We start from the raw sequence: 1,079,710 nt of genomic DNA, 5'->3' as shown, positions 1-1,079,710 counted from the left end.
AGTGAAGAAGGGGCTGGGGAGGATGAAAACCTAGCCCGTTGGTGGGTTCTTCTTTTTTTTTGAAGAGCCACAAGCTGAGATCAAAGGTGATATTTTTACAGCAACTGAAATAGAAAACCACTGGACGCAGGGTGGGCGGTGAACAGCCTGAACACAGGTCCTTTTATGCAGCCTGTGGCCACAGCAAGCATGCTGCCCTCTGCCACTGGCCGTGGGGGACAGTGTGGCCGCAGCCTTCCCAAGTCAGGTTCAAGAAAGAAGTGAAGGGATGAACTGCAGTCCTCGGTGCTAGGAGAGGGGAGGGTGGCAGTGACCTGTCAGCAGGGCCTGGCTCACAGTGAGCACCTAGCACCTGGACCCTTCCACCAGGACCACCCTTGTCATTCTTGCTGTGGTGTCAGAGCTGTGAACAGGACTTCTATGTACATGACCCCTTGTAATCCTCACAGAACCCTAGGAGGAAGGGTTATCATAACCCCCATTTTACTGAGGAGGAAACCAAGGTCACAAGGAAAAAGTGACTTGCTCAAGGGCCCACAGGGAGTTGGGAGCAGATCCGGGACTAAAACCCTAGGGCTCCTGGTCCAACATCCTTTCTGCTCTCTATAATCACTTACTTACTCACACACCAAATTATTTATTGAGCTGCTACTATTATTGGTCCTAATAGCATAACAGGAGCTACACTCAGGTCTGCTAGAGCAGTGGTTCTCAAACTGTGGTCCTGGGACCAACAGCAGCAGCATCACTTGGCAAATGCAAATTCTCAGATCCCCACCCAGACCTACTAAACCAGAAACTCTGGGAGTGGGGCAGTCCCTCCACTTAACAAACTCCCCGGGTGATTCGGATGCACACAAAGTTTGAGAACCACTAAATTGCATTTCTTCACTTCCCACATCTGTACTTCTGAGACCATAACACCTCCCATCTCACAAGGCTAAGACACATTAGCTAACACATGCGCTGGGTGCGTATGCTCTGCCAGGCATCCTTCTAAGCTGTCTACACAATTAACTCATTTAATTTCACAATAACCCTATGAGATAGGAACTAATTTTATCCTTATATCACACAGGAGGTCAAAGGTACAGAGAGGTAATTAGCCCAGATCACACAGCTAGCAATCGGCAGAGCTCTAGAGCCTACGCTCTTAACAGCTAAGAAATGGAAAGCCCCCAGCAGAGGGTCTGGCTTCAGAATATCTTCTAGGCATGGCTGAGGATGAAACGATGCAGTTAGTATTATCTCACCCGAACTTGAGATAATGATCTCATTTTTAAAATGTGCAACTTGCTGCCTTCTCAAGATCAAAGAGTGAGTCAGCCTCAAAGGCAGTTTCAGTGTTTGAAAACTCAGTGCAGCCCATGGGACCTCAACATTCATGCAGCTTTGAGATCCCAAGATGCCATCCTGATCTTCTAGGAACATCTCAGCTTCTTGCAGGAAAGAGCATGAGCTCTGACAGAGGTGGGCTGGAACCCCAACCTGGCCACTTAGCAGCTATGTGGCCTTGGGTAAGTCAACTTACCTCTCTGAGCCTCAGTTTCCTATTTGTAAAGTGGTGATGACAGTCCGACCCTTGCCAGGAGGGCTCCTGTAAGGACTTGAGAAGATGGCATTTGCTCCTAGCACAGAGTGCACAGAGCTGACCATCAGCAAGCAGCTTGCCTTCTGTCCTCTGCCATCCTGCCACTACCTCAGTGGAAACACCAGCTTGGGATCCAGAAAAGGCTTAAAAGGAGAAATAAATTCTCAAATAATCAAAATACTCCAGCTTCCCTGCCCTTTTCCAGGTCTTTTCAAAACAGCTGCCCTGGCCTGACCAAGGTTTCTGGGGTTAAACACTGGCACCTGCTGTGTCCAAGTCAGAAGTTAGGTAACCTACAAAAGGGAGAGGAGATGTCCTCTCTGCCGCCGGCCAGGCCTCAGCAATCAGCACGAACCCGTGTCTGAGCGTCGCCCGCTGCAAGCCGAGTTTGGCCTGGACATCTGAAGCTCATTAGCTGCCTGCTCCCTGAGGGGCCTGACCCTACTCGGGGATAATTACCCCAGAGTCCCAGAGGACAGAGCAAATGAAGACCAGGTGAGGCGTGGCCATGGGGGGTGGGGAGATGCAGTCTCCAGAGCAGCCTCGGGGGACCTCTGGAGAGCAGAGGAGGCTGGGAGAAAGCACCAGGTGGGGACTCCTGAGCCCAGCCTCAGCCTGGGCACCAACATGCTGTGTACAAACTGAACGGGTCCCTTTCCGTCTTTGGGCCTCAGTTTCTCCACCTGTGTATTGGGAGAGAGGAGCAAGGCACACACGGAGGGCCTTCCAGGTCTGACATCCTGGAGTCCCAGCCTGACCCAGGATTTCTGGCCTCTGTAGCCTAGCCCAGTGTGGTGTGGGTAAGAGGTAAGTGATGGGTGCTGGGTGGGGAGATAATTCGGGGATAGAGAGCCATGATCCCTCCCTAAGAGATGATCCCCCCGACAACTGTGACCCTAGAGATGAGAGGGAAGCTGGGAGGGGAGGACCAGTGAGCTAGGTGCTCTCTCGGTGCCCATAGTGGCAGAGGCAGCAATGCTGGGCATGATCAGAGGTCAGGGGCAAGAGAGTGGTGTGAGCTAAGCCCTCTGGAAATGGGTTCCAGCTAGGTGGATGGGCCAGAATCAAGTCTCTTCTCCCTCTATGGACTCACCTCCCACTTCTCCAACCTGCTCTCCAGATAGGCCATGGCTAACTTTCATTGAGCAAATTTTCTTGACCATTTATTTTATGCCAGACACTGTTGTAAGCACTGTACACATATTATAATGATTTAATCCTTTCACTGAATGGCAAGTCTTGGGTAAGTGACCAGCCTGGAGTCTGGCCTTCATCTGCAAGTCCTGACAGCGACCTCTCTGAAGACACCTAGAGAAGTCGGCCAGGCTAGCCCTAACCATGTCACTCAAGATCAATGCTGCTTCACAACACTGTTAGAACTGACACCAGGCGATGTCACCACTGGGTGGGGAGATAACTCAGGGATAGCGAATGCTCTTGGCCCTCCCCAGCCTCCGACACTCCTGGGACCCAGGTCTCTGGGAGGCTATTCTGGGTGGGCCTGGAATCTAGCAAAGGGACAAAGAAGGTGAGTCCAGAGCATTGTTCGCTCAGGCGTTGGTGAAGGAAGCCTGATGAACCATCTCCACCCCTAGCAGGGAGGGCCTCTGTGGGGACTGGAATGGACACGTCCCTCAGACAACATCTCTTATCTCCAGACAGTGCTAGACATGCACACTGCCAAAGTGGTTTCTCTGAACCTTGGCTTTTCTCTGGATGCCTCCCTGCTTGGTTGCTGCATCCTTCCTTGAGATGGGCTGACATCTCTGATGAATACTCTGGAGAGAGCATTGCCTGAGCCAGGGAGCCTTTCTCTTCCTTTACCTCTCACAGGGCAATCTTATCATGACATTTCTAAAAAAGGCCCAGAGAGAGGTGCGGACCTGCCCAAGTTCACATAGCCAGTCAGCAGCACAACCAGGGCTAAGACAATGCTGGATCCGCAGGCCGTTCCCAATCAAACACATTGTCACTTTCAAATCTGAAAAATAAGTACAGAATTATAGAAAAATTAGAATATATAGGTAAGCAAAAATAAGTATGTAGACCTTTGCTTTCTCAGAGAAACTTCCATTACTCTTTCCCGTCCCTTCTTTTCCCCCAGGCCTAAACCACCCTCCCCCAAGCCTCAGCCATAATCAATACCTCCCCTCCTTTGCCAACAATGGTTCCCTGAGGCATAAGCCTTGACAGCAGATCCTGGAAAGCAGCCTTAGACCGGATCCTGGAAAGGCCTGGCGATTCTTCCGGAACAGCAGAGCTTCCGCCCGAACGGATCTGTTTAAGTGCAGGATGTAGTAGGAAACACTCCCGGCTAGGACTCCAGAGACTGCATCCAGCCCTGCCTGGTCTGCTGATTAGCTGTGTGACCTTGGGCTAGTCCCTGCCCCTCTCTGTGCCTTGTTTTTTTCAGTTGTATGTACAATGAAGACTTAGACTTGATGAAATGGTTTTCCCACAGGCCATCTCAGACTGTCGACTTCTCTCAGGAAGGCCATGCCCTCCCCTCTTAAGTGGACCATAGAATTTAGTATCAGAGGACAAGATTCAAGCCCCAATACCACCACTCCCTCGCTGCGTGACCGAGGGCAGGGCCCTATCCCACTCTGAGCCTCTGACCCCCCGACCCCCATGGAATGACACAGATAAGAGTGCTTGTCCTGTGTGTCTTTTAGGTCTGCCACAGATTCCATGAGAGGTAGACATAAAAGACCTTTGATACAGAGCAAGGTGCTCTTCTGAGCTATTAGCCCAAGTGCCCCTGCCTGCCTGGTGTCTGGCTCCATCCTGGCTCCACGGGGTTCAGGGCCCAGGCTTGTAGATGGAGCCACTGCCTGCCTGAGGCGCTCACATAGCTCTGGAAAGAGCAGCCTGTGGACCCTGAGCCCAGCTTACCGTATGAGTGTCAGTAATGTTGCCCAGAGGGCCTTGGGGCCCATGACATCATGGACAACACTCTACATGTTAGAGCTCACAGAGCTAAGACCATTTTAAAAAATAGCACTGCCTTTTTTTTTTCCTTCTTTTTCCATTTTGGCAAAAGCATGGAATGTGAAAACTGCTAAGTTACTGCAGGAAGGAGGAGAGAGGCCAGCTTCATCAGCTGACTGTGGTCTCTGGGGATCTAAAAACAATAGCAAACCCAGGGAATCTGACCTGCTCTCTCATACCCACCTTGACCCCACTCAACCTCCCCTGGCAGGATCCAGGTTAGAGGGAGATAGTACCACCCTTCCAGTTCCCAGCTGACTTCTCTTCACTAAGTCGTTCATTCATTTAACCAATACTTAGCAAATACCTTCTATGTAACAGACACTATTCTACCAGTCGGGATATAGCAGCGAGCAAAAGAGACAAAAATCCCTGCCCTCATGGAGCTGACAATCTAGTGGGTGAAGATAAACAATAATCAATAACAAATAACCAATAAAGAAGTAAATGATACAATATGTCAGATGGTGGTAAATGCTATGGGAGAAAAATTCATCTGAAGGGAGAATAGGGGGTGCTAGTGGGGAGGGGCAGAGAGCTGCTTGCAATTTTAAACAGGGTGGTCAGGGCAGGTCTCGCTGAGAAGAGGACTTTTGAGTGGGCACTGAAGGAGGTGAGGAGCAGCCCATGTGGCCACTTTGGGCATGGGCATGGCCAGCTATGAAAGGACATTGGGTATTGTGGAAAGCGGGGTACAAGTCAGAAATCATTCCTAAGTGTCTCTGCTACACCTCAAAAGCCCTCAACTCCATTTTGGGCGTGGGGCAGCTCAGGATGGTTAAGAGCGTAGTTACAGATGGTACGGTCATATCTTACCTGTTAGACTCGATTCAACAGACCTTTGCTAAATGCCTCGTCCATCTCAGGCAGTATGGAGTGCCTGAGGATGCCAGAGAGGACTCAGACCTGCCTCCTGACCAAAGCAGCAGGTCCTAGTCCTGGCTGTGCCGCTGGCTGGCGATGGGACCCTAGATGAGGCACTGCCCCCTCTATGCCTCAATTTCCTTTTCTTTAAAATAAGTTGGTTAGTGGTTACCAGGAACTGCAGGTAGCAGAAAAAGAAGCGTGAGTTCTATTGGGTTCAGGGTTTCTTTTTGAGGTGAAGAAATGTTCTAGAATTAGATAGTGGTGATGGTTATAAAACTTTGTAAATATACTGAAAGCCACTGAACTGTGTACTTAAACTAAATTTAAAAAAATAAGGTGACTGGACAAGATGACCTGTAAAGGAAGGAACACTGCTATTTATTGTGCCTACAATACTCTGGGACCTGGCCTCAGCATTTTTGTGTTATCTCATCATATCTTTGGTTCCTTCCAGTTCTAACTTTCTGTGATTCACCGTAATGATATTCAGCATTGCAATCACTAATCATTAATTCCAACTTGAGCACCTAATTCAGGCCCAAATCTAGGCTAGAGACTGGAAAAGAGGGGAAAGGGGGATATAGTCCCTCCGTGCAGGAGCTCAAGATGTGTGGAATAAATCAGCAGTGCACGTTGTGGCCAGGAGGTTATTTTCTTTAGGTCTAGCTCCTTCCTTTCTTTTCCTTTCCTTGTTTAGGAAGGAGCGAAAACAAGCAAAGGTAGGGACACAAACTATGTGGTGGTATGGGGATGTTGGAAGTCGACGCATTAGTTTATGCAGCAGGACACTGGACCATTGGGCAGAGTGTTCAGGGTACAGCAGTGGACAAGTCAGATTCAGCCCTGCCCTTAGAGAGGGAGGTGGACTTTAAAATAATCAAGCACACAATTAAGAATTTATTCCATTATTATGATTGCGATCAGTGCTGTGAAGGAAAAGCACTGAATAGCTTAACAAGGGTACTGGTCTTGCTTGAGTTCTGAGGGCTAGTGGGGACAGTGAAGGATGGGGAGTGGTGGTGATGGTGTGGGATGGGTATTCCAGACAATGTGAAGTCCCTACGTCTCTGAAGAGGGAAGCCAGCATGGAAGAAGCGCAGAGAGCTGGCGGAAGGCTGCAGCAGACACAGGCCAGTCCCAGTCGTGCAGGGCCTTAGAAACTGGGGGCCCCTGTGTGTCAGTGTATGCCTATTGTCCCCTTTCACTTTCAACAATGTCCCAGTTTGGGCAATAAATTATGCAGCCACCCTACTTAGAGGCCACATTAAAGGGTTTGTCCTAAGAACAACCAGCATTCCGGGAAGGTCCAGTCATTCCTCCCTCCCTTTGGCCTCCAGGCCTGCTGCTCTGCACGTCCAGGAGCAAGGGATTGCCAGCCTGCGCGGCCTCAGCAGTGTCTTGAGCCAGATGATGTGAGAAGAGCCATGCTTGGCAGCCCCTGGCCATCCAGCCCAGTGTCCTCCTCCCAGGCAGACCCTGCTCCCCACTGTGCCAACTTCCCCTTGTCAATATTTCGAGGTGAGAGCTTTTCCACCAGTTCTCAGGCCAAGCATGGTTTTTGGCTCCAGGTTTGGTAAGTCGGTTTCCAGCCATCTCGGCCTTCGGCTAATCCCTAAGGACCCACTCCAGGCCTTGGCCTCATGCTCTTTCCGCTCTTGTTTTTTATTGTTGCCTCTCTTTGTCTTCCTCTCAGTGTGACTCTCCCACTCTGCTGGGCCTTCTCTCTATCTTGCCCTCCTCTTTTTTTTTTTTTTCTCTAGAGTAACTGGCATTATGAGAAAAGCATGTGCTTCGGAACAGAAGGAAATGGGTTCAAATTCTAACACTGGTACCCGCCGACTGTGTGATCTTGAACTATTTATCTTCTTCTCTGAGCCAGTTCTCTGTTTCATACAACGGGGTTGGTCCTCGTGGCTTCTGTTTCTCTGGGTGGTTGTGAGCTGGGCCGAAGTCCACAAAGCGCCTTTTGGCAAAGGGTAGGTGCTGAACAGATGGTAGTTTCCTACTGTTGTTGGGTGCCGTGGAGTTGACCCCTACTCATAGTGATGCTATATGACAGAGTAGAATTGCCACAAAGGATTTTCAAGGCTGTAATCTTTATGGGGAAAACACTGGTGGTGTAGTGGTTAAGAGCTACATCTGCTAACCAAAAGGTCAGCAGCTGAAATCCACCAGGTGCTTCTTGGAAACTCTATGGGGCAGTTCAACTCTGACCTATAGGGTCACTATGAATTGGAATCGACTGGACGGCAATGGGTTTGGTTTTTGGTTTAATCTTAATAGGAGCAGATCACCAGGTTTTTTCTCCCACGGAACCTCTGGGTGGGTTTGAACCACCAACCTTTTGGTTAGCAGCTGAGCTCTTAACTGTTGCTCCACCAGGGCACCTTAGTTCCCTCCTACTTTCCTTTTATCCTTTCTTCTCCCCAACTTTCTACAAGCCTTGTGCACTTACACAAAAACAAAGCAAGAAACAAAAGCCCTAGCCACCTTGCTCTCTAGCCACAGCCTCTCAGGCCCAGTCTTGAGTGGAGCTCTGGGGTCTTGTGCAGCCTGCTGTTGGCTGGCCCTGTGGCTGGGAAGTGTGGCTTCATGTCACAGATGCGCCTCTCTGCCATGGGACTCCTGAGGGGGACATGGAAGTATCTTCTGAGCTGTGCTATGACTCAGACACTAGAGTCTTTTGTTTTTTTTCACCAGCCAAAGGATGAGAGGAAACCTTTCAATACCACCCCCTGGTCCACAGGCTCCTCGTTGTCTCCCCACATCACTTTGCAACCTCCCAGCCATTGCTGTGCCCTTGACTCCACCTGAATACCCGTCTGCTCCCCTCTCTCTCACTTTGACTCTTATACCAGCTCTGGGGCATAGGCATAACAGAGGAGGAAACTGAGGCACAGGGCCATTCAGACATTGGAATTGTTTATAATGAGATTGTATTCAGTACTATGTCATTTCTTAAAAGACAAAATGAAATAACTTGCCTGGGGTTACAGCAGAGCTGGAATTGAAACTCAGATCTGCAGGACTCTACATTTCTCACTCATCCTCCTCCCTCCACCGTATCACCTCTTGTGTAGTTGTGACAATGTTGACTCCACTGTGACTTATCTCCCATGTCACTTAAAATGTAATTGTGTAAATAAACCCACAAAAGATTTATGGTCAGTTGATTTTTAATGAAGGTGCCAAGGCCATTCAAGGGGTGAAATAATAGTTTTTTTGACAAATGGTGCTGAAACAACTGAGTATCCACATATAAAAGAGTAAAATTGGACCCCTACTTCATAACATATACACAAATTAACTCAAAATGGATCAATGTAAGAGCTAAAACTTTAAAACTCTTAGAAGAAAATGTAGGTATACATCTGTGTGAACTTGATTAGGCAATGGTGTCCTAGACATGACACTAAATCACAAGCAACCAAAGAAAAGAAATAAATGAACTGGATTTCATGAAAATTTAAAACTTTTATACATCAAAGGACCCTATCAAGAAAGTGAAAAGACAACCTACAGAATGGGAGAAAATATTTGCAAATAATGTATCTGATAAAGGTCTAGTATCCAGAATATATAAACAACCCTTATAATGCAACGATAAAAAGACAAATAACTCAATTAAAAAATGAGCAAAGGATTTAAATAGACATTTCTCCACAGAAGATATAAAAAAGGCCAATAAACTCATGAAAAAAAGCTCAACATCATTAGCCATCTGGAGAATGCAAATCAAAACTACAATGAGATATCATTTCATATCCACTTAACCAAAAAACCAAACCAAGCCTGTTGCCATCCTTGATTCCAACTCATGGTGATCCCACACATTACAGAACAGACCTGTTCCGTAGGGTTTTCCTGATAGTAATCTTTATAGAAGCAGACTGCAGCACCACTGGTGGGTTTAAACCACCAACCTTTCGTCGCATGCAAACCATGTATGCCACCTAGGAACCTTTCACACCTACTAGGATTGTTGTAATAATAAAAGACAAAGCAGTAATAAGTGTTGACGAGGATGTGGAGAAACGGGAACTTCATACATTGCTGGTGGGGATGTAAAATGGTGCAGTCACTGTGGGAAACAGCTTGGCAGTTCCCCCAAAAGTTAAACATAGAGTTACCGTATGACCCAACAATTCCACTCTTATGTACATACCCAAGAAAAATGAAAACTGATGTTCATACGAAAACTTGTACATAATTGTTCATAGCAGAATTACTTATTATAAATGTCAAAAGTGGAAATAGCCCAAATGTCCATCAACTTTTGGAATAAATGTATAACCTACGTGAATGGATAAATAAAATGTGAGCTGCCTTCTCAAAGTAGGGTCCACCTTAATGATATGGATAGAGTGAAGCATTTGGGGTGTTTATTTGCTGAGGTGGCATGATTCAAAATGAGAAGAAACAGTTGCAAACATTAATAATTGGAACATGGAATGTAAGAAGTATGAATCTACGAAAATTGGAAGTCATCAAAAATGAAAATGAACCAATAAAGACTGATATCCTAGGCATTAGTGAGCTGAAATGGACTGGTATTGGCCAATTTGAATCAGACAATCATATGGTCCACTATGCCGGGAATGGCAAAGTGAAGAGGAACGTCGTCCCATTTATCACCAAAAAGAACATTACAAGATCTCTCCTGAAGTGCAGTGCTGTCAGTGATAGGATAATATCCATAGGCCTACAAGGAAGATCAGTTAGTGTGACTTATTCAAATTTGTGCACCGAACACTGAGGCCCAAGATGAAGAAATTGAAGATTTTTATCGCCTTCTACATTTTGTGTGCTGTGTTGCAGTCTGAAATTGATCAAACATGCAATTAAGATGCATTGATAATTACTGCTGCTTGGAATGTGAAAGCTGGAAACAAAGAAGGATCAGTAGTCAGAAAATATGGCCTTGGTGATAGAAATGATGCTGGAAATCACATGATAGAATTTTGCAAGATCAAAAAATTCTTCACTGCAAATACCTTTTTTCAACAACATAAACAGCAATTATACACAAGAACCTCCCCAGGTGGAATACAGAGGAATCAAATTGACTATATCTGTGGAAAGAGACGTTGGAGAAGCTCAATATTGTCAGTCAGAACAAGGCCAGCACCAACTGCGGAATAGACTATCAATTGCTCATATGCAAGTTCAAGTTGAAGCTGAAGAAAATTACAGCAAGTCCAAGAGAACCAAGATACAACCTTGAGTATATCCCACCCGAGACCATCTCAAGAATAGATTTGATGCACTGAACACTAATGACTGAAGGCCAGTCGAGTTGTAGAGTGATATCAAGGACATCACACATGGGGTAAGCAAAAAGTCAAGAAAAAGACAAGAAAGAAAGAAAAGATCAAAATGGATGTCAGAAGAAACTTTGAAACTTGCTCTTGAACTTAGAGTAGCTAAAGCAAACAGAAGAGATGATGAAGTCAAAGAGCTGAGCAGATTTCAAAGGGCTGCTCAAGAAGACAAACTTTAGTATTATAATGAAATGTGCAAAGAACTAGAGTAAGCAAACCAAAAAGGAGGAACATTCTCAGCATTTCTCAAGCTGCAAGAACTGAAAAAAAAATTCAAACCTTGAGTTGCAATATTGAAGAATTTTAGTGGAAAATATTGAATGACACAGGAAGCATCAAAAGAAGACGGAAGGAATAGAGAGTGTCGCTGTACCGAAAAGAATTGGTCGATGTTCAATCATTTCAGGAGGTAGCATATGATCAAGAACCAATAGTACTGAAGGAGGAAGTCCAGTCTGTACTGAAAGCATTGACAAAACACAAAAACCAAAAAAAAAAAAAAAAAAAAAACCCAAACCCAGTGCCATCGAGTCTATTCCGACTCACAGTGACCCTATAAAACAGAGTAGAACTGCCCCACAGAGTTTCCAAGGAGCACCTGGCGGACTTGAACTGCCAACCCTTTGGTTAGCAGCCATAGCACTTAACCACTATGTCACCAGGGTTTCCAACAAAACCCAAGGCTCTAGAAATTGACAGAATACCAATTGAGATGTTTCAACAAATGGATGCAGTGCTGGAGATGCTCACTCATCTATGCCAAGAAATTCAGAAGACAGCTACCTGGCCAACTGACTGGAAGAGATCCATATACGTGCCCATTCCAAAGAAAAGTGATCCAACAGAATGTGGAAATTATCAAACAATATCATTAATATCTCACACAAGTAAAATTTTGCTGAAGATCATTCAAAAACACACGCAGCAGTACATTGAAACAGAACTGCCAGAAATTCAGGCTGACTCAGAAGAGGATGTGGAACCAGGGATATTATTCCTGATGTCAGATGGATCTTGGCTGAAAGCAGAGAATACCAGAAGGATGTTTACCTGTGTTTTATTGACTATGCAAAGGCATTCGACTGTGTGAATCCTAACAAATTGTGGATAACATTTTGAAGAACGGGAATTTCAGAACACTTAATTGCCTTGTCTTAGACATCTAGTGCTGCTATAACAGAAATACCACCAGTGAATGGCTTTAACAAACAAATTTTTTCTCTCACAGTTTAAGACGCTAGAAGTCTGAATTCAGGGTGTCAGCTCCAGGGGAAAGCTTTCTTTCTCTGCCAGCTCTGGGGGAAGGTCCTTGTCATAAATTTTCCCCTGGTCTAGGAGCTTCTCAGCCCAAGGACCCCAGCGCTTCTTCTTGGTGGTATGTCACTCTGTTCGCTTCTCTGTTCTATATGTCAAAAGAGATTGACTTAAAAGAACCTACTCTTGTAGATTAAGTTCTGCCTCATTAACGTAACTGCTCCTAATTATGGCTCATTAACATCGTAGACGTAGGATTTACAACACATAGGAGAAGCACATCAGATGACAAAATGGTGGACAATCACGCAATACTGGGAATCATGGCCTAGCCAAGTTGACAGATATTTTGGGGGGACACAATTCAACCCATGACAGTGCTCATATGGAACCTTTGCATAGACCAAGAGAGACCAAGGGGACACTGCATGGTTTAAAATCAGGAAAAGTATGCGTCAGGATTGTATCCTTTCACCATACTTATTCAATCTGTATGCTGAGCAAATAATTCAAGAAGCTGGGCTATATGAAGAAGAACACGGCATCAGTACTGGAAGAAGACTTATTACAATCTGTTATGTGCCTATGATGTAATCTTGCTTGCTGAAAGCAAAGAGGACTTGAAGCACTTACTGATGAAGATTAAAGACCACGGCCTTCAGTATGAATTATATCTCAACATAAAGAAAACAAAAATCATCAAAACTGGACTAATAAGCAACATCATGATAAATGGAGAAAAGATTGAAGTTGTCAAAGATTTCTTTTTACTTGGATCCACATCAATGCCCATGAAAGCAGCAGTCAAGAAATCAAAGGACATATTGCATTGGGCAAATGTGCTGCAAACGACCTCTTTAAAATGTTCAAAAGCAAAGATGTCACTCTGAGGACTAAGATGCGCCTTACCCAAAAGCCATGGTACTTTCAATCGCCTCATATGCATGCAAAAGCTGGACAATGAATAAGAAGACCAATGCCTTTTAATTATGGTGTTGGCGAAGAATATTGACTATACCATGGACTGCCAAAAGAACGAACAAATCTGTCTTAGAAGAAGTACAGTCGGAATGCTCCTAAAAAGTGAGGATGGCAAGACTTTGTCTCATGTTATTTTGGACATATTATGAGGAGGGACCAGTCCCTGGAAAAGGACATCATACTTGGTAAAACAGAGAGTCGGAAAAAAAGAGGAAGACCCTCAAAGACATGGATTGACACAGTGGTTGCAACAATGGTGTTATGGATTGAATTGTGTCCCCCAAAACTGTGTGTCAATTTAGCTAGGCCATGATTCCCAGTATTGCGTGGTTGTCCACCATTTTGTGATCTGATGTGATTATTTCAAGTGTTGTAAATCTGAACCTCTATGATGTTAATGAGGCAGGATTAGAGGCAGTTATGTTAATGAGGCAGGACTCAGTCTACAGGATTAGGTCGTAGGTCCAGTAGATTTCTTTTGAGACATAAAAGAGAGAATCAAGCAGAGAAGGGAGGGACCTCATGCCACCAAGAAAGAAGCTCCTGGAGTGGAGTGTGTCCTTCTCACCTTGGGTCCCTGCACTGAGAAGCTGCTAGACCAGGGGAAGAATGATGGTAAGCACCTTCCCCCAGAACTGACAAAGAGAGTTCCCAAGGAGCTGGTGCCCTGAATTCAGACTTCTAGCCTTCTAGAGTGTGAGAGAATAAATTCGTTTGTTAAAGCCATTTGCTTGGATATTTCTGTTATAGTAGCATTAGATAACTAAGACAAATGGGCTCAAGCATAACAATGATTGTGAGCATGGCGCAGGACCAGACTGTTTTCTTCTGTTGTACACAGGTTCAGTGTGTCAAAACCGAATTGACGGCACCTAACAACAACAACGTCCATACAATGGAATGTTCTTCAGCCACAAAAGAATGAAATGCCAATACATGCAACAAAATGGATGAACTTTGAAAACATGCTGAGTGGCAAGAAACCAGTCACAAAAGGATGCATATTGTATGGTTCCATTTATGTGAAATACACACAAGAGGCAAATCCATAGAGACAGAAATTAGGGTAGTGGTTATGATGGGCTGAGAGGCAGGGAGCAACGGGGGTAGCTGCTAATGGATATGGGGTTTCTTTGGGGTGTGATGAAAATGTTCTGGAATTAGAAAGTGATGATGATGGTTGTGCATATACTAAAAACCACTGAATATTTTAAAAGGGTGAATGTATGGTATGTGAATTATGTATCAATTAAAAAGAAAAAGGCAATTGTGTAGATCTGGAGGGGATTTTGCTGAGCACGGACCCTAAGTCCCCCTCCCACCACACACACCATGTTAAAGAAGGAGAAATTTTAGCCTGAAGAAGGGAAAGGTCACATAGCAAGTTTGAGGCTGTGCAGGGACTAGAAACCAGTTGCCGCTGTGTCCTCCTACTCTACCCAGATGACCAGTTCCTGGAGGACAGGAACTGTTATTAATCTTGTACCTCTGGTAACAACAGCACAGGACTCTGCATATTGCAGAAGTGATAGTCAGCAGTGCCCCAATCACAAGGCTGCCTCTCGGTCTATGTAGAGGTTCCACATGAGCACAATGAAGTGTTCTGGAATTCCCATTCTTACCCACAATTTGTTATGATCCACACAGTCAAATGCCTTAGCATGGTCAATAAAACACAGGTAAACATCTTTCTGGTATTCTCTGCTTTCAGCCAGGATCCATCTGACATCAGCAATGACATCCCTGGTTCCACGTCCTCTTCTGAGTCAGCTTGAATTTCTGGCAGTTCCGCGTCAATGTACTGCTGCAGCCGCTTTTGAATGATCTTCAGCAAAACTTTACTTGTGTGTGATATTAATGATAATGTTTGATAGTTTCCACATTCTGTTGGATCACTTTTCCTTGGAATGGGCACGTATATGGATCTCTCCCAGTCAGTTGGCCAGGTAGCTGTCTTCCAAATTTCTTGGCATAGACAAGTGAATGCTTCCACTGTTGCATCCATTTGTTGAAACATCTCAATTGGTGTTCTGTCAATTCCTGGAGCCTTGTTTTTCGCCAGTGCCTTCAGTGTAGCTTGGACTTCTTCCTTTAATACCATCTGCTCTTGATCATATGCTACTTTCTGAAATGGTTGAATGTCGACCAATTCTTTTTGGTACAGTGATTCTCTGTATTCCTTCCATCTTTTTTTGACGCTTCTGTGAACTAACAGACTTGTGGTGGGCTAGGAAGGTGGAGTTCTCTAAAAGACCAGGCCTTTTAGCAGGGTGCTGGGCTCTGGGACCAGCAGCCCCACCAGAACCTCAGAAAGTGAGTGTGCACGTGTTGTGTTTCCCAGGGAAGGGGAGAGGCACGTTCATCATCAGAAGTGGAAAGAAGGTTGAGCAGGCAAAAACTTAATTGCCACCTCCCATAGGGGCTCAGGCCACTGTGGGGACTGTCTACTAGCCAGGGAAGAAGCAGTCAGGGTGTTTGGATGCTGAATGACCTGGAGTTTAAGTCCCATCTCTTTCACTTGCTGGCCGTGTGCAGGTGAGCAAGTGATCTCCCTGAGTCTCAGTCTTCTGGGCTGCAAAGTGAGAACAATCACACCCAGCCACTAGAGTTGTAAATATCTGAGATAAGGAACACAAGGTGATGACCCAGACCCTGACACATAGTAGGGGCTGTACTAAGGGTGATTATTATCTTTGTTATTGTTGCTTTGAGTGGGTTGAAGCTCAGCCTCAAGTCAGGAGCTGGGGATTCTGAGAAAATGCTTCAGATAATGGGGGCTTCCCAAGGCCCAGATTCCTGAACCAGGGCTGAGAGGGATGGCAATGAGTGACAGGGAGACACACCTCCCTCTCTCTATATATGCTATATATGTCATATAAAGTATTATTTGTGGGGCATGAGAGGGCACTGTCCCTTTGGGAGGAAGGGCTGACTACCATGCCCAGGACAAAGCTCTGGACTCAGGGTCAGCCCAGTTTTGCCCCAACCTGTTGGGGGACCTCGGCCTGGGGAATTGCAGTTTCTGAGCTCAGTGTTCTCTGAAACAAAGAGTTGCTCTGGGTGGTTTCTCAGGACTCATCATCAAAGGCCACTATGAATTCAACAGGCGTCACCTCCCAAAGCAGTTTACACTCCCCATTTTGTAAAGGGATCAAGCAGCCCTTGCTTTTAGAGTAAGCGTCACCTCTTCACAAGGTCCCATGCTGGGCAAAATGAACTCTGATGGCCCAGTAGTTAAGCACTCAGCTGCCGACTGAGGGGTCAGAGGTTCGAACCCACAAGCTGCTCCATGGGAGAAAGATGTGGCAGTTTGCTTCCATAAGGGTTTATATTTTCAGAAACCCTGTGAGGCAGTTCTACTCTGTCCTACAGTGTTGCTACGAGTTGGAATTGACCCAATGACAAAGGATTGGATTTGCATTTTTTGATGCTGGGCACAGGCGACTCACAGGTGACTCTGATCAAGCCCTGTCCTCCAGGCATCTGCAACCTGGCTGGATAAAATAGACATGGTGGCCTGAACAAGGGAAACTCACTCACTGACTCACTGTGCCACCGTAGACAAGTCACTGCCCCCCTCTGGAGCACTTCTGTTTTGCCTCATCTGTGCAGGGAAGGGGTTAAGCGTGAAGCTGACAGCCTATGGCCTGGCCCACAGTCCCATCCAGTCCCCAAGGGGATGGCCCATCCCCCATACCTCAGCCTCAGAGTGCAGTGACATCATCCCCAACCCTCTCCTGTTTCCCTGGCAACTGGGGTGCTGGCCCACGCTCCCCAGGGGCCCAGACCGGCTGGATTTCCTTACATATAACTTTACCTCTTCCACATTTTCACAATTAAATTGTCAGTTTGGGTTAAGTATTGTCTGCTGACAGCTGTCAACCTCTCTCTGGCTCTCCTCACTCTTCACCAGAGCAGGTAAGTGACAACATCTTACCTCTGCCCCTTAGTGCCATGGAAAGAGGTGAGGGTGGCAGAGGAAGGAGGGAGGCCTGGGTTCCAGTCCAGCTCAGCCACTCACTTGCTGTGTGGCTTTGGGCAAGTCACTTCCCCTCTCTGGGCCTAGATCTCCTCATCTTAAAAATAGGGCTAATCGCCTGTGCCCAGGGTGACCTCTCTCCCAGAGTAGCTGCAAGGCTCCAAGGAGACAGTAACTGTGGCAGGGCTTAGAAAGTTGTAAAGCTCGCCTCAAGGGCCCAGGATGGTCAATAAAATGAGCAAGCCAAACTTTAGAGGGACTCCTCTGAATCCGTGTCAGAGAAATGGGCATTCATACAAAGGTAAGTCCCCCATCTGGTCTACCCTGCATCCCTCCAGCTGCAGGTCTGGCCCAGGTCTTCTCCTCTGGCCTCTTTCACAGCTTTTTGCTAGATTGAAAAAGCCAGAAAAGATGCTCTTCCCAACAGGGCCTGGCCCCAAAGATACAAAGTAGAGGTTACTAGTTCAGAGGGTTGGGGACCCCTGCTGCCCAGGAAGAGTGTGTCTACAATGGCAACTCAGCTGCTGGCCTCAACCAGGGCAGGAGTGGCCAGGCTCTCCCCCCCCATGATGGGGTGACTCGGGTGGCCCAAGCCACTCCTGCTCCTCCACCAACCTTCCCCTCTCAGGCCTCCCAGGAACTTCCTCTCACCCTACCTCCCTCCAGGCCCACCCTTAGACCTGACACTCACACCTGACCTTGCCTCTCCCCTGTTCAGATCTCCTCCATGGCTCCGTTGGCAGACCCCAGCTCCTTAGCTCAGCATTTGAGGCCCTCCTTGACATGGGCCTGTCCTCTCCAGCCACTTTCCCTCCTGTTGCCCTTCATGCCACTGGCACGAAGTCACCCAGTTACCTTTCCCTGAAAGCAAACTTGTCACTCTTATCTTTGCTGTAGCTGTTTCCTCTGCCAGCCACCTGACTGTCCCTCCCCTGCCTCCACATTATATATACAGACACAACTGCTAAGTGTGAATGAGTTCTCCATCTGGAACTGTTTATGTACCTGGCAGAAAAGGAACTAACTTTTATCAACAACTGATTACAATTATGTTCTGAGCATTTTACATACATCATCCCCTCTTTAATTCCCACAGCAACCCTAGGGGGTAAATTTCACTACTCCTATTTTCCAGATAAGAAAACTGAGCCACAGAGATAGGAAGTAACTTTTCCAAGGCCACACAAAGGTGGGCTTAGTGTTGAAACTCCAAACTATGTGATGGTTAATGAGATTGGAGGTCAGAGTCTACCCAGAGGCACCTCAGGAGGAACGCCTGGTGATCTACTTCTCAAAAAACCAGCCATTGAAAACCCTGTGGACCACAGTTCTACTCTGACACACATGGGGTCACCATGAGTTGGAACTGACTCAAGAGCACAGTATATCATGACATACCCACAGCTGTTGTATAGAAGAGGAAACTCCAGCAAGAGACCCAGGGCCATTGGAGAAGTCCTAGATATCAGCTCTTGCCCCAGGCAGAGCTGTCCCATAGTAAAAGAACCAAAAACCAAACCCATTGCCATCGAGCCGATTCTGACTCATAGCGACCCTATAGGACAGAGTAGAAGTGCCCCATAGAGTTTCCAAGGAGCACCTGCCTGGTAGATTCAAACTGCTGACCTTTTGGTTAGCAGTTGTAGCTCTTAACCCCTAGCCACCAGGGTTTCCTAGGAGGAAAGGCAGCCTTATTATTCTATGTCTTTATTCTCTATCCTCCTCAGCCTCCCCTCTCACCCCCAGGTGCAGAAACACTGACTTTTATGTGTACCAGGGAAGTGGAAGCCCAATCATAGAAGAAACTGCCAACTCCAGACACAAATGTCCCAGTGGCCCATTGCTTCCCATTCCTGCTCTTCTGGTGACAGATGCTGCCCTGATCAAAGGGAGGGCACGTGGCTTCTGCAGGGCCAATATGCTGCCTTCCCTGGGACTGATACAGAGAGCCAAGGAGAGGGACACTCTCATTTGTGGAAATTCCTAACTTGGACAGTTGGTGCCACATCCCAGGGCTTCCCCATGTGGATTCTAAGAGAGGAGCAAGAAGTAGAAATGAGCCTCAGACAGCAGATTCCGGGGGCACTAGGTCCCCAGGGCCAGCCTCAAGCCCTGTTGAATACGGTTCTTCCGTCGGGTCATAGCCACCCCAATTTCTCCTCCAGCTTCCTGAGCCAGTTGGGTTTTTTTGTGGTTAAGCTAACTGCAGTTAGGTTTCTCTCTTGGAGCTGAAAGAGGCCTGAGAAACACAAACATTGTCTCCTGAGCAGGTACCACCATGATTAAACAGTCATGAGTTGAAGGCAGCCTTTCAGGAGTGATGACCTCACTAGACATACAGGTGGTGTTTGGTCATGTGCACCAGTGAAAGAAATCTCTTGACTGACCCTGTCTCCCTCAAGCCTGCTCCCCAAGATTTCTGAAATAACAACACCTCCCCCGAGGGTAACTGAGGAAGAGAACACACCCCCTGCCTGGGCAGAGGCTCGGGCTCTACTGCTTACTGACTGCATGATCCTTTGTAAACCCTGAACAGGTCCAAGGCTCAGTTTGTTCATCTCACCCACAGGCACAGAAACTGCCTAGCATACAGTAGGTGCTTGGTCAACCAAAACCACTTCTTTTCTTATTATCTCCCAATAAGCTTGAGAGGGAGTGGCATAGTTGTATTCCCATTTTACAGAGAGTAAAACCAAGAATCACAGAGACTCAGTGACTTGCCCAAGGCCACACAGTGGGTAAGTGAAGGAGTTGGATCTGAGCCAGGGCAAGGTGCTATGTGCTCTGATGACATGCCTGCTGATATTGATCCCACCCTTTGCCCAAAAAATCTCATCTGGTCATCACAGGGCACACCCAACCCCAAGGGAGGAGGCATCTAGGCTGGGTTACTCTGCCCAAACCCCTGTTCATTAGCCTTCCCAGAAGGGCCTTTTTAAAAAGCACTCTTTAAGGAGTCCTGGTGTTAAGATGGTTAAGTATATGAGCCCTGGTGGTGCAGTGATTAAGAGCTACAGCTGCTAACCAAAAGTTGGCAGTTCAAATCTACCAGCCATTCTTGGAAATCCTATGGGGCAGTTCTATTCTGTCCTATAGGGTCGGTATGAGTTGGAATTGACTTGACGGCAACGGGTTTGGTTTGGTTTGGCTAACCCAAAGGTTTGACCCTACCCAGGGGCTCCATGCGAGAAAGACCTGGTAATCTGCTCCCTGAAGGATTATAGCCTAGAAAACCTCATGGGGCAGTTCTACTCTTTCACGTGGACTCACTCATGAGTCGAAATCAACTCAATGGCACCTAACAACAACAAACATAGATGCTATAAAGAAATACATAAATGCTGGTGGGTCATTGTCTCACTTTCCACCTGCAAAATGGTGGTGAGGGTCTCTGCCCTGCTCTCTCCCAGGCTTGTTCGGGACCAGGATGAGAGATCACAAGAAATGGTTCTGGGAAGCCAGCACCTGCCCAGTGGCCTAGAGTGGGGGGAGGGGAGAAAGAGGAGAGAGAGCATTTGTGGGCTTCCCTCCTCCCAATTCTTGGTGTATTCCACGACACAGGTAAGAGTCAGGAGACCTAAGACCAAGACCGGGGTTCTAGAGCTGAAAAAACACCTCGAAGATTAACTGGTTCGACTCCCTCGCCTACAGATGGAGTGGCTAGGGCTCAGAGAGGGCAAGATAATAATCACACAGCAATTAGGAACCAGATTAAAGACTACAACCAGAGCAATCTCACCCACCAAGGCTTTGGCCCCAAGGGAGGGAAGCCGAGGTGGGTGGAGGGGTCAGTAGAGGTCAGCATGGAGAAAGGAAGTGTGACTTCCCCCTCCTCCTATGTCCTTTCAGCCTGGGTGCCCTTCTGGGCAGGGTGTGTGCAGGGGTATGGGGGGAATGTGTGTGCTCTTGGCCAATGGCGGTCAGGCAGGGACTTAGAGGTAGGCTGACAGGAAGCCCCCCAGCACGTCTGGGCGATCAGATAACCAGAATCACTGGGGCTGATAGAGGGGAAGGAAAATATATTAACCTCCACAGCAGCAACCTCAGCCAGAAGCAAGCCCTCTCCGCCCTGCTAGGAGTAAAACAACACAATCCCACCACAGACCAGCAGGAACCCGACACACCGTGGCCCTTGAGGAGGACTGGACAGAGGGAGAGAGGGAGGGTGGAAAAGGGAAAGGGAAGACCAGCTGGTTCTAAAGATGAAAAAAGAATATTCCTCTCACAAGTGCCTCAGAGAATCCTAGAATATCTCAGCTGGTAAAGCACTCCCCATTATGCAAATCGGGAGACTGAGGCGCAGAGAGGGGCAGACCCTTGCTCCAGATCTCCTTGACTCCTAGTCCAACGTCTTGCCAGCACTTTCTCATAGCCCCCACCCCTCAAGCTGCCACCCCAGGGTGGGATTTCCAGCCCTGGCTGATAACTTGGGTCTTGATCCAGGGCAGGGCAAAGCTGAGTAGCTAGGAAGGGCCAGGGGGGCCCAGGGCTGGGCTTTAGGAGCTTTGGGACCTTCTCCTGGCATCCCTCTAACTTGCTATGAGACTACAGGAAAGTGACTATTCTCTTCCCATCTGTTCAGAGGGGGCACCAGCTATAGCAGACTCCGAATCAGAGAGATCTACGTTCAAATACGTGCTTCAACACTTGTCAGCACCTCACTTTTCAGCCTCAGCTTCCATATTTGTGAAATGAGGATGCTAACCTGACCTTGGAAAATGTAGAAGATTCTATTTTACCCTGAAAAAACTAAGGCTTGGGGAATTGAAATGACTAACTCAAGATCACACAGCTAAAAATAAAATTGGGCCAGGGGTGCAGGGGGAGGGGGTAGGGATGACTAGGTGGCCCACAGGGCATTTTAGGGCGATGAAACTATTCTGTGTGACAACGTAATGGTGGTGCATGATATTATGTATTTGTCAAACCCATAGGGCTGTGCAGCACAAAGAGTGGCCCCTAATGTAAACTCTGGACTTTAGCTAACAACAATGTATCAATATTGGTCCATCACTTGTAACAAAGGTACTTACTACCTGAATGAAAGACGTTTATAATAGGAGAAATAGTATGGGGGAGGGAAGGGTATATAGGAACTGTACTTTCTGCACAATTTCCCTGCAAATAAACCTAAAACTGCTCTAAAAATAGTCTGTTAAAAAAAAAGAAGATTGGGCACAATCAATATTAGATGCCACGTCTGTGTGACTCCAAACTGCTTTCCTTTCTACTCCAACCAGAAGTAGGTTTCTGGCTGAAGGACGGTGTAGGCAAATGTTTCCGGGAGACTGATGTAGCTTCTCAAACAAGCAGACGGTGCATGTGGCCCAGAGACGGAGTAGCTCCTCATTAGGCAGGCCCCCTCTGGAATGGCTCTGACCAAGGTAGTCTGGGTGCCTTGGGGTGAGGAGCTAAGGGCACTCTTTGTTCCCAGCCTCTTAAGTGGAGCACCCTGGCGCCCTGCTTCTGAGAACCCCACCGGAAGCCCACTGTTTACCGTCAGCATTTATAATGGGATGGGTCCCAATGCTCTAGGAGAGAAGATGGGGGTGTCCCAGCATGTGTTCGCAAGAATGTTCCTGTGACTATGTGTAGAAGTACATGTACATATGGTGTACACTTGGGAGCTATGTGTTCTCGCGGTGTGCCTGGAAACACATGTGTTTGCGCATAAATTGGTTGGGGGCAATCTGTGTGTTGTGTCTTATCTTGATGACAGGTGTATGGCCATTTCACACATATATGTTACTGAGTGTGAGCAGATGGCATGTGCAAGCATTTCCTGAGTGTGTTTGTGGGCATTTGTGGGGTGAAATGTCCTAGCCCCCTGTGCAACAGGGGCTGGGTGTCCATGTGTGTGTGTCCATGGGGGGAAGTACTTGTATGGCTGGGAGCCTGGTGTGGGCACTGTAGGCTACATGTGTGGAGGTACCTGTGATCAGGTGCAGGGCAGCCTTTGGGTACCCCTTCATAGGTATGGGCAAAGAATGGAGAAAAGAGCATCGGGCATTTTTTAGGACCTCACCACTAACTCTCCAGTTCCCCATCTATTGATAAACTAGATTTTCCTTGAGAACATTCTGCAATTGGAGTCCCTAGGAAGGGGTGAGATAGAAGCCAATGAGAGCACAGCACCTGACTAGACAGAAATCATCCGGGGTCTGGTCAGCCCTGGAGGTCAACTGAGAGTGGGGGGAGGGGCACCTACCCAGTCATTCCCAGGAAAGTGGCCCTTGAGGCATAGCCCCGGCCCCAGGCCGCCGGGTCTTCACCGTGTGGAAAGGCTTCTCCCAGTTTCCTTGAGCTTTTTTGAAACCCAGTCCTCGGCTGGGCTGGCGTAGGAGGAGCCCAGGTGCCTAGACAACTCCCCAACCCCGTAAGTCACCCCAGGGGCTGTAACGTCCCCCTCCACCGCGCTTGGGGCCTATGGTTTACCGCGCGCTTGGAGGTGCAGAGGTCTCCCGCCTCCTTTCTCGGCTGGGAGTGCAGAATCATTCATTGCTTTTGCAAAACTGGAACTAGAGGCCTGGACAGATGGCCCGGCGAAGGGCCGGGACCTGGACATTAACGCAACTCTCAGGACCCCCAGCTTGCTTTGGGCAAATGAGGAGACTGACGCCTATAGTAATCACCATGAAAGGGGAAAACCCAGGAATGTCCCGGCTGCAGACTGAGATCTAGTCCAGGGTTCCTCAGCTTCCACTTCTGTAAAATGGGACGTGTTGACTTTCCTTGCCGGTTGCTGCGAAAATTTGAGATGGGCGCTACGTGGGGCCCACGCGCCGCAAGCACAACTAGGCACGCAGCGGGCACGTTTAATAAACACCAGCTGTAATTTTCTATAATTAGTAAGCCCCCCATTGTAACTCATCAGGGTGTCAAATCCTCTCGAGCCGCCGCCGTGGGCGCCTCGAGTCCGTGGGGTCCACTGGCTTCCCGCCCCCCGCGCGCGGAGAGAGCCACCCGGTGAGGTTTCAGCGCGCTGACGTGGGCGGATCAAAGCGGCGGTCCGCGCCTTATAAAACCGTTTGGGCCGCCCGCGCCGGAGTTTGCGCCGGGCTAGAGGGAAAACTCCATCGAGCGGGCAAGCGCAGGCACGCGCAGGCACCGAGAGTCCAGCGCAGCCGAGAGGAGCCCGTGTCCGCCGCAGAGTCCGAGCCCGGTCTCAGCCAGCGGCCCCTTGCCCCGATCTCGGGTGTCCTTCTCCAGCCGGTTCGCGAAGAGGGAGCCTTCGCCTCCTGCCCAGCCCCGAGAGCGCTCCCGTCCGCCGGGGGCCGCGGTTGCTGCTCCCGGGGCCGGCCCCGGGAGAGGGGACGCAGGTCGCGCCCGGGGAGCGCCCTAGGAGGTGAGCAGTGGCCACGACAGCGGGCGGGCGCTCAGCGGGGACCCGCCTGGGAGTGGGGGCGCCAGAGTCAGAGAGGGACGGAGCTTCTCGCACGCGCTGCAACCTCCTTGAGCACCCACTCCCCACTAAACTAGCGAAGCGCCCTCCGTAAGTCTCCACAGCTCTTTGAGGAAGTCCCCTACCGCGGAGAGCAGCCTCTGATGTCTGGGGGCGCGGAGGTTAGGAGGGTGCGTGATGGGGTGGGCGGTGCTGTGCAGTTCCTGCCCGCAGCCCCGAGCTTACCCGGGTCTGCTCCCCCTGCTCGACCCGGTCCCATCCTTGCCGGCCAGCAGATGAGGTCATGCCCGAGCCATTCCGGGGGTGGGGGACTTGGATCCCGCAGCAAAGGGTGTGTGTGGCGGAGCGGGAGAAGGTGGCAAAGGGCAGAAAAATCCCGCAGCTCCTCCAGCTTCTTAAGCCCTCAACTGGGGGGCGGTGGGACAGATGCCTAGCTTTGAGAACAGCCCCCATAGGCGTCGGCGGGGCGGGGGGGGAGGGAACCGAGAGTTTGTTTACAGACCTGAGCTAAGGATTGGGGAGTGGGGAGGAGGAAACTCCTGTCACCCCCCGGGGCACATCTGGAGCCGCACGAAACATCTGGCTGAGGTTGCACACTAGTCCCACACTCCCATCCCCCGACGCTGAAGTGCCTCCCTCTCCCTTAGGGTCCTTGGGCACGCAGGGTCCGGCTCCAGCGGAGTGGTAGAAGGGAATTACCCTCATGTTCCCCTACCCTACTCTTCCCGCTTCCAAAATAATCAGTCTCCCCGGTGACCCCGCGCTGTGCAGAACTCCCAAGACTCGGGGCTAGGGGTCAAAGCCGGGTTACGGGCCTGGCCTCGCTCAGCCCCGCAGGTAACCTTGAAGCGGTCTCTTGGTGTCACCCGCTAGCCAATTCCGCTCTACGAGCTGCGCGACCGGAGGCTTCAGGCCTGGCGAGCGCGGACCTTCAGCACGGCGTGGACACTGCCTGGCGCTGGGGGCGTCCGGGTAGGGGAGGCTATACAGGTCCCTGCAGGCTTGGCTGGGGTCGGTTTCCAGACACTTTCAGAGCCCAAGCCGTATAATCACCTGTTAGCAAAGCTGGGCTGCAGCTGCTGCGCTCGTGGTGCCCAGCGTGAGCACAGCCCCAGGTGGCCCTGTTCCCCGCCGGCTCCAAGCGGGATAGCCTAGGCATTTCCCGCAGCGGAGGCAGGAAGAGACAGCTTAGTTCTCCAAAGATACCGCGCTTTGACACGGGCCCACTATGCGCCTAAACCCCAAGGGAGAATCCGCGGCTGAAGCAAGGGGTCGGGCAGTTCCGAGCTCAGCACGGCACGTGGGTGTCTTATAGAACGACCAGAACCGAGAGGACACTTACTCTACGCTTCATCCCATCCCCAGACCCCGGACACTGGGGCCCTGGAAGGGAGAAGGGTTTCCCCCAAAGTCTCAGCGAGGAGGGAGGTAACTGAGGTTCACACCTCGAACCCTGGCTTAGCGCCCCCTAGCGGGCCGGGGGCTCCTGGAGGCGGGTGCGCCCTGACCCGCAGGACGCAGGCTGAGGGTGACCCAGCGGCCCTCGCAGCTGTCCTAGACGGTCTTACACAGGACAGGAATATCCATTAGGACCCAGAAGCTGGGACAGACGCTTGCCTTTCCCAGCGACGAGCTGGGGCAGCGGAGAGAGAAGCTCGGGACCGCTGGGCCTCTAGGAGAGAGCCGGGAATAGCTGGAGGCCTAGGTTCTCAACCACTGCGTGACCCAGGCCCTCTCCTCTCTCTGGGCGAATTGGGCTGGACAGGGGTCCGGTGCTGTAAGTCCGCGGTGTTCTCTCTCTGCGTGCAACACCTACCCTCTCCCCACCCAGGAATGCTGGGCTCCTTTTGGGGGGGGGTCTTTTGGGAGGGTGACAGGAGAGACAATAACTGGAGTTTTGATCCTACCTTCCACCCCACCCTCCATATCCAGCTGATATTTTTTTCTCCTTCTGAGGAAGGTGGTGAATTTTCAGAGCCAGTAAGACAAAGGGTTCAGGTGCAGGCTGGGTGGGAGGAGAGAGCTCGGTTACGGTGAGACCCTGCGGAGACCCCCGGCCTTGACCAGCGCCTCTGTGCTGGGCGCCTAGTTGGTGGGTTTGAGGAAAAGCAAAAAAAAAAAAAAAAAGAACGAAAGAAATGTAATTCAGGGTTTTCTCTTTGCGTTCCCCTGGGTTATGCGGAAGACTCCAGAATACAGTGGGGTTTCAAATCTGCGTGTTTTTAAGGCACACACATACAGGCACATATTACGCAGGTACACGTAATAGTGTAAAAACTTAAGCCAGAAGGAGCTCAAAGACTGCAGACTATTGGGAGCCTGGAAAGACCTCAGGAGATGAGTAGTGAAGTCCAGTCCCTTTGTTTTTATGGAAAGGTAAACTGAGGATGAGGGGATGGTCGAGGGCTTGCCCTAACTCACGCAGCCAGGTAAGAAACCCCTTCCCGCTCCAGGGCCCTCCACTAGGGCGGGCGCCTCCTTCTTTCAACTCCCCCAAACCCTTTAGAAAGGAATCTCTTTGTCTCTGCTACTCCCTAGAGGAGAGGGGCTGGGGCTGTGTGTGACTCCGGGCGAGCCAGGTGTTGGTAAATTTGGGAGAAGCTGGGAAGGGAGTTAATGAGGTGAGAATGAAGAGGAAAAAAAGAAAAAAGCCAGAGAAAGCGGCCCTGCTAGGTGTCGGAAAGCGGGACGGCGGCTCCTCCGCGGTCCGAGTGCGCCGCCTGGCGACCAGAGGCGGCATCGTGCTGGCTCCGTAGAGCTTTGCTCCACCAAGACTGGTGGCTGGGCAGCGCCGCCCCAGCTGGGGCCTGGACACGACCCGATCGTCCAAAGGGGAGAAGCTCGAGAGGGACTCCGAGGCCTGGGGCCCGAACAACTCTCCCCGTACAGACAGTTTTGCTATTCCATGTTTCATCCTCCCCATCACAGACTGAGAAACTAATGCCCAGCGCAAGCCCCATTTCCTTGTCTTCTCGTGGTCCATGATCTCACTGGACGCTCCCGTGGACGTGGGAGTAGAACACGGGACTCCAGCCTACAGATCATTGGCTCAGCAAGCCCAATGCACTTCTCCGTTCCCCAGTTTTCTCAGCCGTGAGTTGGGGGCAGTGATACTAGATACTTTCCTAAGATCTCATAAAAATAAATTCCAACCCAGATCCACTGCTGTGAAGTAGATTTCGACTCATAGAGAGCCTATAGGACAGAAAACTGCCCCATAGGGTTTCCAGGCTAGAAACCTTTACAGACGCAGACTGCCACATCTTCCTCCCTGGGAGCGGCTCAACCTTCCTGTTAGCAGCCGAGAGCTTAACCACTCGCCACGAGAGCCGCTCACAGGGTTGCTGGGAGAAGCAAATGCGAGAGTGATAGGTGAACAGTCTTTATAAAAGGTGATTGATTGTTCTCGAATCACTCGCAGTTTACAGGGGTGGAAACTGAGGCCCAGAGGCAGAGTAGAATTGCCAACGCCATAATTACTAACAATCAGTTTGCGTGGATGAGAACCCAGGTCTAAGGCCCCGAACCTGCTTGTCCTCCTCCTCTCGCTCGCGGCCTCCTTTCCTTTGTCCTGTCCACTCTTTCCGTCTATCTGGGTTTCAACCTCTGCCTCAGTTCTTTCAGCTTCGTTCTCTGAGTGTCCCTCTCCCTCTTGCTGTCGAGGGGCTCCATCTCTGCCCCGTCTCTCCCGGTGTCTCCGGTCCTCTCGCCCCCTGCCCTTCCCGCCGGCCGCCCTGGTCCCAGCCCGAGTGGCGCAAAGGCGCAGCCGGGCCCGGTGCCCACTGCAGGCGCGCGCGGGGCCGCGCTAGGTTGACACGCCCTCGATCGTGGCTCCGGCCGCACCTAATTCGAGCCAGACGCCGGCCGAGTCCCCCGGCCGTCCGCGCGGGCGGGGACGCCTGCCGCGCGCTCTGCCTCCCCAGGCCCCGACCCCTCCTTTGTAATTTGAATAAAACGTCCCCCCCTTGCGTCCCCCGCCCAGCCAGCCGCCTTAACCCGTCGCTTTCGCTCTCCTCGACTGCAGGCGGCGTGCGCACAGGAGGAGCGGCGTCGCGGTGTGGGCGGCTGGACTTCGGCGCGGCTCCTCGAGGGTCCGACTTCCCCGCGCGCCAAGCGCGCAACGATGAGGGCGCGGCCGCAGGTCTGCGAGGCGTTGCTCCTCGCCCTGGCCCTCCAGACCAGCGTGTGCTATGGCATCAAGTGGCTGTAAGTAGGAACTCTGCGCCCACACGGACGGGTCCCGGGACGGGCAGCTGGGGCGGCGGAGAGCGTTAAGGGGCCCCCTCCCTGGGCCCCTTAGCGCGCCAAAGACCCAGGAGCCGAACTTGGCTTGGGGTCATGGGCAAGTCATTCTTCTTAAGCCTTCCTTTCCTCCTCTGTAAAATGAGATAACTCTAGTCCTTACCTCCCTGTGGGGGCGGGGGGGTAGGGGGGAGTGGGGTAGGGTGATGAAGCTGGAGTGAGACAAGCAGCTGGGTGCTGGGAGCTGGAAGCAGACATCCTCGTTAAAGGGCACAATCAAGAGGATTTGCGCCTGGCACACAGGGACCAGCTCAATATTATGTTTCCTTGTCAGTCTGACCCCAGCCGGAGGTCCTCACAGACCTGACCTGTTCACTTGAGTGACCTTGGGGAAGTGACTCAACCTCTGAGAGCCTCAGTGTCCTCCTCCAAAGGAGGCTAAGAATCACCCCTCAGATTAGATGAGAAGAGGCTTATGAAAGAACCTTGTAAACCGTCATGTGCTGTACACATGTGACGGGTATTCCTTTAGATATGAAGTATTAATGGAGGGCTAGGTGGGAGAGAGCTCACTTCAGTCCTGCAGTAGGGAGTGCCTGCTCTATTGGGGGCTGAGGGGTACAGGGGGAGAGGAGTAAATCCAGCCCCTTCCTGGAGGAAGGGTTGGGAGAGATAAGCCTAGGCCGTAAATAACTCTGAGCAGGGGCAGAAGCTTCCAAGTGCCCTAGGAGAGACCAGAGCTGTGTGATGGGAGCCCAGAGGAGGGGGAGACCACCTGGTGGGGGGAGGGCACAGACCTGGGGCACTGGGGAGATTTTCAGAGGGGAGGTGCCCTTAGGCTGGGCCTGAGGAGTTGCCTGAAGTTTGGCAGATGGGAGCAGTCTCAGGAAGAGGGTACTTTGTAGGGGGGAGACTCCTTGAGCAGAGGCCCAGTAGTGGAAAAGTCCAGGACAGGGCAGGTCTGGTGTTTGGGGTGGGGGCAGGGAGTTGTGCAGATAAAACTGAAGGGAACAGATTATGGGGGCTGGGGAGAGGCTTTGGGGAGGGTTCGTGGACTGGGATTAACTGAAAGATGAAGGCGATAGTGGCTGGGCCGCCAGCAAACAGTCTTGAGGTCACCGGCCCTGCTGGGGCTAAGTTATTGATTAATTGGTGATTCAAGACGGGAACCCCATCTTTTTGCGGTTTCTTGTTTGCAAGGAGAAGTCTGGGCTCAGTGGTCTCTCAGCCCGGGGGCACCAGCTTTTCCCAGCTGTCTCTGATGAGTTTTGTGGGTACCCAACACTGTCAAAGCTGGCGAGAACTTATGCTCAGTGAGTCCAAGTGTTCCCCTCCCCTTCCCCCTCCTCCGTCATCATTTTACTAACAAGGGAACTGAGGCTTAGAGGGGAAAAGGATTTGCTGAAAAGCACAAGGAATGTCAGAGGCAGCGGACTGGGCTTAGGTGACATTTGCTGCTCATAAGAGTGTTGTGAGGTACACTGTTATCCCCACCTTACAGTGGGAATGCTGAGGCTCTGAGAAGTGCGGGACTTGCCCGAGGTCCCAAGTTGGCATGTGTCGGGGGGTAGGTCCTGGAATAGCTAAGTCCAAAATCCATGCTATCCACACTGCATACCTCAGGTGGCCACAGAAATGGGTACAACTCAGTACCTGACCTAAAGAAGCTCACAACCTCTTGGGGGAGACAGCTAGGCAAAAACTACCAAGTGGACTGTGGTCTCTGTCCTAGGAGAGGAACCACGAGAGCTCAGAAGAGTGGTTCATGCCACCTAAAGACATCAGCAAAGACTTCAAGGGGAGGTGACTTTTGGGCTGGGCTTTGAAGGACAGGTAGAATTTTGATAGGCAGAGATGGACTGCAAGCAGGCATCTTGCGTAGGAGAAATAGCCGAAGCAAAAGTTACAGAGACAAGACAGTGCTTACGAGGAAGCTTGGAGAAACCAGGAATGACAGGAGCCTAATAGTAAGTGCCCCAGAACGTTGTTATTGTGTGCCAGACATTGTTCCAAGAGCTTTAGCCATTTAATCTTGATAATACTCCTATGAGGTAGGTGATATTCCTATCACCCCCATTTTACGAACGAGGAAACTAAGGTACAGAGAGGTTAAGTAACAAGCCTGAGGTCACATAGCTAGTTAATGGTGGCTATGGGATTGGAAGAAGCCCTGGTAGCTTAGTGGTTAAGTGCTACAACTGTTAACCAAAAGGTCAGCAGTTTGAATCCACCAGGTGCTTCAAGGAAACTCTGTGGGGCAGTTCTACTCTGTCCTATAGGGTTGCTATGAGTCAGAATTGACTCGATGGCAGTGGGTTTGGTTTTGGTTTTGGTGGGACTGGAAACCAGGAAGGCTGGCTGCCTTAGGCCAAATCTCTTCGTAGTGACTAAACTCTTGCTGGAGCTTAAGATAGTGAGGGAAGCAGGAGAAAGGGTGCAGTTTGAGAATAACATGCCAGGTGTCTTTTCTGAGTGCTATGTGGAGATTGTTTCATTTAAATCTTCCAGCCACCCCGTGTGGTGGGTTCTGTCATTGCCCCCATTAAACAGAAGAGGAAATGGAGGCACAGGAGGGTTCTTTAACTAATAGGGTGTCACAACTAGTAGGTGGTAGAGGCAGGCTATCTGGCTCTGTGGCCAAGGTCTGGGGCATTTACTATGAGGCTCCTGTCATTCCTGGTTTCTCTGAGTTTCCTCATAATATGCACTGTCTTGTCTCTAACTTTCCATCTGCTCTTCCGCCTATGTAGGATGCCTGCTGTTGGTCTCAGGGAACCACAGGACTGTTGGGAACAGGGAAATGCACAGTGGCAGCAGGAGACTGGGGCCTCATCCAGGATGCTCAGCTGTGCTGGGGGTGGGGTGGGGGGCTGCTGCCCAGGGCTTTGGGAAGTGAGCTGAAGATGAAAGGGGCACAGGGACTGAACCCAGATGTGGCTAACCCAGCTCACTGGCCACAAGGCCTAAGGTAGATCAATCACTTTAGCCTCTCCGAGCTTCAGTCTCCTTGTCTCCAAAGTGGGGGTGGGAGGAGCCCTAACTTGGGATGTGGGAGACCTGGGTTCTAGCTCAGCTCTGTCTCTGTCTGGGTATGTGTAGGTCTGGGAGAGTCCTGACCTGCTCTGGGGGTTTCCCCATTTGCACACTGGGAAGATGGCAATGAGGTGGAAGCTGCCCTTCAGCTTTTCCATTGATGATTCGCAGACTGAGGTCCGTTGGGGCTCCATCTGAGATAGGGTCCCTCAGGTAGATCAGCATGTGTGGGGCAGGGTGGGCTGGCTTCAGTCCCAAATGAGGTCTTTGTAGTCCTAGGTGTGAAGGGGAGAGTATCATCTCTAGGCAGGACTGGCTAGGAAGGCTCCGGGCCCCTTCACCTGCCTCAGTTTCCCCAACTATCCAGCTGGGGGAAAGAGGTGGACTGGTCTGTCTTGGCTCTGGTATCCTGGGACAAAGCCTGGGAAGGGGACGGGAGGACCCCAGGCACTAGGGCCTGGGGGCTTCTCCTGCCTGGGGCAGGAGCCACAGCCCCAAGCCTGAGGTGTCTGGGTGAGGTAGGGACAGCTCTGGGGAGCTCTAGTCCCTTGACCTGATCGAGGTGTTGTGTCTTGTCAGAGGGAGAGGTCCCCCACGGTCACCCCAGGGGGATGGGTAAGGGGGTGGGGCCCAGAGAGGGGCTGGGTCTACCTGGGCCTCCTAGATTCCAGTTCCTGCTCCTTCTTCCCTTCCATGTGGGCAGCACAAAGCAAGGTGTGCAGGGGCCAGGCAAAGGTCTACTCAGAGCTTGGGCTTGGGGAACAGGTCTCCTCTGACTTCGCTGCTGTTCCACTCTGGGATGAGCTGGGTCCACAGAGACAGAAATATAAGGCTTCCCAGGGCAAGATTCATGGGCCCCTAGACCCCATCCCTGGTCCGACTCCTCCTCATCTGAAGCCCTCCTTCCCCAGCAGAAGGATAGATATTGTCTTTCCCTGGGTAGTAGGAGGGGCTGAAGTCTACCTTCTGAGTGTGGTGGGGCATGGGGAAACCTTCCGGGGCCCCTGAGCCCAACTGTACTGCAGATTCACCTGGTAATGAGTGGGTTGGTGCTAGCGCTTAGCACTGTGCTCCCTGACCGTGGAGTTAGAGACCCTGGGGCCCAGGTTCCTTAAAGGGGTGCCCTCTGTCACACTCCAAGCCTGACTGCTGGGTCTTTGGGCTAAAAGTCATTATATGGCCTGATCCCTGTGTGTCGGAGAGAAGAATGCTATGGAGGACAGGTCCAGGAAGGAGACCCTTTGTGGAAGGTGGCCTTAGCTGGGCCAGGTACCCTAGAGAGCTGCCTAAGGGTAAAGCGGCTGACACCACCAGAAAACCAATTCAGTGACAAACTAGGGCAGGGAGGATAGTGAGGAGACTCTGCAGTAAGCCAGGCAGGAGATAATGGTGAGCCTGCCTTGAAGGGGGTGGCTGGATTTGAGATGCTTTATGGCAGGGCTTCGAACCAGTTTGTTCTGGTTCCACCCCAGATATACTGAATCAGAATTCACATTTTAACAAGATCCCTGGGTGATTCTTATGTACAACTTTCTGGAAACTTGTTAGAAACGGAAATTCTCAAAAGGGAACTTGTTAGAAATGCTAATTCTCAGCAGGAATTCAAACTGGAACAAACCCAGTTTGAAGCCCTGCTTTTTGAAGGAGGACCCCCCCCCCACCGGGGCAGAGACGGGCTGGGTGTAGTGGAAAGGGGAAGAGAGAGGATTGTGGCTCCAGTGATGCAGGTGAAGCCAAGTAGCCAAGCTTGCGCTACCCTGAAGTGTCCTTACCAGTGGAGACTGCATTGGTGGTGGCCATGAAAAACTATAGATGGGAAACTGAGGCCTGGGGAGGGACAGTGACTTGCCTAAGGCCACTTGGGTGAGCGGCCCAGCCAGAGCCTGAGCCCAGGTCTGATGCCCCCTAGTCAGTCCCAGAATGAGAGACGCCCTTGGTGCCCTGGCCTCTCCCCATAAGCCCCCCCAAGTACAGGCTTCATCTGTGAACTCTCTCTCCCCTCTGTCCTTCTTCTGTCCTTTCTTCCACCCTCTCCCTCCGTGCCCCCACCCCCAGATAAACCAAAGTGTTTTCAATTAGGGATCTGCTGAAGGGAGGCAAGCTGAGCAAGATGTCCAGACGGGTAACTCCCCTACCTCCTGCTCTAATCCTTGATTACCTCCCCAAGGGGGACTTAGTTAGAAACGGTCATTACCACTAATTACCAGATGACCGCATCACCCTCCTTTGGAGTGGAATGCTGCCCGGCCTCCCACCTCCTAGTCCTCCTCCCTGCAGGAAGCTGTAGCTGCTGGTGGCTCAGTGCATGGCAGGGGGCACCCCTACACCACGCACCCCCACGCCACACAGGCTTCCCTCTGCCCCAGCCTCTCACTCAGCAGCTCCTTCTGCCTCCTCGGCAGGTCCCTGGGCTTCTGCACAGCCCCCACCGTCAGCCCACCAAGTGCCTCCAAGACAGCTTCCTATTTCTCCTCTGCCTTCCAGGGGAGTCTGAGCCCTCACCTGGGAGGTGCCATGCGAAGGTCTTCCTTATAGCATCATTTCCACCAGCCAGCTGGGGAGGCTTGACAACTTCAGAGATGAAGAAACTGAGACCAGAAGTGGGTCACCTGGCCAGTGAGGCCCCAGGAGCACAGAGCACCCCCCTAGAGTGGCAGCAGCCAGTATCCAGCACCTGGGAATTGCCCGTTGGCCTGAGCTGAGCTCCCCAGGAAAAGACCTGGCCCTTGTTATCCCTCTTCTTGGCATAAGCAGGAGCTGAGGGGAAAGCAGTGGAAGGCAGCCCCCTGTGTGCCTGGTCCTGGGTGTTTTATTTGCTGTATCTCATTTAATCCTTCCTGTTTTACAGCTGAGAAAATAGGCTCTGAGGGGAAGGGAAGGAAGTTGGTCAAGGGCGAAGGGCAGAGCAGGTTCGGGACAGACTAAGTGTTGACGGCCCCAGCCCAGTGCTCAACAGAAAGGGGAGGCCTCATGGGGAGGGGCAATGTCAGGAGGAGGTGGAGTGGCTGGCTGGGTGCTGGAGCCACCTGGCATGGGCTCCCTGGGAGAGGCCAGCAAGCCCAGCCCCTGGCCCAGCCCCTGGCTCGGCCTCAGTATCTTCCTCTGTGCAAAGGGGGAGTAATAATCTCCTCCAGGCCTCTGTGAACTGTGAAGTGCTGTTCCCATGCTGGGTAGTTACTTCACCACCGCACATGTGTGTCAACAGTGTAAACCCCCCAAGTGCTGCTGGGTGGAGACGGAGGGGCTGTTAACAACCAAGAAACACGCTGAGGTGATGACATATGCCTTTGTGTGGTCAAACCCCACCCAGCAAGGGCTGCAGGAATTCAGACAACAGGTTGCTGACGGTTCCAGTGTAGGCGGGCCTCAGTGGCTTCACAGGCTGGGGAGGACCAGAATGGTTTGATGTGGGTCAGAACACCATGCCTGGGGCCTGCCTTGTGCTGGATGCTGGGATCCAGATATACCCGACATTTCTCTTCCCATAGTTTGGGGAGTGGAGACTGAGCCAGGGGTCACAATGAGGGGAGACCACTCAGGACACCTACAGTCAATCTCAGACAAGTTGGGTTGTGCCATCACAACTTTGGACACCGGGCCCTGCCTGCTCCCTGGACCTCTGGGAAAATGAATGTATTTGAGGTTTTAAGGTGGACGGGGCATGGCAGAGAGTGGGAGGCAGGAGGAAGTAAATTAACCTATTAAGTATTTAAAGTAACAAGCATTATCTCATTCAGCCCTGGCAAGACCCCTACAATGTGGGGGATCCCCATTTTGTAGTTGATGGTCAGTCAGGGCCAGCAATTTACCCAAGATTGCACAGCACATAGAAGGCAAAGCTTGAGCCTTCTGACTCCCCCTGGTCCAGGATTTGCCTGGCAAGGGGTGGGGGGATCCATCTGTGAGTGTCCCGAATGCTTTACGTATATCATCTAAGTCTCACCTTAGCCTTTTGAAGTGGAAATAATCATTTCCTTATATCAGATGAGGACCATGGGGCTCAGAGAGGTTAGGTCACTTACCTAGATCACACAGCGGGTACCCTAAGCCCATGCTCTTCCCTGGAACACAAGCTGGGACATTGCCTTGTAACCGGTGATAGGTTTCTCTAGCCATTAGACTAGGGGCTGCTTGAGGAAAGGATCTGTGTCACGTTCATTGCCAAATGAGTCTGGGGAGAATAGGTGCTTAGTAATATTCTTCCACGATAGATCAAGTTTATTTATTCATGCAGTTACTGGAGTAGAGGGGAAGGCATTCCTGTCATCAGGAAAACCTTGGGCAGAGACATGGTGGCAGGAAAGGCCCTGGCCTGTCAGAGAAACCAGGAGTCTGGTGTGGCCAGTGCTTAGGACATGCTGGAGATGGGACAAAAGGCTGGACAAGGCTGGAGGACCAGATCTTGAGGGGCCTTAGATGTCAGGTGGCAGCCCTTGGCCTTGACTAGATGGGCGTGGGGAGGCTGCCTGCAGGTCAGAAAAGACCACCAAGGCAATAATTGTGGTAGCTGCCATTCACTGAGCACTGATCCCAGGTGTCAGCCCTGGGCAGAGCATGCGAGGCTCATGCCCTGATTTCATCCCTCAAATCACGCCGGAGGAGAGGTTAAGGAACTTGCTCAAGGTTTCATGCGGAGTGTTGGGGGCAAGAGTCTTCCCAGGTCGGTGCTGTTTCCCTGGTTCTGGGCTGCCTCCCTTGGGATTTTCAGCCAGGGCTTCTGGGATCTCAGCCTCTCCGGGTCTCAGCCCTGGTCCTGAGTGAGGATGGCTGTGATTGCAACAGGAGTGTCACTCAGCCCTTGTGACTGCAGATTAGCCTCCTCTTGCCCCTCCTGTCCCTCCAGGTTGCTAGAGGCCTGCTGGCTCTGGGGGTCCCTGCTGCTCTGGGGGGCGGGGGCAGGGGCGAGTGTAGGTAGAGCCCTTTAGGGTTGTGGGGGCCCTTCCAGCCCGTGCTTAGGAGGAGTGTTGCCTGCTGCAGTGTGCTCCTCGGAGAAGACCCAGGAGAAAGGCAGATCTGGGCTGGAGCGCTAGTCCTAGAGTCTTGAATCCCAGTGCCCAGAGCCTGGATCTGGGAAGGCCTTAGGTCTTATAACATCACCAGGGATCACAGAGACCCCCAAGGAAGCATTTTTCAAAGCATGGATGGGGTTAACATGCCTCAAACATTGAGCTTTGTGCTCAGTGTGCTCAACAGACTCTGAATTAAACAAAACCGAGCCTTTTGCTTTGCTGCAGGACTTCTCAGGGCCTTTAAAATGTAAGTGTTCACCGTGACTCTCCAAGAGGGGGGGCTTGTATCCTGTGTTCCCCAAATGTACTTGACCACAGAACCCTTTTTACAGTGTCTCCCTGGAGCCCATTCTGGGAAATGCAGTTTACATGTACAGACACTGAGGCCCAGAGAGGAGCAGTGATTCCTCTAAGGTCACACAGCCAGTTAGTAGCAGAGTCTAGATTAGAAATTACATTTTCTGAGTTCTGATCAATCGCAAAATTGATAACAATCTCTAGCATGTATGTAGGCCTTTATGGCTTAGTAAATGGATTTAATGATTAAATGAAACAGCAAAGGGAAGCTCTTAACTCAAGCTGCACACAGTAAGTGCTCAGCAAAGCGGGTGTAGTATGATGATGATTATAGTAATCCAGCGCTTAGCACGGTGTCTGGCACATAGTAGATGTTCAGTATCAAGTGAATCAATAAAGAGCGATAATTTCAGCTCACACAGCTGTGTGAGAACTGAGTAGGTAAGATAATGAATGTGAGCTCTCTGTGAACTGTAAAATTGTTTATTGGTAGTGTAGTGATCATAAAACTTAGGCAGGAGAGGGGTCGCAATCCCGTTATGAGTGAGGACCTGTGGCCCAGAGAGGGTCAGTGATGTGCCCAAGGTCACATGGGTTGGAGGGGAAGCCACAGCACTGCCTATGATGGTGCTTGGCTCCTGGGCTTCTGGGCTCCTGGCTATCTTCCAACAAAGGCCCGCAGAGACCATTGCGGAGAAGGCTGGGACCAATAGGGCAGGTGAAGGCAACGTCGCCTCTCACAGCCCTTTCTCTTTCCTCCCACCGGTTGCTGTCCTTGGGGCTGTGTAGGGCGCTGTCCAAGACGCCGGCGGCTCTGGTGCTGAACCAGACGCAGCACTGCAAGCAGCTGGAGGGCCTGGTGTCTGCCCAGGTGCAGCTGTGCCGCAGCAACCTGGAACTCATGCGCACCATTGTGCACGCTGCCCGCGAGGTCATGAAGGCTTGCCGCAGGGCCTTCGCAGACATGCGCTGGAACTGCTCCTCCATCGAGCTCGCCCCCAACTACCTGCTTGACCTGGAGAGAGGTAGGGAGCTGACAGGGGCTGCTAGTACCTGCTGAACACATGCAGATGGGGATGAATGAATTCGGGCATAAATATATGTGTTTACACAGGTGGATGAGTTCATGAACGGAGGGATGGATGAACACATGGATGAGTGAGCGGGTGAAGTGATGGATGGATGGATTGATGAGTGAAGAGACAGATAAAGGCATGGATGGATGGACATACGGGTGGGTGGATTAATGATGAATTAATTCATAGATACAGGTACTCGGGCATGAATGAATGGATGAATGTTTCCCTGCAGGGTACGGTACAAATGCATGTGTACCCTAATGCATGGATGAAGGGCTGAATGATGCCTGCATCATAACCCAAGGTCATTGCCTGCTGTACTAAAGGCCACATGTTAGGGAGGCTCTTGGAAAGGGGTATCTATAAAAGAGAATGCTATAAAATGCAACACGCTTTCTTGACGAAAACCCTAAAATTCCTCAATATGATTCAGGGCATATATGGAAAGCCCACAGCCAACATTATACTGATGGAGAAAGACCGAGAGCTTTCCCCTTGAAATTGGGAACAAGACAAGGGTGCCCACTCTTACCACTTCTATTCAATATTGTATTAGAAGTTCCAGCCAGAGCAATAAGACGAGAGAAAGAAATAAAAGGTACCCAGATGGGAAAAGAAGTAAAATTATCTCTATCTGCAGATGAAATAAAAGTTTGACAAAAAAAAAAAAAAAAAAGAGAGAGAGAAAGAGAGGAGGCTATATAGCTCACCCTCAGGGCAGAACAAGTGAAGTGTACCACAGGTAATTCTAGACCAAACCAAAAAACCAAACCCACTGCCGTCGAGTCTGTTCTGACTCATAGCGACCCTATAGGACAGAGTAGAACTACCCAATAGAAGTTTCCAAGGCGTGCCTGGCGGATTCAAACTACCGACCTCTTGGTTAGCAGCTGTAGCACTTAACCACTACGCCACCAGGGTTTCCAATTCTAGACCAGGCAGACTGAAATTTCTGTGAGACCCATGTACAGGTAAAAACACCTATGTAAACTCTCCCTCACGTGGCAGTGGTGTCTCTCATGGATCCTTAATGGTAACAGCTAGTATCTGTGCAGCACTTGACATAGCTTCCTTCCTTCCCAGATTATTTGAACTCCTTCCTTTCTGTACAGCAGCCCCAACACAGTGCAGGAGCCAGCGGGGGCAAGAGTACTGAACTGTTTGAGTGTGTGTGTGAGTAGGAGAGTGTGAGTGTGGGCGTGCCTGTGAGGGTGTCAGGAGTGAGTGTGTAAGTCGGTGAGTGTGTGGGAGGCTGTAGGGGTGGTGGGATGGTGGATTGATGGTCCTAGTGCTGTCCTCCCCCTGCACCACCCTGGTCACAGCCCCTGCTTCTTGTCCCTCGTACTCCCACACTGTGCCCCACCCAGCCAGGTGGGAGCAAGGGAGGAGGGTGGGGGCTCCAGGAGGAAGGAGTGTGGAAGCCTGGGCTGACCTCACACCCCCTGCTCTGCAGGGACCCGGGAGTCGGCCTTCGTGTATGCGCTGTCGGCGGCCGCCATCAGCCACGCCATCGCCCGGGCCTGCACCTCCGGCGACCTGCCCGGCTGCTCCTGCGGCCCCGTCCCAGGTGAGCCACCCGGGCCCGGGAACCGCTGGGGAGGATGTGCGGACAACCTCAGCTACGGGCTCCTCATGGGGGCCAAGTTTTCCGATGCTCCTATGAAGGTGAAAAAAACAGGATCCCAAGCCAATAAACTGATGCGTCTACACAACAGTGAAGTGGGGAGACAGGTAACCACCCACCCCACCCGCCCCAGATGGTTGTGCTTGTGCCATTGGCCAGAAAAGGGCCACCCAGTGTGCACCGATGGAGAGGGGTGGGGGGATGGGCCCCGATCGACCCACACCCCAACTCTTCCCCACCTCCCTCGGCTTCTCCCTCTCCAGCCAGTGGGGGCTTGCCGGGCCCCTCCACCAGGATTTGGGTTGGGAGTGTTGGCAGAGCAGAAGAAGCCCTGAGCTAGAAGTCAGGGGTTCTGAGTTCTGGCCTTGGCTCTGGCTCTAACTTGCTGTGTGACGTTGGGCAAGTAACTTCCTCTCTGGCCTCAGTTGTTGCCATCCATAAAATGGTTTTTGTCTATAAATCATGGGGTGATCGGACGCTCTCTATGTCTCCATCTGCCGGGACCCTTGGGCTCTTCCTCTGGAGCCCTCATCCAGGAGTTGGTGTGAGAGGAGGCCGGTGAGGGCTATGGGCAACAGAGTCTTACACTAAGGAGTTGTCTCCTTGGATTTAATGGGAGCTCTCTCCCCAGCCTCCAACCTACCTCAACCTCGAAAACACAGCATTTCTCTAGCATCTGTTATTTTCAATTTTTCATTAATTCCTCACCTCAGTCCATAAAAGTTTGGGTGAGTGGATGCATAAGTAAATAAATGGAGTTTTTTGAAAATTAAAAAAAAAAACAACTGTAAATCAACCTGTGTGCCAGAGATTGTGCCATGTGCTTTACTACTCTTGTCTCCTGTGATCCACAAAACAACCCTGTAGGGAGGTACTATTATTCCCTGTTACAGATGGGGTAATGGCCTGGTGAGTGACAGCCCCGGCTTCAGAGTCAGTGTCGTGTCCAGACATCATCTCAGTCACTCTTCCTTGCAGCCCTGCTCTCCCCATTTTACAGAGGCACCAAGTGAGTCATAATGACCTTGTGTGCTCGGCCAAGGTCACGCAGACAAGATGGAGCCCAGGTTTGTGGGACTCCAGGTCCAGAAGCCTCCATGCCTTCACCTTCTTTTCACACTGGTCTCCCTTGTGTGAGGATTCGAGGAAGTCTAGGCCAGTCTTGCCAGCAGGGGAAACTGAGGCCAAGTCACACCATGGGTCTGTTGCAGAGCCTGGCTGGGGACCCAGGACTTCTGTCTTCCAGCTCTGGAGACCTGTACCCAGAGTCACAGAAACTCAGCAGGAGCCCTTTACCCAGCCACTGGCTCAAGAGCCACCTCTAACTCCCTCCTTCCCAATGCAGTCCTAAGAGGGTCCTCAGCCTCAGGGAAACATGAGACCTGTTCCTGGGCCCAGATGCTAAGGAACTGGCCCCCCTGAGACCATCTGCAAAATGGGCATAGTACCCCTCCCCAGGACTGCAGGGCCTATGTGAGGACTAAATGAGATCACGAATATGAAGTGTTGAGTGCAGTACCTGTCACACAGTGGGCCTCAGGAAGCTCTAGGCCCCTTGCCTGCCCCACCTCCCCTGTCTTACGCTGAGGAAGTAAGCATAGTTTACCTTTTCTTTGACTCAAAAACACCTCCATGTCTTGATGTCTCGGGAGGTTGGGCATGCCTCTGTGGGCGTGCTTACGTAATTCCTGTGCTCGCCACAGGCTTTGCAAAGCAAATTCCAGACTTTCTACCCAAGTGGACTCTTTCTCAATCCCCACGTCCCGGCACTGTGAGGGGAAAGGAGCCCTGGGAATGTGCCCTTTCTCTGTGCCTCAGTTTCCCCATCTATTTAATGCAGGGGGTGAGCCCAGGTGACGCTTGCAGCACTTTTCACAGGGCAGGCAGGACAGAAAGGGGATTTAAAAGGCAGAATTGGAAGGCCCTTTGAAGGCATCTAACCCACTGTCCGTCAGGTGCCCCTCAGGTAAGGATGGGGAAACTGAGGCCCGAGGAAGCTGGTGGAGCAAAGTCACTTCCAAAGCCAGGGCTAGAGTCGCAGCAAGCACCAGAGCCAAAGCCTCCCCTTCTCTACCATGATGATTACTTAAACTGATTTTTTAAAAACTAATGTCGATTTAAGTTTTATAGTTCACAAAATCCTTTTATGTATGTCATCTCCTTTAATCTATACAACACCTCTGCAAGGTAGACTTACGTGCCCATTTTGCACATGAGAAAACAGAGGCATCTAGTGGTTAAGTGGCTTGTTAAAGGTCATCTGGCAGGGGAGCTGGCAGCAAAGGGAAAAGGCAAGCCAGGCCAAGGGGACTCGCCCCAGGCACTCACTTCTTGCCTTTTCTCCCTCCTCCCTCCCTTTTTTACTCCCTTCCCCCCTCCCTACCTCCCTCCTTCCTCCTCCCCTTCTTTTTTTTTTCCAGCAAGCAGTTAATGAGCCCCACTTTTGTGTGAGAGAAAGCATGGAACAATAAAAGTTGCAGCTTTTTGGAATCACCCTCTGACCTGGGTTCAAATCCCATCCCTGCGATTTTTCTAGCTGTGCAGCCTTTGGCATGTGGCTTAGCCTCTCTGAGCCTTTGTTTCCTCTTTGTAAAATGAGGGAAATAATGATCCCTCTCTTGGAAGGCTGTTGTAATGGTTAAACACCCTGATGTGTCAGAGTGCTTAGGATTTAATGAAAAAAAAAATTAATGGGGACCTGATAAATGGCATCCATTTATCCAAAGGCCACTCTCTTCTGCCTGCCTGTCTCAGCTGCCTCCCAGGTTGGAGGAGAAACAGCAGACCCACAACACTTCCCAGCTTTAGAGCAAAGAACCCAGCCACTTTGAGACCCAGAGTGGGTAGTGACCCCTAAGAGCTCCCAGCCACTTGGGTGGGAGTTGGCGAGGGCCAGGGTCCTGGGCAGGCCAGGGAGGGGCTCCGGCCGCCAGCCCAATGCCCTCCCCTGTCCGCAGGCTCTCCGTGCCTCTCTGGAAGTGAAGTGTAAGTGCCATGGGGTGTCTGGCTCCTGCTCCATCCGCACCTGCTGGAAGGGGCTGCAGGAGCTGCGGGATGTGGCTGCTGACCTCAAGACCCGCTACTTGTCGGCCACCAAGGTAGTGCACCGACCCATGGGCACCCGCAAGCACCTGGTGCCCAAGGACCTGGATATCCGACCTGTGAAGGACTCGGAGCTCGTCTATTTGCAGAGCTCACCTGACTTCTGCATGAAGAACGAGAAGGTGGGCTCCCACGGGACACAGGACAGGTAAGGGCCTTACACCAGACGGGCAGGAAAGGCCATGAGCACGTACGCAAGCTGGGTCTCAGTTGGTATTTGGGGACTAGAGTCACTGTCCAGCTGAAGAGGTGGTCCCAGAATGCCAAAGTAGGGGTGCCAGGGTACAAGGGCCTGCAGAGCTCTGGGAGTGCCTGCTGTGCACCTTGCCCGGGGAAGGGGTCCGCCCCACCTTCCTTTAGTGGGGGAAACAGAGATGGGAAGAAACAATGATTACGTCAGGAGACAGGGGGAGAGCATATCCAGTCAAGAGCAGTTACAGAATGCCACTGGGTGGACAGGACAAGTGAGGTCACAGGTGCTGCTGACTGCTTGAGAGTCAGGGCAGATTTCACAGTGAGGGAGTTTTGAGGTGGGCCCTGGAGTATGAAGAGGAGTTCGGTAGGCTCACACAGAGGATGAGAACATGCCAGGCTGAGGGCATGGTGCATGCAGTGACCCCCAATGCTGGGCACCTGCTGTCCTCAGGCCTTATAGGCAGGGCTCAGGCCCTGGAACCCTGCTAGGGCAGGGGTAGGTTCTCTCAAAGGCAGGGCCAGGTCTCACTGGCCTCTGGGCCCAGCTTTGCCCAGGCCAAGTCCTAATCTTCACCCAACTGCCCCACAGACTTCTGTCCCTGCTCCCCATCAGTGCACCAGAAACCTATCTCCATTTTCAAAAAATATGATTTGAGGAGCATTTTGGAGCTGGACAGAGCCCTGGAGGCCTTCCAAGTGATTTTCCTGAAAGGTTTGCTTTCCCACCTCCTGTCCTCAAGAACCTCCAGGGCTCCCTGCTGCCTGCAGATTCCACTTTGCCCCTTAGAACAGCACCAGACTCTGCAGAGGCTGTACCGTAACCACCCCTGCACGCCAGCTAGGTCCTGTGCCCACCTGCCTGCAGGCCCCTGAGCTGCTGTTCCGTCCTTTCCTGCCCACCATGGAGTTCCTGCTATGCCTCCCAGGCCCAGCTCAAGAGTTGCTTCCTCCTGAAGGGACTCCAACCTGCTCAGTGGGTTCTCCTCTGGCTCCTTCCCTTGCCCAGGGCAGCTATCTCCCCTTTGGAAGCCTCCGTTTTCTCATTCCTGCAATGGGATGGGAATTTCTTCTCACAGGATGATGTAAGGGAGAGGCCCAGCTGGCCCCCAACCCTGAGTGTGTATTTACTACATGGAGAGGAGCCCAGAGCTCCATCATGGCCAGCCTCACCATCCTAGAATCCCTTAGGGTGCCCAACGCTAGACCCAATGGATAACCTACCCCCCCCCCCCAAAAAAAAACCCATTGCCGTCAAGTCGATTCAGACTCATAGCAATCCTGTAGGATAGAGTAGACCTGCCCCATAGGGTTTCCAAAGAGCAGCTGGTAGATTCGAACTGCCGACCTTTTGGATAGCAGCCAAGCTTTTAACCACTGCCTCCAGGACTTGCTGATGGAGACTAGGTCCTCAGCAAATGTTTGTTGAATGGATAAATGAAGGAAAGATAAATGTCAAACAACCACCTTGTTGGACAAATGAGGAGCTGAGACCCAAGGGGAGGGGGGACAGCGGCCAGGCTGCAGCCCCCCAGGAAGTGCGCACAGAGCTGCAGGCGGATCCAGAGGGATCGCACTGATGTACTGCTTCTCAGGGGCAGGCGAGAGTGAGGTTGGCCGACTTCCTGTGGAGAGATGGTGCCCCATGGCCAACACGTGTGTGCCCTCCTCTCTGGGCCAGGGCTCTCCCATCTCCTTCTGGAGACTCCCTGGTCCCCGTTTTTGAGCGGGGGCAGGGATCCTTATAGATGGCCACATCACAGCTGCTGCAGCCAATCAGGGAGCCAGTGTTGACTGCAGACCTACTGTGTGCTGGGTGGGGCTGGGGAGATTTGGGGGGGGGGCAGCATTTCCCAAAGATGGTCCTGGAGAAAGCTAATCCCGAGATGCTATAATAGAGTTCTGCTCTCAAATACATCTGGAGAATTCTCTGGTGATTCACAGGATACGATAACCTATTAAAGGCTCTGAGGAATCCTGCCCTGAAGGCTCTGGCTAAGTCAGTGTTTCCCCAAGGTGTTTGCCTGTGGAACTCTTTTATTAAGGAGCCCCTAAATAGCATTCCACAAAACTAGTGTTCTACGGGGTGAAAAGAATATTGAGCCCGAGCGGGGGTGTCTGAGAATGAGTCTGGCACATAGTTGGTGCCTGGCCAGCATTTGCTTCCTCCACAGTCCACACTTCTGTCTCCAGGAGAGGGAGGGGTGCCTTGGGGGCTCTGTCCTCACAGGCCAGGGCAGCAGGCTTGGGAGGAGGCCCATCTGGAGGCCAGATTGAGGGGGTTGGGCGGATGCGAATGCAGATGGAACCAGGTCAGGCTCCCCAGACGGGAAGGAGCAGAGAGCCTGCAGGGGCTGAGGCAGCCAGGGTGGGTATGATGAGGACAAGGTAGGGGTGGGGTCCTGGAAGCCAGGGGGCCGGGAGAAGCATACTGAGTACCCCAGAGCAAACAGGGGGTCTTCCAGGATCCAGTGAGGGGCTGTGTGTGTCAGTTCTGATCCTGATGCAGCAGCCTCCTAGCTGGGTGAACTCAAGCAGCTCCTTTCCCTCCACTGAGGCTCAGTTTCATCTCCTGTGCAGTGGGGACCGTAAAACATCCCTCATAGGGGCTGTGGTGATATATGGTTACACCTACCGAGTGTCTCTGCCTTGCTAGGTGGTGTCAGTCACATGGGACTTCTCAGTACCGGCAGTCTCCCCTCCCTCTAGTCCCCCAGGCTGCCAGGCCTCTTTCTTCCCAGCTGCCCCACTCTGGCCCTGGGATTTGCCCCCACAGTACTGAGGAGGGGACCCCATCCCCACAGCACCACCCGCCAGCTCCCTGGCCTCCTGCCGCACTCAGCTCCCTGTCTGGGGTGGGCTTCTCGACATCTGTATTGATCAGCTTCGTCTGCAAAGAACCCCAATATCTTAGTAGCTTATAGCCACACACACTCACTTCTTGCACCAGTTACATGAGGCTGCAGGTCAGCTGTGCTTTTCCTGATTCCAAAGGCAGGTGTAATGGGAAAGACAAGCGTTCAGTTGTGGCAGAAAAACCCAGAGGCTAGAGGAGCCTAGAGGGGCCCTCACCCAGCCTGGACATCAGGGAAAGCTTCCTGGAGGAGGGGAGATGGGAGCTTTATTAGGTTAGGGGATTTGTGGGGTCAAATGTAAATAAGCTTTGTTAACTGTAAAAGGCATCTCTTGAGAGGCTGGCCCCTAGCTGGGGAAGATGCCTCCCAGCCCTCCTCAAATTCATTCACCCTGGGGAAGCTGGGGGCTCAGGAATGGTCAGTATGCAATATTCTAAACCCCAGCCCTCTTGTCACGTTTCCTACAGAGGCCTGTGACTCCCCCCGACCCCACCTCAAGCCCTGGGAGCCAGGCATCCATGTGGTCCTTCCTCCAAGATCCACCTTCCCTAACCTCCCCGCCCCCACTCCCATTTCAGGTACCATGTCAGGCCTCATCTGGCTCTGAAGTTGGAGGTTTGGTTTTCAGATGTTGCGTGTCAGGGATTCAGAAAGAAAAATGGAACTCTGCCCCCTTCCTACCACTAAGGGTGGAGTGGTCAGCCAGAGGCCTTCAGGATGAAGCTGAGGGAAACTAATGGGTATTGAGTGGGTAAACTGAATGAAGCCCAGAGCGGTTAAGTGACTTGGCTGAAGCCACATAGCCAGGAAGCGGAGGAGGTGGAATTTGAACCCAGATCTGTCTGGCTTGAGGCATGTGTTCTTCCTGGTGCCTCTTATCTCCTGTCCAGGAGCCCCCACATACAGGTCACCTCCTGACCCTCTCTTCAGGTGCTCTCCTCCTTCCCGCGTGACCCCTACCTATGTCAGGCTGCTGCCTCAGCCTCCTCCCTGGCCTCTCTGCCTCCAGCCCTACCCCTTCCATCTGTTCTCTCACTGTTCTTAGGTCGGGTCAGGTCCTTTGCCTTTATCCTCCACTGCATAGGACTCCATTGTTCAGAAAATACCCTAGATGACCCCACCTCCTCCAGGAAGCCTTACTGAACTTCCACAGACCCTATGGGACCTTGGGCAAGTCCCTTCCCCATTCTGAACCTTGGTTTTTCCCATCAATAAATATGAGGATTGGATTTGGTCATCCTTAGGGCTTTCCTAAGGAGCCCTGGCAGTGCAGTGGTTAAGCGCTCAGCTGCTAACTGAAAGGTCGGTAGTTCTCCATGGGAGAAAGATGTGGCAGTCTGCTTCCATAAAGATTATAGCCTTGGAAACCCTGTGGGGTAGTTCTATTCTGTCCTGTAGGGTTGCTGTGAGTCGGAATGAACTTGATGGCAATGGGTTTTTTGGTTAGGGCTTTCCCATCTCAGGCATTCTGGGAATCCTCTGTCCACCCAGCTGTGGGGACATTTTTACCCCTGTCCTGTCCCCTAGGTCACTGCTGCTCCATCCCCAACTGCATCCCATGAAAACATCCCCTATCTGAGTTTACCCCTCACCCCTGAGCAGATGTTTTTCACTAAACTAAAGCAGGGCTTTGAACTGGTTTGGTTCAAACTCCTGCTGATAGTTTGCCTTTCTAACAAGCTCCCAGGGGATCTTGTTAAACTGTAGATTCTGATTCAGTATACCTGAGGTGTAAATACAAATTCTCAGTAGGGGTTTGAACCAGAATGAGTGGTTTCAAGCCCTGGACTGAAGAGCTGATAGCAACAGAATATTTGTATTTTATAGGGATCTTCAGTGCCTTTTTCCAAAAGAGTGGTTCAGGAAGAAATGCAGCTCCTGGCAGGTTTATGGGTTCGATGCCCTTTGGTATGTGGAGAGAGAGAGCAAAGGACGTGGTTTTCGGGCCTTGAATTTAAACGCTGCTCATTTTTTTTCATTCACAAACTCCCTGTGAAACCTTGAGCAGGCCTCTGTTTTTCTCAGAGCCCATTTTCCCATCTGTATAATGGGCATAATAATTCCACCCACCCAAGGACACTGTGCACCTCCAATAAGATAAAATACTTGGGGAGAAGTACTTGGCACATAGGAGCCAAGTAGGTGACAGGCTAACGTTCCCTCCACAAACAGTGGGCCAAACGCTCACTGTGCCTCACAGCCAAGGTCATTTTGAGTGTTTTACTTTTTGTTCCGGGGTTCTAAAGGTGAAAGGCATCTTTACATTTGTTATAATTAAAGATTAAATACGAAGGTAGGATTATTAGACAGACTGGTTTGAGGGTCCTTCAAGTATTTAGAAGTAGGAAGAAATAGAAGAAATATACCCCCAAGAAAACAAAACAGCCCCATCATGTTGATAAATGCTTATTAGAAACCTGGGAAAAAGTTAGAAGTACCCTCAGAGAAGGAGCCTTCGTGGCACAATGGTTAAACGCTCAGCTGCTAACCAAAAGGTTACTGTTAGGTACCGTCCAGTCAGTTCCAGCTCATAGCGACCCTATGCACAACAGAACGAAACACTGCCTGGTCCTGCGCCATCCTCACCATCATTGTTATGCTCGAGCCATTGTTGCAGCCACTGTGTCAACCCATCTCGTTAAGGGTCTTCCTCTTTTTTGATGACCCTCTACTTTACCAAGCACTCCAGGCAATTCGAACCCACCAGCGACTCCAAGGGGGAAAGACCTGGTGATTTTCTTCTGTGAAGATTTCAGCCAAGAAAGCCCTAGGGGGAGTTCTACTCTGTCACATGGGGTTGCTATGAGTCAAAATTGACTTGAGGGCACCCAACAATAATGCCCTTAGAGAAGCTGATTATTTAAAATTCCCCAAAGAGGGGCTGAGTCTGGGGCCATGGCTGGGGGAGGCCAGGAAGTATGGGGGGTCAGGGGTGGTAACTGGAGCCAGGCTCACTGACTCCCCTCCCTCCCCCCAGGCAGTGCAACAAGACATCCAATGGAAGTGACAGCTGTGACCTCATGTGCTGTGGGCGCGGCTACAACCCCTACACAGACCGCGTGGTCGAGCGGTGCCACTGCAAGTATCACTGGTGCTGCTATGTCACCTGCCGCAAGTGTGAGCGCATCGTGGAGCGCTACGTCTGCAAGTGAGGCTCATGCCCACCTCGCCAGCCAGGAACACGGATGCCCCTGGGAACCTTGGTGGCCAGGGCAAGGGGCCTGGACAGACACCCCGTGGGTTTTTGCTTTTAAACTCCAGATGAGGGTGCAAGTTGCGCCTTGCCTGCACTTGGAAGCCACCAGGAAAAGAAGGCCTGGCCACTGTGGCCCGAGGGCTGGGACATCAAAGGAAATCGACAAGATTAAAAATAACCTGGCAGTGGAGGCCCTAGACTCAGGAGTGCCCACACAGCTGCCTTCCAGGCTGGTTTAAGAAGCCAGTGGCATTAGTTTGGCAAGACTGGTATGGAGCTGACCTTTCACGGCTGGAGAGACCAGCTTCCCAGGAAGGAGTCTGCCTGTCCTCATCAGAATGTTCTGCAGGCCCAGCCCTCAGAGCACCCCTGCCCTGGCCTCCAGAGCCCCCTGGCCCACCCCAGGGTCTGTGCCTGCTGGGCGCCATGGAACCACTAGCTTAGGTTGTAAATGGTTTTTTGGGTTTTTTTTTTTGGTTGTTTTTTTTCTTCCTCTGGGATGTGGGAGCTACAGAAATATTTATAAAACAAGCTTTTTCTTTGGGGTGGCTCGCCTCAATTCCTCCTTATATATATTATATATATAAATATATATATAATGATCTATATTTTAAACAAGCTTTTTAAACAGCCATATGAAATAAATGCTGAGAGAACCCCAGCCTGCCCCTGCAGTTTCTGGCCTCCTCAAGTGAGCTTGGTGGATCCTGGGGCTGGCGGGGAGAATGTTCTAGTTTCCAAGCCAGGCGGTCTCTCATTGATGTGCCTCCCCCTGCCCCCCGCCCCTCCCTGGTCTCCCTGTAAGATCTCCAGATCAAAGGCGTGGACAAATGTCTTGAAACATAAGCCCGGCTGGCAGATTCTTTGTTTCTCAGGGACACACAGACACACAGACACACAGACAGACACACAGACAGACAGACAGACACACACACACGCAGCCTGGTCATGCTGTCCGACTTGCTAAAACAGCTTCAAGAAAGCTCCCCACCTCCCCAGAGCTGGGCACACAGACCTCATGAAGAAGTGGCAGACCCAGGCTGTGGCTAACCCTGGTGGGCTTTCTGTGTGTGACCCTGGGGAAGGCCTCAGTTTCCATCTGCAAAATAGGGGTGGTGGTGATTAAGGTGGGTGGTTGGGAAAAGCCTCGGCCTCATGCCAGGCTGGGGCGGTACAAGTGGTGAAAAGCAGCTGGATTCCTGCTCTGTTTTGAAGGTGGAGCCAACAGGATTTGTCCCCCGTGTGGGTGTGGGGCGTGAGGGGAGGAGGATCGAGAATAACTGTGAGGCTTTTGGCTGGAGCATTTGGGAGGGTGGAGGGGCCATTTGCTGAGACAGGGTGGAGTGCTTTGTAGGGGAGGATCGGAGTTCAGCCTTGGACTTGTGAACACTGTGATGTCGTTGGGCTCCCGGTGGAAATCCTGAGCAGATGTGCAGATTCCAGTCTGCAGTTCTGGGGAGAGGCCAGGCCTGGAGAGACACATTTGGGTGTCATCATGAGGGAGTGGCTGGGGTAGAAAAGTCAAGGGGACTGAAGCCTGGGCCTGGGGCTCGTCTGCCTTGGAGGTCAGGAGATGAAGAGGAACTGTCAAAGGAGACAGAAGTAATGGCCAGGGAGGTAGGGGGAAGCCAGGTAGGGGTCCTGACAGCCCAGTGAAGACAGGGTCTCATGGGGTGCAGAGTCACTGTCCCTGTCTGAGCTTCAGATTCGTCCCCTGGCCCATGAGTGGCCCTAATGACCAGGGGTTGATAGAATGGTGAGTGTCCTCAGTGTCTGGCACGAGGGGGTCCCAGAAAATGGCAGTGGTTATCAATCTGTATCATCGCATGGCCATGGGGTGATCACACAGACAAAAGATTTAAGAAAACTTTATAAACTGAATTTCTGTGTAGATGGGAGCAGTCCCTTAGTTCTGAGAGGAGGGGTCTTCTCCCCAGAGCCAGCTGAGGACTGAGATGTTACCTGTGCTGGGGCAGGGAGGGGCCTAGGTAGGATTCGGGCAGGTGAAGCTGGCGTTCCTGGGGGTGGAGACGGCATGGACCAACCCCCAGAGTTTGGACCAGGCCCAAGTAGGAGCCAGGAGGGTTTTGCAGCCATCCTCCAAGCCCCTGCCTGCAACCTCACAGAGGCCTGGTCAGAGTCACAGAACCACAGGCTGGAAGGGGCCTCAAGATAAGTCTTCTGGCCTCCCCTCAATCTGCAAATGAGGAAATTCAGAGATGGGAAGGGCCTTTCCTGTGGTCACCGAGCTGATAAAGGAGGATGGAGGGCTAGGGTACGGGTGTGGGGCCTCCTGGGGCAGGCTTCAGCCGGCATCTATGCAGCAAGCTCTTGGTGACTGTTTTCCAAGCCTCTGTGAAACAAGCCCCTAGAGTGTGTTCGTTCTCAGGGCCAGGGCCTCCCCCTCTCCACAGCCTTTGTTGGCTCCCCAGGGCCCACAAAACCCAGTCCCCGGTTCCCTGACCTGGCATCCAAGGCCCCCTCCCCCAGGCCCCAGCTGACTTTTCCAGTCACATTTCCTGAGACTCCCCAGAGGTCGCTTCTACTCCAGCCATAGGCACTCCGTTCAGATACTAAAGCCTGACTGCTCAGATCCTGCTGGGCCTCTGCTGTCCTCTCTGCCTGGAATGCTACTTTCCCTGTTGGAATCCCACTCAGCCCTCACAGCCTGACTCCACAAGCCTTCCCAGGTGGAAGGGGTCTCTCCCTCTCGGGACCGCACAGCCCTTTGAACCTTTAAAGCAGCCATCACCCTCACAGCAGCAGTCGATGCTCACTACGCCCTCACAGCCTGGGTGAATGGTCCCCGTCCCCAGAAAGCCTTCCCTGGCCACCCCCAGCCTGGGCCAGGGGCCCCCTCTGGGTTCCCACAATGTGGTGCTCCCCTCTGAGGCCGCATTGAGCAGAGGTGTGGTGGAGGTTAGCGCTGTCTGAATCTGCCTTCCTCACCTGCCTGGTGGGGCCTGGGATCTGGGGATGGGACACTCAGGGCTGAGGACAAAAATGCCTCAGAAATGCTGAATTAGGGAGCTGACTTTAGACCTTAACCAGGACAAGCAAATGGGGACACCAGACCAAGAACCCAGAATGGCTTGCAGAAAGAATGGTCATGATAATATAAATAATAACATTTATTGTGCACCTACTGTGTGCTATTCCAAACACGTTGTCCCAAGTAATCCCCATGCCTCCCTGCACCCCCAGTGGGTACTGTTATCACGTTTGACAGATGAGGACTCTGAGGCTCTGGGAGGAGAGGTGTCTTGCCCCAGATCTCACAGGAAGTTCATAGCAGAGCAGGCTCTGAGCCCAGGTTTGTCTGATGCCAAACTTTGCTCCTTCTCACAAAGCCTCACTGCAGCTAAGCATGGGGAAGAGCAACGTGAAAGGCAGGAGACTGTTTGCTGGGGTGAGCAGGGGGTCTGAGCCAAGAGGGGAACCCTGGGGGCGCAGGATAGGAGACCCAGCTGGGATGCTCAGTAGACCTGAGGACTGTCACTGACTGGCCTGTGACCAGGCTCTGCACCTTTCTGGCTGGCCAGGGGCTGGGCAACCAAAGGCAAGTGGGGGGCTGGCCCCTGGACACTCCTTACCCTGACAGGTCAGGGTTCTAAGAATGCAGCCAGGCAGAGCCCCCAGTCAGGTGAGGCAGGGGGTGTGGCCTCTCCCAGTATGAAATTGCAGGACCCCAGTGGCTCCCAGAATCTCAGAACTGTAGTTTTCCGTATCTCATTGTGCTCGGATATTTGGAGTAAAATCTTGATATCTTAGAATTTTATAGTGAAATTCCTCAAACCATTGCCCCAGAGGTCCCTGTAGATGTCTCCTGGGCCAGTAGTCAAACTAAAAGATTCCAAAGACCCAGGCATGGATCCTTGGGTGTCAGAATTCACTGGCAGGATTCATGACCCAAGCCATGCGCCATCTCCCTCCTCCTGAGGGGCAGCAGCCGCCAGAGATGGAGACTCTCCGGTGATGATAGAACCAGCCGCTTTGAGGAGGCTTCTGGACCAAGTGTGGGAGGCGGCTGGAGAAACAGGAGAGAGGGGCCTGGGGAAGAGAGACAAGAAGGCGGCAGAGAGGAAACAGGAACTCTTGAAAAGAGGGCAAGATTAGTTTGGTGGGAAAGGAGAGAATGGACAGATAAGTCCCCCTAGGGAGGCCTGGTCGCGGCCAGAGGAACCAGCAAGGGGTCCAGGCCCAGGCTGCTGCAAGCTGATGGTCTGCTGCTCTTGAGATCACAGAGACCAGCTGCCAGGTTACACAGACCAGGTCTCCAGCAGGATGCAGGCCCCAACCTGGGACCCCAGCCCCAGGAGGGGCTGGACTAGGGTAGGGGGAGTTTTTGTCTGGGAGGCAGGAACCCCAACATCTATTCTGCTCTCTTGCTTTGCGACTTCAGAGAGCCACTAACTCTGGGCCTCTGCCGTGGTTGTCTTATTTAATTCTCACAAACATTTTGAGGGGCAGCGCCTAGCATCTGTGTTTTACTGACGAGGAAATTGAAGCTTGGAGAGGGAAGTAACTGGCCCAAGGTTGCAGAGCAAGAAATGGAAGAGTCAGGATTTGAACTCCAGACCTCCTGGCTCCAATTCCCAAACCTGATCTCTGCCTCTTTGATGGGCATTCTAATGATGAAAGTGGCCTCCAGGCTGACCAGGTGGTTGATGCTGTGAGCAATTGGCTTGGCATGGTGTCACACAGGAGGAGAAGGAACAAGTCATGACAGAGCCATCCTTGACCCCTACTGCAGGGACTGGGAAATGTAGTCCAGGCAGGGCAAGTGAACCATCCTGTCCTGGGGTGCCAGAGTCCCCACTTCCATCCCATCAGACCTCAGCTCAGCCAACGCCTTCCTGCCCTGTCCTCCCCTGTGTGTGGGGGTGTGTATAGTAGGGGTGAAGTACTTGCGTCCCCCTCAGCGGGCCCCCAGCACTTAGTTGTCATAGTAGAGAGTAAGGAAGGAAGAAGGCAGGCAGAGCCCTGGGGCTTCGGGGACTCAGGGAGAGAAAGCCCACTTCTCACAGGGTGTTGGGGTTTGTTCTTGCTGTTAGGTGCTGTCAAGTTGATTTTTGACTCAGAACCACCCCAAGTGACAGAGTAGAGCTGCCCCATAGGGTTTCCTAGGCTGTAAACTTTATGGGAGCAGATTGCCAGGTCTATTTCCCACAGATGCCCTGGGTGGGTTTGTTGGGGGTAAAAAGTGGAAAATCAGGAAGACTTCATGGAGGAGGTGCCATTTGCAGAGCGTCTGGAAAGCTTAGTAGGCTTTCAAGAGATGGAAGAGGTGGCAAAGGGGAGGGATCTGCAGGGACAAAGGCATAGCAGCAAGAAAGCTTGGGGTATGAACACAGATGCCCAGAAGCAGGGCGTGGCTGGAGCTCAGGGTGCTGTGGATACCAGAGCAGCAAAGGTCCAACCAGGCTGCCTCAGGCTCTGGGCTGGTGAGTTAGAGCCAGGGCGTCTCAGGCCATACCTACCATGGCACTAACTCCTGGCCGATCTGTCTACCTCCTGCCTATCAGACTGCCCTGGAGGGGCTGCCTACCTGGCTACCTGCAGAGATGGCTGACTTCAGGTGGAGCGATTTAACAGCCATACGTTTAACGGGTCCCTTTGCTCCTGCAGACCAAATCAATATCTGCTGGGCTCCCCAGGCCCTGGGCTGCTGAAGACATTTTCCTTATCGACTCCTTGGTTCCTGTTGCCTCACCTTCAAGACTCCAGCAGGGGGGCCGAGGGGCTGGGGTGGAGGAGCAGGAAGAGGAGGTGGAGTGCCACAATGGCTGTCCCAGGCACCCCTGTTCAGCTAGCAGAAGGATGAAACCTTACCATGGCCATGAGGCTGACAGGTAAGGCCTGACCAGGTGAGGCTTGTGAGAAGCGCGAATTCCAGCTCCTGGACAGAGGCACAGCTGTAGTTAAAATCCAAGTGTTTATTTTATGTTGCCACTGTCTTTGCATTCATAAAAACCTGTTGTGGACAGGGGGCAGAGGAACGGGGGCTGCCTGGGATAGGCTGGGAAGCCATGGACCTCCCCAGCAGCCTGTTAGATATCAAGACCTTGAAGTCTCCTTCTGAGTCAACGTTCTAAGAGTCAGTTGTTTTCAGACTCTGGACCTCCACTCTGAGGGCCTTCTGTGGCCCTGGGATTTCAAAACTCCAGGCCTTACAGGACTAAGATCCTACTAGCATGGCTAGAATTCGAAGAATCCAACATTGTATACCTTTGCTTTTCTCCACCTGAAGTGTCATTGTGATTTTTCTTCTCTTGTGTTTACACTGTCTTTCTTTACTTCCAGCTACGTCTGACTCATCTGACAAAAGGGGTGGGGTGGAGCCGGTAGGCAGGGAGCCTGCTTGATGCAGACCCTGGTTCTATTTGGCCCTAGCATTTCCCTGGATATTTCTGACAAAAAGATGGGCAACCTGAGCATCATCTAATGCAAGGTCAGCCCTGGGTTGTCCTGGATGGTTTCCCTGCTAAAGCCCGTAGCTGCCTCCTTGGCATTAGGGTAGCAAGGTGGCCCAGCAAGGAAGCTGAGTGTTTGGCTGGTGCCATCTTCTCACTAATGTGAGGCTGGTGCAGAGCACTGCTTCTCTCTGGGCCTCAATTTCCTCATCTGTCAATGAAGTCATGCTTTCTAGACTGGCCCACCACCGTCAGGTCAGGGATGGAACAGCCTGCCCAGAGGGACTTGGCAGGGTGCTGTAGGCCAGCTGGGGAGGGCCTAGTATCTGATAAGGCTTGTCTGCCACCATCAGTGACACCCATCAGCAGCTCTCTTTCCCTATGGCCATTCCTCTCCTGGCAGTTGCTGTGAGCTGTCCTTCCCTCCAGCCATCTACAGGGCAGACCAGCGGGTACCTGAGAGCTCCACCCCCTGTCCCTTGTTCCTATTGTCAAAAGTGATGGGGGCATTCTCAGGAATGGGGCAAGGATCCAGCTATCAAAGTAAAGGGCCCAGAAGGGTTTGCCCAGATCCTTGATGAAGCCAAGAACACGGCAGCTTCCTGAGGCTTAGGGGAGCTTCTCATTCTCTCCTCAGAGAGCCACAGCCTTGGTGTGGGCCTTTCCCCACCATCAAGTCCTGCAGCCCTAGCCCCTCACAGGGTCTGCTCCACAAATGGCTGCAAAAAAAGAAGGGCTGGGACCCCTGGGGCACCATCTTCTTCCCATTAGCCCTTGTACTCAACACAGGCTTGGCCCAGACACAGAGCAGAAGCTCAGGCCCTGATGGAGTGAGGGCCCCATGTGAGAGGGGCAGGCAGCTCTCTGAGGTCTCAGGCTGGGGTTCTAGTCCAGGCTCTAGGTGGGTGTTGCCTTTTGGAGGGTGCCACCCACCTGGTGACTGGCAATGCTGCCCACACTCTTCACCCCTGAGCACCCAAAGAAGCAGCCAGACCTCCATCCTTATCTAGACTCTGGAAGGTTAGCCCCAATTTACAGATGAGAAAACAGGAATAGAAGGTTCTGACTTCAGTGGGCCCCATATTAAAGCCCAGCCCAGTGCCTAAAGGCTTTTCTACCTTATCTCACCTGTGCTCAGTTTCTGCAGTGCACCTGCTGTGTGCTGAGGGCTGCCGTCTGTGTGAGAGGGGTAGGGAGAGAATCTCCAGAGCTGAGGACCTGGACCCATGGAGGATTTGAGGTAGAAGTAATAGAGGTCAGAGCCCCACACTTTCTGTCCTGGGACCTGCTTCTGGAAGTGGGCCCAGCTGCTCCAGATAGGACATCTCTCCCTTGGAAGAAGGTCCCTGAGGGGGCGCCACCAGAAGCCACCAAACCAAAAACCTGTTGCCGTTGAGTTGATTGCGACTCATAGCGACCCTGTAGGACAGAGTAGAACTGCCCCATAAAGTTTCCAAGGAGCGCCTGGTGGATTTGAACTGCTGACCTCTTGGTTAGCAGCCGTAGCACTTAAACACTACGCCACCAGGGTTTCCATTGGAAGCCACAGCATCTTAGAATCAAGTTCAAGAATCTTACCACCCTAGATTCACAACACTTTGGAATATGGAACCCTAGACTGAGCGGTCCCTTCACTTGCAACTGAGCCCCGACTATGATAGTGCTAGCGTAACTAACGTTTATGGAGCGCTTACTATTACTGCAATAAAGGTTTAATCTTTCACACAACCCCTTAGAGTGGGTGGTATTATTATCTGAGAGACAGGGAGGTGACTTTAGCACCAGGCCCACCATTTCATTCCTGGGTGGCCTGTGCCACCTCATGTGCCTCAGTTTCCTCATCTGTAAAATGCCATTGTTAGGTGCCATTGAATTTGTTTTTGACTCATAGCGACCCCATATGACAGAGTAGAACTGCCCCATAGGATTTTCTAGGCTGTAATCTTTACGGGAGCAGATTTCTAGGTCTTTGTACCTCAGAGCTGCTAGATGGGCTCGAACCACCCACCTTTCGGTTAGCAACTGAGCACTTAACCATTGTGCCACAAAGGCTTCTTCATCTATAAAATGGGGATGGTCGTAGCATCCCCCTCTCAGGATGTTGAGAGAAATAGATAAGGCCAAGGCCCTGAGAGAGCTATGGTAGAGTAGAGGCCTTGTAACATTTGCCATGAAGATCACGTGAAGTGCTTTCACGTAAGCCTGCCTCTCTCCCCTCAAACATCACACTTGTAGAGAGCACCTCCAGGGCCTTCCAGCTTTGGTAAAGGACACCCATCCCTGTTGGCACTGGGTCTTCCCATCTCCCTACCTGGCTGAGGTTGTCACATCTTGCAGGTTTCCTTCACTGCTGTTCACTGAGAGTGTGCTCCAAGGCAGGCGCCCCAAAGGGGAGGCTCAGGAAGGCTGTGGTCACTGGAGAGCCAGGAGAGACCTTGGAAGTCAGTCTGTCCACCTTCCTTCTGCTACCTCTTCCCCCCACCCCTGCTTTGCCCAGGAGGCAGGGTCCTCCTTCCCCCAAGAGCCAGAGGGGGTCCTGGGTCCCGCTAGACCAAGGAAGAAGAAGCCACAAATATTTAGTCTGTGTGGAAGGGAACACGGCTCGGATCCTGGCCTGCAGCCATGCCTCAGGACCTGCGCCAGGAGTCACATTACAAAGGCACGTGAGAGCCCCGCCCCCATGCCTTTTAGCCCAAAGGACCCCTCCGCCTCAACAATTGAGTGAACTAGTGCTTGAAATATCCTGACCAATGGCTCAGGGCCCAGGCAGCCTGATTGAGGGCTGGCATTTGAGGCTCCTAGAGCCCCATCACAAATATATTTTGGCACAAACCTACTATGGTGCCTAAAATACCACCATTATTCTCATTGAATTCCCCTCCCCTGAAAAAACAAGAACATCAACAGTAATAACAGCAACTCGTGTGTGCACAGTGGGGTACAGTTTACACAGGGCTCTTTATCCCCCGGCACCTCATAGCAGCTTTGTAAGGCAGGTACTGTTATCACCATTTTGGATGGGAAACCAGGACTCGGGGCGGGGTGGCGGGGGCAGAGGGTGGTGTGACTTGCCCAGGGTATCAGAGAGCGGTAAGTGGCTGGACTCAGGCAGGGTCTGACTGCAGGGCCCTGGCACCCGGCATCCCCGGGCAGCGGCAGCCTGGGAGAGTACCTGGGGGCTTCCCCAGGAAGAAGCCATCAGCTGCAAGGCAGGCCCGTCCCAGGTTGGGAAGCAGTTGAGCCCCAGGCTCTTCACCTTTTCCTCTACAGCCACGCCCCTCCTCACTGTCTCAAGGCTGGGTGCAGTTGGGCAATGCCCAGATCTGGGTCTCACTAAATGAGCCTCAGACTCACCCTCCCACTACCCTTCAATCCAGAGCCCCCTCTAGTTTTCTGTCCAAGAATGGAAACCCCACCATTCATCATTCCCCCACCCAATTTATTGTGGTTGTTGTTGTTAGGTGCCGTGGAGTCAGTTCTGACTCATAGTGACCCTATGTACAACAGAACAATACACTGCCCGGTCTTGTGCCATTCTTACAATTGTTGCTATGTCAGAGCCCGTTGTTGCAGCCACTGTATCAATCCATGTCATTGAAGGTCTTCCTCTCTTTCACTGGCTCTCTCCTTTACCAAGCATGACGTCCTTCTCGGGGACTGGTCCCTTCTGATAACATGTCCGATGTCCTTGAGATGACATCTCATCATCCTTGCCTCTAAGGAGCGTTCTGACATCTCATCATCCTTGCCTCTAAGGAGTTGTACTTCTTTCAAGACAGATTTGTTTGTTCTTCTGGCAGTCCACGGTATATTCAGTATTCTTTGCCAACACCGTACTTCAAAAGCATCAAGTCTTCTTCAGCCTTCCTTATTCATTGTCCAGCTTTCACATACATATGAAGCGATTGAAAATACCATGGCCTGGGTCAGGTGCCCCTTAGTCCTTAAAATGGCATCTTTGCTTTTTAACACTTTAAAGAGATCTTTTGCAGCAGATTCATCCAATGCAGTGCGTCCTTTGATTTCTTGACTGCTGCTTCCCTGGGCATTGACTGTGAATTCAAGTAAATTGACAACTTCAATCTTTTCTCCAATTAACTTGATGTTGCTTATTGGTCCAGTTGTGAGGATTTTTATTTTCTTTATGTTGAGGTGTAGTCCGTACTGAAGGCTGTGGGTCTTTGATCTTCAGTAAGTGCTTCAAGTCCTCTTTGCTTTCAGCAAGCAAGGTTGTGTTATCTGCATATTGCAGGCTGTTAGTGAGTCTTCCACAATCCTGATGCCACATTCTTCTTCATATAGTCCGGCTTCTTGGATTATTTTCACAGCATACAGACTGAATAAGTACGGTGAAAGAATACAACCCTGGCGCACACCTTTCCTGATTTTAAACCAAGTTGTATCTGCTTGTTCTGTTGGAACGACTGCCTTTTGGTCTATGTATAGGTTCTACCTGAGCACAATTAAGTGTCCTGAAATTCCATTCTTCAAATGTTAACCATAATTTGTTATGACCCACACAGTTGAATGCCTTTGCATAGTCAATAAAGCACAGGAAAATATCTTTCTGGTATTCTCTGCCTTCAGCCACGATTCATCTGACATCAGCAATGATATCCCTGGTTCCACGTCTTCTTCTGAATCCTGCTTGAATTTCTGGCAGTTCCCTGTCAATGTACTGCTGCAACCATTTTTTTTTTTAATTGTGCCGTAGGTGAAAGTTTACAACTCAATTTCTCATACAAAAATTAATACATATATTGTTATGTGACCCTAGTTGCAATCTGTATGTGACAGCACACTCCCCCTTTCCACCCCAGGTTTCCCATGTCCATTTAACCAGCTCCTATCCCTTTCTGTCTTCTCATCCCACCTCTGGACAGGAGCTGCCCATTTAGTCTCACATATCTACTTGAACTAAGAAGCACACTCTTCTCAAGTATTATTTCATGTTTTATAGCCCAGTCTAATCTTTATTTGAAGAATTGGCTTCAGGAGTGGTTTCGATTCTGGGTTAACAGTGAGTCTGGGGGCCACGTGTTCTGGGGTCCCTCCATTATCAGTCAGACCATTAAGTGTGGTCTTTTCACGTGAATTTGAGTTTTGCACCACACTTTTCCCCTGCTCCATCAGGGACTCTCTGTTGTGTTCCCTGTCAGGGGGGTCATTGGTGGTAGCCAGGCATCTTCTAGTTCTTCTGGCCTCAGGCTGGTGGAATCTTTGGTTTATGTGGCTCTTTTGTCTCTTGGGCTAATATTTTCCTTGTGTCTTTGGTGTTCTTCATTCTCCTTTGCTCCAGATGGGTTGGGACTAATCGATGCATCTTAGATGGGCGCTCAAAAGTTTTTAAGACCCCAGACACCACTCACCAAAGTGGGATGCTGCAACCACTTTTTAAACATCTTCAGCAAGATTTTAGTTGTGTGTGGTATTAATGCTATTGTTGGACGATTTCTACATTCTGTTGGATCACCTTTCTTTGGAATGGGCACAAACATGGATCTCTTCCAGTCAGTTGGCCAAGTAGCTGTCTTCCACATTTCTTGGCATAGACAAATGAGTCTTTCCAGCATTTGCATCCGTTTGTTGAAACATCTCAGTTGCTATTCCGTCAACTCCTGGATCCTTGTGTTTTTCCAATGCCTTCAGTGTAGCTTGGACTTCTTCCTTCAATACCATCTGTTCTTGATCATATGCTCCCTCCTGAAATGGCTGAACATTGACCAATTCTTTCTGGTATAATAACTCTGGGTATTTCTTCTGTCTTCCATCTTCCTTTGATGCTTCCTGTGTCATTCAATATTTTGCCCATAGAATCCTTCACTATTGCAACTTGAAGCTTTTCCTCAGTTCTTTCAGCTTAAGAAATGCCAAGTGTGCTCTTTCCTTTTGGTTTTCAAACTCCAAGTCCTTGTACATTTCATCATAATACTTTGTATTCTCAAGCAGCCCTTTGAAATCTGCTCAGCTCATTGACTTTATTATTTCATTTTCTTTAGCTACTTGATGCTCAAGAGCAAGTTTCAGAGTCACTTCTGGCATCCATTTTGGTCTTTTCTTTCTTTTTAATGACCTCTTGCTTTCTTCATGCATGATGTCCTTGATGTCATTCCACAACTCGTCTGGTCTTCAGTCATTAGCATTTAATGCACCAAATCTATTCTTGAGATGGTCTCAAAATTCAGGTGGGATATACTCAAGGTCATACTTTTACTCTCGTGGACTTGTTCTGATTTTCTTCAGCTTCAACTTGAACTTCCATATGAGCAATTGATGGTCTGTTCTGCAGTCAGCCCCTGGCCTTGTTCTGACTGATGATATTGAGCTTCTCCATTGTCTCTTTCCACAGATGTATTCAATTTGATTCTTTTATATTCCATCTGGTGAGGTCCACGTGTATAGTCACTGTTTAGGTTGTTGAAAAAATGCATTTGCAATGAATAAATCATTGGTCTTGTAAAATTCTATCATGCAATCTCTGGTGTCATTTCAGTCACCAAGGCTATATTTTCCAACTACCGATCCTTCTTCTTTGTTTCCAACTTTCACATTCTAATCACCAGTAATTATCAATGCATCTTGATTGCATGTTTGATCAATGACTGCAGAAGGTGGTAAAAATCTTCAATTTCTTCATCTCTGGCCTTAGTGGTTGGTGCGTAAATTTGAATAATAGTTGTATTGACTGGTCTTCCTTGTAGGCATATGGATATTATCCTATTACTGACAGCATTGTACTTCAGGATGGATCTTGAAACATACTTCCTGACGATAAACATGACATCATTCCTCTTCAATTTGTCATTCCCGGCATAGTAGACCATGTGATTTTTTTATTTAAAATTCAGTCCGTTTCAGTTCACTAATGCCTTAGGGTATCTACCTTCAAGCATTTTGTTTTTGACAACTTCTAATTTTCCTAGATTCATACTTTGTACATTCCACATTGTGATTATTAATGGATATTTGCAGCTGTGTCTTCTCATCAGCAAATAAAGGTCCTGAAAGCTTTATTCCATCTACATTATTAAGGTCCACTCTACTTTGAGGGGGTAGTTCTTCCCCAGTTGTATTTTCAGTGCGTTTCAACCTGAAGGGCTCACCTTCTGGCACTATATCAGACAGTGTTCCACTGCTATTTATAAGGTTTTCACTGGCCAATTTTTTTTAGAAGTGGATTGCCATGTCCTTCTTCCTAGTCTGCCTTAGTCTGGAAACTCCTCTGAAACCTGTCCACCATGGGTGACGTTGCTAGTTGAAATACCGGTGATAGAGCTTCCAGCATCATGCAAGTCACCACAGTGCGACAAACTGACACATGAGTGGTGGCCCAGTGTATTAGAAATGCAAATTCTCAGGCTTCATCCCAGACTCTGGGAGTTGGGCCCTGCAATATGTGCTTTAACAAGCCCTCCAGGGGATTCTGATGCTAAAGTTTCAGAGCCACTAGTCTAGCATGCACATCTGCTGTTTAACACTCCACTGTTTAACATCTGCCATGGCTCCCCATTACCAGCAGAATATATCCTAGCTCCTCAGCCAGAAGACATAGGGGACCTTCTGATCTGGCCCATGGATCTACCTCTCCAGTCTCATCTCCCAGCTTCCTCTCCCAGCCTACTTCCTTCTACCCCCACAGGCACATACCTTCCCTACTGCCTTCCTGAATGTCATAGTTCTCACCCATGCTATCTCCTTTTCATGTCTCTAGACACGTTCCTCCTGCCTGGACTGCCTCTTTCCCTGGGCAGCCTGGAAACATCTATGATCCCTCAATACCCTCTGCCTCTGGAAAGTTCTCCCTGACTTCTCCCGGCAGAGAAAGCCTCACGTGGGTACCCCACATCCCTGGGCTCCCTTCTGGGACAGCACTAGTCACCCTGTGTGGTCCTGCCTGTGTTGACATCTGCCTTCCCCAGGTGGTCTGCTTCATCTTTGTGCAAGGCCTGGTCCAAGGGAGGCCTGTGAACACTGAGATGAAAAGAACAAGGAGGCTTGGATGCAGGATCAGGAGCTGCTGCTTCTAAACTGAGCCTGGCTGGATTAGATCACCTCTGGATACAAGCCCTGGGCTGCCTCCACCACCAGGCCTCACCATGGGCCCTTAACAAGTCCCTGCCCTTTGGGCCTCTGTCTTCCCTTATGTGGGGGTGTGGGACAAAGGCAGCCTCCTGCTGGAGTTTAGTGACCCATCTTCAGCCTCTGGATCAAGGACATAGTTGTCCCTCACTCCAGGGCTCCAGTTCTGCCCACTGGCTATCCCTCCCTCCCACCACCCCAGGAATGATGGCCACAGTACCTGCCTTAATCTCTACACAGCCAGGGTGTCACTACTCCCCCCTCCCCCGCACCCTGAGGGCCCATTTCATAGGGTGGGAAAATGAAGCTAGGGAAACAGGACCTGGCTTCCAGCTGAACCCACTGAGGGTTCAAGTTACCCCTCACTGGGCTGCTTGGGTGTCAGTGAGCTTCCCCTCCCCCAACCATGGAGCCAGCTCCCCACTGGCCTCCCTGAGCTCACTGCCCTTTGCAGAGCATAGACTGGGGCTGGACAAGCCTGGGCAGGATCCCTGACATTGGGCTAGTTCCTGAACCTCTTGGAGCCTCGTTTCCTCCCCGTTTTACATGACCACTACCAGACACACCTCGCAGGGATGTGGTGAGGATGGAAGACTGTGAGTGTCCAGCAAACGTCAGTCTTCTCCCCAACACCCTTTCCTACTGTCTGCTCTGTGCCAAGGTGCCAGAGACAGAGTACACCCTACCTGGCCAAGCGGCCCCTTTCTTCTCTCCAGTATCCCTGGAGTTCCAGTTGCTCCTTCTTGCTCTGTCCACAAAGAGGTTCTGCCTCCCTCTTATCTGAGGGTTCTGAGAGGCCCTCCTCCACCCAGCTTGAGGCCTGGGATTCCACCAGCACAGCTACTTCCTTTTGGAGTCAGGCCCTTCCCCAGAGGAATTACAGGCCCCTGGTGAGGTGAGTCCTCAGACCCTCTCCTTAGTGTAACCAGGTTCACCCTACCCTTCCCAGGTGACACAACTCTGGTATATACAGCCAAGCCTGATCTCCTGATTACTCCCCAAATGGTCTGACTCTCCCCCAACTTCTCACTTATTTTGTGGTTATTCAGATGGGTCACAGATGGGAGGAACCAAAGAAGGGAGGGGGCAGGAGAGATTCCGGAAGGTGCTCATCTCCTCTGGCATCTCAATGCCCCTGAGGCAGGGGACTAGGCTACACGGCCTCTGTCATTCTTGATGGTCCCGGCAGCCTGGTGTCTTCTGGGGGTGATGATGAACTGCTGGGCTGGAGGGTTCATGCCTAGTGCAAATGACTTGAGGTATGTGTGGCTGAGCTTTGGATGAATAATGCATGAATGAAGACATGGGTGGGTGGGTGAATGAACAGATTGATACATGGAGAAATTAATGCTTCCATAGTTAGATGTATGGGTGGATGGATGGAAGAAAGGATGAATGTTTGAGTAGGTAGGTAAGTGGAGGTAGGTAGGTGGAGGAATGAATGATTGCTTGGAAGACAAAACAACAGAGAGACCAGCGACCAGAGGGATGAGTGGCTGGGCGGACAAATCTGGGGCTAGCGAAACTAGAGGATGGTCAGTGTTCTGAGAAACAGACTTTGAATCCAGTGGGACCTCAACAGTTGAAATGGTGGCTCACATCTAAGATTATGATATAAAATATGGATGCATACTTTGCATCTGTTTTGCTAAAGGTAGGTGTACAAGCATGGAGTCGGGGTGTCATCTTGGGCTGCAAATGGGAGAAGGACCATCTCATACTCCAGACCTCAGTTGTCTCCTTTCTAAAATGGGGGGGGGTATGGCATATCCTTGCCTCCTCCCAGGGTCTTTATGAGGTGCCTGGTGGCCATCCCCATTGAGCAGGTGGCCTAAAGGAGGCCCAGAGTGAGAAGTGGCTGGGCGAGGCCACCCAGGAATTTGGGGGCAGAACGGAAATATTATGATCTGGGCTCCCAGCCCCCAAGGGTTTCCTGGACACAGGGAACACTCCTATCCTCTACCCCACCTCCCTCCCCTCCTGGGTCCTCAACCTCTGTGGCTCACTCAGGGTATCCTCAGTTTCCCCACCTGCCCGGGCCTCTGTCCCCTCTGTGTCCCCCCGATCACCGCTGCAGCTCTCCACAAGACAGGTTTTGGGCTGTTAGCCTCTGAGCCAACCCCTCCAGGGCAGTCTGTAATGCTTCTGGGCGTGTGTGCCCCTTCCAGGCAGTCTGCAACAGAGCTTAGCCTCTCCAAGTGTGTCCTCCTATGGACTGAGCCCTGGGGACCTGTAAACAGCGTGGGGCTGCCGCTTCACAAACGCCAGGAACAGCAGCTGTCCTGGGGTGTCCTGGATGTGGGCTACCTCCACCAGCTTCCTACTAACCGGTGGGAAACCAGGGATCAGCAGTTGCCCTCTTTCGGCCTCAGTTTCCCTTCTGTACAACGCAGAATTGGTTAAAATGGCCTCCAGAGACCCTTTTTAATTCTGATATTCAAGGATGCCTGGGACCAAGACACCCTTCCTGCTCTTCCTGCAGGATAACTGCTCCTCCCTGTTCCACAGACTTGACCCTCCCAAATCTGTCCTGACCCTCCCACCCTTTAGCACTCCCACCTACCTCTCGCCCCCCCTCCCCCCCAGCATGTGGTTCCCTTGGCTGGGTGAGTGTACTTCAGGCTCCCTCAGCTGGAGAAGTGGGTGCACCACTCTGTGTCTTCCTCGTCTGTGCCAGGTCCATCTCCCCACCAACGAAGGACTAGTGAAGGTGGGTCTGACCCACTGCTGTGTCCCCAGTGTCCAGCCTAAAGCCAGGCCCAGAGCAGATACTCAGAGAAGACTTGCAGGTCCAATGGTCAGCGCCGCTCTATCCACCATCCACAGCCCTGCCCAAGGTTCAAGAGTCCCAGCTGGAAGGCAGGTACCATGTCTCCCACTGCGGGCAGGCAGGCAGGCAGGCAGATAATTCATGTCTCCAGGGCCCATATTGTGCTCCAGGCACAGGCTCAGCCTTTCACACCTTCTCCCTCAATCCTCAGGAAAGCAGCAGTCAAGAAATCAAATGACACATTGCACTGGGCAAATCTGTTGCAAAAGACCTCTTTAAAGTGTTAAAAAGCAAAGATGTCACCTTGAAGACTAAGGTGTGCCTGACCCAAGCCATGTTGTTTTCAATTGTCTCATATGCATGTGAAAGCTGGTCAACGACTAAGGAAGACCAAAGAAGAATTGATTCCTTTGAATCATGGTGTTGGCGAAGGATATTGAATATACCGTTGACTGCCAAAGGAATGAACAAATCTGTCTTGGAAGAAGTACAACCAGAATGCTCCTTAGAAGCAAGGATGGCGAGACTACATCTTGTGTACTTTGAACATGTTATCAGGAGGGATCGGTCTCTGAAAAAGGACATCATGCTTGGTAAAGTACAGAGTCAGTGGAAAAGAGGAAGATCCTCAACGAGATAGCGGCTACAACAATGGGCTCAAGCATAACAACGATTTTATGGGATGGCACAGGACCGGACAGTGTTTTGTTCTGTTGTACGTAGGGAAGCTATGAGTCGGAACCGAGTGGACGGCACCTAACAACAACAACAACTCAATCCTCAGAGCCACGCTGTGAGGCTGGCACTATTGTCATTCTCATTTCACTGACAAGAAAACGGAGAGGTGAAGTGATTTACCCAAGGCCACACAGCCAGAAGAGAGCACAGCCAGGTCTAGAACATTTCCTACTGCTCCAGGCAGCTGGTACCATCCCAAAACGCCTGCTGTCTGAGTAGACTGGCCCCGTGCCACCTGGGGAGCCTCTGCTCTCCCTGGGCTGGTTGTCCATTGAAGGGGGTAGGAGGGCCCTCAGAGGTCACAGCCACATTCAGAGGCCTCTTCCTAGCACCCACCCCTCAGTGAGGTCTGTAATCCCTCTCTCTATTCCAGACCTCCCCCCAAGCTTCCAGACCTGCCCTCAGGACCCCCTCACTCCACCCATCCAAGGTGGAGCTGTGTCTTCCCCTGTGTGCTTCTCCCCTGAGTTCACATCCCAGTGGCCCCACCCTTTCTGACAGCAGCCCCCTCCTTGACCAGTGGGCTTACCCCCTGACAGTTGCACCACTCCCTGACCAGTGGCCCTACCCTCTGACTGTTGCCCCACTAGAAACAAGGACTTCACATTCGATGCCTTTCTCTCCCTCACCTCCCACAGTTATCCAATCCCATCCACCCACCTCCAAATATCTTTGGATTCGGTTCCTGCCTCGAGGAAACCACTGCTGATCCCCTGGACAAGGACACCTTGATCTCACACCACTGCCCAGCCTCCCCACGACCTCACCCTCTTATCCTCTCCCACCTTGGAAGCAGAGGGAATCTTTCCAACTCTGACCAGGCCCCTCCTCCGTGAAGCCATCCCCCATCACTTCTTGGTGCTCTCCCTTGGTCCTCATCTCCCACAACTTGTGTGAGCCAGGGTGCACGGAACACTTGCGTGAGGGTGTGGAACTGTGTCTGCATGTCTGATGGGCCTGGGCCATGTGCATATCAGGCCTGAATGTGGTCATGTGAGTGTGGCCTGTGTGTGCGTCGGAGGATTATGGATGAATAGTGGAGAGAAAGTGCGGGTTCAGGTCCAGCACTTCCTCCTCCTCCGGTGACCCGAGGCATGTACTTCACCTCTCTGAGCCTCACTCAGTCTCTTTAGCTTTAAAATGAGAATGATGATTCTGTCCAGAGGTTTATGAGGCTTAAATGAGGTTGCAGGTGTAAACTGCCCATCTGGCACAGGTGGAGGAGAAGCAGGGTGAGCAGGAGGAGAGGGTGGCTGAAGAGAAAAGGTAAATGAGGCGGAGGAGGGTAGGGGAGGCCGAGTCAGCCTGGGCTGTGGACAGCAGGGAGGGCCCGTGTTAATCCGGTAACATCTCAGGGATCAGTTAGGAGAGTGAGGCCGGGAGAGGACAAGCAGACACAGGCTGTGGTGAGCCGAGGAGGCCTACCTAGCTCCCTGGGCACCCCTGAAGCCAGCCCTCAGGCAGGAAGGATGTGGCCACAGGGAGCGCTCCTCAAAGTAGAACCCACAATCCACTGGGCCCCTGGGAGAGACGGGGGGCTCCGAATCCACGGAGTCAGCAGTGCTGGGGACAGGGTAGATTTCAGACAGGGGCAGCAGACTGGGAATGGCCATCAGATTGGGGCAAGGAGGTGGGAGGAGGCAGAGGGGAAAGAAACTACACCCCTCAGGTCCTCCCTATCACCTGACACACATTCTGTCTACCCAGAGGGGCAGTGATGCTTGTCTCCATTTTCCAGAAGAAGACGGGGCTCGTGTCACACAGCTGGGGATTCAGACCCCGGGTGCTTGATTTCAAAGCACATATTCCTTTGCAAACACATACTCCCCCCTTCAGATCTGAGCGCTTTCCAAGGGGAAAAGCCATGCCTCCCCCATCAGACTAGGATCATCAAGGGCAGGAGCTTTCTTCTATCCAGCTCATGTTGACTCCATCAGCTCTAGCAAGTTACCTCCTCTCTCGAGGCCTCAGTTTCCTTACCTGTGAAACAGCACCTGTCTGTGGACAAAGGAAGACTACCACAGAGTGAGTACCCAGGAAAGATCCTTCACTGTTCAAGACACATGGGGCCTCCCCTGAGCAAGAATATTCAGAAGGGTTTGGTGGTACTTTCTAGAATCCCTGGGTCCCCTGAGACTTGCTTCCCTTCAAGAGCCAGGCCAGATCCCTCTATGCTCACTCTCAGCCCTGCTTGCTGTCTCCGTGGCTGCCACCTGCCCAGTCTGCTCACTGAGTCCTAGACACAGGGCAGTACCAGCAGCCAGGACAGACCTATCCCAGGCCCTGGACACTGGCTGCTCTGGGCAGTCACAGACTTCCTGCAATGTTATCACTAGAGGCTTTGGCTGAGGGGTGGGGAAGCAGCTGGCCTGTGATGGCTCCAAGGCTGGAACACTTTCAAGCCACAGAATCCTTAGCACCTTGGAAGCACCATAGCCTCCATGGCCCCACAGCCTCCGAGGCCCCAGAGGTCCTCCACGGCCTCATAGCCTTCATAGCGCATAGCCTCCGTGGCCCTAAGCCTCCATAGCCCCACAGCCTCTGTAGCCCTGTAGGCCCCTAGGAGCTGCAGTGTTGCCCTGAAGCAAGGATGACTTCCCCCTAGAGCCTCCCACAATGAGGCCGTCCTCCCAGCTCCAGCACCGTGAACATTGTCCCACTTCTCCCACTTTACCCACCTCCGAGCCCTAAGTGCCCACTCCTGCTCATCCCTCCCTTCAGCCTTCAAAGTTAGACGGTCCTGAATTCGAATCCCAGCTTCTCCTCTTAAGTAGCTGTGTGACCCAGGCCAGTGACTTCACATCTCTGAACCTGTTTTCCCAAATATTGGTGAAATGTGAGTGATAACATAAGACTGTCCACCAGAATGTAAAATTTGATGAGCAGATGATGAGTCTAGAACAGCCTCCCTCAGCTCCTTCCCCTCTTCCCTCTAACAGCTAAACTACCCATCAATTACTCTGAGAACTTAGCGTCAGAACAAAAGTCTCTTCCAAGGAACTGGTGAGCTTTCTTTGGTTAAATGATGCAAAAATATCTAACTCATTATTTCCTTTATTGCTTTGGTTACTAGGAAATTTCAAGTTAAACTTCATCTTAATCACTGTCATTACATAGATGACTGGCAAGTGTGCCTCCTAGTTTTGAGGGGTTTTGTTAAGATCTCTATTGTGTCCTTTGTTTCAAACTACTCCTAATCTTTTAAAACTTTATAGGGGTGCATTGTTATTTTTCAGTCCTGCCTGCCACACATAGCTCCCCACTGTTCCCGCCTACCACCTGCCTCCTCCAACCTCACACTCTTCTCCACTCTGGCCTTCCTGGCTTCCTTCCTTCCCGTGTACACCCCGTGCATGCCTGTCCCCAGGAGTCTGGCTGTGCCCAAACTAGAATGCCTTTTCCCCACCATCTAGCCAACACCCCTCCTTCCAGGCCCAGTGCAGTGCCAGGATCCTCTGGCTGCCCAGCCCAGACCTCCCGTTTCCAAATTCTTATTGCCTCCCTCCCCGTTTCTGTCCATCCACAACATTTACTGAGCATCTACTTTGTTCCAGGCACTTTTCTAGGAATTTAGCAGTCGACAAAAACCCTGCCTTGGTGGAACTGACATTTTCATGGGAGGGGAACAATGATAAACAGATAAAACTTGGGCCTTTATTTATTTTTTAAATCAAGTGCTAGAGAATATTAAGGAGAAACTTGATAAAACAGCCTAAAGGAAATAGGGAGTACTGGTATAGGGTCTCTATGAGTCGGAATTGACTAGACTGCAGGGTTTTTTGTTTGTTTGTTTGGGGGTGAACAGGGGCAAAGAGGAAGAATTCTTTTTCCCTTAGGACTCACAATGAAGGTGACCTTGGGGCAGAAGCCTTTCAGGAGTGAGGGATGGAGCCAGTGGTCACCTGGGGGAAGAGTGTTCAGGCAGAGGAGCTGGAGTGGAGGATAGGGGATGAAGTCAGAGAGGGAGAGGGAAGGGGTCAGACTGAGGGAGCACGGGAGCCACTGCAGGTTTGGGAGCAGGGCAATGATGTGACCTGCTCTGTGCCAGCTCTGAGCTCGCTCAACTTCTCTTTGGAGCCTCCTAGCAATTCTGTGAGTTGTTGTTGGGCTTCAGACCCATTTCAAAGGTAGCAGAGGCCCAGAGAGGTTGGGGACCTGCCAGAGGTCACACAGCAGTAAGATCGTTTCCCTTTCACATTTCACCGAGTCTGTCACACAGGGTGGCAGCTGTCGGGAAGGAGGTGGGGCATGTCCGGAGACCGTTTGTTTTCCCCCAGCCTCCTCTCTCAGCATCTGCCCATAAATCACTTTGACACCCAACAAGGGGGGCACGGACAGATTCAACATCACCTCCGTGGGTGAGCAGTTCCCAGGCCCCTGTTCTCTGGCTGTGCTTGTGGTTCTTGGCTCCGGATGCTGCCCGCCCAGGCCAGGGCTCCGAATGCCCGGCCCAGAACACTGGGGAGAAGTGTTTTCCCTGGGCCAGGAAGGGGGTTCAGGGGAGAGGCGAGGCCCCACAGGGCTAGAGGGTCTGGCTACCAGATGAAGTGTTGGAAAAACCCAAGTCCTGCTGCCCAAAGATCTGGGTGAGTCTCTCGCCTGTCCCCTGGACTCTATGGAGGGCGTTGAGGGCCAGGGGTGGCCAGAGGCTCCGGGGAAGGGGAGGAGGCTGAACCTCACAGCTGGGGGCCTTCTTCTCCCTGCAGAAAGCTCCGGATGTGTCAGAGGCATCTGGGATTGTTTGGGAGCTGACAGAGCAGCGGAGGCAGGCAGGAGAGGGGTGTTTGGCAGAGAGAAGGAAGACCTCCCCACCCCTGATTGCCTTGCCCACCTACCCACCCCAATGATGAATGACCCAAACAATAACCATCAAATGCTTTTTATCCGGAAGTCAGCCCAGAAGCTTTTTGGAGAAGCCCTTGTGTTTTCCCAGGGCCCCCAAAGAGAAGAAGTGGTCCTGGTCTGGACAAACCGCAGGGATTCGGGGAACGCCTGTTCCATGTGGGGCCCTGTGCTATGCTGGGCAGAGATGTGAACAAGACACACCCCACCCTCAAGGAGCTGCTGGTCTCCGTGGTAAAGCCCACTTCTCAGCCTGGCACTCAAGGCTGGGCAGTGGAACTCCAGCCTGCTTTCCTACTTCCTCCTTCCCCACCCCTGCCATGCTCTGCCCCATTGTTTTCCACACACGCCTTCTGCAGGTGGACACCTCTGCGTGCCACACCGTGGCTCCCACTACCATCTATCAGAGTCTGCCCAGCCTGCATTGTCTGGACCAAGTCCCTTGGACGCCCAAGGCTTGCCCTCACTTCCAGTTCATCAGTCACTGGATGGATTCAGGCCGATCTGTCACCCCTAGATGGTGGGAGAGATGCAGGGCAAAGAGTGGGGTAATCATGGATTCTGGGCTCAGAGGGATCTGCTGACCATCCGGCTCTGCCACTTACTAGTGGGCTTACTGGCATGTCTGAGCCTCAGTTTGTAGTGGGGATAGTAGTTGCGCCTGCCTCACAGGTTGTTGTATGAGAGGGTGCTTGTGAAGGGTTAGCACAGGAGTTGGCATGCAATTGGCAACCATTAAACAATTTCAACAGGTCCAGCTCAAGTGTGTAGGCCTCAGTGATCACCCCTCTGCTGAAGCTCCCGTACGCCCCCAGGCAGGGCGCTGCCTAGAGATGGCTGGGAGGGGCCAGGGTTGCCCCACTTCTTTTTTTTCACTCCTGATGAGGGTAAGTGGGTGACTGCCGAAGGGCCAGGGCTGCTTCGGAGTGTGTGTGGTAGGGGAACAGAGTCAGGAGGCCGGGAAGACAGGCTGCTGTCGGGACTCAGGAAAAGGAGGCCAAGGTCTGTCCCAGTCTGGGCCTTCCAGGATTCTAGGCTTCTGGAAGGGTGGAGAGAAGATGTCCAAATCCTCTTCCCTTCCAGAGTTGAAGGCAATAAGGGGCTGAACCCAACATCTGCCTGTCCCTGGGCTTAGAGACATCAATCTCCTGCCCTCCCCTGTCCTGACCAGGTGTACTGAGCTTTTCCGGTAGCCCAAGTTTCTTCAGGCCCCGGCCTCTGTCAGCAAGGGCAGAGCAGGCTGTGCCCCTGTGCCCCTACCTTGCTGCAGACCTTCACTGTGACCTCTCCAGAGCTCAGCTTCTGGGAAGGGAGGCCTGGCTCTGTGGGCAATGACCAGTCGTGTGACCAGGCCAGCTCCTCAGGGAAGGGGAGGTGATGCTGCACAGTCTCCAGGAGCCCTGCCTGCTCTGGCCCAGGTGGAGGGATGAGGGAAGGGAGCCATCCTGAGCCCAGCACTGGCTCTTCACGGCCTCACTGTATGGCCTTAGACAAAGTGCTTCCCCTCAATGGGCCTCACTGTCCTTCTGGTCAGCCAGCTGGGCAGACCCTATTCAACAGGAGGACCAGCCTCACAGGGTTGTGGAGGAGACTATGCAATGTGACTGAGGATGAAGAGGGATGAAGTCCTCCCTGTTCATCAGAGCTGTTAGGGCAGGGGAGGTGTATGGGGGTGGGGGGAAGGGTGGCTGCAGGGGGGGGTGGCGAGGGCAGAAGGGAGTTGAGGGGGTACTGGCAAGAGCCTGTGGGGAGCCCAGTGGAAGGGCCTATTGGGGGGTGATGGGGGAATAGAGGGGGTGAGGGACAGTGGGGAGCCAGTAGGGGTTGGCAGGTGGCCAGCTTCACCACAGGCCTCCCCAGGGTTCCCCTAATGGACCCCACAGATGCTGCTTATCAAGGCCTCTTGCCTAATTATCAAATTGTTCCCAGATCCCCTCCCGCAGCGTGACCTCCTCCCAGCATGAGTCTGTTAGGAGTGGTAAAGCCCAGGCCCAAGAAGGTGGGATGCTGATTTGCTGAGCATGGGGACCCTGTACAGGCCCCTCCCTCGTTCCCACACTCCTAAGTCTAAGGCAGTGCCACTAACCAGGCCCAGGAAGACTCTGACCCACAGCCTTCTGTGGGGCAAGTGTTGGTCTAGGTGTCGCTCTACTAAGGAGGCCTTGGGCGAGTTCCCTGGCTTCTGGTTTCCTTTCCCGCAAAAGGGAGATTTCAACCCTGACCTCACTGGGCCATTGAGATAATCTGTGCTGACTCTTGGGGGAGCTGGCTCCCCCTCTCCCTGAACCCAGGGGCAAGGGGCAGGGCAAGTGTGCCCCGAAGAGATTCTGAGAGGTGGAGTGTGGGACCTATCAGGCCTTGCCGCCTTCATACAACCTTGACACCAGCTGTCTTTGCTCTCAACCAATGCCCTTCACTCCGGGGACTGCCCCTCGTGGAGCACTGGCACTGTTGGCCCTGAGGTGTACTGTTAGGGTCCCTGGGAATGCAGGGATTTCCCACAGTGAGCCTGGGCACAGCCGGTCCCTCCCCCCCTTCCCAGCACTTCCTGGTGCACCATCACCCACGTATCCCAAATAGAGACACACAGATGCACACTCGTGTGCACACACATACAGGATCCAGCCAGCGTGACAAGGAAGAGGGGGATGGGGTGAGGCGACATCTGCCCACAGGTGCGCCCCAGCTGTTAATCAGTGCTTGGAAGGAGCCTCTGGCGCAGAGCCCCCCAGGGAGAGAAGGGCAGCCAAAGGTCACCTGAGGCTCCCACAGCCCTCACGGTGGCCAAACGGAGCCAGCCAGGAGCCTGTCAACCCCTGGGCTGATGCCCTGATTTCCAGATGGGGAACCGGGGCTCAGAGAGGGGTGGGGACTTAGTGGGGCCACACATCAGTGGCAGGTGGGGCTGCCCTTCCTGCCCCACCCTTGTGGCCTGAGCTGGACCTCCTCCCTACCACCTCAGACCCAGACAGTCTGTCCCACCTTCGTGCCTGGAAGGAAGAGAACACAGGCGGCCTGGCTGCTTCACCAGCCTCTGATGGGTCCTGGAGGCAGAAACGGTGGGTAGCACTTGGCCCCCTAAGAGGAAAGACCTTACTCCAGTTAGAGCCATCCCCCAAGGGGGTGCCATAAGTGGGAGGGAGGGGGCTCCCTGCCCCTGGGGGTGTTCAGGCAGGAGCTGGAGGTTGAGGGGTGAGGGGTCGGGGGTGGGGTCTGCGACCACCTAGAGTTCTTCCAGCCGGGGAGTTTCTCTGCTCTAAGACTTTGAGTGCTTGTGATCCCCGGAGTCAAGAATTCCTCTGAAGTTTGGATTAAATGCAACCCCTCCTCAGGCTTCTTCCAGCCCTCTGACTCCAGGATTTTTTTTTGGACAGTGGTTAAGCATTTGGCTGCTAACTGAAAGGTAGGCAGTTCAAACCCACCAGCCGCTCTGAGGGAGAAAGACGTGGCAATCTGCTTCCATAAAGATTTACAGCTTTAGAAACCTTATGAGGCAGCTCTACTCTGTCCTGTAGGGTTGCTATGAGTTGGAACCGACTCATCAGGCTTGTTTTCTGGTTTTAGAATCCTCTTACAAGTCCCACGGTGCGTGAGCAGACAGATGGGGACTCCAACCCCTGGTCCCCAACGACAGCCTATGACTTTGCCTCTCTGAGCCTCAGTGGCTCCATCTGCAAAATTGGGACCATCAAAACAGCACCTGCCTCACAAGTTGTGGTGAGGATAAAATGAAGGGCCATGCGTGAAAGCCATTTGTGAACTAGAAATAGGAACTTGGTTGTGAACTTGACTCTAGCTTGGAGGGCTCTGCAGGAGGAGACAGTGTGAGCAAAGACGAGGTTGTTGGGTAAGATGAAGGGGCTGAGTTGACATAGTGTGAGCGGGGGAGCCACAGGGGCCAAGGCTGGAGTCTTCAAATGCCAGACAGAGGCCACTGGGCCTGCGTGACTGGACATGTGTTTCCGAGCAGGATGCCAGGTGGGCACATCCATCACTGCCCAGGTCCTGCCAGTCCAGGCTCCGGCCACTCCAGCTGGTGGCAGATCAAAGGGCCTTAAGGGTGAGGCCAACAAACGGGCCAGGCCCCGTGACCATGTAAATCCCAGCTGGCAGCCTGCGTCTCAGAACGGAGGGCTGGAAGGGGCCTAAGGATGAGGCTGAGAGGAGGCAGATTCTGGTTCAGCAAACAGCTCCTATTGGGGGCCAGACTCAGGCACGGTTTTGCCCTCGTCATTTAATTGGCTGCCCATGCCATGATAATCCCATTTCTCAGATGAGAACACTGAGGTCCAGAGGTCTCTCCTATCTCCCAGGCTGGGTCTCCTCTTGCTCCTGCCCTAACCACAAAGGAGGTGTATCCATGTATCCAGGGAAACATGGTGGAAGCATCCAGATTGAATGGGAGAGATGCTGGAAAGCTGAGACTGGGGGAGGGCGGGGTGCTTAAGTGCTAGGATAACACCCCTAGACCTAATCTGTCCAGCTCACAGAATTCCAGAACCCCAGCTTCCCTTCTGCTCATTGGCCCCACCCCCCAGACCCACAGCAAACACATTCTCTAGGCCTCCGTGTGCCCACCTGTAAAATGGGTGAGTCAAACTCACTCAAGGAGCCTTTCAGCCCCAATATGGAATGGGGAGGATTGGAGGGTGTTTCAGAAAAGGAGGCCCTTTCAGCTCAAATTTAACGAGCCGTCTGTTCTGTTGGAACTGATCAAAACCAGACAAGCTGAGCCATGTCTCTGATTCGCATGGACTGAAACTGCCAAGAATTCATCCCTCACTGTTTCCAGTAAATAATTCGGCTCCTGTGGGGTTCCCAGGGCGGGCCCGACGTCTCACCTCTTCTCTTCACTGTGAACTTGACCAGGAAAGTCCAGACGGGGAGAGCTGGGCCAGGCCAGGCCAGGTGGGAAGGAGACCAGGTGTCAATGTGTGTTTCTGCCAGGCAATCCATGGTGGGTAGCAGTTGGCTCAGGGGTGCCCCCCATCACATACTTGGGGGATAAGGGCTACCAGCTGAACTCCCACAGGGCTCACACACTGGGCAGTCTGGCCCTATTACTTCCTCTATTCGCTCAGTCAACAAAACTTTGTGGGACTCCCAAGAACTGATTGGAGGCGCAGCCCAGCTCCACTTCAGGACTCCTCCCTCAGCCTCTCGGGGATCCTAAGGGGTCAGAATCTCTTCTTTGTTGTTCCTTCTGGTTTATAAAAGAAGTGAAGACATGTCAAAACTGGGTTTCAAATAGCGACGTCTATTGTAAGTTGTGTGTTGAGCATCCTTCTGTTCTATCGTTCATCCCCGTGTGACTCACTAAGTGAGGGGCTGGCAGACGCCCACCGATAGTGCTTAGTGGAAATGATGCCTGGGCTGAAAGACCCCAGCACAGTGAGCATGCGCAAGTGCACACGCACACACCAAACACACCACACACATACACCACACACACAAACTACACACATACACAAACACACACCACATATAAAACACACACCACATTCACATACCTCACACACACGCCACACCACGCACATAACACACGCCACACACTCACACACAGACACACACACCACACCACACACTCACACACCACACACTCACACGCATAGTGCACACATACCACACACATAACACATATACACTCCGCACACCACACAACAACACACACACAACACACACAGCACACAGTCATATACCACATACAGACATAACACCCACATACCACACACTCACACACACACACCACGCTTAACACACACACACCACACCCACACACCCCATGCTCACACACACAGACATAACACACACCACACACACGACACACACATGCCACACACAACACACATGTACCACACCACACACTCACACACCACACATGCACACACACACGCACACCACACACACACCACACATGCACACATACCACACCAAATACACACCACTCCACACATACTACACACATACCACCCACACCACACACACACCACATACTATACACACCAAGCACATAGACACACACACAGTAAACAGACACACACACACACATTACTTCGTGTCAGGACCTGATTAAAATACAGAGATTCTAATGCCATAGGGCCAAGATAGGGTGTAGGAGTCTGCATTTTAACAAGGGTTCTAGGAGAATCTCTCTGTTTGGGAACTCAGACTACAGACCTGACCTTGAGGGGATGCCCACTTTCACCTCTAGGGTTGTAATCTTGGAGTTCTCATGGCCTCCAAGTTACCTTTCTTGCTCCAAAGAAAATAAAAACCTCTGAAGATGTGGCTGGTGAGGTGTATCCATCTGCTACCAACTCACATTAAGATGTCAGTGACCACTGGGCTTTACCCTACTGAAGACAGTTTGCATTTGAAGAGGCCCTGACAGGCCAAGGAGTCTAACTGTCTGATCTTTTCCAGGGACAGTGTGGCTTGGGTGCCTGGCCTTCTGCAGGTCACCCTTTCCCTTCTGGCATGTGAATAAGGAGACACTGGCAGCCCTTCCAACCTGCAAGTCTGTGAGGTTTTTACCCAAAAGAGAGGGGAGGGCAGGAAGCCCCCATCAAAGTGGGGCACTGCTTTGTCTCACTGCTTTCATTTACAGTTAGTCACAAAATTGAATGCATTTGGAATTTCAAAAGAATATTAAAAGATGACTTGAAATGCCTATGCTTACAAAAGGGAGCATGAATTTTCAAAGTTTCAGAAACTTCGTGAGGGTTTATAGCTTCTCACTATAACCAATAGTACTGAAGGAAGGAGTCCAAGCTGCACTGCTCCACCACACAGCTCTGCTTTCCTTCTATTCCCCCAACACAGGCCCTCCAAAGCTGGCTGGGGAAAAAGAGGAGGGGGACTCCCACCTCTGCCTCCCACTGAGCGGGGATGGAGTTCCAGGAGTTCAATATGCAACTGGAGGAGCCTTGAAAACATGGAGGTCTATGAGCATTCCCCCAATGGATCACTTGTTCCTTTAACAAGCTCTTCGTGGGGCTCTGGGGACCTGAGACAATCACCAGGTACAGACCCGTGTCGTATGTCCCTGGCTCTCCCCAACCCCAGACCGGGCAATGGCTGGGTCAGATCCTCCTCTGGATCCCAGTATCCAGCCCATAAAGGGCAGACAGAGAGGGTTAGAAAAGACTCTGGAAAATGCAAGCAAGAAGTTAGCATCCCTTCTGGGGTCTTAAACGCTAGCAAGTGGCCATCTAAGATGCATCAAATGGTCTCAACCCATGTGGAGCAAAGGAGAATAAAGAACACCAAAGACATATGTTAAAGATGAGCCCAAGAGACAGAACTACATCAGCCTGAGACTGCAAGAACTGGATGGTGCCTGGCTACCACTGATCAAGGTCTGACAGAGAATCCCTGATGGAGCAGAACAGTGGGATGCACACCTCAAATTCTTGTAAAAAGATCAGACTTAACGGTCTGTCTGAGACTAGAGAGACCCTGGAGGTCATGGTCCCCGAACACTTTGTTAGCCCAAGACTGGAACCATTCTAGAAGCCAACTCTTCAGACAGTGATTGGACTGGACTATAAGATAGAAAATGATACTGATGAGGAGTAAGCTTCTTGGCTCAGCTAGACACATGAGACTATGTGGGCAACTCCTGTCTGGAGGAGAGATGAGAAGGGAGAGGGGGACAGGAGGTGGCTGAATGGACATGGGGAGTACAGGGTAGAGAGGAGGAATGTGCTGTCTCCTTAAGGGGAGAGCAGCTGGGAGTGTACGGCAGGGTGTGTATGGCTTTTTGTATGAGAGACTGACTTGATTTGTAAACTTTCACCTAAAGAACAATAAATTAAAAAAAAAAAAAAAAAGAAGTTAGCCTCCCCAAACCGACACCATCCATCACAGGACTGACCCAGAGGGAGCATTCCCACTCCAGGGACCTTGGTTAGGATGGCACCATGTGTGCCAAGTGCTGAGCACAGAGGCTCAGGGAATGTGGGTGCCGGGCCCACGCATGAGCTGACCTGCTGGACCCAGTGCTCTTTGTTGATTACCCACGTCTCTCAGCGGCCCTTCACACCTCCAGGAAGCCTGTGCTGCCTGCCCAGACTGCTGGGGTCTCTCCTGCCCAAAATCCTCAGTTTGGCTGCCTGAGCTGCCCAGGAGGGAGAGGGGACAGACATTGGGCTGAGGGCTGGTGACTAAGGTCATGGTGGACAGCGTGGCTTCCAAGGGGCCGGAAAATTCAGCCCGCCTCCCCTACCCCCCACCCCCACACCTGAAATAACAGGCGCGTGCCTGCGTTTCCAGTCTGTGACTTTTACTTTGTTATTATCCCCCTAGTCTGACAGATTAACATTCAAGGAGAACCCAGAGGGCCTGTTGGAGGGAGAAGCACAGCTCAGGCTCCGTTCCGCCTTCCAGGCTAAGAGAAGCCCTGGTTCTGCCTCATCTACTCCCCAGACCTGCAGATGGATGGCAGACAGGTGCCTGGTGTACCCACCGCCTCCTTGCCCTTCCCAAGCCCAGTCAGAGGAAGTTGCCATCTTGCAAGTAATTGGCCCCTGAGTGCCCGTTGCCTGCAGTTCTCGGCCACCCAATAGGAGGGGAGGTGGGCGCCAGCCAGGTTCAGCTGAGGAATGTTGCTTGACTTTAACCACAGGCCCAGCCCTGCTGCCACAAGACCTGGGCTATACCTGGCTTTTGGGATGTCTGATGGTGGTGCCCACTGGCCCTGCTGTCTCCTGACCCCAGCCACACTCTACCCTTTATTCCCTAGGAAGGAGTCAGGAGCAGGGTGCTGATTGGCAGAACTGGAAGAGTACTTCCAAGCCTGGGGTCTGGTCCAGGGTCTGGCAGTGGGACAGGGATGAGCCTTGATACTGTAGTTCCCAGGCTACCACATGGCTTCAGGCTTCCCTCATCGACGGGCAAGCCCTTGGGCTCCTCTCACCTTCACCACCTCCCAGGGTTCAGCCCTGCTCACAGTGTCGATAAGTGGCTTCCCCCAAGTGCTCAAAACTTCCAGGACACCGTACAGTCTGCCAGATCACGTCCAGATTTCAAGGCCTCCATGGCTTCACCCTGTGGCCATTTGTCATTCAACCTTTCTAGGCACTTCTCTCTGCCCAGCCTGTGAGGTCTTCTCAGGGGAAAAGCTAGAGTCAAATGACCTGGTCTTGCCACCCTGAACCAGCTCTAACTGCTGTGTGGCCTTGGGCAAGTCACTGTCCCTCTCTAGGCCTTAACTGAAAACTGATGTCTGGATCCTGGGCCTGTTATAATTTCAGCTTTCTTTCCTACCACTTTCATACCCTACCCTGTGGCCCTTAAAACAGTTGGCAGGCAGGGGTCTTACTCTCCTCATTTTAGATGTAGGGAAGGGAAAACTGACACGTATGGACCATGTTCCCCATGGGGACCTTCCTCACAGTCTCTTACAGGGGCTCATTACAGCAAACCCAGGAAGCCTGAATCAGTAATACCACCCTACAAGGAGGAAACTGTGGCCCAGAGAGGTTAACAGCTAATCATAGCCAACACAGATTGCTTGATATCTACATGCCATTGGCTGGGTTAAGTGCTTCACATGTATTAACTCACTTAACATCTCAGAACATGTCCATGAAGTTAGGCTTTTACTACCTCTGGTCTATAGATGATGAAACCAAGGCTCAGAGAGGTAAAGTGATTTGCCCACAGCCACACAGCTTGTAACCTGTAGTCTGAGATTTGAATCAGGCTGCGTGACACTCACAGCTTAATCCATTATCACCTGCCCCTGGCAAGAAACAAACCAAAGTATGCCTGACCCCAAAGCCTATGCTCTCTCTGCTCTGGCTTCTTCACTAAGGAGCTCTGGCTCCTTCCTAAGGCCCCTGTCGGGGAGGAGACACTCAGGCAGAGGGGGCCATGTCATAGCCCCCTCCTACAGCCAAGTGCTTCCCAGCAGACAGTGGTGACCCAGGCTGGACGGCTGCACCGAGATTCCCCAGAGGCCAGGACTGAGCACAGAAAGGTAGTCCAGGGGTCCTGCCCTTGCCTCTCTCTCAGCAAATGGAGATAGCCGTTCTGGGAGGGGTTTCTGCTAGCTCAGAACCAGGAAGGCTTTTCTGAGGGAAGAGGGAAGGGGCTTGCAGACCCAGCCAGCACTGGGTGGTTGCAGAGCTCCAAATCTCAATCCCTCCAGTTAAGTTCTGCCATCTGGTCCTTTACTAGCCCGGTTTTGGCACCTGAAAGACAGAGCCAGCCTGCCGATTGTCCTGGTCCAGATCTTCCTTCTACTCCGGCCAGGCAGCCTCATGGAGCAAGCAGACTGTGAGGGTGATATTGGTGTCCCTGTGCAGCTGTGTGGCCTTAGATAAGTCACTTAACCTCTCTGAGCTTCCATCTATCACATGGGGATGTTCACAGACAACTTCAGGTCAGGCGTTCAGCTGCACATCCATGTCATCTGAGCCCCCTGTTGGGGTCTGATGCAAGCTGGTCACAGGGAGAATGAGGCCAGGTGGGGTACGGCTGCCTGGGAAGACAGGTGCCTGGAGGGTGTATTAGCTAACTGCTCCCCTCTCCTCAGGGCAAGATGGCAGAAACTGGCCCAAAGAGGAGAAATGACCTGCCAAGGGCCATGCAGCAAGCTAGTGCTGGTCTTTGCAACCTTCTGGGTCTTGATTTCCTCATCTGTACAATGGATCCTCTCCTCTGCCTACCTTGAGGAGGTCAGCTGGGAGAGAGACAAGGGATGAGGACTTGCTGAGAAGAGCTGGAAACACAGAAGCTTCCCTATTGCCCCTTAAAGGCCTCAGGGTTCAAAGCTGACTCATAATGGTGAGTCCTGGGAAAGTGGGGCTCAGCTGCTGAGTGAGGATCTTAGGCCTCAGCACAAGGTGCTCCTACCTGAGGGTGCCCACATGCTGCAGGCTTGTGCAGGACAACAGGCCTGTTGGAGGGGTGGAGGGGCTAAGGGGCGGAGGGGCGGAGGCACCACTCCACAGTGCTCTCCTGGAATGGAAGCTCTGGACCTGGAGCTTCATATGCTCCATGGGGGATTGGGAGCAGCATGTGCTTGAACAGAGACACACAGACTTGTGTGCATGTGTACACACACCTGTGTGCACACCAGCTTCCATTGGGTAGAGGAGCCTGCAGCTGGGACAGAGTCCTGGTCACCCTGAGTGGCGAACCCTGGAACCAGATCTGAATGAGACAGAGACAGAGATGGAGAGACAGATCCAAGCCCCAGCCAGATGATGTATGTCACATGGGCCACTTTCCCAGTTCAGCCTCACACCTTCATGTGCAAAATGGGGAGATGAAACCTATCTTGGTGGAGGGTTAGATGAGAGCGCTTCTGAGGGGCGTAAAAATGGCACGGTGGCATCAGAGGTCCTCTATCTTCAGGAAGAGAGAGGAGAATGAAGATCAGCCTCAGCCCAAAGCTGATTCCTATGAAATGGAGGTCAGACATACCTCCTCTTTCCAACCTTTTTACCAACTTTAACACCAGCCATTCCTCCCACGGCACTCACTACTTCTCTGCTGGGTTTGATAATTCATTGCAATGGCCACATAGAACTCACAGACAATACTCATGATTGTGGGGTTTATTAGGGAACAACAGGTTAGAATTCAGGATCAGGAACGACTTGGGATATAATTCTTCGGTCAGGACAACCCCGTCTCAGCTGTGCCCACACGCAGGCCTCTCTTGGCCCCTTGGCCCTCATCCTGGCCTCTGCCCTGCTCAGGCAAGTGCTACAAAGCTTTTTAGCTCTGCCAATAAGTGCCCAGGGGCACCCCATTCTGCCAGAAAGCCTCGGCCCAAAGGTGCTCAGCTCTCTTACTCTGTAGGTTGGTAAGTCTAGCTCTGCTGACAAATGCCCTGAGACAGCCCACTCCACCAGCAAGCCTTCTTTCTGGAAGCTCTCGCTCCCTTGCTCTATGGGTCAGCATGCCCACTATAGCCTCCCGGCTCCATGTGCTGGGAAGCCCACTGTGCTGTCTCACACCAGTCTCCTGGTTCTTCTGCTGCCTTTCGTTGCTGCTGCTTCTCACCATCTCACTCCTTCTCCAGTGTTACAGCATTCTCTCTCTCTGCTCCTGGGTCCAGAAGGTTTTCAATGCAGGAACCTCCGTTCCAAAGGACATGACCCGCTCCTGGCTCTCCTTTCTTGGTGGTAGTGAGGTCCCCCCTTTTCACCTCTGAGATGACTCATTTTAAGCCTAGTGGGATGGCAAAACTGACCAATTCCCTCATTAGAGTTCCATACACCTTATTTGCATGGTCCCATCCTCACAAGAGTGCCGTGTACCTTATTTGCCTATTAGCAAGCTGTCCAATCCCCTTGGCGGGCCAGTCATTTGGTGGGAGTTACAAAACCATGGCGAGAAAGCCCACACAAAAGCAATCCATTGTACCACGGGGTGGGCGTGGGGTCCTCCCTGCTCCCTCTCGGCCCTGCCCTCTCTTGGCTTCTAGCTGCCCATCTGTTTAATGGGGAGATTGGGTTGAATGATCCAGAAGGCTGCCTCCTGCACTTAAAGGTCATCCGTCACTTCCCCAACTGGGGAAGGGGGAGCCCAGCAGGACTGAGGAGGGTCAACAGAACATTCAGAGTTGGCTGGGCCTTCAGGAGTGAGATTCCAGGGTCCCCTGAAAGCCTGCAGAGTCCTGCAGAGCCCCTGCCATCTGGAGCCGCCTGGAGCGGGGCCAGGCCTGCAGTGCTGGAGATGAAAATGGCCCTAGGGACTCGGGTGGGGGGTGGGGGCTGGGGGTCTGTCACCCGCCAGGCAGGCGGAATGAGCCGAGTCTAAATAAATCACTAACACACGGGTGGAGAATTCCTTGACTAGCCGCCCAGGATTATGGACAACAGAGGAGGTGGGAGGGGTTGGGGGAGACACTGGAAGAACAGCCCCGTGTCTGCAACCCTACCCCCTCATGCACTACTTCCCCCTCTCCTTTCAGAGACTGTGGCTTTCTGAGGATTTGTAGCCCCTGGGGTGGGGGCAGCCTTGGTTGGGGCCTCCCCCCCAGGCCCAGCCCCTGGATCCCATCGTGAGAAACTCAAAAGCCCCTTGCCTGTCCGAGGGGAGGGAGGTGTTGAAAGCCGCATCCTGCTCTGAGGGCTGAGCCAAGGCCAGAGATAATATCACGCACTGGTGAGCAGTGGGGCTGGGCTCCATCAACCCCCCCCCCCCGCACCCCCCAGCTCTGCACCCCTGCCTGGGCCTAAGCCCTGAGCTTCAACTATCAGGCAGGGATGGGTGGCTCCCAGCCTGGGAGGTGGCCTGGCCCCTGTCCCACTGGACTTACTCCAATCCTGAGAAGCCCTGGGCTGGCCCAGGGCAGGGACAGAGCCCAGCCTGGAGGTGGGCTGTCTGAGGCTGAGGTCAGGCTGAGGTGTTTCCGAGGACTCCCTCCTGCTCTTTCTGGGCTTCAGTTTCTACATTAGGAAAATGGAATTGGGGGAACCCCAGGCCATCTCTAGGGGCCTCTGAGTACCTACTGGGTCTGTACTGGGTTGGGGGGGAGCTTGGTACTGGCTCTGGGCCCTGCTGTCCAGGCCTTAGCTACAGCTCAGGGGCGGGGTTTGGGGGCTGTTGAATGGATAGATGTATGGATGAATGACTGAACAAGCAATAGCTGCAGACCAATAACTCCTACAAAACCAGGGCTTCAAACTAGTTCAGTTTGGCTTGACCCCCTACTGAGAATCTGTGTTTCCACTCCAGATATACTGAAACAGAACCTATATCTTAATAATCTATTTTTTAACAAGATTCCCAGATGATTTTTTTTTTCTACCTAACGGATTTGTTGTTTTTTTTTTTTAATAAATTTTTATTAAGCTTCAAGTGAACATTTACCATTCCAATCAGTCTGTCACATGTAAGTTTACATACATCTTACTCCCTTCTCCCACTTGCTCTCCCCCTATTGAGTCAGCCCTTTCAGTCTCTCGTTTCGTGCCAATTTTGCTGTCTTCCCTCTCTCTCTATCTTCCCATCCCCCCTCCAGTCAAGAGTTGCCAACACACTCTCCAGTGTCCACCTGATTTAATTAGCTCACTCTTCATCAGCATCTCTCTTCCCCCCGCTGACCAGTCCTTTTCATGCCTGATGAGTTGTCTTCGGGGATGGTTCCTGTCCTGTGCCATCAGAAGGTCTGGGGAGCATTGCCTCCGGGATTCCTCTAGTCGCAGTCATACCATTAAGTATGGTCTTTTTATGAGAATTTGGGGTCTGTATCCCATTGGTCTCCTGCTCCCTCAGGAGTTGTCTGTTGTGCTCCCTGACAGGGCCGACATCGACTGTGGCTGGGCACCAACTAGTTCTTCTGGTCTCAGGATAATGTAGGTCTCTGGTTCATGTGGCCCTTTCTGTCTCTTGGGTTCTTAGTTGTCGTGTGACCTTGGTGTTCTTCCTTTGCCTTTGCTCCAGGTGGGTTGAGACCAATTAATGTATCTTAGATGGCCGCTTGTTGGCATTTAGGACCCCAGATGCCACATTTTAAAATGGGATGCAGAATGTTTTCATAATAGAATTGTTTTGCCCATTGACTTAGAAGTCCCCTCCAACCTTGTTCCCCAGACCCCAGCCCCTGTTCCGCTGACCTTTGAAGCTTTCATTTTATCCCGGAAACCTCCTTGCTTTTAGTCCAGTCCAATTAGACTGACCTTCCTTGTCCCAGATGATTCTTACGTTTACTTAAGAGTTGCCTGGGGATCTTGTTAAAATGTAGATCCTGATTCAGTACATCTGGAGTGGAAGTGCAGATTCTCAGCAGGGGGTCAAACCAAAATGAGCGGGTTCAAAGCCCTGCTATAAACCCAAGCATGACCAGAGAGCGGGGTCCAGAGGAATCAATGCTCAGTAATGATACCTCAGGAGTCCCTCACTTCACAGTTTACAAGGGGCTTCTTCACCCACTGTTATCTCCCTTGACCTTGGGAGAGTGGGCAAGGAGGGATAGGTGAGAAAACTGAGAAAGACCCAGCTGAGCTCAGCACTGACGAGCAGTCTCCCCCAAGGCTTCCAGGCCCTCTGTCTCCAACTCCTAGAGCCCCAGGAGTGCAAACAGGCCAGGAAATGTCAACCCACCTAGTTGATGAGAAACCAAGGTCCAGGGAATTAAAGGCCCAGCCAGGATCAGAACCCAGTGTCCAGCCCTGGGCCTGACCCAGTCCAGGCCCAGCCCAAGCCTGCTGGAGGCCTGCTGTGGGAGACACGGGCACAGCCCTTTCCCTGGGTGGAAGGCCTCCACCCTTTGGTGCCCTTGAGATGTCTGCCAGGGAGGTGGGCTCAGGCCTCTCTCCTGCTTAAAACCTTTCTTTGCTCAGGCTCTGTGTCCAGCTTCTTCCCCAGTGTTGGAGGCCCCTTGCCTGCTCTGGCCCCTGAGCACCTCTTTGGCATCCCAGCCTGCCGTCCCCTGCAGTGTCGGAGCCCCGCCAGTGCCAGGTAGTATTGGGAGGACTTTCCTACTAATCGGGAACAAACGCCCTACACCTGTGGCCTGAGCTCCAGGCCGCGGCCCCCACTTCCCCCCAACACACATCATATGCCCGATAATGCCCATCGAGCAGTAGCTTTGTTAATTCTGTTGAATACATTTCTCCTCACCAACAACTCAAATCACCAACTCAAATGTTGTATTTCCTGCCAGGCCCCAGGAAGCGTGGAGCAAGCCCATGGTTTGGCTCAGGTGCACTGTGCCCCCTACGGCTTGGGCAACCTTGGCCTCCCACCACCCTTCCCTGAAGTTTACGTTCTTCATCTGTCAAATAGGATGATGGGTCATACTTCATAAAGTGCACAGGACAGCAAGTCCAAGTGGAAGAAGAGATTGCATTTACTTTGCAAATTGTAAAATGCTGCTCAAAATGCAAATGGAGTATGAGGGAAGGATCTGGCTGAGGTTTCCCAGGGCCACAGAGACATGGGGGACTACTTGCTCCTCCCATGCAAAGGCCTAGAGGTGGACAGTCCCAGAGTGGGTCCTGGGGCCAGTTATCCCACCCTGGGGAACCCGATCATGGGCACCTTATTCTGAAGGAGTGAGGAGGCTCTGGAGGGCCCTTTGCAGGCGCCTTCTCGCGGAGGGTTTACCCCCGGCACTGGCCAAAGGGCTCCTTCTCTGAGAGCAGGCAGAGGCCCTTTTCTGTGAACTCCTCAGCAGCCCCACTTAACCTGCCAGGAAAAAGAGGCTCAATGAGGAAAGAGACCCAGCCAGAGCCACACAGCCACTTGGACGGGGTTCAGGGTCAAGCCCAGGTTGGGGCCCTACCAGCTAGGTGGGCTTCCCAGCTCTCTGGAGACCCTGTGAGTACTCACACTCCCTCAGGCCTAGGCCCCTGAACCTCCTGGCCCCAGATCACTGACTCCAAACTTGAGCAGCCTGACAGGGCGCCTCGGGGCGTGGAAGGAGGTAGGAGCAGCAGAGACGGTGTCTCCAGAGAAGAAGCAGAAGTGGTGCTGAAAGGGGTTTGGAAGAGGCTGGTCTGAAAGAACAAGGAAGAGAAAGGATAACGGGAGCCAGAGCCTGCAGGAGAGGCTGCTTCGTGCTCAGCTGCCTACTCACTGACTACGGTTCAGCTGGGAAGACAGAGGCCGGGCCCAGCACAGGGCTCATCCTGGCTCCTTGGCTGCTGCCCAAAGCTCTCCCCACACTGGGTGGTGACCACGGCCAATGGGCAGAGGTGCAGCCAGTGCCAGAAATTGTGGATTTTGTGGTGCTTTGGGACAGGGTCTGAGTGACGTTTACTCTTTGGAAGAGTTTGTGAAGATAATAAATAAAGTCAGTATGACTGCAGGGAGGCTGTTTAACCTACTGAAGGGATCTAGGAACCACCCAAGAATAAGATCAGCAAATAAGTACCAGGTCCTCTGGTGGCCAGGGAGTTGTGAGGAACTACTATGCGCTGTCACCTTCATGACACTTATTTCATTTACTCCTCACAAGAGCCCTGGGATGAAACAAGTAGTCCCTGATGTAGAGATGAGGACACTGGCCCAACAAAGGGCAGAACAAGAACTTGAACTCAGATCTGTGGGTTTCAGGTCTAGAGTCCTTTCCACTGCCCTCCTCACACCTCACCCACACTCTCCAACTCCCTCACACCCCAACCCATGGTCCCTTAGGGGGGTTGCCAGGGGCTTCCTTGGAGATCAGCAAAACCTCCTTCCCTCAAACGTCCGTGGGGATTACTCTCTCCCAAGGCCCGTCATTCCAGCTGTCCTCAGATCCTACACACTGATTCCCCATCTTTGCCCTCCCCTCAAAAGCCCACCTCCCACAGCACCTCAGGGAACAAAGGGAACAAAGAAGCCCCCAGGGATCACTGAGAACCTGAATGCACAGCACTGAGGGTAATGGGGAGCATGGAAGGGTGTTGAGCAGGGGGTGGGGGGTGAGGGACAGTGTAGAACTAAGTTGGAAAGAAACCCAAAGTGAATTTCCCAAGAAGCTGATGACGGTTGAGCTCCAGACCCCTCACTCACCCAGGTTCCTTTCGTGGGGTTGGGAGAGTGCGGGCTAGCAATGTGTCCACATGGTTATATGTTTTAGTAAACTTGGCAAAACTATAATGTTTTAACTGCAACTGGTTAAGACTTCTGTGTCTCTACACTCTGACTTCCATAGCACTTCCTTCTCGGGAGCTACAGTTTGGAATCTGGCTAAGGGGAAGTGGGGCCAAGGATAATTTCGTTTGGGTTGGGGAGATATATTTATGTGGTTGCAGTCACTTGCATGTATGGTTACATTACTGTTGGCCATCCTGGCGTGGAATGGCTTCCAGGAGCACTCCCACCACCCCCTGTGCAGAATGGCTCACCCAGCATTGAGACCTGATTGTGCAGGGCCACGTGCCATATAGCAACATGAACACGTCCTACAGAGCCTGCAATGATGACTTGACGGAAGTGGTGGGGACATAGCGCTTGAAATGACAGAGCCAGAAGCTAGTCTGTGGGAAAGTCTTCCAGTCATCAAAATTATAAGTGAAAGATTTGGTTATCAACAATGTGTAGTTAAAATGGAAGCTTTCTCCTGTCAGGAATATAATCAATAAAGTATTAAAAAAAAAAAAAACCCACTGCTGTCGAGTTGATTCCGACTCATAGTGACCCTATAGGACAGAGTAGAACTGCCCGATAGAGTTTCCAAGGAGCGGCTGGTGGATTTGAACTGCCGACCTGTTGGTTAGCAGCCATAGCACTTAACCACTATACCACCACGGTTTCCCAATAAAGTATAATTTAAAGTATAGCTTTATTTGTTTAATTACAAATGCATTTTTTCCTTTCTTGATAATAGTAGCATAAAATAAAGTTTATCAGAATCCCTGCGTTTTTTTGCAAACCTATAGCATTTTTTTTTTTATACGAGTACAACAAATAATAAGTGTATCTGTGTATGGAGTTGCATGTTGTATTCATCTCAACTGATGGACTCATATGTCAGCCAACCAATACATCTCACCCAGATGAAGTCTGGCATACATTTTTTTTTTTCTTCCCCTCAATGAAGGCCTTCAAAACCAGATCTTCCCCCGGCTGGCCTAACACTAGAGGCCTGTCATGTAACCTCCACAATGCAATGTCTCTGGCTGTAAGTTGTGTGACCATAACCAGGGACTCCCCCAGACCCAGGCAGCCCCAGGCCTCACCTATCCTCTCTGAACCTCTGTTGGCATGTTGCCCCCAACCCCAAACACTTTCAGTCTGAGAACCTGCCCTTCCCAGGCCTCCCCACATTAGGGGTGCATTTCAGCAGGTAGCGCCTCAGTGGCTGATCTGGGGCCAGGGGAGCAGCAGTTGAGGAGGAGCGGCTGCCAGGCCCCAGCCTCAGCCAGGCTTCTGCAGCTGGGCTGCACGTGTCCAATAAAATAGCCAGGAGAGCAGCCTGCTGAAGAAATGAACCCAGCAAGCCTGCAGGCCTCTTGCTAATAAATTTTTTTTTTTTTTAATCTTAAAATGTCTTAATTTTATCTTATTTTTTGGAGAATAACTTTTCCAAATACAGAATTATGGGAGATGTTTTTCCTTTCAATACTTTGAATGTGTTGTTCTAGTATCGTCTGACCTGCATTGTTTCTGTTGAGAAATCAGCAGTTAATTGTATCACCATTTTCTTGTATGTAAGGTATCTTCCTCCCCTCCTCCCACCCCAGAGGCTTTTAAGATTTTCTTTTTATCTTTGGCTTTCATCAGTTTGAATACATTATGAACCTAGAAGTGGTTTTCTTTGAGTTTATCCTTCTTGGAATTTGTTGAAAGTCTTAGCTCTTGAAATTAAGGTTTTTCACCTAATTTGGGAAGTTTTTGGCCAGTATTTACTAGAGCTATGGCTGCTAACCAAAAGGTCAGCAGTTTGAATCCACCAAGTACTCCTTGCAAACCCTGTGGAGCAGTTCTACTCTGTCCTATAGGGCCGGTATGAGTAGGAATAGACTCAATGGCAATGGGTTTGGTTTTTTGGTTTATTTACTCAAATACATATTTCTGCCTTTTTCTCATTCTCTTCTCCTTCTGGCCCTCCAATTACACATATTTTGGACCTCTTGATATTGTCCCTCAGGTCTCCAAAGATTTTTTTTTTTCAGTCCTTTTTCTCTCTTTTCTTCAGACGTACAGAGTAATTTCTATTAACCTATCTTCAGGTTTATTATTTCTTTTTTTCCCTGCCATCTCCAATCTATTGCTGAAATTAGTCAGTGAACCCTTCATTTCAATTACTACACCTTTCAGCTTTGGAATTTTCATTTAGTTTTTTCAAAAAAAAATAGTTTCCATTTCTCTGTTGAGATTTCCTTTCTCTTAACTCATTAAGACTACTTTTTCCTCTAAACCTTTGAATGTATTTCCATTTTATCGTACTTATAATACCTTCTTTGAAGCTTTTGTCTGCTAAATCCAACATCTGTGCCCACTCAGAGTTGGTTGCTGTTGTTTGCCTTTTCCCCCTGAGAATCAGTCACTTTTTTTGTGTCTTTGTAGTTTAAAAAATAGACATTGTAGTGATTCTGTTTATGTTGTTCTCTTCTGATAATTATTGGTATTTATTCTAAAAAAAAAAAAAAAAAATTTTTTTTTTTTCCTAGTGGGCAATTAATTTTCCTGGTCTCAAACTGCAAATTCTGTCTCCTTAACAGTGTGCAACAGCCAATATCTCTGCTCAGTTCCTACAGATTCCAGGTGCTGTTTTTGTTTTTCAGCCTGGCTCCCATAGTCTCCCCTACACTTCTGTAATTTGTCACTTAGCCAAGGATTTGGGAAGTTTATACTCAGGTTTTGAGCCTCCCCTTTCTGTGGTTCCCTTGTTTCTGGGGATTCTCCCCTAAATTTTCAGCTGCTCTGGCAGCCTTGGGCTCTGTCCTCTGACAGCTCAAAGCAGTCCTTACTGCTACATGAGCTGCACACAGGTTGGGAAATTCACTCAATTTTTTTTTTTTTTATTAACTTTTATTGAGCTTCAAGTGAACGTTTACAAATCAAGTCAGACTGTTACATATAAGTTTATATACTCCTTACTCCATACTCCCACTTGCTCTCCCCCTAATGAGTCAGCCCTTCCAGTCTCTCCTTTCGTGACAATTTTGCCAGCTTCCAACTCTCTCTATTCTCCCATTCCCCCTCCAGACAGGAGATGCCAACACAGTCTCAAGTGTCCACCTGATATAATTAACTCACTCTTCATCAGCATCTCTCTCCTACCCACTGTCCAGTCCCTTTCATGTCTGATGAGTTGTCTTCAGGAATGGTTCCTGTCCTGTGCCAATAGAAGGTTTGGGGACCATGACCGCCGGGATTCCTCTAGTCTCAGTCAGACCATTAAGTATGGTCTTTTTATGAGAATTTGGGGTCTGCATCCCATTGGTCTCCTGCTCCCTCAGGGGTTCTCTGTTGTGCTCCCTGTCAGGGCAGTCATCGATTGTGGTCGGGCACCAACTAGTTCTTCTGGTCTCAGGATGATGTAGGTCTCTGGTTCATGTGGCCCTTTCTGTCTCTTGGGCTCTTAGTTATCGTGTGACCTTGGTGTTCTTCATGCTCCTTTGATCCAGGTGGGTTGAGACCAATTGATGCATCTTAGTTGGCTGCTTGTTAGCATTTAAGACCCCAGACGCCACATTTCAAAGTGGGATGCAGAATGTTTTCATAATAGAATTATTTTGCCAATTGACTTAGAAGTCCCCTTAAACCATGGTCCCCAAAACCCCGCCATTGCTCTGCTGACCTTTGAAGCATTCAATTTATCCCGGAAACTTCTTTGCTTTTGGCCCAGTCCAGTTGAGCTGACCTTCCATGTATTGAGTATTGTCCTTCCCTTCACCTAAAGCAGTTCTTAGCTACTAATTAATCAGTAAAAAACCCTCTCCCACCCTCCCTCCCTCCCCCCCTCGTAACCACAAAAGTATGTGTTCTTCTCAGTTTATACTATTTCTCAAGGTCTTATAATAGTGGTCTTATACAATATTTGTCCTTTTGCCTCTGACTGATTTCGCTCAGCATAATGCCTTCCAGGTTCCTCCATGTTATGAAATGTTTCACAGATTCGTCACTGTTCTTTATCGATGCGTAGTATTCCATTGTGTGAATATACCACAATTTATTTACCCATTCATCCGTTGATGGACACCTTGGTGCTTCCAGCTTTTTGCTATTGTAAACAGAGCTGCAATAAACATGGGTGTGCATATATCTGTTTGTGTGAAGGCTCTTATTTCTCTAGGGTATATTCCGAGGAGTGGGATTTCTGGGTTGTATGGTAGTTCTATTTCTAACTGTTTAAGATAACGCCAGATAGATTTCCAAAGTGGTTGTACCATTTGACATTCCCACCAGCAGTGTATAAGAGTTCCAATCTCTCCGCAGCCTCTCCAACATCTATTATTTTGTGTTTTTTGGATTAATGCCAGCCTTGTTGGAGTGAGATGGAATCTCATCGTAGTTTTAATTTGCATTTCTCTAATGGCTAATGATCGAGAGCATTTTCTCATGTATCTGTTGGCTGCCTGAATATCTTCTTTAGTGAAGTGTGTGTTCATATCCTTTGCCCACTTCTTGATTGGGTTGTTTGTCTTTTTGTGGTTGAGTTTTGACAGAATCATAGATTTTAGAGATTAGGCACTGGTCGGAGATGTCATAGCTGAAAATTCTTTCCCAGTCTGTAGGTGGTCTTTTTACTCTTTTGGTGAAGTCTTTAGATGAGCATAGGTGTTTGATTTTTAGGAGCTCCCAGTTATCTGGTTTCTCTTCGTCGTTTTTGGTAATGTTTTGTATTCTGTTTATGCCTTGTATTAGGGCTCCTAATGTTGTCCCTATTTTTTCTTCCATGATCTTTATCGTTTTAGTCTTTATGTTTAGGTCTTTGATCCACTTGGAGTTAGTTTTTGTGCATGGTGTGAGGTATGGGTCCTGTTTCATTCTTTTGCAAATGGATATCCAGTTATGCCAGCACCATTTGTTAAAAAGACTATCTTTTCCCCAATTAACTGACACTGGGCCTTTGTCAAATATCAGCTGCTCATATGTGGATGGATTTATATCTGGGTTCTCAATTCTGTTCCAGTGGTCTATGTGCCTGTTGTTGTACCAGTACCAGGCTGTTTTGACTACTGTGGCTGTATAATAGGTTCTGAAATCATGTAGAGTGAGGCCTCCCACTTTCTTCTTCTTTTTCAGTAATGCTTTGCTTATCCGAGGCTTCTTTCCCTTCCATGTGAAGTTGGTGATTTGTTTCTCTATCACCTTAAAAAATGACATTGGAATTTGGATCGGAAATGCATTGTATGTATAGATGGCTTTTGGTAGAATAGACATTTTTACTATGTTAAGTCTTCCTATCCATGAGCAAGGTATGTTTTTCCACTTAAATATGTCCTTTTGAATTTCTTGTAGTAGAGCTTTGTAGTTTTCTTTGTATAGGTCTTTTACATCCTTGTTAAGATTTATTCCTAAGTATTTTATCTTCTTGGGGGCTACTGTGAATGTTATTGATTTGGTTATTTCCTCTTCGATGTTCTTCTTGTTGATGTAGAGGAATCCAAGTGATTTTTGTATGTTTATCTTATAACCTGAGACTCTGCCAAACTCTTCTATTGGTATCAGTAGTTTTCTGGAGGATTCCTTGGGGTTTTCTGCATATAAGACCATGTCATCTGCAAATAGAGATAATTTTACTTCCTCGTTGCCAATCCGGATGCCCTTTATTTCTTTGTCTAGCCTAATTGCTCTGGCTAGGACTTCTAGCACAATGTTGAATAAGAGCGGTGATAAAGGGCATCCTTGTCTGGTTCCCGTTCTCAAGGGAAATGCTTTCAGGTTCTCTCCATTTAGAGTGATGTTGACTGTTGGCTTTGCATAGATGCCCTTTATTATGTTGAGGAATTTTCCTTCAATTCCTCTTTTGGTGAGAGTTTTTATCATAAATGGGTGTTGGACTTTGTCAAATGCCTTTTCTGCATCAATTGATAAGATCATGTGGTTTTTGTCTTTTGTTTTATTTCTATGGTGGATTACATTAATGGTTTTTCTAATATTAAACCAGCCTTGCATACCTGGTATAAATCCCACTTGGTCGTGGTGAATTATTTTTTTGATATGTTGTTGAATTCTATTGGCTAGAATTTTGTTGAGGATTTTTGCATCTATGTTCATGAGGGATATAGGTCTGTAATTTTCTTTTTTTGTGGTGGCTTTACTTGGTTTTGGTATCAGGGAGATGGTGGCTTCATAGAATGAGTTGGGTAGTATTCCGTCATTTTCTATGCTTTGAAATACCTTTAGTAGTAGTGGTGTTATCTCTTCTCTGAAAGTTTGGTAGAACTCTGCAGTATAGCCATCCGGGCCAGGGCTTTTTTTTATTGGGAGTTTTTTGATTACCGTTTCAATTTCTTTTTTTGTTATGGGTCTATTTAGTTGTTCTACTTCTGATTGTGTTAGTTTAGGGAGGTAGTGTTTTTCCAGGAATTCATCCATTTCTTCTAGGTTTTCAAATTTGTTAGAGTACAATTTTTCGTAATAATCTGATATGATTCTTTTAATTTCAGTTGGGTCTGTTGTGATGTGGCCCTTCTCGTTTCTTATTCGGGTTATTTGTTTCCTTTCCTGTATTTCTTCAGTCAGTCTAGCCAATGGTTTATCAATTTTGTTAATTTTTTCAAAGAACCAGCTTTTGGCTCTGTTAATTCTTTCAATTGTTTTTCTGTTCTCTAATTCATTTAGTTCAGCTCTAATTTTTATTATTTGTTTTCTTCTGGTGCCTGACGGATTCTTTTGTTGCTCACTTTCTATTTGTTCAAGTTGTAGGGACAGTTCTCTGATTTTGGCTCTTTCTTCTTTTTGTATGTGTGCATTTATCGATATAAATTGGCCTCTGAGTACTGCTTTTGCTGTGTCCCAGAGGTTTTGATAGGAAGTATTTTCATTCTCATTGCATTCTATGAATTTCCTTATTCCCTCCTTGATGTCTTCTATAACCCAGTCTTTTTTCAGGAGGGTATTGTTCAGTTTCCAAGTATTTGATTTCTTCTCCCTAGTTTTTCTGTTATTGATTTCTACTTTAATTGCCTTGTGTTCTGAGAAGATGCTTTGTAATATTTCGATGTTTTGGATTCTGCAAAGGTTTGTTTTATGACCTAATATGTGGTCTATTCTAGAGAATGTTCCATGTGCGCTAGAAAAAAAAGTATACTTTGCAGCAGTTGGGTGGAGAGTTCTGTATAAGTCAATGAGGTCAAGTTGGTTGATTGTTGTAATTAGGTCTTCCGTGTCTCTATTGAGCTTCTTACTGGATGTCCTGTCCTTCTCCGAAAGTGGTGTGTTGAAGTCTCCTACTATAATTGTGGAGGTGTCTATCTCACTTTTCAGTTCTGTTAAAATTTGATTTATGTATCTTGCAGCCCTGTCATTGGGTGCATAAATATTTAATATGGTTATATCTTCCTGATCAATTGTCCCTTTTATCATTATGTAGTGTCCTTCTTTATCCTTTGTGGTGGATTTAAGTTTAAAGTCTATTTTGTCAGAAATTAATATTGCTACTCCTCTTCTTTTTTGCTTATTGTTTGCTTGATATATTTTTTTCCATCCTTTGAGTTTTAGTTTGTTTGTGTCTCTAAGTCTAAGGTGGGTCTCTTGTAGGCAGCATATAGATGGATCGTGTTTCTTTATCCAGTCCGAGACTCTCTGTCTCTTTACTGGTGCATTTAGTCCATTTACATTCAGCGTAATTATAGATAAGTAAGTGTTTAGTGTTGTCATTTTGATGCCTTTTTATGTGTGTTGTTGACAATTTCATTTTTCCACTTACTCTTTTGTGCTGAGACGTTTTTCTTTGTAAATTGTGAGATGCTCATTTTCATAATATTTGACTTTATGTTTGTTGAGTCGTTACGTTTTTCTTGGCTTTTATTTTGAGTTATGGAGTTGTTATACCTCTTTGTGGTTACCTTAATATTTTACCCCTATTTTTCTAAGTAAAAACCTAACTTGTATTGTCCTATATTGCCTTGTATCCCTCTCCATATCGCAGTTCTGTGCCACCTGTATTTAGTCCCTCTTTTTTTTTCTCTTTTTTGATTATTTTGAACTTTTACATATTGAGTTCAATGATTCCCTGTTTCGAGCATTTTTTTTTTTTAATTAATCTTAATTTGTTTTTGTGATTTCCCTATTTGAGTTGATATCAGGATATTCTGTTCTGTGACCTTGTGTTGTGCTGGTATCTGATATTATTGGTTTTCTGACCAAACAATTTCCTTTATTATTTCTTGTAGCTTTGGTTTGGTTTTTGCAAATTCTCTAAGCTTGTGTTTATCTGTCAATATCTTAATTTCGCCTTCATATTTCAGAGAGAGTTTTGCTGGATATATGATCCTTGCCTGGCAGTTTTTCTCCTTCAGTGTTCTGTATATGTCATCCCATTGCCTTCTTGCCTGCATGGTTTCTGCTGAGTAGTCTGAACTTATTCTTATTGATTCTCCCTTGAAGGAGACCTTTCTTTTATCCCTGGCTGCTTTTAAAATCTTCTCTTTATCTTTGGTTTTGGCAAGTTTGATGATAATATGTCTTGGTGATTTTCTTTTTGGATCAATCTTAAATGGGGTTCGATGAGCATCTTGGATAGATATCCTTTCGTCTTTCATGATGTCAGGGAAGATTTCTGTCAGCAGATCTTCAACTATTTTCTCTGTGTTTTCTGTCCTCCCTCCCTGTTCTGGGACTTCAACCACACGTAAGCTATCCTTCTTGATAGAGTTCCACATGATTCTTAGGGTTTCTTCATTTTTTTAAATTCTTTTATCTGATTTTTTTTCAGCTATGTTGGTGTTAATTCCCGGTCCTCCAAAAAAAAAATTTTTTTTTTTTTTTTTATTCTAATTGCTCGAGTCTGCTCCTCTGACTTCCTATTGCGTTGTCTAATTCTGTAATTTTATTGTTAATCTTTTGGATTTCTGCATGCTGTCTCTCTATGGATTCTGGCAACTTATTAATTTTTCCACTATGTCCTTGAATAATCTTTTCCAGTTCTTCAACTGTTTTATCAGTGTGTTCCTTGGCTTTTTCTGCAGTTTGCCTTGTTTCATTTCTGAGGTCATCCCTGATGTCTTGAAGCATTCTGTAAATTAGTTTTTTATATCCTGTATCTGATAATTCCAGGATTGTATCTTCATTTGGGAAAGATTTTGATTCTTTTGTTTCGGGGGTTGTAGAAGCTGTCATGGTCTGCTTCTTTATGTGGTTTGATATCGACTGCTGTCTCCAAGCCATCACTAAGATATAAAAAAAAAAAAAAAAAACTTTTTTTCTTTTATTTAAAAAAAAAAGATATAGTAGTGATTTATTCTATATTTGCTCACTGAGTCTTATCTTGTTTTGTTTTCTTTCAATATACGTGAATGGGCTACTAGATTGTGCTGTCTTGTTTGTTGTAGCCCTTGACTTACTTATGACCTATTACCAGCTGGTTTGGGCTGTTGCCAGATATATATGCCTGAGTCTATTCACTATTCTGGAGTAGAATCTGATTTTGGGTCATCAAGTGTGTGCTGCACCCTAACACCTATCCACCTTGAGAAGTAGTGGTGATAGTTGTGTGCACCAGATTCTATTAGCAGCTGGGGTTCACACTCCGGGGGGGGGGCAGGATGCTGACAGGCTTCCCCCAGGTGTCAGTGAGGTAGGTGTGTCTCTATTCCTATAGCACCTTGGTGGGAGGGCTCTGCAGCTGTACCTTAGGCCCCCAATGCAAGTACCTCTGCTTATTGGTAGGTGTCACCTTCCTTAGACCCCTAAGGCAAGAGGCTAGGTGGTCTGGGGGGAGCTTCAGCCCTCAGTTCCCTGTTGTGGGTCAGTTAGGGCTGTGTTGAATAAGCAGAGATATCAGACTTGGGAAACTTGTTTTTCCAGTAAATCTGCTAAAAAAAAATGCAGTCAGATCCCTATCAGAACTGCCTTTGCATTATAACAGCCACCTTGTTCCGTATAAGGATGAAAGCCCGAGATTTGGATCATATATGCTTGGCTGGAGCTGGTTCTGTGTTTTTAGTCCAATTAGGGAAGGATTTTTGGTCCCTGGGTTTTTTGTGGTTGCTTCTTTCAGGCCGGAAGAATGGGTTAGGAAAAGACCAAAAAAAAAAAAAAAAGGGAAAAGCAAAGCCGCGGAGCTGGAGCTGTTCTCCCTCTGGCTCAGGAAATTCCAATGTTAATGAAGCCGCCTGGGAAGGGGAGGGGAGGGTTCAGAAAAACAGCAGAGATTAGCACCCCGGAATATAGCCAAAGTTGCTTATCTTGCTTGGGATGACTATTTTATCTGAGATTCCCTAGGGGCATGTCGCCTATGTGTGCTGGCTGTGTGGAGATTGTCCCCGAGGGTCTGGCCTGCTGAAGCCGCGGTCAGATCCTCCGCTGCCAGTCCAAAGCCCAGCGTCAAGGTTCCCCTGCTGGGACGCTGCACTCCCGGCTCCAAAATCAGTCGCTGCCTCCCGGGGACTTCTCGTCCCGCCAGCAGCGTCGCTGTGCCGCCTCTGCGGACTGGCTGGGCCCCCTTCTGGGGTTAGTTCAGGGGAGTAGGGCTGTGCCCCGTGTTTGCGCCGTGTTGAGATGCTGCGTTCAGCTCCCCTGCACCCAGTCCAAGGCCCGGCGCCAAGGTTCCCCGGCTGGGACGCTGCACTCCCGGCTCCAAAACCAGTCACTGCCTCCCGGGGACTTCTCCTCCCACCAGCCGCGTGGCCGTGCTGCCAGTGCAGACTGGCTGGGCCCCCTCCCGGGGTCAGTTCAGGGGGCTAGGGCTGTGTCCCGTGTTTGCGCCGTCACAGATGTTGTGTTCAGCTCCCCTGCGCCCAGTCCTAAGCCCGGCGCCAAGGTTACCTGACTAGGATCCTGGCTCCAGGCTCCAAAAACAGTCGCTGCTTCCCCGTACTTGTTTGTTCTCCCTCTCTGTCACTCAGGCCAACTCTTTAAATCTGTGTTTGTTGTTCAGGGTTCGTAGATTGTCATGTATGTGATCAATTCACTTGTTTTTCCGAGTCTTTGTTGCAAGAGGGATCCAAGGTAGCATCTACCTAGTCAGCCATCTTGGCCCCGCCAACTCACTCAATTTTTAAAGACCAGCACACTCACATACCTACTCAGTACAGCTCTGTTTTTCAAGGGTAGCTTCCTCTTTGGTCTCTGCCTGTTTTTTTCACTAGGTCCTTAAGCATTCAGCCAGGAATTTGGACAGAGTTTACACTCAAATTTTGGGCCTTAGGCCTTCTACATTTCTCTCACTTCCAGAATTTCCCCCCTCAAATTTGCAGCTGCTCTTACCATTCTAAACTTTATTCTGTGCCACCTGAGATGGTAAGGCTATGGTTTTCTACCACCAAAACCACACGGGTTTGGGACCATCATCATGATTCTTACCTCTTCCAGTTACAGTTTTTCAAGAGTAAATTCTTCTTCAACTTCTGTCTGTTTTGGAAGACATCCCAGGGCCTTCAAATATATACTTTCAAATATTTCGTCCAGATTTCATAATTGTTACCTGCAGGAAGGTTTATGCAACCACTTCACACTGACACTAATACAGGAAGTTTCTCCCACCACTCTTTTTAAAATATATACTAGAACATGTCACTCTGCATGCTTAACACTCTTTAAGATTTCCCATTGCACTTAACAAAAGTAAAAAATCTTTAGCAAGGCCTACAACACCATACGAAAACTAATGTATGGGTGCTTTTAAGGTTAAATTTTGCTATAGACTCCCTAAGGTTGAAAACCTATTTTTATTTATAATTTTGCCTAAATAAGTCTGTGCCAGGGTAAGATCTTTTTCTTCTCCACCCTCTTCCTGGAGCATTTGGGAATGTGGCCAAGGTCAACAGCGGAAAAGAAACACTTCGGGCATAATGATGCCTCAAAGATGTGCCAGGAGGGCCCTATCTGGGCGCTGCAAATATTTAGGCTAACTGGTAACTCTGACAGCAGGGTCCAAAGCCCCTTTCCTTATGCCCAGACCCTCCAGATGCCGAAGGGAAGAAAAGACAGAACCCAAAGGGGGAGGAAAGCCCAGGGGTTAAATCCATCAAGGGAAATAGTGGGAAGGGGGAAATACCTAGAAGAGAAAGTCTGTCCACAGAGGGCACCCACGGACCTAGAACAAAGGCCAAGACTAGGGACAGGTGAATGTAAAAAATCCCATCTCTACCTCAGGGATGGGCAGGTATGGCTCAACCCTGAAGTAAAGAACTATTTGCATTTGTCCTGGATCCTCTGAGGCTTTGGGGGAACTAGGGAAAGGAGGGTAAACAATTGAAGGAAAGTTGTTCAATATAGATCGTTCCACCGCTCCAATTTTACTCTCAAGAGTACTTTACAAACAAAACTAAATATGAACTAATGTTGATAGCTATTCTACAACCAAAAAACCAAAACAAGTTTACAAAGTATAGCCACACAAAACTATAAAGCCAATTAAATTTGTATTAGCAATATTAATTTAATGCGATGGCTGATGTTTTGCTGAAACTGACTCGCTCTCTTCACTTCACTTGGCTCTGCCACTACCCGGCACACTGCAAACTCCTCTGAACTTCTGCGATTCCTTTGTTTGGGCTGCCTGCCCTGACGTCATTTGACTTCACCAGGCACGAATGCTTCATTTATGTGTCCAGCCCACCTCCTCCTTTGTCCCTGGTCCATGGCAGTGGCAGCAGCGTGTGAGGTGATGGGTGGGTATTAAGCCAGGTGTTTTCCACCCCCTGACCCCTTTGCTTACCCACCATTTACTGTCACCAGGGCAGAGTGGATACAACCCAAAGCAATAAAGGGAATTGAGGTACTGAATGTCTCAAAAGCAAAGCTTTTATTGCTAAAGCCAGATTTGTTGAACAAGAAAAGGATTTGTGAGTTCTAACAGATAAGAGTTTGGAAGACTTTGAATGCAGAGTTAAAAGAAAGAAAAAGCCATAGAAGGGAGGGAAATGCATGCTGGTGTTGATGCAAGGGTGTCTTCTCACCTCTAAAAGAGGAAGTGAAAGCTTGAGCAGCTACAGAGAGGCCTATTTAGAAGGGGTGAAACTAGACCCCATAGTCAAAAGGCTGGTGGAGCCCAAGAGGAGCCCTTGCTCCCTGGTCCTTGCCCCCTATGGGGGTCTAAACAGGAGATAAGTTTGGGGCAATTGTCGGTCAGGGACGTGGATGCTCTGGGCCCACCAGGGAGACCTAGTTAAGCCTTCATTGAAGCTCTGTGTTCCTTAGGATGCTCAGGCAGCCAACTAGCAGAGAGGACTGTCCAGGCAGGTGGGCTGGAGTGCAGCCTTGCAGAGTGCTGAGGGCAAGTGGACCAGGCAGCCTTGGTCCCTAAGAGAGCTGAGCAGGGCTGAGAGGATAATGACATAGGGTGTGAGGCCCTGGTGACCAGACCACAGCTGGGTCTCAGCAGTGGAGGCCAGCGCTGAGCACCCAAATGAGCCACACCATGGGCAGATCAGAGAGACTCTTGCCAGAAGCCCTGTACCTGGGACAGAAGGACATAGGTGCATCCTGGCAAAGTGGCTTGCCTCCGGGGGGAAGGGAAGACTAGGAAGCAGTGGGTTAAGGGGTAGGGTCTCAGAGGATTCAGAAATTTGAACACTTACCCCAAAGAGACTAAGCTTTCACTGAAAACAACTGAGTTACTTTGAAGTATCGAGATCAAGTATTTTCTGCCACAAGGGCACTCACGAGCTTGGTTGAGGACAGTTATAGAGAAATAAAGTTATATTTCTGCACACCTGGGTTGTGAGGGTAAATTAAAACTCACTGTGGTAGTATTCCTTGGTGTCAGGGAGACAGTCCATATAAATGTAGGGGGCTAGCACTGAATCCAAGCTTTGGTCCTAAAGGGTATATCCAGAGGGGTCAAGTTGTACTTTTTCTGTTAAAAAAAATTATCACCAACACTAAAATGCAAAATAAATGGGAAGAAAACAACCCCAGGTAGGGGAAGGTTGACGTCTGCAAATCCATTTGAGAAACTGTGACCTCTGCCCACCTCTCCAGGCTCTTGCTCATTGTGCTGTACTACAGCCCCACTGGCCACCTGAGTCCTTCAAATGCGCTCTGCTCCTTTCTACTCCAAGGCCTCTTCGCACGGTTATCCCTCAGCCTCTCTCTGGCTTCAGTTTCTCAGTTTAATCTCACTTCCCCAAGGATGTCTTGCCTGAGATCCCAGGACAAGGTGAATCCCTCACTTCATACTCTCATGGTGGCCGGTGTTTTTTCTTCATAGCACCGCCCACAATTTGCTCAGCCAGCATCACACAGATAGGGGGTGCCCAATCAATGATAAATGGACGAATGAATGAAGGTAACTGGCCTGCAAGGAACCCTGGTGGTGCAGTGGTTAAATGCTTGGCTGATAACTGAAAGGTTGGTGGTTCAAACCCAGCAGCTGCTCTGCAGAAGAAAGATGTGGCAGTCTGCTTCCATAAAGATTACAACCTTGGAAACTTCATACGGCAGTTCTATTCTGTCCTATAGACTCTTGGCAATGGGTTTGGTTTGGGTGGCCTGTAGTGCCGATGTAAAGCAGGGAGATGACTCCAAGGTTGTGGTTTCAAGTTTTAGCTCTGCCATTTTTTAGATCTGTGAACTTGGCCAAGACATAAGCTTCTCCGGGCCTTAACTGTGTCATCTGGAAAATGGGTACTCAGTACACAAACAGTGATCTAGCAAACTTTCCTGGGCACTGGCTGTGCCTTAAAACAGGGTGCCTGCCTTCTGGGAGCTCACAGCCTTACTGGAGGTGACAGACAGGGAAACACGCATTTAGAGGAAATCCAAGGAAGGCTGTGGCAGAAGCACACACAGGTGGTGAGGGGAGCACCAATTAAGCAGGCCTACAAAAACCTGTTGTGGGTGGAGCTGACGAAGGAGACTGGGGAGGATGTAGGGAGGACTTCAAAATGGAGAGGAGGGTGGCTGGACTCTGGCTTGTAAGATGACAGAGGTTTGCTGTGCGTTAGGGGAAGACATCCTAGGTAAAGACACCATGAGGCAAGGGTCCCAAGGGATGCTGGAGCAAGGGCGTCTTAGGGATGACAAATGTGTCCACCTGGCTGGGGGGCAGGGTGCATGCTAGGAGGACAGGGGTGAGCAAATGGAGCCCCAGGCATCTGTCACCCATCACCCATGGTCAGTCCCATTTTACCTCTGTCCCACTACATACCCCACCCCCTATCCCAGACATCATGCCATTTTATCTGTAAATATTTCAGTATGTATCTCTAAGAGATGAGGACTTAAAAAAAAAAAACCACAATACTATTATTACGTCTAAAAAATTGACAAGAAGTTCCTAACATAATCAAAAATTCAGTATTTAAATTTTGATTGTCCTCTATTTTTTCTTTTTTTAGTTTACAGGATCCAAACAAAGTCCAGAAATGGGGTTGACGGATAAGTCTCTTGAGCCTCTTTTAACAGGTTTTCCCCTTTTCTTTGTATTTTTCCTTGCAATATATTTATTGAAGAAGCCAGGTCGTCTGTCCTGTAGAGTTTCCCACTGTCTGGATTTTGCTGATGGCATTCCCTGCTGTTGTTTAACAGGGTCACCTGCCCTCCGAATTTCCCATAAACTGGCGGTTAGATCCACAGCAGTGCCGTCCAACAGAAACATAACGTGAGCCACAAATGCAAGTCACATTGACCGTTTTTAATGTTCTAGTAGCCATGTTAAAAAAAGACAACTAATTGTCATAATGCTTTCTTATTTAACTCAATATGTCCAAAATATTATTCCAACATGTAATCAATATATAAATTATCAACATAAGATTATTTACTAAATCTTATGTACTGAATCTCTGAAATTCAGTATGTATTTTACATTTACAGCACATCTCAGTTTGGACTAGCCACTTCTCAATTACTTAATACATGTGGCTAGTGTCTACCGTATCGGACAGCGCAGACAGAGGCTTGATGAAATTCAAAGTCAAGCTTTCTGCAAGAATACTTCATGGGCGTTGTGTTCTTCTATCAGGAGGCATACAATGTCTGGTTGTCACTCTTTTTGTGATGTTAGCAGCCATTGATCATTGTCTTAGAAGCACTCATATTTTAGGAGTTAGAGAGTGGTGAGAAGTCTCATTCTGTCAGCCTGTCTGCACTTTTTCACTTGGAATATTTCTGTAAAGAGCAACTTCCCTCAACAACTATTTGGTTATCTGGTGTGTATAGTACAGATAGCAAAGGTAAGTAAAGGTTTGAGTCTTTCTTTTATTTGACAGTTTGTTCGTAGAAGGTTAGAGCTGTGTTTAAGGCAGGTCCCTGTGTTTACAATGTGTAGAGTGAGTTGGAGGGCAAGAGTGTGGCTGAAGGGGGCCTGGGGAGAAGGTGATTACAACCCAGGTGGCTCCCCTAGCATGATGTGCCCTTGGGCAGTCAGCCAACCCTTACGCCTAAATCTTGGGAATGTCCTTCATAAGGCCGAAGAAGCTACCAGTCACCCCCACAGAGCCTCTTCTGCCCTGGCCTGTACCCTGGGACAGTCTCTCCAGTCAGGCCCCCAGCCTAGCCTGTCTCTCATCAGGGACCAGGGAAAAGCCCACAGCCTCCCACTCCACGCAGATAGACAGCTCTAGTCTTCCTGCCCCCACCACCCACCCTCCCTCCCTGTCCTTCTTCTGCCCAGCCTAATGCCTTTACCCACACCCAGGGTCCTCCTCCCCTCCCTCTCCCTCACACACATTTTCTCTGGGACTTTGCTCCTTTCATTGTGCTTTCTTCTTTCTGAAACTTCACTTCTCCCTGCTCTTGGTTCCTTTCCATTAGCATTTATATAAAACCTTCTATCATCCCCCTCCAACTTCCAGCCTATTTTTCTCTTTGCAGCTAAACTTAACGCAAGAGTTGTCTACACTCGCTGTCTCTGCTTCCTCATTGTCCACCCCAACTGCCCACTGGCCCGGCTTCCTCACTGCTCTCCCCACCCTGAACTGGCCCTCACAGAGGTCACCAAGAGCCTCCTCCAGGCTGAACCCTGTCCTCATCTCCCATGGCTCCCTCCAGCCCTTCACCCTGCTGATTCTCCCCAGTCCCTGTGGTTTCCAGGGGACTGTGCTCGCTGCCATTTTTGTCCCCACCTTCTTCTTCCTGTATCCTGGCCCCTCCTCTGCTAACCACATCCCCTCCCCCCACCTAACCCCCCAAGAGTCCCTGCGCTTTCTCTGGTCTTGCCTCACCAGGCTCCGTAGCCCTGCTCCACCTGAATGAAGCTCTTTGCTCTCTGTAACTTTCCTGTCTCAGCCCCATGCCTGGCAGCTTCATGAGGTCAGGGACTGTGCCTGCCTTGTGTATTCTCACCTGGGAGCCTAGCCCAGTGCTTGGCATGTAGCCTGGGGTCAGTAACTTGGTTGAATAAATGAACACATGCAGGTCCCTGGTAGTGCCTTTGTTCCTGCTTCTCACCCTGGCAGGGCGGCCCTGCCGTTTCATCCCCTTGACCCACCTGGTTAGACACAGCTAAGGGGAGTCATCAAAGCCTTTCCAGCCCCTCTGGCCCCTCTACCCTGCAGTCTGTGAGTTACAATTTACACGGTTGACCTCATGGGCTTTTGGCAGTTGTCTCACATTTCTGGCAGTTACAGATCTACACTTTTCCCCCTCTGGAAAGAGGCACCACTCGCCACAATACGATGCTTATGAAGTGTGAGTTTTCCCACTCCCTGGGCAGAAATGTCCTCCCAGGTTTGCTCCTCCTCCTGAGGGAGGGGCTGCTGACTGGGGAAGAGCACTTTGGTGCTGGCAGGATGTTCAGATGGGTGGGGCAGAGGAAGCAGGCTGTTGAGGCTCCATAGGGTTTGGGGTATAGAAAAAAGAGCCCCTGGGGGAGAGGTCAGGGCCTGGCCTGGCTCCAGCGTGGCCTCAGGATTTGTGCCATCTTGGGCAGGTCACCCCTCCTTGGGGGCTCCTGTGGATCCCACCTGTCAAATGGCAATGGTAACACCTTGCCCACAACCTCCACAGCTGTCATCAAGATCAAATGTGATCATGTGAGGGGTGGGCTTGGAGCAGGGAAAACTGAGCATGGAGAGCAAGGCAGACACGGGCGGGCAGGGCAAGGCTGGGCAGCAGAGGCTCAGCCTGCACTGGGTGAGCAGTCCTGAGGTCTCCCAGCTGGTGGTGGTGCATTACTGCCAGGATGTTTACTGAGAATCTATGTGATGCTCTCTCAAATGTGTCCCTCTTTTTACTGTTTACAGAAACAACCAGCTCCTCAGTCTCATTTGAGCCTTAGACAGTTCTGCCTCTAACGGTCATTTCTGATACCTGCTTTGGGCACAAGAGCCCTGGTGGTGCAATGGCTAAGTACTTGGCTGCTATAGGAAAGGGTGGCCGTTGGAACCCACCCAGCTGCTCCGCAGGAGAAAGACCTGGGATCTGCTCCCTTCCCCCGTAGATTATAGCCTAGAAAACTCTACGTGGCAGTTTAGTGTCATATGGGGCGGCTGTGAGTTAAGATCAACTTGGCAGCATCTAACAACCCTGGGTACACAGGGCCATCACAGAGATCCCAGGGGACCAAGACAGACACAGGTTCAAGTTACAAAACCCTGGGATCCATGCTCTGCCTCATTCACCCCTCCCCCCAACAGACACACAGACACACACGGCATGAGCACCTACTGTGTGCCACTAAAGGGGTTAGGCAGGGGTGTAGGCAGAGGAGAAGGCAATGTACTGGCAGGTTTCTGGCAGCAAGGAGCTGGCCCTGAAGTCAGCAAGCTCCGGAAACGTCTGTTGCATGAGCAAAGGGTTACATATAGCACGTAGGGTAACCTGGGAGTCTCCTCGCATCACAATAATAAAGGGTGGCTGAGCCCCTCGCTCATGTGGAAAACCAGTGATGCTGGCTTCTTTGAGGAGTATGGTGATCTCTGTAAATGAATAAAACAAAAATGTGTGTGTAATTTTTGAGAAAAGAGTTTGCCCTTAAAGCATCAAAACTTCTTTTAACCATTTTGTAACACACTTCCTTAAAACATTTTATGCATTTTTTTAAATCAAACTACAATTATTTCTTTTTCTGATGACTGAAAATTCAGCTGAATGTGTTCAGTTGGCTGTTTTATGAATTTTTGATATGTATTTGCTATATACTGTAGAAACCCTTGTGCCAGGATTTTGAGGAGATGGCAGGGTGGGAGCCGTTCTGCTACATACGAAACCCTAACCAGAATCAGGCTACCCTTAAATGGCTCGGCCTCAAGTTCCTCACAAACAGGCAGAGAGTGACAGGTGAGGGTCTCCTTTCCTGGCATGCTCTGAACCCCAAAGCAGACAGGTTTTGAAAAATGAATACAGTTTGCTACTAGGACAAAAGGAGGCTCTGTCCGGGCCCAGTGGAACACCTGAGCAGGGCTGACTTCACCGTACAGAGGAGCACGGGGGCTCAGAGGAAGTCAGGGCATTGCCAGGGCCCACACCACTGGGGTCTCAACACCCCTGACTTGCTGCATTGCCCTGTGGTGTGGTCCTTGCTGAAGACCCCTGACTGCTTCCTGCCTGAGTTCTTCTCTCTGCTTCTAAGAGTCATGCTCTCATTGTTTCTGCCGACCCCCACCCTCCATCCCATTCTAATGTGCAGCTTCTAATTTAATAGGGACTGAGAGAAGCTCGTTAGAACTGTGTTTTGTACACAACGGCCAAACAGATCTGAGCCTGCCACTCTCCCCTTAGCAGTTTTGTGCCTGGGCTTGGCCACGGCTATTTCACCAAGTGGTTGCCTTTTTCGTTTATATCTAGATTTGTGATCACTCTTTTTCTGCATTGCTGACATTGGCCTCTCATAAGCGTGGAATTATTTTATAGACATGCATTTTTTTAATTCATTTAAAATCCACAGGGCTGAGTTGTCTACTTACAAAACTGTAATTAGATGTGTTGGGGCGGGGGCGGGGGGGGGGAGCGGAGAAAGCCTCTAGCTACTCTGAGCAAAATCAAGAGTTCTGGGCACCAATTCAGCATTCGGTGAGGAGCCAGAAGCTGGGTTAGGGCATATTTACAGATGAGGTAGGCCTAAATAAGCTCGTCAGGTGGGTGCTAAAAAACATGAAAATCAAGCTAATTAGGCTTATAGGCCGTTTCTCAGCACCATGTTCAGGCCACCCACCACGAAGACACCTAGAAGCAGCTCACATTTGTTTAGAGTTTATTTTTCCAAAAGACCTGTTTCAGCTCTGGTACACATTCTCAATACGTACTGAATGAATATTTGCGTTTCAGTGATCCCACCAAAGCCTGATACACACCACTTGAGAAATCCTCGTTGAAGGACTAGCTCCTCCTGACGTGCATGGTGCTTCATAAAGATCATTAAGGGCTTTAACTAAAGTGTTTATCTCTTCTAACCCTCTCTTCAACCCTGGAGTTTGTACAACCCTGGGAGGTGGGGGTGCGGGGGGATTATCCCTACTTTGCAGATTAGAAGCCAGATTCAGAGAGGTTAAGTGGCTTTGCCTGAGTGAAAGCACAGGAAGCCTGATAACAAGTCTCAGGCAGCTTTCCCACAACCACGCAGCGGCCTCCCACAGGAAGAAAGGGGGCCAACGCTGACCGAGCACGAGCCACATTACAGGCCCCATACAAACATATCTGGCAGGGCAGCATCCTCTCCAATTCTTTACAGATTAAGAAATGGAGGTTCTTAAAGAGTCAATTATTTGACCAGGGTCATAGCTCCAAAGTGGCCACGTGTAGAGAGGTGGACGGTTGCCACAGGCATTCAGAACCAGGCTTCTGAAGAATGGGTGCCAGCTGCACCCTGGCACTGTGTACTGCCCGGTAAAAATCCAGTTTGCTATTCAGTATTTATATGGAAAACAGATTAAACAGACTCAAGCAAGTATCATTAGAGGCTGCGGTCATATTCAGACCTAACCTGCTTTAAAACCTCGAAAGAGTGTTTATCAGTTGCTCACTGCATGACCCCAAATCCCTTTACCTGGCACCTAAAGTCTTTCCCCATCAGCCTGCAACTAATTCCTCCTTTCACTTTTCTTCATATCCACTCAGGCTCTAAGCACAACAAACTCCTTGCTGATTTCTAAACACACAGTAGGCTCTGCCTTGCTTCCGGGGCCTTTGCCCATGCTGCTCCCTCCCTCTATAATGCGAAACCTTATACCCTTACCAGGTGTATTATCTTCATGAACCTTCCCCATCTCTCAGTCAGAATTACTATTTTCTTTGCTCCCTAGCATGGCTGTACATCTCTCCATCACAGAATTTATCACACCAAACTATAATTAATTGTTAATATAGCTGTATGTTCACTAGATAATGTGGCAGAGGTCATGGCTTATTAATCTTTGTATTAACCTTGTTCACCCCAGTTACTGGCACACAGAGAGAGCTCAATAAGTGCTGAATGGTTGGCTGATTGTTTAAGGATGAGGTTTTCATAGTGAACTGGGCTTCAATATGAAATTCAAAACAATGAAGGCAGGACTCAAACATAGCAGGGAAATAACATACACTTTTAACTCTCAAAATAAATACTAATCAATTTTATTTTATAAATACAGATGCTGAGTTTTTTTCCAATTACCAACAGATCAGTTTCACATGCCATTTATTATTGGTGGTGGTTTAAAAAATTATTTAAATAACCGGTTAGGTCAGGATAAATGGGCACCATCAGGACTGCTATAAAAATATAGCTGGATACAATCTTCCAAAACTAATATTCTGAGGGAAAAAAAAAAAATCTCTGGAATTTCTAAGGCGGGTAAGGGGAAATGGAAAGAGAAAACACAATCAAATACTCATTTGATAATATCTGCCGGCTGGTAAGTATCTCAGCTACGTGAAAACTGAAAGGGCTCTTAGCAGTTCAGGAATGGATAGTAGTGTGGGCTCCCATTTCAATTTATATCTTCAAAGCAAAAAATAAAATAAAATAACCTTTTTTTGGTGACTTACAAGATTAAAAAGATGAGTGGGAGATAATAACTCATCCCACATTTTCCACTTTAAGCAGAGGCAAAACTAGTGCCACAGCTTTGGAAAATGAACGGTTATTCCTGGAGACACGTAATACTGTAGGTTCTAGATAGATGGTGGCAGAAACTGCAGGAATCAAACAAACTGGGATGAAAAGCCAAAACCCAAACTAAACAAACCCAAACCTAAGCAGTGTTTTGAGGCACACATCGCTGGCCACAGTGTGAATCAAGCAAACGTGGAAGTGACTATTAATCAGTTCAGGGCTATCTGATCACATCCAATGGCAGAGCTCCAAGCTGTGGAGGTGAAAAGCTGTGAACCCCAAAATCAGGGAGTCCACCAAGGGGAGACTGATGGATGGAAGCCCAGAGCTCCAGGCTCCATCTGGTTGTGCAGAACCTGAGATCAACACTGTAACCACAAGGACCCTGGACATGTCCCTCCCGCTTGGCAGTGGGGAGCCAGGCTGGAGGGCCTGCAATTGAATGAACCCTGTCTTTGAGTTTCACACGAAGTTTAAAAGTCCACTCTTGTGCCTGGGGAAATCACAAACCACATGCAATTCACCTTCCACTTTTCGATACTAACACAGTCCTTCAGAATTCCCCATTTTGTAGATGTTGCTTCACTGGAGGACCCCTGCAGCCCAGTCTGACTGATGTCTATCCAAGACTGTGTTCACCCTCTTTGACTTGAAAATGAACGATGGTACACTGCAAAGAGGCCATAACCTTACAGATGGCTTCGCTCTAGATGTGGAGTAACACCAGCTCTTTATCTGGAACGAGATGGACTTCATCAGATGAAGTTAAAGCTTTCAGTTGCCGGAGGGTGGGGTCTATCTGCTATGCAGTAATTCTGAGTTCTCCTTGCATAGACAATAACAATATGAACTACTGCATTCAACAATGTAGCTATAAATTAAAGTGGAGCCTAAGAATGCTTGGGCAGAATATGAAAATGATGATGAGACTTGTACGTTAAGTTGTTTGCTAGGAGAAGTGCAGCTGTTGGAGAGCACGCCTGTGGAGGTGTCTGTGTTGCTATGCGTAGTATGTAAGCTCCGATGAAGCTAACAACGTTAGCTTAGATACAGCCATGGCCGTTGTTCAGGCTAGTCCTGACATGATGCGGCATGTGGAGATGCAGGTTCAAGAGGAAGTACAAAGCTGGAAAAAAATCAGGTCGGGTGAAGTAAACTCAAATTTTATTCTTCTATATAATACATGGATATATGGATAAATTTTCCTTAAAGAGCTTGCAACCCTGAGGCGATGTCCTTTATGTCCTTGGGTACATAAAATATAAAGCAACAGCAAATGAAATCTGAGCTCCAGGAATGACAAGCAGACTTCAAAAACATAATTTAATATTTACGCAATTGCACACATACCAATAGTATTCTATGCCTCATTTAGTCTCTTATTCCAACTATCTCAACTGCCTTGCAGTTTGTACAGTGGACGACATGACTCTCTACATATATTTCATCACATACAATGCCTTCCTTCAGACTGAAATTTAATAAATTAATGTGGGATTTACAAATAGGGATTTTGTCTAGTGAATGCACTGTCAGAAAGCATGCTGAGTTTTTGGCCACAGCGTCTGCCCACATAAAAACATTAGGCCCCAAAGTGAATTGGATGCTATCTAACTACAGTAACCCTGGGGTCCTGAAGATTCCCTGGGATCCATCAGAGATGAGGTTTTTTATCCAATTTTTGAGGGCTACATCAAGGGTATGGCTATTTAGAGGTGGCAGAAGGTCATGGCTACTGGGATACAAAAAAAGAAAAAAGAAAAAACAAAAACAAATGGTGAATCTCATATCCTGTTTTCAAGATGTATAACCCACCCATTGTGAAGGTGATGGCAATAGTGGGGTCTACAGCTTGACTGTGGTGCTGGGGGGGGAAACGGCAGTGGAAGACAGGACTGGGTATCAGGAGGGCCACTGTGCTTACTCATCAACCTGATGGATGGCCACAGACCCTTGAGGAAATGGTGGAGACCTATTTCTGAATATTCAATGTTCCAGTTTCATAAACTCTGTTTGGGGCAAATGCTTACGAGAAACTAAAGGTGAGTTCATTATATTATTTATATATATTATCATCTTCCCTCTGAGGATAACATAGAAGTGTAAATAAACAGCAGACAAGTACGAGAAGGTGATGAGCTACAAGCTCTTCAAACTAGAGAGTGACTTCTGCCTTAAAACAACTGTCAAGCCTGAAAAGCAAATATTGAAAGCAAAATCTAACTTTGTCTGGCCCACTGATACACAATGATCCTGAGTCTTTCCTCAATTCCCAAAATTTGTTTTTTCGAGGAATATCCTCCATTAATATTCATTTTGTTCCATAATTATTACAAAGGGTAAGTGCAGCTTTATTCTCATTTTAAGCAGCGACTCTGTCCTGGTCCTATTGAGTACCTCTGTCTGCTCACTTATCAGAACTCCTCCGTGGCCGGCGGAAGGTGGATACATTTTCATTCAGTGCATAGATCCTTCGGGAGAACTCTTCAAATTCTCCCAGAACTTGTTCGTCACACTCCACTGCCACGGCACTGTCCACTGGGATGCAGTTGAATGCTTCCAGTTGATTGCCTGAGGTGAAACCTGTGGCCTCCAGCCCCATGATTTCTTCTGCTTGCTCCACAGTACAGCAGAGTTGAGCTTCTGAAACTGGGTGGAACTCGCCTGGGAGCTGGACGTTTGTGGTGCCAGCCTGCTCACTGGGTAGAAGAGTGCCATTTACCGTGGCAGGATGCCCAGAGGGGGCTTCCTCTCCTGGGTCCTGGCTAGTATTCATACTTACATGGCCTCTATTTAAGCTGTTATCCAAATCTACTCCTTTTTTGTTTTCTTTGGAGAAGTCTAAGGAAGTATCCAAGGAGGAGGACAGAGAGGTTGTCTTTCTCTTGGACTCTTCCATGGAAGGGATGGTGGTCACAGGCTGGGCTAATGCTGAGTTGTAACTGGGAGGAGGCGTTTTGTACTGGAGTCTTTCATTCTCTGAGTTGGCCCGTTTTCGGTGTCCTTTGTCTGGTGAAGGAATCCCCCCAGAGAAGCCTAGATCTGCACCCCCAAATATGGAGCTTTGTCTCTTTGGAACAGGGATTGCACTGGAGGTGTGATGTCTGTCACTAGAAGACAAAAATGAGACATTATTTTTACTTCAGAACTCAGTTTAAGCCTTCTGCATTCGAGACATAAAACTGCATATTTAGGTTTGCTACAATAAAAATAGATAATTATCAATCTTAGACATTAATTGCAGTGTTCAGATGCAAGAAACAACACGAGGCATGCTGTGTTCAATTTTGGGAACTTCATTCAAGAAGGATACAAGCGTAATGAAATGTGTTCAGAGGAGAAGTTCCAGGGTAGGGATGGGGGATAGAAACCAAATAACATGGAAAAGAGTTGAAGAAACTGGAGGAGCTGGGTCTGCAAGAAAAGTGCATGAAGGATATAATCTATTTCCTATGTCTGAAGGACTATGTTTTTATTCTTGCTATTAATATTCAATTCTTATTTTATCTTCATAAAGCAGTCACCCCCATGTGGCAGAGAAATTAAATGACTGGCCCCTGATAATTCAGTGAAGCAGTGGCAGGGCTAGGACTAGAACCCGTGACACATGTCGCGATGATCAACAGCCTTTCCAACATTCAATGCTAATCATCTTGCATTAGAGAACCGGCAGAGAAAGGACCAAATGCACTTTAAAAACAAAAAATTAACTAGGGGAATGATGTCTCTTTTATAAGGCTAGTCACACACCTTTTTACAACACTTGGTCTTCAGTGCCTTCTTTTGGGCCTGAGTTACTTTTCAGGAAGATACATTTGGGCCAGCAATAATAATCGCTGTTCAACTATACAAAAGTTTACAGTTTCTAAAGTAATTTCATATCCATCATTTCACTTGGTCCTCACAAAAACTCTGTCAAGAAAGCAGGGTATTAAGTCCGAAATAATAAATACTAATCCGTTAATCCCCCACGTGTCTGTCAGTTTGTCATACTGTGGGATTTGTGTGTTGCTGTGATGCTTGAAGCTATGCCACCGGTATTCAGATACCAGTAGGGTCACCCGTGGAGGAAAGGTTTCAGCTGAGCTTCCAGACTAAGACAGACTAGGAAGAAGGACCTAGCAGTCTACTTCTGAAAAGCATTAGCCAGTGAAAACCTTATGAATAGCAGCGGAACATAGTCTGATATAGTGCTGGAAGATGATCCCCCCTAGGTTGGAAGGCACTCAAAAGATGATTGGGGAAGAGCTGCCTCCTCAAAGTAGAGTCGACCTTAATGACGTGGATGGAGTAAAGCTTTGGGGACCTTCATTTGCTGATGTAGCATGGCTCAAAATGAGAAGAAACAGCTGCAAACATCCATTAATAATCGGAACCTGGAATGTACGAAGTATGAACCTAGGAAAATTGGAAATTGTCAAAAGTGAAATGGAATGCATAAACATTGATATCCTAGGCATTAGTGAGCTGAAATGGACTGGTATTGGCCATTTTGAATTGGACAATCATATAGTCTACTATGCTGGGAATGACAAGTCGAAGAGGAATGGTGTTGCATTCATCGTCAAAAAGAACGTTTCAAGATCTATCCTGAAGTACAACACTGTCAGTGATAGGATAACATCCATATGCCTACACGGAAGACCAGTTAATACGACTATTATTCAAATTTGCACACCAACCACTAGGGCCAAAGATGAAGAAACAGAAGATTTTTATCAGCTGCTGCAGTCTGAAATTGATCGAACATGCAATCAAGATGCGTTGATAACTACTGGTGATTGGAATGCAAAAGTTGGAAACAAAGAAGGATCAGTAGTTGGAAAATATGGCCTTGGTGACAGAAACAATGCTGGAGATTGAATGATAGAATTTTGCAAGACCAACGACTTCTTCATTGCAGATACCTTCTTTCACCAACATAAACGGCGACTATACACATGGACCTCGCCAGATGGAACACGCAGAAATCAAACTGACTACATCTGTGGAAAGAGACGATAGAAAAGCTCAATATCATCAGTCAGAACAAGGCCAGGGGCCGACTGTGGAAGAGACCATCAATTGCTCATATGCAAGTTCAAGCTGAAACTAAAGAAAATCAGAGTAAGTCCACGAGAGCCAAAATATGACCTTGAGTATATCCCACCTGAATTTAGAGACCATCTCAAGAATAGATTTGATGCATTGAACACTAGTGACCGAAGACCAGACGAGTTGTGGAATGACATCAAGGACATCATTCATGAAGAAAGCAAGAGGTCACTGAAAAGTCAGGAAAGAAAGAAAAGATCAAGATGGGTGTCAGAGGAGACTCTGAAACTTGCTCTTGAGCATCAAGCAGCTAAAGGAAAAGGAAGAATTGATGAAGTAAAAGAACTGAACAGAAGATTTCAAAGGGCCTCTCGAGAAGACAAAGTAAAGTATTATAATGACATGTGCAAAGAGCTGGAGATAGAAAACCAAAAGGGAAGAACACGCTTGGCGTTTCTCAAGCTGAAAGAACTGAAGAAAAAAATTCAAGCCCCGAGTTGCAATAGTGAAGGATTCTATGGGGAAAATATTAAACGACACGGGAAGCATCAAAAGAAGATGGAAGGAGTACACAGAGTCATTATACCAAAAAGAATTAGTCGATATCCAACCATTTCAAGAGGTGGCATATGATCAGGAACCAATGGTACTGAAGGAAGACATCCAAGCTGCTCTGAAGGCACTGGCAAAAAACAAAGCTCCAGGAATTGATGGAATATCAACTGAGATGTTTCAACAAACAGATGCAGCGCTGGAGGTGCTCACTCATCTATGCCAAGAAATATGGAAGACATCTTCCTGGCCAACTGACTGGAAGAGATCCATATTTATGCCCATTTCCAAGAAAGGTGATCCAACTGAATGTGGAAATTACAGAACAGTATCATTACTATCACACGCAAGCAAAATTTTGCTGAAGATCATTCAAAAATGGCTGCAGCAGTATATCGACAGGGAACTGCCAGAAATTCAGGCCAGTGTCAGAAGAGGACGTGGAACCAGGGATATCATTGCTGATGTCAGATGGATACTGGCTGAAAGCAGAGAATACCAGAAGGGATGTTTACCTGTGTTTTATTGACTATTCAAAGGCATCTGACTGCGTGGATCATAACAAACTATGGATAACACTGCGAAGAATGGGAATTCCAGAACACTTAATTGTGCTCATGAGGAGCCTTTACATAGATCAAGAGGCAGTTGTTCGGACAGAACAAGGGAATACTGATTGGTTTAAAGTCAGGAAAGGTGTGCGTCAGGGTTGTATTCTTTCACCATACCTATTTAATCTGTATGCTGAACAAATAATACGAGAAGCTGGACTATATGAAGAAGAATGGGGCATCAGGATTGGAGGAAGACTCATTAACAACCTGCATTATGCAGATGACACAACCTTGCTTGCTGAAAGTGAAGAGGACTTGAAGCACTTACTAATGAAGATCAAAGATCACAGCCTTCAATATGGATTACACCTCAACATAAACAAAAATCCTCAGAACTGGACCAATGAGCAACATCATGATAAATGGAGAAAAGATTGAAGTTGTCAAGGATTTCATTTTACTTGGATCCACAATCAACAGCCATGGAAGCAGCAGTCAAGAAACGAAAAGACGCATTGCAATGGGGAAATCTGCTGCAAAGGACCTCTTCAAAGTGTTGAAGAGCAAAGATGTCACCCTGAAGACTAAGGTGTGCCTGACCCAAGCCATAGTATTTTCAATCACATCTATGCATGTGAAAGCTGGACAATGAATAAGGAAGACTGAAGAAGAGCTGACATCTTTGAATTGTGGTGTTGCGAAGGATATTGAATATACCATGGACTGCCAAAAGAATGAACAGATCTGTCTTGGAAGAAGTGCAGCCTGATTGCTCCTTAGAAGCAAGGATGGCGAGACTGCATCTTACATACTTTGGACATGTTGTCAGGAGGGATCAGTCCCTGGAGAAGGACATCATGCTTGGCAGAGTACAGGGTCAGCGGAAAAGAGGAAGACCCTCAACAAGGTGGATTGACACAGTGGCTGCAACAATGGGCTCAAGCATAACAACGATTGTAAGGACGGCACAGGACTGGGCAGTGTTTAGTTCTGTTGTGCACAGGGTCGCTATGAGTCGGAACCGACGTGACGGCATCTAACAACAACAATCCGTTAATGGAAAGAGAGTATCCAGACTCTGGAAATGATAGCCACGTTATACACTGTGGTAGTCAAGCCACTCCTGGAGCACTGAGCATAGTTCTAGGTATTATACTTGGATGAAGCCAGTCAGCTTCAATGTAACCACATGAACAGAATGGGTCCAGAGACAGAGAGGCACAAACACAAGATCCACCTGACTTCAGTTCTTCAGATGAGGAACACACACGGTGAAGTTAAGTGGCATGTAAAAGGGTAACTACTAGGCAGGAGTTGAGGCAAGACCTGAACCTATACACTTACTCAACAAATGACTACTATATATGCCAGGCCTCGGGGAGAGGATGCAAGAAAGACAAGGCCCTGCCTCTGAGGAGCTTCCAATTGTGTAGAAGAAAGACATACATAATTATTCAAATAATATATTTTCAAATTACAATTGTGGTAAAAAAAAAAAACCCTGAAAAAGAAGGGATCTAGGCCCCTTCTGCCTGTGTCCACAGCCACGGGTCCTGGACCCAGCACCCTCCTCTCTCTTTTCCCATTCTTGGGATTTCTCTTAGATTTTTTCTGATGCTGGATTATGCCTATGGTCTCAGACACCTAAACAAGGGTTATTCTCCTTTATAAAAGGCATCCAAAAGGCCTCTAATCCATAAGCCTGTCACACTCCCTTGTCTGGCTGTAAGTGTTCGTGCCAGGAGAATTCATAATTAGGGGTGGCCACTGGGGCGTATGCAGAACCAGGCAAACACACCAGTAAATTACTGTTTTTACTGCTCAAGAAAAACAAAACAAAACACAGAAAAACCTGCTGGTCTTAATCTGGGTTTTCAGGTAATATGTTGGCAAAGCTCACAGTCATTTGGTAAGATAGACATTTTTGCCAACCTTGTTGTTTTTACTCTACCACTTGCTGACAGTGTCCCCCTCTGAATGATTTTCCAGGGCAGCTAGGTAATCAAACCAAAACAGTGTGTCAGCACCACCCACAGCTCTGTGCAGGCAAGCCAAGCTTTCAGTTACCACCCCAACCTAGGAGGCCTCCATTTAAGCTGTTATCCAAATCTGCACTGAAGGCCGTGTCTGGAACACTGAGGTGATGTTGTTGGCTGTACGACTACAGGCCAGGTGCTTCACCACCCATAGCTGTGATGGGTGAACAGCCTGACGCAGAGCTGGCCTGATAAAAGGCAGAGCTGAAGAACAGGCCTGGTTACACCAAGCACTGCTATGACACAAAAGGAAGGGGGATTTTGTAGCTCTCCTTCATTTTGAGACTCCCTAAAAGCTTTCTTCAACTTTGCAAAACAGAAGAGGAATGAAGCATGACTCTCCTCCCTCCCACCTACAAGGGGAAGAGAACTACCATTTTCCTGAGCATCTATAATGTTCCAAACTCTGTGCAAGGTACTTTGCACACTCAGGACCCTAACATCTACCTAGTGTGAAAGACAGGCAGAGGGGTGGGTAATGTGGTTCGTTTGAGGCTGCAGAGACGGCACCTGAACTAGATTTGGTCTGCCCCAGAGCCCATGCTGTCTGTTGCATCCTACATTCAGACTCAGCTAACATCTACCCAGTGTCAACGACAAGCTAAATGTCATTATACAGGCCTTCTCATTTCACCCACCCTATCAGAATCGACTTGGTGTTTTGGGTTTATCTTATCTATCTAAGCTATGGGATGTTATACTTACTTAAATGGATGGATACTAAGACTTTGGAAGGTGGAGACTTTGGTATTTTCTGACAACCTGATTTTGTGATAATGACTCTTTGGTTCCCTTGGATTCTTCTGAGAACTTAGGTAACGGCAGTATCAGATGCAATTTGGAAAACTCAAGTAACAATACAATGTTCCCTCTCAGGAACTGTAAGAATATTAGTTATTCTGGATAGACAAGAAATACATATCTAAGGTCTAGCCTTTGATCACATATTTTGGCTTTTTTTTTTTTTTTTTGCTTTTCTTTCATTTTTATGGCCATGTGAGATGAAAGCTTTCAAAATTTTTTATTAAGGCCTTTCTTACAATCTCAAACAAAATGAATTGAACAAAAAAGGCATTTTCTTGATAACTTTGGGTCATCAGTGTGAGCATGTATTAGTGAGCTGTGAAACAGTAAAGAGAGGACAGAATTTTCACTGACATCTGTTTCTGAGGGCGTGAGTCGGACAGTCCCTAAGGCTGTACTTGGCGATTTTCTGCGTCCCTGCTAGCTGCCAGGGTGTCAGTGCAGCTGTGTCACTGCTCCTGCCTGCAGTGGCTTCTCTTCTGCTCTCTTTTTAATGTTTTGTTTCTAATTTGCTGTGTTTTCATAAAGCAGATGTCCAAAACATTGTGTGCAAAGTAAGAGTAAACAGGATTTGAGCGATGGGCCAGGATGTCCTGGGCATAACATGCTCTATTATATGAGTTTTGTAGTAGTTTTGGCTGTTCAGAATTAATTTTTTTATTACTTCCAAGATCTGAGCTATGTTCCATATTTTTAAAACAGCTGAGGTCCAAACAGCTTATATGTTAAATGATTACATTAAAAATATATACAAACACACACATGCATTTTTAATTACTGTCATAATTTATACTCACTGGAAAATTAAAAAAAATAAATAAAAATAAAAGTCAGGATTCTGTCACCCATCAAATAACCACTATTAATTTGGGATACTTTCCTTTGAAGACTCTGATTTTACATATGCATGCTTAAATAAAACAAACCTAAAGTTGTGTTTGTGGTATACATATACAATTCTGTCTCCTGCTTTTGGATGGTATTAAAACCTCCTGGTAAATATAATTTTAAATGGCTGCTTTATTGAGTAGAATACCATAATTTATTTAATTGTTCCCTTATTTTTGTAGATTTAAGATGTTTCTGAAATTTTAGTACTAAAAAATAAACTGCTGTGAGCAGTTTTTTTTGTCTGATTATAGTCTGAATTCATGACTTTGAGAGGAAGATATAATCTTACAGATTCACTAATCATATCATCCAGTTTTAAAGGCTGTTGACAATTTACTCATCAAATGAAATCAATACATTCTTTAAGCTGTGAAAAATAACTTATATGGAGTGTCTACTCTTAAAAAACAATCAAAAGAGTAAATGTGGGTGTTCTGGGGTGGAGTGGCTACAGCAGGAAATATGGCTGTTTTTCTTTATTCTCCACCCCACCAAGGGTCCCTGTGTGTTGTAAGGCCCTAGACACGGAGGCGTAGAGCCCGAGATCCAAGCCACTGACTGAGGCCGCCAGCTCACTACACACATCATGAACTTCGTCAGCCTTGACTACGTGTCTCTTTCAGCTCGGCTCAGGTCCAGGCTGGAAACCTGCAAGCATGACATCTGGGCTGGGGTTTAGTGCTGCAATTAAAAGGAATTTGTTAAAAAACAACAACCCAAAGATAGAGTCATTGCAAATTTACTAGGCTGTGGTTTTGTGAAACATGGCATAGATGTTGAATAACTGAGCCATAATGGGGACTGATAAGTTATTTAATAATAAAGCTTTTGCTACGAGCAAGAAAGGGTTTTCCTAGGGTCACAGGCTATAGCACAATGAGGAAAAAGCCAAGTGCCCTGGAGTTTAGAGGTCAAGGAGGATAGTTTGGTTTAAATTTGGCTTTTTTTAAGTTTAAGTCTTCTCTGATCTCGCTAAATTGAGATTAACTTCTTTTTCATTCTGTGAGTCCTTATTTATTGCAGTCAGTTACCTTTTCTTGTTTCTTCAGTTATATCTGAAGGTGGTGGTGGTACTGAGAAAGGACGTTCAAAGACTTGGATTCTACTCCTAAGTCTGCCATTGTGATCCTGTCTATTTGGAGCTACAACTTAAGGTTGAGTTCACCACTTGTCGGTTATATCACTGTTGGCAGTGACTTATCCTCTCTGTGCTTACAAAGTTTTAGACTATGGTGAGGATTAAATGAAACAATGGATTAAAAACCCTTGACATGTACACTGATGGCAACAGTAGCTATAATTGTGGTTGCTGTCATTACTATTAACTTCTGTGGGCTTCGAATTCCAAAAGTATTATCCCCATTTTACAGAAGGAACAACTGAGGCTCAAAGACATGAATGTCTTACACAGGGATACAGGGTAACAGGTATCAGAGGAAGGACCAGAATCCAGATCCTTCCTTTTACTGTTTCCTCCTACATACAGAATACTCTCAAAGGCAGCAGCAGAGCTCTTCCCACCCACCCCATCTCCACTCTGCACATCGGGGAGCGAGCTGCAAGAAGCAGATAAAGAATTAAAGTAAGCACAAACGAGTTTTAGAGAAAAGGTACTAAATCAAACCAAAGGTTTATTCTGCCCAAAGTGAAACAACATTCCACTTAAAAAAAAAAAATTTTTTTTGGGGGGGGGTGGAGTAGGGGGCTGGGGTGGGGAAGGCTTTGAATAAAATACAAATGCATAAACTCCCTCTATTTACATGATCTGCCAAGTGCTTAGGGACTACAAGAACTTCTCCAAATCCTCTGAGGTACATTCCGATTGTCCCCAAACCCCTGATGTATCATTTTTCTATATGAATTTAGCCCCAGAGAGGGAGAATTTTTGTAACAGGGAGAACTTCTCTATTTCCCCAGCCTAAACGAGGAGGACCATACTCAGCACTTTTATAACTGTCATATGAACACCTTGTGGTGGCGCCCAGTTCACTCCACTCCACCATCCTTTGTCCCCACCATTCCCCCTCTTCCTCTTTCTGTTGGTTCTGCTGCTTTTAAGGAAAAGGGACCAGGAAAGAGAAAACAAGGTGAGAAAGCACCGGTTGACAATGTGATTCCCGTTTCTAGCTCCCATATGTAATATTCTAGACCGCCACATCGAGCTCCACCGTTATAAAATGTGCAACATCGGTGAAGCACTTTACTACCCTGAACCTATGTTTTCCCTTCTGTAAAATGGGTAGATCCACCTAACAGTTACTGTATTAAGGATTAAATAAGAAACACAAGTAAAATTCATAGTGTAATGAGTAGGGACTCAATAAATTATTATTAATAATAAAATAGCAACTAACATTTATGAAGTGCTAGGGGCATTTTTTTTTTTATTTAGGGGCTAAGCACCCTGTTAACAAATTTAACATTGTCTCATTTAATCCTCACAACATCTCTGTAAAGTATTATGAATGTCATCTTCATGAAGCACAGAGGGTAAGTAACTTGGCCAAGGTCACAAAGCCACTAGGTAGAAAAATGAGAATTAACCAGGCAGTCTGACTAAATGAATGCTAGTTCTGTTCTTTCTCCCATTCCCCAGGAGCTTAAAGTTTTTTGTTGCCACCAAAATGCCTATATTTGATCTGTACTTCTATCTGAGGGAGGGGTGAGAGCCAGAAGAGTAAGTTTTAGGTGAAGTGGATTGGTACCTTCTCCTCTTCCTACCTTCTATAAATTTGTGATTTTTTTTTGGGGGGGCTTCCTAGGACTTGTTATTCTAGTAGGCATCCTAAGAATCAATTATGAACAGAAATGAATTCTGCCACAAAATGACATAAATGTGAAAACTTAAGGAAAAATGAAATACAGAAAAAATGTAGAGATTTACCACATCAAGAGTGTTCTTGGAGCGGGGATGTTTTCATCTATTTGAATGTAATTTTTCCTTCCCCCTACTGTCTTTCAGATTCATTTCTGCTTGTTTTATCTGTCTACAACCAGGTCTGGCAGTAGAAAGCAAAGGGTACAATTCAGTCTCAAAGATGTGTCTTTTCCTCCCTATAAAATGCTTCCTCTGAGGCGTACCACTAGATCACAGCTGGTCAAAATACCAAATCTTGATTGTCTGGGTCTTGGCCCAAAACTACAGCTACAACTCGGTAGAATAAGAATACTTAAAAGGAAAGAAAGAAAAAACAAAAAACAAAATTGAAACAGTATTGATCTTCTTCTTTCTCCCCCCTTGTAGCAAGCTATGACCTCATGGCAGTAAGACCTCTCCATGGAGGTGTTTGAGTTGGTTTACGGCCACTAGGAATGTTTGAAGCTCTAGGTGCTGCTCTGCGCCAGTATCATGTCAACTGTGCTAAAATGCAATAATAGTTTCTCACCTTCTCTTAAAGATTACTGCTCAAATAATGCAGGGCAATGACACGGCTGCACAGAGTGCCAAAAACGAGTTGCCAAGGCGAAGCTGAGGTAGAATTACGTCTTTTGGCAGCTAAGAAATTATGACATAAACTTAGTTTCTTTCTTTTTTTTTTTTAAACAACCTCCATAAATTGGGCTACTATCCTTTTTTCAAAATTCAGCAAAGTTTGGGATTTATCTTCCTCCTTTCCCTCTCTCAGATCAAGCAGGAGCACAGAACCTCCTTTTGGAAAAGCCAAATTTAACAGTTAGATCTTATCTCCCAGGAGGTAACTGGAGTTAATAGTTTTAAGTATGCAGTCTGCTGGCCACAGGCAAGCAATCTAAAGGCCTCTTGCCATTACCAGATAAGTGTAAGTGCTTACTCTTTGCCCTGGATGTTAACAAAAACATGAAACAAAATATAAATGGAAACAATCTTGGGCCAAAAGCATAGGCTAAAATCTGTACCAGTGGTCACTTTTCCCCTGGGCTCAGTTTGGAAAGTTTCCTGCCAAAGTCTGACTAAATCAAAACAGAGTGTAAAAAGGTATAACCGAACGAGGGAACCTTTAGATTTTATTTAAACTGAGTGTGATGGAAAGATGAATACGTGAAAGAAAAAGTTCCGCAGGCAAAGGACAAAATAAGCCGGCTGAGAAAATCCAGTTCTCCAGGCTGTGAGATGTGGGGGCTGGGCCACCAGTGCTCCATAGCCCTGGGCAACTGGGTCCAGCTGGGAAAGTGGGGGGGGGGGGAGGGGGGTGCCCAGGAAAGGCCAGTGGATAGAGGGTGCAGGTGAGCCAACAGCCTAGAGCCCAACTGGAAGGCAGCCTGGGCTCAAGGGTGAGCAACCTGGGTTTGGGGAATACAGAATGGTCCTCCAGAGAGGTCCTGGAAGGGGTCAAGTCAACCACTTCACCCATCAACTTGCACCTTAAGAAATCATTATACAAATTAATGTACTGAAAACCACAGTCAGGCAGCAAACATTACGAGGACTGTAAAATGGTCTGTAGAAACAGACATAGCTCATCTTGATGTCATTTATATACAGTAAATGTAACATTCTACACAGGAACATGCAAAGAACAGGAAAGAGATGCCAGGGAGGATACCTAGGGACCCCTTGGAGTGTCTGAACAGCACTTGAGACTTGGGACTAATAACATGCTTATGCCAAAAACTAGAAAAAAAATACTGATGCATCAACTGTACCTTTGCTGGGGGAACCAGAGGAATGGCAATCTCACAGAGCCCAGCCTCCAGAGAGAACTCAATAAGGAAATTAAAACCCTGGTCAGAGAACGCTTTCAGGATTTTTAAACTAGGCTTGTAAAGGAGTCAAAGGAAGCTTTGGACCCCTGAGGCCAATGACAGAACCTGTGAAATTAAGTCTTTGAAATATACTGCTAAAGCTGAACTACCAGCAAATTTCTATTAAACTCTCAGAGGAACCGAACCATGGGCTTTGGTTGTTATTTCAAAAGAAAAACAGAAAGCTCCACTACCGTTTTCAGACATGGTAGAGACTTTTGGCAGAAGTACTTAAGTTACAGTGAGCCGCAACTGAATCACTGCTTAGAAAGTGACTATGGTATGCCAAGAATAACCACCCAGGAAACTTACCTTTTGTAGTTCTCTGAACTACTAAAATAGGTGTACTACAAAACTATATGGATATTAACAGATTATATGAATAAATTGATTTACTCACCCATTCAAATATATATTGTGTCTACTATGTACTAAGGAGCCCTGGTGGCACAATGGTTAAGCGCTCAGTTGCAAACTGAAAGGTCGTGGTTCAAACCCACCAGCCTTTCCTCGAGAGAAAAGACCTGGAGGTCTGCTCTTATAAAGATTACAGCCTATGAAACCCTGTGAGGCAGTTCTGCTCTCCATCCGACAGGGTTGCTATGAGTAGGAATCGACTCGACAGCACAAACAACAACTATGTACTGGGCATGTAGTACTGTTTTTTTACGCAAGTAACATGCACCTTCTACATTTGCTTGCCGACCGCTCCCTCCTTCCTGGAGAGGTATTTTCATAAGCATTGCTTTGATAATTTTTTTTTTACATGTTGCTGTAAAAAAGAATTAGCACAGTGTGCTTACGAAAATACCTTGCCAGGGGAGGCAGTGGTTGGCAAACAAACTGGGCAAACATAGAATGTGTGTGTTATCTGCGTAAAAATACGGTATTATCTAGGGAATACAGTGATGATAGGAAGAAAGCTACGGTCCTTGTTTTTGTGGAGTTTACAGTCTAGTGAGGGGGGTGATGGCAGATATTTATCAAAGAATCACAGACATAAATGTAAAATGACAACCTTTGACATGTGCTACCCAGAAGAGAGGAAACCCTGCTGGTGCAGTGGTTAAGAGCTACGGCTGCTAACTAAAATGTTAGCAGTTCGAATCCACCAGGCGCTCCTTGGAAACTCTATGGGCAGGTCTGCTCTGTTCTATAGGTTCGTTATGAGTCAGAATTGACTCGGTGGCAATGGATTTTTTTGTTTGTTTGTTTGTTTGTTTTATGCAGGAGAGAACATGGGCTGAGAGAGCTTGTAACAGAGAACTGACCCAGAAAAAGCCAAGATTCAAAGGGCTAGTAAAGTTAACCAGATGAAAAATGGGTTGGTAGGCCAGTGGGTGAGAGTATCTTGCAGGCAGAAGCAGTAGCATGTACCATGGCCTTATGTCAAGAGGGAGGACAACCAACAGGTCAGTGAGTGAAGACAGAGCTAGCAGGAAAGGTCTAGACCACACGGAAGCCCATAGACCATATTTAGAATTTTCGTCTTTGTCTTTAAGTCATTAAAGTGTTTTAGTCAAGTGTGTGTGTGTTACAGTGAGATCTGTATTTTGGAAAGTGTACTCTGGCTGCAGTTGAACAAAAGACTGGAAGGGGGCTGAAGCGATGCTGGGGGATCATAGCAGTAGCACAGGTGAGGGATGATGGAGGTTTGGACCTGAAGAGAACTATACAGATAGAGATAAACAGATTAGGGAAAATTGGCAAGAGCAGTGTAGGTGGGATATGGGGATAACAGGGAACAGGAGGAACAAGGATTATGCTTGGCTTCCTGGCTTGTGTAAAAGGATGAATAGAGATTCCATTTGCTGAAAACAAAGCACTGAAAGACCATGAGGCTTACGGTGGTTGGGGTAGAAGACAGAAAAAGACATGGGCACACACACACTGTGCTGTGAAGACGTCTAGGAGGCAATATGAATACAGGTCTGATATCAGAAAAGAAATCTGGAAGGAAGATTTCCATTTGTGCTTCATTTCAATGTGGGTGATAATCAAAATGATGGTTGTAGATAAGAGTCTCAGGATGAAGACTAAAGTGAGAGAAAAGGGGAGCTAGAACTGAGCCTTGAGGAGCTCCGGCATTTTACATGAGGTGGAGGAAAAGGAGTCAAGGAGCAGTCAGAGAGGAATGAAGAAAACCAGGAATGGGCTTAATAATAGGATTCTTTTTCTGGAACCACCAGAGGCTAAATGATCTTACGTGTAAAACACTGTATTTTTAAACTGTGTAGTGGTTAAAGCAATGGGCCTGGGTTCAAATCCTAGTTCGTTCACATGCTGGCTGTGTCACTGTTAAGTAATTTTAATCTCTCAGTGCCTCAGTTTCCTCATTTGTAAAATGGGAGAGGACAATGAGTCTTAATTTGCAGTACTGTTATAAGAATTATATGAATTAACTAAACAATATATTCAAACTGCTTGGAAGAGTGCCTCGGTCACAATAACAGCCATTTAATTCTAGCTTTTTATAATGATACCGGAGGCCTGGTGGTGCAGTGGTTAAGAGTTCAGCTGCTAATCAAAAGGTCAGCAGTTCAAATTCACCAGCTGCTCCTTGGAAACCCTATGGCGCAGCTTTACCCTGTTCTGTAGGGTTGCTATGAGTCAGAATTGAAGCAACAACAACAGGTATAATGACATTAAAAAACCCATTGCCATCGAGTCGAATCCGATTCACAGTGGCCCTATAGGACAGAGTAGGACTGCCCCATAGGGTTTCCAAGGCTGTAAATCTTTACGGAAGCAGAGTGCTACATCTTTTTCCAACGGAGCAGCTGGTGGGTTAGAACCGCCGACCTTTCAGTTAGCAGCTGAGCATTTAATCACTGTGCAATCAGGGCTCCTTATAATGGTATTACTTACTATTACACACCTTCTCCTCACTTATCAACTGCCTCATTATCTGACATTTTGCATTTATGACAATAAAAAAAAAATCCACCATCCGACTATTTTGCTCATTAACAACATACGTCTGGCAGAAACAAACTCTGAGGTGTGAGACGAACATAACACTGGCTGTGATGGTTAAGGTTATGAGTGAACTTGGCTGGGTCATGACTCTCAGTGGTTTGGCAGTTATGTAGTAATGTAATTCGGCAGTTACGTAATGATGTAGTCACCCTCCACTCTGTGATCTGATGTGATCCATTTTTGCATAATAACCTGGTCTTTGGAACCTAACCGTATTGATAAGTGAGGAGAGGGTGTACATTTTTATCTATTAGCAGAAGAATCACTGAACAAGCATCATGTAAAATGATCTTTAACAACTCCAAAACTGAAACACAAGCAATTATATCCGAATTGAGGTTAAATTCAAAGCTTATACTGAAGCAGCCAGTGATCATTTCTAACGTTGCAAACACTTGTCAACTTTTGATGGGCAAGAACCATCTCTCTACAGCCTTCTTGAAACTTAGTACAGTGCTTCAGATCTAGAAGGACGGTTTATCTGCTGATACTTATTAGCACATGCTAAAGAATTCCTCCTGAAAAACATTAACTTCTTAGGACAGAATATATAAGTAGCTTTTATGCTAACTCCCCCCGCTCCCGCCCCATTCAAGTACACACATCTTCCAAGGCCCAATTCAAGTCCTACCTTCTTCAATAAGCTTTCTTCAACCATGCTAACCTAAAGTGATCTCTTTGAATTCTGAACATCTACAGTACTTATTTTACCAACCACCCGATACTTAATATGATCACTTGGTATTTCAACACATATTTCAGTAGATATTACTGAAATCAACACTCACTGCCTGGCAGTCTGCTAGGGCCTGGGAATAAAGAGATGTATAAAATAAAGTTTCTATCATTAAGGAGAAGCCCTGATGGCTTAGTGGTTAAGATCTGGCTGCTAACCAAAAGGCTGGCAGTTCGAATCTACCAGCTACTCCTTGGAAACCCTACGGGGCAGTCCCGCTCTGTCCTACAAGGTCGCTATGAGTTGGAATCGACTCAATGGCAACGTGTGTGTGTGTGTGTGTATCATCAAGGAGTTACCACTGTAGTAGAGGGGATAGAGAGTAAGCCAATACCCAGAATAACACGGATGCTTTGTATATAATATACAATTTGTATGTTGCAATGAAGGAGGGAGCCAGTAATTAGCTGGAGGGCTCACCAAAGAAGGATATATTTGATTGGTGCACTGAAGGAAAAGTAGGCACTAACCAGGCAGTGTTGTATAAGACAGAGAGAGAGAGAGACAGAATGTGCAGCAGGGGGTGAAGAGGAGGGAGGATGGGTAGAGAAGAAGTGAAGGGAAGGGCATTTAAGGCAGGATAAAATACAAGATATGTGCCGTTTCACTGTGGAGGCAAGTCTTGTGAACACTGTATGGGAGGGACCTTGCCTTCTATTTCTTGAAGTCCACTCCTCCACTTCTCTAATATAAGTTAAAAAGTTAGTACACCCAAAACCAAAAAACCAAACCCACTGCTGTCGAGTCGATTCCGACTCATAGCGACCCTATAGGACAGAGTAGAACTGCTCCGTAGAGTTTCCAAGGAGTGCCTGGCGGATTTGAACTGCCGGTCTCTTGGTTAACAGCCATAGCACTTACCCACTACGCCACCAGGGTTTCTAAGTTAGTACACAGTAGATACTAAATGAGTATTTGTCTTATGAATGAATGGATTTAATTAGCTACACATTCAAAAGGAATAATTTTTGTTTTCTATTGGCAATGTGTTGGGAAACAGTCAGTTAATATTAAAAAAAAAAAAGAACACTACAGGATTACTTACAACAGGAAAAACACAAAATCGTCTATATATACATTTATGATAAATCTGAATGATGAAATACTATGTAGTCACTAGTCAAGATTTTAAAATGTTTAAAAAGTTCTTAATGGTACTGGTAAAACGCTTAAGATGAGATATTATTTTAAAAAAAGGCATACAATTGTAAGGGCTATGCTATCTAATACTGTACCCACGAGTCACTGGTTACTGGGCACTTCAACGTGGCTAGTCCTATTTCAGATGTGCTGTGAGTATAAAACATACACTGGATTTAGAAGACCTGGAAACCCTGGTGGCGTAGTGGTTAAGAGCTATGGCTGCAAACCAAGAGGTCAGCAGTTCGAATTCACCAGTTGTTCCTTGGAAACCGTAACAGGCAGTTCTACTCTGTCCTATAGGGTCGCTATGAGTCAGAATTGACTTGATGTCAGTGGGTTTGGTTTTGGCTTGGTTTTAGAAGACTTAGTATGAAAAAGGAATGTAAAATATTTTATCAATAACTTTAAAATACTGATTACATGTTGAAAATATTCTAGATTTATCTTTTTTAGATTTTATTTGGGTTAAATAAAATATATTATTAAAGTTAATTTACCTGTTTCTTTTTACCTTCTTTAAATGTAGTGACCAGAAAATGTAAATTTATACATGTGGCTCATGCTATATTTCTACTGGACATAGCTAGTATAAAAAAACCAAAAAACCAAACCCAGTGCCGTTGAGTCGATGCCAACTCATAGCAACCCTATAGGACAGAGCACAACTGCCCATAGAGTTTCCAAGGAGCGCCTGGTGGATTCAAACTGCTGACGTTTTGGTTAGCAGCGTAGCACTTAAGCACTACACCAGCAGGGTTTCCTCTCTTCTGGATAGCACATGTCAAAGGTTGTCATTTTACATTTATGTCTGTGATTCTTTGATAGTATAGATGATATCATTTCAACTGTGTAAGAAATAAGGAGCCCTGGTGGTACAATGGTCAAATACTGGGATTTTGCTGAAAGGTTGGCAGTCTGAATCCACCAGCGGTTCCGTGGGAAAATAGAACCGGTGATTGCTCCCGTAAGGATTACAGCCTAGGAAACTTTATGGGGCAGTTTTACTCTGTCACATAGGGTCGCTCTGAGTTGGAGCAAACTCAACAGTGTACAACAACATAAGAAACACATAGAAACCCGACTAAGTTAACAGTGGTTTTTGTCCCTAGGTTGTGGGGTTATTATCACTCTCTGCTTCTGTATATTTTTATATTTTCCAAATTTTAATCAAAAGGCATAAATAAAAACAAATGACACACAAACAAAAACAAAGAGAAAAAGATCTCCATTTGGTTCACAGAATCGCCTGCTGGAGTTAGAGAAGGAAGCCTTGGGGATACCCAAATGACTTTCTGTCACTGGTGAAGGGTTTGTGCACAAAGGATGTTGGCCAGCTGTTCTCTATCCTGACTGGAGACAGAAAAAAGCGGAAATGGGTGTTAACCGCAGGAGGGGGTCTGTAAGTTAAATATAGGGAAGAATTTCCTGAAGCCAGGGTGTTTAAATGCTGCAATGAGTTATGGAAGAAGCCTGGTCCCCCAAGGTCTTTTAAAATACTACAGATACCCATATGCCTTGTGTGTTCCTGTCTAGAGGCAAGGGGATGACTTGTCAAGGCTCCTTCTAAAATAGCCATCTTAGAGAAAATAACTCCAATAAAGCTTTCTTTTTCATTTATTTTTGACTAGGCTTCACTTTTCATATTAGGTATGCCAGTCTTCAAGAAATACTCCAAAAGGCAAACCCATCTGATTCAGCTACCTTAAGTAGACCTCTTGAGACTTCAAAGACAATGTCATTTGATCTAAGATTAAAAACCAACATCAGCTAGACAACATGTTTCTTAAGTCCAACTGGGGTTACCTGCCAGAATTCAGTTCTGAATTTAGCATAAGCATGATGAAGAGAGGAGAAGAGGGCCGATTTGTTTTTTAAAAGTGAGAGTTTTTCAAGATTTTAAAACTGAATAAAGTTTCTTTTTCAAAAGTAAATGGTTTGGCTTAAAAGTAGAACTATGATTACCCTCTGATTTCAAACAAACTAGAATGGCTCACTTGTTCTAGATTTTCATTACTATCAGTTTATTAAGAAAATTTTTTCCTAAAATGTGCCAAAATTCTTGCTTACTTACTTAAAAAAACAAAAACAAACTGTTGAACTTCATTCTCTATATTTACAAAAAGGAATGAACACTAGGTCAGAAATGGGTCAGCAGAAGCACTACCTGGAAATTTTACCACTGAAGTGAGATGCTCTCATATAAAGCCACCATTTGCTTCTTGTTATGGATTGAATTGTATCCCTCAAAAATATGTGTTGAACTCCTGACACTTACACCTGTAGATGTGATCCTGTCTGAAAACAGGGTTTTTCTTTTGTTATATTAATGTTATATTAATACCAGCATAGGGTGTATACTAAACCTAATCACTTCTGAGTTACATAAAGACCAGAACAGACACAGAGACATACACATGGAAGGAGACAGACGCCATGTGAGGTTCATCTACAAGCCAAAGAACACCAAGGAACCAAGAAATGACGGAAGCTACCAATATGGAGGAAATCAACAAGGCCAAGATCCTGATTTGGATTTGTAGCCTGCAGAACTGTGAGAAAATAAATTTCTGTTCTTTTAAGCCACCCATTTGTGGTATTTCTATTATATCAGCACTAGTAACTAAAACATTTCTGTTAAGGTCACATCATTAAACACTAGAAGGAATCTGGTGAAATATTCTAGCATATTGCAAATATCTAAGGATACTTCTCCTTAGTGTACTCTCTTTACTAAGGTCACTCAGGTTAATGCAGTTTCTTTAAAAATGTCCCACCTGGATCCTAAAACATAAGTTCAAGGTTAACCATCATCATTGCAGCAGGCCGCCCACCAAAGTTTGGTCTTAGGCTCTAAGCACCATATGACAGTGAGAGTGAACAATGCATAGAATATTTTTGCAAGTCATTTCTAAAATATTTGATTTGTCTCATCTACTCATTTAGGTTATAAACTAAACAACTGTCAACTACGTAAAGACAAGGGCAAATCTTACACTTCTGAATCTTTGTTGGTCTCTTGAATAGGGCTATATATAAAGAAGACACTTAATGAGTTGTCAAATGCATAAATAATACTTCGCATAGTGCTTTTTGGTTTATACAACACTTAGACAGACATTATCTCATTTGCTCCACACAACTATGCTTGGGGAAAAGGGTTAGTACTACTCACTCCATTTAAAACACTGATAAGTCAAAAACAATTTATGAAAATTAAGTGACAGAGCTAAAATTGGGACCCACTTTCCCAAATCCAATGCTCCTTCCGTTGTATCATACTGCCTTGCATGAAGCTGCCAGACAGTTTAAGCTTTATAACTGGGAAAAATTAAGCTTAGAACGAAAAATTCCCTGAATAGAACAGGACAGATGGTTTAAAATTCTACTTCTACCATGAAAATCCCCATGTGTCTGTCAGTTTGTCCTACCGTGAGGTCTTGTGTGTTGCTGTGATGCTGGAAGCTATGCCACCAGTATTCAAATATCAGCAGGGTCACCCATGGTGGACACGTTTCAGCTGAGCTTCCAGGCTAGGGCAGACTAGGAAGAAGGACCCGGCTGTCTACTTCTGAAATAAATGTGCCAGTGGAAACCTTATGAATAGCAGTGGAACACTGCGATACAGTGCTGGAAGATAAGCCCCTCAGGTTGGAAGGCACTCAAAAGATGACTGGGGAAGGGCTGCCTCCTCAAAGTAGAGTCGACCTTACTGATGTGGATGGGGTCAAGCTTTCAGGACCTTCATTTACTGATGTGGCATGGCTCCAAATGAGAAGAAATAACTGCAAACATCCATTAATAATCGAAACATGGAATGTACGAAGTATGAATCTAAGAAAACTGGAAATAGTCAAAAATGAAATAGAATGTATAAACATCGATATCCTAGACATTAGTGAACTAAAATGGACTGGTATTGGCCATTCTGAATTGGATGATCATATGGTCTACTATGCGGAGAATGACAAATTGAAGAGGAATGGCATTGCATTCATTGTCAAAAAGAACATTTCAAGATCTATCCTGATGCACAAGGCTGCCAGTGATAGGATAATATCCATATGCCTACAAAGAAGATCAGTTAATACAACTATTATTCAAATTTATGCATTAACCAGTAAGGCCAAAGATGAAGAAACTGAAGATTTTTACCAACTTCTGCAGTATGAAATTGATCGGCCATACAATCAGGATGCATTGCTAATTACTGGTGATTGAAATTCAATAGTTAGAAACAAAGAAGAAGGATCAATAGTCAGAAAATACAGCCCTGGTGATAAAAACAATGCCGAAGATTAACTGCAAATACCTTTTCTCAACATGAATGGTGACTATACACATGGATCTTGCCAGATGGAATACACAGGAGTCAAATCTACTACAACTGTGGAAAGAGACAATGGAAAAGTTCAACATCTTCAGTTAGAACAAGGCCAGAGGCCAACTGTAGAACAGACCATCAATTGTTCATCTACAAGTTCAAGATGAAGCTGAAGAAAATTGGAACAAATCCACAAGAGCCAAAGTATGACCTTGAGTACATCCCACTTGAATTCAGAGACCAACTGAAGACTAGATCTGATGCACTAAACACTAATGACCGACAACCATGAGTTGTGGAAGGACATCATACGTGAAGAGAGCAAGAGGTCACTGAAAGGTCAGGAAAGAAAGAAAAGACCAAAATGGATGCCAGAAGAGACTCTGAAACTTGCTCATGAACGTCAAGCAGCTACAGTGAATGGAAGAAATGGTGAAGTCAAAGAGCTGAACAGATTTCAAAAGGTGTCTCGAGAAGACAAAGTAAAGTATTAAAGCGACACATGCAAAGTCCTGGAGCTAGAAAACCAAAAGGGAAAAACATGCTCAGCATTTCTCAAGCTGAAAGAACTGAAGAAAAAATTCAAGCCTGAAGTTGCAATAATGAAGGATTCTATGGGCCAAATACTGAATGACACAGGGAGCATCAAAAGAAGATGGAAGGAATACATACTCACTTTACCAAAAAGAGTTGGTAGATGTTCAACCATTTCAGGAGGTAGCATATGATTAAGAACTGATGGTAGTGAAGGAAGAAGTCCAAGCTACCTTGAAAACACTGGTGAAAAACAAGGCTTCAGGAATTGACGGAATATCAATTGACATGTTTCAACAAACAGATGGCAGAGCTAGAAGTGCTCACTCATCGATGCCAGGAAATTTGGAAGACAGCTACCTGGCTAACTAACTGGAAGAGATCCATATTTATGCCTAGTCCCAAGAAAAGTGATCCAACTGAATGTGGAAATTATCAAACAATATCATTAATATAACACGCAAACGAAATTTTGAAGACTATTCAAAAGCAGTTGCTGCAGTACATCGACAGGAAACTGCAATAAATTCAGGCTGGATTCAAAAGAGGATATGGAATGAGGGATATCATTGCTGATGTCAGATGGACCCTGGCTGAAAGTAGAGAATACCAGTGTTTTATTGACTATGCAAAGGCATTCGACTGTGTGGATCGTAAGAAATTATGCTTAACATTGAGAAGAATGGGAATTCCAGAACACTTAATTGTGCTCATGAGGAACCTGTACATAGATCAAGAGGCAGTCGTCTGAACAGAACAGAGGGATACTGCATGGTTTAAACTCAGGAAAGGCATGTGTTAGGGTTGTATCCTTTCACCATACTTATTCAATCTGTATGCTGAGCAACTAATCCAAGAAGCTGGACTATATGAACAACAACGGGGCATCATGATTGGAAGGAGACTCATCAACAACCTGCAATATGCAGATGACACAATCTTCCTTGCTGAAAGCAGACAGGACTTGAAGCATTTATTGATGAAGATCAAAGATTACAGCTTTCAGTATTGACTGCACCTCAACATAGAGAAAACAAAAATTCTCACAACTGGACCAATAAGCAACATTATTATAAACGGAGAAAAGATTGAAGCTGTCAAGGATTTCATTTTATTTGCATTCGCAATCAACATCCACGGAAGCAGCAGTCAAGAAATCAAACAATGCATTACATTGGGCAAATCTGCTGCAAAATACGTCTTTGAAGTGTTCAAAAACAAAGACGTCACTTTGAGGACTAAGGTGAGCCTGACCCAAGCCATGGTGTTTTCAATCTCCTCATATGCATGCAAAAGCTGGAAAACAAATAAGTAAGACCAAAGAAGAATTGAGGTGATTGAGTTGTGGTATCGGCAAAGGATACTGAATATACCATGTACTGCTAAAAAAAGGAACAAATCTGTCTTGGAAGATGTAGAGCCAGAATGCTCCGTAGAAGTGAGGATGGGGAGACTTTTTCTCACCTACTTTGGACATGTTATCAGAAGGAACCAGTCCCTGGGGAAGGACATCATGCTTGGTAAAGTGGAGGCTCAGTGAAAAAGAGGAAGACCCTCAACAAGATGGACTGACACAGTGGCTGCAATGATGGGCTCAAGGATAATAACGATCTTGAGGACGGTGCAGGACTAGGCGGTGTTTCGTTCTGTCGTACACAGGGTCACTGTGAGTCAGAATGGACTCAATGGCATCTAACAACAACAACAACCATTAAAAAGAACATACAATTCAAGGAAGACAAACACGGGGGCAAATCAATGTTCCTTGTTTAATTGTATGCCACTCATCCATCCCATGTTCTTTCTTCAGTTTTCTTGTTCTTTAACCAATTTGACTGAAATATATACACATTTGTTTCTTCTGATGCTAAAATTATTCAATTTTTCACAATAACAGCCACCATTACTAGTACTAATATGTGCCAGGCAGTATGCTAAATACATTACATATTTAATTCTCATGGCAAGTCTACTAGGCAGACATGATTATCCTCATTTTATACATAAAGTGATTGAGGTGGAGAGCTTAAATTTGTTGAGATTACAGAGGCAGTAAGTGGTGGAGCGTGTATTCAAACCCACAGTCTATGTTCTTTCTACTCAACTATGCTGTTTCCTTATCTCTGGGCAACTTTTTCCTTAATCTTTTCTGTCCTATCTCCAATCTTCACATGCTCAAATCCTTAAGATCCAGGTTCACTCAAATGCTATCTCCTTAGTGAATCAAGGCTTGTCCAATTCTCACCCATACCCCACTCCAAGAAGCAAAGGCCTTCCTCTGAATTTTCCAAGTAATTTATTTTTCTTACAGCACTTTGTACTTTCTATTTTATATTACATATTGTTTGCTTCTATTTCATCACCTTGATTAGACTTTAAGCTCCATGAATGCAAGTTCAGGTAGCCGGTTTTATGAATAGAACAGGACAGATGGCTTATTCATTCACTCACATGCTCACCACTTACCAAGCGCTGTCAGGCTGGGACCACAGGGAAGCGTAAGAAGTGGCCCCCAGCCCCAAGCTGCTCAATAGCCTAATGGGTAAGACTTGGTAGGAGATGCGAGCCTAAGGTACTGAGGGGACATATATTTCTCTCCGCATCCACTATTGTTCCTGCTGAGTCAGGGAGTGAATGAATGAGGTAGGATATGAGCTGGATCTTGAAGTGAAAGCAAAATTTGGCTAGGCGCAGAGGCAGGGACAGGCTATTCCAGGTAGTGGGAACTTGTCTGAGAAAAGAACTGAGGTCATAAATGAGTGTGGTATGTCTGGGGATCAGCTGAGAAGGGTGGGAGAGTGGTGGAGGGACATAATTGAGGCCCTGCTCCAGGACTTGGTTGCTGGGGCCTCATCACACAGCTCGTTCACAACAACCACAGCACATAATCTCTTCAATTCGGTCCTAAACTTATCATCTTACTGGCAGCCATCAACCAGCAGCTTGCCTGCACATTCTTCCCTGACCATAACTCAGCAACTAGCATCAGCTGTGCATGTGCACGTCAATTTAAGTCTTGGACCACTTTGTAGTCAGTAGTAAAAGAAAGAAAAACGGACTGTTTAACTGGCATTCTGGTGGCTTTTAACCAAAGTATTCATGAGTACAGCCTCTGAACTGAAATTTTGCTTTTCAAGATTGTGTTGCTTGGCAGTTACAACTGGGTTAGTGGTCCTACGAAGAGAAAATGGGACTTCCTTTGGAAAGAGCTGGCATAAAACACTGAGGACTGGGCCCCATGCAACTGTGTCCATGAGGAAAAGGGATTAGTTTTAGGATTAGTCAGGTAGATGCATCTGATATTAGCTAAAATTTTATAATGTGCAAGCACATATCACCTCATTAAAATAATTTCTATTACAGTGTCTTTTGTTAAAACACAAAACAAAACAAGACAGACTGTCACAACTTCGAAGCTTGCCATAGGAGGAATTCAGTAAATGCGCTGATCCTCAGCCAGTTTGAAATCTTTGACACCAAAAGAACATACAGCAATCTGCGTCCGCTGGGACCAATCTGTGAATGGTAACAACCACACAGGAAATGGAAATGTTTTCTTCTACAAAAGATATAAGAGCTTCCCTTAGGAACATGAGTTTTTTTACCCTTTGCCCTAAGGGGCACAAGCTTGGGAGTAACTCCTCAATCCATAGTTGCTCTCGGAAATTCTTAGATTTCCTCTGAGGTTACAAGTGCTGGTTCCAGCTTGTTTAGATTAGTAACTTCTAGCCTGGCTTCTTGCAGTAGTGGGCTTGGAACCACTAAGTAGCATTCATTTTGCAATACTTTGTATCTACTTTAGTTGCCTATTTTTCATTAGAGCACCACAGAGTGGTATTTCACTGTTCATTCAGTGTTAATGAACTTGACACAGAGGGGCACTATATAAATGTGTAAGTTTGGGGTTTAATGGACTTAGTATATCAGTGCCAACAGACCTAGATTCTAAGTTTTTTTTTGTACAGGTTCATGGTTCAATCGTGCTTGGAAAATCATTTAATTTTGTTGTACCTCAGAACTGAGAGCTGGTAGAAATTGAAGTATTCTATAGGGTTGCTATGAGTAGGAATCGACTCGGCGGCGGTGGGTTTGGTTTTCTGGTTTTGAGGAGGGGAAGGGCAGTAGGCTGTGATGAGGAAACATTTCTATGTAAGCATTTTGGGTAAATTGCCTAAAGAGATCTCAGAAGAAAGGGACTTAATCTCTAAGATTCTAGTAATTTGTTGTGATTTTGTTTCTTACTCTAAATATTTACTTTTATATCTAATTTTGCATTTGTAACTCCGTGTTCTGTTTCTTAAAAAGAGCTCCTAAAATATATAAGCTCTAGGCACCACGAAACCTGGATTCTCCCTACTTTAGCCAAGGGGGTCTGTTTGGCAATAAAGCTGCTGTGCTCTTTCTTAAACTGTTCCCTCTGTCTGAGGGGATAGAGTGAGGATGGTGGTGGGAGAAAAGGAACAGAGAGAGCACATTCTAGACAGAGGGAACAGTCAGTGCTGATGAGTCCGAGGCAGCAAAGAGCTTTTCACACAACTAGAATGAGGCCAGTATAGCGACTTTATATGAGAGTTGTGAAACGTGGTATCAGATGAGGGAGGGGGAGAGGCAAGGGCCAAGTAACCAAACAAAACCAAACCCATTGCTGTCGAGTCAATTCCGACTCATAGCGACCCCCTATAGGACAGAGTAGAACTGCCCCACAGGGTTTCCAAGGAGTGCACCTGGTGGATTTGAACTGCTGACCTTTTTGGTTAGCAGCCATAGCTCTTAACCACTATGCCACCAGGGTTTTCAGGGGCAGGTAAGACCATGGTAAAGAGCCTGGATTTTGATATAATTACATGATTAAGATATAGTTAAATTTTAAAAAGACTACTCCGGCTACTGTGGAAAATGAAATGTGGTGGAGCAAGAGTGAAATCAGAGAGACAATTAACTACTGCAGTTGGGTGGCAGCTTAGACTGGGGTGGTAGTTGTAGAGATGGTGGGAAGTGGTAAGATTTGATATATATATTTTGTAGGTAGACATGACAGAATTGGCTAATCAATTAGATTGAATGTGGTAGAAGTGAAGAAAAGAAGGGAGTCAAAGATGAGTCCCTGGTAGATAGGGTACTACTTGCTGACTTAATCAACTGTGTAGACAGGGTACTACTTGCTGAATGTAAAACTGATGGAGGACAGTTTTAGATATGTTGAGGATGAGATGCCTATGACACTATAAGGGGAGGTGTCAAGTAGGTCTGTGGCTAATCAGTTCGCAGGAGAAGTTTATGTTGAAAATATAACTTTGGGAGTCATAAACATATAGTTACTTTTCAAAACAACAGGATAGATGAGATCACATAAGAAGACAGTAGAGACAGAAAATAAGAGGTTGGCCTAAGATTGGTCCATGGAGAACGCCATCCAACACTGAAAGGTCAAGTAGAGGAGGAGAGGAAATATGCAAAACAGAGAGAAAGCAGCCAGAAGGAGGAAAACCAGGAGAGGGCTGTGCCTTGAAAGCCAAGAAAGAAGACTGCTTCAAGAAGGTAGTAATGGTCAGCAAAGCCAAATGCCACTGAGACACTGAACAGGATAAAGGCAGAAAAGTGACCTGTGGGTTTGGCAACATACTTCAGTAGGTACCTAGCTAGATAAAAGGAATTTTAGTTGACTGATGGAAATGGAAACAAGACTGGAGTGAATTAATGAGGGACTGGAAAAATGAACATAAACAGACCTATAATCATTACAGAAATAAACCAGCAGTTAAAAATCTATACTCTCCACATCAACAGCAACAACAAAACAAAAAACACATGGGTTCTGGAAAGGTCTATCAGATCTTCAAGATATAACAATTTCTGTCTTGTACAAACTGTTCCAGAGAATACCCAAAAAACCCACCCCACTGATGTCAAGTCAGTTCCGACTCACAGTGACCCTACAGATCAGAGCAGAGCGGCCCCATAGGGCTTCCAAGGCTGTGATCTCTATGGGAGCAGACTGTCACGTCTTTCTCCTGCGGAGCAGCTGGTGGATTCAAACTACTGACGTTTCAATTAGCAGCCGAGTACTTAATCCCTGAGCCACCAGGGCCCCTTATTCCAGAGAACAGAAAGGAAAAAGCCTCAATTTATTTATGACCAAAATCAAGGATATAGAATGAAAAAAAAAAATTGTAGGCCAGTCTCATCTCAGTTCTTAGATGAAAACATTCTTTAAAAAAATAGCAAATAAAATCTAATAATGAACAAAAATAATACATTATGACTATGCAGAGTTTATCCCAGGAGGCAAAGGTGGCTTAACATTAGAGAATTTATTAACACACTAACACATTAAAGAAAAAAAAAAAGTAGTATTATTTCAGTAGATCCAGGATAAGCATTTGATAAAATTCAAAATATCCGCATTCTTAGTAAGCTGGGAATAGAAAGAAACTTCCTTTTGTTGACAATGGATATCTACCAAAATCTGCAATAAATATAATATTTAATGGTGAAGGCATTCTCTTTAATGTCAGAACCAAGGGAAGGATACCTATTATCATTGCTTCTGTTCCATAATAACGGTAGACAACAAAATGTGATAAAAGTTGTAAAAATAGAAAGGCAGAAATGCCATTATTCACTAAAAATACGATTGTATATGCAGAAAATCCAAGAGAATCTAAGACAAATTATTGTAACTAACATGTCTAACAAAGCTGTTGGATACAATCTCAAAACACAAAAATCAGTGGTATTCCTATATCCCATCCATAAAAAAAAAGGATATTGTAACAAAAATTTACAACAACAACCGAAACTGTAAATTACCTAGGTCTAATTTTTTTTTTTTAAGTATCTAATAAAAGATGTGTAAGACTTTTATGAGGAAATTTATAAAACTTAACTGGGTTATGTTAAAAAAAAAGAAAACAAAGAGATACCATAGTCCACGAACAGGAAGATTCAACATCATAAAGCTGTGAAATCACTCAGATAAGATTCCTAAGTCATGAAAACCCAAATTGGTTTTTAAGAAGACCTTAAGTGTGGCGGAATCTCATTCTACCAGATATCAAGAAAGTTGGGGGCATCTTCTTCTTCCCTTTCTGTGAAGGAACATGACTTGGGAATAACACTTCTGACCTCTCTCCATCCTCTCACTCACTTTCCCTCAGAGGAGGAGGGACTGTTCTGATTGGTGAATTTAGACAGAAAAACAAAAACCGACTCTTCTTGCCTTAGTTTTATCTGGGTTCCTGCAGAAAAGTCATTTGATTGCTCTCAACCATGCAGTCAAGGTCAGAAAAAGAGCTGGGGTCAGAATCCAGTGTTCCTTACAAGAGACCATGCTACTCCCAGTTGTCTAACTCTAGAGCCCTGGTTTCCATCCACATGATGTTGCAAATCATTGCCCAAGGATTCAAGCTTTAAGAATCACTTGGTGGTTAGAATCAGTAGCTTTCCATTTATTTCAGTCAAGCAAATCAATCTAATGCCTTCTTTGTATCAGGCTCCCTGCCCACTCCCTCCTTGGCCTCCCCCTTTATAAAGGGTCATGTCTGTCCTAACAAAGTATTTTTAAGTAGCAGCTTGCTCTCTTCTTTGTACAACAGGCATTGATACCAAATATAAGGAACATTCTAGTATGTGCCTCCTGGTATCAGACTAGGTCCTGATCATCTGTCTACCTGACCCTCTCCCTGTCTCCTTTCTTTCCTTAACTTCCATAGCCACCGACCCTGATGCTTATTCCACAGTTGTGTACTTCTCTTCTTCTTTGGAAAAGTCCAGGGGCTCCTTTTACGAATGAAGTGCTGTCGTCCAGTCTCTGCCTCAGCAACGCAATCAAGGATTCCTTGCCCAGCCAACAACCAAATGTTCAAATAACATCCCCCCACCTCCAAGGGTGTTTCACCCTCCTAAGCCAGACTGGAACTTAGACCTACATAAGTGTGACACTGCCTTTTCTTTTCTCCAGGTATCTCATTACAGAAGAAACCCTGGAAGGCAAGTGTGGAGCAACGTGGGAGTCAGGAAAACTGTCTCAGGGTCACTATCCACATTACAGCTTCTGTTACCAAAGGTAAAGGTACTCACCACCTGACCATTAGTCCATGCTCCATGAAGTTTTTCAGGTTAGGAAGGGTTTGTCTCAAGTCTGGAGTTCCCAGTCCATGTTGATATCTTAGCTGTAAAGGTAGAAAACATAGAATTAAAAGAAATTCTGGAACATACTAGGCAATGCTTCAGAAAAATGGTCCACTCAGCAAGTTATTTTTTTCAACTCTGAAAGAGGAAAAGTGAATGTGTGATCTTGATGTCATCAACCACAATGTTGAAATGATATTCATAAGTAAAGTAGCCTCTTCATCTACTGGAGTCCCTGGGGGGTACAAATGGTTAATGCACTTGGCTACTGATCAAAAGGCTGGGGGTTCAAGTCCACCCAGAAGTGCCTCAGAAGAAAGGGCTGGTGAGCTACTTCTGAAAAAAAAAATCAGCTATTGAAAACCCTATGGAGCGCAGTTCTACTCTGACACACACGGGGTTGCCATAAGTCAAAACCGACTCGATGGTAGCTGGAACTGGTACTGGTTTTTCATCTACTGTTCTACTGTCCCCTAAACTTGGGGAAGACTAAGAGGGACCAATTGTAGTATCAGGATATTTAAAAGAGCTTTTTATCTAGCCTTCTCTTTGACTCCCTGACCCCTCCCTTTGCATATCAAGGGTAAGGACCTTGTTATATTAATCTCTGAATTTCCAATAGCATCTGACAGTACGGTGCTCAGTCAGTGCTTAGCAAACCAATAAATAGCGAGTCACTTTTGACAAACCAAACCAAACCAAAACCCAACCCCTTGCTGTTGAGTTGATTCCGACTCATAGCAACCCTATAGGAGAGAGAAGAACTGCCCCATAGGGTTTCCAAGGAGTGGCTGGTGGATTTGAATTGCTGACCTTTCGGTTAGCAGCCGAGCTCTTTAATCATTGTGCCACCTTGGCCCCAATTTTGACAAAGGCTGTGCTTTATACTTTTCTTATACCTTAAACTGTCCTCTTTGTCCAAAACCAGAGCCCATGGCTGAGGAATTAGTATGGTTGTGCCCTTAGTATAACTCATTTCTACCAGAGATGAGTTTTCTAAAATAAAGACTTCTTATGTACGTTGGATAACTTGCTAAGTGTTTGTTTGTCATCTCTCTGTTCCTTGCCTCCTCTCACTCTGTCTCTGGATACCATTTGCTTCCTTAACTGCCTATAACAATATAAAAGTGAGGTAAGTATATGTGTATATGCATACATATGCTCACACACATAACATCAAACATATAGTAGGGGTTCAACACAGTCTTCTATAAAAGTATTTTTCAAATGAGATAAAGTGTTTTTTAAATGTATAAAACAAAACAAAAAAAACCCAAACCTTTGCCACTGAGTCAATTCTGACTCATAAACACCCTGTGGGACAGAGGAGAACTGCTGCACAGAGTTTCCAAGGCTGTAATCTTTATGAGAGCAGACTGCCACATCTTTCTCCCTTGGAGTGGCTGGTGGGTTCGAATCGCCGACTTTCTGGTTAGCAGCCAAGTGCTTAACCCCTATGCCACCAGGGCTCCTTTTTAAATGTATACTGGTTTATAAATGTGAAGGGTCATCAGTCTTAAGGTTTTACTTTTCCAGCACTTAAATATCAAAGTGGCTAAGTCAAACTTAATGATCAAACAAAAAAAACACTTTCCTCTCTTTTAAAAATAAAACCAACAACAAAAAAATCAAAGTAAGTTTTCTTTGTGAGTAGCGCTCTATTGATTTTTCCCTGTGGGTGAGGGACACATAACAGAGAAAAGAGCTCACTCTCACAGACACTGAGCTTTTTAAGAAAAACTCCAAACCCACTGGACCTCTTGAATAGTCTGAGCACATACATGAAGTAAGGACACAGAAATATAGAATGTTAAAGCTAAAAAGTATCCTGAATATTATTTAAGCCAATCTTTCCCTTTGCAGATGGGGAAACTGAAGGCCAGAAAGAAGCACTAAATTCTACGGGATGACATGGTTTGGCGGCAAAGATATTATTAGCCAGGGTCTCCTTTTCACAAACCATGCTATTCCACCATCTACCTCAAAGTCTGAGAAAAAATTGGTAAGAATGCTCAAGAAAACAGAGGGAAAACATTCTTTTCCTTTTCCAAAGCTAGCTAGGGTGACCTAAATCACCTCCTGAAATTTACTGACCTTGAATTATAAGATCTACCCCATATTAAATGACATCATTTCTTGTATTAATATAAAAGCATTTTTTTCATACATTGATAAAAGCAAAATGGCTGCTATCCCAATATGACATTCCTGAATTCATTGTTTCAATAAAAAAGTAAAATTGTTTACACATGGGCATGGAAATTTCACCTGTGATTCATACCGAAAAATATTAACTATCAAAAAAATCATACTGAAATAACACCAAGCTATGTGTCTCTGAGCCAGTACATAGCCAACTGTCTGCCCTGGGATCCAAAATGGAAGGTGGGTGTTGAATTCTTTTCAGAGACCACGACAAAAATCTCTCTCCAAGTCTCATTTCAACCAAAAGAGGAAAATGTGGGAATTTCAAGCCTCCACTCAGGTCTTAACTCTTCGTTTGCTGCATAGCACCGTTATTTTTACCACAGAATCTTAAGCTATTATAGCTTAAAGAGACCCTCAGAGCATCTTTTCCAATCTCCTCCCATTCACAAATGGAGAAACTAAGCCTCAGTATGGCACAAATGTCCTGCTCAAGGTCACACAGCTGATAAGGGACAAAATCTAGGCTAGAACCTCTTGATAACACCTCTAAGTTCTCTCATATCACTATTTTAATTTTCAACACAGAATTTAAAAAATCACATATCGATAAAGAACAGTGATGAATCCATGAAACATTTCATAACATGGAGAAATCTGGAAGATATTATGCTGAGTGAAATTAGTCAGCTGCAAAAGGACAAATACTGTATAAGACCACTATTATAAGAACTGGAGAAAGTTTAAACAGAGAAGAAAATATTCTTTGATGGTTACAGGAGGGGGGAGGGAGGAAAAGAAGGAGAGGGGTTTTCACTAATTAGATAGTAGATAAGTTTTATTTTAGGTGAAGGGAAAGACACAATACAGGAGAGGTCAACACAATTGGACTAAACCAAAAGCAGAGAAGTTTCCTGAATAAACTGAATGCTTCGAAGGCCATTGAAGCAGGGGCAGGGGTTTGGGGACCACGGCTTCAGGGGACATCTAAGTCAATTGGCATAATAAAATGTATTAAGAAAACATCCTGCATCCCACTTTGGAGAGTGGCGTCTGGGTCTTAAACGCTAGCAAGCGGCCATCTAAGATGCATCAACTGGTCTCAACCCACCTGGAGCAGGGAAGAATAAAGAACAACAAAGACACAAGGTAACTATGAGCCTAAGAGACAGAAAGGACCACATAAACCAGAGACTACATCAGCCTGAGACCAGAGTAAGATCGTGCCCGGCCACAACCGATGGCTGCCCTGATAGGGAACACAACAGAGAACCCTGGAGAGAGCAGGAAAGCAGTGGGATGCAGACCTCAAATTCTCATAAAAAGACCAGAATTAATGGTCAGACTGGGACTAGAAGGATCTCAGAGGTCATGGTCCCCAGACCTTCTGTTAGCCCAAGACAGGAACCATTCCTGGGGTCAACTCTTCAGACAGGGATTGGACTGGAATATGGGATGGAAAATGATACTGGTGAAGAATGGGCTTCTTGGATCAAGTAGACACATGAGACTGTGTTGGCATCTCCTGTCTGGCGGGGAGATGAGGGAGCAGAGGGGCCAGAAGCTGCCTGAATGGACATGAGGAGAGAGAGAGTGGGGGGAAGGAGTGTGCTGTCTCATTAGGGGGAGAGCAATTAGGAGTGTATAGCAAGGTGTGTATAAATTTTTATATGAGAGACTGACTTGATTTGTAAGCTTTCACTTAAAGCACAATAAAAATTAATTTAAAAAATCACATATAATACACATACATACTAATTTAATTTTTATTAATAAAGTACATGTAAAAAAAAAAGAGTCCAAAAAGCTTATAATAATAAACAGCAGTTCTTTGCTATTTAGTGGCAACCACTTTTAGCTGTTTCTTGTTTATCTTCATATTTCCAAATAATAAAAACCAAAACCAAACCTGTAGCTGTCGAGTCGATTCTGACTCATCATGACTCTATAGGACAGAGTAGAACTGCCCCATAGAGTTTCCAAGGAGCACCTGGTGGATTAAAACTGGGGACTTCCTTTTTCAAAAATTTTTATCGTGTTCCTACTATGTGTGGGAACACAATAATATTAAATTTTTATAGTGTTCCTACTATGAAAGATGAGAATTTAGCTCTCTTATATCTCTCTCACATATTTTCTCTTCTCCCATACGTTACATACCGACTTTTTATTAAAGAATATGAAGACTTAACTCTCTGCCCTCCCACACATACTTCCCCTCCTCATCCTCTCAATATATTCAACATCACATTTGTTATTATACCTACATAAACAATGTTCACTGCTGAGCCATGTAGTGTACTATTTTCTTGTACTTTTTTCCTGAAGTGATAACTGCCATTTTTTTTTTGCATTTGCTTAGATTTTTAATGTACCTATTGCTAGATCCTTCCCAAATTCTCTGACAAAACATTAAAACTCTGTCAATATGATTAAATACACCATGTAACCTATCAAGTCCATTTTCCCCTTGGAAATATATATCCTGAAGCCCCCCACCCACGCTCCAATCTCAACTGGCTGATTTCTAGGCCTGGGACATTGCTATCTTCCTAGAACTTTCCTTCAGCATCATCTTGGAATTTTGTTTATTTCTCTCCAACAACAGTTGGAGCTGCTGTTCCCTGGATCTTGTGTCTTCTTCCCTGATTTACTGCCTGATATTGGTGGAGCATATCCTACAACAGCTTTCTGGGAAAGAGTAGCATGGAAGGTATCTTTCTTGATACCTCGGATATATGAAAATACCTTTGTTCCATTCTCACACTTGAATGATAGCTTGCTTGGGTATAGAATTATGGGTTGAAAATAATTTTTCTGTGGAATTTCCAAAACACTACTTCACTGTCTTTTAACTTTGCATATGGCAATTAAGAAACCTAATAACATTCTGAATCCTGGACCTTTGTTATGTGAGTTGATTCTTCCCTCTGGAAGTTTTAGAATTTTCCTATTTAGTCCCGGTATCTGAAATTTCACACTGAAAAGCTTTCACTGGGGTCTTTTTTTCATTCATTGTGTTGGGCACTTAGAGAGTCCTTTCAATATAAAAACTCTTATCCCCTAATTCTGGTCATTTTCTTGTCGTATTATTTTTTTCCTTTCTTCCTTTTCCTTCTCCTTCTTGTCCACCACCAGCACTAGCACCACCACCCTACTTCTCCTTCCTCTTCATTTTCTGTTACCTGTGGGTTTCTTTTGTTCTGTTTGGCTTAGGACTCCCTCAACCCCTCCTACCCCTCCCATACTAGAGGCTTTTCTTTAATTCTAGTAATCTTGGTTGTCAGCTAACCTTTACAAATGAGATTCTAAAAAGTTGATTATGAAGTCTATGTGCTGGCCATGCTTGCTGACTGGGGGATCTTCCTGTTTAACTGTAGAATGAGTAGATGGAGAACCAGCCCTTCCTGTGAGGGACATGTCAGCCCCAGTAGCTCTCATTGCCAGAACTATTTTTTTTTCCCAGAAGAAGTCCTCCAATCTTCTGTTTGGGGTATAATCTGGATCCCATTTTGGGAGTTAAGTAGGAAAAGGGTGTTGGGGAACTCATTGTTGGTATATCGGACTTCCATTTAATCTTGTTTTTAGTAAGGTACCTTGCTTCCTGCCCCAGTGCACCAGGCACAGTACCTTTGAATTTAGAGCTTCTCGGGTTCCATTTTTTCAGAAAGTAAAGCTCCATTCTCCCACTGGGGTGTGTGAGGGTAGGTGCTTGGTTATGCAGGGTAGGGAAAAAAATCTATGGATTCTTTCTTCTCTTTTTATAGATTTTCAATTAATCCTCCTCCTTTTAGCAGTATTTTCCTCACCTCTATACTCCAGGAGATACTCAACCGTTGCCCAAACCCACTGCTGTCAAGTTGATTCCGACTCATAGCAACCCTATGAGACAGAGTAGAACTGCCCCACAGGGTTTCAAAGAAGTGGCTGGTAGATTCAAGCTGCCTACCTTTTGGTTAGCAGCCAAGCTCTTAACCACCGTGCCACCAGGGCCCCCTATGAGATACCTGTTGTTGTGATTGGTAGGTGCCACTGAGTTGGTTCTGACTCACAGCAACCCTATATACAACAGAACGAAACACTGCCGGGTCCTGCACCATCCCCACGATCACCGCTACGCTTGAGCCCATTGTTGCAGCCACTGTGTTAAACCATCTCCTTCAGGGTTTTCCTCTTTTTTGCTGACCCTCCACTTTACCAAACATGATGTCCTTCTCCAGGGACTGAGCCCTCCTGATAACATGTCCAAAGTGTGTGAAATGAAGTCTCGTCATCCTTGCCTCCAAGGAGCATTCTGGCTGTACTTCTTCCAAGACAAATTTGTTCATTCTTTTGGCAGTCAATGGTATATTCAATATTCTTCGCCAACACAACTCAAGGTGTCAATTCTTCTTCAGTCTTCCTTATTCACTGTCCAACTTTTGTACGCGTATGAGGCGATTGAGAACACCATGGCTTGGCTCAGGTGCACCTCAGTCCTCAAAGTGACATCTTTGCTTTTTAACACTTTAAAGATGTCTTTTGCAGCAGATCTGCCTGATGCAATTTGTCTTTTGACTTCTTGACTGCTGCTTCCATGGATGTCGATTGTGGATACAAGTAAAATGAAATCCTTGACAACTTCAATCTTTTCTCCATTTATCATGATGTTATTTACTGGTCCAGGTGTGAGGATTTTTATTCTCTTTTTGTTGAAGTTTAATCCATACTGAAGGCTATAGTCTTTAATCTTCATCAGTAAGTGCTTCAAGTCCTCTTCACTTTCAGCAAGTAAGGTTGTGTCATCTACATGCACAGGCTGTTAATGAGTCTTCCTCCATTCCTGATGCTCCATTCTTCTTCATATAGTCCAGCTTCTCCGATTATTTGCTCAGCATACAGATTGAATAATTATGGTGAAAGGATACAACCCTGATGCACACCTTTCCTGACTTTAAACCATGCAGTATCCCCTTGTTCTGTTCCAATGAATGCCTCCTGATCTATGTACAGGTTCCTCATGAGCACAATTAAGTGTTCTGGAATTCCCATTCTTTGCAATGTTATCCATAATTTGTTATGATCCATGTAGTTGAATGCCTTTGCATAGTCAATAAAACACAGATAAACACCTTTCTGGTATTCTTTGCTTTCAGCCAGGGTCCATCTGACTTCAGTACTGATATCCCTCATTCTACATCCTTTTCTGAATCTGGCTTGAATTTATGGTGGTTCCTGCAGATGTACTGCTACAGCCTCTTTTGAATGATCTTCAGCAAAATTTTACTTGCAGGTGATATTAATGATATTGTTCGTTAATTTCCACATTCGGTTGGATCACCTTTCTTGGGAATAGGCATAAATATGTATCTCTTCCAGTCAGTTGGCCAGGTAGCTGTCTTCCAAATTTCTTGGCTTAGATGAGCGAGCACTTCCAGCACTGTATCTGTTTGTTGAAACATCTCAACTGGTATTCCGTCAATTCCTGGAGACTTGTTTTTCACCAAAAGCCTTCAGTACAGCTTGGACTTCTTCCTGCAGTGCCATAGGTTCCTGATCATATGTTACCTCCTGAAATGGCTGAACATCAGCCAATTCTTTTTGGTACAGTAACTCAGTGTATTCCTTCCATTTTCTTTTGATGCTTCCTGCTTTGTTCAGAATTTTGCCCACAGAACCCTTCACTATTGCAACTCAAGGCTTGAATTTCTTCTTCAGTTCTTTTAGCTTGAGAAATGTGGAGCATGTTCTTCCCTTTTGGTTTTCTACCTCCAGGTCTCTGCACATGTCATTATAATATTTTACTTTGTCTTCTTGAAATGCCCTTTGATATCTTCTTTTCATTTCTGTGACTTCATCATTTCTTCCATTCGCTTTAGTTACTAGACATTCAAGAGCAAGTTTCAGAGTCTCTTCTGACATCTACTGTGATCTTTCTTTCTTTCCTGTCCTTTTAATGTGCTCTTGCTTTCTTCATGTATGATGTCCTTGATGTCATTTCACAACTCGTCTGGTCTTCGGTCATTAGTGTACAATGCGTCAAATCTATTCTTGAGATGGCCTCTAAATTCAGGTGGGATGTACTCAAGGTCATACTTCGGCTCTCATGGACTTGTTCTAATTTTCTTCAGTTTCAACTTGAACTTGCATAGGAACAATTGATGGTCTGTTCCGCAATCAGCCCCTGGCCTTGTTGTCACTGATGATATTGAGCTTCTCCATTGTCTCTTTCCACAGATGTAGTCTATTTGATTCCTGTATATTCCATCTGGTGAGGTCCACCTGTATAGTCGCTGTTAATGTTGTTGAAAAAACATATTTGCAATTAAGAAGTCGTTGGTCTTGCAAAATTCTATCATGCATTCTCCGGCATGATTTCTAAATCCTAAGCCCTTCTGGAGTTTTATGGTTTGAATCATTGCTTCTTGAAGCCTTTAGGTTTCAGTTTTCTCCATACTGCCAAGCTAGTTTATCACTGCCAAGCTAGTTTATCACTCATTTACTTACCTGCAATTTTCTCAAAAGTTGTCAGCTCTATCACTCGACAGTATCTCTTACAATCTTTTTATCCTTGTGAGTTTATACTTTTTACATTACATTATTAGTAGCATTTCAGTAGAGAACTGATATACATAAGTATATGCAATTTGTTTATCATGAAGATAGATACACACATACCCAGCTTCTGAATACTGGTTAATCACCCTCCCTACAGCCTTTTACATACTTCTCACCACTCCAGCAGAAAGCTCTCTTTCCTGTCTCCAAGTGGCTTTCTACATCTGGTTACATTCTATTCATTCTTAAAGAGCCAACCATGTTCCATTTCCTAAGGGAAGCTCCCTCTGATTGCTCCAGGATAAAGTGGTATTTTACTCCTCTCCCCAAATCCCTTCCTACACTGCCTTTCCATTTGCTCTCTTTGGAAAGTCTTAACTATTCGAATAAGTACTTGATGAATAGTTGTTAAATTAATAAGTAGATGAACGCAGTGTGGTAGGGAATGAGGAGCATCATGTTGCAGTGGAACGAGAATGTGCTGAGATGCAGAATGAAAGAACACAGGAAGCGTCAGGCAGGAAACGTCTCAACTTCTCATCTTATTTTGCTCTCCCACTTCTCTTTCTATACACACATGCCTCCTAAAAATCTGTCTGGATCCTTATTCATCCAAGGCCAATCCTACCACCTGTATTCTGGATTTTATGCCTTCCAGCCTCAACAGGGCCTTGTGCCATCAATTATTACGATCTATTTTTTTTTTCCCTTAAGTTTCACCCTTTCTATTAGCTCTTCTTCCTCAACTCTCCTTTATCTTTAAGAAAAAACAAACAAACCCAAACTTTCTTCCTCAGTTTTACATATATAGCCTTTCTAACTTCTGTCCAATCTTTACTTCTTCACTTGAGGGGTAGGTTTGACGGAAGGGTTTACAGAAGCTACTTCTCTGGCCACCTCTGGGGAAGTGAATAGGAATGGAGGGAGCGCGCCAGGATTTAGTCTTATGCAATACCCTGTCAGACAGAGCTGACCCACTATTAAAATGTAAATTCTTCAAGAAAGGAACAAATCACATTTTTAAAGTAATTTTTAAACAAGTTAACTTTCTGGTAAGGTATTAGTAACACTAGGAAGGAAAAGAAGGAACCAAACCAAGGAAGAAAGGACAAGAATAGGCAAAGAGAAAGAACTACATTTATGAAGTTCCTACATGTCCTACACAAGGAGCCTTTGTGGTGCAGTGGGTAAAGTGATCAAGTGCTAACCGAAAGGTCGGCAGTTTGAAATCACCAGTGGCTCCGCAGGAGAAAGATGCAGCAGTCTTCTTCCATAGAGATTTATAGCCTTGGAAACCCTATGGGGTTGCTATGAGTCGGAATTGACTTGATAGCAGTGGGTATATGTCCTATTCACTCAAGCAACAAATGCTTATTGAATGTTCACTAGGCTAACCAAAACTCATTGCCGCCGAGTCGATTTCGACTCATAGCAACCCAATTATGAGTTCACTAGGCTAGGCACTGTGAATCAGCTGTCTTTGGAATGACAGGCCTATTCTCACCATATACTTACTGTATGTAACCTTGAGCAAGTTACATAACCAGTTTGTGCTTGTCTATAAAACAGGACCAATAATATTGTTTCTTAAGATTTTTGTAAGAGTTCAGTTAGAATTTTTATAGAGAATGAAAGTTCCTGAGGCCTGACCTTTAGAGGGTATTCATTAAAACTGTTGAGGGTCTCAAGTGCTAGAGTTCCAACTTTCTCTTGTCAGCAGTAAGAATCTACTGCATGACCTTCAGAAGGAGAGTGAATGCGGAAAACAACTTCAGAGACAGCTGTGAAGGGTAGGTTAAAAGATGGAAGTACTTTTTTTCTATGAAATTTCACTTCGCATTCCATCAAATCTGCCCTCACCAACTACTATCCATATCACACTTCCCTAAACCACACAGCTCCTTCTGCTCGCACTTCTGATTGAGGATGGTAGATGCCAAGAAACCCAGGCAAATAAAATATTGCTTAGGGTCTAACTCTCTCAATTTAGTCCCTGAAATAAACACCTTTGTAACAACTTCCCACAGCACCACCACCCAAAGAGTTTAAGCAGTTTTTAAGTGGAATTTTGGTTTCAATTAACTTGAATTTCAGCTTTACTGATTGGTTTAGGACTCCGTGGGAGCAATTAAATTTTCATTCAACTCTATAACTAATAGGTAACTAAATGGAAAACTATACATTGATGAGAAATTAGACAGGAAGTGGGAAGAGGCATGTTCAGTGGTTTCCTTGGAAAATTTTTTTTTTATTGTCTACAAACAAAAAACAAAAACCTATATTAAAATAACCAAGGAGACCTGGCTAGAATAAGCAAAAAGAAAGAAAACCAGAACAAAGAATGCATTTAGACTGTACTTCAGACAACGATAGCTGTTCCATTAACTACCTCTTCCCTCTGTTTTCCTCTCCCATACCCCCTTTTTGAATAAAAATATAATATTTTTCCAAAACCACATGTTGGTTTCACCCCAAAGTACTGCACATTCACTGTGAGCCCAATGAGATCAACTATGATTTTAAAGCCCTTGCAGTTGGAATAAACTAGTTCATATAGCTTGATAAATCCTGCTCCCCATTGACTAGGTAAGACCATTTGCAGCTCTGGAGATCATATTTTAAAATAAAGTATGATTGTGCTTATGAGAAGCAAATGCTGAGCTCTTGTCCTCAGTGAACATCCTCCTATTGAGCAAAGAGGTCTAACTTAATATCAAAGTGCTACATTTTATTTTTTAAACACAATTTTTCCAGAGGGTTTAGGAATCATTTTGTCATTTAGGTTTTTGGCAGAGAAGAAATTCAGTTCAGACAACACACACACGCGTATGCGCGCACACACACACATCCTTCCAAACTACATTCATCTATACAAGGCCACTTATTGCGTGGCTTATTAGTTCCATATGGGGCTTGAGCTAAGCTGCATGCTATGTTTGATACAAACCATCTGTTGCTGTGAGGGAATGTGGATTAATACAATGCTTCAATAAAAGTTACTAAAAGATCAACACTTTCGTGATGGGATTACAATGAATTTGAGTACAAAGAGAACTGGTCTAGAGGAGCTGAAAAATAACAAATTAAAAATGCACATATGCATCAAAGACTTTAGAGTTTTGGTTTGTGTAGTCAAAAATCTCTGTAGGATTAGTTATCAATATTTCAATTCATTTTTAAATGCTAACATTTCACTGACATGAAAAGAGCTAGATTAAGAACTTTTTTTTTTAAAAAAAGAGCAACACCATGTCAAAAATAATAACTCTTTCCTAGAAGAAAATGCAACTCTTTCAAATACATGGAAAAGCTACTTAGAAAATATTTAATATGAGCAATAATATTGTTTCTTACAGTGAGTCACTGCAATACATACCTCTAAGGGAAAGTATAAAAACTCGATTATGGGCCTCTGGTTGTAAGAACAACCTAAGTACTTTTCCATCCCCATCTACAAACGATGCCAGTCTTTTCCAAAATAGATATGTTATAATGTAAACACTGGACACAGCTGAGGTCTACAGCCTAAATCAAGTCTAAAAGCTTTGAAGTCTAAGAAATGAAAAAGCTTCCTCCATTCTTCCTCTCAATCATAGTATCAATTTCTCTCAGAATCGTGGAATTAATATTAGAGTCGAGTGGCAACTATGCGAGCATCCAGCCCACTTCCTTCAGTTAACCCGCAAGAAAAGTGACAGAGGTTAAACGACCTACCTAAGGTTGAACAGGTTAAGTTCAGGGACTAGAATCTAAGTTTGCTGAGTTCTAACCACAGGCTATTTTCTTTGTTGCTTTGTTGTATTTATGAGGCATAGGTGATATGTGAGCCGAACTGATCATTACAAAATCTGTCATATTAAAAACACTTCAACTAAAATGGTCCTTTGCTTCAGACTCTTATGTTGGCCTGAAAACAACTAAAAGCCCTATTAAACTGAGGCAACTCTGGAGCCAACCCGATCTTTAAGTGTGGTCCCTTATCACTGCCAATCCTGAGTTGCTGAAGAGAGTAAAACACACTGCAAATGGAGAAGCAAACTAGAGCTGGAAATTTGTCAAAGGCGAATCATCTCCTTGCCAGCAACTGCAATCGGCTTTAATTAATGATCATCAAAGAGCACTTACGTTCTCTGGAAGCTAAAGACTACATGGATAGATAGTCTCATGGAACATCTCCAGTAGAGCAGCTATTCATGCTGTCAGGTCCAGCAGGCTGACCCTGGCCGTCTGCCCTCCTGATAGTCTTATGCTCCCTCACCTACCTCAAACTACCTTGTATTGACCCATTCTGGATTTCTTGTGGAGCTAGACTTTACCCCCTAAATTACTTAAACTCAGTACTTTTGCTTCTAGTTGCATCTTAGCTTTGTCTGTACCCTAGGTTTATTGCAATCTCAGTGTCAAAAACTGTACACTTTGATCAAGACAACAGTCTAATAGGATAGAGACAGTTTTTGCAAATGTTGTATAAATAAGATCATACATGTATAGACACTTGTGTCTGGTTTCTTTCACTTATGTTTTTGAGATTTATCCATGTTGTTGCATATATAAATAGGTTGTTCTTTTTTATGGCTGAGTAGTATTCCATTGTATGAATGCACCACAAATTCTTTATGTAATATACCAGTTAGTGAACATTTGTGTTGTTTCCAGTTTGGGCTACTATGAATTAAGGTGCTCTAAACATTTTGGCACAGATTTTTTTTTTTGAAATTGTGTTTTTTACTTCTCTTGGACAAACACCTAGGAGTGGAATTGCTGGGCTGAATAGGAAACACATGTTTAACTTTATAAAAAAAGTCAAACTGTTTTCCAAAGTGGTTATACAATTTAGCATTCCCACCAAGCATGTATGAATGTTTCTCCTGCTCTGCAACATTGTCAGTACTTGATACTGTCAGTCTTAAAAATTTTAGCCATTTTAGTAGGTGTATAGTAGTATCACCCTGTGGTTTTAATTTATATTTCCCTAATGACTAACGGGAAACCCTGGTGGCATAGTGGTTAAGTGCTACGGCTGCTAACCAAAGGGTCGGCAGTTTGAATCCACCAGGCGTTCCTTGGAAAATCTATGGGGCACTTCTGCTCTGTCCTATGGGGTAGCTATGAGTCAGAATCAATTCGGTGGCACTGTTTTATTTTAATGACTAACGATATTGAGAATCTTTTCACATGCTTATTTGCCATCTGTAGCTTTTTTTCTGGCCCTCCTGGAGTTTCTGTGAGCCACCTAATGTTTCCTTATGAATACCTACTCCCTGCGACTAATCCTAATACTTTCTAATTAATAACCCTCTAATTACTGCCATTTCTGTTTGATCTAGTTAGAGTAGATTTTGTTTACTGCAACAATACAACACTATATGCAATTAGGAGCCACAGAGAATTCCTAAGTGTGGAAAAAAAAAAATGAAAGTGCTATTAGTAAGCGCAAGGATTCTTTCATAGAAATTCAGGCAAATCTAAGTATTGGAATTTTATTAAAATGGCAATGTACTTAAATCTGTTGCCACAAATATGACTATATAAGGAACACAGAAACCCATCCTGCCATCTCCCCAGGAATGTGTAGTGTCCAGAAATACCTGACCTGACATGACCATTGGTACAAATTACTTAGCTCAACAATTATTGAACAGTTCTTCTGTGTGTGTGTGATAGCAATGGTGGAAATGGACATATGTGTATAGCCTTATAATGGGGAAATTGGGAAATTATTTGAATATACAAGGGTAAGTCAAAAAGTATTGCAACAAAATCATAATAAGCTTTATTGAACAAAAATACCAAAACGTGAAGCTATTGTTTCTCGACATATCCTTCATCTAGGTCTATATACTTCTGAAGGTGGTGTTTCCACCCCTCTAACCCTTCCCCTGAAGAATTCTGTGCTCTTCGATTTATACCATGTTGAAACGGCAGTTTTGGCATCCTCAAGGGACTCAAGTCGTGTTCCTTGTAAATGTTCTTTGAGTTTTGGGGAAAAAAGAAGTGTGAAGGGGCAAGATCAGGGCTGTAGGGCGGATGGGGTAAGGCTTCCCAATGAAATTCTCGTAGAACAGCCCTTGCTACCCCCAAAGTATGAACAGGTGCAATGTTGTGATGGAAAAAATCCCTTGGTGCAACTTTCCTGGCCTTTTCCTCGTCAATGGAGTTTTCAATTTTCTTGAAGTTTTCTCATAATAAGACCCTGTGATTGTCCTGTGTCCTTTAAAAAAATCTATCAAGATGACTCCTTTGGAATCCCAAAAAAGCAGTCACCATAACCTTCGGAGCAGTTTTCCCTCTCTTGGCTCACCTTTGAGGTCTTCTCAATCGTTCTTAAAATGCCTGATCCATCTAAAAACTGTAGTTTTATGTGAAGTGGCATTCCTATTGTTGCACAGCTTCAGTGATTTGGGAAGATGCCTACCTCGGTTTTGTTAAAAATTTGATATGAGCCCTGACCTCAAAATCATTTTTTTCCACGGCACAAACTTTTTTTTGAAGGTGCCCTAACAAGACTAAGACAAGCGTATAACTGAGAGAACTTGTCTGCAGCCATCCACTGATCACAGAGACATGTTTAAACGTGTTTTGTTTGGAATAAACCCATGTATGTGTGAACTGGAACCCCAGTAGCAATATTTTTTGACTTACCCTCATATACTATGTTTTTGGCCAGGCTCTATGGCAAAATGACAATGGTGTTAATGATAATACTGATAATAAAAATAATGCTATAGTTGCGAATATATTTACGGGGTTATTAATTATGTGCCAGGAATTATGCTAAACATTTTTTATTGTATTATTTCATTCATTATAACCCTCTTAGGGTTGAAAAACTAAGAAAAAGATACATAGAGTGAATTACACACGGTGACAAAGTTAATCAACGGTCGAGTTAGAATCTGCACACTAAGTTTATCTGGCCCTACGACTGTGAACTCTTAGCCACCTAAGGACGATGATGATAATGGTAATATCAATAAAAAATAGCAGCTACTATATTTTTCAACCTGCAATCTGTGCCAGGCACAGAACCGGACTGTCTACATATGTCATCTCACTTAATCTTCTATACATGACAAAACTCAAAAAGGTTAAAGGAGTTGACTGAAATTTCACAGCAAGTAGAGGAGCTGGGATTTGGATTCAAGTCTGACCCCTTACATTACAATATAAAAACTACTTACGAGGTTGTTAGCAAAGATCGTGTTTTCTCATTCTTCACTTAATTGCAATATTCAGAAAGTGATCCTCAATTCTTTTCATCAGAGAAACACACTCCTCTCTTGATACAAGGCATTTGCCAATACTGCTGTTCCGTCTCTACTCAGCTGTTGTTCAGCCATGCTGCACATATTTAGTCTTTTAATATCTTTGCTTGTAAATTAATCTCTACAGCCTCTTCATCATTCTTTAAGTTTCTGAACTCCCTCCAGTTTCCTTTAAATTATCTGGTAACGAGATGCCCTAAATGGAACATAGTTTCTCAGAATGTACTTTTCTCTCATTAATGATTATATTTTTCCTTCAAATATTATTTTTACTACAATATCGACTTCATGCCTTTTAAGTTTTTTGTGGAATTCCTGTGACCTCACTTGAAGTGCAACAAAGTCCAAGCCCATGTGTCCATTGTTTAGTCTCTCTGGTTGACCAAAAATAAATGTAGCTTCAAAAAGAAAAGACCCAGCAGTGAGCTATGCAGTCAGTGCACATTGCTCCTCCAACTGCACACACGCTCTTACAATTTGCTTTGGGAGATTTTTAATCATCTTTTGACCTCATAAAACCGAAAACCAAACCCTTGCTGTCAAGTTGATTCTGACTCATATAGCAACCCTATAGGAGACAATAGAACTGCCCCATAGAGTTTCCAAGGAGCGTGTAGTGGATTCGAACTGTCAACCTTTTGGTTAGCAGCCGTAGCTCTTAACCTCTAAACCACCAGGGTTTCCTTTGACCTCATAATTCATTTAAATAAAAGCAATTCGTTCATTAGATACGTACTGAATACCCAGTATTTGCAAGGTGAGAAAGGTTATCACAAAATGACTCAGTCATGGATGCTGCCCTGAGGGAGGTTACCTCTTAGAGTGATGTCTAAGAGAATCTATAAGAAAAGCATAACCTTCTACAATACCCTTCTTTGAATCGTGGCGTAACAGGCAGATTTTAAGATGGTCCCCATGACCTTCACCCCCTGGTGTTACTCCCTTAATTACGTTACATTCTATGGCACAGGGAGATTATCTGGGCAAGCCTAATCTAATCACACCAGCCCTTAAAAAGCAGTTTTCTCTACCTGGTTGTAGAAGAGAAAATTAGAGAGATATGAAGTGTGAGAAGACTCAATGGAACATGGCTGGTCTGAAGATGGAGGGGCCATGTAAGAAGGAACACAGGTGACCTCTAGGAGCAGAGAGTGTCCGTTAGCTGACAGTCAGCAAGTAAGCAAGCACCTCAGACCTAGAGCTTCAAGGAACTGGATTCTACCAACAATCTGAATGAGCCTGGAAGAGGACTCTTCCTCGGATCCTCCAGATGACAGCCCTGCATGGCTGGCACCTTGATTTCAGCCTTATAAGACTCTGAGTAGAGAAATTGGGGGAGCCACCCAGACCTCTCACCTACAGACCACTGAGATAATAAACCGGTGTTGTTTTAAGTTGCTAAGTTTGTGGAAATTTGTTATGAAGCAATAGAAAACTAATACAGGAGGAAAGATTACTTTTACCTTTTACCTGAAGATATAAGGGATGATTCAAGGGGAGCTGTTCCTTGATGGATAGATAGTAGTTAGATGTAGGAAGGCTAGGGTGAGAGCATTCCTGGGAACTTAATTCAGTACTTCCAGTACCTATTTTTGTGTATTTACTATGTATGAGGCACAAAAGGGGATAGCTCGTAGCATAAGGCAAGTGAGGCTGGGAAGGATTTTGACATAGTCACCGCAGCTAAAATAAAGCTGACGTTCTCAGATATTGCAGCATTCAGGGAGACAGAGACAAAACAAAGGTTCAGTGAGGAATCAAGAGTCCCGTCTCTGTTGAAGCTTACTTAATATGGCTTTTTGTCAACATAAGCTGAGATAAAAATGCAATGAAAGTTACTGATAAACCTGAAAAATGTATGTTAAATGTGTAATTCTTCAGACAATTTAAAAACATATGTAAAGAATATGTCCCAGGGAACGAGATAGCCATCTTCATACTTGCAAGGTTGTCAGGGGGAAGGAGGAGTAAAATTACTTGCCGAGCTAATGGGCTAAGCTAATACAAATAGGCAGAAGTCAGAAAGGGGAAATTTCTAGCTTGCATGAGAAATAAAAATTTTTAAACACACAGAAGTGTCCAAAAACAGAATGGAAAGTCTGGGGATGAAGTAAACATCTTATCATCATGGATGATACAGAATCTTTTTCTCTCCTCTTCAGATAGAATAATTTCTATTGCTCTATAGGTTTATTGTCATCTCTATTCTGGTGTTAATGTATCCAGAGATTTTGCTTTTTATTTAGATGTGCTTTTCATTTCTAGTATTTCTACGTTGTTCTTTTTTTTTTTTCTTAGTTTCTCTTTCTCTGCAGAGATTTCCTACCTTTGCATTCATGAAAGTGAATCATCAATGAAATAATTCAAAGCTATTTCTCAGAACTTAATGAATTAAGTTTTAGATTAAAAGGATGCACTGAGTGTCCAGGACAATGGATAGAAATAAACCCACACCACGGGCCATCAGTCTGAAATTTTAGAACACTGGGAATAAAATCAGTTCCCACAAATTTCCAAGACGAAAAAAATGCAAAACAAAATATGTAAACCCACAGGTCACATTAAAAAAAAAAAAAAGAATCAAATGCCTTTACATTTCCTAAAAGTAACTCTGGAAGCTAAACTCCAATAAAGCAATGACCTCAAAATTCTTAAGGAAAAATTATTTCCAGCCTAAAATTCCATATCCTGCCAAAGGAGAATAAAGATATTTTCAGATTTACAAAATTTACCTCCAAGTTCTCTTTTTTAAGGAAGCTATAGGAGGATAGCTGGAGCCCTGGTGGTGCAATGGTAAGCCCTCAGCTTCTAACCGAAAGGTCGGTGGTTTGAACCCACCAGCCTCTCTGCGGGAGAAAGATGTGGCAGTCTGCTTCCGTAAAGATTACAGGCTTGGATACCCTATGGGGCAGTTCTACTCTCCTACAGAGTCTCCACGAGTTGGAACTGACTTGACAGCAACGCATTTGATTTTTTTGGTATAGGAGGATATGCTCCAATAAAACAAGGGTGTATGATGGCTCTGACAGGAATCACTATAGAAGGTCCTAGACAGAGTGGGAGAAAATGTAGAACAAAATTCAAAATTCACAAAAACATACAGACTTACTGGTCTGACAGAGACTGGGGAACCCCCGAGACTACGGCCCCTGGATACCCTGCTAACTCAGAACTGAAGCCACTCCCAAAGTCCACCTTTCAGCCAGAGATTAGACCAAAAAAAAAAAAAAAAAACTAGACAGGCCTATAAAATAAACAATAACACACGTGAGGAACGTGCTTCTTAGTTCAATCAACTACATGAGACCAAATGGACAACACCTGCCCAAAGGCAAAGATGAGAAGGCAGGAAGGGACAGGAAAACTGGAAAAATGGACACAGAGAACGCAGGTATAAAGGGAAAGAGGGAGAGTGCTAACATATTTTGGGGATTGCAACCAATGTCAAAATAATTATAAATTTTTGAATAAGAAACTAATTTGCACTGTAAACTTTCACCTAAATCACAATAAAATTAAAATAAGACAAACATACAAACAAAGGGTATAAGCTGAGAAAGATGAACAAATGGGGTCCATCCAGGACATAGGAATTTCAAAACCAGAGAGGTGATGGGAATCCATAGGATTATGGTAAAGGCATAGACAACAGACAGATTGGAGCAGGTCAGAAGGGTCCAGGAGAAATTTATTTCGCAGATGAAACTGACTGAATACCAACATGTAACTGACTGCATACCTGATATACCCGAACATCTTGAGAGGAGATTTACATAACTGATGGAGACTTTGAACTTGCATTAGTTATAAGCACATTGAAAATGAATCAAAGGAAAAACAAATCATAAACTCCAAGGAAAACAAAAAACATTAGGAAAAAAAGTCATCAAAACATTATGGCTTATCTGTGAGCCGGATTTACATAGATACAGTAATTTAAATACTAACCTATATTGGTAGAATAGGGGAACAGAAAAGGGGTGTAAATACAGTAAAGAGGTGGTGAAGGAACCACTGATAACCCGAAAACAAAACCCAAGAAATAGCAATGTTATCAGATTATTTAGTGATTTGGAGGCAAATACTAAAATAATCTGCTGAAATTGTTGAAAGTGGTTGCCTTTTGGGAATGAGCTTTAAGGAAATATTTGCCTCTTTAAGAACATGCATAATTTTTATAAAACTAAAAATAAAGTGTTAATGGGTCAGAACTCGAGTTATCTAAAGACGATTCTTCAAATGGCATTGTGTCACGCATCTTTGTGAGTTGGTGACCATCTGTCTCATATTGCCTTTATAAATACACTAGTTGAATTACTTATAGAGCACTAATTCAGTTAGCTCCAAAGTCATTATTGTATCTGAAATAATTTATTGCAGATTGTCAGTGAAAAAAAAAATTGTCAGTGAAAGGAAAACTAATAGAAAATGCCGATAACACTGAAAACATCTGTCAGCTCTCTGATTAGAAGAGAAAAAGGCACTTGATAACATGACAACTTATTCCCAAAGGCGCCATGTTTTGGAGAAAATGCTCACTTAAAGTCTATAATTTTTTCTTGATCTCACCCCACTGCTCAAAGCCCTGCATTATCCTTCTAGACACATGTAAAACCAAGCACATTTGTAAGTAGAGACAGTATATAATTTCATCTGGCCCAAACCTGTACTTCCATCACCTCTCAAATGGCAAGCTGTATCTTTCAGAGTTTCATACTCAGTCCTAGCAGGAGGGCCACTGATTCACTTTATCTTCTATGCACAAACCTTTCCTGAGTCCATTTTATATGCTAGGCACTGCGTTATGTACTGAGGGTAAAGAAATCAGTAAACTTTGGTTAAGCAGCTTATTAGTCTGGTAGGAAAGACAAACACAATAGTCCACAGAAGCGTTAGAACATTGCTGCATGTGACTGTGTTTTTAAAAAGGTCAGTGGGGAGTACAGAAGATTAGGGAAGCCCTCACGGAAGAGAAGATGGCTGAGTTGGAGACTGGAGAATGACTACTCACTTACCACGTGCATGAATGGGGAAGGATATTTCAAGCAAAGACAGTATAAAAGCAAAAGCAGAAGATAGTTCAATTTTCCTGGCAAAAAGGGCCAATGGTGGGGTGAAGGGGCTAAAGGGAAGATGCAGCAGGCAGTGAGGCTGAAAAGGGAGGAAGAAGATAGATTATGTCAAACGTTTTGCCGTGCTAAAGAGTTTTGTTTCACGCTTTTGCTTTTTTTGAGGGAGAAGGGAGTGAACCCAGAGGAGCCTCAGAAGAAAGCCCTGGCAATCTGCATCTGAAGAGTCAGAGCTGTGAAAATCCTACAGAGTGCAGTTATACTCCGCAGCACATGGGGTCACCATGAACTGGAATCGACTCAGCGGCAACTGATGAGAAGGAAGGTAGCCTATGGGAAACTATTAAAGGGTTTTAAGCAGGAGGTTGCCATGGACAAATTCGCAAGGCTTTTTTTTTTTTTTTTTCCTGCTGCTCTTTCTCCTTATGAAAGTGTTTACTTGAATGCCAAGTATTCAAGCAGGGACTCTACCTTGGAAGCAATGAAGAATCTCTTAGTAACAAAATCAGTCGATAGAAAGCACAGGGGTGCTACAATGATGTGACTGATGCCATTACCAGCCTAGGAGCTTTCACAGATGCCAAATAATATCAGGGGTCAGGCTCTGGTCCGGGACAGAAGCAGGCTCATGGTAGTGACCACGCATAAGTTACTAAACCTCTTTACTTGGCTCTACAGAAACATTCTTGATAAAGTCTCCTAGTCCTTCATTTACAAACTATATGACTTTGGGCAAGTTGTTTTATTTCTCGGAGCCTCAAAGTCCTCCTTTTTTTTTTTTTTTTTCTTAAGATAGAGATAATTCCGTGTATCTTAGAGGGTGCTCTGAGGACTGAATGAGACAGCATATATAAAGTGCCTTGTCTGACACACAGTGTTACCACTATCTGTAGCAGTACCTTAGCCATTTATACTGGCATACAGGATATCAACTAGTCAGTTATGCAGTTAGTAAATATTCACTGAGGACATGAAGTGTGCTGATTCCTGATTAGTCAGAATCCCTAGGAAAAAATAAACAAAACAGGGTCAAAATTTGTAAAAACTATCATATTGCTCACAATCAGGTCAATCTTAAAACACAGCAACCAGTTTAAAGATTTCTCCAGAATCTCATGCAGGAATTAACGAAGGATATGTTTTGACTTTCTCACTGGCATTCCTATGTACCCACACACATTCACATACACGAGTGTGTGTGCGTGTGCAGAAACATTAAGGCTCACTAAGGAAAAATAAATCTCTCACACTTGAAAATTAAGGAACTGCAGAGGTAGCAAATCTCTGAGTGAAGTTGATGCAGTGGGTTATATAAGCCAATAATTTATGTTAGGGCTTCACAATATGTTAGACACTAGGAAAGGAACCAAAATAAGTCAAATTACATCAATAAAAAGGTATGGCTAGCTTGGGCTGGGATGCTATTTCTTGCTATCAACAGCGATGGCTAGAATTCAGATGACTAACTCAGCACTGCAATAATGAAAACAAAGCATGTTATAATAGCTGTTGCTAGATCCACAACCTTGGGGATCAATGAAATAATGCCTGTTGCCACATATACACAATCTCGCGGGTTTTTGTTTTATTGGAAAAAATAAGTTCAGATCATTTCTAAACTAGCAATTCGTCTGCTGAGGTTTTGTTGAATCTGTTATGGTTATGATAAAATATGATCTTCCATATTAAATCACTTATGACCTTGGTAAAATATTACTTTATATTAACTGACTCTTGGGACACTTTAATTTTATGAAACATACACTTTAGTTTTAGAAAGTATGAAAGTAAACTAAATATTCCTAGTCCACTACATCAGGCTAATGAGCCATCAAAGATCTAGGAATACCTAGGAAGAAAGTATACCAAATCTCCATCTAATTAGTTTCAAACCTAAAAGGATACATTGCAATTAAAAACAAAATACAGCCAATACTTCAAGTCCTTAAACATACAGGGAATAGGTCTGATTGGTTTCCTGGATTCATGTCTCCCTGCCCAAAGTTAATCCATGGAAGAATGCTACCAAACAAAGTAAAAATTGTGGGAAAATCCAACACCCACTTTAGGACAGCGGTCAGCAGCTTTACAGATGGACCATGACAAGTATTTCTGGAATACACGGTGAAAAGAACTAAAAAAAGATTCTAGCTCGTGGATTAAGCTAGGGCATCCACAGGTGAAAAATAAGTCTCATACAGTTTCATCAATAGGCCTAAATTTTAAATAACAAATATGCAACTAGGAAGTAAGTTACTTTGTATTACTTAAGCCAAATTATTTTCCTCTTACTGAGGCACTTATCTGCTTAGTGAGGGAACAGGACTTCGGATACTCTGACACTGTGAGGAAAAGTGGACTTTGGTAGGGTATCACAACTTGGGGTCTCAAGGTCGTAAAAGAGCAGCGTCAGAGCTCTGAGCATCAGCAGGCACATAGTAGCTGGCATTTGGCAAGAAGAGCTCAATAAACACATGATGAGAAATGAGTTAGGAAGAGGACACACAGAAAAGGACACATAAATACGATAACAAACCTACATATTTTTATATTTGATTACAGGCCCTGATCCTGACAAATGCTCAAGGTGCCATTGGCTGCCATTGACAGAGGTACCATGAATTGCCAATGTCTGGCTTAGAGTGGTTTTTCTTGTAGTAGACAAACAAGAGTAGGTATGAGAAAGTCCTATACACAGTGAATAAGAAAGTTTTAAAAGGATGCTATATTCTGCTTTTTATATTTGCCTAAACCCTAATGCTACTCAAAGTGCTAGTTTGTAACAAATAAGTTGTGCCAGAACATAAATAAATGTACTGCTTCCTTCAATGGGTGGCTATGAGTCGGAATCGACTCGACGGCAGCGGGTTTGGTTTTGGGTTTTCCTTCAATGAGAACGTCTCAATACCAAAAAAAAAAAGTATCTGAACCAAATGGTATGTTTGTTTGGTGACACAGTTGACTAACGTTTGGTGCAAGTTTCTTATGCCGCTGCAGATCGGTAACAAGCAGCTCTGTGGACTGCAGGCTGTTTGCCGGTCTGTGGCCCACACTTTGAGCAGCACTGGTAAGTACCCTGAGGATGTTTTTCTAAAGAAAATAAACTAGCTTTCCTAAAAATCATCACAAGCTAGGAGAAGGGGAGCATTATGTTCCAAGATTTTTACACGCTTTATTTAACTGATAAATAAATCCCTGGTGGCACAGTGGTTAAGTGCTAGAGCTGCTAACCAAAAGGTCGGCAGTTTGAATCCACCAGACACTCCTTGGAAACTCTATGGGGCAGTTCCACTCTGTCCCGTAGGGTCGCTATGAGTCGGAATCAACTCGACGGCCAACGGGTTTGGTTTTGTTTTTTTCCACTTAACTGCACAATAACCCTCTATTGACAGTATTACCAGTCTGAACTGAGGTTCAGAAGGGTGCTATGCTTATCTGAAGTCATACAACTAGTATGCAAGCCATGAAATGTGCCCCTTAGCTCTCCTGCTGTGGGGAGAAGAGTGACTGATGGCCCCAACTGCTGCCCCTCTGGATCCCTACTGTATTCATGCGAACTTCCTGATGGCTGTGCCCAGCCAATGACTGAGCACAGCAGTGGTGCTAAGGTAGGCCCATTCCGGTGAGACAGAATACTCCTCCAATTGGCAGCTTTGGCTTGAGGACTTCTTATCAACCTGGATGAACCTTTCTTGGAACTGAGTTATAGTCCAAGGTTCTTCCTACCCAATCTTCCTTCTTTCTCTTTCTCCTACACATGTCATATTTGTATTGCAGTCTGAAGGTTCTATCCATCCTCTCTCTTTTCTTCCCCCAAAAAATCTCTTGTCATCTAATCCTATCTTTGAATTTCTCGGTGAACCCAAACTAACGCAGCTAGTAAATATGGATGCTGGTATTGAACCATGTGGTTATTTGGGGGTAGAGAAGACTAGTACATAAATTAACCACAGCGAGTCAGAGACATTGTGTTTTACTCACAATAGGGAAGTCTGACACAGAGAGAAAACTAAAAAGGCCGCCACTGTCTAACTTCCTCTTTCTACGCCTGGATAACACAGTGGGAGTAGGGGTCAAAGATCGTGGTAGAGGGGTCAATGATGGTGGTAGAAAAACTAATAGAAGTGTGTGTGCTAGATTTGCAAAATTGCTGTTTTCTGGTATTATTAACTTTATATTGCTAGTTCTGAAAAAGCAGAAACAATGGTAAAACCCCAAAGCAAAACAAAAAGGCACCACACTACCATGTTGCTGCCCAAGTCCCTGAAGGCAGTAATTTATGGATTCCTCAAATGGTAAATCAGATTAGCGATCTTGCCTAAGGTCTCAAATGAATATGATAATGGATGAAATTGAAAAGATATTTACTGAACATCTCTTCTGGCTAAACCAATGTTTTGTGGAATGATTCATCAGTATAATTACTTCCATACACCCGCGGACAATTTAAGTTCATAAATAAGTTCAGATGCAACTTCTTTTGTACTCTCCCAGGGCTTAAAATAGTACATTTGGTTAATACTTTTTGGCTGCTATATCCAAAAGGTACACAAAGCTCTGTATATATTCTTAGTTTCAGATTAAAATTAGAAAACCATGGTAACTTATCAAGTACAGGAAAACTAGGATAATACATTTTGCTGAGACAAAGAAATTACATAAAAGATTTTAATTTTTAAATAAATGAGATTAAGTGTATTTTAATGTCTATGTTTAAGGAGGAAAGAGAATAAAAATGACAACATAATAATGGATGTCTATGTTTTTTACATCTTCTACACCTTACCAGAATAAAAGATCTTAGACCATTACTAAAAGCTCTACATTCTCTTAGACTCTTAAATTCAGATATTAATACTGCCTTTACAGAAATAAATAAAAAAGCACTGATGGAAGATGTAAAGTGCATTAGTGTTCATGTTATCTCTCTTGGTATGAATTTAATGGGTATCTTAATAAGGAGATATAAACCCATGTCACTGATTAGGAAATATATCCACTCACATCATTTAGTGGCCTCCAATGGGGCTTGACGGTGATGTCTGAGTGGAATTACTATAAAGCAAATGATGAATTAGCATCAGGGGCAAAGGGACACATAAATGTGCCTCAGAGATGAAGCAATTACATTCTACACCACAAGCTAAAGGTCAACTCAAAAGACAGTGCCGTCAGTCCTAAAGCAGCGGTAACCAACTTGGCTAAGGCCACTGCTTAGAATTTGCTGAAGCTAAGCTGTTTTGATAGCAGGGCCACAGGCTTCCTCGGTTATAATAACCTGAAAGTAACATTTACGTGCTTTAAGTCTCTTTTAATCTCTTAAATACCACGAAGTGATGTTTATCAGATTTTAAGACATGGGCACATTCCACTCAGATGATTTCATCCTCAGGGGACCCTGTCATTATGAAGGCTTATTAAAAGAAAGGGAAGGTTCACAAGCCTTTAAAAAGAATTCTAAGTGACAGTACAATCTAAATTAAAAAAAAAAAAAAAAAATTTTTTTTTTTTGGCTTGGTGATACAAAGTAATTTCCTTTCTGTGGTTATTTTAGCAGTCATAATTCAGCTAACTTTGGATAGAGTGACCATGACAATTAGTTCATCAAAAATGTAGACATTGTTTCTCTTACTTTCTCCTTTTATTAGGTTTGATTTCAATGCTCAGTGCAAGGCTTGACCTACAAGTGGTAAACCCAGATACCCTCAAATTCACTTACTACTAGGCATTTGGAAAATCTTACACACTTTTAAGCACATTTTTAACAGAAAAAGACATCTATACAAAACTCAGCCTATTCACTGGATTTGTTTAAAAGCTTATTTATATATTACATATTCTTCAAATGGTCACACATGTTGTTTCCAAATTATCTTTCCATAATAGAAAGGAGAAAAAAAAAATCTCCAGGCAGATTTCAGTGATTTCTTTAAAATCCCTCCTCCTCCATGGAGCTAATTAATTGCTCTAAGCCTCAGTTTCCTTATTTGTAAAAATGCAAATAATAATAACCTGAAAGGGTACTATGAATATTAGGGATAAGAAATGTAAAGTGCTATGCACACAGGTAATCAAAAGCAGGTATCCTTATTTGTGAAGCAAAGACAAATAAACGTCTAAGTGTTCTAGTTCAAAATTCTTTTTCTTCTGGTATTTGACAGAGACTATAAGAATTCAATGAAATAGGGTCACCATGCTTTTTAAAACTGTTGTTAGTCCATAGCTTTTTAAATTGCAAGATACAATATATATATAGAAAAGTGCATAAAACACTTATACTGTTTAAAAGATCATTACAAAGCAAATCCATCACCCATCTGTCAGTCTGCTGTGTTGGCTTACGTGTTGCCATGATGCTAGAAGCTATGCCACCAATATTTTAAATACCAGCAGGGTCACTCGTGGTAGATAGGTTTCAACAGAGCTTCCAGACTAAGACAGACTAGAAGGAAAGACTTGATGATGTACTTTTGAAAACTAGCCAATGAAAACCTTATGGATAACAACAGAACATTGTTTGACTTGCTTGCTTTGGACACATCATCAGGAGAAATCAACCGCTGGAGGAAGGCATGATGTTTGATAAAGCAGATCACCAGTGAGGGCAAGGAGGCCCTTGGTGAGAAGGACTGGCACAAAAGCCCCAAGGATGGACTCTGACATGCTGGTGACCTTGAGGATGACACAGGATTAGCAATGTTTCATTCTGTTGCACATGTGGGCACCACGAGGCAACTCGAAGGCATCTCTCTCTAACTAACAAATACCTATCTAACCACTCAGTCAAGAAAAAGAATGGTGCCGGTGTCCCAAAAGCTCCCCATGAGCCTCTTTCTCATTATAATCCCTTCCCTCTCCCAGATGTAATCACTATCTGTCTTAGTTACCTAGCGCTGCTGTAACAGAAATACCACAAGTAGAATGCCTTTAACAAACAGAAATTTATTCTCTCACAGTTTAGGAGGCCAGGAGACTTAATTCAGGCCCCCACATTCAGGGTAAGGCTTTCTCTCTCTGTCAGGTCTGGGGCAACGTCCTGTCATCAGTCTTCCCTTGGTCTAGGAGCTTCTAAGCACAGGCACCCTGGGTCCAAAGGGCACGCTTCACTCCTGGTTCTTCTTGCTTGGTGGTAATGAGGTCCCTTTTCCTCTCTGCTCGATTCTCTCTTTTGTATCTCAAAAGAGACTGACTCAAAATACAACCTAATCCTGTAGACTGAGTCCTACCTCATTAACATAACTGCCTCTAATCCTGCCACATTAACATCATAAAACCAAACCAAACCCAGTGCCCTTGAGTCAATTCCAACTCAGCCACCCTATGGCAGAGTAGTAGGACAGAGTAGAGCTGCCCCGCAGAGTTTTCAAAGAGTGCCTGGTAGATTTGAACTGCCGACCCTAAGGGTAAGCAGCCATAGTACTTAACCACTATGCCACCAGGGTTTCCCATTAACATCATACAGGTTAGGATTTACAACACATAGGATAATCACATCAGGTCACAAAATGGTGGACAGCCACACAATACTGGGAATCACACCCTAGCCAATTCGACATACATCTGGGGGGATACAATCCATAACACTATCCTTATTTTACTTTTTCCCTTCTTTTGTATAGTTTTCATCCTAAACAACACAGTTTAATCTTGCCTGTTTTTGAACTATACATAAATAGAACATTGTGGAAATTCTGTTTTGCTTATTTTACTCAACATCATGTTTGTGAAATTCATCTCTATCATTGACTATAGCTATGGTTTCATTGCAGCACAGAATTTCAGTGTCGTCATTGTTGTTAGGAAACCCTGATGGCATAGTGGTTAAGAGCTATGGCTGCTAACCAACACGTCGACTGTTGAAATTCCCCAGGTGCTCCTTGGAGACCCTATGGGGCGGTTCTACTCTGTCCTATGGGACGGCTATGAGTCTGAACCGACTCGATGGCGACGGATTTGGTTTTGCTTTTTGTTGTGCCATAGAGTTGATTTCGACTCACACCAACCCCATATAACAGAGTAGAACTGCCCACAGGCTTTCCGAGGCTATAATCTTTACGGGAGCAGATCAAGAGGTCTTTCTGCCTTGGAGCTGCTGGATGGGTTCGAACCACCAATCTTTTGGTTAGCAGCTAAGTGCTTAACTGTTGTGCCACCATGGCTCCTAGAATTCCAGTACAATGAGATAATACATGTAATTTCCCCAGAACACTGTCTGATACATGTATACACTCAGTAAATGTCGGCTATTTTTTTTTTTTTTTGAAAGAAGCCCTGGTGGCTTTTAGCTCAAAGGTTGGTGGTCTTTCTCCACAGAAGAAAAGACCTAGGGATCTGCTCCTATAAAGATTACAGCCTAGGAAACCCTATGGGGCAGTTCTACTCTATCAGCCAGGGTGGCTATGAGTTGAAAATTGATTCAGCGGCAAACAACAACTCTTTTTGGGGGAGAACTTTACTACATGCTAGGTACTCTAAGCATTTGAATTTTTCTTTTTCATTTAATCCTCACAAAAAACCCATGATGTAAGCATTACTGCTCCATTTTATAAATAAGGAAATTGAGGCACAGAGATAAATTTCTTACATAATGCCATGGTTATCAAGGGCAACATCGAACCAGGAACTGAATCCATGTCCATCTGTGCCTGTGTCCCTAATCATATTATACTACCCTAAAACCTACTCAGCCAGGGGAATATCCCCATATTTTAGAAAGTATGAAAAAATAATGCTTTAAATTTTTTTTTTTTTTTTATTAAACCAGGAACTAAAGAATCTCAAAGAGGAGTACACACAATTAAGAAGAAGAAGAAAAAAAAAAAAATGTAACAAAGCCCTAGATAACCCTTTTAAAGCTGGAATCTGCCTCAGCTGACAAATCCTAGAATTTGATATTAGAGGTCACGAACAGACAGACTAAGAGAAGAAACCTGGTTTCTAGTTCCAGCTTCACAACCAAGCATTTGTACCATCTTGAAGAATGTTAAGAAAACTTACTGGGCCTTAATATTCATCTGAAAAAATTATAAAGGACAACTGTGTGTTTAATAAGAAAATCCCAAGTAAAAAGATAAGTAGAGGAGTATCCAAAGACCTCCTTGCCCCCCCGCCCCAAAAAAACCCGACATCCTGGTAGTATTTTCACCCTAGGCATAGGGTAATAGCTTGCTTGGTGCTTTTTAAATTTTTATTTTAATAACTGCAATCATTAAAGTACAATAAAATAAACTCGTTGTCCATGCAATTCTGACTCATAGCAACCCTACAGGACAGAGTAGAACTGCCCCATAGGGTTTCCAAGGAACTCCTAGTGGATTCAAACTACCGACCTTTTGGTTAACCACTACGCCACCAGGGTTTCCACTGTAATCATAAAACCAAAACCAAACCCACTGCTGTCAAGTCGATTAGAACTCATAGTGACCCTATGAGTCAGAGCAGAACTGCCCCACAGAGTTTCCAAGGAGTGCCTGGTGGATTCGAACTGCCGACCTCTTGGTTGGCAGCTGCAGCTCTTAGCCACTGTACCACCAGGGTTTCCACTGTAATCACAGTAGGTGTTTAATCTCATACTCTCCTCCTCCACTAATAACAAATGTATTTCTATGCTATTACCTAATTTTCACAAAAGTTTTAATGGCTGCGGATGTTCCTCAGTTTACTTAACCTATCCCTAAACAGTTATTTTAAGTTATGATAAACATCTTTTAACTGTTTTCATTAAGTCAGAATTATTTCCTTAAGACAGAGTTACTAAGAGGAATTACTGAGTCAAAGGTAAAAATTTTCATTAAATCTTCAGAGAAGGAAGTGTGAAGATCAGTGTATGAACTTACTATTAAAGTCCACATTATATTGGACTTATATTGATCTGTTATTTACCTAGGATGATTCTCCATAAATCTCTGCATATTTTCTATAAACAAAACCACCAACACATAGCATACTACTTGTAAATTCTATCTTAGAGAATCTTTTTGATCACGTTGTAGTGAGTCAAAAAACCTGAAGGTGATTTAAAAAAAAAAAAGGCAATGAACAAAATATGAGTGGTAAAGTTAACAAACACAGACTCAAAGAATTTAAGTGTTGACATGGACCTCAGAGTACATAAAGTTCACTCCTTCTTTAGATGAGGAGACTGATGCCCAGTGGAAAGAAACCCAAGGTATCAGCAAGTTAGCAGAGCTAGAATAAAAAAACCAACCAAACAAAAAACCAAACCCAGTGCTGTCGAGTCGATTCCGACCCATAGCGACCCTATAGGACAGAGTAGAACTGCCCCACAGAGTTTCCAAGGAGCACCTGGTGGATTTGAACTGCCGATCCTTTGGTTAGCAGCTGTAGCACTTAACCACTATGCCACCAGGGTTTCCGGAGATAGAATAAAATAGAACCCCCTAATTTCTAATTACTGGTGCTATGTTCGTTCCATTAAACCATTTTATCCACATTTTTAGTGTCCCTAGATGGCAAAATTTCATTCCTTTCATTGTATCTGTTCAAGCTGTTTAAATGCAAGATGCTAGTCTAAGTTTATCATGTATACATCTTTTAGCTGGCAACATACACAAAGTACATACAAAGCTATTGTTCCAAATACAGGACTATGATTTGGGTCTATCCACTGATAACTGTGAGTTTGAGTGAGCCTGTTGTTTTCTCTCTGTCTCTCTTTTTAAAAATAAATGCACAAGATATAGTGTCATTAAAGCAATTCCAAAATCTGGACTTTCAAATCTATTGTGCTATCCTCCCCTGAAAGCTAGATTCTGGGTTTTGAACCAGAAGATGTAGATTCAGTGTTGGCTTTACCACTTAATGGGTCTCAGTGACCTTGGGGAAGTACACTTCTTCAAAGCTTAGTTTCCCTATTAGCAAAAGGCGACAAGAAGAATTCTGTACCTCATAGGGCTATGGAGAAGCATAGGGAAAAGTGCCCTGTGATTTGTACAATGCTAGGCTATAAGCATATTACCATTACTCATGTAACTAGTATACTAAGCAGTGGGGAAGAGATAAAATTTTAATAAGCAAAGGCCAATGAACCAAGCTTAATTCAGACGAATCAATGCCTGACTCAGGCGTAGTTTTCACAGGGATAAACAGAACAAGAGGAGATTTGTTTTTAAAATTTTAATTCCTTGATAAAAAGGCACCAAATTTTTTATACAGTTCTGAAATGGCCACACTTTATTCTATTTTGAGTTTATCATATAAGTATAGCATATCAGCTTATTAATAGCAAAATAGAAAGAATACTGTTAAATTTTTAGGGAAGTGCTAGAATGCAATATTCCATCTGATTCAAAATTGCTCTGTCCACGAAAAGATTATTATGTCCTAGCCTATAAATGCAGATGAGGAGGTAAGGAGAAGGGGACTTTCCTGCCCAGGAACACAGAGTAAGTCACGTTACCAAGAGGCCTCGAGGAGAGACACTGACCAGTCTCAGTGTGTACGCCACCTCCCACCTTTGCTCACACTAGTCCCTCTGCCTGGGAGTCTTTACTTTCCACTCCTGGCTCCATCATCCCCCTCCCAACTTTCTCTCATAGTAAGCCTTGACTTAGCCTTAAAGGCCCAGCTTGAATTTTTCTTCTACAAATACTTGCCACAGAAGTTTCCATGCATCTCTGTTTTTAGCACACACTATACTGTAATGTCGCCCTGGCTAGAAGGTGAGTGCCAGGTTTAAGAACCAACTCCTATTCATGCATGCCTTCCCAGTGGCTAGCCCAGCACCTAAGCGATCAGTGAGTCCTACTTGGAGCCACAGAAACACCAAGAAGTAAACAGAAATTGTCACACTAGTCATAGGACTCAGAGATGAAAGAAAAGAAAGGTTACACAGCAGAGGAAAAGACTAAAGAAACGAGCCAGGCAGTGGGATTTAGGAGTTCAGATACTTCTTCCAAAAGCTGTCTTCAGTCTAGCTTTCTTCCTACTTCCGTAGATTGTTTTTATTTTTAATCTTATTTTTTTGTTATTATTGAGAACATACACAGCAAAATGTACACCAATTCAACAGTTGCCACATGCACAATTCAGTGACACTCATTACATTCTCTGAGTTGTGCAACCATTCTCACCCTCCTTTTCTGAGTTGTTCCTCCTCCATTCACATAAACTCGCTGCCCCTTAAGTTTCCTATCTAAGCTTTTGAGTTGCTGTTGTCAATTTGATCCCATATAGATAGAATCTGAAATAGCACAATGTTCAAGGCAGACATTCTTTACCAGTTAAGCTAAACTACTGTTTGGTTTTAAGAAGACTTCAGGGGATATTTTTGGCTTAAGGTTTAAAGATTATATCAGGGCACTATTTTCAGTGGTTTCTATCTAGCTTCCATGGCTCTAGAAAGTCTGGAGTCCATGATAATTTGAAATTGTGCTCTGCATTTCCCCCTTTTGATCAGGATTCTTCTATAGAATCTTTGACCAAAATGTTCAGAACTGGCACCATCCAGTTCTTCTGGACTCATGGCAAAGGAGGCAGTTGGTTCCAGGAGGCAATTAGCTACACGTTAGATTTCCTCCTATTCCTGACTCTCCTTCCTTTGTTGCTCCAGGCGAATAGAGACCAACTGTTGTGCCCTGGATGGCTGCTTGTAAGCTTTTAAGAGCCCAGGCACTATGCAACAAACTAGGAGGTAGAATAGAAGCATTAAACACATTATTAGGCCAATTAACTGGGATGTCCCATGAAACCACAACCCTAAACCTCTAAACCAAGGAACCAAATCCCGTAAGGTATTTGGCTGTACACAAGCAGCCTCGGTAGCTACTCTTTTTTTTTGGTCATTTGCTGTATCACACAGTTTTTGCCATTTCAACTTTTCACATGTGTATAACTTATTGACAGTAATTGCAATAATCAGCTGTGCAACCCTACCCTTAATCAATGAGATTTTTCTATCACTGTTAACCTCCCTTTCCCCCTCTCTCCTGTCCCTGGTAACCACTAATACTTGCCTTTTCTTGTCTTTTTGTGTAAGTGAGATCATATAATATTTGCCCTTTTGTGATTGACTTATTTCACTCAGCATAATGTCTTCAAGCTCCGTCCATACTGTGGTATGTATCAAGGCTTCATTTCTCCTACTGGCTGAGTAGCATCCCATTGCATGTATTACCACATTTCATTTATGCATCCATCCAGTGACGGGTATTTAAGTTGTTTCCACCTTTTGGCTACTGTGAATAGCACCACAATGAACACTGGTGTATAAGTGTCTGAGTCTCTGCTTTCAAGTCTTCTGGATATATACCTAGGAGTGGAATTGCTGGGTCATATGGTAGTTCTATTTTTAGTTTTCTGAGGAACCACCACACTGTTTTCCACAGCAGCTGTGCTATTTTGCATTTCTACCAGCAATAGATAAGGGTTCCGATTTCCCTACATCCTTGCCAACGCTTGTTATTTTCTGCCCTTTTTTTTTTAATCTTAGCCGTCTTAGTGGGAGCATAGACTGCTTTTATATAACATAGGGACTAACAATGCTAGAGAACACTGGGGGAAAAAAGGAAGTAAAGAGAGAGAAGAAAAGGCTGGCACAAATCTGTAACTTAGCAAATTCTTCACACTTAATCTCAAGGTTAATCCATAGGCCTACGCTTTATTTCCTAAGACTGTGGGTCATTTTGGGGGCTCAAAAGTCTACCTATAGTTTTTTAGAAGCCATATTTATCAAAAGTGTATTGCTTATTCACAAAAGAAATTAAAACAGCAAACATATAAAATATATGAACTTAAGCTTCACTAATAATCGAAAAGCTACAAATAAAAACACAGATATTATGTTTCTTTCATATGAAAAATGTTAGTAACACACTGGCAAGAAGGTAAGGAAATAAGTATGTCAAACTGAAAAATGTGCACATTCTTTGACTGAGCAATGCGGTGTTTATATAAAAGAAATAACCAAACACATGTGCAAATATCCAAAGAGAAGGATGTCTATTCATTGCAATGCTGCTCATAATAGGAAAGTCTTGGAAACAATCTAAACGTCCATCAACAAGGAAACTGTTAAATATACTACAGTATGTCCATACAACAGAATATATTCAGTTGCCGTACAGTCAGTTCTGATTCATGGCCACCCCACCTGTGTCAGAGTACAACTGCGCTCCACAGGGTTTTCAGTGGCTGATTTTTTCAGAAGTAGACTGCCAGGCCTTTCTTTCGAGGCACCTCTGGGTGGACTCAACTACCAACCTTTCAGTTAGCAGCTGACTGTGTTAACTGTTTGCATGACCCAGGGACTATCTTTCTGTCTACATCTATATCTATATATACTAAAAGCTTCACAGTTATTATTTAATCATCATAACAGCTCTAACAGATAGGTATTATTACTATCTCCATTTTACAAACGAGGAAACTGATGCATAGGAAGGTCGAGTAACTTATCTAAAATCATATAGCTAAAGTGATAGAACTAAGAATTAGAATCCATGCAGTCTGGATCTAGAGTACTTGTTGTTAACTATGTGGCTACGTTGCATTAATTTGATTCATTTTATTCTAGGATTTTAGCCTTTTGCTTGATGAATTTACATTAATTAGGATACTAATTTTATCCTCACTGGAAACCCAAGTCCACAAATTTAAAATGCTCTTCTCTAATTAGTACCACATATAATAATTTTTTTGTGTTCATTTTTCAAATAGCTTATACTGACGCAGTAGTTAAGAGCTCAGCTGCTTACCAAAACGTCAGCAGTTCAAATCTACCAGCTCGTCCTTGGAAACCCTATGGAGTAGCTCTACTCTGTCCTACAGGATCACTATGAGCTGGAATCAGCTTGACGGCAATGGGTTTTAAGCTATGCTGGTCACTTAAAAACCAACTGCAATCAGATCAAATTCATTTTTTATAGAACTCATAATTCATTTCATAAAGTTTGCTCACAAAAAACACAGAGTGTATATCCCACCCTCTCTGAAATAAACACTGTATATTTCATTTCAGTTGAGGTGCATTCTTTAAATATTTGTTTCCCTGCAAAAGATGTCACTCATAGTGGTGCTCTGGAAAACACTAACCTCATTCCTGAATAAGTAATTTATTTCTCTAATTGAAGAAAAGAATCTGACAGCTTAAAATATGAAAATTAAAAGGCTAAGGTAAGCCTTTCAAAATAACTAGGCAAAAGGAAGAGGCAGATGCTACCAAAGATAGAAGCCAAATAAGTTGCTAGATTTATACACAGTTCTTAGGTAGCCATCAAAAAGAAAGAAAAGAAACCTGTTATATAATGCTTATTTCTGTTTGACAAAAAGGAAACTAGTAAGTACGGTCTCCAGAAGTTTCCTTCAGATGATTAGGGTCTGAATTACTTTGGTCATCTAACAGCCATGTGACCATGAGCAAAGAACTTACCCTTTAGAGGCCTGGTTTATCTAAATGTAAAATGGGGAGAAAAATACCAATACCTTTAGGGCTTTTGCAAAGGCAAAAAGAGATAATATATGTGAAAGGGCTCTGGGCCCTAAAAGGAGCTGTATAAAAGTATGTTATAATTGTTATATTTTTCATTTGGAAAAATATTTTGGACATTGGGTTTCTATCTCAGTTTAAAGTGGGAAAAAAAATGTCCAAGTGAGATAAAAAGTTCTCTTATCAATTTTTGACTCTCAGGATTTGAAAAGAACAGTGATCACAACCAATCTAACATTAAAAATGTCTAGTAAATTGGTTAATAGTTGATGATTCTTAAAAAAATGAATATATGAACACATAACCAGTCACACGCAATTACAAAAAGGCAGCATACTATCCCTTTAAATACAGAATGGGATTTTGAAAACAAATATCTATGTCTATATAGTTTTTCTGCCTGAATTAAAGTTTATTTAAATAGACTTAAGATACACTGAAATAGAAATAAGTTAATTAACTCTCAACCATTAGGAGGTAACAACAATCTTCTCATTAACTCATTCATCATTTATTCATTTAATAAATATTTATTGAACACAAGCAACATGCCCTGGGAGCTCACAGAGACCACAGTTAAGTTCAGGAGTAACAAATGGTAAATGTATGGTTCCAGGGTATGGTGGTGGCAGGCCAAAAACATCTTCCTTATTCCCACTATTAAGGTAATTTTCTGCTCCAGTTGGGCTAGTCTAGATATACATTATGCAGTTCTTCCTTTGCAACTTGGCTTCCCACCTCCCACCCCCTCACTAGTCAGACACTTTTCATCCTTGAACTTCCAGTTCAGATGCCATATCCCTATGCTGAAGCATTCCCTCTCCATATCAGCCTCATGGGAATGGTTACAAAAACAATGAAAAATGTCACCTACCATTTATTAAGTACCCTTTCTGTGGCCAAACCCTGTGCCACAAACTGAACATACATTGCTTCTAGTCCTTATAACAATGATATGAGGATTTTCCAATTATTAAGAGATAAGGAAATGGAGGGACAGTGAGATTACAGTACATGCCCACGTTCATCCAGATAGTGGTAGTCAGTGGCTGACTGGACTCTCAACTGCCCACTGGGCTCTCCTTGCTGTTAGTCTTACCTGCATTTTGAATAGAACCTCTCCTTCTACAGTGATCACCATGTGCCATACACTATAGGTTAACTATGGATGCGCACATTTTTTATCCCCCTCCATGACCAAATATAGCACCAAGAGGGTAAAGTCAGCTTTTCACAGGCCTCGCACAGCTCAAACATACAGGTATTTGTGGAATGATGTATATACTAAAGAAAATAACGTGACTTTTCTACTTTTGTAAGAGAAAAAGTTACATATGGGAATAATTTATCATTTTTCAAAGGGAGGATTTAATAAAAAGTCTGCTTCATCTACTCAAAAAACCCACTGCTGTCGAGTTGATTCCTACTCGTAGTGACCCTATAGTTTCCAAAGAGCACCTGGCAGATCTGAACTGCTGCCCTCTTGGTTAGCAGCTGTAGCACTTAACCACTACACCACCAGGGTTTCCAACAGCATAAAATTTAAATCTGAATTGATTCAGTGGAAAGTCCATAGGACCCACAGAAAAGGGAAGGTAGAAAAAACACATGGGAGATTATAAAGAGAGCAGCTTTCCCACAGCATAAGAGATAGGGTCCCTGTCATTATGAAGTGCTTTAATATTTATCTTACTATATCTTTTATATCTGTAAAATGCCACTCTATAAAAGCCGAACATTAGTATAATGTGTTTATACACGTACTAATATATACATGTAAATACATATTATTGATCATTAATATGGTCACTTTAGCTTTATTTTTAAGAAACACCTGAAGAACAAATATCCAACGTTAGAGGAATGGTTATAATATACGCACAACAATGAAATATTATGAAAATTATAATGAAATATTGACTAAGAGTTTTTAATGAGTTGGGGAAATGCTTGTGTTCAAGTAAAAACAAAAAGGATATAGAACAGTATATATAATATTATATTTGAAAAAGAGAAAGAAGTTTGAAATATCCAGAAGGTACTTGTAAAAGGTAGGGTTGTGGACAATTTAAAAAATTCTGATTTTTTATTGTCTACATCTGTGAAAAGAGACGAAGGAAAAGCTCAAGATCATCAGTCAGAATAAGGCCAGGGGTTAACTGCGGAATAGACCATTAAGTGCTCACATGCAAGTTCAAGGTGAAACTGAAGATAGCCAGAACAAGACCACGAGAGCCAAAGTATGACCTTGAGTATATCCCACCTGAATTTAGAGACCATCTCAAGAATAGATTTGATGTGTTGAACACTAATGGCCGAAGACCAGATGAACTGTGGAATGACATCGAGGACATCAGACATGAAGAAAGCAAGAGGTTATTAAAGAGACAGGGAAGAAAGAGAAGACCAAAATGGATGTCTCTGAAAGTTGCTCTTGAACACTGAGTAGCTAAAGCAAAAGGAAGAAATGATGAAGTCAAAGAGCTGACAGAAAATTTCAAAAGGGTGGCTTAGGAAGACAAAGTATTATAATGACATGTGCAAAGACCTAGAGGTAGAAAACCAAAAGTAAAGAACGCGTTTGGCATTTCCCAAGCTGAAAGAACTGAAGAAAAAATTCAAGCCTCGAGTTGCAATACTGAAGGATTCTATGGGAAAAATATTAAACTACGCGGGAAGCATCAATAGAAGATGGAAGGAGTACACAGAGTCACTATACCAAGAAGAATTGGCTGATGTTCAACCATTTCAGGAGGCAGCATATGATCAGGAACCAATGGTACTGAAGGAAGAAGTCCAAGGTACACGGAAGGAACTGGTGAACAACAAGGCTCCAGGAACTGATGGAATATCAGTTGAGATGTTTCAACAAACTGATGCAGCACTAGAAGTGCTCACCCATCTATGCCAAGAAATTTGGAAGACAGCTAGCTATCTGGCTGACTGAATAGAAGAGATCCATATTTATGCCCATTCCCAAGAAAGGTGATCCAACCAAATGCAGAAATTACTGAACAATATCATTAATATCACACACAAGTAAAATTTTGCTGAAGATCATTCAAAAGTGGCTGTAGCAGTATATTGACAGGGAACTGCCAGAAATTCAAGCTGGATTCAGAAGGGGACAGGAAATCAGGGATATCATTGCTGATATCAGATGGATCCCGGCCAAAAGCAGAGAATACCACACAGATGTTTACCTGTGTTTTATTGACTATGCAAAGGCATTCGACTATGTGGATCATAACAAATTATGGATAACATTGTGAACAACGGGAATTCCAGAACACTTTAATTGTGCTCATGAGGAACCTGTACATAAATCAAGAGGCAGTCATTCGAACACAAGGGTATACTCTGTGTTTTAATGTCAAGGAAGGTGTGTGTCAGGGTTGTATCCCTTCACCATACCTATTCAATCTGTATTGCTGAGCAAATAATCCAAGAAGCTGGACTATATGAAGAAGAACAGGGCATCAGGATTGGAGGAAGACTCATTAACAACCTGTGTTATGTAGATGACACAGCCTTGTTTGCTGAGAGTGAAGAGGACTTGAAGCATTTACTGATGAATATCAAAGACGATAGCCTTCAGTAGGGATTTCACCTCAACATAAAACAAAAATTCTCACAACTGGATCAATAAGCAACACCATTACAAATGGAGAAAAGACTGAAGTTATCAAGGATTTCATTTTACTTGGATCCACAATCAACAGCCATGGAAGCAGCAGTCAAGAAATCAAAAGACGCACTGCATTGGGCAAATCAGCTGCAAAAGACCTCTTTAAAGTGTTGAAAAGCAAGGATGTCACCTTGAAGACTAAGGTGCATCTCAGCCAAGCCATGGTGTTTTCAATCGCCTCCTATGCATGCGAAAGCTGGATGATGAATAAGGAAAACCGAAGAAGAATTGATGCCTTTGAATTGTGGTGCTGGCGAAGAATACCGTGGACTGCCAAAATAACGAATAAATCCGTCTTGGAAGAAGTACAAACAGAATGCTCCTTGGAAGCAAGGGTGGCGAGATTACGTCTCACATACTTGGGACATGTTATCAGGAGGGATCAGTCCCTGGAGAAGGACACCATACTCGGTAAAAGTGGAGGCCAGAGAAAAAGAGGAAGACCCTTAACAGATGCACTGACATAGTGGCTGCGACGATAGGCTCAAGCATGACAACAATTGTGGGGATGGCACAGGACCAGGCTTATGAGTTGGAGCCAACTTGACGGCACCTAACAGCAGCAATCTTCTTACAAACTTCAAAATTTCACTGGTATGTATTATTTCATACATTTAGGGTGATAGAGGCATAAGATAGACATAAATTTTATATTGAATATAATTTAGAGTCCAGAAATAAACTCTCACATTTATGGTTAATTAGTTTTTGACAAGGATATCAAACAAATGGTGCTGGGACAAATGAATATTCACACGCAAAAGTATGACTTTGGACCCCTTCCTTACACCATACACGAAAATTAATTCAAAATTGATCTCAGACCTAAATGTAAGAGCTAAACCCATAAAACTCCTAGAAGAAAATCTAAAAGTAAATCCCTGTGACCTTGGGTTAGAATAGACTTTCTTAGATACAACACTAAAAGTACATGCAACAGATGAGAAAATAAATAATTTGAACTTCATCAAAATTTAAAACTTTTGGGCTTCAAAGGCACCATCAAGAAAGTGAAAACACAATCTGCAGTATGGAACAAAATGCTTGCAAATCACATATCTGAGAAGGGACTTGTACCCAGAATATATAAGGAACTCTTACAACTCAATAATAAAGATAAATAATACAATTTAAAATTGGGCAAAGGATCTGAATAAACATTTCTCCAAAAAAGATATACAAATGGCCAAGAAATTAGCCATTACCAAACCAATCCCGTTGCCAGTTCCAACTCACAGCAACCCTATCGGACAGAGTAGAACTGCCCCATAGGGTTTCCAAGGAGCAGCTGGTAAATTTGAACTGCTGACCTTTCAATTAGCAGCCAAGCTCTTACCACAACGAGATACCACTTTACGCCCATTAGGACAGCTGTGATAAAAAAGAGAAAATAGTAACCGTTGAGGAGGACATAGAGAAATGGAAACCCTAATACTTTGCTGGTGGGAATATAAAATAGTATCGCCACTTTAGAAAACAGTCTGGTAGTTTCTCAAAATGTTAAACATAGTTACCATGTTACTGTTGTTAAGTACAGTTGAGGCAATTTTAATTAATAGCGATCCCATATAACAGACAAGAACTGCCTCACAGGGTTTTTTAGGCTATAGTCTTTATGGGAGCAGATCGTCAAGTCTTTTTCCTCCTGCAGAGCCACCGGATGGGTCTGAGCCATCAACCTCCTGGTTATGAAGCTGAGCACTTAACCACTGCACCACCAGGGGTCCTTAGAGTTACCATATGGCCCAACAATTCCACTCCTAGGCATAATATCCAAGAGTAATGAAAACATACGTTCCCACAAAAAGTTATATACAAATGCTCATAGTAGCATTGTTCTTAACTGCTAAAAAGTGGAAACAACCCCAGTGTCCATCAACTGATGAATGGTTAAATAAAATGTGGTATACCCATACAATGGAAAATTATTTGGTAATAAAAAGGAATGAAGTGCTGATACATGCTCCACCACGGATGAACCCTGAAAACATTATATTAACACCAAAAAGCAAGTCATAAAAGACCACATTTTATACGATTTCATTTGTATGAAATGTGCAGAATAGGAAAATGTATAGAGGCAGAAAGTAGACTGGTGTCTGCCTAGGGTTGCCAGATTGAGGGGAAACGTGAGTGGTTGCTAATAGGAGGTTTCTTCTGGGGGGAGGTGGGCAATGAAAAAGACCTAAAATTAACTGTGGTGATGGTTATACAATTCTGTAAACATACTAGAAAACACTGAACTGTATACTTTAAATGGGTGAATTGTGTAGTATGTAAATTATATCTCAATAATTTTTTTTTTTTTTAAAGATACAGGACTCTTTCTAAAGAACTTCCACTCCATTACTGGCAAATTTTGTAGGCAAAGGGGAAAAAGGCATTTTGACTATTAAAACATCCTTGGAATTTGCATTTCCAATTCCAAGAATTAAGAAAATAAAATTACATTTTCTCCCAATGTGTCATATACATGGGACTGTACGGTGAAGAAATAGACATGAATTTAAGTGGCTGGGTGTAAGCTGGCAGTGGTCCCTTCCAAATAGCTGTGCACTGCAGGCCCCAGGAGTAGTCGAGTTTTAGAGAAAGACCATGTACTTGGCAGAAAAGGGGTTCCAACTGTTCTGGAGGGAGAGGCTACTTTTACTTTCCATGAAGTCTTAAAATAACCTGGGAAAGAGAGGTAGTAGGGTAGAAGGGAGGGAGTTCATGAAGTCTCTACATTCTAACCACAGCTGTGCTACTTAACTCATGTTCTCAAGGGTCTCATCTGTAAAATGTGAATAACTTTCTGTGCCCTATCAACCTCACAGGATTGTAAGAAGGCACAAATTAAGGAAAAAAAAAAAAAAAAAGTGAAATACAGCAGGATTTGACCTTCAAAAGATTTGGTCTTGAATTCTGATTTCCATTGAATTGTTTTGTCACTCTCGGTAAGTTAGCATAGCAGAAATGCTATTTCTTATCTCTAAGATAGACCTGGAGCTCTAGTGGCAGAGTGTTCAAGAGCTCAGCTGCCAATAGAAAAGGCTGGCAGTTCGAATCCATTAGCTGTTCCTTGGAAACCCTATGGGGAAGTTTTACTCCGTCCTGTAGGGTTGCTATGAGTCAGAATTGACTCGATAGCAACGAGTTAAGACAGACCTGGGTCAATATCCTTCACAGAGTATGAAATGAGATACCAAGGCAAAAGTATACCAAAAGCCATTACATTCAATACAAATGTAAATCATCATTATTATTTGTAAAGTCTATTCTCAAGGTATTTCTATTAACTACCTGAGCTTTGAGGAAAGGAGAGAAAAGCCAAAAGCCAAAGCAAAGAATCCACTAATAGCTGCTGGCCTTGTGACTTGCACTGCACAGCAATTACTAGAATTCAGATTGGTAACTCTATTATATTTCCACACCTGGGGAGCTGATGTATGTATGCGTCTTGGTTCATCAGACTACACGCAACTGAGGGGTTTCATAGGCAATCAGGATGGCCACATTCTCAAGGACAGCAGTTTTCAAACTTTTTGGTCTCAAGATCCCTTTACATTCCTAAGATTACTGAGAATCCCAAAGAGCTTTAGTTTATTTGGATCATATCTATCAACGTCTACCATATTAGAAATTAAAAGTGAGAAAAATTTTAAATATTTATTAATTCATTTAAAAATAACTATGAAAAAAAGCCGTTACTTCTTAAGATAAATAATATTTTTAATGAAAAACAAGTATATTTTCCAAAAAGAAAAATTTAGTGAGATGAGTGCTATTGTTTTACATTTTTGTAAGTCTCTTTAATGTCAGGCTTAACAGAAGACAGCTGGATCCTCATACTTGCTTCTGCATTCAATTTGTTACCAAATGTTATTTTGTAAGAAAATCCAGGCTCACACAGATATGCAGTTGGAAAAGGGAGGAGTATTTTAATAGCCTTTTCAGATAATTGTGGATATTCTTCTTTGATACTACTCTCCAAATGAACAATTAGTAGTTTCTTAAAGGTTATAGCAAGGTAGAATCTGAAACCATATCAATAAGCTTTTCATACTCCGTTACATTAAAATCCACTGGCCTTTTTCACACTTTGAAGGGATCTTTACCCGTGCATCATATGGAAAATATTGGTTCACTGAGTTATACAGATTTTCCAATGTTAACACATTCCATTATATAATATTCTAAAAATCACATTTGTTAATATCACTACTGACCTCATCAAAATAAGTCTCTAAGGATTGAGAAGTTGTCAATCTCATGGTGGCAAACACAAATTTCCCAAAATTCTAATTTTCTTTCAAAATCTTGGATGTTATCATTAGTTGATTTCCTTTAAGTGACAGCCACACTTTGGTCACTTTTGAGAAAATGTATGCCAAATACCAACACATGAATAACCACAGACTGTCATTTTCCCTTGAACCTAACTCAGAGTATAGCATAGAGTAGATGCTCACCAAATACCCGTTGAATAATCAATTTTAAGCATGTCATTTAACGTTTCTGGATCTCAGTTTCTTATGCTGTGTGATGAGGCTATTATCACTATTAACTCCTTTATTAAACATCTCCAGAGAACATACAATGGCTCAGGCATTGTGCTTGCCAACAGAAATATCACAACGCACAAAACAGTTATCCTCTATGTACTCAAGGAACTTTCAATCTAAAGATTCTTTTCTATCTGGGAATATTGTGTTCTTTGATTCTGTGCACTTTTAGGAAGGAGATACATAGAATGACGAAGTATATGGAAGTAAGGGAAATCTCTGCCAACCTGGTAGATTATGTGATACCACACTGCGATGACAGATGTCAAAAGCCATACTGTCTTCGAATTCATTTCACATTATATGCCTTTTCTCCTTTGCAGGGTGATGGTGAGGATCTAATGGATGTATATGTAAGCACTTCACAAACTATAAATCTCTCCACAAATGTAAGGCCATTTTTATTTTACTACTATTTATGCTCAAGAAACTAGAAGCAAACAACCGTGCTCTACACAAATTCTTATATAATGTACTTATAAACTTCCTGACAATTATGGCAGGACCTGGCTTTTTATTTTTCAATCAATGTTTATTATACTCTACCTGAATTTTGACAGGCTCATTTGTACAGTGTTATATGCTGACCAATGAGGAAGACTATTTCTAGCCAAGGGGGCTGGCACTTGACAAACATTAGTAAATGGTGCTGAAAACAAGGCATTTTGCTTTATTCACTTTCTGTACCCAGAGCGGCACACACACACACACCTTTAGACAGGAAGAGGGCAAGCAGACCTTACCAATCCTCTCAGCTCTTCAACAACACTTAAGGATTTCTACTTGAAGGCCTGTGTTTCTAAGCTTATACTTTTCAAAACTTGGGCTGGACTGATCCCAAATACTGAAGTAACAAATATTACTAAATTCTGTCATTTCCTCCACCAAAAAAGTGATTTTACTACTACTTCTGGTTGTGATGAAAGGTTCTATTGACTATTCAAATCCTCGAGCACGTTATGGATGTAGTATTAAATGACTTCACTCCTTTTTCTTTGGCACTTTAACACATGCCAGTGCTTTCATCCACCTCCACTAACGTGGCTTATAAATTATTGAGGTGGGGCGATTTTAATAGTATGATTTTTTTCACATCTCTAGAGATGGGGTACAAATGAGACTGGCTGAGAAGACAAGCTCCCCTTTGACAACATATATGCATATAAAAATAAACCTTCAAAAGCTAGAAATACCTTATTGATATAATGCCTGGTTAGGATCCGTAATAATTAATGGTTACAAATCAAATGTGAAAAAGTGATGTTAGTGAGGTCAAAGATAAAACACTTCCCACGAAATACCAAGACATAGAACAGACAGCTTAAGTGAAGAAAATTAATGGTCACACATTTGCTAGAAGCTTCTGTCTAAATATTCAAAGGAAATTTCCTGAATGAACTTTGAAACCTAAGAAAATCTGTGTATAAGTTTATTGCCCTCTCCGTTTAAAATCACCACCTGTAAACCCATTGCTGTCAAGTCCATTCAGGTTCATAGTAGCCCTATAGGACAGATGCTAGGGTTTTCAAGGCTGTGATCTTCACCGAAGCAGACAGCCACATCTTTCTCCTGTGGAGTGGCTGACCGGTTCAAACCACTGACCTCTCGGTTAGCAGCTAAGCACTTAACTACTGCGTCACCAGGTTGCCTTAAAATCACCACAATAGTAATAAAAGAACACTAGACGGCAAGACAGTTGCTCCCTATGGATTTATAGCGGTTAGTTTATCCAACACACTCACACACAATCTCTAAATTTTCCCAAAAAAGTGCACAAAGTTGGAGAGGTACAAAATTACAAGAAGTAATGCATTTCTTAAACAGATGAATAACAGCAGCTCAGCATACTTGGGGCCTTGGATCAGTTAAGAAATACAGGGTGAACAAAGTCAGTGGCTGCTTTCCTCTCAGGCCACTTGGAAAGTACTCCAAAGTTGGAAGCAAACAGGTGCTAGTGCTAAGAGTCTGGCGTGCAGTGGCTGACCTTCCTAAATTTTCCACTCCGCACAGTCAGCTACCAGCTTGGTTTTGTTCTCAAAGCAGGCTAGGCTTTCTTAGCATCCCTTTAGACCAACCTTTGATATTGTTATTGGGCCTGGAGAAGAAATGGGTGTGTGTGTACATAGGCATGTGAGTGTGTGTGTTTGAAATGGGGATTTATGAGGAAATCCAGGCATTTTGGCCCCAGCCTTAATCAGGAGCAGGTTTCATCTGAAAGCTTCCAACAGACTCCTGAACTTAGATCCTACGTACCCATAGGAAGACACAGAAAATAGGCCAGAAGAGAAGAATCTCTGAACTCAGATGAGAACTTTGGTTTACTCAGTGATGCTAATCTTAATGACATTCTGGTTCCCAGACTATGGACCACTAGTATTTGTGAGCTCTGTCCCACTATGGCTGGCTTCACAGGTGGCACTCTCTAATTTACTTAGACTTCTTTCTTCCTTACTGGACTCTTAGTCTGGGCACTCCTTGACCAGTTCTATGACAGCACTGCCTTTTCCATGGTATGACAAAGCTGCGATCAGTAGAGCATGAGCTAGGTAGCCTCAAAATTAAGAGTCCTGTCTCTTAGGCTGAAATACCTGTCTGCATAAGATAGAGGAAGGGAAAGCATTGTTGTGGAAGAACTGTACATGGAGAGGTAAGTGGGTCAGAGACTGTTAGCAAAGCTACTTGCCTGGAGTGAAGAAAATGAAATGCAACAGAAATAACAATAAAAAGCAGTATGATTGAGAGGACCATGAGTGTGAGGTTGTGAAGCAAATAACTGAGGACTGAAAACTAGAAAACGGTCTATCAGAAAAGTATATGAATCTTAATAAAAGTCATATTAAAAAATTTTAAACTGAGGTTTACTGAGGGGAAGAGAGGCAATGATGACACCATATGGAAGAATAATTCTAGATCTATTGGGCATGAATAAGGTAATTGTTCAGCAAGTCTTTAGACTGACATGGATAAAAGGCAATACATGCTCATAAAAAACAAAAGCATCACAAATCTTATTGCTTCTATAAAACTGAAAGGTCTAAGGATATAGCTGATAATGTATTTAAATGACAGCCAAACCTTGGGACCTCATCCATGTGATGTTCCAATTGGAAGGATGTCTAAATAAAAACAAAGCACTAGAGCTAGTCTGCCTTTACAACTAGGAAATTTATGGAATGTCTACTTCCTTGAAGTAGAGCCAAGTGTGCTAAAGAAATGCTGCATATTTCTTTCAGAAAAATGCAAACTCAGGCATCTGATATTCTTTCTATGACATGTGGAAAGGCATTATTTAAGTGGGATACTAACTGGTGTGATGTTGAGAGCGCCACAAAAAAATCCAAGGAGAGTTGGAAGGACCATATGCTTGGTCTTTCCTTTTTCGCCCAGGATAAAGGCAAGGAGACCATTAAGGACTTGCCAAAGGCACTGAATTTTCACTCCATAAACAACTTCCAATGCAAAATAAGTTCCTAGGACTACTTAGATGTGTGAGAAGAAAGCTGTTACCAGTCAAGCAGCAGGGGCAAGATGTAATAAACCCACACATTCAAGTACTGTCTGCCAGCAAGTAACAACACAGAAACGGGCTTCTGAGGTTGGCAGGAGGATCCTAGTTTGTACCCATTGCTTCTTTGTAGTCATTATAATGGCATGGAATAAGACTGTTACCAAAAAACAACTTTGCACTATCAATCCAACTACTTAAATAAAAGGGTTGACTGCAGTATTTATTTATACAGGAAAGGGTTATTCTTAGCAATCCAAGGAAGCAGATTGGATGTGGGAAGTAGGAGTGAACACGGGTTACTTACCTGTGCTATATTTTTGTTCAGAAGATAGACACCGTAATCAAACTGCAGCTTCTCTCCTCCTTTTGGATATAGTGGAAACCTAAGAAAAGTAAAGAAAGATCAGAAGTTTTTCTAAACTAAGTAAAAATAATCTCCAAGTTGTTGGCAAAGGCTGAAGTTTTTCTAGATAGAGAATAAACATCTGAAGAATTGGACTAAATTATTTCATTATAGTTAGTCACTGTAACCTATTATCTTAACATCTTTATAATATTAGTCATATCAGAACAATGGCTACCCTCTTTCAACGGAACAATAGGTCATGCAACAAGGGACTAATGTAAGAAAGTAAACCACCAACCCTAGGGAGTTGAGGCTACTCTTCCTGTTTACATTTCATAAGGTTGCCACTCTAAGATTAAGATGTAGAAAATGTTTCGTGTAATACCTTAGATCTAACACCTCAACTTCTACTAAATGGGAAAGGAAGATTAAGGAAAACAAATCAAACTTGAGAACGGTACTAAGATTTCTGTTGCTGTTTAAGTGGCTAGTCAAATCAACAGGACCCAGTAAGAGCCAAAATCCATTCATATTGGATGAGGTTGGCTATTTGGATGTTACCTCCCCAAGGCAACATGCCCATGGATAGAGCTCTCAGTCGACTTTCCATTTTAACCTGACTCATTGCAGCAAGAAAGGCATGAGCTCTGTGGATCTTCATAAAGGTGATGAGCTATCTTAGGGAGTAAGTTTCTCTCACTATTTCTCTTTCCCTACCCCTGCAAATTAAGAAGAAAAGGTTAGAATACACCTTATATTCTAATCATTTTTTTTTTTCTGATCTGAAGACCAAGCATAAGTTTGATCCTCTGAAACTAACTGACTTCTGTACAAACAGATCAATCATAGCTCTCAAGAATGAACTAATCTTACTGAAGTAAATGGTAGCTGACAATTATTGGATATTCTTCATTTCCATTGTTTTTAATTGCCTGGAGGAAAGTTATAGTCTGTAAAATTTGGAGGATATTGTTTTCTAGGAAAAGTGAAAGCAAGGAAACAATTTAATAGCTTTATATAAAATTCTCAAGAGGGGCTGTTACACAGTATGAAAAAGGTAAACTGGTTGTGTTGTAAAATTATAGGCATTAGGGAGCAAGCAAGGTCGTGAACTGTATTCTCTACTAAAGGAACACCAAATACTTCACACACTCGTCAAGATACCTCTCTGTATTTAATTGAAGCAGTGAAAAATAAACTAGGACATGTGGTTTGGCCAAAATTGAGATGCATAAAAATGACAGCAAAGCAAATTCCAATAAGCAAAGTACAACACCAGGCTTTTGCAGGGTGTCTTGGAATCATTCAAATTCACATTGGCTAGCTTGCAAAAGAAACTACCTAATTGCAAAGACATAACAATAGGGACTTTGGAGCAAGCTACCAGAGTATTAAAGCTCTGTACTGTGTAGCTGTTGTTCCATAAAAGCATCACATGTATACCATCTACAGAGCTCTCCAAACCCACAGCTACCTCCATCTTCAAGCTTTAAATACAGAAACTGTTTTGTATGTTGGAAGAGTAACTTGAGGTTAGTATACACTGAAAATCAAGCTTCTACATTCCTGAAAAATGGATCTCACAAAATCAACCTCGTTACTACTTCACCGGGACTTCTTAACACAAAGAGCCTCAAGGTGTGTCTATAATATTAAAATAGAAATCTAATGAGCAATTACAGCCGAAGGCTCAAATAGGGCAATGTTAAGACGGGGCAAATATTAAAAGAGCTCACATTTTATAGTGCTTTCAAATTCTCAGTGGGTCACTTCAAGTTGAACAGTACGAAAGCTTATAACTATTACACATTTATCTTACTTAACAACAGTATGTGGATTCATAGATATATTAAACAATCTAGAAAAATGGAGCCCCTTTTATAGGATAAAACCTATTACCATCAAGACATAAGATACAAATCAAAGGCATTTTATTTCAATATAGATGGAGAATCACATCAGCAAACTGTAAAAGTCAGATAAGAATGCGGCCGTACAAGCACAACCAGGAGAATGTCCTTAACGTCATGAAATAGGACTTACTAAAGGGGAGTATTACAACAAATACCTGGAGGAAGAACTATACATTTCCTATTATTACACTCTTAGATAAAAGGCAATTAGAATGGCCAATATTAAATTAATTTCCAAATATGCATCTGTTTGAAAAATTTACTGGCTCTACCTGGTGAGATAGATATTAATGATATTGTTTGATAATTTCCATTCGGTTGGATCACCTTTCTTAGGAACAGGCATAAATATGGATCTCTCCCCGTTAGTTGGTTACGAAGCTGTCTTCCAAATTTCTTGGCATAGACAAGTGAGCATTTCCAGCACTGCATCCATTTGTTGAAACATCTCAATTGGTATTCCATCAATCCCTGAAGCCTTGTTTTTTGAAAATGCCTTCAAGTGCAGTTTGGATTTCTTTCTTCAGTACCATCGGTTCCCGATCATATGCTACCCTCCTGAAATGGTTGAATGTCGACCAATTCTTTTTGGTAAAGTGACTCTATCTATTCCTTCCATCTTCTTTTGATGCTCCCTGTGTCTTTCAGTATTTGGCCCATAGAATCCTTCACTATTGCAACTTGAGGCTTGAAATTTTTTCTTCAGTTCTTTCAGCTTGAGAAATGCCGAGCATGTTTTTCCCTTTTGGTTTTCTAGCTCCAGGTCTTTGCACATGTCATTGTAATGCTTTACTTTATCTTCTCAAGACACCTTTTGAAATCTGTTCAGCTCTTTGACTTCATCATTTCTTCCATTCACTTTAGCTGCTTAAGGTTCACGAGCAAGTTTCAGAGTCTCTTCTGGTATCCATATTGGTCTTTTCTTTCTTTCCTGCCTTCTCAATGACCTCTTGCTTTCTTCATGTATGATGTCCTTGATGTCATTCCACAACTCGTATGGTCTTCGGTCACTAGCGTTCAATGCATCAAATCTATTCTTGAGATGGTCTCTAAATTCAGGTGGGATATACTCAAGGTTGTATTTTGGCTCTCGTGGACTTGTTCTAATTTTCTTCAGTTTCAACTTGAACTTGCATATGAACAACTGATGGTCTGTTCCACAGTTGGTCCCTGGCCTTGTTCTAACTGATGATATTGAGCTTTTGCACCATCTCTTTTCACAGATATAGTCAATTTGATTCCTGTGTATTCCATCTGGCAAGGTCCACATGTATAGTCGCCATTTATGTTGGTGAAAAAAGGTTATTTGCAATGAAGAAGTCGTTGGTCTTGCAAAATTCTATCACGTGATCTCCAGCATCATTTCTATCACCAAGGCCATATTTTCCAACTACCAATCCTTCTTCTTTGTTTCTAATTTTCACATTCCAATCACCAATAATTATCAATACCAGTAATTAACAACAATACCTGGTGAAAATCAATGAATTAGGAAGCAATACACAAATTATATGTGAAAAAGATTTAGAACTCTTTATTGTTCTTGTGAGGTGCTGTTGAGTTGGTTCTGACTCATAGCAACCCCATGTACAACAGAATGAAAAACTGCACGGTCCTATGCCATTCTCATAATCATTGTTATACTTGGGCCCATCGCTGTAGCCACTGTGTCAATCCATCTTGTTGAGAGTCTTCCTCCTTTTTGCTGACCTTCTAATTTACCAAGCATGATGTTCTTCCAGGGACTGGTCCCTCCTGATAACATATCCAAAGTACCTGAGACAAAGTCCTGCCATCCTCACTTCCGAGGAGCGTTCTGTCTGCACTTCTTCCAAAACAGATTCATTCATTCTTCTGGCAATGCATGCTGCCTGTATTCAATATTCTTTGCCAATACCATAATTCAAAGGTGTCAGTTATTCTTCGGTCTTCCAGCTTTCACATGCATATGAGGCAAGTGAACATACCATGGCTTGGGTCAGGCGCACCTTAGGCCTCAAAGTGACATCTTTCCTTTTGAACTCTTTAAAGATGTCTTTTGTAGAAGATTTGCCCAGTGCAATACATTGTTTGATTTCCTGATTGCTGCTTCCCTGGGCGTTGATTGTGGGTCCAAGTAAAATGCAGTCCCTGACAACTTCAATATTTTGTTTATCATGATTTTGCTTATTGGCCCAATTGTGAGGACTTCTGTTTTCTTTAAGTTGAGGTGCAATCCATACTGAAGGCTGTTGTCTTTGATCTTAATCAGTAAGTGCTTCAAGTCCTCTTCACTTGCAGCAAGCAAGCGCGTTGTAGGTTGTTAATGAATCTTCCAATCCTGATGCTGCATTCCTCTTCATGTAGTCCAGCTTCTCGGATTATTTGCTCAGCATACAAGTTAAAGCTCCGCTGAAACCCGTCAACCAAGGGTAACCCTGCTGGTATTTGAAATACTGGCGACAAGGCTTCCAGTATCACAGCAACACGTAAGCTAAAACAGTACGACAAACTAACAGACATGTTGGAACTCTTTAGAACACAGCAACTTCAATGAGTAAAGAATTATGACATGACTACCAAAAAAGCTAATGTGATTCCAGGTTGTATTAACAGAAGCAGAGCAGCTAAATCGGGAAACATGCTCATGCCAATTACTTTGTACTGGGTCAGGCTATACCTAGAGAACTGCATTCAGTTCTGGGAATCAATATTTCTTGTAAGTACACAGATAAATAATTAGAATCTTATGTATAGGTTATGTTTATAGAGAACTTTTATAATAATCTCATTTGACTATAAAAGCACACACTGAAGTAGAGTGGACCAACATTATTGTTATTTAGAAGAAAATGACTTGCTTTGGTTACCTACTCAGTAAGTGGAAGAAACTTGACTTCAGTACTAGGTCTCCTGATTATAAATTCAATATTCTTTTTCTTGCCACCAAGTCCTCTAGAGGAGCACAACCAGGATAATTGGGGGAATGGAATCCACAGTTTTGAGAGAAATGGTTGAAGGAACTGGAGGTGGTTAGCCTGAAGGATAGAAGTCTCAGAGAGAACAAATGAAGGGCCTTCAGAGGGAAAGGGGATTCAGTTTGTTCTGCATGGTTTTAAGCAGAGAGAACCAAGTTAATGGGTAGAAGTTACAGGAAGATAGATCTCAGCACAGTTATTCAAAATCTAAAAGATCTTGGGAAGAAGTGAAATACCCACCACTACAGGCTGTAAAGCAGAGGCTAGGCAACAAATAAATAATGGACATACACTCAGGAGGTGGAGTGGGTTGAAAGGTGGTCCTCAAAAAAATATGCCCACAGCCTAATCCTTGGAACCTGTAAATGGTGACATTATTGGAAAACGGACCTTTGTAGATATAATTAAGGATCTTAAGATGAGATCATCCTGGATTATGGGAGGGCCCTAAATCCAGTAACAAGTGTCCTTATAAGAGACACAGAGAGAAGAAGAAAAGGCTGGTGAAGATGGAGGTAGAGATTGGAGTTATGCAGTCACAAACCAAGGAATGCCTGGAGCCGCTAGAAGCTGGAGGGGACAAGGAAGGATTGTCCCCTAGACCCTTTGGAGGGAGTGTAGCCCTCCTGCCAACACCTTGATTTTAGACTTGCCTCTAGAACCTTTTTTTTTTTTCCTAGAACCATGAGATAAAAAATTTCTCCTGTTTTAAGCCACCAAGTTTGCAATGATTTGTTATACCAGGCCTAGAAACTAGTACAAGAGGGTCAAACACTGGATGGGCTAGATGAGCTCTAATATCTCCTCCCACGCTAAGATTCTATAATTCTGAATACAGAAAACTAAACATACTGAAGATAACTTCAGTTTTCATTCAGGAGCCAAGACATCATTCCAAGACCATGATGCCAAAAGGTCATTATGATAAACATCAGCTAAGGCTGTGAGGTAGACCTAACTGAAGTGCTGGCAAATGGAGTGTCAGAAAAACAGCATACACTGAGAGTCATCCATGAATGTGTCACACTCAATCTGGGGAAAAAATAAAATAAAATAAACTGATACTGAGCCCTTCTTATTTAAAAAAGATATAATTATTATCTCACGAACCCAGACAGTTTTACAAAGGGCCCCAAGTTGGTCATAGTTTTTGCCTTCACCTTCAGAGCCCCATATTCAGGTTTGGTCTTTGATAGCAACTGGGGAGGAAGATATGACTTCAGTTAATTAAAAAAAAAAATTATTATGCATATTAACATTACTTTTGTTTCTTGTATTTGTAGAAAATGCAGTAACACATATTCAATATGTTCTGAGGCCATGACTTTGTATCAAACTCAATATACTTTCTCCAGCCCGGAATAGTTTTCTATGACAGGCTTACAGGGACATTCAATTTTTACCTTGCTTTGTCTTTTATATAAGCAGTCATTCACCAAGTTGCCAAGTCATTTTCTTTCCCAGTCTTATCTCTCCACTCCCACTGCCATTCTCTTAGTCTAAGTCAGGGCTTCTTAACCTTGGCACTATTGACGTGTTGGGCTGGGTAATTCTTCGTTACAGGAGGCTACAGGATGTTTGTCAGTATCTCCGTCCTCTGCCCATAAGGAGCTGGTAGCATCTCACTCCCAGCTGTGACAACAAAAAATGTCTCCAGATATTGCCCAATGTCCCCTTGCTTCCAGTTGAGAAACACTGGTCTAAGTCCATATCTATATGATTATTACAACAGCCAGTGTTGTTAATGCCAATTCATTCTCCATATCATTGACAGATTGACTGGAGGCAGACTGGATTTTTAAAAATTGAATTATGACAGAAAAGACTAAGTTTTCAGTCTCAGCTCCACTGTTTACCAGTTATATGAACTCGGGTAAAACATAGCTTCTCTAACACTCAGTTCTGAAGCTGTAAAATGGAGAAACTTATCTTTCCTGCCTCCTTCACATGTATCCTGTGAGGTTTAAAAAAAAAAAAAAAGATTGGGAAAATACATTGAAAACTGCAAAGCATGATATAAATGTAGGTCATATTTCCTCTCTTAAGACTTTTTATCATGCTACTTTTCTGGCCTGCTCCCTTACCTACTATTGTTTTAAATTTCAACTTCTCTACCTAACTTTCAAGGTCTAAGCGATCTTACCTGTCTGCCCTATTGATCTGCAACCTTATACAAGTGGTTTCTTCACAGTCGCAGAAACACACCATACTCACTTGTCTTTTTCTGCCTTTGCTCACTTCTCTCTTCTTCCTATCTAAGCACCATTCCATCCTTTACAAGATATAGTTCAAGTCCCCACATTCCTTTTAAAATCCTCGTTGACCACTCCAGGCCTCATTGACTCTCTCTTATCCTTTGTACAACGTATTTAACCGATATTGGTTGCTAGTTGTTTCCATGCTTGTTATTTCACACCCTAGGGGAGGGGCATTAATTTTTTTATACTTTATAATTCATATGTGTACAATTCTTATTCTTGCTACTTCATGTTTTCTTTGAGAATTACATCAACATTTAAAGCTGTAACCAAAATAAAATTATCTGCCGAAGAATGCAAAATTCAATTTAAAAGACATTTTTCAACAATTATTTTCCCAAAAAGTCATCCTAAAGGTACCACAGTAAATTGTAGGTCGACTCTAGTACATCGGGGTTCAGAATAGGTTATCACATCAATAACTACTGGCTGCCTCCTGTCAGGAAATTTAGAAGACCAGTCTTCACAACTGGTAGGATGGCCTTCTATTAGGAGCAACCAGCTCTTAGTTGCCTTTGCTAAATCTCAAAGCTACATGGACTCCAAAGAAGCAGTAAAAAAAAAAAAAAAATCTCACTCAAACCCTCCAAGGGAAAAAAAAATGAAAAATTTTAGAAATGTAAAATGCCACCAGCATGCTATAGTCCTCTAATCTTTTTCCATGATCAAGGAAAAGAATTGACTAGAGTATAGATTCAGACTAACTGAATTAATTTACTTGAAGAAATGGACGAAGTAAAGCACCTGGCACAGTAAAAAGGGCTATACTTTACTTTTTCAAGACTCAAGAATGTAAGAAATAAACTCTCACATTTTTCTGCTAAATTGTGTAATCCTACTGAAGCTTTATATATAACTCGTTGCAAGCTGACTACATGCAGCAAAATCTTATGGCTGGTCACAGCATACTAGATGGGAAATGGCTGCTATGTAACCACTTCACTGTGAAAATATATGAGCACCTGTTTCTATGTTAAAAGGTCACATTTATTAACCAGTCCCTAATGTACTCTTTAAAAAACAAGTCATTTTAAAGAAAATTTCTATTTTTGCTTACTGTTTACCATCCTGGAGCCCTGGTGGTACAGAGGTTAAGAGCTAGGCTGCTAGCCAAAAGGTCAGCAGTTTGAATCCACCAGCCACTCCATGCAAACCCTATGAGGCAGTTCTACTCTGTCCTATAGGTTCGCTATGAGTCGGAATCGACTTGACAGCCATGGGGTTTTTTTTCTTTGGGTATTTACTATATAACTGTATTCACATTTATTTTATTATTATTTTTTGAAAATAATTTTTATTGTGCTTTAAGTCAAAGTTTACAAATCAAGTCAGTCTCTCACACAAAAACCCATATACACCTTGCTACACACTACCAATTGCTCTCCCCCTAATGAGACAGCCTGCTCTCTCCCTCCACTCTCTCTTCTCGTGTCCTTTTTGCCAGCTTCTAACCCCCTCCACACTCTCATCTCCCCTCCAGGCAGGAGATGCCAACACACTCTCAAGTGTCCACCTGATCCAAGAAGCTCACTCCTCACCAGCATCCCTCTCCAACCCATTGTCCAGTCCAATCCATTCACACTTATTTTTAAGTTTCAGTTCTTCTTTGGTTTAAAAACTTGACTCTATGGGCCATTAAACATCCCCGCCTAAATGATCTTTCATTTTAAGCACCACACTCAATTTAAAGTAACACAGAGAAAGTAATAGATTTCAATTAGTCTGTGCTAAAGTTGTAATCTATGTCCATTAACAAAGAACTTTTTTTTTTCCATTTCCTATAGCAAAGTGATCTTTAAAAACCCAAATCATGGTCCCCATTCCCCTACTTAAAACCATCCAAAGATTTTCTACTGCACTTATAATAAAATTTAAACTCCTTAGAGTGGCCTTTAGGGCTTCACACGATCTAATCCATTGCTATTTCTTTGATGATACCTCATATCATTTTCCCTCTCAGTCACTATGCTCAAGTCATGCTGTCCTTCTTTCTGTTCTTTGGACACACCCAGTTTGATATTGCCCCATCTTTGGGGCTTTGAACTTGCTGCTCCCTGTTTTTTAATGTCCTCTCTGCAAATCTTCACAGAGCTGACTCTTTCTTGCCATTCTGATCTCCTCAGATCATGCTTAGAGACTACTCCAGTGCTACTCAATCTAAAATTTCTCCTCAGAAACAATACAATGGATGGATCAGGCCAGGACCTGAACCCACTAATCAATCTCAGCATTAAACAAAAAAAGAAATAGACAGGCATGATATTCTTTCAGATGTGGTACAATAGGAAGCACCAATACTACCTATAAAGTACTCTTGCCAAAAATACACAACCTGAATTTAGTCATCTAAATCTTTATCTCAAGCTAACAGGAAACACAGAGGTAAGAGAAACATGTTAAATGATCACACAGGAAGGCAATCAGCAAAATGTGGGAAACTACCGAGAAACTGTAGAGTAAACCTGATTTATTCAACAAGGAAAAAATAAAAAAGAACGGGAACTTCAGATTAAAGGAGAGTCAAGATGTGATGCCATTATAACTCTCCTACATGGTTGGTGGGGATGTAAAATGCTACAGACACTTTGGAAAAGGTCTGGTGGTTACTCACAAAACTAAACAGACACCCATCCTATAACGTAGCAATTCTATTCCTAGGTATTTATCAAAGAGAAATTACACACAAAAATGTTCACAACAGCTTGACTCATACTAGCAAAAAACTGAAAGCAGCAGGAGAATAGATAAGTAAACTGTGGTGTATTCACAGAATGGCACACTACTCAACAAAAAGAAATGAGCTACTGATACACACAACAACATGGATGAAATCTCCAAACATGCCAAGGACAAGAATTCTAACACAAAAAAGTTCAGACTGAATGCTTCATTTATATGAAGTTCAACAACAGGTAAAACTAATCTATAGTTGACTAATGGCTGCCTGGAGGGCTGAGGGGAGACAGGGATTGGCTGGAAAGGAGATAGAGGAAACTTTCTGGGGAGATTTAATGTGCATCTTGATGGGGGTTTGGATTGTGCTTTCCATTATATATAAATTTTACCTCAAAATAAAAAAAAGAACCATAAATAAATATTGAGCTCTAGTTAATCGTATGCATGATGAAGTATTTTGAGGGAAATATACTGATGTCGGCAACTTACTTTAAGGTCTGCATCAAAATAAACAGGCTCATTGATGAACATGTAATAAAGATACATACAATGTTAAGTGCAGAACCCAGGTGGCAGGGATATAGGTATTCACAAAAAATTCTAAACTTTTCTGTATGTTTGAAAATATAATAAAATCTTGGGGAAAAAACAAATAAAAAGTTTAGTAGTAAATGATAAGAGAAAAATAAAACAGGATATTAAAGAGAAGGGTAGTCTCCAAACTGTTTGATTTCACACCTCTGTCAGTCAAAAATTATGAACACATGCCCTAAAATATATTTAAGTAATAAATATTATATTTTAATAAATTACATACAGGTACTGTTGTACAAATATAAAAGATTTACAAAGTATATCTTCTTAAAATGATATAATAAATAGAAATGGAAATGCTTTAAAAAGAACTTAAGAGACATGGTAAGCCAAAGAAATGTGAGAATTTGTTTGGATTCTGATTTGAAGAAACCAGCCATAAAATAAGTTATGAAACAACTGGAAAAATCTGAATACTGACAAATATTTGATGACATTAAGGAGTTCTTGTTACATTTTAGGTGTATAATGGTACTGTCATTATGTTATAAAAAAAAAAAAGCTTACCATCTAGAGATACGTACTGAAGTATTTAAGAACAAAATGTTATGGTATCTAGGATTTACTTTAAAACAATCAAGCGATGAAGAGGGTGGAAGGGACACAGATAAAATAAGATTAACAACTGTTCATAATTATTGATGCTGGGTTGGTAGCGTTTGTTACAACATTTTCCCTACTTTTGAATATGCTTAAAATTTTCCATAGTAAAAATCAGAAAAATAATAGCCTCTCAGTCTCTACCATATTATCTGTTCTTCATTTCTTTTGAGACTGTTTCCTTCAACTAGAATGTTAACTCAAAGAGGGCACAGATTTTTATATGTGCTGTTCACTTGTATTTCCAGCATTTAGAACACTGCCTGCCACATTACAGGGACTCAGTAAATGTTGCTGAAGATATGAAAGCCTCAACAGCTATCTGGACCACAATTACCTCCTCTATTACATCACAGCCTTACCTAGCCTTCTCTTAAACATCAAAATTACATTTCTAACCACATGCTGAGTATCTTTTCCCAGGTGTCCCATAGGTATTTCAAATTCTACATGTTCAAAATTAAAAGCATTATCTTATCCTTCAAATCTGCTTTTTTAATGTACCATGGAAATGGTAACCAAAAGATAGCTGGAGAGGCTATTGTATCAACTGTGTTTTTTCTCACTTCATCCACTTATACGCTCAAACTAGAAATCTACGGTTCCTTTTGTCAAGAATGCCCTTTTCTCTACTCTCACTTGGCTAATTCTTTCTCATCCTTAAAAAAAATCACTCCAGTATAACCTATTCCAGGAAGCCTTCTCTGACATTCCCCTATTCTCTGTGAGACTTGAGTTTACTACGCCTATTTAAATTTTGCTACACTGAATGGAGCCACCTTAGATGATTCTTTCTCCTCCCACATCTAATTGGTCAGCAAATCCTGGTTACAAATTTACAAATTAAAAACAATGGCCAGAAACTGAAAAGTAGAGAGAGGGGGTAAGAGGGACCAGCGACAGGTAAGAGTAATCACAGGCAGCTTCCTAGAGGTGGAATATTTAAAACTAGTTTTGAAGAAAGTGAAGATCAGAAATTTGAAAAAGAGAAGACGAAAGATCATTTAAAACTATAATAATTGAGTCAATCAACAACTAATTTACCTACTTTGTACCAGAGACTCTGCTGAGGAGTGAGCAAGTAAGGCAAATATCTTCCTTTTTCATTCACTCAGTTACCAAACAGTGACTGGGTACCTACCATGTAGGAGTCCCTGGGTGGTGCAAATGATTAAGCACTCGGCTACTAACTGAAAGGTTGGTGGTTGGAGTCCACCCAGAGGCACCTCAGAAGAAAGGCCAGGCGATCTGTTTCCAAAGATCACAGCCATTGAAAATCCTATGGAGCACAGTTTCATAAGGACTTGGTTATGGGTTGAAAACAAAAGGTAATGGAGAGGGAGGGACCATGGACAACTCTTAATATTTTCTTTTGTCCAAGTGAATGCAGAGTTGATCAAACGGTAGAACAACTTGAACAAATACATGTAATAAGATTGCTGAGCACTATAGAGTGGTTATCAATCATAAATTCATAATGATACTATTGTGTGACTTCCAGACATCTGCTTGGGTGCAGGAGGTACAGAGAAAATGGACAGCAGGGTTGTAGAATGATCTAAAGCCTTAAAATAGTTCCTTGAAGACCTGTGTATGAAAATTGTGGAGAAGGCCATTAGCAACAAAATGGAAGGAAATGAACATTTACATTGAAAAAAAGAATAAAATATCAATGAAAAATGCCATGAAAATGACAAAAGATAATCTTACATTGCCAAAATAAACCAAAAGGACAATATTTTTAATGCTTCAATGGTTTTCACCAGGAACTGGATATGTTCTAAAGCAGTAAATCAAAGAATAGTAATGTTCACTATCACTTAGCCAGGGTTCCTGGGGGGGCAAATGGTTTGTGCTTGACTGCTAACCTAAAGGTTGGTGGTTCGAACCCACTTGGGTACCGCACTGGGTTTTGTGGGTTGGGTACTGCCAAAGATAGGCCTGGCGATCTGCTTGCATTAAGATGACAGCCAAGAAAATCCTGTGGAGCACAGTTCTACTCTGACATGGAATCAACTCTATGGCAACTGGTAAACAGGTTCTTCGATCAACTGTGAGTGTATAGAAATCTCCCTATACTGTCTGTTACATAAATAGGAATACATGAAGATCAATTTTGACAAAGTTATTAACAAATCTGCAGAAGTTAAGGCATGAAAACAGAAACTGTAATGTTATTTATGACTGTGCTAGACCAATAGGAATTAAAAAAAAAACAAAACATTAAGGTTGTTAAATTTTATCAATCTCTTGCTTTTCCCTTTTGTACTGTAATATGGAGCCCCGGTGACACAGTGGTCAAAGTGTTCAGCTGTTAAATGAAAGGTCATCGGTTCAAACCCAGCAGCCACTCCACAGGAGAAAGATGTGGCAGTCTGCTTCTGTAAAGATTTACAGCCTTGGAAACCCTACGGGCAGTTCTACTCTGTTCTACAGGGTCACTAGGAGTCAAAATCAACTAGCCAGTAGTGGATGGGCTTCGTGCTATAATATACATTTTATTTTTTAAAATTTTTACTGGCATGTACAAAGTTCAATAAAAGAAAATCTCTTCTTTTCTAACAATTATTACTATTTATTTAATTTCATGATCATTAGTCAAAATAATTTTTTCACATAGAGAAGGAGGTGTTAAAAAATGATCTACTCTGGGTATTAACAACATTAGGTACGTGCCGCTGAAACACGGCTTGGAATTGGTATTGGGATGTAATGAGGATTCACCTCCTTTGCACCCAGAGATATAGGCGTTGTAAAACAAGAACAGTCTCTCCTTGAGAAGGCTCCAGGGCGAGTGGTATTTTCAGGAGAGAGTCAGCTACTTTACTTACATCTAGAAGTCGTATACTACAGTTGTATGCCACAGCTGTATCTACAGCTGTAAAGAGGTTGAGGACTTGGTGTGCATTATAATCACTGAAGAGGGGTTTCAGAATGCACAGAGAAAGATCTAGTTGGGAAGGGAGAAGAGAGACAGCGGATCAGAGGGGAAGCAGCAAATAAAAAACACTATATAATAATTCATAGGCAGAGGGTGACAAAAGTCCTTATAGGAGAAAAAGAAGAACAATTTTTTTCTCCTTTTGGGGGGGAAGAAAGAAGAGAGAGAATATATTAATGGGAGATCATATATTCCCGTCAAAATAGATTAAATTCAACATGGCAGGTAATGAGATGCCACCTCAAGTTCGTAATGGCGAAACCATGTAATGAAAAGATTCACATCAGATTATTCTCTTTCTCTACATCAAATATAGTTCTGTAGACAGAGCTGTACTAAAAGGAGAATGGAATTGCAGAGAAATAGAATTCCAGATAATTTCAGCAAGAAGGTTAAAAATAATCCCTGTCTTTTTCACTTGTTTTTTTTTTTTTTTTTTTAAGTTGCAGGGTTGTGGAAATTGTTAAAGAACTCAAGGTCAATTTCCTTGTAGGAACCTTTCAGTTTTTCCACACCTTTTTTTTTTTTTTGTAACTGTTGAAAAATTATCTAGAGGCAAATTTTAGTGAGCAGAGCAAAATTAAAGGATGGAAACCATGTCTTTTTTTAATAGGCAATTTGTTAAAAAAAAAAAAAAAAACCTGCCAAATCAAAATCATATTCCATAACATTAACAGCCATCCTATCCTGCACTTGCCAGAGTTTCGTAGCACCTGTTTCCCACAAAATTTCTATAAATGTTAAAAAACTACAGTTAAGCATGCAAGGTGTGTAAACCTACCATACTTAGTGATGCAAGAAGATACTGCCACCTGGAACATGAATTTGAAGGAAAAACCATACACCATTTGAAATTTCTAAAGACAGCCCTTCACAATGTATGCATATAATAGAAAAAAAAAAAGAGGTTTGTTTAAATACCTCAGTACATTTAATGGTATGTTCTCTATAGCCACTTCCTTATATAGCGATAGAAAGATAATAGGTCCTTAATCCTTTATAGCAAAATTATTTAATTGTAAAACCTTGGAATACAGGCCTAGTGATCTGCTTCTGAAAGGTCACAGTCTTGAAAATCCTATGGAGCAGTTCTACTCTGCACACACGGGGTCACCACGAGTTGAACCGACTCAACCCAGACCCATAAAAAAAAAAAAAAATAGCAACTAACAATTATAAGACCTATTTTGGAGGGGAGAGAGGAAGAGAAGAGCAGAAGGGCGATCTAAGTATAATAAGTCAAGGCTTTAAAATCACAGAGGCATAGGTGCAGATTCCAGCTTTGCTGATTATTGTAGTATGAACTTTGGCATACTCCTCTAAACCTGTTTCCAAATCTCTAAAACAGGTTTAATAAAACCAACCTTTCAGAATTGCTTTGAGAATTAAACAAGAATATCTAAGACCCAGCACAACTACTGGGATACAGCAGGCATTTGATTATTATTATTATCCTTTCACAAGGGCATGTCCACACCCTATCTATAAGTGCCTCAAGGTGAGATACCATATTTTATTCATTTTTCTTCCTCCCTGAAATCACAAAGCATTCTTATGCACCAGTCACCTTCTACTCTATAGTTTATAAAAATGTCTTACTTCCCCTATCAGAATGTAAGCTCCTTTAGGACATGGACCTTAAACCAGAGACTTACTCAGTGGGTATTCAAATGAATGAGTAAATAAATGAGTGACTAGCATATAGCCCTGTGAATTAAAGAGACAATACTGTTAGAATCATTAAGAAAGGTTTTAAGGTTCAGAAACACTTTTTATCATTCATTCTTTCTTAGCTTTAATACATCTAGACAACTGTGGGGTATGCAACTAATATCTAGACAATTTGGTCTGTGTCATTGCTTCATGGGAGGTAATTTCTAAACCCTTGGAATTCTCCCAGTGGCTGGACTATTTGCTATTCATGGGGGGACTCCAGACCACACCTACCTAACAGGTTATGCCAATGACTCTTGAGTGAGGGCCGACCTTGCCAGAAAGACCCATCACGTGATATTAGCCCAACATCAGGGGAACCAACCCCACCCCAGTGCCGTTGAGTCAATTCTAACTCATAGCGACCCTACACGACAGAGTATAACTGCCCCAAAGAGTTTCCAAGGAGCGCCTGGAGGATTTGAACTGCTGACCCTTTGGTTAGCAGCCATAGCACTTAAACCACTACGCCACCAGGGCTTCCACATCAGGGGAGGGGGACTGGATGTTGAGTTCATCCATCTGCAAAATAATTCACTCAATCATGCCTACTACATAATGGAGCCCTAATAAAAACTCTGGACTCCGGAGCTTTGAGAACCTAGTGGTTGGTGAAAGACTTCAGAGCTCGCGTTGAGGACCCTCCCAAATCTCACCTTATGCATCTCTTCATTTGTATCCTTTTTGCTATGATAAAAATGTAGTCCTAAGTATAGCACTTTCCTGAGTTCTATGAGTCATTCAGGGAACTATCAAACACAAGAGGTTAATGGGAATCCCCGAATCTGTAGCCACGACAGAAATGAGAATGTCTTGGAGATCCTCAAGCTTGTGGCTGGTATCAGAAGTCCTGGGTAGACTTGTAGTCTGGAGAACTGTGCCCTTACCTTGTGAGATTTGACCTAGCTCTGGTGGTTAGGGTCAAAGGGAAAAGTACTTACTGTATTTGCATTTGGTTCCAGAGAGGATATGGAGATTTAAGAAGATATTTAAGGTTGGCTTTTTCAAAGTAGGCAGAGACACAGACAACCTTTTATAACAACCAACTCTTATTTTCAGAAAATGCTCCGAGTTCTGCATCACAAGCAAAATTCTTTGGTAGGGAGAAAATCCCAAATTATAGAATGGTGTTTGCTGTGGATTAATAGGTGCTGCCACTAGAGTGGGACAGCCTGTGAGCACTGTCAGAATAACAGTAGCAACAATGGTGTTGACGCTGGAATTCATTTACTGATTATCTACTATCTACCAGGCACTGAGCTGGGCCCTTTGAGTACATTATCTATACATTTCTAGCAATTGCCTTATAGGTACCACTATCTCTAACTGACAGAAAAGGAGAAATTAAAGTGCCTTTTATGGTCACACAGTCTTTTCTAACACCCAACCTCAGCCATCAATCCCACTCCACTCTACTATACCCCTGTCCTCAGTTTGGATTAAGAATTTCTCTACTATGTATTCTCACTGAACCTTGTCTGTCCCCCAACACAGTACATTTTACACTGTACAGGCAGTCCCTGACTTAAGACATATTCAAGTTATGGCGAACTGCACTTAAGACAGTTTTTAAAAAAATTTTTATTGCGCTTTAAGTGAAAGTTTACAAGTCAAGTCAGTCTCTCATACAAAAGTTTATATACACCTTGCTATATGCTCCTAATTGCTCTCCCTCTAATGAGACAGCACAGTCCTTTCCTCTACTCTCTGTTTTCATGTCCATGTGGCCAGCTTCTGACCCCCTCTGCCGTCTCATATTCTCTCCAGACAGGAGCTGCCCACACAGTCTCATGTGTCTACTTGAGCCAAGAAGCTCACTCTTCACCAGTATCATTTTCTATCCTGTAACCAAAACCAAACCAAACCCAGTGCTGTCAAGTCGATTCCGACTCATAGTGACCCTATAGGACAGAGTAGAACTGCACCATAGAGTTTCCAAGGAGCGCCTGGCAGATTACAACTGCCGACCCTTTGGTTAGCAGCCGTAGCACTTAACCACTACGCCACCAAGGTTTCCTTCTATCCTATAGTTCGGTCCAATCCCTGTCTGAAAAGTTGGCTTTGGGAATGGTTCCTGTCTTGGGCTAACAAGGTCTGGGGACCATGATCTCCGGGGTCCTTCTAGTCTCAGTCAGACCATTAAGTCTGGTCTTTTTACAAGAATTTGAGGTCTGCATCCCGCTGCTCTCCTGCTCCCTCAGGGGTTCTCTGTTGTGCTCCCTGTCAGGGCTGTCATCAGTTGTAGCTGGGCATTTTTTTTTTTTTTTTTGTACATCTTATCATTAGCAATATGTTGAGGTATTTGACTTATATCAGGATCAACTTATGACGGAATCGATGGAACAGAACCCCATCATAAATCAGGGGCTGCCTGTATTGTAATTGCTTGTTTATTCTGTTAAATCTTTCATAAGAATGTAAACTGTCTTTTTTTTTTTTCCCTCTAATATTTTATTATGCTTTTGGTGAAAGTTTACACAGGAAATTAGGTTGTCATTTAACAATTTCTATGTCAGCAGTTTGAATCCACAATTGCTCCTTGAAAACCCTATGGGGCAGTTCTACTCTGTCGTAGGAACTGTATAGGGTCAGTATAAGTTGGAATTGATTCGATGGCACACCACAAATACATATTGTTCAGGAGCTTTGGTGGCACAGTGGTTGAGAGCTCCGCTGCTAACCAAAAGGTCAGCAATTCAAATCCAGCAGCCACTCCTTGGAAACCCAATGGGGCAGTTCTACTCTGTCCTATAGGGTTGCTATAAGTCAGAATTGACATGACAGCAATGGGTTTGGTTTCTTATACATATTGTTCAGTGACACTGGTTACGTTCTTCACAATAAATCAGCATTATTTCCATTTCAGTTGTTTTGGTTCCATCAATCTAGCTTCCCTGTCCCCCTAGTCTTCTCATCTCTGGTCTAGGGTAAATGTTAATCATTTGGTTTCATCTAGACAATTATTTGAGGTGTAAAATACTCAAGGATGACATTATTTATATTATGGGCCAATCTGTCATTTGGCTGAATGGTGACCCTGGGATTGATTTGAGTTTCAAGTTTAAAAGAGTACCTCAGTCTTGGAGGTTCATTTAGTCTCTACTGGTCCAGTTAAGTCTGGCTTTTTTTTTTAAAAAAGAATTTGAGTTTTGTTTTACATTTTTCTCCCATTCTGTCTGGGACCATCTATTGGGTACCCCCCGATCAGAAAGCTTGGTAGTGGCATCTCGGCACCACCTAGTTCTTCTGTTCTCAAGGTAGGTGATGTCGTTTAAACTAAGTTTTATTAATATTGTAGCCCAGTTCCTGGAGCACAGCATCTGGAACACATTTACCTGTGGGATGGAGGGAGGAGTAAATATATGATGGTATGGTGCTGCTAGACCTCCAACCCCATACCTGTCTGACTCTTAGGCTTATGCTTCTATTCTACAATAAACTCCCACTCTAGTAATAACCTCATATATTTGTATTATTTTGTGAATTTCATTTTACTCAAGATTTACATAAAAATTTGTGGGATTTCTTCTCCCCACAAATCAGATGTTAATGAACCAAACTATTACCAGATTTATCAACTGATTTGATAAGCTAGCACCTTGAAAACCACCAAATATAGCTTTTATAACAACTTTTTGGGTTTAGAGCTAAATCGAAAAGACAGAGATTGTCATCACCAATAACTAAAGGCCTCGTTAAAATCCAAAATGTAACTTCTAAAGTCCTAGTAACAATATTACATGTATTATTAATTACAGGACTAATATAAATAAGAGTAAAAGATTTAGAAATAAATCCCCAAGTTTTTGAAAAACCCACTTAATTTTACTCAATCAATGTTTCAATAACTGCATGCATAAATCTGTTAACTAAAGTTTTAAAGGTTAATTTCAGATCATCTATCATGAAGCATAAAAACTTCTAGTCACTTTCTGGATGTCAAAGCTCAAAATTACACACATAAATTAGCTGAAGTCAGTTTTCTAGAACTAATATGCTGCCTAAGAATTCCATATATTCAGAATGCATTTGAGAAAGACATATGTCCACTAAGAAATTAGAAAAGGAATCATGTCAACTTGCTCATCTTACCCAATTTCAAAGCACAAAGACAATTTAGAGGCCCCTAAGTCATTCTGTTTAAGTATGGCCTTCACAGGAGGAGGAAACTCCAAGGATCACCCATCTGACAGCAACCAATGTAAACATCTAGGTTGTCATAATCAATCTGCTTTAATTATCAACAAGTTTTTTCCATTTCTGACCAGTCATTTGGGGCTGACCTCTGACAAGTACTTACAAGTCATCGAAATCTCATTTTATTTTATAGCCTCATATTTGTTATTGGGCTAATCTTTACCTGTTCTACATCACACAACAGCTTAAATATTTGAATGGCCCAGCAATAAATTTCCACGGTCCCTCTGGGTCAGTCAGATGTTAGCTCTTAAGTAAAGCTAAAAGGATCTATGCTTCATAAATTTCCTTCAGGGTCTACATTTGCTCTTACAGGCTAGGCTTTCAAGCCCAAACATCTTTATAGCTATGTGCAGTGATTTATTAACTCCTCCTTGTTTTTATCCAAAAAGATCAATCACATATGTATCAATAAGCCCGTGTGCTGGCGACTGCTTTTTATTGTACATATAACCACCTGCCTTTAATGCAAACTTGAGTCTGAAGTTTTGTAAGCGCTTGCTGGATTTTAACAACCTTCACCTGTTTCTAATTTGGTATAAAACATATGGTTTAGCTCTGCTATTTAGTTCTAAGCCAGCCTTTCCTCTTATGGACCAACAATATAAAAGAAAACAAATCCAGAACACAAAAATCTAAATTTAGAGGATGTGACACACACAAACACACACACCACTTACTTGCCCAATTACTTCTGAAAAGCGTTTTAGACAAATAACAGAAGAGTAAATATGTTACAGTTATGAAACTATTAAATTTCTATGCAAAAAAATTATAAGTGATTCTTAAAACTCTCAAGGGTTCTAAGAATTATGTTCAAACTGAGGAAATGACTGTTCAATTTCATGAGCTCAAAAAAGATAACAGTCACATCTAGCTGCCTGTGAGGTCAGGGAAGAGAGTTCCTATCTTTATATTCAGGAATCCACATTTGCCCAGGTAAAACCAAGATTTTTTCCTCCTCCCCTTAAAAAAAAAAAATTAGACCAAAAGTTTAAGAAAGAGGCAGGATGCCAGCAGAGAGAGGAACAGCATCTAACCCAGCATGGTAAAGTCAATAGTAAAATTAAAAGAGTGTCTAGGTGATAGGGCAGGGAGGAGTAAATCCTCAGGAAAAAGTGACTAATAGAAATGTCTAGGAGAGGCGGAGAAGTCAACACAGCCTCCCACAGCTCTACCAGACTTCTTTCCTACACACATCTACTTTTCCAGACATGGTGCAACCTGACGACACTTGCTGTAGCTGGCATTTAATCTACTATTCAAATTCCTCTCATCATTTGAGACCCAACGCAAGCGTTCTATCCTCTCTGAAGCCTTCTCCCCAAAGTCCCAAATCAGAATTGATGGTGCTTCCATCAGGCTTATCGGTATCTACTCATCATCTGGGGGCAGATAATCATATTAGGCTTTGTTTTACAACCATATACTTAGGTCTTTTATACAATGTTCTAATATAGCAGGCATTCAATAAATGTTCACACAATTGTATTAAATTGGTTTATAAATTAAAAGGTCTATTAAAAGAAACCACAAAGAGCACACTTAGAAATTAATGTTCATTTTTATCAAAGTAATACATGTTCATGGCTTAAAAAGTCAAATTGTTCCATGAACCTAGTAGTAAACACATTAGTTTACAGGGCAATTAGCTTAAAATCTTTACTTCAATTCCCAGACATCAGGGCCAATCATTCTCAACACTTTAACATGCTCTTTTTTTTTTCTTCTGATTTTTACCCTACATATTTCCCATGCTTCTGTTTTTTTTTTTAATTTTAATTTTTTGGTTTTAAACATGATCTATGACAACCTCTTTTTTTAGTTTTTTTTATGACAACCTAGTGGGGAAGATGAGGATTTGGTTCTCTTACACTCTCCCATTTCTTCCCAAAACACCAACAGGTCTCCTTCCTTCCATCCTGTCAACAGAGTCAACACCACAATTTTTAGATAAATTAATATGCAGTGTTACAGTATTAAAAAGTATTATAACGGTGTAATTATTATTTTGAGCTAAACCATATAATAAATAATGTTTATATTCCTTTTCTTTTAAATTTTTGGTTTTCCTGGAGTTGTTAACCACCTAGTTTCTTCATTTGCTAAATTTATTTATGTGCCTATTATTAATTCATTCCCAGCCTCCCTAAAAGCAATGCAAATTTCCCCCCCCCCAAATAGTCAAATGCATCAGGTAATCTATCAGTTTCACTAAGTTTTTGGAGCCTTTCGTCTTCTTGCTGTTGAGGCTGATCTCCTGGAATTTCCTTTTGCCATCATCCCTGAGATCCTTTTGATCCTCTACTGTGTTGGATTCCTTGTTTCCCTTCAATATTTACCTCTTTCTGGGTGTATTACCTTGTATTAACAGAGTGGGGGCCCTGGGCGGCACAAACGGTTAAGCACTGGATTGTTAACCAAAAGGCTAGTGGTTCTAACCCACCAGAGGCACCTTGGAAGTAAGGCCTAGCGATCTGTGTAGGCTTTCACTTAATTCCACTTTTTTACCACGGTAGTTCTGCCCTCAGTTTTGCCAGGTATCCCTGAGTCCCGGGTTAGACTGGTTCGACCCATCAGGCATAAATTTCCAGTTTTCTTCTGGTGCAGGGGAGAAGTAATTGCATGAGAGAGGGATTATCAGGGTATACTGACTTCTTACACAGACTTCTAGCCATATCCGCCTCACCTTCAAAGACACCTGGCTTCCAACGCTGAGCTTTTCTTGATTTTTGCAGCATTAAGTCAGCTTGCTTCTTAGCTTTCCCCCTTGCAGGCTCTTAGGTTTTTAGTTTTTCTAGTCTGCTCAGTCAGTTGCTATTCTTCTATGTATTTTCCAGTTTAAACCATTTTCTTGGTACCTCTTTCCTATTGAGGTTGCCTCTCTTGTTCTTTTGTCACTACGGGTTTATGCTTTTTAAATTTTAATCCTTGTACTGTTATTTCAGTGGCATTTAGGAAAGCAAAGATAAACACATTTGTTCAGTACGAAATCTGAAGTTCATCACTAGTGATTAAAATATCAGCTTCCTTTGCCTCTCTCCACGTCAGGCTCTGTGCTCTACCTACATCATCTAATTGTTAAAATAACCTTGTGGTAGATTGCTAAGTGCTCCTCAGCATCCATTCTCCTCTTCTTCTGAAGTTAACGAAACCCCTGAATTTTAGCAGGCCACTGAGAAAAAACCCACTGTAAGTCCTTACAGGAGGGAGGCATAACCCATCTTCCTGCTGGGTGCACAATGACTGACACTCCAACAACCATCCTGAACTATGAAGGCTACATCCTAGGGACGGCAGGGCAGAGGGCTTGAAGAAGCCTGGAATCTCCTACGCACTTATGGGACTGTCATCACAGCCTTAGATGACTAATCTCTGGATTTTTATGTGTGACAGCAAAACTTTATCTGTTTAAATAAGTCATGGTTAATTTGATGTTCCCATTACATGCAGACAAACCATAAACAGACACTATTTTGCTGAAACTGAAGCTTGGGGAAGTGACTTGTCCAAGGTTAGGGTGAGAAGGAGGAGAGCTGGGATTCTAACTCAGGTCTTATACCAAGGACCATACTTTTAACCACAAGCTTTATCCAAAGTATATATCCTGGAGCTAGATACACATCCATGTCATAATTTGAGGGCTGAGTATGATTAATATCCCAAGAAAGAATAATAAAAATTTGGAAATCAGAGTTCTCCTCAGTCTTCTAACCAGAGGTAATAATTATTTGTTTCATAAATTTTATTTGACTAAATGATCGGTATAAACATTTTTCTGTGTCATGCAAAAATGGTTAGGTAAGTTTTTTGTTCTTCTTAACCAAATTTATATATAATGCTGTAGATGCTCTAATTTAAATTGTATGTTTTATGATGCATTTAAGACTTACCTTGGGGGTCAGATCAGAAATGTAGCGAACTATCCTCTAGAACCCCCACGTGTCTGTCAGTTTGTCGTACTGTGGGGGCTTGTGTGTCGCTGTGATGCTGTAAGCTATGCCACTGGTGTTCAGATACCAGCAAGGTCACCCATGGAGGACAGGTTTTAGCTGAGCTTCCAGACTGAGACAGATTAGGAAGAAGGACCTGGCAGTCTACTTCTGAAAAGCATTAGCCAGTGAAAACCTTATGAATAGCAGCGGAACATTGTCTGATATAGTGCTGGAAGATGATCCCCCCTAGGTTGGAAGGCACTCAAAAGATGATTGGGGAAGAGCTGCCTCCTCAAAGTAGAGTCGACCTTAATGACGTGGATGGAGTAAAGCTTTCGGGACCTTCATTTGCTGATGTGGCATGGCTCAAAATGAGAAGAAACAGCTGCAAACATCCATTAATAATCGGAACCTGGAATGTACGAAGTATGAATCTAGGAAAATTGGAAATTGTCAAAAATGAAATGGAATGCATAAACATCGATATCCTAGGCATTAGTGAGCTCAAATGGACTGGAATTGGCCATTTTGAATCGCACAATCATATAGTCTACTATGCTGGGAATGACAAGTCGAAGAGGAATGGTGTTGCATTCATCGTCAAAAAGAACGTTTCAAGATCTATCCTGAAGTACAACGCTGTCAGTGATAGGATAATATCCATACGCCTACATGGAAGACCAGTTTATACAGCTATTATTCAAATTTACACACCAACACTAGGGCCAAAGATGAAGAAATAGAAGATTTTTATCAGCTGCTGCAGTCTGAAATTGATCGAACATGCAATCAAGATGCATTCATAATTACTGGCAAATGGAATGTGAAAGTTGGAAACAAAGAAGAAGGACCAGTAGCTGGAAAATATGGCCTTGGTGATAGAAACAATGCTGGAGATCGAATGATAGAATTTTGCAAGACCAGCGACTTCTTCATTGCAAATACCTTCTTTCACCAACATAAACGGCGACTATACACATGGACCTCACCAGATGGAACACATAGAAATCAAACTGACTACATCTGCGGAAAGAGACGATGGAAAAACTCAATATCATCAGTCAGAACAAGGCCAGGGGCCAACTATGAAACAGACCATCAATTGCTCATATGCAAGTTCAAGTTGAAACTAAAGAAAATCAGAGGAAGTCCACGAGAGCCAAAATATGACCTTGAGTATATCCCACCTGAATTTAGAGACCATCTGAAGAATAGATTTGACACATTGAACACTAGTGACTGAAGACCAGACGAGCTGTGGAATGACATCAAGGACATCATCCATGAAGAAAGCAAGAGGTCACTGAAAAGACAGGAAAGAAAGAAAAGACCAAGATGGATGTCAGAGGAGACTCTGAAACTTGCTCTTGAGCGTCGAGCAGCTAAAGCAAAAGGAAGAATTGATGAAGTAAAAGAACTGAACAGAAGATTTCAAAGGGGTCTCTCAAGAAGACAAAGTAAAGTATTATAATGACATGTGCAAAGAGCTGGAGATGGAAAACCAAAAGGAAAGAACACGTTTGGCGTTTCTCAAGCTGAAAGAACTGAAGAAAAAATTCAAGCCTCGAGTTGCAATAGTGAAGGATTCCATGGGGAAAATATTAAACGACACAGGAAGCATCAAAAGAAGATGGAAGGAATACACAGAGTCATTATACCAAAAAGAATTAGTCGATATTCAACCACTTCAAGAGGTGACATATGATCAGGAACCGATGGTACTAAAGGAAGAAGTCCAAGCTGCTCTGAAGGCATTGGCAAAAAACAAGGCTCCAGGAATTGATGGAATATCAATTGAGATGTTTCAACAGACAGATGCAGCGCTGGAGGTGCTCACTCGTCTATGCCAAGAAGTATGGAAGACAGCTTCCTGGCCAACTGACTGCAAGAGATCCATATTTATGCCTATTCCCAAGAAAGGTGATCCAACCGAATGTGGAAATTATAGAACAATATCATTAATATCACACACAAGCAAAATTTTGCTGAAGATCATTCAAAAATGGCTGCAGCAGTATATCGACAGGCAACTGCCAGAAATTCAGGCTGGTGTCAGAAGAGGACGTGGAACCAGGGATATCACTGCTGATGTCAGATAGATCCTGGCTGAAAACTGAGAATACCAGAAGGATGTTTACCTGTGTTTTATTGACTATGCAAAGGCATTCGACTGTGTGGATCATAATAAACTATGGATAACACTGCGAAGAATGGGAATTCCAGAACACTTAATTGTGCTCATGAGGAACCTTTACACAGATCAAGAGGCAGTTGTTCGGACAGAACAAGGGAATACTGATTGGTTTAAAGTCAGGAAAGGTGTGCATCAGGGTTGTATTCTTTCACCATACCTATTTAATCTGTATGCTGAACAATAATCCGAGAAGCTGGACTATATGAAGAACAGGACATCAGGACTGGAGGAAGACTCATTAACAACCTGCGTTAGGCAGATGACACAACCTTGCTTGCTGAAAGTGAAGAGGACCTGAAGCACTTACTAATAAAAATCAAAGTCCACAGCCTTCAGTATGGATTACACCTCAACATAAAGAAAACAAAAATCCTCACAATTGGACCAATGAGCAACATCATGATAAACGGAGAAAAGACTGAAGTTGTGGAAGGTTTCATTTTACTTGGATCCACAATCAACAGCCATGGAAGCAGCAGCCAAGAAATCAAAAGACACATTGCAACGGGCAAATCGGCTGCAAAGGACCTCTTTAAAGTGTTGAAGAGCAAAGATGTCACCCTGAAGACTAAGGTGAGCCTGACCCAAGCCATAGTATTTTCAATCACATCATATGCATGTGAAAGCTGGACAATGAATAAGGAAGACCGAAGAAGAGTTGACACCTTTGAATTGTGGTGTTGGCGAAGAATATTGAATACACCATGGACTGCCAAAAGAACGAACAAATCTGTATTGGAAAAAGTGAGGCCAGAATGCTCCTTAGAGGCAAGGATGGTGAGACTGCGTCTTACATACTTTGGACATGTTGTCAGGAGGGATCAGTCCCTGGAGAAGGACATCATGCCTGGCAGAGTACAGGGTCAGCAGAAAAGAGGAAGACCCTCAACAAGGTGGATTGGCACAGTGGCTGCAACAATGAGCTCATGCATAACAAGGATTGTAAGGATGGCACATTCTCAGGAGTACCCAATAGAACTGGCCAGAACTGGGATAGAATTTATGCCTAAACTAATCATTTGATGAGTGGAATGGGATTACCATGATTGGTAAAAAGGCAGTCATGGTTTATTCCCTGGGGCTAGGACTAGAGCCCACCTTCCATAGAGCACATGAGAAGAGTGAATAACTAAAAAAATGGGGTTAGGCTGAGAAAGAGAAAACAAGGAATGGCTCTGGGTAGGCAACCAACAGCATCTGCTACTAGTTTTATAAATTTAGGGAATATCTGTGTATATCACTTTTTACGCTTTTAAATACAAGTGTTTCTATGAATAATATTGTACTATGAATATTACCCTGCAACGTGCTTTTTTCATTCAATATTGTTTTTTGAGAGCTATTTTTGTTGATATACATACCTAATGCATTCCTTTGAACTCCTAATTAGCATTCTATCTTAGGAATGTTCCACATTTTATTTCTTTACACTCTTGCTGAAGGAGATTTAGGCTGTTTCTATTTTTTTTTTTTTCTTTTCACTAATACAAATGAGGTTGCTATGAGGCAGATCGACTTGACAGCAACCAATAAAACCAACGATATAAATAATGATACATTCAACATCTTCATACGCCCCTTTGATCAAGTTTCTCTAGGGGACATGCTTAGAAGCAGTATTTTCAATTTTACTAGATTCTGGCAAATTGTTGCTGCTGCTCACCTTGGAAGTAAAGGTCTTGACTTCTGTGCGACTCAGTTTACACACCAATATAATGAGGATGTAACAATGCTAATCTCATACTGCCTTTGTGACAATTATTGAGTTAATATATATAAAGCACTGAGAAAAGTACCCTAAGCACAGCAAAAGCAACTATAGTTTACTGAGTGATTACTATTGTTGTCATTGATATTTCTATTTTTAAAATATAGTACAAGATCTCTTCATATCTGTTGTGGGTTATGACTGTGTCAACTTGACTAAAGGAACTATTTCCCAGAATTCTATTGCCTGCATGGTTCCAAGTCAGAGGAAAACAAAAGGTAAGTTTGCACGAGGTTTAAAAGACATAAGTGAAGGTCATGGTGATTGGACACAATATGAGACAGACACAAGGCTGCTTGCAGATTCCAACTGATCTTTACACTCCTGGTCTGCATCTAGCTCCTGTTCCTAACTGCTCGCTCTGCTGACAAATAGCAACTTCAGGCCGACCATCAGATGCAGAGGCAACAGCCTTCCAGAGATGTCTACACCTGCTCTCCTTTGGGGTTCCATTCCACAGCTGGATGAACTTGGCTTCCCACTTCCTAGTCTGAGTTGTCCCTGCACACAGTGCTCCAGAATGGCTGGTTAGTATCTTTTCTGTGACCGTCCAACTCCCTCATTTGGACTCTTCATTCTCCAGCTTCTCTCGCAATTGTGAAAGATATTATTCCTATAATAAATCCCTTATCGTATAATAGTCATGGTGATTCTGCTTTTCTGATATAATACCTTTGACAATTTTTCTATTGGGCTGTTTGTTTTTTAATTACTTACCCAAAGGGGTTCTTTATATTTTCTGGATTTTTTTTTTTTTGCTATTGTTGTTGTTACTTATGTGCTAAAGCTTTCGCTCACTAACTTATAAAAAGAAACTTTTTATTGAATCCTAGATGGAAGAAGGGGTTCTCCCACAATTTTCTGGACAAAAAAAAATTTCAAAAAAAAAAACCCTAGGGATCCTATTACTTTTAAACAAATTCATTCCTGATAAACCTTCATATAATGGTTGGCCAATTTTCCTACAGCTGCAGTAATGCTCATGACATCCTTTTAAATGTCAAATGATTTCCACCAAAAAGACAATGCCGAACATAGTGATGGGCTGAGTTCTGGGAACCCTCTGTTCTTCTAATAATAATGCGTGAAACTCAGGACAATGGACTCTAGTATCTCAAATTCAATATTTATAATCTATTATTCCATCTGTTAGTTTTGAGTGATAAACACAACTTATTTACTATATCTCTGCTTCAGTCTTGCCAAACAAATAGGCTCTGATGTTAGCATATTTTTGCAGTGAGTGAGCACCGGGTTATTCAAGCGTACTATTTTCACTTGAAAAACTAAAAAACTAAGATAGATGTTCTGAACAAAGCAATTTTTATGTTGGTCTTAAAACTTTTTAAAGTCCTTCTAGTCAAATACTGAATCTTTATTCTTGCTTTGTCTTTTTTTTTTTCTTAGTAACTTCATTTTTTTTAAATTGTGGTGAAAACACATGTAGCAAAACATTTGCCATTTCAACATTTCTTACATTTTCACATGTACAATTCAGTGACTCAATTACATTCTTCATGTTGTGCAACCACCTCCATTATCCACTTGCAAATTTTTTCATCACCATTAACAGAAACTGTTTCTCCTAGGCCATGACTCCCTCTTTCTCCCTCCCTCCTATCCCTGGTAACCACTAATAAACTCTGGTCTCTCTACATTTGCCAATTCTAGATATTTCATGTAAGTGGGATCATACAGTACTTATCCTTTTGTGTTGACTGATTTCACTCGACATAATGTTTTCAAGATTCATTCATATTGTAGCGTGTATCAGGACTTCATTTCTATTTATGGCTGAGTAATATTTCACTGCATGTATATACCACATTCCGTTTATCCATTCATCTGTCGATGGACATTTAAGTTGTTTCCTTCTACCTTTTGGCTGCTGTGGCTAGTGGTCCAGGAACATCAGTGTATAAGTATCTGTTTGCGTTCCAGCTTTCAACTCTTTTGGGTATATATCTAAGTGTGAAATTGCTGGGTCATACTGTAACTCAAGGTTTTAACTTTGAGGACCTGCCAAAATGCCAGGTGAAGGAAGCAGTGTTACTGAATAAACATAGGCGTGAAACAAGGTGATTTCTTTACCTCTCAAATTAGATAATGAACTCAAATTACAAAATATGCTCACTTTCTTAGTCTGTATCTGTTTTATAAAAACATCTCGCATTCAGTCTATTCCTATGATAGACACTCAGTAAACAGTATTTACAGAACTGATTTTAAACTGATCATTCTTTTGAAAAGAGAAAACCTTTGTTGTTGTTGTTGTTCATTACTATATTCCCAAGACCTAGAACAATGGTTTTGACACAGCAGGCTAACTAAACATTTGATTAATAAATCAATAGGTGAGCAGGCTCATTTGTGCATTTGTAATTCTAATACCATGAACTATAATTTGAATTAGCATTTAAAAATACAAACTTGAGTTAAAAGTCTATTCCAAGTTGCATACTAGGAAGACGGGGTAGGTTCTGATAAAAATGATACAAAATGGGGAAGGAAATTTCTTTCAGTGAAGTGTGACCAACCTATATTTTCTTAGAAAGGAGCTCAACCTATTATTTTCCCCTAGAAATCTCTGAGGGAAAAAAACACGCTATTTACCAAATTCCTTTTTAACTTACTTATGAACTTCCAATTTCGTAATTTATGCAGAAACCACAAAAAATACAGAAACCAGAAGGTAATAAAAGAAATTCTTCCAACTCTCTCACAGAACCCTATTTAGCAAATTCAGTATTAGAAGGTGACTTCTAAAAAAGCTTTTCCTCTAACAACAAACTTTCTGAAAGCCAGAAATGACAAAATTATGCTATGCACATTCAAAAATAAATATTCCCTCTACGGAATATCTTACAACAGAAGTTTTCTCCATAAATTCATTCATCTTTACATATTTAAGAGAGTTTAAGAACAGGTGTCAATCAAACTCCAAGAGACCTGCCATTTCTCATTAGCTTACCAGCTTTATATTTATACATATTAAAATAATAAAATACTCCAGTTGCTTATTGGTGTGTTTAATTAACTTGCAGCAGTAAATTCCTATAACTAACTACAGGTAACACTTCTGCTATTTCATTACTAGACTTTCTACATCATGAACCTGGGAGCCGTCATTTATATTAATGGAAATTACTAACAAGCAACGTGGGAAGAATTAATTCTTTTGTAAGCCTTTTAAAAAAGGTTTCCAATAATACAAACGAGTAGCACTCAAAATTCTGGGCATTATTAACGACAACCTTTGCTGAAAAGGAAATATGGAGAATGCTACTATATTTTTAAAACCAATCAAGAAGCAAAAATTGGTATAAGAAAATACACCGATTATGAGACAAGGTAACCACTCACATCAACACTGTGTTAACAATGAGAAAGGAATGAGAAGCCACATACAGTGAGACATGTATTCTAGTCTTAAAGAGAGGAGACTTCAAAAAAATTAAAAGTGCTGCGCAGTGATGGAAACTACGGAAGGGCCAATACAAAAGGACAGAACGCTTAAAAAAAAATTAAATACTAGCAATATAACTGTGAATAATTCCAGTAAAGGAAAACTGAGGTAACCAAGAGGTAATTTATTTAACTATGTATATACACACAATAAATATTCGTAAAAAGCTTCACTAGTATATAACCAGGAGTGGGGTTATGTCGAGCAGGGTTTGTGTGGATTTAACTGTGTTGTCAAATTGCCCGCTGATACAGATGAATGGTTGAAATTCTCACAAGCAGAGGATGAGAGTTCCTTTTCCTCTACATATTCACCAAATTTGGTTTTAAAAATTCTAATTTTTGCCAGTTTGATGGATATAAAATTGTATCTCCTTCTGGTTTTAATTCACATTTTCCTAACTACTAGTGAGGCTGAGTATCTCATCGGACTTTCAGGGTTTTTTCTTCTTAATGGCTTCTTTATATATTATGTCTTTATTTCTACTGGATTGATTGCTCTTTTCTTATTGATAAGTAAAGGTTATTTGTATATTCTGAATATTAATCCTTGGTTAATGTCTGTGATACAAATCATTTCTCTGGATCTGCAGCTTGCCTTTTTCATTTGCTTTATGTTTTCTTTTGTTATGCAAGTGTTTGTTTTAATGAAGTCAAATTTATGGATTGTTTCTCTTAGGTCAGTAGTTTTTGGTGACTTATTTTAGAAATCCTTCACTAAGCTAAGGACCTTTAGAATTCTAGAAGCCCGTGAGTCTTAATTCTACTGGCATGAAATAAAATCAGTTTAGATAAAAAAAAAAAAAAAAAATCCTTCACTAAGCTAGAAAAAAAAAAAAAAGCTAAGGACCTTTAGAATTCTAGAAGCCCATGAGTCTTATTTCTAGGGCATGAAATAAAATCAGTTAAGTTTAGATAGAACTGGAAAAATATTATGTAGTGACTACTAGGAAACCCTGGTGGTATAGTGGTTAAGTGCTACGGCTGCTAACCAAAGGATCAGCAGTTCGAATCCACCAGGCGCTCCTTGGAAACTCTCTGGGGCAGTTCTACTCTGTCCTATAGGGTCCGACTATGAGTCGGAATCGACTTGACGGCACTGGGTTTGGTTTTTTTGGTTAGTGACTACTATGTTCATTTATTCAGTGTACAAATATCTACTGAGTATTATCATTTACATGAATTCTCTCTTTTATTCTTCACATTTCTGTAAAGCTATTATCTTCATTTTTCAGATTAGTGCATTGCGGCTACAGAGATGAAGTAAACTGGTTCAAAGTACGCCTAATGCCAAAGTTCTTTCAGAAGAGTAAATGGGAAAGGTGTTTTCTCCCTTTCTAAGTTAGAATATGCAATTTTCACTACCTAAAAGCCAATCCATTTTATCTGTTAGAAATTATATGTGAAAACAACTACATGTTTATGACAAATTAATCTTTTATTTATTATAACTAATCTGTGATCCAAAACTATTACTATGTGCCGAATAAAGGAATAAATATTAATTACTTGAAGTTAATAATCTTTGAGAGTGATTTTAATTTTTACATAGACTAAAGATTAATATAGAAGCTTACATTATCTTTCTTTTATCTATGCCTAAAAGCGAGCAGCTGAGCGACTTGTAGTGAATTCACTTATCAGGCAGGGTGAGGAACAAGAAGCTCTGGTCAATGGAGAGATGTCATTTCTATTTTGTGCATATGTATAAGAGCTCAGCTACTAACTGAAAGACTGGTAGTTCGAATCTACCCAGAAACACCATGGAAGAAAGGCCTGGAGATCTACTTCCAAAAGATTACAGCCATTAAAAATGCTATGGAGCACAGCTCTGCTATGAAACACTTGGATCGCCATGAGTCGGAATCTACATGAAGGCATAAAAGGCTTTTTTTTTTTTTTTTAACATGCCATCGGGTAGATTAGAGCTGGCCCATAGGGTTTCCAAGGCTGTAACCTTTATGGAAGCAGACTGCCACACCTTTCTCCCGTGGAGTGGCTGATGGGTTCAAACTGCCAGCCTCTTGGTTAGCAGTCAAGCACTTACCCACGGTACCACCAGAGCTTCTTTTCCATAGAGACTATCACCAAGAAAACCCTATGGAGCAGTTCTACTCTAACATATGGGGTTGGAATCAACTTGACGACAACGGGTTTGGGTTTTTTTTTTGTTTTGCTTTCTGTTACATCTAGTCTTTGTCTGGATAGCTCCTAATCCTCTTCCATACTCAGGAGCTCAGATGTTTAGGGGCCATCTCCGCAACCATCCCTTTGCTAGCTACCCCCAACCCAATCCTATGCTGATCTCTAACACAGCCTTATCATGGTAAGTTAAGATTGTCTGCTGACATGCTGTCCATCTTCAATGCCAGCTTAGCAGCTGAGTAATTTTACTTGTGTGGTGCCTAGTATGTACTAGTCCTTAACACATGGCTTGACTTTCTTGTGATATACATAACCTGCTCTGTTGACTCAGGTTATAATTTAACTCTCTTGTAATTTATCTAAGCCCTGATGGTGCAGTGGTTAAGTGCTAGGCTGCTAACTGAAAGTTCAGCAGTTCAAACCTACTAGCTGCTCCATGGGAGAAAGATGTGGCAGTCTGCTTCCATAAAGATTACAGCCTTGGAAACCCTATGGGGTGGCTCTACTCTGTCCTATAGAGTCACTAGGAGTCAAAATTGACTCGATGGCAATGGGTTAGGTTTTTGTTTTGTGACCTAACTATATATGAATTATCCTATCAGTTTTTCATTTTCAAGGAATTAAAGAAGAAAAACACCATTAAAATTACTTTGGTAATTTAATCTGATTCAGGAGTTACTTTTGGTGATCATCCTTATTAACTGTAAATTATCATAGTTGAGAGGTATAAAAATACGGCAGTCAACAGAACTTTCTGGTTAAAAGAGTAACAAATTTATTTTACAATGATACTGTTATCTAAGACATCTATGTTATCCTCAGAAAACTGTCTAGAGAATAATTATAATAAGATGCTTTGGGGAAGTTAATTTCACTTCTACCTAAAAATAGCTTTCTTCCTCATTCACAGTTGTATAAAACCAAAAAAAAAAAAAAAACAAACCCATGGCTGTCGAGTCAATTCCAACTCATAGCAACCCTATAAAAAACCCTATAGGGCAGAGTAAACCACCCCACAGGGCTTCCAAGGAGTGGCTGGTGGATTTGAACTGCCAACCTTTTGGTTAGGAGTCGAGCTCTTAACCACTGTGCCAACAGAGCTCCCACAGATATAGCTACTATTTATTTCTTCATAAAATCAAAACATCCCATAAACATCTATTCTAAACCCTCTGGCTTGACATAATTATCCTCCTCTCCTCCATTCTTTACCTATCAAAAAATCAAACAATGGAAAATTAAGGGAAAGAATTGTGCTACATTCAATGCAATACCAAAAAAAAGTCTTATTTAGTAAAGTAAATGATTAATTTTTATTAGAATCCAAAGCTTCTATGCAGTCGTATGATAAATATTAACAGGTACTACAAAAGGCCAGTTCATGGACTATATGGAAAAGTCACTAATGTTCTGGGGATCTGCAAAGAAACACTGGTCTCACATATTCTAATAATGTAACAATCTTTAACCCATGACAAACCTCCCCACAAAGCATTTCATTGAACTTCTATCCTAATTTGAGTACACTGCAAACCAGAAAAGCAGTAAGTTCAGGTTGGGGTCACATGTCAGAGTCATCTGGTTTTCTTTCTTATCCCACTGTCCCATTACATTACTGTATTTTAATTTAGTTGGTTGCAGAAAGCTGAGATGACAATAATGCTAGAGAAGACTTCCCAGTCCAGATAATAACATCAGCACTATAAAAGCACACTTCATTAAAACAACACACACAACAATGTACTTCCAAGGGTCGGTGATGAAATAGTTGAATTACTCTTGACTCATTTTCCACATTTCCTTTCTCTCAGTGGAATGCCTAATCTTCACAAGGTGTTCATTTCCTGTCTCACCCAGGCATCACCTTCTACATTTTTATTTTAGTGATCTCTCCTGCCTGAATTTCCATGGGAATTCCTCATTTTAAAACATGTTCTTTGCTCTCACCCCTGAACACAACCCCATCAGCACTGCTGCCTGTGCCTGGGATTACAGCACACACAGAAGGTAATAGCTTGCCATGGTCCTTTGGGGCTCTCTGAAATAACTGTCCTGGCCAGAGCATCTAGACTTAAAACTGTGGGCTATGCTATGGAGTGTCAGATTACCTAATAGCATTTGCAAAAACTGAACATCCTTTTTGCTCTGTTCTCTCAATTTATTGAGTGTCTACATAATACATGGCTCTCTGCAAGGCATGGAAGAAAGTTTAAACATGACTAAGATGCAGCTTCTATACTGAAAATATTTCAGACAAGAATAACACAACTAATACACCACCTGTATCGCTGGGCTGTTGTTAAAATTCAATGAATATATATGAAAGCACTTCATTTTTAAGATGCTATGTGTACAGAGTTGTTACTAGGGTTACAAAGGGCTATGAGAATACACTAAACTATCAGGAATCAAGCAAGAGTTTATGAGGAAGTTCTAGATAATAAGGCAAAGGCTTATGTACAACCACAACTATGACTTTAGAAATGAAAACGGAGAACATTGCAGGTAAACAGAATAGCATGGACAGTGAGTACAGAGGTGGGAAATAACGTGATGTGTTTGGAAGATAGCCAATTGTTGTCTGACTGAAGCACAGGATATGAACAGGGAGCGAACTGGAGATAAGATGGAGAAGGTAAGGAGGAGGCCAGGCTGGGAACTATTTAGTTTGAACATGCTCTATACCTCCTTTTAAGAATAGAGGCTTAAGCATTCACTTACCAACAGTTTCCCAGGATACAGATACTTGTTTGAATCATTAGTGAATATTAGGCAGTAAACTCTTCTGCAGAGTTAAAGTAAAAACGTGCCCCTGCACTCTGGGACACCTCACTAGTCCTAAGCATTTACACCACAAGATGATGTACCTTTTGGTATTATTACAAAAGGAAATACAGCACTATGCCACTGGGTTGGATTGTTAATTTTTACTCATCTTTTATTAGGCCCATCCTTCCTTCTAGCACCTAGAATCAGCAAACCATTTACACAGCTGCCGGGAATTCACGCTGCAAAGCTCAACATGTGCGTAATAGTAGTTGTAAAGTTTTGTTAAGCATCTTCTGCGTGCCAGGCATGGTGCTTCATTTAATACTCACAATACCCTCGCGGTATTGGGATTATACCCGGAGAATCAAGATTAGGAGAGAACGGCATTTCCACAGACACTCAGCAAGGAGAGGTGAAGCCAACATGACTCCAAAGCCTCAAGTATTTGGAAATAAAAAACAAAAACAAATTCCACTAAGTTTAAACTGAAGCAAGAGAGGAGAAAAGACATTTTACATTGTACTTTTTAGAGAAAAAACAAATGTCAGGTGAACTAACTGATCATTGAGATTCAAATAATTAATATTTTCAATGGAAAAGATGCTGTTTATCATACAGGGTTCACATCACAGTATTTTTCAACTTCCTTAGATCAGAAAAAAGGGTACTTCAACCTCAAAAACAGAGCTATTTTGATAAGCACACTTCTTCCATCTCCTATGAGTTTGTTTATAATTGGCATACCACCTTCTGGGCTTGCCTTTCCTCAGTGGGCCTTATCAAAGTGAAAACTAAGCCAAACCAAACCCGTGGCCTTCGAGTCAATTCCAACTCATAGCAAAGCTGTAGGACAGGGTAGAACTGCTCCTTAGGGTTTTTGAGGCTGTAATCTTTATGGAATCAAACTGCTGCATCTTTCCCCCAAGGAGCGGCTGCTGGGTTTGAACCACTAATCTTTCAGTTAGCTGCCAAGTGCTTCACCACCGCGCCACCAGGTCTCCGTTATCAAAGTGAATGCTTAGTTAACTTGTTGTATGACCTTATTTCATCTTTCAAACTGTTTTTCCATTTCTGGAATGACAGATTGAATCAAATGATCTAATACTCTGGCACTATATGGCTGGAAAAAGCCATATAATTCTGCATGGAGACATACTTTCAAAAATCTTTATTTCTGTTCCATAAGGTACCCCCTTACCCAAAAACCAAACCCACTGCCGTTCAGTCGATTTCGAGTCATAGTGACCCTATAGGACAGAGTAGAACTGCCCCATAGAGTTTCCAAGGAGTGCCTGGCAGATTTGTACCACCGACCCTTTGGTTAGCAGTTGTAGCACTTAACAACTACGCCACCAGGGTTCCTCGATGTACCCTTAGGTAATTAAAACGGAGTTGAACTACAGATATATGGGAAAGTTTTCAGATAAACGAAGATTTCTTAACGTAGGTCAAATTCCTATAATCAAGTGGAAAAAAATAGTACGTCATTCAATTTAGTAATAACGTTGTTGTTGTATGCCATCGAGTCGATTCTGACTCATAGCTACCGTACATGACAGAGTAGAACTGCCCCACAGTTTCCCAGGCTGAAATCTTTACAGAAACAGATAACCAGGGCTTTTCTCCCACAGAGCCGCTGGTAGTTTTGAACCACCGACCTTTTGGTTAGCAGCAGAGCGCTTAACCATTGTGCCGCCAGGGCTCCTTTCAATAATATTAGTCACCCTGAGATATATTTGTTTGATTATACCTTTAAGTTGCACAGCAAGGAAAAATAGAAAAGTAAAGCATTTCATCTACTCTTTCCCACTGCCTCAAGTCATCATGTTCTTTTTCCAATTTAAAGGTTTGAGGTCTGGGTCTACTAAATACTTCAAATGCCAGCATCTGAGCAATAAACTATAACAAGATGAAAAGTTATAAGAAATGTTCTAATTTATAGGATACTCAGTAGAAACGTTAAAATAAAAGCCATAGCACTTAAGCCTATAACCACTGAATTTAATTGGACGCCATGAAAAGTAAACAGATGCTAATTTAGTGAAAACAGCAATCATTTCTGAACTTTCTGCCTTAAAACAGCTTGATTAACAAACAGAAGCTGAAATTTTTTTATAGGAAGGGATCTATAATTCTTAATATAAGTTGTTGTCAACAAGTGTATAAGTATGCCTAAAGCAGGTAATAACAGAAATAAGGAGTCAGAACTATAGCAGTCAGAAAACTAGAGCTCTGGAATTTTCATTTATGTTTTTAATATAAGCTTTATACCAAAATCTCAAGTGCCAGTCCCTATTTCTACAGAACATTTACTATTTATTCAAATAATCTTCAAAGTATTCTAATTGTTCAAGGAGAGAATTAGAAAAAATTCTCATTCTTTTATTTATTCAACAAGTTAGCGCAGCTAGGCCAAAAAGTAGGCCTCAGGGATACAGAGATAAGGACTCGGTTTGTTCATGACTACTCTGTAAACTCCTTTGTCTCTTCTTGCAGAATGCAACCTACTTACACTGAGGGGAAGCTCAAAAATTCTCTAGATTTGTCTTATGTGGCTGCAAGGAAAAAAAAGACAAGTCACGAGGCTTAGAAGCCTGTCTGGCCAGCCCTTTATACGTAAGAATGCATGACCGCCTTTTGCACCTGGTCACAAAAAAGGTGGTAGATCATTAAAACAGACTGTTTCCATCTCCTGAAAATCAGATGCACATGCAATGACTATGATCTGGGTCCAATATTATCTGATTTTGGACATATCACAATGGTTTTGTACTCTAGAATTTCGGTCTCTAAAACAAATCGGAATCAATCAGATAAAAAAAGGCAATTCCTGGGGTTTTAGTCAGGATCTTCCACAGAAATGCACTTAAGTACACAAAAATCAGGAAAATAGGAAAAGCAGCATTAAGTATTCTAGGTTCCAAAAATTCCATTACAGAAAAATATCTGACCATTTTTTAGAGAATTATAAAAGCCTTGTCCTGGATAGGCCAAGAAGTTTCAACAGTGCCTGCCAATGACACCATCCCCTATTTCTCCTTCTGAGGAAAAAAAGAAAAAGAAAAACCTCAGACTGCTTTTATGGCTGGAAAAAGCCATATTCTCTGACAAGCTAGGTCCTAGCTCAATGACTGTTTCACTAATCTATTCTGAATGTATTATCTACTAGACAAGTAGCACAGTAACTAACAAACTTCATTTCAAAAATCACTTTAAAACCTACTTTTCAGTCCTCAGTGAAAGCAGCAGCGAGGAGGAAAAGAACATTGCAGCTGAACTCTGGTTACATTCCTTTGTGTTTTGTGGGCTGAGCCTCAAAGTGAAAAGCAAAAAGATTTCAGAGTTTCCCTTTACAGTGTGCAGGTGCACAACGAATGGCTTAGTCCAGGCATCAGTCCAGACTAGTGTTTCAAACAGAGCAGACAAAGGAAAAAAACAGGGATTTTTTTTTTTTTTTTTTTTTCCAGCAAAACTGGCCAAATAGGGCTTTGAACTCTAATATCTCACATGCCAGATGAGGCAGGTAATCAGAGAGGGCAGGGGTGGAGGATTCTTAGGGTTATTACACTAAGTATAATTTGTCCAATGAGTCATTCAATTCCCATTTTCCATCTCCCATGAAGAACTGATCCCATCTAATACCCTGAAAAAGTTTACAACAAAACTGACAGGCTCAGGAGAAAAGAAAGCCATGTCTAATCTGCTCTTTCAGTGAACTGAGTGGCTGATTCAAACAACTAGAAAATTAATATATGTGTTTTTATTTATATATTTATTGATGTATCTATGCTGTTCCAAAAAGGATTTGAAGTCCTTTACAAAAACGCAGTCAGATAAGATATTTAATAGTTCATTAAATCTAAGACACCATTTGTTGTGAAATCCATCAATAACTTATGAGTGACTAAGAAAGGATGAATGCGACTGATCGTCATATGACATGCCATTAACTGTAAGCTGCATCTCATTTTTAGCAATATTTAAATGTCAAAAGTGTGCATATCGGAATCAATAAAATACATGTTTCAACAAAAGGGGGTTAGACAGAGATAGAATATAAGGTTAATTCGCAAGAATGCAATTCCCATGGTTCTCCTGGTTGCCAAAGGAAAAAGGGTAACAGACCCACCTAAACCTAGCTGGCCTTCCCAGCTTGCTTGGGGGATCAATCAACAGGTCACTGATTGCACTCACACTGGGGCATACTACGCAAAGTTGCCCATGTTATACTACTCCTTTACAAATTAAAACTCCCAACTGATTTGGAGAAAGAGTGTTGTTTTGATGGACACTCCCCCTTCAAGTTCCCAAAGCGATTTTCCTACATAGCTAACATTTCACATCAAATCATCACGCAGAGATTTGATAAAAATGCAGACAGACACTAAATTTCATTAATACAGCAGCTAAGACAGGTCAGGGACCATTTTCCAAATCACTACAAGGTGATCTTTCTCAAGTACACATCTAGTCATGGTAATCTCTTTATCCTATATAAGTAAAGCTTTCCATTGCTGAAAAACAAAATAAACTAACTTTAGTGACATCACTGAAAGCTGAGGAGTAGGCAGCACCATAAATCTATCCCTCTACAGAAATATTGGAAAATCAACCAAAAGCTGTGAGAATCAACTTTTCATAACTCTGAAAAAAAAATAGTAAAATTTTACAGCAACCAAGTGAATGCTGAATCAAGAAAAAGGCAACTTAGAAACATGAGGAAAGCTTTGAAGCTTTTTACTTGCCCTTGACCACCCTGCTTTCCCCGCTTGGTGGAGGTCTTGAAGACTGCGGCCTGAAGTCTCAGTGTGGCAGCGTGATCCTGGTTCTAGAGCAGACCTTGTCCACAAAGGATTATAGTTGTCTGTTCTAACCGGTCTTGGGGGATACCTGAAGAACTGACACAGGTGCTTGCCTTTGTTTCACTTAACTCAGGGAAGAAAAGCAGACACTCAGAGAGCATTTCTTGAAAACACAGTAAGGCAAATGAAGGACCCACTGATGCCTGGAGCAAAAGGTTACAATTGAGGCAAACAACACAATGCCAAAAGTCTGGAAATAAAGCTAGGGAGAATTTCTTTGGGAAACGAGGGCATTCAAAAGTGTTTGTACATACTGGGGAATTTTAAAAGCCACAAACCAAAACCAAAAACATGGCCGTCGAGTCGATTCCGATTCATAGCGGCCCTATAGGACAGAGTAGAACTGCTCCATAGAGTTTCCAAGGAGCACCTGGCGGATTTGAACTGCCACCTCTTGGTTAGCAGCTATAGCACTTAACCACTACGCCACCAGGGTTTCCAAGCCACACACAGGCTAAAAAAATACCTGAAAAGATCATAAGTGTTCACCTTTGGTGGCTGATCCCTAGACTCTGCACAACCAGAGGTAAAGACTAATGTAGAGCTCTGAACTTCCTGGCTAAGTAGAACTGCAAGAACCCCAAACAGTCAGAACAATTTTGAAAGAGAAAAACAAAGTTGGAAGATGACACAAACTTCCTGATTTCAAAACTTACTACAAAGTTACAGTAGTCAAAACAGTCAAAACTGGCATAAGGACAGACATATAGACCAGTAGAACAGAGAGTCCAAAAATAAGTCCATACATCTATGGTCATTTGATTTTCAACAAGTGTGACATGACCAGTAACGGGGAAAGAAGCCTTTTCAACAGGTAGTGCTGGGATAACTAGATCTCCATATGCAGCAGAATGAAGTTGGACCCCTATTTCACACTTATCTAACAAAGGTCTAGTATCTATTACTATATAAAGAAATCTTATAACTCAACAACAAAAAGAAGAACCACCCAAACAGACCAATTAAAACATGGGCAGAGGCCGGCTACCATCAATGACTACCCTGACAGGGAAGACCAACAGAGCCCCTGATGGTGCAGGAGAAAAGCGGAGTGCAGAACTCAAATTCTAGTAAAAAGACCAGACTTAGTGGTCTGGTTGAGTCTGGAGGAACCCCAGAAAACATGGGCCCTGGACACTCTGTTAACCAAGAACTAAAACCATCCCCAAAGCCAACTCTTCAGACAAAGGATAGACTGAACTATAAGACATAAAATGACACTCATGGAGAGTATGCTTCTTAGTTCTAGCAGATACATAAGATTGGGCAGCTCCTGTCTGAAGGCTAGAAGAGAAGGCGGAAAGAGATAAGAGCTGGTTGAATGGACACAGGAAATGCAGAGCAGAAAGGAGGAATGTGAGGTCACATTATAGAGATAGAAACTAGGGTCACGTAACAATGTGTGTATAAATTTTTGTATGAGAAACTAACTAGACCTGTAAACTTCAACCTAAAGCACAGAAAGAAAAAAAAAAAAAAAAAAGGGCAAAGGGCTTTCATACACAAGCACATGAAAAGATGCTCAACATCATTAGTCAATAAACCAAAAAATCAAACCTGATGCAGTTGAGGTGATTCAGACTCATAGCAACCCTACAGAACAGAGTAGAATTGCCCTGTAGGGTTTCCAAGGAGTGGCTGGTGGGTTTGAACTTCTGACCTTTGGGTTAGCAGCCAAGCTCTTAACCACTGTGCCACCAGGGCTCCCATTAGTCATTAACCAAACCTGTTGCTGTCAAGGAGATCTCAACTTATCGTGACCCTACAGGACAGAGCAGAACTGCCCCACAGAGTTTCCAAGGAGCTCCTGGTGGATTCCAACTGCCAACCTTTTGGTTAGTTCCATTAGTCATCAGGGAATTGCAAATCAAAAGAACAATTAGATACCACTTCACCCCTACTGGAGGCCTGCCAAAAGATCAGTGCTGGGCTGGAAAGGGAAACCCTGGTGGCATAATGGTTAAGAGCTACAGCTGCTAACCATAAGGTAAAACCCACCCAGTGCCGTCGAGAAAGGTAGGCAGTTTGAATTTACCAGGTGCTCCTCGGAAACTCTATGGGGTAGTTCTACCCTGTCCTATAGGGTCGCTGTGAGTTGGAAACGACTCCACAGAGACGGGTTTGGTTTTTTGGGGGGCTGGAAGGAAGCAGGGGACTGTGGAAGCTCAGAGAAGGCACCTAACAGCCTGAAGGAAAGTGAGATCAAGGAAGAATTATCTGAGGACCTGAAATAACTCTTTAAAAGACAGAGAGGAATCAGGCTCTGGTGGTAGGGAGTAGGTAAAAGGCATTTCAGGTTGAGAGAACATTTTGTGCAAAACGCTGGAGGCAAGGGGAAGTAAAGTGCCTTGGGGAGCTGGAGGAAGTTCAGCATGGCTGGAGGGCAGGGTGAAACTGGGAGGGAAGGCAGGAGCCAGACTGCCAAGGGCTATAAGCCAGCCCAGAAACAGGATGGATTTGGAAGCAAGAGAAGCCACTGGCAGGTTTTAATCAGAATGACATGGTCAGGCCTACCTTTGGGAAGACTTTTTTGGCTGCAAACTGGAGGTGGTTTGGGGGATGGCTTAAGACAGACTTGGGATGGAATATGTGGAACCTCACTTCACATGCATGCAAAAGCTGGACGATGAATAAAGAATACCAAAGAAGAATTGATACCTTTGAATTATGGCATTGGTGAAGAATACTGAATATATACCATGGACTGCCAGAAGAATGAACAAATCTATCTTGGAAGAAGTGCAGCCTGATTGCTCCTTAGATGCAAAGATGGCGAGACTGTATCTCACATACTTTGGACATGTTATCAGGATGGATCAGTCCCTGGAGAAGGACATCACGCTTAGTAGAGGTCAGCGAAAAAGAGGCAGACCCTCAATGACATGGACTGACACATTGGCTGCAATAATGGGCTCAAGTATAACAATGATTTTGAGGATGGCACAGGACCGGGCAGTGTTTTGTTCAGTTGTACATAGGGTCCCTATGAGTCAGAACTGATCCAATGGCACCTAGCAACAACAACACCCCCACTAGGATGGCTATGATCAGAAAAACAAAAAACAGCCAGTGTTGATGAGGATGTGAAGAAACTGGAAACCTCATCCATTGCTCGGGGGAACGTAAAACGGTGCAGACTCTGTAGAAAACAGTTTGGTGGTTCCTCAAAAAGTTAAACAGAGAATTACCATATAACCCAGCAATTCTACTCCTAAGTATATACCCAAATAACTGAAAACAGGTACTCCAACAAATACTCGTACAAGGATGTTCATGGCAGCACTAGTCATAATAGTGAAGAGGTGGAAACAATTCAAATATCCATCAACAGGTGAATGGATAAACAGGATATGGTATATACATACAACAGAATATTACATAGCCATAAAAAGGAATGAAGTACTGATACATGCTACCATGTAGATGCACCTCAAAAACATACTAAATGTAAGAAACCAGACACAAAGGCTACATATTTATGATTCTATTTATATGAAATAGCCACAAGAGGTAAATCCAGAGACAAAAAGCAGATTGGTGGTTGCCAGAGCCTGGGGTGACTGGAGAGTAGGAAGTGACTTCTTAACAGGTATAAGGTTTTCTTTGGGGGGGTGATGAAACTCTTTTGTGACTTGATAGAGGGGGTGGTTGCCCAACATTGTGATTGTACTAAATGCCACTGACTTGTAACTTTAAAATTATTAAGTTTATGTTATGTGAATTTCATCTCAAAATATAAAATCTATATTCTCTGTTGTCAAACATAAATTTCAGGCTCTGTTTAAATTCCTTTGAATTTGAAAAAAAAAAAAAAACTTGGATTATACATTAATCAATGCTTTTGGAAAAGGCACTGATTTATTTAAACTGTACATGTGCTAGCTGCCTTCACCCCTAAGCTGAGAATAACGGTTCTACCAGATACAATGCTACATTCGTCCACTGCTGCCTACCTCTCCTGCCCTTTCTCTTTCTACACTCCACTTTGCCTCCTAAACTACAGTGATACTGAATTGCTTCCAATTTCCTGAATATGTTGGGGGGTAGTTCATTTATTTACAACCATGAACACAACACTCTCATGACCTAGAACAGTGGTTCACAAACCTGACCGTGTATTAGAACTGCTTGATGAGCTTTTAAGAAAAAACCAATTACTTACCCCTATTTATTTTTCTTTTACTAATGGAATCAGAATCTCTGGAGGAGAGACTAGAAATCTGGGGGCCAGAAGCTTATTTTTAAAGGCTCCCATGTTGACTCTAATGTACAGCCATAAAACCTGAAACTTGTTGCTGCCGAGACCATTTCCACTCATAGCGACTGTCATGAATTGAATTGTGCCCCCTTCAAAATATCTGTCAACTTGGTTAGGTCATGATTCCCAGTATTGTATGATTGTCTACCATTTTGTCATCTGATGTGATTTCCCTATGTGTTGTAAATCCTATCACTATGATGTAATGAGATGGATTAGTAGCAGTTATATTGATGAGATATCTACAAGATTAGATAGAGTCTTAAGCCAATCTCTTTTGAAATATAGAAGAGGGAAGTAGGTAGAGACATGAGGACCTCATACCACCAAGAAAGCAGTGCCAGGAGCAGAGCCCGTCCTTTGGACCCGGGGTTCCTGTGTGAAGAAGCTCCTAGTCCAGGGGAAGATTGATGAGAAGGACCTTCCTCCAGAGCCAACAGAGAGAGAAAGTCTTCCCCTGAAGCTGATGCCCTGAATTTGTACTTCTACCTTACTAGACTGTGAGAAAATAAATTTCTCTTTGTTTAAGCCATCCATTTGCAGTATTTCTGTTATAGCAGCACTAGATGACTTAGATAGCTACCCTGCAGGACAGAGTAAAACTGCCCCACAGGGTTTCCAAAGCTAATAATCTTTATGGAAGCAGACTGTCACATCTTCCTCCTGCAGAGAGGCTGGTAGGTTCCAACCAGCGACCTTCTGGTTAGCAGCCACACACTTTAACCACTGCACCACCAGTCAGGGTCGAGAATAACTTAACATAGAATACTCTACATCCACTTCCCTTTAGCAAAACGCAGTATTTTGTAAACTCCAATCACTCATGGATCAGTTTTGGAAAGTTTTATTTTCTAGAAGTCTAGCCTGTTCATTTGAATTTTCAAATTTATTAGCATATCTTTTTATAAGTATATATCTGTAGTGAAGGAAGCCCTGGTGGTACAGTGGTTAAAACACTCAGCTGTAAACCAAAAGGTTGGTGGTTTGAACTCACCAGCCCCTCTGTGGCAGAAAGAAAGACCGTTCTGTGGCAGTCTGCTTCTGTAAAGATTTACAGACATGGAAGCTCTATGGGGCAGTTCTACTCTGTACTGTAGGGTCGCTGTGAGTCAAAATCAGCTCGACAGTAGTGGGTAGTAGTTTTTTTTATATGTGTAGTGAAGTCTTTTTTTTTTTTCATTCCTCATACTGGTAATTTCTTCTTCTCTCTTCTGTTTCTAAATTAGTCCTCCTACGGGCTTTTTCTAGTTGTTTCAATGACTATGACTTCTACTTTTATTATTTTTTCCATTGTACAGCTCTCCATTTAATGTTTGCTATTATGTTTATTGGAAACCCTGGTGGCATAGTGGTTAAGTGCTGCAGCTGCTAACCAAAATGTCGGCAGTTCAAATCCATCAGTTGCACCTTGGAAGCTCTATGGGGTAGTTCTACTCTGTTCTATAGGGTCACTATGAGTCAGAATCGACTCAACAGCAACGGGTTTGGTTTGGTTTTGGTATTTTCTTTATTATTTCCTTCCTTCTACTTGCCTAGGGCTTAGCTTACTGTTCTTTCTCTGGTTTCTTCAGATGGACACTTAATTGATTAATTTTTAAATCTTCCTATTATTCCAATATGTGCACTTAAGAAAAACCTGCTGCCGTCGAGTCGATTCTGACTCATAGTGGCCCTATAGGACAGAGTAGAACTGCCACATAGGGTTTTTAAGGAACACCTGGTGGGCTTGAACTGCCGACTTTTTGGTTAGCAGCCACAGCTCTTAACCACTACGCCACCAGCATTTCCAAATATATGCACTTAAGGGTATACACTTCCCTCTGACCACAGATTTAGCTGCACCTCACAAGTTTTGATAACTATATTCTCATTATCATTCAATTAAAAATAATTTTAAATTTACATTATGGTTTCTTCCTTGACCTATAGGTTAAAAGTATATTGTTTAATATACACATAGTTGGGGATTTTATTATTGATTTCTAGTAAATTCCACTTCAAGATTGGAAAAAGAAAGAAGCATGCAGAGACACTGGGGACCTCATACCACCAAGAAAGCAGCACCAGGAGCAGACCAAATCCTTTGGACCTGGGGTCCCTGAGCCTGAGAAGCTCCCCTCGACCAGGGGAAGATTGAGGACAAGGACCTTCCTCCAGAGCTGACAGAGAGAGAAAGCCTTCCCCTGGAGTTGATGCCCTGAATTTGGACTTTTAGCCTACTTTACTGTGAGCAAATAAATTTCTCTTTGTTAATGTCATCCACTTGTAGTATTTCTGTTACGGCAGCACTAGATATCCAAGACAAACCTTTTTCCCATTTCCTGGTTTGTTCACTTGTGGACTAGCAGGTAGCAAGTACTACATGAATATTTGTAGAGTATATGTGTTCCAAAAAGGTGAAAAGAAAGCAAATTAGACTTAAATGAGTCAATTTTGCTATCATGAGTAATTTTTGGAAGCGACGAAGATGAACAACTAAAATCTAAATGAATGACTACATTCTATTTAAAAGAATGTAGCACAAAGGTTAAATAAAATTGCTACAACTTAGGCCATATTTTATATTTTTAATATCTCACGTTTCATATTGGCTTGATGTTAAAAGCATGAAAAAAGATACTTACTCTCTCTCCTTTTCAGTCAGCTTGTCATTAATATTATCTTTGATTGTTGATCTAGATCCCTTATGAACTATAGGATATCTGAGGGGCACTTGTAGGAAAAAGGAAATCATGGAGACCAAATGTGCAGTGTAACCAAGGGCAACAGCAATGCTTCCATCATCTTTTGCTGTAAATTACAAGCAGAGAAGAAAACAATTATTTAACTTATACATGTAACTATGAGATAATAAATTTTAAAAAGAGGTTTTATAAGAAATAAATGGTAAATAAAATATTAATCACTTATCTAATTATATATGAATTTTATACAAATCTAAGCACATTAACAACCCTTGGAATTTCACCTACTAGATTTCAAAATTATTTCCCAGTAACTAATGTGATGCGATGAACATTTGATATATATCTTAAGAAAAAGTTTCTAGAACGTTTAAATATCTATTTCTTTCTCCTCAGCATTTTTAAAGGGACAAATAATGAGTCTATCACATGATGTGAAAACCAGTTTTGGGGGTTTAAACATAATGCACTATATACGCATTATACATTTTATTCATTAACAGCTTTCTAGGCAATACGGTACAACACTATCAATTCTGAAGTGAAGCGAAATAGCGTAACACCTCTTTATGGGGTATGCTCTTGATATTGGTAAAGACAATTTGCATAACTAAGTTTACGAAGTTTGAGAAAGGATAAGAGGAAAAATGTTTCCTATTCATGCAATTTAGGTGGAGGCAACTCTCGGGAAGAATGTATGTACCCTAACAGACAGAACATGCAGCTTCTAAGAAGCCACAGATAATTACACTTCAAAATCCCCATTCAGATTTCTGCCACCACCTACCGGGTGACAAGTGATCATTCAGGTACTCACAATTGTGAGTAATGAGACAAAAAGTTTTCAGCTTTCCCTGGGAGAAAGGAAAAATTAACTGCTTGGTATATACAGTACTCCCAAAATATTCTACAGTGTACGTGCACTTGCGCGCACACACTCACCCACCCACCCCGCCCCCCAACACACCCTTTCTCTTTCCTCTCTTGCTCAAAAAAATTTAACATGTGATCTGTAATACCCTAGCTGGACAGAGAAGGGCTGAAATGATCAAGATGACCTTGGCTGGACTATTTCCCGCTTCTGAGGGTAGTATTTTTTAAATTCCTCTTATATATTTGTACCTGCTTGTCTAAGCCCTAACTTTTTATGGCAGGAATATCACTACAGCCATCCCTTCCTCAGTGAATTCTCCATCCTTGACTACTATAGAACACCCTTGATTTCTCTTTGATCATTCTATAAAAGCTGGTAACCTTTAAAACTTTTATTCTGCCAGGAATTGTCCACAGTACTTTATATGTGACAGTTACTAATTCACCAACAGTTACTAAACTGGGCACCTTATATATGCTATTTCATTCATTTTACAGATGAAGAAACTAAGGCTCGAAGAGGTTAAGGAACTTGTCCAAAACAATACAACTAGTAAATAGGTTGGCCCGACGCCAAAGACTCTGTCCTTAACCATTCTACCATACTGTCTCAGAACTTGACTGTGGAATACATAATGTTATAACTTGGGAAACTAGAATGTCTCAAGCATATAACACATGTGTAATACCTTAGTTTCTTTATACTGTTTTAGTAAGGGCAAAGAACACATGACAAAGTCGGTGAGTCCTCTGTGATTTGTAACATGCTTGACAGAGAATAGGCTCTCAACTAATGTCTCCTGTTGGTAAACAGACTCACTCAAAACAAACTCATGAAAAATCAAACAGCATTCACTTCAAATAACTGCCGAGTCAGGCCCTAAATGACTAGAGTCCTAATTATCTTTAGAGAACATGTACTCTTGCCCCAAGTTCCACCCAAGTACCTTAAGTACTGCTACAACATTTTATTTCTATTGAAACCTGTAAATTATACTACCTTTGGGACTAAAAGTACTTTACATTAAGATCTCTTATAAATTCATCATCATATAATGTTAAAGCTAAGAGAAACCTTAGAAGTCACTGAATCTGACCCTATAAATTTAGAGATGAGGCAAATGAGATTTAAGGGGGTATAAATGGCTTGGTCAAAGCCACATAAATAGAAATCATGAGTGACGAAACAAGCGGGAGAATTATGTCTACAACCCAGCTCCTTATCTATCCCTGGAGTCACAGCTGGGACTGTTACTTCCTTCAGAGGTTGCTGAATCCTGCCTCCTGCTTTCTGTAAAGAATAGGGCTTATCAAATTCAAAATATTCCTAACAGTAAAAGGACTTAGTCTTCAAGAACTTTCGTTTGAGGGGAGAGGGAAGATGGAGAGGTGCTTACGGTTTGTACCTCCTGTTTGTGCTTTATACTAAGCTTTTCCTTTCCTATATGACCTGACAGAAAAGGATTTGAAAACTTCCAGAAAGCAGCAACAGGCCTCATAATTAGCATTCCAAACGGGTCAAATGCAAGCTATATTTTTAAAAATCTTTCTAATGCTAAGCCCTCACACATCTACCTTTTTCTCCATATTACTAAAGAAGTGATACTATAAAACTATATTTGCTTATTTTGATGATACATCCACATCTCTATTTCAAAGAGCAAAAATTGGTCTTCTAACATCACCTCCCCCAATGATCAAAACAATTTTATTTTGATTTAAAGATAAAAATGCATCTCTGAAAGAAGCCTGCACATGGAAATCAGAAACCAAAAAGAAATAGCAAAAAACTGAAAATTGGATAATATTGGAGTTCAGCTTTGATTCAGGTTATTCACACTCAACATAAGACTCCCTGCTCCACCAATTAAAAATCCTAGATAGTTTCCCACTCTAGGCCACAGTGCTCAGTCATAGCCTCACTATTAAACACGGTGGTGTTGGATTTCCAATATTGAGGCTTTATATTAAAAAGCATTTTAAAAGGACCACGGGTGAAACATTACAGGGCCCAAGGGTATTCCAACACCCTCAAAAGGAAAACCACCTCCTGGTAGGGAAGTCACTTTCATCACCCCAAGACCACTGAACCTCCAGTGGGAAAATGTGAGCTCATGTGGTTAATTATGGCTATTGCTGGCCATGCAACCTCACATGTCACATTCTGTTGCCAATCACTTTAGCTAAAAAGCCAAAAGGTTTAAGGTTTCCAGCATTCTGAGATCTGAAAGACTTTTTACCTGCCAAAGCCAAAACCTGGCTCTCTGGGGTGTGCTTTTCCAGTAAGCATTGATGACGTTCCTAACACCTAATTTTTTTTTTTTTTTTTTTAATGCAGAGCAGGGGTTTGTGTTCCTTATGCTACTCTGGGGGTTAAAAGGTCACAGATAATTTTGTTGGCGAGAAGAAGTTGGGGGGGGTGGGAAGGGGCAGGGAAAAACACGAATGAACTATAAGACTCAGGTAAGTGAAAAAGATCCTACTTCTAACAATGTTTTAAGAAGTTTAAAGACAAAACAAAAACCCAAAGTTTCCTCATAATAAATATTTTTTTAATTTATGTTTTGAATATAGGTTGCCACTCAGGGCTGCAGCTTTTGTGTAATTTTTATGACAATAAATCCCACAAACACACAATGGCCATTTAAAACACCATAAATTAATTCAAATGTCCCTTTGATTTGTATGTTGGAAAACTATTAATATTCAAATGCATCCAAGTACAATAAGTGATCTAAAAGCTCTTACCATCCTGCCTTCCCAATCACTGAGGCAGCTGATTTGATAAGGAACCAAGCACCCACTGATCCAGACAGGACAAAATATTTAAGATTCTAATCACTGCCACAGCATCTATGGATTGAATCATTCCTTGTTCTCAATGAGACACTGTTTGACATATGGGCTCTCCTTTCCAAGAAATCATGCCTGCATAAAGGGATACAGACACAGAAGGAAATCTGGGTCTCATTACCACAAAAGGCTCTCATGTTATGGATTACTTAAAAATACACACGCATACACTTTTTTTTTTTTTAAGCCAAATGTGTCGGTCAATGAACTTGGAAGAATATTCTTCACTGGACAACTTTCTCTGGTTGCGTCCAGGTATCCTTGGCATACTCTAACAATAACTTACCCATTTAGAAAAGGACAAGAAAAGTTGGACCACTATGGTGAAGTTTGCCAAACATGGAATATAAAGACTATGCCAGCAAAGTATCGTGAATATTATAGAATAACCAGAATGCAGCTGCTACAGAACACTAAAAAGTTGTCAGAAGTTTGGTAGAGGGCATTCAAAACAAGGAAGAAAACTGGGATATGACAGTCATAATATGGATCTCAGAATCAAACAGACAAAGGATGATTTTAGCTCTGCCGCAACTGATATGCCTCTGGAAAACTTAACTAATCTGAGTCTCAGTTTCCTTGTTTTTTAAAAAAAATAAAGTAATAAATGTGACAGGATTGTGCATGATAGTTCATGTTTCTTTATTTCTGATCACCCAACCTAAAATGTCCTCTTGCCCTTCTTTAGTCAGGGGAAAACTATTTCATCTTGAAAGACCGTTCAGGTATCATCTTCTCTATAAAGTCTTCTGATTCTATCCAAATAGAACTGATGATCCCCACTTCTTTGAGTTAAACTTCTAAGTCCTTAACACATAGCATGAATTCAATAAATATTTCTTGATCGACTTGATTACAAGTCTGATGCCCTCAAATGGACTGTAATCTCATTGAGGTAGGATCAATGTCTTAATCATCTTTGTATATCCTCAGCACCTGGCACAGTAGAGGACATATGGAGAGCAGGCAATACATTTAGTAAATGGAAGTGCCTTGCAGAATGCTAACGTAAGATTTTAAAGTCTAATACTACCATACGTGCTTTCAAAAATTTCTGGTTCCTAGGAGCCGTGGGGAGTGAACAGGGCCTGTTATGGACTGAATTGTGCCCCCTACCCCCGAAAAGATATGTTGAAGTCCTAACCCCAAGTACCTGTGAATGTGACCTTATTTGGAAATTTGCTGATGTAATCAAGTTAGTATGAAGTCATTAGAGTGGACCCTAATCCAATATGACTGGTGTCCTTACAAGAAGAGAAGAGACACAGACACACAGGGAGAATGTCATGTGAAGACGAAGCCAGAGGCTGGAATGATATATTTATAACCAAGGATTGCCCGCAACCACCAGAAACTAGGAAGAGTCAAGGGTGGATACTTCCCTAGAGCCTTTAAAGAGAGCAGGGACTGCTGGTATCTTGATTTTGGACTGCCAGCTCCCAGTATTGTGAGAGAGTAAAATTCTGCGGTTTTTAAACCACTCAATTTGTGGTGACTTGTTTTAGCAGCCTGGAAACTAACACATGGCCCTGAAGTAAAGTTAAACATTTATTTCATTTTATCTCCAATTTTAATTTTCAGCAACTGCATTAAAAAGCTACAGTAACTTAATAAATGGTAGGGTGAATGTATTCAGCTTGTTGGGAATGCCAAGTGCAGAGAGCTATGAAAGCTATGACAACTAGGAAACACGCACTCCAAAGAAACCATAAATAGAATCAAGAAACACCACAGACCAGCACTCACTGATATTCCTACTTCCCTAATGCCTCCCTTCAAATCAATAAATCACCTCCTGTCACACCTCCCCCCCCTTCCTGAAGCCCTTTGGGGGTTTCTCACTCCACTTAGAATAAAATATAAGCTTCCTTCTATAGCCTCAAGGTCCTGGCTGACCTCTCCCACCTCCTCTGATACAGCTCTTCCCCTTGCTCGCTATGCTCCAGCCACACAGGTCTGGTTTTTTTTTTTTTTTTTGCTTCCTTCCTTCCATCTTTTCTTCCTTCTTCCCTCCTTCTCTTGCAACTGATTTCAATTACAGGGAAACCTGTGAGACCCACAAATAGGACTGCCTTCTTTGTTTTTCCAGGTCTCACAAGTTTTCCGCTTCAACAGCGTACAGTTTTACCACTTTTCTATCACTCGTTTTAGTAAAAAATATTTGCATTCTCCTTCTCTGACAGGTTTCAGCCTCACACACGTTCTGGCTTTCATGAGTTTTATGGGTATATTTATCAAGCTTACTACATGAAAAGTTCTTTCAAATATTATCTCATTCAATTATCAAATGAATTGGAGATGTAGATATAATCTCATTTTACATGTGAAGAAATTGAACTCTGAGAGATTCAATGATTTACTCAAAAAATGCAGGTCTTTTCTCCCATATCCCCACCCTCAGTTTCTTTAGATCCGCCAAACTCATTCTTCCATCGTGGCCTTTGTACTTGCTGCTCCCTCTTCTAGGAATGTTCCTCCCTCAACTGTAGCAAGGCTGGCTCCTTTACAGCCTTCAAATCTAATGTTAAGTGTTTCTCAGAGAGGTCTCCTTTGATTGCTTTATCTAGGGCGTTGTTAGCTGCCATGGAGTCAATCCCAAGTAGGTTACCACTATTCTCTATGACAGCATATTCCTTTATTAAATACGTGTTTTCCTGTTTATTGACTGTCTTCCTCAATCAGCTATAAGCTCCATGAAGGGAGAGAACATGTTTGCTTTGTTCATTGTAATATCCTCAAAACCCAGCACGGGCATATAGATGTTCAATAAATATTTTTTGAATGAATAAATGTTCTGTATCTCCAGAACCTGGCACAGGGCTCAAGGTATATAATTTGTGTTTGTTAAATGAATGAATGAGGAAAAAGATGAGTCATGAGCTTCAAGATACCACAATTTTGCCTAAAATTGGCATCAACACACGTTTTAAACCTTACAAAGTTGGATGAAGCATTGTGCAATGAAAACCAGACAAATCCCAGCTAGATCATTATCTAGCTTTGTAACCTCAAATAAGTCACTGAATAGCTTTATCTCTCAATTTACACATTAAAAAATGAAGATTGTACCACCTTCCTTATTGGTTTCCTTTGTTTTTGTGAGGATCAGGGATAAGGCATATAATGTACTCTCAGGGTCCAGTAAAAAGCACGAGCCTAATAAATGGTAAAAAAAAAAAAAATTTTTTTTTTTTTTTTTTTTTTTTTTTTTACTGGGTCTACATTACAGCCCTGGTGGAGCAGTGGTTAAGAGCTTGGGCTGCTAATCAAAAGGTCAGCAGTTCGAATCCACTGGCTGATCCTTGGAAGCCCTATGGGGCAATTCTACTCTGTCCTACAGGGTCGCTATGAGTCAGAACTGACTCGGCAGCAACGGGTTTAGTTTGGTTTGGTATTGGTTCTACAAAGCAAATGGAAGACAGGATATGATGGTACAACGTGGAGTGGAGGTAAGGCAACGTCAGTTCTAAGGCTCTACTACCTACAACCACCACTTGTGTCTGTCAGTGTGTCGTACTGTGGTGGTTTCCATGTTGCTGTGATGCTGGAAGATACGCCACCGGTATTTCAAATACCAGCAAGGTGGGTTTCAGTGGAGCCTTCAGACTAAGACAGGTAGGAAGAAGGACCTGATGATCTACTTCTTAAAAAAAAATTGGCCAGTGAAAACCTTATGAATAGCAGCAGAACACTGATACACTGGCAGAAGATAAGCTCCTCAGGTTGGAAGGCGCTCAAAATACAACTGGGGAAGAGCTGCCTCCTCAAAGTAGAGTCGACTTTAATGACACAGATGGAGTAAAGCTTTTGGGACCTTCATCTGCTGATGCGGAATGACTCAAAATGAGAAGAAACAGCTGCAAACATCCACTAATAATCAGAATATGGAATGTACAAAATACGAATCTAGGAAAACTGGAAGTCATCAAAAATGAAATGGAACACATCAAGATTGATATCCTAGGCATTAGTGAACTGAACTGGACTGGTAGTGGTCATTCTGAATCGCACAATTATATGGTCGACTATGCCAGCACCGACAAACTAAAAGGCAATGGCGACGCATTTATCATCAAAAAGAACATCCCGAAATCTATACTAAAGTACAACACTGTCAGTGAAAGTGACAGGGAAGTATCCACATGCCTGCAAGGAAGACCAGTTAATCTGACTATCATTCGAATTTACACAAGGACCACTAAGGCCAAGGATGAAGACACTGAAGATTTTTACCAACTTCTGCACTCTGAAATTGATTAAACATGCAATCAAGATGCATGGATAATTACTGGTAATTGGAAGGTGAAAGCTGGAAACAAAGAAGGCTTGGTAGTTGGAAAATATGGCCTTGGCGATAGAAACGACGCCAGAGATGTGACAGAATCTTGCAAGATCAATGACCAATTCATTGAAAACACCTTTTTTCAACAACATAAACGGTGACAATACACGTGGACCTCACCAGATGAAATACACAGGAATCAAGTCAACTACATCTGTGGAAAGAGACAATGGAGAAGCTCAATATGGAGAAGGTCAATATCGTCAATCAGGACAAGACCAGGGGCAAATGTGGACCAGACCATCGGTTGCTCGTAAGCAAGTTTAAGCTGAAGAAAATTAAAACAAGTCCTTGAGAGCCAAAGTATGACCTTGAGTATATTCCCCCTGAATTTAGAGACCATTTCAAGATTAGATTCGACACAGTGAACACTAGTGACTGAAAACCAGATAGCTGTGGGGTGACATCATACATGAAGAAAGCAAAAGGTCATTAGAAAGACAAGGAAGAAAGAAAAGACCAAAATGGATGCCAAAAGAGACTGAAACTTGCTCTTGAACGTAGAGTAGCTAAAGCGAAGGGAAGAAATGAAAGGTGAAAGAGTTGCAGAGAAGATTTCAAAGGGGAGCTCGAGAAGACAAAGTATTGTTATGAAACGTGCAAAGACCTAGAGTTAGAAAACTAAAAGGGAAGAACACGCTCAGCATTTTTTAAGCTGAAGGAAAAAATTCAAGTCTCAAGTTGTAATATGGAAGGATTCTATGGGCAAAATATAGAACAATGCAGGAAACGTCAAAAGATGGAAAGAACACAGAATATAAAAGAGCCGGTTAATGTTTAGCCACTTCAGGATGTAGCATATGATCGAGAAATGACGGTACTGAACTCCAAGCTGCACTGAAGGCATTGGCAAAAAAAAAAAAGGCTCCAGGAATTGACAGAATATCAATTGAGATATTTCAACAAGTGGATGCAACAGTGGAAGCATTCACTTGTCTATGCCAAGAAATTTGGAAGACAGCTACCTGGCCAACTGACTGGAAGAGATCCATATTTGTACCCATTCCAAAGAAAGGGAATCTAACAGAATCATCAAACAATATCATTAATATCACACACAAGTAAAATTTTGCCAAAGATCTTTCGAAAGCGGCTGCAGTAGTACACAGCTGCAGGTAACTGCCAGAAATTCAAGCCAGATTCAGAAGAGGACCTGAAATGAGGGGTATCCCTGATGATGTCAGATAGATCCTGTCTGAAAGCAGAGAACACCAGAAAGATATTTACCTGTGTTTTATTGACTATGAAAAGGCATTTGACTGCGTGGATCATAACAAATTATGGATAACAGTGCAAAGAATGGGAATTCCAGAACATTGCATTGTGTTCATGAGGAACCCATACATAGACCAAAGATAGTCGTTCAGACAGAACAAGGGGATATTGCGTAGTTTAAAATCAGGAAAAGGTGTGCAAAAGGGTTGTATCCTTTCACTATACTTATTCAACCTGCATGCTGAGCAAATAACCCAAGAAGCTGGACCATATGAAGAAGAACAGGGCATCAGGATTGGAGGAAGACTCATTAACAACCTGCGATATGCAGATGATACAATTTTCTTGCTCACAGTGTAGAGGACTTAAGCCACCTGATGAAGACCAAAGACTACAGCTGTCAGTATGGATTACACCTCCACATAAAACAAATATCCTCACATTTGGCCCCGTAAGCAACATCACGGTAAGTGGAGAAAAGACTGAAGTTGTTGAAGATTTCATTTTACTTGAATCCACAATCAATGCCCAAGGAAACCTCAGTCAAGAAATTAAATGACACATTGCACTGGGAAAATCTGCTGCAGAAACCTCTTGGAAGAATTCAAAAGCAAAGATGTCACTTTGAGGATTAAGCTGCGCCTGACCCAAGCCATGGCATTTTCAATCGCTTCACATACGAAAGCTGGACAATGAATAAGGAAGGCTGAAGAAGAACTGACGTACTTGAATTATGGTGCTGACAAAGAACACTGAATATACCATGGACTGCCAGAAGAATGAACAAATTTGTCTCAGAAGAAGTACAGCCAGAATGCTCCTTAGAAGCGAGGATGGTGAGGCTTTGTTTCATGTATGTTGGGCACATTATCAAGAGGGACCAGTCCCTGGAGAAGGAAATCATGCTTGGTAAAGCAGAGGGTCAGCAAAAAAGAGGAAGACTTTCAATGAGATGGACTGACACAGTGGCTGCAATGATGAGCTCAAACAGAGCAATGATTGTGACGATGGTGCAGAACCGGGCAGTGTTTCATTCTGTTGTACACAGAGTCCCTGTGAGTCGGAACCTAACAAAAACAACAACAACTGGCTATGATGTGGACCTCGGAGGTGTCACTTACATTCTCTGCAGTTTGTATAACCATCAAGGCAGTCTGCTTTTCCAGATAATGTTATATCTCAGTTAATCTTCATAACAAACAGGTGAGGCAGGTAGGAAACAAACGTTCGTACTACAGATTAAGGAATCAACTCAAAGCTTACATGGCTTGCTCCAAATTATATAGTTTATAGCAGGGTAAACAGGACTTGAACATCAGTTTTCCCTCTCCTGGCTCGTCACTCTCCCCCTGTGTCATGCTGCCTCAGTTCCCTCACAAACACGTGGAACAGCAGAATGTCCCAACTACTTGTTACGAGGATTGCTGTAAGGACCAAAGTGGATAATAAAGTAAAATAGCCTTAAATGTTGGTGGTGGTGCTGTTAGTTGCTGTTGAGTTGATTCCGACTCATGGTACCACTATGCGTTAAAGGACCACAAACATAAAAAAAGAGTTTCTTCATAGGAAAATAGAAGAAAGTTCTGATTAAAATTAGTAATGCTTTCTTCTGGCATCACTTCTCCTGGAATAATTTCTTCTCAAATACATAATATGCTAGCTTTGGGAATAATCTATAAAGACATCTAGTAGACCTCAAACAATGTTTAGGCTAGGAGAAACTCAAAAGAATTTACTTTGCTAAGAAAAACAATCTTTTTATAAATATGCTAAACAAAGTATTTACTTGTAAAGATTTGTAAAGAGATTAGGAAAAAGAAAATATTTTAAAACACAGGAATTACTATGAATCATATTTTATAATATCTTTAATGAAAAATTAAAACAGGAGAGAGCCGACAGCACAAGTTTAACCTGCAGTAGTGGGAATGTCATCAAATTAAATTTCCAACACTTTTCAAGTCAAAAGGAACATGACCTTCCAAATAACAACAGAGCAGTTTAATGTTTGTTGCTCTTTTGTCTCCAACCACACATAAATTTTTCATGAAAATCAAACCAAAAAAGAGATTATTAGCATTCTTAAGAGCCCTACTGTCTGATTTTCTTAAAGCTCATTTAAAAACTATTTTCTTTACACTTTGAAATATAAGATTCAATATTTTTGTACCATGATTAGATCAAATAGTTTGTAGTCTTCCATAAGGGTTTCTGACTCTACATACTTAAAATTGGGAAAGGACAGACGTCTGGACATTGTGCTGGGCAACTAGCACTTCAAGATACTACATTCTCCCCTATAACAACATATCCACATACTGTATACAACAAATGTTTAGAAAGAAAAAAGAAATAAAGTACCTTGGAAGTCCTCAGAATTGGGCAATTTGACGCCACATATAAAGTAATCCTTATGTTCATTCTGTGGATTTAACCAAAGAATGAAGTTAATGCATACATACATACATAAACCCATTGCTGTCAAGTTGATTCCAACTCATAGTGACCATAAAAGACAGAGAAGAACTGTCGCCCCGGGTTTCCAAGGGTGTAATCTTTATGGAAGCAGACTGCCACATCTTTCTCCTGTACAGCGGCTGGTTGGTTCAAACCGCCGACCTTTTGGTTAGCAGCCAATTGCACTGCATCACCAGGGCTCTTTCATATACATTCATAAACACACACACACATTTCTCAAAGAAATTCTAAGTCAAATCTCAAAAAATTCAGTAGTTCAGTGTTACTCAGATATTACTTTTCTGGACTCAAAATATGATCATAATTGTTGAAGCTGGGTGATACAGTTGATTCATTATACTACCTTCTCTATGCTTGTATGTACTTGAAATTTTCTATAACATAAACATTTAAAAGTCATGTTAAAGAAAAAACCATGTAAAAATTTTATCATAAGAATGTCTTCTGACCAATTAATATCTATAAATGAAAAATTCAAAGTGTACTTAATAAGATTCTCTGAGTAACTTCAAATCATGTTAGCTTTCTTCTCTGAAAATCAGTCTTTTAAGTCTATTTTTATTAAAGAGAAAGTAAGGATAACAATCAAAAAGTAGATTTGGCTCTCTTAAAAAAAAGAATCCTAATTAGTTTTATTGAAGTTCTACTTTTTGCATTTTCTAAGAATCTAGGTTTGAAAACAACATCCTGACAGTGACCCCAGTAATATCTTAAGGAGCACTAATTAATATAATAAATTAGCTTATATTTTAAAAGCAGTGCACATGTAACTGCACGTGTCTGTCCGTAAGTACTAGAAATCATGGTAGTGGATAATTTGGTTGACTGAAAAGAGCCTAAGGAAACCATAAAGAATCTGGCATTTTTTCAGATTAAGATGAGCGCATACCACCACCAAACTGGTATTTTAAAACAAAGAAGACAACGCTGTGGAAACTAAGGCCAACTAAATCTAATTATTAAATAGATATTAGCTTCTGAATGAATTGTGACAGAGCATCTGATTAAGACTAAAGCAATGGGTTTGTTCATTGGGAGGAAATTTCGAACTGAAATCATCTTTTGAAACTGAAAATGTCTTTTCAGAACATTTAAAACTTACCAAATCAATAGGGTAAATGTAGGAAAGCTCAGATAGTAATTGCTTGCATCGAATTGTCATCTGAGCATTAGTCTTCAAAAAAAGTTCTCTAACAAGGAAAGAGAAAAGCACATTTATTAAAAAAAAAGTTTACATGCTTGCTAATATTAATTTTCTAACATTTATGTCCACATAACAATACAGAGGAAGAGTAAATGGTCTACAATAGGCTACAGAAACTCAAAAGTAGAGACAAGAATGACAGCTACCATGAGTCCTGACTTATTTCCAAATGCTATCAATCAAACTAATTATACGCTGAGGGCCACTGTATATGCTCAGGGCCATACTAAGAGATATAAAACCAATATATATCTTATATACATATATATAAGAGATATAGAAGGTGCAAATAATCATTGACTAAGTGCCAACTACATTCCAGGTACTTTACAAATGGTTTTATTTAATTGTTAAAGTAATTCTATTAAGTTGGTGTTAATTTTGGCCATTTTTACAAACAAGGAATCGAGATTTAGAGAGGCTGACTAAGCTGACCAAGGCCACATAGCCACTATTTAATCTGAGGCCAATTTGATTTCAGGAAAGATCTATCTGGTATTTCCTCAAAACAGTATTCTATCTTTCACTCACAACTATCTCTAAAAAATACCCTGCAGTCATGTGAAAAAAAAAAAACAGTAGAGTAAAAAAGAACGAAAAAAATTGAGGAATGAGATGACCCAGCTCTGTTCTTGAACTATTTAAGAAACATGACTAACAGATAAAATACCCATAAAACAAATTACCTTCTCAACTGGGTTAACAATTTAAGAAAAAAAAAAAAAGATTTTAGGAGAAGCTGTAAGTCAATGCAGAGTGGGAAGGTTGTAGTATAAAGAAAAGAGCAATGAGAACTTAAATGTAATCTACTCCTGGTTTTGCTAATGAACTGTACAAGTAGTAACCTCCCAGAACCTTGTTTTCCTATCTGCAAAACGAGAGTATTAGATGAGATGATCTCTATAATTCCTTGCAGGTCTAACATTCTTGAATACTCAGTTGTTAAGGTTTCTTAAGGAAAAATCCAGAATGAGAGGACTTTCCAGGAAAAATAACTAAAGATGAGCAAAAGCCAGAAGTGACAACAAATCGAGTATGTGCTATAATGAATAAGGAGAAAAATTATTAGCATTTGTTAAATGGATGGTAGGGAGAGAATGAAATGAAGCTATAGTTATACAGTGCCAATTTATTAAAGAATATTTGAAAGTTAAGCAAAAGAATCATGATTTAAGGAGACAGATGATATGATAAAAACAGTATTTTAAGTGGAGAGGTCCAATACCAATACGGAAGATGAAGCAGAAAAAAGGAGAAACAGCTGTTAGAGAATTAATCCAGGAAGCTGTTGAGGTAATCCAAATGAACTAATGAGGAGATATAAATCTGAAAAGCTATAAAAAACCAAAACCAAACCCAGTGCCGTCGAGTCGATTCCGACTCATAGTGACCCTATAGGACATAGTAGAACTGCCCCATAGAGTTTCCAAGGAGCGCCTGGCGGATTCAAACTGCCTACCCTTTGGTTAGCAGCCATAGCACTTAACCACTACGCCACCAGGGTTTCCAGAAAAGCTATAAGCTAATCTATATGAAGAAGACAAAAGGAAGAGAAGATTAAGCCATGGTTCTAGGCCTAGGAAACTGGAAGAACAGGTTCATGTTTCTGACTATGACCATGTACAGGGAGCTCACATTAACTGGCTTCTACCACAGTGCACAGTACATAGTAACTAGTTGCTATCTAGTCAATTCCAACTCATGAAGACCCCAGGTACGTCAGAGTAGAACTGTACTGGATCCACTGGATTTTCGATGGCTGATTTTTCAGTAGATCACTTGGCCTTTCTTCTGAGGAGCCTCTGGGTAGCTTGAACCTCCAACTTACTGGGTAGCAGCCTCATATTTTAATCATTTGCACCACCCAGGGACTCTGCACAGTACATAGTAGGTACTTAATAAATATTTGTTGAATAAATAAATGTGACACTGAGGTGTGTGGAATACAAATTAATACCAGTAGCTTTGAAAGAATGCTACTTTTCAAAATCTTATCCCCACAGTAAACTCAATACCCATAGTAATTATTCTCAGTGTTGTTCTTACCTTTGTGCAGTGCACTCTTTCCTCAACTCATTTAGGGATTCCTTTTGGAGCTGAAGCTTGAGGTGTTCAGTTGAAAATGTGCTTCCTAGAGAGAGATTGAAGGATACAATTCCAGATTTAGTATTGCAGATATGACTGAATGCTCAATCACAACCAAACAGGCAGGCCCAATCTCCTGACTGTGAGAGGGAAACAAGTAGAGTTAGAGGCAAAGTAGGCTGGGTACAGAGGTCTTCTAAGGAGATGAACTAGAACAAATCTCCCTACAGGTTCAATATTCACAGAGGTTCAGCCTCTTGTGGTTGTTATTGTTAACTGCTGTCAAGTTGGTCCTCAACTCATGGCAACTCATGTGTTGCAGAGGAGAACTTCTCCATAGGGTTTTCTTGGCTGTAACCTTTACATAAGCAGTTTGCCAGGCCTTTGCTTCTAACAGGAGCCAAAGAACATGAATATCTATGCCTCTCTGCCTATAGATTTCTGGATGCCAATCAAAGAATTATGATGAAATTTCATAATTCAAACAACTCCATTTAAAGGAAAAGTAATTATTTTCCTTTTGACCACAAAGGCTAAATAACAACATTACTGAAAGCCTGAGTAGAGTAGGAAAAATTACCTGCATGTTTAACCTCTATAATACAACTATTAAACCAGATGCCATTGAGTCATTCTAACTCACGATGACCCCATGTGTGTCAGAGTAGAACTGTGCTCCATAGGGTTTTCAACGGATGATTTTTAGAAGTAGGCCTTTCTTCCAAGATGTCTCTGGGTGGACTCGAACTTCCAAACTTTCTGTTAGCAACAGAGTGCATTAACCATCTTATTCATAAGTAGTTTTAGTAACAAAGTATAAAAACAACCAAACCAAATCTGTTGCCGTTGAGCTGATTCTGACTCATAGTGACCTTACGGGGCAGAGTAGAACTGCCCCACAGGGTTAACAAGGAGTGCCTGGTAGATTTGAACTGCTGACCTCTGGTTAGCAGCCGTAGTTCTTAACCACTATGCCACTAGGGTTTCCATTATAGTGTATAGAAAATGTATATTCCAATTCTTCCATATTATGTCACAAGCCTTTTTACATGGTTCTAGATAGTCTTAGTTATAATACTTAAAAAAAAAAATAATACTTACTATGTAATAATTCAACTCCATGGATGTGAATTATGTGAATATTCCACACAAACTAACTGATCTTCCCAAACTTCAATCTCATTATAGAATATTTAATTTCCTTTTGGTGTTTGCTTTAGCATTACAATAATTAGTATTCGTGTTCACATGACTGATTTTTGTGTTTATATCAATTTTGGGGAATTTCCATTTCTGCAGTTATAAAATCCTTTTACATTTTCTGACTCTAAGAAAATGAGAGTTTTTCATGTCCTTGACAATCCAGCCTTGATTACAACTTCAGAAGTCTTTAAGCACCAAAAACTGTTTAGATCCTGACATACTAAGTTCCAGATCTTAACAAAGGAATTCAGTCTCATGAATTGTAAGCCAGTAGGAAAAAGTGCCCTAAACTCTTCTTTTATATACCTCCCTGTAGGATGAACAGGAGGTAGACTAATTGACCAAACTACCGAGTTTGGACCTCAGCACTAAATCTACCAACTGAGATAACTTAATCAACATACTTCTAAGCACCCTACCCTTCTCTCTCAACTGTACCTGTATGCTCTGTAAGTTGGGAGCTCTGCCCCATAAGTGGAACTTAATCAGGAAGACTACTTATCTTGTTTAGTTTCAATATAATTTCTTCCCACAACTTCACCTCAATGATTTTGTAATACACTTAGGTTGACAGTCCCACCCCCACACATACTTTCACCAGAAAGCACATGAATTCTTCCACCACTACAGAAATTTGCAATATTATTCTTTGTCCCAGATAAATTAGGCTATCTCAACTCTAACGGTTCTAACAAAACTACAAATAGGGCCCAAGATAGGTCTGGGCTTCAAAATACAAATGTGTGTGCCCTCCCCAGTTTAAAGACTCTTTAGAACATATTATTGTATGACCAAAAGGAAAAAAAAAAAAAAACAAACTCCATTCAACACAGGATAAAGGAAAACTAAATTTAAAAAATATCACAACCAGCTAATAGGGCAAAATGTTAACAGTAAGTAAACCTGGGTGAAGCATATAGATGATCTTTGTATTCTTATTCTTACAACTTGTGATGGTTAAGATTGTGTGTCAAATTGTCTGGGCCATGATTCTGTGTGTTTTGGCAGTTGTATAATGTTGTGATCACTTCCCTGTTGAACTCTGATATATAATCACCCCCATGATGGAAACTGGTAAGCCGTACTGGCCAGGACAGGGCTTGTGGCAGCTCACCCCATCCTCAGCCTTCATCTCTCCGCCCTCCAGTACCTGCTTCCTTCCTGTTCATCTTGCCAAGGTTTTTCACTTGTTCTGAATCCAGAAGCTGTCTCTTGTCTGACCTCCAGTTCTTAGGAGTTGAACTAGCAGCTTACCTGCGGATCTTGGGATTCATCCATCTTCACAGCCTGCGATTAAGAGTCCTACTCTCCAACCTGCCCATCTTGGGTTCACCAGCCCCTGAGGTTATGTGAATCAGGAGAAACCTTGCAGTCTTGCCTGCTGATCTTGGGATCTGTCGACCTTCACAGCCTGTGAGTGGAAGCCCTGTTCTCCAACCTGCCAGTTTGGGGTCTGCCTGCTTCTGCAGCTGTGTGAATTGGGAGAGGCCTCTATCCTGATTCACGGACTTGGGATGTTCCAGCCCCTCAATCACATGAGCTGTTTCCTTGATAGAAATCTCTCTCTATATACATATTTATGTGTTTTATTAGTTTTGCTTCTCTAGAGAACCCAGCCTAAGACACACTTTTCTCTAAGTGTGAAATGATTTTCAAATAAAAAGTAAAAGAGTAAATCCAAAACCCAGAAAAAAGTTACTTGAGAGGTTTTTCCACAGGCTTTATCAGAATTAAGGCTTTAGATGGCACATCAGCATCATCTCCCCAAAACATTTAAGTCCTTTTTTCTTTTTAACCGAAAGGTAATATATAGCGCAGTGGTTACAGAGGGGGCTTCTGGAATAAAACGGATTTTTAGTTAGTTAGGCTCAGCTAGGGAAGAACTAAATATTTGAAGATACCTCAGAAAACTGAACCTAAATTATTTAAGCCACTAATAAAGGCATACATTGAGGCAACAGTGTCCTTAATCTCTTTAGAGGTTGTTTCGGTTATATATTACTAGTCTGAATACTAGGTGCTGGTGTTGTGTCCTTCTGAGGTTATCTACCACATCTGGAAGCAATGATATCCATCTTTAAGACCAAGTATATATCCTGCTTTCTCATCTAAATTTCTCTCTAGATTTAGCCTTGATTGGTGACTTCTGCTTCAATCAATCTTTACTACACCAGTTGAAAAATAATAATTTTCCAAGTCCAGTACTCTCTACACGTTTATCAATCAGCACTCACCATTTTACTACAAGCAACAGCCCTCCTTTCGCCAGTAACTGCCTATTTATAATCAGAATGGAATCACAGACCCATTTTTACTTTTCAAGGATTCATAATTTATTAATGTACTTGATTCTCCTGGTGCTCAAATGGTCCCAGATTTGGCCAGTGGAAGTCTTCAGCCTGGCTCCTATGTCCTTGTGACATGCTACCATTGTGTTATTCAAAGTATTCCCTTACTATCATTTTAGTTTCTATAGCATCTGTAGTGATGTATCTTTTTTTTTTTTAATGCTGGTTATTTGTGTTTTATTTTTTTTCTTGGTTAGTCTAGCTTAGGCTTATCAATTTTATTAGTTTTTCAAAGAACAACCTTTTGGTTTCCTATTCTCCATCATTTTTCTATTTTCAATTTTCCTGATTTCTGCTCATTATTATTTACTTCCTCCCATTCAATTTGGGTTTAATTTGCTCTTCTTTCTCTTGTTTCTCAGTATAAACTTAGATCGTGGATTGGAGACCTTTCTTCTTTCCTAACATAAGCATTTAACACTATAAATTTCCCTCCAAGCACTCACTGTTTTACTTGCATTGCTTAAAATGTTGATATGTTTATTTTCATTTTAATTCAGTTAAAAATATTTTCTAATTTTTGTTATTTCTTAATTTATTTACATGTTTGCATATTTCCAAATCTTTAGGAAATTTTCCAGTTATCTTTCTGTTAGTGACTTCTAGTTTATTTCTGTTTTGGTGAGAGACCATGTTATACAATTTTAATTCTTTCGTGTTTATATGTTTTATGATCCTGAATATGGTCTATATAACCGAAAGTTCTATGTATAACCAACTTCAGTTTTCTTTTGATTAGTGTTTACATGATATATCTTTTTCTACCCTTTTACTTTCTAATCTATCTACATCTTTATATTCAAAGTGAGTTTCTTATAGACAGTGTTTAGTTGGGTCTTGCTTATTTTAAAATCAAATATAAAGTCTTTGTTTTTTAATGGGACTGTTTAGACCATTTACATTTAATTTAATCATGGATAACATCTTGCTAGCTGTTTTCTATATGTTCTATTTGTTCTTTGTCTCTTTTTCCTCCTTTTCTTGAATTGAGGGCTTTTCTTTTTTTTTTAAGAACTTGATTTTTTTATTCACTACTGACTTATTTATACCTCTAGAATTTTTAGTGGTTGCCCCGGAGTTTACAGACTACCTTCAAATAATATTACACCATTTTATGTGTAATGTAAAAACCTTAAAATAGCACACTCCCAATTATTCTCTGCTATTGCTTTCGTATATTTTACTTTTATGCATGCTATAAATCCACAAACATTGCTATTTTTGGTCTAGAGATTCAATTATCTTTCAGGGCTATTCAAGATAAGAAAAATGCCTCCATATTTACCTTGTTTTAACTGTTTCTGGAGATCTCTATTTGTACAAGATCCAAGTTTCAGTCTGTGTCTTAGTTACTTAGTGCTGCTGTAACACAAATACCACAAGTGGGTTGCTTTAAAGAACAGAAATTAATTTTCTCAGAGTTCTGGAGGCTAAAAGTCCAAATTAGGGTCTTGACCATGTCGACTGCTTCTTTGCCAGTAGCACCTTGGTTCCTTGGCTTGTAGATGATCCTCACATGACACCTGCCTTTCCCGTTGTGTGTATTTATTCTGGTTTTTTAATAACTAAGAAGTGGTTAAGTTTAGGGTCTACTCTGCACTGGTATGACCTCAACTAAATAACTAATTAAATGATGCTGGATTACATTATGGAAAGTGATTACATTACATTAGAGTACATTATGGAAGGGAATCCGGTCTGCCCAAGGCCAGCTGATTTAATCACAGTAAGTACTCCATGACAGCAATCAGTGTTTGGCTAAACAGCTGGGAACCACAGCCTAGCCACGCTAACACGTAAAATTAACTGTCACAGTCTAGCACCATGTTCCTTCTTCCTGAAAAACTTTAACATTTCTTGCAATGCAGATCTGGTGATAATGAATTCTCTTACTTTTTGATGCCTGCAAAAGTACTTCACCTTCATTTTTGGAAGATATTTTTGTTGGGTTGGAACTTTTTCTTCCATTGTTTTAAAAATGTCACTTCATTGTCTTTTGGTTTGCATGGTTTCTGTTGAGAAGTATGCTGCAAATCTCATCTTTGTTTTTCTGTATGTAATATGTCTTTTTTTCCTATGGCTGTCTTTAAGATTTTCTCTTCATTTCTTCTTTTAAGCAGTTTGATATGATGACTAGGGCTTGGTCTCTCTCTCTCTCTCTCTGTTGTAAATTTATCCTGCTGAGGTTCTCTAAGTTTCTCAGATTTGTGGTTAAATGTCTCTCATTATTTTTGGAAAATTCTAGGCCTGTATCTCTTCATATATTTCCTCTGCCTCATTCTCATTCTCTTATCCTTCTAGGATTTCAATTACATGTGTTAGACCATTTAATATTGTCCCATACCTCGCAGATACTCTGTCCACCCTCCCCTCTCCCCCCGAAAAAAACCTCTTTTTTTCTGTTTGTGCTTCAGTTTGAGTAATTTCTATTGACCTATCTTCAAGTTCACTGATTTTTTCTTTGGCCAGGTCAAATTTACTGATGAATCTGTCAAAGGCATTCTTCATCTCTGTTACTGTTTTTTTTTATTTATAGTATGTCCATATCTTTTTCTTAGTTTCCTCCTCTCTACTGAAATTCTCCTTCTGTCCATCCACTTAACCACCTTCCCACAAGAGCCATTTTAGCATATTAATCATTAACCAAAAACCAAACCAAACTCATCGCCGCCAAGTCAATTCCGACCCATAGCAACCCTATAGGACAGAGTAGAACTGCCCCATAGGGTTTCCAAGGAGCAGCTGGTGGATTCGAACTGCCGACCTTTTGGTTAGCAGCCAAGCTCTTAACCACTGCACCACCAGGGCTCCATATTATATTAATCATAGTTATTTTATATTACATCTCTGACAGTTCCAACATCTGGATCATCTGAGTCTTTCTGTTCGTGTGTTCGCTTGACAGTGTTTTCTTCTTGTTGGTGGTAGTGGTGGTGCTGCTGGTGATGGGTGTTTTGTATGTTTGTCTCAAAAATTTTGATCGAATGCTGTCTTGGTTATCTTGCACTCCTATAACAGAAATACCACAAGTGGATGGGTTCAACAAACAGGAGTTTATTCTCTCACAGTCTGGCAGGCAAGGAGTCTAAATTCAGGGCCTCAGGTCCAGGGGAAGGCTTTCTTTCTCCGTTTATTCTGAAGGAAGGTCTTTGTCATCAATTTTCCCCTGGACTAGGAGCTTCTCAGTACAGAGACCCCAGGTCCAAAGGACGTGCCCTTCTCCTGGCACTGCTTTCTTGATAATATGAGGTCCCCATGTCTCTCTGCTTGCATCTCTCTTTTATATCTCAAAAGAGATTAGTTTAAGACACAACCTAATCTTGTAGATTAAGTCCTGCCTCATTAACTTAACTGCCTGTAATTCCTCCTCATTAACATCATAGAGGTAGGATTTACAACACATAGGAAAACTGCATCTGATAACAAAATGACAGACAATCACACAATACTGGGAATCATGGCCTAGCCAAGTTGACCCATATTTTTTGGGGACACAATTCAATCCATGACAAATGCCAAACATCTTGTGCAGCACAGTAGAAAGTGAGGTGAATAGTGTTTATGCCCAGAAAGGGCATACCCTTCTTCTACTAGGCTGTTGTTCCGGAGGTTGAGTCAATCCAATCAGGAATTGAGCTGGGTTTGGATTTTGAGGCAGCCATTGTTATGTTCAGTACACTAACCCAAAAAAACCCAGTACACTAAAAGTACACTAGAGTCTTCAAATTCCTCTAACTTTTCCTTGTGTTTGAAGTGAGGATGGTTTGCCAGAGGCTTTTTCTCAATGTTTCTGTTCTATCCTCAGATTCAGATATTGCCTGTGAATCTGTAAGGATCTCACCATGCTCTCCCCAAGTGGTAAATTACTGTGGCTTGTTACTCTGCGCTTGGTAGCCTGGTGGTGGGGGCAGGGAGTTCCCCTTTTGTTCTCATCAGCCTTAGACTTAGGCATGCTTGGTTTGGATCGGGGGAAAGGTTATCAGGGTAAGGCTTTCTCAGTGGTCCTGCCTCTTCCCCACAGATCTCTAATAGTCCACGTCCAACATAGTTTCCTGCCTCATCCCCAAGAGTAATGTTTGGTCTGGTTTTCCTTTTCTCCTCCTCCAGACACAATGGGTCTTCACCTGTGCCCTGAGGATGGCAGAATTTGCAGCTCTTTCTCCAGAGGATTAGGCTTTTGTTCTTAGGGGAGAAGGATTATTTTATGGTTATGCCTCTTTTGATGCAGCAGCCACTTCCCTCCTCTAGAGTTATACCACCAACATAGGCTTTCTATGATTTCCTGCCCTACTCCAGTCTTTCTTGGAATATTCAACGGCGGTCCATGCAGAAGAAAGTGCAAGCCAAGTGTGAACTCCCCTTATAGCTGTTGTACCTTCACGCTAGCCCACACTTGGCCATTAGCAATTTATTAAAATTTTTAGCTGAATGATTTTACCTTCGTATATGGAAGCCTCAACTCCTTCCCAGGCTCTGCCACTGGTGATTCAGTCCTCACATCCTGTCTTTCCCTGGAGATGCTTGTCCTACCTTAGGTATCAGGCTACTTAGATGCCCTGCAATTTTAGCTGTCTGATGAATTCCAGAAAAGTTATGATTTTGTAGATTATCCAGCTTCTTCTTGTTAATAGGGTGGAAGTGAAGCTTTTTCCAGCTTTCTACACCCTAGGCAGAGAACGTTTAAGTTAAGTCTGAGGATATTAATTTTATTCTTTTTAAAACTTGTCTCTACTCTTCGTATTTTGTGTTTCTTTTGCATCTGCTTTTCTGCTTGTGTAAATCAGTCTCTTTTATGCTGTTTTCTTCAAACATCTGATGACCCTTGGCTCTCCCTTCAAATTCATGAATGAGTGATTAGATTGATTAGTATAAGCAACTGGTGCAGTTTTCCTTTGAAGTTATAAAGATTTATTTACATAAAAGTCCTCATCCAGAATGGGAAGCTGGTGTCAGCTCAGTGTAAGTGGGCAGGTCCTAATAACAATTAAGCTTTCTATCAGGGTATATACGTTGGGAGAAATCAGTACCTTTAATTTAAACCACCACAACTATAAAATAAGGAGAACTTTACTTTGATATTGTGTTATTTTAGGGCATTTCACCTCTAAATAGAGCTGCCTTTCATGTTTTCCCTCAGGGTCAATTGTGGAAGTCCACATTTACTTCAGATTCTGCTCCACCTTTCTACCATGCCAAACACTCATACAATGAGACCTAACCAGGTCAGAAACCATTATGTCTAGAGACCAGCTGGAGCATATATTAAAGGAGTTACTTATGATACGGACAGGGAAGAGAATGGGCCACTAGGTCCAGCTACCCTGATTACTGCTCCACAATAAGTTCCTGATCTCTATGTTTTGCAATTTCATGCAATTTTTCTATATCCTAGTTTATTCATTGATACAAACCAAAACCAAACCTGTTGCCATCTGGTTGATTCCAACTCATAACGACCCTACAGGATAGAGTAGAACTGCCCTATAGGGTTTCCAAGGAACGGCTGGTGGATTCGAACTGCTGACCTTTTGGTTAGCAGCCAAACGCTTAGCCGCTGGGCCACAAGGGCCCATTCATCAATATACCCACCCCACCCAGTGCCGTTGAGTCAATACGGTACTATCTAATTTCTGTCTTTGAGAACTGTGTCAAAATCTTTGCTATTTCAATGACACCCTCTTTTGCTTTCAGTATAGACAAGGATTTATTCTGTATACGTGCATCTTTACTGTTATATCAATAGACTCTTGGGGAAGAGGGAAAGCTAAATGTGGTTGGTATACCATTTTCCAAAATTCCTTTCTGAGAAATTTGGCCCTGTCCACGCATATACCAACATTCCACTCAGTTAAGTAAGATAGCCGCTCTGTTCAGCAAGAATGCAAGTCAGGTACTTTAATTTTTATAACCAAATATCAATGTTGGTTCCTGTAAATCGAATAGCTTAAGAATATGGACCATGTTTCTATCAACAAAACACAGGCTCTTTAAGGACTCTCTCACCAGAGAGTTTGGTCTCAGATTGGCCAATGGCCAACTCCTGTCAAAATTTCACTTAAAACCAATAAATTGTCACTCTTCTGGGTTTTCTACATCAAGACAGATGACCAAAAAGCAATATACTTGGACTACTTTAGCGTCCCTCCCTGCAGAAAAGCCTTTTCTGTATTATGATTTATGATGCTGCCCTGCTCAAGGGTTAATAGATATTTCTTGATGCAACTTTTACAAAATTACAATTGACTAGATTTAGTTAAGATATTTAATATCTTGCACATAAGAAACTGCATGCTAAATTCCTCTCAGAATTTTGTGCCAAGAGAAGATTTCTTTTTTTTTTTTTTTTTCCCTCTCCTTCCCTAAAAAAGCTGATAGGCTTCTATAACAGGCAATGGAAAGCAATTGATACCTTTCATACCTCTACATGACTGGCTTAACTGCTAAGGTCAGACCTAATTTTAGTGCTTAAATACAACAAGCAGATCCTATCAAAGGCAGTACACTACACTGGAAAGCCCATGGGCTTAGGAATCAGTAAGATTTGGGTTCAAATCCTACCTATGCTACTTTCAAAACTCTAGCATGTTATAGGGCTTCAACAAAAGGTATCTGCTTCATAGGATTTATGCAGGTTTCAAATGAAATAATTCATTAGAGTGTACTTCACAAGGTTTTAGGTAGTGTGGAATAGTGAGAAAAGCATGCAACGTGGAGTCAAAAGGTCTGGGTCCATATGTCAACTTGCTCGTAACAGTCTGTGTGTTCCCAGCCAAGTCATTTACCTCCCCAGTACCTCATATATAAAATGAAGATGACAATATCTACCCTATTTAGCTTTCAGGGATGCTTTCAGGATCAAATATGATCATCTTTGTACAAGTATTTTCTAATAGTAAAATACTACATACTATTGAGAAATGCACAGCATTAAAAAGTACCTCCTCCCTATAAAGACTACGGCACTCTGCTTTTATAAAGTTAATACCACTCTCCAGGTTCCACTGAAAAGTTCTTTTTAGGTTTTATTAGCATCTGCTTATAAGAAACCCAAAGTCTATTAAACACATTTCCCTAAGACCAATGTTTCATACCATTTCCTAAATCAAATTTCCGGCAAACTAATTTTGATAGAGTATTGCTTCTCAAATATTAGGGGTTGAGTTAGGGCAAAAGACTCTGTAAAAGGACATATAATTAAATGTTAATAGGTTACTCAGCATGTGACACTAATGAGGGGAAATCTGTTTTTTATTAAATGTCGTAAGAAGTTAAACTACTAATACCTTCCAGAAATGTAAACATATACATTAATAAACATTAATACTGAGAAGATCATCTTATGACCCAGCTGGAAGTTGCTGCAGACCACAAGTTCAGAACCACTGCCTTTGAGGTATAGGAAAGAAAGACTTAGGAGTATGGGGTAATTAGACTCCTTGGAGTTATGTGGCCACTCAGCAAGTCAGCAGCAAGGGTAGAAGTTATCTTTTTGCCTCTTTCCAATAAATTATTCTGCCACAATGAATTTTTATAAACTAAAATATAAAATAAGCACTTGGTTTCTTCCATTTACACACATTAATCCCTGTGGCACTATTGTGAGCAGCTATCCTAAACGCAGATGTGTAAAAAGATGCAGAAGCTAAGTAATTCCTTTATGGTCATTTAGAAGAATCAGTAACAAAGTCAAGATTACATATCATGTAGTAAAAAAAAAAAAAACCCAGTGCCGTTGAGTCAATTCCCACTCATAGCGACCCGATAAGACAGAGTAGTACTGACTTTATATCCTAACTGAGCACTTGGACTTAGAATCAAGTGCCTAAAAAGGCACTAAGTGCCAAAGAGAAGTCATAATATGTAAGAATCCTCTAGGAAATCACATTAGGAAATCACTTTACTACTGGCTAGCAAACAGACTGAATCGCAGCTGCAAATGGAAGTGAAAAATACATTTTCCCCTTCATTTTAGCAATATCAGTGACTCAAGTGCTGAAATACCTTAACGTGGCTCCAGGTTCGTTAAACAGTACATCTACGTAAATGTACAAGAACAATGTTCAACACAAAATGTTACTTTGAATAGATAAGAATAAGTACGATTTTGGTTACCTAGAACAATCACTACAGAGAATGGGAATCCCCAACAAGCAGACCAGGATTTACTAGTAAATAAAATCAGCAATCTGTCTCCATACACTCTTTCCCACCCCCCAGTGCTGATCACCACAGTCCACGGAGAGTCCCAATGGGCAGAAGAACACAGCCAACAACAGCACTCTCCTGCTTAGTTCAGAGACTGCAGTGTCAGCATTAGCTCCTAACCTTCTGATTCCAAGTGAAATGTAAATAATTCTCACCTCAAAAACAAATAAAAGTGAGAGGAGGGTTCCTGAATTACAAAGTCAGCGTTAGAAATCACTATTCTGACCCATCCTGGTAAATGCACTTTCAACTTAAGTATCTTTTCTCTAAGTGTGATAAAATGGAGACAAAAGAATGCCCAACTTACTTGACTAAAAGAATTAAAATAGTGGAACAAATGCCAACAAACCTTATAATCTTTACAGCACAGTTAGGCAGTAGTATGTGTGAACCCAGATTCTGCCATAACTTGCCATGGCTTTGGGAAAGTCACTTAACCTCTCTGAGACTTAGTTCCCTCATCTGTGAATTGGGGGACAATAATAGTATCTTTAATTCATAGGGGTATTAATAAGAAAAGAAGAATAGATAATTAAGATAAAGAATAGGATGCACGTGACATTGCCTGACACTAGCAAGCATTTTATAAGTATTAGCAATTATTATTACACCTCAGTCTCTTAAATGGGATAGAAATCCCCTGCTTATAGGCTGGTGACAGACTAGATGACATCTCGGGGCTTTGCAACATTTGCTCGACTAATATGTATTTCATAGGCTTCATACCTCATACTACTTGTGAAAAGATAGTCTAATGCAATAATTAAGAGTTTTGGGATCAGTGAAAAGATTTTACGTTCCAGCTTCACTTCTCATTAGCTGTGTCAACTTAAGTAAGCTAGCTAACCTCTCTGACCCTGACCCAGAGTTTCCTCAACAGTAAAATGTAAATAATAATGTTACTGTAACAATTAAATAATATCACTTATATACAGTGATATGGAGCCCTGGTGGTGCAATGGTTAAGGATGCTAACCAAAAGGACAGCAGTTCAAATCCACCAGCCGCTCCCTGAAAACTCTATGGGGCAGTCTACTCTGTCCTACAGAGTTGCTATAAGTCAGAATCAACTCAACGGCAATGGGTTTATATATAGTGACAAGCAGCATACTTGAAACATTGTAGTTATTATTGGTCCTCTTATTAGAAAAAGGCAGAAGCTAACAAAACTCATGATCTGCATCCTAGTGAAGTGAGTGGTGTCTGGAGTCTTAAAAGCTTACAGGCAGCCACCTAAGACATAACTACTGTCTCTACTCACCAGGAGGAAAACAGTAAGAAGGTAACCGAGAGCTCAGAGAAGAAATAAGTCTACGTGAACCACAATCTCATCAACCCTGAGACCAGAAGAACTAGATGGTGCCTGGCTACCACCACGGACCGTTCTGACAGGGTTCACAATACACGGTCCTGGGTAGAATGGGAGAAAAACACAGAGCAGAACTCAAATCCTTAAAAAAAAAAAAGCCAAACTGGAACAGTGAAGAGTAGAAGACTTCCTGAGATTATCGCCCTTAGACACTCTTTAAACCTAGAACTGAGCCTGTCCCCTGAGATCACCTTTAAGGGAAACAGCAGAGTGGCACACAAAATAAAGGATATTACCTTAAAAACCATCAGTATCAGACCAAAAGGTGAACAATTCCTCAAAAGCAAAGACGAAGAGATAAGGGGGCAGGGAAACTAGAGTACTGGAAATGGAACAAACAGAACACAATTAAAGAGAATGCTGACACACTGTGATAAATGTTACTAATGTCACTGAACGATTTGTACAGAAACTGTCAAACGGGAACTCAACTTGCTGTGTAAATTTTCACCAAAAACTCAATAAAATATAACTTTTAAAAAACGACAGGAGAAAAAGGCAAAAGCCCCTAACGCCCTATAGTGATTTCGGTTGAAAATTGGTGATCTTGAAAAAAGGTAAGATATACAGAAATACATGCTACAGTTAGTAGGCAATTTGAACACGTATAGCAAAAGTTGCTGGTACTGCAAAGACACCATAAAAAATGCTTCTTTTCACAGAAAATGAAGCCTCTTGAAGCAAGTCTTGGGTGTATGTACACAACAACAATTTATTTGGAACTATTCTGACAAAGACTAAAAACGGACTTTATTCACAATGTCTCATGATTTTAAATGACATTATTCAATCAGATCCTCATTTATAACTGTCAAATAGGCAAGTTGTAATGGAATGCAGAGAGCTTTTAACAATCACTGCCAAACAATACAGTGACACCTGCAAAAGCCAGAACCTGTGTAAGGAGGAAACCGGACAGAGAAGGAAAACTCAAATATTTTCCACTAAAATGAGCAATAGAAAAGTGATAAGACTGTGCCCTGTCAAAGGTGGAAAACTTCTATGACCTGGAAAAAGAAGGCAGTTCGGTGGTGTTCCACCTATTGCAGGTATCACCGTATTTTCTTCTGCAGTATTTCCAAACGAATGCTGAACTAGAAGCTGGAGAAGTCTTCTTTCTTTAGCAATCATTCCCATGACATTAGATTGATAACCATGAGTATTATCATTCACTTATTGGGTGTTTATTGGGTGTTTACAACGTTCCAGGCACAATACCAAGCACAAAGCATATGAGTATTTCATGCAGTACTTGGGCAGTCCCGATCCTCAATGATATTACAGTCTAGAGGAAGAGCCAAAGTAAGGATGACAATGCTATAATGGAAAAACCACAAGGGTGCTATGGAAACACAGCAGGACACCTAACCTGGGAGTTAGCGGTGAAAGGAGAAGGGGAAGGGAGTCAATTACAGTTTTCTGGAGAAAGCAACAGAGGCCTGAATTTAGGTGTTATAGATTGAACTGCATCCCCCCAAAACGTGCTGTAAATCCTAACCCTTTATACTTGTGGTGATAATCCCATTTGGGAATGGGTTTTCATTGTTATGTTGATGTGGCAGTATTAGTGTAGGGTATGTTTTAAGTCAATCTCTTTTGATATACAAAAGGACAGATTAAGCAAGCAAGCAAGCACACGAGGGGAAGACACATGCCACACGATCACCAAGGACCTTCCCCCAGCGTGGACAGAGAAAGCCCTCCTCCAGAGCTGGCACCCTGAATTCAGACTTCTAGCCTCTTAAACTGTGCGAAAATAAACTTCTGTTTGTTAAAGCCACCCACTTGTGGTATTTTGTTATAGCAGCACTAGATAACTAAGACAGTAGGTGACATACAGCAAAGCTTTTTTAATGAACTGAAGGAAGTTCTGTATGGCTGAAGTATTCAGTTTGAGGTGGGCCTCTGTAAGTCATCTTGAGTCAGGGCTTTATCTTAAGTGATAGAGAACCCACCAAAGTGTGATACAGGAAAAAAAACAACTCATCTGATCATCATACAGATCCATGCTACACAAAGTGTGGTTCACAGACCAGCAGCATTAGCAGAACTTGGGAGCTATTAAAACTCAATCAAGTGTGGGCATAAGTATTTTGAGCTTCCGTTTAGAGATGAAACTAAGTAATTGGGTGGGGTCACATAGCTGGTAAACAAAAAAGCAAACTCAACAATAAAATAGGCAAAAGTTTTAAACAGATATTTCACCAAAGAAGAGATACAGATAACAGATAAGTATGAAAAAGATTCTTAACCTCATTAGTTATCAGAGAAATAAATATAAATTAAAACCACATTGTGAAACCACTACACACCCACTAGAAAGACTAAAATTAAAAATGTCTGAATGTAAATGGAATTGTCATGTACTGCTGGTGGGAATGTAAAACTGCTTGGCAGTTTCTTTTAAACATATACTATAAATCCAGCAATTCTATCCCTAGTGATTTACCCAAGAGAGTACGTTCACACAGAGGGTTACACTGAGATGTTTACAGTAGCTTTATCTATAATAATCCCAAACTGGAAAGAGCCCGAATGTCCATCAACAGGTAAATGGATAAACAAATCGTGGTACACACGTACAGTGGAATATGACACAGCAATAAAAAGGAAAGAATTCCTGACACACACAAAAACATGGATGAATCTCAAAGGCATTACGTTAAGTAAAAAAGAGCTAGGCATAAAAGTGTACACATCCTATGATTCCATTTACAGGAAATTCCGAAAAAGTCAAAATGAGGTCAAAATGCAGATGAGTAACAGCCAGAGGTTAAAGGTTAGGGAAAGGGATTGACCACAAAAAAGCAAAAAAGAATTTTTAGGGGATGAAAATGCTCTGTATCACTGAGCGTGGCAGTGGCTACATGAATGATTATATTTATTAAATTCATCAAACTGTGTATTTAAACTTGATGAATTTGATTATATGTGAAGTACAACTCAATAAAACTGATGTTTGAAAAGAAAAACCCACACATAGAGCTCCTACAAATTTATTTTAAAAACAGTCATACAAAATGACAAAATGGGTAAAGGACCTGAAAAAAGGTAAATTACAAAATAAGAACCACAAAAGAGTTTACGGTAAATGTCAGACTTAATGGCGAAATACAGACTGGAAGTGAGACAAATATATCCAGTCACCACATCTATTCAATATTGTACTGGTTGTCTACACGGTATAATATGGCAATAAATAAATAAACAAATAAAAGACATAAGAAATTAAAATATTATAATTTGCAGGTAAACAGATTATGTACACTGAAAAGTCAAAACAACATAACAATTATTAGAATTAATAAGGTCCCTAGATATAAAACTAACATACAAAGATCAACTGTAATAAGCACATGAAAAGATGTTCAAGATAATTGGTTATTCGAAAAACACAATTCAAAACCACAATGTGGCCCCACTTCATACCCACTAGGATGGCTACAGACAGTACTGTGAGACTTTCACACACATAGTCATCTGGCTTTTGACAAAACTGACAATGCAGTGCAATGGAGAAAAAAAAAAGATATCTTCCATAAAAGGTGCTGGGTCAACTGACTATGTTAACAAAAAATTACTTTACTCTTATCTTGCACCATACACAAAAATGAATTCTAGATATAAATGCAAAACAGTAGAAGTTTAAAAGAAAGCACCCAATAGCATCTTTCAGTTAAGTTTAAGACAAAGACTTCTTAAACTGGATACAAAAAGCATTACCTATAAAGGAAAAGACTAATCAAATAGAATTTCTGTTAATTAAAAGATATCATTAAAGAGTGAACAAGCAGGCAACAGAGCGGCAGAATGGAATTGTAATGCATGTTTCAAACAAAAAATCCATAAATGTATTATATGAAGAGCTCCTGATGTTGTTTTTAGGTGCCATTGAGTCGATTCCAACTCATAGTGACCCTAAAGGACAGAGGAGAACTGCCCCATTTTGTTTCCAAGGCTGTAAATCTTTAAGGAAGCAGACTGCCATCTCTCTCCAATGGAGGAGCTGGTAGGTTTGAACTGCTGACCTTTTGGTTAGCTGCTGAACGCTTAATCGTTGCACCACCAGGGCTCCTTATTGTGCTATCAGTGCTCCTTAAAGAGCTCCCACACCCCCTAAAAACTCAAACCAACTAAAAAAAAAATGGGCAAAAGACTTGAACAGGTACTTCACAAAAGAGTGTATCTCTATTGCAAATAAACATATAAAGAATGAAGTGGTACAGAACTTCATTAGTCTTCGAAGAAATAGAAATTAAAACCATAACACAATACTAACACATACCCACTAGAAAGGATAAAATAAAAAAGGCAGAAAGTATCAAAAGCTGGCAAAGAGGTAGAACAAGAGCTCTGATACACTGCTGGTTGAAAGGTAGGTAAATGGTCAATAACATTTTGGAAAGCTTTTTCATACGATCTACTAAAGGTGAACATATGCATGCTCTATGACAATGCAGTTCTACTCTTAGATTTATATCCAACAGAAATGCATAAAAATCCTCACTAAGAAACATGTACTAGGATGTTCATGAGAGCCCCAAAATGGAAATTATTTAAATGCCGTCAATAGTAAGAGTGAATAAATTCGTATTCATACAATGGAGTTCCATTCAGCAATTAGAATGAATAAACTGACTACATGCAGGTTAAGGCTGAAACTTACAAAAATGTTGAACAAAAGTCAGACACACAAAGAGTATATAATATATAATTCTATTTCTAAAAAGTGCAAAATTAGGCAAAACCAATCTGTGGTCTTATAGTCAGGGTAATGATTAGCCTCACTGGAGATACAGTGACTGGAAGGCAGCATGAGGAGGCTTCTGGGTGCTGGGGTCCTGGCAATTCTGGTTACATGGGTATGTTCACATTGTGCAAAGTCATCAAGCTGTACACCTATGGATTTATGCACCTTCCTGTATGTATGTAACACTTTAAAAACTGAAAGAAAATTCTATCATATTTGCACACCCACCGCCCACTACCCACTGCCCTTGAGTCAATTCCGACTCATAGTGACCCTATAGGACAGAGTAGAACTCACAGAAGACTGTTTGAGCCTATGGAAAAGAACAAAGAAAAACTACTAAATGTTTCTACTCACCTTTGTCCTGTAATGCATCTTGCTGCTTATGCAGTAATGCCACCTCCTGTCCCAAAGCTTTCTTCTGCCTTTCCAGTTCATTTCGAAGCACCAAAATTTTTAATTGCAGGCATTCACTTTCTTTTTTCTAAGTAAATAAAATCACAGGTAAATTTGTGACTAGGAAAGTAATGACTATGAATAAATAAAACTCACAATTTTTCAAAATATATCATGGTTTAGCCTGTGGCTCTTCTCAAGTGATTTAAGTATCAGTAGCTATCAGGGTAATAAAAAGAATACAGAAATAGCCAAAGAATAAGAGTAGAAGTCAGTCTTCAGTCTGGGTTGTTTTATTTTTTTAAGGACCCCAAAGATACTACAGTATGTCTCAGGTCCCTTCCCTAATGTAACAATAAAATAAGACAAATAATTAATAACAAAAATGAAATGGAGTCCTCAAAAAGTTAAACACAGAATCACCATATGACCCAGCAATGCCACATGAACATGTAGGCACCAAGGTTAAAAATACAATGCCATTTACAATTACCCCCTGCCCCCCCCAAAGAGAGAAAAGAAATAGGTATAATACTGGAAAAATAAAAATGTACAGGACTTGTGTTGTATAAAATATACAACACTGATGTATAGAAATCAAAGACATCCTATGTTCATGGACTCAAAGACTCAACACACTCAAGATATAAATTTTCTCCAAATTTATCCGTATATTGCAATTTCAATGAAAATCCCCAGCAAGATTTCCTGTAGATATAAACAAGCTGATTCTACAATTTACATGGAAAGGAAAAGGAACTAGAAATGACCAAAACAATTTCGAGAAACAGAAATAAAGTTGGAGGAATCAAACTACTCAATAGCGTGGCTATAAAAGGGCACTGTGAGGGAATCTTGTGGTAATGGAAATGTGGTGCATCTTCATTGTATCAGTCAATATCCTGGTTGTGATATTGTACTGTAGTTCTGCAAGATGTTACCACCGCAGGAAACTGTGTAAAGAGCACTAAATTATTTCTTAAAACTGCATGTGCATTTACAATGATCTCAAGATAAAAAGTTTACTTAAAAAAAAAAACTGATAATTTTAAGTGCTGACAGGAGGACACAGTACAACTAAACTCTTATGCCTTCGATGAATCTCAAAATCTCATTATGCTGAGTGAAAGAAGCCAGACTCAGAAAGTTATGTATTGGATGATTCCATTTGTATGACACTCTCCCAAAGACAAAAATATAGTAGCGATGAAAAACAGATTGGTACCTGCCAAAGGTTTGGAGTGGGGAAAAAGGCTGTGACTACCAACAGAGAAGATGAGGGTGTTTTGGGGGGACTGATGAAACCGTTCTGTATGCTGATTGTGATGATACAACAAAACAGGTCAATCTTACTAAAGTTCATTTAAAGATAATTTTTTATCCAACTGTTCTGCCCACTGACAACATACATCTGACAGTAACAAATACCGATGTGCAAGGTAAGAGTAAGGCTGGCTGTAATGGTTAAGGTTAAGTGTCAACTTGGCTGGGCCATGATTCTCAGTGGTTTGGCAGTTATGTAATGATTTAATTTGGCAGTTATGTAATGATGTAATTTGGCAGTTGTGTAATGATACAGGCATCCTCAATTTTGTGATCTGATGTGGTCATTCTACATTTTCATACAATATTGATTTTTGCACAACAACCTGATCTTTGGAACCTAACCATGACAATAAGTGTGGAGAGGGTGTATATGTGCTTACACACAAGTGCATATACACACAATTATTGCACTATGAATCTATATGCTCTTCTCTCCTGGTCTTTATTAATACTTTTCATGATTTCCTATGATGTAAATCTTAACCAAACTTCAGTTTGGCTGTATCTAGTATAAAGGAGCCTAGGTGGCACAACTGATTTGCTTTCAGCTGCTGACCTAAAGACTGGAGGTTCGAACCTTCCCACCAGCTCCATGGAAGAACAGGGCTGGTGATCTAATTCCATAAAGATTATAGCCAATAAAGCCCTATGGAGCAGTTCTAATCTGTAACACACGAGGTTGTCATTAGTCTGGGGCCAACTCAATGGCAGCTAACAACTACCACCTAAGGTAACCAAAACCAAACCAAACCCAGTGCTGTCGAGTCGATTCCAACTCATAGTGACCCTATAGGACGCAGTACAACTGCCCCATAGAGTTTCCGAGAGGCGCCTGGCAGATTTGAACTGCCGACCCTTTGGTTAGCAGCCGTAGCACTTAACCACTACATCACCAGGGTTTCCCCACCTAAGGTATGTAATAGCAAATTAAACCTGCAATGGAAAATCTGTTAATTAAATAAATTAGATAGGTTAGCAAGCCCTGGGATAAGCTGCTGGAAAGCTTTAAAAGGAAAAAGCCAGCATCTCTACTTGATTCACAGACAATGAGGAAGCACGGGAAATCAGTGAGATGAGTAATGCTATGGCTTTCGAAGCAATAGGCATGGAAAATGGTTTTTGGCAATTGTGTAGAATGTACTTTACAGCAATGATTTCTCACCCAAATTGCTTTCTTCCTCATCCCTGAAATTCTGATTGTAAACAGATGGCATGATCATTCACTAAAGGCATTCAAGCCAAGAAAAGAAGCAGAAAAGTCTATGAAATGTGCCTTTTCAAAAAAATGTTCCTAAGCAATTTTTTTTCAATAACGCAAACACCTATGGAGGGCCTACTATACACTTACAGTCCCTGCTTTCTCTAAGCTTGGGCCGACTGAAGGCAAAAGCCATTTTGTCCTGTCAACCAACTACAAAAACAAAGGACAAAAATGAGATTGCTTATCACGAAAGAAAGAGGAACCAAGAAACACTTTGGATTTATTTAACAATCCTATTGTGTGAGCAGGAAGCCTAGGTTCTAACGTCATTGAAGGGGAAAAAAAATATGTAAATTCTTAGGAAGCAATCTTTTGCCTCAAAGTACCTGGTGTTGGATTTCCTTAACTTGAATTTTTTCACGAAAAAGTAAACTGAATTCTACCTGGGCAGAGAAAAAAGGAAAGCAACGCTTCAGGAAACACAGGACTATGCCTGGCTATCAGGTCACTGTGAGTCAGAACTGATTCAACGGTATACAACAACAGCAGGGTTAACCTGCTCCGTGTCTGGCTAGGTGATAATCTGCTCTATTCCGTGGTATACTCTCAAACTGGAGTATGTTTTCTAGATTCAAAGAAGTAAGGTTACAAGTTGATCTAAATACTAAGCTAATACAGGAAGGCATGTGTATAGTGTGTTTGTGTTATGGTCCATATGCGGAAACTGGCCCATGTACAGAAACATATCAAGTCACTGAAAACCAGGATTGTTGGCTCTAATTTCTCATGAGTACAGTAAACAAACTCTGCAAGTAGGATCTGGTTCTGCTTCTTTTCTAATACATCAAAGACAAGTGATCTAAGATCTTAATTTTCCATAAGTATATCCTAATGGGTTTCTGTACTCTATCTGCCTACTCCAAGTGTAGTTAATGTCACATATGTACCACCAATGGATGGCTTTTGATTAGATTTTAGTGTTTATATACAAAACTGTATCTGATCTAATTATCACAGATACAGTCATCTATTTGCAAGCATACATTTCCATTTATGGGTCTTTATAAAGAAAGTCTTGGGCATTGTTAAAGATTTTTTCAGAATGACAGGCTAATTTGTAATTGGCATATTAAAGGAAATAATTTTCTTCTCATAGATCACACCAGAGCTAAAAAGTTCTCAAAGCATAGTCCTGACATTTTTTTCAGAGCCTGTGAGATCGAAACTATTTTCATAATGATATTAAGCTGTTATTTTACTTTTTCATTCTAGTTTTCTCTCAAGTGTACAGTAGAGTTTTCCAGAACATATAAGATTTGTGACTGTTATAGACTGAATTGTGTTCCCTCAAAATATATGCTGTAAATCCTAACCTCTGTAGGGTCGCTATGAGTCGGAATCAACTCAATGGCACTGGGTTTGGTTTTTGGTTTTTTTGGCCTGTGGTTATAAACCCATTTGTGAATGGGTTGTTTGTTATGTTAATAAGGCAGGATTGTTGTTGTTGTTGTTTCCGACTCATAGTGATCCTATGTACAACAGAACGAAACACTGCCCAGTCCTACGCCGTCCTCACAATCATTGCTACACTTGAGCCCATCACTGCGGCCACTGTGTCAATCCACCTCCTCTTGAGGGTTTTCTTCTTTTTCGCTGACCCTCCACTTTACCAAGCATGTTGTCCTTTTCCAGATACTGGTCCTTCCTGGTAACAAGTCCACAGTATGTGAGACAAAGTCTCGCCATTCTGGATTCTGAGGAGCATTCTGGCTGTGCTTATTTCAATGTAGGGTAGGTTATGACAATGAGGAGTAGGTTATTTTTATTATGTTAACGAGGCAGGATTAGGGTGTATCTTGAGCCAATCTCTTTTTAGAAATAAAAGAGATTAAACAATCAAGGGAGAGAAACAGAGACAGGGGAAGACAGATGCCAAGCCACATGAAGATCTTCCAGGAGCAGAGGCTCAAAGAGACAAAGATCTTCCTCCAGAGCTGAGAGAGAGAAACTGTCTTCCCCGGGAGCCGGTGCTCTGAATTCAGACTTCTAGCCTCCTAAACTGTGAGAAAATAAATTTCTGTTTGTTAAAGCCATCCACTTATAGTATTTTTATTACAGCAGCATTAGATAACTAAAAAAAAAAAAAAAAAAAAAATTTTTTTTTTTTTTTTGGGATAACTAAGACGGTGAAATTGCAATAGACTACAGAAATAGATGTGAGAATCTAGCTGCCTTTTATTAAGCTAGGTATTAGCTTAAAAGAAGCTGAATTCACACAGACACACAAAAATTAAAACTCTGCAATAAAAACACTAACCAACCAATTAAAAAATGGGCAAAGACTTGAACAGTTATTTCGCCAGTTGATACACAATGGCCAGTAAGCACATGAAAAGATGTTCAACACCATTAGCCATTAGAGAAATAAAAATCAAAACCACAAAGAGATACCATTTCATACCCACTAGGACAGCTGTTATTAACAAAAAAAAAAAAAGAAAGAAAATAACCAAGAGTTGCCAAGGATGCAGAAAAATTAGAACATTTGTACGTTGCTTGTGGAAATGTAAAATGGTGCAGCTGCTGTGGAAAACAGTTTGGCAGTCCCTAAAATAGTTAAACATATAATTACCATATGACCTGGCAATTTAACTCCTAGGTATATACCCACAAGAATTGAGAGCAGCGACTCAAACACACACATGTACACCATCAATGCTCACTGCAGCAAAATTCACAATAGCCAAAACGTAAAGACAATCCAAGTGCCCAGTAACAGACGAATGGCTAAACAAAATGTGGTATATACACACAATGGAGTATTGAGCTATAAGGAGAAATGAAAATCTGATACATGCAACAACACAGATGAACATTAAAACATATGCTAAGTGAAATAAGCCAAAACAAAACGTCAAATATTGCATGATTCCACCTTTATGCGATATCTAGAATAGACAAATTCACCAAGACAAAAGATGATTAGTGGTTACCAGGGGCTGGGGCGAGGTAAAAAAGAAGTTAAAAACAAATAATAATAAGGACAAGTAGAATTATTATATTGAGCCAATGAGTAAGACTGTAAAATTATTGTGATTGTTCCATTCAATTTGTACTTGATTTTTTTTTTTTAATAGGTTCTTTTTCTCTGGAAAAAATAGTGCCTTTGGAAGATACTGAGCAAAGAACTTGGGCTATTGCATCACATGGAATATTTTCAACTGCAAATAACAAATCTGTTAGAAGAAAATGGCTCAAAGAATAAAGATATTTATTATCTCACAAATGTGGAAGTCCTGAGGTAAAGCGTTCCAAGACTGGAAACTCAGTAGCTCAATAATGTCACCAAGAATCCGTATTATTCCACCTTTTTGTTCTGTCTTCCTCAGTGTGTTGATACTTGTTGTCAGTCTTGACACTCATTGTTTTAAATGGCTGCAGTACCTTCTAGCATCAGTACAAACTCCAAAGACAGAAAGATAAACTGTTTTTCTCCAGGACATCTCGTTTTAAAAGTGAGGAAACTCTTTCCCAGAAGTCCCCAAGAAATTCCCTTCATGTCACTTTTGCTAGAATTGTATCATATGACTGTCACAGAATCATTCACTAGCAAGAATGGCATTATCGTGATTCATTTAGATGAATTAGGCTTTATTCCCCTATCACCTCCCATGGCTCTCCTAAGGCACATGGCTATCAGAAAACCAGGAAGTGTACTGGGGATAGGGGTGCGTATGACTCTTGGATAGCAACAACAACAAAAAAAACAGGTAACACTTAAAATCATTCCTCTCAGTAGGATGAAGTCAGGTTAAAAAAAAAAAAAAGGTAAACACAGAATTACCGTACCCGTTACCTGTTGCTGTTGCTGTTGAGTCAATTCCAACTCATAGCCACCTTACAGGACAGAGCAGAACTGCCCCATAGGGTTGCCAAGGAGTGGCTGGTGGACTCAAAATGCTGACCTTCTGGTTAACAACTGAGCTCTTAACCACCATGCCCCCAGAATTACTCTATGACCCAGCAATTCCACTCCTAGGTATATATCCAAAAGAACTGTAAAGGTCTCAAACAAGTATATATACATAAATGCTCACAGCAGCACTACTCACAATAGCTAAAAGGGAGAAATAACTCCAATGTCCATCAATGGATGAGTGGATAAACAGAATGTGGTATATACACACAGTGGAATGCTACTCAGCCATAAACAGGATAAAGTACTAATACATTCCACAATGAGGGTGAACCTCCAAAGTATCATACTAAGGGAAAGAAGCCAGACACAAAAGAATACATATCACATGAGTCATTTATATGAAACATCCAGACTAGATAAAACCACAGAGACAGGAACCAGATTGGTGGTTGCCAGAGAAGGGGAGAAGGGGAGAAACTGCTTAATGCGTGAGGCAAGGGGTTTCGCTCTGGAGTGATGGAAACATTCCAAAACCAGAGAGAAGTGGTGGTTGCACCACATTGTGAATGTACTAAAAAAAAAATTGTTTACTTTAAAATCGTTCATTTTATGTTGTATGAATTTCATTTAAATAAGTAATTTATTAAAAAAAAAAAAAGATCCAGGAGACTTCTGCTGCTGGTCAAGATGGAGTACAGAAAAGAACACTAACCAACTAATTTTACCAGACTACTATAAACAAGATGGACTGCCACAATGGCTGCAACAATGGGCTCAAGCAAAGCAACAAATGAGGATGGTGCAGGACTGGGCAGTGCTCCGTTCTGTTGCACACTGAGTCTCTATGACTCAGAAGCATACTGACAGCACCTAACAGCAATGTAAGATGTTAATAATGGGGAAAACTGGATGTCGAGCTTACACATGGGAACTCTGTATTATCTCTGCAATAATTCTATAAATATAATACTGTTCTAAAATAAAAGGTTCATTTAAAGAAAAACTGGCGAAATCTGAATAAAACGTGTAGTTAACTATAGGGCATCAATGGTAATTTCTTAGCTTGGACAAATTGTACTAGTTATGAAAAATGTTAACATTAGAGGAAGCTGAATGAAAAAAAAAACACATGGGAGCTATCTTTGCAAGTTTTCTGTAAATCTAAAATTAAAAATTTATATATAACCAAACAGGCAAAAAGATCTGAACTGACACTTCTTGAGAGTTACATGAACAGCCAATTAAGATAGAAAAAATGCTCAACAGCATCAGTCATCAGAGAAACACAACTTAGATGCAAAGGAGATGCCACTATACACCCATGTGAAAAAAACAAACTCAAACCTGTCGCCCTCAAATCAATTTCGACTCATAGTAACCTTATAGTGGCCTTATAACCACTGGAACAGCTAAAACTAAAGACCGACCACTTAAATGAGATGCACAAATTCCTTGAAAGACACCTGCTACCAAGGCTCACTTAAGAAGTAAGTAACTTGAATAACTCTATAACTATTAAAGAAACTGAATTCCTAGTTCAAATCTTTCCCACAAAGAACATTCCAGGCCCAGATGATTTCACTGGTGAATTCTACCAAACATTAAAAAAAAAAAAAAAAAATTCTACAAATTCTCACAGAAGATAGGAGGAAACACTTCCAAACTCACTAGCTGGGTCCAGGTTACCGAGACAGCAAAACCAGACAAAGAGATTACAAGAAAACTACAGACCAATATTCCTCATGAATGTAGATGCAAAAATCCTTTAAAATTTTTTAAAAGCAAATTGAATCCACCAATACACATAAGAATAATTCATCATAACCAAGTGAGGTTTTCCCCAGAGTGCAAGGTTGGATTAACTTTCAAAAATCAATCAGTGTATTTCACCATAATGACAGAAGAAAAAATACACCATTATCTCCATAGATAGATCAAAAGCATTTGACAAACTCCAAAATGTACAGGTAAAAATTCAAGATGACAATGGCAGAAATTCTATAAGAAATATAATTAAATGTCAAAAAAATAATACTGGCCATTGATACTACGTGAGATGCCAAATCTTTGAAAGTCATCGAGTATGAACCAAATTTCTTTTAACAAAGTTAATTACTACATGTGGTCTTAGAAGGTAATCTGATTTCTTTCAGTATCAAATATACCTTCTGACTGTATTTTTACTTAGGCTAAAATTAAAATTAATTCTTTTACATTGAAAACACTTGGGTTGGGGGATGAAGGCCTTGGGACAATTTGGAATGGAACTGAAGAAAAAGAGGTAATAGTAAAAGTTTCTAATTTGCAACAAAAACATCTTAATGTTATTCCTTGGAAGGAGACAAACCAAAACTTCTGTTTCTGTCAAATGATCTAGGCAAGCTGCTTCACTTCCTCAGGCCTCATTTTCCTGTCCTATTTTAAGAGGAGATTAACCAAACCGAAACCTGTTGCCATCAAGTTGATTCCAGCCCGTACAGAATCTATAAAATAGGGGAGAACTGCCCTATAGGGTTTCCAAGGCTGTGATCTTTATGGAAACAGGTGGGTTCGAACCACCAACCTTTCAGTTAGCAGCCAAGTGCTTAACCACTGTGCCACCAGACTATTCGAGATTAATTCTTAAAGTCAACAGATATTTATTGAGCACCGACTATGTGTCAAACACTTTTCTAGGTGGGGTGGGGGAAATATATATATGTTAAATGGTAATAAATACCACGGAGAAAAATAAAGCAGAGAAGGGGACAAGATGTACTAAAGAAGGGGATGATTTTAAATGGGGTGATTAGAGAACTAGAAATTTTCTAGGTTCATTTTCAGTTCAAAAATCTGATCCTTTCCTTCTATGTTGACTAAGCAGCATAAAAAAACACAGTGAACATCTGAACCTGACCTCCTTAAACTCGTACATTCTATCACCTTGCTCTGTGTGTCACCACTTATATTAAAAAAAAAAAAAAAAGGATTAAACATACATTTTTTCATACTGAGACAAAGCATATGCTGTCATTTAATGAAATAAGTAATTTCCCAGTCTTGCCTTGGGAGAGGAAAACAAGAAAAATAAAACCTAGCAATTTCTCCCCAGACAAAGGTTGTCCAAATGTGGCACTTTTGTACAGTACTGAAAAGAATTAAAATTAGCGGTTTTTTCTCCCCCTCAAATACATTTACGGTCTGGAGCTTGGTACTTTATCAGGCCTACGTCAAAACAAAAGGTAGTTTAGAAGCTTCTTCAAGATGGAAGATTTTCCAAAGCAAGGAAAGTTTTACTAAGTATTCCTACTGTAGTCAGCGTAGCTGTCATATGTTGTGTGTCTGCTATGTGTCAGGTACAGTACTAGTGACTTTATATATTAGACTGAACAATATGAAATTGCCATTTGTAGGTCAAAATCAACAATTTTATATAATTCAAACTAATACACTATCATACATTAATTTCAAAGTCCATGATAGAGAAATGTGTGCGTTAATTGGATTGGGCTTTTCCATAGTTCTTCTGTTCTATCATCTCGGGCAAATTTTCAAAGTAACAAGGAGCCTTTGTTTTGGGTTTAAAAGGCCCTCTGCCAAGTTGATAGCACTGTGAACGACAACTGGAAGATACTGCCTACCTGTGATAATGACTCTGTACAACAAATACTTTAAAAAAACTTACCTAGTATTTGAATTTTATTTTACGTAACATAATCCACAGCAGAAATTTCATCAAAAGCTATCCATAGCTGTGTGGCTTCATTCTGAGCAAAGCTCATTTTATTGGTTATACTCATTCTGTTTTCAAAGGCATAATCTTCACTCTAAAATTAATATTTTTTTGCTACTAGGAAGTATATAAACCAATCCAAAATTTTATCTGTATCTTAAATCTGTCCATTTGAATTAGGATTTCTATTTCCCTGGAAATGCCTCATTAAAGAGTTTTCCCCAAAAGAGAACACTGTTCATAAACCAGTTTATTATGCTCAATCCAAACAACTTTTAAATTCATCTTTTAAAAGTAGATTAGTCCCTATAGTTTATTTTTTCTTCTTTTGGCAGCTATTTTTCATTCACTATACAGCTCATGTTTAGAGTTCATATTTATAAGACATTAATATAACAGCCTGTTAATTATCTTCTAAGCAATTCTATGTAGTCCAGAGTTTCATAAGGCAAGTACTTTGTATGCTACATTTTCAGCAGATGGGGAAGTTTATTTCCAACATTTAAATGCCAACAGAAGTCTCAGTTAAATAATATTAAGAAAAAAAAAATTAATCCGAGAAGAATATGATGATCCCCTTTAGAAATCATAAAGTTTAAACAGGTAAATATATACATTTTAAAAAAAGAAAAAAAAAAACCTACCAGCTCATTGCTTGTAGATGTGAGCCTTAGCTTTTCTTCAATTTCCTTCCCAATTTTCTGAACAGTTACCTGAGTCTGTTTAATTGCACATTGGGCTCTATGAAGCCTAGAAATAAAAGTTGTAGAAAAATTTAAGTGAACTAAACTCCTAATACAAGGTCACAAAATTAGGACAAACCTAAACATTAAAGCTAAAGTCACAAAACTTCTAGAAGAAAACATAAAAGAATATCTCACAATCTTGGGGTAGCCAAGGATTTCTTAGAGAAGACACAAAAAACTCCAAACCAAACCAAACCCATTGCCGTCGAGTTGATTCTGACTCATAGTGACCCTATAGGACAGAGTAGAACTGCCCGATAGAGTCTCTAAGGAGCGCCCAGCAGATTTACAAAAAACGCAGGGAACAAAATTAGGACAAACTTTTCAGAATAAACAGAATTAATAATGACCTCAAACTGATTGTTTTCAATTCCCTAGCATATTTATAATGAAATAACAGGAATTACAATATATTCTAAAAACAACCTTCTTACACCTGCCTGCCTACCTCCAATATGCTGAGTGCTGTGTTGGTTACCTAGTGCTGCTATAATAGAAATAACACAAGTGGATGGCTTTAACAAAGAGAAGTTTATTCTCACACAGTCTACAAGTCCAAATTCAGGGCATCAGTTCCAGGGGAAGACTTTCTCTCTGTGTCAGCTCTGGAGAAAGGTCCTTGTTATCAATCTTCCCCTGGACTAGTAGATTCTCAGCACAGGGACCCCAGGTCCAAAGGATGCACTCTTCTCCTGGTACTACTTTCTTGATTATATTAGGTCCCCATGTCTCTCTACTCACTTCTCTCTTATATATTTCAAAAGAGGTTGACTTAAGACACAATCTAACCTTGTAGATTGAGTCCTGTCTCATTAACATAACTGCTGCTAATCCCATCTCATCAATATCATAGAGATAGGATTTACAACACATAAAATCACACCAGATGACAAAATGGCGAACAATCACACAATATGGGGAATCATAGCCTAGCCAAGTTGACAGATATTTTCGGGGGACACAATTCAATCCATGACAAGAACAAAAATAAAGAACTCAGAGGAGTCTGGAAGAGACCTCAGAAATAATCTGGTTGAATTCTATCATTTTAGAGATATGGAAATAGACCCAGAAAAATCAAGTGGGTTGCTAATATCATCAAGAGAGCATCACTGCTGTTAAGGCTGAATACTACTTCTGGGTATCCATAAAGAACAAAGAATTCACAATAATCCCAGTTTGGGAGATAGAATTAAAGCAGATGGCACTCTGGAATATGTAAGAAAAAACAAAACATGACACAAAAGACAAAGTAGAGAAGCACTTAAGTTCTGGACCAGGGTCTATATAACAACTGAATTCTCGGTGAGGAACCTTTAAGGAACACTGAAAAAAATTAGAGCTATTTTTCTTTTTTGCTTTAGTTATTGATTTTTTGGTCTTTCTGTATTTAAACGTGACTCATATTTTTCTTATACATTTACATATCAAAAAATGGCAAAGCTGTCTTTATTTGTAGATGACATGATTTTCACGTAGGAAATCACAATTATCTATAAAACAACTACCAGAACTAATCAGTAAATTTCAATAGCAGTGGGTTTGGTTTTTTTGGTTTTATAGGATCCAAAGTCAACATACAAAAATCAATTATATTTCTATATACTAGCCACAAACAACCTGAAATACAAAATTTAAAAAATATTTTTTATATGGCAGCCATCAAAAATACTCAGGAATAAATTGAGCAAAAGATGCAGACCTGATGCTGAAACTATAAAACACTGCTGATAAAAAAGGAAGAGCTAAATAAACAGAAAAAAACATCATGTACAGTGACTTGAACATTAAATACCATTAAGATGTCAACGTTTCCAGGGACAATGCTAGGAACCCTAATAAAAAGCAAAAACCAAACCCAGTGCCACTGAGTTGATTCCGACTCATAGCAACCCTATACAACAGGGTAGAACTGGACCATAGAGTTTCCAAGGAGCGCCTGGCAGATTCAAACTTCTGTCTCTTTGGTTAGCAGCCGTAGCACTTAACTACTACGCCACCAGGTTTTCTGGAACCCTATACATGGCATAAATAGCACGTAAGTCATAATTAACAGGGTATAATCTCTAAAATCTACAAGATACTGCAACACCTCAACAACAAAAAGACAAATGACCCAATTCAAAAATAGGCAAAGGATACGAACAGACACTTCACCAAAGAAGACATTTGGTGGCTAACAGACACATGAGGAAATGCTCATGATCGTTTGCCATTAGAGAAATGCAAATCAAAACTACACGAGATACCATCTCACCCCAACAAGGCTGGCACTAATTCAAAAAACACAAAATAATAAATGTTGGAGAGGTTGTGGAGAGACTGGAACACTTATGCACTGCTGGTGGGAATGTAAAATGGTACAACCACTTTGGAAAATGATTTGGCGCTTCCTTAAAAAGCTAAAAAAAAAAAAAAAGCTAGAAATAGAAGTACCATATGATTCTGCAATCCCAGTCCTAGGAATATATCCTAGGAAATAAAAGCCATCACACTAATAGATATATGCATACCCATGTTCACTGCAGCATTGTTCACAATAGCAAAAAGATGGAAACAACCTAGGTGCCCAACAACAGAAGAATGGATAAACAAGTCATGGTACATACATACAACGGAATACTATGCAAAGAACAATGATGAATCTGTGAAACATCTCTGAACATGGATGAATCTGGAGGGCATTATGCTGAGTGAAATTAGTCAGTCATAAAGGGCAAATATTGTATAAGACCACTATTATAAAAACTCACAAAAAGTTTTAAACACAGAAGAAAACATTCTTTGATGGTTAAAAGGGTAGAAAGGAAGAGGAGGGAAATTCACTAGACAGTAGACAAGAATCAACTTCAGTGAAGGGAAGGACAACACACAATATAGGGGAAGTCAGGACAACTGGACCAAAGCAAAAGCTAACAAGTTTCCTGGACACATCCAAACACTTTGAGGGACAGAGTAGCTGGAGCTGGGGCCTGGGGACCATAGTTTCGGGGGCCATCTAGGTGAACTGGCATAATGAAGCTTATTAAGAAAACGCTCTACTTCCCACTTTGGTGAGTAGTGTCTGGGGTCTTAAAAGCTTGCGAGTGACCATCTAAGATGCATCAATTGATCCCATCCCATTTGGAGCAAAGGAGAATGAAAAAAAAAACAAAGACACAAGGAAAATATTATTCCAAGAGACTAAATGACCACATAAACCAGAGACTCCACAAGCCTGAGACCAGATGAGCTAGATGGTGCACAGCTACCAATGACCACCCTGACGGGGAACACAACAGAGAGTTCTGGGTGGAGTGGGAGAAAAGTGCAGAGCAAAACTCAAATTCACGTAAAAAGACTAGACTTAATGGTCTGACAAGACTGGAGGAACTCCCGAAACTATGGCTCCTGGACACTCTGTTAACCCAGAACTGAAGCCATTCCCGAAGACCACTACTCAGACAAAGATTAGACAGGACTATAAAACAAAAAATAATACACATGAGGAGTGTGCTTCTTAGTTCAATCAGACATATGAAATCAAATGGGCGGCTCCAGTCTGGACACAGAATGAGACGGCAGGAATGGGCAGGAACTGGCTGAATGGACACAAGGAACCCAGGGTGGAAAGGCGGAGTGTGCTGTCACATTGTGGGGACTGCAACTAATGTAACAAAACAATATGTGTATAAATTTTTGTATGTAAATCTAACTTGAGCTGTAAACTTTCACCTAAAGCACAAAAAGTAAAAAAAAAAAGATGTCAATGTTTCCCAAATTGATCAATACAGTAGTCCCCCTTATCCATGGGGAATATGTTCCAAGACTCCCAGTGGATGCCTGAAACTGCAGACAGTACCAAACCCTATATATACTATGTTTTTTCCTACACATACATACCTATGATAAAGTTTAATTTCTAAAGCAAAGATGTCACTTTAAGGACTAATTTGTGCCTGACCCAAACTATGATTTCAGTCATCTCATACGTATGTGAAAACTGGACAATGAATAAGGAAGACCTAAGATGAACTGATGCCTTTGAATTATGGTGCTGGCAAAGAATACTGAATATACCATTGACTGCCAAAAGAACAAACAAATATGTTTCGGAAGAAGAATAGCCAAAATGCTCCTTAGAAGCAAGGATGGTGAGACTTTGTCTCAGGTACTTTGGACACGTTATCAGAAGGGATTGGTAAAGCGGAGGGTCAGTGAAAAAGAGAAAGACGCTCAACAAGATGGACTGACACAGTGGCTGCAATGATGGGCTCAAGCATAACAATGATCATGAGGATGGCACAGGACCAGGCAGTGTTTAGTTCTGTTGTACATGGGGTCACTCAGTAGGAACCAACTGTATGGCACCTAACGACAACAGGAGATTATTCTATTGTACTCAGGCTGCTGCTTCTTATGATGATGTGAAATGATAAAATGCCTATGTGATGAGATGAAGTGAGGTGAATGATGTACGCACCATGATGTTGTGTTAGGCTACTACTGACCTTCTGATGATACATCAGAAGAAGGATTACTGCGCCATGTGATGTCAATGGCTGAGGATCCTCAATAGCTGAAGGTTTTTTTTTGCAGAACCTTTTGGAAGAACACTGCAATCCGAAGTTTTCAGACCAAGGCTGACCATGGGTAACTGACACCACGGAAACTGAAAGCGCTGGTAAGGGGGGACTACTGCAGTTTTGAAATCCCAAAGTCCCAACAGGCATTTTTTTTTTTAAGAAATTAATGAGCTGATACTATAATCTGTACAGAAAAGAAGATAATCTAGAAGAGACAAAACAATCTTGAAATCTGCCAGATTTCAAGATTTTCTATAAAGCTATGCTATCAAAGCCATGAGGTACTGGCATAAGAATTGACAAATAGATCAATGAAACAGAATAAAGAGTACAGAATTAGACCTAGACATATATGGTCCATTGATTTTGACAAAGGAACCAAAGCAAATCAATTAGGCAAAGAAAGTGTTTTAAACAGTGCTGGAATAACTAATAAACACAGGGGAAAAGGAAGCCCTGGTGGCATAGCGGTTAAGTGCTACGGCTGCTAACCAAAGGGTCGGCAGTTCAAATCCGCCAGGCACTCCTTGGAAGCTCTATGGGGCAATTCTACTCTGTTCTATAGGGTCGCTATGAGTCGGAATTGACTCCACGGCACTGGGGGAAAAATGAATCTCATCTTTTACCACACCAAACCAAACACGTTGCCATCAAGTCGATTCCAACTCAAGGGGACCCTATAGGACAGAGTAGAGCTATAAGGTTTCCAAAGAACAGCTAGTGGTTTCGAAACTGTTGACCTTTTGGTTGGCAGCCAAGCTCTTAACCACTGCGCCACCACGCATAGAATATCAATTCAAGAAGGATCACAGACCTAAGTATGAAAGCTAAGGTCATAAAACTTCTAGAAGAAAACATAAGAGAATATCTCACAATCTTGGGGTAGGCAAAGATTTCTTAAAGAAGACCAAAAAACACTATTCATAAAATTTTAAATGTTAAATCAGACTTTGTCAAAATTTAAGACATCTGTTCATCTAAAGATGTCATTAAGAAAATGAAAACCAGTCCACTGACTGGGAGAAAATATTTGTAACACATGTACCTGACAAAGGAGTTGTGTCTAGAATATACAAAAAACTCTTACAAATCAGTAACAAATAAAAACAATAACCTAATTAAGAAATGGGCAAAAGAGTGAAACAAACATTTCACAAAAGAAGATACAAGAATGGCCAATAAGCATATGAAAAGGTGCTCAACACCTCAGTCATTAGGAAAATACAAATTAAAATCACAATGATACCACATTTCACACCTGTTGTTGTTGTGTGCAGTCAAGGGATTCGGACTCATAGGGACCCTCCCACCCACTGCCATCCAGTTGATTCCGACTTATAGTGACCCTATAGGACAGAGCAGAATTGCCCCATAGAGTTTCCAAGAAGCGCCTGATGGATTTGAACTGCCGACCTCTATGGTTAGTAGCTGTAGCACTTAACTACTACACCACCGGGGTTTCCATAGCGACCCTAGCATAGTTAAAATTCAAGTGACAACACCAAATGCTGGCAAGAATGTGGAGCAACTAGAACTTGCAATCATTGCTGACAAAATTGTAAAATACTACTACCATTCTAGAAAACTGTTTCTCATAAAGTTAAACATACATCTAGCCTGTGACTCAGCAAGTCTACTCTTAGGTATTTACCCAAGAAAAATTAAAACATACGTCCACAAAAAGATTTGTACAAGAACATTCATAAAAAACAACCTAAATGTCCATTAAACAGGAAAATTAATAAACAAATTGTGGTATGCCCATAGAAGGAAACTCTACTCAAATAAAAAAGGAATGCACTACTGATACATTCAATAATATGGATAAATACCAAAAAAATCACATTGGGAGAAAAAAGCCAGAAACAAAAAAGTACATACTGTATGATTCTATTTATATATGATCAAGATCAGGTAAAAAACAGCATATGGTAATGGAAATCAAGAGTGGCTGGTTGCCTATGTGAGGTGGGCGTAGACTAGTAGGGAGCAAGAGGAATGAGGAAATTTTCTCAGGTGATGGGGATGCTTCCTATCTTGATTGGGGTGAGGGATACATGGGTGTAAACACTTGCCAAAACTCATAGAATTCACACTTAATACCTTTGCATTTCACCATATGTAAATTTTTAAACTCTGTTTTTAAACATCAGTTATCACTTCTAACCTGATATATCAATCCTTCCCCTATATATTGAAAGATTAAATTTTATTAGGGATTTGATGGAGTCAAGACCTCTGCCAACAAAGTTGTTATTATGACACTAAACCAAAAAGCCAGACTCATTGCCATCAAGTCAATTCCGACTCATAGTGACCTTATAGGGCAGAGTAGAACTGCCCCATAGCCTGTAAATCTTTATGGAAGCAGACTGCCACATCTTTCTCCTGCAGAGCAGCTGGTGGGTTCAAACTGTCAACCTTCTGGTTAGCAGCCAAGCACTCAACCACTACACCAACAGGGCTACACACTGAAAATATTCACGCCATGTCCTATACTTCGGGAGGCTGTCTCACAGTTACTGTGGATTTCTTAGATCATCTCTAAAAGGGAGCAACTCTCATAGCCAGTTTGCTTATGAGATCAGATACTCAACAACTTTCTCTGGGCTCCTAAGGAATTCAACAGTGGAGATTACACTCTATCCTACTCCTCTTGCTCTGTGTGTGTGCGTGTGCATACGTGCACACACGCTACATCTACACTGACAGTAATACTCTCTTACCCAAAGAAGACCCTAAAGAAATTTTAAAACAAGGGAAGGTCCTTTGTGATCTGGTCCCTGCCTATATATCCAGCCTCATTTTCTAAGACTTTACCTTGCATCTTCAACTCCGGCAATACTGAACTATTGGTGATTCTCCAAGCATATCATGCTACGACTTGCTTCCGTAATTTTGTACAAACCGTTCCATCTGCCTACAAGTTCTCTCTGCCCCTTAACAGATCAGTAAACTCCTACTCCCATTAACAGGTGGTTCAACCATAAGCTCTTCTTCAAAGGCCTTCCCAACTACCTCAGACAGGTAGAGGCACTCCCTTCTCCAGAAATCTGCTCTATCTTGTATACAACACCATAACAAATATTACAGAACCATATTTTATAGCGAATGTTTATTTACTTGTCCACTTCCTCATGACATTTTCCTGAGGAAAAAATATATTTCATACATACTGCCATTGTTTACCACAGAATCTGACACAAAAGGGGCACTCAACAGATATTTGCTGACTGTATGTCTACTAATGACTGAGTATAAAAGCATAGAACCCAAGATTTAATATTTTTCAGTGTTATCAATAGAAGAGTAATTGAAATATCAACATGTTAATTTTCTATATTTGTAACTTTAAAATACTATATTCAAAACAAAAATCACATAAGACCTCTCATTCAGGTAGAAAACAAGCATGTTTTCTTAAAAATGTTACCAGAATTCTAATAATGATAGGTATTATCAACTCACAGGAGAAATCAACAAAATAGCCTGTTGCTTTAAAAGGGGGAAAATGCTGCCTAAAACTCACTGGTACTATGCAAACAACCTTGTCAAATGGTAAAGACTTTAAAAATAAAAATGATTCATGACCATAATTAATGTATGACTTCAACTATTTGGCTCTCACTGCCCCAGACGCTTTCTGATCTTACCTTAGGGGCTTAAAACACACAGACAGAGTCACATTTCCTCCAATCTTCAGTGTTATCCAAATAGACTTTCAGAGCCTTTGCTACATCAAGACAGAGCTAATAACATTCCCCTTTCAAACCCAACAGGAGAATAAAAGTTTGAAGTTTTTAGGCTTTTAAAGAGAACGTGGGACATCCTGATTCCCCGGGGGGTGAGAAGATGAAGGACCAACAAGAAAAGAAACAACTGCTTTGTCTCCACACTGGCTGACCAGTTTCAGAGGAAGATTTCTTAATTTTGCAAACTAGGAAAGGATTCTACAAAGAAAGAAATATACACCATCTAATCATCTGGGTGGTTGGTCAACACCAACACTGACACTTCCAAGCTGAAATAAACCTCCATCATCGCTGGGGTTGGAGAGGAAGAGTAAAGTAGCTCTATCTGATAAACATTCAGGTTATGGTAAATGGATGCATCCCTATGACTTAATATGATTTGAATTAAGAGTAAAATTGAAACTGGGCTAAAAGAAAATGCTTCAAGGTTACATACTGCTGTGACTAAAAAGTATTATTACGCTGCATTCAAGTTTTAAGACCCAACCCAATCTGTGGAGTCTATTCCGATTCATAGCGACCATATAGGACAGAGCAGAATTGCCCCATAGTTTCCAAGGAGTTGCTGGTGGATTCGAACTGCCCACCTTTTGGTTAGCAGCTGGGCTCTTAACTACTGCACTACCAGGGCTCCAAGTTTAAGACAGAGAATAAAAAATCAGAACACCTAAAGAGGAAGTGAAGTAAAGTTGTCTACGGCTTGAGGGGAGAAATAAAAAAGAAGAAAATAAAGGAAAAGGCAAGAATATATTGAGAGAAACAAGCATCTTACATTAATGGCTTTCTATTCGAAACGAACCCCCACCTGTCTGTCAGTTTTTTGTACTTTGGGGGCTCACGTGTTGCTGTGATGCTGGAAGCTATGCCACTGGTATTCAAATACCAGCAGGGTCACCCATGGAAGACAGATTTCCAAACTAAGACGGACTGGGAAGAAGGATCCGGTGGTCTGCTTCTAAAAAGAATTAGCCAGTGAAAACTTTATGAATGGCAACAGAACATTGTCTGATATGGTGCCAGAAGATGAGCCTCTCAGGTTGGAAGACACTCAAAAGATAACTGGGGAAGAGCTGCCTCCTCAAAGTAGAGTCCACTTTAATGACATAGACCGAGTCAAGTTTTCGGGACCTTCATTTGCTGAGGTGGCACAACTCAAAATGAGAAGAAACAGCTGCAAACATCCATTAATAATTGGAACATGGAATGTATGAAGTATGAATCTAGGAAAATTGGAAATCATCAAAAAATGAAATGGAATGCATAAACATCAATATCCTAGGCATTAGTGAGCTGAAATGGGCTGGTACTGGCCATTTTGAATCAGACAATCATAGGGTCTACTATGCTGGGAATGACAACTTGAAGAGGAATGGCATTGCATTTATCCTCAAAAAGAACATTTCGAGATCTGTCCTGAAGTACAATGCTGTCAGTGATAGGGTAATATCCATACACCTACAAGGAAGACCAGTAAATACGACTACTATTCAAATTTACACACCAACCACCAAGGCCAATGAGGAAGAAACTGAAGATTTTATCAACTTCTGCAGTCTGAAATTGATCGAACATGCAATCAGGATGCATTGATAATTACTGGTGATTGGAATTCAAAAGTTGGAAACAAAGAAGAAGGATAGGTAGTCGGGATCCCTGGTGATAGAAATGATACCGGAGATTGCATGATAGAATTTTGCAAGACTTCTTCATTGCAAATACCTTTTCTCACCAACACGGACACGTGTCACCCATGGGCACGGCCCGCGCGCACACGCGCACGCGGGCCCGGACGCACGGCAACTCGCACGGACGGCGCAGCCGAAACACGGGAAGATACGCCTCAGGGGCACACGCCCGCGGACCCCCGCCCCCAACAAAAGCCCGCCCGCGGCCAACCCCCGCCGAAGCGGGACGCGCACCCGCACGGACGGACGGAGGGGCGCGACGGGGCGGACGGCCGCGCAGCAGCGCTTCGGAATACACGTGGACCTCACCAGATGGAATGCACAGGAATCAAATAGACTACATTTCTGGAAAGAGATGATGGAAGAGCGCAGTATCATCAGTAAGAACAAGGCCAGGGGCCAACTGTGGAACAGACCATCAATTCCTCATATGCAAGTTCAAGCTGAAACTGAAGAAAATTAGAACAAGTCCACAAGAGCCAAAGTACGACCTTGAGTATATCCCACCTGAATTTAGAGACCATCTCAAGAATAGATTTAACACGTTGAACACAAATGACCAAAGACCAGGTCAGTTGTGGAATGGAATCGAGGACATCATACATGAAGAAAGCAAGGGGTCATTAAAAAGACAAGAAACAAAGAAAAAAACAAAATGGATGCCAGAAGAGACTTTGAAGCTTGTTGAACATCGAGTGGCTAAAGCAAAAAAGAAAGGAAGAAACGATGAAGTCAAAGAGCTGACCAGAAGATTTCAAAGGGTGGCTTGAGAAGACCAAGTAGAGTATTATAATGACATGTGCAAAGACTTGGAGTTAGAAAACCAAAAGGGAAGAACATATTCGGCATTTTTCAAGCTGAAAGAAATGAAGAAAAAATTCAAGCTTCGAGCTGCAATACTGAAGAATTCTACAGGGAAAAAAACGACACAAGAAGCATCAAAAGAAGATGGAAGGAATACACAGAGTCACTATACCAAAAAGAATTGGTCGACATTCAACCATTTCAGGAGGTAACATATGATCAGGAACCGATGGTACTGAAGGACGAAGTTCAAGCTGCACTGAAGGCACTGGTGAAAAGCAAAGCTCCAGGAAACGACAGAATACCAACTGAGATGTTTCAACAAACAGATGCAGCGCTGCAAGTGCTCGCTCCTCTTTGTCAAGAAATCTGGAAGATAGCTACCTGGCCAACCAACTGGAGGAGATCCATATTTATGCCTATTCCCAAACGTGGAAATTATCAAACAATATCATTAATATCACACTCAAATAAAATTTTGCTGACGATCATTGAAAAGCAGCTGCAACAGTATAATGACAGGGTACTCCCAGAAATTCAAGCTGGATTCAGAAGAGCACATGAAACCAGAAATATCATTGCTGATGTCAGATGGATCCTGGCTGAAAGCAGAGAATACGAAAAAACGCTTACCTGTGTTTTATTGACTATGCAAAGGCATTCAACTGTGTGGATCATAACAAATTATGGATAACACTGCAAAGAATAGGAATTACAGAGAACACGTAATTGTGCTCATGAGGAATCTGTACATAGATCAAGAGGCAGTTGTTCAGACAGATCAAGGGGATATTGCATGGTTTAAAGTCAGGAAAGGTCTGCCTCAGGGTTGTGTCCTCTTATCATACTTACTCAATCTGTATGCTAAGCAAATAATTCAAGAAGCTGGACTATATGAAGAAGAACGGGGCATCAGGATTGGAGGAACACTCATTAACAACCTGCGTTATGCAGATGACACAATTTTTGCTTGCTGAAAGTGAAGAGGACTTGAAGCACTTACTGGTGAAGATCAAAGACCACAGCCTTCAGTATGGATTACACCTCAACATAAAGAAAACAAAAATCCTCACAACTGGACCAATAAGCGACATCATGATAAACGGAGAAAAGATTGAAGTTGTCAAGGATTTCATTTTAGTTGGATCCACAATCAACATTCACGGAAGCAGCGGTCAGGAAATCAAAAGACACATTGCACTGGGCAGATCTGCTGCAGAGGATCTCTTTAAAGTGTTAAAAAGCAAAGATGTCACCTTGAAGACTAAGGCGCACCTGACCCAAACCATGGTGTTTTCAGTCATCTCATATGCATATGAAAGCAGGACAATGAATAAAGAAAACCAAAGAAGAATTGATGCCTTTGAGTTATGGTGTTGGTGAAGAACACTGCCAAAAGAACGAACAAATTTGTCTTGGAAGAAGGGCAACCAGAATGCTCCTTGGAAGCAAGGATGGCAAGATTACATCTCACATACTTTGGACATGTTGTCAGGAGGATCAGTCCCTGCAGAAGGACATGATGCTTGGTAAAGTAGAGGGTCAACGAAAAAGAGAAGAGGCAAAGCCTCGAGCAGATGGATTGACAAAGTGGCTGCAACAATGGGCTTACGCACAGCAACGATTGTGAGGATGGTGCAGGACTGAGTGGTGTTTTGTTCTTTTGTACATACAGTCGCTATGAGTCAGAATCTGCTCGATGCCACCTAACAGCAACAACATTCCATATGAAAGAATTTAGATTTCTATCCTGTAGGTATTACAAAACCATTTAAAAGTTTTAAGGTGCGAATGATTTAATTACATTTACATTTTTAAAAAGATCTTTCTTCCTGTAGTAAGGTGACGGAAACTAGATTGCAAAGAGAAAGACTAGTGTGAAGTTACTGCTGCAGTCAAAGCAAAAGGTGGTATTGTCCTAAATTAAAATAGTGACAGGCAGGATGATGTAGATGTGGAAAGTGAGGGAGAAGAATAGATAACAAATGACACCTGGAAACAAATTACCAATATGAAGGATGAACGAGGAGACACTATTATAGACCCCATAGACAGTTAAAGTAAATTAAGGGGAAATTATGAACAGCTTTATATCAATAAACCCAATGTAGATGAAACAGTAAAATTGCTTTAAAATGACAAGTTTCCAAAACTAACAACAAAAGAAATAGAAAACTGAATAGCTATTATCTGTTAAAGAAATTAAATTTGTAATGAAAAATCTTCTCACATAGAAATCCATCCTACGCTCAGGTGGCTTCATGGGCAAATGCTAACAACATTTAAGGGAGAAATGATATTAGTCTTAAAAAATCTATCGGAGAAGATGAAACACTTTTTAATTCATTTTATGAGGTTAGCATAACCCTGACACCAAAATGACAAGAACATTACAACAGAAAATTACAGACCAGGTCCTGGGTGGCGCAAACAATCAAGTGCTAGGCTACTAACGGAAAGGCTGATGGTCCCCAACCCACCCAGAGGTAACTCAGAAGAAGGGCCTGGTGATCTGCTTCAGAAAGGTCACAGCCAAGGAAATGTTATGGAGGACAGTTCTACTCTGAAGCACATGAGGTCACCATGAGTTGGAATCAATTCCATGGCAACTGGTTTGAGCATAAATGCAAAAATTGTTAACAAATTTCATCAAAAAAAATCTAGCAAAATATGAAAAAATAATACATCCTGATCAAGCTGGGTTCTTTCTGAGAAATGCAAGGTTGACTTAACATTTGAAAATCAATCAATGACAAACAAAGAGGGGGAAACCATATTATTATTTCAAAAAGTAAAAAAAAATTTGATAAAATTTAATGTTTAAGGCAAAGATAACCACTTTCACCACTTCTATTCAACATTGTATTTGAGGGCCTAACCATTACAACAAGTGATAAAAAGAAACAAAAGTTATAAATATAGGAAAGAAGTAAAAATGTCTATTTACAGATATGACTATATACGTACAAAAATCAAAAGATATCTAACATCAACTAAGAGAATTAATAAATTTAGCAAGATCGTAAGATACCAGGTTAATATAAAAAAATCAATTGGCATTTCTACATCATATCAGCAAATAACTAGGAATAAGTCTAACGGAAGACATGCAAGACTTGTATACTGAAAACTATAAAACACTGCTGAGAGGGATTAAAGAATGCCTAAATAAGTGGAGACATATATAATTCATAAACTGGAAAACTCCATATTGTTAAGAGATCAAGTCTCCCCAAATTGATCCACAGACAAAGCAAACCCAATCAAAACCCTGGCAAGTTTTTTTGCAGAAACTGACAAGATGATTCTAAAATTGATATGGAAATGCAAAAGACCTAGCCAAGGAAAATGTTGAAAAAGGGCAAAGTTGGAAGGGTTACTAGACCAGATTTTATTACTTATCCTAAAGTTATAGTAAGACAGTTGCATCAGGTTAAAGAAATAGATAAATGAGATAGAATTCAGAGTACAGAAAAGACTCATTCATATACAGTCAATTCATTTTTTTTATTAGGAAAAGAAAAGCTTTAGTCTTTTACAAATGGCACTGGAATAACCAAATATCCAAACGGGAAAAAAATGAACCTTAACCTTTACCTCACATCATACACAAAAGCTAATGTGAGCTAGATCAGAGCCCTAAATGTAAAAGCTAAAGCTATAAAACTTCTAGAATAACATGTAGGAAAGTATATTAATGACTTTGGATTAGGCAAAGATTTCTTAAACAGTATACAAAAAGCATTACATATCCAGGAAAAATCTCGTGCAGTGTACTTAATCAAAATTTAAAACTTCCACACATCAAAAAGGCATCACTGAGAAAATGAAAAAGGCAAAGCACAGACCAGGAGAAAATATTTGTAATCCATATATCTGAGAGAAGATTTGTATCCAGAGTATATAAAGAACTCCTACAAATCAATAATAAAAATAGAAACAACCCAACATAGTAAAATGGGCAAAGCCCTTGAACACTTCACAAAAGAAGATATAAGAGCAGACAATATGCATATGAAATGGAAATCAACATCATTAGTCGCTAGAGAATTAAAAATTAAAACCGAAACAAGATACCATCATAAGCCAACTATGATTTACAAAACTGATTTAATACCAAATGTTGGCAAGGAATGAAACAGGAACTTTCAAACACTGCTGGTGGGGCTGTAAAATTGTATAATTTTCGGAAAACTGTCTGGTAGTTTCTAATAAAGTTAAATATGCACCTCTTGTATGAACCAGAAGCTCCACACTTGTTGGTAGTTGTCACTGAGTAGATTCATACTCATGGTGACCCCATGTGAGTAAAGCAGAACCATTCCATAGGGTTTTCAAGGATGTGACCTTTCAGAAGGAGACTGCCAAGCCTATCTCCTGAGACATCTCTGGGTAGGTTTGACCTGCCAACCTCCTGGCTAGTAGTCAAGCGGCTAACCATGTGTGCCACCCAGTGACCTCTAGCTCCACTCTTGAATGTAATTTTTTAAAAATGAAAGCATGTGACCAAAAAAGACTTATGTAATTTTTTAATGATGCTTCTAGCAGCTATGTTAATAACAGCCAGAAAGTGGAAACAACCCAAATATCCATCAATAGGATAACGGACAAATTATGGTATACCCTACAAGGAAATACCACTCAGCAATAGAAAGGAATAAACCACTGGCACAACATGTAAAAATTTCAAAATTTTTATGTTGAATAGAGAAGCCCAAAACCAAAAGAAATGTACTATATAATTCCATTTACAAGAAGTTCAAGAACAGGAAAAGCTAATAAATGATGTAGCAATCAGGAGAGTTTGGCTCAGCTAGGGGTAGGAATGAGGGTGTAAGAATGACTAGCAAAGGGGAATGACAAAACTTTCTGGATAATAAAAATATTCTGTAACTTGATTTGAATGATGATAACGAGAGTGCATATATCTGTTAAAACTCACCAAACTGTATACTTAAGTTTTTTAATTTTTACTGTATTTAAATTATATCGCAAAAGAAAAAGAAAGAACGGTGACTGGTTTATAGCATGGGGAACCAGAAAATGGCGAAGCCATATACTGAGATGAGGAACACATGATGAGCAGTTTCAGAAGAAAGTCCAACTTTCAGTTTGAGGTGCCTGTGCAACATCCAAGAGATGCTGAGCATGAGTTGAATATAAGGATTTGATGCTCAGGAGATACACCTTGCCTGGAGGTAAAAATGTGGCAATCATTAGCATACAGATGATTATTAGCGTAACAGAAGTGTATGAGATCACCCTGAAAGATTGAGAATGAGAGTGAACAAGGTCTATCTAGGACAGAATAATGAGGAATACCAATATTTAAGGGATAGAAAAAAAAAAAAAAACTAAAATCTGTAAAAAAAAAAAAAAAAAAATAGAGCTAGAATGTCCAGAGAAGTAGGACAGCTGGGATTGTTGGCATTAGAACAGGCAAAGGAAGAGAATGTCTCAAGGAAGGAATGATCACTGTCATAAAATCAGGTAACCTAAGGCCTAGAGGAAGGAGCTGTGGTGGCACATTGATTAAAGCTCTTGGCTACTAACCAAAAGGTCAGTGGTTTGAACCTACCAGTTGCTCCGCAGGAGAAAGATTTGGCAATCTTCTTTCGTACAGATTACCCATTGCCCTAGAGTCGATTTCAACTCATAGCAACTCTATAGGATATAGCAGAACCACCGCTTAGGGTTTCCAAGGCTGTAAATCTTTATGGAAGCAGATTGCCACATCTTTCTCCTGAGTAGCTGGTAGGTTCGAACTCTTGACTTTTTGATTAGCAACTGAGCGTTTAACCACTGTACCACCAGGGCTCCTCTGAACCTTAGAAATCCTTTGGGGCAGTTCAGCTCTCTCCTATAGGGTCACTATGAGTCAAAATTGACTCGATAGCAATGGGTCTTCAGGGCCTACAGAGGATATAAGATTCAGTAACAAGGACTTGATTAAAGCCATTTCAAATGTGTCCACCTCTCTCCATGCCATTGTTACCATCCTATTCCAAGTTACTGTTAACTTTCATCTACCCAACAGCCTCCTAACTGGTCTCTCAACTTCTACTCTTGCTCTTCTCAATTTCATTCTCTACTTAATACCAAAACCAAACCCAGTGCCACTGAGTCGATTCCGACTCATAGCGACCCTATAGGACAGAGTAGAACTGCCAAACAGAGTTTCCAAGGAGCACCTGGCAGATTTGAACTGCTGACCCTTTGGTTAGCAGCCATAGCAGTTAACCACTACACCACCAGGGTTTCCAACTTAATACCAAAGGTACCCCTTAAAAGGAATTGGGCCTACCTAAAAGAAGAAACTTGAAGCATGAGAGGGCCTACAGAGTGGGCCACATGCGAAGGAACCACAAGCGGCTTCTATAAAACTGAGAACAACCCCCAGACGACAACCAGCAAGAGAGCCGAGGCCTCAATCCTACAACCATAAGGAATTAAACTCTGCCAACAACCACATGAGCTTGCATAAGGACCCTGAACTCCAGGAAGGAACGGAACACAGCAGACATCATGATTTCAGCCATGTGATACCCAGAGCTGAGAACCCAAGTCAGCTGTGCCCGAATTTCTGACTTAAAGAAACAATGAGCTAATAAACGAGTGTTGTTTTAGGCCACTCAATTTGTGCTAAACTATTGCGCAGCAATAGAAAACTAATACACTCTTTCAATTCGAACCTTAACTATCTTCATTTGAGGCCAGTTCAAATACCGTCTCCTCATGATTTCATTTACTGAACATACTACCACATTAGTCAAGATCAACCTGCACTTTATGAACCTTTAGCTTAATCCCTCTGATAACAGTCAACATATTTAATTTATTCATTCATTCTGCCTTCACATTGAACACTTTCCATGTTTAACATTAAGTCTGGTGTTGAGAGAAAAAAATCACTGGAGACAGTCCCAGCTCTCCAGAAGCATACAATTTATTTACATATTCATGCAATGAACATTTACTGAATGCCTAAATGTAAGCCATGCCTTGTGGTACAGGTGATGGGAATACAGAGATGAGAGATATACTTATCTTCCTAATGCTCAAAGTTTGTGGAGAGATGGGTATATAAACAATTACAATAGTGTGATATATGCTATGATAGAGGTATACAAAGGAGAACAGGTGAGCATAAAGGAGGAGCATCTATTTTAGGTGTGGGGCTGAGTGGAAGCAAAGGTATTCTGTTCTTGTAGTTCTTGGGTGCCACTGAGTCGATTCCGACTCACAGTGACCCCATGTGACAGAGCAGAACTGCCCCATGGGGTTTTCTTGGCTGTAATCTTTATGGAAGCAGGTCACCAGGTCTTTCTCCTGCACAGCTGCTGGGTGGGTTCAAACCACCAACCTTTCAGTTAATACCAGAGTAGTTAACTGTTACACCACCAGGGCTCCTAAAGGTAAAGGTATTCTAGGAGGAGGTAAAGGCTGAGTTGATATTAGAAGGAAGAGTATGAATTAGCTAGGTGAAAAGGAAGATGTTCCTGACAAAAGGAAAAACAAACACCAAACAGAAAAGGTACATTTTCAAGAACTGCAAGTAGCTCAGCAAGACTGTAGCACAGGGTTGCAAGGGAGGGGTTGGCAAAAGAGAGTCTAAAGAGGTAGGCAGAGGTACAAATAGAAAGACCTGGTATATCAGGCTAAGGAATTTATTCCAATGGCAATGGAGTAAATTTTAAACGGGGACACCCAACCAAACGTTTTTTTTTTAATTTAAGATTACCTGGGCTATGGTGTTGAAAAGACCAGGGTACTTCCAAGTATAAAAGAGATACAGAAATTTGTTTTAAAAGAGGTGGAACTCAAGTAGAAGCCCAGCAGTAGTTAAGATGTAGTAAAGTTACCACCTTATCTGAGTTGTGTTCTCCTCAATAACACTGAAAGCATGGCTTCATCTAGAACCCATATATAATGCTATAATCATCTACTTACTGGCTTTCTTTGGCACTGGATTCCATACTTCTTGAAAACCTAAGCTTGTATCTTATTAGTGTTTATGCTCCGGAGCTTCCCTGAACTACCTGGTACATACTGAAAAAAAAACAAACCCGTTGCTGTCGAGTTGATTCCAACTCATAGCGACCCTACCGGACAGAGTAGAACTCTCCCATAGGATTTCCAAGGAGCAGCTGGTGGATTTGAACTGCTGACCTTTTTGACAGCAGCCAAACTCTTAACCATTGTGCCACCAGGGTTAGCAATCCACTTCCAAAAATATCAGCCATTGAAAACCCTAGGGATATCAGTTCTACTCTGACACACAAGAGGTCGCCAGGAGCTGGAATTAACTCGAAGATAACTGGTCTTACTGTGCTATGAAGGTCTAAGAGAAGGGTGAGGCAGTCCCCTTCATATTCCTGAGAATGGGAAGGTCAGTAATATTTATTGAACGACTATTAGTGAAATAGGTGGCAACCTGCTTCTGTAAAGATTACCCATTTCCCGTTGCTGTCAAGTTGATTCTGACTCATAGTAACTCTATAGGACAGAGTAGAACTGCCCCATCGGATTTCCAGGGAGCAGCTGGTGGATTCAAACTGTCAACCTTTTGGTTAGCAGCCAAGCTCTTACCCACTGTGCCACGAGGGCTCCTCTGTAAAGATTACAGCCTTGGAAATCCTATAGGGCAGTTATACTCTGCCCTTTGGGACCACTATGAATCGATTAGATGGCAACAGGTTTGGCTTAACAGGTATCAACGTGGTCACTCTCTGAACACATCTCTGATTATCAAAATCCCTCTTACAGAGAGAATTTAAAAACATGACAATTTTGATACGTCTGCCTAGAACAAAGCAGAGAATATCATCTCATTCTAGTCACTACATGTCATTAACATAGCCTAATTTTTCTGTCAGTCATATCCCACCGATTATTAATATCAACTTGACTACTGACTAAAAGTTCTACATCTTTTTTTTTTTAACTCAGGCTATGCCCATATGTCACGCCTCCCTCTTCTCATACAGTTGGTTTTGGGATTCAAGTATAAGGCTATATATATCTTTGGTGTGTGTGTGTGCTTTAGGTGAAAATTTACAAATCAAGTCAGTCTCTCATATAAAAATTTATCTACACCGTGCCATGTACTCCTAGTTGCTCTCCCCCTAATGCGACAGCACACTCCTTCTCTCCACCCTGTATTCCTGTGTCCATTCAGCCAGCTTGTATCCCCGTCTGCCTTCTCATCTTGCCTCCAGACAGGAGCTTCCCACATAGTTTCATGTGTCTACTTGAGCCAAGAAGCTCACTCCTCACGACTATCATTTTCTATTATAAAGCTGTATCTTTATTTTTTAATTGCACTTTAAGCGAAAGTTTACAAATCAAGTCAGTCTCTCACACAAAAATTTATATACACCTTGCTATATATACTCCTAGTTGCTCTCCCCCTAATGAGACAGCACAAGTCTTCTCTCCACCCTGTATTCCTGTGTCCATTCAGCCAGCTTCTGTCCCCCTCTGCCATCTTGCCTCTAGACAGACACTGCCTACACAGTCTCATGTGTCTACTTGAGCCAAAAAGCTCACTCCTCACCAGTATTATTTTCTGTCTTATAGTGCCATCCTATAAGGCTATATCTTTATCCAAATTAAGTTGCATCTTGAAATTTAACATGGGCTGAATACACATTTCACCTTTCCAGTCCCTGGAGATCTTCTTAAATACTGATTCTATTATCCAAAGTCATTGGCGTCTCTAAAAGTTCCATATTACCATTGTATTAGTTTAGCAAGTTTTCTATATCTTTGTTCAAATGCTTAGATTGTAATATCCTCAAGAGGAAGAACCAAGTCTCCCTTGTTCACGTACATCCCCAGCATATTGTGCAGTTTCCAACTTGTACCACTTAAAAAATATTTGGCAAGTGAGTAATTGAATGAATGAGCATGCCAGACAAGGCTAGGTCAAAAACAAAGTCCTATGCCATGCCGTTAGGAATTTCACTCTCAGTTGGTAACAAGTCATTAAGCAGCCCAGTTGCTGTGGACTTTAAATGCAAATCTACCTATCTTTACTATTATTACTTGATTATCATTTAATATCATTACTCATTACCCAGCTTTTAATTCTTAATCTTGCTCCCAAAGCTATCAAGACAAACCTTGTCAAATGCTTTGTTGGTGTTACTATCTAGCTCAACAAATCTAATTACCCTTTCAAAATGGATTCATTAGTCTAACACAACTTGTTCTTGTGAGAGGGGATGGGATTTAAGCTTCAGCTTGAAGGAAGAGTAGGTAGGACCCTAACAGCTGTATATAAGGAAATGGCCATTTAGGACATTGGGAATAGCTTTTCAAAGTCATTAAAGCAGCAGAGTGCAGTGCCTGGTCAGAACAGGAAGTAGGTGGTGTGCTAAAGCAAAGAGAGCATGGGAGCAATGTCATGAGAGGCGGACTGGGAAGGCTGATCAGGCCCAAACCGCAGTGGACTTTAAATGCGTTCTAAATCTTCTGCATCTCCACAGCACCTACGGCAGTCTTGGACACATGGGAATCACTCAAAGACTTGATGATGGGTTTACTAAATATGACAGTTTCCCCAAAAGACTAAAAGTCTACCCTAAAGCCTGCTTCTACATTCCTCTGTCTAGACCATGCACATGTCTGAGAAGAACACATAGTCTCATTGTAATGGCATCGAATAAGACAAAACACTATTGCCACTTAGGAAATTTACACACTCTCGTGGAAAAGTAATTGGTAGCATCGTGGGTGGGAAAGTTCTATTAAAGAGATGGTAGGTGTTGTGAAAGCATGTGATAACGAGCGTGTCAGGTCTAACAAAGATATGCCCTCAAAAACTAACAAGACTGAAGAAGCAACAGTTATAGAACAATAGCCAACTCTTCACATTTCCAACTTACATCTCAAATAACTCATTTCAGGCAAGAAGGACCACATTTGGCAGAAGAGCAGACTAAATCACTCCCAGATTTTTTCATAATACCATCCATGTGAATTTTAGCAAGTTTAATTTAAAATTTATTCACTGCACAATAAACACACTTTAGGAACTACGTAAAAGGGTACTGTAGCATTAGAAACAAGAAAGGGGACAAATTACAAATAAGGACAAGATTCTAAAAGTTGAAAGGAATAATACAACTTTATGCCAATAAATTTGAAAACCTAGTAAAAGACTACCTAGCAAACTATAAATTACCAAATTGTCTCAAGAAGAGGTTGAAAATCTGAAGAGATCAATAACCACAAGAATGTTGAAAATACAACCAAAGGTAATACCTTGGAGGGAAAAAATACCTTGGAGGGGTGTGGGAGTGACCCTGATGGCTGTATGGGTGAGACCTCCCAAATATTCAAGGACTACATGATCTCTAAATTATATGAACTCTTTTAGAAAAAAGTCATAGAAAAATATAGAGTTTTTCAATTCATTTTAGGATAGTGTAAGCTTAAGCCTTACCAGTTTTAATCTGGACAGGAATAGCACACAAAAAAATATAACTATAAGCCAGTCTCACTTATAAAAACAATCAAAAAATTCCTAAATAAAATATCAGCAAATCTAATTCAGGACTACATTACAAAAAAAAAAAAAAAAAAAAACCTTTATAAGCAAGCAAAATTTATCCCAGGAATATAAGGAAAGTTTAACATTATTAACCAGTTGCCACTGAGTAGATTCTAACTCATGGCAATCTCATGTGTTAAATTCATGTAACTTAACTACATTAACATAACAAAGGAGAAAACTTAAAAGATGAATCTCACAGCATAAATCACCAAATTAACATTTCTCAATCTGAATTTCACTCTAGCCTGTACTGTTTAATTTCAAGATGATCTTTCTACTCCAGTAGAATCTTATCACTATACTTACCTTCTTCTCTATCCTTAGTTTATGCTCTTATCCCTCTCTACACACAACTCAAAACTTTCCTCCTCATCGCACAGCTTTCTTCTTTCCTTCCCTGCAGACTTCATGGAAATCACGTTGCCTTCTCCTTTCTCTAAATCTGCTTTCATGCTCACAGAACTAAGGATATTAAGTGCCTTATATGTTATTTTATTCAATAGCATATGTACCACAAAATTTAGCAGTTGATTATATTTTATCTTGCCAGCAATTTTTCCACATACTCAATCTTAGGTATTCAATTACATAAAGTGAGATTTCTGTCTTCTTCTCTTGTACCTCCTCCTTCCCTGTGTCTAGCAAAAGGTTGTACATTTGGCAAGTGTTTAATAGGTACTTAATAATTTTTTAATCAACTTTACCATTGTAATTTAAGTAGTATTTTTCCACTAATCAGATTTCAGAAGAGCAGCATTTGAAAAAGAAATTACTCAATTTGGTTAAATCTTAACAGAAAGCAGTGGTGTTGAGCTAGTGAGGAAAAGACATGGATTTGTAAACCTCAGAGTGAGATTCTCCCTACCCGCAGTCGCTGTTGTGTGGAGACCCCCGAGGAGAAGCCACCATCACCATGTCTGACCAAGAGGCAAAAGCTTCCACCAAGAACTTGGGGGACAAGAAAGAAGGAGAATACATTTAACAAGGAGTCATTGGACAGGACAGCAGTGAGATTCACTTCAAGGTGAAAATGAAAACACTTCTCAAGCAATTTAAAAAACCATACTATCAAATACACAGAATTCCAACTAATTCATTCGGGTTTCTCTTCAAAGGTCAGAGAATTGCTAAGAATCACACTCCAAAAGAACTGGGAATGAAGCAAATGATGTGACTGAAATTTGTCAGGAACAAACGGGGAGGGTTATTCAACAATTTAGATATTCTGTTAATTATTTTTCTTCTCACTTAATCCTTTATTTTTAAAAAAGCATTCTTTTACAGTGTGGTACTGGAAACTGAATTGCAACTAGTACCCCATCTCTTTAAGATACCTTGTATTTTAAATTCTACCACTCATTATTCATGTGTCATTTGTTTTTTGTGTTGATCTTTTATGATAAAGCCTCATTTCCCTTCATATCACCATTTCCTTTTTAAAAATTACAAGGTTCAGACAGAGACCACTTTTCCCAGGATTCTACATTTTCAGGCTTGTGATCATCAGACCAATGTAAGGGTCACAATGACTTTCCACTTGGTCCTGAAGCTCTGGCATGTGACTTATCCTGGACTATGGCTTTCAACAGAAGATGGAAGTTTTTCAGAGAAAGCAATGTGGAAACTGGTATTTTCTTAATTTGACTCTGATGGTCTGGACCAAAAGAAACAATATCATGTTGGAGGAAGAGATAGCAGATATGGTAATGATGTTGTTGTTACTTGCCCTCAAGTGGATTCCAACTCATGGAGACAATGATTAATTCTGAGTCTCTACTAAAGAGACAAAACATTTTAAGATTTTTAAAAATCTTATCCAAAGATTCCAGAAAATCTCTTAATAAAGAGATGGAAAAGTATATACAACAACGACAAAACCTGAACAAAAAGAATTGGTTTCAGCCATGTTCTTGGGTATACACAGACTTTGGGTAGTTTACAAAAGCCAAGTTGGAAGGGCATTTTCATTGTGTTTCCTCCAGAATATAAATCAATGCACTCCATTAAGAAAATTGCTACTAAAAAATATCAGCTGAAGAATACAATGTCCTTGATGACATAGCTGAAAACAATTTGGCATTTTGTTGCAGACTGGTAACAAATAGTTGACAGACTGACAGCCATTCCAACTGTTGCCATTAACCAATATAAAAACTACTAATTCATTACCAGACTGAGCATCAGAATTACCTGAGCAGCTTTTTTTTTTTTTTTTACAATACAGTTAATATCACTAGCAATGAGACAAATGAAAATTGTAGGCAGAATGCTAATCTCAACTCTCCTCATAGAAACACCAAGAAAAGGAACCAGAAGTCTGTACTCAGCCCTTTGAGAACTCTAAAATTGTGTGCAAAAGATTGAAGCAAGAAGCTGCAATGTGAATTAAGACAAGGACAAATGTCACACTGTATAAAAAGTGCTTCTTCCACTGTCCATGCCCCTCCCCCTCATGGTGTGGCAGACTGATAACTGCATCAGAGTCACACCTGCACTCCTAGGCTACGCACAGCTCTCCTGGGCACTGGGAAGGGCCCTGATCTCTGGTTCCAGAAAAAATTGGAAAGGTCTTGCAAGCTGACTCTTCAGGTGTATATTCTGGCAGGTCTGCAGGTGGTCTGAAAAACTGAAACCTCAGTCTGGCCAGAACTACAGCCCTCACAGAGTGAGGGAGGGAGTGGTAACCAAAGACTGAAGGCTGCATCCCTCTGAGGGTAGATTAATTATGCTTTATGATCTGTCTGGGAGGCACTGAAGAAGCTGTCGAGACACCATACTTTCAGGGGAAGTGAGAAAACTAATACTTTGTAAAATTCTCATGTCCTGGTTGCAACAAAAAACAAATCACAAGGCACGCAAAGAAACTGGAAATGATGGCCCATTCAAGAGAATAAGATGAAGAGAGAAAAGCTGTGTTCATGGAGTCTTGAATAATGAACAGATTATAAGAATATAATACAACAATATTAAACAAGCTCAAAGAATTAAAGGAAAACACAAAGTACCAAAGGAGATCAGGGAAAAGATGAAGAAAATGAGAATAAAGATGTAAAACCAAACCAATTGCCATCAAGTCAGTTCCAATTCATGACAATCCATGTGTACGGAGTAGAACTGTGCTCCATAGGCTTTTCAAGGCTGTGACCTATCAGAAGCAGATCACCAGGCCTTTCTTCTGAGATGTCTCTGCGTGGGTTCGAACCGCCAACCTTTCAGTCCTTCTCCAGGGACTGGTCCCTCCTGATAATATGTTCAAAGCATGTAAGAAAAAGTCTTGCCATCCTCCCTTCTAAGAAAGATTATGGCTGTACTTCTTCTAAGACAAATTTGTTTGTTCTTCTGGCAGTCCGTGGTATATTCAATATTCTTCAGCAACACTACTAGTTAAATGCATCAATTCTTCAGTCTTCCTTAATTACTGTCCAGCTTTTGCAGGCATATGAAGTGATAGAAAATCTTTATTTATAGACATTATAAAAAGAAACTAAATGGAAAATACTGGAACTAAAAGAAACTGATATAAAAATGAAATAAAATAAAACTCAAATAAACTCATTGGGAGGATTTAACAACAGATTTGAGCTGGCAGGAGAAAGAATCATTGATCCAGAGGATAAAACAATTCAAATTATAGAGGCTGAGGAGTAACAAAAGAGAAGGCTCAAAACTGTTGAGCAAAGCCTAATGTAAATGTGGGATACCATCAAGCAAACTAACATTTGCATCATGGGAATCCCCGAAGGAGACGAGAGAGAAAAAGCGACAGAAAGTATATTTGATAAAATAATGGCAGAAAACTTTCCGAATCTAATGAAGGATATGATTCTACACATTTAAGAAGCTAAACGAACTCCAATAGGATAAACCCAAAGAGATTCACACTGAAATACATTTAATCAAACTCCCAGAAACTAAAAAAGAGAATTTGGAAAGCAACAAGAAGAGAAGCAACTAGTCACATACAAAGGATCTCCAGTAAGTGCAGACTTCTCAGAAATCTGGCAGCCAGAGGGCAATGGGATGATACATTTAAAGTGCTGAAAGAAAACAACTATCATCCAAGAGTATGATATCTGGCAAAACTTACTTCAAGAATGAGGATGAGGTGAGATCCTAAGACGGCAGCCTAGTCAGATGTACCATGTCATTCCTCTCACAGCAAAGACCCAAGAGACAAAGTGAAACCAATACAAATAACAGTCCTGGAATCCTAAGAATCAACTGAAAAGATACAAAATCAGAACAAGCATCGATTGGAAGAAGAAAATAAATGAGAACAGCTAACAAAGGGAGAAACAAGGAGGACGTGCCCTGCCACCCAGCCCAGCACATCATGGACATCTTGAGACAGCTAGCAGTGATGCTGGCTGAGGAGCACAGGAAGGCAACATCACAGAGCGTCCAAGAAGAGATTGAGAAACTGTGTAGATGCACCCAGAGTGAAGCCAGATACCAGTTCCTGGCTGAGCCTGGCAGAAAGCGCACAGGCATGCACAGGCACCCTTGTCCAGCAAACATAGGAATGGGAAACTAATTTGCTCTGCAAACTTTCCTCTAATGCATTAAAAGAAAAAAAAAAAAAAAAAAGACCACAAACTCTACCAGACTAAGCCCAGAACAACTAGATGGTGCCCAGTTATCACTACTGACTGTTCTATCAGAGAGCACAATAGAAGGTCCTGGACAGAGGTGGAGAAAAATGTAGAACAAAATGCAAATTCACCAAAAAAAAAAAAAAAAAGACCAGGCTTGTTGGTCTGACAAGAGACTGGAGAAACCCTGAGAGTATGGCCGCCAGAAACCCTTTTAACTCTGTACGGAAGTCACCCCTGAGGTTCACTCTTCAGCCAAGGATTAGACAGGTTTATAGGGCCAACAATAATACACATGAGGGACATGCCTCATAGTTCAACCATGTATACAAAACTAATGGACACACCAACGCAAAAACAAGAACGCAGGAAGGGACAGGAAAACTGGACAAATGGAAACAGAAAACTTGGGGTGGAGAAGGGGAGAGTGCTGACACATTGCAGGGCTGGCAATAAATGTCACAAAACATTTTGTTTATTAACTGTTTAATGAGAAACTAATTTGCTCTGTACACTTTCACCTAAACCACAATTAAAAATATAATAACAGGCAGGCGGAGCCAAGATGGCAGAATAGACAGACGCTTCCAGCGAGCCCTCTTTATAACAAGACCTGAAAAAACAAGTGAAATGAGGATTTTTATGATGAGCTAGGAGCCCTGAGCATCAAAGGCAAGCTTAGAAAATGAACTGAGGGGCAGGGGGAAGAAAGATGGTTCAGAAGCAGAGAGGAGTTACCGGATCTGAATCACAGGGAGCCCTCAGGCACCATTCCTGGAGTGACAGCGGCGGGCTCGTATCAGCGTTCGGCCGCAGTTTCCTCAGGGAGAAGCAGCCAGCCACACAGCCTATTCCCACCTCTGGAACCAGAGAAGAACGGGCTCTCGGCAAAAGCTAAGTACCTGAGTATATTTTAACACGCCTACCCACCTCCAAGCCAGCTTCAGCAGCTGAATTCCCTGGGCCTGAGACAGGCCCTGTCGAGCCTAGAGCCATCCTCCCGGGCTTGGAGAAGAAAAAATTTGCAATTGGGGGAAAAGATAATTTGCTAGCTCCACTGACCAGGGGAGCTCAGGACAGAAGCACCTCCTGTCCAGGCATAAACAGTCTGTGGACTTTGAATACCTTTCCCCTCTGCATGGACCTGTGCGGGCCTATTTCAAGAGAATAGGCCCTTGTTGGCAGACTCCAACCATTTCAGCTGTGCGGCAGAGAGGTGGGTGTTTGATGTTTGACATTGCTTTGCCTATTAAACAGGGTCCTCACCTACCCACATCAGAGGCCTAAGGACTGGTAGCTCCACTCAGGTCACTCAGCCACCCACGACAGGGTCCAAGGATAACTGGTACCTCCCAGTCCTTACAACCAAAAACATTGGGTGCCCATGGTCTGTCTGCAGAACCCACCCACCTATACACTCTAGGGATCAGGGACATGCTTTCCTCAGAGACGCGTGGGGGATGATTCTCAGACCCCTGTCTTGTTCAGAGTGTGACCCCCTGCTGCAACCAGGTACCGGTACCTACACCAATCACCTCTGCCCCTCTAAGACTGTAGGACAGAACCTGTACCACACACTTGATGATCAGCTACCTGGACATCTGAGCTGAATTCATACAAGAAAAGCGAATGAACTCCTAGACTGATATACCTGATAGCAGCTCTAGCCATGTGGCGAAAGGAGGTCAGAGGTCCAAAGGTGAAAATAATCAAGCTAGCTCAATCAAGCAACCCATTTGGGCATATCAAAACAAAACAAAGCAAGAAGCTACGACACAGTAAGCAAACATAAAATAAACTAATACAATAACTTATAGATGGCTTGGAGACAACAGTCAATATCAAGTCACATAAAGAAACAGACCATGATTGCCTCAACAAGCTCTCAAAACAAAGAATAAAGGGATCTTCTAGATGAAAGTGCATTCCTGGAATTACCAGAGGCAGAATACAAAAGATTAATAAACAGAACCCTTCAAGACATCAGGAAGGAAATGAGGCAATACGCAGAACAAGCCAAGGAACACAGATAAAGCAACTGAAGAAATTAAAAAGATTATTCAGGAACATAATAGAAAATTTAATAAACTAGAAAAAACCCATACACAGCAATCAGAAATTCAGAAGATTAACAATAAAATTACAAAAGTAGACAACTCAATAGAAAGTCAGAGGAGCAGAACCGAGCAAGTGGAAGGCAGAATTTCTGAACTTGAAGATAAATCACTTGGCACTAATATATTTGAAGAAAAATCAGATAAAAGAATTAAAAAAAATGAAGAAACCTTAAGAATCATGTGGGACTTTATCAAGAAAAATAACCTATGAGTGATTGGAGTACCAGAACAGGGAGGGATAACAAAAAAGACAGAGAGAATTGTTGAAGATTTGTTGGCAGAAACCTTCCCTGATATCATGAAAGATGAGAAGATACCTATCCAAGATGCTCATCGAACTCCACATAAGGTAGATTTTAAAATAAAGTCGCCAAGACATATTATAATCAAACTTGCCAAAAACAAAGAGAGAATTTTAAGAGCAGCTAGGGCTAAACAAAAAGTCACCTACAAAAGAGAGCCAATAAGAATAAACTTGGACTACTTGGCAGAAACCATGCAGGTAAGAAGGCAATGGGATGACTTATTTAAAAAACTGGAGGAAAAAAATTGTCCGCCGAGAATCATATATCCAGCAAAACTGTCTCTTAAATATGAAGGTCAAATTAGGACGTTTTCAGATAAACAGAAGTTTAGGGAATTCAAAAAAACCAAACCAAAACTACAAGAAATACTAAAGGGAGTTTTTCGGTTAGAAAATCAGTAATATCAGGTATCAACCCAAGACTAGAATACTGGGCAGAGCAATTAGAAGTCAACCCAGACAGGGAAATCAAAAAAACCCACCTGGAGCAAAGGAGAATGAAGAACACCAAGGTCACACAACAACTAAGAGCCCAAGAGACAGAAAGGGCCACATGAACCAGAGACCTACATCATCCTGAGACCAGAAGAACTAGTTGGTGCCCGGCCACAATCGATGACTGCCCTGACAGGGAGCACAACAGAGAACCCCTGAGGGAGCAGGAGATCAGTGGGATGCAAACCCCAAATTCGCATAAAAAGACCAGACTTAATGGTCTGACTGAGACTAGAGGAATCCCGGCGGTCATGGTCCCCAAACCTTCTGTTGGCCCAGGACAGGAACCATCCCCGAAGACAACTCAACAGACATGAAAGGGACTGGACAGTAGGTAGGAGAGAGATGCTGATGAAGAGTGAGCTAATTATATCAGGTGGACACTTGAGACTGTGTTGGCATCTCCTGTCTGGAGGCGGGATGGGAGGGTAGAGAGAGTTGGAAGCTGGCAAAATTGTCACGAAAGGAGAGACTGGAAGGGCTGACTCATTAGGGGGAGAGCAAGTGGGAGTACGGAGTAAGATGTATATAAACTTATATGTGACAGTCTGATTTGATTTGTAAACGTTCACTTGAAGCTCAATAAAAGTTAATAAAAAAAAAGACACTCAAAACAGGGTAACAGCGATATTATTATGTAAAAGAAGACAACATTAAAACAATAAAGAGGGACTAAGAAACATAGATCTTCCACATGGAGAGGAAGACATGTCGACACAAAGAAATAAAAGTTAGGTTTAAATTTAGAAAAGTAGGGGTAAATAATAAGGTAACTACAAAGGAGACAAACTATCCTACACATCAAAATAAATTATAAGAAATAATAATAATGAGGGTGAAATTAAGACTTCTCCACATAAACAAAAGTGGACAGAGTTCATAACCACTAGACATGACAAATAAGAAATGTTAAACGAAGTCCTTTAGATAGAGAATTGTCTTAGTTATCTAGTGCTACTATAACAGAAATATCGCAAGTGGATGGCTTTAACAAACAGAAATTTATTCTCACAGTCTAGGCAGGTAGAAGTCCAAATTCAGGGTAACAACTCCAGGGGAAGGCTTTCTTTCTTTGTTGACTGTGGGGGAAGGTCCTTGTCAGTCCTTGTCATCAATATTTCCCCGGTCTAGGAGCATCTCAGGGCAGGGACCCTAGATCCAAAGGACTTGCTCCCCTCCTGGTTCTTCATTCTTGGTGGTAGGAGGTCCCTCTCCTCTCTGCTGGAATGTAGATTGAGTCTTCCCTCATTAACATAACTGCCTCTAATCCTGCCTAATTAGCATCACAGAGGTAGGATTTACAACACAAAGGAAAATCATATCAGATCACAAAATGGTGAACAACCACACAACACTGGGAATCATGGTCTAGCAACGTTGACCCATATTTTTGGGAGACACAATTCAATCCATAAAAGGAATAAAGAACACAAGACAGTTAACTCAAAGCCATACATAGAAAAAAGGATCTCCGTTAAAGGTAATGGCACAGGCAAGTATAAGGGCAAGTTTTAAATATTTCTGCTTGGTAATTCTAGTTGTTATGCTTTATAATGACAAATGCATTAAAATTAAGTATAAATGTACGTTATAGGGCACATGATGTATAAAGATGTAATAGGTGACAATAACACAAACAGGGTGAGAGAAGGCACAGTACGGGGACAGAGTTTTTGTATGTTGCTGAAGTTGGAATCAATTTAAACCAGATTTTCATAAATGTAAGGTGTTAAATGTAATCATCACGGTGACCACAAAGAAAATACCTAAAAAAGTACACACAAAAGAAAAGGGGAGGGTAATAAAAATGGTTCACTACAAAAAAATCAACACAAAAGTTGGCAGTGTTGAAGGAAATGAAGAACAAAGAAGGTATTCCCAACCAAACCCACCGCCATCAAGTTGATTCTGACTCATAGTGACCCTACAGGACAGAGGAGAATTGCCCTATGGGGTTCCCAAGGCTATAAGTATTTACAGAAGCAGACAGCCACATCTTTCTCTCACAGAGTGGCTGGTAGGTTGAAACTGCTCACCCCTCAGTTAGCAGCCAGGCACTTCAACCACTGTGCCACCAGGGCTCCTTAAGGAAAGTGTAAAACACACATAATACAACTTAAAAAACGGCAGAAGTCCTTCCTTATCAGTTGGTAATTACTGTGAATGTAAATGGACTAAACACTCCAATCAAAAGGCAGAGAGTGACAGAATGGATTTAAAAAAAAAATGTATGATCCAACTACATGCTGTCTACAAAAGACTTCAAATAGATTAAAAGTAAAAGGATAGAAAAAATATTCCATGCAAACGGTAAACAAAAGAGGGCTGGGTGGCACTTTTAACATCAGACAAAATAAACTTAAAGTCAAATTATGAGATAAAAAGAAGGACATTGTATAACGATAAGAGGGTCAATCCACCAAGAACATATAACAATCGTAAATACATATGCACCTAGCATCAGAGCCCCAAAATATATAAAGCAAAACTAGTAGCCACCAAGTCAATTCCGACTCATAGCAATCTCATGTGCGTCAGAGTTGAAATGTGTTCCACGGTGTTTTCAATGACTGACTGTTCAGAAGTAGCTCACCAGGCCTTCCTTCTGAGGTACCTCTGGGCAGACTTGAACCTCCAACCTTTGTGGTTAGCAGCTGAGCACATTATAGCGACTCCATATAAAGCAAACACTGACAGAATTGAAGGGACATGTAGATAAATTCTACAATAGTTGACTTAAAAATACCACTTTCAATAATGGACATAACATCTGGAAAGATTAACACTAAGGAAACAGAGGACCTGAAGGACACTATAAACCAACTCATCCTAACAGACATATATAGAAAACTCCACCCAACAACAGCAAATTACAGAGTCTTCGACAGTGCACACAGATCATTCTCTAGGATAGAACACATTAGGTCAAAATAGCAAATCGCAATCTTAAAAAGACTGAAGTTACACAAACTATTTTCTCCAACCACATTGAAGTGAAATTAAAAATTAATGACAGAAAGAAAACTGAAAAATTCATAAACATGGAAGTTAAATAATACACTATTACATGATGGGTCAAGGAAGAAATCAGAAAATATTTAGAGTAGAAGAAAATGAAAGCACAACATAACAGAACTTATAAGATGCAGCAAAGGTAGTGCTCAGAGGGAAATTTATAGTGTTCAATGCTTACATTAAAAAAAGAAAGATCTCAAATCAACCTAACTTTACAACTTGAGGAACTAGAGAAAGAACAAACCAAGCCCAAAGCTACTAAAAGGAAGGACATACCACTGAGCAGCGCAGAGGTAAATGAAATAGAGAACAGAAAAACAATAGAGAGAATCAGTGAAGCCATAAGTTGCTTTTTTGAAAGGATTAATAAATCAATAAACCATAAAGTAAACTGACAAAGGAAAAAAAAGAAGTTGCAAATATCTAAAATCAGAAAATGAAAGTGAGGAAATTACAAGAGATCCTACAGAAATAAAAAGAATCATAAGAAAATACTACGGCCAATGTTACACTAACAAATTAGGTAACTAGATGAAACGGACAAATTCCTAGAAATACATAAACTTCCTACATTGACTCAAGAAGAAATACAAGTTCTCAACAAACTCGTAACAAGAGCCTGAATCAGTAATCAAAAACCTCCCAAAAAAGAAAAGTCCTGGACCAAATGGCCTCAATGGAAAATCTACCAAACATTTACAGAAGTAACCCCCAACGCTTCGTAAACATTTCCAAAAAGTTGAAGAGAGAACAGTTCCTAACACATTCTGAGGCTAGCAATACTCTGACGCAAAAGCCAGAAAAGGGCACCACAGGAAAACTACAGACCAATATCACTTATGAATATAGATGCAAAAATCCTCAACAGCATACTAGCAAACTAAGTCCAAAAGTATATTAAAAGAGTTATACACCATGTTCAAATGGACTTTATCTCAGAAATGCAAGGGTGGTTCAACATTAGAGAAAACTAATCAATACATTTCACCATATTAACGGATCAAAGGAAAAAAACCACACCATCCTCTCAGTTGATGCAGACAAGGTTTGACAAAATTCAAAATCCTTTTACAATAAAAACATTCAATGAGCAGGAATAGAAAGGAAATTCCTCTAGTTAATAAAGGGTATTTATGAAACTCAATGGAGAAAGACTAAGAGCTTTCCTATTAAGATCGGTAATAATATAAGGATGCCCATTCTCATCATACTATTCAGTATTGTACTGGAAGTCCCAGCCAGAGCAGTTAGACAAGAAAAAGAAATAAAAGTATTCAAATTAGGAAGGAAGAAATAAAACTCTCTCTTTTCACAGGTGACATGATCCAATTATACAGAACACCCAAAAGAATCCACAAGAAAGCTACTACCCATTGCCATCGAGTCGATTCCGACTCATAGCGACCCTATAGGACTGAGTAGAACTGCCCCATAGAGTTTCCAAGGAGCACCTGGTGGATTTGAACTGCCGACCTTTAGGTTAGCAGCTGTAGAACTTAACCACTACGCCACCAGGGTTTCCTACTAGAGCTAATAAATGCATTCAGTAAAGTGGTAGGGTACAAGACAAATACACAAAAATCAGTTGTGTTTCTATATACCAAAAATAAACAATCTGATAAGGAACTCAAGAATATCTCATTTATTACAAACAATGGGCTCAAGTATAGCAACAATTGTGAGGACCGGACAGAGTTTCATTCTGTTGTGCATAGGGTCGCTATGAGTCAGAACTGACTCCATGGCACCTAACAACAACAACAAAGTGCTAAAAAAAAAAAAAAAAACAAAGATGTCACTTTGAGGACTAAGGTGTGCCTGACTCAAGCCATGGTGTTTTCAATCACCTCATACGCATGTGAAAGCTGGATGATGACTTGATGCCTTTGAATTATGGTGTTGGCAAAGAACAATGCATATACCATGGGCTGCCAGAAGAATGAACAAATCTGTCAAGAAGTACAGCCAGAATGCTTATTAGAAGCAAGGATGGTACAACTTCATTTCAAATACTTCGGACATGTTATCAGGAGGGATCAGTCCCTGGAGAAGGACATCATGCTTGGTAAAATGGAGGGTCAGCGAAACAGCCGAAGACCCTCAACGAGATGGATTGACACAGTGGCTGCAACAATGGGTTCAGGCATAAAAATGATTATGAGGATGGTACAGGACTGGGCAGCGTTCCGTTCTGTTCTACATGTGGTCACTATGAGTTGGTACCTAACAACAAAGCTAGGCTTACAAAAAATGTATTTGTTGTTATAACTAACTATAGGTTTTCTTTTTTTTCCTTTAGATGAAGGTTTACAGAACAAACTAGCTTCTCATTAAACAGTTAGGACACACACAAAAAAGAATATTCCATTTCCAATACCTCTAATAGAATACAATACGAAGGAATAAATTTAACCAGGGAGGTGAAAGACTTGTACACTGAAAACTATAAAGTATTGATGAAAGAAATTAAAGAAGGCTTTAAATAAATGGAAAGAGATCCCACGTTCATGGATTGAAAGACAATATGTTAAAATGTCAGTACTATCCAAAGTGATCTACAAATTCAGTGCAATCCTTATCAAAGTTCCAAAAGCCTTTTTGCAGAAATGGAAAAGCTGATACTCAAATGCATATAAATTACAAGAACAAAACAAAACCCATTGCTGTTGAGTCAATTCCAACTCATCGCAACCCTACAGGACAGTACAGAACTGCCCCATAAGGTTTTGAAGGAACAGCTGGTAGCTTCGAACTGCCACCATTTGTTTAGCAGCCAATCTCTTAAGCACTATGCCACCAGGACTCCATATGGATTAAAGAGGCCCCCAAGAGCCAAAACAATCTTGAAAGAAAAGAACAAAGTAGGAGGACTCACAATTTCCAGTTTTAAAACACATTATAAAGCTACAGTAATCAGTGTGGTACTGGTATAAGGATAGACATATAGACCAATGGAAGAGAATTAACAGTTAAGAAATAAATCCATACATCTATAGTCAATTTTCAACAACAATGCCAAGTCCATTCAATGGAGAAAAATAGTATCTTCAATAGATGGTGGTGGCACAACTGGATCTCCACAAGCAAAATAATGTTGTTGAGTCAATACTTCACATTATGTGTAAAATTTAACTCAAGAGTAAATCAATGACCTAAATGTAAGAACTAAAACCATAAAAATCTCAGAAGAAAGCATAGGGGTAAATCTTTGAAACTTTGTTATTGACAATGGATTCTTAGATATGACACCAAAGGGAAGAGCGACAAAAGAAAAAATAGATAAAATGGACTTCATCAAAGTGAAAGGTATCTGTGCATCAAAGTACTTTATGAAGTAAGTGAAAAGACAACCAGCAGAATGGGAGAAAATATTTGGGAACCATATATCTGATAAGGGTTTAATATCTAGAACCTATAAAGAACTCCTACAATTCAATAACAAAAAGGCAAACAACCCAATTTAAAAATGGGCAAAGGAGGACTCGAATAGACATTTCTCCAAAGAAGATATACAAATGGCCGATAAGCACATGAAAACATGCTCAAAGTCAATAGGAAAATGCAAATCAAAATGATAATGAGGTATAATCTCATACCAATTAGGATGGCTGTTATCAGAAAACCAGAAGCTAACAACTGTTGGAAACCCTGATGGCGTAGTGGTTAAGAACTATGGCTGCGAACCAAAAGGCCAGCAGTTGGAATCCACCAGGTGCTCCTTGGTAACTATGGGACAGTTCTACTCTGTCTTTTAGAGTCACTAAGAGTCAGACTTGACAGCAACAGGTTTGGCTTGGTTTGGTTTTTTTTTTAACTGTTGGTGAGGATGTAGAGAAATGTTAACTCTCCTGCACTGCTGGTACAGCCACTATGGAAAACAGTTTGCTAACTGCTCAAAATGTTAAACAAATAATTACCATATGACCCAGAAACTCTACTCCTAGGTATACACCCAAAAGAACTGAAAGCAGAGATTCAAACAGACATGCGTACAATATTCATTGCAGCATTATTGAAGACAGCCAAAAGCTGGAAACAAACCATGTCCATCAACTGATGAACAGATAAACAAAATGTGGTATATACATACAATGGAGTATTATTCAGTCATAAAGAGAGAAAAAATTCTGATACATGCTACCACATGAATCAACCTTGAAAACATTACGCTGAGCAAAATAAATTAGACACAAAAGGACAGATACTGTATAAGAAAAAAAAGGTTTTTTTTTCTTATATTATAACCCTACTTAAATGAAATATGTAGAATATGCAAACATATAGAGATAAAAGTTTATTAATGGCTACCAGGGGCCAGGGGAAGAAGGGATGGGAGTTACTGTTGAAGGGATACTGAGTTGCTGTGTGGAGTGATTTAAAACTTGTGGAAATGGATAGTGGTGATGATATACACTTTAAAATGATTAAAATGGCAATCTTTTTGTTACAAATATTTTACCACCATAAATTTTTTCAAAATGGAAAAACAAACAGAAAACCCTAAAATGAACATCAACATCTATAATCGTGTCACACTATCTCATAAAAAAAAAAAAAATCATTTTTGGAAAAGAAACCTTTGATAAATTCCCAGGAAAGGTCAAACAAAAGGCAAATAATCCACCCAACACCTAGCTTTTCCCATTTGTTTTCTATCAGAGGCCCTTTCGCCACCTCCTAGGAGCAGTCTAAACTCAGTCCTCAATGCAGGCTGACTTGCACATGCCAGCACATACTGTGCCTGATTTTCGGAGTGGTGAATTTATTTATATATAAACAATGTTTCAAGTCTATTAAAGTGGCTCGGCAGAGTAATTCCACATGACAACTTCTTTCTACCATCAAAATCTACTCATATTAAAAAGGAAACTGTAGTTTCAAAACAAGCACTGAGAACTTATGGTTTCCAAGGCTACAGGGGACAGCTTAGTGTTGAAGCATCAAAATTGGAATGCTTAACACACTTTGAATAAATATATTTTTCTCAGAGCAATTAAAAAAGTTTCTTTTCTGTCTGCTCTATATAAAAACAATTCAATCATAATGGTTTATCCTATGAGGGATCAATAAGCTAGGCATTCATTTTTAGTCTTAAAAATACATTTGAAGTTAGGTATTTTACCAGTTTTGCTGTTCAGCTCTCAAGTTAGAAAAAGTGTTAGGGTTACATAGCCCTTTGATCAAATAATCAACAAAACCAGAACGGAATTGTGGTGAGGTCTAAGGAGTACAAAAGACCTTCAGTAAGCACATAAATCCTACTGAAGCAATATATGCTGTTCAAGACAGCATGGAGCAGCAGAAGGGGCCTCATGCTCTTGGAGGGTGCCAAGTAGGTGTTGTACAACCTTGGGCAAGTTATTAAACCTTCTTGAGCCTCAATTTACTCACTTGCCTATTGTGCTGGGTTGTTCAAAGGATTAAATAGGATAATGAACTATGTAGAACACCTAGTACAATATTTATACTGAACGGGCACTCAAAAAATAATAATAATAAATGGTAGCTAGTATTGAGAATAAAGAAATGCATTTAAATAAAAAGATAAGAATGTGAGGTTAATAAAGCTAAGTGCCCAGGGGCAGAATGCTTGCTAAGTGCAATAAGGGTACAAAGGATGAAGTGAGGAGATCCAAGAAGGATTCCCAAAGCAGAAGAATGTGATCTACATCTGGAAGAACTTATCTAACGTGTCAAGCAAGCTTTTCCTACCTTTACACATGTTGCTACCTGGATGTAATTTTCTGTTCCTTGTAGTGCCAACAAATTCCCGTTTATTCTTTATTAACACGTACTACCTAACACTTAGCCAGGGAACAGGCTAATCACTAGAGGCTATATAACACTGCCCAAGATAACCCAGAGCTCTGTCCTCACAAAACTTACAATCTGTTGGAGGATATGGAATAACTAAACAGGCAATTCCACTACCACATAAAGTTTTATAATAAAAAGCAATAAGGTGCAACCTTCTCTCTCGCACCAATGCCCCCCCCGCCCCCAGCCCAAAATGAAGATATGACTCCAAATGCTAAAGCCAAGATTTAGATTTGCGGTAAGGTAGGAGGCTCCCTTAGGCCTAAATCTACCTGCCTGAACCAAGCCTTTTCCCCTATCTCTTTTCCTTTGGGCAGCTACTCATAAAGCAGTTGGGTGTGGTGTATGTGGGACCTCTACTATTTTCAAAATGTTTCTGTAAATCTATAACTGTTCTAAAAGTTGTCTTTTTGTTGTTGTTGTTGTTGTTGTTGTTTTTAATGGTAGAAAATGCATTTGGCACAACAGCTTTAGTTTGCTGAAATCCCAAACTAGTTTTATAAAATAAGCACAGATATTTTCAAGATTAAAAACAAAATACTGAAATCTGATTTTTCATATAACAATAGACTCAGGATGCTTTTAACACCATTGTGAAAAATCAATACCTAAAACACTAACAGAAATGAAACAACAAAACCTGAAACAACAATCCTTTTTATCTAAACGAGGAATATATTTTCAGAAAACAAAACTGCCAGATTGTAATCAAGCCTAACAAAAACACAAAGATCCTCTGCAAGACCAACAATCCTGTAGTTCTGCCACTGAGTGCTTTCCCAGGGCACTGAGCTGACAAAATGCACTTTTAAAATATCAACCTAATCCTCCTCCACAGATTTCTGAACTGATGTCACAGTTCAAGCTTGAAGATCTTGAAAACAAAGAGATTTTGTGCCAAGTACATTCAAATAAGAAATAGGTAGCAGAAGCCAAGTGAGTTCTTCCTCTTCAGAAGCTCAACATCAATTATTCCATATCATTCTCTTGGCCCTTAAGATTTAACTGCCTCATGTGATCAGTTGTCTCTTTATACAAATGCATATATATACACACACACCTAAACTCTAGGTTCCATGAAGGTAAGAACTTCCTTTCTACTTCTTTGTACCCAAAGTGCCTCACATGTGAAATTCTGTAAAAAAAAACCCACAGCCATTGAGTCGATTCCCGACTCATAGGGACCCTATGGGGCAGAGTAGAACTGCCTCACAGAGTTCCCAAGGAGTGCGTAGCAGATTCAAACTGCTGACCTTTTGGCTAGCAGCCGTAGCACTTAACCACTACACCACCAGGGTTTCCAAATTCTGTAGAATGATGAATTACAGCGAAATGAGACAGAAACAACCAGCTTAATCATAGGCTCTTAAACCTGGAAAGGCCTTTAGAGACTATTGATTTCAACTAGCTTTCTCCCTCCCCCTTTCTCCAATATCAAATGAATATTAATTCCCTTTCTCCTTCACTATATACTGGTTTTCTCCTCATAGAAAGGAAACCCTGGTGGCATAGTGGTTAAGTGTTATGACTGCTAACCTAAAGGTCAGCAGTTCAAATCCCCTAGGCGCTCCTTGGAAACTCTATGGGGCACTTCTACTGTCCTATAGGGTCGCTATGAGTCAGAATCGACTCGACGGCAATGGGTTTGGTTTTTGTTTTTATATACTGGTTTTCTCCTCATAGAAAATAGAAAAGCTATAATATGTGTATATGTGTGTACACACATACATACATTTATACATGATACTGTGACTACATTAGTTCACAGGGGTGTCTAGGGCAGGTAGACATCCACTTCAGTAATTGGGAGCTCACCCTCTTCTTCCAAAGGAACAGTTCCATTGGTGCACAGCTTTAATTGCTAAAAAAGTGTCTTCTTACACTGAGTCAACATCTGCTTTCCTTTGGCTTCCACTGAACTCATATGATGCCACCTCCAGTATTCACAAGCTATGACTGGCAGACCAGTTATTTTAAGCCTCAGTTTCCTTATATCTGTAAAAATGGGGATAATGATACCTACTGTTACAGAGCAGTTATGAGAACTAAATAAGATCATGCATGACTCAAGCAGGGCTGTGCTTTCTCCCACATCCTGTATAATACTGAGCTGGGGATGGCGTGGATGTCTCCCTTGCAGCTTGATGCTGATTTCCGGACTACTGCTCCTCTCCACTCCCTAAAAGCCCTCAGTCCCTTTAACATACATACTATCTGTTTATGTCACTTATCCTTTTTACTGCTGTTGTCTACAGTCTTCCCAGTGACCATTCCAGCTCAGTAATTAAAGATTTTAGCATCTAACTCACCATCTCTCTCTACCACTACTCTTGCTGTTGTTAGCAATGACTTCTACATCCACGTAGACCTTTCCAATACCTGAACCTCTCAGATTCTTGACCTCCACACAGCTCAGCTATCTCTTCTCATAACCATGCTTTAAATCATAATCAATAACGTTAACAGCCTTAAACTCAATCGCCAGCATCCCAACCTCTGACCACCATTCCTGCCTTACCAGATCCTTTCCAGCGCTCCATTCCAATAATTTGCCTTCACCATCAGAACTCCCAGGCCACTGATTCTACCACGTTTTCACTCTCCATCACTTCCTTCATATGTTCACTTCTGTCCTTATCTAGCTTAGATTCCAGGGTCCACCGTTATGAATCACTCCCTTAACTCTCTCCTTCCCCTTGAACTCACTGGCAAAATTCCAATTCTGTTTAAATTAAACTCACTGCCATTTCCACCTCTGCACCCAAGTAGGTTAATAAAAAACCCATTGCCATTGAGTCAATTTCATCTCACAGCAACCCTATAGGACAGAGCCATAGGGTTTCCAAGGCTGTAATCTTTACGGAAGCAGACTGTCACATCTTTTTCCCATACAGTGGCTGGTGAGTTGGAACCTCCAACCTTTTGGTTAGCAGCCGAGCACTTAACCACTGCACTACCAGGGCTCCGAATAGCTAAATACATCTGGAAAAATATACTCAACATGCTGAATGGTTTTCTTTTAAATTTACAATTAAAGTATGGTCCCTGGTCCAGCAGGATTGCCTGAGACAGAGTTAGAAATGCAAATTCTCAGGCCCCACCTCAGAAGCCCTCTGCTGATTCTGATGGAGACTAAAGTTTGAAAGCTACTGGCCTAGTTAATTCACTCTCTCACTCTCTAAGATGACTATTTTATACCTCCTCTTTTCTTTTCAAACTTAATACATCCCCTTCACCTTCCTGACACCTGGCTGATAACCCTACTGAAAAGCAGAAGCAATCAGAGGGCAACTTTCTCATTTTCCCATCACTTAATTTAAATTTAGCAAGTGATTCTGTATCTGTACCCATATACTCTGGCTTCTCTTGTGATAACACATTACAGCCCTTCTTCCTAAGGCAAAACCATCCACTTGTACACTGGACTCCACTGCATCTCACTTAGTAAAGATCTTGGTGCCTGCTATTATCTTCTCTCTTTCTCTTTCTCTCATGCACGAATTTTCCTTCTTAACTGGATCGTTGCCATCAGCACATGAGCACCCTAAAATACCTCCCATCTCAAAACAAACAAGAAAAAATACTTCCCTTGACCCCTCATTTCCCTCCAGCATTAGTACTACTTTCCTGCTCCTTTTTAGAGCAAAAAATTCTCAAGTGTGGTCTATACTTCTTGACTTCATTTCCTTATTCCCATTCTCTCTTTACGCCACTGCCCTCCATACCAACGAAACTACTCTGGTAAATGTCGCCAGTCCCTAACTTCAGTATTCAATTCTCAGCTCCCATCTTTTGATTCAGCCGTATTTGATTCAAGTGATCACCCCCTTCAAAACACTTTACTCTGGCTTCTGGGGCACCGCAATATCCTAGATTTCCCCCAACCTCATTAGCTACCCCCTTTCCTCTACTCTATCCTCCTCTTCTTAAATGCTGGAGTGCCTTGGGCAAAATCTGGAAGGTGGAAAGTGTGGAGGCCATTCTTCCTACAACAGTGACAGGCTCTCTCAGGTGTGAGTTTTTCCAGCCAGATTCCTTATCCAGCTGTCTGGTGCGCATAGGATGGCCATTTCATCAGCTGCAGTTTTCTGATCTCTGGATGACAGTGTGGTGTAGCGTCCCTGAAGCCTAGTAGCAGTCTTTCAATGTCTACTCCATCAGCTCTCTAATGACTTTATAAATACCCAATTCCCTGTATTAAATCTATTTCTGATTAAAATATCTAGAACAGCTTATGTTTTCTACATGGAACTTTGACTGATACAATTCCCAAACTCACATCTCTGAATGAGATCAAAATCGTATATCCAACTGCCTTCTCAGTACCTCCACCTTGAATAACTAATAACTTCATTTCGATTACTAATACATATATCAAATCTAGCATTTCCCAAATATACTGCTGATGCCCTATTACCTGTTCCTCCCTCCCCTAGTAATCTTGCACTATTTATTTTATTTTCATAAATACACCATAACTCACCTAGGTACTCAGGCTAAATACATGTGAACCAAAACCAAAACCGTTGCCATTGAGTCGATTCCGACTCATAGTGACCCTATAGGACAGAGTAGAACTATCCCCTTAGGGTTTCTAAGGAGTGGCTGGTGGGTTCACGCTGCCAACCTTTTGGTTAGCAGCCTGAGCTCTTAACCATTGTGCCCCCAGGGCTCCAAATATCTGGGATTCCTCCTGTAAGTTCGATTTCTCTCACATACCCATATCTAATCCATTAAGTAGGTCCAGTTAGTTCTAGCTTCAAAATATGTCAGAAATCCACTCTCTTCTCTTCATTCACCTCAACTGCTACCAGACCAGCCTAAGCTGCTCTTATCTCTTGCCTGGACCACCAAGGTAGTCTCTTAACTGATCTCCCTGTTGGCACTTCCCCTCCTGCCAGTCTATTCTCCATGCCAGAGTCATTTTCTTCAAAAAAAAAAAAAAAAAGCAGATCGCATCACTCCCTTGCTCAAACCCCTCTAACAGCTTTCCATCACACTTGGAAAAAAATCTTAAAACTCTATACAATCTGGACTCTGCCATCTTTGCTCAACATGTTCAACACAGACTAACCTCCTAGCTGTTCTTGTAACAAATCAAGCTCACTCCCACCTCAGGACCTTCATATTTGCTCTGGAATGTTCTTCCTTCAGATAGTCATACAGTTTCCTGCCTTATCTTTTTCAGGTCTTTGTTCAATATTTTCTTCTCAGTGGGGTCTTCCCTGACCACCCTATTTAAAATAACTCATCCTACCATCTCAGTACTTTCTACTTTCCTTTCCCTTGCTTTATTTTTCTTCATTGCACTTACCGCTCACCAAAGTGTATTTTTTAATTTCAAATTAATTTCTGAATTTTTCACCAAAATGTAAGCTCCAAAAAGACAGAAACTTTTTATTTCTTCTTCAGGCTATACTCCCATCTATTAACATTCAGTAAATGTAGCTTTCATTATTATTATATCCTCAATATACCTACATACTCTCTCGCTTCTAAATTACTTCCCTTCAGAAACAGCCAAAATTCTATAGAATGTAGATGGCAGCATGGGAGACAGGAAAGAAAATGGAACCAGAAAATTCTTGCTCTGTTACAATGCAACCTTAGGCAAGTCAGTTCCCCTCCCCTTTCTGGATTTCAGTTTCTTCACTAGTAAAATAGAAATAACAGAATAGTAACAACCGCATAATTTTGCTTTGAGGATTAAATAAGGTAAAGCATGTAAAAGACTTAATATAGCAGGTAATAGGGAATCGACAGTATATTTAGGACATATAGTCAATAAACGTGTATATTTTACTATTATTACCCAATAACAGCTTGCCATACTAATTAGTTATTTAATTTAAAGACAGCAACTGCATCCCCAAAGCCCTCTCTTCTCCCGGCTGCTGCTGTTGGGTGCCATCAAGTCGATTCTGGGGCACAGCAACCCCACGTGACAGACCAGAACTGCCCACAGGACCTTGTTGGCTGTAATCTCTACAGAAGCAGACCACCAGGTCTTTCTCTTGTGCGGCCACCGGACAGGCTTGAACCACTAATCTTTCGGCCACTAACCTTTCCGTTAAGAGCCGAGGACTTCACCACACCGCTAGGACTCCAGGCTAATTAGCCTCTATTCCCAACTAGTCTTCATATGACTGTTTTAAAATCACTTATCATCCTGGCCATCTCCCCTGGCCCTTCTCATCAAAGTAAACTACGATTCAAATTAGACTGAATGTTCCAAATATGACATAATAAACACAAAGTTTATTAACACAATAGGTGGACAATTACCTCCCTTGAGCTGAACTATATTTTAATTAATGCGACATAAGATAAGCTTAGCTCCTTTTTTTAAAGCCACTGAGTCACTTTCTTGGGTCACAATGAATTTTTCATTAATTTAAATCTCTACAAATAAATTTCATTAGTTTAAATGTTTTTCCCATAAGCTGTTTGAAGCCAGTTTTCCTCCAGGATTCATATCTGACTCTGTCAGGAGAATTAAAGAATCTCAGGGGTAGAAAAACCTGGGCTACTGTGGAAAACTTACTTTGCCTCTCTGGCCTTAGCGTCTGTCTTGCAGAGTCAGAATTTAATGAAGGAAGCCTAAGAACAGTGAGGAATGCAGCTAAAGAAACATCATTGTGTCCAATCACTTCACACTTACCATATTGAGGGAAAAGAAATAAAGGAACCATGTGGTCACAGAAACACTCCTCTACAGCAAACACAGAGGTTTTAGTTAACAACAACACCTTGGGCGGGGGCGGGGGGGACAGAGATGAGGCATATGTTAACCATATTTGGGAGGGCTCTATGAAAGCCTATTATAGAAGCCCCCATTGTGCAAGTGCCACAAGACTCTTTGAGAAATGCCCGACCTGTTTTACGCTCAGGTAAACCACCAGAGAAATTTTATTGGAAGGGGTGGATGCTGTTAGGCAGTCTCAAGGGAAAAAAAAGAGTATGACAGGGCATTCTGCCACATGAGATGGAGAAGTATAACGGAAAGGCCTCTGCCACCTGACAGGCCTAGGCTCTGCCTGACATACTAGCTGAATACCTTGGAACCAAGTGCTCAACTCTTCCAAGCCTCAGTTTGCTTACCAGTAAAATAGAAACATAGTAGCACGGTTATTGTGAATCTTACAAAATATTAATTTTTAGCTTTTAAGTGCATTTTGTATTTTAGATATTCAAATATCATTTTCCTTCTCTTATAGGCCCCTTAAAGAAAATAAAAAAAGAAGGAATTTTGACTTATTCCAAGAACACCAACAAAATATTTAGAAATTATTATTAACTTCTCAGTGAATGTAAGAACTCTCACTTGCTGAATCTTTTAAACTGTCCTTCTAGAATATAAGCTCCTAAAATAAGAATCTGACTTCTCATGTTAATAGAGTACTTTCAATCCTAAGGAATCAGAGGTAGGAGTGAGGTTATTAAACAGTCCACTCTTCTCAAAAGACAGGCACATTGAGTCTTGAATTCTCTTCAAAGGTGGAACGTCCCACTTTTAGAATAAAAATTATTCCTGATAAGCATAATGTATTAATTCTCCTATAAGCTCTGATAAATTCTCTTAATAAAACAGCATGTAAAAATCAACTTATAGGTGGGGTAGGTGTTTAATGGTAACTTGTTGTTTTTATTGGCAGAGACATCAGGGTGAAATCACTAAGCCTCAGAAAGCTGCCTTGGAACATGCCTGGCACCAGTGGGAATGCAGAAGTTACAAGGCAGCTATGAGGGGTGTGATGGTAAAGTCTTAATTTGCAGTGACATCTTAAACAAAGCAGTCTTAGCAAAGTAACACTGCAAATTCAAGCCAGAACTGAATGACAGAGACAGGGACAGAGAACACCTCTTGAGCAAAAGACTTAACTGCCCTCAAAAGTTGCTCTTTATCCATTTAAGCTGGTTTTATAGTCTTCTTTCACCACTTCAAGAACAGTTGAAAACTGACTATTGCTCTAAGCCAGGAGTTCTAAACACTGTTTTCAGGAGGGGTCATTTAACTGACCCACTATGTTCCTATTCCCTGTTGAACATTCAGGAAACTAGAGAAAACAATGTTAGCAGTATGAAGAGGCCTCAAGAGGTCCTAGTTAAAGACTATGAGAGATCTATCAGTAAATCTTTACTACTGGTTCATTATTTAATAAACTGGAGTTAGTTTACCATGCCATGCTTTCGCATGACTCTTCCATTAGCAAGAATTTTATCCAAAATTAAGTATTCAGGTATTTTATATTAAAAATACACTGTAAGTTTTGGCAGAACACATCCAACATTAGTACTAATTATCTTTGGAAAGGTGATTAAAGATACACCATTTAAAAATGCCTTGCAAAACCTACCTTTTATGCAGCTATTATCTAACCAGCTTGTATTTCACCCGTTTATTCATTCATCCATTTAACAAATATTTACTGAGCATCTACCAATATTTACCGAGCCAGGATGGTGCTTTATGCTGGTGACAAAACCGTGAACTAGAGATATAGATTCCATAAACTTATCTAGTTTATGTCCTCAATTCTCATTCCAGAGAAACATTTTAAAGGCAAAAAGTATCTCAAATGCTTTGTTTTAGCTCACACCAAAAAAGGTACTATAACTTTAAAATCAGAAAGCATCCTGTCCAAAAAGAGTCCATATATACCCATATGCCTACCCGAAATACTAGAGTGGTTTCTGCCTTAATTTTTAAAAACACAGTTAAATATTTAAACAATTAAGAGAATTATAAAATAAAACTATATGCAATGTTTCACCAATAAATTTGAAAATTTATAGAGGAAATAGATGATTTCTTAGCCAAAATAAAAAAGCCAACAATGAACTAAGGAGAAGTAGGAAAAAATAGGGCAAATAGCACTAAACATATTTAAACGATAAAATCTACCGTTAATATAATAAGCTCTACCATTGTAAAAGGCACCTAAATTAAACGATTTCATAGCTAAATTATCCACCAAGCCTTTAAACCAAAAAAACCAAAACCAGTGCCATCGAGTCGATTCCGACTCATAGCGACCCTATAGGACAGAGTAGAACTGCCCCATAGAGTTTTCAAGGAGCGCCTGGCAGATTCGAACTGCTGACCCTTTGGTTAGCAACTGTAGCACTTAACCATTATGCCACCAGGGTTTCCAACTTTAAAGAACTGAGAATTTCCAAAATTATTTAACTGTTTCAGATGATAATGATGGTAATAGCTAACACATAATAGTGCTATGTCCAGGCACCGTGCTAAAAGTACTTTACATTAATTCATTTGATCCTCACATCAATCCAAGGAGTAGATGCTAAGAACCTATAACAAATCAGTAATACAAAATCAGAAAGTCAACATACCTTATTACAACTATGAATTGAAAACAAAAGATATTAATAAATGTGAAGAGGCATCTCAAAAAATTCAGCATCTATTCCTAATAAAAATATTAAATACACAGGAAGAGTTATTTAAAATATTCACTAAAAATTAACAGGAAATATTCTGAACTGCAAAATATCAAAACACTGTCAACTGAAGTAAGAAACTGGACTAGGATGCTCAGTATGCCTGTTACTGTTCAGCATTATTTTGAAAGTTCTAGAAGGTTCAGCAAATGCAATAAAACTAGAAAATTGGCATAAAAATTAGAAAATGAAAGATAAACCTCCCTTTTATTGATGATAATATGTATGCAAAGAAAACCAAAGAGATCAAAAACAACAACTAGAAAAACAAAATAATTGGGTATGGTCATTAAACGTGAGATTTTCTTAAAATTATAGCTTTTCCCTCTAACAGTAATAAGAACCAGGAATGGAAATGAAAAATATACTTTATACAAAATAGCATAAAAACTCTAAACATAAAGACAAATTTAATAAAGGCACATGATCATATGAAGAAAACTATAAAATATTATTAAAGGAATAAAACAAAATATGAACAAATGTAAAGATATAACATATTCTTGGATGAGAAAACTAATATCAAAAAGTGATAGCTGACCTAATATTAATATAAAAATTCAATTAATACAAAATTCCCATTAGAATCCCAATAAAGATTTACTTTTTAGAATAAAATAACCTTAAAGTTCATATGGAAGAATAAAGTTCTGAGTATAGCCAAAAATAGTATTAAATAGAAGAGTTGTGAGAGGGGACTTGCCTTACTTGATATTAGAACATACCAAAAAACCACTGTACTTAAATCAATCTGAAATTGGCAAAGGAATAGACAAAAAGATCAGAAGAACAAAAAAGAGAATCCAGAAATAGATCCCAGTAAATATGAGCTTTTAATATATGACAAACCCTACCCACCCTTCCAAAAAAAAAAAAAACCTAAACCCATTGCCGTCGATTCCAACTCACAGCAACCCTATCAGACAGAGTAGAACTGCCAAGCAGGGTTTCCAGGGCTGTAAATCTCCACGGAAGCAAACTGCCAGATCTTTCTCCTGCATATATAACCAAAAAAAAAAAAAAAACCAAACACATTGCCGTCGAGTTGATTTCAACTCATACTGACCCTATAAATGTGGTATTGAAATTCAGTGTGGAAAGGGAGGTGCTGCCACAACTGGGTATTGATCTGTGAAGAAAATTAATCTCCATCTCACAATATATGAAATATTTACACAATATATGCAAAAATAAATTCCAAATTATACTAAAGATTTAATTTTAAAAGTAAAAATATATAAATCTCAAAAGAAAACTTAGAAAATATCTATACATCCAAGGCATAGTGGAGGCCTCATAAACCAAGACAGAAAATCCATGAGATATAAAAAGAAAAACTAGGATTATGTAACAAAAAATTTTTTTTGTACAATAAGAGGTATCATAAACAAAGCCAAAATGTAACTGATATATTTGGGGAAAATACCAATGACTCCTAAAAATTTATAAGAAAAAGGTAAGCAACTCAATTAAAAAAATAAATATAATAAAGTTGTTAATAAAGTTGTTGTTAGGTGCCATTAAATTGGCTCCAACTCGTAATGATTCTGCACAACGGAACAAAACATTGCAAGGGCCTACACCATCCTCAAAACTGTTGCTATGTTTGAGCCCGTTGTTGCAGCCGCTGTGTCACTCCATCTCACTGAGGGTCTTCCTCTTTTTCACTGACCCTCTACTTTACCTAGCATGATGTCCTACTCCTGGAAATGGTTCCTTCCGATAGCATGTCCAAACTACATAAGACAATGTCTTGCCATCCTTGCTTCTAAGGAGCATTCTGGCTATACTTTTCCAAGACAGATTTGTTCATTCTTCTGGCAGTCCACAATATATTCAATATTCTTCGCCAACACCATAATTCAATGCATCAATTCTTCAGCCTTCTTTATTCATTGTGCTCCTTAGGCAACGAATATGATAAAGCATACGAATGGGCAAACTCACAGAATACAATTTAAATAGTCAATGAACTCAGGAAAAGACGTTCACTTTCACTTGTAGCTCAAATTCAGTACTCAGTACTTAGACAAATAAAAATTAAAATAACACTAAGGTCAATCCCTGTCTCAGTTATCTACTGCTGCTGTAACAGAAATATCACAAGTGGGCAGCTTTAACAAACAGAAATTAATTTTCTTACAGTTTAGGAGACTAGAAGTCCAAATTCAGGACGCCAGCTCTAAGGGAAGGCTTTCTCTCTCTGGGGGAGGGTGCTTGTCTCTTCATCTTGTTTCCTGGTTCCTTGGAGATTTTCCTCATGGCTTGGCATCACTCTTCCCCCATCTCTGCTTGCTAGCTTGCTTATTTAATCTCTTTTATATCTCAAAAGAAACTGACTCAAGATACCCCCTACACTAACCCTGCCTCACCAGCACAACAAAGACAACACATTTCCAAATAGGATTACAACCACAGGCATAAGGGTTAGGATTGACAACACATTTTAGGGGTACACAATTCAATCCATAACATTATACCTTTTGACCCCCAAAAATTCAGGTCTGCCCACACACAAAACACATTCACCCCATTGCATCATCCCAGAAGTCCTAAATCAACTCCAAATTCAAATTTCATCTTTAGAATCATCTAAATCAAATATGGGTGAGATGTGAGGCATATTTCACCCTGGAGCAAATTTCTTCATCTAAGAACCTGTGAAATCTAGAATATCTGCTTCCAAAACACAATGGTGGAATGGGCAGAGGGTATACATTTCTATTACAAATGGGATAAACTGAAGAGAAAGAATAGATAACAGGTACCAAGCAAGTCCAAAACCCACCAAAACAACTTATATTAGCTCTCAAGGCTTGAAAATAATCCTCTGTTCTTTGGAGCCATCTGGGCAATGGCCCCGCCCTACAGACTCTGGGTGTCGGCCATGCCCTCAGGATTTTGGGTAGTGGCCCCTCAGCCCTGGGCTTCAGCTTTGCCTTCCAGAACCAATGGGACAGCAACTATGCTCCCTCGGCTTCGGGTGAACCCATTCTCCAAGTCCATCTGAGCGGCAAACCCACCTCCTTGGCCCCAGCAGGCCTCCTTCTTCTGCCCCATAGGCATGGCAATCCAACACCTGGCATACCTTAATGGTAGGCCCACACTCTGGAACCAAGTTGGTGCAGATCCCACTCTTTGAAACCTAGGAGGCTGTCTTAGTTATCTAGTGCTGCTGTAACGGAAATACCATGAGTGGCTTTAACAAATAGAAATTTATTTTTTCACAGTAGAAGGACAGAAGTCTAAATTCAGGGCCCTGGTTCTAGGCGGGGGCTTTCTCTCTGTCAGCTCTGGGGGAAGGTCCTTGTCACCTCAGCTTGTTCCCTGGTTCCTTGGAGATCTTCATGTGGCTTGGTATCAGTCTTCCTCCATTCCTGCTTCTCTGGCTTGTTCCTTTAATCTCTTTTATATCTCAAAAAACTGACTCAAGACACACCCTACACTTACCCTGCCTCATTAACATAACAAAGACAACTCATTCCCAAATGGGATTATAACCACAGGCATATAGACTAGGATTAACAACATATATTCAGGGGGGTGGGGGGGGGACACAACACAATTTAATCCATAACAGCTCCCGAATACCAAAACAGTCTTGAAAAAGAATAAGAAAGTAGGAGGACTCACAGTTCCAATTCAAAAGGTACTATAAACCCACTGCCCTGAATCAATTCTGGCCATGGTAATCCCATGTGTTACAGAGCACAACTGCTCCACAGGGTTTTCTTGGCTGTAATCTTTACAGAAGCAGATCTCTAGGCCCTCCTTCTGTGGTGCCACTGGGTAGGTTAAAACTGCCAATCTTTAGGTTTGTAGTTGAGCACAAACCATGTGTGCCTTAGTGTTCTTCCCTTACTAAAAAGCTGTTGCTGTTGTTGTTAGGTGTCACTGAGTTGTTTCAACTCATGGTGACCCTATAAAGCTACAGTAATTAAAACACTGTGATACTGGTACAAGGGCAGACATATAAACCAGTGTAATAGAACTGAGAGTTCACAAGTAAACCTACATCTATGGCCAATTGGTTTTCAACCAGGGTGTCAAATTCATTAAATTCATTAAACGAAGAAAGAACAAACGTTGTGTTCCCTGACAGGGAACACAACAGAGAGTCCCAGAGGGAGCAGGAGAAAAGTGCAGGCAGAACTCAGATTTATGTAAAAAGACCAGACTTAGGTCTGACAGAGACTGGAGGAACCCCCAAAACTATAGCCCCCCAACACTGTTAACTAAGAACTAAAACCATTCCCAAAGCTCATTTCAAAGATTTCACAGGACAATATAAAAAAAAATAATACACATGAGAGTGTGCTTCTTAGTTCAATCAGATACACGAGACCAAATGGGTGTCTCCTGTCTGGGGGAAGGGTGAGAAGACAGGAAGGGTCAGGAACTGGCTGAATGGACACAGGAACCTGGGATGGAAAAGGGGGAGTGTGCTGTCACGTTGTGCGGATTGCAGCTAATGTCACAAAACAATGTATGCACAAATTTTTGCATGAGACATTAACTTGAGTTATAGACTTTCACCTAAAGCATAATTGAAAAAAAAAATGTAGAAAGAATAGTTTCTTTACTAAACAGTGCTGGGATAACTGAATCTTCACATGCAAAAGGAAGAAGTTGGACCCATAACTTAAATCACATATGAAAATTAACTCAAAGTGGATCAGTGACCTAAATATAAGAACTAAAACTATAAATTGTTAGAAGGAAACACAGGGTAAAACTTCAAGACCATGTTTTTGACAATGAATTCTTAGGTATGATATCAAAAGCACAAGCAACAAAAGAAAAAATAGGTAAGTTGAACGTAATCAAAATGAAAAATGTGCATCAAAAGACATTATCAAGAAAGTGAAAAGGATGGGGGAAGATATTTGCAAATCATACATCTGATAAGGGTCTACTATCCATAATATATAAAGAACTCTTACAACTCAATAATAAAAAGACAAACAACCTAAGTAAGAAATGGACAAAGGACTTGAATAGACATTTCTCCAAAGAAGATACACAAATGGCCAGTAAGCACATGAAAACATGCTAAACATCAAAAATTACTAAGATGACTAGTTTGGATAACTGGGATGATGATGATGATATCAGTAGCTAAACTGGAGGGTGGGAGAGAGGGGTGCAATTAAGCCAATGAGTGTAGCTCTGGACACAGTGGGGTTGAGGTTCCTATAGGACATGAACATATTGATGTCCAATGGTCATTAGAAAATACAGATCTGAAATCCAAAAGAGAGGTAGGATTTGAGAGTTATTAACATGTAGACATGTTGGTTGCAGCTTTGGTAACAGAAGAGAATACTCAGTGAGAAAGAGGAATGCAGAAGAGTTCTAAGACAGAACCCAAGAACTGTTGCTAACACAGACAGGAGAAACTACAACCATATGAGATAATCTGTTCTTCAAGAAGCTTTCGATGTCATCAAGGAAAAGAGACATACACATGTTTAACATCATTTATTATGACCATTAGGATTAAAGGTAACTCTGAAAGTAGGAGTGGTAGACGTCGGAAAGGGAAGAATGGGAAATTATGCTAAAACTTAGAAATATTTAGCTAATTAGAAAATTTGCTAGTGGTAACACGAAAAACAGAAACTGACACAGAAGAGAAAGCCAATTCCAAGATGGAAAAGTAAAGGGGAAGAAGAAAACTAACATTTACTAAATGTCTACTATATACCAGTGGAGGCCTGGTTGCACACTGGTTAAGCACTGCAGCTGCTAACCAAAAGGTCAGCAATTCGAATCCACCAGCTGCTCCTCGGAAACCCTATAGGGCAGTTCTACTTTGTCCACTAGGATCAGAATCAACTTGATACCAAAGGGTTTGGTGTTTTTTTTTGGTTTATATACTAGTAGCTGTCCTAGGACCTTTCAAGTATTTCATCTTACTTGATTCTCACGATATTCCTATAATACAAATATTAACCCCATTTTACAAAAGTAAGTTGAAGCATACAAGAGTTAAGTAATTTTCCCAAAGTCCTGTACCCAGTCCACTTGCATATAGCAAGTGTTAGGATTGGAAACCAGGTGGAGGTCCAAGGCCCTTAACTTCTCCTCCACATTTCCACTTACTTAACTGGCAAAAGCAGGAGATGTCAAAGGGGTGAAAAAACAATAAAAGAAGAAAACCAGAATTATTTTCACTTATCTCGTTACTATACAGCTATCTCTTTGTGGAAGTATAAAAGGAAAAATACACGAGTTTTCCAACCCCCAAAATAATCTTTCAATCTCCAAAAACAGGTGGTATTAGAGATATAGCTTTGCTTCCAGTCTCATTCCCTCAAGTCCATTCCACACTATCTCCATGGCTAGAGTTCTAAAAGGGAAGCCTGACCATGTCACTCCTCCTCTTTGTATAGTATTTCAATAACTCCCTATCACCAACAGGGTAAAAATCCAAAATTCAACAGAACACAAAGGTGAAAGCTATCTAGTAAGTATAAAAAACTCCTCAGGAGTAAGAATAAGAAAAAAAAGTTAACCTCTAAAAACAAATACTCTACACACACATACCCGTTGCCGTTGAGTTGACTCTGACTCACAGTGACTTTATAGGACAGAGCAGAACTGCTGCATAGGATTTCCAAGATCCTAAGTCTTTCTGGGAGCAGACTGCTGTATCTTTCTCCTGCAGAGTGGCTGGTGGGTTTGAACCACCAGCCTTCAGTCAGCAGTCAAACATTTTAACCACTGTGACACCAGGGCTCCTTAAAAATAAACGCTTACTTATAATTTATAACACTGCATTATACTCCACTATTTTTTTTTTAATGTCCCCCAGTTTTCTCACCTCAAATTATAAAATGAATGAAATTTTAAATGTCAGTTAAAGAGCAACATTGACACCTTGTGGTGAACATCCTAAATTAAAGTATCCACTGTAAAACGAATAATGTGGCTTCTAACAAAATGTCTGTTTGCATGAAAACTAACCCTTAACCCAAGGATTTCCAAGGGTTAAACAGCAAAAATTTGATTACCATCGCACACGCTAAATGTGGAAAGAGCTGCTAATACTTACTCGGTCAACACTGAAATGAGCCTAAAATTTTAACTGTGGCCAAAGTATATGAATAAAAATGCAGGTCACTGTTTTCCTACAAAATGTTACAATACATCCATATGAAACAGGTTCGTGCCCTGGTCTCCAGTGCTCCAAAGTCCTTGCCCTAGTCAAGATTTCCTGTTTTTATAACTAAAATGTACAAATAGCAGAACTAGATAACTGCAACCTCGTAAAAATTAAATACATAAGACTTCATCTAAAGATCTCACCAAAAGAGTGAAAAGAGAACCTACAGACTGGGGAAAAAAATTGGCAATGACTTATCTGACAGGGGTTTAACCTCTAAAATTACAGAAAACTTCAACACCTCAATATCAAAAAGACAATCCAATTAAAAAATGGGCAAGGGACATGAACAGGAACTTCACCAAAGGAGATATTCAGGCAGCTAACAAATGCATAAAGAGATGCTCATGATCATTAGTCATTAAAAAAAACCAAACCTACTGCAGTCGAGTCAATACTGACTCATAGCGACATTAGCCATTTAAGAGATGCAAATTAAAACTACAACGAGATACCATCTCACCCTGGCCATCATGGCACTGATCAAAAAAACAGAACAAGAAATGCTGGCAAGGCTGTGGGGACAGTGGAGCTCTTATACACTGCTGGTGGGAATGCAAAACGTTACCACTACTATGGAAAACGGTATGGCACTTCCTTAAAAAATTAGAATAGAAATACTATCGAACCCAGGAATCCCACTCCTAGGTATATATCCTAGAGAAATAAGGGCCGTAATATGAACAGACATATGCACACCCATGCTCACTGCAGCATTATTCACAGCAGCAAAAAGATGGAAACCAGAGAAGTGTTCATCAATGGAAAAATGGATCAATGTTGTACATACACACAGCGTTAATACTACGCTACCATAAAGAATAACGATGAATCCCTGAAACATCTCACAACAGGGATGAATCTGGAGGACGTTATGCTGAGTGAAATAAGTCAGTCAGTCACAAAAGGACAAATATCCTACGAGACCACACTATTATAAAAAGTCAAGAATAGGTTTACACACAGAAAGAAACATTCTTTGATGGTTACCAGGGATGGGAGGGGTAGGAAGGGAGAATCAGTAACTAAAGAGACATGCGTGAATTCTGGTGAAGGGAAAAAGTAACATACAATATGGGGGAAGTCAGTACAACATGATCAAGGCAAACGGAGACATTGAGAGGTACACAAGAATAAAGGGCAACTATAGTAAATACCACCAGGAAACCCTGGTGGCATTGTGGTTAAGTACTATGGCTGCCAAGCAAAAGGTCTGCAGTTCAAATCTACCAGGCGCTCCTTGGAAACTCTATGGGACAGTTTTACCCTGTCCTATAGGGTCACTATGAGTCGAGATCAACTTGACAGCGATGGGTTTGGTTTTTTTTATTTAAATACTGTAACATATACAATCCTGCAACAACAGTAATAACAAACAACTTGTGAGTGAATACACAGATAGATATGTACGTTAAATAGGTGTGGGAGGGCGTGTAGGAGTACACTCACGTGCATACACAGGTATGGGTGTGGATATTTCTACATATATATTTGTAGGTACTGCACACATATTCATATATATAGTAGAGCACATAAGGGGCACAGTTATGGAAATTTCTTAGACATAACCGAACACCTCGTGCAACCAAGCTATGGGACTTAAAGGCTAAGCACCACAGTCTTGGGGGACATCTAGGTCAACTGGCATAATATAGTTCATAAAGATACTGTTCTACATCCAAGTTTGGTGAGTAGCATTTGGGGTCTTAAAAAGCTTGCCAGCAGCCATCTAACATAAAACTATTAGTATCTTCGTGCCTGAAGCAAAGGAGAGCAAAGAAAACCAATGATTCAAGGAAGCAATCAGTCCAAAGGACTAATGGTTCACACTAACCCGGCCTCCTCTAGCCTAAGACCAGAACAACTAGATGATGCCCAGCTACCACTACTGACTGCTCTGACCAGGAACAGAATAGAAGGTCCAGGTTAGAAAGTATAAAAAATGTAGAACAAAATTGAAATTCACAAAAAGACCAGACTTACTGGCCTGATGGAGACTGGAGGAACCCCTGAGACTACTGCCCTAAGACACCCTTCTAACTTGGAACTGAAGCCAATCCCGGAGCCCACCTTTCAGCCAAATAATGACTGGCCTATAAAACAGACAATAGCACATGTGAGGAATGTGCTCCTTAGAACAATCAGCTAAATGGGAACAAAAGGGCAATATTTGCCCAAAAGCAAAGATGAGAAGGCAGGGAAGCCTGGTGAAGAGAAACAGGAAAAAAGGGTGGAAATGGGGAGAGTGCTGACACACTGCAGGGATTGCAACCAACGTCACAATTGTACAAATTTGTAACATCACCACTTCTACCTTTAAGAAGAATCAGAGAGGTGAAATGAATGGGCATAATCAGGGATAACTAAAGTCAAAAAAAAAAAAAAAAGTCAGGGCCAGGTTAATTAAAGCATTCTCTATGACACCATGTTTCTTCCAAGATTTAACAGTCTTTCCTCAGCTCCTGCTTTCCTGTAACATCACAGAGCTTTTGATACCCCTAGAATCTCTCTCCTCTTTTAGGTTCTATGATGCTATTCTATCCGAAATCCTCCTCTTCTCCCTGACTTAGCATTCTTTTTTCTTTTAATTCTACCCATTTCTCTAATAAAGTCAAACAATCTCAGACCTGAAAAAAACCTTTAAAATAATTATATTTATACCTTTGTTTCACTGAGGGAAAGAGAGGTCAAGAAATGTTAGTGGCTTGCTCACATTTCAAACTATTTCTGGACATTACCCTTTCAAACACTTAAAATCCAATGTGTCCCCAGAAGAAAATATTCTTTGATGGCTACAAGGGTGGAGAGGAAGGGAGGGAGAGGGGTATTCACTAATTAGATAGTAGACAAGAACTATTTTAGGTGAAGGGAAAGACAATACACAATACAGGAGAGGTCAGCACAACTGGACTAAACCAAAGCAAAGAAGTTTCCTGAATAAACCGAATGATTCGAAGGCCAGAGTAGCAGGGGCTGGGGTCTGGGGACATGGTTTCAGGGGACCAAAGACACAAGGTAATTATGAGCCCAAGAGTCAGAAAGGGCCACATAAATCAGAGACTGCATCAGCCTGAGACCAGCACCAGATGGTGCCCGGCTACAACCGATGACTGCCCCAACAGGGAGCATAACAGAGAATCTCTGATGGAGCAGGAGAACAGTGGGATGCTGACCTCTAATTCTTGTAAAAAGACCAGACTTAATGGTCTGACTGAGACTGGAAGGACCCAGGAGGTCACGGTCCCCAGACCTGCTGTTAGCCCAAAACTGGAACTATTCCCAAAGCCAACTCTTCAGACAGGGATTGGACTGGACTGTAAGACACAAAATGATACTGGTGAGGAGTGAGCTCCTTGGCTCAAGTAGACACATAAGACTGTGGGCAGCTCCTATCCAGTGGGGAGATGAGAAGGCAGAGGGGGACAGGAGCTGGCTGAATGGACATGGGAATACAGGGTGGAGAGAAGGAGTGTGCTGTCTCGCTAGGGGGAGAGCAACTAGGAGTACATAACAAGGTATATATAAATTTTTGTATGAGAGACTGACTTGATTTGTAAACTTTCACTTAAAGCACAATAAAAATAAATAAAATAATGTATCAAAAAAACCAATGTGCCCCAAAGTGAACAGGATCAGAAATGTAAGTTATATACTTTGGGTAGGCTCAAAAATATGAGCTACAAATGACACCTCCCACTCTCTATCTCCACTGTCTAATTACAAAATCCTGTCCATTCTGTTACATATTCAGAGTGGTCAGGGTGAAAGCACCTCTCAGATAAGAATCAAAAGTCAGCAAATGTATGCGGTTACTTTAGTCAAAATCATTGTCTCTTAAAAGCAATTTACACAGTCCATGTAACCAAACCCTCTGCCATCATGTGTAATGAGATACAAGTTTCCCAAAGGAAAAGGCCATTATATAATAAAGTAACCACTTCTCCCATCATCCTTCTAGGCTCTTCTTCTAGTAGATGTATAGATGCTGCCTAATGCTCTAAAATTTATGATGTGTTACGTAAACATTAGAAAAATTCTTCCAAAATCAAATTTCAATGAATAATCTGTCTGCCACAGGATGAGCGTCACTGTTAACTTTATTCTGAATTGCATTTATTTTGGGAGCTTGCCTCCTGGGAAAATGTCCTTGATGATGTACCATATTTAAAATTAAAACTAATTTTTAAAATCTTTCCAAATTAAGTCCAGACATTATGAAAATATAGAGCAGAGGCTTTTAAGCCGCTGAGCATGAGGTTCATACAAGGCTCCTTTGGCTTGCCAAACATGATTCTTTTAAGATGAACAGCAGGTCAAAGCTATAAGCCATGTTGGGGGCTGTTGGAGGGCTTTTTTAGTGAGGCTGTAGTTGTTCAGGCTTTGGGAAGCCTAAATTTTGCACCACTGGTTGCTGCTCTTTGTATTGCAGAAGACTTGAGAACAGCTCACGTCTATTTTAAGGTCACTGGCTTCCAACCACTCTCTCCCACTGTCCAGAGAAAGGAAATGGCTTTCCAAAAGCTTTGTGGAAGAGATAACTTAAACCACTGTAGCTACAAAATTTATGAAGCTCTCACTAAAAAATGCTAAGCCTGCATAACAGCTTCTAAAGCTCCCATACATTTCCTCACACTAAAATGTCACAAACTCAGATGAGGAAGATTTTTTAGAAAAACTCAGAGAGTATGCTTACCGTAGCAAAGAGAAGACATCATAAGAATTGCGAACACAGTTGTGATCCACCTGAAGAATATTCTTCTGAACATGTGAATAACCCTGAAAGACATTAATCAACAAATTAACCAAAGCTAAACAAAAGGAAATCTATCTATGCACAAATTAATCATAATTTTTTGTCTTTTTTTATTATGGTTTATAAACAGTTCAGTAAATTCAAATGGTTAGAGTTTCAATAAAAGTTTAGTACGATTCCCATATAACTGAAGTCTAACCTTGAGCTTCATTTAAAATAAATTTCTTCTACCATTTTCCCACAGAAACAACGTTTCACATTATAAATTGTGGCAAATTCCCAGAGAAGCCCCAGAAGTCTTTTAACGTATTATGTATGTGGCTGAAAAGAGTATTAACACTAATATTTCAACTATGCATAGCCATTATATGTAATGAATTTATGGAAAAAAAAAAAAAAAGGCATTCCAAGTTCTAATTAGGAATACCAGAAACAAGTATTCCACAGTGGTACAAAAGTGATGAGATCAACAATGGATGGCTTCTAGAGAGAACAAAGCACAACTGCATTAAAAGAACGGAAGGGTATCTGTGTCATTTGAGAAAGGAAAATAAATAGTGGTTAAGAACAAAGATTCTCGACCCAGACCAGCTGGGTTCAAACTCAACCTCTCAGTACAACAGCTATGTAATCGTGAGCAAGGCACCCAAGCTTTCTTAGTTTAACCTTGGTTTCTTCACTTATAATAAGGGATGAAAATAGTATCTACCTCAAAAGTTGTTGTGGGAATTAAGGGAGTCAATATTTGTAGAGTGAAAGGTATACAGTAAGCACTCTATAAGCATTTTTTAAAAGTTATATGTAAAGACATTAAAAGGGTATTAAGAGGATATTACGAACAACTTTTTGCTAACATTTGCTAACAAATGACAACTCAGATGAATGAGAAAAAGAAATTTTTTAAATACACCTTGCCAAAACTGGAACCAGGTGAAACAAAAATACCTGAACAGCCCTATATCTAATTTTTTAATGAATAACTAACTGAAAATCTCCCACAAAGATAAATAAATAAATAAAGTCCAGATCCAGACGGTTTCACTGATGAATTCTATCAAACACTTAAGGAAGAAATAACACCAATTTTACACAAACTCCTTCATAAAACACAGGAGGGACAACAACTCCCCACTCATCTTATTAGATCAGTATTATTTCAATACCAAAACCTGACAAAGACATCACCAAAAAAAGGAAGAAAAGTATAGACTAACATCCCTCATGAATATAAACACAAAATTTCTTAACAAAATGTTAGCTAACTGAATCAAGAAAATACATTATAAGAATAACACATCATTGTTTACTGAATTTACCTAAATGCAAGGTTGGTTTAACAATATAGATCAATCAATTAGACAAGGATATGAAACAATAATTATAAACCTATGTTGAGGGGTGCACAATGTATAAAGATGCAATCTGTGACATTAACAATATAAAGGAGAAAGGATGAAGCTTTATAGAAGCAAAGCATTTGTATATTTTTCAAACTAAGCTGGTATTAATTCTAACTAACGTGCTATACCCTTTCATGGACCATGGAATATATACACATTTTCCACCCCTGAAGATTTACTGGCAGGCATTTAAGCCACTTCTGTACGTTCCGGCATCATGGTGGACATTGATGCAACTGCCTAAAAATAAGGAAGTTGTTCTGCGCCACATTTGAGTGTTGAGAGCCATTCGTACGAGGGGATGCTCCCCAGAGGAGTGATTGTGTGAACCTTTTGTGTCTTTTGGCTTCTGTTCAGCGAGATAAGGCTTGCAAGTATGTTTACTATTTCCTTTATGTTACTGGGAAGATACAGTCACCAGCATTCAGAAACATTCAAGTACATGAGTTATTTTTGGAGTCAAAACAGTTTGGGAAGCACTTCCTGGGCCATGGGACTGATGTGTCCTGAGTGTGCAGTATGTTTCATGGAACTTGGTACCAATGTGGCCCACTCTAAATCAAACTGGTAACAATTACATGCACTTGCTACTGCAATGTTTATTTAGTATTTTATGTGTATTTTTGGAAAGTTGAGTAAGATATTTTATGACTAAAATGTAACCAGAAGTGGGATGCACCATGGGACTGATCTGTCCCACATGTGTGATGTGCTTCATGGAACATGGGACTGGTATGTCCAGCTTGCAACCAGCACTCCATTTTTTCAAATAATAAAAAACTACCAACAAATGATTCAGCATCCATCCCATTAGTGAAAAAACACAGCATCCCTAAAACATCCTCCCTAAAACAATAATTCATCCATAAAAAGGATAAATTAAGATGTTAATTGCAAGTCCCATAACAACCACTAAGAAAATAATTAACAAATATATAGTAAAGGTAATGAGAAGGGAGTAAAAACGGTACACTAGAAACTAAAACAATAGAAGACAGTTACGGAGAAAATGAGAAACAAATGCAACATTGCACATACATAAAACAAAGAACAAAACGACAGATCTATATCCTTCATTATCAATAATTACCTCAAATGTAAAGGGAATAAACCCTCCCATTAAAAAATTGTTTACAAAAAATGGATAAAAAACTGTGTCCCTATTATACGCTGTCTACAAGAGACATTAGAGCCAAAGACACAAATAGGTTGAAAGTGAAAGGACACAAAAAGATACTACATGCAAACAATAACCAAAAGAGAGCTGGAAGCTATACTAATATCAGACAAAACAAACTTTAAGTCAAAAGTTAAGAGACAAAGGACATTATATAATGATAAAAAAGTCAATCCATCAAAAAGATATAACAATTATAAATATACATTGCACCGAATAGCAAAGTCCCAGAATATATAAAGAAAAATTGATACAACAGAAAGGAGAAATAGACAGCTCAACAACAAATTGCTAGAGACGTCAACAAACAAGTAGGCAAAATATAAACAATGAAATAGAAAACCTGAGCAACACCATAAGCCAACTAAACCTAAGAGACATATACAGAACACTCCTGCCAAGAACAGCAAAACACGCATTCTTCTCAAGTGCACATGGAACATCCTCCAGGATAGACCATGTGTTAGGCAATAAAGCAAGTCTGAAATAAATTTTAAAAGATGAGAACCACATAAAATATCTTCTCTGGCCGCAACGTAATGAAACTAGAAATTAAGGACAGAAAGAAATTTGGAAAACTCACAAATATGTTGAAAGTAAACACGCACATTTAAACAAGTCATGGCTAAGGAAATCACAAGTGAAATTTAAAAGTACTTTGCTGTGAGTGGAAACAAAAAACACAATGTGGTATATCCGTACAATGGAATATTATCCAGCCATAAAAAGGAATGAAGTACTGATAGATGCTACAACATGGCTGAACCTTGAAAACATTACACTAAGTAAAAGAAGCCAGACACAAAAGGTCACATATTGTATGATTCCACTTACATGAAGTATCCAGAATAGGTAAATTCCGCAGACACAGAAAGAAGACTGGTGGTTGCCAAGGACTTGGGGAAGGAAGGAATGGGTTAAAAAAAAAAAAAAAAAAAAACTCGCTGCCATGGATCCACTAGACTCCAACTCATAGTGACCCTATGGGGCAGAGAAGAATTGCCCCATAGAGTTTCCAAGAAGCAGCTGGTGGATTCGAACAGCTGACCTTTGGGTTAGCAGCCAAGCTCTTAACCACTGCACCACCAGGGCTCCAAGGAATGGGCAGTGACTGCTTAATGAGCATGAGGTGTCATTCCGGCGTGATGAATACATTTTAGCACCAGATAGAGATGGTGTTTGCATACACTGTGAATGTACTAACTACCACTGAATTATACATTTTAAAGTGGTTAATTTTATCTTACATGAATTTCACATAAATTAAAAATATATATACATGGCTATGAAAATAATCTACATATCAGGGAAGATGGAGAAGAGAGGACAGGCTCTGGAGATGGTTCTATAAATTAGCTATAAAATCCAAATAATAAAAGACAGCAGAAGTAGATTTAAGATTCTCAGGAGAACATGATTAATGACGTTCCACTTAGCTTTTCTTATTTTACGCAAAAACGCTGCCAAACATTTTTTCTGACTATTAAAAAATCATCCACACCCACTAACATACAAGTAAAAGCAACACATTACAGCAGGGAAATAGAGCATTGAACTGAAACCCAGGATCCTTGGTTTTAATCCACTCGGCCTGTTACGGCAGTGGGGAAAATATTTAATTCCTTTTTTAGGTATCAGCTTCTTTAACCATAAAATGGGAATACTATTAATAAAAACGATAACAGAAAAATGACAGAAATACAAACCAAAGTAACACTGATGAGCATTTACAGTATGCCAGTTACGTTTTACATGTCTTAATATATTTAATACTCACACAATCCTGTGAAATAGGTGCTATTATTATCCCCACTTTTTAAGGTGAGGAAACTGAGACACAGAGAGGATTAAGTAGAAGAGCCACGCAGTCTGGCTCCACAGCCCAGGTTCTTAACAACCGTGCTATACTTGATGATCTCTAAGACCTTTTCCAGTTCTAAAATTCTGGGTCCATGTACATTTAAGGCAACTTAAGGACATTATTAAACCCTTCTGCTTCAGCTGCCACTTAGCAATTAACATTCTTGAAATATGCTAAAAGCCTTGTTCTGAACGACATCTAACTTCACCAGATGTGCGATCCCGACAGGCCTCTGATGAAGGATCATAATGGAAAGAAACGGCTCATTTGTATCTGGTTATCTGTGTGAGATACTGCCAAGTGCCAAAGAGCCCAGAGGAGATTTATACGTCACTCAAAATTCTTCTGAAGCCTGGCCTAACAATTCTTTCTCAAGGAAGGAAACAAGTCAGTCACTGGTCTGGGTGAGTGCCTATTAAACGGTTCAAGAAAACAGAGAATTTCACATGTCCAACGAGCAGGAGTGAGTCCAGGCAGGTGATCAGGTGTAGTTCTAGATCAGTGGCCGGCAAACATTTCCTGAAAAGGGCCGAACAGTAAATATTTCAGGCTTTGCAGGCCACATGTGATCTCTGTCACATATTCTTTTTTGTTTTTCTTTTGAAAAGTAAAAGCCATGATTAGCTTGCAGGCTGTACAAAAGCACATGCTGGACTGTAGTCTGCTCACTCTTGTAGGAGATCATCGGCTGAGTCACCTTTTAAGACATGTCACTGTACATTTTGAGAGTTTTTAACTGTTAGCAGCAGTCACAAGATTGCCCTTAACTTTATTAAAACAATAAAAGCTGTACTGAAATAATCCAGCTGATAGGATAACTGATGATGAACCAAACAGCACTGTCGTTGTTAGCTGCCACTGAGTCAATTCTGACTCGTGGTGACTTTATGTACAACAGAACGAAACACTGCCTGGTCCTGCATCATCCTCACAGTCACAAGTCCGAGTCCGTTGTTGCAGACACTGTGCCAATCCATCTCATCAAGGGTCTCCCACACCCTCACTGGCCCTCTGCTTCACCATACATGATGTCCTCCTCTAATGATTGATCCCTCCTGATGACATGTCAAAAACAAGCAAGTTGGATAATGTTTTATTGTGACCCATAAGGTTTCCATTGCCTGTCAGAAGCGGATCACCAGGTCTTTCTTCCTAGTTCGTTTTAGTCTGGAAGCTCCACTGAAACCTGTCCACCCTGGGCGGCCCTTCTGATATTCAAAATACTGGCGGCATAGCTCCCAGCATCATAGTAGCAAGCAAGCCACCACAGTACAACAAACTGACAGACAAGTACATATACTTATTCATTTCAGGATTTACTGAACACCTAATACATACAGGGTGTTCGGCAATTACTCCCAGCCTCAAAAAGTACACAACCCAGTTAAGGTTCCAAGATAAATAAACAATGTAAAAGTGCCATTAGAGAGGATTAAAAAAAAAAAAAAATACAGGAGCTCTAATGTGGTAAAGATTTCATCTGGTGGAAGCAGAACATCAAAAGCAGTATTTGGGACTGGATTAGCAGTAGTAAAAAGCTAAATGGCAGTAATGGATAGTCCCATGCAGCATGACAGTAAGAAAGCACGAGGTCCATTCAGAGAAAATGAAACAGTGGTTCAAAACGCTCAGCTTCACTGCTGTGGAAATTCTTGGGAACCCTAGAAAGACAAGCAGTAGGAGATACAGCCGAATAAGTAGGCTGGGAGGGCTAGAGCACAGAATATCTCGAACGCCGTACAAAGAAGGGAAGACAACTTACGGGCACTGATGACTTCTGAAACGTTTCTCACAGTGTAGGGTCATGATCAGAGCTGCTTTTTAGAAAGGTTCCTCTGGCAATGGCGCATATGATGAACTGGAGGAAGCAGGACATCAGGATACCAGCTAGGAGGCTACTATAAAAATCCACACACACCAGAGCTAATGAAGGCTCAAAGTGTATAAATAGCAATGGTAATGGAAAGAGTGACACAGAAGAAGTAAAGATAAAAGCAGAAATAGAACCAAAAGTACTACACAACTGACTGAATTTGGGCTGATGGAGAGAAGGAAATCAGGTCAGGAGTTTGGACACACCCAGCAGACAAAGATAAGTTTCCTTACACACTCTTTAAGCAAAGGAATAAAATGAAAGTATGCTCCAGGAAGATTCATCAGGTAGTGTCAGTGGACACATAGATTAGAGTCCCTAGGCCTACTGGGAAATTCCTGCAGTAATCTAGCCCTATGCGGATGCCAGTCTGAGCTTGGATTATGGCAATAAGGATGGAAAAGTAGCCATGGATACCAGAGTTATTTCAAAGACAGACTCAAAAGAGTCAAGTGACTAACTGGGTAGAGCGGATAAAGGAAAGACATCAGTCAAAACTGACTCCAGGATTGAGGCTTGGATAAATGAAAAATGGTTAATAAAGGCAAGGAAAACTGGGAGGGAAAGTAAGCTGGGGGGAGTGGGGGAGAAGACCAAGAACAGTTTCATTTAATGCATAATAATGTGAAAATGACACGTGTTTAAGCAGAAATGGTCAGAAACCACTAAGACATAGAGAATTAGAATTTTAAGTAGCTTGAATTAGAATTACAAGCAGCTACTTAGCTGGGATACAACCAAATAGTGTATCCCAACAGAACATTTAATGATCCCCTGCTACAGACATTTGTTTCATTCATTCATTCAACAAATACTTATTGAATTATGACCACATGCCAGGCACAGTGCTAGGCACTAGAGATAAATCAGTGAGGAAGACAGACACTGTCCCTGCCCTCACACAGCTTAGTCTCGTAGAACAGAGAAATGAGCAAAGAATCAGAATATAGCAAGGTATGGGTCAGTGACAAAGGAAATGAAAAGCAAGGTGCCATAGGTGCATAAAAGATGGTTTCCAAACAGGACCTAAGGGGTATGTCACAGAAAATTTTCCTACGGAAATGAGATCTAAGCTAAAACTGAGAGCAAAAAAAAAAAAAAAAATTAACACAGCTTTATAGGAAAGCGTTAAAGTGGATATTTAGAAATAAGGAAGCAAATCAGAGCAACACCTTGTAAGCCGTTAATTACTCTGAAGGCAAAGGAAAGCTACTGAAATGACTTGAATAAGGAAGGAATTCATCAGCACTTTAAAAAGATAAATCTGGCTACAATGTCAAGAACCAAGAAAGAAGTAGATACTTAGTAGCTATTTTCAGTAGCAATTCAAAAAAAAAAAAAAAAGGGGAAGGCTCCAAAGTGACTTCCCTGTTCTGACTTGAGTAAGCGGACAGAACTAAGGAAAACAATAGGAGCAGACTTTTTGAGAGGGGGAACTCAGTTTGGGACATGTAGAGTGTGTGTGTCTCTGAAACATCCCAGCAATCTGACCCAAGTCTAGATGTATGGAAATCTACACCAGAGAGGTAAATTTGGAGGGATCTGAATCAGCCAGATACAATGTATTGATGAGAAGTAGAAGCCTGAGGACAATAGCTTAAAAGGCTCCACTGAGCGCTTTCCCCAGCAAACCCAGCACTGTTCTATATGTTATTTTTAAAACTGTAAGCGAGCTTCACAAATAGTCCCTCTTCTACTTACTCAAGTAGAATAAGAAATCATGCTGGGCAGTGACAGACCAAATGACTCATTCTGCTACTTGAGCACATTTTCAGATGCAATGAAAATTACTTTTTAAAATTACAAGATTTATTTGTACAACTACTCCCGAAATAGCTACTTGATGCATCAATAGCCTGTCTTTCTATGTGTATATGTTCATTTGGACATTAATACACTTTTAAGTATCGGCCAAGTTTAAATTGAAAAAAATCAAGTATCTCTGTTAAGCATCTTCAAGCCTTAGACACCCTCCGCCTCTGAGCTCTGATGAAGGCCAGATGCTGAGCTGTTAAGGAGGGAAGGTGAGACCTCCCCTTAGACCCTGAACCTGAGCTGAATGCGTGTATTACCCCAGATTTGGCCCCAGGTTTCAGACAACAGAGGATGTTTTTCCTCTCCCTCAAAACAGTGAGAAGCAGTGAGAAACTGGAATAGTGTTATTAAGCAATTGCGTACAGACCAAGCCAACAGGAGTGAAGAGATTCTTGATCATGCTTCAGTGTTTTAAACTATGCTCAGAAAAGAGTGAGAGTCACACACTACAAGTATAAAGTGGACTAGTATGTCTTCAATTCTACTCCTGACGATGAAGACTCAAATTGACCCTGTTGGAGTAGTTATTGCTTAAGTTAAAAGCATATTTTAGAATACAGCGAGACAGGACAATGCGATCCTAATAGGCTTCAACCATTCACTCATGGAAAAATATTTACAAAGCTATGCTAAATCCTGGGACTATAAAAGTGAATGAGACACCATCTCAGCCCTAAAGGAATTTACGCCGTAATAGGTGGAAAAGATATGACATGAGTGAGAGTGATGTGAGAGAAGGAAGAGAAGGCAACAATGATGGCACGTTAACTAGCATTAGTGAAGAGATTAAAAAAATAAATAAAAAGGATTTCCAGCATTGTAGAACAGTTTAAAATGAAATTGACTTATCTGGGGGGAGGGAGGGGTCAAGAATGCCCTTGTTACAAATCTAAAAGAGAACAGTAAAAAGTAGTTTTCAAAATTATAAACAAAACAAAATTTTAAACTCTCTGAATCCCTTGGTGAAGACAAGTCTAGAGCTCTGTTTCTTTTCAAGAATCTAAAACATCTATATGAATAACCACGCTTGGCTTTCAATTTTCCAGTATTAAAATTTTGAAAAGCTCAAAAATTGTGCTAAGAAGACAAGATCCTCCAAATTCATAACAGGAAATGTGGCATTTTCCCAGATTATTCTCTGGCTTCAGCGAAGAGAGAGAATGGGACCACACTGCAACAGCAGGATTTATAAATACGAATTATAGGATAAGATGATTTTCCAAACATCTGTCAGAAGTTAAGTTGATCAAGAGAAAAGAAAAGGAAAAAAAAAAAAAAAGACCCAGAGTGAAGCCAAACATAGAGTGACTAATGTGTGGAACTTGAGCGGGCTTTGGTGGGTTGACGGCCTCTGTAATAATAAATACCCACGGTCTGTAGAATAAAGCACTTTATACCTTTCAAAGCACCTTCATGTATATTCCACTGTACGATCCTCACAATGCATACCTACTGGATATCTCTGATCAAATGTAAAGATAAACGCAAAGTACAGATGCCTGTACTTTAACACGCTATATGAAATAGGAAGAAATGTAGAGACGCCATGTAGCACAGTGGTTAAGAGAACAAGCTTTTGAGTAAGTCAGACATGGGTTTGAATCACGGCTCTATCACTGCTTGGCTGTGTGATCTAGGGTCAGTAGTTCAATGCTTTCTTCTAGAGTCCATCACCTATAAACGAGGATAATAGCTACCTCATGAGGTTGTTTCACAGATTAAATTAAAAAAAAAAAAAAAAGTAAAGTATCTGGTACAGTGTCTGATTCATCTTAGGCACTCAGTAACTGAAAACTAGCAATGGTAGTTTTCAAAAGCTTTGCACCCACCTATAGTGTATGTTTACTAGCATATCACACCAGCTCCAACAGTTCAGACACAAACTTTTACCCAGGATTTAAGCTGAGCTCAGATACCTAGATGTTTTCTAACAAAGCAGGCAGCTATTATGAACAGCCCCTGAGGATTTGTCTAGTCTTTGTTTCTTCTACTTTGTAATGAAGGGTGTGGGGGGCAGGGCTGCACAGAATACATATATGCTATTTTTATGATTTGTCAACATTTCCTCAATGATGTACTAAGAGACAAGGACATAAGTTACACCATATACCTCTCTCTGTTGTTAAAACATAGGCTACTTAGGACAGTTAATCCATCTTTCTTCCGAAATGTTCTGCCTGTGTACTATGTGGGACGTGCCTAGGAAACACGTTAGTATCCATTAATATGACTAGCAAGAGGAAATAGCCAACTTTTTAGTTTCTCAGTTCTACAAAGTTAACTAAATGGAAATCTCTTAACTTTTTTGAGTTTCTGCATCTTCACCCTAAAAATGAAAACACTAATACTTGATGACCTCAGTTGCTATAAGTTAAAGAAGGTATCCCTAACAGCATTTAGTCACGATTAAAGAAAGTAAATGATGGAAGAAATCACCAAAAGAAATTAAATGATGAAAATCATCTAGCCATCACCTTTTCACAGGTGACATGGTATAATGAAGGAAGTACTTAACTAGAAAGAGAGAGGTCTGTGTTCTGATCTTGGTTCTACCACAAACTAACTCACCCTGATACCTTTGCCATTCATTTATTCCACAAGTACTTACTTTATACATAGTAGATGCCTGGTACTGACCCTGGTATTAAAGATACAAAGATACAGTTTTTGTCCTCTAGGAAGGAATACAGATATACCATTCCAAAAATTATAACACATTGACACAACTGCTAACAGAAGTATGCTCAAAGGGCTTCAGGAACAATTCATTGTAGAGAAATGACTAAGTTACGAAGTTAAAGGAAGTCACTTTAACCTCTTTGTGACTCAATTTCCCTATAAAGCAAACAATGGTAATAATAGTTGCCCTATCTTTTTCATCCTACCTCTGAAACTTGTCATTGAGTGCAGAGCAGCTGAACAGAAGAAATGATGAAGTAAAATAGCAGAAGAGATGATTTCAAAGGACAGCTCAAGAAGATAAGGTAAAGTATCATAATGAAATAAAAGAGAAAAACACAATTGGCCTTTATCGAGCTGAAAGAACTGAAGAGAAAATTCAAGCCTCGAGTTGCAATACTGATGGATTCCATGGGAAAAAAATTCAGTGACACAGAAAGTATCAAAAGAAGATAGAAGGAATACACAGAGTCACTGTATTAAAAAAAAAATGGTCAATGTTCAACCATCTCAGGAAGTAACATATGATTAAGAATCACTGGTACTGGTACAAGCTAAGCTAAAGACATCAGTGAAAAACAAGGTTCCAGGAATTGATAGAATACCAACAGGGCTACTTTAACAAATGGATGCAACGCTGGAAGTACTTACTCATCTACGTCAAGAAGTTTGGAAGACAGCTACTTGGCCGACCACCTGGAAGAGATCCATATTTGTGCCCATTCCAAAGAAAGGCAATCAAATGCAAAGTGCAAATTATCAAAGAATATCATTAATATCACATGCTAGCAAAATTCTGCTGAAGATAATTAAAAAACGGCTACAGCCGTACATCGATAGGGAACTGCCAGAAGTTCAAGCCAGATTCAGAAGAAGACATGGAACAAGGGATATCATTGCTGATGTCAAATGGATCTTGGCCGAAAGCAGAGGATATCAAAAAGATGTTTGCCTATGTTTTATCAACTACACAAAGGCATTCAATTGTATCCACACATAACAGTTTATGTTTAGCATTACAAAGAAAGAGAATTCCAGAACACTTAACTGTGCTCATGCAGAACCAAGAGGCCGTCACTCCAACAGAATAAGGGGAAACTGGATATTCGGATGTGGTTTAAAGTTGTGCAGCAGGGCTGTACACTTTTACCTTATGCAATTTTATGCTAAGCAAATAATCCAAGAAGCTGGACTATATGAAGAAGAATACGGCATCAGGGTTGGAGGAGGGCTCATTAATAACCTATAATATGCAGATGGAAACCCTGGTGGCGTAGTGGTTAAGTGCTACGGCTGCTAACCAAAGGGTCGACAGTTCAAATCCACCAGGTGCTCCTTGGAAACTCTGTGGGGCAGTTCTACTCTGTCCTATAGGGTCACTATAAGTCAGAATCGACTCGACGGCACTAGGTTTGGTTTTTGGTTAATATGCAGATGATACAACCTTGCTTGCCGAAAGTGAAGATGACTTGAAGCACTTACTAATGCAGGTAAAAGACTACAGCCTTCAGTGTGAATTACACTTGAACATGAAGAAACGAAAATCCTCACAACTGGGTCCATAAACAACATAACGGTAAACAGTGAAGAAACTGGAGTTGTTAAGGATTTCATTTTATTTGGACCAATAATCAACGCCCATAGAAGCAGGAGTCAAGAAATCAAACGATGTATTGCACTGGGCAAATCTGCTGCAAAAGGCATCTTCGAAATCTTAAAAAACGAAGATGTCACTTTGATAATAGGGTGCACCTGACCCAGGCCTTGGTATTTTCAATGGCTTCATATGCATGCAAAAGCTAGACAATGAAACAGAAAGACCAAAGAAGGACTGACACATTCAAATTGTGGTGTTGGCAAAGAATATCAATATACCATGAAATGCCAGAAGAACAAACAAATCTTAGAGGAAGTATCGCTAGAAAGCTCCTTAAAAGTGAGGATGGGGAGTCTTTGTCTCACTTACTTTGGACACGTCATCAGGAGGGTCCAATCCCTGTGGAAGGACAACATGTTTGGTAAAGTATAGGGTCAGTGAAAAAGAGGGAGACCTTCAGTGAAATGAACTGACATAGTTGCTGCAACAATGGACTCAAACATAGCAACGGCTGTGACGACGGCATAGAAACGGGCAACATTTTGTTATAATATATAAGGTCACTATGAGTCAGAGCCGACTTGACAGCACCTAACAACAACAACAACCTTTTTTACAAGGCCATTGTTAAGGACGGAGTGAAATTGTTTATAGACGAATCCTTAAGGATAAAAGAGGTACAAAAGTAAATAAATAAGTAGCGATATTGCTATTATTATGTCTAAGTTACCACCTATAGCATGGAATTAACTTGCTATGTCAAGTTCAAGAACTTATTTGACCACTCCCTCCTCTTTAAAAAAAATAAAAAAAAAAAAACTCTTTCTTTGGCTTCTGAGACCCTATAGGAGATTAAACTTTGTTTTCTTTATGTTATCTCTCACCACTCCTTCTCAGTCACCTTTCCCAATGCATCCTCCTCGATTTGGCCTTTAAAAGTTGGAGGTCCTCAAAGCTTGGTTATTAAGACCCCTTTTTTTCTCACTTTACACCCTTATCTTATCCAGACTCATGAATTTAATGACTATTTGCCATCGCTTCCCATATTTATACCTCTAGCCCAGTTCTCTTGCCTCTGAACTACATTCTCATATATCCAGCTGCCTTTTTAAGAGCTACACATGGAGGTCTCAAAGACAGTTCAAATTCAGCACGACCATTCAGCCTCAGTTTCTTCATTTACAAAATAAAGGTGTTGGGCTAGATAACTCCAACACTCCCTCCAGTGCTAACCACATAAGTAAGATTCTCTTATTTTAGAGATGCAGAACCTAAAACTGATGGAGGTTAAGTGATCTGCTCAAGGAACACAGTGCCAGAACAAATCTGAGATTAGAATTCTGGTTTTCTACTTTCAAAAGTATCGAACCATAAAAAATATAAAATAAGGAGTTCTCATTTGTACAGGCTCTCAAAATAGATCCAGAAACTTGGTGCTGTCCTTAAATCTTCAGTCTCAGTTTGACTATGTACTTGAGATGATCAAGTTATGTAGTTCCTTTTGTGAACTTAGTCACTAAACTGCTATTTCAATCTCCTGAGAGTCTTATACCAAAGATTTGATCCTTGTTACTTGGCTTCTACCACGTTCCAGGAAACCCTGGTGGCATAGTGGTTAAGTGCTACGGCTGCTAACCAAAGGGTCGGCAGTTCAAATCTGCCAGGCGCTCCTTGGAAACTCTATAGGGCAGTTCTACTCTGTCCTATAGGGTCACTATGAGTCAGAATCGACTCAACGGCACTGGGTTTGGTTTTTGGACCACGTTCCGATTTTTTTCCATTAAAATGAGAAAACATTGCCATCTACTGGACTTTAAAGACATTGCTGCTACAGCTTTTATTCCAAGCAAAGAATTTCTCTTGGAAGACGTAAAGTCAGAATGCTCCTGAGAAGCAAAGACGGTCTCACGCACTTTGGACATGTTATCAGGAGGGACCAGTCCCTGGAGAAAGACGTCATGCTTGGTAAAGTGGACGGTCAGACAAAAAGAAAAAGACCCTCAATGAGATAGATCGGCATAGTGGCTGCAACAGTGGAATCAAACATAGCAACAATTGTGAGGATGGCGCAGGACCAGGCAGAGTTCTGTTCTGTTGCAGTGTCACTATGAGTCGGAACTGACTCAATGGCCCCTAATGACAACAGCAGCAAACATTACAGCCATTAGAAACCCTATGGAGTGCAGTTCTACTCTGAAACACATGGGGTGGCCATGAGTCAGAATCAACTTAAAGGCTATGAGTTTATTTTTTTGGTTCTTAGGGGGTGTAAATACGATAATAGATATAAAGTTCTTAGAACAGTGCTTGATACACAGTAATGCTCAACAGCTATTAACTTTTAATATTATTATTATTACTATGTGGTAGACATTGTGCTAGATGGTGGCTAATTACCAGTTGCAGGAGGAACTTATTCCCTCAACAGTGACAGGATGGCAAGCTAATCCTATAAATCGGACATTACAAACAGCAGCCTCACAGTTCTCATTAAATCACAAACATTTTTTCTAAGGAAATATCACGTCCCAAGATCTGTGGTAGGCACTGGTAATTCAAAATTGCAATGGAAATTTGTCCTTAAGAAGTTTACAGACTAGAAGGGAAGAAAGACAAGCCTAATTACAAAGTGGTATATCTTATTTCAAAGGTATACACAGGTGTTGATATACAGTAGGTTCTCAGAAGATAAGGCTTTAAAAAACAAAGGAAAAAAAGCCTGTTGGAGCATGAACTGAGTTTTGAGTAAGTTAGTTAGTACAGCTTTCATGTTGCCAAATCCAACAGGCAATTTCCGGTCCTCATCTTAGGAGTCCCTAAGGTGGCACAAACAGTTAAGTGCTTAGCTGCTAACAGAAAGGTTGGACGTGTGAGTCCACTGAGAGGTGCCTCAGAAGAAAGGCCTGGAGATTTACTTTTGAACAATCAGCACCAAAAACAATTCTACTTGAACACAATTCTACTCTGACACACACTGGGCTGCCATGAGTCAGAGTCAATTCCATGGCAACTGGTAAAATATCTTCAAAAATACAGAAAATTTAAAATGATAATACTTGACAAAATCACTTAAACCTACTGACATAATATTGGAGGAATCCAGTCCTCATCTTATTTGACCACTCCCTCCCCTTTAAAAAGAAAAACTCTTTCTTTGGCTTCTGAGACTCTGTAAGAGATTAAAACTTTGTTTTCTTTATGTTATCTCTCACCACTCCTTCTTAGTCACCTTTCCCAATGCATTCTCCTTGATTTGGCCTTTAAAAGTTGGAGGTCCTCAAAGCTTGGTTATTAAGACCCCTTTTTTTCTCACTTTACACCCTTATCTTATCCAGGCTCATGAATTTAATGACTATTTGCCATCGCCTCCCATATTTGTATCTCTAGCCCAGTTCTCTCGCCTCTGAACTACAGACTCATATATTCAACTGCCTATTTAAGAGCTACACATGGAGGTCTCGAAGACATTTCAAACTCAGCATGACCAAACTCATGATTTGCTTCCACCAAACCTGGTCTTCTCCCAGTGTTTCTCAGTTCTCTCAGTGCCTGGCACCTTTATTCATCCAGTTACGTCATCCAAGCCAGAAATCCAGAAGTCATCCTTCATGCCTCCTTTTTCCTTATACCCCAAATTCAAATCATCACCAATTCCGAATAATTTTACCTCCTAAAACTTTTTACTACATCTCTCTACTTCCACCACTTCCTTGGCCCAAAATATTGGCATCTCTTACTGATATACTGCACAATCCTCCTCACTAGTCTTCCCACATATAATCCTGCCTCTTCCCCAACCAGTCCTTACTGCTGCTAGAGTGAAATTATTACAACACAATCTAATTATATCATTGCATGCTAAAAACCTTCAACATCAGTCTAGTGCTCTTAGGATAAAATCCCTAACAAGGTTCTGTATCATATGGTCTCTGCCTACCTCTCTAGCCTCATCTAATGTCATTCTCCCCCATCACTCTGATAACCTCTTCCAGTTCCTGAAACTTACCATGCTGCCTTACTTCATGGTCTTCCAACACGTGGCCCTCTTCTACCCGGAATGCTCTCTCTATTCTTCACACAGTTCACTTCTACTCCTCCTCTGGATGTCACGTTATAAGTCAAGTCCTCAAGAAGGCTTTTCTTGAGCCCCTTAGTAGCTAAGGTCCTTATTACGTGATTTTATAGTATTTACCACTGTTCATTTAATAAATTTTAAAAATACCTGTTAGATGACTTAATCAGTGTTGGTCTCTTCCATATGCTACATGAGAGCAAGAAAGTATCCATTTGCTTATTGCATCCTTAGCCCATAGAATACATGGGTGGCATATAGCAGGTGGTCAACAAATAGATGTTGCATGAATGGGGTATTCTAAGCAATAACATTTGACACAACTAGGAAGTAACATGATCACTAAAGGTAAATAATGTATCGGCTTCAGAGTTTTTCAGGCAAAACACCATAAAAGAACAGAAAGCACACAGATTTTAGAAGTAGGCAGTCCTGAAATCTCGGCTCAGCTACTTTCTAGGTGTATGATCCAGTGAAGCTCCAGCTTCTCAACCTGTCTTCTTATCCATAAAATGGAGTGGACAAAACCCACCTCTCATTGGTTTGTTGACAGCTGGTATTAAATGTGATAAAGAATATGAATCACCTGGTACGGACCATACATAGTAGGTACTTGGTAAATATGGATTCTCTTCCCTCTCCTTTCTCTAATCACCTTTAGATATAGAGACTCTGCTGATAATAATGTACCTTGCTTGACTCATGGTTTCTGAAATTTATTCAAAGTTGCAAAAGATATCTGAAACATTTAACTAAACTGCACTGCATTTAATCAAAATTTACCATTCTGTCTTCACCCCCAAAGAATTACACAGAATAAAAGAGAATAGCTAGTTTAGATTTTCCTTTAGGAAAGCTAATAAAATCTAGACTTAGAAAAGATGAATTTGGGTGCTTACGTGCCTTACAAACCAAATTTTCACTTTAAAAAGCATTCACCCTAAGCTGCACTAAACAACAAACTTACAGTGGTGCTTAAAACATGATACCAATTACACAGAGCTTTTCAGGATTATACCTGCTGTGTATGTCAAGGCACACCTGCACTAAATAAAACTCACAGCATTATGAGAATCCTCTTACCTTATGTTCGAATGGAGCACCATAGTAGCCATCATTCAGCCCAAAAATTATTTCATTTTGGTTGCGGGCATGAATCTAAGAGAAGGGAGAAGCATGCTATTAGTTCTTCTCATTCCAATCAAGTTTTAACATGGTCAGAACACGACAGTTAAAACAGGACCTACTTCAGTGCTGAGAGACAGGCCGGCTACATCCAAACAACAGAAAACAAGTCACTTGGCATAAGACCAGCTGACCAATTGAGGTTTTCCGCTTTAGTCAGAGTCCTCACAAAGCTACCAAATGAGCTCACAAGCACTATCATTCACACACATTTTCCACAAACACTTCTTGAGCTTAGTATGGAAAGAAAGGCTACTCCTCAGTCGAAGCTGCCTTTCTGGTGGATTCCTGAAGAAGAAGAGATTCAGACATATGCTATGTATCCCCTGATCTCAAAGGAAACAAAATCCAGTTAGTCTGTAAGAGTGCTTTAAAAAGTACAAAGCCCTAGAAAAATAAATAAAAACAAAAGATAATAAATAAAATAATAATATTATTTTTTTATTTTCAAAAAGACAGTTTAAAGATAATAATATTCAATTCCTGAAGTCTCAAACGCGGACGGGATTATTGTCCGCACACCACTCTCTTTCAGATGCAGCTGACAAGCCTCAGTCAGTGCTATCTCAAATTAAACTTCACCTAAAATGCGGGCAGGGTTCAAGTGGGGGGAGGCCTTTCCAGCTGAAGTCAGCAGCACTAAATTCCTATGAACATTTATTTAGCTGACTTTCTTATCTCCTGCATCTATCACTAAAGCAAAATTAACTGCATGGTCCCCACTTACCTACATCATTTACTGAATTTAATACAACAATACCAAAAGATAAATGTATAATAAATTTATAATAATGAAAACTATCAAGCAATCTCAAGATTTTTTTTTATAAGAGAAAAGAGAAAGTATTATAAAATCAGTTTCAAGATTAGAAGGGACCTGAAATTTTATAAACATATTTTATACATATATATTCCTAGGGGAAAAAAGGACAAAAATGGTATGCATCAAAATGTTAACAATGGTTGAAGATGAGCAGTGGGATTATACATAATTTTTATTCTCTCCTCTGTGTTTTTTCAAATTTTTCCAGATTGTCCACAAAGAACATGTATTACTTTTAAAATCGGAAGAACACATAGAATAAAGGACGGGTAGGAACGAATGGATAGAAACAAGTTCTAGCATGAAAGTAAAATTTTCAAAGTATAAGGTCCATGAAGATTGGCATTGGTTTGTTGAAAAATAAGAGACAACATGGTTCTGTTGTTGTTGTGTGCCACTGTGTAGATTCCTACTCAGGGAAACCCTATAAGACAGAGTAGAACTGCCCTATACAGTTTCCAAGGAGTGGCTGGTGGATTCGAACTGCTGACCTTTTGGTTAGCAGCCTGAGCTCTTAACCACTTCACCACCAGGGCTCCAACATGGTCCTAGTACTTGAAAAGATACTAGGCTAAAAATCAAGTGAGCTGGATTCTTACTCCAAATATTTCATAATGAGCTTTTAAACGAAAGGAACCCTGAATTCTTTATCTTTATAGCCCTAGCGCCTAGCACTGTACACAACACTTAGTAGTTAATCCTGTAAACAGCCCCATGTTTTAATTCCCTCATCAATCAAAACAGAAAACACTCCCTGCTGTATATTACATTAGTGTTATAAAGATGAAATGAGATTATTGGATGTGAAAGTACTTTTGGAAGATAGACATGAAAAACTACTGAAGAAAAAGCTAATAATGTATCAGAAACCAGACCACCATGCAGCTGGGAAACATCCCTCTGCTCCTTACGAATAAAGAAAAACACGCTAAACAAAACAGGCTGCGTCATATTCCACACTGCTATATGCACTTCAGAACTGTTAAATCAAGCTAGTAAGAAGTGTGGATGTGAAATATCCTTCGCTTATTAATTGTAAGATTACTGACCCAGCAATAATTGTGTTGTAATCCTAATATGGCGACTACTCTATTAATCTAACCACAACCTTGTATTTTGATCCCTTCGTGAAAAATTCCAATTTTTTTTTTTAAAAAGAAACAGCTGATTAGAGTCAGTGAAATGAATAATAAATACAGTCTGAGCCATGGAACAATTAAGAGCCTGAATCCACCAGAACAATTAATAGCCTGAATCCACCAATCACTGTGTGACCTTTCACAAATCAATCTCTCCATGCTTCAGTCTTCTTCCCTAAATATTGAGGAAATTAACAATACTTGCTCACACGATCCTCGAAAAGCCCCAGGTCACTGTGTACATGTAAAAGATTCTGTGAACGTACAAAGATACCCCAACATTGAAGCCGTCTACAACTGCTGTTGTTATCAGTGCAGAGTTCTCACCACTCACGCTAGGCATGAGAACATCTCCTGCCATTGGACAGGAGTTAGGGTGCTACAGAGCCCTGGGAAGCAGCACCTCCCAGCCATCAGAGAACTTGTAGCTGAAGATAACTACATTTGTGGGATAAATAATACCAACTCGACACAAATTCCTCCAAAAGAGAGGAGGGGTAAACACAACCCATTGTATGAGACCAGCAGGTTAGAATTTTGTTAAGGAACATATCTGTTACACACATTGTACTGGTCACTATAAAAGGACACAAAATAAATTAAATCTTCTACGCAAAATGAGAGCAGAGTTGTTGTTGTTGTTGTTTATCTGAAAAAATGTGGAATAAAATTATTTCTTTAAAAAGAAGCATATCACAAAAGGACAAATATTGTATAAGACCACTATTATAAGATCTTGAGAAACAGTTTAAACTGAGAAGAACACATTCTTTTGTGGTTACGAGAGGGGGGAGAGAGGGAGAGTGGGAGAGGGCTATTTACTGATAAGATAGTAGATAAGAACTACTTTAGGTGAAGGGAAGGACAACACTCAATACAGGGAAGGTCAGCTCAACTGGACTGGACCAAAAGCAAAGAAGTTTCTGGGATAAACAGAATGCTTCGAAGGTCAGCAGAGCAAGGGAGGGGGCTTGGGGACTATGGCTTCAGGGGACATCTAAGTCAATTGGCAAAATAAATTCTATTATGAAAACATTCTGCATCCCACTTTGAAGTGTGGTGTCTGGGGTCTTAAATGCTAACAAGTGGCCATCTAAGATGCATCGATGAATCTCAACCCACCTGGATCAAAGCAGAATAAAGAACACCAAAGTCACAAGGTAATTATGAGCCCAAGAGACAGAAAGGGCCACATGAACCAGAGACTTACTCATCCTGAACCCAGAAGAACTAGATGGTGCCCGGCCACAACCAATGACTGCCCTGACAGGGAACACAACAGAGAACCCCTGAGGGAGCAGGAGATCAGTGGGATGCAGACCCCAAATTCTCATAAAAAGACCAGGCTTAATGGTCTGACTAAGACTAGAAGAATCCCAGCAGTCATGGTCCCCAAACCTTCTGTTGGCCCAGGACAGGAACCATTCCCGAAGACAACTCATCAGACATGGAAGGGACTGGACAATGGGTTGGAGAGAGATGCTGATGAGGAGTGAGCTACTTGTATCAGGTGGACACTTGAGACTGTGTTGGCATCTCCTGTCTAGAGGGGAGATGGGAGGGTAGAGGGGGTTAGAAACTGGCAAAACAGTCACAAAAGGAGAGACTCGAAGGAGGGAGTGGGCTGACTCATTAGGGGGAGAGCAAGTGGGAGTATGGAGTAAGGTGTATATGAGTTAATATGTGAGAGACTGACTTGATTCCTAAACTTTTACTTAAAGCACAATAAAAATTTTTTTTTAAAAAAAGAAGCATGTCAGAAAGTACATGCTAAACCCAACATGCTGAACAGATACCCAGAAAACATCAAGGATGTTTGTAGACAACCTATGATTAACATTTTAGGGTTCGCTGTAACAGTAGCACCATAGGAATCACAATAGAAATGGCATTCCGTCCAAGCACAGGGTGAAGGCTCACCCAGGACAAATGTACATACCAGTGCGGCACAGCACAAACAGAATGAATTTTTAAGTCAGCCAGGCCTGGATTTAAGTCCTAGCTCCACCTAGCTGTGTGACATGAAGCAGTTTCTTAAAGCTCTCTGAGGTTAAATTTTCCCATCTAGAAAATGAATGCAGTAATTTATCAGCCTTCACAAGGTTGCTATAAACATTAATCTTAATAACCTCAATTCATATGGATATCTGATAAACTGCTAGTTGCTTTCTAGAACACTGTGTTAGGAAGGATTATGGAGCTATTTCAGAGCTCAGCTAGAAGACTGGTGATCAATTGGTTACATCTGTTAGAGGTACAGGGTCCCCGAGTGGTGCAAATGGTTTCTGCTTGACTACTAACCTAAAGGTTGGTGGTTCGAGCCCACCTAGCAGCACTGCAGAAGACCTGGCAATCTGCTTCAGTAAAGATCATAGCCAAGAAAACCCTATGAAGCAGTTCTACTCTGTAACATATGGGGTTTGTCATGAGTCAGAATCAACTTGACAGCAATAAGTTTGGGGTTTTTTTTGGGCGGGGGGGGGATTTTTTTGTTGTTATTGCCTTGGGTCACATGTACAGGAAAGGTGGGGAATGGGTGGCAGCATATATGACCCGGGCATTTGTTACTGCTATGCTCAGTAAACAGTAATTCTTCTTATTCCTAGAATAATTCAACTCTCCTGGTCAAAAGAGAGGCGTTTAATAGTGTATTCCTTATTTTCTTTTTTTTTTATTGTGCTTTAGATGAAGGTTTACAGAGCAAATTAGTTTCTCATTAAACAACTAATATACACATTGTTTTGGGACACTGGCTGCCAACTCTCCAACGTGTCAACACTCTCCTTCTCAACCTTGGGTTCCCCATTTCCATTAGTCCAGCTTTCCTGGCCCCTCCTGCCTTCTCGTCCTTGCCTCCCGGGCTGGTGTGCCCATTTAGTCTCATATACATGGTTGAGCTACATGTATTACTGTTTGTTTTATGGGCTTATCTCATCTTTGGCTGAAAGGTGAACCTCAGGAATGATTTCAGTATTGAGTTAAAAGGGCGTCCAGGGGCCATACTCTCAGGGCTTTTTCAGTCTCTGTCAGATCAGTAAGTCTGGTAATTTTTCTTGAGTTTGAATTTTGTTCTACATTTTTCTCCAGCTCTGTCTGGGACCCTCTATTGTGATCCCTATTGTTCCTTATTTCAACTTAATTTTCAGATACTAGAGTGAAAAATACAGGAAGACAAAGAAGAAGTAAAAGCTATGAGAAAGCATATCCTTTTCTACAGGGGAAAAAAAAGATTCTTAAATTATTAGCAACTTAGGGTACGTCTTCCTAAGTTTCTTCGATTAAAGGTATTTTTTAAACTTGGTGATGATTCCAATTTTCACAACTAAGCAAACAATCAAAAAGGTTCTCTCTTTATGATAGGAAATACAGTCAGAAGAATCAACAGAAAGGTTAGATAAGTTAATTTGGACATGACAACTACCTGCAAGCCCCAGTCTAAAAATTACCTGCTGACCCAAGTATTTCAGTCCATCCAAACAGACTTTCCATTCAATCAACAGGTGGTAGACGTCCTCCTTTCCACCCCATATCCTCACCACGAAACAAGACACAGACGTATCAAGACGATCTGGCATTATTCCAAAATCCAGACTCCGCCACGTTGGATTCTGTTGATGGAATTGAAAATGTGATTTAGAAAGACTCTAACTCTTGTTTATGGCTATTTCAGTTAGACTGTAAATCACTTGTTTATAAAAACCCAAAGACTATATATATATATATATATATATATATATATATATAATTGTAAACTTAAATGAACCAAGAAGATATTCTAATTAACACAAAGGGAATAATAATGGCACTTTTGAACTTCTCTGCTTTTGAACTTCTAATGCTTTAGTTGTTAGAAAGAGTACATACTCCGATCTTTATAGTTTGAAACTCTGATATAGTTTCATATGGTAAGCCATTCCTATTCAACAGATACTACGTGATTATCCACAGCTAACAGGTAGAGGCTGCCTCAAAGAGCCTCCAACTTATTACCGAATTTAAACCTCTATTCAAATTACTACATTGTTTCATGAAAAGTTAAATAACAGAATTATGCAAAAGGTTACACAATAGCACAGGAACGGGGAAGATATCACAGGGGCTGTGACAAGTAGGGTTTCATCAGGTTAAAACAAGGAATTCCAGGCAAAGGAAACTGTATACAAAGCTGGAGAGAAAGAGAGAGGACTAAACTTAATCTTAAATGCCTTGCCAAGGAGCCAGTACTTTGTACAAGATGTGAGGCTATGGAAGGATTTTAAGAATCACAAGGTCAGTTTTATGCTTTGAAAGAACATTATTTTTCATTAAGAGAATCACCCAGATAGTTCAAACACTCTCTGAAAAGTCAAGATGCTATGGGGTTTTAATAACATCAATAAAAATGAACTATAGTGAGTCAATTACTTATATTTACTTATTTTGCCTATATGAAAAGTTAGTGTTTTCATTGCTAAATATAAGCAGAGAATCAATCTTATTAAATTAGCAATTTCCGTATTACATAAATCAGTAGATCAAAGGAACCTCATATAAGGTAGCTGTTCTTGGCTTTTGGCAGTTCTTTTCCTGACTAAAGAAGGACAGGGTAGGGCTTTTTTATTTTAGCAGACATTGAAGCCTGTTATCTGTATGCGTTTCTATGGATTTGGTTGTTGGAGTTTTGAGGGGAGGAGACCTAGGTGACTTCCAGGGTCACAGCACTTACTACTGATTTATCTTTTTCATTTACGCATTAATACTCATAATGTCTGATTTCATTCCACTAAAACAAAAGCTCTGAGAGAGCAAGAACATGGCCTGAATTATTTATCGCTAGGTTCCCAAAGCTTGAAAAGTATCTGGTATGTGCTTAATAAGGATTTGCTGAGTGACTGAAAGAATGTTCAGTTAACTGACATGGATGTCTGAGGACACCGGAAGATCAACAAACAGCACAATGATAACAGTAAGCACATTTATGCAATCAGTTTTATACTAGATCCTAGGAAAACTAAATTCCTACCATCCAAGACTTCCAATCAAAGATCAACAGAATTCCATTTTATGTGACGTACAGTCTCTATCTCACCATAATTTCCTAGCGGCCCTGCTATGTAGGGGCAGAGTTCCCTATAAGCATGAAGATGAACACCGAGGTCTAAGAATAACCATGCATGTGCAGATCAGCACTATAAGGAAGTTCTTCAGGCTGAAAGGAAATGACACCAGGCAGAAACTGGTATCTACAAGAAGGAATACAGAGCCCTGCCAATGGTAAATATGTGAGAAAATATAAAACACTATATGTTTTTTTCTTCTTGTACTTTCTTTATGTGACATAGGGCTATTTAAAGGAAAAATTTTAACTGTATAGAGGGTTCTATAACGTATATAGAGGTAACATATATGAAAGCAATAGCACAAATGACAAGAGGTGGGTAACTGGAACTATACTGTTTACATGAAGTAGTACAATATTAATTTTAAGCAGACTGCAATGAGCTAAGAGTGTATATTATAATCTCTGGAAACCCTGGTGGCATAGTGATTAAGAGTGTGGCTGCTAACCAAAAGGTAAGCAGTTCAGATCCACCAGGTGCTCCTTGGAAACCCTATGCAGCAGTTCTATTCTGTCCTATAGGGTCGCTATGATGCAGAATTGACTCGACGGCAACAGGTTTCGTTTGTTTTTTATTATAATCTCTAGAGCAATGACTAAAAATTTAATGCAAAAAGGTACAGCTAAAAAGCCAAGGAGAGAATTTAAAGTGGAATTAAAATATATATATATATATATATATAATGTGATGATTCCATTTAAATAAACTTCTAGAAGAAAGAAAACTAAAGTAAAACAAAATTTGGAAACTATTTTTTTCTTTGGGGTAGAGAAAATGACTGTAAAAGAGCACAAGGGAACTTCCTAGAATGATGGAAAATGTATCTTAATAGTGATCAAGACAATCAGACAGTAAGTGAAGTATGCATTTGTCAAAACCTGGGAAATTTTACACTTAAGATTTATGCATTTCAGTGTACATAACTTTTACTTTAAAAAATCTGTAGATAAATATTTAACTCTAGTGTGTAGGTTTGCTTTTCGCAATGGTACGGGTTAGAAGCTCTAAAACTACTTTCCATGTATTCTAAGCATGAGTAAATGAGAAAATAATTTGAGAACAGTGGGAGCCAGGTTTTTCATTACTGGAGAAGGGAGTTACAAATGGACTGAAAGTTCAGTTGGACTGAAACTGGAGATACTGGTATGAACGTGTGGTTCTAGATAGATCAAGATTGAAAGAACAGAAATAGATATATAGACAAACATAGGTGTGTATATGTATTTGTACATATGTGTACTTCCTAGTTCAGTCCACTAAGGAAGTCTAGAAGTAACGAGCACACCGATAACAATGGACACAACTATCACCAGATCTTGGTTTCTAGTTAGCACTCTCACTAAATGGAACCAGGGTTCCTTGAGGAAAAGCGTGATTCCAAGGCCAGGGCAGGGAAAATACAAGATGAGTCTGGAATACCTTGTGCCGGAAAGTAAACAAGCACTCAAATATAATGGTTTTGTATCAAAAGGACAGAAGAAGCAACTCACAGGGCTCTCACTAGCCAAATGTGGGATAATTTAAACATTGAAATAAGTAATAGTAATGGATTATAACCCACTCAGTAAAATAAGAATCAGCGTCTATAATGATATAATTAATAATTGATTAAATGTTTCTTAATTCTTAATTATTAAATAAGGAATAAAGGAAGATTAGAGTGCCAACTAATAAATATAAAAGGAATGATGAGAGTTAGGACATCATCAATAGATACTCAACAGGTGAGTGAGCATTTGATGCTGCACAGGATATAAACAAAGTCTTAAAGTATCTCCCCACAAATTACTTATTAATTATAAAGGGAAAAATAGTAGCTTTACAGCAGAGAAACCTGACAGACACCACCTTAATCAAGCAACAAAAGTTAACACCACCAATATTGAGACAAACCAACATCATGTGCCTCATAACACAAAGCACTGAAAAGGACACACCACCACTTTGATAGCTCTCCTGCCAAAAATGCATAATCTGAATCCAATCATAAGGAAACATCAGACAACCAAATAGAGGGACATTGTACAAAATAACTGGCCTGTAGTGTTTAACAATGCCAAAGTCAAGACATACACACACAGGCTAAAGAACTGTTTCAGACTGAAGGCAATTAAAGAGACGTGACAGCTGAAAACGAAGAGTGATTGTGGGTTGGGTTCCGGAGAGTTGACATAATTGAATAAGGACTGTAGATTATATAGATAATAATACTGTATTAGTGTTACACTTCCTAATTTTGGTCATTTTCATGTGGTTACATAAAATACCAGGGCAGCGGCAGTTCCGGGGTGGAATTCCATACGGAGGACCTGGTTCGATTCCCAGCCAGTGCACCTCAAGCAGGCCACCATTAATCTGTTTTGATGTTGCATGTTGCACTGATACTGAACAGTACCACCCCAGACTTAGACAGACCAGGAAGAAAGGCCTGGCAATCTACTGCCAAAAATTAGCCAATGAAAGCCCTATGGATCACAACAGAATACTGGAATATATATATACATATATATAAATAATGCTGGAAGATGAGCCCCCTCCAGGTTGGAGAGCAACAATGGACCCAAGCATGCCAGCAATCATGGAAATGGCACAGAACCAGGCAGAGTTCCGCTCTGTTGCACATGGGGCCGCCATGAGTCGGAGCCACTAGACAGCAACTAACAACATTTAAGAAAGGGGAGGGGAGACAGACCAAAACATGTGATAAAGATATGAGAAACTCATACAACAATATTTCTCTTAACTGGAATTCAACAGACCAGCCGTTTTTTTTTCCTGGTCTTCAAACTACATGACATGAAAAGCTACCCATTTACTCTTCTGTGTGTAACATCACTGTTCAACAAAAGTTCATGTGCTCTAGAATATGAAGCAGCATAATCTCGAATTCTCATCATCAGAGTAGCAAAGCACCAGAAAAAGTATGAAATAATCACCCTTTTCCAAAAGGAAAAAAGGCAAGGCTTAGTGAATGTATCTGAAGGGCAACACTGCATTGCAGTAGGGGAGGCGGGGGATGTTTTTTGCTGTTGTATTAAACATTTTTAAATGTTTCACTCTAACAAATCAAAAGCCTTTGGAGAGAAGGGTAGACTTCTGAAGTTATTTCATGTGATTTGAACAGGTGACCAGGGCTTCCCTCCTAAATCAATACAACATTAATACAGTAGAGCTATTGTCGGTCTTCTCATTACAAAGACTTCTCTTTATATTTTACAAAATTCTACTAAAGGTTGCCAGACAGTAAGCAAAAATTCCTGAGTTGGTACTGCCTGCCACATATCCAAAGTCTTTATTGCCCAAGAATTTTACTATAAAGTCCTAAATGGTTTTTATTTACATTTAATTTATACGTGTCAGCCCAATTTCTAGATGCATCAAATTATTCAAGTACTAACATCATCCAGGGACCTATACCATATTCACTAAAAGTACAGTGGCAGAATATCAGGATACATACAACTTTGGAAAGTTCGCTGCCAACTAACTATAAAAAAAAAAAAAAAAAAAAACTATAAAGAGGGCCTAAAATCATTATTTGTTACCAGAACAATTTTTCCATAACACTGCTTGGTAACAAAAGTATGGTCACAAGAATCACAGCTAAGAATTCCTAAAAGCTGCTCCAACTTTCTCAAAATGAACAAGATAATGTTGAGGAATTACATACTGTTTTTATAAGTAGTATTCTTCAGCCCAATAAACTCTCTTTACCCTGTCTCATTCACCTCTATTCAACTTTCAAGTCTCAACTTGGCAGCTGCTTGTTACTAGAAACCTTTCCTAGCCCCACCCCCTCAGGTAAATACACTTCTATATGTTTTCATCGCACCCTATCCTTCCTTGGTACTATAATTACACATGTACTTAATCTCAGTCTCTCTCCAAATCATGTAGTTGACCAGACAGATACTGGAAAATTCTGAAGATGATGACGTTTAACCCTGGATAACATCATCTGCCATACGCAAGAGAAACTAACACCCTACCCACATACACACCCATAGAGATTAAATCATTCATTCGGTCACAATTCAACTGAAGCATAAACTTGATTTGAGAAATCACTCAGGTCAGTAACTCAGAAGGTATTTGTACCGTTTACTCAGTTTTCTTCCAAAGATTTGAAAACAGCTCAGCCAGTCACAATTCCAATAGATGCTTATGGTTCTGATCAATTATATCACATGCTTTCCCTAAAAATACGTGCTTTAGAACTTCGTTTATTCAATTATAAGGTCCCTCACTGGTCTTCACCAGACCTCTGTTGTGATTAATTCCTGTAGCATTGTTTCCGAGTCATGGCGACCCCATGTGTGCAGAGTAGAACCTGCTCCATAGGGCTTTCAAGGCTATAACCTTTTGGAAGTAGACTGCCAGGCCTGTCTTCCCAAGCTCCTCTGGGTGGGTTTGAACCACGAACCTTTCAACTTTTCAGTCAAGGGCTTAACTGTTTGCACAAGCCAGGGACTCGTAATAGTCCACCCCTGCCATATACTCCTTTATTTTGCTTTTACTCCATTACACATACCAGCTAACATATTCTCACTTATCATCAATTCTAACATGCCCTTTTCTTCACATTGTAAGATGAATTCTGATTTTAGAAATGTTAGAATCAATGAAACCCTACAATTTTTAACCACCAGGTGGCAGTCATTAGGTGCCACAGTCTGCATACGCAACCTTAAAAATAGCTGTTATTTTTAAGACACTGCTGGTGGAAGGGTAAATGAAACAATAATTTTGGAAACCTGTTTGGCAGTATATGCTAAGGCTGATCATATGCATATTTTAGTAATTCCACTTCTAGGTATATAACCAAAAAACCAAACCCATTGCCATCAAGTCAATTCCGACTCATAGCGACCCTATAGGACAGAGTAGAACTGCCCTGCCCCATAGAGTTTCCAAGGAGCGCCTAGCGGATTTGAACTGCCCACCCTTTGGTTAGCAGCTGTAGCATTTAACCACTACGCCACCAGGGTTTCCCCCAGGTATATACTCAACTAAAACACATACATACATTCACCAAAAGACATGTATAAGAACGTTCATGGCAGTGCTAGTCATAACAGACCAGAACTAGAAACTAACCGAGTCCCCAACAACAGGAGAATGGATAAACTCTGGCATATTTACTTCATTACAGGACTTAAGATAAAGATGTATCTAAAAATTGAGGAAGCCGATTTATATTTTACTGCTGATATATGTACAAAAGGATCACCTATCGTAAGTCAAGCAATGAACCTGAAGGCAGGAAAGACCGTTAATACCTTAGAATGGATGAAAGAAATTTCAAATAAGAGACTTGTAAGATTCAATCACAACTCACACAGGACTAGTGCTAAGGCCCTGTGTTTCAGTTTAATTGGAAGTGTTTATTTTCTCTTGGTGAATATAAATAATAGTGAGTCTTATAACCGACATCTTAAGAGTCAATGAAATACTGGTATGTGTATATATATGTGTGTGTGTGTGTGTTTGTTTGCCAAGTGCAAGCAAGGCACAATACAACACATATAGAGATGATAAAGAGGAAGCACTTAAGGGCCCTGCTGTATAAGTTTTATATTTATATATACAAAAAAAAAAAAAAAAAAACTCATTGCCGTCAAGTCAATTCCAACTCATAGCAACTCTACAGGACAGGACAGAACCGCCCCATAGGGTTTCCAAAGAGCTGCTAGTGGATTCGAACTACCAACCTTTTGGTTAGCCGCAAAACACTTAACCACTGCACCATCAGAGCTCCATATATATATATATCTCAACAGAGAGAAAGAGGGGAGCTAAAACATTCATTTAAACAACTATTATAATGACTTAGCATCATACTAGTGGTATAAGAAAAGTACAAAGTATAAAAAACAAAAACAGGAAAAAAGGAGAAATTTATTCCTGCTAATTATTGTATTAATGTTGTCCAATATATTTTTTTTAATATGATACCCACCAGTCACATGTAACTATTTAAATTTAAATGAATTATGGTAATATGTGCCGTCTCTGAGGGTTCTTGATCCTGTCCTACCCAATGACCATTCATCTGAACGAGTCGCAATGATTTAGCAAAAGAAGTTTCCTCAAAAAGAATTAATGAATTGAAATTTACAGAACCTATATTGAGACATAAAAGAAAAACAATCCTTGCCAAAAATACCATAATTTCAAAAAACACCCTTAAAAGGAAACATCAACGTTTATCAAACAAGTACCCAAAAGAAGCAGTAGGTTGGGAGCTAGGGGGACACAAAGATATTTAGGCAGTCTCTGACTTCCAGGAGCCCTCCTCTACTTGGGGAAATAAGATGCTCGTGAACAATTACAATGCAAGCAAATGCTGTAGGTAGTATACTCAGGAAACAATTACAGTATGAACTCTGAGTTGAAAGGACTATGGAGGTCTCCTAGCCCAATCTTCTCCCTTGTCAGGAATCCACTATGATGTCCTTACGAAACATTACTCAGTCTAAGTGCACCAAGGATAGTGATGCCACAAACAATTCGGAAGCAACTGCAGATGCGAGCCAAAAGAAGCTAAAGATAGGAGCTAACATTTAGAGCAAAGACAATCAGGAATATGGAAGTCAAGTGAATATCAAGTAAATATTAATAATACAGAGCCATACACTAAAGAACTATTATGGTATTAAAAAAACCCAAACCAAACCCAGTGCCATCGAGTTGATTCCGACTCATAGAGACCCTACAGGACAGAGTAGAACTGCCCCATAGAGTTTCCAAGAAGCACCTGGCAGATTCAAACTGCCAACCCTTTGGTTAGCAGCCGTAGCACTTAACCACTACGCCACCAGGGTAGAACCCATCATAACACAAAGCCAGGGAAAAAAACAATGGAGTATCATAAAGCCAACCCCCAACTAGAGGTCTGTCTATGGAAAAGGGAATGGAATAAATCAAGGCAAAATTTTACTCCATCTGACCACTAACCATTCCTAGCTCTCACCTGTCTGTTGGTGACTTCTATTTCCACCTGAGCCAGCAGAGGAGAAACTAACATTTACTCAGTAGCTACTATGTGTCAGCCCGGTACTAGGCATTTGTCATGAATCATTTCACATATACAGAACCAGGGCTTTACTGATGATTAGACCTCCCCAGACCAACCCATCATATTTATTATGATATTTTAGAAACATTTAGAAGACAGCTTGACATGGAGGAAAATGTGCTAGAAACTTAAAGGCAGAAGGTCTAGTCTGGGGTTCTGGTCCTGCAGTTGTGTGACTCTGGGAAAGTCTCTGGACTTCTCTGGATATCAGTTTCTTAAGTATCTGCCCCAACTACCTCACAGGTTGTTGTAAGGATCAAAATGGGATAACATATATAAAAGGAGTCTGTAAACATAAAACATGATTAATATCCAGTCATTCATTTAATAGTATTTACTAAGCATCTACACTACTCTAGGTCCTAGGGTTACAGTGGTAAACAAGACTGGCAGGTGCCTGCTCTCATGGAACTTACATTCTAGACGGTGGGAGGCAGAAAATAAACACAATTAAGTCAGCCAGAGTTTCCAATAGTGATGAACGCCCGAAAGAAAGCAAAACAGAATGATGTGAAAAGGCGTGAGCAGGGGAAAGAAAGCTACTTTAGATGGAATAGTCATAAAAGACCTTGCTGAAGTGACATAGTTGAGACCTCAAATACCTCTCCAGCCAAGAGAAGAGATAAGAAAAAGGTGCTCTAGGCATAAGGAACAAGACAAGCTTGGTGTGTTTGAAGCACAGAAAGAAGAAAGTATGCCTGGAACACAATCAATGAGCAAAAGTGTATTAGGAGGTAAGGTTGAAAAAGTGGACTGAGGACAAATACAGTATGATCTTAGGCCATGAAGAGGATATTATTACCATAAAACCCTTCTTTTCTTCAACATGGCCTAAGAAATTGACTCATTTATGCAAAGATCTAGTGTACACACTATCAAAAGTAGGACACTTCCAGCTTTCTAATTGAGCAATGCCATCACCAAGAAATGAGGGGAAAGACTCTAGACATGAAATTCTTAAAAACTAATCTAAACAAAGACATCATTTGTTATGTCTGGCAAGTCAAATAGTCAAAAACTTCTTTATAGTGAATAGAAGTGACAGAATTATAGAATTTGAGTTGAAAATACAAGTTCTTAACAACAACAAAAAAAAAATCAGTTCATTCAACAAATATTTATCAAGCACCTACTATGTGGAAGTCGTGTTCTAAGCACTAGAGATACAGCAATGAACAAACCAATAATTATTTAAGAAAAATTCAAAAATTTAACTATAGAAGTATCATAATACCAAAACTGAACTTCAACTTATTTTACGTCTCAGCATTTTCTGCAACACGTGTACCTGTCAAAAAGCAAACTTACCAAGGAATTCTTAATCACTTCACTTCTATAAAATTCTGGAAAAGAAGAAAAAAAAAATAAGTGATATGGAAAAAAATAAGCTCGTTAACTAAGTTCTTTCCTGTAAAATTTTTAACATACGATCCACTAAAACATTTAAAACATTTTCAAGGAATCTATTCTCTATTTTTATCAGTGAACTAGAAATAAAAATTAAGAATTAAATAAGAGCATTTTAAAGAGAAAAAGCATCAGTAAAGAAAGGTCAAAACTTTTTTAAGACAACTTAGTGGTTATTACCCCACTGGCTCCTTTACCCCAGATTCTAATCTGAGCCCTTAAAAGCTCAGATTTTCTTCTTCCCTCCCCACCCCTGGTCTCTACAAGTGATTCCATATGCTCTGTTTTTCTCGCATGTCCCCAATGCTTATCCATGGCAATACTATGCAATGAATACTAATCTAGCAGCCAGGCTACCTAAATTCTAAACTCTGTCGTTAACGTTCTGTCTCTAATTTCCTTGGGCCCATTTCTTCATTAGACAACTTAGAGAATCAGGCTAATAATCGAAGGTCATCTGTAAGCATTAAAGTTTTGTGATTCTACAAACCTCCACAGATGTTAGCAAATGTTACAAAACCCAAAGACCCAATCGAAAGAGGGAAATGTGTGAGAGGTTCAGACAGACACTCTCACCATTATCCAACCTTCCAGCATGCCATCCACTGACTCTGCCCAAGTCACCGCCATGCTGCTTTGTCACGGCAGTCTACAAGGACCCCTGTATCCTCGTGTTCCTATAAGGCAATATTTCCCAAGCGTGATGTACATACCACTGGTACTTGAGATGATTTTAGGTCATAACATGGACAATCTTTACTTTTTCTAATATACTGAAATGAATGTCTCACATATCTAACCCATAATTTTAAGTTCCCTAAGGGCAGTGGCACTTGTTTTGTACAACTGCTGCATCCTCAGAGCCTAAAACCATTCCTGGCACAGGGCAGACATACGAGATATATATATATATATATATATATATATATTTTTTTAACTGAACGAATAATTTCAAAGATTATGCTTAGGCCAATAAATTTTTAAAGTAATCAACTCAAAGGAAAATATAAAGTATGTAACAGTATAGATGGGACTCAAATATGGTGAAACTTGTCAAAGTGCTCCACTAATGACTGAAGCTGGGGGATCTTCATAAAAGTCATATGGGCAAAGTCTTTTGATTAAAGCACTTCTTGACAAGCATATCATCTACACTGCTTATTCTCAGCTTTCTCAAAAAATGATATAATCATTCTATTTTGTGAAGAGACATTCACAATACATTAAGTGAAGAAAGTAGGTTCTAAGAGAGGATTTACAACAGGATCCCAATTTTTGTAAGAAAATTAACAATGTTTATTCAGGTGGTAGGATTAGGCTGCTTACTTCTATTTTTTTGCTGGGTGGTTTTTAAATTTTCTATTATAAAAAGGTATTTTAAATTAAGAAAAAGGATAAATCTAATTTTTAAAAGGAGTCTCCTACTGATGAACATTTAGGAATTTCAAAGACATTATTTGGGGTATTTCAAATAATGTCTTAGGATATATATGTGTGTGTGTATTCTAAGACATTTGAATCTACAGGCTACAGAAAAATTGCAAGATCAAGGGACATACAGTTTGATTTTGATAGATATTATCAAATTGTTCTGTAAAAATAGTGTATTTACAATCCTACTTATGAAAATGCCTGTTTTCTAACACTAGGCAACCCTATTATTATTTTCATTTTTCCCTCAAATGGTTAACCAGTTATAAAAAAAAAATTTTTTTTATTGACTATATAAAAGTGTATGTGTTATGTATATGTGTGTATATATATTCTAACATATATGTATCATATATATTTTTTCAGAAATGGCAAAGAGGCGGGCAGCATTTCATTCCTTTGTGCATAGGGTCAGCATGAGTCAGGGGCCAATGCGACAGCAGCTAACGACAACAAAAAGGCTTAAAAACTGATTGTTTTATTACAAGGCACTTTCACTATACATTTAATACATTTTTGTATTGTTTGAATTTTTTATGATAAGTATGCATTACTTTTAAAATCAGGGGGAAAAAACAGTAAAGATACTCTTTTTTTCTTTTGAAAGAGAATTCCTTAGCTTAATTGCCAAGTATCAAAGTTAAACAGTTCCCAAAACACACATCTCCAGCTGGAAGAACAGTATCAATATGTCTTCTAAAACTGTTAACTATGTGAATAAATAAAATTAACAATTCACCTTTTCCATTAGCCCCACAAAATGGCCTTGCTAATTAAAATGAAGGGAGGTCAACAAAGGAGCCACACAATTTGGAAAGAGATCACCAAATATGAGGTAATTCCTAACATACTAAAGTTGGGCCTACATTGTCTATCATTCTGTTACAAAAATATCATTAATGAAATTAGCAGAATGGTGCAAACAGAAGAATACCAAACTTAGAATCAAAAGCCAGTTCCAGTCACCAATGCACAGTATATAAACTTGGAGACCCTGAACAAGTCAGTTAAGCCTTTGGGGCCAGTTTCTTTACCTTTTTAAGGAGAATGACATCTGGAAAACAGGGTTGTGGTGAGACTCAAATGAAATACAGTAAATTAAGAACACTTTATAAATCATAGTTTTTAGTAATTCACTTTTATTAATCCAATTTGAGCAAAGCCATTTGACAAGTAAATTTTCAAAGATATCCTCAGAAAACCTACTTCTACATGAAACGGTCCATTAGATACAAATGCTTCTCCATCAATCCATGCTAAGATCTAAAGAAACAAAGCAATCAGATTGCAGACCATGGTTCCACCAACATGTTTTGGCTGGTACGCAGCATTCCATTCATTCAACAAATGTTTTTCTTTAGTATACCAACTTTATTCATAATAGGAGAAATTCAAATTTAAACTTTACTGCAAAACTATTTTTCACCTATCAGACCAGTGAGAATTCAAACTTTTAATAGCACAATCTGTTAGTGAAGCTGTAGGAGGAAAAGGCACTAATATATAACAAGCAGGAATGTAAATTCAAACAAGCCCAATATTTATCAAAATTAAAAGTATCCACACTCTGACTCAGTAATTCCACTTCTTGGAATTTACCTTATAGCTGTATTAGCATTCATATAAAGTAACATATTTACTTATAAAGTTACTCAATGTAGTATTGTGTGTAATAACAAAAGAGTGGAACCATCTAAGTGCCCACCAATAAAAAAAAAAAAAAAAGAGCTAGCTAAATAAATTATGGTACATCTATTCAACAGAAATCTATGCTGGAAAAAAGTAGTAAGAAAGAAGCTCTCTATGAGCCAAAATGGAAAAATCTTCAAGGTATATTAATTGAGCAATGCAGGGTACATAAATGGGTAGGTAGGTAGGCAGGTGGGTGGGTGGGAAGACAGATAGACAGCAGATAGGCAGGTATAGTATGGTATTTTCTCTGTAAAAAGTAGAAGGGGGAAGGAATAAAAATCATAAGAATATTCCTATTTTTACTTGTATTTGCATAAAGTATCTCAGGAAAGATAAATAAGTGAACAACAGTGGTCATCAGGGTGGGACAGAAACCTAGGGAGATGCAGGACAGGTAAAAGGAAGGCTTTGATATAAACCTTTATACACATGCACATTTTAACTACACACCACATTATCTATTCAAAAAGTTAAAAAGAAAAATAAATATTTGAGGGCCTAGTATGTGCCAAGCATTGTTCCAGGTTACTGGGGATAGAGCAGTGAACAAAACTGACTTAAAAATTTCTACCTTCCAAAGACTGGAGTACGGCCCCTGGAAACCCTTTTAGCTCCGTAATAAAGTCACTTCTGAGGTTCACCCTTCATCTAAAGATTAGACAGGCCCATAAAACAAAACAAGACTAAAAGGGCACACGCCCAGGGGCAAGGATGAGAAGTCAGGAGGGATCAGGAAAGCTGGTAATAGGCAGCCCAAGGTCAAGAAGGAAAAGTGTTAACATGTCGTGGGGTTGTTAACCAATGTCATAAAACAATATGTGTACTAACTGTTTAATGAGAAGCTAGTTTGTTCTGTTAGTTTGTTCATCTCAAGTACAATAAAAAAAAATGTTTTTTTTTTCTGTCCTCATGGAACTTACATTTTTGTGGACAAAGACACATAATAACCAAATAATTAAACATATGGTATACCAGATGATGTTAAGTCCTGCAGAGAAAAAAAAAACACAGAAGATGGGGGTGAGAATAGTCACAATTTTTAAAAGGATCAGTCAGTGATCAAGGAAAGTTTCTCTAAGAAAACATTTAGAGCAAAGACCTGAAGACGGTGGTGGGGCTAGTCATGTCCGTATCTAGAGGAGAGAGTGTTCCAGGCCAAAAAAACAGCGTTTGCAGAGGCCTTTTAGTAGAAGTAAGGTTGATATACTCACTGAACAGCAAAAACGCTTGTGTGGCCCAAACAGAGCCAGCCAGAAAAGAGGACAGGAGTTCCGAAGCGTAACAGAGGGTCAAATCATGAAAAGCATTCTAAGAAATAGGGATTTCAGCTTTTACTCTGAGTGAGACGGGAAGTCCCTAGAGGGTTTTGAGGCAAGGAATAACATGATTTGACTTTCACTTTAACAGGATCTTGTTTGGGAAAAGACTGAGGGGGTCCAAGGGCAGGCAAACTTATTAGAAGTCAACTTCAACAATTCAAGCAAGAAGTGATAATAAAAAGCAATCAGATTATGGATATATATACTAATGATAGAACCAACAGTATTTGCTGAAAGACTGGACGTGTGATATAAGAGAAAAAGGACAATTCTGGGTGTGTCCAAGGTTTTTGGTCAAGCAAATGGAAGGATGGAGTTGCCATTTTCTGAGAGAAGGAAAAATACAGGAGGTGAGTCAGAGATGGAATATCAGAAACTCAGTTTTGAACATATCAAGTTTAAGTTACCTACTAGACTCCAAGTGGAGGTGTAGAACAGGCAACTAGATATAGAAGTCTGATCTCAGAGGAGAGGGGTAGGCTAAAGATATAAATTTGGAGGCTGTTAGAAAATAGATGATACTTAAAACTATGAGACTTCAATGAGATCACCAAATTAGATTATACAGAGATTTGTCTTCTGATGTATCCAAAATAACTGGTTGGTAATTCAGGAGATAACAGGCACTCACTTTTCATGAGTGATAAAATAACTAGTGCTGAAGAGCAAACACAGTATTATCAAAATTCCAAGTTTAAAAGGGAACCAGGATTAGAACCTAGCTCCCCATCCATTAACACAAAGTTCTATTCTCTGAGATGTGGTAACTGATGTTTTATTTGAACTACCTAAAAAGTAGACAATACCCTAAGGTCTCTAAAAGGATGTTCAAAGTCAAAAAAAAAAAAATCACACATAACTTCTTTGGATCTGCTATAAATTCAGCTGAAATAAAACAAAAAAATAACGTAGAAACCAACACTTCACATATTTTCCCAATAAAAAATTTTCTTGTAAAACTAAGAAATGTTACCACTAAACAGGTGGTTTAATGAGAAGGGTCAACTGGTTTTCTATCATAGTCATTCTACACTAAGGGCCACATAATTATCATGAAATGATTATTCATGTTTGTCATTACAAGTCTAACAAGATGATATTAACTAGACTTACTAAGGCAAGTGCTTTCAAGCTCCTCCTATGGTAGTTAAAAGTTATATAGCCCAATGTGTGGTCCCAACAAGAAGCCTGTGAATAGATTTTACTTAATCACAACATTTTGGGGCAGGAGGAAATCTCAGAAAGCATCAATCCTCTCATTTTAGAGATAAATTAACTAAAGCTCTTGCGCTCTTAACCACTATGTCATCAGGACTCTGCTAAAGCTCACAAGAGGAACTAAATGTCCTACCCAAGAGACTTGCCAGTTAGTGACAGATACAGCACAGCTGCCACATACCAGCCTTCCCTGCAGTCTGTCACCAGCTATTCCCCAACTGTGCCAATAATCACTTTACTGAGAAAACTTTAAGAAGTAGTCTATGATAATGTCTAAGTTCAAGATGTAATGTGAGCTAGACGGAGAAAACAAACAAAAATAAAGTCACTCAACTTTCATCTCATCTGTAGTTTCTACATCATGTCAACAACCAGCTCCCCACGACTATTGCCTTTTTAGAAGAAACTAGTATGATTGTTAACATTACAATTCTACTCATATTGCTATCATTTACCAAATACCTAAAATGTGTTAAGTACTATGTGAATTACTATTATTAGAGGTAATACTGGAGCAAGGCCACAGGACTTTTCTTAAGATAATCAAGGATTAGTCATATAGAAATACATCAAAAACTTAAAATATCCTGGTATTTTTATATATGGCTAGTGGTATTTTGGTTTTTTTTTTTTTTAGCAGCAGACCAGATGTGGAGTCCCTGGGTGGCACTAACCAAGAGGTTGGCGGTTTGAACCTACCCGGAGGCACCTCGGAAGATAGGCCTGACTATCTGCTTTTGAAAGGTTACAGTTTTGATTGAAAACCCTACAGAGCACAGTTCTACTCTAACAAACATGGGGTTGCCATGAGTCAGAATCAACTCGATGGCAACTAACAGTAACAGACCAGGTGTATTAAAAGCTGCAAAAATATTTATAACCTTACAATCAAATAGTGACCAAACTTTTTCATTTTCCTCCTGAGCACACTGAAGACTATATCCCAGCCCCCTTTTAATCTAAAAAGGACAATGCAGTTGATTTATGGCCAACAAACTGTGGTGACATTGATGTGGGCTACATGCATGAAAAAACCTCCCACAAGCAAACCTCTCTTGCCATGCCAGAGGCCATGTGTGCCTGAGTTACCACCTAAAGAAAAGCTGCCAAGACGTGTACCTGTTAAAGAACACCTGCATTGGACTGAGTGTAAGAAATTTATTCTGTTAAGCCACTGAGATTTGGAGTATTTGTTATTGTAACTAACATTAATCATTCAAATTAATACAATTAATTTCTGCCTGCGTAGAACGGCAGAATTTGGAGTCCTCTTTTTCACCCTGAAAAATTATTTTAATGCTATTTACTATGAGGGAGTTTATCTACTTTATATACTTTCTACTTTATACACTTCTGCACTGACTGAATTTTTTAATGAGCATATACTGGCATTATAATTTTTTAAAAAGTTATGAAACAACTGCTGCTTTAATAATGGTTTTTTTAAATAATTAAAACTAAAAAGATAAAATGCGATTTGAATTTTTCGTGTTTGTCACAGGACAAAATTCAAATAAGTCCTCAGTCCCTTTTATTAAAAATAATACCACTTTTTGTTAATATAAATAGATCTTTAATCACATTTTACAAAGATTTAACCATATCTTATCTCAATTGATCCTTATAAAAATCTGTCTTGCCTATTTCATAAGACACCATTACCTCCACTTTACAAACGGGAAAACTGAAGTTCAAAAAGCCACAGTCTTTGTCCAAAGTCACACAGCTAGAAAGCAGCTGAGCCTAAACTAGTACCAATGTATTTTTAAACCTAATCCAATGTTCCTATCATTACACCATGCATCCTCTCTTGTTCCAGCCCACATAAGCCAACTGGTTGTATCGGAGTGCCTTTCATACAATAGGTATTCAAAGGATGTTTTTAATTTTGAAATGAATATTCGGTCTACTCTCAGAAATGTCACTTACAGTAGCATCTGCAGCAAAATACTATATGAAAGTGAATTAGACGAAATCACACCATTGTTCTACAAATGACTCCATATAAAAAGAATTACAGACATGAGAAGATATAAACTATAGCCCTAAGAGAAACCAGTTACATCTGAACGAAAAGTAAAATCAATACAGGGCACCGGACTCATAGAAACGATTTGAAATGCTAGGCACTGTTAGGAAGGTATCTGCAGCTAACATATATAAAGAACAGAAAGCTTGTCAATGTATAAGGCTCAGTTATCCAAAGAAGTATCCATACATGACAACTGCTCAAACAACATGACAACTGAGCTTTCCAATAAGCCACTACAAGAGGCACAATCAATCACTTGTGTTACAAAAGAATAAACATGAGATGTAACAATCTCTGGGCTCTGAGTCCACAGATGCCCTTACCTTTATAGGTCTTTTCTGTATTACACAAGTGAAGTGTGAAGTAGGTATCAAGGAGCTGATGGCCATCTCTATTAACAATGTTCCGGGCAGCAATGTTTCGAAGATGTCGAAGACGCCGCTAAAAAATAACAAAAAAAAGAAAGAGGTATTCAGCTTTTCCTCCTATAAAATTTTCTGAAAGTCACGATTCAAAAATAAAATACAGTAATTTGTGCCAGCCATTCATTTGTTGAGCCAGTAATCTTAACCTAGTTTCTTCTTTATGCCTCATCATCCCCTCTATCAAACAGGAATTATGCCTGCCCTATCTCTTGTACAAGGTTGTTCTGATCAAATAAAATATTTTTTGAAAGCATAAATGGTATGTAAGTGCTATATAGATGTAGAACAGCATTAGTAATTGCTAACATAAACTAAAGAGTAATTTGCTTTTTTCTCCGAAAGGATGCTCGTAGAAATGCAAAGTCCATCTCGTATCAACAGAAAATCAGCAGTTATTACATACAACCATCCCTGTTGCCAGCTCCATCTGGATGCCAGAACATCTGTACAACCAGGAAGAGTCCAAAGCCAAAAAATAAAGGCAGTAACTCATTGGTCATACCATTCAGCCAATAACCCAGGTGTTGTGAGCTTAAATCAAACTTTCACTTCAATGGCAGCCAACCAATCTCTATTTCCTAATCAGGTCCCTTTCCCAATATTTCTCCTGCTAGGAATCTTGACTTATTTAGAGTTACAAGTGTTGGAAACACAAAGCTGCATAGAAACACAAAACAGTGGAAATCAACAAAAATACAAGATAAGCTTAAGGGATAACTAAATCACCTCACATCAAAAAGAGAAAATAAAGACAATGCAGAAGTCTGGGCACATCAGCTTCATCTCCAAAAGTTAGCTCCTGGTGTCAGATAATTATTTTCAGAGATTTAAAAATAAAAGCCAAGTGCCCAGTTTTAAAATATGCTTAGAGCTCTCCAGGCTGACAGCCCCTTCTACCAAGGTAAGTCCATCTTGAGTCACGAGTGCAGTCAACCAAAAGAGTGCAGTTTTTTTTTTTTCCACCCACATACAAACCCAAACCTTTCTTACAATCTAGAGATTAAGATTATTTGAGAGAGAAGGCCACTGTCTAATAAATTTGCTTAATCCCCTAAGGCGGCAAAGCCTCAAAGGATCTACTGGAACTCTGTGTTATCTTTACAACTTATTTTAACATGAGAAAGGAAACCCCAGTGTAGTGGTTAAGAGTTACATCTGCTAATCAAAAGGTCAGCACTCTGAATCCACCAGGTGGTCCTTGGAAATTCTATGGGGCATCCTATTCTGTCCTATAGGGTTTCTATGAGTCAGAATTGACTCGATGGCAATGGGTTTTTTTTTTTTAACATGGGAAAATAGACGGCTCCAGATATTGTCTATCTTCCCCCAACTAGAATACAAGTCCTATGAGAAAAGAGACTTAATTTTATTTATAGCTGCATTCCTAGCATTTAGAGGAGAACCTAGCAAATAGGTACTGAACATTTTTTGATTGAATGAATAAATCTCTAGTGAATTAACCCAGTCAAGAAGGTCTTAGTGTGACCTAGGTCTTGCAATGGCTCTCTGAGTGGCCTGGAACCCTTACTGGATTCTGAAGTCCACCTACCAGGTGGTGGGAGCAAACAGAGCACTTCAAATCCAAGAACTGAACTAAGAACTGAAACTAGGATAAAGTCTTAGCGGTGCTTCTGAACTACGGTAAATCCTTTAGACTCACATATCTTAGACTGTTTTAGGGTATATGCTCTAGACAGGATAAAAACAGGAAGTCATAGATAGCTCAGTCAGTGGTCCAAGTGTTAAGAATAATATCTTTTCTGGTGGGGAAGCCCAAATAGGCAGTCATATAGATAAAACAAGATCTGCCATGAGGGGACAGTTATCAAAGCTGGGTAAGAGGTACCTGGGAGTTCATTATATTTCTCTCTAGACACAGGATAGATAGATAGACAGACAGATAGATAGAGATACTATGTTTTTCTATATAAATAAATATAATATAAATACATACATATAATTTCTATATTTATATTTATTATAAATCATATAAGATTATGACAAGAGAGAAGGCCACTGCCTAATAAACTTGCTTAATCCTCTAAGTACATACATATACATATATATATAAAGGAGACCTGGTGGTACAGTGGTTAAGACCTTGGCAGCTAACCAAAACGTCAGCAGTTCGAATCCACTAACTGCTCCTTGTAAAGCCTATAGGGTAGTTCTACTCTGTCTTCATAGGGTCACTATGAGTCAGAAACAACTTGATGGCAATGGGTTTTTTGTTACATTTTATATATATATATATAATCTCCATGTTTAAAAAATGCTTTAAAGTGATAACAATAGGAACAGAAATAAAGACTAAGACAACACAGGAGCCTAAAGAAAGAATGGGCTTAACAGGGTAACTGATCAGATAATGGATGTGTTTGAGGATAAAGAGAAGAGGGAGTCAAAGGTGACGCCTAGGGGAATAAGGTCTAATCGATAAAGGTGTCAAGGCAATAGGGTAACCACAAAAAAATATATATATACATAATACACACACATATATATAAATACATATATGTAGGAAACATAGCCTATACTGCATATCAAATTTCAGACAGCTTACACATTAAATGTAAATATGTTTGAACCATAAAAGTACCAAAAGAAACCATGAAGAATTATTTTATAACCTCAAATGTCTAAGAATGGCACAAAGCTCAGAAGCTATAAAAAATTTGCTACATAAAATGTAGTAAAATTACAAATGGCAAAAACTACCACATGCAAAGTCAAAGTTAAAAACAACCTAAAGAAAAAAGTTTAATTCATATAACAAGGACAACGTCACTAAAACATAAAGCATTCCTAAAAATCAATAAGAAAAAGTCCAATAACCCAATAGAAAAGCAGCAAAAAATATTAAACATGAAAAGATCCCCAACCTCAGTCATAAGAGAAATGCAAATTAAAACTATCCTAAAATAGGCAAAGACCAAAATGTCTAATAACATATTCCAAGACAAGGCAATAGTAAAACAGGCACTTGGCTGACAGGAGCATAACTGGTACAGCCACTACAGATGGCGATCTGGTAATACCTATGAAAATAACAAATGCATATATTGTTTGACCCAGCAATTTCACTTCTGCGTGTGTGCTAAAAACATACTTGCAGAAATGTAGTATAACGTAGGTAATACCCAAACCCACTGCCGTCGAGTCGATTCCGACTCAGTATTGTTTATATTAGCAAAAAACTGGAAATAACTTAAATGTCCACAAATAGGGGACTAGCTAAGTTATGAACTATCCCACAGTGGAATATTATCTGGCCATAAAGAATAACATGGCAGCTCTCTGAGCAATGACGTGGAACAATCCCTACTGTATACGATCACGTGTCACTTAACATCCACGATACGTTCTATGAAATAGAATATTACGTGATTTGGATGTTGTACGAGCACACAGGCAGTCCCCGCATTACAAACATGTTACGTTCCTATATCTGTCTTCATGTCAATTTTGTATTAAGTCGGAAAGTTAGGTATGGTTTGTATCTAACATCAGTTAGGCAAATGTTTGTCTTAGTATATAGTATATAGTGTACCTTTATATGCACAAAAAACACTTAAGAAACACTTCCAGATACACTAAAACATCTTTAACATAATAGAAATGTTATGACGCATGTCACGAAGTAGTACTCATTTTTTAATTACAAACCATTGTGTGTACCTCGGATTTTTAATATAATAGGCTTTACAGGGGTTGGACCACAGAGGTATACGCAGTCAGACATTGCCCCAATGGAAGAAATGTGGAGCATAACTATACTTTTTTGTTTTAAGTACAAATCAGTTTATACAGTCAGTGTGTTTCGCATGTTATCACTTCTGTTTCGTAGGAAAAAAAGAATATAAGTACATAATTATTGGAAATGCATAAAATATAACCGATAACATTGGCCCCCCTCAGGGGAGGGAATACATAGCAGCATGAAGACTTTTCAGTGTATCCTTTTATAAACCCCTTGAATTGTGAACTATATGAATATATTATCTATTTTTTCTATAAAATTTACGTTAAAAAAAAAGTGACAGATGGCAACTAACCTTTAAGCACAGGTATCTGGGGAAGCCATTACCATATGCAGTGTGACATCATGGTGAGAACTCAAACTAGAGTTGATAATCCTGAGTTGCAGGGTAGTTCTACCCTAGAGCCCTACTCTTTCTGAGCCTGTTTCCCATTCCATAATATGGAGATATTTCCTGACTGTCTACCTCGGGCAAGGATCAAATGAAATAATAGATTTAAAAAAAAGCTCTCTAAAAAATTGCAATTTATAAATATAGGGCATTAACAGAGGTAGGGATGTCAAGAGAGGGATATGGTCATTGGTGGAAGATGATGAATTGATTTAGGCATTTCTAATTTGAAGTGAAGGGACAGATTTAGAATACAGATGTGATAAATTCACAAGAATAGCTCTCCGAAAGAGAAACAATCGATAAATAGAATTATAAAACTGGAAAGGACCCTGAAGGTCATCTAAGTCTTTGCTAGCAGCAGCACACGGGAACTTGGGGGAAATGCAGAATCTCAGATACTACCACAGACCTACTCAATCAGAATCAGCAGTTTAACAAGATCCTCAGGTGATTCCTATATACATTTAAGTTAAAAAAAAAAAAAAAAAAAAACACTGATCTAACCCATCTTACTCATTTTCCAGATAATAAAATTGAGACCCTAAGTAAAAGCACTTACCCATATTCACACTGTTAATAAAGAGCAGAATTCAGATTTGACCCAGACCCGGCCTCCTGAGTTGTGTATGTATATCCGTATACATCATGTATTTGCTTCCTGACACCTTGTTTCAAAACCTTTGAGACATCTTTGCCTTTCAGATGCCCGTGATTCTACTCTCATTTCTAATCAGCTATCCAGACCATCCATTTTTCTTCACAATATCTCCACCATGTTTCTTCTTTTCCACACCCTTCATTCAATGCCCTCGAGTAGACTACTGCTGCTCGTACTACAAAAAATCAGCTTCCTTTTCTTTCCTTGTATCAACTTCCTCTTATGCAAACAAGAGTTCACTTCCCATTAGCAAACTATATAATTTTTTTAAGAAACCGTAAGCCATTAAAAACCATTAAAAGTTACCATACTGATGTCAGGCAAAATCTACATATGATACCTACCAAGACTAGCAAATTACAACTTGGCAATTCTGACCTAGAGCCTTCATTTCTTGACTTCCGTTATTTCTTTCCCATTATTTCCTTCTCTTTGCCCCAGAACAAATGCAGGCTGTCTTTATCTAACATGTCCTCCCACTATAAGCTTTGCTAAATAAATCCAAAGACCCTAAACCTACCTTTCCAGTACCATCTCCTGTCCCAATAAGCCCTCGCCATCCACAGAACATTTTCATATCTTTATAATTCTCTCTTATACACTATACAAGAAACCCTGGTGGTGCAGTGGTTAAGAGCTATGGCTGCTAACCAAAAGGTTGGCAGTTCAAATCCACCAGGCATTCCTTGGAAACCCTATGGGGCAGTTCTACTCTGTCTTATAGGGTCGCTATGAGTCAGAATTGACTCAATGGCAACAGGTTTAGGGTTTTTTTTTATACACTGTACCAGGGTACCATAACAAACCAAAGTATTTCAACACTTCTTGAGTATCCCTCAGGGCAGATACTACCAATAAAACAGAAGTCTCAATACTTCTGAATACCTGTCCTACATAAATATAAGAGAAGTAGAAGCCCTGCTCCCTGCTCCATTTCCATTTTCATTTATGCACCAAGAGGTTTTGACACTTTTCCAAGCAAATAATACAGGAAGGTTTTTACAGATGCTCAGCCCCGGGAGGAATAACTGAACAGAGACCGAATGAGCCACCCACAGCAGGGAGCCTGTGCGCTACAGCATCAGGGAACATGCTGGAGGTTTGCAAATACAAATTGAGAAGTTCGGTCAAACCGACCTGAAAAAATCAAAGACAGAAACCAAGTTTCGTTCCACAGTTGCCAGCACCGTGTTCTAAGCACTTTGCAAGCAGTTACTTCATTTACTCCTCATTACAACTCTGTGAGGTAGAAACTATTAGCTGCATTTTACAGCTGAGATATCTGCAGTTTAGAGAAGTTAAACACATTCCTAAAGGAAATAGTAGAGCTGGGACTCAAACACATCCCTGCTAAATTTAAATCACACTACAAAAACAGTGTTTGGCATAATCAGAATTTGTAGCTCACACTCCGTTCTTTAACTGAAATGCCCTCCTCTTTAAGTGCTACGGCTGCTAACCAAAGGGTCGGCAGTTCGAATCCGCCAGGCGCTCATTAGAAAATCAATGGGGCAGTTCTACTCCGTCCTATAGGGTCGCTATGAGTCGGAATCGGCTCGAGGGCACTGGGCTTTACTGGGTTATACCTACAGCACTTAGCACAAGTCTGGCACAAAATTAGGTGCTTAACAAATGGTTGCTGGATGAATCAATGAATAAACCATAGATAAATTAGATATTTCCCTGTGCCACATAGCTCAGTATAGTCAGATACATGTTAACATTTAAAACTGTATTTTATTCATAGTTCTATAAAAAAGGCTTATATTTTATCACATTTCTTTGCCCGTCTGTCTCCTCACTATGAGCTCCTTAAGAACCAAAACTATGTGTTTTTATACTTAGTGGCTATTGTGCTGCTCACAGAGATATTCAGTAAGTCTTCGTTGACAGAATGACTGAGTAATAAATGAATAAATACACAAAAACCACTGCTTCACAGTTTCGAGCTCCATCTTCGCTTACTCGGAAACTTCTTCAGAAGCCTCTTAATCGTTCTCCTCTCCACCAGTCTCTTCTCAAGACTGTCCTCTCACTCTTGCTTACAGTCAAATGCCAAGGGTAAATGTGGAGAGGGTGTTCAGAGATGGAAAGTCATCCTTTTACAGCCATCATAGCCAAGACTGGATCAGGCACGAATCAATGAATGATAAATCTATGGAGGTAGGAACAAGATATGTGCATAGTCTTAAAGTCTCCCTACAGACTGTTTATTAGTTTTAAGGGGAAAACAAGCAAGAGCTGATTGGGTGATCAAAACTAGCATCACCAGTAAGAGGCAGATGGACATCATGTACCTCCAGATAGATACCCGTGAAGCAAACATCATGACCCACACAATATTCCAACTGCAAATGCATAATCTGAACCTAATCATGAGGAAACATCAAACACAAAATGAAGTTTTGTTTTGTTTTGTTTTTAAAGCGGGGGAAGAAAAATGTGCAACAGAATTTCAAATTCTCATGAAATCCACACTTTCTGGAGCCACTGAGGTTGGCTGAACCCCCAAAACTACTGCCCTAAGAGATAATCTCTAAACCTTAAATCAAAATATTCCCTGAAGTCTCCTTTAAACCAAACAATAGGCTAGCTTAATTAGTAAAGAGGAAACCCTGGTGGTACAGTGGTTAAGCGCTATGGCTGCTAACCAAAAAGATCGGCAGTGTCTTTGGCAACTCTGTGGTGCAGTTCTACTCTGTCCTATAGAGTCGCCATGAGTCGAAATAGACTCCACAGCAATGGGTTTTTGGTTTAATTAGTAAAGAATGTCTGCCTTGAGCGCTGTGCTCTTTTAAAGAAATATCTATATGGGATCAAACTGACAACATCACCTGGAAAGATCAACTGTAAGCTTAGGGGTCAGTGAGTTTATGTTAAGGGGGGAGGAACAATTACGAAAAGAAGGGTAATAATGGTTGCCCAACTTGGAGAATGTATCGTAATCAATGTACTGAATTGTATGGGTAGAAATCTTTGAATTGGTGTATGGTCTGCTGTGTATATTTTCAATAACAATTAAAAAAAGATGGGGGAATCTGTATTAGAACATTGACATGGCATAAAAATAAAATAAAATATGAAGAAAACCTGTGGAAAATGTTCTACATTAAAGAAAAGACAACTAAATGCAATACCTGACCAGCTTGGATCCTGAACTAGAAGGAAAAAAATCTCTGTAAAGGATGTTATGGGATCAACTGACAAAACTGGAATATGAACCACAGATTAAAGTTTTATATCAGTGTTAAATTTACTTGATAGCTATACTATTGTTATAACAGAGGATATCCCTATACTAGGAAAAACACTGTTAAGTCTTTAGGGATAAAAGGTAATGATGTATATAACTTAACTCCAAAGGGTCAGCACACAAAAAAATATGTATCTGTAAATTTATACACACAGAAAGAGCATGCAAAACGGTAAAGCAAATGGAATAAAATGTAAACAACAGACAAATCTGGGCAAAGGGTATATATGTGTTCTTATGCTATTTTTATTTTACAGTTTTCCCATAAGCTTAAAATCATTTCCAAACAAAAAGTTAAAATACACACACACACAAAGACTGTCCTCCCCTCTCCATGCAAGATAATGTTCAAATCCATGGCATACAAGGCCCTTTATAACCTAATTCCAAACTACTACCTCTCCAACTCATTTGTTTCCACCACACCACTCAAACTCCTTAAGCTCTGGCCACGCTTAACAGCCTGCCATTCCCTTTTATGCCTCCTTACCTTTTTGCTCAAGCTAGTCCCTCTGTTAGAATCCCTTTTCACCTTTTCCCTACCTCAGTATTTCGTTCAAGACAACTCTTACCTTAACACTAAAATGGTTTGCTGATATATTTGCCCTAACCATTAGATTGTGAATTCCTCCAGGGCAAGGATTGTGCCTTATTTATCCTGTATCTTCAGTGTCTGGAAGATAGTAACAACAGTAGGAACAGTGGCAGTAGTAGTAGTAGTAACAGAACCAACAGCTAACATTTCTTGAGCATTTACTACGTGCCAAGCACCTTCGTAAGCAATTTATGACTCATCTACTCCTCTCAACAACCCTACAAGGTCGCTACCATTATTATAGCTATTTTACCTGAGTTTCCCTTAGGCATAGGGAGGTTAAGTTACTTCCTGATAGCGCAGCTAAGAAATGGTGGGGGCCAGGGTTTGAAGCTAAGCAGTCAGGCTCTAGAATCCATATCCTGTGGTATACGTGGTAGAGAAAAATAAATTGTTGAATGAATAAGACTATATAATAGGCTGGAGCACAGTATTTGTAGAATGAAAAAATTGGGGACAAAAGTAAGGCATCTGACAGCTGAGGAAAGGCAGGCACAAAGAGGTTAAAATGTACACAGAGACACAATCTTCTCGCAGTACAAGAACCTGAAGAAAATCAAAAAGTGATCTTCCCAAAGTTACCCTAGCTACCAGAACCAACCTGACAACAAATCTTTCTACCACACCATATTCAAGAAATAACTATTTGCTTTTAAGAAACTGTAAAACTGTACTCAAAGATATTTTGGTATTCCAACAATAATAGAAGTTGAAGCAAGAAGTACACCAGAGTGTGTGTAGTGCAGTATCTGGGACACAGCAGGAGTTTAATACCAACTCATTAAATTTTCAGTTTTTTAAGGGATCTTAAGTGTATTTCTAAGTATCATTTTATCTTTATTTTTGACATAACTTTTCTAAAATGTGCCATATATTTTGCTACCTCATCAAACAGGATAGTGATAATTTAACCTTTTCTTGACATTTCAAAGTAATAATGGCGAACAATAACGAGTAGCTGCACTATATCACATGATGATGCCCTCAGGAACTACTGAGTTAAAAAAGCTTAGTTGCCCCTCTGTAAGAAACTCTAGCTGCTTTTGAAAATGCTTCTGCCTCTTACTACTTAGTTATCAGAAGTGTCAGCATGTCTGCCTGTAGACCCCTTTCCTGTCTCCTTCTAGTTATTTGCTTCTCATCTGCTGGGACTTGAAAAACCTGATAACTAAATTTGTTGGAATAATTTCCAAAATTAAGGAATAAGAAGGCTCTGAGTAAAAGCCTGGGAGACATCTTGTGAGTTAAGTACATATATTTTACAGGATTTCCTGGCATTTTCAAAGCACACAAGCCTTTTTGCTTGCTTTATGGTTGGTTGGTTATGGCTGCTTCCTGCTTCCCAAAGAGGGACCTATGAAAAGCTACTCCTATGAGGTGCTCCATGGAAAAAAGAATTCTAGACTAATATATGTGGGAAATTACTTCATATTAACACCCAGTCCTAATCCCAATCCTTATCCCCACCCCAGCAATGCATGTAAAAGGCTGGGCTGGCCTGCAGAAATACAGAAAATTTGTTTCATTTTATCTAACCTGGGGTTTTCCCAACTTTTTCAAGAGGTCTCTGCAGCCAAATAATACCTATTAACCAGCCTCAGAAATCAGAATTTCTTGGAACAACATCTGATCTATATAACTGAACTTTTTTTTTCACAGCACTCATCACTACTTGATTTATATTATTTGTTTCTTGTTTACAGTCTACTAGAGGTCACCAAACTACAGCCTGTGGGCCAAAGATAGCCCCACTGCCTATTTTCATACAGCCTGCAAGCAAAAAATGGTTTTGCATGTTTAAATGGTTGATAAAAAAGAAAAATAATATTTCACAGCACGTGAAAATTGTATGAAATTCAAATTTCAGTGTCCATAAATAAAATATTATTGGAATACTGCCACACTCATCATTTACATATCGTCTAGGGCTGCTTTTGCACAGCAATGGCAGAGCTGAGTCGTGGCGACAGACCATAGGGCCTACAGAACCGGAAACATTTACCATCCGGCCCTTTACAGAGGAGCACTCATGGCACAGTCGTTAAAGCGCTCAACTGCTAACCAAAAGTCAGTGGCTGGAATCCATCAGCGCTCTGAGGGAGAAAGATGTGGCAGCCTGCTTCTGTAAAGACTGACAGCTTGGAAACCCTGTGGGGCAGTTCTACTCTGTCCTACAGGGTTGCAACGAGTCTGAATCGACTCAACAGCAATGGGTTTGGTTTTGACCCTTTATGGAAAAAGTTTGCTAACCCCTGGTCTATCTCACCCACTAGAAAGTAAAGTCCATGAGGTCAGGGGCTGTACCTTAATTGCTGTTTTGTCTCCAGTACCGAGACAATCCCTGGCATTCACAAGCACTCATATTTGTGGAATGTTGAACAAATGAGGAGTTACTGAAATGAACTTTATGAAACCAAACAAAATAGGTCATAGTTGAGAAAGTCAGTTACACTGGTCCTTATAGTATTAAAATAGTTGAGTTGGAATAAGTATAATATAAAAAAAAAATGCAGCTAATCTGCAATTAAGAAATTCTACAGTTCTACAGTGTTTCTCGCCTAATAATCAGACTTATGTCTTTTGATAAAAATGCACGAATTATCAACGGTCAACCACTCACTCCAGAACACCTAGACAGCTGCTCTTTATTCTGATGTTAACATTAAACACTTCCACGTAGAATAAAGCCCATTAAGTCAAATCATGAAACCACGCCTGAGCAACTCTATCCTGTAATAAGCACAGGCCAGTAAAATACCCTACACCTGTAATGAGCGCCCCATAGTCTACAGGCTGCCTTGCTTTGTGATCTATTTTCAGAAAATTAGAAAGCTTCGTTCATGTTGGTGCCTCTTATAAACACCTAGATATTACCATTTTACTGCATAAAAGCTGTGCCAACTTTCTCTACGACATTCTTCTAGTCATTAAGATAGAGAAGGTTGAAGAACATGGTTTTTTCATAATTCTAAATAAGGCTATTTTCATTTTGTATCGACGGCACTGGGTATGAAAAAAAGTTTAGTTTTCTTAGATTAGCTCTCATGAAAAGCATGACTGGAATTGTGTAAGGAAGTAATTCATATCCTCTGAAAGGCGTAAGTAGGTTAGCAGAAACAAGACTATAGTTTCAATTCCTGTGCCTAACAGGTCAGAGAAGAAGGTACTTTATAAATATCTGCTGAATAAATACATGGCTGACTCAGTTTCTTCTTACTTCTGGACTTAAAATTAACTTTTAACGTAGGCTAACATGGACGCATTCACACACAGAAATTACTTACAGTTCAAGGTTAAAGCCTCAGTCACACATAGTATGGCCATATTGAAGATCACCAAGTTTTTCCTGGGAACACAGAATCAGTAAAAGTCTGATTTCCACTTTTACTTCTATATCATTCTAAAAACCATGGTGGGGGAAAAAAAAATGACAGATATTTCAGTGGACTAACAAACAAATTGAGACTCCTCAACGCAGGGCCCTAATGGTCAACTTGAGCATTATCTGTCTCAGCCTCTAACCAATAAACAGGCTTTACAACAGTGTTTGCAAAGAATAAGTAAGTGAAATACCTCATGACATTACTGCTGAATAGTGTCTATAGCAATTAGCACCAAATACAACACGGAATAAAATTCCCACCATCAAAAAACCCACATCACCAGATGGATACTGTTTCAGAAAATCAAAGAGAGAGAAAATCTTGCAGTTCTTAAGTACAATATTCAAAAAATGATAGGCATGGTAAGTACCCAGGAAGAAAACAGGAAGACTAATCACTTAAACTCCAGAGGGACATTCCAAAATTTCCCTCTAATTCACACCATAAAAAAGCGGGGGTGGGGGGGGGGAGCAGCACCAAGGGGGACAGTATGAGTGCTCGGCCGGTAAAGAGAAGTTTAAAATTCCGCCTTTCCCCCAATTTTAATTCTAGCCTGAAATTCCCCAGTGCTGTAGGGATAAAGATGAAAGCACAGAGATAAGTTTAAGCAACAAGCTCTCAACACACCCACTCAGTACATTAAAAATGACAAATATTTCTTTTTTCTCTCCAGTTGCAATATATCCGACAAGTAAAAATGCACAGATTATCAAAAATACGCGTTTGGAAATTATGAAAATCTAATTTTTTCACTTTCCACACACTTCAGGCCCAACTTATCAGTTTCAATTCTGCTCTTGCTCTATTTCCAGTCTGTTTCACTTCCGAATTTTCTGCCGCGACGTTGAGAATGGTGACTGTGTACAGAAAGTTTCAAGTAAACACTAAATAAGAACACAGCTTTTCCTTTCAAAGGAAAAACTAAACATTTTCACAGGAAAAAAAGAAATGACAGAAAAGGTCTTATCGATAGCATTTTGTCCCATAAAAACGCTGATTTGGGGATGCTGGTGCTTCCTTTGAGTTTGCAAAGCTTTCTCATATAGTTGTGTTCACAAGAGCTGAAACAGCTCAAGAATTGCCATCATTTTCTTTTATAGATACACAAGTATTTATTTTTTCTTTGAGTCACAATGAAAGGGTTCAGTAAATATTTGCTGAATGAATAAATGTACATGACAGGGTACTGGGCTACACGACACATATGTTCCCAATAAAATAGAGCTTTCTCTCTGCCTTCAGTGGTCTTACCAGCAAAACATATTTTAAAAACAATGGAAATATGATTAGATTATATAAAGTACCTAAATAAACACAAATGTGTGTGTATATATATATTTTATATACACACACATGCACATATATATGTGTTCCCATATATACATATATATATATATATGTATGGCTTAATATCATTAAGCTTTATTTCTACTTTTGAGCTTTAATCATTTTTTTTCTTGTATGTGTTTCAATCCCACTTCCTCCTTTAAGTTGTATATTCTTCAAAGAAAAGCCCCATATGCAAATAAAATCAAAAAATAAAAAATATACAGAGCTTCTACTATATAATCTGTACAGGGCTAGATGCAGGCACTGTGGGAAATAAAAAAGTACAAAGAGTGGGTGCCTACGGCAACTGGGAATCAAAGGCCCTTGCAGTCCCTGTGTTGATACTGTGTGAGTGACCCTGAGAACGTTACCTAGGCCTTAGATTTCTCATCTGTAAAAGGAAGTGTTACTAATATAAATCTCCCATGCAGAAGAATTCCAAATAATTTATGGAGACAATCCACTCTCCAGGAGGGGGAGCATAAATCCCTACCACTTAAGTGTGGGCTGCACACAGTGACTTCCTTCCAAAGAGTAAGAGTTGGGCAGGTGTGAGAGGGAAGAATAACTTTACAGCGGAGAAACCTGACAAACGCTATCTCAGCAGGTGATAGAGGTTAACATCAATAGTGCTAAATCGTGTTAATATAGTATGTACACTTGATGTGACGAAAATGACACTTTACCTCTGTGGTCTTCCTCCCCAAAAACCCATGACCCCAATCTATGAATGAGGTAAAACATCAAATTTCAATACAGGGGCATCCTACAAAATATCTGACCAGTACTCAAAACTGTCAAGGTCATAAAAAAACAAAGTTTGAAAAACTGTCACAGCTCAGAGGAGCCTAAGGAGACATAACAACTAAATGTAATGTGGTATCCTGGGTGGAATCCTGAAACAGAAAAAGGACATTAGGTAACAACTAAAGAAATCTGTATAAATTTTTGTACAAGAAGCTGATTTGTACTGTAAACTTTCACCTAAAGGACAATTTAAAAAAAAAAAAAAAAAAACTCAAGAAATCTAAATAAACTACGGACTTCAGTGAATAAAAATGTATCAGTATTGGTTCATTAATTACAACAAGTGTCCCGTACTAATGGAGTATGCTAAAAAGAAGAGAAACTGAGTATGTGGTAGATGGGAACATTCTGTACTTTGTCAATTTTCCTGCAAATCTAAAACTATTCCAAAAAATCTATAAAAAGAAAAAAATCAAAGAAAACAAAGGCTAGTAGCCCTAATATAGCCCACCTCCCTCCAAAAAAAAGGACAAGAAAGAATGCTCTTAAATCAATGAAAAACATGAGCAAACAATCAGAAAGTTAATACCAAGGACACAAACAAGCAATTCACAATACAAGAAATAAAAATATTAAATAAACCTATGTGAAAATATTCAAACTTGTAGGGTTGTGTAAGGATAAATGAGATCATGTACTTCGAATAGTGTCTGGTATACACTAAACGCAGCTACTAAAATATAAGTAATATTTAAACAAATGCAAATTTAAAAAAACCTTGAAAAAGAATATAACAGACCCTGTTATAATTTGCAGTAGGAGTGTAAATAGGCACGTCCTTTTTGGGAAACACTTTGGCAATATCTTTTAAATTTAAAAAAAAAAGGATCCTTTGAATGATCCGCTGTTCAAAATTTATCCTACAGAAATATTAACACAAGGGTACAAAGATACTTGTATACGGGTTTTATTGCAACAATGTAATAGGGGAAAACTGGAAATAGTCCAAAAAGTCCATCAATATGGGACTAGTTAAATAAACATAAGTGAGCATTACCATGTAAAATGTGGTACCTGTATATATACCTGCTGTCCAAGAAATTTTTTTAAAAATTGCAGACGTTATTTTTAAAGGGAGGGACTAAACCGGGTTAGGAGTCCCTGAGAGCAGCAACTGTTAAGCGCTAGACTACTAGCCAAAAGGTGGGTGGTTGAAACCCACCCCGAGGCACCTCAGGAGACAGGTCTGGCAATCTGTTTCCAAAAGGTCACAGCCTTGACAACCTTATGGAGCAGCTGTACTCTGCAAACATGGGGTCGCCATGAGTCGGAATCGACTTGATGGCAACTAAATAAAACAAAAGAAAACTATTAACCTGGGGTTTTCCATTTATATTTCAGGAGAACGAAATCTGCATGAAAAATTGTGTACATATACGCATTTAAGTGCATTTTCTAAGGAAAAAGTCCAGAGCTTTTACTGAATTCCTGTAGGAATCTGTGACCCCCCAAAAGGGTAACTGAACAATCACCGAAAAGCCTCCCAAAGCTCTGAGCATTTGAGAAATGTAGTTAGGTTATACCCAATTGAGAAGCTTTTGAGGAGGAAAGAAATGCTCTCAATTAAGCTTTTAAGGACATATTAAATGCCTCTACCAGAAAAAACAAATTTTTTTTCAAGACTACCTAATATCTGAGTGTGAAGGAAATTATTCTTCAGATGAGCTTATATTCCTAGTTAGTTACAAACTTCGACCAAAAATTAAGAAGCAAAAATAGTTTTCAAAATGTGTTAGTAATTAGCTCATGCTTAAAGTACAGTTAAATTAAGATCATACAGAAAAAAAAAGAAGGCAAAAATTAAGCAGTAGTCCCATCTGACACAGTCCAATAGCTGAAATGGACTACAGTTAGTACTCACACACGTAACCCCTTGCCGTCGAGTCGATTCTCACTCATAGGGACCCTACAGGACACAACAGAACTGCTCCATAGGGTTTCCAAGGAGTGACTGGTGGATTCGAACTGCCAACCTTTTGGTTAGAAGCCAAGCTTTTAACTACTGTGCCAGCAGGGCTCCCACACATGTAAAAGGTTCAGCAATTATGCAATCTTAACTTTTTTTTTCTTTTTTTAATGAGCTGACTAAAATAAGACAAAAACTAGTTAGGTCTTATACATAATTTTGTGAGCTTTTTTTGAACACAAAATAAGTTTGTTTTGTATGAACATAAACAAAAATAAGGCTTTTTTCTGAAGACAGCTGGGGGGGGACCCCAATACTTTTGGAATTAATATGCTATATGTTTTTATGTTAAATTAGTATCTTAAACACTGCAGCCACTTTTAGAATCAATAGGACCACTCATTTGGAATAAATGAGTGGATAATAGCAGGGATGCTCTCTATCCTAAAATGAAAATGTATCTTAGAACAGGGATTCTAAACCAAGGCAATTTTGCTCCCTCAGGGACATTTGACAAAGTCTAGACACATCTCTCGCTGTCAGGACTGGAGAGGGTAGAGCTGCTGCTGGAATCTAGTGGGTAGAAGGCAAGGATTCAGCTTAACATCTTGCAATACTCAGCACAGGGCCTCCTCTCCCAAAGTATTATCCAGTTTAAAATGTCAATAGTGCTGAGGTTGAGAAAGCCTCGGTAAAAGCAGGCTGAGGGACCACCGAGTCTATGCCTTAGATGATCAGCTTTATCCTAGAAATCCTGAATCAACAGGGTTGGTTTGTTTAGAAATATTGACATCTTGCCAACTAACTACTGAAATGACACACTTTCAAAGTGTTATTTAAAAGAAAGTTAACTCATTGGTTTTCCAATCTAACTAAACCTTTGAAATCTAACAAAAGCCATAGGCAGAAAAGGACAATGAATTGGTGCTAAAACAAAAAAACTTTATACACACACACACAAACTATGACTCTCAGAATGTTAAGCAAAAGAAATCAGACACAAAAATATACACCTGGCATGATTCCACATATATAAATTTCAAGAACAGGCAAAAACTGATCTCTTGTGTTAGAAATGTGGTTACCTTTGGAGAGAAAGGAGAGGTAGAGCTGGAAGGGGACATAATGGGGACTTCTGGGATGCTAAGAATTCTGTATTTCTTAATCTGGGTACTAGTTCCATAAGTATGTTCACTTTGTGACAATTATTCAAGCTGTACACTAATGATCTGTGCGCTTTACTATATACAGAAAACACTTCTACAAAAAAGTTAACTTTTTTAAATGTTATATATTTATATGCTAAAAACTTGAGCATTTTGACCCAGAAAGTTAAATTAATGTCAACTGCAAAAGTAAAAGTGTTTTGTTACATGGGCTGCCTTCCAAGAATTCAAGGATGACACCCCCAGAAAGCTATAAATACCACACTCAGCACTGATACAGCATTCAGCCGTACACTTAAACCACTATATATCCCTCGGCAATAATCCAAAAATTTGACAAACACTAACAAATGCAGTGGAATTTATTCCATGGACAGTTTATTTGGATTATATCCCCCAATGTTAAAGTGTAAATTGTTTTCAGAGAACAAGCTCTATGAAATAAATGATGCTTTCCCTTTTCAAATTCCACATTTTCTAAAAGCCCCTCCAAACTAAACTCTTTGGCCCTCAACTCCTTAAGATTTCTCCCAGTGCCTCCCCGAGGATCCACACTCACAACCCACCTCCCCACATACAGGGAAATTCACATTAATGCCCATTCTGGAGATGAGTTTCACCAGCCACACTTTTACCTTCTCCCAGCACCTCACAATACAATCTAAACCTCACTATCCTCCAGCTCCTAATATTCTCCACGAAGTTCCTTCCCAGAGACACCACAAAGCCAGGACACCTGCTATTCCAGTCTTTTACATCCTCTTCTGCCACCCAAATAACACAAAAAGCCTTGCTTCTGCAAACAATTCAGTCACCCTACTCAATGGTCAAGAGACCTGGTGGCACAATGGTTAAGCGCTCGGCTGCTAACCAAAGGTTGACAGTTCAAACTTACCCAGTGGCACCAAGAAAAAGACCTGGGGATCTGCTCCCAAAAAGATTACAGCCAAGAAAACCCTACGGGGCAGTTCTACTCTGTCGTATGAGATCAACTATGAGTTGAAAATTGACTCTACAGCACGTGACAACGGCAACTCAACAGTCACTACTGGGGCTGTTATCTCCAACTCTTCTCTTCCTTCCTCTCCCCCCCGCCCCCGCCACTTTCCTGTATTCAAATCCATCCTATTTCTCACCCATCCCCTTCCCCCATCACTGTTTTCCTCTTTGTGAATCCTTCCCTAAGTTCCAGAGGCCAGGATTTAAAGGAGGAAGGCAGGTTTGAAGGAACGTTCTTCGTCCTGTGTGAAGGTAGTAAAGGTTGCTCAAGTCTCAGGCAAAACAACCACGTGCATGGGCTGAAGAGTCAGATTCTGAAACCCAGCTCCAACACTTAACTAAGGCTTGGGACAAGTGATTTTACATCTGTGAGCCTGTTTTCTCAACTACAAAATGGGGATAATACAAATAGCTATCTCATAGAGTTGTATGGATTGAAAGGGCTAATGCCTGTTGAACACTTTGCATAAATCAGACAAGGGAACTCTCAATAAGTAACAACTTTTCTTAGGTCTTCTTGGAAAAAAGAAGCAGAGGGTGAAAGGTACTTTCTTTAAGCCTCTGTAATACTAATATTCCTGCAAAGTCTCCTCCTGGGGATGGATGGAGGGCACTCTTCATATATGTGTGAGAGATACAGAGGATTTTATCAGATTCCCAAACTCCGTGCTCGCTCTTTATTACCCGCCTATGATGTGGCTCCAAGAAGCCCTTAAAGTCCTGTGCTAAAAGACAGGGGGGAAGACATGAATATATACATCAAATCCTCTTTCCACAGATTTTCATTTGGGGACGTGAAGTAGAAAAGATTTCCCGAAATTGTTAAGATGTGTTCCTTGGGGGTCTGGGAATTAAGAAGAAAACCTCAAAGTCCCAAATACATTTCTCTTAGTGGCTGAGGAGAGTACTGCATAAAAAAAAAAGTAAGGGAAAATTAAGAGTAAATGTAAAAACCTACAGTCTCCTCACTACTCTCCCGTAGTCAAGTGTGCCAGCTACTTTCTCCCTAAGGGCGGGGGCGACGGTATGAGCGATGGCGACAGAAAGGAAAAGCTCTTTCCCCATCTCCCAGGGGACAGAAGGGCTTCCCCGGGTCCCTTCCCAGGAGCAATAAGGGGTCTGCGCAAGGGAATCCCCAGCTCTCCAAAGCGAGAGGCTGACCCAGGCTGGGGCCCCCAGGGAGTTTCACAGGGTCTCTCCCGGTTCTCTTTACCAAGCCCGTCTCCTGTAACGGGATTTTTTTTCACGGGGATCTCCCAGAGGACAGATCTCCCATCACTGAATCCCCTCCCCTCACAGGACCTCCTGTCAGGCTTTCTCAGTCCTCTGAGTTCTCGGTCCCTTCTCAGGCTCTCCCGGGTTGCACAGGATCAGACCGGTGCCAACAGGGTCTCCTCCCGGTCCCTCCCGAGAGCCGCGAGCCCGCGGGGTTACCTGCTGGGACGGCAGCTCCACATGCAAAGCCCGCGCGGCAGAGCCGGGAGGCAGCGCGGCTGCCGGGCCCAGGGGTGCCGGGGGAGCCGGGCCCCCGACCGACGCCGAGCCGCTCATCTCGACCCAGGAGCCGCCAAGCGGCGGAGCCGGCGCCCCTCCGGCATCCGCCGCCACCTCCTCAGCACGACCCGCCGAGCTTCTGCAGCCTAGAGACCCGCCAGCCGAAGGGCAGGACCGCTCTACCCCACCACCGGCCAGCCCCGCCGCCGCCGCTGGCTAAGGAAGAGCCATGTTACCGCAGTGCAACCCCCACCAGCCCGGCCGAGACCCGGCTTACTCATTGGTTCGGCTCTTGCGGAGGCGGGCCCCAACGACACCAAGGGGACGTGCTATTGGGCAGAAGGCCTGTCCATCGCCGGCCGACGGGGCTGGGGGCGGAGGGAGCAGAGGACGGCCTAAACTGCGTCTGTCAAACCGGGGGTGAAACCTGGGGCGTTGCTTCTCCTGCTCCCAGTCTAATTGGTTCTCTCATTACTGAGGGGCGGGGTCTCCCGCTGGAGCCGTAAGGGCCATTGCTCTAGGTCGCCGTCAATTGTCGGTAAAGGGAAGAGGGGCAGGGTCTGATTAGGTAGAAAGCGAGCCGGGGCCCCGGTGTCACGTGCAGGAGGCAGGCGAGTCACCTGATTAGTGAGAGTCAGTCTTCTGAGCCGCTTCCGCCCTAACCTAGTTGCCATGGTCACAGGCCTCCGATGGAGGGCGGAGACCTGACTGGCGCCTGAGCAGGCTGTTCCCGAGGTGTTCCCGAGGTTTTTCCGTCACCGTTTGGGAATTGAGACGGAATGCTTTGTGGTTCAGCCGAGAGCCGCCAGGCCGGAAACAATGAGACCTGAGACCTGTCGGGCAGTCCCATAAGCTTTTGCACGAAAACCCCACCCACAACTCCACGCCCCCTCCTCGCCCTCAACTAACTAGGACGCTGAGCTGCAATGTGTGCATAGATACTGTTTCACCTCTACGGATTTGTTGTTTATGTTGTCCCAAGCCTTTGCTACTCGTCTCTTTCTGGCTAATGCTTATTCACGCATCAGATCTCAACTCTGTAGGATCCCTTCCTCCGAAAGCCTTTTCTTGTCCTCTCTGAGACCTTCAGTCAGAAATCCTTCCTTTAAGCTTTCTCAACCCTTGTGCTTGATTGCATTGCATTGCTTTGTTTTTTTTTCATAGGCACACACACAAATATATACTGTGAGTTCCTGGAGCAAAACAACCGAGTCTGATTTCTGGAACAGAAAATAATCATGAAATGTCTTGCGAAGTGAAGGCCCAGCTTAAATGCCACCTCTTCACTGAAGACCTCCTTGATCGTCATGATAGCTCCTATAGCAATTGCTTCTATAATAAAACATAGTGAGTCATTCTGCAGGGTATTGATCTGAATTTTTTTCCCCCCAACTGAATTTTCAACCACCTGGACCAATGTGGCAGAATCAGGCGCTTTTGGAATCTTGGCTACCACCTCCCAGTTTCTGTAAGGATGAAGTAAGTCAACATATAGTGGTGCAGTGAATTACTTAATATGGCCCTTCTAGCCATAGTCTTTGTGACTCCCACACAATGATTGGGTGGGACCAGTCAAAGTGTACGGAACCTGCGATGGTTACAATCTGCCTAGGCCATGATTCCCAGTATTGTGTAATCATCCTCCATTTTGTAATCTGCATGTAATTATCCTCAATTTTGTGGCATAGTATGTGTCGTAAATCCTAAACCTGAGGATTAGGGTGGAGTGTATCTTGAGTTGCACCTTTACTAAAGGGCATGACTCAAGTCACTGCCTTACTCAAATTGCATCCTTGTACCACCTTGCTCAAGTAAGGGGAGTTTCTCAAAAAAAGTTTTCTTACTCTGGATGCTGCATCTGGTGCATCATCATCAGACCTCTGGTTCTTGAAGCTTGAGGCAGCAGCCTGCCGTCTGACCCATTGATTCTAGGATTAGCCAGCTTCCAGAGCCTTGTGAGCCAGCAGCCTGTCATCTGGCCTGCCGATTTGGGTTCGTTGGCCCCTGCAGCCACATGAGACAGGAGAAGCCTACGCCTGACCCACAGATTTGGGACTTAGCAGCCTCAACAACCACATGAGCCATTTCCTTGATGCAGTTCGTGAGTTCTGTAAGATGTTGCAGTGAATTGTGGAACCGAAAGACATGAAGGAGAGGACTGAGGGAGATGGAGTAGTTGATGTTAGAGATTATGGAGTGGTACAGCAATTCGGAAGAGTTGGACATTTGGGACAACTTCAACCTCCACCTCATAGGAACCAGCTTTGTACTGATCCTTATGAAATAAATTATCCATTTAATATGTAAAGTGCCTAGCACAGTACCTGACATATAATGGTTGCACTCAAAAATATTTTTAATGAAAGGTAAGCATATACTATCGTATATTAAAACTGGGCAAATCTTCTGCAAAAAAACCTCTGTAAAGTTTTAAAAAGCAAAGATGTCACTCTGATGACTACGGTGCGCCTGACCCCAGCCATGGGCTTTTCAGTCACTTCATATGAATGCAAAAGCTGGATAGTAAAAAAGGAAGACAGAAAAAGAATTGATGTGTTCAGACTGTAGTACAGAGGAAGAAGATTCAATATACTGTGGAGTGCCAAAAGAACCAGCAAATCAGCCTTAGAAGAAGTACAATCAGAATGTTCCTTAGAAGCAAGGATGGCAGGACTTCAACTAGCTTACTTTGGACACATCAGCAGGAAAGACCAATGACTAGAAAAAGAGATCATGTTTGGTGAAGTAGAAGGTCAGTGAAAACAAGGGAAACCCTCAAAGAGGCAGATCGACACGATAGCCACAACAGGAACTCAGACCTATCAGTGATCTTGAAGTTGGTAGAGGACCCTGCTTTCCCCTTTCCCTGTTTCTTCTCCTCTTCTGTGTCTTATAAGGACTCCTGTTATTGGATTTAGGACCCATCCAGAATGATCTCATGTCAAGATCCTTAACTTCATTACATCTGCAAAGACCATTTTTCCAAGCAAAGTCACATTCACAGGCTCTAGGCATTAGAACATAGACGTATCTTTTGGGGGGCCACCATTCAGCTGCTACACAGGCTAAGAAAATGAGCCTAGGGAGAGAACACAGAATCACTTCTTCCTCCTTTGGGGATCAGCTCTGAATACGAGCTAATGTTATTACTTCATTCATTTAGCAAATATTCATGGAGATCTTCTCTGTGTGAAGCCCTTTGCTAGATGTGAGGAACATGATGAGGAATCAGACCCAGATCCATCCCTAGAGGAGATCTCAATTCTTTGTAAGGGAGATCAGTAAGTAAAGAGTGATTATCGAGGTGCTCACTGATGGGTCTGAAGGAAACCCAGGGCTGTGTGAGCCAGAGAACATAGCTAGGAGTCACATTTCACAGTCAAGGTGATGTAAAAGCCAAAAAAGAATTGATGCATTTGAATTATGGTGTTGGCAAAGAATATTCAGTATACCATGGACTGCCAGAACGATCAAATCTGTCTTGGAAGAAGTACAGCCAGAATGCTCCTTAGAAGTGAGGAGGCGAGACTTCATCTCACATACTTTGGACATGTTATCAGGAGGGACCAGTCCCTGGAGAAGGACATCATGCTTGGTAAAGCAGAGAGTCAGCCCAAAAGAGGAAGACTGTAAAAATGGCATAGTGGGGGCATCTGATCTCCTCCAACTTCATGAGGGGAAGGGAGGAACACAATCACCATCAGTCCAAAGCTGATTCCTATGAAGGAGAGGGCAGACAAACCTCCCTTCCCTTTCCAACCTTTTTACCAGTTCTGACACCAGTCATCCTTCCACGGCACTCTGTACTTCTCTGTTAGGTTCAATAATTTGTTGCAATGGCCGCACAGAACTCAGAGACCATACTTACAACTATGGGGTTTATTAGGTAAGTAACTGATGACAATTCAGGATCAGGAATGACTCAGGATACAGTTCTTCAGTCAGGACAGCTTCTTGGCTGTGCCCACAGGCAGGCCTCTCTCTGGCCCTTGGCCTCTTGGCCCTTGGCCCCTCAGCCCTCTTGGGCTGGCCTGACCTATGCCTTGCTCAGGCAAGTGTTACAAAGTTCTTTAGCTTCACCAGTATGTGCCTAGAGGCACTCTACTCCACCAGTAAGCCTCATGCCTGAAGGCACTCAGCTCTCTCACTTCATGGGTCAGTGAGCCAAGCTTGCCAAGTGTCCGGAGGCACCCCACTCTGCCAGCATGGTTTCTGCCCAAAGGCATCCAGCTTTCTCATTCTGTGGACCAGGAAGCCCACCGCAGCATCTCCTGCTGATCTCCTGGTTCTGCTGCTGCTAAGTCTCTGCTGTGCCTGCTGCTGCTTCTGGCCATCTTGCACTGTCTTCTGGGTCTAGGAGCTCCACAGCACAGGCACCCTGGGTCCAAAGGATGCACTCCGCTCCCATCTCTTCTTCTTGGATGTAGTGAGGTCACCCCTGGCCACCTCTGGGATGGCTCATTTTAAGCCTTAGAGGGATGGCAAACCTGACCAATCCCCTTGTTAGGGGGTTCCATACACCTTATTTGCATGGTCCTACCCCCAGAAAGGCGCCATGAACCTTATTTGCATTATTAGCTAGCTATTCTGTCCCCTTGGTGAGCCGCAAGCACCTCATTTGCATAGTCTCACCCGGTCATTTGGTGGGAGTTACAAGACCATGGTAAGAAAGGCCATATAAAAGTGATCCATCACACCACAAAGACCCTTGATGCGATGGGTTGACACAGTGGCTGCAACACTGGGCTTAAACATAGCAATGATTGTGAGGTTGGCACAGGACTAGGCAGTGTTTCTTTCTGTTGTACATGGGGTCGCTTTGAGCTGGAACCGACTCAACAGCACCCACTCACAACAACAAAAGCTGAGTATTACAGGATCAATAAGAGTTCACCTGGCAGGGAAGGAGGAAAGAACATTCTAGCAGAGAGTCATTCTTTCCACAAGTCTATACTAAGGTCCAATGGTGCACCAAGCTGAAAATTCAGACCTGGGATAAACATCCTTTCTCAGACTTCTCCACCCACTTGCCACAAGCACTAGGAGAGAGGCAACTCCCAGCCCCAGGGGCCTGGGGGAAAACTGAAATATATTCAAGATAAAGCATGTAAAGTATTTGGCACAGTGCCTTTGGCATAGTAAATATTCAATAAGTGTTACTATTGTATGTCCTATTTAGTCCAAAGGAGCTCTGGTTGCTCGGGGGTTACAGTGCTTGGCTGCTAACTGAAAGGTCAATGGTTCGAACTCACCAGCCATTTCATGAGGGAAAGATGTACAATCCACTTCTGTAAAGATTACAGCCTTGGAAACCCTGTGGCACATTCTCCCCTGTCCTATAAGGCCACTATGAGTCAGAATCAACTTGATGGCAGTGGGTTTTGGTTTGGGATGTATCCCCCAGAGAAATACGTACCCAAGTTTGGGGAGCATGAATTATAAAGTCGCTAAATGCAATACACGGTTACATGCAATGATAGAATGAGGTTCAAAGTCAAGTAGTAGCACAGAGAGTGACCAGTTGCCAGCTTGGGTTGACGGGCAAGGTCAGAGCTGGTTTCACAAAACCTTAAAGGATGATTAAGAGTTTGATATGTAAATGGCAGGGGGTTGGTTCCCTGATGGATGGTGTTTTAACAGCTAACTAGTACTACGCTGGAGCCCTGATGGAGCCCTGGTGGTATGGTGGTTAAGAGCTTGGCTGCTAACCAAAAGATCGGCAGTTTAAATTCACCAGCCGCTCCTTGGAAACCCTATGGGACAGTTCTATTCTGTCATAACGTCCTTTTCTAGCGATTGGTCTCTCCTGATGACATGACCAAAGTAGGTGAGTCAAAGTCTAGCCATCCTGGCTTTGAAGAAGCATTCTGGTTGTATTTCTCCCAAGACTAATTTGTTTGCTCTTTTGGCAGTCCACAGACTGTTCTACTCTGTCCTGTAGGGTTGCTATGAGTCGGAATCAACTCGACTGCAATGGGTGGTAGTACTATGTTGGGTATTGAAATCATTCCTTTTGTAAGGCCAAAAAGCCAGACCTATCCCAATCCATTTTTCCCCCTCCTCCTCCTCCCATCCGTCTCATTCTCCACATTGGAGGGGGAGGATGGGGCAATGCATTGGAGAAATGAGAGCAAGATAGTGCAGATTAGTCTTTTGGTATATCAAACTGAATTGAATTAAATCTGTCCCTTTCCTTTCAACAGAACCCTTTTCTGTTTACTTACTTGTTTATTCAAACGCCCATCAGACTCTTACCAAGCGTCCAGCCTGGTCACTAGACTTACAGAAATGGTGCAGATAGAATCCCTGATTGCAAGGAGTTCACAGAGCACTTCAGTACAAAGTGGTAAGTGCAGTAATTGAGGTGATGAAAGGGTGTTCTCGGCAGAGGGAACAATATGAGTAAAGGCACAGAGGCAGATAACATGGCAAGAGTGTGGACCATTGGCTAATTTAACATGGCTGACATAAAAGTTACACGGAAGAGCAATAGGCAAAGCGGCTGGAAGCAGAAGACAGGGCCTGGCTGAGAAGAACCTGACTACCAGGCTGAAGAACTTGGGCTTGATCTTGGGCAACAGGAAGTCACTTAGAAAAATCAGTCAGGCAGCCATGGCTAGGTGGCTTTGAAGGGGCAGGACTGAAAGAGGAAGAGTATTCCAGAAGGCCAGGGAGAATTATAAAACAAAAAAGAGTAGTTCCCCAAAGAGCCTGCACATACCGAACAGACCTGAAAGGCAGGTCCCTTGGCAGCGTTTCTTCATCTCTTTCCCAGCCCTTCAAGGCACTTCCTCAAAAAAGCCTTCCCAGATCCGAACTAATTGCTACCTCTAATTTTTTTTATGGGCTCACACAGAAACCCTGGTGGTGTAGTGGTTAAGTGCTATGGCTGTTAACCAAAGGGTCAGCAGTTTGAATCCACCATGCGCTCCTTGGAAACTCTGTGGGGCAGTTCTACTCTGTCCTATAGGGTCGCTCTGAGTCGGAATCGACTTGACTGCACAGGGTTTGGTTTGGTTTTATGGGCTTACACAGTAGCTACCTGGCCTCTCTTTAGCACACGTATCTATCTGCCTAGTGATATACTGAGTGGTTTATGTGTTTGCCTCCCCAAATGACTGAGTAATGAACAAAGTCAGTGAATGAATGGATAAATGTTTGGGTAGGTGAATGTTTGGGTGCCATGGGGCCTCCATACCTCCCTCAGTGGGCACAACTCCAGAGAGAGGAAGATTGCTCAGGTCACGCAAAGTTTATAACAAAATGAGACAGAGACGCAGGGCTTCGTACCTCCAAGACTAGTGCTTCTTCCCCAATTCCATTGGTTTTCACACTATGTCGTTGACTATAAATGTGAAGATTGTAGCTTAGCGCTGTTGTTGTTGTCATTGTTAATTTGCTTGTGACTCATGGCGACCTTATGTATAACAGAACAAAATGCTACCCAGTCCTGCACTATCTTTGTGGCCGTTGATATGTTTGAGTCCATTGTAACAGCTATTGTTTGTCAATCCATCTCACTGAGGATTGCCCTTATTTTCACTGACCTTCTACTTTACCGAACATAATGTCCTTTTCTAGCGATTGGTCTCTCCTGATGACATGACCGAAGTAGGTGAGTCAAAGCCTAGCCATCCTGGCTTCGAAGAAGCATTTTGGTTGTATTTCTCCTAAGACTGATTTGTTTGCTCTTTTGGCAGTCCACAGTATATTCAATATTCTTTGCCAGCACCACAGTTTGAACTTATCAATTCTTCATCTGTCTTCCTTTTTCACTATCCAACTTTTGCAGGCATATGAGGCAATTGAAAATCCTTTTATAAGACTCAGGCTGCATATGGCTGTTGATATAAAATTGTACAAAAAATATAGCACCCAGGACACTGAGATCAACTAATGGCCAGGCAAGGCATTGGTTCTGCTGCATGTCCTCCTCCTAGTGTAACAGTATAATGAGTATTGGATGAGTAAGTCCCAATAATGTTGTATGATGGGTGGTTGAAGCACTTATGGTAAGTTTGGGTGTGTGTTAACTGCCTTTTATATTTGTAGTAAAGGATCCAACCAGTTATATTTTTAATGAGCTCACTTTTAAAACAAATTTCTCACTATTCATCAGCCAAGTTTCTAAATTTCAAACTAAACGGTTAAAAAAGGTCCAATCTACAACCTGTCATGGAGATGGCACAGGACCGGGTACATTTAGTTCTGTTGGCATAGGGTGGACACGAGTTGGGGGCTGACTCAATGGCAGCTAACAATAACAATCGCAATTCAAGGTTATATAAAAATTTTAGGGTATAACAAATGAAGTACGAGACTTATACATTGAAAACTACAAAATATTGTTGAAAGAATTAAACAAGACCTAAATCAATGGAAAGACATTTATGTTCATGGGTGTAGTAGACTGAATCATGGCCCCCAAAAACATCAGGTCCTGATCCCTGGAAACTGTGTTTCCTTCTTTTGGAAAAGGGTCTTTGCAGGTGTGATTAAGTTAGGATCTTGAGATGGGGAGATTATCCTGGGTAGGCCCTAAATGCCATCACAAGTGTCCTTATGAGAGAGAGGCAAGAGATTTGACTACAGACAAAGGTGATGCGAAGATGGAGGCAGAGATTGGAGTACTGTGACCACAAGTCAAAAGAAAAAAGACCACTTTGGCTGCTGCATGGAGAGAACTGGAGAGGTGCCTGAAAACAGGGAGCCCAATGCATTAGGTCAGCGAAACGTGGTAAGGGTGTGACGATGATGATTACAAAGATCACAGCTACCATTTCCTGGTGAGGGACTATGGGCCGATCCCTGGGTTGAACACTTCTCACTTATATATATAAACACACTTGCACGGACACAAAAACCAAACTTGTTGTTGTCAAGTCGATTCCAACTCATAGCGACCCTATAGGACAGAACAGAACTGCCCCATAGGGTTTCCAAAGAGCAGCTGGTGGATTCGAACTTCTGAGCCTTTGGTTAGCAGCGGAGCTCTTAACCACTGTACCACCAGGGCTCCATATACACGTGTATTTATGTATATATGTTGTTGCTAGGTGCCATAGAGTCAATTTTGACATAGTAACCCTACGTGAGAGTAGAACTGCCCCGTAGGGCTTTCTAGGCTGTAATCTTTACAGTAGCAGATTGCCAGGACTTTTTCCTGAGGAGCCACTGGGTGGGTTCGAACTGCTAACCTTTTAGTTAGCATCTGAGCATTTAACCACTTTGCCACCAGGGCTCCCTAACCCCATAGTCATCGAGTCGATTCCAACCCGTAGTGACCCTGTAGGACGGAGTAGGATTGCCCCATAGGATTTCCAAGGCTGTAAATCTTTACAGAAGCAGATTGCTACATCTTTATCCTGTGGAGCAGCTTGTGGGTTCAAACTGCCAATGTTTCAGTTAGCAGATGAGCGCTTTAACCACTGCACCACCAGGGTTCCCTATATGTATGTATGTATATATACACATGCATGTGTATATGCATATGCACACACACATATGTATATAACATTACGTTACTTGATGACAAAGATTATTTGATTTTATTTGATCAAGAAGGGAGATTTCAGTGGCATCAGCAGGCAGGTAGTGAAGTGGGAAGGGAAGGAGGGAGGAATCCATGATGAAGGGATGGCTGGTTGTTGACTGGGTGAGAATATAAGAGGAGGCAAAGGTTTTTTTTGGTTTTTTTTAAGATGAGAGCTTTACCCCATAATTAATGTAGTTAATATCACTAAAACCTTCACCTGGATAATCTTGAATTGGCAAATGTGGTGTTTTATATATATATATTCACAAAAGTAACAATTTTAAAAAGATGAGTGATTTACATTTCTGCCTCCCTTACTACACTGCAAACACCTAAAAATAAGGGACATTGAATTTGGAAGCCCCTCATTGCATGCCCTGTCAAGGGAAGTTGTGCTGTTAAGTCTTTGTGGATTTGCTGTGTGATAAGAGGCAAACCCCGTGGCTTCTCTGTGCCAGTTTCCCAGATTAGAAGTTGTTCTAGATGATTTTGAAATTCCTGTCTACCTCTAAGCTTCTCTGGATATGTGATATTACTTGTCCCTAGGAGTCCCTGGGTGGCAAAAGCGGCTAAGCGCTCGCTCAACTGCTGGCCAAGAGTTTGGCTATTTGAAGCCACCTAGTTTTTTTTTTAGAGGCACCTCGGCAGAAGGGCCTGGCAATCCACTTCCAAAAGGTCACAGCCTTGAAAACTCTATGGAGCAGTTCTGCTCTGCACACATGGGGTCACCGTGAGTCAGAAATGACTGCACAGCAACCAATAACAAGTTTCTAACCAAGGCCTGGTGAACTGCTTTTGTGAAGATTGCTGTTGTTAGGTGCCATCGAGTCAGTTCCGACTCATAGTGACCCTGTGCACAACAGAAGGAAACACTGCCCAGTCCTGCGCCATCCTTACAATCGTTGCTATGCTTGAGCTCATTGTTGCAGCCACTGTGTCAGTCCACCTCGTTGAGGGTCTTCCTCTTTTCCGCTAACCCTGTTCTCTGCCAAGCATGATGTCCTTCTCCAGGGACTGACCCCTCCTGACAACATGCCCAAAGTATGTAAGACGCAGTCTTGCCATCCTTGCCTCTAAGGGGCATTCTGGCCGCACTTCTTCCAAGACAGATTTGTTCGTTCTTTTGGCAGTCCATGGTATATTCAATATTCTTCGCCAACACCACAATTCAAAGGCATCAACTCTTCTTTGGTCTTATTCATTGTCCAGCTTTCACATGCATATGATGTGATTGAAAATACCATGGCTTGGGTCAGGCTCACCTTAGTCTTCAGGGTGAGATTAGAGCCAAGAAAACCCCATGAAGCAATTCTATTCTGTAACACACGGGGTTGCCACAAGTCCGGTGGCAACTAATAACAAAACAGTTTCTAGCCCCAGGGTAGGAACTGAGTTAATGTTGTCAAAATGGGAAAAGAAAGCTTTGGAAGCTGGAGGGCTGTGTGGAGTTCGCCTCAAATTCACCTTTAGTGCCCCCTAGTGGCCATATCAGGGATCACAGTTTTTGTTAGGTGCCTTCGAGTTGATTAGGACTCCTAGCGACCCTCTGTACAACAGAATGAAACACTGCCCAGTCCTGCGCCATCTACCACAAGCAGGACCATGGAATTGAGAATCTTCAGGCTGGGACTGCAGCCACACCCCCACTGCTCAAAGGTGGAGAGCCTTTTGGAAAAGGAGGTTCCAGTTCCCTCTACTATGGTAACAACTCCTAACTCAATGTCCAAAACGTCTGCCTGGAGTTCCTCACACACAGCTTAGGAGGGGGGCTTGCCTCTGCTCTGGACAGGCCACTGCTAGACATACATTGCCCTGGGCAAGGGGGTCCTTCTGGGATTTGGTTATGGTCACTGTTCTCCTTAGGCAGAGATGGCTGAGTTCCTTGGGCATATAGTACCAAAAACCAAACCCATTGCTGTTGAGTCAATTCTGACTCATAGTGACCCTATAGGACAGAGTGGAACTACCCCACAGGGTTTATAAGGAGTGGCTGCTGGATTCGAACTGCTGACCTTTTGATTAGTGACCAAGCTCTTAACCACTGTGCCACCAGGGGACATAGTAGGTATTCAATATTCACAAAATTAATGAATCTTGAGAATAACGGCCAGCGTTTGTGGAGTGGCCTAGGTTAGGGCAGGGCTTGGCCTGAAGCCAGGGGCTGAGGTTACAACCAGTTTAGGTGAGGTCTATGCTAAGGCTGGGGCTAATGTGTGAGCTGAGGCTCTAATCAGAAAAGGAGTCTTTTCTCTATCCTAAAGGAAATGCCTGTCCTCTGACATGAGCCTCCACCCTGAGGACTATTGCCTGGGTCTTCTCCTTTCCTGCCTACCTGGGGCTGCCTGGGGCCAGCCTCTGTTGGCCATTCTGACCCCACCCCAAAGCACTTCCCCTCACTGCTGTCCTAAAAACTCACTAAAGAAGCTGAACTCTGCAGACTCTTCTACTGCCACCTCTCATTGTTTCAAATCAGCAGTGCTCTCTCCCCCATCTTTGCCTTGCTGCTGTGTCTTTCACCTCCTTCCCTTCCTGGCAAACTTCCAGTTACCCTTTGAGGCGCTTGTCATCGATTGAATTGTGTCCCCCCAAAATATCTGTCAACTTGGCTGGGCCACGATTCCCAGTATTGTGTGATTGTGATTTTCCCGTGTTCTAAATCCTATCTCCATGATGTTAATGAGATGGGATTGGGGCAGTTGCATGAGGCAGGACTCAAATCTACAAGATTAGGCTGTGTCTTAAATCTCTTTTGAGACAGAAAAGAGAGACACCACCAGAGAGACAGGGAGACCACATACCACCAAGAAAGAAGCACCAAGAGCGTAGCACGTTCCTTGGATCCGAGATCCCTGCACTGAGAAGCTCCTCGGCCAGGGAAGATTGATGATATGGACCTTCCCCCAGAGTCAACAGAGAGAGAAAGCCTTCCCCTGGAGCTGGGGCCCTGAATTTGGACTTCTAGACTCCTAGACTGTGAGAGAATAAATTTCTCTTTGTTAAAGCCATCTACTTGTGGTATTTCTGTTATAGCAGCACTAGATGACTAAGACAGCCCCTCTTAGGTGTTACCTCCTCAAAGAGGCACCCCAGGTTGGGTTAGAGGCTTCTCTGTTACAGCTCTGACCACCCTAATTTCCAATGTTTGTCTCTGCTCTCATCATGGATTTCATCGATCTAACTCATGTCTATGTTCCAAGAAGCCCACTCACAGCTTCTGGCACAGAGGGGTCCCTGGTTCCTGGGATCGATGAAAAGCAAAGGTAGGCATTTAGGAAATGAGAAAATGGGATGAGATCTTTTGGTCCTAGCTGGGAAGGATTCCCAGGTTTTACTACTCACTGAGATGTTGGTGTGGGATGAAATCACTAGGGTGACAGCAGGCCGGGCCTCTTTTTTGGTATAATTGAGGCCAGAAGGAGGGAACACAATTTGAATGAGCCACAAGGGCCCTTCCAGCTCGGCCGTTCCAGGACCCTACAGTTAGACAGGTGCCCTTTACCACATGTGGTAGACAGCTTCTGAAGTGGCTTCCAATGACAGCCCCCTCCTCTCCACCCTTTTCCTGGCATTCATTCCCTTGTGTAATACTCTTGAGTGTGGCCTAGACATAGTGACCTATATATAATGAATAGAATATGACAAAAGTGACAGGTTATCACCTCCAAGATTAAGTTATCAAAGACTATGACTTCCATCTTGCTTCCACTCTCTCTTTGGTTCTTCTTGCTTACTCTCTCTGATGAAGCCAGCTGCCATGTTGTAAGCTGTCGTACGGTGAGGCCCACGTGGCAAAGAACTAAGGTTGGCCTCTGGGCAGTAGCCATTGAGGAACTGCATCCTGCCAACAACCATATGAATGAGCTTGGAAGTGGATCCTTCCCCAGTCAAGCTTTGAGATAACTGCAACCTTGTGAGAGGCCCTGAAGCAGAGGACTCAGCTAAATCATACCTAGACTTCTGACCCGCAGAAACTGTGAAAAACAAAAGTGCTTTTAAGCTACTACGTTTTGGGATAATTTGTTACATAGCAAGAGATAACTAACATACCACAACAGGGCCATAAGGGCTAAGGAGCAAGAAGGTGGAGGGCTCAGAAGCCACTCCAGCTGGGGCCGGGGTCTTCTCCAACTCTCAGCGTCATGATGCAGATGGAGCCTCAACAATAACCCGTACAAAACTCTCGTTTTCATTTATTTGTCTAGGAATATACAAAAGTCTCACAGGGTACAATGATCTCATCAAGAGAAAACAACACAGAGCAGGGGCTGCGTTTCTTCCCTCACAAAGGCACAAAGATGTGGAGCTTGGGTTCAGGGGCCTCCTGTCTTGGAACCAGTCTGCTGCTCCGGGGGGCAGGCCCCGTCTGTGAATAGGAAGAGGGATCCTCTTCCTCACACCCAGACTTGGGGGTGTGGGTGACGCATAACTGAGGCCACTGGGAAACATGATTCAGGCCAAGGCTGAGCCTGTGCTGGGTCTATGTCATCAGTCTCCTGAGGAAAACCGGTTGCTCCAACCAGAACATGGTGGCCTAATAATCTAAGAGATGGTGAATCCGGGTCAGTCTTGTTCTCCAGTGTGGCACCATTGCCATCCCCATCCTCGCCCTGGAGACCAATGCAGGCAGAGATTTGAGAGACTGAAGTGGACTGTGGGGAGGAGCTGGAGATGTTCACGGGCGAAGGAGGGGGTGAGAGAGGTGAATCAAACTGGAGCGTGCCAGAGGCATACCACTGCCCTCTGCCAAACAGGGACAACTGTGCCCCCTGAGTCTTCTGCTTGACAAGAGGGACTGCCCTGTAGTCAAGTGTGGGGTGGCTGGGAATAGAGGTATTTGTATTAGAAATGGCTTCTGCCTCTCATCCCCCAGGGCAAAGACCAAACAATCTAACTGGCCTGAGTCACTAATGGCTGTCCCTCTTGTCCCAACTAGCCAGGACTAAATTTTCTCTGTCATTTTGAGAAGAGAAGAAGGGGAGTTGATGGAGAAACCAGAAAGGCCCAGATATGTTAGCCACCACCTAGAACAGGACAAACCAGAAGCGAAAGAGCTTGACGCAGTCACTTTTTCCTCCTTAAAAAAAACCTAACATTGTAATGGTTTAACAAAATTATTATAATTTCTTTTAAATAATCCACAGACACCCATGACGCTTCCAAATTTACAGAAAAGAAAAGCACTCGAGAACTCGGCAGAAAACGGTTTGCAGCTGGTTCCTCCCAGGGTTCCTGAGGGCTGGGTCAGTTCACCTCCAGGACCTCGGTCTCCGGGAGGCCGAACTTGGTCTTGTAGTTGTCAAAGAGCTTCACCAGGGCCTCCATGTACATGCTGTGGTACAGGTCAATGTCCTTCTGGGTTGGCTGCTCCACCTTGGGAATGGTGATGGGCTCACCCACTGCAGAGATGGGGCAGAGGTTAGTCAACACTGTTCAGTCCCCTTACCCCTACCTCCACTGTGATGCTGATGGCAGCACCCCTGTGCTATGTGCTTACACTATGTGTCAGGAACAGCACTGAGTGCTTTATGTGTCTCATCTCAGGCTGTCCTTCCTACAGACGAGAAGACTAAGGCCCAGGAGCAAGGGCCTGCCCAAGGTCACACAGCCACTAAGCAGCAGGTGGGCGTGCAGACCAGCTGAACTAGTGCCCTCACCTAATGCACTCTGCTGGGGGTTCCTGTAAGAGCTGTGGGATCAAGTAACAGCTCTGCTTTTTGCCCTGCTTTGGGCAAGTGACTTCACCTCTCTGAGTTTCAGTTTCCTCATCTGTCACAGGGGGACCGTTCCTCATAGGGCTCTTTCTGGGGAGTAACTTGACATGCTTTGAAAAGTGCGGAAAGGGTGAGAGAGGGAGATGGAGATGGACATTTGTATATCTGTGCACTGTTTCATTTTCTTATCCTGCTCCATCTTTATATCTAATCCATCCCCAAAAGTCCTGTCAATGCTATTTCCCAAATTTCTCTCAAATCCATCCACTTCTCTCCCATCTCCACTGCTGTCCCCTCGATCCAAGCCACTGTCTATCACAAAAACCTCCTAACTGGTTTCCTGGCTTCCATTCTTGCCCCTTCTAAGCCATTTTCTACACAGCAGCTCCCAGCTCTACCACAAACTTTTAAAATGCAAATCTGAACCCTTCCCGACAAAACACCCTCAAGTAGCTTTCTATTTTTAAGGTGAACTGCTCACAGGTCCCTGTCCCCTCTCAGGCGCACACTTGTGTCATGTTCCTGGCTGCCTTGTGGAGATCAGACCTGGCATTAAACAAACAAACAAACGATTGCCATGGAGTCAAGATTTGTGTATAACGAGTCAAGGGTGTGTGTGTGTGGGGGGGGGGGTCATGTGACCTAAAATGCAGGTAATCTGTCTCTATCTAAAAGTACAAAGCAAAACACCTGGCACTGATAACAGAAACTATCTGTGAGCTTTGGCCCCAAGAGTCCACTGCTTGTGACCCACACCTTCCTGACAGTGATCTCTAGTTTGTAAATTGCTAATACACACACATACACACACTTCTACAGCAGGTAATTCTCTGGACTCTTCTCAAGGGCATTCCCCAACTGTCCCAAATACACCAACACAGCACAGCTAAGGGGCAACCGCAGCCAGTTTTTGCTACAGTTCTCATAGGTTTATGCTCCAATCATGTTTTTTTTTTTCTCTCTGCTCCTAAAAATTTATCCAGTCTTACTGCCAGAACTTCACTTAGCCTACTGTTTCTGGCAGAAACTCTCTGCCTCCCCTCCTCTGCCAGATAATTTCTATTTAGCGTGTAAGAGTCACCGCCTCCCTGGGGTCCGCTCTGACCTTCAAAGCAACCCACGCCCCACACCCTCATCACCGTTGGTCTTTGCTGTAATATACAGTCTTTTCTGATAGACTGTGGACTCTGTAAACCCAGAGATGGCTGGGTCTTGTATTCTCATCTATCATAGGGCTTGGCTCATAGTAATGGAACTACAGTCCCCACCCCCACCCCACCTTTCCTCTCCTGGTCGTTCCCGTTGGGACCCGAATGTGTTGAAATACTCAGGGTTAAAAACATGGACAACAGAGCCAGGCGGCCCAAGATTTGAATCTCAACTCTACTGCAAACTAGCTGTGTGACCTCGGGCAAGTTAATTTCTCTGTAACTTGATTTCCTGATTTGTGAATGAGAAATATAATAGTATCTACCTTTTAGACCTGAGTATTAAGTAAGTTAATATAGAAAGAGAACTAGAGCAGTGCCTGGCACACAGTAAATGCATGTGAGCCATCATCATCTTAAAAACAGAGAAAAATGCCTGGGCCCCACAACTCCCTCCAGCTATTGCCCCTATTTCTCTGCTGCTTAAAATAGCAAAAACTCAAGAGTGGTTCCTTCCCACTGTCTCTACTTCTCCCCTCCCATTCTCTCCTTGCCCTACTCATACTAGCTGGAGTATCCCCACCAGTCACTGAAACAGCCCTCGATAAGATCACCACGGGCTCCAAGTTGCCAAATCCAATGGTGGATGTTCAGCCGTCATCATCCTCCCCATCTCTGCAGCGATGGCACTGAAGATCACCTTCTCCTCTTGAAATACTTTCCCCTCTTGGTTTCCGGATGCACCTCACTCTCTTGGCGCTCCTCTTCCCTCTGGCTGCTCCTTCTCAGCCTTCTTTGTTGGCTCTACCTCATTTCCCCAACCTCTACTGCTGTCATGCCCCAGATTCCATCCTCCACCCTCTTCTTTATCTGCACTGTCTCCCCGGGTGGTCTCACCCTGTCTATAGCTTAAAATACTGCCGATGTGCTGCTGACCAACACTACATTCCAGGCTCGTCCTCTCATCCAGCCCTAGACTGGTATATCCAACACCATCTTGACACATCCACTAATAGATACCAAAATGTAAGCCATCTAAAACAAAATTCTTGATTCTCTAACCCAAACCTGATCCTCCTTGCCTTCTCCATCTCATTAAATGGTACCACTCTTTCCTGCCTTGTGCAGTCCAAAAACCTTGGAGTCATCCTTGACTCCCTTCTTTTGCTCACTAATATCCAACATCGAGTTCATCAGCAAGGCCTGCCAAGTCTACCTTCAATTTGTATCTTGACTCTAACCTCCTCCCACCACCTCATCTGTTGTCATCATCCTCTGAGCCTACATCCTGTCTGAGACTGCCATCCTGTCATGCCTACACTGCTACAGCTCTTGCCTCTCCACCTACCTCAAGGACAAACATAAACTGGATCATACCATTCCTCTGCTCAAACCCTCCAGAGGCCTCTCATTACACACAATTCAATCCCGACTCTTACATGTGGGAATCTGAGTCTTGCCCAATTCATTGCCGGCATCTCCAATGTCTCCCCCTCTAGCACTTGTTCTTTTTTCTGTTCCACCCTTGACTTTTTTCTGTTCCCTGGATACACTAAGCTCATTCCTGCCTCAGGGTCTTACCACATGCTGTTCATACTGGCAGGAATGGTCTTCCGTTCTATCCTCACATGGCTGGATCCCTCCCTTAATCCTTTGCTGAGGCCTTCTTGGATCGCTATCCTCTCATCTGGCTTTATCGTTCTTCACAGCACTCCTTCAGATGAAATTATCCTGTCTGCTTCCTCCACTAGAATACAAGCTCCAGGAAGGTAAAGACACAGCCTCAGTGCACCACTGTTGCCTAGAGCAGCACCTGAAGTATTGTAGGCCATCAATAACCCGTTACCATAGAGTCGATTCCAACTCATAGCGGCCCTATTGGACTGAGAAAAACTGCCCCGTAGGGCTTCCAAGGCTGTAATCTTTACAGAAGCAGACCACCACATCTTTCTCCTGTGGAGCAGCTGATGAGTTCGAACTGCTGACCTTTCGGTTAGCAGCCAAGTGCTTAACCACGGTACCACCAGGGCTCCTTAGGCAACTGATAAATAATTTTAAAAGTTAAACTATTCTCCAATCTGTGCCAAATATTTTGCTGGCCCTGCCACATGGGCCAACTCCCTTTCCAATATGTCCTTCACACAACAGCCAGAACAACTCTAACGCAGATCTGACAGGGGTGACACCCTACACTCAGGACAACTCTCAGCCCACAGGCTAGGGGACTCACCGACGGTGGTGATGGGCTTGGAGTAGGGCACCAGCCCCCAGGTATCAGAGGAGAAGAGGCCTCGGCCATGGAAGATGCACGGGGCAAAGCCAATGTACTTCTGGAACTTCTTCTGGACCCATCGGCCCCAGGAGCCCTCCTCAAAGATCACCTGCTTGAACACGTCATTCTCCCCAAAGGAGTAGGTAGGAACCAGGTCGGCTCTGGAAGGGAGACGACAGGGCCTGTCACACCCTAATGGCTGGCTTTAGTTCCCACTTTCAGCCCAAGAGGCCGCTGATACCAGCGAGGCTCACCCCTGCCCCCAGGGGTATACCAGAATCACTTGGAGGGATCCCACACTCACATGTCCCGCACTACCAGACCTGGACAGGCCTGGGCTCTATTGGTGACCAGGGATCATGTCAGAGCTTTGGGACCACCAGGCAAGAAGGAAGGTTGAAAGCTCTGCTCTGGAATGCGTTTTCTTCTCCATCATCCTTCAGGGCCTGCCTCCCCTGGGAAATTCTCCCTGTCACACCCACCATCATCACCAGGTGGAGTCAGGATTCCTCGGCCCTGGCCCCATATTCGTCCCAGTGTCACAGCTCTTGGCACACTGTCTGTCCTTGCCCTCTCCCCCTGCTCCCTGAAGCCAAAGACTGGGTCTGGTTTGACTGTATCCCCAGGGCCCAACACAGGGTCCGGCACTGAAGAGCAAGGTCTTCTAGCTGAAGCCTGAGCTAAGTTCCTGAGGAGAAAGAGAAGGGCTGCTGTCACCCCTGCCATGCTCCAGGCTGGATGGGTCCTAGATGGAGTGGCTTAGTGCCACCCCTAATGAGTGTGTGACTGCAGGTCACACCCTCTCCCACTCTGGCTATGTCGCTGCTGGAAGTGCTTCATCCCAGGGCCCATGCCTCCTCCTGGGGTCATCTGGAACCCAGACATGAGAAGAAAAGAGCAGGCTTGGAGCCCAAAGAGCTCAGCTCCCTGACCAGGTCACTTAGCCTCACTCAGTTTTCTTAAGTGGAAAATGCGGATGTCATCACCTGCATGACTGCCCAGGAATCAGAAGAGACAAGTGAAAGCGTTTCATCAAATGAAATGTGCTAAATAGGTGACTACATAGAATGTATCTTTGCTTTTCTAGAGGGCGACAGAACTCCAATTTGTCCAGCTCCTCTCAGCTGTCCTCAGGGTCACTGCCTCCAAGAAGCCTTCCCTGATGTTTCCAGCCATACATCCTCCTTCCTAACCTCTTGCTCTCCTAGCATCATGATACATTTTGGTCGCAGATGGTGAGTCTTTTCATAGTCTCATTCTGATGCTTATGCACACATAAGCTTGGCTTCGTAGCTGACTTTCAAGAGCCCAGGAGACACAGGCTGAATCTCTGCCCCACCCAGATACCCAGCATACACTTGGCAAACTTGGCCCGAATGTCCCTGTCTGGGCTCCAACCTGCCCTCTCCCGCAAGATGGTGAACTCTCTCCTATGACTTCCAGGAATCCAGGCCCTGTCTCCAGGGGCTAAGAAGGCTGCTGCCCTGAGCCCAGAATAGCTGCAGGATTGTGTGTGTGCATAGAGGAGGCACTTACCCATGGCGCAGGGCCAGTTTCACAAAGCCCTTGCGGTTGCGCAGGGTGACGGCATTCTTGCCGGGCCTGGAGCTCAGAGACTCGGCTGCACCTCCCACTACGATGATGACGGCATTGCCACTCCCATTCTTTGAAAGCAGGTACTCTATGGTGTCCCGGTTGACAGGGCAGATGCCTGGGAGGGAGCGGGGGGATGCACAATCAGGGCTGCCCACTGATGCACTTTCCGCCCCCTGCACACGGTCATGTGTAAGAGGAAGCATCCTGGGACTTGGGCCCCAGATCTAACCCGACCACTTCTAGGTTGTATAGGTAAGCTATTCGTTTTTCAAAGCCTCAGCTTAAAAACTTACTTATTTATAAAATGGGGACATGATAAAAGGTTATTTTGGGGATTCATTCATTTGGCAAACATCTCCTCTGAGGTCCTGTCAGGCTGGTACCTGGTGCTGAGGACCCAGATGAATCAGGCTGGTGAGGGTGATGAGCAAGTGCACAATGACAGTGCCACGGGCAATGACTAGGTTGTGCAGTGGGCAGCACAGGGGATAAGGGTGCCCAGAGAAGGTCTCCTAGCGGAGAGGTCTCCTAGGGGAGATGCTCCGCACACTTCTCCTCTCTCATTTATTTCTCTCAAGCAGGACCCTGAGATGGAAGGTCTGCAGCCCTGTTCTTAAGCTCCCCCTCCTCTTTCCCGTCGCCCAGATCCTTCTCTGCTCCTTCTCCCTCGTCCAGAGAGAAGGTCACAAGCCAAGGGAGGTGTCAACCCTAGGCCTGAAGAGACCCACAAGCTGGTGTCATGGCCAGGTACCTGGCTCCTGGCATCTCAAGCAACCACATGCCTGAATCCAAGGTGGGTCAGGGGTGGTAATATGGCAGGGCCTGGTGAGACGCCAGGGACTGGGTCTGTTTGACTGAAAGCTGCCTGGAGGGTGGAGGGAAGGATGGGCCAAGCAGAACTGACCAGAAAGTCTTAAGGAGAGAGGTGGTACCAACTGGGACTCAGAAGGGACCTTATGTGTCAGATATTTTTACAGGTGAGAAAATAACTCAGAGAAGTTAAGTGACATGCCCAAAGTCACACAGCTAGGAAATAGTACAGCTGGCCATTCTCTGCCTCCTAGTACACAGGCAGAGCCCAGGAATAGGGCCCAAGGCAGAGAAAAGCAAAGTTAGGCTGAACCCAGGCCCAGCTCTGGTGCAGCAAGATTGCTGAGTCCTGCAGCCAGGGGTCAGCCCAGCAGCCAGTAGGGCCTATGGAGATGGCAGAGGTAGAAGCCACCAGTTTTAACACCAGCTTCATCCTCTCTGCCTAGACTCTTGCCTTCAGGCCAAATCAGTGCTCCAATTTCCTCCTGAGAAAGGAGTCCAACTTCTCCAGACCCCTGGAGCAACCCAACATCTAAGGCAGTGTCTCTCAACTTCTTATCACAGGGTGAGGCCCAGTCACCCTTCCCTTCCACTTATCAAAAGCCTATCAAAACCCAAGCCGAATGTCACCTCCTATGTGAAAAGTCTTCCGTACAAGATGGAATGAGTCCTTCTGTGCTCTGGGACCCAGAGAACACTGCCCACATCTCTGTGTGAACACCTCCCCAGCTCAGCCTTGATGCACCTGTGTCTGTGGCACCTTGTAACTCCCAGCATGGGACCAGCTGCAGGTGACAGCATGTTGGCTCCCAGACCTATTGTTCTGTTAAGTGGAGAGGGCAGGGAGAGGGGGATTCTCACCTCCGGACATCAGGTATTCTCTCAGCACTGGCATCCGGAAGTTGCCGGCCAATGTGGCCAGGTAGGGTCTTATACCAGCGAACTTCTTGCTCACTTCTGTGGCCTCTGTGCCAAAGTTGCAGAAGATGCCTAGGCCCATGATGCCGTGGGGGTGGCTTCCTAAGATATAGTTCCTGGTGGTCAGCAGGTTGTGTGTCTTCACCAGCTGTGAGAGAAGCCCGGAGTCAGAGGAGAATGGCAAGGAAAGGGGTACTGCAGTGGGGGGACCAGGCATGCCAATCCCCACCTGGGACTCTGAGGGCCTGAGGGATTGGAGTGACTCTCCACACCTGACCTCAGATCTTCACTACTGGGGCCACAGTGCCAGGTGTCTGGCAGTTCCCGTGCGGATTGTGAGTCCCTGGGAAATGTTCTCCATCACTCCCCCGAATCCCCAGGTCGTCTTATTCATCCTCTGTCAGCCTTCTGCCTTCCCTCCTTTGGGGCCCATCCTCCTCACCACAGCCAAAGTGATTATTCTAAAACCCAAAGCCAACCACCTGTCACTCCCAGACTAAAAAGAGGTGTCTAACTTCCATGAGGATAAAGTCCAAGTCTCTAAGTTTGGCAATCAGAGCCTTGGCTGCAAGCCCAGCCTCCACTGTCAGTCTCCTGAAACTCTGGGCTCCTTGGAGGCGGGGTCTATCTGACCCCCGTGCTCACGGGATGGATGACCCAGCCCACCAGAGAAGGGCCAGTGCAGCTGGTCTGAATGGAAACTTCCTGCCAGGCAGCCAGGCTCAGCTCAGGCTCTTGGGCAGGAAGGACAGGACAGGTTAAGCAACAGCGTTCGTGCCAGCCACGAGGGCACGAGGGGAGGGGCTGCAGCAGCTTCTGACCTGCGGTGGCACTATCGGCACTATCCTATCGACAAAGCTGACCTGGGATACTCCAAAGAATGATTGGCTTCCGTGGGGCCCACCCCCTGCCCTGGGGCTAGTGGCTTGGAGGATGGGGTGATGCAAGGTTTCCAGAAACCCTCAGCCAAGAGAGGTGTGGAGCCAGAGACCCCTACCCAGCTTACAAGGAACATGATAGGGGCGGGGGGTGCTGAGCATCACTTTTTTCCTGGTTAGAAACATAAATACTCAGAATTTCAAAAATATAGAAAAGTTAAAAAAAAAAATCAAAAGCACCTACAATATCTCCATCCAGACGAACCACTCTGATACGTTGATGGCTTTCCTTTTTCCACTCACACACACACGTATTTTTTTTTTAACCACAAAATTGAGATCACATGGTTCGAAATTACCTTTATGTCATTTTCTACCAAATATGTGATAGCTATTTTTCCTCATCAAAATTCCTCAGTAATGTGCTTTCTCATGGCTGCGTATTATTTTACCACACAGCTCGGCCACATGGAATAGAGCTCCAGGTGACGGACCTGTAAAGAACTTCCAATATTTCCCTCTAGGAAATAATGCATCAGTAAATATCTTTGTCCACATATCTGATTGTTTTCTTGGGACATACTTCTGGCAATATAATTCCTGGGCCACAGAACATAAACATTTTGGCCCTTTTGGCTGCCCTGCCTGCAGGGAGGCGGTTCCACTAACATTCCCACCTGCAGCGCACCAGAAGCCCACCTCCCTGCACAGCAGCAGCTGCTGCAAGGCACGTCACTGGCCCTCGGATGAATCCGAGAGCCCGGGTTTTTCATGACTCCTTCGGGAACCTCTGGGCTGAAGGGAGGAACCTGTGCCCAGTTTGCGGGGAGACAGTGCTGGTGGCCAGTCTCAGAAAACTGAAATCCAAACTTTTACCTCTTAACAGGTGACAGATGCCTGAGAGGGGATGGGACACAGGGTGACTGGTACCATTCTAAACTCTGTGACTGCCAGTATGTGTAAGTGTTAGAAAGACTCCTTTAGTTTTACCACCTATTCCTTAGGACAGTCATACTCTTTCTCCCACTTCACCTTCAGTAAGTGGGAAACCCAGTTGACTCCCAGCTGCCCACCAAATAAATGGGGGAACAGCAGCAGCCTAATCCATGGCTAGTGGGGTGTGGGGGCAGTGAGGGGATCAAAGGAGCCCAGTTTTACATGAGCTTTGCAAGGTTGTTGTTGTGATGTTTTACCTCCTAAAGAGCAGGTCTGCCCAGCAATTAACCTCTCAGTAAAGCTAGAATTAAAAAGCCCCTGTGCCAGTTTCCATTGAAAAGAAAGGCACTGAGTTAACAGCTTAGGCAGCCAGTATAGGATTGGAAACTTGCTTTTGAGCTAATGTCCAGGCCTGTCCTGATAACCAGGAGCCCAAAGCACAGAATTGGCTGGGAAAGCCCTGAAGATTTGGGCCAGTCCTTTGATTACAAGATGGAGACTGAAGCCTAGAGAAGGGAGTTGCCACTTCCCCTGAGACGGTCATAGCAAATCGCCATCCATGTCTAGACCAGGCCACCAGCTGCACTTTTCCCTGGTGGTTGGGATATAGATGTGTCCCCTGAGGGAAACTCTACCTAGCCACTCAACACCCTATCTGGTTAAATGAGGCACCTCAGGGCACAAGGCAGGATAATGGCCCTTGGTGCTATACCCAGAAGAACACCTTTGATCTGTCCTCATGCCATACTCCCGTCCCCCAGGGCTGGACAGAGTATCCATTCAGGAAGGAGGAAGAAGGGCACTGCTGCTGAAGGTTCTGCTGACATGCCCTCTCTTGTATTATCCCCTGACTTCCACAGCAAAGCCCCAGCCTATGGTAGAGCCCAGGCCAGGCTGGCTGGCTAACGAGAGCCTGGGACACGTTCCTAGCAAACCAATCCTCACACTCTGCCTCCCAAACCACATAAGGTCAGACTGTTGGAGCAGGAAAGGTACTCAGGTAGGCTGGTCCCACCCCATACAGAGGAAGACACTCAGGCTCAGACAAGAGCAGGGACTTTCTAAGCTTACACAGCAGAGCAAGGTAGTGCCAGGACTAGAACTTGGGGATTGGTGCTCCCAGCTCAGAGCTTACTCCAGGCTGATTCTATCACCTGGTCAGCAAGCTGGCTGATGCCCGTGATGGGAGGATTCAGTGTGAAAGCTGACAGGCTTCTATTTGCACATCCCTGCTGAGCTGAGCCAAGCTGCAGCCCAGCCACCCCTAAATGTTACAGAGGCCTCACGAAGGTAGAGGAATGTATGGGGAAGAGAATGGCCCATGAAGCAGAGTCCTGGTTCCTACACCAGCTTGCCAGTAACTTGCTTTGTGACCTTAGGACAGTCCCTCCTTGCTGGGCCTCAGTCTCCCCATCTGTGAAATGAGGCAGATGGACAGACAGATGATTCTTAGCTTAGAAAGCCTTTCCTGGTTTCCTCCCCAAAGAGCCTGTCTATATTTCAGGGAGAGGTGACCCAGGGCAGTATCCACTCATCTTCCAGGTAGCGGACAGTGCTGTTGGCTGCTGCTAACACACAAGCCCCACTTCTGCTGGGGGAAGGGATGTTCTCTGGGCCAGCTGAGTTGCTCTGGTGGCAAAGAGAAGGGAGTGGGGAGGGATGGGTAGGTGAAGCTGGAGATCATTACACAACCACTAGCAAGAGGCTGGGTAAAGGGGGTGGGACAGGAGGGCCACCCATAACCTCACAGAACATTAAAGCTGCCCTGACATCAGGTCACCAAGGCCAAACCCTCCCTGTACAGAAGGGGAGACTGAGGCCCAAGGGGGAGGGGCCTGGCCAAGGTAACCAGCAGGCCAGGGCAGAGCCTGGGCTAGGCCTCAGGTTGAGGCTCAGTGCCTCAGCTTGGCTTTGGTTTTGGTGCCCTGGAGCCCTCACACGGCCAGCCCACATGCACCCTGTGGCTCTGAACTTCCAGGTGACTTCTTGGAACAAAGGTATGATAAGAACAAAGAATTTTGTTTCCATTCTTTTGGAAGGGCAGAGATCAGGTGGGGAAGGGACACTCGGTTTTGTTTTGGTTCTTCCTAACGGTGAGGATCAGGTGGGGAGGGGGACCCACCTGTCCCAGGTCTGACCAACAATCATCATCAGGAGGGGGCTATCAGCTTCAAGGAAGCTTTCTGAGGACTAGGCCACAGTGGGCCCTGGGCAGGCCATGCTGAGCACTGTCTGGGGCTAGGCCCCTGAGGAAATGGCCCAGGAGAGAGAGGTGGAGTCCATAATCCCTCAGGCAAAATCAAAATTTACCACTTTTATCATGTAAACAACTCTATTTTGCAGATAAGGTAAAGGAGGTTCCAGGAGCTTGAGAAAGTGGACAATGGTCCCCAGGGGCAGAAAGTGACAAAGTCTAGTAAAAAAAAAATTTTTTTTTTTTTTTTTTTTAGTAGGATTCATTAAATAGTGAACCTCCCAGGCAGGTCCCAGGTCTGACCCTGTGTCCCCATGCCTAGCACAGAGCCAGCACTGGACAGGGAGCGACAATGGCAGGTCAGTGAATACAGTGACAGAGCAGGAGACAACCCTAGTCTCCAGGCCCAACCAGGAAGTGGGTATCAATCCAATGTGGAAGTCCTGGCACTGAATCTATCCCAGAGAAGCAGGCAGTAGGAAATCAGTGGGAAAAAAACCTGGAGCCGGGATTCAGGAAGTCTGGGTTCTAGCATTAACGCTGCTGCAGACTTGCTCTGCAAACCTAGATAAGTCCTTGTCCCTCTTAGGGACTCGGTTTTCTCACCTCCAGAATGAGAGGGCTGGGTCCCATGATGTAACATCACCCCAGCAACAACAGCTTCAAATTCTTAGCTGACAAGAGATGGGGTCAGGGAAAGGAGGGGTGGCAACCTTGACCCCGAGGAGTAGGAAGGTCCTGGGAAAACTGGGTTTTGGCTGAGGTGGGCAGAGGGAGCCCGTCCTGGAGCACCCCCACAATACTGAGTGCAGAGGAGAAATGCAGGACTACTCAGTCACCTCCTCCAGGTAGCTCGCTGGGTTGTCTCTGTTGCTGACTCGCAAGAGTAAATGTACACCACCCTACACCATGCACTTTCACACTCACACGCTGCATCCAATCTTTGGGACCAACCACTTTCTGCTGGGTTACCTCAGCAGCTAAGGCGTGCCAGGGCTGGGGCACTGAGTGAGCTGGCCAGACAGGTCTTTCCTCTGACGGGAAAACCTTCAAGATTATGCCAGAGTTATCCACAATCCACCAGGACTGCCCACATGCACCAGGGCCCCAGATGCCTCTGCCTGCCAGCCCTGCTTGCCTACCACACACACAGCCGGGCAGACACAGATGAGACTGAAAGCCAGATGGAGCCATCATTTACCCTGCCAGGACCTCAGGGTTGGCCCCAGAGAAGACTAGTGCTTGGGCCCCAGAGCAGCTAGTGGTGGAAAGGGAAGGAAACCAAGAGACCAGCTTGCCTGAACTTGCTTCATATGAGAAGACTGTGCCTTGGAAGGGATAGAACCTCACCCAGGGTCATAATGGGCTTTCCTGCCTCTTTCTTTTAAGCCTGCGAGAAGTCTGCGTACGTACCCCAACTCATTTCCCACAGCTGTGGAGCACAGAGAGGCAGCATGCTGTGGTGAGAAGAGCCTTCAAAAGATCTTACAGGAATGCTTCTCTCAGCGTGTCCCTGCATGGGTTACTGGGGGTCATGGCTGTGGGGATAAGGGCCTAGGAAGTTTGATGTGCAGTGAAAGAAGGAGAGACCTGGGAGCTGAAGTGGTTGGGGAAAGCTTCTGGAGGAGGTGCTCCTAGAATTCCACCTAAAGGAGAGGTAGCACTGAGGAAGCAGGGCAACAGCCAGAGCACAGGCAGCTGAGTTTGAGAATAAGCCTGGGGTGTGGGAGATGGTGAGGCGGCAGAGTGAAGAGAGAGGATCTCCATTTATTGACAGCCTGCTAGGAGCCAGCGCCTTTCCATAGGGAGTCTCCTTTAACTCTCATAGCAGCCTGTAAGGCATTGAGTCAATTCCCTTTTTACAGAAGGGGAAACTGAGGGTCAGGGAGTGGCAAAGCTACATGAGGATAGTGAAAAGTTGAGGTGAGATTCCAACTGCTGTCCTGCCCCAAATCCCATGGCCATGACCTCCAGTTACCTACCTAATGACTGGCTGAGAGAAGTGTTTCTATAGAGAAGTATTTCTATAAGATCTTCAGAAGGAAGGGAAGGAAGTCTGCCCCTCTTCATTACCCTGAGTTCTCTTCCTGGCCAGATGAACCTGAACCTCCTTAGTATTGCCCTTGTTAAGCCACCTCTATATTAAGTTAAAGGATTCTGGTGGTACAGGGGTTAAGCACTTGGCTGTTAAAAGGTTGGCGATTCGAACCCACCAGCCCCTCCAAGGGAGAAGACGTGGCAGCCTGCTTCTGTAAAGATTTCCCCAGTGCCGTCGAGTCGATTCTAACTCATAGTCAGACCTATAGGACAGAGTAGAACTGCCCCATAGAGTTCCCAAGGAGCGCCTGGTGGATTTGAACTGCTGACCCTTTGGTTAGCAGCCATAGTGCTTAACCACTACACCACCAGGGTTTCCATCTGTAAAGATTACAGCCTTGGACACCCTACAGGGCAGTTCTACTCTGTCCTATAAGGTCGCTATGAGTCAGAATCAACTCAAAGGTAACAGGTTTGGTTTCTTTGGTATAGTATATTAAGTTATGCCCTTAATATTCACTGAAGGGTGGAACAAGGAATGGCCGTAATATCTACTATTATGCTCCTTATTATCACTCAGGATATAACATATATGTGTAAAATATATATACTGATCATGTTTCCCTTTTTGCCTTGGCTGCCAGGAAATTCAGACCTGAATGTGAAGTTCAATAACAACTTTGTTGACCCTTATGGCTGAAACACTAGTTAGGGTTTTTTTTCCCCCTCAAGCCTTGATTTTCTCGTTACACTGTACGGTATTATATGTATCCTAAAACTAGTTGCTGTCGAGTTGATTCTGACTCATGGTAACCCCGTGTGTGTCAGAGCAGAACTGTGCTCGACAGGGTTTTCAATGGCTGATGTTTCTTCCAAGGTGCCTCTGTGTGAACTCTAACCACCAACCTTTAGGTTATCAGCTGAGAAGTTAACTGTTTGCACCACCCAGGGACTCCACATGTATCCTAAATTGCCTCAGAATCTGCACAACACAGATAGAGTATGAACAGATGTTTACAGTGGGCGACGTCACAGGGTTCAACCTGGCACGTGTTGAACCACTTAACCCACTGGGTGGGTACGTTAAGGTCTGAGTTCAGATTTTTATCCGCTCCCACCTACCCAAGATAACACCCAGGAGGCTTTACCTGGACGGGAAAGTAGTCTCGAAAGTAGCGCCACACAGCCCAGTTTCGGACCCACTCTGACCTCCTGCCACCTTCCAGAAAATAAAACACAATGTTGGGAAGGAGTGGGGATCGGGGGGTGGTGGCGGAGAGACTTGGGCAAGGCAGACAAGACAGGAGAGTGGAAAAATGCTACAAGGCCCCAAGGAAACCAGGAATACAGGCCTGCCAGTTAAAAACTCACAGGTAGAGGACTATCTCCCTATGCAGAACCTGCCCCCCTCCCCCTAGGGCCCCCTTCTACATTCACTCTCTTGTGTTATGTAAACTTTGATTGAGACTGAGCACCTATGGGGACCAAAATGGCACCCTTTGAGGAGCTTTCACCCACTCCTCCAAACCACACTCTGGCCTAGCCCAGTGCTTTTCACATAGCAGGTGCAGGAGGTGGGCAGTCCAAAGGGTGAGGGGGTAAGCCGAGGGAGGCCGTCGGTGCTCCTACCTTTCTTGGGCGTGTTCCAGTCAAACACCAGCCAGGTGAAGTAGAGCACGGAGATGAGCCAGCAGTCAGTGCAGAACGTGTACATGAAGATGATGCTGCCGGCCATTCCTGCGGGGGGCAGGCAGATGGCCACAGGTCAGGCCCTGCTCCCCCATGGATAGGCCTCAGTCTCCTCTCTGGGCAATGGAGATCTGGGGTCCTGAACCAAGACTCACCAAGTGACTAAGTGAGCATTTATCATGGTACTAAGCTACGCACAGCTGGGGCCACAGGCAAAGTGGGTCTGTGACCATGTCATGTGAGAAATGGCTAAGGGAATGCTCAGCTTGGGGAGGAGTAGGCTCACAGGGACACGAGTCTCATAGCCCTAGACTCTGATGGAATGTTCTGGCATCAAGGGGCACAGGGGCTCCCTGCTGCCTGGGCAGTAATACCGGAGGAGGTAGGCTTTAGCTTCCTGTAAGTCTCTTCTGGAGCTGTTCTTGCTGTCCGCTCCTTGCACGTTCCCCCACCCAGTGTCCAGCACAGAATTGCTGTGGAGGAGGAGAGGGAAAACCTTCCAAGAGCCACTGCATCTCGGGATTTGGGCTGAGCCGCTTCTTTGTGAGACAGGGTAAATTTTACCCCATTTTGGAGGTAACAACACTAAGGTTCAAGGGGGAAGTAACTTGCCCATGGTCACCTGGCAGGATAGTGGCAGAGCCAGAATGCAAACCCAGGTCTGACTATAAAGGACATACTCTGTGTACCAGACTTTAGAAGTTCGCCAAAAATTACATGCCCCAGACTGTCACTGGAGGAACCTGAGTGAGGGGATTTCTGTTGCCCCCCGACCCCAGGCCAAAGGAGCTTCCACCTGGGGGGGTGGGGTGGACAGAACCCATCAACTTTTCTCTCCCCAAGAACCCTAACAGGGCACTCAGAAGGCTCCCCTGCGGCCAGCTTCCATCTGGTCACTCTGATCTGGGCCAGCTGGCCACAAGATTGAATAACCTGGCACAGAAGGGAAGGAAAGTCAGCGCCAAGCCTGGTTTATCTCATGACTCACCCCCAGATGCCCTCACAGGGGTTCTCTCTTTCCAATTCCCGTCCAGCCTTCAAGGCCTGGCTCAGACCTCATCTCTTCAAGAAACAACCCTCAATATCATACTATCCCACATCATGCATCGCTCACCTCTGAGAGACTAAAAAGAAGAAGAAAAAAAACACCTATTGCTGTCAAGTCAATTCTGACTCATAGGAACTCTATAGGTCAGAGTAGAACTGCCTCATAGGGTTTCCAAGGCTGTAATATTTATGGACGCATACTACCACATATTTCTTCTGTGGTGTGGCTGGTGGGTTCAAACAGCTGCTCTTTTAATTAACAGCTAAGCACTTAACCACTGAGCCACCTCTTTGGCCCCTAGTGTCCAGTACAGGGCTGGGGGGCAGCAGGCACTCCCAGTTCGTAGAAGAAGCATGGTGTCCTTCTAGCACCCTCTCCATTGCCCCCGGGGAGAACCCAACTCATTCTGCGTGCCCATCTTGTGCTGGGCACTGAGCTTGTCAGGGGTGCTCCAGGGCTGCCTGGCTCTGGAGCTCATCCTGTCTTCTTCCCAGCACGCTGGGCTTCCTTTGGTTTCCTGAGGGAGAGGGTAGGGCCAGCCACAGATTCTCCAGGAGCCTAAGAGTTCCTGGAGGGCAGGGGAATGGTGGCCCTCTGTCCTCCCCAATCCAGTCCTGTTCTAGACTCCTGAGCCAGCGTCTCCCCAGGGTAGCTCAAGATAGAACACAACTACCTTGGGAGGGGCAGTGAACATAGAGCAGCCAGGCATCCAGTTTTTCAGGACCAGCTTAGGAGTGTGACATACAGATGTGGAAGATTAATCTCTAGGGAAGCATGTGCAGTCTAGAAGACCCTGTTAAAGGCAAACTGTGAAGGACTTGAGACAACTTGGTGAATGGCTATATCTAAGTTAAGGCCACTTACAAAGTCATTCACATTGTCCTGTAGTTTGCCTCTGGTCCCCTTTCTTAGGTCTGGAAAAAGGGCCACTCTCTAGCTCTATAGGCTCCACAGGTATCCAAGCTCCTTTACAGGCTTGGTGGATGCTCCAGTGTCCATGGGGTTCAGGCTAGGGTCTGGACAGCTGAAGAAGTAGCTGTCAGCAAACCCCTAACTCTTCTGAGGGGTAGAGGACTAGAGGGCGCTGAGCTCCAGGTCCTGCTGCCTAGAGCTCTGGTCTCTCTGGGAAGGAGGATATTCCTGCCTACTTGTCCTTACTCTGGTGCTAAGGCAGCCTGGAAGGAGGAGAAGAGAACCAACTAAGGGTCCACTGACTGTGTTCCTGTCCGAGGCTTTCTCGGTTGGGGGCCCACTCCCCCCAGCCCCTGGGTGTCCACAGGCCCACTCCCCCCAGCCCCTGGGTGTCCACAGGCCCACTCCCCCCAGGCCCTGAGTGCCCATAGGCCCACTCCCTGCAGCCCCTGGGTGTCCGCAGCACCTATTTCACAGCACTTATTACATGTCTCATTGCTATCTGCCTTTCCCATTATCCTCCCTCCCTCTGGCAGACAGCCCATGAGCTCCTTGGGAAGTAGAACCAGGTCAGACTGATCTCTCCAGCCTGTGCAACCAACACAGGAAAGGCTTATTGAGCAAGAGAATGAACTAAGCCCACCAAATGACCTCCCTTTATCAGACTTAACCATCACCCTCTGAACAACGGACTAGCTAACCCTGCTCCACCTCTAAGGTTGTGGGGCTGCAGGACAAAGCAATGCCACTGGTCAATGAGACAGAAACCATGTACCTGAAATACCCTTCCTGGTCCACATATGGGAGGCACAGGATCACCTTCACATTCCAGCCCCCTGCCCCACGTATCAGTGGCCCACAAAAAAGCTCCTGACACAAAGCTCTGGACCCCCGAGGTACAGAGTACAAGGCAGCCTGTGGGTACTTGGTGGCAGGGGAGGCAGCAGCATGGCCCGGGAGAGTATAGACTCTGGGGCCACACAGAGAAAGGGCCCTGCCACTAACTTGCCATGTTTGTCCCTGAGCCTCAACTTCCTTTCAGGGTTTTGGGAGGATTAACTGAGAGTGTTTGAAGGGGGCTTAATACAGAACCTGGCACACAATACAGAGATGTAGCAAGGGGGAGCTTAGAGTGGGGCATGTGCCCTGGGCACAAGTCTGGGGGAGGGCACCAGGTGAGGCATGGAATGACATCCCAAGGTGTCACTAATATGAAACACATCTGACTGAGGCAGCCAGAAAAGAGGGGGGAGGGCATTTCTGCTGACTGGTCACCACTATTAACATCTATTCATCTTGGAGGCGGGGGGGCGGGGGGGGAGGGTGGGGAGGTAGACAGCGCAACTTAGAGATTGACCCTGGGTGCTCATTACCCTTGCTATGCCCCTGACACAGTAAGTGTCCAATATGGAGGTTCATGGACTTGGATGGGATAAAAAAGGACATCTTTATTTTTATTTCTCTCTTAAGGAAATTTAGTATTTCCTTCGCTTGCAAATGTGGGTCACACACCAGAGTGGTATTAGCAGTACTTGTTGATAGCGACACCAACAGAAAACGAAGGTATTTTCACATTACATTATAGCAACTGCAGGTACCTTGAAATATCATTTATTCATCACTAAAAGCATTATATTAATTATTACACCTGCTGCTAGAACTTTTTATTTAATCTTTTAATTAAAAAGAACATATACTATTACCTATTAAGTTTGGTTTTTTAATGTGGGTATTTATATTTCAGTATCATTGGTTTCCTTTGAGATAATCTTTGAAATCTCTACATCATACATTTTAAAACATTGAGAAAGGCTCCATGGCACAAAAATGGTAAGAAACCTCTGGTCCAGAAGGAGGCCGATAGGGTTCTGGCAGTCTCTGCATCACCAGGCGAGCCCTGGCCAGTGCGTTTGGGTGGTAGCAGCAGGCAGGGGCTGGGGCTGCTCAGGCAGTAGTTAGCAGGGCTCAGCAGACCTGCCCATCTACCCAGGCCTAGCTCCCGCCTACACAAAGGCATTGGGAAGATGCTGGGCTGGTTTCTGGGCTGCGGTTGGGCCTAATCGATTGTTAACCTACAGTCTGAAGCCAACACCTGTTGCGTAGGCTGGGGTTCTACCAGCTGCTCAGTCCCCTACCAGCCAAGCACCGGCCCACTAAGATAGGGATGGTGATGTCTTTTGGGGTGTAACTGGAGACTAAGAATGTTGGTGCAGCAGACTAGACAGGGATCTGGGGTGCTGGAGTCCCTGGGTTCTTGTCCTGGTCCTACTACCTCCTCTCATGTGACCCTGGGCCAGGCTCTGCCCCCAGGGGACCCCCTGCTCCCTATCTGAACACTGTGCTCTCCAGCCCAGGATTCTAATAACTGGTCGCATACAGGCAAAGTTGGGGCTTTCAGCCCTGAGGGAGCTAGTTTAATTTGTTCCCCAGACCAGTGTTTATCTTTTTCAGACCAGAAGTCTCTGTAAGAATCCGAGACAGCAATGGCCCTTCTCCCCAGAAAAATGTACATACACTCTCGCATATGTCTTTGCATTTAATTTTAGGGGCCCGTGAAGCCCACTCTTGGGCCTAAGGGTGAAGACTGGCTGTTTTAGACCAGGTTCACTAATCCTGGACTCCCAGGCAAGGCCCGTGCACAGGCTTCTGCTTATATTCCAACTCTGCCACTTAGTGAGTCTCAGTCTCAGGTTGTCATGGAAACTCTGTGAGTTTCCATTTCCTCACCTATGAAGTGGGGATTTGGGGAAAGACATGTGAAGTGCCTGGCACATTGTAGGGAGTTGACATATAGCACCCCCGTCCCACCCTCTGCCCTGCAGCTGCCCTGGATGCATGGTATTAGAGCCCCCATTCCTTCTGGAAGGATGGTTGCCCTACACTGACATGGTAACTGCTGATAATCTCCAATCAGCCTGGACAATCCTGAAGAGTTGTTAGCCCACAAGGACTCTCTCACTGGCTCTGGAATGTACTCTATGGTGCTTTGCAGCAGGTTTGTCTGACCTGATGTGCTGGGGAAGCTACTTCTTATGCTAAGGACATGGGGGCCTGTGGGAGGGAGAAGAGGCTTCTAGGAGAACAGGGGGTGGCCTTCCACCCTCCCTCTGGACAATCCACAATGCCCTGAACCTGGCCTGGATGGCTACCCACCCAGCCTTGCAAAAGGAGCAATCAAAGCACTGACATGGGAAGTGTTGACAGACAGAAAGAAGCAAGCACTAAACTGGCCGAGGCAAGCAGTTGGGAAATACGGCTAGCAAGGGGTGGATGATGGCCGGGGCTGAGGCTAGAGGATACTGCCCAACAATAGCTCCCATATAATAGGCACCCACCTCGACTAGGCCCTGTGCTAAGTGCTTTCATCCTTACCTCTAATCTCCACAAGAGCCATGTGAGGTAGGCAGCTTTTCCTCACATTCGAAATGCAGAAACTAACAGAGCTCAACGACCTATGTAAGGTCACAGAACTTATTTGTGGTAGTCAGGACTCAAGCCCAGCACCACATCTCTCTAAGGCAAAGCATCATGACTGCTGGAAAATACTTGCTGGGAGACAGAGTGGCACTGTGGGAAAAGCACAGGCTTTAGGGGACCTACAGACCTGGATCCAAATAGGCATGACTTTGGGCAAGTTACCTACCATCTCTGGGACTTGAGTTTCCCATCTATAAAATGGGAACCACATCACCACCTCCCACTGAATCTCATTTAGTGCTCACGCATGTCTAGGTGGACAGCACTTGATCCAGGATCCAAAAGGTGGTGAGTGAGTGGGAAGACGTTCTTCAGTGGCTGCCCGTGGCCCTCACCACTTAGCCCTGTAGAGCAGAGCTTCTGCTCTAACCTCTGTTGGGGAGGTGGCCCTGGCCTGTCTGCCTACCTGACCTCTAAGCCCCAGCTTACCCAGCATAAGGAAGGTCAGGACCCATTGCAGCACCGAGAAGATCTGTAGCTGCTTTTCCACCTTGGACCTATTGAGCCAGGTGATGGAGAAGAGGTCCTGGAGGGCGGAGAGGATGCTGGAGCCAGTGCCTGCAGCAGAAGGGAGATGTCAGCCTGATGCCATCCTTCCCTTGAGCTTCAGAGTCCCCACCCCAACGCACCTCCCACAAACACCTTCCTAGATGTGAGAGGAGCAGGGGCCACAGATTCGGCCAGAGGGAGGTTCAAACCCTAGCCCTGTCACCCAATAGTTTTGTTAACTCTGGGCTGTTCACATGCTTCCTTGTGCCCCAGTTTCTGTATGCACGTAATGGTAACGGTGTCCACCTCATAGAGTTGTTTTGCAGACCAAATGCAATATCTAAAGAGGCTAGCCCTGGCTGGACCTTGGAGAGGCTCTCTGTAATTGTCTGTTCTTTTCCCTCCCCCAGCTCCAACAAAACTCCTGTCCTTATTCATTATCTGGATCTAGTACAAATATTTGATCTTTGCTATCTGTGTCTGTGAGGCCAAGGACACAGGTGCAACATCCAATTTGCAATTTTTTTTTCCCTCCAAGTGTACTTTGAGCATCCATAATCCCTTCCCTGCCCGCCCCCCACCTTATCTCCAGGGCTAACAGCAGCTGAGGCCCTTTACCCCCACCCACAATAACGCCAATACCACCACTACCACCAGACACGAACACTGGTCCCCAGGCCTTCAGAGAGATGTACACTGTCAATTTCATCTCTGTGCCCCAAGCTTGGGACCTGGAGAGGAGGCAGGTAGAAGCCTTTGCTTCCCCAAAGGGTCCAGTGGCCAGTGAGCTACAGGCTGCCTGGAGGATACCAGTGGCTAGAATTATGTTTGCTACCAAGGAAATGCCAAGCCTGGGAGTTAGGACAAGGTTTTTTTTTTTTATGCCCATTTAATTGGCTCTGTGGCTGTGCCCCCAGGAAGATGCCCTGAAATCCAACAGCTGCTGCCTCCTGCTGGGCATGAACAAAGGGCAATGGAGAAAAGGTAGCCTGATGGTCACTTTGACATCTCATGACTGTTTCCTACAGCAGATGGGATCCCAAGGCCATGGCTCAAGGAGTGCTGAAGGAAAGCACTCCTTGGAGTCATCTTGTCCAGCCCCCTACCTTTGGATCAGGGCCAACCAACTGTGGCTTTATGGCAGCCCTCTTGCTTGGGGGCAGGGGTAGAAATTCCACATTGGTGACATATCCCCAATCAACATCTCTCCACATCTCCAATGACCAGGAAGACCTAAAAATCCTTCCTTGTGCCTAATCCAGATCCTTCTGCTAAACTTATCAGTCTTTTATAATCAGATAAGGTCAGAGTGCAGGAACTGTAGACCATCTTGTGCAACTCTCACCCATTATACCATCCAGAAGCTGAGGCCCTGAGGGACTCTCCCAAATCCCACAGCAAGTCCAGCCAAAGCCCAGGCATTTCCCACACTGCCCATTCTGTTCTCATCCTGCCTTGTCTAGCCCCAACTCGTACCCACAGCCCTGCTATGCTAACAAAGCGGGACATGTTCACAAAGTACTGAGGAATAAAGATTGGTGCTTCTGGAGAGGGAGGGCAGAGGGAGGTCTGGAACTCTGCATTCCTCAGGCCTAGGCCCTCTCAGCTGCCTCCTGGCCAGATAATTCTAACCTGGCTGACCAGAACCCTGCCCCAGGAGCTGGCCTGTCCATGGAGGCTGAACCCCAGGCACCAGTGGAAGCTCCCTATGAACCTATGAAATATCAAGTTACTGCTCCTTCTGTATAGAAGGCCTCTCCCTACCTTGCCCATCTGATGATCCTCTAACTCTCCTTTGAAACCCAAAGAGGGCATCACATCCTCCAGGAAACCTTTCCGGGGGCCCTCCCTCTGGGCTCCCACTGCCTTCACCTTGTATTAACTGCTGATTACAAGTCCATTCTTCCATCAGACTGGGAGATTCCTGAGGGCTGGCCTGAGTCAATCCATGTCTGGGTCCCCAGAGCCCTGCCAAGGCCTGGTTGAGAGCAGATACTCAGAAAGGTTTGCTGAATGACAGGAAGAGCAAGCTTCTGCTCTGGCCATTCGGTGGGCCCCTTGGCTCCCTCCCTGTAGGGCTAGGTGGCAGGCATGATGCCAAGAAGCCCACGAAGCTTTGGAGCCTCCAAAGTACTTCCATAGGCACTCTGACTCAAGAGCCCAGTGAGTTTGGGATCATCACCCCCATTTTGATGGTGGTGGAGAAAGGCTCAGAGAAGTGACATGACCAAGGTCACTCAGTCAGAAGATGGCAGAGCTGGACTCAGTTCAGGCCCAGTCTCCAGGCCTGTGCCCTGGCCCTATGCTGCAGGTTTTCCCAAGTGCCTTCTCTCTTCTCCATACAACAAAGCCGGGGGCAGGGAGGATGCAGGGAGGGGACAGGGGAAAATGAATGCCCTGTTCTTCAGAGGGTAGGCTAGGACCAGGCACCCTAATTATGTGGCAGGTAAAGTGGCAGCAGACATTGAGGTTCCAGTGCCAGCTCTACCATTGACTGCCATTAACTTGCCCAAATCACCTCACCTCTCTGGGCTTCAGTTTCCCATCTATAAAACGGGGGCAAGAGGGAAAAATGAACTGCATGGTCACTTCAACTGCACTCACTCTGAAGTCCACCCTCCTGAGGACTCCTGGCCAGGTATTTGGGACCTAGATACTTTCTACCTTGCAGCAGGCCTAGGGCAGTTGCTCAGACAGACGGGAAGTAAGGATTCAGTTGGGAACCCCCAGGTCGCTACCAGTCCTTGCCACCAAGCTGTCAGCACTTCCTCTGCCCTAGACATGGCTGGGAGGGGTTCAGTAGAAGCTGGTGTGGATGCCCATGCTGCCATCAGATGCCACCAATGCCACCACCTTCACCCAGCCTGAGTATTCCCAACTCCTGGATGGGGCTAGCAGGGAGCCTCAGCCTCTAGCTACGTCCCTGTAAAATCTGCTCCTCACCACCCTCCACCCTCTCTCGGCACACCCACACTCCCTCACACTCTCACAGCACCAGTCCCACCATAGTTAGGGCCTGTTCACTTGGCTCCTTTGCTAGCGACTCCTGGCTGTCAGGACTGGGACCTGATTCATCTGTGTGCCCAGAGTTCTGCAAAGGGCCCAATGAAAGAAGGAATAGGTAGAGGTTTGTGAATGGGTGACTGAATTCATAAGCCCCAGAGGCAGTTGGAGGCCTGGACCACAAGTTAGACTGAGCTGCCAGGCAGCTCCACCACTGAAGACCCTGGAGACAGTGAGTAAACCTCTCTCAGCGTCCCTAAGCCCCAGTTTCCCAACTGTGAGAACAGAAGCCCCTACCTACAGACTTCTTTTTTTCATGGGAGGAGAAGGTGAGGCTACAGTACAATAAATTGACTAGTCCTATGACAAAAGATTCTCAATACGGGCAGTTCCTGGGTTACGAACAAGTTCCGTTTCTAAGTCTGTCTTTGAGTCAAATCTGTACATAATCTGGAAGAGTTAGGGACGGTTAATATCTAACACCAGTCAAGTGTTTGTCTTAGTATTTAGTATACAGTGTACCTTTCTATGCGTAACGAACATTAAAGGAATACTTCCGTACACACTAAAATATCTTTAACATAATAATACAGAAATAATAATGTTTTAATGGACATTGCAAAGTAGCAATCATTTGTTGTTATGAACCATTATTGCATGTACCTTGGATTTTTAATATAATGGGCTTTACGGGGGGGGGGGTTGGTTTCTAAGTATGGGTTGTAACTATGGCTTGTACATTAGGTGGGAAGTTCAACACTGGTGACTGTCTATTGTCTATTCAAATAGCTGCTCCCCTCACCCCCACCCCAGGGCACATTTCACCATTTATTCACACAGCTCATTTGCTCCTAGATTTGGGGAAGGCAGAGGAAGAAGAGCTGCCAGGGAAGTCTGAAGGAGCTTTCTTACCACCCAGAAATGTACTACCTTCCCTCCGACTACAGGGTGCTTCACTGTCCCACAGCACTCCCTGGAAGATAGGCTAGGCAGGGACTGACAACCTCATTTCACAAGAAGGAAACTGAGGTGAAGAGAACCCAAGAGAGGTCAAATCACCTGTTCAAGGTCAGGATATAGCGGAGCCAAGACTCAAGGCAGGTATTTAGGCTCCGAGTCCCTCATCATTTCCACAATGCCACGCTATTGCAAGCTGGCCCCCACAAACCAGTCCACACCCAGAATTCAGGAACACACCTCTGGCTAGGGGATGGCTGCCTACTCTGCCCCATACCAGGCCCCAAGTCTAGTGGGGCCTTCTCCTACAGGCTGGCTGTGCCAGGAATGTGAACCACCCCACCCGTCCCCACATGCGCTCGCAAGTCCCAAAAGTCGAGCTCCTGCTGCAAGAGCTAAACCAGAGCTGCCACTGAGCCAAACACCCCTCAGTCCCAGGGGCCCAGCCCAGGGTGGGGGTGGCAATGGGTGTGTCTGACAGCTCTTTGCCCAACATCTGATAGCAGAGTGACCAGGGAGGCTGTACCCCTTGGCTGAGGAAACCAGGGTTTGCTGGGCTTCTTCTCACACACTCCAGAGGGCAGCAGAGTCTGAGCCCCAGCCCGCATGACCACAGAAGGGTTCTGGGTCAGTCCTGCCCCTGCTTTGCTCTGTGACCTCAGGCAAGTCACTTAACCTCTCTTGACTTCAGTTTTCTCATTTGTAAAATGAGGATAAAGACCCCCACCTCACAGCGTTGGTAGGAAGATTCAATGAAAAAAAACTGCATATAAGATGCAGCTGGCATTTATCAGGTGATTCATTGTTCATCATCTACCGGAGTGAGAAGGGGTAGAAATAATGAGCAAATGCAAAGTTTTCCAAGAGGTGCGTGGTCATGAGGTTGTGTGATAGAAGGTGGGTAGTGGCAGGAGAGGCTCCAAGGAAGTGGTGCAGCCTCAGCGGGGCCCTGAAGACAAAATCTGGGGAGGCAGAGAGGAGGAAAGTGGCCACTGTGGTTGGGGAGAAGTGCCAAAACAAGGACTCGGAGTGGGTGATAATGAGGCAGGTCCCAACACAATGCACAGCATCCTAGACGTGGGGGCTCACGCTTACCCAAAACAGAAGTTGAGAGTAGAGAAGTCAGAAACAGGTCAAGTAGTCAACGGTGGCTTCCTGGACGAGGTGGGTGGGGATAAGACCTGAAACATGGAGCACCTCCGAGGTGCCAAGCACTGTCCTAGCACTAGGGAAACAGCAGTGAACACAGGAGATAATGTCTCAGCTAATCAGCAGGTTAAACTCTGCTGAGGGAGAGTTAAAACACCTACATGTAAATGTATGATGTAACATCAGACAGTGATGAGAGCTATGAAGAAAAAGAACTTGGGGTAATGAGGTAGAGAGAGGGCCAAGAGGATCTGTGGCGTGTGGGGCAGGAGGCACTGGGCAGGGCCGGCTTCCCTGGGGAGGCAAGAGCACACGTGGGGAAACACCGTCTGCAGAAGAGATGGGCAGGTCAAGCCCCTGGACAGCCTGTACTGCTTCCTCCCCGACTTCCGCTACTGGTATCTGAGGTGGGGGCGTGCCAGCCTGGAGAAGGTGCAGAGACAGGAGGCTGGGAGGCAGGAGAACCTGGCCCCTAATGCACAGGAAGTGTGGCCTTGGTGAGTCACATCCTGGACAAGCTACAGTTTCCTCATTTGTGCAGTGGCACTGGTATCTACCTCACCAGATTGCTGCAAGAATTAAATGAGGTAATACATAGGCAAGAGCTTCGTAAAAACTAAAGAGCTGTGTGAATGCAGGTTAATTATCAAGTGAGCCTTGGTGTCCTCTCTTGGTGAATGGGTACAATGACCCCTGCCGTGTCCTGGAGTACAGGCTTTGGCATCAGACTGACTTGGGATTCAATTTTTGGCTCTGACTCTTGCCTGCTATGTGACCTTGAAAGTCACTTCCCCTCTGTCCTCTCCTGTTGAATGGGTGTAATGACCCCTGCCATGTCCTGGAGTATAAGCTTTGGCATCAAACCAACTTGGGATTCAATTTTCGGCTCTGACTCTTACCTCAGTATACTCTTTAATTATGACCCAGGGCAGCTGTGAAGAGTGTAAATAACTTATGGAAAAGGGCCAGAGTGTCTGGCACATCTGTTGGAACACTAGAAAGATGCCAGGAATGTGACAGAGGTGTCAACGGCCAGAAGGGCTCCTCAAGTGGGCAGTCATCATGCTCACATCCCCAGCCCAAAGAACACCACACCTGGCTCTACCTGGGCCTAAGGTGACTGCCTACTGTCAGACCCAGAGCTTTTCCCTCGACTCCCAGGTGCCAAGTGGACGTGAGGAAGTCACCACCAAACTACTACAAAGGGCTGGGTATGAGCCTTCATGGAGGCAGAGGGATGGACATACAAACCCCTGGCAGATCCTTCTGGCCCCAGTGAGGTCCAAGAAGCAAAGCCAAGTGCCAAATAGATGCCACTTCTTCAAGGTCAGAAGTGAGCTTTCTTCTAGGCTCCCCCAGGCACCTTTTAGTAGAAGCCCACAAGTGTGATGATGACAGGACCAGTCATACAAAAATGCCAGCTCTGGAGGGCCAGGCACGATGGTTTAAAGGGTCCCAGTCCAGGGCTAGGTTCCCGAGCCGCACACACAAAGCTGCCTCCACCCGGTGCCACACAACATGCTCAGCCAGAGGCTCCTGCCCTCCAGGACATCTCACACTCTTGGCCCTGCTTACAATCCCTCAGGTAGAGTCCCGTCACCTCCAAGTCTGGCTGGGTCGGTTGTTCACCACCTACTTCCCAGGCACCTAGAAGGCAGTGAGCGCTGACTCTTTGGAGACCAACCTGCCAACCTGTCCTCTGGGAAGCCTTCCTTGGCCTCCCAGGTTGGCATGACCACATCCCATGCCCCAACCTCACTGCTGGACTCAGCCTTTCTCATTATGGGATACAGTGTGTGTTTATTTGCAGGGACCACATCTGATTCATTTGGGTCCCCATGCACAGAGCAGGTGCGCCTGGTCAACGTTTGCTAAATGACTAAATGCTCAAATGGGACTGCAATGACTAAACAGGGCCTGGACAAGATAAACCCAGTCCATGGCTGACTGACCTGTGCCATGAGAGGCAAACAGGGCTTTCTAGGGAATCAGGAAGGAAAGGTTTCCTTAGGCTGGAGGGTTGGGGTTAAAGGTAAAGGCAACAATGGAAGGCTCAGGAGGAAGGGAGATGAGGGGAACCCAAATGTTAACATCTAACCAATAAGCACTTTCTAAGTACCCTTTAAGGCCATGCTCTGTACTAGGCCAGGAGCTTCAAGGCCCTGACTCTCCTCTGCTTGTTGGACACCAGCTAGAGGCTGAGCTCTGTTCCTGGGCCCTACACCCTGGATACAGCCGGGGAAAGAGAGCTGTGAACAATTATACACAGAAGGTAAGTCAGGGAGAGAGAATCCAGGGGAGGCCCCTACTCAGCCTAGGGTGTGTCCTCAAGGATGCCTTCCTGGAGGAAGTAACAGCTCGGGTAGACAGAAAGGATGATTAAGAGTTGCCAGGCTAACAGCAGGGAGGTAAAAGGTCAGGACTCCAGGTAGCAGGAACTGCATTTGCAAAGGCCCAGAGGAGGGAGAGACAGCATAGAGACCATGGAGTGTGTGAGCCTAGTTGCTTAAGTGGAGGGGGAGGGATGAAGGACTGGAATGTCAGACCAAGGAGTCTTGATCACCCTGGAGGCCAGGAAGAGCCACCCAATCCCCCATCCCCTCCACCCCATGTTCAGGTGGCGCCTAAGGGCCCTGAGACAACCAGCCAGCCATTTACCTGGTTCTAGGCACTGTTTAGGCACTGGGGGTTGGAGCACACTCGTGAGTTCTTTTCTGGAAGGACAAATAATCCCTTGTAAGAAAATCAGGTGTCCTTAAAGCAGAGCCCATCAGGACATCTGGTCCAAAGGGGAAGCCAAACCATTGGAAAACCAACATGTCATTGTGCTTCTGTGTGCTGGAAGGGATGCACTGACCAGGCAGTCAGGATCCTTGTACTCCTCAGGGCCTGGTGTACAGGGTCCTGGCCAGAAGCAGGCTTCCTGGGCACCCACAGAGTCACTAGGACCCCTGCCTCTTCCTCCCCTCTCTAGGTCTCAGTTTCCCCACTGGCACTGAATTAGGGGACACACTAGGGTAGACTAACTGAAGTCTGGGGTCTTGCCAACTTGGCCTTTGGTGCTCTGCTAGAAATCACTAGTAAATGTTTATCCACAGAGGATTTCCCTATAGGAAATATAAAGCCCTCCTCAGGCTACTCTAGAAGCCTGAGTTTTCACATATTAGGTTTTCATGAAGTAAGATAGAGTCCTGGGAAGTGAGGATGAAGTAGGATCTCTCAGGACACCATGTCCCCGATACTCTGAGGCTGCAACGAAGACCCCGGACGTAATCGCTGAGAACCCTGAAGGCCTTTTCCCACACCCACCCTCAGACCTAGCACATGAAAAAAATACCTACTGAAGTGGAAGGGGTTGCCATGGCAACACAACCAGCTTGCAGGAGCATCATCAAGGAGTCTCCCAAATAGGCCCCTATCACAATGCATGGGTATCATGGGGAGATGGGTTCTGCTAAGGCACTTACCTGGGCCCCAGCAGATGTGAGCCCCATCTTCACAAGGTGGAGTTGAAGATAAAAATAAGGAGGAGGTTGACCCCAAGGGGCCCACAGAAGTCAGAGGCAAGGCTGGAATCTATTTCTCCAGCGGAACTGGAAGGAACTCAAAAGGATCATCTCATTCAGCCCACCTCACTATACAGAGGAGGAAGCTGAGGGCCCAAGAAGAAAGGTCTTCCCCAAGATCACACAGGAAGCAGATGCAAAGTTAGGCTTCTGACCCTTTGGTCAGGACTGCTAAATCTGCTATAATAATAAAAGGAGTTCACAGTTCCTGCTTCTGTTGACTTGCCCAGAGGGTTCACATGTCCAGCCTCCTTGGGTCTTTACTATAAGCTGGACAGATACTCTTATCATGCTTCTGCCCATTCTATAGATAAGGAGGCTAAGGGGCAGGGAGGAGAAGTGTTTTGCAGAGACTACGCAGTAGTTCAGTGGCAGAACAGGGGCTGGACAGACCCCAGGCCTGACACCTAGGCCAGGGCTCTGCCTGTGGACCCTCAAATCTAGCAGCAGCTCCATACCCAGAAGGCTCCAGAGGCCAAGAAATGCTGACTGTACCAGGCTCCTTTCTCAAGAACTCAAACCTTCCTCCCCAATGGGCCTGGGTGAGCCTCCCCAGGCCTGGAGACAACATCCTCTCTGTCTCCTTTGTCTCTGCTTCTCAGTGCACCAGGACCCCAGCACAGGAGGGCTGCTCAGGGGTCTTAAAATTGGGATGCCCCATCCATTCAAATCTGGTGCCTCTATTTATGCTGTTCCCTCTGCCTGAATGTTCTTGTCTACCTTGCTAACATCTATTCATCTTTGAAGAACCAGACCGAATGTCACCTCTTCCAGGAAGCCTTCCCTGATCCCAGGATAACTTAGTTGCCCCACCCTCACCTGCAGACCTTCACAATCCCCCTGTGCTTCCTTCCCCATCATGGCGCAGTCATCTTGTAAACATCCCCACCGGTCTTGTTTCCTCAAAGGCAGGAACCACAGCTGATCCATCTGCGCGTGCAGTACAGGGTCTGACACACAGGCAGCGCTCCATCAGTAAACAGAAGAACTCACGCCCAGAGTCCCCACCTCGGTGAAGCTTTCTTGGATGCCCCAGAGCAGAGTCTGCGACTCTCCATAGTGTTGGGGGCCTGACACACATGTCACACAGGACAAATGATAAGGACTAACATAAGCATCACTGGCAGCTGTGTGGCACAAATGGTTAACCTCTTGACTACTAGCCAAAAAGTTGGTGGTTTGAACCCACCCAGAGGTGCCTCGCAAGACAGACCTGGCAATCTGCTTCTGAAAGATCACAGTCTTTTTTCCTTTTTATTGTGCCTTAGGTGAAAATTTACAGCTCAAGTTAGTTTCTCATACAAAAATTTATACACACACTGTTATGTGACCCTAGTTGCTATCCCTATAATGTGACTGTACATTCCTCCTGTCCACCCTGGATTTCCTGTATCCATTCAACCAGCTCCTATCCCTTTCTGTCTTCTCATCTCACCTCTGGACGGACAGGAGCTGCGAAAGGTCAGTCTTGAAAACCCTATGGAGCAGTTCTTCTCTGCACACACGGGGTTGTCATGGGTCAGAATCAACTCAACAGCAAACCAAATCCACCACCAACAATGGTAGCATCACAGTTGGTTTACAAAGCACTTCCTACTCCTGTTAACTAAAACCCTCACATTCACCCCGAAAGTTTCTAACCCTTTTTTCTTTTACTGAAGAGAATTCAAAAATGGTTGCAGCAGTGCATTGACAGAAAACTGTCAGAAATTCAGGCCAGACTCAAGAGAGGACATGGAACAAGGGATATCACTGCTGACGTTAGATGGATCTTGAGTGAAAGCAGAGAATACCAGAAAGATGTCTACCTGTGTTTTACTGATTATGCAAAGGCATTCGACTGTGTGGATCATAACAAACTAAAGATAACATTGCGAAGAATGGTAATTTCAGAAGACTTAATTGTGCTCATGAGGAACCTGTATATAGACCAAGGGGCAGTCGTTCGAACAGAACAAGGGGATACAGCATAGTTTAAAATCAGGAAAGGTGTGCATCATGGTTGTATCCTTTCACCATATTTATTCATTCTGTATGCTGAGCAAATAATCTAAGAAGCTGGACTATAAGAGGAAGAACATGACATTAGGATTGGAGGAGGACTCATTAACAACCTGTGATATCCAGATGACACAACCTTGCTTGCCGAAAGTGAAGAGGACTTGAAGCGCTTACTGATGAAGATCAAAGGCTACAGCTTTCAGTATGGATTACACCTCAACATAAAGAAAACAAAAACCTCCACAATTCGACCAATAAGCAACATCATGATAAACAGAGAAAACACTGAAGTTGTCAAGGTTTTTATTTTACTTGGCTCCACAATCAACAACCATGGAAGCAGCAGTCAAGAAATCAAACGATGTATTGCACTGGACAAATCTGCTGCAACAGGCCTCTTTAAAGTGTTAAAAAGCAAAGATGTCACCTTGAGAACCAAGGTGCACCTGACCCAAGTCATGGTATTTTCAATCACCTCATACACATGCTAAAGCCGGACAATGAATACGGAAGACATAGGAACAATTGATGCATCTAAATTATGGTGTTGGCGAAGAATACTGAATACAGCAATACAACCAGAATGTCCCTGATTAGTGAGGAAGGTGAGGCTTCATCTCACGTGTTTTGGACGTATTATCAAAGGGACCAGACCCTGGAGAAGGACATCATGCTTGGTAAGGTAGGGGTCAGTGAAAAAAAATGAAGACCCTCAACAAGATGGAATGACATAGTGGCTACAATAACAGGCTCAAACATAGCAACGACTGTGAAGATGGCGCAGGACAGGGCAGCATTTCATTCTGTTGTACATGGAGTGGCTATGAGTCAGAACCAACACCATGGCACCTAACAACAATCTTATTTTTCAGATAGGGAGAGTGAGATCCCCAGGGGAAGGTGAGCAGCCAGGCCATGTTCCAGAAGGAAGCCTGGGCTGGAACTCTGGTCCTTTGGCTTCTAAGCCCAGGATGCGATGAGGAGGATCATGGTGAGCCTGGCCCCACCCACTTGGGGCTCAGTCCCAGAGCCAGCTCCTCACCAGACTGAGGGTGTCTCCGAAGCAGGGAACAGCTGTAGCCCCAGCACTCAGCACAGAGAAGGCCCAAGCAAGGCCTGGATAAACACACTGAAACAAAGGGCAAGTCTTCTTGCCAGGAGGGATGGGCAGCTCTCAGGAGGGCTTGTCCCATTAGTTATTCATTCATTCAACAAATATTTAATGAGTACCTGCTATCTGCCAGGAGCGCTGGTGGTGCAGTGGTTAAGCATTTGGCTGCTAATCAAAAGGTGGGCAGTTCAAATCTACCAGCCTCTCCTTGGAAACTCTATGGGGCAGTTCTACTCTGTCCTATAGGGTTGCTATGAATTGGAATCAACTCAAGGGCAACAGGTCTGGTTTGGTTTGTTTACTACCTACCAGGCACTGTGCTAGATGCTGGGAACACAACACTGAGCCAAGTCCCTGCTCCCAAGGGGCTGATATTCTTGTGGTAGAGACAATTACCTAAACAGACAAATACACATGATACCTGGGTAGTGATAAGGGTTATAAAAAATAAAACAAGATACAATGATTGGGGGCAGAGGGGTTGGTGACTGAGAGAAGACTGGATGATAACCCAACCTTGCAAAGATCTGGCCAGAAGGGCAGCAAACACCAAGGTCCTGAGGTAGGACTGAACTGGTGGGAATGCTGGAGGAACAGGAAGACCACCAGTGTGCTTGGGGTGTGGCTGGCGACATGGTAGATGAGGTTGTTGACATGGGGCTTCATAGGTCACGAGGAGTTTGGGAGGTTTGAAGTAGGATGGAGGCAACTGGTAGTTCACTTGGCAGTTGAAGCCCTGGGGGGTCCTGGTGTCTCCATCCACTAGGGCAAGCTGCGGGAGCTTCTCAAAAAGCTTGGGAAGAGGTGATCTGCCACCCCCACCATGGAGACTAGGAGATCACTCTTCACTCTGTCAGCAAACAGGTGATCACCTGTGATGTGGCGCTCTATGCTCAGCCCTTCACAGCCTCGCCACACTTTTCTCCCAGATCTTGGATAAAGAAGGCAAGACTGGATCTCCCATAGACTGGGAGATGGATCTGGGCTCCAGCCCTGGCTTTGATTACCCTTGATGGGTCCCTTCTCTCTGGGGGCCTCAGTGCTCCCATTTATAACATGAGGCTTGGGCCACATTCAGAGCTAACAGGCATCTATGATTTATGACTGAAGTACTTGCTGTGGAATACAGGGGCAGGAGGAGGGTGGGACAGGATTCCCATATTGGCCACTGAGTAATAAAATATTGGCCATATTGGCCAGCCTCTAAAAAAATATTTCTCTTAGCCCTCTTTTCCCAGCTCAGATGAGTCCTTGGCAGCACAGATAACCCCTGTTATGGTCTCTGTACAGTTGAGGGAGCGGTAGAGGGGAGGAAGAAAGCCACACAGAATTGGGGACAGGGGGATATGAGTGATATTCTTATCCTATTTTATGACTTAGGATGGGGTTAAGTAACTGTCAATCCTCAGTTCCAGAGTCACCCCAACAATCTAGCTACTTAGTCTCACCTCCTACCAAGTCCCTGCTTACGTACCCCCAGTGATGGGGAACTCCATCCCCACCCACCCCAGTGAGTTGCAGTCCTCAACAGCTTTTAGAAATGATTCCTCCAATACATCAAAACCTTCTCCCCACTCCCCCACCACCTCACTCTCCTATAAACCCCATCCTTGTTCTCAGTCTCGGTCTTTAGAGCCACAGAGAATAATCAGCTCAGAACTTTACTGGGGCTGTCACCATCTCGTGCTGGGTCCTGTGCTGAACACTAGGGATATGGGCAGGCATCAGAGAGCTCTGACATGAGGAGTCCCCTGTCCAGGGTCAAAAGCAGGGATGCACGAGCTGCTAAGTCTGCAGCTTCACACTCTGCAGCCTCCATGCTTAGCAATACTTTGGAGATTAGAAAACAGCAACTCAGATTCCCCCCCCCCCACCAAATACCTACCCACCCTACCATGCTCCCCCCACAGCTGGGCTTCTTCTTTTGGCCAAGGAACCAGACACCGAGGTATCTATTTTAATCTCTCACCCAGCACAGGACTGCCCTTCACAGAATCCATGGTTTCTCCTTGAATACCGCCACTGACTCGAAGTTCACCACCTCACGACTGTGGGACTTTATCCATAGAGGCAAACTAGGCCACTGGGGAGTGTCTTCAAGGACCAAGGATGTGGAAAGCAGATCTAATGAAGATGCCCACACAACACAAAATGTGTTTCATAACATCCCCTACCCTACCCAGTCTTTCACCAGAGCACCCCAGCGAGCTAAACTGACCGGTTTGCATTTCATACCAGCTCTTGCTACATCCCATGATGAAATTCCTTGCAGCCAGTAAAAAATCATGTTTTCCAGATCTGACAACAACATGAGGAAATGATCCTGATATGGTATTAACTATTGCCCAAAACCATTTGCTAGAAGTCCTTTTGAGAACAAACTCTAAATCAAAAACTTGAGAGAGAGGGTCCCTGGCTCCTGGAAGATACAGCTCACAGCTTGTGGAGAACAAAGCCAAAGGAAGGGAATCTCCAGGAACGACTGTCACAGGAGGAATTCCATACCCCATTATGTGGAGAAGAAGACTTGGTCAAGTCTCTTTTTTCCCCTGATATAGACATCAAAGGGCATGGGGGATAAAAAAGCACTCTTAAGTGCGAGGAGGGGTTGTCAGAGGCTATCAGGCAGGATGCACAGGGCAGCACAAGCTGCTCGCCACTCAGAATCTCTCCAGGGCAACAAGCAGCACCCAGACCTAGAGGGCCAGACAAGGATCTAGCACCACAGTGATAATCCCAAGAGGAACAATACCAATGTCCAGGACACAGTTCAACTGTGACACAACTTCAGGATGGGTTACCTTGCCACCACTAGAATGTTATACATGATTTTAAGTAACATAAAAAAAAAAAAAATTTTTTTTTTTAAGGAAATACTTGTGATTTAATATTAAGAGGGAGAAGACATGATTCAGAACCATTATCTACAGCATGCCCTCAACTTTATCTATATGTTATTTTTGTTGTTTGGAGTGCTGTCGAGTTGATTCCAACTCATAGCGACCCTGTAGGAGAGCAGAACTGCCCCATAGGGTTTCCAAGGTGCGGCTGGTGGCTTCAAACTGCTGACCTTTCGGTTGGCAGGAGAGCTCTTAATCACTGTGCCACCAGAGCTTATCTATATAATACATATAAATAAAACTACAAAGAAATACAGTAATACGTTAATAGGAAGTTATCTTTGGATAGTTGATTTACCAGCAATTTTTATTTTCTCTGTCTATATTTTTTGAAATTTCTATAATTAACATGCATTTTTTTTTCTTATTTTTATAATGAAGGTGAGGGAAGGAGTAGGCAATTATTAGTTAGTAAAGAAAAATCTTAAGTAGGAGAAGCTCGGCAAGCTGAATAAATACTTAGGAGGAGAGGGGAAGGTTTTGAGAGAGACAGGCACATAGACCAGGACAGCTGTGATGACCCCCAGAATCTTCCATGTTTGTATTTAATCCCCCAACCAAGGCATCTCGTAAGGAAACTCTGGGTAGGTCATGCCTTCTCCCACCTCAGTTCTTCCAACTGTAAGATGAGAGGGGATACCTGGGTGTGGAGGAGGCGGGGAATGAAAGAAAGCCCTTCCTTGAGTGATAAAAGCTCTGGGATCTAAACTTCTCTCTGATTCACTGAGGGCCTTAGCTCCATGCTGGTAGCCCAGAAGTGTGGGTCACACTATGCCGGCTCAGAGTTGCTATTGAATGGGACAGGCCCAGGTGAAAGAGGATGGGCCCTGAGCTAGCGCAGTGGCAGGGAGAACAGAGGGAAAGCCTGGTTAGTGAAAAGACAAAGGATGGGTGTGGGACATGTTCCCCATCTGGTGGCTGTTTCAGTCGATTGCAAAACCCATGCCACCCTGCCCCATTTAGTCTCACACTGCCAAAGCTTGCTCCACCTGGCCAGGTGAAGGGGGAGGGAACTGCCAGAGACCACCAATGGTGCTGGGGGCTGGACAGAAATTATCCCTAATAACCGAGAAGGGCGGTGGTTTCTTTCGCACCTCACAAATGATGAAAACAAGCTCAGGAGAAAGGAAGCGATACAGCAGAGGTCACAAGAGCTGATAAGCGCGAGAGTGGAGAACGGTACCCAGGCTTGACCACCATGCCTGGAGGCCTGGAGCAGAGTTGGTAACCATTCTTTTGCCCCTCATCGCAGATCCTGATGATCTGAGGGTAGGGGGTGCAAGCTTCCCCAAAATAAAAGGAAAGGGATGGGACTTCAACCCGCACTGTGGCCAGTCCTACAGCGACGTGCCCTCATCATAAGACCACACGGCAGCCTGCCGTCGTGCCCCCTTCGTTACATCCTTTTCTGAAAACCCATCCAGTTTCAAAACCCCAGCATCAAAGTCCTCAAGGCCCTGCAGACCCTTCCATTGTGACAGCCCATCCCCCAGATCGTTCAGGGGACAGCACAGATCCTCCATTAGAGCTCTCACTCCTGCCTGATGCTCACCTCGCAGGACCCCTGAGTAGGCGGCTATGAGGGCCTTCATGCTGAAGCCGGCGCAGGTCACAGCCCCGCGGAAAGCCGCCCTATCCCGAGCCCCTGGCCCATGCCCCGGCCTCCGGGGCCAGGGCTCTGCGCAGCGCACGGGAGCCGGGGGACGGCGCCGAAGCTGGCGGCTACGGGCACAGAGGGCACACGGAGCGCGAGCAGCCCTAGCGCCGCGCGAGAGCCGAGCCCAGGCAGCTGCCGCTGCGCCCGCCGAGAGCCGCGCTTTATAACCTCACAGACGGGGCGGGTCACGGCGCGGCCGGGGCGGGGCGGGGCGGGGCGGGGCGGGGCGTTCCACTTCGCGGCCCGCACCATTCGGCGCGGGGGGAGGGAGGGAAGGCCGCCTCGGTCTTGGCTCCACGCCGGCCCGGCCGAAGATAGCGCTGGGGACCCTGTGGTGCGCGGAATACACGGAGTCCTGGCGAGACATGGCGCACGAATCCTCATTCCAACAGGTCAGTCTGGTTATACCAGCTGCTCCCTCTGTCTGCCCCCATCCCTCCCCAATAGAAATTGGTATGGTCCAGCAGCTGGAACGTGGGCTGGGGCAGCGGAGCACGTGCTAAGCATTCCGAGGGCGTGCAGGCAGCTGTTTTCCTTCTTTTGACATGGCCTTGCCTTGGCTGCAGAGGCAAAGGTCTTGCTTCTGGTCGGTGGTCTGGGATTAGTTAGGTTAGGACTGAGCTCCCAAACCACCCACACTACCTTACCTATCCAACTGTTTATCAAGAAACCCCTAAAGCGTCTTTTTTAAAACCAAATCATAGTTTAGCTCAACTAGTAAAAAAAAAACTGCCTAGAGCATTATGCTCTTTTCGAAACTGTCTCTATGGGGTCAAAGTGACAACAGCAATTGGAAAGTTTAGATATGAACCCTAGGGGGCAGTGAATTTATGCTGATGGGAGGAATAACTCAGAAAAGGAGCGTGAGGATGGTTGCATAACTTGAAGAATGTAATCAATGTCACTGAATTGTACGTGTAGAAAACAGTTGATTGGTGTACATTTTGCTGTGTATAGTCTGAACAACAAAATAAAATTTAAAAAAAGTAAAGAAAAAAATTTTACAATCTTTACATATGAATGTTTTTAAAATATTAACCTTCACAATAAGAGACCCTTCAGGACGTCTGTACATTACTGAGTGCTGGGGACCCAGGCCCATCAGCTCAGGCCCTGCCCTTGAGGAGCTCACACTGGTGGGGGCTGGCAGCCACAGCCTCACAAAGATGCTGGCAAAAGGGAAGCCAGAGAGCAGAGGAACCACAGAGGAGAGAAGGCCCTGCAACTATCTATTCCAGAGACCTCTGTCCTAGAGAGAGCAGTGCACAGCAGCTCTGGAACCAGATAGACCGGAAGGTCAGTTCTGGCCTTGCTTTATTTGAATCTCAGTTTCCATATCTGTAACCCAGGAAAAACAGTTAGTTTGTGTGGTGCTATGGGAACTAAATGAGGTAAGATATGAAAAAAAAAAAAAAAAAAGCCTAGCATAGTGCCTGGTGCATAGAAAGTGCTCCAAAATTATTTTCATTGGCCATAAGTCAGTAGGAGTTTTGCAGATGGATATATTTGTGTTTGGGGGGGGAAAGGGGGAGGCGTGGGGCAGAAGGACAGGCATAAAATCTTTAAAAAGGGGAGGAGCCAGGATGTTTGAGGTTGGCCTAGGGGGGCTAAAGTGGCTAAGAGCCCAGGCAAATGGGAAATGAGGCTAAAACAAGGGAGCCTGGGCCTGATCTTAGGAAGGTCCTTCAGTGCCACTCTTGAGACACTGGGGTGAGGGTTAGGGTTTTTCGGAGAGCTTTAGGTAGGGAAATAACAGTGGTTAGATTCGTTTTTAAGCAAGATTCAAGCAGCTTGGTCCAGGCTGGCTTTGGATGGTGGCATGGATTGAATTATATCCCCCCCAAAATGTATGTATCAACTTGGTTAGGCCATGATTCCCAGTATTGTGCGGTTGTCCTCCATTTTGTGATTATAATTTTATTGTGAGAGGATTAGGGTGCGATTGTAACACCACCCTTACTCAGGTCACCTTCCTGATCCAATGTAAAGGGAATTTCCCTTGGGTGCGGCCTGTGCCACCTTTTATCTCTTAGGAGATAAAAGGAAAGAGAAGAAAGGAGAGAGTTGGGGACCTCATACCACCAAGAAAGCAGTGTCAGGAGCAGAGCACATCCTTTGGTCCTGGGGTCCTTGTGCCTATGAATCTCCTCAACCAAGGGAAGATTGAAGACAAGGACTTTCCTCCAGAGCTGCCGGAGAGAGAAAGCCTTCCCCCTGGAGGTGACATCCTGAATTTGGACTTGCAGCCTACTGCACTGTGAGAGAATAAACTTCTCTTTGTTAAAGCCATCCCCTTGTGGTATTTCTGTTATAGCAGCACTAGATGACTAAGATAGATGGAAACTAGACCCAGAGTTAGAGTGGCCAAGAGGAGAAGTTTCTTGAAGGCTTTCAGTGCCCTAGAACTGTTCTCTCCTGTGTGAGGCAGGGGTGGGAGGTTTGCACCAGTTGCAATTGGCTGAACTGATGGAAGAGGCAGTGAGGAGGCTGTGGAAGGGACCCAGGTGAGAGAGGATGACCCTCTAGCTAGTGCAGTGGCAGAGAGAATGGAGGAAAGGACTGGTCTAGAGAAAAGCATAGGAGGAGGTGAGGTCTACCAGAATGTGGTGGAGTGACTGACTTATTGTCAGTGAAGAAACAAATTTCTTGGGTACAGCTCGAGCAAACTAGATGTGAGGTCACACATAAGAGGAGGGGAAGTCTCTGTTGTTGAGGTCTTTACCATCTCTTCAGGAGGAAATGACAGAAGTCATAGTGCCAGGGCAGCGTGTGACAAATGCAGTTGGTAGGACCTAGAAATACTTCCATTTGTTCAACCCTTTCGAGGCCATAGGAGTCTTGTGTGTGTGTCAATCCGTTCAGCCTTCACAGCAAGCCCATGATGTCAGCTTCTATGGGTGAAGAAACCACGGTTCAGAGAGGTTGAATAAATCTCAGGAGGGAAGTGGTCAGGGATCAACCTCATTAAGAAAATGTCATTGAGTGCTGATGCATGAGTTGGCAAAGGGTAGAAGGAAGGGCATTCCAAGCAGAGGGACCAGCACGTGGTGAGCCTTAGGCTGGAAAGAGCTGGGTGCCTTTAAGAAACTGAGGGAAGGCTAGTGGCATACCAGGTGATTAGGGGACATCAGAGACTCGTATATACAAATGCTGGGAGACAGGAACAGGTACGGTATTTTTCTGGACAAAGAGGGGTGCAGCCAGGTAGATGCTGAGAGTGTCAGTGGATTCTTGCATCCCCCCACAGGTGGTTTTGAGTTTTCTTAAGGGTAAAAACTGCTGCTGGCCTGGAAGAATCTCAAGTCAGTTTGTGGCTTGTGTCTGCTCCAAAAGGGTCTCCTGTGGAGGAGGCTTTGGGCTGGAACACACGGCCCACCCCCTTACCTCACAGTATGATGCAAAAGGCAGGGAGGCAGGAGGCCTGGGTTCAGGTGTCACCTCTGCCACTGACTTGCCAGGTGTCCTTGAGCAAGTCACTGTCCCTCTCTAAGTTTCAGTTTCTGCTTCATGAAATGGAGGTGACAACTTCTATCTTGCTGACTTCACTTAAGTACTTGAGGATCAAATGAAATCACAACATGTAAAAGCTGTTAGCACTCTGCTATGAAAAATAAGATATCAATATCTAAAATGGCAAGACTTCAGGACATCAAGGCTTCTTTGAAACATTCATATACCACATTCATCTAATTCATTACTTTTTCTTGAGCACCCTCTCTGGGCCAGGCCCTGAATGGGACACAGAGGGGAATCAGACCCAGTCCCTGCCCTTGAGGAGACCCAATCAAGAGATGGTATCCCAAAGCCAGTGATTGACAGACAGCCATGCTGTGATGCAGGCAACCGTGAGAGAGAAAATTTAGCCTTCCCCTCCTGTGCTGTCACTGTCTGCCTGAAGCGTCTGCCTCTCCACTGAGTCAGGAGCTCCCCCAGGGCAGGAACCTCTTCACTCTGTGCCCCGGTGTAGGGCCTGGGTCAGCACAGCAGCTCAGTCCACAGTGGACTGACTGACGAATGCATACAGTAGAGTCGTGGACAAAGTGCTATGGGAGTATCGAGAAGGCAACAGTAAACTGGCAAAGTCAAGAGGAGATGACATTGCTGCTGGGCCTGGGATGATTAGTCTGAGAAGAAGGGCGTTTAGGCAGAGGCTACAGTGTGGGCAAAGGCCAGGAGGTAAAAACCATGAGCACCTGGTGTGGCTGGAAGATGGGAAAGGAGTAGGAAATGAGATCAGAGAGCTTGACAGGTGCCAGATCTGAAGGGCCGTGAAATCCTGCCAAAAAATATGTCCATCCTGTGGGTGATGAACAGCCAAGGGACGGGTGTGAGCAGCAGAGGCACCTGGATCAGATTGGTGGGATAGAAAGTTCATCCTGGTGGGTGGTGTAGAGGTGGGGGTATGGGGAATGGGGCAACACAATCTGGCCCCTAATTTGAATCCTGCATTCGTGGGAACATCAAAGGATACAGAGGCAGGTCCAAGGGCTGGAAGGGGCAGTAGATTGCTTCAGGGCCACCTCACTGAGCTAGCAGCCACTGGCATCCCAACTCCCAGAGCACTGCTTCCCCTTGGTCTCCAGCTGCCACACCCATGGCTACTGCTTAAGCAGCTAGGTCCAGGCTGGCTTTGAATGAAAACTAGACCCAGAGTTAGAGTAGCCCAGAGGGGAAGTTTCTTGGAGGCTTTCAGTCCCCTGGAACTGTCCTCTCCTGTGCGAGGTTGGGTTGGGAGTCTTGCACCAAGCACTGACTCCTCCTGGCTCCTTCCCCACGTCTCGATGTCCTTCCATCCCTGTCTGTAGAGGCCTGTCCCTGCTTCTCCACTGGGCATGTGAGCAGGGTAGCTATGAGAACGTGCTCCAGGGATCCAGGTCATCTTTCCCTTACCAGCCCATTGGTTCTTTGGCCTAACCAGAGGCAGAGAGGTTCAAGCCAAGCCTCTGTGGAAGGCTTGACCAGGGTGGGCTTTGCCAAAGGCAGCACCTCCCAGTACCCGCTACAGTCCCCAGTGTGGTGCCGCCATTAGGATTTGTGTTTGCTGCCTTGCAGCTTGTGAGTGGTTTCCCGCCTGTACCCCTATGACATGTAACAATGACAGCAGCTTTAGTCCCTCCATTGCTCAGATGAGGAGGGTAAGGAGCCAGCCTATAAGGCAGAGAGGCTGCCTGCCCTAAGAGAGGCACAGGGAGAAAGTCAGAAACAAACATTTATCGAGCACCTTACCCTAAGCTAGGCCCTGGCCTACCTGAGCTCACCAAATCCTCACAGCCGCCCTGCAAGGAGCAACTATCACCCTGCTTTGCAGGTGAGGTTCAGAGAGGTGAAGTGTCTTGTCCAAGATTACACAGTAAGTAGTAAAATGGGATTCAAATTTGTCTTCCTGAGCCCCCAAGTCCATTTGTTTTCTCTCCTCAGAAGGCTGGGGACAAGGACCACCCCTAACACTGGAACTGTATGGCAAAAGCAAATTCCCATCCATTGCCTCCTTTAAGCTTCCCCCCATAGCCCTGTGAGGTTATCCCCACTTTGCAGTTGGGAAAAACTGAGACTCAGGGAATCGGAGAGCTTGCCAAATTGTCAGTGATGGGGCTAGGATTTGACCCCAGTTCTCCTACCCCGAGGCCAGGTCTTATCTGGGTTAACTTTGTTCCCCAATGTTCAGCTTACCTGGAGGGTGGGAGGGCAGAGGTTCTGGTGGGGGGAAAGGAGCCCAGCATGACCCCCGGTCTAGAAACTCTCACCAATCTTTCATTCTTCCTTGTCTAGGAGTTTGCCAACCAGCACTGCTCTGTGGCATGGCTGCAACCCTCCTGGGACTCCTCCCCTTCCCTTTCAAGCCCTCTACTATCCCTTTATATAGGGTTGCTAGCAGTGCAGTAGTTAAGTGGTTGGCAGCTAACTGAAAGGTCAGAGATTTGAACCAGGGCTTTGAACTGGCTCTTCCCAGTTTAATCATGTCCTAGGAAGCGACACCAGTTCAGATCTGAATTTTTAAGATTTGGGTGAACCAGAACCATAACCAAAACAGGAAAAATTACAGGTACAGGCCCTGCTACTTAATCTCATTCTTAGAAAACAAGGGCAGAGTATTAGTTGCATAACAACCAAATCTCTTGCCTGTAGAATATTGCACAGAGTTGGAAACAGAGGTGCCCTGAGAAAGATGGCAGCCTACTGCACAGCTTCGAATGTGTGTCTCTCCTCAGTCCTGGCAATAATCCAGTCTCACGCATCAGGTTCCTGAAAGGACTCACTACTCGTCTTCCAAGTTGCCCACTCCAGGGCTTTGACCGATAATTTTTCCCATTATGTTTATGGTTCCGCATCACCCAAATTTTAAAAAATTCGACTTCATTCTGGTTTTGCTTCATTGGCCATGACTGACTAGTTGCTCCACAGGAGAAAGATGTGGCAGTCTGCTTCCATAAAGATATACGGCCTTGGAGACCTATGGGGCAGTTCTACTCTGTCCTGCAGGGTCACTATGAGTCAGAATTGACTTGATGGCAGTGGATGCTATCCCCCTAAGGAGCTCTGGTGGCACAGTGGTTAAGCACTCAGCTGCTAACTGAAAGGTTGGTGATTGACAGCCACCAGCTACCCTGTGGGCAAAAGATGTAGTAGTCTGCTTCTGTAAAGATTACAGCCTTGGAAACCCTATGGGGCAGGTCTACTCTGTCCTACAGTATCACTACGAGTCGAAATTGACTTGATGACAATGGGCACTATCCCCCTTCTGGGTGACTTCCCCACCTGCTGCTTGGTCAGTAGGAGTCAGATGGTGTACAGTCTTGGATGCTAGGCTAAGGAGTCTGGACTTCAATCTGAGAGCAATGGGGAGCCACAGACAGGTTTAGCAGGAGTGCAGTATGGTCAGTTTTATGCTCAAGAGGATAGATTTGTCCAGGCAAGAACACCTTCAGTTGTCATCTCCATGAAACCCTTCCTGATTACCTCTCCCCTATATTAGTCAGAGTCCCTGCAGGAAAGAGATGGCCCACTCAAACTGAGTTATTTGAGGAATATTTAATATAAAGACTATTTGCAAAGATATGGGCAGGGTAAAGGGAAAGTTCAAGGGATAGCGCAGTGCCCTGAGACCAGTAACTCTGAGGGGGGATGTGGCCTGAAGGGCCAAGGGGGAGCAGTTAGATGGAGCGAGAGCTGTATGCAGAGGGTGCCTGACAGAAGCTGTGGACCTTGTTGAAGGGCCACAGCCGAGCCACAGTGACCTAGCAGGGCCACACTCTCTCCTTTTCTTCCATCAATCTTCTGGCAGGCTTCCCATCGGCTAGAGGGAGCATCCATATGGAGCACCCAGGGCAGAGCACAGGGTGGAGAAAGGTGGAGAGTGGACTTGGTGGGGAGGGGGTATAAACGCGAGGTGCACAGCACATAGCCCTAGGGGACCACTCCCACCTCTGTGCTCCCATTGGACCTCTAACACCTCTCTCTCAGGGCACTGTTACTCTTAATGTTCACACACGCACCTCCCCCAGGGGGCAAGGATGGAATCAGAGTTCTCTCTGTATCCCTGTGCCCAACTCTGGGCCTGGCCACAGGAGGGATTCAGGTAATGATGGAAGGAAGGAAATTAGGAAGGAAGGGAGGGAAAAAGAAAAAAATGACTTAGAACCTCTAGGACTTGGTGACATGGATGTAGGGCAGCAGGTAAGGAAGTGGGTGGTTGAAGATGACTCTGGGTTTCAAGTGAGAACCCAAGAGCACTGACCTCTCAGATCTAAGACCAGGCCTAAGCAGGGCTCAGTAGTGGCCTTTGGCCCTATCTTGTGTGACAGGTTTGGCTGGCAAGAGGGGAGTAGGACACAGCTGAGACCCTTGGGAACCAGCCCTGAGAGCAACCCTGGCCTCCATTTAGAATGCCCTGTTGCAATATGTACAGAAATCACCCCTTGCATCATCCTGTCTGTAAGTTTCTTACCCAACTCTCCCGAGGCCTTTCCCCTGCAGGGGCAGCGTGACGGGCAGGGGATAAACCTTACATTGCACAGTGTCGGGCATTCATGCTTCATGTGGCCCATCTTTCCTGAAATCCTGCTTGCCCTGTGCTAGGTGCTGGGGGTGCAGTCCTTGCTCTCCAGGAGCCCACATTCTGAGGGAAGAAACAGACACATAAAAAGACAATTACCATTCAGCAGTAGTTTTGCCAGCTTTCTTTAGCAGCAAAACACATTCTTTCAATGCAGCAGCCCAGCAGCCGTGTAGGGTAGCCCAAGAGGCAACGCAGATGATAGAGGCTGTGCTGGTTGCAGTGTGGGTGGTCCCAGAGTGTTACATGGTCAGCCCAGCCACTGCACTCTCCAGGGCTCTGGGGAGCACAATCAGAAACTCCTGCAGTACAGAATAGTAAGCGCTGTGAAGCACTGAAAGTACACAGCGAGGCAAATACTTTCTATATAACAGCCTGGGACCCGGTCAGATCCATCAGACTGAGTAGGAGCTCTGGACAGGTTTGTCCAAGGATAACTTTTATAATAAGTATGCCTAGACATGGCACTTCTCATCCACGTGCACCCAGATCCTGACCTGGGGCCCAGACTCAATAAGCCCTAACCTTGCCACAAGTTAATGTTGCTTATTGTGTTTAAGCCTCAGTTTCCCTATCCCTCAAATGGGAATAAATAAAGTACTTCTCTCCGAAGGTTGTTCCCTCCTAGGGTTGTAAGGACTAAATTAAACTATGAATGTCAAGTGACCAACACAGGACCTGGCACATAGTCAAGTACTCCATGAATGTTGTTATCTGAAGAAGTGTTATGCTTGGAAATAAGAATTGGGGAGGATAGATTTGCCTAGAGTTGGGGCAACCAGTCCAAAGAGCTTTGAACAGACATAAAGGGGAAGGGAAGAGGGAAATGCCCAGAGAATCCTGTGAAATGGGAGGACACTGAAAGTGACAAAGGGACAAGTATCCCAGCACGAGAGATGACCACAACTTACCAAGGGAAATGCAACGTGGGGACGGGTCCTGGGAGGAGGGAGGCCAGTAGTGGTTGTTGTCAGAGGCGACAGGAAATGTCAGTCCGTGTCTCAGCAAATCTTTCCTAAGCAGGCGTAGAGGTGGGTAAGACTCAAACCTGCAAGTTCTCGGGGAACTTGCAATCCAGGGAGGCCCTTCTGGGCACCAATCACTGTAATACAGGGAGGAAGTTAGAGATGTCAGTAAAAGGGGTCACTGAGGAAACAGGAAACACGTCATGGATGCGTGTGGAGGAGAGGGCAATTGACCTGGGCTGTTTATCTACCTAATTAAACCACTCTGCTGTTCTATACTGCAGTGGTTCTCAAACTTTAGCCTGCGTCAGAATCACCTGGAAGGCTTAAAAGTCACAGATTGCGGGGCCCCCCACCGAGTTTCAGATTCTTGTAGGTCTGGGGTGAGGCCCAAGAATTTTAGTCTCTAACAAGTTCTCAGGACTTACTGATGCTGCTGGTCTGAAGCCCATGCCTGGAGAGCTACTGCTTGACTATAAAAAATAGTGGAGCATAAGTCATGTTCTGGCTGCATCTCAGAGAACCTGCAGGAGAAATCTGTTCTCTCTGGCGGGCGCTGTCAGCTGGAGAAGTGTTGGGAGACTAGAGATGGGCTAATATAATCTTGGTTTTTTCCAAAAGAAAAGGCAGGTTTCAAGTTTCATGAACTACAGCAGGCAATAGCAATTGCTAAACTTGAGTATTTACTACTGCCAGTCACTATTCTAGGTACTTTGCACATATGGATTTATTTAAGCCTCATGACAACCCTATGAAGTAGATACTATCATTAGTCCCATTTTACAGATGAGGAAATTAACGCACAGAGAGATTAAATAGCTTGCCCAAGGTCACAAAGCTAGGAAGTAGCAGAGCCAAGATTTCAACCCCAGTGGCCTGGCTCTAGAGCTCAGGCTTTATAACAGTTGCAAAATTCTGGCCTGATTCTGAGGTCAGTGGTATAAACTGCATACTATGAAGGATGTTCTGTGGCCCTGGAGAGAAGGAAGCATAGATTGTCAACAGCTGGGTATGAGTCACCAAGAAGAAGTGGTTTCAGTTTCCTCTCTGTTGGCATCACTAGATTCCCAAGCTGGCTGAGGCCTAGGCCCGTGAGCCTCTGCACATGAGCATGGAGGATGACCAGTAGGCTCCAGGCTCCGCCTTCAGCCTGGCCGTATGTGTGTGTGTGTCAAATCAGTGACCTGTGCAAGGATATGGACACAGAGCATGCGGGAGACACAAAGCAGTGCAGGAAAGCAAATATTTTAGAGGAGATAACCAGGGTCAGAAGACCCTGACAACCTATATTAGAGTGTTAAACCTGTCAGGATCATGTTGAAGAGCAAGAAATATGAAGTCAGGCTTTGTCTGAATGTCTCTCAACCCTTCTTTGATAGCCTTGGCCTGCCCAGGCTTTTGGGTATGGTGGGTGGTGAAATGGTAGAGTTGTCATGTCAGATTAGGTTGACCCTCTGTGGAGGGATGCACGCAGTTATGAGCACACACACACACACCAACACCTACAATGGCAACAACCAGAAAACAGTTCTCTCTACCTCGACTACTCTGGGCCATGCCACCTTCTGTTGCACAGACAACTACACTAACCTCTCTGTTGGCCCTGTCTCCAGGCCTGTGCTCCACACCGACTCCAGAATAATCCTTGGAACACACAACACAGCCATGTCTTTCCTTTGGCTCTCCATAGCTCTTCGGATGAGGCCCAAGCTCCTTAATTTAGCATTCAAGGTCTTGCATGATCCTCCCCCTGCTATCCTCTCCAATTGCCCTCTACTCTCCCCACTGCCTATCTCTGATATGAATCCAGTTCTCCGGTCACACCAGGTGATTTGCTGTGTCCCTGAATGCGCTTTGCCACCTCTAGGTCTTTGCTCATGTACTGTGCTCTTCACCTAAAGTGCTTTTCCCTCAGTTTCCCTTCTTCCACACCCTGTCTGTCCTTCCTAGCTCGATGCAGCCTTCTCCAGGAAGCCCTCTATACGACCTCGTCAGCTCTTTTTTTGTTGTTTTTAAACATTAACACTGAAACCTGGGCTGGGAATTTGTAGGTAGATAGGACAGGAAGTGCCTACTAGAGGCTCACAGCTTAAAGATGCAAACCGTTTAGAGAAACAAACAGTTTGCACAATTTAGCTGTCTGCATTCTTCTCTTTCCCACCTGACTGTGGTCAGAACAAGGCAGACTCGTCTCACAGATCCCAGAGCGCAGCACAAGACCTGGCAAAGGGAAGACATTAAAAAAAAAAAAAAGCTTACTGAATTTCTCAAGGGTAAGGACTGGATCTTACCTATCTCATTGTCCCGTCCCCACCCCCTGCAGTCATGTGCACTCTGGAGACTTGGAAAATACAGTGTGGAGTCCAGTATTAAATATAATGGTACCTAGAATAACTGTTGTCATTCATTCATCCATTTATTTAACAGATTTTTCGTGTATACACTCGTTGCCAATACCTGTGTGGGTGCTGGGGGATACAATGGTGAGGAGAAAACAGACCCAGTCCTTGCCCACCTGGAGCTCTGACATTTGAGGTCAAATTGAGAAAAGGGAGGACAGCCACCACTGGAGTTTTCAGGGCAGGTGTTCTTTAGAGAAGAGACCAGAGACTGACATGAATTTAGCCCTGACCTGTGCAAAACACTGTATATGCATCCTGCTATTTAATCTTCAATCCTGGAGGTTGAAGTTAACTCTCTTTTAGAAATGAAGAAACTGAGGCTTAAAACTAAAAAAACCAAACCTGTTGCCATTGAATCAATTACGACTCGTAGTGACCCTAAAGGACAGAGTAGAATTGCCCCATAGTTTCCAAGGCTATAATCTTTACAGATGAGGAGCTCTGGTGGCTCAGTGGTTAAGCATTTGGCACCTAACTGAAAGGCCTGTGGTTCGAATCCACTAGCCACTTCCTGGCAGAAAGATGTAGCAGTTTGCTTCTGTAAAGATTTAGTCTTAGAAACCCTGTGGGGCAGTTCTGCTCTGTCCTATAAGGTCACTATGAGTTGCAATTGACTCAGCGGCAGTGGGGTTTGGTCTGGAATCTTTATGGAAGCAGACTACTACGTTTTTCTCCCAACCTTTAACCACTGCACCACCAGGGCTCCTAAACTGAGGCCTAGAGAGGGGATAGAGGAAAAGCTGGGATTTAAATCCTGATGGGTGTGATGCCAAAACTCTTGCTTGTTCTAATTCATCTGGGCCTGGATGGAAGGGTGGGCTTTGGCTAAGAAAAGAGAGAGGGAGGGAGGGAGGAGGAGAGAAAAAGAATAAGAGGAGGAGGAGGAAAGGAAGGAAAAGGAGCGGAGGGGAGGGAAGGGCAGGGAAGGGGGAGGGGAAGGAAAGGGAGTGAGCCTAATCCCAGGTTTAGTCCTATGATGGCATGAAGCTGAGCAGGTGGCTTGAACAGGAAGGACAGCCTAAATCTGGAGATTTTCCAACATTGCCATTGGGCAATTCCCGGAGTTAACTTCCTGTGTACCTGGTGTTGAGAAACAGTCTCAGATCTGAGATAAACTTAGGGGAATTTGAACCCAGGCAGCTAGCCCAGATAGCCTCTGCCATCCAACTACATCCCCGTTGGGGCTAGAGGCTTGTTCTCTGCAGCCATCTGGACACTCTGCAGCCCACACTTTCCCTCTCATCTGCCCCCAGCCTCAGCATTAGACCAGGTTCAGATGGGAAAGAAATGGTTAGGCCACTTCTGAGGGTCCTGCATTAGGACATTTCAACTAAGATATCAAATATATTGGCATAAAGTTGTTCATAATATTCACTAATTATCATTTATTGCCTGTAGAATCTGTAATATTATCTGATTTTCATTCCTGATATTGATAATTTGTATCTTCACTCTTTTTTTTTTTATTAACTTTTATTGAGCTTCAAGTGAACGTTTACAAATCAAGTCAGACTGTCACATATAAGTTTATATACATCTTACTCCATACTCCCACTTGCTCTCCCCCTAATGAGTCAGCCCTTCCAGTCTCTCCTTTCGTGACAATTTTGCCAGCTTCCCTCTCTCTCTATCCTCCCATCCCCCCTCCAGACAGGAGATGCCAACACAGTCTCAAGTGACCACTTGATATAATTAGCTCACTCTTCATCAGCATCTCTCACCTACCCACTGTCCAGTCCCTTTCATGTCTGATGAGTTGTCTTCGGGGATGGTTCCCATCCTGTGCCAACAGAAGGTTTGGGGACCATGACCACCGGGATTCCTCTAGTCTCAGTCAGACCATTAAGTCTGGTCTTTTTATGAGAATTTGGGGTCTGCATCCCACTGATCTCCTGCTCCCTCAGGGGTTCTCTGTTGTGCTCCCTGTCCGGGCAGTCGTCGATTGTGGCCGGGCACCAACTAGTTCTTCTGGTCTCAGGGTGATGTAGGTCTCTGGTTCATGTGGCCCTTTCTGTCTCTTGGGCTCTTAGTTGTCGTGTGACCTTGGTGTTCTTCATTCTCCTTTGCTCCAGGTGGGTTGAGACCCACTCTTTTTTTTATAATTGTGGTAAAATACATCTAACAATGTTCTGCTGCTATTGATAAGGTTTTCACTGGCCAAAAATGTCTTAGGCTGGGTTCCCTAAAGAAGCAAAACTGGTGAAGTGTGTGTGTGTGTGTATAGAAAGAGAGAGAGAGATTTATCCCAAGGAAATGGCTCATGCAGTCACAGAGGCTGGAAAGTCCCAAGTCCAAATGGGTCAGATGTCAGGCTGTAGGCTTCTCCTGACTCACTGGCTGCAGAGGCTCATGAATCCAAGATCATCAGGTAAGACAGCAGGCTGCTGGCTCACAGGCTGCAGAGGCTGATAACCACTTCCTGGAGAAGGGCATCATGCTTGACAAAGCAGAGACTCAGGGAAAAAGAGGAAGACTCTCAATGAGATGGATTGACACAGTGGCTGCAACAATGGGCTCAAAATAGCAACGATTGTGAGGTTGGTGCAGGACCGGACAGTTTTTCATTCTGTTGTATGTAGGGTGCTATGAGTCAGAACCAACTCAATGGCACCTGACAGCAACAACACGTGTAACAAAACATCTGCCAATTCAACATTTTTACGTGAACAATTCTGTGGCATTAATTATGCTCACCACGTTGTGTAACCAGTACCACTATCCATTTCCAATTATTTTCATCACCCTTAGCAGAAACTCAGTGCTCCTTAAACAATAACTCCCCATTTCCCCACCTGCCCTTGGAAATCACTAATTAACTTTAGTCTCCATGCATTTGCCTATTCTAGATATTTCATATAAGTGGGCTTACTCAGTATTTGTCCTTTTGCATCTAACTGATTTTACTCAGTATAGTGTTTTCAAGGCTCATCGTATGTGTTGTAGCATATATCAGAACTTCATTTCTCTTATGATTGAATAGTAGTCCATTGCATGGGTATATCACTTTATGTTTATCCACTCATTAGTTGATAGAAAATTGGATTGTTTCTATCTTTTGGCTATTAGGAATAATGCTGCTATAACCATTTGGGTATAAGTTTTTGTGTAAACACATGTTTTATTCCTCTTGGGTATATACCTAGGAGTGGTATTGCTGGGTTAAATGGTAATTCTATATAAACATTTTGGGGAACTACCAGCTATTTTCCAGAGTGGCTGTATGGTTGTACATCCCCACCAGCAATTGATAAGTGTTCCAGTTTCTCCACATCTTTGTCAACACTTGTTATTATCTGACTTTTTATTATAGCCAGTCAAGTGGATGTGGTTTTGATTTTCCTTTTCTCAATGACAAATGACGTTGAGCATCTTTTCATGTACTTATTGGCCATTTGTATATCTTCTTTGGAGAAATGTCTGCTCAAGTCCTTTGTCCATTTTTAATCGGGTTATTTATCTTTACTATTGAATTAAAAAAAAATAAGATTTCTTATTATTCTAGATACCAGTCCCTCCCACAGAGGGACTGGGTAGGTTTAAGCGGCCAACATTTCAGTTAGTAGCTGAGCACTTAACTATTACGCCACCAGGGCTCCTTAGTGTGACTCTAGGCAAGCTATTCTTTGTGCCTTAGTTCCTCATCTGTCTAATGAGGGAAATTCTAAAACCTGCCTCGCAGGGATGATGTGAAGATTAAATGAGACTATATAAATGTCTCGCCATGATGCCTGGCATATAACATTAGCTCATATCACCATTGGAGCCCTGGTGGTACAGTGGTTACAGAGCTCAGCTGCTAACCAAAAGGTCTGCAATTCGAGTCTATCAACCGCTCCTTGAAAATCCTATGGGGCAGTTCTACTCTGTCCTATAGGGCTGCTATGAGTTGGCATCAACTCAAAGGCAACAGATTTTTTCATGTCCCCATTAGCAGTAGTAATAGTAGTAGTAGTGTAGTGGTAATAGCAGTAGGAGGAGTACCTTTACTCTTACTATTGATGGTCTCCAAGATTCCTCCTGGTACTATTTGGGATACTCTGAAGTTTTTATTTATTTATTTATCTTGCTAAGAGGATCCATGTAGGACAGATAATAAAGTGACTCACCAGGGTAGGGGAGGCCAGACTTCTGTTTTGCTGTGTGACCTTTGGCCAAGTCCCTGGCCAACTCTAGACCTTAGTGTCCCTCTGAAGAGTGAGGGTTGAGGTGACAGGCTGGGGCTGTTTGAACCTGAGTCAAGAAGCAGGGTGGGGAGGGAATGGGGGAGCAGCTTTGGAGCCGTGAGCCCCCAGAGGTAGTCTCTTATCTAAATGGAAAATCAGCGAATGTGAGTAATGTGAGGTGTCACAGTCACAGAACACGTGAATGATCAAAGTTCTGTCATATTCGTGATTTCGTTTAGCCGTGACAAGGGCCTTTTGGAGTATACTTGTGGGACTTGTTTATCCCAATATGACATTTAGCAGAATGAGACCCAAGGAGGGGAGTGAATTAGCCCAGGTCGCCCTGTGAGATCGGAGTAGAGCTGTGCTAGAACCCAGGGTCCAGACTCCTTGTGCAGTGGGTTGTTTGTTCACCTGCATTTCCACAGCAGCTTGTGCCTCCGTCTGAGGGAGAGTGGGTAGGATTTGGCTAAGCAGGAAGGCCTGGGGTGGGGAAGCCTAGATGGCTGGTTGTCAGACTTGTTCCTTTACTCCTCCACCAGAAGTGAGCACCTCTAGGCCCAGAGCAGGGTATCCTCCAACACTGCTTCCAGCCCCACGGGCCTGATAGGCTCAGGAAATTTTGTTGATTAAATGAAAGAAAATTTTTCCTTTTCATTTTTATTTGTATTTACTGAATCCTAAACCATCAGAGCTCATGATAAGCCTTGAGATCCCCAGCGTTCCAGGCCTAGCACAGTGCCAGGCACATAGGAAACCATTAGTAAGTATTTATGACAGGGTTCACACCAAGCCCAATTCTTGCGCAGAGTAGAAAACAAAACAAAGCCAAACACCTCTCTGAATGAAGGTTGCCTTATTTCTATCCATGTCACTAAATGGAAAGGGAACAAGATTTGACTGTGTTCTTCAGTGGACCCTGTCACACACACATGTCCCCGGATTAGCCCACTTACCCTGAGAACACCCTGGACACCTAGCCATGTGCCTGGAGCCTCTGGGGAATCTTAAGCGAGTGGGGGTGTTAAAGGGGGAACGGGTGGATAGGGAGAAGAGAAGTCACTTAAACTCTCCCTCCAGACAGATGACGTCTCCTCTGTGCAATGTCCTTTGACTTTTCCAAACCATGGGAGTTATGTCAAGTCAGTGAGGCCACAGGACCAACCTAGTTGTACAACACCACAGAGCTGGTACATAACAAGAGCAAGAATAGCCAACCACTCACCAAAGCTCACTGTGTGCCAGGCACCTGCCACGTGCTGTACATGCATCATCCCATTCAAGTCTCACAACAACCCATGAGATAAGTCCTGGGTTCATCTCCATTTGACAAATGAGGAACCTAAGGTGCAGTGGTCTAAGTCACTGCCTCATTCATTCCAAGAGAGTTCCATGCCCGATGAAGTGGATTTAAGACAAATCTTGTGCTCAGAACTGCTGTGCTTCACTGTGCTCCATAGCTGGCACTCCACAGACAGGGGCTTTGAGTCCCCCAGAGCATCAGTTATTCAGTCAGGTGATGGCAGAGTTGCAGTGGGATCCAGGTCTCCCGCTTCCCAGAGCGGTGCTGTTTCTACTACATGAGGCCGCATGTGAGGATGAAGAGGGGGAGATTTTGTCAGCCTCCTGGAAGGCTTGTGGTGAGGGGTATTGCCAGAGGAATTCTTGATATGACGACCCTCATCTTGAAAGAATTCTCTTTCCCCACTTTCTGACCCTGAGGGCTTCATTTCCATAGGAGAGATGAGGGTTTGAAAGGACACCCACGGGGATAGGGAACCCACACAGGCTCAAGAAGCCTTTCTAGCCCAGGGCTGTTGGGATGTTCCAGAGGGCCTCAGGCCTGCAGTGGTGGGTGGTGAGGTAGAGTCAGGGGAGCCCCAAAGAAACAGATGTCACAGTGTGGCAGAGCTTGACTCTCCTCCGCCCTCTCAACAACTCCTGCCACTACACACGCACAGACCATACACACAATCATGCACACTCAGACACAAGGGCCATGAGAACACACTGGTGTGAATATGCACGTGGGAGCACACACACTGGCACACATAGGCATGCACACACAGACTCATGTACAGGCGTGTGCACGCTGTCACACAGCCCATACACACACTCAGATACTCTTGCAGTGACATGCACACATGCTTACACATGCATATTTCTGAGTTCATGCCAGAAATATGACCAGCCAAGGTCCTTTTTATTCCTGGAGAAGTCCCTGGGTAGTGCAAATGCTTAAAGCGCTCTGCTACTAACCAAAAGGTTGGAGGTTCAAGTCTACCCAGAGGTGCCTCAGAAGAAAGGCTTGACCATCTCCTTCTGAAAAAAACCAGCCATTGAAAACCCTGCAGAGCACAGTTCTGTTCTGACATACATGGGGTCACCCTAAGCCGGAGCCCTCAAACTCAATGGCACTTTTTTTTTTTTTTTTAAGGGGAGGGAAAGGTAAGGGGGTGGATAGGCAGGATGGCCCAGATCATGTCAGTTCCAGAGCCCAGGCTGTGTCTGTCTGGGGTTGCCTGTGGAGGACTGATAAAGATGTCTAGAAGCTCAGTTGTGACACCTTCCCCTGGACCCAAGGTTCCACTCCCACCTTTGACCCAGGCCTTAAACTGCCAGGAGGCTGGGGGTCCCCTACCCCCACTGTACGTGATAAAAAAGAGTCAAGCCTAAAACTTGGGGCTCCTGTAATTCCAGCCTCAGCTTTGCCCTGCTTTTCTCCCAAACAGCAGGAACCAACAGGACCCTTGCCATTGGGACTCAAGGGATATGGGGGCAAAATCTGACTGGCCCCTGCTCTTGAGGAGCTCTGAGACTGGTAGAGGTCACAAGCATTTAAAAGGGGTGATCGGTGCCGGCCTGGAAGGAAGGAGGAGACGGTGGAAGCCCGGAGGAGGTACCTAACAGCCTGGAGGGAAATGATATCAGGGAAGAATTATCCGAGGATCTGAAATTACTCTTAAAAGACAAAGACAAATTAGGCTTGGATGGTAGGGAGTAGGTAAAGGGCATTTCAGGTTGAGGGAACAGTTTGTGCAAACCCCTGGAGGCAAGGGGAAGTAAGATGCCTTGGGGAGCTGGAAGAAGTTCAGCATGGCTGGAGGCCAGGGTAAGGCTGGGAGGGAAGACAGGAGCCAAGGGGTATAAGCCAGCCCAGAAACAGGATGGATCTGGAGGCCTCAGAAGCCACTGAGAAGTTTTAACCAGGGAAATGACATGGTCAGGCCTACCTTTGGGAAGACTCCTCTGGCTGCAAACTCTAGGTGGTTTGGGGATGGCTTAAGACAGATTTGGGATGGAATATGTGGAACCTCGTTTCACATGCATGCGAAAACTGGACAATGAGTAAAGAAGACTGAAGAAAATTGATGCCTTTAAATTATGGTGGTGAAGAATACTAAATATATCATGGAGTGCCGGAAGAATGAGCAAATCTGTCTTGGAAGAAGTACAGCCAGAATGCTCCTTGGAAGCACGGATGGCAAGACTTCGTCTCACGTATTTTGGACATGTTATCAGGAGGGACCGTTCTCTGGAGAAGGACATCATGCTTCGTAAAGTGGAAAGTCAGCGAAGAAGAGGAAGAACTTCAACAAGATGGATTGACACAGTGACTGCAACAATGGGCTCAAGCATAACAACAATTGTAAGGATGGCACAGGACTGGGCAGTGTTTCATTCTGTCGTCCATAGGGTCGCTCTGAGTCAGAACCAATTTGACAGCACACCACCACCACCAGAGGCTTTGCAGGCAAAGAGGCAAAACTGAAGATATTATGTAGGTACTTATATAACAAAAGAGGAAAAAAAATTACACAAAATTTTAATGGACATTTCAAAATAATAATTGAGTATAATCTTTTTAATACAGAAATACTAATGAGAAGAATGGAATTCTTTTGGGGGGGTGACATTCACTTAATCGGGGGTCAAGTTAGCGTTTCCTGTCATCAAGGCGATTGCAAATGTTTATCTGTAAAAACCTCTCTTAGCTCATGGGCTGTACAAACACCAGCTGGAGTTCATTGACTCTGGTCTAGACTCATGGGGCCCTGGTGGAAGCTAGTGCGAGACAAAGGAGCCCCCCACTTCCACATGCACATACCAGCCATAGTTCCTGACCCTCCATTGTTGCTATCTTTCTTTTGGCAGAGGCCACTGCCTTCAGAGGCTGCTACTAAAGTGCTCCCTTGTTGCTGGGAAGGACTGCGATCCTTTACCTAACAGGAATATGAACATAATCTTTCAGGACAAGGGGGACTTCAGAAGTCCCTCTCCAGCCCTCTCCGTTACAGGACTAACGTGTGCTTCTTAGAATCACGCTGCAGCTCAGACAAGGACCATGACTTGCTTGTTGCCACACTGCAAGTTGCTGACAGAACTGAGATTTGAACCCAGGTCTCTGGATTCCCAGCCCTGTGTTCCTTTGCCTGTAACACCATGTCTTCACCATGATCCTCAGCAAATTTGGAGGGGCGGAGTGTATGTGGAAGGAGTGGTGTCTCTTCACGATATCTCATTACATTTAGCCATCACGTCTCCTTAGCTTCCCCTGGTCTATGACAGTTTCTCAGACTTTTCTTGCTTTTGATGACCTTTGGTTTTGAGGAGTACTGGTTAGGTATTTTGTAGAATATATTTCAATTCAGATTTATCTGACATTTTTCTCCTTACAAGAGAAATGCTGTTCTCATCACGTCATATGAAAGGTACATACTATCAACAGGACTTATCACTGATGATATTAACCTTGACCACCTGGCCAAAGTAGTGTTTTCCAGATTTCTCTACTGTAAAGTTACTACCCTTCCCCCCAAATCTTTCCGTATTCTACTCTTTAGAAGCAAGCCACTAAGCACATCCCAAATTCAAGGGGGGGTGGGAGCTAGGGAGTATCTGTATAAATAATTTGGGATTCTTCTGTGTGGGAGATTTGTCTTTTCTCCCATATTTATTTATTATTCAATTATGTGTTTATATCCATGTGTACTTGTGGATATTTATTTTATACTTTGGATTATAAACCAATACTACATTATTAATTTTGTTTTTCAAATTCTTCCAGCCATGGTCAATGGGAGCTCTTTAAGGTTGGCTTCTGTACACTTTGATATGCTCTATCTTTTTTTTTTTTTACTTAAAAAAAATTATTGTGGTAAAATACCACTTTTGGTAAAGGACAGAACATCTAGAAAGAAACTCAGTAAAGGTACAGAAGATCTAAATGCTACAATCAATCAACTTGACCTTGTAGACAGATACAGAACACTCTACCCAACAGCAGCTAAGTCTCCCTCATGAACATAGATGCAAAAATCCTCAACAAAATTCTAGCCAATAGAATTCAATAGCACATCAAAAAAATAATTCATCATGACCAAGTGGGATTCATACCAGGTATGCAGGGATGGTTCAACATTAGAAAAACAATCAGTGTAATCCATCATATAAATAAAACAAAAGATAAGAACTGCATGAACTTATCAACTGATACAGAAAAGGCATTTGACAAAGTTCAACACCATTCCTGATATAAACTCTCAGCAAAATAGGAACAGACGGGAAATTCCTCGAGGTAATAAAGGACATTTATACAAGGCCAACAGCCTACATCATTCTAAACGGAGAGAGACTGAAAGCATTCCTCTTGAGAATGGGAACCAGACAAGGATGCCCTTTATCACCACTCTTATTCAACACTCTGCTGGAGGTCCTAGCCAGAACAATAAGGCAAGAAAAAGAAATAAAGCGCATTCAAAATGGTAAGGAAGAAATAAAAGTATTCCTATTTGTAGATGATATGATCTCATACACAGAAAACCTCAAAGAATCCACAAAAAATAACTATTGGAACTAATAGAAGATTTCAGCAAAGTATCAGGATACAAGATAAACATACAAAAATCAGTTGGATTCCTCTACACCAACAAAGAGAACTTTGAAGAGGAAATCACCAAATCAATACCATTTACAATAGTCCCCAAGAAGGTAAATCTAACCAGAAATGTAAAAGACCTATACAAAAGGGAAAACCACAAAACACTACTGTAAGAAAACAAAAGAGACCCATATAAGTGGAAAAACATACCATGCTCATGAATAGGAAGACTCAACATTGTGAAAATGTCGATTCTATCCAAAGTGATCTACAGATACAATGCAATCCTGATCCAAATTCCAACGGCATTTTTTAACGAGATGGAAAAACAAATCATCAACTTCATATAGAAAGGGAAGAGGACCCGGATAAGTAAGCATTAGTGAAGAAGAAGAACAAAGTGGGATGCCTCACGCTACCTGATTTTAGAACCTGTTTTACCTCCATAGTAGTCAAAGCAGCCCGGTACTGGTACAACAAGAGATGTATAGATGAATGGAACAGAATTGAGAACCCAGAGGTTTGACAAAGGCCCAAAGTCCATTAAATGGGGAAGACAGTCTCTTTAACAAATGGTGATGACACAACTGGATATCCATCTGCAAAAAAATGAAACAGGACCAGTACTTTACACCATACACAAAAACTAACTCAAAATGGATCAAAGGCCTGACTATGAAATCTAAAGCCATAAAGGTCATGGAAGAAAAAATAGGAACAACACTCGGAGCCCTGATACGTGTCATAAATAATATGCAAACCATAACTAACAGTGCACAAACACCAGAAGAGAAACTAGATAACTGGGAGCTCCTAAAAATGAAACACGCTCATCAAAAGACTTTGCCGAGAGAGTAAAAAGGCAACCTACAGACTGGGAAAAAAATTTGGCTATGACATATCTGATAAGGGTCTAATCTCTAAAATCTCTGTAAGATACTGCAATACCTCAACAACAAAAAGACAAATAACCCAGTTAAAAAATGGACAAACGATATGAACTTCACCAAAGAAGACATTTAGACGGCTAACAGACACATGAGAAAATGCTCATGATCATTAGCCATTAGAGAAATGCAAATCAAAGCTACAATGAGATACCATCTTATTCCAACAAGGCTGGCACTAATCCAAAAAACACAAAATAATAAATGTTGGAGAAGTTGTGGAGAGATTGGAACGCTTATGCACTGCTGGTAGGAATGTAAAATGGTTCAACCACTTTGGAAATCGATTTGGTGATTCCTTAAAGAGCTAGAAATAGAAATACCACATGATCCAGCAATCCCACTCCTAGGAATATATCCTAGGAAATAAGAGTCATCACACGAATAGATATATGCACACCCATGTTCACTGCAGCATTGTTCACAATAGCAAGAAGATGGAAACAACCTAGGTGCCCATCAACAGACGAATGGATGAACAAATTGTGGTGCATACACACAATGGAATACTATGCAATGATAAAGAACAATGATGAATCCCTGAAACATCTCACAATATGGATGAATCTGGAAGACATTATGCTGAGTGAAATTAGTCAGTCACAAAAGGTCAAATATTGTATGAGACCACTATTGTCAAGAACTCATGAAAAGGTTTAAACACAGAAAACAGGGTTCTTTGTTGGATATGAGAGTGGGGAGGGAGGGAGAGGGGAATTCATTAGATAGTAGACAAGTGTCATGGATTGAATTATGTCCCCCCCAAAAATGTGTGTATCAATTTGGCAGGGCTATTGTTCCCAGCATTGCATGGTTGTCCTTCATTTTGTGATTGTAATTTTATGTTAAAGATGATTAGGGTGGGATTGTAATACCTTTACTAAGGTCACATCCCTGATCCAGTGTAAAGGCAGTTTCCCTGAAGTGTGGCCCGCACCAAATTTTATCTCACGAGAGATGAAAGGAAAGCAAGCAGAGAGGGGGGACCTCATACCACCAAGAAAGCAGTGCCGGGAGCAGAGATTTGGACCTGGGATCCCTGCTTGGAGAACCTCCCAGTCCAGGGGAAGATTGACAAGAAGGCCAACAGGGAGAAAAAGTTCCCCTAGAACTGATGCCCTGAATTTGGACTTTTAGCCTACTTTATTGTGAGGAAATAAACTTCTCTTTGTTAAAGAGAAGTTTGTGGTATTTCCATTATAGCAGCAGTAGATGACTAAGACAACAAGGATCAAGGACAATACACAATACAGGGGTAGTCAGTACAACTGGACCAAAGTAAAAGCTAAGAAGTTTCCTGGGCACATCCAAACACTTTCAGGGACAGGGTAACTGGGGCTGGGGCCTGAGGATCATAGTTTCAGGGGACATCTAGGTCAATTGGCATAAAAAAGTTTGTTAAGAAAATGTTCTGCATCCCACTTTTGTGACTGGTGTCTGGGGTGTTAAAAACTTGTGAGTGGCCATCTAAGATGTGTCAATGGATCCCATCCTGCTTGGAGCAAAGAAGAATGAAGAAAACCAAAGACACAAGGAAAATATTAGCTCAAGAGACTAAAGGACCACATGAACCAGAGGCTCCATCAGCCCGAGACCAGAAGAACTGGATGGTGCCTGGCTACCACCAATGACAGTCCTGACAGGGAACACAGCAGAGAGTCCCGGACAGAGCGGGAGAAAAGTGTGGAACAGAACTCAAATTCATGTAAAAAGACAAGACTTAGTGGTCTAACAGAGACTGATTGAACCCTTGAAACTATGGCCCCTGGACGTTCTCTTAACCCAGAACTGAAACCATTCCTGAAGCCCACTATTCAGACAAATATTAGACAGGCCTTAACAAGAAATAATACACGTGAACAGTGTGCTTCTTAGCTCAATCAAAACAATCAGATACATGACACCAAATAGGCGGCTCCAGTCTGGACGCAGGATGAGAAGGCAGGAAGGGACAGGAACTGGTCGAATGGATACAGAGAACCTGGAGTGGAAAAGAGGAGTGTGCTGTCACATTGTGGGGATTGCAATTAATGTCACGGAACAATATGTGTATTAATTTTTAAATGAGAAATTAACTTGAGCTGTAAACTTTCACCTAAATCACAATAAAAAAAAATTATTGTGGTGAAATATATATAACAAAAGAACTAGCCATTTTAACAATTTTTAAGTGTATAATTCAGTGACATTAATTACATGCACCCCCATCCTTTTGTTTTTTGAGCACTTCTTACTCTCTGGCAGTACAAGATGCCTCAGGCTCATCTTGTACTTTCTTTGCCCCAGCCCTAGAATCAGCCATTTCTTCTGGGATCCCTGATTCCCTTTAGTAGAGAATGGTATTAGAAACCATGATCTGAGCTCTAGATGTGTTCATTGCTACTAGAGTACCATTGCTTCTAGGGGTACTCAATGGAAAGAGCTAGGAAATACTAACTCATGCATACATGCTGTCTTAGTTATCTAGTGCCGCTATAACAGAAATACCACAAGTGGATGGCTTTAACAAACAGATTTTTATTTCTCACAATTTAAAACCAAACCAAACTCAGTGCCATCGAGTCAATTCCGACTCATAGCGACCCTATAGGATAGGGTAGAACTGCCCTATAGAGTTTCCAAGGAGCGCCTGGCGGGTTCAAACTGCCAGCCCTTTGGTTAGCAGCCATAGCGCTTAACCACTACGCCACCAGGGTTTCCTCTCACAATTTAGGAAGCTAGAAGTCCAAATTCAGGGCGCTGGCTCTAGGGGAAGACTTTCTCTTCTTGGGGGAAGGTCCTTGTCTCTTCAGCTTCTGTGTTCTGGTTCCTTGGAGATCTCCATGTGGCTTTGAATCAATCTTCCCCCATCTCTGCTTCTCTCTTTTGCTTGTTTAATCTCTTTTTATATCTTAGAAGAGGTTGATTTAAGACACACCCTACGCTAATCCTTTCTCATTAACATAACAAAGACAAGCCATTCCCAAATGGGATTATAACAGCAGGCATAGAGGTTAGGATTTACAACACATATTTTTGGGGGACACAATTCAATCCATAATACATATATACCCATAATGATTTCTGTATCTATGCATCTATGGGAACCCTGATGGCGTAGTGGTTAAGTGCTACAACTGCTAACCGAACTGTCGGCAGTTCGAATCCACCAGGCGCTCCTTGAAAACCCTATGGGGCAGTTCTACTCTGTCCTATAGGGTTGCTATGAATCGGAATCAACTCCCCACAGCAATGGGTTTGGTTTTTTTTTTTTGGTTATGCATCTATATCCAGTAATATCAATACTATATTAAGCTAAACATGAACTTGTAATGTCTCCCACTTTCCCCCTTTACTTATCTGTAACCTCCTCGTCAACAGTCAGAAACCTGGTATTCACTATCCAGCACCACTATCATTTATTTGTTTACTCTCAGTATACATACATAGCAGTTTTAGAGGTGTTAAACTTACCCCCATGAGAGGAGCCCTGGTGACGCAGTAGTTAAAAGCTCAGCTGCTAACCAAAAGGTTGGCAGTTTGAATCCACCAGCCGCTCCTTGGAAAACCTATGGGGCAGTTCTACTCTGTCCTATAGGGTCTCTATGAGCCGGCATCAACGCGATGGCAACAGGTTTGGTTTTGGTTTACTTCCATGAAAAATAACTTTACCAACTAGAGTGCAATATTTAAGTACAGCCTGCTTGGTCATTAGTCTTTACAGTTTCCAGTCAAAACACTGTTTTCCAAAGTTCCTTAAGTTAACACCTTTTGCCCCCACTCACTTCAATGAGATTTTCTCATACAATTAAAACACAGATTTTTTTTTTTTTTCCTATCACAATCTGCATCCCATCTGGGGATTCTCCCTGACCCCACCTACTGGTTGATTTTTAAAATTTAATTTATATGTATTAAAGTTCATAGTTTGTACTACAAAGTTCTATGGGTTTTGACAAATGCATAGTGTCGTGTATCCACCACAATACCATACAGAAAAATCCCACCACCGTAAAAAAATTCCCTGTGCTTCCCCTAGTCAAACACTCCCCCCCACAAACCTCTAGTACCACTGATCTATTTTCCATCCCTATATTTTCGCCTTTTCCAGAACGATAACATCCTGTAATAAAATCATGGAGCGTGTAGCCTTTTGGTCTTAGTAAAATGCATTTAATATCCATCCATGTTGGATGAACTAATAGCTCATTCCTTTTTTATTTCTGAAAAACAGTCCATTGTATGGATGTAGCACAGTTTGTTTATCCATTCACCTATTCAAGGACATCTTGGCTACTTCTAGTTTTTGGTGATTATGAATATAAAGCTGCTATGAAAATTTCTGTACAGGTTTTTATGTGGACATTAGTTTTCAGATCAGTTGAGTAAATACCTAGAAGTATGATTGCTGGATTATACGATAAGTCTATGTTTAACTTACAAAGTTTCTTATAAATTGCCAAACTGTCTTCAAAGTAGCTGTGCCATTTTGGATGAATGAGAGTTATTTTAAGTTTCAGAGCTTAAACCCAACTTTTCTGATTTTTTCTTTTGTTTCCCAATCTGGTAGTAGGAGATCACACCTCGCAAGACAAAGAACACAGGCTTTGCAAGTTAGTTCATTAGCTCAAATTCCAGCTCCACCACTTAAAAACTATGTGATTTTGGACAAGTTAGTTAATGATCCTAGCCTTCATATAAGGAGCCCTGGTGGCTCAACAGTTAAGCATTCCGCTGCTAACTAAAATGTTGGCAGTTCAACCCACCTAGCAGCTCTGTGGGAGAAAGACCTGGCAATCTGCTTCTGTAAAGATTACAGCCTAGAAAACCCTATGGACAGTTCTACTGTGTAATATGGGGTTGCTATGAGTGGTAATCAACTCAACGGCACCTAACAACAACAACCTTCGTGTACAGGCAATCCCCGGATTACAAATATCTGGCTTATGTACAACGTATAGTTACAAACCAACTCCTGCAAAACCTATCAGGAAAAAACTGCCTCAGTGTTTGTGCCCCCAGATTCCTGTGATGGGCTGTTCTCCCTTGTGTGCAGGTGCTGCAGCAGGTCCTTGGTTGGCCACTGGCAGCAGGTGGGCCCCTTCAACATGGTGCACCCAGCAGTCACCCAGTGCAGTAACTCATGCTGTCAGCCCCTATGGACCTCCTCTCTACCAGACCATACAGAACCCTTAGTAATGTTTATTATCAATTTTAATCATAGAATAATATGTGAGAAATACAACTGTAAATTGCTTAAATGTAGCATTTCCTGGATTACAGTCATATGCAGCATAGCAACCATTCAGGCAATGTCTGATGGCATATGCACCATGGTCCAGCATGCACTCTTCAGGGGATGCCCACAGCCTGACTCAGTAGCAAGCGTGACCCACCGCCCCCCACGTGTGGGAACAGACACTCCTGCCATTGAGCGGAATGAGTGCTCGAACCTGTTCCCAAGCACCCAAGGTTGGCAGCTATCGCAGGGCCTGACCACGGCAAGGCTCCTAGGTTGCTGAGGCTGCTCTACTGCTGCCCAGGCCTCGCCAGGGGCCTCCTTGCTGTGACCATCACAGGGCTGCGGGCCCGCCCCAAGCTGTACCTGGCCGAGGACTCGCCTGAGGAGTTTGCAGCGGGAGCTGCCAGATCTCCAGGCTGCGCAGCACCCCACAGCCCGGGTGCCTGGGAGCCCCGTGCCTCAGACCCAGGTGTCTACACAGTGTCCAAATCACACAGCGTCCTATTTCACAGAACGTATCATGGACGTTAAGCAACACGTGACTGTATATGAAAACTAACAACAAAATCGTTTTGTCAATCTTTGTACATTGAATCACAACATTATTAGTAACCGAGTGGAAGCCTGTTTTGATTCTTCTCCTTCTTTTCCTTTAAGTACTACTTCATTCTCAAAAAAGTTACTGACGTAGGTTCACAAATACTAATTGCCACAAGATTGTAAACTATAAACACACTGGCAGCAATGATAAAACAGAGCATGTCTGTAGCGTGTTGAGAAGAAACCATGCAATTCGAAGCGTCATTGTAATTGGGTAATAATGACATCTCTGACTGGAGTGCATTAGAAAGTTCAAAAAATAAGTTAGCATAAAGTTTTTAGCCTTGTAGGTATATTAATTCGTGTGAGCTGGGCTTGCAAAAATGTTTTTGTTGTTATAACTAACTACGGGAATATTTTTTATGAAAAATAATAAATTTCTGCTGAAACACTGCAAGAAAAATTTATAGACAGTCATTTTGGTGTCACCCCATCTGACAGTGTCACTTGGTGCTGTCCGCATAAGCCCAGCACCCCGCCTCCCCCGAGCGATGCCACTGGCACCCAGCCTCGGCTGCATCAGTGAGTGGAGAGCACCGATGCCCTGCTCCGCACGGTGGGTTTGCAGGTGGTGGTGGCAGGTGACCGAGTGGCAGGTGCTGAGCTCTACCTGTTCTTCAAGTACAGTGAGTCAATGCGCCGTGCTGGGCAGACCACCAGGCCTTCCTGGCATCCTCTTACCCATCTTCACCCTACACTATCCCACCAGGCCCTCCAGGCTGTACAGCCCCAGCCATCGCAGCACCTCTCTGGGCTTCTGTTTCCCCTACCTTACACATGTGGAATTTCCCTATTGCAGTGGTTTTTGGCCCTTTGGTAGCTCGAAGAGGTACGGCAGTCTTAGATTCCTGACCCCTGTACGTCTATATGGTGTCCGGGAGTCATGGAGAATTTTGGACTTTGGTTTCCCTAAGTGATCTCTTCCCAACCCTTGAACCCCAGGATCCCTCTTAGCACGCCCGAGTGGTTCTTTCTCCTTTGCCCCTGGATGCAGGGGCGTCATAGTTGGTGAGTGGGGCTGACAGGTCTGGTGAGGAGGTGATGGGGGAACGATCTCTCTGGCCCGGCACTATCCTGCCCATGCTCCCAACCCTCTCTGTCTCTGCTGAGGTGGGTTCAAAACCCAGCAGAAATGCTGCCTGTTGGTATGATATGGATTATTTAGTTCAGAATCTACAATAAAGTGTCTAATTGGTCTCAAAGATTTTACAGAACAGAATCTTCTGAGTATTTTGGGTAACATTTGCCTTGTAGGTACCTCTTCAGCTGTGGAGAAGGTACATACAATGGTTTGTAATAATAAACAGGCACTGCTTTACGATGCCTGTCAAAACATTATTGTTATCACTGTATATTATGTTAAAGATGTTTTCGTGTATCTGGAAGTGTTTCTTTAATGTTTTTTATTCACAGAAAGCTACACTATATACTATATATTAAGAAAAACGTTTGACTAACTGATATTAAACATGAGCCGTACCTAACTGTTAGGTACAAATTTGACTTACAGACAGATTTAGGAACAGAACTCAATCATAATCCAGGGACTGCCTGTATGCATGAGGTTACAGGTTGGGTTCTCCAGGAGGCATATTCTGAGATGCGGTTTAGCCCACAGAAGTTTGTTAGGGAAAGTCCTTAGGGACACACCTGTGAAAGGAAGGGGAAGACAGCAGGATTGGGCAGAGGGAGAAGTCCAACTGAAATGGCCCATCAGAGTTGCCGTGATTTGGGCCAAAATGGCTGGGACTTTATACCTCACCTGGATCAGTCATTGGGTGTTGGCTACCTTGGAACAGGCATGTCCTTACAAAGGAGGCTCTCTGCAGCCACCTGAGGCGATTTAGAAAGGTGCAGACAGCGCTTCCCGTAGCTGCGGCAACAAGCCATTCATTAAAGGGGTATCTGGGTGGTGTATCCCAGTGTCCACTGTACAAGGCAGAGTGGAAAGAGCACAGGGTGGAGCCAGCTGACAGTCCCATTCCTGCCACTTACCACCGTGCAACTTCAGGCAAGTCCTTCCCTTCCCAGAGCCTCTGCAGCTTACTCAGGTGTAAATGGGTAAAACAACAGCCCCAACCAGTCCTCGGCAGTTTTCCCTGTAGTTTTGTATGCATTAACTCTCCACAACCTTGTGATGACAACAACTAATAAGGACCAGTTCCAGAGCAGTGCTCCTCAGGGTCTGAGGACTGATGTGGGTCCGCTAATTGCTTGTTGCTGGTTTCTGACAAAATAAGTTCAAAAGTTGAAAGTAACCATGTTTTGAATACGAGTCCCCGGATGGCGCAAATGGTTAAGTGTTTGACTATTATCCAAAAGTTTGGTGGTCTGAACCTGCCCTGGAGTACTCTGAAGAAAAGCCTGGCAAACATCAACCGGTTTGTTTGTTTTGTTGGTGTTATGGATTGAATTGTGTTCCCCTCAAAAGACATGCTGAATGGATTGAATTGTGTTCCCCTCAAAAGATATGTTGAAGTCCCAACTGGTACATGTGAACGTGACCTTGTTTGGAAATAGGGAATTTGAAGATGTTTTCAGTTAACATGAGGTAACACTGCATTTGAATTATGGTGTTGGCAAAGAATATTGACTACACCATGGACTACCAGAAGAATGAACAAATCTGTCTTGGAAGAAGTACAGCCAGAATGTTCCTTAGAAGCGAGGTTGGCGAGACTTCATCTCACACACTTTGGACATGTTATCAGGAGGGACCAGTCCCTGCAGAAGGACGGCATGCTTGGTAAAGCCGAGGGTCAGTTGAAAAGAGGAAGACCCTCAGTGAGATGGATTGACATGGTGGCTGTAACGATGGGCTCAAACATACCAATGATTGTGTGGCTGGTGTGGGACCAGGCAGAGTTTTGTTCTGTTGTACATACGGTCACAGTGAACGGGAACCGATTCGACAGCATCTAATAGCAACAATACTGGAGTAAGTTGTGTCCTAATCCCATCGGAGTGGTGTTTTATTAAAAAAAAAAGAAAAAATTCTGTTGCTGTCCAGACTCATAGCAACCCTAAAAGACAGAGTAGAGCTGTCCCATAGGGTTTCCAAGGAAAGCCTGGTGAATTCAATCTGCCAACCTTTTGGTTAGCAGCTGAGCTCTTAACCCCTTTGTCACCAGGACGCCGGTGTGTTTATAAGAGGGGAGAAAGAGATAGAGAGTGAGAGAGAGAGAAGATGGCGACATGGCCAGGGAGTCACGCTGCAGCTGCAAGCCAAGGAATGCCGGGGGCTACGAGAAAGGATCTTCTCTTGGAGCCTTTCAGGGCTTCTATCCCCCAGAGCTTGAGACAATACAAATTTCTGTTGTTTAAAGGCACCCAGTTTGTGGTATTTTGTTATGTCGGTCCTAGAAAATGAACACAGACTGTTTAGAAATGTACAGCAATGTGACAGGGTAATTTTAGGTCTGTTGAATCTAACGATGAAAAAAATTGGGACTTGTATTATGTTTGTCTTTGTGTTCTTATTTCATTTTCTAGTAATTCATTTATATTGTATTTTACAAATTTATAGGTTCATGATGGATTAGCAAAATAGAAAACCTGGTCCTTTCCTCCTGACATTTTTCTTATATAAATCCCATTTCCTGCTGATTATGTGATTTAAGAAATTCTCCAATTTTATTTACCTCCCTCTTCTTAGTTTTGCTACTACTACGTGCCTCGTGCTGTGCATGTGTTGATGGATAAGACAGACCCAGCCTCTGCCCCCCACGCTGTCTCATCACAGCCCCAGGAGGGTAGGGATCCCTAACCTCTGCTTACAGGTGAGCTAGCCAAGGCCCAGAGTGGTGAGGTTACTTGCTCAAGGCTGCACAGAGCAGGGTCCCAGAAATTTTGGGAAGCACTGATCTAGGGTATCCCAAAATGCAGGCTTTTGACAATTTTTAGTTTTGCTTACATTTGTTTTTTTTTTTCAGGGAAGAGGTCCCTTTTGATCCTGAATCATTGAAATTTTATTGTTAAGGTCGGGGTTTGTTGTATGTTTTTGTTCTTTTAAGGGCCCCTTTGTAAGGGACTGCCTGCTTATCTATTTCTATTCATTATCTCATGAGAGATGTCACTGTGTGTATGAGGCACAAGTTCAACTGGTTGAAAGGGAAATGCACAGGTCACTTTTTTGGCAGGGACTGAGGGGAAGATACAGAATCTAAGAATGACCCAAATCTAGTTTGTAATAGGTGTAAACTTTCACAGTTCTTTTAACAACCACTTCCTAGAATTTATAAAGGGAAGCGGGGAGGAAGAGCTAGCATTTATTGGACACCTATTTATGAACGAGTCATAAAAAGAAACTGAGGAGGAGGCGGGGCCAAGATGGCGGACTAGGTAGACGCTACCTCGGATCCCTCTTGCAACAAAGACTCGGAAAAACAAGTGAATCGATCACATGCATAACAATCTACGAACCCTGAACAACAAACACAGATTTAGAGATGGAAAACAAACAAATACGGAGAAGTAGGGACTGTTTTCATTAGCCTGGAGCCAGGGTCCCAGTCAGTGGATTTTCTGGAAAAACAAGTTTCCCAGTGATGGCTCGGAGACAGCACTCGATATCAAACCACATAAAGAAGCAACCATGACAGCTTCTACAACCCCCCAAACAAAAGAATCAAAATCTTTCCCAAATGAAGATACAATCCTGGAATTATCAGATACAGCATATAAAAAACTAATTTACAGAATGCTTCAAGACATCAGAAATGAAATAAGGGAAACTGCAGAAAAAGCAAAGGAACACACTGATAAAACAGTTGAAGAACTCAAAAAGATTATTCAAGAACATAGTAGAAAAATTAATAAGTTGCAAGAATCCATAGAGAGAAAGCATGTAGAAGTCCAAAAGATTAACAATAAAATTACAGAATTAGACAACGCAATAGGAAGTCAGAGGAGCAGACTCGAGCAATTAGAATGCAGACTGGGAAATCTGGAAGACCAGGGAATTAACACCAACATAGCTGAAAAAAAATCAGATAAAAGAATTTAAAAAAATGAAGAAACCCTAAGAATCATGTGGGACTCTATCAAGAAGGATAACTTGCATGTGATTGGAGTCCCAGAACAGGGAGGGAGGACAGAAAACACAGAGAAAATAGTTGAAGATCTGCTGACAGAAAACTTCCCTGACATCATGAAAGACGAAAGGATATCTATCCAAGATGCTCCTCGAACCCCATTTAAGATTGATCTAAAAGGAAAAACACCAAGACATATTATCATCAAACTTGCCAACACCAAAGATAAAGAGAAGATTTTAAAAGCAGCCAGGGAGAAAAGAAAGGTCTCCTTCAAGGGAGAATCAATAAGTTCAGACTACTCCGCAGAAACCATGCAGGCAAGAAGGCAATGGGACGACATATACAGAGCACTGAAGGAGAAAAACTGCCAGCCAAGGATCATATATCCAGCAAAACTCTCTCTGAAATATGAAGGCGAAATTAAGATATTTACAGATAAACACAAGTTTAGAGAATTTGCAAAAACCAAACCAAAACTACAAGAAATACTAAAGGATATTGTTTGGTCAGAAAACCAATAATATCAGATACCAGCACAACACGAGGTCACAAAACAGAACATCCTGATACCAACTCAAATAGGGAAATCACAAAAACAAATAAAGATTAATTAAAAAAAAAAATGCTCATAACAGGGAATCATTGAAGTCATTATGTAAAAGATCATAATAATCAAAAAGAGGGACTAAATACAGGTGGCATAGAACTGCCATATGGAGAGTGATACAAGGCGATATAGAACAATACAAGTTAGGTTTTTACTTAGAAAAATAGGGGTAAATATTAAGGTAACCACAAAGAGGTGTAACAACTCCATAACTCAAGATAAAAGCCAAGAAAAACGTAACGACTCAACAAACATAAAGTCAAACACTACGAAAATGAGGATCTCACAATTTACTAAGAAAAACGTCTCAGCACAAAAAAGTATGTGGAAAAATGAAATTGTCAACAACACACATAAAAAGGCATCAAAATGACAACACTAAACACTTATTTATCTATAATTACGCTGAATGTAAATGGACTAAATGCACCAATAAAAAGACAGAGAGTCTCGGACTGGATAAAGAAACACGATCCGTCTATATGCTGCCTACAAGAGACACACCTTAGACTTAGAGACACAAACAAACTAAAACTCAAAGGTTGGAAAAAAATATATCAAGCAAACAATAAGCAAAAAAGGAGTAGCAATATTAATTTCTGACAAAATAGACTTTAGACTTAAATCCACCACAGAGGATAAAGAAGGACACTACATAATGATAAAAGGGACAATTGATCAGGAAGACATAACCATATTAAATATTTATGCACCCAATGACAGGGCTGCAAGATACATAAATCAAATTTTAACAGAACTGAAAAGTGAGATAGACACCTCCACAATTATAGTAGGAGACTTCAACACACCACTTTCGGAGAAGGACAGGACATCCAGTAAGAAGCTCAATAGAGACATGGAAGACCTAATTACAACAATCAACCAACTTGACCTCATTGACTTATACGGAACTCTCCACCCAACTGCTGCAAAGTATACTTTTTTTTCTAGTGCACATGGAACATTCTCTAGAATAGACCACATATTAGGTCATAAAACAAACCTTTGCAGAATCCAAAACATCGAAATATTACAAAGCATCTTCTCAGACCACAAGGCAATAAAGGTAGAAATCAATAACAGAAAAACTAGGGAAAAGAAATCAAATACTTGGAAACTGAACAATACCCTCCTGAAAAAAGACTGGGTTATAGAAGACATCAAGGAGGGAATAAGGAAATTCATAGAATGCAACGAGAATGAAAATACTTCCTATCAAAACCTCTGGGACACAGCAAAAGCAGTGCTCAGAGGCCAATTTATATCGATAAATGCACACATACAAAAAGAAGAAAGAGCCAAAATCAGAGAACTGTCCCTACAACTTGAACAAATAGAAAGTGAGCAACAAAAGAATCCATCAGGCACCAGAAGAAAACAAATAATAAAAATTAGAGCTGAACTAAATGAATTAGAGAACAGAAAAACAATTGAAAGAATTACCAAAGCCAAAAGCTGGTTCTTTGAAAAAATTAACAAAATTGATAAACCATTGGCTAGACTGACTAAAGAAATACAGGAAAGGAAACAAATAACCCGAATAAGAAACGAGAAGGGCCACATCACAACAGACCCAACTGAAATTAAAAGAATCATATCAGATTATTACGAAAAATTGTACTCTAACAAATTTGAAAACCTAGAAGAAATGGATGAATTCCTGGAAAAACACTACCTACTAAACTAACACAATCAGAAGTAGAACAACTAAATAGACCCATAACAAAAAAAGAGATTGAAGCGGTAATCAAAAAACTCCCAACAAAAAAAAGCCCTGGCCCGGACGGCTTCACTGCAGAGTTCCACCAAACTTTCAGAGAAGAGTTAACACCACTACTACTAAAGGTATTTCAAAGCATAGAAAATGACGGAATACTACCCAACTCGTTCTATGAAGCCACCATCTCCCTGATACCAAAACCAGGTAAAGACATTACAAAAAAAGAAAATTACAGACCTATATCCCTCATGAACATAGATGCAAAAATCCTCAACAAAATTCTAGCCAATAGAATTCAACAACATATCAAAAAAATAGTTCACCACGACCAAGTGGGATTTATACCAGGTATGCAAGGCTGGTTTAATATCAGAAGAACCATTAATGTAATCCACCACATAAATAAAACAACAGACAAAAACCACATGATCTTATCAATTGATGCAGAAAAGGCATTTGACAAAGTCCAACACCCATTTATGATAAAAACTCTCACCAAAATAGGAATTGAAGGAAAATTCCTCAACATAATAAAGGGTATCTATGCAAAGCCAACAGCCAACATCACTCTAAATGGAGAGAACCTGAAAGTATTTCCCTTGAGAACGGGAACCAGACAAGGATGCCCTTTATTACCGCTCTTATTCAACATTGTGCTAGAAGTCCTAGCCACGGCAATTGGGCTAGACAAAGAAATAAAGGGCATCCGGATTGGCAAGGAGGAAGTAAAACTATCTCTATTTGCAGATGACATGATCTTATACACAGAAAACCCTAAGGAATCCTCCAGAAAACTACTGAAACTAATAGAAGAGTTTGGCAGAGTCTCAGGTTATAAGGTAAACATACAAAAATCACTTGGATTCCTCTACATCAACAAAAAGAACATCGAAGAGGAAATAACCAAATCAATACCATTCACAGTAGCCCCCAAGAAGATAAAATACTTAGGAATAAATCTTACCAGGGATGTAAAAGAACTATACAAAGAAAACTACAAAGCTCTACTACAAGAAATTAAAAAGGACATACTTAAGTGGAAAAACATACCTTGCTCATGGATAGGAAGACTTAACATAGTAAAAATGTCTGTTCTACCAAAAGCCATCTATACATACAATGCACTTCCGATCCAAATTCCAATGTCATTTTTTAAGGTGATAGAGAAACAAATCACCAACTTCATATGGAAGGGAAAGAAGCCTCGGATAAGCAAAGCATTACTGAAAAAGAAGAAGAAAGTGGGAGGCCTCACTCTACCTGATTTCAGAACCTATTATATAGCCACAGTAGTCAAAACAGCCTAGTATTGGTACAACAACAGGCACATAGACCAGTGGAACAGAATTGAGAACCCAGATATAAATCCATCCACATATGAGCAGCTGATATTTGACAAAGGCCCAGTGTCAGTTAATCGTCAGTCTTTTTAACAAATGGTGCTGGCATAACTGGATATCCATTTGCAAAACAATGAAACAGGACCCATACCTCACACCAACGACAAAAACTAACTCCAAGTAGATCAAAGACCTAAACATAAAGACTAAAACGATAAAGATCATGGAAAAAAAATAGGGACAACCTTAGGAGCCCTAATACAAGGCATAAACAGAATACAAAACATTACCAAAAATGACGAAGAGAAACCAGATAACTGGGAGCTCCCAAAAATCAAACACCTATGCTCATCTAAATTCTTCACCAAAAGAGTAAAAAGACCACCTACAGACTGGGAAAGAATTTTCAGCTATGACATCTCCGACCAGCGCCTGATCTCTAAAATCTATATGATTCTGTCAAAACTCAACCACAAAAAGACAAACAACCCAATCAAGAAGTGGGCAAAGGATATGAACACACACTTCACTAAAGAAGATATTCAGGCAGCTAACAGATACATGAGAAAATGCTCTCGATCATTAGCCATTAGAGAAATGCAAATTAAAACTACGATGAGATTCCATCTCACTCCAACAAGGCTGGCATTAATCCAAAAAACACAAAATAATAAATGTTGGAGAGGCTGCGGAGAGATTGGAACTCTTATACACTGCTGGTGGGAATGTAAAATGGTACAACCACTTTGGAAATCTATCTGGCGTTATCTTAAACAGTTAGAAATAGAACTACCATACAACCCAGAAATCCCACTCCTCAGAATATACCCTAGAGAAACAAGAGCCTTCACACAAACAGATATATGCACACCCATGTTTATTGCAGCTCTGTTTACAATAGCAAAAAGCTGGAAGCAACCAAGGTGTCCATCAACGGATGAATGCGTAAATAAATTGTGGTATATTCACACAATGGAATACTACGCATCGATAAAGAACAGTGACGAATCTGTGAAACATTTCATAACATGGAGGAACCTGGAAGGCATTATGCTGAGCGAAATGAGTCAGAGGCAAAAGGACAAATATTGTATAAGACCACTATTATAAGATCTTGAGAAACAGTATAAACTGAGAAGAACACATACTTTTGTGGTTACGAGGAGGGGAGGGAGGGAGGGGGGGAGAGGGTTTTTTACTGATTAATTAGTAGGTAAGAACTGCTTTAGGTGAAGGGAAGGACAACACTCAATACATGGAAGGTCGGCTCAATTGGACTGGACCAAAAGCAAAGAAGTTTCCGGGATAAAATGAATGCTTCAAAGGTCAGCGGAGCAAGGGCGGGGGTTTGGGAACCATGGTTTAAAGGGACTTCTAAGTCAATTGGCAAAATAATTCTATTATGAAAACATTCTGCATCCCACTTTGAAATGTGGAGTCTGGGGTCTTAAATGCTAACAAGCGGCCATCTAAGATGCATCAGTTGGTCTCAACCCACCTGGAGCAAAGGAGAATGAAGAACACCAAGGTCACACGACAACTAAGAGCCCAAGAGACAGAAAGGGCCACATGAACCAGAGACCTACATCATCCTGAGACCAGAAGAACTAGTTGGTGCCCGGCCACAATCGATGACTGCCCGGACAGGGAGCACAACAGAGAACCCCTGAGGGAGCAGGAGATCAGTGGGATGCAGACCCCAAATTCTCATAAAAAGACCAGACTTAGTGGTCTGACTGAGTCTAGAGGAATCCCGGCGGTCATGGTCCCCAAACCTTCTGTTGGCACAGGACGGGAACCATCCCCGAAGACAACTCATCAGACATGAAAGGGACTGGACAGTGGGTAGGAGAGAGATGCTGATGAAGAGTGAGCTAATCATATCAGGTGGACACTTGAGACTGTGTTGGCATCTCCTGTCTGGAGGGGGGAAGGGAGGATAGAGAGAGTTGGAAGCTGGCAAAATTGTCACGAAAGGAGAGACTGGAAGGGCTGACTCATTAGGGGGAGAGCAAGTGGGAGTACGGAATAAGATGTATATAAACTTATATGTGACAGACTGACTTGATTTGTAAACATTCACTTGAAGCTCAATAAAAGTTAATAAAAAAAAAAGAGTAATAGAGATATGAATGCCTAGAACTGAACATATTGAATAAATACCAGCATTAAAAAAAAAAAGAAAGAAACTGAGGGAGCCCGTATGGCACAGTGGTTAAGAGCCAGACTGCTAACCAAAAGGTCTGCAGTTCGAACCCAGCAGCCACTCCTCGGGAGAAAGATGTGGCAATCTGCTTTTGTAAAGATTTGCAGCCTAGGAAACCTTATAGGGCAGTTCTACTCTGTCCTATAGAGTCGCTATGAGTCGGAATTGACTTGACAGCACACGTCGACAACATGAAGAAACTGAGACTAAGAGAGGAGACGTGACTTGCACAGGGTCGGATGCCAAGCAGGGGCCAGGTTGGTTTGAGAACAGAATGTCTGGCTGGCCCTTGGGTCTCTGCCATTTCCAGTGTGCCTTCTGCCCTGAGGGAGCAGATGATGCCTGTCTGCGCCGGTGGCCTTCATGTTGGAGGCTAGTATTCTATAAAATCCATTAATCTTTCTGGCAAATGATAAAGGAGTCACTGTGGGTAACATTCAGAGTCCCTGGGTGGCACCGGGAGCCTCCTTGCTGTGACTGCACCAAGCGGTACCCGGCCGAGGACTCACCTGAGGAGTTTGCAGCGGGAGCTGCCAGATCTCCAGGCTGCGCAGCACCCCACAGCCCGGGTGCCTGGGAGCCCCGTGCCTCAGACCCAGGTGTCTACACAGTGTCCAAATCACACAGCGTCCTATTTCACAGAACGTATCATGGACGTTAAGCAACACGTGACTGTATATGAAAACTAACAACAAAATCGTTTTGTCAATCTTTGTACATTGAATCACAACATTATTAGTAACCGAGTGGAAGCCTGTTTTGATTCTTCTCCTTCTTTTCCTTTAAGTACTACTTCATTCTCAAAAAAGTTACTGACGTAGGTTCACAAATACTAATTGCCACAAGATTGTAAACTATAAACACACCGGCAGCAATGATAAAACAGAGCATGTCTGTAGCGTGTTGAGAAGAAACCATGCAATTCGAAGCGTCATTGTAATTGGGTAATAATGACATCTCTGACTGGAGTGCATTAGAAAGTTCAAAAAATAAGTTAGCATAAAGTTTTTAGCCTTGTAGGTATATTAATTCGTGTGAGCTGGGCTTGCAAAAATGTTTTTGTTGTTATAACTAACTACGGGAATATTTTTTATGAAAAATAATAAATTTCTGCTGAAACACTGCAAGAAAAATTTATAGACAGTCATTTTGGTGTCACCCCATCTGACAGTGTCACTTGGTGCTGTCCGCATAAGCCCAGCACCCCGCCTCCCCCGAGCGATGCCACTGGCACCCAGCCTCGGCTGCATCAGTGAGTGGAGAGCACCGATGCCCTGCTCCGCACGGTGGGTTTGCAGGTGGTGGTGGCAGGTGACCGAGTGGCAGGTGCTGAGCTCTACCTGTTCTTCAAGTACAGTGAGTCAATGCGCCGTGCTGGGCAGACCACCAGGCCTTCCTGGCATCCTCTTACCCATCTTCACCCTACACTATCCCACCAGGCCCTCCAGGCTGTACAGCCCCAGCCATCGCAGCACCTCTCTGGGCTTCTGTTTCCCCTACCTTACACATGTGGAATTTCCCTATTGCAGTGGTTTTTGGCCCTTTGGTAGCTCGAAGAGGTACGGCAGTCTTAGATTCCTGACCCCTGTACGTCTATATGGTGTCCGGGAGTCATGGAGAATTTTGGACTTTGGTTTCCCTAAGTGATCTCTTCCCAACCCTTGAACCCCAGGATCCCTCTTAGCACGCCCGAGTGGTTCTTTCTCCTTTGCCCCTGGATGCAGGGGCGTCATAGTTGGTGAGTGGGGCTGACAGGTCTGGTGAGGAGGTGATGGGGGAACGATCTCTCTGGCCCGGCACTATCCTGCCCATGCTCCCAACCCTCTCTGTCTCTGCTGAGGTGGGTTCAAAACCCAGCAGAAATGCTGCCTGTTGGTATGATATGGATTATTTAGTTCAGAATCTACAATAAAGTGTCTAATTGGTCTCAAAGATTTTACAGAACAGAATCTTCTGAGTATTTTGGGTAACATTTGCCTTGTAGGTACCTCTTCAGCTGTGGAGAAGGTACATACAATGGTTTGTAATAATAAACAGGCACTGCTTTACGATGCCTGTCAAAACATTATTGTTATCACTGTATATTATGTTAAAGATGTTTTCGTGTATCTGGAAGTGTTTCTTTAATGTTTTTTATTCACAGAAAGCTACACTATATACTATATATTAAGAAAAACGTTTGACTAACTGATATTAAACATGAGCCGTACCTAACTGTTAGGTACAAATTTGACTTACAGACAGATTTAGGAACAGAACTCAATCATAATCCAGGGACTGCCTGTATGCATGAGGTTACAGGTTGGGTTCTCCAGGAGGCATATTCTGAGATGCGGTTTAGCCCACAGAAGTTTGTTAGGGAAAGTCCTTAGGGACACACCTGTGAAAGGAAGGGGAAGACAGCAGGATTGGGCAGAGGGAGAAGTCCAACTGAAATGGCCCATCAGAGTTGCCGTGATTTGGGCCAAAATGGCTGGGACTTTATACCTCACCTGGATCAGTCATTGGGTGTTGGCTACCTTGGAACAGGCATGTCCTTACAAAGGAGGCTCTCTGCAGCCACCTGAGGCGATTTAGAAAGGTGCAGACAGCGCTTCCCGTAGCTGCGGCAACAAGCCATTCATTAAAGGGGTATCTGGGTGGTGTATCCCAGTGTCCACTGTACAAGGCAGAGTGGAAAGAGCACAGGGTGGAGCCAGCTGACAGTCCCATTCCTGCCACTTACCACCGTGCAACTTCAGGCAAGTCCTTCCCTTCCCAGAGCCTCTGCAGCTTACTCAGGTGTAAATGGGTAAAACAACAGCCCCAACCAGTCCTCGGCAGTTTTCCCTGTAGTTTTGTATGCATTAACTCTCCACAACCTTGTGATGACAACAACTAATAAGGACCAGTTCCAGAGCAGTGCTCCTCAGGGTCTGAGGACTGATGTGGGTCCGCTAATTGCTTGTTGCTGGTTTCTGACAAAATAAGTTCAAAAGTTGAAAGTAACCATGTTTTGAATACGAGTCCCCGGATGGCGCAAATGGTTAAGTGTTTGACTATTATCCAAAAGTTTGGTGGTCTGAACCTGCCCTGGAGTACTCTGAAGAAAAGCCTGGCAAACATCAACCGGTTTGTTTGTTTTGTTGGTGTTATGGATTGAATTGTGTTCCCCTCAAAAGACATGCTGAATGGATTGAATTGTGTTCCCCTCAAAAGATATGTTGAAGTCCCAACTGGTACATGTGAACGTGACCTTGTTTGGAAATAGGGAATTTGAAGATGTTTTCAGTTAACATGAGGTAACACTGCATTTGAATTATGGTGTTGGCAAAGAATATTGACTACACCATGGACTACCAGAAGAATGAACAAATCTGTCTTGGAAGAAGTACAGCCAGAATGTTCCTTAGAAGCGAGGTTGGCGAGACTTCATCTCACACACTTTGGACATGTTATCAGGAGGGACCAGTCCCTGCAGAAGGACGGCATGCTTGGTAAAGCCGAGGGTCAGTTGAAAAGAGGAAGACCCTCAGTGAGATGGATTGACATGGTGGCTGTAACGATGGGCTCAAACATACCAATGATTGTGTGGCTGGTGTGGGACCAGGCAGAGTTTTGTTCTGTTGTACATACGGTCACAGTGAACGGGAACCGATTCGACAGCATCTAATAGCAACAATACTGGAGTAAGTTGTGTCCTAATCCCATCGGAGTGGTGTTTTATTAAAAAAAAAAGAAAAAATTCTGTTGCTGTCCAGACTCATAGCAACCCTAAAAGACAGAGTAGAGCTGTCCCATAGGGTTTCCAAGGAAAGCCTGGTGAATTCAATCTGCCAACCTTTTGGTTAGCAGCTGAGCTCTTAACCCCTTTGTCACCAGGACGCCGGTGTGTTTATAAGGGGGGAGAAAGAGATAGAGAGTGAGAGAGAGAGAAGATGGCGACATGGCCAGGGAGTCACGCTGCAACTGCAAGCCAAGGAATGCCGGGGGCTACGAGAAAGGATCTTCTCTTGGAGCCTTTCAGGGCTTCTATCCCCCAGAGCTTGAGACAATACAAATTTCTGTTGTTTAAAGGCACCCAGTTTGTGGTATTTTGTTATGTCGGTCCTAGAAAATGAACACAGACTGTTTAGAAATGTACAGCAATGTGACAGGGTAATTTAGGTCTGTCGAATCTAACGATGAAAAAAATTGGGACTTGTATTATGTTTGTCTTTGTGTTCTTATTTCATTTTCTAGTAATTCATTTATATTGTATTTTACAAATTTATAGGTTCATGATGGATTAGCAAAATAGAAAACCTGGTCCTTTCCTCCTGACATTTTTCTTATATAAATCCCATTTCCCGCTGACTATGTGATTTAAGATATTCTCCAATTTTATTTACCTCCCTCTTCTTAATTTTGCTACTACTATGTGCCTCGTGCTGTGCATGTGTTGATGGATAAGACAGACCCAGCCCCTGCCCCCCACGCTGTCTCATCACAGCCCCAGGAGGGTAGGGATCCCTAACCTCTGCTTACAGGTGAGCTAGCCAAGGCCCAGAGTGGTGAGGTTACTTGCTCAAGGCTGCACAGAGCAGGGTCCCAGAAATTTTGGGAAGCACTGATCTAGGGTATCCCAAAATGCAGGCTTTTGACAATTTTTAGTTTTGCTTACATTTGTTTTTTTTTTTCAGGGAAGAGGTCCCTTTTGATCCTGAATCATTGAAATTTTATTGTTAAGGTCGGGGTTTGTTGTATGTTTTTGTTCTTTTAAGGGCCCCTTTGTAAGGGACTGCCTGCTTATCTATTTCTATTCATTATCTCATGAGAGATGTCACTGTGTGTATGAGGCACAAGTTCAACTGGTTGAAAGGGAAATGCACAGGTCACTTTTTTGGCAGGGACTGAGGGGAAGATACAGAATCTAAGAATGACCCAAATCCAGTTTGTAATAGGTGTAAACTTTCACAGTTCTTTTAACAACCACTTCCCAGCATTTATAAAAGGAAGCGGGGAGGAAGCGCTAGCATTTATTGGACACCTATTTATGAACGAGTCATAAAAAGAAACTGAGGGAGCCCTTGTGGCACAGTGGTTAAGAGCCAGACTGCTAACCAAAAGGTCTGCAGTTCGAACCCAGCAGCCACTCCTCGGGAGAAAGATGTGGCAATCTGCTTTTGTAAAGATTTGCAGCCTAGGAAACCTTATAGGGCAGTTCTACTCTGTCCTATAGGGTCGCTAAGAGTCGGAATTGACTTGACAGCACACATCGACAACATGAAGAAACTGAGACTAAGAGAGGGGACGGGACTTGCACAGGGTCAGATGCCAAACAGGGGCCAGGTTGGTTTGAGAACAGTATGTCTGGCTGGCCCTTGGGTCTCTGCCATTTCCAGTGTGCCTTCTGCCCTGAGGGAGCAGATGATGCCTGTCTGGGCCGGTGGCCTTCATGTTGGAGGCTAGTATTCTATAAAATCCATTAATCTCTCTGGCAAATGATAAAGGAGTCACTGTGGGTAACATTCAGAGTCCCTGGGTGGCACCGGGAGCCTCCTTGCTGTGACTGCACCAAGCGGTACCCGGCTGAGGACTCACCTGAGGAGTTTGCAGTGGGAGCTGCCAGATCTCCAGGCTGAGTAGCACCCCACAGCCCGTGTGCCTGGGAGCCCCGTGCCTCAGACCCAGGTGTCTACACAGTGTCCAAATCACACAGCGTCCTATTTCACAGAATGTGTCATGGACGTTAAGCAACACATGACTGTATATGAAAACTAACAACAAAATCGTTTTGTCAATCTTTGTACATTGAATTACAATATAATTAGTAACCGAGTGGAAGCCTGTTTTGATTCTTCTCCTTCTTTTCCTTTAAGTACTACCTCATTCTCGAAAAAGTTACTGATGTAGGTTCACAAATACTAATTACCACAGTATTGTAGGTAAAACACCAGAAAATTTGAGAAAATCAGCAACTGTAGAGATACTGGCAGCAATGAAATTATAGAGCATGCCTGTAGCACATTCAGTAGAAACCACGCCGTGCTCTCCACTCACTGATGTGACCGAGGCTGGGTGCCAGTGGCATCGCTGGGTGTGGGGGTGCTGGGGGGATGTGACCACAGCAGGTGACACTGTCAGATGGGCTGACACCAAAATGACTGTCTATAAAATTTTTGTGCAGTGTTTCAGCAGAGATTTATTATTTTTTATAAAAAATATTCCTGGAGGGATTGGGTTGGACAGTGGGTTGGAGAGAGATGCTGGTGAGGAGTGAGCTTCTTGGACCGAGTGGACACTTGAGACTATGTTGGCATCTCCTGCCCGGAGGGTAGATGAGAGGGTAGAGGGGGTTAGAAGCTGGTGAAATGGACACGAAAAGAGAAAGTGGAGGGAGGGAGCGGGCTGTCTCATTAGGGGGAGGGCAATTGGGAGTGTGTAGCAAGGTGTATATAAGTTTTTGTGTGAGAGACTGACTTGATTTATAAACTTTCACTTAAAGCACGATAAAAATTTTTAAAAAAGCTTACATTATCGCTAATAAATTTGTTGATGTGAAATACAATTAATATATATATTTTTTAATTCCTGTAGTTAGTTACAACCACAAAAATCTTTTTTGTAAGCCCAGCCTTACATCTATCAATATGGGCATCAATATACCTACAAGGCTAAAGCTCTATGCTAATTCACTTTTTGAACCTTCTAATGCGCTCCGGTCAGAGATGTCATTATTACCCAGTAACGATGATGAAGTTAAGCGGTTGGCTACTAACTGAAAGGTTGGCTGTTTGAAACCACCCAGAGGTGCCTCTGAAGAAAATTACGGCAATCTACTTCTGAAAGGTCGCAGCCAGGAACACCCTATGGAGCAAAGTCCTACTCTGCAACAGCTGGGGTTGCCATGAGTTGAAACGGACTCTGTAGCAACTGGTTTGGTTTTTGGTTTTGGTGGGTGTCATTGAGCTAAAAGTATGTAAACCATCCTGCCCAGGGCTCAGGGTACTGACTCTGCACTTCCACGGGGTCATTAAGTCAAACAATGCCCAGTTCAGCCCATGAACTGGCCCATGACTCTTTCCAGTTCAAAGATCTTCCAGGGTGCCTCCATACACTCCCACATATGTTGCCGTTAGGTGCCATTAAGCCGATTTTGACTTATAGCAACCCAATGTGACAAAGTAGAACTGCCCCATAGGGTTTCCTAGACTATAATCTTTACAAAAGCAGATCACTAGACATTTGAACTCCACCAGACAGTAAACAAGGCAAATTCAGAGCCCCTGCTACCTTGTTCACCACTCTATCTCCAGCACCTTGGCACATAGCAAGGGTTCACTACATGTTTGCTGAACAAAAGCCTGAGCCTCCAGCTTCCTTTTCCCTAGACCTCACCCTTGCACCCTGAATCGTGTCAGCAACTATCACCAACATGCTCCCTGCACTTTTCCTCCTTTCTGCCTTTGCTCATTCAGCAACTCCCGTCTAGATGCCCTCCCCACCTCTTTCTCTCCTCCTGAACCCTAGCAGAGCACTGTCCTCTATGTGAGACTGAGCCTTGTCCCCTGCCACGTGGCTGCTGGCAGTGCTGTGCTGGCTGACCCCTGTCCTACTCTGTCACTCATGGCCCAGTCAGCCATAAAGTAATGTTAGACAGGAGGGGCCCCAGCGGGCCCTTTGTCCCCTGGGGGTGATGATATCTGAGAACTTCTCCCCAGACCAAAGGGCAGCCTGATTTCCAGAGGAGCCTGCAGTGCTCCCCATCACTTGAGGACCTCTAACCCTCCTTACCACATTTGACATACCCTCCCATCCTCTAGTTGTCTGTATCTCTGCGTGTGTTGGGGTGGCAGGGAGACTGTCTTCTCCACCCAACAGTGAGGCTGCCTGAGTCAGGCTTCGTGGGCCAAGAGGTATCAGTTAGGAGGTGCTAAACTAATAAGTGAACCCTTTTATCTGCATCTCCGGGCACATTGTATTAGTTGGGGAGGCCAACTGCTGTAACAAATACTCCCCAAAGTGGACTAACACAGTAAAAGGACATTTTTTTTGCTCACACAAATTCAGCATGGTTGTTCCTCACTGGGTAGCTCTCTTGGGCAGCCCTCTTCCGAGATCAGGGCTGTCTTGGTTATCTAGCGCTGCTTTAACAGAAATGCCACAAGTGGATGGCTTTAACGAAGAGAAATTTACTCTCTCATAGTCTAGGAGGCTAGAAGTCTGAATTCAGGGTGTCAGCTCCAGGGGAAGTCTGTCCCTCCGTCCGCTCTGAAGGAAGGTCCTTGTGATGCATCAGTCTTGCCTCTGTCTGGGAGCATCTCAAGGCAGGAACCTCAGGTCCAAAGGACAGTGCTCTGCTCCCGGTGCTGCTCTCTTGGTGGTATGAGGTACCCAACTCCCTGCTTGCTTCCCTTTCCTTTTATCTCTTAAGAGATAAAAGGTGGTGCAGGCCACACCCCAGGAAAACTCACTTTACATTGGATCAGGGATGTGACCTTGTAAGGGTGTTACAGTCCCACTCTAATCCTCTTTAACATAAAATTACAATCACAAAATGAAGGACAACCACTGAATACTGGGAATCATGGCCTAGCCAAGTTGATACAGACATTTTTGGGGGAGATGTAATTCAATCCATGACAAGTGCTCTGTGCCCCTTCAATATCTTGTGCTGTTGATAGCTTCAACATGAGGCCTCTAAGTTTGCTGTAAAAGAGAGAGCATTCTCTTTCCTCTGGCCCCTCAAGTCTCCCTCTATCCACTATCCTCCCATCTCCCATCCTGGCACCCTCAAGTCAAATGATCACTGTTATGGATTGACTGGGGTCCCTCAAAAAGATATGTTGAAGTCCTAACCCTTAGTACCTCTAAATGCAACCTTGTTTGGAAACGGGGTCCTCAAAGATGTTATCAGCTAACACGAGGCCATACCAGAGTAGGGTGGATTCCAATCCATTGAGTGGTGTCCTTATAAAAGAGCTGAGGAGACACAGATGCAGACGGCCATATGAAGATGAAGGTAAGGATTGGAGTGATGCGTCTATCCACAAGTCAAGGAACACCAAGGATCTTCAGTCACTACCAAAAGCTAGGAAAGAGGCATGGAACAGATTCTTCCTCAGAGCCCTCACAAGGAATCAACATGGCCGACACCCTAATTTCAACCTTCTAGCCTCTAGAACTATGAGAGAATAAATTTCTGCTGTTCTAAGCCACACAGTCTGTGATACTTTGTTAAAGCACCCCTAGAAAACAAATACAGCCACCTTGTACTACATCCTGGTCAAGCCAGGGAGCAGCTCATCATTCTCACCTCCAACCCTTTGCTCGATTGTTGTCCCCACCCATCTGGGTACCCTTTCTATGCCAACTTAGCCTCTGTCCTATAAGCAAGCCACCTCTTTCAGTAGTACATAGCATTGGTGTGGCCCAGGCTCATCTCTCAGAGTTCGCCCTCTGTCACTGTGGTAGCCAGCTTCTAGGATAGCCCCAGTGATCCCCACCTCTGTCATTCCCACCCTTGTATAGCTTGTGAGCTGGACTTAGTGATCCACATCTAACCAATAGAATAAGGCCAGAATTGATGGTGTGTGACTCACAGACTAGGTTATAAAAGACCTCTCTCTCTTTTTCTATCTTCTCTATCCCACTCTATCCCTGTCTCAGATCACTCATTCTGGGAGAAGCTATGTCATGAGCAGCGCTATGGAGAGGCCTAAGTGATGAGAAACAGAAGCCTCCTACTAACAGCCACATTATGAACTTGAAAGGAGATCCTCCAGCCCCAATCAAGTTTTCTGAGACTTCAGCCCCAGACAACAGCTTGGCTGCTACCTTTGAGAAACCCTGACTAGAACCACCTGACTAAGTCACTCCCAGATTCCTGATCCTTAGAAACCGTGAGATAATAAATATTTATTGTTTAAAGCTGCCTAGTTTTAGTTTTAGAGTAATTTATTATACGGCAGTAGATAACTAATACAATCACTTCCAAAAGCAAAGCTTGGGTCTTCTCCTTCACCCCTGCCTCAGGCCTAGGGTGTGCTGGACTCAAAGAAGCAGGTCCTGTGCTGTGTGCTGGGGTGGGAGCTGAAGGCAACAAAGATACAGTGTTGGCCCTCGGGGATTCCTAGTCCATGGGGAGACAGAGGAGCCTCTGCTCACTCATTAATGACCATGGCCCCTTTACCCCTAAAGTTAGCCCCAAAGAGGGGTAACCAACTCTGACTTAGAAAAGGGTGTGGAAGGGCAGGATTTGAGGGTGGGTGGGGTGTGCTGGGTTTGACCAAGGAGGTGATCTTTGGGGGCAAGTGATGTTTACCAGGTCAAGGAGGAGATATTCTAGGGAAAGGGAACAGCTTGCCCTAAGACACAGCAAGTGCTAGGGCAGCCGGCCTTCGGAGAACAGTGAAGGGTGACAGGGGTGAGGAGAAGAAGGTCCAGGAGGTGAGGCTAGTGAAGCCTATGGGACAGATGATGAAAGGCCTTGAACACCAGAATGAGGAGGCGTTTAGACCTTCTCCTGAAGCAGAGGAGACTGTTTCAGGGAGTTTGGTTTTGTTTTAGTGAGATGACTCAGGTGGTGTATGTGAGTAGGCTGGGGGAGGGCACGGGAAGCAGGGGCATCAGTGCATGTTGTTACTGAAACCGGGACCACCCAGGGTGCCGAATGCTATGGCAGATGAAGAAGAAGTCTTGACAGCCCAGAGGAAACCCCAATCTCAACCACGGGGATCAGGGAAGCCTTCCCTGAATAGGTGAAACCTGTACTGAAGGACGCAGGAATTACCCAGACGGTGAGGTGGGGTAGGAGAGATGACATTCCGAGCAGAGGGAACAGCAGGGGTAAAGGCACAGAGGTGAGAGAGAACTGCAGAGTGAACTGCAAATGGTTCCGGATGACCAGTACATACGGGTAAAGGAAGAAGATACAGGGGGCTGGACAGAACTGGGGCCTGATGGTGGAGAGTGATGAACCAGGTTAAGAAGCTTGGGCTTAGAGGTGGACGTCTTCAGATTCACTCACCACCCATCTCCACCCTTCTCTCTGCCCTGGGAGACCTATCTGCATGGACTGCAGCCACAGGCCCTCACGGTGCCCTCTAGCTTCCAAGTGGATTCAGATAATGGGAGCCTTGGTAGGGGATTGAACAGAGGGAGGACAGTGTAGTAGGAATGTTCATTCCAGCTCCTTCCCTGCAGGATCACCTGGACCAACAATGCACCCCTTGACCGATGATGTCCCCCCTGCATGTGACTCTTTCCTGGGTTCAGGTACCTGCTGCCTCTCCTTGTCCTCCCAGGCCTTAGGGTGGTAGCAGTGCCTCGCCCCACTGCCACAGCCCTGGGTTACTGCTCCATCCTTTGTGGTTTCCTGCACTCTACACTCACTTCAGACAATTGTTGCTTTATTAATCCCATCTCAAATTACCCTAATCGGAATATGCCATCTGGTTCCTGCTGGGACCCAGACAGATACAAATTCTCTCCTAGGAGCACTACAGATCCATAGAGGGATTTTGAGTAGGGGAGTGGCGAGGTCAGCTTTGTGCTTTAGACAGCTCACTCTGGCTGCCCCATGAAGGATGAATCGTGGAGAGCAAGACAGAGACAGGGGCAGAGATGTGGAGGCTGAGCTGGGACCCTTTGGATAAACTATGGCTTTTATTATGGCCACATGGGTAATTCCGGGGTATGTGCGTGTGTCAGAGGATAGAAGGGGAGAAGGTTCTGCTATAGGTTTTCATTTTATAAACTTTTGGTGGATTATTTGCAGAAATGACCACGAGAGTCCCATGTGTCCACGTCCTTTTGTAACAGGACTTTGCTGCTATTCCCATCCAGAGGCGGAGTCTATTCCTCACACTTGACTCTGGGCTGGCTGGTGTCTTGCACTGGCCACTAGAATAATGCTGTGCACTTTGTACAGCCCAGGACTTGAGAGGCCTCGCCAACTTGGCTCTCGTTCTTTTGGAACCCAACCATCACCGAATGTCAAAAGCCCAGTCAGCACAAATAGGGGCCTGATGCCCACGTGGAAAGAAGAGCCCAGCAGTTCCAGCCACCCCAAATGCCCCAGCGCCAGCTGTCTAGTCAGCTGAACGCGGCTGCATGAGGGCCCAGGGAAGACCCAAGAAGAACCATCTAACCAACCCACAGAATTGTGAGAAATAATAAATCGTTGCTGGTTCCGCCATTAAATTCCAGGGTGGTCTGTTACACAGCGCTAGATAAGTAATATGGGGAATTGTGGATCTTCTTGGCAAATCTTGCCATTCCTCCAAGCCTTCCCCTCAGCTGAAAACCACTGCTCCCTCCTCTAACCCCTTCTTCATTCCTGCTTCTCTTGTGACCTTTCTACTCTACGGTCTGACAGGCTAATAGTAGGCACCTTCAAGATACCCTGTGCCTTTATCATCTGATGATTCATTTACACGTACATCATTCTGTAAAGATGTGAAGTGACTTCTCATCTGGGGAAATGCACACAACCAGGGGTGAATGTTGCAATCCCTAGTTCTCAGATTACAAAACTGATGTTTGGAGGTGAAGCGGCTGCTAACAAGAGGTGGACCAGGATTTGAACCCAAATTTACACTTCTCAAAATGCCCCCCATGTTGTAGTTTTGTGTGACTGGCTCCTGGAGGGAAAACACTCTGCTTCACTGCTGGAAGGTTAGGGTGATTCACAAGTTCTGGTCCTGCCCCATCGCCCCCTGTCCCCTCACTGCCAACTCCTGAAGAGAAGGGTCTGGAAGGTAGAGAGGAGAACAAGGGCTACAGGGATCCACGACCCAAACCTAGGAATCCACGACGCTTCTAGTCAGGGCATTTGGCCCTGCCTCACCCCCTCTGCAGATACATATTAACACACACTTCATATGCAGTCTTCGTTCTCTGTGCTGGCCTGCTCTGCCTTTTAACATATCCTTTCCCCTTTTTCTCCCAACAGAAGAGGGCCAGAGGTGGTTCACTTGAGGTTGATGGATCAGGAAGGGGTCAATGGGATATCCTTGGGCCCAATCTGATCCAGCTTCCAGGAAGATTGAGACAAGGCTCAGAGCCAGGCCAGGGGTCAAAGATGAGACTTTGACCATTCCCGTGGTTGAGGAGTATTGTTGTTGTTGATGTGTGCTCTTGAGTCAACGTTGACTCACAGCAATCCTATAGGACAGAGTAGAACTGCCCCATAGGGTTTTCCGGGATGTAATCTTTATGGGAGCAGATCACCGGGTATTTTCTCCCATGGAGCTGCTAGTGGGTTCAAACCGCTGACCTTTCCATTAACAGCTGAGTGCTTAACCATTTCACCATGAGGGCTCCTTGGTTGGGGTGTAGGGAGGGAGAAAGGAGGACTAAAATAGAATCTCTTCATCTATTGAGCTGACGTTTATTGAGCCCCCCTTTTGTATCAAGGTCAGGGGCTGAAGTCACATAGGATGACTAAGAGGTCCCCATGGAGCTCTCAGCTATACAGTGTTAGAGCTGAGACTCAGAGGTCGCCTCAGCCAGTCAGGGAAACTGACGCTCATAGGAAGGGCTCAGGTCTCCTTAGCCCCATTCTAGACCCCTCTGGTTGTCACTTCGTAGCTCAGAGGAGTCAGAAACTCCAAAGGGAGTGCAGGGCTTAATGGCTGTCCCCTCCTGTCCAGTTTGGGGAGGGAGGAGCTGGGACAGGTTGCAGGATGAGGGGGTTTGTAGAAGAGGCTAGAGCTCGTGGCTTCTTTGGTGCTATGACTCAAGCAGTTGTTGTTATTATTAGTTGCTATCCAGTCCATTCTGACTTATGGCGACCCCAAGTGTGCAGAGTAGAACTGGGCTCCATAAGGTTTTCAAGGCTGTGAACTTCAGAAGCATATTGCTGGACCTGTTTCTGAGGTGCCCCTGGGTGGGTTCGAATTGCCAACTTTTAAGCTAGCTTAACCGTTGGTGCCATCCAGGAACTTTTCACTCAAGGTTAGAGGAAGAAAACTCCAGTGATCATTCGCTGCTCTCTTTTCTCTGCCCATTGAGTGACATCGCAACTAAGGACCTCAGAAATCATTCTCTTCCAGTCTCCTCTCCCACTTCACAGATGAGCAGATGGAGTCCAAGGAAAGGGAGAGACTTGGAGAGTTTTCATATCAGGAGGGCAAATCATGGGTGCCAGAGTCGTCTCCTCTCCCACGTTGCCAGCTCCGATTTAGAGCCTGGCATGGGTTGAATTTGCAGGGGTGTGGGAAGGCTCTGGAGATATGTTCAACCAACACCTCTAAGAAGCCTTCTCAGATCACGGCACCTCTAGCTGGGAGCCCCAATGCCCTCCATGGCTGTGGCCTGCCCTTTGATGCTCAGCAGAACTCCAAGTGCTGGTCAATGGGGATGTCGAACTTGAGCTTATGGGCCTCAAAGAGGTTGCACAGCTCCTTGATGTAGCGCTGGTGCAGGTGGTCCACCTCTTCCTGGGAGGGTTGCAGTGTCTTCTGCACCTCTATGGGCTTCCCCACTGTAAGGGACAAAGGTGGCTGCTCATCCAGACTGGGACTACTGGGGGTCCTAGGGCCCCTTCGGGCAGGTGCCCACCCCCACAGTTATCCCTGCAGGAAGGGCTCTCACTGCCATCCCTTTCAACCTTAATTTCAGGTGATCGATTTTTTTTTTCATTTACTTTTATATATTTTTAAGGGAAAATTTTAGCTTTGTTGAAATGCTGTACATTTTTTTGAATTAAAAAAACTTTAAGATTTATTGTGCTTAAATATGCATAACAAAACATTTGCCATTTCAACCACTTTTATGTGTATTGGATGATCGATTCTGCTATAACACAACAGCTGGCATGGCAACATGCCAGGCAATGTGTTAGGTGCTTTACATGCATTATCTCCTTTCAGCCTCATAACAATTCTATGGGGATAGAAGCAGTATTGTTCCTACTTGACAAGTGAGGCAATGAGGATCAGAGAGGTTAAGTAACTTGCTCAAGGTCACACAGCCAGGAAGATCCAATGCCAAGTTTCAAATCCTGGGGATGTGCTCTTAATTAACCTCTAAGGCCATATGGTGCTGCAATTGCAAATGTCTGTATTTCTTACAATGAGGCAGGACCACAGCCCAGCAGCTCTTCTTCCCCTGCCTCCTCTCCCCACGATGACCTGCAGTGCCTCCTCATCTTTGGCAGGGATCAAGAAGGCCCTAACTAACCTCCTTCCTTTGGCTCTACCTTGCTGGGAAGGCAGCTCCCCTGACCTCTCTTGGGAACAGCTCTGGAGGCAGCTGCACTATTATAATTCATGAAACTATTGTCATACAACAGAGGGCAGGAAATGGCATAGAGGCTCACCAAGTCTGTGCTCAACTAATATATAAATGGGTGAATGAAGATGAATGCCCCCCCCGCCACACAGATTCAGCAGAGGAACCTAGTAGGACAGTAGCAATCCAAAAAGGAAACAAAAGAGGTGTCCATTAGCTGAAAAAGATGGTGCTAAGCTCACGCCCATTAGTCACAGGAAAATCCCTCAAGTTCTAATTTAAAACCTACTGATTGCTACTTTTACACACAATTTTAACAGACTTGGAATGCCCTTCCCTTAGTGTACAATCCCCTTTCTCCAATAAGCCTGATTCCATCCTCTGGGTGATTAAAAGCAATGGTGAGCTACAGCTGCTAACCAAAAGGTCAGCAGTTTGAATCCACCAGCCACTCCTTGGAAACCCAATGGGGCAGTTCTACTCCATCCTATAGAGTCGCTATGAGTTGGAATTGACTTGATGGCAACGGGTTTCTCCAGCATGATAAACAATCAGGTAGAGGCTGATTAAACTCTCAGCTTAGTTACACAAAGGCAGTGTGATCTGGAAATCACTTAAACTTCTCTGAGCTTCAGTTTGCCATCAAAGAAATGGGCGATAATAATCCCAGCCTCGCAGGTTGTTGGGATAAACGGAGGTGCTGCGGGTAAGGGAGCTAGAGCAGTGTATGGCACGTAGCAGGTGCTCCGTAATCAGTAATGACTATCATTCTTTGTGTTTGGTCACAGATCATCTCAAGCTGCCTTATGTTAGGGTTCTCTGCTTGTGTTTCTGTTCCCAGTTTAGAATGTAAGCTCTGTGAAGGCAGGGATGTGGCCAGCCCATCTCCATGTCCCCTTGCAGCTCCCAGCCCAAGATCGTTTTCCTACAGCCTACCCCTCCCAGCCTGGGTCTTGGCTCACCCACGGTGGTGATGGGCCGGCGGTAGGGTAGGAGGCCAAAGCTGTACTGGAAGACACCACGGCCGTGGAAAAGTGGGAGGGCAAAGCCCATGACCTTCTGCAGATGGTTCTGGACACAACGCAACCAGGAGCCAGGAGGGTTATTAACCTGGTCAAACAGTTCATTCTCCCCAAAGGAGAAAATGGGCACCAGAGCTGCCCTGGAGGGAGACAAGGGGTGAGGGCGTGTGAGAAGCCCCAGAGAAGGCACAAGCTGAAAGTTCTCCTAGCTTTCTGCAGAGACCCAGTGCCCAGGAATTGAAGCAGAGAACAAAGCCCTGGGCGGGAAGGAGGAGGCCTTGGTTTTCTCCCAAACCTGCCATGGCGCCGCTTGCTGACCTTGGGAAAGTCCCTGCCCCTCCCATTGCCACAGCGTCCCAGTTGCACCATGCCAGGTAGACCAGAATGCCTCAGAGAGTCCTCCCACATATAAAACATCTGCAAACTTTCTAGAAAAATCTCCCCCACCTCAGCTGGCTCCTATGCCTCTAAAATGCTTTACCCCAAGGTGGGAGAAGTGCTCTGGGACACACCTTAGGCCCCATTCTCCCAGATCCCATAAGTCTCAGGTCTAGTGTCAGCTTTGGGCCACATACCATTTCCCACCTTTGATCACTGAGTCTCCCCTTGTCGAAATTCTGTGGGTATTTGAGACACTACATCTCTCACCAAAATACACACTTCATTGTGAATGGACTGAGAGTCTAATCTGCACTAGTCCCTGTCTTCCCACCAAAGTATAATCCTTGCCAATTGCCAACAGAGCCCAGAGCGCTCATCCCAAAGGCTTGATACCCATGCATCAGAGCGAGCTTGATGAAGCCCTTGCGGTTCCGCAGCAGCAGCCTGTAGGCTCCAGGTCTGGCATCCAATGACTCCTTAGAGCCCCCTACAATGATGGCCAGCAGGTTCCCGCCTTCCTTCCTGCTCAGCAAATGATCAACACTCTCCTTGTCTGATGCAACCAGCCCTGGGGAGAGAGGAAATAAGGTCAGGTGTGGGGTGAGGGGGCAGGGACTGTAATGGTGGATAGGCCCAGGAAAGAGATAGCCAGCAGTGCCCACAAAGCCTGGGGTCTCCCTACCTTCCCCCCTGGCTGGGAGTTCCCTCAGGACTGGGAGTGAGTTCCCTCTCTTCCCAATTCTCCCAAGCTCATGGCCCTGCACAGTGCTGTGGGAAGTGCAGGGCCATGAGCTTGGGAGAATTGGGAAGAGAGGGAACTCCTCCTTCTCCCACTGCGCATGCTTTTGGCAGAAATGCAGAACTTCCAAATTCCCTCCTCCCATGTCTCCTGTATCATCTTCTGGGCAACTCAGGGGTGGGAAGACTCACCCCCGGCCATGATGTAATCCCTGAAGAAGGGGGCCCGGAACCACAAGCTCAGCATCATCAGATGGGGGCGGATACCGGGGAAGAGGGTATGGAAGCCCGTACTCTCGGTGCACAGGTTGGTAAAGGCCCCGGCGGCCAGGACCCCATGGGGGTGGAAGCCAGCAAGATAGTTCCGGGAGGGGTCCAGCTCAGCAGTCTTGACCAGCTGCAGGGACAGGAACCTGGTGAGCCAGATCTGGTCCTGTGTGCCAGTCCCGACTCTGCCACTCACCAGCTGTGGGACCTTGGGCAAGTTGCTCCCCCTCTCTAAGCCTTAAGTTTTTCATACGTATGTCTGACCACCCTGGGTTCTTGTGAAGATCAAGATATTGTGTATGAAAATACCAGGTGATACCATAGTGCCAGCTGTGTCACAGACTCACCAATGATTTGGGAAAAATTGTTTCCCCCTCAGGCTTCTCATCTGTAAAATGCAGATACTTGGCTTTGTTCTGCCCACTACCCAGGGCTGCTGAAAAGCTCAGATAAGAAGGTGCCCTGGATTTACAACATGGCAAGAAATAATTTGAAGGCATCCAATGGCCACATGGGGGCGCTACCATGCTGGACAAGCTCTGTTTTAAGAAAATTCATTACAGGTAATCCTTGACTTATGACGTATTCCAGTTACGACTATCGCACTTAGCACCGTCTTTTTCTTTTTTTTTTTTAACATCTTATCTTAGTGATATGTAGTACATACATTGTAGCAGAGTATAATTTGCTGATGTTATCATTCTCAGGTCAACACTCAAAGACAAATAAAGATCAAATTTATAAAGATACTGATAATAAAAGGCAATAATAATGAAAACAAACAAACAAAAAAAGAAGTATTTAACTTACATTGAAGCCCTGGGGGCGCAGTGGTTAAGTGATATGGCTGTTAACCAAAAGGTCAGTAGTTCAAATCCACCAGCCACTCCTTGGAAACCCTATAGGGCAGTTCTATTCTGTCCTCTAGGGTAGCTATGGGTTGGGATTGACTCGATGGCGCAGGTTTTTTCTTTTCTTTTTTTTTTTTACTTATGATAGAGTCGTCAGAACAGAACCCCATCTTAAGTCGGGGATTACCTGTACAGTATAAGAAAAATTGGTACCTAAGACCTGGGAGTGAGCATTCACTGCGTATAGCAGGAACGGATTCTTGTGAGGTTGAACGAGCATGCAGAACAGGAGGCTGGCTCTAGTCCTGTTTACTCCTCTGCGCAATGCATGCCTCCAGCCCTGTGGCCCTCTGCTCCCACCCACACCACCCCTACTTTCCCTTGGTCCACTCTGTTCTACCCGCCAGGGGAGCTCTGTGGCACAGCGACATGCCCGGGTCTGGTCAGGTCTGCAGCATGGAGGGTGTGACAGAATCCACACAGATGTTGTGCACTGAGTCAGGGGGGACAGCTGCTTGCTTGTTATTAGCAGTTTCCAGTTGAAGTGGAAGGAGGGGGCCCTGAGCCTTTTGAACAATGCTGCTCCAGGCAGGGTTTGGAATAGGCTGCAAAGTAGTTGAGTCTGCAAAGATTATAATGTGAGTGGTGACTTCTTGGGGGTCCATCCCTTCCCCAGCCTGCCAGGAACTGCGGGGCTCACCCGTTTCAGTGCCCTGTGTTCTGGCAGCCACAGCCATCAGAGTTGGAAGGGTTCCCAGAACCCCTGGCTTAACCCACAGCCCTGGGCAGCTAGCTCCTTGATAGGGCTGCCCAGGCCCTATGGTTTGCACTTGCTCAGGACGAGGCAGCCCTTTTCACTCAGGCTCAGCTTTGCGAGGGTTGAAAGTTCATCCTGTCATCAGTTGGAACTTTCAGCCAGTGACTCCCTGAGGATTCACGTTGCTGCCTCTGGGGCCACAGAGCCTGGCTACCGACCCTTGGAGCAGCCTGGAGGGACCTGGATACAACAAGGGGGGCCTGAGCTTGTCTGCTCCATCCAGGCTGAACAGCCCTAGATTCTCCTGTCCTTGACCTAGACTTGGCCTCCGCAGCGCACCCTCCCACCCCCCACCACTGATATGCCCCCTGGGTGACCCACGCTTTGCAGAAGGGCTGCATGGACCACAGGCAGAGGGACCATCACTTCCCCAGATGAGGACAAGCCTCTTTTCCTCAAGCAGTGGGGGATTTGTTAGAAGTGAAAATATAGATAGAGCAGAGAAGTCTCTGGTCATTCTCATGCAAGAGGAGCTTCCTTAGGAACCCACCTGATGCTGTGTCTTTAAAACCATACCTCACTGAATGCATGGAAGCACTTGCTTATAGCTTCTCCTTCTCTGTTAGTGGGAGGGTAGTTCTGTAAGCAATTTAGCAACATCCGTTAAAAAAAAAAAAAATCAACTAACCTTTTATCCCAGCAACTCCACTTGTGAGGAGTTTAGCCTACAAAATTTCTCACACTTGTATAAAATGACATCTGAACAAGATTAAGGTTATCAACTGACTCGGCATCCACTCCAGTGTCCATCAGCAGGGCCTGTTTGGACAGTTTATGCAACGTTCACTCAACGGACTCCTGTGCAACATAGAGAAGTGTGAAGCTGGCTTCCTGTCCTGATAAGGGAAGTGAGCATGATTGTTCAGGTGAATAAGCAAGGGGCAGGACTACGTGTGTACAATGCCACCAACCATGCAGAGAAGGGGAAAATATACCTGCTTGTGTATGGATATACCGAACACAGGTAGGAACAGTTGCCTCTGAGGAAGGAAACCAGGTAGATGGAACATGAAGTTGGAGGGAGACTATTTCAAATAAGTAAATGAACAAATGAATGAATGAGTAAACATTCCCTTAATAAAGAGGCATTTGTGTGTACATGAGGAAGCCTGGTGGCGCAGTAGTTAAGCACTTGGTTGCTAACCGAAAAGTTGGTGGTTTTAACCCACCCACTGCTCTGTGGGAGAAAGATGTGGCAGTTGGCTTCTGTAGAGATTACAGCCTTGGAAACCCTATGGGGCAATTCTACTCTGTCCTATAGGGTCGCTATGAGTCGGAATAGACTTGATGGCAGCAGATTTTGGTTTTGTGTGTGTATAGAGAAATATCCTGGTGAGTGTGAGGGCCTGTGTCGAGACATCTATGTGCATGTATCCAAGTGTGTGCACTGAGCCGGCCATGACTGTCCCACTGAGGTCCTATCCACACCTCCCAGATGCAGCGTCTCCTGGTATCTTTCTGTGCTACTCTCTTCTATCTGTCCCAGTTCCCAAGTCTATCACCCCATCACTATGAGGGCCACAAGATTAGAGGCCACATGTCTGATACATCTCTGTGTCCCAGCACAGCCTGAGACAGAGGACATGCTCTGGAAAGACTATGGAATGAATGAATGAATGAACCCATGAACAGAAGAGGCCAATACAACCTGCTTTGGAAGGAAGGCCCCCTGGCCCTGATCTTGTCCCAACGTGTCACCTGGCTTCCACTAGCAGGGGAAAGAAAGTACTGGGGCCCTTCCCTGTCTCTTGTGCCATGGCCTGATGGAAGGAAGGCTTGGGTTCTCCCCTGGCCCTAGCAGTAACTCACTATCTGGCTCTGGATCAGGCTTCCACCTCCTGAGACTTCTAGGTTAAGTTCTCAGCCCTGCCCTCTCCCCTTTCCATAGTCATGCACTCACCTAACAGACACTCATCCACACCTACATACATATCTCATCAATTCTAAGGTGCACCTTTTTCATATTTGAACACTTCTAAATTAATTTTAATTGCAAGAATTTTTTTTTTTTAGTGATACATAAAATACCAGTATGTCTTACCATTGAGGGTATCTCAGAGTTGAAGAAATAGATTATGTGCCAGGCACTGAGACCCAGAAGGAGTGACAAAAGGGCAAACATTCCCAGCACCTATTACATTCTAGGCACCTTATCTACATCAACTTCCTTCATACTCCATCAGGCCTCTGAGGGAAGTACTGGTATGACTTACCCCATTTTACAGGTGAGCAAACTGTGACACAAGATTATCTTGCTCAAGATCACACAGCTAGTAAAATGGCAGAACCAGGATTTGAACCCGCGTGGGCTCCATGTGCTTAACCAGCAGGCTCTGCCCTTGTAGGAGTCCCCAAGTGAGAGGTGGTGGGGATAATGGGGGAGTGGGAAGAGTGTGCACTTCAAGTAAGGGAACCAGCGCAAGTGACGTGGCTTGTGCCTGGAGAACCCGGGTGGCAAAGAGGGAAGGAGAGGCAGGTGAGGAGTGGGTGGGCAGGGACCGAGAGTGCAGGGACCCGCAGCCTGTGACAGAGATTAGATTTTATTCTAAGTGGGACGGAAATCTCTGTTGTGTTTTAACATTTTATATGGATCATTCTGGCTGCTGTGTGGAGAACGGACTGTAGGGGGCGTTGGCAAAAGAGGAGCCAGTTAAACAGATGACTACGGTCAGGCTTTAGGGTAGTAGGGGAGGGAAGAAGGGTCAGATCTGGAGGAGTTTAGAGACAGACCCCTAGGCTCTAGAGCATTCGTTCTTAACCAGGGGTGATTCCCCTCCCACTCAGGGAACATTTGGCAATGTCTACAGGCATTTTTGATTGTCACAAATTGGTAGCCGTGGCGGTGGGGGAGGGGTGCTACTGGCATCTACAGGGTAGAAGCCAGGGGTGAGGACGGACCTCCACGACCAAGAAATACCTGGCCCAAAATGTCAGTAGTGCTGAGGCTGAGAAACCCTCCTTGAGAGCTACCTGACTGGGTGAGGGGCAGGAAGGGTAGTGGAGTGGACAGGATGGGGAACCCCCCAAGCTGGTGCAGGACAGTCTCACAGACGAGGGGGAGCTGCACTGTGTGCCAGCACCCCTGTCCAGGGCAGAGGTAGGACTCTTGGGGAGGTCACAGGAGACAGGCCTCAGCTTCCTGTGAAGAAAAACCTTCTCACAGGTACAGTCCTCCAATACCGAGAGGGACCCTTCTCAGGAGGAAGTGAGCACCCCAGTCCAGAGAGCTGTGTAAGCTGGAGCTCCTGTCCTGGGTGAGCAGCTGGCCATCTGAGCCCCACTGACTCAGGTTAACAGACGCCAGTGAGCTGAGAGGAGGCTGGGCGGGAGTTCTGGACACTATGTCCCTAATGATGCCTGCCAGGCTGTGGAGGACCTGAAGGTTCGTCCCAGGTGTGTCTGGAGGGGGAGGGGGGGGCTGTGAGGGGCTCAGGGAGGTGCCTCGCGCTGCCCTAAGCCTGGATTTGACAATGACCAGAAATGTGTGGACAGCAGTTTCTGACAACCAGGGTCACAGCCCTGGCCACAGCACTTCGTCCTCCCAAGGCCTTGGAACATGAAGACAGTGTTTGCTCTGAGATGACGAAACCTTGATAGTGGGAGAGCCCAGCTCCTGGGCAGGTCTGAAGCATGAGGTGCTGATAGCTCTTCCTACACTAAACATTGCCTGATTCTCCATCAGTGCTCTTTGGAATCCCCACAGGGTGACTTTAGAAAGTTCCCAGGCCCAGAAACAGTTTCCTAATTTTGCTTGAAATTACCCCATTAGGCGCTAGTTCATAAATTCACAATAAGAACTGGTAGAACCTCAGAAATTATCAGAGAGGGGAGAGTGTTGACATGTTGTGGGGTTGGTAACCAATGTCACAAAACAATATGTGTACTAATTGTTAAATGAGAAGCTAGTTTATTCAGTGAACCTTCATCTCAAGTACAATAATAAATAAAGATTCAGCTCAAAAAAAAGAAATCATCAGAGGACTGCTCTCGTTGGAAGAGTGCAAAGAGGCTCGTGAATGCCAGGGGAAGCTTGCAACAGAGCTGGGATTCCCTATCTCCTGCTCACCTCGAGATCCCTGCAGGACTCGTGCTGTAGAGGTGTGTGGAAGGGCCCCCGCCCTGCTCCTGCAGGCTCCAGCCGAGGGCAGGCAAAGTCAAAGTGCATGGCATCTCGCCCTCTGCTGGCCACCCCATAGTACTGCCCACTCTCAGCCAGTGGTGATGCCAGAGGCCTGCAGTAGCAGCAATTCTGCAAAACTGCTCACGTGGAATTTCTGCAAATCGAGTCCGGTGTCCCGCTGTGATAGGATAGGCATAGAACCTGTTTTCTTCTGCTCAGAGCATAATTTCTGCCCAACCTGTAACTTGCAGCGACTCCAGGTGCAAAGAGGCCCAGATGCTCTCTCCTTTGGAGGTCCTCGGGCTGACTGGGGGACAGCCCTCGGAGAACTCTTAGTTAAGGAGCCCAGTTCTGTGGAATGGCCTTCAATGGCCTCCATTACCTTGTCCCTGGAAACCCCCCCAGCCTCATCACTGGGAGCACCTTCTGCTTAGTCACAGTGAACATCGGGCTATTGCTCAGGAAACAACGCTTGGCCGGCTTCCGGGCCTTTGCTTGTGCTGCCCGCTTTGCAGGACCCCTGGCCTTTCCCCCCTTTCCCTGGTGAACTCAGGAACTGACTCACAATGGGAGGTCACACCAGAGCCAGAAACAGTGGTGTCACTAAGGCTGGTGTCACCCAGTGCGATAATTCAGGGAGTCAACCCCCCATGCTAATCACCATAATATTATAGCGAAAATACCAGAAATGTTCACAAAATCAGTGACTATAAAAACACTGGCAGCAACAAAAACGGTAGCCTGTGCTCGTAGCACTTGGAAACGAAACCATGTGATTCCAAGTCATTGTAATTGGGTAATAATGACAGCTCTGACGGAAGTGCGTTTTTGAAAAAAGACCCATTGCTGTAGAGTTGATTCGGTCTCACAGTGACCGTAAGTAGTAGAGACTCATACCCAGAACCCAGTGCCATCGAGTCGATTCCGACTCATACTCATATCTACCCTAAATAGATACAGGACAGAGTAGAACTGCCCCATAAGGTTTCCAAGGAGTGGCCGGTGGATTTGAACTGCCAACCTTTTGTTTAGCAACCACCAGGACTCCTGACCGGAGCACATTAGAAGGATCAAAAACTAAATATAGCATAGAGTTTTAGCCTTGAAGGTATATTAATACATGTAAGCTGGGGTTATGAAAAATATTTTTTGTTGTTATACCTAACTACAGGGATATTTTACAAAAAAAAAAAAAAGGAATCAATTTCTGCTGAAGCGCTGCACAAAAATTTTATAGACAGTCGTTTTGGTGCCACCTCCTTTGACGGTGTCACCTCCTTTGACAGTATCACCCATTGTGGTCTGCACCCGCTGCACCCCCCCTAGTTATGCCACTGGCCGGAATCCAGAAAGCTCTGCTACAGATCAGACCTGTTTAAGGTTCTCTTTAGCTCTTGATTTGAGGTCTTTTGCAAGAACCCTTCACCCTGGAGACTCTGACCTCCCTGGCACAGAAGAGGGAGGGAAGGGAGAAGTTCAGAATCTCAAAGCTCAGCGATCCTGGGATGGAGCAGTCTGGCCATGACACACCCGTGACTTCTCTCAGGAGCCAGCAAGCCATGCTTTGTCACTGCCAATAAAACCCAGGGAGGAGGCCCTGACGAGGAAGTTGATATGGTGGGCTAGAGGACTGCTCCACCTGGGCCCCCCAGGCCAGCTCAGCCCCTGACCATTCGCCCTTCAAGATCTACAACTGCTCAAAAAAAAAAAACTAAACCCAGTGCCATCGAGTCAATTCTGACTCATAGTGACCCTATAGTACAGAGTAAAACTGCCCCATAGAGTTCTAAGGAGTGCCTGGTGGATTCGAACTTCCAACCCTTTGGTTTACAGTCGTAGCACTTAAACACTACGCCCCCAGGGTTTCCCTACCACTGCTCAGGAACGTGCAAATCTCTGCCCAGACCCTGCCCCTGCCCTGCCATGCCCCACCTTTGCCCTATGTCCTGAAGGCCCTGATCACTGGAAGTGTTAGGGGCCCTTGCATCCCAGTTGTTGCTCAGCCTTTGCTTGTATTTTTTGGGCCCCAGAACTCAAAAAGGAGCAAGGCGGGAACCCTGACCCTGTTGCTGACTCCCCAAGACTCAGGCAGTGGTTTAACTTCTGTGAGCCCGTTTCCTCCACTCCCTCCCCCATTGGCAGCCCCAGCTTTACCAGCCAGGGCCCAATTCCTGGAGGGGCAGAAAGAGGTGGTGCTCCTGGATGGGACGGGAGAGGTGACTAGGTGTGAAGGTCAGGGCAGCAAGGCTCCAACCTATCACCTATACTTCCCAGGCCCGTAGCTACACCCATGCCTCCTCAGAGTCCCCAGTGCTCAGTAAAATAATAATACAGGTAGTTGCCGGGGGACTACACTTACGACTGACTGTTTTTTGACGTCTTAGTGTTAGTAACATGTACTGCATATAACACAAAATTTGCTGATGTTATCATTCACAGATGTTCACTTGCAAATGTTCGATACTATCTATGATTTAGTGTTCAAAACACTGCTGTTTATCAGGTTATGGTCTGGTCGACAATGAAGTCGGTGTCGATGTCAGGAGTTGTAATGGATAGAAAGTTGGGCAATGTTCAACTCTAACAACATAGGACCTTGCAAGCGCCGACAGCCGTTATTACTTCATTGTTACCACACTGATGCCGACTTCATTGTAGACCAGGCCTGATCTTATTCAGCATTTCACACCATCAGAAGCATCAGTTAATTTCATTGTCAGAGCAAACTTTGTGATTTGTGTATTTTTTTATGTATGTATATATTAAAATACATCTGTAAGTTTATATGTAATGTTTCCAACCCTGATGACAAAGTTTGGATTTATAGATACTGATAATAAAAGGCAATAACAATGAAAACTAAAAAAAAAAAGAAAATGAGACACAGTTGTCCCTTGGTATCCACGGGGGAACTGGTTCCAGGAACCCCATTGAAACCAAAATGCTTGATTGCTCAAGTCCCTTATATAAAATGGTATATGCATATAACCTATACATCTCCTCTAGTGTACTTTAAATCATCTCTATTTACAATACCTCATACAATGTAAATGCACTGTAAATAGTTTTTATATGGTACTGTACTGTCCAGGGAACAAAAACAAGACTGGAGGCAAACAATGCTCAAACACCGAGTGCTGGACAGAGACTGAGGATCTGTGAAATGGTGGGAGGCTACAGCAGGGTATGCCTGCACATCGTTTCATTCACGGGGATTTAGTGTAGTACTCAGTATGCGGCAAATTCAAGTTTTGCTTTTTGGAACTTTCTTTTTTTTTTAATTCAAATATTTTCAATTTGCATTTGGTTGAACGCACGTATGCAGAACCCGCAGATATGGAGGGCCAACTGTACTTGACTTATGTCAGAACTGACTTACAACTGTCGTCGGCATGGAACCCTATCATAAGTCGGGGACTACCTGTACCGGCTACTTGTTCACTGAGAACCTACTAGTTGCTTTGCCTGCTTTGTCTCAGTGGATCCACACAATCCTGTGAGGTATGTGGTATCATCCCCGTTTTATATATGGGAAATCATAGTCTCAGAGAGACTATGTAACTCACCCAAGGTTACACAGCTAGTATGTGGCAGACCTGGGGTTGGAACCCAGTCTGTCTAGCTCCAGAGGCCACAACCTAGCTAGACCTTTCTCCTTTCCTGTTTCCAGAAAGGGGCAATTGGCCCTGCCAGGCACTTCTCTGTGCCCCCACTGCTTTCCCCATTCTATTCCATCTGGTCCATTAATCATCCTTGCCCAGCTACTTAGATCCAAGGGCTTAGTCTGTCTGGGATTCAGTAAAGGAGCTGAAGGGTCTGCTCACTCAAATCCAGAGATGGACCTTTGAGTCTAGGGCTAAGTGTTCACCAATGGCCACAAGGTGCCCTGAACCAGAGTCAGAGATTTAAAGGCACTCAGAGTAGGAGGGACCAGTGTGCTTACCGGATATGGGGGAAACTGAGACTCAGAATGGGGTAAGGCCTTGTCCAAGAATACACAGTGTACCACAGTTTGGGGCAGAATAGAACCTGAGAACCAGTTCAAGCTCTCTCCCCTCTACCTTTATCCATTGCCAAGGCACAAACCTTATAACCAGTAAGGGAACTTGCTATGTAACCTTGGGCATACTGTTTTCCCTCTGAATGTCAGTCTCTTCATCTAATGAATGTAAGTGTGGGCCTAGATAGTCTCATAGGGCCTGCGAGTTTATTACCTTCACTCCCCAAACCTGTGCCACTGGGGAGTTTACACCTGTAAGATATATATGTGTGCCACACTATATGCCCCACAGAGCACCTTCAAATCGTGTACATTTGTCAGTCCCCATATTGGCCCCAATGTCTACTGTATAGACGGAGAAAGCAATACCAGAGAGAATCTGGGACTCTCCCCCAACTCACCGAAATGGGGAAATAATCCTTCATGTACTTCCACATGACCGAGCGTCTTATGAACTTGATGGGCCTGCCCCCTTGCTGTGGCGTGTCCCAGTCCAGGTACCACCAGGTTGCATATAAGACAGCGAGGAACCAGAATTTTGTGAACAGGAGGCCTATGAAGACCACGGTGCAGATCTGGCCTGGGAAGGGAAGCAGGTGCTGTCAGTGGTCAGAGGTCTGAGAGGGAGGCAGGTGAGACCCCCTCAGACCAAGCTCTCCCCTTATGTCCAGCACTGGCAGCACCGTCCTGTCCAGCCCTCAACCCCAAAAGGAAGAGATCAGCTTCCCATGCCTTCAAGGAGGGAATGCAGCCAGCCCAATGTCACACCGGAAGCATGGGTTTGAACCTAGGTTTGTCTAACTCCTGAAAAAACAGTCATTGAAAATCCTAGGGAGCACAGTTTTACTCTGACTCGCATGGGGTCACCATGAGTCAAGATTGACTCAATGACGACTGGTACCGTTAGGCCTAACCCCCAAACTCACTTTTTCCCCGCTGTACTTCCAGTTCCAGTTGCCACTGAGTCAACTCCAGCTTATAGCAACCCCATGTGTGCAAGACTAGAACTGTGAGTTTTCAGCGGCTGATTTTTGGGGAGTAGATCAGGCCTTCCTTCCAAGGCACCTCTGCATAGACTTGAACCTCCAATCTTTCAATAAACAGCTGAGTGGGTTAACTGCTTTGTTTGTACCACCCAGGGAATCCCCCACTGCACTAGGCCACCTCCTTCATTCAAGGCTCCCCCTTTCCCAATCTCCCCCAGTAAGTATTCTGCATTCACCAACCCCCAAAACCCCCATTGCTGTCGAATCAATTCCGACTCATAGTGATCCTATAGGACAGAGTTGAACTGCCCCATAGGGTTTCCAAGGAGTAACTGGTGGATTTGAAACTGCTGATCTTTTGGTTAGCAGCCAAACGCTTAACCACCGTGCCAACCACTGCACCACCAGGGCCCCATCAGGTGTCAATAAATGCTCACTAATACAGTAGATGCTCAGTAAGTGCCTGGTAGAAAACTGATTGGATTAACTGTTCTGCTTTCCATCTTTTGGGATCTCAGTGATAAACAAGACCCTCTTTCTGCCCACCCTCTGTCTCATCTTTCCAAAGACAAGTCTGGCCAGGCCCCTCCTCTAATTAAAGTCCTTCCATGGCTTTCCCATAACTTCAAGACATAGTGCAATCATCTTAGCCTGGCATTCATACTCTCCATTCTGGCTTCATCTCAGAGTTGGGTGGTCTGTGGGGCAGCCCCTATTCTGATGCTGATGGAGCATCATCCCCAGAGAACATCCCTCTCTCCCCCTGCAGTCATATTCAGCAATGCTCTCATAATCTTAAAGAGGGCTAGCTTCCAGTGGTGTAGTCTACTTGAAAGCAGGATGGACTGGGACTGCCAATCCTGGCTGGCTTTCTGGAGGAGAAGACTTTTGACTCTGTTTGAACAGTAGGAAAGGTTCATCAGCCAGAAGATGCAGATTGGGGCCCCCAGATGTTCACTTGACATGGAGCATCTCTGATGTACCAAGTGCTGCTGGTACAGCAGTGAACCACGGAGAAATTCCTGCCCTCACAGAGCTGACTTTCCAGTGCTGTGTTTGGTGCTGTTAGGTTTTAAACACTATTGAATTAGTTGTAACTATGTGGGAGGCTTTACATACAAACCCAGACACTGATGTGTCCTGAAAAACTGGAAGAAATGGCAGACCTGAATAGGCATTCTCAGAGCAGCTCCTTCCTCCCGGCAACCTCCTCACCTCCCCATTCCCAGACTGGCTGCCAGTCACCACCATAACATAACCTCCGCTTTACCTTCCCAGCCAACCTGTGATCCCCAGAAGGGGTGGGAAAGGACCATCGGCTGCTTGTGGATTGGTCAGCCTTTTTTTTTTTTTTTCCTGTCTTTAATATTTTATATTAAAATCCTTAAGAAAGTTTATGGGAATGGAAAACTTGGCAAAGGGTATTGGTGATGGCAGCACAGCATGACGGATGTAATTGATCTCACTGTATTGTATACATGAAAAATGTTGACTTGCAAATCTGTGTTCTATATTTTTGCACTTATAAAAAGGAAAAAAAATTAAAACAGGAAGTTGTAGAACAGTGGGAATAAAATGAATCATTTGTGTGGAAAAGAACCTCTGTACGTATGTGATTGTACATGCAGAAACAATGGAAGGATGTCCATAAATCTGGGGGAAGGAGGCAGGATGCCAGGGGACAAGGATGGAAAGGAGAGTGACTTCATCTTTTTTTTTTTACATTAGTTTTTTTTTTAATGTTAAAAAAAAAACTAAAAATAATAAAGAACCCCAGCTAGGATCCTCTCAGGCAAAATCGACTGTGCGTGTGGCTCCCACTTTAAGAAAACCAGCTCTAAAGAATAAAGCAAACTGTTAAGGGTGGTTGCCTGGAGGCCAACATTTTGTTTTGAATGTTTTACAATAAATACGTATTCCTTTTACAGTCAGAAAAGACAAAAAAAAAAAAAAGAGGGAAAACACAGGACATTTGTACTTGACCAGAGAGACCTCCACTATACCACCCTATCCCCGGCTCACCCTTCAACTCCTTTTAGCAGCAAAACCCACACTGTGAGTCTTTACAGTGATTTAGGAAGGGAGACACTTCTTTTCATTCAATCCTCACAACCCTGAGAGGGAAAAGCTTAAAACCTCACTTTACAGAGGCCCAGAGAGGGTACATAAATTGGCTAAAGTCACACAGCAAACTAGTTAGGTGGGACTTGGGATTCAATCCTACTCCTTTGGCTATATAATGCTGCCAACATTCATTCATTCATTCAACAAATACTTATCTTCAAACTCTTGTAAGAGCTAGAGATGCAGTCAGGTCAGGCAAACTCTGTCCGAATGGAGCTGAACTTCTTGTGTGAGAGTGAGTTGTGGACGAGTGGAAGCAGGTAGTAAACAAGTTACCAGTTTGGAAGGTATTTGTTCTAGACCCTAGGCCCTCGGTGGCTGGTCTTATTGGATTTCTCTAGCAACTTCTTGCCAATTCCCAAAATGCACTCAATAACTCCAGAGTATACCAGTTGTTCAATAACTGTGTATAGTCTTACACACTTCCTTGGCTCCCCTGCCTGGAAGGCCCTTATTCTCCTGCCAGCCTTTAAATCCTTTAAAGTATTCTTTAAAACTCCTCTTAAATACCACCTCCGTGAAGCATTTCTTGCTGTGTTCCTTTTCTTCCTGCCCTTCAACCCATCCTCATGCTGCCTCTTTGTTCACCTGTTACGGCAACACTGCCCACACAGAATGGCAACTAGCTAGTGGCTTCTCCCCCTGCAGGTCCCACAAGCCCCTCAAAACCAACTGCGCTCAATCTCGTTCCCCCTGATACCCCAAGCCTTCCTCTCCCTAGCGTCTGAGTTCAGTGAGGACAGCCAGCCATGCCGTGGACAAGCCCTGGCTTCACCCTGGCTTCCTCCCTTCCGTCTATGCACACTTGCAGCCACCTGCCCTGTAGATCACATCTCCAAAACTCCCCTTAAACCAGGGCACATCTCTCCACCAGCCTCACCCATCTAGAACAGGGATCAGCAAACATTTTCTTAAAGACCAAATCAGAAATATCTTAGGCTTTGCAGCCCAAGAGACAAATTAAAGGACATTATGTAGGTATGGGGCCCTCGTGGCACAGTGGTTAAGAGCTCGGCTGCTAACCCAAAGGTTGGCCGTTCGAATCCACCAGCCGCTCCTTGGAAACCCTATGGGGCAGTTCTATTCTGTCCTACAGGGTCACTATGAGTTGGAATGGACTCAATGGCAAAGGGTTTTGTTTTGGGTTTTTGGTATGTAGGTTTGGATATAACTATTTAAAATGTACCACTGGGTTTTATTTGGCGGGGGGGTGGGGGGGGCGTTTATCTTAAAACGTTAAAACTACGTTTAGCTTTTAGGCTGAACACAGTTAGTAGGCTGGCCTTAGCCTCTGGGCCGTAATTTAGTGTCCCCTGATTGAGACTACGACTGCTTCCCTCCATCATTCTCCTTCCCCACACCCTGAATACAGTGGAAGCTTCCACTGCCGGCACATGGACCTTCAACACACAGATTGGACCTTGTCACTCCCCTACATAAAGCTCCCCTTCCCCTGAGGATAAGGTATCTCTCCTAGGTACAACCTCCTAGTCTGGCATGAATGGGCCCAGGCCCCCTATCTCAGCTGTCCTCCCTCTGGTCCTCCAGGCCCCGGGCTGCTTTGACGGCTCAGTAGTACTCTTGAGGTTGCCAGGCCCCTGTGATAGCCAGGCCTGCAGGTGGGGGTAGGCATGACCAAGCAGACATACTCCTGCTCCCAAAGGTCACACAAGCCAAGCTGGGCCTGAGGTCCTCATCCGCTGTAATCTGTGCAGAGCCACCGGCCCTAGGGCACAGATCACCGGGCTCTTGGCTCCCAGTGCCCTTCGTTTCTTGTTGTATTGTTGTTAGTTGCCATCAAATGGATTTCAACTCATGGTGACCTCATGTGTGCAGAGTAGAAATGTGCTCCACTGGGTTTTCATGGCTGTGAACTTTCAGAAGGAAATTACCAAGCCTGTTTTCCAAGGCACCTTGGGGTAGATTCGACCTGCCAACCTTTAAGCTAGTAGTCAAGTGCTTAACCATTTGAGCCACCTAGGGACTCCTTTCCAGTGCCCTTTGTCCTAGAGAGGGAGGAGCCAGCAGACCTCACCGCTGCTCTGGGCTGGATCTCCCTGTGCTCTCTCCTCCCACTGTCACCCATACCTCCCCACAGCCCCCTCTGCCCCTCTCACTTCCCTCTGCCTCCTTTGCCTTTCTCTCTTCGGCTGCTGCCCAGGTGTCTGGCAGCCCTGGGCATTTAAGACACTTAATTTACTTATCTGTGTAATGCGGATAAGCCAGGGAATAAAAAATGTGTAACAACCCTTAGGATGGAGACACTGACCAATGAGGAGGGATGTTAACTACAGCTAGAGCAGGGTCCTGGAAGGCTGCTTCACCTGGAGCTAATCCTTTAGCTGTAAAATTGTGGGGAGATTTTCAGAGAGCACCATGGAGGGGAAGGGGATCAGGAAAATGGCTGCTAACCAACTGTACTGACTAGGTCAGTGTTTTAACAGCCAGGATGGTGGTATCTGTGTACAGGCTGAACACCAACCCCAGGTGCCAGCAGAGGGAATAAAAAATCCCACAAATACCCAGTCACTCTCCCTTCCCGATCTACAGTCCCAGCACCTTCCAAAAACATCCCCTTTAACATAGCTGGAGTTTGGGGAGGTATGGCCCTCTTCGGCCACCATCAATGTATTTGCAGCGGAGGGAGGGTACAAAGGACTGCGCCCACACCCTCTTGTGCAGTCATGGCCCAGGGTCCAGCCAGGTGTGGGCCAGGTAGACGTAAGCACATTTCTTCATTTCTTTCCCACAACAGCCCTGTAAGGTCAAGATTGTTGTTGCCATTCTGCAGATAACAAAGTAGAGGCCTGGAGCAGTCAGGTAAGGGCTAGCCAAGGCCACACAGCTGGTAAGTTGCCCAGCCAGAATCTGAACCCAAGTTTTCCTGACGCTCATTCACACCTCTGTCCACCCTGCTCAGCCTGCACCTTCTCTCCCTCCTCCTGTTCTTTCCCTCAGTTTCATCCTCTCTGAAAGCAAGGAAGGAAATCCATCTTCTTTTCCCGCCTGGCTTCTTCCCTGTGGCTTGAGGCAAAATGTCGGTCCAAATACCAAGGGGGAACCTGCAGCCCAGGAATGGGAAGTAATCTGCCCAAAGCAATGGGTAATGGCCTCTGCCTACCCCCGCTCAACACGCACACCCTCCTGCACCCCGCAAAGGACACTGGGCAGGCCCAAGAGGTCTCTCTGGGCAGGGTCTGTAAGTGCAGCAAAGCCCCCTTTTGATCAAAAGTCTTTTCTCCCTCAATGAGGTTTATGCACCCGGAGTGGCTGCTCAGCAGGCCCCAGGTGCCCCACCTTACCCATGGCCAGGAAGGAGAAGACCCACTGCAGGACTGCCAGTGTCTGCAGCCTGCGCTCCCACGGCACAGACAGGGGCGCGAATTCCACCATGCCGGCCCCTCTGTCTGGCTCCAGCTGTGTCACCGAGCACTGCTGTAACCCCAGGAACCCACAAGCTTTTGTGGCAGCCCAAGGTTGTGCAAGCGTGGAGGTGCCACACCCAGCCCAGTCTCAGGGCCTCCCTGCCCTACCCTGGGAGGAACAAGCTTCATAGAAGAAACCTTTGAATCCCAGAGAAGGAGGAGAAGACTGTCAAAGCCCTTATCAACTGCAGCTCCTTCATTATCTGCCCTATTGCTAGGCCACCTTTTTCTGATTGCTCAAATCCTGCCCTTCCAACCTCTTGGCAGGTAAAGCCCTGAACATAACACTTGGCTCTGGATGTCACCTTTCAATGACCTGGCTTCAATTAGTGTCTCCTCTCTTTCCTGTCACACCCGCAGCTCCTCTCCACTGGATCCTTGTCAGTGGTTCACAAGTATGCTGTAATAGCTCCCACCTAAAAATCTCTTGGAGTCCCTGGGTGGTGCAGACCTTGAATGTACTCTGCTGCTAACCAAGTGCATCCCATCCCAGAAAGGTTAAAGGTTTGAGTTCACTCAGAAGCACCGTGAAAGAAAAGTCTGGCTATCCACTTCTGAAAACTCAGCCATTGAAAATCCTATGGAGTACAGTTCTACTTTGACACAAGTGGGGTCACCATGAGTAGGAACCCTCTCGATGGCAACTGGTAGACATTTCTTGCCCCCACTGCCCCCTCCACCTTCTGCTCCTTTTCTCTGCTTCCCCACACAGCAAAACTCTTGGAAGAGCAATCTGTAGTCCACATCGTCCTGTCCTTACCTCCCATTCTGTCCTTTCCTGCTTCATACTTTAGACTCCATCATTCCACAAAACTGTCTTTCACAAATTCACCAATGACCTCCATGTTGCTAAATCCAGTGGTCAGTTCTCAGATCTCATTTTGACCTATGAACAGCTTTAGACAGGCTGATCACTCTGTCCTGGAAACCACTTGGCTTATAGATGCCACACGCTCCTGATTTTCTCTCTATCTCTCTCTGGCTGCTCCTTCTTGGTCTCCTTGCTGGCTCTTACCCTTTGCCAGACTAAACATCCAAGCCTCCTCCCTCTTCCTCAGTCCTTATACCTCCTCTCTTGTCTCCACGCTCACTCTCTCATAAATTTCAACCAGTCTCATGGTCTTGTATTCAGTTTGCACAGCGAGGACTCTCAGCTCTGACTTCCTCCTGGGGTTCCTGACTTGAATATCTAAGTGGCTACTTGTCATCTTCACTTAAATGCCCAATAGATACCTCCATCATAGCATGTCTAAAACTGAACTTGATTTCCCACCATGTGCCCACAATGGCTCTTCCTCTCTTCTTTCCCATTTCAGTAAAGAGGAACTCCATTTGCCAGTTGCTCAGGTTAAAACTGCATAGTCATACTAGATCCTTTCCGTTCCTCTCCATTCACATCTAATCAGCTTCACCACATTCTATTGGTTCTTCGTCCTAATCTCTCCTTTTAAATGTAAACTTTGAATTAAGGTATTTTATACATGCAGAAGGAAACCCTGGTGGCATAGTGGTTAAGAGCTACGGCTGCTAACCGAAAGGTCAGCAGTTCAAATCTACCAGGCACTCCTCGGAAACCCTATGGAGCAGTTCTACTCTGCTTTATAGGGTCGCTATGAGTCAGAATCAACTCTATGGCAACGGGTTTGGTTTAGTAAAAATTATGCATGCAGAAAGGTGGTATCTCAAATCACTGGGGTTCTAGTCTCATCTTTTATGTTTTCTGCCCCAGACCTAGAAACAGCCATTTCCACAAGGTGGCCTGGTTCCTTTTATTGGAGAGTGGTATTAGAAACAAAGATCTGGGCAGTAGGAATACTTGTTGCTTCTGAGGTGTTATTGCTCCTAGCCCCTCTCAGCCAACAGAGGAAGAAAATATATGTGTGTACACTAACAAGTGTATATACATATATCTATAAATGCTTCTTTATGTGTCCATCTGTGTCTATATTGAGCTAAGCATGGGTTCATAACTTCAACTTGCAAATGTTCATTGTTGGTATATAGGAAATCAATTGACTTTTGTATATTGACTTTGTATCCTAGGACCTTGTTATTCTTGCTTACTACTTTCAGCAGATTTATGTATTTATTTATTTTTTAAGATTCCTTGGGGTTTTCTACATAGGCAATCTCATGTCACCTGCAAATAAAGACAAGTTTTTTTTTCCTTCTCAATCTGGTAGTCGAGTGCTGCTATAATCAAGTGCTGTTAAAACCAAAATACATTTTAAGACCAAAATACACGCTGTATAAACCCAAAATACCACAAGCGGATGGTTTTAAAAAACAAACCTATTCTCTCACAATTTAGGAGGCTAGACGTCCAAATTCAGGGAGCCAACTCCAGGGGAAGACTTTCTCTCTCTGTCAGCTCTGGGGAAGATCCTTGTCGTCAATCATCCCCTGAGTCTAGGAGTTTCTCAACATAGGGACCTCAGGCCCAAAGAATGCACTGTGCTCCCAGCTCTTCTTTCATGGTGGCGGGGGTGGGGGGGGGGTGGCGGGGCCTACCTCTCTGCTGTTTCTCTCTTCTTTTATCTCTTGTAAGATAAAAAGTGATGCAGGCCACGCCCCAGGGAAACTGTCCTTACATCAAATCAGGTCTGTGATCTGAGTATGGTTGTTGTATCCTACCCTAATCCTCTTTAACATAATCTAATCTTGCCTCATTAACCACAGGCAGAGATTAGGATTTATAACACATAAGAAAATTACATCAGATCACAAAATGGAGGACAACACTGGGAATCATGGCCTAGACAAGTTGACAGATGTTTTGGGGGGACACAATTCAATCCATGACGTTCCACTCTTTGGCCCCTCAAAATTCATGCCCTTGCCACATGTAAAACACATTCACCCCATCATATCATCCCAAAAGTCTCAAATCAACTCCAAGTCCAAATTCTATCCTGAGGCAAAATTCCTATTCATCTGTGAAATCTGGAATAACAGTTATCTGCCTCCAAAGTACAATAGTAGAACAGACACAAAGTAGACACTTCCATTACAAATGGAAAAAATTGGAGGGAAAAAAGGAATAATGGGCACCAGGCAAGTCAAAAACTCAGCAGAACAATTTACACTAGCTCTCAAGGCTTGAAAATAATCCTCTGTTCTCTGAGACCACCTAGGCAATGGCCCTGCCCTCCAGACTCTGGGTATTTGCCATGCTATCTGGATTCTGGGTAGAGGGCCCCTGGCCCTGGGCTTCAGTTCTGCCTTCCAGGCCCACTGGGATGGCAACTCTGCTCCCTTGGCGTTGAGCGACCCCATGCTTCTAACCCATCCAAGTGGCAACCCCACCTCCTCAGCCCAGCCAGCCCCTTTCTTCTACTCCTTGTGCTTGGGAGCCCTGTCCCCTTAGCTTTGGCCGGTGGATTCGGCCCCATCTCCCTGGCACTCATGAATGGCAGCCCCACTCTCCCCAACCGAGTTGGTGAAGATCTGATTCTTTGAAACCTAGAAGGCCGTGGCCCCACCCTTTGAGATCCCAAAGGTTGTGACCCTGATGTTAGAGAGTGAGGCTGCTCTGCTTCCTATGCTCCTTGTCTTTAGCCTCTGTTTCCTGGTTCCTTGGCCTCTCGGCCCCTCAGGTCTCTTGAGCCAGCCGAGCCTCTACCCTACTCAGGCAAGTGTTACAAAGCTCTTTGGCTCTACCAACAAATGCCCAGAGGCAACCCACTCTGCCAATAAAGGTCAGCTTGAAGACACTCAGGTCTCTGGCTCTGTGATTTGGCAAGCCTAGCTCCACCCGGAGGGACCGTATTCTGTCAGGAAGCCTTCTCCCCAAAGGCATTCCGCTCTCTTGCTCTGTGGGTTGGCTCCTGTGCTGTCTCACACCCATCTCCTGGTTCTGCTGCTGCCCTTTCTCTGCTACTGCTTCTCGCCTTCTGCATGGTCTCTGATATTACAGCTCTCCTCCCTTCCTTCTGAGCCCTCACCAGGATTGCCTTTGACATCCATAATTCCACCAAAAGTCTCTTCAAGGCAATCCAGGCTTTTACTATTACATACCTTAAAACTCTTCCAGCCTCAACCCATTCACAGTTTCAAAATTGCTTCCACATTTTGGGTATTTGTTAGAGCAACACCCCACTCTCCTGGTACCAAATTTCTGTCTTAGTTATCTAGTGGTCCTTTAACAAAAATACCACATCCACCCAAAAAGAGGAAGACCCTCAATGAGATGGATTGACACAGTGGCTGCAACAATGGGCTGAAACATAGCAATGACTATGAAGATGATGCAGGACTGAGCAACGTTTCCTTCTGTTATAAAAAGGGTTGCTGTAAGTCAGAACCACCTTGACGACACCTAACCATAACAACATGGGTGATTGTAAGGATCAGATATGAGGCAAATAGTATAATGCTTGGCAGTCAGTTGGCACTTGATAAAGAGTGGTTTCCTTCCCACTAGCATTTCTGGCCTCACACTTTCATCAGTTGCTGAGTTTCACCAACCCTACCCTGGCTTCCTTTTTTTTTTTGAAATCCTTGCCCTTACGGCTCCATGCATCATGCCAGTCCTATGTGAGAAAGGGGATGGGAGGTCTATTTGCCTCATAGCTAATGTGTGCCAAGCACAGTGCTGAGTGCTTTAAGCAGGTGATGCTGTCACTCTATAAGTCCTGCCTGACAGAAATGTTCATCTTTTCCCCACAGGTTCTGCTCTCCCTTCCTCACCCTTAGTATTCCCAGTGCCTTGCCACTCTGTGGAGGCACAGAAGACAGAAAGTGGATCCTCTTGGTCAAATTCCAAGCCACAGTCCCCCATATTCATCAAGAGGAAATTGATTCTAACTAAAACTACATCCCCTAACCATTGCACTTGACCTTTCAACTTAAGCTCAGCAGGCAGGCATATCTTTTAAAAAAGGAAAAAAAAAAAAAAGTAGTCACTGAATTTCAGCACTTGTCATGAAAGAGTCTGAGTCAGCAAACCAGTATGATGGATTGCAGCTAATGCACTTTCCTTGCAGAAAGTAGACGGCTGGTGTCCAGCTTCCATCCAAACTACAGTTATCCTGCAAGAGATGGCAGCACAAACTTGGCCAGCTCTCCTTCTGTTCACCAAAACCTCATATGGCAATGTCTCAGGAAATCCCAGAGTTGAACCCTGCTCAATGAGCAGGAAACGGGGTCTCTAAAGAGCCTTCTGGCCACCTTCATCGTCATTACCACAACCACCACCATCATCATCGTCACCATCTGACCACCATCTACGAACATCTACTCTTTATCAGGCAGGACTCTGATATGCAACATTGCTATGAGGTTATCTCTATTTTTTAGAGGAGAAAACTGGGGCTTGGAGAGGATAAATCATTTCTCCGAAGTCACCCAGTTGGTGAGAAGCAGGGCTGGGATTCACAGCATGGTTGCTGTAATTCTAAAGCCCAGATTTTTTACACTGTGATACAACTTCTCTCCATTTCTCCTTCAATTGCTCTGTTCACTTCTTACTTGGCTTGTTAGCTCTGTCTCTCCAGTGCTCCCTAATTTCTGGCATGCCCATAAGACCAAATCCTGTATTTTCACCCATGATAAGCACAATGTACATGTAGCTCCCTCATTGAAGTACTAATCGTAGTCTACTGTAACTTTATGTCAACTCCTCTCCCATCCACTCCAGATTTATACCCCTTGAGGACAGATACCGTCTACTGGTCAGTGTATCCCTAGTGCCCAGCACAAGGTTTGGCTCTTCACTCAAAAGTCTGTGGGATGAAAGGCACAACAATTGGTCTTTATTTGCCAGAAGTAAGAGATGAAGAAGGAAAGAATAGAATAGAATGTGTGGCTAATTGCCTTCATGAACAGCTAACTCCTTTGCCATGAGACCAGAAGAACTGGATGGTGCCTGTCTACCATAATTGAAAGTTTTCATTGAAGATTCTATAGAAGAATTCTGATCAAAAGGGGGATAAATGGCAGAACAGAATTTCAAATTCTCATGGAATCCATACTTCTGGAGCCGTTGAGGTTAGATGAACCCCCAAAACAATTAAAATGAGATAATCTTTAAACTTTAAGCCAGAAATATCCCCTGAAGTCTCCCTCAAACCAAACAATAAAAAAAAAAATACTTTAGCTTAATTAGTAAAGAATACCTGCCTTGAGCATTGTGCTCTTTTAAAAAACTATCTTTATGGGATCAAATTGTCAACAGTAACTAAAAAGGTTAGATAGGAAGCTTAGGGGGCAGTGAGTTTATGTTAATGGGGGAGGAACAATTCCAAAAAGGAGAAGGAGAATGATTGCCCCACTGGAAGAATGTAATCAATGCCACCGAGTTGTACATGTAGAAATTGTTGAACTGGTATATATTCCGCTATTTATATTTGCAAAAACAACCAAAAAAAAAAAAAAAAAACCCAAAACATGTTATTTAAAATATGTCATTTCAAAGAAGCACATGAAAAGATGTTCAATATCACTAGTCATTATTTTTTTTTTTTAATTAGCCATTAGAAAAATGCAAATTAAAGCCATGATGAGGTGCCATGGTACACCATTCAGAATGGTGAGCATAAAAAAGAATGACAGTGCCAAATGCTGGCAAGGATGTAGAGAAACTGGCTCTCTCACCACTGCTGATGGGAATGTAAAATGGTACAGCCACTCTGGAAATCAGTTTGGCAGTTCCTTAAAAAGTTAAACATACACTTATCATATGACCTAGCAGTCACACTCCTGAGCTTTTATCCTAGAGAAACAAAAACATGTTAACACAACAACTTGTATACAGATATTCAAAGATGCTTTATTATAATAGTCCAAAACTAGAAACAACCCAAATGGCCTTCAGTGAGTGACTGGGTAAACACAGTGTGGTACATCCACATACTGGAATACCATTCAGCAATAAAAAGGTACAAATTATTGACACATGCCACAACTTGGATGAATCTTAAGGGCATTGTTCTGAGTGAAAAAGTCCAACTCAAAAGGTTACATACTTTGATTCCATTTATATAGCATTATCAAATGTCAACATTGTAGAGATGGAAAACAGATCAGTGGTTACCAAAGGCTAGCGGAATCAGAGGAGGGTGTGACTATGAAGGGGTAGCACAGGGGAGTATCTTAATTGTGGGGTTGTTACACAAATCTACACCAGTGAGAAAACATCATAGAACTATATGAAAAGATGTACCCAAAGAATGAATGTGTGCAAAAACTTGCAAAATCCAATTAAGGTCTGTACAGCCAGTACCAAGGGGCTCCCACTGGCAAAATCTGGAACAATTTGAGTATCAAAATAAAAAGTGATAGTAATAAATCACAACCCATTGAATAAATAAGAATTCAAAAATTCAGACAGTTATAAACAACTAATAAATGTAGAAGGAATGATGGAGTTAGAAAATCACCATTTGCAAATACCATAGCAAGGGTTTCAGGCAAGAGCCATCAATAGTTACTCAACCTAGTGGATGAAAGTTGAATGAATAATACATCTCCTACACCAAAAAGAATTGGTTGCTGTTCAACCATTCAGGAGGTAACATATGATCAAGAACTGATGGTACTGAAGGAAGAAGTCCAAGCTGCCCTGAAGGCGTTGGCGAAAAACAAGGCTCCAGGAATTGACAGAATATCAATTGAGATGTTCCAGCAAGCAAATGCAAGTGCTGGAAGCACTCACTCGTCCATGTGAAGAAATTTGGAAGACAGCTACCTGGCCAACCGACAGAGAGAGATTAGATAGAAAGGTGATCCAACAGAATGTGGAAATTATCGAACAATATCATCAATATTACACACAACTAAAATTTTGCTCAAGATTATTCAAAATCAGTTACAGCAGCACATCAACAGGGAACTGCCAGAAATTCAAGGCAGAATCAGAAGAGGATGTGGAACAAGAGATATCATTGTCAAATGGATCTTGGCTGAAAGCAGAAAATAACAGAAAGAAGTTTACCTGTGTTTTATTGACTATGTAAAGGTAAGCCAATAATTTATAAGGATCAGCACAAAGTTGGTTCCTAAGAGGTGGTGGTTAAAATGTCCCAAATGTCCAACTTTTCCATACTGCTGTTACCTCTCCATCATCTCTAACATCAGCTACTCCTCCTCCCCTCAGTACTCTCCCTCCTGTCTTTGGGTTCCGTAATTCACTCCACTGTATCACAGAACTCAAGAATCATACCAAGAAAATTGCTCATGCGGTTGTGGAGGCCGACAGGTCCCATATTTATGGTTTGGGCATAAGCTTCTCCCAACCCACATGGCTGCAAAGGCTGACAAACTCAAACCGGCAGTTCAGACCACAGGCTGCTGGCTCACAAGTCTGTGGAAGCTGTTGAATCAGGTCAGACGATAGGCCACCACCCCACAGGGTTGTGGAGGCTGGCGAACCCTGGAATCGGCAAGTGAGATGGTAGGTCTCTGGCTCAAATCCCAAGAACCAGAGGTTAGATAATCATGAATTGGACACGGAATTCAGATGCAGAGAGACAGAGCCCACCTGGACAACTGCATATATACCTCAGATGCAGGCCACACCCTAAGGAAGGGTGCAACCTGTGCAAGGGTGGGACTTGAGTCATGCCCTCCTGCAAGGCTGCAACCCAAGATATACTAGACATCAATCCTGCCTTATTAACATGGAACACAACCACACAATACTGGGAATCATGGCCTAGCCAAGTTGACACATAACCCCAATTCTCACACATTCCATATACCTTATTTGCATAGTCCCACCCCATCATTGTGTGTGAATCATGAAGACCATGGCTAGAAGGGCCACATTAAGTAATTCATTGTACCACAGTTCACCCCTTGACTCTTCTAGCCACTGACTCTTTCATACTTGAAGGATAACTTCCCCCTCCCAATCATTTTACCAGTCCCAAACAATCATTAACAATTAATCCTTCAGTAGGGCAAAAGAATCCTAAAGGTGAGGTTACTCAGGGGCTAGCCATTCAGGTATGCTGCAGATGTCCATCTGATTTGGTCAGGTTCTCCAATAGTTTGTCTTGTCATCACTCTTTCTGGCCTCTGATAACATTTAACTGAGAGAAGATTATTCCCTTGCTCTGAGTCTCTCTCGAGATATCAGCATAATGTTAGATTTTCCTCACTGCATAACCCATGTATTCATTCCTTTACCTTCAGCTATTATTTCTCCTTCCTTCCATTTGTCATTTATTTTTTACCCGAACTTTTCCATCTTGGGAAGGAACATCAGGTTCAGCTGCTGTGGTAATCCAGATTGCTGGTAGCAAGACCAGTCTAGCAAGTGCTTCTCCCTCAGTCCACTCCCATTCATGCTGGGTAGGGCTACATAGGTACAACTAGTGGGCTATCTCGCCCACAAGGCAATACAACAATATTCACTGCCAACCCCAATTTTGCCAGATGGGGGGAAGTTACAATCCATCCCATCAGGCCTTTGGGAATTCTGACATACATGTTCAGGGGTATAGTTAAAGCCTCTTGCTTAGGGATCATCCCTGCTTCTGGCTGCATCTACGTCCCTGCTCCTCAGACCACAGCATCCAGCAGGCAAAAAACAATTTTAGGTGATGTGGGGAAGAACTGTACAGTGGCACCAGCATCGTCCCCCAACCCCTCTTCCCCAAATCCCCCAGAGAAGCATAGGACCCTATCCTGTGGTGATCCTCCCTTTGCCTACTCATGCTGAGTGCAATCACACGCTCACGAAGGTGTGTGAGCCAGCCCTTCATGCCTTTATCTCCCGTTTTGGATAACAAATGTTTCAATTGCCCATTCCAATTCTCTATCAAACCATTACTGTGAGAGTGGTATGAGACATAACAAATGTTTCAATTGCCCATTCCAATTCTCTATCAAACCATTACTGTGAGAGTGGTATGAGACATGGTATATCCATTTAATATGATGTTTCTTGGCCCATTGCTCCACCCTGTGGACTGTAATGTGTTTTCCTTGGTCTGAAGAAATATAACTCAGTGGCCCAAATTGGTACAGTATTTTTCATTCCAATCCCTTAATGGTGTTTTTGGCATTTGCATCTGTCACCAGATATCCAAAGCCCAGTCCAGAGTATGTATCTACTCCTGTGAGGACTCATTTGTAGCCACCTGGTGCTGCTGGCATCATTGGTCTAATATAATCAACTTGCCAGCTGTGTGCAGGGCCTTTTCCCCGAGGAATCTGCCCCATAGCCATTTGCAACCTCTGTCTTTCTTATTTGCAGGCACAGCAGTCCTTACTGTCATTTTATGCCTCAAAGGGTACAAGAGAGATATGCCCAGATTCAGCCCATCTCTGCATTGCTGCAGCACCCCCATGTTCACTCATTTCATGGACCCAATTGGCCTTCTCAAGTGAGCATACCAACAGGTCCATTTGCTGATTCCAATCACCTTCCGATCCAGGAAGGGGGCTTTTTCTGATAGGCAATGACATGTCCTGCTCTAACGTGCCCTCTGATTTCCCAGCGTGTTTCCCATAGGTCCATGCCCTGCAAGGGTGTCCCCTTATTAGTCCAAGTTTCCATTGCTCATTTGCCTGACCATATAGCCAGGCCATTGGCCACTGCTCATGAATTGGTAAAAACCCAAACATATGGGCTCTCACCATTGCACAGTTCTTCTATCACGGCTAGGAAGACAACATGCAGTTAAGCCCATTGAGCTGATCTGTTCTCACCTTCTTCAGTCAGAGTCTTTCCATCTGCTGGTCTTAATGCAACAGTTTTCCACATTACATGTTGTCCATGTACCCTGGAACTGTCATCTGTGAATCAATCAGCAGACAGTTATTCATAGGGCACTGTCCATATAATAACGGGCTCTAGCATCTTTGCAGGTGGTTCCAGGGTAGGATCTATGGGAAAAGAGGCTACCTGCTCAAAGATACTGTGGTGCCTCCCTGCATTCCCCCAGTAGCTTGTTCTGTATGAGCCATCTCCATTTTATTATGGAATTATTTTGGGCACCACCTTCCTTATTAGAGTGTTTCTCTGACATCACCCAAAACATTATGGGTATTTCAGGTCTCATGATGATTTTATGTCCTTCTGTCATTGAGGCAGTCTCAATCAATGCCCTAAGTAGGCAAGTAACTGCCTTTCAAATGGCGTGTATTGTGCTGCAGCACCTGGAAACTTTCCAGTCCAGTGGTCGCTGTAGGGTGCCATTCTCAGGTTTTTGCCATAAGCTCTAGTCTGCATAAGCACGTGTGGCAGACACCTCCAAGATCATATCTGAATGTTGATCATAAGGGCCTAAAGGCAGGGTGAGTGAGACCATTTTCTGTACTTCAGACATAGCCTGCTGTTGCTCTGGCCCCCACTCGAATGCAGCTTTCTTCTGAGTGATTTTATGGATGGGGTTCAGCAATATTCCCAGATGTGGAATATATGTTCTCCAAAATCCAAATAAACCAACCAAATGTTGGGCCTCTTGCTTAGTCTTGGGGGTAGGTAGCGACAATTTATTCTTAGTTGCCTACAGAATGTCACAGGTGACTCCTGCCCAAGTTATTGCCAAGAATTTCACCATCAGGACAGGGCCCTGGATTTTTGTCAGATTTATTAACCACCCTCTGTTGGTCATGTGGCCCACCACTGTATTCAAATCAGCCCTAGCCTGTTCTCTGGTGTTTAATATTAATGTGATGCATCACTATAATTGAGATCAGCACCAAGTCCAAGTCTCTTCTAACCAAACTATGACAGTTAGTTGGTGAATTCAGGTAACGCTGAGCCCTGGTGGTGTAGTGGTTAAGAGCTACAGCTGCCAACCAAAAGGTCACCAGTTTGAATCCACCAGCCACTCCTTAGAAACCCTGTGGGGCAGTTCTACTCTATCCTATAGGGTCACTATGAGTCTGAATCTATCGACTGGATGGCAACAGGTTTGGTTTGGTTTTGGTTTTGTGGCAATGTGATAAAAGTAAGTTGGGATCATCCCACGTGAAAGCAAACTGTGGCTGGCTTTTTTCTGAGATTGGGATGGAGAAAAGGGCATTTGTAAGATCAGTCACCGAGCATCAGTCCTTTAGCCTGCTGTATGTTCTGTACCATTGATACCATGAACAGCTGAAGCCACTGGTGGCACTACTTTACTTAGGCCTCAATAGTCTACTGTCAGCCTGCATGAGCCATCTGCCTTTTTCACAGGCCATACAGGGCTGATACACAGAGAATTTTTTTTTTTTTTTTTTTAGCATGTCTTTAATCAAAGCAGTAATCTCCTTTTGTCCACAGGTATCCTATATTGTTTCAAATTAACAACCTTAGTGGGTTTGGGCAATTCTAATCATTCCTGTTTAGCATGTCCAATCAGTACTGGCCTAAGGGCAGACTTACATGTCTTCAGTTTTACAATATCAGGTAGAGGGAGTGTTACCCAATTAGACATAATACCCATACCAATAATACATTCAGGTAAGGGAGGTGCAACTACTTCATACAAGATCTGCTTAACTCTTCCAATTCTCATCCAAATTTTCACCTTAGTCCCATCAACCACTGCATCCCCATAACCCTCCAGTCTAACCGTAGGCCTCTTCAAGATTTTATTGACAAGTTTTGGATTATAGCACATTGGGTTTCTGTGTCCAGGAATCCCAAGAAGGTCTCTTCTCCACCACTGGGCCATTTCACCCACAAATGTGCACATGGCCTCTGGCCCCCTGCTGGGGGCTGGACCAGAAGACCCTGGCCCCCTCATCTATCCTTATCTTGATCGAGTAGCTGAGCCTCTGCTTCAAAAGGTCCCAGGTGGGAATTCCTATTATTAAATACCTCCTGATTGGACTTGTTTAGGCCTCTTAAATATTGGGGGAACTGCAGGACTTTCCGTTGCTCCACCCATCTTCCTGTAGTGCTGCCTTAGAACCTTTTTTTCAACTCCATCAATGTCTGCTATATTCATATCATTATTTAGTAACCACGTAAAAATCTCTGTCCTACTGGGGGTAAGTTCTTTCCCCATTGCCTCTTCCTATTCTCCTGTGAATCACCCTTATGTTTTTTTGCATCCGTGAGACCCATGCGGGGAAGCTGTGCCAATAGATGCAACAAGTCTTCTCGGATTGTTGCTTTGTTTCAAAGTAGCAAGGTTACATGGGGTGACCACGTAGAAAGAGCTCCCTTGGTCACCATATCTGCCATGCCCTGTGTAAGGGGCATACTCCTTGGATGAATATCCTGATCAACATAAAGCCATTCCAGCATGGCTTACGTAAGCAGCACATCGCCTGCTTCTTCTGGAGTATTCCATTGAGTATTTAGAGGGGGAGGGGGCAGTTACCCTTCTCAGAGTAAACAAATCTCACTGAAAATTTTATTCAGTCCACCAGGCTGTCCAACCCCTCTAGGTTAACCTGCTGTGTAACTGGATCTTGTATCATCATTCATGACTGTTCATAGTGAGTTGTGGGTCTTGCATGAACTCAAATATACTCTTCCATTCTGCAGTATTCAAAACTAAGACACTGCCCCTAAATTAATCTTTCTCACAACCCATTTTAGCAACCATTCCTCAGGAAGCTGACGATACCGATCTACAAACCAAAGCAACTCCTTTACACTATACCCCCGGGTTTCCATAGTTCTCAGTTTTGCATTTTCCTCCCGGACTACCTTCTTGGTGACCAACGGTGGTAGGGGAACTTCCTGTTGTTCAGACACAATTTTTCCTTTCAGGGTCGGCCCTGAGGCTAGTGGTTGAAGCTCTGACTGGATGGATCTGGGCTTGGTTCAGTGCTAAAATCGACCCCTACGTTCTTTTTCCCTGCCATTGCAGCTATTACTGATAACAGAAACCAGGATTTGTATGTCTGGCCCTTTCCTTATCACTCTGTATTTCTACATGCATCCAACTAGCCAATTCCTTAGGAGTTAGATCTACCACTCCTAAATCCCATGAATAGCTTTTGCCTTGGCCAACTGATTGCAACATTACAGCTGCTTCAATCCATGAGTATTGTTTAACCCATCCAGAAACCAAAGGTTTCTTATTCTTCCATTTATCCCCCTTTTTTCCCCAAAACCACGTATTCCAGTGAGTCTGGGCTGTTGCAGCAAAACCCACCATTCTGACACCAGCTTAATGAATAATTTCTTTCACAAGAATCAGCACAAAGCTGGTTCCTATGAGGCAGAGGTTAAAGACGTTCCAAATGTCCAACATTTCCAAACTGCTGGTACGGCTCTATCAACTCTAACATCAACTACTCCTCCCCCCACCCCACCCCCGTACTCTCCCTCCTGTCTTTGGGTTCTGTAATTCACTCCAACATGTCACAGAACTCACAAATCATATCAAGGAAATGGCTCATGTGGTTGTGGAGGTGAACAGGTCCCATATCCATGGGTCAGGCCTAAGCCTCTCCTGACCCACGTGGCTACAGGGGCTGACAAACCCAATCCGGCTGTTCAGACGACAGGCTGCTGGCTCACAAGGCAGCGGAAGCTGGTGAATCCGGTCAGACGATAGGCCACCAGCCCGTGAGGCTGTGGAGGCTGGCAAATCCCAGAATCAGCAGGTCAGACGGCAGACCCCTGGCTCAAGTCCCAAGAACTGGAGGTTAGATGATCATGAACTGGATGTGGGATTCAGATGCAGAGAGACAGAGTCCACCTGGGCATCCACACATATACCTGAAATGCAAGCCACACCCCAGGGAAGGGTGCAACCTGTGCAAGAGTGGGACTCGAGTCACAACCTCCAGCAAAACTGCGACCCAAGATATACCTCTCATTAATCCTGCCTCATCTACATGTGGAGGTCAGGGTCCACAACACATAAAATAGAAGACAATCATACAGTACTTGAACTCATGGCCTAGTCAAGTTAACACCAACCCTCACAAACCTCACAATCTTATTTACATTGTCCCACTCAATCATTGTGTGTGAGTCACAAAGACTATGGCTAGAAGGGCCACATTAAGTAGTTGATTGAACCGTGAAAGGCATTCGACTGTGTGGATAATTATGGATGACTTTGCAAAGAATGGGAAGTCTGGAACACTTAGTTGTGCTCATGCAGTACCTGTACATAGACCAAGAGGTGGTTGTTTGAACAGAACAAGGGGATAGTGGTGTGGTTTAAAATCAGGAAAGATGTGGGTCAGGGTTGTATCCTTTAACCATACTTATTCAACCTGTATGGTGAGTAAATAATCTGAGAAACTGGATTATATGAAGAAGAACATGGCATCAGGATTGGAGGAAGATTCATTAACAACATGCAGTATGCAGATGACAAAACCTTGCTTGCTGGAAATGAGGAGGACTTGAAGCACTTGGTGATGAAGATCAAAGACCACAGCCTTCAGTATGGATAACACTTCAACATAAAACAAAAATCCTCACAACTGGACCAATAAGCAACATCATGATAAATGGAGAAAATATTGAAGCTGTCAAGGGTTTCATTTTACTTAGATCCATAATCAATGCCCAGGGAAGCAGTAGTCAAGAAATCAAAGGACAAATCTGGGCAAATCTGCTGCAAAAGAGCCCTTTAAAGTGTTAAAAAGCAAAGATGTCACTTTGAGGACAAAGGTGCACGTGGCCCAAACCGTGGTATTTTCAATCACCTCATACGCATGTGAAGCCTGGAAAATGAGTAAGGAAGGCTGAAGAATTGATGCATTTGAATTATCGTGTTGGTGAAGAATATTGAGTATACCACAGACTGCCAGAAGGATGAACTAATCTGTCTTGGAAGAAGTACAGCCGCAATGCTCCTTAGAAGAGAGGATGGCAAGACTTCATCTCATACTTCGGTTATGTTATTAGGAGGGGCCGGTCCCTGAAGGAGGACGTCATGCTAGGTAACGTAGAAGATCATCAAAAAAGACCTTCGACAAGATGAATTGACACAGTGTTTGGAACAATGTGCTCAAACACTAATGACTGTGAAGATGGCGCAGGACCAAGCAGTGTTTTGTTCTGTTGTACTATGAGTTGGAATCGACTCGACAGCACTTAACAACAACAAGGTATCAAAGTATCTGGCTTCAGTATGCTCTTTGGATATTAAACTAAATGCAGGAATTGAGAGTATTTAGCCTGGGAAGAGGAGTTTGGAGGATATAATCGTTTTTTTTTTCAAATATTTTAAATGCTGTCAGATGGTCTCAAGGAAAGATAGAAATTGCAAGAATACCTATCTGTCCTTAATAAAAGGAAGATGTTCTATTGAATAATTTATATAACATAGAGATAGATCATCTGTTCCTTGAAAATTTTGTGAGACTCACCTGTAAAGTCAAATTGTTTTGTTTTCCTTTGTGGGTAGATTTCTAATTCCTGATTCAGTTTATAGAACTATGAAAGTTTTCTATTTCTTCTTAAATGACTTTTAGTAAGATATATTTTTCCCTAGGAAATTTGTCTGTTTTTCCTAGGTATAGTAATTATCTATTTGTGCATAAAAAACTACCCAAAAACTTACCAGCTTTAAACAACAGTAAACATTTATTATCTCAAATGTGAATATGACCTATGGGTCAGGAGTTCCAAATATCTTAGCTGGGTGGTTCTGGTTCAAGATCTCACATGAAGCTGCAATCAAAATTCCAGCCAGGGCTGCAGGCATCTAAATGTTTGGCTGAGGCTGGAGGATCCACTTCTAATTTGGTTCACTCACGGCTGATGATAGGAGGCTCCAGTTCCTCACCACATGGACCTCTCTGTGGGGCTGCTTGAATGTCCTCACAAGATGGTGACCGGAGTGAGTGATCCAAGAGAGGACAAGGTGGAAGCCACAATGTCTTTTATGATCTACCTTTGAAAATCCCACACCATCATTTTCATAATATCCTATTCATTATACAGGTCAGCTCTAGTCACTGTGGGAGAGGACCATGCAAGAGTGTAAACACCAGGAAGTGAGAATCACTGGGGGCCATCTTGGAGACTGGCTACCAACAAGGTTTTCAAATTTATTAATGGAAAGTAATTCTTAATATTTGACTATGATTCTTTAAATCTCTACTATATTTATAATCATTCTTTAAAACCCTAAAATTGTTGATGTCCGATTTTTATTTTCTTTTTTTGTTCCTGGATGAACTTGGCAGAGATTTGTATATTTCGAAGAAGAAGCTTTTGAATTTTTTGACATTCTCTATTGTATGGTTGTTTTGTATTTAGTTAATCCTTGTTTGTAATTTTTTTCTCTCTTCTGCCGTTTGGGTTTGCTCTGTACTTTTTTTTCTAAACTTTTTTTTGAGTCTAATCATTAGAGTATTTTTAATCTTTCTTTGTTTCTACGTATGTATTTAGGCTAAAATTTCCCTGTGAATACTGCTTTCAGCTGCATTCCACATGCTTTGATATGTAGTGTTTTTATTTTCTAATATCCATTATAATTTCTTTTCAAACCCATGAATTAATTTAGACATACGTTTTTTGTTTAACTTTTAAATATGTGGAGGTCTGTGGCTATCTTTTATTATTAATTTCTAATTTTATTGTACTATTATCAATAAACATGATTTGTATGCATCTTTGGTACGTGTTTATTCGTAGCCTAGTATATGGTTTTATATATTCCATGTAGGTTTGAAAAGAATATGTATTATCTAATTGTTGGATGCAGGGTCCATTAGATCCACCTTGTTAATTCTTCAAATCTACATCTATAACAACATTTTCTGTCTGATTTTCAGCTACTTAGATGTGTCAAAAAATCTTTCTCTCTCTCTGATGATGATGGATTAGTATATTTCTCCTTAAATTCTACCAAGCTTTGCTCTATATATTTCAAAGCTATATTGTTAGATGCAAACTACTTTATACATTTCTGGTGAAGTGTTTCTTCAATATTTATATGATGAACCTCTTTATCTCTAATAATGCTTTTGGTTTTAAGACCAATTTTGTCTGATATTAATATCGTCTTATCAGCTTTCTTTCAGTTCGTATTTACCTACTACATCTTTCTCTATCACTTTCTTTTAATGTGTGTCATTATGTTTTAAATATGTCTCTTATAAATGAGGTGGAGCTGTGACCATTAGACCTGTCTGTCCTATTGGGCCATTGATGGCCCAGAGAAGTGGTACAATTGAATGTACTTTGAACATCCAAATGAGCAAATGTGAAAGGTGGCGTAGATGACGAAGTTGCCTTGGGTGCTCTCACTTAAATCTCTCCTACTGGAGAACTTCTACTCATCTATCAAGGCCACCTTTAAAGTCCCCTTTCCAAGAAGCCTGTTCTCACTTTTCCAGGCAATTTAGCATTGATTCAGCACCTCAAGTTAGCCTCTGTTATGCTGACCATATTGTTTGGTAACTATTTGCTCACGTGTCTATCTCCCAGTTTCCCCATACCATCCTCCTCCAGTTGAGGGCTCTTCAAGAGCTAGAATCCATCTGGGTCCTACAGTGCCAAAGAAAGAGTTGGGGACAGAGCAGAGTGGGTATCAGAAGACTAGACTTGCTAAATGAAAGAAGAGTAAATTCTCAGTGACTCTCAGTATAGACACTGTTCCTCCGATTTCTAGTCCCTCTTTTTACCTTTGGAAATCATTATTGAAAAGACTTCAGCCAAATCTCAGAGGCTTCTGCAGGGCTGGGGGAGGAGGGGTCAGATCAGATTATGTCGTTTATAGAAATTTATCTCCTAATGACTGGAAAACAGGGCCAGGCATTATTTTATTTATGAAACTCAAATCAAATCACCAAGACGCAAAGACCCAAGTAGGAGGAAGTTCAGCAGATAATTGACTAATCAGAGCTGTCTTCTCATCCTGTTTGATCCTAAAGTTTAAAAAAAAAAGAAGGCTGTGTTTTGCAATCAATCGCCAACTAAACACATAAATGACTTTCTTCCCCAGAAATGCCAACACCCTCAGCATAACTGATGCTGAAAAATCTGCTGGTACTGGAAGGAAACAAAGCTGAAGGCCAATGGATATAGTTGGGGGTAGGAGTGGAGGACAGTGCAGGAGATACAGAGGGAAATCAAGGCGAGACCAGGAGACACTTGGAAAAACAGGAGGACTTCTTAGAGAAATGTCCAAGTGGTCTGTTTGGGAAATGCCACCTATGGGTTCCCCGGGTGGGTCCTTGGAATAATAATGCTGTGTTAACTGCCATCGAGTAGGTCCCCAACTTGAGGCAATCCCACGTAAAATGAAATAAAACATAGCCCAGTCCTGTGCCATCCCCATGATTGGTTGGGGATCAGACCATTGTGATCCATAGAGTTTTCACTGGCTGATTTTTTCAGAAGTATATCGCCAGGCCTTTCTTCCTAGTTTGTCTTAGTCTGAAAACTGCACTGAAACCTGCTCAGCATAAAAGCAGTACGCAAGCCACCGCTGACAGACAGGTGATGGCTGTGCATGGGGTACATCGGCCAGGAATCGAACCTGAGTCTCCTGCATGGAAGGCGAGAATTCTACGATTGTACCACTGAATCAACAACAGAGTAATAATAGCTACTATTTGTTGAGCCATTGCTATATGCCAGATATTGTGGTAAGCACTTTTCAGGCATTATATTATTTTTGATTCTCAGAACAATCTTGTGAGCTGAGAATTGGTACCCACGTTTACAGGCAAGGAATTAAAGGTCAGAAAATTGCAGCAGTTTGCCCATGGCCATACACCTAAGGAGACCAAAAGCCAGGATTTGAATCCCTGTGGATTTGGTTTAAGGAGCCCTGGTGGTGCAGTGGTTAAGCACTAAGCTGCTAACCAAAAGGTCGGCAGTTCGAACCCACCAACTGTTCCACAGGAGAAAAATGTGGCAGTCTGCTTCCATAAAGACTTAAACCTGGGAAAACTTATGGGGCAGTTCTAGTCTATCCTATAGGGTCGCTATGAGTTGGAATGGACTCAACAGCAGTGGGTGGGTTGGATTTTATTTGACTCAAAGCTTCTAGTCTGAGTCTTTAACTATTCTCACAAAACCACTTGGAAGTAGCTATTTTTTCTTCCATTTTTCAGAAAGACCCTGGGATGACTCACCTTGCCCAAGTGGCATACATAGTATGTGGCAAGCCAGAGAAGACACTGGCTCTATCTGACTCCAAAATCAATTCTCCCGCCCAGGAAAAGAAAGCCCAAAGCCAGGAGGCAGAAACGTGCTAGGAAGACCTTGTAGGGCAGGCCCTACCCAGTCCTAGGGCACTTTACCCGTTTCCCATTCCCAACCTTCCTACTTATGGACTCTTTCAAGAATCTTTTCACTGCCTCACCCCCAATCTGGCCTCTGTGCTGAACAAGGACTGGATGGGTCTTGGGAGGTTCTCAGATGCCCCAGGGTCCCCTAGAAAAGGAGCAGGGCCTGTGTGTAAGACTGGCAAGCTCTTGGATCAGGAATCAGTCGAAGTGGTTCAAATTCAGCCTGATGACTCTGGCCAATATTAGCAGCTCCCTTTTTTAAACATCAGTTATGGGATAGGCATTTCACTAGTGTTTTCCCCCATATTTTTTAATTTAATTCTCCCAATGATTGGGCCTATTTTACAAAAAAGGAGTCTGAGGCTCCAGGAGGTGAAGCTATGAGCCCAAGAACAGCAAGTCATCGTGAGTCTGGGACTTGAACTCACCAAGGCCCCAGATCTGCTGTTGCGTGGAAGCGGAGGAGGGCGGAGCTGCTGGGGCGGAGGAAGGAGGGGAAAGAGAGAGGGCGAACACCCAGTCGTGCGCGCTGACGACAGCAGGTGATTTTTTCTGCAGCGCGCTTTCTCTCAGCATCTTTCCTAGATTTTTTCTTTTTTTTTTTTCCTGCTGAGGGGCAGAAAAGGGTGGGGCCGCTTCCCTGCAGCAGAGGCGGCGGCGGCGGCGGCGGCAGCAGCAGCAGCTTCACGGAGGGCAGCGGCGGCGGCAGCAATGCTCAGTCTCCGCTGGAGGTGACCGCCTCCGAGCCCTGCTAGGTGGCTGGCTGCGCCCGGACGCCGGCGAGGAGAAAAACCGAGCCTCGTCCTCCTACCCTGCGGCCACACAGCCCGACCCTTTCTCTGCGCCATGGCTTAAGCCGGCACTCACCTCTCCTCGCGTCGCCTCGCTCGGCCGGGGTCGGCGCGCCGCCGCAGCCTCAGGGAGGGGCGCATCCCAGACGCCCTCGCTGGGGACTCGGGGAAGCGGTGCTTCTCGCCCTTCGGCGCCCGCAGCCGACTGCTCTCCCGAGACCTTTGCAGGAGGCTCCCAGAGGCGTTCGCAGCCAGTAATCGAGGGACTTCCCACACTATCTCAGCAATAGCTTTGCTGGCCCGACCTTGGAAATCGGGCTTTCTCCCCTGTTGCTTTCTACGGGAGGAGCTCCAGGTAGCTCAGGCTGAGCAGGAGAAAAACGGTGGCAACCAGACTGGCTGGTTGGGGGCCAGAGGGCTGAAGGAAGAGTAGAGACTTGTTTTAGAACCGCAGAAAGAAAGAGGAGAGCCAGCTTTTGCAGGCGGCATCATGGCGTGGCCGTGCATCACCCGGGCCTGCTGCATCGCCCGCTTCTGGAACCAGTTGGACAAGGCGGACATCGCCGTGCCGCTGGTTTTCACCAAGTACTCGGAGGCCACCGAGCACCCAGGCGCCCCGCCGCAGCCACCGCCGCCTCAACAACAGCAGGCGCAGCCGACACTCGCTCCCCCCTCGGCGCGCGCGGTCGCCATAGAGACTCAGCCGGCCCAGGGCGAGTTGGATGCAGTTGCCCGGGCAACAGGGCAGGCCCCGGGGCCCGGCGGTGACCGCGAGGCGGCGGCGGCCCCGGGCCGCAGCGGCCAGGGCCCGGGCTCCTCCTCCAGCGCAGGCCCGGCGGACTCGGTGATGCGCCAGGACTACCGCGCCTGGAAGGTGCAGCGGCCCGAGCCGAGCTGCCGACCGCGCAGCGAGTACCAGCCGTCCGACGCGCCCTTCGAGCGCGAGACCCAGTACCAGAAGGACTTCCGCGCCTGGCCGCTGCCGCGCCGCGGTGACCACCCGTGGATCCCCAAGCCGGTGCAGATCTCTACGTATCCCCAGGCCCCAGAGCCCATCCTCGGGGCGCCCAAGCGCCGGCCGAAGAGCCAGGAGCGCTGGCCGGTGCAGGCCACCGATGAGGCTCCAGAGCAGGAGACGGCTCCTGGCGGAGCGGGCGTCCTTGCGGCCGGAAAGGCATCTGGTGGGGACGAGCGCGACGCACGAAGGAAGGTCGGGCCCTCCTGGATGCTGCGTCGGGCCGAGGGGCTGGGGCTTGAGCAGACACCGCTGCCAACGGCCCAGGTCCAGGTGGCGGGCCCGGAGGGTGGCAAGGGGCGTGCGGCGGCGGACGCCCTCAACAGGCAAATCCGCGAGGAGGTGGCGAGTGCGGTGAGCAGCTCCTACAGGTGAGGCGCGGGCCACAGCTCACGTGACTGACCTAGTCACCGTTGCACTTTCCCGCGGACTGCACAGGACTCATTCTCCCCATCGCAGGCCTCACATTCAGCCTCCTCTCCCATCCTGGACCACGCCCTTCCCCAGCCCCACCCCAGACATGCTCCTGTCGCAGACTTCTCTTCTGCCCATTCCTTTGTGGAAGCTGTTAGCATTATCCATTCCAGCCCGCCCAGGTCTTTAGCCACCTTTTCCCTATCCAGCCTCACCTCAGATCCCTGCTGCCCGAGAGATACCCTTTGCATTCTCCACCCTGTCCCACTCAACTCACCGGATGCATTAGCCTGGATGCGCCGCCTTGCTGCCTCGGCTGTCTCCCAAGGCCCTGGCACCTTCCCGCAGGGGCCGCATTCTCCCTATTCCAATTCCCTTGGCTCTTCATACTTCCGTCCCGTCTCAGTCCCTGGGCGACACCCAAGCACCACACCGTTTTCTAATCTCCAATAGTCACGCTTCTCCTTCTACCACTGGTTCTGAAGTCAGATTGCTTCTGCCTCTTACTGCCTGTGGCACATTGGGCAAGTTTCTTAACCTTTCTGGGCTTCAGGTTCTTATCCGTAAGGTATAATTAATACATATCTCTTAGGATTGTTCACCCATTTATTGATTTAATGTTAAATATTCAACATATTTTTGATCACCTACTATATATGCTAACGAGCCCTGTGGCACAATGGTTAAGCCTCGACTGCTAACCGAATCCACCAGCGGCTTCATGGGAGAAAAGACATGGAGATCTGTTCCAGTAAAGATTAAAAAATATATATATACAGCCTAGGAAACCCTATGGGGCAGTTCTACTCTGTCATATAGGGTCCTACGAGTTAGAATCGACTCAAAGGTACACCGCAACAACACTGTACACGTTGGGCACTGTGCTAGACATTGTTAGGATTAAATGTGATGTTTCAGGAGGAGAGCTCCCGCCTAGTGCTTAGTAGGTTGGATTTCAGTCCTGCCTTCTACCTAATGCCTCGTTATTCTAATTTCCACTTCCTACATATCTCCAGCCTTTTACCATATTAATGCATCGCTTTTCTCTTTTCCCTTCATGTTCTCTAGATGTGTTTCTCTCTCATCACCAAAAACACTTTCTTTAACACATTCAGTTTCTATGCCTTCAAGCATAGAAACATGTTCTTTGTCTCTCTCTCTCTCTCTCTGTGTCAACATCCTTCTAGAATTTTCTCTCTGCGGCAGCCTCAGTCCTTCCATCCTGCTTTCTCTCCCTTCATCCATCCAGTATGTGTTTCTGAATGCTTGGCTTTCAGTCCTGCTCTTATGTTTCAACCCAAATCAATTAGCTGACAGATTACAGTTGATTCTGAACATGTAACACGGGGCTTGGGGTCTCTGGGGAGGCAGATGTTCATGATGTTCTAAATGTGGCTTATGGGATTCTTTATCAATGCCAGAGTCAGTTGCCTTCTTCCTGCAGGAGGGCGTGGTGGGGAAGACTGCAGTTAGTGTCCTTTGCCAAGACCCTCTGTGTGGCCTCATGTTTGGATTGATGCCCTTCTCCAGTGAACATGACAAACACGACCTCATATGCTGATGGAAAAGACTAGCATACATGGATTTCCTCTCTCGTTAAGACAAAATCCACTCGAACCCCAGGTTTTAACCCTGGAAAGCATTTCTCAGTTAGAAGAGGCAGCTAATCAGTTGGCCCCTACTCCATCTACCTGGATTCCACCTCCCGCTTGGCATCTCTTTCTTGGTGTATCGCTACCATGACCACATTGGTCCTCTAGGAGTACACTGCTTCCATTTAAAGCTCTGAATCAAGCAAGAGCACACATCCTTTTCCTTGATTCACAGCCATGAGGAGGTGAACTTTCACAATATCTTTATACTGCTACCAAAACCACAAAAAAACCAAACCCATTGCCGTTGAGTCAATTCTGACTCACGGTGACATGAAAGGACAGAGTAGAACTGCCCCATAAGGTTTCCAGGGAGCACCTGGTGGATTCAAACTGCTGACCTGTTGGTTAGCAGCTGTAGCTCTTAACGACTACGCCATCAGGGTTTCCATCTGCTACCAAGGGAAGGTCAAAAAGAAAAGAAAGGAAGCAAACAAGCAAGGGGCATTTGAAAAAAAAAAAAAAAAAAGGCAAGATATAGTTTTCTGATTCTCCACTGGCTTTCTTGTTTACGGGCCCTGCTTCATTCCCTGAGATCCCTAACTATGGCCCAACTTCAGAGATTCCTGACCTGGCCTCTTCCTCTTCCTACTCACATCCTATCTCCCTGTGGCAGGTGGTACCTTTCCTCCCACCAGACCGGAGCTATCACTCCTAACCTCCATAAGGTCGATGCCGGTCAAAAGAGATTCCAGACTCTCAAACCCCTACTCAGTCCTACTCAGTTTTTGTTTCCAAGTTGGCAAGACTTCTTTTGTCCATGGGTGATTATCCAAGTGGTCAGAGAGTGATTAAACCTTTCAGATACAACCCACTCCAAATATTTTAGGTTGTATCTTTGTTCCATATAGTCTCTTCCCCCAAAACAACATCCTAACTCTTCAATAAGCATGTCATAGCTTCACAGCTAGAGTCACATACGTAGTAGAAGTGCTTGGATCAGGTGGGCAAAAGCTACACTCCCCCAGTTGGTGCAAATGATTATTATTTTTATTGGCCATCAAAATTCCATCAACATATCGAGAAAAATCTCTGAGCACCTCAAACAAATATATATATTTTTAAATTTAGATCTTCTGTAAAATTTAACTACGCACATGACTTTGTGGCCAGCAGTACCATTTTGCTTATGATCAAGAGGGTTTTGAAACATGAACAGAATGAATGTTGCTAATAGACATCACTATCTTTAATGGACAATTTAAAGTGCATGATAAGTTTGATGTAAAATTTAACATTATTTTTGTTACAGAAGAAAAATTAACCAATAATAGGGAAATGTACTTTGGATGAAAGTAGATATAAAGAGATCAGGTATTTTATAAATTAAATATACTATATATTTTTTTTATATAAAGGAAAAAAAGTAGGTTTATCTGAAGCATTGATTTTCCTTCTTTGTTGTCTCACGTTCTTTCTCTTGCTGTAATTCTGGATATTTCCTGAGTTTGAGTAGGACCTATGTCTGCTGTAGATGAGTCTTACATCACCTTAGAGCCACGTTGGGCTCATTTGAATGATAATTTGGTTTGCAAACCCTTCTCTTTTTCTACCCTACATAAATCATGGTGCATTTACACCTCAGTGACTGGTTTATCTCTTGGGCTATACACATGACATCTGTCACATGACATCAGTGTGAGCTGTTTCCTTAAATCGAGAAAGGAAAAACAATCTATCTGTTTAATATGTTGGTATATAAGGTAAAATATACATTCAGCATCCAGAGTCATATACATGCTAATTCATTCTCTCCTGCAGTACACAGTCAGTAGATAACACTGAATGTCTATTGACACTATGGTTTTAAGAAACATCTCCTATTTAATAGTTCATTTAATTCGTAACCCATCTACATTAGCCTTGGATTTTTCGGTCAAGTGGTATCTAAGGCATACTTTGGAATTATTCACAATCATAAGGCTGATTAATTTTTACTATATCAATTTTTCATAAATGATATAAAATTGAGAAGCATACCTTTTTTTTTTTTTTTTTTACCATTTTTAATGTTAAGGATGGTCACTGGACAGCCATTTGTGACTTTTGCCCTAGCATTCTCAATTAGAAAACAGATGAGGCATAAGGAGGGGATTAAAATTCCCCTCCCAGTCAGCCAGCCCCATTGCCCTGGCCATCAGTTAATAGGGATAGATGGGGTAGCAGGTGCTCCCCATAGAAATGCTAATGAAAACTCTTCCTGGAAGAAATCAGCTGAGGCACCAGGAGGTAGAATTAATAAACCAGAGGCAAAATACTTGAAAAATGAGAGTCATGACAAAGAAACCAGAAAGAAAAGGAGCCTTTAATACCTGCCCTCTGACTTTGCATGAAGGTTAGAGAAAAGTTCAGCTGATTTGGCTTATGCTGTGCAGAACTTCCTCCTGCCCTAACTGCCCATTCCCTAAATTTCTTCCCGGGTAAGTCCCAACCATACTTCAAGGCCAGTCTCAGATATTGAATCATTAGGGACGACTCCCTAAGTCCTGCCATTTAGAATTAAGTTTCCTTTTATTCCCCTTACCATTGTCAGCTTGATTATAATACTTTTGTCCGTATCTGCCTCCCCCATCAGATCATGAACGCCTGAAGAGAGGGGCCTGTATCTTGTTCATCTCTGTACCTTACACAGCCTAACACTGTATCTGGGTGTCATATCAATTTGTTGAATTGAATTAAATTTTTAAGATAAAATTTAGTGAAAGTTTTAGTCACCTACGTATTGATTCATTTCATTCAGTTAAGTTTATTTCAGAAAATGACCACTAAGCCTCTGCTCTGTACCAGACAGGGTGCTGAGGATACCAAATGAAAGTTATAACTCCTATGTAAGGAAATTGTACCTTCTTTAATCAAAATGAAGTCCAAATCCTACAAGGTTAGCACTAGCAGTAAATGAGGAAATGGGGACGGGCAACCAGAACCTTACAGAAATGATTCTAGATGCACCTTTACTAAGGGCAGTGGTCCTCAAACTTGCCTGCACGTGGGACTCACTGGAGAGCTTTAAAAATACTGATGCATAGACGTCTTGCCCAGAAAATATGATTTAACTGGTCTGAGGTATGGCCTGGGTGTGTACAAACATGGCATAGCTTGTTTTATCATTTTCTACATAAAAGCTTTCTGTATCTCTAATAGTCTAAGTTTTGATTTCTGTATTTAAGTTTTTAATAATCTAACAAGATTTTATATTTATGTATAGAATGAGGTAAAGGTCTAATTTTTTTTTCATATGAAAATCCATTTATCCCAATACCCTTTTTTAAAAGTTAAGCTTTTCCCCACTAATTTATGATCAATATTTTTTTATATCCTCTATCATATAAAACCAAAAAACCAAACCCATTTCCAGCCAGTCAATTCTGACTTGTAGTGATCCTACAGGACAGAGTAGAACTGCCCAGGATTTCCAAGGAGCTGCTGGTGGATTTGAACTGCCAACCTTTTGATTGCAGCCAGAAGTCTTAACAACTGCACCGCCAGGACTCCCCTATCATATAGGGATCCTGTAGAAATGTTTGGGTATATGTCTAGGCTCTGTGTTCTATTCTACTGGTTTGAGCTAATACCATACTTCCTTTTTTCTTTTTTCCTAAGGTATCTTTTAATTATTGTTCATATTGTCACGGGCATATTTTATTACATTTTCTAATTCATGCTTGCTGATATACTTTAATTTTCATATGATAATCTTGTATTCAGCAACTTTACCATACTCTAATTAGTTTTGTCTATGGACTCTCTAGATCTGTTTATGGAAATAATGTATGTTTTTTACAAATAGCAATTTATTGTCTTCCTTTTCAGTATTTCTATATCTTGTTTTTCTTGTGTTGCTGCATTGGTTAGGACCTCTGGAATAGTTTTGAATGGCAGGGATGGTAATGGGCATCTGTGTCTTGGGACTTGGGAATGCTTCTAAAGTTTTATCATTAAGTATGAAGTTTGCTCTATGTTTTTAAGAGATAACTTTATATCTGATTAAGAAACTTCTCTTTATCTTAGTTCGCTATGAGGAGTTTCTAAAAATGTGGATGGGTATCCAATTTTATTGAATGCTTTTTCTGCATCAATTAAAATGTTTACATGGTTTTTCTTTTTTTAATCTGTTGATAGATTTTTCTGATATTGAATCATCTTTGCATTCCTGGGATAAATCTTGCTTGGATAAAAATATATTTAATGATACTGAATTTGGTTTGCTATATTTTATTCAAAATATTTGCATATATTTTTATGTTTGAAATTGGAGTACACTTTTTTCCTTTTTTATTGGTCTTATGCAATACTTGGAAACCCTGGTGGCATAGTGGTTAAGTGCTATGGCTGCTAACAAAGAGGTCAGTGGTTCGAATCCGCCAGGCGCTCCTTGGAAATTCTATGGGGCAGTTCTACTCTGCCCTATAGGGTCACTATGAGTCAGAATCGACTCAGTGGCAGTGTGTTTGGTTTGGTTTATGCAATATTGGTATCAAGGTTATACCTATAAAATTAGATGAGTAGATTTCCTCTCTTTTCAGTTGATTATAACAATTTATGTAAGAAGTACTGCTTCTTAATTATCTGATAATATTCTCCTGTAAAACTTTCTGGACCTGGTATCTTTTTTGTGGATTTTTTTTTTTAACTGCCAGTTTGATGTCTTTAATATTGATTAATTTATTCTGGTTTTATATTTCTTCTTGAGATAACTTTGGTAAATGATATTCTTCTGAACCATTTTTAATTTCTTCTCATTTTAAAATTTATTGACATAAACTTGATTGTAATATTACCTTGTGGACTTAAAAATAATCTCTACATGTTTGTAGTTATGTTACCTTTTTATCTTTAATACTTATTTCTGCCTTCTCTGTATTTTTTCTTGATTAGTTCTGTTGAGGTTTGTTTAGTTTTTTAGTCCTTTCAAAAAATCAAATTTTGGTTTTGTTGATCATCCCTTTTTTCAGTAAATTTTGCTCTCATTTTTCCTATTCTTTTTTTTTTTTTTGGTGCTCTGAGAGGTGGACATACACCAGGTTATGAACTTCTTATAGCCAAGGAGTTTGGATTTTCTTCTAGAGGTTATTATGAGTCACTGAAGGAATCTACATAGGGGACAATAAAATTTGATTTAAATTTTGCAAAGCTCCCACTGGCTGGCTATCATAGGGATGTTAGAGAGAGAGAGGCCAATCAGGAGGCTATTGAAATAATCTAGAAAGGATAAGGAAGCCTCAACTATGGCAGGGGCTATGGGATTGGAGATTCATGACATAGGACAGATATAAAACAACAGATCTGATGACCAACTGAGACGCAAGGAAGAGGATATAACTCAGGATGACTCTCACGTTTGTTTGGATAATTGTAGCAGTGCTAGTCTCTGGAAAAGAGGATATACAGAGAAAAAAAAACGTTAGGGGTACTAATTGAGCTTATTTCTTAATATCTAGAATTTGAGTTGTCTATGGAATATCTGGAAACCCTGGTGGCATAGTGGTTAAGAGCTACGGCTGCTAACCAAAGATCAGCAGTTCAAATCTACCAGGTGCTCCTTGGAAGCCCTATAGGGCAGTTCTACTCTGTCCTATAGGGTCACTATGAGTGAGAATTGACTCGGTGGCAACAGGTTATGGAATTTCCAACTAAAAGTGTTCAAGAGTATGTTGAGTAAATGGACCTGAAACTTAAGAAGGAAGTCTGGGTCAGAATTATTGATTTGAAAACCATTAGCTTGTGGATGTTATTAAAACCATGGGAGGAGGTAAAATCATCCCTGGAGAGATAGCAGAGAAAATTGGCCATCAGAGAATGGAGCCCTGGTGAATAAGAGCATTTGGGGTACTGGCATCAGAAGGAATGTCCATGAAAAAGATGAAGAAGGAGTGACCAGAGAGGAGGAAAGTAAACCTGAGAGACTTGTCATGGAATACCTAACTCAGCAATGCTTTATGCCTACTTGGAAATTTTGCTGAAAGCCTACTCCGTGCAAGGCATTTTGCTAGATCATTGTTCTTCCCTGTACAGTTAACTCTCAGAGACATAATGGTGAATGAGACTAACCCACAAAGAGGAGAGAAGATACACGTTCTTAATTCTTGCTTGCTCTCCTAGGAAAAAATGGCATCTAATGCATATATGACCTTAAAAACAAAAAAAAAAGTCAAACCAGTGATAATTCTAAATCAACAATCACTAAAAATCACTCAATAGATACAAATCTACAATAATACAAGCAATGTGCGTTAGGATTAGGAACCAGCTCTGCCATCACTGCAGCTTTGGATTTAGAAATTGTGTCAGTTGCATAAATGTGAACAGGTGAGCTTCTAATTCTCTGCGGAATGAAGATAACTGCAAAATGGGTCTCAGCCAGCAAACTAAAAACTCTCTTGATGTTCCCTGAAAATGCTAGTTTCCACCATTAGAAATAATAATAACCAACTGAGTGCCTACTATGTGTCTGCCCATCTGCTAGAAACCTTAGATGCATTTTGTATTGAAACCTTCACAGTAGCCCTTGAGAATGGTACCATTACTTCTCCATTAGAGCTTAGAACCCACGAGGCCTCTTGTCTGCCTTTGGGTTTTAAGACAGTCAAAGGCACAGACTTGGCCCAACACTAGTCTTCCTCTATACTTGGCATTTCTTCCATGTCTTTCCACTCCTTAACATGTGCTATCTCAACTCCCTGGTTCCACGTCCTCTTCTGAAAATGGCCTGAATTTTTGGCAGCTCCCTCAACGAGGTGGATTGACACACTGGCTGCAACAATGAGCTCAAGCATAAGAACAATGTAAGGATGCCACAGGACCGGGCAGTGTTTTGTTATCTTGTGCATAGGGTTGGTATGAGTAGGAACTGACTCGACGGCACCTAACAACAACAACAACAAATCTAAACTCAGTTTCAATTCAATAAACACCTATTAGTGTCTACTGTATGTCAAGGAGACCCTGGGTGGTGCAAACAGTTACACGCTCAGCTATTAACCAAGAGGTTGGCAGTTCAAATCCACCCAGATGCTCCTTGAAAAAAAAGCCTGGTGATCTACTTCTGAAAGATCACAGCCATTGAAAAACCCTGTGGAGCGCAGTTCTACTCTGACACACATGGGGTTACCATGAGTCAGAATCAATTTTCAAAGGTTTGGTTTTTTGTTGTCTTTTTTTTTTTTTTTTTAACTATATGTTAGGCCCTGAACTAAATCCTGGGATTACAAAGTGATCCTTACTCTTGAAAGGCTTATGTTTATTAGGCAGAGAAAATTGGGTAAATAAACAGGAGTGCTGGAAAGTTCTAGGTGCCCTGATGAAAAGTCTGTGCAGGGTATGGTGAGGCATGGAAGAGAGAAAAGTCAAGTCTACTTGATCTGAGGATTATCAGGAAAGGGTTCAGTAGAGAAGGTGACTGGTACCTCAGTCTGGAAAGATGTGTAGGCATTAAATGCAGAAGGAATCAATTCGAGAACATGGACAGGAAGAGAAATTGTAAGCAGTTCTGTGCAGGTAGAACTTACAGGTGTCACTGGATGAGGGTAGAATGGTGAGAGGTAGATTGGCTTGGTAGCCTGGAGCCAGCTTCTTTATTCTACAGGAAAAAGGAAGAAGTAAGATTTGGTTTTAGGACTTAGAAATGGTGACTTTGGCAGCAATGAGAAGGGAGAATTGGAGAGGATTAGGCTGGGAGTACTGAGTTCAGGGAAGAAACTATAATCTAGGTAATGATGACGAAGACTTCTAGCAAGGGAAGAATGGAAACAAGCACTGATGGTATAAAATATTGTAGTCAGTGATTAAAAGTAGGCAGAAAGGGAGAGGGAAGAGTCTAGGCTGCTTCTCAGATTTCATGCTTTGGATTTCTGGGAGAACAACGGTGTCATTCACTGAGCTAGAAAGCATAGTTTTGGACAAGTTGAGTTTGAGGTGCATGGAGATATAGACTTGATGCTTCAGAGAAGGGCAAAGCAGAAAAAGAAATCTGGACATCAGCCTGTCAGTGAGAATCAAGCCCATAGACATCAGGGTAGGTGGGGAATAAAAAGGGTGAGAAGAAAAGAATGCTGAGGTCAGAGCCCAGGTAGCAACAATATTCCAGGGACTGGTGGAAGACGAATCAGTCATGGATGGGCTCTTTGTGTCTGTGCTTGTCTCCCCCAAGTGAGGGTGAGAGCGAAAGCCCCACAATTGTCAACATCCCACCTCCCCTGCCTCTGGCCTTGTGCAGCACACAAAGGAGCTCCCCACGAGTGTGTTAAATACAGTAAGTAACACTCCCCTCTCTCCCTTATCCCAATAGTCCACTGTCAATATGTATTTGTTTTCAAACTGAATGAAGAGACCTTTGTAGGACCAAACTCGATGCAACCTTTTCGGTAGGGTAGTTGTGCCTAGGCCTCAAGCCTCAAAACCCACCACAAATGCCTCCCTGGGACAGACTCCTTCACTGTGCTATTCCCTGTGGTCACTGTCTATTTCATGCATGACTTCAAAAAGTTAGCCCACATTTTGGCATGTCCTAGATCACATTTTTGCAGTCCTCTTAGTCCCTAAGGATTGTTCAATGTTAAACTATAAAAAAAAAAAAATTTTTTTTAACTGTAATACTTTGACAAAAGGTAGACAATTGCCAAATGCAAAAATGCAGAGTATTAGAGAGAAGAGAGACATAATTGAGTTACAACCTCATTTACTGTGTGCTTACTCTGGCCCAATTGCTTTCCAATGTCTTTTCTCTTTTTAAGCACTTAGAATATTTTTATTAAATTTAGAGAAAGTACAACTGCAAACAAATGCATGACTTTTTCCAAAAGGCCACTTACACATGTCTTTTTATTTAGACTTGGTAATGACCATTTAGAAACCCTAGTGGCGTAGTAGTTAAGAGTTTGGCTGCTAATCAAAAGGTTGGCAGTTTGAATCCACCAGCCATTCCTTGGAAACCCTATAGGGTACTTCTACTCTGTCCTGTAGGGTCGCTATGAGTCGGAATTGACTGGACGGCAGTGGGTTTGGTTTTGGTTTGGAATGACCATTGGAGATGAACATCTCTATCTTTAAAGATGAAGAATGGGGTAAAGGAAGTCTGAGGACTGAGGTCACACAACCAGTAAATGGCCGAGCTGCTTCAGGAACCTGGTTCTTCTCATTCCAGCACACCTGTGTCTTACTTGTGCAGCTAGCTCAAGCAGACCTCTGTCACATCCCCTCAGTTCAACATGCCTGTCTCTGGGATGGCTGCTGACCCCCTCCTTTGTGCTGCCTTTCTGGCCCCCACTCTCCTAAAACCAGCTACCCTCCTCCACCAGGACAAGGCCCAGATACCTCGGCCACACTCAGGGCCTTTGGCTCCAACCTCTCTTGTGCTTCCAGCCTTTTTGCCTACTGCTCCCTGCACATGCCTGATGCTTTTCCTGGGGGTTCTCAGCCCTGGCTGCACATTGAAATCACAGGGCTCCCAGTAGGGGCCTGGCCAACAGAATATTGTAAAAACACTTTTAAGTGCTTTGGCCAAATCACACCCTGAGCTGGACCCTGACAAGTCCCACAGTTAACTACTGAACTTGCCTCACGATTTTCCCTCCTGCCTCCTCCCATCTTCTTTCTAAATCCTTCCTGTCCTTCAGGGCTTTTAGTCCATTGTTAAAGGGGCTTATACTATAGAAGCAGGGAATTAGGTTGGATTTATTTGATCATAATGCTATAATTATAATGCAGCAAGTTTAATATTATTTTTATTCCAAATTCAATACAGCATTTTAAGATTATGCAAAGGCTGGTGATATGGACTATGAGAGAAGGCCCTGGGCAGTGGGGAGGGGGGAGGTTCTACTCTGATCCCACGTGTGGGTTTTCAGGGGCTGATTTTTTGGAAGTAGATCAACATGCCTTTCCTCTGAGGCTCCTCTGGGTGGACTTGAACCTTTTGGTTAGCAGCTGAGCATGTTAACCACTTGTAATACCCAGGGACAATACCTACCTTACAAGGTCATTGGCTTAACATTAATTCCATGAAGCCAGGGACTCCCTTAACTGTCTCATTTACCTTTGCACTCCCAGCACCTAGCTTAAACCCACTGCCATCAAGTCGATTCCGACTCATAGCGACCCTGTAGGACAGAGTAGAACTGCTCCATAGAGTTTCCAAGGAGCGCCTGGCGGATTCGAACTGCCAACCTCTTGGTTAGCAGCCATAGCACTTAACCACTACGCCACCAGGGTTTCCAGCACTTAGCTTAGTACATGGTATTTAGTAGATTCTTAATAGATATTAAACAAATGAATGAATGATGTACGGACAATACTTATATTAGTGTCTAGCCCGATAAGTGATAGTCACCTTCATCATCATTATCCCCAGTGAATTAAGTACTACTTGGCTAATATAATGAGGTCCTTTTGGCCTTCTTTGTGCACACATTCTGAACATCTGGGAAAGGGAACCATGAGCTGCTCAGATAAATGATTTTCTATGGAAATTTTTTAGACCAGCAAGCATCTCTGAGTCACTATGTTATAATCTCTCTGTGCAAATGTAAATTGGGTGGAGAGATCAGGTTGCTACCACTATGTATATACAAAAACATTGCATGTATTAAATGGAAACATAAAATTAGAATTTTAATGAAGCAATTAGGAAAGAATGACTGTTAATGTGTAAATTTGCTCTGAAAATGAATTTGGAGATGTTTCTGTGCTTAGGAGTGTGGCGTTACCTAATGTTGTCCAGAGTCTGGATTTTTAATTATCTAGATGCCTCCAGTCAGAGTGAGTTGATTGTGTACAAACTCTGGATAGAATTTTCCCCTTGGACCGATATGACTTCCCATTTGAGTATCTTGCCTCAGTGTCAGCATTATGTTGACCTCCCTTTGAAAGGCTGAGAGACCCAAGGACTCCTTCCAAGGATTTGGTATATTTCCTGTGACTTTGAAGGGCTGTCCCCTTACTGGGAAGTCCTCTTAGCCTGAGTTTCTTGGAGGCAGAGCCTGGGCCTTGTCCTTTTGTTCCTTTCTCTGGACCCAGCACAGAGGGAAGCTTAATCAGAGTTTATAGAATGACTCTTTCAGTGAGTGAAAAGGTCAATTGCTATTCTTCCCAGCTTTCTGATAACTTTCTTCTCCCTTGTAGGTTTAGGGAACCGTTGGGTTCCATATGCACTTCAGATGCTGAGATTCTGTTTAGAAGCCACAGAGAAGGGAAAAGGGGAGTCATGGGTGTAACACCAGGGAGTCATGGATGTAACATCAAAACATTGGCAGTTTAAATTTCACCAGCTACCCTTTGGAAACCATATGGGGCAGTTCTACTCTGTCCTACAGGGTTGCTATGAGTCTGAATTGACTCAACAGCAATGGGTACTGTAGTATGTGCTTCAATATACAATTCTCCATCCTTTTAGCTTACCACAGCCTTGCTGTATAGACTCCATTCCTTCTTGTGGGCAGGCAAATGCATAAGCCACTGGCAGGGATAAAAGTCCAACAATCAGCTTAGAGTTTAGATCACCCTTCCAACAGGGATCAGGTTAGCTTGTCATTACTTATTCCTTCATTTCCTGTCAGTGCCCAACCCAGTGCCATTGAGTCGATTCCAACTCATAGCAACCCTATAGGACATCAGTCAGGTATTCACCCATTAAGCAAACATTTGTCACCCTCCTACTGTATAGATGCAGCTTCCTGCCCCTGGGACCCTTGGAGTCTAGGAGGGAAGTCAGCATGGATGTGAACTAGCTATAGCAAAGTGAATTAAGAGGAACAATAACAATCGTGACTTGAAGGATCCAGAAGACTTCAGAAAGGAGGTAGCATCTGAGTGGACCTTGAAGGAGCAATCTGATTTCAGTAGCAAAACGATCAGGCAGAAAGGAAAGCAGCACATTCTAGGCAGAAGGGACGGCCAGAGCATGGCGAGTTAAATGGGAATTTGGGGTCACAGGTATTCAGACATGACAGGTTTCAAAATGAGGAGTAATATCGGTGGACACAAGTCTGGAAAGGCAGCTTCTGGCTAGACCAGTGGCCACAAACTCTTTCTGTAAAGGGACGGATGGTAAATATTTTAGGCTTTGCAGGCCAAGAGGCAAAATTGAGGGTACTCTGTACTTACTTATATGTAACAAGAGAAAAACTCATTTCCATAAAATATTTTTTGCTATAATTCAAAATATAATAATAATAATTGAATACAATGTTTTGTAATATAGGCCTACTAATGAGAAGAATGGAATTTTTGTAGGGGAATGACATTTTAGTGAAATGGGGTTCAAAGCTAATGTTCCCTTTCATCAAATTGATTGCAAATATTCATCTGTATAAACCATTCTTTCCTCACGACTGAACAAAACAGGTAAAGGGCCAGATTTGACTCACAAACTGTAGTCTGCAAACCCTAATCTAGGGTATTGAGGACAGAATAGCATGCTACCAAGTTTCAGACTCTGTATTCCAGTAGCAAATAACCGCCTGAACAGAGTGCCTGAGAATACTTGGTTTAACTGTGCCTTATTAAGCATATCACTTATTCTTTCCAAGTGACATAGTCACTCCCTTGTTTCCTTACAACTGAAAAGCAACAGGAAGCTGATGTACATATGAGAGTCTCTTTGTCTTCATATATAATGGGTAACCCACCCATCTCTCATAGAAACCAAGAACACAAGGTACAGGAGTCACCATTGTGAAATAATATTAGGCTCTGGCTGCCACCACCATTTTGTGTAGAGTTCCACTGGGAGCTGAAACGGGCTTTTCTTTAAAAAAAAAAAAAAAAAAGAGAGAGATGAAGAATAAATGATATTAAAAGGTGCACAGGGGAGATAATCAACGTGCCTAGGATCCAGCACCCAAGAATAGTACAGAAGAGAGATCTGCCACAAGAGGATTGTTAAGACTCCTCAAAGAAACTCTGATACAGAATTTCTCCGGAATCTGCCAAAGGTGGGCTGTGAATTGGAGAGAGACTTGGTGATTCTAGCTGCTAAAAGTCTAATCTAACACCTTTCTCTGAAGAGCCTTTTAGCACACCATAACAGTCCTAATCCAAATCGCATTTGTGGAAAATGTAATACTTTATAAACACTACCACAATCTCTATCTAGATGGAGTTTGGTAAAGAAGATTGCTTTATTCATTCATTCATTCATTCAACTTAATTCATATTTAGTGGGTACTTCTTCAAACAATGGAAACCCTGGTGGCATAGTAGTTAAGAGCTACGGCTGCTAACCAAAAGGCTGGCAGTTCAAATCAACCAGGCACTCCTTAGAAACCTCACAGGGCAGTCCTACCCTGTCCTTTAGGGTCACTATGAGTCACAATCAACTCATGGCAATGGTTTTTGTTTTTTTTTTTTCTTTGAACAAGACACTGAGGAAGGCCCTGGGGATATGACTGTGAGGTCAAGGGGCTAGGACATCCTGATTTACTGTGTCAGCCCCTACTTCAATAATAGTGGGAATATGATGATGATGATGATGGTGACAATGGAGGAGAAGGAGGAGGAGGAGGAAAAGGAGAAGGAAAAGATACAGCAGTAGACACACAGATGCTTTTAAGTAGGAAAAGCCTAAAGGATGGAGGAGGGAAGAGCCCTAAAGAAAAAGTGAGAAACACAAGGGAAATTAGTAATCACAGCTAGTGATCCTGTAGTCATGGTGAGTTGGATCAACTAAATGTTTTGGCATCAGAAAATCTCAGTTCAAATCCCAGCCTTGTCATTTACTATTTGTGTGACCTTGGTGAAGTTATTTCAACTCTCTAAGCATCAATTTCCTCATCCAGAAAATGGGGGCAGTATCATACATGTCAGAAGTTGTTGGTGCAATAATAAATGTGAATATGTTTTTTAAACTGTTATGTCCTTGCAGTTATAATTTCTAAATATTAATAAACAGAGATGAGCATGGGCTCAGAATTGCACACTAGTCTAGAAGCCCAGAGAACAGTCACTGAACTAAGTGCTGGGATTACAGCTGTGAACAAGACAAAGCCCTTCCTGGAATGAGCAATAGAAGGGCAGACATGGCATTAAGCATGCAATCCAAGAGATAATTGTTAAATAGAACTGTGATAAATTTTAGGAAGGCAAAGTACAGGGTGTTAACAGCATTTATTGGGAGCTGACAGGTCTAACCTAGACCAAGAGTTGGCGTGGTCATCTGACAAAGTGGCGTTTGAGCCGAGCCCTGAAAGTTGAGGATGAGCCTTGATGCCAGCTCTGCCTCCTGGGTGACCTTGGACAAAGGTCTCCTCCTTTCTGCTTCATTTTCCTCATATGTCACTAAGGGACGCATCCTCCCTGAAGCCCTTCCCATGCTACGGTACTTCACAGAGATATCCCCTTCAAGACCCCAGAGACTGATGTAGAGAACAGGGTGGTGGAGGGAGCATGACTGTGATCTGAAAATCCGGCGACATTGAAGAGGGAGGACATGGCCAAGGATTTGGTTTCATCCGTCTGACACTGTTCTCATTCCCTTCTAAATATCTGATGGCACTTTGTCCAAGAAATCTTCAAACCATTATTTTCCCCCCACTGCCCCAGAGCTTCAAAAAGTCCACTACAATCAATAGTGTAATATACACCCACATTCCCACCATCCGGAAAATGAAAAATAACATGTATGTTTCCAGTCTTTCTTGTATTAAAAAATTTTTTTTCAGATAGTGTAAAGTTCCACCAGCCCAGACTCATTCTGTTCTTCAGCCCCCCACCCCTACCCCGGAAGCCACCACTGTCATGACTTAGGCATATATACCTCTTTACCCATAAACTATGTAAGGTATTGCTGTATGCGTGTGTGTGTTCATTTACGTGACATCCTGTGCTATGCATCATTCTGCAACTTTGTTTCTAATTCAACATTATGTATTTTGAAAACGTACAAACATACACACATGAATACCTACTCATACACAGTTTGTTCTTTTTAATGACTTGGTGATCTTCTATGATATGAATATATTGCATATTATTTACCTATTTATTTGTATTTAGGTTTTCCTAATTTTTTACTATCATAAATGATGCCATAATGAATATCCTGGTACATGTCTCCCTGTGAGTATATGTAAGAGTTTTAGAAGTGAAGTTGTTGGATCTTGGGTTACGTAAATTTTACATTTTACTAAGTGTTAGAATATTGCTCTTTTTACGACTGTGCCCACTTATACTTGAACTAACAGTGTATAAAAGTACCCCTTTTTCAGATTTTAAAAATTTTCCCAATCTCATAGGGTGGAAATGGTGTATCATTTGATTTATATCTCCCTGATTTTCAGTGAAATTAAGAATCTTTTCATGTGTTTATAGACAATTTGCATTTCTCCTTCCATGAATTGTGTGTTTATACCCTACGACCATTCTTCTATTAGGGTGTTATCTTTTTCTTATTGATCTACTTTTACTCTGATTACTCATTTTTTTTCCTTTAGTCTACAGGATCTTTTGTCATGTGGACATTTTCAATTTAATGTATTCAGTGTGTTTAGGCCTTGCCTTTATAGTTTTTTTTTTTATGCCCAATTTAAGTAATACTTTTCTATCCAGAAGTGATAAATGTATTCTTCTATATTTTCTTTTGATAGTTTTAAGGTTTGTTTTTTACATTTAGGTTTTTAATACATGTGGAATTTATTTTTTGTGTATGGCGTGAGGTAGGGATACAATTTCATATTGTTTTGTATGTAAAGCCAATCATCTCATATCCATTTGTTTAACAGGCCATTCCCCGCCCCCCCCCCCCCCCCGGCCGATTTAAAAAGCTCCCTCTATCATGTAGCAAGTTTCCTCACTTTTAGGGGTCTGCTTCTGGGCTTTCTATTTTATTGCACTGACCTTCCTTCTCATCCATTCCTAAAAACATACCACACTTCTTACAGCCTTGTAATATGGTTTGACTTCTAACAAAGCAGGTCTCCCTCTTGCTTGTTCTTTTTCGGAACTATCTTGAGCATTTACCCTTCCGCATTTATTTTGGAATCAGCTCTCAAGTACTATGAAAAATACTATTGATAATTTTGATTGTACTTGGGTTAAATTTATATATTAATTTGAGAATTGACGTTATAATATTGAGTCTTTCTATGCATGCATAAGATATATCAGTTTACCCAGGTCTTCTTTTATGCCCTTTCAAAATGTTTATATTGTTAAGTTAGTTTTTTTCTAAATGTTTTCTAGAGTTTGTTGCTATTGCGGATGATATTTTTTTTCTATTTCCTAATTGGTTGTTGGTGGAATATAGAAATGGTGTTGGCTGCTGTATATTGATCTTGTGCCAGTAAACTTGCTGATATTATTATATCTTATTAATTCTAATACTTTCTCCTCTGATCTCTTGGGTATTCTATTTTCCAGGATTTTCCTTTGTTCTTTTTTTTTTTTTAATCTATTCCTGTCTTTTATTGAATTGATTAAAAATTTTTTTATTCCCTTCTGTGTAGGAGTTATATGTTCTATTTCTGTGTTTTGCTGGTGGCTTGATTTTTAGTGGCTATCCATATTTTTTAATTTGTATATGTGATTTAACAAAGTTTCGAGTTAACCAAGCTTAACTCTGATCATCCCTCCCAACTTTCATGTTTTCACCCTCTTATATTTTAGCTCATCTTTGCTTTTTAAATTCTCCAAATTAGGTATAATTAGTGGGAAAATACTTGTTGAGATTTGCTCCCGTAGTGAGCAAATTTTTTTGCTCACTGTTGCATTCTTGAATCCTACTCTTCTGGAAGTGCCTCCTTTGTCTAAAAATCTCTTTCTCGTACCCTCACTCTTTAGTGATAGTTTATCTGAGTAAAAAATTCTAGGTAGACAGTAGTTTTCTCTTAGTGCTTGGAGAATATCATTCCATTTTATCCTGGCCTCTGTCGTTGCCTGTCAGAAGTCTACTAATAGTTGCTCCTTTCTGTATAAACTTTCCTCTGTGTTTCATTTTAGGTTTCTCTTTGTCTTTGGTGTTCTGCAACTCACATGCCTCTAGGCATGGATTTATTTTATTTATGTGTCATGCTTGAGACTCATTGTCTTCTTGAATTTGAAGATTCATTACTTTTGCAACTCCAGAAATTTCTCTGCCAGTATCTCTGAATAATGTCTCTCTCTATATTCTCTAGTCTGACCCCTGGGATTTATATTAGACATATGCTATTTCTTCTTACTATATTCTTCCTGTCTTTTAACTATCCTTCGTATTTTTCATATCTCTGTTCTCTTTGGGCTCTTCCTGAGTACTCATATCAGCCTATCACTAATTTTCTCAAGTATGCTATTTATCTCCACTGTGTGTTTAATTTCTGTGATGTTTCATTTCTAGAAGTTCCATTTGATTTTTTTTTCAAATATGCCTATTCTTTTTTTCAGTGTCCCATTCTTTTATTCTTATTTCTTTTTCTTTATTTATGTCTTTAAACATTTTAAACAAATTTATGTTGTAGTCTCTTTCCAGTCATTGTTTATCTCAAGTTCTTAGGATGCTCGTCCTCATGGCAGATCATATCCTCATGTAGATTGAATTTTTTCTTGTGGATTGTGAAAGTGTCCTCTGGAGCAGCTGTGCTTTAGCTCCTAAGAGATGTTTCAGGGTCTCAGTGGTCTGGAGTCAATTTTTACCTTAATTTCTCAGCTCGGAAACTCTTCACTATGTGGGTATTGCAAATAGGGACTCCAGACTCAGATGTGACTCATGCAGATTTCACCATTCCTGCTCAGCCTCTCACCCAGAGCCCTGAACAAGCTTCTTTGTCACTTCCCTGGGCCAGCGATTCCCTTACACAGGGGAGCAGCCTTCTGGGAGGCCCTGCTTCATGCAGGAGTCTCAGTTCCCACTCCCCAACCTGCAGAGCCCCAGGCCTGGTCTCATTCGCATGCCTGGCTGCTGGAGCTGGTGCTGCAGTCTGACCTTCCCTGTCAGACACAACAGACTCATTTCTCAGGCTTGCTTGCCTGACTCAGAGGTGCCTTTGTTTCTGGCACCTGAGGGTTCCCTTTTCTTTCTTTTAAGCTCATCTCTGAATGTAAAAGATATTTGTATTACATTTTACTATATTTTATCCAGCATTTCTATGTGTTTTTTGGTGGGGGGAGGGAAGCTTAGCTCAGTTAACCATATTTCCTTTCTCGGATTTTCTACGTAAATGATCATATTGTCTGCAAATGAAAAAGTTGCACCTGCTTTTCCATCTTTCTCTTATTCCTTTAATTTTATCTTATTTCACTGTTTAGGAATGCCAGTACAACACTGTGAGCTTTTTCCATAGACTGTCTATGCAAAGCAAACCAGGGTGGTAGAGGAAGAGGGAGTGGGTATGTATCTTTGGTGTCAGGTTTGTCTAGATTGAATCCAGGCTCTGTGACTTAACGCTTCTAGGTTTTTGCAGGTTGCTACCTTTTTTTTTTCAGTTGAGGTGAAATCCATTTTTACGTGTATAATTCAGTGACATTAATTATTTCATCATGCTATGCAGCCATCACCACTGCTTCTAATTTTTTCATCAATACCCCTCAAATGATACCTCCCTATTACCTCCTGCCCACCCTGGTGATCGCCAAGAAACTCGGATCTCTATGCATTTACCTATCCTGGATATTTCATATAAATGGTATCATATTTATCCTTTTTGTCTGAATTATGTCACTCCATGTCATAGCATGCATCAGAATTTCATCCCTCTTTATGGCTGAATAATATTCCGCTGTATGTATATACTGCATTTTCTTTACCCATTCACCTGTTGATGGGCTCTTAGGTTACGTTTTCCTCTCTGCTAGATTGCTAGCTTTTTAAAACCTAGTCTTCTCATTTATAAAATGGAAATAATGATAGTATTTACCTTGAAGAAATATTTTTAAAATTAAATGATTTACTACATATAAAGTGCTTGGATTAGCACTGGATACGTGATAAAAAACCAAAACCGGTTGCCATTGAGTCGATTCCGACTCATAGTGACCTTATAGGGCCAAGTAGAACTGCCCCATAGAGGTTTCATGGAGCAACTGGTGTGTTTGAACTGCCGACCTTTTGGTTAGCAGGCAAGCTCTTAATCGCTATGCAACCAAGGCTCCTCACATAATAAAAATACCATAAATATTAACTATTAGCAGTTAGTAGTAGTTACTGTGGTGGAGGTAGTAATGATAACAGCTTTGTGTACGTTATATCTGGTCTTCACAACTCTGTCAGGTAGGTCTTGTTATCTGAGGCTCAGAGAAGTTGAATATCTTGCCCAGTGTCACACAGTTAATAACTGAAGGCATGATTTACACCCAGTACGTGTACTCTGAGCTAGAATCCCTGGTGGCGCAGTGGTTAAGCACTTGGCTGCTAACTGAAAGACTGGAGGTTCCAGCCACCAGCTGCTCTGCAGATAAAGATGTGACACTCCGGTTCCACAAAGATAACAGCCTTGGAACATGAAAAGAGAGAGTGGAGGAAGAGAGCAAGCTCTCTCATTAGGGGGAGAGTAATTGGGAGTGTGTAGCAAGGTGCATAAGGGTTTTTGTGTGAGAGACTGACTTGATTTGTAAACTTTCACTTAGAGCACAATAAAAATTATTAAAAAAAAAAAAAAAAGAAGATAACAGCCTTGGAAACCATATGGGGCAGTTCTGCTCTGTCCTATGGGGCTGCTATGAGTCGGAATCAGTTTTTATTTTGACATGTCCTCTGAAGCCTGTGTATCTTCCCCTCTCTGCATCACGCTGTACCTGTTAATAGTGGTTTTTACACTGTTGGAAACCAGACCCTTGGAGGAACTTTTGCCAAGGCCATCAGTGGGAAACTGTAGGACCGAGGTCCTGGTACAGATGCACAGCACTTCCAGAGCAGACTGGGAGAAAAGCTCCGGGTAAGACAACATTCTGGCGTGTCTCAAGACTTCAGAGGGACTTCCAAGGAAGAGAAAATAATTTTATAGCCATGAACGTCTAAGAGTAAGAATGTATTGTTTTCCAGGGTGTCGAAAAGGTAAACTAGCATGTATAGCATCAGGAGCTCCCAGGAGAGGGGCTGCTTTTCACATTATTCATTCATTCATTGAAGCCTGGAGCCCTATCTGGGTTTGAATCCTGGCTCTGCTCCTTAACCTTGGGCAAGCTTCTTAACTTCTCCGTGGCTCATGTTCTTCAGCTGTAAAATGAGAATAATCTTGCTAGCACCTACTTCAGAGGGGTGTTGAGGTTATTACAAGAGATAATGCATGTAAAGCACTTAGAACGGTGCCTGGCACATAACATGCCCTCAGTAAATGTTAGCTATCATTATTATTATTATTTCATTCAATATACAGTCAAGGGCCTACTCTGAGCCCCACTTCTGGGACTGCCAGGATGGACTTGTTGAGATGTGTGGAAATTGCTGCAGGTACCCAGAAGTGGCTGGTTCTGTCAATTGTGCATATCGGGAAGGATGTCATAGATGAAACAAGGCTTGTCTTCAGCAATTACCAAGGTCCACCTCTGTGCCAAGCACTGTACTAATCATTGGGGGCATGAAGATAGAAAGTCCAGGGTTCCTGCTGTCAAGGAGCCTGTATTTTAGATTATAGTATGGCTCATAACTATGGAAGAAAGGCAAGATTGAGCTGCTGTAAGGAGATAAAGGAGGGGCATATGCCTTGGTGTGCTGGTAAGCATTTAACAACTAGTGCTCCAGGCAGGGGTGGGGTATACATATATATAAACAAAAATCCAGCCCATTGCCATGGAGCCAATTCCGACTCATAGCAACCGCATAGGGCAGAGTAGAACTGCCCATAGGGTTTCCAAGAAGCAGCTGGTGGATTTGAACTGCTGACCTCTTGGTTAACATCCAGACACTTAACCACTGTGCCACCAGGGCTCCATTTATATACACACACACATAGACGTACATACATATACCTATTAGCTGGGCTGCTAACCAAAATGTTGGCAGTTCGAATCCACCAGCTGCTCCTTGGAAACCTTATGGGACAGCTCTACTTTGCCCTATAAAGTCGCTATGAGTTGGAATCAACTGGACGGCAATGGGGTTTTTCTTTTTTTTTTTTAATGACTTCCTACTTCTTGCAAAATCCGCCATCAGTTTTTATAGTTCTCTTGCCAACAATAGTGTTTACAAACTACAAATAAATGCTTGATTAGTATCCTATTCAGCAAAGAAGTTACTCATGTCACTGACACATGTGTGTCATTCTGACATGAATGCTGGCTGATATTTTTGTTTCTATAAGGAATAAGATGAAAGTGGGGCAACAAAGATGTATGATGACATATGTCAGAGCTTCACACATATGTCAGTATTGTAGTCTCCTTTGTTCAATCAGATAACAGTTTTCAAATACTGGAAGAATATATTTTCTCAATTTTGGGGGGCGATTCACAACGGAGCACAACGGAACAGCTACAGACACAGCACACATTTAAGTTTAATCTGCCTTATGAACATTCACTCCATCAGTTCGTAAATCCAGACAGTCAACAAACTGATAAACCAAGTCTTGATTTGCAGTATTTGCTGATTTTTGTGGTATCAATACTCCCACCGAGGCCAATTTCAAGCTGCCAACATGAGATCACTGAGCACAGAGTTGGAAAGAGCCATGCGGTATCCCACCATTATATAGCATTTCCGTCCTACAGTTATAATAGATACAAATAGCCTCAAGACCATAGATAATAGTAAAATGTGGTGAAATAATTAGGAAATGATGAGTTTTGAGCATCTATTTCCTGTATTTTTAATATAATGCATTTAATTATAGGTTTATGTAATTTAGGTTCTAACAATGACTGTGTTTAACAACTGACTCAAAAAATTCTAGAAAATTTAGCAGTCTACTCTCTCAAGCTGGTATGAGCCAGCTCTAGCACACCTGTTATCTGAAATAGACATGGAGACCAGAGAAAGCTTCCTGAAGGACTCATGTTTGAGTGAGGTTCTGAGGGATGAATATAAGCCTGCTGGGTAAAAGGGAGGGAGGCACCTCAAGCAGAGGAAATGGCATGAGGGAAGGTACACCCCTGGGCCTCCAAGAAACATGGCTGAAAAGTAGGGGAGGAGGCCAGAGAAGTAGGCCAGGGCTAAATCACAGAGGATCTATGAACCCCCTTACCCTGATGCTCTTTGAAACTATGGAAGGATATTAAACAAGAGAGTGACTGGTAGGATTTGTGTTCTAGAAAGACCTGCCTGAGAGCTGTGTGGTGAGAGGATTGGAGAGGGCCATGGTCAAAGGCAGGGCATTTGGTGATGCTATGGTGCAGTCGTCCAAGTGCCAGGTAATGGAGGTCAAGAGGAGAGAGATGTGCATTACAGACACCTGCACAGCTGTGCCAAGGCTTGGAGGGGTGAGAGACTAAGCACAGGAAACAGTGATAGACATCCTGCTGGAGAATGGCAGGGATGTCCCTGGAAAGCTGGGTGCTGTTGGTACAGTGTTGAGCATCTCCTGTGCCAGCGTATGTGTTGGAGACAGTTCTGCTCATGGGACACGCTGACAGGAAGTGGGGTCCATGTTCTGTACTCTTTCTGAACCACTCCTGACCTGGTTCTGGGCGGCTGACCATCTAGGCTCTTGCTCTCAAAGTGTGGGCCATGAATCTGCAGCATCAATCTCACCTGGGAGCTTATCAGAAATGCAGACTTTCAGGTCCTGTCCTTGGCGTACTTAATCAACATCTGCCTTTAACAAGATCCCCAGGTGCCTTGTATGCACACCAATGTCAGGGAATCCCTGAGGTAGAGCAGGCTTTTTCTAAGTGGTCCTGGACCACCTGTGTTGGACTCGCATGAAGTGCTTGTTTATGACACAGATTCCTGGGCCCCACCCCAAACCTTCCGAATGAGAATTTAAGATGGGGCCCAGGAGCCAGAATTTGTAATATGCTCTTGATATTATTTTTATGCATATCAACTGTCCACGCTGATCCCAAAGAGACTTGATCCAGTCATGTTTGAGTTGAGTCAGAAAAGCTGAACTCCTTAAATTGTCCTGGTCAATTATATCTTTCCCTCTGTAAGCAAAGATCCTGTGTAATTGTCTGGCGGATAGTCAAAACCAAACCAAACCCGTTGCTGTCAACTCGATTCCAACTCAAAGTGACCCCATAGGACAGAGTAGAACTGCCCCACAGGGTCTCCAAGGAGCGGCCGGTGGATTTTAACTGCCAACCTTTTGATTAGCAACCATAGTTACCAGGTAATTGTCTGACAGATAGTAGGGGTCCGGTAAATGTTAGCAAGTGTCGTTGTAGTATTTGTAATATGTGAAACACTATGAGTTCTTTGTCAAAGCCAGGACCAAGCAGAAACGGGAATAAAGTGTGTGTGTGTGTGTGTGTGTGTGTGTGTGTGTGTGTGTGTGTGTGTGTGTGTGTGTCTCCCCTCAGCCTGTTCCCCGGCAAGGCCAGCAACCATCTGCTCTGAGCAGCCGCCTGTCTGGGAGTCGGGGGTATCCATGGAAACCAGTGTGGAGGTTGCCAAGAGGACTCTGGCTGCCAGCCAGAGAGGAGAATGGAAATCAAGTGGAACCGAAAGTGGCAGTCCCGTGTGGGTTTAATGGAGTGGGAGACAGTCAGCTGTGTAAGTGAGGTGGGTGGGAGCACCACCAGCCTGGCCCCCAGGCACCCAGAGGAAACTGCCAGACAAACACCAGTGACTCACACGGTCATTCCCAGGCAGAGCTGGGTGCTCCCCTGCAGTTCAGGCTGTCTTATGTAAGGACTACTTTGGACAATTCAAACAGTAATATTTCTCTCTCTCTCTTTCACGTTCCCTTCCTCCCTCACTCCTGTAGTAGAAAATGTAGTAAATACAGACAAGTAAAAAAAAAGAAAAACTTTAATCTCCTCAAATCCCCACTGCTCAGAAGCAGATACTTTAATTCTGGCATTAAACATCTGTTGTTTTTTTTTAATTCATATTTTTATAAGGTTGAAATCAAATCAAAATTCCGATTCCGTATCCTGCTTTCTAAATATTCTTTTGAGTCTGGCACTTAGCATTGAGGAAAAAGCCTGGGACTTGGAGTGTGACTGCCCTCCATTAACATGCCAGATCTCTTGGTCCAAAATTAATGGTTGAAGCCAAAATGACAAACTGGTCCAAAATGGGTATTCCTAAGTGAATGCTATTGCGCCACCTTAGCCAACGGTGCCCACCGTAGTCATGCTTCACCAGTTTTTGAATTGTGTGTTTCTTATATACTTGAGCAGCTTTGATAAAGCCTTATGCATCAAGAACTGAGCTTCCAAAAGGGAGAAAGGGATGAATTGTTCTGCTTAGGTATTTCAGAAAAGAGCATTAAGATTTAAAAATGTTACAGTGACCTTGGAATGTGAAATAATGGAATGAGAAATGTATATTTGGATCATTTCTTCCTCATGTAGTGGCCCAACAACCAGAGGTCTATGGCTCCTGTTACCCCAAGAACACTCAACACCCCAATGGCAAGTGCTGTGCCCTTCCAGTGACTGTCACATTCGAGGGGAACGCGGCATCACTGGAGGAAACGTGCAAACCTGCTGGAGAGACCAAGATGCCCTTTCAGTCAAAGTGCTTTTCAGATCGGTGCATTGTTTAGACCAGTTCATCTTCTGATTGGTTCATGCAGTTGTGTATGATTGTGAGCAGGACACCCCATGAGATAGTACAGCCACAGGAGAGCTGTGTAAGGGCTGGAGGTGACGTGTGAGGGGCGCTTAGCAGAGCACTGGGCAAATAGGACTCAGGAAGGGCCGCCTCGGCATTCTTGAGTTTTTCAAGGCATTCCAGACTCTTTATTTACATCATTTCAATGACTGGATACTATTCTTTCACGTGGAAGTAGCACATTTTATTTAACTATTCCCCTATACCTGAACATTTCACTTGCTTTCAATTTTTCAGCACTGTTAATTCCAAACATCGTGATAAATGACATTTTTCCTTCTTTTTTTTTTTTTTTTTTAAGAAACAGCTTAATTTCAAAGCCATGTTTTTGATCTGCTGGAAGTTAGGTAAACAGTAGGAGTTGTAGAAGTAATGTCCTGGCCTCCCATTTTACGGATGTAACAGCTGAGACTGACAGCTGGGTTTGTGATTTGCTCAGTGACACACAGATGTGGGTTTCAGGGTAGGGAACTAAATCTTTGTCTTTTTGAACTCCTGGTCCGGGCTTCTCTTCTGTCCAAGGACCTCCAGCTTCATATTTTTGTTTTGCCTGCTCACACATTTTGTATCTGATTACCCAGAAATACTGCCTCCAAAGTCAACCATTCAAGACACTATAGTTGGGTATATTTTACTGGATGTGTTTCTGCCCTTTTAAATATTTCTGTCCTTTTAAATGTTTACTTATGAGTCAATGCTGCCTGCTTTCATGGCTAACTGGGAAGCAGGAACTGTGTCTTTTTCAACTTAGTGTCGGTAAATCCGTTTCCTGCATGATTGAAAGGAGCCTGTGACAACTCGATCATCCCATATGCTCTGCCCTTCACGTCTGCACTTTGCTTGAGAAAAACAACATAAGTTTGGGAGCAGCTTAAAAATGGATTTAAAATTCTACCCCAAAAGTGAACAAAATCCCTGATAAAAGGCTTCATTTAAGCTTCTTGACTAGCTTTTAAAATTAATCCAACACATATTTTTTTGGACACCTACCACAAACAATCTAAAAACTCAAAGGACAGAATTTTGTCCTCAAGTTGCTTGTAGTTCAATATGGGAGCCAAGGCAAGTGCTTGACTCTAACATAGCATAAGGCGGAAAGCTGTAAGTAGTAACAGAGAAGCAGAGTCTGGGTATTAAGAGGAAGAGACTTAAGAACACTTGTGCTGGCAAAGGCTTAATGAAATGACTTTTCAGCAGGGCAGGCAGGGAGAGGGAGTCTCAGCTCCCGTGACTCACAGACAAGTTGTCTACCTTCAGCAAATCCCTTAAACCCTCTAAATACGGTTTATTCTGTTTATATCCCAAGGTTGTTGTGCAGACCAAGTAAAATACTTCTGTGCTTCTCTCAATATGTACAATCCACAGAATTGCCTGGAAGGCTTGCTTAAAATGCAACTTTCTGGGACCCTGAATCAGAATATCAAGGTGGGCCTGGGAGTCTTCATTTTAACAAGCCTCTTTTCACTTCCATCCTAGGTGATTCTTAACCAAACTGACATTGGACACTAGCCCAGAGAAAACAATGCTTGGCACGTTCTAGAATCTAAAGGGTAGAACACTACATACATAAAGGGATTAGTGTGTACTTATTACAACCACGGAAACCCTGGTGGTGTAGTGGTTAAGTGCTACGGCTGCTAACCAAGAGGTCAGCAGTTCAAATCCACCAGGTGCTCCTTGGAAACTCTATCGGGCAGTTCTATTCTATCCTATAGGGTCGCTGTGAGTCGGAATCGACTCGACGGCAATGGGTTTTGTTTTTTTGGTTTGGTTATTACAACCATAGCCTTTACCGTGCCTCAGCTCCTTAAACGAGGATTGTTTGGGTTGCCTGCCCCACGTAACATCTGGACAACAATGAAGATACTGGCCCCAAAGCCCTGCCTCCTGCAGCTCTGGCTGTCTTATGCAAGCTGCTTGGGGAGGCTAACATTACAGATGTCCTGATATCTCTCAGGAAGGAATGAAACCAAGAAACCAAGTCCTCAGATTGTGAGGAAGCTCAAATCTCAGCTTGGCCTCTGATGCAGCTATGATTCCAAATTCCATGTTTATCCCCATGGATTTCTATTTTTGCCTCAAATGTAAATATATATATATATATATACTGATAGGCTAACCAAAAGTGACTTTTACACTTTCAAGGGAAGATATGTGGGAAAAAATTATTTACAAAGTCCTTTGGCCTTACCTAACTGGGCTTTCAGCAGGTAGGTACTATATGAACCCGTGGTGATTAAATGGGGGTTAAGGAGACTAACATTTAGTAAGTACTAAATGCTGCTTGTTTTACCTTGGTGCAATGTTTTTAATCCTTACAGGGTTGCTATGAGTCAGAATTGACTCAACAACAATGGGTTTGGGTTTTGGTATAGCAGATCTATGAGGTACATTTTTCTCATTTTACTTTAATGAAGTGAGGCTCAGATACGTTAAGTCATTTGCACACAGTTTCATGGGTAGTAATGTATGGACAAGGAGCCTTGGTGGTGCAGTGGTTAAAGTGCTCAGCTGCTAACCAAAAGTTCAGCAGTTCAAACCCACCAGCAGCTCTGTGCAAGAATGATGTGGCAGTCCGCTTCCGCAAAGATTACAGCCTTGGGAACCCCATGGGGCAGTTCTAGTCTGTCTAGGGTAGCTATGAGTCTGAATCGACTCAACGGCAATGGGTTTGGTTAGGTTTCACATATGGACAAGGATTCCAGCCTGGTCCTGGTCCTGTTAGATTATAGAGGCTCTCACATCCAGACTGCCTCCAAGAAGATGTTGAATCCCTGGGGCGGGGGTGGGGGGGAGTTAAAAAGCATACTTCTTTACCTCTAATTACTTTTACAATACCCTGGTGCTATTTCTCCCATTTTATAGGATGATAAACTTTCCATTTATTAACTTTCACAGAGATAATTCTCCTCAGATCTCTGACAGAACAACACAAATCCCGACTTCCTAGTTGGCTCCGTGTTTTCTTTCCCACTCCTCTAGTAATTATACAGCAATTATTCTGTTGATAATTATCTCATTAGTAGTTTGGTGTGAGAAAGCTCAATGAAAGAAAAAGAAATGGGTGTCTCTTTATAGCGTCAAGATTGCAGATGACAAACACAGTTTTAATAGCCCTTAAACACTCATTAAAAGGCAAGGGGGAAATTCTTCTGCACAGTATTTTGAAGGTGTCAGCATATCTCTTAATCAATACTTGGCTCTCTAAAGATGCCAAGGTTTTCTTGCTGTCTGAACAGCCTATTTCTAAGGAAGTGAAGGCATTCTGAAAATTCTAGTAAAGAAGGGCAGCAGCCACAATCCCACCCCTTCCTCACCACCTCCTGTGGTCCCAGAGGAGAGGGGAGGAGATGTAGGGGAGGGTGTCATAACAACTGGAAAAGACGCAGGTCAACCGGTGTCTGCCCTCTCACCTCTGCTCTCATCTCCTACTCCCTCACGCCCTTGTTAGCTCCCACCCAGCCTCCTGGACCTCCTGGGATTCCTCAAACAGGCCTCCTGCCTCATGGTCTTTGCACTCTTTGTCTGGAGCACTCTTCCCCCAGTTGCTCACAGGGGTCTCTTTCTTCTGGTCTCTGCTCATATGTCACCTTATCAGAGGCCATCCTGGAACCCCGGTAGCACAGCACACCCATGCACGAGCACACACACACACACAAGCACATGTGACCCTGTCATGTTTATTATTCTTATTAGAACTTACCACCACCTACATACCGTTTAACTGCTTATTTGGTGTCCACCTCCTACACTGGAATGTTAGTCACCGCTCTCCAAGATGGCAGGGACCTTGTCTATTTTGTTCTCTACTGTATTTCAATCTCCTATCCAGTGCACCCAGGTAAAATGAGTGAATTATTGGGCATCAGTCAGTTATGCTTTCAGCTGTCGCTCAATACTTACTGATGGACTTCCTGATGGAAAAGTATTAAGTTTGCTCAGGATATCTGCCAGGGGAGGGAGACTTAATTTCAAGTTATTTGAGGATTAGCCTAAAGAACAAAAGGTAGGTGGACCTTTTGGAGAGATCTTTTGCCTTCACAAGTCCCCTGGAATGGGAATTTATGAGCCAACACCAAGGAACTTGTTGAACACAGTGGAATAATTTCTAATGCCATGTAAATTGTTACTCAGATGAAATAGTTACATAAACATATATTGCAAACTATTAAGTTCCGTGCAGATATTATCTTTTGGTTTTTTTTAATACCAATAGTAAAACACAAAAAAACAGCACATTGCCGTCGAGTCGATTCCAACTCATAGTGACCCTATAGGACAGAGCAGAACTGCCCCACAGGGTTTCCAAGGAGCACCTGGTAGGTTCGAACTGCCAACCTTTTGGCTGGCAGCTGTAGCTCTTAACCACTATGCCACCAGGGCTTCCAAATAACAAGAGTAGTAGTTTTAAAATAATCAGTCTATTCTGGTGCAAGAAAACCAAAAAAAAAAAAGGGGGGGGGGACTAGGAAATGAGAAGCCTGAGTGCTGGTGCAGGGGCTGCTGCTAGTTTGCTGTGTGAATTCAATGGAGCCACTTCCCTTCTCTGCACCTCTCTTCCCCATTTTGCAAAATTGACATATTTGATTAAATTATCTCTGGGCTGTCTACCAGCTCTAAGATTCTAGGGCTCTAGGACAGATGGCTGGCTGGCTTTAATTTCTACAACATTTCCCCAGTCTTAACTCTCTTGGTTGGTTCTAATCTCTTCTTGCAACTGTCATCTCTCAAATAGAACACGCAGAGCTCCACCCTTCATCTGAAAAATTTGTTTGTACACCCTTTCGGTGCTTGCCTCTTCTCTGAGTAGTAGACACTTAGAAACGAATAGGTAAAAAATCATAAAAAAGTAAAAGTAATGGCAGCTCAAGGATATTTATTCTGTAGGGTAAGGGAGGGGGAAGACTTACATTGGGGACAATGCAAAGATGTTCACATGGTCTGCTTCACCCATGATTCTGTCTTTGGAGCCATTTCTTTACACATTTTTGCACAACAATTACAGAGACATTGAATCTTCCCTTTGGCGGATATAATCTCAGATGGCTGGACCTGGATGTACCCAGAAAAACATACAAAAAGAGCTCTTGCCGTGTAACTTGTCCTTGAGCAAGTCCCCAGAGTTGTAATGGATGAGAATACAGAGGAAGCCTGATCTGGGTTTAAGTATACCACTTACTAGTCAGGTGAGCTTGGGTAAGGCCTCCTCTATACTTCATTTTCCAGGGAACAGGATAAAGTTAATAGGGTTGAAGGAGCCCTAGTGGTACAGTAGTTAAGCTCTCAGCTGCTAACCAAAAGATCTGCAATTCAAACCCGCCAGCCACCCCTTAAGAGAAAGATACAGCAATCTGCTTCCATAAAGATTACCCATTGCCTTTGAGTCGATTCTGACTCTGCAACCCTATAGGACAGAGTAGAATGGCCCCGTAGGGTTTCCAAGGAGTGGCTGGTAGATTCAAACTGCTGACCTTTTGATTAGCAGCCGAGCTCTTAATACTGTGCCACCAGGTCTCCGCATAAAGATTATAGCCTTGGAAACCCTATGGGGCCGTTCTACTCTGTCCTGTAGGGTCACTCTGAGTCGGAATCAACCCAATGGCAAACCGGAATAGGGTTGAGGTGAGATTAATAAGAAGCCTCAGTGAGGTAAAGCAACTTGCTCCCAAGGTCACAAAGCTAATGATTCAAACTCCATTGCCCTAGTAGGAACATGTAAAAAAGTAATAAAAAAAGACTTATAATTTTAGACTCTCTGTTACATAAAATAATACACTTACAGGAAGAAATGTCTATATGGTAATTTCCCACTTGCTCAGGATTCACTCACTCCTACAGTTGGTGTTCATTACATCAAAATAAACTAGAAATGCCTACGCAGGTGGTATTTGCTAGCTGGAATTGGATCACTCCATCTAAGTAACGTAATTGAACACTCAGTACCTATCTCCTAGGACAGCAGAAATGATCACTTTTTAGTGATCTCCTTTTAGGCTTGACCTTGATATTCCCTCCTGCCTCCCCCTAAATATATCAAAGCACCCAAGATTTCAGCACGTTCTCCTTCAATTGAATTTCACTGGTCTCATGTTGAGGTTTGTGTTCAGAAACTTTTGATCACCATCCTTTGAATCTGCCTCGTTTTTTCCCTTTTCCTGTTTGAGTTTTGTTGAATTTTGTTAACTAAAAAAGTCATCTGACAGCCATCTGTCACTGTAGCTGTGAAAGTGCATTTGTGCTGTGTCTTGCTGGCCCTATATTAAATGATCCCATGTGTAGGAGGCGCATGGGAAGGAGTTGGGCAAAGGACAAAGGTTAGTTAAGAAAAATACTTGTGTTTCATTAAATCCCCACAACACCTTGGCAAGGTAGATGATGTTACCCTTATTTAACAGATGAGGAAGGAAAGGTCAGGTGACTTACACAGCTGGTAAATGGCTTGATTGGCATCCCAAACCCAAGCTCTTTCTGAGAGGCCATGCTTTGTCCAGAATGAATGGAGATTGTGGAAGAGCAACCAAAGAACACTTTTATATGGCCTAAAATCCCACCAACAATTAACTTTTTACCCAGCTGTAACACTCTTCAAGGTAATTCAAATGAGTCTTAAAATGTTATATTTCTTAAAATGGTCACACTAGTACCCACTGCATGCCTCCTTTAGCTAAGTGCTGTGCCAGACTCCTGACACATACTATTTCCCTTATTGGTCACCTTTTATCTATACAGAAACCCTGGTGGCGTAGTGGTTAAGTGCTATGGCTGCTAACCAAAGGGTCGACAGTTCGAATCCACCAGGCGTTCTTTGGAAACCCTATGGGGCAATTCTACTCTGTCCTATAGGGTCGCTATGAGTCAGAATCGACTCGATGTCACTGGGTTTGGTTTGGTTTGGTTTTTATCCATATGGTCCTGAAAACTTTAAATCTTGTTTCGAAAAATGTGTTCTTCTGGCCATCTACATTAGAATCACCCAAGGAACTATTTAAAATGCGGATTCCAGGGCTTTCCCCCAGGGGTAGAACCTGAGGAATTTGCATTGTCAACAAATTCTCAGGTAATGTCTGGCACTCAAGTTTGAGAACAGATTGGAAAAAAAAAAGTGAAACTATATTTGCAAACGACGTGAACTTGTATATAGAAAGTTCTAAAGAATCTGAAAACTAGAACTAATGAATTCAACAAGGTTGCAAGATACAAAATCAATACAGTATACAAAAATCAATTGATTTCCATACACTAGCAATGCATATTGCTAAAATGAAATTCAGAAAACAATTCCATGTACATTAGCAACAAAAAGAATAAACTACTTAGGTATACATTTAACAAAAGAGGTGTGAGACTCATACACTGAAAACCACAAAATGTTGTTGAAAGAAATTAAAGATCTAAATAAAAAGATATTGCATGCTTTTGGGCCAGAAGGCAATATTATTAAGATGACAATACTCTCCAAATTGTTCTGCAGATTCGACACAATCCTTATCAAAATCTCAGCTGACTTCTTTGCAGAAACTGACAAACTGATCTTAAAATTCGTATGGAAATCCAAGGGACCCAAAATAGCTGAAACAATCCTGAAAAAGAAGAATAAAGTTGGAGGACTCAAGCTTCCCAGTTTTAAAACTCACTACAAAGCTACAGTAATCAAGACAATGTGGTAGTAGCGTAAGAACAGAAATATAGATCAATGGAGTAGAGCTGAAAGTACAGAAATAAACCATTACATTTACGGCTAATTGATTTTCTGCAAGGATGCCAAGGCAATTCAGTGGGGAAAGAATAGTCTTTTCAACAAATAGTGCTGGGAAACTGAATGTCCACATGCGTGCAAAAGAATGCAATTGGATGACTACCTCACACCATACACAAAAATTAACTCTAAATGGACCAAAGACCTGAATGTAAGAGTTAAAACTATAAAACCCTTGAAAGAAGTCAAGAGAAAATCTTCATGACTCTGGGTTAGGCAATGGTTTCTTAGATACGACACCAAGCAAGAGTTCAGTGGAATAATTACTTTTGTGTGTGGCCTTTCTTGCCATAGGCTTGTAACTCCCACCCAGGTGATTGTGTGATAGGGTAATTGTGGCCTACCAATGGGACTGGTCAGTTTTGCCTTGAAAGAGAGCCAATTGCAGAGCAGAGAGGAGGAACCCACCACCAACAAGGAAAGGGAGACCAGCAGCAGAGACTCATCAACAGGTGATGGTGTGGTGGGCTTCATCGGCCCACGGAGAAAGAAAGCTGAGTGCCTTTGGGCAGAGACTGAGGGCCAGAGAGAGGCATGCCTGCAAGCAGAGCTGGGGAGAGAATATCCTGATGGAAGAACTGTATCCTGAGAGTTCTTGAGCCTGAATTGCAATTGTTACTTCCCTAATAAACCCCGTAATTGTCAGTATGGTCTGTGAGTTCTGTGTGGCCATTTGCAATGAATTATCAAACCTAGATTTTTTAGTAGAGAGTGCTGTGGGAGGGTCAGTTGGTGTCAGAGTTAGTAAAGAAGGCAGAGAGAGGAGGCATGTCTGACCTCTGCCTCATGGGAATCAGCCTTGGGCTGTTGATCTTGATTCCCCTTTCCCCTTATAAAGTAAGAGGAAGTCAAAATTAAAAATATTTTGTGTTGCTTGTGCTTGGTGCATTAGAAAATAGTTTAATTCCTCAAAAAGCTAAACATAGGGTTACTGTGTGATCCAGCAATTCCACTCCTAGGTATCTACCCAAGAAAAATGAAAACCTATGTCTACATGAAAGCTTGCATGTGAATGTTCATAGTAGCATTATTCATAATGGCCAAAAAGTGGCAACAATCCAAATGTCCATCAACAGATGGATAAATAAAATGTGATATATTGATACAATGGACTATTATTCAACCATAAAAAGAAATGAAGTCCTGATACATGCTACAACATAGATGAACCTTGAAAACATGCTAAGTGAAAAGAAGCCAGTCACAAAAGGCCACATATTATATGACTCCGTTTAATTAAGATGTCTAGAATAGGCAAATCTATTAGAGACGGAAAGTAGGTTAGTGGTTGCTTAGGGCTGGGGAACAGGGGAGAGGGAAAAGGTAGTGAATAAGGAACGACAGCTGATCCGATGGATACCGAGCTTCTTTTAGGAGGAATAAAAATGTTCTAAAATTAGATTTGGTGATGGTTGCACAACCCTGTGACTATACTAAAAAAAATTAGTTCATTAGTTTGTATATTTTAAATCACTGAATTTTGTAGTATGTGAATTATATCTTAATAAGCCTGTTAAAAAATAAATATATCTGAAAAAAAATAAATAAACCAGTGTCCCCCAATTCTTCCACCTCCTGCCCCACAGTCTAGTGGGGAAACAGTGTAAGTACTATAGCAGATATTTTTATGACATGCTATGATTCCCTCATTTGTAAATAAATACAACTCAGCTACCCTTTTTGGCAGGATCAAGGAATGGTACAGAAAGGAGATGATTGAGGTGGGTTAGGGGGGATCATGGCTTACCTGGCAGACAAAGTTAGGAAGGGCATTCTGTGCAGAGGAGAGGAAGCAGAAAGCACAAGGCACATTGAGGGCGAGGACCTAGATGGGGTTTCTGAAGAGAAGGGGTTTGAAAAGGTGTTCAGGTGACAAGGTGCCCAGCACAGTGCCTGGCACATAGCAGGATCTCAGAAGATATCTGTTAAATAAATGAAAGAGAGAGATTGAGAGAGAGATCAGTGTGTAAAGGACCTGTGTGCCATGCTAATTGTTGTTGTCTTATCCCGCAGGCAGTGGGACCATGGGAGGTGTTTAAGCCCAGGCGCCACACACTGGCTCTCTGACTCTGGCAGGGGGATTTCAGGAAGAGGGTGGAGACAGAGAGGTCAGCTCGAAGACCATGCTGAAGATGATGGTGATGATGATGATGGTGGTGGTGATGATGGTGGTGGTGATTATATTGACAGCAGCACATAGGCACAGATTTGAAATCCAATAGTGTGTTTTTGTCAAGAGTTCTTCTCTAAGGTAGGCTCTGGTCTTTTCCTTGCCCTGGATATCTCATCACTGTGGATATTTACAATGTATTAACAGAAGATATTAAAATTAAATATGTAGCTCACGAACAAGAATAAGGAATTTTGCTCCCTTGTCAACAAGATTTACTCTCACTACCTCTTTATCCCCTCCTCTCCCTTCCTTCTCCTTCTTAAGCTGACACTCCCCTCCCTATGATCCCCTTAAGTCCTTCTCCTCGAGATAACACCACCACCGCACCAGTGTATCTCTGGTCTTGTTTTACAAACTGCAACTCAGATCCAGATCTAGCCTCCCTCCTTGCTTCACTTGTTTATGATGACTGCAGTCGGTATTACCATATTTTTATGCAAATAACATGTGCCTTCTCCATTTGTTTGCCAACCATGCCCTCCCCCGGAGGTATTTTCATAAGCGTGCTATGCTATTTTTTGTTTTTTTACAGCAACATGTGAAACAAAAATTGGCATAGCAGTGATTTTGAAAATATCTTGCTGGAGGAGGGGGCAGGAAAGCTGGTAATAGGGAACCCAAGGTTAAGAAGGGAGAGTGTTGACATGTCATGGGGTTGTTAACCAGTGTCATAAAACAATATGTGGTACTATTTAATGAGAAACTAGTTTGTTCTGTAAACCTTCATCTAAAGTACCATAAAAAAAAAAAAATACTTTGCCAGGGGAGGGCCAGGTTGGCAAACCAATGTAGAAGGAGTATTATTTGCATAAAAATATGATCATCCTTTGATAAACAGTTAAGCGATAGCAGCTATGGAGTAAACTTTCTTTTCAAGCCCCTTGGTCTTAAAAGAATACATCTTGTGTCACTTAATATTTAGAAGAAAGCCTTTTATTCTTTGCAGTGAAATCTTTACTGAGTGCATGAGAGCAAATCTCATTCAGAAGAAATGTGCTCTGACGCAGGATGCCAAAAGAGCTTCCACCTTGGGAACCGCCATCTTTGGCACAGGTTGGTCTCCCAGAGTCCCAGGCAAAGATACAATAGAGAGAGCCAGGCTTGGAGTCCTTGTGCCTTTGAATCCCTGTACTACCACTTCTCAGTTCTTTGACTTTAGGCAGCCTACTTTACCCTTCTGAACCTTTATGTTCTAATCTGAGAAAAAGGGATAATAACGTCTATCTTGAAGGGTTGGTTTGAGATTAAATTAAATCAAGGTGTAAAGCGATTATCAAAGTTTCTGGCACATAGTGAGCTTTCAGTAACTGTAAACGTAACTTTTACGTTGAACAAGCACAACTCATAGGGCATAACTATAAAGTGACTCTATTTTTGCCTCTCAGCGTCCCTTTAAATCTACTCTGTGAGGCAAGTTCTGACCTAACTTTTCATGAGATTTTGGGCAAGTCCCGTAACTTATTTGGCAATTTTCAATAATGTAAAAATGGCATGGGGGTGGCATCTGACCTCCTTTAACTTCACAAGGGGGAAGGAGAATCAAGATCAACAGCCCAAGGCTGATTCCTGTGAGGCAGAGGTCAGGCATGCCTCCTCTTTCCGCCATCTTTACCAATTCTGGCACCAACCATTCCTTCCACGGCACTCTCTACTACTCTGCTGGGTTTGATAATTCATTGCAATGGAGAACTCACAGGCAATACTCACAATTATGAGTTTATTACGGAAGTAACAGGTTACAATTCAGGTTCAGGAACCCTCAGAATACAGTTCTTCCATCAGGACAACCTCTTCTCAGCCATGCTCACAGGAACACCTCTCTCTGGCCCCTTGGCCTCTGCCCTACTCGGGCGAGTGTTACAAAGCTCTTTTAGCTCTGCCAATAAGTACCCTGAGGCACCTCACTCTGCCAGTAAGCCTCGGCCCAAAGGCACTCAGCCGTAGCTCCATGGGTCAGCAAACCTAGCTCCACCAAGTGCCCAGAGGCACCCTACTCCACCAGCATGCCTCCTGCCCAAAGGTACTCAGCTTTGTCCCTCCATGGGCCAGGAAGCCCACCACACCATCTCCTGCCAGTCTTTCCTGCCTCTGTTTCTCTGCCACCACCTCTCACCATCTTCAGTGTTACAGCTCTCTCTCTCTTTTGGCCTCCTGGTTCCAGGAGCTTCTCAGTGCAGGGATGCCAAGCCCAAAGTACATGCTCCGATCTTGGCTCTTCTTCCTTGATGCTGGTAAAATTCTCTCTTTCCCCGCCTCTGGGATGGCTCATTTTAAGCCTAGCAGGATGACAAAACTGACCAATTCCTTCTTTAGTGTTCTGTAGACCTTATTTGAATGGTTCCATCGCCACACATGTGCCATGAACTTTATTTGCATTAGTAACGAGCTATCCAATCCCCTTGGTGGGCCACAGTTACCTTATTTGTATAGTCCCACCCAGTCACTTGGGTGGGAGTTATAAGACCATGGCAACAAAGACCATATAAACACGATCCACAGCACTGCAAGTAAATCATTGTCTTCCAGTCAGTCACTAAAATATCTAGTCGCATGTATTTGTCAAAATGTCAGTCTATTTAAAGTTAATACTTTGTACCCTTCTGCAGCTCAGGCTTGCTCTAGGGGAGAAGCCTGCAGTGGGGGAAGAAGTTGAATTCAACTTCTCTCCCAGCCCGTGTGTCCTACTCTCCCTCCCTCTAACCCCCAGTTTCGAACCTTTCCAGGGTTGGTATACAGGGAGGAAGAAGGCCAAGGCAAGGGAAGCAAGGGAGTTCTTGCTTGCACTGGTGTGGTGATTGGTGTTTTCTTGACCAGCAGGTGTTAAGGTGGGCCCTTGCTCTTGTGGGTGCTTTGCTGGGCTCTTTGGAGGCTCTCACCCCATTGCTGCAGATTGCACCCCTCACATCCCTTGACAAATGTGAATCCCTTGGGCTAGTCCTATACCCCTTCCTCATTCCTGAGAATCATATAGTCCCTCCAGCTTTTTTCTGCTGAGATCTGTTTGTCTCTTGAGGTGGCTGTCATGGTTTCATCCGGTCTAGGGCAAACTGCATCAGGTGTTCTTGGCTCTAACAAACTCGGAGAGTACAAGTCACCACCAACGCAGCCATTTCCCTTTCCTTCTGCTTTGGGACCGGATATCTAGCCATTTTGGCCCTTTTAGATTTCTCAGGTATGAGTCAGCTATTGGTCCATGGTATCCCTCCAGGATTCAGGTGTCCTTGGTTGAAATCTCTTGATTTCAAGTGAAGGGGGGAGTGGTCCTTTCACAATACACAGAGATCTCGCCGGTACCCTCTCCCTCTACTATAATCTCCAATTCCTGACCTTTTATGCCCTCCACGTGGTAAAGGGTTTAAGAGCCAAAAAACTGGTTGTCTGCCTTCCCCTTGAAAATCCTGCCTCACTTTGGAATACAGTCTTGTCTCAGTGCCTCAGCTGAATCTCCCATTTCAGCCATGGGACACCGGCTATTAACTGTGGTATTGTTTAATCCCAACATCACCGCTTACTGCCATCCAAGGTCAAATCACTCAACCACTCTCGGCTCCTGTTTCCTCCTCTGTAAAAAGGGAACAATAGTAATGGTACCTACTTCATAGGGTTGCTGTGAGGATTAAACGAGATAACGGGTAAAATGTACTTCATACAGTTCCTAGCACCAAGAAGGTTCTCTGTAATGTAAGCTCCTTTCACTATCATCACCATTACCATGAACAATCTCAAAGCAAGTCAACTTCTAAATGGGAAGGACCCCTTATTTTCATGTCCTTCTGTTACTACCCTCTCCTGTTAATGTTTTGGCGAGAGCATACAGTCACAGAGATGCATACACACACACACAAACACACACACACGGACATACAAACAGCTTTGCATGCAGAGTAGTGGCTGTTTGGGGTGCCTTCATCCCTGAGCCCCCTTGTTGTTGGCCTTCCCACAGCCAGTACCATTGGTGCCCTGTCCCCCATCACCATTAATTCGTTTATCTCTTTACCTTGTCCCTTACAGCAACCTAATTACATGGTGGGCCTGTGTAGGGCCATCTGCTGCTGGATTGTCAGCCATCAGTCTCCCAGGATCCCCCCGGGGCTTCCCTAATGACCACAGAGTTTTCTGAGGCAGAAGGATGGGGCCGATCCATTGTTTCAAGATCACATGTGAGGGCGTCTTTGTTAAATGATTATAAGCATGAAGATGAGTTTTGAATCTTATGTAGTGATGCTCTGCCCATTTTTCCTTCTGCCTTCAGTCATTTCTTTTTAGGTTTAGCACAGTCTGGCTTTGCTCCAAAAAAGAAAAGATAGGTAATGGAATGATGGGGCTATTTTCAAGTTGTGATACATTTTTTTCTGTTACCTGTCACAGTAAGAGTTCATCCATGGCCCCCTAAAAGGGGTTAGAGGTCCTGCCTGGGGTCTTTTCGGCCCCCTGTGTTTGTCTCTGTTATTAGGACTTCTCTGTCACATGACTCAGGTGTTTATTTGTATCCCTGCCCTTCACTAGACTGTGAGTTCCTTATCTTTTATCATCCCCAGATGCAAGTATAGTACCTGGCTCACAGTCTCTCTGAGGCCTTAAACAAGTAACCTTCAATTCTCTGAGCTCAGTTTACTCATCCACAAAATGGAAAGAAATAACATCCACCTCGAAAGGCAATTTTGGGGGTTAAATTAAATAATGACTGTAAAGCCCCTGGCATGCAATAGGGCCTCGGTGAATGGTAACCATCTCATGATTAGTGTTGTTAGGTGCTGTCGAGTCAGCTCCAACTCATAGTGCCTTATGTATAACAACAAAACACTGTCCAGTTGTTATGGATTGAATTATGTCCCCCCAAAATATATCTTGTAAATCCTAACCTCTATATGCCTGTGGTTACAATCCCATTTGGAAATGGGTTTGGTGTAGGGTATATCTTGAGTCAATCTCTTTTGAGATATGAGATTAAACAAGTGAGCAGAGCAGAAATGCGGGAAGAGAGATCCCAAACCACATGAAGATCACCCAGGAGCAGAAGCTGAAGAGACAATGACCTTCCTCCAGAGCCAACTGGGAGAGAAAGACTTCCCCTAGAGCTAGCACCCTGAATTCAGACATCTAGCCCCCTAAACTGGGAGAAAACAAATTTGTTTGTTAAAGCCATCCACTTGTGGTATTTCTGTTATAGCAGCACTAGATAACTAAGACACCAGTCCTGCGCCATCCTCACAATCATTGCTATGTTTCAGCCCCTTGTTGCAGCCACTGTGTCAATCTAGCTCATTGAGGGTATCCCTCTTTTTCACTGACCCCCTAATTTACCAAGACTAATATCCTTCTCCAGGGTCTGGTCTTGCCTGATGACATGTCCAAAGTAAAAGAGACGAAGTCTCACCATCCTTGCTTCTAAGAAATATTCTGGCTGTACTTCCTCTAAGATAGATTTGTTTGTTCTTCTGGCAGTCTACGGTATAGTCACTTCTCTTCACCAATATCACAATTGGAATGAATCAGTTCTTCTTTTGAGTTCCTTTTACATTTTCCAGTTTTTGCATGCATTTGAGGCAATTGAAAATACCATGGCTTGGGTCAGGAGCAGTTTAGTCATCAAAGTAACATCTTTGTCTTTTAACACTTTTTTATTATCGTGCATTTGGTGAAAGCTTACAGAGCAAATTAGATCCTCATTCGACAGTTTGTGTATAAAGTGCTCCGTGACATTGGTTTCACTCCCCGCAATGAGTCAGCACTCACCCCATTTCCATTCTAGGTTCTAGGAGCGCAGTCCTCTCAGGTGTTATTATTTTATGGACCTGTCTATGATTTGGCTAAAAGATGGCCTCCAGGAATGATTTCCGTTCCAGTTCAGAAAGGTGTCTTAGGGCCATAGTTTCAGAGGTTCCTCCAGTCTCTGTCAGACCAGTAAGTCTGATCTTTTTTGTGAGTTTGATTTTTTTGTTCCACAATTTTTCTCCTGCTCTAAGACCCTCTTTTATGATACCAAGCAAAGTGGCTGTAATGGTAGCCGGTCACCATCTAGTCCTTCTGTTCTCAGGGCCATGTAGGCTGTGATTCATGTGGTCCATTAGTCCTTTGGACTAATTGCTTCCTTGAATCTTTGGTTTTCTTCACTCTCCTTTGCTCTGGACGGTAAGAGACCAATAGTTATGTCTTAGATGGCTGCTTGCAAGATACAGATCTTTGTCTTTATGAACTACATTGTGCCAATTCAAGTAGATGTCTTCTGAGTCTATGGTCCTTTGTCTTCGAGCCTAGGAACTTCTTCCTGTGAGGTGTTTGGTTATGTCTAAGAAGTTACCCTGACCGTGGCTCTTGTGTGCTCTATTGTCTATATTAATATATAAACAGCACCTAAAGTTATGTATGTAGAAATATCCATCACCAAACCTATATCCGCGGGTAGTCACATTCCCTTACACCCTCCCACACCTCTTGGCATATCTGTCTACCTATGTATCCATTCATAAATTGGTGTTTGTTAATACTATTGTTACAAGATTGTCTATATTACAGTAATTATCATTGTTCCCCTTTGTTCTTGCATTCTTCTCAGTATCCTCTCTTGCCTTGGTCATGTTTTGCTGACTTCCCCCATTTTGTGTATTACCTTTCCCTTCACCAACATGAACACGTGCCTTCTATTTGACAATTTTCCCTCCGTACCCCTCCCATCCCTGGTAACCATCAAGGAGTTTTTCCCACTGTGTGTAAACCTTTTCTTGTTTCTTTGTAATAGTGGTCTTATACAATATTTTTCCTTTTAACACTTTTTATTATCATCTTTTTTATTGACTTACGATTGACTTAGTTCAGTCAACATAATACCTTCCAAGTTTATCCATGACTTTTTTAAAATCGTGCTTTAGATGAAAGTTTACAGAACAAATTAGTTTCTCATTAAGCAATTAATACACATATTGTTTTGTGACATTGGATGCTAACCCTGCGACACGTCAACACTCTCCCATTCTCTTCCTTGAGTTCCCTGTTTCCATCTGCCCACCTTTCCCGTCCCCTCTTGCCTTCTCATCTTTGCCCCTAGGCTGCTGTGCTCATTCAGTTTCATATACATGGTTGAGCTACATGTATTATTGTTTGTTTTATGGGCCTGCCTAATCCTTGGCTGAAGAGTGAACCTCAGGAGTGACCTCAGTACTGAGTTAAAAGGGTGGCCAGGGGCCACACTCCCAGGGTTTCTCCAGCCTCTGTCAGACCAGCAAGTCTGGACTTTTATTGTGAGTTTGAATTTTGTTCTACATCTTTCTCCAATTCTGTCCAGGGCCCTCTACTGAAATCCCTGTCAGAGCAGTCTATGGTTATAGCTGGGCACCATCTAGTTGTGCTGGACTTAGTCTGATAGAGGCTGTGGTAGTTGTGGTCCATGAGTCCTTTGGACTAATCTTTCCCTTTTGTCTTTGGCTTTCTTCATTCTCCCTTGCTCCAGATGTGGTGAGAGCGTCTTAGATGGGTGTTCACAAGCTTTTAAGACCCCAGTTCATCCATGACTTTTTAACACTTTAAAGAGGTCTTTTGTAGCAGATTTGCCCAATGCAAAACATCATTTGATTTCTTGACTGCTGCTTCCATGGGCACTGATGGTTGATGCAAGGGGAACGAAACCCTTGACAACTTCAATTTCTTCTTCATTGTTCATGATATTGTATATTGGTCTAGTTGTAAGGATTTTCAGTTGTGGGGATAATTGGTGTAGGCACTCATTAAATAATTAAATGGTTTATTAGCAGAAAGTTGAACCTAAGTTTGTAATTTCTCCTCAAGAGAAGGAATTTTGATAAGATTTAGTAAATTTATACAGTTGTACAACTCAAGGATGCTTCGTAAATATCCATTGAACATAATGGCTGGCAGAGGCCCAGAGGCATGAAACAATGTATAAAATATCGACTGAGCACCTGCTGTGTTCAAGGCATTGCCTTCTGTAAGTTTTGCTGATCGATGGGACATGAGCTGGGAGAGCTGGGCGGGGATCTGACACAGAGGATGATATATGTCTTTCTAAGGACCTCCTCCTGATGGCGCCATAAATTATGCTGGCTTATGTCTTTAACCTCTTTCTCTCTACTGGCTTCTTTGACTATATTTGAGTTCTGTCTTGAAGTAAGTAGCAGTTTCCCCAGTAGAAAGAGGAAAGAAAAAAAATTTAAGGCCAGGACCCGCTGTGTAAAGTCACAGACCAATGAAAGTGCTTCAGCTCTGACAGAGTGGCTTATGGAGCCTGAAATGTGTAGCTGACCTGACCTGGGTTCAAATCCAACGCTGCCACTGATTGACCAAGACACCCCAAGTAAGTTCTTGCTCCTCTCTGAGCCTCAGAGGACCTCTAGTTTTGTAGGGCCTGAGCTGAAGGTTAAAGTGCAAGGGTGCATAAGTGTCTTCCACCCTCCTTGTGTAGAGAGGAAATAAGGAAATGATGCAGTGATGGCCTTTATGTTGCCCCTTAGCAACAGGCTCCAAAGGCGTCAGCTACACCAAATCACTGTCACCCTGGTTGCTGGCCCAGGCAAGTGACTAACAAGACTGAGTTTTGTGCTGCAGCTTCATGAAGAGATTCTAAATCCCCCCTTTTAAGGAAACCCCTCTGGGTTTCATGAAATTAAAAAGTCTCACATTTTTTCAGACTTAGACACCTTTAAGGATGCCTAATACTTCTCTTAGAGCTATTAAGATGCTGAAAGACTTGCTGGGGGTAAAATTACAAGAAAGGACAATAATGAAGCCATGAAAGGTTAGTTGAACCTGACTAAATGAGATCCATAACTCACTCCCGACTGCTCACCCGTTACAGCTAGGCTGCACTTTCCCTGACGTTCCCTAGAGCTGCCATTACCTCAGATGAGATAGAGCTTGGGCAGCGGGGGCAGAGCTTAATGGGCATCACGTCCAATGAATCATTAGCAACAAGGAACAAAACTGACATTAAATACAACAAAAGTGGCATCATGGGAATCACTTACTTAATATCTTTAAACTCAATATTATTTAATAATTTCTGGGCTTTAGTCATGCCCCGAACTGTCAGCCTTTGAATTCATTCATATTTGCAGACAAAGGAATGATTTGCAGCCTTCACTAATGATGTCTCTCAAGAGTTTGTTAATAACATGAGAAAATGCTTTCTTGTCCGGTTAATGCTTTATGGTAAGTTTCTAGAAGTGGAATTGCTAGATCAAAGGATAGCAATTTTGAAGGCTTCGTTCATTAATTCGTGTATTCAACAAATACTTGTTGAGTAGTATCTTAGTCATCTAGTGCTGCTGTAACAGAAATACCACAAGTGGATGGCTTTAACAAAGAGAAATTTATTTTAAATCTAGTAAAGTACGCTAAAATCCAAATTCAAGGTGTCAGCTCGAGGGGAAGCCTTTCTTTTTCTGTCAGCCTTCCCATCAATCTTCCCCCAGACTAGGAGCTTCTCCACACATGAACCCCGGGTCCAAAGGATGCGCTTTGTTCCTGGCCCTGCTTTCTTGGTGGTCTGAGGTCCCCCTGTCTCTCTGCTGACTTCTCTCTTTTATATCTCGAGAGATTGCCTTGAGACACAATCCAATCTTGCAGATTGAGGCCTACCTCAGTGACACAACTGCTGCCCATCCTCCCTCATTAACATCTTAGAGGAAGGATTTACAATTTGTAGGAAAGTCATACAATACCGGGAATCATGGCCCAGCCAAATTGATACATGTATTTTTGGAGGGACATAATTCAATCCATGACAAGTACCTATTATACGCCAACACTGCTGGGCCCTGGAGTCACAGTGGTACCTTGGTGTGTTGGACCAGGCTACGTTTTCCTCACACCCTTACTAATAGCAGATCCTGTTATGCTTCTTTCACTTTGCCAGTGTATGTAAAAAGAGTCATACATTCCCAATGATTAAAATATTTAAATGTAAAAATGAATAAATAAATGTGAAAGAAAATATAGATGAATATTTATATGATTGTGGAGTAAGGGAAGGACTTTTAAAGCATAGCCTCAAGAGCAAATGCAATAAAGGAAAAGATTGGTAAATTAGGCCACATACAAATTTAAAGCTTATATATGGCAATGGATTGCAATGGGATATGGCAAAAATATATATATATAAATATATATAGTATAGGTATGTATATGATACCTATGCTATATAGATGTATATAAAATACAGATATATAAGGCAAAAGGCAAACTGGGAAATATGCAAGAAGTTATTTTTCATTTTTAGCTCTAATACTTACAGAGAATCCTTACAAATTAATAAGAAAAAGAAAAATGGTCAACCAACAATCAACTGTAATTGTTATGTGTTACTTTTACTACTAAAAAAGTAAAGATAAAACACGGATACTTATGTTTTAATTAAAATAGAATTACATGCATTAGGAACAAAAGGGTAAAGACAAAGACTGTTTTTCTTCATTTTTTAAGCAACACTAATTGAGTGCATGCTAAAATGTGCCAACATCCGAACCAGGCATCAGAGTCACAGAGATGCATCAGGTGCCATCTCTGCCCTCCTGACCTCACAGGTGGCCTTGGAGACAAATAACTAATAACAGTTTGAGAAATCCGACAAAGAAGCAAGTAAAGGAAGGCCCAGGGTTTTAAAGGAGGCAGGAACCGCCTACCTGAAAAGGGAGGGGTGTCAGGGAAGGGGATATACCAATTGAGTTTTTCAACAGCTTTTTTGTGGTTTAATTTACATGACATAAAATTTCACCCCTTTTAAGTGTACAATTTGATAACATTTAGTAAATCCATACAATTGTATCCCCACCACCTCAATACAGCTTTAGAGTACTTCTTTTCCTCATGCCCATTTTCAATCAGTCCTCCCTCCTACTCCAGGCCTGGACGGGCACTCATCTTAATGTCTTTATAGCTTGCCTTTTCTAGAAATTTCATATAAATGGTGTTATGGATTGAATTGTGTACCCCCAAAAATCTGTATCAATTTGGCTAGGCCATGATTCCCAGTATTGTGTGATTGTCAACCATTTTGTGATCTGATGTGATTTTCCGATGTGTTGTAAATCTTACCTCTTACGATGTCAATGAGGCAGGATTATCGACAATTATGTTAATGAGGTAGGACTCAATCTACAAGATTAGGTTGTATCTTAAGCCAATCTCTATTGAGATATAAAAGAGAGAAACAAGCAGAGAGACATGGGGATCTCATACCACCAGGAAAGAAAGCACCAGGAGCATAGTACATCCTTTGGACCTGGGTCCCTGTGTTGAGAAGCTCCTTGACCAGAGGAAGATTGATGATAAGGACCTTCCCCCAGAGCTGACAGAAACAGAAAGCCTTACCCTGGAGCTGGGGCCCTGAGTTAGGACTTCTAATCTCCTTGACTGTGAGAAAATAAACTTCTATTTGTTAAAACCATCCACTTGTGGTATTTCTGTTACAGCAGCACTAGATGACTAAGACAAATGGAATCACATAATATTTTCTGTCTGGCTTCTTTGATTTAGCATGGTGCTTTTGAGATTTATACATATTGGTTCTTACCTTTTTATTGTTGAGTGGTATGCCATTATAAATTATAGATATATCCATTTCGTTTATTCAGTCACCAGTTGATAGACATTTGAGTTGTTTCCAGCTTTTTGGCTACTATGAATAATGCTGTTATTAACATTCATGTACAAGTTGTAGAGATAAGCTTTCATTTCTCTTTGATACCTAGGAATGGAATTGTTGGGTCATATTGTTTTTTTTTTATGGTAAGATTTTTTTTATGGTAAGTTTTTTTTTTATATGTATAACTTCAAAACAGATTATTTTCCAAAGTGGCTGTACCACTTTACATTCCCATTAGCAATATATGAGAGATCTAGTTGCTCCACATCCGTTCAAATATTTTGTATTGTCAGTATTCTGTATTTTAGCCATTTTAGTGGGAAATCAGCTCGAAGGCAACAATTTGGTTTTGGTTTAGTGGGTGTAGAGTGGTATCTCACTGTGGTTTTAATTTGCATTTCCGCTATGACTAAGAAAGGAGCCCTGGTAGCACAGTGGCTAGATGCTTGGGTGCGAACTGAAGGGTCGGCAGTTTGAACCCAGCAGCTGCTCTGTGGAAGAAGCGCGTGGCAGTCTGCTTCTGTAAAGATTGCAGCTTGAAAACCCTATGGGGCAGTACTACTCTGTCCTATAGGTTTGCTATGAGTCAGAATCTACTTGATGGCAATGGGTTGTTTGTTTTGTTTTGTTTTTGTTTTTTAAATGACTAAGGATGTTGAGTATCTTCTCATGTGCTTGTTTGCCATTTGAGTGTCTTCTTTGGTGAGATGTCTATTCAAATATTTTTCCATTTTTAGATTGGGTTGTCTTCTTATTACTGAGTTTTAAGAGATCTTCGTATATTCTGGGTACAAATGCTTTATCAAGTATGTGTTTTGCAAATATTTTCTCTTAAGCTGTGGCTTGTGTTTTCATTGTCTTAAAGGTATATTTTGAAGAGTAAAAATGTTTAATTTTGATAAAGTTGAATTTATCATTTTTTCTCTTCCTGTTTTTGCTTTTTGTATCATATTTAAGAAATATTTGCATACCCCAAGGTCATGAAGATTTTTCCCTACGTGTTCTTTCAGAAATTTTATGGTTGTAGGGTTTACATTTAGGATTATGACCCATTTCTAGTAAATTTTTTGTGTGGTGTAAGGTAATCTGAGTTTTAAGGTAATGGTTGGGATTCATTTTCTTTTTACATGAATATCTAGTTTTCCCAGCACTATTTGTTGAAAAGACTATTCTTTCCTCCACATTGAATTATCTTAGAACCTTTGTCAAAAATAAGTTGACCATATATGTAAGCAGTAGTATGATGGTAAATGTCTACACCTAGCTCTCTGGAAGAAAGGAAGGGCCTGATTTGTAGTGTCTGCCAATTTCTATGATGTGAATACTCCCACACGGTCAATTTCAGGCTACCAATACTGTAACAGCCGGCCCACTAAATTCCTGAAAATTTAACAACCGGCTCTGTGAGCCAGTATGAGTCAGCTTCAGCTGAACCCTGTTCCGTTCTTAGGTCTATGTATCCCTCCTTATACCACTAACATATTTCATAACTGTAGCTTTATGATAAGCTTTTTTATTGTTGTTGAAAATATACACAGCTAAACATACGCCAATTCAACAATTTCTATGTGTACGATTCAGTGACGTTGATTACATTCTTCAAGTTGTACAACCACTGTCATCTCCCTTTTCTGAATTGTTCCTCCCACATTAACATAAACTCACAGCCCCCTAAGTTTCCTATCTAATCTTTCAAATTATTGTTGTCAATTTGATCCCTATAGATAGTTCTTTAAAAGAGCACAATGCTCAACAGACATTATTAATTAAGCTAAACTATTGTTTGGCTTAAAGAAAACCCCAGCAGGTATTTTTGGTTTAAGATTTAAAGGTTATCTCAGAGCAATAGTTTCAGGGGTTCATCAAACCTCAATGGTTCCAAAAAGTCGGGAGTCCATGAGAAGTTGAAATTTTGTTCTACATTTTTACCCCTTTCGATCAGGATTCTGTTTATAATAAGTTTTCAAATCAGCTAAAGCAAATCCTCAGACTTTGGTCTTCTTTCTTAAAATCATTTTGGCAATTCTAGGTCTTTCTGCATTTCCATATAAATTTTTGGATCAACTTGTCAATTTCAACAAAAAGTCCTGCTGGGATTTTAAGAATCGCTTTGAGCATATAGATCGATTTCTAGACAATTTTCATTTTAACAATATTGAATCTTCAATCCATGAGCATAGTATGTGGGTAAAATGAGTTCCTTTATTTCACAGAACCAAGACTTTTTGCCTTGGTTCTGGGGCGGGGGGTGGGCAGGGGGAAATAGCTTAGGAGATTTTCCCCCTAAGCCCTTTGGAGTTGTTACAGGTGCCCTAGCTATAGTTGCCTTAGTTCTTTGGAGAATCTTATTTTTTGCCTAGGGAAGAAGCCAGTCTCCGCCAGCAGAAAATGTCAGTTATTACGCAAGTAGATGGAGCCACTTGCTGTCCAGTGACAGGTTTGGTCAGTTTAGTCCAGCAAGGAGATTGGTCAGTTATTATGCAAATAGGACTTGAAAATCTGCCCAGTAGGATTAAGCCACTTGCCTATATAAGAAGCCAAGGCCACAGAGATGGTCAGAGCAAAGGAGAGAAGAAAGAAGAATCAGAGACAGAGAGCTGAGTGTCTTTGAGCAGAAGGCTTGCCAGTGGAGCTAAGAGTGCTGTAATATGGTCAAGGGCCTGTAACGCTGGAGACAGCGGGAGGCAAGAGAGAGACAGACAGACAGAGACAAAGAGAGAGAGCCAGCCCAGCAGCTGCACAGTCAAAAAGGGGGGTGTGTGGCCAAGAAGAGGCCTGTCCTGATGGGGCATGCATGACCCAGAGAGAGCTGTCCTACACTGAAGAAGGGCAGGATGTGCTCTTCACTTTGAGCGAGTCTTCCAGACCTTTCCTGTGTGCTTCCTGACACTGATCCTGAGTTGTAGCCTGCTACTTTCAAGTTGACCCTGTTCCTGTTGCTTCCAAGTTGATCCTGATCCCAAGTTGTAGCCTATTACTTCCCTGATAGATCATATAACTCTAAGTACAGTTGGTGAGTTCTGTGAGATGTTGCAGCAAATTACTGAACCCAGCAGAGAAGAGAGCTGAGGGGAGGGAGAATGGTGGATGTCAGAGATCATAGAGTGGTACAGCAGCCTGGAGAAGCTGGAAATCTGAACATGTTTAACCTCTACCTCATAGACACCAGCTTTGTGCTGATCCTTACTGATGAAGTAATACATTTAGTGTATCGCTTTATTTGTTTTAGTTTTCTTTAATTTTTCTCAGCAATGTTATGCAGATTTCAGTGCACAGGTATTGCGCTTAGGTTGTTAAATTTATTCCTAAGTATTTTATTCTTTTTGATGGTATTGTGGATGGTTTTTATTTTATTTTCCCATTGTCCAAAAGTTTTCTAAATGCAAGATCCTATCATATGAAATTAATGACAAATACACCCTTCTTTTCCACTTTGTATGCCTTTAATTTCTTTTTCTTGCTTTATTGTACTGGCTATGACCTCAAGTATAATGGTGACTGAAAGTGATGAGAGTGGAAATCCTTGCCTTGTTTGTGATCTTAGAGGCAAAACATTCAATCTTTCACCATTGAATATGATGTTAGTTATAGGGTTTTTGTTGTTGTTATTAGGTGCTGTAGAGTAAGTTCCGGCTCATAGCAACCCTACGTATAGGAGAACGAAACACTGCCCAGTCCTGCGCCATCCTCACAATCGTTGCTGTGTTTAAGCCCATTGTTGCAGTCACTGTGTCAATCCATTTTGTTGAGGGTCCTCCTCTTTTTCAATGACCCTCTACTTTACCAAGCATGATGTCCTTCTCCAGGGACTGGTCCCTTCTTATAACATATCCAAAGTATATGAGATGAAGTCTTGCCATCCTCATTTCTAAGGAGTATTCTGGCTGTACTTCTTCCAAGACAGATTTGTTCGTTCTTCTGGCAGTCCCCCATGGTATATTCAATATTCTTCACCAACACCATAATTCAAAGGCATCAATTCATCTTTGGTCTTCCTTATTCATTGTCCAGCTTTCACATGCATATGAAGCAATTGAAAATACCATGGCTTGGGTCAGAGGTACCTTAGTCCTCAAAGTGACATCTTTCCTTTTTAATACTTTAAAGAGGTCTTTTGCAGCAGATTTGCCCAATGCAATATGTCATTTGATTTCTTGACTGCTGCTTCCATGGGCATTGATTGTGGATCCAAGTAAAATTAACTCTTTTACAACTTCAATCTTTTCTCCATTTATCATGATGTTGCTTATTGGTCCAGTTGTGAGTATTTTTGTTAGTTTTCTTTTGTGACATGTAATCCATACTGAAGGCTGTGGTCTTTGATCTCCATCAGTAAGTGCTTCAAGTCTTCATCACTTTCCGCAGCAAGGTTGTACCATTTGCATATCACATGTTGTTAATGAGTCTTCCTCCAATCCTGATGCCACATTCTTCTTCATATAGTCCAGCTTCTCGGATTATTTACTCAGCATACAGATTAAATAGGTATGGTGAAGGATATAACACTGACACATACTTTTCCTGATTATAAACCATATAGTATCCCCTTGTTCTGTTTGAATGACTGCCTCTCGGTCTATGTACAGGTTCCTCACAAGCACAATTAAGTGAGAATTCCCATTCTTTGGGATGTTATCCATAATTTGTTATGATCCACACAGTCAAATGCCTTTGCATAGTCAATAAAACACAGGTAAATATCTTTCTGGTATTCTCTGCTTTCAGCCAAGATCCATCTGAGATCAGTAATGGTATCCCTCATTCCACATCTGCTTCTCAACCTGGCTTGAATCTCTGGCAGTTCTCTGTTGATGTACTGCTGCAACCACTTTTGAATGATCTTCAGCAAAATTTTACTTGTGTGTGATATTAATGATATTATTTGATAATTTCCACATTCCATTAGATCACCTTTCTTTAGAATAGGCATGTATATGGGTCTATTCCAGTTGGTTGACAACATAGCTGCCTTCCAAATTTCTTGCATAGTTGAGCGTTTCCAGTGTTACATCCATTTTTTGAAATATCTTAATTGGTATTCCATAAATTCCTGGAGTCTTGTTTTTAGTCAATGCCTTCAGTGCAGCTTGGACTTCTTCCTTCAACACCACCAGTTATTGACCATATGTTACCTCCTGAAATGGTTGAACGTCAACCAATTCTTTTTTGGTACAGTGACTCTGTATTTCTTCCATCTTCTTTTGATGCTTCTGTGTCGTTCAATGTCTTGCCCATAGAATTCTTCAATATTGCAAGTCGAGGCTTGAATTTTTTCTTCAGTTCTTCCAGCTTAAGAAATGCCATGTGTGTTCTTCCCTTTTGGTTTTCTAACTCCAGGTCTTTTGCACATTTCATAATAATACGTTGTCTTCTTGAGCCACCCTTTGAAATCTTCTGTTCAGCTCTTTTACATCATCATTTCTTTTTTTCACTTTAGCTATTATACATTCAAAAGCAAGTTTCAGAGTATTTTCTAACATCTATTTTGGTCTTTTCTTTCTTTTCATGACCTTTGTTTTCTTCATGTATGATGTCCTTGATGTCATTGCATAGCTCATCTGGTCTTGGTCATTAAAGTTCAGTGTGTTAAATCTATTCTTGAGATGGTCTCTAAATTCAGGTGGGATATACTCAAGGTTGAGCTTTGGCTCTTGTGAACTTTTTTTAGTTTTCTTCAGCTTCAACTTGAACTTGCATATAAACAATTGATGATCTGTTCAGCAGTCAGCCCCAGCCTTGTTCTGACTGATGATACTGAGCTTCTCCATCATCTCTTTCCACAGATGTAGCTGATTTGATTCCTGTGTATTCCATCTGGTGAGGTCCATGTGCATAGTTACTCTTTATGTTGTCAAAAAAGGGTATTTCCAATGAATAATTCATTGGTCTTGTAAAATTCTATCATGTAATCTACAGTGTTGTTTCTATCAGCATGGCCATATTTTCTAACTGCCGATCCTTCTTCTTTGTTTCCAACTTTCAAATTCCAATCAGCAGTAATTATTAATGCATCCCTGATTGCATGTTCAATTTCAGACTGCAGAAGTTGGAAAAAATCTTCAATTTCTTCATTTTTGCCATTAGTGGTTGGTGCATAAATTTGAATAATAGTCATATTAACTAGTCTTCCTTGTAGGCGTATGGATATTATCCTATCACTGAAGCGTACTTCAGTATAGATCTTGAAATGTTCTTTTTGATAATGAATGAGATGCCATTCCTCTTCAATTTGTCATTCACAACATAGTAGACCATATGATTGATTCAAAATGGCCAATACCAGTCCATTTCAGCTCACTGATGCTAGGATATTGATCTTCAAGTGTTCCATTTCATTTTTGACAACTACCAATTTTCCTAGATTCATACTTCATACATTTCATGTTCCAATTATTAATAGATGTCTGCAGCTGTTTCTTCTCATTTTGAGTCGTGCCACATTCAGCAAACAAAGGTCCTGAAAGCTTTACTGCACCCACATCGTTAAGGTCGACTCTACTTTGAGGAGGCAGCTCCTCCCCTGTCATATTTTGAGTGCCTTCTAACCTGAGGGGCTCATCTTCTGGCACTGTATCAGACAGTGTTCCACTATTACTCATAAGGTTTTCACTGGCCAATTTTTTCAGAACTAGATGGCCAAGTCCTTCTTCGCAGTCTGTCTTAGTCTGGAAGCTCTGCTGAAACCTGTCCACCATGGGTGACCCTGCTGGCATTTGAAATACCAGTGGTATAGCTTCCAGCATCACAGCAATATGCAAGACACCACACTAGGACAAACTGACAGACAAGTGGTAGGAGAGGGTATTAGATTTTACTAAATGCTTTTTCTGCATCTATTAAGATGATCATATGGTTTGTATTCCTTATTCTATTCATATGGTATATTACATTAATTGATTTTTGTATGTTAAACCAACCTCACTTGGTCATGATGTTTAAACCCTTTTATGTTGCTGGATTTGATTTGCTAATATTTTATTAAGGATCTTCACATCTATATTAATGAGAAAAGTTGAACTGTAGTTTTCTTGTGATGTCTTTGACTAACTTTGGTAGCAGGGTAATACTGGCCTCATAAAATGAGTTGGGAAGTGCTCCGTCCTCCTCTATTTTTTTAAAGAGTTTGTTAGGATTGGTTTGTTTTTTTTCCTTAGTATTGGATAGAATTCACCAGTGATGCCTTCTGGGGCTGAACTTCCTATATGGGAAGATTTTTAATTACTACTTCAATTTCTTTACTCGATATAGGCCTAGTCAGATTTTTTATTTCTTCTTGAGTCAGTTTTTGTAATTTGTGTCTTCCTAAGAATTTGTCCATTTCATCTATTTTGTCAAATTTATTGACATAAACTCAGTCCTAATATTCCTTTATAATTGAGCTACATTTTAAAGAGTAAACAAGCATAGGTCTCAAGAAGTCATAAAATTATATAATTTTTTAGCACAAACTTTATTTGTCTAACAAATATTTGTTAAGTACTCTCTGTGTACAGAACAAGAAATGAAGAAACTTAGATTTATCAAGCACATCAGTAGATGTACCATACAGTGTCCTTGGCACTTTGTATAAATCATGTCATGGGAGTGTACTTCCAGAATTCTAGGTGTACCCCTACAGGGAGGTTGTACTGTCTTCCAACTTTCAGGGCACCCCCTCAGGGCTCCTATGTCCTGTCTAAGGAGCCATCTTTCTCCAGGTTATGGACACAGATTCTGGGGAACCCAACTAACCAGGAAAGTACAGCCTTGCCTCATCAACCTCAACTGGGTATGTCTGTGGTCAAGCAGCACAACCACCCCAGCATCCCTACAGCTGATAAAACTAAACACTGATGGAGAAAGATGAGGGTGGAGTAATTTTTTTATAACCTCTTACCTAGCTCTTATCTTTTTCTTCATTCAGTATATTTATACGTGTACTTGTCTTAACCATCACACTCCCCTACTCTTATCCCCCACTTCTACCAACTGTGAGTTTCTTATGTTCTACCCTTTTCTTCTCTACAGTTCCTAGCATGGTGCCTAGTAAATACTGCAATCTAAATTAATTCGTGTAAAATAAAATTGACTCCTAGTTTGAGCAGTTTTCATTTTTTAATTATCTGTCCTCATGATTCTATACGTATTGCACACATGGGCTTTCATCGTGTAAGGCCCTGGATCCCAGGTACACAGGGGCCTGTGAGCCACATGTAGCCCATGACTAGACTTAGACAGCAATTGCGTACCAATTAGCCATTTACAGTGAGGGGAGCTGAGCTCTAAAATGCTCAACACTGCCGACAGTTACCCACAGTACACTTTCCATAGAAGAGGAAGAGGGAATCCTTTTCCACTCATTCTGTATTCACATTAAATTTAGCTTCAAACTTTTCTTTACATACTGACAGTTTTGCCCAAGTGTGTGCTTTCCTCATGTTGGAAAACTATCATACGTGGTATGCATGTAGCTATCAGATAATAATGGATAAGAAGAATGATCATAAATGATTAGAAAGTTGGCATTCCCTGCAAGCATCCCTTTTCTTCCTTTCACCCAGAGGAAGCTGAGAAATGCATGCAGACATACTCACATGCACAGGTCATAAAGTTCCTCTCCTGACCCAGTCATTTCTGATCAGAAGGAAGCAAGCTTCCACTCCACTCTAAAGAAGAGACATGCCTATGTAAGCCACCTGCAGTCCTCTAGGCTCAGGAATTTTCTTCTTAATCTACAGATAATACTTCCCTTATCTACCTCCTGACAATAGCTTGGCAACCATCAGTGTTCACTGACTGCCTCCGTCAGAATTCATAAAGGAGCCTGCTTCCCTTCATCGAGAATATTTTAATATAACAAATGTAGGCACGACTTTTGAACAGAGAATATGTTTCCATGACAGCAGAAATTACCTATGAAAACCTGAAGGGAGATTTTAGACTGTTAAGACTTAAAAGCACTGTCTTCCTTCATAAAGCAGTCTAGGAATGTTGCTGAAAATTTTGCTGCCAAGGGGATGGGGAAAGAATTTTATTTTCCATTTTATTTTTATTTATTAGGTGCCTAATAAATAAATCTGAGGTTTATGGGCAGAGAAATAGAATTTGTTTATGATTATAGTTGGCAGTAACCCATTATTGTAAGTCTCCACTTTTATCAAGAAGTGATTTATGCCAATTAACACATGCGGATATTCTTCACGGCAGTAAAAATTGTTCCTTGAATAGTTATATTTCATTGTTACTTATAAATGTCAAGCTTTTCAAATTAGAAATGAAAGGACAGCTTCCATTCTGTTCTTTTACAACTCTTTCTTTCCAAGGCCAGATCCTCTTACTCACGAGCCTGGTGCCTTCCATCCTCACCCCTGGGACCTGGTTTCATCAATCACCCTGCTCTTGCCTGTCTTCAGTCTCTACCTCTGTAATTGCTCTTTCAGTATCTCCCCTTGAATCGCTGCAAGGAAATGTGCTTAAATGGGACAATGCCTTAAAAAGCTAACATCTGTTTATAGTGGATACCCAGTACTGGAGATTTAATTAATCAGGCATTCATTGAATGCTACTTTGTTCAAGTCTAACATGAAATACACTCAGAAATAAGCTAGCGTCAGAAGCTGCCGGCTGGATTTTGCCCACTCTGGGCACTAGAATGTTGACTAAAGTGGTCAGGTGGTGTCTTCCCAATTCAGAAATATAACAATAGCTAGACAGGCATTTGACTGTCTGTTTAATTGTTTTATATTCCCCCACCTGACTACAAAGTCTGTGGAGGCAGGGGCTGTGTCTGCCTATTCACCACCGTATTTCTAACTCTATTCCTGGAACATAGAAGATATTCAATATTCTCTCTTGGATAAGCGACTTTGTAATGAAAACCAAATACATTTATTATACAGTTATACAATATGGGCTTTGTAATTCTTTTTGGGGGCGGCTTTAGATGAAGATTTACAGAGCAAATTAGTTTCTCATCAAACAATTTAATACATGTATTATTTTGTGACATTGGTTGCCAACCTTGTGACATGTCAGCACTCTCCCCTTCTTGACCTTGGGTTTCCCATTTCCATTAGTCCAACTTTCCTGTCCCCCTCTGCCTTCTTGTCCTTACCCCTGGGCTGGTTGGGCTTTGAAATTCTGATACGACCGGCCAAGTCCTCTTCAACTTAGGAACTGCTTTACGTACATTCCTGTTTAACCCTCATATCGATCCTGTGATGAGAGCCTTGTCTGAATCCATTAAAAATGAGTTCACTGAGAATTTCAAATTTTTATGGAATCCAGGCTTTCTGGAGCCATTGAGGCTGGATAAACCTCTAAAGCTATTGCCCTGAAATAACCTTTATTTATTTATTTATATTGTACTTTAGATGAAGGTTTACAGAGCAAATTAGTTTCTCATTAAACAATCAATACACATATTGTTTTGTGACCTTGGTTGCCAACCCCACGGCATATCACCACTCTCCCCTTCTCAACCTTGGGTTTCCCATTACCAGCTTTCTGGTCCCCTCTTGCCGTCTCGTCCTTGCCCCTGTGCTGCTGTGCCCATTTAGTCTCATTTTGTTTTAAGGGCCTGTCTAATCTTTGGCTGAAGGGTGAACCTCAGGAGTGACTTTAGTACTGAGTTAAAAGGGTATCTGGAGGCCATACTCTTGGGTTTTTTCCCCCATCTCTGTCAGACCAGTAATTCTGGTCCTTTTTTTTGTGAGTTAGAATTTCGTTCTACATCTCAGCTCTGTTCGGGACCCTCTATTGTGATCCCTGTCAGAGCAGTTGGTGCTGGTAGCTGGGCACCATCTTGTTGTGCTGGACTCTTCTGGTGGAGACTGAAATAATCTTTAAACTTTAAACCAAAAACATCCCTTGAAGTCTTCTCTAAACCAAACAATAGTTGAGCTTAATTAGTAAAGAATGTCTGCCTTAAGCATCGTGCTCTTTTAAAGAAGTATCTATCTGGAATCAAAGGGACAACAGCAACTCAAAAGGTTAGATAGGAAGCTTAGGGAGTAGTGAGTTTATGCTAACTGGAGAGGAAAAATTCAAAAAAAAGGAGGGTGACAATGATTGTACCATTTGAAGAATGCAATCAATGTCACAGACTTATACATGTAGAAATTGTTGAAATGGTGTATGTTCTGCTGTATATATTTTCAACAACAATTTAAAAAACAAGTAAAACCAAACCAAGACACAACAAAGAAATAAGTCCACTGAAACTGAGGTCAGGTGAGGTGCTGGCCTGAAGATTTGAGTTGCAATAGAACCCAGGTTTATCTCATTCCAGAGCCCTTGCTCTTTTCACTGAAGCACAGTCTCTGCTCTGGCCCAGGCCCCATGCTTTTTCCCTGCCTTGTTAACCTCTGTTAGCCTCTTCCCTGTGCCTCACATGTGCTGTGTGCTCTGAGACATCACTGTCTTGTATGAGGGCCTATATTTCTTCCTTGCTGCTTATGACCCCGCCTTAAGTCAGGGGCATCTTTATCAGCTTTGCTGCATAGAAGGCTTTGCTACCTCCTAATGAAAGCTGCAAATATTCACTCTCAGTGTCTTATGGCCTCTCTGTTTACTTGATGCAGCAGCTCTGCTGTGAACTTGAACTTCCTGTGCTCTGCTCAAACCCGTATCTTCTGTCTTGCTGAAATGAAAGGAGAATATTTCAAAGCTATTTCCTTAATTGGGAAAAATAATTTCTGATCAGGGTTTGATTAGTATCTATTGCTGTGTAACAAATTACCCCAAACTTAGATGTTTAAAACAACAGTCATTACCTCATGCAGCTTCTCAGGGTCAGGAATCCAGGGACCGCTTAGCTGGGTGGCTCTGGCTCAGGGTTTCTCATGAGGTCATCTAAAGGCTTGTCTGGAGCTGAGGATCCACTTCTAAGATGGCTCACTCACACGGGTTTTGGTAGGAGGCCTCAGTTCCTTGCCACATGGACCATTCCATAGAGGCTTCTTGAGTGTGTTATCCTTTAGAACTTGCCACCCCTGGAGGAAGTGATCCAAGAGAGAGAGCAAGGAGGAAGCTGCAATGCCTTTTGTGATCCAGGCTCAGAAGTTATGCACCATCATTTCCATCATATTCTGTTTGTTAGAAGCAAGTCAGTAAGTTTACCACATTCAAGGGCGTAGAAGATTAAGCTCCACCTCCTGAAAGAAAAGATTTCAAATAATTTGTGGACATATTGTGGGAAATGATATGGATGCCATGAGATGCCTGTGTCACAACTGTATGGTCCATCCTTGACTGGGGCAGCCCAGGGTCTTCCGCTTAGCCTTTCATCTGGGTAAGGTAGAGGCTGCAGTCTGCACTCCTGTTTTAGGCATGGTAAGGGTTACACAGATGCAAAAGGACATTCCTTACCCTCAGCAATTGCACAGTCTGGCAGGAAAGAAACTTATCTACAAAGGTAGCCCTACTATAAGCTAGAGCTGTGAGTGCTACAAAGAGATGAAGGTCAGAAAAGGACAAACTTAATTCGGCTGTGTGGCTGGGGAAGGCTCCCTAGAGGGAGGAGCACTGGAACCTGGCACGGAAGGTCGTGTAGGATTTCAATAGTTGGAGGTGTGGGGGAAAGAGTGTGCCAGGTCCAGGAACAGCATGAACAAAAACCCAGCCGAAGGAAAGTGAGCACCGTATTTTTACACAAATAATGAACACCTTCTGTGTTTGTCTGCCAACCATGCCCTCCCTACCCAACCCACAAGGTATTTTTATAAGTACACTATGCTAATTTTTTTACAGCAACATGTGAAAATACCTTGTGGGGGAACACAGTTGGCAAACAAACATAGAAGATACATATTATTTGCGTAAAAAGACGATAGGTATTCGAAGAGGGAAGCATGCTACAGGGTATTATTCTGCAGAGTGGGTGATAGTACCTATTGCAAAAGGTTGCTGTCAGGATTAAATAAGACAATACGTTTAAGGAGCTTAGCACATTATGCCTGGTGCACAAGAATGCTCACAAAATGACTAACACTAGTGAGTGATGAAGATGAAGAAACAAGGCTGGGGCCAAATAAGAAATAAGGCTTGGGGCCAAATCACAGGGCCATACATGTATGTCATGCCAAGGAATCATAACACAGGGGAACTAGAAAGCGCCTTAGTTAGAACTTCATCCTATAAGGTAGGATTTGTTGGCTTGTTTTAGTAGGGAGACAGCAGGCTCACAGCTGAGCTGGAGGATTTATCCTGCAACATGTGCCAGTGAATCAGAAGTAAGGAGATGGGGACCAGGATTCTGATGCTGTGATCCTAATGTCACGGTCCAGGGAGAGATATTGAAAACCTCTCCTGGTATTGAGGCCCACACGAGGCCAGGGGCAGAGGGAGTGGACAGGAGGAGATGAAGGTAGAGTACTTGTTGACTCCTTTGAAAACTTTGCCTAGCCAGCAAGATACAAAAGTCCTGCTTTAGCAACTGCTCTGAACATGACAACACAGGTATTCAAAGGTCCTGGGAGAGAGCAGCCCAGGAAAATCTTGCTCACCAAGTCTTCAAGAGATGGCTGAGGCTGGGCCTGGCTCTGTGGTTTCCTGGTAGGAGCTGGGTGGCTCGTCTAGACTTCTCTCCATAGATTTTCCCAGCACAAATGAGCCATCAGATGAGTCATTTAAACCCAGATCTAAACATATTGATTGGGTTCACTTTGTGCAGTTTACCCTCCCACTGGTGAACATGGTAGTCCCAGGCCCTGTATCTTATTCTGGGCTCTCTAGAGGATCAAAACCAGTGAGATGTGTATTTAGATATATGTAGAGATGTACTTCAAGAGAATTGATTCTTGCAATCGTGTGGACTGTTAAGCCCCAAATCTGTAGGTTAGGTGGCAGGCTGGAGACCTCTGCTGGCTCACAGGATTGTGGGGGCTGGTGAATCCAAACTATGCGGGTCAGGCGGCAGGCTGGAGGCTTCTGCAGGCTTATGTCCCAGGAGCCAGCAGTCAGGCAACAAGAAGAATGCAGAGTTGAGAGAGACCAAGCTTTGTCAAAACATCCATTTATATACTGGAGGCAGGCCACACCACCAACGAAACTCCCCTTTCAACTGATTGACTGATTACATCATGGAAAGTGATTATTTTATATTACATTATGGAAGGCCAACCAGTCCAGTATCTGCCAAACTACCGAGAATCATGGCCTAGCCAAGCTGACACATAACATTAACCATCACACCCTCCTCTGCCCTTGCAGGTATTACGCAAGAGATAAATCATGCAGCAAGCTCTCCGTGTCAGTTCCACCTGTGGATCTGCAGTGGAGGATCCAGTGAGCCCTTAGCAATGCAGCTGGAGAGCATCCTGTCCCCATGACTTCCCCACATGGTGATACGAGAGAAGCTAGGGCATGAGGAATCCTTTGGGAGTGACTGGGCAGCAGCCTGCAGATGTGGGGTCCACAGTATACACAGAGCCTCACTATGCTATGTACTCAGATGAGCTGAAGAAAATGCTTTCTTGTGGTGACTGCTGCCAGGAGCCAAATTTGCCATGAACTTGAAGGATGCCAAGGCAAACTTGGGTTTCACAGCCACCCCCAAGCATGTGACGGTGGAAAGAGCAAGGGCTTTGGAGTCAGACAGGTTCATCACTTATTAGCTTGACAAGTCTCTTCACCTCTAAGTGCTTCAGATTCCTCATGTATAACACGAGGATAGTATCAGTGACCTCACAGGGATGTTAAAAGGATGAAATAAGGTTATGCTCATAAGGGCTTGGCCTAAAGATGTTCAGCAAGTGTTAGTTAAGTTTTCCTCTCCTTACCTGTCTCCTGATTCTCAAATGTTCCTTTCTGCCTTCAGACTCTTCAACACCTTGGGCAGCTTAACTCAGCAGGGGCATTGGACTGCCTCCTGTCAATCTGTTGTGTGCCGTCGAGTCGATTCCAACTCATAGCTACCCTGTAGGACAGAGTAGAACTGCCCCATAGGGTTTTCAAGGCTGTAGTCTTCTTGGGGAGCCCTGGTGGTACAGTGGTTAAGAGTCCAGCTGCTAACCAAAAATGTCAGCAGTTTGAATCCACAAGCCACTCCTTGGAAACCCTATGGGACAGGGCAGTTCTACTCTGTCCTCTAGGGTACTTTGAGTTGGAATCAACTCAATAGCAAAGGGTTTGATCTTCTGGTCTTGGAATCTTTATGGGGGCAGATCACCAGGTCTTTCTCCTACAGAGCAGGAGCTCGGTTAGCAGCTGAGCACTTAAGCACTGTACCACCAGGGCTCCTTCCTGTCAATCTAGGGAGGATGAATTTTATAAAAACTTGGAGGACTTCAAATCTTTGCTTTAGTATGGGAAACTCTTCCCCTGTAAAGGAATTATAGACTTGTGGTTCATGGATTTTAGGCAGTGATCTTTAGCGATAATAGAAGCTCCAAATATGAATAATCTTCCTAAATATCTGAAGTAGAACAGAATGCTTGATTTTCTTTAATTCTCTAACGTTTCTTAAGGGTATTGCTCTGTGCTGTGCCAGGCACAGGGAAACAGAACACAGCTCCTATTGAAGAAGGTCTACTCCGTCTAGGGTAGGAGAAAAGCTTGTAGGCACATAATCATTTCAATGTGATCAGCACTAAAATAGAAGTACATATGGACCATTCTATTCCACCAAGGAGGAAGCACCCGGCCCATCTTGGGTAGGTCAGGAAGGCTTAGGAGAAGATGACGTGAGCTGATCAGAAATGACACTGAATAATAGGTCCTTCCGTTAAATGTCCACTCAATGTCAATCCCTGTGCCAGGTCCTGTGAAGGATTCAAGAAAGATACGGAGGGTGGCCCTGAGTGGTGGCCTCGGGCACGGGAAGGGGCCCTAGCCCAGTTCTGCCCTGACCTGTAGTCTGACATAGGATAAGTTACTTTAGCCCCCTGTAGCAATGCAAATGAGATTGGACCAGAAAGTAGGGTTCTATCATGAATTTTCTATTAAGTATCTTATCCCTCAAGAGAGACAAAATGGACTCGTGAAAGAATTAAAGAACCACATGAAACAGTATAGTTAACGACAAAGTTGGACAGCACATTGAATGGTCCAGGAGCCAAGAGATGGGGAACTTTGGGCTAAGTAATCCAAGAAGGCTTCCCATAAGAGGAGAGCCCTGAGCTGGACCTTAAAGAACAATAAAAATTGGGGTAGTCTGAGAGGAGGAGGATACCATCGATAGAGGAATAGTGGCACCTCACTCAGAAACTTTCAGTGGCTCCTAGGCTGACCACACATATATCTGAACATGCATTCCAGGCTCTGTACCGCCTGGCCCCAGCTCCTTCCCAGCCTTGCACATCCTTCCAGGAACCCAGCCCTCCTGCACCCTGATCAGTTCACCTGCTCTCTGAATCTGCCACAAAGACTCAGACTGGTAGCTTTGCTCATGCTGTTCCCTCAGCCTGAATTTCCTTCATTCATTTCTCTATCTATGCACGTTCTTCAATGCTCCTTCCCTGGTACCCCCACACCCCATTAGAATTAAGTATTCTTTTCCTCTTAACTCTGTCCCATTTGCTTCATCCTGCCTTTTCTTAGGGTCATACATGGACAGGTCTTGACCCACTAAATTATGTCGTTGTTGTTGTCAGGTGCCATCGGGTCAGTTCTAACTCATAGTGACCCTATGTACAACAGAAGGAAATGCTGCCCAGTCCTGCACCATCCTCACAATCATTGCTATGCTTGAGCCCATCATTACAGATGCTGTGTCAATACATCTCAATGAGGGGCTTCCTCTCTTTTGTTGGCCCTCTACTTTACCAAGCATGATGTCCTTCACCAGGGACTGGTCTCTCCTGATAAAATGTCCAAAATATGTGAGACGAAGTCTCACCATCCTCACTTTTAAAGAGCACTCTGGCTGTACTTCTTCCAACACAGATTTGTTTGTTCTTCTAGCAGTCCATGGTATATTCAGTATCTTTCACCAACATTGTAATTTGAATGCATCAATTTTGTCTTCATCTTCCTTATTCATTGTCCAGCTTTCACATGCTTATGAGGCAATTGAAAACACCATGACCTGGGTCAGGGGCACCTTAGTCCTTAAAATGGCATCTTTGGTTTTCAACACTTCAAAGAAATCTTTTGCAGCAGATTTGCCCAATGCAATACGTCGTTTAATTTCTTGACTGCTGCTTCCATGGGCATTGATTGTGGATCTAAGTAAAATAAAATCCTCGACAACTTCAAATCTTTTCTCTGTTTATCATGATGTTGCTTATTGGTCCAGTTGTGAGGATTTTTGTTTTCTTTGTGTTGAGATGTAATCCATACTGAATTACGTGGTCTTTGATCTTCATCAGTAAGTGTTTCAAGTCCTCTTTATCTTCAGCTAGCAAGGCTGTGTCATCTGCATATCACAGGTTGTTAGACAACTCAAATGTGGCTTACTCATCCTTGTGGGCACATGGTGACACACCCTTGGCTGGGGTTTGATAAATGCCAAATCAATAAATGAATGAACAAATGAATGAATGATCAATCAGAAATCTGGCTGCACATGAAGGGGAGACTGTGTTGCAAAGGACTCTGAACACCTAGCAAGAGGCCCTGGGCATAACTGACCAGAGAATATGGTCCCTCCTGGACTCTGAGTTGAGTATCTGGGGGCTGGAGGATGTCAGATGTCATCTACTCCAGGCTGTGCCATATAAAACCCTCTACTGCACAGCAGACAGCAGGCCAGAATCCTTGTGCAAGCACCTCCAGTGAGTGCAGGCAAAGCACGCTGTGGCTGCAGCATGTTCCCAGAGTGCAATGGAAAGGAGGTGGGCTGCGGAGATTGACTGACCCGGGTTCAGATCCCAGTTCTGCTGTTTGCCAGCTGTGTGGCCTTCTTCTGCAAGCCACCTAACTTCTCTGAGCCTTGATTACTTCCTTTGTAAAAGAAGTATAATCCTCCTCCCTCTCAAAGTTGTTCTAAGGATTATAGGGAATATAGATAGATAGACACATCGCTCCAGCTTATGAAAGGCAACCAATGAATGGTAGCTAATTATAGTTTTATGACGTATGATTAGTTGTTGGGGGAGGTTTCATGGAGAGTTCAAAGAAAGTTCTAAGTCATGGAATTTGAGTTTATACCTAACAGTTTGTCACAATTACAGTGAGCTAATTATGGGACTCATTAACAAGGAGTCACATGAAGACTATGTACCAAAGTTATTCAAGATCAGGGGCTACTAATCTTTTCTCACAACGACGTATCCTATGGATGATGCCTGCAAGTGAGATCCTCACCAGCTCACAGAGCCCACTGAAGAGATGCGGAAGGCTGACCTGGAGAGATGACGTAGGAACAATGCTTAGGGGCAGTGTACACTCCTCTCAGTCCTAATTCTGGAAGTAGGCAGGGGTAGGAAAATCCAGGTTTCTACCATGATATATTTGGAGCTGGGTTGTTCTTGGTTGGACTACTGAATGATCTAGGCCCAAGTGTTAGGAGCCCATCTAACAGGTGGGGCTTTGGGTCTGAAGGGCGGGAGGGAAGGAAGGAGGGCCTGAAGTCTCAGGCAGAGAATGGTGGTCAGAGCCCCAAATGTAACCCTGGCCAGCCCCAGGCTTGCGTGAAGAACCAACATGTTTCAGAAAGTCAGATCATGGTAACTGACTGAAACTAAAGAAAGTGAGAAAGGAAGGAGGAGAGGAAAGAATCAAAAGCAGCCTAGATGCTGGGGTGGGTAGGGTGCCGTTAAAAGAAACAGGAGAATCTCAACCCTCCTCCAGAAAATCTCTTCTTCTCATTCCTCCATCTCCGTGGGGGGCACTGCCAACCACAAGCCAAAATCCTGGAGTCTCCCCAGATGCCTCATTGACCCTCACCTCCCACAGCTTATTGATTTCAAGTCCTGCCCATTCTCTCTATCCCTTCTGATCTAGTGCCTTCTCTGTCCACACTGCCATTATCCTGGTTCAGGCCTCTGCTTGCCTGCCCTGGCTCACTGCACAGTCTCTTGACTGGCCTTCCACCTCCACTATCCCCCTCTGTCCTCCATTCACACTGCTGCCAAAATTCCATTCCAGGAAACTAACCTGGTTATTCCTACCCTTGGCTTGAAATCATTAGGCAGCTCCTTGCTGCAATTGGGATCAACTCTTCAGCATGGCTAGCAAGACCTCAGAAACCCTGGTGGCGTAGTGCTTAAGTGCTACGGCTGCTAACCAAAGGGTCAGCAGTTCAAATCCACCAGGCGCTCCTTAGAAACTCTATGGGGCAGTTCTACTCTGTCCTATAGGGTCGCTATGAGTCGGAATAGACTCGACAGCACTGGGTTAGCAAGACCTCATGATCTGTCTTGTGCCCTTCCCCACCAAACTTGAACCCAGCCACACCGAACTGCCCACAAATCCTCCCAGGGGCCGGGCCTCTCATGAGCCCCTGCATGTACTACTCACTCTCCTGGGACCCGCTCCCCTCTCCTGGCCAACGCTCAATCAGCCTCTTTGACTTCACTCCAGAAACCCCTCCTTAACTCCCAGGCTGGGATATGAGTTCCTCCCCCTTACTCCCCACTCCCTCCTCCATCACAGTTCTTAAACCACATTGTCCTAGAGAAACTTCAAATCTCTCAGCCTACCTCACCTTGAGCTCAGGGCCTGTTCTTCCTCAATTTGGGCTCCATAGAGCTCTGCATCCTGCCACACAGATCATAAGCATTCAGTAAATATTTTGTAAATTAATGAACGGGCGAAACCAAACAATGAGGAAATCCAGGAGAAGACAATTCGGTAGAAAAGACTATTTAGTTCTAGATATGCCAAGTCTAAGTTATTGGTGGGAAATCTAGGTGGAAGTCCAGGCTGCACTAGGAAAGAGAGACTGAAGCTTGGGGGAAGGTCTTTTAGGAGATTGTGGTCTCTCCTCTCATATAAGCCAATTCCCCACAAATCCAGAGACTGGGAGGTCCAATAACCAGCACCAAGAGGCTCAGTGTTACCAAGCCAGCTTCATCAACTCAGGAAGCCCCAGAGCTAGAGGGACATTCAAAGTTGTCTAGTCTAATTCTTTTATTTTACAAGTGTGGAAACTAAGGCTCAGAGAGGGGGGTAGTCAGCTCAACAGCTACTCAGAGGTAGTGCTACGACTAGAACTGGAGTGTCTCCATTACCATCCTCTGTGGCCGCTTGCTCACAGCACTCACCCCCTCCCTATACCACAGAGTGAGTTATTGGTGGAAGAAGGGGTGAGTGCCATTGGAAAAACTTGACTCCACAGATATTCATACACTAACTCCTCCTTTCCCACAACACAGCTTCTTACAGTCCCAGTGCAAACAGAACCAGTAGAGACCTCAGGAACCTCAGCTCACGCATCTCATACACTTAACAAACAGGATGGACCCTCATGGCCTCCATCAGAAGCTACATTTATTTTACCCTATTTTGAACATTGTCTGCCATCTACTCTCCAGCCCTAGGACAGAACAGAAACAGATGATCAGAAACCATGAGAGGGATTGCTGTGGACAAGAAAACTGATGGCAGAAAATGATCACCGACAGCTCAGGGGAGTTAACACACTGACTGAAAAAGAGCAACGGGCTGGGGCCATGGAGTGCAAAGACCAATAGCCATTCCCAAGAAAGCACATGAAGACTCTCCTCCACATACCTATCCCAACACAAGTCCTAGTGGCGATATCTAAATTATGTTCAGTAAATTTTGTTTATTGAAGATCTGCAAGCATTTAGACATTTCGTAAGGGTTTTCATTTAAAGTGACTAAACCAAAAAAACCAAACCCAGTGCCGTCGAGTCGATTCCGACTTATAGCGACCCTATAGGACAGAGTAGACCTGCCCCATAGAGTTTCCAAGGAGCGCCTAGCGGATTCAAACTGCCGACCCTTTGGTTAGCAGCTGTAGCACTCCACCACTTTAAAGTGATTAAAAAAAAACCAAACCCAGTACCGTGGAGTCGATTCTCATAGCGACCCTATAGGATAGAGTAGAACTGCCCCATACAGTTTCCAAGGAGTGCCTGGTAGATTTGAACCACTGATATTTTGGTTAGCAGCCGTAGCTCTTAACCACTATGCTACCAGGGTTTCCTTAAAGTGATTTAAAAAAAAAAAAATAGTGCCATCATATGGTTTCCAAGGATTTAAAATTTTAAAGTGATTGTGATTAGCACAGTTAAAGTTCTGGCACTATAAGAGGCAAGCCCTCGGGTGTTCAAAAGGAGGAATTACCCTAAAGGATTTTGGATAACACAGGTTCTTCATTATGAAAGAGGGGAAGAGAACTGGCATTTGTTGATTGCCACAATGTACTCCACAATATACTAGGGAGTATGTGTGTTACAGTCCCTGGCTGGTGCGCATGTTAATGCTTGGCTGCTAACTGAAAGGTTGGAGGTTCAACTCCACCCAGACATGCCTCAGAAGAAAGGCTTGGTGACCTACTTCTCAAAAAATCAGCCACTGAAAACCCTATGGAGCATACTTCTGCTCTGACACACATGGGGTCACCACGAATTGGAATCAACTCGATGGCAACTGGAAAGTGCTTAATGTTGTCTCATTTAATTCTCACAGTCTTTAACCTTGCACTTAGAAGGCATTCAACAATATTTGTCAAACTCATCAGTGACCTAATGGTTGAGTTTTTTCAGTGTCGTTTTACAGGTTGGGAAAATGAGGTTCAAATACTAGCAATACCTGTCCATGGTCACTCAGTATAGAGCTGGGAACCTGAGCTCTTCCTCCAAGGTACAGTTGCTATTGCTACAACCTCAGTTAGCTTTGCAGGAAGGAAAACTTGCACATATCCAAAACAAAAGTGTGAAGCTAACTCTGCAGCCACGTTTCACTTGATGTCATAAGCACTGATTGAGGGCTTGCTGTGTTTGGGGCCCTGTGTTAGGAGCCCTGCTTCCAGCCATATGATATCTCATTTCACTTATGCTTTCTTTGATTCACAGGAATGAATTCAGAGCATGGACAGATATCAAGCCCGTGAAACCAATAAAAGCCAAGCCCCAGTACAAGCCCCCAGATGATAAGATGGTTCATGAGACCAGCTACAGTGCCCAGTTCAAAGGGGAGGCCAATAAGCCCACACCGGCCGATATTAAGGTCATTGATCGCAGAAGAATACGCAGCCTCTACAGCGAACCTTTTAAGGAATCCCCAAAGGTGAGACAGACCTTGTGGGGAGCCCATCAGAACAGCCTGGGACAGAAGGGTTAACTGCAGCAGAGCATGAGAGTGGGGCTACCTCCAACTCTGTCCCAGTCCCCAAGACCAAAAACAAACCAAACTCACTGCTGTGGAGTCAATTCCGACTTATAGTCCCCGAGGGCACCTTTAAAATCCCTCCTTTCCTCTAGCACCCTGAGACATAGGGGCATCTTCAAATGGAACTTTTGTTAAATTTAAAAGGAATAATAAAAAGGAACATTACCTAAAATAAAAACAGCTTAATGACTAGCAGATTTCCAGAGAACTAGCTTCTGATTTTAAGAACTCAAAAAAAAAAAGTGTCAGAAAATCTCACCTAAGCCCTAAGTCTCTTTGCCTTAAAATAACTGTGCTTTTGCCCCTACAGGGCTGACCCAGTATTCCAGGCCCCCTCACCTAGCTTCCTTTCCTGTCTCATCCTCAGCTTCCATCAATGGACCCTTCCTTACCACCCGTTGTTGTTGTTGTTGGGTGCTGTCAAGTTGGTTCTGACTCATAGCAACCCTATGTACCACAGAACAAAACACTGCCCGGTCCTGGGCCATGCTCGCAATTGTTGAAATGCTTGAGCCTACTGTTGCAGCCACTGTGTCAATCCATCTCATTGAGGGTCTTCCTCTCTGTCTCTGACCCTCTACTTTATCAAGTGTGATGTCCTTCTCCAGGGACCAATCCTTCCTGACAACATGTCCAAAGTATGTAAGATGCAGTCTCGCCATCCTTGCTTCTAAGGAGCATTCTGGTTGTACTTATTCCAAGACAGATTTGTTCATCCTTTTGGCAGTCCCCTTACCTCCCCAGACTCTTGGAGACTGCCTGCCCTTTCTTGTCCTTTCCCTTGATAAACGCCATTCACCAGCAGTTCTCAGCCTGTCACAACACCCCTGTCACACCAGCAGCAAGATGTGTGCCGAGTAACGTGTTACTATAATAAACACAGTTTGTGAATGGTTTACATTTCTAAGTAAATTATAGTGGATTTGGGATTTAATGACACTACTCTGCCTTATTTGCATTTCAGTATGCTTTCATGAAAGGGAGAGAAATGTTGGAGATACAACTGGTGAAGTAGGAATCACACACGCCATGCAGCCTAACATGTCCATGGTGTCAGGGCACATGGAATTGTGTAACTATCTCCTATTTCTAACAGCAGATAAAGGTCTGAGTACCACTGCTCTAGAACTAAATAGGTTCCTGCTTTTGCCCTAAGGTCTTACACGCGAGCGAAATTTCCTATCCATCTCAGGACTAGTTTACAGGTAAAATAACCAACCAACCCAGTTTGCCTGCAACTCTTGCAGTTTTAGCACTAAAACTCCAATGCCCCCAGCAACCCCTTGGTCCTTGGCAAACCAGGATGATTGATTACCTTATTTAGAAGTCAAGGATGACTGAAAACCACTAGACCTCAGTGAATGAGTGACCTAAGAAGTCAGTCCCAAAGAAGATTCAAGGAGAGGAAGGTGGGAAGACCGGGGAGAGCAAACGTAGAGATGGGTCTAGGGAGGTCATGCCTAGTGTCTGCAGGGTTCTCTGGGGAAGAGAAGGCCAGGCCATCTTCTAAGAATGAGGAAAACTGAGCTACAGGAGGGAGCTTGGGGAGAGTGGAGTGGGCTTGGAATGCCTGGTCTGCCAGAAGCAGTCAAGGAAGGCAGCCAGAGGTGAGGATAGGACGTCTCGGCAGTGTTGAAGGCCTGAGACTGGAGATCTCCTGGCCCAAAGTATCTCAGTGAGGACATTTCTCCATGAGTGTCCATCCTAGAGACACAAACAGAGGGAAGAGTGGCTTATGCTACAGTCATAAAACACCCCCGAGTCTTCATGTGTGACATCAACAAAGGTTTATTTCTGATTTATACATGTCCATTGTGGGTTGGCTGCCCCTCTAGTCATATTGGTTGCATCTTCAGTCTGGGACTCAGAGCGATGGAGTGCCTCTCTCTGTGGCAGAAGGAAAAAGGCATTAGAAGCACATGCTGACTCTTGAATCTTCTGCATGTAGGTGACCCAGGTGGCCTCTGCTCACATTTCTCCACCAATGCAAGTCACGTGCCTATGCCTCGTTGAATAGCGTGATGAGGTGTAACCTTCCCACAGGGAGAGGCAGCAAATATTGAACAACAGTGATAAGGTACATGCCTGGGCTGGCCCGGGGTTAAGAACTGGCAGGGTCGGCAAGCCAGAGTGGCCAGTGAGAATGTCGCCACAGTGACTGACAAGGAGTTCAGACGGGAGAAGCCAAGTGATATAATGCCTATGAAAATACTTCATACACTGTGTTCCATCAGTGTCAAAGTTCATCACCAGTGTTATTCTTTAATTAATAATGTCTTCTTTCTAAACTCTCTCTCCTGCCCCTCCCCCTTTGTGTTTCTGTATTTGCGGTCTGTTTGTCTCTCCATGCAGGTAGAGAAACCTAGTGTTCAGAGTTCCAAACCAAAAAAGACCTCAGCGAGCCATAAGCCCCCGAGGAAGGCCAAAGACAAGCAGGTGGTATCGGGCCGGTCCGCCAAGAAAAAGAGCGCGGAAGGTCCCAGTGCCGCCAAACCGGAAGACAAGGAGCAAAGTAAAGAGATGAACAATAAACTGGCTGAGGCTAAAGAGTAAATTTCACTGCACTTTCCTTTTTATTCTTCTCTCCTTTCTTTTCTTTTTCTTTTTTTTTTTTAAACCAACAAACAAAAAAAGGCCACAAAATTAATTAGAGGCTTCTCATCTGCTTTGGTCCTGAGTGTTCCAGGAGCTCTTTGGCTTGGTTTCTTTTCGTGGAGGAATCCTATTTCCAAGGTTGTGTGGCTTGCCTCCTCTCTAAATCTAGAACAGAGGACCTGAGCAGGGCCTACTTCTGGGCTGCTGGGCCCCAGGAACACCAGGCTGCATGCATGCACCTGGGCTGTGCCTTCCCCTGTCAGTGAGATGCAGGCCGATGAGGAAGGCAGGCAGGTCTTGGTGCACAGCTGCAGTTCCCAGGTAGCTGCGAGGAAGTCTCCTGGTAGTGCTTGGAAGCCTCTGTAGGGTGTCCCCCTGAGATTCTTCCCCACGGCCTGTTTCAGTGGTCAATTTTGGACTTTAGATGAATATATTCTTTTCCCAAATTCAGAAAATTATCCTGTGTTATAGAAGCACAACTCGGGCTTCAACAATTAACAAATTTTTGTGGGTATAGTAAAAAACAAAAAGAAAAACCTTGGCCTTAATGTCAATAAAACAAAGTGAGTTGTGTCTGCGAAGTTGAAGTTATTTTTTCATAGGATATTCTGTTAGAAATGTATGGGTGTATTTAGTTTTCAATCAATGGGCTTTAAATTGTATATCCAGTCATAAAGAGGCCACCGATGACTAAAACTAGGCCAGGGTGGTGAAAAGGTTAGGTGTTTAGGTACAATCTAGAAGTCATAGGAAGGTCACAAAAAAGAGATTATTTTCCTCTGTTTACCTTCAATAGACTACCTGTCTGGTGCTGCTGATTTTGCAAAGCGACTGATTAAAGGTGACCAAGGAAGAAAGTTCAAGGTGTAGGAATAGGGTATTTAGAATGTGACTTTCTTGCTTCTGAGAAACACAAGGTGGGAAGTAGACATAGTGGTAAGTGTGGCGATTTTTAGCTCTTCCCTTTCTGAACTATTCTTGCTGTATTCCTCAGAGGACAGAGGATGCCTAAGCTTCAGGTTATGGGGAAATGTCTATGACTTAGGTAAAGACTAGGAGAGTTCCCTGCTAAGTGATTAGCAAGCATTTTTGGCCTCATTAATGGAGAAAAGCAGCTTTCAAAGTATTGTGTGTTGTGTGTCCGTGTGGCCAAAGCCCCCATCTTAGCTGTGCTACTGTTGTAGGAGTTAGGGAGTAGGTGTGAAAAGATCCCCAGTGCTCACTCACAAAGGAACCAAAAATACCTAGCAGAAAAATTATATTTGCAAACATAAAGCATTGTGATGTGTATATTGATTTGCATACTTCATTTCTCGTGCCCTTAAAGGTCGTTACGATCCCCAGCATTCTGAAATTGCTTGACTATTATATGACATCAAGCTTCTGCTCAGGCCTTCTTTTCTTTTGTAGTGAAAGTGATGAAGAGCGAAGGTCTCAGTTCCTTACATGAAAAGTCCTCTAGGTCCTTCCTGTTTCGAGGAAGCAGGGCTTCCACCAGCTCTCTATTATTGGGACCATTCAGGCAGGAAAGTCTCCGTTTACACCATTTTGTTGGGCACATTGGGGCTGATTGAGAAGTCTTAGAATTAGTTAATTTAGAAGCCGAAATTAATTCAGCATGTGCTATGCGAGCTGTACTTCTTAAGAGAACGGGGATACTAGAAATGAAGTGCTCTGTCAGTCCCCCTGCGATTTTCCTTCTATCTCAGGAGACAGAGCTGTGAGGAAGAAGTATTGAAGAAGGTAGAAAATGTTAGTGAGTCTCAATGTTTATGAATCACAAGTTTTGAATGACTGTCTGGAAATGACTAGAGTAGACCTTTAGTGTTGATTCCAGCTATTTGCTAGCTCATCTTAACATTAACCAGAGATCTCCATCATCATGATCTTAACTTTATCCAGAGAATTCACCAATTTATGTTTGTTCTCTCAAGATCTGGCATTAGTCAGACATGTTGATGTTAGCCACAATTTGAATTTTTCCATAGAAGAATCATAATCAAAAAATTTTTTTGGAGATCAAGCATGTCTAAGTTTACAGGGCAACAGGAACATTCATTCAACATACATTTATTGAGTGCCTGTGTGCCAGGCACTGTGCTAGACATGGTGAGTAATATAAATCAATCTGTCTCCCTGGCAACACAACCAGAAGGATGCACGCGACTTGATCCCAAATTGTAGAGTTTACCGCAGGGCCCCATGGGCTTCTGCACCCACCTGGCAGCCCCCAGGGATTAAGTTTCCTACCTTGCCCCACCTGAGGTTTTAGATGACCTGTATGTCTTCCCCTACCCTTTAGTATCCCTATCTTTTTAACACACCCCACACACAAGAAAACCCTGTTCGTGGTTCACTTTGACTCTGGAATATTGGCAAGAAACTTCCCATTGATTTCTTTTGTTTACAAATAAAACTCAACTAGTCTCATTCTTGGAAACCCTGGTGGTGTAGTGGTTAAGTGCTATGGCTGCTAACCAAAGGGTTGGCAGTTCGAATCCTCCAGGCGCTCCTTGAAAGCTCTACAGGGCAGTTCTCCTCTGTCCTAGAGGGTCGCTATGAGTCGGAATTGACTCGACAGCACTGGGGTTGGTTTTTGTTGTTGTTTAGTCTCGTTCTGTTTGTTTTTTTTTTGTTGTTGTTTAGTCTCGTTCTGTTTGTTTTTTTTTTGTTGTTGTTTAGTCTCGTTCTGTTTGTTTTTTTTTTGTTGTTTAGTCTCGTTCTGTTTGTTTTTTTTTTGTTGTTTAGTCTCGTTCTGTTTTTTTTTTTGTTGTTGTTTAGTCTCGTTCTGTTTAGTCTTGTTCTGTATCCCAAGCATGTTGATTCAAACTGATTTTAGTTTCACCAGCAGTGTTTCGGTTTCAACTTTCGGAAGGTGACCAAGCTTCCAAAGCCTATTCCACCCTTTTTATTTGTGTCTCTACCGTCTCCCTGTGCCCCTGGCAGGAGAACAAGGCTGAAGCTTTCCCACTGTCTGCTTCGCCTGCCTGCAAAAATGATACGTAGAAGCGCACGTTGGCTCCCTGCAGCTTTCTGACACCTGCCCTGTGCTCCCGTCCAGTCCTATGCCTTTGCCTCTCAAAGGCAGACAGGAAGTGTCTAATTACGATTTTGTGGCCTGGGTTTTGTTGCATACCACAGATTGTCTATGTAACGTGTAGGACACACCTCTCTTGGTGCTATTTCATTCCTGCTGTTAGTAAGAGAATGACAAAAAAGATTCATGTATAGCCAATTGATTGTGACGTGCTTGTGGTTCTGTGCTTGCTCAGAAAAAAAAAAAAAAAACTAACAAACAGTTTTTCCAATTATAAATAAATGCTAAAGACGAACACCACTTTCTTGATCTTATTTCCTTGGCGAGGCCCAGCTGAGTAGGTGAAGGAGCCAGCCTTTGCCATTTGATCCATTCTGCACGAGCTGAGCTGTGCCCTGCAGTTTTCCTGGGGTTCTCCATAATGCAGCTTGACTCTTAGATTGCCTCTCAGATACTAATTGCAAGGAGTCAAAGCTAAGTGTGGGAAAAGCGAAGATGGACCAGGAGACCCACTGACCAACAAGGTAGTGTAACGTTTTCATCCCATGTTGCCGGGGACCAGTGACCGCCTGTGCCTAGCACCACCTCACCAAGCTGGGAGCCTGGGCTCTGACTCTCTACTCCCTCCCTGTCACCTGGCAGAGATGCCTTCACTTACTCGTTTAATCTGTGGCCACTTTGGAGGTTCCACCCTCTGGGGGCTGGCTCACTGTGTGCGTTATGGGGTGCCAAATGGTTGTATGCCTAACATGGGGCTGCAATATAGCCATAAGAGAGGCCCAAGTAAGGCAACAATGGGTTAGGTAGCTGGGAGCTCAGATGAAGAACAGGTTTCTTCCTGCTGGGGTTGGGAAGCACAGAAAGCTCCATGGCAGAGGGGGTCTTGGAGAATGGTGGGATTTGGATATGCAGGGCATGCAGGAGCAGGCCTACAGGCAGGTGAACAGGTATAGGGATGGGAAAGTGTGGGGGCCTGGGTGGGAACCTCAAAGCTAAGGCCAAGTTTGCCTACTTTGATACCCCTGCTGCTGAAGCCTGAGACAAAAGATTTTATACCATGCATGGTTCTCCTTTCATTTATCTAGCACGCGTTCACTGAGTACCTGTTATGTGCCAGACATTGTGCTGGGCACTAGGGAAACCAAGAAGACCAGAACTCAGTCTCTCTGATCACAGTGGTGCATGAAGGGAGAATGCATTCTGGCTGGTTCTGTGAATCAGGGAGGACTTCAGCAGAAGGGTAGTTGTTGATCAGGTGAACTGGGCTGAGGTGGGCCAAGGCATGCCAGACAAAGGGAGCTGCATGAGCAAAGGTGTGGAAGGCCAAACACCGGGTGAGCCCAGGCCCCGGGGGGTAGTTCACTTGGGCAAGGTCAAGGCACAGGCAGAGCTCGGTCATGGAAAGTCCTGGTATCTGCATTCCATATGTCTAGATTGCACCCCATACCCTTGCATGCTCCTCGCCATCATGCTTCTCTCCCTCACCCCACGTCAGGCAACAACCACTGGTCCTCTTTTGCTCTAGGCTAGGAGCTTGAGGGTGGGACGGTTATTCTACTGCTGGTCCCCGATTTCTGGGTTGTGGGGGCAGTGGTAGGAATCGAGGGTCACGTAATGAAAAAACCACTATGTGTTTGTTTTCCAGATGAATAGAAAACATTCTGCCCACCTGCCTGCTTTTGTATGAGGCAGGAAACACAAAATACTGTTCAGTAAATGAAACAAATACATGGAAGTATGTATTATTCGGAGCCCTGGTGGCACAGTGGTTAAAAGCTACGACTGCTAAAGGTTGGCAGTTTGAATCCACCAGCCGCTCCTTGGAAACCCTGTGGGGCAGTTCTACTCTGTCCTATGGGGTCACTATAAGTTGGAAGCGACTCAATGGCAACGGGTTTGGATTTTTGGTTTTATGTATTATTCAGCATTCTTGATCAATTCAGGGAGAGAGACAAAACAGGGATTGAGAGAGAGGGAAAGAAAGGAAGGAAACAGAGATAGACATAGAGACACAGAGAGAAAAAGACACTCAGAAAAACATATATGTGAAGACACTGAGAATGATGTGAGAGATACATTCAAATCATCAGGGAGAGGACAGAAAGGTGAAGAGGCCTTATTAGTGCCGTAGACGCTGCCACGTAATCAGGGTGCGCTCAGAGCCTCATACACCTGCTGTTTCTACCATGCACCCCTGCTGCTGGCAAAGCCCAAGGAGGCAAATATATAACTCATTGCTAATACTGCTTCCCTAAAACAGCAAACCAATAAGCTGAAAACCAGCCCTCTGGTTTTCAAATAGTTATAAATGCATTTTAATTCTTCTTTAGAGTTTGTGAGTTCTTTGTGAAACTCTTTCCTCATTTTTTTTTTTTTAATTAGGGTTTGAAAATTTGTACCTGCTTGTCATAGATTTGAGAAGTATCAAGTTCTATTTCACAAAGGCTATTGAATTTCCTTAGTGGGTCATGGTTTCAAAGTCCTTTCACTGCTAAAAATTCTTAACACAGGTTAGATTTTCAGGACCACAAGTATAAAAGGCTTCTTTGAGGCTGTACCCTGGGGACCATCTCCAGTTAGGGCAAGTCTCCACCCGTGCCCCCTTGAGGCCAGTAGGTTGGGAGAGCAGCAGCTGTGCACGCAGACAGGCGAGGCAGCTGTTTCAAATTAATGGCACCAACCCTCGCTTAGAACTGTCCTCCCCCCACTGCCATCTGATGCATAACACCAAGACCACACTGGAATACCTATAATAAATAACAAGGCAATAGAATTGACACCATTTATGTATTTCACTACTTATTGTGTGAATACTGGTTAGCACTGGCTGTACACTTTAGCGTTTACAAGGTTCATGGATGGCTATCAGTGCTGGCTGTGCGACCCTGTGCCATTCATTTAACTTTGAGCCTTGGTGTCCTGCTCTGAAGATGCACACAGTAATACCCACCTCAGAGGACCAGACTGAGAATGAAATGGCATCGTGACTGTAGGGAACCCGTAGTGGACACTAAATACATGATCATTTCAGGCCCCTGTCCCTTCCCTTTATAGTATTGAAATGTGTGTTTTCACTCTCTTTCTGGCAACTAGTTACCTCTTAATGATCTCTTACGATACATGAAGTTAATTGAGGTAAATGCTCTGATTAAGAAGATCCCATATAAAGAATTCCAGTTATTAATTACTTGGAGTCCACAGACCTAAATAATATTATTCTAACAATTTATACTGATTGTTGTACAAAGCTGTTGAGTGTCATTCCATTGAACTCACCTAATGTTGTGAAGCAGGTGTTGGCCCCAGGTAACAGATGAGGAAAGGGATGCTGAAAGGGAACAGGGCACCTGGCCAGCTTAGTCCAGCTTAGAAAGATGAAGGATGGACTGGAGTCCAGGTCTTCTGGCTCCACAGCCTGGGCTGTTTCTCCCACCTCACCTGAAGGAGGCTGGGGCTAGTTAGAAATAAATCAGGTTTCAGACAAGCTGGACTCTTAACTACAAAATGGAGCCTACACCTCTCAGTGCCCTACTCTGGTTGGGCCATCACAGGCCCTCCAGCAGTCTTACCTAATATCCTCTTTAAATTGTGGGATGCAGATACAAACTGGGGTAAAATAAGAATTGGATCATGTCTTCATGCACAACTGGCTCAAATATTTTGACTGAATTGACCTATCATCTCAGCCAAATATGAGTTTTTCTCGTTTGGGTACTAAATTAACTGATTCGTCGGCTGAAGCTTGTGGCTGTTTAATATAATATGATCCAACAGATTTTTCATTTGTAAGAAATATACATGACGCTGGAGACCCCAGGATAAAACTGGCATTCATTACCTGGGGCTTTAGACCAGAGACCACCATTTCGTGCATTTTATTTCAAACCGTGAAACTGAGCTTAAATTTCTGTCCCTTGACCTCATATAGGTGGCCCTCAATTGCTTGTTAATTTGGTATTGCATGTAACTACCTCAACCGTGACATATTACCTGGGGCCAAGGTAGCTTCAGGTGCTGAGATAAGTAAACTAATGCCACTGCTGCTGGGTTAAGGAGCCATAGAGATCTTTAGAACATGCAAATCTGATCTGATCTGGTCATGTCATACCCTGCTAAAAACCATCCCTGGGCTCCTCTCAACTCGCAGAAGCTTATTGTTCCCTCAGTGCACCATGCTGCTTCTCACCTCCATGCCTCTCCCCACGCTGTCCCACCTGCCCAGAATGCCCTTCTGCTTCTCCACCTGGCTAACTCCTACTCATCCTTCAAGACTCCGCTCAGGAGACAGCTCCCGGAAGCCTTTCCCGCACCTCCCAGGCTGGGTAAGATGCTCCCTGTATGTGTCTTCATCATGGAACTTATAACATGTAATGTGTCATCTGCTCTTGTCTGTGTCCCCTCACTATCCTGTATTTTCCCAGGGCAAGAGCCAAGTCCTTCCTGCCCCAACACTTGCTACAGAGGAACGTCTTGTAAAGTGTTTGTTGAATGAATAAATGAATGAGTGAATGAATGACCATGTTCACTAGGTCCACCCAGCTTGTTCCCACAGATGGTGCCTCCACAAGACTTTATCTGCCAGATAGCTGTCCCTGTTCACATGGAAAGAGGCGGTTTTGAGAGAGGTCAAATGGCAACAGGAGAACACAGAGCAATCAATGGCTGGTTTTATGATGGCTGGCCTCTGGAAGGCCAGCAAACCCTTGTGCTTGTAGTAGCTACTTTTTTATGCAGTCCCAACTTCATAAAATCAGGGACTCTTATTAGATTTTGGCTAATCCCACCCTATACCCAGTGCAGAACTCCTGACTTGAGGGTGACAGAGAGATATCATAGGAAGAAAGGCTCAGAATTAGAGCCAACTGGCCTTATTTTAAGGAGACTTGGTGGTGCGATGGTTAAGCGCTTAGCTGCTAACTGAAAGGTCAGCGGTTCAAACCCACCAGCCACTCTGCAGGAGAAAGATGTGGCAGTCTGCTTCTATAAACCATGTACAGCCTTAGAAACCCTATGGGCAGTTCTAGTCTGTGAATCGACTCAAGGCAAGGGGTTTAGTTTTGGTTTGGGCCTTCTTTTAAATGCAAGCTTTACTGTTTACTAGCTGTGTGACTTTGGCTGAGTTTAATTTCTGTGAGCTTCAAAGAAATAATAATGCAATTATCTATCACTGTCCAAATCTATTTGGTTCCCAAATTCAGGAAGTAAGAGTTTGGCCAGCAAAGGGCCCCAGTGTTATCTGAATCTGTTTGATCCAGCTTTTGGGATAGCAGGCGGCAAGATCTCTGATGGGAACGGATACCTGTTTCTGATTCACAGGGGTGTTGCGTGTGCCTCGTTAGGATGCATGCGAACGTCCTCTGTAACCCACCAAGTGGCTTTTCCATGTGAATCCTTGTTGTGAGCACCGTTGTCAATAATAGTTTAGTTTTGCTGACCACCACTTACCACCCTTGGCCCTGAAGTGGTAGCTGGAGCTAGGGAGGTATGTTCGCTCCTTCTGCCCCACAACCGAAACCCCGGTGGCGTAGTGGTTAAGAGCTACGGCTACTAACCAAAAGGTTGGTATTTCCAATCTACCAGGCACTCCTTGGAAACTCTATGGGGCAGTTCTACTCTGTCCTATAGGGTCGCTGTGCCCCACAACAGCCTGAGATAAAGCCCACCTAGTGCTGGTCCTCCCTTCCCCCAGCCCATCGCCTGGTCCTGCTTCTCTGAGCAATGCTATAAATCACCTGGGGCACTTCCATTTCTGCAATTACACGTTCATTTTTATTGATCCCCTCTGGACACATGAGACCAATTGTGATTAATTGCTCAGGATCCCATCCTTTGCTTTAGCAGGGGAGGGGACAAAAATTGATTTGCAAGTTCCCGGGAGCATGGAGCTAGACAAGAACTGAGCCTTTACTGTCTGGTTATGTTCTTACAGCAGCTTACATTTTAAAAAGGGCCATTAGCAGGATTATCAGATTTCTGGCAGCCCATTGAGACAAGCAGCTGTACCCTTGCCTGTGCCTTCCTGGCATTAAAGCAACCACGGATGCTTTTTAAAAATATTTACTATACAATTGGGAATTTATTTAGTTCTTCTTAGCCACTCAGAAGGAACCCTAGTGGTATAGTGGTTAAACGCTCAGCTGCTAACCAAAAGGTCGGCAGCTCAAACCTACCAGCCACTCTGCAGGAGAAAGACGGTGGCAATCTGCTCCCATAAAGATTTACAGCCTCGGAAACCCTATGAGGCAGTTCTACTCTGTCTGTAGGGTTGCTATGAGTCAGAATTGACTGGACAGCAATGGGTTTGGCTTTAGCAGGTTAAATCTAGAAAAGGTATTTAAGAGTAGGAAAAAAGTCACAAGGTAGAAATCATAACCAACTAGTCCAACCATTTCCCTATTCTTGAAAATAATGTATCTGCTTGGAGGTAACCTGGAGTAGTGAGAAAAGGCCTTGAACTATGAATCTGCCCCAGATCTCTGGTTCCACTGCTGTAAAATACAGAATTGGCACACCCTAGGGGAAGGGAACGAACACTTATTTGACTTTTACACACTTGATCTCACTTATTCTCACAATGGAGCCCTGGAGGCACAGTGGTTAAGAGCTCAGCTGCTAACCAAAAAGTTGGCAGTTCGAATCCACCAGCCACTCCTTGGAAACCCAATGGGGCAGTTCTACTCTGCCCTGTAGGGTCACTATGAGTCGGAATCGACTTGACAATTGCAACAGGTAGCCTCACAATAGGGCTATAGTGCCTGTAGGGATTTTCCCCATTTGTGGCTGAAGAAATCAAAACCCGGTGATTAAGTAACAAAGTCACACAACTGTATGTGGTGAGGCAGGATCTCAACCCAGGTTTGTGTGACCCTAAAACCCATTCTCTGTCCAGTACTTGAGACCATCTATCTCTAGGGCTCCTCTTGTGAAGAAGATGTTGGTCCTTCTGAAACAGTTGTCTCTTCATCCTGCCCCTCCCTTGCTCTGAAACTATCAATGCATCAGATGAAGGTCACAGATGCTGAGTTTGATCAGGACAGTTCACTACCCCCGACCCCCACCCAGAATTAAGCCTCATGGTGGCAGCATTCCCCCCCGCCCCCCTGCCGCCTTGGTCCTAGTTGCTTTTCCTGTGGCTATGAGAGTCTCACCTGAGTGGACTTTGTATAGTCCAGGCTGGCAGGCTGAGTCAGCAGCTGCACAGGTGGGGACTGCTGGTATGGGTGTGGATGGGCCCTCTTGGGCTAAGATGCCACCGCTTCCTGGGGCCATCTTCTTTCTCAGGGTCTGCTGCATGCCAGGAGGCAAACCTGCAGGGCCCACATGGAATGCAGGCAGGAAGGGCTGAGGCAAAGCGGGGCTGGCCAGGCTGGCTGTTGGGGGCCAGAGGGGAGCTCTCTCAGAAGATGCAGTTGGGAGCTCTGTGCTGGGGACCTGCAGGGGGCATTGGCCCCAGCTTCTCGCACCAGGCAGAGCCAAGTCTGGAGCATCTCAAGCCAAACCCAGTTCAGACATCTACAGACAAGTCTGGAATCTCTGTATTTGAAGTCATGCCCTTGAAGGGTATTGTTGTAGAGTAGAAAGAGCTCAAGTTAAGTCTGTCATCCTCAGTTAAGGTCCTGACATTGCCTCATGCTCGCTATGTGACCTTAGGCAATTTTCTTCACCTTTCTGAGCCCAGTTTCCACAGCTAGAAAATGGAGGCAGGGATGATCCCTATCTGCCTGGCTGACCGGGTTGTTGTGAATGTGAAATGTCAAGTTTTTATAAAGTCCTCCTAGAACACCATAAAGAGATGTTACAATTTGGGAGGACAAAAAGGTGCTAAGGCAGCTAAAAGTAGGGAAACATCTATAGGGCATGTGAATGTAGTTGTTAGAATGTGATCTTGGGTGTAGGCCTCCTACTATGTACCATGGCCCTATGCTAGAGCTCTCAGTTCTCCGCTGTATTCAAGGGCCTAGCACATAATAGGCGTTGATGAAACGTTTGTAGGAGGAAGGAGTGAGAAAGAGAGGGAGGGATGGAGGGAGGGAGGGAGGGAGGGAGGGAGAGAGGGAGGGAGAGAGGAAAGAAAGATGAAGCAAAACATGGTATCTGCCCTCAAAGAGCCCCAATCTGACCAGGCAGCTAGGATGCAGTTGGCAATTGATCTGATGAGGCTGGGGGGTAGGTGGGGTGTGTGACTAGGAACCACAGAATAAGAAGGACTCAACCCATAGAGATGGTGGGTTGGAGATGCTTCCATTGAGGAAGTAACCCTGGAACTGAATACTCACTCACTGAGAAGAGGTTTCCTAGGTAGATGGGAAGAAAGAAGTGTTCTGGCAGCCAACATTGTTGTGCCTGAGAGAAAGCTAAAGAAGCTGAGGGCTACATTAATGGAGATGTGGACTCCAGGGCTGAGGCGGGTGGTCCCCCTTGGAGACCACAACTGCAATATTGCTTTCAGTTCTGGGGGTCACACTTTCCCAGGGATGGGAACTACCTGAAATGTATTATAAGGAGAACGGTCCGGATAGTGAGGGCCCCAGACACCAGGTGTCTGAGCTGTTCTGGGGTATGTCTTACTCAGAGAAGTCATGAAGAGGGTTGCAATCACTGCCCCCCTTCAAGTATCTGAAAGGCTATCCTGGGGCAGATGGCTCAGTGTTACCTGAAAGGGTGACCCCGGGCCACAAAACTGGCAACAGTGCAGGGATGGGAGGGAAGTAGGCTGACTGAAACACAGGTTTCTTCTCAGGGTCTAAACACTCAGGCCCACTGTGGAGCAGGCTGCCTCACACGGGCCTGTGGTACCCCAACTGCGGTGGTCTGAACAGTGGCCAGGCAGCCAGATGGCAGGAATCTTGCAGCACAGGTTCTGGAGACCTGGTGACCCTTCAGGTCTGTCGTTCCAGCCTGGGGGCCTTTGATTTGGCTCTATGGAGTTATGCTTTCATGGAACAGAGAGAGGAGACTTTTCCAGGAAAGTATTATCTTTGCCCCTGAAGGGATCTTTGAACCTCTCTGTGAAGAGACACAGGCTGATAAGGAGCTGTTGGAGCCAGGGCTGGTGGTGGCGGTGCCTCTACACTGAGGGTGTTCACCATGCATGTTTGCAGGTCACCTCCTGACACACTGGGAACTCCTCAACCCGGGGGCCGCGTCTCATTCAGTGCTGGGCCCCAGCACAGGGCCTAACACCCAGCTGGTGCTCAGTAGATTTTATCCAATGAATGAATAAAAGAGAATGAAGAGAAAAAGCCACACACCAGCCATCCATTAATCCCACAAATATCTGCCAGGTACTACTACGTGCCAGACACTGGGCTAGATACTCGTGATGCAAAGATGAACAAAACACAGCCCACAGTCTAGAGGGAGAGGCAGATAATTATCAGACAACAGGATAATTGCTAAAATGGAGGCTACCACGGAGTCCTGGGGTGAGGGAGGGGGGGTTGGGTGAGAGAAGCGAGAGCGAGAGCAAGAGTTCTTGTTTGGAGGACTTCTTGTCTGAAGGACTTCTTATCTCCCGCAGTGTCTTCATAAGAATAATGAGCCTTTCAAAGATGATTTCCCTGGCAATCCCATTTGGGTGGCTGCACTTCCAGTCCCCGTGTTGGGAAGCTTTGTCAGTGTCTGGGAAATGTGGGTGCTTGTCATAGACTCATGGAGGCAGGCAAGAGGGGAGCAAAGCATGAAATCATGCTGTACATTGTCCCTCCCACCTCCTGCCAAGGACCCCATGGCGCATTGGCCTGGGCTGCACTCAGCCCCTTCTGCCCATCTTGGGCCTGAGTGTGTTTACTGCATCCCTCCCACCCACCCTCAGAGATGTTGAGGCCTGTGTTTTAGTCCTCGGCCTGGTGTCCATTAGCTGTGTGGCTGTGGGAGAGTCGCTTGTCCACTATGGGCAAGAAAAGGTCCAACCCCTGGAGCAAGGCCTCACCTCTGGGCTGCCTTGATGGTATATCTGGAAACAGTCTGGGAAGAAAAGACACATGGGTGGATTATGGGATGAGAATTGTATGCAAGGGCAGGAAAGGGTAGGGAATAAAGCCATTTCTCCAGGTAATCAAGGGCAGGGCTCCATAGTCATGCTTCCAGACTCTAGTGAAGCATGGATCTAGTGTCAGTGTGTGCCCAGGAGGCACTGCCTGTCACCATGGAAACAGGACAAAGGTAGAAAATGTGTGTAAGACTTAGGATGTCTTGTGTAGTGTTGGAACATTAAACGTCACAAACAGAACAAAGTATGGCATAGAAAAGGCTCTCTTTCATTCATTCAGCATGTATTTATTCAAGTCCTTCCCTGGGTCACGTACTATTGTAGGTACCAGGGATACAATAATGTGCAAAACTGATATGATCCCTCCCATCTGAACACTTCAGTCTAGTGTAGGAAACCTTAATTCACAAGAATGTGAATAACTAGCTGTGATAAAGACTAGGAAAGAAAGTCCCAGGGACTGGGAGAACTTGTAACAGGAGCCCTGGCCTGGTCTAGGGGTCAGGGTAGACGTCCCTGGGGAAGTGCTCCAGTGAGCCGAAAGCTAGAGGATGAACAGGTGTTAACCAGGTGAAGAGGGTGCAAGAGGATGTCCCAGGAGGAGGCAAGAGCACATACAAAGCATGAAGTGGGAAGCAGTAGGGGGTGCTGAAGAACAGAACAAAGTCCTCAGAGGCTCAGGCACTTAGAGCCACAGAGGGCAACAGAAGCAGGCTGGTCGGCTAGGTGGGGTCTTGTGACAGACTTTTCTCTGTATTCTTAGTGCAAGGAGAAGCCATCGGAAGATTGTAAGCAAAGAAGAGACGTGATTGGGTTTGCTTTCTTTGAAAGATCATTTAGATGTCTGTATGAACAATGGATTGGGGGAGAGCAAGAATAGACGGGGCAGGGAATACCAATTAGGAGGCTGTTACGGTGGTCCAGAGAGATGATGGCTTGTGAGTTGGGGGTGGCAAGGGAAAATGGAACAATTCAAGAGATAAATGTTAGGAGCTGGAACAGATGGGACTTGGGTTGGGCGAGGGTTCTGAGGGAGACGAAGGTATCAAGGATGACTCCAGTTTCTGGCTAGGGTGATGGGATAGAATATGAACCAGGTTTCAGCAATAATAATTCAACAAATCTTTGTGTTTGGCCATCTTTGTGCCTGCCTTCAGGGAGCACATATGATGGGAGAAACTGACGTGTTGCTGAGATAACCGTGAATGTGGAGAAAGAGACTGTCAAATGGTGCTACAAGGAGATACAGACCAAAGCTATTCGGAGAGAGGAATACAGGAAAACCTTATAAGAAGGTGGGGTCTGAGCTGAGCCTTCAAGGATCAGCAAGGCTTCAACAGGGAACAGTGGGTTGGAGAAGGCAGTCCAGGAAGCAGAAAAAAAGATGTGGCATTGGGAGCATGTAAGACAGCATGTGGGACAGCCGAGGAAAGTACAAGGAGGGTGACATCACAGGGCTGGCCACCAACTTCCCTTCCTTCCCCAGGGCTGCCTTGAAAGTCTGGTGAGATGATGTGACAAGTGTGTGAGCATTTTGTAAACTGCTATTATAGTTATTGTAGTAATGGACTAATTTGTGAGGTATTTTAATGCTTCTAAACACTCTACAAATATCAATATTATTTCAGATCCCTGCCTAACAGGGTCTTCCAATTCTCTGTTATGGTAATAGTCCCTGATATTTGTATTGTTATCCCATTTTACAGGTGAGGAAACTGAGGTCTGTTGTGGTTGTCCTTATGGTTGTCATTATCCAAGATCTCACAGGCAAGAAGCAGCACAGAAGCCAAGATAAGCCCAGCAGGTTATTCTAGATTCTGAGAGGGCAGCGCATTCAGGGCACACAGGCTAGAAGGTAGAAGAGGCTGTGTCATATGCCATCTTGAGAAGATTTGCAGCTGGCTCACAGCACCAGATTTGGTTGTGCAGGTTGGGCCACGCCCAAGAACAGCCAGCCTGTGGTCTGATGGGGCTGGATCCAGCCTGGCTGTGCTCTCCCAGCCATGGGCCAGCCTCAACCCTAAGGAGAGGGCATTGTCTCATTCACACAGAGAGTACTGGGAGTGCTGCTGTGGCCTTCTGCTGCCTGCTGCAAGTGGTGGGGCACTTTACAGGTGGGGAAGCTGGGCAGAGAACTGTAGAACCAAGTGATGATTGTTGTTGTCATTCATTAGGTGTCGTCATCAAGTCGATTCCGACTCGTAGTGACCCTATAGGACAAGGTAGAACTGCCCCATATGGTTTCCTAGGCTGTAATCTTTATGTATAGAAAAAGCAGATCGCCAGGTCTTTTCTCTCGCGGAGCGCTGATGGGTTCAAACAGCTGACTTTTGGGTTAGCAGCCAAGCTCTTAACCCTTGCACCACCAGGGCTCCTTATGTGATGATTAGTAAGTGTCATTGAGAGTTTTTGGTGCCCTTAAGGGCAGTTTTGTGCACAGAGAAACCTGAGGCTGTTTTCATTTTAAAATGAGCGCTTAATTTATAAAAGCAACAAATTCAAAAAGCTAGTAAAATTTAACAAGCCCTTTTAAGGGGAGGTTTGCAAACTAATTCAATTCCCCAAAGTCATTTAAATTAAATTATAAATAATTTAAACTAAATTAGTTTTAAAACCTGGTAACTATTGGGTTGTTGTAAAAGTCCCAGCACTGTTTACAAAAACTTATAAAATTGGCTTACATCTTTCAACTTCAAATAATAAGTCTAAATTATTCTGTTACATTGTTTGTGTCAAAATCACAACACTAAGCTGTTATATATTCTAATATGCCAAATTACCTTAAACATTACAAATACTTAGGGCTATATCAACACGTATTTTTTCTAAATTTAATACCAAAAAAAGATTAATATTTGGGGTTTGGTTTAATTCATCATCTTAATTCTAAACCTTTCCATGATTAAAGACGCTTAACCCACCAGTGAAACAAGTTTACCAAGCAAAGCAGCCTAGGGTTACGTACCCAAGCAAAGCTGGGATTACCTCAGAGCTGGCTTAGGAGTGTCCATCAGACAAAAATTCAGGGCGCAACTTTGGAGCCAATCGTGCATCCAGGAAAATGTATTTTGTGACTCGGGCTTCCAGGCTGACCCTCTTTATAACCTCCATGCCAGCAGGGGACTCTGAGTCCATGTTCTGCCAATGGGGTTGGCTTTGCAACCCAAGCACCCTGAGATCAAGTTAAGCCTTGGTCAACTTCTTTTGTCCCCTCTCTCAGCTTCATCACCCCCTTCAGGATGACACCACTGAGGTTGTGTCACTATCTGATAGGATTCATCTAATGACTTTCCTGCTAGAGTCTATTCTGAATTAAGTATTTTTCCTCTCCTGCCAAGCACCAGCTATTGGAGGTAATTTAATGCCATCCTTGAATTCGGCACGTTTCTCATGGGCTTGCCTGGCTCTCTGCACACACACTAAGGTCATGCTGAAGGCAGCCAGCTGGGTCCGCCTGTCCAGAGCAGCTGTGCTCTGTGTCATGCTGAGCCAGGAAGCTGGCCTGGCCCCCTTCCTCCACTGTGGTATTTAGAGACATCAAGAGGGACTGGGCGGGTAGGCTGCCCATGCCACTGTGTACTCTGCTGACAGCTGTCAGCCCTCTAGCAGCAAAAAATGCTGAAGACATTGAGAAGCTTTCTGGATCCGGAAGACATATCAGAATAAAAATAGTCCCAATATGTGTGACTTTTTTCTAAGTAAATAGGAAAATAATCATAATACTACCTAATAATACCAGGGCAGAAAGTACTCTACTTACATGTTCTCTAGTTCATAAATATCATTATACCCAATGAATGGATGATATACCTGAGACCCACAGAGATGAAACTATAACAAGCTAAGAAAGTATAAGCAAGTAAAGGTTTTATTGGACCAGCTTTAATAAATAAGACATCATCCTAAAATCCATGAGGAATTGTTAAAATGCTAGTGGTTTTAAGCTTAAAGACTTGGTTGGCCACAAAGTGTAAACGAGTTATAGCAATCGTGTATTGAGCATGTACTATGTGCCAGGCACTCCAAGGGAAGGAGCACAGGCTCCAGGATTGGAAGCACCCAGACTCTAGTCCAGGCAGGCCCCCCTCACTTTCCACATCACTTGCCGTCTTCAGACCTCAGTTTCTTCATCAGACACATAGAGATCATAAAATCCTCCCTGGGTGTTTCACAGGGTGCTCATAGTCCCGGGGCCTCGGAAAGGTCAAGGTCCTGTGATCCCAGAGCCTATGAAAGATCAAGGTTCCATGGACCCAGGGCCTCCAAAGGATCAAGGTCCTATGGTCCCAGAGCTTCTGAAGGATCAAGGTCCTGTGGTCCCTAAACAAGTCAAGGAGATGTGGAAAGAAGCTATTTGGAATGTAGAGTGCACTGAAGGTGTGCAGGGCTTGTGATACTGAGCAACGCCGCTTTTCAATGGCGACTCTCAGCACAGAAGGAGCACGCATTCTAAACAGACAGCTCCAGACTGCCCCAGCTGAGCACGGCAATGTTCGCCTTTGCGTGTCAATGATGCCACGTGCCACCCATGATATGGATGGACCAGAGGCCAAGCAAAGCAACGTAGGGTAGGGTAGCAGCCCATGAGGATTCTGTTGAGAGGCTTGGACTCTTGGCTGTAAGGAAATAAGCCCAGCAGCCTTACAGTAAGCAAGGGGAAGAGCCTGAGAAGAGTAAAGGGAGGGCAGGAGAGGAGAAAGCTGGAAGTGGGCTGGATTGAGGGAATCAGGGCCTTTTCACTGCCTGGGAGTCCCAGCCAGTGGCCTACCAAAGTCAAGTGGAGGTGATGGGAGCGGTCCACCCTGGCTGCAGGCAATAATGGGGTGCATTTCTATAGAGAATTTAAAAGCAATAATAAAACCAATTAAAAGCTGGTCTGCTTTTTTTTTTTTTTTTTTATGTGCTGGCAATTCTAAACAATGTCAGATAAAATACACCTCCCCCTGCAGGTGAGGTAGATGGGAGCACATTTCCACTGCCCCAATTGTTGGTACGCCATGGGCCCTTTGCTCCTCCCTCCCTACACTCAGCCCTTAAGGGGGTCAGGGGAAGGGAAGGAACCTTGGAAGGACCTGAGAACAAGGAAGGAACACCCTGGCCGGTAGGGTTATCTGATTGGACAGCTAAAATAGGACTCCCAGGATGGACCCAACTATCCTGAAGGAAGGAAGGGCCTGGGTTGGGTGGAATGTTGGGATGCCTACTGGAGGACTCCGAGTCCAGCTATAGTACTGCTATCACCACCAGGGTACCACCCTCTGTGCCACGTGCAGGTTATAATCAATTGGCAAGCACAATGAATGATTCCTGAGCCTACCCCTCCCCACAGCCATGGTCTATACTAAGGTCATGGAAATCAGATTCTCCTCCTGGCTCTCCAGCAAGAGCTGCCCTGCCCAGGCTCCACTAGGCCAAGACTTATCAGGCAATCTGTGCTCTGCCCCATCCCTGGTCTGAGCACTGGCTCTCACAGTGACCACCTCTCTCTCCTTTGCAGGAGTCTGGATCAACCTGCCGGTGATTCACAGGAGAATCGAGGTCCTATAGCCCCAGAGCCAGACAAGGATCAAGGACTCATAGTTCCAGGGCCTCTGAAAGGTCAAGGTCCTGTGATCCCAGAGCCTACGAAAGATCAAGGTTCCACAGACCCAGGACCTCCAAAGGATCAAGGTCCTATGGTCCCAGAGCCTCTGAAGGATCAAGGTCCCGTGGTCCCAGAGCCTCTGAAAGATCAAGGTCCCGTGGTCCCAGAGCCTCTGAAGGATCAAGGTCCCGTGGTCCCAGAGCCTCTGAAGGATCAAGGTCCCGTGGTCCCAGAGCCTCTGAAAGATCAAGGTCCTGTGGTCCCAGAGCTGCTAAAGGATCAAGGTCCTGTGGTCCCAACACAAGTCAAGGATCAAGATTGTGTGGTGCCTGAGCCTTTAAAGAATGAAGGTCCCATGATCTCAGCGCCAGTCAAGGACCACAGTCCCATGGTCCCCATTTCTCTAAAGAATCAAAGTCCAATGATCCCAGAAAGAGTCCAGAAGCAAGGTTCTATGGCACCTGAGCCCCTGAAGGACCAAAGCCCAGTGGTCCCTGAGTGTGAGAAGACTCAAGGTCCCTTGGCCCCAGCACCGGTCAAGGATCAAGGCCCCATGGTCCCAGAGTATCTGAAGGATCAAAGTCCCATGCTCATAGCACCTATAGAGAATCAAGGTCCTGTGGTCTCTGACCCTATAAAGAATCAAGGTTTAGTGGCTCCAGAGCAGCTGAAGGACCACGATTCTGTGGTTGTGGCACCTGTAAAGATTCAAGGTCCTGTGGGCCCTGACACTGTGAAGAATCAAGGTCCCATGATCCCAGCCCTAGTCAAGGATCAAGATCCCACGGTTCCAGAGCCTCCAAAGAATCAAGGCCCTGTGATACCTGAGCCTGTGAAGGATCAAGTTCCTATAATCCCGGGGCCTCTGAAAGAACAAGATCCTCTAGTGCCAGCACCAGCAAAGGACCAAGGTCCTATGGTCCCTGAATGTCTGAAGACTCAAGGTCCCAGGGGCCTAGAGCTACCCACTGTCTCACCTCCACCCCCAGTCGTGATCCCAACTGTCCCCCATTCGGAATATATTGAGGATTCCCCTTGACACTCACCCCCCTGACATGCCAATGAAGGAACTAGCAGTGAATGTGCTCCCCTCCCAGGGGCAGTAAAGACATATATTTAATCTGCATGAAACACATACCATATAGTCTTGCTGGAATCTAATAAAACTGGTCACCCTGGCTCAGCACTGTCTCTCTCTGGTTCTGTGTGTGTATGTGTGTGTGTGTGTGCGCGTGCGTGCGTGCGTGCGTATGTGTATGTGTGCGTAGGGCTCTGCATTCACCCAACTAGACCAGAGGAATCTGAGAAATCCCCAGCTCCTCTGAGTTGTCAGCATGAGATAGGAGTGGCAGGAGATGCTAGGATACTGAAGACAGGACCCCATCATCCAGTTGTGGGGCAGGACAAGGCAGGGTCAGATCCCATGAAAGCCTAGCAAGAGGTGCCAAATCCCAGCAGGTTGAGCCCTGTGTGAGTCAGAGTCGAAGTCTGCAGAGGAAACAGGAATAGGGACACAGTTGGCCCAGGGTAATTATGGGTGACAGTTGTTTTCCAAAGGTTCAGTCTTAAAGTTCATTCAGAGGCCAAACTTGAGAAAACCAGACCTTTAGTCTTAAGTCCCTGTACACTTACGAGGGCAGAACCTAACCGGGGCAGCTCACCCAGGAGCTTCTAAAAAATACCTGAAGTCCCCCATTCATTCATTCATGCAGCAGACTTTTCTTTAGCACTTACTTTGTGCCAGGCTCAGTACCAAGCGTTGGGGTCACCATAGTAAAGAAGTCGCAGCTTTATGACACAATATTATGTGTGGAATGAGGGCCTAGGACTAGGAAAGGCCTGGCTTTTCGAGTACAGTGAAGTGGGAACACCTAGTTAAAGGCAATCAGGAAGTCTTCCTGAAGAAAGTGAAGTTCAGACAGGGTGATGGACCGCCCAGGCATGGATGGAAAGGGGCAACATGGGTGTGGCTGCAGGGCCAGGGTAAACTCCTCTCCCTCTGAAAGTCACTGAATGAAAGGAACCTAGTTTGCCTAAGGGCTTGACCCAGGATATAGCAGGTCTCTATGGCAGAAAATTGGGACCAGGTAGGGATGACCAGTTTTCTGAATCCCAGGACCTTGGGGAGGGAGGAGGCTGGAACCAGGGGACCCACTGTGTGGCCTGTGTGGAGCTGACAGGCTTAGGGAGAATCACAGCTAGGCCATGGGAAGAGGACTGAGAAGCTGCCAGCAAGCCTGAAGCTCAGCATTGGTTAGGGATGGTCATGCAAGGATACCACTGGTGTGGGCCACAAGACTGTGTGGCAGCTTCCCTTTTAAAACCATGCCCAGAGCTGCAGGTGGGGGAGGTTCCATTGTTGCCCCACCAAAGCTGGGTCCCAAGGAACACTCCCACCCCTTTATAAAAGCTGGGTCCCACTGTAGACACTAATTTCTTTTCGAGGTCCCTTTTAAAGAACTCCAGTTTTCTGAGCAAGCCTTCCCCATCCAACTGTCCCCACGCCTGCCTCCTCACCCTACTCCCAACAGCACCAGGGTTTTCTGCCCCCAAGTCACCTCTATAACCCCTTTCCTCTGCACGTGAGGTCTCTTCCTGGCACAACACAGAAGAAGCCCCTCATGTGAGTTCTAATAGGCCAGGGACCTGCAGACAAGAAAAGGCCTCCTTGAGGCTAAAGGAGTATGTGGATGCTTCTCTCCTGCCTTCAGTTTGCCCTCTGACCCACACACTTGGTCCCTTGACACACACCTCCCCAGGGTCTTGGAGACATCCAGAGAAGTCCAGGAGGCCATTGGTTACCACCAGGGCTCTTAAAGTCAGCTGCCTTTGTCGGGGGGGGGGGGGCGGGGGGGTTGAGATGAGGGGAGGGGCTTGAGGGAGGATGGTCACTGAAGCCCCACTCAGGGGAGGTTGAGCTCCCCCAGGGACAAGTGTACAGAATAGATAGAAGTAGGCTCAATTCAAAACTCTGGAGACATTTAACAGGTGGGAGGAGACGTGCTCAAAGTAAGCTGAGGACTCGCCCAGACCTGTAAGGAGAACCCAGGGGCCTGCGCTGCCGGGAGTGATTCAGTAAGGAGTGATGCGCAGTGTCTAAAGCTGAGATAGTGGAGAGGAGGACAGAGGAACTGGCTGTTACACGTGGCAGCTTTCACTTGGGAGCCAGGCAGGCCTGGGCTACAGCCCGGCAACAGCCACTTCAATTCCCTCACTTGTAAAACGGTCTAGACGGATTAGAGAGCCTGAGGCGGAAAACCTCCAAATCCAGGGTGGAGCCGCAAGGCTCAGAGCCTAGGAGCGCAGGCCACCCCTGCCCACCGCGCCCAGTCCAGTCCTCCTCTGCGTAGAAAGAATACCCAGTGAGGGAAGGCGATCAGCTCAGGGCCTCCCCATGGCCTGGAGCCGGGAAAGGCGGAAAATGAACTAGTCTTTCTTTGGAGTTCTCAGACACAGCCTACATTCATGGCCTCTAGCAGCTATTTGCCAGCCCCACCTCCATCATCCATCATCTCCACTCCTGGGCGAGGGCTGGCCGGCGGGCGACAGCGTAGCGGATCATGATAAACGACAACGGCCGCTCCGGGTCCTCCACCGTCACAGATGCCGCTGGCCTGGGGGACGGGGGCAGACGGCTCCTGGGGTCGGGGTGGAAGCGGCGCCCCTTGCCGGCCCGAGCCGGGTAGCCTCGGGAAGGGCCCAGGACGCGCTGAGGCTGCCGGGACCCGGCGGGGAAGGCGGGGTCTCCGGAAGGGGAGACAGCGCCCGCCCAGGGCAAATCCGACCTGCTGGGACCCCAGGCTCAGATCAACCAGCATCGGAGCCCGCCAGCTGGAATCCTTCCCGAAGAGGCCCAGACAGAGGATGGCGGACTCTAGACGTCTAAGCCCACGGAGCCCGCGAACCTGGCTCTCGGCTCAGAATCTTAGAGCGCAGGACCCCGAGCCGGAATCCTCTAGCCTCACAGCCCCAGCCCACAGCGTCTGCGCACTTGCACACCTCCGCGCCCGGGGGCTCATTCACTGTCCGGGCTCCCGGGCAGCGGTTCCAGGGGTAGTTTCCCTGGACCTGGGCTTCGGGCTCCAGCCGGTGGAGCCAGGCTCCCGCGGACCTTGGGGTACCAGTCGTGCCCGTCGGAAGGGCAACGACTGGGGAGCCGGCGGGACCTGGGAGGGACCCTGCACGGGCCACGCCCGCCCGCCGAGGCGAGGAGCTGGCGCCACCTGAAGGAGGACTTGGGGACTGCTCTCGGAGTTGGGCCGAGGCCTCGCTGGAACCTCTGGTGGCTGGTCCGGGAAAGGCCAGAATTTATTCTCTCATACGGTGGTTCCCGCCCTTAACACTTGCTGCGTGCTCCGCCTGCCTGGGTACCAGTTGACATCTTGAGGGAGTGGAGGGAAGGTCCTTGCGGATAGTCGGTTGGGAGCAGAAGTCGGGTCAGACTGGAGAGATTCCTTCAGGAGTCTTTGTCATGGGGTGGACGGATCGCCTCAAAGAGGAGGGTGGGGAGTGCACTGCGGTTGACAGAGTTCTCAGCCAGAAACCTGAAAACCATTTTTTGCACCGGTCTCCCACCCTTCACTTCCAGTCATTCAGACCTTTTCACTCTGCCTGCTAAATAAGTAAATATTGAATCTGCCCATTCTTTGCATCTCCATGGCCACTTCCTCTTATCGCACACATATCGCAGTTTATAATTCTTTATATGAATTACATCATGGCGTTTCTTGTTGTTAGCGGCCATGGAACCACCTCCAACTCTTGGTGACCTTATGCATAACAGAACAAAACGCTGTGCCGTCCCTATGACTGGTTGCAGATAGGACCATTGTGATCCACAGGGTTTTTTCACTGGCTGGTTTTCAGATGTAGATCACCAGACCTTTCTTCCTTGTTAATTTTAGTCTAGGAGCTTGGCTGAAACCTGTTCAGCATCATAGCAACATGCTGCAAGCCTCCAGTGACACACAGGTGATAGCTATGCATGGGGTGCACTGGCCAGGAGTAGAACATGGGTCTCCTCCTACATAGAAGGGGAGAATTCTACCCCTGAATCACCACAGCATAGAAGGGTCTAAGAAATGCCACATTACTGTATCTTGATAAATGAAATCTAGTTGGAGCCCCCTCTCCTCACTGTCAGGATGGGTGGGAACTCTAGTATTAGTCATTTTAAGGGAGCTTCATCCTGTCCCTGGGACTGGTCACAATTCCAGGAGGCTTACTGTATCTTGATAAATGAAATCTAGTTGGAGCCCCCTCTCCTCACTGCCAGGATGGGTGGGAACTCTAGTATTAGTCATTTTAAGGGAGCTTCGTCCTGTCCCTGGGACTGGTCACAATTCCAGGAGGCTTAGGCCATACTGAGATGAAAATGCACAGAAGTTGTCACTATGGCTGCCCCCATCCCAAGCCAGTGATGCATTGGTGGCCCCGCTCTCTCTATACCATGCTTGGTCAGGGAGCTCCCAAAGCCTCCACAGGTCATGGTGTTACACTCAGGTTCCCCAAACACCTCTGTAGCCATCCACATCTGAGTCCATCCCTCAGAAGCACTGCAATCCAAGTCCCTGCCTTTTTTCAACATCCCCATTCCCCAAGTCAGGCCACTCTACTCCTCGTCCATCAAAGCACCTACACTTTAAACCCCTCTCCACCTCAGGCCATCCAGTTTAACATCCCCCATGGCCCAAACCTGGTTCTGGTTGCTCCAGGGCTGTGCCATTTTACATTCCCACCAGCAATGTATGAGGGTTCCAATTTCTCTACAACCTCACCCACACTTGTTATTGCCCATTCTTTTGTATTATCACTGTAATTTCTATTGCTTATTCCAAAATCTTGAATTTTTCCTTACCCAATGGGCATTTAATAAATATATGTTGAATAGATGAATGGAGAATACAGGACACAAGGTTTTGGCAGGAGAATGAGCTCAGTTTGGTACATGATGGAGTGGGAGGTGCCTGTGGGGCAGCCAAGGAGAGGTGTCCAGGAGACAACTGGATATGGGGCTCTGAGCCTGGGAGAGAAGTCTGGGCTGGAAGCAGAGATGGGGACATTATGAGATGTGGCCCAGGGGCCTTTGGGAGGCCATGAGAGAAAGAAAGAGCTTAGCCAGGGAAACTAGAAAATGAGAGGATGAGCGTTCAAGACAGAACCCTGGGGAATACCAGCCTTGAAAGGACAGGCAGAGGAAGGAGAGCCTGAATGGAGCTTGCCATGGGACGGGAACCAGAAAAGAGTGCCACCTTGAGGAAACCATTAACAGGAAGTGGTCAACAGGGTCAGAGACCACGAGAGTTCCCTAAGATAAGGATTAAAAGTGTCCACTGATTTAAAAAATACTTTTTTTAATCAACTATGCTAGAAGACTGAATTACCTATCATCTATGCTTTATATTTAAAAATTATGAAACTATTGTCATATGAAGTGGTAAATAGTATATAGCCAAAAACTATAGGGAAAGTTAATAAAAAGGTGTGCCAGCTAATTAATAAATAATGTTATTTTTCTGGACGCGGGGTGTGAAGTATCCATTGAACAAAATGGGGAAAATTTTGACACCAACTGAAGTTTTGTGATAGGTACATGGAAATTCATTATAGTATTCTCTCAACTTTCATATGTGTTTGAAATTTTCCACATTTCCAGAATAAGTAAGTTTTTCTTAAATGTCCATTGCACTAGCAATAAAGAGATCCCTGGTGATCTTGGCAACTGCAGACTCTCTGGAGTAGAGGGAGCGGAAGCCCAATTCCTGGGGATGGGGGATTAGAAAAGGGAGAAATAGGATGTGTTTGCATACCAGATGCACAATTCACCAACATTCCATTTAACAATCAATGAGCCACCTATACCCCAAGAATCCCTGAGAAAAGAGAAGTTTGTTTCAGTCACTAATTACTTTCAGTCACCTGGTGTCTCCTACACAGGGACCATTCTCAGCTAGGGCCCAGCAGCAAGTAGACAGTTCTTCCTCAAAAGGAGGAAAATTGCTTGCTAAAGGATACCCGAGTTTGCTCCTACATCCTAGAATACTGCATTGTGATCCTTCTGTCAGGATTTGCCATGGATTCAAAGATCACCCTCATCTGCTGTAGATACTTGAATCGCTTTTGGATCTGCTGGGTCATCAGGACCATGTGGCAGAGCTGCTTGCCCTTCAGCCTGGACCACCTGAAAGCCTTCTCTTGCTCGGGGCCCCACTCAAAGGTGGCACCCTTACAGATCAGTCAATAGATTAGAGCATTGTACCAAACATAATACATGTTGCCTCCAAAATACACATAAGCCCAACAAGTGCTGTGTCTCTTATTGCCAGTGAGGGGCATACCCATTGCTGTCGAGTCAATTCTAACTCATAGCAACCTTATAGGACAGAGTAAAACTGCCCTATAGTGTTTCCAAGGAGTGGCTGGTAGATTCAACCTGCTGACCTTTTGGTTAGCAGCAGAGCTCTTAACCACTGGATCACCAGGTCTTGCTTTCTACCACAGTAGCCCTTATTCCACAGGTCTAGAGGCTCATGCATGAATTTTATCTGTTGCTGAGGATGACTATTTCAATTATACACCTTGAAATTAAAAAAAAAAATTGCAGGATTAGTCCAGGGTTCCACTGGATACATTGGTCTTGAGTTAAAACTCCCAGTTATCACCTGACCCACCTCATCCCCTACACTGTGGCTTTCTGGGCCCTCAGGAATTAGCACTAGATAGACTCAATGCCCACTAATCCCTGAAAAGCCTGTGTATTTTCCTTTCCACAGTGTACAGTTCTCTGACAAATGGCCCAGTACCCTTTGAGGAGGCTAAAAGGAAGATTTGCCATGTGTATTTGTGTTGCTACTGAAGGGTCCTTCCTGAAGGCTACTGGTCTTTCACTCGAGGGACTTTGGGTCAGGCTTTTTCACAGGTGCTCAAGTCAGGCTTCTTCTGCTTAACAGGCCTGGAGGTTTTTGTTCATCTGTTGTTGTGTTTTACTGTTCATATTATATAAAGGAGGACCTTAGAGGGCTACCCATCTATTTTGGTCTATTTGGCACTTGGTCAATCAGCCTTTGCTAAAGTCACCTGTGAGTCAGACCATTCTGATTACCACTTGAGGTCTGATGTTCCTGGTGGTCAAGTGCTTCTGCTTATCCTCTGTTCCCCTGGGATCCCATCATTTCCACTGAAGTCATGGAGCCCTTTCTGTGGCAGCATCTTCCACCGATATGCCCAGCCTCCAGAAAACAAGTACTACAACATGTTTCAAAGATGTTCCCCTCATGAACGTATTTCTTGATGCCTTGGTGAAGGGAGTGTCTTCTAGGCTCTGTAAAAGTTAGGGGTGTGGAAGACATTCCCGGGTGGTACAAAAGGTTAAAGCACTTGGCTGCTAACTGAAAATTTCGCAGTTTGAGTCTACCCAGAGGTGCTCAGGAAATTGAAAAATCAGCCATTGAAAACCCTACAGAGCACAGCTCTACTCTGACACACATGGCGTTGCTGTGAGTCAGAATCAGTTTGAAGGCAACTGCTTTTGGTGTGGGGGTTTTGTTTTTGACTTTTGTTTTTTTGGAGTATAGAACTTGGCCAGGGCGTATGAGTGAGTCACATAGGGTAAATCTACCTAAACATTCCTGCCTTTGTCTTTGGATCCTTTACTCCATATTAAAGCATTTCAATTTCGATTAGCATAGGCCTCCGTTGAATCCAGGTTTTAGTCAACCAGCTAAGCAAATAATGAAAACCACTCCGAATTGCTCGAATTGGCATGTTGATTCTCAGGTGAATATTACCTATATCAATAATACATCCCATACATCCCCTTTCTAATTCTCACCTTGAGATCGCTGTCCTGGATATCACCCAAAACCTAGCAGTGTTGTGAATTCAACTGACAATGTAATTTGGCAACTGCAGCACAAAACTCTTACCTTGATAAACTACGTAACGAGCTCAGCACTCCCCTCTTCTGTTGAGTTTATCATCTCTGGCTTCTACCAACAGTGAGTAAATGAAGGAAAGACAGGAAGAAAAAACACAAAAGCTAACCACTCCTCAGTATGTGTATTTTAATGCAATGAAAATTATGCTCCTTTCTCCCTGGTTTAGCACCTACAGAAAACACTCCCACATACACTACCTAGATTTCTGCTGATATAAATTAGCAAAATCTTACAATTCTTTTGTTGTGTATGTCTCCTAGCAGATTGACTCTGCAATGAGTCCCCTGAGGCAGGCAAGGATCTAACTACCATTATGGGACTGGAGACAATGGGAGTGGGGCATGAAGAGAAGCCATTCCCCCTTGCCTGGTAGATAGAAAAACATGTCTATAGTATTTTGCAACTCTTCCCATCAAGAGGTGGAGTCTACTTCCCCAGCCCTTGCATCTGGGATGGCCTTGTGACTTGCTTTGATCAACAGAATATGATGGAAATGACATCATGCCAGTTCCAGAGTCCAGGCTTCCAGAGGCCTTGTAGCTTCTGCCTTCATCCTCTCAGATCCCTGAGGCTACCATGCCATGAAGAATCCTGGGATGGAGAGAGAGGCTCAACTCTCCCCGCTGAGCTCAGCATCCAGTGATGCAGTTACGGGAGTGAATCCAGACAAGACCAACAGAAGAACTGCCCACCCAACCTACAGAACCGTGAAAAATAATAGTTTTTATTTTAAGTCACTAAGCGTGGAGTGGCTTGTTATTCAGCAATAAACAACTAAAATACTTTGCAAGGTAACTTCCAAGGCAAGGTCAGTTCAAGGTCTTCAGGCAAAGCAGTCACAGCCTCATCAGGTAAAGGAGCAGGGACTGTGACCGCTGACAAGGAGGCTCGGGACTAGGGGTGCTCTAAGTCATCCCAATCTTCCCATATGTACTTTTTCTAATTCCCACCCTGGGATCAGTGCCCTGAATATCACCCAAAACCTAGCAATGCTATGTATTCAACTGACAATGTAATTTGGCAACCGCAGCACAAAACTATCTTGATAAACAAAGTAACATGCTCAGCACTCCCCTCTCCTTCCTGTGCCCCCGTCCCCTCTCCTGTTGAGTTCCTGATCTCTGGCTTCTACCAACAGCAGGTAAATGAAGGAAAGACAGCAAGAAAAAGTACAAAAGCCGACCACTCCTCAGTATGCGTATTTTAGTGCAAAAGCCCTAATTCTTGCTGGAATGGTCAGGTGGGTCAGCCCGTGCCTGGGCATGTGAACTCGGGCTCCCCCCACAAATGAGACACTGGAGATGGGAGTGGGGCGAGGTTCAGCAGACAGGTCCATGTTGCACTAAGAGAATAGAAGAAGGGAGAGCAAATATAGTGAAGGATCAAGTCCCTGTGTGCAGTCAGAGATGCTTGGACAAAGCATTGGGAGCACAGAGGAAGCCATGCTTCTGCCTGGGGAGCTGGAAGGTTCCCTGGGGGACTTGGAGACCTTTGACATGGACCTTAAAGGATGAGGAAGGGCTCCATGGGCAGAGATGGAGAAGGACATACCAGACAGAGAAGACAACCTGAGCAAAAGGAAAAAGGGAGAAAAAGTCCAGGAAGAAGTGGTGAGAAATTGAGTAACGCATGTGGGAGGAAGGGGAAATTGTAGGGACAGACCAGGGCAGATGGTGAACATCTGCTCTGCTCTTATTAATGTTCACTGACCTGCTTTGTGCCTCGTCCTGGGGCTCCCTGCCACCCCGAGCCTCCCTAGGAGCAGGTCTGCCTTCGGCTTCACATCCAGGCCTGCCTTCCATCTCCTAATCCCATGCTCCCCACCAGCTCCTTGCTGTGCTCTAAATTCGCCATGCAGTTTCAGCTACCACACCTCTGTCCATGCTGTTCCCCTCATCTGGAATGCCTCTTTCCCTCTTTTCTCTCCAGCTCTAGCACTCCTTCTTCCAGGGAGTCTCCCCTGATCACTTCAGCTCACTTTGCCCTGGAGGTTGTGTGGCATAATGGAAAGAATCAGGGTTTAAAGTCACAGAGAGGTGAGTTCAACTCCCAGTTCTGCTACGTGATCTTACATTACTTACCTTACTTTATTAAAAGCTAATATTTACTAGCCACATATAATTTGTCAAGTGTCATGGATTGCCTCATGTAACTTTTACCACAATCTTGTGAGAGAAGTACTGTTACCACTTCTGCTTTACTACTGAGGGCACTGAAGCTTGGAGAGGTTAAATAACTTGCCCGAGATCACAGAGCTAGGGAAGGGCAGAGCTGGGACTCCTGCCAGGCCTGTCAGACTCCAATACCTTTGCTGCTAAGCACCACAGCACCAAACCACCATTTGCCCCACCCGGGGACTCTAGTAGGCAGTCAGTAAAAGAGTAACCTCCAGTTCTCCAGTTCCCCACACCTGCACCCGCATCGAGGGCCTTCACGATCCAGCAGGGTCATCATCTCTGAGACTTTTAACAGTCACCATGATGGGAATAGAGTCCCTGGATGGTGCAAAACAGTTAACGTGCTCAGCTGCTCAAAGGTTAGACGTTCGAGTCCACCCAAAGACACCTCGGAATAAAGTCCTGGCAATTTACTTCCGAAAAATCAGTTATTGCAAACCCTATGGGGCATAGCTCTACTCTGACACACATGGGGTCACCACGAGTCTGCATTGACTCCACAGGAACTGGCTAGGGTGGGCATAACGATGGCCTCCAGGTGGCAGAAAAGCTCCATGCAGGACTGCGATGGGCCACTGGGGGCGCTAACACTGGCGGGACCCCTAGCCTCTACCCCAGCCCTAACCCACCCGCCTCCCCTGCCTACACTGCCACCTTCCACACCAGCAGCTCCACCCCTCACTGTGAGGGTGCTAGATATCCCGGATGAGAGCATGGCTTTGTACCCCCTTCCCCTCCTGTGCCGGGATGGAGGAGTGTTGCCTCCGGGCCTTCTGGGCCACCCCCACACCCAGGCCTGGCTTCTTTCACTGCCCACTCCCACCTGGTGCTGGAGCTGTAGCAGGCCAGACCCTGGGGCCGGAAGTCCTAGGTTCCAGCCCAGGCCCTGCCTGCCACTGAGCTGTGCCTGTATTAGAATGACTTCCCACCTAACGGGGCTACTGTGGAGATTAAATGTGCAAACTCTAGGCAGGTTAGACCCTTTCGTTTTTGGAATCTGGCCAACCCCCTACTGCTCTTGCATGGAGGCAAGAGCAACTGTCTAGGTTCAAATCCCAGCTCAGGCCCTCGGGCAGTGGAGCCTCAGGCAAGTCACTTAATCTCTCTCTGCTTGTTACTACCTCACCTGTAAAATGGGGGTGATAATCCCTACCTAGCCAAACTGCTGCTGTTTTTGTATGCTTCCAAGCTATTTGGAGGCTTGAAAAAATTATATATATTAAATGACCAACCTGGTATTTGGTACACGGTAAGAGTCATAGTGGAGCCCTGGTGGTGCAGTGGTTAAGAACTCCATTGCTAACCAAAAGATGGGCAGTTCGAATCCACCAGCCACTCCTTGGAAACCCTATGGGGCAGCAGGGTTGCTGAGTCGGAATTGACTCAACAGCAACAGATTTGATTTTGGAGTCATAGTGGCACAACAGTTAAGTGCTCAGCTAACAGAAAGATCAATCAGTGGCTTAAACTCACTCAGCAGCTCTACGGGAGAAAAGACCTGGTGCTCTGCTTCTGTGAAGACTACAGCCTAGGAACACTATGGGGCAGCTCTACTCTGTCATATAGGGTTGCTGTGAATTGCAATCAACTTCCCAGCACACAACAGGAGCAAAACAGTGTACCGGCTGGTATTATTCAAATCATTATTTTGATCCAGAAATGCTTAATCACCCTTCAAGGCAGCCCAGATGCCACCTCCTTTGTGGAGCCTTCCTTGATCTCCCCAGGCAGTCATAGCTTCCTCCTCTGGGCTCCCACAGCCCTCAGCACCCCTCTAGCACAGCCCTTTCATTAATTCACTCAGGAAACATATTCTGAGTGCCTCATTTGTATAAAATACTGAATCTTGGTACAGAATGCACAGTGATGAACAGGCAGGCATGGTGTAAATTCTCCTGAAGCTTCCATCCTAGTAGGGGAGACACTGAACACACCAATAGGCAGATAATGCCATAGTGCTAAGGAGCCAATAAAATGGGAAAACATGGTAGAGAAACTGGGTAGGAGGCGGGCTGCTTTATGTTAGACAATCAGGAACGGCTTCTCTGAGCAGCTGAGTCCTAGACGACAAAGAGCTGTACTGCAAAGACCTGACAGAACCATTAGTGCAAAAGGCCTGAGGCAGAAGAATAGGTTGGCAGGTCTGTGAATGGAAAGATCAGGTGACCTAAAGCACAGCGAGTACTGCGCACACCTGTCACTGTCCCTACGTCTGCACCTTGAGAGCAGAGTATCGTTTCCTGTGTCTGCAGTACAGGCAGACCTGGGACTCTGAACAGTTTTGCTGATACCCCATTGTGGTAATAATGGGGATGAATCAGCTGGCCCTTCTGCAGCCCCATTCACATCTTAAGACAACTGCAGCTGGGGTGCTTGACCAGGTAGGGGCTCCCTCCTTACACCAACAACCCCCAGGGCAGTTTGTTGGCAGAGGGGATCCAGACAGAGGAAGTGGCCTGCCCAAGGTCACATAGTCAGCAAGTAGCAGAGATGGGGCTTAAATCCAGTTTCCTCTGCCATCAGCCTCCTGTCCTGTGCCCTTGAGGTATGATGTCAGGAGCCCTGGGCCATGAGAGATAACTGTTTCAGGAGGGACCGTGTTGGGTCTCTTCTCCCTTCCTACTACAAACCCAACATGCTGTGTCATCTGAGAGCAAGGACTCCCCACAAGCTCTTTCCTTCAAAAGCCCTGTCAAAAGATAAATGTGAGCCTGAGTTTGCACCCTCTGTCCCTGGGTATGGAATGAGGTTAGCTGGAAACGAAAGGCTGGGGGCTGAAGACTGAGGCCACGCACAGCAGGACTGGGACGCCCTGGGCTCCAGGACCAGTGCTGTCTTCCAGGTTCTGCAGCCACAACCCCTCCAACGCTGCCAGGCCAACCTTCCCCAAAACAATTTGCCGAGTCAGTGTGTAGTGGACCTGCCGCACAGTATTATCCATGCAGAGTGTATTGCCAACATTTCAGGTCCATGGGGGTTGTTAGTAGAAACCTGGCTTAACAGAGTGAGACCTTCTCCCCTGAGAAGAATGACCTGAGAATCTCAATCATCCAATCTTCTTCCATCCTCCAACAAAACTTCATTGGAAAGTTTTATTGAAAAACAAAATTATACAAATAAGTTCTTGGTTTGACAGCAAGTTTCTCCTTCCCTCCCCATCTTTGAAAAACTAAAAAAAAAAAAAAAAAAAAAAAAGTTCATTCCCAGGATGCCTAATATAATGATTCTTGACCAGAGTTTGCCAGGACCCCCTCCTGTGAGCTATTTTCCAATCCCCCTTATGGGGGCCAGGGCCCTTGTGGGGGTGCCTGGTCCCAGGGGCTGCAGCACCTAATTTGTAGTTGAGGGAAGTTGGGAGAAGGCTGGCATAGAGCTGGGCTGAGCCACATCCCCAGCTGGATTCTGGTTCAGATGAAAAAACACTTGGCTGTAAGTATGTATGCTTGACTGAGGCAGACTTGATCCTAGGGCTCTGAGGCCAGGGCACGGTGACTACTGCCAAATCCCACAGGATATGGAGTCTCTGGGCCCAGCTTCATGGTATCTGGGGCCCATGTCCGAGTGGAGTGGATTCTGGCTGGGAAGGTCTGCTCAGACACTCAGCAACCCTGGTCTGTTGCCCCACCCCACCCCACCCCGTGGAACGTTCAAGGCTGGTACCTCAGATCCCCACCCCCCCCCACCCCCACCATAGCACCCATGTGTCTCAGGAGCCTTCGGCTACCTCCTGACATCCTGTGCCCACCCTGGGGCCCTACAACTCATCACGCATCTTGTCACCCTTGGGCCGGACCAGGCGCCCAATGAACAGCAGGGAGCCACTCTGGGTGTCTCGCACCAGGAAGATGAAGGGGTGGTCAGCGTAGAACAGCTTGGGGCTGCGTAGCTCCTCACGCCCGTAGATGTCCTGGTCAAAAGGGTTGCCCTCTGTGTCCCACTCAAAGGCAGCGGCATGGTACACGCTGGCCAGGTACAGGTCCTTCTTGCCCGACATACGCGACAGGTCTGCCTTGTTCTTGTCGATGGCCTCAGTCAGGCCCAGGCCAGCCAGGTGTTTCTGTGGGATCAGGTGGGCGCCAGGTGAGGCCATGACAGCCAAGGTTCATAGACCCTCACCCTCCATCCATGCGGCCTACCATCTCCTACCCTGCCCACTCCTCAAAGAGTAAAGAACCTTATATGTACCAAACACAGCACTGGGCCCTTCAGACTACTGCTTTCTTAATTCTCATGACAATGTTGCAAGAGATTCTAATCCCCACTACACAGAGAAAAAAACTGAGACTCAGGAGAGAAGTCAGAACTCACCCTTGGCACTCTGAGCAATCTCTACCAGGGCTTCACAACATGCGGTTCATGGACCAGCAGCATCAGCACCACCTGGGAACTTATTCTAAACTCACATCCCCTGACCCCAGTCCAAAGCCACTGACCCAGGAACCTTGCTGTAATCAACTCTCCAGCTGAATCTTCGCACACTCAAGTTTGAGAAAGACAGATCTAAAGGATAGCTATGTCCACATCATTCTGGGACTTAGGTATGACTTTGGACAAGTTACTTAACCTTTCTGAGCCTTGGTTTCCTCATCTGTAAACATAGGGTTTATAGTTCTATCTAAAAAGTTGTTTTGAGGATTAAGAGTTTAATACATATAAACCACTTAGAAGGATGCCTGGCACCCAGCAAGTGCTCAGTTACATTCAGCTACCTGTGTGATCATCACCTTCCCGAGGGCAAGGCCCACACCTCCTCCCCCAGCCTCTCCCACAGCATAACTGAGTACTGCCTGGACACCCAGGGGTCTCAGGGAAGCCCTGCTGAGCTGATGAATGGGTGCCCCAAGCCCCGCCTCCCTTAAGCCCTATAGGCCCAAGTTGAGCCACCCCTCACCTGCAGGTCGTGGGTCACCTCCACCACACCCTTGGGCAGCGAGATGGCCACAGCCTTCTTCTGCATCTTCCCCATCCACATCTTCAGCTGCTCCTTGGTCAGCAGCTTTTCAAGGCGCTCGAGGGGCTCCACGTGGTGGGGCATGAGGATGATGAGGCTGGAGAGCTTGTGGGCCAGGGGCATCTCCACAATTTGCAGCTTCTCCTTCTCATCATCATAGTAGTTGTAGAGGCCTGGGAGAAGGGCAGAGAAGGCATTGGGCATGCTGTAGCATGTGGGTAAGCCAGGCCCCAAGCACCCTCAGACACCTCCTCTCATCCCCCTGCCTGGCAAGGCACCTACCTGTGCGATGCATCATCGTGACACCCACAGTATAGGAACGGGTCACCATGAAGCCACGGTTGTCCACCATCTTGTGATGGAATCTCTCGTCCCAGTGTGCTGTAGTGAGATGCAGAACACGAGATTTGCTATGAGACACGCCCCCCGCCCCAAGACACAATCATAGCCCACACCATCCCAACTGCACACCCTGGATTTATCCCTGCCACCAGGCCTCTGCTCCATTCCTCAGGGCCCAACTGTGGCCCAGCTCCTCCCTGAGCACCCAGCCAAGGAGTACTCTGATTTAGGGAGGGGTTCTTGGCCCCAGGACATGCTGCCTGAGGCTGTGGGTCTCTACAGTCAGGGCCTGGCTGCTCCCACATGACTGGGAAGTCCTTCAGAAGGAGGACCCTCAGCTCAGCCACCTCAGTGTCCACCTCCATACCCTGCCCTAGCACTGGCGCTGAACTGGGCTTTCCACCCCACCTGCTACCTGTGGGGTCTGTGCCCTGGGCAGGAAGCACCCTAAGACCAGCTTTAATTCTTGTTTGCAAACTGTCTCTGTGGCTAAAAAAATAACCAAAACACCATGTAAGTGACAATGGCCTGAGGCCTGCCTTGCCTTTACAACAGACCTGTGTTCAAATCCAGACTCCGCCACCAACTGACAGACCTTTCCACCTCTCCTACCTTGGTCTCCTCATTTGTCAGTCAGAGGTTGCTGCCTCATCCTCACAGCAATTGTGAGGTTAACAGTCAATATACATAGGTACTCAAAAATATTCACTAACCCCAAATTGAATATCCAATTCAATACTGACCCCTGGGCCTGAGTCCTGGCTCTGCTACCTCCTAGCTGAGCCTGCTTCTTCTCCTGTGAAATGAACACAGCACTGCCTGCCCCCAGGTTTGCTTTGAGGATTAGGGGTGATCACAGGTATGGGGCCTCTCTCCAGCTCACTAAAAAACCTGTCACTGTCGAGTAGATTCCGACTCAGGGCGACCCTATAGGACAGAGTAGAACTGCCCCATATGGTTTCCAAGCGGTGACTGGTGGATTCGAACTGCTGATCTTCTGGTTAGCAGCCGTAGCTCTTAACCACTATGCCACCAGGGACTCAATACTGAGGCAGAATTGATTGTTGAATTTTACTGATGCCAAAACACCTACTCTTTGAATTTTAACATTTCTAAAGTTAGATCTTTTTTTACAAGCGATAGCATTTGATTTGATACAATATGTAGGATCATGTCCTCTGGAGTACCTCTGCAGAGTTTGAATCCCTGCCCTCTCAAAACCTTGGTTCCAGTACAGAAAAAGGGTTTAATAACAGTGCCTGCCTTGAGAGGTTCTGAGGGTTAAATGAGAAGAGGTAAAATGCTTAACACAGGGAATACTGTTATAACTCTTGTTACTGGTTGTGGGGAGGGCAAGACCCCACCCTCAGCCCTCTCTCACTGTCCCTGGTTCTGGGCCCAGGCCCCCTCTCCCAACCTTGTCCTGGACTCACGCTTAAAGAACATGGCGTTGACCAGCAGGGCGCCGTCTGTGCGCTCCACGTCTTTGGTGACCTCAGGCAGCTTGCCGTCGGTGGTCTGCGCGGCCCACTCATTGATGGACTGTAGGGCGCTGCGCTTGTCGCGGAAGTTGATCTTGGAGTGCTCACAGTTGTAGTGCTGTTTGCTGCTGCGCACAAAGTCATCGGCAAAGCTCACCGAGCTGGGCCCATACAGCCGGCTGCCCAGCTTCCAGGTCACATTGCGCGCAGTGTTGTTGCTGAACGAACGCAGCAGCTCACCCAGGCCCGCGTGTACCTCCTCGTCACGCAGCTGCTCTGCACTCAGCACTGCCTTGGCCTGTGATGCCGTGGTCGCCTTGCCACCCAACGACACAAGCCCCAGCGATGAGGCCACCACCACGGGCGACAGCAGGATATTCTCCACTGCCTGGTCCTTGGCCATAGCCTGGTACAGACTGAAGGCCAGGCCAGCACTGCGCTCAGCCAGTGTGGCTGCCTTAGGGCTCAGCTTCTCTGGGGTGCCAGGAGCTGCGGCTGCTGCAGCCGGCTTCTTCACCTCAGCAGCCAGGGCCATGGCCAGGAAACAGAAGGTGCTGATGAGCAGAAGGGCCCGCATGTCTGGGAGGTGGGCTGTGTATACCTCAGTGGACCTGTATGGGCTACAGAAAGAGGGTGGCCCTGAAGCCCTAGGCTGTCCTCCCTGTCACCAAGTCCCCAGGTGGTAGCAGCAAGAAAGCGAGTTCTGGGGAGCCCAGACCTGACTGGGGGCTAACCAGGATAGGGGTCTGTATGCCCACCGTGTCAAAGGCCTTCCCTGATGTCTCTATCCAAAGCAGGGTTCCCACCAAGTCACCACCTGACCACCCTATTGATTCCTTGCATTGGAGTTACCACACATACTTATTTTTGTTTATTATGTATTTATTTCTGTGACCTAGACTGTGACCTCCAGAAAGACAGGAAACAAAACTAGTTTGGCTCCCCACTATATCCCCAGTGCCTAGTGCACAGCAGATCTCAGCTGTTTCTGAATGAATATAAAACAGGGTCCCTTGGCCAGGCCTGGGGTCCTCATCAGTGTGTATACAGGACCCCGATCTCACACAACCACGGTGTCCTTTTCCAGCAGGAAAAAGCGATCGCCAGGCTGAGGATCTCCAAGAAGCCCAGGTGCCTGGGCAAGGACTGTCACATAGGGCAGAGCTATAGGCCTCCCCCTCCCCCTCCCCCATGCCTTTCATTCTGCCCTGGGATGTTAATTAATCACTGGCTGGTTCACTCATTAAATGGGGGCTGCCCAGGCAGAAGGGGACAGAAGCTGGCTGAATGGACATCGGAATACAGTGCGGAGAGAAGTATGCTGACTCATAGGGGGGAGAGCAGCTAAAAGGTGTACATAAACCCAGTGCCATCGAGTCAATTCCAACTCATAGCAACCCTATAGGACAGAGTAGAACTGCCCCCATAGAGTTTCCAAGGAGCGCCTGGCGGATTTGAACTGCCGACCCTTTGGTTAGCAGCCGTAGCATTTAACCACTATGCCACCAGGGTGCAAGGTGTATATAAGTTTTTGTACAAGAGACTGACTTGTTTTGTAAACTTTCACTCAAAGCACAATAAAAATAAGTTAAAAAAGAATAAAAGAGGGCTGCCCAAATGCTCCATTCTACCGCCCCAAGGGAGATCATGAGTGCTTGTCTATGTATGTGTCTGTCTGTTGGGGGGAGGGGTAATTCACCCCTCTCTTGAGCCTCAGTCTCCCTTCTAAGCTGCAAAGGCCTGGACCTCCATGCCCAAGGCCTCTATCTTGGCAAGAACTTGACCTGCCCATCTACCCACAGCCCCTGGAACGAATGGGAAATTCCCAGAGGAAAAGGTCGTGGGGCCAACTCCTTCAGAAACTTACAGAGGGGGGTGGCTTCCTGAGAGAGCAGCAAGGACAGGATGCTGGAGGAGAGGTGAGTCACAGTTCAATCAACACCCCCCGCCACCACCACTACCACCACCAAAGGCTGGCCAGGTGTGTGTCCAGCCTTTCAGGAAGCTGTGGCCATATTGATTTCATTCTCCCTTGCCATGTGACAGCCACTGCCACATAGGCCATCTGCTCTGTGGCTTTGGGGTAACCTCAGGCCCCTCCCCAAGCCAAAGCAGTATCAATGCCCCCTAGGACGAGCCCCACTTCACTTCTGTCTTCGGGGACGAATCAGGACAGTCTCTTTACAAAGAACAGTCCCATGCTTCCCTCTTTCAGATAATTTCCCCTCTACTTCACATAGCAGAATGGAAGAGGAGATGACTGTGAAAAGGAACCTCACTGGAGGCTAAGGGGAGGCTGGGATCCGATCCTGGGGTCCTCTTCGAGAAAGACCGAAAATTCAGAATCCTGGTGGAAGACCCTCAAGACTGTGGCCTGCCTGTGGGATCATGGGGTTTCAGGAAGACTCTTTGGCTGCAGCCATCCCCGCCTCCCTGGACTGCCACCCTCCTAGAGGGTCTTGAAGTACAGTTTAAAGGAGAAGCAAACGGTACCCGAGGGAGGTAGGGGAAGGAGAAAGGGCCACTGAGATCCACAAATGCCTGGTACAAGAAAGATCTCAGTCCTACCCTAAAGTACAGAGTGGTTGGGGGTGGGCAGAGCCCTTAGGGCCTAGATTAAGCTCCAGGCCACCTCCCTCCCAGCCCTGGTTCCTTCCCCACCAAGCCTGGAGCAGCAAAGGCAGAGTTAACTATAATATATGGTTTAAATGGGGGTGCTTCCAGAGTAAAATGAGACACTACTAATTATTACGCCCATACAACAGACATGGTCAACCCACTCTAAGGCCACCTCTAGTCCAGAGAGCTGATGCTGGATCTCAGGTCTCTGCAGAGGCCACCAGCATCCCCTTGGGAGGCAATCAAGGGACCTGGCTCCCAGCCCTGCCACGCGGCAGACACCATCTTGATAGCCCCAATCCCCAGCCAACCAGAACCTCAAAGGGCTGGGAGGAGCTTTTCAAGAAAGCTCCAAATCACTAGTTTGGGATTCCTCAGGCTGCCACACAACTTCGCTCCTGCTCCCGGTGACGTGGCAGGCAGGAAGCTGAATTCTCACTGCCAGCCAGCAGAGCGGGGCTTCCACCCGGGAAGCAGGAGGCCTCAGTTCAGGTCCCAAGGATTTGCTGTGACACTCCAGGAGCCTCCTCAGGCCTTAGTTTCGCATGTGCACATCAATCTATGAAGGAATATAAGCAGCTGGGGACAAGGGCTGCCATGCTACAGCTAGCAGCAGGAATAGAGAAAGGCGAGTTACTGCAAGCAAACCAGCCCATGGCCCAGCCTATCTTGCCACAGAGAAATCCCAGCCCTCAGGCCAAGGTTAGGCAATTTACAGTGCCACCAAAAAAATACAAGATCAAATTGCCAGTTGGGGCTGGATTTGGGCTTGGGTAAATCAGAGGTATGGAGAGGAGATGCCAGGGGGCCACCAAAGGGTCTCAAACCCTGCAAAGTGATTTGAAGGAGTCTAAAGTACCTTGAAACTGTCTCAGAGGGAGGTCACTGCCTGCCTTTTTCATTCTGAAAGAAAACAGAAGTGTGAGGAGGACGGGCAAAAGGGGAGGTGGTAAGGACAGAAAGGGCACCCCATCTACACTCAGCCCCTAGCAGGGAGGCCACAACCAGCCCCAGATCTACAGGGGCCTTGGAGGCCAATCCCTCCCTGTACAGTGGGGGAAACTGAGGCCAGAGAGGAGCAGGGAGCTACCAAGGTCCCACAGGGATCAGTGGGGGCCAGGCCTCCAAGCACAGGGCTCCCTCCTCTCAGAAGCCCCCACACAGCTCCTCCTGAGGGAAGTATGTGGTGTCCCGTTACACAGCCAGTGCAAAAAAAAAAAGTCTCTGCTGGGAATCCCCATGACCAGAGACAAAAGGAGGGGACAGGAGGCCTTGGAAAGGGGGATGGGCAGGTGAACTATCTGAGGGCCAAGAGGGTGTGGCTCCAGCCAGAGAGTTCCAAGGATCCAAAGCCCCTCAATTTTCCTTCTGCCTCCATCCGGGCCCTGGCCCAGCGGGGTTAGCCGGAAGCCTGGGAAGAGGAGGAGTCGGAACTTTGGGCTGAGCTGGAAGTGTTTTTATTCTTCTTCCTCCTCTCAAACCTCCTCAGGAATGCCCCTGAGCTGGGGGCAGGGAACGTGGCCTCTGGAAGTGCCCTTAACCCTGCAGTTACTCCAGAAACCAGGTGGCAGTGGGCTAGAGCATAGAAAAAGGGTGACGGGTGACCAGAAGCCTTCTGCTCAGCTCCCCCTCCCCACCCAGCAAGGATGCACACCCAGGCAACTCCTTACCCACTCTTTTCCTTTTCGGGTGGGAGAAGGGGGAGATTGATGCTAGCCAAGTCCCTCCTCTAACTACCATCATCTACACACCACACCACAGGCCACTAGAAATGCAGCCACCATTGGCGACTTTTCCCAAACCATGAGGACCCCAAGAGCCAAGAACCTCACTCCAGGAAAAGCCAAGGTGACTCTTTTCCTACCATCCAGCCTCTACCTTCAGTAGGAAGTTTAGATGCCCCCCAATAAGCTCATGAGGCACCTTGGACTGCAAAGCTACTCTGTTTCCCTATTGTGGCTACAAAAGGCCCCAGACCCCATCTCCTCCTCCTCCATTCCTGCAGAGGGTCCAGTCTCAGCACCCTGGCCCCTAGCCCCACTGTCTCCTCTTTGCCACTCCCTCGCCCCAAATTTCTAAGGGCTTCTCCACTTTTTCCAGATCTTCCGAAAGCCCTGGTCCCCCATCCCTAGACCTCAGCCTTGCTGCCCGCATCACCATCTAGCCCGGATTCTCGATTCCAAGCCCTCCCGCTCCCTGCATACCCCCCCCCCCCAATTTGAGGGCCCTGGGCTGGCCCCAACGCCTCCCGCCCCTTCTCACCCCCTCCCCCCCGAACACCCTCGAAGCTCCGGCGCCCTCCCTAGGCCGCTCCCGCCGCACCCAGGCCGGCCCCCGCCCCTCACCTGGGCCGAGTTCGGCTGGCGCGGGGACAGGAGCCTGCTCTCCGGCCGCACACGAAACCTACTCTCCACCCGTTCGCCCGCTCTCTGGATCTATATATGGCGCCCCCCTCCCGCCCGTCCCGAGAAACTTCTGGAAAGTTGGAAAAGCTTCCGGAGGGCGCCCCGGCTCCACCAAAAAAGCCAAAAGACCTCCCCCAAGCCGCCGGGCCCCCGCCCCCTCGCTCTCCGGGCACTCTCCCGGCCCCTGGGTCCTACTGCCCTCCTCATCGGATGGCCGGCGGGGTCGCGGGGAGCCAGACGCCGGGCCTGGCACTCCGACCCGGACGTCCTCTGGAGCGCGCGGGCGTCCTTGGGCTCATCGGACACTCGGGACCCTTGCGGGGGACTCGGACTACTGAGCTGGAGAGGACACTGGGCTCCAGAGTCCAGCTCCCCGGCACTGCAGCCCCCGCTACCCCCGGGCTCTCTGACAGGCCGGCCTACCAAGGCGCCCATTCACTTTGGCACCCTTCACCTGCGGTGGCTTTGCCACGGAGCGAATCCGTTCCCCCGTTTTCGAGCTGAAACTTAACTGGGTTCTCCTTTCCCACTCCCACCGCATCTCTGCTCAGCCAGGGTCCCTCTCCTTTGCTTCAGGAGAGATGGGCAGACTTTGGGAGACACCCTAAACTCCTTGGCTGAGCTGAGATCAACCTCAATGCCCCGCAAGCCTGGGCATGGGGGGGGGGTTGGGTGAGCCCTACTCCCCGCCCCCGGAAAGACCAAGCCTTGGAGCCACAGAGGCAGAGACACCCAGGGAAGGTTGAGTGGTGCTGCTGGGCCTAGAGGAGTGCACCAGAAGGAAGGCCCGAGCTCTCCACTAACAGTGCTTTGTGACTCTAAGCATGTTACTTTCCTTTTCTGACCCTCAGCTCCCGTGGCTGTGAGATGTGGTGCCAAGTTGGTCCTTGTTTCCTTTCTCTCTTTCCTTCTCCTCGGTTATCCCGGTGCCCTCCCTGACTGGGTCCCCTCCCACGGGATCTAGGTCTGGCTATCAGCTCCTCCCACCCTGCCCTCCCACAACTGATAGGCTCTTGAGCTCTGAGTTAAGCTGGAGTATTCATTACTGTTCCCAGTGCTGAGGATACTGCTGAGAACTGGACAAAGTCCCTGCCCTCAAGAATGTACATTCTAAGGAGGGTACGTGTATGTCAGTAGATAACTCCGTCGGACAGAACATAATTTAGAACCATCACCACCTCGTCCCCTGTGCAATCTTCTTTAATAGTGACACAGACAAATGGGCACAGTTGGGAGAGGAAGGGATATGGTGGAGAGACACATCATTCACTCGTTCATTTATTTAATCAACAAGTTGTGTTGAGCACCTTCTGTCTTCCAGGTGCATCACTGAATCCTGAGGTATAAATGAATCCCAGCACTGGGCAAATGAATCACCTGAGTCTCTGGTCTTGAGGCAGGGTGGGGGTTCCTTGGTGATGCAGGCCAACTTCTCAGTCTGTCTGGGTTAGGCCACTGCTAATCAAAAAAAAAAAAAAAAATCCTGTTGCCAACTGACTCGTAGTGAGCCTATAGGATAGAGTAGAACCACCCCATAGGGTTTCCAAGGCTGTAAATGTTTATGGAAGCAGACTGCCACATCTTTCTTCCTGAATGGTGGGTTCAAATCATGGACCTTTCAGTTAGTAGCTGAGTACTTAACCACTGTGCCACAGGGCTACTCCTTGCTGCCCAGACTTCTGATTACAAGGGCTGTGGGAAATCTTAGGTCCCAAAAGCTTCAGACTCTTTGAATCAAAGGACTAGGATACTAAAGTTATCATCATAGAATATTTCTTATACTTGAAGCCCTATGGAATCTTTGAATCTAGCTAAGAATCTTAGAGTGTTAAATTCTCAGAGTCAAGGCAACTTTCAATGAAAATATTAAAGATTGGTCACTTTCTGCAGGCCCAGGCAGAAATCTTCTCTGCATTATCCCCAAAAGGTAAGCATCAGGCGCCTCCAGGCACAGGGTGCTCACTTCCTTCAGAAGCAACCCTGTATTCTTTTTTTCTGATCATTAACAAAATCTTCCAACCTTAGAGAGGTGTCCGCCTCTCTGGGGTGGCTGTCCTGGTTCTCATGTCTCAGCTGTGCATTGCTCCTAAGGATGAGAAACCAGTTGCCGTCCACTCCGACTCACAGCTACCCCATGTGTGTCAGAGCAGAACTGCACTCTATAGAGTTTTCAATGGCTGATTTTTCAGAAGTAGATTACCAGGTCTTTCTTCCAAGGCACCTCTGGGTGGACACAAACTGCTGACCTTTCTGTTAGCAGCTGAGAGCATTCACTTTTTGCACCACCCAGGGACTCTACTTCTAAGGATAAGTCCTTCCTATCCAAGGAAACCCTGACGGCATAGTGGTTAAGTGCTACGGCTGCTAACCAAAAGTCAGCAGCTCAAATCCACCAGATGTTTCTGGGAAACTCTATGGGGCAGTTCTACTCTGTCTTATAGGGTCACTATGAGTTGGAATTGACTCAATGGCAACAGGTTTGGGTTTTTTTGGTTACAAACCAAAGAAAACAGCCTGGATTCCTGGCCAGAGAGGCCCCCGTCTGCCTTGACCCTAGGAGTTCAGCCCCAGGTTGTAATTTGTTCAATGAGCTAAAGGATAGGGCAGGAACAGAAAAGGTCCACTGAAATCGGCAGAATGAAGGAAAGGTTCACGTTGCTATCCAGCGGGTCCAGATTTCCAAAATCCCACAAAGACTTCCTTTCCTCCGCACTCTTGCATCTTTTAGATCTCTTAAGCCGCACCAGCACGTGAAGGGTAAGCTGAAGGTGCTATGACTATCCCATTTTGCAGAGGGGTAAACTAAGGCTCATGCTGTTAGATAAACCCAGAACCCTAGAAGGGAAAGTAGAAAGAAGCAATGCTCTCTATTAATAGATAAGGAAACTGAGGCCCAGGGAGGGGGTGGGCTCTAAAGAACCTGTCAGTCACAGAGTAGCACAGAAGCCTCTGTGGCCTGTCATGCTGCGTTATCACTGTGTCATCACCCTGTATTGTCACTGAATGTCCCTGAAGACTCTGGAAGGGTACAGCCTTCTCCTTCTCACTCAGAGTCCCCAGCACTCACACAGGGCAGGGCACCAAACAGGCACCTGGTAAACACACCACTGAGAGCGAGAGCGTGAGGGGAAGTGCCTGAGCGTACTGAGCTACAAACCTGGCCTTCCCAAGGAAAGAGAGGTAACGGCTCCTTTAAATTTCAAGGATCAGCAAAAAAATTTCAAGAGCCTTTGCCACATTATTCTTAGCTCTGAGCCCATCCCAGGATGACTGCAGCCCTCCCCCCACACTCTGAGGCTGCACTTTCTGGAAAAGCACCCTTTAGGGTGGGGAGGAAACTGAAATGCAGAAAAATTGTATAGCATTTCATGTCTGGATTCCTTCAGTGCCTTCAGCTCCCTGCAGTAACTGTTCCTGCCACCATGCAAGAGCCCAGCTGGAATCCTCTAGGTACCAGGAGGTATGGGCATTGGGAAAGAGAAAACCATTGAGTCCACTGCACCCACATTGTTCAGAGAGGAAAACTGAGGCCCAGAGAAGAACAGGAATTTTCCCAAGGTCACACAGGAAAATCAGAGTAGAGCTGGGCCAGAGTCTATGCCCTGAACCCCAAGCCCTCTTATCCCCATACCACCCTCAAACTGACCAGTGAGGTATGCAGGCCCAGATATTGCAGAAACATCTTTCCTTGGCCCCAGGGCTAGATTCACACACTCCTCACCCATAGAATCCTAGGACAGAAACTAACATGTCATCTAAGTGCCAAGCACGTTCCCGTATTTAATCCCTACAGTAAATAAGAATCTCTCCCTTTTTAACTGAGGACCAGAGAGGCTAGGCAGCATGCTCAAAGTCACACAGAAAGTTAGAGCCAGAGCTAGAACCGAGCTAAGTTCTGTTTGACCGTACCGTGTCCATAGGAGGGGAGTGGAGAGGACTGGAGTGACACTTATGGGCCACTTTGCTGGGGCCAGGCCCTGAGCGAGGCACCCTAAATAGTATCTCACTTTTAATTATAGGACATAGTTTGGGAAGAAGTTTAATCTCTTTTTCCATTTTACATGGGAAAAAACTGGGCCCCAAAGAGGTTCCAGCAGCACAGTCCTGACTCAGCAGTCCCTCAGGGAGCCAGAGCTGCCAAGGGCAGCTCTCCTTTGAGCCTCTGTCCTGAGGCCAAGAATGTGCTCTTAGCTCAAGGCATGAGTCAAGGAAACACGGTTTGTGCAATCTTTGATTCTCCCTGGTGGAGTCTGGGGCCTTGCAACCGAGTGGGCTGTCCCTGATGCTGCCATGCAGGAGGGTAAGGGGCTGAGTGGAGGGGTGGGCGATAGCTTGGCCACTGCTTCATTCCTCCTCCTCCCAGAGCAGGCCGGGCCCCCGCTCCCACCCCTTTGCACTCCCTCTGTCTTGGAGTGAAGGCACACAGGAAGATGCAGTGCCTTTACCCACGGACACATAACACACACATGACATAACACCCAGGAGACACATGCCCACCGACATGCTCTATATGCACGTGTGTCTACCCGCTCACATGCCATGTTCACAGCACAAGGGGGCAGGGCCTTCACGCAGTCCATATGCACACGTCTATGTAGCTCTCCAGCAATCCAAAGGCACCATACATGGCATGCACGGGTGTGCCTAATATGTACATGTAGAGGCACAGACTCAAGGGAAACAGGTAGTTCACAGCGAGGAAGTCAGGGATCCCATGCTCATCTCTTCACCCCTTATTTGCTGAGAAACCTTGGGGCAGTCACTTCCCCTCTCTGGGCTTCAGTTTCACTTTTGTAAAATGAGAGGGTGTGACTTCTCCAAAGCCTTCTCCTTACCAGCTCCTTTCTGCCTACTGACATTCCCCTCTGCCTTTTTCTTGAAACCTACTATGTATGATTGGGGTGCCATGTGCAAAAACCCAGCAAGGCAAGGATATTGTTCCCACTGGGAGATGGAATGAACCAGATACAAAACACAGTATCCTGACCCCAGCCCATGGTTCCATCCATTGCACCAGCTCAGAACTCTTCTGTGGCAAACTAGATGGTGACTGGCTACTGCCAATGACCACCCTGAAAACACAACGGAGAGTCCCTGACAGCGCAGGAAAAAAGTGGGGTGCCAAACTCAAATTCTAGTAAAAAGACAAGACTTAATGGTCTGACTGAGACTGGAGGAACCCCAGAAGACATGGCCCCTAGACTCTCTGTTAGCCCAGAACCAAAATCATTCCCGAGCCAATTCTTCAGACAAAGATTAGACTGGACTATAAGACATAAAATGATACTCGTGAAGAATGTACTTCTTAGTTTAAGTAGATACACGAGACTAAACAGGCAGCTCCTGTCTGGAGGTGAGATCAGAAAGGGACAGGAACTGGTTGAATGGACACGGGAAGTCCAGGGTGGAAAGGATGAGTGTGCTGTTACATTATAGGGAGATCAAATAGGGTCACATAAAAGTGTGAGTATAAAAAATATGTGTATTTAGGTGAAGGGAAAGACAACACACAATACAGGAAAGGTCAGCACAACTGGACTAAGCCAAAAGCAAAGAAGTTTCATGAATAAACTGAATGCTTTGCAGGCCACAGTAGCAGGAGCAGGGGTCTGGGAACCATGGTTTCAGGGGACATCTAGGTCAATTGGCATAATAAAATCTATTAAGATGACATTCTGCATTCCATCTCGGTGCATGGCGTCTGGGGTCTTAAATGCTAGCAAGTGGCCATCTAAGAAGCATCAATTGGTCTCAACCCACCTGAAGCAAAGGAAAATGAAGAACACCAAAGACACGAGGCAATTATGAGCCCAAGAGGCAGAAAGGGCCACATAAATGAGCCTGAGACCAGAATAACTAGATAGTGCCTGGCTACCACCGATGGCTGCCCTTACAGGGAACACAACAGAGAATTCCTGATGGAGCAGGAGAGCAGTGGGATGAAGACTTCAAATTTATGTAAAAAGACCAGTCTTAATGGTCTGACTGAGACTAGAAGGACTCTGGAAGTCATGGTTCCCAGACCTTCTATTAGCCCAAGACAGGAACCATTTCCAAAGCCAATTCTTTTTGGATGGGGATTGGACTGGACTGTGGGATAGAAAATGATACTGGTGAGGAGTGAGCTTCTTGGATCAAATAAACACATGAGATTATGCAGGCAGCTCCGTTCTGAAGGGGAGATGAAAAGGCAGAGGGGGACAGAAGCTGACTGAATGGACACGGGGGATACAGGGTGGAGAGAAGGAGTGTGCTGTCTCATTAGGGGGAGAGCAACTAGGAGTACATAGCAAGGTGTATATAAATTTTTATATGAGAGACTGACTTGATTTGTAAATTTTCACTTAAAGCACAATAAAAAAATAATATAAAAAAATTGTGTATGAGAAACTACTTGAGCTGTAAACTTCCACCTAACCTAAAGCACAATAAAAAATAAAAACTCTTCTGTGGCTCCCAGTGGCTCCTGGAGAAAGTCTAAGCCCCTCTGTTGTCCTCACCACCTTGCATCAGGCGTGCTGGTTTGCAAATCCAGCGCCTTGGTGTTCCTGGGCCAAGACCTTCTGCCTGCTGAGGGCCAGAGCAGGGGAGGAAGCTCCAGGAGAAAGTTCAGCTCTGGCGGTTTTGGAGGTGAGGGAGCGTATTTTATTTCTGCGGGGACTGAGAGCTCCCTTCCTCCTCCCAGCCTACCCTCCCAGGCCTCCGGGAAGGGAAACGGCTCCAGCTGATGGATGTCACTGAACTGTGCATGTGAAAATGGTTAAAATGGCAAATGTTTTGTTACCTATATACTTACCACAGTAAAAAGGAAAAGAATAGGAAGAAGGGTTCATACGTAACCACTGGCTGAAGGAGAAATTGGCACACACTTTCTAGAAGGCAGTTTGCACTGTGAGCTTTGCAAATACTTCACTGAACACTCCCCTGCAACATTGTATATACGGTAAAACTTGTGGAAGCTGCATAAGGTGGAAACCCATCAGAGAAGGAAAATTCAAATATTTTCCACTAATAGAGATTGATAAAAAAAAAAAAAAAAAGTGGTAAGACTATACCCTGTCACAGGCGGAAAACCTTGTGAGACCCGGAAAAACAAGGCAGTCCTGTGAGTTTGGCTCTCAGAGATTTCACTGTAATAGCAAAAGTTGGAAACAACCTAACTGTCCATCAATAGGGCGTGGGGATACCATGAAGCTAGGAAAAACATGGAGTGAGGAAGTCCTCTGTGTACTGATAGCTATTCCATCTCTTAGAGTGGAATAGCAAAGCGAAGAATGCTACGAATGGTATGCTACTATTTGGGTTAAAAAAAAAAAAAGGAGGGGATATTTCTAATTGCTTATAGATGCTTACATCTGTGGAAGGCCACGACATAGGAAACTGGTCACATTTGTTGCAGGGCAGGGGAAGAACTGGATAGCAGAGGGGGAGGAAAAGATTTATCTTTCATTGCTTATGAATTTTTTTAACCATATGAATACATTATCTATTCACACATTTTTTTTATTAACTTTTATTGAGCTTCAAGTGAACATTTACAAATCAAGTCAGACTGTTGCATATAAGTTTATATACACCTTACTCTGTACTCTCACTTGCTCTCCCCCTAATGAGTCAGCCCTGCCAGTCTCTCCTTTCGTGACAATTTTGCCAGCTTCCAACTCTCTCCATCCTCCCATCCCCCCTCCAGACAGGAGATGCCAACACAGTCTCAAGTGTCCACCTGATATAATTAGCTCATTCTTCATCAGCATCTCTCTCCTACCCACTGTCCAGTCCCTTTCATGTCTGATGAGTTGTCTTCGGGGATGGTTCCTGTCCTGTGCCAACAGAAGGTTTGGGGACCATGACCGCCGGGATTCCTCTAGTCTCAGTCAGACCATTACGTATGGTCTTTTTATGAGAATTTGGGGTCTGCATCCCACTGATCTCCTGCTCCCTCGGGGGTTATTCACACATTTTTTAAATGTAAAATGATTTCTGTTCTATTTGGAAAAATATCCATTTTTAGGAACTTAGTGTAAGGAAATGCTTTTTAATAACAGCAGCATAAGGAGAGGTACAAGGGTGTTCATCACAGCCTTGTTGGCAACAACAAAAAACCGGCAACGATGTCTATCGCTGGAGATGGAATATTGTACAGCCATCACAAAGGGGGAGGCTGCGTTAATCCTTCCACGGAGAAAGAAGCTCTGTGGGCCGTCAAATGGAAAATAAAGCAGTTTATAAAACAGCACATTTATGGAAACTCTATGTGCAGAGGTACAGGAGTCTGGGAAGATGTTCACATTTCATCAGAATGTCACAATGGGCTTATATACAACCAAACACCTCATGGGATTTGGTTTCTTGGAGGTCATGGCTTCGTGGGACCTCCCAGAGAACTGACCTATTAACGCATTTAGTGCCTCTGTTCTGCCTCCTGCTTCGTTGTGTGGTGCCTGGGGTCTTCAAAGCTCGCAAGTAACCAACCAAGGTACAGCAATTGGTCTCTATTCACCTGGAGCAACAAAGGAAGAAGAGTCAGGAGTAGAGGAGAATATGGGAATGAGTGGCTAATTGCCTCCATGAATAGCTGCCTCCTTTGCCATGAGACCAGAAAAATTGGATGGTGCTTGGCTACCATTCCTAAATGCTTTGATCAAGGATTCTATAGAAAAATCTTGATCAAAAGGGGAAAATTTCAGAACAGAATTTCAAATTGTAATGGAATTCAGACTTTCTGGAGTCATAGAGGCTGGATGAACCCCTGAAACTATTGCTCTGAGATAATCTTTAAACCTTAAACCAAAAGTATCCCCGGAAGTCTTTAAATCAAACAATGGTTTAACTTAATTAGTAAAGAATGTCTGCCTTGAGTATTGTGCTCTTTTAAATACTATCTATGTGGGATCAAATAGACAACTGCAACTCAAAAGATAGGAAACTTAGGGGGCAGTGAGATTATGTTAATGGGGGAGAAACAATTTTGAAAAACGAGGGTGAGAATGGTTGTACTACTTGAATAATGTAATCAGTGTCATCGAATTGAACATGTAGAAATTGTTGAATCGGAGTATGTTCTGCTGTGTATATTCTCAACAACAACAAAACAGAATAAATTTTTAAAAGTCAGGGTGGCTCTTTCTGGGTATGGGATGTTGAACGCTTCCCACTTAATTTTTCAAATATTTCTGCTGTTTGAAATTTTTTCTTAATGAGCTTGTATTTGATAAGTAAATAATTATATGTATAATGTTATATGACACAGTGGCTACAACAATGGGCTCAAGCATAACAAAGATTGTGAGGATGAAGCAGGACCGGATATGTTTTCAATGGTTTGTTCTGTTGTATGCAGGGTCGCTATGAGTCGGAACCGACTCGATGGCACCTAACGACACAACAACAGTGTATATATATATATATATATATATATAAAACATGTTGTTGTTAGTTGCATCAAGTCGGCTCCGACTCATTTTGACTCTACGTACTGTATAACAAAACGAAACATCGCCAGGTCCTTTGCCATCTCCACGATCTTTGATTTGTTTGAGCCCATTGTTGTGGCTGTTGTATATTCATAATATTCTAGAAAAGGCTGGAAGGAAATACTTTTAAATGGTTTAATAGTATCTTTGGAGATGGGAATACAGGTCATCTTTAGTTTCTCCCTTCTGCTTCTTTGAATTTTTCAATAGCATATATTACTTTTGTAATCAGTTTTTTTAAAAATTAATAAAATGAATAGAAAAGAAATATCCAGTGAGAGGTCAGGCTCTGACTTGGAGGTTCTGCCTGTGTGACAGGGGCTGGGATAGGTCAGGCCTGACAGGACATCTTGACACGCTACTATAGGCCCTGGGGGAGATGGGAGGCTAGAGGCCCCTCTGGCCTGGCTTGGTGTTTTCCACCAGCCCAAGCCTGCTGGCCTCAAACCTTGGGCTCCTTCGAGCTAGATCCTGACAGGATTTCATGGGAAGCGGCCAGGGCAGGGCAGGAAAGAGTCTCGACAAAGTCACCATGTGAGCGGGCAGGACTGTGTGTAGGTACAGCTGCAGAAGTCGGTGGGCAGGGCCTTGAAGTCCTTTGGGGGCCAAGGAGCTTCAAGCTTCCTGCTGAAGGAAATTTAGCAGGAAAGTGAAAAGATGGCATTTGTGTTTTTAAAACACTGCCTGCTGAGTAGACAAGGGGGTGGGGGGAGAGTGAGAGGGAGAGGTCAAAGAGAAGAATGTCACCAAAACCCAGGAACCACGGGCAGGAGAGGACATGAAATGGGCACGGAGGGCCCAGGAGAAGGCGGAGAGAAGGAGGACACCCTGGTTTCTGGCCCTGGGTGAGAGTGTGGGGAACAGTCCCCTTTGGAAGGTAAGGAGCTCTTCAGTGAGGGTGTTGAACTCAGTCATCTGGGATTGGGGACCTCTAGGAGGCTGCAGCATCTAGAGAGAAGGCCAGGCTGGATGTGACAATTTGGGAGTTGTGGCACGGAGGAGTGAACGCGATGGAATACAAGATGTGTGTAGAGCAATTGCACAGGTTAAGAGGAACAGAGGCTGGCAGACAGGCCCACTTCAGGCGAAGGGGGTACCGCTGCCACCTCCAGGCAGGAGGGCTAGCAGGGCCACGGGTGGGGAGCAGGGCGCCAAGGAAAGAAGGCCCTGCAGAGGAGATGGAGCGCAGTCCCTTCCTTCCCCTTCTCCCTAGCTGAGAATGCTGGGGGAGGACCAGGCTGCCGCGTGGTGATTCCGGCCGGTGGGTGGGGAAGGCTAGAGCCGGGGTCTGTACACTCGGCCAGGCCCCATTGGCTGGTGGGGGCTGGAGAGGAGCAGAGACAGGCCCAGCTGATGCAACGTGGGCCTATCATTGCAGGCCCTGCTAAGGGGATGCAGTTGTGCTGGCCGCTGCCCAGAGGTTCCCGCGGGAGGAGGGCCCACTCTCAGGGCGGGCTGGAGCTCTGGGCCTGCAGCCTAGCCAGGCCCAAAGGCCATCCGTTCTAGGTCTGTTCTGACTCAGGAGGGAAACACGCGTCCCATGCAATCACCCAGAGCCCTCAGTGTGGGGGGGTGGGGGTGGGGCTAGAGATGGGGCGGGGTTAGGAGACCCACAGCTGATGCCCCACATACAGCTAGCTGTCCCATGCAGGCTCAGCAATCCCAAGTCCCTACAGGGAAGCAGGGGAGGAGAAGGGCGGGTGCTCACAAAGTCCAGGGCTCTGGCTAAGCCAGGCCCTGGGTTCTAGTGTGTGCTTATCCTCTAACTCCGTGTGTAACTTTAGGCAAGTCTCTGATCCTTCTGAGCCTGTCTGAGTTATCTAGGGCTGCTATAACAGAAATACCCCAAGTGGGTGGCCTTAATTAACAAGAAATTTATTTCCTCGCATGTTGTTAGGTGCCGTCAAGTCGATGTCAACTCATAGTGACCCCATGCGATAGAGCAGAACTGCCCCGTAGGGTTTACTAGGCTGTAGTCTTTACGAGAGCAGATCACCAGCTTTCTCCCTCAGAACTGCTGGGTGGTTTCACATCATCAGTGTTTCCGGTAGCAGCCAAGTGCTTAACCTTCTTGAATGAATTCAGGACACCAGCTCTAGAGGACGGCTCTCCCTGTCCACTCTCGGGGAAAATCCTTGTCTCAGCTTCTCTAGTGTTGTTCTTGGATTCCTTGGTGATCTCCATGTGGCATGTATCTTCCCCTCTGTTTGTGCTTGCTTCTTTGTGTCTAATCTGCTTTTCATATCTCAAAAGTGAGTAGGTTTAAGACATGCCCTAAACTGACATGACCTCATTAAGATAACAAAGAAAACCCTCTTCCCAAAAGAGATTACATCTAAAGGTATTAAAAAAAAAAAACGTTGCTGTCAAGTTGATTCCAACCCATTGTGATCATATAGGTCTGAGTAGAACTGCCCCACAGAGTTTCCAAAGCTGTAACCTTTACTGAAGCAGGCTGCGGCATCTTTACACTGCAGGGCGGCTGGTGGGTTCAAACAGTTGACCTTTTGGTTAGCAGCCGAGGGCTTAACCACTGTGCCACCAAGGCTCCTCTCTAAAGGTATTAAAAAAAAAACAAAAATCAAAGCCATGGCCGTCGAGCCAATTTCAACTCATAGCGACCCTATAAAGCAGAGTAGGACTGCCCAAATATGGTTTCCAAGAAGTAGCCAGTGGATTCAAACTGCCAACGTTTTGGTTAGCAGTTGAGCTATTAACCACTGTGCCACTAGGGCTCCATCTCTAAAGGTAAAAAAACCAAACCTGTTGCCATCGAGTCAATGGCAGAGTGGGACAGAGTAGAACTGCCCCATAGAGTTTCCAGGAAGCACCTGGTGGATTCAAACTGCTGCCCTTTTGGTTAGCAGCCGTAGCTCTTAACCACTATACCACCAGGGTTTCCATCTCTAAAGGTATAGGGGTTAGGATTTCAACACACACACATATATATATATATAAAATTTATTGTGCTTTACGTGAAAGTTTAAAAATCAAGTCAATCTTTCATGCAAAAACTTATACACACCTTGCTATGTACTCCCAGCTGCTCTCCTCCTAACGAGACAGCACATTCCTCCTCTCCACCCTGTATTCCCCATGTCCATTCAACCAGTTCCTGTTCCCCTCTGCCTCCTCATCTCCCCTCCAGACAGGAGTTGCCCACATAGTCTCTTGTGTCTCCTTGAGCCAAGCAGCTCGCTCCTCACCAGTATCATTGTCTATCTTATAGTTCAGTCCAATCCCTCTCTGGAGAATTGGCTTCGGGAATGGTTCCCGTCTTGGGCTAACGAAGGGTCCGGAGACCATGACTCAACCAACACATATTTTTTTTTTTAATAATTTTTATTGAGCTTTAAGTGAACGTTTACAAATCAAGTCAGTCTGTCACATATAAGCTTATATACACCTTACTCCATAGTCCCACTTACTCTCCCCCTAATGAGTCAGCCGTTCCAGTCTATCCTTTCGTGACAATTTTGCCAGTTTCTAACCCTCTCTACCCTCCTATCTCCCCTCCAGACAGGAGATGCCAACACAGTCTCAAGTGTCCACCTGATACAAGTAGCTCACTCTTCATCAGCATCTCTCTCCAACCCATTGTCCAGTCCCTTCCATGTCTGGTGAGTTGTCTTTGGGAATGGTTCCTGTCCTGGGCCAACAGAAGGTTTGGGGACCATGACTGCCGGGATTCCTCTAGTCACAGTCAGACTAGACAGGAAGATACATGCCACATTAAGTCTGGTCTTTTTATGAGAATTTGGGGTCTGCATCCCACTGATCTCCTGCTCCCTCAGGGGTTCTCTGTTGTGCTCCCTGTCATGGCAGTCATCGGTTGTGGCCGGGGCACCATCTAGTTCTTCTGGTCTCAGGATGATGTAGGACTCTGGTTCATGTGGCCCTTTCTGTCTCTTGGGCTCATAGTTGTCGTGTGACCTTGGTGTTCTTGTTCTTCATTCTCCTTTGATCCAGGTGGGTTGAGACCCATTGATGCCTCTAGATGGCCGCTTGTTAGCCTTTAAGACCCCAGACGCCACATTTCAAAGTGGGATGCAGAATGTTTTCATAATAGTATTATTTTGCCAATTGACTTAGAAGTTCCCTTAAGCCATAGTCCCCAAACCCCCGCCCTTGCTCCGCTGACCTTTGAAGCATTCAGTTTATCCAGGAAACTTCTTTGCTTTTGGTCCAGTCCACTTGAGCTGACCTTCCGTGTATTGAGTATTCTCCTTCCCTTCACCTAAAATAGTTCTTATCTACTAGCTAATCAGTAAATAACCCTCTCCTACCCTCCCTCCCCGCCTTGTAACCACAAAAGTATGTGTTCTTCTCAGTTTATACTATTTCTCAAGATCTTATAATAGTGGTCTTATACAATATTTGTCCTTTTGCCTCTGACTGATTTCGCTCAGCATAATGCCTTCCAGGTTCCTCCATGTTATGAAATGTTTCACAGATTCGTCACTGTTCTTTATCGATGAGTAGTATTCCATTGTGTGAATATACCACAATTTATTTACCCATTCATCCGTTGATGGACACCTTGGTTGCTTCCAGCTTTTTGCTATTGTAAACAGTGCTGCAATAAACATGGGTGTGCATATATCTGTTCGTGTGAAGGCTCTTATTTCTCTAGGGTATATTCCGAGGAGTGGGATTTCTGGGTTGTATGGTAGTTCTATTTCTAACTTTTTAAGAAAACGCCAGATAGCTTTCCAAAGTGGTTGTACCATTTTACATTGCCACCAGCAGTGTATAAGAGTTCCAATTTCTCCACAACCTCTCCAACATCTATTATTTTGTGTTTTTTGGATTAATGCCAGCCTTGTTGGAGTGAGATGGAATCTCATCGTAGTTTTTATTAACCAACACATATTTTGAGGGGAATATAATTCAATCCATAACAGAGCCTCAGTTTGCCCATCTCTCAAGTGGGGACAAAGAGTTGTGAAAAACTCAGAGGCTGGGGCTGGAGCAGGAAGGGGTCACTCAGGCACAGGTGAACAGTCTGAACACCCAAACTAGGCATAGAAGAAAGGGCACTAGTGTATATCCAGGCCCACCGTGTGCCAGGAGCTCTCTTTCCATTAACTCTCATACTCTGCTGGGAGGTGGGCATTTTAACCCTCAGTTTGCAGATGAGGAAACTGAAGTTCAAAGAGCCCTGAAACGATAGGGCCTGGATTTGGAGGCAGGTCTCCTCACTTGAAGCCAGGGGTTCTGTTCACTGTAGCCAGCTGGGCCATACCTGAGAGGGCACCTGGAGGCTCATGCTGGCCTTAGTGTCGCCATGGACTCTGGGGGTTGCCAAAATCGTAGACACTGCCTACAAGTCCGTCACTTTGTTAGCATCGTCCAGGCCCTGACAGGGCTGCATTCCTTCTCTATGGGAGAATTTGTTTCCCTGCCTTTTCCACTTTCTAGAGACCACCTGCATTTCTTGGCTTGTGGGCCCTTCCTCCATCTTCAATGCCAGCAGGTGTAGCATCTTCAATGCCAGCAGGTGTAGCATCTTCAAATCTCTCTCTCTCTCATCCCTGCTTCTGTCCTCACATCGCTCTGAACTTTCTGCCTCCCTCTTATAAGGACCCTGGTGACTACATTGGGCTACCCACATAATCAGGGTAATCTCCCCATCTCAAAAACCTTAACTTAATCATATCTGCAAAGTCCCTTTTGCCATATAAGGTAACATTCACAGGTTCTAAGATTAAGATGTGGACATCTTTGGGGGGCTATTATTCTGCCTACCACAGAAGCCAACCTTGGGGTGAGAGCCTCCTGAGCAGAGGGATCTATCTGCATGTGCAAAGGCCCTGAGGCTAGAATGAGGACTCCAGAAGCCCAGTCTTCTAGAAAGTAATGCTCTAGTTAGTTAGATTTTAATCAACTTTATCTGTGACGCCAGTCCCACCTCTACAGTCGTGCATGGTTTGCTCTAGGGACCCTAAGCACCGAGGACAACCCCATATAGGGCATCTGCTTAGCTCTTAGGGCCATCTCATCCATTCCTCTGCTTCTAGCTGGCTGACTCTTCACATGTTTAGAGCAGGAGCCATGGATGTGTGAAGGAGGTGCCTGCCTGGGTGCTCACCTGGGGCCAGGGGCCAGGCTGGCCCTGGAGGAGTAGTAGGCCCAGTCCGTGGTACCTGCACATAATCCACTCTTTCTTCCTCACTGAAGACCAGGATTGTGTGGCTGAGGGAGGGTTGGGTCAGGAAAGGCTGGACCACAGCGAGTGGCAAAAGCCTTCAATGGCCATATTGTTAGCTCTGGGCTGCAGTGGGGAGGGTGCCAGAGTTGGGCTGAATGAGGCATCTGTGCTCGGTAGGTCACAACGCTCAGGTCAGGGGCTTTCCTGGGAAATGCCCCCTACTCCCCACCCGCCCAACCTCTGCCTAACCAACCCACTGCCATCGAGTCAATTCTGAACTGCCCCATAGGGTTTCCAAGGCTGTAAATCTTTACAGAAGCAGGCTGCCAGTGCCATCTTTCTTCCGTGGAGTGGCTAGTGGGATCAAACTGCCAACCTTTTGGTTAGCAGTTGAGCACTTTAACCATTGTGCCACCAGGACCCCTAACCTCTGCCCAGACCCTGACTTTTGGCTTCCTTAGCCTCTCTAGTGCACCATCTCAGGGACCACAGCTCACTGTGCCATGGCTACCGAATGGCGACCTTTCCTGTGAGAATGTAAACTCATTCAGGAGGCCAGGAACTGCCGAACTTGATCACCATCAAGCCAAGAACCCAGGGCCTGGCCAAGAGAAGTTGTCCCATAAATGCATGCAATGAATGGATGAGACTATGGCCACCCTTGCTTCAACTCAGTCACCTCTTCCCATGACCATTGCTCCAGCTTTCCCACTATCCTCCCTGCAGCTGGTCTCTTCTCCTCCCACCCCTCCTCTACCCTGTTGCCAGGAGACTCATTCTAGCACTTCATCTACTTAAACCCCCCCTGGGGCTCTCTGCCACCCTCCAGATCCAGCCAAGCCCCTCAGCCTGGTGTCAAGCCTTTCACAGCCCCTGTCAGCCTCGCCAGGATACTTAATCCCCTCCCCCGCCCCATTCTCTTCCCCCTACCCTGCCCTCCTTCTCGACCATACCCTGTGTTTTCCAGCCTGTGCGCCCTCGGACTTTTGGATTCCTCTGCCCAGATCACCCTTTCTCCTTTTCCTCCCACCTGGATGGCTCAGGGGAGGACAAGGTCAATTCAGGCAACAAGCTACTTCAGGAAACCTGCCCCGGCCACCGCAGGCCCGCCGGGCTCCCACAACCTGGTACTTCCTTCTATCTCATCATCGATTGTAATTGCCAGTTAACACATCTACTTTCTCCTCCAGACTCTGAGCCCCTCAGGGACAAGGACTGAGCGTGACTAATGCCACTGACATGGCAAGGTACAGAGCAAATGTTCAGCAAAGGCGTAAGCCCAGGGCCAAGACAGTGGGCGCGTCCCGAGGCCTGGCTAGTGGGTGCTTCTGTCCTCTGGTGGTCATTATGGGTCAATGCACTTTCCGGTATCTTATTCAAGGGCCTAACTAGGGCAATGAACCCTGAAAACAATGAATCCCAAAGTGTGGTCCCAGGAGCAACAGCATCAGCATCACCTTGGAATCTGTTAGAAATGCAAATTCCTGGGCTCTACCCCAGACCTGTGAATCAGAAACTCTGGGCGTGGGGCCCAGAAATCTGTGTTTTAACAAGCTCTCCAGGTGATTTCTGATGCAGGCAGGAGGAGTTTGAAAACCAGTCTCCCAGGAGAACCTTTAGCCTCAGCCACTCCTAGGAGCCCCAGGTTATGGAGGAGATAGGACTCACTTGTCAGGTTGCCAGATAAAATACAGTACATCTAGTTAAATTTGAATGTCAGTTAAATAATGATTCAATTTTATTAAAAATACTGCATGGGTATATTTATATTAAAACATTATTTGTCATTTATCTGACATTCACATTTAACTGGGTGTCCTTTTTTTAAAATCTGGCATTCCTATGCAAAGGACCCTGTGCTATTCACCCCCCAATTCTCTTCCAGGGGCTTCCCATCTTAAGAGTGAAAGGCAATGTCCTTAAAATAGTCTATAAGGTCCTTGACTCCTAACCTCAACTCCTACTACCTTCCCTATGGCTCCCTCTGTTTCGGCTGCACTGGACTCCTTACCTTTCCTCCAAGGCCAGGCCCACACCCTCCTTGGTGCTTGTGTGAAACACGCTTCCCCCGGATAATCATATAGCTCCCACCTCACTCCTTCAAGTCTTCACTGAAACGTCACCCTCTCTGAGGCCTGCTCTCACCATCTTGAAATTCTCAGTCATTTTTGAACAAAGAGCTCTGAATTTTTATTTTTGCACTACCCATACCCATACCCACTGCCAAGGAGTCAGAAACCCTGGTGGTGTAGTGGTTAAGAGCTACGGCCACTAACCAAAAGGTCAACAGTTCAAATTCACCAGGTGCTCCTTGGAAACTTTATGGGGAAGTTCTATTCTGCCCTATCCCTGTAAAACCCAGTGCAGTTGCTATAAGTGTATTTTTGCACTGGACCCCACAGAACATGTAACTGGTCTGAGGAAAGACCCTTATAACACCAAGGACCCAGAGTTCAATGGCCAAAGGCATCAGGATAACAGCAGCTGAACGGTGCCTCTGAGTTTTTCTAGCTTCTTCCTTCTTCCGTATCCCCCATGCTCTCTTCCCAGATCCCTTGACATGGAATTCTGTCTTAGTTATCCAGTGCTGCTGTAACAAAAATACCATAAATGGGTGGCTTTAACAAACACAATGTATTTTCTCACAGGTCAGGAGGTTATAAGTCCAGCTCCAGGGGAAGGCTTTCTTTTTCTACTGGCTCTGGAGGAACGTCCCTGTCTCTTTGAGCTTCTGTTCCTGCACAATCTTCATGTGGTTTGGCATCTCCCCACATCTCTGCCTGCTCACCTGCTTGCTTAATCTCTTTTATATCTCAAAAGAGATTGACTCAAAACACACCCTATACTAATTGTGTCTCATTAACATAACAAAGACAACCCATTCCCAAATGGGATTATAGCCACAGGCATAGAGGTTAGGAATTACAACACATATTTTGGGGGACACAATTCAATCCATAACATCCTACCTTTTGTCCCCTTAAAATTCATGCCCTTGCCACATACAAAACACTTTCACCCCATCACATCATCCCAAAAGTCTTAAATCAACTCTAAGTCCTAAACCTCATCTTCTGAGTCATCTAAATCAAATATGAGTGAGACTTTAGCATATCCATCCTTGGGCAAAATTCTTTTTCATCTGTGAAATCTAGATTACAAGTTATCTAGCCACATGGGAACGTATTCCAAAGTACTATGGTGGAACAGACACAGTGTAGACATTCCCATTACAAATGGGAGAAATTGGAAGGTGTTATGGATTGAATCATGTCTCCCAAAAAGGTGTATCAACTTGGCTTGGCCATGATCCCCAATATTGTGTGGTTGTTCACCATTTTGTGATCTGATGCAATTATCCCATGTGTTGTAAATCCTAACCTCTATGTTGTCAATGAGGCAGGATTAGAGGCAGTTATGTTAATGAGGCAGGACTCTATCTACAGGATTAGGTTATTTCACGAGTCAATCTCTTTTGAAATATAAAAGAGAGAAGTGAGGAGAGATGAGGGGGACCTCATACCACCAAAAAAGGAGCATCAGGAGTGAAACACATCCTTTGGACACAGAGTCCCTACGCTGAGAATCTCCTAGACCAGGGAAAGGTTTATAACAAGGATCTTCCCCCAGAACTGACAGAAAGAGAAAGTCTTCCCCAGGAGCTTGTGCTCCAAATTCAGACTTCTAGCCTCTTAAACTTTGAGAGAAGAAACTTCTGTTTCTGAAAGCGATCCACTTGTGGTATTTCTGTTATAGCAGCACTAGATAACTAAGACAGAGGGAAAAAAGGGACAACAGGCACGAGGCAAGTCCAAATCAGAGCAGAACAATTTATATTAGCTGTCAAGGCTTGAAAATAATCCTGTGCTCTCTGAGACCATCTGGGCCATGGCCCCACCCTCCAGACTCTGGTTGTTGGCCATACTCTCTGGATTCTGGTTAAAGACCCCTCAGCCCTGGGCTTCAACTCTGCCTTCCTGGCCCACTGGGATGGTAACTCTGCTCCCTTAGCTTTGGGTGGCCCCATTCTCCTAGTCCATCTGAGTGGCAACCCCACCCCCTCAGCCCTGACAGGCCCTGTTCTACTGCCCCATAGGCATGGCAGCCTAGCCCCCTCAGCTTTGGGCAGTAAGCCTGTGACTGACGGATCTAACCAACTACCACATCAGAAAACCCATCAGCTTAGACTGAAGGGGACAGAGAAGGAATGGAAGGAGAGAACACCATCTGTCTCTTGGAATTCTACAGAGAAGGGGGACCTCAATATCACCAAGAAAGAAGAGCCAGTAGCGGAGCATGTCCTTTGAATCCAGGGTCTCTGTATTGAGAACCTCCTAGACCCAGGGGTACATTGATTCCAAGACACCTGGAGATCTCCAAGAAACTCTGGGCCCACAGATGGTGAACGGAGACTAGGACCTCCCCCCATAACCAATAGAGAGAGAAAGCCCTGCCCCGGAGCTGATGCCCTAAATTCAGACTTTTAGCTCCCTAAACTGTAAAAGAATAAATTTGTTTTTTAAAGCCATCCACTTGTGGTATTTCTGTTATAGCAGCACTAAATAACTAAGACATCCCTTCTCCCCATATTGCACTACCCAACTTCTCATTGTCTCGCTGCCTCCATTCTCACTCCATCTATCCCCACTTCTACACAGTAAAGTGAAGTCCCCAGAATGTCTGCTCATGTCACTCTCCTGCTCAAAACTTGTCGCTGGGCGTCCCCTTCCCACTGCTTTTATGACAAGAGCTGGCTGCCACTACAGAGCATGGAGGTAGACATTATCTCTTGTATTCTGCACAGTAATCCTGCCTCTGGCCAATGTCCCAGGGAGGGATGGGGTAGCCAAGGCCTGCCAACTGCCTTGGGTGGAGAGTTGAACATTAGCCTCTAGCTGATGCCGACAGGGGACACGATGCTGCCTGGGAAGGCAACAGAGGAGCAGTTGGAGGGGAGGCTCCAAAACTATTTATTGACCACCTACTATGTGCCAGCCACTACCCTGAGTAGTGGAAGCACAATAGTGAAATGCAGACATGAACCCCAACTTCATGGAATGGCTCCAGGGATCTCTGCCAATTTTGAACTCATGATAGAAGCTTTGCAGGGCTAGTGCCCTAATCTTAGTGCCCTAATCAAACAGTACAGAACACTGGCTCTTTTCATTCTTAATTTCTCAGAGGCAAACAGGAGGTTATTCTATTCCTCCTCACAGTTGTCCTTCTTAGCCTGTCCTCTGGAGTTGCTTGTCTGTGCTCCTAGCTTCAATCTCCAGTGAATGCCATAGCTTTAAAAAAAATTTGTTTATGCAAAATAAAAGTTGACCAGTATTAAGTGTATAATTCAATGAGTTTTGACAAATGTATACAGTTGTGTCACCACTATCATTTTAGGGGACATTTCTATCACGTTTAAAAGTTCTTTTGTGGATCTTTGCAGTCAATCCCCTCCCTCCAACTCTGTACCTGACAACCACTGATCTGCTTTCTGTAATGACACTTTGGCCTTTTCTAGAATTTCATACAAGTGGAATCATACAGAATGAGGTCTTTTTGTGTATGTGTGTGTATGTGGTAAAAATATATATGACAAACTATTTGCCACCTCAACCTTTTTCACGTGACATTAGGTATGTTCATCATGTTGGGCAACCATCACCACTACCCACTTTCAACTTTTTTCATCACTCTTTACAGAAACTCAGTACCACTTAAGCAATAACTTCACCTTTCCTCCTCCTGCCAGCCCCTGGTAACTACTACCAAGCTTCATTTTCTATGCATCTGCCTATTTTAGATAGTTAACCTATGTGGGATCATACACTATTTGTTTTTTTGTATCTGACTTATTTCATTCAGCATAATGTTTTCAAGGTTCATCCATGCTGTAGCATGTATCAGAACTTCACTTCTCTTCATGGCTGGATACTATTCCACTGTACGGATTTACTGCTTTGCTTATCCATTCATCTGTTGTTGGATATTTGGGTCGTTTCCATTTTTTGGTTATTGTGAATAGAACTGCAATGAAAACTGTTGTCAAGCATCTGTTTGTGTCCCTGCTTTCAAGTTTTCTGGGTATATAGACATATGTGTAGAATTGGTACTATTTATTGTTTAAATGCTCAGTAAAATTCACCAGTGAAGCCATCTGGGCCCAGTATTTTCTTTGTTGGAAGGCTTTAAACTATGAATTTAATTTTTTAAATAAAAATAGGGCTATTCTGGCAACTTATTTCTTATTGAGTTAGCATTGATAGTTTGTGTCTTTCAAAGAATTTATCCATCTTACCTAAGTTGTTTAATTTATTGACATGAAGTTGTTCATAATATTTCTTTATCATCTTTTTTAATGACTGTAGGATCTATAGTGATGTCCTCACTCTCCTGATACTTGTAATTTGCATCTTCTTTTCTTCTGGTCAGTTTGACTAGAATTTATCCATTTTATTGATATTTTCAAAGAATCGGCTTTTGGTTTCATTGTTGTTGGGTTTTGTTTTGTTTTTTTCTTGTTGGTTTCTTTCTATTTAATTGATTCCTGCTCTTTATTATGTCTTCATTCCATTTTTTTGTTTGTTTTGGTTTGGTTCAGCTTGCTCTTCAAATTTCTTAAGGTGGGATCTTACAGAGACCTTCTTTTCTAATACAAATATTTTAATACTATAAATTTCCTTTTAAGCACTGATTTACTGCATTTCACAAATTTTTTAAGTTTATTTTCATTCAAAATATTTTCTAATTTCTTACTTGACCCATGGGTTATTTAAAAATGTGTCATTTAATTTCCAAGTATTTGGAGATTCTTCTAGGTAAGTTTCTCTTATTTCTACTTTAATTCTTTTCTGGTCAGAGAAAATACTTTGCATGATTTTACTCTTCTTAAATATACTGAGGCTTGTTTTACGGCCCAGAATTTTATTTACTTTGATGTATTAGATTCCTAGGACTGGTATAACAAATTACCACAAACTGAGTGGCTTAAAACAACAGAAATTTATTCTCTCACAGTTCTAAAGCCAGAATCAAATGTTTAGCTATGAGTAACAGAACTCCGGGATAACAGCGGCTTAAACAAAAGAGCTTGTTTCTCAGGTAAAAGTCTGGAAGTAAATGGTCCAGGGTGGTGTATTTGACTCTGCTTCACTAAGTGCTCAGGTATTGAGGTTCTTTCCATCCCTAGAGTATGGCCCTTGTCTTCAAAGACCAAGATGGCAGCCAGAGCTCCAGTCATCACATCCATGTTCTAAGCAACAGGATGGAAGGAGGACCAGAGAAGTACAAGCTCCTTCCTTTAAGGAAACTTTCCAAAAGTTGTACACTGCATTTCTGCTTACATTCCATTGGCCATAACTTTAGTCTAAGGGCCTCAGAACCTGTGAAATGTACTCTTTATTGTGAGGAACCATAAGCCCAGGTAAAAATCATGAGTGCTATTACTATGAAAGAGGGCATGAATATTGGGAAACTTGCAGAAGTGTGGAAACCCTGGTGGTGTAGTGGTTAAGAGCTACGGCTGCTAACCAAAAGGTCAGCAGTTCGAATCCACCAGGCGTTCCCTGGAAACCCTATGGGTCAGTTCTACTCTGTCCTATACGGTCGCTATGAGTCGGAATCGACTCGACAAGCAATGGGTTTAATGAGCCCAAGTGTCAGCCACATGTGCTTAGCACAGTACCTGATATACATCAGAAGAATTCAGAAAACTTGAGCTCCTTCTCTTTTTAACATTCACTGGCCTTCCTTCCACCAAGAGTCCTGGTGGTGCTGTGGTTAAAGCAGTCAACTGCTAACCGAAAGGTGAGCGATTTGAACCCACCGGTGGCTCTGCAGGAGAAAGATGTGGCAGTCTGCTTCTGTCAAGATTTACAGCCTTGGAAACCCTTGGGGCAATTCTACTCTGTTCTATAGGGCCACTATGAATCTGAATTGACTCAACGGCAGTGGATTTTTTGGTGGGACCGTCCCCCAACCTCAGAAAGACCATGGTGTCAAGCTCTATCACTAACATAGGGCAGTGTGATCCCTTGATGGGGGCAGATGAGAACAGGGAGCTGGGACTGGTTGGGAGGTTAAAGCAGGGACATCTGTGGGTGGGTCTGGCTAACTGGTCACAATACCCTAAGACTGAGCATGTGCCACCCTAAATCTGAAGGCCAGCAGTTTGAGTCCTCACTACAGGTTGCTTAGCAGTGGAACTCCAGGGTGCAGGGGGTCTTCAGGGGCTAGGCCAGGAGCTGTAGGCAGGAGAGGATCCAGTCAGGGGAAGGGGATTGGTGGACATCAGGCAGGGCACCAAAGCCTAGGCACATGCAGTGGGATTCAGAGGTACTGGGTAGGATCTCTGGACAGAGTCCAGGCCTTGACTGATGCCTGATGCGGAGAAAAATAAAACATATTGTTGATCTCCCTCACTAGAAAGTAAATGTCCTAAAGGCAGAGATTTCCACTGCCAGGTTCTCAGGATCCAGAATGACCCTGAGCACAAAACAATCACTCAGTATATGTGTATTTAAAGATGATGAAAGTGATAAATGAATGAATTGCTCTCCCAGGATGGATAAGCTGCCCAGAGAAGTCAGTAGAGAAGGAGGCAACAATGACCACAATGGACCAGGCCCCATGCTGGGCATTGGGGATGTGGCTTGGCCAGGAGGAGGTGGCTCCTGAGCCCCATCCTAAAGTCTATCCTTTTCACGGCACTCTAAGGCTAGCTGTGGTGTCAAGTCAGCAATGAAATAGAAGAGCATAGACTTGAAAGTCAGAAAAACCTGGATTTGCATATTGGCTTACCAGCTGGGTGCATTTAGGCAAATCACTTCTCCTCACCAGGCCTCAGTTACCTCATACGTAAAATGTGGCAACAGCTGCCCTAGTTGTTGTTAGCTGCTATCGAATTGACTCCTGACTCATGGCATCCCATTACACAGTGAATGTTTCCAGGTTCTGTGTCATCTCCACGATTGGCTGAGGATTGAGTCATTGCGATACATGGGGTTTTCATCAGCTGATTTTTAAAGTAAATTGCCAGACCTTTCTTCCTAGTCCCTCTTAGTCTGGAAACTCTGCTCAAATCTGTTCAGCGTCATAGCAATACACAAGCCTCCAACGACAGACAGGTGGTGGATACACGTGAGGTGCATTGGTGAGGAATTGAACCCATGTCTCCTGCATGCAAGGCAAAAATCTACCACCTAACCACCAGTGCCCCCAGCTGCCCTAGTTACTGTTGTTATTAGGTGCCGTCGAGTGGATTCCGACTCATATCAACCCTGTGTAAAACAGAATGAAACACTGCCCAGTCCTGCACCGTTCTCATAATCATTGTTGTGCTTGAGCCCATTGTTGCAGCCACTGTGTCGATCCATCTATTTGAGGGTCTTCCTCTTTTTTGCTGACCCTTTACTTTACCAAGCATGACGTCCTCCAGGGACTTGTCCCTTCTGATAAAATGTCCAAAGTATGTGAAACAATGCCTCACCATCCTCGCTTCTAAGGAGCATTCTGGCTGTACTTCTTCCAAGACAGATTTGTTCGTTCTTCAGCAGTCCATGGTAGAGTCAACATTCTTTGCCAACACCATAATTCAAAGGCATCAATTCTTCTTCAGTCTTCCTTATTCATTGTCCAGCTTTTGCACGCATATGAGGCGATTGGAAACACCATGGCTTGGGTCAGGTGCAACTTAGTTCTTAAAGTGACATCTTTGCTCTTCAACACTTCAAAGAGGTCTTTTGCAGCAGATTTGCCCAAAGCAATGGGCCATTTGATTTCTTGATTTCCCTGGGCGTTGATTGTGGATCCAAGAAAAATGAAATCCTTGACATTTCAAACTTTTCTCCATTTATCATGATGTTGCTTATTGGTACAGTTTTGAGGACCTTTGTTTTTCTTTAAGTTGAGGTGTAATCCATACTAAAGGCTGTAGTCTTTGATCTTCATCAGTAAGTGCTTCAAGTCTTCTTTGCTTTCAGCAAGGAAGGTTGTGTCATCTGCATAATACAGGTTGTTAATGAGTCTTCCTCCAGTCCTGATACCTCGTTCTTCTTCATATAGTCTAGCTTCTTGGATTATTTGCTTAGCATACAAATTGAATAAATATGGTGAAAGGATACAACCCTGATGCACACCTTTCCTGACTTTAAACCCCAAAGAATCCTCTTGTTCTGTTTGAACAACTGCCTCTTGGTCAATATACAGGTTCTTCCTGAGCACAACAACGTATTCCAGAACTCTCATTCTTTGAAGTGTTATCCATAATTTCAACTGAAGACATTGGTGAAAAGCAGGAATTGACGGAATACCAGTAGAGATGTTTCAACAAATGGATGCAGCATTGGAAGTGTTCACTCATCTATGCCAAGAAATTTGGAAGACAGCTACCTGGCCAACCGACTGGAAGAGATCCATATTTATGCCTGTTCCAAAGAAAGGTGATCCAACAGAAGGCAGAAATTATCTATCGAACAATATCATTAATATCACACACTAGCAAAATCTTGCTGAAGATCATTCAAAAGCAGTTGCAGCAGTAAGTCGACAGGGAACTGCTGGAAATTCAAGCTGGATTCAGAAGAGAACATGGGACAAGAGACATTGTTGCTGATGGATCCTGGCTGAAAGCAGAGAAAGCTGCCCTCCAACCCCAAAGCTGCCCTAGACATCTCTAAAACCCCTTCCAACTTAATGCATCAATCAAGCCATGAAGATGTGCCGCTCAGATTTCCCTTCAAAAGAGAACTTACAGCCAGGAGTGAGGTTAGCAACAGCCTTCAGGATGTGCTTCAGCATTCTTAATGAGGCCACGCTGTCCCTGGGCAGCTCAGTGGGAGAAGGAGGATCTCCTCTGACAGGCAATTTGTGCTCTGAAGCTCCCCGCTGGGCTAGCCGAGGCTCCCTCAGAACTGCAGGCTGAGGCTCAACTCCTCAATTCCCCCTTCCCTCTCTCCTTTCACAGATGGCAGACATACCCACAGTCGGAGGGAAGGCTTCCTAGAGGAGGTGACACTGGAGCTGGGTCTTCCGGGCTGACCAATGGAAAAGACAGGTACTGCTGAGGGTCCAGGAATGGGGAACCACTGGAGTGTTTTAATCGAGGGAAGGGTGTGATCACATCTGAGTTAGAAAGAGTGGGAGACGGATTAGAAAGAGAGCAAGAGTGGACGCAGTGAGGGCAATGAAGAGGCTGAGACAACTGCCCAGCCTGGGGCTGCGATTATGGGAGTCCCAGAGCCAAGGAGTGGTTGGAAGGATGTTTAGATGTTTACAAGACAGAGGCTCTAGTGCTGGAAGCGTGGGAACTCCAGTAGCTCCAGAATTCCTCTCTTTGAGACTCCTTGACTGACTGACCATAGGGAGTGAAGTCTTGGATGACCCCAGGGGTTTGGCCTGGGTGACCAGGTTGGGGGGGGGGGTGCCTGTCATAGAGATGATGTTCATGTTGTACACCATCACCACTATCCTTTTCCAGATTATTCCACCACCATTAACAGAAACTCAGTGACTCCTTCTTTCCCCTCCCCTCCCTTCTACCCTTGGTAACCACCAAGTTTTGGGGTTTATACATTTGCCTATTTCATATAAGTGGGATCACATAATCTTTGTCCCTTTGTGACTGGCTCAGTAGGCTGTTTACAAGGTTTATCCATGTTGTAGCATGTATTAAAATATAGTAATTTTTTTCATAAAAATGTTGGATGCTTACATCAATAGATTTGTTACTGTTATTTAAAAATAATTACATAAATTTTTTAAAGTTTATGAGTTTTAATTTCTAATATTGTAAATAATAATAGATATAAACTATTTAAACAGATGTTCTCTGGAGTCCTCATCGGTTTTTAGGAGTTTAAAGGGTCCTGGGAAACCAAGAAACTTGAGAACCACCGGCTTTTAGTGTTCACTTCTGGTATTATTATGATCTGTGGTGGTATGGTGGTTAAAGCATTTGACTGCTAACCAAAAGGCCAGCGGTTCGAAACCACCAGTGTCTGTGGGGGAGAAAGATGTGGCAGTCTGCTTCCACAAAGATTTACAGCCTTAGAAACACTATGGGGCCACTATGAGTGGGAATCGACTTGAGGACAGTAGGTTTGGTGGGTTTTTCTGGTATTATTATTCTATACAACCAGCATCAGACAGCAGGGGGCAGCAGAGGAAGCCAAATGAAGACATCCCCACTGCTTTTCTTTCGCCAACGAAGGGTGACCCAGACCCTGTTGAGGCAGGTAACAGGCGTACAGTCTTTGGCAATTGAGAGCTGCGGGGCAAAACTAGACACCCACTTATGTAAGGATCCGAAGGTGGTGGTAAAGAATAAGCTAAAAGTTATCATGATCGTCATTATTCCCACTGGCTTGTGGCAGGGCCTGCTGGAAGGGAGGGTGATATGAGGGTCAAAGGTCAGAGAAGAACATGAACCTCCCCACGTTTCAAGCCTGGAGTCTGATCACGGATCCAGGAGAATGAGAAGGGGAGCAGATACCATTTTTATTAATTTGACATAGACCTTTCCTGAAGCTCCCTCCCCCACTAACCCCTCAGCGCTCCAGCCTGTTCCTCGGGGCCTCTGAGGGCTCATTCATCAGTTTTTCATGTTAGTTTCTGTTGTGTTGATTCTGACTCAGGATAACCCCATGTATTCAAACTAGAACTGCTCCATAGGGTTTCCAAGGCTGTGACCTTTCGGGGGCAGATCACCAAGCCCATCCTCTGAGGGGCCTCTGGATGGGTTTCAACTGCTAACCTTTTGAATAGTAATCAAGAGCTTAACTGTTGGTGTCACCCAGGGACTCCATTCATCAGGTACTTCCTGGGTTATTTTCCTAGGGCTGCAGTGTGGGCAAGTGCCTTTGTTACCCCCTCCACTTTCCTTCCATTCCCCGCTCAACACACACATTGATCCAGACCCACCATCCTTCCAGCCTGGCCCAGGCTCAGACACAGGTTCTGCCCAGGTGCTGACCCCCTCAGGGCCCCTCCCTGACTTCCTTCAGCAATAAATTGGGCCATAAAGTTTTCTTGCGTGTGCAGGTGGCTCCAGCCCCAACATCCCATTATACATTCATTGATGCTACAGGGCCACTTCGGGGGCAGCTGAAGGTCAAGAGGAGGAGAGGCAGGGAATTGGGGGCCAGCAGCGTGGGGAGAAGCAAAGCTGGATCCTAGACAAATCTCCTCCCCCTTCGCCCTCCTCTTCACTGATGCTCTACTGCCCTCATGATAAAGTCCAAACTCAAAGCCCTGCCTAGTATGGTCTCCACCCACCCCCTCCAGCTCCATCTTATTTATCAGACACTCACATAGGGTTTACGGAGCCCTGTTGGCTCAGAGTTAGGAGCTCAACTGCTAACTGAAAGGTTGGCACTTCAAACTCAACAGCTGCTCCGCAGAAGAAAGATGTAGCAGTCTGCTTCTGTAAAGATTATAGCCTTGGAAACCCTATGGGACAGTTCTACTGCATCCTATAGGGTCACTATGAGTTGGAATTGATTAGATGGCAACGGATTTTTTACATAGGGTTTTACCATGTGCCAACACTATCCTAAGTGCTTTACAAAAATTAACTCATTTAATTTTTATGAATACCCTACAAGGTAGGTACTAATATTGTCCTCACTTCACAGATGAGGAAACTGAGGCACAGAGACATGACAGAGCTAGCACATGGCAGAGCCAGGATTTGGACGAGGCCCTATGGCTCCAGAGCCTGTGCTCTTAACTGCTCCGTTGTGGGATCTCAATTTCTCCCTTCTTGCATCACTCCCATTCTCCTCGACACACCTAACTTCTCATCCATCGCCAATCACCTGCCCATTCCCACTTTCATGCATTTGTGCTCATGTTCCCTGTGCCTAGAACACTCTTCCCTCCTTATCCATTTTGACAAGTGGCACTTTCTCTGCACAGCCACCTTTCACCCCAATCTGTCCTCCCGTTGCCAAATCAGGCAGCCTTTTCTGTGTTCACAAAGCACTTGGCACACACTTTCATTGAAGACAGTCCTGGATGGAGGAGGGCAGGATGGTGGAGGAGGGAGACCTGATGGTCCCATCCCTGGATCCCTGATGCCTGGTATAGGACCTCATTCACCTCGGGAGAGGCTGGTGAATGGAGGAGTGGCCTGGGCAGTGCTGGGGGCACAGAAAGAAATCAGACTCCACCCCTTGCCCTCTAGAAGCTCATAATCTGGTAGGAAAACTGACCCGTGAACAGCCCAAGACTCTGGTCTCTAGTTGCCTGGAACAACAGAGGAAGAAGGAGAGTCAGGAATAATAAGAAGAAATGGAATGTGTGGCTAACTACCTCCATGTACAACTACATCCTTTGCCATGAGACCAGAAGAACGGGATGGTGCCCCCTACCATTACTGAACATTTTGATCAAAGATTCCATAGAGGAATGCTGATAAAACTGGAGAAAATGCAGAACAGAATTTCAAATTTCTCATGAAATCCAGATTTCCTGGAGCCATTGAGGCTGGATAAACCTCCAAAACTATTGCCCTGAGGTAATCTTTAAACCTTAAACCAAAAATATCCCCTAAAGTCTTCTTTAAACCCAAAGCAAAAACCCACTACCGTTGAGTCGATTCCGACTCATAGCGGCCCCGTAGGGTTTCCAAGGCTGTAAATCTCTGTGGAAGCAGACTGCCACATCTTTCTCCTGAGAAGCCACTGGTGGTTTCCAACCGCCGACCTTTCGGTTAGCAGCGGATCATTTTCACCACTGTACCACCAGGGCTCCTTCTTCTTTAAACCAAACAATAAAAAAACCTCATTGCCACTGAGTTGATTTCAACTCATAGTGACCATTTATGGCAGAGTAGAACTGCCTCATATAGTTTCTTAGGTTGTAATCTTTATGGAAGCACACTGACACATCTTTTGCCCATTGAGCTGCTGGTGGGTTTGAAACACCAACGTTTTAGTTAGCAGCCAAGTGCCTAGCCACTGTACCACCAGGGCTCTTAAACCAAATAACAGTTTAGCCTAATTAGAAAATAATGTCTGCCTTGAGCATTGTACCCTTTAAAGAACTGTATGGGATCAAACTGACAACAGCCACTTGAAAGATTAGATAGGAAACTCAGTTACATTACTTGGGGGAGGAACAACTCAGAAAAGGAGGATGAGAATGGCTGCACAACTTGAAGAATGTAATCAATGTCACTGAATTATATATGTAGAAATCGTTGAATTGGTGTATGTTCGCCTGGGTATATTCTCAACAACAACAAATTATTTTAAAAAACAGCCGGGGATCCAAGGGGATCAAAGTCCCAAGAGAGGCACAAAGAGCCTGTGCTGTCACAGAGTAGCATCGCTAGTGGGGTGCTGGGGGTGTGGACCACACCGAGTTACACCATCAGAGGGGTGACACCAAAATGACTGTCTATAAAATTTCTGTGCGTTTCAGCAGAAATACATAATTCTTTATAAAAATATCCCTGTAGTTAGTTACAACAACAAAAACATTTTTGTAAATCCAGCTTACATGTATCAATATACCTACAAGGCTAAAACTCTATGCTAATTTACTTTTTGAACCTTCTAATGAGCTCCAGTCAGAGCTGTCATTATTACTCAGTTACAATGGATCACGTGGTTTTGTCTGCAGGAGGACGTGCTGTGGTTTTCATTGCTGCAGGTGTTTTTATAGTCACTGACTTTGTCTTCGACAAAATTTTGAGTGTTTTAGCTACAATATTGTGGTAATTAGTATTTATGAACCTCTATCAATAACTTTTTTTGAGAACGAAGTAGTTATGAAGGGAAAAGGAGTGATACATGGGAATTACAATTTGCGAGTAATGTTAGTACAAAAGACATTATTAAGGATTCTATAGTCTGTTACGGGAGAAGGACACCGTGAGTTATGGTACTGGGTGATACCAACCATAGTGATGCCACTGGTATCACAGGATCTGCAGAAAGATGTAGGTGCCTCCCACAAGGGAAATACAGCAGGGTTCTTAAATGAGTCAGCTTATATACTTGGCCTTGAAAACCCATTGCATCCGGTCCATTCTGACTCACAGCGACCCTACACGACAGAGTAGAACTGTCCCATAGGGTTTCCTAGACTGTAATCTTTACGGGAGCAGATGGCCAGTCTTTTCTCCCATAACGGGGCCTTTGAAGGATGGAGAAAATTCCCACTTGCGGAGTAGGGCTCATGCTGGCAGAAGATAGGGAAAAGATTCCAGGCTAGCAGAGGCTAAGACAGAGAGGTAGGAAAGCATAAAGCATTCTGAGGGCCCGATGAGTTCAGTGGAACCTAATAAGTCCTCCAGACTGTGAGCTGCAGGAGGGCAGGGCCCATCTGCCTGGTGCTCCATGGTATTCCCTACCGACACCTAGCTCAGGGCCTGAGCATAGTGGTGGCAGTGCTAGGATTTGCTGGAAGTATATCCATGGGGTGTGAAGCCTTATATATTTTGGTGGCCCTTCTTAAGGAAAAAAAAGGGGGGGGGGGCCTGATGGTGCAGTAGTTAAGCATTCAGCTGCTAACCAAAAAGGTCAGCAGTTCAAACCCACCAGGTGCTCCTTGGAAACACTATGGGGTAGCTCTATTCTGTCCCATAGGGTCACTATGAGTCGGAATCAACTTGATGGGCACCTACCAACAACAATTTAAGAAAAAGAATATAAATTGTTAACATAAATGTAGACATAAAAGGGAATATTTATTTGTAATTTAAATGGGAAGGAGCCATCCAAGCGGGGAGCCCTGAAAATTAAGCTTCAGTAGCTTCACAGTTAATCTGCCTCTGGTTAGAAGAATGTAAGGACTGGAAGGTTCTTGGGATCAATGGGGCACCAGGCTGAAAAGGCTGGCATCTTCCATCAGCCCCAGGGGCACAGGTCCAGAGCTGGCCTCTGAGTTCTCCCTCACCCCTCAGACAAGCCATTACAACACTGCTTCTGTCACGCTTCTTAGATCTCCCTGGCTGCAAAAAGGCCTGAATGCCCCAGATCAGGAGACTCCCTCCCCTCTGGGAGGGAAGCCAGAGGACAAATGTGGGATCTGAGGCTGTTTGCTGATCACCTCCTGGTGACCTTGGTCACTCCTCTCTGGGGTCTCAGGGGCAATGGAGGGCTGGTCTGAAAGCCTCCTTTTCATTCTGACATTCTGCTCATTTGGCCCCGCTGAGGGGGCTCTCACAGCAGGGCCAGCAGGAGGACTTCTCTAAGAGCCTCATTCAGTCACCTCCCAAAGCCGAGGACTCACATGGGAGGGAGGGAACACTGTCCTGAAGACGCTCCTAGCTCAGCAGGAAACTACACATCAAAATAAATAATTGTAGAACTTTGAAGCTGAGGGAGCCCAGAGCGAAGGCAGGCTGCTGAGGGGAGTGCAGGAAGGCTTCTCGAGGAGGTGACATTTGATTTCAGAGATGGAGCATTCATTCAACCATTATTTACCCAGCACCCACAATGTGCCAAGGAGCCCTGGTGTTGCAGTGGTTAAGCATTTGGCTGCTAACCAAAAGGCTAGTGGTTCAAACCCATCAGCCACTCTGTAGGAGAAAGATGTGGCAGTCTGCTTCCTTACAGATTTACAGCCCTGGAAACCCTATGGGCCAGTTCTACTCTCAGGTTTTTTTACTATGTGCCAGGCACTGTGCTAGGCTCTGAGAATATAGCAGTGAACAGGACAGATGGGCATTCGGCCTCAAGGTTCATTCCTTCAGCCCAGATGGAAGTAGGAATTCACTCAGGAGAGAAGGAGAAAACGAACCTCCACAAAAGGGGAACAGAAGGACCAACGACATGGATGAGACAGTAGCATCCTGCTTGTTGATGGAGCTGAGAGAAGTTTGGTGCAAGGGGCTAGGGGCTAGGAATCCCAGGCTAAGGGCTTAGGTCTTGATTGTGCTGGCAACTCAGAGCCACAGAAGGTTCTGAGCAGAAGAAGTCACAAGCTTTCTTGGAGCCACTACCAAACTCAACACTTAAACTGCGTATCAGCTCCCAGGCCACAGAGACCAATACAATCTTCCTGGGGCAACCTCCTCACTCCCCACATTTTTCTTCACCACCCCCTGCTCCAATGTGGCTTAGAGAGGATACCCCCTAGCTTGGACTTCAGCCTCTAGTTCAACCTCTTTCTTGGCTCTTCCATACAGACTTTCAGACCTAAGGCTGGTACACTCCAGAGCGGGGCTTTGGGCACAGCCTCGGGTCCAGAACGCAGAACGCTTCCATCTGCAGGCCCCACACTATTTGTCTCTTATGTACTTTAAATGTTTTCACGTTACCTGGTTTCCCAACAAAACTCTGTCTTCCCCATATCCCTGGCTTATAAACCTCTCAGGGCTTCCCTTGGACAATCAGTGAATCCAAACTCAGGGCTCTTCACGGCTACAGCCTCATGAGGAAGGCCCCAAGAGAGTTTCTGGCCCTTAGAAGAAAGTTCAAACTCCCTCCAGCCTGGCCCCATCTGCCTCTCCAGACTCCTCTCCCCACTGATTCTGCTGTTGCTTCTTGGGAGCTGCACCCACCCCAAGCTTCTCTGGGTTACTCAAAAGCACAATGCTCTTTCACCTCTAGGACTTTGCACAGGCTGTCCTCTCTCTCAGAGTATTGTCCATCCAAAGCCCCCTCTCAACCTGACCAACCCCTACTTCTGGCCTCTGTTTTCTGCCATCCCCTCAGGAAGCCTCTCCTAATCCCTCCAGAAAATACCAGGGGTCCCTAACGTTGTTCTTTCAGATTCCTTGCCTTTACGTATGTTGTTTCCTTTGCCAGGAATGCCCTTCCCTCCATTCTCTGAAGCCCTGGTGCCTGCCAGGTCCCTTAGTTGTTTCCCTAGTAAGCAGTATCTTTATTCCTCTTTTACATGCAGGGACCAGAGACTCAGAGAGGTAGAGTAACTTGTTCAAAGCCACACAGCTTTCCCCTAGAATGCGGTAGTGCTAAGTTGGCAGAATCCTGTGCTAGCTTTGTGGTCTTGGGAATGTCACTTGGCCTCTCTGTGCTTCGGTGACACAGGGTATCTACTGCATAAGGTTGATGTGGGGCTTACAAGAGAAGCTGTACTGTGGCTTCTCCATCCCCTCCCAGGCCAATTAGTGGTTTTCACATCACCCTGCAGCACATTCAACGCTCAACCATTCACACGTCAAGCTATGTGCGTGGTCCTGAGGGCGCTGGGCACTCGGAGATAAATCAGACACCGCTGTGGTCCCCACAGTGCTGAGGGGAAGGGAGGAGCACGCGATGGAGACATGAAGATTCAAGGTCTGTGAGTGGGTTGTCCTCAAACACCTCTGCTCGACTTCATATTTTTGAAACTGACAGTGACGCTCCTCCCCAGAGATGGGTGCTGGGAAGGGGGAAGTATTGAAGAGAGATAAGCTCTTTATTTAAAAAAAAAAAAACTCATTTTTCACCTCACCGCTTCCTGAAATCTTAGCATTTCACAGCACCCAACGCTCACCTCCAGGCGCCGAGTCTAGATAAACTGCGGAGGGGCAAGAGTACTGTAAGGGCGGCGGCCGCATCACCCTTCGGGGTTCCACCACCCCTGGGGGCTCCATTACTCGCAGATAGCTCACCCCGCCTCGATCCTGCCCTTCCTCTCCTCCCGTCTCCGCAGCGGCCCCCACGCTCCAGTCCCAGACAACCCAGTCCTCTTCCCCTCTGCCCTCACCGGGGTTCCCGGGTTACACCCATACCGGGGTGTCCAGGTTATCCCCACCGTCGCCCTGCACTCAGGGCGAACCCCTACCCCGCCATTGTCCTGTCTCCAGCCGCACCTCTCCATGTCTGCCCCGCCCTCTCGGCGGTAGAGTACAAGTTCCGCAGGGCTCCGCTCTTTTCGCACTCTCTGATTGGCTCCGGCTGCCCGACGGCGCGGAGCCGGGGGCGGGACTCTGGGGTAGCCCCGCCCCGGCGGCCGGCCGGGGGCGGGGTCTCGGTGTGATCCCGCCCTGTCGGGGCGGGGCCCACGCGCTGGCACTCGGGCGCTGGGCGGCGCTGCCTGGGCTCTGCGCGGATCTGGCTGCCGCTGCAGCTCCTGTGGGGGTGGGCGGCGGGATGACAGCGGCCGTGGCAGCGGCTGCGGCGCGGGGCTGAGCGAGCGGCGAGCTAGCCGGGGACGAGGAGGAAGTGCAGCCGCGGCCCGGAACCCCGGAGCAGCCGCCGCGCCGAGGGTCACCCCATTTTGCAGAGCGAGCCGAGTCCCGACGTGAGAAGACTTCCCGCAGGGCTCGGACCGCCGCGGCTCCGCGCCTCCCTGCCGGCGCCCTGCCCTGCCCGGCCTGCCCCGGCCCCGGGCTCCGCGACGGGACATCTTGGCCGGACGCCCCGAGCCCCCGACCCTGGTCTGGTGCCTCGGTGACCCCGTCCGTCGTTGCTGGTTTGCTCCCTTTCTTTCTGTGTGTGTCGGAGCCCCACGTCCTCCGCCCCAGAGTTAACGCAAGGTGCCCCAGACCCTCGACCTGGTGCAAAGGAGTCTGGACGCCCCTGGCTCCCCAAGACCCGAACCTTCAGCTGCCTCCCATCCGGGCTTCGGACTCGGGACCGCGCAGCCCAGCGCCCCGTGAGGCGTCCCAGGCGGACTGGACAGTCGAACTGAACCGGACCGGGGTGGTACTGCGAGCCGAAGCCGCCACCTTCCTGCCGCTCCTGCCAGGGGCTCAGCGCTTGTCCCAAAGAGGACAAGAGTACCACCCCCACCCTGCCCCGCCCCGGCGGCCGGCGAGAACCGAGAGCAGCAGGTGAGAGAGCCCCGGATGCCGGGGGAGGGCGGCCTCCAACCTCACTGGGGCAGCGCAGGGGCAGCTGTAGGTGTGGACTGGGGACCGCTGAGGCCGAGGCGGACGCTGACGAGGAGGGGCGCGGACACGGAGGGAGAAGAGGGAAAACCGGCACTTATTGAGCACCCATTGTGTGCAAGTCCGCGCCCCGCCCTTGCAAAATGGTCCCTCTTTTAATAGGCACCACTACTCCGTGAGATAGAAGGTGTTATGTGTTGTTATGGGTGCCTACAGATGGGGAATCTGAGGCTCAGCCAATTGAGTGACCCTGCCCTTTTCACCCTGGGGGTGAGACCGAGGAGGAGAAGCGGGGAGTGAAGGGAGGAAGAAAGGAAGTGGATAGTCGTCCAGGAGGAGAGTGTGTGTGTGTGTGTGTGTGTGTGTCTGTGTGTGTGTGTGTGTGTGTCTGTGTGTCTGTGTGTCTGTGTGTGCGTGTGTCTCTGTGTGTGTGTGTGTGTGTATCAAGGTGGGGCACTGAGCATCCAAGAACTGATCCTGAGGCTGGGGGAGGTGGCTTCCCTCGCCTCCTTCCCTCCTTCTTTCCCGCTCCCTGGCCATGTCACCTCCTGGGAAAGGTGACCCAGAGTTGAGGGCAGAGGCAGGAAGCTTCCCAGGTCCATTGCTCCCTGTAGATCTAGGATGGGAGAGCAGCCGCCCCTGGCCCCTGGCCCCTGGCCCCTGGCCCCTGGCCCCACTCGCAGATCCCACTCTGGGGGTGTGGCAGACTCCAGGGTCTGTAAGACTCTCTGGAGGTCCTGAGACCCTGCTCATCTGTTGGAAGCTCACTGTGGAGGTAGGCCCTCAAGTCAGAGCCTGTCAGAGCTGGAGGGGAAGGGGGGAGAATGTGACCCCTCAGCACTCACACAGCTCCATTCCTTCCCATTACTAATGGGGAGGCTGAGGCTCAGAAAGGTGAGTGAGTGGTTGAGCCAGAAGGCTTGAGAAAACCTTCCTGATCATCCTGCAAGGTATCCACTCCAACTTCTCAGTATCTTTCTGGTGGGTGGCTGAGGTTTCCCTCACCCCAATGTGAGACTGGGATGGCTGCTGTGAGAGTCTTTGTGGTCGGTGCTGGGGCCTGAGATATGCCAGCAGCCCCATAGCCTTTGACTGGGCCAAAGGTCCAACCTCAGCCTCTTGGGGCAGGAGAAGCTGCAAGGCACCTCTGGCCCAGGAGGGGAAGGGGTTTGCTCAAGGCCTCATGATTGGGGGCTGCCGGGGTGGGGAGCACAGCCCCAGGTGTCTTGATTCCCAGGCAGGGGCTCCCTCTACCCAAGATGCAGGGAGAGGGGTGTTGTGAAAGAGCCCTTGGCATGGACTCTGTGACCTCTTGTTCGGGGGGCGGGGGCGGGAACAGGGAAAGTGGCCATGGTCTGGGGTCTGTGACCTTGGCTGGGACTCATTAACCCCTGCTCTGCCCACCTTCCTGGAATCACAGGGGAAACCACCTTGGAAAGCCCCAAGAAGGAGGGGGAGAACGTCAGGGGTCAGGTGGAGGCTAGAAGCTCAGGTCCCTGGAAATGGAGGGATTGGGGGAGCCTGGAATAGAAGGTGACTGAGGGGCATGGGATCCTCTCCTTCCCCCATGGGAATACAAATCCTTATAATAATCCTTGCATCTGAACAAAGCTCCTTTTTGATGAAATAATTTCACACCTGTGATCTCATTTCATGGTGTGATGGAAAGAGCCTGCAACCTGGAGTAGGAGAGCAGGGATGAGTCCCTGGCCCCAAGCCTCACCTGTAAAATGGAGTCAAGGTTGCCATGTGTTTCCTGCCTAGATAATGGAGTACTCACATCCTGCCAACTGCCAAGCATTGTGTTTGCCAACACTGGGCTAGTTATTAATGGCTTGCATGGGAAACTGAGGCTCAGAGAGGTGAAATGACTTGTCCAATGCCTTTGAGTTTGCTTCAGGAACTGATTGAGGACTGGACTGCATACCAGGTGCCCTGGGGGTTACCCAGATGGAAAAGGCGGTGTGACTACTAGCTCCCAATCGGGTGGGCTAAGTTGCAACCTGGAACCTAAATAACTGGTGAGAGACAGGCAGCAGTCGGTCAGACAGACCAGGCGGATGGGAACCTGCTATGCCTCCAAGAGGCCATGTGGCACTGGGAAAATTACTTCACATCTCTGAGCCCCATCCAGTTTCTTTTCTGTAAAATTAGAATACCTCCTTTACAAAGTTGTTATGAAGATTAAATGAGATACAAAAATAAAAAATACAGTGCCTGGCCAAATAGCCATTTGCTTTCCTATGAGGAAAGGAAGCTTGAATTTTAAACACTGTCTGAGAAAATTCTCAGACTTGCCTTAGATTAGAACACAGGCTGCTGTTATAAGCTCTGAGACATATTTGCTCAGCTCGGACTCTTGTGTGGATCAGACCCCCCTTGCCTGCTTCTCCCTCCCTGAGTCTCTTAGCTTCTAGAATCTGCTTGGGGACAAGGGCAAGGAGCTCTGGATTCTGACCTTACCCCCTAGATTGTTGACTTTCTCCGGGCTGGTGCCCATTCCTTCTGGCCCATTGTCTGGCCTCCCTCTACACAAAGGTACAGTGAATAATTTATTGCTCCCCTCACGATGGGAGTCAGGCTTCGGAAATTGCTCTGTGCTCAGTGGAACTTCTGAATCCCACCAGAGGAGACGGTTCCTGCCAGTGCCATGACAGTCTTGGATAGAAAAAGAGTGTGTGTGTTTTGGGGGGTGGGGATTGACCTATTATCAACCCTGGCTCTTTCCTGTTGTGGGGGGGGCATGGTGGAGCCCCCAGGAAGCAATGGGTACTGGTCTAGCTGAGCTAGGATCAGCTGTGGGCCTCAGATTCCAAATGGATGGTGAGAGGGCAGAGTCAGAGTGAGGATACTGGGTGGGAGGTGGGATAGGGAGAGGCCCTTGAGGACTGGAGTAAACGTAAGCCTTTGTCAAGGAGGAAGGATCTAGGCTAGAGCTAGAGGCAACTTGCCTGGAGAATAGGAGTCCTGCCTTCCGTCTCAGGGCTGCATCCAGGCTGTGCCACCTAATCACTGTGAGACCATGGGCAAGACACCTGACCCTCTTTTTCCTTCTGTTTCAAATACGGGTAGTGATACCCACTTCCTAAGGCTGTTATGAGTAACCCTGAGGTCACAAATGTAGAGCACATGGCATGGTAGGTTCTCAGGGGACAGTTGCTTAATCGTGAACACGAACCATGGGATGGACCAATGTGGGGGATGGGATGACGTAGCAACCAGAGAGATGTGGAGAACTTGGAGCTGTGATGCTGGGCTTGAGGGGTCAGTGAGGGGTGTGGGGAAGAGGGGTGGGTCACCAGATGGTAGATAGTCTTGGGTGTTGGACAGAATTTAGATATCGGAAAGCATTGTAGAGCCCCCATTAGAACCCACTGTGTCTCCTTGTTGCCTGTAAAATGAAGACCAGGCTCCTAGTTGTAGCATTCGAGGCCTTGCCCACTGTAATCTCCTAAATACACCATGTGTGTCCCATCCCTGCACCTTTGCTTGTATGGTTCCTCTCATCGGAAACACCATTCCTGCCTCTTCTCTGCTCACCACCTGTTAAGGCCCAACTCAGGTCATAAATTCCCCCAGAAACATCCCTGGGTTACTCAACCCTCCGGGTCATGCTCCCTCTGAATCTTTAACATGTTACAATAATAGTCATGAATAATACGTACCATGCATAACATTTTACAGTTTACAAAATGCATCCAGGTAGTCATTTAATAAGATGGATATTGATATTCATAATAGCCTTTGCTCTTGAGCACTTCTTATCAGCCAGGCATTGTACTAAGCACTGTACTAAGACATTTTCATTGATAACTCTGGGAGGGAGCTACTGTTAATCTCCCAAAAACTGGGGTTCAGAGAGGTGCAGTGTCTTGCTCAAGGTCACACAGCTAGACAGTGAGGAGCAGGGAGTCAAGCCCATGTTTATCTGAATTGGAAATCTGCTCCCTTCTGGGACTGAACGCAGCCTAGACAGCTTATAGCAGATGCCCTGTCTCAACTCCGCCCAACTCCCTGGGGAGGGTACTTCACACATAAAAGCCTGAAAATGAGCCTTCTGAAGGCTAAGGAAGGGCAGTGCTGGAGTCACTGTGGGGCCCAGGAAGGAACCCCTGGCTGGGACCCCTGGGCCCTGGGCCCTAGCCCCAGCTTTGTACTGCCTGGCTGTGTGACTTTGGGGAAATCATCTCCCCTCTCTGGTCCTGTTTCCCCATGTTTACAGTAACTGGGTTAATGTCTGAGCCCCCCTATAGCTCCAGCTTTCTGCAGTGTCCTTCATGACCCTGAAAGGAGGAGCAGGAGACCACAGCACCAGAGCCAGAGGATGTGGTGTGATGGGTGGCTGTGATTTTTGGCCTAGCCTCTGTCTGGGCCAGCAGGCTCTGCGGATGGCTGCAGCCTCACCCCGAAGGAGGGTGGTGGCCTGGGCTGCAGGCAGCATAGTCATTAGCTGGATATAGAAGACCCTGTGATTGGGAGCTGGCTGGGCCAGGCCAGGTTGGCAGGGCTGGAGGTAGGCTGGCCCAGCCTCAGTGGGGTCATTGGCGGGACAGCTGGCAGGGCAGACAGCTTCTCCCTTTGCAGCCTCCAGGGTGGTGGCAAGCACCCACTGGGCACTAGTGCTTTGTAGGCCAAGGCTTGCCATTCCTCCTGTTGTAGTGGTTGTGGGAGGGGAACAATGAGGAGCTCAACCAGGCCTGAAGTTTCCTCCTTCTAGAAGCTTCCAGGATCCCTCCCAAGCAGGCAGAATCTAACCCTCCTCCCCTGCTGATCTGAAGCCCTCCACTCACTGATGGCAGGCAGTCTGGGGGCTGGAGCTGTGTGGGTCTGCTTCCCTTGCCAGGTTGTCAGGACTAAATTCTATGACACCCAACCCTCCTCTCCTCCGCAGAGTGCCCAGCAGTGTGCCTCCCCAAAGTAGCAACCGAGTCAGTGGGAGTAGTGTGAGCTTGTCCTCGGGCAAGTTGCTCAACCTTTGTGCTTCTCTTTCCTTCCCTGTAAAGTGGGGCAGGTAATGACAGTGTTATGAGGATAAATGAGATGACAGGAGTGAGGCGCCTGGCCAGGTGTGGCACACAGGTGGATACTCTGTCAGCATGAGTCCCCTTGCCCATCCTCACCTTGGCCTCATAAACGAGTGACTCAGTCAGAAGCTGAGTGAAGAGTCCAGTGAGTGATGCCGGGAGAGAGAGCTTGCCAGGTAGCCGGGAGGACTTCCCATGAGGGCACTCTTGGCTGCCTAGGGAGGACTCCCGTGTGTCAGGTGGGATTTGCAGAGATGTGATTCCCACCTTCCCAGTGAGCAGCAATTGTTGAGCAGACAGCTGGTGGACTCAGAGGGACCCCGAGCTAGGTTCAGGCAGGAAACAGGATTGGGATATCTGGGGCTGAGGTTTTTCTCTTTAGGACCTTAGCAGCAGGAATGAAGGAGAGCCAGTTGGGAGCAGCTTCCTGGGGTCCAGTCAGCGGATGCTGGGGAGAGAGTGTGAGTGCTTCCTTAAAGAGAAGCAGCATTCATTTCGTCTCTCTCTCTCTAATACACACATGCACACATCAAAATGTAACCTGTTTGAAGATTTTGGCCTGTGGGGGAAGCAGACATTTACACAAGTAAACACACAGATAAATTTTGTGACAAGTAAGCTCCTGAGTCAGGGGTTGTCCCATCAGTGTCTGTGAGTGGTGATATGGGATAGTGTTCAAGAGCACAGCTCGAGTTCAAATCCTGCTTCTGCCGTTTACTAGCTGTATGACTTAGGCAAGTAATTTAAATTCTCTGGGACTTAGTTTTCCCATATATAGAGTGGGGGCAGTTATAGCACCTATTTCATAGGACTATTGTGAGGATTAAACCTAGTGCTGTTGAGTCGATTCCGACTCATACCGACCCTATAGGACAGAGTAGAACCGCCCCATAGAGTTTCCAAGGAACGCCTGGCAGATTTGAACTGCCAACCCTTTGGTTAGCAGCCATAGCACTTAACCGCTACGCCACCAGGGTTTCCGTGAGGATTAAAGCACTCAGAAAAATGCCCGGCATATAATAAGCACTCAACGAATGTTAACTGTTATGATCCATATCTCCAGCAGCCAACGGGGAGTCTGAAAAGAACCAGGTACTCAGGAAGGGCATATGGAATGAATTCCAGGCAAAGGGCAGCTGCTTTGTGGAATGAATGAATGAATGAGCAGCCTGGTAGAGAAGGATGGACACAGAAGCAAGGACAACACAGAATGTGACAGGATGTGACAAGGAAGCCCAGAGACTGGGCTTACCCAGTGCTGGGAGGCAGCAGGGGGGAGAGTCAGGGAAGGCTTCCTAGAGGTGGTGTTCCTGGAGCTGAGCTAGGACATATCATTGAACCCCCCAGTGGCACTGTGAGGTCAGCACCGAGAGTGAGCTCAGAGAGGAGGTATTCCTGTCCAAGGTCACGGTGCTGACGAGGGGTGGACCTTGGGCAGACCCCAGGCCTGCCTGATGCCACAGGCTTCCCTCTTCCCACCACCCCATGCCGTCTACCCATCTGTGACATTCTGCTTCCAGGGCACAAGGAAGGCAAAAAGGCAGGTAGGGAGGAAGTGCAAGTCGCTGAGCTGAGAGTCCCAGCTCTTCCCGGGCCTGAGACCAAATCTCCTACAGAAAAGAATAAACAGGCCTTGCTTTGAATTCTTTTATCTTCTTGTTCTCAAGGCACACCAGCAGACAGAAGTGGTCTTCCAGCCTGAATCCTGCAGCTGTTTGGCTTTTGAATGAGTGGACTCTCAATGGAAAAAAAAAAAAAAAATACCAAGAAGAATCTGTCCCACCCTCCCACCCAAGAGGCTCAAAGAGAAAGTTTTTTTTTCCCCCCACCTGTGAGGGAACCAAAACCACCCAAGTCACCTTAATGGGGCTCACTGCAGAGGCACCCTGAAGTCAGGAATCCCGTCTGCTGCCTCTACTTGTGACTGGCTGTGGGGCCTTGAGGACATGACCTCCTCTCTTTGATTTTGCCTGGTTTTCACACCTCTTGTAAAATGGAGTCAGGGTAATAAATCCCGTCTTCCCTTAAAGAGCTGTGAGGTGGGAGTTTCTGAGGTGGGAGCGACTTTAGTGGGCATCCAGGCCTGCGACTCTCATTAGAATAACTTGAAAATTTTTTGAAGTCTTGTCTAGGCTCTGCCTCGGAATCTCTGGGACAGAACTGGACATTGGTATTTTTGAAAGCTCTCCAGGTGGTTTCCACATGCAGCTGAGTTTGAGAACCGAGGGTCTGGGCACCTGCCTGCCCTGTGCAGGGTGCCTCCTGCAGCCTCCCCGAGAGCATGCTTGCACATCTGCGCTCACTCCCTCCAAGGCTGCTCCTCTCTCCATGGCGCTGCCTTCCCTGGGACCTCCCTGCCTAGGGAAATGGGGAGAGTGGAAAGTGCAATTCCAAAATCTTCGGTTCCAACACTCCTCTGTGTCCTGCTTGAGTGTCTTCTCTGATCCTTGGTTTCCTCCTCTGAAAAATAGGGACAATAATAATCTCCTTCTGAATGGGCTATAGTGACCAAGCAGGCCATGCGTGGGAAGCAGCAGTGCAGTGCCTGGCACGTCTTGGTGCTCAGTGACAGGTCACAGAGAGAATAGCAGAGGCCGCTGGACTCAGACCCCAGATCCCCGGAAAGCGCTTTCCCTATCAACCCAGACGCCTGGAACCAGATCTCAGAGATCAAGGCTGGTGGCGGAGGAATCTACACCTAATCTTTGGGCCCTCCCCACTGCCCCCCTTCTTTCTAAGGAATAAGGCAGCAAGCGTTTTGTTTTGCTTGGTTTTATTTTAATGGCCAAATGTCAGGCTCTCCTTAACAATGAATCCTGGTCTGAATCTGCTTGTTTTTCTAGCTTGGACACCCAACTGTGCTGCCCCCTTGGGGCCCCTGCCCCACCTGGGAGAACTGAAGAATGTCAGAAGGTTTTTTATTTTCTTTTTCTCTAGGGGAGGGTGTTGGGGAAATATTCAAGGCCTCTGTGCGAGGCCCTCACCGTAACTGACCCCACTTAAGTCAGCCGCTTCTGTCATAAGCCAGCCCAATAAAAAATATATGACGGCAGTTACCAGGATAGGTTCTGGAGGAAGAAAAACTTGCATTTGACCCCTGACTTGGTCATTTACCAGTGGTATGACCCTGGGTGAATTATTTCATCTCTTTGAGCACCTGTTTTCTCTTCTGCAAAGTCATAAGTAGGGTTTGCCTCCATGGGGCGTTCTGAGAAGCAAATGAGATGTCTGGTGTGTAAAGCTGAATGCCTGGTACATGGTAAGCACCAAAGTATGTCAGGAATTATACTCATGACAGAGCTGAAATCTTCCTCCCGCCTGCTGCCCCCTGCCCCCTGCCCCCAAAAGACTGGGCTCTGTGCCTCCATCCCCCCAGCCTGCTGCGTATCCTCACCAAGCCAGAGCTGAGATGAGCCACTTAACAATGTGCATCCCTTTCAGCTGCTCTTCTTTCGTCATTTGTTCAATGTAGTTCTGCTCTGGTCCCAACTTGGCCTAACCAAGAGAAGGTGTATCAGTCCACGGTGAACTGCCCAGGTGGTGTAGTTGTTGCTAGCTGCCATTGAGTTGGTCCTGTGCCATCCCCATGGTTGGTTGGGGACAGGACCATTGTGACCCATAGGGTGTTCATTGGCTGATTCGTTAAGTAGATTCCCAGGCCTATCCTCCAGGTCCATCTTATTCTAGAAGCTCTGTTGAAATCGGTTCAGCACCATAGCAACACACAAGCGTCCACTGACAGACGGGTGGTGGCTGCACGTGAGGCGCCATTGGCCAGGAGTGGAACCTCGGGCTCCTGCATGGAAGATGAGAATTCCACCAGTGAACCATCACTGCTTCTGCTCAGGCAACAGATATTTGGAAAACCAGCAAAAGATGGTGCAGTAGCCAGGGGCCAGTGGTAACTGGGAGCAGGTACTACCCAGGTCTGGGGGTGGCACAGGGAGGGAGCCAACCCAGAAGACCTAGCACGGGAATAAAACTCACTCTCATTCCTGCAATCATCGGTGCTATCCCTTGGGAAAGCCACCAGAAGCCAACAGCCTGTGGCCCAATACAACCCATAGATGTCAGCCTCTAGGGCCTAAGCAGGGTGGAGAGTGGACTGGGAGAGGCAAGCAGACGGCATCCCTCGTTCTGTCGGTCAGAAGCCATGGAGTTCGGCACTCATTCTCCTTAGGACGCGGTTTAAGGATCATCTGTTGTTATTCAAGCATTATTATGAACTGAATTATGTCCCCCCAAAAGATATGTGAAAGTCCTAATTCATGGTATCTGTGAACGTAACCTTGTTTGAAAATAAGGTATTTGAATATGTTATCCGTTAACATGAGATCATACCAGAGTAGCGTAGGTCCTATTCCAGTCTGAGTAGTGCCCTTACAAAAGGGAAGAGATACAGAGAGGCACAGACGGAAGATGCCCGCAAAGGTGAAGGCAGAAACTGGAGTTATGCTGCAGTTCTAAGCCAAGGAACAGCTGAGGCTACCAGAAGCCAGGAGAGACAAGAACCTTCCTCTAGAGGCTTTGGTGACAGCATGGCCTTGCCAATGCCCTGAGTTCAGAATTTGAGCCTCCAGAGCTCTATGACAATAAATTTCTGTTGTTTTAGGCCACCTACTTTGTGGTACTTCGTTAACAGTAGCTCTAAGAAACTAATACAACCCTTAAGGAAGAAGGTCTCAGCCCCCACCCCAAAGACAACTCAAAGCACCCCAGCTGGCCCTGTCCTCTCAGGGAGAGGAGTGCGGAGGCACCCATCTCTCCATCTCTGCCTTGCCAGGGCCTCAGGGCCCTGTGATCACGGCTTAGTCCAGCTCTGCCCCCACTGGTCCTCAGAGGGCCTGGCTCCACATTTTCTCCAGCCCAGTCCCCTGTTTCTGGACAAGCTTCAGTGTGTTTCTGTCTGTCTTTTTCAGGCAGTGTGGAGCAATAGGTAGAACAAAGGCTTTGCAATCAGATTTTCTCCTGAAGTCTTGATTCCACCACTTAATATAGCTGGAGAACGATATAACATGCCCCTTAATTGCTCTGTGCCTCAGTTTCTTAGCCTTTGAAATAGGGATAACAAAACAGTGTGCCTCAGGGTTCTTGGGAAGATTAAATGAGTGAGTATGTGTAAAGTCCTTAAACTATGCCTGGTGAGCAGGAAGTGCCCTGTCAATGGCAGACATTACTATTACCGTAAGTAGTATAGTGGGGAGCCCAGAACTCAAGGTGTGGCTGGACCACTAGTGAGAGGACCGGGACTGTTACCTCCCTCAGTCTAGATTGCCCCAGTGACAGGGCTGTGATAGTTCTTGGGAGGCTTGCCACATTGTTGACGCCCACCTGCCAGCTAGCATCTCCCACCTCCCCGCCCTGCCCAGTCCTCTCCTGCAAACCATAACCTGTGAAAAGTGGACTCTCATTCTATCAAGTCTCAGTGAAAGAAGGAGTCAGATTATTGTTGTGTGCTGTCAAGTCGATTCTGACTCATAGCAATCCTATAGGACAGGGTAGAACTGCCTCGCAGGGTTTCCAAGGCTGTAATCTTTACAGAAGCAGGCTGCCACATCTTTCCCCCATCGAGCCGCTGCTGGGTTTGAACTACCGACCTTTCCACCTTTCAGTTAGCAGCTGAGCACTTAACCACTGCGCCACCAGGGCTTCTTGAGGTCAGACTGGATATTCCCAAATTCTGTCTCAGAATGTCTGCTGGGAGCTGTAAGACGAAGATGAATCAGGTTGTCCCTGTCCTGGGGAAGCCCTTGAGGCTGGGAGTGGAGGGGGCCTGGTGGTCAGGGCACAGCTCATTCTCTTCAACGCTGGGCAGGCTGGGCTGCCATGAGCAGGAAACAAAACTCAGAGGAGAATGAGAGAAGGCAGGGGAGGCTTCGTGGAGAAGGGGGCATTTGAGGTGAGTCTCGTTGGCAGGCTAGGACCTCGGCTGGTCCAAATTGGACAGGAAAGGGGTTCTAGGAAGGAGGTGGGGTTAGCACAAGGCAAGGAGGCACGACCATAGGGGCTGCAGCTGGGAACGGAGGCCTGCAGAAAGCCTGAGCATACAGTAGGTTTTCAAAGAGCAGAATGATGTGGTAGGAAAAAACCACACAGCTTCTGCTATCAGGCCAACCTGGGATTGTATCCTGGCCCAGTTTCTTGTTGGCTCTTTGACTGTGACTGAGTGACTTAGCTCCTCTGCGCCTCTGTTTCTCCATCTGTGAAATGGAAATGAGGGCCTTTAGGGCTGGGTCAGTAAGATACAAAGTGCTGAGTGTGGCTGGGAGAAGTCAAGCCTCCCCTCCTCTGTGTGCTCCAACCTCCCTGTGGCTGCAAAGGAGAAGTCAGGGACCCAAGAGCCTACCTTAGTCCCTGCCTCCTCCCTCAAATCGGACTACAGGTAGCTTCTGGGTGGTGTATTGAATATACCATGGACTGCCAGAAGAACGAACAAATCTGTCTTGGAAGTACAGCATTCTGCTCCTTAGAAGCAAGGATGGCAAGACTTCATCCCATGTACTTTGGACATTTTACAGGAGGACCAGTCCCTGGAGAAGGACATTATGTTTGGTAAAGTAGATGGCCAGCAAAAAAGAGGAAGACCCTCGACGAGATGGATTGACACAGTGTCTGCAACAATGGGCTCAAGCATAGCAACAATTGTGAGGATGGTGCAGGACCAGACAGTGTTTCGTTCTGTCGTACATGGGGTCACTATGAGTCAGAACCGACTCAATGGCACCTAACAACAATAACTTGCCAGGAACAGCCCTATCTCTGGAGCAGACAAAGGTCACGAGCTGGCTGGTGTCAGGTGAGCTCAGGTACACAGAGCAGTAGCCCTAATGCCCCCAGACTTGGCCAGGGTCGCCACTTTATACACTTTCCTTAAAGCTGGGCAGGTGTTAGTGGCTCTGGAGGCAGCCCTGGGCCCACATCGGCCTCTGACCCAGAGAATGGGCCATGCCCCCCTGAACTCAGCTGACCACCCTGGAGACTGTGAGGGCCATGTAAGGCGAGTGTAGGGCCGGGCAAGCCTGGGAGAGTCATAGGGGATAGTGGGGGGTGGGGAGAGCAGGCAAACAGTGTAGGCCTGCCCTGTGATGAGGAGCCTGGGTGAGGCGTGTGGGGAGTACGGGGGGTTTCTACTAGGCACTGAGTGCCAAGGTTAGAGCCTGGACCTTGGTGGTGGCGTGGTCAGGGGAAAGGATGGAAGACATGGTTGGGGGCACATTGCATGGGAAGTGCCTTGATGCTTCCAGGTGATGGTGTCCATGGGGCATGGCTGGGCAGGTGGAGCACAGAGCCCTCTCCTCCCTCACCCCTGGTCCCCCTGCACCATGGGCATCTGAGGAAGAATAGCAAGATGCCCGTGGCAGGTATGGTAGTGCCCCGATCCTCAGATGCTTCCCTGAGAAGGCGGCTGTGCAGGCATCCAGGCCAAGTCCTGACTTTGAACCCCAGCTCTGCCTCTTTTGTGCAGAGCTTAGAAGACACTGGGAAAGTCACTTAACCTCTCTGAGCCTCAGTTGCTCACCTGTAAAATAAGAGCAGCAACACTTACCTTCCAGGACTGTTTTGAAGGTAAAATGGCATAATGGATGAGACAGCATCTTGTGTTTCACTGGAGACTCTACAACCACCCTCATCCTGCTCCCCTTCTCTGTGCACTGTCTATTCCTAATACCTCCTCAGGAAGTTCTTTTCTGTGTCTAATTTAAGTCCACACTGTGCTGCAACTGGGACCCACCTCCTCTTGTTGGAGTCTCTTCAGAGGCAGACTGAGCCCCATCTTCCCTCCAAATGTACCCCATCAGCACCTACAGTGAGTGAAGCAGGGAATGGAGCGAATGGATGTCAGCTTTCACCCGAGAGCTCAGTGGACCCAGCTGTCAATGACCAGAGCCTCCTGACCAGGGCGGGGTGTGGGGAGTGCATTGACTTGACTACACTGTTCTTTTTCTCTTCACTTTCTTCATGCTCCGAAAGGGGAGGGTGTAGGGTATTGGGGTGAGTCTTGGGCTGGGAGGCCTGGGCTCTGGCACCCACTTGACACTTACTTTGCTCTGTGACCTGAAGCTAGTTAACGGCACCCCTGAGCTGTGATATGCCTGTGAGGGTACCGGTGCTCTGGGCCCAGGCCTCTTGTATGCACTTCTCAGAGGCCCTTTTCCTCTCTCTCCCCAGTCCAGGCCCTAGCTGACCTGGGACACCATCAGGTTAGGGCCCTGCTGGTGGCTGGTGGCTGGTGATAGTAGGACTTGAATCCACCTTCCAGACCAGGGCTCCCAAGGCAGGCTGTGAGTTCAAGATGAGGAATTCCTGGGGGATAGGGTAGTACCTTCCTCCTCAGACCAGGGATTTTGACAGCCTGGAGCCTGGATCTGCTCTTTCTGCCCACCCAGCCAAATTCATCCAACTAAAGGTCAGTCACGTTTGTTGAGTTTTCCCTTTGAGTAGACTCTTTCCACACAAGGCTGCTTTAACCCCTCATTTTACTAGCACACTCAGGGCTCAGAGAGGTGAAGTGACTGGCCAAGGTCCCACAGCCTGTCAGTGGGGAGTGGTGAGAGAGCCTGAGCTCTCTGATTCTACACAGTCCCCCTGGCACCTGGCCCCGACTCGTGCCCTCTAGGGCCTTGGCAGTGTGGAGCACAGCAGAGTGAGGTGGTCGTGGATGGGGCTGTCTTCTGGCTTGGGAGTGGGCCCTTTAGTGACCAGGGGCAACCCTGCCCTCCGGGGCCACTGCTCTCACCAAGGGCCCTGCTGCAGGCTACAAGGGGTTAGCTGGGCTCCTGGGAGTTTGGGTTCCTTTCTCTGGGAGGAAGCTGGCCAAGGAATGCAGGAGGTCGAGGGATCAGTTCTGAATGCCCCCGTGAACTTCAGTGTTTGATTTCATGGAGGAATCAAGACATCTCTTGTTGGCGTTGGACACATAATAGTTTAACTTTACAAAGTGTTTTTATATCCACAAAGTCTCTGAACCCTCACAGCCGCCTGGGAAGAGGCAGTATGGGGCTTGTTTGGGAGGCCAGGACAGAGTGAGCTCTGGAATCAGATAAACCTGAGTTTAAATTCTGACTCCCTCCACCTCTCTGACTTTAGGCAAGTTAACCAGGAGAACCTCCCTTTGCTCATCTGTGAAAGGGACAATAGCATCCCACAATAAGCAGTTAGCAATACCTGCCTTGCTGGCTGTGAGCCTTAGGTGAGATAAAACTACTGGTTCAGTGCCTGGTGCAATGCAGTAGTTTTCACGATTTTTGTTATTAGCCCCACTTTATAGATAGAAAAAGGAGCCCTGGTGGCTCAGTGGTTAAAGCGCTAGACTGCTAATAGAAAGGTTGGCAGCTGGAAGCCACAGCAGCTCCACGGGAGAAAGACGCGAGAGTCTGCTTCCATAGAGATTTACAGCCTTGGAAACCCTATGGGGTCACTGTGAGTGGGAATCAACTCAGTGACGGTGGGTTTGGTTTTTTTGGTTTTATAGATGGAAAGATGGAAGCTCAGAGAAGAAAGGTGACTTGTCTGACATCACATGGCCATTTAGCTTGGTCCTCCTGACTTCCTGTCCATGGCTTTTTTCCACAACACCTCCCTCTCCGTCCTGTAGTGACCCAACACCTCATTTATCAGAATCTTCAATTTGTGATGCTATCTGACGTGTTCTTGCGTCCCCAGTACCTAGCAGCATTTGCCTGGCACACAGTTGGCACTTGAAAAATGTTTGTCTTATGTATCAATATGTTGATGAGTTGGTATATAATGTGACACATTTTTCTGGGTAACCCAGTACCCTTTGCCTCTAAGCTTCCTTCTGCTCTCTATCCCCTTTAAAAATAACTCTTCATCATTTTGATTGGAACACCTTTGTGAAAAGGATTGAGCACAGTACCAACATGGTTCAGCTGTCAGGGCTGGGCCCTGTGAACATTGACTGCTTGGCTGGGAGGGCCGAGACCTATGCGCCCTGTCCCAATGACCCCAGGCTGCTGCACGAGCTTAGCTCTAGTTTTTTTTGCTGGTTCCTGGCATCTCTCACACTGCCCCTTCATTCTGCTGCCCACAGACCTTCCTCCAGTAGCTGGAATCTCTTTCTTCTCCCTTCCTGCATGTGTAAAGGAGCCCTGGTGATGCAAGTTTTAAGTGCTCAGCTGCTAACTGAAAGGTTGGCAGTTCAAACCCACCCAGTGGTTCCATGGGAGAAAGATCTTGGTGATCTGCTCTTGTAAAGATTATTGCCTAGGAAACCCTGTGGGGCAATCCTACTCTGCCACATGGGGTCACCATGAGTTGGAATGGACTCGATGGTGTCTGACAATAACAACCTGTGTGTGTGTGTTCCCTTCCTAATTTGTTGCTTCTACCAGTTGAGGGACTAAGAAATGGGACAATTGAGCTTATTAGAATTGGTTAATTCATTCATTCATGTCTATTCAACCCGTTGTTGGTGAGCCTGGGCTTTGCTGGGGATTCATTCATCCAATCAATCAATTAGTCCTGATGGAGGACCTCTGTAGCAACTTGTGATCAGTCAAGACACGACCACATCCTCCTGGCAGTGCTTCCGGGGAAATAATGATGCAAGTGACAAATGCTGCAACAGCACTTTACAGTTTATAATCTGCCTCTGCCTGCATTACCACACTGAGTCTTCGCAGCGGCCCTGAGAATAGCATCAGCCCCATTTTGCAGACGATGAAAGCAGAGCTCAGCAGGATGAGGTCCCCTGCCCGATGGCCTGCAGTGAGCAGCAAAATTGCCTTGGAACTCAGGTCTCCAGCCTGCCCTGTAGTTTCTCTCTCCTCTGTGCTCCATTTCCAAGCTATATGATACCTCATTCGTTTTCTGTATCTATCACAAAAGATTGTTGGTGCTGGGTCAGGTTGGACCTTCTGCCTGTATAGAATGATCAGTGCAAGGAAGTGTGGCCTCAGCTGGGTGCCAGCCTGCAGACACCCTTTAGTGCACAGCCCTCTTCCCAAATGGACCCGGGGATGCCATCTAGTCCACACTTCCCCAACTGTACTCTGACGGGCCCTAGCTCCATGGGGTGGCAATGGGTTCTAGGACACATGGGCACACACATATGGGAAAAATACTAGGTCACATAAATCAAAACAGGGCGTTTATATGTTGGTATGAATTAGGGACCCCCAAGAGGTGGCATAATGGGGCAGCCAGGCTTTCCAAAGCTTATTTGAATAGGAAGCTCCTTTTTCACAGAGCAGTGCCTGGGACTAATATTCTAGAGAAAACACTTTGGGAAAAGCTGATCTGTCACGCCCTCACTTTCGCCTTTACTTTCCCGTTTTGCACAGGGGAAGCCTCCAGCTAGATAAAGCTTGTTTCCTGGCCCAGGGCGGTTTGCAGTTTGAGAGAGGATCACAGGGAGCCCTTTTTAGCCCCAGGGAAGAATTGATAATAACGGTGGAATTTCAGGCAGCCTGGGGAAGTGCAAGGTGGAGATATTTTTATTCTTTCATCCACCACACGAACATTTCTCAGTCACCTCCTGTGCGCCAGGCACCAGAGCCAGCGCCTGGGAAATGCCAAGATGAGTCTGACTAAGAACGTTCCATTTCATTTACCCGTGCCCACTAATGGTTTTTAAAGAAATCAAAATACAAGCCTTACAAGGAAGAAGGGATTTTTAAATCGTGTGGTGGGTAGGTGGGTGACAGGCAGGTTTACTCAACTCAGCAGAGCTTTACCAAGCCCCTGCTTAGTACTGGGTCTTAAGGGGTCTCGCATGTGGAATGGAGTGAGTGAGCTGATGCCAGAAACAATTAGCCCAGGCAGAGGGCACAGATGTTGTAAGGGAGGTCAGTAGTGTGGGGAGGCTCAGAGGTGGAAAGGAGGGTGGGAGGGAGGGAGCATTTCTCCTGGGATTCATCAGCCTGAGCTTGGGGGTGAGGGAGGAGCCTCCACAAAGAAGAGGAGAGGTAAGAGTGAGGGAGGCAGGCTGGGAGAGAGCTGGGAAGGGCATTCTTGGTAGAGTGACAGCAGGAACAAAGGTGTAAAGGTGGAAACTTGACCATTTCACATAAATGCAAGAAGCAGAACCTACTTTACATAAATGGAAGAAGCATCTTCAAGACACTGTAAGGAGCCCGGTAGGATGCGAATGGGAGCAGAAGGAAGAAAAGGGGATCGTTGGAGATGGGGCTGGAGAAGCTGGCTGGGACTGGTCACAAGAGCTAGACACCAGCAGAGTGGGAGCAGCCATTCATCCCTGCATCCCCAGCACCTGGCACTATGATTGGCTGGTGCCCAGCCAATGTTTGTGGACCAAGCGGACTCTTTCACGGTTCCACTGTGGGACCTTGGACAAGTCCCTTCCCCTCTGTGGGCCTCTGATTCCTCATACTCATGGTTGGGCAAGGTTACCTAGCACGTCCCTTCCAGCTGGGAAGGGCTCTAAGGAATTCTTGGCTGTGCGTGCAGGGGAAGACTGGACTACTTTTCCCCCAGCTTCCTGGCCCACTCCCACTGTCCCAACTGGGCAGGGCCAGCGGCTCCCAGGGTGGGGCAGTGAGTTTGCTAGGGCGGAGGTCAGGCTGACTCTGCTGGTGGAATTTGTTCCTCATTCTCTCTTCTTTCAGCATTTAGCTCCTTGAGCCCGGGACACACTGCCCTGGTGTCCTAACTGATGGCTCTTCTACAGGCCCAGATCTTGGCGTTGGGGGCAGGGGAGTTGCAGGTTGAGCCCTGCTAGGCTTGAGGGTTGTGTGCACGCAGCAGCTTGGTGCAGGGTAGGAAGTTTGGGATTAGGGGTAGGTTCTCCTTCTTCCATTTATGTAAAAATAGGCAAATTAATCTAAGCCTCAGTTTCCTCATCTGTAAAATGGAAATTATAGTACTCTCACACTGGGCTTTTGTGACTATCCCATGAGATATTTGTGAAAGCATATTATAAACTGACCCCACACACATGTAAACAGTTTTCATTGTTAACAATATTCATTTGTCCAGTGTCTGTTAATCCCTGGGCTTCCGGCCCACTCACCTCCTTTCTGGGAAGTGCTCCCTGGTGGCAGCTCACTATTCTCCAGGCAGGCATGTCCTGCTGGGTATGTTTTATCCAGGCCAGAGTGGTAGGAGCCCATGAATTATGCACAAGTCGTACACTCTTGCCAGGGCTGTGTGTCTATAGTCCTGTGTTTGTGTGTGTCTGAATAGGAGAAACGAAGGCTGCACCTCCTGCCTGCTGGGGCCTAGGACCAGATACCGCCCCCTCCCCTGCTACAATCCAGAAGCCTGCAGAGTGCTGGGTCCTGGCCTGTGAGGAAGGGTGGGGAGTGTGTGATAGGAACTCTTCCCTACCCCCACCCCACCCTCACAACTTGTCTGTGCCAAGCCTGCCCACATCCAGAGGACTCTGTGTCCCTGAATGTCTGTGGGGGTGTCAGTTGGGGCTGGAGGCAATAGGGCCCAAGGGGCAGAACCAGATTGTCGCCCCTTCCATCTCCCCACTTCCCAGTTGATGCCAGGAGATGTTAGTCAGGGCGACTCAGATCTCTGGTGTGAAGGCTGTTTTATTTCAGCAGTGCCTGTGGCATCTGTGCTTGCTTGGTCAAAGCCACCCCAGCCCAGGATGGGGGTTCAGGGGGGACAGATTCAGGAGGCACCTTCTCAGTGCCCTGGTTCCTGAGGGGGCTGGGGCCAGGGACAGACAGCTGGGCTGAGCTGGCACTCAGAGGCCTCACAGGTGTTCCCTCTGCTTGGGTGAAGGTGTTGGGGGTGAGGAACAGGCAGAAGGATACAGTGAAGCGTGTCAAAAGGAATTTAAGCAGTTTATGGAGGAAAGAACCCAATGAACGTAAACATCAGCCTACTCATCCCCGACTCCCCACTTTTCTTTAAAAGGCCTCACAGTGGAACCTGACACACCTGGGTTCCTGTCCTGGCTCCAACCACCTGTGCAAACTTGGATTTGTGATGGAGCCTCTCTGAGCTTCAGTGGTTCTCATCTTTTCATCGGTAAGATGGGGCTGATAAGGCCAACCTTACAAGCCTCTTGTGAGGCCAAAGCAAACAACCCAGTGGGTGGGAGACCTAGTAGGGTACCTGGTGCATAGTAGGCCATTGATTTGCAGCAACAATCTAATTCTAGCTCAGAGCAAATAAATGGGATGTTTTTAGATACTTTATCAGGGGCCTCTCTAGAAGGGGACATTTTCTGTTAAGCTCCTTGAAATGGTCACTGCAGCTTAAACATATTCTTACCCTTATTACCCCAGCAGAGGAGCCTCCGAAGGAGCCCTGGTGGTGCAGTGGTCAAAGCGTTCAGCTGCTAACTGAAAGGTCAGTAGTTCGAATCCACCAGCCACCCTGGGAGAAAGATGTGGCAGTCTGCTTCCATAAAGATTTACAGCCTTGGAAACCCTATGGGGCAGCTCTACTCTGTCCTATGACAGTGAGTTTGGTTTTAGTTCCAGGAGCCTGTAAATCACCTTGTACTTGTTGAACTTCCCTCTGGGACCCGGTAAAGCCATGGGGCTAGGCAGACCTGGGCATGGGTTCTGACTCTGCCATATCAGCCAGGTGACTTTAAGTGAGTCCCTAGTATTCCCTGACCCTTGGTTTCCTCTTCTGTAAAATGGAGGTTGTTGTAAGGATTAGTTGAGAAGTAATCTATAAAACCCTATTTTTCTTAACAACAACAACAAAAAATTCCTGGTACGTCATAGGTGCTTGAGGGAGCCTGTGGGAGGATGGCCAGGGTACAGGCCAAGGTCTCAGAAGCCGAGGCTAGGTTCCCTGTTCAGGTGCCCAGCAGGCTCTGTGACAGCCAGCCGAGTGGAGCCTGATTTACTTTTCCTTAATAGGACAGCTGGTTAGGTAGCCTCTGAGTGTTCCCAGCAAGTGCTCCGTGAGTGTTCCCGACACATATCAGGGTCAGCCCTCGCCAGACCGTGCGTGTGCTCAGCTGAGCAGCCTCAGGCATGGGGCTGAGAGAGTCTGCTGGGACACACTGCCCCACCCCCTGGTTCACCTCATGGACCAGGCACTGTGTCCAATGCCAGGGGACCAGAGAGAGCAGGAGGCACCCGTGTTCTGGGAATCCCTGTTCCAGGAAGGTAAAGAGGAAGAATCCAGAGAAGGACCAATGGTGGGAGCCCAGCCAGGGGGTGGAGGGTAGTCAGTGCCCCCCAGCCTGGGAACCATTCTGCCCGGCTCTGTCACCAGCTCCCTGTGTGACCTTCAGCACCTGACCTTCCGCTCTCTGGGTGTCAGTTGTCCCATCAAAAAGAGGATACTGAAAGAGCTGGTCACAGGAACTTTTGGCCTTCAGTGAAGCAGTGTGAGATGAGGACTGATCTCGGAAGCCAGCCAGGCCTGTGCTTCTCACCCGGCTCTTCCACTCTCCAGCCATGACTGTGGGCAGGTTGTCCCCAGCTCTGAGCCTGTTGACAAAGGTGCTAGCTCTGTTGGCATGGAGCACGGAGCACACAAGGACTGTGGAAGCCTGGCCCAGAAGTGCCTGGTGTTGGTGAGCCCTAGAACAGCTTTGGCCTGCCTGATCCTTTCCCCTGTTACTCCTGCAATTCTTAGGCCCCCGGGAATTCCTCCCCCATGAGATCTATGTGGGGTTTTGGGTATTGCTGACCTCAAGGCTCTAGTACCCTCAGGCCATTCATGTCATTGACCCCAGAGTTGGGAGAGAGTTGTCCATCTTCATCCTCTTAAGGGCCTGTGGGGGAAAGAGTGGTGACTGTGGGGGTGTGAAGGGTATGGGAGGGTATGGGGCATGCCTCTGGTCTTTGTTGGCATCCTGGAATCTTGATACTCTAGAACTCTGGGATCTTTCTATTCCCAAATCTTGGAAGCACTGGACCATGGAAGCTTAGAATCTTGACCCTATGAAATCAAGACTTTGGGAACCAGACTGGAGTTGGAAGAGACCTTAGGGGTCATCTGATCCAAACCTCCATCTTGCCCAGGCAGCCCCTATGCAGGCTCCCTGAGAACCCGCCTGTGGGGAACTCAGACTTCAGTCAGGTCAGAAACATCAGCTGCCCCCACCTCCTTGTCATTCTGTTATCCGCACCTTGATGAGCTCTGGGAGACTGGCCCCCACGCCCCCATCACTGTAGTTGGCGCTCCCGGAGTTGGTTAGCGCTAATGGGCAGCTGGGAAGGAACAAGGCTCCTGCTCAGCTAAGAATAGAAGGCTTTGTGTGATTTAAGCAGCAGCCTGATCATATCAGGCCTCCCAGCCAGGCCCCAGAGATCTTATTAACCAGGATCTGGGGCCAGCCCTGGGTCCTCCTTGTGGAGGCGGGAGAGGTGATTGAAGGGTGCTGGGGCAGTGGCTGGGCTTCCCCAGGATTTCTCCCTCGTTTCCACGTGATGATGATTTTTACTCTTTCCACCAAGCAAGGCTCATCCCTCCTCCCTTCTCCTCCCTGGGGCTGTCTGAGCATCATCACACAGTGTCCTGGGGGACAATCTCTTCTGGGAAGCACCCAAACAAACAATCCGGCCTCTGAGAGGAACAGAAAGGTCGATGGAGATGGCTTTGAAAGGAAAGAATCTACAGCGGTGACCCTTTATTGAGAGCCTACTGTGTGCCAGACCCTGGGCTCAGCATTTTGTGCCCTTGCCTCATCTAACCCTCACAAGGGCACTGCGAGGAGGTGTCCTTGTCCCCATGATGTGCATGACAACACTGAGGCCCAGCTAGTACTTGGGATAGGAACATAGGACTATCCCACCTCCTTCCTTCTAGGGACAAAGCTTGTGAAGGAGAAAGTAGGAATTGCTGAGAGTCGAGGTGAAGATGTGAGAGTCAGAATTCTTCGAAAGAGCCCTGGGCATGGAGGACTTTGCATCTCTCTTGCTGCAATGAGTCATGCTTTACCTTCTGCTAGCATCATTTCCATTTGGGGCAGCATGGAGTAGGAGGAACAGCACTGGATTGGGAGGAGGAATTGTGGTCCTAGCACAAACAAGCAGGTGACTTGGGCAAACAGTCTCACCTCTCTGAGCCTCAGCCTTCTCTTTTGTAGAGAATGCCTTCCATGTAGTAGGTGCAGGCACATGTTTGTTAAATTTGAATTAAACAAAACCCCCTTGGGCCTCAGATTCCTCTTCTGTGGAGTGGGCAGGGGTTGCTTTGGGCAGTCAGGAGGCTACGGCTCCAGATTCTTGGTCTTCCTACCAGGGAGGGTCCTGGTCCCCCCTCTTTGCAGGTCCTTGGCTCTCCATCCCTAGAGATTATTCCCAGTGTAAGGATTGGAAGGACATTTAGGAATCCCAGGTCATTCTCTGATTGTACAGACAGGAACACTGAAGCCCCAGAGAATAGGGACTGGTTCAAGGTCATGTAGCAAGTGGGCCTGGAATTCATAGTATTTGTTCAAGGAACTCCTCCTTCCTTCCAGGCCAATGCCTCCTCCTCTTTGTGGTACTGCTTTTGGCAAGACCCAGTGGGCCTGGGGTGGGCCGGGGAATAGAGTCAGCTGGATCCTGGGAGAGAGGGAGACAGGCAGGCAGACAGAGGCCAAAGGTCCGAGTCTTTGTCTATCTGTAAGGTTGTCTAGGCCCATCTGTACTTGCTCAAATCCTGCCCAATGCATACATCCTCTTCTGCAAAGCCTCTTCAGACTTCTTTCCTTAATGCCCTTCCTAATCCCTCTCTCTACACCAAGAGTGGGAGTTTTGAAGCTGAATGGGCCTGAATTGGATCCTGGCTTCCTGTGAATCTGAGTCTTTCCTCATTTGGAACTGAGCCTAGTGGTGTTGCTGCAAGGATTAAAAATTGTCCGTGTAAAAATGCTTGGCACACGGTAGGCTCGCAGTGACTGGTAGGTGGGATTCATTCTTGTTATCCACCTGGATCTCTTTTGCCCATGTATTATAGGGCCCATATACCCATAAACACCTCTACCCTCATCCATAAGGCCAGCTCAGCATCTGGCAAGTCTTAGAATATTGGAGCTGGAGAGTACCTGGGCCCAAAGAGGGCCAAGGACTTGCCCAAGTTCACACAGTCAGCCAATGGCCGTGCTAAGATTAAATCTCAGGTCACCAGCCTGGGAACCTTCCTCCTGCAGTCCCAGGATCCACAGGCCTTCTCCTTAGGAGGGATTGGCTCCCCAGGGGCCTAGGTATGTGTAGTCCTTCAACATTCAGGGTTGGGAGAGGTAGGGAACAGGGAAATGAGCATTTAATGAAAATCCCTGTGAAGGCACAGAGGCAGGTGGCATCTGTCAGGCTCCTCTGATCTCCTGACTTCTCCCAGGGCTGTAGACATTGGCACTGCCCCATTGACCAGGGTGTCATGTTAGACTCATTTGCATGGTGCATGCAGGCTTATCTAAGGGCCCTGCCTTGCACCTGGACGCTCACTCATTGTGCTTTTCCTCACTCTCATTCAGCTGTTTATTTGCCTATTCCTTCCTTCAGTCATTTATTCAGCAACCACTCCCTGAGGCCTGCTGAGGGCCTGGAGACCAATCAGACCTTGGAGGCAGTTAGTCTGGCATAGCAGTCAGTAGTGTGGATTCTGGGACAAAAGTGCCAGGGTTCAAAGCCTGGCTATGCTAGTTACTAGCTCTGTGACCCTGGGCAAGTTGCTTTACCTCTCTGTGCCTCAGAGACCTCTTTTTTAAATTGAGGATAATGATAACAACCAAACCAAACCCATTGCTGTCGAGTTGATTCTGATTCAGAGCAGAATCAACTCTGTACAGAACAGAACAGCCGCATAAGGTTTCCAAGGCTGTAATCTTTACCAAAGCAGACTGCCAGAGCTTTCTCCCGCTGTTCAAACCACCAACCTTTTGGTTAAGCAGCTGAGCACTTAACTACTGTGCCACCAGGGCTCCTTGGGGGATAATAATAGTTACTACTTTATAGAGTTGTTGTTCCAGTTGACACTGTTACATAACAAATCGCCCACAACTTAGTGGCTTTGTAGAACAACAATCGTTTTATTATCTCACAGCTTCTGTGGGTCAGGAATTTAATATGGGCTCAGCCGAGTCGTTCTGCCTCAGGGTGTCTGGTGTAGTTATAGTCAGACGGTGGCTGGAGCTAGAATAGCAAGGCTGGCTGGGCTTCTCTTTCTCTTCATGTCTTCTCAGGGTGTCTCCATGTGGTGTCTCTTGGTGGGCTTGTCTGGGCTTCCCCACAGCATGGCGGCCTCAAAGCAGCCAGACTGCTTACACAGTGGCCAGGGCTCCAGCAGGAGCGAGACACAAGCTGCTTCACCTTTGATGACCTGGCCTTAGAAGTCACGCTGTGTCACTTCAGCCATTAGTCATAAGCCCTCCCAGACTCAAGTGGAGGTAACACAGACCCCACCTCCCCATGAGAAGAATGTCAAAGTTTCATTGTAAGCAGAGCATGTGGGATGGGAGATATTGCTGCGGACACCCTTGGAAACAAATTTGCCACAGTCGTGAAGGTTAAATGAGTTAAAAGACGGGTAGTGTCTAGAACAGTACCTAGGCATTCTATGCAAGCAGTAGCTATATATAGTCAAGGATCATATATATTGCATACGGACTTTGACCATATGCAATTTTCTCACCATGTGCTGACTTTAGGACTTGACTCCCACTGCAGTCACCAATCCACTGAACAGCAGTATTTCCCAACTGGGTACTGAAGAATCTGTAGAAGTTCACCATGCAAGAGGCAGGTGGGAAGGCATTCCATGCAGAGGGAACTAGTTGTCCAAAGGTGGGGAGCAGGGACTTAGCTCCAGGTGGCAGTGGCTCTCCTGAGGCAAAGAGGGAGAGGCTGACCAGTAAGATAAGTGGAGGCCAAGGTGAGAAAAGCCTTGCATTCGGGTTTGTACCTGACCCTGTAGATTCCAGGGAGTCCTGGGCTGTTTCTCAGAGTTATGAGAGGATGAGTGCTGTAATGGGGGACCCACTTCTGAGGTGGAATCAGCAGGAGTTGGGGAGGGACTGGAATTGGTAGGAAGGGGGTATAGGGAGAGGTCCGGAACCACAGGGGGCTCACACCCAGGAGTTTGCAGGCGGTGGCGGGGAGGGGGGGGTTAGTCATTTTGCATGCAGTAACCATATCCACCCTGGCTTGCTTTCCCTGCTCTTCCTGTTGGATACATGTGATTTTTCCCAGCTCCGATTGACTCTCCAGTGGGTAGGGGGACTGCCTTGGCAGGAGGGCTTGGAGCAGTCTGGCAGCCAACCCTGGGACAGGTGGCAGCCAAAGAACACCCAGTGGCCTCCTCTACCCCCAGCCCCATCTGTGGGGCACTCCCTGCACCCACCATGGTCTCCTTTTCCAACACTCTTCCTCACTCTGATTATAGCCTCTTAGGGTCCAGTTGGAACAGTTCCTGAGACTGTGGCACCCAGCCCCCCTCATATCATAGATAGGGAAATTGAGGCCCCACATCTCACAGCAAGTTAGTAAAGGAGCCAGCCTTAGGCCTTTCATGTGGCTGCAGCCAGGTTCAGGGGTGCTCAGGGCTGCCTTAGATTCAGGTGAGATGAGGCACCCTTTTGGGGCAGGGCGTCTCTGTGCCAGGCACTCCACCCACAGCTCCTCTTGCAGCCTCCCCACAGCTACCCTGTAAAGCCAGCCTTCTCTTCTGGGGGGAGGCCCTGGTTGGGAGTATTAACCAAAGTCTAACTGAGTTCAAGGAAAACAAGAAGGACTTGGCTGTGGAGCTCTCTCTGAGCCTTGGTTTTCTCATCAGTAAAATGGGCATAAGGGTACCTATCCCAGTGGGGTTGTCCTGAGGATTAGATGAAGTCTCTAGTGCTGGGTTCTTGTCCCACTGATGCTGGTGCTGCATCCGGGAAAGGGAGCCACCCAGGGCTACTCAGAAGGAGCATTTTGAGCTGGGATTTGGAGGTAAGGCAGGACTCGGGCTGGGAAAGGGGGCACCTTGATCCTAGCTGTGACTGGGCTGGTGCAGCCCTCCCTTTACAGATGGGAAGGGGCCCAAGGGAAGGACTGGGGTGGGACCCTGGCAAGATCCCCATCCCCTCTGGGTGCATTGCTCCCCTACCCCGCAACCTGGCACTGAAAGGGAGGGCTGTGGGACTCAGTGTAAGAAGCTTTCTGCCATGTAAGGGAGGGCTTCCTGGAGGAGGAGATTGCAGAAACCATGAGGGAAGGAAGGGCAGAGTACCTCCCTGAGGATGAGGGGCTGTTGCTGGCTCTCTCTGAGCCCCTGTACTAGAGCCAGGGAGAGCTGGTGCTGAGCTCTGGCCAAGTCAACCTTGACTCCTGGAGCCAGTGACAGTGATGCAGAGTGAGGCTGGTACCCAAAGGAGGCAGTGGTCCATGCTGTTTCCAGGATGCTCGTGTCCACAGGGCCTATCTTTGCACATCTATGTGTACTTCCATGAGCCTGTGTGCTAGTGTCAGTGTGTTCATATGCATTTACCTGTATCTGTCTGTGACTGTGCAGCTGGTGTATTTTTATATGCCTGTGTGTGTGTGTGTGTTTGTGTGTGGAGGAAGCCAGGGCCTGCCTCCAGGAGATCTCTCTCCTCCTCTGGTTCTATCTCAAGAGGAGGCTAAGCGCCTGTGGGTTTTGAGCTCTAAAGAGGGGCAGAGCAAGGAGACAGCCCTCGCCCTGAGGGGCCTGTGGGCTGAAGGAAGATCCTCACCAATGGAGCAAAGTCAGCCGAAATACAAGTTCCCAGATTTGAGAAACCCTTCCTGGGTCCCCTATGTGCCGAACTTGGGCTAGGTGCTAGGGACCCAAAGTTGCATCAGACATAACTCCTACCCTTCTGGAGCCAGACTGGGCAGTCATCCGTGCAGCAGGACACTAGGACAGCTGCTGGCTGAGGGGCAGACAGGGCACATGAAAACAGGAAAAGGCAGGTCAGGGTCTGCCTGTGGGAGCCAGGGTAGACTTCCTGTAGGAGGAGTTTGAGCTGAGACTTGGGGGTTGTTTAGTGGGAGATGAGGGCAAGGGGACGGAGAGTGGAGCAGGGCTTGGAGACAGACAGGAGTTTGAGAAGAGCAAGGTGGGAAGGGTGACCCCCAGCTTCCAGGCCTGCATGGTGGCTGGGGGTAATGGAGGTGCCTTGAGCTGGGAGAGCAAGCGGAGGAGCAGGGTTAGTGGGAAGGTGATGAGTTCCCATTTGGCCACTATGGGCATGAGCCTCTGTGGGATGCTCCGGGGGAGGTGACCAGAGGGCCATTGGATACTCAGATCTTGAGCCTGGTCCCGGCAGAGACAGATTTGAGAGTCATTAGTACGCAGGGGTGGTTGAAGCCACGGGAATGTTGACCAAGGAGAGTGTGAAGGGCAAGGGGAGAGAAAGGGCTTAGGATAGAGAGCAGCAGTACTGGTCACAGAAATAGGGGCCAACTCAGCTGAGGAGGTGAGGCCCAGAGGGAGGAGGGAAACCCAGAGCAGTTGGTGCCCTGGAAGCCAGGGAAAGAACGTTTCCAGAAGGTGGGTGAGGTTCACAGTATCAGCTGAGGTTTGAGAAATGGCCAGTGGATTTATCCATATAAAGATCATTTTTGAACATGGTGGGAACAGATGGCGGTGGCTTTAGCAATCGGTGGGAGGGAGGAAATGGAGACAGGAGTATAGACAACTCTTCCAGAAGTTTGGATGAAAAGGGAGGAAAGAAAAAGAGTGCTAACTGGAAAGGGGTGGGACGGGTAGACTGGGTGAGACTCAAAACAAAAAAGCCAATTACGTTGCTGTCGAGTCATTTCCGACTCATAGAGACCCTGTAGGACAAAATAGAACTGCCCATAGGGTTCCAAGGCTGTAATCTTTACAGAAGCAAACCACCACATCTTTCTTCCACAGAGCATCTGGTGGATTTGAACTGCCAGCCTTTCAGGTAGCAGAGCTCTTAACCAGTGCACCTTGAGTGAGACACAGGCCTGTTAATTGCTGGCTGGAAGGAGCAAGAGGGAGGAGAGATGAGATGCAGAGTGCGGGGGAGAAAGAGAAGATGCTCATTTATAAACACCTGCTGGTAGTCCTCTGCTGCAGGGTCCTGGGGAAGGTGCCTGGAGGTGGTGGCTTTTCCCAGAGGGCTGGTTGTGGAGAGCAGAGGGTAGAGGAGGGACCGTGGTGGGCACCTGCAGCCCTCAGCCCTGCCCTAAGCTCTGCTCCAGGCCTTCATCTTCTGGTCTGCAAAGTGGGAGCAACCGTGCTGGGGTGTGGGGGATTGATCTGGGAGGCAGAAGCCCCATAAACTCAGAGCATCCTCGTAAACCCGATTCCAGGTCAGTAGTTGGAGCTCCTTCTGGGCAGTGTTGGCATCAGGTGGTTTCAGACGCTTCCAACAAGGCCCGACATTGTCAGGACGTCTAATTCACCTACTTCCAGAGAGGCCACGCCCAGCCCCACCCTGGGAAGTTCTTCCTTTAGGTCTAGCCTAAGTCTTTCCTGCTGTGTGTTCCCTTCTGGTGAACTCGTTCATCCCTATTCCGGGGAGCCAAGCTGAACAGCAGTGGCTTTGAGTGGCGGCCAGTGTTTTTACAACTTGTTTTCATGAAGTTGGTTTGAAGTCTTCCTTGCATTCCCAGAATGTCAGACCCGCCCTGGTTCACAAGGATTGACCAAAACAGGGTCTGAGCCAACGAGAGGAATCCAAGAACTTAGTCATTCTCTTGGATCATCCACAGATTCTCCTCCATTCCTTCCAGTTTAAAAAAAAAAAAAGCTAGCCCAGATGACCAGGAGGAGACAGCGTTCAGGGATATAAACAGGCTTGGATGATGTCAGTAGTGCAGAGTGGTCAGTGCCAAGGTCTGCTCAGGCTTGGCCATCTGGCAGGTCTTGCTCAGCTGCTTGCCAGACGTGGGGTTGTTAGCAAAGCTGTAAGCCTCCCTAAGCCTCAGTTTCTGCATCACTGAAATGGGAAAATTAATGACCCCTACCTCCTAGGTCTCTGAGGCTAGGTGATCTAGGAGCAGACCCTGGGACAAGGATTTGTGTGTAAGTGATTTACGAGAAAGTTTTTCCAGAGGGGGGAGAAAAAACTGCTAAGGGAGTAGGTAAGGTAGGACCAGAAAGAGAAGGATGTGAAAGAAGAGTGTGACTTCAAGCCAAGTCCCATGGAGGGAGCTTTGTCTGCAGAGGGGCTTTGGGGATAGTGTAGGTCACACCTCTGAGCTGGCCGTGCCATAGCAAGGATGCTGGAGAACTCCTACCTCCGCTTGGTCAGGCCAGGCATTGGGAAGGGGATTCTGGCAGCCTGAGGACAGTCCTCCCTCACAGAACCGCAGGTGCTGGCTGTTGTGAGGGAACGTAGCCTGGTATGCCCAAGATGGAAAAGGGAGCTCTCGGGGCATAGGTTGAGTACTGCCAAGTCTGCTCCCCAGGATCCGTGCGTGGACTATACATGATAAAGTGTGTGAGGTGCTAATTCCCCAGAACCTGGCACATAGGAAGCACTCAGTAAGTGACGCTATTCTTCTGGGTTGAAAAGGGGGTGCAGAGAGGTGGTGCCCCAGGATTGCATGATCAGCAAAGGCAGTACCTTCTGAGAGCCTCCCTGGGACCCCCTGCTCCCCTAGCCCCAGATGTTGGTCTATCTCAGCTTCCAGAGGCAGAATCCCACAGAACTCCCTCACGAGGCAGACCTGGCCCCAGCCCTGTGTTTCCCCAGAAGACTTGATTTCCAGCAATCTCTCTGACCCAGCCAGGGCCTGTCCTAACCTTAGACATTTCCCCTGGTGCCCTGCTGTAGCCCCTTCCAGAGATGTCTACCTCTGCCCTCTGCCTGTCCAGCCCAGAGGGTGTCACCACCACCTTTTTGCTGTGTGATCACAGACAAATCCCTTTACCTCTCTGGGCATCGGCTTTGTCAAACAGGAGAGGGGAAAGGGCCATGGAGATATCAAATGCCAAGGGGGAAATCAAGGCCCAGGTAGTCCATCCTGCACCTGAGTTGATGTTGTTTTTTCTCAGTTCACCCCACTGTGTCTACAGGGCTTTTTCCGTAGAAGGCACTCAGGGGTCGCTTGGAGAACTCATGCTGGTCAGCGTGTTCCAGGAAAGAACAAACATAAGTTGTACTTCCGGGCCATTCTGACCAAATTCTAGGGCTTTGACTCTAGTGACTATAGATGATGAGGCCATCTGGGTTGGCCATGCTAGAAGCTACCCCTGGCCTCTTTCCTGCGCCGTGTGATGTCACAAAGGATGTCACTCACAGTCTGGCCTCCCCACTCAGGACACTGGGCTTCCCTGCCCTGGGGCATCTGGTAATCCAGCCCCAAAGAGCATGACAGACATGGGTTCTAGTCCAGACTCCGTCACCTGCTATGTGACTTGGACCAAGACACCTCCCCTCTCTGAGCCTCATGTTTCCAAGCAGAGTTTTAGATGAGCTCATCTAGAATTAGGTGATTTCAACACAGTATTAATCCCTGCTTGACACAGCTGATGCCCAGAGAGGTGAAGTGATTTGCCCATGACCACACAGCAAAAAGGTGGAGGTGAGAGTGTCAGGGCCTGATCCTAGCCCCATGGCTGTTTAGGTGGGCACCTTGCCTTTTATCAGCTCTGCTCTGGCCCCCAGCCCCCAGCCACTCTGATTCAGGACCTGCGCTAACCAGCCCTGCCCACCCCGCCCCAGTGGTCAGGATGAACTAGGCTAGGTACCAGAGTGGTCAGTCTTTGCTGTTTAGTCATTAGCTCTTTTGACAACCATTTATTGAGTACCTGCTATATAAGGATTCTGTGCACAGATGGGCATGGTGCTGCTTTTACTGGGCTTAATGTCCAGTTCACTTCTAGGCCTCTGCTCTGCCCTATCTGAAGGCCCAGGAAACCCACAGATCCCAGGGGTAAAGGTGTGCATACGGTGGTAGCCCCAGAGAAGGAAGCAAGAATCTAGAATGTCTAGAGCCCCTCTGCCCGCCTTGCCTGGGAGGCAGGCAGGGAGCGGCTGGGCTGGGGCAGTGGATGTAGGGGAAACAAGTTTGCTCACTCACTGGTGTTTGTTGCTGCCTGTGGTGGGTCCAGCCCTGTGCTAGGCTGGGAGACAGCTTTGATCCACCAAGAAGGCACTCCCATGCCTCTTCCCTGGGCTCCTGCCTCCCTTTGTTCACATCACACTCTAGATATTTCTGTCTATACCATTAGACTCCGGGCTTCTCCAGACAAGAGCCCTATCTATCCCGCTGGGTCCTGGGTTCCTCTTCAGGTGCCTCTCCAGGCACCCAGGAGAGCTCAGTAAATATCTTAATGACTAGATTTATGGTTGTGCTAGATGGACTTGGGAGTCAGACAGAATGAGTGTGAATCCTGGCTCTGCTACTTGCTAGCTGTGCCCTTGAGCAAGGGACTGAAAACCCCATTGAGCCTCCATATTGCCATCTGTAGAATACCTACTGCAATGGGAGGCAAAAAGGAACAAGTGAGATAAGGCATAGAGAAATCTCCGCTTCTTCGTTGGTATATGGCCAACCCTCCACAAAGGGTGGGTAGCATTATAATAGATGGATTCTCAGTGGTGTGCCAGGCAGGGTAGGAAACACAAGAGAGATGGATTTTAGGACCCCATTACATCCGCTTAGCACTTTACAGTTTACAAAGCCCTTTCATGTCCTGCTCACTAGATTTTCCCAATAGTCCATGAGGAGGGAGTCTGGGCAGGGTGCAGTATCCTCATTTGACAAATGAAGAAGCTGAGCCCAGAGAGGATGCTGATCTGCCTTCCAGTGGCAGGACCAGAACCCAGGCCACCTGGCTCTCAGTCTCCTGCTCTCTCCTCTACACCCCTACCCCCCTCTAGAGCCCCATTTCTGCCCTCTGGAAGCTCTTTGTGAAAGATACTAGGAAGGAAGGGTGGTGGGCAGGAACTAGGGAGATTTGTCAGCCCAGATGTCATGGGGCAGAGGGTGCATTTTGGTGGCTTTAGCCAAAGGGAGGATACCGTGGCCACTAGGCCCAGAATAAGGGGACAGGGGATGGGGTCAGGGGTAGAAGTGGGCTAAGTAGGGGTGCCAAACCAAATCAAACCCACTGCCATGGAGTTGATTCTGACTCATAGCCAACCCGTGGGGTTTCCAAGGCTGTAAATCTCTACAGAAGCAGACTGCCACATCTTTACCCCATGGAACTGCTCATGGATTCAAACCACGAACCTTTTGGTTAGCAGTCGATCACTTTAACCACTGTACCACCAGGGCTCCTTAGTAGGGGTGCAGAGGAGGAGAAAACCAGTCGTGGAGGCCACGGGTTGTCAGGTCCATTCACCCAACCCGAAGGTCAGGAGGCTATGGGCCTGATGGACCGAAGCTGCTGGGGCCTCCCAACCAGCTTCCTGTGCAGCAGGATGGCAGCAGCAAGCGCCAGGGGTGAACGACTCCTAGAACCGTGCTCTGCTGTGAGATGGTGGAGGAGTCGAAGGGACTTTAAGGAATGCTGGATCTGGGGGAGAGGCTGGTTGAGTAATGGCCCCCGTCCTTGAAGGAATGGGAGTACCCCCTGGAAATAAGGCCCACATCTAAGCCTAAGGACCCTCCTGTGTGTAGAGCACTTTGTAAAAGTAGGTTATTCTGGGAAGGCAGGCCTGGTTATTAGCGCAGCCAGTGCTCAGAGAGGTGAGGTGGCCAGCGCAGGTAGCCTGGGTCCCACAAGTGCAAGAGGCAGGGAACAGATAGGCCCATCCCTAAAATACAAACAGGGGCCCATACATCTTTGTCGAAGAAGAAGGCCTGGTTGCACAATGGTTAAGTGCTCTACTACTAACTCGAAGGTTGTCGGTTTGAGCCCATCCAACGGCTCTGAGGAAGACAGACCTGGCAATCTGCTTCTTTAGGATTCAGCCGAGGAAACCCTATAGGACAGTTCTACTCTGTCACCTGGGGTTGCTGTAAGTTGGAATTGACTCTATGGCACCTAATAACAACATCTTTATCAAATATTTGAAGGTTATAAAGAAAATCAAGAAATACCTTCATAATGTAAGTTGAAATATATGTGTAGAGTTAATGACAGCAAACTATCAAAGAAGACAGAATTTAATCATTATTGCACGTGTCTATGGGGACATAGCGAGGGTAATGAGCACCCGGGGCAATCTCTAAGTTGTGCACTGCCCCCAATTTCAAGATGAATAGATATTGATGGCAGGGACTGGTCAGCAGAAACGCCTTCCCCCTCTTGCCTGGCTACCTCAGTCGGCACCTTTTATAATTGCGGCACCTCAGAATGTTATCCTGTGCCTCACCTGGTGCCCCTTGGACTTGCACCCAGGGGCAAGTACCCCCTGAGCCTCTCTCCACCTCTGTATTTTTGGGTATTTTGTTGATGGGCTAGTGATGTTTGGATGAGTAATAAGACTTATAATTCATACATTATTATATACTCAAAATATCAGCCCCTCTTTCCTGCATCTAAGGGTGGTTCTGGGAGTGGGTCTTAGTGCCAATGAGGAGATCTCTATCAGACAGTTAACAAAAGATAAGTGATGGGATCTTAGGCAACAGCTGGGATTTAAATCTAGGCATCTTCATTCATTCATTCATTTCATTCATATATTCATTTGTTCATTCATTAAAAACTTGTATTCAGCAGAAAAGAATTTCATATTCTCATGGAATCCACACTTTCTGGAGCCATTGAGGTTGGATGAACCCTGAAACTATTGCTCTGAGGTAATTTTCAAATCTGAAACCAAAAATATTCCCAGAAGCCTTCTTTAAATCAAACAATAGTTAGCTTAATTAGTAAAGAATGCCTGCCTTGAGCACTGTGCTCTTTAAAGAACTGTCTATATGGTTCTTTAAATGGGATCACATTGGCAACAACAGCTCAGAAGGTTAGATGGGAAGGTTGGGGGCAGTGAATTTACGTTAACGGTGAAGCAATAATTCAGAAGAGGAGGGTGAGGATGGTCGCACCACTTGAAGAAGGTAGTCGATGTCACTGAATTGTGCATGTAGAAATAGTTGAGTTAGTGTATGTTTTGCTGTGTATATTTTCAACAACAAAAATAAATTATTTAAATAAAAAAGAGAACCCCTATACTCACTTTCTCCAATCTTCATTTCATTGTAGAATGACAGTCTTCTAGTTCAGCCCCCTGATTCTACAGATGAGGGAACTGAGACTTAGGAAGGGACACTGACTGCCTAAGATCACATAGCAAGTCCACAGCAGAAAAGCCCCCAGGGCAGGTTTTACAAGTTTGAGAAACCTTTGAGTTTGAGTTTCAGGTAAAATCTGAGCAGGTGTTGCTATCTCCCAGTTAGTTCCCTTCCTTCATCAGATCGTACCACCCAGCCACATGCCCCAGGGCCCTGGAGAGATCCTTCAGGAGGTTTCTGCTTGAACAGCCACTTCCTGTTTGGGGCCCAGCACTTCCTTCAAGTGATTCATAGGCTCCCACTGGCCCCGTGCTAAAAAGCCAAAGTGGGGGTGGAGACAGGCCCAGCAATGTCACTCTCTATGCCTTCCACCCCAGCTGGGTGGCCCTGAGACTGAGCATTGGCTAGAGACTGGAGGTAAAAAAAAAAAGGAGGTAGGAGAGAGGAAATGAAAGAATGTTAGACTGTCTGGCCTTACCCAGCCTGGTGGAGGAGGAGCCCTGCAGAGAGCAGGAGAACTTGGGCGAGGTGGGGATGGGCGTGCCCTCCATATCAAGCCATTTCCACATCTGGATTCCAGGGTAGCTGGCCCAGGTGGGGTCTGAGGGCCTTGAATCCCTCCAGGAGAACCTGTGGCACTTTCTTTCCCCTGCAGAGGAACAGTGAGGTGTGGTGGAAGCACTGGGCTGAGAGTCAAGGACTTGGATTTCTGACACCAACTTGCTGGTGACCTTGGGCAGTTCCTTGTCCCCTCTGGGCCTCAGTATTCATATCTATCTAATGGAGGGAAGGCTTGCTGGGCGTGACTTTTAGTGGCAGCCTGTTATTACAAGGTTTGCATTAAGAGATTTGGTTTTGGAGGCAGGGCCGAGATGATGGAGTAGTCAGATGCTTCCTGTGGTGCGTCTTACAATAAAGACCCAAAAAAACAAATGAATAGGTTGTATATGACAATCTAGGTGCCCTGAACATCGAAGACAAAGTTGAGGAGTCAGACTGAATAGCAGGGGGAGGGAGAGACAGTTCAGAAGCAGTGACGATTTACCAGACCTGACCCAGCCAGCTCCCTACAAACTGGATCGGTCGGCACACGCGGGCTGAGGCAAGCAGTAGTGCTCGGGACGTGTTTCCCATGCTAGGAGAAACTGAATGGTGGAGAGTCTGCTCAAGCCTCCAAAACCAGAGGGAACCGGTGCTGAATCTGTAAAAGTTAAGTGCAAGTGTCTAACCTACCTCGGGGGATCAAAAAAACCCTCCCTCCATCTAGGAAGTAACTCTCTCCCATTTACCTGCCCTCTCCTCACTCTGGTCCGGTCCCAGTCCGGCTTCAGTGATTGCCGTGCCCCCTGGGCCAGAAGTGGGACCTGTCGTGTGCTTCAACCCATTCCCCTGGCTTTGGAGAGGGAATAAATTAGCAAACCGGGAAGAAATAGTCTACCAGCTCCGCTAAGCCGGGAATTCAGGGCAGGCACAGCCCCTTTGCCTAGGCACAAGCATAAGGGGTCCATAAGCTTTGAATGCCTTTCACCCCTGGCTAGACCTGTGTAGACCCATTTCAACAGCATAGGCCCTCATTAGCACAGTACAACAGGGTATATATCTGAAGCCTATTTTCAACTGTAACAGCTAAAGGGGAGTGGCAGATTCATGACAATTGACATCGCCCTGCCCATTAAGCAGGGCCCTCACCTACCCACATTAGGACCTGAGGACTGGTAGTTTCACCCACTCCACCTAGCCACCTACTACAAGAGTCCTAGAATAAGCAGTGCCTCGCAGTCCTTACAGCCAACAGCATTCGGTGCCCAAAGTTTGGCTGCAAAACCCACCCACCTACATGCTGTAGGGAGCAGGGACATGCCTTCTACCTGGGCTCTCAAGGGCAGCTATCAGCCCCCTACCTTGCTCAGAACATAGTCCCCTAATGCAGCCAGATACCTGTACCTACTCCAATCACCCCTATGTAGCCATGCGTATCTAGGATTGTAGGTGAGAGCCTGCACCACACACTCAGTGACTGATGACCTGGACACCTGAGCTGAATCCACACAAGAAAAGTAAATGGACTCCTGGGCTCACATACCTAGTAATAGCTCCAACCACCCGGTGATGGGACATGAGAGCTTCAGAGGTGCCAATAATCAAAGTAGCACATATGGCCAGCCTATTTGGGCATATCAAAACAAGAACAAAACAAAAGAAGCAGCTAGGACACAGTAAGCAAACATAAAATAAACATAATAACTTATTGATGGCTCAGAGACAACAGTCAATATAAAATCACATAAAGAGGCAGACCATGGTGGCTTCAGCAAGTGACCAAAACAAAGAACCAAGAAACCTCCCAGAGGAAGATAAGATCTTGGAATTACCAGAGGTAAAATTCAAAAGACTAGTATACAGAACTCTTCAAGAGATCAGGAAGGAGATCAGGTAAAACGCAGACCAAGCCAAGGAACACACAGGCAAAGCAATAGAGGAACTTAAGAAGGTTGTGTAAGAGCATAATGATAAATTTAACAGTCTGCAAGAATCCATAGAGACAGCAAACAGAAATCCAAAAGATTAACAATAAAATTTCAGAATTAGACAACTCAGTCGAAAAGCATAGGAGCAGAATTGAGGCAGTGGAAGTCAGAATTAGCAGGATTGAAGATAAAACACTTGACACCAATTTATTTGAGGAAAATCAAATAAAATAATTAAAAAAAAAAATGAAGAAACCCTAAGAATTATGTGGGAATGTATCAAGAGGAATAAGCTATGAGTGATTGGAGTACCAGCACGGGGGGGATAACAAAAAGTTCAGAGAATTGTTGAAGATTTGCTGGCAGAAAACATCCCTGATATCATGAAAGATGAGAAGATATCTATCCAAGAAAGTCATTGAACCCCACACAGGGTAGATCCCAAAAGAAAGTCACCAAGACATAATCAAATTTGCCAAAACCAAAGATAAAGATAGAATTTTAAGAGCAGCTAGGGATAAATGAAAAGCCATCCACAAAGGAAAGTCAATGAGACTAAGCTCTGACTACTCAGCAGAAACCATGCAGGCAAGAAGGCAATAGGATAACATATATAAAGACTTGAAGGAAAAAAATTGTCAGCCAAGAATTATATATTCAGCAAAACTGTCTCTCAAATATGATGATGAAATTAGGGCATTTTCAGATAAACAGAAGTTAAGGGAATTTGTAAAAACCAAGCCAAAATTACAAGAAATACTAAGGAGAGTCCGTCCTTTGGTTAGAAAATCAGTGACATCAGATAACAACCCAAGACTAGAACACAGGACAGAACAACCAGATCTCAAACCAGATAAGGAAGCCACAAAGATAAACCACTGAAAATAGGGAAACAGAGATGTCAATATGTAAAAGATGATGACATTAAAACAAAGAAGAAGGACTAAATAATGTTGTCATAGAACTTTCATATAGGGAGGAAGCCAAGGTGATATCAAGAAATAAAAGATTGGTTTAAACTTAGAAAAATAGAGGTAAATATTAAGGTAACCACAAAGGAAACTAACAAACCTACACATCAAAATAAAAAAAAAGAGAAAAACCTAAAGACTCAGCAAATACAAAATCAACAACAATAAAAAAGATGAAAAGAAAATACATGAAAAACAACTCAGCACAGAAAATCAAGTGGAACAGAAAAACTGTCAACAACACACACACACAAATGCATCAAAATGACAGCACTAAACTCATACCTATCAGTAATTACACTGAATGTAAGTGGACTAAATGCACCAATAAAGATAAAGCAGCAGAGTGGATTAAAAAAAAAAGAATCTGTCTATATGCTGCCTACAGGAGACACACCTTAGACTCAAATACACAAACAAACTAAAACTCAAAGGATGGAAAAAATACATCTAGCAAACAACAATCAAAAAAGAGCAGGAGTGGCAATATTAATCTCTGACAAAACAGACTTTAAGGCAAAATCCACCACAAAGGATAAGGAAGGACGCTACATAATGGTTAAGAGTTAATGCACCAGGAGGTATAAAAATCCTCACAACTGGACCAATAAGCAACATCATGATAAATAGAGAAAAGATTGAAGTTGTCAAGGATTTCATTTTACTTGGATCCACAATCAACACCCATGGAAGCAGCAGTGCAGTCAAGAAATCAAAAGACACATTGCATTGGGCACATCTGTTTCAAAAGACGTTTTAAACTGTTGAAAAGCCAAGATGTTGCCTTGAAGACTAAGATGTCCCTGATTCAAGCCATGATATTTTCAGTTCCATCATATGCATGTGAAAGCTGGGCAATGAATAAGGAAGATAGAAGAAGAACTGATGCCTTTAAATTGTGGTGTTGGGGAAGAATATTGAATATACCACGAACTGTCAAAACAATGAACAAATTCTGTCTTGGAAGTACAACCAGAATGCTCCTTAGAAGCAAGGATGGTGAGACTACGTCTTATATATTTTGGACATTATGGAGAAGGACATCATGCTTGGTAAAGTACAGGGTCAATGAAAAAGAGGAAGACCCTCAACAAGATGGATTGACACAGTGGCTGCAACGATGGGCTCAAGCATTACAATGATTGTGGGCATGGCACAGGACCTGGCAGTGTTTCGTTCTGTTGTACATAGGGAACCGACTCGATGGCACCTAACAACAACAACAACATACCAGGAGGAAATAACCATAATAAATATTTACACACCCAATGACAGGGCTCCATAATACCTAAAACAAACTCGTACAGCATTGAAAAGAGAAATAGGCAGCTCCACAATAATAGTGGAAGACTTTAACACACTGCTTTCGGTGAAGGACAGAACATCCAGAAAGAAGCTCAATAGAAACATGGAAGATCTAAATGCCACAGTCAACCAACTTGATCTCATAGACACCCAAACGCACATGGAACATTCTCCAGAATAGACCACGTATTAGGCCACAAAGAAAGCCTTAAAAGAATCCAAAACATCGAAATATTATGAAGCATCTTCTCTGACCATAAAGCTATAAAAGTAGAAATCAGTAACAGAAAAAGCAAGAAAAAAAATCAAATACTTGGAAACTGAACAACACCTTGTTTAAAAACTCCTGGGTTATAGAAGACATTAAGAACGGAATAAAGAAATTCACAGAATCAAATGAGAACGAAAACTCAGTCTACCAGAACTTTTGGGACACAGCAAAAGCAGCTCTCGGAGGTCAATTTATAGCAATAAATGCACACATTCAAAAAGAAGAAAGGGCCAAAACCAAAACATTAACCTTACAACTCGAACAAATAGAAAGAGAGCAGCAAAAGAAGCCCACAGGCACCAGAAGAAAGGAAATAATAAAAATTAGAGCAGAAATAAATGAAATAGAGAATAGAAAAACAAATGAAATAGAGAATAGAAAAACAAATGAAAGAGCTAATGAAACCAAAATCTGGTTCTTTGAAAAGATCAACAAAATCGATAAACCATTGGCCAAACTGACAAAAGAAAAACAGGAGAGGAAGTAAATAACCCAAATAAGAAATGAGATGGGCGATATCACAACAGACACAACTGAAATTGAAAAGAATCATAACAGAATACTATGAAAAATTGTACTCCAGCAAATTTGGAAACCTAGAGGAAATGGACAAATTTCTAGAAACACACTACCTACCTAAACTAACACTAACACACGTAGAACAACTAAATAAACCCATAACAGAAGAAGAGACAGAAGAGGTAATTAAACCACCCCGCCCAAAAAAAAGCTCTGGCCCTGGCAGCTTCACTGAAGAATTCTACCAAACTTTCAGAAAAGAGTGGACACCACTACTACTAAAGGTATTTCAGAGCATAGAAAAGGATGGAATACTCCCAAACTCATTCTATGAAGCCAGCGTAACCCTGATACCAAAACCAGGTAAAGACACCACAAAAAAAGAAAATTACAGACCAATATCCTTCATGAACATAGATGCAAAAGCCCTCAACAAAATTCTAGCCAATAACTGCCCTGACAGGGAACACAACAGAGAATCCCTGATAGAGCAGGAGAGCAGCAGGATGCAGACCTCAAATTCTCATAAAAAGATCAGCCTTAATCGTCTGACTGAGACCGGAAGGACCCCAGAAGTCATGGTCCCCAGACTGGAACCATTCCCAAGGACAACTCTTCAGACAGGGATTGGACTGGACTATAAGACAGAAAATAATAGTGGTGAGGAGTGAGCTTCTTGGCTCAAGTAGACACATGAGACTATGTGGGCAGCTCCTGTCTGGAGGGAAGATGAGAAGGCACAGGGGACAGAAGCTGGCTGAATGGACACAGGGAATACAGGGTGGAGAGAAGGAGTGTGCTGTCTCATTAGGAGGAGAGCAACTAGGAGTACATAGCAAGATGTATATAAATTTTTGTGTGAGAGACTGACTTGATCTCTAAACTTTCACTTAAACAAAATTTTAAAAAAAGAAAAAAATTATAGCCAATAAAATTTAACAACATATCAAAAAAATAATTCACCGTGACCAAGCAGGGTTCATACCAGGTATGCAGGGATGGTTCAACATTAGAAAAACAGTCAATGTAATCCATCACATAAATAAAACAAACAAAAGAACCACATGATTTTATCAATTGTTTCAGAAAAGACATTTGACAAAGTCCAACACCCATTCCTGATAAAAACTCTTAGCAAAATAGAAATAGAAGGGAAATTCCTCAACATAATAAAGGGCATTTATACCAAGCAAACATCATCCTAAATGGAGAGAGTCTGAAAGCATTGGGAACCAGACAAGGATGCCCTTTATCACCACTCTTATTCAACATTGTGGTGGACATCCTAGCCAGAGCAATAAGGCAAGAAAAAGAAAAAAAAAGGCATCCAAATTGGTAAGGAAGAAGTAAAAGTGTCCCTATTTGCAGGTGATATGATCTTATATACAGAAACCCCCAAAGAATCCACAAGAAACCTACTGTAACTAATAGAAGATTTCAGCAAAGTGTCAGGATACAAGATAAACATACAAAAATCAGTTGGATTCCTCTACACCAACAAAGAGAACTTCAAAGAGGAAGTCACCAAATCAATACCATTTACAATAGCCACCAAGAAGATAAAATACTTAGGAATAAATCTAACCAGAGACGTAAAAGACTTATATAAAGAAAACTACAAGACTGAAAGAAACCTACGTAAGTGGAAAAACATACATTGCTTGTGGATAGGAAGACTCAACATCATGAAAATGTCAGTTCTAACCAAAGCGATCTACAGATACAATGCAATCCCGATCCAAATTCCAATGGCATTTTTTAATGAGATGGAGAAACAAATCACCAAGTTCATATCCAAAGGGAAGAGGCCCCAGATAAGTAAAGCATAACCGAAGAAGCATAAAGTGAGAGGCCTCACACTACCTGATTTTTAGAACCTCTTTGTCTACCGTGGAGGTATAATAAAAAAAAAAAAATTATTATACCTCCACGGTAGACAAAACAGCTTGGTACTGGTACAATAACATATACATAGACCAGTGGAACAGAATTGAGAATCCAGATGTAAATTCATCCACCTACGAACAGCTGATATTTGACAAACCCCCAAAGTCCGTTAAATGAGGAAAAGACAGTCCCTTTAACAAGTGATGCTGGCATAACTGAATATCCATCTGCAAGAAAATGAAACAAGACCCATACCTCACACCACGTACAAAAAGTAACCCAGAATGGATCAAAGACCTAAATATAAAATCTGAAAAGATAAAGATCACGGAAGAAAAAATAGGCACAATGCAAGGAGCCCTAATTCATGGCATAAACAGGATACAAAACATAACTCACAATGCACAAACACCAGAAGAGAAGCTAGATAATTAAAATTAAAAACCCATTTAGGAGCTCCTAAAAATCAAAACACTTGTGCTTATCAAAAGACTTCCCCAAAAGAGTGAAAAGACAACCTACAGACTGGGAAAAAAAATATTACCTGATCAGGGTCTAATCTCCAAAATCTACAAGATACCACAACACCTCAACAATAAAAAGGCAAATAATCCAATTAAAAAATGGGCAAAGGATATGAGCAGGCACTCCACCAAAGAAGACATTCAGGTGGCTAATAGACACATGAGGAAATGCCCATGATCATTAGCCATTAGAGAAATGCAAATCAAAACTGCAATGAGATACCATCTCACCCCAACAAGGCTAACATTAATCTAAAAAACACAAAATAATAAGTGTTGGAGAGGTTGTGGAGAGACTGGAACACTTATACACCGCTGGTGGGAATGTAAAATGGTACAGCTACTTTGGAAATTGATTTGGCGCTTCCTTAAAAAGCTGGAAATAGAAGTACCCTATGATCCAGCAATCCCACTCCTTGGAATGTATCCTAGAGAAATAAGAGCCGTCACATGAATAGATACATGCACACCCATGATCACTGGAGCACTGTTCACAATAGCAAAAAGATGGAAACAACTTTGGTGCCCATCTACAGATGAATGGATAAACAAATTATGGTATATTCACACAATGGCATACTATGCAACGATAAAGAACAGCGATGAATCCGTGAAACATAACGTGGATAAATCTGGAAGGCATTATGCCGAGTGAAATTAGTCACAAAAGCACAAATATTGTATGAGACCACTATTATAAGAACTCAAGACTTAGGTGAAGGGAAGGACAACACACAATACAGGGAAAGTCAGCACAACTGGACTAAACCAAAAGCTAAGAAGTTTTCTGAATACAACCAAACACTTCAAGGGACAGAGTAGCAGGGGCGGGAGCCTAGGGACCATGGTTTTAGGGGACTCCTGGGTCAGTCGGCGTAACAAAGTTTATTAAGAAAATTTTCTGCATTCCACTTTGGTGAGCGGTGTCTGGGGTCTTAAAAGCTAGCAAGTGCCCATCTAAGATGCATCAACTGTTCCCAACCCACCTGGAGCAAAGGAGAAAGAAAACATCAAAGACACAAGGAAAACATTAGTCCAAGAGACAAAAGGGCCACATAAACCAGAGACCCCACCAGCCTGAGACCAGAAGAACTAGATTGTACCCAGCTACCATCAGTGACCACCCTGACAGGGAACACAACAGAGAGTCCCTGATGGAGCAGGAGGAAAGTGGGGTGCAGAACTCAAATTCACGTAAAAAGACCAGACTTAATGGTTTGACTGAGACTAGAGGAACCCCAGAACGCATGGCTCCTGGACTCTGTTAACCCAGAACTAACCATCCCAAAGCCAACTCTTCAGACATAGACTGGACTATAAAACATAAAATAATACTCGTGAATAGTATGCTTCTTAGTTCAAGTAGGTACACGAGACTAAATGGGCAGCTCCTGTCCGGAGGCAGAATGAGAAGGCAGAAAGGGGTAGGAGCTGGTTGAATGGACATGGGAAACCCAGGGTGGAAAGGGAGAATGTACTCTCAGATTATAGGGATTGCAATAGGGCCTCATAACAATGTGCGTATAAATTTTTGTATGAGAAATTAACTGGAGCTGTAAACTTTCACCTAAAACACAAAAAAAAAAAAAAAAAGAGATTTTGTCTTGAATTCTGGCCCAGTCACCTTGTTGGGTGTGTTCACCCCTCAGACCCTCCTTTTTTTTTTTTTTAACAGCTTTATTTAGATATAGTTCACATGCCACACAATTCACCCATTTAAAATGTATAATTCAAGGGTTTGTAGTATATTCACAGATATCTGCAACCATCACCACAGTTGATTTTAGAACATTTTCGTCACGCCAAAAAGAAGCCCTCTTATGCCCCTAGGTCCTCCCCCGCCACCAGCCCGCCCCAATATACCCATTGCCGTGGAGTCATAGCAGCCTTGGAGGACAGAGTAGAACTGCCCCAATAGGGTTTCCAAGGAGTAGCTGCTGAATTTGCACTGTCAGCCTTTTCGTTAGCAGCTGAGCTCTTAACCACTGTACCACCAGGGTTCCCCCCTCCACCTGCCCTAGGCAACCGCTAATCTTTCTCTCGACATTTCCCTGTTCTGGATATTTCATATGAATGGAATCATATAATATGTGGTCTTTTGTGATTGGCTTCTTTTACTTAGCATAATGTTTTCAGGGTCCATCATGTAGCATGTATCATACTTCATCCCAAAACCCATTGCCATCAAGTCGATTCCGACTCATAGTGACCCTATGGGACAGAGTAGAACTACCCCATAGAGTTTCCAAGGAGTGCCTAGTGGATTCAAACTGCAGACATTTTGGTTAGCAGTCACAGCACTTAACCACTACGCCACCAGGGTTTCCAAAACACCAATCTGTTGCCATGGAGTCATTTCCAACCTGTAGCAATCCTAGGGGTCAGAGAGTAGGGTTTCCAAGGAGCAGCTGGTGGATTTGAAGGACTGACCTTTTGGTTAGCAGCCTTATCACTTAACCACTGCGCCACCAGGGCTCTCATACTTCATCAGAACCTCCAGTTTAAAATTTGGATAAGTAATGATAATAATAATAATCACTTTAAGTGTTTTACATATGTTAACTATGTTAACTAATTTAATTCCCTGGGGTAGGTGACAGTGGTTAAGAGCTTAGCTGCTAACCAAAACGTCTGTAGTTTGAATCCACCAGCTGCTCCACGGCAACAGGTTTGGTTTTTTTGGTATATACTAGAAAAAAAAAAAAAAATAAGGAGACTGAGTCACAGAGAGGTTAAGTAACATGTCCAAGATGACACAGTAAATAATAGCCAAGATTCTAACTTGGGCAAATTGACTCCAACGCTCTTGCCCTTATCTACTATGCCCTCAATATTCAAATTGTGGCCCATGGACCTGCAGTATCACATCACCTGGGAGCTCATCAGAAATGCAGAATCTCAGGCCCCATCCTGAACCTACTGAGTCAGACTGTACTTTAACAAGCTCCCCTGGTGATGTGTGTGCACATTAAAGTTTGAGAAGTTCTGATCTGTTTATATTCCCTCTGTCACTTAGGCCTTAGGATCGTTGTGGGAGACAAAGGAAATAAGCATGTTTTGCAAATGGCAAAGTGCAGCACATTCAGGGCACTGTGAGACGCTTTGGGGTTGGAAGTGGAAAGAGGCAGGGTTGGGGGTGCCCCAGGTGTCTTACTCTCCACTGCTGGATGTCTTTTCCAAGCAGTCTCTGAGCCCCAGTCTGTCTACCTCTGGTCTGAGTCTTGGCTGTGTATTTCTCACAGGAGTGTGGCTCCAGGGTCTGACTGGTTGGGGGAAGAGTTCTCATGCAGACACGGTCCCTAGGGTCGGCACCAGGCCTGAGCTGCCACTGCCCTGGGTCTGTAGGGCACCAGGAGGCCTGGGACCCAGGCCTGACTCCTCCTCTGGCACTGGGTGACATGGACAGACCCCTGACCCTGCTAGCCTCAGTGTCCCCAACATAGGCAATGTGACAGCAGCCTACAGTGCTGACCTGGAAGCCCCTGGGTCTGCTGGTACCATGGCCTGTCAGTGCCATCTCTCCTCTAGTTCCCGGGCAGGGGGCTGCCCTGCTGGCTGTAGGAGCTGGTGATGGGGGAGGAGGTGTGTGAGTCAGAACTCAGACACATAATTGTGGTGCCCCAGATCCCGCCTCCAGCCCACTGGCCCTCCCTCAGCGGCTGCTTTAGAAGAAGAGCTGGTTTGGCGGCTACCTCCAGAGAAGCAGGTCCCTGGGCAACATGAAATGGCCTCTGCCCCCCAGGAGCCAGGTACAGCCCCAGGTTTAGCCCCAGGGTGTCTGGGCCTGGGACCACTTCCCATGGGTCCTGAAAAGGAGCAAGAATGATTCAGAGAGCAGGTTGAACTGGGTTTGGGGTTGGGGCTGGTTTGCGGGCAGCTTGTGTGGACACGGGGATTGCGTGTTCCGGGGCCCATGGCCAGGATTGGATCACATGTGTTTACTTGGCTCACCTGCCAGCTGAGGGGCTCCCCCAGGGCAGGACTAGGTGTGACCCATCCCTGGGCTCCACAGCCAGCATAGGGTGGGCATAGAGCAGGGGTTCACACAGAAGGCAGGGTAGACTGACAACTGACCTGACTGGGTTTGTCCCCTTGTCCCCTCAGCTCTCCCTGTGAAGTGACATCACTGCCTCTGTGGACAGGACACCCCTGGGAGCCCAGCTCACAGCCACTGGTACATTCTTCCAGGTAAAGAAAAAAAGGAGGGAGGGAGAAAAGAGTTAGAGGCAGGCTGCAGAAAGCAGTCCACTGGGTTCTAAAACAATGCCAGCCTCTCCCATGGGGGCAGCACTTTACAGTTTATGAAAAAACATCAGGGAAATAGGGATTGTTATCCCATTTTATGGACAAAAAAAAAAAAAACCCTGAAGCTCTGAGTAGAGCTTTCTCTTGCTTAGCACAGTGTATAAGGTACTTGTCTAAGCACCTTACGTGCACGAACTCATTTAATCCTCATAGCAGGCCATGAGGCTGGTGCTATTATTGCCACTTTATAGATGAGGAAACTGAGGGATAGAGGCATTAAGAAAGCTTCTCAGTTAAGTAAGTGGAGGTAGAGCTGGGTTTCTAACCAGGGCAGGCTGGCTCTTGGTGCGCATTCCTAACCACTATGATTTACACCCTTAGTTGTTGTTGGAAACCCTGGTGGCATAGTGGTTAAGTGCTACAGCTGCTAACCAAACGGTTGGCAGTTCGAATCCACCAGGCATTCCTTGGAAACTCTCTGAGGCAGTTCTACTCTGTCCTATAGGGTCGGTATGAGTCGGAATTGACTCGATGGCACTGGGTTTGGTTTTTGGTTTTAGTTGTTGTTAGGCGCCGTTGAGTTGGTTCCAAATTGTAGCAACCCTGTGCACCACAGAAAGAAACACTGCCTGGTCCTATGCCATCCTCACAGTTGTTGCTGTGTTTGAGCCCATTGTTGCAGCCACTGTGTCAATTCAATTCATCTCCTTGAGGGTCTCCCTCTTTCTTACTGACCCTCTACCAAGTATGATGTCCTTCTCCGGGGACTGGACCCTCCCGATAACATGTCCAAAGTACGTGAGACAAAGTCTCCCCATCCTCACCTCCAAGGAACGCTGTGGCTGTACTCCTTCCAAGACTTGTTTGTTCTTCTGGCAGTCCATGGCATTTCAGTACTCTTTGCCAACACCATAATTCAAATGCATCAGTTCTTCTTCGGTCTTCCTTAATTATTGCCCAGCTTTCACATGCACATGAGCCAAGTATTCAACTGAGTTTTCTCGATTTCCAAGGAAGGGATTAGTATTTTAAGAGAAAAGCCTAGAGAAAATGATGTTTCAGCTAAAGGAGTGCATGACACATGGTGGAATTGGTGGCTTTTGAACTATGGAATTGGCATGAACCTTCTAGGTGTGCTGGGCTGGCCAACTCCTGGGGCACAACTTTCTTCCGCAGCTTTCAACCACGGGAGTTTTCCTTGGTCCCTAAAGAGGAGCCTGGAAATCTGAAAAAGAGGAAGGAAAGTTCAGGCCCCAGGATCCCAGGCTTGTTTGGGAGCTGAGGGACTGCTCTCTGGTTAACACCAGGAAGAAGAGAGAATGTAAATGCCAGTGACGAAATCAGTATTTTGAGCTAAATCTGAGGTCCTCTCACACTAGATCTGGTACGGAAAAGTGACAACAGACATCAGAGGTGTAAGAAAAATTTATGGGAGCCTTTTTTTTAGCAACGTAATTTTTTCTGTAAATTGGGAAAAGGGTAATATTCAGCTCGAGTGGCAAAACTGAACCAGGCTCAGAAGTAACTATGCTGCTGTGTGGTTTAAAATGCTCCGATTTGTTCCTTCTTTCCTTCCTTCCTGCACTTAATCAGCTTTAAAAACAAACAAACAGACAAAAAACAAACAGTTGAACCAGTTGCCCTACAGTTGATTCTGACTTATGGCAGCACCATGAGCAGCTTTACCAAAACAAACCAGCTGCCACTGAGTCAGTTCTGACTCACGGCCAACTCCACGTGTATCAGAGTAGAACTGCATTCCATAAGATTTTCAATGGCTGATTTCTCAAAGGTACATCACCAGGCCTTTCTTCCAAGGTGCCTCTGGGCGGGTTTGCGCCACCAGCATTTTGGGTAGTAGAGCACTTCACCCTTTGCACCCCCCAGGGAGTCCAACTGCTAAATAAATGAGTACTTCCTTAGTGCCAGGCCCAGTGTGAAGAACACGGGCTGTGTCTTTTGATCCCCTACACAGTGACTACTTGAGTAGGAACAGAGTCTGGGACATCTCTTGTCCCCATCACCCAGCACAGGGCTACAGATGCTGTGGGTCTCTGATAAAACTGGGCTAGGTGGATCAGAAGTCTCAACCTGGGGCTGCCTACTGTCTGGGGGCAGGCAACCACGGAAGCAGATAATTACCGTGCGCAGAGGACTGTGATCACGTCTGAGAGCTCTGCCAGATGATGTGAGCACAAAGGGAGGAGGCTGCTATGGGGGAATCAGATCAAGCTTGCAGAGGGTGCATCTGTTAAGATAGACAGGATTTGGATGGGTGGGTGGGGGTGGGAGAGCTTTCCTGGCAGAGGGTCCTGACTGAGCAAAGGCAGGAAGGTGGGAAAGCTGAGTAGGGTGGTGTGCTTGGAGCAGGGGGATGTGAGGCTAGAGAGGTAGTTGTAACGGGAAGGAAGAAAGAGAAGATTCCTTAAATGGTAGGACTTGCTTCTCTTCCCATCCCCAGGCCCTGCTTGGGAAGCCTGTTTGTATAATAACTCCGCTATTTTACATAAATAAATAAAATAAATCGTTGTTCCCCATTCCCTCAGGGGGTGAAAACTGGGCCGAGACAAGTTTGCTCAGCACAAGTCTCTGCCAGACTCAGCTTCCTCCTCCTCCTGCTTATCCTCCTCCTTCCCTGTGGGAGGCCCCCCTTCCCTGGGACCTAGGGAGAGGCACTGGAAAAAGCCACCCTGGTCCCTAGTGACTGAATCACAGGGCTCCTGGGAGGGGAACATTGTGTCAACTGAGGGCCAGAGTCTCCTCCCCTCACCAGGCCCCCAGGCCAGCCCTTCAGGCACAGCCAGAGGCCTTGGGGGTATCTGCTTTCTGCTCCTGGGAGAGCCCATCAGGGCCAGTGGGGAAGGTGGGTGAGGGCAGGGGTGGGGGTGTGCAGTTAGTTCTCTCAGGATGTCCTTCCAGCAGTCCTGGCTGCTTAAAGGGCCCTAGAGTTAAGGAGGGAGGGCCCTGTCACTGGCAGTATATGAACCTATGCAAGAGGCTCAGCTGGGGAACAGCAAGAAGCTATGCAAAGGGATTCCCCAGTGGAAAGGGAGGCTGGATGGAATGGCTCCAGGTCTTTCCAGCTGTTGACATTTTATGACCTCAGTAGTCTGAAATCTAAGGATTGGATAGTTCTAAGATCCTAGTGGAGCCCTGGTGGCACAGTGGTTAAGGGCTCAGCTGCTAACCAAAACGTTGGCAGTTCGAATCCACCAGCCACTTCTTGGAAACCTTATGGGGCAGTTCTACTCTGTCCTGTAGAGTCACTATGAGTTGGAATCAACTTGATGGCAACAGGTTTGGTTTTGTGTGTGTGTGTTTTTTAAGATCCTAGTTGGATTATTCTAGGATTCTATGATTGCATGAGTCTGGGGTGAGGTGAGTTTCTAAGACTCTGGTTTGGGGAGTTTGCAGCTGAGATTTTGAGTTCTGAGATGCTAAAGCTCTGCTCTCTTGATGACTACTCAGCCCAAGCTGGTGGCCCTGACCTGGGAAGGAAGGAAGGAACCTGTTCCCTGGGCAGGGCCCTGAGTCTGGTTCCTGTGCAGCCTGTGACCCCAGAGTCATCCCAAATATGCAGGTCTGTCCTCCAGGGGCCTTAATTGAGGGGGAGCTCAGCAGACAGAGCCAAGATGAACAGCGAGGACACCTGATTCTCAGCCAGGGGCTGGGCAAATTCTGACCTCCACCAACCTCAGGCTCCTCATCTATAAAATGGGGGTCTTGGTACTTACCTGCAGAGCTGGAGTGATGCCTCAGCGAGATGATGCACGTGGAGGCTCTTTGTAAACCATAAAGCACATGCATGTTGCTACCATTGTTGTAGCTGCCATTGCTACAATTAGGTTGTCTTCTCCTGGAAAGGAAGGTTGTGTCTGACTCTCTAGGAATCCCTCACAGCCCCACGCAGTGCCTGGCACAGAGTGGAAGCTCCTTAAACATTTTCTGAATGAGCTCAAGAACCTCAGATCTGGGACAGATGGCACCACCGGGAGGCTGCAGTACAGGGGAGGAAGCAGCCCTTTCACTTGGAGAAGCAGCCAAGAGGGTCCAAAGAACTGGAGAGCCCACCGGCTGGGTGAAGCTGGCCCGCCAGAGAGGGTCCACTATCCTTGACCTCTGGGCCTGGCCAGCCTCATCCCAGGAGAAAGAGCAATCAGCGGGCTCTTGGGACGTAAGTGGTAGGTAAACAGGAGGCCTGGCATCACCATGGAAAGAGATTAATAATGACCCTAACTAGGGTATGATTGATTCTTTGAGGATTCCGGCTGAGCCCCAGCCTCACCCACTGTGTGCCTTTTCCCCAAAGAATGGGCAGGCATGATGGTGGGATGGGGGAGTTCTGGCCCACCTGGTCTCTTTAGCTCTGAGGCCTCTACCTTCCCTCCTTCCCTGGCACCTCCTTCCTCAGCCGCTCTCCACTGGCAGTTGCCTAGCTATGAAGACTTCCTTCCTGCCCTGTTGTTGTTGTTGGGTGCCTTTGAATTGGTTCCAACTCAGAATGACTCCGTGTGATAGAGCGGAACTGCCCCGTAGGGTTTTCTTGGCTGTACTCGACGGCAGCGGGTTCCGTGGGAGTCTTTATAGAAAAAGATCGCCAGGTCTTTCTCCTACAGAGCCGCTGTGTGGCTCAAACCGCCAACCTCTGGATTAGCAGCTGAGTGCTTAACTGTTGCACCACCAGGGCTTCTTTTTGCTGGAATAGGTCTTCTGATTTCATTAGAATCTAGGGCTTTCTCTGAGGCCCGGAGACGTGGAGAGACTTACCCAAGGTCACACAGTAAGGTGGTGGCAGCCTAAATCTTTCAATTCAAGCCATCTAATGATGCCCGTGCAACAAAAACTGTATTAAACCCGTGAGCACTCTCTGAAAGCTGACTGTGGAAGGCTGGTGTGCAGTGAAGGGTCTGGGGTTGGTTGATCCCATATTTCTCCAGGTTTTTCACAAACCTCAGTGAGTGGGAAGTCTCAGAATCAGCCCTTGTCCTCCCCACATCTAGCTCCAGCCTTGGCTCCAGAGATTTGTTTTATAGGCATGGGTTTCCTGTCTTTATTTTGGGAAGAGGCCCACCTGGTAAGCTGGTTGGGAGAGGCACTACTGCCCCTGGACCCCAGGAGGGAGGAGAAGGTTAGCTACACACCCCACCACTGGGTGGAATCCAAACTGAGATGTAACTTGCTGGCTGAGTTCCAAACTGGAGCCTGGGGATGCCCCTGCCTTGGAAGAGGCCCTGCTCACTCCCTCTTCTTGATGCTCAGGGTTTGCCTCTGCTGCCTCCCTACCTAGAATGCCCTTTGTAGGAGAACAAATCCTTCGTTATTTCTGAATTCTGCTTAGAGCCCATCTTCTCCAGGAAGCCTCCACATGGTGCTTAGTGCTGGGACTTGAGGAAACACAGGTTGGATCCAGAAGAGACTCTGACTCAGTCAGGGATGGCTTCCTGGAGGAGGGCTATCCTTTCTCAGCCCTGAAAGATGAGTGGGAATTTGCCAGGCCTTGATGCCTGGGTGAGAGGTTTGGACTTTGAGAAAAGGCAAGGATAGGCAGAATGGCTCCAGAGCCAAGGTGGGAGCAGGAGACAGGGAAGCAGTGAGATGGGAGGAGGCCTTGGCCAAGCTCCAACATATTCCCTGAATACTGGGGGAGGTCACTGTGGCCCTGAACCTTCCATGCCTTGGGTTTTACACTAATGAAGTTTGGGGTTCTCGGTGTTTGTGAGTTATCGAGGCCATTGCATGGTTACACCTTGGTCCCTATCAAAGATAGTGGGAACACCTGGGCAGAGGCAGAGCCCTGGCCGGGGATCAGGATGACCAGGTGTCTAGCTTTGTCTCTGGCCTTTTTGCAGCTTTCACCTTTGTTATGGACAGGGTCCTGGAAGGGACTAACACTGGTTTACCTGGCGCTGTCCCACTTTTAGCACTGATAGCCCACAGCCCTGGGCAGACAGGATGGTTGGTTACCCTAATCCCAGGTGAAAACTGGAACCCAAAAGAGAAGGCCAGGGAGTTGTCCAAGGCCACACAGTGAGCCAGTGGTGGGTTCAGGGCTCCCAGCTCTGGAAATAGTGGGGCTTTTCCTCAGTCACACCAAGAAGGAATGTGGAATTTGTCCTTCTATCCTCTTTGAGCAGCCCCATGTCTGCTTTCCACCTGGGGATGGGGAGAGAGCAAGTGGTTAAAGGGCTTTAGAAGTCGAATGCTGGAAAGGCCCTTGGAGATCATCCGATGTTGAACCCTCCCATGATAAAAAAAAAAAAAAAAAAAAAGGGAAAACCAAGGCCAGAGTCTTGTAGAGTTCACCCAGCCTGCTGGTGGCTGAGCTCAGCCTCAGACGATCAGTGAGGGCAGCCATGGTCAAGGAGAAGGTGATGCTTTCCTCCTACCGCATGCGTGCCCTGCCTGTCTCCTGGGGCCCTGGCAGGCTGCTGGAGAGGAGCAGTCAGGACCCCACCCCACCCTCCAGCCCTGGCACCTTTTGGGGTTTTTTCCTTTTCCTCCCCCAGGTTCCTGGCCTCACTCCCTGCCCCCACTCCCCTAGTGCCAGCTAAAATATTGAGCTTGGCCCTTTGAAGTACAGTTTGCAGTTAGGCAGATGCTGTGGCTGGCACAGCCATGGAAGACGGTTAAATGCTGGCAGACCCTTCGTTCTGGGACTGGTGCCACGGAAAGACCCAGCTTTATAGTCAGCAGTCCTGGGTTCAAATCCTGACTCTTCCACAATTAGCTTTTTGGCCTTGGTGAATCATCTAACCTCTTGGGCCCATATTTTTTCATCTTTAAAATGAAACTATTGACCTCTGCTTTAGAAGGTTGTCATCAGGACATAATACATGAATGATGCTCAGCATGGTACCGAACTAGCAAGTGGTAGCACAACAATACTAACTACTGCAATTAATAGTAATAACACCATACATATATTCATTCATCCATTTGCTGAGCACATACTGATTGAGTGCTTACAACCTGCTAAGAACTGGAAACACAGTAAAATACAGGAAAAACAATATCCTTGTAGCAGTCAAAGTTTTTGGCTGCAAACAACAGAAAAAATTCAGGTTAGCTTGAGCAAAGAAAGAGATCTGTGGAAGGGAATGGAGTAGTTCCTAGAAGCTGAGAGCCCTGGAGAACCAGGCCTGAGCAGGAATGGAGTGGGCCCAGGTATAGCCGAGGTCCCCAGGCCATTGACTGCTCTGGGTACAGCCGCTCCTGGCCACAGCACCTCCACAACCAGTACAGATGCTCTTCAACTAACTTCCAGACATAGGCACTTTTTTTTGATAACGCCCTTATTGAAATAGAATTTGCATACCATACAATTTACCCATTGAAAGTGCAGAACTCACTTAGTATATTCACATAGTTATACAGCCATTACTACATTCAATTTTAGGGCATTTTCGTCACCCCAGAAAGAAACCTGTGCCCATTAGCAGTTACTCACCTTTTTCCCCAACCTCCACAGGCCTAAAAAACCAAACCAAATCCATTGCCATCAAGTTGATTCTGACTCATAGTGACTCTATAGGACAGAGTAGAACTGCCTCATAGGGTTTCCAAGGCTGTAATCTTTACAGAAGCTAATTGCCACATCTTTCTCCTGTAGAGCGGCTGGTGGGTTCGAAACACTGACCTTCTGGTTAGTCGTTGAGCACTTAACCACTGCGTCACCAGGGCTCCTTTCCCCAGGACTATACCAAAAGAACCCAAACCCATTGCCATTGAGTTGATTCTGACTCATAGTGACCCTATAGAGCAGAGTAGAACTGCCCCATGGGATTTCTAAGGAGTGGCTGATAGATTCAAACTGCCGACCTTTTGGTTAGCAGCTGAGATCTTAAGCACTGCACCACCAGGGATCCTAGGCCATTGCTCATTACTTTCTATCTATATGGATTTATCTATTCTGCACAGTTCACCTGAATACAATATATGGTATTTTATGGTGGCATAAACAGTTAATCGCTCAGCTACTAGGTTGGTTCGAACTCACCCAGAGGCACCTCAGAAGACAGGCTTGGCAATCTGCTTCCAAAAAGTCACAGCCTTGAAAACCCTTTGGAGCTGTTCTACTCTGCACACATGAGGTCGCCATGAGTTGGAACTGACTCAACAGTAACTAATAACAATTCTTTCACTTAACATAATGTTTTCAAGTTCCTCCATGTTGTAGCATGTATCAGGACTTCATTCCCCTTTATTGCAGACCTGGGCACCTTTATGTGTCGCCCCATCCAGTCCCCAACTCTCAGATGGTAAAGTAAGGCCCTAGGTCATGCAGCAAGTCGGCTGAGAGAACCAGGCCCCGCCGTGACACCCAGCCCCAGATCTTTCCACTGGGCTTAGGGCCAGAGGCAGCATGGTCTGTGAGAGCCCGGCAGCCTGGTAACAGATCATGGGAGGCAGGAGGAGCAGGGGAGCGCCCCAGGAGGCGTGGGCCCACCCCCCACAGCCTGCTTCCGCTCCTCAGCAGGTGCCCCTCTGCCTCATCTGCAGACTCTTGGAAGGCCCATCCCTGTGCAAACAGGAGGCTTTGGAAGTTCCCAGAGAGGGTCAGTATTTCTGACAGAAAACAGGACTTTGTGTTGGGGAGGGGCCTCAAACACCAGACTCAGAAGTGAGAGATTTTGTTGTCCTGGAGCCAGCAGGGACTCAGGCAGGGCATTTTTCAGGAACTCGGCTGATAACAGCCGCCCTGGGAGGTGTGTTGGAGAAATCATTGGTCCTTAGTAATGCTGTTAGTCCCAAGAGGAAGGTAGAGGTAATGGGCCAGTGGGGGAAGGGTGGAGAGCCTGGCCTCCTGGAGCCTTTCCTGACTGCCCAGCCTCTGAGCAATGCAGCACACCTCTATTAGCAGAACTTCCGGCCTCTGAAGTATGGCCCTGGAAACCTGCCCTGTGCTAGTCACTGAGGTCATGGATGTCACTCCTAGGCCCAGTCCAGAGGGGGAGCCAGGCGTGTCAACAGTGTTCACACAGGGTGCCCAGGCAAGGAGGAACATGCAGGCCTATGGGAGACCAGGGAGACCTCTAACCAAACCTGAGCACTGAAAGGAGGTTTCCTGGAAGAGGTTATATCTGAGCTGAGCCTTGAAGGATTATTGTTGTTTGATGCCCTTTAGTCGGTTTTCAACTCATAGCAACCCCAGGTGATAGAGTAAAACTGCCCCATAGGGTTTTCTAGACTGTAAGCTTTTCAGGAGCAGACTGCCATAGCTTTCTCCTGTGGTGCAGCTGGTGGCTTCGAACCACCAACCTTTCAGTTAGCAGTCAAATGCTTTAACCACTGGGCCACCAGGATAAGGTGGTTTTAACTAGCTAAACGAACAGCAAGGACTGGGAAGGTGAGGCTAGAGGAATTGTGGGGGCCAAATCCTGCTCATTTGCATTTTAAAAAGCTCACTCTCACTGCAGGTGGGGTCTGAGATGGCAGGCTAGAGAGGATTTCCTGTCCAGGGGAGCCATGAGGTCTGGACCAAGGGTGTGGCCAAGGGGATGGTGAAAAAATGTCAAGGAGGTCAGTTTGGCCATGCTGGTCTGCAGGGTCTGATGACACTCCTGGGAGACAGCCAGGAGCCACAGCTATGTCAATGAGAGGTGGTGATTGGGTAGCTTTAGCAGCACCTGGTAACTGAAGCTATGGGAGTGGATGTGACAGCTCCAGGAGAACATGCAGAGGAAAGAGAATGGGTCCACCTCCCAAAGATGTCTTGACAGTACGACGGTATGAAAATCTACCTGGGGGAGAGGAGATGCCAAGATCTAGAATAATCTGAGTCCTGGGCTGGGTTGAGGTGTGACGCACACACAGTTCTACTTCCCCCTTTTGCAGATTTGAAGTGGAATTTCCATTCCCGGGGGTGTTGTAATGCTTAGTCATGGGGGTGGGGGGGGTGGGGATGGGAGGAAGGTAGGGCAGAGGACATGTGGAGGTCAGTCCCCGGGTCAGGAAAATCCTGGGAAAGGAAGATGAAGGCAGGGGAACCTGGGTGTGGGTTCTCCTGTTAGCAGAATGTCCACCTGCTGTCCCTCAGTCATGGCAGTGCCATGCTCCTTATCTCCCACTCCCACCTCATCTGGTCTCCTGCAGAAGTCAAGGCACTGGCTGTTACCCCACTTTACAGATTCAAAAACAAGCTCAGGGAAGGGCCGTAAGTGACTCCAGTCACAGAGCTAGTCTGTAGTTGTCTTAGTTACCTAGTGCAGCTATAACAAGTGAATGGCTTTAGCAAACAAATTTAGTTTTTCAGTTTAGGACGCTAGAAGTTCAAATTCAGGGTGCTGGCTCTAGGGGAAGGTTTTTTCTCTCTGTCAGCTATGGAGGAAGATCCTTGTCTCTTCTGAGCTTCTGCTTCTGGGTGATTTTCATGTGGCTTGGAATCTCTCTCCCCTCATCTCTGCTTTTTGATTGCTTGTTTAATCTCTTTTATATCTCAAAAGAGATTAACTCCCCAAAGGACTAAAGGACCACATGAACCAGAGACTCCACCAGCTTGAGACCAGAAGAACTAGATGGTGCCCGGCTACTACCCATGACTGCCCTGACAGGGAACACAATAGAAGGGTCCCAGACAGAGCAGGAGAAAAATGTAGAATAGAACTCAAATTCTGGTAAAAAGACCAGTCTTAATGGTCTGACAGAGACTGGAGGAACCCTCAAAACTATGGCCCCCGGATGCACTGTTAACCCCGAACTGAAACCATTCCTGAAGCCCACTCTTGAGACAGAGATTAGACAGGACTATAGAACAAAAAATAATGCATGTGAGGAACGTGCTTCTTAGTTCAATCAGATATACAAGACCAAATGGGGGGCTCCTGTCCAAAAGCAGGATGAGAAGGTAGGAAGGGACAGGAACTGGTCAAATGAACACAGGGAACCTAGGATGGAAAGGGGGAGTGTGCTGTCACATTGTGGGGATTGCAACTAATGTCACAAAACAGTATGTGTATAAATTTTTGTAAGAGAAATTGAGCTGTAAACTTTCAGCTAAAGCGCTATTGAGATTGACTCAAAATACACCCTACACTAATCCTGTCTCATTAACATAACAAAGACAACCCATTTCCAAATGGGATTATAACCACAGACATAAAGGTTAGGATTTATAACACATATTTTGGGGGGACATAATTCAATCCATAACAGTGGCTGAGGCACAATGAATCCAGGCTTCTTTCTACACATCGTCTGCCTCCTCCCTTCCTGGGATGGTAAGCAGCGATCTGACAGTGGAGGCCCTAATCTGGTGGGTATTCGGGGTCCCCCTTGCTTTGGACTCCTGCCTTCTACCCCTTCCGAAAGTTTGTGAATGTGTGTGGGCACATGAAGCTTCCCAAACCTTGGGAGTACAGTGGAGTGAAGCCAAGAGCATCCCCTTACATGCACTCAAGGCCTCCCCAGCGCCCCCAGAGCTTTCCCCAGCCCACAGAGTCCCCTGAGCACTGGGCTCGGCTGGGAGAGCCCTGAGCAGCTGCACCATATTCCACATTCCTCCCCAGGGAGCCACTGGGAAGCGGTTGTACTAGACAAGATTCCCAGCAATTAAGAGGCTCCGGGTCAGTCGATATTCCCGGCAAGCCCCTAATGCATCTTCTTCTTTAGACTGGAAGCTGTAATCCCAGTGCTGAGGTTACATTTGGCGGAGGGCAGGGAGGGGGATGTTGTAGGCAGAGGCCCTGGGTGGGGCCAAGAGGTGGAAAGTAGCCCAGTTTGGCTTTCCGGTGCAGCCACCGAGGCACTTAGAGAGTGGCCTCTTAGGGGCTGTTCCTCTTATAGACCTCAGCTCAGGGCTGCCTCCAGGAAGCATGCCCTGGATCTCCCTGTACCATGTTAAGTGCCCCCAGCCTCCCTTTTCTCCATCCCACGCTGCACTTAGAGCACTGGCTCAGGAGCTATGACAGCTCAGTCGTTGCAGAGGTCAGCAAACTGTCTCTGTAAAAGATCAGAAATACTTTAGACTTTGCAAGCCACACGGTCTCCATGTAACTATTTACCTTTGCTGTTGTAGTGAATGAAAGCAGCCATAGACGATATGTAAATGAATGAGTGTGGCTGCTTTCCAGTAAAACTTTATTTATGTGCACTGAAATTTGAATTTCATATAGTTTTTCATATGTTACAAAATTGTCCTCTTCCTTTTATTTATTTTTTTTCTAACCATTTACAAATGTAAAATTTATTCTTAGCTTGCAAGCCATAAAGGAGTTTGCTAGCCTCAGGCTTAAATAAGCCCCCTGGTGCCAGGCTGCCTGAATATTAGTTCTGACTGTGTAACCTTCAGCAAGTAAACACATCTTCTGATGCTTCAGACTTCTCATCTAGGATAATGAGCGTACTTTGGAAAAGGAAAATGATATAGCCACTTTGGAAAACAGTTTGGCAGTCCCTCAAAAGGTTAAATGTAGAACTGCCACATGACCCAGCAATTCCACTCCTAGTTATATACCCAAGAGAAATAAAAACACACATTCCCGAAAAAACTTGTACATGGATGTCCATAGCAGTATGATTCAGAATAGCCAAAAAGGTAGAAACAACCCTAATATCCATCAACTGATGAGTGGAGAAACGAAATGTAATATGTCCATCCAATGGAATATTACTCAGCCATAAAAATTAAGGAAGTACCGATACATGCTACAACATGGATGAACTTTGAAAACATTGTGCTAATTGAAATAAGCCAGACACAAAAGGCCATAGATTGCATAATTCTGTTTATATGAAATGTCCAAAATAGGCAAATCCATAGAGACAGAAAGTGATTAGTGGTTACCTGGGGGAAATGGGAAGTGGCTGCTAACGGATACGGAGTTTTTGGTTGCGGTGATGAAAAGGTTCTGGAATTGGATAGTTGTGATTATTGCATAATTTTGTAATTACTAAAAACTACTGAATTGTACGCTTTAAAAGGGTGAATTTTATAGTATCTCAGTTTAAAAATGGTAATTCTTTCTAGGGTTGTTGTTACAGTTAACATGTGGAAAGCACTTGGAATGTGCCTGGCGGACAGTCAGTACCTGTTCCCCATGCCGGTCCTGAGAGGTTCGTGGTGTCTGTCCTGTTCACAGTTGTCTCCAGGGCCCGGGACAGGGCCTGGTATAGAACGTGGCTTCCAGTTTCGGGAGCCCCACAGATCAGGGGTTGAGGCATGACAGTCCTCACAGCTGTGCATCTTTGGGCAAGTCATTTTTTTGCTCTGAGATCCAAGCTGCTCACCTGTAAAATGGTACAGTGACAATAATAACAACCTGATGGTGGCATAGTTGTTGTTATTGGGTGCTCTCAAGTCAATTTTGACCCATAGTGACCCCATGTGACAAGTAGAGCTGCCCCGTAGGGTTTTCTAGGCTGTCATCTTTATGGGGGCAGATTGGGAGCAGATTGTCAGATATTCCCCACAGAGTGGCTGGGTGGGGTCGAACCTCCAGCCTTTAGGTTAGCAGCTGAGCTCTTAATCGTTGCGCCACCAGGACTTCTGATGTTAAGGATCAAATGATGCTTGACACTCAGGGTATGTGAGGTGCCCCAAGCCAATGGCCATCTGGCCACACTTGGTCAGCACTGACCCCAGAAGGCTGATCTCCCAGCAAGTGTCCCCAGCGTATCAAGAGGGGCTAGGTGTCTCTGCTCCTGGTGTCAGCAACTCAACCCTCCACACACCTCCTGTTGTTCCACCAGCTTCCACAGGCCCCAGCAGGCTGGGGCCTCTGTGTGCCCGAATGAATGGACACTTTGGCGCAGCAGAGCAGATTCCCAGAGTGACCACATCCAGCTGTGTGACCACAGGCCAGGAAAAACCTTTTTCTCTTTCTGAGCCCCAGTTTGTTCAACTGTCAAATGGGTTTAATACACAGTGCCTGGCGTATTTTGACATGCTCAATACATGTCAGCTTTTAGGATGATTTGTGATAATGTACTAAAAATGTTTCTTTTGAAAGTCTGCTGTGTGCTAGGCACTGCTCTAGCTACTGGGGAGAGAATAAAACAGACAAATAACCCTGCCTCATGAAACTTATAGCGAGGTAGGGCAGACAAGAAACAAAATATATAAGCAAATGATATTTTAGAACATGATTGAGAAAATCGAGCTGAGAATGGCATAGGGAGTGTGGGGAAGGAGTGCAGTTTTACAGAAGGTGATCTGGGAAAGTCTGGCTGAGAGAAGGACATTTGGGCAAAGACTTGAGGAGGGGAAGGAGGGAGCATACCAGGGAGAGAAAATAGCAAGTGTGAGGAACACCAAGGAGGTCAGTGTGGCTGGAGAGGAGGGATGAGGGTAGGGGTGGGTGGGCAGGGGACAGGTCCTGAAGGACCCTCAAGGGTGGGCTATTATGACTCCTAGGGAGACGGGGAGCATCTGGAGGACCTTGAGCAGAGGGTGACCTGCCCTGACTTAGGCTACAATGACTTTTGCTGTGTCCGGGGCTGACTGCCTGTCCCTCCCTTGCCTCACAGCCCTGTGTTTCCTCCCACAGGACCAGCTGGGGGCCTCCATGGGTGCATGAGGGCCAGGCACCAGGGTCGTGAGCACGAGCATGGTGAGACACCAGCCTCTGCAGTACTATGAGCCACAGCTGTGCCTCTCCTGCCTCACGGGCATCTATGGCTGCCGCTGGAAGCGCTACCAACGCTCCCATGATGACACCACACCGGTGAGCCACGCTGGGATGGACAAGATCAAAGGGACCAGGGAACCCCAGCCAACATGAGGGTCTGGCATGGATTTGCTATGTGGGCCCAGATGGGTCAGTGCTCCTTCTGGGTTTCAGCTTCTCCCTCATAAAATGGGCCCATAGAAGTTCCTGAATCTACCTAATCAGGTGGGCAAGAAAGGAGCTCATCTGTCCTGCTTGTAGCCGTGAAGCACTCAGAGACTGATGAGAATTCTCCTCCAGCAGGGTGGGGCCTGGGCTGCTCCCAAGGTCTGAGCAGGGAGGGGAGCTCCAGGAAGAAGGAGTCACCCCAAGGTGAGCAGAAGTTCTCAGCATCCTGGCAGATCTGGATGGGCAGGCAGGCAGGTGGCTGGAAAAGAAGGTGAGGAGGTGAGCCCGGCCATCCTGGAGCCTGGGAGCTGGCAGGGCTGTGGCCTGGCACAAGGGCCCGGTCACCTGAGCTACGGGCCTGCCAGGGCTGGCAGCAGGTGCTCAGATGGATAAAGCTTCCTTCAGTGCCTGGATCCCTGGGCCAGACCCCAAGTCGAGCTCCCGTCCCTGGGGCACTATCAGCCAGCAGATCTAGTTTCTTCTCTGAAGGAACCCAATTCCTGTGTGATGTTTATCTAAAAGCTTTGCTGCTTGGAAAACAACTTTCCTCCTCCTTCCTGCATGTCTGAACAAAGAAGCCAGCCTCTGAATTCAGCCAGCCCCCAAACAGGCTGAAGTGGCCAAGGGGATGGGGAGGCTGAGGTCAGAGGCCATGTGCTGGGCAGGCTATCTGGATGGGGAGGTCAGGGAAGCTTATCTGCCTGTCTATCTGCTGTCATCAGCCTGTCTGTCCTCCTTCATGTGGTGGTGAGGGACAGAACCCTATACTGAGTTAGGAACTGGGTTTGTGACCTCCAAACAGGAGAAGCAGGTATCAGCAGGGCAGGTATCAGGTCCACACCAGCCATATCCCCAACAACACAGGGCCTGGCACAGAGGCGGCAACATGGCCAAACTGAGGCAAAGCAGAGGAAGGGACCTGCCCGAGGCCACAGAGCATGTCCCTCCTGAGCCTGGTCTCTCCACCCTCAAGCACAGCTCCTGGGGAACCAGATTTTATAGGCTTTCCCCCTTACGTGGACATGGAATTTCCCCTCAGTGGTGAAGGGTGTGGGTTCTGGAGTCAAGTGGACCTGAAGTTCAAACCGTGCCTCTTCCACTTGTACCTAGTTGACTTTCGGCTTTCTTTTCCTCATTTGTAACACACGCACCCCCTCAGAGAACTGCTGTGGGGAGTCCATAAGATCATGAGCATGAAGTGACCAGCACTGTGCTAACTATGGCCAGTCATTCGGACGAGTCATGCCAGATTCCTGGCCTTAGTTTCTCTATCTCTGAAATGGGAGGGGGGTGGGGATTAGATGATGTTATGGATTGAATTGTATCCCCCAAAAATGTGTGTCAACTTGGCTAAGCCATGTTTCCCAATATCGTATAAGTGTCCACCATTTTGTCATCTGATGTGATTTTCTTATATGTTATAAATCCTACCTCTATGATGTTAATGAGGCAGGATTAGAGGCAGTTATGTTAATGAGGCAGGACTCAATCTACAAGATTAGGTTGTATCTTGAGTCAGTCTCTTTTGGGATAGAAAAGAGAGAAGCAAGCAGAGAGACAGGGGGACCTCATGTCACCAAGAGTAAGTAACTAGGAGGGGAGCATGTCCTTTGGACCTGGGTCCCTGCACTGAGAAGCTCCTAGACCAGGGGTAGATTGATAACAAGGACCTTCCCCCAAAACCACAGAGAAAGAAAGCCTTCCCCTGGAGCTGGTGCCCTGAATTTGGACTTCTAGCCTCCTAGACTGAGAGAATAAATTTCTTTGTTAAAGACATCCACTCGTGGCATTTCTGTTACAGCAGCACTAGAAAACTAAGGCAGATGTCATCAGAATTCCTTGGCCTCTCTGCTTTACTCCAAGCTAAGCCCTCCTCAGGGGCTGGGGTCAGGCAGCAGAGTCTCACTGTGCCCTGACCTTTCTGTATCCAGAAGGGCAAATGCTGAGCACTGACACGCATCCTTACTTGTGTTCCTCCCAACAAGCCCATAAGCTGGAGATCATCATCGCCCCATTTCACAGTTGGGGAAACTGAAGATAGGGATGCTAGTGAGGAACAGAGTTAGGATCTGGACCCAGGCAATGTAGGTTCAACACTGTGCTCTCAGCAGGGACGGGGATGGGAAAATGGCTGAGGCGAAGGGAGAAGGGTGACTGAGCTTCCAAGCAGAAAGCCCTTGGCCATCAGGACAGACACTGTCCTGGCATCAGGACAGATGTATCGCCCAGGATGTCTCATGTCCTTTGGTGGGCTCTGGACTGGCCAGGCGCAAGCCATGGACTTAGGAAGTGATAACTCTTGGCTGTGGCCAGCACAAGGCCCAGGGTAGAGGAAGTTGTGGGCCAGAGCTGGGTTTGAGCTGATTGGGAACCAGAGTGGTGCAGGCTCTGCAAACACCAGGGTCAGTGGCACTGGGGTTGGGGCAAAAGCTGGAGGAGGACACTGGAGGCTGTACACCAGGTTGGCTGGGAGTGGGGAGAGGATTTTGCAGCAGCTCTGGGTGGTAAGGCCTCTGCAGAGAGGGCTGAACTCACCTCAGGTGACCCCGAAACTCACAGCAGAGGATGAGCATCCCCTTCTCCCTCCCCCAGCCCCTCACCTCACTCCCACTTCTCCTCCCACCTCCTGGGTTCCATGCCGCAGCCTCTCAGCCTCTCTCTCCTCTTTTCTCCGCATTCTTTCCGAAACAGCTGGGAGAGGACAGTGATGGGGGCTGGGCTTTTGGCCTGGCACAGTGAAAAAAACAGCGATCTCATGTCTCAGAGACTGAGTGGTGCATAGTAGGTGCTCCATAAATGTTGCTGAACAGAGGCCCAGAATGAGCCCTGGGAACAACACTGTTGGGGCCAGGAGAGGAGAGGAGAGGAGAGCGCTGGGGGCTTGGGCGGTGGAGGAGAGGCCTCTGCAAGAGCAAGGAGGGTCTAATAGTGGCCCTTGTACCTCTCCTCACTCCCACCTTCCCCTCCTCATTTGGGGACACCTGCCCCTGCCCACAGCACCACTGCCTCCCCTCAGGTTCTCTTGGGGGAGCCCTCTGCCCCTAACCCCACCTGCATCCCTCAACTCAGAGAAGCCTGTGTGCAAGTCCCTCCTCTGTGAAGCCTGACCTCTCTGGGCCTCATCTGTGAAATGGGGTGACAGATGGGTGAGTGAGTCTCTGAAGCATCTCACGGTCATCCTCCCGCTGGCAAATGAAGTATGACAGTAATAGTAACAGTTGACATTTATTGAGTACCTACAGTTTGCCCAGGAGCCTTGCCAAGTGGTTTTCAGGCATTGCCCCATTCATTGTTAAAACACCCCCATGGGGCATGGTTAATTGTTATCCCCATTTTATGGGTGGAGCCTCACCCAGGGAGTCTGATAGATTTGCAGCCCGTGCCTCAGGAGGATGGAGGTTGAAGGAGAGAGCACGTATATTTTGAGTATGTGTGTTTAAATGAGAGCGCTGGAAGGAGATGAAAGGAGGAGTGGGGGACTTGGGAAATTGCCTGATGGAGGAGAAAGAACACTGGGCCAGGAGGATTTGGGACAAGATCTAGAGTGCCTTGAATGCCAGGCTAGGAACCCTCAGGGTTTTCCTGGTTAAGATCTAGCCTTCAAGTACCTAAGTGAACCCTGGGGTGGTTGAAGGGTGGGCAAAGAGCTTCCTTTCCAGCCAAGCTGGCCCCCTTCCTTCCTTCCTCCCCTACCAGCCTGCCACATTCCCACCTCCTCCAGCCCTTGCTCACACAGCCCCTTTCCCCCAGGGCACACGCTTGACAAATAAGGAAACAGGAAACTGAGGACCAGAGATGTGGCATGACCTATTCTCCTTCCCCAGCTCCGGGATTGGAGGAGTCTGGTCGCAGGAGGCCGGCTCACTCACTAGTAAGGAAGGGGAAGTGAAGCTTTTTATAACTGGGAATAATTAATTGGTTGTTGCCTGTGACTCATTACTGTAATGCTGCCAATTAAGGACTTTTTATGACAGAAGATTGTTCTCAGGCTGTCCCCACAGGACCTCCTGAAGACATCGTATCTGTGGGAGGGAGCACAGTGTCAAACCCAGCTTCTCTGTAGCAAGAGAGATATAGGTCAGACACCTGGAGGAACTTCCCAGCCAGAGACACTGAAGGAGACAGGACAGTGAGAGTCGATGCTCTCTGGCATTTCTATACCATCTTTTGCCTTTTGATGGCTGTTTTAAGCTTATTTGATCCCCTCCAGGAAAAGTATGTGATTTACTCAAGCTGAGGAGCTGAAGGCCCAGCCTTCACTGCCCCCTGCTTGCAGCCCCATCCTGTATCCTCTCCCCTATTTCACACAGCCTTGTCTGGGATTCAATGGTTATTTATTCAATCAACAACCCTGCTGTGATGTCTGCTCTGGTCCTAGCCCTGCGATGGGCCCTGGGTCACAGTGGATCAGACCTGGTTCTCCCTTCTTTGGAGGGCTCCCAGGCTGGTGAGGGAGCAGACAGGAGCCAACACACCCAGACCACCCAGGGGGATCACTGTGGAGGCAGAGGGAAACACTACTGGGGCAAGGAGAGCCTCGAGGCTGAGCCCATGCCCTACCAGAGCTGATATCTGAAAGGTGTGGGGAAGCTCAAGGCAGGAGGAACTGCATGTGTAATAATGTGTCTTTTGTTTAGGAACTGAAAGTAATTCAGCTGCAGTGTGGCTAGGGTGTAAGGAGTGGGGAGGTGTTGCCAAGTGGGCCCTGGAACCTCAAGGCTGAGCTGAGGAGCTTGGGCTTCATCCTGGGCAACGGGGACCTGAGTCTGACTTGGGCTGTGGGAGGGCCGCACTGGTTACAGTGTGAAGAATGGCTTAAGGGCAGTTGAATAGAGGTGGGAGAGTAGGGAGCCACATGAGAAAAGCCTCGACTGGGGCCAGGGACAGTCACAGGGAAGTAGAATAGGGGAGGGCTTCTAGTGACACAGAGAGAGTATAGTCAACAGATTGGCTGTGGGCGAGAAGGAGGGTGAGAAAGAAGGTAGTCTAAGTGGAGTCCAGGGAGGGCACAGTCAGGTGGGTGGAATACACCCACTCCTCACTTATTAACATGGTTAGGTTCCAAAGACTAGGTCATTATGCAAAAATGGAGGATAACCACATCAAATCACAAAATATTATGTGGGACACATATGTCCCTTTGGACCCAAGAGGCAGAAAACGTAGGTGGGCACTGTATGTCCCACTGGTCATAAAAGGATTATTACCAGAGGTACATCATCAATGTGCAAAATAGCCAGATATTGTTGTAAGTGCAAAATGTCAGATAGTGAGGTAGTCGATAACTGAGGCATAGGTGTATAGACAAAATCAATCTGCCCAGCCCCAACTGCCTACCTTCTATAATGGGAAACTCCCTCCTTCCGTGCAGGAAGACACTTGCTGCAAGGAAATCCATCAGCTCCTTTTCCACCCCTTCCTTCCACAACCTCTACACTGCCCCACTGAGCTTCTCCCCTTCCTAGTATATGCCTCACCCCGTCACAGCACCCTGCCTTTGCTCAGGCCATCACCTCTGCCTGGAATGCCCTTCTTCTCTGTCTCTGCCTCTCAAGGCTCTTTGCAAATGTCTCTTCCTCTAAGAAGTATCCCTCCCCCCTTCCTTCTCCATCCTTACCTCCTTTTCCCCCTCAGATCCCTTAGCACCTTGGGCCTGTGCCAGCTATGTAGATTGTGATTCTCTGTGTCTCCCACAGGGCCCTGAGTGCTTTGAGGGCAGAGATTGGGCCTGCCCCATGCCAGGGGCCTGGTTTGCCCAGTGAATGCCTAGAAGGATGGTTGAGCAGATGAGTTGAAGAATGAGGGAAGAAGCCAGTTAGGGAGTGCACCTGCCATCTTGCTGACTTTGGGTGGGGAGGCAGGCCCCTGATGAGCTTGCTGTGCTCCCCTGCTCTCTCTCCTGTCTTCATCCATGACCCTGGTTTCCAAGGCCGGTGGGTGTCAGGTGGTCTGGGGAGGGTAGGTGTACATGTGTGGACAGGTGTGCGCAGCATTCTTAGCTCTAGCTTTTATGCCCTGGTGGTGGTTGACAGTGGAGAGGGTGCTGACTCAGCTGCAGGCCCCCTAGGCCACCCTTGGAGCTGGGTAAAGCTCTGCCAGTGGGCAGGAGGAGGGGGGTGAGTTTCCAGCTGGCTCCCCACCTTACTGTCCTATCACCCAACCATGTGAGTTTGTGTCAGGGGTGTCGGGCAGCCCCAAGCGGAGGGGTACTGTCCTGGAGGAGGGGAAGGATACTTCCTAACAAGGATTCTTCCTTCTGTTTGTACAGTTAGCAAAGCACTCTCCAGAATGTTAGTTCGTCTTGTGGGTACATCACTCAGGCATGGTACATCTGGAGAAACTGAGGCCACAGCTGCCCAGTGAGTGGCTCCAGGAACCACAGGAGTCAGCAACAGAGTGAGAGCCAGAATCCAGACCTCCTGTCCCCCCACCCCCTTCAGAACTCATTCTCTCCTCTCTTCTCCTTGGTCTTCTCTGGCACAGCAGCAGAGAGCAATAGAGGCAGACGGAGCTGGCCTCTGTCCCAGCTCTACCACCTGCTGTGTACCTGTGGCCTGTGTACCTGGGTTAGGGGCATCCCTGTCCTCCCAGAGCCCCTTTCACTACCCCCACCCCCTTGCAGCACTGACCTCCTGGAGTGGCATGGCCTGGTGACCTGCCTATCTGTCCTGAGGGCAGAGCTGGGTCCGCGTGTGTCACAGCAGACTTCTGGAGTCCAGCACAGAGCCTGGCAGCATGGACTTGCCAGTCAACATCTGTTGAATCAAGAAAAGAGGTCCCTCTGCCTCTTGGAGTCTCAGCTCCCTCTCCTGAGGCATGGGGAGAGGAGTCACCCCCTTGGAGGAGTGGTAAAGAATTAGATCAGGTGGTCCACTTGAGAAAACCCTGGTGGCGTACTGATTAAGAGTTTGGCTGCTAACCAAAAAGTTGGTAGCGCGAATCCACCAGGTGCTCCTTGGAAACCCTACGGGGCTGTTCTACTGTGTCCTATAGGGTTGCTATGAGTCAGAATCAATTCGACGGCAATAGATTTAGTTTTTTGGTTTATGGTCCATGTGAATGCCTAGTCCATAGTAGAAGCCTTACCAACACAGTCTCCCTCGTCACATGTCGCTCACAGCCCTCAGCCCCAAAGGAGATTCACTGCAAGTCCTCCATGCATCACTCTATTTGACCTGTGCTGACTTCTGTATTTCTTGGTGAGAGTCAAGGCTGGAAGCCTACAGTCCTGGGTCCTGGTCTCCATAAACCCTTCTGTGCCTACAGGCCGAGGACTGGGCCAGATGACCTCTTAAAGAGTCTCTGACTCCCGGACCTGGGATTCCCTACTGATACCCTCTTTGCCATTCCTGCTTGGGTATCACAGCCCTGGAAGGGGACCATGGGGGGAGGGGTGGGGCACTGGGTCCACAGTGCTTTCTACCCCCTCCCCAGCTCTGGGAACAGAATACTGGGGTCTCTGCTCTTTAGGTAAGGCTGAGACAAAGCAAATCATAGCTCCATGGCTTCCTTGCTATAAGCCCAAAGCAAGGGAAGAGTGGATCCTACCTCGGAATCGGGGCGGGCTTTCTGGATGAAGCCGCCTTTGGGATGGACTCCAGGGTATGCTAATATTCAGCCAGATGCAGCTGACGTTCCTGGCTAAGGAAGCTTCAACCTGGACTCCAGCCCTGCCTCCACCACTGACTCAACGTGAGACCTTGGCCAAGTCCCTGAGCCTCTGGGCCCAACTGGCTTGTGGAGTAAGTGTAGACCTAAATCCACGTCCTGCCTAAGGGACCAGTTAGGTGAGGGATACGAGCGTGCCTTGTGTCCTGTATAAGAAGGAACCATCTCTCACACTCTGTGCCTTCCCTACAAACTTTAGAGTGACACCTTTCTCTTCACTGGTACTTTGGGGAAAGGGACCCAGCAGGGGCCAGAGTCAAGCCCTGAGCTTCCATTTTCCTGTCTCTAAAATGAGGGTGGTACTACCTTTTTGCAGGGTTGCTGTGAGGGTGAGAAAACGGAAGATGGTGTTATTATGTCCAGGATGGACAGAAGAGGGGCTGGCAGGGCACCTGGTTTCTGCAATGCAAGAAGCTAAGGATTCATAGCAATCAAGACATGCTGTCTTTGGCCTTTGGGATCCCTGCACCCTACCTCCTTTTGAAATGGCCCTTAGGGGGCCTGGCATGGCCGCACTCCTCACAGGTGGCAGCAGCTAAGCCCCTGTTTTTGACCCTCCATGAGTGCCTTAAGCATCTGCTTAAGGATTGAGGATGGGGCAGAGGATGGAGGGCATCACCCCAGGGACTGCAGCCACCCTCCCTGAGACTTTGGCAGACCCTCTAAGGGGTTCTGGGATGGCACTTCCTCAGGGCCCCAAACTCCTCCACTCTGTGTCTCCCCTTGGATGATGCAACTCAAGGGGTGAGGGGTGGGGACAGAGAGTGCCAGGCTGGGCCTGATTTCATTTTCCTGCCTAACGAGCCGCTCTGAGTGCACCCCAGCAGAAGCAAGGGCAGGCAGAGACCTAATTGCCCAGCTCTCTGTAGCCCAGAAAAAATAAATCCAGCCTCTTAGGCTGTCAGGGCTGGGTTGGGGGTGGGGACTCTAATCCCCTCGCCTGCTCTGTCCTAATGCTGTAATGCTTCTTAGACCTCCTCATGCCGCCCCTCCCCCAAATCTCCTGGGGTCAGGGCCAGAGTGATCCTGGAGGGGCTGCACATCTCTCCCCGCTGGTGCTCCCTGCACCCTTCCCAGCTGACAGTCCTGGCTTTTCTGTGCATCTGTTGCCACATATGGAACTCAGCTAGGTTAGAACAGGCTGATGGCAGGAGGAGCTGGATGCCCGAGATTTGGCCCAGAGATGAGCAGACTCGGTGGGTAGGTGCCCCTCCATCTCTTTCTCCCCGTCTCTGCAGGGCTATATGGGGCTTAAGGTGTAGCTGGGCTCTGTGACCTCAAAGCAGAGCTGGGACCACGGCAGGGGTGGGGGGTGTGGGGGTAGGGGGGGAAGGGGCAGGCTCGGCCAAGTATCAGCCAGAGGGAGTACTTGGGTGAAGGGACTGCCTTGGGACAGGAGGACAGGCAAGAAAACCTAGAAACAAAGCCGCATACATAGGCCAATGTAGTGTACTGTAAACTAAGGTGGAAATGACTGCAGACATCACAAAGGATGTAGGGACAGCTGAGTACCCATTTGGTGAAAGTAAAATTAGATCCCTACCTCTTACCTCAAACCAAAATAAGCTCCAGATGGATTAAAAGGTATTTCTATTTTGAAACTGTTTTTTCCTGTTCAGAAAAATAGCACACATTTGTTGAGAAAATTCAAAGATTTTGAAAAGAGATAAAGTAAAAGAAATCCTAGCCTTAATGCTATACAAAACCCATAGAGACAAGCATTTCAAGCCTTTCTCCATAAAAAATAAAAAAAAAAAAACATGGGTGCATTTATATGGAGCTATCGTTGGGTGGATGGGTTACAATTTTTAAAATGCTGAAAAATTACCGGTATAAAATATGAGTTAAATATATAAATTTGAGCCACCTTTCTTAAGCACAATATCAAAGGCAAAAACTGTAAAGAAAAGAGAGATTTGTCTTCACAAAAATTAAACATTTGAGTACAAAAAGCTTTAAAAACTAAAACTCACGTGATTAAAAAAAAAGACTAAATGTAGGTTAATATTCTTACATAGTTTTTATAATCCCATAAGAAAAGAAGCTAATTCCTCCCAACAAAACCCACCTTGCTCTGTGCATTACACTCTGCTGCTCGTTCCCCCTGCCTGGATTGAGGCTTTCAACCTTGTCATCCCAGCAAGTCAATTCCTTCCAGCTTTGCCATAAGCGTATTCTCCTCCAGGAAGCCCTCCAGACCATCCCTCCGCCTATAAACTGGCAGCCTTAAAGATCTGCCTTCTGTGCTTCTAAGCAGCCTGTACTTGCCTCACTCATCGCACTCATTCCCAGGACTGGGGTTGCCTGTTCGCTGGTCATTCATCTCTGCTGGTTACTCAGAGTCCAGGCCTGATTTATTTCCAAGTTCGAGGCCCAGCAAGGCTGATTGGGAAAGTGCTCAGCACATGTATGTGGAATGACTAGCAGGGAGTAGTGAAGAAGACGTGAAGGGGGAGATGCTAGATTTACTTTGGTATGGGGGTGTGAGGTTGGGGTCTAATTGTATTCTTTAGCAGATGAATGGCCAGGTGTCCCAACACCATCTGCTGAATTCTCCATCATTTCTGCACTAATTTACCATGTACTAACCATGTGTCCAGAGTCCCTGGGTGTTGCAAATGGTTAATTCACTTGGCTGCTAACTGAAATGTTGGAAGTTGGAGTCCACCCAGAGGCACGTGGAAGAAAGGCCTGGCAATCTACTTCCAAAAAAATCAACCATTGAAAACCCTATGGAACACAGGTCTACTCTGACACACATGGGGTCCCAATGAGTGGGAACAACTTGATGTCAGCTGGTTTAACCGTGTGTTCATGTTTCAAGGCCATTCCCCTTCTTTAAGTCTCCATTTCCCCATTTCTTGATTCACCTTTGGAGGATGAGTAATGTGGCCTCTGAGGTCTTCTAACTCTGAAATTCCAGGGTTCCTACCCTGGCACTGCCTGTGACTCTGGGTGTGACCTTGGATAAGGCCTTGCTCCTCTGAGCCTATTTCCTACTTGGTCAAACAAGAATAATTACATGTCCTGCTCTTTGTTGCTTTGAGTACACGGGAGGCACCCAGACCTGGGTGTGAATTCTGCTCCAACGTTATGTTTGCCCTGTGTGATCTTGGGCAAATCACTTCACCTCTCTGAGCCTCAGTTTCCTCAGCTGTAAAATAGGAATTTAATGCCTGCTTTGCTGAGCCATAGAGAGGATGAAATGAGGTGGGGCTCTTAAAAGCCCCACCCCCCAAATGCTCATGTCGGGCTATATTCTCCAATGATGCAGGGCTATAAGGTGGGATCAGGTGACTTTACCAGGGCCTTTCTCCATCCGTGCTGACTCCTGGGGCCACAGCCTGCAGATCCTGACCTCATGTTGGCCTCTGTGCCCACCCTGGGTGGGGGTAGGTTGGTCGGTCGGGCTGGCTGTCCTCAGCAGCCAGAGAAATTTGGTGGAGGTGGGGGGGATGGGGAAGACTTGATCACTGTCTTCACATAATTAAAGGGCTGTCAGACTCGAAATGATAATTATAGGAACGATCATGGATTTGGCAACTTACAGCTTACATCTGTAATCACATTGGGGCCTTGCAGCCTTGCTGTGAGGCGGTGATGATGTCACCCCTGTGAACAGGGGAGGAAGCAAAGGCCTGAGGTATTGAGTGAGGGGCCCAGGGCAACGCAGCTAGTGGTCAGGAAGGCCAGGAGTCAAAATCCAGCTCTTTATTACATTCTCCTACCCTGGACCCCCACTTTACCCTTTTAACTGGCTTTGCTCTGTGTGGTAGTGGAGAGCCCCTCAGTTGGCACAGAGGTGAGGGAGATCACTCCTACTGCCCTGCCTTTGACTGGCCCTTGACGTGTGAGGTCTCAGTGATCTGCACAGCGTGCCAGGACTCTTGCCCCCATGTTGCAGAGCAGGGAGCTGGGCCTCAGAGAGAGTTAATGTCTTCTTCCCCAAGGTCACTCATTCAGTAAGTGGCCAGACAGGGGTTCAAACCCAGTGTGCGTAGACTCCAAAGCCCAGCTCCCCCCCCCGCCCCATTCAGCTGACTGTCTTAGAAGGAAGAACTTTCAGTCCAAAGGAGGCCCAGGCAGGGTGCAACAGTAGGAGTCTGTACCCCAGAGCTATGGGAGCAGCAGCAGGGCAAGCTCCTGTCACAAGGAGCGGCAGTCTCTGCCCTGGGGTGACAGTCAGAGCAGGAGACTAGTTGGCTCCTAGAAGCTATGATTCTGAAGGTCTGTGGTGCTGCCAAGGAGCAGGGAAGCGGCTCCTGCTGGGCACTGTCCCAAACGGAGGGTTCAGACTCCGGGTTCTGTGTTTTGCCCAGACCCCTCTGGAGTGGGAGGGGCTGCCGTTGGTGTGGGCAGTGGTCTGTGGTGTGTGGCACACAGCAGCAGCAGTCCTGTCCACAGCAGTGGACCGTGCCCACGCTACCTATGGAGTGCTGGGGTTTGCAGCTACAGCCTGTGCTCTCTTTCCGCTGGATGCAGAGGGCTCTGGGGTGGAAGGGACAGGATAGAGACAGAAAGGGGTGAGGAGAAGCTGTGACAGTCAGCAAGAGGCCCTCTGGGGAGATTGGTACCATTGCCTCCATGCAGCGTGCGGGGGGGGGGGTCTCCTCTTCCTGGGAGGGATGTGAAAGTGGAAAATGGATGAGGCAAAGCTTGTGGGGCTGAATTACTGGAGCCTCTGGGATTCTCCACCACAGGCACCTTGGATCTTATCCTTTACCGCCAGGCAGCAGGGATGGCGCATCCCACCCCACCCACAGACAGGGGCTACCTCCTTCCCCAGCTGCTCTCTTCCCTCCTTGTCCCCTCTGTGGCCTGGGACTGCCTGACCCCAGGAGATGGCCGCTCCTTTAGCCCTGACCCTGCTCGTCCTCTGTCCTGCCTCAGAGGGCTCTGACAGGAAGGAGGCTCAGGTCTCATGTGAGCTTCTTCTCTGGGTTCCCTGGGCCCTGACCTGAGCCTGAGAATGAGTTGGGGGCTTGGACGATGACCGGTTGACAGGTGGCCCTCACACACCCCTGTCCCATATCGTCTAGTATTCACACCTTCTTCCATTCACCACACTGTATCTGAGCACCACCTTGCACCAGGCATGGTGCTGGGCCCAGGGGACACACGTATCTCAGACCATCCCTGACCTGGAGGAGTCCTCAGCCCAGTGACCTGTCCCTTATTGTACACCTACTGTGTGCCACTTGACATTTATCACCTCATTAATAGCATCCCTCTTAGGTTGTTATTGTTGTTAGATGCTGTCAAGCCAATTCCAACTCATAGGGACCCCATGTGACAGAGTAGATATGCCCCATAGGGTTTTCTAGGCCGTAATCTTTATGTGAGCAGATCACCAGCTCTTTCCCCATGAAGCCACTAGGGATTATTATTCCCATTTTACAGATGAGAAAACTGAGGCTCAGAGGGGTTAAATAACTTGCTGAAGTGGCAGAGCCAGGTCTGTCTGCCTCCAGAGTCCATGTTCTTTTCAGCTCTACAATTCAGAATGTGATTGAGGGTCAGATTGGTTGGTACCAAGAGGCCGTGCAGAAGGGGTCAGGGAAACAATGTCTTGGAGGGCTGGAAGGATAGGAGGATGGAGAGGTTTGACCTGGGGTTGGACCCCAGAGAGAGAGAGGAGAGAGGAGTCCAAGGGTGCCGAGCTGGGCTTGAGATCCCAGAGTACAAGGGCGCGTTAAGGGGAGCTGTTCAGGGTGGCTCCCCAGGAGGCCTGCGAGGACTGTGTCCTGTCAGGATCCTTGGGTTTAAATCCAGTCTCCACCCCTCCACTACCTGGTGACCTTAGGTAAGTTACTCGACCCCTCTGACCCACCTCCACTCACTTACATTGAGCCTTTGTGCGAATGTGCCAGACACTTGTCGTGGTAGAGAAGCACACGTGTAGCCACCACAAAGTGGTGGCACTTCCTAATGTCGATGGCCTTTGAGCTTTCATTTGCTCTCAGGTGGGGACAAATACCCATAAATAAACACCCTGGGCATGTGCAGACTATGAGAGATGTCGGTTTCATGGAGCTTCCTTCTCTCTGGTCCCCCACTGTGCCTGGAGGGCCGATGACCCCATGACCCCTCCCAGTGTGGCCGTAACCACACATCCTGGGCTGAAGCAGTGCTTACTGCTCTAGCTCCTGGAGCAGAGCCAGACTGGCTTGTTAATGGGTCAAGCAGAGCAGGCAGACTCAGGCCTCTCCCATAATGAGCCCTGACTTGGACTGTTAGCACCATTTGGAGCCTCTTTATCAGTGGAGTTGTTCCCACAGGCCACTTCCTCCACCAGCTCCTCACCTTCCCCTTCCCTCCAGCCCCTGCCATTCAGCCTTTCCTCTGATTGTTCTTGCAGTGACCCTGCTGCCTCCCCTCCCACCGCAGCCACTTCTGCAGGGTCCCCAGGGCGGTGTGCCGTCTGCTTCCAGCTCCAGGACTTGGATGCCTAGGTTGCCCCCAGCCTGAGCCCCAGCTCTGATAATGAGGCTCCTAGTTTTTTGTTGGAGACCTGGTGGTACAGTGGTTAAGCATTCAGCTGCTAACCAAAAGATTGGCAGTTTGAAGCCACCAGCCACTCCCTGGAAACCCTATGGGGCAGTTCTACTTTGTCCTATAGGGTCGCTATGAGTTGGCAGCAGGTCTGGTTTTTGGTTTTGGTTCCTTGTTGCCTAGGCCCTGGGTGCCTCACCCATCTGTCTACTCTGATCGTGTCACCTGGCTGGTTCCCAGGGGCAGGGAGGGGGCACCGAGCCCCTCATTCACACCTGTCTTGCCCTTCCCCACTAGAAGGATGTAGCCAAGTAAGGATGATGACACTTAGTGCACAGGACCCCTGTGTGCCACAGACTCTCCTGACACCTGCTGTCACCCAGGCCACCTGTCAGCATTCCACCTGGCTCCTGCATGGCACCCTGCCACCGGACATCCTCCCAGAGCCTGTGGCAGGTTCTCTACCTTACTGCTGTCCCTGCAGCTAGCCCCTCGCCTGGCCTCACCACCTTTCGACCTCCAGGCTACTTGCCTAGGGAAGGATCTGTCATAGTTCAAGGCCCACCCCTCGTCCAGGCCCCTCAGTACCCTGTCTGGTGGTCAGAGACCTTGTACCTGCTGAGGTGGAGCAATCTCTGTGGACAGTGGCCACTCAGCACTGCCTTTCAGGGGCTGTAAGAGGCTAAACCCTCCTCTGCGAGGCTTGGGTGTTAAGCCCCAGCGAGCTCTCTCCTGGGTGGGCATACTCATGCTGGGATGGGAGACAGGGCTTCCTCACCTACCATTTCATTATCAAATCTTTAAGTTCTTGCCTCACCCTGGGAATATGAAGACCACCCAGACCTTCAGGGCACTCATGGTATAGCAGAGGAAACCTACATATGAAGAGACAGTTATAGAACTGTGAGGTCTGTGCCATAGCAGAGATGAATGCAGGGGTTGTGGACACTCCGGGGAGATGGATTCACTCTGCTGGGAGGCAGGGAAGGCCTTGGAGGAGTAGGGCTTTCCCAGTGGACCAGAAAGGGGTTGTCTTCTAACTTGGCAAATACACCGAGGTTTGCAAGAACTTGTTTGGGAAACAGTGGGTAACTCAGTGCTTAGAGCATAAAATGCATGCATGGGGGCAGAGACAGGGCTGGGAGTGCAGAGGTTGGCCTGAGCCAGATCCAGTGGGCCCTGAATGTTGGGCTAAGGGGCTCGGCTAGCAGGGATTCTTGAGCAGGACATCACATAGCCAGAGGTGGATCCATCTTGGGACATGGCCCATCCTTTGGGAGACCCAGATTGTCAAGCTGGCCTGGGACCCATCAGCTTCAGTCGGCAGAAAATGGAGCTATTGTGAGCATATAAGAATCCAAGGCAGCAAGGGGACTCTCAGAAGGACCAGGCTACATGTGCCCTGGGCCCAGGCCTGGCCAGGGTGAGAGTGACTGGGAAGAGGTGCTGGCTCAGATATGGCAGTGTGGGCCAGCCCCTCCCGAGGCAGGGGCGTCCTCACCATTAATTACAGCCTACAGCCCAACCGTGATGAGCAGCCCTGAGCTTCAGCCCTTTTCTGCTACTCCAGACGGCCCAGCCATTCCCCGGCTGGTGGCTCCCAGGGATCAGTTGCACACAGCCTGTCCTGCTCCTAACCAGGGTTTCTCTACTCCTGAGTAAGGCTGGTCCTCACAAGCCCAGAGGCATGCCCAGGTGAGAGATGCCTGGTCTCCAAAGGCAAGGAGGCATCCTGACTCCAAACCTGGAGCCCCTCAAGGGCTGGTGGGTCTTGGTTCTCTCTCCACGTGGTACCTCTTTGTTCTGATGATCTCAGCAGTTTCCCAGCGTACAGGATGTCCCAAGCTTGTTGTGCTTCTGAGATAAGGGGGATGGATGAAAGCAGGGATAAACCAAAGGGCCCAGCCGGAAGCGCCTGCAGACCTCTGAGCCGGCTCCTCGGGAAGCAGCCCTGGTGGGGTCAGCATCCCTCCCCCACCCCTCCCCCACCCTGGCTGAGACAGAGGGGGACCTGGCCCAGCCCTAAGGGGCCGGTACCTGGTGGAGGTGACAGAACAATGTACTTCAAGTCCTGAGGATGGGGCTCTGGTCCTTAATCTTCAGCTAACTTGCTGTGTGACTCAGGCAAACACTTCACCTCTCTGGGCCTGAGTGTGTTTATCTGTAGCATGGGTGGGGTGAGGAGGAAGAATACCTGCTTTGTAGGCACTTGTAAGGATTAAATGAGGTAAGGGTTCGGAAATATAATAATTGATCTCAATTCGCCTGGAGCAACAGATGAAAAAGGTCAGGAACAGGAGGAAGAAACGGAATGCATGGCTGACTGCCTCCTTTGTCATGAGACCAGAAGAACTGTATGGTGCCTGCCTACCATTACTGAACATTTTGATCAAGGATTCTATAGAAGAATCCTGATTAAAAGGGTAGAAAATGTGGAACAGAATTTCAAATGCCCATAGAATCCAGACCTTCTGGAGCCATTGAGGTTGGATGCCCCTGAAACTTGCCCTGAGATAATCTTTAAACTGAAACTATTCCCTAAAGTTATCTGAACAATAATTTAGCTTAGGTAGTAAAGAATGTTTGTCTTGAGCATTGTGCTCTTTGAAGAACTATATGGGATCAAATTGACAACAGAAACTTGAAAGGTTAGATGAGAAGCTTAGGGAGCAGTGAGTTTGTATAAATGTGATGGAATAATCTGGAAAAGATAGCATGAATAGTGTGTGCAGGAATTAAATTGGTTTATGTTTTGCTGTGTACATGTTCTCCAAAAACAAAAACAAGGTGAGGGGTGTGACTTCCCAAACTGCAGGTCACTGTGCCAGCGCGAAGGCTTCAGGGCAGACATGGCCTTTGTTTTGGGGCGTCATTGCCAGAATGGGAGACGGGTGCCTCCTGGATAGGCCTCAGGATGCAGCAAAAAGACCACAGCTCTGGCAGACCCCTGATTCCTGCCCCTAGCTCCCCACCACTGTGTGACTTTGGGCTATGTGATGTTAGACAGGTCACTTTCCGTCTCTGGCCCTCAGTTCCTGGCCTATGCTTAAAAAAAAAAAAAAAAAGGGCAGTAATCCCTGCTTGTGGGGTTTGGTTACAAAAGGGGAGGAGAGGGAATGTTCTGGGTGGGAGGTGGCTTGGGGGTCTGCCTCAACCCTTTGTGACCCCTCTCCTCACTCTGCTCTTCCAGTGGGAACGCCTCTGGTTCCTGCTCCTCACCTTCGCCTTCGGCCTCACACTCACCTGGCTCTACTTCTGGTGGGAAGTCCACAATGACTACGATGAATTCAACTGGTGAGTAGGTGTGGTGTGGGAGGCGGGTGGGGCCCTGGGACCCTAGGCTGGGACCTGGGGGCTCAGGTTTGTACCTCTTTCCCAGGTTGGCTATTGGAGGCCTGCCACCAGCTCTCTCTGTGGCCTTGGGCAAGGCCACCCCATCTGAGCCTCTGTCCTCTCTACCTCCCAGGGCTTGGGTGAGGCTGGCGTGACATTGTAGGTAGGAAGTGGGTGAGTACCATAGGCTGACAAGAGAGATGACAGGCTTGGGTCTTGTCCCCAGGAGTCTCCAGCCTAGCAACGCAGGTGAACAATGAAATATCTAGAACCAGGAAAAAGAGAAATCTGTGCCCTAAGGGGAGTCCCTCTGGGGGCTTAGGGGAGGCTTCCTGGAGGAGGAGGCATGGGAGCTGGCTTTGAAGGGCGGCCAGGTTTGAAACACAAGGGACTACAGCTGCTGGTCTTCTTGGAGACCCTTGGTGTTCCCTCTGCCACTCAGCCTGCATTACGGAAGCCTGGGGCACTGAAAGAAAAAAGACTTAGCAGCTAGAATGAAAGACCCTCAGATAAGAGCTGAGGCAAGCTAGGAAGATATAGGGAGCTCCTTCCTGGTACAACTAGGGATGGACAACGGGAACTTGTCCTGAGGCCAGGACTCAGCCTAGAGCCAGGGCCTCTGGATCCCCCCTTTATAGACAAGAAAGCCAAGGCCCAGGGAGACCAAGGTCTCAGCAGAGGAGGTAGCCCTGGATCCCAGGTCTGCTAACTCCCTTAGCTGGGCCCTGGGCAGGGCTGGAAGATGCTATGGTTCTGGGACAGTGCAGGGTCTTTTGTGGGCACCAACCTCAGGTCCAAAGGGCAGGCTTGTCTCAGGCAGTTTTCTGGGAGTAGGAGGGGTACCTGTTTCCCCTCCCAACCTCCATTTCCTGCCTTTTGTCAGGCAGTGAAAGGCCATGGGTGGGAGGGGAAGGACCCTGGGTTCTAGTGGGAACCTCTCCAGCGACAGGTGGGAAAACTGAGGCTCCAGGTCACATTGTCAGTTAGGGGCAGAATTGAGGTTCAGATGCCAGGCCTCTTCACTCCCCATCCAGTGATGTTTCATTGATCAGTTCAGCTCAGTGTGACCATGAGCCTTTCTCTGAGCCTCAGTTTCCTCTTCTGTAAAATGGGGTAACTCTGGCCTCATCTGAGGCTGAAATGGACATGGGAGGCTGCTTCCTGGGAGGCAGAATCTCCAACTGGAAGGTGTTAGAACTTGGGGTTTCTAGGGCTCCGGAACACTGCGATGCTGATGGGCCATGGTTCTAGGATTCTGTGAGGATCCGGAGACGCTGTTCATAGAGTCTGAGCTCCTCTCCCTCTGCACAGCACCGGGCTTTAATGAGCACAGTACAGGACCTGCTGCTCTCCTGCCCCTGCTCCCTGCAGCCCACCGAGATGACCCGGGGCCCCAACCGAGTTCCAGAGGTGCCCTCTGGCCTTTCTTAATGCCATAAATCAATTATTCATTCCCACGGTGTCCAAAGGATAAGCACTGTCATTATGGGTAAACGGGAATGCCCCCTGCTGGCCCTCGACTGCATATGCTGAACTGGAAGTCTGCTGCCTGAAAGATCATCAAGTCTACCCCCCTCACGTACAGGTGGGGAAACTGAGGCTCAGAGAGAGGCAGGACTCACCCATAGCCACACAGCCAAAAACAAAAACAAAAACAAAAAAAAAACTGTTGCGATCAAGTCGATTCCCACTCATAATGACCCTATAGGACAGAGGAGAACTGCCCCATAGTGTTTCAAAGGAGCAGCTGGTGGATTCAAACTGCTGACCTTTTGATTTGCAGCTGTAGCTCTTAACCACTTTGCTGTTAGTGCCAAAAACATGTATTAAAGGCAGTCTGAGGAAACCAAGGGTCAGAGAGGGTAAGTAGCCTTTACAAAGTCACACAGCAAAATGGAAGCAGATCTAGGACTTGAGCCTGCCTGACTGTTCCATGCTGTTCACAGAGCCACCCACTTGGCCCCAGAAGGTGAGCTCCCTGCCACTGGAGGCTTAAGTAGAACTGGGAGGCTGCAGAGGGAAGGCCTGTCCTGGGACTTGGGGTTGGCCTGGGGACCTGCAGCTTCAGCATGTCACTTTAGTTTGTTGGAGTCGATGCTGGGGTTCAGGATCCTGGCCTGGCCCTCATGGTCATGACAGTTTCTGGGAATAGGGACATTCATTTTGTGAGAGGACATGAGCAAGACCAGGGTGGTCAGGGCTGGATGAGGAGGACCAGGGCAAGGCTATCTCGGCCGTCACTGTCCAGAAGAGCTTCCTTCCAAAAGTGGTCGCACTTAAGAGACAAGTGGGACCAGCACATCCCTTCAGAAGTAGTTACCAGGTGTGAATCCCACCCCTCTTAGAGCCTCAGTTTCCCCAATTGCACCATAAGTTGCATGTACTCAGGGATCTTCCAGGCAGCAGATTTTCGCCTGGAATCTGAGAGTGAGGACCAGGGAAGGGCACAGGGAAGGCAGATGCCCCATGGGGTCTTCCTGGTTTCCCCTCTCATCCCCTGCCAAGGCCCAAGATGGCAGCAGGCCTGAAACTGCCTGGTGCTGACTCCGTTTCTCTGACGAACTTGAGCAAGTCACTGCCTTCTCTGAGTCTCAGTTTCCCAGTTGTACAGGAAGAATGTGATGGTTCAGTCTTTCTAGAAAGCAGCTAAGCAATATCTGGAGCCTTAAAAAGTTGATTCCTTTTAACCCTATAATTCTATTCCTAAAGAATCTATCCTGAGGAAATAAGTCAAATTGCAGAAAGATACATGTACAAAAATGTTCATCTTTGTATTAATTTTTAATAGTGAATAATTGAAAACCATTAAGCGCCCTTAGTAGAGAGCTGGTTACATAAATTATGATTCATTGATTAATGGAGTACCACATGACTGTTAAAAATCACATTTCCTTAGGATTTTTATTGACACCAGTAGGTCTTATGTCATTAAGAATAAAAAACCAAACCAAGCTCGTTGCTATCGAGTCGATTCTGACTCATAGCGACCCTAAAGGATAGAGTAGAACTGCCCTATAGGGTTTCCAAGGAGCACCTGGTGGATTCAAACTGCTGACCTTTTGGTTAGCAGCCATAGCTCTTAACCACCATGCCACCAGGGTTTCCTCATTAAGAAGGGGAACAGTTATTTATTGAACACTTGCTGTGTGCCTCACCTCACTCTGAAGGGGATTCTGTTCTTACTACCACCTTACAGATGAGGAAACTAAGGCTCAAAGAAGTCAGGTATTACATTACGTTATCAATTCTAGATGTCACTTTGAGGGCTAAGGTACTCCAGACCCAAGCCATGGTATTTTCAATCACATCGTTTGCATGCAAAAGCTGGACAACGAATAAGGAAGACTGAAGAAAAACTGATGCCTCTCAATTATGGTGTTGGCAAAGAATACTGGATATGCCATGGACTGCCAGAAAAACAAACAAATCTGTCTTGGAAGAAGTACAGCCAGAATGCCCCTTAAAAGTGAGCATGGCAAGACTTCGTCTCATGTGCTTTGAATGTGTTATCAGGAGGGACCAGTCTCTGGAGAAGGCCATCATGCTTGGTAAGGTAGAGCATCAGTGAAAGAGAGGAAGACCCTCAACGAGATGGACTGACACAGTGGCTGCAACAATGGGCTCAAACATAGCAATGATTGTAGGGTCACTGTAAGTAGGAACCTACTCAATGGTGCCTAAAAACATCAATTCTAAGACCTCGTATTTTTGCATTTAACCCTGAAAGAGAAATGACTCTCACAGTCATGGCATCTTAGAGTCCGTGAAGCCTGTTGCCTCTGCAAGGCCCTACAGGCCAGTTAGAGGCAAAGTGGAGATATGAATCCAATGTGGGCATCTCACTCACTCATTGCGCTAGACACAGTGTGGCCCTGGGTCTTCTGTATACAAATATATAAACAAAGGGGAAAATACCCCACTGGAAGAGAATAAGAGAATTCAGCAAAGTCTTGGTAATGGTTACTTCTGGGCAACAGAACTTTGAAGAACTGTCGTTTTCTCTATGCCTCTTAGTATCCCTAGGTTTTCCATCCTGAGCAGACGTGACTGATGCTTGGGGCAATGAGAAGCATTGGGACTTCATGGGCAGCACCTGGTCACTGGGCCAGGCCTGTGGCCTGACTGGCAGTGTCAGAACTCACAGCCCTCCTGACCAGTGGGACTATCCTGGTTCCTGGACCAGGCCTGACCCCTGCCCGCCCCTCCTCCTTGCAGGTACCTCTACAACCGCATGGGCTACTGGAGCGATTGGTCCGTGCCCATCCTTGTGACCACAGCTGCTGCCTTCACGTATATTGCAGGCCTCCTGGTACGTGGGGGCTGTTGACAGGGGCAGGTGGCCCTGCTCCCAGAGGGAAGGAGGCTTGGCCTATGCCAAGCTGAGGGAGCACCTTACCCTTGTCTAAAGGGGGAGGTTGGCTTTTCCTAAGGCCTCTTGTACTGCTGTAGCTCTGAGGCCTAGGTGTCCCAATGTGGGAGGTCATCTTGCTTTTTCCTGCCTCCCTTGGCTGCTCCTTCTTGGAATGTTCTCCCCCTCGCCTGGTGAATGCCATCCTAGCTATTAGGGCCCACTGCAGATGTCCCTCTTTTGGGAAGCTCTGCTCCTAATACTCTGCCCATTCATACCTGGGCCATCCCCATGCTGGACTGGAGACTTCTTGAGAGTAGGGCTCTAGTCTGTTTCAGAATCCTAGGACCTGAAACTCTCAAAACATTTGATGAATTAAGTTGGGCGGTTCAAGTGCAGGAGGACCCAGCGACCCCTTGAGGAAAAATCTCAGAGAATGCTGACCTGGGGCCCTGAAAGATTCTGGAAGGAGACCAGGCTTGGGCTGGGCTGGGCAGGGCAGGGCAGGGCTGGGCATTCCCGTCGCCTATAGGGAGGATTTGCTGACTCTGTGCTCTGAGTGAGGCCCAGATCAGCAGTGGGGGGCATGGGTTTCTGGGGAATCCTGACCAGGGGTGGGAGCTTTCTTGTCCCACATGGAGCTGACTGTCTCCCTGGGGACCCCTTCTCAGATCCTGGCACTATGTCACATCACTGTCGGGCAGCAGATGAACCTGCACTGGCTACACAAGGTAAGGGCTGCCTCCTCCAGGCCTGCGAGGGCAGGGGAGGTAGGGAGGCTGCGGGGCCGTGGAAGAGCCTGAACACACCATCCTTCCTCTGGATAATAATTGTAATTCTTATAATTGCTAACCCTGAGCACTCACTATATGCCAGGCACTGTTCTCACAGTGACCTTTATTGACTCATTTAACATTCGTAGCAAGCCTATAAGTCCAGTTATCATCCCATTTTGCAGTTGGAAAGACTGAGGTACAAAGAGATTAAGTAGCTTGCCCAAGGTCTCCCAGTTAATAAGTAGAGGATCCAGGGTTCTAGCTCTGTAGCCAAGCTACTAGCCAGGCCCTCTGGTTGGCTTCAGGGAGCTCTTTTTAAAACCCTGATCCCTCCCCATTCCACAACTCCCATTGCTCCCTAAATGATCCAAACTCTAGCCCAGCATCAAGGCACTGCATGACCCCAGGCCTGCCGACCTCTCCCAACTTTTGTCACGGGACAGTTGCCCTCAGCTTCTGCTACATGAAGCATTTCAAGCTCCCTCACCACCTCGCTGTCGGTCTGCCTCTTCTCTGCTTTTAGTCCTTTTCCCTTTGCCCTCTCTTTCTCCCCCTTCCTTGACACTCACCCATGTATTCAGGCCCCTGCAGGCCCCCCAGCCACATTCCTGAGCATCTACATTGTGGTTTCCATCTGTCTCCCTTGCCTGCACCCCAGGCCCACACCCCCAGGCTGGGAGTTCCTTGCAGGCCAGAACTGGCTCTGTCCACCTCTGTGTCCGCAGTACCCCACTCAGGGCTGGGCTGTAAGCACGTGGGCTTTGAGTATTCTGGGGCCTCGGCTCTCCTGCCCCATTCGGTGTATGTGTGGTGTTGGATGTGTGTTTCTGATGCCTACTTTTTTGAGGCCCCAGCAGGTACAAGGGTTGTACAAAGCTGACCAGGATAGACCTCCTTTCTCCTCCAGAGCCCATGGGCTGTGGAGGAAGGGTTGCGTCATCTCTGCTTTCCCAGAGCCCGGCCCAGCCCCGCACACGCCATTTAGGAAGGGCCAGAAACATCCAGAAATAACTGTGAGCCCATGAGATGGGTCCAGAATGACTCCGAGGGGTGGGCCCCCACTTCATTGGACCAGGACCAGGAAGAGGGAAGTGGCGTGATTTCATTTGGGCTTTATGGAAGGTGAGGTGCTGTGGGTGTCCAGGGGGTGTCCAGGATCAGTTAATGACACAAATCTGAGCTCAGGCGACAGACCCGGAGTTGGATCGTTGGCATCCAGATGTTGACTGAAGTCCTGGAAGGGCGAAGAGCAGCACGCAGCCCCAGGTCCCACCTGCCTTCCTCTTGCTTGTCACTCTATCCTGAGGCCTCCCTTGGGCTTCCGCATCCCGTCTGTAAAGCACTTTCTCCTTCTGGCTGCAAAGCTGACACATGAAAGAACTGCACCAGCTGGCACCCCAGCCGGGGCTGGCGCACACTGTGGGCACCTCCTCTGGTCTGTGCTCAGCTCTCAGCAGGTCAGCTCCCACCTGCTTGATCCCAGTGGAGAGGCCTTGGGGGTGCTGGGTTGGCCAGACGTGGGCAGATCAAGGCCAGATTTTCTCCTGGAGGGCCAGAAGATCAGAGCCCTTCATCCCCACTGGTGCCAGCTCCCCGGGTGCCAGGGCTGCCTTCCTCCCCGCTCTGTCCACCTCCCGTGAGATCCCAGCATGAGAAGGTTCCTTCCAGGCAAAGCTGATCCCTGTGGCCCAGCCTGCTGCACCTGGAGGAAAGGAGGGGTCCCCAGGGCTCAGAGTTCTCAAGCAGAGGCTGGAGAGTCTACCAGTCTGGTTCCCAGATTCTATCATTTGGTTCTAAGGAATCCTTATTCATTTTTGTTTTAATTAAACTTGTAAAATGTTTATGCGGTAAATGTATATAACACAAAATTTACCATTTTAACCATTTTTAAGTGTACAGTTCAGTGGCATTGCATTCACAGTGTTGTACAATTATCACCACTCTTCATTTCCAAAGGTTTTCCATCTCCCCAAACAGAAATTCTATACCCATTAAGCAATACCTCCCCCTTCCCCCCTCCCCCTACCCCTGGTAACCTCTAATCTACCTTCTGTCTCCATGCATTCGCCCATTACCGGTATTTCATACAAGAGGGATCATGTAGTATTTGTCCTTTTGTGTCCGCCCTCTTTCACTTAGCATAATGTTTTCAAGGCTCATGTTGTAGCATGTATCAGAACTTTATTCATTTTATGAGTGAATAATATCCCATTGTATGGATAGACCACATTTTGTTGGTCTACTCATCTGTTGATAGATCCTTGGTTGTTTCCACCTTTTGGCTATTGTGAAGAGTGCTGCAGTGAACACCGGTGTACACATATCTGTTTGAGTCCCTGCTTTCATTTCTCTTGGGTAAACATGTAGGAGTGAACTTGTTGGGTCATACGGTAAGTCCGTGTTTAACTTTTTGAAGAACAGTAACTAGAAAGATTAGATAGGCAACTTACGGGGCAGTGAGTTTACGTGAATGGGGGAGGACCAATCTGGAAAACGAGGGTGAGAATGGTTGCACAACATGAAGAATGTAATCAATGTCACTGAATTGTACGTGTAGAAACTGTTGAACAACAACAAAAAGAAAATAAATTAAGAAAAAAAAGCTGTTTGACTAAGCAAGCCCTTAGCCCCTCTGGGCCTCGTTTCCCTGCGTGTAAAGTGAAGATAATAAGACCTCACAGGGACTGTTGTGCAAATAACTGGAAGGATAACGTGGAGTGCCTCACACAGGCCTGGGCACACATGGACCTCTGTAAACCTCCATTTCCTTCCCTCCCCTTGTCCCCAGAGCTGGCCTGTCACAGCTCATAGAGGCCTTTGCCTAGCTCAGCCTCGTTATTGTTTCTTACTGGAACATGTGTTTCCAGGCTGATGGGCCGGAATGACAAGCCTCCAAAGGCAAACTTAATCCGAAGCAAGAATCAATCTTGCCCACCTGGCAGGAAAGGAAGATGGGTAGATGCCTGTCTCTGCCCTCAATCATCTAGAAATTCCATTTAGCCCGTGTTCAGGGGCTGGAGCATTCTCAGAGTGCTGCTGCCTCGAGTAAGGGCATCACAGGGAGAGAAGGGGTGAGGGCACTGCTGGCCGGCAGCAGCTCGAGGAAGGCAGAGTGGCCTGGCAGTGCCAGCGGTGAGGGGAAAGACAGGTCTTCCTGGGGGGTAGGAGGGTGGAATGAATCTGAAGGGGGCAATAGGAGCCAGTGTAGTAGCCTTGAGTGGCCTGTTGTAGACGTGGGGACTGCAGAAGGCTTTGGAGTAGAGGTGAGCCCTGCGCTTGTGGGGGTAGACAGGTCTTGTGCTGTGGGGAGGGTGGGGGGGGGTGATATCCAGGGCTTAGAGGATACCCTGGAGACTGAGTAGCTAGAAGCCAGGCATCACCTAATTTGGGGGAGCATTTTGTGTTGTGTAAGATGTTCCTTTGGGTTTAAGATGTTCCAGATCCCATCTGTCCCCAAGGATCTCTGTCCCATGAAGGTGCCACCTGGTTCTCCACTGGAGCTGTGCTTCTTAGTCCCTGCTAGGAGGGGAGCCGCCATAACACATTAGAAGCTGGGTCTGAGAGCAAGCCATGGGGATGGCATAGGGTAGGGCAGGCCTGTGCCCCACTGCTTGGCTTGTTCCCAGCCTGAAGCGCCACCACGAGCCAAGCCCGTGCTGGTGGGCAGGATGTCACATCCTGCAGGGGACCCAGCTCCTCAGCCTCTTGCCCCTGTAGCCAGGCAAGTCCCCCCTCAACTCAGACCCCAGTGGAGCCTCAGTTTCCTCATTTGTCACACAGGCTGGGATGATCTTTCTTATGGGGGTGCTGTGAGGGCCAGTTGAGGCCATGGATGGAACTGGCTGGGCCCAGGGGAGCCCCCATTTGCTGAGCGGGTCCGCTCCCTCGTCCTCTCAGGACTGAGCCCCGCTGCAAAGTGCCTGTGACCTGCCCCAGCTTCCTCTTCATTTCTCCTTTCCACCCTCCTTCACTTCCCTTGCTGCCCCTGACTGACTGGGGCTGCCTGCATCCTCCTGCCTCTGCCTTGCCCTCCCCCTCATCTCAGTTCCTTGGTCTGTCTCCGGCTTTCTTTCAGTTCTTGCCTCTGTCTCTCCTCTTCCCCTCCTTCTGGCTTCTTCTGTGTCTCTTGCACTCCCCATTTCCCCTGTCTCTTGGTTTCTCCCTCTGCCTCTCTGTGTCTGCTCCCTTCTCTCAGACACACGGGCGAGCCTCGGGCTGTCCTGGCACACCTGATCTGACTCTCTGTCTGGTGACTCTTCCCTTCCAGATAGGGCTGGTGGTCATCCTGGTCTCCACGGTGGTGGCCATGTCTGCTGTGGCCCAGCTGTGGGAGGATGAGTGGGAGGTGCTTCTGATCTCCCTACAGGTGAGTGTGGGGGGCATGGGGAGCTGCCCCTTCTCCAGAACCCTTACAATAGACCAAAGCCCAGAGAGGGGCAGGGATGGGCCCAGGGTCACACAGCAAGTTAGAGGCAAGGAGGGTGCTGCAGCTCAGCAATGAGCTGAAACTCCCAATTTCCTCTGTTAAAAAATGGAGACAAGGTTGCCTGGCCCACTGATAGGGTGGGTAGATAGGAACTGATGACTGGTGGGGGCTGGCCATGGCTAGGAGTCACTCACTGGTCCCTCTTCCTCCACCACCACCACCACACACAGGGCACAGCACCATTCCTGCACATGGGGACCCTGGCAGCCATCACTGTTCTCTCATGGATTGTGGCTGGACAGTTTGCTCGTGCAGAGCGGTCCTGTGAGTATGGCTGGGCAGGGCCTGGCCTCTCCCCACACCTCTAAGTTCCAAGCCCAGCTTGTCCTACCCTCACCTGAACTCTACCTGGGTGGCCTGGGGAGGAGGTAGGGCCCTTCCTCGCAGTGTGGGGTGGCGTGGGGTGGACTGGCCCACAGAGTCCAGGGGAGGTTGCAGCCTCATCTGCCTGGCAGTTGTTTCTATGTCTATGTGTGCACCTGTGGGAGTTAGAGGCCGGTTCACCTTCCCAGCAAGAATTGGGGCGGCCCTTGGTACAGGGTCTCCTCAGAACATCTGGGTCCTGATGGGTGGAGGGAAGTGGGGCCCAGCATCCCACTCCCAAGCTTCCCAGGGCCGGAGGGAGCTGAGCGGCTCACCAGGTGGCACTCGTGTAGCCTCCCAGATGGCCATTCTCTGCACCTTCTTCGCTGTGGTGTTTGCCCTCTACCTGGCCCCGCTCTCCATCTCCTCTCCCTGCATCATGGAGAAGAAGGACCTGGGCCCCAAGCCTGCCCTCATCGGCCACCGCGGGGCCCCCATGGTGAGTGCGCACCTTTGGGTCTTAACAGACCGGGGTGTGGAGGAAGGCCTGAGCTGCCATTCTAGTGGGAGATGGGCAAAGACCTGGTGGGAGGACCTTGCTGGAAAATAGATATAATGCATATAATACAATAACAGCTACACTTTTTAGCCCTCTTTTGGGTATGTGAAAAAAAAAATTTTTTTTTTTTTTTGGGTATATGGGAAGGATTGGTGAACAGTAAGGCTGGAGAGCTTGGTTGGATAGGATTCAAGCCTGAAGGTGTCTTGCAAAAAGAATTCACCCTTTATCCTGAGGGCCCTGGAAGGGTTGTAGGCCTGGGCCAGACACTGCCAGGTTGTGAGCTGGGAAGGGTCCTTGGTGGTCTGGGTGGAAGCTGGCCACGAAGGCAGCGGAGAGACAAAGAGGTACGTTCTGTGACTCTGCAGTAGAGCTTCCGGTTGAGAGGGCAGTCTCCAGAGCCATGCTGCCTGGGTTTGAATCCAGGCTCTGCCACGCCAGCTCTGGGACCCTGGACACATTTCCTATCTTCTTTGTGCCTAGTGACCTCCTCTTGTGCACTGGGAATAATGAGGATGCCTGCCCCAAAGGGTTGTGGGAATCAGTTAAGTTAGTGTGTGCAAAGTGTCCACATACGATCCTGCACACAGGAAGTGCTCCATAAATAAGAGTTAGACATTATTGTTATCTTGGGCAGGCCCTCCTCCTCTCTGGACAAGGGTCTCCTCACCCAGGAAAGCCTTGAACTAGTGGTTCTCAAACAGGGCAGTACCGCCCTCCACCACCAGAGGGCATTTTGAGGGACTTGAGGGTTTTTTCAGTTGTCACAATGATTGGGAGTTACGTTGCTGTTTTTTTCAGAAAAGGGCCTCACAAAGTAATTGTTTGAAAAGGAATACTGAGTCTGACAGGGTGGAGAATCACCTCACTCCTCATGTGGTGGGTATTATGGTGCCCATTTTCCAGAAAATTCAGAGACCTGTGCCACTGAGCTGGACCATGGTCCCCTCCCACCAAACCCCATGTTGGTCCCAGCACCTTTCAGAGGCAGCAAACTGGAAAAGCCATGGCTTTGGAGTCAGAGGGATCTGGATTTTGGGTCCAGTTTTGCCATACGCTGCCTGTGTGCCTCTAGGAGTTAGTGATACCCACACGTCTGGCTATTGTGAAAATAAGTTAGGATCGCAGCTGTCCCAGGGGGGCAAGGTCTGAGCTTGGGGCCGGGGGAAGAGAGGGTCTCTTCTCAGGGGACTGAGATCATTACTCCTCGTCTCTCCCTGCCCCAGATTATCCATTTTACCTGCCTTGGAGGCCAGGGGGCAAGAGGGATTGTGCTGAGGTGGGGGGTGGGGGAGTGAGGTGGCCCCAGCTTTTACTAGAAAAATTTCAAACATACACAGAAATAGAAAGAACAGTATAATGAGTCATATAATGATAAATAGGATAAAGAATTCGATACCAGCTCAACGTTTGTCTGCATTTGCCATTCTTGCTTTATCTGTCCCCCTACCTTTTTTTTTAATCTGCTGTAGTATTTTAAAGAGAATCCCAGACATCCTATCATTTTATACGTACATATGTCCAGGTGTATCTCTAACACATAAAGAACTTTAAAAAAATATAACCACGATGCTGTTATCACACCCAACAAAATCGACAATAATTTCTCAATATTATCTAATACTAAATCCATGTTCAATTTTTTTTATCACCTTAAAAGCATCTTTTTACGGCTGATTTGTTAAAACTCAGGTCCAAACACAGTGCATCTGGTTGACATGCCTACCAAATATGTTTTGACCTGTAACAATTCCCCCACCCTTTTTCCCTTATGCTGTTTCTTTGCTGAAGAAACGGAGTCATTTGTCCTGTAGAATTGCCCACGTCGCGTGTCTGGCAGATCGCATCCTCATGGAGGTGTCGATGTGGGGCTGGCATGGGCGTCTGCCATGTCTCCTCTGTGTGTCTCTGTGTATGCACGCAGAACAGTGTCCTCAGATGACTGGCTGTGGGGGTTCTGACCCTGGGTCTGCATCTCTGTGTGTGGTATCCCAAATGCAATCCCTGTCTTGGAGACAGTGTCCATGTATGTGCCTGTTCTGTGTGTGTGTATACTTGAATATTTGGTCTGACCAAGTCTGAAGCTGGACTCCTAACCACAATGTTGTCCTGCCCACCCAAGTTTGTAACAACCACTCCATACACACACACACTCCTGACTCCAGAACCCCACCTGGGCTCAGGCCTGAGGCAGGTGGAACCTATGAGATGAGGATTCAGAATTTACCCCAGAATCCCTGGATACTTCTTAGGACCCTCCTGGAGCCCTGAGGCTGAACAGGGAGAGCCAGGTTTCCATGGCTTTGTCTCAAGAGGCCAGCACCTAACCCGGGGAGACCTTAACTGTGTGTAAAAGCCTCCGGAAGAGAGGCTCTCCCCGTCCCAAGCACTTCATCTGCCCTTAGGCAGTCCTCAAAGCCACTGCGTGACTTTCTTGTGTCTGCCCACAGTCCACCTTCTGCAGCCCCAGCCCAGTGGGATGGAGCATCAGCGCCCTTGGAGTGGTCACCAGGGGAGGCTTGGCCACAGGGCACTTAGAGAGGCAGATGGGTGGGACCTCACGGAGTCCACACCTCTCCCTTGTGCCTCGGTGGCCCTGCTCTGCCTCAGGGTGGTCTCGCACAGCTCACTGGACTGGACGAACCAGTACCACATCCCTAAGGCTGCTCTGATCTGGGGAAAGGGGGTGAAAAGAACTCCCATTATAGAGACCTTACTGGTACTGGGCTCAGGCCTGGGGTCTCTGACATCTGTTAACTCACCTGTGAGGTTAATAACAGCTCATTTTGCAGCTAAAGAAACTGAGGCTAAGAAAGGCGAGGCAATTTTCCAAGACTGATGCCTAGGAAGTAGAATTGCTGACTTCTCAATCAGTTCTGAAACCCTTGCCATTCCTTGCCTCCCAGAGGAGGGGAGTGTGGTTCATATTGGAGAACATGGGGAGAGAAGATGAGAATGAGCGTGTCCTGGGTGGGAATGAGATCTGCCATGGGAGCCCTTTCCATCCCATCTCTTCACCGGACGGCACCCTCCTTCCTGCTCTATCCCCCTCGCCCTGTACAAGCCCGATCCTTGGTTTGGTGCTGACCCCTAGTGGTAACTGAGAGTATGACAGGGTCTTCAGAACTAGGGAAGGCAACTTAGAACCCCAACTCTCCCAACTGGAAGGGCCCTCAGAGAACAGTAAGTCCACATCCCCAAGGCAAAAGTGAAGAAACTGGGATCCATAGGAGAAAGGGGGACACCCAAAGCCACAAAGCTAGTTAATGCCAGAGTCAGGACAAGAACCAGGATCTTCTGATTTATATGCTACAGGGTTACGTTTGCCATTTATTAAGCTCTTTAATGTGTATCAGGCAGTGTGCTAGGCACTTTTCATCCATGTAACAGTCCATGTTCATGTTTGTATAGATGAGGAAACTGATCACCCCACTGAAACTCTACCGTCCCGTCTACCTTCTCACCTTCTTCCAGAATCCCCACCTGAACTCACTCAGGGTCTAACTAGGAGAGGATTTAACATTCAGCCCAGCTCCAAGACTGCCATGGAGCCACCAAAAAAACCCATTGCCCCTGAGTCAATTCTGACTCCTAGCAACCCTACAGAACAGAGTAGAACTGCCTCATAGAGTTTCCAAGGAGCACCTGGTAGATTCGAACTGCCCACCTTTTGGTTAGTAGTCATAGCACTTAACCATTACGCCACCAGGGTTTCCCTGTAAAGCCACAGAGGACTGTAAAAAAGCCCTCCTATGCCCAGTTTCCAGCTCAGTGCCTGGAATACAATAATGATAATATAATGTTGTTGTTGTTAGGAGCCATCAACAGTTCTATCTTATAGCGACCCTATGTACAACTGAATGAAACACTGTCTGGTCCCGCGCCATCCTCACAATTGTTGTTATGTTTAAGCCCATTGTTGCAGCCACTGTGTCAGTCCATCTCATTGAGGGTCTTCTTCTTTTTTGCTGACGTTCTACTTTACCAAGCATGATGTCCTTTTCTGGAGACCAGTCCTTCCTGATAACATGTCCAAAGTATTTGAGACAACATCTTACCATCCTTGCTTCCAAGGAGCATTCTGGCTGTACTTCTTCCAAGACAGATTTGTTAGTTCTTCTGGCAGTCCATGGTATATTCAGTATTCTTCACCAACACCATAATTCAAAGGCATCGATTCTTCTTTGGTCTTCCTTATTCATTGTCCGGCTTTCACAGGCATATGAGGCGATTGAAAATACTGTAGCTTGGGTCAGGCACACTTTAGTCCTCAAAGTGACATCTCTCCTTTTTAACACTTAAAAGAGGTCTTTTGCAGCAGATTTGCCCAATGCTATGCGTCTTTGATTTCTTGACTGCTACTTCCATGGTCCTTGATTGTGGATCCAAGTAAAATGAAATCCTTGACAACGTCAATCTTTTCTATGTTTATCATGATGTTGCTTGTTGGTCCAGTTGGAAGGATTTTTGTTTTCTTCATGTTAAGGTATAAGCCGTACTGAAGGCCGTGGTCTTTGATCTTCATCAGTAACTGCTTCAAGTCCTCTTCACTTTCAGCAAGAAGGCTGAGTCATCTTCATATCGCAGGTTGTTAATGAGTCTTCCTCCAATCCTGATGCTGTGTTCTTCATATAGTCCAGTTTCTCAGATTATTTGCTCAGTGTACAAATTGAATAAGTATGGTAAAAAGATACAACTCTGACGCACACCTTTCCTGACTTTAAACCATGCAGTATCCTCTTCTTCTGTTCGAACTGCCTCATGGTCTATGCACAATTTCCACATGAGCACAATGAAAAAAAAAAAAAAAAAAATGAAGTGTTCTGGAATTCCCATTCTCCGCAATGTTATCCATAATTTGTTATGATCCACACAGTCGCATGCCTTCGCATAGTCAATAAAACACATGTACACAAAAATGACCATTAAAAAAAAAAAAAAAAACTTGTTGCTGTCGAGTCGATTCCAACTCATAGTGACCCTATAGGACAGAGTAGAAGTGCCCCATATGGTTTCCAAGGAGCGCCTGTTGGATTCAAACTGCCGACCTGTTGGTTAGCAGCCGTAGCTCCTATTTATTATTAAGTGCAGCTGTATGCCAGGCATTGACGTATATCAACATTAACCACCACCTCCTGCCTCCCCTGCAAAAAACCCCATGAGGCAGGCGTGATCTAATAGATGAGCAAACCGAGAGAAGCTGAGTGGGCTGCCTAGGGTCACACAGCTCCTATTTAGAGGAGCCGGAATTAGAACCAGGCCTACCCAACATGGAAGACTTCCTGTTGATTTGGGAGGAGTACGTTCAGTTTTTCACCCGGATCTTTGCTCTTCCCCTCACCCCCGTTCCTCTCCAGCTGGCCCCAGAGCACACGGTGATGTCATTCCAGAAGGCCATAGAGCAGAAATTGTACGGGCTCCAGGCTGACGTTACCATCAGGTAGGTGCTGGAGAGGAAGGACAGCACCCCACCCCTTCCCACCCATATCCCTGGTCTCTGCTGGTGGAGCCTCCGAATCCCAGAGCCTCAGAGATGAGGGTGGAGGCTTGGATTTTTCATGGCAGGGCAGACACCCAGCTTTAGCAGCACAACTGTTCTTGTGCCAAACCTCAGGACATAAAATAGAGAAAACAACAGGTGCACTGCTTCAAGCAGGGTGGGGGGTGGAGACTGGAGCCTGGCCACAGATCCACTTGAAGGGAGATTGGATCTATACGGCTCAGCATGGTGGAGCTTATTAGCTGCATGGAAAAAGGCTAGTCGCAAAGGAATACGTTCACTACAATGTCTGTTAAAAAGAGACCATCCAAAAGTGATATATACCTTTCTACACGTAGATATACAAGTATGTAAAGGTATAAAGGGCATGGAAGAATCCACACCAATCTCATAACCATCGGGAAGGGGAGAAGGGCAGGGCTGCCTTGTGTAGTTGTGTACTGAACAAGGGTACCCTATATGTGAGAACACTGTTCCCAGGTAGGACATCATAGAACTGAATATTTAACACAACTTTCTAGCAGGTGATGGTAAAATGTCTTGAGGAAGGGGCACAGGTGCCTTTTACTGTTTCACACCAGGGCTCGTTATGCTCTATTGGCAGCCCCGGTGGGGTAGAGGAAGATGGTGGGGTGTGGGGATGGGATGTGTCAAAGGGGTCTGCATTTGTACTGTTCTCATTGTGGTGTCAGACAGGCTTGGTTCCAAGCCAGGTTTACCACTTACTGGGTGTGGGCTTTGAACTAGGTACTTCCCCTCTCCCAGACTCAGTTTCCCCATTATCAAATGAGCTAACACCTACCTTTCAAGGTTGCTGAGAGAATGGCCCCAATCTTTCCCAGCCCTCCCTTCTCCGAAGCCCCCAGCCCTGTCTGACCCTCCCAGAGAGGCAGCCAGCCCACTGTCCTCTCTGTGCAGGCTGGAGCTGAGACCTGCCCTGGCCCTGTGGCTGGTCAGGGTAGGTGGGTGGAGAGGAGTGGGAGGTGATCATCTGAGGGCAGCTGAGGACCAGGATGGGCGGTGACTCCAAGGCCCCCTCCCTGCAGCCTGGACGGTGTGCCCTTCCTGCTGCATGACGCCACCCTGCGGCGCACCACCAACGTGGAAGAGGAGTTCCCTGGGCTTGCCCGCAGGCCTGCCTCCATGCTCAACTGGACCATCCTGCAGAGGCTCAATGCTGGCCAGTGGTTCCTGAAGGTCTGGCTGCCCCTAGTCCCAGTCCTGGGCATGGGAGCACAGGATGGGACCCCACTCCAAGAGTTGGCCCACCACATAACCAAGCTGGTTAGCGGCCTCCTCAGGCCTCTGTCACTCTAGCCCCCATCTCATGGTTTTCACTGCTTGTTCTGGGCCCATCCACCTCCCCCACCAGAAAAAGCTGATGATGATGATGATGGTAACAGTTAAAAGCTAAATCATTAATTTTGTAAAGCTAGAGGGAGGTTGGTACACTGGTCTAAAGGCTGCTGAAGGAGAACTGTGCTGGGAAGGAGGAATCCCTTCTATAGGCACAGGGTGGGGGAGGGAGGCTAGGGCTGGGGCCTCTGAGAGCCCCCATCCAGGGCCATCGCCATCAGTTTACCTGACACGCACACCAGCACACACTGGCAGCCCAGGGCTCTCCACACTGGGTTTCTGGGAGGGCACATGGGGGCTGGAAGAGCTGATGACACAGCCGTGTTTACCTGTGTCTCCATCAGACCGACCCCTTCTGGACAGCTGGCTCCCTGTCACCTGCTGACCATAGGGAGGCCCAGAACCAGTCCCTCTGCAGCCTCGCAGAGCTCCTGGAGCTGGCCAAGGGCAACACCTCACTGCTGCTCAACCTGCGTGACCCACCCCGGGAGCACCCCTACCGTGCCAGTTTCCTCAACATCACGCTGGAGGCCGTGCTGCGCTCTGGCTTTCCCCAACACCAGGTGAGGCTTGGCCTGGTTCAAGCCTGCTCTGGCATAAACTCACTGTGTCTCCTCTGCAGACCTCAGTCTTCACATTTGTAAATGGGATAGGATGTCCCTCACCTCCCTGACAGGGTCATCATGGGGTCCAGAGGGGAACAAGAAAGTCTCTTAAAATATACAAAGGGCACATTGCCCACAGCATGGTGGTGTAATATTTTTGGATCAGAGAATCCAACACTCATTTCTGACAGCACACTAGAGGCTGGTGGCCACACGGAGAGTAACTGATATTTAGGTTATAAAATCTTGTCTGGACAAGGATCTAGAAGCTTCCTGAATTGTTGCCAGAATGATTCAGCCCTGGCTGGGATGAAGAGTCCCCTAACAATGATGATTACGTTGCAGCTTTCTTGTGTGCCAGCTCCCCTCTATTTAGCCCTTACAGTTGCTCCATGAGGTGGTGGCATTGTGTGCCATCAAGTCAGTTCCAACTCAGAGACCCTATAGGACAGAGTAGAACTGCCCCATGGGGTTTCCTAGGCTGCGGTCTTTATGGGAACAGATCAACAGGTCTATTCTCCTACAGAGCCATTGGTGGGTTTGAACCACGGACCTTTTGGTTAGCAGCCAAGCACTTAACCATTGCGCCACCAGTGCTAGTGTTCCTTCTGTGAGGTGTAGGTACCCTCGCCCCATTTCACAGAAGAGAAATCTGAGGCTGCCCCCGCTCCTGCCTGCAGGTTTTATGGCTATCTAACAGACAGAGGCCCCTGGTGCGGAAGGTGGCTCCCGGCTTCCAGCAGACATCAGGCTCCAAGGAGGCAGTGGCCAGCCTGCGGCGGGGCCATATCCAGCGGCTGAACCTGCGATACACTCAGGTGTCCCGCCAGGAGCTCAGGTGCCGGCCCCTCAACCCCCAGACTCTTCCAGAAGAGGGTGGGATTAAGTCTCCCCTATTCTCATCATCCCAGTGTACAGCCGGGCATGGGGCTGGCCACCCAGGGTACTCAGGCACTCTGGTTCAAAGGTGAGAGGTCAAGAGCACCAGCTATACCCAAGTAGACCTGGGGCTGTATCTGAGCTCAGCCTTCTGGGGATGGAGATTCCTTCCTCAAGACTGTGAAGGGGATATGTTTGACAGCCTTGCCCTATGGCCCCGGAGGCAGCCAGAGTCCATGGGGCCAACCAGCTTCTGCCCACCCTACCCCCAGGGACTACGCATCCTGGAACCTGAGTGTGAATCTCTACACAGTCAACGCTCCGTGGCTCTTCTCCCTGCTGTGGTGTGCAGGGGTCCCGTCTGTCACCTCTGACAACGCCCACAGCCTGTCCCAGGTGCCTTCCCCTCTATGGATCATGGTGAGTGGAGCTTATTAAGGACAGAGGGGACACTTGGGGGTGGGGCGGCAGAGAGCTGCTGGTGGCCTGCTCTGACCACTTGGCTGGCTCTACACCTGGGCCCTCTCTGGTGGGGTCTCCAGGGGGCACAGGCTGCTTGAGGCCTGGGGAGGATTTTCCTGGCTTTTAGGTCTTGCACTAAGGTACTGGGGGTGAGGGAATCTGGGCCTGACTCACAGGGAGAACACCATCAGTGAAGGACCTAGAGAAATAAAGAACCACTTGGGTTTTTTGTCTTGCTTTAAAGGAAGGGAGGGAATTGGAAAAAGGTTAACGATAGAACAAGAATAACCAGTTGCCGTTAAGTCAGTTCCAACTAACGGTGACCCCGTGTGCATCGTGTGCATCGGAGTAGAACTGCGCTCCATAGGACTCTCAGTGGCTGATTCTTCTGAAGTAGGTCACCGGGCCTTTCTTTCAAGGACCCTCTGGGTGGACTCGAATCTCAGCCTTTCCATTACCAGCCGAGCGTGTTAACTGTTTGTACTACTCACGGACTCCAAAACAAGAATCCAGAAAAATCCCATTGCCATCCAGTCAGCTCCAACTCATAGCAACACTATAGAACAGGGTAGAACTGCCCCGTAGGGCTTCCAAGACTAAATTTTAACAAAAGCAGGCTTCCACACCTTTTTCCCACAGAGCCTCTGGTGAGTGCCTTAACCATTCTGCCACCAGGGCTCCTTAAAACAAGAATTGTTGTTGTTGTTAGGTGCTGTTGAGTTGGTTCCGACTCATAGTGACCCTGTGTACAACAGAATGAAACACTGCCCAGTCCTGTGCCATCCTCACAATCATTGCTATGCTTGAACCCATTTTTGCAGCCACTGTGTCCATCCGCCTGTCGAGGGTCTTCCTCTTTTTCACTGACCCTCTACCTTACCAAGCATAATGTCCTTCTCCAGGGAGAGATCCCTCCTGCTAACATGTCCAAAGTACCTGAGATGAAGTCTCAACATGCTTGCTTCCAAGGAGCACTCCGTCATACTTCTTCCAAGACTTTAAAAGCTGACCAGAGAATATAATGAATAAAGCTATTTTCTGATTGTTGACCAAGCACCTGAGGACAGGCCTGAATTGCAGTCCCAGCTCTGCCACTGGTGGGCTTGGGGAGCTGCTAGCCTCCCTCCAAGGCAGTGGGGTGGTGGCTCCCACTGTCCTCCCCTTGTGGCATCCCTGGGAGGCCAAGGTGAAGGATGTGAAAGGGCAGGTGGAGGGGTTTGTTGTGGCTGAGACAATTCCAGTGCCAGTGAATCAGATCTAGGGTATGGCTGGCTGTGTGGGGAAGAGGAGAGTGCGGGAGAGAAAGATGACTAGGGTATGGCTGGTTGCGTGGGGAAGAGGAGAGTGAGGGAGAGGAAGACGACTAGGGTATGGCTGGTTGCGTGGGGAAGAGGAGAGTGAGGGAGAGGAAGATGACTAGGGTGTGGCTGGTTGTGTGGGGAAGAGGAGAATGAGGGAGAGGAAGATTACTAGGGTATGTCTGGTTGTGTGGGGAAGAGGAGAATGAGGAAGAGAAAGATGAGGAGGAGAGAGGAGGGAGGGACAAAACCAGAAAGAGGGGCTTCAAGGAGAGGCAGAAACAGGGACCTGGGCTTCAGATGCTGGAATTTATCAGGACCCGTTCATAACCCTAAAGATCCCCTCACCTCAGCTCTTCACCTGCCCTGTCCTTAACACCCCCCGCCCCCCCCCCCCCCGACCAGACTCAGCTCAGATTGAGATGAAATAACTTACAGACCATGGCAGCAGGAGCCCTGAGCTCATTCGAAATTTCCGGCCACAGGGACTTGGCCCCCTTCCTCTCCTCCACAGTTTACCTGAGACTGAGGGGGTTTGAGGACTGGCTACTACTGATGGCTTTGCCCTATAGCCCCTCTTCAGAGTCCTCTAGAGGGAGAGGCCCCATGCTCCACACCCTATAGCCCGTGCTTGGTGACACATCTACCTTTCCACCCATATAGATGCTGTCCACCTGCCCACATGTTCACACACATCTGCTCACCTGCTAGTCATGTCACATCCTCGCCTCCAGGTATTTGTCTTTCACTCTCTTTTGGAGCCCCCTTGAGCACACAAACCCTCCAGGCTTAATGCACACCACCTCTACTCCAGCACTAAAAAAGCCCAGCTGCTGTCGATTCCAACTCATGGTGACCGCATATCTATCAGAGTAGAGCTGTACTCCGTAGGGTTTTCAGTGACTGATCTTTCAGAAGTAAATCACCAGGCCTTTCTTCCAAGGCACCTCTAGATGGATTCGACTTCCAGCCTTTTGGTTAGTAGCCATGCATGTTAATTTTTCACACCACCCAGGGGCTCCCTGAGTGCCATACAGATCTCTTTTATCCTGAGCATGCACACACACCTTCTACCCTAGACCCATAGCTAGGACCACTCTCTGCAAACACCCAGAAACATAAACCCATACCTTACCCCAGACTCAATGCCCAGAGCCTACTCCTGCGAAATACAGTTGCAAGCCCCCAGCTCCCTCAAGGTCCTGATGGGCCCATGGGGTCCTCCTGCCCATGGACCTGTAGTTTGGAGCCTTGGTTGGCACCAGCCATGACCAGTGCCTAGCCACAGGCCATCTATCCACAGCCCCCGGACGAGTACTGTCTCATGTGGGTCACCGCTGACCTGATCTCCTTCACCCTCATCGTCGGCATCTTCGTGTTTCAGAAGTGAGTAGGCTCTGACCGACTTCCATGGCCTTCCCTACCCCTACCCTGCAGCAGGCCCAGCTCCCCACCCCAGCCAGGTAAACCCAGTCCTGAACCCTGAACCCTGGGCCAAAGGACTGACCAAACAGGGGAGAAGGAAGGACTCCCAATGGCTCCAGCCTATCCTCCCCAGCCAGAGGCCTGTGGCTTCTGGAATGAGCACCAGCTGGGAGCCCAGAGTCAGGCTCTGCTGGTTTGCTGTGTGGCCTTCAGGGAGTTTGGCTCCTCTGGGCCTGCCTCCTCACTGTTAGCCAGGGCCTGGCCTCCCCAGCACTCACCCAGCCATGCTACAAAGCTCGAAGTGCTCAGGACCACACCTGGGAAGGTGGTTGTGGTGGGGGGTTACGGATGGCCCAGGGGTGGGTGTAGGACCAGGTGGGCCCCCATCAGCCATGAACCAAGGGGCCAAGGGGCCAGTGTTTTATTCTTGACTGACGTTCTCTCTCTGTCCCATACCACTCTGATCCGGCGCATGTCCCTCCTCTCTCTCCCCACCCACCCCTCTCTCTGCTGCACTCTGGCATTCACAGCTATCACTTGATCAGGTAATTCTGGTGTGGTCCTCCTCCTCCTCTTTCTCCCTTCTTGCCATCCCTTCTCTGGTTCTGTCTGGAAACCTGCGGGGCACCAAGCCCTGTCCCTGGGTCCCCAGGGGGCCTTCCTCCCAGACACCTCCCCTTGCTTGAAGCCCTCTCTCCCACCCCACGGTCCTCCGTCTGCTCCTCCCATCTTGCCGTGTGTGGCCCTCTGCTCTCCATCCCGACCACTGCTTCTGCTGCAGGAACGAGCCCTTCCTTAACAGGGTGCTGACCTGGCCCCTAGGTACCTGCGTGTCTCCCTCTGGCGTAGGGGCTCTGCCTGGGCACCCCCTTCCCTAGAACCTGACACCCTCAGGGGCCTTCACTATCTTCCCAGCACAGACCCTGCCAAGCCCTTTCCCTCCATTGGCTTCTCCCTCTCTGGGGTTGTCATTCCCATCACCCACTCTCTGTTTATCTTTCTCTGTCTCTCCCATCTCTTTTGATCGATCTCTTTTTCATTTTCTGACTCCCATCCCCTGCTCCCCTTCTACTGCCCTTCCCCTGCCGATGTAATTCTGCGTCTCCCTGTAGGTTAGCACCCACGTGCTCCCAGGGACCCGTGGGGATGACCTCAGTGGCTGAGCTACCTGTCCTGGATGTGCCTGGCTGCAGAGGCCCTGGCCTGACACTTTCCTTCTGGGGATTAATGTTCACTTCCAAGAAGAGTCCTAGGTTTTAGGGATCCTTTGGTCTTAGGGAGCCTGACCTGCTCCCATGGAGCCCACAGCCTGGTGGAGGAGGCACACCTGGCAAGATTCCAGGTGCTGTGACAGACACGCTGGGCCATGCTCAAGATACAGCCGGGGTGATGCCACTCTCTTCAGGGGGTCAGGAGATGCCTGATGGAGGAGGGTGCCCTGGGGGATGAGGCAGGGAGAAGACTGCTTCCCTGTAGGCCTCATTCTTCCATTCATTCACTCAACACATACTTACCTGGCATCTGTGATGTGTGGGCATTGCGGTTGGTGCTGAGGACACGGCAGTAAATACAAAAGGCCCAACCGCTGCCCTCAAGGACTTGCAGGGCACCAGCACGGCCAGAGCTCAGGCTGCCTTCCCCTCTGCCTCTTGCTTTCCCCTTGTCTGTCTGCTGTTTAGCCATCTGTCTGTCTGTCCATCTGTCTACCCATTTCTGCTGTGCTCACCCCATCTAGAAACTCACAACTGATTCCTGGTGGAATCTTGGCCCCCTCTACCCACCCAAGCAGGATTCAGCTCCCTGGGGGCTTGGATTCTTGTGTCTGAGCTGACCACCCTCTTCTCTTGGTGGGGGTTGGGGTGGGGGTCCAGTGAGTCCTCCTGTCTAGATCCCAGGAAAAATCTAAGGCCAGGAGTCAGGGATTTGGGGAACGACTACAACAAAAACAGCCCCCTAGACTGGGCGTGAAACCTGGGTCCTCCCCACTCTGTACCTGCTCCCTGCATGCCCTGTGCACCCCCACCTTGCCCCCGCATCAGTCATCAGAGGGACTAATACTCCAACCTGTCCCTCCCCTTAGGAATATATGCCCCACTCTTCCCCGGTTGTTGGAACAGAGCAGCAGATGGCCCCACACTGAGGCATTCTGACACCCTTGCCTCCTGAATCTGTGAAGACTAGTTCTGAGCAAAGCCCCACCTTGCCATCTCCTTTTACCTCCCTGCTTTCCTTCACATCCTCTTTGGGGTTTCCTCTCTGGCTTCGTTCACCCTGATCACTATGGTTGGGCAAGTTCAGCTGGGACTCCCTGAGGTTGGTGTGCACCCCAGGGCAGGTCATCCAAGTCATGTCTGCTGAGCTCCCCACACCAACCCAAATTTCTCCCATCCGAAGAGAGCCAGGTGTATAACTGGGGACACTGAAAACAGAACTAACCAATCCCAGAACACTTCCTGGGAAGGGGTGCTAACTTAGGGTTCTGGAGGTAAGAGGGAAGCAGGAGGGCCCTGGCTGGGAATCAGTAGACTCTGATTCAAGCCCCAGCTGTATGCCTCTCTGGGCCTCAGTTTCCCCATCGGTACAGTGGGACAAGAGCCCTGCTGGTCTCTCAGGCCAAATCCAGAGAGGCTGGGGAAGTTGGCAAGATCTCTGTTCCAGGGGAGGGGTGGGGAGGGACCTGATGCCCAAGGGGCCATCTCCGCAGGTGGCGCCTGGGTGGCATACGGAGTTACAACCCTGAGCAGATCATGCTGAGTGCTGCAGTGCGCCGGACCAGCCGGGACGTCAGCATCATGAAGGAGAAGCTCATCTTCTCAGGTGTGCAGCCCTGCACACAGGTGGAACCAGGCACTGGGCGTAGTTCTTTACACACACACATGCACACACAGTCCCGCACACAGCACATGCACATACCCACCCAAGCACACACCCACATAGAGAAACCCACACCTCCACATACACTCATCAACTCCTGTGGTCAGTGTCACCGCCATGGCGGGCAAGGGTGATGTGCGGGAGCATGGTGGTGGGAGGGATCTGTGCTGCAGGCCCATCCCCTGTTAGCCTGCGTCATATGTGGGTCCCACAGACAATGATTTCACTCCCGCTCATTGTTGGCATTCTCAGTCTGATGGAGGAGCCAGGTACATAAGCAAATATGTGGAAAATTGGGTGTGGCCAAAGCTCAGTGGGGGTACCGGGCCAGGGTGGGGTATAGAGGAGGAGGGGGTGGGGCTCCTGGGAGTGGAGTCCCCTGGGGCAAAGAGGGAGGTTTAGGGGCTCACTTTGCGAGGAAGTTGTTGTTGTTAAGTGCCATTAAGTCTATTTTCAACACATAGTGGCTCCACGTGACAGAGCAGAAGCGCCCCACAGAGTTTTTTAGGCTGTAATCTTTAAGGTCTTTCTCCCGTGGAGCTGGTAAGTGGGTTTGAACCACCATCATTTGGGTTAGCAACTGAGGACTTACCGTTGTGCCACCAGAGCTCCTCACAAGGTGGCAACCTAGTTGAAATGTGGAGGACGAACAGCAAGTACCTGGGATGTGGGTTTAAGGTGAGGGCTGGGCCAGCAGAGGGAAGGGAAGGCGTTCCAGGCGAGAACAGCATGTGTTCAGAGGTGGCAAGGGAGAACTGCTTTGCTCGACTCAAGAGCTAAGTACTATCATCCCACATGGCCTAAGGGGAGGCCTCTGGTTGGCTCAGTCTGAGATGAACACCAGGAGAGGTGGGCCTCAGGTGTACTGGTCAGAAGCCTGGACTTTATTCTGAAAGCAGAAGAGGGTCGTGGGCAGATTTTCCTTTGAGCACTTTTACAGCAGGGTAGGGGGTAGACTAGAGGGGGAAAGTAAAGGGAAAAAAATAACTAATTCAGGTGAAAGGTGTGACCGTGGAGACAGAGAGGAGGAGAGATCCCAGAGAGATTTAAGAGCCAGATGCACCTGGATCACATCCCAGCTCTGTCCCCGACTAGCTGTGTGAACCTGAGCACACTATCCAACCTCCCTCAGCATCAGACTCCTCATCTGTTCAATGGCTCATGCTCACCTCACAGGGCATTTGTGAGGGCCAACACCCTGCCTGGCCCAAAGTGGGTGCTTGGTGAGCACTGGGTGAATGAACAAGGGTCCAGTTGGGGTGATACTGATTTTGAACAGGGCTGATTCCAAGGATTATGTGAACATCCACTCATTCATTCATCCTTTATTAATTCATTCAACGGATATATGCCAGGTACTATTCTAGGTGCTTCAGAGACAGATTCTTACCCACTGAGGTGCTTATAGTCTTCTTCCCTACCTCAGATTTTCTTTTGGGCAGCTTCCCTGACCCCAGGCTGGATTGCAGCGCCTCCCTGGCTGTCCCACAGCCCTCTGAGCCTCTCTCTAATGTCGCTCTGGTCACAGTGGGGAACTCTTGGGTCACATCTGGGTCCCCTGTGCCTACACTGTGCCTCACACAGAGAAGTCAGGACAGGCAGGTAGGATGAATGGAAGGTAGGAGGCTAGCCCCTGTGCCTGGAAGGTTCTGCCCATCTCCAGACCCCCTACCTGTTCTGGAAGTGCCAGGCCCAAGGGTTCAGCCACAGTCCTCACCCCGTTGTCACCCTAGGTTGGGAGGTCTTCTCCAGAGACCCTCACCCCCACCAAGGGTGGGCTCGGCCTTACTCAGCACATCTCTGCCAGGTGTCTGCTGTGGGCCCAGTGCTATATGGACATTGGAGACCAGATGCCCAGACTCCACCCTTGCCCTAGACGTGCTCCTGTCAGTGGGACCCACAGACAGTGACTGTACAGAATGTGGTCAGGGCTGGGCAAAGGAGGCAAGGGATGGGGTGGCCATGAGAAGGCCCCATCCCAGCTTGAGGGTCTCAGAGGAGGCTTTCAGAAGGCTGAAATAACAGAGATGAGAAGAATTTAAGATTTAGAATTTCGGTTTGAAGAAAACGAGGTATTCATGGGGATGTCACTCCCAGCAGAGAGGCTGGTAGGTGCAAAGGCCCTGAGGAGAGTGAACACATGGGTGTGAAGTTCAGGAGGGTGCAGATGGTTTCCTGTGGCTGTAGGTGGAGCTCCAGGAAAGATTGGACTGAGGAGAGGCCGGAGGGTTGAGCAGAGATCAAGGAGGGCCTTGTGTACCAGGCTCAGTACCAGGCTGGAACCCAGTGGCTCCACTAGCCTCCAAGTGCCTGACTAGGATTTGTTGCAGTCCGCCTTCCCACCCCATCCTCTCTCCTCCCCCTACTCACATTCTGCCTCCCTCTGGCCCTACAGAGATCAGCGATGGCGTGGAGGTCTCTGATGAGCTCTCCGTGTGTTCAGACAACAGTTATGACACTTATGCCAACAGCGCCAGCACTCCTGTGGCTCCCCGAGGGGGCCGCAGCCACGCCAAGACCCTTACAGACAGGAGTGGGCATTAGCTGAAGACCTGCCTGTCCTAAGTCCTAGCCTGTACATAAAGGAGAAACCAGGGGAGCCCAGGAGGGCCAGCAGAAATGTATCTGGACTTAGAGTGCCCTGAGAGGTGGCCCCACAGCCTCCTCATCGGCTCCAACCCCTGGTCAGCCATGGACTCTCTTGGAGGAGGCTACCTTCATCCCTGAGGCCCAGCTGGGCCAGGACTCCAGCTTCTCAGATGCCCCTGCAGGCCTGGGGCTGCTGGAAGTGTGGGTCCTGGGGCCTGGTCCTTCTCCTGAGGTCTTCCTTGGCATCCTGACCTAGAAGCCTTGATGGGTCACTGGCCCATGCCATGCCCTCTGTGGCAAGAGATGATGTAGAAGCCCAGGTGCGCCTGCATGTGTCCGTGCTCCTGTCTGCACCGTGAGGGTCCGTCCCGACTTCTCCGTTCTTATCCTGCCTAGAGGGCCAGGGCTGAGCCTTTGCCTCCAGCCCTTCTGTTCTTTACGTCATTCTCAAAGCACAAGGAGGTCCGGCCCAGGAGGAAAGCCTGCTGCAGTGGTGGAGACATGCCCCCTCCATGACCAGCCTCCCACACCACTGGCCCTGCCCCAGGAGAAAGCCTGAGCCATGCCCCCCAGGAGCAGCTGGAGACAGCCAGAAGAGCAGACTCCTGGCTGCTGGATCCCATGCCCAGTGTCCATCAGGCCCCTGCAAACACAGCAGCCCTGAAGCCCAGGGGTCCCACAGACTGACATAATATCAGAAGGTTCCCGTGTCCATGACCACAGGGCAGGGCCACCTGGGAAAAGTGCTCTGGGCATGGTCAAAGGTGGTGGTGAGGAGGCCTGCAATGGCAGGGCCTGAAGGGCTGTGGCCAGGAAGATTAAAGCTGCCATCTTGACATGTGTCCTCTCTTTCTGAGGTGTCAGCAGGAGGGTGGGACAGAGCATGCTGGGTTTGGGGTTCAGTCTGGCCCCAAAATGTGAGAAGGAACCATTCTCAGAAATCGATGGGAGAATGGCAGGGAGATGCTGGCAGAACCCCTATCCTGCATCCACCATGGTGCTGGGACTCCTTAATCACCCTGGGGTTGGGAACCAGTACCCCTATATTGTGCTTGGAGAGGTAAAGTAACTGTCCAAGGCCACAGAGCTTAGACTGGCAGAGCCAGAATCTCACCAGGCTCTGGCTCCAAAGTGTATGCATGCCATCTGTGGCCAGTCAGAAATTGTACAGGTAGATGGGGAGGGGTCCTGGGTCTGGGGTAGGGCTGCGAGTGGGACTAGCAGGTCCCCTCATGGCCACATGGAAGAATTCGGAGCCTCTCCCCACTGCCCACCACCATCCCCCCCTCCCCCACCTGTGGTAGGACAAGCCCTCTGACAGGAGATGCCTCTTCCCCCAGGAGATAGTGAGAAGGCCCACCCCCATACCCAGCACAGTGGGGACACCTGGTCTGAAAGCCAAAATAACAGCCCTTGGGACCACAGATGTCCCTTCCTGTCTTTGAGCCCTTTCTGTACAGACAGAAAGGTGCTCAAATCCCTTCATGGGAAGGGGTCAGTGGTAGGCAGGCAGGCCTGGAGCTCCAGTCTTTGTCCTAAGAGTCTGTCTGGTCTTGGGCTGGTCCTAAGGGAAATGTAGGAGGCTGAACTCCAGCTCCAGCCTGTGTTAAGTAAACCTGGTCCTTCCTGGCAGCCAAGCAATGGGTGTCTCCTCCAAATAGGGGTCTTCTGGATAGTATTCTTGGGATCTGAGAGATTCTAGCACCTTCTTAGAGGAAAGGAAAAGAGGTTTCTCCTAAATTTTGGCACCAAGGCTCAGCCATGTACATTAACCTCTGGGGCTGCCCCTCAGGGAATGATGAGGGAGCATTCTCCTATCCCCCGCCTCCCCAGGTGAAATTCTGGCAAACGCTTCCCTTCCCATCTCTCCCTAGACACAAGGGAGTGTCAGTGGAATCCAGAACTGGTGGGTCAGGGTTGGAGGGCATTGCCCTACCCATAATACCCCAATAGTGTCTTCTGTAGCTTCTGGCAGGCCCACCCAGGAAAGTGAATTTGACCTTTTACGTCGGCTCCTCCCTGTTTGGTCAGCACCCCCCCTCCCCCACCAGCACACTGGCCAGGGTGTTTCAGGTTCCTGGCCACACTTGGGCAATTTGAGTCATCCTGGAGTCTTCAGGAGGTCAGAATGGAATGGGGGTGGAGGGGCTGGGAGTTGTGGGTAGAATAGGCATCATCCTTCTGTCACCAGGGCCCTGCACTGCACCATCCACTCCCCAGTCCACAACTGCCTCACCCCAAACAATGAACATCTAATGGAGGCCTCCCCTACACCCCCTGCTGGACAGAAACCTAGGCCTGTCTCCATCCTCAGCTGAGCCCTCCGCCTGGGGTCAACCCTGGTTCCTCTCCCTTAATCTGAGGGGTTACTACAAACTCCACCTTCCTGGTGCCCTCCCCGCCTCCTCCCTTTGCCTGTGGAGGGTGGCCTCACTGCCCACTTCACAGAGAAATAGTAGATGGTCCCCTCCACCTCTGCTGCCACCTGCAAACTCACTGCACCTCTCCTTCCTTCCTCCCCTCAGACCTCAGAAGGTAGGGTCTCCTCCTCCAGGGTCCCTGCCTAGACCCTCAGCTCCTCTTTCCCAGGTACAGATAGAAAGGTGCTCAAATCCTTTAACAGACAGTAAAACATCAAATCCTTTGGTGGTGGGGGAGGGGATGACACCATTCCCTAGAGCAGGGTCCCTGGAATACAATCTCCAGCCAGGCCTCGGTACCTAACTCAGCCAGCATCACAGTGACCCATCCCCTAATCATGGCCCTTCCACAAACGGCCTGCCTGAGCCTGGCCCCGGGTGGGGCCGTACAGCACCCGGCCCCAGTGAGGGTGACTCCATGTCTCACATCACTTTCACTCACAAACCCTCTTTTGAGTGTCACAGCAACCCAATAAAACAGGCACAGCAGGAATCACGATTATCCCTCCTGAGATGAGGGGCCTGGGGCCAGGGGGTGGGCAGTGATCTGCTCAGGGTCACACAGCAACTTAGGGCAGGACCAGGACCAAGCCCCAGGTGCCCCATTTGAGCTCTTGTCAAGGCAACTGCCTCCCCAACTGGCTACCATCTTCCACGAGGGCAAGTCCCTTCACCTACCCCATAGAAGTCAGGCCCTGCGGCACCCCTCAGAGGCAGCAAATGACCCAGTGCCAGCCTGTGGAAGCCAGACTGGTCCAGAGCTGTGGCGTTCTGCCCTCCACCCTGCCCTGGCCACCCAGGACCACCACACCCTGCCCCACTGTGCTCACTCCAAGGGCCATGCCTCGTTGAGGGGGGCAGTGAAAACCCCCTCAACTCAGACCACACAGTATCACACAGACACCGGTCCTTGTACTCACATAGTCCACAAGACAGACACTTGTGATACACACAGTCCACACAGACACAGATGCCTGTCACACCCAGAAATGAGCAATCACATAGAGACACAAGACAGGGATACACAGCCAGACACACAGAGTCCCACAATTACATGTCTGCTGTTACGCAGAAACAGAAGTGGAACAGAGTCACACAGAAGCTGAAAGATGGAAACAGATCGGTAAGCTGTGGCAGTCACATTCTTAGTCACATCTGAGCCACACAGTCACACATCCACATATACCCCAATGCTACACAGTCACTATGTTCCTTGCACTCCCACAGTGGAACACCTGCATGCTCACAATCACACGATTATGAAGTCTACAGGGGGCAAGCACCGCCCATACACACACTCACACACCTGTGCATCATTCAGGGGCACAGCCAGGACCAGGTCACCCCCAATCCCAGTCATGCAATCAATCCCATTCTTAGTCCCACTCCCTCCCTCCCTCTCTCCGGGGTTGGTCCTTGAGGGGAACAAAAGCCCAGCGTCCCCCTCCTCCCCTCCCCCCCACTTCTCCCCTCCTCTCTCCCCTGGTGTCCAGCCCCTTTGTCCTCCCACAGCTGAGCCAGATCAGGAGTGTGGGCAGAGCGGCAGGGACATTGGAGCCAGGGCTCCAGGGGTGCAGGTTGCAGGCACTGACAGGAGTGACCTCAGTGCACAAGCAGCAGCTGCAGCGGAGCACCTGGGAGAGGGCGTGGCCAGGTAAGAATCTTGGGCATCCGGGGCGGGGCTCTGGGGGGCTGGACAGCCCTGGCTGCGTGGTATTCACAAGCCTAAAAGGATTTTTGTGTGAGTGGGCGTGTAAGTGTCAAAAAGAAACAAATTGTTGTTTAAGTCAACTCCTAGGGGCTGTGTTCCCGAGTCTGAGTTCAGACCCTTGGCTTGGGGTGCCTCTCTCAGTCCTCTCAGCTGGGATGGGAGAATGCTGGAGAGAGCCCTGTCCGGGGAATCCCTGCTTTCCGTGTTCCAAGTGGGTGTTCACCAGCCCTTAGAATGGGAAACTGGGTCTCATGTCTCCGTGTGTGCACAGCACCCCGCGCAGTAGACAACAGTAGAATGAATGAGGAAGTGCCCACACAGCCCCTGAAGGGCTCAAGCCCTCCCCCTAGGCAGCTCCTTGACTCCTCCTGCTGTAGTACATCTCTGCAGGGAGAAGTCCCTCCTTACGTTGATGAGACCTGCCCACTTGGGTTTCAGTTCAGTGTGGCTGCCTTCTTGGCTGGCTGAGAACAGTCAGACTCGGTACAGTGCCCTGGTCACCTATCTTGCCTCCCTAGCTGGTCCTGGGCTGCTCCTCAGGACACACCCCCACCCCCCTGGCATGTATGACAAAGTGGCTGGGCAGGCAGAGCCAGGAGCCAGATGGGATCATGGCCCAGCCCATGGGCAAAGTAGCTAACGTCCTCAGAGTCCCGCCCACTGGGGAGTTCATCTCCATGCAATGTGCAAGCAGGGGACTCACTGCCCAGGATGACCCAGGCATGAGCCCTGAAAGCCAGGCTGACACAGGATAGGATCCAATCCCCAGGGCAGAGCAGCTGGGATCAGGTGGAGGGAGGAGAGGCAAGAGGCAGAGGGCAGAGCTGCTGCGCTCCCGCTGAATAAGGGGCCATGTAAAGGAGTGAGTTTCCTGTCACTGGAGGTGTGCAAACAGAGGCTGTACGTCTATAACAGCCAAATCATAATCAGCATGGGTATGGCCCTTCAGTTTGTAGAATGCTTTCACAAACACCTATCCTTTGGCCTTCACAGCAAACCTCTGAAAAGCAGCCTCCCTTTCTGCGCTTGTTTCCTCATGACAAACTTAAAACAAAAAAAGGGTCTAAAGGAACTGCTCAGGGTTGTGTGAGAGTCAAAGGAAATTATATATATAAAAGCAACTAGCACACATGGTATGCTCCATTCCTTTTGAGTAAAAACAATACAAAGAAATATTTATTGAATTTATACTATGTCGGGTTGGGGTTTTTACCTAGCGCTTTCCATTTAATAGTTACAGCAACCCTTTAAGGGAGGCTTTACGATCCACATTTTATAAATGAGGAAACCGAAGCCTGGTGCAGGAGGTGACCTGGCTTAGGTCACACAGTGAATCAGTGGTAGAGGCAGGATTAAGAACCCAGGTCTGTCTTAGAGCTGAACTCTTTCTACTTCCTTGAGAACACTAAGAGAGCTGATACTAGAGAGAACGCCTACCTCCCTCAGCCCGGGCTGTAACCTCACGCCTTCCCTCCCTCTGGGCCTCTGCAGAGGCTGTTCTTTTTGCTGCAGACGTTCCCCCTCTACTCCTTTCCCTTCACCTGGCTATTTCTACCCATCCCTCTAGTCTCAGTTTAAAGGTCCCCTCTCAGTTATTTTTTTCCTCACTCCCCACTGGCTCTCTGTGGGGTTACCTGAATCCCTTGACCAAAGGCTATAGGTCCTGTCAGAATTCCCTATACAAGAATTTTGTCCAGGTTCCAGTAGCCTCCCCCGCCTTCCTTCAGACCTTGGGGTCTGCAAAAACAGCATGGGGGCAAAGTCTGACCTCCTCTAACTTCACAAGGGGACTGGAGAATCAAGATCAACCGCCCAAGGCTGATTCCTATGAGACAGAGGTCAGACAAGCCTCCTCTCTCCGGCACTCTCTACTTCTCTGCTGGGTTCGATAATTCATTGCAATGGCCACACAGAACTCACAGACCATCATAGGGTTTATTAGGGAAGTAACAGTTACAATTCAGCCTCAGGAACACTCAGGATACAATTTTTCCATCAGGACAGCCTCTTAGTGCTTGCAAGGATGCCTCGTCCTGGCCCTAGGCCTCTGCATAAAGGCTGTCAGCTTTCCTTCTGCATGGGCAGGGAAGCCCACCATGCCATCTCCTGCTGTCGGGTCTTGCTGCCTTCAGTGTTACATCTCTCTCTCATTCCAGAAGCTTCTCAGAACAGGGATTCCTGGGTCCAAAGGGCATGCTGGCTCCTGGCTGTTTTTCCTTGGTGGTGGTGGGATCATTCCTTTCCTGGCTCTGGGGTGGCTTATTTCAAGTCCAGCGGGATAGCAAAACTGAACAATCCCTTTGGTGCCCTACAATTACCCTATGTGCACAGTCCTACCCAATCACCTGGGTGGGAATTACAAGACCATGGGGAGAAAGGCCACACAAAAGCAGTCAGTCCCTTCCACCACCGGCCTTAAGGCTCCCTGTTGCTAGGGTACGGCTCTATTCCTTGATAGAGTCTCTAAACACTGCCTATGCTTTTGTAAATCGTTCCTTTATTTGACTCTCCTCAAATTACCCTCGTTGAGAGCGAGCCATCTGTTTCCTGCCCATATGGACAGAAAAAGCTTAGTGAGTCTGAAGAACAGAAACGGCAGTATGGCTGAAGTGGATAAGCAAGGGAGAGAGTAGTACAGTTGAGAAGAGAGGGGCCTGCCCTTTAGGTAGGCCGTGGCTAGATCACTGTGGATGGAAAGATTAGTTGAATGAGCGAAAACACACACGTATGTGTGCATGCGTGCATGAATGAGTAAACGAGTGGACAAACCAAGGAATGAATGAAGTGTGTGGTAAGCTGGGCCTCTTGCCCCCCAACAGAGTAACAGCCAGGTAGACTTCCCAACGCGATTTGTGTTCTCTACCTGGCAGGATGCTGGAGGCCTCCAAGCAGGAGGAGTCGGAGCTGAGCTCTGAGGCGCCGTGCACGGGGGCCTGCCACGCGCAGCGCGTCCTGCAGACCCTCAACGCGTACAGGCGGAGCGGCACCCTCACCGACGTGGTGCTGCGCGCTGGCGGCCGCGACTTCCCGTGCCACCGTGCCGCACTCAGCGCGGGGAGCGCCTACTTCCGCAGCCTGTTTGCTGCCGGTCGGCCGCAGCGCTGCCTGGCTGTGGTGCCGGTGGCGCCCGAGGGGCCGGGTGCGGGGCTCGCCGAGGCGGCCACGGCCGCAGCGATGGCCGTGGTACTCGATTACGTGTACGGCGCGGGTGTGCGGCTGTGCGCCGAGGACCAGGCAGCCGCAGTGCTGGCGCTGGCCGAGCGGCTGGGTGTGGCGGGTCTGCGCGAGGCCTGCGCGCGCTTCCTCGAGGGCCGCCTGCGCGCCGCCAACAGTCTGGCGCTGCGCCGCGTGGCCGCCGCCTTCTCGCTTGCCTCGCTGGCCGAGCGCTGCGGCCGCGTGCTGCGCCAGGCCTTCGCCGAGGTGGCGCACCACGCCGACTTCCTGGAGCTGGCAGCCGACGAGGTGGCAGCGTTGCTGGCCGACCCGGCACTGGGCGTGGCCCGAGAGGAGGCCGTATTCGAGGCGGCCATGCGCTGGGTGCGCCACGACGCACCGGCCCGCCGGGGACAGCTGCGGCGCCTACTGGAGCACGTGCGCCTGCCGCTGCTGGCTCCTGCCTACTTCTTGGAGAAGGTGGAGGCGGACGAGCTGCTGCAGGCGTGTGGCGAGTGCCGCCCATTGCTGCTCGAGGCCCGCGCCTGCTTCATCCTGGGCCGGGAGGTCGGTGCGCTGCGAACCCGGCCGCGGAGGTATGGCCTGCCGCCCCATTGCCTCCCGCCCACTGTGATTCCCGCCTCCTTCAACCACTCATTCCTTCATCATCCCCTCATTCAGGCACGCAGTCGTGCCTCTTGAATGAGACTCAGTCCTTCATTCAACAAACACTTCGTAGGCTTATGCTGGAATTCTGCCCTTGAAGAATTAACAATTCAGTGGAGAGATACAGGGGTCCCACACCTTGCCCACCCATTCACTCCCACATTCGCCTATTCATTCCGTCGTACTGAGTCTTTATTCTGTGCCAGTTCCTATGCTGAGCACCGGGACTGGGGAGTGGTTTGAAAACACTCTGCCCTCTGGGAGATGACAAAAGGATATAAATAAGCAAGTGCGGGGGAGGGGAGATGAAGTGACCTAATCCCACCCCTGGAATGCCAGACCAGGAGACTGGGTGGAGTAGTCCAAGACCAGCCATCAATCCTTGGGGACCCCTCTCACTTAACACTCTATTTCCAACATTAAGTGCAGGGCCTGGTACAAAGATGCTCAGTATCTGCTGAATGAATTAGGAAACAAGTGGGTAATGCGTTTGGAAATTACGGTGGGCTCAGAAGCCTCCCGGGTCAGTGGGAGGGAAAAAAGGGATGGAAGGGTCAGTGGCCTGATTCAGTGGAATCAGCGATTAAGGGTTGGGTTTAGAGATCGTTATAGGGGAGAGGCAGTCGGGGATGGAGGTCAGAAAAGGGTGAGGAAGAGAGGGGGTTAGAATCAGACAAATCTGGGCTTGAACTCAGCTCTGTCACTTACTGGCTGCATGATTTAGGGCAAACCAAAATCTTTCGAACCTCAGCTTTCTCTGTAAAAAGGTAATTCCTACCTAATGGAACTGTCATCAGGGTTATAGGGTCGCTATGAGTCGGGACAGACTCAAAGGCAATGTTTATTTTTTTAAGGGTTAAAGGAGATGATTTTTCTGGGTAAGGCTAAGGGCTGTGTAAAGATTATTTTCCCATACCTTAGCGGTCAGTAGGATGGGGTGAGGATTAGTGACCCTCTTCCCATCAATAGCCAAAGGGAAGGTTGGAAGTGACGGAGTCCAGCACAGGGATCCTCAGAAGGGCATGAAAGGGCAGCAGGACCATACGGTGTGGTCCGCCAGGGCGCCAAGAGGGGATGAAACTTGGGTGCGGGTCAGTGGGCATTGTTGGGCTTATCCCCACGCCAGATTCATGGACCTAGCGGAAGTGATCGTAGTCATCGGCGGCTGTGACCGCAAGGGGCTTCTGAGGCTGCCCTTCGCCGACGCCTACCACCCAGAGAGCCGGCGCTGGACCCCACTGCCCAGCCTGCCGGGCTACACGCGCTCAGAGTTCGCCGCCTGCGCCCTCCGCAACGACGTCTACGTTTCCGGTGAGGGCGGGGCCCGCAGCAAAGTTACACGGGATTGGCTCATCGCCTCCCGCACACCCGCCCACACCTGTTCTTCCCTTCAAACGAGGGCGGTATTTTTCCTGATACCCTACATTTATTGGCTATAGTGGTATGTAGTCCAGCAAAGCCAATCACCGATGTGACTCAGCCCTTTATTCCGGCAACGTTAGCTTCCATTCTTGTTAGTATTAATAATCACTTCTCTTTGTGTAGCCCACTACATGCTGGACATTATGCTAAGCAGTTTGCATTCTTTATCTCTTTTTTAATCCCCCTAAATTTTTTTTTTAATGAAGTACAGATTATTATCCCCATTTTACTGATGAGAAGACAAGTTCAAAAAATTAAGAATTTCTCTTTTGTCTCAAAAATTGCAAAGGTAGAATGAGAACACAGATCTGTTTGATGTGCACTCCCTGAGATTCAGACTCTGGAGACTCAGAGATGTATAAGGCACAGTCCCTGCACCCCTGGGGTGCCCAAGTTAGAGGAGAGACACAGACTCGATTTATCACCAGGCCGAATGTGACCAGAGCTCTCAGAGTCCCCAAGTGATCCGGAAGCACAGGGAAGGGGCAGTTAGGTCCTACTCAGGCAATCTGGCCCAGCTTCACAGAAGGGATGACTTTAGTTGCCCTTGAGGGGAAACTTGGAGGGAACAGCATAGACAAAGGCATGAAGGCAGGAATGTGCAGAAAGGATCCCTGGATCCCTGGCACTGGAGGCTCTGAAGCACAGGTTGAGTACATCTGGGAGAGAAGGGGAGGCTAGTGTAGTTGAAGCAGGGAAGGGGACTAGAATCGGATCCCGGAAGCCTTGACAGCTGGCCTTGGAAACTGCATTTGATGTAGTGGGGTATGGAGTGCTAAGGAGTAGGAGAATGAGCCCGGGAGGCCTCAGAGGCCATCACCACTGAACAACTTATCCAAGGCCACTGATGGCCTCTGAATCGCATGGGCGGAGGGGGGGGGGCTCCATTGTACACCACTGAGAATACACAGACTCAGGGGCTATACACAGATGTGGCTCATGTCATGGGCTCAGGCCGAGGAGTCATGGATTGTTGTTTGGGCCGCCTGCTCCTGAGAGGTGAGCCCTGGTCAGGAACCCTAGGGTGGCCAGGCAGCCTGGCCCCACAGGTGGGTTGGGTCCTTTACCATTAAACCAATTTGGGGCTTGGGGGACAGAAGCTCTGGTTCTAGTCCTTACTCTTGTAGTCTTTGGCAAGCCATTCCTAGCCTCTGAGTCTCCTGTCTATAAACTAAAAGTATAATAATCCCAACACTTCATGGGGGAACGGGAACAGAAATGAAATCAAGAATGTGAAGGCAGAAGTGAGGGGGGATTATATCAGGTCACCCTCCATCCCTTACGCCTTCAAATTCAGGTGGCTCTGCTTTCCTTCTGACCCCAGTACATTCCTGACTCTTGTCTTAGGCAGCCCATGCACTCTTTCCTTTAGTAGAGTTGTAAGTGCCCACGTCTTTGCTGCCCTGAGCACAGAGCCTGACACAACACCACAAATTACCAGGTGAAGATCAGCTCCTAATTTCTGAATCCATCAGGGCTTTCCCTCAAGACCCCCTGCCTATCGTCCTAACCTAGATCTTTCTACCACTTATTCAAAGTACACTCTTGGGCTCAGAGTCACACTGGCCCAGGAGGAAGCCCTTCTTGCTGTCTACCCTTAACCCCTTCTCTGGATCCTCGGGCCCATGTTTCTAGCTCTTTGGGGGGTTGGGGCTAGCAAGAGAGCGTGGGAGCAAAGCTGCCTTTCTCTCCCTAGGAGGCCACATCAACAGCCGTGATGTGTGGATGTTTAGCTCCCATCTGCACACCTGGATCAAGGTGGCCTCACTGCACAAGGGCAGGTGGAGGCACAAGATGGCCGTCATTCAAGGCCAGGTAGGGACATTGCAGCTGCTGCCCTGAAGCCCAAGGCACAGAGTTGTGGATGCTGTAGGGGAAGGCCCTCTAAAATCCCCACTTCGTAAGAAGGGATCTGAACCCACAAAAAAGGAAAGGGCCTTGTCCAAGATCATATAATCTAATACTACTACTACTAATGATAATGATAGCAATTACTGTAATAACACAGCCTCGTGGTCAGGGCTGTGAGCTTTGAGGCCAAGCAGAGAGCAGCCTGGGTTTGAATCTTGACTGCCACTTAAGGAAAAAAAAAAAAAAAAAACTGTAAGCAACATCTGGAATCCAGAAATTCAAACAAAAGTGCTTCTTAGAATCAGTTGAGGTGGCAAACCCTTAATAAATGACTAGCTATTATTATTATTTTTTATTATTATTAAACATAAGGAGTCATGGGGGCACAGTGGTTAAAGTGGCCGCTAACTGAAAGTTGTGCGGTTGGAACTCACCAACCGCTCTGTGGGAGAAAACTGTGGCGATCTGCTCCCATAAAGATTTACAGTCTTGGAAACCCGACGCGGAAGTTCTACTCTGTCTCTATAGGGTCGCTATGGGTTGGAATCGACCGGACAGCAGTGGGTTTGGTTTTTTGTTTGAGGGAGGTTCAGTAACTGGGTGGAGATCGCCCAGGTGGTGACAGCGCTCTCAGATCGGCCTCCAGTCTATTTGGACCCTAAGTGAGGTGGGAGGGGGTAGTTTTTCTGAATACAGTGCCTGACGGTGGGGCCGAAACTCGGAAGAGCCCTGACTCCCCACGCCCGCACCCTTGTCCTCTCCCGCAGCTGTTCGTGGTGGGCGGCTTTGACGGCCTGCGGCGCCTGCGCAGCGTGGAGCGCTACGACCCCTTCTCCAACACTTGGGCGGCCGCCGCGCCCCTCCCGGAGGCGGTGAGCTCTGCCGCTGTGGCGCCCTGCGCCGGCCAGCTCTACGTGATCGGGGGCGCGGGCCAGGACGGCGTCAACACCGACAAGGTGGGGAGCCCCCGGGGCAGGCGGAGAGGGCTCTGTAGGCCGCAGGAAATCAGCAGCGCCTACTGTGTGCCAGGCGCAGAGCTGGCACTTATGTGTCCGTGTCCATTTTCTCAGTAAATCTCCTCAACACCCCAGAGGATTTATCCCATATTCCGGGCAAGGAAATGAGTTTAGAGAGATGACTCCAAGGTCCCACAGCGGGTCAGCAGCACAGCTGGACTCCAGTGTTTGGGCTGGTGCCATATGGGCAGGTCTCATAGGTTTTCAAAATCAAGTGAGGGCAGGGGCAGGGCTAGTTGAAATGTTTTTCCTCCATTCAAAAAACAATACAGTCACTATTGGAAGTTTAGAAAAATAGAAAAAAATTACCCATAATCCCACCACCTAAAGATGACTATTAACATTTCGGTGCATTGCCTTCCAGGCTTCCTCTGAATTCATTTTTGCTTTTCTGCTTTGTATTTACATACTTGTGTTCCTACTGTTAGTAAAATTTTGTTTTCTGCTTTTTCTTCTCCACATTTAAGTGTAAGCATTTTCCACATGCTTGGGAACTCTTCATGGCCATCATTTCAATGTCTGTGTAATGCTCCACAGGGAGATAAACCATCGTCTGCTAATCTAATTCTCCATTGTTGGACATTTAGACTTTTGGAAAATAAAAACCAATCTTTGCAGTGGCAGCTCCCTTTGTTCCCTGATGGCCTCACAGGCTGTGGTCCTGGGACCTGGATTTTTCCCAAACCAGGATCCCTCACCCACCTTACCTACTCCCTTGACCCCATTCTTTCAACAGAGCTTCCTGGAGCTGGGTCGGGGAGGCAGCCACATGACCTGCCCCATTGACAGCATTGTTTACAGGCTGTCTTGGGGGTCTCTATCTTAGTCATCTAGTGCTGCTATAACAGAAATACAAGTGGATGGTTTTAACAAAGTGAAATTTATTCTTTCACGGTCTAGTAGGTTACAAGTCCAAATTCAGGGTGTCAGCTACAGGGGAAGGCTTTCTCTCTCTGTCAGCTCTGGAGAAAGGTCCTGTCCTCAATCTTCCCCTGGTTGAGGAGCTTCTCAGGCACAGGGACCCCAAGTCCAAAGGGCACGCTCTGCTCCTGGAGCTGCTTTCTTGGTGGTATGAGGTCCCCAACTCTCTGTTTGCTTCTCTTTCCTCATAAGAGATAAAAGGTGGTGCAGGCCATACCCCAGGGATACTCCCTTTACATTGGATGAGGGAGGTGACCTGAGTCAGGGTGGTGTTACAATCCCACCCTAATCCTCTTAACATAAAATTATAATCACAAAATGGAGGACAACCAGAGAATACTGGGAATCATGATACATATTTTTGGGGGGACATAATTCAACCTATGACAGTCTCCAAGGAAACAGTGAGCAGACAAGTGAGCAGGCAGCTAGATACAGGTTCCAGCCCTGGGAAGTTGTGAAGGGCATCTGGGGCTGGGAGGCCTGTGGACATCTGTAGAAATGCAGGAAAACCTTTGTTGAGGCTTTCATGATCAAAGAACACCAGGAAGAGAGAAGAGGGCTGACTATTTATGAAGCCAGGGAGGCAACTCCATGGGGAGCCTCCTCTGAGGACCCTTGATAGCACTGATGTGGATGGCTCTTCCATCCCTTGGATGAACACCTCTCCAAGCTTGGTATCGTGTACTCATACGGTTAATCTTATGTGAGGCAGACTGTTTTCTCCATGAAAGGAGAGACTGTTCCTGCAGGGGGTACCAGGGAAGGCTTTAAGGAGGCAGTGGCATCTGTGCTAGACCTTGAAAGACGAGGAGGCTTTTGACAAAGGGAGTCCAGGAGCAGAGGATAGAACGTGGAACTAGGCTGAGAGCTCTTGAGGGTGGGAACCATGGGTCTCCTTCACCCTCCCAGACATTAGCTCAGGCCTGTGGGTTCAGACAAATGTGAGGAATGAGCGCCCCTAGCGGCGAAAGATGGGAGGGTGTGTGCAGTAGGGCAGGCTGGGGGAGGAAGCTTCACACCTCTGTTGCTCCCCCCACCCCTCAGGTGCAGTGCTTTGACCCCCAGGAGGACCAGTGGAGCCTGAGGTCACCAGCCCCCTTCTCACAGCGGTGTTTAGAAGCCGTCTCCCTTGAGGACACCATCTATGTGGTGGGGGGCCTCATGAGCAAAATCTTCACCTATGACCCTGGCACAGATGTCTGGGGGGAGGCAGCTGTCCTCCCCAACCCTGTGGTAAGTGGGGGCTCCTGGGCATGGTCCCAGGCACTGGTTCTATGCAGGAAAGTGAAAGGACACTTCTAAGGATCTGGATCTCACAGGTAGTGAGTGAGGCTTATGTCTGACTCCATGCTAGGCAGTTTTACATAATTCTCTGGTTTTGCCCTCACAGTGATTACCAACCTTGCGTTTGTTTCTCAGGTGAGGAGACTGGCCCTAGAAGGGTTGAGCCCTGGTCTAAGGTCACCAGTTAGTCCAGTTAGGGAAGAACCTGGAACCTAGTCCCAAGTGCTGTAATCTTGGATGTGGCATTTAGGCTAAAATGACCAAATGACCGAGGCCTCTCCCCGCCCTGAAGGCCACTAGCTGGTGGACCATTGTTGGGGGCAGGTTGGGGAAGGGACTAGCTGTTTCCCTGCCCCAGTGATGTCGGAAAGGGAAGGCCCAGGCCTGGAAGCTGTTTCCTGCAGCTCTCTGCCTCCCCCACTTTCTGTCCCACTCCTCTGAAACTCCAAAGAGACTAGATAGAGGTATGGTTGGATTGGAAGTCCCTGCCCCTTCTGGCCTTCGGTGATCCTAAGATGGTGGTGGTGATTATCATTATTGTTGTTATTGGATAACTGTTAAGGGAACACTATTCTTCCCATTTTGCAGATGAGGACACGGAGGCCTAAAGAGGCTAAGTGACTTATCTAAGGCCATTCACTTAGTAAGAGGTCAGGCCAAAGCTTGAACTCAGGTCCATCCACTTTCTTGCCTCTCTGCCATCCAAACTGCTTGCTCATATTCTGTGGGTCAAGGTTCTGTTATCTGGCCTGGTTAGCTAGGGACAGAGAGGGCCCCAAGCTGGACTCCATGGGCTGATTGTCTGTCTGTCCATTAGGAGAGCTGCGGTGTGACTGTGTGTGATGGGAAGATCCATATCCTTGGCGGGCGGGATGATCGCGGGGATAGCACCGATAGGGTCTTCACCTTTGACCCCAGCAGTGGCCAAGTGGAGGCCCAGCCGTCCCTACAGCGCTGCACCAGCTCCCACGGCTGCGTCACCATCGTCCAGAGCCTGGGCAGGTGACTCAGACCTGGATGGCCTCAGCCAGGAGGCTGAGTGGAGTGGGGACACAGGGGTACCACTCTGTTCCCCTCATGGTCCCTCCATGTAAATAGCCCTTAATTTATGGCCTCCTTTTCTTACAGAAATAAAACCTCATTCAAAGGTTGGGTCAGTTCCAGCTTGAGCTTGCTCTGCCTTGAGAAGTAATCCCCAGTATCTGCCCCCTGCTTTTACCCTTTACAAAGAAGGCACTTTCATGTATGACTTCATTCACCTTCACAACAGCAGTGTGGGCATTTTAAAAAATTATGAAATGTTTCATACATTCAGAGTTCATATATTTTTGTACAGTTTAAGAATAAAATGAATATCAAATAGAAAACTAAATAGACATATACAGAGGCTCATTAATGAGCGAACACATCTAAGGACTAGGAATAACAGAACTGTGAAACAGTGAGGAAGGAAACCCGAGCTCTGGGGTTCAGACTCTCTAGGGTAACCAACCAGTTGCCATCAAGTCGATTCTGACTCATGGTGACCCCGTGTACGCAAAGTAGAACTGCACTTCTCAGGATTTTCAAGGCTGTGACCTTTTGGAAGCGGATCACCAGGGATGGACTTGAATTGCCAACCTTTGCAGTTAGCAGCTGAGCACTTAAGCATTTGTGCTACCCTGGGACTCCCTTTATAGGGTAAAGGGATTGGAAATAGCTTCCAAACCAGGCTCACTGCTATAAGCCTGGGCCAGAGTAGGACTCCACTCATGTAAGAGGCTGAAACAAAATGGAAAAATAGCTGTGAACCCTGAGCAGCCGTGGGGAGGCTTACAGCAGGCTCAGCATGTGGGCGCCAGAGCCACAGGCCTTTGAGAACCAGGACACTGGGCTCAGGCCTGAGGCCCCAGGACCAGCAACATAAAACTGTGGAAAGGAGGGGTGAGCTCAGAGGAAGAGAGCAGGAACAAAAGATGCCAGAAACAGATCCTGTGAGGCAGAGGCCCAGCGTTCAGGTTCCCTGCCTGTGGCTCTGAGGCCCGCAGGAGCCCACCAGACCCCATCTGCAGGCTCCCCCTCATTTGCACTCAGATTGCCTTTTGAAGAGGAACTATCATCTGCTCCTCATATCTCCCTCTAGCATGGGCTAGCCCCACGCCCCTCTCCATCTTCCAAAGCCCCAGGGCCTTATCTGTGGGGTCTTCCCAGCTGCGGCTGGCCCATCACAGCCCAGCACAAAGGCCCCTGTCCCAGCTGAGCTCCAGCCCAACGATTATCCCAGATTAGGGAACTGTGACCATCTGGGCAAAGCTGATAATGGCAGAAGGAAGAAGGGAGTGGGCAGAAGCCCAGCCCCTCTGGGCCTGCCTGCCCCCATCCCCACTGGTAACACCCAGGACAAAGCAAAGAAGGTGCCGCTGTTGCTTGCCTACCCAGGCAGAAGCCCGACAGGAAAAGGTGGGGTTGAATCCAGGGCAAGCTGTCCCTGAGGAAATGGGCATCTCCTCCGGGCTGGGCACCTTCTGTGTGCCAAGCAGAGTGCCCCATCTCCTGCAGCCTTCCACTCCTGCCACTGTAGCCCTTCTGACCCCACGCTGACCTTTCGTTCGTTCCCCCATGCACTCTTTCATGCATGTGTAGATGCCATTTCCTGCTTTGTCTGCCAGGGCCAAATGACACCCTCCACCCCTGGAGTTGGCCACTCTTCTGTGCCCCTTCCTTATCTGTGCCCCATCACCTGCCATATGGCCAGGACTTTATATGTGACTCCTCTAGTCTTCCCTGACATGCCCACAGGATGCCCTTTGAGGCAGGGAAGTTGTCTGCTACATCTCGGTGTCCCCCAGTGCTTTGCACAAGGCTTCCCCCCGAATACACTAAGAAAAAGTGTCCTGGATTTCTACCTCCTTATACCTGTGAGGAAACCCTGGTGGGTTTGGTTTTGGTTTGGAATACCTGTGAGGTAGGTGCTATTGCCCCTCTTTACAAATAAAGACACAGAGACTCGGAGCTAAGAAGTGACTCGCCAGCATCACCAGCTGGTGAATGGTCCACCTGTCTCCAAAGCTTGCTCTCTCCTCGCTGCCTCACCCAGGCTCTGCTAATCTGATAAAGCTAATCTTGTCCACCGTAGGAAACCCCATCCTGATGTGCTGAGATTGTCCCTGCCATTAGGGGCCTCCAATTTGATTTTATATCCCCGATGAGTGAAGATACAGGAACACAAGCAAAAGGTGACACCATATGTATTCTAATCTCCTAGGACGATTGATTGGCTAGACTGAGAGCACGTATGGAGGGTCCCCCTGCTCCTAGTCCACTGCACTTTTGACAATAGGATGCCTCCTGAATGGGGCTGGGGGAGGAGGTGTCATCATCCGGTGGGCAGACAGACCACATGTCCTGAGCACTGAACCCTGAGCCACCTAGGAATGCCATCCTTTTCCCCCTGAAGACTTACCTCTTGGCATACTATCAGGATCCACTGGACCCAAATTTAGTTTGAGTTTCTTTTTTGAGCAGTTGTAACTATTTGTAAAGATTAATATGTTGTGACTATTGCTCTTTCTTGGAAACCCTGGTGGCATAGTGGTTAAAAGCTACAGCTGCTAACCAAAAGGTCGGCGGTTTGAATCCACCAGGCTCCTTGGAAACCCTGTGGGGCAGTTCTACTGTCCTATAGGGTCACTGAGTCAGAATTGACTCAGCTACAGCCAGTTTGGCTTGTTTATTGCTCTTTCTTAGTGGTCCAAAATGAGAAAATGTACATATTCTTTTGAAAGTATAATAAAGCTCATTCTATTTTGCAGTCATCATATGGACCCATTGTATCCTTTTCTAAATCTAAAGTACATTATGGGATCTTGATGATCTTATTTTTCCTCTATTTTAAGATATTTTGCAATTTATGCTAAAAACTATTTCATATATTTCATCAATCATTCCAAACTATGTGAAACACAACTAAAATAATAAAATGTAATAATAATGGAGTCATCCAGAACGAAGATGCAGTAGTGTGAACAATATATTTCTAAAGACAAAAAGGAAATGTGGTATTTTCATCTAGTTGTCATTCAATAGGAAGGATTTTATCACACACTTTGCACCAAAAACCTGACCATCCTGTTTGGCTACCAGATGGTGTGACAGTATTCTTCCATGAAGCCTGCGCACAATTTACTTGATACAGTTTGTAAATAAAGACGTGCTAAGGGCAGATGTGTATCCAGAGGTGATTAGAAGAAAACAGATGATGTAGAAATGGAAAGAATTCGTTAGACTGGTCATTCTAGTTTGTGTTTATAAACCTAAAATTGTTATGATTATGGAGCAAAGAAAATGGTCCTGCTCTCTTCAACAAAATTATACACCATCAAAGTTTTCAAAAGTATTGTTTTGATGATGCAAGTACAAAAAAAAAATAAGCAGAAGCTAAGCTAGAACGTATTAGAGATGTATTTGAAATCTGGTTAAAATTTATAATAAAATGGCTCTTCACTATCCTTTATTCTTACTTCTGTAAGTTATTTGTAAAATGATTCAAAAAAGTAAAGGAGGGGCCCATCAGACCCAGATAAGTAGTGGTGACTACTTTTCCTGGTATGTTTAGAGTAAAACCAATGGGCAAATGTCCACCTCTCTCGCTCCCTCATCCCAAAGGAAGGTGGTCGTATTGCTGTGCTGAACCTCTCCCCACTTCCTCTCTTTAAAAAAACAAAAACATCCCTAATTAAAGGCCAGGGGAGTCCTACCCTCTTTCTAGGCAATTTAGGATTCAAAGGGTCCAGCTCCTCTGGTTCACTGCACAAAGGGCTGCAGCGCACAGGCGTGTGGGGGGTGGGGGAGGTAGGCTTGAAGACCTGCCAGGGAGGCCCAGATGAATCCCTCACAGTGGCTCAGTGAACAAAGAGACCCCACTGCACATTACCCATTAGTGTAACATAGCACTGAGCAGGAGAGGCGTGGTTTCATTTGAATTTCAGAGCTATTGGGGTTCTTCTTCTTATAAAAATGAGGGATTGGGGTAAGTAGCTCCCAATAGCGTCTTGTGTTACTTGTTCTCAAACCAGGAGTGGAGATCCTTAATATGTTCTAAATATTTTTTCTAAAGGCTAAAAGAAATTACACATTCCCCCAATTTATATTGCATGGGATAATTAAAATCTCTGTAAAATGGAGTTAGTAATGGAATTTGTGCATTCAGGGACATTGGCAGAAGGCTCAGGGCATACGATTATTATTTTGCTGTCTTCTCACCATGGTTACATTGCTTATCAAATTACAAATGTATCTTTGATCAATAACAAATTGGGAAATGGCTTGTTTGGTAGATAAAATAGTACCAGAACATGTCCGTCAGGAATAGGAGGATATGGAATGTGTGGCTAACTGGCTCCATGAATATCTGCTTCCTTTCCATGAGACCAGAAGAACTAAATGGTGCCTGGCTACCATTACTGAACATTTGAATCAAAGACTCTATAGCAGAATCCTGATCAAAAGGGGGAAAATGCAGAACAGAATCTCCAATTCTCATGGATTCCCACCTTTCTGGAGCCATGGAGGCTGGATAACTCCTGAAACTATTACCCTGAGATAATCTTTAACCCTTAAACCAAAAATATCCCCTGAAGTCTTAAAACCAAACAACAGTTTAGCCTAACTAGTAAAGAATGGACTGGGTTTTTTTTTAACCTTTAGAAGGAGGGGGAGGGAACAACTCGGAAAAGGAGGGTGACAGCGGTTGCACAACTCGAAGAATGTAATCAGTGTCACTAAACTGTACATGTAGAAACTGCTGAATTGATGTTTTTGTATATATTCTTGACAAAATAAATTTTAAAAACTAACAAAAAAAACAACCATGAAGTTCCTGATGAAGAAAATGGTAAGTGGAGGTTCTTAAGCTCACATTCTGCCTGGAGGCAGACCCCCAAAACACTCCTTTACACGCTGCTCTCTGAGGCCCCACCTGTTTCCGCACCTTTCCAGTTCTCCGTATTGACAGTGCCGTTTGATCTCCGATCCATGCTGGCCCTTTGGGCCCGCTCCCAAGTTCCCACTTTCAGCAAGGGCAAGGTGGTCCCAGGCAAGCAGCTCCCAGCTCCTGTTTGATACTCCTATCTAGCACCAGGTGCCAGGAATCCTACTGACCTGAGAGTAACATGTTAGTGAAAAGTCCATGAGAGGTTTCAGCACCTGCCTCCATGTTGCCAACAGCCACGTTTCCACCAGTGGATTCCCAGGACAATTTCACAGAACGGTTTTGGCTACCGAGCATCAACACCTTGCCTACTGGGGAACAGAGGCTGGGTCCCACCTCCAATATAGGAACCAAAGGTTATCTTCTCCCCACCGGTCACAGGCACCGGGCTTGACCAATCAGATGCTCACACTCGGAACTTTGAACCGGAAAAACAAAGGGACAGTTGAAAAGTCACTCACTGGAAGTCTAACAGCAGTGGTGATATCATCCTAAACCAGAATGCTCCTCAGTCCCAACTTTGGCTGTGTTCCCCAATGCAAGCCTCTCTGGATTCCATTTCTGAACTGAGTTTTCCAGGCTTCCCATGGATTCTGAGTCACTTGAGATCCTTCCAATAAATTTCTATGCCAGAGTTTCTTTTGTTTGTAGATACACTAATTTGGTGTGGACAACATCCAGCTTAGAGGCTTCTAGTCCCCAGTGTGGGAGTCTTTTCTAAAATCCTGTTGTGGCAAGGTTACCCTGAGGGCAGACGTGCACTTTTAAAGATGGCTTCTGAATAAACTGCGCATTTAAGCTGCCAGTATTGTGGTACTTGATTTAACGTAATAGCATCTGGAAAGAGATAAAAATACACACATACGCACGCTTGTTTGTATATACTTAGTCTATATCTCTGAAAGGAGAAGCAAGAAACTGGTAACCGGGAGTGCCTCTGCACAGGAACTTAAGGATGCGGCTTGGGAGTGGGAAGAGGACTTCGTTTTTTCCCCTTACTCTGAATTTTTTTCATGTTCGTGAATGGACACGTTTGTTTAAACGTGTTATCTGCAGCCAATGTAACAGCATGTAGGGAAAATAATTTTTAGGAATTAGCAAATATACATAAATTGTCATCTTAGTTATTAGATTCTTGACAAAAAGAAAAAGGGCTCTGAAGCGTTCATGTGATCCCCTGGCTCTCAGCCTTCTTACTCCTTTAGCGTGGGCCTCCTACCCTCTTGCAGAGGAAATCACTGGGAGTGGGGAACGATGGGGGGGGGCGGGTAATGAGAGGAGTCCCTGAGGGCAGTATGTACCCCCATCTGCTCATTCAACCCCTCTTCTTGTCTCCTCTTCCAAATCCTACTTAGAATTGAGGGAAAAGAGGGAGATGTACAGGCTTTGAGAACACTGGGGGAACAAGTAAGCAAATCTCTCATTTATCAAGGCCCAACTCTGGAAGCAGGCAGTAGAGGGAGGTTCAGTCAGACAAGACAACAGAACCTGTGGGAAGAGCCAGGCTAGCTCCACAGTCACAAGAATAGGGCACTTCATATGTGCCAATCTCCATGGTAAGTTCTTGGATACTGGAGTGCAAATGAATTGCTTATCGTGGCCCTTCTAGCCAGGACCTTTGTGACTCCCACACAACTGGGTGGGACTATTCAAATAAGCTATATGGAACCTGATGGTTAAGGTCATGTGTCAACTTGGTTGGGCCAGACTTTCAGCGGTTTGGCACTTACGCATCCTCCATCCTGTGATGTACTGTAAATCCTAGCCTGTCTGGTTATGGTCCCATGTGGTAGTTGTCCATTATGTTAATGAGGCAGGATTAGGGTGAGATGTATTATGACTCAAGTAACCACCCTTATCCCAGTCACTGCCCTTACCTGAACCACATCTTTTATTTTCTAGGAGATAGATAAAAGGAGCGACAAGTGGGGGGCGGGGGGGGGGAGGACCTGACTACCACCAAAAAGGAGATGGTAGAAGAATACAACCTTTGGACCCAGAATCTCTGCAGAGACCTCCTAGACCCAGGAGACAGAGAGAAAGCTGTAACACCAGAGACAGCAAGACCATGAGAAGCAGAACCGAGAAAGCAGCCAGAATTCTAACCTTGGCGATGGAACTCCCAGATCTGTGCAGGTCTTGCCCCATGGCAAGGTGCCCCGTCCCTCCCTGCTCCCAGTGCCATAGTTACACAATCCCTTTCATTGCAGCTCTGACCCTGGCACCTTCTGACCCAAGCTCAGCCGGCAGCCAGTCAGCCAGCAGGCATTGGGGGGGAATGTGCAGTCTGTAGGGTCTTGCAGGCAACAGTAGGCTCTCCCTTGAGACCCCTCTGGGTCAGAGTCGCTCCCTTTCCTAATTCACATTGTCAGAGAAAAAGAGAGACCCTACAGGTCACAGCATAGGCAATGCGACTGGTCACAAATGAATCTGGTTCCTTATTCATTTCTTTATGCTAGGCCTTGGCTCAGCCTTAAGTGAAGTCTCAATGGGGTCACAGAAGAGATCTGGGTTTAATACACAAAGTGTTAACTGCCTAGAAGTGGCCAGGATGTTATGAGGTACCTTCTAACTTCCCCTCATATGTGCTCATTTATTCACTAAGCAGACCTTCTTGAGATTCTCCACCAGTCGCCCCCTCACTAGGGGCTAAGACCCAGAGATGAGTGAGCCCTAAGAGAAATAATTCAACATAGGGAGCTATATGGTATTAGAGGTTAGCATGGGGGTGGCAGGTGCAGAGCGAGAACAGGCAGATCAAGGAAGGTTCACAAAGGCAAACTGCAGCTCAGTTCTACTGGGGTCAGTCATGGGGGTGCAAACAAAGGGAACAGCAGGTGTAAAGGCACTAAGGTGAGGAGTGGTGAGCTCTGGGAGCTGCAAGACTTGTTTGGCTGACTTTCCTTCAAGGGTGCCATCACTGCTGCTATAGTTCCATCTACTCTTAGACCAAAAGCCGAGATGTCTCTCTGGCTGCACCTGGTGCCCTACGTGAAGCTGCACGCTGTCTCTGCAGGACACTGGCAACAGCAGGCTGCTTCACCAAGAGCCATGATGCCGAGGGAGAATTCTGTCTCAGGAGAAATGAGGCCACCACCCCGCTTCTCTAACAGCAGCACTGTTAGGGAACCCGACAGCCCTATAGCCAAGCCTCGGCTCTAGGAGCAAAGCCACTCACTGAAGTCACTGGGTCAAAGCACTTTATATTCTTCCCCCCTTAACAAGACATATTGTTTTAAAAATACAGCATAAAACTACAGTGTCTAGAGACAATTACTATGAAATCAAGGTACTTACTGGAAACTTTTGAAAGCGGGGCTATGATTGGGGTAGGACCATAGGGTGGGTTCTAGGGTGGCGTGCAATTACAGAAGCGCTCATTTAAGCTCTGCATTAGTTTTGTCAGGTTTTAAGATCTCACTTCCTTTTTGATCTAAGTAATGGTTACACAGGTATATTCAGTTCATCAACCTGTACTCTAATGATCTGCGTACTTTCCTGTATGCCTGTCATAGTTCAATGAAAGTTTACTTATAAAACCCTCCCTCCCTCCCCAGCTGCTACTCTGGCGTGCCCTTCCCCTATAGCACCACCTGGTGGAACATTAACAGCACTACTGACTCCCACAGCCTGACTTCCAATCTTAAGTTGGATTGGTTTGGAGAAAACTCATTAGAAAAGAAAGGAAGCATACCATACGACCCAGGCTACTTTACAAAGGCCTGCAACTGGTTGTGCCAGATTCTAAGATGGCCAGAACTGTCTTAATTTCTATTTCCAAGACCCAGTACTCTGAATTCTCAAATTAGTTGAGCTAGTTTCATTAAAAATAATTGTCGCAATTGAACTATACTATCACAAGTCTAGAAATCAGCAGCTTTGCTCAGTTAAAACAGTAAAATTTTCAGGAAAACTGCAAATGCCAAATAGTTCTGCCCACAAGGGATAAATAAAAGCTTGTACATGTTCTCAGTTCCCACTGTAGCAATGGCCCAATTGCTGCCTGTAATAGAGGGTTGGGCAGAGGACCAATCATTCAAAACCTAGGTTCTACTTCCTAGCCAAAAGATACTACATATAAAATACAGCATCCCACTCCCTGGAACACAATCTATGGGTCATTAAGAGATAAATTATGCCAAGTTAGGAAGAATTCGATACAGGAGTGTTTCTGCTCATGACTGGGTTTCGACTCCCACCAAAACTGACAAAACAGTTGGGATTGTCTAGTCAGTAAAAACATCAAAGGCCCTGTCTTCAGGGTCATTATGAGTCGGATTCGACTTAACGGCAATGAGTTTGGTTTTTTTTTCAGTCTTACTAATCTAGTGCTGATGTAACAGAAATATAAGTGGGTGGTTTCAACAGTTTATTCTCTCAGTCTAGTAGGCTAGAAGTCCAAATTCAGGGTGTCAGCTCCAAGAGAGGGCTTTCTCTATTGGCTCTGAAGGAAGATCCTTGTTATCAAATCTTCCCCTGGACCAGAAGCTTCTCAGTGCAGGGACCCTGAGTCCAAAGGATGCGCTCTGCTCCCAGCTCTGCTTTCTTGGTGCTCGCTTCTATTTTGTATCTCAAAAGAGACTGACTTAAAACACAACCTAATCTTGTAGATTGAGTCCTGCCTCATTAACATCATAGAAGTCGGATTTACAACACATAGGAATATCTTACCAGATGAGAAAATGGTGGACAATCACACAACGCTGGGAATCATGGCCTAGCTAAAATTGACATCTGTTTTTGGGTGACACAATTCAATCCATGACAGGCCCTTTCAGAAAGGGTGAACCAAGTACTTTAGTCATAGTGCACCCAACATAACCCATCAATTCACTCTGATACGAAGACCTTACCATGTGCTAGGCGTTACCAGTATGTGCACACAGTGCCTGTCCTTGTGCTGCCGGCGGTCTAGTTCAGAAGACACCAAATAATAAACCAGAACATCTGCTAGATAGGTGTTCTGTGGAACAAGGATATTTCACCAGCCAGGATGCCACAACCACCACAGGTCATGCGTTTGATTTGGTGTCTCAGGCCCGTGGCAGCTGCCACTAGGCTTCAGGCCCCTCATCAGTGGCACAAGTTCCCTTTACAGTTCAGAAACACTGAGGGTTAAATGAAAACACCTAGAGCACAAAATGACCTGAAATATAATTACCATTGTATTATTTTCTGTGTGTAATACTTATTTCCTTAAGCATCTGGAAAAAAGTCACCTCCCACAGAATATCTCTGGTTAACTCTGCGCAGGCCTTCCCCTTCTGGCCCTTGCCAATACTGAGCAAATATGGCTAAAACCAAGAGGGGACTTTAAAGGCAGCACACGAACATTCTCAGCCAGGTGGCCTCAAGCACCAATCAAGTGTGAGACAAGAATCAATGCTCCCACTGGTCGACATGACCCTCAGTCTTAATACTGGACATATAGTGAAGTCAGGCCATGTCTTTTTAAAAGATTTTATTTAATGTCTTTACAAAGCAACATCCAAATTCCAGATCCAGTTGCCAAGGAGACCCTGAAACCAAAGAAAGCACACCAGTAACTTCACCTGAGTATCAGGTTCCTTCATTCACCAAAGGATATAAACTCCCACTGAGGGTTTTCACAGAACACCTGAAAATTAACAAAAACCCCGATGTGTAGGGCAAAAGAGAGGTCTGCTGTCAAGGGGGCTGAAGGACAGAACAGCTAATTACTAGCAAAAGGACACAGGTCCTTGGGAAAAGAAGGGAGGACAATAAAGGAAAATTCCTACAGGAATTGATAAAGTTGGGAACTTTTTCTTGAGAGGTCAAAGGCAAACAAAACACCCCCAACAGAATCCTGGGTTAAATGGGACCCAACCCGTGCTCTCCCATGTGAGGCAAGTGCTTACACCATAGAGTAATACAAAAACGAACGGGGAGACAAAGGGATGGGGACCCTATTCTGCCCCAAGAGGCCCCCGGAGACATACCTATCATGCAGTAGGGACTGGCTGGGGCATGGCAGGCGGCTCTGGCTTTCCACCTTTCTGCTCCGAGATCGGGGTGGTTGGTAGTATCTCATCTTTGGGTTCCACAATGCTCACATGGTCAGGCAGGGGCTTCTTAGGGCCGATCTTACCACTTGGGTCCCAGGGCAGCATGATCTTCACTTTGATGCCCAGCACACCTAGAGGATGATAGGAGTTAGGACCCAGCAGTGGTTTCATCAACCATCCTCCACACAACAGGACAGAAAGAAAGCTTACTCAAGCACCCTGTTGGTCCCTTCTCAGACAAATGCCTCTAAATCAACCAATGAACAGGACACCTTTGCAAAAGGAACCAATGACCAGGACCACAGAACGTGGCACTGACAAGGACCAAGAGCAGCAAGTGACCTTTCTGACTCGTCATCGTGTCATCACCGAAGGGTACACAGGTGGCTGAGACAAGGACAAATGAACGCTTGGATCTGACTGACTCCAGCAGTTCAATTCTTAGAGTTTCAGGCGGTTAACCAATAAAACCAAGGAATACTAACACGGCACTGCTACTCCCAAGATGAATCCCCCAAACGCTGAAGTGTGCAGAGAAAACCACCTTTATCCCCAAGTGCCCTCTAGCCCAAGCATTCCCATCTGCTCACCCTGTCTGAGCAGCACGTGCCGCACGGCCGTGTCAACGTAGTAGTTGACAGGGTCCCCACTGTGGATCATTAGGCCATCCACAAATTTCATGGATTTAGCCCGCTGTCCTCGGAGTTTCCCAGATACCACGACCTCGCAGCCCTTGGCCCCGCTCTCCATGATGAACCGCAGCACACCATAGCAAGCCCTTTAAGACAGAGACCCATTGTGTCGTTACCAAAGACAGAATTTATCAATGAGTTACAGAAAATTTATACATTAGTCTGCAACGCTTGTTTTCAACACACCTTTAATGGAGAATAAATGTGACCAGCATCTAAGACGAGAAATAGCAATCGTTTTCCACTCCCATCAGATCTAATATAAGACTAATTCCTTAGGAAGTGAATGTAAGACTCCGAAGTTTTTCAACCCTGGCTACGCATTAGGATCACCTCAAAAAGGTTAAGAACTAAAAAAATCAATGTTTGGGCCCTACTCCAGGCCAATTACACCAGCAACCCAGAGATGACAAAGTCCAGGCACAGGTATTTAAAAAATGTTCCCAGGGGCTTAAAGGTGATTCTAATGTGCAACCAAAGTTGTGAACCACACATTTAGCCTTATGACAATCAAGGGGACGATATGCTCGCTGTTTATTCTGATGTAAGTCCTTCTAGTCCAGTCTAGCTCTGACAATTCAGTATTTTTCAATCAGTCAAGGAACCAGGAAGAACCTAGAAGTGCTCCATCATGGAGTAGTCCATCTCTTGGCGGTCACTGAAATATTCTTTAACCATCTCAGGTTCCACATCACATGTTTATCTAGGAAACCCAATTACTAATTCAGATGCCTGGATACCTTGATACTACAGCACTGGGAGTGAGGGGGAACCTCTAGTCTATAAAATTGAGAATTAGCCCTAAAATCACACTCTCCCCAACTCATTCATTAGTTTACACACCTATTTAAACAAACAAACAAACAAACATTGCCGTTGAGTCAATTCCAACTTATAGTGACCCTACAGGACAGGGTAGAACTGCCCCATAGTGTTTCCAAGGCTGGAATCTTTACAGGGAAACCCTGGTGATGTAGTGGTTAAGAGCTACATCTGCTAACCAAAAGGCTGGTAGTCAGAATCCACCAGGCACTCCTTGGAAAGCAGTTAGAATCCACCAGGTGCTCCTTGGAAACTCTATGGGACAGTTCTACTCTGTCCTATAGGGTCACTATGAACTGAAATTGACTTGATGGCAATGGGTTTGGCTTTTTTTTTTTTTTTTTTTATCTTTCCAGCAGACTGCCACATCTTTCTCCCACAGAACAGGTGGTGGGTTTCAATCACCAACCTTTTAGGTTAGCAGTGAGCTTTTAACCACTGTGCCACTTGGGCTCCAAACCCCTACTAGGAGATAGTAATTAGAAACCTAGAGACCACTTTCAACAGAGAAAGTAAAGCAGCATTTAATAAAATCTACCACCTTGCCTCAGGCCTTTTCTCATTTAATCCCATCTTAGAAGAGATGATATAAAGATCCCCATTTAAAGATAAGGGACCCAGAGGTCAGAGTTCAATAACTCACTCAGGTCTCAGAACTTCCAAGTCTCACTCTAGTGTGTGTAAAACTCACCTGAGTCACACCTCCAGTTTCTGAGTCAGTGAGTCTGGGGTGGAGACTGTGAATTTTTAACAAGTTCCCACGTGATGGCAGTGATGTTAGGCCAGAGATCAAACTTTTGAGAACCACTGTTTGTTGTGGTAGAAATGGCATTCAAGCCAGGCCCTTGCCTAGAGCCTTTCCTGCTAGCCATTTGCACCAGGACAACCTTCCTAATGTGCAGCTGTCATGTTGGTCCTCTACAGAAAACGCCCCCAGGGCTCTGCATTAAATACTGAGTAATATTCCAAATATCCACAGGCAGCATTTGAATTACTTTACAGTCACTGCAAAAAGAGCTTTCTAATGAAATCTTACTGGAACGGTCAACCTCACCCCATGTCCTTTATACCTCACCCGGTCACTCCTCACACATAGCTTACAGAGATTACGTCTTTTCCGCTCTCACCTCAAGATTTTGTCTTCTCTCTTTACAGTACCCTTAAGGGGTAGCACAATGGATCTGATGGACTTCTTGCTTGTTCTGAATTCTGTGGTATCCCACAAGTACTAAAGCACTTCTACCTACTCTATGAACTCACAGGCAGAATCATTTTTCTCACTGCCTACCCCCCACAGGCTCTTTCCACAGCTTCACCAAGGAGCCAACTAGAAACTTAACCTCCTCTCCTAGAGTTCCACTTCTGGTCTACTTCCAAACCACCTAGAACACGTCTCTGTTACACCACTGACCGCTTTATTGCTTTTGCTTCTTTACTAGTCTTGGTAGCCTAGCAGTTCAGAGAGGGCATGAATTGGCAACGTCTTACTGTTATAACTCCCAGAGACTAGCAGAGTCTGCCATCAAGAGTTCATCTGCCGAATTAACAAAATGGCAAACACACCATATTCTGATACACACAAAAGGATATGACTGTTAAAAGTCTCAAGACACTTACCTCCGAACGGCAAGCCCTCCCAGGAGTTTGTAACGCAGAGACTCTGCCTGGGCAATGGCACACAGACCTCTTGTGGCCACCTTTTCAGCATAAAGCTTTAAAGGGAACAAAACACACCCTTAATTTTGTTGTCTTCGTTGTTTTCCATTAAATCAGCACATTCATACCAGATTCCTTTCTTACCATATCAGCACCATTTCTACAACATCATATGGTGTACTACGGTATCCTGTAAACACCAAAGCCCTCTACTACCCACATTATCAGTAAGATGGCCTAAACCATTCATTGCCCTCCCAACCTCAACTGTTACTACAGCTCACACGAAGGAGAATAACGACGCAGCCAATATACCATGGGTATCATTAGTACATACACATGGCAACTCATATGACCCCCAAGTATATACCTGAGTTGAATGTAAAATCCTTTAACTACCAGAAATAAGCAGAATACCCAAACTCCCATTGTCGTCTAGTCAATTCTGACTTAGAACAGAGTAGAACTGCCCCCACAGAGTTTCCAAGGAGCAGCTGACCTTTTGGTTTGCAGCCACAGCTCTTAACCACTACATCAGGGTTCCAGTATATATCCGAGTTGAACATAAAATCCTTTAACCACCAGAAATTAGCAGAATAATCATGAGAAATTAAACCGAGTGCTCATTAAGAGAACTTCATCAAAAATACCAACCCATTCATACTACTCAACTGGATTATAAAGTCTTAAAGGTGATGGTGACAGTTTTTTAGAAGAGCCATTTCAAGTCCACAGTAATCTTTGGCATAAGCCAGGACTACTCACCTCTACACTGCCCTCAGGGAAGCCAAATCTCTTCTGAACTACAGCAGTCAATTCCCGGATCCGCCGGCCCTTCTCACCAAGAACGTTCTGCGTCCTGGGGAAAAAGAGTGACAGCTCACAGCTCTCGCAAAATTCCGGGTGCAGCTTTAAATCTTGCATATATGTGGCACTAAACACACATTTCCCATAAGCATGTTTAAACTCTGGACAAGAACTACAGCGTTAGATTTAAAAACCAATTACATTGATTAAAGCCAAAGTCATTGGTTGTTCCCTTAAGCTTAAATCGTCGATGGCCAGTCAAATGAGTTTTTACCTGGTGGCTAAGATGATGATTTCTGTCCTGGTTGGTGTAACTCGAACTTCAACTCCAGAGTAACCATCTTCAGCCAGCTCCCGAGTGAGAAATTCATTGAGCTCAGCTTTGAAGATGCCATCAGCAACAAACTAACCAAAAAGCAAAGTTCAAAATTAGGACATGGATGCAAGGCTCACTTCCCCCTGCATAACATAACCTTCGTTAAAATTCAGTGCCTCCAACAAATGACCCATCAACCTTTTTTCCAACAGGAAGTAACAACCCTTCTCAGACAAATGCCTCTTGGTCATCTTAAGGAAGTCACTTTGACCCAGGATCCTTAAACCTGCCCCACAGAACGCAGCACAGAGTAAGCCACCTGGACAAAGATAACACCTCCAATCAGACTCGTCATCATCTCTTCACTGAAGGGTTTTTGGGCTGCCATTTGTATTTATATGTGCAAAACCTCATTCATTCAGACAGCAGGGACAATATGCTTGTAACTTGTGCCATTATAACCAATCTCGTTCATAGACTCAACGTGGACCATCAGAAAACTCTCAGCCACGTGATCTTGCTTTACTTGATTACCCTTTTACCTGTAACACCTGGCAAACTCCTACCTTACAAAATCGTGTAAGTTTTAACCGTAACATCAACTCATATAAACATAAAATCTCAAGCTTCCTATTTCTAAAGCAAGTAGACTCAACAGTTCCTTCCCACGGAAAGAATTAAACCCGAGAAGGCATCCCCCCGCGGCCCTCTCCCTCTATTAGCCCAGAACAACTTTTCCTTGGGTCCCCAAATAGAGCAAGAAATTGCCAGAAGCCTTTCAACTGAGATCTTTCGGGGCAGAAGCCTGCACCCAGACAAGGTGGCGAGAAAGCAAGAATACGCTACTTCCACCTCACCTTCTCAAAGCTATGGTGTAAAATCTGAGATGAATTGCTCACGCCCTCGAAACGCCACGTTTACTAATACTTATATATATTTTTTTTTTACGAAAAAATATGCATCAGCGCTTTCTCTAGGGCAGGTGGGTCGCCCCGGGCTCATCTCTGTACCCTGCCCGGAACCGACAGAAATTCGTCCGTCTCTCCCCTCCCCGGCGCCACACTGTGCTAGCCCAGGTCGAGTCCCGCACTCAATCCAAAGCCATCCGCGGCCCCCGGGAACGCCATGCGTTCGAGCCGCTTCTTGGGGCAAAGCACACAGCTGCAAGCCTCGCGCTGGCACCTTGAGAACCCTCTGGCGCGCGCAGCGCCGCAGCTCCCTGAGCTCAGGCCTCAGCATCTCACCTTCCGCTTCTTGGAAATCTGCACCGCCATCTTGCCGCCGCGCGCAGCCGAAAGAAAAGGAAGTGGGTCGCGCGCGGAAGTGGGTATAAAGGGCGCGGAAGGACGACAAATATCTGCGCGACGTCGACGATTGCGGGATATCATGGGAAGTGTAGTTTTTTTGGAAATGTAGTTTCAGAGCACCTTTTGGATTGAATGATGCTTTGGAGAAACTCAGTTTTTTCGTTCAGCAAAAGTTTACCAAGCGTCCATACAGTGTGGGATTAAGTTTAAGGACACAGGCTTGAGCCAGACAGCCTAGGTTCACATCCCTGGCCTGGTTGTTTACTAGCTGTGTGACCTTGGGTGAGTTACTTCTGCATCAGTTTCCTTATCTGTAAAATGGGACGATAGTAACAGTAAACCCACCCCATGGAATGGTTGTCAAGTTAAATGAATACAAGCAAAGCACTTAGAAAAGCACCTGGCACATAGTAAGTGCTCCATTAACATTAGTTATTATTACTTGCAACCACTGCCTATGCCAGTTCCGGGGGACACTGGAGAATCTGACTTAGCGCCTGCCCTCCAGAAGCTCAGAGCTGGGAGTGGAGGGTGGAGATATGGAAAATAAGTAAGCGTGATAAGCATCATGCTGTTGTTGAGCCCTGGTGGCTTAGTGGTTAAGAGCTTGGCTGCTTACCAAAAGGTCGGCAGTTCAAATTCACCAGTTGCTTCTTAGAAATCCTATGGGACAGTTCTCCTCTGTCCTATAAGGTTGCTATGAGTCAGAATCGACTCGATGGCAACGTGTGTGTTGTCAGGTGATGTCGAGTCGGTTCCAACTCATAGTGATGCTATGTACAAGAAAACAAAACACTACCTGGTCCTACACCATCCTCAAAATCGTTTCTATGCTTGAGCCCATTGTTGCAGCCACTGTCAGTCCATCTCGTTGAGGGCCTTTCTTTCGCTGACCCTCTACTCTACCAAGGATGATGTCCTTGATAGGGACAATATGGCACCGAGTGGAAGAAGGGGCATCAGTTCTCCAGGATGTGGGAAAGCAGAATGTTGAAAAAGATTCACAGAGCTCCAATCCTTGAGTTAAGGCTCAAAAGAGACTCAGGTGTTTTCCACACCAGCTAGGCACATCAGGCAGAATGAATTGCCTGAATCCATTTGGGGGCAAAAGAAGGGCTCCTCTTCCCCCATTGTGAAAATAGTTCTTTGATTCTACATTCATAAAAAATACTGAAAAGCATAAAGAAAGAAAGAAAAATGATCTAGCGTTATAGTGTTCTGGCTAAGCAGTGCACAGATTTTGAGGAAAGTGATCCCAGATACCCCCCTTCCACAGCGAGGTACACAGTGATGAATAGACATGCACCTGCCACGTCACACAATGCACAGGTGCTACAGGGAATGCTTGGGCTTGCCAGAAGGTTGCTGGGGGAGTGGACAGCTCAGGCGGGACAGTATGGAGCTTTGGAGTCATCTCCATCTGTTTTAATCTCAGTGCTGCGACTTACAAGCAAGCCACCTAACCTTTCTGAGCCTCAGATTCTTCATCTAGAAATTAGAGAAATTGTCATTAACCTCATAGGATTTTCTGATTGCTTTAATGGTATCTGTAAAACACTCAGAATAGTGTTCAGCTAGTTGAAAGTGTTTATTAAATGGGACATTGTCATGGCTTTTAGTGCAAATAAACAATTTGGCACTTAGGTTTACATTAATCTTCAGTGAGTTTGGTTAGTGTGAGTTGCCCTTCCCAAATATTACCCAACACTAATGCATAGGCTCACATCTCTGCTTTATGCACAAGATGGCAAGACACCAGTACCATTCATTCTCTCACACACTGGGCGCTATTTGACTTCAGGCAAAAGGACCATATGATAATAATGTACAGGGCAGAGAAAACTGCCGCAAAGGAAAGATGTGGGACTAAGTGGGCCACATGGCACGCTGCTGAAACAGAAAGATGCAGCTACAGAAGATAGAGAGGTTTAGGACATTCCAACCCTATCTGCTCCTGGGATCAGCATATGGTCTGGAGAGATGGGGCCCAAGGACAGCTGAAAAGAAGAGCCTGCACAGGGCTACTAAGTGCTGGGATGGGGAGGGCAGGCTCAGGTGGCCAAGCAGGTAAGAAAGATTAGCTGGGCCCTTTCTGAGGGGGATGTTACCAAGCCCAGCTCCATGACCGGGAACACAGTCGGAGTACATAGAGATATTAAGTATGTCCAGCTTAGTTTTAGAACGAAGAAATTCCACCTTTCCTAAACTGGCTCTTCCGAAACTCTGCATACTGCGCACTCTGGCGGCCACAACCAGTAACTACAGCGACTTTCCCAGAGAGGGGTGGGGACTGCTGCTCTCCCCCATCCCGCACTCCTCACCCCTTCAGCTGGGTCCCTAGCCAAATGGGCACTTTTGGTAGCCCTATTTGAGGGAGGTAGGATAGTACATGAGAAGGCAGGATGGTACACAAGCACTTTAAAACAAGAGGCTGGAAGCTGCCCTCCCAGGATTTCATTAGTGACATACACACGTAAGAGACTCTGTGACTTCATTAGGTGACTGAAGAATAGGAACAAGATGGCAGTAAGCCAGTATGCCAACTCCCCAATTCCCTGCCTAAAGCAAGGCTGTATGAACAGGCTGGTTAGCTTGGAATCAAAGGGGAGGGCAAGAGCCAAGGGTGGGCTTGCAGCCAGTGCTGTCCAGGGGCAGGAGCCAGGACTCAGCCATGACGGGAGCTGGCTAGGAGCAGAGAGGACTCTGTTTTAGAGAAGGGTGCTTTGGGCTTTCATAAGGAGAAGCCATTAGAGCCATCCAAATAGTTCCCCGGACCCTGATTCCACAGGCTTGAAAGGCCTGGGGTTCTACCTCCAGGTAACCTCTGCTTGGCCTCGGGCTTCCTCAGAGTGACGGTGGACTGTCTGCCTCTGAATGTTGCAGACTTCCACACGGTCCTGGAGTGTTGGGGAGGAAGTGGAGCAATGGAATTTGCTTATGCAAAGCCTGAATGAGCACAGCTGCTTTAGCACCCTCAAGACATGTTGATTATGTATTCCTAAAACCCAGCAATTCCACTCCCAGAGCCCTGGTCTTCAAAATTTTGTGCCCACATTCTTCTTACAAGAATTTAAGGGATGTGGTTTTTCTTTGTACCTTTTAAGTTACGTAGAACTTAAAATGTGCTATGTTAATATGTACGTTAACGTATGTTAATATGTAGAATGATGTTAACGTGCAAAACTTCGCATGATAAGTTTAAATAAACTTGCAAAAGCTATAATTTCCAACACTATTATGCTGTCAACACTTTAAAATAGTCACTGTTTTAAAGGTATCCACAGGAATATAAATGCCCCAGTGATTTGATACCCACAATTATGTACTTTCAAAATACACCATTGAGTTTTTCTTGAACAGTTGGATGTTTTATGTTGTTCCGTTTTCTCTTTGAACTTACATTTCCATTCTCTACAACTCTGAGAATGTCTTCACCGGCCCCAGAAAATCCAGGGTTACCTGTAGGGCAGATCCATGATCTCTTCTGCTCCTACCTACTTCCCTGGCCTGGTTGGCTGAGTTGATCTGGGCTTGGTCTACTTGGTTTACTTGGGTAATTTTCCAGGAAGACCCTGAAACACCTGGGTGATCCACTGAAATTTAGGCTTTTCCCATTACCCATGAAGAAGGGTTTGAACCAGAGTCCTAGCACTCAGGGAACACAAGTACTTCTAGCCATAACACTCTCAAAAGATTGTGGCTTACATAAACAGCAATTAATTTCATATAGTAATATCTACATATATTCAGAGCTTATAATGTACCAGGCACTGTGCTAAGTGCTTTATATACATAATCTTCATGACACAGTTTAACCTATTACCATACTATAAACGATTAAACATTCAGCTGCAAACCAAAAGGTTGGTGTTTCTCCTGTGCACTGCTAGTGGGAATGCAAAATGGTACAACCTTTTTGGAAAATGATATGGCACTTCCTTAAAAAGCTAGAAATAGACCTACCATACAATCCAGCAATCCCACTCCTGGGAATATATCCTAGAGAAATAAGAGCTGTCAGTCACATGAATAGATATATGCACACCCGTGTTCATTGCAGCACTGTTCACAATAGCAGAAAGTTGGAAATAACCTAGGTGCCCATCGATAGATGAACAGAAAAACAAACTGGTACATATACACAATACAGTACTACGAAACGATAAAGAACAATGATGAATCTGTGAAACATCTCACAACATGGATGAATCTGGAGGACATAATGCTGAGTGAAGTAAGTCAGTCACAAAAGAACAAGTACTGTATGAAACCTCTATTATAAAAACTAATGAAAAGGTTTATACACAGAAAGAAACAATCTTTGATGGTGACTAGGGAAGGGAGGGTTTGGGAGGGAAAAACACTAACTAGACAATAGATAAGTGGTAACTTTTGGTGAAGGGTAAGACAGCACACAATACTGGGAAAAGACAGCACAACTGGACAAAGGCAAGGTCATAGAAGCTTCATAGACACATCCAAACTCCCTGAGGGACCAAGCTACTGGGTTGAGGACCATGGTCTCAGGGGACATCTAGCTCAATTGGCATAACATAGTTTATAAGAAAATGTTCTACATCCTACTTTGGTGAGTAGCTTCTAGGGTCTTAAAAGCTTGTAAACAGCCATCTAAGATACGTCTACTGGTCCCACACTGATTGGAGCAAGGAGAATGAAGAAAACCAAAGATGCAAGGGAAAGATTAGTCCAAAGGCTGAAGTACCACAACTAAACCACAGCCTCCACTGGACTAGGTCCAGCACAACTAGATGGTGCCCGGCTACTACCACCAACTGCTCCGACAGGGATCACAAAAGAATTCCCGGACAGGGTGGGAGAAAAATGTAGAAGAAAATTCACTCACAAAAAAAGACCAGACTTACTAGTCTGACAGAGACTACAGAAATCCCAAGAATATGGCCCAGAGACATTCTTTTAGCTCAGTACTGAAGTCACTTCTGAGGTTCACTCTTCAGCCGAAGATTAGACAGGCCTATAAGACAAGCATTAACACATGTAGCTCAACCATTTATACAAGACTAAATGGGCACACTAGCCCAGAGGCAAGGATGAGTAAGCAGGAGGGGACAGGAAAGCTGGACGAGTGGAAACTGGGAAACTGAGGTCAAGAAGGGGAGAATGTTGACATGTCTCGGGGTTGGCAATCAGTGTTACAAAACAATATGTGTATTAATTGTTTAAGGAGAAACTAATTTGCTCTGGAAAAAAAAAAAAGGTAACAACAACAACAAAAAAGGTTGGTGGTTGAAACCCACCCAGCGATTTTGAGGGAGGAAGAGCTGGTGATCTGCTTCCATAGAGCTTATAGCCAAGAAAACCCTATGGGGCAGTTCTGCTCTGTCACATGGGGTCCCTATGAGTTGGCATCAATTTGATGGCACCCAACAACAACAGCACAGTTTACAAATAAAAAGAAACTGTCTTCTGAGACTAAAAATCTAATCCCCACATAAAACTACCTACTAACAGGAACTTAAAAGGGTAGGCAATATCATTTTCCAGATGTCATTGACAGCTTTCCATCAACCAGAAGCTATAGTTGGAGAAGAGATACCTATGACATCTTTATTGTATTAAGAGGCTGGTTGAGAAGATGATTGTTTAAGATAATAAATAGGGACTAGAAGATGTCTTAATTTTTTTTTCTGGAGAGTGGATTTGAGTAGTCTAAAATCAAAACAGAATGGTAGGTGAGTGAAATAAATGGTTTGGTACTGCAGTGTTTCAGGATACCAAATCCCGATGAATCCCATTAACGCAGATGGGGAAACCCTGGTGGGATAGTGGTTAAATGCTATGGCTGCTAACCAAAAGGTTGGCAGTTCAGATCCACCAGGCGCTCCTTGGAAACTCTATGGGGCAGTTCTACTTTGTCCTATAGGGTCGCTATGAGTTGGAATCGACTTGACGGCAGTGGGTTTGGTTTTTTTGGTTTTGGGGTGTCGCTGGAGGGCAGGAGTACAGTTTGGAAGAGGAGCCACTAGAGGGCGGCAGAGCACAGGGGACCCGACGGGTCAGGGACTCAGCCGCGGTCCGATTGGAGGAGTAAACCCAAATTAAAAAGCCTGGAGAAGAACTCTGACTACCAAGCCGCCACCCCTGAGCACATAACCTTGTCATGAACGAGAAGACGCAGGTCGCCGGAAGGGAGGTTATAGACCAGTGCTGTTCGATAGAAATATAATGTGAGCTACTTAGGTAATTTTACGTTTTCTAGTAGCCCCATTAAAAGAGAAAAAATGAGGTAACTTTAATTTTACCCAATGAAGCCAAAATGTTATCATTGTAACGTATCGTTAATATAGAAAAATCGTGGGGATAGCTTACATTCTTTCGTTTTGTCTTGGAAATCAAATGTGTGTTTTAAACTTACCAACCGAAACCAAACTCACCAGCAGTCAAGTCGATTACGACTCGTAGTGACCCTATAGGACTGAGTAGAACTGCCTCCCAGGATTTCCGAGGCTATAAATCTTTACGGAAGCAGATCGCCAGGTCTCTCTTCTGAGGAGCTGCTGGGTAGGTTGGAATGGTTGAATTTTCGGGTAGCAGCTGAGCACTTAACCGTTGCACAACCAGGATTCCTTTAAAGGGCTGAAACTTCATTTTGGTCACTTCTGCACGACAAACGGTTTAGGAGAATTTCAGCAGCAACACCCCAGGGGACTGTCAAGCCCAGAACGTCTCCAGGAGCATGTCCTGACTCTGCCTACAGCCTTGATCCGCAGCCCCCGCCCTGTCCGGCGAAATATTTCACCAGGGTGCAGCCCTTTCTTTCCTCACCTCTCATTCCTCCCCCTTGCTATATTTCACCAGGGAGCAGCCCTTTCTATCCTCACCTCTCATTCCTCCCCCTTGCTATATTTCACCAGGGAGCAGCCCTTTCTATCCTCACCTCTCATTTCTCTCCCTTGCTGAACCAGAGCTACCCCAAATTAGGAAACTTTCATGGCTCTCCCTGTCCCTCTCTAGCGGGGACCAGAGCTGTTCTGTATTCAGGAGGTTGGAGAGCTTAGATAGCTTAACTTCAAAAGGCACAATGATTGGGAAGAAAACAAAAATAACTTGATTCTTAATCCAGTTTCCCACAGAAAGAGCCACCTCTGGCGGGGGCGGGGGAGGAGCGGTAAGAGCAGTTTCCGAATTCAGGAAGCCTAGTGTGAATCCCAGCGGTGTGGTCTTATGCGAATGGCTTAAACCTCTCCATATGCCTCAGTTTCTACATCTGCAAAATGTAGATAATAATGTAAAATGGGAATAATAATAGTGTGTATCTGATAGGGTTGTTACGAGGATTAAAAGAGGTTCTTACGACAGTGCTTGCCACATACTGAGAGCTAAGTATTAACCGAAAAAAAAAAAAAAAACACCACATTGCATCCTTGCATTTCAATACTTCTAAACAATTATTTGCAAAATATATAAACTACTGAGAACTGTCTCGGCTGCTGAACTGCCAGTGAGGTGGGCCAGGTGTTACTCTGACCAAAGCCTTGTTGTGGTGCCCGGCTGGGCCGTTATGACATCACCACCTGTCACCTTCAGCCACGTGCAGCCACCACTACCACTCTTTGCCAATTAAAAAAATTTTTTTTGACAACATAAATAAAATTATTATGAAATTTAAAAGCCTAGGAGGTGGTCGAGATAAATTCAAATCCAGACAACCTAGCTCCAGAGTTTGAACTCCACCACTGTGCCACCTCTCCAAACTCCTTGGTGCGACATGCATGGGGTCCTTCACCACCTACCTACCTGAAGCCTACCTGTCCAGCCTCAGCCCCAGACCAACTTCTGCTCTATGTACACCTGGTCTCCTTTCCTGCACTTGATTTTCAGGCCTCTACGGGTGGTTAGGAAACCCTGGTGGTGTAGTGGTTAAGTGCTACGGCTGCTAACCAAAGGGTCGGTAGTTCGAATCTACCAGGCGCTCCTTGGAAACTCTATGGGGCAGTTCTACTCTGTCCTATCGGGTCCCTATGAGTTGGAATCGACTTGACGGCAGTGGGTTTGGTTTTGGTTTGGATGGAGCCCTGGTGGCATAGTGGTTAAGAGCTCAGGCTGCTAACCAAAAGGTCAGCACTCTGAATCCACCAGCCACTTCTTGGAAACCCTGTGGGGTAGTGCTACTTTGTCCTATAGGGTTGCTATGAGTTGGAATCCACTCAATGGCAACGGATTGGTGGTGCAGTGGTTCAGAGCTCAGCTGCTAACCTAAAGGTCAGCAGTTTGAACCCCCTAGCTCCTCCTCAGGAAAAAGATGTGGTAGCCTGCTTCCGTAAAGATTTAAAGGCTTGGAAACTCTGTGGGGGAGTTATACTCTGTCCTGTAGGGCCGCTATGAGTCAGAATAAACTGCATGGCAACAGTTTTTGTTTTTTTTATGTCCTTGTTAAGAAGCCCTGGTGCCACAGTGGTTAAACACTGGGCTGCTAACCGAAAGGTTTGTAGTTTGAACCCACCCAGCAGCTCTTCAGGATAAAGACCTGACAATCTGCTCCCATAAAGATTATAGCCTAGAAAACCCTAGGGGGCAGTTCTACTCTGTCACACGGGGTTGCTATGAATTGGAATCAACTGGATGGCACCCAACATGTCTTTGTTGATGTTGAGCCCTCTCCTCTGAGCATTCTTTTCTGCTTTTCACCAGCAAAATCTATTTCTTCAACCCTTAAAACCAAGAAAAAAAAAAAAAAAAACAAGGCCATTGCCTTCGAGTCAATTCCGACTCATAGTAACCCTATAGTAGAGCTGCCCCATAGGGTGTCCAAAGAGCTCCTGGTGGATTCGGAGTACCAACATTTTGGTTGCAGCTGTAGCTCTTAACCACTACACCACCAGGGTTTTAAAACAAAAAAAAAAAAAAACAAACTCACTGCTGTCGAGTTGATTCCGACTCATAGCGACCCTATAGGACAGAGTAGAAATGCCCCATAGAGTTTCCAAGGAGCGCCTGGTGGATTTGAACTGCCGACCTCTTGGTTAGCAGCCATAGCACTATGCCACCAGGGTTTTAGGCCTCACCTTAAACAACTCTGAGTTCTGTGAAATGCTTCCAGCTGCCCCACCCCACCGCGTCTCATTCCACCCACCATGTGCTTCTGGGCCCCTGTCTCCACAGTCCTTGGTTCTTGCTCCATTGTGGCACCTGTCACGTGACATTGCCATGTGTTAGGTTAGAATCTAGTTCCTCATTCCAGGTGTCAGCTTCCTGCATGGTGGCAAGGACCAGGCCCAGGCTGGCGTGCCATGCAGACCGAGGTTTTGTTTCTGGCTCTGCCACTTATTTTTTTTGGTGCCTTGAACAAAAAGCTTAATTCACTGTGTCTCATAGGTTTTTTTTTTCATAGGTATCATGACTATTTTTGGCAATATGTGGAAAGTTTCTGACACATAGTAGGTGTTTCATAAATGATGCTTTTGTCAAAGACTGCTGTATTTTCCTCCAATTAATAATAATAATAAAAGATAGTTTCTTTATGACCTTAAATGACACAGTCAGTAAATTGATGTAGAAGACAATTTGGTAATAACTTTAAACACTTTAAATACAGTTGCCCTTTGACCCAGGGATTCTGCTTCTAGGAGATTATCCTATAAATATGCCAGATCTAATAATTATATCGGGACAGGAATAGTTATTGTGGCAAAAAATTTGGAAACCACCAAAATTCCAACATTGGGGAACAATTTAAGCAAATTGTAATGTATCCATCTGATGAAATCATTAAAAAGAATGAGATGGCTCTGTATGTAGTGATATGAAACATTTTCCAAGACATGGCATTAAGTTAAAAAAAAAAAAAGAGCAAAGTGCAGAATAATGTAGAAAATGTTATGACTTGTGTAAAAGCTAAAACAAAAGGTTATATATGTAAACGCATGGGTATGCTTTGACTCTCTCTGGAAGAAAATGCCAGAAGCTGGTTTTGGATGTGGTCTCTGGGTAGGGGGCTGTAGGCCTGGGGATTGGAGGTAGGAAGAAGACTTAATTTCACTGACTACCATTTTTGAATATTTTGTGCTGTACATAGGAGCCCTGTGGTACAGTGGTTAAGCATTTGGCTGCTAACGAATGGTTGGTTGTTTGAACCCACCAGCTGCTCTGCAGGAGAAGGATGTGGTAGTCTATAAAGCCGGTAAGATTACAGCCGTGGAAGCCCTACGGCGCAGTTCTACTCTGATCTATAGGGTCAACACGAGTCGGAATTGACTCAGTGGCAACAGGTTTGTTTTTTGTTTTGTTTTGTTTTATGATGTACATGTACAAGTTATTGTTTTTAGTTGCTGTTGAGTCAATTCCAACTCACCACCACCCCATGTGTGCAGAGTAGAAGTGTGCTCCACAGGGTTTTCAAGGTTGTGAACTTTCAGAAGCAGATCGCCAGGTCTATCTTCCGAGGTGCTTCTGGGTGGGTTTGAACTGCCAACCTTTCAGCTAGTAGTTGAGCACTTAGCCACTTGTGCCACTCCGGAACTTCTGATGTACATGTATTAATTTAGTTAATTAACTTGAAAATAAAAATGACTACCTGAAAGGATTTACCATCTTACTTAAAATAAGGGAGATGCGAATTAAAACAATGAGATTCCACTTTTCAGCCATCAGATTGGCCAGCATTTTAAAGTCTGTTGTCAAGTGTTGGCTCACTCTGGTCCTGTCATACCTTGCTGGTGGCAGTGTAAAATGGTACAGCTAATTTAAAGACAATTTGGCAGTATCTAGGAAAATGTACTGGTCCTATAATTGAGCAATCCCATCTTTCAATGTCAGCTCAAAGGCGAAGTTAGAGCTATGCCCATGACCATAGTTCAACAGCAGCCTTGCAGCAGCAGTCATCTCTGGGTGGAGATGGGAGGTGGAGACCAAAGGAGACTGGCCTTTGTGTTCTCTTTACATTTTTTGTATTTAATACAAGGAGAAAGTATTTGTGTATTACTTACATAATTAAAAGATAGTTTAAAAATTTTTAAATATTCTACAAACATACCCATTGCCTTGGAATCAATTCCCACTCATAGCGATCCTATAGTACAGAGTAGAACTGCCCCATAGGGTTTCCCAGGCTGTAATCTTCATGGAAGCAGGCTGGTGGAGTGGCCTAGTGGGTTTGAATGCTGACCTTTCGATTAGCAGCTTTTGATTAGCTTAGCCACTGTGCAACCACGACTCTTTTTTACAAATGTAACCCTCAGGAAATGTGGGAGAAAAATAGGAGAGAAAAAACACATCCATAATCCTATTACCCAAGGTAACCACCTTGGCATTTTAGGAATTTTTTCTCCATTGTACTCTTTATGCATAATTTACCTGTAGGCAGTGTTCAGGAGGTACACAAAATTTTGTATTCTGTGTTTTTCCTGTTAACTTCATAACTTGGCATTTCTTAATATCTGTGACAGGTCAACAAGGCCGTGAGTTTCCCTGCACCTCTCTGAATGGCCTGGGGGAAGGAAGGCAGGTGGGTGAGGGGATGAGAGGTAGAGGTGGGGTGGGTAGTTCCATGTGCTCTGAGTACCCAGAGGGCAGAGCTTCTCAGCCTGGGCACCACTGACATTTTGGGCTGGGTAATTCTTTATTGTGGCCACTCTCCTGTGTGTAGGATGTTTAGCAGCATCATTGGCCTCTACCCACTAAATTCCCCAAGGTGTGACAACCAAAAATGTCTCCAGGAACAAAACAAAACAAAAGGAGCGCACCAGCCCTGGGGCAGGGACTGGAAGGCAGGAGGGAACAGTAAAGCTGGTAATAGGGAACCCAGGGTTGAGAAGGGAGAGTGTTGACATGTCGTGGGGTTGTTAACCAATGTCATAGAACAATGTGTATACTAACTGCTGAGAAACTAGTTCTGTAAACCTTCATCTAAAACATGATTAAAATAAAAAAGGTTTAAAAAAATGAAAACAAAAATGTCCCCAGGCATTGCTGTGTCACCTGAGGGTAGGGTTGTGAAAGGTGATCAATAAAAGTAAGGACACTCAGTTAAATTTGAATTAGAATTCCACATAAACAAATAATTTTTAAATCTAAGTATGTTCTGAAGGACATACTGGGTAGGGGACACACTTATACTAAAAAATTACCAAGACCACCAGTTGTCATAGAGTCAATTCTGAGTCATGGCAACCCCAGGTGTTGCAGAGTAGAATTGCACTCCATTGGGTTTTCAAAGCTGTCACCTTTTGGAAGCAGATTGGCAGACATTTCTTCTGAGGTGCCTTTAGGTAGATTCAAACTGCTGACCTTTTGCACCATCCTGGTACTTCAACTAAATAATTAAGTGTTTATCTGAAATTCAAATTTAACTGGGTGGCCGATATTTGATCTGGTAACCCTATGGGGGCAGAGAAAGAGGGATGGAGTGATCGCCTGTGTGGAGAACCACTGCCACAGAGGAGGAGACAGGGAAGATCCTTGCTCTTGTGCAGTTTACCGTCTAGTCATGGAAACAAACACTACTGAAGACTGTGGAGAGAGGTCCCACCAAATGTCCTTAGGTGCCCAGCAAGGCTGGATCCTTCATCTCCTGGTTCTGCCTCTTCCTCCTCCTCCTACCCAAACTGCTCTCCCAAGGGTTGCCATGACCTTGTTCATACTCTGCCCCCAACAGGTGGAAGTCACCTTAAACCAGAGAAATGCATCTCATCCCTACACCATGGAGTCTCCAGTTGTCGTTAATTGCCATTGAATCAGCTCTGACTCATGGTGATCCCATGCAGGCAGGACAAAGTATGGGCCAGTCCTGAGCCATCCTCACCATCATTGGTATGCTCGAGTCCATTGCTGTGGTCACTGTGTATTTTGAGTGCCTTCCAACTTAGGGGGCTCATCTTTCAGCACTATATCAGACAATATTCTGTTGTGATCCATAGGGTTTTCACTGGCTAATCTTCAGAAGTAGATCTCCAAGTCTTTTTTCTAGTCTAGAAACTTAGTCTGGGAGCTCCACTGAAACTTGTCCACCCTGGGTGACCCTGCTGGTATTTGAAATGCCGGTGTCATAGATTACAGCATCATAGCAACAGGCAAGCCATCACGGTATGACAAACCAACAGGTAGGTGATGGGAGCCTTCAGTAGACGGGTGTAAAGGGCTGGGCCTCCTGGGTCCACCGCCTGTGAGAAGCACACCTCCCATCCTGCCAGAGCTGGAGGATAGGTTCTAAACCTCTCCCACACAGGGTTTGGGGAGACAGGGTCTTGGGGGGGTAGGCCCACTGGGCCCGGCAGGGGTCACTGGGAGAGGGGAACAGGTTCAGAAGCTGGAGGTAGTGGATCAGACCTTCTGGTCATTTGGTCAAGTTTATTATCAAGTGCTCATTGTGTGTCAGGTATTGTGCTAGGTGCTGGGAGGCAACGGCGGGCACGTGGAGCTGATCTCAGCTCGGGATGGCAAGTATGGAAAGTGTGGGCACGGAGTGTGGTCAGTGCTGTCTGTGAGGCAGAGGCGCCTGGGGCCGGGGGAGTCCAGAGGAGGAACTTGACTGGTCTGGGGGCAGAAGGGTGATCAGCAGGGGTGGGGGGGTCCAGCTTTGTCTGGACACATGTGGAGTTTGAGGTGCCTGACACATCCAGGACAGATGTCCAGAAGGCAGAGGAACTGTGGGTCTGGACTCAGAGGAGAAATGTGGGCAGCAATGCTTGAGAGGGTGGGGTGGCAAGAGCTGGCAATTGTGAGAGAAGATGGAGAGGACAGAGCCTGGGGGCCTTGATGTTTAGGGGCAGCAATGGAGAATTGGAGGAAATGATCAGAGAGGTAGGCGGGGGTGGATGTCAGGAAGGCCAGTGGAGAGGAGAGTTCCCAGGAGAGGCGAGGTCAGCAGCAAGCAGCACTGCTGAGAGGGCAGGTGACTGAAGATGGCGATGGTTTCCCTGCTGGGCAGTAAAGACACTTGAAGATGAACTTTGACAGGCAGGGAAGATCCAGGGAAGGACCAGGTGTCATTCAGAGAAGTCTTTGAACTGGGGATGCCAGCGTGAGGAGGGGACCCTCCTGAGGTCGTGAGCGTCCCGTAGCTGCAATCCCTGAGACTCAGGGCACCTTGGGTGGCAATGGCGGTACATCCCACTCCCCCGGCTCACTCTGCTTCAGCCCGGGCGGACTCCTTTCTGTTCCTTGGATGTGCCAGGTGGGCTTCTGCCTCAGGGCCTTTGCTCTTGCTGTTCCCTCTGCCTGGAACCCTTCCCTCATACGTCCTCACCTCCTTCAGGTTTTTACTCCAATGTTATTTTCTCAGCTAGGCCATCCCTATCAATTTAAAATAGTGACCTGCACCCAGCATTATCTAATCTCCTCTCCTATTTTATTTTTCTCCACACCTTTATCACCACCTAATAAAACCGATATTAAGTATTTTTATTTTCGTTTGGATCTGGATGGATAACATATTCGCATGGTTCAAAACTCAGAACAATTCTGATAAGACATAAAATAAGAGGTCTCATTCCCCCTCATGCCCTTCTCTCCCCATTCTCCCTTCCTCCTTAAAAATTACTACTTCTTTTGTTAGTTTTTTATGTCCTTCTGGTATTTCTTTAGGCAGAAACAAACAATGTGACTGTATCTCTCCCCTTTCTTGCACCAGTGCTGGCATACTATATGCACTATTCTGCCTCCTGTTTTTTCCCTTAATAATATGTCCTGGAGATGTTTTCATACCAGTGGAGTGCCTCCTCATTCCTCCATATGGCTGCGTGGCGCTCCGCTGTGTGGTGTGTCAGAGTTAAGTTACTCTCTGTTGATAGACCCTCAGATTGTGTCCAGTCATTTGCTACTACAAACAGGACTGCAATGAGTAACCTTGAACTGACATCGTCTCTTACTGTGCAGATGAAGATCTAGGCTAAATTCCTAGAAGTAGCATTTTTTTTTTTTTTTTCCTGTTCCCCTAGCTAGAATATAAGCTCCATTAGGGCGGGAATTTTTTTTTTTTACTTTTATACATAAGGTTTACTTTTATGTTGACTTTTACTTTTATCCAGTGCTTCAAGCAAGTCCTGGCATAGTAAAAAAAAAAACATAGTAGGTGCTCAGTAAATACATGCTGAGTGAATGAATGAACTCATTCCTGAAGCCTGAAGATATGCCCTTAACAACCATTCCAAATTCTGCCTCCCTCCCAACCATGGGGCGTTGGATGCTCAGAGATCTACCCTGTGCCCCACTGAATGCCTCTCCTGAGAACATAATGGATTCCCTGGCCCGCCCCATCACCCCCTGGAAACTGCCAGCTGTTTCCCCAGCAGATCCAGGGATGCAGTCTGGACTCGGAGGAGAAATGTGGGCAGCAACCCTTGAAACGGTGGGGTGGCAAGAGTTGGCAAGTGTGAGAGAAGACAGGGAGGACAGAGACTGGGGGCCTTGATGTTTAGGGGCAGTAAACAGAGACTTGGAAGACATGATCAGAGAGGTGGGCAGAGGTGGATGTCAGGAAGGCCAGTGGTTGTCCCTCCTTCCGCTGCCCTCCCTTTACCCAGGGAGACATTATAAGAACTGCTAGGAAGCACCAAGCACCCTTCCTTCTCGAAATTCCCAATCCTTCTCCAGGTTCCTCTTTTCCAGTAATTTCCCAAATCACCAGATTCTTCAAAAATTATCGAGTGGCTAATCTCAAGCACAAAATTCTTTCATATGATGAGTGCTTATTTTGTACCAGGCCCTGTGCTGGCAAGAGGGAGAGAGACATAATGAAAATCACTGCTACCGTCAGGGGCCTCCTCATCACAGGGAGCAAGCACCCAGGAGCAGTCTCCTTGAGGCAGGGACTCTATCTTCTCATCTCTGAGTTCCTGGTTCTAGCACATTGTTTGGCATATTTAAGATATCTACCCCCACCCCCACCCCCAGCCGACCAGCCGGCAACACACATGCAAAAGAGCCTCCCAGGTATCTAGCACAATAGTGAAGAGGTTGACTTGAATCATTCTCTGCTTGCTCCCTCTCCTGTTAAAAGGACTTGTTTGTTTTTTTTTTTTTTTTTGGTCAGGTGGTTGGTTGACTTTTGGTTTCATGTTTCTGGGTGTATCTATTGATTTTTGCCTGAGGCAGCTGATTAATGGCAGGGAAAGTGGCCATCCTGATTCCAGGTGTTTCCCTCTGAGTCCCTCTGTGAACACCCACGCCAGCTTCAGAGCTTTTCTTTTGGCTGTCATATTGCAGGAAAGTGGGGAGGAAGGACCACCAAGTTGCCATCAGTCAATTCCAACTCCCAGCGACCCCACACGTGCAGAGTAGAACTGCGTGCCATTGGATTTCCATGGCTGTGATCTTTTGGGAAAAGGTCATCAGGCCCTTCTTCCAAGGTGCCTCTGGGTGGTGGGTTCAAACTGTCAACCTTTCAGTTAGTAGCCACGTGCTTAGCCATTTGCACCACCCAGGGACGCTTACTCGGGTGGGGAGGAAGGAGAAAGGGGTTAAATATGGAGCCAGATTGACCTGGGTTCAAATCCTCATTCCAAACCTGAGGTGTCTATGATATCCTGGGCAGCTAAGACTAAAGCTGCCTTCATCTCATTCCAGCCCCACATGCCTTTCTGCCCCCTCTTATAGCCAACCACGCTGATAAAGACAGGGGAAGGGATAAAGTCCAGAACCTACGACTCAGGGTTGGGCAGAAGGCAGAGAGCTATTTATGAGCATTCCGTGTTGGGAGTCTCCTGTACCCAAGGCCAGGTCACCTCCTTCATCTTCATGGTCCAGTTGGGTCTTTATAACAAATCCTGGGATCCAGGGCTGCAGATTATTTCCGAAGCTCTTTTGTGGCTGCTGCTCCAGACACATTTTCAATCCTAACCTAAACTTCCTGGATTTTCTGAGAGGTACAGTGTTCTGTATGTTTCTATAAAGATCTCATGTCCCGTAACGTATAAGTTACTATTATGCTTTCAAAATACGCATGTATAAGTATTCATAATGTGAATTTAGGAATAAAAATATGTCTACGTTTGTGAGGCTGTCTAGCGTTAACTATAAGTCGTTAGAAACTTGTAAGTCGAAGAAAGTTATTTAGAAATTTTCTGAATTTAGACATAGAAGTATGTGAAGAATGTGATAACCTTTAAGTTAAGTTGACTTTGACCTGACATGCTGTGACAAAAGAAGACAGAACATGGTTAATTTCTGTTAACTAGCCTTGAGACATAAATCTAAACAACCTCCCTAATCTCTAACCTTGAAGAAAAGAAGTGTCATTTAGCTAATCTCTAACTCTTTTTTTTTTTTTCTAACTCTGGAGAAAAAACATAACATACGAGTCTTTGATGTCACACTGGCCCTTCCTGTGGAGCCTAGGTGACGAATTCACATACAAACCCTAAATTTCTGTTCACCCACTAAGAGAAGGCAGAGGCAAACACGAGAGCCTGCTGAGACTCTGCCCGCTGCCACCACCAACCTCACCAACCACAAGGGTGGTAAAACCTTCCTCCCAGGACTTCCTGTTAAAGCTAAAAGCCTGAAGTTTAAAGATTGGATTCTAACCATTAAGCTTGTAATTGTCATTGTTAATCCTGATTCTCTGGTTCTAAATGAACGTTGTGAGGTCTTACATGCATGCCTTGCCATGACTACCTTGCAACAGACTAAAGGCGTTTATGCATGTCAAACCTGAGTATCTCTCTATTAATTTCTAAGATAAAACCCTACACAACATCCAGATATAAAATTAGAGCATTCTTTGTATATCTCTAATCCCATCTGGCACTCAAGTACCCGTAGCATGTGTAACCAGGGAAGCTCGTCATAAACTTGGGTAAACAAACAGAAAAGTACAGAAGATTTCTAGCCACTAGATACCTGCCTGAGTGTTTCTGCTGAACTGGAGCATCCTAGATTTCTATACTGACTGCACCACCATGAAAAGGTCTTTTGAGACCAAAGGAAACTGGAAATTTGTTTGACTCTAAAGATACTGAACTTGAAGACTATCTAATAGTTATTTCAGGAGACAATGGTGATTAAGACAAGGAATTGGCCTTTGGGCAGAGATAAAACAATCGCTGAAGATGGATTGTAACTGGATCTGTGGAGAAGGAAATGCAATCCCAAATCCCTAAACTGGTACTGTCCAAAGTAGAGCGTTCCACTGTGGATTTAAGAGACTTATCAACCAAATGCAATATGTAGACTTTGTTTGAATCCTGATTCAAACAAACTAACTGAAAAAATAAATAAATAAAAAAGAGACACTCAGGGAAATTTGAAAACTGACTGGATATTTGAAACTGACCAGATATTATTAATTGTTGAAGCTGAATGATGGGTATGTGAGGTTCATTTGCTATTCTTTCTATTCTGTACATGTTCGAATTTTTCGATAACAAAAATAAAATAAAATAAAGCCAAGCAAGAAAAAAGGACTTTAAGTGTTAAGATCAGATGTTTCTCTTTCTGATTAGTCCAAAGGACTAAAGGATCACATCTACCACAGCCTCTACCAGACTGAGTCCAGTACAACTAGATGGTGCCCGGCTACCACCACTGACCGCTCTGACAAGGATCACAATAGAGGGTCCCAGACAGGGCTGGAGAAAAATGTAAAGCAAAGTTCTAATTCAAAAAGAAAGACCAGACTTGCTGGCCTGACAGAGACTGGAGAAACCCTAAGGGTATGGCCCCCAGACACACTTTCAGCTTAGTAATGAAGTCTCTCTTGAGGTTTGCCCTTCGGCCAAAGATTAGACTGGCCCATAAAACAAAACGAGGCTAAAGCGGCACACCAGCCCTGGGGCAAAGACCAGAAGGCAGGAGGGGGCAGGAAAGCTAGTAATAGGGAACCCAAGGTTGAGAAGGGAGAGTGTTGACACGTCATGGCGTTGTTTACCAATGTCATAAAACAATATGCGTACTAACAGTTTAATGAGAAACCAGTTTGTTCTGTAAATCTTCATCTAAAGTAGAATAAAAAACAATTCTCTTTCCTTTTCAAATTATCGATTGATGACATTTCAAGCAATATTATCAATTGCTTGAAATCACCCCAAGGTTTAGTTTACTTCATATTTGAATCACAATTTTCTGGTACAGTTTTATATTTTTTCTGGAGTTTCTTGGCCTCTTTCTGAGAGAAGAAACGCATGCCTTCTTTACCGCATGACTAAGTTCTAGCTTCTTCTTCTTTTTTTTTTTTTAATAATATTTTATTGTGTTTTCAGTGAGAGTTGACACAGCTAATTCGGTTCCCATTTAACAATTTCTACACAAATTATTTAGTGACATTGATTACAGTTTCCACAATGTGTCAGCATTCTTATTAATTCCATTCTGGCTGTCAAGAGTTCTTTTTTTTTCTTTTTTATTCCTTCTGAATTTTATTTATTTATTTTGTTGTAGCTGTTGAGAATATAGACAGCAAAACATACACCAATTCAACAGTTTCTACACATACAATTCAGTGACATTGATTACTTTCTTTAAGTTGTGCAACCATTCTCACCCTCTTTTTCTGAGTTGTTCCTCCCTCATTAGTATAAATTCACTGCCCCAAAGGTTCCTAGCTAATCTTACAAGTTGTTCTTGTCAGTTCTATGCCCATATACATAGTTCTTAAAAGAGCATAATGCTCAAGGCAGGCCTTTTTTACTAGTTAGGCTAAACTATTGTTTGGTTTTAAGATGACTTCAGGGGATATTTTTGGTTTAAGATTTAAAGATTATCTCAGGGCAATAGTTTTGGAGTTCATCCAGCCTCCATGGCTCCAGAAAGTCTGGAGTCCAGGGGAATTTGAAATTCTCTTCCGCATTTTTCCCCTTTTGTTCAGGATTCTTCAATGGAATCTTTGCTCGAAATGTTCAGTAATGGTAGCTGGGCACTATCCAGTTCTTCTGGTCTCATGGCAAAGAAGGCAGTTGTTGATGGAGTCACTTAGCCACACTTTTCTTAACCTCCTTGTCTTCCTGACTCTCTTCTTGTGTTGCGCCTGGTGAATAGAGACCAATTGTTGTGCCTTGGATGGCCGTTTGCAAACTTTTAAGTCCCCAGGCAGTACTCAGTGAACTAGGAGGTAGAAGTACTAAACACATTATTAGGCCAATTAACTGGGATGTCCCATGAAACCATGACCCTAAACATTGAAACCAAGGAAACAGATCCCATGAGGTGTTTGGTTGTACATAAGCAGCCTCAGCATCTACTTTTTTTTTTTTTTTTGTCATTTTTGTAGATATACCTCTCACAGAAATTTTGCCAATTCAACTTTTTACATGTGTACAACTTATTGACAGCAATTACAATAATCAGCTCTGTAACCCTACCCTTAATCAATGGAATTTTTCCATCACCATTAACGCCCATTTTTTTCCCCTCCCTCAAGTCCTAGCTTCTTAATTGTACTATGTATTGACTGGAATCCACTTTCTTCTTGGAGATGTTTTTAAGACAATGTTATGGAGCCTTTCGTTTTCCTGTTCTAATTTAAATCAAATACTTCTAGGCAAACAGTTATCACCCTGGGATTTCTTTTCAATGAATGTCTGGTGTGGTGCTATTGGTTCTTAGGTCCCAAGTGTCTTAAGTCGGGTTCTCTAGAAGCAGAGCCTGAGACAGGGACTTCTGTGAAGGTAATTACTTGAGGGAATGGTCTCAGGTGAAGGGAAGGGAGGGAAACAGGATAAGGCAAGGGGAAAAAGCTAAGCAAGGAAGTATTCTTAGCTGAGTCAGGATAAGGCAGGGGGAAAGTGCTAGGCAGGGAAGTATTCAACCTGGCCCCATGGGAAGCTCTGGAGTTTGTCCTGCCTTGGGACAAGGGGGCATTTTGTGCAGCCAACACTCACAGCAGCTGGGCAATGGGTGCACCAGGCTGGTGACAGGACTTGAGCATGCCACCAGCAACAGCTACTACTTCAGTGGTTCTCAAACTTGAACTTGCACCAGAATCACCTGGATGGCTTGTTAAAACAGATTGCTGAGCCCTACCCCCAGAGTTTTTTATTCAATAGGCCAGGGGTGAGGCCTGAGAATTTACATTTCTAACATGGTCTCATATCCTGCTCTGTAGCCAAAGCAAGAACAATTTGAGCAATAAAAATAAATAACGTAGTGTTGGAGTATAAGCCAAAATATAAAATAAGTATACATGACTCCATACTGATGTAAATAAGTGGTTGAATAAATAAATAAACAATGGGAGAGAACCACTGGAACTGAAGCACTACATTTTTTATCTTCCTTTTTGTTTCTCTACAGTACAATGTCAAGTAATTTTTTCCAGTAAGAGTACATGAGAGGTAGACTTTATTCACTTTCACAAGTCTTTATTTTGGCCTTACACTTATTTGATAAGTTCAGCTCTTCAAAATATTTCCTCTCAGAAATTTGCAGGTTATTACTCCATAGTTTCTAGCTTCAGAAAAATTCAATGCTAATTTGATCTTTATCTCCTGGTGGATAACCTGTTTGTTTGTTTATTATTTTACCGTGTTTTTAGAGAAGGTTTACACAGCAGTTTATGTTCCCATTCAACAATTCCTACACAAATTTTTCAGTAACATTGGTTATATTTTTCACAATGCATGAGCATTCACATTATTTCCATTCTGGCTGTTCTGTTTCCATTAATCTAGCTTCCCTGCCCCCTTACATTCTTATCTTTGTTTTAAAGTAATTGTTGACCATTTGTATTTGTTTATTGTTCTTAATTTCCAGAAGCTGTTAGGCATTCTGAAATCTATGCTTTTTTTTTTTTTTTTTTTTTTCCTTTTATTGTGCTCAACATTCAATGGACACTTTTAATCTAAAGACATTTTTGTCTGCTCTGGGAAATTTTCTTCTGTTATTTCTCTGATTATTTCCTATATTTTCCTTCTGAAATTCTCATTAGACAGATATCAGGTCTCTTGAATTGATCCTTTATGACTCAATTTTTTTTTCTCATACTTTTTAATCTCGTTGCCGCTATATTCTTGGAGAATTCTATGATTTTTTGTTTCTAGATTTCTTTTTTTAAATAAACTTTTTATTTTGGAATAATTTTAGATTTATAGAAAAGTTGGAAATATAGTGCAGAGGGTCCCCATATACGCTTCACCCAGTTTCTCTAATGTTAACATCTTACAAAACCATGGTACATCAAAACTAAGAAATTACATGGGGCTGCCATGTGCAAGCAAATTCTAAAACTGAGGCACTTAGCATAATAAAATGGCTGACATGGGGTCTGAATCAAAACTCCATTTTGTTACAAACTCCTGTTTCTGCATTCCTGAGAATGTAACCTTGGCTTCTTTCATTCATACTCTTATGATCTTCGGCCTCTGGCTGGGTGAGAGCAGGAGACCCTGGCCCCCTAACAATCATTTTGTTTGACCAGCCTGGCTCTTATCTCAAGTCACGCTTAAGTAAATAAGGGTGAGGATCAGGAATGTGATTGTGGGAGAATGAGTTTGCTCAAGATGTTCCAGGAAGAAGGTGGTTGAGAATAGAGTTGCTGATGATATCTCTACCTGTGACCATGTGACCATCACGCATTCCATTTCCCCATCTTTACTTAAAAGCACACCTCTCCCTCCATACTTTGGAGCACTTGGTAGATTCCTCTCTGCCCTGTGTTTCCCGAATTCACAAATTGTATTATCCTCAGTAAATCTCTTTGCTTTTACTTTAATAGAATGAGCTTTCTTACTCTTTGACATTTCTTGGTGTCTGAACCGGGATTTTGAAGATATGTTGCCTTTGGCAGCCCCCAGGACATCAAGGACTTGGGTTTCTGGCTCCAGCACAGCCACTTGGGCTTGCAGAGTTCCTGGATTCTGAGGAGTTGTCCCGGGTAAATAGTCTCTTGAATCTGAGCTCTGCTTCTTGCAGTGATGCACTTCAAGATTTATTGTTGGACTCCTTTAAGTTCATTTTCAGTTTACATTCTAAACATTTTGAAGAGTCTGTTGTCAGATTAAGTCTGATAGGGGTGTTATTGTGGTACTTCCAGGTCTGTTAAGACTCTTGTTTAACTTTGAGAAGACCAGAGGTTTCAGCCCAGTAAGCTTGAATTCACTGTTTTCTTTTGAGTACTCTTCTCAAGACTAAGTGCAACATTGGGCTTTGGTGCACATTCAGGTTTCAGTAGCATGTGTGAATTCACTGTTTTAATAGAATGGGGAATGCTAGTTCTAAGCACTCAGCAGAGCCACCCTCAGGCACCCTGGCCACTTATATGAACAAACACTTCAGTGCTCATATCTGCCTGGTTTTAGAACACTGGCATGCTTTTACTGAAGACAGTTTAGACAATCAGTGGCCACTGTGGGACTCTTCTGAGCTGTATAAATTAGTTTTTCTGCCCAGTCAATTGGAAAAGCAAGGCTCCTGGATCCGGCAGCCACAATGGGATGCCTATTTCAATTGGTATTTAGAAGTCTCCAAAAGACATCACAAAAGTAAAACTGCCTCTATGAAGGATAAAAAAAAAGTACTTCTAAATTGACCAAGCAACTAGAGGAAATGCAATGTCAGGTGTCTGCCCCTATTTCTGCTATTGCTTTTCCTTTTGCCCCTCCGCCATCTTACTCTGCTTTATATCCTTCTCTCATCTACTAATACTCTTTCTGAACTCCCTTTTTACCCCAAGAAACCTGATAAAAAACAGCTAGAGAAACAAGTTACTAACATGGTTACAGAAATGCCTTTTAATATAAGATACCCAGAGGAAACTAATAAACCTCCGCAGGTTTCCTTTACTCTTTGGTCTAAAGGGGAACTTGGTGCAATTGTAAAGGAATTTCCTAACCCTCATGAAGACCTTCAAAAATTCACCAAGGAATTTAGAATTCTGATGGAAACATACGAACCTGGTTCACTAGACTTCTATCAATTAAAAAATATACTAGTAGGACCAGTAGAGGCTTTGAGATGGATGGAAAAGGCTGTCTGGAAACACCAAGAAAGGTCATTAGTGATAAAAGCCAAAGCCTCTGGCACAGAACTAACTCATAGATTCTATTCCCCCAGTTTTTTTTTTTTTTAACAAGAAAAATAGATTGAACCAAAGTCCATGGTTGTAAACAAGGAAATGATGAGTATGTTTATAATTATAGGGACTGCTTGAGCAAACTTTTTGCTGAACACTTGGGCTTAAAACTAACAGAGCCTGGAGCTGAAATAGTTTTCAACTCCCATATGAACGTCATTCTGAATTATCTGAGCTAATCAAATGTCACAGACTGGACTGGGAAATTGTTCTCAGGAATTATATTTGACTCTAGGAGGCCAAAGTTTCAATCTATTGTTAACATTTTTGATAAATGAGCCTGGATTTCGCACTACCTGGTTTTGGGTTCTGTTGAATTGATTCAGTCTTACCCAAAAATTGCTATATACATTTTAAGAAGCTGGGTTGTTTATGTTATGCGGTATTGTACAAGCCTAGACTTTGAGCTTACCTCACAGACAGACAAGTTTATGTGGTTTTCTTTCTCATTTTTCTCTGAGAGTTTCCCTCTGGTTTAGAAAGTAGTGTCTGAGTTTTTGTTTTGTATCAAATTGAAGGCCATGTCTAAAATCTCAGTTCTTTTCTCTTCCAAGAAAAACTGCTTCTTGCACCTGGGCTCTCAGCAAATACTCTGAGAAACTTTGATATAATTTAGTTCATTGAAAAATACACTTGAAAAAAAAGGATGAATTGTTTATTTTAATTGGTGTTATGAGTCCTCGAGAAGATAAATTATTCTAAATTACTTCTCTAAAGGATCTTTAAAAGCATTCAAGAAATAGGGTTATGAAGATTTAATAATTTCCTACCTCCAGATGCTATTATTGAATTAGAATTAGTTTAGTGATAGTCACTGATATAATTTAGTGGTCTGAATATTTCCAGGAACTAGTGAAAGCAAATTTCTTCTGACAAAGATTTTTATGTTCTGTAGTATGTCAATCTAAAAGCAAAACCTTTCTAAGTACCTTATGCTAGATATTATGTGAAATATCTTTTATTTAAGGAAAAGGGGTAATTCTGTCTTAATGGGGAAAAGGAGTCATAGGACAAGCCTAGAGGGAAAAAAAATGGCTAGCCAAGAACTGATGTGTTCATTTGCAATTGTTTATTTTCTTGATGACCTCTGATAAACTCCTGACAACTTTAAAACTTCATGGAAAGCCACAAAATGTACTGTCTTATAAAGGAAAAAATGCTAAAAGAAAAAGGTTTATTTTCTGTTATGAATTACATGAAACCTGTTGTCAAGTCAGAAATGATTCTTATGTTCTTTTCTGATATTACACAAGTGCATACGATACTTTTATTATTTTTTAAATTGCTAACTTAGTCACAACTTTATTTCTTTTTGAATCTAGCATCATCAAACCCATGGTTCTAATTAGGGAATTCACATCATTTACCCATTTTTTATTACTATTCAGGTGTTTAGAGACTTAAAAATCTTGGTATATTCTTATATAACCTGACTCTATGCTATTAGGAGCCCTGGTGGTGCAGCAATTAAGCATTCAGCTGCTAACCAAAAGGCTGGAAGTCCAAATCCACCAGCTGCTCCTTGGAAACCTTATGGGGCAGTTCTGCTCTGTCTTACAGTGTTGCTGTGAGTCAGGAGTGACTTGATGGCAACGAGTTTGGTCTGGTTTATATATTATGTCTCAAGATTGTTATGTGTTATATCTGAAGCTCTTTGAAAATAAGGTTAACTATTATGTTTTTTTTTTTTATTATGTTTAGAAATATTTTTGTCTGAAGTTTCTTTTTTAATTGACCTTATTTGGCTTTGCATCACTTGTGTAATTAATTCTTATAGGTCTTTCATTTTTAATAAGTATTATTATTATAATTTAATCATGTCCATATCAACTTTTGCCATCTGCAGATAGTTTTATTTTACTGATTCACTGAAGATGGTTGACCAAAATATTTCAACAAAAATGGACTATGTCAAACTTATGAAGAGGACTGTAATATTTCGAACATGGATACAAATGGACAAAATCGAGATTTCTAGAACTATTATGTAGACAGGGTTTTCAAACTGCTGCTGACCTAGAATTGCACGGAACTAAAATTAACTACATAGAAATGAGTAAATGAAAAGAATTACAATAAAGTTTATATGAGAATATTGCTGATGTTCAGTTGCCTTAGGCTGGGTTCTCTAGAGAAGCTAAACCAGTGAAATGCGTGTGTGTGTGTATATATATAAAGAGAGAGAGAGAGATTTATAACAAGGAAATGGCTCATGCAGTTGTAGAGGCTGGAAAGTCCCAAGTCCTTGGATCAGGCTTCAAGCTAGATGCTTCTCCTGAGTCACATAGCTGTAGCGGCTGACAAACTTAAGATTAGCAAGTTAGACAGCAGGCTGCTGGCACATGGACCGCAGAGGATGACAAATCCAAGATCAGCAGGTGACACGGCAGACTGTTAACTCAAGTCCCACGAACCAGAGGTCAGATGATAATGAGCTGAGTGCAGGATCCAGAGCAGAGAAAAGCCAGCAAGCTTTGCCAAGAAGTCCATATATATTGGATGCAGGCCACACCCCAGAGGAAACTCCCTTTCAACCAATTGGCTGCTCACAGCAGAGCTCATCATGGAGGTGATAACATTACATCAGATCTCACCATGGAGGTGATTATGTCATGCCATAACTGCCAAACTACATCATAACTGCCAAGCCACTGAGAATCATGGTCCAGCCAAGTTGACACACAACCTTAACCATCACATCAATGTTCAATTTTAAACTGCTTTTTATTTTTCTTTCCCTTTTGGATGTAAGAGTCAGCTATTTCAGTAACTAATAACACTACTGACTACAAAATATCCCACTAGTCCCCCCCGCCCCGGGGGTTAAAGAAGCCTTTGATGAACAAAAGCTGGAATCCCAAAATCCAAATTAAAAAGAGGCAAACCTTGGATTCATTCATCACAGCTAAAAGAGGCTAAGACACCTCTATGGACTACTCAGCTCTCTGGAAAACTAAAGATCACTTTAAAACATTCAAGTGGCCAGAAGCAGGCAACACCTGAGGTAGACAGCTGATCCCAAGATCATGGAACAAGGCTCCATGAATCTCGCTGAATTTTGTGGACTTTTCTTCATAACAGTAGCTATTCTTATGTTATTAACAGTGCTTATGTGGCATGAAATGTTTTTAAGTTTACAAATCAATACTTTTAATATTATTGGCAAAGCCTCAGATCTCTTACCCAAAATCCCCTACGTTTTGGACAAATGCTCATTTAGCCGATATAACTAATTGTCAGAGTATATTTGGAAGCATCTCTTATGTTAACTACTGGAGCCTGGAAAAATTAGGATTAAAAATTTCCTAACAGAGAATTGGCTTATGCAAGTCAACCAAACCATTTCCTTTCCCAATAGACAAACAGGGATAGGCATGTTATGTGCCTTATTTGGATATGCGTTTTTATATGGAGGATAAACTTATTTAAGAAAAAAATCCAACATCGAACTTTATACTTGTGCCCTCCCATGTTTAGATAGTTGGAATATATGGGGTCAGTGTACCCTTGGTACCCTTGGGATTCCATTAAACATCCATTCATACAAAGACAGTTTATATAGGACTAGTGAATTAAAATTAATAACTGTACATAAGAGACAGCCTATGAATAATCCCATCTCTGATAGACCTGGATGGGGCTGATCATTTCTTTCTTTCTTTTTTTTTTTTTGCTTAACTCTTTTTTAATTTTTATTGTGTTTTAAGTGAAAGTTTATAAATCAAGTTGGACTGTCATACAAAAATTTATAAACACCTTGCTAAAAAAACTACTAATTGCTCTCCCCCAATGAGACAGCACACTCCTTCCCTCCACTCTCTCTTTTTGTGTCCATTCAGCAAGCTTCTGACCCTCTCTACCCTCTCATCTCCCCTTCAGACAGGCTGATCATTTCTTCAAGCATTTATTTGTTCCTACTTAGGGTATACTATAATTAGAAAAATCTATTCACAATCTATCTGCCACAATGGCTCAGATTGCTGATAATGTTGCTGACGGGATGGCAGCTCAGTAAAAAACTTTATAGAGTCCCTCATTAAGGTGATCCTTGATAATAGAACAGACTTTTTATTAGCCCAACAAGGAAAGGTTTGCTCCATTGCCAATACCTCTTGCTGCTCATGGATTAATACATCTGGGGATACAAAAAAAAAAAAAAAAATTTTTTTTATAGACTTCTTTTATGTGGTTACCTAATTGTATTGGTTCTTAGCTGTGTTCTAGATTACAAACTGGACTCTTAATTTTAATTGTGTTGTAATCATCATAGGTCTTAGTATATTTTCTCTGATATTAGTGTAACTACACCAGTGCACAGTTTTCATGGTATATCTTTTTCTATTCTTTTATTTTCTGTCCATTTGTGTCTTTATATTTAAAGTGCATCTCTTGGAGGTAGCATACAGTTGGGTCTTTTTTTTAATTCTTTTAATTGGAATGATGTATATACATACGTGCGCATATATGTATGTATATATTATATATATATATATCATTGATTGAAATTATATACACACTTAATGGTGTGACAGAGACTGGAGGAACCTCTGAAACTATAGCCCCGAGATGCTCTGTTAATCTGTTAATCCACAACTGAAACCATTGCTGAAGCCCACTCTTCAGACAAAGATTAGACAGGCCTATAAAACAAAAAATAATACACAAGGAACGTGCTGCTTAGTTCTAGCAAATATATGAGACCAAACGGGCAGTTCCTGTCCAAAAGCAGGATGAGAAGACAGGAAGGGACAGGAACTGGACGAATGGACACAGGGAACCTGGGGTGGAAAGGGGGGCACATGCTGTCATATTGTGGGGATTGCAACTAATGTCACAAAACAATATATGTATAAATTTTTGAATGAGAAATTAACTTGAGCTATAAACTTTCACCTAAATCACAATAAAAAAGAAAAATATATATATATCATTGAATAAAATTAGTTTTATGTATTATATATAAAGCTAATTTTAATCTGAGATTAAATATATCTAGCTGTATATATATATATTTAAACCCATTGCTGTAGAGTCAATTCCAACTCATAGCAACCCTATAGGGCAGTGTAGGACTGTTCCATAGGGTCTCCAAAGAGTGGCTAGTTGATTTTTTTTTTTTTTAATAATTTCTATTGTGCTTTAAGTGAAAGTTTACAAATTAAGTCAGTCTCTCACACAAAAACCCATGTCCTTGCTACACACTCCCAATTACTCTCCCTTTTTTTTTTTTTTAATGAGACAGCCCACTCTCTCCCTCCACTCTCTCTTTTTGTGTCCATTTCACCAGCTTCTAACCCACTCCACCCTCTCATCTCCTCTCTAGAGTGGCTAGTTGATTTGAACTGTCGACCTTTTGGTTAGCAGCCAAGCTCCTAACGACTGCACCATCAGGGGATATATATATATATAAAACCAAAAAAAAAAAAAAAAAAATCAAACACATTGCTGTTGAGTCAATTCTGACTCATAGCGACCCTATAGGACAAAGTAGAACTGCCCTATAGGGTTTCCAAGGAGCACCTGGTGGATTCGAACTGGTGACCTTTTGGTTAGCAGCCACAGCTCTTAACCACTACACCACCAGGATTTATATATATATATAAATATATATTTAAATATACATATAAATCCTAATATATATAAATATATATTTACATATATATTTATATACAGATAAATGCTAATACGTATATAAATATATATATTCATATACATATAAATCCTAATATATATATATTTATATTTAATATATATTTATATGTATATTTAAATATATATTTATATATATATAAATATATATTTAAATATACATATAAATCCTAATATATATAAATATATATTTACATATATATTTATATACAGATAAATGCTAATACGTATATAAATATATATATTCATATACATATAAATCCTAATATATATATATATAAATCCTGGTGGTGTAGTGGTTAAGAGCTGTGGCTGCTAACCAAAAGGTCAGCAGTTCGAATATATTTATATACGGAAACCCTGCTGGTGTAGTGGTTAAGTGCTACAGCTGCTAACCAAAGGGTAGGCAGTTCGAATCCACCAGGCGCTCCTTGGAAACTCTATGGGGCAGTTCTACTCTGTCCTATAGGGTCGCTATGAGTCGGAATCGACTCGACGGCACTGGGTTTGGTTTTTTTTGGTTATATTTATATACAGCTTATTTTAATCAATGAAAACATGCATTCAGATACAGATACAAGGATTGCCTAAGTAATTTTAGTAGTAGTCATGTGACTGGGGCAGCCATGGATATGTCCGGAGGTCTTCAAGGCAGAGATGTGCATGGAAGGCCCTGAGGGGTTCACAGGTATCCTTGAGGTATTGGGGCATAGTCTTTACTGTTAAGATACGGCACTTCTTAGGTCTCAGTGGAAAGCCTGAGCTATTTACCAAGTTCCTATAACTTAGGGAGACCCAAACGTCAAATTTTCTCTTCCCTGTGGTGGGGCAATCTCTGCAATCTCTGCTCAGTTATTTTGGCTTTCTAACTGTTGCTTTCCACTAGGCTCCTTGGAGTTATACCTTTGCATGTACAGTAAGAGGTCAGCCAAGGAGCTGAGAACAGTCTATATGGAGATTTTGTGGCTTATAACCCCTCTGTGGCTATCCCCCTTTCCTTCAATTTCTAACCGTCTGTTGTTTTTGTTGTTGTTAGGTGCTGTTGAGTCGGTTCCGACTCATAGAGACCCTATGTACCACAGAAAGAAACACTGCCCAGTCCTGCACCATTCTCACAATCGTTTTTATGATTGAGCCCATTGTTGCAGCCACTGTGTCAGTCCGTCTCATTGAGGGTCTTTCTCTTTTCTGATGACCCTGTACTTTACCAAGCATGATGTCCTCCCCCAGAGACTGATCTCTCCTGAAAAACATGCTCAAAGTATGTAAGATGCAGTCTCACCATCCTTGCTTCTAAGGAGCATTCTGGTTGTACTTCCTCCAAGACAGATTTGTTCATTCTTTTGGCAATCCACGGTATATTCAATATTCTTCGCCAACACCACAATTCAAAGGCATCAATTCTTCTTCGGTCTTCCTTATTCATTGTCCAGCTTTCACATGCATATGAGGCGATTGAAAATACCATCGCTTGGGTCAGACACACCTTAGTCTTCAAGGTGACATCTTTGCTTTTCGACACTTTCAAGAGGTCCTTTGCAGCATATTTGCCCAATGCACTGTGTCTTTTGAGTTCTTGAGTGCTGTTTCCATGGCTGTTGATTGTGGATCCAAGTAAAACGAAATCCTTGACAACTTCAATCTTTTCTCCATTTATCATGATGTGGCTTGTTGGTCCAGTTGTGAGGATTTTTATTTTCTATGTTGAGGTGTAATCCATACTGAAGGTTGTGATCTTTGATCTTCATCAGTAAGTGCTTCAAGTACTCTTTACTCCGAGCAAGCAAGGTTGTGTCATCTGCATAATGCAGGTTGTTGAGTCTTCCTCCGATCCTGACGCCCTGTTCTTCTTCATATAGTCCAGCTTCTAGGATTATTTGTTCAGCATACAGATTGAATAGGTACGATGAAAGGATACAACCCTGATGCACACCTTTCCTGACTTTAAATCATTTGGTATCCCCTTGTTCTGTCCAAACAACAGCCTCTTGATCTTTGTACAGGTTCCTCATAAGCACAATTAAGTGTTCTGAAATTCCCATTCTTCACAATGTTATCTGTAATTTGTTACAATCCACACAGTTGAATGCTTTTGCATAGTCAAAAAACCCAGGTAAACATCCTTTTGGTATTCTCTGCTTTCAGCCAGGATCCATCTGACATCAGCAATGATATCTCTAGTTCCATGTCCTCTTCTGAATCCGGCCTGAATATCTGGCAGTTCATGTTGATATACTGCTACAGCTGCTTTTGAATGATCTTCAGCAAAATTTTGCTTGCGAGTGATATTAATGATATTGTTCGATAATTTCTACATGCAGTTGGATCACCTTTCTTGGGAATAGGCATAAATATGGATCTCTTCCAGTCAGTTGGCCAGGTAGCTGTCTTCCAAATTTCTTGGCATAGATGAGTGAGCACAGCCAATGCTGCATCCATTCCTTGAAACATCTCAATTGATATTCCGTCAATTCCTGGAGCCTTGTTTTTCTCCAATGCCTTCAGAGCAGCTTGGACTCCTTCCTTCAGTCATTTTGGTTCCTGATCATATGCTACCTCTTGAAATGGTTGTATGTCAACTAATTCTTTTTGGTAATATGACTCTAAGTATTCCTTCCATTTTCTTTTTTCTTTTTGTTGGGTCATGAACTCTTAAAGTTAAAATGAAAGAGATGGACACTTGTAGGGAGCTTTACATTTACCCTAAGCCTCTGGTTCATACATTTTTTTAAATCTCCAAGTAGAAAGTGTAAATTAATAAGAAACTATCGAATTTATGATACTTTGCTTATAAAGAGCTTAAATAAAAAGAAATGTGGGTATCTGTATTTGGGCATTTTGTAATTGACCAGGCAGTTCATTAAACCTAATGTACCCATATTTATTTTAGCCAAGAAAAATACACGTCAGGTAATACAAGAAAAAAATGTATATTCTCTTTATTATAGGTCGTAAAAAGGCAATATTATCTGAGGACTAATCCTCTGCAAAACTTCTGCATCTGACTTGGTTTTATAAACTTACTGTAGTGATTCATTTCTTCCCTTTCTCCAAACACCTGCCTAAAACCTACGTTCTTTCTCTCAACAAGCACGCTCTCCTACCAATGCACTCAGTAATTTCCAAATGACAGATCTGGCTAAATATTTTAAGTAACATAAAAACTATAAGAGTTAAAACTAGGTCCATTCTGATTACTTATAGATAGTTCACATATATTATCTCCAAGAAAAATACTGTTGTTGGTAGGTGCCGTTGAGTTGATTCCGGCTCGTAGTGACCCTATGTGACAGAGTAGAACTGCCCCGTGGGGTTTTCTAGGCTGTAATCTTTTTTTTTTTTTTATAACTTTTATTAAGCTTCAAGTGAACATTTACAAATCCAATCAGTCTGTCACATGTAAGTTTACATACATCTCACTCCCTACTCCCACTTGCTCTCCCCCTCTTGAGTCAGCCCTTTCAGTCTCTCCTTTCTTGACAATTTTGCCGGCTTCCCTCTCTCTCTATCCTCCCATCCCCCCTCCAGACAAGAGTTGCCAACACACTCTCAAGTGTCCACCTGATATAATTAGTTCACTCTTCATCAGCACCTCTCTCCCTGCTGCTGACCAGTCCCTTTCATGTCTGATGAGTTGTCTTCGGGGATGGTTCCTGTCCTGTGCCAACACCTTCCATTTTCTTTTGGTACTATTTTCTAGGGAAGAACATGCTGTAACCATCTGGTGGCCCCAAATTTGATCCTCTGATACCTCAAGTCACTAAGGCTGCAGCTTTCTATTTGAGTTCTAGCTTCCCTGTGCTGCACAGACTGAGGAATATCCTCAGGGAGAAAGCATATAAAAGTGGATTTCGCCCAGTAAGTTTCCCATCTTTCAAAGGTAGAGTTCCCTCCAGTTTTTGACCGGTTTTGTTTGCTCTCCAGAGCCTTCAAATATTGTTTTTTGTATTTTGTTCAAAGTTTATATTGTTAATGTTAGACTGATACAAGGTACTCCACTATTGCTGGAATGGGAAGCACTGTTTTTAAAAGCTACCAATTACTAAGGCAACCTGAACAAGAATATCTGACCCCTAATTGCACCTCCTAGCCCTGAGCTCTTACTGTAACTATTAGGAATCTACTCAAGCTGCATTTCCCAGTGACGTGCACATCTGTGTTTTTTTGGCTGCGCATTCTCTAAAATCCTTTCTTATTTTTGGAGAATTCTCCACCATATGTGTCCTCCCAGTACGGATGTCACAAATGCCAGCTACATAGTTTCTCAGTGTCCCTAATAGCAAGAGAAGGGTCATATGAACCTAGGCGGAGCCAATCAGATGCACTGGGGATATTGATTTAAGGGTGTAGGGCCAGCAAATAATCCATTTTGATGGCAGAGGCCATATCTAGTTTCTGGGGCAGCAGTGGGGTAAGGTTGGTGCTGGCAGTAGTGGGGGTGTGAGTTGTGTCCATTGTTCAGCAGAGGAGCTGCCCGAATATCTTGCCAATAAATTCGTTTTATGTTTAAGCCAGCCAGAACTGGTTTTTGCTGATTACAAATGAGAATCTTGAATTGTTCAGCTAACGATAAATACCAATGATTCCACCACAAGGAAATGGGGAATGGAATCTTGTTAGACAAACCTAAAATAGCCCGAAGCTGCCCAGTCTCTGAGCCTACTTCCTTAGGATATGGTTGCCATCTTTCTTCCCAGCCCCTCCCCCACCCTCTCTATGCTTTGGCCACAGATCGCTCTGAATTCCCCCAAAGTGTCATGCCCTTTCCTTCCTCCCTGGCTTTACAGCTGTTATGTGTCCTCTCCCTGAAAGGCAGTTACCATCCTCCCTTAATCTGCTGACTTTGCCTCCTAATTGGTCTCTTCTCCTGCAACCACTCTGGCTCGGGTCCAATTCATTCTTCACACAACAGCCAGAGTGATCATCTCAAAACACGTGTCTGATCATGCTACTGCTCTGCTTAAAATCCTTCGAACACTCTTCATTGGTCTTTGGTAAAGATCATATTCCCTAGCATGACGCTTCAGGCTCTGCATGGGCTCTTGCCTGCTTCCCAGCTTTACCGAGGAATATTTACAAGGGAGAATTCTGGGACTGGGTTGCTACGGATTGAAGTGGGCAAGGGAGGTGTCCAGGATGACATCCAGATTTGCGGTTGGGGCAGAGGTGGTGAAGGTCCTTAGTTTCTTATCTACTAACATCTCAAAGGGCTGTCAACCTCAAATCCTTTGTTGAACAAGGAGCTGAAAACTCATCCACTTACCCATCCACCCACCTATCCATCCACTCTTCAATCTGACATTCAACGACATGACCAGGTAAGCAGATGCTTTGGGTTTGAGCCCAATCTTTACCTTTCATTTACTATATCATTGGCCTAGGCCCTTTCCCTCTTAAAGCCTCTGCTTTCTCATATATGAAGCAGGAATAATACTTCATTTCTCTCTCTCTTTTTTTGGGTAAGGGATTATTATTAAGTGGTAAATTTCAGGCATATGTCTGGCCCAAGTCGAGACATAGTCGGAGATGACCAACTCCTATGGACCTCAGTAATAGAATCCTTTTGCCTTTTAGAAAAATCACTCTGGTGTTCAGCTAGAGGATGCATTAGAAATGGATTGAGATGGGAAGGAAGGAGTACTCCAGTCCTCACAACCTCACTTCCCGTATGTGGGGATGTAGCCTGTGTGGACGCTGGAACAAACAGGCCCTGCCCCAAATCTCTGAGTCATTTGGATTCTCCACAGTCCACTGACAACGCCTCAGCAGGTGCTGTTGGCTCTGCCTCCAAATATATCTGAACTTCTTACTTCTTTTCATTTTTGTGCCACCATACTAGCCCAAACCACCACCCACTCTTTCTTGGCTACTACAATAATGTGGCGCCCTGTATCTGCTCTTGTCTCAATCCAAGTTGTATCCATTCAACAGCCAGAGTGACCTTTAAAATGTAAAGCAGATACTGTTACTCCTGCCTAAACCCTCCACTGGCTCCCTGACTCCTCACCCGCACCTATAAAGCATTACCTGATCTGACCCCCGCCAGCTTCTGGTCTACCACTCCTTCCTTCCCTGTTCACCCAAATCCAGCCACATAGTCCTTGTTCTTGCCCATTAGAAAGGCCAAGCTTTTGTACTTGCTGCTCCTTCTTCCTGGGAAGCTCTTCCCTTGACTCTTCACATCGCTGGTTCCTTACCTACAGGTTTTAGCCCAAATGTCATCTCCTTGAAGAGCCTTTCTGTAAGTACACTGGCCCCCAGGCACTCTATTTTATTACCATTTTATTTTCTTCATAATACTTATTACTGTCTTAAATCAAGTTATTTATATTTATAGAGTTCTCCTCAATGTCACTATTTTTAAGTGTATATTAATTTTGATTTTACAGGTAATACCAGAATACATTCTCCATAGAGCCTGACATATTATCAGGAGGGATCAATCCCTGAAGACTGACATTATGCTCGGTAAAATAGAGGGCCAGCGAAAAAGAGGAAGACCCTCGATGAGATGGATTGACACAGTGGCTGCAACCATGGGCCCAAGCATAGCAATAATTGCCAGGATGGTGCAAGACCAGGCAGTGTTTTGTTCTGTTGTGCATAGGGTCACTGTGAGTCAGAACAGGCTCAACAGCATCTAACAACAACAACAACAGAGCTTGACAGGTAAAGCAAAATACTCTTCTTACTCCTCTTCCCCCAGCTTAGATTCCTCATTGAAATGAAAGCCACATTTGTCTTCTTGGTCACTGATTTTTAAGTTCCTAGAACCATGCTTAGCACATAGTGGGTCTTCAATAAACTGTTATCGAATGAAGAATAAATTGTGGGTTAAATTCTGGTCTACTATTTATTAGCTCCGTTTTGGGGAGGGCACAAGGAAGGGAGGTCCAAAGGAGGCTATGGACTCAAGCAAATTACTTAGCTTCTCTGAGCATCCATTCACTCATTTATAAAATGGGGGAAAGAATATTTATTTCACATAATTTCGAGCCTCAAGTAGTGCCAGACACACCATACACCCCCTCATGAAGTTTACAGGCTAGTGGAGATGTACTGGAAACCTTGACTGTTGACTCCACAGTCTGCCAATCTGTTCAATGTCCCTACAATGCTAGAGTCAGGCTTCTCAAACCGGCTGGAAAGAGCTGTTCTGGATTGGGTGTGGGGGCGGGGAGCCCCAAACCATCTGATGCATCTTCCTAGACTGTTTATTTTACTTGAACGTAATTAAAAATGTGATTTTTGTAGTAAAATGAACATAAGTATTTATTGAGTGGAATTAAGAATTTGCTGACAAATGTATTGCATGCATTTTTATAACAATTAAAAAAAAAAAAAAAGGACAGGAAAAAAAGTCTGCCTGAATTTTTAAATAAAGTTCAAAGGTGCTTTAGCATCAGCATGGGGAGAGCCACTGGAGACCATGTGGCTTGGTCGAACCCACGCTTTAGAAGTGGGGAACTTGGGGTGCAGAGAGTGGCAAGACCTGGCCTGTGCATCCTGTTAGGGTCCTCTCTGGCTCACCCAGTGAGTCTCTTGTCATCATAGGAGAACTCTGGTCTGCTGTTCTCAAGATTCCTGACCACTGCAGAAACAGCAGGGGCTTCCCCTTCTTTCCCTTTGGAAGGAGAATGGGGCCCAGAGGTCAAGGCCTGGAGGAGGGTCCTAGGCCTAAGTGCACACTCTCCTTGCACCTAGCATTGCCTGGAGCCTGGACCACCCTGCCTGCCCATCAGTCCACCCCTCCCAATCTAGACATAATTATGGTAATTATACTGGGATATCATTACCCAACTATATATAAAACCAGCATAGGTAACTGCTTCTGAGCATAATTACAGGAGATGTTTACAGACCCACAATCGCATCAGAGTAAATGATAGCTTCCTTTCCTCCCACTAATACGCCAATATTAGGGACCCATCAGGGCCAATTAGCCAAATCCCAGCAGAGCAGGGGTGGAAAAGACCTCACACTCTCCTGCTACCTACAAATCAGGGTCTCAGCCAGCCATTTCCCTGGACACCAAGAAGTCTGGAGAGGGATAAGCCAACATTTACTGGGTACCTACCGTGTGCCAGGCCCTCAGGGGGAGTCCAGCAAACACAAGCAAATTTTTTAAATCTATGAACAATTCTGAGGGACAGTATTGGTATTCCCACTTTAAAGATTTGGAAGTTGGCACTGAGAGGCCTGTTGTCCAGGGTCACCAACAGCTGGTGGTGGAGCTGGACCAGAGCGCCTTCCACGACGCTACCGGGCCAGGCCAGCCTCCTGGCTCGCAGCCCCGAAGGTTCTTTGCTCCCTTCACATACTCCTTATCTTCTCCTCTCACAGCTTCCTCTTCCCGCTGCCCTGCTCGCCTCCCGCCCCCTTCCACCCTCATCAGTTCCCCAATATCGATGTTGTTTTCGCCTGCCCTCTCTGTCCCTTCTTCCTGCCTCTATTGGGTGGTTGGGTGTTATCTCTCAAGTAGGGGGTGGCGTAGGGCGAGGGCCTTGCCAGGCATGCGGAGTCTCAAGCCAATTCCCTTCACCCCCGCCGGGGGGCGCCGCCAGGGGCTTGGCCCCGGGGTGCGCCGACCTTCGGCTTCCACCCACAAGCACACACAAAGGCTGTCTCCAGTGTGCGCGGGACAGCTCACTAGTACCCACGGCAGTGCGTACACACGCACAACTGCATGAAGACGTGCACACTCCTCCATCCACACAAATACACTCCCAAATAGGCCCGCGCACACCGCCGTGTCCACGCACTGCAAGGCGACATATACTCTCGTGTGCACACACCGCACACATATACCCAAGCCGGCGTGTATCTTCACGCACACACACACGTACGCGCACACAGTTGGGCACGCACCCTTGTATACCGGCAAATGCAGACCTCGGGGCCCTGACGTGTATCGCTGCCCTGCCCTCGCGGCTCTCTGGGCGGTGCACGCGCGAGCGCGCGCGCACACACACACACGCACGCACTCACACACAGATACACACACGCACACACACACACGGACAGACACACCCCGGTCGGCTCCACGCCCCTGGCCGCGGCCGGGGCTCTGCGCGGCGCGGCGCTGCTGGGCTGCAGGCGGGGACCTGGACGAGGGCGGGGGAGGAGGCGGTGGCCGGGCGAGCAGAGGAGGCGGAGCAGGCAGTCGGGAGCGGGCTGGCCCGCACTCCTCCTGCCGGCCGGGGATTTTCCAGCCGGTACGCTGAAGCCGTGGACCTCCCTGCCGCCGCCACGGACCATGGGCGACAAAGGGACACGGTGAGTGCTATCGGTGGCCTGGTCTGGCGCGCGGGGGGGCGGCCTAGGCGATAGCAGAGGCGAAGGTTGTAGTCCGCGTCCTGGCGCTGCGTTTGCAGTCACTCCAGGACCGCTGACGCCTGAGTCCGCGGGACCCTGCTCACCTCTGCCAGGGGTCTCTTGTGTGGTCACTGGCAGGGGCCGCAGGCGGGGGTACCCAGAGGGTGAGGACCGGGCCGCCCCAGCTGCCTCGCGGCTCCTTACCGAAACACACACACACTCACTCACGCGCTGACACCCAGTCCTGGCCAGGCAGGCGCAGAGACGCATGGGGGCAGGTTGACACACAATGGCACACACTCATGTGGACACACGGGGCACACGCACTCATGGGCACACTCATGACAGCACACACAATGACATCCACTGTCACACACTTATCACATATAGTGACACACTGTCACACACTCCCAGATACACACTGTGGTATACATTTGGCAACACATTCATGCTGACAGTCATGCTGGCATAGGTGGGTACACACCTAAACATAGAAACATTAATACCTCATGCTGGCGCACAAACATTGGCCCTCAGTGACACACATGCACACTGTCACTTGCACTCACTGTAATACTTTTACTGGCACACGCGTTGTCACCCTCACTGACCAGACACACCTGTGCTAGCACAGATCTCACCAACACGGTGGAACGCAAGACCACACCAACACTGACCCACACAGACACACGTCAGACTGATGCCCACACAGACTGGCACCCCATAGGCACCAGCAAGCGACCACGGGGCTGCTGACACACTCCCTCCAGTCCCCACATGGTAAGAAATGGAAACACATATACATCATACAGGGTGGGGGCGCCTCGCCTGGAGCCTGGGAAAAACAGGTCCTATGGACTCTTTTCCTTTCCCTCTGACCTCCTGAGGCCTGGGGTGGCTGGCCAGGATCTGTTTTGAGCTAGAGATGGGGAGAGGGGCTCCTAGATAGGAGCCTGCCCTAGGAGATTAGACTAGGAACCGGAGAAGTTATGCATCTGAAACGGGAAACTGGGACAAAAGGGGCAGGGGCGGGGGCTGGGGCAAGGTAGCCCCTGGGAACAGCCCTGTGGGACCAAGACAAGCCCTGGTCTGGTATTCAGCTTTGTCACCCTGCTTCTATCTCTACCACTCTTTCCACCCCCTTAGGTTCTGCTAGCAGCCTCTCCCTTGTCTCTTCCTCTTTCCTATCCCTTTTTGCTACTTGGACTTTTTCAATTGTCCCTTCTTTACCTTCTATCCCCGGTCCCACTTCTCCCCCCTCTCCTCCCTCCCTCCATTCTCTTTCCCTCAGCCCTCCCTCCCTCTCTCTCCTTCTTTCCAGCAATTATTTATTGAGAGCCTACTGTGTACTAGGCACAGTGTGGGGTCAAAGACTTGCAAGATGCATTCCTTCCCGGAAGGAGCTAACGGACTAGAGAGAAACCGCACTAGTGGTCGTCACCTTCCGGACCACTGACAAAGCAGTTTCTTACCCACTGCCTTCTGAGATCTCAGTAGCAGGAGAAAGGTCCTACAGAAATTATTTCCATTTTCTGGAAGAAGAAACTGAGGCTCAGAGATAACTTATCCTTGTAGTGTTTAGAAACTGCTTCTCCACCATTCTCCTGACAGCTCTTCCAGGAGGTTAATTTTCCTTTTCCCGTTTTCCAAAAGATGAACTGGAGAATTAGAGAGGTCACCTGGCTTGCCTAAGGTCAAGAGGGGTCAGAGGCAGGGTAGAGGCTGGAACCCACCTGCTCCGTTTCTCTGTGGCTCACTTTTGGGCATTGCCAAGCCCCTCATGGGCCCTGGGTTTGGGAGACAGGGTGGCGTACCTTGCTCTGTGTGTGGGGCCCAGGCTTATGGGGGAAGCTGCGGAAGATCACAAAGCATCTGCATTCACCCTGATGGCTACTCTCCATCAAAGAAGGCCTGGCCAGCACTGTGGTCCAGCTGTCTGTCCTCAGCAGGAGGGTGTGTGACTCCTGCATTCTCCCTGCAGGACACAGTGGGGGCCAGGAGTCACAGCTCCTGTCCTTTGTTCCGCCAGTGCTGCTTCATGATCAGGGTGATTCAGCCCCTCTTGGGCCTTGGTTTGCCTCTTGGTGACTTGCGGAGAAGTGTCATTGCTCCCCTGCTGGCTTGTTGGCAGAATGCGTTCACCATGAGCAGTCAGGCCCCAATGGGCACCTGTTGGAGACCCTGTCTCTGGAGCCAGGGCTTTTTCCATCACTCCTCCACTGTGCCTCTAATTCGGTACAGAAACTTGGGGACCTTGGGCAATTGCCTTCAGCTTTCTGGACCTCAGTTTTCCCATCTGTAAATTGGAGCTGTGAATTGTGCTTATTGAGTTCACAGTGTGTGGATTCCTTGCGCTTACTGAATCCACTGGGAGGAAAGATGGCCCTGACTGAAGTCTAGAGCCAAGGCCTGGCTAAACTCCACCAGATGATCCTCCCTTCAGCCACCACCACAGTCCCAGGAGGCCTCTCTCTCCCTTTCCAGACAGGTAATCTGAGTAATTTGGTAGAAAAGGGCAAAATCAATAATGGGCCATGCCCTGCCTTGTTTCCTAAGCCTTAGGATTCTACTTGATGACTTAGAAGAGGGAACTGCCAATACCCAATACTCTAAGGATCAGGAGCCATCACGTGCATCCCTCTGCCTCAGATTGCACCCCCTGTATGAAAGTGACAATACAAATTAATCAGAAACTGCCACTGACCTCTAGGAACTCCCAGGACCAAGGGTGAAAGAGACAAAGACCTGAATGGGACTAATCCAGTGTAGCTATTATGATGATTGCTATAACACGGTGCTCTGGAACCAATCATACATTCTTCCAACAAATGCTGACCGAGAGCCTTCTGAGTGCCAGGGCCTGGGGTTCAGAGATGACTGACTCCATCCGCCTACAAAGCAGGTGATTATGATGCAGGGTGACACGCACCATGGAAGGCCTAAGGATGAGTCCCCAACCCAGACCTGGGCAGCGGGCATGGTGAAGGGAGCTTTCCTGGGAAGGAGGTGGCCTTGGAGCTACTGAGTTCGTCTAGAAGGATAGGGGGGCCAGGGGGTAGCACTGGGGCCGTCACTCCTGGTTGAGGGTACAGATGTGTAGAGGCTTGGAGGCATGAAACAACAAGTGCAGCCTGGGGGCTGGGCTGGGGGTGGTGGATGGGCCTTAGGAGGTAAGCACAGGCCAGTCACCCGCTGCCCGGAATGTCAAAGTAAGGAGAGAGAATTTTCTCCTGAAGTCAGTGGTGATTCAGAGAAGAGTGTGAGGCAGGGGAGGGATAGGAGCAGATTTTTGGTTCAGAGAGATGCCTTTGGCAGCAGCATGGAGAGTAGATGGGAGGGGAAGGCTGGAAGCAGGGGACCAGTGAGGAGGGTGGGGAGGAACCTGAGAGAAGATGAGATCTGAACTAAGGCTCTGGGCAGGATGGAGCTGAGAAGAAATATTAAGAAGGTGGAATCTGTCAGTCTTGCTTGTTGACTGGACTTGTGGTGGGTCTCTGGTATGTGTCAGGAGATTTATATGCATAATCTCATTTGATTCTCCCAATGATCCAGTTAAAGTAGGGATTGTTGTTCCCATTTTACAGACAAGGGACAAACTAGGAAAGGCAAGATAACTTGCCCATTGTCATTCAGCCAGTGAGGGTTGAACCTAGGCCTGTCTGTCCACAAAACTATCTGCTGCTCCACACTTTTGTCCCAAAGGAGGGGAGCTTGTCTGGCTCACAGTTGGCCTACCACTGCACCCCTAGCCTAAAGTTGTACGTCCCTACTGGGATGTTTCCACCAACTCAATTGGTAGCATGAAGGATCAGATTTAGACAGCAGGAGGAACTTCCTGAGAGGCAATGGGATGGACTGGAATTTCCTTTCCTGCAGATGTTTATGAATTCTTCTTTTTTCTGGGAGGGGGGAAGAGTACGGGTGTGATGGGAACATGTAATCACCAGCTCTCTGTGAACCTTGGCTGTCGTCTCTCTCGGTGGTTATGTCCAGTGTGACCCATCTGGGCTGCAATATGGGGAAGTCCTGTGGCTTTGGCCAGAGTTGCTCCTGGGGCTACTAGGAGCAGGAGCATTGAGCCTGGCCCACTGTATCTGATCCCCAATTCTGGCTGGCCTCTGCACTTCAGACTTCTCCATAGCCCTCTTTCTTCCAAGTTTGGGCCTCCTTGCCAAAGCCTTCCCACTAGCATGGGTTTTCAGGGATCCCAAGCCTTGGGCTTGCCAAGGTGAGCTGGTTACAGCTCACCTCAGGGCTGTGGTAATGGAGGAACAGGCTGGGTGGGAGTCATGGCCTCCTGGCCTCTACCAGGCCACCCTCCACTGATGCCAGAGTAACCATGCTGACTACCTCACTAGGGCCTACAGGGAGGGGCACGTTGGTGAGGGAGCTAGGGCAGCCAGCTTTAGGCTGTTGGGGAAGATACAGGGAGGCAGCTAGATAGATGGGTCTGGATCTCAGGATAGGAGTCAGGGTGGAAGACAGGGATTTGAGTCTTCAGGGTAGAGATGGCAGCTGGCTTCGGACAGTGGATGACATGGTACAGGAGAGCGTATAAAGTACATAAAGAAGATGGTCAGGGACAGTGGAGGCCTTGGATAGAGCAGATAAGATACAAAGGATTCCAATAGGAGGTAGAAAAGGAGCATCCAGAGAGGTAGGAGGCAATTGAGGGGAGGCTGTGTCCTAAGAGCAAAAAAGCAGGGAAGGACCAACAGTGGATGAGCTTGAGAAAGGCCCCTGTAATTTAGTCAGAAGGCAGTCACTGGTGACCTTGGTGAGAGGGATTTTGGTGAGGGTAGAGCCGGACTGCAACAGGCAGAGGAGGGGGAGAGGGGAAAGGACCCCCTTTCTTTTTTTATTGTGCTTTAGGTGAAAGTTTACAAATCAAGCCTGTCTCTCATACAAAAAGCCATACACACCCCACTGTGCACTCCCAGCTGCTCTCCCCTTAATGAGACAGCACATTCCTCCTCTCCACCCTGTACTCCCCGTGTCCATTCAACCAACTCCTGTCCCCCTCTTCCTTCTTATCTGGCCACCAGACAGGAGTCACCCGCATAGTCTCGTGTGTCTACTTGAGCCACGAAGTTCACTCCTCACCAGCATCGTTGTCTATCGTATAGGACAGGACCCTGTTTTTCTGCATGCCTGGAGCTGGGGGTAGGCCTCTTGGAGGCAGGGTGTGCGGCCCTGGGCTGGGGGTGATGGGGATCTGGGAGGGGCCATCCCATCCACCCCCTCTTCTGCCTGTGGCCTGTGGCCTGAGGCAGAAGCCTGCTGCCTGCATTCCTCCTAGGCTCAGCACAAAAGACTCTAAAGGTAGTGGTGGGGGGGACGCACATCGGGGGCAGTGTGAGTTGGTCACAGGGCAAGGCGGTGCTGAGCTCTGAAAGGAGGGGCATCTAACCCTGGTTGGGGGCCTTGGGGAAGGCTTCCTGGGGGAGGTGAACCCTGAGCTGTATTCTGGAGCCTGAGGACAGCCTAGGTGGGCGAGGGTGTTCTGGACAGAAGGACGAGTGTCTGCACAGGTGCAGGTACTGGGTGCAGGTGCGGGAGTGTGAGGGGAGAGGCCGCTGAGGTATGTGCCGCCTTGGCAAGCAGGCCTTGGGGGCTGGAGTGGTGGAGCTCTCAAGGCGCTTTGTTCACACCCCAGGTGTCTGTGTTCCCCAATTGGTGAGCTCCTTGTGGTTCCAGCTATTTTTATTTCCTGTTGGTTGCTCCACTATCTCCCTCCTGGTCTGGTTTATAGGAGATGCCTGGCAGAGGCTTGTTGGGGTTTGGACTGAACTCTTTTTTCCCTTCTTGCCTCTGCTCTTAGCCCAAGGCCTCCCTAAGTGTGAAATTAGGTCTTTCTAAGGATGGAAGGAAGCCATGTTTCCCACCAGATGAAACATCATTAGACTGGGAGCTGGGGGGTGGGGTCAGGAGTCCTCCATCAGACTGGAAACTCCTGGGGGAGTTGTACATCTGAATGGGGCTTCTGGTGATGAGGTCTGTCTCTCCCCCATCAGCCTGAGGACTCCTAAGGGGGGATGTCTTCCACATCCGAGTGGAAGCTGATGGAAGAGGCTGTGTGTTTGCCATCAGGCTGGAATTTTTGAAGATGGGGACCATTTCTTCCCCATCAGACTGGGTGCCTCTGAGGATGAGGCCTATGTCTTCTCCATCAGACAAGCTCCTATAGGTGGGAGCCATTCTCCCATATCAGAGTGGGGGTTTCCGAAGGTGAGGCCATGTCTCCTGCACAAGTCCTGGGATTAGAACAGGTATCATCTCTCTTGGTTCCTGGGCAGCCTCCCACCCTCCTTCTTGAGTGCAGGATGAGTCATACCCCAGAGCTGGCTTGAGTCTTAGGAGGGGGGTGTAGAACAGAGGGTGGGCAGGACAGGGTAGCTGCTTTTGAGAGGGGAACAAAGGACTCTTGTCCCAGCGCCCTCTCTCCCTCCCCAAGAGGCCCTGGCTGGGTCATCTCTCAGGAGACGGGCCTCCTTCCTGGGACTGGCCCCATCTTTAGTCCCAATTCAGAGGGACTGCTTGTTCCTTCCCAAGAAAGCTCATGCCAGACAAGGGCCCCAGGAGGCCAGGTCCCAGGAACGGGACGAGACAGTTTCCCGGTGTTCTGTGTGACTGAGGTCACCACAGCAACTGAGCAACTTTTCCTCTGTCTCAGGCTGGGCCAGGCTGTGGGGTGAGACCACAGCTGACCATAGGTCCCCCTACCGCTGGAGAGGGATATGTCTGCTGGTGTAAAGAGCCTCAAGTAAGTAGCATGCTATGGGCCAATGTCAGTCAGTAGGAGGCAAGTTCAACATCCAGGCTGTTCAGTGGCCTTGCAGGGTTCACCCAGAGGTCCAGAGACTATGTTGTTCAGGGCTCAGAGTGGGTGTGGGTCTAGGTGAGGCAGGAGTCCCTCTCATGCTGGCCCTGGGCCTCCAGCCGCACAGAGAGTCCTGTTGGTCCTTTAGCAGCTTCCCCACCTCCCCCAGCCTGTACAATCAGTGGACATGGACAAGTGTTGGCAAAGGACCAGAGGAGGGGGTGAGGAGTGGACCGCTGGACTACACCATCTCAGGAGGGTCCCAGAGGTATGTGCTCATGCTTACTCATTGCTGTGTGACCTTGGGCACAGAAATGACCCTCTCTGGGTCCTGGTGTCCCTCTGGAAGTCAAGTCCACCAGCATGTGTGAGGCCGTTCTCCCTGAGTCACCTGCCTTCTATGCTCTAGGAGGTTCTGGTGGGTTGGAGGGTGACCTTTCTTCTGGGGGGGCCAGCAGTGGAGCGGGGCAGCTCAGGCACCTACTACAGACCAGTGGGACCAAGGCCGACTGTGGAGCAGTGGATGGGGGTGGGGTGGAAGTGCTGAAGGCTAGGAAGGGGTCAACTCCTGCTTGAAAGAGTGGTGCTCTCTCCCATGGAATCAGGTTCTCGAGCCAGGGACACTCCACCTCTGGGGTCTCATCTGCTGCCTCCTGCCCTTCCCGGAATGTCAAAGTATCTGTAGTAACTGAAAGGTCATTCGTGGTTTCATTTGACTCAGCTCAGGCTGTTCCCTCCATATGAACACCCTTCCCCCTCTTCCTTTCAAGATTCTGTTCAGGGATCACCTCCTCCAGGAAGCCTTCTCTGTGTCTCCAGTCTACATGGGGCCCCTCCTCTGCACTCCCATCACCCCCTGTGCTTCCTTTACTCTATCATCTGAGAAGCATAAATCAGAGGTTGATTCACCACCTAGTGGTTAGGATCCAGGAAGAACCTGATTTCGCAGTTTCAAACCCCAACTCTAGGGGAAAATGATTACTTAAAAAAAAAAAAAAAATTTTTTTTTTTTCCTGCTGTACTTCCTTCATCTGTAAAATGTAGTGGTGATAGTGCCTGTGCCTAGGTTGTTGTAAGGATTAAATGAGTTAAAATATGTAAACCATGTGGACTAGCCCCTGGCACAGTGTTATGTGAGTGTTAGCTCTTAGGATGACCTCTTACTGGGTCTGCCCCGCTCACCAGACTGTGAAAGGCTATGCAACCAGGAGGGACACTGATGCATGTATGAGACCCCAAAGGGCTCCGCACAAGTCTGTCTTATCATTGGCCCTCATTATGTCGTCGGTTACCTGACCCTACACAATGCCCTTCCTGTTCTTCAAGGCATGGGTCACACATGGTTCCTTCCTCCAGGAAGCCCTCGTTGACGTGCAAGTGCTTTGTGACCTTTCTGCCATCATCTGTCCCTCTCGTGGCACTTATCCTTCCCTGCCTGCCTGGGTCCTGGTTATTTGTACAATTGTGATGTTCTCTGTATGATGCCAGGAACACCTCAAGGACACTTGGCCTTGGTCCACGTGTCCCCAGCACCTGTGCAGACCTGGCATGGCACTGAGCTCCATAAATATTTGCTAAGTGAAGGAAGCTGAATGTAGGTGTTTCCCTGGGAGAAGATATAGTTGAGGGGTGGACAGTGTAGCTGGTAAGGACCATGAGACATCGCTGCGGATTTCAAAATATCTAAAATGGTCCAGAGCCACAGGAATTAGATTAATCTTGATGACCTAAGCGGGGAGGGGAGGTGTCACTAGATGACCAACTTTGCCTTTCTAGGAGAATGCCTGGCAAGGGGATTGGTGGCCCCTTCCAGCCTCTGTGCCTTTCTTCCTGCTTTTCCCACAACATAGAATGCCATCCGGGCTTTTCTCTGTGTCCAAATCCTACACAGAGATTTGAGCTAGGCTCTGAAACAGGGAAATCTGGTTCTTCCTAGATCCTAACCACTAGGCTAATCAGCTTCTAATCTATGCTCATCAGATGATGGAGTGAAGGAAGCACAGGGGGTGGTGAGAGCCTGGATGAGGGGCCTCATGCAGCCTGGAGACTCAGAGAAGGCTTCCTGAAGGAGGTGATCCCTGAGCTGAAACTTGAAAGGATTATAAATAAGTGCCCCAGCCATGGAACCATTCCCTCCTTTACCCCCAGAGGGTGGGCTCTGTCCGTCATCCCCATCCTCAAGTGTTCACCTAGACTTTGTGAGGCCTGGGTAGTAGTATGGGGGAGTAGGGGTTCCTCTCTTTAGGGTGGACATCTGGTTCTGGCTACAGTGGTTCTAGTGTGGTCTGACCTGGCCTGAGAAGGGGACCATGGCTTCTAATGACCCACCGGTGATCAAAGAGCTCTTCATGCAGCTGGAGAGCCCTCCCTTGGCCATGGAACTCCCCATTGGTTTCCCACTGGGCAAGTACTCAGAACCCACCTAATTACTGGGGCCAGAGTTCTGGGCACTGGATCCAGCAGGCTGCGGTCATAATCAGCTAATTAAACTACCCAAGAATTGCTCCTTGGCCCAGAGGAGTGGAGGGAAGGGGGAAGCTTGGAGGAGATGGGAGAGGGAGGGGAAGAGAGACTCAGGAGGGTTTAGAGACTCAGCCTGCAAAGCAGAGATAGGAAAGGGAAGCAGGAAGTGGGGAAAGAGAGTGGGGGGACAGGGAGAGAGACAGACAGATGCAGAGAGAAAGTTACCAGGGGACAGCACCCAAGTGAGATCAATAGAGGGCAGGGGCTCTGGCCTGGGATACAGGGACCTTCAGTACTCCATTGTTGTTCCCGTGATGCCATGGGCAAGCTGCTTCCCCTCTTTGGGGCTCAGTTTCTCTATGTGTCAAGCAGGATTCTTTCCTTCTCTGTCCTGTAGCTGGAAGAGGAAAGGATGGAAAACAGAGGCAGGCAGGTGTAGGCAGACAGCTGGCCTCTAGGTCTCCTAGAAGGGGAGATGGTATGCAGTCTGATCTAGCCTGAGACTGAGTTGGTGTAGGTTAATCGCAGGGGAAGACTTCTGGTGGTAGCAGGGCAGGCTCACCTCCCCCAGGACAACCTGTCCTTGGACCTCGGTTATGCTCTGTCCCTGCCCTGTCCTCACGACTGCCCTGTGGTTCCCAAAAAGTGTCCTCAGCAAGTGACTGTTCCAAAGGTTGTCAGGGTCTTTTCCATCTGTCTAGGAATTTCCCAAGTAGCACCCCCAGGGTGTAGGGGAGGGGTTCCCCAGAGCAGAGCCCACGGTTTGAAAATGGATTAGAGTCAGACCCAGCCTTGCTGTTCAGCTCTATTGCTCACTAGCTCAGTGACCTTGGGCAAGGGTCTTAAGCTCTCTGGGCCTCAATTTTCTCATTTGGGAAATAGATGTAATAACAGAATGGGGTTGTTGTGAAGATTTAGCAGGCATAGGGTAAGGGCTTGATAAAAGGTCATTATTATTCAAGACTGGGAGGGGATCTCTTGGTTTTCTGTCTCTGTAGTTCCCCCTGCCCCGCCCCGCCACCCCCATTCTTTCCTCTCTGTACCCCTTCCCTGATCTGGCCAGGACTGTGCATACACCTGGGTCCCAGGGGTTGGGAAGCTTTGTTGCGCCAGAGGAGAAGCTTAGATGATGGCAGGAAATGGAAGTGAGATTGCCCAAGGCTGAGAGGGACAGGAGCAGTGTGGTGCTGGGGCAGCCCTGGCCCTCTCCATCTTGGCCCATCATCCACGGCAGATTCTCTAGGAGAAAGTGGGGAGAGCTTGGTGAACAGGAAGCCTGGGGCAGGGGGCTGTGGACCTCCTTGGCATCTTGGCTCAGGTATCTCTCCCTAAGCACCCCGACCCCCACCCCCAGCCCCTGGTATAGAGCCCAGAGCCTGGTTTTCTGCCAGGGAAGCCAGTGGACCACTGTTTCACACACTCAAAAAACAACAGCCCTTCCTGGTTCCCAACCCCAGGCGGGAGGTGCCTGTGTGGCTGCTGTGGAGGTCTGGAGGAGAGGTAGCAAAAGAGGGGAAAAGCCACCTCGCCCTACCCTAGCTCTTGGTGCTGAGTGCTGGGCTGTGACATGCCAGGGCCTCTGACTCCAAGGAAGCTGGTTACATAACACAGCATGACTCCAGGCTTCTTTCCTCCGTTCCTCCCCAGAGGGGTCTCGGAGAAGGTGCTGTCTTGCTCAGAATTACTGAGCCCAAAAGGTCACTGTGATCGTCCCCCTGCCTGGGAAGGGGAACTGGTACGTGCTGCCCACACCATTTCCATGAAGAACTTTGTGCTTCTTTAGTGCAGGCCACTGGGGTTGGCTCTGAGCCCTGCTTCCCTCCCTCTCCTTCCCACACTCCTGGGAGCAGAGCTGCAAAGGGGAGAGGCCTCGTTAGAGGAAACAGGCCCTGTTCTGAGACAATTTGCCTGCAAACTGCCCCCAGAGAGTAGCTGGCCTCTCTGCTGCCGGAGGGACAAATATCCAGCGTTTTCCGGTTTTCCCCTTTAGTTCCACAAGCATTTCTCCGGCACTTACTGCGTGCCAGGTCCATACCTCCAGGTAAGGCACACCCCCTGAAGTCACCTGGCCCACCACAGTGACGTGTCTCTCTCCTAGCGGGAAGGTGACTTAAGGAGACGTTCCACTTCTGTCTCCCACCTAACACTATACCCTTTCCCAGAGGCTGGGGGTCTGGCCCTCCTGGATCTTGGAGTGGCAGGAACACGATGACCTGGGATAGTACCTTTTGGGGTCCCCCGGGTAGGAGTTTGCAGAGCTGGTCTATATCCTTTCTACCCAACCACCCCTGCCCTCCAGAGGCAGTTGCATGAGCAAACACATCTCTGAGTATCTACCACATCTTAGGCCCTGTGCTGGGCACTCGAGATACAAAGAGGAAACAGGTAAGTCTCCGCCCTCGTGGTACTTACAGTGTTTTGGGGGAGAGGCTGATGAGGAAAGAGATCATCACAACATCACAAGTTGGGGAATGGGGGTCAGTTTACACTGGGGGCAGAGGAAGCCCAGTGGTTAAGGGTCAGAGGCAACTCCTCAGAAGAGGGGACATCTGAGCAGGTGAAGGTGAACTTGGGGTGATCCGGGGTGTCACTTGTTTTGGCTGTGTCTCTGTGACAGACATTTTCATCCAGGGCTGACTTCCTTCCTTCATGGGATGTTTGCGAACCCACCACGTGCCAGGCACAATGTCGGGCACTGGCTTCACCTGCTGCCAGTCAGGGGTGTCCTGGGAGCGCAGACTGCTTTAGGACAAAATACCTAGGGTGGAAAATGCAGTTCTGCCACACGGCACGACAGTGAATGTTTTGGGCCCGGACAGAGGAAATGGGGCAGGTGTATGAGGAGACCGTGGGCACGTGGAAAGTGGGATCTGCCCGGCAGCTGTATGGAGACAAAGGTGTCTCTTCAGCAAAGGAGACCCACAGAGCCCTTTTGCGGCCAGCGCTGAGGACTCTTACCAGGGGAGCCAATGGACCTGAAGTAGTCAGGAAGCCATGTCTTATGAGAAATGGCTCTGGGTTGGGGCTGTGGACCGGCAGCCAGAGGCTCCCAGGGGCCCTATAGCTCTGGAGGGCCGTCTCTGGTAACATTGAGGCCGAGTGGCCAGCGGAGAGGGCTGAGGTTCTCACCTCCCCTCTGCCTGTAGCTTTGTGTCTTCAGGCGAGTGTTTCAGCCTTGGGGACTAATGTCTCAGTCCTTTCTCTGTATCTGTGCTAATGGAAGTGCCCAGCACATTAGCAGGGATTACCAAATGGTTGATTTTATTGTCGGTCTAGGTAGCCCCAGAGCAGGTAGAAGAAACCGGCAGGCATTTTTAAACTCAGTGATAACTTTTTTTTTTTTTGCAAGAGTCGTTTTCTTTTTTTTAATATCCTAAAAATGACAAAGATGATTCCACATCATAATCAAGTGGTTAATATGCACACATTCATTTCTCACATTAATTTGAGTCCTGACTCCAGGGGCAGCGAGTCAGCATGCATACTTGAAATAGCCCAGCAAGCGCTGATGTTCACAATTTTGCAGGAATAACATGGTCAGAGCAAACTTCCTAGTAGGAAGAATTTCCAAAGAACCATGACCTGACCCCAGGCTGAGTCCTGACCCAGGCCACAGGCCAGCCCACTCCCACCAGCCCCAGCTTCCATCAGCGTGTAGTGCTGGGTTGGCAGTGTGCTGAGCGTCCTGGCAGCCCTCGCTCAGGGCACTCACCATGCATGGAGGTGGATGCAGGTCTCTCAAAGTACTTTCCTTCTCCCCATTCCCACTGCCCCGACTCAGTTCAATTCCCATTCCTGGCTTGGACTATTACAGTAGTTTTCTAGCTGGTGTCCCTTTGCTCAGTCTAAACCCCCCAAGACATCTCTGAGCCTCTTATTGGCTGAATAATCTTTCTGAAATTCATGTCTGCCCAGGTGCTTCTCCAGTTTACAAACCTCCCTGTCTCCTATAGGAAAGTCCACGTTCTTTAGATGGCACTTGAAGCCCATCATGATCTGCCCCAAACGTCCTTCCCATGCCGGTTTCCCAACCTTCCCACCACACACCCAACTCTCTGGCTACATTGACTTTTTTGGATGTTCCTCAATAGGCTTTGTACTTTCCACACCTCTGTGCCCTTGCTCAAATTGGTCTCTTTGCGTGAATGCCCTTCCGCCTCTGACTGGTGAAATTTTGCTTATATTTTAGGGTTGAACTTGAAGTCACCTCCATGCAGTTCCATTGAACACCTTGTGCTGGCTTCATTTTATGTGCTCTCAGCATGGTGCCTCCTTTGTGGAGCCTTCCTTTGACTCTGCTCTCTTTTTAGGCTGAATGAATTCCCCTCCTCCTTGACTCACTTAACACCTTGCAGGCTTCGATGATGGCACGTTGTATTGTAGTGAGCTATTGCCATATCTGTTTACTCTGCTAGAGGGCAGCTTGTATGTCTCCTACCTCTTGGATCCCCAGCTCCTTAGAGGGGCTGGCACACAGTTGGGGTGCGGTCAGATTTGCAGAAGTGCTTTGAAGCAGGAGTGCAAACATGCACACACACACACAATGTGGGGGAAGTGAACCCTGAGCTGCTGACCCAAAGGAGAAGCACTCTTTCCCTCTTCTCACTTCCTTCCTGGCCCTGATGCTGAAAGAAAACAGCTGAAACTGACTTCGAAAAGGGAAATGTATATATTTTTTAAAACATATATACCACATTTTATTTATGAATGTTGATGACACTTAGGTTCTTTCTATCTTTTGGCTTTTGAGCAAGAACATTGGCGTACATGTTTGAGTCCCTGCTTTCAATTCTTTTGGGTATATACCTGGGAGTGAAATTGCTGGGTCGTATGGTAATTCTGTGTTTAACTTTCTGAGGAACCACCAAACTGTTTTCCACAGTGGCTGTACCACTATATATTCTCACCAGCAATGGGAAATGTATACATTTTGAACTGGAGTGAGATCTTCTAACCTAAAGATTATTAAATGAGGCATAGATTTCATTTCTTCCCTCCCTCATTTGATACACATTTCCTGAACACCTAGGACATGCTACAAAATGAATTAAATAAGACATGTATTTGTTTTTCTATCTTAATGTTGTTCATGCTGGAACCTGTCTTTATCTGTCTTACTGGATCTGAGCTTAAATCTTTGCTTTTTTAAAATTGTATTTTAGATGAGGGTTTACAGAACAAACTAGTCTCTCACTGAACAGTTAGTACAGATATTGTTTTATGACATTGGTTAACAACCCACGACATGTCAACACTCTTCCTTCTCAACCTTGGGTTTCCTGTATTACCGGGTTTCCTATATCACCAGCTTTCCTGTCCCCTCCTGCCTGCTAGTCCTTACCCCTGAGCTGTTGTGCCCCTTTAGTCTTGCTTTGTCTTATGGGCCTGTCTAATCTTTGCCTGAAGGGTGAATTTGGGAGTGACATCATTCCTGAGCTAAGAGTTTGTCTGGAGGCTATACTCTCAGGATTTCTCCAGTCTCTGTCAGGCCAGTAAGTTTGGTCTTTTTTTGTGAGTTAAAATTTTGTTCTACATTTTTCTCCAGCTCTGTCTGGAACCCTCTGTTGTGATCCCTGTCAGACCAGTCAGTGGTGCTAGTGGGGCACCATCTAGTTGTACTGGCTGAGTTCAAATCTTGGTATGTCACCTATAGCTTTGTGATTCTGGGCAGGTGATGAGTTTTCTTATATATACCACAGTTTTCTTATAATACCCTCCTCATAAAGTTGTGGTTGATAATGTGGATAAGATGCTGAGCAGGGTGCAGGTGACAATGGTTTCTTTTTGAGTGGTAGCCACTCAGACTGGAAGCTTCTTGAGGGCAGTGACCATGTCCAGTTCATCAATGTATCCTCAGTGCCCAGTCCAGCACCAGGCACATGGTACATTAGGGTAATCAACCATCCCAGTTCTTCTGGAACTCTCTTGGTCCTGCATCTTGGGGACCTTAGTCCTGGGAGAATCGGGACAGTTGGTCACCTTACAGTAGATGCTCCATAAAGGTTAGTTAAAGGAATGTATGAATGAATTAATTATGAGTAAAGGACAGAAGTGGGACTCGGACAAGCAAGAACAAGTGGTGGGTGGAGGCGGGGCTGGCTTGTAGGGGAGAGGTAGTTTTGTGAGAAAGGAGGTAGCTGAAGGTCAGAAAGGTCCCGCAGGTGGACAGTGGGAGGTGAGGATGGGGACCTCTGTTGCTTAGCAGGTTGTGGAGAAAACATAAGGCCCTGAGTTAATGAGGCTATTGCTTTGAAGTAGGTTTCAGGCCTCCAAGGCCCATTGCTCTTCCTCTGACTCATCCTGAGAGAGGCAATAGTTTCTTCCCACTTTTTCCAGGAAGACCTATAACGAGCCACTAGCTGCTCCCCTGCCTTGGTAGCTGGTATGGTGGGGGGGCGAGTCTTGCTTCTCGGCTCATTGTGTTCCAGCATGTCTACCCGCTGCCCTCGGAGGTGTCCATTGTAGTCTAAGACAGGACTGGACAGAGGCCCGGGCTGGAATGTGGGAGAGCAGGGCTGCAGCCCATTTCCACCCTGCTGAGGTATAGAGACTCCGAACGAGGCCTCAGTTTCCCTACCTGTTCCACAGCCTTTCCTCCCAGGGCGTCTGTGAGATGTCACTTGTGGAAAGCCCCTTCACCTACCTTGTACATAGTAAGTATGCAGTGAGTGTTACTTGTTGCGCCCTTCTAAAAAACAGGGACAATAAAACCTGCCCTGCACATCTCCCAGGGCTGTTGTGTGGGCCAAGTGGGCTGTGGGGGCACTTGGCAAACTGTGCTGTGCCCTACAGATGTGAGGGGCTGGGATTCTTGACAGGATTGCTCCTGCCTGCCCAAGGTTCCAGGCACAGGGTGGGAGGCTGACCTTGCCATCCCAGGGCTGGAAGGACCCTTTCTGGGATGTGCTCCAGAATCACAGAGACACCCAGTGGTACTGTCAGTGTAAGCTCGGAGACCCTGCAGTGGACCCTGGACTCAGGTGGTCTATGTTTCTGAAACCATGGCAAGAAACAGACAGACAGAGTTGGACTGGCTGCAGGGAAGGGTTTAGTAGCAGTGGAAATCGTGACAAGAAGAAGGAAAGTCCTCCGGAGCCTCATCTGTCTGTTGGGCTGGAGGCAGGGCCTTTGTGAAGGCGTGTGGTGCTCGGATCGCCTCTGGGCCCTTCCTCCAGCCCAGAGGCGGATTCACCATGAGGCTGAGGAAGCTTCAGCTTCAGCCCTTCACGCTCCAGGGCCGCATGCTAAGGTGTTCTTGTGAAATTTGCAAAAGGAAGATATTTTTGTTCAGTACTCTTTTTCTGTTAAAGAAGGCTTCCAAACTGTGGAAGTGTCAGGCCTACAAGCTCGAATGCATCCTCTGCTCTGAACAGGTGGTTCTTTGGGTGAGATGTTGGCGCCATGTCTGCTGTGAGTCCTCAGGGAGGTCCACGCCCACATCGTGGCCCTGGTCAATGGTTAGAGCCCTCGGCGCTGAGGTAGGACCTGAGAGGCACCTGGGAGAGCCAGTTCCTGCCCAGGCTGAGCTGCCAGTGCCTGCTTGCTGTGTATGACTGGGAAGAACTGTCTGCCCTTACTTCTTCTCATCTGCAACGTGGAGGTAATATCTACCTGGAATGTTTGTGGAAAGGTTTTTAAACATTGTACCCGAGGTGAAAGTGCCTGGTATAGCCCCACGCTTGTTGTAGGAGCTCGTTAAATGTTGACGGAAGCTGCGTGGAGATGGTTCAGGTGAGCCCGCCCTTATACTGGGTTTAAGTCAGTCAGCTCCCTGTGGAATTCACCTGCTGTGTGTCCTGCCTGGGGCTGGGCCTTGAGGATATGGGCTTCTAGGTGAGGTGGTCAGATGAGCTAACAGGATCAAAGTGTTTATAACCTGTGAGGTACGAATCGCCTAGGAGGGGGTCTTGTAAAGGGAATGGGGTCTTCTGTGGGGGTGGGGCAGGGTGAAGTCTGGGCTGGCCTTTTCTGCTTCAGTAAGGGACTGAGGAGTCTGGCTGGTTTTGTGCCTGAGAGAAGCTGCCAGGGCTGGCTGAGCTGGCCTTTCCTGCTGGGATACTCCTGCAAACTCAGCGAAGGGTAGCTTGGTGGCTGCATTTGGTGGCTTCCTGTTGCTCTCCAACATGAGTGCCCCCTTCAGGGAGAGGAGGAAGTAGAGATGGGATGGGGGCCGTGCGAAAGAACACAGGCTTTGGACTCAGGTAGGTTCCAAATCCTACTGCTACAGATTGTTAGGTCTGTGACCTTGGGACAGTTACATACAATTTATCTGAACTTGGCTTTCTCATCTTTAAAATGGGGATAATAATATCTCTCCCCTTGCCTGATAGGGTTGTGGTGAGGCTTCACTGAGATAATGTATGGCTTAGCACAATGCCTGGCACGCACGCACACACATACAGTTACCGTCAAGTTGATTCCAATTCATGGCGACCTCGTGTGTTTCAGAGTAAACTATGCACCATAGGGTTTTCAGGGCTGTGAACTTTCAGAAGCAGATCGCCAAGCCTTTCTTTCTGAGACGCTTCTGGGTGGGTTTGAACAGTCAACCTTTGAGTTAGTGCTCGGGTGCTTAGCCATTTGTGCCGCCTGGGGACTCCTCCGGGCACACAGTAAGTGCTTAATAAATGCTGACTGCACTCCCTCCCCCACCCCATGGCCCTCATCAGGCTCTGCCACGTACTCTGCCCTTTAGTACTTGTCTGTGCCCCAGGTGGCCTGTGGGCTGCTTGGGGGCAGTGGCTGTATTTTGCTTGTCCATTGCTCCTTCCCCCGAGCCCTGGCATGGTAACTGCACTACCTTGGTGGTGAGAATCTGCACTGGTCCAAAGAAAATGGCCCTAAGTTTTAGCAGGAAACACACTCATTCTGCACCTACCGTGTGCTCCTCCTGGGGGACTGGATACAAAAGGCCACTTATAACTGCTGCTATGACCCTGAGGGCAAGGGAACACTTAACAGTCTCTGGAATCAAGTCATTATGTAGTCAGCTTTGTCCACCTCTCCCTCTGGATTGTGAATGCCACGGGGGCTGTGGCCCCAGGTAAGGGTGCCTGGCTCAGGGGCACACAGACATTTTTATTGAATGAATGGCTGTCCCTTACACCCCCTTCCCTGGAGTCAGGCCTGGCTTAACTCCCTGCCCTGCCGCTTACTAGTTGAGGCAAGTCAACCTGCCTCTTTCAGCTGTGGTTGCTTCATCTTTAAGTGGGGGAAACAATCATGCCACATAAATGAAGCACTCAGCTGTGCCTGGAACAGGGTAAGCACCCAACAGTGTCAGCTGCTCGTTTTCAAATGATCTCCAGGGGTCCTTCCAGTTCTGACCTTCAGTCACCTCTCTGCCTCTGGCTGAGACTGGGAAGAACATTCCATCCCTGACAGACCTTCTCTCTCCAGGCCTCACAATGGATTTGGAGCTCTGTGCAAACTGTTTATGTTTCCCCAGCAGAGTTTATTACCCAGCCGGGCTTTCTGCAATTAATTACAAGCAAAGCAAATAACTTGTCCTTGGGAGGCTGGGCTTGGCATAAATGTTTACATACAGCCAGGGGCCAGCCCAGGGGCTGGGCCGTTTCCTCTTGCCTTGGGAACAGAGAGAGATTAGAGGTTTAGGGCATGGTGGGGTGTGGTGGGGTGCCAACAAGGACCAATGCAGAGCCTTTCTTTCCTCCTTCACCCTTGAGGTGTTGTGCATATACTTTCTCTTTTAATCATCCTAATTACCTGAGAAGTAGAGGCCCTGTTTGCAGATGAGAAAATTGAGGCTCAGCGAAGTTAAGCAATTTGCCCAAGGCTCCACAGCTTTCTGGGGAGTGCTGGGGTCTATGTGGCTGTGTAGATAAGTGGACTAGAAAAGAGAGGCTAAGGAGTCCCTTGATGGTGCAAATGGTTGACATGCTCAGCTGCTAGCCAAAAGTTGGCAGTTCAAGCCTACTCAGAGGCACTTGGGGAGAAAGGCCCGGCAATCTACTTCCAAAAAGTCAGCCACTGAAAACCCCATGCAGTACAGTTCTACTCTGACACACATGGGGTCACCATGAGTCAGAACTGACTTGATGGCAGCTGGTAGAAGCTGGGAAATCAGTGAGGGATTGTTCATTCAGCAAATAGGTGTCTGTCTCCTGCCATGTACGAAGAAGAACCTTTCAGTGTCCAGGCGGTCTGAGAAGGCAGCAGCAATCATTGGTGACTCGGCTGAGGCTGTTCGCCTCTACTCTAACACCTTCACCTCCAGGATGGCCCATTAATAGGCTAATGTGTGGCAGAAGGCAGTTTAATGGAGGGCCAGGAAGGCGGTGGCCTGTATGGGTCTCTAGTGGTCAGACACACCATCTGATACAAAGAAATAACTTGAATAGAGGTCATCTTCAGCAGGAAAGGTCCTTTAAAGCCCTCTCACTCCTCCAAACCTAGAATCTGGAATTCTAGATCTTTGAGCTGGGAGACTCGGCGAAGGCTTGGCTCAAGGTAACACAATAGGAAGGGCTAGCAGGGACTCCTGGTGAAGTGCTTTTTCTAGTGCATTATGTTTGAGAAATGAAATGATTGCTTCTCAGGGAAACCCTTGCTGTCTATCCTGCTCCCACATGCCCTCCATCCGTCAGGGCTCTGAGTTCTGTGTTATGTGATGATGCCCTTTCCAGCCCAGCAGTTTCCACTCCACTTAACAGTCTTGCTATGGGATTTCTGAAGCTGGCTCCTGCTCTTCCCCCTTCACGGATAGGAAAATAGACCCAGGGAGGAAATGAAGGTGTTTGCTGCTGTCCCTCTACCCCTCTTGGACATGGTGTGCCCAGGCCTCTGACACCTGTCCCATTGGGTGGGACTATAGCTTCTGGGCCTCTGCAACGTCAGGCCGTAGTGGAGCCAGCCTGAGCCTGTCCACCTGGCCTCACTAGCCCCCAGCTCAGAGACCCGCATGTGGTAACTGACGCTCAGGAAAGGTGTGATGCACAGGATGAGCGAGTGGCTGGTGGGAGCGAGATGGTAGGGAAGAGCACTGTAGTCTAGGAGGCGGGGGATCTGGCCCAAGTCACTTTCTCAACCACAAAAGAACCTCAGTGCTATCTATCTTTTGGGAAATGGGGGCAGAACAGTAATTCTCACTTAAAGGTTATGGTGAGATTAAAAGGCAGCATTAGACGACTCACAATAGTCAGAAGTGGAAACAGCTCAAATGCCTATCAACAGATGAATAGATGAACAAATTGTGGTCTATCCATATGCTGGAATATTATTCAGTCATAAAGAGAAAAGAAGTATTGCTACATGCTGCCATGTGTACCAACACGTATCACAGATGAACCTCCGAAACTTTATTCTAGGTAAAAGAAGCCAGACACAGAAGGCCACATACAATTCCGTTTATATGAGATATCCAGAATAGATAAATCCATAGAGATGAAACACAGCTTGGTAGTTGCTAGAGGCTGGCAGGGGAGCCCTAGTGGCACGGTGTTTAAGAGCTCGGCTGCTAACCAAAAGATCGGCAGTTCGAATCCACCAGCCACTCCTTGGAAATCCTATGGGGCAGTTCTGCTGTGTCCTATAGGGTCGCTGTGAGTTGGAATCAACTGGACAGCGACAGGTTTTTTTGTTTGTTTGGTAGGGGCTGGGAGGAAGAGGGAGAACCTGCTTAATGGATGAGCGGTTTTACTTTGGAGTGATAGAAATGCTTTGAAAGTAGATGGAGGTGGTTGCACAACACTGTGATGTACTAAATGCCCCTGAATTGTTCACTTTAAAATGGTGAATTTTCAGAGACTCCCTGATGGAACAGGGGAAAAGTGGGATGCAAAACTCAAATTCTAGTAAAAAGACCAGACTTAATGGTCTGACTGAGACTGGAGGGACCCCAGAGATCATGGCCCCCCGACTCTCTGTTAGCTCAAAATTAAAACCATTCCTGAAGCCAACTCTTCAGATCAAGATTAGACTGGACTGTAAGACATAAAATGATACTGGTGAGGAGTGTGCTTCTTAGCTCTAGTAGACATATGAGACTATGTGGGCAGCCCCTGTCTGGAGGGGAGATGAAAAGGCAGAGAAGGACAGTAGCTGGTTGAATGGACACAGGAAATACAGGGTGGAGAGAAGGAGTGTGCTGTCACATTGTAGGGAGAGCAACTAGGGTCACATAACAATGTGTGTATAAGTTTTTATATGAGAAACTGACTTGAATTGTAAACTTTCAATTAAAGCACAATAAAAAAAAACTATCAAGTTTGGGAAAAAAAGGTTAATTTTATGTTCTGTGAATCTCGCCTCAAAAAAAGAATTTTTTTTTTAAATTGCTGATTAAAAAAACAGATGATCTCTGTTAAGAGGGGACACAGTTGAGCTGAGACGTGGGTGTTGGGTGAGACTATTGGAGAAAGGATGATGTAGGAGCAAAAGTGCACGAAAGGGTAAAGGTGCAGCGTGGGAGGCAGCTTGGCAGAGTGGTTGAGACCTAGGGCTCTAGAACCAGACTGCCAGGCTTCAAAGCTGTGTGATCTTGAGCAGGTTGTTTGACCTCTCCTTGCTTCAGTTTTCCCATCTGTAAAATGGGAACAATAGTGTTTCCTACTTCTTAAAGTTTTCATGAGAATTAAATGTCAGTATTTGTAAAGTGCTTAGAATAGTTCTTGGCACAAAGTAAGCACTACGTAAGAGTCAGCTATTGTAATTATCCCCCATTCACACTTTTATGTATTTGTTCATTTACTGAGCACCCACGCTGAGCCAGGCCCTGGGCTGGATTCTGGGGACATGGCTGCAAGTATGACTCAGTGCGTGCTCCCAAGAGCTCCCTCACATGCTGTAGAGGAGTCAGACCCCGCGGCAGCCTTCTGCCCGCATCATGCCTGCAGCTGTTAATGAAAATTGTTCATTACCTTCTGCTCCACCAGAGCTGTCTGAGCAGACACTGGCTCCCTGGGACCCAGTAGGGCTCCTTCGTGGAGTTTGAAAATGCCCAGGGCCTGAAGGCTGGCATCCTGGGCTTGGGGGACCTTCGGCAAGGACCTAGACCTTAGTTTCCCTACCTGTCACTGAGAGGTCAGGCTAGCTGAGCTCTGACATTCGTCTCAGCATTTTCTGACCTCCAGGCTGCTGAGCCCCATAGGCCTGAGTTGGGCTGGGGTCTTTGATGCAGCTGTGGAGCTGGCAAGGGCAGACCGGAGAGCCCTGGGGTGTAAGGTCTTGAAGGGTTCCCTGAGCTCTCTGGCCTAGCCTGTTGAACACACGGAACACTGAGGTCCATAGAGGGTGTGGTGACCTGGAGGATAACGGCCAGACCTGGTCTGGTAGAGCCTTTGGGGGTGGCCTGGCCATTCCTGTCCTCGGCACGGGCCATGGAGTTCACAAGCCCATGCTTGAGATGGTCCTGAGATGCCACATCTGTTGGTATTCAGTTTATAAAAAAGTAGAAAGTCCTTACCTGTAGAAATTGTTGAGTTGGCACATGCTTTGTTATGTATATTTTCACCACAATAATAATAATAAAAAGAATAAATGAGTCACACACACACACACACACACACACAAAGTGAACAGTCCTTTCTGGGCTAGTATTCTGGGCAGCCAGGGTGGGGATCGGGTGAGAGTCAGGGGTTCCTGCCTGCTCTCCAGCCTTGGGGGATTGGGCTTCTGCCTCTTTTTGGGCATGACCATCTCCTGTTGGCCTACCCCACCCCTCCGGCCATCATTTGTTCTCAGAATCTGACTTCAGCTTTCCTTGGCAAAAACAATCTGGCTCAAGCTACTGCCCTCCTCTCTCTAGCAACCCCTCCATGTCTGTACCTCCAGTCTGCCATCCTCAGTCCCTCACCCCAACAGGGTCACACCCCCACACCTTCACCTCCAGCAATGTCACATACCCCACTGTGACAGCCACCCCCCACATGCTGTCACCTGCCACATGTTCACTTCCAGCAAAGTGATTCCTCAGGTCTTTTATCTGATGGTCTCTTTCTAAGGTACCCTCCCATCTAGCACTGCCCTCTCTAGCACCCAATCCTCCCCCAACTTCACATTCCAATCCCCCCACTCAAAGCTTCTGGTCTCCACCTGCTGGCTTTTCTTCCAGATGCTTGTCACAGAGACTGTCCCCCAGGCAGAGGGCGTGTCATTTCAGGAAGGAGCTTGTTCTCTCTCTTCTTTATAAACAAAGCTACATCTGGAGAGAAGACACAGCAATTCAAGCCTTCCAGAACTCCTCCCCTGGGGCCTAAGCAGGGGACCAAATAGGCGAAGTCACAGCTGAAAGCCCTGAGGAAGAAGGTAGTCAGACCAGACAGAGCTCTCTGGGTTCTCAGAAAGCCACATTCTCTCTGTGCCTCTCTCATCTCTCTCTCACACACACAGACGCAGGTACCACACACTCACACACAGACCGCAGCCCTCAAGACCTCCACACTGTGGTCAGGGAGGACTTCTTGCAGTAACAGGCATCATTCATTCAGCCCTTTGTGTATCTGAGGGTGTTCTGAAGCCTCCTTGGAGCTGTATATTGGACACTGCAGACATCATCTTTGCCCGAGGGCTTGTGAGGGAGGCTGCCATGACTCAGATGAATGCAGTACATTCATTCATTCAGCAAATACTCACTGAGTGCCTACTGTGTGCCAGACGCTGTTTTAGCACTGGGGCACCAGCAGTGAGCAAAGCAGAGAAAAATCCCAACCCTCATGGAGCTAACGTTCTAGTCCTATGTTGTCCTAGAGGCAGTGTGTGTGTGTGTGTGTGTGTGTGTGTGTGTGTGTGTGTGTTGGGAGGCGAGTGTCAGCTTGGGAGAGACTCCACAGGAGTTCTGAGGGGCCATTGAAAAGAACTAACATTTATCTTTTACTAATTATTTTTTTAAAAAACCTTCACATTTTAGAAAATTTGGACAAGAAGATAACAATCATCTATAACCCCCTTACTTAGAAGTTTAAAAGATTTTTGTGTTCCCTTTCTTGCGTTGTGTGTGTGCATGAGCACATGTGCCTGTGTATTCAAACCCAATGGTGATCAAAGTATATATAAAATGCTGAATACTGCATTTTTTCCTTCAGCGTTTTCCATGCCACTAACTCATCATAGAATACATATTTGTTAATAAGCGCATAAAATTTCTCATATGGATGCGCCATGATTTCTTTATACCCTTATTTGGCAATTACATTATTTTCTATAGTTTAGGAGCCCTGGTGGTACAATGGTTAAGTACTTGGCTGCTAACCAAAAGACTGGCGGTCTAAACCCACCCAGTGAGAGAAGGACCTGACGATGTGCTCCTATAGATTACAGCCTAGAAACGCCTATGGAGGCAGTTTTATTGCATCACATGGGGCCACCATGGGTCGGATTCAACTGATGGCACAAATAACAACAACATTCATAGTTCATCCCCCTTTTTGGCATTTACATTATTTCCAGATTTTTTTTTTTTTTGCTGTTGTAAATAATCCTGAAATGATTAGATTTGAAGCTATCTTACAACTTCCTGAGGTCCGAATCCTGCATGTTATGGAGGCCCTGGGCTTGGCCTTAGCCCCTCCTCCTTTCCACTTCCTTCTGCTCTGCTGCTTCCCCTCGCTCATAAATTGCAACTTCTTGCCCACGTTATGTTTCTCCAGGTAAATCTCAGTATGGGTTGTTCCAATTATCTTTAGCCATATAACAAACCATCCAAAGCATAGTGGCTCAAAACCACATTTATTTTATTATCTCTTTTGGTTTCTGTTGGTCAGAAATTTGGGAAGAGCTCAGATGGGTAGTTCTGGTTCAGGGTCTCTCATGTGATTGTAGATGGCACAGAGAACTGGAGCAGTGGATGCTGACCAGGCATCTGTCTCTCTTCATGTAGCCTCAGGGTATCTACATATGGTCTCCTCACCTGGACTAGTTGGGCTTCCTTATAACATGGAAGCCTAATAGACTTCTTACATGGTGGCTCAGGGCTCCAAGCCCAAGTGTTCCAGCAAGATGGAAGCTGCAAGGCCTTTTATGACCTAGACTCAGAAATCATACCATGTCATGTCTGCTGTATTGGATTGATTGAAACTGTCACAAAAAGATTGCCCAATTCCAAGAGGAGGGGCCGTAGACTCTACATGTCAATGAGAGAAATGTTAAAGCCACATTATAAGAAGAGCTGGTAGAATAAGAGATATTGTTGCCACCACCTTTGGGAAATACACCCTGCCACATGGGTGGATCTGAGAGCATCTACTTTGAAGCTAGACCAACTTGGGACCCTCTCTAGGTGAGTTATGTCAACTACTGGGCCTGTTTCCTCATCTGTGACAGATCCACTATCTGGATTGCTGTATGATTCTTCAAGATGCTGTATGTGGAAGCAGCCTGCACACGTCTTTACGTCCTTCTAGACTCAGTTCTGGGAGCATCCTCTTGAACCCTCTTCTGCTACCGCAGGTAGCAGTGGAACCCAATACAGAGACTGTTCATTGTGACTGTAGTTTTTTTTTTTCCCTCAATTTTATTGTAAAAATTCTCAAATGCAGAAATGTTGAGGGAACAGTACAGTGAGTGCTTGTATACTGGCTATCTCAATTCAACAATTGTTGATAATTTGCTTTAGATCTGTATATTAAAATTTTCTTTTTTTATTGAACCATTTGAAAGTAAGCTGCAGACATTATGAGACTTCCTCTCCAAATACTAGGACATGCATCCCTTAGAAATAAGGAAAACCTCTTTTATAGGTGTACCACTGTCATACCTAATAAAATAATGGTAATTTTCATTTGCATCTACTATTTGGTCCATATTGAAATTTCCCCAGTTGTCCCCAGAAGGTCTTACATAGCTGGTAACTATGGACCAAGATCTAATCAAGGTTCACAGTGCTATTGCACATGAGTGCTCTTGTATTTGGCTTTCCCACCTGAGAGCTCCCTCAGGGTGAGACCATGTCTGCCCCTTCACTGAGTCCCAGCTCTCAGCATAGGCTTGGCCCTGAGGAAATCCAGGAAAGGTCAGTGGATGGAGCAATACACAGTGGTGCTCAGTGGGTGGCATCTGACTGCTCTTGTGGGCCCATGGAAACAGTCAGGCCTGGGCAACCACATGTGTGTCAGAGTAGAACTGCGCTCCATAAGGTTGTCAATGGCTTTCAGAAGCAGAGCAGAAGGCCTTTTTCACAAGGTGCCTCTGGGTGGGTTCAAATGGCCAACCTTTTGGTTAATAACCAAGCTTTTGTGCCACCCAGGGACTCCAAAGTATAACTAGACCATGTTAGTTTCCATGCTGAAACCCCTCTGTCTTAGTTATCTAATGCTGCTATAACAGAAATACCACAAGTGGGTGGCTTTAACAAAGAGAAATTTATTCTCTCACAATCTAGGAGGCTAGAAGCCTGAATTCAGGGCACCAGCTCCAGGGAAAGGCTTTTCTCTCTCTATTGGCTGTGGGGGAAGGTCTTTGTCATCAATCTTCCCCTGATCTAGAAGCTTCTCAGCACAGGAACCTTGTGTCCAAAGGATGTGCTCTGCTCCTTGTGTTGCTTTTTTGGTATGAGGTCCCCATGTCTTTCTGCTCGCTTCTCTCTTTTATACCTCAAAAGAGACTGACTCAAGATAAAACCTAATCTTGTAGATTGAGTCCTGCCTCATTAACATAACTGTCTCTAATCCTGCCTTATTAAAATCCTAGAGGTAGGATTTATGACACATAGGAAAATCACATCAGATGACAAAATGATGAATAACCATATGATACTGAGAATCATGGCCTAGCCAAGATGACACACATTTTGGGGGGACACAATTCAATCTGTAATACCCTCCAATGTCTTATCAGCCAACAGAGTAAAATCCAGACTCATCACAAGGCCTGCTGAGCTGTGCTGCATCTGTGTGACCTTGGGCATATTACATAACCTCTCTGAGACTCAGTTGCCTCATTTACAAAATGGAGCTTATCGTGAACTTATGTTCTTCTTCCCCAGCCCCCAAAAAAAAAAAAAAAACCAGCCAGGTCCTCCTTTTTTAAATTCTTGCCTTCAAGTTGGTTCTGACTCATAGAGATCCTATAGGACAGAATAGAACTGCCCCATAGGGTTTCCAAGGCTGTAGTCTTTTACAGAAGCGGACTGTCACATCTTTCTTTCGCAGAGCTGCTGGTAGCTTTTAACTGCCAACCTTTCAGTTAGTCGAACTTTTAACCACTGTACAACCAGGGCTTCCTCCTCCTTTAGGGCTCCCCATATCAGAGAAAGGCATCCCAGTTCACCCAATAAATTGGAAATCTGGGAGACATCTTTGATATCCCCCCTTTTCTCCCTATACCCAGCCTGTTGCCAGGCCTGTTGATGTTACTACTGGCATCTGCCCATGTGTCTTGCTGTGTTCTAGGGTAAAAAACATCACAAAGTTTAGTAAAGCAAAAAGCAAGCTTTACTTGGGTAAAAAACATCTGCCCATGTGTCTTGCTGTGTTCTATGGTAAAAAACATCACAAAGTTTAGTAAAGCAAAAAGCAAGATTTACTTGGCGTATATTCAAAGAGGCAGAAGTTGGACACCGACAAGTATGCTGCCAGAGCCATGTCTGCCCAAATCCAAGGAAATTACAGAATAGACAAAAGTGGGAAAATGGACAAGCATGCTGCTATAGCCATGTCTGCTCAATTCCAAGGAATGTGACAGACTCATCAGTATATATTAACAGTATAAATGGGCAAAACCATTGAGACCTTCACCTTTTCACAGATTGATTAGAAGCTGCTAAACCTTCGTAATCCCACATTTTGAATTGTCTTTCTTAACAATCATCGGTACAAGTTTCAGTAACGACAGTCAGGAGGGTCTTCATTGGTCCAGCAAATCTTCCTATTCACTGTGCTAATAGAAAAAGATAAGAGTGGAAAGGATGGGGTCTTTTGTGCTGTCTATGATTTGTTTATGTGAAAGGTTCCCTAAAGAAATGACTTCCAAGATTGTCCTAGCTATCGACTTTATGCCTCAGAGCCCAATTGATGTGTCCTTGTGAGTCCTTGTGGGTCCTTGTGAGTTCAGCTCCAGGTGAGTCACATTCTAGAACAGGGAATAATGGCTCCAATATTATCTCCTAAATCAGCTCTCATTGCTTCCTCCCTAATCTGGGCCACCTTCATTTCTCACCCACATGAATAATATCAGACAAACATCTATAAGGTCACTATGACTCAAAATTGACTCAATGGCAACTTTTTTTTTTTTGGCTTTAAACATTTGTAAGTGCTCTGCTGTTAACCAAAAGGTCAGCACTTTGAACCCACTAAGCCGCTCCATGGGAGAAAGATGTGGCAGTCAGCTTCTGTAAAGATTACAGCCTTAGAAATCCTATGGGGGAAGTTCTACTCAGTCCTACAGAGTCATTATGAGTCCGAATTGACTCCAAGGCAGTGAATTTGGCTTCTTGGAAACATTTATACAGCACTTTCTATGGGTCAGGGGTTGTCCCAAGATTTTTACATATGAAAACCAAAAACAGCTGCGGTCGAGTCAATTCTGACTCATAGTGACCCTATAGGACAGAGGAAACTTGCCCTGTAGGGTTTCCGAAAGGCGACTGGTGGATTCAAACTGCTGACCTTTTGGTTAGCAGCTGAGCTCTTAACCACTGTGCTGCCAGTGGTGCTCATTAAATCCTTACAATAACCCAAGGAGCTAGGTACTATTGTGATCTCCATTTAATAGAAGAGGAAACTGAGGCCTGGAGCCGTTTCCCAGCTACAGTGAAACCTGTGAGAGCCAGAACTTGATGGGACTTCCTTGCTTTTTCAAGTCTTGAAAGTTTTCTACCTTTGACAGGGTGCAGTCTTACCACTTTTCTATCGATATTTATTAGTAGAACATATTTGAGTATTCCTTCTCTGACAGGTTTCTGCCTTACAGAGGTTCCAGCTTTCCCAGGTTTTACTATAAGTGGCAGATCTGGGATTTGAACCCAGAACAGTTGTGTTGCTGAGTCTGCCCCCAGCTGGTCACCCTGTTTTCACTCTAGCCTCTCTGCCCTTCCATTCTCTGCCCAGCAGCCAAAGTGAACACATTAAGGTATAACTTCGAAAAAAGAAATTGCCACCAAATTGATTCCAAGTCTTGGCAACGCCACCTGAGTGCGAATAGAACTGCACTCTATAAGTTTTCAGTGGCTATGACCTTTCAGAAGTAGATTGCCAAGTCTTTCTTACAAGGCATCTCTGGGTGGGTTTGAACTGCCAACCTTTTGGTTAGTAGCTGAACGTTTGTGCCACCCAAGGACTCTAAAGTATGAGTAGATTGTGTCGAATCCCCTGCTAAAACCCCTCCAATGTCTTATGAGCCGACAGAGTAAAATCCATACTCCTCCTTAAGGCCTACTGGTAACCAAGCAGTGCAAGCTCTGCCCCCTGCTGGCCTTGCCTGCTCATCTTCCCCCAGAGTCTGCCCGCTGCAGGTTTTGCCTCAATGCAGCATCCCACCTTCCGCCTTCTCAGAGCTATTACTGCTTCTTTAGCTCAACTCAGATGTCACTTCCTCAGGGAAGCCTTGCCAGACTGCTCATTCTGGTCAGATTGCCCGTTTTGTGCCCTTGGAGCACTTTACGGCACTTATTGCTTATTTACTTGTTCAGAGTTCGTCTTGCAGGGCTGCTGTGCTGCATGTTTCCAGGGGACACCGTTCACATAGCGGTCTGTGCAATGGTACCCTCTGGAAGTGTGCAGCGCAGGGCCCTGCTGTCTTCCCTGCCAGAAGGTAAGTTTCACGTAGACAGGGTCCATCCTCTTCACCATTTGTCCCTGGTGGCCAAAAGTGTCTGACATGTTGTTGTTAGGTGCCTTCAAGTCGATTCTGACTCATAGCAACCCTATGCACGACAGAGCGAAACACTGCCCGGTCCTGTGCCATCCTCACAGTCCTTGTAATGCTTGAGCCAATTGTTGCAGCCACTGTGCCAGTCCATCCTGAAGGTCTTCCTCTTTTTCGATGACCCTCTATTTTGACTGGTATGATGTCCTTCTTCAGGGACTGGCCCCTCCTGATAACATGTCCAAAGTACGTGAGACCTAGTCTTGCCATCCTTGCTTCTAAGGAGCATTCTGATTGTACTTCTTCCAAGACAGATTTGTTCGTTCTTTTGGCCAAATCAAATACGTTGCCGTCAAGTCAATTCCAACTCATAGCAACCCTATAGGTCAGAGTAGAACTGCCCCATAGAGTTCCCAAGGAGCACCTGGTGGATCTGAACTGCCAACCTTTTGGTTAGCAGCCATAGCATTTAACCACTATGCCACCAGGGTTTCCATTCTTTTGGCAGTCTGTGGTATATTCAATATTCTTTACCAACATTAATTCAAAGGCATCAGTTCTTCTTCGGTCTTCCTTATTCATTGTCCAGCTTTAACATGCATATGAGGTGATTGAAAACACCGTGGCTTCGGGCAGGTACACCTTAGTCTTTGAAGTGACATCTTTGCTTTTCAACACTTCAAAGAGGTCTTTTGCAGCAATGCATCGTTTGATCTCTTGACTGCTGCCTCCATGGGTGTTGATTGTGGATCCTAGTCAAATGAAATCCTTGACAACTTCAATCTTTTCTGCATTTATCATGATGTTGCTTTTTGGTCTAGTTATGAAGTTTTTTTTTTTTGAGGTGTAATCCATAGCGAAGGCTGTGGTCTTTGATCTTCATCAGTAAGTTCTTCAAGTCTTCTTCACTTTCAGCAAGCAAAGTTGTGTTATCTGTGTAACATAGGCTGTTAATGAGTCTTCATCCAATCCTGATGCCCCGTTCTTCTTCACATAGTCCAGCATCTCGTATTATTTGCTCAGCATACAGATTGAATAGGTATGGTGAAAGGTTACAACCCTGACACACACTTTTCCTGACTTTAAGCCATGCAGTATCCCCTTGTTCCATTCGAATGACAGCCTCTTGATCTATGTACAGGTTCCTCATGAGCACAATTGTTCTGGAATTCCCATTTTTCTCAACGTTATCCATAATTTGTTATGATCCACACAGTCAAATGCCTTTGCATAGTCAATAAAACACAGGTAAGGAGCTCAATAAATATTGTTGAATGTTAATAATAGAAATAATAAAACAACAACAACAAAAAAAAACCAAACTCAAGAAATAATAATAGCTAGCATATATTATGAAGCACCAGGCACTATGCTCCTTTAATCCTCAGAACAACTCTATGGGGTAAACACCACTGTTCCTCTCTCTCCATTTTATAGATTAAGAAACAAACTGAAAGAGGGGAAGTGACTTGCCCAACATCCTCCAGTGAGTAGAGGTTTCAACCAGAGCAGGCTCGTTCACTATGATAAAAAATACAGTAAGTGAAAGAAGGACCCTCAAAGTCCAGCAATTTAGAACAACTGGGATGAGGGTTGCAAGGGAAAGCACAGTCAGAAGTCATGATAACAATGCGTCTCAAACAGTGGTAAGGATATGGAAATGGTGGTTTTCCTCAGGTAGGGAGAGAGGAAGGAGAGAAAAGGCCTCCAGGACAGGAAATGGATTTGCCTTAGGGGCCATTCTCCACCTCTGGGCGCCAGGCCTGACTGTTTAGCTCTTCTAACCACAGCTTCTGTCTCCCCTGCTCCTTCCACCATAATGAGGGCCTGCGGAAAGTGGATGCCAATGGGGGGTGGGAATGAGGTGGGAGTAGGAGTCATACCTGAGGTCTTAGCTTCTTAGAAGCCTGTCCTGTACCTTGGCCTCCCTGAGAGGAAGCAGGGGCAGAAAAGCCCTCAGTTTACAGGTGAGGGATGCAGAGACCCAGAGAAGTTGAGGGATTTGTTCAAATACTGAGCCAAGACTAGAACCCAAGCCCTTAGAAGACCTTAAGCCCCAGGGCTGAGTGTGTGTGTGTATGGCGGTGGGGGGCAAAGATGGCACCTCTCTTGTCCTCAGTTTTCACAGCTCTTCCTGTCTCCCCATCCCAGTGCCCAGCGGTGGTGTCCTGTCTTAACAGAGGAGGCATCCGTTAAAGCTAGCTCTGTGGGTTGATCTGAAGTGCCTGCCAGTCCCTTGATTGTCTGGGAGCCCAAAGCCACCTTAGCGGCAGTGCACCCTCCTTTGCAGACCTTCGATTTCCCATCGAACTTTGAGCTTTCCAAGGTCTTGACTCCCCCATCAGCCTGGAGACCTCCTAAGGGCTATGCTTGACTCCCCTCATCAGATCAGTTCTGTTCCACAACATTTTCTAAGCCGTGCTAAGCCCAGCGCTAGAGCCGAGCCCAGACAGGGAGTCTGGGGGCTTCAGGAAAAATAGTTCCTGAATGGGGTCTTGAAGGAGGAGTAGGAGTTACCAGGTGGAGCCCAGACTCTCCCTGAGTCTCCAGCGCCTCTGGGTACAAGATGGGCAGTCCCTGATGAGAGAGGGACCTCCTCATTTCCCCATCCCCCAACCGCCGCTGAGCTACCCAGCCCTCGAAGCTTCTAGAGGCTCCACCCGGGGTCTGCCAACCCAGCCAGCCACCCTCAGAGGCCCCAGTTTCTTTCCCTCCCTCCTTCCTCCCTCATAGGTCTCAGTTGGTTGGGGATTCTGTTTTGGTTGGAAAGAAGAGGCGGAGGTGTTTGCGTGTCTGGCTCTTTCCTCCTTTCTCATTCCTCCTCCTTTCCTCCCTCCCGCCTCAAGCTCAAGATTTTCCTCTGCCAGCCTGGCTCCACTCCAGCCCCCGTCCCTTACTCAGGCAGGTGGCAGGATCCCACTAGCTCGCTCCTAGGGCTTCTGTGGTCTGTGGCTTTCCAGAGTATGCCCTTAATGCCTTTCGCCCCAGGGGGCGTCCCACGACAAGTCCTTCAGGGAGAGGCCATTCCCTTCTCCCTTCCTCCGATGTTTAAAACCCAGATCTCCTGGGACGAGAGGCTGCAGGCCCACTCCAGGGCCACCTCCTCTTCTAAGCGGGACTTGGCGCTCACTCTTTTCACCCTCTGGGCCTTGATTTCTTGGCTAGTCCATGGTCAATACGTCCCCTTGGCAAGGAGGCACATAGCACACCTTGTAATCATTTGATCTTTTTTTTTTCCCCCCTTTGGTCATGGTTTTTGTGCTGCTTTGCCAAAGATCTTTACTCCAGGCTTGGAGGGCATTGAGGTGTGGCTCCCCCCAACATCAACAGTGACTTGGAATGTGGAATTTACTTCCTCCTGCCCTTTCAAGACCCCAGCTGAAGTCCTACCACTACCCTCCTCCGTGGGGCCCTCACTGGCCCCCTCTCTGTCTGTCCTTCATGGCAGTGGGTATACAGGGATGAGGCAGATCCACAGCCTAGCCTGACAGAGCTCACTTTTGGCCTTGTGTCCTCAGCATTTTGCACTGTGCCTGGAGCCAGGCAGACACACAATGAACATCTGTTGAATTCATGGTTGGAGGAGCAGACACAGAAGTAGAGGGTGACATTATGAAGTGGTGAGGGTGAACAAGCTTCCAAGGGAACACTTCCCAGGGGAGGTAGAGATGAACTGGGTTTTCAAGGATGTGTAAGAGTTGGGCAGCCAGGCAAGATGGGAAGTGTATTATTCCAGGCAGAAGGAACCAAAAAAAAAGAAAAGAAAAGAAAAGAAAACCAAACCCAGTGCTGTGGAGTCGATTCCAACTCATAGCAACCCTATACGACAGAGTAGAACTGCCCCATAGAGTTTCCAAGGAGCACCTGGCGGATTCAAACTGCCGACCCTTTTGTTAGCAGCTGTAGCACTTAACCACTATGCCAACAGGGTTTCCGACAGAAGGAACAGCCTGTGCTAACTCTGACATAGCACGGTGTGATCTGAGTGTGTGACTGGAGCTTAGGATATGTGTGAGGAGGTGGCCAGAGGGTAGGCTAGAGAGAGGGGGCTCAATATGGGCACAATCTACAGTCTAGGGGTGGCCACTTCAGCCTGCTGAAACGATGCCAGCAATTAGTCCCTTGGCTGAGTCCCAGGTCTTTGTGCTGCAGGGCTGCCCTTGGAAGGCCAGCAGGCAGGCAGTGGAGGGAGGGGAAACCAGTGCTTGCCAAGCCTTGCCAGGGCTTCAGGCTCTGCTCACCTGGGCCGAGCAGGTCATGGGAAGAGAACCTTCAGGCTAGCTGTGGTTGAAGCAGCTTTGTGATGGTTCATATCTAGTCTCTAAAATTTCCTGGCTGTGTGACCTGGGGCAAATTATTGATCTCTTGGTGCTGCAGTTTTCTCTAAAATAAGGATAATAGAATCTACTTCACAAGATTGTTAGGAAAATTAAACAGATAACTTGTGTGAAGTTTTCCTTTTTCCTCTCTTGCCTCTTCCCTTCCTCCCCCATCCTCTCTCCTTCTTAGCAGGGTTGGCCCTTTGGACTGAGACCTGAGTGCGACTTGAAGGACACGGGGCATCCTTGGCTCTGACAGCTCACCCAGAAATCTCTTCCTCAAAGAGGCTTGGGTTCCAATCCTCCCTGTCTAATATTCATTCCTGAGGGCAGTGGTTCTCGAAGTGTCTCTAACCAGCGGTGTTAGCATCATTGCCAACATTAGAAATACAAATTTCCAGGCCCACCTCAAACTCAGGGAATGGGCCCCAGCAATCTGGGTTTTAACAAGTCCTTCAGGGGATTCTGATGCATGCTCAAGTGTGAGAACCCAGGCGTTAGGGAGACTATATAAAACAAAAACAAAAAACCCATTGCCATCGAGTCAATTCCAACTCATAACGACCCTACAGGACGGAGTAGAACTGCCCCGTAGAGCTTCCAAGGAGCGCCTGTTGGATTTGAACTGCTGACCTTTTTGTTAGCAGCAGTGGCACTTAACCACTAGGCCACCAGGGAAGCCTATGCTGTTCCAAAATGACGGGCATCTCAGTGGGAGGATCCTGGCCTTGGAGGCGGGGAAGGGTAAACATGTGAGTGCCTGTAGGGCTGGCTTCCTTGAAGTCACTTGGTGCCCATTGCTCAAGCGCCCTCACAATTGTTGTAACACTGTCTGTCTTGAAATCTGAACAAGAGGCCCCACATTTTTCTTATGCACTGGGCCCTGCAAATTTCACAACTGGTTCTAGGTACTGGTCCCAGCAGTGTTCCAGGTTAGCAGGGCAATGTCAGACAAGTTACTTTCTCTCTCTGAGCCTCACTGGTCTCATCCTTGCAGGGAGGTGACAATCTCACCCTCATAGGGTCCTGTGAGGATTGAATGTGATGTCTGGGTATGGCTCTTAGCACAATGCCTGGCACACGCGAGTGCAGAGTGACTTGCTGAGGCCAGCCCCATGCACACCTCTGGGCCTGCTGTGGCAGCCAACCAGGCATCATCCTTGGTTTAATGGGGCTCATGGTCTGGAGCTGGGAGACAGACAAGAGATAACCCACAGTGAGAAGTGCTGCAAAGGAAAAGTACAAGCGCTGCAGAGAGTCTAATGGGGGGATCTGACCTAGTTGTGGGGACGGGGTGTCAAAGAAGGCTTTCTGAGGAAGTGCCGAATGAGCAAAATTCTGAGAGAGGGGTGTGTGTAAACTCGGGGTTGGGGTGGGGTGGGCACACAGTCCACATGGGGAACAGCATTGTAATGTATTATTTTCACAGTTACTAAGAACAGATCTCTGAGGAGGCCTAAGTAAGGGGAGAGGGTCTGGGAGGGAGGAGAGGACTGGGCCATAGCAGATGAAGTTGGGTCAGGAGGCTGCCTGGTGGGCTCATCCTCCTGGTTTGGGCTACTTCTCTTTAAAAAGCCCCTTGATAACAACACTTTATAATAGGAATGGGCCTCACCCAGGGGCCTCCTGGAGCAGCGTTTCCAGTGTGGCTTTGGCAGTGGGTGGCCACAGAGAAGTTATTTAACCACTTGGAATCTTGGCTCCAGCTTCAGCATGGTGGGAACAGTAATGCCCCCTCATTGGACTGTGAGAGAGTTAAGTGAGATGATTGCGTGACTCCTGCCAGTACGCAGCACAGCAGAGGTGCTCGGTAACTAGTCCTTTCCATCTTCCTCCTCCATAGCTTTGGAAGTGGGAGCCCCGTTTTGGATCAGGAACCTCTGGACCCACCCCAGGCTTGCTTTCTTGGGGGAGTTCCAGCCCATTTATTTAACTTTATGGAAACTGAGGTTGATAATCCCTTTCCTAGTGATGCGCAAACAAGATAAAGGACTAAACAACTTCGGGCACCCAGCAGCGGTGGCTCCAGAGACAGCTGAATGCCCACCTCTCTATACATTCTCTCCCTGGGGGAGGGGGCACCCAGCCTGGGGGTCCGCCTGCCAGTGGGTTCAATTAAATCCACCCAGCTGTGGGTCACAGAAGGAGCCCTGTTGGTGCAATAGTTAAACGCTTGACTGCTAACATGAAGGTTGGCAATTTGAACCCACCCAGCAGCTCTACGGGATAAAGACCTGGCAGTCTGTTTCTATAAAAATGACAGCCAAGAAAACCCTATGGGGCAGTTCTGCTCTGTCACATGGGCTGACCGTGAGTCAGAATCAACTTGATGGCACTCAACAACAACACGAGTCACAGAGGGGGTGAGCTCCCTGTTCTGGCAGTGTGGGGCTGTAGAAATGGCACTAAGTGGGATTGGGGCTTGGAGGTCCAGGCCCAGCTCGCTCAATGCTAAGAGCAGCTTTCATTTATGGTGGGCTTACTGCACATCAGTGCCGTACCACGTACTTTTCATGCATTAATCAAGAAAGGTGCTATTATTAATCCCATTTTAAAAATGAAGATCAGAGAGATTCAGTCCTTGCCCAAGGTCACCCAGCTAGTAAGTGGCAGACCCCAAAGCCTTAACCACTCCCCTGAACTGACCCCCTAATCACACACTGTGGGGCCTGGGACAAGCCCTGCCCTTCTCTGGGCCTCAGTATCCCTACGTGTACTCCGAGGGGTGGAGCCAGGTGTTCTGCAAGGCCTCCTCAGGTCCAGTATCCTGGAGTCCACATTTCTGGGAGGGCTGGTCCCTACTGGGGAATTGTGCCTTCATACTCTGTCCCATCCAGGCTGTTGTTGCCTTTACTATGTAGGAAATTACCTTGAGCCTTCTGAGCTCTGACCTCCCAGAGTTCCTTGGGAAGGAACACTGGCCTCTGATCCCTCTTCCTTACCCACAAAGGTGAGCTGAGCAGAAGTGGCCAGGATCTGTGATTTCTCAACCATGTGTGTGTGTGGCTGGGGCTGGTGGGGTTGGGGCCTGTGGGAGACCTCAAAATGGGAAGGCATTTGGTAGCTGCAAGGGAGTGACCAAGGTCTGTGTGGCCGGAGGGTGTTGGTGTAGAGGGGTAGGCCAGTGCGGTAGGAGGTGAGGCTGGAGGGGCTGGCAGGAGCCAGATCCCTAAAGGATTGTGGGGAGCTGTTAAGGAGTTTGAGGTAGAAGAGGGACTTGGTCAGGTTTGCATCTAGAATGATTGAGAATGTGCCTGCAACAGTTAATACATGGTAGGCACATAGTAAGCATTCAGTAACATTAGTTCTGATTGTTGTGATGATTTTTATTATGTCAATCATTACAAATACCCAGATTCCACTACTTACTAGCTGTGAAAACTTGAGTCAGTCACTGTCTACCTGGGGTTCATTTTTTCCTCACCTGTATTGTGGGAAGAAAGGAGCCCTGGTGGAGCAAATGGTTAAGCGCTCGACTGATAGCTGAAAGGTTGGCAGTTCAAACCCATTCAGTGGTTTCACAGGAGAAAGACCTGGCGATTTGCTCCTGTAACAATTATAGCCTAGAAAACCCTCTGTCACATGGGGTCACTATGAGTCAAAACTGACTCCATGGCACCCAACAACAACAATGTGGTAAGAAAGATAATGAGCCTTCCTCCCAGGGATTTTATCAGGATGAAAGAGAGATAATGGGTGGATTTCATCTAATCTCAGTTAATCCTGCAGACACCCAGCCAAGCAAACCCAGCTGGGTAGCCAGGGTTCTTGCACTGTATTATGTGCCTCCTTGCTTCGTGATTTGGGCCTGGGCAGGACTCAGTCACCAGCTCCAGAAAGTCTCGGCTGTAAAAACAACCCCTTGCCAGCACAGCGCTTTATCTTCCCAACCTCGACGTCGGCCTTACGGTAGCAGACCTCTGCCCCTCCTCAGGCTCTGGGCCCATGAAGTCTTCCTATAAGCCAGTGTGGTATGGATGGGAGTGTGAAGGACCTGGAAAAGGCATGTATCTTCTCTGAGCCTCAGTTTTCTCATCTGCAAAATGGGAATGGTGTATTGCTGCTGTAAGAAATTAGCACACACTTAGTGGCTTAAAACAACATTTGTTCTTTTACAGTTCTGGAGGTTGGAAGTCCTAAAATGGGTTGCCAGAGCTGTGTTTCTTCTGGATGCTCTAGCGAAGAATCTGTTTGCTTGCGTTTTGTAGCTTCTGGGGGTCACCTGCATTTCCTTTGCTTGTGGTTGGCCCCATCCTCCATCTTCAAAACCAGCAGCATAGCATCTTCCAGTCTGTCTCTAACTGCTTCCATTGTCTTATGGTCTTTTCTCTCTCTGACTCCCCTACCTCCTTCTTGTGGGACCCTTGTGATTACACTGGGCCCACCCAGACAATCCAGGATAACCTCCCCATCTCAAGGCCCTTAGCTAAATCATGTTACCATGTAAGTTAACATTTCACAGGTTTCAAGGGTTAGGACATAGACATCTCTGGGGCCACTGTTCAGCCTACCACACCTGCCTTACCTCCTTAGCTGTGAGGATCAAATGAGACAGGAACTATGAGAGGCTTGCACTGTGCCTGGGATGTGGTGTCAGGGTTGCCATACAGCCTTTTTCCCTTCTCTCTCTGGGCCTCTCTGTCCCCATCGGTAAAACGAGCTTCCTTCCATCTCCAGTAGTCTGATCCCACGTGTAGTATCGACAGGCAGACTGTGTCTGAGGCCCAGCCTGGGCTCACGGGATGCAGTAGACTTGGGCCTGCCCTGGAAGCCCCATCGGCCCTCAGAAACACCTCCCTTCTCCTTCTCTTTCACTGGGGCAGGCTCCTCTCAGTTCCTGGCCCAGCCATGCATTTCCCATCATTTCCAGGGAAGGCTGATGGGAAAGGCTGAGCTCACTGCTCCCTGGGGGGAGCGAGGCGTGGAGGGAGAAGCGGGAGAGGTTGGCAGGAGCCGCCGGGAGAGGAGAATGGAGCGGGGAGGCCGGGAGAGATTTATAGCGGGAAAGGCCGAGGTTATCAGTGCTCAGGATGAGTGGGGAGAGGGTGGGGCAGGGCCTCCAAGCTGGGCCTCAGAGAATCATCAACTCTTCCCCACCCCCTGGCCCTGGCCCGGCTGCTGTGTTCCTTTTCCAGCTACCCTCACTTGGCCGGCCCTTCCGGAGAGGCCCTGGGCTCCAGAGGAGTGTGTATGTACTTCAGGGGTGGGAGGGGGTGTCACAGACCAGCAGGGGTGGGAAGCGGGAGTTTGCCGCTGGACAGGAATACAGGACTACTCCCCTGCCCTTCACGGGAAGTAGGCCATCTCAGCCAGTGTTCATGTCCCCTCCTCCCTCTGCCCAGAGAGCAGTCACAATATGCCCTGGGGCTGGTCATTTGTCTTCACTGTGGCTCACTTTTCTTATCTGCTAAGGGTTAATAATACCATGATGGGATTTGAGAGAATCAAATGAGACAGGATTTTGGAATGATTCTGAAATGTACACGCTGTTACATGAGGTTATGTGTTATCTCGTGTGTACGCACACCACCGTGATGTTCTCTCTCCTGCCCTTTGGTGACCTGGCAAAATCTTAATCATCCCCTCAAGTCCCAGTTCAGATGTCACCTGGTCTCTGTAAATTTCTCAGCAGCCCCCTGTTCATCCTGGGTAAGAACTGAGCCACTCTCTCTTTAGAGTTATTGTGACCTTCTATTACCTTCTCTCATGGTGACTTTTGTAGGTTATTGTTTTACACATCTGTCTCCCCCACAATATGTGGGCAGTTTATTCATAACAGCCCCTCTCTGCTTCTCAGAGTCAGAGACAGTATGACAAAGGCACTGGGGAAGCAGGCTTCCAGGGTCAGGCCTGGGCAGTGTTACCACCATGGCAGTTCACTCCTCAGAACTGAGCAGGCCTGCATGACCAACTCCCATCAATCAGACTCACAAAGGTCTGATGTACATAAAAGCAGATGGCCAGTTCATTCAGGTACAAAGATCTCTCCATTTCCATGACGTGAACGTTCATACCTGACGTCTAGGGCCTCTGCTGATAATCAGGGCACCAAGGGGAACACCTTAGTCATGAGGTTTCTTGAGGAGAGTGAAATCTGAGCCAAGGGTGGAGGGAGTGTGCCTTGAGGGAGAGGTTGTCCAGGCCTTGAGGAAGCATATTCCATAAGCTTGTCCACCATACTCCAAGTTCTCCCAGGAGGTTCATATCCCACTAGCTACACAGGTATACCAAATACATGTTGGGGGACCGTGTGGCAAGGTAGTCAGGGTTCCTCCATCTCCTGGTTATGTGATCTCACGTGTGATTATTTAAGTCTTTTTCTGCCACTAGACTGTAAGCTCTGTGAAGACAGGGCCCCTGTTAGCATTGTTCTTCTTGGAGCTCCCTGGTGTGTCTTCGTGCACTAATTCTGCCAACTTGGATTACGTGCCAGGTATATGCAGACACCAGCTCCTTCATTAGCCTCAACGTCATAAAGGTAGTAGTAGTAGTAGTAGTATCCCATCATCCAGGTGAAGATCCTGAGGTTTGGTAAGGTGACATCCCATGTCCAAACAGACACAGCCATTAATGCCAGGGTAGATAGAGATCCAGGCCCTGTTTCTGGTTGCTCTTCCCACATCCTTCACCATTCGCATGGTTCTTTCTGAGTTTTGGGGTAAGATGGCCTGAGTATTTAGGTTGGGGCAGGTGGAGCTGGTTCTGGAATCAATGGCCAAGGAAGGGGCTTCCCACACCCCTGCTTGAACAATGGGAGGGAGTTTATTTGAGGAGCAGCTGGAGAGTTTGGTGGTGGGCATGGGAATACTTACAACTAAGTCCCAGGGTATGGTCTGGGGACAGGTTTGGAGATGCCCTGGAGTGCTTCTCCCCTGCTCACTGCCTCCCTGAGGCACGGGTGCTCTTGGCTGGCTTCGCCTCCTCTGCAAGCCTGTGTGTTCTTGGAAGTAATGGAAATGCATTTCTCAAAAATGCTCGATAATTCAGCCTTGCCCGAACAACAGGCCGTGTCTTTGCCCATCACTCTCATCTCTCCAGAACTTCTCATACCCATTATCTCCTCTCAGCTGTCCATGCTCCTCCAAGGTCATGTGACCTTCACTGAAGCTGGTGAGCCAGCTGAAGCCAAGATGGACAGGGACCTGCCCAAGGCCACCCCATGAGCTGTTGATTGTCGTGGTGGCGATTAGTATTTCCACCACTTATGCGGCCCTAACTATGTGCCAAGGAGCCTTGGTGGCACAGTGGATAAGTGCTCAGCTGCTCACTGAAAGGCCGATTCAAACCCACCAGCTGCTCTGAGGGAGAAAGATGTGGCAGTCTGCTTCCGTGAAGATTTACAGCCTTGGAAACCCTCTGGGACAGATCTACTGTGTCCTATAGGTTGCTAGGAGTGGGAATCAACTCGATGACAATGGGCTAACTATGTGTCGAGGTCTCATTTAACCCTCCAGGCAGCTGAAGTACAGGGCAATAAAGCGACAGGCCTGCCTGACCCCAAGCCTATACCCTAAGCTACTTTATAAAGCACTTTCCCTGTGCCAAGTACAGTCTCTGCCCTGGAGGAGCCTCCGTCCTAGAGGAGCAAACAGCCAATTGAATCATACCCTCTGGGAAAGATGGGTACTCACAGCCTGGAACACAGGCACAACTCCTCAGGAGGCAATGCTCAAGCCCAGTGCCTGGCACACAGTAGGTGTCGGTAAACTTGAGCTCTCTCCTCCACGGGCCTATTCCATTGCAAGAAGGCTTCTTGAGCACTGTGGTCAAGCAATGAGCCTCTGGCCAGTCCAGGTCACCTTCTGAGAGCACAGGGAACAGTATGGTACAGGGAAAGGAACAGGGGCTTTGGGGACAGACAGAGAGACTGCACTGCCTCCTATGAGCTGTCTTTTTGTCACTTCACCTCTTTGGGCCCCAGTTTCTGCTTCTATAATATGGGAATAATGCCTTTCCCCCACCTTAGGTTGTCCTGAAGGTTGAACGTGATAAATATATAAAGTACGTAGCACATAAGAAATAAATAAATGGTCAATTTAAAAATAATTGCTACTATGTTTTTTCCTATTTTTTCTCAATTCGATTTCCTACATTTTTTAGATTGATAGAGCTACTTAGTCAAAAGTTTCAAAAGAAAGCTAAATAGGATTTTAGGATGGCTGATAAGCACACATTTTCCATCTGTAATACCACTTTTTTGGAGAACCCATTACAGGCTAAAATATACTACAGTATGTCTGATAATTAATGCATTTGGTTTGGAACACATTTAGGATAAACTGTATTTTTCAAAAGTATCTAATTTTAAAATTCAGAAGCACTGTTATTATGTTTTTATTTCTAAATTTATCCAGCAGATGGTTTGAGCTGTTTACATTTCTTATTTCCTGTTCTGTGACTTTGGGCAAGTTACTGAACCTATCTGTGTCTCAGTTTTCTCATACGTAAAGTTGGGATAATATGAGTGTCCACTTTATAGGATTCTTGTGAGGATTAAAGGAATTAATATGGTATTTAAAATAGTGCCTGGCTTGTATTAAGCATTCAGTAAATATTAGCTTTTTAAAAATGTATATAATAATTTTTTCAAATTGTGGTAAATATATAATTAACAAAACATTTTCTATTTTAACAGTCTTCACATGTACAGTTCAGTAATATTAAGTAGTGCTCATCATGTGTTCAACCATCACCATTAACCAGTCCTGAAGTTTTCCATCACCCTTCATAGAAGCTCAGTGTTATTATTTCTTAATAAGAAAATACACCCAGATTAGGTTAGCAAAATCTAGTCAGGTTGCTTTTCATTCATTCATTCAGCCAGCTGACATTTACTGAGTGCCAGCCCTGCCTTGTTTGGGCCTTGGTCTTGTGGCCGGCTTTCAAATGCTGACGGAGCTGCTCCCTCGCTCTGATCAGTGGTCTGGGCTCCCTGGCCTTGGTTTCTGCCTCTAGCTCCTAGCCCCCAGGGCCCTGGGTGAGGCTGAGCTCATAAAAAGTGTCGGCAAAGCACTTTGTGGATCGATGCTAACTAATAGCTCCCTGGAGCTTGTGCTTGTAGGCACATGGTAGAAGCTGCTTGGGCAGGCTCAGGGTCAGCACCCAGAGAAGGCCCATGCTGTCCTCAAGGCAGGGCCCAGGAAGGCTCTGTTATACCCTCTCCCTGATGCCTCCTGCCACTGTAGCCCGAAGTGGACACCAACAGAGATTTGAAGCTGGGGGAGCCGTTAGTGGCCACAGTGAGAAATGGGTTTGCCCAGTCAGGGGCAGGTCCAGCAGTAGAAACCCATCCAGGCAGCACATCTGGTCCCATGCAGACCAGAGCTGGGCGCGTGGCCTATCCTGGAAATTTTCTCGTCAGGGATCCCCCAGCTGCTCCCATCACCATCTCTATGTCTATGCCCTGGTTGGAATAGGTAGTTGCTGGCACATGGCTGTCTTAAGTGTGGTACGGCAGCTTCAGTGCAGTTGAGGGCATGAATGGGAAGCTGGCGTGGAACCCTGTGCCAGGGGAGGATATGGGCGAGACTACCCTCAGTTCTACTCCAGGGGGAAGCACTTCTCTGTGTCTTACAGGGAGCTGGTCTGTCCTGGGGATTATGGTGGGGGTAGCAGGTGGAGAATGCGGCTTCTGGGAACTACTAGTCTGATGGAGGAACCTGGGCCCTGCCTCTGGGAGAGACACACCTGTCTGATGGAGGGGACATGGCTTCTTTTCTCTGGGACTCCCTATCAAATGGAGGGGATATAGCAGACATAGCCCTCTTGTCCTCCCGCAGCTCCTTGTCTGAGGAAGGAGGCATGACCTTTGTCCTGCAGAGGCTTCCTATCTGATGGAGAAGTTGTGGCCACTCCCTTCAGAGAGACCTCTGTTTGAAGAGGAGACATGACCTCTGCCCTCCAGAAGGTCCCTGTTTGATGGGGGAGGCTCAGCTTGTCCTCTCACTCAAAGGTGCCCCATTTGCTGGCCTCTGCCTTTGGGGACAAGGAGTTCTGGTGGCACAGTGGTTAAGGTGCTCAGCTGCTAACCAAAAGGTTGGTGGTTGGCAATCACCAGGGGCTCTGCAGGGGAAAGATGTGGCAGTCTGCTTCCGTAGAGATTTATAGCCTCCGAAGCCCTATGGGGCACTATGAATCAGAATTGACTTGAAGACAGTGGGGTTTTTTTGTTTTCTTGGTTTTTTTTTTTTTGGCCTTTGGGGACGCACTGTCCGCCTGATTCATGGGGAGTCCCATAGGAAATAGCCACAGAGAAAGTTGGGCAGAGTTATGGACCTGGCTGCTAGGGGTGGGGGTGGGGTGGGAGAGCTGTAGCAGATCCCCTATAGCAAGTGAGGCGACAGGGAAGGCTTCCTGGTGGAGGTGTTTTTTTATGGGACACTCTGGTGGACAGAAGGCGCCTGGCTGCGACAAGTCTCTGCTGGGGATAAAGGGTAGAGGCTCCCCCAGATTGAGAAGGGGAACTCGAGGGGCTCACTCCAGTAAGACCAGACTGTTGGAGTGGCGAGGGGCCAGGGAGACCCTCACCATCTGCCGTACTTGCTCAGGCCGAGTGCTGCCAGCTCCGAGACACCCCCTCCAAAGCCCGAGAAGCCCGGAGGAGGAGAGGAAACAGGACGCATATCAGGAACGCCTTTTCCTTTTCTTTGTAACTAACCCCCTGGCTTGGGGCTGGGGAGGGCTGATCCTGCGGGACTTACCTTGGCCTGGCTGCTGTGGCCTGGAGCCCCCAAGTCCAGGTCTCGCAAGGGACCCCCCCAACCCCACACGGCCCACTACCTCTGCTGCTGCTCCTGAGCTGGTCCCTTAACTTTGCTGGAACTCAGGGCTCGCATCTGTAAAATGGGGTAAGACTTCCTATCTGCCTCACAGGGAAGGTTTTTTTTTTTTTCTTCTCTTTTTAGGGGATTTACAATTATTTTTAGGGAATTTATTCATTCATCCATTCGATGTACGTTGAGCAATTCTTGTGTGCTGCCGTCCTCTGGGCAGAGAGTGTACGGGAAGGGCAGGTGTGAGGGACCTGTCCTGACTCTGCTAAGGAGTTAAGGGACACGTGAGTAAAGATGTCCCAAGGCCGGTTGGCATGAAGGTCAGGTCTGGCTGGAGAAGGGGGTCTGGACTTAGCAGCGTCTGGTGGTAGCTGAGGTGGTCAGGTGGGTGGAGTCATCCTGGAATCTGCTTGTCACGGACTCTGGGGAGGTGCTGCCGCCAGACCTTGATGACACAGCCAGCTGCGCTCTGCTCTGGAGGCTACGGAGGGCTAGGCCCAGGGCAGGGGTAGGCCCACTCTGCCAGGGCCTCCAGTAGCCAAGAAGAATGGGCACTGAAATGTGGCCACTGGATTTGGTGCTCCGTAGGGGTAGTGAGACCTTCCGCATAGCAGACTGGATGTGGGGGTGGATGGGGGACATTTAGACTACAGAGGGTGAGGAGGGAGTAAGGTAAAGGTGCCCAGATATCAAAGAATGTGGCTAGTCAGATGGCAAGTTAGCCCTCTGCTGGCTAGAGGACTGTTACAGGAGTATGCTACACCTTACGTGTGGACATGCCAATGGTGTGTGTGGGCACTTGTATGGGAGATGTATGTGGGGTGTGTATGGTACTTGTGCATGTGGTCTATGTGTGGTGTAAATGTGTGTGAGACATATATGGTGTGTGGCATATATGTATGATGTGTGTTTGTGGTGTGGTGTGCATGGTATGTGGAGTGTCTGTGGTGTTTGGGCATATTGGGTGGTGTCTGTTGTTTGTATGGTATCTACATATGTATGTGTGGTGTGTGTTTTGTCTGTAGGTATATATGTAAGGTATGTGGTGTTTGTGTGTGTGTGATGTCTATTGGTGCACATGGTGTGTATCTGTGTGTGTGTGTGATATCCATGGGTATTTATGGTGTGTGGAGTGTTTGTGGTGTAAGTGTGTGGATATCAGTGGGTGTTTGTTGTTTGTATAGCTTGTATGGTATCTCTTTGTGTATGTGTGGTATGTGTGATGTCTACAGGTATGTTTTGGTGTCTGTGGGTATGTGTGTGTATGGTGTATAGGGTTTGTGCATGTAGCCATATTCAGATCCTAATTCCATACAGCATACCGCAGGCTGGTGCTGAGCCTTCTGCCTGGGCTGGAAACCAGAAAGATTCCACCGGTCTTGCGAATTTCCGTTCTCAATTTAGGGTTATACCCAATGGTGCATAGTAAATGTTTAACAACTGACCCTCCAGGGGAAAAGTTGGGGGAGAGGTGTAGCATTTACCAATTGCCATGCTATGAATTCTCCACTACCAACATGATGTCATTGAACATGGAGTTGGGAAGAGATGCACAGTAGGACACCATTAATTAGTGTTCCCAGCATGCAGATACTGGAGACATAAATAACCTCAAGAGAATAACCATGAAATGTAGTAAAATAATTAGTAAGTGATGAGTTTGAGTAGGTAATTCCCTTTGTACTTAATATAATTTATTTAATTGTAAGCTATATCAGGCTTTCTCAGCATCAGCACTATTAATGTTTAGGGCAGGATGATTCTTTGTGGGGGCTGTCCTGTGTGTTGTGCAGGCAACATCCCTGTCCTCTACCCACTAGTTGCTAGTAGCAACCCCCCTTCCAGTTGTGACAACCTAAAATAGCTCCAGACATTGCCAAATGTCCCTCATGGGGCAGATTCAGCCTTGGTTGAGAACCACTGGTAATGGCTGTGTTTGACGACCAGCTCACAAACTTTCTGGAAATATGACAGTGGGCTCATAGGAGCCTGTATGAACCAAGTTCAGCACACCGGAGGCATCACATCTGGTTCAATATAAAGTGTAGGTTTCCCCTCCCCCCCCCACAAAAATTATTCCTCAGGAAAGAGGTGGCTGCTTTAAGTCTTAGCTTTTAGTCCGTATAGAGTCCCTCATCACAGAGGTCTATGTCAGTCCCTGACTTTGATCCAGAGTGGTTGACACAGAGCCAGTAGATGTTCAGCCATATTGGATCTGTTCTGACATTTCATGTATTGGGAGAATGGGGGAAAAATAATGTTTCTGAATTAATATCTTATTTTAATCTAATGTTATTCTATACCCCTAAAAGTTTGTATGTTCAAATGGACAAAAAAACAAAAAAAGCATAAAAACCTTTAAATCTTTCCACTGGGAAGATAGTGGAGGCCTCTAATGGGCTTTTACTGAGGCTGTGTGTTAGCCATGTCTCAGCTTGGCTGTGAGGCTGTCTGCCTCTGCCTTGCTACTGGGCCCAGGCCCTACTTATTCCCAGCTTCAAGCTCAGGGCTTGGCTCTAGTTCATTCATTCATTCATTTGGAGTGTTTATTAAGCACCTATTATGTACCAAGGATAGGGGCAGTGGTGGTTCAGCGGTAGAGATCTCACCTTCAAGTGGGAGACTTAGGTACAATTTCCAGCCAATACACCTCGAATGCAGCCAGCATTGAACTGTCAATGGAAGCTCAAGTGTTGTTACGATGCTGAATAGATTTTAGTGGAACATCCAGACTAAGATGGCCTGGAGATCTACTTCAGAAAATCAGCCAGTGAAAACCCTATGGATCACAAAGGTCCAATTTGCAACCAATCATGGGAACGGCACAGGACCAGGCAGTATTTGCTCTGTTCTGTTGTGCATGGTGCTGCCATGAAGCAGGAGTGACTTGACAGCAGCTAACAACGACACGTACCAAGGCAAATAAATGCTGAAATAGAGACAGCTCCTGTTCTCTGGAGGTGGTTATTCATTTCAGTTCCCAGGCCACGCACTGAGGAGCAGCCATGTGTAGGCCCCTTGTGGATGCTAAGGGGGCAGAGGGGTAGAATGGAGGAGGGAAAGGTGCCTACTGTGTGCCTGGAGCCAAGTTCAGCACATAGTATCTGCCATCTCATTTCCTTCTCCCACTATGCTTTTGAGGGAGGGTTTGTGTATCTGTGGAGTGTCTGCCTCCCCACTCCAGAGTATAGGTACTCTGGGGACAGGGCATGGGGCCTGTATCTCCTTGAGGGAGGAACAGTGCCAGGTCCAGGGGTTTGAAAAATAAATAAAAGGAAGGAAAAATGAGCAGGCGGAAATAAGGGAGGGAGGGAGAAGGAAGGAAAGGAGAGAGGGAGGAAAGGAGGGAGGCAGAAGAGAAGGAAGGAACGAAGGAAAGAAGGAAGGGAGAGAGGTGGAACAAGCAAAGCCCCATGGAAATTCAGAGGAATCAGAGCAAGGGGACTTAAAGCTGAGCAGTCAAGGAAGGCTCCTTGGATGAGGTGACATCAGGAAATGTGGGAAGGATTGCAACTGGGAGAACTGATGGGGAGGGTAATCCAGAAAGAGAGAATGGCAAGACATATTTTTGGAGGTTTCCAGAATGTGAAGGTCTAAAATGGAAGGAGAATATCACACACTGTTGTTTTCCACTTGAGACAGGGAGGGAGACAGACACTTATGAAAACTTTTTTGTCTCCGTAGGGGGTGGAGGGCATAACATCTCCCACCTTCAAAGCCTTCTGGTCCAGAGGACATTTGGGCGAGAACTCTCCCCTGGGCCCAAGGTGGGAGAAAGTGCAGAGCATTGATCGTGGTAATGACAATAACACTAACAATTATAATATCAACAGCATCAACCAAACAACAAACAATCTCTTGCCATCAAGTCGATTCTGACTCATAGCCACCCTAAAGGACAGAGTAGGACTGCCCCATAGAGCTTCCAAGGAGTGACTGGTGGATTCCAACTGCCAACATTTTTGGTTAGGAGCTGAGCACTTCACCACTTCGCCCCTTGGGCTCCTCAACAGCATCGGCTTCCCTTTATTGATTCTCTACTAGGCACCCCCAGCCTGTGGGGTAGATATCACCCCCATTTTCTAGAGGAGGGAAACAGCCTTAGAGAGGATGGGAAACAGCCTTAGAGAGGATAGGAAACTCGCCAAGATCACACAGGACTCCCGCAGTGGCTGCTTGCTCCAGGGTCTGTGCTCATTCCTCTGCCAGCAACCCTCCCTTCCTGCCTCTCCTCCCTCTGGGAAGGCTCTCAAGAGCGTTCAGGTGCGGTCTGTGGGCCCTCTGGGATTCAGCTGCCAGCCTGCTCGCTGATATTTTTATTAGCCTTTGATTTTCAGATCTCCACTTCATGGGTTACCAGAAAATGGGCCAAGCTCCTTTAAGAAAACTTCCCCTAAAAAAAAAAAAAAAAGGAAAGGAAACTTCCCCTGTGTTCATGGGCTCATGTTGGCTATTCTTCCTCACTTTTCACCTCTTGAAAATCTTCACAAACATGGATCATGGCCAGAAAAATGAAGATGTAAACATGGGCAGGAGGCTTGAGGAATTGCTGTTTGATTAGAAGCCTATGAGAAGCCCAGGGTCGAGGAGCCCAACAACACCAAACCCCCCTGAGCTGCCACCCCTAACCCCTCAGGCCTGCCTGACACCCTGTGCCCAGGGAGCAGTGTACATGCCCAAGGGAGCCATGGCGGAATTTTGAGCAGGGATGTGACAGGAAAGGGCAGCAGGGCTGTGTGACATTGGCACACCAGCTAGTCTCTCTGAGCCTGAGTTTCCTGGCTCTGGGGCGAGACTCATCTCTCCCTTGGGCTCTGACTTCTGTGTCTGGGAAGTGAAGGAAATAACACTACACTCCCCAATCCGTGAAATGGGGTTGACATTTCCTGTCTTCCTGTCTCCTTTCCTCCCCCTGGGCCGCCCTGAGAGCCAGGTGCACTAATGGCGGGTAAACAGGCAGGCATTGTTCTGACACAGGGAGGGCTGTTAAATTCTGGCAGAGCAGGCAAGCCTGTACACAAATAACTCTGCTACCAGGGAGAATGTGATAGGGACCCAGAAACCTCTTTGCTGCCATAGCCACCTGCTCCTCACACCTCCCTGCTCCCTGATGGCTGTTCTCACACCCGGGAAAGTGGGTCAGAATGTAGGGCGCCTGGCTGTACCCGAGAGTAAATACCCCCTCCAGGGTCCCCCACCTCACCCAGTCAATCCATGACTATCATCAGGACAGGGACGGCTTAACTGGTAAGCACAACTCTGTGATAAAACCTGTGTGAAATCGTGCACTACAGATTAATAAGTAAACACAATTAAGCCGTGTGTACCTTGCTTATTGGGTAATCCATTGCATCAGGGCAGGGCTGGGGGAAGTTACGGGGTTGGGGGCATCTCTGTGACTAAAATAGCGTCCTGGCTAGTCAGTTTTCCTCCCCTCAAATGCCCATGGGTTTCCATTGTCTTGTGGGTACAGTCCAAGTTCCTTAGCCTGGCATTCAAGGCCCTTCACAGCCTCCTGTAGGCACCTAGCTGCCCCCCCCAAAACAAACCCATTGCCATTGAGTCACTTCTGACTCATAGTGACCCTATAGGACAGAGTAGAACTGCCCCCGTATGATTTCCAAGGAGTGGCTGGTAGATTCAAACTGCTGACCTTTTGGTTAGCAGCCGAGTTCTAAAACCACTGAGCCACCAGGGCTCTGGCATCTAGCCTGGGGCCCGGCATATAGAGGCACTCAGAGACTGTTCGGGGAGTCAGTGGACCATTCCCTAGTCTAGCCTCCTCTCCTGGTGCTCCTCCCAGGCACTTGGGACACACTCCAGTCATACCTGCCATCGCCAAGTGCCAGTAAACTCAGTTAACCTCCCCAGGTGATGGCCTGCAGTACTGTCACCTTTTTGACACCTCTGTGTGTTCCTCAAGGCCCCCCTCTTTAGCTACCTCCCCTCTTGTAGCCTTTCCTGACTCTCCAGTTAGAGCTACACAATCTCAGCTCTTGCTGGCAATGTTATGAGTGGTTAAATGTGTGGTTTCTGGAGCCAGACTGCCTGGGTTCTGATATCTAGCTCTGTCCCTTACTAGCTGTGTGACTTTGGGCAAATTACTTAACCTCTCTGGGCCTCAGTTTCCCTCATCTGTGATATGGGGATGATAGTAGTACCTTCGTATAGGGTTGTCGGAGAATAAATGAGCTAATATTTGTGACATACTTAGAGCAGTAACTGGCACCTGGTTTCTCTCCTGGATGAGTTTTCTGATGTTGACCGAAGATTGAGTAACTATCTTAAGGTCTTCCCACATTCACTGCATTCATAACATTTTTCTCTACCATGAATTTTCCAGTGCACACAAAGGAATGAATTGTTACGTTACGTGCTCTCTCAACCCTTTTTTTATTCTCTCAACTCACGGATGGTGGCTCTGCATTCATGGGTAGTCTTTCCCATATTCACTTTCAGAAGTTGAGTAAGACGTGTTTTGTCTAAGTGATTTCTCACAGGTAGCCCATTCATGGGGCTTTTTTCCTGTATGAGCTTTTTTATACTGGCTGTGTGACTTTGGGTAAATTATCTAGGGTCTCTGGCTGTCAGGTTTCTACTCTGAAAAATGAGACTATTTCAGTGGAATAATATAATGACTCAACATGCAGGCAGTGCTCAGTGCAGTACCTGGCCCACAGGTAGAGTGTAATTCACAGTGGCCGTCGTTCTTGGTGGGTTTCTCTAACTCGGCTTTATCGTGGTCTTTTGGTCAATGGACACCATAGATTGTTTATCTTAGTGCCCCCAGGGCCTGACACTGTTAGGGGCTGTGTGAACATTTGGTGGGTAAGTGAATGAATAAATGGAGTAGCTTTATTGGTCAAAGCTGAGCAGAGGCCAGGATTGGGTGCATCAGTTGTTCTTCTGGCTTTGCCTGATGGGTCTGGAGCACTGCTCCTATGAAACATTTTCTAATCCCTGTGCCCATCGATCTTGACAGGGAAGGGAAGTTTAGATAGAAGAATAAATCCCTGGAGCCCAGTTACCCAGAAAAAAAGATCACCACCATCTTTCCTCACTCTTGGTTACCACAAATGGATGGCTTTCACAAACAGAAATTTATTTTTTTTTCACAGTAGAGGGACTAAAAGTCCGAATTCAGAGCGCCAGCTCAAGGGGAAGGCTTTCACTCTCTGTCAGCTCTGGAGGAAGGTCCTCGTCTCTTTAACTTCTGCTTCCTGATTCCTTGGAGATCTTTGTGTCTTGGCATCTATCTTACCCCATCTCTGCTTCTCTGGCTTGCTTGTCTAATCTCTTTTATATTTCCAAAGAGAGTGACTTAAGACATGTTGTTGGTGTTGTTAGGTGCCGTTGAGTCAGTTCTGACTCATAGCGACCCTGTTGCACAACAGAATGAAACGCTGCCCGGTTCTGCGCCATCCTCACAATTGTTGCTATGCTTGAGCCCATTGTTGCAGCCACTGTGTCAATCCATCTTATTGAGAGTCTTCCTCTTTTTCACTGACCTTCTACTTTACCAAGCAAGATGTCCTTCTCCAGGGACTGATCCCTCCTGATAACTTGCCCAAAGTATATGAGACTTAGTCTTGCCACCCTTGCTTCTAAGGAGCATTCTGGTTGTACTTCTTCCGAAACAGATTTGTTCATTCTTTTGGCAGTCCATGGTATATTCAATATTCTTCGCCAACACCACAATTCAGAGGCATCAATTCTTCTTCGGTCTTCCTTATTGTCCGGCTTTCACATGCATATGAGGAGATTGAAAACACCCTGGCTTGGGTCAGCTGCATCTTAGCTCTCAAGGTGACATCTTTGCTTTTCAACCCTTTAAAGAGGTCTTCTGCAGCTGCTTAAGACATGCTTTACACTAATCTTGTCTCATTAACATAACAAAGACAACCCATTCCCAAATGGGATTATAACTGCAGACATAGAGGTTAGGATTTGCAACACATATTTTGGGGGGACACAGTTCAATAACATTCTCCTAGCCCATTCATTAACAACACGACCTGTATTTATTTACTGAGCACCCACTGTGTTACTGGTGCCACGCTATGCAAGTGAGATCTCTACCCTTATTTATTAGTGAAGCAGAGGGATAATAAACAGACCATTACAGAAGTGTGGGAAGATCTACGATAGGGGACACACTGGGTATGGGAGTTGGGGCAGCACCAAACCTGGACGTGGGGGGCAGTCAGGGAAAGCTTCCTGGAGTGAGCTGAGCATAAGATACAGCACAGTAATTACAATAGCTGGCATAATAGACCTGGAGAGGAATATGAGGAATCACAGAAGAGTGGACTCTGGCTTGTACAATCACAGAGCCAGAGATTCTTCTCTACTTTAGTGTATTTTGTTTTTCCAGACTCTCTTTCACCAAAGACTTGAGACATATCTTGTTTGGGAAGTGCCAGCATCTTTATAATATAATTCATGCTCATTGCACAGCACAGAAAAATAAGAGGTATAAAGAAATGGGGGGCAGCAGTCATCTTCAACCTGTTCATATTTAGGCACCTTTCCTTTCATTCATTCTTTCTTTTCTTTATTTTACTTTTTAAAATTGAGATAATTTTATACGATAAAATTAACTTTTAGAGTGTACAATTCAGTGGCTTTTAGTATATTCACAAAATTGTGCCACATCACCACTATCTAATTGCAGAACATTTTTATCACCCACAAAAGAAACTGTATACCCACTAGCAATCACTCTCCAGCTCCCTCTTCCCCCAGCTTCTGGCAATGAGTCTGTTTCTAGGAATTTGCCTATTCTGGACATATTGTATAAACAGAATCTTACAATGTGAGACCTTTTTATGTCTGGCTTCTTTCACTTAGCATAATGTTTTCAAGCTTCACTCATGTTATAGGATGGATCAGTACTTTATTCCTTTTTATGGGTGAATAATATTCCATTGTATGGATATATGATTTTTTAAAAATACATTCATCAGTTGATAGACATTTGGGTTATTTTTACTTTTTTAAGGACGAGGGGGCTGTTATGAATAATGCTGCTATGAGCTTTAGTGCAGAAGTTTTTGTGTGGATGTGTGTTTTCAGATTGGCTAGACACCTGGGAGTGGAATTACTGGGTCATACGGAACCCTGGTGGTGCAGTTGTTAAGCATTCAGCTGCTAACCAAAAGGTCAGCAGTTCGAAACCACCAGCCCCTTCTACTCTGTCCTAAAGGGCCACTATGAGTTGGAATCGATGGCAATGGGTTTTTTGATTATACGGTAGCTGTATGCTTAAATTTTTGAGGAAATGCCTGTTTTTCAAAGCAGCTGCACCGTTTTGCATTTCTACCAGCAATAATGAGAGTTCTAATTTCTCCATATTACTGTCCTTGTTTTTGATTATAGCCATCCTAGTGGGTGTGAATGGTATCTCGTTGTGGTTTTGATTTGCATTTCCTTAGTGACTAAGGATGTTATGCATCTTTTCAAGTGCTTATTGGCCATTTGGATATGTTCTTTGGAAAAATGTTTATTCAAATCTTTTGCCCATTTTTTAATTGAGACTTTTTTTTTTTGTCTTTTTGTTCTTGAGTTGTAATAGTTCTTTGTTTATTCTGGATAGTAGACTCTTATCAGATACACCATTTGAAAATATTTTCTCCATTCTGTAAGTTGTCTTTTTACTTCTTTGTTAGTGACCTTTGAAGCACGAACATTTTTAATTTTGATGAAGTCCAATTTATCTATTTTTTCTTTGGTTGCTTGTGCTTTTGGTGTCATGCCTAAGAAGTCATTACCTAATTCAAGGTCATGCAGATTGACATCTATTTTTTTTTCTTAGAGTTTTTATACTTTTGGCCCTAACATTTAGATCTTTGATCCATTTTGTGTTACCTTTTCTATATGGTGTGAGGTAGGGGTCCGACTTCATTTTTTTCCATGTGGATATCCAGTTGCCCTAACCAACCCCAGGCTGAAACCCCGATTTTTTTACCTGGTCCTGACCCTGGCCTGAGCTCCAACCTGGGCTGAGCCAGGATACTCAATCTGGCTCCCCAGCTACTGGAAGACCAGGCTTCCCCCCATGAGCCATGAACTCTGATGAGCCTGATTTTGCCTGCTGACTCCTTCTCCACCCCAAATAGTAAATTTGTAAAGTTACTAAGTTTGTGGTACTTTGCTATAGCAGCCAAAGAAACTAATACAGAGAACATGGAGAATTATGCACTAGTCCTTCAATGTTTCTGTGTGGAAGTGACACGTGGCATTTCTGCTCATATTGCATTGTCCAGAACAAGCCACATGGACATACAAAACTTCACAGAACTGGATAAATTTGATCCTCCCATATGCCCAGCCTTAGAGGAAAACTGCATATTGGTGAATATATTAATACCTACTACCTGGAATGCACACTTATATTTTCCATTCTATTCTATTCCACTGAAAAAACAAAAAAGGGCTAGCTGCAATACTTTAAGTTAATTTAATATTTAATGGATTGTGGACCCCTGGTTTGAAAAACACTGCTTTTAGAGACCCTCATGGACCACATGACATACCCTATGCACTGATTGACCCAGGTGTGGGACACCTGACCGAAGCTGTCCAATCAAACTCCTCTCCTGAGAATTTGGAATTGGGCAATTCAGCCAGTTAGCAGTAGGAAGCTGAGTGAGAGGCAGAGTAGAAACAGGGTTGGAGTGAGAGCCACATGCAAGCCAAAAGGATGGAACAGCAGAAAAGCCCTGAGTAAGCAGAGAGAGCTAGTCTACAGAGAGAGAATGGAGCAGCCGCACAGAGAGCAGCGCAGCAGGGAAAGCATGCAGCCCCAGAGGGAGAGGTGGAGAGAGAGAGCAACCGCCTAAGAATCTGATGGCTTCCCTGTTCCTGGCTCCAGCCCCCGTGCATCCTGCCTGCGCATCCTTTCCGTGAGATTTTTACCTCCTTACAGTACCCCCACCCCTTTTCTTGAGCTAACCTGGGTGGGTTTCCTTGTCACCAGTGAGCCTTAAGCAGCTAGAACAGCACTGGTATTTTTTTTTGTGTGTGTGGGGACCCAGCCTTGGTGCTGAGGATCAGGCTTGTGGGGCACAGAGGTGATTAGGAGAAGAAGTCAAACCTAGCCCTCCCTACAATTGGGAAGTTTGGGTTTGACCACAGTCTTGTGTGTTTGTTCTTGCTCTTTGAAGTGGACAGGCAGAAACCACAGGGGCCATCTATGTGGTGCTGCTCATGTGAGGTCCTCGTAAACTGGAAACACCCCCACGGGGCCTTTTTTCTGACAGTTCTGGGGTTGGGGAAGCCAGAGGAGTTTTTTCAGAGAGGGGCTCAGCCATGTGACAAAGTGGAAAGGACATGAGTTCTGAAGACAGCCAGACTCCAGTTTGCTTCTCTGAGCCTCAGTTTCCTCACCTCTGAAATGGGATTGTTGCAAGGATCAGCAGTGCTCTGGGAAAAATAGAGACGTGACTATGGCATAACATGCTCTCAGGGAACACAGCGGCTGCTGTTGTTGTTTGAGGGAGCCATCAGCATCCTCAGCTTCCTAAAGGAGGTGGTCCCAGGGGCTCACTGAGTGAGGGGCAGGCCACCTCCACAGCTGGCCATGCTTCCTGCCCCTGTCACCCTCACGCTCCTTCTCATCTCTCTCACTCTGCCTTTCATCTCCTCTTTTTCCTGCTCTCCTGTCCTCATTTCCCCTCATTTCTGTTACTCCTAATGTTGATTAAAAACACCTTTAGGGAAGCAGTGGCGCTGAATGGCAAACGCAGCTTCTGGAGGCAGGTAGACAAAACGGGGTCTGATTCCTGACTTGGCCCCTTGCTTGCTGTGTGTTCTGGGCAAATCACTGCCTCTGTCTGAGCCTCGAGTTAATTATCAATAACATGGGGGTTATAATACCCACCTCACAGTGCTGTTGTGAGAATAACACAATGCTAGTTCTTTCTTCCCTCCTCCCTTCTTGATTACTGCTCTTCCCAACTTGGCCCTCAGCACCCTCCTGTGGCTAGGGTGCCCCTCACCCCTCTCAGCCTCAGACATGCCCATAGGCATCCTAGCAGGTCTGCCCTCTCCTTTCCCTCAGACCTGGGGCTCCTAGGGGTGGGGGTGGGGAAGGACTGTAGCTTCTGGAAATAGCTGGGGTCCCTGTGGTCTGTGCCACTTCTACCATCTCTCTGTGGGTCCAGCCCAAGCTGGTTCAAACCATGTGATCTGTATTTTTTCTCACTTTAGCAATTATCACACCCCAGCTGACTGTGGCATCTTCGCACTCCAAACACTGATAAATATTTATGAGAAGAGCCCAGGGCTCCTAGGGGAGGTGGGGGAGGGACATGTCAGGCCCTTCTTTGCAAGCAAGGCTCAGGCCCATCAGTGGTCCCTTGGGGCCCCAGAAATAAGAGGTAGGGGTGGACAGTGCAGGGGCTGGGAGGTGATCTAGGGCCACCACCCAGCTCCCCTTCTTGGAGGAGCAGCCTGTCTCAGCCATGCTGGTGGGCCTCATTCTGCCTTGCCTACCTTGATGCCTACTGGCCTCCTGCTCCTGTTTGTGGCTGCTTCCTCTAACCCTCTCCTTGCTGTTGTTTCCATCTTTTATTTTCATACGCCAGGGCCTACCCTCTTCCTCTTTCCTGTCTCTCCTTCAGTGTCACCTCTCATCTCTGGGTCTCTGTCTCTATCTTCCACTTGTCTTCTCTCCCTGCCAATAATTACTCTGAGAAACTCCTGGCTAAGTGATCATGGGTAAGTGAGGGGTCCCCAGCCCCCAGACCCAGCTGGAGAGAGAAGGAGGAGCTGTTAGAACCTGCAGTGTATGCTAGAAGGCAGAGTGAGGACTTTGCGGGAGTTGGGGACTTGTCTCTGTCCGGCTCTGTGTTCCCTGCTCTGCTCTGTGACCCTAAGCATGCACCCTTCCCTTCCTGGGCCTCGTTTTCTCAGCCAAGTAAGGCAGCAGTTTCCTTCATTCATTCAACTAATACTTATTGAGTACTTGCTTCCTGCCATTCATGAACAAATATTTATTAAACACCTGCTAGGTGTGCTGCCCGAAACCCTGGTGGCATAGTGGTTAAGAGCTACGACTGCTAACCAAAAGGTTGGCAGTTCGAATCTACCAGGCGCTCCTTAGAAACCGTATGGGGCAGTTCTCCTCTGTCTTACAGGGTTGCTATGAGTCAGAATTGACTTGACGGTAACGGGTTGGTTTTATTTAGGCATGCTGCTCTAGGCGCTTGGGATATGTCAGCAAGCAAGAGAGGCAAAGGTCTGTCCCTTATTGAGCTGACATGGTAGCAGAGTAGACAGACAGGAAACGCCATGAGTAACTAAATGATGTAGCAGGTTAGAAAGTGATGAGTGCTACGGAAAAAAGAAAAAGTCGAGCAAGATAAAAAGGGACCGTGAGCACTGGGCGGGGTACAGGTTGTAGTCTCAAACAAGAAATGGGGTTGGGGAAAGCAGGTATCTGGGGAAAAGCATCCCAGGCAGAGGGAACTCCCAGGGCAAAGGCCCCAAGGCAGGAACTGCCCTGGTGTGTGTGAGGAGCAACAAGGGGGTAGATGTGGTTGGAAGGAGTAAGGAAGAGTAGTAGGAGGTGACACCAGGAGGTAAAGCAGGCGAGGCCTTTCCTCTGCGCAAGCTGGGAGGGTTTGAGCAGAGGAGTGACTCAGATTTTGAAGCTCCCTCTGCCTGCAGTGTGAAGAACAGGCTGCACTGGCGCTGTCGCCATAGCCCAGGCGAGCATTAAGGGTCGGAACCTACTCGACCTCGACGGCACTGGGTTTTTGGTTTGGGCCACTAACAGTGGAGGTGGAGGCGGTAAGATCTGATTCTGCCTGATGGTGCTTGTGAGTTGCTTCAGGCCGAGCCCCATGACCCCTTGTTCAGTGTCCTGCCTCAGGGTGGCCTGCAGGAGCCTTCCCCCTGGGCAGGATATGCTAAACCTGGCCTTCCCTCTCTCCCTCTCTCTCCAGAGTCTTCAAGAAGGCAAGCCCCAATGGAAAGGTGAGTGTGAAAGAGCCCCACCCCAGCCCCTCCCTGACCCCAAGCTCTCATGTCCTCTCTTGGGACAACTGAGGAAATGGCATCTCCACGGACCATCTCCATGGGAAAGAGGAGACACTGCTCCCAGTCTGAGGGGGAGGTGTAGCTCTGGTCTTAGGAGCCCTCCCTCAGTCAAAGAAGGGAGGGAGCTGTCTCAGGAAACTTTCTGTCTGAGGGGAAGGCACAACTCCCCTGGACCTCAGGGAGGCCCTGCTGTGGTGTAGGGGGAGACCACCTGACCTGACCTGCTTTTGTAGAGAGACTTCAGTGTGAACGTGGTAAATCCCGTATAAACTGCAGGCCTCAGGGGTACCCATTTCCCTGGTGTAAGCTACCCCGTGAGCCTCTTGTACTGAACCCTGGGGCACTAGTTATCCAGGGCAGCTCCCAGTATCTGCCCCGTTTTCTTTCTTTTCACAGGCCCCAGGCCCCTCCCTGCTCTCCTCTCAGTTGAATAAATAGATGTTTATTACTGGCAGCATGCCATGCCAGGTCTGGGCCCAGTCCAGTGGGGATTGGGGTAGGGTGTATTGAGATGAATAAGGTACCGCCCCTACCACTCATTGCCAAGTGGGGGTCAGACACCGACATGGATCATTTCAATATAAAGCAGCAATTGTGAGATAAAGGGGTCTCAGGGGCTGTGTGAGCAAAGGAAGGGCCCTGCCCCAGCCTGGTGGTCAGGGACAGCATTTCCAGGCAAGGCAGGATGAAAAAGGGTATTAAGGAGCCCCGGTGATGCAATGGTTAAGTACTTGAATGCTACCTGAAAGGTTGGTGGTTTGAACCCACCTAGCGGCTCTGTGGTAGACAGACCTGGCAATCTGCTTCCATAAAGGTTACAGCCAAGAAAACCCTATGGGGCAGTTCTACTGTGTTACATGGGGTCACTAGGTATCTGAATCCACTTGATGACACCCAACAACAACAAGGCATGAACCCAAAACCACAGGGAGTGTGAGGGAATTACAGGCAGTTCAGTCTCAGAGTGCCAAGAGGGAGCAGAGGGTAGCAGGAGCTAGGAGGTTGCAGGCCTGGATCATGGGGAGTCTTACGGCCGGGCTTAGGGGCTTGGACTCCTGACCTGGGATGGCAAAGAGTACCATGTATGCTTCCACATCATCTTTCTGTGCCCATGGTACACATCACCAATCAGCCATGTCATGCTTTCCTGCTGAGCCGATTCCATCTTAGCTTCCTTCTCAATCCAGGGCTCCAGACAACCCCTACCAATTGATCAGGGTTGGCACTTGGAATGAAACCCATTTGTCATCCTTACCTCTGGGCACTAAGGAACCATTAAAGAGTTTTCAGAGGAGCAGCGTGATTAAATTCGTTATTTTCAAGGATGACCAGTCTGCTAAGAGAGAAGACTGGTCCAGAGTGGGCGAGGTTGCAGGCAGGGGCTGGTGTTCTAGTCCAGGCAAGAGTGGCTGTGGGGACGGAGAGACGTGACGGACCTGAGAAATACGATGGGGCAGAGTCATGAGGGTATAGGGCTTGTTGAAGGAGCAGGGAGTATCTAGGATGGCACTCTGGTTTTGCTTTGAGCTACAGGGATTCTAGTTCGGGACTTCTCTGATGTCTGTCTGAGTGGGGTACTGGCTCCCTGATTCCTCACTTCCTCAGAAAGCAAGTCCTCAGGAGCTTCTCAAATAAGTGGGTCCCTGCCAGACTACCCGGGGGACAAGAAATCGCTGAGCATAGAACCCAGTGTTCAGAGCACCCAGAGTTTTCAGTGCCTTGGGCCTGGTCTGCCTGGAGCCACTCTAAGCATTCCCGCTCAGCTGACTTCTTTGCTGCTGCTACTCCACGCTCAGTGGTACTCAGTATGAAGGGCATGTCCTTCAGCTCCCCAAGCCTCAGTGTCCTCATCGGTAGAATGCGAACAGTAACAACACCTTCATAGGGTTTTGTGATGAACAGGTGCTTTTAAAATTTTACAATGGTTTGTTATTCTTAATATTAGGACTGCAGCTAGGGTTCAAGTCCAGGTCAGGATTTAGAAAAGGGTTATGACCGGGGTCTAGGAGTTTCAAGGATAGCTCTCTGGGTTTCCTTTAGGGCAGGGCCCGTGGCTTTTCAGGGATGTCTCCCAGGCTTACAGGTGCTGATGTTCCCTGTCCCTCTCCTCCCCAGCTCACCGTCTATCTGGGAAAGCGGGACTTTGTGGACCACATTGACCTCGTGGACCCAGTGGGTGAGTCCCTGCAGGGGAGGGAGGAAGGTGTGGGGAGATGGGGCTGGTCTGGTCCCTTCATCATGCCCAGGAATGGCCCTCAGGTCTCCAGAGGGGCCCAGTGCCAAGAAAGGACATGAATGGCTTCCTGCCTCATTCAGCAAACATTTACTGGGCAGCTACTTTCCTATTCAACTAAGGGTGGTGGGAGAGGAAATTGTAGGGAGGATTGAGGTTAGAAATGGGATGACACATAGATGATGGTCATGATGACGATGAGGATGACACTAGCAAAAAAACCAGACCAAACCCATTGCCATCAAGTTGATTCCGACTCATAGCAACTCCACAGGACAGACTAGAACTGCCCCATAGAGTTTTCAAGGAGCGCCTGGTGGATTCAAACTGCTGACCTTTTGGTTAGCAGCCATAGCTCTTAACTACTACACCACCAGGGTTTCTAGGATGACAGTAGACATTGCTTACTGTAAGGCTTATTATGTACTAGGGAGCCCCTGGGTGTCCCAAATGGTTAAGTGCTGAACTACTAGCCAAAATGTTGGAAATTCGAACCCACCCAGAGGTGCCTCAGAAGACAGACGAGCCTGGCGATCTACTTCTGAAAGGTCACAGCCATTGAAAGCCCTGTGGAGCAGTTCTACTTGGCACACATGGGGTCACCATGAGTGGGAATCCACTGGCCAGCAACTGTCTTAGTTGTGTTCTCTAGGGGAGCAAAGCCATATATAGAGAGAGAGATTTACTTCAAAGAAATGGCACACGCAGTTGTGGGGCTGGCAAGTCCCAGATCTGCAGGTCAGGTGGCATGCTGGAGACCTCTGTAGGCCTTCGTCCCAGGAACCTGAAGTCAGGTGACGAAAAGAGTACAGGACTGAGAGAGAGCAAGCTCTGCCAGAACATCCATTTATATTCTGGAGGCAGACCACACCCCCACAGAAACTCCCCTTTCAACTGATTGGTTGATTACATCGGATTACATCATGAACGGTCATTACATTACATTATAGTTACATTACATTACCGAAGAGCAACTAGCTCAGCAGCCTAGCCAAATTGACACATCAAATTAGCCATTGTAGCAACTAACAACAGCAACAACATTATGTTCCAGACTCTGGGGGTAGCTACTATATTATCTCTGTTTACAGACAGAAGGGTGAGGCACAGAGAGGTTACATGACCTGCTCCAGGTCACAGAGCTAGTAGGTAGGAGCCTGGATTCAAACGTGAGCTGTCTGGCTCCACACACTCCTTTGTTCTGCTGCCTCCTGATGGTGGAGGGCGGGAGGCGCAGGAATGGGACATGGAAGGAAAAACTTTGGGGCTTGTGAGATGGGTGCTGTCTTCACCTATGTGGTGGTCCTGCCAGAGACTGGGGCATGGCTGAAGACACCTCCCAAGGCCTTTTTCTAGTTCAGGGTTTCTGCTCTCCCAAGGGCAGCTTCGGGTCACTGAGGCACATCGCATACTCTCGATGCTGCTTGCTCGTGCCAGGCACCTTCTAAGCACTTCACACATATTAACTCATTTACTCTTACAGGTGCCTATGAGGTAGGTACTACAGGATCACAACCCATGATTGGCAAATCTCAAATCCAAAAACCACCAAAAATCTGAGGTTCAGTGCAAAATTTATTTAGTGACAGCACCTGACCTGACCTGATATGAGGCTGTGGAGTCCCTGGGTGGTGCCAACAGTTAACACTCTTGGCTGCTAACTGAAAGGTTAGTGCTTCAAGTCCATCCAGAGCCGCCTTGGAAGAAAGGCCTGGCAATCTGCTTCTGAAAAATCAGCCATTGAAAACCCTGTGGAGAAGTTCTGCTCTGACACACATGCAATAACCATGAGTCTGAGCTGACTTGAATGGCTACTGGGTTTTATGTTATATAATATATATATATGTGTGTGTGTGTGTGTGTGTAGCCCTGGTGGTGCAGTGGTTAAAAACAATGGCTGCTAACCAAAAGGTCAGCAGTTCAAATCCACCAGGTGCTCCTTGGAAACCCTATAGGGCAGTTCCACTCTCTCCTGTAGAGTTGCTATGAGTCGGAATTGATTTAATGGCAACAGATTTACATATGTGTGTGTGTGTGTGTGTATATATATATATATATACACACACACACCAACTTGGTGAGAATTTTCAATTGTCCCTACAGAGGTATGTGTGGGTTTGATCATGGGTGCTACCCCAGATCCTGCAGAGGGCATTACAGAATATTTAGAAGATGCATCATATTATCTTTCTACAATTCAAAAGTTCTAAATTTCAAAGTATACCTTGTCCCAGGGGTTTCAGATCTTTGTTATTATTCTTGATAACAGATGAAGAAACAGGTAAGTTAAGTATCCTGCCCAGAGAGACCAATTGAGCAGTAGGTGAGGCAGGATTTGAACCCGGAACCAGCCAGACCGGTTCAGAGTCCACGCTCTTAACTCTACACTCCACGGCCCTAAGATCAAGGTCTGTGGCACAGTCACCACAGCCTGCAAGGCCGACATGGGGTGGGGATGCGGTGGAGACGAGGCTGGGAAGTGGGCCATACCACCCCCAGGTGCCGGCCTTTCCATTTCTCTCATGATGCGTTTGGACAGGTGGGCCATTGAGTTTGGGTTGGTGTTCAGGGCTCAGGGGGATTGGGGATGTTCAGGGTCAAGTTGGGGGGGTCTGCTCACTTTCTGCCCTTCTCCCAGATGGTGTGGTCCTGGTGGATCCTGAGTATCTCAAGGAGAGGAGAGGTGAGGCTGTGCCCCACCCCCCGGAAGGTCAAGGGGCCTCCCCTTCTTCCTTTGCTGACTTCCAGCCTAGGTCCCCAGCCTTTGCCACTCCTGGGCAGGACATCAGTTAATATTATTGCCCCTCCATGTCATTTCCTCTGGTTCTTTGTCTCAGGACGTCCCCAACAAAGCACTCCATGGCAGATGCCCTGGTCTCCTCTGGCCAGGACAGTCCTGCCACACCCCCACTTCGGGAGAGCTTTCCAATGCCCCAAGCACTTTCTCATCAGTCTACCATACTGTGCTGGCACTGGTGCTGCTAATGGGCAGCAGAGAAAATTGATACCAGGGAGGTGAAAGGATTGTCCAAGATCAGCAGGAAGACAGGCGCTGGGCTGGGACAAGCCCCCATGCCTTCCAGACACCACCCACTGCTGTTCCCCTCCCTCAGCTCTCCCAACACTGCTCCTCTCCCAGGCCACCCCCCAGGCCTGCCAGCCTACTTCAGCTCCCTCACCCTGTGGGACCATGTCCTGTGCCCCTCCACACATCCCTGGGCTTAAGTGGGAGGTGGAGCACAGAAGGGACCCAGCAGTCTGCCCCTGCATCCTCTTCCTCCCTGGGGCCAGGCATGGACAGCTCTTCCAGGTACCTCAGCACTGTTGTCAACCTCCTCAGGGGGAGACAGCACAGCCATTCCCGAAAGGGGCTTTTGGGCAGACCCATGGCCACCAGTGGCCGCAGCTGGTGCTCTGGGGGGCTTGTTTGCCACTCCCGCAGCCTCCTCCTCAGTGGGCCCTACTCCCCACAGTCTATGTGACACTGACCTGCGCCTTCCGCTATGGCCGGGAGGACCTGGATGTCCTGGGCCTGACCTTTCGCAAGGACCTGTTTGTGGCGAACGTGCAGTCCTTCCCACCGGCCCCCGAGGACAAGAAGCCCCTGACGCGGCTGCAGGAGCGCCTCATCAAGAAGCTGGGCGAGCACGCCTACCCTTTCACCTTTGAGGTCAGGGACTGCCGTCCCCTGGGGCCCCATTCCAGAAGCGCCACCTCTGGGTGGGCACATGGGGGCAACTGGGCAGCAGCTCCGTGTCACCCAGTTTCCCAGTGTTTGCTCAGCCCTGGGGCACTGTCACTTACACCACCTGGTAAGTGTCTCTTCTCTGGCCACTGCCAGGGGCGTCACCCTTACTTCTGGGCTACTACTCAGACCCTCCTGAGTCCAGGTCATTGGTGGGAGAAAGAAGGGCTCAGAGGTGACGGGTGACTCATTCTCTGTCCTCTTCTTCACAGATCCCTCCGAACCTCCCATGCTCTGTGACACTGCAGCCAGGGCCTGAAGACACAGGGAAGGTGGGTCAGCCCAAAGGGCGCATTTCTCTGGGTCCAGGATACCTGAGTTCCCAGGTCTGTCCCTGACTTTCTCCCTGGGTGGTGCTGGACACACATGCCCACCCTCCTTGTTCAGACCTCCTTGTGTCTAGGTCAGACTCATCCCTGCCTTGGGGAACCAGCCTCCTTCCAGACAGGGTGGCAGATCTGGAATCAGCCCTCACTCCCCATCCAGTGAGGCCCTCCTGAGTCCCTCTCACTGGGTCTGCTGTTGGCTGCAACATAACCAACCTGGTCTCACATAGCCCCCCAGCAACCTTGTATGGAGGTCAGGTTGTGGCTGTTTCACAGAAGGGGAAACTGAGGCTGAGATTGACCTGACACCACTAGAGTGGTGGAGCTGTGCTCAGTCCCAGGCCCCAGATCTCTGAGCCTCATTTCCTCATCTGCAAAATGGAGATAATAGGATGTGCTTCCTTGTGTTGTTGAGAGGGCTGAATGAGACATCACAGGGTTCCACCCAGTGCAGAGGCCGCCTACAGCAAGCGGGTGCTCCCAGCACAGTGTAGCTGAGGTGGCTGCTGTCATTTCTGGGCTCTCTGCCTTGACGAGGGTGGCCACCCAGACCAAGGCACAGAGTCCAAAGAGCAGAACCTTGTTGGGGGTGGTCAGGATGTCCTGTGTTGTGGGGAGTTGGGGAGCAATTCTGTTGGGAGGCAGCTGCAGTGAGAGGCAGCACAGCACTGGGCTGAGCACAAGGGCTTTGTGGTCAGACCAAGGCGAGGTCAGGCCATGGGAGTTTGGTGTTCCTGTTCAGCATCCTTTTTTGTAAAACGAGAAGATGGGCTGGCTGTGCTCTGGGGTCCCTGCCCTTTCCAAGGCCATGTGCTCAGTGATCCTTTCCCAATAGGCTTGTGGTGTGGACTATGAAGTCAAAGCTTTCTGCGCAGAGAACCTGGAGGAGAAGATCCACAAGCGGTGAGCAGGCTGCTGCTTTCTGCCCTTGGTGTTGGCTGCCAGCGGGAGAGGGAGGGAGACAGGATGGGCAAAGCAGAAGAGCTAAGTAACAATACCTGGAAGTGTGCGAGGAGCGCCAGGCATTCCAGCCTTGGGGACTCTGAGAAGGGCACTCTGCAAGCCTGGCAGTTCATGGAGGGCTTCCTGGAGGAGGTGACCTCAACCGCCCTGGCTTCCCAAAACTTAGACCTTAGCATTTTCCTCTTTGCACCATTGATCAGCTTCCTCTCTGATCTTCCTGCCTTTAGTCTCTTTCCCTTCAAACCGCATGTCTCTTTATTTTGTTGTACTAAAAAAAACAACAAAAAACAAAAAACTAGATTGGAATTGTTCAAATGGTTAAACAGTGAGCAGGCTGTTTCCTGGCCATCCTGGACCCCCATTTCCCAGCTCTCCTCCTGGGAGGTGATCAACAGGAGATGTATGTGTGTGTGTGTGTGTGTGTGTGCGTGCGCGCGCATGTGTGTGTGTGTCAATGGAGGCTTCTGAGCAAGGAAGGGAAGTGAAGAAGGTGAACCCACCCAGGGGAGAGTATGGGGAGATCAGGCCCCTGGCAGAAAGAGAGGCCCAGGCTGGCAGCCAGAAACAGCTGGCCCTGACTTCTGGGACAGGCTGCCCAGCTCTACTGTCATACCCACCTTCCTTTTGGCTTGGCTGCCCTCAGTCTCCAACTCTGATGCACCCTGCGCCCCAGCAGGGTTCTTAGACTCCCTTGCTAGGCAGTGACCTGAGTTTGCCACCTGGTGGCTACAGACTGTATTGCAGGCATCTCCAGCCTGGGCAGCTAATGTGTGTGGGGAGGTGGGACCCTTTTCCCCTGCTTCTCTGTCTTCCTTCTCCTCTTAAGGTCTGGGACCAGGAAAAGAGAAGGAGGTTCTAGGTTGTGGGATAGGGCCCGAACAGAGGGAGTGTGAGGAGGCAACATTGAGAGCCACCACCCTCACGTCACCAGCAATGGAACAATTTAAGTTCATACCAAAGAATGACAATGGTATAGTAGCTGCCACTTGTCACTTATTTAGGTGCCAGGCACTGTTCGAAGTGCTGGACATGTATGGACTCATTTATGCCTCACAACAACCCTAAGAGGTAGGTCCTGCTATTGCCAACATTTTACAGATAAGGAAAATAAGGCAGAAAGATTAACTTGTTCAAGGTTATGTAGTTAGGAAGAGGAAGCTAGCGTTTAGCCCAGGATCTCTGGTTCCAGAGAACAAAGGCAGCTGATCTGAGAAATGGCGGAACCAGCATATCCAGCAAACCACGGAGACTGCCTCATTGAGTTCCCATTCCCTCAACAAATCCTCATGCCTTCCTTTCTTCCTGGAGCCCCTGAGACCTCATTGAGCCCCCTCTCATCTCTGGACCTCCGTCCCCCTGAGTCTTTATCCTCGTCACTGATCTGTACCCCTTTGCTCAATCCATGCTCCCTCACTGAAGCCCATCACCTATCACAGGACCCCATCCCTTCTGCCTATTTTTATTTAATAGACATTAACAGGCATCTATCTGTTATATATGTCAGGCATGTTGTATGTCAGACACTGTCATAGATGCTGAGAATACAGCAGTGAACAGATCAGGTGTAGAGTACTGTCCTTAAGGAGCATATATGCCATTGCTGTGACAAAAGGAATACAGGAAGTGAAAACACAGTCCTTTCCCTACCATCCTGCTGGGTACCAAGACACAGACCGAAACGAAGTGCCACCACAGGGTGGTCAGCCTCTGATGTTATGGGAGTTCAGACCAGGAGAAGATCAGGATAGCAGGTCCAGGAAGCCTTCCTGGAAGAGGAAGTGTTTAGCTAGACCTTGAAGACCTGGCTCTAGGGCCTTGAGGCCAGAAGCAGGAAGACGGTATTTAGGCAGGGGCCCAGTGCAGGCAAAGTTTCAGGGGTGAGACTAGATAGGCTAAGGGTAGACTAGGCTAGATAGACTAGATAGGATAAGGGATGATAGTGAGGAAATGGGGGTGTCTGGGGACAGGATTGGGGAGGATGGAGTGGGACCAGATAGTGACAAGACCCCTATGCCAAACTTTATAGTTTGGGCTGGATTCTAAGGCAATGGGGAGCCATGGCAGCCTCTTGAGCAGGAGAGGGATGTAAGGATCCAAGGAAAGGGAATGGAAGTAGGTGACTCTGGTCATCTTTCACCCCACCCATATCCATTAGGAATTCTGTGCGCCTGGTCATCCGGAAGGTTCAGTATGCCCCGGAGAGGCCTGGCCCCCAGCCCACAGCCGAGACCACCAGGCAATTCCTCATGTCGGACAAGCCCTTGCACCTAGAGGCCTCCCTGGATAAGGAGGTAGGAGACTCAGCTCGGCAGGGGTGAGAGTTGTTCCACCAGTGCCTGGACTCAGGTCTTAGCTCTCCGGGGACCCCTTGGGTAGGAGCTTCTGACACTAGCCCTAAGACCACATGGCTTAGGGAATCAGACCTCCCTTCAGGGCATGTGGAGGAAGCTCTTGGGGCCTAAAAGGCATGGCAGAAGGGGTCAGAGCCTGAGGGATGTCATTCACTTCAGAAGGGGATAGCATACCCTCCCAAAGGGTCCTGGAAGTCTCCCCCACCCCTTCCATTGTCTGCCTCAGGCTGAGTATTGTGAGAGGACCAGCCAGCTCTGCAGAGGGGTCACTGAGACCTCCTGCCGTAATCCTGCCAATCCTGCCCTATCAGGCAACAGCCCTGCTGAAGGAAGCGGCAGCAAGCTCCCCCTCAGCTTTGAATCAAAAGCAGCAGACTGTACCTGCTGTGCGCTAAGGCTGACCCATGTGCAAGGCGTGGGGCCCCGCTCTCCCTCTTGGGGAGACAGCTGAAGGCATGTGCCTGGGGCAAGACGTGAGCTGAGGCCCTTCGATGAAGGCTCAGAGCTGGAGCCTCTGTGAGCCATTCTCCGCCTTCCCATCGCTTTCCCCAGACCCTCTGGTGTCTAAAGCCCCAGGCAATGAGAGCCGACAGGGGCTTGAGACATCACCTAGTCCAAGCCCTTCACTGAACAGACGGGAAACTGAGGTTTAGGTGACCTATCTAAGGTCACGTCACTACCATCATCATATTATTAGTGTTGCTGTTGTTGTCATTATTACTAGTGGCTGAGCCAGCACTGGAGTCCAGGAATACCACCTTCTCGTTCAGTTATCTTTCAAGAGTATTAAAAAGGAACTGAAGTCTAAGGTGCTTGGCGGCTTTAGTGTCACCTTAGCAGTGGTGAGAAGTAGCTGATGAACTTGGCACGAATAACAGAATGGCCAAGGTTTGGGGAATCCAGGAGATTTGTATGGGGCCTTTTCTTCCTCTCCCTTATCTAGAACTTTGGTATCCTGCCACCCAGCCCTTCTCCCTTCTTATGCCTCCCAGATCTATTACCATGGAGAACCCATCAGCGTCAATGTTCATGTCACCAACAACACCAACAAAACAGTGAAGAAGATCAAGATATCAGGTATCCCAGGGAGAGGGTCAGCTCAGGGACAGGCAAGAGGGAATCATTCCAAGGGCTGGGGTGGCTGAGGGGTCTCCATTTAACAGCCTTATCAATAGCTACTGGGCCAGGGTGAAACCCAGGTCTTTCTCTGAATCCAAGGGTCAGGGTTTGAGGCTGGTAACACAGGCTGCTTATTGGCCAGGTAAGCTGCCTCTTCTCTTAGGTGCCCTGGGTTCTGGGCAGAGCTGTGCTTTTGGTTATGGAAGGGGGTAGGTGTGTTTGGGGTTGCTCTGTGGGTAGAGAATGGGAGAGGTCTCCCCCAGAAGCTCCTGTGAACTCCGGCCATTGCCTGGGGCTGAATGCCCCCATCTAGGGAAGCCTGGGATGCCTCTGGGAGCTGCACCCTAGCTCATGGCTCCTGTTTCCCCTTCTCACCCTAGTGCGCCAGTATGCGGACATCTGCCTTTTCAACACAGCCCAGTACAAATGCCCTGTGGCCATGGAAGAGGCTGAGTAAGTGAGCACGAGCCTGGCTTTGGACACCTGGGCATTGTCTGAGGCATCTAGGGGTGGGGGTGGGGGTCTGGGAAAGAGAACCTCTGGCATCTCCTCTCCACTAATGCAGAGAGCTGGGCCTCAGGCTCCCTCACCACTCAACACAGATGCTCTAGGACAGCTGTTTAGAAAGCATCCACCTGATTTAATTATGACAAAATGCATGCTACAGTCGAGGGAAAAAGACATTAAAATTGGATTGAAGAACCAAGAGCTAAGGAATCTAAGGGGATTGGCGCTATGGAGGAAGGACAATAATTCACATCGTACCAGAAACCTAGTCTGAAGGGAAATACTTTGCTCTGAGCTTTCGTGGAAGCTACAACAAAGAGGGAAAAAGACACTGTACATAGATTTTCTTGGCTGATAAAGGAATAATTGGGTAAATTACCCCCAATAACTAGGGAGAAGGGGTTGTGTGTGGGCAAGTGGAGAATAATTACATTAAAAAAAAAAAATCTAGGTTTGAGGAGAGCTATTCCAGTGGAGTGTGGAGCTCTGTCTCAAGCTGTTTAAGCAGCTTAGGCAGCAGGAAAGTGAAACATCTTTCCTTACCTAAAGGAAGTAGACTTTTTTGGGGGAGGGTCTGGTCCAGCAAATAATTTGGGGACAATTTTATTTCATGCTAGTTTGTGCGTATGTGTGTGTTTATTTATATGTAATTACAATCAGTAATTTTGCAACCCCAAAATATTTTTTAAATGTGACTACGTGGCCTTTGAGATAATTTTTAATGTCCTGTAGATGGACATAAAGAGCCTTGGTGGTGCAATGGTTAAGCATTTGGCTCCTAAGCGAAAGGTCAGCAGTTCGAACCCACTAGTCATTCCATGAAAGAAAGATGTGGCAGTCTGCTTTGTAAAGATTACAGCCTCGGAAACCATATGGGGCAGTTCTACTCAGTCCTATAGGGCTGCTATGAGTTAGAATCAACTCAATGGCAACGGGCTTAGTTTTGGTTGTATTAATAAACACATTATTCAGTTTCCCAAATTGTAAACACAAAACACTTGTACATACGATTCTTGTTATGTTAAAAAAAAAAAAAAAAAAGTATAATCCCCAAACAGTGGAAAATCCCAAGTCCTCGCCCATAACAAATGTCAGCCTGGACGCTTGTGTAGGCTTTCACGCTCGTGGTCTTGATTAGTTCTCATGAAGCCAATGGGTTGGGGTTGCTGCTGCCCCCCAGTATGTAGATGAGGTAACAGGGTCAGAAGATACGACTTGTTAAGCATTACAGAGGTGGCAAGAGGCAGAGCTGGGGCTCGAACCCAGGACATCTAACTCCAAGCCTTGCACACTTTCTGCTGCACTCCAGCTATCTTATTTTTACTAGAGCAAAAACAAGTAAAAGCTGAACACTCAAAATACCCTATACACCATGGATAGATATATCATACAGCAAGTACAGCAAAGTTTTCGTCGTAGAATCTAGGTAGTGGGTATATGAGTGTTTGTTGCACAATTCTTTCAACTTTTCTGTACTTTTGAATTTTTTTTCTAATAAAATATTAGAAAAAAAAAGTCCATGCTCACTCCACTAAAAAATTATCCTGTTCAAACAGCACACAGTGCAAAGCAGTACATTTATATTTTTAAAAATTGCAGCTACTTAAAAACCATGGATGAAGCTTTAGGGTCATCCCAGAGTCTCTCCTGTTTGTGTGTGCAGGGCAGATGAGCCTCTTTTGAGTGGCAGTGGTCCTCCTGCCAGAGTTAAGCCTGGCCTAGGTGTCCTTGCTATAGGGGGAGTGGAGCTAGGAGATGGGACAGCACCCCCCGCCCACAGAAGGGGCTCTTGCCACCTCCCTTGGAGCAGAGCCAGGCTAGATGTCCTCTCTGGGCAGGGGATGAGGGGTGGTGTTAGCTGTGGGGAAGGCCATCGCCACACCTGTCTCCCTTCTTCCCAGCGACACAGTGGCACCCAGCTCAACATTCTGCAAGGTCTACACGCTGACCCCCTTCCTGGCCAACAACCGGGAGAAGCGGGGCCTCGCCTTGGACGGGAAGCTCAAGCACGAAGACACCAACCTGGCCTCCAGCACCCTGTGAGGGCCTGCCCGCCTCCCCCTCTGACCCCGTGCCTGCCCTCCCTAGTCCAGACTCCCATGGGTGCATCCCACCAGTGCCAGGACCAGACTTCTGCAACCTTTTTCCCCTAGCCTCATCCAGGCTGTACTCAGAGGCTTGAATTTCCAGGGAGGCTGTCCCCCTACTCCTATCCCACCCCAGGGGTGATCCATAAAACAAGGTGGATCACTAGATCTGACTCTCTTGTTGGTGCTGGGTCCTGCTGGCTTGCCTAAGGGAGGACAACCCAGAAAGGCTTCCTGCAGGAGGCAGCAGTTCCTGATACCTAGTGTCTTCAGTCAGATGGGATGTGTCCCTGAGGCAGAGCTGGAAGGAGGGAAGTGGCTCCTGGAAGCCTCCTGGCAGGAGATGATGAGCCAGGAGGCGGTTGGGGAGTCTGGAGAGATGAAGGCTATGAGCTGGGCTATGCCAAATGTGGGGTGTGAGTCTGAGGCAGGGATCTGGTTATCTGGTCACTCCTGCTCCACATTCGTCACTGATTCTCTCTGAGGCTGCCATGCTCTAGTGGGTGTGGGAACCGGTCTTGCCTACCCACTGAGGTCTGGCTCTTTGGCAGGGCTTTGGCCTGCCTCTGCAGCCTCCTTCCCTGCCCACCCTTCCCAACATGGACCCTCTGCTCCAGCCAGACAGGCTCATCACCACCCCCTGCACATGGTACCCACTTACTTCCAAGCCTGTTGTCCTCTTCTCCACCCTGGTTCAAAGTCTCCCTGTCTTCAAGACCTAGTATAAGTGCCACCTCCTGCAAGAAGTTCTCTCTGAGTGCCCCCCCTCCCCCCGCCCAGTGTCTTCTCCCTCTCTGAACTTCCAGTCTGGCCCTTTGTGCCTGGTTGCTGAGCAAAAAACTTCAAGAGAAGCAGTATCTGATAGTAGGAAGGGCCTTGCCCCTCATAGTACTGAACACAGGCCCAGAGAGGAGCGGGAACTTCCCAAGGCCACATAGCAAGTGAATGTCACAGCCAGACTTGGAACCCAGGGCTCCTCATTCCTGCTCCCGGAGGGCAGAGCCCACCTTTCAGACTTCTGTTGGGCCCAGGGCTGAGTGGCCCAGGAGAGGGAGGGTCATGGATGGTTCCTGCCCCCACTTCTGCCTGCCTCACTCACGCAGCAAAGCACCCATTAACCAGCTTCCCCAATGTCACTTTGCAGGCTGAGGGAAGGAGCCAACCGGGAGATCCTGGGGATTATTGTTTCCTACAAAGTGAAAGTGAAGCTGGTGGTGTCACGGGGAGGGTGAGTGTTCCAGCTCAGCCCCAGATCCCTAAATCTGGGGGGGGGTGGGGGGCCCCAATGGCCCACAGCCCCCTGTGCTGTGCTGTTTGTGGTACCGTTTAGCTGCACCCACCTTCAGAGGATGAACTGGGCTTGAGAACTTCCTGTCCCTTCTCCTCCTCCTTCTTTTTCCCCTTCTTCCTCTCCCACCCTGTTTTGCTCTCCTTCAGAGGGCCTCACCCCTGGCCTGCCCCTCCCTATCCTGGGTCAGTTTCTTGTGCTAATTGGGTGGCAGGGGTGGGGGGGGCTTCCTCAGACTCTATGGTGTGGGGTCCCCAGTGGGTGCTGTGCTTGGGAAGGGTGGTGAGGGGCACAGCACCCACCCACATGAATACCTAGTCTGGTCTGTGGGGGGTGGGGGCCAAAGGAGCTCAGAATCCCAGACCTGGATGGGGGATATTCTAGTTTGACTTTCCCATTTTGCAGATGGGGAAACAGAGGCCCAAACAGTTCTACAATCATTTCCTGTAATCTCCTCCCCTAACCTCAGGCCGTGGGCTGGGTACTGGGGACACAGAAGTGGACCAGACATATTACCTGCCCTGGACCATATAGTCTGGCAGAGGCTCAGGAAAAACCTCACATTTTCCCGTAGGTTGGGCCTATATGTTGCTATAAACATAGAATTATGATTTCTGACTTGTCAGAGGGATTTTGTTTTCTAATTTAGTTCATGAATTTCTATGAAAAGATTGAAAAGTTAAATAACATTAGACACCGTGTCCCCTTTGTTATTGGAATAATGCCTCGTGCAGGAGGCAGCATATCATACTGACCATATGAGGAGCCCTGGTGGTGCAATGGTTAAGCACTCAGCTGCTAACCAAAAGGTCAGCAGTTTGAACCCACCAGCTGTCCACGGGAGAAAGATGTGGCAGTCTGCTTCCGTAAAGATTTACAGCTAAGGAAACCCTAGGGGGCAGTTCTATTCTGTCCTGTAGGGTCGCTATGAGTCAGAATCTACTCGATGGCAACGTGTTTGGTGTTTATGATAGGACATCTCAGTGCCTCAGGGCAAAAAAACAAAAAAAACAGGCTAGTGCTATTTCTGTGTACCCCTGCATAAGCAGATGGAGCTGAGCAGGGGGTGGTGGGAGGATGTCCCATGCGCCTTCTCTGTACCCCGTTTGGCAGAGGTCGTGAATGAACGTGCTTTCTGTTTTCTTCCTCTCTGAACTCTTCTCTCCTGAATACTTCTCTCGCCTCTTCTGACCACCCAGCCTGTTGGGAGATCTTGCATCCAGGTAAAGTCCCTCCCTTCCACTTGGTTGAGCCGCCTTCCTGGATGAGGGCCCAAGGCCCTGCTCTTCCATGACACCAAGTGACAGGGGCCTTTGTAGACTGCAGAGTCCAATTTCATTGATCTGGGTGATCTGGGGGAGTGGCCCCCAAGGACACGGTTAGAATTACTGATCATCTGAAATATGGGATGTTTTGGAGAAATGCAGGTTTGGTGGCTTTCAAACTTCTACACTAGTGAGAATTAACTGCTGATGTAATGTTGCTAAGGCAAGGTCCTTAGCAGATCTGCTTCCGTAGACAAGATTTCCTCGTAGCCAGCTGGATCCACTTACATTTCCAAAATGCATGTGCCCTGAATGTGGCAGTTTTGCCTCCTCCTGTCAGAAGATGGCGCTATTGCTCACCCCCCCCACCCCGCCAAAAAACAAAAAAAACCACTGCCATCAAGTCAATTCCAACTTATAGTGAGTGACCCCATAGGGTTTCCAAGGCTGTAAATCTCTACGGAAGCAGACTGCCACATCTTTCTCCTGCAAAGCCACTGGCGGTTTCCAACTGCCGACCTTCTGGTTAGCAGTCAATCGCCTTAACCACGGTGCCACAAGGGCTCCTTAGTGCTCATCCCAAGAAATCTTAATCCAATTTGAGAGGTGAAATTAATTTAGTTCATTTCAGTTCAACATAAATCAGCAAAGATTTCCTGAACCCAGACTTGTGTCCAGCTTTGTGCTGGGTGCTGAGATCCCAGAGAAGAATCAGGAGTGACTCCTGCCCTTGAGCACTCATGGTCTGGTGGCTGGTGAAGGTCCAGATTCTAGCACCCAGATCCTGTATGGCTTTAGCGAAGGTTTGCAAAGTCACTCTTCCTCCAACTTTCATTTGGATAACTCACTCTTCCAAGTGAACCTGGAGAAGCAATCTTCTTTGGAAGTAAAAAAGAGGAAAAAAAGAAAAGCCAAATTGTTTTGACAGCCTTATAAAACCCCATGTTCTTACTGAAAGGAGTAACTAGTTCCTGGATGGCACAAATGATTAAATGCTCAGGTTGAAATGTTGGTGGTTCAAACCCACCCAGAGGTGCTTCAGAAGTCAGGTCTGGCGATCTGCTTCCAAAAGTTCACAGCTATTGAAAACCCTATGAAGCAGTTCTTACTCGGCACACATGGGGTCACCATGAGTCAAAATTGACTCCACAGTAACTAAGTGCAACAAGGATACCGACAGTCATGAGCTTCACAGTTTAACCAATCCTTCTACCTCCATCATTTCACAGAAGATCCAGTGATTCTAGAAGGTAGGCGTTGTTACCCTATGTTCAAGATGAGTTCAGTGACATACAAAGACGCAAAGTTCTCCACCAGTGAGCGGTGGGGCTGACGGTACAGACCTATCTGGTTGCATAGCTTGTGCTCCTAACCACTGGGCCGTGAGCACTGAGATCAGTGTGTTGTGGTGTGTGCCTTTGAGGCACCACAGTTGGGAAGGCCTCCTAGAGTGATACCACCCCAAGCTATGAGGAGGACTTGAAGACTGTTGTTGTCAGTGTGGAGACTGGAGGGTGGGAACCGCCTTCTTAATTCTGAGTTGTATCCCATAGTGGTTAAAAGTATAAATTATGGAGCCAGAATCTTAGGTCTATCATTTACCATTAATAGCTGTGTGACCTTGAACAAGATATTTTAATCTCCTTGTGCCTCAGTTTACCAGGCTGTACATTGGGGATCCTAATAGGGTTGTTGGAAGGATTAAATGAGTTGCTCTATGGAAAGCACTTAGAACAGTCCTTGGGATACAGTAAGCAGCATATGAATGTGTGCTCTTCTTGTTAGTCTGTCTGTCAGGGCCAAGGGGAGAGAAGGCCTGGTCAGAAGCACTGGCTGGTGGCAGCATGTCCCCTGTTCTTCCCCACTGCCCTCACCTCTATTCCCCACAAGGCTTCATGTCTCTGTGCTCAATGTAGACAGTCCTGGGAGCTGGGGCCCATCCAACCTCAATATGACTAACCTGACCTGACAGTGCTTCATTCACATGGTGGGGCTAGAGTCACCAGAGCACTTTTAATAGGAACCTCCTGGAGTTGGCGTCCCTGCCCCAGGGTTGGGAGATAGGATAAGGCGAGGGTGAGAGGAGTTCCTACCCGGAAGTTGGAGAGGGCAGTGTTAGGGTGGTAGTGGCAATTTAAGGTGAGCAGGGTCCCAGGGCAGCTTTGGAACTACTCAGGGACCCAGGTGCACCCTGCCCTGGACAATCGTCTTCCCAACCCTACACCTCTTTCCAGCCTCGTGGAATCCAGGGATCCTTCTCAGGAAAGGAGAAGTTTCTTAGAGAAACCGAGGCTCAGAGAGTGGCAGAACTGGTGCTGGAGGACAGATATCCTGACTCCCAGCCCAGAGCTACCTCCTCTGACTATAAAACCTTTGCCAGTCCTCACACTGACAGGCTGAGTCTCACAGCCTGAGATTTGACTCAAGTTCACCAGATCTTGGTCTCTGTTTCAGCGACGTAGCTGTGGAACTGCCTTTCACCCTGATGCACCCTAAGCCCAAAGAGGAACCCCCACATCGGGAAGGTGAGCAGGGTCCAGGGGTCACTGGGGTGGGATTTCCAGATAGCGGACCCCCTTCTCCACCAGCTGCCAGGGTACCCCATCACCCCATCTCCCTCTGGGTTAGCCTTCAGCCTAGCACCACTCCATTTTCCTCAGATCCTCAGGGCGTTTTGTGGGACCTACGACTCCTATTTGCATGTGACCCCACCAGGAGACAGAGTAACCTGCCTCCTGTTCTCTGCTCCTAACCCCACCCAACCCACATGGGAGAGGGAAGCTGGGTGTGGGTGAAGGAGTCCGCTGGCAATGCTTTGAGCTCCAATCCTGCACCCAGGCATGGGGCCAGGCCCTGTGTAATGTAGGGAAGGGGCTGCATGCATAAGATGGCCCCTGGACACACCATTCCCATAATTTTTCCAATAATTCATATTGATCATATTTCATTGAATCTAAGACAATTTCAGTTGAAAGAGACAACATGATAATATGTACCACAAGGAAAGAAAAATGTTCCCCCAACTGAACTATGAATGCCATTGTAAAACACACCCCAATTTCAGAAATGTTAAAATGTGAAAAAGTGATTATCTTAGAGTTAGTGAAAGTCATGGATGCAAAACAAATTAGTCTAAGCTGTGTTGGAGACCTTGTCAAAAGGCGCAGGAGTTGAGAGGGTTCTCCATTGGGGGTGGGGTGCAGTGGGTGTCCTCCTCCCGGCCTTTTAGATGATCGTGGGGCGTTTCTGAGACCAGGGATGAGCACTCCCCTCTCCATTCCCCTTCTTCCTGCAAAGAATAGGGCAACCTCCCTCTTTTAGCCTGGTTGTCCCAGGGTGGGGACCTGTGCCCACCCACCTCCTTGCCCACCCACTCACTAACTCCTGGGCGCCCCTCCCGCCCTGTGTTTAGTTCCAGAGAACGAGACGCCAGTAGATACCAATCTCATAGAACTTGACACAAAGTAAGCCAAACGCTGCCTGCAGAAGTCTGGGGGGTGGGCCTCGGGAGGGCGGGGTGGAGAGTGTTATTTGCATATATGCTTATTAACCCCTGAGGAACAGCTGGTCTAACCCCATCTGCTGAGAGCCGCCTCTGCTTGCCTCTTCAGCAACCCGCTTGCCTGCATGTGACTTGAAGGGCCCTCCGTGCCTGTTACTCTTCCTCCTGCCTTGGTTTGGTCTATCTTCCTTCCTCGTCCTTGCACGTCCGTCCGTCAGTCTGTCAGTCCACCCACTGTGCCTGCCCGGCTCACAAGGGCTGACTTGAGGCCCTAGGAGCTCTCCTGACCCACCCACCTCTAACCTATGGACTCAGCCCATGGGTGGGGAAGGTTCAGGGATCTAGTTGCTTCTGACTCCTGCGGACCCCTGCTGATTTCCCTGTGGTGAAAGGCTGCCTTGTTACTGGGCACTGGCCAGAGCAGGAGACCGGGGCTGGTGTCAGGAACCACCACCAGGGAGAAGCAGCTTTTTTGCTCCAGCGCCAAAGCCACCGTCTCCCCCAAGAGAGATCTGGGGTGTGGGGTCTTGAGTCACTCCATGAGGAGACCCTCTGCGGCTGCCTGAACTCCATGGGGCCGAGGACTGGGGTCCCTGTATGACTCTAAGTGGACATGTTTTATGGTACAAGGGAAGACGTTGTTCTTAGAAGCAGCCAATTAGTACTGAAATCCCACTCAGGCACCCCTTCCCCCGTCCTCTACTCACCTATTTAGATAAACTCTCCTACTCCCTCTCCCCAGCCCTTCTCCCATCCAGGATTCCTCTGGGTAGAAGTGAGCTGACACTTCCTGGGAGAAAGGTCCTTCATGGTTTTCTCTTCCATTAAGCCAAGCCCACCATTCCTTCTTGTCCAAAAACAGGAATGCTTCCCAAGGGCAGTTCTTCGGTGGGTGGATGGGCGGGGGGGCATTCTTGGGCCTGTTCTTAGGAGATTTAGAATATGCTGTGAAGGCATTGGTGGCTGGACTGTCAGCCTCAGCCCAACACAGAGCCACACTGCTGCTCGCATTTGACAATCTCCCCTCCCCCGCCCAACTCCTCCAGAACCAGCTCACTTTTCTAGCACTTGGGCATAAAAAGTCATATTCATGCCCCCCTCTGGCATTTCCACAACTGGCTTAAGTCCAGATGTGACCATCCCCCCCACCAGTGGGTACCCAGATGTGCTAGCCTGGCAGGCTTTCCTCCCCAAGGCCAGCTTTAGAGGCCACAGACCTGGAGAGTGTGGTTCTCTCCTGTCCCAAGAAGAGTCAGCCAGGACAGCCAGACTCATCTGGCCGGGCTGGCCCCCCCTTGGCCCCTCTAGACATGCCTACCCTCGCTACCTGTGCAAACACATCCCATTTTCCTTGTCTCTCCCACCAGCGATGACGACATTGTATTTGAGGACTTTGCCCGCCAGAGACTGAAAGGCATGAAAGACGACAAGGAGGAAGAGGAGGACGGTACCAGCTCTCCACAGCTCAACAACAGATAGACAGGGGCCAGGCCCTCCCTCTGGGCAGCTCCAGGTCCACTGTCACGCACTAGGATGCTTATTTGTCTTCTTCCTGTTCTGGTTGCCCCTTCCTCTTTGTTCTTCCAGTTTCTACCAGGGGCCCCAGTGGTCTTCCAGGTTATGGTGATGAGCCTCTGGCCTCAGGACTGGCCCCAACAGCACCATGCCACCAGGGCCACAGTGCACCCTTTTAATCCCCTACCTCCATCCATCACCTCTCCTTCCCCCTCCTCAACATACTCCCCCCCAGAAAGGCTACCACAAGCCCTGGCCTTGGAATTCAAATTGAGATGAGGAGCAGAAAGGGGAGGATGGGGTGGGGAGAGGCATGGTGACTGCGGGCAGGGGGACTTGGAGGGGTGGGATGAGGGCTAATGACACATAAGTGGATGTCCACAGTCCCAGGTGGTCAACACAGTTCTGGCAGCTAAAAGATGACCACACTGAAGGCTACCCGCTTCCGGAATGGTTCTCTGGAGGAACTAGGGTGTAGGATTCTGGCTGGGAGGGGCAGATTTGTAGATAGATTCGCAATGCTTTTTGTAGTTTGGACCCCCTAAAGACCTCTACCCTTCAGTCCCCACCCCTGCCTCATGTCCATCTGTGTCTGATAGTGGCATTAATGAAGGCCCATAGGCCCCAGGAATGGAGAAAAGCAACTGGACTGATTTTCTTACCAGCAGTTACCTAGTCTAAGGCAAGCTGTGAAAACTAGCCCAAGTATATTGCAGCATTGTCAGGATGTAACATTTTAGCTACCTTGTATCTTATGTATCTGGATATATGTATATGTTGTTGTTGTTATAAAGGGCTGCAGAGTCAGTTCCGACTCATAGCAACCCTATGTACAACAGAACAAAACATTGCCTGGTCCTGCTCCATCCTCACAATTGTTGCTATGTTTGAGCCCATTGTTGTAAACACTGTGTCAGTCCATCTCATTGAGGGTCTTCCTCTTTTTCACTAACCCTCTACTTTACCAAGCATGATGTCCTTCTCCAGGGTCTCTCCTGATAACATGTCCAAAGTACGTGAGACAAAGTTTCACCATCCTCACTTCTAAGGAGCATTCTGGCTGTACTTCTTCCAAGACAGATTTGTTTGTTCTTCTGGCAGTTCATGGTCTACTCAATATTCTGCAGCAACACCATAATTTGAAGGCATCAATTCTTCTCTGTTCTTTCTTATTCATTGTCCAGCTTTCACATGCATATGAGGCAACTGAAAATAACATGGCTTGGGTCAGGCACACCTTAGTCCTCAAGGTGATATCTTTGTTTTGTTTTGTTTTGTTTTAACACTTTGAAGTGCTCTTTTGTAGCAGATTTGCCCAGTGCAATGCATTGTTTGATTTCTTGACTGCTGCTTCCATGAGTGAATATACAGAGAGGGAAAGAAGGGAGAAAGTGCCAACTAGTGGCAGAGTGAGCTGCAGCTCCTGAGGAGGTTTCCTGAAGGGGGACTCTAAGAAAGGGGCAGGGGCCTGGAAGATCAGAGTCTGACTTTTCTCCCCTTGTGACTTAAGAATTATCATCATGTGGGAAGCAAAGCTAGAGGTCCAGAGGGGGCCAGGGCCCGCATGTCCTCCTGCCCCTCCCCATGGTTCTCCAGGGATGGGCTGGGCTGGACTTGCAGGCTGGGAGAGAGCACCTGAGGTCACCATGGCCACAGTCAAACCAGGTCCTTCCCCAGAAGGTAGCAGGGTCCATCAAGATGCCCTTGCCCGATGGAAAAGAGGCAGCTGGTTAGCAAAGAAGCTCTTTGTTTCTTTGGGGGAGTTGATGACCCCCAGCAGTACCTAGTGCCATGGTACCCATGAGCTGGTGTTGGTGTGATTGGGACCTGGGGCATTTCCAAGGCAGCAGGGCAGGTGGGTGATGAGGTAGGAAGAGTTAAAAGATATCTGTTCTTGTCTGGCCTTTGATGCTAACTTGCTGTGTGACCTTGGGCAAATTCCTCCCCTTCTCCTGGCCTCCATTCCTCACCTGAAAAACCAAGGGGTTTGACCAAGGGTCCTTGCCAGCTCTGGCCCCCTGAGAAATTGTGAATAATGGAGCCCTGGTCTGGTGGAGCTGCTGACCCTGGTCTTTCTGTCTCCAGAGGGGGTTCATGGAACCCGAGAGGGAACAGGGTCTTAGACAGCACCTTGCCCACTCCACACCAAGCCTGGGAAGGGCCCTTCTTGGGCCTTAGCATCAGGTTGCCTGATGTTAAGCTCTGTTTCTTAGCTGTGACCTTAGCTGTGTCCTAGGGCCTGAGTGTTAAAGGGAGGGGCAGAGCTTCAGTTTGTTGGGTCTTGGGTGGGCCTCCAGTACCTCGTGGCCCCTGTGGAAGTGGACAACCTAAGGTTTTTTCTTATACCCAAGCAAATATATTGGTTAGCAGGGCAAGATGGCTCTCTCTTCCATTTCTGCTCCTTTCCAACTCTGTCCCATACATGCCTAAAAAGAGAGACAACGAAATGTTATTATACAGGTTGCATCTCTGTCCTCCGTGGGGTAGGCTATGCTGCCATTTCCCATGGTGCAATTACCCAGTTCACAAGCCTGGCACTGTACCCCAGCTCTTCCCTCCTGAATCCCATTGAGACTCAACGCAAAGGACTCCTACCCAATTACCCAATGCCATCGAGTTGATTCCTTTAGTTAGCAGCTGTAGCACTTAACCACTACACCACCAGGGTTTCCAAATGACTCCTATACCAGGTCAAAACTAAGCAAGCTCAGGGCAGTCACAGTCCCCGGGCCAGTCCTGGGGTCCTAGGTGCAAATGCTCCAGGCATCTATGCCCCCTGTCAGAACTTGCTGTGCAGTTTGCCCCTCATCTGGGCAGCTGTTGAGTTGATGAAATGTTGGAACAACTCATGGCATTTACATACTCTTCAGTGTCATCCTTCAAATCTTTTGGGACTAGTACAAGACCCATTAGAATTTAGGGTGATCATCCACCTGCAAATCTCTTTCCCCAGCCCCCAACACATACACACAAAAGATTTGTCAGGCTGATTTCTTGAGCTTCCTCCACCTCAATATTACATTTACCCTTTTGGGTTATCCCAGTGTTGTTTAACTGAATTTTCTCCAGCTGCAGGGAAGCACCATAGCTCTATCCTTGCTCTGTCAATCCTTTTACTCTTTGGGTCCAGCACCCCAAAGGGCAGTGGTCAAGTTCAGCTGAATTCAACTTAACTATCCTTTGCAGACAACTCCTCAGCTCCATGCTGGCTCTGGAGACATAGAGGCAGGTCAGTCTCAGCCTCTGTCCTCAGGAAGCTCAAGATCAGGGGATAGTTATAGGGGAATCTGTTCATGGTCAGGGGAAAGTTATAGGGGCCCATTGTAATCACGGCTCCATGGCTGCTACTAGTCCATATAGTGCCTTGATGTGAATTAGAAAACAGTGCCCTTCCAGATGGGTTCTGCTCCATACTAGAACACACAGCTTTACGAGTGGCACGCAAGCTGGATTCTAGTCTCACCCATCTCTTGGCTAGGTGTCCTTCCGTATAACTGTAAGCTGCACCCTGGTGGGACATGCAAGCCTAAGCATTTCCTTTGGCCTATTCCTGAAGAGGAAGGCCCAGATCATCTTTCTAGCCTTCTGGTCAATTCCAGACCCAAAACCCCCCACATGACTGAGTGCTTCCCTGTAGGGCTTTCCCCTTTCCAGAGTCAGCCTGTCCAGATGAGAACTTAGAGGGAGATTTGGGGTGAGGGAGCCTTGCTAGGAACAGTACACAGCCCACACTACAGTGTTGGCTATTTCTGTGCTAAGCCCGTGCTGACCAAGCAGTGCCACACTGGAACTTCCCAATAGGCCATGTGGGGTGGCATGTAGATAGCCATTCTGGGCATGAAGCAATAGCATGCCCTTGGGTGAGAATCTCCCAGGAAGAGGGCTAGCTGGACTTCCTCATCATTCCAACCAAAAGAAACATTCAGTCCCCCTGAGGATAAGAACTGAGTGATTTTGCTGGAACCCGAAGGTCTCCTCAGCCTCAAAACCCAGACAGGTTAGAGTGGGCTCACCTGGTCTATTGGTTCAGCTGGAAGAGTTGCCCCCAGTCTGTTTCCACATGATGCAGTGAAAGGAATGCTGGCCCGCAAGTCCACCGTTCCTCCTCTCAGTCTTGGCTGTTACCAACCAACTGGCCTTGACTAAGTCACTCAACTTCTTGGGCTCAGTTTCCCTAACTATAAAATGACATAGCAACCCCTTCCTCACCTGACTCAAGGAATTGGAGGCCCATGTAAGATAGACGGTGGTAGGCAGTACTCTGAATGTTGCAAGTGTCTGCACAGGCATGGTCCTGCAAGTGCAGGGGAGTTGCCCAATGTCACACGGAAGTTGGATGTAAGCTGTGTTCTCCTCCCACCAGTGTGCACATCTCTTGTCCCCCTTCTCACTTAGGTGCTGTTAACCAGAATGGGATGCAGCCAATCTGACTTTGGTGACCCAGCTGAGAGGGAAATTTGACAGTATTCCGAAATGCTATGCCCAGCTGGTAGTGCCAGCAACCAGACAAAGAGGGAAGATATGAATGTTGTTAGTGATTGGAGGGGGCATCTGGAACCCTCCCTCCGAGGCCTGGTATCACCCATATCGCTCATCTCTCAGACCCTATGGATGCCAAAAAGTCTTGGCTCTGATCCCAGGCTAGAGAGAGGACTGAACCCATCACTACTCCATCAAAGGAATTCAAGAGAGGTAAAATATAAATTGCTTGCTCCTTCCCTTCAAAGTAGAAGGCCACATCAGGGTTCAACAGGAGGCTCTATAGCTTCCTGGTAACACTGGGAGGGATTTCGGCCCAGTAAAAGACCAGGCTTCTTACCCTGAGGGCTGGGCCTCAGATGACCAGTTCCCCAGCAGTTCAGACAGGCAGCTTCTTTCCTTCCAGAGACTGGGGACTGAACATTCCCCACCCATTCAGGAGGAATTGGTTAAGCCCCAATCTTGAACTCTTACAGGGTCTCTGGACATAGGCCTGTGCCCCTTTCTGATGTTTTTAAGCTGAACAGGGACCAAACCAGACTCCACCATCCCATGTATATAGCCTGCACTGGGCCTGGTGTTTTGCCCTCCTGGTCCAGGCAGCTCCATCCCATTTGCCCTCACTCTGGGACTGAATGGCTTACCTGTGGGGTGGGAGCCCTGCCCTCTACCACCCCCTGCCATGTCACTTCAAAGAGAAGCTCTGCTAAAGGGGCAGTACCCTCCGCCCTGTATTCTCTCTTCATCCCAAAAGGGAAGTCAAAGCACAGGTCCCCAGGACCCATAATCTGTAGACACTCTGACACAGTGGTTTTCAAACCAGGTGCTGTGGAACCCCTGGCGTTCCACAGAGCTTTGTCAGGGGCTTCTAAGGTGGGAAGATGGGAGTGGAGGCAAAGGATAGGTCTCCAGCTCTGCCCCATTCCCACTTCCACCAGAACAACTCTGCTTTTATCTGTCTTGCCTATTAAGGTTTTGCCTTCAAATCACCACTCTGAGGTTTGATCTTAGACCAGCAAGCACAGCACTCCTCATCCCTGAGGTTCTATTCTTGGTTTTCATGTTGGAATGGCTCCAGCATTCCAATATGAAGTATCTTTGTATTGGAACTTGGGTCACAGACCCAGGCCTAAGCATTTGCTTGTATATATATATATGCACACACATAAACACACACACATGTACATACTTGCACACTTTTCATGGTTTTCTGGCCAACCTACTCTGAAGCTCTGGCCTGGGTTTGATTTGGGCAGAAGCCTGGTGCTCAGTGGGGATAAGTCTTGACCTGATACTGGCCCATGTGGCATGGAGAAACCATGAAGCAAGGAAGTAGGTCCAATCCCCCCACCCTAGGACTTGGGTCTGCATATCGTGTAACACCCCAGGAAAGTACCCTTTGAGGGTAGGATCCCCCCAGAGACATTTTTGGCAGCAAGTTCCCCTTAAGTAATTCTAATGAAATTCTACTCCCATATTTGTGGACAACAAAATGTGTGGGCAACGGGGGATGCCTGAAGAGAGGCTGGTCCCTCCCATAGTCCCTCAAATTGTCTCTCTGCCTGCCTACCCCTGACTGGATCCCTTACTAGGACTGAGTATGGGGTGGGCAATTTGGTGAGACCTGGACTAGCCCTTAGCACACAATCCTGCCTGGACCTCCCCAGCCCCTAAGACATTCGAAGTAAAAGTGTGAAGTTCATCAATATGGCATGGGAAAAAGAGGGCCAACTTATGTTTTACATTCAGTCTGAGTGTGATCTTGGGAACCTGGCTGGCCTCAGTTTTTCCATGTATAAAATGGGGTTAGTGCCAGGCTCTGCCCACCTCACAGAGATTACTACAAGGGACGTATGAAAGGTGGGTATGAGGAGTCCACGGTGCTTCACAAACTTTGGGTAAGCTCATGACCTGCAAGGCAGACCAACAGAGCATTCAGGGTGGATGAGTGTAGGATGCACCATCTTTCTGGAACATGTGTGTTCAGTGTTCAGGTCTGGCCACAGATGCTGTATGGGGCCTGCCTCTTCCCACTGAATGGAAGCCAGAGCTCAGCCTTGCACAGTGACTGTGTGTATATCCTGGGCAAAGGGCAGTGGGACAGGTCTCTGGGCCAGGCAAGGTTCCCCTGCACCAGGTCTGGGGCCCTTATGTTAAGTGATTATTGTGTGACATCCTCATTCCTGGACCACCTGCCAGGTTTATCTGTTGTACCTGTGGCATTCCTTATTATGTCAAATAAGTTATTATAGTTTATTCAATTCTAACAGGACGAATGAATAAAAAATTATAAATAGGAGATTATTAAAGGTCTTTTGTGACAAGGGATGCTGGTTGTGCTTTCATTTCTGTCTTGTAAACCCAGGACAGGACACAGACCAAAAAATGTTGCCTTTGCTGCCTTGAGCTGGTGGATAGGATCCATGGCTGGGTCAGGTGTTTGCTTCCCTTGTCTGTGGCCCCAACTCCAATCTGATCCTTGCACTCCCCTCTGGAGACAGCCGAGAACATTCATCCTTTCCCTCTCCTTCCACTTACCAGCCACATAGCCTCAGCGAAGTTGCCAGATTTCTGGTCACTCTCAGACACCACTGGGTTCCATGACCTTTAGTTTGCTTCTGGGGTGAAGCCATCTCATCTTCTATTTTTGGCACCACTGACCACATTAACTGGAGTTCTCACCCCCTGTTTCTAGCTCTGGTTCCTGTTCAGTTCTCCTCTCCTGCTCTGTTGGGTGTCACTGAAGTCACTTCAGATTTTCCAAAACTTGTCTGCTGACTGGTCCAAAGGAACATGGGAGGGGTAAGGATGTAGATGAGAAAGATTAAAGTTCTAATACATAATGTGCTATATTAACCCAAAAGGGAGATGCCCATGAATGTAAAATAAATTTCCTAGAAAGTAGATTATACATAAAAAAATATATGTATTTTTAGTCTGTAAAATAATGTGCAACTTAGATCAAAGCATTGCCCTCCTGGTTAGCAAAAAGGGCATCTGTTTCTCCCAATGCTCCCTTCCAGCCAGAGTGGGTCAAAAATGGAAAGATGCTGCCCTTTGAGTTAGGAGGCATGAGTTAGATCTTCACTTTTACTGCTCTTCCACTTGGACTGTATCACAGTCCAGATAAACAGAGACTATGCCAGTATTTCAATAGCAGGAATTTAATTTGGAGAATTGGTTATAAAAATGTTGAAAGGGATGAAAGACAAAATGAAATGTGAGGCAACCCAAAGATTAGGTACAACAAGAAACCACTGCCACCCCTAGGGTGGAGGGACAGTGAGAAGACGTGATGTTTCAGAGCTGAGGAACCAGGACAGCCTGGCAGGAACATTGAGGGAAGGGGTATCTAAGGAAGTCAGAACCATAGAAGAAGCACAGTCATTGCTGAGTGTCTTAGTCATCTAGTGCTGCTATAACAGAAATACCACAAATAAATGGCTTTAACAAAGAGAAATTTATTTCCTCACAGTTCAGTAGGCTAGAAATCCAAATTCAGGGCAACAGCTCCAGGGCAAAGTTTTCTCTCTCTGTCGGCTCTGGAGGAAGGTCCTTGTCATCAATTGTCCCCTGGACTAGGAGCTTCTCTGCACAGGAACCCTGAGTCCAAAGGACATACTCTGATCCTGGCACTGCTTTCTTGGTGATATGAGGTCCCCAACTCTGCTTGCTTCCCTTTTCTTTTATCTCTTAGAAGATAAAAGGTGGTACAGGCCACACCCCAGGGAAACTCCCTTTACATTGGATCTGGGATGTGACCTGAGCAAGGGTGTTACCTTTAACCCTAATCTTCTTTAACCACAGGCAGAGATTATGATTTATAACACATAGGAAAATCACAAAATGGAGGGCAATCACACAATACTGGGAATCATGGCCTAACCAGGTTGACACATATTTTTGGGGGACACAATTCAATCCATTACACTGAGGATGCTGCTCAAAGCAGAGAGAGTGAGAGAAATACTCTGGCTTCTCCTCTCCTCCCACCTTCCAATTTCATGACAATGCCTCCTGATTAAAACCTAAGTAAAATTTAGGTTTTTCAAGGGATCTTGACAAATACAGCTTGCAGTGGTCAGCACCTTTGAAGAGCCAAAGTGGCACAATGGTTAAGAGCCTGGGTACTAACTGAAAGGTGGCAGTTCAAATCCATCCAGCAGCTCCATGGAGAAAGATCTGGCAATCTGCTCCCATGTAGATTACAGCCTAGAAATCCCTATGGGGTAGTTCTACTCTGTCATGGGGTAACTATGAGCTTGAATTGACTCGACGGCAACTAAAAGCAACAGTGCCCTACATTCAGAGCAGAAGGGCAGAGAATGGATCTGAGAACTGGCAAATGGCCAGCTTTTCCTTAGTCTTGTGATCTTAAAGATAGAAATAATCAAAACGGGCCATCCATCACAACTTAAGGAGCCCTGATGGTGCAACAGTTAAACGCTTGGCTGCTAACTGAAAGGTCAGCGATTCAAACCCACCAGCTGCTCTGTAGGAGAAAAGACCCGATGATCTGTTCTTACAAAGATTTCAGGCTAGGAAACCCTGTGGGGCAGTTCTACACTGTCCTGTAGGGTTACTGTGAGTCAGAATTAACTAATAGCACACAACACCACCACCACAATTTAGGGGTTCCCTGACATCTTAACAGGGCTATAAACACTGGATAGGTATTTTCTGTTGCCTCCTAGATTTCAACTTTCTGCTGCTATTACTGTCTTCATTGTGTTTTGAAGTTTTTTTGCACTCAGCTTTTCAAAACTCCAGCAAATCAAAATAAATTGAGCCTGTCCTACTGATTACATCTAAAAGCTCTAGACAAAAATACAAAAAATAACTGCCTAATGACTCTGAAAATTAAACAACAGCACATTGTCTGGGCATGGACCAGTAACTTGAAATTTGCCTCCAGAAATGGTGGGGACCCAGAAACCAAAGAAAGAGGTGGGCAACTCCAGTGTGGTGGCAAAGGAGTTTATTAGGAAGACTTACACAGAAGACCAAGCACCAGGCTGCCACAGGACCAAGCAGATCTCTGCACCCTGCAGTGGGAGGGTAGAGGTTTTATAGGGGTAGTGGACAGTAGTGGCTACATGCCAGGGACTTACATAAGGATAACTTAGCAAACCGTAGTGAACTATCAGACCACATGAGGGTACTCATGTTTGGTCTCTTAAAACCTGTTTCCCCTTCACACCTGGATGCATGGGGATCAAAACTGGAGAAGCAATCTGCATGGGGTGAATTCCTTTTTTTTTTTTTTTCTCCCTTCTCTTTTCTCTTGTGGCCCTGCCCTGACATTAGAAGCATTATCCACAGAAGGTGAAACAGAACTTAAGGCTAACCCTAAATTGGTTGACTGCCTCCTGAAACAACAACAACAAAATCAGCATTCTGTAGAGGATTATATCATGATCCAGAGCCTACACAACATAAAAATTCACAATGCCCAGGATACAATCCAAAATTACTCAATATACAAAAGAACCAGAAAAACGTGATCAATTCTCAAGGGAAAATGCAATCAACATATGACAACTCTGAGATGAGCCAGATGCTGGGGTTATCAGAAAAGACTTTGAAATAGCTATTAGAACTTGAAGTGGATAGAAAGATAGTTGTTTTAAGCACAGATAATAGAAATGATTTAAAAAAGAACAAAACAGAAATTTTAAAACTGAAAAATACAGTATCTGAAATAAAAAATTCACTGGAATAAAAAATTCAATACAGATGACAAAGGAAAAAGTCAATGAACTGAAGACAGAGCAATAGGAATTTTTAATCTGAAAAACAAAGGGAAAATATTTAAAGAAATTAACCTGTAGAACAATATCATAGGATCTAAGATTCATATCATTGGACTCCCAGAAGAGAGGAGAAGATTGGCACAGAGAAGAAATCTGAAGAAATAATAGCTCCAAGCTCCCCAAATTTGGTGAAAGACATAAATTTACAGATTTTCAAGAAGCTCAACAAACCCCAAGCAGAATAAACTAAAACCAAAACAATATCAAAAAACAAAACATATGTAGAAATGGCATAACCAAACTTCTAAAAGCCAAAGATAAATTTTACAAAATCTCAAAAGCTACTAGGGAAAATGACATTGCATACAAAAAATGATGATTTGAATGCAGATTTCTCACCAGAAAATATGAAGGCCAGAAGAGCGTGGAGAAACATCTTTAGAGTCCTAGGAGAAAAGAATTGTCAAACCGGAATTCCATATCCAGTGAAAATATCAGTCAAAAATGGAGGAAAAATAAAAAGGAAAAACCAAGAGAATTTACCACCAGCCAACTTGCTTTCAAAGAAATAAATCATAAAGGAAGGTCTTTAGGCTAAAAGGAAATGATACCAGAAATAAACCCAGATATTAAAAAATTAAGAGTAAGAGAAGTGGTAAATATCTGGATAAATATAAGACATTATTTTGTCTCTTAAGTTTTTTGAAATATGTATGATGAAAGGAAAATTTGTAGCACTGTTGATAGGGTTATCAATATATATAGATGAAATACACTTGACAACTGTAACATAAAGGTGAGTGGAGGAAGGTAAAGGAACCTATTTGTTTGTAAGTCTTCTAGGATGTACTTCAAGTGGTACAATATTAACCTTAGAGATATATTGTGTTCGTTAATTGGAAGATTCGATATTGTTAAGATGTTAATTCTCCCCAGACTGATTACAGATTCAATGCAATCCAAATCAAGATCTCTGCAAAATTAAAAAAACAATTTTTGTAAATAGAGACAAGCTGATTTTAAGATTTACATGGAAAGGTAAAGGAACAAGAATAACCAAATGAGTTTTTAAAAGAACAAGTTGGAGGAGTCCCACTACCTGATCTCAAGACTTACTACTATAAAGCTACAGTGATCAAGACAGTGTCATAGTGGTGAAAAGATAGACACCTACATCAATAGAATGGACTAGGAAATCCAGAAATAGACACGCATATAGATGGTCAATTGATTTTCAATAAAAGTGCAAAGGCAATTCAATTGTTTTGTAACAAATAGTGCTGGCAGGGATGTGGAAGAACTCACACACATACAGCCAGCAGGATTGCAAAATGGTACAGAAACTACGGGAAACAACTTGGCAGTTTCTTGTAAATTTAAACATACTTACTGCCTTAGCTATCTAGTGCTGCTCTAATAGAAATACCACAACTAGATAGCTTTAACAAAGAGAAATTTATTCTCTCACAGTCTAGGGGGCTGGAAGTCTGAATTCAGAGTGCCAGCTCCAGGAAAATGCTTTCTCTCCCTGTCAGCTCTGGAGGAAGGTCCTTGTCATCAATCTCCCACTGCTCTAGGAGTTTCTCCTTGCAGGAACCCAGGTCCCAAGGACATGCTCTGCTCCTGGCACTGCTTTCTTGTTGGTATGAAGCCCCCATGTCTCTCTGCTCACATCTCTCTTTTTTATCTCAAAAGAGATTGACTTAAGACACAACCTAATCTTGTAGGTTGAGTCCTGCCTCATTAACATAACTGCTGCTAATTCCACCTCATTAACATCATAGAGGTAGGATTTACAACACAAAGGAAAATCACATGGGTGACAAAATGGTTGATAATCACACAATACTGGGAATCATGGCGTAGCCAAGTTGACACATATTTTTGGGGGCCACAATTCAATTCATAACACTTACGAATAAGATTCAGCAATTCCGCTCCCAAAAGAAATGAAAAGTTACATTTCAACATGTAATAATGTCGTGGCAGAGGTGGTGTTCTACCTCCTCTAACTTCACGAGAGGGAATGAGAATCAAGACCAACAGCCCAAGGCTGATTCTTATGAGGCGGAGGTCAGGCATGCCTCCTCTCTCTACCATCTTTACCAATTCTGACACCGACAGTCCCTCCCACAGCATTCTCTACTTCTCTGTCAAGTTCGATAGTTCACTGCAATGTGCACACAAAACTCAGAGACGATACTCACGATTATGGGGCTTATTAGGGAAGTAACAGGTTACAATTCAGGTTCAGGGATGCTCAGGATACGGTTCTTCCATCAGGATAGCCTCTTCTCAGCTGTGCCTGCTGGTAGGTCTCTCTCTGGCCCTTGTCCTCTCAGCCTGGCCTCTGTTGTCCTACTTGGGCGAGTGTTTAAAAGCTCTTTTAGCTCTGCCAGTAAGTACCCAGAGGCACCCCACTCTGCTGTTAAGCTTTGGCCCAAAGGCACTCAACTCTAGCTTCATGGGTTAGCAAACCTAGCTCTACCAAGTGCCCAGAGGTACCCTACTCTGCCAGCAAGTCTTCTGCCTGAAAGCACTTGGCTTTCTTGCTCTGTGGGCCAGGAAGCCCAAGATGTCTCCTGCCAGTCTCTTCTGCTACCATTTCTCTGCCACTGCTTCTCGCTTCTTACAGCTTTCTCTTTTGGTCTCTTTGTTCCAGGAGCTTCTCAGCACAGGGATCCCAGGTCCAAAGGATGCACTCTGCTCCTGGCTCTTCTTCCTTAGTGGTGGCGAGATCTCCCTTCCCACCTCTAGGATGGCTCATTTTAAGCCTAGTAGGAAGGCAAAACTAACCAATCCCCTGAGTGGGCTACAATTACCTTATTTGCCCAGTCCCATCCAATCACTTAGGTGGGAGTTACAAGACCATAGTGAAAAAGGCCACACAAAAGTGATACATCACACTGCACCACAAAAACAAACAAACAAACCTGCATGTGAATATTTATAGTGGCTGTATTCATAACTGTCAAAAACTAGAAACAACCCAAATGTTCTTCAACTAGTGAATGGATAAAATGTTGTATAGCCACACAATGAAATACTACTCAGCAATAAAAATGAACAAACTACTAATACACGCAATAACATGGATGAATCTCAAATGCATTATGTTAAGTGAAAGAAGCCACACTCAAAAGGACAAACGTGTATGATTCTATTATGTGACATTCTGGAAAAGGCAAAACTATGGGGACAGAAAACAGATTAATACTTGCCTTCAGCTGGGGTTGGGGAGAGGGTTGGCTACAAAGAGGTAGCAGGAGGGTTTTTTTTTTTTTTGAGGGGTGGGTAATGGAACTGTTCTATATCTTGGTTATCAAACTTCATAGAATGGTACACCAAAAAGAGTCAATTTTACTATATATAAATCGTACCTCAAAAAAAAAAAAAGGAAGGAAAAACAAAAGAAAGTGAACAACTTACAGTGCACAAGCTGCATGCCCTATTTGTTGGACCCCAAAGACACAGAGATAAATAAGACAGTCCCTTATGAGGAGGAGCTCACAGACTCATGGGGGAAACAAGGTATGACAACAAAGGTTTGGAATACCTGCAGAGGGACATGGGAGAGAGGAGGCAACACATGCTCATAGCAAGCTCTAGGAACACTAAGGAGGGGTTTCCACATTCAGCTGTGGTGAGTGGGATGTGGAATTCGGCACGCTTCGTAGAGGAGGGGAGTCCCTGGTGGTGCAAATGGTTAACCACTAGCCAAAAGGTTGGTGGTTCAAACCTACCCAGAGGTACCTCAGAAGACAGGCCTGGAGATCTGCTTCCAGAAGGTCGCAGCCTTGAAAACAGGACCAGTTCTGCTCTGCACTCAGAGGGTCATCATGAGTCAGAATCGACAGCAACCACCAACAACTTAGAGGAGGAAATGCTTGAACTGAGTTTTGGAGTTAGGTAGGTGAGGAGGGGCTGTGATCGTGCCAGGTAGAAGAGACAGCACAAGGGAAGCTCAGGGGATGAGACAGCCTAGAACCTTCAAGGAAATATGTGGCTAGGGTGAAGGAAGCCAGGAGAGCTGGCAGAAGATGGGACTAGACCACGGCCATAAGGAGAAGGTTACGGATGATACCAATCCAAAGAGCTTGGCTTTCATCCTGAAGACAATAGGTCAGGTTTTAAGCAGAACAGCCAAAGGGATCAGATTCATGCATTTTCAGGATCACTCTGGCTGAGCTGCAGAGGGTGGGCTGGAGGCAGGAGGATGGGGAGAAAGCTGGGGCAGGGATCCACTGAGAGGTGTAGAGTCTGGGACCAGGTGGGGACTGAAGAGAGACAGATTGGAGAGGCATTTAGGGGTATAATGGCCAGAATTTGCCTCCTGTCTGATATTTCAAGATGCAACATCAGTGCCTTTGCACTCACTGTTTCCTCTGCCTAGCTTGGTCTTTCCCAGGCTCTTCACATAGCTTGTTCCTTCCCATTCTTCAGGTAGGCCACCTTTTCAGAGACGTCTTTCATGATTCTCCCCTTCAAAGGAGACTCCTTCCCACCACTCTCGCATCACCCTGTTTGTTTCCCTCATAAAAAATATCTTGTTTATATACTTACTTGTTTACTGTCTAAGAACATGCATTCTAGAGCAGGCTGCCGGAGTTCTCAGCCCGACTTGGCTTCTTATTAGCTGTGTGGTTTGAGCAAAGTATTCATCTCTGTGTGCCTTAGTTTCTTCATCTGTAGAAATAATACAGTAAAGCCTGTGAAAGCCAGAAGTTGGATAAGGTGGAAACTGACAGAGAAGGAAAACTCAACATAGAAAAGTCGTAAGACGGCCCCCTGTCAAAGGCAGAAAACCTGCGAGGCCTGGGAAAACAAGGCCGTCCCTTCGAGTTCTGGCTTTCCCGGGTTTCACTGCAATACCTACTTCATACGGCCGTCTGGGTAAGATGGGGATAGTACACTTAAAGAACCTATTACAATACCTGGCACACAGTAAGCCCTATTTAAGTGTTTGATATTATTATTACTATTTTTTAAGGGTAGAAACCTTGTTAGTTTTCTTCACTACGGCATCCGCAGCTTCTTTCTAGCACAGTGCTTGTTACATGATAATAATAATTTTTAAAAAGTTGCTTTAAAGTCAATTTCAACTCGTGGAGACCCCATGTGTTTCAGAGTAGAACTGTGCTCCATAGGGTTTTCATAGCTGTGATCTTTCAGAAGCCTTTCTTCCAAGGCACCTCTGGTGCCAGCAATCTTTCAGTTAGTAGCTGAGCATTGAACCCTCTGCACTACCAGAGCTGCTGCTTGGCACATTGTCGTTGTTGTTATGCGCCATTGAGTCTGTTCTGGCTCATAGTGGCCCTGTGTACAACGGAGTGAAACGTTGCCTGATCCTTCACCATCTTCACAGTCATTATGTTTGAGCCCATTGTTGCAGCCACTGTGTCAGTCCATCTCTTCAAGGGACATACTAAAACCAAAACCAAACCAAACCTCGTGCTGTCGAGTCGATTCCGACTCATAGCGACCCTATAGGACAGAGTAGAACTGCCCCATAGAGTTTCCAAGGAGCGCCTGGTGGATTCGAACTGCCAACCCTTTGGTTAGCATCTGTAGCACTTAACCACTACACCACCAGGGTTTCCAGGAACATAGTAGGCACCTAATAAATTCTCGTTGAATAGATTGTTGAATAAATGAAGGAAAGAACTTTCCCTCTGTGCCAGCAGATGGCACATAAAAGCAAACAGAAGTTAAAACTGGCTTTGCTCTGACGCACATTGGCCAACAGGTGTCGCTGCAGATCCCAGGGGTCAGAATCAAGATTGATGGGAAGCTGAACCAGTGGCAGGAGTCGCCGGGATAGAACTGTGGACAAATAACTCAAATAGAAGGCCAGAAAGCTAAAGTCAAGAGCTTAAAGCTAAATTATGCTCGACTCATAAAGATTCCAACTCCTACAGACTCTATGGGACAGAGTAGAACTGCCCCGTAGGTTTTCCAAGGCTGTAACCTTTACAGAAGCAAACCGCCACATCTTTCTCCCACAGAGCGGCTGGTGTGTTTAAACCACCGATCTTTCAGGTGGCAGCTGTGCTCTTAACCACTGCACCACCAGAGCTCCTTAAATTATGTTTAGTTTGATCAAATATTCTAAAATTGCATTTTCTTTCTACTTGCTTTCTAGAACAGTAGCAAGTAGAGGACCATGCAGGCATCTTGTACAACCGCAGCCTCAGTTTAGTGATGTGGGAGCCTGTGGGAGCCAAAGGACGCGGGCATCTGATGTGCAGCAGGGGGAGGCCACAGGGTCCTGCCTGATACCTCTTTTCCGGTGTTTTGTATTTCTATGAGAGCAGGGGCTGTGGGAGTGCTCACAGGGCTCTGTGCACAGGCATGGGGACTCAGTAGTAATCCTGGTCCAGTCTCTGTCCTGGTGCAAACTTCTGATCAAGTGTGGGCAATGGGCAAGAAAACCAATCAGTACAAATAAAGGTCTAGGTGGTCCAGAAAGGGGAGGTAAGGGAAGAAGAAGCAAGCCTTGAGCTGTCTTGAAGACTCTCTGCGTTGGGGGAAGGCATCCCAGGCAGAGGGTACTGTGTAAGCAAAGGCTCAAAACCCATTGCCCTCAAGTTGATTCCAATTCATGGTGACCCTATACTGACTCTATACAGGGGCATGAAATAGCTGGGGTACGATGACTACAGTCTGAGTAGTTTGGCGTGGCTGGAGAATAGGGTTCAAGGAAGGGGAATGTACTGGTTACCCGGTGCTGGTAGTCTAGTTAGTCTAGCAGTCCTGCATTTTTTCTTTTCCTGTCAAAGTCTTGTCTGAATCACTGGCCAGCCTACGTGGAGTCCAGGGCCTTCCAGCCTGGTATAGTCCCAGTTTATTCTTGTCCCAATGTAGTTGTTAATAGTGCCCCCTGAACACTTATACACTGCTGGTGGGAATGTAAAATGGTACAACCACTTTGGAAATAGATTTGGCGCTCCCTTAAAAAGCTAGAAATAGAGCTACCATATGATCCAGCAATCCCACTCCTTGGAATATATCCTGTGTGGAAATAAGATCCCTCACACAAACAGATATATGCACACTCATGTTCATTGCAGCACTGTTTACAATGGCAAAAAGATGGAAGCAACCAAGGTGCCCATTAATGGATGAATGGATAAATAAATTATGGTATATTCACATAATGGTATACTACTCAACGATTAAGAACAACAATGAATCTGTGAAACATCTCATGCCATGGAGGAATCTGGAAGACATTATGCTGAGTGAAATTAGCCCCCAAAGGACAAATACTGTATGACACCACTATTATAAGAACTCAAGAAAAAGTTTAAACACAGAAGAAAATATTCTTTGCTGGTCATGCGGGTGGGGAGGGAGGGAGAGTGGTATTCACTAATTAGGTAGTAGACAAGAAATATTTTAGATGAAGGGAAGGACAACACACAATACAGAGGAGGTCAGCACAACTGGACTAAACCAAAAGCTAAGAAGTTTCCTGAATACAACCAAATGCTTCAATGGCCAGAGTAGCAGGGATGGGGGCCTGGGGACCATGGTTTCAGGGGACTTCTAGGTCAATTGGCATAAGAAAATGTATTAAGAAAACATTCTGCATCCCACTTTGGTGAGTGGCTTCTGGGGTCTTAAATGCTAGCATGTGGCTACCTAAGACGCATCAATTGGTCTCAACCCACCTGGAGCAAAGGAGAATGAAGAGCACCAAAGACACAAGATAAATGTGAGCCCAAGAGACAAAAAGGGCCAAATAAACCAGAGACTCCATCAGCCTGAGACCAGAAGAACTGGATGGTGCCCGGCTACCACCGATGACTGCCCTGACAGGGAACACAACAGAGAATCCCTAATGTAGCAGGGAGCAGTGGAATGCAGACCTCAAATTCTCATAAAAAGACCGGACTTAATGGTCTGAATGAGACTAGAGGGACCCCGGAGGTGATGGTCCCCGGACCCTTTGTTAGTTCAAGACTGGAGCCATTCCCGAAGCCAACTCTTCAGATAGGGGTTGGACTGGACTATAAGACACAAAATTATACTGGTGAGGAGTGAGCTCCTTGGCTCAAGCAGACACATGAGACTATGTGGGCAGCTCCTGTTTGGAGGGAAGATGAGAGGGTAGAGGGGTACAGAAGCTGGCTGAATAGACATGGGGAATACATGGTGGAGAGGAGTGTGCTGTCTCATTAGGAGGAGAGGAGCTAGGAGTACATAGCAAGGTGTGTATAAGTTTTTGTACGAGAGACTGACTTGATTTGTAAACTTTCACTTAAAGCACAATAAAAACAATAGCGCCCCCTATTTGGATGATAAATGGTCACCACAGTCTGGGGCCTCCTCTTGCCCCTGTGCTGCCCATTATCATAATGATCTTGTGCGGTCACTGTCTTTACCCAGGACAGAAGCAGGAGCTGGCTCATCCATGTGTATCCTGGGTCCAGCAAGGGTTTGATAGAGAGTAGATTCTCAGGAGGAATAAAATTTATGATGGGATTTCAGAGTGTAGGGGCCCAGAACCAGCCCCTTTCTTGTCTCAGAGAAGAGCGGAGATGCCCCTTCCCTCAAGAATGATCCCCTAGCAGGGCTGTTTCTCCAAAAGGCTAGAGTAGAATTTCCGAGGCCTGCCGGAAGCTGCCGATGGAGACCGAAGAGTCCTCTGCCTCCATGTCCCCCCTCCCACTTCATCGTTCACTGTCTTTTTTTCAACTCCAGGGCAAGGCCTGGCTACCACGGGCTTGGGTCTGGCTGCAGGAGGCAGTGATCAAGGAGTGGAGGTACAAGGTTAGAAGCCAGGGACACCCCAGGGGGCATTCTGGGCTCTGGGACCAGTATGACGAAGGGTCAGTTGAGGTGGTCTCCACAGGCAGGCCAATCCTTGGCTAATTGCCCTGAGGCAGAGCTGAGGCAAGAGGGTGGAGGTCGTGAGGGAGTGGTGAGGGAGTGGAGGAGGGACTCTGAAGGCGCCCGAGCTCATTTCCGCAGGAATATTAACTGCCCCCGTCACTTCTCCCAGTCTGGGAGAGGCCATGCCCGTAAATTAAGGCCTCGAGTCTGCCAGGCAGAGACTTAATGAAGAAGAAGATGGACTTCGGTCAGAGCAGGCAGTGCCTCTGGAGGTCACAAGTCCAGCCCCCAGCCTGGATAGGAGAGGAGCCTGAAGCAGGAGGGGGCAGGGATTTTTCCAAGGTCACAGCATTGGACTGGGGCCACGAAAGCAGGAGGTGGCTTGGCCACGTCCACTGCTGGATCCCCAGCACCCAGCACTTAGTAGGTACACAGTATTTTTTAGTGACCAAATGTCATGGCAAGTTGGGTGCTGAGCTCAGACTGAAATTCAGTCCTTTGGACTCTTGCTGGGGCTTGCCTGGTTCCTACCCCAGTTGTGAGGGATATGGGTAAGCAAGAGGCTTTTCAAGGAGATGCCCATTGTGCTTTCCTTTGTTTTGGGGTTTTAACTTGAAAGGAAATATCACCATTTTTACAGGATCATAGAACCCTGGAAGTCTGACATGTTTCTCAAAGTGTGTAGCTTTTTCGAGTCTATCACATTTCTGACAGTTGTACACCTTTTATTTCCCTCTCCTGCTCTCTACCATACCTGCTCTTTAAGGGGACATTGTGGAGGTAGTCCCCACCCCCAGCTTGCCCCCTGCAGTCCCCAGGCCTCTGGGCCTCTGCCCACTCTAGACTTCCAGCACCATCCCCAGCATGTGATCAGAGGGGGAGGCTGGCCAAGCAGTGGGGCCCTGGCACTGCTGAGACAAGGTCTGGAGTGGGTAGGTGGTATCAGTGTGTAAGGGCAGGGCCAGCCAGATCCCTCCATCTCACCTTTTCTCCTGAGGTCTCTTTTGGGCATCCACAGTGGCCCTTTCCTTTATCCCACTGCCAGTCTGGCCTCCCGTGGGAATGGTTTAGGTCTGATTCCTCTCTATGTCTCCAGTGCCCACCACAAGGCCTGGCGCAAACAGGATGGGCAGAAGGGAGGAACACCAGGCTCCGCAGGTAAGTGGCAAGGTGCAACTATCCTGCCCCACATATCCCACCTCCCCACTTTCCTGATTTCTCCTCGTTTCTGCAGAGGTCCACCCTCTAGTGCCTCTCAGTGGATACCTATCTTATCCACACACATCTTACCTGTGCACCCCAGCCATTGCTGATCTTCTCCAGTCCTTGGACTAACAAGACCTTCCTGCCTCCAGAGCTTTGCACAAGCTGATTCCTCTTTCTCTGCTCAGCAAACTCCTACTTATCCTTCAAAACCCAACTCAAACATGACTTCCCCTAGGAAGTCTCCCTAGACTGGGTCAGGGGCCCTTATTCTAAGCTCTTACAGTTTCCTGGGACTTCTTTTCTCTGGGTACTGATTAAATGTGATTTCCACTCACCTAGATTATTAGTTTCTGTAGAACTGGCAGAGTTGTGCTCAGTGAAGGCTTAATGAGTGGCTGGATTTGCAAAGGAGGTAAGGCTGAGGGCCCCTGGGAACCTGCTGATAGTCCCATAAAGCCAAAGGCCACTGTCAGGCTGAAAGACAGCAGCCAGGAGAGGGCAATTAATGGGAAACAGTCAGTGGCACCAAGGTTAAACATCAATTGGCATACACTAGGCACTCAGTTAGTTGATTTTTGACAACTATTGATTTAATACTTAGCAGAAGCTCCCATATAAAAGCCTCAAAGAATTTTGCTGACAGTGAACCAACAGCTAATAGCGTGTTCTATTTGCCAAGACTTATTTCAGTCTTAGACTATATTACCAGAGGGCACATCTTTGGAACTGAGGAGGTAAGCCTGTGTTAGAGAGACCATCAGCATTTTGTTTTGGGGGAATTGGCAGGTCCCCCTTTGCAGGTCACTGACAGATGGGCATGCTTCAAAAAAAAATTAACTCCTTCACATTAGAATGACTGGGAGAAGAGGGAGGAAATTTGTTGGGAGAAGGTAAGGAGACTTAAACATTGTCTCCCACTCTGTGAAGGGCCGTCCTGGGATGAGGTATGTTCCTGGCCTCCAGGCAAAGCTGGGACTGTCAGGAAGTCCCAGACAGATTCCTCTGGCACTGAAAGGGGAGCTCCCCACCGTGAGAGGTTGCGCCTTGTTGAGACAGCTGAAGAGGCTTCCCACATTACTTCCGAGGTCCTTTCCAACTTTTAGAACATGCAAATTCTAGGATTATGTGGCCTTAAAATTCTAAAATGCCAGAATTTTATACTTCTGTCACACGGTTCTCTGGCTTTGTGACCCTGAATGCAAGATAATCCTGCCTGGGGACCTTGAGGCAGGAAATAAGCACCCTTCCCTGACTCTACCGGCCTGGAACCCACCTGTCTCTTCACATAACTCAAGGGGACATTTGATACACATTCTGTGCCTCTAGGCTGTTTCTTCTCTCAGCTTCGTCTCCCCACCCCTCTCACCCTCTCCCCCCATCCCCACCCTGCCCTCACAAGCCAGGGCAGTAAGGCATGACAAGGGCATTAGGGAGTATCAGGTCATTCATCAGAGGGGATGATCCCAAAGCAGCAAAGGAGCCTTCTTCTTTCCTGTCTGACTGCAGAGGGAATTAACAGCCTCTTTTTTTTTTTTTTGATTTGTAGTGGCTGGATTTCCTCCCATGGTCGCGCAGTGGTTAAAGCACTCGACAGCCGACCAAAAGGTTGGTGGTTCAAACCCACCGGCCCCGTGAGAGAAAGATGTGGCAGTCTGCTTCTGCAAAGACTGACAACTTTGGAAACCCTATGGGGCCCTTCTACTCTGTCCTCTAGGGTCATTATGAGTTGGAATCAGCTCCACAGCAGCGGGGTTGATTTGTTTGGCTTAGCCTTGCCTGAGACTAATGTTTGTTAGTCTAACTACTACCCCTCACCCCCTCGCACACACAGTGATGAGGAGAAGGTGAAGAGGATGTAGAGGAAGCTTAGAAACCCACCATGCTGTGGATAACCCCATCTTGGAGAACAAAAAGCAGACTGAGTTTGGAGAGCAATGCCATCCCAACAGGAAGTCCCTCCACATGTCAAACCTCAATCTTGCTATGTATAATCAGGGCCCACAGTTCCAGAGACGACATTAACGGTCATTGCACCGTCTCAGAGTGGCTAAAGTACCCTCCCACATGACTCCATCCCATCCCATCCCATCAATGCCCCAAGGTCAGGAGGAATGACACAGCATCACTTATAACAGCAGAGTATTGGAGATTATTGCAGACTTTATAGAAAACTGCCTAAGGGAGATCCAGGTTTTTGGGGTGGGGGGAGGGAAGGCAGGCCTCAAGCCAATATGTGGAAGGGGGGTGACTTCCTGTGTGCAGAGGCAGCACAGGCCAGCCCTTCTGCCTGACCTAGGGGTGGGAAGTCAGGGAGAGGCGGCCCCCTCCCTACTCACCAATTGTGCTTTGGGATCATGCAGAAGGCAGGGCACTGAGGCTCTGACCCTGAACAGGAGGGCTTGTGCCTAAGATAGGAGGTGAGAACCCTTCCTCTTCCAGAAAGCCAACAGGAGGGGCAAGGAATCCCAAGGGGACAAGAGCCACAATGGGTGGGAAAGAGGGTGGAAAAATCAGTGGGCAGCAGCTCCCAGCCCTTCAGAGCTCTCTTCCCACTCCTCTCTGAGGCCATGATGGATGGGTGACCCTGGATCTGAGGCCTGGCCTTCCCCATTGCACCCCCAGGGCTTTCTCCCTCCCCATAAAGATTTGCTAGTATGTGGTAGGGGTGCTTGGCACCCATGTTGCAGGACTGGAGAGCTCATCTTGGGAGGGATGGGGAGTGGGCACATCCCAGGGGTGGGATTCTTCATAGGACCTTGACCCAGTGAGTGGTAGGGGTGAGTACTGAGTACAAGTGATGGGAGTGGGGGGAATGGAGAGCCTTAGTCTTAGGCAGGAGGATGAATCTGAGATTGGGGTGAAGAACTGAGAGTTTGAGACTGGGGACAAGTACTGAGTATTGAGGGATCAGAGCCCAGGTGGGGAATGGCTGAGGATCAGCTCCATACTAAGGCTAGAATGGGGTGTGCCTGTCTCTGGGATGGGAGAGACAGGCTGGGAGCTGAGCCCCAAGCTCAGGATAATGGAGGTGCCTGAGCAAGGGCTGGGGGGTGTGTGGTGAAGGAGGCAGGGGTGTGAAATACATCCTCAGATTGGGGGTGGGCACACCCAGAGATCTAGGATGTGGGTCTCTGTGCACAATGGAGGACTCTGAAGTCTGGGATTAGGCCAAGGACTCAAAGCCCACAAAAACCTTCCGATAGGGGGGCTCTCCTCCAGAGATCAGAACACGATGTGAGGGCCCCTGAGCCCTGCAAGGGAGCTTAGGGCTCCAGGCTACAGATAGGGCAGCCTAGAGTGTTAGCGCTTGATGTTTCCTGTTGGAGAGATCAGGTCTCAAAGCAGAGGTCGGTGCAGGCAGTCTCAGATCTTCCTGTTTGAAGGACGGGGTCTGAGTAAGTCTTAAAAGGGGGAGGAGGATTTCGGTGGTTCAGCAGGGATGTGTTAGAGCCTGGGACAGAAGGGTGGGGTTTTTGGAATCAACAAAGGTGTCTCAGGGTCTATGACGGTAGGAGCTCACAGGGACTGGGGAGAAGGGGGGCAGACTGGAGTCTCTGGGTGGGGGAATGCCATGATTCAGAGGTCTCAGGCCAGTCTGGGGCAGGTCTCAGAGCCCCAAGGCCGTGGATGTCTCATACCCACGGCTTCAAGTCAGGAAGGGGCAGGCCAGGCAGCCCCAGTAAGGTCATCAGCTGGCAGAGGCAGCCCCTAATCCCTGACAGGCGAAGCTCAGAGGCCTGAGCCTGGGGAGGTGGCGCAGGAGCCGGCGGGGGCAGCCGTAGTGGGCGCGCGACGCGGGTCGGCGTCCTGCTCGTAGCGGTAGTGGTAGCCCTCCATCTGGTCCCGGCAGGCCTCGCGCAAGTTGCGCATCCAGCGCTGGATGCCGCGACGGTTTAGGTAGAGCACCATAAGGAAAATGAGGCCGATGAGCGCAAGTACTAGCCCGAAGAAGACGTAGGAGGCTTCTAGCTCCGGGCCTGAGAGATCCACTTCTTCCCCGCGACCATCCGCGTCGCCGTCGGCGCAGCGCAGCCAGGCCTCATCCAGGTCCAGGAACGACCGGTTGTGCAGCGGCCGCGGGGCGGCGCACCGTAAGCGCCGCGCGTCGGGTACGCGCTCCGTGGCGTTGCGTATCCAGGCCAGCAGGGGGCGCGCAGCGCAGCCACAGCGCAGAGGGTTGTCGGCGAGCAAGAGGCGCGGCCCGGGGAGGTCGCCATCTCGCTCTAGCGCGCGAAGCTCGTCGGTGCCCAGGCCAGCAAGCGCGTTGCGGCGCGCGTCCAGCTGCTCCAGGCGCGGCAGGCGCAGACCGGCGAGTGGCAGGCGGCTCAGTGCGTTGCCTGCCAGGCCTAGGAGGCGCAGGTCGGCCAGCGGAGCCAGCGCGGCGTCCAGGCTCTCCAGCAGCGCGGGGCCGCCCTGCGCCAGCGCTTGGTTGAGCTGCAGCGAGCGTAGCGCCGGCAGCCCGCGGAAAGCGGCGCCGCCCAGGGCGCGCAATGGGTTCTGACTCAGGTCCAGCGCCTCTAGGCTGGGCAGCCCGTCGAAGGCGCCGTCCTCCACCACCTCGATGTTGTTTTGCGTGAGGCGCAGCGCGGTCAGGAGCGGTAGGCGCACGCCTGCCTCTTTCTGCTCCCCGTCCGCGTCCCCGCCGGCGAAGGCGGCAGCGCGCAGCACGGTCAGGTTGGCGCCCACGATGGTGAGGTTGCGCGCGTCGGGTGGTACGTCCCGCGGCGGCTGCCGGAGCTCGGCGCCGGACGCACAGCGCAATAGCAGCTTGGGGCCGGCAAAACAGTAGCATTGGAAGGGACAGGGCGCGGCAGGCCGGCTCAGCGCCGCCGCCACGAGCAGCAGCCCCGGCAGCAGCGGCCCCCGAGCTCCCGGCTGTCCCGCGTGCGGGGCCATCGCGGCCGCCCCCGCATCCAGCGCCCGGGCCGCTGCGCTCACCAGTGAGTTGGGAGCACCTCGTGGAGGTACGGGTGGGGCAAGCCCTTGAAGCAGAGCAGCTGGCAGTCTCGGTTGGTCCGTCTGCGTCTCTAAAGTCCGAGGAGCCTTCAGTTTCCTGGCTGGGGGCTCGAGGGGTCAGGCGGGGAGCGGAGCCCCCCGCCCCCGGTGCCCTCCACGCCCTGAGCGCCAGCCTCCGACTTCCGCGGCCGTTCCGGGCTCAGAGCCGAGTGGGCAGGGTTAGCCTCCCCCTCCTCCCCGCCTCCCGGCCTCCTCCTCCGCCCCCAACGGAGTCTCCGCGCCCTCTTTGCCGGTGGAGGCGGGGTGGGAGGCTCCCAAGAATCTGGGCTTTAGGCTTCTGCGCTTTCTCCCCATTCATTCTCCGACTCCGGGGCTTCTGAGAAGTTCGGCTCCCCACGGTTCAGACTTGCTTCCCCCTCTTCTGCCTCCACCCCCACGCTTAAGCTAGTTCTTCCTCCTTCGCCTCTGGCACGTGTGGGGCGAGCCCAGCTGCGAAGAGCAGGCAGGTGGGTCAGCCCCAGGGAGTGTGAATTTGTGGGGAGGACTTTCGAGTCCTTCCTTCAACAAGCCGAGGCTGGGGTGTGGGGAGTTGGGAAAGTCGCTCCTTTTCTGCCCTTTCCTAGTCTCTGTGATCAGGGAGAGCGCTCTGCAAGTTTGGGCCCCTCCTCTGTGACCCCAGTTCCATTAGGCTCAGTTGTGTCACTACCCCTGCGGGTTCCGTGGGATCAGCCTTTTCTCGGCCCTACCCCATCCCGGAGAAGTCTTCTCCAACCCCCTCCCCCCGCAAACTCAGGGCTGCTCTGCTCTGGTTTCCTTCACCTGTCTAGACTCCTCCCCCAAGAACCCCTCGGCACAGGGACCAGGCCGGTGTAGTGATTCAGCTTTTTGCTTTCCCCTCCCTGCCCCAGCACCTGGGCATCCCGCTAGGTTCTTCTACTGGGTCTGAGCACCCTGGAATCCCTTGGACACCATTAATCTACCCCCCCCCTCACCGCCCAGCTACCCTACCCTGAATAGGATGTGAGGGTTTGGGGCTCTAGAGATTGAGGGAATAGAGTGGATTTTGTGGCATGGAGGGGATCCTCAGAGGGGCCAGCGTTGGAGTGGGGCTGAGCTGTTTATAGGTTTGTTTCGTTCTGGATTTTTTTTTTCCCAGAACTAGGAAGTGCTGGACCTGATTTAAAGAGACAGACTCCTGTGAAGGGAGCACTCCTGGTCTTGGCATGAATTATTCAGGCTGGAGAGGTTGACACCTGATCCTCTGGCCCTTTGGCTATCAGCAGAGCTGGTTGGGATAGAGGCTCCCTCTGCCTCCCTCCCACCACCCCAAGAATTAGTCTCTGTCTCCTGAATCAGGGACTTCGTTGAGTTGACTCCTCCCCTGAGGTTATATTTAACAGATCGACTGACAAATCAATAGCACTTAAGGAGAAGAAGCAGACCCTGTGATGGCCTGGGTCTCCGGCAAGGACCAACGTCAGATGGCTGTTGATGCTAGGGGGCCCCTCCCTTTGCCTCGTTTTTTTCTCACTCTCCCCCATCGCCATTACAGCTCCCCCAGGTACTATCACATGGGAACAGTGACTTGCATATGCAGCATTGGGTGTGCCTGTACATATACACACGCGGGATTGTACATGCACGTGTGCGTATACATGTAGATGGAAGTTTGACACATAAACAGATGTAGATGTCTCCATATGTGAGCAAGCAGGAATTCATGCATACTTAGATGTGCATACAGGTGCATGGGAAGACTTGCACAAGCTTGTGCACAGTTCCAGGCAGGCTGCGACATGCCTCATGAAAACGTATGCAGGCTCAGTCATACATGTGTGCATATGAACATAGGTTTGGGTGTATCCTGGTGTGTGTCCATAGACTCATGCACATAAATACTTGAACATGCAACTCTTCGAGGTCCATGCAGGTTCCTGGATACATTCTCAGAGGGGCAAGCACATGCGTCCAGAGATGGGCCAACACACTCTGAGCCCACTTCCTCCTGCCCTTCATCATGCTCTTGGTCTGTGGAGGTAACAGGCTGGTGGTATCTTTTCTCACTGGGTACAGGTGTTCGAGGCGATGCTCTTTGGGCTGGGCCCTCAGCTGTTGCACTCCCCCTCCCCCTGGGCCCTGTCAGCTACAAGCCCTAGCTCTGACTGCTACCCCAGTGGGAGGCACTGGGTCTTGTTTCATTATTGTATTTCCAGTACAGCAACTAGCATAAGAGAGTGCTCAGTAAACATTTGTAGATGAGGGAGTGAATGAGTGGAGAGGTCTCTACTTCCTGTTCCACTACACAGAACCCCTTCTGCCTCCAGCCCTTAAAGAACCACAGACCAGCTGCCAAGCCCAGATCTCCCTCTCCAGGCCCCCATGGTGGCTGGCCCCTGAGTAGCTGCTGGCCTTCCTTCGGAAGGGGCTGGAGGGCAGCAGGCAGCCTTGAGTGGGGGTTGCTGGACCCCTCATTTGGGGAAAAGAGACCCAGAGGGAACCTAGAATCAGCAGGTGCCCTGAGAAAAGGCAGTGACTATGTTGTATAAATGAGGAAACTGAGGCTGAGAGCCAGGGACTTGCCCCACAGCCCCAAGCTCCCAGCCTAGGGTTCTGTCCAAGGTGGTGGGCTGCCTCTGAGAGGGTCCAGTGCTGTAAGGAAATCTCATCCTGACCCCAGGAAGCCGAGGCCAGGAATGGATGACAGGGTTGGTCTGATGTGACCTCAGGCCTCTCTACTTCTGGGCTGTTAGCTTCCTTCTCTATTAAGTGGATGGGTTTCCGAATTCTTATTCTGTGGGCTTCTCAAGGCTGTTGTGATTAAGTGAATGCAAAGAACTTTGAAACAAGAAAAGCCATATCACTTTTATGGCTCTGGGGGCCTAGCCACCTACCCTGCCTTACTTTCACCCTGTGACCTTGCACAAGGCATTGTCCTTTCTGGGACTCATTAGCTCCCATGTCATTTTGCCCTGCTCCATTTCCTCCTTCCCACAACATAGTGCCTTCATGGTGGATGTTAATAAAATGAGTCTCTACCTGTTTGTCTCTCTGTGTGACTTCTACTTAGCCCATCCCTTCCCTTTCTCCTTGTGTAAGTGTTCCCCTCCTCTGTGCAGATTCCCCTGGAACCAGGTCAGTGAGTTGTTTTGGGGTCTGTTCTTTGGAGGAACAGCCCTGTCTATCTTGGGTTGTCAGTGTTTAGTATGCAGTAGGTGTTCAATAAATGTATGTCCAATTGAGTCTGAGGCTGTGTTTATTCTCTGATGCATCCAGTGGAAGTATGTCCCACCTTGGGGTGCGTTCCCCGCTTGACTGTTTCTCCAGTCCAGCCCACCATCCCTCAGGGCTTAGCTTGAGTTGTGCCACTTCCAGGAAGCCCTCATGGCCTCCTTCTCCCTTCAAACTTGTCCACTTATCGATGAAAGGGCTAGGGCCCCCCGAACCCCCTGTCGGCAACTGAGGCTCAGGACTGGCCTGATTTCCTGTGTTGTCAACACGCAGCTCAGGGCTCAGCACAGAGAAGACACCAAGGAATATTTATTGACTCAAATAATGATTTAAAAATCTCTGGTTCCATTCTCCCATCTCTGAGAGGCAAGCTTGGTGAGGATCCCCTGTCTCCACACAAGGAGACAGCTGCCCAGAAAGGTTAAGTGCTTCCCCCAAGGTTGCACAGATGACTGGGACCTGAGCCTGACAGGTGCTTGGGTTTCCTGCTCATCTTCCCTGCAGTCCTCCTCCTAGGCCCCCTCTCTTCCAGGAGTGTGACTGGGTCAGATCCCAGGGGAGCCTCTGGGCAAAGAGCTCAGGCCTTCAGGGTTTACTTAGGACTTAGAGCAAGTAGGCTTCTGGAGACACACGACCCCTACCAAAGCAGGGTACTCCACAGTCAGATGAGAATTCCCTATGTCAGCCACACTGGACCCCAACTCTTGAAGTTATTACCACCCCTGGGCCTGAGAGCCCCTCTCTAAGCTTTCCACGGCTCCGTTCCCTCTCTGAACCTCTAGCTTCTTCCCTGAATCCTTTTTCTCCCCATAGAAACCCTGCCCCCCTCCAAGCCCCACAGAGCCTGCCAGGGTTCCTGGAAAGGTTTGGTGACGTTGTGGAGGTCACCCAGCAGATAACCACTTCCCCATTAGCCTCTTGCTCCATTTTATCTTCAGAGTTGTCTTCATATTCCTAAAGCCCTCCAGTCTATTTGCCTTTTCAGACCTCAGTTTCCCTGCCTGCAAAATAGAGGTGTGTGTGTATGGGATGATCTTGGGGGGCTATTATGTGTGCCTTGGCTTTTTAGGGATGGTGGTCGGGGAGGGGAAGGTAGTACTGTGCTTTGCCCAAGTTGGGCCCCCACCTTCTCAATGGATGACCCTGAACCTGCCCCCCACCCAGGGCCTTAGTTTGCCCAAGTATAAAGTGGCGATGGAGTGCTCTGGGGGTCCTCCCAGGTTCGATGCTATAGTCGCTGTGAGCAAGGCTCCTTTTATCCTGGTGGCCCTCATCCTCATGCTGCCCTCCCTCCTGCTCGCTCTGCTCCTCTTTCGGTGGAGGTGTGCAGAGGAGCAGCCGGCAGGCCTGACATGATGAAGTTCAGTCATTAGGCTGTGGGGGAGGCCCCAGGTTCTCTCCTCTTGCGTAGCTTCTGCACCGGCTAGGAGGGGGAAACTTCGCTGCGGGCCTTGCTGTTCCCATTTCTCTCTCCCTCCCCCCACCCCTCACCGCCAGGAGACACAGGAAAATCCATAGGCCCAAGATTCATTTTCTCTGTTGAGTCAGCAGAGGCCACGCTCTGCTTCAGAGGGGCGGGCAACTGGCTTTTAAATAACTCTCGGATATTTAATACCCTCCTCCTCCACTCTGTGGCCTGGGCCTCTGGGGAGAGTCTAGAATAAATGAGCTGGATGAGGCCTCTGCAAGTCGTAAGTGCTCCAGCCCTCACTTCAACCCTCCCACCCCACCCAGACTCTCAGGGCCATAGGAAAGAAAAAAAGATTCCTTACTGCCTTTATACCGTGCTTTGCAGTTCATGAATGGTGCCCCAGGCCAGTTTTGTTATCCCCAGTTTTGAGCTGGAAACTGAAGTTGAACAGAGGGGAGTGACTCCCCTGGCTTCTGACCTTGGTCTGCTGCTGGCTGTGTGACTGTCAGCAGGTCCTTGTCCCTCTCTGGGCTTCTGGTTCCTTACCTGTGCTACCAGGTAGTTTAGCCAGTGGGTTGCTACTGATTCCTTTAGCTGTAAAAACGTATGATATGCTGCCCTGGTCTAGGTCTCCTTCCCTCCTGAGCCTCTGTTTGCTTCCCTGCTCCTCTGCGGGAAGCTGACGTGCAAAGCAGAGTGAGTATCAAGGCCGGGCAGGGTCTGGCTCCAGGATTCCAGTGTCCGCTTAGCTGAGTCAGGGCAGGGGTAAGGGAGAGAGCAGGAAGGAGTGGGGATGGCCTTTTTTTTTGCAGATAGGGTTCAGGATAGACCAAATAACCTATTTGATTCTTGTTCTCCTTAAATCTCAGGGTCTCCACAGTGGCAGATGCAGTTTGAGGAGATGGGGGCAAAAACCTCAGCTGCGCTAGGCCACAGGCTCTGACAGTGGGAGTTGGTGGGCCTGGCGCTGCTGGCTTTCCCCTGTCCCCCTTCACCCGTGTTCCGCATCATTTAGAAGGCAGGGATTCATGTCTCTGATGACTATATGAGAACACCGGGAGGTTAAGAGGTGTGCTTGGGGTCACCCCAGATTAGTGATGGAACAGGGTCTATAATCTGGGTTTTCTGGTTTCTAACTTGGTGCTCATGCCACCACCCTGCACCAGGCAGGAAGTTGGGGGGTGAGGATGAGATTGGGAGAGGCAGGTGGGCTCCTGTTCAGGTCTAGGGGTGACCTTAGTCTGTCTGACTTCCTTAGCATCTTCTGTCCTTATGCTTCTCCTCAGGTATACCTAGCCTGCCATTTCTAGAATTATAGACTTTTGGAATGAAAATATTGAAGTCTAGGAATCTCAGAGAGCCATAGAACTATAGTCTCTTTGAAGCAGAACATAGACTTTTATGGTGTTGATGTCTTAAAATGAAGCACTTAGAGCCTTTGCTGGGTTGTTCTACTAATGGCCCCAATGAATCCCACCTATCTGTATCCACACTCTTATATTGTCCCCGCCCACACAGACTTTGGCTTGACCGTCTGAGACATCAGTAAATGTGATGCAAACAAGGGCTTAAAAAGCGCTTGTGCATTGGGGCTCATCCTTTTTGCTGCCCCGAGATTGCCATACGTAGAGACTCAAACAAGCCTATTGGAGGAAGAGACCAGAAATGAGGCACCCCAGCGGGAGCTCCCTAGACCAACCAGACCCCAGATGATCTTCCAGCTGACTCCAGCTACCGAGTGATTCCACGTGAGGCCAGCAGAACTGCCTCACTGACCCCAGTCCAAATTGCTGACCCACAGAATTGTGAACAAATAAAATGATTGTTGTTTGAATCCACCAAGCTCTGGGAGTGGTTTGTCATACAGCAGTAGATAACCAATGCAAAGCCTTAGAATTACAGTAACAGAACCTTAGTCACAGATGCCATATACACTTAAAATTACAGCATCATGGAGTCCTGGGTCTAGAAACTGGTGAGACAGAGCCCCCACAATGCTGTATTAAAAATGTTTTCTTACCTGGCTCCCTCCCCCACAGTGTTGTATTGAAAACATAATTTCCTTTCCTGCCCCCCTCCCCCGCCCAGCTTTACATTTGAATCCTGCTTTGGCTTGGAGGTTATATGTAAACCCCATTGCACCTGCGTAGTGTGATTAAGAATGTTGCTGATGTAACTTGTTTGAACTCCCTTCTTGTAAACCTCTTTAACAGTAACTTGCCTGCCTGCCCCCTTGGTGAGCAGTCTTGGCAGCAGCAGCTCTGACTGACTCCTTTTCCTTGTACAACAAAATAAAGGTGCCTTACCTGTTCTCTCACCTTGGTCTCTCATTTATTGGCCAGTGTGAGTTATGCCAAGCAAGATCCTGGGGTTTCTACCTGGGAACATTTGGCATTCCACCTGGTTACGCTGGAATCTTTGAGGTAGACTCTGAGGAGTAAAAGTGTCCTAAAAACTCACCTTTTAAACTCCCATCCAGTCCTACACTCTCCTTTAGTCAGACCAGTTGACCCACTCACCCTCTTCCAACGCTGAGCCCTCCCCCCACACTCAGGGATCACTTATTCTTCAGTATTCTATGCATACTGTCACACAGTACTCCTTGTTCCACCCAGCTGGCTTATTAATCCCTTCCTTCTGCTCTGGGAAACCTTCCCATGTTGATCGGCTTCCTCTGGTTCTGGGAGTTAGATATGGACTTGATGAATTTTATCTTGGTATTTAACCCAAATCCTAGTACAGTGCCTGGCACAGAGAAGAGGTTAATGGGTATATGCTAAGGAAAAGAGCCACCACCTCCACCACCTCCGCCATCGCCACCGCCACTACCTTTCTCACCTCTTCTTGTCCTGTCCCCTCACAACAACTCTGGATCTGTCCGTGGTGCTGAACTTCTGTCCCTGCTGTGGTTTGCATCAGAAGCGGAACTCCCCAAAGACAGGGTTCATTCCCAAGTCCTGTTGTCCTGGTGACTCTCTCTCTCACTCTCTCACATATGCAGAGCATTGGCCCGGACTACTTAGCACAAAATAACGTAAGCTTACCTGTATGCATCCGAATACCCAAAACTACAGTGTTTTAAATGAGATAAAAATAGAAGTTCAGCTTTCTCTCATAAAAAAAAGTCCAGATGTCGCAGTTCAGCATCTGGATGGTCTCTCCCCAGTCACGAAGGACCCACACTCCTCCCAGACTCCCACTCTGCCTTCCCTAGGGTGTAGTCTTCATTCTCGTGGTCCAAAATGGCTGCTAGAACACTAGCCATCACATCAGGCAGCAGATGGAGGAAAGCAATAAATACGGGTGCCCTTTCTTTTTAAGGGCACTTCCCAGAATTTTGCTTAACATTTTCACTTAAATGGCCACATCTAACTAGCTTCAAGGGACCTAGGAAATAAAGTCTTTTAACTGGGAGGCAATGTGTCCAACAACAAGTTGGGTCCATATTAGTGAAGAATGAGAAGAAAATAGCTATTGAAAAGCAACAGAAAGTCTCTTATATTAATAATGAGGCAGTAGTCTTGATGGAGATAGTGACTGTGGTATAATAATAATGGTGATAGTAGTGATGATGGTGATGATGTTGACAGTACGGTTGGTGATGATGGTATGACGGTGATGAAGAAGGAGTTGATGGTGAGGATGGTGATGATGGTAGTCAATATAAGCTCAACTCCAGGAGCACAGACTCACTTAAGCACCATCCTAGACCAGGAGAATCCTGAGAGAGGGCCCAGTGACCACAAGGTGCCTGGAGCCCTGCTTCAAGCCACAGGGAGGTGATTTCTGGCAACCCTGTTGCTTTGCAGTTTATTGCCATGAGCCTACTGCTTTCTTGCGTCCAAGTCACTCCCAGCAGAACATGAATGAGATTCGTCCATTTAGGCTGAAAGTATCTCTGGAATGAAAATTTAAGGCCTTAGGGAGGTGAAGCAGGAAGGGAAATATTGGACTTCCTTACATTGGACAATAAATAGTGGTAGAATTTGTTGTTATGGTAGATGAAAGATTTGTTGTGAAATACACAGAGAAACACATGGACACAGTCTCAGGTATAGGTTACAAAGACAGACTCACAAAAAGAGTTACAAATATACAGACAGAAACAGGCCCGTAGTCACAGAGGCCCACAGATACAGACACACTTGATCTCACAAGGATACACCAGACTGACCCCTCTCCAAAAAAGATGCAGGCTGCCCAGCCATCTTATTCCAAAGGAAAATTTATGTGTTCCCACAGGGTCCCCATGCACCAAAGATACTGAGGAGTCAGAAATGATGGTGATGCGAGGTTTCAGAGCTCAGTAACCAGTTAGACCTTTGGTGCCACTCCTGCTCGGAGTGCACCACAGTCTGCTGCAGGCCAGCCATCCCAGGTTCTGTGACTGAAGGTGACCGGAAGAGTGGGGCTTAGGTAGGAGGGCTTGTATCCTCCAGGATGTCTCCTCCCAGGGGTCCAAGGACACACACACCTGGAAGCCATTAGCAGAGGGGCCATCCGGCAGCAGGCACAGCTTCCAGGTGAGAAGGCGTGATGAGAACATGTGGCAGCCTCCTGCCCTCTGGAGCTGAAGCATGGAGGACACCTTGGCGCCAAGTTCCAGCATCAGTCCTCCAGCACCTACCTAAAATGTAGAGCTGCACCATAGTGCAGGACCTGGAGCTGAAGATCTTTGGTAAGTCCACCTCCAATTCACCTCCTGAACCTTTGACACCAGATTTTCTGGCCTTTAAAGTGACACTTCCCTTCCAGGAAGACTTCCTAATGATTCCTCTGGCCCCACATAGTTTATTTCTGTTTCTTCTAAGAGCTCCTATAGGACATCTCCCTGACCTGCCTACCCTTTCCATTGATTTTTGCTTCTTTGTATGTGGCAGTCCTGCCTGGCTCCAGCACTGTGGGCTTCCGCCCTGCGCAGCTGGAGAAGCTTGGTTTCATTGCAGGCTCAGTCTGTTCCTTGTGATTGAAGGTGTTTGATTCCCACCTTGGGTCTCAGCCCTCTTTGCTGCTAATTCTCGGTGCTGGGGCTTATGACTGACGTACATTTCCCAGAGCTGGAGTGCTGGAGCTCCCAGCTCTACTGCAGCCCCCAAGAGCCATATCTTTGCAGACAGACTGTCTGTTTCCACCAGCTGATGCCTTGAGAACTGGAGGTTCCCTGGCACCCCAGAGTCTCGTCCCCCTCCCCAGCCTCAAGTCTGGCTGGCTGTGAGTGGACAGGAAGACCTTGAAGGCTGGCCAGAACATTGGCTATTGGCTGCACCACATATTCCTAGACTTAGGACAGGAACCTCAGGACAGATGGATGAACAATGGCCCAGTAGTCAAGAAACAGTTTCCTGTTGGAGCCACCCGAAATCTGCCTCAGCAGGTACCACGGCACACCCAGGACGCACAGTTCTTGCCCCCTCCTTGTACAGAGCCGGCTGTGGTAGGGCTTTAGCTTTGCCCTGCCATTGTGTCCCCAGCCCTACCCTAGGGAAGGAAAAAAGCCAAATGAAAGTTCAGAAAAGGAAAGGCTAAAAAGGAGCCCACAATTGGCCCTAATTAGCCACTGGGAGAGAGAAAAAGGAGGTCAGAGACTGAGTCTACTTCTGAAAGAAAGCACCCGGCAGGCAGAACCATAGGCTGGCCCTCACCCCCACACTGCCCCACACTGCGCTTGAACCTACAGGGGCCCACCTGACTCAAGCTTTTAGCCCTCCCACCCTCTGCTGGGGGCAGGCTCCACATCGATCCGTGGACCTGCCATGGCCCTCTTTAGAAGAGACAGCCGGCTATAGGAAAGAAGGGAGATTGGAAAGGCAGGCAGCCAGGCAGACTTGACTGAGCACCCACTGTATGCAGTGTGCTGAGTTGAGAGCTTTACATACATGATTGCATTTAATCTCCACAGTGGCCCTGAGATATAGGTACTGTGGCCCTAATTTTTAAATAAAGGAGTGGGCACTCTTGTTAAGTAGTTGACTCAGGATCACACAGCTTCAAAGGGGCCGAGCAGAGAGTCCAGCCCTGGCCTGTGTACTCGGCAGCTGTGTTCTTGGTGCTGCCCAAGAAGCTCTTGGAGGGCGCAGCCCTTGCCTGCATCCTTCCTGTGCCCCAGTGCTCAGCCCAGGGAGGGACAGGCACATGGCTAGTGCTGAAAAGAAAGAGGTGCTGAACTAAAAGAGCAGGAGGGGCAGAGCCAGGAAGGACATAAAGAGAGGTGGACAGATGGAAGGATGGTGGGGATGCTACAGAGACAGACAGAGGAAGAGCTCTCCCACCCCACAGAACACTGTGCGGGGGACCTCTGGGGGAGGTTTCCTGTAGCCAGAGGAAATGCTTAGCTGCCCATAGCCTTGTGCCCAAAGAGGGGGAATCAGGGGAGGAAGAAGTCCTGGAACAGTGCACATCTTTGCCCCTTTACCACCCCTGCCCCCAGATGGTTAAACTGAAGCAGAAAACAAAATGAAGAACCTTAAGCCCTTGCTGGAGCCAAGCCATCCTTGCTGTAGTCTTGGCAGGTCACCAGCAGACCAACTGGGGGGATTGGGGCTTGAGGAGGGGTGGGCCTGCTGGACCTCAGGGGAGGGCTGCTGTGGGCATGGTTCCCCTCCACCCAGGCTGGATCATCTGGCAGGGTGGGGTATCCCCAACAAATGAGAGAAGTAGCTAGGTGGGGAGAGGGAAGAGACCCCTCCTTTGGCCCTGCCTGTGAGCACCCCAGTAGTAATTGGGGAGTAGGAGGGATGCAGTGTGGGTCAGGCACACTTCACATATCAGCTGATTCAGCCCTCACGACCACCGCCCTGAAAGGTAGTGATTCTCAGCCCTGATATTAATGGTGAGGAAACCAAGGCACAGAGAGGTTAAGTAACTTGCTTAAGGTCACAGAGTGAGAAGGAGGAGGGCTGGGACTCTACCCTTGGCTGTTTGGCTCCAGGTCCAGCTCCTAATCATTAAAAAAAAAAAAAAAATAGGAACAGTAAAAACTTGCCTGTCTGCACCCACCAGCAATTTTTAGGGGCCGCTTGGTATTATGAAAAATGCCAGTCGAGGGGGGCTGATTAGGCTCATCAGTGCCCAGCATGGGACACGTGTGTTTTTAAGATGGATCACCATTATCTTGGGCTGAAAAATTGCATGGGGTTTTCTAATTACAAATTATTCCTAATGGGTTTCATTATGTTCCCTCTTGTCCTGGCTTTTTGTGTTCTCAATAATCTTGCACAGCTTTATAAAATCGTGGTTGCCAAGCTTATTTCCTAGGTCTTAAAATATACAGTTAAGCTTTTATTAAGACACAGTGTGAATGTTTGACTCAATATTACAAGAAGTGCATTTTTTAAAATTTCACCAATCCACATTTATAGTGAGTCAGAAGAGCAGGACCAGAATATACCTTCCTACAGGAAATCTTCATTCATTCAGAAAGCAAGCTGCATGTGCTAGAGGGAGGTTCTCACTAAGGTTCTAAGTTGTTTTCAGCCAGCAGTCAACTGTTTCTAACAGTAGCCCCACCATTTATAAGCAAGCAGTCTATCGGTTAATTTAATCATTTCTAAGTGAGCCTTTTCACTGACCACTGAAGATTCTTCCAATTTAACAGCACTAACAAAGACAGCAGCCAAAAGAATGATTCATAGCATTCAAAAAGACTAAAACGTAGTGATCACCAGGACCTAGCGTAGGTTTACTTGACAGAAGTCATGCCAATCTCCCTCCTCTCCTCCTTTGGGAGAATCCAAGGATGGATGTCTTGTCTGGGATCCTAGGTAGGGTGTAGATTGAGGGTCCCAGATCAGGGGTCTGTTGGAATCTTGATTTCAAAAAAAGCATTAGGAAAATCTCCCAACATATTTTTTGGCAAGATAGGGGTGAGATCAAATAGTGATATACTAGAGGGTGCTAGGAAACCCTGGTGGCTCAGTGGTTAAGAGCTATGGCTGCTAACCAAAAGGTTGACAGTTCAAATCTACCAGCTGCTCCTTGGAAACTGTATAGGGCAGTTCTACTCTGTCCTATAGGGTTAGGTTTTGGGTTTTTAGAGGGTTCTAAGGAGCCTTGTTGGCACAGTGGTTAAGCACTTGGCTGTTAACTGAAAGGTTAGTGGTTTGAACCCACCCATCAGGTAGGTGAAAGGGAAAAGACCTGGCCATCTGCTTCTGTAAAGATTATAGCCAAGAAAACCCTATGGGGCAGTCCTGCTCTTTTGCAAGGAGTTACTATAAGTCAGAATCGACTCGCTGGCACCCAACAACAATAACAGGGGATTCCTAGCTGTGGCTGGTGGAGAAGAATTGATTAGTAGACCAAGGCAGCCCGAGTGAAGGAGACCAGTGCAGTGCTCTGGCTCTCTCCTCCATGCTGTTCTGTTCAGTCTGGTGTATTTTTGAAAGACTTGGATGAGGACAAATAAAACATGTGTATCGAATCTATGTGTGGAGGAGTGACTGTCCGATGGCAGGTTTCAGCTTCAAAATGATCCAGACTGACTTGATCCATTGGTGACAACCAGGAACAGGTACAAGTTCTTGGAGGTAAAGGCCAAATCCCTATTTGGATTCAAGGGCTGGGGTGGGAGAGAGGGAAAGGAATTTTTTAGCACATCTGTATGTCTCCCCTTCATGTAAGATATCTCACTTAATGATGAAAACCCTAAGAGGAGAATACTGTCCTTTTTTTATAGGGGAAGAAACTGAGGTCTAGAGAAGCTAAGAATTTGCTCTAAGTAACAGCTAGTAAGAGGTGAAGCTGAGATCAAAACTGAGACTTGTCTGACTCCAAACGCCCACTACCTCACAGAAAGTTCAGGACTGAGGAGACAGAGCTAAATAGCAGTTTATGTGAAAAGAAAGCAAAATCACACATTTATGTGACATTAGTCCCAAGTCCATAGGCTGGGCCTTTCTGAAACTCTCTTCTGGGACCATCCTTGAGCCAGGCTCAGGTACAGAGATGGAAACACACAGCCGCTGTGCCAGCTGAGCTCACGGTCTGGGGGAAGAGAACCAAATACTACAACAGGCTAATTTCCTAGTGCAGGAGTGTACAGAATACAGTGGGAACTCAGAGGAAAGGGGCCCCTCCAACTTCAGGGAGTCATGGCAAACTACATGTAGGAGGCAGTGCCTGGCCTGAGGATGGATGGCTTGTCTGGGATCCCAGAGAGGGGGGTGGTTGTGGGTCCAGGCAAAGTGAACCAGCCTGGGCACCTCACCTCTGCCTTTCAGCTCTGGGCCCTCCTATCCAGCCCAGGAAGGGGTCAGGCTAAGAGAAGAAGGTTTGGGAACCCTCCACTCCCAGCCCCAATTCCAGACGTGGAAGAAGAGAGCAGGAGGTGAGTGGGAGTTCTGGCAGGCATCTGGGAGCTGGAGTCAGAGATGCACCTCAGAATGCAGGGAGGTTCTGGGACCTTGGGCCTGGAACAAGCTCGTTACTTTGTAAACCCCTGACCGTGTTCTGCAGCTGTTCCTTCAAATGAGTAGCACTAGAGATCGGTGTTCAGAGGCAGTGAACATGTGAAGAGCAGATATCCTGGGAGTAATTTGAAAGAGGAAAAGAGGACAGCCCGCGTCCTGGTTCCCGTGGGGGAGACAGTGTGGATAACATACAAAGACCTCTAAGGTGGGCAGGAGGGCAGGAGGGGAGAGGTCAAGAGATGGAGGTGGGGAGGGTTGTTGAAATAAAACTGCTGCCGTCAGCAAAAGCCAAGATATGATAGGCCTTGCAGGCTTGTTAAAGATTTTAACCTTTATCCCAAAGGTAAGGAGAAGCCACCAAAGGCTTTTAAGCAGAGAGGTGGCACAACTTTATCTGCATTTTGGAAAAGATCACTCTCACTACATGATTGAAGGGGCCAAGTGTGAGAAGACAAATAAGGAGACACTTGGAAGAGTAGGGTTGAAAGATGATGGCAGCTTTGGCTGGGTGGTGGTGGGGAGAAGTGGGTGGGTTCGAGATGCCAGGACCTGGTGATGTGGTGATATGGGGAGGGGGAGGGTTGAATTCTGGGTTTCTGGCTTGTGGATGGTGGCACCACTCACTGAGGGAAGACCAGGTCTGGGGTGGAGAGAGCGGGCGAACTCAACTTTGGTCCTGATGAGTAGAGATGCTGAGACATCCTATCCAAGTGGAGATGCTGAATGTGTGGTTGGATATTTAATTCTGGAGGTCAGAGATGTGTCAGGGCTGGAGATGCAAATCTGAGAGTTTTTGGCATTTAGGTGGTAATTGAAGCTTTGGAACTACCTTTCCTGCTTATCACTGGGGCCCTCCCTCCTCCTTCAATCACTTGCTTTGACCCTGCCCCACCTGAAGGCTGGCTCAGGTGACCTCTGGGCTCCCACAGCCCTGCCATTGCCCCAGTATGTGGCCGGCGTATGTGCTTCCTCCCTTAGATGGTGCGCTCATTCAGGGCATGCCCGCATTCATCTCTGTGTCCCCGAGCCCTGCCCAGCACTGGCTGGAGGGCCTGGTGCAAAGGAGGCATCTGTGAAAGTTTGGTAACTGGTACATGAACAAGCTACCCTTGAAGTGGGCTGCCCTGGAAGCAAATGAGCTTTCTGCCAGAGAAAGCATGTGAGCAGGGGTGGAGGAGATTCCTGTATCCAGCAGGCGTCCTCCAGGACTCCGTTGGCCCTGGATCCTAGCTTTCCAGGTGCTTGAGTCACTTTCCATATGGGGAGGAGGAAGTGTCATTTTCACCCATTCCTGAATCAGGCCTTGAGCTCAGACTCTTTGTGTTCTCCTCCTCCTCTAGAGAGTTTTCTGGAGACTGTGCTGACTTCAGCAGAATGCCCCTCCCGCTATGAGCCTCTCTAGCCCTGGGGCCGCCACCCATTGCTGAGTTTAGGAGAAGCTGCTGAGGTAGCTCTGACCTGGGCTGCTAGGGCTGGCTGGCTGCCCTGCCCAGCCTCTTTGGCCTCAGCCTTGGCCTTGGTCTGGGCCCTGCTCCCTCCCCAGCCACCTCCAGGCTGCCCCTCTGCATCTCTTACATTACAGCAGCTCTACTAAAGGAGCCAAAGTGGGGCTCAGCCTGGAGATTCTGGGGACTTGGCAGGAAGGGAGCGTATGTGGAAGGAGGAGAGGGAGTAGGCTGGTGAAGAAGCTGGGAAGAGAGAGGGAAGGAGAGGGGTGTGGGAAGGAGCTAAAGAGGTCCAAAATGTCGCTGCTGAGTTAGAGGGCCTTGAGAGTGTCCAGCTCCCTAGCTTTGCCCAGGGAAAAACTGGGGTGCAAAGAGGGACAAGGGGTGCAATGGCACCAAGAAATATCCTTGTATTAGGTGGGAGCTGAAGAAAGGAGGAAGAGGGCCCTGGAGGCCAGGGGAGGTCACAACAGTGACTCCATCTCACCTGGAGAAGGTAGTGGGGAGGCCTGGGGGCCTGGGGCCAAAGTCGGAGAGTCAAGGTTTGGCTTAGACTGACTCCTTCCTGCATGAACCAGCCCCCACCCTCTCCTGTCTGGTCCCCTCATCCCATTGGGGGCTCCTGGAAAATAAAGACTGACCCTTCCATCCAAGGGATGGGGCAGGGGATAGCTCTCCTGTTAGCCCGAGGTCATCCTGAGTCTAGAGGGTGGCTTCCCCCACTGGAGACAGGATGAGACCTGCAATGTGACTACTTTTGTGTGTGGCCTTTCTAGCCATGGGCTTGTAACTCTACCCAGGTGATTATGTGACAGGGTTATTGTGACCTACCAAGGGGATTGGTCAGTTTTTCCTTAAAGGAAACCAATTCCAGAGCAGAGGAGAGGAGCTCACCACCACCAAGGAAGGAGAGACCAGCAGAAGAAACCCTAGCAGCAGAGACCTGGCAGCAGGAGACAGCGCGGTGTCCTTCCTGATTCACAGAGAGAGAAAGCTGAGTGCCTTTGGGCAGAGACTAAGGGCCCGGAAGAGGCGTCCCTTCGCATATAGCTGGAGAGAGGCTATCCTGATGGAAGAACTGTATCCTGAGTATTCTCACGCCTGAGTTGTAACTGTTACTTCCCTAATAAACCCCATAATTGTGAGTATGGTCTGAGTTCTATGTGGCCATTGCAATGAATTATCGAACCCAGTAGAGAGTGCTATGGGAGGGACAGTTGGTGCCAGAACTGGTAGAGATGGCAGAGAGAGGAGACTTATCTGGCCTCCACCTCATAGGAATCAGCCTTGGGCTGTTGATCTTGGTTCTCCTACCCCTTGTAGGGTTGGAGGATGTCAAACACTGCCCCCATGCTGTTTTTATAGGACCCAGTCTCCATCCTCTGTCTATCCACTACGCTTGGCATTGAGGCAGTGCAGTGGGAAAGGGACTGGTGGCTTACAACTCAGACAAGAATTGCAGAAGACATCCCAGAGGGGTCTGCTGACTGGGGCCCCAAATTCACGTGATGGGGCAGTCCTGCCCATTGCAGAGGGGAGGGAGAAACTCAAAGCCTGGGAAATGAGAGATAAAGCCAGCAGAGAGGAGGTTTGCAGGCACCGGAGAACACCACCCAGAAGGGCCTGATAGCTTGACAACATGCACATTGTTACAAGAGGTGGGAACGCTGGGTTATGCCCACCCTGGCTCCTAACATTCAGCCTGAGATAACTGGGGTAACTGATCTGATACCAGCTCTGCTAGCTCCAGCGGCAAACACTGAAAGGGACCGCCAGGCTACCCCAGAAAACTCAGAACTAACTTTGTTTCCAAACCGCTATGACTGTGGGCATTTGAAAGGACCAAGACACTTCAGTACCATCTCTTAGTTAATATCATTTTCATGCTTGGTTAATATTTATTTTTTTTAGTTTTCATGATTGTTTTTAAAATGAAATTTATTTTACCACCCACCCTGAGTGTGCCCATTATAGAAAATCTGAAAAATAGGAGCTGAAAGAAAAATAAACTTACCATAATCCCATCATTCAGAAACAACCATAGTTGACTTTTTAAAAAAAATGAATTTCCTTCCAGTCTTTTTTCTATGCATATTTTCTCCACAATTGTGATCCCAAAACTAAACCCACTGCTGTTGAGTCAATTCTGAATCATGGCAACCCCATGTTTTAATGAGTAGAACTGTTCCATATGGTTTTCTTGGTTGCAATCTATTATGGAAACAGATTGCCAGGGCTTTCTTCCATGGGACTGGTGGGTGGGTTTGAACAGCCACACTACTATAATCTTTAAAGCTATTTTACTTTATTTTTTCTTATGAATATGAAGATAAAGCATGCTCTTTATTAAAAAAGGAAAAATATGAAAAAATATTTTAAAAACAAAAATATAAAAAAGTGGGAAAATTACTCATAATTCCGTTATCCCATCAATTATTGTGAAAACATTAGAATATTTACTTCCAGTCATTTTTCTGTGCTACACACTTTTTTTTTTAACAGGAGGAATCATATGTACAAGCAATTTGTGTTTACAATTTGGGAGACAGACTAATGTGTGTATTAACGTAACCAAAACCAAACTCGTTGTCAATTCTAATTCATAGCAGCATTATAAAAACCAAAAACCAAACACATTGCCGTAGAGTTGATTCTGACTCATAGCGGCCCCGTAAAACAGAGTAGAGCTGCCCCATAGAGTTTCCAAGGAGTATCTGGTGGATTTGAACAGCTGACCTCTTGGTTAGCAGCTCTAGCTCTTACCCACTACACCATCAGGGTTTCCAGCAGCATTATAGGACAGAGCATAACTGCCCGATAGGGTTTCCAAGGCTGTAATCTTTATGCAAGTAGACTGCCACATCTTTCTTCCTTGAAGTGACTGCCGGGTTCAAACCACTGACCTTTCAGTTAGCAGCTGAACTCTTAACCACTGCATTACCAGGGCTCCTTTTTATCAATATGACAAACCTATATTCAAATTCTGGCTCCATCACTTACTGGCTGAGTGACCTTGGGAAAGTCGCTTTACCTCTGTAGACCTCAGTTTCCTCTGCTATGAAAGGGGACCAACCATGGTGTAGCCTATAGAGTTGCTTTGAAGACTTGTGGATATAAAACTCCTGGCAATGCGTTCAACAAGCCCCCAGACGTCAGCTCACTTTTTTTTTTTTTAATAATATTTTTTATTAAGTTTTTGGTGAAAGTTTACACAGCATGTTAAATTCTCATTGTCAATTTCCACACAAATTGTTCGGTGACATTAGTTGCATTTATCACAGTGTGTCCACATCCTCTTTAACTGTGTTCTGTTTGTTTCCTTTCCAGTACTCTAGTTTCCCTGCTCCCTTATCTTCTCATCTTTAGGTCAGCTCACTTTTTTTTTTTAAATAGTACTTTAGATGAAGGTTTACAGAGCAAATTAGTTTCTCATGAAACAATTAGTACACATATTGTTTTGTCACATTGGTTGCCACCCCCACGACATGTCAACACTCTCCTCTTCTCAACCATGGGTTCCCCATCACCAGCTTTCCTGTCCCCTCTTGCCTTCTTGTCCTTGCCCCTGGGTTGGTGTGCCCATTTAGTCTTGTTTTGTTTTATGTGCCTGTCTAATCTTTGGCTGAAGAGTGAACCTCAAGAGTAACTTAAGTACTGAGAGAAAAGGGTGTCCAGGGTTTCTCCAGTCTCTGTCAGACCAGTAAGTCTGGTCTTATTTATTTATTTTATTGTGCTTTAGATGAAAGTTTACAGCGTGAATGAGTTCCTCATTAAACAATTAATACACATATGAGTTTGTGACATTGGTTACCAACTCCATGACATATCAACACTCCCCATCTCGATCATAACCAGCTTTCCTGTTCCCTCCTGCCTTCTTGTCCTTGCCCCTGGGTCGTGTGCCCAGGTCAGCTCACTTTTGCTTGAGGACCGAGGTACCCTTTTGCTTGAGCATCCCAGCTCTAAGACAGGCCTCGCCCACAAGAGAAGCTCCAGAAACATGCAGCCAGGCCTGAAGCCCACTTGGAGTCAGGCTGGTAAGGGGGAGTATTTGTGTGCCCTTCCAGAATTCCTGGAGGGCGGCGCCTGAGTCTGATTCATCTCTGTTGCTCCCCCCGCAACCCCCACTCTACCCGAGTTCCAGCACAAGGCCTGGCACACCAGCAATCTCAGAAAGCATGGATTGATCAGAGATTCTAGCATCATCATCGCCTCAGTCCTTTCTTGGCATGCTGTCAATAAGCAAGACCTAGGCCCAGTTATCTCTCCTACCTCATCCTCCCATCCCTGCCTTGAGCTCTAGGCTCCATCCACACGAACTGTTTGTAGTTGTCTGAATGTATGCCAAATTGTCTCACACGCCATGCCTTTGTACATACTGTTCCCTCCACCCAGAACCCTCCCTCAGCCAGGTCAGCCTGATGACCTCCCACTCATCTATCCTTCCTTTAAGGCTCAGTGAGTACAATACTGCCTCTTCTGGGAAGCCTTCTGGGACTGGCCCCAGGAAACCTCCCTATTATCTGTGTCCCATTTGTGCTCTGTCCATGTAGGCCCCTATTATACCACTTGGTACAGGATGTTGTGGTGTGTGTCGCTCCCCCCCCCCTTTTTAGGCACCATTCCTTGAAGAACTGGGTCTGTTCCTCTCTGTACCTTCAGTGCTTCACTAGCACCTGGCACAGAGGGAATATCAGGCCAGATTACTTTCCTCTCTTCTCACCCCACCTTTTGAAGTGGAGAGGTTGTAGTGCCTTGAATGCCAGGCTAAAGAGAGTGGCTTGGCCAGATTTGCATTGCTGAATGATCCTGGTGACTGGGACATCCCATTTAGGGACAAGACCGTGACTTTACAATTTGGCCCTCTCCAAGTCCAGAGAACAGGGCTTAGTTTCCAGCAGGCACATGAAAAATGGACCTCTGTTGGAGTCACTGTTGCCCCCAGCCCTGGACTCCCCTTCCCCTTCTACATTTACTCCAAAAGCCTGAAGTCTCCTTCCAAAGGCCCAGAATCTGGTATGCACCCCCGCTCTGGGATGGCCAAGTCCAAACCTCAATCCCCTGTTACGTAAGTGAATTATCCACTGTCCCCAACCAGCGCCAGCCAGATCTCCTCCTCCTCCTAATTGATTTAATCTTCTCATACCAGAGAGCTGGATCAGGGTTGGGGAGATGTCTTTGATCAGAAGCCAACACAACTGTGACGTGGGCTCATTAATTATAGGGAATCTGGGTCATGGATTGGCTTTAAGTGGTTCTGATCCTCCCCCTCCTCAGCCATTTGGGTTTCTGAGTGGACATTTTCAGTTCTTCCTCATTAAGCCTTGGTCCTATAGGCAGAGAAAGTTGAGGGTCCCATAAGACCCTGTCTGTCTGTTAAGTCCTTCCCTCTCCCCCTCCCCCTCCCTAACCCTCAGCTTTGGGCAGAAGTTCCCTGTATTCCGATCAGAGCACAGGGCCCCATGTAAAACAGTTAAACCTCGTTTAAGGAATGAAGAGATGAACAGATGATTTAATTTTAGGGTAGAAAGGGATCTTAGAGTTGCCTTTATTTATTTTCCACACCAGGCAAGTATCCCCACTTTGAAGCTTCTCTGATAGAGGCTGTCCAGACCCTGCTCGTGCACCCCCAGAGATGGGGAGCTCATTCCACTCAGATAGTCCTTCCCTTGTGAGATGATATCTCCACCCAGAAGAAAATCGTTTCTTATATGGGGCTGGAACACCAATCTTGTGACTTTCCCTGGGACTCAGCTCTGCCTCTGGGGCCACGGGGCATGCTCCAGGACAGCCAGTCAGATCCTGAGAATGGTGATTGCCACCCCTAAGTTTGCTCTTTTCCAAGCTGAACACCCCTGGTTCTTTTACCGTTTCCTTGTGTGGTAGACTTTACATATTACTCCACATTCTATGTCCTGTTGTGAACAAGTCCTGGATGTCACCATCCCCCAAATGCACAGAGCAGAACACAGGCTTCAGAGCAGTGTTAACTCAGATCAGGGCAGGGCTATCACCTCTCTTGATCTTGATATTAGACTTCCACTCATGCAAGCTGAAATTGCCCAAGATCTTTTGGGCCTTAGTACACTTTTGATTCAGCTTGGGCACAGAGCCAGGTAATCCACATAGTCATTTTTCTGGCATTATCAGTGGAAAGTCTATTAAAAAGACTTTTGTGATACTAGAACCATCTCTATGTATTTTTACCATAATTCTTCTCTTCACCTACCCTTTCTATAGGGTATATATTTATCTTTTTATACAATCATATAATTCTCCATCCACTCATTCATCCACACACCTATCCAACTATATATTTATCCATCCAGTGAGCAGCCCCACTATCCACCTACACACCATTCCATTCATCTGTCAATCAATCCCCCATGCACACATTCACCTGTCTACCCGCCCATCTACCAATCCATTTATCCATTTTACTATTCACTTCTCCAATCATGTACTTACCTATCAATCACCCCACCCATATGCCCACTCAACCACACACACATTCATCCCTTCAGCCACCTTCTGTCCAAGTCACCCATCCATCTGTATTCATCTTCCACCCATTTATCCATCCATCCATCCATCCATCCATCCATCCATCCATCCATCCATCCATCCATCCATCCATCCACCCATCCATCCATCCATCCATCCACCCACCCATCCACCCACCCATCCATCCACCCATCCACCCATGCACCCATCCACCCATGCACCCACCCACCCATCCACCCACCCATCTGTCCGTCCGTCCATCCATTCAATAGTTACTGAGATTCTAGCGTATGTCAATCTTGTGTTGAGTATTTCAAAGGACTCAAAGCTAAATGAGACATAGTCTATATCTTTCAGTCTCTCTCTCAAACTTCACTCTTCTTAAGGGAGAGGATGAGAGCAGATAACGCAGATGGTGCTAAGTACTATAAAACAAGAGAAAGAAACTGGTTTGGAGACTCAGAGGAGGAAGTGGAATCTGAACGGGGCCATGAATGCCTTCACGGTAGAGGAGAAATTTGGGTTGGGCCTTGATAGAACAGCAGCATCTAGATATACATTGAACATACATACATGACTGGGAAGGAAATTCCAAGTAGAAGAAATAGCATATCAAAGGTATGGCATCTGGAGAGCAGGATCCATTTTTCCCTTTACATCTCCACTAAAGTGTATAGTACAGAGATGGATATATTTTAGAAACCTAATATATACTTGGAGCCCTGGTGGTGCAGTGGTTAAGAACTGCGACTGCTAACCAAAAGGTCAGTAGTTCGAATCTACCAGCTGCTCCTTGAAAACCTTATGGGGCATTTCTACCCTGTACTGTAGGGTCACGATGAGTTGGAATATATACCTGCTGATTGATTTCATCCCTTCTCTCCTTCTCTAATACTGGATCAGGATGAGATTTAATTCTTTCTCTTTAAGGAGACCCTGCAATTGCCTTGCAGGATGGCCTTGGGCAAGTCCCACAATCATTCTGGGCTTGCCTGAGTTTGGAGTTGGATTGCTGTCTCTATTTTGATTATTTCTAATATACTCTGTATTCCCTGTGAGAGATCAGCAGGAATTTCCACAAATCTTAAATTTTATTTTGTTTTATTGGCACCAATTAACGCAATTCCTCCTGACTTCATCCTTCTTAGCCCCACCTCTAGGCAAGAAAGTCTGTGACGTAGGTAAAGGGGGAGATGCTGTGCAAGGGAAATAACACTTGGTAAAAGCCATGGGCCATGCGTTCAAACCCAACTTTGCCATGAGCTTGCTGTGTGATATTGATCAAGTCCCTTTCCCTCTCTGTTTAAAGGTCCACCCCATTGGATTCCTAGCATGGAAAACAGCATTTCAGAAGGTCTAATCTAACCACCTGATTTCTCATTTTACAGGTGGAAAAATATGCTCAGAAAGGGCATGTGACTTGCTCTAGATCATATGAGGAACCAGTGGCAAAGTCACGACTAAACTCCAAATTTCCTGACTTCCAGTTTAGGCTTTTCTTTACCCAAACACCACATTTCAGGCTCTATAACCAGCCCCTGTATACCTCTGGGAGAGCTTCTTCTCCCACCTCCATTCCCCAGGAAGGACCGTGAGTCTTTCAAGCGTTCTGGCTGTGTTACTGATTCATGCATGCTTTGGTGGGGGCTGGGCAGGCGGTATTTAAGAGCAAGTATTCCCAGCCTGATGGAGTTAATTATGTTCATCAGGAAAGGAGAAGAGAAAGGAACAAGGCGCTCTGGTTATCTACTGGGCTTTAATCAAATTGAGGAATGAGGAAATCCATCACCCAGAGACCGAGGGAGTTGGAGAGCTTGGCTTCCGCTAGCTTGGAGTCCTGTAATAGGTTGGGTGCTGTCCAAGGTACTGACATCTTCACTTACTGCTTTGAGGCTGGCAGGAGCTGAGAGGGGCTGGCATGGGGCAGAGGGTTGGGAGATTTTAGATGAACCAGGATAGAGCAAGAGTGGGTCTGGGCATGTTGTGGGAATGCCGGGAGTTCCTACTCTGCTTTCTGAATCTTCCATACCATTTATGTCTTCTGTTAGGAAAATAATCCCCTCTTATGGCCAGCGTCCTGGGCAGGGGCTAAAGGAATATACAGAGAGGGGAGAGTTCTAGCTCACTTGATATCAGAAAGGGAGGCCCAGTATGATGAAGGAGGCTAAGTCCTTAACCTTGAGGAGTTCCTCATAGTAAGGAGAGACACAGCTTCTGCTTTTATGAAATCCTTGGTCCAATGATAGAGGCATGAACTTGCTTTTGGGAATTTATTATCTGGTGGAGAAACATCACTTTACATCCAAATCTAACTCAAGTATGATATAGGGGAGGCATGGTCCATGTCAGCATGGAGCCTCCAGTCTGATGGGGAAGACATGGTCTTCCTCTGGAAAACTCTCAGTCTGGTTGAGAAGACTCAGTCTGGCTGTGAAGGTATGGTCCTGATTTAGGTCCTGACGTGTAAGAGAAACCTTACATATAATCAGGGAAGGAGGATGGACAGATAAGTTACAGATGCGCGCCGTAATTAACTGAAGAGCTCAGACCTGTATACTTGTGAGCGAGGTTATTGGTGCTAGATATTTACTGTCAATCAAGGAAGACTTCCTCGTAGAGGTGAGTTTGAGTTGGGCATAAAAGGATGCAAGGGACATAGGTCCCTAGATCTTTGGCCTCTTGAGAATCACAACCATGATTTCTCATTGCATCATATCCTCTTTGTAATAAGCACCCAATCCTGGGCACAGAGAAGGCACTTGATAATGGGTAGGGAGTGAATGTATCCACTTGGTACACTGGGAGATAACAGAGTGGGGATAGGGTAGGGATGGAGGAGGAGGGTTGGTTGGAATGGAAAGCCAAAGACAGAGAGTAGGAATGGCAGTGAAGAGATAGAGTAAACAGAAGGTATAGCTTAATATGTGCCCAGGCCACTGAAGCACAGCATTTGGAACAATGTCCTCACCTCTTCTGGAGTTGGTGAGAGATACTTTATTGAATCTTCGATTATTAAAGCCAGAGACTATTAAATTACGAAATCATAGACTGTTCAGCTTCTAGAGCCACACAATTATAGAAGATTCGAATATTAAAATCATAGCACCTTAGTGGAGCAGAATCACAAAGTTTTTAAAATTATGAACTATAGAGTGTTAGAGCCATTGAGCTGAAGATCCGTATTATAGAAACTTAAAATATAAGAACCTCAGTGTCAGAAGGAAAAAAGAAACAACAGTTTACTGACCCCTTCTATTTGTACTGGTTATGGTGCTGGAAATATTCTCATACTTTATCCAATTTAATTCCTACCACAAACCTTAAGCCATTCAGCCCTATCCCTACTCAATGCAGTACTTCTGACACAGACTTATCAAACACAGGCTTGTGTAATCTTTATGGCAGGGTATTCACTACCTCTGTGCATAGCTCAGCCCCCTGCCAAATGGTGGCTAGAAAGCTCTCCCTTATATGAGCTGTACTCTGTCTTCCTGTAGTGTCCCCACACTTGTCCAGTTCATGTCCTCTGAGCAAGTCTAATCTCCTGCTCACATGACAGCTTTTCAGATGGCTGAAGACAGCTCTTATTTCTTTCTTCTCCAGGATAAGCCAGTTTGTTCATCATGTAGCTAGAAATGGGACAGCAAATCAAAGAGTATTTAAGCTGGAAAGGCCCTTAGAGGTCACCTTGTCCAAAGATTTCTTTTACTGCCAGGCAGTATAGCATTATGGTCAGGAGCCTGGGCTTTGGAGAGAGACAAACCTGAGTTCAAAATCTGAAGATCTAGCACTAACTTGCTGTGTAACCTTGGGCAAATTACCTAATGTCTCTGGGCATCAGCCTTTTTATCCATAAAATAAAGAGAATGTTAATACCGTAATTTCTACCTACCAGAGTTGATGTGAGGATTGGATGAGATAACGCAAGGGAAGCTCTTAGCAGAGTGCTTGGCACACAGTAAGCAGTCAATAAATATTAGCTATAATTATTGGAGGCTCAGAAAGATCACATAGCAACTCTGAGGCAGAGCTGGGGTTAGACTAAGGACTCCTGCTTCCCATCTTGGGCCTTTTCCCGTTCCACTACTCCTTCCTCAGGAAAAGAGGAAGCTGCGGTAATTTGTTCACTGAATTAGTTAGGACATAAATAAGAGAAAACTTAGCTAAGAATGGCATAAACCAGTAGGCCATTTGTTGTTGTTGTTTTTTTTAATAAGAAGGCCACAGGAAGGTGGTTCCAGGGTTGGTCTGGTGATTCAACAATGTCTGTAATGACCGAGGTTTTCCTCCTTCTAAGCTTTGAGGGAGGCTCCCTTGTGATCATAAGATGGCTGATGCAGCATCAAGCACCATGTCCTCCCAAGCAGGAAGAAAGGGCATGGAAGCAAAATGGTCTTCTCTTTTTATGCGTCTCCCTTATCCAGGAGGGAAACTTTCCTAGAATACATCCCCTTATATCTCATTGGCCAAAAATGAGATTACATACACCCTTTAAGACCCCTCACTGGCAAAGGGGAAGGTATTTCTGTGACCAGCTTAGATCGTTCCTATGTCTGGGCATCTTGCTATTGGAACAAGAATTGGCTATGGCTACCACATTCATCCTCTGCCAAGAAGTCTGTTTTGGTTTCCACCCCCTTCTCTAGCACACCCTTTTCTACCATGTAACTGAGTATTGTCCAATTTAAGTCACATTCTCCATTGCCAAGTTCTTTCATCTCTTCATGTCCAAATTCTGTCTTTCCAACCAGACTGTGAGCATAGGAAGGATAATAGCAGCTATGAATGAATAAGTAGCTACTGTGTGTCAGGCTCTGTTCTGGGCTGTTCTGGTAGCCAGCCTCCAATATGGTCCCCAATGATACCTGTCTCCTAGGCAGGGATCATACTCTTGTGTATTCTCCTCCCACGCTGTACCAATATTAATCTGTGTGACCAATAGAATATGGCAAAAGTGATGATACGTCACTTCCCATGTTAGGTTATAAAAGACACTGTGGCTTCCATCTTTGTCACACACACTCTTTCTTGGTTCATCCACTGCAAGGAAAGTTAACTAGCTTTATGGAGAAACCCAGCTAGAAAGGAATTGAAGGCTTTGCCCAACAACCCAGCAAACAACAGAGACTTGCCAACAACCAAGTGCGTGACCTTGGAAGTGGGCTCTTCAGCCCCCTTTGAGCCTTCTGATGGCTGCAGCCCTGGCTGACATTTGACTACAACCTCGAGAGATCCTGAGCCAGAACCACCTAGTTAAACCACTTCTGGATTCTTGACCCTTAGAAATCATGCGAGGTTTATTATTTACTATTTATTAATATATATTTTTTTAAGATGCCAGGTTTTGGGATAATTTGTTACGCAGCAATAAATAACTAATATAGTGTTTTCCTAACGTAATCCCATTAAGTCCTCACAACAACCCTGAAAGGTGGATTTTGTTTCTCCAATTTTACAGACGCAAAAACCAAGGCTTAGATGAGTGGAGTGACTTCCCACGGATGGTAAGTGGTGGGGCTGAGATTTGCCCTCAAGTCTGTTGGATACCAAAGCAGAGGGAACCTGTTCTGTTTTCTTAGCTGGAATGTCCCTAGCTCCAGGGTGAATATTGAAGAATTGGGGCCATGAGGAAGAGATAGTATTCTCTCTCTTCTTTCATCCCAGTCACATTAGTGGGCATTTAGTATGCACAGGTACTGCTGTTCGGGGGCAAGTAATTAGGTTTATTTGAAAAAACATGAGAGTTTTGGAAGGGAAGCACCTGGGATCTTGAGTGACCTTGTACAAATTCCTGCATTCTTCTGGTTCTCGGTTTCTTTTCCCACTTGATGGGGATAATAACCCCAGCTCTGCATTCCTTGACTGGAAGCCATGAGGATCAAGGGTGAGCCTTACAGAGAGGTTTATTTTGAGTAAGGACTACCCCTGACCTAGAACCTTCACAGTGTGGCTGGGAGGCAGCCCCACACAGCCACCTCTGCACAAGTGTTAAGTGCCCCCTCTGCTCTCCCACCTCAGCCAAGGTTCAGGAGACATTGTGAGTGGCATTGAAGGCCTTGACCCACTTCTTTAGCCTCAGCCCTCACCATGACCACTCTTTTAGGCCATGCTGCAGCCCTGCTGAACTAGTGGAAATTTCCTAAGCCTGCCAGGAGACTTCTGTATGCTGAGCCTTTATCTGTGCAATCTCTTCTGCCTGGACATCCTTCCCAACTTCTCCACCTGGTGTGATCCTACTCATCTTTCAAGACTTAGTTTAGATGTCCCCACACCTAGGATGCCTCTCCTGACCTGGCTCAAGACTTCCTGCTTCTCCTCTTGACTATCACACCAGCCTCCTACCTGAGCTCCTGGCCTTCAGCTTCCCCTTTCCACTCAAAGTCCCCATGGTGCAGCCAGTGGCCTTTCCAAAACACAAATCTTGTCATGTCACTCCCAGCTTAAAATAACTCATCAATGGCATAATCCATCAATCAATGCTTCAAGGGCTCCTCGCCCTCAGGAAGACATTCAAAACCTTCAGTATGGAACTCAAGGCTTGGTCCCTGCTCATCTCTTCAGCCTCAGCTCTTCCCCTTCTCTCTCTCCTGATCACCCTGCACATGCGTTGCACTCCAGCCACACTGTCTTGTCACCAGCATATCTCAGACACACCTTGCCCTCTCGGGCCTTCCCATGCTTGCTCATCATGTTGTTTCTCATGTTTATTCTCATTTTCTCCACCTGGGGAGCTCCTACTTAATTTTGAGACCAGCCCTGATTTAGCCTCCACTGGGAATCCTTCCGTGATGGCCCCAGGAAGAGCCTATGACTTCCCATTTTCCTTCTTGTATGTGACTACTCAAGGTTTTACTGTTACTGTTTGTCAGCTTGTGTACTTAGACTGGAAGTTTCCTGAGAACACAGACCATGTCTCACACACGACTGTGTCCCCAGCTGTGCCAGACAGGGCCACAGAGCAGATATGTAGGATATGGTATGTTGGTTGGTTGGGTGTTTGAAAGAATGAATGCCCCAGAACTGCTGTTTCCCAGAGTAAGCCCATTTTATAGCAAAAGGGGAAGCAGAAGGCAGGGACTGCTCTGGAAAGGGGAAAGAAAATCAATAAAAATGTAAATCTGGTTGAGAAAAGCTGTCCCAGGCTGGCTGTGGGGAGAGATAAGATGGGGTCGGCTGAGCTCTGGCTGACAGTGGAAGAGAGATGAGGGGACAAGTGGAGCTGGGGCAGTGCAGGGCAAAGGGAGTGTGTCTCCCCTTAGTAGTGCCTTCTCCTTCTGTCTTTACTGCACCTTTCCCACCCCCATGCTCTATGTGCTCATTAAACTCTTTCAGGGACAGAGGAAAGGAAAGAAAACTTATTATTATTGATCATCACTTGCTGTACCAGTGATTAACTGTATTCTCTTATTTGGTCTTCACAACTTTCAGGAGGTAGGAAATAGGTATGATCAACCTCACTTTACAGGTGAAGAAACTGAGATGTAGTGAAGTAAAATCATTTGTTCAGAAGCACACCATGAGTAAGCAGCAGAGTCAAAATGTGAATGCAGATCTGTTCTTTTCACTCTAAGAGTTTTTGACTTAAGATCCTGGACTCCTAGGAGGTCTACAACCAGGCTTCAGGTGGTCCCCAACCTCTGAAACTCTATGCACAATTGTGTCTGTGTGCATTTTTAAATGGAAAGTCTATCTTTTGTCTGATTCCCAAAGATGGTTGTCACTGCCCCACTGCCTATACCATGCTACCTTCTGGAGGTGGTAGCATTTGACCTGGGCCTGGAAGATCGGATAGAACTTCATGAAGTGAGAATGGAGAGAGAAACCATGGGGTGGAGATGAAGAAGACAATCTAGGGGTGAGGGGAACAGCACAAGCAATTCCGACTCGTAGCAACCTTCTATGACAGAGTAGAATGGCCCCATAGGATTTCCTAGGATGTGAGTTGGAATCAACTCAATGGCACACAACAACAATCTTCACGGGAGCAGATTTCCACAACTTTTCTCCCACAGAGCTGCTGGTGGGTTCGAACCACCAACCTCCTGGTTAGCAGCTGAGTGTTTAATTGTTGCACCACCAGGGCTCTTTAAGGTATGGTACTGCAAAGGAATTCAACACGTTCAGGGAATGGTGAGGGTGCCTGTGGGTTCTTGGTCCTCATTTATTTGGGCTTCAGTCATGGATCCTGGCTCCCAGCTCTTGAGGGGCATCTGCCTGATCTGGACCTTCCTGACATGAGCTCAGAGCCAGAAGGAAGTCAGGGTCAGGTGTCAGGACATCAATTCTGGTCCCAGTACTGTCTTCTGACTTGATGTGGGATCTGGATTTTACCATCAGTAGAATCTAGCAGGGACACTTTATCTTCTCTATTCCTTGGCCCAAAAGTTGGTGGCTCCTCATTGACCAGGGACTCCATCATGGGAGACGGCTGTGCCCTGGACCTCTCGGTCCCTAAGAAGGCCTTTGGCTCTTACCTTCTCCGTCCCCTGGCTGGCTCTTAGCCCCATGTTGCTCTTGTGGTGACTCCTGGAGTCTTCTCACCCCACTGGCCTGGGAAGGGCCCCAGCAATGTGTTCATATAGTAATGGTTTTGTGAAATTTGAAAAGATAAGCTACTTTAGCCACAATCAGTTAAGATTGCTGTTTCCTTCCACATTGTCTTCCCTTGTGTCACAGCTTCCCTTGATGTGAGGTGGTTGAAGTAATTACAGGCGTTTCTGGGATCTGTCAAGTTGGGGGGAGTCAAGTTGGGTTTAGACTTAATTTGGGCTCATTGGGATACATTTATGTGGTTCTTGGTCACTTCTATGTATAGACTAATCATTGGTAGCCATCTCTGTGTAGGGGATGGCTTCTAGGAATATTCCTACCCATTGTCTGACTCACACGGCATTGTGACATTAAGATGTCACATCCAGAGGTCACATCATGATATGAATGTGTTTTATGCTGCCTGACCTGTTAAGCATACGGACAGTGGAGGAGAAACAGGAGAGACAAGATTTGATATGTATGGAGCCAAAAGCTAGTCTACAGAGAATTCTTTCAATCATAAGGGGGAAAAAAGTATTTTAGAGGTATGTAAGGCAATAGAATAGTTAATAAAAATATTATGCTGTTTTTCTGGATTGTATGATATATTTGTTTTTACTTATTTTTTCAAGTCTAAGTAAATATTCACTTTCTCACCTAATTTTGTATTCTTTTTCTTGATGAGGGCTCCCAAAATTGTGCAAGCAGCAGTTCCTACAAATCTGGGTCCGTCCTTGCCTCCACCATTTATCTTCTGTGTGATCTTGTACAGTCACTTATGCTTTCTGAGTCCATTTCCTCTTCCGTAAACTGCGGATAACAGTTTGGATAGGTGAGGACTCAGAAAGCCTCGTGACCTTATTCCATTTCTGAAACCATTACTAGAGGAAGTAGCCCAGCTAAATGAAAATTAGGCCCCAATATAAAGAAAGGGAAAGATGTAATATACAAGAAATGATGGTGAGCAGTGAATCTAGTAAAACTTAAATCTAAATAACTGAAAATAATGTGGTTGTTGCAAACTGTAATGCAGTTTGTAAGAAAGGATTTTTGTAATAGAAGAGAGATCATGCAAGAACAAATTTAATAATAAACTGTATCTGTAATTCCAGATTATTTATGCAAAACCTGGGAAACAAGAGGAAGGAAAAGAAAATATAAACATTAAACTAAAGTCCTTATCTGGTTGGAGTAGTCTCTTTGAAATTTTTGACATTGATAAATGCTAAACATTTAAAAGTATCAATCAGTAGAATAAAATGGGGAATTAGAGCTTCTGTACCTCCCTCTTCTTCTTTCATGTGGGAGAACTTCAAACCCCTGCCACTGGGAGTTGCTCAGAGGGCAAGAGCCATGTGTGTCCTGCCCCTGCCCCTGCCCCTGCCCATGCCCCTGCCCCTGCCCCGGCTTGTCCATAGTCTGCAGAGCAGGGCTTGAAAAGCTGCTACTGATGGCTCGCCATCTCTTGCCTCTTCCCCAACCAGGTGGGGGCATCTGCTAGGCAGGGTATGTGGTGACAACAGAACGAGCTGGGAGCAGATCAGGAAACTCTCCTCCTCCCAGAGAAATAACCAGGTCAAGGAGTCAATTCTGACTCGCGGTGACCCCATAGGACACAATAGAACTGTCCCATAGGGTTTCCAAGGCTGTAATCTTTACAGAAGCAGACTGCCACATCTTTCTTCTGCGGAGTAGCTGGTGGGTTCGAACCACCGACCTTTTGGTTAGTAGCCAAGCACATAACCACTGCACCACCAGGACTCTGTAGGCCAAATAGAAACTGGGCATAAAACAAGACAAGGCCTGATGTAGAAAAGGATTGAGTTATTCAGGCCCAAGCATTGCACAGACTTGCTCGTTACACAGAGGTGGGCAATACTGCTCCCAGCATTATAGGCTTGGGTGTTACAAAGAACCAGTCTTTACACCACCCCCAAAGAGAACCGGATGTCACCCCAAAACACTTGGGTGTCACTAAACCAGATATTATCTACATGGCCCCTGGTAACACAGACATCTGGACAGAATTGGTGAAACTAGGATTCTATTCACAAAAGAGGTTGCAGTGACTTTGATGGCACCTGGTCAAATGTGCAAAATCTTGACCACGCGGTACCAGTGAGTATGTGCTAAGTGTGTGTTTGGTCTCTGAAGTTAGAAAATTACCCAAGTGTGGTGCCTATGTCTCCCTCCCCAGATCAGGGCCCCTAAAGGCAGGGACTAGGCTTCACTCCATACTGTGGCTCCCTGAGTCTGGAGACTGGAGTCTCCCCCCTCAGCTCAAGCTCCCTGAGGGCAGGACCATTGGAGATAGGCTGGAGTCCCTCAAACCAGGCCCCTGAATGCGATGTCAGCCCTGGATTTCCTGTGGGTGAGGCCTGCTCCTTCCTCCCAGTGGGTCTCCCTTTAGAACCCAGCTTAGGGATCGGCCTCTAGGGGGTGCCAAATGGACACATCTTTACAGAGGCTGACCTGGCCCCACCTCCAGGCTGAGCAGGGCTTGGGAAGACCAGAATTCATCTTGACCACAGATGCTCACAGCTGCAACAAGCCTGAAAGTAGGCAAGTCCATTCCCATTGTGCAGGGGAGGTGGCTAAGGCTCAGAGAGGGTGCTCCAGATGAGCAGCCAAGCTAGGTTGGGCCCAGTGTAGAGGGCAGCCTGGCCTACTGTGGCCCATTTCCCAGTCCCGGGCCTCAGGGAAAGGTGTGTAGGCCTTCCACCCAGGAAAGCCTGGGTCAAGTTCAGCCTGTTGGCTGAGGAAGGAAGGGAAAGACCTTCCTGCTCAGAAGTAAGTGATCAACACAGCAAACCTGCAAATAATGTCGTGGTTCAGATGAGCAAGTGAAGGCCCAGAGAGCATCAGTGACTTGTCTGAAGTCACACAGCAAGTTAGCAGAGTAGCTAGAATTGGGACACAGGGCTCCTGACACCCAGTCTGGGGAAAAGAGCCCAGAGGAGGTATCTGCTGGGACTGCCACTCTTGGCCAGAGTGGGGCCCTGAGACAGCTCACACTTTGGACTCCTAGGGCTTCTTCTCTGGCCCTGACTCTAACTGCTGCTGCTGTAAGCCAAGGCTGGGCAGGGTCGTCTTGGTCCTGGCTTCTTTGTCCTGCTGCCTCAAGGTGGCCAGAATCAAGGTGAAGCAGGCCAGGGAGCCTGTCTTAAAGAAGAACTGGAGGCCAATGAACCTGGGGAAACAGCAAGGGACACTTTAACAGGACCTCCCAGTCCAGGACTTGGATATCCTAGGGCTGAGCACAGATCGGGGTCAACAGTCCTCACCCATTGTGCAGTGGGAGGCATTGAGGCCTTGAGGGCAGTAGAGGCCTCCAGCCCCAGGACTGCAGACCCCATCACCATGGCCATGGCTGGGGAGACTTGGGGAACCCCTAGAGTTGATCCTCATGGGGCCCTTCCTTGGAAGAGGGGTAGAGACTGCACAAAGTGCCCCAGGCAGGGGTTGGGCAGGAGCCTGGGCATCCTCCCTGCCCTGTCCTGCCTGCTGTGTGGCCTGAACCAGCCCTCTCTCTGTCCCCTCTCTAAGAGCTCATGAGGCTGAACAATCACATCTTTGAATATCCTCACCCCCCGCAAGAAAAAGAGGATTCCATCTCTCCTGTTCATCCAACTCACCAAGGCTCTTGTTTGACTTTTCCTCCCCTAGGAAACCCACCTGGACAGTCCCTGCCGGTAGGAACCATGCCCTCTTCAAAGCTGGAGTGATCAGCCCCCCTGCCCCAGCCCTGCTAGCAAGCTTGTCCATATTCATCCTAGAGCTAGCAACCTTTGTCTTCAGGTTCTTTTGAGCTACCCATGTACAGATGGAATGAGCCCCAGAGAAGAAGCCCCAGTCTCTCTCGCAGCTGGGCCACTCTCCTGATTCTCCCCCAGGCCCAGGCTGTGACAATATCGTAGTCCTTGCACAGACTCCATGGTCACACACCTTGGGTAGGAGGCCCAGCTTTGCTAGTTATTAACTGTGTGACCTTGGGTGACTTGCTTTAACTCTCACTTTCCTCATCTATAAAAGGGGAAGGCAATCTAGCTCGCATGACTGGTGTGCTCAGCACTGGATACAGCACCTGCCACGTAGCAGGTGGGTGTAATGGGACCTCCTCTTCCCTGCTGGTGTCCTGCCTAGGTCCTAAGTGTCTTTCCAGCCCCCTTCCCGCAGCCCTCTGGTAGCCTCTACCCCAGGTCTCACCGGGTTCGGAGTAGGTCATGGTCATAGTAGCGGCAGACAGCTCGACGTCCACAGCTCTGGGCCCAGTACACACAAGTGGTGTCGATGGCGCTGCCATGGATCACGGGGCTGGGCATCCAGGCTGCAGGAGGAGGTGCTCAGGGGACAATGGGGACCCTGCCTTCCCGCCCCCTCACCACGCTCCCTGGCACATACAGACCCCTCAGGAGCTCTGGGCTACCAGCGGCCTCCTGGCTTAAGAAGACTTTGATCCTCAAGCCCACCCCTTAGCCTTGCATCAGATGTGGCCTCCCTGAGAGTCTGCCTAGCTTCTACTCACCACCTCCGAGTACCTGGGAGCCACAAAGTCAGGGACTGGGCCCCAATCATCCCTGTGCCCCCAGGTCTGGCACACAGTGGACATCTGGACCCCATCACTACCACCAATGGTCCCAAGCAGGTTCTTTACCAAAAACTCTCAGGAGCATGAACTGAATGCCCACAGCCAAAGTCTTGTCTTCTTTCTTCACTCCCCTAACAAGCAAGGACATTGGCAACATGAGAATCGAAAGGGCTCCAGCCCCCAGGGCCATGCAGCAGTGTGGAGGGGCTCTCACCCCCCCTTCTCTCCCACCACCCAGAGCCAGCTCTCCCCCAGTCTGAAGGCTGGGGGTTCAGGCCCTGGACTCCATCTCCCTTTAACCTGCAGAGCCTGGTCCCTGTGTACCAGTCACACTCAGTGACGATCAGGGCCCCGTGCTGACCTTCCCATGGTCCTGGTCAAGAACAACTCCCCTCTTCCCCTTCCTCCTACACTTGGCAAGATATGGAGTTGGGACAGCTTCTCAACCACTGTTAATGTCTCAGCCTGAGCTCCCCTGGCAGTCAGGGCTCCTCCTAAGTAATAACAATGCTGGCATTATGGAGTGCTTACTATGGGCTCAGTTATTCTATACTGCAACCCCCACGTTGCCCCTGTGAGGTAGATATATTTTTAGGCCCATTTTACAGATAAGGAGACTGATGCTTAGATAGGTTAAGCGACTTAGTCAAGATCCTAGTTAACCAGTATCAGAGCCAGGATTTGTGCAACCCAGAGCTTGCATTCTTAACGCCTTTAATCAGGCTGCCTACTGGGGCTTCTGATTCTTCCACTTTGTCTCTCATGTCCAGTCTGTTTTATGGACCCACATGTCTTTTAATATTTACAAGGACTGTATCCCGCTTCTAATTTTCTAGAAAGTAGATAGGAAATAAAATAATCCTGGCATAATGAAAAATTGGAATTGTCTTGCTCTGAGGTCCCCTTATCCCAGGCCACCCTCCACTCCAAGATGATGTCAACTTTGGCCTCAGGTGACGATCTGTCACTCCCAACAGGCATTTCCAGGACAATGCCCAGAGATATTGTACCAAAAGCCAGTGCTCAGCATAGGGCTGGGTACAGAGTGGGCACTTAGTAAGTGCCGTAAGTGCTTGTTGACTGGACCGATGTTCAGAATCATGGACCACACTGACATAGTTTGGTTTTATGGACACACCTCCTGTGTCTGCCCGTTGCAGGTAGGATGGGGCCGGGGATTCAGGTGACAACCCTGCACTTCCCCCTCACCATGCATGTGATGTCCCCTCAATTCCACTGGGAGGCCAGGGCAGGGCCTCAAGGTGTGGCCTCCCTTCCTTTAGGGCAGATAGGTAGTGGGCCAGGCACCAGTATTATTCCACCCAACACCTGTTATGTGACCTGGAGCCAGCTCTTAAACTTTTCTGAGCCTCAGTTTCCTTATCTGTAAGATGGGGAGAAAAACCTGTCTCAGCAGGTTGCCATGAGGATGAAAACAGGACAGTGAGGGCCCAGTTTGTCTTGGGGACCCAAAACATCCAAGTGGCCTCCTTCCTGGAACTCCTTCCTCAGAATTGCTTGTCCTGCCTGTGGATGACTTCTGGGTGTCCACCTGTCCCTGCCCACCCCTGCTTCCTGGCGTTGCTCTTACCTTAGGATGAGCATGAAGGAGGGAGTGTGCGTGACACTGATCAGTGCCGCACTCACACTGATCAGGAGCACGAAGGGCAACACCAGGTGGCTGCAGGGTGAGTCGCAGGAGCCCGCCAGCACAGGGCCGCCCCCCACCACACAGCTGCAGTTGGTGTAAAAGACCTGGGGGTGGAGGCGAGGAAAGAAGAGCCTTCAGGAGCTTCCAAAGGCAAGCAAGCTGCCCACAGGCCTGAGGCCCAGGAAGGCCCAGAGCCGGCTAGATTCTGGAACTTCTGACCTCGTGGCAGTATTAGGACGAGTTGGAGAGCCAGGCGGGTACTTGTTCACAGGCTGCCTGCACACAAATTAGGCTGGGGCTGAACTGAGACCGTGAGGAGACAGGCAAGTGGAGAGAGACCCAGAAATGCATCACCCCCCCATCACATACACCCAGGGGAGGATTATCCAATAGGCAAGGTAAGCAGAGTGTTTACCTTGCTTACTGGATCATCTGTAGTGAACAAGTTCATATTTTTTCACCACATCTAAGATTCTGCTTTTAGGTATGACTGGCATCTACTGCTCTCCCAACCCTACAGCACCTTCCTACACAATCAAAGCCTCTTTTCAAATTTACAATCCCTGACAGGGTCTTATTACCCTGTAAGCAAGGGAAGCAGGGGCTTACTTGTGCTTACTTACTACAAGTAAACCCGTGCTTACCTTGCTTACGGGGTACTCTGCCCCTATACCCATACACACACACACCACATAACTCACACCCCCCCACGCACCACACACATACTATACCCCTTACACACATAGCATACCACCCACACACCACACTTGCACACATACTACATACCATAGAACTCGTACTCCATACACACACGCGCGCACACACATGCACACACATATGCACCACTCACACACAAACAAGTTCCTGACCACCTGCGGAAGGAATCAAAGCAACAGAGAGTGCCTTTGGGAAAGGGTGCTCAAAGGTTTTCCTCCTCAGTTTCCTTCCTTCCCACTTGACTGAGGGCTTTTCGGGCACTGGGTTCTGGAGAGGAATCTCAAGGAAAGATAGAAGCGCAGGATGGAGAGATGCAGCCAAAACTATGGGAGCCCCAGAACATGGTGGGGGGCGGGAGGATGGTCAGGGAAAACTCATCAAAGACAGGTGCTGGAAACAGATGAATGGATAAACAAAATGCTGTCTATCCCTACAGTGGAAACTTACTTGGCCATAAAGAGAAATGAAGCCCTGATACATGCTACCACATGGATGGACCTTGCAAACTTATACTCAGTGAAATAAGTCAGACGCAAAAGGACAAATATTGTATGGTCCCACTTAGATGACATAACTAGAATAGGCAAATGCTTAGAGGTAAAAAGCAGGTAAGTGGTTGCTGAGGCCTGGAGGGAGGAGGAGGGAATAGAGAGTTATTCCTTAAGGGGTACAGAGTTCCTGTTGGGGTGATGAAAATCTTTTGGAAATAGTGGCAATGGTTGCACATTACATGGTGAATGCAAATAACGTCACTGAATTCTACACATAAAAATGGCTAAATCGGTGGATTTTTTCTTATATATGTTTTACTATAATAAAAAATTTTTTTTAAAAGTGGTCTGAACATGGTGCCCTCAGGCCCCTGACAGGAGCAAAGCTGACCCAGAAAGTCTCGGCTTTTCTTCCCTGTGGATCAGAGTTTCTCAACCACTGTTTCAGCAATCTGTGGCCTCAGCTGGGAGGCAGGTGCGTGGGGACCGATCACCTCAGCACTCACGGTGGCCTGGCTGGCCTAGGGCAGCTGGAGCCCTCAGGGCTTCTCACCTCCAGCCCTAGAAGTTTAGACACTTCCCAGTGTGGAAACAGCTGATGTGGTTGTGGGGAGCCTTGGAAGAATTTTCAGATGGGAGAGAAAAGCCCTGACATTACAGAGGCCACTCTGGCTGCTGCGTGGAGCGTGGACTGGATGGGGAGGCATGGGGCAGGGCCCATCGTGGAGTGGGGAGGGAATGGAGAAAAGTGGAACTAGGGAAAGGTAGGAGAGAGAGACAACGTCTAGGGCTCAGGCTGGGATAACACGGTGTTCTTCTCATTGCCCGGCCAAGCTGATGTGTGTGAAGAGGTTGTGCTCCACAGGTGACCTGACCACACACCATTTTACGCTGCAGGAAAGGTGGTCTTTGGGCCTTCACCTACGGGCTAAGCAACGCACTGGGCTGGAGATACAATGGAGGGACAGCTAAGGGGAGAAATGTGCCAAGGCAAGATTAGTGGAAGACAGGTGTCCTGTCCCTGTTCCTTCTCTGAGGGTAGAAGTTTGCTGAGATGGACAGAAAGCTGGAGTCCTTTCTCTTGGGAGTGTTCCTTATCCTTTATTTAAATTCACCTAATTCGGTTAAATGCTACGGCTGTTAACCAAGAGGTCGGGAGTTCAAATCCCCCCGGCGCTCCTTGGAAACTCTACGGGGCAGTTCTACTCTGTTCTATAGGGTCTCCATGATTTGGAATCGACTTCACGGCAGTGGGTTGGTTGGTTGGTAATTCCATGGCAGGGAGTTCTTATGAATGATTTCAATCTCTCCAGCTGCTTCTGATTCTCACTTTCCCAGGGATTCAGTCCCACCAATGAGCTCTAGATCCTGCTAGCTGCCCACCTTTCCCTTGGCCATTCACTAATTCATAGACCTTTATGGAAACCCTAACGGCGTAGTGGTTAAGCACTATGGCTGCTAACCAAAAGGTCAGCAGTTTGAATCCACCAGGTGCTCTTCGGAAATTTTGTGGGACAGTTCTACTCTGCCCTATAGGGTCACTATGAGAATAGACTCGAAGACAGCGTTTTTTTTTTTTTTTTTGGTTTACTAAGCACCACTGTGCTGGACACTTGTCCGACCATCCCTGTTCCAAGGTGCTCAGTCAGCCTGAGGAGCAGACATGCCAAAGAGACAATTCCAGCCCAGTGTGACAGTTCTGAGTGATGGCCAGGTCTCTGTTGCAGCCCTTGAAATACTATACCTAAACACAAACCTCCAAAGAGGGGGCTAGACTGGGAGGCTAGGGTTCTGGGTTCTAGTTCCGCTCTGGCATTGAGACACTGGGCAATTCTCTGTCCTTTTCTGCATCTCCACTTCTTCATCTGCGCAATGGGCATAATAGGAGTATCACTGAGTGCTTAATATTTTCCAGGCACTGTGCTAAGTGTGGAGTCCTTGGGTGGCGTAAATTGTTAATGCGCTTGACAGCTAACTGTAAGCCTGGAGGTTTGAGTATGTCCAAAGGCACCTCAGAGGAAAGGCCTGGTAATCTGCTTCCAAAAATCAGCCATTGAAAACTCTATGGAGTATAGCTTTATTCTGACACACATGGGGTCACCATGAGCTGGGGTCTACTTGACGGCAACTGGTTACTGGTGGTGCAAAGTGCTTTCCACGGATTATGTCACTTGACTCTTCACTTACTGTTTAATGAATCAGTCTGGGTAATTCATTTAGCCTAGTGCCTAGTGTATAGTCACACTCAATATATTGTCACCCCCCATTTCACAGACTAGGAAACTGGGGCATAGGAGTTGGATAATTTGTCCAAAGTAACAGAGCCTGTTAGAGGCAGAACAGGGATTTGTACCAGGTAGCTTGGCCTCAGCACTCAGGGATTCACATCCACAGGCGACACAGCCTCCTTCAGGACCCTGCCTCACCTGCCAGGGCCTGGGAGCCTCTGGAGGGGCTCTTGGGGAGATCGAACGGGTCAGGCCAGTGAATGCCAGGAGGCCTGAGAGGCTGGGGTTGTGATCATTCGAAATGCAGTTTACTCAGGCTGGGCGGTGTCTGATTGGCTTCTGAAGGACTGTCAACTGGGTGGTTTACTCTGGCCAGCTGGTGGGGTCCCATTGTATCCCCAAGAAGAAATCCTCAGGGTTAGATGCAATGCCCTGAACAACAGCAGGGATTCTGCCTGAGGGAGGTGGGGTAGAGTTCTGGAGAGAAGGACATGTTATAACAACCAGCCTGACACCACCCTCCCCACATGCCCTACTACAGCACTGGGGTCGGGGGGGAGCTGAAGAAGGGGGGTTTTGTCCCAGCTGGTTTTGGTGGGTTCTCACTACCCTCATTTCCTCATTGAGAGCTCCCTAATGGCAGGGCTCTATGGATCTGCATCCTCCACCCCAGCCCAGGGCCTGGCACAGAGCGGATCAGTAAAGGTTTGTTGATTGACAGACTTGAATGAATGGGCTTATGGCGCCAGCCTTTTCATTGGCCTCCCTCTCTCCTATCCAGCACTCTGTTCACTTTTCCCCACACTGTGGCCTCCAGCATAATCAAACACATATCCAATTCTATCACCCCCTTGCTCAGAAACCATCCATGGCTCTCCATTGCTCTCAGTATAATGTCTCCACTCTTGGCCTGGCATTCAAGGCCCTTCTTTGTCTAAGTCTTCCTTTCTCTCCATGAACCCTTATGCTTCTGCCCCAACAAACTCTTTGCAGTTTCTTGAAACTCCATATTTTTTTTGTGCCTCCAGATCTTTGTTTATGCTTTTCTCCCTGCTTGGAGAACACTCTCTTCCCAAATCAACTGCAGTTAAAATGCCAACTCCCCATGAAGCCTTCTGGGATGCTCTCAGGTGGGATATATCTGCTTCCATGCTTGTGTATACTTGTAGAAACCTATCAGCACCCTTGAAGTTCCCATGAGTGACTTTGTTTTGTGTTTCACCTGCAGTTGGGGGTCAGGTCTAGTTCACATCTGTACCCTGGCGCATGACTGGGGCTGTGCTAGCAATGAAAGCTTATAGAGAGAATGATTTCCTACCTCTGCCAGCAGAAGGAAGAGACAGACAGTGCAAGAGAAGAGAGACAAGACAGAGAGTGAGAACACTCAAACGTGGAGGATGTGACAGGTGCAGAGTGACAGGGAAAAGCAAAGTCCTTGAGAGGCCGAGGGAGCAGCCAGAGACCTGACTCACCTTGCTTTTGTTCAGAGCCTCTTGGACCACCTGGCTCGTACAGCCTGCGTGACAGGGTGTGATGTACTCCACACGGGTACTGGGGTCACAAACAGGGTTAAAGTAGTCCGATGGGCAGGAGCAGGGCTCTGAGCAGCCTGGAAACAGCCCAGTCCCAGGTTGGGTGCTGATGGGAGAGAAGGCCGGCAGGGTTGGCCTGGCTTTTCTGCCCTCAGACCAGGAGACAGGGTCACTTCAGCCCTACAACCCAGCTCCCCATCCCTAACAGCAGTGACCAGAGCCTTCAGCTCCACAGAGAGTTTTTTTTCCCTGTCGGGGCTGCCCCCTCACAGCGTGGTGTATGAGCACCACACAAAGGTGTGCGAGCCAAGAGCTGGGCTGGAAGGTGATGGAAGAAATGGGAGTAATTGGAACAGAGACCTCTGAGACTCTGAAAGTCTTTGAGCTTCTTCTGCAGAAACCTCTGCTTCTCAATGACTCTTCTACACACACAAAAAAATTCCTCCTGGAATTCAGTCTCAGCTGAAAAGTGCCTTTCTCTCAATGAGCTGGATTTCTTGCTTTTCTCAGAAAATTAGAGCTGAGTGTGGGACCAGTCAGGAGGCCTGACCAGCTGTGGGTTGTCCGACCTGCTCCTGCCTCTCTCTGGCCTCAGTTTTTCCATCTGGCAGCTGGGTCTCCCTCCCCATCTTGCAGTCTCATGACCTCACTGCCCACTCCTGATGCCCTGTCCACTAAGGCCAGGACCCACCTTAGTGCTACCTGCCTCCCTCCTGGGGATCTGCCCCCAGACTCCAGGAGTGCCCTGGCGCCATCTGCCAGGGCAAGGTGGGGTGGATGGGGCAGTCAGCTGACCCTGAGGGGGTAAGTCTCCCTGAAGGGGACAGGGAGGTAACCCCCAGGACTCAGAGTCTGACCTGGCTTCACAGCTAGGAGGGAGCACAGCAAACTTTCCAGGGAGGAGAAGACACAGAGAGGAAGATGCCTCGCTCAGGGCGGCACAGGGAGCCAGTGGCCAAGCTGCAGAGAAGGCCACAGGGGGAAGCTAGAGGTCTCCTGGGTTTGAGGGGGAGGATGAGGGGCTGAGGCCCAGGCAGAGGGGTGAGTCTGGCAACACGAATGAGTCTCAATTCCCTGGAAGCTGGGCAGGGCCGGGAGGCTGAGAGTGGGACTGTCACCGAGATGGCCTGTAGTTAGAGGTGGACAGGTGGGGCATGAGGGCAAAGGTGAGCTCCGCTCCCTCCCTACGAAGGAGAGAGGAGCATTAGCCAGCCCAGACCTCTCCTTCTCCTCCCCTGTCAGGCAGCATCCATGTGTCTGGCACTGCCTTGATGCGTCTCACACGGGAGGGGAAACAGGCTGGCACTGTCTGAGCTGAAGACCTATCAGAAGGCTGTGCCAGGCAACTCTGTCCAGAGGAGGCATTTCCCGGAGCAGCCTCTGCCAGCAACTGGAAGGCTGAGCAGCGAGAGTCTGCTCTCTTTCAGCCCCTCCTCCCTCACTGACCACCTGCAGCTGGTTGCTTCTGCCCTGGCTCTGGGCTCTGTCCCTCCCAGCTGGGCAGCCAGCTTCACCTCTCTGAGCCTCACTATTCTCATCTGTAAAATGGGAATGACGATAGTTCCCTTCTCACAGAGATCGTGAGCGTTCAATGAGAGTATGTGAAGCACTGGGCACAGCATTGGGCATGTGGGAGGCCCTCCGCTCTTGGCAGCTGTCACTTGTTGTGCTGGAGGATGAGAAACTCTTATTTTGCTCTGTTGGTCCAGAAAGCCTCTTGGATGAATTAGAACCCAGAGCAAGAATATAAATGAAAACATAGCTGAGACGGAGCCAGAGTCCAGGAGTGACAGAGAAGAGAGATAGGGCCCAGGTGGGTAGACTGACTTTTCTCCATTTGCTTCTCACTCTAAGAAGCATTCACGGAACCTTGCTCCCTCCTCAGGCAGGGGCTTCCAGAGGGCATAACTCAAGCCCTCCCTGCAGGGCCTACAACAGGGCTCTGCACACAGAACAGAGTTGCCTCACTATCTGGGAAAAGGAGAAGGGACGGGGAAGAAAGGAAGAGGAGGAGAGAAGAAAGGTGTGGAAGAGGTCGGTGAGGGTGGGACCTGGGACAGAGACAGGGAGGGCTGGGTGTTTCTAGGTCTGGATCCTGGGTCCCACGAAACGATGCAGAAGGAGCCCCAGGTGCCAAAAGCTGACACCTGCGTGGAGGGAAGAGATGCCAAGGGAGAGATGGGGACAGAGAAATTTGGGGAATTCTGGCTGGGTGTTGGGCCAATCTAAGCCTGGAGCAGTTCCCAGAAAAATGAAATCATTCTGGAGAAGAGGGCAGGAAAGCAACTTTCAATATCCTCTCTAAGACTGCTCCCAAGACATGAGGGTGTATATGGGGGGGTAGGGGAGGGGGAGGGGAGAAGGAGTAAGGTGAATAGGAGGAAGCGAGGCATCAGGTGCCCCCTTCCTGGAGGACGGAAGCAGGTGCTGCCTCAAAGACTTGAGAAAGAATTCTGGAATTTTAGGGTCATGGAACAACAGAATTTTAGCTCCTAGTCTCTAAGAACAAAGAATCTCTGAGGTCTCTAGTCTAACCCCTTTCCAGTGCCTATGGTTCCTCTGTGGCCTCCCTGGTAGGGGCCATTCCACTCCTACCACCCCACCTCCCACCCTCACCCCCACAGATGGAGACCTGCCCTCTCCTGGGCAGGCCTTTCATCTGTCTGGGAGCAAAATCATTCCCCAAGCTGAGCTGAGTCTGGCCTGCCATGATGCCCCATGCCCCCACCCCCCCACCACCCCGGTGAGCCCACACAGCCCCACCATTCTGGAGATTCCTCATCACAGGCGGGTGTGCCCTATCTTAGGCTCCACCCCTTCCCCTGGCCTGAGCTGTCTTGCCCTGGCAGTTCCATCCCTGCTCCTTCTGGTGGACCATGGCCCTTCACCAGAGCCTTCTAGAGACGTGGTCCCACCTCTTGCAACTGAGCCAGGCCAGTGACTAATAGAAGGGTTTTAGGCAGAGTGGAGAGAACACAGCGCTGTGGTGAGCGGTGAGATTTGTGTTAGGTGGGTGCCCCGTTGGCTTGGCCTATCTGAGGTCACTCCTCTTCCCTGTGCCAACCCCCACCCCCATGTTACACTCACATGCTCATGTACACACTCACCCAGGCTGGAGGGTGATGCCTGCAATCTGATGGGTGGGGCAGCCAATGAAGAAGAGGGGCAGGCTGAAAATTAGGCCGAACAGTGCTCCCAGCAGGCAGAGGATGACGCAGCGCTTGGGGCCCAGGTGGAGGCGCTTGACAAGGGCACCTCCCACCACAATGCCCACGATGGCCGATGGGATGGTGAGGCAGCCAATGAGTAGGTTGGCGTAGGTGGCAGTGATGGAAAACTGGCGCTCCAGGACCTTAGGCAGGAAGGTGGCCATGCCTGCCACTGTGGACAACATGCACACCTGGGACAAGACCACCAGCAAGAAGATGGGGTGGCGCAGGGTCCGCAGCAGCACCCTGGGGAAGACTGTTGGAGCGAGGGGGGTGGAGGTTAGAGAGGGCAGGCGGGGCGGCAGGCCCGCCTTGCCATGCCTTTCTGTCCCATCCTGCCCCGTTCGTTTAAATCCGTTCCTCCTCAGATTAGTTCTATTACAGTCCAGCCCAGTCCTTCACATTTCTTTCTGTTCCCGTTCCTTTCCATCCCATCTCATTCCATTCCACTTAATTCTATTGTGTTCATTTCTATTCCCTTATATTTGATTTCATTCTATTCCATTTTCAGAATTCTGTTTCTTACCATTCTGCTCACTTGAATTAGACTGCATTGTATTCGATTCTAGGGAGCTCTGGTGGGCAGTTCCACTCTGTTCTATAGGATCACTACAAGTCTAATCAACTCCATGGCTGTGGGTGGGTATTCGGTTTTTTTCCTTTCCATTAAATTTTAACCCATTTCATATAATTCTATTCCATTCCATACAATTCTACTCCAAGCCATCTATCTGATTCTATTTCATTCATCCTCTCGCATCTCATTTCAGTTTTTCCATTTCACTTATTCACCACATTTTTTCCGCTATTCGGCCCATTCCGTTTTGTCCTGCTACAGCTCTTCCAAGCCAATCCAGGCCTTCTTCTTCTTTTCTGTGTTCCCAGCACAGGACCAGACATAGAGTTGGATCAGTTGGCACCTTCCTTCCACCTCCCCACTGCTAGTCCCTCTGCCTGATACACTTCCCCTATCTTTGGCTAGTAAATTCCTGCTAATCCTTCAGACTTCAGCTTAAATATCACTTCCTTAGGAAGACTTCCCTGGCCTGAGTTTTATTTCTGGACCCTGAGTAATGGGATGATCTGGGGCAGTGGAGATGGGGTGGGGCAGCAAGGGGGAAGGGATTCCCAGAAGGGGACAGGAACATAAGCAACTAGTCTGGCACTGATGACCTCCCCAGCCCTCTGCTAGCTCCTAAAACAGGGCCTCGTTCACAGGTTGCCCCCACTGCAAGTCTGTTTAACTAAAGGGTACTCAGCGTTAGGTAAGTCCCTTCGCGTTCCAATGTCAGTGTGTTCATTGGCAGGAGCAGCCAAGGAGATGTCTGGGAGTGCTTCCTGTTTCGACTTGTGCCACTGACTCTCTCCACTAACAGCAAGAGAGAGATGCGTTCTGCCTGCAGTAGGCAGGACTGAAGTTAGATGCCAGGTGTGGGGAAGAGGAGGAAAGGCCTTTTCAAGAAGATGAATCGGAGGAGGAAGCCACTGGCTGGGCTCGCTGGTGGGGAGGGATGGTCATGATGGTCCTCTGGGCCCCAGGCAGGGGAGAAGAGGGGATCCCTCTGTTCCTGCAGTAGCAGGACCAGTACCGCTGTTATAGGAGATTTCTGTCTGTCCACAGAGCATGGCCAAGCCAGCTGGTTTCCCAGCCCCCGGGCCAGGACAGGAGCTGTTTCCTTGGGAGCCAGAAAATAAAGACAAACAGAGCAGGCGGGAGGTGGTGGCTGGGACTGTGGAATTCCCCCTCCTTCACTTCCCAGGCCTGCCTCTGGTTCCCAGTCCCTTGCCACGCAGCAGTGCATTCAGCCAGCATTTTGAGGGGAAGCTGTTATGCCTGGGCTTCACTTCAGATGACTGCTCCAGCCTCCTGCCATGATCTACCCTGGTCAGGGCATCTGATACCCTGTGAGGGCCATGGAGTTTTAATCTGGACTTTGCTCCGGTTGTACAGGTGCCCTCGTTTACAGGTGAGGCCCAGAGAAGGGCAGGGACTGGCCCAAGGTCATTCAGAAGCTGGGGTGGGACCAGGATTTGCCCCTGTGTGACTCCTAGTACAGGGGCCAGAACCCTGGTGGTTCAGTGGCTTAAGAGCTTGGCTGCTAACCAAAACGTCGGCAGTTCAAATCTACCAGCTGCTCTTTGGAAACCTTATGGGGTAGTTCTACTCTGTCCTATAGGGTCTCTTTGAGTTGGAATTGACTTGATGGCACCGGGTTTGGTTTTCTGTTTTTTAGTATCTTTGACCTCCCATTCCCATGCCTCACTGGCCGCCTGACTCCAGAGGGCTCCATCTTGCTAATTGTTTCTGTCTTTCAGCCAATCTCCTTACTAATCACTGCAGTGCGCTTTATGCCTATCCTCCATCTCTCTTCAGCATCCACAGCTGTCTCCAGAACAGATGGAAAATTCCTGGAGGGCAGGGGCTATGCCTTTCACTTAGTCAGAGATACCTGAAGGGGAACTCCAGGAGTCACCTCCAGCTCAGAGGCAGATCTTCCCCATTAGACAGGAGTCTCCCTTAGCTCAGTACAATGCCTCCCCCATCAGACAGGCCAGGTCCTCCCCCAGCTCAGGGACTACGTCTCTCCCATTAGACAATGACCTCCCCCAGCATAGAGACCAGATATCCTCCATCAGACAAAGCAGGTTCTCCTGACATCCAGAGACTATCTATCTTCCATTAGATAGGGACTTCCCCCAAACCAGACTCTATGTCTCCCCCATCAGACAGGGGCCTACCCTAGGTCAGGGACATTGTCTTCCCCAAGAGTCTAGGGGTCCTCCAGATGAAGAACCATGGCTCTACCTCTCTCTGCCTCCCCATACCCCGGTGGTCAAGGCCAGGCCCCAGGGTCATACTGGTTCCTCTGGAGCTCAGCAGAAGCCCAGAAGCCAGGTAGGCTGACAGGTCACAGGGCCTGTGGCCAGCCCTGCCTCAGTCTTCCTCAGGGCCATGTACAAGCTGAAACCACTAGAGATAATCTGGCCCAGAACACCTGCTCCAGGATCTAATTCAGGAACTGGCCCCAGCTTCCCTCTGGGCAGGAGCCAAAACCAAAACCAAACCCGGTTGCCATCGAGTCAATTCTGACTCATAGCAGCCTTATAGATCAGAGCAGAACTGCCCCCGTAGGCTTCCAAGGCTATAATCTTTATGGAAGCAGACTGCCACAACTTTCTCCTGCTGTGGAGCTGCTGGTGGATTTGAACCACTGACCTTTCCATTAGTAGCCAAGCACTTAACTATTGTACCAACAAGCAGTGATTAATAAGCTCTTCTATGGTACAATGTGCCAGCACCTTCCACCATCTGGGGGGGGACCTGAGGTCAGGAAGTCCAAGCCCCTGTTTCTAGACCTATCCCCATGGAGTCTAGGCCCTTCCGTTCCCTGGAAAGCTGGAGAACTGACTTGGTTACTGGTACCCCAACACTAAGTCTTAGGAATCTTTGCCCAAGAATTGGGCCTAATCCCTTCCTCTTGAGAAAGTCCTTAGGGAGGGGTTGAGCAAACTCTGAGGTTATCACTCTTCTAAACCACAGGCAGTTCAATTACTGTCCTGGGACATTGTTAGAATAACAACAGTAGGGTAGGAGAGGTAATTGAACTAATAAATAATTGTACCTTATACAAGTACAGTTTTTTATAGTATACAAAGGGCTTTCCATTCATCATCCTATTGGAGTCTCACAACAGTCCTTGAGAAAGACAGAGCAAGAATTAGTGACCCAATCACTACCCAATGCCATCAGTACTATTTGAATCTCACAATGACCATTATTGTCATTGCCACTATCTTTCAGATGAGGAAATTCAGGTTAGGGAAGGAAAGTAACTTCTACAAGATTTACATTGGTCAGTCAGTGTTAGGGGCAAGATTCAAATCCAGGTCTTCTGACTTGCTGTCCAGTGTTCTACAAGAGCCTACACACAGCAGGCACTCAATGTTCACGGGACTGAGATCTTTAGAAAAGATAGCCTGATCACAGCAAAAACCCTGGTTACTGATTCATTCAGTTCATAGTTTCAAGATCAGAGGTGCATGGACCTTAGATCACTGAGTCCACGCCTCACTGTACAGATGGGGAAATCAAAACCTAAAAAGTAGCAATGACTCAGGACAAAAACTCAGGTCTTTGGGCTTTTTAGCCCAGAGCTCCCTCCACCCATGCCATAGCCTGGGAATTTGGCAAATATTAACTGAAGGGCTCCTATTTGCAGGCTCAGTGGAGAGTAGGACAAAAAGAGAGGTCACAGATGAGCCAGCCCAGGCCTTGACCTCTAGGAGCTCATTGCAGACAAGCACACAGCACAGATCCGAGCTGAAACAGAGCCCCTGAGGGTTCTGAGGGTTCTGAGGACCCAGAGATGGGAGAGAAGCAGCCTTTCGGCTGGAAAGCCAGGAATGCTGGAAGGAAGGAGTGGTACATGAGCATGACCTAGAGGGGCAGGGAAGATTCCAGATGGAAGGAATTGTATGAGCAAAGACTTGTAAGAAATGTACACGTCCTGTAGATGTGGAGGATGAATCAAGAAAGGCAGGAAGGGGCTGGATCCTGTCAGGCATCAAATGCTGCTCTAGTTCTGCCTGGCCTAGAGCTCACTTACCTTTGATGAACTGGAACACCGTCAGGTCTGGTGCAACCTGGGATAGGCCATATTGCTTCTCTGGGTACTCTCCAGGGCTTTGCTCAGAAGAGGAGTCCTCACCCTGGAGAGACACATAACCAAGGGCAGTCAGATGGATGCCAGAGATGGCTATGGGCTAGGGCAGGGGACTCTGGGAGGGGAGAGGTTGGGGCTTTTGTTTCCTGTCAGGAACAATGGGGACCAGCAGTGTGCCATTTGTTCTTGGCACTATAGGCACTTGAGAAGTGTTTTTTGAAAGAATTAATGAAATTCCAATGGCTAACTTTGGTCCCTGCTGTCACCAGTGTCCACACAGCCAATTGTCAGCGCCATCATTAACATCATAATGATCACCAATATCACCATGAAAACTACCACCATAACCACTAACATCATTAGCACAATTCCCATCACTTTAAATATCTCCCCCATTAACATCACCAACATCATCATCAATACCACCATCAGTATAATTTGAACATCACAATGGCCGATGTCATCATTACCGTTATCATCGTCTCTGTCCTGGGTACCACCACCAGCCCTACACCAACACCATCGTTATCATCGTTGCCTGAACCTCCAGAATCACTAACGCCATAGATTATCGGCATCATGAACATCACTATCTCTAACAGCATCATTATCCCTATTATTGTCTCTGTCAACATCGGGTGTCACCAATCTCATCTCTATCACCACCAGTGTCATAAAAAATACCATCATCAACTCACCAATTCCATTACCATCACCACCACTGTCACCAACAATGTCTCTATCACCGATATCATTATCAATGTCACTGTTACCATTACTATCAATGTCACCTATTCCATTACTACCATCACCATCAGGGTCACTATCATCATCATCACCAGCATCTTTACCACTGTCACTGTCTCCATCACCGCTACTACCACCATCAACATCACCAACATGGTTATCACCACACCTCTATCTTCAGTTATTACATCACCTTTGGTTGTTGTCACCTTGAGAGTCACCATGCATGAGCAGGAGAATCTAGTGATAGAAGTTGACATGAAGTGGGGTGGTTTGAGCCTTCAGGTTCATTCTGTTCTATCCTGTCTGCTATGACAGGAGGGGAACTGGATTGGGGGAGGCAAGAGACAACAACCCCCTTTCTTCCCCATGCTTGAGTAAGGACACACTCAGAGGAAGTGTTCAGCTCTGGGACCCACACTGTGAAGAAGCCATACACAAAGTGGAGGGCATTCCCACACCTGGCTGAGGATGTCCTAAGTGCAACTCCTGGAGGAGAGGTCTTTTTTCTAGGCAAGAGAAGTCTTGGGTGAGGACAGGGGGGAGGACGCAATTAGAGTCTTCTGATTGTCAGAAAGGAGGAAAGAAATGATAAATAATGGTTAATGCTAACTAAGCACGTACTACATGCTAGGCACTGTTGAAAGAATTTCAATTAATTAACTCATTGAAACCTCACAAGAACCTTCTGAAGTAGGTGCCGTTAGGATCCCTATTTTTCAGATGATAAAACTGAGATGCAAAGACTTGAAGTAACTTTCCGCAGGTCACACAACTAGTAAGTGGTCCAGATAAGATGTGAACCCAGATAGCTTGACTTCAGCATCTGTGTACAAGGGAGGGAGAGAACCCAGTGCTCAGAACCTGCATTGTCTCTAGCACAAAAACATGTTGAGGCAGGTACTACATGCACTTTTTTTGCATGAGAAAACTATGTTTTGGGGAAGTTGCTACTTGCACTGGGTCATTTGTATTAAGTGGGGTCTGGTTTTACTCCATTTTTCTATGTAAGTCCAGATCAGAATTAGGAGCAAAAAAGTTCCAGGGAGAAAGCCTTAAGCCCTATGTAAAAGGCAATTTGGAAAAGGCTACCCTACTGGGAAGAAGTGGATTCCCCATAACTAAGAGTGTGCAGGATCCCTGATGGAGCAGTGGTTAAGAACTTGGCTGCTAACTGAAAGGTTGGCGGTTTGAACCCACCAACCATTGCAGGGGGGAAATAATGTGGCAGCTTGCTTTCTTAAAGATTACAGCCTTGGAAACCCTATGGGACAGTTCTGCTCTTTCCTGTAGGGTCACTCTGGGTTGGAATTGACCCCACAGAAATATGAGCACTATGGACAATACGCGCTTGTAAGCAGAGAATAGCTCCCCTCTGGCCAGCCGTGCTGTGTGGCATGGGGGAGGGCAGGTAAGGCTGGAGAGCCCATTTGGGATTCTCTGGGAAGTCCCTACGGGCCTCACCCTCTGGTCTGATACCTTAGTGAGACAAATGCTGGAGTTTCCCACAATTCAGGATCTCCATGCCTGCCCCTGCCCCAGGGGTGTTCTGGGGATGGGTTCCAAGCTCTCTCCAACTGATTCTCTCCCTCCCTCAAGTCTGGCTTTATGCAAAAAGATAATTCATTTAAATATTTATATGCCTGTGTTTGTTCCTTTAGGGGGTTTTCCCTTTCTCCTGTCTTCTTTCATTCCAGCACATAGCAAGCTCTGGGTTTTCCAGCCTCAGGGAGGTTCATGGCAGTTAGATAGCAGTAATCAGCTGCAAGGTGTTCCTTCTGGGCTTTTGTTTCCGAAGCCAGAGCCCATTGAATTATGGTGTTGGCGAAGAATATTGAATATACCATGGACTGCCAAAAGAATGAACAAATTTGTTTTGGAAGAAGCACAACCAAAATGCTCCTTAGACGCAAGGATGGAGAGACTTTGTCTCACGTACTTTGGGCATGTTATCAGCCAGCAAAAGAGAGGAAGACCCTCAATGAGATGAATTGACACAGTGGCTGCAGCCATGGGCTCAAGCCTAATGACGATTGTGAGAATGGTCAATGACGGGGCAGTGTTTTGTTCTGTTATACATAGGGTCACTATGAGTCAGAATGGACTCGACGGAACCTAACAACAACAATTTTATACCCACTTAAGTTTTTTTTTTAGGTCTGGGTCAAACCTTGTTCAATAGCTTTTTCCCCTGTTGGACCTTGGGCTCTGCAAAAACAAGGATTGTGCTTATCTTGTTCTCTGCTGAAATCATGGCGCCTAACACAGGGCCTGACACATAGTGGGTAGCTGGTAAATACCTATTAAAAGAATGAGTGCCAGAGATGGCTCCAAGGGCAGTGGGTGCAGCCAAGGCCAGGAGCTTGGAAGAAAAATGAGAACCTCAAGAGGAGGTGCTATTGTGCTAATGGTTCAGAGATTGGTAAAGGCTCTATACTGGGCACCCTGGGGGTCTAGCAGAACTAAGCTTCTAGCACGTAACAGGTCACCGGTATGGGCTGGTGGCTATACAAGAGTGATCCTGCTCCTACCTCACTGGTACTTGCAAAGGAACTGTACACTACACTGCTTTACACATAAGGGAACGAACTTCAAGGTTAGTTTTCTTGTTTAACATCATATAACTAGAAAATGGCAAAACTAAGATTTGAGCTCAAGCCTGCCTGAGTGGAAAACTCCTGCTTTATCCACCAAGCACTGTGACCCCAAAGCCCCTGGTGGCAGAGTTAGAAGGCACCTTCGTTGTGTGATTTGAAGACCAGGCTCACCTGTTGGTCTGGGTGCCTGAAATCTCACCAACTTAAGGCTCATGGCTTTGGGTGGAGCGTCCTGGGTCTATTATTCATTTTTACCGTAGTGCTGCACTGGTAGCTACATGTGACTATTAAGCACGTAAAAATGTGGCTAGTCTGAACCGAGATGAGCTGTAAATGTAAAATACACTTCACGTTTCAAAGACTTCTTTTGGTAAGAAATGATGTAAAATATTTCATTATTAACTTTTTATATTAATTATATATTGACATGATAATATTTGGGATATATGGATTAATTTAAACAAAATACATTGTTAATTTAGTTTTACTTTTTAATGTGGCTACTAGAAAAGTTAGAAGTCCCTGGGTACAAACATTTAAGTGCTCGACTACTAGCCAAAAGATTAACAGTTCAAAATCACCCAGAGATGCCTTGGAAGACAGGCCTGGCGATCTGCTTCTGAAAGGTCACAGCCTTTGAAACCTCATGGAGCAGAGTCACCATGAGTCAGAACTGACTGCATGGCAACTAACGACAACAAGAAAATTTAGAATGACCTGTGTGGCTCATGTTATATTGCTATTGGACGGCGCTGCCTTAAAGATATTGGTGGCTGTCCTTGCTCCTTTCTCAGTTCTAGTCAAGCTATGGGGAGGGTGGTGTGGGAGGGACATGACAGCTTGGTAGGAGGGCCCTGGATGCCTGAAAGAGAGGGGTGCTGCCCCAGGAGAGGAATAGGAGGGGCTGGAGAGAGACATAACTTTTCTTGTCAGGGAGAGAAGGCATGTCCTTAGAGACAGAATTTTGTGAGTTCCTTCCCTGGGGTTCCTTGTCTCCATGTTAACAGTGAAGACAACCATCCCAATGTCATCTGCTCCCACACGTACAGCCCCTAAATGGTCTGCACTGCACTTTCACATCCACTATGGCATTTAATTCCCACAACCATCTGGTGCAGGGATTATTAGCGCACCTCTTTTACAGAAGAGGAAACTGAGGCCAGAAAGGGGAAGTGTCACCAGGGACTTATGCAGAGCAGATTTTTGAACCTCTAGACCTCCCCCACCCAGTCCCATCTCACCCCTGTCTCAGGTTGTGAAAAAAGCATGGGGTTTGGAGACAGGAAGGGAGGGACCTCCAAGGGCCAGGGTGATCAGGGAAGGAGGACTTCCAGGGAGACTCAAGGGTTGAAGGATTTGGATAGACAGGAAGGGAGAGGCTATTAGAACTAGTGTGGTGGTGGGGAGGAGCCTGCCACGGGGAGGCAGTGGGGACTCAACGGGCTACAGAGAAGAGCCTTACCAGGGTAGGAGCAGGGGGCAAGAGATAGGCTAGAGCCAGATGTAGGAGGTTTTGTTGGTCAGGCTAAAGGATTTGGGCTTAATCCTGTGGATGTTGAGAGCACTGACTGTCCCTAGTTCCTGCTCCCCCCTGTGCTTGCCACACGTTTCTGCCTCTTTCCTTTCATCTGTTTTGGGAACTCCTGACTAATAGCAGACTCCAGAAACAGGAAACATTGTGCCACTGCTCAGAGCAGGGCTTGGAGCATGACCCATCTGGGCTGTGGTTTGCCCAGGTCAGCAGGCTTGGGTTGAGGGAGCTGGCTAGAGCTTCCTCTCTTGGGGCTCTGTGCTGACTGCTGCAAGCCTGCAGGGTCATGGGATATTGTGTGTTGCCCAGCACGCAGAAGGCCCTGAGGTCTGCTGAGCCACTGGGGATCCAGGAGCCATCCTCAGAGGAAGCTGAGTTCCTAGGAGGCTGTGTCCTAGGGCTGTGTCACCAGAGTTGACTCCAGGCAGGTGTTGTGAAATTCTCTGCCAGCACTCAGTTCCCTCACTTATCGCCACAGGAAGCAGCAGCAGGGATGGGGTTATCTGCTACCTTTTGTATCCCACTATGGGAGAGAGTGTTTTCTAGCACAGTGCCTGGAGATTTGAGCTTCTGTGGGGTACAAGACAGGCCTTCCACCTTTCTTATGATGAGATTCATGCAGCTGGCCATTCCTCTTTTTTCCTTTGGAGGCCAGAAAGCTCAGAACCAAATATGTGGTTCACCTATATCAACAGAATTGACCTTTTGACCTATACATCCATGTTTTTCTGTGGGAACCATTTGCTCTTATTTATTTATTTTTATTTTTCTGTGCCTTATTCTTGATTTATTTATTTAGCACAGCTCAGGAATGGATGGGTCTCTTTGAGTTTGAATCCTGGCTTCTCCGTTTAATAGCCACGTGACCTTGACCAGGTAATTTAATCTCTCTGACCATTTAACTTCTCTGGAAATTTGATTTTCTCAGCTGTAAAATGGGGGTAACAACTGTACTGACATCACCGGTGGGCTATCAGGATTAAACGAGATAATATACACAAAGGGAGCAGAGCAAGCCATAAATGTTAGCCTTATTCCCACTGTTTTACTTCACTGTACGCGATTTTGGTATGCGTTGTCTTAAATCTTTTGTGAAATATGATGGAAGTAGGATATAGAAGGAGCCCTGGTGGCACAGTGGTTAAGAGCTTGGCTGCTAACCAAAAGGTTGGCAGTTCAAATCCACCAGCTGCTCCTTGGAAACCCTGTGGGGCAGTTCTACTCTGGGTCTGACTTCTGGCTCTGCTAAGGACTAATTCTGAGATCTGCACAGTGGCTATGAGTCAGATTCGACTTGATGACAATGGTCTTTTTGTTTTTTTAGGATATAGAAAGGTATTTAAAAAGAATATTAGAAAAAAAAAGTACAGTATTCCATGGGAGAAACCTGGGCTGTCATTCTGTCATGCCCCATCTCTACGCAGGTGTCCCAACCTTCCTTCGCTATCAGAGCTCTCCTTGAGGAAGGGGCTGTGGGATTCGCCCCTCTGTTCCCCTGTGAAAATGCTCACAGAATTCTTAGAGACAGGGAGCCATTTACATGAGACATCATTGAACGTGTCAGAGCTAGCAGATCTTGTCTGATTGACTGCCCACCGTACACATAAGGAGACAGAGGTCAGAGACCTTCTCTCATGGGTAACAAAAAAAAAACTGCATTTACTTCCAGGAGGGTATTTGGGAGGCCCCTGAACCCAGATTCTGGGCTTGTATGCTTGAAGAAGTTTCAGAAACAGCCCGCTGTTCACTTTCTCCTCCTGCCCGTTCCCTTTCCCTGCAGAAGATACCTGCCCCGGGTTTAGAGACCTGGACTTGCCACTTAATCGAGCCCTTCCTCCTGGTCTGTCCACCTCCCCATCAGTGGCCTGGGTGGGCCAGGCCAAGCAGCGTTACTGAAAGCAGCCCAGCCAAGGCTGCCTTAGGGAGAGGGACGAGCAATTCCTCCCACATCAGTATTTATTGCCTGAGAGCTGCTGGAAGCAAATCATCATGTTCTCAGCCTTCAGTTCTTTTTTAGAAAACTCTCACCCCCTTCCTTCCCGACTCCCCAACCCCAGTGTGCTGACAGAACAAATCCAGACAGCTAGACAGGTTCACAGCCAGGGAGCCAGAGTTTTAAGGAATAGCTCTTAAAACCAGAATCTCTGAATCATAGCAGCTTCGACTCAAGGAACCGTGCAATCTCCCAATCTGAGGCTCCTTGCTCCAGGAGTCTCACCTCAGCATCTTATACGACAGAACAGAACAGGGAGGTGATTTGCACAAGGTCACACAGCTGACATGTGACTAAGCCCAGCATGGGCAAGTCTTCCACCCCCAGCTTTGCTTCTTCTACCTCTTCAAAGGTCAAGATCACTCCATTGCCCAACTGGCTAATCTCTGTTCAAATTTAAGATCCAACTTGGAGATTACCAGTAATCAGCAACCCAGACTTTTTCTCTTCCTCTATGATCACCCCACTTCTAAGAACTCTTCCCCAAGTTATAGGAATTCCATCTCATCCAAATTTTGACCAGAGCTAGGCAGAACAAGGAAGGATCATCTGTGGTTCTAAACTCAAGTCTTCTTTCCCTGAAACTGGCCACTCTCCAGGGCCTGCTGCACCCAATCCCAGCATCAGCCCAATCCTTCACTGTCTCTGGAATGGCCCATAGCAGAGCAACACCCAAGTCTGTGCAGTCCACCTTCTGAGTAGCTCCTGGATTCATCCCCACCCCCTGCCTCACTGCCAGTGCAGTGGTTCAGCCACTGGCAGCTCCTGCCTGAACCATTGTAAAGGCTGCCTCGTTGGCAGCCCTGTCCTCAGCCTCTCTCCACGCACTCCCCTTGTCCCTCACAATCCTTCCTCTGCCCAGCACCCAGTGACTGAGTCAAGGGACTCCCCTACTTATCTTCCCTCCAGGACTATCCATTGCTCTTTAACCTGGCAGTCAAGGCCTTTCTTGTTTTGGCCCCTGCTGGCTATTCCAACATCATTTTTCTTTGATCTCCTTCCCCAAGTACACATCCTCTGCCCTAGCCAGAGGACAGGGTGGTAAGATTCGGTAGGGCAGTAGGGGTTTGGCAGTCAGACAGACTTGGACTCAAATCCTGGCTTTTCTAGACAGAACTGATTTAGCCCTTTCTACGTCTCTAAGAAGGAGGCCCTCTCCCACAGGACAGTAAACTTTCAAATGTACCAACCAAGAATTCTCCTTGCTGCAAAATATTCGACAGAATTTTTATAAATTATCCCTTTGAAATTCAAACTACTTGGCAACAGGTAACTTCCTCAGTTTATGACTCTCTGTGACTTCTTAATAATCACCATCCATACTTGGGAAAAGAAAAAAATCTGATCTGAAAATTTTCAAATTGTAATGAAATGTGTATGAATATTAACTGAAACCCTGGTGGCATAGCGGTTAAGTGCTACGGCTGCTAACCAAAGTGTCACAGTTCGAATCTGTCAGGCGCTCCTTGGAAACTCTATGGGGCAGTTCTACTTTATCTGATTCGCTATGAGTCAGAATCGCCTCAATGGCACTGGGTTTTATTAACTGAAAATTAATGAAGTTGACATTAATGACATTATAATTCAATTAAAAAAAAAGTTTTGTCATCTTCTTTTGTATTTTGGAGCCAATTTATTATTTTTCAGGCCTCATGTTTTTGTGGGACCCTGGAAAACTTGGAGGCCCTTGCCCTGGAACCGTCTATCCTGCTCAATGGCTCACATATCTTCCCCTCTCTTACCAGCTCTGTGATCTTAAGCAAATCTTTTCATTTAGCTGAGCCTCAGGGTCCTCTTCTGAGGAGAGGACCATCTGCCCCAAGAGCTGAACAGGGAATTCAATGAGATATCCTGAGAACATCATACCAGATTGTTGTTACTTGTCCGTGAATCTATGCCTTCATTAGATTGAGCTCCCTTTAAGGGTAGACACCACAATGATCTTTGCTTAGCCAGTGTCCAGCCTGGGCCCTGGCCCAGAGAGACACTGGATACATGATTGTCCCCTTCACTAGCCCCAAAAAGGCCAGGTTCACTTCTGCAGCCAATCCTTTGCCCACGCTGTTTCCAAGCCTAGAATGCCCCTCCTCCTTTCTAAGTTTCCACACATCCTTCAAAATGCAGCTCAAATCCTTCCTCTTTAGGCAAGTCTCCTAGACCCTCCTGCCCACCCTTTTCATCCCCCCAGTTCTTAATAACATCCCTACAGCACTTCCAGAATTTGCAAAAAAATTTTAGTGACCAGCAGAGAGGCAGTAAATGCAGTGGTTAGAGTAAAGGACATGGACTTGGATGGCCTTGAGTTCTCATGCCAGCTCTGTCCCTTGCTGGCTCTATGATCTTGGGTAAATTGCTCCCAGTCTCTGGCCCTTAATTTCCTCATTGTAAAAGGGACAGGTAATACTTACCTTGCAGGACTGTTAGGAAGATGCAATGGATCCCAAGCATGGATGAGTTCGGTAAGTCATGAAGTGCAGTGCCCAGAAGGGATAAAAATTATGGTTACAAAGGAGGACAAGTGGGTGAGGGCTGGAGCCCAGGCTGGGGCAGAGGGCATGGTGGGGGAAGCTTACTTTGCGGACACGTGAGGCTATAATTGACAAGATCCTTGTCTGGAAGCGAAGCTCATGCTTCTCCTTGGGCATCTCTCTGGGGAAGAAGAAGTAGGGGATGGCAGCCAGGGCCACTGCACCAGCAGAGATGAGGAAGCCCAGCCACCAGGCACCCACCCATCGGGGGTCCTTTGAGGTCAGGCTGATGCCACCTGGAAGAGAAAACAATGGTGATGTTAGGGTCAGGGTGGGCTGTCACTTCTAGGCCACCACCCTGGGTCTGGCTTCTGAGACATGAGTCAGCCTGGAGCAGCAGAGAGAGGCTTGGGCTGGGAGTCAGGAGACCTGGGCTCTGGCCGTGACTCTGCAAGTTATGGCCTGTGTGAGCTTGGGCAAGCCTCTGACCCTTTCTGGGCCTCAGCTTCAACTGCTAAGGCATTATAGTAGAGTAGGCAAGGTCGTATACTTTAGAAATGAATTGCTAGGTCTGACTTCTGATGCTTGCTGCATAACCTTGGACAAGTTAAAACCAAAAAGCAAACCCGTTGCTGTAGAGTCAATTCTGACTCACAGCGAACCTATAGGACAGAGGAGAACTGCTCCATAGGGTTCCAAGGAGCAGCTGGTGGATTTGTATTGCCAACCTTTTGGTTAGCAGCTGAGCTCTTAACCACTGTGCCACCAGGGCTCTGGGAAAGTTACTTAACCTCTTTTTGTCTCAGTTTCTTTCTTTGAAAATATAGATAATAATAGTACCTACATCATAGGGTTGTTCTGGGAATTATAGGAACTAATATGTGTAAAGCACTTAGAATAGTGCTTTGCTATATAGGTGTTTGTTCTTCTAGTTTTTTATTATCAGTATTACTATTGTTTTTATTACTGTTAAATCAGACTTGCATGATGATTAAAATCACCAGGGGTGCTTGTCATAAATACCTAGTCTTGCCTAAGACCTACTTAGAATTACCAAAGTGTGGGGTGAGAAGTTAGCCAAGGAATCCTTAACAAGTTCCCCAGGTGGTTTTGACCCTTTGCCAGGTTTAGCTAGGACTAGATTATCGTAAATAATTCCAGCCTCCTGGCTGGAATGTACAAATCTCCCATCAAACCTCTTAGACCCCCAAGGCTGAGTTGGGTCATCCTCCTTCAGTCTCCCAGCATCTGGAAAGACTTTATGAAAATACAAATGCATGATAAGACTGCCCCCATGGTGCAGGGTTGATCCCCTGGATGCTTGATCCTGTGCTCCTCCTGGCTCGAGGAGCCAGAGCACCAGCCAGCACTCAACAAACATGTCTGTGAAGCTGGGGTTGGATTTGGCTTTGGCACTGATTGAGTCTGGTTTCCTCCTCCATTTATTGTTCTTCCCACCTCTGTGCCAGGTCAGTGAGAGTTCACACACATGCATCCTCAACTCCTCTGCTTCTTACATACTCTTCTGTGCCTGCTACAGACCTGATCCTCCCATCCTATGAAATTCCTCATAGAGAAAGAACTAGGGAGGTGGCACCTCAGTCCACATTTGCCTGTGGAGGTGACACTTCTGCCAGGATGATGCCAACATATTAAAAAAACACACCCCTCCCCTAGAACTGGAGTGTGTGTCTAGGGAACCTTGACTTCCAGGACCTTCCTTCAAGGGAGAGGGGAGTTGCAGCCAGAGCCCAGATCTGGCTCCTGTGCCCAGCTTCCTGGAAGGAAGTGGGCTAGGATGGGGCCGTCCCTTGGGACTCTAGCTCAAAGCTGCCCAGACCTGTCCTAGCTGGAGTCACCCTTGACAAAAGCCAGAGGACAAGAAGCAACATCTGCATGCCCAGCTAGCCTTATGTATGTCACCTGGAGGCTTTTAGGACCTGCGAGAACATCTCTAGGTGAGGGGTAGGACTTCCAAGTAGCAGGAGGCAGAAGGCACACCTGAGCAAGAAAGTTCTAGCATAAGTCCCCCTCCCACTCCTCAGCAGGGACCCAGAGCTCCAGGACCCCCAGCACTCCTCCCCCATGGCTGCCTTCAGGCCAAGCTTCAGTCACACTCCTTTGCCCACTCTCACCATGACTTGGACCAGAGGCCAGCGGACCCCAAATTGTATACCCGGCATAGCTTCTCAAACTCTGAGGTGGTCAGACTAGAAGAGCCCTTAGAGGTCATCTGCTAAAGTTCAAGGTAACACACTGAGTCACTGAGTCCTGCTCCAAAAGCTCTCTCCACTCTCCCATCATCCTCTCTGTTTTACCTCTGAGTCTTATTTCCTCCCAAAGATAAGAACTCCCTATAGACTAAGAGGGAGTGTTCATCTGTCTCCTCCACAGCATATCTGAGCTCGAAGCTGGGGGCCTGAGGGAACAAGGTATGGAGGAAGGTGAAGACTCATAACACTAATAGCAGCAAGCACATTTCCTACTCTGATGCCACTTTACAGTTTATCTCCATCATCTCTTTGGATTCTGACTGTAGTTTTAGGAGATAGACAGGACAGAGATTACTGACCCTACCTCAAAGAGGAGAAAGCTGAGGCACAGAGAAGTTAGGAGGCTTCTCCAATGTTGGTGGTATCACTAGGCTTTGAACCCAAGTCCCCTGACTCAGTCTGTCCTATAAGACCACCTATCAGTCTGAGCTGCCCTGAGGGAGGGGAGAGGAGGTGGCTCACCTTCTGGCATCCGGTCAATATCCACGTAAAGGCTCAGCATGAGGCCACCCAACCCATAGGCCAGGCCTGGCCCCAACATGGTCACTGCAAACAGGATCCCTGTAAACACAAAGCCTAGGTTAGGTCCTGCTAGCCTTGGCTTCCCTCAGCAGGTTAGTGCTTGCTGTGTCTGCTAGTGAGCAAGAGCAGCTTGTGTCCCCTGGTCAGATCCAGAAAACTTTGCAGGGATTCTCCATATTTACTGGCCATATGGGGCAGAGGTCAGAGATTCAATGCCCAGCCCCTACCTAGGATCTCTTCTACCCAAGCCTGGCCTGGCCCTCAGGGCTTGGAGGGGTGGGACAAGCACTCACCAAGGTAGAGGGGTGAGTTGCTGTTGTGGGCAAAGTCATCGATGTAGGAGATGCCAAAAGGCTGAATAGGCACAGCCCCTATCCCGAGCAGGGTCTGTGCCATGAACATTATCCCCACCACCGCGAGATGCTGTGCCTCTGTGTAGCTGGAGCAGCTGCCATTGAAGGGGGCTGGTGCCGGGCCTGAGGTCTTGGGCAGGCACAGGGAAGCTTCGAAGTCCTGTGGCAGATCCTCTGAGAGATGATCATAAATAATAGGACAATAAACCAGTTGCCGTGGAGTTGATTCCAACTCATGGTGACCCTATGTGTCTCAGAGTAGAACTGTGCTCCTTAACGTTTTCAATAGGTGTGATCTTTCCAAAGTAGATTGCTAGGACTGTCTCCCAAGATGCCTCTGAGTAGATTCAAACTGCCAACCTTTCTGTTAGTAGCTGAGCGCTTAACCATTTGTACCACCCAGGAACTCCCAGGTGGCAATAGCTAATGTTTGCCTAGCACTTTTCGATGCGAGGCACTGTTTTAAGTGCTTTGTATATAATTTATTGAACCCCCACGACAAGCCTAGGGGATAGGTGCACTCATTATCCCATTTCACGGGTGAGGAACCTGATGCTCAGACAGCAACTGGCAGAGCCAGGATTTGAACCTAGGCAGCCTGGCTTCAGAGTTCATGCTTTTAAACACTATGTTCCCATCTGAGCAGGGGTATGTGGAAGTGCTGTGGCAACCACGATTCTTGGGTGGGGTGAAATAAGGTAGAGTTTGAACTGGATCCAGAAGAATAAATAAGATTTCCCAGAGAATGAAGGAGGGGAGAAGTGTTCCACGGAGAGGTCACGACATGACCAGTGGCTCGAAAGGCGCTGTGTTGGTAGAAGGAGAGGAATGGCTGGATCAGAGTATGAAAGGCAAGGCCAGGGCTGAGTAGAAGGAAGATGGGGCCAGGTTGTGGAGGGCTCTGTTGGCCTTTGAGTTCATTCTGGGGTTTGGTGTCAGCTTAGGACACAGCTTCGGAACATAGTAAAGTACTAATTCAGTACTAGACATTTGTTCCCTATAACTCCCCAAATGCAAATATAGAAATGGCTTTCTGTCTGTGGCTTGCCCAGGCCTTTCTGGGAGCTGGGGCTCTGAGTTGTGTCCACCCAGCCTGGAGAGCTCCTCCCTGGGACTGGAAAGTGCCATATGAACCAAAATCAAGAATCTGGACATAGGCCTTCAACAAAGGCTGCGTGGGCTTCACCGTGTGATTTTGACAAAGGCCTTTGCCCTCTTTAAGCCTTCATTTCCTCGTCTCTTAAATGAGTCTTCTAGAGCGGAAGCTCTACAGAGAAGGAATTCAAAAGCAAAATAACTCAGTAGTTCAGAGCAGGGGCTCCAGGGCTACTTGGATATGTCATAATTCTAATTGTGGGCCTTGGGAAGGTTCTTCCCTTCTCTGAGCCTTGGTTTCTTCACCTATAAAATAGGATAATGATAACACCTGCCCCAAAGGGTTGTAAACATTAAAGCGCTGAGCGTTGCTTGAGTACAGGGTTTACTAGACATTAGATATGATGATGGTTTAGGGATCGTGCCTGTCTTCCCCACCCCTGGGTTCCCAGTGACCAGCAGAGGACCTGGCACATAGTACCCATAAACCTATTGCCGTCAAGTTGATTCTGACTCATAGTGACCCTATAGGACAGAGTAGAACTGCCCCATAGGGTTTCTAAGGAGTAGATGGTGGATTTGAACTGCTGACATTTTGATTAGCAGCCGAACTCTTAACCACTGCACCACCAGGGCTCCTGGCACATAATAGAATTTAGTAAATATTGGATAAAGAATGGATGCATGACATAGCCTGGAAGGTCAGGGCCGGGCAGGTTCTGGGAGGTCACTGGGTCTAGTTCATTCATTGGACAGATGTGAAGACTGAGGCTCAGACAGGAGAAGAGCTTTGCTCAGGGCTTTGCAGGGAGTCTAGGGCAGAGCGGCGTGGTATGGGAGTAAGGAGATGCACGTGTGTGACCCTGTACAGTAATAGCTTTGTTAAAGTAAAAGTTCTGGGCAAACAAAAGTGAGGAAGTATTGTTTTTCAGCATTTCAATTAGTCCTCTTGACAATACTCCACTTGGGCTCAGATAAACTACTCTGCATTCCTCAGGCACACTCTGTACTTTCCCACTGCCCTGCCCTGGCACATGCGGCTCCTGTACCTGAATCTTCAGTTCAAGTGCCACTCCCTCCAGCTGCAAGTGTCCTTCCCCTACTCAGGGTTCTAATGGCTTGTTCTGGCTATCTCTTAAGGTGTTGGACCTTTCATACTTTGTAGCAGAGTTGCCCATGCTTACTCCAACCTACACTCCACTGGGAACTCCTTGGGCTGGTCATATCTGCTTCATATCTCCACCTCCTAGTCCTGGCACAGAGTGGGAGCTCCGGACGTGTGAGCTGATGGGAGAGCAAGGGAGAATGGATGCTCTCTGACAGCCTCCTCCTCTGGGAAACCCCTACTGCTAGGCTGGGGCATAAGCCCCTGGGCTCTATAGACCCTAGGCTTCCCTCCTTACACAAATGTCATATTGTGGGGTCATTATTTGTCTCTGTCTCCTTTCCACAGACTGAGTGCTCCCTGGAGGCAAGGACTGAATCTCCTGAGAGAGTCTGGCACAAAGTAGGCATGACTAAAGGTTTGTTGGGTGAGCCACCAGATGAATACAAGGGCTGACGGATGGACGGATGGACAGATGGACGGATGGACTGGTGGACGGGTGGGCGGGTGGATGGATGGATGGATGGGTGGGTGGGTGGAGGGGTGGGTGGGTGAGTAGATGGTTGGATGACTGGATAGGTGGGTAGTTGGGTGGATGGGTGAATGGATGAATGGATTGGATAGGAGAGGACGGAAGGAAGTGAATACTCAGGTCTTGGATCATTCTCTAAGAGGCAGGTACCAATTTGTCAAGTAGGCCCTCGACAAAATCCCACGGGGCTGTACGGGGCTTCACTGTTCCTGTCTAAAATTCTTTTATGTTTTTATTTGTATATTCATTCATTATTTCATCAATGTCTTGCTTCTTGTGAGGATTAAATGCATTAATACATGTAAAGTGCTGACAATAATGTCTGGTACATGGTAAGTGGTGTGTAATACTGCTATTATTCCACAAATATTTCCTAAGGACCTACTGTATGTCAAGCCCAAAATTCAGATGTAAATTCACCTACATGTCAACAAAACACAGTAACATACAAGCAGACTCTCACTAAGAGAAGCCAGAGGACCTCGACACTGCCCTGGGACACACTCTATTCCGCATCCAAGGACTGGGACTCAGAGAGGCAGTGGGGGTGAAGGATAGCAGGTGCCCTGGGAAGCTGGGACTCCTCCTGACTGATGATGGTCTACAGATGGCCTTGGTGCACAAAATGCAGCTCCTTACGTCCATCTCCGACCCAGCCCCTCTTGCTCTTACCATGGCTGGTGTGGTCATAGCGGTATGGCTCTGAGATGAAGTGTGGGAGGCTCATGAGCAGGCCTGCCAGGGCCACAAGGACAGCCCCACAGCCGATCAGTCGAGGCCGGTGTACCCGACTACCAAAATAGCTCACAAACACAATGAGGGCTGTGTTTCCCACCTGCAAAAGGACAAGGAGACCCATTAAAATGGGACAGAGCCCGGTGGGAGAGGCCAGCATCCTTATTGCTATGGCCAACCTCAGTTTTCCAATCTGTATAGTGGACTAGCTGGCTAAGTAAAAATCATCTAGTTCTTTCTTATAAATACAGATTCTGGATCCTCTAGGAAGGGCCCTACTGCCCCTTTAGGGGAGAAAAATGGGGACGAAGCCAGAATTTCAACTTCATTTTGGAACATGGCTTCGACCCCATGTTAGAATATGGAGGAGGGTGGGCTGTCAAGGAAAAGGGTTTTGAGTTTCTGGGAGGCCACGAGTGAGAGAAACTCATCTAAAGCCAGACAACTAAGCCTTGGAATTTTGAATCCTAGGATCAAAATTCCAGGATGCGGGTGCTGGACAGGACATGAGAGCTTGCAGGGGAGGGACAGGCTCTGCAGTCAGAAGCTGGGCTGTGAGTCCCAGCTCCACCATTTACACTGGTGACTGTGGGTGAGATACTCACCCCTCTGAGCCCCAGGCTCCTCGCTGGGAAGTGGGGGTGGTGGGAGGACAGACACTGAGAAGGATAGCCACTCTCCATTTTATAGATGGACCACTGAGGCCTAGAGACGGGGAGTGACTTGCTCAAGGTCCCAGAGCAAGCTAATTACTTTCACTTCCCACAGTTGAGATCTGGAAACAGGGTGATGAGGGACATCTGGGGATGCTGTGTAGCAAGTAGGCCTTGGGGTAGGAGGAATATGACACATTACCCAAGGCGGGGGGAGAATTTCACAGAAATCTGCTGGGTGTAGGAGAGGAAGAGAGTGTTCCCTGGACAGTTGCCTTCTCTGACGGTGAAAACATCTGGTGGGGGAGGGAGTGATAGCTGGACTCTGATCTCCAGATTCACCCAAAGCAGCTCCTTCTCTCCTGGCTGAGGGGGCTTCAGAGGTAGAGGCCTGAGGATCCCTGGGCAACTCTGAGACCAACACTCCAGGCCATGAAATCATTCCCTCCTCCATCTTGAAAGTTCTGCCTTTGATCCAATTTATACCTCTCTGGGTGCTACTGTTGAAGTGACTTCCTCTGATTCCTTCTGGGACAGGTAAAGGTAAAGGAATCAGAGGGAGAGAGGGTAGACATGGGAATCCCAGCTAGCTCTCAAATATCCCATATCCCTCATTAGAGTGTGGTGGTGGGCTCCTGTGGTCCTCTGTCATAGCACATGGCTGGTGGGTTTCTCAGCCAGGAAGCTTTGGAAGGGGCAGGCTAAGATGGGTTTGGGGAGGGGGCTATGATGGGGGTTGCCTGAAGGCACTGGGAGAGGAAGGGTATATAGGAGGCTGGTGAAGGAGGAGGTGGAGGGAGAGGTGGGGTGCAGCTGGGCCCGGGCCAGTACCTCGTTGAAGGCAGCCAGCAGCCCTGAGGACTGGCTGGAGAGGCCGAAGCGCTTCTCCACGGTGGAGATGGAGCTCTTGAGGTAGCCAGAGATCATGAGCTGTGCCAGCTGCAGCAGGCTGTGGCACAGGAGGAAAAACTGCCAGGGTTTTCACAGAGATGACAACAGGCAGAGGGTCAGAGAAACGACACAGGGGAGACATGTCAGAGGTGAGTGGAGGGGAAACACGGAGAGAAATGGAGTTGGGGAAAGAGAGGGAAAGTGAGGTCAGAAAGAGGGACAAAGAATAGAGGTGAGGAAATAGAATCAGAGGAAACAGATGCACAGGAGGAGAGAAAAGTTAGGGAGGGAGAGTCAAGAACAGAGAGGGAGAGACCAAAGGAGACAGAGAGACAGAGAGTGAGAAAGAGTTAGTGGAGTAGCCCAAGGCTTCTCACATAGACCTGAAAACTAGCAAAGCTGTTCTGGATCCACCCCAGGAGTCTGGGGGCCACTCAAGACCCACATGGCTAAGAGTAGGGCTTTCATGGGACCAGGAAAGGTGGGAGCCCTCTCTGACTCGAAGAACTCCCCTTTGAGGTGGGCTAGACTTTTCACCCTGCTTCCACCACTCTGCCCTTTTCCCCAGGAAGCCAGATTCACCCAGATCCTTCTCCATCCCACCCTCACTTGGGCCTCCCCTGGAGCTTCCCCGTGAGACTGTCTGTACACACCATATCCCCAAGTTGCCCCAACTCAACCCACCCCATCCTGCCCCACCCCAAATATCCCAGCCTGCTTCCAGTCCTCTTCCTGAAAAACTGGCAGGATTCCTAAGGGAAGAAAAACCCTCTTCAAAGAATTAAAAAAAAAAAGTGTATTCATAGCATTTGGTCCTTTCTTCCGAGTCTCAGCTTCTTCATCTGTACATTGAGGACATCCCAGGCTTGTGAGAACTAACTAAGACAGTATGTGAACAGCTCCTGACACAGGACTCAGCACCCAGCAGGTGCTTCAGTGGTTGTTTGGATGTTTGGAGCTGCCCTTAGCGGAGCCAGACTGCTCAGTATTCATGCAGGTTCAGACAGAACCCCTGGGCCTTCTTATCCTTCTAAGGAAGTTAGGGGACTCAGCCCCCACTGCCCACAGAGCAGCTCCTCTTTCCTCCCTGGGGGAGAGGAAACACCTTCCAAGTGTCTGAATCCAATCCAAGTGCTTTTGTACATCATCTGTTTGAACCTCATCGACACCCATTCTACAGATGAGGAAACTGAGGCCGAGAAAGGCAACAACTTGCTTGGCATTATACAGCCAGTAAGAGGCAAAGCCTGCTCTCCTGGGCTTGGATGCCTGTGCCCCTGCCAGGCCCTAGAGGTACCTTGATGCTCTGGAACACACTTGGCCTCAAGCCCTGAGGGCTTGGGCTGTCTTTGCCTCCAGGTGTGCCTTCTATGTCCAACGTGATCTTGATATCCTCTTCTGGCATCTGCGGTCCCTCGCCTGCTGGCCCTGTGGGACAGATAGCCAGGGATTGACAGTGGGGATGGAATCTTAGAGAATGGTCCTGCCCCAGGTAGCCTCAGACCCTGGAACCCAAGTGTTTCAGGAGAAGGAGCCTTAGTGGTTGCTGAGAATCTAAGAATCAAAGCCCCTCTGCCTTCCTGATTCCCAGGTTATAGTGCTGGAAGGGATCTTCCTAAGAGGGTGTATGTTCCACCAGTCCATGCTGGCCAGCTCCCTACTGGGGGCCACCTGTTACACATTCACTCCATTCTCAGCATAAACCTTCCTTCTAAAGAGAAGCTGCTGACTCCTCCGTGTGCACAAACCTGTGTGCCAACAATGGCCTGAGCAGTGGGGATGAGCGAAGCACACTCCCTCAGTCCCCTCCTTGGGCCTAGAGGTGTGTGTGAGACACCTGGTGTTCTTGGAGGCTGAGTCTGGGCCTGAGGCTGGGTCTATCTGGCTCAGTCAAGGATCAGGGGCCTGAGGTCAGATTCAGGGTCAAGCCTTAGTCCACAGTCAGGACTGAGGAAAAACCAGAATAAAGGTTTTTCCCGGGTATAGTTCAGAACAGATGCCAACAACCCCACAAGGAACCACCCTATATAAAATCACTGAGCTAACCAGCCCAATGTGCAAATTATACCAGCAAACCATATTGCTGATCAGTGCGAAAAGGGGTCTCAGAGATCTTCTCATTTCACCCTGTCCTGGACAAGCCAAGGCCCTGGCTGTCAGTGACTCAGGAGGCAGGACTGTGGTTAGAGCCTGGACACTCAGCCTCCATTATTCATGCTGGTTTTTCTTCACAGCGACCGTGTCAGTATCCTACTCACTTAGGTGAATCGAAAGCAAAACCCCTTCAGAGGCACCTCCCAGGGTTTCCTGATGTTAATCTCAGCAAAGAGCCCAGAAATCTGACTTTGGGAGACGCCACCCTTTCGTTTAGACGGAAACCACCTGTCCCTCCAAGCAGCCCAAGTATCCTTGGCCTTCTCCTTCTGAGGCCCCACTTCCTGCCAGAAGTCTTCTCCATTGTTTCAAACCCCTCTCAACTCTGGCATGAGTTTCCCCTCATTCAACAAGCTCCTTCTGGAACCTGAGGTGATCCGAGGATACCTCTGACCCGAGGGACTCTCCTGGGGTCATTACTCTCCTTACTCCATCTCCAGACCCGGAAGACAATTAAGAATGGGGCTATGGAGGCCCTGAGCCTCCACAAACAAAGGTTTTGTGTTCCTCATGCAGGGTCCCTGGGAGCCTGAGGATTTTTTTTTTTTGAGATATAATTCACATATCACCGAATCCACCCTTTAAAAGTGTACAATGCATCTGTTTTTAGTATATTCACAATTTTAGTTGTACGACCATCACCACTATCTAACTGCAGAACATTTCCATCACCCTAATGAAAAAACCCATACCCATTAGTAGTCGCTCTCCATTCCCCTATTCCCCAGCCGCTGGTAACCATAATCAATTTTCTGTCTCCATAGATTTGACTATTCTGAACATTTCATATAAATGAAACCGTACAATTATGTGACTTTCTGTGACTGATTTCTTCCACTTAGCCTAATGTTTTCAAGGTTCATCCATGTTATCACATGTATCAGTTTTATGTTTGAATATATTCCACTTTTTAATATACCATATTTTGTTTACCCACTCATCAGTTGATGGGCATTTGAGTTGTTTCCACTTTTTGGCTACTGTGAATAAAATTGCTATAAACATTTGTGGACAAGTTTTTGTGTGGACATGTTTTCAATTTCTTGGGTAGATAACTAGGAGTAGGATTGCTGCATCTATGTTTATCTTTTTGAGGAACCATCAAACAGTTTTCTACCGTGAATGCACCATTTTACATTCCCACCAAAAATGTATGAGGGTTTCAATTTCTCCACATCCTCGACAACACTTGTTATTATCTGATTTTTTGAGTATAGGCATCCGTCTTAGTTATCTAGTGCTGTTGTAACAGAAATACCTCAAGTAGATGGCTTCAATAAGCAGAAGCTGATTCTCTCACAGTCTAGTAGTCTAGAAGTCTGAATCCAGGGCATCAGCTCCAGGGGAAGGCTTTCTCTGTCTGTCGGTTCTGGAGGAAGGTCCTTGTCATCAATCTTCCCTTGGTCTAGGAGCTTCTCCATGCAGGAACCCCAGGTCCAAAGGACATGCTCTGTTCCTGGTGCCACTTTCTTGGTGGTACGAAGTCCCCCTGTCTCTCTGCTTGATTCTCTTTTATATCTCAAGACACAAACCAATCTTGTAGATTGAGTCCTGCCTCATTAATATAACTGCTGCTAATCCCATCTTATCAGTATCATAGAAATGGAGTTTATAACACATAGGAAAATCACATCAGATGTGAAAATAGTGGACAATTACACAGTACCAGAAATCACGGCCTAGTCAAATTGATATACTTATTTTTGGGGGGCACAATTCAATCCATAACAGCATCCTAGTGAGTACGAGAAGTCCCTGGGTGGTACAAACTGTTAACGTGTTCACCTGCTAACTGAAAAGTTAAAGGTTTGATTCCACTCAGAGGCACCTTGGAAGAAAGACCTGGTGATCTAAATTAGCCAGTGAAAACCCTGTGGAGTAAAGTTCTACTCTGACAAACATGGGGTTGCCATAAGAGGGAGATAGCAACTGCTAGTGGGTGTGAAGTGGTAGCTCATTGTACTTTTGATTTGCATTCCCCTAATGCAAACTAATGACATTGAGCATCTTTTTCATGTGCTCATCAGTCCTTTGTATATCTTCTTTGGAAATGTCTATTCAAATAGCCTGAGGAATTTGACTGCGGAATGCAAGTGCGTATGGTAGGGAAGGAGTCCCTTTTGGGGGCATAAACACTCAGAGGAAACAAGGAGATACCAAACAAAAGTGACATCTGACAGGGAGATGAGAGGCTCAGCCAGTTAAGGGGAGTGTGAGTGGAGACTCTGAGGAGGTCACTTTGAAGAAGAAAAGGAAATAAGGGGGTTCAAAGAAGATTCTCCCAGAGATTAAAAAGACTGTTTCTGGATCTCAGTTCCTCTCACCCAGCAGACACTGGCCACGTGCCGTATTCTTGGTGTTGTGTTACAGGCCTTACAAGCACTGGCTTGGAAACCCTCTCCACAACTCTGTACATTTGGTGCTTTTATTATTTCTGTGCCTCTGATGAGGACACTGAGGCTCAGGACAAAAGCTCTGCTGGTTGTCATTGGTCCAGGCACTCAAGCCCAACTGTTAACCTCACCAACACTTGATGCAGGAAAGAAGCACAATTCTCTTCCCTGCCTCAGCCCAACCAAACCTAGCCAGGTCACCTCAAAGGAAGCACTGCCTACTGTCATGGATTGAATTATATCCCCCCAAAAGTGTGCATCGACTTGGTTAGGCCATGATTCCCAGTAGTTGGGTGGTTGTCCTCCATTTTGTGGTTGTAATTTTATGTTGAGAGGATTAGGGTCGGATTGTAACACCACGCTTACTAAGGTCACCTCCCTGATCCAAGGTAACGGAGTTTCCATGGGGTGTGGCCTGCACTACCTTTTATCTCTCAAGAGATAAAGGGAAAGGGAAGCAAGCAGAGAGTTGGGGACCTCATACCACCAAGAAAGCAGCACCAGGAGCAGAGTGCATCCTTTGGCCATGGGGTCCCTGCGCCTGAGAAGCTCCTCAAGCAGGGGAAGATTGAGGACAAGAATTTTCTTCCAGATCCGACAGAGAGAGAAAGCCTTCCCCTGGAGCCAATGCCCTGAATTTGGACTTGTAACCTACTAGACTATAAGAAAATTAATTTCTCTTTGTTAAAGCCATCCACTTGTGGTATTTCTGTTGTGGCAGCACCAGATGACTAAGACACCTGCCCAACAAGGTGCCGGGCTAACCAGATGACAGGGCTGGTGCTGAGACTGGGAAAACCAAAGTCACTGATCTGAATGACCCAGGGAATTGGAGAAGGGAGGGGGAATAAAGGTCAGAACTTTTCCCTACCTGTGACTCAAAATTTGGCTTGAGGCAGACCTAGTCTGAGCCCCAGGTCAGATCCTGGATCCATTTCTTGGCTCCTGGGCACACTTGGGGGCACCTTTCCTGCACCCCAAACTGTCTAGCCCTGGCTCCAACCCCCCACCCTCTTACCTGCTCCCAAGCCTGCTCACCTATTTGCTCACCTGTGTTGTCCCTGCTCGAGTCCCACCTCTGGCCCTCTCAGCAGCTTCAATCTCAGCTTCCTCTGCCCAGGCACAAAGTCTGGCCTGGGATTATTTTATCCTTCAAAGGTAATGGCTGTTTCTCGTTTCTGGGAGGGATAGAGTCCACATCCTGAGCCTCTGGGCCTGGGAGGGAAGCCCTGGCCGCTTCTCTGTGGGCTCTGAGAGCAGGTGTCTGTCAGCAGGCTGTGTGATCAGTCAGTCACCGAGCGGGGCTGGACAGGCAGGTTGTCAGCCCACTCCAAGTCCTTCCTGTGGGCTGAGGCCTCTACTGAAGGACTGGCAGTATACAGTCTGACTCTCTGATTAAGGGCAGAACTCTCCTTGGAAGGAGGGTTCTGACACTAGGGTTTTGTGTCCTCCTCCCATCCACTTTTCTTCACATGGAAGGGCCACTGAGAGGCTTCCCTGTCCCTGGAAGGTTTTATCAGGGGCCAGCCCTGATAGGAGGAGGGGTCAGCTGTGGGAGTGAGCCTGGGCTAAGGGGTGGCCTGTGGGCCAAGGCTGAGCCTAGAATGAGGGGAGGGGCAGAGAGCCAGGCCCCAGGAAGAAAATCCCAGGCCCTTTCTCTCCCAGGTGGGGTACCATGTTCTAGGGCCTTAAGTAGGCCAATGGTTCAAAGGGCTGGGAGCCCATAACCCAGGAGCTGGCAGGCAGGGGGTCTGTATGCCTGTCTGTTCGTCAGCAGGTTTCTTGACATGTCCATGTGTGTCAGTTGATAAATTAGTCATTGGTTCAGCTGTCTATTGATGACTTTTCTGGACAGCAAGCTGGTTGGACAGTCTCCCTAAAGTCTGTCAGTCAGTCTGAAACTTTGTTTACTAGGCAGCTGGTCAGTAAGAGACTCCATCTGCCAGTCAGAGGGTCTGGCTCTAGCTACCCTTTCCCTGGGCAATTATTACTATTCCTTACACCAGCTGAGCCAGGGAAATGAGGGAGAAGATTTCAGAGACCAGCCTGACAGAAAGGCTTTCTCTGCCTGTTCCTTGCCAGAAGAGCTCAGAAGGATTCCTGCCTCCTTCAGTCATCCTCCAGCTGCTAACAGAAAATCCCAGGAACAAATGGGCTGGATGTAGGTTTTGGAGCCCTCAGACCTGGATTTGAATCCCAGCTTTGCCACCAGCCCACTGCAGGAGCCTAGACATGTCCCTCAGTCTTTCTGAGCCTCCATTTCCTCATCTGTAAAGTGAGGATAAGAGTATCAACATCAAGGAGGTAAGGCATCTGGGTGCCTGGCCCAGGGCACAGCACACAGTAGACAACCACTGAGGGCCATTTTCCTCTCTTTTCCTGATAAGTCTTCAAGTGCTACAAAGGCAACAAGGACCAACTGAATCCATTCCTTTCCCACGCACACCTAGTCTCCCTCCAAGTTTCAACCTCTTTTTTGACTTCACCATCTACCTCACTCCCCAGCAGAATTCTGTCTGACTTACCTTCCTCTCTCTCACTTAAGCCCCAATCAACCATGAGATCTGACCCTGAGTGAGGAATTGGACCCCTTCTATTCATGCACCCACACTAGCTTTGGAAGCAATTACCCCAGTGTTTGAATCTGCCAGCTGCTCACTTACTGTGTGGCCTTGGACCAGCAGCCCCTTTGTTTCTTCAATCAGCACTGCAAGGACTGTGATCCCTATTTCCCAGTGCAGAGAGTTCCCACTGAGAGCCAAAATGGTAGTCATCTACCCTCATACAACCTGGGCAGTGGCCACCCAAGCCACACTATACCATCTACAGCTTTGCAATTCCACTGTCTTCGTTAGCATTCTTTACTCTTCTCAAACTGTCCTGCCCAAGCAAATGGTTTAATTGCTCATGACAGGAGTTTCCTGAAAGACTCAACTCTTCAACTGAAAGCATTAATGGTTTGCTTTCCCTCAGTCTTTGAATCCCTTCTCTCAAAATTCTTGCCTTGCTATTTTCACCAATCCTGAGTTGTTACATCACTATTCTTACTCAATCCTAACTAATCCAGTTTCCCAATCTCCACCCCCATTAAAAGACCTGCCTTAAACCAAACATCCAATTCTCAGTAAATTCCGACCTTACCTCCCCTCCTCTGACACTGCCAAAACTTTGAGAAGTAGTGCTGACCCTTACGGCAGTAAGCAATAAAATTTGACTTATCAAAAGTTTAAAAAAAACAAAACAAAAACCCATTGCCTTCAAGTAGATTCTGACTCATAGGGACCCTTATAGGACAAGAGTAAAACTACCACATAGAGTTTCCAAGGCCATAAATCTTTATGGAAGCAGACTGCCACATCTTTCTCCCACGGAGTGGCTGTGGGTTCGAACCATTGACCTTTGGGTTAACAGCTGAGCGCTTAACCACTGCGCCACCAGGGCTCCTTCAAGAGACCGTTGGTAATATTTGGAGAGCAAAGATTGACACGATGCATAATAGGTGATCACATAATGTTTTCTTCCCTATCAGGCAGCCAATCTTTCTGTGAGCTGACTGTCCCCCTGCCACGAACACCCCACCTGCTTCTGCACTTTCTTTGTGGGAGGAACAAGCATTACTACATCCAGAGAATCAGCCGAAAGTTCAACGGAAAAGGCCTGGGGAAGGAGTAGAGAAGTCAAGGAAGGGCCTGGCTAGGAGACAGAGCTCTGTTGCTCATCTTCATTCCCCCTAAAGGAAGTGGCCAGCCCTGAACAGCAGGTCCAGATGGAGAAGTTTGTCCTGGGCTTCTTGATCTAAGGGAGGCAGGGACTGTGATAGACCCACCAGTACTGTGCACAGGAATAGGCTGGGCACTGATCCTCCTAGCAATCCTTTGAGGTAGCTACTGTGACTCCATTGATACAGATGAGGAAATAGGCACAGAAAGGGGGAATGACTCACCCAGGACCCCGTTCAATGGCACATCTTGGACTGGAACCTAGATCTGTCTCCTGGGCTCATGACAACAGCCAGAATGTGATGGCTGTAATGACTGCCTTAGAACAAATGCAAAGATAGTCCCCATGGAGCCATTTATTATTCTGACCTGGCTTCCCTCTTGTGAATTGTCAAAGGTGGTTATGCAGGGACAATTTGTCATTCTATCAGTCAATTCTTTAGCTAGTCAGTCAGTCGTTAGCCAGTCTGTCCATCAGTCAGTTCATTGGTCAGTAAACACCCTCTTCTGATGGCCTCATAGAGCACTGTCACGGCAAGGGCTGGGAAAGAGAAATGTAGTGAGAAAGACACGTGGCCCCTGGTCCAGGGGACCCGAGTGAGTCCTGGTGGGAGTTTAGGACTCACAACCAAGACCCAGATTTGAACTTCAGGTGAGACATGCCAACAAGTGTTGAGAGACGCCCAGGCAGAGCCTGAGAATGTGAGAGGCCATCGCAAGGACTAATCCAGGTCAGCCCTCTGGAGAAGGAGGGTTTGGACCAACAAGAGGAAGGGTATGACATTTTCTCTCTAGAGTTCTTCAGCCTGTCCCTCCCCAGAGAGAGGGAGGCTTTGGATCTCTTAGACCTGGTATGGACTTGGCAAGCAATTAGACCTCTCTGAGCCTCTGTAAAATAGAAATAATAAGCCTTACCTATCAAGGTTACTGTGAGGGTCACACAGGATAATGTTCTCTGTCAACTCTGAAGAACACAATTCTTAAGCCTAGAGCCAAGGAGGCTGAAAATGACCCATCCAAAATGTCACTCTGAGATAATCTTTGAACTTTAAACCTTGATGAAATTGGTCTTCTGAAAGTCATCTTTTAGCCAAACGATCTTCAGCTTAATTAGTAAAGAAGTTTGCCTTGGGCATTGTGTCCTTTTAAAAAATTATCTATGTGCAATCAGTTTCAGCAAGGGAAACTCCAAAGATCAGACTAGAAGCTATATGTTAAAGTAAATCAATAATTATCTGAATTATTTGTTCTTCAAGAAAATATTGCATCACTACAAGTTATAAACACTATTGTGTTTCTATGGCAATGTATAATTACTAGCAATAACTAGAATGTAATAATCCGTGAAAGATTTTTCTTCTTTGGAACATTTTTGACTCTCTAGTTGAAAATGTTACCCCAATTTGCAAATCATATATTAAATCAACTTCAATTTCTGTTATTGGCTGAATAATATTTTTGTTTTAACAACTTTCAAGTGCCAGTTTTGTCAACCATTGCCCCAGACTTACCAAGAGTCTATTTCCAGTCTGTGGGTCTCAAAGTAAATTATTGTCCTTCTGTGGGCGACTCTGGTGGCTTAGTGGTTAAGTGCTATGGCTACCCTATGGGGTAGTTCTACTCTGTCCTACCAGGTCTCTATGAGTCGGAGTTGACTCAACAGCAACGAGTTTGGGTCGGCGACTCAGCCCCAGCATTGTTTTCTCATCTTTTGATCCCTGAAGCTGCACAAACCCCTCTTGTTCACCTCCCTGTGCCTGCCCCAGCCCCCACCAGCTGCAGTCCATAAATTCTTTCTGTTTTTCCCTAATAACTTTCCTGTGCAAGAGAAGAAAGTCCCTTGCTCCACGTTCACCACCGCATATGCTTTGCCACCACATACATCAAATAAACAGATGAAGACGGAATGTAAGTTAGAGGTTGCAACTGGAATGCCTTGGCCCGAGGCCCCATGTCTATGTACCATCATGTAAATGGTGCCCCCTGGAGTTGTACAGTGCATGGCAGTTCTGCCTGAGGTCACATCTGGCCTTGTTGTTGTATGTAGAGTGCTACTCCTAGCAACCCTATATGACAAAGTAGAACTGCCCCATAGGGTTTCCTAGCCTGTCATTTTTATGGGAGCAGATTGTCAGGTCTTTCTCCCACAGAGCTGCTGGTGAGTACAAACGCCCAACCTTTTCGTTAGCGGCCAAGAACTTAGCCATTGCGCCACCAGGACTCCTACATCTGACCCCAGGACATGTTTTTTTTGGCTTGCACAATGCCAGCCCGATGAGTGTTTTTAAGTTAGCTGGCAGCATTTAAAAATCAGGAATTTTCACATAGAACTCCAGATTTTTGTTTTTCTTTAAAGATCAGAAATTCTGACAATACTGGGCCCACATTCCCGTATGGTAACACTGGGCCTGCCAAGATGCCTTTGTGAGTGTGCCCTGTTAGAGCATCGCTGGGCGTGATCACGGACCCTCTTAATCTGTCTGTGGGCTTCCCTGCCTGCCACCCCTGAGCCACACTGGGTTGTCATCACCTGAGATGGGCTTGGGACTCCACTTGGAAGGCACTCTCCCTTTATCTTGGTCTAGTCCTCAATCATCCAGGGTCCTGGGTTCACTACTTTGAGGGATGAGGAAATGGGGCCAGAGAGGCCATGACTTGCCCAAGGTCACCACATCAAGGACAGAGCTAGTGTTCTGCTAGTTCTAGAAGTGAGAACGTAGATTTATTTCACAGACACTGACAGCTCCCCAAGCCAGGCTACTGGGAGTCTATAGGACAGAGTAGAACTGCCCCATAAGGTTTCCAAGGAATGGCTGGTGGATTCAAACTGCTGACCTTTTGGTCAACCAAGCTCTTAACCACGGTGCTGCCTGGGCTCCATTTCACTACTTAAACATTACAGCCTTGGAAACCCTGTGGGGTAGTTCTACTCTGTCCTATAGGGTCGTTAAGAGACAGAATCAACTTGATGACAATAAGTTTGGTTTTTAAGGAGCTCTGGTGGTGCTATGGTTTAAACACTCATCTACTAACCCAAAGTTTGGGAGTTCAAATCCACCTGGTGGCTCTGTGGAAAAAAAAACCTGGTGATGTGCTCCCATAAAGATTACAGCCTAGAAAACCCTATGGGGCAGTTCTTCTCTGTCACATGGGATAGCTGAGTTGAAATTGACTCAATGGCGGCACCCAACAATGAACATCAGTCCCCTTCTCTGTAAGTGGGAGAATACTACCTATCTCGCAGCGTGCTGGGGAGGGTTGAAGGAGAATGCCCGATGCCCAGACAATTGTCAGCCCCTCCCTCCTAAGTCCATCTGCAACAAAATGAATACAGATTCAGTCTGAAGGAGGTTAAGGCTACAGAGATCCACTGCTGCCTCATCTAATCGCCCATCCCAATTCATTGTGTTCTGCCCCACTATTGAGCCTCTGCACAGGCTGTGTGCTCTCAGCCTGAGGGCCCTTCCTCCCCAGCAAATCACCTTGCATCTTTGAAGGCCTTGAGTTGAGTTAAACTGAATGAGGAAGAAGAGAAGGCTGGAGCCTGGGGGTATAGGCAGGGGCTGCAGCGGTGGGCCTGGGATGGGGTGGGGGCGATGTGAGAGTCCTGAGTGCTTCAGCTTCCAGTTTGGCCTGGTTGGGCATTCTGGAGGGCCAAGCTGGTCGGGTTCAGATATTATCTTTGGGAAATTCCTCCCAGTAAAATCCCTGGGTGGTCTTCTGGGAGGACAAGAGCATGCTTGAGGTCCTCCCAGCTGTTGCTTCTTGCGGAAGATCCAGGCAGGCAGTGGGGGGTGAGGGGGAGTAGGCACTTTCTGGTGGTTTCCTAGCCGGGTCAGGGAGCCTGTGCTGGGACTTTCTGTTCCCAGTTCTAGCCTTGGCTGCCCCATCTAGACCCGTGATGACCCTAAAAATTGTGATTAGTGCAGGGGCAGTGTGTATGGGGTGGGGAGTAAATTCTAAGCCCACAGGGAATCCAGATCTGTCTCCTCAGGCATGAAACAAGGAGCCTGAGGCTCAGAGAACGGTGGCCCAAGGCCACACAGCCTCCCCTAAAAATGTAGTCCCAGCTCATCTCCTTCTGTGCTTAAATTTGCTCCTTAAAAAAATAAAAACCTAACTCATTGCCTTGGAGTTAATTCTGACTCATAGCGACCCTATAGGACAGAGTAGAACTGCCTCATAGGGTTTCCAAGGAATGGCTGCTGGATTTGAACTGCCAATCTTTTGGTTAGCAGCTGTAGCTCTTAACTACTGCCCCACCAGGACTCCAAATTTGCTCCTTAGGGGCCTTATTTTATCCCACTTCATTCCATATTATGAGTCTCTGGTTCTCAATAAGAGTTTGTAAGGCAATCCAAATAATTGTCTTTAAAACACCAAAGACCTCGGGGTGTTTGGAGTGAGCCCCAGCCCAGGCTCCCTTGTGGATTCAGGCCACTGAGGCCTGTGTTCCCCAGGGCCTGGCATAGGGCTGGGCATATCAGAACCTTCAGTGCAGACTTGCGAAGAAAGAGGGGAAAGGGAAGGCCAGGGGGAGGCTTGAGTTTGAGTCCTGACCCTTGCCACTTACTGGATGCATGGCCTTGGGTAGGGGCAGGTGACTGAGCACCTCTCAGCCTTAGTTTCCCCATTCGTAAAATGAACGTGACAGTGCTTCATAATAATAAAGTTCTACACACATAAACAGGGTTATGTGTGTTCCTGGGACAGATTCTTTGGGCCACTGAAGTATGGCCACCCTCCTCCTCAAGTACCTTCTATAGCTCCCAATTGTCTTCAAGAAAAGTCCATATGCCTTAATCTGGCCTAAAAATTCCTTGTGATCTGGCCCCATCAGCCTCTTTGGCTTAATTTCTCAAGATATTGCCTAGTGGTCTCTCCACTCCAACCACACCCTGCAGCTCCCTGTTCCCACAAACATGGCAAGTCCAGTCACTTCTCCAAGTGTTTGCAAATGCCATCTCCTCACCTGGAATGCCCATCCTATTGAAGCCCTATTGATGCCCCTCTATTGGAATCAGACTCCCACCCCCAGCTGGAGTGGATCGTCCCTTCCTCTGTGCTGTCCCCTGTGTCTTCCTGGCCCCTGTTTCTCAAGCTTCGTTTTACCCACATGATTCATATCTATGACTTTCTGGTCCACTGGGAGCTCCTAGAGGGTGGGACCCTCTGCCTAATTTCATTCTTGGCTTCCTGTATCAACACAGAGCTTGGCACGGAGATGGCTTTCAAGAAAGGTGGGAGGGAAGAAAGGAATGTTATAGAGATGGAGGACAGTTTATGTACCAAGCCTCTCCAGATACCCTGTCTCTGCCCAGCCCTATGCTGAGTTCTGGGGCTTCAGGAATGGATCAAATCAGGCCCTACCCCCAGGGAACTCCCAATCTGGTAGGGTGGGTATAGTTCACCATCATTTCAAACATTAGCACTTAGGGCTCTGGGCTACAGCTGGTGAGTGGTAGCAAGGACCACGTATATTTCTTCTCCACCCCCAGGGTGCGAATGAGGCCCAGGATGGCACCCTGGAGATAGCCAAGCCCCCCTGCCACTAATAGGAGGCCAGCCCTGCCCCCATGGAGAGGCCTGTGCTCCACTGCTCTCTCGGGAGACAGGAGACTGAGTTTACCAGCACAGGAAAGGACCCAGGTGACCACCTTGGCCAGCCGCCTCCATCTACTGCACAGGTGGAGAAATAGAGTCCCAAAAAGGGACAGAAGCAGACTGGGCATTGACTGCCTGGCACCCTACTGAGATGAGCTCTGGCCCCGCAGGCCACGCCCAACCTGGGAGGAAATAACTCCCCCCACCCCCCACTCCTAGTCACAAGCACCCAGAGAACAGCTCGCTTTGTTTGGTGCCAACGGGAAAGTGCCCAAGGTGGGTAGGGGCTCACCAGTGGATGAAGAGAAAGCCCCAAGAGCAATGACGGGAGAGGAAAGAGTTTTGGCATCAGGCAGACCCGGGCTCTGGTCCCTCACTCTGCTGCTCACTGGCTGGGTGACCTTGGGCGAGTCACTTGCCTTCTCGGAGCATCTGTTCCCTCACCTATTTAAAAAAAGGCAAGAGCATTTCAATGCATTCTCATAAAGCCTGTGAGTACAGAGCTGGGATTTGAACCTAGCACTGTTGGCTCTTTCCCTTGCCCCATCTATATGCTCTGGAATAGCTCACACTCTGACAGAAACACCACCAGTACCAAAGGATGAAGCACTAAGAGAGAGTCAAACAGCATAGGGGATCCCACTGGAAACGGTCACTTCCAGCTGGGAGAATCAGTCAGGAAGGCTTCCTGAAGAAGCTGGCACTGAAAACAGGGCAAAATCCACCAGAATCAGATGTTGGCATGGGCATTTCTGGTAGAGGTAAAGTTGAGCAATGGTACAGAAAAGGGAGAGTGGGGAAGCCTGAATCACAGATTGGGAAAGGCCAGAGGAAATAATTTTCTGTAACCCCTCCCTGCACAGACAGGAAAGCTCTGCCTGTTGCCTAAGGACTCTTGGCAAGTTGGTGGCGGGGCTCAGCTGGAAGCTTCTCTCTGCTGTCTGCCCCCAGCTGAGACTGCTGGCCCCTCTTCCTCCAATGAGCTGGGTCTGGAACTCTTCCCGGGCTCCAGGCTCTGAATCCTGCTCCACCTGCATTCTCACATCCTCAGAGTGGCCTCAGACGGGAAGGAGAGCACCGGGGAAGCAGAGACCTGTAAGCCTGGCCATAGCTCTGGTCAGGGCTCACGAAGTAAGACTAGAGGTGGCTTCTGGTGGCCCAGTGGGCAGACACAGGGGTCAGCCTCCTGTTGGATGTATGGAGGTGGGGAAGGGTAGAAAATATTTCAGAGCTGGACCTTGCAATAACAGCCATGAAGAGGTGGGGACAGGGGCTCAGGCACTGCACAGCCCAAGACTCTAATTTCTTCCACGTCCAGAGGATCCCCAACCCTCCTCCCATACGGCACCAAGGCTGATTGGGACTTTGGTTTGTCAATAGTGCATCCCCCTGCCTCTGATCCAAAGTGACCTGATAAAGCCTGTCCTCATTCTCATCTCTCCTGTGAAGCCCCCTGAGAGGAAGCATCCACCGCCACCCTTCCTCTCATGGCACAGTCCCCACAGTCCTTGTCTGTGGTTGTGTCCTCCCGGAGTCCTCCGTTCATCCACCCAGACTATGAAGCCCTCACTGGCTCTATGAAGCAAGCCGGGCCCTGCCTGAGTGGGTGTGCAGCTATCATGGCCAGATGCTGTCAGAAGGCTGGGAAGGAGGCCAGACGGAACTGTTGCAGTGCGTCAGCAGCCTGGCCTCCAGGTCTGAAGACCCTTTGTTCTCTCCACCGCCCTCCGCCTGCCCAGAAAAGGCTGGGCCCGGCACTGCATTCCCAGAAACACTACCTTTACCACATGGTGCTGTCGGTCATGCTCTCAGCTTCATCTGGCTTCTCCCAACTTCTCAACATTGCCCCTCCGGCCTCCTCCCCGCCCCATGTAGTTCTCTGCAGGTCTCTCTCTGAATCCCCTTCTCTTCTGTGTAGATCTTTCTGATTCTGTCTTTATCTCCCCCGTGTCTGTCTCTGTCTGGTTCTCTTTCACTCACTATCTCCTGCTTTTCTTTATTTCTCCTTTTGTCTTCCACGACCCATCTCTCTCTGGAACTGTCTCTTTCCCTGCCCCTACATTTTCTTACGTACACCTGTTGAGCTTTGTCTTCTCCGTCTTCATCTCCATCCTTCTGTCTCACTCTTTGTTTGATCCCGCGTATCTCTGGACTTGTTCTGTCTCTCAGACTGCACTAGCTCTGTTTTTCTCTGCTTTGTCAGTCTCTATGTTTGCCTCCTTCAGAGAGGGGCATAGGACTTGGTGAGAGGATTCTGGTGGTCTGTCTTTCTCTGTTGCCGTCTTGGCTTCTCTGTCTCGTCAGAGAGGCTTGGCTGGACTCTCTGGCTCCAACTGAGTAAACAGCTCAACAGTGTCCCTTCTTGTCCCTCCGGTCATTTACTCATTGATTCTACACACCTTCACTGGGCTCCAGCAATGTGTCCAGCCCTGACTAGACAGCTTCAAGCCCCTCCCCTTCCCAGCACACCTATTTTAACTCCACAGCCTCACCCTCTATGCTGGGAACATGGCCCCCAGGTTCCCACCCAATGCTCCTTCTTCACCTCATCCAAACTTACCCATCCTGGGTCCCATGACTGCTGGGGTGAGGTGAACAGGGAGTTCTGCCCCTAATTCAATCTCAGGACCTGGAATTCAGCCAGGCAGAGGGAGTAAGACCTTATGAGGGGCTCCTGGAGACAGCAGCCGGGAGCTCCAGCAGGGATGCACTGATGGTGGAATTCCAGGCTCCGGGTGGATGCTTCTTGGGCCACACTGAACAGCAGCCTACTTCTTCCGGGTCCCTGTCTCCCTGATCTCTCCTGTGTCTGTCTCTGCCCTGACCCCCTAACCTGCCCTGCCTCTCTCTGCTCTCTGAATTTCTCCTGAACTCTGTCCGGGACAGCCCAGGGCCAGAGTTGTGTAGGAGGCTGGGTTTGTTTATCATCCGGCCCCCCTGCTGGAAGGAGGTTGTGGTCCCGCCTCCCTGTAACTCTGGCCCAGTAGTTCCTTCCCTGCCCCGCTCACTCGGAGATTTTCTTCTGCTCTGTTAGCAGTAGACAGGAGGGCAGAGGGACACCGATGGGCCCCTACAAATCCGGTCATTCCTTTTCCTCACTGCACTCCCATTCCCTACCCAAGCCCCCTCCCAATGAAGCTCTTGTTCTCCCTCACAAGACTTGAGTTGCCCTCAATGAGCCCCATGAAGTCCTGGTCCTCCCTCAAGCCCCTCCCTGAGCCCCTAACAGAACACTTTTTCTCAACCAGCCCCGCAGACAGCCCTTGACTGCAGCCCTACTCTGAGCCCTCATCCTCTCAGGGAGCCCCCTATGTCCTCCAGGAGCTTCAAGGATCCAGACAAGGAGAGACTGTCTGCTGGGAATCAGGATGGCCAGGCTGCCTGGGGAGAAACTCCTGGTAAAGCCCCATCAGTTGCAGCCATCTAGGTGGAGGGAGGGTAACAGAGGGCAAATATGAAAGTCAGAGAGGATGCTGGACTGAGGACGGAGGTCTTGGAGCCAGACCGACCGGGGTCTAGTCTCTGTCCTGTTGTTTTCTGGTTGAGTGACCTTAGGCAAGTCCCTGCACCTCTCTGAGCATCAGTTCCTTCATCCATAAAGAAAGGACAAGGATCTTCACTGTAAAGGGTTATTGTGAAAGTTCAGTCAGAGAGAAAGAAGCCAAGCCTGGAAGCTTGAAGCACAGAGAAAAAGGCAGCTGTAGGGGTGGGGCTCAAATCAGGGCAACAAGAGGGAAAACAAACCCATTCAGTCCTTCCCAGCTTATATAGCACTTTCACTCATGAGGCCCCATCAGATCTTCCCATCGACCCTGTAGGACAGCTGTTATTTCTCCCATTTTATGGATGAGGAATATGAGTCTCAGTAACTTGCTGGAGATCATCCAGCTAGTTGGTAGTGGGACCATGCTTTCAATCTCTGATGTTAGAGCTAAGCTTTTTTCTCTGCTCCAACTGCCTTCTGTGAGGAAGATCTCTGGGTTTCCTCAAATCCAAGATACAGAAGTAAACTTCACCCAGTTCCAGGAAAAGAGTCATTGCATGGAATGGGGATGTGGGTTTGGAGCCTAACTTTTGGTGTTCTATGGTAGAGAAATACACATTAGCCCCACTTGCTTCCTAGTGGCTATATGAGGGTGTGAATAGGAAGCTGGGAGTGTCTAAAATAGGATCACTGATTTGGCTGGCACAGAGTAGGCTTTAATTGTTACTTGATGTCTTAGTTATCTAGTGCTGCTATAACAGAAATACCACAAGTGGTTGGCTTCAACAACAGAAGTTGATTCTCTCACAGCCTAGTAGGCTAGAAGTCCAAATTCAGGGTGTCAACTCCAGGGGAAGACTCTCTCTCTCTGTTGGCTCTAAAGGAAGGTCCTTGTCATCAGTCTTCCCCTGGACTAGGAGCTTCTCAGGGCAGGAACCCAGGGTCCAAAGGACACACTCTTCTCCTGGCACTACTTTTTTGGTAGTATGAGTTTCCCATGTCTCTCTGCTTGATTCTCTCATTTATATCTCAAAAGAGATTGACTTGAGACACAACCTAACCTTGTAGATTGAGTCCTGCATCATTAACATAACTGCCTTTAATTCTGCCTCATTAACATCATAGAGGTAAGATTTACAACATGGAGGAGAATCACATCAGATGACAAAATGGTGGACAATCATTCAATACTGGGAATCATGGCCTAGCCAAGCTGGCATACATTTTTGGGGGATACGATTCAATCCATACCACTTGGTATGTCAATCAATGAGTCTTTAAGAAATCAGAAACGTGAATGCAAGGCCACTGAACTGGGAAAGGTCAATAGTTGACTTGGATTGATAGAAAGATCAGACCTGATTCGACTTGAGGAAACCAAATTGGGTCCTTCTAAATTCCACAGACAAAAGTCAGAGATACTGACAGAGATACAACCTCCCAGACTCCAAAATGCAGGTGCACAGTTGAGAGACGAAGGTCCCTTTAGACTTTCTGGAAGCTCAGTTGCCTAATCTTGGCCCCAGAGGCTGGAGAATTTTTATACGTGGATTGGTCTAGGTATGTGCTAGCACCAGCTTGGCTGGCCAGGTTCAGAGAGGTTCTCATTAATGTTTGGGTCAAACAATATTTAATACCCCACAGGGCACAGTACATACAATACACTTTGGTACGAGCAGTTTTCATTTGTCACCTTGGCTTTCCCAGGTTCGAGCACATTTCTGAATTCAGAGCTGTGGAGCTGCAACAAGGGTTAGGTACCCAGAAGTCTCTAGAAGTCAGGCTCAGATTGACTCTTGGGCTAATCCTGTGGGTGGCCTGGGCTTGTGGTCTGACCAAGCTAGTTTGCACTCCAGCTTTGCCACCTACCAGCGTAGTGTACCAGAGCAGTGTTTGCCGAGCCCTGTGCATTTTACAGAGCTCCGCCATGTGTGTGGATCAACACCATCTGTGATTCCCATGGTTTGCAAAACTGGATGCCTTTTTTCAGAGTCCTGTGTTCTCGGCAAGGCCTGGCACGGTTTGCAGAACTCTGCAGCTGCCAGGGCCTCATGACGTTTGCACAGCTCTGTGCCTCATGAGGAGCCTGATATTGCTTGTAGAACCCTGGGCTGTTTGCCGAACACAAGCCTTTCCTCTCTTTGAGTCAACCCATGTAAGGAACTGCTTTTTTGTAGTCCACGCAAAATAGGACATTTTCATTTTATAGAATTATTTGGTTTTTTTGGTACATGGGAAGAGTCTTGGGCTCCAGAAAAGAAATCTCAATTCTGTTCTCAGCTCTGTCACTAATTTACCGTGGGACTTTGGGTAAGTCCTTTGTCCTCTCTGGGTCTCATCTTCCCATCCGTTCAATGGAGATCATGACATCAAACTACCCATCTTCAGAACTGTCCTGAGGATCCCTGTGAGGATGTCCAGAAGGTGGTGGTGGGTGTTGAGAAGGGGAAGATCAAGGTAGGGAGGGAGAAAAGGGGAAAGTGGCTGTAGGCTTGTTCCTGAAAAAGACTCCAGACTGCTGCCTCAGCGCCTTGGCTTGCACTTCCCTCTGGCCCAGCAGCCTGGGGAACGGATATCTATAAACGAGCCAGGCAGACAAGTGAGGACCTCAGTTAAAAGCCTCAGCCTTCCCCACCCCCAGATGCTGCCTTGGGGTCAGGCTCCAAGCTGTGCAGATGTGCTCACACACATGGCTCATTAAATCTTTTCGAGGAAGGCAATATTATCCTTCTTTCACCCATGAGGGCCCCGACGCTCAGAAAGGTGCAGTAACTTGCCCAAGGCTACAGGTCGAGTATACAGCAGAGAACGGGATCTGGGCCAAAGAAGGCGTGGATGGAGACCTTCTGACTCAGGAGGTCAGAGCAGGAAGAAACTTTGTGCTCATTTAGTTCAAAGCTTTCCAATTCATATGGAAACTGAAGCCTGCAGAGGGGCAGGCTCTGCTGTGTGACCATAGGTAAGCCACTGTTCTTCCCTGGTTGATGAGAAGCAGAGCACATCCCACCAAGGGCTCAGGGCTTTCTCCCTCTTTGTTGGCACAGCTCCACCATCAGGACACAGCAATTTCCCAAACCTGTGAGAAGTATACCGCAAGGGTCAGCTAGGGGTCCAGCTTGGTCACTCAGCCCTGGCCACCTTGACTTAATATAGCCATCAGCTTCTCCAGCCCAATCCAGGCCAAGGCCTTGTACATCCCTTGCTGTTCTTTCTGTAACAGCTTAAACTCAGCTGTCTTATTTATCTAGTGCTGCTAAAACAGAAATATAACAAGTGGATGGCTTTAACAAACAGAAATTTATTCTCTCACAGCCTAGGAGGCTAAAAGTCCAAATTCAGGGCACCAGCTCCAGGGGTAAGATTTCTCCCTCAGTTGGCCCTAGGAGAAGGTCCTTGTCATCAATCTTCTCTTGAATCTAGGAGTTTCTTAGTGCAGGGACTCTGGGTTCAAAGGACATGCTCTTCCCCTGGTTCTTCTTTCTTGGTGTTATGAGGCCTCTTCTCTCTGCTTGCTTCTCTCTCCTTTTGTCTCTTATAAGATAAAAGGTGATGGAGACCACATCCCAGGGCAACCCCCCTTACATTGGGTTAGGGCTGTGACCTGAGTAAGGGTGTTACATCCTATCCTAATCCTCTTTAGCATAACCTAATCTTGCCCCATTAACCACAGACAGAGATTAGGATTTACAACACATAGGAAAACCACATCAGATGACAAAATGGTGGACAATCACACAATACTGGGAATCTTGGCCTAGCCAAGTTGACACACATTTTTGGAGGACACAATTCAATCTATAACACCAGCCTAGAAGTTTCTCCTCACCTCTAATATTTCCTCTAGGAAGCAGTCCCAACTCCCAACCCAGGCTCTTTTACCTCAATAGCAACCTTCCTTCAAGTCTGAAGGCCTCCACTTCCCACCAGCCTCTCCCTCCAGCTGGCAGTGAATGTGTACTATGCTAGGAACTCTGTATTCTAGCCTCAAAATGACAATTCTGTGCTCCAGAAAGAGCACAAGCTTAGGAGTCAGACAGTTCAAACTTGACCCAGCAAATGGCAGTTTGAGAATTTCAAATTCTTATGGAATCCAGACTTCCTAGAGTTACTGAGGCTGGATGAACCCTCAAAACTATTGCCCTGAGATCATCTTTAAACCTTAAACCTTAATCCAAAAATATCGCCTGAAGGCTTCTTTAAACCAAACAATAGTTTAGCTTAACTAATAAAGAATGTCTGCCTTAAGCATTGTGCTCTTTCCAAGAACTGTCTATATGGGATCAAATTGACAACAGCAACTTGAAAGGTTAGACAGGAAGCTTAGGGGGCAGTGAGTTTATGTTAATGGAAGAGGAACAATTTAGAAAAAGAGGGCGAGAATGGCTGCACCACTTGAAGAATGTAATCAATGTCACTGAACTGTAATGTAGAAATTGTTGACTTGGTGTATGCTCTGTTGTGTATATTCTCAACAACAACAACAGCAAAAAGAAAATAAATTTTTAAAACAAACAACAAAAAAGATGTCCATAGTTTAACCACATATATGAGACTAATGGACACACTACCCCAAAAGCAAAGACGAGAAGGCAAGAAGGGTTAGGAAAACTGGACACATGGAAATAGGGAAGCTGGGGTGGGGAAGGAGAGCGTGTTGACACATCATGGGGTTAGCAACCAACGTCACAAAACAATTTGTGTATTAACCATTTAATGAGAAACTGATTTGCTCTGTAACTTTTCACCTAAATCACAATTTAAAAAATACCAAAAAAAATGTACGTAGACAATATTTCTCAGAATTAGGCTACGTGGGCATAACAGTGAGTATGCATTCTATGAGGAAGCAAATGATAAGGAGAACCAATTGAGGAGTTTCAAATTTCCAAATAGAATAAATAAAAATGCCAGTGATGAGATGATGAATTTAACAATAATAAAATATTTTTATAAGATTAAAAAAAAAAGAGTGGCTCTCTGAGCCTCGGTTACCTTTTCATTAAAATAGGGATGGCAGTAAACCTCCTGGCAGGATTTCACTAAACCTATCATCTCCTTGGTTTGGTTCTTAGCTGAGTGCTAAGTCTCTTGGCCCCTCCGGTCCTCCATGCCCTTACTTGTGAAATGCCTGCCCAGTGTTGCAGTAAGGCTGGGGTGGGGTGGAGAGGGGGTGATGGATAGTTTAGTACTTGCTAAATCTGAGAGCTGAGCAGACACAGCCACTGTTAATATGGCGATGATGCTGATGGTGGTGACTTGTCATTCTGGAAGCAGAGGGTGAAGGGGAAATAAATCAATGCAGAAGAGTGCCAGGTCAGTCTGACCTGACTGACAACCCCATGGAATAAAAATCACCAGGGAGGCCCCCTGAGGTGGGAGGGAAGGAAGTGTGAAATTGGGGCTCACAGGTAGGCTGGGGACCATTGTTGTTCACAGCTGTTTTCTGCGGGGGCTGCAGGACTAGGCCCCTCTCACAGGACTCCAGACTGGGCACTGGCTTGTGACTCCCAACCCCGGTCTGCCGCCAGCACATTGCCGTTGGTCAGGTCCTGTTAGCTGCCTGGTCCCTATTATAAAATGGTAGGGGGTGGTCTGGGATACGGATTTCATTCTGCTCTACCTCCTTCTTTCGCAAGGACTACCTGAGCTAATGGATGTACAACTGCTTTTGTAAAATGTCAAGAGCGGCACACGAAAAATTACGGTTGTTAATAATTTGGCTCCTTGGAGAGAGAGCACGGGGATTGGGGGTGCGGTGTGAAGGCTGGGTGGGGAGCCGAGGTGGGAGGAAGCCCGAGCTCCTTGCAGAGGAGCTTAGAGTCAGGACCTCAATTCCCTGAAGACTTTGCAACACTGCCCCCTGGGGGCCAGAGACGTCTGTGCGGGTGGCTTTTCCTCCAAGACTGCAGTCAGGGAGGAAGAGGGCAGGGGAAGAAAGGCTGGGTCGGTGTCAGAGGAGCCCAAAATGCACAGACCAGAAGGAGTCCAATGAGAGGCCCCCTTGTTCATCCTGCACTTGTTGCCTGACTGTCCTTTTTCTCCCTTCCACACCTGTCTGTTCCACCCATCTGTTCTCACAAATCTGCCCACTTTCCATTCAGCTGTCATGCCCTGGTCTAGGCCCTCACCATCTCTTGCCTGGGCTGTCCCCCAGGCTCCTCACTCCTTTGTCTCTCCTTCCAGTCTATCTTCCTGCAAGCCAGAGGGAACTTTCTAAACCTTAAATCTGACCATGCTTCTTCCCTGTTTAAAACCCTGCCCTACCTCCTCAGTGCCCTCAGGATAAACCCATCCTACTTAGCCTGACATTGAGCTGCATCTTCTGCAGGTCCACCTCCTCACTCGCGAGAGGGACAGAATTGTGGGTGATCAAGGACAAGGCTCTGGGGCAGGACTGTGAGGGGGTGACTCCTGGCTATACCACTTGGTAGCTGTGTGACCTTGAATGAGTTACTTCATTCTTTATGCCCCTGTTTTCTCATCTGTAGGATGTGGCCAAGGGATAAATGCTACTCTTATCCTTACTGAGGTTGTCAAGGATTTCATTGACATTGAATCCACAATCCATGCCCATGGAAGCAGCAATCAAGAAATCAAATGTTGTATTGCATTGGGCAAATCTGCCACAAAAGACCTCTTAAAGGTGTTGAAAAGCAAAGATGTCACTTTGAGGACGAAAGTGCGCCTGACCCAAGCACATGGTATTTTCAGTTACCTCATATGCATGTGAAAGCTGGATAATGAATAAGGAAGACTGGAGAAGAATTGCCTCATTTGAATTATGGCGTTGGCAAGGCATATTGAATATAGTGCGGACTGCCAGAAGAATGAGCAAATCTGTCTTGGAAGAAGTACAGCCAGAACGCTCCTTAGAAGCAAGGATGGTGAGACTTTGTCTCAGGTACTTTGGACATATTGTCAGGAGGAATCAGTCCCTGGAGAAGGACATTATGCTTGGTAAAGCAGAAGGTCAGTGAAAAACAGGAGGACCCTCAATGAGATGGGTTGACACAGTGGCTGCAACAATGGGCTCAAACATAGCAACGATTGTGAGGATGGCGCTTGACTGGGCCGTGTTTCATTCTGTTTTACATGGGATCACTATGAGTTGGAACCGACTTGATGGCACCTAATAACATTTTATTCTCTTGAGGAAACTGCTCTGGAAAGTCAGTCTGCAGCAGAGCATCAGGGTTATCTATAGAAAGCATAGGCTCGTTCCTGTCCCAGGATGTATTTGTGTGACTAGGGCAGAGTTTATGACAGCTGCTGGGGGAGTGTGCGGAAGGCTTCCTCTAGGAAGATGAGTCACTTCCTCCCCGATGGGGCTATGAGCCTGGAGATGGGAAAGGCTGCTTTTGGCCAGGCTACCCTCTGCAGATGCGCTATGAGAACTGTGCAGGCAAGGAGGGGTCTAGTCTGCTGTCAGGGCCACATCTGGGCCAGGGTCAGACCGCCAAACTTGACTCTGCTCTAACTCTCCCAGGAAGGTCTGTAACAGGCTAACGTTTTCATCAGTGCTGTTTATTCGGTGTTGTCAGTTTGCATTTTGCTTGATTCTCTTCTTCCCAGGTGACACCCCAACACGCCAAACACATATACCCCCCCCCCACTTCCCACACACACTTTTTCTAGATTCGCTCACTCCAACTGTTCCTGGCATTTATGTCTAGAATTCTCTCACTCTGTAAGTGGTGCTGGCCTTATTTAAATGCCTGCTCTTTTTTTTTTTTTTTTGTCCTGTTAAGTGGAACACAGATGTATCTCTCTTGGGGAAGAGAGAGGCCAGGACTTGTGTCTCTCAAAGGGGGCAGAACTGGACTCTAGCAAGGGGAGGGTTAGTCTCTCTAGCAAACGGGCTTAATGGTGGTGTCAGAATCAGAGCTTTACCCAGACAGGGACCCTAGAGGGTCACAGAATTACCTCCCAAGGGTTTTCAGGCTGCAGGCTCCAGCCTCTTGAGTTGAAGACAAGAACATCCTCCGGAAATGGCCAGCAAGGGGAGGCAGTTTAGCATAAGCAAGCAAATCCAGTCTTTGGAGCCATCTAAGTCTGAGTTCTGCCAGCAACCAGCTGTGTGATTTCAGGCACACATATTTCATTTTTCTAAGCCTCAGTTTCCTCTACTATGAAATGGATGTGATAATTACACTAAGATTTGTTACATGCCAAGCACTGTTCTAAGAACTTTACTTGACTTAATGCTATCCAAAACCTATTATTATTTCCAGTTTACAGATGAGGAAGCTAAGGCACAGAGAAGTTAAGAGGTTATAGTGCCCAAGGTTACAGAGTTGGTGAGTGGCAGATCAGGATTTGAACCTATACAGTCTGGCACCAGAGTTCACGTCCTGAACCAGGGGCACTTAATTGTCTCAAAGGGTTAATTCAAGGACTCAACAGCCTGTCCACCAGTCCTTAAACCATGGGGTTGAATTCTAAATCGAGTACCTTGATAAGTGCCTTTCACTGGATTTCAGGCCTGTGTTGCTGATATCCATCTGGGTGATCTTGGGTGGCTCAATTTCCTCATCGAATCTCAGGTTTCCCCCTATGGGCCAGTTCTACTCTGTCCTATAGGGTCGCTGTGAGTCATAATTGACTGGACGGCACCCAACAACAACAACAACAACATTAAGAAACTAGAAAGCTGACAAAAAGTTTCACTGAGATAATAATCTTCGGCATTTTACTTCTCAAAGGTCAAACACATCCATCATGTCTTTGCGTCCTTTGGTCAACTTTCTGAGATAAGGAGTGCAGGGATTATTTCTCCCTCTTCACAGGCAGGAAAAAAACTAAAGAAATTACAACTTACCCAAGTTGCTGCAAATCTGAGAGAAAATCAACATTAAAACTCGAGGCTGTTTATGAACAGCAAAGGCTCTTTCTACTATACCAGATTAAATCCATGTGCTACCAGTTGGGTTCAAGGAAACAAACACAAAATAAAACTATTAAGGAGAGTGAACTACTGCATCTGTGTAGCAAAAGCAAACAAACAAAAACATCTAATTTAATGATTCAACAAATACGCATTAGAAACATAATATGTGTCAATCCTTAGGGTGGGCACTGGGAATAATGAAATGAATAAAATATAATCTCTATTCTCACCAACTATGTCCATTATAAAAGGTAGAATGAACCACAAATCAGACCTTAACACAGGAATGTAGTAGTAATATTTCAAAAATGAAGACCTATATTTGTGGCCTTAATGAGGTAACAAATACCAGATTTACTCTCTTGTATGGAAAAAAAAACCTAGAAAACTGGACAAAAGGCATGAAGCAACTGTTTTTAAAAATATCAGACAGCAGACACTGTAGGGCTGTGATTTCTGAGGGAATTGAAACAAATGAGAAGAACCCTATGGTGGCTCCAGCTTTCTGCCAGAGAGTACTTCCTGGACTGCAATGTAGGAATAGGAAACCCAATCAGACACTGGACG

At 45.6% G+C, this 1,079,710-nt stretch overlaps 11 protein-coding genes, 2 non-coding genes and 1 pseudogene across 57 annotated transcripts; 6 read left to right on the top strand and 8 right to left on the bottom strand.

The window, feature by feature from the left end:
* The first annotated feature begins 28,484 nt into the window (after positions 1–28,484).
* Positions 28,485–49,173, top strand: WNT11 (Wnt family member 11). The gene is made up of 5 exons (XM_064288725.1): positions 28,485–28,592; positions 37,757–37,992; positions 39,500–39,777; positions 42,628–42,920; positions 48,797–49,173. The coding sequence occupies exons 1-5, from the start codon at positions 28,510–28,512 to the stop codon at positions 48,969–48,971; spliced, it is 1,065 nt and encodes a 354-aa protein (XP_064144795.1). The 5' UTR covers positions 28,485–28,509; the 3' UTR covers positions 48,972–49,173.
* Positions 49,174–110,847: 61,674 nt separating this feature from the next.
* On the bottom strand, positions 110,848–405,890 carry UVRAG (UV radiation resistance associated). 7 transcript variants are annotated; one of them, XM_023538911.2, is made up of 16 exons: positions 405,580–405,890; positions 385,794–385,911; positions 377,680–377,714; positions 367,641–367,802; positions 362,131–362,205; positions 357,345–357,374; positions 344,514–344,596; positions 284,380–284,485; positions 273,539–273,665; positions 255,268–255,352; positions 253,120–253,207; positions 251,901–251,961; positions 240,197–240,362; positions 192,286–192,364; positions 143,730–143,821; positions 110,848–114,454 (listed from the first exon to the last, which is right to left on the bottom strand). In XM_023538911.2, the coding sequence occupies exons 1-16, from the start codon at positions 405,694–405,696 to the stop codon at positions 113,752–113,754; spliced, it is 2,127 nt and encodes a 708-aa protein (XP_023394679.2). In that variant the 5' UTR covers positions 405,697–405,890; the 3' UTR covers positions 110,848–113,751. The 7 variants fall into 7 exon arrangements, with proteins under 7 accessions (XP_023394679.2, XP_064144786.1, XP_064144789.1 ...); XM_064288716.1 differs by lacking the exon at positions 405,580–405,890 and adding an exon at positions 401,936–404,224; XM_064288719.1 differs by lacking the exon at positions 405,580–405,890 and adding an exon at positions 404,042–404,224.
* LOC104846852 (small ubiquitin-related modifier 1-like) lies at positions 307,466–308,113 on the top strand (annotated as a pseudogene).
* Positions 405,891–419,120: 13,230 nt separating the features above from the next.
* Positions 419,121–532,094, bottom strand: LOC100657191 (diacylglycerol O-acyltransferase 2). 4 transcript variants are annotated; one of them, XM_064288721.1, is made up of 10 exons: positions 524,570–524,684; positions 466,598–466,788; positions 465,579–465,749; positions 441,230–441,358; positions 435,304–435,411; positions 434,823–434,893; positions 427,573–427,777; positions 425,842–426,016; positions 424,264–424,466; positions 419,121–420,570 (listed from the first exon to the last, which is right to left on the bottom strand). In XM_064288721.1, exons 3-10 carry the CDS (start codon positions 465,676–465,678, stop codon positions 420,416–420,418), a joined length of 1,146 nt encoding a protein of 381 aa, XP_064144791.1. In that variant the 5' UTR covers positions 465,679–465,749; positions 466,598–466,788; positions 524,570–524,684; the 3' UTR covers positions 419,121–420,415. The 4 variants fall into 4 exon arrangements, with proteins under 4 accessions (XP_064144791.1, XP_064144794.1, XP_064144793.1 ...); XM_064288724.1 differs by lacking the exons at positions 465,579–465,749; positions 466,598–466,788; positions 524,570–524,684 and adding an exon at positions 449,057–449,115 and having other exon boundaries at positions 419,123–420,570; XM_064288723.1 differs by lacking the exons at positions 419,121–420,570; positions 424,264–424,466; positions 425,842–426,016; ... (4 more) ...; positions 465,579–465,749; positions 466,598–466,788 and adding exons at positions 505,833–511,223; positions 512,935–513,134; positions 513,769–513,943; positions 514,306–514,510; positions 530,581–532,087 and having other exon boundaries at positions 524,570–524,748.
* A 19,351-nt stretch (positions 532,095–551,445) lies between these two features.
* On the top strand, positions 551,446–645,644 carry MAP6 (microtubule associated protein 6). Its single transcript, XM_003420031.4, has 4 exons — positions 551,446–552,986; positions 622,731–622,944; positions 625,399–625,595; positions 644,167–645,644. The coding sequence occupies exons 1-4, from the start codon at positions 552,091–552,093 to the stop codon at positions 645,290–645,292; spliced, it is 2,433 nt and encodes an 810-aa protein (XP_003420079.1). The 5' UTR covers positions 551,446–552,090; the 3' UTR covers positions 645,293–645,644.
* A 12,800-nt stretch (positions 645,645–658,444) lies between these two features.
* On the bottom strand, positions 658,445–667,219 carry SERPINH1 (serpin family H member 1). 3 transcript variants are annotated; one of them, XM_010599575.3, is made up of 6 exons: positions 667,105–667,219; positions 665,619–665,662; positions 662,093–662,760; positions 660,600–660,698; positions 660,258–660,490; positions 658,445–659,423 (listed from the first exon to the last, which is right to left on the bottom strand). In XM_010599575.3, exons 3-6 carry the CDS (start codon positions 662,715–662,717, stop codon positions 659,121–659,123), a joined length of 1,260 nt encoding a protein of 419 aa, XP_010597877.1. In that variant the 5' UTR covers positions 662,718–662,760; positions 665,619–665,662; positions 667,105–667,219; the 3' UTR covers positions 658,445–659,120. The 3 variants fall into 3 exon arrangements, with proteins under 3 accessions (XP_010597877.1, XP_003420080.1, XP_023394686.1); XM_003420032.4 differs by lacking the exon at positions 665,619–665,662; XM_023538918.2 differs by lacking the exons at positions 665,619–665,662; positions 667,105–667,219 and adding an exon at positions 664,420–664,519.
* A 35,637-nt stretch (positions 667,220–702,856) lies between these two features.
* Positions 702,857–810,173, top strand: GDPD5 (glycerophosphodiester phosphodiesterase domain containing 5). 27 transcript variants are annotated; one of them, XM_064288708.1, is made up of 22 exons: positions 702,857–703,513; positions 722,446–722,559; positions 722,820–722,883; positions 737,083–737,162; positions 749,164–749,288; positions 749,644–749,727; positions 762,749–762,834; positions 764,268–764,444; positions 781,906–782,009; positions 786,264–786,357; positions 787,068–787,127; positions 791,440–791,538; positions 791,829–791,922; positions 792,315–792,460; positions 797,878–797,960; positions 799,067–799,217; positions 799,721–799,939; positions 800,662–800,819; positions 801,133–801,280; positions 803,924–804,006; positions 806,750–806,862; positions 809,315–810,173. In XM_064288708.1, the coding sequence occupies exons 8-22, from the start codon at positions 764,328–764,330 to the stop codon at positions 809,461–809,463; spliced, it is 1,818 nt and encodes a 605-aa protein (XP_064144778.1). In that variant the 5' UTR covers positions 702,857–703,513; positions 722,446–722,559; positions 722,820–722,883; positions 737,083–737,162; positions 749,164–749,288; positions 749,644–749,727; positions 762,749–762,834; positions 764,268–764,327; the 3' UTR covers positions 809,464–810,173. The 27 variants fall into 27 exon arrangements, with proteins under 27 accessions (XP_064144778.1, XP_064144777.1, XP_023394697.1 ...); XM_064288707.1 differs by lacking the exon at positions 749,164–749,288; XM_064288698.1 differs by lacking the exon at positions 762,749–762,834 and having other exon boundaries at positions 702,858–703,513.
* Positions 810,174–815,807: 5,634 nt separating this feature from the next.
* On the top strand, positions 815,808–828,391 carry KLHL35 (kelch like family member 35). Its single transcript, XM_010599577.2, has 6 exons — positions 815,808–817,388; positions 818,585–818,769; positions 820,577–820,695; positions 821,499–821,687; positions 823,716–823,904; positions 824,773–828,391. Exons 1-6 carry the CDS (start codon positions 816,511–816,513, stop codon positions 824,959–824,961), a joined length of 1,749 nt encoding a protein of 582 aa, XP_010597879.2. The 5' UTR covers positions 815,808–816,510; the 3' UTR covers positions 824,962–828,391.
* A 40-nt stretch (positions 828,392–828,431) lies between these two features.
* Positions 828,432–841,573, bottom strand: RPS3 (ribosomal protein S3). Of its 3 annotated transcripts, none has more exons than XM_023538935.2 (7): positions 841,487–841,573; positions 840,201–840,331; positions 839,885–839,978; positions 839,081–839,175; positions 836,540–836,727; positions 835,884–836,080; positions 828,432–830,760 (listed from the first exon to the last, which is right to left on the bottom strand). In XM_023538935.2, exons 1-6 carry the CDS (start codon positions 841,514–841,516, stop codon positions 835,887–835,889), a joined length of 732 nt encoding a protein of 243 aa, XP_023394703.1. In that variant the 5' UTR covers positions 841,517–841,573; the 3' UTR covers positions 828,432–830,760; positions 835,884–835,886. The 3 variants fall into 3 exon arrangements, with proteins under 3 accessions (XP_023394703.1, XP_003420081.1, XP_010597880.1); XM_003420033.4 differs by lacking the exon at positions 828,432–830,760 and adding an exon at positions 835,370–835,540; XM_010599578.3 differs by lacking the exon at positions 828,432–830,760 and adding an exon at positions 835,370–835,442.
* LOC111747683 (small nucleolar RNA SNORD15) lies at positions 836,178–836,323 on the bottom strand. The gene has a single exon (XR_002783657.1). It is a non-coding gene; the product is annotated as a small nucleolar RNA SNORD15 (small nucleolar RNA).
* On the bottom strand, positions 840,466–840,613 carry LOC111747684 (small nucleolar RNA SNORD15). Its single transcript, XR_002783658.1, has one exon. It is a non-coding gene; the product is annotated as a small nucleolar RNA SNORD15 (small nucleolar RNA).
* Positions 841,574–880,323: 38,750 nt separating the features above from the next.
* Positions 880,324–963,627, top strand: ARRB1 (arrestin beta 1). Of its 6 annotated transcripts, none has more exons than XM_023538939.2 (17): positions 880,334–880,451; positions 887,480–887,578; positions 939,574–939,604; positions 941,783–941,843; positions 944,539–944,583; positions 945,374–945,570; positions 945,858–945,917; positions 946,807–946,874; positions 949,090–949,225; positions 950,278–950,362; positions 950,785–950,857; positions 952,813–952,950; positions 954,143–954,226; positions 955,486–955,509; positions 958,006–958,076; positions 958,964–959,015; positions 960,421–963,627. In XM_023538939.2, exons 1-17 carry the CDS (start codon positions 880,432–880,434, stop codon positions 960,530–960,532), a joined length of 1,356 nt encoding a protein of 451 aa, XP_023394707.1. In that variant the 5' UTR covers positions 880,334–880,431; the 3' UTR covers positions 960,533–963,627. The 6 variants fall into 6 exon arrangements, with proteins under 6 accessions (XP_003420082.2, XP_023394707.1, XP_023394706.1 ...); XM_023538938.2 differs by lacking the exon at positions 880,334–880,451 and adding an exon at positions 887,213–887,253; XM_003420034.4 differs by lacking the exon at positions 887,480–887,578 and having other exon boundaries at positions 880,324–880,451.
* Positions 963,628–983,910: 20,283 nt separating this feature from the next.
* TPBGL (trophoblast glycoprotein like) lies at positions 983,911–985,740 on the bottom strand. Its single transcript, XM_003420035.2, has one exon. It carries the CDS (start codon positions 985,738–985,740, stop codon positions 984,574–984,576), a length of 1,167 nt encoding a protein of 388 aa, XP_003420083.1. The 3' UTR covers positions 983,911–984,573.
* A 33,236-nt stretch (positions 985,741–1,018,976) lies between these two features.
* On the bottom strand, positions 1,018,977–1,069,974 carry SLCO2B1 (solute carrier organic anion transporter family member 2B1). The gene is made up of 14 exons (XM_064288691.1): positions 1,069,333–1,069,974; positions 1,054,200–1,054,330; positions 1,052,843–1,052,980; positions 1,051,296–1,051,458; positions 1,047,832–1,048,065; positions 1,047,479–1,047,577; positions 1,044,849–1,045,039; positions 1,035,351–1,035,453; positions 1,030,642–1,030,999; positions 1,027,475–1,027,640; positions 1,022,507–1,022,670; positions 1,020,982–1,021,046; positions 1,020,534–1,020,654; positions 1,018,977–1,019,517 (listed from the first exon to the last, which is right to left on the bottom strand). The coding sequence occupies exons 1-14, from the start codon at positions 1,069,346–1,069,348 to the stop codon at positions 1,019,352–1,019,354; spliced, it is 2,115 nt and encodes a 704-aa protein (XP_064144761.1). The 5' UTR covers positions 1,069,349–1,069,974; the 3' UTR covers positions 1,018,977–1,019,351.
* Positions 1,069,975–1,079,710: the final 9,736 nt, after the last annotated feature.

This window comes from Loxodonta africana, chromosome 7 (assembly GCF_030014295.1).
Source record: "Loxodonta africana isolate mLoxAfr1 chromosome 7, mLoxAfr1.hap2, whole genome shotgun sequence".
Taxonomy (NCBI): Eukaryota; Metazoa; Chordata; class Mammalia; order Proboscidea; family Elephantidae; genus Loxodonta; species Loxodonta africana.
The sequence above is the reverse complement of the archived record's forward strand: the minus strand, read 5'-3'. Positions and strand labels throughout refer to the sequence as shown.

Excerpts from the sequence above, each read along its gene's own strand:
- WNT11 (XM_064288725.1), top strand. The coding sequence starts at position 28,510 with ATGAGGGCGCGGCCGCAGGTCTGCGAGGCGTTGCTCCTCGCCCTGGCC. Across the intron at positions 28,593-37,756 it reads TGCTATGGCATCAAGTGGCT|GGCGCTGTCCAAGACGCCGG; the intron begins GTAAGTAGGAAC and ends GGGGCTGTGTAG. Across the intron at positions 37,993-39,499 it reads CCTGCTTGACCTGGAGAGAG|GGACCCGGGAGTCGGCCTTC; the intron begins GTAGGGAGCTGA and ends CCTGCTCTGCAG.
- UVRAG (XM_023538911.2), bottom strand. The coding sequence starts at position 405,696 with ATGAGCGGCTCGGCGTCGGTCGGGGGCCCGGCTCCCCCGGCACCCCTG. Across the intron at positions 255,353-273,538 it reads AGATGCATTACAGGACAAAG|GAAGCACATTTTCAACTGAA; the intron begins GTGAGTAGAAAC and ends ATCTCTCTCTAG. Across the intron at positions 192,365-240,196 it reads CTGACTGAAAAGGAGAGAGA|GTTTCCACTATATCCAAAAG; the intron begins GTAAGTATCTTT and ends TACTTTTCTTAG.
- LOC100657191 (XM_064288721.1), bottom strand. The coding sequence starts at position 465,678 with ATGGGCCACATGAAGCATGAATGCCCGACACTGTGCAATGTAAGGTTT. Across the intron at positions 424,467-425,841 it reads AAACTGGCCCTGCGCCATGG|AGCCGACCTGGTTCCTACCT; the intron begins GTAAGTGCCTCC and ends TCTCCCTTCCAG. Across the intron at positions 420,571-424,263 it reads CAAGCCCATCACCACCGTCG|TGGGTGAGCCCATCACCATT; the intron begins GTGAGTCCCCTA and ends CCATCTCTGCAG.
- MAP6 (XM_003420031.4), top strand. The coding sequence starts at position 552,091 with ATGGCGTGGCCGTGCATCACCCGGGCCTGCTGCATCGCCCGCTTCTGG. Across the intron at positions 622,945-625,398 it reads CTTTTAAGGAATCCCCAAAG|GTAGAGAAACCTAGTGTTCA; the intron begins GTGAGACAGACC and ends CTCTCCATGCAG. Across the intron at positions 625,596-644,166 it reads AAACTGGCTGAGGCTAAAGA|GAGTCTGGATCAACCTGCCG; the intron begins GTAAATTTCACT and ends TCTCCTTTGCAG.
- SERPINH1 (XM_010599575.3), bottom strand. The coding sequence starts at position 662,717 with ATGCGGGCCCTTCTGCTCATCAGCACCTTCTGTTTCCTGGCCATGGCC. Across the intron at positions 660,699-662,092 it reads CAACGCCATGTTCTTTAAGC|CACACTGGGACGAGAGATTC; the intron begins GTGAGTCCAGGA and ends ATCTCACTACAG. Across the intron at positions 659,424-660,257 it reads AGGTGACCCACGACCTGCAG|AAACACCTGGCTGGCCTGGG; the intron begins GTGAGGGGTGGC and ends CTGATCCCACAG.
- GDPD5 (XM_023538919.2), top strand. The coding sequence starts at position 772,178 with ATGCAGCTGACGTTCCTGGCTAAGGAAGCTTCAACCTGGACTCCAGCC. Across the intron at positions 786,358-787,067 it reads CGTATATTGCAGGCCTCCTG|ATCCTGGCACTATGTCACAT; the intron begins GTACGTGGGGGC and ends ACCCCTTCTCAG. Across the intron at positions 797,961-799,066 it reads CAGGCTGACGTTACCATCAG|CCTGGACGGTGTGCCCTTCC; the intron begins GTAGGTGCTGGA and ends CCCTCCCTGCAG.
- KLHL35 (XM_010599577.2), top strand. The coding sequence starts at position 816,511 with ATGCTGGAGGCCTCCAAGCAGGAGGAGTCGGAGCTGAGCTCTGAGGCG. Across the intron at positions 817,389-818,584 it reads CTGCGAACCCGGCCGCGGAG|ATTCATGGACCTAGCGGAAG; the intron begins GTATGGCCTGCC and ends TCCCCACGCCAG. Across the intron at positions 820,696-821,498 it reads TGGCCGTCATTCAAGGCCAG|CTGTTCGTGGTGGGCGGCTT; the intron begins GTAGGGACATTG and ends CCTCTCCCGCAG.
- RPS3 (XM_023538935.2), bottom strand. The coding sequence starts at position 841,516 with ATGGCGGTGCAGATTTCCAAGAAGCGGAAG. Across the intron at positions 840,332-841,486 it reads AGATTTCCAAGAAGCGGAAG|TTTGTTGCTGATGGCATCTT; the intron begins GTGAGATGCTGA and ends CTTTTTGGTTAG. Across the intron at positions 836,081-836,539 it reads GCACGTGCTGCTCAGACAGG|GTGTGCTGGGCATCAAAGTG; the intron begins GTGAGCAGATGG and ends ATCATCCTCTAG.
- ARRB1 (XM_023538936.2), top strand. The coding sequence starts at position 887,268 with ATGGGCCAATGTCAGTCAGTAGGAGGCAAGTTCAACATCCAGGCTGTT. Across the intron at positions 949,226-950,277 it reads AGGCCTCCCTGGATAAGGAG|ATCTATTACCATGGAGAACC; the intron begins GTAGGAGACTCA and ends TATGCCTCCCAG. Across the intron at positions 955,510-958,005 it reads TTGGGAGATCTTGCATCCAG|CGACGTAGCTGTGGAACTGC; the intron begins GTAAAGTCCCTC and ends TCTCTGTTTCAG.
- TPBGL (XM_003420035.2), bottom strand. The coding sequence starts at position 985,740 with ATGGCCCCGCACGCGGGACAGCCGGGAGCTCGGGGGCCGCTGCTGCCG.
- SLCO2B1 (XM_064288691.1), bottom strand. Across the intron at positions 1,052,981-1,054,199 it reads GTGTGTTCCAGAGCATCAAG|TTTTTCCTCCTGTGCCACAG; the intron begins GTACCTCTAGGG and ends AAACCCTGGCAG. Across the intron at positions 1,021,047-1,022,506 it reads TCCTTCATGCTCATCCTAAG|GGGAGTGAAGAAAGAAGACA; the intron begins GTAAGAGCAACG and ends CTTGCTTGTTAG.